Source organism: Geotrypetes seraphini, chromosome 11 (genome assembly GCF_902459505.1).
Source record: "Geotrypetes seraphini chromosome 11, aGeoSer1.1, whole genome shotgun sequence".
Classification (NCBI taxonomy): Eukaryota; Metazoa; Chordata; class Amphibia; order Gymnophiona; family Dermophiidae; genus Geotrypetes; species Geotrypetes seraphini.
Window position 1 is genome coordinate 28,004,470 of NC_047094.1, and position 1,153,433 is coordinate 29,157,902.

Genomic DNA, 1,153,433 nt, shown 5'->3' on the forward strand with positions numbered 1-1,153,433 from the left:
CTCAGAAATGATGGAGGAAATCAAACAAGAATGCAAGACAGGCAATGTAATTATATTGGGAGACTTCAATTTCCCAGGGATAGACTGGAAACTAGCAACCTCCAACTGCGGCAAGGAAGCCAAGTTCCTGGAGGTGCTAGGGGATTGCTTCCTGGAACAAATGGTAAAAGAGCCGACAAGAGGCAACGCCACCTTGGACTTGGTCCTAAATGGCCTCACGGGACCGATAACAGAAGTGGAAGTCATAGTTCCACTGGGAACGAGTGATCACAATGTAATCAACTTTAAACTTGACATCGGGAAAGGGAAACATGCCAAAACCTTAACCACCACCTTGAACTTTAAAAAGGGTAAATACGATAGCATGAGAGCCATGGTAGAAAAACGACTCGAGAAGATGGTGGACAAACTTGAAACGGTTGATCAGGCATGGACCCTACTGAAAAATACTATCACAGAAGCACAAGATCTCTACATTCCGAGGATTTCCAAAGATCGGAGAACAAAGAGCAAAAGAGAACCGGCATGGCTTACCATACAGGTGAAGGAAGCCATAAAAGAAAAGAAGGACTCTTTCAAAAAATGGAAATGCATAAAGACAACCGAAGCCTGGAACAAACATAAAGATGATCAGAAGAAATGTCACAAGGCGGTGAGGGATGCAAAACAGGAATATGAGGAAAAAATAGCCCAGGAGGCCAAAAACTTCAAGCCCTTCTTTAGATACGTGAAAGGGAAAAAACCTGCAAAAGAGGCAGTGGGACCCCTGGACGACCAGGGAAGAAAAGGGTACATCAAGGAAGATAAACAAATCGCAGACAAACTAAATTCCTTCTTTGCGTCCGTCTTTACGAAGGAGGACACCTCAACAATACCTGAAGCGGAGAAAGTGTTTGCAGGAGAAATAGAAGACAGCCTCACCACAGTTGAAGTGGACTTAGACCAGATATACTATCAGATCGACAAACTTAAAAGTGACAAATCCCCTGGACCGGATGGGATTCATCCGAGAGTCTTAAAGGAATTGAAGTTTGAAATCGGAGAGTTATTGCAAAAACTTGCAAACCTGACAATCAGAACTGGACAGATACCGGACGACTGGAGGATAGCGAACGTCACCCCCAATTTTCAAAAAAGGATCGAGAGGGGAACCGGGCAACTATAGACCTGTTAGTCTTACGTCTGTCCCTGGCAAGATGGTTGAAGCACTGATCAAGGATAGCATAGTCCGGCACTTGGACGCATACGACTTGATGAAACCCAGTCAACATGGATTCAGGAAAGGGAAATCATGTTTGACTAATTTACTCCAATTTTTCGAGACCGTGAACGAGCAAATTGATAGTGGGAAGCCGGTGGACATAATATACTTGGACTTCCAGAAAGCGTTCGACAAAGTTCCACACGAAAGACTTCTCAGGAAACTACAAAGTCATGGCATAGAGGGGGATATACAAAGATGGATAGGCAAATGGCTGGAAAACCGAAAGCAGAGAGTGGGCATAAATGGGAAGTTCTCCGACTGGGAGAAAGTGACTAGTGGTGTACCCCAGGGCTCGGTACTTGGGCCGATCCTTTTTAATATTTATATCAATGACCTGGAGGAAGGAACATCCAGTGAGATCATCAAGTTTGCAGACGATACAAAACTATGCCGGGCAATCAGATCGCAGGAGGATCGAGAGAAACTCCAGAGCGACTTGTGTCGGTTAGAAACATGGGCGGAGAAATGGCAGATGAAGTTCAATGTGGAGAAATGCAAGGTAATGCATTTAGGCAATAAAAATAAGGAATACGAGTATACAATGTCAGGTGCAACTCTGGGGAAGAGTGAACAAGAAAAGGACCTGGGTGTACTGATAGATAGGACCCTGAAGCCGTCGGCACAATGCGCGGCAGCGGCAAAGAAGGCAAATAGAATGTCGGGCATGATAAAGAAAGGAATCTCGAGTAGATCAGAGAAAGTTATAATGCCGCTTTATAGGGCAATGGTCAGACCACACTTGGAATACTGTGTCCAACATTGGTCCCCCTACCTAAAGAAGGATATAAAGCTGCTGGAGAGGGTGCAGAGACGAGCAACAAAACTGGTGAAGGGTATGGAGAAACTGGAATACGAGGACAGACTTATAACACTAGGATTGTTCTCCCTTGAGAAAAGGAGACTGCGTGGGGATATGATCGAGACCTTCAAAATACTGAAAGGAATCGACAAAATAGAGCAGAGAAGATTATTTACATTGTACAATTTGACACGGACTAGAGGACATGTAATGAAGCTGAGGGGGGACAGGTTCAGGACTAATGTCAGGAAGTTCTGCTTTACTCAGAGAGTGGTTGACACCTGGAATGCTCTCCCAGAGGAGATTATGACAGAATCGACCATCCTAGGCTTCAAGAGCAAACTAGATGCATATCTCCTTAAGAGAGGCATATAAGGATTTGATGGACTATAAATTACGCCAGGTGTACACCTGGCAGGGCCTCCGCGTGTGCGGATCGCCGGACTTGATGGACCGAAGGTCTGATCCGGAGAAGGCAGTTCTTATGTTCTTATGTTCTTATGACTGGCGGACTGAAGCAAAAGCCTCAGAGCGCGCTTCCTGCTTCCAACTTTTTAAAAAGATACAGAGGTTCGGGGGCGGTGGGGGTGCATCCAGTGGCAGAAAAGAGTGGGCATCCATCCTGCCATTTTTTTTTTTTTGGTTCGGGGGGAGAGGGCAGTGGCTTGGGGGTGCCTAGCACAAGGGAGGCCATGGAGCAGGGGGTGTTCTGCATGGTAGGAAGGATTGGGCATCCCTCCAGCCATTTTGGGGGTTCAGGGAGTGATGGTGGCTCAGGGGGGCCATGCCATGGGGACGGGGGCTTTTTTCTTTTTATGGGACAGATTGTGCCTGTGTAACATACACACACACAACATCTGTGCCAAAGCCCTAACAGCAGTGACAGGAAGCTTCTTCCCCTGTCACTGCTGTTAAGGCTCTGCGCATGTCTCAATCACTCATGTTTGAGTGTAAATCATTTGCATGCAAGCTTGATAGTGCATCGGTTGCTGCTGGAGAATCGTCTAGAGAAGCGTCCAACAGTGATCCAGTCAGTATCTTTAGTGCATCTAGCCCATAGTCCCTTGGCCCTACCATGTCAACTAGGGCCTGGGGGTGGGGGGTAGGTATGGACCTCCATGCCCTCTTTCTGGGTCACCTGACCTACAGTGTATCCGTTCACCTGAGCATACTTCCAAATAACAGCTCATCACCTGTTAAGCCAAATACCCTGTAGCTCGGGATTACCGCCATAGGCCTATAACAACTTCCTCCCCCCCCACCCAAATCAACAAAGCTGTGACCAACCTTCCAAAACAAATTATTCTACAACAGACCCAAACCTACATCAGATAAGTGCATTTGATCCCTGGCATAAACCCAGCACAAACAGCTTCAGCCCTCTCATGTCTTAATTGCAGGCCACCTTGACGAACCCCTGATCCACCACCTTAACTTCAACCACCTAGACCAGTGTTCTCAAACCCGTGGCCCAGGGGCCACATGCGGCCCTCCAGGTACTATTTTGCGGCCCACGGTCTGTACTAGTGCTGCCCGCTCTTTGCAGCGTCCTCCAGCTTAACCCCCTGGCCTCCTGCTCTTACTTTCAGATAATTACCACAGCCTACAGAGAGTATTGCCGGTGCTATAGCGAACCTTGCAGGCTGCTGTCATCCTCAGCAGCACATTCCCTCTGCCGCGATCCTGCCCCTGACGTTAGAGGAGGGGTGGGACCGTGGCAGAGGGAACATGCTGCGGAGGCCGATGGCAGCCTGCAAGGAACACTACAGCACCAGCAATCCTTTCTGCAGGCTGTGGTAATTAGGTGAAACTAAGACCGGGAGGCCAGGGGGAAAAGCTGGAGGACGCTGCAAAGAAGGGGGGAATATGCAGGCCTTTGGTTGGGGGGGGGGAAGATTTATAAACTATAAAGAGTTTTACCTCATGCAAACTTGTCATTTCTTTAATAAGACATTAACCATTTTTTCTGTGGCCCTCCAAAGGGTTTGAGTTTTTTGAGTTTCTGTGGCCCTACAAATCCATAATGTGGCCCTGCAAAGGGTTTGAGTTTGAGACCACTGACCTACACCTAGGAATGATGTCCAACCATGCTAAATGTGCAGCCGTTGCAGTCCCCTTGCCCCACCATGTCGTCTAAGGCCTGATGTAAGCATTGACCTCCATGCCCCCTCTCTGGGTCACCTGACTCATAACTGCCGTCCCCTATCCCCACTATTTCAGCTAGGGCCTGGGGTAGGCCCAGACCTACTTGCCACCTGCCTGGGGTTGGCAAGCATAATTACCATGGAACCTTTTAATTTGGGTTCCCGCCACTGGCCTGTAATACTTTACTGCCTCCCCCCACCAAACTGTGACCTAGCATAGCCTAGGAATGCTCGTCTGATTCAATGGCCCTCACATCAGACAAATGGATCGTGTCCCTGGGTAAACCCAGTGCACGAGGTTCTGCCCCAGGCATGCCACGACTGGAGATCGCCTCGAACCATCAGTCCAGTGCCAGCCAGATCCCTGGGCCACTTCCTAGACACAATGCGTCAGGGTCATGGAAGGAGATACGATCCCATTATTTGTGCGATGGGATGCCATGCCCCAATAACACAAAAGTTGCCCTACACTGTCAATAAGCAGCTGCCTTCCAAAGATCCACAGCATTACCTCCAGATGTAGAATTCCCACATCCTTTCAAGGACGACTGGGATACCAATAGTACAGGAATCTGCAAATAACGCATACCCTCTCCAAACCAACCAAGATATCCACACCCTCGTATGCTCCATTCCAAACTAAAGGCCCCCGGGCAATGACCAGTTCCGGTGTCCACCCAGTGCACCTCCAGGACCGATATCGATATTGAAATACTCCTGAAACTGCCCGTAAGAGACGGAGCACAAAACAGACGTGCAAGACTTATACCACTCCCTCCCTCGGACAAGCCAAGCAGGCCAACCTGCCAGTGCAATAGACTCCTAATCGGACCAGCAGAGTACCATGCAGTCCCAGATGCTGGTTGCCACGAGTTTGAGGCATAAATCAGCAAGAACCTCTGCACAGGCAGGAGCGAAGGAAGGTCGCTCCTGCCGTGGTTCACAGCTGGACCACCAGGGATTCTAAAGATCCGTGGGGTGGGGCAGGAGGTAGGTAAAAATTCTTAGAATTGGCTGGGACAGGAGGCATCCTGCTGTCCCAGCCCACCGCTGGACCACCAGGGATTTAAAAGGTACACCGGGGAGGGGAAGGGAGGTAAAAGTTATTAGCGTCACCAGGACAGGAGACAGAAGGGATCCCTTCTGTCCTGGCTCACCAGGTCTCACAATTGGCCCAGCACAGGCCTGCAACAGGTCGGAGGGGGGGGGGGGGAGGGAAGGAGGGTCAGCGCTGACACAAATATAAACCGAGATCCCCATGTTTGTGCCATTTTTTTGGCCCACAAATCTTGGTTTATATCCAAGTATATACAGTATATGTGAGACACACCAGGTCCCATCAATTAGAACAGTCTACCTTATTTAAGCTTTTCCAAGAGGCTAGAACAATTTTAAGAGCCAGAGAAACCAATGTAATATAGGAAAGAACATTTGTCCTCTTTGAATAAGGCTTGAAAACAAAACGATTCAGTAAAAGATATAGAACTTTGGAATGTTAAGGACAGAACCGACAGTATCCCAGCCTGAGATCCATTAGTTGTGCACATAAGTATAATTAAAATGCGTATTTATTTAAAGTATTTATTATTATTATATCTGGGTTCATTATGGGATAGTCCATTAGTGGAGTCTCCAAGGGGGTGTTATGTGGTAAAGATGCTGCTTGTGGGGTATTTGGAGACGGTAGATGTATTTTATTTCAAAAGGCATGCATATTGGTCACAAATGTATTTTGCAATATTGGTTACAGAAATATCCTCCTAGTTTTGGGCATTGGAGGAACTAACTCCATCGTTTAATTTTATTTGAGGTTAGGGATGTTTGTAAGTTTCCAAGACGTACATGTTTATTTTTGAAAATTTGGGACCCATATATTCAAAATCTTTCCTCTAGAGCACGAAGTATGATTATTAATATTTTACATTGAAGCTTTGGAAACATTTATAACTTTGTAATAACTGGTAATATGTGAAATCTTCCATTCAATGGGGGGGGGGGGAGAATTGGGGAGTGTAGGGGTAGAATGAAATAGGTCATATTGAAATGTATATTGAAGGAATGATAACTTTCATATTATTTTCTAGTTTTATTAATTACTTTAATATGTTTCAAGTTTTCAAGTTTATTAGTGTTTTTGATTAATCGCTTAATCATACTTCAAAGCGATGAACATAAATAATAAACATTAAAAATTACAATATTAAAAAGTAATACACTATTTAACATAGACTTAAAATCAAACCAGACTATTCACAAACTTCACAAACAAGAAAAAAGGGATTTGAACTACAAAATATTATAGAAAGAATAGTCAGGGAAAAAACACAAGGTAGGGGATATAAAATTCATTAATCAAAATCAACATAATTAATAAATCCAAGGGTGAGAATTATCACTCAAAAGCATCTTTGAAAAGAAATGTTTTTAAGTTAGTCTTAAATTTATCCAGATTTTGTTCTTCTAATGTGAATAGGAGCGGGGAAGGGAGGTGGGGGTTGATATAGATCATATGGAAATATATTTTGGAGGAATGATAGAAATATGTATGAAAATATTATATTTGTGAATCTTTTTGAAATGAAATCTGTTTGCATTATATTTATTTCCTTCAATAAAATGTTATAAAGTAAAGTACAGTATTTATTATTCACCTAAAAACCTAGGCAACTTACAGTAAAAACTTCCAAAATAGTTAAACATTCACAAGAAATCTTCAGTAACAGTTAAGATTAATAACAAAACTTCATTGGGACCAAGGTAATACAGAAATATTAAAAAAAAAAAAAAAACCAAACACGCAAAAACAATTTTCATTTCACTGAAATGCCTGAATAAAAAAGTAACCCCACCCCCTTTTACAAAACCGTAGCATGGTTTTTTAGCGCCGGCCACAGCGGTAACAGCTCGGATGCTCATAGAATTCCTATGAGCGTCAGAGCTGTTACCGCCATGGCCAGCGCTAAAAAACGCACTACGGTTTTGTAAAGGGGTAAGTTTTTAATAAGTTCCTAAATCTCAGTGTATTCTCACAAAAATGTAAAGTTCCAAAGATACCATTCCACAAGATAGGACCTGCCACTGAAAAGGAGGACTTTGCTGGATGTACGTAATCAGATCTCAATGCCATGGCCTAGATATTTGCAGAATATCATTAAACTATCTAGGCAACTATACGTTTAAATGTACTAGTCTGAGTTTTGGAAACTGCATGCATGAACTCAAGCCTAGCGTTTAAAAGGGGGCAAACAGAGCAACTGCCCCAGGCTTCCAAGCCTGCCTCAAGCTGAAGAAAGCATAGCCTGCAGACTGTCTTTGAAGCTCCCTCCCCAGTTTCTGCCTACATGTCCAGCAGTGGCCCCAATATGCTCTACAAATGATACAGCCAGAACTTCTTGAACAGTGCAGGAAAAAAAAATCTCTTCAGAGGGGAATGTAATGTTTAAACTTATATATTGAATTCCTATATGTATATGTGGTTTTGCAAGCTGCCTAGAATGGTAGATACAAGTATTTTATATAAATACTAGTTTTATAGCCCGTTACATTAACGGGTGCTAGAATATATATGTGTGTGTGGTTTTATTTCTTTTTCTCTCTTTAGCCAGGTGCTAGAATAGATGTGTGTGTCTTTCTTTCTTTCTCTCTCTCCTTGGCCGCTTTCTGTCTCTCTCTTTACTCAGCTGTCCACCATCACCCCTTGCCTGTTCCACCTGTCCAGCAGTAGGCCTTCTCCCTTCCTTTTACCTCCCCCTGTCCAGCAGCAATTCTTCCCTGCTCCCCAGTCCCTCTTCCCTGCTCCCCCTGTCCAGCAGCAATTCTTCTCTGCTCCCCAGTCCCTCTTCCCTGCTCCCCCTGTCCAGCAGCACTTCTTACCTGCTCCTCTGTTCCTCTTCCCTGCTCCCCCTGTCCAGCAGCACTCCTTACTTTCTCCCCTGACCCTCTTCCCTGCTCCCCCTGTCCAGCAGCACTCCTTACTTTCTCCTCCAACCCTCTTACCTGCTCCCCCTGTCCTTCTTCCCTGCTCCCCCTGTCCAGCAGCAATTCTTCCCTGCTCCCCAGTCCCTCTTCCCTGCTCCCCCTGTCCAGCAGCACTTCTTACCTGCTCCTCTGTTCCTCTTCCCTACTCCCCCCTGTCCAGCAGCACTCCTTACTTCCTCCCCCTGACCCTCTTACCTGCTACCCCTGTCCAGCAGCACTCCTTACTTTCTCCCCCTGACCCTCTTACCTGCTCCCCCTGTCCAGCAGCACTCCTTACTTTCTCCCCCTGACCCTCTTACCTGCTCCCCCTGTCCAGCAGCACTCCTTACTTTCTCCCCCTGACCCTCTTACCTGCTCCCCCTGTCCAGCATGCGGCTCCTCTTCTTTAAAACAGCCTACCGGCTGTAAGGAACCTCGCAGGCCGCTCTGAGGCACGGTGACTTTTCGTGTGCAGCACTCTCCACACACTGCTTCGGGGCCGTGTATTGCCCTGATTTACTCTGGCACGTCCCTGATAACATCATCAGAGATGCGGCAGAGCAAATCAGGGCAGTAGAAGGCCCCGAAGCAGCGTGTGGAGAGTCCTGCACACGCTGCTTGAATCGGCGTTTGGATTGGGGCCTGCGAAGAAAGTATCAGCTGGACTTTTTTTTTTGCGCCTCCCTTCTCGTCCCTTGAGGTGCGCCGCAGCTCCTCTCGATCCCCGCCAGCATCGGAAGCCTTCTCCGACGCTGGTGCGGCTCTTGAGAGGAGCCGACAGGAGAGCAGGATGTCCAGCGCTGGGGTCCACTCCTTCCGCTGTGGAGGCGATCGTTGGCTGGCTACGGTTCCGCACTTGCGACGTGTGTCTGGTGATGTAGTATGCGCGCATGCGCATTAAGCTGGCACAGCGCGACAGAACAGGGATCAGGGAACACGTTTTGCAAGTGCGCATGCGCGGGCTAGCATTTTATTATTATAGACTAGTCTTTAAGCCCGTTACATTAACGGGTGCTAGAGATTCTTCGGCTTCCTCCCCATCCCTTACCCCTTCCCGTCCCGTCAACCCCCTTGTTTCCCTTTGCACAGTCTCCCTGCTTCATCCGCTTCTTCTCCTGCGCGGGCCACCGGAGCAGAGAGGACTGGGCAGAGGGGGCTGCCAGCCGGGGCCGGCGGAGAGGAGCTAGGCGGCTGGAGGAGTAGCAGCAGCCGCTGCCGATTGCAACCTCCGTCCCGCCTTCGCCTCCCTGGATTTGCTAGAGCAGCCTGCAAGGTTTGCGACAGTGGCTGATGAACCTCAGCAGCTTTGAAGAGGACCGGCAGTGGGAGGGAGGAGTCGCTGTCACACGCGCTAGCGCAGGCGCCGTGAGCACTGGCACAGAAGCACAGCTCACACCACCAGGACTCACGGATTTTTGACAGCGCATGCACGCTTAGCCTTTTATTATTATGGACTAGTGTTTATGCCCGTTACATTAACGGGTGCTAGAATATATGTCTGTCTGTCTGTCTTTCTTTCTTACTTTCTGTGTCTCTCCCTGCCCCTGTCTCTCTCTTTCTTTCTGTCTTTCTGCCTCCCACTGTCTGTCCTTCTTTCTTTCTGGTTCTCTCTCTGGCACCCTGTCTATCTTTCTTTCTGTCTCTCCCCCTGCCTGCTGTCTTTCTGTGTGTCTGTCTTTAGTTCTAAGGCGCTGCCTGCCTGTCTTTCTGTCTCTCCAAGGCCCCCTTCTGTCTCCCCTCCCCCAAAGCAAACCAAGATTGCTCCCAGACCCCTTTCCCTCTCCGTCCCCTCCACTTCCCTGTGCAGCAGCAGCAGCATTTCCCTCCCACCCTTCCCTGTGCAGCAGCAGCATTTCCCCCCCCCCACACACACACTTCCCTGTGCAGCAGCAGCATTTCCCGGCCTTCCCTGTGCAGAAGCAGCATTTCCCCCACCACACACACACACACACACACACTTCCCTGTGCAGCAGCAGCATTTCCCACACACACACACACACACTTCCCTGTGCAGCAGCAGCATTTCCCGGCCTTCCCTGTGCAGAAGCAGCATTTCCCCACACACACACCCTTCCCTGTGCAGCAGCAGCATTTCCCGGCCTTCCCTGTGTAGAAGCAGCATTCCCCCCCCCACACACACACACTTCCCTGTGCAGAAGCAGCATTTCCTCCCCCCCACACACACACACTTCCCTGTGAAGCAGCAGCATTTCCCCCCCCACACACACTTCCCTGTGCAGCAACAGCATTTCCCACCACCCCCTTCCCAGCCGCCGTGTTTAAATTCAGAGAAAAGCGCTGCACTGTGCTACCGCTGGCTTCGGCGTCTTCTATCCACTGTGGCCAACCCTAGCGGAAACAGGAAGTAGTCAGAGAGGGCGGGCCGCAGTGGACAGAAGACGGCGAGGCCAGCGTTAGCGTGGTGGAGCGCTTTTCTCTGAATTTAAACGCGGGTGAGCTGGCGAGAAGGAGGAGGCTTAAAAGTGGCTGGTTTTGGCGGTGAATGAGGGCAGGAGGGAGGAGTCGCCGGCTGTGCTGTGTTTCTCCGCTTTCCGATTTGTCTGGCCGCTGCATACGCACTCCTGCTGGCCTCGGACCTACTGATCACAGATCACGGAAACACGCAGGTAAGTGCGCATGCGCGGCTAGGGTTTTATTATATAGGATAGAAGTTAAAACAAACAAACAAAAAGCTGTAGGTGCAGTTCTGGTTGCCATATCTCAAAAAGGATTTGGAATTAGAAAAGTTACAGAGAGGGGTGACAAAAATAAAAGGGATGGGATGACTTCCCTATGAGGAAAGGCTAAAGCAGCTAAGGCTCTTCAGCTTGGAGAAAAGATGGTTCAGGGGGGTTATGATAGAGGTCTATACAGTAAAATAATAAGTGGCGTGGAAAGGGTAGATGCAAATCGCTTGTTCACTCTTTCCAAAATTACTAGAACTAGGGGACATGCGATGAAGCTACTAGGTAGTAGATTTAAAATAAATCAGAGAAATATTGCTTCACACGTGTAATTAAACTCTGGAATTTGTTGCTGGAGAATGTGGTGAAATCAGTTAGCTTAGCAGGGTTTAAAAAAGGTCTGGCTAAATTCTTAAAAGGGAAGTCAAAATTATTGGGATGGCTTGGGGAAATCCACTGCTTATTGCTAAGATAAGCAGCATAAAATCTGTTTTATTACTTGAGATCTAGCTGGGTACTTGTGACCTGGGTTGGCCACTGTTGGAAACAAGATACTGGGCTTGATAGACCTTTGGTGTGCCCAGTATGGCAATTCTTATGTTCTTATCTTTTTGAATGAGCTAGTGCAGAGGTAGGGAACTCTGGTCCTCGAGGGCCGCAATCCAGTCGGGTTTTCAGGATTTCCCCAATGAATATCCAAGAGATCTATGTGCATGCACTGCTTCAATGCATAGTCATTGGGGAAATCCTGAAAACCCGACTGGATTCCGGCCCTCGAGGACCGGAATTGCCCATCCCTGGTCTAGAACCTCCTAACAAGCTCTAATGCAGGGATCTCAAAGTCCCTCCTTGAGGGCCGCAATCCAGTTGGGTTTTCAGGATTTCCCCAATGAATATGCATGAGATCTATTTGCATGCACTGCTTTCAATGCATATTCATTGGGGAAATCCTGAAAACCCGACTGGATTGCGGCCCTCGAGGACCGACATTGGACACCCCTGCCTTATCAGATTCTGAGTTGTAGAAGAAGGTTCTAGGTAGGGTTAGCATAAGGCTCCAGAAAAAGGAGGATGGATTCAGACATCCGGGTTTTACTTTCATTGAAAGCAATGGGAATAAGGAGGACAGGCTGAGACATCTGGGTTTAATTCCATTGACAACATTGGAAGTAAAACCCAGCTGTCTCAATCCGTCCTCCTTTTTCTGGAGCCACATGGTAACCCTAGTTCTGGGAGTCCCAGAGCTAGTCACAAAATGTTCAATACAAAAGGTATCATCACTTTTCGATTGTTTGATGTCTCTGTGTTAGGCTCAGTGACGTCAGCATAAAATAAAACTAAGGGAAAGTTTCTGCATAACACGGACCTGATAGGAAGGTAGGCAACTAACCCTAAATGACTATTTATACAGCCACCCCTGCCATTTGAGTCACTAAGCAGCGTCTCAGATTTATTTCCAGAGTCCAGGCCACAGCTGCAGGGGTTAAGTTCCAGGCAGACCTCTCAGTTCTATTGTGTGGGGATTATCCTCGCGTGCAAAAGGCGCATGCGCCAACTTGCTCAAGGAAAACTTTTGAGGCGTTTCTGTTTTCATTAAAAGGTGTGCCAGACTCGGTTGAAACATACTGAGGTGCTAAACTGCTTAAATACATGCAAATCTAAGGTCAGAAAAGAAGCCCCCTTTGTATAATTAGCCTAATCTCAGTTGTTCTTCGAATGTCCCAATTCTTAGGCATGTAAGAGGCCTATTGAAAAGTTCATTCAAAAGTATCGCCTACCCAACAGCTGTTTTTTGTTGTTGTTTTTGTTAAGTACAGTACTATTCTCTCGCTTTCAAGTTCACAATCTTTTCAAAGCAACGCTTTGTTAAACTCATTTCCTAACTTTGTGTTCCCCGCTGATTCTAAGCCTCCAGCCCTGACTTTTTGGGTGCGACCCTGCTCCTTAATTAAATACACCGAAATTAAGATCAGCAAACAAGTGGTAAAGTAGGTGATGCTTTTTGGTCGACTTCGTGCAAGAAATGCAAAAGAGGGCTGCGAGGACAACCTCTTACAGCCGCGAAAAGCAAATCTGCGACTCTAAAAACTTCCCAACTTCTTTCAAAGTGATTGGGGGGAGTTTAAACCAAGTTTCAAGTTTTATTAAAATTTGATTGAACGACTTACAATAAAATAGTACAATATCATTTGTTGTTCTGTTGCTTTTGTAATTCAGCATGACTATTGGTATCTTTATTTTATTTGTAATGCATATGTGGTCTCCCATTTCATGCACTTTAATGTACTTGGCAAGTGTTTTCCTTGTTCTTTGTGCTTTCTTTTCGGGAGCACTCTATTGTTGGACTTTATTTTCCTATAAAATCAATAAAGCTGAACTAAAAAAAAACCCCAAAAGGAAACAGGAACTGCAATTCATAATTGGACAGACATCTAGGGTAATGGCAAAAACCAAGCTCTGATTTTCCAGCAAAACGCCGCAAGCATGGCGCCCGCCACCACAGCACAAGCAAAGCGTTTGAAGTCCCAAAAGAGATTAAAACCTCCAGCACCTTTTTTTTATTAAGGCTTCTCCCTCACCTCAAACACGATCAAACTAAAACCAAGCACCGCCCTCGTTTGTGGTGTTTTTTTTAATAAAACGTAAAATATTTCTCATGCAAATCAAAACCACATGTCTAAGAAGCGACGCTGGGCAAAACCCCTAGAAAGAGCACGTGGGCGCCGGAACAGAGATAGGGGGCGTGTCCTCGTGGCTGACGTCGCAAGGCGCGGGGCGGGAACAGAACGAGGGGGGTTCTACGGGATAGACTGGAAGGGGGCGGGGCCGGCGAGGCTCCGATTGCCGCAGCCGGGCTTGTTTGTGGAGAGAGAGAGCATTGCGGATCCGTCTTTCGGGGCTCAGGTCCGGGTTCGGCAGCGGGGAAACGGCGCTCATTCCGCGGCGGGAGAAAGCGTTCGTTTTTGGGTTTTTTTGCCCCTCGTGGATCTTGAAACGAGTTAAAAAGCCCGTCGCCTCGGGCCGGAGCTCTTCGTCCAGGTGTCAAACCCGCCGCACGCGCTCCCGGGCTCCTGCAGAAATGTGACTCTTCGCGTGCGCCTGAAGACCAGACCATCCGGCGCTCGTTGCAGCCTCTCCGGATCCCGCAGTAAGTTTGTGCGTCTCCCCCCCCCCTCCCTTGTTTTATTCTCCTTCACGAATGGAATAGGTGGTATCGATCGACATGCAAGAAAAATAGCTTTAAATCCGATTTTGGCTCTTATTTGCCTGCACGGATGCTTTTCTAGTGAATTTTTCTGTGTTAGGGGATAATTCTGATGATTCGTTGCTCATATTGGGCTACCTCGTATTTCATGATTTTGCCACTGTGAACCGCCTGGAAGTCGCAAGATTATGGCGGTATAGAAAAAAAATAAAGTTATTATTTATTATATATTGGAAGCACAAACGGAATTGTGAATGCACAATTTAAGTTTGCAAAGTAATGAAGCATAGAAAACTTGGCGTTTGCTAAAGTGTCTTTTTCAACCTCCCCCCCCCCCCACCTAAAACTGTTCACGTTTGAGCTCGTTACTAGCAAGGCAGGATTAAACGTTTCAGATTGTAACGCGGTATTTTTCAAAAGGGTGCCTGGGGTTGTGCTTAGCGATGCTTTCGAGCGTTCTGTGTTTGTAGGGCGAGCATCGGAAACATGCTCTAGTAACGAGCTACCTTTCCCTTTTGATCTTCTTTGTTTAGATTTAACATGCGCGTTAAAATGGAGACGAATGTAACGGTGCTGCGCTCCTTTTTTAACGCTTTTATCAAGAAACTATTGCCCTGATCTCTTATCTATTTGTCTTTTAGAATAAGCTCTTCGGCTGATTGCAGTGTACGGGTCCGCGTGAATAAGTGCTGGGGGGGGGGGGGGGGAGGAATGTGCCCCAAATACCTCTTTTGTGTTTTATGCACTCTGCAGAACTTCCATACACAGCAACGGGGCCCCTGGGCTCATTGTGTGTGCGCTTGCATGCATTTGCTGGGTTCAGTTTTCCCTGGACTTCGCAGGGGATTGGAGTCGTTTTCCTGTGATCCCTTTCTCTGCGGGGAAATTCAAGGACACTCGAGTCAGGGTCTACATTACAGCAGTGGAGAGATCTTGCAGGTTTTTAGCCAAAGAGAAAACGAGCTTTCTGGGATCCCGAGTCTAGGAAACCGTTTTGCAGGATGAGCTGGTTCAAGTTTTTATCCCCGGACGTAGCGGTTGTGCGCTTCATCTGAAAAGCCGTGATTTTGAACACACAAGAATTTTTTTACAGCCTGAAACTGTAACGCCTTTTTTTTTTTTTTTGTAAAGTACCGTTAACTTCTGGCCCCCATTTCCATCCTAATCTCTAGCTGACAAAAAGCATGAGCAGTTTCAATCATGGGTTGTTTTGTTTGTTTTTTTTTTTTACTTTTATAACATTTTATTGAAGAAATGCAAAAAATACATAATAATATAATAGAGTAAAATAGTCATTACATTTAAATTTTACCATATTAACTTCTAATAAATGTTTATCATTCCTTCAAAATAAATTTTCAAATTATCTATTGCATCTCTCAGTATATTCCCTCAATTTCCGACCCCCTTATTCCCCCCCCCCCCCCATTGTTGTTAATGCATTAAATCAATGTTGGCATTTCGTTCTATTAAATAGCACAGGTATCTTAACTTGATTCATTTCTTCTCCTTATTGCAAGTAGGCTGAATTTTTATGCAGATGACTATCACTTTGGCTGGCCTGCTGCATAATTCTTCATATGTAATTTGACCATATTAATTTTTCCAAAGGGTACAACATGAGGGAAAAAATCTTTTCAAATATAGCCTTTAATCTTTGTACTGTGTAAGCTTTTCCAGCCCCAGGACACTTTCTGATGCATGTTGCAGGGGTACACGTGTTAACATTTTGGTAGGAAAGGCACGGATTGTCTGTTTGCCCTGTAGCCCTTTTTGAATAGGGTCATTATTTCTATAGAAACTGGAATCCTGAGCTTTAAAAGAGTAAAGTATTATGTAGAGCTGGGGGGGGGGAGGAAACCCAGTGCAAGCTGTGCATGCTAAGCAGAATCCCCCTTCCTCCAACACATAGGCACAGACTGTCAGGCCCCCGCCCCCACCCACTGATTCACCAGTAGAAAAACAGATGTCTTTGGCTAAAACCTGAGCTCAGACAGTCAATTGTCCATGGGCACCTGCCTTGTATCTGCCAACTGGACAGAGTAAAAATAACTGGTGGGGCGACTAGCTTGCAACTCATGAGCGTAGGCCCCCAAAAAAATTGCTGTTAAAAAAATCCCACGGGTCGCCGCAGTGCTGGTAAGTTTAACGATGTCAAAATGACGCGCGAACTTTGCAGAGGTCCTTAGAGATCCCACCCGGTCAGTCATTGGAGAAAGCGGCTGAAACGTGCGCGGAATAGTCCACGGAAAGAGGCGTAAATGTGCGCATGCGCCAGAAAAAGCAATGTCGTAGACACGCCTCATGGTGCCTTATTGTCGATGCTATTGGATGGAGCGGAAGGGAGGGGGTGGAGAACGACCAGCAGAACCGTGCAATCAGCAGCTTTCAACGAACGTGCATAAGACACGCCTGTAATATGCGCGCTTGAGACGCAGTTTTAACACACATGCTTATGTGCATAGTACCCTGTCCCAAATGAATGCATCAATACGTGACTCTAGACGCAGTTTGTTTGCTTTTTCATTTGCTGTTTTTGAGATATTTGTTTGCCCATAAGTACAAGCAATACAATTTGTATCTGAAATAATGATGGTGACATCCGCCAGGTTTTGGAGTGTCTCTTTTTTTAATTTCCATGTCATGCAATCGTGCGCCTGGGACATGCTTTAATCAGTACTAGCACCCACAGACCATCTAATAATTTTAGAGTGATAAAAAGTTGGCGCTTTGAATTGTACATCATTAGGCGATGTCGGAACATTGCCTGGAGTGCTTGTCATCTTCCGCTCAACCAGTTCTTGACCCAGCCCGTCACTTTGGAGCCCATCCCAAGAGCACTCAGTTTATTTATTAGACACCTGTGTGGAACACTGTCAAAGGCTTTGCTAAAATCTAAATACACCACATCTAGCACCCTCCCTCTATCCAATTCTCTGGTCACCCAGTCAAAGAAATTAATCAGATTTGTCTGACGAGACCTACCTCTAGCGAATCCATGTTGTCTCCAGTCCTGTAATCCACCAGATTCCAGAAACGTCACCATTCTTTGTTTTAAAAGCGTTTCCATTAATTTGCTTACCACAGAACTCAGACTTTCTCTACTTCCACTTTCGTGGAGAGGAACCAAGTCCACCCTTCTCCAGTCCTCCAGTACCACTCGAGACTCAAGAGACTCATTGAAAAGGTCGGTCAGTGGAGCCACCAGAACGACCCTAAATTCCTTCAGCGCCCGCAGATGTAAACTAAACTAAACCTTAGGTTTGTATACCGCGCCATCTCCACAAGCGTAGAGCTCGGCACGGTTTACAGGGTTAGATTGAAAAGGAGCTACAATGAAGGGTTATAGGAAAGGAGCTAGGAAGATAAAGAGGGACAGGGTACCAAAGAGCAGGAAAAGAGCCAAGTTTTCAGGTGTTTGCGGAAGGATTGGAGGGAGCTTGAAATTCTGAGCGGGGATGTGAGGTTGTTCCAGAGTTCTGTGGTTCTAAAGGGGAGGGATGTTCCTAGTTTTCCTACGCGGGATATACCTTTTGCAGAGGGGAATGATAGTTTCAGTTTTTGGGAGGATCTAGTGGAATTAGGGTTAGAGGAGTTCCAGAAGAGTGGGATAACGGGAGGGAGGATGCCATGTAGGATCTTGAAAGCTAAACAGGCATATTTAAAGTGGACTCTGGAGTGAACTGGGAGCCAGTGAAGTTTGGACACCATCCGGTCCCATCACTTTGCCTACCTTTATTTTAGCTATTTCCTCACGAACACAACCCTCTGAAAATCGATCAGGGTCTACCACTCCTCCATCCCTATTTGTCTTTCAGTAGACCTCTCATCTTTTTACATTGATCTAGCTGTTTTCCTCTTTTCTTTTGGGCAGTTGGGTCTGGTTCCATGAGGTTTTCTTTGCACCTACACAGGGATCCCACCCCGCTCCACATATACGATACTGTAAGTTCTTGGCTCTTAGCTGAGCGGCTCCTGCATAACCCCGCAATCATGCGTTCTAAATCTGGCCAGTAGGTGTCAACGCTGAGCAGTCGCTATGTCCCTCTGCAGCATCCCCAGTTCTGATGATCATAGCGTGTAGAAAGCCTGAATTGGACCCAGATCGATCTGAATGGCAGTGCACAGCACTGTAGGTGTTTTATCTTAACAAGAGCAATTGTGCTTCAGAAGGCTTTGTTGGATGGGCCATTTGGCCTTTATCTGCTCTTATATTTCTATGTTGGCAAATGGGTTTTCTGGTAATGCGTTTAAATTGGTTCTGCTAGGGGAGTGTTATTGTAATTCTAACTGGTTTGGGAGAGCGGTGTTGCCAAAACATCCAGGTGCTTTGCAAGAAGCATTCCAGGCATTTTGATCGAACTGGCTACACCCGTTATCCCAGTGCAACCAGTCAAGGTGGGCAGTTAGTAAAATGTACAGGTAGGGAAAGCGCCTCCAACGGGTCCAAAATGCAGCTATCCGCCTCCTACACAGCCTCAACTACCATGATCCCATCTCCTCAGCACTCCGCGCTGAACACTGGCTCCCAATTAACCAACGCTGTGCATTCAAGGCCCTGGCAATAGCACACACAAGAATTTATGCCACCCCCCCCCCTCCTACATAAAATCCAAGCTACCCATCTACATCCCCACCCACACCCTCCGCTCAGAAACGGAGATACGCCTATGCATTCCCCCCGGAAGGTCCCTCCTCTCAGAAACCGCCCACAAACGCTCCTACAGCCACTTCATTCCCCAACTCTTGAACCAACTCCCCCCCCCCTCAACTCAGACTACAGAACTCACTAATGACATTCCGGAAAATGGTAAAGACCCTCCTCTTCAACTAAAGGTCACCCTCAGTCTACACCCAACCCCCTTAAACCCCACCTCTACCCTTCTTTCTCCATTCTAATCTTCTGCCTAAATTTCTGTATAGTCCACTCTCAGCCTATACTCAAATAACTTGTATCTAAACTAAACTACTTATATTTAAACTACTGTTCTTAATTTGCTGTATAGTCCCTATATTTACACTGCTGTACAATCTCGTATGTCCAAGTATTTAAATCTACTGTATAATCTTGTATGTCCAATTCACTCCATTGTGAATGTTTACTTGTAAACCGTTCTGAGCTACTGGGAGGACGGGTGTCAGGTCAAAAGCGCGCCGGGACAAAGGCGCGCCCAGACAATTGAGGGCAGCGCGGAGGCGCGCGCCGCTCAAACTTACTGTTTTTAGGGCTCCGACGTGGGGGGGGAACCCCCCCCCCACTTTACTTAATAGACATCGCGCCGCGTTGTGGGGGGTTTGGGGGGTTGTAACACCCCACATTTTACTGAAAACTTCACTTTTTCCCTGTTTTTAGGGAAAAAGTTAAGTTTATAGTAAAATGTGGAAGGTTACAACCCCCCATAACGATGGCGCAATATATATTAAGTAAAGTGGGGGGGGTTCCCCAACAAACCCCCCCGTCGGAGCCCCTAAAAACAGTAAGTTTGAGCGGTGTGCGCCTCCGCGCTGCGCTCAATTGTCTGGGCGCGCCTTTGTCTTTCGCGCTGTTTTCTATGAACCGGGAGGACAGGATAAAAAATCTAAATAAATAAATACCTAATTGCTATTCAGTGTAACCTGCTAAGAATATAAGCAGTGCATTAAAAAAATGTATAATATAGTTGTGTGCTACTAATTTGAGTACATTAAAGGGTGATTTGCTCTTTTGATAAAAAAATAAACAGCTTAATACTGTATGGGGTCCTTGTACTAAGGCGGGCTAGCCATTTTAGGGCACGCTAAACCGGCTAGTAAAAGAACCCCTATGTTAGCTAATGTAGGCTGCTATGTTAAGAAGCCATGTCGGAACCCGACTTTGAATCTGCGCTGAATAGAGAAGGTGGCAAGAAACCCGTCTTTAGGATTTCATTTTGTAAATTGCCTTAATGCAGGGATCTCAAAGTCCCTCCTTGAGGGCCGCAATCCAGTCGAGTTTTCAGGATTTCCCCAATGAATATGCATTGAAAGCAGTGCGTGCACATAGATCTCATGCATATTCATTGGGGAAATCCTGAAAACCCGACTGGATTGCAGCCCTCAAGGAGGGACTTTGAGACCCCTGCCTTAATGTATTTATTGGCTCGTACAGAAATGTAGAAAGCGAAGAATGAAGGCAGATAAAGAGGATATGGCCTATCCAGCCTGCCCTTCCTCTCCCTTTCGAGATCCTGTACACAGGTCCCAAGTTTTCTTGAATTTAGAGAAGTAATTATTTCTACCACTGCTCCCGGGAGGCTGTTGTCCAGATTCGCCACCCTTTCCATAAGTATTTCCTCGGGTTACTCCAGAGTCTGTCCCCTTTCAACTTCATCCTATGCCTTCTCATTCCACAGCTTCCTTTCAGTTACATAAGAACATAAAGAGTTGTCATACTGGGACAGACCAAAGGTCCATAGAGCCCAATATCCCATTTCCAAAAGTGGCCAACCCGGGTCACACAAGTAACTGGCAAGATCCCAAGGAGAAAAACAGATTTGATGTTGCTTATCCTAGGAATAAGCAGTGGATTTCCCTAAGCCACTTTAATAATGGTTTATAGGCTTCTCTTTTAGGAAATTAAACCTTTTAAAATCCCTGCTAAGCTAACCACTTTCAGTACTTTCCCCAGCAACAAATTCCAGACTTTTAATTACATGTTGAGTGAATAAATTATTTTCTCTACTTAGTAGATATAAAACAAATTTAGTAGTTCCTCAGCGGTCAGATTCGCCAGTTAAAAGTTTCCAGCATGAGACTTCTGCTCATAACTCGCCTGCCTCGTGATGGCTTTGCCCTTGCCGATCTTCCCACTGCTAATTTTAACGCCATGCACCCCTTACAGCTGCTATAGGAGCTTCATGTAGACTGGAAATCCCACAGTGACAAACAACGAATATGGAATCACATGCTCTAGCTCTGCAGAGCTTTCAGAGCGGTTTTCACTGGTTCTGCCTGTTATTCAGATAACACCACGGAGAATGGTAACAGAGGAGTCCCGTCGGTCAGGGGCATTTCAAAGGCGTGGAATAGATTGACTGTACGCTCGTTCAGGACTAGCTTAGCATACACACTAGGACTAGCTTAGCATACACACTAACTAAATCAGTGTGGGTTCAAATCCCACACTGCTCCTTGTGACCCTGGGCAAGTCACTTAATCCCCAATTACCCCAGGTACATTAGATAGAGTGTGAGCCTGCCAGGACAGACAGGAAAAAATGCTTGAGTACCTGAATGTAAACCACTTAGGCTGCCTCGATCTACTGGCAGGCCAGGTTTTCAGGATATCCACAATGAACATGCATGAGAGAGATTTGCATACCAAGAAGGCAGTGCAGGCAAATCTCCCTCATGCATATTCATTGTGGATATCCTGAAAACCTGGCCTGCCAGTAGATCTTGAGGACTTGGGCAGCCCTGATTAGACTATAAGTGGTATATAAATAAAATAACTTATTTAACTGTATAAACAATTTGCTTTGAGTTTTAGCCTCCCTTTTGTGAATCCCAACTCACTCTGAACCAGCCCATCATGTCCCCATCTAATATCTGCATTTGACCCCTTGGCTATAGGATAAGTGTCCTATCTTTGTTATTTGAATGTTCTGATTTGTGCTTATTAAATGCTTAATAAGTATTTTCTCTCCCTTCTATCTCGTTTGAATTTCAGTGCTGTCAATAAGTATATTTTTGAAACTGTTTCATGGCAGTCCTATTAAGTTTCGATTTACTGATTTTTTTTTTAACTTGTATTTGTTTGTTTTTGATCTTTTGATTACTGTTATGCTCTTAACAAAATTGTGAGTTTTATGTTGAATTGCACTTACTGTACGCTGCCTTGGTTAACAAGTCCAAATACATAAAAATCAGCTTGATATATTTGGCTCAATTTATGGTGTCAGGTCAAAAGCACGCCGGGACAAAGGTGCGCGCAGACAACTGAGCGCAACGTGGAGCCGCGCGCCGAAGGAAATGACTGTTTTAAAGGGCTCCGATGGGGGGTATGAGGAGGAAACCCCCCACTTTACTTTATACAGATTGCGCTGCGTTGTGGGGGGTTTGGGGGGTTGTAACCCCCCACATTTTACTGAAAACTTCACTTTTTCCCTAAAAAACAGGGAAACAGTTAAGTTTCCAGTATAATGAGGGGGGTTACAACCCCCCAAACCCCCCCCAACGCCGCCGCGATCTGTATTAAGTAAAGTGGGGGGGGGGTTTCCCCAACAAAACCCCCCGTCGGAGCCCCTAAAAACACTCTTTTTCATCGGCGCGCGCTTCCGTCTTGCGCTCAGTTGTCGGCGCGCGCCTTTGTCTTTGGCGGTTTTGTCTATGAACCCAATTTATTGCCAGATGCAGAAAACCCCCGTTTTCATGGCTTCGTTGTTTTAACTCTTGACAAACAACTGACCCTGGAAAAACACACAGATCTATTGTTCAAGAAATGTATTTCAGTCTTATGGAAGCTTCGTACCATTAAGAAATTTTTTGACGAACCTTCTTTTCGTCTACTGGTACAAACATCCATTTTGAGTATCTTGGATTATTGTAATATTATATACTAGTTTTATAGCCCGTTACATTAACGGGTGCTAGAATATATGTGTGTCTGTCTGTCTTTAATTCTTTCTCTCTCTCTGTCTCTCCTTTGCGCTTTCTGTCTTTCTTTTTCCTTGGCTGTCCACCACCACCCCTTGCCTGCTCCCTCTGTCCATTCTCCCTTCCTTTTACCTACCCTGTCCTGCAGTAGGCCTCCCTTCCTTTTCCCCCCTGCTCTGGAGCACTGGGACACTGAATTGTACATCTTATGTAAATACTTGAAACTTGATTTCTCATTCCCTGCAGCCCTCACCTGTCTGTCCAGTCTAGTCTCTCTATTTTGTTCCCTTCACCTATTCCCTTCCTTCTACCTTGCAGATCTCTCTCTACCTCCTTCTTCCTCTCCCTAGCCCACAGTCGTCAGTTTGGTACTTCTCTGAAATATCCTGCTCGGATGCCGGTGGTACCGCTCCCCACCCGCCACACCTGCGCTCGGTCCTCCTTGTGGGGGGTGCAGCGGGGAATGCGGAAGTCATAAGGGCAGAGTGGGGAGGGGAAGAGAAGGCTCCGAATGGGAGAGCCGGCGTCGGTTTGCGTTTGTTCCTTTAGGAAGCCTCGATCAGCATTAGGGTTTTGCCGGCCGCCAGCGGTAGAAATAAAACTTTCGCCTCAAGCCGCCGTGGCCTCCTCTCAGCAGCTGCAGCTCCGTACTACCTTTGCACCGCCTTTCGCCTCGAGAGCAGGGAAGGGCGTGCATGCGCAGTTGTCTTGCCTCGCGTGAGGCCAGACCGTAAGCCGCGCATGCGCACTTCTTAGCTACAGCTCATGGAAAACGGACGCACGCATAGGAAGTGCGCATTTGTGGCTTACCGTTTTATTATATTAGATTTAGGGGCTTTTAAAAAAAACACTCAAAAAAACTAAGACTTATCCAGAACACCGCGGTTCGCCTCATCTGTGGTCTAAAAAAATAGGAGCACGTTACCCCTTTCTATCAAAAACTTCATCGGTTGCCAGTGGAGTCTAGAGTTCTGTTCAAATTTTCCTGCATCACTTACAAAGCAGTTTTTGGGATGCTACCTGATTCCTTGCCTCTCATTTTTCTTTCAATAGTTCTAATAAGGAGTACTCGCAGAATAAACCTATTCAGTTACCCTTCTTTTAAATCATGCCAATACAAAAAGTTTTTTGATAGAATTTTATCATTCCAGGCCGCCAAACTGAATACGTGGCTTGGGAAATAAATACTAGAGGCCACTTCTTACTTTGATTTTAGAAAATCACTAAAAACACTCTTGTTTGACATGTTTTCCTCTTAGTTTCGTCATTGCCTAATCTATCACGAATTCTTATCATTTTTTATATCCTAACTTCTTTATTATCTTAATTTTTATTGATTTTTATCAGATGTATTATTTTATTGATTGTTTTTATTGTATTCAGATATTGACTGTTTGTTCTGTAGTTTAGATATTGACTGTATGTATTCTTTGTTGTAATCCGCTTTGAACTTCTGGTATAGCGGTATACAAGAAATAAATTATTATTATTAACTTAAAGTCCCTTTTGATTAATGCCTTTGCCCTTGGAGCTGACGGTCTCCTTTGTAGCACTGTACAAATGTCTTAAGTTCCGTCAGGTTTGAAGTATTCAGAGAGCATTTGGCGGAGAGAATTTGGGGGATAGGATTCCTCTAAATTCCTGTGTGTCTGCTCAGAGCCTTCTGGCTGGCAGTGCAGGCAACACTAATGGTCTGGTGTCTTGGGGGGGCTGAGGGTCAACCCTGTGGGTGGTTATAGTGGCATAGTGAGGGTGCGAGGCGCCCACCCCCTGCTCTGCCACCCTTCCTTTCCCCCATACCTCTAATTGTTCACTCCTGAAAGCAACAAACTTCAACGTGCTTCTCGCAACCCCGGCAGCAATCCCTCTGATGTCACTTCCTCTGTGTGGCACCTGGAAGTGACATTAGCAGAAGAGCTGGCGCGGTCGAGAGGAACACGTTGAAATTGGTGCTTGTGGCAGTGAACAATTAGAGGAAGGGGTGTGGTGAGGAGGAGGGGAGCCAGTGCCCCCACCAACATGGCACCCGGGGCGGACATCCCCTCCTCCGCCTTACTACACCACTGGGTGGGGTAAAGAATAAACTTCCAAGGTATGTTTTCAAAATGCTCTCATTTACTCTTAAAACTTAAACTGGAACACAGACTGTAAAGAGTTCCTCTGCTGGTTAGCAAGCTTCCTTAAGTAACTCTAAAGTTAAATGCAGGAGGTATCAAAAGCAGAAGGGTACAGAAGGCCAGTGTGTGGTGCATTGGTTAAAGCTACAACCCCAGGGTTGTGGGTTCAAATCCTGCCCTGCTCCTTGTGACCCTGGACAAATCACTTAATCCCCCAGTGCCCCAGGTACATTAGATAATGTGAGCCCGCCGGAACAGATAGGGAGAAATGCTTGCGTACCTGAATAATTTGTAATCTGCGTAGAATTGTAGGCTATGTGGTATACATATAAATAAATAAATAAAAATCAAATAAAAAAAGAGTTCCTTTTTATAGGTAATCCACTGTTTAACAAGTATGTACACGATAAGAGAAATAAATTGCCTTTTGCTTTTTTTTAATCCATAATATTAAAAGTAAACTGATGCTAGAAAGGTTCTCAAAAGGTGGTATGTATTCCCCAAAAGTAGCGATTTAAAAAAAGCAAGTCATTCTCCAAAAAAACCAAGAGGTTGGCGGAGAATAGTGAAGATTCGCTAAATTTGCTTGTGCCCATTGCTGTTGATAGCGATGGGCATATGCACGTAATAAACGCAACCCCCCCAAAAAAAAAAACACCGAAGTTAAGCAATCCTCCACCCAACAGCAGGAGATGCCAACTCTCTTCCACTGCCAAGCAGCACATCTCCCCACATTCCCTCAGCAGCAGGAAAGATGCCCACTCCTGTCGTCACGCAACCCCGCCCTCTCCCTCTTACCTTATTTAGATGGCTGGATGGAGGGTGCCTATTCCCTCTGGCCAGCAGGCCCACCTCTTCAAAATGGCGGGCCTCCCCCTCCTCAGATGCATAAAGCTCCTCCCCTCCTATGGGAGGGACCTTATGCATCTGGACCAATCAGACCCTTAGGCCCCTCCCCAGATGCACTGTCAAATCTTACTTTCTTGTCAGTGCACGAACCAATCAGCGCTCAGGCACTGATCAGAAAGTAAGGCAACAACAGCTCATACCTGTTGGTAAATTTTAGCTGTAAATGTGGCACAATGAGGTTAGAGAATCACATAGTGATTTATAGAGAACTAGTCTTATAGCCCGTTACATTAACGGGTGCAAGAATATATGTGTGTGTGTCTGTATTTTTTTTTCTCTCTCCTTAGCTGCTTTCTGTATTTCTGTCTTGTCATTTTTTTTTTTTCCTTGGCTGTCCACTACCACCCCTTGCCTGCTCCTCCCTGTCCATTCTCCCTTCCTTTTACCTCCCCTGTGTCCTCCACCACCCCATCACTGCTCACCTTATCCAGCAGAAGCCCTTCTCCCTTTGTTTTACCTCCCCCTGTCCATCATCACCTCCTTCCTGCTCCCCCTGTCCAGCAGTAGGCCTGTCTTTATTTTTCTGCCCCCCTCCCTGTTCATCAGCACCTCTTCCCCTGTCCATCAACACCTTTTCTGCCCTCCATTTCCGTGTGTTGCAGCATTTCCCTCCCACCCCACTTCCCTGTGCAGTATTTTCCTCCCCCCCATACATTCCTTCTTAACTCCATGCCCTACTATGTTTTTTCCGGGTTTGGCTGTCACGGCCAGCAGTCGCCGTGGCCGACATTGGACTCTGGCCGCTGCGGCTGACATCCGACTCGGGCCGCCGTGCCGCAGGAGAAGCAGTGCCCAACTTAAAACCCGTAAGGGCGGTCGAAATCCGCCTCGGGGGGGGGGGGAGGAAGAGAGAGAGCGGAGAGGCGGCGACCGCTGCGTCTTTGAACAGGGAGCAGGACAGACGCGCATGCTCACGGAAAACCGGCGCACACATAGGAAGTGCGCATGCGCGGCCTAGCATTTTATTATATTAGATTGTAATATGTTTGCATGGCAGAGTCTGCTACAAAACTCAGAAAAGACCTCGGTAAGCCGTTTTAATAATCTGTCGGCTGGAACCGGTTTAACGATACGTTGAAGGCAGATTTTAGTTTTGAGAATCTGCCCCTCAGTTCCTCGTTGAGGGAGCTAAGTAAGCTCTTTGGTGGGCCTTTGGTGGGGTTGCCAATTCACTGCTCTTCGACATTCATCTTAGCTGAATTCTTTCCTGGGAGGAAAAAGATGTGGCTTTTCCCTTGTAATTGGGCTCAGTACATTCTCCTAGAATGCTTTGAATCCCATTGGACTGTGTTTGTTTATTAAGACTTGCTATATTGTATATTCCACAACAAGGATCTAACGCCACCTGCTTTCCCTTTGCTTATTTTTTTTGAAGCGGGGCCAGAATGTTTTGCCTGCAACTGCAGTGACATAACATTTTGACAGCCTGTTATACTGATAATCTGGCAAATGTGGCTTAATTAAAAATAATTGAATTGGATTCTGTTAAATTCTATTTGCGTACAGCCCAGGCTGGTTCACTGAATATAAGACTAAAAAGAGAGTACATAACAATCCCAAATACAAACTCCCCACCCCTCAAATCACAATTTGGGAACCTTGGAATACAGTTAGATTCAAAACTACTCTGATCCCCCAAATCTCAAGCAACCTTTAAGAGCTGCTTCTAATTGCAACTACACTGCCTCTCTCTTTTATGTTGGGAAGAAAATCTTTTTTCACAACTGCACATGCCATGTATCAGCTGGATCTGGAGAGGCCCATTGGTCTCCTACCCCCCCCCCCCACACACACCTATTCCACCCCCCAAAGTCCCCTACCTTATATACCCTTAATAAATCACACATCAGTTTGGAAAAAATTTGAGTCGCAGCTCTCTATTATAATAACAAATTATACAACCATCAAGCTACCACACAGTAAAACAGCTTTTGGCCCCATGACCCCGCCCCTGTCAGCAAGGGTCTGGGGGTGGTAGGTGCCCCCCTTCCCCTTCGACCGGGTCGCCAGCCCACCTGGGACCAGCTTCTGAACCGCTTCTGAAACTTAGTCTCATTCCTCAAGGTTTTTATTTGTTAACTATTGTAAACCAAGTCAAGCTTTCTTGGACTGATGTCTCGGTATATAAAGCCAAGCCTTAGATTAGATTAGATCTCCGGATGAGCTCGAACCCCTCCTAAACTCCCAACCTGGGAACCAGCCACCACGCAAAGGGAGGGAGGGCGGGAAAGCCACTGCCGAGGACCGGAAGAGACCAAACACTCGGCGGCTGCCAGGTGTATAATAAAAAACCCGTCCCGCATGCTGCCCCAACCAATCCCTGACTCCCAACCGCAGTGGGCCATGCTCTCTCCAATCCTAGGTTCCCTCTCTTCCCTTCGCCTCTCCTCCCCCCACCATCGAGAGCCAATCCCGATGGGTCGACAAGAGGGCCTTCCAGCCCCATGTTACATGCACCCATCGAGACTCGCTCTCGGGCTGATTTATAATGTCAAGGTTGGATTACTGAAATGCAGTGTACACTAGTCTCGCTATAAAGGGTTTGCACTGGCTCCATTTTATTCAAAATGCTGCAGCAAGACTGTTAGAAGCAACGTGACAATATCGCACCGGTTTTGCAAAAATGGTACTGGCTACCACTACAATACAGGGCTAAATTTAAAGCTGTGTCTGGTCTTCAAGGCCCTTAAAGGAAATGGCCCAGAGTACATGAACAGGGTCATCTGTATACCTTCAAGGTCATCGAAGTCCTTTCAAGGAGTATCCCAACCATAGAGATGAAGATAAAACTCTGGATGGACCACAATAGGCTGAAATTAAGCATTGGTTATGGTGAGATCTTTAGGCTCTAATGTCCCAGAGGCAGTTGAGTTACTGGGGGAGAGAGTGTTGGTGAGACGGGAGGTGAAGTATCTCAGTGTGCTTGTGGACTCGGGACTTATCCTGAAGAGGGAAGGTGTTAGCTTTAGTTCAGAAGATGTATTTCCAACTTCGGTTAGTGAATGGACTTAGGCCTTATCTGTTGGCTTCTCTGTTTAGGGCAGTGCTGCATTGTAGTCTGGTGTTCTTGGGACTGCTAGGGTCAGCTTTGTGTGTGCTACAGGTTGACCAGAATTCGGTGGTGAGATCTCTGTTTAGATTGGGAAGACGTGAGCATGTGACGGAGTACTTTATAAGTCTGTACTGGCTAAAGGTAAAAGATAGGATACGTTATAAGCTATTGGTAAAAGTTTTCATGTGCCTACAGAAGTTGGCACCCAACTCCAGAGTATCCTGCCATGTGTTTTGCCTCGATTGCTTCGGTCTACTGACCATTTCGATCTGCTGATTCCACCTGTGAGGGATCTGAGGCTATCGTTATCCAGGGATAGTGTTTTCCATTGCATTGGTCCCAGAGAATGGAACAGTCTTCCTGAGTATGTTTGTCAACAGCAGAATATACTAAATGTTAAGAAATTACTCAAAAGAAACCTGTTCTGTCAGGTGAAATACAGAAACTGAGATTGGTTAATTGAGGAGGAGTGGAGACGGTTGAGTGCAGGGTACTGGTCACTGATGTATTCTATGGTCTGGATTGTTTTATTGTTATAGTGATGTCTGTCGTTGATGCGACCTGTATGTTATATGTAATTTTGTATGAAAGTATGTAACTCGCCCTGGATAAGGGCGGAAGATAAACAAACATATCCTCTCCAAAGGATATAACCTGATGTAATATCTACTAGCAAGCCTTCTCCAGAATAGCCCCCACACTTGAGAATGCACACCAGTGGCCATACGGTCAGGGCCTTAAGGGGTGTTCAGTGAAGGCCCTGACTGCTGGCTGCTGCTTACTGCTGTGTGCTGCTTGCTCCCATATCTTTCTTCAAACTGGGCTGTGGGCTACTCGCTCGTGGCTCCTCCTCTGTGCTTGCCTAGACCAGGGGTAGGCAATTCTGGTCCTCGAGAGCCGGAACCAGGTCAGGTTTTCAGGATATCCACAATGAATATGCATGAGATAGATTTGCATCTCAAGGAGGCAGTGCATGCAATTACATCTTGTGCATATTCATTGTGGATATCCTGAAAACATGACCTGGGTCCGGCTCTCGAGGACCAGAATTGCCTACCCCTGGCTTAGAGGGACTTTGGCGTCGTGCACTCAGGGATTCGCTACAGCCCCAGAATCCCCTGAGTGCCAAAGACTGACCAGTCCCAAGCTAGCACGCGTCCTGCCATACTGAAGTGTGTTGTGCCATCAGGGATTCAGTTTCTGGAATGAATCCCATAGGCATTTTGTTTGATTGGTTGGGCTGACAGAACTTCTGAGTACGCCCAACCAATCAAAACAAAAAAACAACCCACCTATGGGATTCACTCAGGGCACTGACTCCTTGTTGCAATATTATTTTTTTACACTTGTCATTTTCCTGTTCTTTGAGGAAGGGGAGCAGAGGAGGAGAATGAGAATTTGTATAAAGAAAGGAGTGTGCCAGTAGAGAGGGAAATGCTTTTAAAACCAATAGGAGGAAATGTTTTTTTCACTCACATAAGATCTGGAACGCGTTGCCAGAGGTTGTGGTAAAAGCGGATAGCGTAACTGGTTTTAAGAAAGGTTTGGACAAATTCCTGGAGGAAAAGTCCATAGTCTGTTATTAAGACATGGGGGGAAACCTCTGCTTGCCCTGGATTGGTAACATGGAATGTTGCTACTCTTTGGGCTACTGGGCTTGATGGACCATTGGGCTGACCCAGAAAGAGATCTAGCACCCACTTTCTCTGGGATCTCCGACAGGCCCCAGTTTCCCTCCACCTCCCTTGCTGTGATGTGGTTCCCCCTCTCCTACTTTGCACTTTTGCCCCAGAGGGATGTCAGTGGGTGGGATTTGTCCTTGCAATTTGGGGTTTTTGTGTGTCTGGGCTGTGAGGGCACATCAGCTGACGGGGGGCTCCGTGGTTTGGTGGAGGGTTCAATTTTTTTTTCTTTTTACACAAGTTCTCTATTTTTGCTTTCACTGGAGTGGCTTGTCTGAACTTTCCAGAAGGGGGAGGGCCTGATCTTTATGTGTTTATCTATCATCAATCACTTAAATTTTCACTGGAGAGACTGCTGGGAATTTAAGTGGTTGACAGATTAATACATAAATTCATAAAAGCTATGCCCTCCCCCTTCTCCCCATGATTTAAAACAAATTATCGATGGTGGTGGTTGAGATTGCTGGGGAGTAAACGCTTGTAGCAGTGTACTGCCACTGTTGGCATTTTGCTTGCCTCCCTACATTAAATTGAATCAGGTTGGGCAGACTGGATGGACCATTCGGGTCTTTATCTGCCGTCATCTACTATGTTACTACTCTCTGGCAGTGCCCTTTCAGCAGGGCTAGTGAAAAGCATTAAGTACCCTAGAGGCAAACTTTCAGCTTTGCACAACGCCTCTCCCTCTCCCTCCCCCCCCCCGGCACTCATGTTAATGGTCACGTTTGAATGTGGGTTTCCATTCAGTGAAAATTCTGTGGTCGATTTTTTTTTTCCCCTGCAAATAAAGAATGAAATTTCAGGGGTTTGAGAAATGAAGACTAAGGGGTCCTTTTATCAAGCTGCGGTAGGGGGTTTAACGCGCGTAATACCGCACGTTAAACCGCCTGCCCTGCTAGCCGCTAACGCCTGCATTGAGCAGGCGTTAGTTTTGTAGCCGGCCGCGGGGGTTAGCGGGTGATGAAATGTCCGACGCACTAACCCCGCTAGCGCGGCTCGATAAAAGGACCCCTAAGGGCTCCTTTTACTAAGCTGCGGTAGCGTTTTTAGCGCGCGCTGCAGAGGTATCGCGCGCTAACCCCCGCGCTATGCGGAAAAACTAACGCCAGCTCAATGGAGGCATCAGCGTCTAGCCTGCGCGTCATTGTAGCGCACACGCAAAAACCATTAGCGCAGCTTAGTAAAATTAGCCCTAACATTCTTTCAAAACTAATAGTTTGTTTACAAGAATTAAATTGCATTGGCAGTTTACGTTTGGCTCCCTTGTAAGCAAATGTAAAGAAATTGAGTGGGATTTTTTTTTGGGGGGGGAGGGGGGTTGAGCAGGGACCGTTTTCTTCTTCTTTGTGACTCGGTACAGTGCTGCGTACGTCTGGTAGCGCTATAGAAATAATAGTAATAGATGCTAGCTCTGTGTGTGCTGAGTAGCCTAATATAGAGAAGGTGCCTTCATTTTACCCAGGAAGAGGTGATTTGTGGTAGTCAGCACTCCTGTCATTTTTTAAAAGATGATACTTATGCTTCCCATGTGATGAGTACTCCAATTCATTTGTAGCTCGGTAGTTTTTCAATGACAAGTGGAGAGCTCCATCTTCCCCACAACCAAAAAAATTTCGATGAGCTCAATCAAAAGACAAACAGTTGATGATTTTTGCTTATGATCATGAAGGTATCATCGTCACAGACAAAGTTCCATGTGGAAGAAGTGTCACAGCAGTGTATTATTGTGATTTTTTTTTTTTTTTTGCTAACAATATGCAGAAAAATGCACAAAACCCGACCTCGGTTGCTCTTGGCTGAGCCAATCATTCTTCATGACAACGCTCGCCCGCACATAGGGAATGTCGTCATTGAAAAACTACGCAAATAAGGCTGGGAGGTGTTACCTCATGCTCCCTACAGTCCAGACATGAGACCACCAGACTTCGACCTTTTTTCCAAAGTTAAAACAACCTATGCGTGGACATCGTTTTGCATCTCTGGAAGAGCTTTTTTTTTTCCGCCGGTATCTGAACCATTTGGCAACTGAACAAAAACGGTGTCTTGGATGGAAAAATGAAGCTTCCCGGACCTTGGGACTCGTCATTGCAAAGCAGGGAGACTATATTGAAGGATTGTAAAGAAATACATGAAAAAAAACCCCCAAAATGTAAATTTAAAAAAATAATGTGCATTATTTATGAAATGAGCCTTGTATTATACAATGTGTAGCTTATTGCATGCCTTAAATGATCTTGTAGTGGCCTTGTACTTGACTGGCTTTGTCTGCCCTAAACAAGGATGGCACAAATACCTACCTGCTTCCTATATTTTACTATTTGGTTTTGGTGTGTTGTTAAGATTTGATGCTACTTGTTCTTTCTTATCTATATTGTCCAGCAACTTAACAATAATTAATCATCTACAAAAATAAATAAATAGAACTCTGCCCTATGAGAGAGCAGGGATTCTGTTTGGTTTGTTGGAGGGTTGTTTTTTTTTTTTTGGGGGGGGGTTGCCTTTTATGCATTGCTGTGTGTTGGTAAACTGCTAAAATTTTGTTTATTGCTCTGTTGAAAATCTCTGTCTATATTGTTTTATGATGTCTCTCGCTCAGATGTCTTGCGCTCACTTGCCGGCGCTCAGATGTCTTGCGCTCACTTGCCGGCGCTCAGATGTCTCTTGCTCAGATGTCTTGCGCTCAGTTGTCTCTCGCTCAGATGTCTTGCGCTCACTTGCCAGCGCTCAGATGTCTCTCGCTCAGATGTCTTGCGCTCACTTGCCGGCGCTCAGATGTCTTGCGCTCACTTGCCGGCGCTCAGATGTCTCTCGCTCAGATGTCTCGCGCTCATTTGTCCCGCTCGTGCTTGTTACTGAAAATGATTTGCGCGGAAATGTCTTGCCGCTCACTTGTCTTGCGCCCGTTTGTCCATGCGCTTTTGTCTTGCGCGCATTTGACTATGAACCTTTATAGACAGCTTTTAATGCCGACAAGGTATATGAGCCCTGAATTATTTAACCCACCCACTCCAGGGCTAGGTCTTCCTAACACATACTGCCCCCCCCCACCACCCCTTTTTACTAAACCGTGATAGCGTTTATTAGTGCAGGGAGCTGCGCTGAATGCTCCGTGCTGCTCCCGACACTCATAGGAAATCAATTAAGTGACTTGCTCTGTAGCTCTCTTTTCTAATATAACTGATCCTATATCAAATCTAATTAAAATGACTTATTATGCAGTGCGGTAACTATAGTGCCTTAATTCTAAGGCAATTCATTTGGAGGCAGACTGGGCAAGTTCTAAGGCTCCAGCACTCTGTTTTGAAAGAAGTTGACTCATCTGAGATACCGTATTTTCACGCAAATAACGCGCACCCGTATAAAACGCGCACACGGGTATAGCGCGCAGAAATCACGATGATATGTACAAAAACTTTGGTATACCGCGCTCACGGGTATACCGCGCATGCTGCCCGACGCTCCTTTCGCCCGCCCTGACTTTCCGTGCGCTGTCCCGACTCTCCGTTCACCCCCCCTGACTTCCGTGCACTGTCCCCCCTTGAAGGTCTGTCCCCATCCTGAAAGCCTGATGCCCCCCCCCGACGTCCGATACATCCCTCCCCCCGAAGGACCGCCGACTCCCCAACAATATCGGGCCAGGAGGGAGCCCAAATCCTCCTGGCCACGGCGACCCCCTAACCCCACCCCGCACTACATTACGGGCAGGAGGGATCCCAGGCCCTCCTGCCCTCGACGCAAACCCCCCTCCCCCCAACAACCGCCCCCCCCAAGAACCTCCGACCGCCCCCCCCAGCTGACCCCCCACGACCCCCCCACCCCCCTTCCCCGTACCTTTGGTAGTTGGGCCAGAAGGGAGCCCAAACCCTCCTGGCCACGGCGCCCCCCTAACCCCACCCCGCACTACATTACGGGCAGGAGGGATCCCAGGCCCTCCTGCCCTTGACGCAAACCCCCCTCCCCCCCAACGACCGCCCCCCCCAAGAACCTCCGACCGCCTCGCCAGCCGACCCGCGACCCCCCTGGCGACCCCCACGACCCCCCACCCCCTTCCCCGTACCTTTGGTAGTTGGCCGGACAGACGGGAGCCAAACCCGCCTGTCCGGCAGGCAGCCAACGAAGGAATGAGGCCGGATTGGCCCATCCATCCTAAAGCTCCGCCTACTGGTGGGGCCTAAGGCGCGTGGGCCAATCAGAATAGGCCCTGGAGCCTTAGGTCCCACCTGGGGGCGCGGCCTGAGGCACATGGTCGGGTTGGGCCCATGTGCCTCAGGCCACGCCCCCAGGTGGGACCTAAGGCTCCAGGGCCTATTCTGATTGGCCCACGCGCCTTAGGCCCAAACCAGTAGGCGGAGCTTTAGGATGGATGGGCCAATCCGGCCTCATTCCTTCGTTGGCTGCCTGCCGGACAGGCGGGTTTGGCTCCCGTCCGGCCAACTACCAAAGGTACGGGGAAGGGGGGTGGGGGGGTCGTGGGGGGCGCCAGGGGGATCGCGGGTCGGCTGGGGGGCGGTCGGAGGTTCTTGGGGGGGACGGTCGTTGGGGGGGAGGGGGGTTTGCGTCGAGGGCAGGAGGGCCTGGGATCCCTCCTGCCCGTAATGTAGTGCGGGGTGGGGTTAGGGGGTCGCCGTGGCCAGGAGGGTTTGGGCTCCCTTCTGGCCCGATATTGTCGGGAAGTCGGCGGTCCTTCGGGGTGGGGGTGCGAGTGGTCCTGCCGGGGGGGGGGATGTATCGGACGTCGGGGAGTCGGCCGGGCAAGAGGGCTTGGGCTCCCTCTTGCTCCGATCGTGGATGCGGGTGCGGGTGGGAGCGCATGCGAGCGGTCGTTCGGGGTGGGGGTGCGAGCGGTCCTGCTGGGGGGGTGAATCGGGCGTCGGGCGGGGTGGGAACTATTTTTTAAAACTTTTGTATACCGCGCTCACGCATATAACGCGCGAGGGGTATGCGCGGTAGGTAAAAACGCGTATAACGCGCGCGTTATATGTGTGAAAATACGGTAATTAGATGGAGTGAAAAAAGGGCCTCGCCCAGGATTCAACCTGAGGCCAAGCCATCCCTACTCCCAAGAATTAAGCCACCCAGAAATAAATGGATTACTTTGGGCTCTAGCAGGCATGATGGGTAACACAGAAACAACCATGCCCTCAGACGATGATGATGCTCCAGGATGGAGAAGGGGAAAAATTTGGGAGAAGAGGAGGAGCAAAAATGTCAAAATGATACCAGTTAGTAAATAGAAATGATTAAATGCCTTTATTTGCATTCCCTATAATGGTGTACCTAGTGGGATTCCCAGTTTGTTTTTTTGGAGTTCTCAGGACAGGTTTCAGAAGACCTGCTTAAACCCTGGAGGGGATATCTAGTGGCATTTCATTTAGATAGATAGTTAATTTTCTATAACTTTCTCCCAAGGGAGCTCAGAATGGTTTACATGAATTTATTTAGGTACTCAAACACTTTTCCCTGTCTGTCCCGATGGGCTCACAATCTATCTAATGTATCTGGGGCAATAGGGGGATTAAGTGACTTGCCCAGGCTCACAAGGAGCAGCAGTGGGTTTGAACCCACAACCCCATGGTGCTAAGCAGGGTTGTGGAGTCGGAGTTGAGGAGTCAGAGGAAATTTCGGGTACCTGGAGCCGGAGTCGGAGTCAGAAGTACAAAAAACTGAGGAGTTGGAACATTTATCTACCGACTCCATTTTTGAACTTGGCATACCAATCACGAGCGATTCTTTCAGCTATAGCACCCACTATATACACAGCACAAATGTTGCGAGCAGCTTCTGCGGCCTTAGAACCTTGATTAAAAGCAAAAAGAAGGTGGTGTCGAAAATGCTCAATTCTCTCAACTTGACATTCCATTTTAACGATCTGAAAATTAACCAGTGCTGTGGAGTCAGAGTCGAGGAGTCAGAGTCGGAGGAAATTTCAGGTACCTGGTGTCGGAGTCTGAAGTTCAAAAAACTGAGGAGTCTTGAGTCGGAACATTTATCTACCGACTCCACAGCCCTGGTGCTGAGACTGTAGCGTTAATCACTGCACCACTCTAGAAATCAACATGTAGCAAAAGTGAGCTAATACAGGACAATCAAGTCATTATGACATCACTGATGAGGTTGGTTCTTAGGCATTGGTGGAATGAGGCATTATGATGTCACAATACTAACTGTGGTTATCAGAGGCTGAAACTTTTCACACTATGTATTTATTCAATTTTCTGTACTGTTCTCCCAGGGGAGCTCAGAATGGTTTACATGAATTTATTTAGGTACTGAAGCCTTTTTCCCTGTCTGTCCCTGTGGGCTCACAATCTATCTAATGTATCTTGGGCAATGGGGGGATTAAGTGACTTACCCAGGCTCAAAAGGAGCAGCAGTGGGTTTGAACCCACAACCCCAGGGTGCGCCACACACTCCCCATTTAACTGGGCGATGCCACTGGAATAACCCCTCTAACTGTAGCAGTGCTATCCTTTAGTAACAAAGTAGTCTGTGGGCAGTCAGGGTGGACCTGGTACGTATGCACCCAGATTATGGGTGCCACTGGTGGTGATCAGGGCCCGTAGCTGCATACCTAACTAGGCAAATGGCACAGTTTTTGGGTGAGTTTTTTTTTTTTTTTTTTGTGCAATCCTGTCTTGGCCCTTGGTAAGGTTTGAAGGTACTGGCGCTGAACGTTGGCTGGCATGCATGTGATTTCCAGGTCTGCTAAAGAGCCAGATGTCAGTGCCAGGGCTTAGATAATAACCCAGCACTGAATATCCAGGTCTAATTTAGCTTGCAGCTGTCGGTGGCTTTAAAACTGCTGACCACTGTGCGCTGGATATTGCATGGTAAACAACTGGCCTTCAGCTCGCAGAAGAACAGCGTGAGTCTCCATTATTCCACTTTGATCCCATGACTCTTCTTGTTTGCTTGGCTTTCCAAAGTAATCAACCCCAAGGCAATTTTCTATTGCACACACACAAAAAAAACAACCTGTGACTCAGTAACTTTTTTTTTTTTATTTTCTTTTATAATGTTGGCTTACAGACGGGCAACAAACGTTGGATTGAGTGCTCTGCTGATGATAACTACTTAGCCATGCAGCACCATCTCCATGACAACAGATGGCCATAGAATAGCTCCATCACACGATGGCGACATGGGAGGAATTACAAAATTAGGGAAATGGCTTTGAACTAGAGAAGCACCCAGCAAAAAATGTACCATCTTTAGACCTGTTCAAAGCAGCCTCTTGGAAATGAACATAGGCAATTAATTTTAAAAGAATGGGATGGCTGATTAGGAGAATAGCAGCGGTGCGGCATTTGTGGAAGAGACTGCCAAAGTGAGACCATAACTTTCTGCACGATCAGCAATTTGCAGTTGAGTTCCTGGGTCTGTGGTTTCTTTTAATTCTGCCTTCATGCCTTGATTTTTTTTATTATTTCCAGGACATATTGATATATGAGTTCTTAATTTTGCTCCTAAACTGGTTGATTTTCAGGCTCTTAACAAAGAATATTCAGGCATATCTATAATATATTTGTTCTAAGAACCAGGTTAAACTGGCAGAATCCTATTACACCGAGTAGGTCAGTATTTTCAAAGGAGAAGGATAGATAATGGGGTTTCCCAGGGGTCTAGAGATGGAACTAACTAGTGATGTAATTAATCCCCCCTTTTATGAAGCCGCGTTAGGCTTTTTTTTTTATTGTCGGAGCTAATACCACTGCGGCCCGCGATTTAAAAAAAAAAAAAAAGCCTAACGCAGCTTCATAAAAGGAGGCCTAAATTTGTTAATTTACAGCTATTTATAGTTGTTTAAATCACAAGAGGATCGTGAAATATTGCAAGAGGACTTTACATGACTGGTTCGGACTCTTTTTTTGCTTGGAAAAGACTGAGCATGTAACACAAGGATGCCAAAGTCCCTCCTTGAGGGCCGCAATCCAGTCAGGTTTTTAGGATTTCCCCAATGAATATGCATGAGATATATTTGCATGCACTGGTTTCATTGTATGCTAATAGATCTCATGCATATTCATTGGGGAAATCCTGAAAACCCGACTGCATTTTGCGGCCCTCGAGAAGGGACTTTGACACCCCTGATGTAACAGAATATTACATGAAGCTATTCTGGTTGAAGTTAGAAGACCGTATATACTTTAGACTGCTTGTGAGGGTTTATTTGTGTATGCATGGTCTGGCTCCTGCAACTTTAGTTGGTATTATTCAGGCTTATGTCCTGTTATCCAAGCTACGTTCTGTTCATCGTGGTGACTTGTGCCACCCGTAAGGGAACTGAGACTGAATAACTTGTATGTAAGCATGTTTTCCTGCAGAGGCCCCCAGGAATGCAATCGACTACCTTTTTTAACAGAAAATATGGGCATTAAGGCATTTCTGATGGTGTAAGTGCTGGTCACTTAGTTTGTGTTTATACAAGATTTTATGTATTTTTTTTATTGTGCATGTTTAAATTGTGAGCCGCCTCGGAGAAAGGCTGGTTATAAATAAAATAGTTATAAATAAAACAATCCAAATGGTACATGACATTTGGTTCTCACTTTTCTACACGCATCACTGCTCTTGCTCGTATTAATCTACAGCTGTGCGATACAAGGTTCCACATTAGGAGCCGCCACCCAGGAAAAGGATCTAGGTGTCATCATCATCGATGATATGTTGAAACCGTTTGCTTAGTGTGCAGCAGTGGATAAATAAGCAAATAGAATCCTAGGAATTATTAGGAATGGAATAGAGAATAAATGTGACCGTGCCTAAAATATTGTGTGAAATTGTTCACTGCCTCTCAAAGATATAATGGAGTTAGAAAAGAGAGACAGAAGGGCAATGAAAACAATAGGAAAATTGTTCCATCCCTTTTATGAGGAAAGTGGACTGTGAGGGAATCTGTGGGACCGTTGAATGATCAAGGGGCGCTCAGGGAGGATAAGGCCATAGCGGAAAGACTGAATGAATTCTTTGCTTCGGTCTTTATGGAAGAAGATGTAAGAGATCTACCTGAACCGGAAATGGTTTTCAAGGGTGATGATGCGAAGGAACTGAAAGAAATCTCGGTGAATCTGGAAGATGTACTCAGCCAAACTGACAAGTTAAAAAGTGATAAATCGTCAGGACCAGATGATATATATCCCAGGGTACTAAAAGAACCCGAACATGAAATTGCTGATCTGCTGTTAGTGATCTGTAACCTGTCGCTAAAATCGTCTGTAGTACCTGAAGATTGAAGGGTGGCCAATGTTACGCCGAATTTTAAAAAGGGTTCCAGGGGAGGTCCGGAAAATTACAGACTGGTAACCCTCACTTCGGTATCGGGCAAAATGGTAGAGACGATTATAAAAAATAAAATTGTGGAACACATAGACAAGCTCTTCAGCTTGGAAAAGAGACGGCAGAGGGGAGATATGATTGAAGTCTACAAAGTCCTGAGTGGAGTAGAATGGGTACAAATGGATAGATTTTTCACTCCGTCAAAAATTACAAAGACTAGGGGTCACTAAATGAAGTTACAGAGAAATACTTTTAAAACCAATTGGAGAAAATTTTTTTTCACTCAGAGAATAGTTAAGCTCTGGAATGTGTTGCCAGAGGATATGGTAAGAGCGGATAGTGGAGCTGGTTTTAAGAAAGGTTTGGATAAGTTTTTGTAGGAAAAGTCCATAGTCTGTTATTGAGAAAGACATGGGGGAAGTCACTGCTTGCCCTGGTTCAGTAGCATGGAATATTGCTACACCTTGGGTTTTGGCCAGGTACTAGAGACCTGGATTGGCCACCATGAGAACGGACTACTGGGCTTGATGGACTATTGGTCTATTGATGGACTATTAAAGCTATTCTTATGTTCTTATTCTTCAGCTTGGAGAAGAAACAGCTGAGGTGGGGAGATATGATAGTGGTCTATAAAATCTGGAGTTGAGCGGAACAGGTAGACGTGAATCACTTGTTTACGCTTTCCAAAAATATTAGGCCTAGGGGGCACACAATGAAGCAACTAAGAAGTAAATTTAAAACAAATTCATAATATATTTCTTCACTCTGTTTCTAATTAAACCTCTGAAATTTGTTGTCAGAGAACATGGTAAAAGTAGTTAACTTAGGGTTTTAAAAAGGTTCCTTAAAGGAAACTCTATACACCATTATTAAAATGGGAAAAATCCACTGCTTATTTCTAGGATAAACCACATAAAATCTGATTTACATTTTGGGATCTTGCCTGGTACGTGAGACTTGGCTTGACCACTGTTGGAAACAGGATAACTAGGCTTGATGGACTTTCGGTCTGTCCAAGTATGATGATGTTTAGGTTCTCATGAAATATTTTATATCTGTTTCCTCCTCATCTTTTGGTCTTTGAATTATTTGGGATCAGGGCCGGTATCTGGAGCCAAGGCCAGCGCAAGGATGTCTAGTGCTTTACGCAGACTGGTATCCATGGTGTCCCCACTGATTAACCTTTTAGCTCCTTGTTCCCCCTGTGTCTCATCAATTGTGATCACCCCAGTATTTCCCTTCCTGGAGTAATCTGGGTAAATGGACTATTTGCCAACGGCCTGCTCTCCCTGCAGGTGAGAGCATACATTGAGGTTGTGTCAGGACCTATTATGGTGCTTTGACTGTAGCTGCTCTTTTATGGTTCCCCCCTCTCCCCCAAGAAGCTGCTGTTGCTCTTGGCAACTGACCAGTCTTGTCTGATGGTTGGGGAGACCCTGCCAGGAGTCTTTGTTCAGTTAACCTGGGATTATTTTCTCCTGTTTATATCATGTTCTACATCAGTGGTTCCCAACCCTGTCCTGGAGGAACACCAGGCCAATTGGGTTTTCAGGCTAGCCCTAATGAATATGCATGAAGCAAATTTGCATGCCTATCACTTCCATCATATGCAAATCTCTCTCATGCATATTCATTAGGGCTAGCCTGAAAACCCAATTGGCCTGGTGTTCCTCCAGGACAGGGTTGGGAATCACTGTTCTACATCACACTGGCTATAGATGTAACAGCTCTTGGTGAGGATCGTGCAGTCCTTCTACAGTCCTGCAATCATGGGCCCTAAATTCGAGAAGTAGGTGTTACTGTTGGGCAACAACCAAGACTCTCTTCCTTCTGGATACTTGGAATACAGTGACCTAGAGCAGGGGTAAGCAATTCCGGTCCTCGAGAGCCGGAGCCAGGTCAGGTTTTCAGGATATCCAGAATGAATATGTATGAGATGGATTTGCATGCACTGCCTCCTTGAGATGCAAATCTATCTGATGCATATTTATTGTGGATATCCTGAAAACATGACCTGACTCCGGCTTTCAAGGACCGGAATTGCCTTCCCCTGACCTAGAGCATACTTGTCCAACCTGTCCTCTGTGTGCTTTTTTTCTGGCCCTCTGAAGCTTGGTAATTCCTGTAGTGCTTATAACAAGATTCATAGGAGCCAACTTTTGATAATGACGAATTCAGAACTCACAACAAATTTCCCCTAACTCAGCAAAGAAAATCAAGATATATCTGGTAGCGAATGACCAGCCTGTGAGCGAGGCATGTATTCTGGAAAAATCAGAAACTAAGGTCCTGCCACTCTCTCCCCCCCCCCCCAGTTTATCAGCATCACTCTCCCCCCCCCCCAATCCATTCAAGCCATTTACAGCACTTTTTAATTTTTTTTTCTCCTTTTTCCCAGACTTGAAGAGCTGAGTCATGCTGGGGAGGCAAGGAGCCCATTATTTCTTCTCCAGCTGAAGCCATGTAAGGGGAAAGAGACTAAGTAAAGCCTAGGGGGGGGGGGTAACATGATTAAACAATCATGATTAAACAACTCCAAACAGTCCAAAACACAGCCCTGAGACTCATCTACCCACTGAGGAAACATGACCACATTACCGAGACGTTCCTCCACTCACACTGGCTACCAATTCAAGCAAGAATACAATTCAAGTTCTACTGTCCTCTATTTAAAACCATGAATGGCAACAGCCCAACATACCTAAACAACCGCCTCAACCAGACAGGAGAACCCACGCTCCATTCACGTACCCCCCCAATCAGAGAAGTCAAATGGAAAAAAAAACTGTACAGTGGCCTCCTGGCCACACAAGCAGCGAGATTAGACCACCAACTCTCTACTTTGCTGATAACGACCCCAGACTACAGAACATTTAGAAAATAAATAAAAACCATACTAATTTTAAAACACCCTGATACCCAACAATCGAAACCAACCTAAAGCCTCTCTACTCTCTAAAACAACCTAACGCCACAAGAACCACCTCATCTCTACGAACCAATCTATCAATTCTATAATTCCTTTGGAAATGGCCATGTAGATCCTTTATGTAATCCGTCTTGAACCGCAAGGTAACGGCCAAATAGAAATCACTAATGTAATGTAATGTAATCTGGATGAAGGCTGTGGGTAGATGAGAGACAGATCGAGGTTGACTGGGAGCGGATGACGCACTGTTGTATTTTGCCGCTATTTGAAAGGCATATGGCAAAATACAATGGTGCGTGTTTTGGCCCTCCAAATATACAAAAATATAAACTCTAGCCTTTGTTAATAAAAAGTTGGACAAGCCTGATCTAGAGTGTGTTTATTAGGTAGTGAAATAGAGAGAAATGTACCTATTCTGTGTTGTAATCTTTGAGCATTTCCTCTTTGCAAACAGAAGACTCTTTGTTCGAGAAATAGATTTTTTTGCTTTTCCCTGTGTTAAGGATTGTCGGTATTTTTCAGTAGACTTATGGCTTACCAGGCTGCTCTTTGGGATAAGAGCTTTGGTAAGTTGATTTCCAGTTCCTGTTTTAACTTTAGGAAATTATTAAAAACCTATCTTTTTAAGAAAAACTTTTAGCAACTGAATTGTTAAATAGTTTTTCTAAAAAAAAAGAGAAAGGTTTTTAAGTTTTGAGTTGTCATATTCCTGCATATATGACGTTGTCTTTATTTGCGAACTGCACGTTTTTGTTTTTTTTTTGGGGGGGGAGTTCTTCTTGGAAATTAAGAAAACCCCTCTAGTTCTGGAAGATGGTCATAACTTGGAATGATAAAGGCTTGAATCTGTTCTGCTATGATTTATTGGCTTTTAATTTTGTTTTGGAAGAAGAGGTTTATTATAAGATGGGTAGATTGAATAGATGAACAATTGTGGTGGTTTTATTTATTCATTTATTTTTTCTATATTATACCATAAGCGATTTGGAGACATAAATCAAATTCATATCTTTACTCTGTTTTTTTGTTTACTCTTGTTCAGTCTTGCCCTGGCATGAAATGGGCACTTTGGTATTGCATTCCACCCCGCCCCAATAAGAATAGTTTGCTATCCCACTATCAGTTGGAGTAGCCCAGGGCTCTGTCCTAGGACTTTTTTTTTCTCTCCATCTAAACTTATTTCCTTAGTGCTCTGATCTCCTCCCGTGGTTTTCAATATTGCCTCTATGCTAATGACTCCCGGATCTACCTCTCTACACCAGAAATCTCTACAGGGATCTAGGCCCGAGTCTCAGCCTGCCTGTATGTCATGCCACCACTTAAAACTGAACATGACCAAGGTTTAGTTACTTATCCTTCAACCTAAACCTACCTCTCCTATCCCCACACTCTGTCAGTCGATAACACTCGCATCCTCCCTGTCTCATCAGCTCGCAACCTTGGGGTCATCTTTGACCTCTCTCTTCCTTTCTCTCTCTCTCTTCCTTCCTTCCTTTCTTTCTTTCTTTCTTTCTTTCTTTCTCTCTCTCTCTCTTTCTTTCTTTCTCTCTCTCTCTTTTTTTTTCTCTTTCTCTTTTTTTCTCTCTCTTTTTTTTTTCTCTTTCGCTCTCTCTTTTTTTTTTTCTCTTTCGCTCTCTCTCTTTGACACGCAGCTCCTGATTGGTAAGGCCCGACTTTAGTACAGGATGAGGCGGTCGGAGCATACAGCGAGTGATTTCCTTCACTCGCCTGCGCTCTGGCTGCCCGGTCATTTGCGGTCAGAAAATACCACGAATGACCGAGACCGTCAACCGTGAACTTGCAAGGGAGCACTGTACAGTAAAGTCTTGACTGACCGACCCATTGTCAGATAAGTGAAAAGTTGGATACAATGTTAATGTCTTTAAAAAATGCACTGAAAACATACTTTTGTGTATAAAGAACAGGTAAAGAGCAGGGACCCAGGTCCAAAACCTGCACATACTGGAAAAAGTGCAGTCTCGGCCTGATAAAACATGGCTGCCTTTCAGCGTGTGAAGCCGGAAAAAAACAGGAAGAGAGCCCACTCTTAATGGCAGTGCGATGTCGTCACCAAGGGGGGTCTCTCGGATTAGCGAGAGTGTACTGTAGATCAAATTCCAGCCCCTTTCCCCTTCCCCTTACTGTGCTAAATAAATCACTCATGTTGCTGGCAGTAAGGACCCCGGCATCTGCTTCTTTTCGACTGAATTCTTCTCGGAGGAGGAGGGAGTGGGGCGGAGGGTTACAAATCTCTTTTGTGCAATTGTTTTGTAAAGGTCATAAAAATAAAAGCAACCAGTGTCCTGCACACATCAACAATTTTTTTCCATCTTGGCTCGTTTCATTCACAAGGCTTTTCTATTTTCCTATGAAGGACACCCGACAAGAGTGGTTCGAAATCTCCTGTTATCTCTATCATGGGATGTTTTGAAGCTTTTGTACCCAGCATGCAAATCCAAATCTTTTATCCAAATACATTTTTTGATTTGGAGATTACTAGTTCCTCATAGTTTATTTACAAGTGGCAGATGCTTATCTTGGGTGCCCCAGACCTGAGTTAATAATTCTCTTCCCTCCTTTCAATAGTGCCCATGAAATCCTCAACCTATTTCCTTACACATCCAGGGTGGGTGGGTGGGGGGAGGGAGGGAAATGTATTTTGAAGATTTAAATTACTTAATTTATAATATTGTAATCACATCATATGTCTTATTGTATTAATAATTGGGAGGAGAATGGGAGAAAATGATTGTTTTATGTATTACTTGTGTAGTATTTTATGTTCAATTAATTGTATGCACTGTCAAAGTTTGAAAATCAATAAAGATTAAAAAAAAAAAAAAATCCTCAACCTATGTTCCTTACTAATGTAATCTGGGCTTAAATTTCTGAGGGAACGCAGTTCTGCCACCAGGAGCTTCTTGAGCCAAAATTGCACCCTTTGCAATCATGTTTTTTTGTGTGTGTGTACTCCCATCTCCCTTGTGTCTGTACCATCTCTTCCAAGATTCAAGAACAGCAGGGGTGTTGTGTCCAGCCCCTCCTTTCCATGTAGCCAGCAGGAAAGAGGGAAGGGGAAAGCCTGGAGCAGAAAAGTTATTCTAGTACTTGGAACTTAGGACTGCAACCCTTTCAGGAATTTCCCAGTGAATATATGAGATCTATTTTCAGGCACTGCCCTCCTTTTTGTATGCAATAGATCTCATGCATATTCCGGTTTATTAAAATTTGATTAATCGCTTTATCATGAATTCTAAGTGATATACAATCGGGGGCGGGAAATTTCATGGCGACGCCAGAAAATATTTCTTCACTGAAAGGGTGGTTGATCGCTGGAATAATCTTCCACTACAGGTAATTAAGGCCAGCAGCGTGCCAGATTTTAAGAAAAGATGGGATTGGCATGTGGGTTCTCTTCATAGAGGAAGTTAGGGGGTGGGTCATTAGTGTGGGCAGACTAGATGGGCCGTGGCCCTTTTCTGCCGTCATTTTCTATGTTTCTACATGTAGTCATTAAAAACAGGCATGATGACAAAGACAACAACAAGACATACTGGGACATTGGGAAAAGTGTGAACTACAATGTTTTGAGGAAAGAAACATAAAAAGGATCAGACAGGAGGAGGGGGGAGAAAATTTAAGATATTTAGGGGTCAAAGCTGGAAACAGGAGGAAACAGAGTTTGGAGGCTAGATGAATTGAAGACTCGAAACGCATTTTTGAAAAGAAAACTTTGATGGGCTCCTTTGAACTTATTGAGACTTTTTTTTTCTCCCTTAAGTGGGCCGGCTGTTACTGGATGTTCTTCCCTTAAGTAGGGCTGTTAACTGAAAATATAGTCATTAACATATTCATTGGAAATCCTGAAAACCTGACTAAGGTTGTCCAATCCAATCCTTAGTCTTATATACCCGGTCATTCCCACTAGGGACTCGATCCGGTTCACAAAGTTAATTAGAAAGACAAAGGAAAGCTATGATTGGCCAGAAATTAATCTGTTACAGTCCCTTATTTATCTATTAAAAATTTCTGGAAAAGATAAGTCTTCAAAGTTTTTCTAAAAAATGTCAAGGTCGGAAGAAGTCTAATTTCTGAAGGAAGATCATTCCAGATTTTTTCCAAGGCAAATGCCATAGACTAAGAGAGCCTACCCAAGGTTTTAATACCCCTAATGGAAGGGAATATTAATTTAAATTTATGTATTCCTCTAGAGCAGGGGTAGGCGATTCCGGTCCTCAAGAGCCGGAGCCAGGTCAGGTTTTCAGGATATCCACAATAAATACGCATGAGATAGATTTGCATCTCAAGGAGGCAGTGCATGCAAATCCATCTCATACATATTCATGGTGGAGATCCTGAAAACCTGACCTGGCTTCAGCTCTCGACCAAAATTGCCTACCCCTGCTCTAGAGGAATGGGTTTGTTGGGAATTGAAAGAGTAAGCTCTTATTTTGCTCTGCCCTTGCCCCTGCTTAACCCTCTCTCCCTCTTACAGTTCCTAAGTTCCACAGATTATGTCCTGAACCTAATAATCGGAATGATTTTTGGATTTTATTTTGAGAGTTTCATTGGGTCTTCTTTCAGATTTTTTTTCCCCTTCATATGGCAGGGAAAACTTGTAAATAAGGCCTGTGTCTTCCTTTAATAAGTGTCTGTTACTAGATTCCAGAGCTGTAGAGTCGGTAGATAAATGTTCCGACTCTGACTCCTCAGTTTTTTGTACTTCAGACTCCGACTCCAGGTACCCGAAATTCCCTCCGACTCCGACTCCTCGACTCTGACTCCACAGCATTGGTTAATTTTCAGATCGTTAAAATGGAATGTCAAGTTGAGAGAAATGAGCATTTTCGACACCACCTTCTTTTTGCTTTTAATCAAGGTTCTAAGGCCGCAGAAGCTGCTCGCAACATTTGTGCTGTGTATATAGTGGGTGCTATAGCTGAAAGAATCGCTCGTAAATAAGGCCTGTTTCTTCCTTTAATAAGTGTCCGTTACTAGATTCCAGGGCTGTGGAGTCGGTAGATAAATGTTCCGGCTCCGACTCCTCAGTTTTTTGTACTTCTGACTCCGACTCCAGGTACCCGAAATTTCCTCCGACTCAGACTCCTTGACTCAGACTCCACAGCCCTGATAGATTCTATCTGGTATTTTAAGTTTCATTAGATTTTGTTTTACAAAGGTCTCTGTCTTCCTTGCACCATCCAGTAAATCTAGATTTAGCTTTTATTTTGAATGAAATTGGAACATTTTGTTTCTCTGGTGCTTGAATGGTCAGCAAGGGGCTTTATTATTTTAAAGCTTTTACCTCTAAAAACTGAGACTTCCCTAGGCGATGCTGTTGACTTTACAATCATGGAATCGTTTGGAGCTCCGTATTCACGTCTGGGTCAAATTTAACTACAGAACTCGGCGTAGCTATTTTTCATGTGCTCAGAAAATTGAACTGTGGCATTGGGAAAAGCTCGGTTTCGACCTTTCACCAGCAAGACTTAAATGCTTTAGTGGTTGGTAGAGTCGTAGCCAGTAAAAGAGGGTATGGGGCCACTGGGACCATGGTCCAATCAGTATTTTGTATAGCATAACCTGAGCAACTAGAGAGCTGTGGGAGGAGACAGATGTATTTGGCTCTTCCAACCAATGAGGTATTGACTCTGGGTAGAGCCCTTGTTAGTGGGAGGGGATAAAGTGTGTATGCACACCACACCCTTTCCACTCATATTTCCAGTCCTTATACTCCCGTCCAAACCTGGATGATAGGAGAAGGTGGTCATTTTTCAGCCCCCATTTACGCCCTGAGCAGCTGTCCCTCTCACCCACTTCTAATTATGGCCCTGGTGGTTGGAGGGGTCTAGGTACTGTCACATCTTCTGCAAGGGTCCCCCATTTGTGCCCCACTTCCTCTCTATGAGTAACATGTGGTCTCTGATGTGCCACCAGGAATATCGACTAGAGTGGAAAGCAAGTACATAGTTCCCCGCATCCATGTGGCAAAGATGGGACTGACTAGATTCTCAAAACTATGCGTTAAAAACCTAGAATGCACCGGGAAAGGGACTAAGGCTTTGATTGGCCCCATCGGAGGCACAAGGGGGCGTCGGGGGTGCTTGGTGGCAGGAGGGAGTGGGCATCTCTCCTGCTGCCAGGGGGGTTGCTTGACTTCAGTAGTAGGAGGGCATCTCTCCCGCTGCTAGTGGGGTGTCGAGGGGCATTGCTTGGCTGCGGGAGAGAGTGGGCATCTCTTCTGCTGCTGGGGGGAGGGGGGTGTCGGAGCATTACTTTGCGGTGGGAGTTCCTATGTGTGTCGGGAGTAGTGCAGAGCATTCAGCATGCCAGCCTGTGCTAAAAACTGCTTTTGCGGTTTTGTAAAGAGGGGGGGGGGTAATTGGCAGAATCCCTTTAATAGGTTCAATAATTGAAAATAAAAGTTAATTGAGCAATAGGCACCTACCCAAATCTATAAAAGGTAGGCACCTATCACATGGCGCTTAGCGGCACCCAACGCCTAAATGGGCGGAGCTTGACGTAGGTGCTGTGAAACACAATTCTCCAAAAACTTAGGTGCCTAAGTTTTTACATAGGCGCTGTTAAGCGAATCTGTAAACAATGCGTAAGCGTGGTTGACATGGCTGACACCATTTTTCTAGGCGCTGTTTACAGAATCTGTGCCTTTGTGTCGTAGAATTAGGACATTAGGAGAGTCATTTAAAAACAAAACGCAAGTTTTTTGCTGTGAAATTTGTATTTTGAATGTTCCATATATATATATATTTTTTCCCCAGTTTGTACCATTTTATTGTAAAAGTATCAGCATCACCATCTATATCTCTGTTTCCCCAAAAGTCCGGCTTGCAAGTTTAGAGAGTCCGGATTCTTAGGTGGTCCGGATTTCGATTTCTGGCATCCAGATTTTTGTACTGTATAATCAAAGCTGTGGATAATTATATTTGTTTTCAGAACTAATTTTTTACTTGTCTTAAATAACAATCCTGCTTTTGTTCCTTCAGGCAAAAGCAAAAAAGTGGATAATTTGAAACTCCTAAGGGATGCGAAGACTCTGTCCTTTGTGGTATGGCCATAACCAAAAAAAAAGTCAACCTAATTGTAGCCCTCTATGGAGACTGCCCCAACTTTGTTGGTTGGGCTGAGAACTTTCCAGCAGCCTCTCGTAGCTCAGCACTACATCTTAGTGAATCATATGGTAATTGTTTCTGTGTTGCTGCAGCTGGGAATGTTGTACATTCACAACCACAACAATGCATAGATCATGGGCCCTAAGTTAGACCCATTATCTTTGTTGGCTGGCCCTTTAAATGTAGAACTAGTAATGTGTACTGGTTTCTTTCCCTCAGTACTACTGGGATCCTCTGGCAAAAAGGTGGTGGGAAGGATCAATGTCCTGGCAGCTTTTGGGCCCCCTAGTGGTGGCTTTAAGGACGTACAGATAGTGCTCACTTATTTAGAAGCCTGGCCCTTTTCTAGTCTAGTCTAATCTTCGGTTTATATACCGGGTCATCTCGTGATAGAGCTCGACTCGGTTCACAAATAATTAAGATCAGATAACATATAAAATGTGAACATGAGAAAAGGTGTTAAAATGCTATTAGTTCGTTGATTCAGAAAGTAAGTCATTAAGATATTGTGTAAACAATAAGGTTTTTAGAGCTTTACGAAATTGGTGTAGATGACCTATCAATCTAATAAAGTCAGGGAGTCTATTCCAAGTAATATGGCATAAGTACTAATAGACCACCACTAGGGGTTCCGAAGCTTCTATTTTAGAGAAGTGGAACACTGGGGAAAGAGCACCAGGGGATCATTGCTGCCACTTGGTGCCTATCCAGATGACCCTACCTAGCGGGAGTGGGTTTTTAGGGGAGTGGGGGTCGTAAATTTGGGGGGGGGGGTTCCCAATCAGCCCCTTTTAAGTTGCTATCTAAGAACATTGGGCCTAGTGCTTCTGGGAAGGAAAGTCAACCATTGCTTTAAAGACAACCTTGGTTCTTGAGGGTTTTCAGGATTTCCGTAATGAATTAACATGAGGTCTATTTGCATACAAAGGAGGAAGTGTATGAAAATAGACCTCATGTATATTCATTGGAAAAATCCTGAAACTCCCAACTGGGTTGCAGGCTGTGTTCCCTCTAAGCTGAGCACATGAACGATTGCTCAAATTCTAGGAGCATCATTCGTAGACTTCACATGGTTGTTCACAAAAATATTTGCAAATCTGGAAAAGTGTTGGATTTTAGAACTTGTTACTCACATGAGAACACATTTTGCCCACACCTGGCCAATCCTTAGAGGAAGCATTGGTTGTGGCTTTCGAGTACCAAGGTCGGCCACCCCTGTCTTAAGAGCGGGTGATAAATTTCCAGTAGTAACAGAGCTTAGGAAGTTTAAAGCAAGCTACAAGTATTTGAATGCTTTGCAGCTCATTATTTAACATACTTTGCAACCAGTGGGGTGGCAGGGGGCAGACTGCTGTGGGCACCATCTTGGTGGGGGTGCTGGCACCTCTCTGCCCCCCCCCCCACACCATGCTTGCACCCTCTCTTCACCAGCGCGAGCATGTACTCTAGCCTGCTTCTTGCACCAGCCTGGCTCCCTCTGAAATCACTTCAGGTCGCAGGGCCAGGAAGTGACATCAGAGAGAAAGCCAAAGCCAGCGTAAGCATCAGGCTGGAGAAGCTGCTCGCGCTGGTGAAGATTTAAAGAGCATCGGTGTTTGAAAGAAGCCGGGGGGGGGGGGCGGGGGGCACAGAAGCGTGCAAAAAATAATCCTAGCTAAAGCTGCACTATTAACAAATAAGTTATTTGTTTAATGAACAGTTTAATGAACAAAGGCCTCCAGAGGGTCTTGAGGTTTTAAATTGAGATGAAAAATTCCAAGTCAAAGTTGTATTGATAACATCCTTTTCTCTCGTGGATTTATTGTCATTATACGCAGGATACTGTTTAGGCATAGCATGATTGTACACAAGCTAATCTGTGAGCATAAAGCTGTGAGAAAGTGTGCTCGGACGTATCAGTACTGAAATTTTGGTTCATAGACAACTCGGCGAAAGACAAAGGCGAGCACCGACAACTGAGCGCAAGACGGAGGCACGTGCCGAAGAAAATTACAGTTTCTAGGGGCTCCGATGGGGGGTTTTGTTGGGGAGCCCCCCCAGTTTACTTAATAGAGATCGCGCCGGCGTTGTGGGGTTTTTTTTACTGTAAACTTAACTTTTCCCCTAAAAACACAGGGAAAAAGTGAAGTTTTGAGTAAAATGAGGGGGGTTACAACCCCCCACGCCCCCCACAACGCGGCGTGATCTCTATTAAGTAAAGTGGGGGGGTTCCCCCCCCCCCCGTTGGAGCTGTAAAAACAGTAATTGTCTGCGCGCACCTTTGTCCCGGCGCGCTTTTGACTTGACACCAAAATTTTGCAAGCGTGATTTTGCCAATAGCAACGGAGGCTTTCCTGAAGAGCAAGGCCGAGAATGACACGGGGGACACATTTTTCCCCATCCCCGCGGGAACTCATTTTCCCATCCCGGCAAGTTCTTTCTTGTCCCTCCCCATTCCTGCAAGCTCTGTTCTCATCTGCCTCAAACACTTTAAAATCATAAGCATCTGAGGCGTGCGCAGTTAAGGCAGAGCTTACAGGAAGGGATCAGGGAAGGTGATAAAAACTTGCGGGGACGGGGAAAAATTTGTCCCCGTGTCATTCTCTAAAGCGAGGCATGTGGGTGATGGTTGCATTATGAGACTTCACTTGCGAAGCTGAAGAATGGACTGGTGTGTGGTAGAGGCAGCGCAGAAGATTCAAGGTTAGAACAGATTCACAAACTGATCCATCTGACAGAAACAGGATTTTCTTGTTGATATGCGTTGCATTTCTAGCTGAATAGTAATCCCAGTTAAACCAAAAAGCTTCTGCCTTGATGGTTTTCTTTTAACGTAAAATTGACCCAGGCATTAGAATACAATGTGTGTCTGAAATAGTTCCTGTAATGCAATTAACCATTTTTCATGTTTCTGCTTGCCTCACTCAGAAAAATGAAAACTCATCCAGCGGTTGCCTTTCTCCTGCTCTTCGTGATCGGCTATGGCTCCTCTGAGAACGCCAGTATGTCCAGAGGGTGCGGACTGGATATCTTTCCGCAGTACATCTATCTGTGTGATCTGGATGCCATCTGGGGAATTGTCTTGGAGGCTGTATCTGGAGCAGGGGTGTTGACAACCTTATTGTTGATGGTGATTTTGCTGGTGCGGCTTCCATTCATTAAAGACAAAGAGAAGAAGAGCCCGCTCGGCATTCAGTTCCTCTTTCTCTTTGGAACTTTGGGACTCTTTGGCCTGGCCTTCGCATTTATCATACAGGAAGATGAGACCATTTGTTCGGCGAGAAGATTTGTGTGGGGTGTCCTCTTTGCTTTGTGCTTTTCGTGCTTGCTGGCTCAGGCCTGGAGGCTGCATAGACTCGTCCGGCATGGGAAAAGCCCTTCTGGTTGGCATTTGTCTGGAATGGCAATCTGTCTTATGCTGGTTCAAGTCATCATTGCTACAGAGTGGTTAATACTGACAGTTGTCAGGGACAAGAAATTAGCCTGCAATTACGAGCCCATGGATTTTGCCATGGTTTTGATTTATGTAATGTTCTTAATGGTGGCCACGTTGACTTGGTCTGTGTTTACGCTTTGTGGAAAGTTTAAGAAATGGAAGAAAAATGGAGTGTGCCTTCTTATCGCAGCTTTTCTCTCCATTCTAATCTGGGTGGCGTGGTTGACCATGTACCTCTACGGGAACAACGAACTGGAGAAGAGAGCCAAGTGGGCTGATCCCACGTTGGCCATTGCTTTGGTCTCCAATGGGTGGGTCTTGCTCATCTTCCACGCAATCGTAGAAGTTCACTGCACCGTTTTTCCATCCCAGCCAGACAACGCACCCAACTATTTTGATACCTCGCAACCCCGAATGCGCGAGACCCCTTTTGAGGAAGATCTACAACTTCCGCGAAGCTACATGGAAAATAAAGCTTTTTCCATGGATGAACATAATGCAGGTAAAACGGGAAATACAAAGCACTTTTTTTGTCTTCTTTAGGGAGAATTTTCAAAGCTAGCCATTCGAGTGGGTGGAAGCTTCTCCTCTGATGCAACCGGAAGTTGCGTCAGAGGAGAAGCTTCCGCCCCCATACACGCGACTGCAGGCAGGCAGGCTTCGCCGACTTCAGTAAGTTTCTTTACTAAAGCGCCACGAAGGTTAGGGGGAGGGAGGAAGATAGATTTGGCCGGAAGGAGGGAGGGGGCCGCGCACCTTCCCTCCCTTAACTGCGGGGACAAGACCATTCACCTCTCCACGGGGCAGTGGATGGCCTTGTCCCCGTGCCCACAGTGAGCACTTTTTCCCCCCACCGTTTCGGCGGGTTACCCGCAGCTAGTCTCGGGTAACTTCCACCATGTCATTCTCTAGTTAGAAACAAGGTTCCACATTTCTTGGAAAAGCAAAAACGTTGGATCTAACACAGTGTCTGTCAGCCAATATAAAATTTATTCAAATCAAAACTTAAGCCTAAATGATGCATTAGCTTGACACGGAACTGTGTTTTGGCAGACACCCACCTGCCTGCATCAGGAGTAACAATATTTACAATAAAACAACTCTTATCAAATGCAAAGAAATGAATACGACTGAATGTCAAGTCTATGCATCATTTATGCTCAAGCTTTGATTTGAATAAATCTTATATTGTTGGTTTGATGGAGGGCAATCCTTTTACCTTTGGGGGGGGAGGTGTTTTCTCCACATTTCTTGGAAAAAAAGAATTAATGTCCACAGGTTAAAATGTATTTAGAAAAACTGGGCCCCAATCAAAAATATTAACTTTTTTCAGTGCTTATTGTTTCTTTAGGCTGTCGTCGTGATACTGGGGATGTTTTTTTGTTGTGGTGTATTTTTCTTCTCTCTTGGCCTCCTGCTCTCTCATCCTTCTTTGCCTGGGTCCATCAGCTGACGGCAGCAGCAACTCTGGTCTCGGACCTGTCAGTATTTCTAGTTCTCAGGAACAGAAAAAATATCAATTTTACGTGCCCAGGCAACTTGGCATGTGGGACTTTCTACTCCAGTAGATGTAGCCTAGAGTTCAAGCTGCTGTTGAAATGACCTTTATTGTGGCTATTCATCCTGTAATTCATGATCTCATATTTGACTTTCCTGTTTCTCTTCAGTACTTTTGGAACTTTAAATATGCATTGAATATGAAGACCTTTTGGAATAAGACCCACTCCCTTTTTTTGTTTTGTTTTGTTTTAAATGAATCATTATGGAGCACACTGAAGTTTGTTACTCGTGGTGGTGAACAACTTGAGGAATGGGAGAAGGAGCGAGGGAGGGACGCCTCCCACCCTCACTTATGCCACTGTGTCTCGGTTCTGTTATAGAATGCTAGTGTAACTGGCTAGAATGCACTTAAAATTAAGTGTTTACAACTTAATGCCAGCTACAGAGTTGTATAAGTGAAGTAGAGCGAGACATTAAAAAAAAAAAAAAAAAAGGAAAACTATTCTCCACGGAAGCGGAACAAAAACACTACAAAGTAGAGAAAAGGTCAAAACGAACCAGGGATTTTTTTAACTTGCGAGGGTTTTGACCTTTTCTCCACTTTGCGGTTTTTTGTTTTTTTTTAATAAGTGCAGTAGAGCCTGACTAAATCCAGTAATCTTGATTTCTGCCAAAACTGAATCTGTGACTGAAACGGGCTACTTGGTTTCGGCAGAAAGAAAACGGCCCCTTGGGCCTACGGGCCTATTCCCATCCAGGGTGGGAAGGAGGGGGAGGGGTTTGCATTGGAATTGATTCGAGTATTTATTTTCTTGATTACTAGGTGGGAGGGTGGGGTAAATAATTGCTTATTAATATCTGTAAGTTTATTGTGCTTTCCTTGTAATATTATATGTAAGTGAACTATTTGCATGCATAATTGTAGTTTGAAAATTTAATAAAAATTAAAACAAAAAACAAAACCCTGCCCCTTGGGCCTATTCTCAAAATGGCTGCCAGGACCTCCCTTGGTAGTCTTGTAAGACTGCTACTGGAAACCCTAGAAGCCATTTTCTGGCCAGGCATGCACAGAAGCAAGTGAGAAAGCACCTGTATCCACTGCCCACCCATAAAAAGGTAGACCCAGGAGTTCCATTAGTGGGCCTGTCTTCTGCTGGAGAGGGGGGTGGGGGTGGGGCAGAAGTTTTCATTTTTAGTTGAAATGCTGCAATTTTTGGTCAAAACCCAAATTTTGTTCCAGTTTCAGTGCTGAAACTGAAATTCAATTGGCCTCTATATTGCAGTAGGGTGTGTGTTACTTGAGTAGAAGCCCTGCTTATACCCCATCCTGGTGTATACCCCCTCTGAAATACCCACTTAACTTACTTGGCATGTATTTGTAGAATGGTGGTTAGGCACTATACTAGCTATATGGTCTATGCACATGTGCATAACTAGTACAGTGCTCCCCTGCGAATTCGCGATCCGCAATCCTGGTCATTTGCAGTTTTTTCCGACCGCGAATGACTAGGCAGGAGAGGGCAGCCAAAGGGGCAGGAGAGGGCAGCCGGAGCACCAGCGAGTGAAGGAAATCACTCGCGGTATGCTCCGACCACCTCTTCCTGTACTAAAGTCGGGCCTCAAAGCATCTCCTAATTGGTGAGGCCCAACTTTAGTACAGGAAGAGGTGGTCGGAGCATACCGTGAGTGATTTCCTTCACTCGCCGGCGCTCCAGCTGCCCTTTCCTGCACCTCCGGCTGCCCTCTCCTGTCTCCCCTGCTAAAAACCGTAGTCACGGTTTTTTCAACATTCGCGGGGGTTCCTGGAACGGAACCCATGCAAATATTGGGGGAGTACTGTATTCTAAACTTTTATGTGCATAAGCCCATATGTGAGCACCTGGGTTATAGGATGGCCCTTCGTTTAAGTGCAGAGCCTGAGTACCCACTGCTGTTTCATACAGTTGCCCCCTGAAACTTACTGTGAATGCACACATGTGGTAAAGTATCTGTAAGCACACTTACCACTCCTTCCACAGGAGACATAAACACTAACCCCCAGATTTTGTATAGGTCACTCAAAGTTATGCACAGAAACATGGGTGTGAATCATGAGTCCCTGTGCAGACTAACTAGTTAGGCATTAACCATCAGTAATTGGTGTTCAACAGGCACAACCTGTAAGCAGTCAGCCAGCGCCGGCATCTCGGGGTACACAGTTTGCGATACACTGCACTAGCGAATACTTATGATGGTGTGCAGAAGTCCTGTGAGCCTTCTGATTTATTGATAAGCAGTTGAGCTTTTGCCTTGGCTGGCTAGCTCTCATAGCTTAAGACCACACACTGAGGATACACTTAAAATAAATTATTATAGACATATAATTTATAATTGCATTCCCTTTGGGTTTATGCTTCTCATGAGATAATGAGGAGCTTTTTTTTTGGTTTTTGTATATTCTTTGTTTCTTACTTGGGTTTTTGATGTAACGCACCTAAAATTCATAGCGTACAACTCGAAAGGGGGCGTGGCCAGCTAAGGGGCATCTCCAGGACTAGGCGCAATGGATTGGATGTTGTTTGCACACCTTTCCTCTCTTGGGTGGCAGCATTTATACCAGGTTTTGGAAGGGGTAAGTTAGGCCTGAGATCTGCACTAAGCTAGGATTCTGTAGGTCCATGTAGGCCGGGTACCCTTTGCACAGTACTATGTAGCATGGATCTTCCCGGCACTTTGTCATTATGCACAATTAATATTGCTTAATCTTTATTGGTTGGTATTTATGAACCTAAAGCAGTTTTTAAAACCTTGTACTAAGCAGTATATTTAAAGAGCTCAAATCAAAGCGAATACTCTTGCTCACCCTTAGAGGTTTTTATTCCATCCTTTATTCCATTCCGATTACCTGCTGAACCCACTCGGAGTGACACTGCTTTTAGTCCCCCTCCTCCACTTTTATTTATTTTTCTCTTATCTCTGGTGGGGTTTTTTCCTACTTTTCATGTAAGATTTATCTTTTTTTTTCTTTATTTTATTATACAATGCCTTGTTTTCTACACTTTTTTAAAGTTATATTCTATAAAACGGTTCATAGTCGAAAACGCACAGGACAGTCGAGCGCCGGCAATACGGAGCATTAAATTGCGTGCAGGACATCAGCGCGCCAGACTTAAACTTAATTTTAAAGGGAACCCCCGCAGTTAAGTTAGTACTGTTTGCGCTGCCGTTGGGGGGGGGGGAACCCCCATTATAGAGGGAATAGGCATTTTTTTTTTTTTAGGGAAAAACGTCAATTTCCTCTGTAATGTGGAGGGGTTCCCCCTCCTCCCCCACACACCCTCGGAACACTTTAAAATTAAGTTTAATTCTGGCATGTGATTGTCTGCTCCATATTGTCTCGTGCGCTTTTGTCCCATCTCCTATAAAACCTACTATAAACTGTTTAGCCAGTATTTGAGAGACGGTATATCAAAACTTGGTTAAGACCCACAGAGGATAGAAGAAATGTGATGAAGAAAATAACCCTTAAAAACACACAGTGGAAAACCACTCAGTGATGGTAATGCATTTCTACTGCACAGAGCACATGTGCGAGGGAAAGGTTTGAAGTGAATGAAAGCATTCTGTTTCATTTATTTCTAATCTATGCATAATGTTTCTCTCTCTCTTTCTTTCTCTCTTTCTCTCCCCAAAGCTCTGAGAACTGCAGGATTCCGTAACGGTAGCTTGGGAAACAGACCGACTGCCCCCTTTCGAAGTAATGTCTACCAGCCCACTGAAATGGCAGTTGTGCTGAATGGTGGCACTGTAAGTATAAAGATGTGACTTGGCTTTGCCATATGATTGAACAAATATTGGAATTGAAATTGTTTTGCTTCGCAAAATGTCTCTAAATGTTTTATACGTACAAATTAAACACCACACAACTCCCATCAATTCGATGCATAGGCGTGATGTTGAAAATCCAAATTTAATGGTGGAGAAAGCCTCGGGCTTGAAGAGAGCAAAAAAAAAAAAAAAAATCAGTTCAACTTCCAAAACGTCACAGGCTTAAAAAAACCTCCAGAACGCATGTAGGAAAATGTAACGAGGGTAAAACAACCAGGGAAGCACCCCTACTACAGACCCCCCCCCTCCCTACGGGGGTTTTGCGGTTAGCAACCACTTCTTCAGGGCATTGGGGCACAGGTGCTGAAATATACAATTGGCAAACTTAGACTAAGTCTTGAAGATTCAAACAAGCTACTTCGGTTTGTCCCTCTTTCGGCTTCTGCGTTCTCTCATGGGGCCGTTGCGCTATAACCTCCCTTGCCGTGACATCACCACTGATGTAAGGGGGGTGAATTGATGGAGTTGTGCAGTGTTTAAATTATTGTTCTTCCATTCTTTTTTATTTTTGAGTTATATGTATAAATTACACAGCAGTAGTAAAATATCTGAACTTGGACTTAAACGACATTGGGAGGGTCAATATTCATCTCGGTGAGCCCGAAAGCTATGGATTAGACACTAATATCTGTCGTTTTCGATTATTTTTACATGTCACCCCTTTTCCACCCCCACAGTATTTTTCCCCAGATAGTAAGTCATATGTATACCAAGTTTGGTTGAAATCTCTGTTTCATTTTTTTAGCCTTTGATTTTGCTTGGCCAATTGCCTTATGTTTCCTTGGAGGCATTTTACATGTCACCCCCCTTCTCACCCCTGCCCTCCCCCCCCCCCACACACAGTATTTTCCCCCAGATAGTAAGTGATATGTATACCAAATTTGGTTGAAATCAGAGTTTTGCTGGAACACATACACAAATATATCAGTGTGCAAAAACTCCACTTGTTTAAGGCTGAAAGTCAACTCGTACGGAAGAAAAGCCTCGGGTTTTTATCGGCAGAGCTTAAAGCTCAAACCACCTCTACCCACATCATTGGCCAAAAACTTCCGTGACGAGTGACTAAATGCCACTAAAGTTATTCTTTTTTGAGGACTAAGATTCTAGAACAACTCTTAAGGACTGTGTTTAACAACTAAAGGAGTCGTCTATTTTGCCTTGCAAACGTTTCGCAGAACTAAATCGTTTCTTCCTGTATATACACACAGCTCTGTGAAAGTAGGGGAGACATGATTGAAACATTTAAGTATATCACGGGCCGCATCGAGGTGGAAGATGATATCTTCTTTCTTAAAGGTCCCTCGGCCACTGAAAATCAGGGATGGGAAATTTCATGGCGACACCAGGAAGTTCTTCTTCACCGAAAGGGTGGTTGATCATTGGAATGAACTTCCACCTCAGGTGATTGAGGCCAGCAGCGTGCCAGACTTCAAAAGGAAATGGGATACACATGTGGGATCTCTAGGGGGGTAAAATCAAGGGGGGTGGGTCATTAGAGTGGGCAGACTTGATGGGCTATGGCCCTTTTCTGCCGTCATCTTCTATGTTTCTGTTTCTAAAGTAAATATAAGTGTACATCACTTTTTATATTTCTTTCTATTTTCATGCAATTCCCTACCTTCGAGTATAGCAATAGAATTTTTACTCACAGAGTTGTTGTGTTCATGGTCTCACCAGTGTTCTATCGTTGTAACTTCAGTGTTTTCAGCTTTCAAAGGGAGATTAGCCAATCCTGACCCAGTACGTCAGCTTTAGGGCTAGTGATTGGTCTCTCTGCTATTGGATGACAAGTTCAGTCATAGCTGTCCTGGGCATGTTTTCTGGATTGGCAGTGAAATCTGAAATTCCTATGTGTATAGAGCTAAGAGAGATTACTTCTTAATCAAAATAATACCAATCTATGCTTGAATTTAACCCTTAGGGGTTACAGTCTAGTTCATCGATCCAGTGTTGTTCTCTTTGTTGGAGACAAAGTTGTGTGTTACCTCCATACACGCATACACACATACATCTGATTAAATAGATAGATATAGATATTCATCAGGGTCAATTAAAAAAAATATTTTTTTTTAATCAAATTTTTTTTTAATTGGATTTAAAATAAAATGATTTTTTGAGAAAAAAAATCTATCTAAAGCTAGCATTCTCTTTAAGATGCATTATAGTCCCAACAGTTATTGTGTAGTAGATTGGGAAAGATTCTCAGAAGACTGCTTTGTGAGGAGCTAGCTGAATTAAAAATAGACAAAACGATGGGGCTTGACAGGATACATCTGAAGGTATTCGAGGAACTCGGAGAGGTTCTGATGGCTCCATGGTCTCATCTTTTCAATGCTTCCTTAGAGTCTGGTGTGGTCCCGGAGGACTGGAGAAAGGCAGATGTGATATGGTCCCTCTGCAAAAGAGCAGAAGTAAGGAGGAGGCTGGGAATTACAGGCTGGTTAGGCTGACCTTGATAGTAAACTAGCTGATGCCCCGGCGTTGCACGGGTATTTAATTATAGCAATAACACTGTAAATGGATTCAAATAAAGATACTTTATAGTGGTGAATGAAAATATTTTTTTACAGCTTTATAAAAAGCACAATAATCAAATTATAATGTGAAATATTTGACAAAATGAATACAATACAACTAACACAAAACTTGATTATAAACAACATTTATCCCAGGACAAGCAGGCAGGTATTCTCACTAGTGGGTGATGTTCTCAGACAGAGCCCCGGTACGGACGTCTCACAAGCACGTGTTGCTTGTAGAAACTTAAAGTTTCTAGATGCCCGCACCGCGCATGCGCCGGTGCCTTCCTGCCCGGAGATCCGGGCGTGTCTCCTCAGTTCTTTCTTTTCCGCGGAGCTGAGAAGTTCAACTTCATCATGCGCTAGCTGAATTCAGTTAAATTTGCCTTCCTTGTCCGCGTTTTCGCTTTCTTTTAATTACAGTTAACAGTACTTTTCTTTTTCAGTAAAAAAAAAAAAAAAAAAAAGAAGATTATTTCCTCCGGCGGGTCGAACGGGCCGGCCACGTGGCTCAGGCCCACTGGCTTCGACCTCGCGGCGGAGATTTTCCGGCCTATGTCCCGGCCAATCACCGGGTTTAAAAAGTGCAGCAAGTGCCAACGCGCGATTTCACTCACGGACCCTCACTGGCGCTGTTTGCAGTGTTTGGGCCCTGACCACATCCCGAAATCGTGCAGGCCTTGCTCTACCCTTACGGCACGCTCATTCAAGCGGCGTTGCCTATTGTGGGAATCGATGTTCAAGATGGACGCAGCTAAGGATCCCTCAGCCTCCACTTCATCTGATACCTCCCCGGTTCGGGTGAAACCGGTATCGACCCCTCCTGCATCGAGTGTGGTGAAACCGGCATCGTTCATCCCGACACCATCCACGAGCTCGACGTCGGTGCCTACCCCGGTCTCCTCGGTTCAGGTACCTCTTCCTTCCACAGTGCCACCAGTGGTCATCAAAGTGCCGAAAGCTACTAAGCAGAAGCACTCGGCCTCGAAGGAGCGCGATGTCCGTGCAGGAGGACCCCCTTTCGGTGCGGATCCCTCCTTATCGGCTTCGCTACGGTCCGTGCTGGAAGCTCAATTCGTTGAGCTCATGCAGACCATCGGACCCGGGCTCATCGCTGCCATACAGGGTGACCTCCCGGTACCGGTCCAAAGGGGCGGTCCGCCCCCTCCCCCTCCTCCCCGTTCGACCTCGAAAACCGACGAGGACGAACGGGGGAGGGCGGCGATGCCCACGCGGCAAGCCTCGCTTACCGATATGCCGCCATTAGAGCCCATTACGCCTCCGCGCCAACATGGGACCAGACCTCCGATCGATACTCAAAGCCCTGGGCATAGTCAGGAAGAGTTCTTCCGTACTCCTTACCAGACTTGGGTAGCATCGCAAGAACCCGCATCGCAACCCCAGTTGCGATCCACCGCTTCCAGCCCTATCCACCACTTGGGGGCCTCGGGAGACCATGCGATGCACAGACGATCCCGATCCCCGTCCCGCCACCGAGACGGGCACCGATCGAGACACTCATCCTGGCACTCTTCACGCCAGTCGGAGGTGTCACCGCAGAAAAAACTGCAACGGAGGGGATACTCCTCATCAGAGGTGTCCCCTCCGGGGGGCCCGGAGTACGAGGAGACACCGGTGCCCGATTCTCCTTGCCACTCCCCGATGTCCATGGACCTGGAGGCCTCCTCCTCCTCCAGCCCGTCCCACAGACCGACGCTGGCGGATCAATTGTCCTTCTCATCATTCCTCCGACAAATGGCGGATGATCTGGATGTGACCCTTGACACGGGCTCCCGATACTCCAAAGAGTATCTGGACACCATGCATTTACCTAACCCTCCAACGGAGTCGCTTCGGCTCCCCCTGCATAAATTGCTGGACCAGACCTTCATGCAGTGTTTCGAAACACCGTACTCCATACCGGCGATCCCCAGCAAGCTCGATGCTCGATACCGCATCGTGCACCATAAAGGGTTTGAGGGCCCTCAACTCTCCCACCAATCCCTACTGGTCGAGTCCTCTCTTAAACGCTCTCATCCCTCCCAGGTCTACGCCTCTGTACCGCCGGGCCGAGAGGGGAGAACGATGGACAAATTTGGTAGAAAATTCTATCAAAACTCCATGATGGCCTCACGGGTGCTGAACTACAATTTCTTTTTCTCTTCCTATCTGGAGTTCTTCTTGCCGGTGCTCCGCAAGTTCACTCCGTTCATAGACAACCAAGCTCGATTCGAGTTCGAGGAAGTGGTAGCCTCCCTCTCCCAATTACGCCTCCAGCTGATGCAATCCTCCTTCGATGCATTCGAACTATCGGCACGTGCTGCCGCAAGCGCGGTAGCCATGCGTCGCCTGGCATGGCTCCGTACAATCGATATGGATCCCAACCTCCAGGACAGACTCGCCAACGTACCATGTGCTGGAGCTGACCTGTTCGATGAGTCTATCGAAACTGTTACCAAGAAGCTGTCGGATCATGAAAAATCTTTTCAATCCATCCTGCGGCCCAAACCCAAACCTCAACAGTCTCGACCTTCCAGGCCACCCCTGATTTACCAGCGGCGTTACATGCCCAGACAAACGCCTGCGGCGAGACAACCTGCGAAGAGACAACCTCCCCAGAAGTCTCAGCAAAAACCTCAGCCACCGGCTGCACCTAAGGCTCCCCAGCCCTTTTGACTACCCTCCGGGAGCATAACCGACACTGTTCTGCACTCAGCCTCTCCCATAGGGGGCCGCCTCCATCTTTTTTACCATCGATGGGAGGCCATAACCACGGACCTATGGGTCCTTACCATCATAAGAGAAGGATACTCTCTTCAATTCCATCGGGTCCCCCCGGACCATCCTCCAAGAGAGTATCCTTCAAGCTCGACGCAGACCGCCCTTCTTCTTCAGGAAGTCCAAACCTTACTTCAGCTTCGGGCTATCGAGCCGGTCCCGTCAGACCAATTGAACCGGGGGTTTTACTCCCGGTACTTCCTCGTCCCGAAGAAAACGGGCGACCTGCGACCCATTTTAGACCTTCGGGCCCTCAACAAGTTTCTGGTCAAAGAGAAGTTTCGCATGTTGACTTTGGCTTCTCTATACCCCCTCCTCAAGCAGAACGACTGGCTATGCTCCCTGGATCTCAAGGAGGCCTACACTCACATCCCCATTCACCCGGCCTCCCGGAAGTTCCTCAGATTTCGGGTGGGAAATCTGCACCTACAGTATCGAGTGCTACCATTCGGCCTATCTTCGTCCCCCAGAGTCTTCACAAAGTGCCTGGTGGTAGTGGCCGCAGCACTCCGGGACAGGGGTCTACAGGTGTTCCCATACCTCGACGACTGGCTCATCAAGGCCCCGTCAGCCCCAGAGGTCACTTCGGCGGCCTTGGCTACAACCTACTTCCTCCAGAATTTGGGCTTCGAGATCAACTTTTCCAAGTCTCATCTACAACCCACCCAGTCCCTCCCCTTCATCGGAGCGGTCCTGGACACCACCCGACTCCGAGCATTCCTGCCTCTGCAACGCAAGGAGTCTCTTCTTCACCTCTGCCAATCGGTGTCTACTCGCCAAACCCTACCGGCGAGACAACTGATGGTGCTCCTGGGCCATATGGCCTCCACAGTACATGTGACACCCTTTGCCAGACTCCATCTCAGGATCCCCCAGTGGACCCTGGCATCACAGTGGAATCAGACGTCCGATCCACTATCCAAACACATCTTAGTCACACCTGCTCTTCGGCAGTCTCTACTTTGGTGGATGACCTCTTCGAATCTATCCAGAGGTTTGCTGATGCACTCTCCCCCCCATCAGAAAGTTCTCACAACCGATTCGTCGAACTATGCATGGGGGGCCCACCTGGATGGTCTCCGCACCCAAGGATTCTGGACCAGTGCGGAAAGACTACACCAAATCAATCTACTGGAACTCAGAGCCATCTTCAATGCGCTCCAAGCTTTCCAGCACCTACTTCACGACATGGTAATCCTCATTCGCACAGACAATCAGGCCGCCATGTATTATATCAACAAGCAAGGAGGCACGGGCTCGGCCCTCCTTTGCCAGGAAGCTCTACGAGTCTGGGACTGGGCAGTGCGCCACAACGCCCTCCTCAGAGCAGTATACATTCAGGGGGAGAACAACGTCTTAGCAGACAAACTAAGCCGTCTGCTACACCCGCACGAATGGACTCTCCATTCCAGCCCCCTTCACCAAATCTTCACGCAATGGGGAACGCCTCAGATAGACCTCTTTGCGGCTCCCCACAACTCCAAACTGCCTCAGTTTTGCTCCAGGATCTACACTCCTCATCGCCTCGAGGCAGATGCTTTTCTACTGAACTGGGGGAAACGATTTCTATATGCGTTCCCTCCATTCCCGCTGATCCAGAAGACTCTGGTCAAGCTGAAACTCGAACGGGCTACCATGATTCTAATAGCTCCTCGGTGGCCCAGACAACCCTGGTTCTCCCTCCTACTTCAACTCAGCAGCAGGGAACCAGTACCACTTCCAGTGTTTCCTTCACTACTTACTCAACATCAAGGATCACTGCTTCATCCCAACCTGCAGTCTCTCCACCTGACAGCTTGGTTCCTCTCAACGTAACCCCTCACCAATTCTCACAAGAAGTGAGGGAGGTCTTGGAAGCTTCCAGGAAGCCCACCACTCGACAATGCTACTCCCAGAAATGGACCAGATTCTCCTCATGGTGTGTTTCTAATTCAAAGGAACCTCAGCGAGCTTCCTTATCCTCCGTGCTGGACTATCTCCTACACCTATCTCAATCTGGGCTCAAGTCCACATCCATACGAGTCCACCTGAGCGCTATTGCGGCGTTCCACCAGCCCCTACAAGGGAAACCCCTCTCGGCCCATCCGGTGGTCGCCAGATTTATGAAAGGACTCTTCCATGTTAACCCTCCTCTCAAACCACCCCCAGTAGTTTGGGACCTCAATGTAGTCCTTTCTCGTCTCATGAAGCCCCCGTTTGAACCACTCAACAGGGCCCCTCTTAAGTATCTCACCTGGAAAGTGCTTTTTCTTGTAGCCCTTACGTCCGCTCGCAGAGTCAGCGAACTCCAGGCATTGATGGCGGATCCACCATTCACAGTATTCCATCATGACAAGGTGGTCCTCCGCACTCACCCGAAATTCCTGCCTAAGGTGGTCTCCGAATTTCATCTCAACCAATTCATTGTACTTCCAGTATTCTTCCCTAAGCCCCATTCTCACCACGGAGAATCGGCCCTTCACACTCTAGACTGTAAACGTGCCTTGGCTTTCTACCTGGATCGCACCAAGCCACACAGAACCACTCCTCAACTTTTTGTCTCCTTCGATCCTAACAAGTTGGGAAGACCCGTATCAAAGCGCACCATCTCTAATTGGATGGCGGCTTGTATCTCTTTCTGCTATGCCCAGGCTGGATTATCACTTCCTTGTAAGGTCACAGCCCATAAGGTCAGAGCAATGGCAGCCTCAGTAGCATTCCTCAGATCAACACCAATCGAGGAAATTTGTAAGGCTGCCACCTGGTCCTCGGTTCACACATTCACCTCACATTATTGTCTGGATACTCTCTCCAGACGGGATGGACAGTTTGGCCAAACAGTATTGAAAAATTTATTCTCTTAAGTCGCCAACTCCCCCTCCATCCCACTGAGGTTAGCTTGGAGGTCACCCACTAGTGAGAATACCTGCCTGCTTGTCCTGGGATAAAGCAATGTTACTTACCGTAACAGTTGTTATCCAGGGACAGCAGGCAGCTATTCTCACGTCCCACCCACCTCCCCTGGGTTGGCTTCTCAGGCTAGCTACCTGAACTGAGGAGACACGCCCGGATCTCCGGGCAGGAAGGCACCGGCGCATGCGCGGTGCGGGCATCTAGAAACTTTAAGTTTCTACAAGCAACACGTGCTTGTGAGACGTCCGTACCGGGGCTCTGTCTGATGACATCACCCACTAGTGAGAATAGCTGCCTGCTGTCCCTGGATAACAACTGTTACGGTAAGTAACATTGCTTTTTAGTTTCACCTCCAGGAGCAAGAACATATACATTCTTGGGTGAACCCACCCTTCCCACGTGTGCAGGTGGGCTGCGAGACCCCCAGAACATATCATCCCAGGTAGTGAGGGATCTGCATACCAAGTTTCGTTCAAATCGGTCAAGCCGTTTTTGAATTACTGTGAGAATGGCATCTTTTTACATTTTTTCCATTGACATGAATGGGTGAAATGTGATTTTCTGTTTGTTGCTCCGCCCACGTGTGCAGGTGGGCCACGAGACCCCCAGAACATATCACCCCAGGTAGTGAGGGATCTGCATACCAAGTTTCGTTCAAATCGGTCAAGCCGTTTTTGAATTACTGTGAGAATGGCATCTTTTTACATTTTTTCCATTGACATGAATGGGTGAAATGTGATTTTCTGTTTGTTGCTCCGCCCACGTGTGCAGGTGGGCCACGAGACCCCCAGAACATATCACCCCAGGTAGTGAGGGATCTGCATACCAAGTTTTGTTCAAATCGGTCAAGCCGTTTTTGAATTACTGTGAGAATGGCAGCTTTTTACATTTTTTCCATTGACATGAATGGGTGAAATCTGATTTTATGTTTGTAGCTCCGCCCACGTGTGCAGGTGGGCTGCGAGACCCCCAGAACATATCACTCCAGGTAGTGAGGGATCTGCATACCAAGTTTCGTTCAAATCGGTCAAGCTGTTTTTGAATTACTGTGAGAATGGCAGCTTTTTACATTTTTTCCATTGACATGAATGGGTGAAATCTGATTTTCTGTTTGTAGCTCCGCCCACATGTGCAGGTGGGCCGTGAGACCCCCAGAACATATCATCCCAGGTAGTGAGGGATCTGCATACCAAGTTTCGTTCAAATCGGTCAAGCCGTTTTTGCGTGATCGCGGCACATGCACATATACATACACACATACCTCCGATTTTATATATACAGTATATATATATATATATATATATAGATAAGCTAATGGAAATGATTCTACATGGAGGATAGCGACGTTTTTAGACTCTAATACACTGCAGGACCCAAGGCAGCATGGTTTTACGAGAGGCAGGTCTTATCAGCCGAATCTGATTGATTTCTTTGACTAGGTGACCAAACAGTTGGATATAGGAGGGGGCGCTAGAAGTTTTATACCTGGACTTTAGCAAAGCTTTTGACATGGTGACGTAGGCTTTTGACATAGGCGTTTGATAAATAAACTGAATGCATGCAGTATAAGGCCCCAAAGTGACGAACTGGATTAAAAGCTGGTTAAGCAGAAGGAGGCAAAGGGTAGTGGTAAGTGGAGTTTGCGTGGAGGGAAAGGATGTTAGTGGAGTGCTGCAGCCATCCATCATTGGGCCTGCTCTATTTTACTAACATTGTGAGTAATATTTCAGAAGGACAGTCTTGCAAAGTTTGTCTTTTTTTTACAGATGATACTAAGCTCTGTAATAGGGTGTGGTTAACACGAGGCGGGATCTAGCGAACTTTGAAGAATGCTCTGGTAATTGGCAACTAAGGTTTAATGCCAGAAAAGGCAGGGTCTTGCACTTGGGCTGCAAAAATCTAGGAGAACGATATAGTATAGGAGGCAGAGAACATCTGTGCACAGAAGAAGAGCGGGACTTGGGGGAGATTGTGTCTGATGATCTCAGGGTGACAAAACAAGTAGAAAAGGCGATGGTCAAAGCCAGGAAGATGCTTGGGTGCATAAGATGAGGAATGGCCAATAGGAAAAGGGAGGTGATAATGCCGTTGTCGAAGTCTCTGGTGAGGCTGTGCAATTTTGGAGACCGCACCTTCAAAAAGAGATAAATAGCATGGGCTGCTTGAAAATTGGTTAGTGGTCTTTGTCATAAATCATATGGGAACAGGCTTGGAGAACTTAATATAGACACTCTGATTATAGCCTGATAGAACTCAATCCCTGTCATAGTTCTCCGTGAGCCATGTCCCTGTGATCACCACTAAATCCAACTCGGCCTCTTCCATCACAGCCTCTAGATCCAGAACCTTGTTTCCTGTACTTTGAGCATTAGTATTTACTGCTTTCCAGACACTGCCCCCTTTTCCCATTTGTGTAGAGGTATTTAGTGATTCACTTACCTAAGGGCTTATACTCACCTGGGGCCTTTGATCACCCTGACCCAACAATTCTAGTTTAAAGCCTCAGTAGGTTAGCTAGTGTGCTACTGAAGACACTTCTTCCTTTCTTTGATAGATGCACACTATCCCTGCTTAGCAGCCCTTGGGAAAATCATCCCATGGTCCAGGAAGCTAAAACGCTCTCAACGACACCATCCACACAGCCACACATTCATCACCAGAATGCAAGCTTCTTCCCTGTCCTTTACCCTCGACAGGGAGGATTTATGAGAATACCACCTGCGTACCTGACTGCTTCACTTTCTCTCCCAGAACACAAAGTCACTTTTGATATATTAGGAGGGGTACCTAGCAGTATCATTAGTTCCAACATAGATGAGCAGCAATCTCTCCATATCATCTTGGGTCTTGGCACTAGACGAATGGCATACCTCCCAGGACAGCATGTCTGGTCTGGGGATGGATGCCTCTGTACCCCTCAGAAGGGAATTGCCAGTCACTACTACCTTATCACGGATCTAACAACTTTGGGGATTTTGAGCTTTGGTCCTTCCTCTCCATGGGATGATCCCATTTCTTCCACTTCCAGGGCTGCATACCATCTCTTCAGTTCAAGTGCAGGTGGAGTTACAGTATCGATCCTGCAGGGTCCTGTAATTGAGTCCAGATGTCCTCCGTCAGCATGGCCTCCTGTTCCCCACTGCTGGAAATCTTTGATGCCTCATGAAGCATCGATGTACCTCTCGTTCTCATGGATGCTTCTCAGTCTTGCCACATCCTCTCTGTTCCTTTGCTTCCTTTATGAGGGATTCAAGCTGAAAACAGCTTGTACGTGAAACCACTCCCTCTGCTTGAGTAACATTCTCTGTATGCACAGAGACAGAAGCTTTAACTTGACTAACAGGAAGAAAAAGCAGAAAAAAATCATACGAAAGCAATACCCTGTTCCTAATTGACTGAAGAGCCTATAAATCTAAAGCCAGCCTTGGGATGGGTGGGAGGGAATTAAACACTAAACAGAGACTTTCCTCAACTGCTATCTGTTCCCTAATCTGATCTTATCTCTGAAATGGAACCTAAAATACTAATCTAGCCAAAAACACCTTTTATATAAAACCCACCTTTTATATAAAACCCAAACCAGAGTCTACTGGTTTGTAGACTCTGAGGGCTACACTGTTGCCTAAACTGACTTTGCTGAAAAAGTAGAGTACTTAACTAAAAAAGTAAGAGAAGGGCAATGAAATTAAACCTACTGAAGACAAGTTTAACTTCTCCCCAAGTTTGAATGCCAGCAGGTAAGATAGTCCAAAATGGAATTTTTCTTCCCTTAGCAGATGGTCACTCAGCACTTCTTCAGGACAAGCAGTTGAGGTCTGGGTTCCCTTTTTTGTTACTTGTGCTTCGAAAGTGAAAGTGATGTCAGCTACTCCTCCTAGATGAGTCACCCTGCACTGGTCCTGCCCTTTTAAACTTTCCCTTTAATTAGGCACTGTTGTTTAACTGAAAGGTAAATAAACAAAAGTGCAGTTTTCTAGCTGCCTAACCGAAAAGACATTTGCAAAAAAAAAATGTGTTCTGTAGGGTACTTTTTCTAGCTATACCTAAACTAATGTTAAACACTAAGAAAGACTTTCTCAATTGCAATCTGTGTCCTAATCTGCATCAGTTCAGGCTATATAAACTCCTAAGAAGCAAACAGCATTGTGAACTGTTAGCCTACACTTTCAGTATACTCCTACCCCCTAGTGCAGTGGTCTCCAACTCAAACCCTTTGCGGGGCCACATTTTGGGATTTGTAGGTACAGTAGTACCTTGGATTATGAGTATAATCCGTTCCAGGAGCATGCTCGTAATCCAAAATGCTCGTTTATCAAAGCGAGTTTCCCCATAGGAAATAATGGAAACTCGCTTTGATGCGTTTCCCCCCCCCCCCCGAGAACCGGCATTGCTCCCCTCAAAGGCCCCCCTGCGATCAGGCCCCCCCCTCTGCCTCGAACTGGCACCCCCCCCCCCCCGGCTGCGATCCGTCCCCCCCCCAACACGATTGGGCACCCCCCCCCCGACACGATCCGACATTCCCCCCAACACAATTGGGCACCCCCCTGCCGCTTCTTACCCTCATCTGGGAACTCTAGAAGATCGGACTCCTCATCTGCTGGGCCTTGAGCATCTGAGCATGCTCAAGGCCTGCGAGTTCACGTTCATGCATGAGCATGACAGTTTTGCATGAGGTAAAACTCTATAGTTTATAAATCTTTCTTTTTGGCTAAGTCTTAATAGTAATATTGTAATTTATAGCTAAAGAGACATATGATCAAGAAACTGTTTTATTTTGAGGGCCTCAAAATAATACCTGGTGGGCCGCATGTGAGTTTGAGACCAATGCCCTAGTGGGTCCGATACGCACACACTCATTTGCATTTTGAATTTTACTGTTGTGCAAGTGGTATAATTCATACAGTAATTTTGCCATAGGCCCGAGAATCCTTGTAAGGAGGGGGCAGTGATTCTAGTGACTAATGTTAACGCTAATTTAGTATGGACAGCAGAGTCATATTTTCACATGACAAAAGGTAAATATCCTATCCCTGCTATGCATTTTGGACAGTGCTTGGAATTTCAAGCTATATAAGACTTACCTAGCAAAAACTGTTACTATACAGATTGTGGTGAGTGTCTTAGAGACATCTGATCTGTATTAAGCCGTCTTGCTTTCTTCATGTGCATTACAAGTAAAACTCTCTAAGAGAAGTTTTCATGTACTGGGAGCTGATTTATAGGTCAAAATGAACGTCTGCTATCCTTGTGGGCTACAAACTCTAGTCTGGTTTTAAGGATATCCCAAATCCATATATCTGCATATTTATCAGAAAGGTCTGGAAAACTGGTTTGTAGTCCACAAGGACTGAAGTTGAGCACTCACACACTCACTCTCTCTCATACTCTCTCACTCCTGCTTTTTTTTTTTTTTTTACTTGTTATATGTAACACAGGGACTGGGAGTCTGCTGTGGAGCCATTTCTGTGTTGGATTTAGTCTTTTGGTGTTAGTGATCAAACCGCAGCCTAGTTAAGCCGAGCCTAACTTTCAGCTAGTTTTAACTTAATCCATATATTCAGCATTACTATCTCTATAAGCAATGGTGTCAAACATCTGGATAGTGTGGTAACTGGCACTATTTTAACAGCAGGGCCTTTAGGTTTTTAGTGGCTGAATAGGGGAGAGTGTGGTGCAGTGGTTAAAGCAACAGCCTCAGCACCCTGGGGTTGTGGGTTCAAACCCACGCTGCTCCTTATGACCTTGGGTAAGTCACTTAATCCCCGATTGCCCCAGGTATATTAGATAGATTGTGAGCCTGCCAGGACAGACAGGGAAAAATGCTTGAGTACCTGAATAAATTCATGTAAACCGTTCTGAGCACTCCTGGGAGAAGGTATAGAAAATTGAATAAAATAAATAAATAAAATAGCACCAGGAAATGAATGATTTTTAGCCACTTCACCTTGCCATAACCCCAGCTGATTCATATACAGATAGTTTGATTTTCAGTGCAGTTGTGTATTTTTAAAACTTACATGGATATTACTGAATTTATATGGTCACTGGCCGCCTGTAAATGTGTGACCTCATTTGACTATCAGCCCATTTAATCTTTATATAGTAACAGGATCCCACTTAAGGGTGGCGTCAGTCTCCTTTTAACTTTCAGAGCCCCTGCCTGTTGATAGAAGGCATATCTATGGCTTTCTACGTCCTGCCTTTTCCATTTTAAAGTCATATTAATCATCTGTTAACTTCAGCCTCTCTTATTCCTGTGGTAGTGAAGTTCTATTTTAATTTAATAAGCAACTATGAAAAAATCTGCCATGTAGTCAGCACTGGCTATATACATAGTAACATAGTAGATGACGGCAGATAAAGACCCAAATGGTCCATCCAGTCTGCCCAACCTGATTCAATTTAAATTATTATTTTATTTTTTTTTTTCTTAGCTATTTCTGGGTGAGAATCCAAAGCTTTACCCGGTACTGTGCTTGGGTTCCAACTGCCGAAATCTCTGTTAAGACTTACTCCAGCCCATCTACACCCTCCCAGCCATTGAAGTCCTCCCCTGCCCATATAGTGATTGGCATGCTGTGTGCAGTTCTGGAAGTCACTCTCTCAAAAAGATATGAAGCAGATGGAGTTACCCAGAGAGTAGCTACTAAAATGATCAGTCATTTTCATAATGTAGCCCCTTGTTTCTCTCAGTAGCTGGCAAGGGTCACACAAAGTTATTTTATTTGCTGGAAACAGAGCTGGGATCTACAGCAAGCAAGCACCAGACAATCCGGCCTCTTTCAGAAATAAAGAAAGTCCACACCAGCATTGTAAACTCCAAACATGAACTTTATTCTTCTCAAAATGAAAAGAGGCACTTTGAACAGTTAAAACAATTACTTTCAAAACATAGTCCAAACTATATACACTCCTCCTATATTCCAAAAGCTGAAGTTATAGTTCCTTTAGCACTCTCTGGCCAGTTAGTGAGTTCTGCCAAAAGACAAATCTTCCGCCCAAATTTAGACCTTAAATCTTCTCTGGAGTGAGGTCACAAAACTGAGACCACCTTCTAGGAAGACCAAGGGCTGGCTTGGCTTCTCTAAAGATTTTGCTTAGGCTTCTGGAAACTGCTTGAACACTTGTTCTGAATCCCTGGCAGTTTCTGTTTGCATGTGCTCTGGTTCCCGTGGAGACCCATGAGCTTTTTTTCAACCTCCTTAAGTCATTAGTCCACACCTTCTAGTTGTTATCCATTAGCCCCTATTGTTGTTACTCCAGCTGACAAACTGTGCAACTGGTCAGACCTGCCCTGCAAACTCCAGTACACAGCACTGATAATTTTAAACTCCAAGCTTGCAACTCTGGGAAATAGATACACTCGTTAACTCCAGTGCATACTATTTGCCCAGGACTACAATAATATAGCATACTAGCTGATGCCCCTTTAATTATAGCAATAACACTGTAAATGGATTCAAATAAAGATACTTTATAGTGGTGAATGAAAATATTTTTTTACAGCTTTATAAAAAGCACAATAATCAAATTATAATGTGAAATATTTGACAAAATGAATACAATACAACTAACACAAAACTTGATTATAAACAACATTTTTAGTTTCACCTCCAGGAGCAAGAACATATACATTCTTGGGTGAACCCACCCTTCCCACGTGTGCAGGTGGGCCGCGAGACCCCCAGAACATATCACCCCCGGTAGTGAGGGATCTGCATACCAAGTTTCGTTCAAATCGGTCCCACAGCTTTTTACATTTTTTCCATTGACTTGAATGGGTGAAATCTGATTTTCTGTTTGTAGCTCCGCCCATGTGTGCAGATGGGCCGCGAGACCCCCAGAACATATCACCCCCGGTAGTGAGGGATCTGCATACCAAGTTTCGTTCAAATCGGTCCCACAGCTTTTTACATTTTTTCCATTGACTTGAATGGGTGAAATCTGATTTTCTGTTTGTAGCTCCGCCCACGTGTGCAGGTGGGCTGCGAGACCCCCAGAACATATCACCCCAGGTAGTGAGGGATCTGCATACCAAGTTTCGTTCAAATCGGTCCCACAGCTTTTTACATTTTTTCCATTGACTTGAATGGGTGAAATCCGATTTTCTGTTTGTAGTTCCGCCCCCACATGTGCAGGTGGGCCGCGAGACCCCCAGAACATATCACCCAGGTAGTGAGGCATCTGCATACCAAGTTTCGTTCAAATCGGTCAAGCCGTTTTTGAATTAATGTGAGAATGGCATCTTTTTACATTTTTTCCATTGACATGAATGGGTGAAATGTGATTTTCTGTTTGTAGCTCCGCCCACGTGTGCAGGTGGGCCGCGAGACCCCCAGAACATATCACCCCAGGTAGTGAGGGATCTGCATACCAAGTTTCGTTCAAATCGGTCAAGCCGTTTTTGCGTGATCGCGGCACATACACACATACCTCCGATTTTATATATATATAGATATATAGATGGAGATAGACTTGGAGACATATCTACCCTGGAGCATTGGCTCTAAATCTTGTCCTTGGGACACATCCAACGAGTCTGTCCTTCAAGATATCCACAAAGCATATGCATGAAAAATTTGCATAGAGCGGAGGCAGGGCATGCATATGCATTGTGGATATCCTGAAATCTAGAATGGAGGTGTATGTCCAAGAACTGGGTTGAAAACCACTGCCCTGAAGGAGAGGTGGGAGGGAGAGAGAGAGACATTTACATATCTCCTGAGGTATAAATACATAGGAGGTATGCTGTTCTCAATGGAAAGGATGCCCTAAAATAAGGGTAAAACATGGGAAGACCCAGGAGTAATTTAAGAAAATATATCTTTACTGAAAGGATATGAATGTGAGGAACAGCCTCCCATTAAAGATGGTGGAGATGGACTGCCTCTGAGGTAGAGAATGACACGGGGATCAATTTTTCCCCGTCGAAACTCATTTTCCCATCCTGGGGAGACCTTTTCCTGTCCCTGCCCCATTCCGGCAAGTTCCGTCCTCATCTGCACAAGCCTCAAACACTTTAAAATCATAAGTGCTCGAGGCTTGTGCAGGTAAGGCAGAGCTTACAGGAATGGGGCAGGGACAGCGACAAAACGCATGGGGACTGGACGGGGACATTAAGTTCCTAAAGGGACAAATTTGTCCTCGTGTCATTCTCTACAGCGAGGAAAAGGAAGGAAATGTAGAGCTGAGCAGGAGTTGTGGCCGGACAGATTAGATAATTGAAAAAAAAAGAATTATATTGTCTTTGCCATCATGTTCTGTTTTATGAATACAAAGATAATGAGGAAAAGCAAACTAGAATCTGATCAATATATTTTGTCATTTAGTGACTGAGGATTAGTGGTACCATTTAACGTTAACATTTTTAGCAAGATCCTCATACATAGGAGCAGTTTTAAAGTCCTTTTTATGCTAGCTCACTGGAATGAGAAATAGCTCACATGCTTTTGGGTGTCTGGGTGCCACAGACAAAGAGAGACATAAAAGTCAAGTGCTCAGAACAACTTAAAGACGGGATTATGAGCGCCCCCCCCTCTAGAAATACTGTATATCAGCCTTAATACTTCTCTTCCTTTCATGTTTGTGGACAATGAATGTGGTATAAGATATATGCCATTGGTCATTTAAACAGGGGAGTACCTATTGTAAGGGGTGGGGGAGGGGGGAGAACCTTCATGCCCGTGGGATCTATAACCTAATGGGAATGTATGTATACTAGACCAGTGGTTCCCAACCCTGTCCTGGAGGACCACCAGGCCAATCGGGTTTTCAGGCTAGCCCTAATGAATATGCATGGAGCAGATTTGCATGCCTGCCACTTCCAGTATATGCAAATTTCTCTCATGCATATTCATTAGGGCTAGCCTGAAAACCCGATTGGCCTGGTGGTCCTCCAGGACAGGGTTGGGAACCACTGTACTAGACAATTCAAAGTTCTGTTTCCATCTTTTGTTCAACAAATACTAATGCTTTAGTATATCTAAATGATCTCTGACTAGTATGGTGTTAGTTATGGGTGTGTTATCCTTATTTCCAGATCCCAACCGCTCCGCCAAGTTACACTGGAAGACACCACTGGTGAAAATCCAGAGATCCCAGGGATTAAGAGACTATAGGACAAATTTTAGTCCCCTGGCGATATTTTCTGAGGGAGGAATCAATAAAACTAGCAGGACCACAAAGCCAAGAAACACCCAAGAGCTTTGGAAATCCTGAATGTTAGGATTTTATGTAAATATGAACCACACTGAACTGATTTAAGCTAAAAGGCAAACTTTGTCAAAAAGAAATTTTGAAGTTAGTTTAAAATAGAGATGTTCTGAGGTATCAGGCACTACAATATAACCAGCCTGCAAACTGTTACACGACAGGAAACGCTTGCTTTTTTTTTTGCTAGTTTTGCTTGCAAAATACTCCCTGTTCTAAATAAAATCTATTGCCATGAGATTGCCGCTACTGAATGAAAATAAGGATTTCTTGTTCCTTCACTGTCAAATTTCTCTTCTTTAAATGTTATGAGAAGTATCTTTTATTTTTTGCATTTCTGATGTAAGATTAACATTTTAAGATGCACAAACCCCTTGCTAAATCCTGGCAGTTATCTACCAATTTTTGTAATTTAGTAGATAACATCTGTAATGTGTAACATGTGCAATATACTTCATGAGTGGAACTTCCAGTGATTTTAAAATAAGCAAAACTGGTAATTCCTGCTGCATGAAGTCCAGAGGTTTAATGTGCCTTGTACTCACTCCTTGCTTCTCAGTTGAAAAACCTGGTTTGAAGTTTCATATATACTTCTCCCTCCGTATTCGCGGTTTTGATTATTGCTGGCTCCCCCCCCCCCCCAAATTACATCGGCTTGCAAAGAGAAATCGCTGATTCCAAGCATTTACAGAGAAAAATCGCCGATTCCCAGTACTTTCTTCACTGTGTTTTGCCTCTCCTTCAGGAACAGGCCAGGTCTCCCACCATGTTATTCGCAGTTTCATCATATTTACAATGGTTTTTAATAGAAAACAGCAAATAACATATGAAAAAGTTATTTGCGGTTTTTTTATTTGCGGATCTGTTAATCCCTCTATCACAGTGAATACGGAGGGAGAAGTATAGGAGACAACAACTCATGGTAGCTTCAGCTAGGATGGCTGCTGACCCAGGGGTACAATATTAGAAATTTTAGAACTGTTGTATGACTTGTGTCCATGAGGATGTTCAGGCCTAGTTAGTGAAATCTCCTTGGCAGAGGATTTTTTTTTTCCTTTGGGGGGAAGGGATGAGAATGTAGAATAATTTGACAAGAATTTTATTTTCTTGGAGTGGCACAAAATGTTATTGCAAGACCAATGTTTTACTATAGCGTTTATTGCATTGGCACGACATCCTTTTATAATTTTAGGGGAAAGGCTGTGGCTCACTGGTTGAGATGTTGCCTCTGCATCCAGATGTTGTGAGATCAAATCCTGGTTCTGCTCCTTGTGCCTCTGGGCAAGTCACTTAATCCTCCAGTGCCCACCACTTTGAATGTCAGCTTTGAGGTGTCAAAGCCATAAAACGGCAGTATACAAGTCCCCATTCCCTTTAGCATTGAATATATAATGAACTGCCACTCAATCAGCACTGTTTGTCCAACTTTTACTCCAAGCTGTTAAAGAAATGTGAACCTATAGATTTATACGAAGGCTGCTGAATATATAAGCAAGATCTGTTTATTATATACTATCATAAAAGATGTATCCTCTCTGTTCCAATTGTTTCACATTTTAAAATAAGGTACAGAAGGAACTAGGAGAACTCCTGGCGATCCTTGTTCACCTAGGTGTTCTTGGTTTCCTTTCCGCCCCACTATTACTAAAAATGGGCTGTAGAAGCCCTTGTGTGAAGCAGCTTGGCCCCCTGCTATGGATCAAAAAGACAACTGGTGAGAGAGTTTGTGGGGGGGACAAACTTATTATAACTAAGAGGATCCAAAACAAGAGTCTGTAGTAAATCATAACATGCATACTGCAAATCCATGTGTATTTTGTTTCCCTTAAGGAGAAAATATACAGTAACAGTACATGATGGCCATCCAGTCTGCCCATAAGTTATATCCATTAAAGAATACATGATCTAACTCATCGCTGAAAATAAAAGTTACAGTTAAAACCAAAAACGCATGATTGCATTAACTTGTCTCTTCTTTGATATTTCTGGACTGTAAAGTCTGGTATTGTTCTAGGTTCCAAATGCTGAAGTTGCCATCCAAACTCACTCCAGCCTCCAACCATCCTGTCGTTTGTGGGATATCTACCTTAAAGTCTACCTTAAAAGTACTTCTAGATGTCTGTTATTTTCCAACCTCACGTATTCCATGCTTCTCATTCCATATGAGAACTTATCAAGAAAAATAGTACTGCTATTTCTGGCTATACATAAATGAAAATATTTTCTAAACATAAAACTTGAGCCTGATGTGCAAAATGATTTAAATGACCAGGAGAGTCTCCTGCTCAGGACTAATTGGGCATCTTCAATGGCATTTAATCAGATAGTGCCACTTAAAATGTCTGTTGGCATTCAAGAAGGAACAGCACTTAGCCAATTAAGTAGCAGTATTTGGCCATATTGGGTTAAGATGATTGCGGTTTTTTTATGCAGTTCTTCATAAGCCAGTTAAGTGCTGAATATCACACTTAACAGCTGGCTCTCTATATCCTGAAATTCAGTACTAGTCTGAACATGGTCGGTTCAGGGTTAGGGACAGTTAAAAACTAGCCCATAGCTTCTGTTGGTAGTGCTATAAGCAATTAAAGGTTAAAATTATTTTTAATATAAATCACAAAACCACCTTGGGCAAAAGCCAGAAAAAACACACTTTGTAGCTTCCAGCTGGTTTCAAAAAATGAGAGATTCTAACAATGTTGAACTGTTGAAGCAATAACTCTCGTCTTCCTGCCAGACATAAATTGCACATTATGATAAGCTGCCATGATTGTAACATTATAGAAATTGGTATTATAAAAAGAGCTATTATGTTAACTAAAGGCAAAGGGATTAGGGAACTGGATAGCCCAAGATGGACTACCACAGATAGGCTCAATATTCCAAACATGGTGCCAAACCTAGCACTAACAAACAAAAATTGACCCTTGATACTCCACAGAACCGAAAAGCAAAGAAAAACACTGTGGAGAAGATGTCCAAGATGCAGGCTTTATTGAAGATACAATTGTTTAATCCACATGATAAAATGTCTAGGACCCAAATGATGGGGACTATGGACCCAATACGGTCCATGTTTCGACAACCCTGTCTTCCTCAGGGGTCCCTAAAAGTTCTAAGGCGAAAACACGTGGATCAAAGGCTAAAGACGGTCCTTCTCGAGAACTCTGCGTGGTAGAATAATGCTTTGTTTAAATGGCTTCCTTTGCAATCACGCATTTTTTTTTTTTTTTTACAGAATTAGAATTTGAACATTACTCTAGCGTGTTGGGTCCATAGTCCCTATCATTTGAGTCCTAGACATTTTATCGTGTGGATTAAACGATTGTTTCTTCAATAAAGCCTGCATCTTGGACATCTTCTGCACAATGTTTTTTGTTTTTGTCAAACCTTGCACTATCAGGCAAGCCCAATGGCTTTGTAGTTGCCAGTGCATAATGCTATATGGAGGTCCTCAGTTCACTTCTCAGGCTAGGTGGGGATGCTTTGGAGGTAGTGTTCATAACCCTTGGGGAAGGCAGGTATCTTACCCAGTAATTGTACAAAGAAAATACCTGGTACCCAGATTTCAGGCGCATAGTTGCAAGAGTTTGAGGGGCCTCTGAGGTCTCTTGTCAGAATAGTCGAGTTGAGTGAGATAAAAGGGGGTAAAAAAAATAGGTGAAAACATCCTAGGCAATTCCAATTTATGGTTTACAGCACCACAGCTTAAGTCAGAGATTCCCAAACCTGGTCCTGGAACCCCAGCCTGTTGGAATTTCAGGATATCCACAATAGGCGTGAGAGAGACTTGTATGCAGATAGTGTATGTAAATTGTTCTCATGAATATTTATTGTAGATATCTTGAAAACCTGACTGGTTGAGGTTTACCCAAGACAGTTTTGGGAATATACTGGCCTGGAATCTGCCTGTGATTGAACTGGAAGCCCCTGGAGCAGGAGGGAATTCCTGATGCAAAAATGGTAACATTTAGAGCAGGAGTGCCCAATAGGTCGATCGCAATCGACTGGTAGATCACCAAGGCAAAGTGAGTCGATCACGGAGCCCATCCCGGGTTCCGTGATAGACTCACTTTGCCTTGGCGATCTACTGGGCCGAACAGCCTTCCTCTCCCCGACGTCAATTCTGCCGCCGGAGAGGAAGTTTGGGCCAGCCAATTGCTGCCTGGCTGGGCCAGAACTTCCTCTCCGACGGCAGAATTGACATCGGTGAGAGGAATTCTGGTCGGCCCGATGCAGGGAGAGCTTGGGGCGGCAGTGGCTTTGGGGCCTGTTCCATGATGGCAGCGGCAGCTTGGGAGCCTGTTCCCCCATGGCGGCAGCAGTGGCTTGGGAGAAGGCAGAAAGAAAGAAAGGGGCAGACAGGGAGACAGAAGGGAAACAGAAAAAAAGAAAGGGGGCATGAAGAGAGAAAAAAAGAAAGGGAGGCAGGGAGAGAGGAAGAAAAAGTTTGGGGAGGGAATGAGGTCTGGAGGAGAGGAAGCATACAGGCTGAAAGAAGGGAAGAAAGATTGGCTGCACAGTCAGAAGAAGAAAGTGCAACCAGAGACTCATGAAATCACCAGACAACAAAGGTAGGAAAAATGATTTTATTTTAAATTTAGTGATCAAAATGTGTCTGAATTTATATCTGCGATGTATATTTTGCACTATGGCCCCTTTTACTAAACTGCAATAGTGGTTTTAGCGCAGGGAGCCTATGAGTGTCGAGAGCAGCTCCCTACGCTAAAAATTGCTATTGTGGTTTAGTAAAAAGGGAGGAGGGTATATTTGTCTATTTTTGTATGGTTGTTACTGAGGTGACAGTGCATAGAGTCATCTGCCTTGACCTCTTTGAAAAAAACCCGGAATAGGAATGATAATTAACATTTTCTCAGCGTACAGTGTGCTTTGTGTTTTTTTAAAATTTTATTGTTGGTAGATCATTTTGACTTAGTCATTTAGAGGCTCACAGTGAGTTCTTATATATATCTGTTTTTTTAACTAATTGGTAACCTCTTTCAATTTCATCAAAAAATGGTAATTAAAAGCATCAATATGTTCAACAGATTTTTACTTGCTGAGGAAATATGCAAGATCACATAGCAAAAATAGTGGGGGGATTCTGGGTATTTTTTGTCAAATTTTTACTTTTTAGCTATATAATAACAGATAAACAAATCACTATCCTATGAACTGTCACTATATACAAAAAGTTAATCAAACGAGCCTCAGACACACTGACTGAATATAAAAGTTCAAGTCGAGTATTTTTAACCAATAAGGCAACATGTCCTTAATCATCGGCTCCTCTGACATGTTGGGTGGGAACCCCATGACAAGAAAACCTGACTGCACTAATAGTATACAAGATTAAGGGCTCCTTTCCTTAGCAACAGTAGCAGATGAATCCAGAGACCAATGGGATAGCACACATCTACCAGTAGGCAGAGATAGAGAAACTGATTAACAGGTGGTCCTATTGGCTAGCACTCCTCCTGTATCTTCAGTATTCTCTATCTCCCAGCAGGAAATGGTTGCTATTCAACTAGCTCCTGAATTCTGGCTGTGACTGGAAAATTTTATTCTCCTGTTGAGGTTTCTCTTCAGTGAGACAGGGGTGTCCGGCTTTAGGGGTTACACCTGGGCCCCCCCAGGTCCCTGCCTCACCCTCCCTCCAGTGATGGAGGGTCTGACTGGATCTCAATTTTTTTTTTCTTCTTTCCCTTCTCTGTTTAAAAAAAAAAAAAAAAGGGAGACCACAGTTGCTACATTCTGCCTTGTTAGTGCTGCACAACCAGCTCTTACTGGCTTCAACCGGCCCTAACAACAAGCTTGTGAGTATGTATGTGTTTTTTACTGTTGTTTGAACTTCAGGTTCTGTTTGGGAGTCTTAGTACTGTGGGGTTCGGTCAACGTACATTTAAGGAATGGATATTTTATTGAGGCTAAGTTTTATGACTAGAAATCCGTTGAGGGAGCCGGGACTTCCCGCCCTTTGCATGCACGTGCTTGGTTTCCTTGTTGGTTACGGCGTGGCAGTAGTGGTGCGATTTCATGCTCGTACTTGTTCTCCTCGTTGGGTTTCAGTGCAGCAGTAGTACTCCTGTTTATTCCAAGGCTCTCTCTTGTCGGTGTTTGTCGCGACTATGTGTAGCTGATTGTGCAGGTGCCGGTTTATAGCAGCGCGCATGAGATGGGACATTTTTTTCTGGCACTGTGGGAAGCACCGCACCGTTCTTCTAGTTATTCCCCGAGTCTGATTTTCTTTCTATGCAGGGTAAATTTTGCAGGGCTTGAATCCGACCATGTTTCTAGGAGCGTTGATGCAGCAGCCACGTGTCAGCGAGAATCAGGCGCGCGCTTGGGTCTCCGGCGATGGCGGGAAAGCTGCAGCGTTCCGGTAGTTCATTTCCAGCTGACTTTGGACAGGGTATGCTGCTGCTTCTCTCCTTTCCGGTTCAGACAAGTTGTACGTGTTTCACCAGCTTTGGGACAAGCTTGGGCAGATTTATATGTCTATGTCTGTGTTCCTGCTGCTAGTTTAATCGGACTCTGGAGTTAGCACTCAAGGGGATTACCAGAGAGACTCTGACCTGTGCTAGGTCACCAAGTCTCGGTTTGTCTCCAGACTGGACATACAGCAAATCACGGCACAGTGAGATCAGCAGTAAGATAGTGCCCTGTATTTCATACAGGTATCTCATTGTCTCTCTTGGGGTTCCTGTAGATTGAGCCTATGTCTGTTGGTAACTGTCCTTCTTATTTGGGCCTCTGTGCTGCGCTGCATGTGTCTAATAGTGGCATAGGATATATATGTCTAAAGATAGTACAAACAGTTTCCAAGTTCGGGCTGTCTCTATGGGCGTAATGACACTTCACATCTTCCTGCAGCCAGGACTCTCTTTATCTATTTCTGAGGGGGCCTGGACTTCAGATTTCCATGCTTATCACGCTGGTTTCTCCTGTCGTTATTTTCTCATGGCACATGCTAGACGGACCCCCCGACTAGAGAGGAAGGGCTGTACAGCTCCTTCTAACCAGGAGCCAGTTACCTATTCTGTCAAACCTGCGGAGGAGTGCGCGCTATGTGGCTGTTAGCCTCATCCCCGAAGCTCTCATTAACGATGTGAGTTTTGTCTGATACCTGTTAGGATGCTGTTGTTTTCCACGGGGCGGTAGATGCAGCATCTTGATTGCGTCTAGTACGTATTCACTTTAAAGAACCCTACGAGAGTCAAGATAAGAAAATTGGGTGATTAGGGCATAAACGGGGTGGGTAAGCAGAGTGGGCAGACTTGATGGGCTGTAGCCCTTTTCTGCCGTCATCTTCTATGTTTCTATGTTACGTATTTCGCTTACGTTGCATGGAGTTAGTACTGATTTCATGGTTACAGTATACTACTCTTTACATTGTGAAACTTTATTTTTCCTAGGAGAATTTCTTTCTTCTTACAGATCCTACAGTTCTCATCCTGCAGTTCCCTGACCTTCTGCACTTCATTCTGAGGGGATCTTGACTTCTTCCAATGACTCTTCAGGCTTTCTCATGAGGGAGAAGACACTATAATGTCAGGTCAGGGGGCTGTGAACATTTTTCAGGATGCTTGCAACTGTGCATCCTCCTCAGGTTCCCGGTTCGTTCTTGGAGTTTCTATGTTTTGTGTTTCCCTTTTAAGTGTTACTGGTCCTCAGGGCAGTTCTTGTAGTTCTTCAGGAACTAAGGGACGTTATTCCACTTACTGCATGGTGCCCAAGACGGGGGCATTGGGCAGGCTGGATCCCATTCTGCTGAATTAGTTTCTCAGAGTTACACATTTCTGCAGAAAAACTGGGAGAATATTTACATTTTCACTATGGACTCCGAATCGGCACTAGGTTTGCTTGCCTCTCTTGGAGCAGCGCTTTTGGTTTTGGCACATGCCATTTTATCTACCCAAGGCTTCACAAACATTTTAGAAAATGTGGGCAGTGGTACCGTTTTGGCACTACCAGGCGATTCACCTATTTTCTTCTTGACTGACTGCTTGATTCGGACGTCTTCCAGTTGGGCCATTTGACTGACACGAAAAGTGTGGTTTCTTTTCTTCAGTTCTGTGGACGTGAATCTTCGAATGTGCACAGCGCTCTTTTCTGTACTATTATTTATAGGTATATTGGGGCGATGTTTTTATTCATATAGGAGAGAAATGTGTTTCTTCCCAGAGACTAGGGCGATGGGTCACATAGAATGACACGGTGACAAAATTCATCACAGTTCCCGTCCCCGCGGATAACCGCGGGAAATAATCCCATGTCATTTTCTAGTGTCTATTTCAACCTCAGTCCTTCTACACCAGCATTCTTCAAAGCAAAGCTTGCGGGCCAATGGTTGTGCCCAATTATACTCTGATTCTTCCCTCTCTCCATGAAGATAGTTTCCCGCGGTTATCCGCGGGGATGAATTTTGTCACCGTGTCATTCTCTACAGTCTCAGGTTTGCATTCTTCTTCGGTCACCATGACCAAGAGTATGGGATTCTGTACAGGTTCTAGGATCCATGCTGCTGACTCCACTGGGAACTTTGGATTGCTTTCCCATTATAATGCTACAGCAGTCGCTTTTGTTTTGGTGGTTCCCGGTATCTCAGGGCTCCAATTATTTGGTAGGCTCCTCAAGCATCGCTCTGTATGATTTGGTGGCTCAGCGAAATTTCTCTTTTCAAAGGCATGCCTCGGTCTTTCCTGGACTAGCTCATGGTCACTAAACATCCCGGGCTGTCGGGTTGGGGGGCTCGGTGCCTTCCATCCTCAGCTCCAGGAGTCTGGTCTTAAGAGGCGACTCAGTGCTTGTTCATTCTTCTACTCTGGAGCATAGTCAGGCTACCTTTCTGGAGCTTCAGACCATTCTTCCGGAATGACACTGAAGGTCTTTTCAGTCAGTATTATGATGGGGGTATTTCTCTACAGCCTGGGCAGTAGGTGATGTACTCAGTTGATGGGTAAAGTTGTGGTTCTACTTCAATGGGTGGACCCTCATCTTCCTCTTCTGTTGGCAGATCATTTTATGGGTCAGGAAAAGAGTTTGGATAGACTTTCTCTCTGCGAAATCTGAGCATGGCCCATTTATTGTATGTTACAGTGTACAGCGCTGTGTACGCTCTAGAAAATGTAAATGTTAGTAACAGTGAAATCTTCTACATCCTGGATATTGAGAATTTTGGCTCGGGCGTTCCAGCTCTTTTTATGGAAGTGAGATCTCCTGGAACTAGACCTCATGGCCTCGTCTCGAAATTCTAAGCTTCCTAGCTTCTTCGGCGGGCACAGGGAGTGGGAGTCAGAGGGAGTAGCAGCTTGGCTTCTTTCTCGCCTCTGGTTTCTCTTTTTTCAGTGTTTTCCCCTGGCTGATGATGGCTTGGATTTGCCATCTCAAGCTCGCTTTCAGGACACAGTATTTGTAGAATGTTGGAAGACCATTCTTGGCTGCGCCATCCTTGCTATGTGGATCTGATGAGTCTTTCGACAGCCGGACTGTTGAGTTTCCTGGTATCTCCGGATTTGCTCACCTAGGGTCGATCAACATGGATATTCGTACTACTTTGGTATTACGACCTAGCTTTTGAAAAGTCATGGCTGACGTGTAAGGGTTATGCGAAGCAGGTTGTTTCTTCTCTTATCTAGGCGATACAGACGTCTTCACCTATGGCTTCTGCTTCCTTTTGGAGGTTTTTCCTTTCTTGGGTACTTCTCAACATTTGCACCCTTCCATTCTTAGCTTGTTAGAAGGTCTAGGTATATTGCTCTTCGCTTACTTCTCAGCTTCATGTGGTTCAGTTCCTAAACGGAGTACGGTATATTCGTACACCTCTTAGAAAGCCCTGTCCGGAGTACAGTCTTAAGGTACTTCTTCACAGTTTACCGAAGGTTTCATTTCATCCTCGTCTTCTGAGACTCTAAAGGGCTGTGCCGTTTAACACGGGGTTTCTTGTGGCCATGGCTTCAGCTCGGCGGTTTTCTGAATTGCAGGCCTTGTTCGGTGGGGAATCCTATTTCTGATTTACATAATCTGGGGTGTCAGTTCGGACGGTGCCACAATTTCTTTCTAAAGAGGTGTGTCATACTTTCTTTTATGACCCTCTCACTTTTCCTTCCTTCTTCCTGGAAGGAGAAATGGGGAGACGTGCTTTTATTCACTGCATTTTTTAAAAGTGCGTAGCGTTCTCCGCGAACTAGGTTTAGTTGTTTAGATCACCTGTTTGTATTCTTCAAGGGACGCCTCAAACGTATGGCAGCATTCAAAGCCTCCATCGCTTGATGGATCCAGGAGGACATTATTTACGTTTGCTTGATGTCAGGGAGGTGGTTGGCGACAGAACTTTATGACCATTCCGCCAGAGCAATGGCTACTTCTTGGACTCGGTCCAGAGGTTTTTTCCTTGGAGGAGTTTTGTCTCGCGGCTACTTGGTCTTCCGAGAGTTCTTTATCTCAGCATTACTGATTGGATGTGGGGGCGCATGCGGTGGATGCGTTTAGTGCTTCGGTTGTTGCGGAGGTGGCGTTTGCTTCCCACCCAGATTGAGGATTGCTTTGCTACATCTCATTGGTCTCTGGATTCATGTACTGCTGTTGCTAAGGAAGGAAAAATTATGTTCTTACCTGTTAATTTTCTTTCCTTTAGACGCAGCAGATGAATCCAGAGCCCCACCCTTTCTGGATAGTGTCTGTCGGTTTTTTCTTTTGCAACTTTCAAAGTTTGTTATTATTGATGGTTGTATTCTGTATTATTGCCTGAGATTTGTTATGGGAAAGAAGTTTTTTACATGCTATGCCTATTGATGGTTACGGATGCTTGGGCAAGGAGCTATACTGAAGATACAGGAGGAGTGCCAGCCAATAGGACCACCTGTTAATCAGTTTCTCTATCTCCGCCTGCTGGTAGATGTGTGTTATCCCTTTGGTCTCTGGATTCATCTACTGCGTCTAAAGGAAAGAAAATTAACAGGTAAGAACATAATTTTTCCTTTACTAAGGTGCGCTAGCGGTTTTAGCATGCGCATTAAACGCTAACGCCTCCATAGAGCTTGCGTTAGTATTTTTCGTTTAGCACGTGGTTTGTGCGTGCGCTAAAAAACGGTAGCGCACCTTAGTTAAAGGAGCCCTGTTTTTACTTCTGTTCTTAAGTTTGTAGATGCCAATACTTTTAGTAGATATCTTTCTTTGAGAAATCTGGATAACTGAATTGCTGAATATTGCCGCTTTATGATATCCAGATGTCTTGGACCTGTGACAGCTGGAGAACTGTAACCAGATAATGACTGAATTTCACTATCAATCCACATCATGGACTATTATTTTGAATAGATAACTTTAGTACTGGCCAAATGTTCTGTTCAGAATATTGACAGCAAATGGTTTATACAGTTAACACCTGACATTTTTGAATATCAATCCCATAGTACATTTATTATTAAAAAAAAAAAAAATCACTAACCGCCTTCATACTGTGAAAGCTACCATGTCTGTTATTAAAGCAATAGGAATATTTCCTCTTTACTTTACTTTTAAACATTGTAATTCTCCCTACTTACCTTTCGTTTTTATTGTACGTCATTATTATGTCTTGTTTAATTGTCTTAGTTCGTCCCTCCTATTTTAATTATTGTAAAACGCTTAGAATTTCTGATAGGAGTTTAAATAAATTTTAATAAAACTTGGAAAAAGAGAAACCAAATGCTTCCAACATTCTGGGATTACTTCAACCTTACTATTTGAATATATAGTTAAATCTGATTTGGAAGATTTAAAAATGTATATATCAGATTTCTAAATTTAGGGCTCCTTTTACGAAGGTGTGTTAGGGCCTTAACGCGTGGAATAGCACACGCTAGCCGCTACCGCCGCCTCTTGAGCAGGCGGTAGTTTTTTGGCTAGCGCACGCGTGCACTAAAAACACTAGCGCACCTTCATAAGAGGTGCCATTAATGCACAGTTGTGGAGAATGCTGAAACTGATGGAAAGCCACAGGAGCTTGTCACACTTCTTAGTCTGTGTAGATGAGACACTAACTTTTAATGAAATAATCTTGCCAATGATATCGGCTTCCAGGATCACATAATCTGTGCTTTTTATTGATGGACAAGGACTTAAGCGCCATGTTTTGATATTTATTAAATGTATTAGTGTGTGTTTTATAATGCCCATCTTTTCCTGCAGTTTGCTCATTCTGGTAATCTCTGCAGTTAGCTCTGAAGGAATTTCAAGACAATCAAATGTACCATAATGGCTGTAAATAAGAATCCAAAATGAAACAATGTAAAGCATGGATATAAATGGTTTTATTTTCAAAATGCTGTTCTTAACAAAAAATAAAGGCTTTACTATTTACTTATGTTTGTGGTAACTCAGTTCAGTAAATCTGATGCATTTCTTGCCCTAAGTACTTTTTAAGCAGTTGCTGCTGAATCTCCTGTGGGCTCTGATATATTAAGAATTGGACTGATTCTCACTTTTGGCAGAAAAACAAGTTACTGATAAAACAGGAAAAGTAACAGAACCACATGCTTTTACTATTTCTGCAATCTTTCTAGTCAGATATTTAAGATGTGATGTGTCCTAATGCAAAAATTTTTTAAAAATCTGATTGAAAGTGATATATTCAATCTGCCTGAAGACCCTAGGAAGATCACACTTGGAAGGCTACCCAACCTTGATGGGTGTGTTCTCAGTTAACTCAGCAGCTATAACATTTGATTTTCTGTTTATATCTAAGAAACAAAAGAATTTTCTTCTTCCAAAATCCATCCACTGAGAAGCATTCAGTAACACTCTTGACCATACCTCCTGCTATTTTTAATCATTTTCAGTGGTACAGTTTACCAGATTTTTTCTCTATCTCTCACCAACATTACCTAGAATTTTTGTAGGACAAAAACTTCAATTACACTTGTGAAAAACTCATGCATTATAACATCTTCAAAACTTGACATCCTTTTAAAGAGCTAAGCACTGCAGGATATCTGTGACTATTAGGTAATATTTAGAAATAAAGCAAAAAGAAGGGGTTTTGAAAGCTAATCATAAAATGCAGTTAGTCCAATTTTTTTTTTTTTTTTAAAAAAAGGTATTACCTTATTTCCTTTGTTTTTATTTGTTTCTAAATATTATCTTGAAAAGTAGACTAACATGGCCACCACACCATTTCACTTTATGACTTCAGTGGTACCTTGGATTACGAGCATAATCCATTCCAGGAGCATGCTCGTAATCCAAAATGCTCTTCCCCATGGGAAGTAAGGGAAACTTGCTTTGATATGTTCCCACCCCCCACCTTCCCCCCCCCAAGGCCAGCAGCGCTGCTCCCTCCCCCCCCACGAGAACCGGCATTGCTCCCCCCCGAAGGCCCCCCTCATAGAAACATAGAAAGATGACGGCAGAAAAGGGCTACAGCCCAAGTCTGCCCACTCTACTGACCCACCCCATTAAGTCTGGGTGCTAATGACTTAGTTCTTTAGCTCGACCCTCGTAGTGATCCTACGTGGATGTCCCATTTATTCTTAAAGTCGAGCACGCTGGTGGCCTTGATCACCTGCATCGGAAGTTTGTTTTAGTGATCCACCACCCTTTCTGTGAAGAAGTACTTCCTGGTGTCACTATTAAAGTTCCCTCCTCTGAGTTTGAGTTCGTGCCCTCTTGTGACCGATGGTCCTTTGAGAAGGAAGATGTCGTTTTCCACCTCGACACGTCCTGTGACATATTTAAATGTCTCAATCATGTCCCCCCTTTCCCTGCGCTCCTCTAGAGTATAGAGCTGCAATTTGCCCAGTCTTTCTTCGTATGAGAGACCCTTGAGTCCGGAGACCATTCTAGTGGCCATCCGCTGGACCGACTCGGCTCGAAGCACATCTTTACGGTAATGTGGCCTCCAGAATTGCACACAGTACTCCAGATGAGGTCTCACCATGGCTCTGTAAAGTGGCATTATGACTTCAGGCTTGCGGCTGACGAAGCTTCTCTTGATACATCCCATCATTTGCCTTGCCTTGGATGAGGCCTTCTCCACTTGTTTGGCAGCCTTCATGTCTGCACTGATGATTACTCCCAAATCCCGTTCTTCTGAAGTCCTAGCTAGTGCTACTCCATTCAAGTAGCGAACCGGCACCCTCCCCACCACGATCCGGCACCCCCCGCCACCGCAACCTGAGATCCCCCAACCCACCCGAACCCTCTTCTTACTTCCAGTGTAGCATCGGCATCGGCACCAGCATGTCCTGTGCCCGAAAATCTGCTTCCTGTGCTGGGCCTTGAGCATGCGCATATGCTCAAGGCCCGGCACAGGAAGCAGATTTTCGGGCACAGGACATGCTGGTGCCGATGCGGAGGCTACACTGGAAGTAAGAAGAGGGTTCGGATGGGTTGGGGGATCTCAGGTTGCGGCGGGGGAGGGGGTGCCGGGGGGGGGCGCTCGTACAGTGAGGCAAGCTCGGTTTACGAGGCACCAAGTTTGCGAATATTTTGCTTGTCTTGCAAAACACTCGCAAACTGGTGCACTCGTAAACCGAGGTACCACTGTACTAGGATACTGTGGCCCTCTTTTACAAAGGTACGCTAAGCATTTTAGTATGGATTTAGTGCGCGTTAAATCAACGCGTGCACTAACTGCTAACGCATCCATAGGATAACATGCACACGTTAGCATTTAGCGCACGTGCTAATAGTTATCATGCACTAAAAAATATAGCGCACCTTTGTAAAAGAGTGTGATGTAGGAAGCCAGGCACAGAATACTGTTAATTTTTAGGTGACATGGGGGGAAGGGGGCAACAGCATCCAACTCTTGGCAAAACTCACCTTTTACCACAAGTTAGGAGAACAGACCTTTATAGCATCAGGTCATTAGAAACAGGCATTGCTGAGCATAGCTGTGAAGGATTGTTAGCAAGAAAAAAATTGTCATGGTTTATTTGGCACATAGATTCTCTCACATTTTCTAAAACGATTCTCCAAAAATGAAATGAAAATCAGAATGTAAAAAATGAGAGAATTTTATTTAAGTAAATGTAGATAAAGCTGTGCTTTTGTTCTCTAGAATCCTGTGCAAGTCACAACTGATAACGCATAAAGCCTGAGCGTGCCAGGAATTGCATAGAAGTAGCCCCAAAAGAGGAGACTTTCAATATGGCGCGTCTTTAATGTGTAAAAATACAGAATATGATTCAGGGTCTGTCATTTATTCACCAATTTATAGAAAACAGAATCATAATACAGTAGTATTCTTCCTGTAAACACCCCCCTCACCTCAATGTGCTGTAACAGATGAACAGGGGAAAGAAGCAAATCGACATGCCTCTTCTAAGTAGTTAGATTTTCATACAACAAGTATTTTACAAGGTTCTGCTGGTGGTTTAAAATTGTTACCTATCCTTTACTGGGAATTGGAGGTGATCTTCAACTGCTAAATCTACAGTAGATAAAATTATAGAATTGGAGTTTTATACTTAGTGAAGGTCTTCGGCTAGTGGTGACAACGTTTTACTAGAACTAGGCCCAGTTCTATCGGACGCTTTCTTGAATTTTTTTCTTACTAGAATAGAACAGAAGTAGAATATTAGAGGTTATTAAAAGCTTAGACACTTACCTGAAGCAGATGTTCTCCAAAGACCAGCAGGTGTATATTCTCATAAGTGGGTGGTGTCATCCATAGAACCTTGTATACCAAGTATACTGTCACTTTAAATCTTTAGGTAGTGTCTGTGTGTGCTAGGGCCTTCCCACCTAATGGCTTGTGGGACCACCAGTTTAGTAACAAAGCTAAGATACCAACTAAGGGAGGTGGGTGGATTGTGAGAATATATGCCTGCCTCTGAGAACACTTGCTACAGGAAAGAATCTTTGCTTTCTCTGGGAACAAGCAGGCATAATATTCTTACATTTGGAACTCCCAAGCTGCCAAGATCATGTCTCTGGAAGAGTTTAAAAACTGAATATACAGGAGCTTGGCAAAACCTATAGGGTAGGAGGGAAGGTTGGCTTTAAGTAGAAAATAGATGCTGCAGAACTGCTTGCCCAAACTGACTCTCTTCTGAATATGTGTTCTAAAACAATAATGAGAAGTAAACCTATGGACTGAGGACCAAGGAGCCTCTTTGCAGATTTCTTCAATAGATGCAGTGCAAAAATTTGTCAGATTCTCAACTAACGCTGCAGTTTTTGCCTTGTGATGCACGGGAAGCACCGAACCACTGCAACAAAGCTGTTTTTAAGCTGCTTTCTCCTTAGTTAGTTGATATAACATTCCAGATTGATTCCAAGCTGAGGAAACTTAAGGGCCCTTTTACTAAGGCATAGTGTATTTATTGCTTGTTTGGATAGTTTGTTTGTGTTTCTTTGGTTGAGGTTAGGTATGTCCTATATTTGTATTTTCTTTATCGTTATAATTTTATTGTAAACTGCTGAGAATTGTTGTAAGCTTCTGTGGTATATCAAATTTTAATAAACATAATTATTTATCTAAGCAATGTTCTCCCCAGAACTTTTTTACAGCCGGGTGGTGCGGGACAAGGAAATTTGGTGGTTAGAATAGGGTCATTAACTCCAGTGGTGTACCTAGTATATATGACAGCTAGTGGTGATCATTTCTTTAACAACCCCCTCCTCTATATAAAACATTTATTTTTAGTAATAATCCATGAGTCACACAACAAGGTTGCACCTTGGAAAAGGCAGCATCTTAAACACTGCAGTGAGCACTAGAACACCAACTCATGCATTGTAAAACTAAACAAGCCAGATCCTGCACAGTCAATGCTAACAGAAAACCATGTCCTTTTCATACACAAAGAAGACAGAAACAGCTTCTCCCAATATGGGGAATAATCACACACTAAAAATAGAAATATGTAGACAAAGGTTAACCTGATACGCTAAGAAACCAGACTCTGCATACAATGCAACACCACAGAAACAGTGGCACATGTCCCCTAATACTGTGCATAATATAAAGACAGTAAATATAAATTTGAAAAAAACTGATACATAACAATCACCACTTTACAAATTAACAAATAGAAGTAAAAGAAATAACGAGAAATATGAAAATACCATTTTATTGGACTAATCCATTTTTCAATTAGCTTTCAGAGGCCAAATCTTTCTTCAAGACAGTACAGTATACTGCTGTTATGGTATCCTGTCCTGACCTGAGGAAAGGGGTTTAGACCCAAAAAAAAGACTTATTTCCATTTCCTATTGACATGTATATCCTGGACATCTGGATGATTCTACTTGACTCTACAGACCTAGATTTTCACTTGTGTATGCTGGCAACTACAGACATATTTTCCCATAGCCAGGCCCAGCCTGTGTACCTTGCTACAGTTGCAGTCTTTGCAATGCCAGCAATGATGTTCTTGTTTTCATTCCCTGCTGGGAGTCTATCTCTTCAAGGCCCTGCTGGACTCTTATCACTGCTGTATGACTTCATATGCCAGACACCCTAAAAAGCCATAAACCATTTATAATGAGCAAGGAGCTCTGCTCATGTGGGTGTAACAAGATGAAAGATCTTGGTACCAAACCATGGACTCTCTGTCTCTGAACCAAGCTATGGGAACCAGACAGCTGGATTGTGGAAAGGCCATCTCATTGCCAACTTTTCATCTTACAAGGACACCAACTCAAATATGCATAGAATTTTAAAACCTCTAATTAACAGTTGCAGGTCTCTGTGCTGAAAGAAGGAAGTTTAGAAGCAGTTCTCTGTTTCTGTAAGGCCCCCCTTTTACTGGGGGGTGTGGAGGTGAGAGAGAGGCATGGACTAAGGGAAAGAGGAGTTAGCTGTACATCATTTTATGTACCAATAGGGAAGTACATAACCAGAGCTAGAGGATGGCCTTTCTTGGAACAAAGGAAGAATTTCTCTGTATAAAAAACACGTGCTTGCTAAGTAGAGCCAGAGAAAGATTCAGTTACTTATACTATAGGGAACTGCTAGCCCCCTGTTACGCATACGAGTGAAAATTCTTCTCTCCATTGTATATTCTGAACTGACAATACATTATGCTTTGCTATGCCTTGGCTGCTGTAATATTGTAACTTTTTATTCTAACAATAAACGAATATTGTCTGTTTTTGGAAGATACAATGCCGTCTCGTAGTCATTCCAACGAGGTAAACAAAAGAAGCCTTTTATCTCACTATTTATAAACTTTTATCAATACAGTTACAATACTACTTGATTCTACGTAAAAACAAAAAAAAATTCTTTCCACCTTTTGTTGTTTCTGCTTCAATCATCTTCTCTTCGCTTTCCTCTTTCTATACAGCATTTGTCCTCTCTTTGCCCCTTCCACCCAGCCTCTACCCAGCCTCTTTCTACCCCTTCCATCCACTGTTTACCCTCTCTGCCCTTTCCATCCAGTGTCTGCCCTCTCTCTTCCATACGGCATCTTCCCTCTTTTTATGTCCCTTCAATAAACTATATCCTGTGCCCTCAGCTTCACCCACTCTCCATTTTTCTGTCTTCACCCCCTCCCCTATGCTCTGGCATCTCTATCTCCTTCCCTCGCCCCATGTACAATTGTACAATGCCCTGGCATCTCTCTCTCCTATTTCTCCCTCGCTCTGGCACCTCCGCTCCTTCCTTTCCCTCTGGTCTGGTATTTGTCTCCTTAGTTTCCCTTCTCTCTCCCCATGCCCTGGCATCTCTCTCCTCTCCTTCCATCTCCTCCTCTATTATCTGGCATCTCCTCTCCTTCCTTCCTTTCCCCTGGTCTGGCATCTGTCTCTTTCTCCCCCCTCCATATGCCCTGACATCTCTCCCCCTCCATGGTCTGGTATCTCCTTTCCTTTCCCTCCCTCCCATGGTCTTGGCATCTCTTTTTCCTCTCCTCTCCCTTCCCTGGTCTTCCTTCTCCCTCCTTCCCTCTCTCTTCCCAATTGGGTGCAGCAGCATTTCTCTCCCCCCAGAAGTTCAGCATTCACAATTTGCTACAGGCTAAAGCGGGAGATAGGGAAGCTTACAACTTGCTTGCTTCGGGCCTTCCTCGCTACCCTGTCCTGCCTTCGTGGAAACAGAAAGTAGGACCCAGCAGCGAGGAAGGCCCGAAGCAAGCAAGTTGTAAGCTTCCCTTGTTGTCCCGCCTTAGCCTGTAGCAAATTAAATCCATGCACCAGGGCTCTAACGGTAACACTGTGCGTGCCGGCTTCCCTTCTCTTTCCTCCCCCCCCCCCCCAAGGATGTAATTTACGGTTTCGGAGGGGGATAAGGGAAAACAGCATGCACATTGTTACCGTCAGAACCCTGGAACTTGGTTTCAAGTCGCTTGCTGGTGCTTTAAAAAAAAAAAAAATCAAGCTGAGGCGGGAGTCGAACATTGAACTTCTGGCTGCTCATCAGGCTGTGCCGAGTCAGCCCGAGGAATCCCCAAGCTGGTGAGAAGGTTTTTAAAAATGTTTGAGCAGCGGCGGCAGCACCAAGATTCACAACTGAGATGACAGCCGGACAGAGCGCCCGGCTAAAAGGCTCTAGACCAGGGGTGTCAAAGTCCCTCTTCGAGGGCCGCAATCCAGTTGGGTTTTCAGGATTTCCCCAATGAATATGCATGAGATCTATTAGCATACAATGAAAGCAGTGCATGCAAATAGATCTCATTGGGGAAATCCTGAAAACCCGACTGGATTGCAGCCCTCAAGGAGGGACTTTGACACCCCTGCTCTAGGGAGAACACTGCTATGTTTTTCTAAGAATAAAGTTATGTTATCAGTCATTTTGATAGAACTGTAAAACTAATCAGAAAATTTTTTTTTTTAAATTGAAACCTTCATCAAGAATGAGTCTTTCTGTAGCAAACCATAATTTAAATGATCTTTAAATCAAATATACTCTGCAAACAGAAGGGCTTTGAGGAAAATGACCTAAGTGAGAAGTTTGAGATGAGTAAGATTTAAGCAGCTCGAAGAAAGATCTCATGAAAGCAGAGAGAACCATGTTGAGGTCTGACGCATCAGGAGGAGGCTTCTTATCCAGGTGGAGGTGAAATGCAAGTTGATAACACCTGAAACGAATACCAACCAAATTGAGAAGGTAGGAAGTAGACTTAGACACACCAATTAAGTGGTTCAGAGCCTGAAATAGTACAATTACAGCGAGTATATTTCTTGAAGCCACTTGGCACCCTCTTTGACATGGAGGGAAAAACAGCTGATACAAAATCAATGGTCGAATGAAAAGTACACTGAAAAACATTGATGCTCCCTAGGCAAAAGAAGAGCCTTGATGTAGCCAGAAGGCCAAAAAAAAAAAATGGAACCAAAGTCAAGGGAAATGAGAAAAAATGAAAAGAATTATAAAATGACAAAAAAAAATCAACTTTTGAGGAATTTAGGAAATGTCTGAAAACACACCTGTTCCTAAAGTATCTAGACAACTGATCCTCTCCTCTCTTCCCTCTATAGCGATTAACTTGTTCTATTGATCACTCTCTCCTCAAAAATGGATTTCCTGTCCTATTAACCCTCTTTCTTCCTCCCCTCTGTCAATCAATTTGTACCTTTGCTTAATCTTTGTAAACCGCATAGAACTTCACGGTATTGCGGTATATAAGCTGTTATTATTATTATTACAATGAAGCCGACGGCACAGTGCGCAGCGGCCGCTAAGAGCGAATAGAATGCTAGGTATGATCAAGAAGGGTATTACAACCAGGACGAAAGAAGTTATCCTACCACTGTATCGGGCGATGGTGCGCCCGCATCTGGAATACTGCATGCAATATTGGTCGCCCTACCTTAAGAAGGATATGGCGTTACTCGAGAGGGTTCAGAGGAGAGCGACACATCTTGATAAAAGGGATGGAAAACCTTTCATACGCTGAGAGATTGGAGAAACTGGGTCTCTTTTCTCTGGAGAAGAGGAGACTTAGAGGGGATATGATAGAGACTTATAAGATCATGAGGGGCATAGAGAGAGTAGATAGGGACAGATTCTTCAAACTTTCAAAAAATATAAGAACAAGAGGGCATTTGGAAAAACTGAAAGGGGACAGATTCAAAATAAATGCTAGGAAGTTCTTCTTTACCCAGCGTGTGGTGGACACCTGGAATGCGCTTCCAGAGGATGTAATAGGGCAGAGTACGGTATTGGGGTTTAAGAAAGGATTGGACAATTTCCTGCTGGAAAGGAGGATAGAAGGGTATAAATAGAGGATCACTGCACAGGTCCTGGACCTGTTGGGGCCGCCGCGTGAGCTGGCTGCTGGGCACGATGGACCTCAGGTCTGACCCAGCAGAGGCATTGCTTATGTTCTTATGTTAGGATGGTGCAAAAATGTTTAATGCACAGCTTCTTAGCTCTGCAGAAAACTAAGAACTGATGGTCCCATGAGCTTACGTCAGGTAGCAGCATATGCATAGTATGGGCACTGCCTAAAAATTTAAAGTGACAGTGGACTTAGCAGTGTCTATATCAGGTTCTGTGAATGGCATCACCCACATGTGAGAATATTATGCCTGCTTGTCCTTGGAGAATGTACATTACAGCCACAGGAAATAAAACCCCAACAACATTGTTTGCTTTATTTCCTCATTTTTTTCTTTCCCTCCTAACCTTTTTATCAAGTACTATAACAGACTATTTTTCTTTAAAGAGAAGCCCTTAATATAAGAAAGAAGGATAGATGTCTGCTTTGATCCAGAATCAGGGCTGAACACTGCAGTAGCCTGACCAAATCCTTACAACAGACTTCAAGTCTAAAGTCAACTTCATGGAGGTTGCTTTCTCACTTGAAACACGAAGGAAAAGCCTACCACAGAAAATATTAATCATACCAACAGTTTTTAATGAAAGTCATTTCTGTTATTTTCTGAAATCAATGTAGGAGTTCAGGTACCTGCCAATTTTTTTTATGAGGATGGAATATCTACTATTAAGCATAATTTAGTGCCAGTGGGATGATCTTGTCTGGCCATAATTAAATATCTAAGAAAACCTTTTCAATAATGGTGACTGAAGTATTTGCCACAAGGGAATGGTGAAAATGCAAGTACAGCAGCTCGCCTCTGGCTGCCCTTGAAGAATCTGAGTGCTGGGCCAGGCTCTGACTAAGTGTAATCTAAGAGCCACAAATCCAATACAGCAGCTGAAAATACTCTTGCCTGAGCCAGAATGCCTGGTTGGAGACTGCAGCAAAAGAGCTTTTGGAACACGGTCACCTAACTTAGAACGTAGAATAAAAATTCTATGCCATCATTTGGGGGGGGAGGTATATATGTTTGTGACTTTATAGTTAATATGTAAAGCTAGATCTTCATTTGCATTCTTATCCTCCTGCTTCATTACACAAACAGGCTCGGACTGGCTTCTAAAAAGAAATGCAGTAATCGTATCTGTGGGTTAACTGAATTGCTGGAATTAGCCTCTCATGTTTGTTTCCCTTATTGTCTTTGCTAGGATATCCGGCAGTTCATCTTGAACCAGAAGGAAGGAACTAAAAGCCAGGTCTGAAGCTGAGGTTTGCCTTTAGCATGGACACACACATGTGCATCAGGATTCGGAAGTGGTTATGGACTGGGATGAGCTCCCTCAGTAAAGTCAAGTTGAGAGAATGTGCCATAGCATGGGATTTGACCATAGGCTCTTCGAGCAAGAGTTGAAATCATAAAATCAAAAGCATGTTATTACAGACCTACCACACACTATCGCTATATGCTTCCAATAGATGTGCACAGATATTGGTCTGAGTTTAGCAGACATATACTGTGAAAGTGATATCTAAAGTCTAGGAAAAGAGAAATATGATAAAGAAGCTCATAGGGGTTAAATATTTGTCTTAATCGGAGCAGCTACTGATGTTTTATGATATGCAATAGCAGGCTTCAGTCTGACAATAATCCATTAGAAAGTCTCAGCAAGAAAAGGACTACAGCAGCAACTCTCTGCAATAAAAATGATATGTGTCTGGATTCTTACTCCATCCCAATAATCATTCATTTTCTCTATATTTCTTCACCAATGTTAAAAAATTCACATTTACACAGCAGAACTGAAATCTCAGGTTATACCATTTGCTTTACAGGCACATAAACCAGGGATGAGGTGTCTTGACTAATGAAATCTGTACACAAGGATTTCTGTCATAGAAATCCAGTGGCAACTTTCAAAAGGTGCATTACTTGGGCTGCAACTGTCCTCCTTAGAGTACATAAACCCTGTATGGGCTTTCACTCGCACACAGCATGGAAGCTTTTAGCTTGGCCATAGAGAGAGCATAAATACATTTACTTTCCAAAGGTACATGTGCGATTTTATGCCTGCGCAGTCGCATACAAAAATAGCAAAGTATGTGGGCACAATTTTCAAAGAAAACTTTCTTGTGAAACTTAGCGCCAGGGCTAAAATTGCTCCCAAAATGAGCATTTATACACTGTAGATCACGGGTCTCAAAGTCCCTCCTCGAGGGCCGCAATCCAGTCGGGTGTTCAGGATTTCCCCAATGAATATGCATGAGATCTATGTGCATGCACTGCTTTCAATGCATATTCATTGGGGAAATCCTGAAAACCCGACTGGATTGCTGCCCTTGGGGAGGGACTTTGAGATCCGTGCTCTAGATGGTGCCGTAAGTTCAATAGATGCCCTACCGCCATCTAACTTAATTGTTTTAATTAGTGTGGTATTTGGCCACAGCATTTAAAAATATATAGAAACCTCCAAAATAGACCCTGTAATTGTGTCTACAGAGGCGCCAAAGGGTACCTTGGGTCAGTGGAGGTGTGGTTTATGCCAGAAATGACATTAGCGCCACTAGGTGCATCTGTATATGCGATTCATGCCAACCATAGGAACCAGGAACGTAGGCCTTCAAAACACTGGCCAACATTACCGGCACCTATGTTTAACAGGACACACAATCGGTGATTGGTTTTTAAGCTGCCACTGACGTGGGTGCTGTTTGCAGAATTCAGCCCATAGCGACGTATGATGTTTGCGATATACTTCATGGGTGAACTTCAGTGAGAAAATTTTAAAATGAGCAAAATCTAGAAATTTCTACTGCAGGGTGTTCAAGGTGGAGGTTTAAATGCCCCATCTCCAGTAGCTGTTGCTGTTAGTAATTAATATGCTATGTTAACATGGCATCTTTAATAATTCACATGCAGTGATTTCTGTGATAACAGCTAATGCAGAAAAGAGTATGGCATGGGTGGGAACACTGCCTTTCAGTTAAGGAAGAGCTTGTTATCAATCATTAAATAGGAATGCAACAGTGTTTAAATCCACCTCGCTAGCGGGTCTTTTTACAAAGCTGTGCTACCAAACAGCACACGTTAAATGCCTGAGCTGCCTATTCTGTTCCTATGAGAGGTTTGGCAGCACAGCTTTGCAAAATGACCTGTAGCTAACTTCATATTATTATCTGTAATGCAGTTAACACAGAGAAAGGTTCTTTATCACATGTTAGTTGTATAGCAAGATAGTGGGAACACTCCAAACAGGTGTTGCGGTTAACCTGTGTTAATTTTGGCACTTACTTCAAAACCTTCCTGCAATTTATTAAACAGCCTTTACTGAACTGAGTCCTATTTTAAGGAAAATCAAAGTGTGGAGATGAGCAATGCATTTATCTGTATCTCATCAATCAGTAACTTACAGAACAGCTGTCCTTTATTATGGACATCCTTCTGGCCCCCAACGTTTGGGTGGAATTACACAATTATATCATGCATATTCATTATGGGTAGCCCAAAAACATGACTGGCTTTGTATGCCCTGAGGACTGGGTTAAGAACCTCTGCTTCATAGTGATGATGACCAAAGCTTGTGTAGACTGAATTTCCTAATAGAATCCAAACATAATTTTCCATAACTCGTGAAAGGTTATACATGTGACTTCCTTGGAATCAACTGCCTGTGGAAGGACAAAAGAGTTTGGGGACTCTAGAAGACAAGAGTCCATGCCAGGTCTTTACTTTAAAATGACACTGTTGGGTACATACATGAGAAGAGCCATGATGCAGCAGCAAAGGTATGTAAATGACTCCTCTACCTGAATCTGTAATTTGCCCTTAGCACAGATTTGGAAAAGAAGATTAATACATCTAAAACAGAAGTGAACAGGATTAACTCATCCACTATAGTTACACTAATACTCTTGTCAGTCATTTCTGGCAAACATCCCCCCCATTTTATGAAGCTGCATTAGACCATTTTTATCGCCGGTCGCATCGGTATTAGCTCAAATGCTCATAGGAATTCTATGAGCATCGAAGCTAATACCACCGCGGCTGGTGATAAGCCTAACGTGGCTTTGTAAAAAAAAGCTCTAAAATCCTAATCCCTGAAATGTAAACAATTACCATCAGGAAGCTTCAATCCATTTTTCAAATGATGTACACTATAATATTAAACACGCCATGATTTTTTTTTTCCAAGAATTTCTTTTTTGCCAATAAAGCAACTTTTGACAGTGCTCCATTCACTAAAATTCCACTAGAAAATAATGGTAGATGACACTGTATCAATTCTAACGTAGCCTACTTTCATTTCCAAACCACAACGACATTCTTGCCTTATTAAAATGAATAAATATTTTCTACATGATGTCAGGTTTGTAGAAATATACTATTTCCTACATGACTAAAATATTCTATGATCTCTTCTGAATCTTTAGTCTTAATCTTATTCCCCCTTGTGAACAACAGCTGTATAGGAATTGTTCATGTTGCATTACTTGATGTATTATTAGAAGTTCTATGTAAATTACTTCTGTACATTAGTGTGACATACACTTACTGAAGCAGAACTGTAAATGACAACCAATAAACTGTTCTATCCAACATGTCTCTCTGCAAAGTGCATTTCATTTTTATGCTTTCTAATATGCAAATCTCAAAGAATGTTCTGTTGCAGATACAGGAGTCCGTATTGTAGCTGTTGATTCTTTTTCCTGCGAACTATAGAAGAGTGTCAGTGTCACTTTAAGAACTTGAAACTCCTCCCCCTCTGCAATGGAGCACAGCACCCTCTTAAGTTTTTCTTTATGCAAGCAAACTCAGAAGGTGTCTTTTGTTAAGCAGACTACCCTTCAAGGGACAGATGCTGTTGGCAAAGTCCCTTCCATATGGTTCATAGACAACGGCGCGAAAGACAAAAGCGCGCGCCGCCAATTGAGCGCAGCGTGCACCGCTGCGCTGCTCTAAATTACAGTTTTAGGGGCTCCGACAGGGGGTTTTGTTGGGGAACCCTCCCCAGTTTACTTAATAGACATCGCGCCGGCGTTTGGGGGGTTGTAACCCTCCACATTTTACTGTAAACTGAACTTTTTCCCTAAAAACAGGGAAAAAGTGAAGTTTTCAGGTGGGAGGGGGGATGGGGAGGGTAGAGGAGAAGCTGTTTACTGTAGGTTCGTGGAATGTTAATGGACTTAATAGTCCTGGGAAGCGTAGTATTGTGACTAAGGAAATGATTCGCATGCAATGGGATGTTTGTCTACTTCAGGAAACACATTTGAGGCCTCGAGATGTGGCGGTTTTAAATTCACGCTATTATGATCAGATTTGGACCCACCAGGGGTCGACCCCAGGGAAGAGGGTGGGGGGTTTGGCCATATTGGTACGAAAGGGCTTGGGGTTGGTGGTTGATCATGTATATCGGGATGGTGCAGGGAGATGTTTGGCTCTCGTGGCTACGTTTCAGGGTCGCACAATCACCCTTATCAATTTGTATGGCCCCAATAAGGGTCAAGCCAGTTATTTTGGGTCTATCAAAGAAGAACTGGTTGGTTTTGCGAAAGGGTCTGTGTATCTTGGTGGGGATTTTAATGTTACACCTGATGTTACTTTGGATCATTCTGGGGGTGGGACTAGGTCTCCGTCAAGGGCTGCTAGACGGGCTTTACTGTCCTTATTTTCTTCTCTGGGCTTGGTGGACAGCTGGAGGTTGTTGCATCCTACACAACGCACTTATACCCACTACTCACATGCACATAAATCGTACGCACGCATAGACGGGTTGTGGGTCCATCGCAATTCGTGGGGAGGAATTCGCCAGGCGGAACTTGGGACTATTCAAATTTCTGATCACGCGCCTGTGTGGGTAACTAGTGTGGGGTATTGGACAGGGGAGGGAGGCCGTTTCTGGAGACTTAATGAATCTCTATTGAAAGATCCAGCTGTGGTCCGGGAGGTGTATGAGACTGTGGACCAATACCTTCAGATTAATGATAATGCTACGGTTACTGATGCAACATTGTGGGATGCTCTGAAGGTGGTAATACGGGGTATCTTTATCAAATGAGGTGCTCGTCGTAAGCGCCTCCGGGCTCAGCGCTCCCTGATGTTTCGGGAACAATTGGAACGGTTGGGGAGGCTGCACCAGAGACACCAGGACCCCTTAATATATGAACAATTAGTTAAGGCACGGGCGGAGCTCTCCCTACTGCAGATGGAGGAATATGAGTTTTTGAGGACACGTTTGCGGCAATCAGTCTATGAATATAATAATACACCTGGATCTCGCTTGGCTCGGTTGATTAAGCTGAAGCAGGCGAGAGCGGCTATTACACAGATACGGGATGCAGGAGGGACAGTGCATCGGACTGACTCAGCTATTAGATCAGTTTTCCTTAATTTTTATTCTGATTTGTATGGACCCTCACAGGGGCGAGATCCAGCTGCTATTGAGAGATACCTTTCGCAGTTGCGGCTTCCTCGACTTTCGGATGCGGATAGGGAATTGCTTAATGAGCCTATTGAGTTAGGGGAAGTCTTGGGAGTCATTGCTGATTTGATGTTAGGGAAATCGCCGGGCCTGGATGGCTATACTAATCAGTTTTATAAACTTTTTCGAGAGGTTCTTGCTCCGTTGTTGGTTCGGGTTGCAAATGGGGTGAGGGATGGCTCTCCATTGCCCTCCACTATGGGGGAGGCTGGGATTTCAGTCCTGCTTAAACCGAACAAAGATCCGATGGGGTGCGGGTCCTACCGGCCGATTTCGTTACTGAATACTGATGCAAAAATTCTTGCTAAAGTGTTGGCTCTTCGGTTGGGGAGGGTACTGCCGTCTTTGGTACATTTGGATCAATCTGGTTTTGTTCAAAATAGACAGGTGCGTGATAATATTAGACGCACATTACACCTTATGTGGGCTGCTCAGCGGACATCTGCTAAAGTAGCTTTTCTGGCGATCGATGCCGAGAAGGCTTTCGATCAGGTTGATTGGAACTTTTTATGGCAGGTGATGTCGAAGATGGGGTTGGGAGTTTTCTTTTTGACATGGGTGCAGGCCTTTTATGCAGCTCCAAGGGCTACTGTGTGTATTAATGGGATTTATAGCGACTTTTTTTCCATTGCGAGAGGTACTCGACAGGGGTGCCCTTTATCTCCTCTGTTGTTTGCCCTTTCTATGGAACCTCTGGCCATTCGTATTCGGGAACATGGTGACTTAATGGGGGTACGAGTGGGAGATATTGAACATCGTATAGCACTCTTTGCCGATGATGTGTTATTGTATGTCCGGGACCCGGAGGACTCATTACCAATTTTAGTTGATCTCTTTTTAGAATATGGGCAGCTTTCGGGGTTCACGGTAAACATGGATAAATCTGAATAGTTGAATGTAACCCTGGGGGTGGAGGATCAACGTCGTTTGGCTGTCCGGTTTCCTTTTCGCTGGGCTCCTGGGGTTATTCGCTATCTGGGAATTCGTTTACCAACCGATCTATCTCAATTGTATACAGCTAACTATGCTAGAATTATTCAACAAATTCGGACTGATATTCAACGCTGGAACGGGTTTTGGTTATCTTGGTGGGGTCGCATAGCAGTTTTGAAAATGAATGTCCTACCCCATTTGCTCTTTCTCTTTCAAACGTTGCCGGTCGCAGTCCCACATTTGGTGTTGAAGCAACTACATGCTTTGTTTTTTCGCTTTATTTGGCAGGGGAAATCTCCTCGTATTTCCAGAGCTGCTTTGTGGGCAGCCAGGGATAGAGGGGGGCGCGCGGTACCTAATTTATTGTGGTACTACCGGGCTGCACAGCTGCGGCTCTTATTGGATTGGGAGATCGCTGATTTTAAGTTGGCGGTGCGTATTGAACAACATTTTGCGGGACGCCCATGTTTGAAACGCTGGCTTTGGTCCTCCTCTATTGATCTTGGGCGATTGGCGGTCCCAGGAAATCCGTTTTTGGAACATCTTCTGAAAGTGTGGGGTGTTACTAAACGGCGTTGGGGGGCTGGGGTAGGCCCCTCGATTCTTGGAGCGGTGCGAGATGAGCCTATGTTCCCGGCGGGTGGGGAGAGCTCTGTGTTTGTGCGGTGGGAACGGTTGGGGTTATCTACCTTTCGAGATGTGCTTCAGAAAGGGGTCCTGGTGTCTTTTGAAACCTTCCAGATTAGTGCTGATTTACCCAGGGGAGATTTTTTGGCTTATTCTCAGATACGTCATTTCCTTCACTCTCAGAAGTGGGATAGGGGACCCATTCAATCTCTCGACCCCTTTGCTCACTTGTGGGTCACTCTTCGGAACTTACCTAAACCCATTTCTGTTCTTTACCAATATATTCGGGGCTCCTTTTCCTTTCCGGCTCTCTATCAGCGGGCTTGGGAGGTGGACTTGCACTGTACTTTTTCTGTTGAGGAGTGGTTTAGAATTCATATCGAAGTGGGAAAAGCCTCTTCTTGTGCACTTATTAAGGAAAATGCCTATAAAGTAGCCATGCGCTGGTATTACACACCTGCCCGTCTCCATCGTATGTTTCCTACGGTATCTGCCTTATGTTGGAGATGTGGGGTGGATAGGGGGACCTTTTTACATATATGGTGGGATTGTCTAGTTTTGAAGCCCTTTTGGAGGACTGTTGTGGGATGTTTATCACACTTGTTACAGATTTCCTTGCCTTTTTCTCCACAGGGATGTCTATTAGGCCTTTATAATGTTAGTCTATATTCTTGGCAGACTAAGCTCTGACGTTGGGGTTTGGCGGCAGCAAAATGTTTGATTGCTGCTCATTGGAAACAGGGACTGGCACCTACTCATTTGGATTGGACTTTGAAGCTTCAGTTTATTTTTCATATGGAATTATCTATTGCAAAGCGACATGGGTACTATTATACTTACACCAGGACTTGGACAAGAATATTAGAAAAAATCGAATCTTTACATTGAGCTTCTTTCTGAGGGGGGAGGGATTGTGTACAGGGGGACTTCCCTGAAGAAACCACAGGGAGTCCCTCTCTGAGGGTTATGGAGTTGGTAGGGTGGGGGGGTATTGTGGAGTTCTGATTGATGATAAATATTGGGGGCTGATTGGTCTTGTTGGGAGCAACTTCTACTGTTTGTACTGCTGGGGAAGCGTTTTGTGAATTGGGAGCTTTTTTTTATATGCTTGCTTTCCCATCTGTTGATGTCCCTGACATTTATATTCTGGTTTGTATATTTTCATAAAAAACTTTTTTCAATAAACATTTATTGATTAAAAAAAAAAGAACATTAAAATTGCCGCTGCTGGGTCAGACCAGTGGTCCATCATGCCCAGCAGTCTGCTCACGCGGCAGCCCTCTGGTCAAAGACCAGCGCCCTGAGACCAGCCCTATTAGCGTACGTTCTTGTTCAGCAGGAACTTGTCTAACTTTGTCTTGAATGCCTGGAGATGGTGTTTTCCCCTATGACAGACTCCAGAAGACCGTTCCAGTTTTCTACCACTCTCTGGGTGAAGAAAAATCTCTGGGTGAAGAAGAACTTCCTTACGTTAGTACAGAATCTATCCCCTTTTAACTTTAGAAAGTGTCCTCTCGTTCTCCCTACCTTGGAGAGGGTGAACAACCTGTCCTTATCTAATAAGAACATAAGAAGTTGCCTCCGCTGAGGCAGACCAGAGGTCCATCTCGCCCAGCGGTCCGCTCCTGCGGCGGCCCATCAGGCCTATTGCCTGAGCAGTGGTCCCTGACTATTTCTATAACTACCTCTTGCTCCTATCCCTATAACCTACCTCTACTCCTATCTGTACCCCTCAATCCCTTTGTCCTCTAGGAACCTATCCAAACCTTCTTTGAAGCCCTGTAACGTGCTCCTGCCTATCACAGCCTCCGGAAGTGCGTTCCATGTATCCACCACCCTCTGGGTAAAAAAGAACTTCCTAGCGTTTGTTCTAAACCTGTCCCCTTTCAGTTTCTCCAAGTGCCCCCTTGTACTTGTGGTTCCCCATAATTTCAAAAATCTGTCCCTGTCTACTTTTTCTATGCCCTTCAGGATCTTGAAGGTTTCTATCATGTCTCCTCTAAGTCTCCGCTTCTCCAGGGAGAACAGCCCCAGATTTTTCAGTCTGTCAGTATATGAGAGGTTTTCCCCTTTAGTACCTTGAATGTTTCAATCATGTCTCTTCTCAATCTCCTCTGTTCAAGGGAGAAGAGGCCCAGTTTCTCTAATCTTTCGCTGTACGGCAGCTCCTCCAAGCCCTTAACCATCTTAGTCGCTCTTCTCTGGACCCTTTCAAGTGGTACTGTGGCCCAGTACCTTCTCCAATCTGTTCATGATCCCCTTCTTTATCATTCCTAGCATTCTGTTCGCCCTTTTTGCCGCTGCTGCACATTGCGTGGACGGCTTCATCGACTTGTCAATCAGAACTCCCAAGTCCTTTCCTGGCTTCTTGTTGTTGGAATAATAATTTGCCTCTGTGATAAAAACTAATGAGCAGCCTTTTTCCATAGAATGTCATTGTATTGAAATCGAAGTTTTTGAAGATCTATAAGTGTTAACATTCTTAACACTTGAAGTTCAAGTTCTTTGGCTTTGATGTCCAACTCAAATGTTTTAATTTCTGCAGCCTGTGATTTTCTAATTGTGGAATTAAGTGAAATAATCAAACCACGAATGTAGGCCTTGAAGGCATCCCATGTCATTATCCAGTTGGTGTCCAAAGGATTATTAAACTGGAAAAACTCATCTATGGCTTTGATGAGTACCTGATTGTAAAAACCGCTTAGATAACCTTGATAGGTGGTATATAAAATCCTAATAAACTTGAAACTTGATGACATTTTCCTTGAATTCTGTTTCATAAAGAAGACTGGAATTGAATCTCCATTGCTTAGGAGATAGCACACAGCCAATGTTGTCCAGGGTTAAAATTATGGCAGCATGATCAGAAATCAAGATTTCTTCGATGGTGGCATTCTTTATAAAATGGCGGAGATAATGACAAATAAAATACATATTAATGCGCAAATACGAGCACTGGGGTGGTGAGTAAAATGTTAATTCTTTACTAGACTTTACTGGAGATCTCGCCAAATATCAAATAAATCCAAGTGGGACTCTGTAAGAGTAGACTTGGCCTTAGGTGCCCTAAAAGACGTTTTTGAGGGTCTATCAATAAGGGGGTTCATGATCATATTATAGTCACCGGCTACGATATGGTGCAAGGCATTAGATGCAACTAATTGGTTGGCAATTTCTTCAAAGAATTCCAGGGAGTCTTTTGTAGGGGCGTAGATGTTAGTTAGAGCCATTGTAGAATTATTTACGTTCAAAATAATTTGAGCCCACCTATCTTGAAGATCATTAGTTGCCGACACTTCTGTGATGTCTGGGCGATTTCTAATCAGAATAAGGACACGATTTTTAATCCCCACCGCAGGAGAAAAGAAGGGTTTCAGCGCCCATCCAAGTCTCACTTTAGTAGCCTTGAGGACATTAAGATGTGTCTCCTGTAAAAGAATTATGTCTGGTTGCTTATTATTTAAATAAGACAAATTTTTTTAAAAGTTTAATCATGTTGTTTAGACCCTTGACATTTAAGGAAATCATTTTAAGGGACATGTGACAAGAAATATTTGAGAGTCATTGTCATTGATGTCAACAACAATAAGAAATATTGATGCTCGCTGAGAGAATAAGCATAGATAAGCTGTGCAAGTAAAAGTTTAGATGATAATAATAATAACAACTTTATTTTTGTATACCGCATTACCATGGAAGTTCTATGCGGTTAACAGATGAAGAGACTGTACATTACAGCGAAGTTACACATTTTTTTTTTGTTGTTGTTTGGCATAGCTACATTTACATTTTCGGCAACGCTACATTTGCGGTGAAGTTATTTTTCAGGTCGGTTACTATTGCAGAGAAGTTACATTTGTTGTAAGTTGCATATATATAGCGGAGTTCATACAGTAGTGTTACATACGGCGGTGATATATACTGCGGAGTTCGATAAAGCCGAGCAGAGGCATTAAGTAAGGGAGGTAACGAAGAAGGGGTGATTAGTTGGATAGGGTGATCCATTTTGTTAAGCCATTTGGTGGCTGACAGGATTGGAGGAGTCGAGAGTCTGAGGTAAGTCAAGGTCCGAGGAGGAGGCAAGGAAGAGGGGGGGAGAAGTTAGAGGAATTTATCAAAAAGGTAGGTTTTGATTGCCTTCCTGAACATTTGGTAAGGGGGGGGGGGGGGAATTGAAGATGAGTGCTGTGAAGCATTTGTTCCATTTGCCCGCTTGGAATGCAAGGGATCTGTCGAGAAATTTCTTGTAGAGGCAGCCTTTCAGGGAAGGAAAGGAGAACAGGTAGGTGTTTCGTGTACGAGAGGGGTCAGCAATTTCAAGGTGCTCGGATAGGTAGATTGGAGAAGAGCCTGCTAGGGTTTTGAAGCAGAGGCAGGCGAATTTGAAGATGATCCTTGCCTCCACTGGCAGCCAGTGGAGTTTAGTGTAATAGGGGCTAACGTGGTCATATTTTTTGAGGCCGAAGATGAGGCGGACAGCAGCATTTTGAACTATTCTTAAACGTTTGATGGTGTTTTTATAGGATCCCAGGTATATGATGTTACAATAGTCCAGTATACTTAAGATTAGTGACTGGACCAGAAGACGGAAGGAGAGGTGGTCGAAGTGGCGTGTGCGAAGTTTCCAGAGGGAATAGAAACATTTTTTGACCTGGGCATTGGTATGATCTTCGAAGGTCAAGCATCTGTCTAGGAGGACTCCAAGGATTTTTATGGTGGGGTTGATAAGATAGTCTAGGCCATTCAATTTCAGGGAGGTGTTTGTAAGTTTATGGTTAGGACTTGCCAGGAAAATTTTGGTTTTTTCGGTGTTCAGTTTTAATTTGAATTGTGAGGTCCATAGTTCTAGTTTGGTGAGGACGGAGGAGGTGAGTTGTTCCGTCTGTTGAGTGAATGAAGTAAGGGGAATGATAATGGTGATGTCATCTGCGTATATGAATGATTTAAGGTTTAAGTCAGCAAGTGTCCGTGCCAGGGGGGCCAAGTAAATGTTAAAAAGGGAGGGGGATAGAGGGGAGCCTTGTGGGACTCCGCAGGGGTTGCGCCAGTGATGGGAGAAGGTTCCATTGCTGTGGACCTGGTAAGTACGGTTAGTTAGGAAGCTTGAGAACCAGTTTAGTACTTGGCCAGTAATGCTGAAGGTAAAGACACCTGTGAAAACAAACAGGTGATACCACATTTCAAAACAGAGATAAGTGAGAAGGTCACTCCAGTCAATAACAGAGAAACAGTAATCAAAACTCCTAAGATATCTAAGACTAATTGCGGGTGTGGCATGTCAGGAATATTTAAAGAATGCTTACGGCCTCTTTTACAAAGCCGCGCTAACAGCTGCGCTGCGCTAATGGCCCCGAATCTCATAGAGATTTAAAGGGCTTCGGGGCTGTTGCTGCGCGGCTTTGTAAAAAAGGCCGTTAGTGAAGCATTGTAAACAAATTGTTGATAAAGGACTTGGTAAGTCCAGCCATTAAATAGCAAAGATAAATAACAAATAGTACAGGTCCACAAAGCCTGCATTTCAAGTATGTTAGTGAAACATTGTAACCCAATTCTTTATAAAGGAACCTGGCAAACCAAGCCATTAAGTAACAGCTAAACAACAAATAATAAAGGTTCACAGTTCCTGCTTGCCATTGAGTAACAATGATAAATATCAAATAGCAACCATGGAATGATGCAACTCCAGAAAGCGCCATATCAGTGAGCAAAACAAAGCAGGCAGACAGTCAAAAACAGCTGAGCTGTCAACAAGTAAATAGCATTGAGCACATCAATTAAATTAAGCTCTAAGCCTGGAAATCCAGGCAATGCTGCTATAATCTCCTTTTTAAGCCTGGAGGCAAGGGGAACTGAAAGTAGTTTTCAAGTTTTTCAAGTTTTATTTAAAATTTGATATACCGCTTTTCATAAATTGTCAAAGCGGTGTACAATGTTAAGACTATTAAAATCCGGGGGAAGACATCAAATAAGACTTTACTGACTTACAAGATACAAATTGGATTAAGGGGGAAATACAATTTATAATAGGAAAGAAAGGACGTAAAAGGTTAACACATTGGGAAGGGGATATGCTCTGTGAGTTCTGCGTTAGTGAGACAAGTCTTGACATCAGGAACTTCACAAGATTATAATATTTTAGGGCTCCTTTTACAAAGCCGCGCTAGGGCCGTAATGCGCGGAATAGCGCATGCTAAATTGCCCCACGCGCTAGCTGCTACCGCCTCCTTTTGAGCAAGTGGTAGATTTTTGGCTAGCGCACGCTATAGTGCACGCTAATCAGGTGCGTGCGCTAAAATCGCTAGCACACTTTCGTAAAAGCCCCTAGTGTTTTAGTAATATATTGTAATGTAGGTATAATTTATGCTTATAAATTTTAAAAGTTAATCTTATTATAATAGATATCACAATACTTTATAAATATTTATAATATTTTATAATGTCTCATATTGTAATTTATATTATGTTGATAATTTTAATTAACTATAATATTTCATATGGTCATATAATTACATATACTATTTTATAATCTTATGATCTTCCATAATGTGTTGTTATATATTGTGGAGAATTAGATTATTCTTAAATTTATAATTGTTTTATGAAATAAACATTGCTATAATAAAGATTCATATATTTATAAATACCTAGATGTTTATATATGATGTGTATTCAAAATATTATTATGTTTTATGAATTAAGCAATGTTGTATTGAAGAAAATCCCTATATTTATAAATATCTAAGATGTTGTTTTGTAACAAGTTTATGAATAGTTAAGGATATATGAAAGATTAGTCTGTAGCATTGATTTATAATATTTTATGTTTATAATAAAATTATCTTAATACATAAATCGGTTTGTACAAACAATACGATAAATATAATATATAATATATAGTATATATATAATATATATATATGTGGAGGGGCATAATCGAAAGGGACGTCTAAGTCCATTTACGTCCATCTCACAAGTCGTCTAAAGCAGTGATTCCCAACCCTGTCCTGGAGGAACACCAGGCCAATCGGGTTTTCAGGCTAGCCCTAATGAATATGCATGAGAGAGATTTGCATATGATGGAAGTGATAGGCATGCAAATTTGCTTCATGCATATTCATTAGGGCTAGCCTGAAAACCCAATTGGCCTGGTGTTCCTCCAGGACAGGGTTGGGAACCACTGGTCTAAAGTAAAAAAAATAGCTTAAGACACATTTTCGAAAGATACGTCCAACTTTTCTTTCGTTTCGAAAATCGTCAAATTATACGTCCTGCCGATCTGATCATCCAAGCCACTAAATCGTCTATCCTTATACCACATTTTCGTCCAACTTTCCGTCCAAGTCCAAAACGCCTAGAACAAGCCCTGTTGGACGTGGGAGGGGTCTGCAAAGTGATGTGACTGCACACCCAGTCATGCCACCTAAATAGTGGGGTACTTTACAGGGCACTGCTGTGAACTTCACAAAAAGAGTGCCATGTCTTCTCCTCCCTACAGCTCCCTTATAGGTTATGGTGAGCCCCCAAACCACCTCCAGAATCCCCTAGACCCACTTATCTACCACCCCAATAGCCCTTATGGCTGCAGTAGTCACTTATATGCCAGTATAAAAGTGTTTTGGGGGTGTATAGGGGAGTGCACATGTTTAAGTATCAATGCAGTGATTACAGGGGCTTATGAGCATGGGTCCTCCTCTATAAATCCCTAACCCACCCCCAAGATGAATTAAGCTGCCTATGGGCTGGACGATTAGGCTTTCCTATGCCAGCTGGCCAGATGATGATGGTCTGGAGGCTGAATTTTAAAGTTATGATTAAAATTTTTATGGGGTTGGGAGGGTTGGTGATCACTGGGGTAGTGGGTGGGGGGTCTGTTTTATGTGTTTGCAGTGCTTAATCTGGTGAGTTTAGGTGGATTTTTGTGATTTAGACCATGTTTTACATGGTCTAAGTCACAACGTCCAAGTTCCGTCTAGGCTCTGTTGTAAAACGTTTGGTTTTACATACTGTACGACTATGTCTAAGCCGGCCCACGTCCCGCCCAACTCCCACCCTCGACATGCCTCCCGAAACGCCCTGTTTAGCTATGAAGGCCTAGGTTGTTTAGAACTACATCCAAAACCCATTTATATTATCGGCACTTGGACATTTTGAGAAATGTTCATCCAAGTGCCGACTTAGGCTGGTTTTTGGACGTTTTTCTCTTTGATTATGAGCCCCATAGTGTGTGTGTGTGTGTATATATATATATATATATATATATATACACACACACACACACATATATATATATATAGTATATAATATATAATACTTTATAGAATACTAAGTGGCTGAAAATACACTTACATTTAAGGCCCAAACACTTACACCAGCCATAGAGCTAGTGAAAATGGTCATGTCTAGATTGCAAAAGACCACTCATAGATTATAAAATTTTAGAATCTATGTACACAATTAAATGATCTACCCATACTCTGCCCAGGTGAATGCCCATCCACAGCATATGTGTCACTGAATCTAAGCGCATACTTACAGAATACTGTTTAGCTGGCAACTCCTCATTTACACATCTAGAATACTGGCATTTATGTGCACCCACACTCTAGTTCCCCTATTTCCATTCTCTGTACTTAACCTCTCAGCCCTCAACTGCCCTCTACTGCTTCTCATCCCCTCACCAGCCACAACTCCTTCTTGGACTCTAATCATTTCTCTTATCCCCAGGTCACTCTTCTTTCTCAAACCCTTTACCTAGCCTTTTATAAGCACTTTTCACCATATTTTACCCTCATTTCCATCCCCAATCATCCCCTTCATCATTCCTTTCTTCTGTTATATGCCTTCGCTGTACTCCATCCCAATCACACCTCTCATCCTCTCTCCAATTCTGCAGGTCATTCAACCCATGCCTCAACTACTCTTCACCATTCATCCCCATTCTCTCACCCCCATCATTCATACTTCCAATCCATCTAACTCATTTCCATTCATGTATATCAGCTGCCAGGTCCTCACTGTCTCTTTCAAATACCCACTCAAACTCTCCCATTCCCAGTTCCCTGCTTCGTCCCAACCTCCCAATCATCAAGTCCATTTCTTCTAATCAGTCTCTGATTCCCATGCTTCTTCTGCCACTCTCCCATCTATATTATGCCCATCCCCATTCCCTAAGTCGGCCATCCATATTCTGCTCTCCCCTCCCCAAATCCAATCTATTTTCTGCTTTCTCCCTCAGTCTCCATCCCATCTATCCTTTTGCCCTTCTCTACCAAGTCTCCAAGTCCCATCCATCTTCTACTGTCACCCCACCCAAAGAGGCTCACATTGCTGCTCTGGAGCAGCCCCCCCCCCTACTCTGGTGATCATTTCCAGTAATTTGTAAGGGGGCCTTTAATTTTAACTTCTGTTACTTTCCTTCCACAAACATTCACCCTTTCCTATATCAACTATACAGTATATAGCCCCAGCAAATACCCTCCCCGCACTCACACCTGTACTCACTACTTCTAGAAATCTATGTTGGAAAACATTCCCAAAACCATGCCTCTGCCAGCTTTCTTATTTTTATTTCAACCTTGTTATAAAGTAAATACAAATGTCTCTCTCACTTACCTTTGGCTTCCTGCATATCCCAAAACTTTTTCACTTTCAAATTAATGTGCTTGACCTCTCTCAACTGCTTCTGCCATTTGCGCAGTTCTTGAATTTCACTAGAGCAGCGCACCTAAAAAAAATAATTGTCAATTTTCTGTGCCATCATGTTAGCCTTTTTCACTCTGTTTTTCAAAAAAAACATCAGGATTAACTGCAAATGTGTCTTATTTCTTTGACAGCTTTGCTATCATCTGTCATGAGTTACCTACCACAATCCTCTGTAATCACTTTTTACAAGAACTGTGCTTCATGTTTAAAATGCTAGGCTGTATAACATTACTATGCTTCCTATCCATTCAAACTGTCACTCAGATTCACTCTTGTGCTAATCTAAACCTGTATTCTCCCTTAAATTTGTCATTTTATGACATCACCCATGATCTCAATGAGAGGAAGTTGGCTGTGATTCTGAAAATGACAATACTGGAAAAAAAATTCTAATATTTTATTGGTGCTATATTAATATTTAGTAAGCCATCATTTTACTTTCAATAGACAAATCTATCATATCTAGAGGCTAACCTATTTCTCTAATACTATTTCACTTTGAGAGAGGTGGTAGAGTCAAAAATGTTGAACAAATTTAAAAAAATGCATGGGATAGACACAGGCAATGCCTAAAAAGAAAGAGGGTGGAAATACAACATGGCCATTGAGGTGTTATCTTGGGCAAGCGTAGTGGGAACTGAGGCCAATGCTGAACAGATCTCTATGGTCTGTTTCCTGCAAATGGCAAGAGTCTAAAGAAAATTAGCCAAATCCATCATGGGAAAATGAGGCCGATATAGGACATACTTCTACGGTCTATGTCCTGTAAGTGGCAAGAGACTGAAAGAAGATTAGACAAATCGAGTCTGGGGGAACTGAGGCTAGTGCTAGACAGACTTCCATCAGCCATGTTCCATAAATGGCAAGAAACTAGAAGATTAGCCAAATCCAACATTGAGGAACTGAAGCTGGTGCCAGACAGATTTCTAAGATATATATCCCACAAATGGCAAGAGATAGGTGACGTTTTGACACCTCCAGTGTGTTAGATCATTTTATTGCCATATACCGCGAGTGGGAGTGCTGTGCAGCTTAGGGGGGAAGGGAAGGCATCTTGACTGGTAAGTTGAATACTTGTCAGCAATACTTGGAGACTTGGTTATAACTATATAGAATCTCCATCATGTTTGGTTGCCTATACGGTTGGCAGACTTTCAGAAGTGTTCATGTACATCACAACTCTGCTACAGCTCAACCAAAACTATACCCCCAGAACTGCTTGTGCACAGACCCCCAAATTCTATATATGGTGCTTAAAGTTGTGTGCATACATCGATGTGTGTAGCCAATGTATGTGCGCAACTTAATTAATAGGTCTAACTGGTGCCAGTAATTGACAATTAACAACTTATAATTGATGCTAATTGAAGTTAATTGAATGTTGCATGCCCAACTTAGTAGGGGCATTGCCCAAAATGTTATGCATCAGATCAAATGTGCAAATCTGGAAAGGGGGCATGGTTAGGGGCGGGTCATGGGTGTTCTTTTAACTTATGTGCCAATATGCACACAACATACAAGACATTTAGGCCTAAATGGGTGCACCTAAACATAGAAACATGACAGCAGATAAAGGCCAAATGGCCCATCTAGTCTGTCCATCCGCAGTAACCATTATCTCTTTCTCTCTCTGAGAGATCCCACGTGCCTATCCCAGGCCCTTTTGATTCAGACACAGTCTCTGTTTCCACCACCTCTTCTGGGAGACTGTTCCACGCATCTACCACCCTTTCTGTAAAAAAGTATTTTCTTAGATTACTCCGGAACCTGTCATAAGGACATAAGAATACCCTTACTGGGTCAGACCAATGTTCCATCAAGCCCAGTAGCCCGTTCTCACGGTGGCTAATCCAGGTCACTAGTACCTGGCTAAAACCCAAGGAGTAGCAACATTCCATGCTTCTGTGGCTTCCCCCATGTCTTTCTCAATACAGACTATGGACTTTTCCTCCAGGAACTTGTCCAAACCTTTCTTAAAACCAGCTACGCTATCCGCTCTTTCCACATCCTCTGAAATGAATCATGTAAAAAGGAGAGAGGGGGCACAGGCTGGATGGAAAGGGGAGAGGGGGCATAGAAAGAAGACAGATACCATATGGAAGGGGGAGAGGGCAGACAGTGGATGGAAGGGGCAGATGCTGGATTGAAGAGACAGAGAGCAGATGCTGGAAGGAAGAGAGTGAAAAGAAGATGAAAGCAGAAACCAGCTACAACAAAAGGTAGAAAAAATAATTTTATTTCTATTTTATGATTAGAATATATCAGATTTGAAATATATATCCTGCTAGAGCTGGTGTTAGACATAACTGGGGACTGCAAAGTCCAGGCAGTGGCTTAGGGCTCTCTTTGACCAGGGGGGGCAGTTGCCTTAGTTGCACTCCCCTAACCCTATTCCTGCTATGTGTGACTGCGGCATTCTGTTAGCATGATATTTCTGTGTAGCATTCTGTAATAATTTAGTAGAGGGGATATATGTGGAGGGGAGACGGGTTTTGTTGATCCTTGCTTTGTATTATTTGTGTTTATAAAATGACAATTGTACAGAATATACTTCAATAAAATACATTCAATATAAAATCATAACTGAGGCTTGTGCGGATGGGATCAGATGGTTTGTGATGACTGAGCTTGTGGAGATGGGGCGGAAACGGGGATTTCAAATTTCAGTCCTAGTAGTTTGCCGGTCCAAAAAATAATTTTTTTTCCCGCCGGCCCATAGGTGTAAAAAGGTTGAAGAATACTGATTTAAGGTACTTGGGGGTGTGGGGCCTGCCTGCCTGCCTGCCTGTCACTAGGCCTGCCTGCTCTGTGCCCTGCCCCGGCCCACCACTAGAGAGGGGGACAGGGTACAGAGCCTGGCAAGGAGAATTTGGTTCAGAGTGTTTTTTTTCTTGTTTTCCTCCTCTAAATCTAGGGTGTGTCTTATGGTCAGGTGCGCCTTATGGAGCGAAAAATATTATATTTATTTTGTACCTTGGGCAATGGATGATTAAGTGACTTGCCCAGGGTCACAAGGAGCAGTGCTGGGATTTGATCCCACAACCTCAGGGTGCTGAGGCAGCAGCTTTACCACTAGACCAGTCCTCACCTCCCAAGTACTGTGAAACTACACTAAATACCTAATTCAAATCTTTTGGCACAGAGCATTTCCACTTTATTTTATCAGTTTTTGTCCTGTTTTCATTTCCATTGAGTTTCCTTCCTGTGAAAGTGTTAGAATTCTACACAATATCTTTGAAATCAGCATGTCAGAAGTGACATAGAGGTTTTCCCATGAAAGCCGGATATAAGAATGAATCAGCATAGAGCTCAAGGTTCTGCCTACAGTCAGAAGTAGGAGAATTCAGTCATCTCGCATTGCACTCTGTATCTCCTTTCCTACCCAAATAAAGTATGCAAACAAACTAATTGTTCCCTGAGATCCTAAAGTTCACCTTGGTAAAGGCTAACTATGATCACTGAATAAACATCCTGAGCAAGTGCCAAGACAGGATCTGTCTCTGCTGGTAAGGAATCTATACTTGTGAGTATTGATGTGTTGGGAAATTGTATCTTCAACCTTGGGATTAAGAGATTGTGATAAATTTTGTGTTTATTTAAAAGCGAAAAAATATCTGCATAACTACAGTACAGCAGTCTGTGTTCGTGTTATATTCCTACCCTCCTCAACCACATTGTTTGTTATAGGTTGGTATTCTAATTTATTTTCACAAGTGTTACTTAGGGATTTTCATCAAATGAGTAACCAAGACCTTAATAATACAATTAATACCATAATTTAATAAACCTCTGTGTCTACATTTAAGCTTAGCATGCAAATTTGCATGCACAATCTATAGAATAAAGCCCAATACGTCGATCGCGATCGACCGGTCGATCGGGAAGGCAACGCCAGTCGATTGCGGAGCTCATCCCGGGTTCAGTGATAGACTCGTGTTGCCGTCCCAATCGACCGGCCGATCAGCCTTCCTCTCCCCAAGGTTCCCCAACGGTCATCACTTCATGCATACTCATTCTCGCTGCGCCCTTCCTGCCCGACTGCCAGAACCCGTCTTCCGACTGGGGGATGATGTCACTTCCTTTGGGAGAAGGCGGGAGGGAGATCTAGGGAAGTCACGACCCTGGAGAGCTGAGCGCCGGCTGCCCCTGGCGGAATCGACAAGCCAGACTGGAGAAAGGCAGTCGGGAGCAGGAGGTGCTCTGCCCAAAAATGCCGAAGCTGCTGCTGCTGCTCTGACGTCTTGAGCCTGAAAATGGGAAGTTGAGCGTCGTGCTAAAAAGAGACTGGAACGGCTCTCATGGAAGACTGGCTTTTTTTCTTTTCCTCGGCCCTGGGGGTCCGGAGATTTGGGCCTGCAGAAGCCTCACGCTGACCAGCATTCCTCTCCCCGACATCAATTCTGACATCGGAGAGGAATTTCTGGGCCAGCCAATCGCTGCCTGGCTGGCCCGGAACTTTCTCTCCGACATCAGAATTGAAGGGGAGCAGAATGCTGGCCGTGCAAGGGAGGAGTGTGTGGCGCAGTGGTTGGATCTACAGCCTCAGCACCCTGGGGTTGTGGGTTCAAACCCCGCACTGCTCCTTGTGACCCTGGGCAAGTCACTCAGTCCTCCATAGCCCCAGGTACGTTAGATAGATTGGGAGCCCACCGGGACAGATAGGGAAAATGCTTGAGTACCTGATTGTAAAAACCGCTTAGATAATCTTGATAAGCGGTATATCAAATCCTAATAAACTTGAAACTCCTAATAAACTTCTGCATGGAGAGCTTGGGAGGCGGTGGCTTGGAGGCCTGTTCCCCGGTGGCGACAGCAAACCTAGTGGCTTGGGGGAGGGCAGGGAGAAAGAAACAAAGGGGGCAGGCAGGGAGACAGAAAGAAAAAGGGAACAGGGAGAAAGAGAGAAAGTGGGCATGGAGAGAGAGAGAAAGAAAGAAAGAACAAGAGGCAGGGAGAAAAAAGAAAAAGTTGGGGGAGAGAATGAGGTCTGGAAGAGAGAAAGCATATAGGAGGCTGAAAGAAGGGAAGAAATATTGGCTGCAGGAGTGGGCTGAAGTCAGAAGATGTCAGAAGTGCAGCCAGAGTGAAGTGAGAAGAAGTCAGAAGAAGAAAGTGCAACCAGAGATTCATGAAATCACCAAACAAAAGTAGGAAAAATGATTTTATTTTCAAATTAGTGATCAAAATGTGTCTGTTTTGAGAATTTATATCTGCTGTCTATATTTTGCACTATGGCTCCCTTTTACTAAACCGCAATAGCGGTTTTTAGCGCAGGGAGCCTATGAGCGTCGAGAGCAGCATGGGGCATTCAGCGCAACTCCCTGCGCTAAAAACTGCTATGTGGTTTAGTAAAAAGGGAAGGGCTATATTTGTCTATTTTTGTATGGTTGTTATTGAGATGACATTGCGTAGAGTCATCTGCCTTGACCTCTTTGAAAAAAACCCGGAATATGAATGATAATTAACATTTTCTCTGCCTTTCAGTGTGCTTTGTGGGTTGTTTTTTTTAAATTTTATTGTTGGTAGATCATTTTGACTTGGTCATTTTAAAAGTAGCTCGCAAGCCCAAAAAGTGTGGGCACCCCTGGAATAGATTCACTAAGCCCATCGATCTTACCCGATCCGTGGGCGATCTTGAGGCAGGCCTACCAATTCACCAACCATCTTCATTCAAATGGGGGCGATTAGAGGCACGCCTCTTACCGACGACACGGATCGCTGGAGAGCGATCCCGACGCATGTACAGACTATCTACTTTACCTTTAGATGGTTTGCGCATGCATTTGCTGTTTTTTTAATTTTTTTTTTACTCGCCCCTACTCTCCTGCTCTCTGCTTCCCTTCCCTGAAGTGTGAGCCTGTGGTTTTAACCCGCGAGTTTAAAGCAGGTTAAAACCATAGGCTTGCGCTGCAGGAAAGGGCGGCAAGCAGGAAGAGAGCTTTTTTCGGCAGGAGAATTGCAACAGCAAGCTTTTGAGCAGGGAGCAGAGCTGTTGGCAGAGCAGAATCGCAGCAAGAGAGTAGGGAGGGAGAAGAGCTAAATGGAGCAGGGCTGCTGGAAGTTGGCTGGGATTTCAGGGCGGCATGGAGCAGGAGCATCGGCAGGGATATGTGCGACTGATCCTCAGCAGTCGCTTGTTTTGGACTCGGCCAGCCCAGTCAGTGTTCCTCATTTTTTTTTGTGAATCGCTGCCTGCCTACATTTGCATGCCGTTCCCCTTCATTTGCATGCATGGATTGGATCGGGTGCAGGAGGAAGGTTAGTTAATCGGGTCGGGATCACAAAGTGGTCGGTGTCCTTAGTGAATCTAGCCCAAAGTCAGTTGCATGCACAACTTCATTTACTAATTGGCTACTAATTGGAGTTAACATAGATTAAAGCCAAGAACTGACGGTTAACTGGCATAAATTGACACCAGTTACATTTAGGTGATATTTTAGAAGCTGTGAGTGCAAATTCTATCATGCACAACTTCTAGGGTGTTTGACATGGGAGGGGTATGAGCAGGTCGGAGTATGCCTAGGAGTAAGACGTGCAGGTTATAAAATACTAGGGCCTGATGCACAAAACGTTTCCTTGCAAGTAAGACTGCAAAGAAACTCTCCTGTCAATGCTCAAAAGGGTTCTCCGTGGCTGCTATCGATCATCATAGCAGTCACCGAGAACCCTAAGCAAATGCATTACAAGGAGCGCATTAATATTCTAATGAGCTCTCCTTGTGATGTACTAAACGACTTGCCCCCAGCACCGAATAATCGGTTTATAAATTTTCCGACAGCTCTTGAGCTGCTGGTAGCTGTTGTGCATATTGTGTGAGTGCATAACACACACACAACAGCTGCACCCATTTTTTTAATGGGCACTGCTGTTGTGCGTGTGTTGTGCACTCACACAACACACACATGACAATTGTGCCCCATTAAAAAAATAGTCTGTGGCTTGCCATCAGCTGATCGCAGCAGAGGAATCCTCAATCTGCTCAGCCTGCAAGACTCCCCGAAGCCATGGGGAGGGATTTTTGGTGCCTGAGCCAATTGGGGCTTTAAGCCTCTCCCAGTGCATCCCAGGATGCACCAGGAAGGGGGAGGGTGCCTTTTTGAAGAGGCGGCCCTATTGGCAGGAGGGTGGGCATCCCTTCTGCCAATTTTTCATCCAAAGGTACAGTTGGTATGGGGGGATGTCAGGGTGTGTACTGGTGTCAGGCTCAGTGGGAGGGGGCTATCTTTGGAGGGGAGCCGGGGGGGATCAGTGGGTGGATGGAAGGGAGGTATCGGGGTGCTTTTTTATATTTAATGTGGGGGTGGGGAGGTATGTTATGTGATTTAATGGGTTCATTCCTGATGAATGGGATGGGTGGGGGAGGGGTCTTTTTTATATGCATTTGACAATAATTGTTAGAATGTCAAGTGATTTGTACGAATTATCTGATTGAATTTTGTACACTTGTTGCAAGAGTTAAAACTGAATAAAGAAAAAAAATTTTTTTTGACATGCGGGATGGGGGGAGGAGCTGTGCCTAGTGATTGCTCTTCTGAGTAGGTGTCAGGCACACTTCCTCTCCCTTTTACCGGGGCTGCTCCGCACAAATAGAATGCATATAATTTGTATGCTCCTGCCACGGTATTTTTTACAGTAGAGTTAGGTACAAAACTGTGGATTTAAGCTAGTATTCTACAGTGGCACTTCTGCACAGAAATTCTATTATAGAATTTGCACTTAGAAGGCTAAATTGTGGCACTTTTTCTTGTACCAAGTTTCAAGTTTATTAAGTTTTTGATAAACCACTTATCTAAGTGGTGTACAATAAAATATATGAAGGGAGAAAATAAAATAATAATAAAAAACAGACATAATTACATAAGAAATACAGTATAACATTACACGTTACACAAATGGGGAGAAGGGGATGAAATACAATGGTTCACGGAAGTTTCGCCCCCCACATTTCGCCCCCAGCAATTCGCCCCTCACATTTCGCCCCCGCACATTTCGCCCCCCGGATGTTTCGCCCCCACACATTTCGCCCCCGCACATTTCGCCCCCGCACATTTTGCCCCCCGGATGTTTCGCCCCCACACATTTCGCCCCCGCACATTTCGCCCCTGAGTGTCAGACTATTCCTCTCGCAGGTGATTTCTTTGCCGACACGACGGCAGGCTACAAATTCAAAGTGCACAGCTGGCTGTTCTCACTGCCTCTAATGTCGGCCCTGCAGCTCCGGACTTCCCCACACCTGCTCTCTCCCCCCCCCCCCCCCCGATCACTATTATTTTAAATGTTATGGCAGCCACGGCGCTGTATCCATCGGAGGAGACTTCTAACCTCGGCCATGAAGTTGCTGTTGCAGGAAGAGTTCCGGGGCAGGCCGAGGTTAGAAGTCTCCTCCGATGGATACAGCGCCGCGGCTGCCATAACATTTAAAATAATAGTGATCGGGGGGGGGGGGGGAAGAGCAGGTGTGGGGAAGTCCGGAGCTGCAGGGCCGGCGTTAGAGGGAGTAAGAGCTGATGGTGCCACAGGGTCCCGCGTTGGGGGGGGGAGGGAGGAAGAAAGAAGATGGGGGTCATAATCCAACGCTACCTCGGCCTGAGGTGTGGGGAAGTCCGGAGCTGCAGGGCCGGCGTTAGAGGGAGTAAGAGCTGATGGTGCCACAGGGTCCCGCGTTGGGGGGGGGGAGGGAGGAAGAAAGAAGATGGGGGTCATAATCCAACGCTACCTCGGCCTGAGGTGTGGGGAAGTCCGGAGCTGCAGGGCCGGCGTTAGAGGGAGTAAGAGCTGATGGTGCCACAGGGTCCCGCGTTGGGGGGGGGAGGGAGGAAGAAAGAAGATGGGGGTCATAATCCAACGCTACCTCGGCCTGAGGTGTGGGGAAGTCCGGAGCTGCAGGGCCGGCGTTAGAGGGAGTAAGAGCTGATGGTGCCACAGGGTCCCGCGTTGGGGGGGGGGGGGGGAGGAAGAAAGAAGATGGGGGTCATAATCCAACGCTACCTCGGCCTGAGGTGTGGGGAAGTCCGGAGCTGCAGGGCCGGCGTTAGAGGGAGTAAGAGCTGATGGTGCCACAGGGTCCCGCGTTGGGGGGGGGAGGGAGGAAGAAAGAAGATGGGGGTCATAATCCAACGCTACCTCGGCCTGAGGTGTGGGGAAGTCCGGAGCTGCAGGGCCGGCGTTAGAGGGAGTAAGAACTGATGGTGCCACAGGGTCCCGCGTTGGGGGGGGGGAGGGAGGAAGAAAGAAGATGGGGGTCATAATCCAACGCTACCTCGGCCTGAGGTGTGGGGAAGTCCGGAGCTGCAGGGCCGGCGTTAGAGGGAGTAAGAGCTGATGGTGCCACAGGGTCCCGCGTTGGGGGGGGGAGGGAGGAAGAAAGAAGATGGGGGTCATAATCCAACGCTACCTCGGCCTGAGGTGTGGGGAAGTCCGGAGCTGCAGGGCCGGCGTTAGAGGGAGTAAGAGCTGATGGTGCCACAGGGTCCCGCGTTGGGGGGGGGGGAGGGAGGAAGAAAGAAGATGGGGGTCATAATCCAACGCTACCTCGGCCTGAGGTGTGGGGAAGTCCGGAGCTGCAGGGCCGGCGTTAGAGGGAGTAAGAGCTGATGGTGCCACAGGGTCCCGCGTTGGGGGGGGGGAGGGAGGAAGAAAGAAGATGGGGGTCATAATCCAACGCTACCTCGGCCTGCCCCGGAACTCTTCCTGCAGCCACCACCCGCCTAGGCAGGAACATGAAGTTGCTGTTGCAGGAAGAGTTCTGGGGCAGGCCGAGGTTAGAAGTCTCCTCCGATGGATACAGCGCCGCGGCTGCCATAACATTTAAAATAATAGTGATCGGGGGGGGGGGGGAAGAGCAGGTGTGGGGAAGTCCGGAGCTGCAGGGCCGGCGTTAGAGGGAGTAAGAGCTGATGGTGCCACAGGGTCCCGCGTTGGGGGGGGGGAGGGAGGAAGAAAGAAGATGGGGGTCATAATCCAACGCTCAGGGGCGAAATGTGCGGGGGCGAAATGTGTGGGGGCAAAACATCCGGGGGGCGAAATGTGTGGGGGCGAAATGTGTGGGGGCGAAATGTGTCTGGGGGCGAAATGTGGGGGGCGAAATGTGAGGGGCGAATTGCTGGGGGCGAAATGTGGGGGGCGAACCTTCCGGATCCCAAATACAATATATGTATAGAGAAGGGAAAGGGGAAGACACAAAAGGAGGGGAAAATATAATATGCTATATATCATAGTTCACCCAATAGCGTATCAATCCAAATGTCCAAGTATTTCAATAAAAACACTGGAAAAAACCAAAATGATAGCTGGCAATAATTTCCGTGAACACTGTACAAAAGCAAAGCTTTACTTTTGAACGGTGTTCACAGCAATCGTTGCCAGCTATCATTTTGGTTTTTTTCAGTGTTTTTATTGAAATACTTGGACATTTGGATTGATACGCCATTGGTTTTATTATTCGATACCAAGACTCCTGAGACAGGCCTTCCTGGGCCGAAACACAATCGTGTCGAGTCTGTTTAATAAATAGGATTGAGCACCATCTGTTCTCCTTCGTTGTTTCTTTTTGTACCCCTTTCTGGTATGAAGGCTGTTTCTCCTGTTTGTCTTTCGGACATATCATAGTTCTTCAGAATCCTAATGATCATAAACATCTTTGAATAAAAAAATTTTACATTCTGATTTGAATAGAAAGGGCATTCCATAAGGATGGTGCTACTACGGAGAAAATTGATTTACGGGTGGTGTCGTAAACAATGTTACACAATGAAGGAACAGATAGAAGGCATTGATCTGCAGAATGTAAAGCCCTACCCCTTAGCGTACAAAGTTGAGCATGCAAGTTGTAGAATAAGTGCAGCTCTATATGTAAATAAGTAGCTAATTGGCATTAATTAACTGGTGTTAATTGGCATTAAGAGTTACATGGGTATTTTTATTTTCCACATTTCTGTTCCACACTATCCAAAGTTCTAGGTGGATTACAACAAATACAGAATAGACAATGAAGTTAGTGATAATTAACAAAAACACTGACCCAAGATGGTTAGACAGTACACTTCTCCCTCCCTATTCATGGGTTTAGAACTTGTGACTTCGGTTAATCGCAAGTTTCTAAACCCTGATCCACCTCCACTTCCCAGCCCTCTCCACGCCGTACCTGGTGGTCTAGCGGTGAAGCGGGGTAGGAGCGAGCTTCCTACACTCCCACCCCGTGCAGAGCCGTCAACAAAAATGGCTGCCTTGAGTTCCCGTGGCCATTTTTGTTGACGGCTCTGCACGGGGCAGGATTGTAGGAAGATCGCTCCTGTCCTGCTTCACCACTAGACCACCGGTTAAGGTGGAGAGGTCGGGGAGACAAGAGGGAGGCGGGGGTGGGTCAGAGTCGGCCCTAAAAATTATTTGCAATTTTTCCGTATTCGTGGGCCAGCTCTGCCCCTAACCTCCGTGAATATGTAGGGAGAAGTGTAATTGCTGTTAGTTGGTATTCTATAAATTACGTGCACAAAATCCAGAGTGTGCAACTGCAAGGAAGGCAGGGACCTGGGAGGTGGGTCAGGGGCATGCCTAGAAGTTATGTATGTGGATTAGAAAATGCTATCATTTATGTTTCTGTCTATGATTAGATATGTTTCCTTTAGAAAATACAGGGATAATACTAGTTGAAAGCGGAGGGAAGTCAGAAAGTACTTATGTCGAAAAATATATGTGAACTGACCTCACTTAAAGACCTCACCTGTCTATGGAGAGTGATCAAAAAATTAATAAGTTGCTCAGAGACGTGAAACTACAAGGAAGGTGTACACCCTCCTAGTGTTGGTACAGAGTTTACCTTCCAGTCATTGCAGCTATTTCAATAATGATCACGCTCCAAGCCAGAATTCTGCATTTATACCAGCCACTGAGCTAACATAAATGCTTGCTTCTAAAATTAGCTCCTTAATAATGATGTAAAGTTTAATAATAATCCTTAATCTGGGATGTCCTTAAACAGTCCTAATATCCAAATCCTGAACAGAAGTAATATTTTTTTTTTTTTTTTTAAATATCTTTATTCGTTTTTACATTATGCAAACAAGTGTACAATAATTCAAGTCATACTATACATTCTTCACTTGAAACTCTACATTCATTTTATACCATAAACTATCTCCCCTCCCTCCCTTTCCATATATTACCCCTCATAATGTCATAAAACCCACCCATCCCTCCTCCCCCCTACATATATTTAATGGGGATAAATATAATTATTTATTTATTATAATACTCAATTAATGGTCTCCACACCTCTTTAAATTTCTTATAATAACCTCTCTTGATTGCCAATGTTTTTTCCATTTCATACACCTGACAAACCGAACTCCACCAGAAACAATAATTCAATCCTCTATAGTCTTTCCAGTTATGTGTTATATGTTGGATGGCAACTCCTGTTAAAATCATTAACAGTTTGTTATTATTCGATGAAATTTGACTTTTGGCCCTCATAGACATTCCAAACAAAACTGTGTCATATGATAGGGCCACATGATTCTCTAACATACAATTTATTTGACCCCAGATCAATTTCCAAAAATTATTAATAAAAGGACAATAAAATAATAAATGATCTAGAGTTCCAGCCTCAAGATGACAATGCCAACATCTATTAGACTTAGAGCAATCCAATTTTTGTAAGCGAACAGGGGTCCAGAGTGCTCTATGCAACAGGAAAAACCATGTTTGCCTCATAGACGCAGACATTGTACATCTTATCCTCCAAGACCAAATACGTGGCCATTGAGATGCATTAATTTGATGCTTAATCTCAATGCTCCAAATATCTCTAAGTACAGTCCTTGGTTTTTTATTTAAATATCCAGATAATGTTTTATACCACTGTGCGGCCTGGTGACCCATAAAATCTGCCTGGAAGCATAAGAATTCTAGAGTAAAATGAGTATTTAAACGTTCAAGATTGTTCTGAACAAGCCTCAGCCCCACCACTCCACTGCTAAATTTATCTGGGTAGCGGAAAGATAAAGATTAAATACATATAGATATAAAGATTAAATACATTGAAATAATAAAATAAAGTAGAAATTATAACAGTGGAAAGCCAGTGATGATTACCACATAAATCTTCTCACTACCAAGATAAATTTAGCGGTGGAGTGGTGGGGCTGAGGCTTGTTCAGGACAATCTTGAACGTTTGATATTACTTCTATTCGGAATTTGGATATTAGGACTGCTTCTAAAATTAGGCATGTAAATGCAGACTTACTCTAATATTCTATATTGGCAATCATGTATGCAATTGTTAAAGAATCCATGCAGAGTGTGCATCATCCCATCAACTAATATTAGGTGATCTATACAGAATTATTCCCTGTCTGTATTTCATTTGCAGGTCACTGACAAACAAACAAAATATGCTATAACTACTACTACTACTATTTATTATTTCTATAGCGCTGAAAGGGGTACGCAGCACTGAACATTTTAACTTACAATAGACAGTCCCTGCTCAGAAGAACTTACAATCTAATTTAGACAGGACATTTCAGGGTTGGGGAGATTATGGTAGAGGAAATGATACTGTGGGTCTAGGTATCTGACAGCAGTGAGTGGGAGTTAAGAGTTGAAAGCAGTTTCAAAAAAGTGGCCTTTAGCTTGGATTTGAACACGGCCAGGGAGTACAATGTATTGATTCAGGCAGCCTGTTCCAGGCATATGGTGCTGCAAGAAAGAAGGGACGGAGTCTGGAGTTGGCAGTGGAAGAGAAGGGTACATATAAGAGGGGCTTGCCTGATGAGCGGAGATCACGGAGGGGGGGAGCATAGGGGGAAATAATTGAGGAGAGATATTGGGGGGCTTCAAAGCAAATGCACTTGTAAGTCAGCAAGAGGAGTTTAAACTGTACTCGGAAATGGACGGGGAGCCAATGAAGTGACTTGAGGAGAGGGGTAATGTGAGAATAGCGGCTCTCGCGGAACATGAGTCATGCAGCAGAATTTTGAACGGATTGAAGAGGCGAGAGACGAGTGTGCAGGAGGCCCGAGAGAAGTACGTTGCAGTAGTCTAAGCTCAAGATGATAGCACATAAACTTAGTGGACTTTAAATTAGTTTAACCATCCCTAATTGCTGATCAAATTCAAATAACTAACAACTAAAGAATACTAAGATGCAGATAGCTGTTCTGCAGTGAGAAGGAACTTGTCTAGTTTTTTGCATAAAGTACCTAATATATGATTACTTTTCAGTTGGTGCAAAGAGCTCCTAAGAGAAAAAGGCCACTCTCTGGAGGCTACAGTAGCAGATTGAGGTGGACAGAGAGGCATGCAAAATAGTAACATGGTTCCACCTCTAGTCTGGCAAACTCTGTATTGTCCTGGAGAAGGAAAGTCATTAAGGAGTGCCTCACCTTGGTGAAGCAGGAATTGATCCAGTATCTGGGACCTGCTCTCCAGTTAATGCTGTATTATCTTGCACTGAGGATATGTCTGCAAGGGCAGGAGGGAAATGTTAGCATGGCTATTATATTTGGTGATTTGATCTTTTAAGAGAGACCGAAACAGAGTGTGTGTGTTACTTCTGGGGATGAGAAAGGGATTGCAAGAAAGTGTGTGTGTAAAGGAAGGACTGAGAAAGAAAGAGTAACTGATGGGGTTCAGTAGAAAGGAGAGAAGAGGATACAGAGTGTCCTGAGTAATGGCAAAGACGTGGATCTCAAAGTATTACAGACAAATAAAAAAAATATGAAATGGCTCTTCTGTTTGGAAAAGCTGCAGATCCTTGGGCTAAACCATCTTGCTGAGCTGAAGATGAAGTAAGAAATCTTTTTAGATTTTGGTTCCAAAATAAAATAAAAACTCTTGGTAAGCATGCTTCTAGTAGCCTCTAATTCTGTGGGGTGGATGATATCCAGGGCCCTTGGATATTATGAAAATAGGAAAACCGGCCCAGGGTAAATGAGGCAGGGCAGATGGAAAGAACAAACTTGGAGCTATAATCAAATATCTAGCCACATGGCTCAGCTCTTTTCAATAAGGAAAATTGTTGTAAATAATCTGTATCTGGATATTTTGGGAACCGTGTCAAAAATGGTGTACCTAATTCTTCGTAACCCTGAAAAGTTAGAGTTGTGAGTGGAGATGTCACTTGGGAACATTTAGAGGAAGAGGTGGAAAGGAGGTGTCAGAGCAGAGACCAGATGATGTACTGTAACTGCCTATGATATGGAAGGTAACAGCAACTCCTTGTTGCTGCTTCTGGGCTGTTTTACCGCACTGAATAAGAGCAGAATGTGATCCAACCTTCCCCACAGGAGCTGAGTGTCAGTTCAAAAACATGAGTAATGAGCCAGAACTTGAATACTAATTTGAAACAGAAGTGTAAGGTTTCCTTCATGTAAAAATACTTAACATACAAACCCCTCAGGCAGATTTTCATCAAGCCTGAGATTCATGTGTATGCATTAACTGCCATATTGTATAATAGGTCACCCATAGTTGGGCATTGGAATTTATGAGTGGATCTTAATGAGGAATTGGCACCAATGGTGTAGTAAGGAAGTTGCGGGGAGGGGGGGGGGGAGCTGTCCATCTCGGGCACGGTCTTCCTAAGAGCACGGCACCCCTCCTTCTCTCCGCTGTCCCCCCACTCTTCTCCTTGCCACCTACATGTGCCCCTTACCTTTCCCCATACCTTTTTTACTTCCCTGGTATGAGGCTGCTGTCCACGTCAGCATCAGCGCTCTCTCTGATGTCACTTCTATGACCTGTGCCTAGGAAGTGATGTCAGTGGGTGAGCTGACACTGACTTGGGCATGGTGCCCACACCGGAGAAGTTAAAAAGGTACGGGGAAAGGGAAGGGGGTGCGACAGGGGAGCGAGGAAGAGGGTGGAGGAGTGGTGCCACCACCCCGGGCGCTGCTCACACTTACGTCACTGAATGGCACTAACTGGCCACTTGGCTGGTGCTAATTAGCACTTGATTGAAGTTGCACATGGATCTCCACCACATGCTATCCTATATCCTGGTGCCTAACTTTTCCCACACACAACCCAAAATGAGATATGGTCATGGGAGGGGCATAGGCTGCTGCTGGACATTCCCCAAAGTTAGGCACCAAGTTATAAAATAGTGCTAATATCTGGCAACTAAAATTCAATGCAAAGAAACACAGAGTAATGCGTTTGGGGATTAATAATTGGAAGGAGCCGTATATGCTGGGAGGGGAGAGGCTGATATGCACGGATGAGGAGAGGGACCATGGGGTGATAGTGTCTGAAGATCTAAAGGCAAAATAACAGTGTGACAAGGCGGTGGCTGCTGCCAGAAGGATGCTGGGCTGTATAAAGAGAGGCGTAACCAGTAGAAGAAAGAAGGTGTTGATGCCCCTGTACAGGTCGTTGGTGAGGCCCCACTTGGAGTATTATGTTCGGTTTTGGAGACCGTATCTGGCAAAGGACATAAGAATACTTGAAGCAGTCCAGAGGAGGGTGACAAAAATGATAGGAGGTTTGCGCCTAAAGACGTGAGGAGAGACTGGAAGTCCTGAATATGTATACCCTAGAGGAAAGGAGGGACAGAGATATGATTCAGACGTTCAAATACTTGAAAGGTATTAACATAGAACAAAATCTTTTCCAGAGAAAGGAAAATGGTAAAACCAGAGGACATAATTTGAGGTTGAGAGATGAGAGTCTCAAGAGCAATGTAAGGAAATTCTTCTTTACGGAGAGGGTGGTGGATGCCTGGAATGCGCTCCCGAAAGAGGTGGTGGAGAGGAAAATGGTGACGGAGTTAAAAAAAAGCGTGGGATGAACACAGAGGATCTAGAATCAGAAAATAATAGTAAATATTGAAGAACTAAGGCCAGTACTGGGCAGACTTGCATGGTTTGAGTCTGTATATGGCCGTTTGGTGGAGGATGGGCTGGGGAGGACTTCAATGGCTGGGAGGGTGTATGTAGATGTACTGGAGTGAGCTTTGACAGAGACTTCAGTAGTTGGAACCTAAGAACGGTACCGGGCAGAGCTTTGGATTCTTGCCCAGAAATAGCTAAGAAGAAGAAGGAAACCCCCCCCCCCCAAATTATTTTTTAGATTGAATCAGGTTGGGCAGACAAGATGGACCATTTGGGTCTTTATCTGCCGTCATCTACTATGTTACTATGTTGAATTGCATATGGCTTCTTGAGGTTTAAGTTTGATTTTTGTCTACATTTATTTAAGTTTGTGGTTGCTTATAGTTTCGTTTTTCTATGCAGGGGCTTTGTTGTGAATATGTTAGCTTTGGGATATATGCATCACAGATATTTGTATTATATTTAGTGACTTACGAGATAGCTGATGGGGAGGGAGGGTAAACAATCTTTACAGATTGGCTAACCATGATAACCAAAATTTCTAACCTCTGGTTTATATTCGAGTCAATCTTTTTTCCCCCCTTTTTGGAAGGAAAAAGGATACCTCAGTTTATATTCAGATTTCTTTTTATTTTACAGGTGTCACAAATAACATTCGTGTGAAGTTTTTGTATTAATTACATCATTTTGCTTTTACTTGATTATCATTCAGTACTGTATTATACCTATTCAATATTTTTATCCTCCCAAAGGAAGGCATTGTGCCATAGTTGATAATATAATTTAAGGGGATAATTTTTAAACTGCCCCTATTGAGATAAAGTCTGGGGATTCTTTTTACTGGTGGTCCATGCACCAGTTCTCAGAATACTTTTGATATTAAACCTTAGCAAGTGCAAAGTACTGGCAGATATTTGCACGTTCTTGTTTTATGCAATTGTTCTGTATCATGGAAACTAATGTCTGTAGAGTTGAAAATGCAACTATATACATTATTTTTCTCCATTAACCAAAGCCCACACCCAGAAATGCATCCTTTTAACATGGTTAATAGGACAATTTTGAGACAGCCAATTTACATGTGGAATTCCTATGAAACTGCCTTTGAAATGGTCCACTGAAGTAAATGCAGAGTAACAAATTGTATTGTCTCAGCTGCACCACAATTTACTGCATTCTAACAAGTATGATACTTCAAGGATATCGCATCTAATAAATGGCCCATCCCACTGAATGCATTCATCTGAAAAATATGGGCAATAAAATACTTTTCTGTAATTGCTTAACAAATCATGGCTTGTCTCGACCAGGGCTTTCTCCAGTTCTTCACAGAAAGAAGTTGCGAGATGTCAGAATTATAAACAGCATCTTGCACAGAGCTGGGTTGGTGAATTAGCGTGCTGGCGCTTAATCTGTCGAGCTAACTGCTTACTCTGACTGACAGATGAGACTGGAATAACAAATAGTAAGCCTGGAAGTCTTAATGCACCAAGCAAAGACAATGTCCTTCCTGACCTTTGTCCCAGGCATAAAGAATCTTTGCCACCTTATGGTGGTAAGCCAATGCCTGAAGTTATTGGATAATGGTTCTGTTTGTGATAGCTGAACTGAAAAGGTGCCTGCAGGAATATTGTCAAAAATAATTAACGTCACTAGGAACAATGGTGTCAGCAAGGCTAAGAGGAAGAAAACTGAGAATACTGCTTTACAAAAAAGAAATCCCATAAAATACTCAAAGAATCTTTACATAGTCTCTCTAGCAAATGCTTGAGTACATGTTAGTTCAATGAAAAAAAAGTGACATATTTTAGTATTCCTGGATTTTTGACTGTACTTCAGAAAGTAACCTTTAGACACAGCAGTTCTTGCTAGGGTTCGATCTACTGATTTCATCCCAACAGACACAGAACAGTAGAGATCAAGCTCCTCATTTACATTTTCTAATAAGTGGCTATGGCTCATGCTATATTAGAAACAGCATATGAAATGCTATATTTATTAGAAACATATCAGAACATGACTTTCTACTTCTAAGAATTATTTTTGAGTAAAAAAGTAAAATTAAAAAAACTCCAAAATGCTTCTTCTGTATAAACATTTCAGAATTACATATGGTTTATATATACTATAACTTTAAATACTGATTATTAGGTAAACAATTTAGGGTATTAATTACTAAATGTTAGCATGTACAGGTTTCACTTTATTCCTATGGACCTTGAACTAACAAGTAAAGCAGTTGGCTAATAGCCAGAAAAACTGATTTCTACTCCTGCTGCAGCAACTTGTGACCCTGGACAAATCACGTAACCCTCCATTACCCAGGCAAAAAAAAAAAATTAGATTGTAAGCCCACCAAGGACAGAGCAACTACCTGTATATAAAACACAGTTTCTTACCTGTAACAGCTGTTATCCAGGGACAGTAGGCGTCCAGATCCAACACTCTTAGCCATGTTTGCCTCCTCATGGCAATAGATAATTCTGACACTCTTGAGGTGACATCAAAGGTGTGAAATACTGACCTGGCCATATACTTTCTTGTTTCCAGGAGGTCATTGGTAATATGCTGGAAATGATTTAGTTGGTCATACTGGGTTAGTTTTTGAACTAATGACTTAATGTAAAAAGTCATATAAAAATAGTAACTCAAAATCCTGCTGGTCAGCTTTGAGTTTTGATACAATCTGCAATCAAATTTGTCCAATTTATTTATTCATTCATTCAATTTTCTATTTTTTTCTCCCAGGGGAGCTCAGAATGGTTTACATTAATTTATTCAGGTACTCAAGCATTTTTCTCTGTTTTGGAGGGCTCACAATCTTTCTAATGTACTTGGGTCAATGGGGGGGGGGGATTAGGTGACTTTGTCCAGCAGCGTGGGTTTGAACCCACAACGTCAGGGTGTTGAGGCTGTAGCTTTAGCCACCGCTCCACAATCTTTCTATCTCTCCCAATGTACTTCCTTCTCTATCTGGAGGGGTGCTAGCGTAGGTTCTGGAACTGCTAGCTTTCTTCAATGCAGACTCTACCAGGAGTGACCAATGCTGGAGTTGTGGTTTGTCACATCTCAGGCATGATTGAATGCTGTATAAAGAATCCAACTTCCTTGGGGTGACAGGAACAACAGTGGTGCTTCCCATTTCTTAAACATGGTATCCTTCATCAGGCTGTGAAAAGAGAGCTTTAGACAATCTTTTGGCATCTGTTCATAGTCCAGTGCATCAAAATGTTCTGCCCTGGGTTCAGACTCTGACTCCATCACAGCATGTACTGTGGATGTCATCAGTACAGAAAGTGCCATAGGATGTCTAGAAACTGAAGACACCAATTATGTGGATCAGTGACTGAAATTGTCCTATTGCACCAAGTGCATCGCTTAAAGCTACTGGAAATGCTTTGACATGGAAGAGAAGACCATCTAAGCAAGATTGAAGGACTCAATGGTCCGGAGAGGTCAAGTAAATTTGTACCCGAAAAAGGCTCGATGCTTCTGGCCTGAAAACAGGCTTCATAGGGTCAGAAGACCCAAAATGAAAATTTTTACAAAAGGGAAGTAGAAAAGAAAACAAAATAGAATAATGACCAAAATAATTATTGGAAAAGCACAAAAACTGGATTTGGCATGCTTTTGGACTGATTCCAAAAGAACACAGCTTCTCAGCTCCGTGGAAAACAGAACTGATGACTACATGATCTAATGTTGGGCAGGAAGGCACCGATGCTTGCGCAGTATGGGCAGTTTTGAGACCTTCAAATGATTTTAAATGATAGCACACTTTTTGCACTGCCATACCGGGCTTTGTGGATGATGTCACCCACGTGTGAGAATATGTTGCCTGCTTGTCCTGGGATAATATACAAACCATTTTGAGTGTACCACTGAAGGGCGATGTGTCAAATGCATGATCCTAATACTGTTAGTAAATAAACCCCATACTTTTATTGCAAGCATAGTACTGAGCAGTGCAACTTTAGTGAGCTGGAGCATCCCATTTCTCTCTCCCTCACTTTCTATATTTTTTTGCTTTAGGAAACATAGAAAATGATGGCAGATAAAGGCCATATGGCCCATCCATATCATCTGGTGCTGCTGTGGACAATTCATCGTTGACGATTCAGCAATGAAACAGCCGTGATGAATTGGCCACGATGAATCATCTTAGACACCTTTGGTGTTGCCTTTTTTTACCTGTTTGGCTGCCTTAAGATCATCAGAAATAATCACCTCCCAAGTCTCACTCTTCATTCAAGCACAGAAATACTTCTACTCCCTCCTTTAGCCCAAGTGCATGACCCTGAATTTTTTAGCAGTAAATCTTAGATGTCAATTTCTAGACCATTTTGCTAGATCCCTCCTCATACTATCTACACCATCGGGGTGTCTACCCTAATACAGAGTTTTGTATTGTCTGCAAAGAGGCAAATCTTACCCAACAACTCTTCTGCAATATCACTCGTAAAAATGTTACAAAGAGCTGGGCAAGGGAGTAATTCTATGTATAAACAGGCACAAACATTTAGCACCTATTTCATGATTAGAATACCAACATATACAAAACTCACCTAAATGCACACTTTATCTTACATAGTGTATTTTTTACAAGTAGGCAAACACATAGCTATAATGTGGGCAAGACTAATACTACATGCATAATAGAATATTATAAGTTACACATGCATTTCTGCCATTTAGGCACACGCATTTACACCACTTGTATGGCTAGCATAGGTGCCATGCCTAAATGAATATGTGTATATACCTGGTTAACTAGTATTCTATAAAGAAAGAATCACCTACTATCCTTTATAGAATAGACAACACATAAGCGCACAGTGGTAGAATTATCCCCAAAGCATCATGGCAGGATAGACAACATCAAAGCCCCTTTTTAAGCCAGCTTGAGCATAAGGAAGCTCTCTTTCTTTTCAGTGTGCAGCTTTCCAACTGTCCAGCCTTCTAGGAAGTGGACAGTTGGGCATCAACATATAGGAACAATTGTGGATTGGAGTTGGTGAAAGCAAACATTCTTTAGAGACTGCTCACTTCCCTCCACCCCTCAGGAAACTCAACTTATGATTCCTGAAGTTTTTTGTTTAAGTGGGCCTAAGGAATGTGATCTCCCTCCTGCTGAATTGCTGAGTTATGGCGACTAGCACTGATTAAAGGTGTCATCGACTGCATCTACCTGGTACCATTCTGTGTAGCTCAGCAATGCTTGCAGAAGGAAGATTGTGTTTCTCCCACTGGGAATTATGACTTAAGATTTTAGAGGATAGAGAAGGTTCAGGATCTACTTGAGGAGGAGGGCCATCACAAGTTCTTCATTGAATATGGGGATGGGAGGGAGGGCAGCACTGGCTCAAGGCAAAGTGTGTTCAGTGGATCATGGCCTGAGGATGAAATGTAGGCTTGTTTCCAGGTCTGGCAGTGGGTTTTCAATGAATCAGATTTTAGGGGAGGTAGAGGGAAATAGCTTGATCCACAATAGAAGTACTATGAGCCTACCATTAGAAGGATTTTGACGCCATGTTCAACTTGGATGCCAATGAAGCATTAGCAACTGAGGATCAATTTTGCCTTCCTACTAGCCACCACAAATACCCCTAATAAGTGCATGGGGGCAGGAATGGGGAAGAAGAATTGGTGATGGGAAATTGGGTTGGCAACTGGATTAAAGGGATGCAGATTGGATTGATGGGAGGGGGAGTTTGAGCTGAATTGGGAGGGTTGAGGATGTTGTTCCTGACACCTTCAAACCCTATGAAATATAGCAGACCTCATACTGGGCCACTATCTTTACTTTGCTGCTGCCAGGAACATATAATGCTACCAGATGTAACAACACACTGTACAATTTATGAGAGTATTACAGGTCACTGACTTGTATGGTTAATTAGGTAGTGGTAAAATTGTAAATTTTACCACACTAATTACTCCTGTAAGTTGAATACTCAGTAGTTCCTGAAAATTGTCCTTTTTATGGTCATATACCCACTGCCAGGAAACTTCAAATGCAGTGGCGTAGTGAAGGTGAGAGGTGCCCAGGGCGGTGGTGCCCCTCCCTCTTCTCTCCCCCCACCCCCATCCACCCCTTCCCTTTCCTGTACTTCTTTAATGTTCCCAGCGTGAGCAGCAACCCCAACCTGATGCTCGTGCCAGCATTGGCTCTTCCTCTGACATCACTTCCTAGGCACAGGTCCAGGAAGTTGTCAGAGGAAGAGCCAATGCTGGCACGAGGAGCAGGTTAGGGTTGCTGCTTGGGCCGGGAACGTTAAAGAGGTATCAGGGAAGTGGGGAGAGGGGCAGGAAAGGAGCGGGGAGACAAAGAGGAGGACAGGTGCCAGTGTCCCCCCCTTACTATGCTACTGTTCAAATGCCTCTATATTTTTTACCAAAATATATCATTCCACACAAATTATATATTTTGGTATATGTTAGGTTCTACCCATATCTTGGGTTCTTTAGTTTTTGAAGTGATCTCCATATTTTTTACAGTAGTACAGATACATGGGTAAGGGTAAGGAATCCCAGACAATCAACATTGAATAAAGTGCTGCCCAGCCATGATTCTTACCCGATAACCTCTCCAGAATGACTGAATAATTAAGGCAGCCTCTTCTTCTGATATTAATAGGGACAGCGGAATTGGTGGTCTAGGACTGAACAGACAATAATTAGACTAACAAAGTCTGAGTAGTCTGCTTTCAATAACTTACATACACAATAGTTCTAAGTTTCTTTACTGATACAAATGCCAATTTTAATTGCAAGCTAACCCCATATGCTCAATATCCATACTTTATGGCATGAAATAAGAAGTTAAACAAAAATTTCTAACTATGGAATTGGTTGGTACAGATTATAATTGGAGACATGAAATTAATGGCAAGCAAATATTGAAGTTTAATGTTTATTAATTTGATTAACTACCTCTTGGTGCGAATAATGCTTTAGTGTATTAAAAGTTTTGTCACATTACACATTTTGAGACTTGCAAGGCCATATTTTAACGGCAAGACACTTTGAAATTTTGTAGTGTGTCATCAATAAAACCTAAAATCATTTTGTTGAAGCATGCAGTATGAACATAACTGTCATCCATTAAAGCAAGTAATATAACCTGTAGGGTGAAATGAACCCGCGTACATTCACAATTTAGGAGCAGGTAGAAATGTATACAAAGTTTATGTGCATACATGTGGTGGGTTTTTTTTAAAATAAAAAGATGCACATAATTTATGATTGTCTACACTCTGCCCAAACAATGCTCTTGAATGTCACTATACCCAGGTCATATAAAAGTATTCTACTTGTCATTAGGCATACTTGAGGGTAAAGGGGATGGGACTTGATATATGTCTTTCTCTGTGTGGTTACAATCAAATTGGTTTACATATTTTAGACAGATACTTATTTTGTACCTGAGGCAATGAAGTATTAAGTAACTTGCCCAGAGTCACAAAGAGCTGCAATGAGACTTAAACTCACAAGTTCAGGGTGCTAAGACAGCTGTTCTAATCATTAAGCCACTCCTAGTGGGGGGTCGGTGAGTGAAATGGGCCGTGCACACCGCTGGCACTTCTTAAACCCTGGCTGAGGGGGCATGAACGTAAAAACGGCTTCTGCCAAATCGAAGGCCGAGGCCTCGATGATGGCAACAGGCCCCGCCGGGGCGAAACCGAAAGAAAAAAAATAAAGGAAAAAATTTTTTTTTTTTTTTTAAGAAAAGAAGAAAAAGAAAGAAGGAAGAAATACTTCCTCACACAAATTTTCGCGAGCGGGAAGGCGAGAAAAAGGGCTTTTCAACGGCCGTTGAAAAGAACACGTCTTCTTAGCTCCGCGGAAACTAAGAAACTGGGGACCGCGCGCCTCCGTCGGGCGGGAAGGCACTCGTGCGTGCGTGGTGCGGCCTGCTAGAACTTTCCAAGTTCTTAGAGTGCAATCACTCTAAAATTGTCCGTACCGGGGCTCCGTCGGTGCCGTCACCCATCAGTCAAGAATATGCTGCCTGCTTGTCCTGGGATAAATAAAGTTACCACTTAAATGTATGAAGACTATTGGCCAATTTTTGATTATAGAAACATAGATGATTGATAATGGGGACAACTGTTGACTATCAAGTGAAAGATGGCATATAACAGAAACAATTATGTACCTGTTGTCCTGTGGTTCTTTATAAGAAAAAGGTTTTCAATAAAAGTGCTGCATAACATGCAAATGTGTAGGTTAAGCAATCCATTAATGCTAATATGAAATTAGCATGCACAGGGCAAAGGAACAGGTGTTATCCAGGGACAGCAGGCAGATATTCTCATGAATGGGTGATGTCACCACGGAGCCCTCGGTATGGAACACTCTAAGAACTTATAAAGTTCTTGATGCCCGCACCACGCATGCATGAGTGCCTTCCCGCCCAACGGAGGTGCGCAGTCCGACAGTTAAGATAAGCCAGCTAAGAAGCCAACCCGGGGAGGTGGGAGGGTAAGTAATTGTGCTTTATCCCAGGACAAGCAGGCCGATATTCTCACGAATGGGTGACCTCCAAGCTAACAGAATGGGATGGTGGGAAAGTTGGTCATTAAGAAAATAAATTTTGTAACACAGACTGGCCGAAGTGCCCATCCCGCCTGGAGAAAGACTCCAGACAGTAGTGAGAAGTGAAGGTATGAACTGAGGACCAGGTGGCAGCTTTGCAGATCTCCTCAATAGAGGTGGCAGCCTTGCAGATCTCCTCAATAGGAGTAGAGCTGAGGAAAGCAACAGAGGCTGCCATAGCTCGAACTTTATGGGCTGTGACACGGCTCTCCAGTGTCAGTCCGGTCTGAGCATAGCAGAACGAAATGCAGGCGGCAAGCCAATTGGAAATCGTTCACTTGGAAATAGGCTGTCCCAACTTATTTGGATCAAATGAGAGAAAAAGTTGGGGAAAGGTTCTTTGTGGCTTTGTACAATCCAGGTAATAAGCCAAAGCACGTTTACAGTCTAAAGTATGTAAAGCTTGTTCCCCAGGGTGAGAATGAGGTTTTGGAAAAAACACAGGAAGAACAATAGATTGATTGAGGTGAAAGTCAGAGACAACTTTAGGTAGAAACTTTGGATGAGTACGGAGAACCATCTTATCGTGATGAATAACTGTAAAAGGTAGATCTGCAACTAATGCATGCAACTCACTGACCCTCCTGGCAGAGGTGAGAGCAATAAGAAAAACCACTTTCCAGGTAAGAAACTTGAGAGGAGCCGTGTCCATTGGTTCAAATGGAGGCTTCATCAAACTGGAAAGAACCACATTATGGTCCCAGACTACAGGTGGAGGCCTGAGGTGGTTTCACATTGAAAAGGCCCTTCATGAATCTGGATACCAGAGGATGAGCGGTAAGAGGTTTCCCCTGCACTGGCTCATGAAAAGCAGCAATAGCTCTGAGATGGACTCTAACAGATGTAGACAAGACCAGAGTCCGACAGAGAAAGGAGATAATCCAGCACTGATTCCACTGCCAAGGAAGTTGGATCATGATGATGAAGTAAACACCAGGAAGAAAATCGAGTCCACTTTTATTGATAACATTGCTGAGTGGCCGGTTTCCTGGAAGCATCAATAATTTGACAAACAGGCTGAGACAGGAGTAATCGAGTAGAAGTCAGCCCGAGAGAAACCAAGCTGTCAGGTGTAGAGACTGAAGGTTGGGATGTAGAAGGGATTGCTGATTTCGAGTAAGCAGAGTAGGAAACACTGTAAGTAGTATGGGTTCCCTGGAACTGAGTTGTAGAAGGAGGGAAAACCAATGTTATCTGGGCTACCGTGGAGCAATGAGAATCATGGTGGCTGACTCCCTTTTGAGTTTGAACAGAGTTCTCAATCTGAGAGGAAGTGGAGGGAAGGCATATAGAAACCGACCCGTCCAATCCAACAGAAATGCATCCGCCACCAGACAGAGAGGAGAGTAAAGGCTGGAGCAAAACTGGGGCAGCTGATGATTGTGAGGAGCTGCAAACAAGTCCACCTGCGATGTGCCCCATTGAGCAAATACTGATTGGAGAATGAGAAAGTCGAGAGTCCATTCGTGAGATTGAAAAATTCTGCTGAGGTTGTCTGCTAGAGAATTCTTCTCGCCTTGAATGTATACTGCCTTCAGGAACAGATGACAAGCTGTCACCCAGGACCAAATCTTTTGAGCCTCCTGACACAAAAGGAAAGAACCCGTGCCTCCCTGTTTGTTGATGTAATACATTGCTACTTGATTGTCTGTGCAAAGAAGGAGGACTTGAGGAGAGAGAAAATGTTGAAATGCCTTGAGGGCATAAAACATCGCCCTGAGTTCCAGAAAATTGATGTGAAATTTTTGCTCGTTGACAGTCCAAAAACTCTGAGTTTGTAGATTGTTCATATGCGCCCCCCAGGCATAAGGGGATGCGTCTGTAGTGATGATCTTGTGATGAGGTGGCAAATGAAAAAGGAGACCTCTGGAACGATTGGAGGAGGTCATCCACCAACGCAGAGACTGCAGAAGAGACGATATGACGGATATGTGCTTCAAGAGACGATCCTTGGCTTGAGATCACTGGTACGCTAGAGTCCATTGAGAAGTCTTGCCAGAGGTGTGACCTGGACCGTGGAAGCCATATGACCCAGAAGAACCATCATGTGTCTGGCAGAGATGGTCTGAAGAGGAAGCAATCGCTGACAGAGACAAATGAGAGTCTGAAGACGATCTGGTGGAAGGAACGCCCTCATCAGAGTAGTATCCAGAATTGCTCCAATGAATTGGAGACGCTATGTTGGAATGAGATTTGATTTGGGAAAATTGACTTTGAATCCTAGATGTTGAAGAAGAGAGATGGTTTGAGATGTCGCATGAGCCACTCTCTGAGAGGAAATCTCATTGATTAACAAGTCGTCCAGGTAGGGAAAGACCTGGAGACCGTATAGCCGTAGACAAGCCGCCACCACAATGAGGCATTTTGTGAATACTCGGGGAGAAGATGCCAACCCGAAGGGAAGAACCTTGTACTGGTAATGTTGATGATGAATTTGAAACCGAAGATACTTCTGAGAGGCCGGATGCATGGGTACATGCGTGTAGGCTTCTTTGAGGTCTAGGGAGCATAGCCAATCATTGAGATTGAGATGAGGATACAGGAGAGCTAGTGATAACATCCTGAATTTTTCTCTGACCAAGAAGTTGTTGAGAGCTCTGAGATCCAAAATGGGTCTGAGTCCTCCTGTCTTCCTGGGAACCAAGAAGTAACGGGAATAAAACCCCTTCCCCTGCTGTTCGAGAGGAACTTCTTCGATGGCATTTAGCTGAAGAAGAGATTGTACTTCTTGAAGAAGAACAGAGGACTGTGCAGGGTCCAAAGCAGACTCTTTTGGAGGGCAGTCTGGAGGAAGAGTCTGGAAATGAAGAGTGTAACCCTGACGAATGATGGTAAGAACCCAATGGTCCGAAGTAATGAGTTCCTAATGGTTGATGAACCACTGAAGACGACCCCCTATGGGCTGAGGCAATGGCTGAGAAATGTGAAGATTGGCTATGCTCCGAAGAAACAGGTCAAAAGGGCTGCTGAGATTTAGGTTGTGCAGCCGGTTGTTTCTGCTGATGTTGATGAGGCTGATGTTGTTGAGGTTGGCATGGTCTCCGAGGTTGAGACTGAGGTTGTTATAGGGGTCTAGCAGCAAACCTACGTTGGTATGTAGATTGTGGCCTGAAAGGAAAAATAGGTGGAGGCTTTTTCTTGTTCTTGATTAAAGTATCCCACCTGGTTTCATGAGCTGAGAGGTTCTGGGTCGTAGTTTCTAAAGACTCACCAAAAAGCTCATCGCCCAAACAAGGAGCATTGGCCAGATGATCCTGATGATTAACATCCAATTCAGAAACTCGAAGCCAAGCTAACCTTCTCATGGCAACAGACACAGCGGTAGCTCTGGAGGTAAACTCAAAGGTATCAAACAGAGCAAACCAAGAACTTTCGTAATTGTAACAAGGAAGCAATATGCTGCTGAAAAAGAGAAAGCTTTTGTTCAGGTAAATATTTCTGGAAAGCAGACGCTTGTTGAATTAAATATTTAAGGTAAAATGAGAAATGGAAAGCATAATTTCCAGATCGATTGGCAAGTGTAGAATTTTGAAATAAATGTTTGCCAAAACGATCCATAGTTTTACCCTCTCTGACAGGAGGAACAGAAGCATAAACTCTGGCACCTGCAGATTTCTTAAGAGTAGACTCAACAAGGAGAGACTCATGAGGCAGTTGTGGCTTATCAAAACCAGGAAGAGCCACCACCCTGTAAAGAGAGTCCAGCTTCCGGGGAGCTCCTGGAATAGTTAACAGAGTTTCTAAATTTTTATAATAAGTCTCCCTAAGAATGTCATGAAGAGGGAGCTTAAGAAACTCCTTAGGAGGTTGATCAAAATCTAATGCATCCAAAAATGCCTAAGATTTTTTAGAATCAGATTCAAGAGGGATGGAAAGTGCCTCTGACATTTCCCTCAAGAACTTAGAAAAGGAGGTCTGTTCAGGCTTTGAAACAGGCCCTAGAAGAACCATCTTCATCTGAGGAAGCCTCTTTGGCTGTAAGAATAGGTTCCTCGGAATCTTCCCAAAGATCCAAGTCTTTCATCGGTGGAACCTGGGAATTGGGTGTCGAAGGCTCGACATGCTTATTCTTCCGAAGAGACTTGCCTGATTTGACTGATTTAAGTGTTCCGTACCAAGGGCTCCGTGGTGACGTCACCCATTCGTGAGAATATCGGCCTGCTTGTCCTGGGATAATAGAGATAACCCCTGTTTAAATGCTTAGATCCAGGACTGTGCTAATGACCTGAAAAAACTAATGAGAAAATATATCTTTCAAGATTCTTTTAAAACTTGCTAAGCTAAACTCTAGACATAGGTAATGAGGCAAGGAGTTCCAGATGGCTGAAGCTTGATCAATAAAACTGAATCTCTTGTAGAATCCAATCTTAGTCGAGCAGAGGTGGTATAACAAGGCGATTTTGTATCTGATATATCAATGTACGAATGGGATGATAAGGAATCAATAAGTTACCCAAATACTTTGGGAGACCTGTGTCAAATGCTCTGTATGTCAGAACATCTTATACTTGGCTCATGAAAGATAAGGTAACTAGTGTGCTTCCTTCAGAGAGGGTTTAACATGCTCAAATTGCTTAATCCCTACAATAATTTTAATCACTGATGTGTATACCTTCAATCCTAAAGACATCTTCAGACCATCAAGGAGGTTTCATTTCTTTGAATCTGAAAAAAATATTTATCTTCTATATTGTTAACTTTTTCCAAGCTGGTCATTTTCATATTTTTGAAGAATAAAATGGAATGTTTTGATAGAAGGAAAGATGGGAAAGTGTTAAGTACCCTTTTTCTGATGTTGAAGTTACAGAACAAAAAAAACACTCCACGTGATAATGAAACATCCAGAATAAGATGTTAGCAAAGCAAAATGAAATTCCTAATAGTCTGTTCAGCTGTAACACAAGGCTACCTCGATCAGCACCAGCTTTTATTATGAAGTGAAAGGGATCTGTAGGGTTCACAAATGAAGAATAAACCAGTGAAGGGGAATGTAAATCATGTAGAATGAAAAAGGGTTTTAATCTTCACCGCAGCGAACCAGCTCAAAGGAGCAGAAATTGATTAGCTATATTTCTGACCACTGAAATCTGTGCAACTGGTTTTAGGTTAAATAAAAATAGAACGTGTCTCTCAAGCAATAATTTGGGGACAGACAATAATAGACCACAGAGAATATGAGTGAACTATTAAACATAAAGAAGCCCCTTTACCAACTTGTGGGAAGTTTTTGCATATTCTGCACTTAATGCAAATATTAACATGTGTTAAGTGAAAAGGCTGTGCAGTAACTGCTGGCAGACTGCCCAGCATGTTTTCTGTAGGTCTATTTAGGGGGCAATTCTGGGTTGATTGTAGAAACATAGAAACATGATGGCAGATAAAGGCCAAATGGCCCATCTAATCTGCCCATCCGCAGTAACCATTATCTCTTTCTCTCTCTGAGATATCCCACATGCCTATTCCAGGCCCTTTTGAATTCAGACACAGATTATAGCGATATTAGAGTTGTTATAATATGAATGTCTGGAAGTAGTGGAATTATCACCTAGATAATGAGAAAAGTTGAAAGGTCTGTGCCTTAGACAAAGTTGTCATAGTATCCATATGTTTTTTTTATATTATCTGCAGCCTAAATTTTTTTCTCCAAAAAGGTCACCTCCCTTGCAGGGTCACAGGCACGGAGGTTTTATAGAAGCCTGATTGCCGCATTTTGAACACACTGGAGACAATGTACATTCTTCGCCATGAGACCGTTCAATAGCGCATTGCAGTAATCCATTTGGGAGAGTACTAAGGCATAGAGTAGTTGTGTGAAGTCGGACTTTGTTAGCCGGAAGTCATAATGCCATTGTACAGAACCATGGTGAGACCTCATCTGGAGTACTGTGTGCAATTCTGGAGGCCACACTACCGTAAGGACGTACTGAGAGTTGAGTCGGTTCAGCGCATGACCACTAGGATGATCTTGGGGCTTAAGGATTTCTCATACGAGGACAGGCTGCACAGATTTCGGCTATACTCTCTCGAAGAGCGTAGGGAGAGGGGAGACATAATTGAGACATTTAAGTACATCACTGGCCGCATAGAGGTGGAAGACAACATTTTCTCTTTCAAGGATCCGTCAGCCACAAGAGGACATCCGCTGAGAATCAGGGGCGGGAAATTTCATGGGGATACCAGGAAGTACTTCTTCACAGAAAGAGTGGTAGACCATTGGAACAAACTCCCAGAGCAGGTGATCGCGGCCAGCAGCATACAAGATTTTAAGAATAAATGGGATGCCCACGTCGGATCTTTACGAGGGCAGTGTAGAGGTGATACCACCTGTGAGCGACCCCTTAGGAGGTTGTTAGGGGAGGGTTAAAGGAGTGGGCAGACTTGATGGGCTATGACCCTTTTCTGCTGTCATCTTCTATGTTTCTATGGACTCTGAAAAGTAGTTCCTTATTTTTTAGAGTTGTTGTAGGTAGTAAAATGAGGAAGATACCATCTGAGAGATATGATCGGAAAGCGATAGTTAGCTGTCAAGATGTATTCCTAGGCTGCACACTTGGTTTTTTGCAGTTATAGTAGTTGAATCCCAGCACAGTGAGGGATGGGTGTGGTCACAGTGTTCTCTGCGGATCCAAAGGAGTTCTGTCTTGGATGCATTTAGTTGTAATTTGTTGACAGACATCCAGTTTTTGATTTCTAAGAGGCAGTTTAGGAGTTTCGCAATCTGGGCATCACAGGCTTCTCCTTCTGAGCAAGACTAACTTTAGGACCATGGCACATGCCGTCTTGCTGCCAAACCTGGATTACTATAACTCGAAAAGGAACAAAAGAGATTGTAATTACTTCAGAACAGCGCAGCCAGATTAATGTTTGAAGTAGTCAAATTCGAAAGGACAGCCCCACTGTTGAGAAAACTGAACTGGCTGTCAGTGAAAAATATAATTTATTTAAAAATCGCCTGCATGGTCTATAAAGTGATCTATGGAGATAATTCTAAAGGACTCATACTGGACATCAAGATTCCCCATTCCTTACAATGTAAGAACAACGTAGTGCCTTAAGCTGTCCCCCTGATATTCCCTCACCTCAACATGTTAATCAGAAAAAATTATTTGAGTCCACATTCAAATTCCTGGGGCCCAGACTGTAGAACAGCCTATCCCTATACTTTTGTCAAGCTCCCTCCTATTAGAGCTTCAGAAGAGCATTAGAGACTTACCTCTTCTCCTCATAATAAGAACAAAAGTACATAAGAATAGCCTTATTGGGTCAGACCAATGGTCCATCTAGCCCAATAGCCCGTCCTCATGGTGGCCAATCCAGGCTACTAGTACCTGGCAGAAACCCAAAGAGTAGCAACATTCCATGCTACCAATCCAGGGCAAGCAGTGGCTTCCCTCTTGACTGATCTCTACTTACCCGCTATCTAGAATCTGCTTGCAAATGTAGTAACTGATCACAACTTACTGTAAATCGTAATGATTCCTTGTAGAAAATTGCAGGATATAAGAAACTATATGGTATGGCATTTAACTGGTTAGTGCCATTGAATATCAGCACTAACCGCTAAAGCTGCAGACAGCTATATGTGGGTGGTCTAGTGGCAGAATCCGCACTTATACAGTTAAGTGCCAATATTCAGCACTATTCAAACTGTCTAAAACTCAATTCCATCTTTGTCCAGTTTCACTTAAGTGGTTATATGCTGATTATTGCACTTAACCATGTAAGGGATAGCTGGCCACACACAACCAAATATTCAATGCCAGGCTACGTTTGGGCATAACACCACCACTGGCCAAAATAAATGCCAACTGTTGTAGGTTGAATATTTACAACAATATTGCTAAATTTATGTAACCAACATTAACAGTTCAAAATAAAATGTAAATGATTATAAAAATTGACGGATCGATATTCAAAGTGACTTAACTGACCAGAAACAGCTCATGGCTGGTTTATTTGCTTGTTCGAGGCTAACCGCTTATTTTCAGCAACACCAGTTAGTGCCACTGAAAATGCCCAGTTAGTGCCTATCTTAATACTGGCTATCATGGGGGCGTTTCAGGGGCAGATTCAGCGCTTGGCCGGTTAAGGTAACCACATAAAAAGGGCACTTAAGTCAGTCCTAACTGATTAAGTACTGAATATCACTTAAGCGACTATGCTTAGTCCAGCATTGAATTTCCAGGAATAACACTGGCAGCAGTAAGCAAAATGCTGAGTACCACTGGCTGACTACCAACCCTGTATAAACAAGATTTAAAATAATATTTAAAAAATAGGACATCAACCTTTCAAATGTTTCTCAAATTATATGAGTTGAACCTGCAGTCATAGAAGTTCCTTAAGTGCTTACTGGCCAATAATTTGGTATTCCAGATTATTAAGGAAATACTTTGGGGGGGTTTTCAGTATTCAAGTGAACACTGAGTGGTCTGGAATTTCTCTTTTGTTTCTTTATTTTCCAACCATTACATTCAAGGTTCTTAAAGGCTTAGCAAAGAATCTCCTCCTCTGCTTTCAGAACCACTCATCTTATCCCACAGGCTGTCTGCTGCAGAAGGAGAAAGAAGGAGTGTGCACATGCATGTCTGCTTTTGGGAAAATCAATTTTCAAAGCCATTTATCTGGATAAATTGGCTGCCTGACATATCAGGAATACATAAATAGAACCTAAGTATGTTCTTATCACACAATCATTTTAAAGATGCTTAAGCTCATTTTCTCTCCTTCCACATCTGATGCCCACTTCTAGACCTCTCTAATAAAGAATATATATGCCACAATACTTACTGCTCCTTTAATCTCTTTGCCACAAATGGGATGTTGAGGAAATTTACAAAGGCTTTATCTTTTCTTTTTGGATTGAAGCTGACAAGAACAGGAGATAAAACATTACATTAAAATTTTATGAAACTGATCTCTGTCTACCATTCTTCCAACAGAGGCAGTAGTCATAGACACCAGGAAAAGGATGCCCCAGTCATCTCTCAACAATGACACCTGCTAGCCACTCTCAGGGTGCTTATATATAGGGTTCTATGGCCATTGATCAAGGATTATCACTGTAACAACTGGGTGAAATGAAGAGCCAGCCCAACCACTAGGCAATTGTGTAGGACACCAAAATACAGAGGAGGGAAGGGGAAAATGGCCGAAGAGCTAGTGGATTCAGCCTGGTGAAAAATGGCTGGCAGGAATCCCCAAGGCCTGCTAGCTGAAGAAAAAACTGAATGGGTCAAGTAGGGATTGGGAGCCTGCATTGCTCTTCCTTCTCAAGATTGGCATGTTCAAAAAGCATGGTTGCAGAGCTAGCACTTTTTGATGCTGATCTCATGCTTTGCAAGATCAGCATCAGAAAATGTTGGCTCTGACCATGCATTTTGAAATTTTTAATGAAGTTAAAATAAAAATTGGACTTATATACCGAGTCATCCCTGAGAAACAAGGCTCAACTCGGTTAACAATAGTTGTAGTTAACAGAAAGAATTGACCTCATGGAAACTTATGTGCTAGAAAACACTGAAACAGAGAAGCTTTTAAAATTTTTTGAAAAATCTGAAGCTGAGTAGGAATGGCAGAAGGGAGCTGCAATTAAGTTGGGGTGGGATGAGGGTAGGGAGCAAGGGCAAGCAAAAGGTTGGTTTTCCTAGGACACTCAATACTCTTGTATTTGCTCTGATGAGATAGGAGGGAAAGTGTTGCAAATGCAGAAAACAACCTATTAGACATGAACGAAGACTCATGATTCCTAACACATTAAACTGAATTGGAAGCACAAAAAGAACATAAAAAATGGAAAAGCCAAGAAAATCCATATTCATCTGAACTGGCTGCTGTATCAGCAAATAAGCAAAGCAACATAATTAACTTACTTGTATAGCCATTCCGTGAGGAAATCACAGGCAATAAATTTTGTTCTCTTTCGCTAAAGGAAAGAAAAGAAAAGTTGGTGTCAGGCTCTTGATCACATGAATTAGCTCAGATAGAAGTAAGAAGGTTCATTGATTGCCTCAAATAGGTATGTGTGCCTTTCTTCTTTGTTTGGGTCTGACAAGGATTTAGCCAAAGAATGAAAACTTTTATCCTCCACTGGTGCCCAGTATAAGAGGCTTGAAGAAGCTAAGCCTTCCCAGCCTCAACTGCGACCTCCCAAATCTGAGTAAATCTGGCCAGCAACAGAGCCAGAGTAATTAGCACTGCTGCTTGCTAGTTTGATTCAAGTACCCCAGGACCACAGTCCAGCAACATCCTTCTCTATATTGCCACCTTTGCCACTGCCACTTCATGGAACCTATGGCAAAAAATAGCAAAGAGATACCTCTCTCCTGTTTATTCCCTGCAGGTCTCAAGACATGATGGCAGCAAAGATAGCAACAGGAGTAAGCAGGAACTGGGAGATGAAGGATGTGGTGGTGGTGGTGGTGGTAGGAAGAAACCAGGAGATGCTGAACCCAGATGGGGGTGGGGACATTAGACCTGGGATGGAGGAGAGAAACCAGATGCTACTGGACATGGACATAGGGGAGAGAAAACCAGGAAATGCTGGACAGGGGAAAAGGAAACACAGGAAAAGCTAGATGGGGGAGAAAAAAGGAGATCATTGTGATTTACTAACAAGGGGAGAGAATATAGGGACAGAAAGGATAGAGGATATGCTGATTCAGAGATGCAGAAAGAAAGATTAAGGGAGGTATCAATAATGTGTCTAACTTCATACTGGGATAATGCACTTAAAGTAACTTTTGACAAGATAGTGCCATTAAATTTCCATATGAACTCTTTAGCTTTTAAAGAACCGTGGTATACATAAGAACTCAAACTTCTCAGAAGACAATTGCGCCATTTAGAATGTCTTTGGAGATGTAACCACACTCCTGCTAGGCTAGCCTGACTAGCAGCACTCATCAATATAAAATAGCCATTCGAGTGGCCAAGGACTACTACACAAAGCATATTTCAAATACTTCAAATTCCTATGCTCTGTATTCTATGCTTAGATCACTTACTACTCAAACTGTAATAGGTCACTCTTCACTGATCCCAATAGCTGACACACTAGCAGATTAAAAAAAAAAAAAAATCCAGTCCCTGAGACCTTCTTTGTCTTCCAACTCCTATCATCTTGTGGCCTTGCCCTCTCAAACTAGCTCCCCGCATTCAGATATTTTATTTACAGAGAAAGGTTCACTATTAAGTAGCACCCTCAATAATTTTGATATTCCATTCTTACTAACTGTGATCAATACCTTGAAAGCTTTAAAACCAACTACAGCCCCACAAGACCCTGGTTACATCAAGCATACGCAAACGTCATATCATCCTACTTGCTCCTTTCATCCACTGCATGGTAGTGGATAGTCTTTTCCAAGCTTATATCCCTAATCTTTGGAAGAAAGCCATGATATGTTCTAGGCAGAAAGACATTAAAAAAAAGAAAAATATCGCTCAATTTCCAGTTTGCTTATCCTTTCCAAACTTATTGAAAGCATTGTGCTCACTCAAGTCACCAATTTCATTGACAAAAGTAATGTTTTGCATCCTAATCAGTCAGGGTTTCGCAAGCACCATAATACAGAAACTACCATGCTAGGAGTCACAACATTCATTAGATATCAACTTGATCACTTTAAATCAGTTTTTCTCCTCTATCCTGACCTTTCTGCACCACTTGACCTCATTGACCATTTAATTTTGATGCAGCGTTTATGCAAAATTGACATCAGAGACACAGCCTTGGAATGGGTTCAATCATACTCTTCCTCAAGAAAATATATGGTGAATTTTCAGGGATGCACCTCAAGCATATATTTATTAAACTGTGCAGTACCACAGGACTCACTATTTAACATCTTCATGGCCCCATTTCTGACATTGTTACATGCTTTGCTTATGCAGATGATATTCAATTTCTGGTTCCTTTTGATCCATCTAACCCCAGTGAAATTCATGCCCTTTATATCAATCTCTTTAAAGCAACTGACTGGCTAATCAAGCATAAACTAAAATTAAACCCAGATAATTCTAAAGCTATGTTGTTCTCCCGTCCCCCTGGCCTAACTTTATCACCACCACTGTTTCTCTGTAGCATGCCTAGAGGTTCTAGAGGTGGTTTCTGGGGGAGTTGGAAGCAGCTGGTCCCTTTAAGACAATGCCTGGAAACACTGGACACTGGGTCACTTGTTGGTGGCCTGAAGCTCCTGAATATAAAAATAATGCTAGCTTTGAGCTGGTATTTTTTCCATGAATAATGTAGCTTACAAAGTTCAACCCAACTTGTGCCTTGTCTTCAACTAATATACATTATGGTAAAATAAAATAACTCACAATATTTCCATTTACTATATGTTAAAAGGCAAACAGCATGTGCTATTATTCCCTTAGGGTTAAATTCTGTAAACGGTGCCTAGATTGTGCCTACCAGTGCCTAACTTAATTGCTTTAATCAATTGAAAGAACCATTTAAAACTGATTAAAAACACATTTTAAAAAGTAGACGCTTATCAGGGGTAGGCGCTCGAATCGCCCCTACTGCATGGTGTCTAGCGGCACCAAAGGTCAAAGTAGGCATGTATAGACTTAAAGCCAGAGAAGACCTTAGGCATCACTAGGCACCGCTATGCACCATTCTCCAAAAACTTAGACGCCGGAAATGTAGGTCTTTATTTATTTATTTTTAGTATTTATATACTACTTATAACCTAAGTGGTGTACATTTAGGTACTCAAGTATTTTTCCCTATCTGTCCTGGCGGGCTCATACTCTAGCTAATGTAGCTGGAAAACTCTGGCCTACATTGCTGGCGGCAACAGGGTTTTTTAGGCACCGGAAGCTGCAATTCTGTTAATGGCATCTAAGTGTGATTGACATGCAGTCAGTGCCAGCTGATTTTTAGGCGCCATTTACAGAATCTGGGCCTTAACACATGTTATTAACTCTTCCCTAAATTTCTTTAGATCATTGTTAGCTTTGACAAAAGAAATAATCTGGGCTAATAGCTGTCTACAGATAATGGCTTCCTTTCAAAACATTCAATAGTTAACAGTTTCTCCTTTTTCACAGAAAGGCACCCTCCTTCTGTGCTCTCCTAAAACTATTTTTCCAGAGTCTTTTTTCAATGTCTCCTAATTCCAAACTGTTATAACAGAAACTCATGAAGTTCTCTATTTCTGTTATCAAATATCCTCAGAGAATGAAGTTAAAATGTGTTGTCATTTAACCTGTGTAAAAATTTGGAGTTTCCCCCCCGCCTTCAAAATATAACCTGACAGCAGTGGCTAGAAAGCTAAGACAATCAATACACTTATTTGCTTAATATCATGCACAGTAAGGCCCGGATGCATCCGCCCAAAATAAACCCGATTCTGTAACCGACATCCATGTTATAGTTGCTGGTTACAGAACTGGGTTACTGTAGATGCAGCTGCAACACTTATCGCAGCAAGGGATCTCCCTGCTGCGATAAGTATAGTGGCCGCCCAGCCAACTTTTTAAGGTTAGTGGGGGGAGGTCCAGCGGGGGGTGTTAGGGGGGATGGGGGGACCTACTGGCAGGAGGAGTTGGGCACCCACGTGCCGGCGATTGTCGGGGTAGTTGGGGGCCTACCGGCAAGAGGGGATGGGCACCCTCCTGCCGGCGATCGTCGGTAGCGAGTGGGGGGGGGGGGTCTTCTGGCAGCCGGGATTGGGCATCCCTCTTCCCTTGTTCATTTAGGGGAAGGTGGAGGAGACTGGCGGCCACAGCTGCGGCCGCTATACTAATCACGGCAGGGAGCTCCCTTGCCGCAATAATTATAGCGGCTGCGTCTACTTACAATGTAGGCCAGAATTTTGCTGGCCTACATTGCAAGCATCTCCCACTCTACTAGGGAGACGCGTAGAGCCACCTAGGTTCACCTAAGGCTACCACTTAGCTTTAGGCGAGCTTAGGTGGGCTTGCAGGCTTCCCTAGGATCCCGGAGGCGCCTTCAATATAGGCAGCCTGCCTGGGGAGCATTTTTTTTTTAAAACGTGCATCCCAATTGGCAGATTAGACAAGAGTAGGACGCCTACAACTGCCTACAATCGGGATACAGTAAATGTTCAGTCAATGGGCAGAATCTAGTGCTAGTAGGGAAAAGCTGACACAAAGCTGACCTGCATTAATTTACCTCTGCCACAGCCTCCCTACATATCTTCAGTCAGGAAAAACACAGGAAACCTCTGCACAATGTGCATTGTTAACCCTCAGCTGGGCTTTGTAGAACTAGTTTGCAGAAAGGAATCAGTTCCTGTTCATGATCGTGTACATTGGTATAATATAATTAAAAAGTAGGATTATCCAGCTAATTAAAAATAGCACATTATAAATAGTATTTTGTGTCCCTATCACAAACAGCCTTGAAAAATACTGTAACTGGGGAAGTGGGGATGGGGCTATATCCAGACTGCATTCTTTAGTCACAACAGGCTCCGTTTTCTTTTTTTTTGTTTTTAATTCTTTATTCATTTTCACTTCAAACATAGGCTCCGTTTTCAAAAGGGGTCTGCCGTGATTGCAGAGGAAATCCTTTTGCAAATAGAATTCTATATGCTGAAAAATGTTCTAGCTGTACTGCCTCTCCCATTAGGAAGTCAAAGTATGTGAGCACGGAAATCAGAAGCTAATTAGAAAGAGCAGATTGCTGAACATGTAAATATATTTTCCCACCTTTAATCAGACCAACCACAGCATGTGGATTTCATTATTTAAACTAGTAATTATGAGATGAGGCCACCATGCTATCAAATATGATTAAATGTGTGATAAAATCAAATATGGGCATGATACTTACTTAATTCAAGAACTAGTTATTATTGCTACTGTAAAATGAACTAGTATTATAATAACTTTAACAGGAAAAAAACTATCCTAGAAGTAAATACTGCTGTGGAACTATACTATGTATCCATAATGAGCCATTTGAAGCATAAGGACCAAAAAACAATAAGCAACTCTGGTTAATGTGGTATCATGAGCGAGGGCAGGCCCTGGGGCCAGGAGGAACTGCAGCCACACAGAGGATTTAAGTTGAACAAAATAATGCTTTATTGAAGGTGTCAGGTACAGATCCTATTTAATTCACAGATGGGGAAAACAAACACAAAAACATATCCCTTCCACACAGGAGTAACCTTCTATGGCCTGCTTCTGCAGGACTACAATATGTAGCATATGCTACGGTGCATGGGCCTCTGGGCCTTTCCAGCTTAGCCCTGAGATTTTATACTTTCTAGTTCCTGGCTTCACCCTTCCAGTTTAACCAAAGTGGAAACAGCCATATAGCAAAAACTAAAATAATTTCACAAGTTTAATATATGTTGGTGGGAGCCACAATCATTCGAACAAGACTTCCAACATTGAAATCATAAGCACATAAACAGTGGAGAAAAACAGACCTCAATGACTGTCGAGCCACAAGGTACCCAAAACAATCTGTATCATCACTGGTGTGAAAAAACTCCACACATAAAAATAATTATCGTAATCATGTTTAGATAAATTTATACTGCATTAGAAATTTATAATTGACAAATTCACCGGCTCCACACCGACCTTGCAGCCCGATAGGCATTGTAAGGATTGTAAGGATGTTTTGGGGTTTCATGCAGAGCTGACATAAAATTTTAATTTTGCATTCAGTTGCCTTGCCTCATTTGGTGCGAAAGAGCACGGCTAAGCTGTTTGATACTCTTCTGGGTTTGGCATGTTCTGTCAGATTGGAAGGATAGTACTGCTCTGTGTTTTCATGCATGGTGGGCTGGGCTATGTTTAATATGTAAATATGAAGAGGTGGCTGCTATGAGGCATTGTAGGGTTCAGCATTTTAAGAAGGTTGTGGCTCCTTTAGATGACTATTGTTGTTTACATGCTGTATAATTTTTTTAAGACTCTTAATTTGTCACATGTTTTGTACTTTTGTAGAGAGGGAGATGGGGGTGATGAAGAGTGATTTCTGTATTGTATTGTTTTCAAATCAATAAAGATATTAAAATAAAGGGTTTTTTTGGATTATGCCCTCATTTGGTTAGAAGTCTTTGCCATCCCTACTCTGAGTGTTTTCAGGAAATGAAAGATCCAGTGAGATACTGTATGCAATACAAATCACATCAAGACATGCTGCTTAACAGGAACAAATGGAAGAGAAATGTGTAAGAAGGAAACAGAAATAACAAAATGTGTGATGTATTAATTCCTATAATTAAATAGTGTTTGACTCAAATGGCTCCAAAGTGCTTGCAATAGGTGAGGAAGCAGGACAGATAATCTCTCTATTTCAGGGCAGAGCCCATTTCTTTGGGATTAGAATATGATAATAATAATAGCAGAATGCCCACACTTTATCTTTCAAGATAGTTTCCCACTTTCCTGTGAGATCTAAGAAACAGTGCAGTGTGGTAATGGTATGGTGCATTTACATATCCTTTACTTTTAGTCTTTCTTTTGACTGAGTATACTGTACAGTCTGGGTGTGCTGTGTAGAATGTATATTTACTCTAAATACATCTTAACTATTTATATCATCTATGTACATATACAATAATTTAGTTTCTGTGTTGAGTGCATTAAAAAATCCCTTACTGCGGGGCATGTTTAGGAATCCTGTGGTAATTTTGTGATTAGTGTGCACTTCCCGTTCCTCCGATTGCCCCATCTGTATATTAAGTTGTGCAGAATTCACTGGACCTGCCCGGATCGGGCCCAATCAGGCTGGTTAATGAATCTGGCCCCTATTCTCTGCCCCTGACACTCCCCTCCCAGTGCTAACAAATCAAATATATTTTTTAGTGCATGGGAAGTGCACACTAATCACAAAATTACCACAGGATTCCTAAACATGCCCCGCAGTAAGGGATTTTTTAATGCACTCAACACAGAAACTAAATTATTGTATATGTACATAGATGATATAAATAGTTAAGATGTATTTAGAGTAAATATACATTCTACACAGCACACCCAGACTGTACAGTATACTCAGTCAAAAGAAAGACTAAAAGTAAAGGATATGTAAATGCACCATACCATGATGCTCAAACCAACAATGAACACCATCTGAAGCTCAGGTATGAATAACTGTCACAGAAACACTGTAACTCTGTAATGATACACCAATACTAAAGCTCATATATCGTAGCTCATATATTGTAACACTTTTACCGAAGCTCATGTATTATAACACCTTTACTGAAGCTCATGTATTGTAACACCATTTCTGAAGCTCTTTCAGACTGCTCTGATTTGACTACCCAGTCATTAGAGGTGTAGAAGCTTCCAATAAGCAATGTTAATGCTTACTGCAGCCTAGTAAAATGACCACTTATAATTTCTATACTTAAACTTACCTTCTAAATGAGAAGTAAAGGAGTGAGCTAATTTTTGCATACTCTGCAGGATAATGGTCTTCACATGGAATCATGTCCAGTGCAAGACAGTGTACTAAAAATAGCATACTTTTTTTTGCTTTTAATTCAGCACTGAAGCTTTACTTCAAAGGGATTTTAAAAATCAGCCACCAAAGACCAGGGCAGCAAGGGTTCAAACCCTGCTGAAGTTTCATGTGACTTTGACTCACATACAGATTTAGACTGTAAAACTTAGGGAACAAGGAAATGCACACCTTCAGCTACCAATTAAAAGACATGTAGTAAATCTGAATCAATAGGCATGAAGACTTATACATTCTAGACATTTTAATTGCTTATTCTGAATTATTTTTTGAAAATTTCCTGAAATTGTTCCGTTGGCCCTCGTTTTACAAGCTCCCTTCAAGGTTAATATGTATATAAACTGGCCATTAAACCCAGATGCATACAAATGGAAGGGATATGGCCCAGATTTGTTTTGGGTGAGACAATTGCATGGCAAGTTCATAGGGATTTAGTTCCCATTTTGGAAAAGAACTAAACATCTATGTATTAAAAGAGCAACATCAGAGGATACACTTGCTCCCAAGCATGTTTAGATTTACGGCCTCTTTTACAAAGCCGCGCTAGCAGCTGCCGTGTGGCAACAGCCCTGAAGCCCTTTAAATCTCTATGGGCTTCAGGGTCATTAGCGAAGCGCAGCTGCTAGCGCAGCTTTGTAAAAGAGGCTGTTAATTTCCAGCTGATATTGAGCAGCACTCCAATGGAGGGATTGGGGGGGAGGGTTGACCCCTTAATCCCTCAGTGGTTTTTAATCCCTCAAAGGCCAAACCGCAAGATTAAAAGGTCACTATAAACATAACCAATTATGAGCATAATCAATTATGCTCTAAGATAGCAAAGAAACTGGTCATGTGCAATCTTAGAAACATAACTGGCTATGTGCCAGCTTTCTAAATGTTTTTTTTCCTATACATTAAAAAAAAGATGATCATAATGCATACACCCAGTGAATAAACATCCATTTCCCTGTATTGTAGAACAGTGTTTCTCAACACTCGGTATGTGCACCCTTAGGGATCTGGGACAAAGGGAGAAAGGGGGGGGGGGGGAAGGAGTGCGTTGGGACATTTGAGGAGCACGATTTTGGAACAAGGCTGGAAGGCAGGGAGGGGGGCAGGATCTCGGGTCACAGAAGGAAGGGAGGGGGCATGAACATGGGACAAAGAAGGGAGGGAGGAAGGGGCACTAACTTTAGACATAGGAGGGAGGGAATAGAAAGGGAGAATTGTTGGGCATGGTGCACATGGGGAAAGGAAGAAAGAGGAAAATTGGGCAGAGAGAAAGGAGTGAGGTAGAGATGCATGGGGAATAGATGGATGAGAGGGAGAAATGTTGAATATAGTGGTGGAGAGGGCAGATGCAAGGGGGAGGAATGTTGGACATAGTGATGGAGGGAGAGATGTGGCATTGTGCTGGAGAGGGGTGATAGAAGGAGAAATGGGCATGGGGCTGGTGGGCAGTGGTGAAAAATACTGCACATGATCTAGAGGATGAGAGAGGGAGAAATGTTGGATGTGGCAGTAGAGGGAGTGGGAGAGATGCACCCTGGATCTCTCTCTTTCCCCACTCCCTTTGCAGCAAGGGAGGGATTGAAAGGACAATGAGACAGAGAGGGAGATATGTTGCCAATAAGGGTGGGGAGAGGAAGAAAACTTGGACTCATGGAGGGACAGAGACAGATGCTGGTTGGGTGAAGGAATGAGGTCCAAAGGAGAGGAAGCTTGCAGGAGGTAGAAAGAAAGAAATATTGTATGCACAGTCAGAGGGGTGCAACCAGAGACTCATGAAATCACCAGACAACAGAGGTAGGAAAAATGATTTTATTTTCAATTTAGTGATTGAAATGTGTCAGTTTTGAGAATTTATATCTGCTGTCTATATTTGTCTATTTTTCTATAGTTGTTCCTGAAATGACATTGCATATTTTAAAATCATCTGCCTTATCTCTTTGAAAAAAAATGAATATAAATGATAATTAACATTTTCTCTGCATACAGTGTGCTTTGTGGTTTGTTTTTTTAAAAATTTTGTGGTTACCATTATGTATTAATAAGATTATATTGTGTGTGTATATGAAAAATGGATGAAATAAATTGGTTTACAATTAGTACTATTATTATGGGGATGGGGTTATGGGTAAAGCTTGGGTGGGTCTGGGGCGGAACCTGGGCGGGGGTACTCGGTTGATATTTGTTAGACTTAGGGGGTACTTGGCTTGAAGAAGTTGAGAAACTGTTGTAGAACAGGCTCTATGTCAGCAGATTCTGTCTATATACAGGTGAAAAATGAGGCACTGACCTGTCTGTCCCAATTCATATTTCTACAACCTATCTAAAATGGCGCTATTTATGATTTTTGAACTGTATTTTTTAGACAGCAGAATATAAAACAATGTACAAAGGTGAGAAGACTTTTACACCTGTGGGAGTAATCCTTTAAGAAGTTGTACATAGTAAGAAGGTGTGTAAATGGCAGTACTCTAGTCACTGCACGTAAATAACTACTTAGAACAGTGTTCTTCAACCACCGGTCCATGGACCTGTGCTGGTCCACAGAAATTTTCTGCCGGTCCACAGGGCTAGCACGTGCACCAGGCCCAAAACAATGTTCTTCAACCGCCGGTCCACAGTGTGATCGATGCGGCGCTATCTTCAAACCAGCTCCCTCTTCTTCACTGCTTCAGTGCACAAAGCCATAGTCAGTGGCTCCTATGTGCGTCCTGCGCCTGAATCAGAAGCCTTCTCTCTCACGTTGCAACGTCAGAGGGAAGGCTTCCAGATGAGGCACGGGACGCACAAGGAGCTGCTGCCCGCAGCTTTATGCACTGCATCAGTGAGGAAGAGGGAGCCGGCCTGAAGATAATACTGGGGGCGGCATAAAATGGCCAGGCGGGAGCAGGCAAAGGTTGGGGGGAATGATTTTATTTTTGAATTTAGTGATTGAATTAGGTCAATTTTGAGAATTTACATTTGCTGTCAGTGTGCTTTGAGTAGTTTAATTTTGTGGTTAACCATTATGTGTTGTTAATAAGATTATATTGTGCATCTGTGAAAAATGAATGGAAAAAATAGTGTTACAATTAGTACTATTATGGGGGCGGGGTCTGGGGTGGAGACTGGGTAGAGATGGGTGGGGTCTGGCCCACGACTTAGCCCAGTCAACCGCCGGTCCACAGACTGATGCCGGTCCACAGAATAATTCTTTTATTCCTGCCAGTATATAGGTGTAAAAAGGTTGAAAAATACTGACTTAGAATATCGACTAGCGGAAATGTCTGTGTAATGTTTTGTTGGCGCTTACATTGCTAGCATGCAAGTGCTTAAATTAAGTCTGCACAGAACCTGGGCAAGATTACACAACTGTGGGGTCCTTTTACTAAGGCACGCTAGCCATTTCAGCGCGCGCCAAACGCTAACACATCCATAGATTAGAATAGACGCATTAGCGTTTAGCATGCACTAATATTTAGCATGCGCTAAAATGGCTAGCAAGCCTTAGTAAAAGGACCCCTATATGCATAAATTATATCATTTTTATAATGTACATGCATTCTATTGGTTGGGCTGCTGTAAGTGATGAGGCCTGAAATGTACCTTGTGTTTTCAACCACTTGTGCTAGTATTATCTAAAGAAAAGCAGGTGCCCCTACTTATGAATAGGGTTTAAATAGGTACCATAGCCAGCATCTTTACTAGTCGATTGATTTTGTACTTATTTTCAAATAGTTTTTAAACTATTGTAATTGTACACTGCTTTGATTTTGCCTGAAAAGCTGTATATCAAATTTTAAACATAGGCAATCTCTTTGGCCCTGTACAAGTAGTTTCCTTTTCTTCCTCCTTTGAACCAGCTAAATCAGGCCAGATGGCTAAAGCACCATCATCATTCATGCAAAACTATCCAAAGATTTTCCCCTCATTTCAATCCACTTCCTTTCTATGTTTACCTAATTCAGTTATTGTAACAATGGCTCAGCACCCACAGGAGTGGAAGAGTAGCCTAGAGGTTACAGCAGCAGACTGAGACAATCAGGGGATCTCAATTCAAATTCCACTGTGGTCTCTTGCAATCTTGAGCAAATCAATTAATCCTCCATGAGTTCAGATACAAACTTAGATTATGAGCCCTCAAGGGACAGAAAAATACTTATTGCACCTGATTGTGCACTACTTTGATAGGTTTCAGCTCCCTCTACTGTAGAATATGGTGATAAAAAGAATGGGCTACTTCCCTATAAGGAATGACTAAAGCTAGGGATCTTCAGCTTGGAGAACAGATGGCTCAGGGGTGATATGATAGAGGTCTATAAAATACTGAGCAGAATGGGAAGGGTAGATATGAATTGCTTGTTTACTCTTTCCAAAACATACAAGGACTAGGGGCATGCAATGAAGCTACTTTGTAGTAGATTTAAAACAAACTAGAGAAAATATTTCTTCACACAATGTATAATTAAACTCTGGAATTAACTGCAGGAGAATGTGGTGAAATCAGTTAGCTTAGCAGGGTTTAAAAAAGGTTTGGATAATTTCCATAGGCCATTATTGAGATGGCTTGGGGAAATCCATTGCATATTCCCAGATTAAGCAGCATAAAATCTGTTTTACTCCTTCCCTTTTGTTTCACCATGTTCGATTATATTGAGATTTTGTTATATTCTTTTATGCCTGTTTGTTTTAAATTATCTGTTCCCTTTTTTAACTTTTGTATATCACTTAGGAATTTATAAGCGACTGAATCAAAATTAAATAAAACTTGAAACTAGGTACTTGGGACCTGAGTTGGCCACTGTTGGAAACAGAATACTGGGCTTGATGGCAGGGATATCCCTATATGGGTGTGGGATGCGAGGTATGGGGCATGAGATGTGGGGCCTAGGATGAATCAGCCAGAACAAGGGCCCCCTGATTTTGAAGAGCTGAAAAGTAGGGCAACAAAGTTGTGGGAATGGCCCTTTGCTGATGTTTGTGGACCTCCAGTGCTCTCACAGAAAGGCAGAGCAGTGTGATATATGTGATGGGGGGAGGGGTGGTAAAATGTGATGACCTTATCCTCCCACTGACCCTTTCCAGCAAAAGGGGTGGGGACAGAAAGTAGTATCAAATGGCAGGTAGTATGAATGTTATTTACTTGTTATTCACTTGTTGTGATCAAAAGTTGTTTGATAATACACAAAGCTGCGGCCTAGTTTTTCCATTAATAAAGAATCTGGTGAATCATTATTACTGTATTACTATTATTACAGTTACTAATAAGAAATAAGTGTCTAGTAAAGGACTGAGTTACAAAATGTAATGGGGGTAATAAGATGCTAATGGTTAAAAGGAGAAGGGGAGGGAGAAGGGAATAAGGACATAACAGGACCGTTCCAGATCCCATTGTTAAAAAAAACTCTGCCACTAGGTGTTACCTCCAAACAATGGTTGAGAAATCAGGCCCCTGGAAGTTAAGAGGGTCATAATTTAAAAAAAGTCTAAGTTCTCTTTTGGCCTAAGTCAGTAGGTGCTGAAGTTGGCAGCAGGGAAATGTCCACTCTCAAAAAAAACATCCAAATTAAGGGTTTTTTTGAGAATGGCCTACCTGCACGTTCAGCAATCTACTGATCCAGACTACCACTCATCTATCCCTACACCACATTTTCGACCAAAAATCGCTCAAGTCCCAAATGCCTAAATCCAGACCTTTTAGGCAAAGGAGGGTCAAGTCCTTTGCCTAAAAGCAGGATTCTGTAACTGGCGTCTGTCAAAAAACAATGCCGGTTACAGAATCCTATAACTAGCCTACCCCCCACCACAACGATCGCAGCCGCGATCGCAATCCCCCCCCCCCCAACAAAACCCTGAACCGGCAGGAGGGATCCCAATCCCTCCTGTCGAGGCGCACCCCCAAAACCGCCCCCCCCCCCTTGAATACCGGCAGGAGGGAACCCAAGCCTTCCTGCCAAGGCGAACCTCCAACACTAACCCTCGAATACTGGCAGAAGGGATCCCAGATCCTCCTGCCGAGGCGCACCCCCGACACCTCCCACCCCCCCCTTGAATACCGGCAGGAGGGATCCCAGGCCCTTTTGCTGAGGTGCACCCACGGAACCGCCCATCCCCCTCGAATACCAGCAGGAGGGAACCCAGGCCCTCCTGCCAAGGCGCACCCCCGGAACCGCCCACCCTCTGCAAATACAGTGGTACCTTGGATTACGAGCATAATCCGTTCCAGGAGCATGCTCGTAATCCAAAATGCTCGTATATCAAAGCAAGTTTCCCCATAGGAAGTAAGAGAAACTTGCTTTGATATGTTTCCACCCCCCCACCTTCCCCCCCCCCGAGGCCAGCAGCGCTGCTCCCCCCCCCCCCACGAGAACCGGCATTGCTCCCCCCGAAGGCCCCCCCGGTGAACCGGCACCCTCCCCCCCCGCGATCCGGCACCCCCCCGCCGCCATCGGGTGCACCCCCCCCCTGCGACCTGAGGTCCCCCCAACCCACCCGAACCCTCTTCATACTTTGCTGTAGCCTCTGCAGCGGCACCAGCACCAGCATGTCCTGTGCGTGGTGCCGGTGCCTGAAGATCTGCTTCCTGTGCTGGGCCTTGAGAGTTCATGTTCGACGTGAGAGTTCACGTTCGACGTGAACTCTCAGGCCTTGCACAGGAAGTAGATCTTCAGGCACCGGCACCACGCACAGGACATGCTGGTGCCGATGCTGCTGCGGAGGCTACAGAAAAGTAAGAAGAGGGTTCGGGTGGGTTGGGGGGACCTCAGGTCGCGGAGGGGGGGTGCCCGATGGCGGCGGGGGGGGGGGGGTGTGCCGGTTCGCAGGGGGGGCGCTCGCAAATCGAAGCGCGCTCGGTTTCTGAGGCGCCGATTTTGCGAATGTTTTGCTCGTCTTGCAAAACACTTGCAAACCGGTGCACTCGTAAACCGAGGTACCACTGTACTGGCAGGAGGGATCCCAAGCCCTCCTGTTGAGTTGCACCCCCCGAATCCCCAAATGGCCCCTCCACTACCCGATCCCCCCCTAACACTGAACACCGCCCCCTTGCTTATCTTAATGTTGGCCGGACGGACGGGTCCCCAGTCCAGCAGGCCCGCCATCCTCAGAAAGGCAAGCCTAGGCCTGATTGGTCCGCGTGCCTAAGGCCCTTCCCATAGGAGGGGCCTTAGGTGCTGGGCCAACTGGAATTGGTCCAGGCACCTTAGGCCCCTCCTATGGGCAGGGCCTTAGACGCATGGGTCAATCAGGCCCTAGGCCCGCCATTCTTAGGATGGCGGGACCCACCCATCTGGCCAACGTTAAGGTAAGCAAAGGAGGGTGTCTGGGATTAGGGGGGGCTGAGTAGTGGGGGAGGCCATTTGGTAGTTCGGGGGGTTTGCGGGGTGTGCGCCTCGGCAGGAGGGCTTGGGATTCTTCCTGCTGGTATTTGTGGGGGGGGCAGTTCTGGGGGTGCGCCTCAGCAAGAGGGCCTGAGATCCCTCCTGCCGGTATTCGAGGGGGGTGGGGGTGTTGGGGTGTCAGGGGTGCGCCTTGGCAGGAGGGCCTGGGATCCTTCTGCTGGTATTCAAGGGGGGGGGTGGGGATGTCGGGGGTGCGCCTCGGCAGAAGAGATTGGGCATCTCTCCTGCCAGTATTTGCAGCAGTTCGGGGGGTTGGGATCGCGATCATGGTAGGGGGTGGGCAGGTTGCCGGGGCTGCTGAGCTGATTGCGGCAGCTGCGATCAGCTCATCAGTCCCTATTCAGAACTTATACCTGTTTTGACTTGGTCTAAGTCAAAATGTATAATTTCCGACTGGGCAACCTCGTTAAACTTTTGGTTATACTTGCTGTATGACTAAGTCTAGGTCAGCCCACCTCCTGCCCTTTCCCCCTCCTCCAAAAACGCCTCTTTTCGCTCTAGGCGTTCAGAGGCAGGGGAAAGCCTAAAACCAGCTTTGATTAAGTACTGATTAAGGCCACTCTTTGGACATGTTTTTTTTAATTATGAGCCCCTAAGAATGCTACCTTTGCAGCTAGCTCAAGAAGTAGCAGCCAGGTTCAGAAATCAAATCCAGGTTTTCCTGTGTAATATCAGCCAGTGCTACATCTAAGTCATCTAAACAGTCCAAAAATTAGTTTTGAAGGGTTGATTGAACCATGTTGCTTGGAATTTTGAGATGAATCCAACTTTCCTGGCTATGTGAGTGCCATGGAATGTACAATATAAAATATGCCTGAATTTCATGCAACTTAGAAACAATTCACCTCATAGTACATTCTGCTGTGCCCTTGACTTTACCCATTCAGGAACAACTTGCAGGTTATGGAAATATGAACTGGAATCTGTGCTGATGTTCTAAGTTTACTGTTTCCTGAATCCTTGAGCAGCAAGCTTGCAGAATCCCTACATCATTTAGCATGCAAGAGGCATTAATCACTGAAACATCATTTGATCTCCCAGACACCCACCACTGCACTCCAAAATTAAGACATTTGCAAAGCCAAACATTTATTCAGTTACAGATAAGAAAACTTTCAGAAGCTATTTATCCGAGCCTAGCTTAATGGGTTTAAGTTGTGACTGTCCACCTTAGCTCCTTGATGGACTTTCCAAAACCCGGCATTTGTCTGGTTTTTGGAAAGCCCTGATGAGCTCTGGTCACATATGGAGGGCCTCTGAGCATACGCAGTCCCACACAGAAGCACGACTCCAGTGCTGATTTTTTTAGGTGCCGGTAGGCACCTTGAAACTCAGTTAAAAACATTGCTTCAATGGCATTTTTTTACTGAGTTTGGATGCCTAAAAAATCGGCATCATTTAGAGAATCTGGGCCTAAGCCCTTAACACGAGTTTAGTGCACAAGAACAGGCTACCACAACCGTTTTACAGTATTTTGCCTGCTAGCAGGGTGGTAATGCAGGGATTACCATGCAAATTGTTAAATATTTTTTGGAGGGAGTACGTCATGCGTGGAGAGTGGACATTCCCTCATTATCTAGCAATAAGATTAGTTCACACTCATTGGATAATGCAGGGTTAACATAGAAGCACTTTGTGTCTCCTAACAGAAGAAAGAAAGTGTTCCCACTTCAATTTTTTTGCAGGCACCACATGCTAATAGGAACATTATTTATTTCTTTAATTTGTTTCCTATCCCATTTTCCCCAAAGAGCTCACAATGGGTTACAGGTTAAACATACATAATATGCAGTAAACAGATTACAGTTTGCCATAGTTACAATACAAGTTTTGCGATACAATTTTGTATCCTAACTTGACATACACTATACAATATATGTGGAGGGACAAAACATATGTCTAAGTCCGATTTGGGGGAATGGCACTAGACACCCAAAGTAGGCAGTGGGAAAATACCCATTTTTGAAAAATATGTCTACAATATACAGTGTATATTTTTTGAAAATCATCTATCTGGAAGTCCAGACAATTGTTCGTCCAGACCGCCATGATGTCTATCTTTATACCACATTTTCAACCAAAATTTTGTCCAAGTACCAAATACCCAGAACAAGACCATTTGGATGTGGGAGGGGCCAATCTTGTAATGTACTGGCCATCCAGACTTGGCAACAGAGCAGTGGGGCACCTTAGAGGGCACTGCTGTGAACTTCACAAAAAGGGTGCCAGATAAACATCTCATCAGAACTCCTTTATAGATTATGGTGACCCCCCCCCCAAAGACACTATACCTACCTGTCTACAACCCCCAAAGCCCTTATGGCTGCAGGTGGCACCTAAATGGCAGAAGAGTAAAGTTTTGGGGAGGTTTGATGGGCACACATGTTCCACCATAAATGTAGTGGTTAGAGTGGCTTATAGGCCTGGGTTTTCCTCTCTATGGTTCACTAGCGCACCCCTCAGGCTATTTAAGATACCCATGTGCAGCTCTACTAGGCTTTGCTGCTGATGTTCTGGAGACAGGTATGTACATTTTATTCTGATCTTTGTGGGGGTGTGAGGGGGTCAGTGAACACTGGGGGAGTGTGTGTGGGTCTTTACTTTATCTCTGCCAAAAAGATATCCAAAGTAACCGGTGGTTATCTGGTCACTTTGGATACCTTTTTGGAACTTTACATCATCTAATTCACACCATTTAAGTTTCGTCCAGGATGTCTATTAAAATATTCGATTATCCCTGTGGGACGACTAGGGGCTCCTTTTATCAAGCCGCGTTAGCGGTTTAATGCGCGTAATAGCGTGCGTTAAACCGACGGCCGCGCTAGCCGCAACCGCTTCCTCTTGAGCAGGCGGTAGTTTTTGGTTAGCGCATGATGAAACTTTGCACACGTTAACCTCGCTAGCGCGGCTTGATAAAAGGAGCCCTAAGTCTAGGTTTGCCCACATCCCATCCTCCAGATACACCTCTCTCAGCTCTGCGTGCACCACAGCATTCAGAGGCATAATAAGTCTCTCGACATGTCCAAAAAATCAGTTTGATTATCGGCACTTGGATGACCTGTGTTTTAGGTTGTCCAAATGCTGACTTGGGCAGGTTTTAAGACGTGTTTAAGTTTTGATTATGGGCCCCCATAATATACAGTTTATAGGTTACAATTTGCCATAGTTACAGCGCAAGATTTTTCAATACACGTTTTTATCCTAATGCGACACATACCAGGATCTAGTACCATTAGCGCATTTCCTGCAAAAAAAGAGAGAAAGTCCTACAAAAATACCACATTAAACCTGTGCTTAGTACACGGCAAAGTCCCACATTAGAATGCACTAAGCACAGATTTTGCCGCAGTTTAGTAAAAGGGCCCCTAAGTTAGTAAAATAACATGAAGTTAAGAAGCATGTTTTCTTGTGTGACTTTGAATTAGAGAAGTTTTGGTCTTTAATTTAATTAGAGCCACCCCTGTGGGATGTTGGAAAAGATACTAATTTGGTGACCACATAAAAGTCATACTGGAAAGGCAAAAGAAGAGTGTTATGGAGAGCTCACCAGCAATATTCTCTATCTTTTAATTAAATTAAAACCCAGGCTTCCCCCACCCCCACCCCCACTGAGAGCACAGTATTATAGAGAACATAACCCCAGTGATCCATTCCTCTTTCACTGATTCAGCTTTGTCCTACAACTTGATATTTTTTTTTCAAATTTGAGTTAATTTTATTTTTAAATCATTTTTATTACTCATTAGAGGTCACACATGCCCATGAAGATGTTTCATATAATGCAAATCAGGTTTTTTTTCAAAACAAATCTAGACAATGCTACATTTAAATTTTAAAATTCTTAACATTCTGGAACTTTTCAACCCTCCCTTCCTTCTCCCATTCCTTATCTATCACAGTATACACACCCTTTCTACCCGCCTTCCATTCCCCCCAGTCCCTCCTTTGAATCCTGGCCATAAATGGGTGTCCTCCCACTTTTTAAATGTTCAGTTCTGTAGCAAATACATTACTAGTTTAACCACAACCTGCTGAAACCAGCCAGACATCAAAAATAATTATTAGGTGCAAGCCTAACTCTGCATTTCAGCATTATCATTAGTACACACAATCTAGACTTTAAAAAAGCATGACAGTCATTGTTTTCTGAAATGTAGGCAACATCAGAAATAACTAATAACAGCCGGGATATCATCGCTCAGGTCTGTAGAAGATTATTACTGGTAAGTCATAGTCAATAAAAAAAGAACTAGATGTATTACAGTGTATTTCCTACTTTGAAGGCGATTTTATAACAAGGCACACAGGTTAACAGGGCAGGAAGGTGCCTATTTGTGCCTAGTATATAAAGAAACACAGGCACCTATTAATATACTGCATAAATTGTACCTAGATTGAAGGCACAATAAAATCTCGTGAATAGCTACACTCTTTTTTTTTTTTTTTAATTTCTTTATTCAGTTTTGTATATTACAACAAGTGTATCAGAAAAATTCATATAATCTTATAAATACACACTTGATTTTCTTCATGAACACTTTAAGTACAATATATCATACTTATATTCATATTTTATAATGATTTAAATATTATGTAATACATTTAATATATGACAAATGTAAATAAAATAGAAACCCCCCCAATTCCTCCCTACCTATTTCAGAAAATCTAACCTAATACATCAAAATGTATTAATTAATTCATACATATTATGAGATGAATAAAATCATACTCACCCCCATCCCCACTTAACAAATCTCTTATTATGGGAAAATGTTATTAATCATTACAAAAATCTGTTAATGGTCTCCAAATCTTCTGAAATTTACCAAAGTAACCTTTCTGTGTTGCTATTGTGCGCTCCATTTTATATATATGGCATACCGAATTCCACCAAAAGTTATAACTTAATCTGTCATAATTTTTCCAATTGTATGTTATTTGTTGAATTGCTACTCCAGTCAATATGAATAAAAGTTTGTTATTATGTGATGAAATTTGACTCTTGCTCTCATTGTTGTACCAAATAAAATAGCTACACTCTTATATTCAAATCATATAGTAGTATTCTTCTCAACAGCAGATTTTAACATATTTCAACAATGACCTCAGCGGCTACACTCGAACAATATATTTCATCTGAAGTTCGAGTTTATTGTAGCAAGCCTCCTCATCAGTTAATCCTTATTTTCACTTGTAAACAGTGCAACTTAATGCCATCAATAACTTATCTTAGTTAGCAGTCTGAAAGGAACTCCGACATGAATTCACATTTCGCAAATGAGCTGTCTCAAGGAGTGCCTCCATTTAGAGCAAATCAACACAATCTCCGTTCTGTTCTAGATTGAAGGCACAGACATGTACAAGGTCTGTTCAAAAAGTTTTCAAGGACTGATTTTATAAAAATCTATTAAACACTCTTACAACTTATTCGTTGGGTCCCTTTCAAAGTACTTCCCTTCCCTACATATACACTTTTCCCAACGTCGCTTCCATTTCTGGAAACAGTCCTTAAATGCATTTTCAGGAATCACCAAGTTGCTTTGTCGAATTTTGCTTTATGTCTTCAATGGTGTTAAATTTCTTTCCTTTCAGCGTGGATTTAAGTTTAGGAAACACAAAGAAGTCAGAAGAGGCCAAGTCAGGAGAGTAAAGTGGCTGGGGAAGAACTGTCATCACGTTTTTTGTGCAAAATTTGCAAATTTTGATGGCGACGTGAGCGGGTGCATTGTCGTGATGCAGGAACTAGAGAATGACACGGTAACAAAATTCATCACCGTTCCCGTCCCCGCGGATAACCGTGGGAAATAATCCCATGTCATTTTCTAGTGTCTATTTCAACCTCAGTCCTTCTACACCAGCAAGCTTGTGGGTCAGTGGTTGTGGCCATTCATATTCTGATTCTTATGTGAGCCAAGGATAATGAAGCCGTTGTGACATCACTGATGTGATTGGCTCTTAGGCACTGGTGGAATGAGGCATTATGACATCACAACATCTGCTCTGCATACCAGAGACTGTCATTCTGTAGTGTCTATCTCAACTTCAATCCTTCTACACCAGTATTCTTCAAAGCAAAGCTTGTGGGTCAGTGGTTGTGGCCATTCATACTCTGATTCTTCCCTTTCTCCTTAAAGAATGACATGAAGATGGTTTCCTGCGGTTATTCGCAGGGAGGGGAATGGTGATGAATTTTGTCACCGTGTCATTCTCTAGCAGGAACCATGACTGCTCCCTCTATTAGAATGTCATGGCATGAACCAATGGAGATGCTGCATTCTTCTTCCAATTCTCTAATTAATCGACGATTAGCGTACACAGGAGCCCTCACTTGATCAACATGATTATCATCAGTTGACATTGATGGTCTTCCAGTTCACAAATTGTTTTCCACTGATTTATGACCACTTTTGAAGCGTGACTACCATTCAAAACACCTTCCACGACTCATGAAATGTTCCCCATAAGTCACTTTCAACACTTCATAAGTGTCTGTAACAGTCTTACCCAATTTAAAACAGAATTTCACGCTTGAGGTTGCACATGATGAAAAATAGCTGATCATGAAAACACACTCACAAAACCTGCGGTAGCTCAGATAAAAAAAACAAATATCAACAAATGGAAAAAAAGGAGGTTACTTGGGAGGTTTCAAGCTATTCAACACCGCCAAGCGCAGCGGTTTCAAACTCAAACCCTTTGCAGGGCCACATTTTGGATTTGTAGGTACTTGGAGGGCCACAGAAAAAATAGTTAATGTCTTATTAAAGAAATGACAATTTTGCATGAGGTAAAACTTGTTATAATTTATAAATCTTTCCTTAATTGCTTCTGATAATTTTAGCTATACACAGCTGAAAGCAGTGTAACATGCAGAAAGTGAAGTTTCGATAGTTTTTCCACTTTCTGCGTGTTGCACTGCTTTCAGCTGTGTATAACTGATATTATCAGAAGCAATTAAGGAAAGATTTATAAACTATAAAGAATTTTACCTCATGCAAAATTGTGAGACAAGATTTTGGTGCAAAATTGCAAGAGACAAGATTTTGGTGTAGTCCTCTAGGCTTTTTTGTAGAGGGGAGAATCAATATCCAACTTGTGCCTGGAAAACTTGTGCCTTAAGCGTCTGGTGGTCGCGTCTGCAACCGTCTTCAGCTCTCACCTCCTCCAGCACCTGACACAACTGCCATCTTACATCAAGCAGTCACCACCATGAAAGGTGCCGAATTTCACGAGAGTTCACGAGATTACGTACACATACACAAGCTGCACTGCCTCCAATGGGCACCATAAGTTCTGGAACATTGCCTGCCTCACTCCTGTAAATTCACGCAAGCACTTTCCTGTGTCTGTACGCAATTGTCCTCTCGACTCCACCTCACAATCACGTAAAGATGCAGGAAAGTGCTTGCGTGAGATCAGTGAGGCGGGCAACATTCCAGAACAATGGTAACATACTGAGGGCCTCAAAATAGTACCTGGTGGGCCGCAAGTTTGAGACCACTGGCCTCGCACATCTCAAAAAAACTTCCCATTGGCATACATTTCAAACTGTCCTGGAACTTTTTGTACAGACCTTATATGCACATACAATGCACACAATTATGTGTATTTTATAAAATATGTAGGTAAATCATGACTCTGCCCAGACTCCAGCCCTAAGAACACCTACTCCCTCATTCTACAACATAAGAACCTGAATATAAGTGTCATTTGTGCACTCAGCCCTGATGCTACAAAACTTGTCTACAGTTAGGCACTGTTAGATGTCTAAGATAGGCATCCTTTGTAGAATCGTGCTCAGCAATGCTCAGCACTGTTTAGACGTCTACATTTTTAGGCGTTCTTTAGAGAATCAAGTTTTAGGTGAGAGTTAAACATCCAAACAATGTCCTTAATGTTATAATATTTTTTTATTTTTTTATTTTTATTTTAAAAATTTCTATACCATTTACAGCTAAACGGTTAACAGAATGTACATACATAATTTTAAGAACATAATAAAATAAACATACAGACAAGCCTTAAAATTCATAGCTAAAAAATACTAACACAACTTTGGATAAAACCAAAGCTTAAGAGTCATGGGTAAAAATTAATAGCATATCATAAATGCAGATTAATAGTGTATCTGTAGATCATAAACAGTTTATCAGGTTTACCAAAAAAAAAAGATATGTCTAAAAGAAAGCATCAACAAATAACTGTGTTTTAAGTAATTTTCTAAACATAACTCTCTCACAACAATTCCGTATCTGCCCTACCATGATGTTATTAGAATGGCGATTTTATGGTGTTTTTCAATATAATTGTGATACTGGAAGTTGGATCTGTAATTGTGATACTGGGAGTTGATCTGTTTAATGCTTTTATTTATTTCTCTTCCATCAGAGAGAGTGAATGGGATTCGAACAAGCAACATTAGGGTAGAAGGCTGTAGGTTTAACTAGTGTGCTACACAATGAGCTAACAAGTTGCATAGCAATTATAAAACTAGGTCCTAAAGGCATTGTAAAGGAAGTCTACTTTTTCAGCATAGTTTGGGCTTCAAATAGACCTGAGTTCTATTGACGGAACTTAGGCACAGTTTGGACGTCGTTAATACAATCTGTCAAATAGATCTCTGGGTTTTAATTTTTGCCTTATTAAGCTCAAAATACATTTATTAAGGCACCACAAAAACAGGGCACATCAAAACAGATATATTGCATGCAAAACCTTCTATTTTTGTGGACAATCTGCAGATTGCATTAAGGACGTCCAAACAGTGTCTAAGTTCCATCCATAGAACTCAGATCTATTTGAAGCCCAAACTAAGCTCAAAAGTAGACCTGGTTTTCATTTGCCTACAATGTAGGCATGAGATGGACGTCTTAGGTTGCTCAACGTTATGTAAATGAATCAAAGGATGTCTATATTGAAGACTCACCCAGACCATGCCCATTCTATGCCCACGCCTATTGAGTTAGGTGCTAGTTTTACAAATGGACATCAATGAAATTATGAACGCGTCTACAAAGTGATGTCCACATCCTTTGGATGCCTAAGTGCCAATTATCACTCATTAAGACTATTAAATGGCTCATTATCCACTTAGTTTGGACAACTATTTCACGCTCAGCGTTAGGCGTGATTTAGGTGCCGTTTATAGAATCAAGGCCTCAGAGTATAGAGTACTGATTCATAAGTGCTAGTTTGGTGCTAAACAGTATTCTATAATCTTAGCAAGCCAATTGCATAGCACACAAATGCAAGGGGCATTTATAATATGGTTGGATCATAGGTATCTCCATGCATGTTGCAGAAGAGTGTCATTTATATGCTAAAGTGCAAATTTAGGTGCATGCATTTATACCTACTATAGACATTGCTTAAGTGGGTGCACTTAAATGCCAACTTATGATAGTATTCTATAATGGAATCTGGGCTCCCCAGATGCTGTTATCAAATTCACATCTACCTCCTAGTCCTATAAAAAGCGCTGAAAATTGCATGTGTAAATTTGGGTGCCTGTGCAATTTAACTGAATAACAAGTTAATTAGTTTCTATAATTGCATGTGCAATTTAATTGAATAACAAGTTAATTAGTTTCTATAATTGGCATTTCAACAAGCAATTATTGGCACTAACTAGAATTAATTACAAGCTACATGAAAAATGTAAGCGTGAGTCAAAAAAGGGTGTGTGGAAATGGGCGGGTCATGGGTAGATCGGGGGTGTTCCTTTAAGTTAAGCTCCTCTTACTGACCTACAAGTGTATTCATTCCACAGCTCCTCAGTATCTCTCTTCTCTTCTTATACTCCTCCCCGGGAACTCCGCGCATTGGGTAAGTCTCTCTTTTCTGTACCATTCTCCTCTACAGCCAACTCCAGATTCCGTCCCTTCAACTCTGCTGCACTGTAAGCCTGGAACAAACTGCCTGACTCAGTAAGTCAAGCTCCGTCTCTGGCAATATTCAAATCCATGCTCAAAGCCCACTTCTCTGAAGCTGCTTTCAATTCCTAACTCCAACCTATCTTCTAGCACCCATTTGTCTTGCGTTCTCTGTGATTCCCCATCTCATCACTGTGTATAGATGCACCTTTTTGTCCAGTTTGCTTGTCATAACCAGATTGTAAGCTCTTTCAAGCAGGGACTGTCTATTCTATGTTTGATGTACAGCACTGTATATCCCTTGCAGCGCTATAGAAATAAGTAGTACTAGTAGTAAGCTATGTGCGTAGTTACAGAATAAGGGCATCTGCACCTAAATTTAGGCTTGGACATTTGCACCTTTTTTTTGTTGGTGCAAATGTCTGCACCTAAAATTAAGCATAGTTCCCAGATATAAGTGCTATTCTATAAAGCGAGCCTAACTTTAAGCATGTTTTATAAGAGTGTCTCTCAAACTGTATGCCATGGCATAGGGATGTGCCCTGAAGAGATTCTGGGTGTACCACGAGAGATTTATTTTTAAAAATTGGAGTAGATTAAACTAGTTTCTGGTGGAATTCTTTGTGTCATATATATAAAATGGAAAGAATGTTAGCCATACAGAAAGGAAATTTTAGTAAATTTCAGGATGTTTGGGGGGGCCATTAATAGATTATTGTAATGAGTAGATAACATTTTTCCCTTAATAGTACAATTGCAAATGAGGGGGGAGGGGGGATTTCTAATCTTTATTAAATGTTTAGATTAGCAGAAAATAATATATTATATGATATATATGATTGCATATGATATGGTAGGGATGGGAAGGAGGGATTAAATATCATTAATCTAAGTTGGTAATGATAGAAAATCAAGTGATGTTTTCAAGTTCAAATGTTATTTCCTGATGCACTTGTTGTAAAAAAGAATAAAGAATTTTTTTTTAAAAATTCCTTTCTTAAGTATATACTAGAATAGAAGGCATATATGTTGCGTATGCAAGATTCTGTCAATGTTATGAGCGTCTGTGTATGTAAGGATACAACTGCCCAGATAAGCATCATTCTTTGATGTCATTGGCCCCTGAAAACTAATGGCAAGTAATTTTATTTTTATTTTTTATGCTATAGTTATCCTAAATTGAGCAATAAAGCAAACAAGGCTTTTTACCGTTTGGATCTTCTTATCTTTTCAAACTTGGATTTTCAGCTCTGACAAATATTAAATTGAGAAAAAGAGAACGACTGCAGACGGTGGATGATGAAATGCCTATTTGCTTGTCGACTATTGAGCTGCATTTTGAGTTAATTTGCACTCAAAAACAAGCACATCCATCGCATTGATTAGAAATTCTATTCTATCTACTTTAGGGCTCCTTTTACTAAGGTGCACTAGATGTTTTAGTGCACGCAGGATATTATCACACGCTATGCGGCTAGAACTAATGCCAACTTAATGCTGGCGTTAGCATCTAGCGTGTGTGGCATGGTAGCGCACGCTATTCTGCGCGTTAATGCCCTAATGCAGCTTAGTGAAAGATGCCCTTAGTTTCACTACTGTTACAATTACCCATAAATAGATTAAAGAACTTTAAAAAAATAACTCTCGAATTTAATTTTTTGTGTGGTTTTGAATTTTATCATTTCAATTATAATGTGCCATGAAAATCATTTGCTCCATTTAATATGCCAGAGCTAAAAAAGTCTGAGACACTGCTTTATAGAATAGTGTTTTTTCGACATCAAGGGCTCCTTTTACAAAGCCATGCTAGGGTCTTAACGTGAGGAATAGTGCACGCTGGATTGCCGCATGCACTAGCCGCTATCGCCTCCTTTTGAGCAGGTGGTAGATTTCCGGCTAGCGTGCACTAATCCGGTGCGTGCGATAAAACCGCTAGCGTGGCTTTGTAAAAGGAGCCCCAAGTTTTTAGGCACCATATATAGAATTTACCCCTTAGTGCCCAGCATTTTGGCGTACCCACCAGCTTGCATTGGACATACTTTCAGGTGTAACCTAATTTTATAAGAAGCCATTTACATGCATGTCAGCATTTAAGTGCAAAAATGGCTTATAAAGTAATCCTCTATGTTAATAGGAAAAACTGTGTACATTTGGCCCAGAGAATCCAAAAATTATTATATATTTTACATACAACTATCACAGAGATTTGGGTGGATTCTGTTTTGTTTTTAATTTAGTGGACTGGAAAGAATAACACAGCTGCATTGCCATTCTGAAAATGCTAACAGCAGGCTAAGATCCAAATTTAAACAAAAGACATATTTCCAGGACTTACAAATAGACCTCTCATTTAAACTAGGATCTTCAAAAGTGAATGAATGCGGTTTCCTTAACTAACTCATGCAGTTTAGGAAGGAAGCATATTTTAGTTCACTTTAAGCCTGTAAGCAACAGCTAAAAGGTCAAAGACAATGGCAAAAATGAATGAGACACAATTCTTCATACAGTTTAAACCTAGTAGCTTTTATCCAAAGCTTTGTCATTAGATGGAACAATCAATGCTGTCTAGCTAATGCCAAGAAAATGAAATTCTAATGCACAGGTTTAACAGGAATTTATATATTTTGATAAACATTAAGCCAAAGATTCCATATGTAATTCTTCAAACAAAAATCTACTAATGCAGGCTTATAGCACATATCATAATGAATTTGAAATGATGCAGGTAAATCAGTCATACGGAGACTGCTCTTTCAGTTCCCACAGTGGATAATCACATGGTTCATGGTCATTCGCGCGCGAGACTTCAGCGCCGACAATTCGTCGCAAGACACAAGCTCGCCGCCTAAAAAGTGACTTTTAAAGAGCTCCGATGCAGGGTATGAGTGAGAGCCCCTCAGTTTACTTCATACTCTTCGCGCTGCCGTGGGGGAGTTGGAACCCTTCATTATAGAGTAAACTTAACTTTTTCCCGATTTTTTAGGAAAAAGTTAAGTTTTCTCTATAATGTGAGGGGGGAGGGTTGCACCCCCCCCCCAACGGCAGCGCGAACAGTCGGAGCTCTTTAAAAGTCACTTTTTAGGCGGTGCGCTGGTATCTTGTCCCGAATTGTCGGCGCTGCAATGTCAGCGCGCTGAAGTCCTGTGCGCTTTTGTCCTGTCACCTAATCACATACCCCCCAAAAAAAAATTTTTACTAAGCTATGGTAGAAACCTCTACTGCAGCTTAATAAAAGAGGGCCATAGTTAACATATAGGCGTAATGGGAGACAAGACAATTGGTAAGAAGACAATTTTCATCCTACCAATTGTTGTAGATCCCTTTGTATCAAGCCATTTTTTCCATTTAATAGTAAATTTCTAGAACTATTTAATGGTAACATTAAGGGTTCCTTTTATGAAGCCACTTTAGCGGCTTTATCGCACACAACTTTTTAGCGCGTGCTAACCCCTGCGCTAGCCAAAAAACTACTGCCTGCTCAAGAGGAGGCGGTAGCGGCTAGTGCAGCCAGCAATTTAGCGTGCGCTATTACGCGTGTTAAACCGCTAACGCAGCTTCGTAAAAGGAGCCCTTAATGTTACCATCTGATACAAGTGGTCCATATTGATAAGTACCCATTAGAATTCAGACCAAGATCTACTTTATCTAAATTATAAATTGTTTCAGTGGATCAGATAAAATAAAAGAGGGGTTTTGTTAGGTTTTATCAAAATCACATTGCTAGTTAGAAAAGCAGGTAAGGGGTACAGAAGCTTATAAAGAATTAAAGAAATGAAACCTTTGTGCATTTTGCCCGTTTGCTAATAAAGATATTTTTTAAAATTAAACCAAAGAAACTGACCTCAAAACACTTTTCCTTTTCTGCCTCATGCAGCATTTCTGCCAGAGCTGGCAGAAGAAATGGGAAAATGTAGGTTTCTAAATATTCTCTAGGGTAACCTGCAAAAAAACCCAAAAAAACATCTTGCTGAACATGCAGTAGGAACTTATGAATACTATAACTGATTAACAGTTACTTGTAATTTTAAACATTTTGAGAAAAACAGAGACTTCTTTTTTTTTTAATCTTTATTCATATATATTTTTTTAAATTTTTTTTTCATTTTTACAACTTACAACAAGTGCATCAGGAAATAACATTTGAACTTGGAAATATCACTTGAATTTCTATCATAATCAACTTAGATTAATGAAATTTAACCCCCTCCCTCTCACCCCTACCATAACATATGCAATCACGTTTATCATATAATATATTTTTCCTACTAATCTAAACATTTAATAAAAGATCAGATACCCCCCATCCCCACCCCCTCATTTGCAATTGTACTATTAAGGGAAAAAAATGTTATCTACTCATTACAATAATCTGCTAATGGCCCCCAAATATCCTGAAATTTACTAAAATTCCCTTTCTGCGTGGCTAATGTTCTTTCCATTTTATATATATGACACAAAGAATTCTCTTTATTCATTTTTAAAACTTATAATAAGTGTTTCAGCAAATAAAAACATTTTTAACTTAGACACAACACATAATATTCTACAATAATCCAGTTTAGAAGTTATCTACCCCCCACCCATTCAATAACAATCTTTGCATATAGGGAAAGGAAACTCGACGTACAACTACAAGATGGGGGGAATGGTATTGGGGAAAAGCAACCTAGAAAGGAACCTGGGGGTTTTGGTGGTCAAAACAATGAAGCCAGGGGCACAATGCGCAGCGGCCTCAAAGAAGGCGAACAGAATGTTGGGCATTATCAAAAAAGGAATCACTACCAGAACCAAAGAAGTTATCCTGCCGCTATATCGGGCAATGGTGCGCCCGCATCTGGAATACTGCATTCAATACTGGTCGCCATACCTTAAGAAGGATATGGCGACACTCGAGAGAGCCCAGAGAAGAGCAACAAAGATGATAAAGGGCATGGAAAACGTGCCATATGCTGAGAAGCTGGAGAAACTGAGGCTCTTTTCCCTGGAAAAACGGAGACTTAGAGGAGACATGATAGAAACCTACAAGATTATAAAGGGTATAGAGAAGGTAGAGAGGGACAGATTCTTCAGACTGGTGGGTGAAACAAAAACAAGAGGGCACTCAAGAAAATTGAAGGGAGACAGATTCAGAACAAATGCTAGGAAGTTCTTCTTCACACAGAGGGTGGTGGATACCTGGAATGCGCTTCCAGAGGAGGTGGTAGAGCAGAGTATGATTTTGGGTTTCAAAAAGGGGTTGGATAAGTTCCTGAAGGAAAAGGGGATTGAAGGGTATAATTAGAGGGGTACTATATAGGACAAAATGTCTTTTTTTTTTTTTTTAATCTTTATTCATTTTATTTTCAACATCAAGTGTATAAAAATTTCAACAATAAAATATCACATCACTTGAATATTTCAATAATTATTAAAATGAGCTTTATTCCCCCTCCGCCCTATTTCATTTTATATCCCATATGTTAAAATATACAATAATAATATCCAATTTTTAATATTAAAGTATCTTAACCCACCCTCCCCCCCTTCTTCCATTAATATCCCATAAGGAAAAGAAACAAGTAATCATTAATCATTATAATATCTTATTAATGGCCCCAATACATCCTTAAACTTATTAAAATAACCATTTTGTACTGCAAGCAATCTTTCCATCTAATATAATAAAACGCTAGCCGCGCATGCGCACTCAGACCTGCATGATCTGAAATCCCTGATCTGTGAGATGTATGTCCTTGGCTTTGCAGGAGTGCGCATGCACGAGTCCCCAGCCTTACTGCTTCCCAGTACTGCTTCGCATTGCTTTCCAACCGCCAGCGTTGGACTCCCTGCTCTCCAGATCGCGGTGTACAGACCGGTAGGGCACTGGGAGCTAGGGAGAAAGCAAGGACTCAGTTCGTCTTCGTCGTCGTCTTCGCCCCTCCCCCCCAATCCCCGTTGAGCCTCCCACCCAATTTTCTCTTCTCACGGTCTGGCTGGCTACTTTAGTCCCTTGCCGCCGCCGCCACCCTCTTCCCTTCCCGCGGTCGACAAACCTCTTGGCTCCAGCAGTGGCCGCAGCACTGTAAACATGCTGCTTCGCGGCCTCTACTGCCTTGAATTGCTCTTCCGTGTCCCTGATGACATCATCAGATACGCGGCAGAGCAAATCGGGGCAGTAGAGGCCGCGAAGCAGCATGTTTACAGTGCTGCGGCCACTGCTGGAGCCAAGAGGTTTGTCGACCGCGGGAAGGGAAGGGGGTGGCAGCGACGGCAAGGGACTAGGGGAGCTGGCCAGACCGCGAGAAGAGAAAATCGGGTGGGCCACGAAGAGACAGGGAGGAACTGGAGCGGAAGAGAGAAAGGGGCCTGCTTTAGGGGAGGGGTGTGCTTGGAGGGGGGGTGCTTTGCTTGGGGGGGGAGACAGAAGGGGGGCCACGGAGAGACAGGGAGGAACTGGAGCTGGAAAGGGGCCTGCTTTGGGGAAGGGGTGTGCTTGGAGGCAGACAGCTTTGCTTGGGGGGGGAGAGACAGAAGGGGGGCCACAGAGAGACAGGGAGGAATTGGAGCGGGAGAGGGAAAGTGCTTTGGGGAGGGGTGTGCTTGGAGGCAGACAGCTTTGCTTGGGGGGGGAGACAGAAGGGGGCCACGGAGACACAGTCAGGGAGGAACTGGAGGGGCAGAGGGAAAGAGGTCTGCTTTGGGGGAGGGGTGTGCTGGGAGGTACATAGCTTTGCTTGGGGGGAGACAAAATGGGGGGCCACGGAGAGACAGTCAGGGAGGAATTGGAGGGGTAGAGGGAAAGGGGACTGCTTTGGGGGGGAGGGGTGTGTTGGGAGGCAGACAGCTTTGCTTGGGAGGGGAGACAGAAGGAGGGCCACGGAGACACTGTCAGGGAGGAATTGGAGGGGTAGAGGGAAAGGGGGCTGCTTCGGGGGAAGGGATGTGCTGGGAGGCAGATCGTTTTGCTTATGGAGGAAGACAGAAGGGGGGCCAAGGAGAGACAGTTAGGGAGGAACTGGAGGGGGAGAGGGAAAGGGGGCTGCTTTCTAGCACCCATTAATGTAACGGGCTTAAAGACTAGTTTTATATAAATGGCATACGGAATTCCACCAGAAACTATAATTTAATCTAGAACAATTCTTCCAATTATATGTTATCTGTTGGATAGCCACTCCCGTAAGGATCATCAAAAGCTTATTGTTAGCAGCAGAAATTTGACACTTAGCCCTCATACTCATTCCAAATAAAACCGTATCATAAGATAGTGCCACATGATTTTCCATCATAAGATTAACTTGGTCCCAAATTGAATACCAAAAGGCCTTAATGAATGGACAATGAAATAATAGATGATCTAAAGTTCCAATTTCAATATGACAATGCCAACATCTATTATACTTAGAGCAATCCAATTTTTGTAAATGAACAGGGGTCCAGAATGCTCTATGCAACAGGAAAAACCATGTTTGCCTCATAGATGCAGACACTGTACATTTCATTCTCTAAGACCAAATACGTGGCCATTGAGACGCATTAATCTGATGCTTAATCTCAATGCTTCAAATATCCCTAAGTCCATACCACTGTGCGGCCTGGTGTCCCAGAAAGTCTGCCTGAAAACATAGGAATTCTAAACTAAATTGATTATTTAGAGATTTCCATTCAGAGAACCCTGCCTGAATAGCCTGCTTCAATTGCAACCATTTATAACTTTGTTTTTTATCAAGACCATATTTATGTTGCAATTGTGAAAAATCAAGCAGCTTACCATTAGAAGAAATAACATCATTTAAGGAATTTATATCTGCTTTAATCCAATCTTTCCAGACAATTGAATCTTAGAGTTTACCCAAATAGTTTGATGTGTAGATTTTCCAATAGGAACAGGAGTAAATTTATCAACAAATCTTATAGTTTTCCAAGTATCCATTAATATTCTATTATCTTTACGTATTCTAGGTATTTTGATACTAAGAAGAAGACCAAGTCTAAGTGGAAACATGAGCGATCTTTCAATCCATAACCAGTCCGGAAGCTGTTCCAAAAGCTCTGGGAGGACCCAATACATACCTTGGCGCATAATATAGGATTGGTGATATCTATAAAAGTTGGGGAAATTTACCCCACCCTCCTTAATTGTAAAGACACTAGAGCAATTCTTGCAATTTTACTCAGCCAAATAAATTTGACCAGGATACTATTTAATTTTTTATAAAAAGACCCCTGAAAAAAACACTGGTATCATACCCATTTGGTAACAAACTACAGGCAAAATCATCATTTTAATAGTTTGAACTCTTCCCCACCAAGATAAATGCAAAGGATTCCATTGCTCACATAACTCTGTTACTTTTTGTAATAAAAACTTTTCATTTACTTTCACTGTCTCTTCAATTGTATTTTTTAACCAAATACCTAAATATTTTATTCCATCCTCCTTCTAAATAAAAGGGAAAGAATCAAATAACCCCTTTGTACAATGTACATTCAAAGGAAGAACTTCTGATTTAGTCCAATTTATTTTATATCCTGAGAATTTCCCAAATGTATCAATCACTTCAAGTAAACATGGAATGGTTGTTTCCGGATTTCTCAAATGAAGAAATATATCATCTGCATATGCAGATACCTTATATTCAACTCCAGAACATGGAATACCCTGTATGTCCTTCACCTGTCGAATAGCTAATAACAAGGGTTCAAGTACTATATCAAAAAGTAAAGGAGATAAGGGACAACCCTGTCTAACTCCCCTTTGCAATTTAAAACAATCAGAAAAATTATTATTTATATATAAACGAGCAACAGGTGAGTTATACAGTGCTTGAATCATTTGTATAAATCCGGGTCCAATACCAAACCACTTCATAGCTTGATACATGAAATTCCATTCTACACGATCAAAGGCTTTCTCAGCATCTAAGGATACAGAAAAAGCCGGGTCATCAATTTTTTTTTGTTAGATATAACATATGGAATGCCAATCTAGTATTATTAGAAGAGTGTCTTTGAGCAACAAAACCTGTTTGATGAGGAAGAGCTTTAGCTAAACGCAAGGCTAAAATTTTAGCTAATAATTTACCATCTACATTTATTAAAGAAATAGGCCTGTAATTTGAAACCAATGTAGGATCTCTATTTGGCTTTGGTAAAACGACAGTTAAAGACTCTGCCATAGTGCCTGAAATACAACCTTTACTTAGTTGAGTCTGATATAATTTTAATAAATAAGATAAAAGGGTAATTTGATTTATAAAATTCTACTGTAAATCCATCACCACCTGGAGCGGTCCCAACTCTAAGGGACCTCAATGCTGTTTGTAACTCTTTTAGTGATATAGGCTCTTCTAAACTTCTTTTTATATGATCAGGAACTTTAGGCCCTTCAATTAAACTTAAAAATTCCAATCCATCTTTTTCTTTTTCTAAATAAGACTCAGAAGAATAAAGGGTTTTATAATAATTCAGAAATTGTTTTAATATACTTCCAATCTGAGAATGAGAGTTGCCCAACTCATCCTTAATTACACATATCTTTTCCTTTCTTTGCCTTTAAATAATTTGCTAATAATTTTCCCGCCTTATTTGAACTACCATAATACAATGCTTGCTTAGAAAAAATATCTTTCCTTACTAATCTAGAGGAAATCTTGTTATATTTACATTTTGATTTTAATAAATCTTGAAATGTAGATTGCTCCCATTTTCCAATCAATTTTAATTCTAATCCTTGAATTTCTTTTTCTAGAGCAACAAATTGCTTTCTTAACTGTTTCCTATTATACACAGAGAATTAAATAATTTGTCCTCTCATGGTTGCTTTAAAAGCATCCCATAAAATTTCAACAGAAATTTCCTCCGAATTATTAAGCAAAAAATATTCATCAATTTTGACCTAAAATCTTCACAAAATTTAGAATCTGCAAGCAATGCATTATCAAATCTCCAAACAGGTTTAGATTTATCATGATCTACCAGGTTTAAGTCTATCCACACACCTCCATGATCTTATAATATTATTGGATCTATGGAAGCTTGTGTAACTTGCTGTATCAATTGATCAGTAACAAAAACAATCAATTCTAGAGAAAGATTTATGAACATGTGAACAAAATGAAAATTCCCGATCATTAAAATGAAGAATACGCCATATATCTTTTAAATTACAAGATTGTACAAAATTATCTAACCCTAGTGATTTCATAATCCTATTAGGTTTTTTATCCAATAACGGATCCATAACAGCATTGAAATCCCCTGCCACCACTAAATTAGTGGTAGCCAGTGGTAAAACTAATTGTTGTAGAGATTTAAAGAATTCAATTTGATTCAAATTAGGGGCATATACATTGAACAACGCCACAGTAGTATTGCCCATGCTCATGTCAACATGCAACCATCTTCCCAGAGGATTTGCATCAATCATAGTAAAAACCGCAGAACACTTTTTATTAACTAAGATTGCTACTCTTGCCTTTTTCCTTGTCGCAGGTGCATAAAAACATTGTTTCACCCAATTACCAGATAACTTCATGGATTCTACTCCAGATAGGTGAGTCTCTTGCAGAAAACAAACATCAGCATTCTGCTGCTTAAGATATAATAGTGCTTTTTTCCTCTTGATTGGATGGTTGAGACCATTAACATTTAGTGAAAAGATTTTAAAAGCCATTACAAGAATCAAATATAATATTTAAGAATATCCACTTCACTACTAACTTATATTCCTTTTCCTTAAACCAATATACCCAAATATCCCTCCCATTAGCCTCCCAAACCCATTCCATCCCTCCTCTACCCTCTCTCCCCACCCAAAACATAACTGTAAACTTCGAAACGCATATACAGGCTGCACAAATGAAAAAACTCCCAGACCATAACCCAAATAATTCAATTACTTTACACCAATCTTGAAATAACAGAAAGTCAAAGAAAAAGAAGAAAGTCATTAGTTTTCTTTCCCAGTCCCTTTTACAATCTTCTTATAATTGTATAATTAATATATTTATATGCATCTAATAATTATATGTCACTTTTTTTTTCTTTCTTTTTTCCTAAGTTCCTTTTTATTCATTCAACATAACCAAACCCCCATAATCAGCAAAAAGGATAAAAAAACTACAAAGTGATCACAATATTCTCTAACATATCCATCCCCTCTTTTTCAAGAAGACTTGAGGCGGTCCAGAGGAGGGCGACGAAAATGATAGGAGGCTTGCACCAGAAGACGTATGAGGAGAGACTGGAAGCCCTGAATATGTATACCCTAGAGGAAAGGAGAGACAGGGGAGATATGATTCAGACGTTCAAATACTTTTAAGGGTATTAACGTAGAACAAAATCTTTTCCAGAGAAAGGAAAATGGTAAAACCAGAGGACATAATTTGAGGTTGAGGGGTGGTAGATTCAGGGGCAATGTTAGGAAATTCAACTTTACAGAGAGGGTGGTGGATGCCTGGAATGCGCTCCCGAGAGAGGTGGTGGAGAGTAAAAATGTGACTGAGTTCAAAGAAGCGTGGGATGAACACAGAAGATTTAGAATCAGAAAATAATATTAAAGATTGAACTAGGCTAGTTACTGGGCAGACTTGTACGGTCTGCGTCTATGTATGGCCGTTTGGAGGAGGATGGGCAGGGGAGGGCTTCAATGGCTGGGAGGGTGTAGATGGGCTGGAGTAAGTCTTAACAGAGATTTCGGCAGTTGGAACCCAAGCACAGTACCGGGTAAAGCTTTGGATTCTCACCCAGAAATAGCTAAGAAGAAAAAAAAAAAATTTAAATTGAATCAGGTTGGGCAGACTGGATGGACCATTCGGGTCTTTATCTGCTGTCATCTACTATGTATGTTACTATGTATGTTACTATGTATTAACTCCAATTATCCCAAAAATCTCCCAAAGGAAACAACTTAACTCTTTTTTTTTTCCTTCCCTTCTTTTTTTTTTTCTTTCCTCCTCTTTCCCCTTCCTTTCCCTTCCTCTCTTTTTTCTTTCCCTTCCCTTTCCCCTTCTCCCCTCTTCAAATGAGAGAACACTATATATACCTATATCAAAATCAAATCAAAGATTACAGATTATATTACCCATCTGTTAAAAACATATCTTTAACGCAAAAGTATAAATTATACAGATGCCACTCAATTAAGATATTGTTCCAAGATAAATATAGCTCAAACAGCGTTTGTTCAACTAAAATATACAATTTAAACTTTAAATACCTAAATCAACCTTATCAGGTATATTATAATAATAAAAAACAAAAAAACAAAACCAGTTTCATTCAATTTCTGCAGATCACAGCATTCCTTGACGTTTTATCTTAGTTCCCCTTCAATCAGTTATGCTGATATCACAAAATATCAAGAATCTTCAGTCAAAGTTATCATAATACAAATGTATCTTGTCTTGAATTCCTGGATTAGTTCTCTATCTTCTGCCAAAACCCATTTGACTGATATATGAATCCAAAGGCAGGTATAAACATATGCCATGAATTCTGGAAAGTGATTTATTTCAATGTACAGTGTATGTTTGCTTATTGACTTGTAACTATTGTCAATTATTAAAACTCAATAAATATTAAATTAAAAAAAAAAAAAAAAAAAAACAAAAAACATATGCCATATATCAAAAAGCAGGTCGTATCATACAAACTCTACTTCTGATTCTAAGACAGCATACCATATTATCTATACCTTCCCATGTTGCAGAAATATTCCAATTCTTGACCAGATCTCATTATCATTTTCTCAATTGCTCCGTTCACATATTCTTATATAATCAGCATTTCTAAACTTCAATTCACTGTAGTACATTGTAGTACATTCAATTGCTGCTTAACCATAAATTAAAATTCTTTTCCAAATCATTCCACAAATCTTGTCATTCACCAGAAGTCATTTCTTCACATTTCCTTCTCCTCTAAAGGAACTGCATCCACTCCTCTTCACATACTCATTCCAATACAGATTCCATTCTCCATATTTATAATCCCACTTCGTTACGTTTTTGCTCTCTTTGACCAGGATCAGCACACTTATAAGTACATCCAGGACTTTATAATATAAGGAACTATATCATTTTCAGGTTCCTAAACTTAAATTACTGTTCATGAATTAAAACTCATAAAGTGAATTGAATTAGAGTCTTCATATTTTTTAAATGACCACGAGGCCAACATGGAATGCTGGTTACAGAACCAAACTGTAGCACTGCTCAATGGAACATGACAGATTAACAAAAATAAATAATTTAAATTAGGTAAAAGAAATATGTATAATGTATCACCCCATTAAAAAAGAGGCAAAAAATAGATTAAAAAAAATCAACAAAGAATATACTTCAAATTATCCATTTTAAATATTCATGGGTGTTTCACATTTATCTAAAAACTCTTTTAGTTTTCCTGCATCTTCAAAACTAAAAGTTTTATGATCATATGTCACCCTCATAGATGCAGGATATACCAGGCCAAATCTCGCACCCAATGCTCTCAGCTGTGGCCGCAAATCTAGTAATTGCTTCCTTTTGTACGCAGTCACTTTGGCGAAGTGAGGAACAATAAAGATTTTTGCATCCTGCATTTGAGATCCTTATGCTCTTTAGCAGAGCTTAGTATTTCCACTGCCTGCTGGTATCTAAGCACTTTGAAAATTAAGGGCCGCGGTCCCTTTTGATTACTTAATCTCTTCATTGGAATCCTATGAGCTCTTACCAGTTCAAACGGAAATTTATTTTGAAGTGGCAGGACTTTTGGCAGAAAATTCATCAGAAAGGTAATCGGATCGTTTTTTTCAATCCCTTCAGGTAATCCGATCACCCTCAAATTATTTCTCCTCTTGCGGTTAGATAAATCCTCAATCTCTTTTTTTAACAAGTCAATCTCTTTATGATCCTTTTTACACTGTGAAAGTTCCACTTCAGCGCCGTCCACCCGTTTCTCTAAACAATCTATTTTCAAATTTACTGCATTTAACCTTTTTGTTAAACCCGCCATTTCACTTTTCATTTCTTTTATATCCTTTGAGTTTTCCATAACAATACCCTTTATATTTTGAATTTCCCTCATCAAATCAATATCATATGATACAGTATTATTTGGAATGATGATGAGAAAAAAAAGTCAAATTTCACCAGAAAATAACAAGCTTTTATTAATTATGACAGGGGTTGCCATTCAGCATATAACTAATAATTGGAAGAATTATAATAACCTAAATTATACATTTTGGTGGAATACAATATGTCATATATTTAAAATGGAAAGAACAATAGCAATACAAAGAGGGACATATACTAAATTCATAAAAATATGGGGGCCATTGACAAAATATTGCAATGAATAATTAGTAGGATTTTCTTCTTCTTTTCTTCTTTTAAATATCTTCTTTGTGACACACATAGAGGGGGGGCAGTGAAAATAATTTTACATAATAAAATATAATATGATTTACAATATGTAATGTATGATTGAAAAGTAATAGAAGGGTGGGGGGAGGGAGGGGGGATAAAATACATTTAGAATATAATGTATTAGATATAAAAGTGATATTGTGTATTTATCAATTGTACTTTAATATTTTGTACACTTTATGTAAAAATTGAAAATAAAAAATAATATATTAAAAAAAAAAAAAAAAATCCTTATTATCTACTTCATATAAACTTAAGGTTTAGATTAGATTAGATTAGATCTAACGGCAGCGGCACTAGTATAGGAGAAGTTGCTTCAATCTTTGACCGTTTGACGCTACCAGAGCCTGATCCTGCCGAAGAAGATTTGTTCTGCTTACACGAAGCCATTTTATTAGCACGAATAACTTCCTTTCCACGACTTTCAACTAAAATATTTCCCCTTAATTTTCAAAAAATTAGTCTGGCTTACGGAGCACTTCAACTATGCAGCCATTACCTTTCCCCCCAAAGCCACGCTGACAAAATGTCTTAAGTAAAGGATCACTTACAGGTCCCTGACCTGGGGGGCCACCGTGGGAGCGGACTGCTGGGCGTGATGGACCTATGGTCTGACTCAGCAGAGGCGATGCTTATGTTCTTAACACAGAGAAACATATAATAATTTCCATCCCCATTACAATTATGCAAAGACCAAAATCTACCCCTCCCCCCACCCCCAACAGAGACTTCTTATATTTTCCTAGTTATTCTGATAATATCCAAATGTCTGAATTAAAATATATGTTGAATTAACTTGGCTAAAGGACCTTCTGCTCAGGCTGTGATGCTATGTGGTAAGAAAGAAAGAAAATTTTTCTGTTCTACATCTACCTTCTGTTCTGTTCTTTTTCTACCCTAAGGATCTAGATGCCTAACTTACTCCCCCTCCATTTTATCAAGCTGTGGAAGAGGTTTTTAGCATGGGTCGGCAAGGTAAATGCCCCAACGCTCATAGGAATTCTATGAGCTTCTGAGAATTTACTGCGCTGGCTTGCACTAAAAACCTTTAGCACAGCTTGATAAAAGGGGCCCTTAATTTTTAAATTAGATTAATCGGCACCATTAATGAGCAATAATGAGCTTGTAATTAGCAAAAATTAAAAACTGGGTGGTAGGCGCCTAACTTGGGCCTAGGCACCTAAATTGGACTTAGGCACCCCTTATGTATGCCAGAATTTTCCTAGCCTAAATACTGGTGCCCAAGTCTAATTTAGGCTTCACAATAATTATTTTAATGGATTTATTTTTAATTTATCATTTTTCTTGGCAGCAATAGGTAATTTGTGCTCTCTCTCAGTGGTTTATAGAGAGGGTGAGCTTTGTTCTTCAATAGTTATAAATTAAAAGAACACATATGTACTTTCCTTAATAAAAGTCTAATGTACCAGGGATATAACACATAAAATTTAGGTGTGAGCACTTATGCCCACTATAGAGCTAGTATAAGTGTTAGCGACAAAGACACGTAGTTAACTTTCAGAAAGTTACAGGTGAGTGTGAGTCCTGCCCTGATTCTATCCATCTGTACGCTCCATCACTAGGGAGAGCTGTGCACCTGATAACCTGCACCACAGCAGAATCTACTTTAAAAACCTGCTGAAAATCAGGCAGCAGTAGATAAAACTAAGACGTAGCTTTAGAGAGCTGAAAAGAGCTCTCTGGAGAGCCCTACTATTCTATAACAAACTAAAGAAGCTGTGGATGGGATGGAAAAAAGGAAGGCAGCACATTAGAGCAGTCCATGACCGAAGCCTGAGAAGTAGAAGGAGGCGGATCCAATTTGAGCTCTTTCAGAACATCAGCAATGAGAAGACAGACAGAACCAGGCTTAAAAAGTCTGTGTACCGAAGGGTCATCCCCCAAATCTGGACACTCAGGGTGACCGAGGTGACTAGTCTTGGCAATGGTATCAGCCAGATCCAAAATATAAGCAGTGTCAGGAGACAGCATGTGCATACCTAATACAGTGGTGCCTCACACAACGAACTTAATCCGTTCCAGGAGCAAGTTTGTTATGTGAAACGTTCGTTGTGTGAAACGCGTTTTCCCATAACAATACATGTTAAAAAAAATAATTCGTTCTGTAGCATAAAATATGCTAAGATGACATAAAAAAAGATACATTTTTGGTTATTATTTTTATTTAGATACATCTAAAAACATAATTGTTTTTTAAAACAACACACATTTTTTAAATTTAAAGACAGACTAAGTAGAGTCTAATTTTACAGTGAGAGGGCAGAGTCTCAGCGGCAAAAACTGGGACTTAACTGTTCATTTTTTTTTTTTCTACCGTGTTTCCCCGATGATAAGGCAGGGCCATCAAATAAGACAGCCCCCCCTTTTTAGAAAAAAATGTAAAATAAGGCACCCCCCCGCAAATAAGCCACCCACCGATACCTGCGCTTACCCGAATCGGGTGGTACGGTGGGTGACTCCGTGTGGTCCCTGGCACCCCCGACACGATCGGGGCAAGAGGGAGCTCAAGCCCTCTTGCCCCCCCGACTCCCCGACACGATCGGGGCAAGAGGGAGCTCAAGCCCTCTTGCCCCCCCCCCCGACTCCCCGACACGATCGGGGCAAGAGGGAGCTCAAGCCCTCTTGCCCCCCCGACTCCCCGACACGATCGGGGCAAGAGGGAGCTCAAGCCCTCTTGCCCCCCCGACTCCCCGACACGATCGGGGCAAGAGGGAGCTCAAGCCCTCTTGCCCCCCCCCCAACTCCCCGACACGATCGGGGCAAGAGGGAGCTCAAGCCCTCTTGCCCCCCCCCGACTCCCCGACACGATCGGGGCAAGAGGGAGCTCAAGCCCTCTTGCCCCCCCGACTCCCCGACACGATCGGGGCAAGAGGGAGCTCAAGCCCTCTTGCCCCCCCGACTCCCCGACACGATCGGGGCAAAAGGGAGCCCAAGCCCTCTTGCCCCGCCGATTCCCCAACTCCCCGACAATATCGGGCCAGGAGGGAGCCCAAGTCCTCCTGGCCACGGCGACCCCCTAACCCCACCCTGCACTACATTACGGGCAGGAGGGATCCCAGGCCCTCCTGCCCTCGACGCAAACCCCCCCTCCCCCCAACGACCGCCCCCCCCCAAGAACCTCCGACCGCCCCCCCAGCCGACCCGCGACCCCCCTGGCCGACCCCCACGACACCCCCAACCCCCTTCCCCGTACCTTTCTGTAGTTGGCCGGACAGACGGGAGCCAAACCCGCCTGTCCGGCAGGCAGCCATCGACGGAATGAGGCCGGATTGGCCCATCCGTCCCAAAGCTCCGCCTACTGGTGGGGCCTAAGGCGCCTGGGCCAATCAGAATAGGCCCGGGAGCCTTAGGTCCCTCCTGGGGGCAGGGCCTGAGGCACATGGTCGGGTTGGGCCCATGTGCCTCAGGCCCCGCCCCCAGGAGGGACCTAAGGCTCCCGGGCCTATTCTGATTGGCCCAGGCGCCTTAGGCCCCACCAGTAGGCGGAGCTTTGGGACGGATGGGCCAATCCGGCCTCATTCCGTCGTTGGCTGCCTGCCGGACAGGCGGGTTTGGCTCCCGTCTGTCCGGCCAACTACAGAAAGGTACGGGGAAGGGGGTTGGGGGTGTCGTGGGGGTCGGCCAGGGGGGTCGCGGGTCGGCTGGGGGGGCGGTCGGAGGTTCTTGGGGGGGGCGGTCGTTGGGGGGAGGGGGGGTTTGCGTCGAGGGCAGGAGGGCCTGGGATCCCTCCTGCCCGTAATGTAGTGCAGGGTGGGGTTAGGGGGTCGCCGTGGCCAGGAGGATTTGGGCTCCCTCCTGGCCCGATATTGTGTGGGGAGTTGGGGAATCGGCGGGGCAAGAGGGCTTGGGCTCCTTTTTGCCCCGATCGTGTCGGGGAGTCGGGGGGGGGGGCAAGAGGGAACCAGGCGGAGAGAGGGCAGTTAAGCGCAGTGCCTGCGCGGAAGGATGCAGCTCGGGCGACTTCGTTGTGTGAAACGAAGTTCGTTGTACGGATCAAGACATAAAGTTCGTTGTGCGCAGCGTTCGCTGTGCGAGGCGTCCGTTATGCGAGGCACCACTGTATATGAATGGCAACTAATACAATCGAGGTTCGCCACTGCAGGACGAGAGCACTTCCGAACAGCAAGCTTCGCTGCTGGTGCAGCAGGCTGAGACGGTTCAGACGTGCCTGTCGGCCGAGACGAACGAGCGGGGTTCGCAGCATATGCTTTCCAGAGAAGCCAAATAAATTCTGGTGAAAAGTCACACCCCGCAACCATGGCAGGGAGCTGTTGAGACACAAGTGCTCCACCATAAGAATCCACAGACTCAGAATGCAGATGTTTTGCACCAGATGCCAGCAAGACCACTGGGCAATATTTTTTACCGAAGTCACAGACCCAGATCAGCTCACCAGCCCCAGAGTATGCAGAGGAGGCCAAACCCAAAGTTTCTGCCCCCTCCCCCTGTGTGCTATGGCATGTGGTACATGGTTGCTGGTCCGGTGCCAACCTGGTACAATCACTGCACATATCCAGCAAAATAGGGGCTGGGGAGTCCATTCCAAATTATTTTTAGGCAAATTGAGGGGGTTTAAGGCAGAAATAAAACTTTGAAAAAAAGATCAATAAAAATCCAAGATGGCTGCTGCCAACAAAAATGGCAAAAATAACAAAAATAATTAATGAGCAATAATGAGCTTGTAATTAGCAAAAATTAAAAACTGGGTGGTAGGCTCCTAACTTGGGCCTAGGCACCTAAATTGGACTTAGGCACCCCTTATGTATGCCAGAATTTTCCTAGCCTAAATACTGATGCCCAAGTCTAATTTAGGCTTCACAATAATTATTTTAACGGTGAGGAGTTCACAGCAAGCCCGAGGAGACTCTTCAAGTTCACTGATGGCTACAGGTAATTCAGTAGCCCAAGAAACTCTTTTGATAAATGAAGTGGTATCTGGTTCAATGGGCATTGCAGGGATTCCTGGAACTGAGATTGTTCCCTTGCAAAGGCCCAAGGTGATTACGATGGAATCCATATGGGAGGCCATATCTAGTATGCAAACTTTACTGGGGAGTCAAATTCAGCAATTATCTTTGAGCTGCAATACTGTTATATCGGAAAATTTGGAACTAAAGGATAAAGTTACAAGCCTGGAAAATAAAATGAGTGACATTGAACCTAAAGTAAAAACTTTGGAAGTACAAGTCCAGACTTGGATTAAGGACAGTGCTAGTTTGCACTTTAAACAAGAAATGTTGGAAAATTCTTTTAGAAGATGTAATCTTCGGATTATTAATTTTCCTAAAGTACAAACAATAACTGCCCTAGCTATGTTTAAAAAATATTTGTTAGAAATTTTGAAGGTACCAGAAATTTCGTACCCACCTCTCACAAAAATATATTACCTGCCAACGAGAGTTAAATCTCAAAATCCAAATCAACAGAATTTATCTGTTGATAGTTTGGATTTAACACATTTTCTAGAGAGGTCGGATACGGAAAATCAGGTCCCTGCTACCTTAATAGTACAGTTTGCAATTGACTCGGACAGGGATTGGCTGCTTAAAATGTTTTTTAAGCATAGAGATGTTCCATTCATGACAAATATAATTAGGATGTACCCTGATGTATCTCGTTCGACCCAGAAAAGAAGAAAACAATTCTTAATATTGAGACCACAGGCTGTTCAGCTAGGGGCGACCTTTGTCCTAAGATATCCCTGTAAATGCGTTTTGACATATGGGGGGAATAGATATGTATTTTATGATCCACAGCATTTATCTAAATTTATTTCTGATAGAGTCTTCATGAGCTGCCTTGTTCTCTTGTTAAGCTCAACATATTGGTTCAAGAGCACTCAAAACGCCTATCTTTTTGCCTTATACTAATTGCCTTGATGACTTATTTCAGTCTTTTTCATTAGCCTCGTCTCCAAAATTGTGGACTAATAATGCGATGTATATTTTGATATTCCTTAGCTGTTTGGAATTTTGATTTAATTTCAATTTACACTGCAGGTTTTCTTTTATTGACTTGTAATTATTGTCAATTATTAAAATTATAAATAAAGAATTCAAAAAAAAAAAGTAAAGGCTGACAAAGGGGGGTCAGGGTGCTATGGAAACATGGTAAAGGGTGACAAAGGGGGGTCAGGGTGCTATGGAATCACGCTGAAGGGTGAAAAAGGGGGTCAGGATGCTATGGAAGCGTGGTGGAGGGAGAGAAAGGGGCAGATGCTGATGGAATTGCAGGGAAAGAGACATAAGGAGGAACGATACTGCATGGAATTGGGTTGTAGGGAGCGAAAGGGGGCAGATGCTGATGGAAGTGGGGGGAAAGAGAGAGAAGGGGCAGATGATGGAAGTGGGGAGAAGGGGCAGATGATGGAAGTGGGGATAGAGAAGAGGGCAGATGATGAAAGGAGGGGGGAAAGAGAGAGAAGGGGCAGATGATGGAAGTGGAGAGAAGGAGAGAGAAGAGGGCAGATGATGGAAGTGGAGAGAAGGAGAGAGAAGAGGGCAGATGATGGAAGTGGGGAGAGAGAAGAGGGCAGATGATGGAAGGAGGGGATAAATAAAATAAGGGCACATGATGGGGGAAAAGGATTGAGTTAGGGAAATACTGGAGGGGTGAGGGAAAGAGGTGGCGAGCTGTAGGTAGACAGTAAAAAAGGAAATTGATGAGAGGGTAGTAAGAACGTAATCTAGATGGATGCAGAAAATAAATTGAAAAGGAAAATTAGGGAAGAAAGGGAAGAAAGGGATTGCAGAAGAGAGGTGTGGGAGAAGGAAGGAGAGAGATGCCAGACCAATGGGGGTGAAAGGAGAGATGGAAGGGGGAGGCATACAGTTTCTGGAAGGGGCATAGAAGGAGAGAAAATGCCATATAGGGGCAGAGAGATGGCAGACAGTGGATGGAAGGAAGAGAGTAACAAGAAGATAAGGAAAGCAGAAACCAGAGAAGACAAAGGTAGAACAAAAATTTTATATTTATTTATTGCTTTAGGAGACATGTGTCACTGTTTCTGTGATGTTGCATTGTATGCAGAGTCCAGCTTCTTGCTGGTTCAATTTAACCTTTGTCTATGTATTTCTATTTTATCTCCCCTTTTACAAAACTGTGGAGCGTTTTTTAGCACCAGCCATGGTGGTAGCAGCTCTAATGCTCAGAATTCTATAAGCGTCAGAGCTGTTACCACCGTGGCTAAAATCCACACTACAGTTTTGTAAAAGAGGGAGGGGTTAATTTGTAATGACATATTCCATACTAGGCAAAGGTATTTTCTGTGTTCTGTGTGTTCGAAAGACATGGTTTTCTGTTAGGATTGATGGTGTAGGATTGATCTGTACTAGTCTGGCTTGTTTAGTTTTACAATGGGTGTATTGATGTTGTACTGCTCACTACAGTATGTAAGATGCTGCCTTTTCCTAGGTACTCATGTATGACGGGTGGATTGATACTAAAAATCATGTTTTTCGTACAGATGGGGGGTGCCAAAAAATGATGGGCAACGGGTGTCACATATGCTAGGTTCGCCACTGCTTCCATACGACTTTAAATTCGCCAATTTGGATCTTGGAGTTTACCCATAAAGATTGATTTGTTGATTTATGTACTAGATTAGGTGTTAAATTATTGACATAACGCAATGTTTTCCATGTATCCAATAATATTCTGTTCTCTTTATATATTCTAAGCATCTTGATACTGAGAACTTGAGATAAATGTAAAGGAAACATGAGTCGCCGTTCCAAATACAACCAATCTGGGGTATTTTCTATGAGTTCTGGGAGGACCCGGGTGAGTTTCATTCCAGATGCATACTGTCTGCGCTTAAAACCTGTGACAAGGTTACTGGCAAGCATACTTCCAAGGGAAGGGACCCCGAGTATTCTAAGAAGGGTGGCACAAAGCAGGCTGGTGCCACAGATCCACTGAAGCCACCAAGAAACGAACTTTAAGTGAAAATATAAGAAAAAAAAGCAGAGCAACTGCCAGAGACTTCTGCACGGATTGCTTGCAGAAATTGTAACTGGATATGTTTACTAGCTCTCAGGCTAAAGGGATGGAGCATGTGCTCAGAAAGGTTGTGGATTTCTGCAACTCCCGGATTGCAGGTTGGGATTGAACACCTAGCATATGGAATTTGGAAGGGACATAACAGAAAAACAGTTGTCCATGTTAGCTGAAAACTGTTTACTTACATGTTTTTGGATCAGGCCGTATGATATGTTCAGATGCTATACCAGAATCAGAAAGCCAAGTCTCTTCTACATCAGTTACTTTGTCCTGAGGAACCTGGTTAAAATAAAATCCCATCCAAGTGAATGTCATAAAACCACACAGGTGACTCTTTCCCCAAAAGTTTGTCTAAAGTTAGGTACTGGGATGATGCACATTAGTTGCAAATTCTAGAACGACAGATATGCACATAACTTCTGTTATAGAACATAGTGTAAGTGTGAAGTTATGTGCCTAGCTCTAGGGACCCCTGAGGAAGACTATCAGAGCTGAAACATGGACTGTGTTGGGTCTGCACCATTCTAATCTAATATTTGTGCGTCACATAGGCTCAAGGCGACAGATCAAGGAGGAAGGGGGAAAGTAGTAGGGGATGGGGTATGGAGAAAATGAGAGAGGGGACCCAGAAGTAGGGGGAGTTATATAGAAACTAAGGGCTCCTTTTACAAAGGTGCGCTAGCATTTTTAGCGCACATGTGCTATCTGAAAAACTACCGCCTGCTCAAGAGAGGTGGTAGCGGCTAGCATGCACGGCATTTTAGTGTGCGCTATTCCGCGCGTTAAGGCCCTAATGCACCTTTGTAAAAGGAGCCCTAAGACTGTTAATTGTCAAAGAGGAGAGTCTCCAGGTTTTTTTCTGAATGTAGTGTAGTTTGTCTCTGTCCTGATAACTTCTGGTAGGTCATTCCAGGTTTTTACACCCAGCATTGTTACTTCTGCTATTGTTTCTCCATGTGGATGAGTGTGTATTTTATGAGAACTTAACTTCGCATTTGCAACAATAACATTGATTCCACAGTCTTTTTGTTTTCTTGGGACTCCAATTTCACTGTGGAATAACTGGGTTCTCTTTGTGTACTGCCTAGCTTTAGATATAACCACATATGCTAGCTGAAAAGTTGGTGTAAATGTTTGTGCCTGTAGACAGGCAAATAACTGCTCTGTTCTACAAGCCCGCACATGTAAGTGCTAGGCATACCCCTGACTCATCCATGCCCCTCCCAGGTCCACCCTTCCTTGCAGTTTTCGGTGTGTAAAAGCAGTATTCTATAACATTGTGTCTAATTTCTAGGTATGCCCCTGATCTGCCCATGCTCCTTTCATGGCCACATCCTCTTTAGAACTGCGTATTATGAAACTGAGGCACATATATTATAGAATAGGATCTAGGGCAAATTCATGCACAACCCCTAATTACTGCTAATTAAGTGCTTGTTAATGCCAATAATTGATATCACCCAATTAGCTAATTAGTTTATGCGCAAATCTGTGATCTGTGCCCAAAATTACATGACCTATACAGAATCTTGCGGGAAGTATATAGTACATACAAGTTTATAGAATTAGTCTATGGCATCCTAGAGTTGTGATGTTAGCAAACTAACATTCTCTTCCATGCCTGCTTGTTCCATTTGTTCAGATCATCCAGCAACCAAATGCCCCAGAAAGTCTAACTACAAAGCCAACTGAGAGTCAGATTCTCAAAATTCAAATAAACAAACAAACTTTTATTCATATTGACTGGAGTAGCGGTTCAACAAATAACATACAATTGGAAAAATTATGACAGATTAAATTATAAATTCTGGTGGAATTCTGTATGCCATATATATAAAATGGAATGTGCAATAGCAACAGAGAGGGTATTTTGGTAAGTTTCAGAAGATCTGGGGACCATTAGCAGAATTTTGTAATGAAAATTTACCCCAGACATCAGACATCTTAAACACCTTAGTATTAGATAAGTTATAGGAGGGGTGGGAGTGGGAAAGACAATAATTGATAATTGTTTATTATTAATATATGGGTGGGTGGGAAGGGATTCTTTTATATTTATATATTTTAAAGAGTATAAGTAAGTATGTCAAGTGATTAGTTAATGTTTTTCTGATTGAGTATTGTACACTTGTTGTAATATTTGAAAATGAATAAAGAATTTTAAAAAAAGCAGAATTTTGTAATGAATGATAACATTTTCCCAAAGTAAAACATTGTTAGGAAGGGATGTGGGTGGGTATTATTTTATTCATCTCATAACATATATGAATTTCTCAATATTTTTGCTGTATTAGGTTGGTATTTCTGCAATGGGTGGGGAGGGGATGGGAAGGTTTTCTATTTTAATATTAACTGTCTTACATATTTGATGTATTACATAATATTCAAGATATTACAGAATATGATTATAGAATGATATGTTGTATTTTAAATGTTATATTAAGGAAAATCAAGTGTGTATTTATAAGATCATATGTCTTTTTCTGTTATACTTGTTGTAATATGTAAAAATGAATAAAAAATTTAAAACATCAAAATTCAATGGTAAAATCTGTTGGGTCACTGTACTGCCCCCCCCCCAACTCCTTCCCCAAACCCGTCTGCAGCACGAACCCCCTTTCCTTACCCCATACTTCTAGTTGAAGTTGTTGCTCACAGCAGTCAACAACATGTTCCTCGCGACCCTGTCGACTCTCCCTCTGATTTCACTTCCTATGCATGGCACCAGCGGGATATCACTTCCTATGCATGACATCAGCGGGAGAACCGAGGGGGTTGTGAGGTGCTGACTACCACAAACATTTTCAATTATAGGAATGGGGGAAGGGAAGGGGTTCGCCCACATGGAGGAATGGGAAGAGGTGGGGGTGGAGAGGAGGAGGGGTGCCGATGCCCCCACCAACATGGCGCCTGGGGAGGACCGTCCCCCTCGCCCCCCCTTACTATGACACTGGAGCCACATTCAGATACATGCACCTGCGATGCGCTATTCACAGTACTGGTACCCCCGGACCAGTTGGTTCTTTTGAGTCATTAAAACCTGGTGCTTCGTTTGGAGAATCACCCAGAGTGCTCATTTTAATATTAATGACCTCACTGTAATACCATTTTAATATTAATGACCTCGTTGTACTACATTTGCATGGCAGAGTCGTCTGCTAGGAAGCTCAGAAAAGACCACAGTGAGCCATTCTGAGAATTGGGTGGTAAACCAGTTTAGCAGCAATTGTTAAAGGCACAGTGAGTTTTGAGAATCCGGCACTCAGAGAATAATTTGTTAGAAAGTCCCTTCTCCAGTGAGGGTGGAAAGAATGGTTCCTGCCCTCAAGTTGTGCCATCAATGTTTTAGATGGTTTCAGGATACCTTAACACGTAGTCCCATTAACACTACCATTAAGAATACCTCTCGATAGCATGGCTTGCAGAAGTGTGATCATTATGAGAAAGGTGGCTAGTACTTTTCCAGAAAATGATACTGTCTCCACTCGCTGTTGTCTCAATTGAGTAACATGGGGGTCAACGCTCAAAACCTAATATTGGCATTAGATGCAATTTATGCTACAGTAGCAAGCATGTTAATGTGCATAGAAGGCTCTGGCATGGAAAACAATATGCTCGCCAAAGATGACTATAAACAATACTTAAATGTACTTAAACAGATGCTAATGAGGTCATTTGGTATTCCTTCCCAATGCTCAGAGAATAGCTCAGAAACAAATGCTGGCCTTAACGCTAGAAACTTACTGCCAACTCAGGGATGGGATGGCTGATACATACTGATAGTGAGAAACAAATGTTTGTGAGTATGAGCAAAACAGAAAGTGTAAGCACACATTGGAGCCATTCTTTTGTGTTTAAATATGAACTTCTCAAGTGAAAAAAAAAATTGAAACACTTACCATAGTTTTTGGACCATAATACGCATTTTTTCCACCCTCAAAAAGGGGGGTGCGTTTTATGGACCAAATGCACTGCGCCCCCCCCCCCGGTACCTTTTTTAGTGGCCGTGGTCCAACATGGTCTCCTGGATGGCTGCCTTGGTCTTTAGAAGAGCGACGCACAATGCAGGAGCGCGACCTTTGCGCTTCCTGCCTGGTCGCACTACTCTGTGATTGGCGGCTGCGGGCTTTGGATGGCTTTGGGCTTCCCAGCACCAGACACACCTACGTATAGAGGAGGAAAAACCAAATTTTTTTTTTCTTGGTTTTTCCTCCTCTATAGGTGGGTGCGTCTTATGGGCTGGTGCATCTTATGGTCCAAAAAATACAGGTATATTAAGAGTGCACAAGAATAGCACTGATGTATGCTTGCACTTCCGGTCTTGCCTGGCACATGCACTTGTGAGTTTCACAGTGAGCACAGGTTTTGTGCACATGCACCAGGCACATTACTGCTCCTTGTTTTCACTTTCATAGTGTGCATATAATTTGAATACCATGTCTGGGGTTACCAGATGTTCGGATTTCCCTGGACAGCTTTTTAAAACTCGACACTTTGTTTGGGTTTTGAAAAGCTTCCAGCTAGCAGCGATGTTGGGACAGCATCTGCGCTGCAAAGCGGTGACATCATGTGCATGTGTGTATAATCATCGCATCATACCAGCGCATGCACAGATGCCCTCCCGACAAGTGAACAGGATGAGGGGTAGTGGGCTAGGGGGCAGAATGGGGCATGATTTGGGCGGAACAGGGCCGGGCCTTGCAGAACATGGCAGGCCTGGGGGCGGCACCATGGGTCCGGATTTTCATTCTGGAAAATCTGGTAACCCTAACCAAGTCCTCTGAGCATTGGAAGGTTAGGTTTCTGTGCTGTTCTTATGCTATGGAGTTTGCATTGTTGGTTTTAGCATTGGACATTTGAGCATTGGGGCCCTAATAAGTACAAACTAATCCACTTGTGTTCAGTGAAATGTCCAGTTAATAATTTTCTACATTCTGAAGCACATATCTTTTCATGAAGCACCCTGGGAAAAGAGCAGGCCCAATGCTTTTATGGCAAAGATGAATGCTGTATCTGCATTCTGGACTGTCATGGTTCCCCCAGTTTCCCATTGCAAATTGAAGGACAGTTTTCATTTTATAATGCCAGGACCCCTGGTCTCCTGTGATTCTGCAGTTCTGGGAAGGACCACAAAATGTGACACCCTCCTATGGAATTGCCAGTCCTCCTATGGAATTGCCAGCCCCCTGCAGACTGGGTGGTGAGCAAGAAAAGGCAGCAATAGCTGATCGTCAGTGTTTCCAACTCTGTCCCTTCCCCCCCCCCCCCCCTCTATATGGAAGCAGAAGAAGGAGAATGACAGTTCACCAGGCTATATCCTCCCCAACTGTCACCCTGTCCAACTGCTTTGAATTATGCAGCTGCAAGCTTCTACAATATCTTTTTAGTGTCCAAATGCCCCTTCCATTCTGGCAAAAATAGATGGCTCCCGCTCTGTTTTAATTGAGCACGAATTATTGCCAGTGGCCTGAACACTGCACTAAATATAAGATAAGATATTTAATAAAGCATTCTAAAGCATAAGATTTAAATACCCTGTGATATTTCATGGACACGAAAAACAGATGTTGCCATAAATGAAGATTTTAAGTGGTTTTGAAAGTATATGCCATGTATACACTGCTTTCTACAGTATTGTTTATCAAGTAATCTACTGTCTTCATCACAGTAATATTAGTAATACTAAAATTATTTAGGATATTACAAACATTCAAACTCTAGTTATCAGAAAATACCTCTGTAACATGGCTCAGTAGACACTACACTACAATACACTACTACACAATTAAACTACAATACACTAACTAGCCATGAACCTTTTATTCTTAAGTCACTAAATTAATAACATAATTGTCCTCCTTTACAACTATTGAGCTGCAAGTACAAGAGTTCCTTTTACCATAAAGCGTTTTGTACTTCAGAAGAAGCAAAGTCAACCACAGCTACAACACCCCCAAAAGAAGCAGACTTTTTTAAACTTACATGTGTTGCAAATCTATTTACTGGCTGAACAATCTTAGGGGCAGTAAGCAGCTCTTCTTCATATTCTAAGAAAAGATTGGAAAGAATAGTTAAATTTAATACATTCATAAAAGATTTTTATCAGGCCTTCAAAAATAACCCAAAAGGATCTATCCTTATTTTGAACTTACAAATCTTTGATTCAGTAGACACAAATGTTTAGTTTTATTTTGGAAAAATGCACACACTTCTATTGGAAGCAAAGTAAGAACATAAGAATTGCCGCTGCTGGGTCAGACCAGTGGTCCATCGCACTCAGCAGTCCGCTCTCACAACGGCCCCCAGGTCAAAGACCAGGGCCCTAACTGAGACCAGCCCTATCTGCGTACGCTCTGGTTCAGCAGGAACTTGTCTAACTTTGTCTTGAATCCCTGGAGGGTATTTTCCCCTATAACAGCCTCCAGAAGAGCGTTACAGTTTTCCACCACTTTGGGTGAAGAACTTCCTTAGGTTTGAACGGAATCTATCCTCTTTTAACTTTAGAGAGTGCCCTCGTTCTCTCTACCTTGGAGAGGGCGAACAATCTCTCTTTCTCTACTATGTCTATTCCCTTCATTATCTTGAATGTTTCGATCATGTCTCCTCTCAGTCTCCTCTTTTCAAGGGAGAAGAGGCCTAGTTTCTCTAACCTCTTGCAGTACAGCAACTTCTCCAGCCCCTTAACCATTTTAGTCACTCTTCTTTGGACCTTTTCAAGTAGTACTGTGTCCTTCTTCATGCACGGCGACCAGTGCTGGGAGGGACACTACTAACTCCCCCCCTTCCCCCCGCAAATTAAAATAATAATTTAAAAAAAAAAAACCCAAATTGAAGATCTGCAGGAGAGATGCTCATTTTCTCCTGCCGCGTTGCACAATCATCTGACACTACTAACCCCCTCCCCCCCCCCAGCAGGAGAGATGCTCACTCCCTCCCGCTGCCAAGCAATGCTCGCCCCAACCCGACAACCCTCTCAGCAGTGGGAGAGATGCCCACTCTCTCCTGCTGCGTCGCACAATCATCTGACACTACTAAACCCCCCTCCCACAGCGGGAGAGATGTTCACTCCTTCCTGCTGCCACGCAATCCCCCCATGCCTCCAATGACTCCCCGCCCCCTCCCCCTTACTTACAATGGCTGGCCAGAGGGATGCCTACTCTGTCCAGCTAGCAGGCTTGCCTCTCCAAAATGGTGGACCTTCCACTCCCCAGTGCATCCTGGGATGCACTGGGAAGGAGCCTAAGGCTCTGACTGGCCCAGATGCCTAAGGCACCTGTTGGAGGGTGTCAGAGGGTGCATTGCTTGGCAGCAGGAGAGAGCGGGCATCTCTCCCACTGCCGGGTGGGGTGTTGGGGGGTGATTGCTTGGCAGCTGGAGTGGGCATCTCTCCCACTGCCAGATGGGGTTTGGGGAGTCATTGCTTGGTGGCGAGAGGGAGTGGGCATCTATCCCACTGATAGGGGAGTCAGGGGGGGTTGCTTGACTTCAGCGGCTCAATTTTATTTTTATTTTTTTTGCGTTTATTCTGCACATGTGCCCATTGCTATCACCAGCGATGGGCACATGCAAATTTTGCGAACCTTCGGTACTCTCTGCCAACCTCATTTGCATGAGCGTTGTTTAGAGAATGACTTGCTTTTTTCAAATTGCTACAATAACTGCTGCAACAGCGGCCCATCGTTTTTTAACACAGATTTTTGAGGGGCGTGGCTTGGAGCGCGCACGATATGGCAGCCTAACTGCAGCGCTCCCGTATCCAGGCAACAAACGGAACAAAAATAATATTTCTACTTTTTCAAATCGCGATTAAAAACACTTAAAACAACGTCGGAGATGGCGAATATGAAGCAGGGGAAAGCTGAAAAACCTTCGACATCAGGTATCTCAGCAAAAAGAACAAAAGTCACTCCCCTGTCACCATCGAGTGTGCCGTTCCCGATGGAGACTGAAGAACTCACTGAAAAGGCTGATATAATGACTGAACTGTATAAAATAAAACTGATGCTGACTGAAAACTCCAATAAAATATCTGAAGTAAAAGAAGAGCTGCTTAACATGAAACAAGAAATCCAAACTGAGAGACTGAGAATGACAGTGCTGGAAGAAAAAGTGGAGAGGTTTGAATCTTTCACAAAGGAATATGACAATGATAAAAAAGAAATAGCAGCTTTAAAAAATCAAATGGTGGACATGGAAAACCGAGGAAAAAGGAAGAACATCAGAATTTTGGGGCTGGCTGAAAATATTGAAGGAGAAGATCCAGTACAATTCCTGGAAAATCTGTTACCTAAACTGCTTCAGCTCAATTCAAAATGGCCGTTAGAAATTGAAAGAGCCCACAGAATCCCCACAAGAAAGCCTGTAAACCAGGCTGCTCCAAGACCTTTGATATTCAAGGTGCTACGCTATCAACAAGCTCAAGAAATATTAAAAATGGCAAAAGCAAATAAAAACTTGAATTATAAAGGATCAAAACTAGTTTTAGTACCGGATTTTGCTAAATATACTGCTAACATAAGAAAACAATTCCTCACATACAGACAGCAGCTGAAGGAAAAAGGATACATATATGGTCTATATTATCCATCCACTATGAGAATATCCAGTGGAAATAAATCCATATATTTTCAAGACCCGGCAAAGCTGAAAGAATTTCTGACACAAAAAGATCCTAAGTTTATATAAAAAACAGAACAATTCAGCTGAAGAAAGAAGAAAGAAGAAAGAAGAAAGAAGAATGAAGATGGGAAAAAAATGAAAATAAAGAAGATTATTATAAAAAAAAAAAATAATAATAATTTTTAAGACATAAGAAATGTTATTAACTGGAAATAGTATATATTGTAATAGTGGATGCAATAATATAATATTATTTAAAAATCAGCATTCACAATTATTAATATCACTAATTATTATTATATTAAAAAAAAAAAAAATATATAAAAATTTTATTATCAAAATATAAATAAAAATTATATATAAAATACAAGCTTTAATCAAATTAGATAATACATTCAATTATATAGCATATTAAATTATTAAGATTAAGTAATAATAAATGAGTTACAAAGAAATTATCATTAAATATTGGGAAAAATTTGTAATTGTTATATTGAGAATAAGATTTAATAATGAAATATATTAATTTATTATAAAATCAATATTTTAACTCTGTATAAGGAAATTATAATTTTATGAAATATATATAAGAAAAGTAATTGATTATTTACAGAAATAATTAACAAAATAGATGTCTAATAAATATTTTATTTTATTTAATTATTCAGTCATAATAATTTATTATGATAAATAAGAAAATAAGTAAATGAATGATAGATATTTAATAAAATATGAATTTATTATAAAACTTATGTATTGACATAAAATGTATATTTTAATCAATTATTCATTCAAATTAATTTATTATGAAGATGATTTATGAAAATGATGGAAATGCATTATTATTAAGATTAATATTATATATTTATATTAAAAATGAATATACTTAATTTATATGAAGATATATAGATATATATATAGAGAATAAGAGCTACATTTGAAATATGTTTATATATTAAGAATATTATATTACATGTATGCATAATGAATATAATTTATGATTCAATTATATATAAATTTCAGTAAATTTATAAAATTTTATAGAATAAATGAATATAATTTTTAAGAATATAAGGGTAGAAATATAAAGAATGTATTGAATTCAAAAATATGTTTTTTAAATAATATAATGAATTATTAGTTGCCTGGAGATGGAGTTGTAGGTTTTGCATGACCAATGCGTGTTCCAAATCAGAATAAGATAAAGGGTGGGAGGGGAGGGAAAATAATGGGTAGGATAGGGGTTAAAGTTTTAATGAATGTGCTAGGAACTAATCATGTAAATAATCATAGAATAGTGGATAAATATTGGATAAATATAATTATTAATTAGATGGATCTAAAAATGTATTCACTGAATGTCAATGGTTTAAATCATCCTATTAAGAAGAAGAAATTGTTATCGTTCCTTAAAAATCAAAATGCGGACATTTACTTTATTCAAGAAACTCATCTATCGGAAATTGAATCAAAAAAATTATCTGGAGGTTTTATTTCTAAATGTTTATTTGCACCGGCTATAAAGAAAAAGGCTGGAATGGCTGTTTTAATAAATAAAAAATGTAATGCAGATTTTAAATTAATTAATTATGATCCCTTAGGAAGATGGGTACATGTCGAAATGGTTCTGGGAAATACTACCCTGAATTTATTCAATTTATATGCTCCTAATACGAATCAAATGGAGTTTTTTAAACAAATTCAACAGTTGCTTTTACCACTGGCTACATCTAATTTAATAGTAGCAGGGGATTTCAATGCTGTAATGGATCCGATATTGGATAAAAAACCAAGCAAAGTTATAAAATCATTAGGCTTAGATAATTTGATTCTATCTTGCGATTTAGTAGATATATGGCGAATTCTTCATTTTAATGATCAGGAATTTTCTTTTTGTTCTCAGGTCCATAAATCTTTTTCACGAATTGATTATATATTTGTTTCTAATAATATAGCGCAGCGCATCTTAAAAGCAGTAATTGATCCCATTATAATTTCAGATCATGCTGGTGTGTGGATTAGTCTTCAAAATTATGATGCTGAAAACTTAGATTTAATTTGGAGATTTAATAATGATTTATTAGCGGATTCAAAATTTCTTGAAGATTTCAAAATAAAAATGCAAGAATTCTTTCAATTTAATGAAACAGATGATATTAATGCTGAAATCTTATGGGATGCTTTTAAAGCAACTATGAGAGGAAATATTATTTCATATTCAACATTTATTAACAAACAAAAAAAAAAACAATTTCTTGAGATGGGAAAGCAAATTAAATTATTAGAAAATAAATTAATTGAGAAATGGGAAAATAATACATTACAAGAATTATTAAAATTAAAAGTTAAATACAATGAAATTTCTTCTCAAATTGTGAGGAAAGACATTTTCAACAAACAAGTACAATATTATGGAAATTCAAATAAAGCGGGGAAATTATTAGCAAACTTTCTAAAAGCAAAGAAAAGAAAATCTAAGATTATTGCAATTAAAGATACACAAGATAATACACATACCAACACAAAAGATATTATAACACAATTTCTTGATTTTTATAAAGAATTATATACTTCCAATTCTTATAAAAATAAAGAACAAGACGGATTAACTTTCTTAAATTCATATATTGGACCAAATATTCCAGATCATATAAAAGGAAGTTTAGAAGAACCTATATCTTTAAAAGAATTAGAAACAGCATTGAAGTCTCTTAGAGTTGGATCCGCTCCAGGTGGAGATGGGTATACTGTTGAATTTTATAAATTTTTCCAAAACATTATATTACCACATCTGTTAAATCTGTATCAATATCAATTAAAGAATGAAAAAATTTCTGGTACTATGGCAGAATCGATAATTATAGTCTTACCAAAACCAAACAAAGATCCTACTCTGGTATCAAATTACAGGCCTATTTCATTATTGAATGTGGATAATAAATTAATGGCTAAAGTATTAGCATTAAGATTGGCAAAAGCTCTCCCTTTCATTATTGATGTACATCAAACAGGATTTATTGCTAAAAGACACTCATCAAATAATACTAGATTAGCATTCCACTCATTAAATTTAGCAAAAAATATAAATGATCCAGCTTTTTTAATATCTTTAGATGCAGAAAAAGCTTTTGACAGAGTGGAATGGAATTTTATATACCAAGCTTTACAATGGTTTGGTATAGGATCCGGTTTTATTAAAATGATTCAGACATTGTATAGCTCTCCTGGAGCAAGATTATATATTAATAATAATTTATCAAATAGATTTAACTTGCATAGGGGAGTTAGACAAGGATGCCCTCTGTCTCCTTTACTTTTTGATATTGTCCTAGAACCTTTATTAATTGCAATAAACAAAACTAAGGAGATAGAGGGAATATCATTTACCAGTTTTGAATTTAAATTATCTGCATATGCAGATGATATATTATTATATTTAAGAAAACCGGAAACTACTATTCCAAGTATACTAAATTTAATAGAAAAATATGGTACTTTTTCTGGATATAAAATTAATTGGAATAAATCTGAAATTCTCCCAATAAATGTTCATTGTACCAAAGGATTATTTGACCCATATTCATTTATTTGGAAAGAGGATGGTATAAAATACTTAGGAATTATGATCAAAAATACAATAGAAGACACAGTCAAAGAGAATGAAAAACTTTTATTAAAAAAAATAACAGAAATGTGTGAGCAATGGAATCCATTACATCTTTCTTGGTGGGGAAGAATTCAAACAATAAAAATGATGATATTGCCTGTGGTTTGTTACCAAATGAGTATGATTCCAATATTTTTTCAGGGGTCATTTTATAAAAAACTTAATAATATTCTTACAAAATTTGTTTGGTGTGGGAAAAGACCAAGAATCGCTTTAGTATCATTACAAAGACCAATTATGGAAGGGGGGGTAAATTTTCCAAATTTTTATAGGTATCATCAAGCCTATATTTTAAGACAGGGTATGTATTGGATCCTCCCAGACCTTTTAGAAAATGTACCAGATTGGCTATATTTAGAATGGCGGCTCCTGTTCCCTTTATATCCAGAACAATTAATAACTATAACAATGCCTAAAAGATATAAAGACCACAGAATTTTATTTGACACTTGGAAAACATTGAGATATATCAGTAATCTATCACCAGAACCTATTGCTAAATCTCTAAATCAATCAATATGGATAAACTCCAGGATCAGAATTGGCGGATATAAAATCGTCTGGAAACAATGGATAAATGCAGGAATAAGAACATTGAATGATGTCATATCAGAAGGTTCACTGCTTAGTTTTTCACAATTGCAAAACAAATTTGGTTTAAATAAAACACAATATTTTAAATGGATGCAATTGAAGCAGGCCATTCAGGTAGGGTTCCCTGAATGGAAAAATCTAAATAATAAATATAGCCTACAGGTTCTATGTTTCCAGACGGATTTTTTGGGTCACCAAGCCGCAAAATGGTACAAATTGATATACGGATTTTTAAATAAAAAAAAGAAAACAGGTCTTAGAGATATTTGGAGTATTGAGATTGGTCAGAAAATTTCTGAATCTCAATGGCCAAGATTTTGGTCCTGGAGATTAAGATCTACAAGGTCAGCATCTATGAATCAAACATGGTTGTTCTTATTACATAGAGTGTTCTGGACCCCAACGCGCCTGCAAAAAATAGATAGTACTAGATCTAATAGATGCTGGCATTGTAAATTGGAAATAGGGACGTTAGATCATTTAATCTTTTTCTGTCCCTGTGTAAACGCATTTTGGAATTCAATTTGGCCCCAAATTAATAAGTTACTAGAAAATCATGTAGGACTCTCATATGACACCATATTATTTGGCACTGCAATGAGAACTATGAGTCCGATTTCAGCAAATAATAATAAGCTATTAATGATATTAACAGGAGTCGCTATGCAACAAATTACTCAAAATTGGAAAGATTACACCAAATTAAATTACACATTCTGGTGGAATTCTGTTTGTCATATTTATAAAATGGAAAAAATAATAGCTTTACAACAGGGAAATCTTCTTAATTTTAATAAAATTTGGCAACCATTGACAAATTATTCTAATGATTAAGTTCTTAGCACAAGGATAAATAATTATACATGAATGGGGTGGGTTTTGAATAATTAATGAAATATATTATATAAAAAGGGAATGGGATTTATATTATACATATTATTGTATAAGTGTTATCACATTATATTTTCAACATGATGTATTATTAATGATAATATTCAAGATATGTAATAATTAATTGTATATTATATTATTCAAATAATGTAAGAATGGAAAACTTATAAATAAAAATTTAAAAAAAAAAAAAAAACACAGATTTTTGAGAATCTAGCCAGATTTTTGAGAATCTAGTTTAACATATACATCAAGTGTAAAAGTATTTCCCTGTAACTTCATCGAGTGTCTCCTGGTCTTTGTAATTTTTGACGAAGTAAAATCCACTTGTACCCTTTCTACACCAATCAGGATTCTGTAAACTTTAATCATATCTCCCCTTAGCTGTCTTTTTCCAAGCTGAAAAGAGCTAATCTTTTTAGTCTTTCCTCATATGAGAGGAGTTCCATCCCCTTTATCATCTTGGTCGCTCTTCTTTGAATCTTTTCTAGTTCCGCTATATCTTCTTGAGATAAGGCAACCAGAATTGAACACAATACTCAAGATGAGGTTGCATCATGGAGCAATACAGAGGCATTATTCTTAGTCTTGTTAACTATCCCTTTTTAAAAATAATTCATGCTGGAGGTTTCCAGTACATGGACATCCACCTCATATGTATTTTGTATCCTGTTCTAAAATACATATGAGATGGGCATCCATTTGTGACATTCTGACTTGGCTGTCCTTTCTTAAGCATCCCTCCAAATGTCTGAAATTTCTTCTTGGGGTTCTTCTGAATGTATACAGAGCTTCCAATTGCATTCCTGTCATGAATAAGAACTGGTTAAAAATAACATCACTCATTTTTAATTGATAACGATTCAAATGGACAATTGAAGCTAGAGGGAGGTAGGCTAAATAGGTAGAATCATTTTCCATACTTGTTAGCAAGATTTGTTTTATTAATGGGGAATGGTCTACTTTAATTGCAGGGACTGAATACAATGGGATGAAGGCCAAAAGCTAAATAATTGGGTAAACAGCTTGCTGTCACTCTAAACAAGAAGGTTTTTGTTAACAAGAATGCAGCTGCACTCATCTGTCAGGGCCAAGAATAGTGTCCCACAATGCAGCTGGGACAGCTTTGTCTGCCTCAGCCCATACATTTTGTTTTGGTGCTGAGATTTGGGATTTGATCAGAATCACATGTCAATGACTGCATTTCATGGCACTATAAATTGTGTTTCAGTCATCTGCCCATTGAATGGCTCAATCACCTTAAAAGAGAGCTTCCCTGCCCTCTGTCTGAGAAACAGCTGTGAAAATTCATGTCAACAAAGGGAAAAAAAACACATCTCACCTATGCAATGAGCATTTTTTTGAAAAGGATCTCTACATCATTTGATTGAGGCTGAATGCCATCTTAAAAGTTACAGGAAATTGTTTAAAAGATTATTGTTATTATGACCAACACAATCCCTTTTTATAGAAAATATAACTTTTGAAAGAGAATCTGTTCAAATATAGTTCATTTTTTTACAGATTGAAAAGTGCAGGCCTGTAATTACACAAAAAAATTATAAACTTGGCTTAGTAAAAGGGGGAGTAAGTTAGGGCCTAACTTTAGGCCTACTTTATAGAATCAGCACCAAGATATAGAAAGTCAGTCACGGTTAGTAAAGCCCAGTTGAACTCTAACCTTCCATATTTACATCTAGACCCTGAACTTTGTTTCAATCCCCTATCCATGTTTTAAAGCTGCTTTTAAGATCTATTTATTTGCTCTGACCTATGAAGCAGGGTGAGGTATCTATCATTAGAAAACAACTTTATATCAGCTTTCTCACTTCTCTTATTTTCTTTTTATTCCACTCCTCTTCTGTTATGAAATATTTTAACTTGTTATGCCTGTATTTGTGAAAGATTGTAAACTGCTTGTTTTACCTCTAACAAAGAACATAAGGTGGTATAATAAGTTTTCAAATAAACTAAACCTATCAGAAGGGAAAAGCTGAAAAGTGTTTATATCTATAGTTGTGTCCTTCCTTGCCAATTTCCAACTGAAGTTTGAACTGTGCAAGGCTAGTGGGTCCTCTGAAACCATAATTGCTCTGTGTGGTTCAGACTTCAGATTGAAGCTAGAAGAGCAGAAGATAGTCACATTCTTTTATAACAACCCGTGCCCTTTGGAAGATTATACTAGGGAGAGGACTGGAAAGATTACACTGGCACCCTCTCTTATCACTTTTTCAACTTTTCAGCAAGATTTGCACAGACTCTTTTCCTAGAGCTCTCCCAATACAGATAATATCTTGTTTGTAGTTTCAACTCATTCTTTCTTCATTTGGGACCCCTGATGAAGGCATGTTTTCCTAAACACGGACTGTGTCGGGTTCACTTGTTTGTTTTTAGGTGTTGTTTTTAACCGCATTTTATCTATTGTTATAATAAACTTTGCCTGCATCATTGTACTCTCGTCTGCAGTTTTCTTTGTTTTGGTTTTGCCTTCGTACTCCTGACTGCAGACCCTTGTTGGTTCTCCCCTTTGTTGTTTACTCTCTCTTATCACACAATGTCTGATTTGCCTTGGCCCCACTCCACTTTCTTTGGGTAGCTCTGCTATCACAGAAGGTTGCAGATATATGGAACAGTCTTTCAGTGGATGTGATGAAGCAAGGACAATATCTGAATTCAGCAAAGCATGAGAACAGTACCAAGGATCTATAAGAGAGAGACAGAAATTGTAAAGATTGGGTAATTGGTTAGAATGGGTAGATTGGATAGGTCATATGGTCCTTATCTGCCACCATGTTCTATGTTTCTGCGCTCCCGAGAGAGGTGGTGGAGAGGAAAACGGTGACTGAGTTCATAGAAGTGTGGGATGAACACAGAGGATCTAGAATCAGAAAATAATATTAAATATTGAACTAAGGCCAGTACTGGGCAGACTTGCACGGTCTGTGTCTGTATATGGCCGTTTGGGAGAGCATGGGCTGGAGAGGGCTTCAATGGATGGGAGGGTGTAGATGGGCTAGAGTAGGTTTTGATGGAGATTTCGGCAGTTAGAACCTAAGCACAGTAACGGGTAGAGCTTTGGATTCTTGCCCAGAAATAGCTAAGAAGAAACAATTTTAAAAATTTAAACTGAATCAGATTGGGCAGACTGGATGGACCATTCGGGTCTATATCTGCCATCATCTACTATGTTACTATGTATATGTTACTATATGCCTGGTACAAACTGCCTTACTCAGTATGTCAAGCTCTGTCTCTGGCAGGATTCAAATCCAGACTCAAAGCCCACTTCTTTAAAGATGCTTTCAGTTCCAAACTCCAATCCACCTTCTAGTACTATCTGTCTTATCATTCCCTTGTAATTCCCCTATCTGTAAAACACCAATATTTGTCTTATTCCCTCTGTTCCCCCACCTGAGCACTGTGTATTGAAACACCTTCTTGTCCAGTTTGTCTGTCTAGACTACATTTTAAGCTCTTTTGTGCAGGGGCTGTCTCTTCTATGTTTTAATATAAAGTGCTGCATATATCTATAGCGCTTATAGAAATGATTAGCAGTAGTAAAACTGTTGAACCCTGATCAGGTAGCCCTAGACAGAAAAGACTCCATACTAAACTGAGAATAAACTCCATTCCTTTCACTCAATACAATAGCCTATCCAAAATACTCCCCTCGTCTCTAACCCCAGTCCATTTCATAGAACCCTGGCCAAATAGCCATGGAGTGGCCTAGTGATTAGAGCAGCCACCTCAGCACCCTGAGGCTGTGAGTTCAATTCCCACTGCAGCTCCTTGTGACACTGGGCAAGTCACTTAACGCTTCGTTGCTCCAGGCACAAAATAAGTACCTATCTAAAATAAGTAAACTACTTGGATTGTAACAACACAGATAGGTAGAATATCAGGTTCCATACCCTTTATTTCTATATGCATGGGGGTAGGGGTTACATGCATAGGCAGGGTTACTATATAGCTCCAGAAAAAGGAGGACAGATTGAGTTGTCTCAATCCATCCTCCTTTTTCTGGAGTCATTTGGAAAGGTCACTTGGACACACAAAGTCAGAGGCGTAAAGAAAGTACAAGAGGTTTATTACAGCATGCCGGACTCTAGTGCAGTGAACAGCCTGCTTACTAGAGTGTTAGAATTAGGAAATGCAGACTTTTATGCCCTTTTCACTAAACATATGCAAACTAATACATGCAAAAACTACAACTTCTCATTTGTTACTTCTATAACTTTTCTACAATTATTATTGGTCCTAAGCCAGCATTTATGATAGGTTCAGGGATACAACTAATAGTCCTATAGGAAACTAGCTCATTTCTCTGCTTATCTAAATCTTACAGTTCTAAATGTTACATGTACAGGAGGGCAGGGTACATCATGGCTCAAACTCTTATCTATTTAGTTTACAATGTGGTAAGGTAGGGACATACATTTTAGGCAGATGAGATCAGTAGATTGTACACTGTTTTCAGCTATGTAGGCCAGAGCAATATTTTAAACAACCATTTCATGACCCTACAATATGGTAACCCTATGCATGGGTACCAACCAGTGGCGTAGCGAGGGTGAGCGGCGCCCAGGACAATGACGCCACTCCCCCACTGCTTCTGCTGCGCATGTGCATGCCCCTTCTCCATACATGCGAACAGCCATAAGAACATAAGAATTGCCGCTGCTGGGTCAGACCTATAGTCCATCGTGCCCAGTAGTCCACTCATGCGGCAGCCCTCTGGTCAAAGACCAGCGCCCTAAGACTAGCCCTACCTGCATACGCTCTGATTCAGCAGGAACTTGTCTAATTTCGTCTTGAATCCCTGGAGGGTGTTTTCCCCTATGACAGACTCTGGAAGAGCGTTCCAGTTTTCTACCACTCTCTGGGTGAAGAAGAACTTCCTTATGTTTGTATGGAATCTATCCCCTTTCAATTTTAGAGAATGCCCTCTCATTCTCCCTACCTTGGAGAGGGTGAACAATCTGTCCTTATCTACTAAGTCTATCCCCTTCAGTCCTTGAATGTTTCGATCATGTCCCCTCTCAATCTCCTCTGTTTGAGGGAGAAGAGGCCCAGTTTCTCTAATCTTTCGCTGTATGGCAACTCCTCCAGCCTCTTAACTATCTTAGTTGCTCTTCTCTGGACCCTTTCGAGTAGTACTGTGTCCTTCTTCATGTACGGCGACCAGAGCTGGTCGCAGTATTGCAGGTGAGGGCGCACCAACCACCAACTTAATGCCTGTGCTGGCTTTGGCGCTCTCTCTGACGTCACTTCCTAGGCGCGGGACCCAGAAGTAACGTCAGATAGTGCCCCTGGAAGCTGACGTGGACAGCAAGTTGGTGGCTGCTCGCGCTGAAGTTAAAAAGGTACGGGAATGGAGAGGAGGAGGGGTGCCTACGCACTGAGCAAGATGGCACCCAGGGCAGACCGCCCTCCCCCCCTTACTATGCCAATGGTGCCAACATTTCAAAATGTCTGGGTATGCTAAACATATATACAGTATAAAGTAGCCCTCCCTGGACAAGATGCAGAAGCTTGCTTAATACCGAGACGCTCAGGATCCATGAAGCTGGCTCTTGCATGGGAAGAGACCCGAAGTTCGGCGGAGGGCAGCACTTTATTGTTTTGTTCGGTCACGGTTATGAGGGAAGGAAGGACTGGAGAGAGAAATTCTACCTTTACAAATTTGTTCCCACAAGCTCTTCGACCCCGGGGCTACGTTGTCTCTAGCCATGTTCGGACCGCCTCATCCAAACAGCCGGTGGAGGTTGCTAAGCAACCGCTCCACGCTGAGGGCGATTACCCAGAAGGGCTCGGGAGCCGGCGTCTTTGCGCACGTTGCCCTCACGCACGCCTCCACTTCTTCCGGGTCAAAGCTGTGTGTGGGAGCACATGTGGTCTACATGAGAAAGGTCCGTGCGGTTTACATTTTGGTCAGTGTTATATTAGTTGCCAATATATTTTATTTGTTTACAGATTCGTAGAGTGATGCGGCAATATTGCGGATTGCATCTTGGTGTTTTATGTTTTGGCCTTTAAATTGTATTGAATTAGTCAATCAAACTGAAAGTGTGTCAGTACGTGTTCACAGGGATGATAAAAGTTTGAAAGAGGCTCTGATAAACTAACCAATTTATTGAAGCATAACCTTTCAGATTCCAGATCAACGTGGTTAGGCTAGCTGATGCTACCTGCATCGGCCAATTCTGGAACCATAAAGTGTTTCCTGTAAATTTGGTAATGAAAGAGAAAAAAATCATCACTAACGTTTGCCACACTCTGTATAATGCTTCTTATATTATATACGCACCTATCTCTGGTACTCTTGCTTGAGACATTTTTAATAGATGTTTTTAAATACATAATAAATGTGTTAAATAAAATCTTTGAAAACCAATAGTAAAAAAGTGGCATTAGCACGACCTTGCACCTGGGGCTGGTGGCTCCAGGCCAGGGATTGTTGTTGTAAAGCAGAGCTTTCCATAGCAGTCCTGGGGATCTCCATTGAGTTAAGTTTCAGGAAGGATACCCAAAACAAATATGTATGAAATAACTGTATGTACTGGAGATCCAGTACATGAAAATTTATCTCATCCATCCATACTCATTGTGAATATCCTGAAAACCTGACTTGAAGTGGAGTCCCCAGTACAGGACTGAGAAGCTCTGCTCTAGTGTCTGGGATAGAGCAGGTTGTAGAACAATAAGAAACATAGCTTTGGTAATTATGAACAAAAGCTCTTGAAGCAACAGCTCTATGGTTACTGGTTCTGATTGAACTGGAAGTTCAAATAAACTACAGAAACCTGGCCAGGTCAAACCTACTGCTTAAAAAATAAATTATATGTTATATTTAGCTGGTTTTAGTACTGTGGAAGTTAGCTGATAGACTTCTATTTTCCAGAATGGCAATTGTGTCGGAAAAGGCTCAAAGCACTTATGAAGAACCAACTCAGAAAAAAAAGAAAATAAAAAGAATAACTGAAATGAAAGAGGACTTGCACAATGCAGCATCATACCAATTTAAGCATAAATCCAAGAAAAAGGATCCTATAATCAAGAAAGAGGAGCCAGAATGTGATGATATCGTTGCAGGAGGTCTTTCCCTGAAAAATAAATTGAAAGAGGAAGACTTATCAGGAAAACCAGTGGTTCTAGAATATTATAATCCTGAGTTAAATGCCTTGGAGTCCGTGAGAAAGAAATACAAAACTAAACAAGCAAAAAAGAAGAAACAGAAGAATATTTCTAGTGAACTAATAACAGAGGATCCTGAGGAAGATCAAGGAATTTTCACCAATAAGATGTCAAACAACATCTCAGATAGAATGTTACACCAATTTAAGCATAAATCCAAGAAAAAGGATTCTGTAGTCAAGAGAGAGAAGCCAGAATGTGATGAAGGTCTCACTGGAGGTCTTCACTTGAAAAATAAATTGAAAGAGGAAGACTTTTCAGCAAAGCCAGTGGTTCTAGAATATTATGATTCTGTGTTAAATGCATTGGAGTCCATGAGAAAGAAAGACAAACCTAAAAATGCAAAAAAGAAGAAACAGAAGAATATTTCTAGTGAACTAATAACAGAGGATCACGAGGACGATCAAGAAATTTTCACCAATAAGATATCAAAGGTCATCTTGAAAAAGGAAGGGGAAAGAGCTGTTGCTAAGGGCCATGAACCAGTGCAATTGATAAAAAGCAAGAAAGATAAAGAAACCAAGAAGAAAAAAATGAAAACCAAGAAGAAAGAAAAACTTTGTCAGGATGAAGAAGGCAAATGTTCCTCACTGACAGAGATTTCAGAGAGAATGACTGTAGACCAGGCACAGGACTCTGAAATGAAATGTGTTAAAAAGAAGAGTAAAAAAGCTGCTGGGTCAAGAGATGGCATGGCCACCAGTGATGGTGTCTTGGGAGCAAATAATCAAATGGATGAAGGCAAAGAGATGAGGCATAAAAAAAGAAAAAGACGTGTGACCGATGAATTAGGCAAATGTTCCTCACTGAAGGAGATTTCAGAGAGAATGACTGTAGACCAGGCGCAGGACTCTGAAATGAAATGTGATAAAAAGAAGAGTAAAAAAACTGCCGGGTCAAGAGATGGCATGGCCACCAGCGATGGTGTCTTGGGAGCAAATAACCAAACGGATGAAGGCAAAGAGATGAGGCATAAAAAAAGAAAAAGACGTGTGACCGATGAATTAGGCAAATGTTCCTCACTGAAGGAGATTTCAGAGAGAATGACTGTAGACCAGGCACAGGACTCTGAAATGAAATGTGATAAAAAGAAGAGTAAAAAAGCTGCCGGGTCAAGAGATGGAATGGCCACCAGTGATGGTGTCTTGGGAGCAAATAACCAAAAGGATGAAGGCAAAGAGATGAGGCATAAAAAAAGAAAAAGACATGTGATTAATGAAGCAGGCAAATGTTCCTCACTGAAGGAGATTTCAGAGAGAATGACTGTAAACCAGGCGCAGGACTCTGAAATTAAATGTGGTAAAAAAGCTGCCGGGTCAAGAGATGGCATGGCCATCAGTGATGGTATTTTGGGAGCAAATAACCAAACGGATGAAGGCAAAGAGATGAGGCATAAAAAAAGAAAAAGACGTGTGACTGACATTATGGATGAAACCAATGCATTGAAGACAAAAAAACAAAGGAAAGAAGTTGTAGAAGAGGAATCAGCAACTGAGGGGCTGGTAAGTTTCACATAATGAGAATGGGAAGAAGTATGTTTGATGCTCCTCCTTTAAGGGTGTGGAGCAGAATTCACTGATGTGTAGGAATCTGACAGAAGGTTATGGTATGAAAACTTTTGCTGTAGCTCCTTGAACTGAATTGAGATTAAGAACTCATTTCACTTAAGCCACCTTTTTAAGTCCCTGCTCCTGACAATAGAAAACAAGTCATTTAAAACGAGCATGAATCATATTTTTTTTTTTTTTTTTGCTATGCGCATCTGTAGGGCAGTGATGTAAATTTTATGTAACAGCCCGACCACAAGGGGAGACCGAATGAAAATGGAGGTCAGTGACAGACAGACACACACACACACACAGATAGAGCAGGGTAACAGAGTACTGTACTTAACTTTAACAGGTTGCCAAGGGATCTCTTTTCAGTGAAATTAGGTATAAAGACCCTGATTATAAAAGACATCTACAGTTAGGCCTATATCAGTGCATCTAGCTGATCTAGGTCCCTATCTTAATTTTTTTAATTGGCTTAATCAATGCTAATGATTGAAAGAGCCATTAAAAACAAAATAATAATAAAAATTAATTTGCCGGTAGGTGCCTACACCAAGGCACCTACATAGCAAATAGGTAGGCATGGTTAAGGGTGGATTCAGGGCATTGTTTGGACGTGGATTCAGATAGATGCCGGTAGACCCACTCATTTAAGCCAAGAAAAAAACCCTGGCCTAAATGGAGTGCACCTAAGGATTCTTGAGGGAATTTCTAATAAGGACAGGAGCTTAGATCACAATTGCTGATGCCTAACTTGTTTTAATCGACTTTAAGTAGCATGATAATTGATCACACCATTAAAAGCTGATTTTTTTAAAAAAAAGGATCACGATACTAACACCCGGGCACCCAGTGGTGCTTAGCAGTGCTGCATGCCTAAGATATGTTTAGGGGCGTAGTTGGCCTTGGACGTCGCTTAGCAATGCCGTGCGCCTAAGGTATGTTTAGGGGCGTAGTTGGCCTTGGACATCACTTAGCAATGCCGCGCGCCTAAGGTATGTTTAGGGGCGTAGTTGGCCTTAGACGTCGCTTAGCAGTGCCGCGCACCTAAGGTATGTTTAGGGGCGTAGTTGGCCTTAGACGTCGCTTAGCAGTGCCGCGCACCTAAGGTATGTTTAGGGGCGTAGTTGGCCTTAGACGTCGCTTAGCAATGCTGCGCGCATAAGGTATGTTTAGGGGTGTAATTGGCCTTGGACATCACTTAGCAATGCCGCACGCCTAAGGTATGTTTAGGGGCGTAGTTGGCCTTAGATGTCGCTATGCACTGCTAGCCACAATTCTATGATGAACCTAGATGCCGGAAATGTAGGCCTTTAAATTCCATTACCAGTGCCAAAATTTATTTTTAGGCGCCAGTAGCTGCGATTCTCTAAATAGCGCCTGAACGTGATTGATATGCAGCAGACACCATATTTCTAGGCACCTGCTGTTTCAGGCACCACTTATAGAATCAGCCCCTTAAAGCCTACCAGCCTCTAAGAACAATTAGGCACCACCGCACGCAGTTCTATAAACGGCGCCTAGCAGTTGATTGACAACTTTGCCAAACAGTGCATAGGAGTTAGATGCTATTTATAATCAGGGCCAAACTGCCCCAGACAGGCAGAGAATAGTCTAAATAAAATCATTCAGCTGTTATCAAGAGACTTGGTCTCAGGCAGAAGGAGATGATACCACTTGTGCTTCTCTAGCTGCCCAGAATGGTGGTCAGTTTTGTTGACACTACACTTCTCCCTCCATATTTGGGGGGGAGGATACATTCAAAGACATAAGAACATAAGACTAGTCTTACTGGGTCAGACCATTGGTCCATCAAGCCCAGCAGCCCATTCCCATGGTGGCCAAACCAGGTCCCCAGTACCTGGCCAAAACCCAAGGAGTAGCAACATTCCATGCCACCGATCCAGGGCAAACAGAGGCTAACCCCATGTCTTTCTGAATAACAGACTATGGACTTTTCCTCCAGGAAATTGTCCAAACCTTTCTTAAAACCAGCTACACTATCCGCTCTTACCACAACCTCTGGCAATGAATACCTGTGAATACCGAAAAACGCAAATAACTTTTTTCTGTTCGTGGATTTTTGGTGTAACCCCATGAATACCATGAAATCGCGAATAAAACTTATCGTCGTTATTTGCGATTGCTTTAAAAACAAGCTAGGTATTGCAGTTCTTGCATTGTACTATACACCTTAGAAATAGAATTCAAGCTGAAGCAAGTACTAAAATTTCTCTCTGCACACTTTTCTCCGACGCTGCCGTTTACCCAACCACACTGGGGAAAAAAGTGCGCTGAACTTTCTCGGCACTTCAAGATGACATAATTTTGGGGGTGGAGCCATTAAGACAAAATCCACAAATAACCTAAGTCGTGAGTGCTGAAGTCACGAATATGAAGGGAGAAGTGTAGTTTTGAGGAGGTCCACAGGCAGCATCAATATGTAAGTACCATGTTGCTACATTCTGCTGCCTCCTGCTAGCTGAAATACATTGCAGGGGCAGCTGATACTTGGCAGAAGGTACTTAGGGCCCCCAAATTTGAACTTATACTAATGCTACTACTTTTGGTTGCATGTGTGTAAAATATTGTATTGTACACTACATGGAGGGGCATAATCAAAAATGTGCCTAAGTCTGGGGTTGGACGTTTTGTGCAAAACATCCACAAACCCAGCAGGAAAAATGTCCATTTTCAAAGCTGCTAAATGTCTATCTTTTATTTTTGAAAATGAGCAAGGTATAAGTTTTGGTCCTTAGGACGTCTATCTTTATTTGCCCATTTTCAGAATAAAAACATCCACGTGAAAAATGTACAAAAGCAAGTTTTGTAGACATACTCACCAACTACCTTGTTTGATCGCGGCAGAAGAAATCCCCATTTTTAGGGGCTTCCTGGTGGCTCAGCTGATGGGGATTCCCCCTTCCAGGATCAGCTGAGCCACGGAGCCCTACACCCCTCCCCCTCACATCCCGACATCCCCCTGATATCCCGTACTTCCCCCGACATCTCCCCCCCCACACACACACACATTCCCCGGAACCCCCGGCCTTTGGAAGAGCAAGCGGCAGAAGGGAAGATCTCTCCCTCCTGCCTACAGGGCTATGTGCTGCAATGATTGGGCTTTCCCCTCCCAATGCATCTTGGGATGCAGTGGGAGGGGAATGGGGGATTGGGGGATTAAATGATTTGCCCAGGGTCACAAGGAACAGCGTAGGTTTGAACCCCAGGAGTAGGAGCACTTTTGCAAAAGCTCCAGAATAGCACATAAGTGCCTATGTATCTTTATAAATAGGCTCCTACAATTGCCTGAAAAAACAAGGGAGCAGGGCTCCTGCTCCGTTGTTTTTCAGTTTTGTCCCTTTGCAAGGTTTCCTTTCCAGGTTTGTTTGTTTTTTTTCAATTTTTTGCTATTTGTGTCCTACAGTTACCCTCAGTAAAGCAAAAATGGTCTCACACAAAGTTATTCTCGCTCTGAAGGAATAATTGTGTGCACATACATATACAAACTGCAGCTGTGCCCCAGCTCTGCCTGCACTATACCAAAGTAAGATTTTTGGGCAGCCACTTTTGACTGCATGGGAATAGGCGCGCCCCCTTTGGACACCTATACACATTGGCGTCCGACCTCTAGGCACCCAAACGGGAGTTGTTTAAAAATTCCACCTCCAACACTCAGCAGAATCTGAGCTGGGCACTGTCTAGGCAGGTAGGGGCAATGATGCTGCAGTGCTCAGCAAAAAGGAAAGAATAATTGCCCCAGGAGATGACTCAGGCAGTGTCCCCCCCTCACAGGGGCAGCTATGATCTCTCTTATGCTCCATGGACCACTCCGCCTGCAGCACTCTGCCAGCCTGAACAGCCCCTGGCTCAGATCCCGGTGAGTGGGGGGGAGGGGCAAATTCTTTGAAGCAGTCTATATGGGCGCCCAAAAGTCATGGGTGCAAAAGTCACGCTCCCCACCATACCCCTGGGAATGCCTACGTGCAGCTTGAATAAAAATAGGCTTTATAAGTGCTGTTTTCTGCATGTAAAACATGCTTTAGATGTGCAAAAAGCTGTATAAAAATGACCCCTTTTTCAGTACAGGTACAAGATCCTTTATCCAAATTCCTTGGGACCAGGCATATTTCGGTTTTCGGAACTTTTCAATTTTCAGAATGGTAATGTTAATATTAAGTCAGAAAAAGACAGACCATAAGACCATAAAATTGCCACCAAACCTTTTTTTATTTCAAAATAAGTCAAACATTAAATACAGTAAAACCTTGGATTGCAAGTAACCTGGTTTGCAAGTGTTTTGCAAGACAAAGCAAAACATTTGACTAAATTTTAACTTGATATACAAGCAATGTCTTGCAATACAAGTACATACAGTATACACACATTACAACTGAGCCGATGGTTCTTCTCTCTCTGACGCTGCGGAAATATAGTGACTGTTCTAAATGAGCGAGGTCTTGCAAATACAAGTACGTATAGTATTTTATATTAAAGTTTTTTGGGTTGTGGAACGAATCGTCTTGAGTTTTTATTATTTCCTATGGGGAAATTTGCTTTGATATACGAGTGCTTTGGATTACAAGCATGCTTCTGGAACGAATTATGCTCACAAACCAAGATTTCACTGTTTTTCAAACACAAACTTGTTCCAAACTATGGTACTGGAACAATATCTTCTGAATATTCACGTTCGCTGTCAATGTTCAGTTCTTCGTGGTATTTTTTAGTTTTGCTTCATTACCATCAAACCAGTCAATGGCACGTGTTAATGGCTTCTTTGTCGAACCCACTCAATCAGCACGCAATCTAAATATTCATTTTTTTGCCCCATGCAATGTTTTTCTGGTTTTCATTCGTTTCTGATCATCATTCTCACTGTGTGTAAAACTTCAACAACTTATCTTTCTGTTTCTTTAAGTCGTATATGGTGGTGATGAGAACCATGTAATTCTTCCCGTTATCAAGTCATATATAGCGGTGGAGTGGTGGGGCTGAGGCCTTTATGAATATTAAAGTGTTTATTACCTTGCCGATATTCGGGATTTGGTTTTGGATATTGATGAGTGCTGATATTATTCCGAATTCAACACAGTTTAAAAATTTTACATCATTATTTATAAGCCTGCTTTGGTTTCAGCATATATTACATTACATTACATTACATTAGGGATTTCTATTCCGCCATTACCTTGCGGTTCAAGGCGGATTACAAAAGGTTAATTTAAAAATACAGAGTTACAATGATTGGCTAGAGAGGTAAGTTGTAGATTTTATAAACATTAACGGGTTGTTGAGGGTGAGGTGGTTTGTAAAATAATTAATAGTTGGTCATAGTGGAGGTTATTTTGTTGTTAGTGCAGTAATGGGTAGATCAGATGTCGGTTTTAGAGTTACTAAGAGGTCGTGATGTTATTGCTGCTTCAGGAATTTCTTGAAAAGTGTGGTTTTTATTTCTTTTCTGAACGTCCTATAGTCTGGGGTGGTCATCAGAAGGTTGGAGATCTGGTTGTCCAGCCTTGCGGCTTGAGTGGCTAGGAGGCCGTCGTGTAGTTTTTTTCTTTTTACTTCCTTGATTGGGGGGGGTATGAATGGGGAGTGTGTTTTTCTGTGTCTGGTAGTGGGTGCTTGGATGAGGCGATTATTCAAGTATGATGGGCTGTCTCCGTGTAGGGTTTTAAATAGTATGCAGTAGAATTTGAATTGGATTCTTTCTTGGATTGGAAGCCAATGTGAGTTGATGAAGGCTTCAGTGATGTGGTCATGTTTTCTCAATGAGTAGATGAGTCTCAAAGCTGTATTTTGGATTGTTTGGAGTTGTTTAATCGTGGTTACAGGGCAAGGAAGGAAGAGGATGTTGCAGTAGTCCAATATACCTAGTATTAGGGATTGTACTATAAGTTGGAATTGTGTTCTTTCAAAGAATTTTCGGACTTGTCTCAGATTTCTCATGACTGCGAATGATTTCTGAATTGTTTTATTTATTTGCGGTTGCATAGTGCAGCATCTGTCTATGGTCATGCCAAGTAGTTTTATGGTGGTTTGGATTGGATATTTGATTGCGTTTATTTCTAAGTTGGTTGTGGTTTGGACCTTGTCATTTTCGAGAAGGATGAATTTGGTTTTGTCTTGGTTGAGTTTAAGTTTGTGATTTTTCATCCAGGTTGTGACTGTTTCAAGTGTTTGGTGAAGTTTGTCTGTCATGGTAGGTTTAGAATGATCATATGGGATGAGGATGGTGATGTCATCAGCATAACTATAGGTGGTTATGCCCAGATTGTCCAGATGCGTTCCTAGAGAAGCAGTGTAGAGATTGAAGAGGGTAGGGGATAGTGGGGATCCTTGTGGTACGCCGCAGGGGTTTGACCAGGATTCTGACTTTTCTTTGTTTGATTTTACACTGTAGGTTCTGAGTTTTAGGAATCCTTCAAACCATGAGTATACTTTATCTGAGATGCCTATTGCGTCTAAGATCTGTAGAAGGATGTTGTGATCCACTAAGTCGAATGCTGCAGTTAGGTCCAGTTGTATGAGAAGCATTTTTTTTCCTGTACTAAGGTGTTGTCTGACAGTATCCATAAGGGAGCCTAGTAGTGTCTCTGTACTGAAGTTTGTTCTGAAGCCTGATTGCATGGGGTGGAGTAGGTTGTGGTCATCTATGTAATTGGAGAGGAGTTTGGCTACTAGGCCTTCTATAATTTTGACATATAGCGGAATTGAGGCTATAGGTCTAAAGTTAGATGGGTGGTTTTGTGGTGCTTTTGGGTCTTTTTGGATTGGGGTGATGACGATTTCGCTGAGGTCAGCAGGGAATGTGCCTTCTGTGAGCGTGAATTGAATCCATTGTAGAATTATGGTGCGGAATTTTACACTAGAGGTGGTAAGGAGATATGAGGGGCAATGGTTGAGGTCACAGGAGGCATGGCTGTATTTTTTGTAGAATTTGTTGAGGAAATTGACTACTTCTGATTTGCAACAAATTTCGTTTTTTGGAATTTTGGATAAATGAATCTTGTACCTGTGCTTCCATTTGGTTGTGTGTTGGTGCAACATTCCTAAAGTTTATTACTTTTTCTGGCTTTTGTATGAAAGCTGTTTTGTGGCTTTGTTTGAATTGGGCTTTTGTACATTTAGGTTTTTTTAATTTTAGATGAGAAAGCAAGCTCTATTGGGGAGGGGATGGTTGACAGGACAAGGGGTGTTGTGCCCCTGTGTTGCTCCATGATGCAATCTCATCTGGAGTGTTGCGTTCGGTTCTGGTCTCCTTGTCTCGGGAAGGATGTAGTGGCGCTGGAGAGGGTTCAAAGAAGAGCAACCAAGATGATAAAAGGGATGAAACTCCTCTTGTATGAGGAAAGACTAAAAAGATTAGGGCTCTTCAGCTTGGAAAAGAGATGGCGGAGGGGGAGATATGATTGAAGTCGACAAAATCCGGAGTGGAGTAGAACGGGTACAAGTGGATTGATTTTTCATAACGTCAAAAATTACAAAGACTAGGGGACACTCGAAGTTACAGGGAAATACTTGTAAAACCAATAGGAGGAAATATTTTTTCACTCGGAGAATAGTTAAGAACATAAGAAGTTGCCTCCGCTGAGGCAGACCATAGGTCCATCCTGCTCAGCGGTCCGCTCCCGCGGCGGCCCATCAGGCCCATTGACTGAGCAATGGTCTATACCTATCTATACCCCCCAATCCCTTTTTCTTCTAGGAATCTATCCAAACCTTCTTTGAAACCATTTAGTGTTTTCTTGTCTACAACAGCCTCTGGGAGCGCGTTCCATGTATCTACCACCCTCTGAGTGAAAAAGTACTTCCTAGCGTTTGTTCTAAACCTGTCCCCTTTCAATTTCCCCCAATGCCCCCTTGTGCTTGTGGTGCCCCTTAGTTTGAAAAATCTGTCCCTGTCTACTTTTTCTATGCCCTTCAGGATCTTGAAGGTTTCTATCATGTCTCCTCTAAGTCTTCGCTTCTCCAGGGAGAAAAGTCCCAACTGCTTCAATCTGTCAGTATATGGGAGATTTTCCATTCCCCTTATCAGTTTGGTTGCTCTTCTTTGTACTCCCTCAAGTACCGCCATGTCTTTCTTGAGGTACGGCGACCAGTACTGGACACAGTACTCCAGATGCGGCCGTACGTACCATTGCACGATACAGCGGCATGATAACTTCCTTCGTCCTGGTTGTAATACCCTTCTTAATGATACCCAGCATTCTGTTTGCTTTCCTAGAGGCTGTGGCGCATTGCGCCGATGCCTTCAGTGTTGCGTCTACCATCACTCCCAGGTCTCTCTCCAGGTTACTAACCCCTAGTGGTGTTCCCCCCATTTTGTATGTGAACATCGGGTTCTTTTTCCCCACGTGCATGACCTTGCATTTCCCCACGTTGAAGCTCATCTGCCATTTTTCGGCCCACTTTTCCAGCTGCGTTAGATCCTTTTGGAGATCCTCGCAGTCTTCCTTGGTTTGAGCCCTGCTGTATAGTTTGGTGTCATCTGCAAATTTAATGACTTCACACTTAGTTCCCGCCTCTAGGTCATTTATGTAGATATTGAACAAGAGCGGTCCCAGCACCGACCCCTGCGGAACTCCGCTCGTGACCCCTTTCCAGTCTGAGTAGTGGCCCTTTACGCCAACCCTCTGCTTCCTGTTTGACAGCCAGTTTTTGATCCATCGGTGGACCTCCCCTTGTACCCCGTGGTTCCATATCTTTTTAAGCAGTCTCTCGTGTGGCACCTTGTCGAAGGCTTTTTGGAAGTCAAGGTAAATGATGTCTATAGATTCCCCTTTATCCACCTGGCTGTTCACTCCCTCAAAGAAGTACAATAAGTTTGTGAGGCATGACCTACCCTTACAGAAGCCATGTTGACTTGGTTTTAGCTGCCCATTTTTTTCGATGTGCTCACAGATGCCGTCTTTAATCAGTGCCTCCATCATCTTTCCCGGGACTGAGGTCAGGCTCACCGGCCTGTAGTTTCCCGGGTCCCCCCTTGCGCCCTTTTTGAAGATGGGCGTGACATTTGCTATTTTCCAATCCTCCGGGATCTCCGGTTTTTAAGGATAGGTTGCATATCTGTCGAAGTGGCTCCGCTATTACGTCTTTTAGTTCCTTGAGTACCCTTGGGTGAATGCCATCCGGACCCGGCGATTTGTCGCTCTTTAGTCTGTCAATCTGCTTGAGTACATCCTCTTGGCTTACCTCTAAATCGACCAGCTTATCTTCTTGGTCTCCTATTACGATCTCCTCGGGTTCTGGAATGTTGGTTATATTCTCCATCGTGAAGACTGACGTGAAGAACTCATTTAACCTGTCAGCTATCTCTTTCTCTTCTTTTACAACTCCCTTTCGGTCTCCATCGTCCAATGGTCCCACTTCTTCTCTCGCCGGTTGCTTCCCCTTCACGTATTTGAAGAACGACTTGAAGTTTGTTGCTTCCTTTGCCAGTCTCTCTTCGTATTCTCTTTTTGCTTTTCTAATCACTCGGTGACACTCTTTCTGGTGTTCTTTGTGCCTTTTTTGGTTCTCCTCTGTTTGGTCTTTTTTCCATTTTCTGAACGATGCTTTCTTGTCGCTTATCGCCTTCTTCACTGCACTTGTTATCCACACTGGGTTTTTTGTTCTATTTTTTTTGCACCCTTTTCTGAACTTGGGGATGCATATGCTTTGTGCTTCGTACACAGTCTCCTTGAGTAAGGTCCAGGCTTTTTCTACGGATTCCGTCTTCCCTATGTTGCCTTTGAGCTTCTTTCCCACCATTTTTCTCATGGCATCATAATTTCCTTTTTTGAAGTTGAGTGCCGTCGTTGTGGTTCTTTTCCCCTTTGGAAAGCGGTTATGATAAGAGCGGATAGCGTAACTGGTTTTAAGAAAGGGTTGGACAATTTTCTGGAGGAAAAGTCCATAGTCTGTTATTGAGAAAGACATGGGGGAAGCCTCTGCTTGCCTTGGATCGGTAGCATGGAATGTTGCTACTCTTTGGGAATTCTGTATGGAATGTTGCTACTATTTGGGGTTCCAGAATCTTGCTTACTCTGAGATAATGAAATGTTGCTACTCCTTGGGTTTTAGCCAGGTACGACTGACCTAGCTTGGCCACCATGAGAACAGGCTACTGGGCTTGATGGACCATTGATCTGACCCAGAATGGCTGTTCTTATGCTCTTATGTGTGCCAAGTATAGGAAAATCAAGCCATTGTAACACTGATGAGGTTGGCTCTGAGGCACTGTGGGATGAGGCATTATGACATCAGAAACTCAGCTCTGGAATGTTGCTCTCATTGGGGTTCTGGAATCTTGCTATTCTTTGAGATGCTGGAATGTTGCTACTCTTTGGGTTTTGGCCAGGTACTAGGGACCTGGATTGGCCACCATGAAAATGAGCTACTGGGCTTGATGGACCATTGGTCTGACCCAATAAGGCTATTCTTATGTTCTCTATTGGTTAGTGCAGCAGCCTGAGATCCTGGGAAACTGGGTTCGATTCCCACTGCAGCTCCATGTGACTCTGGGGAAGTCACTTAACCCTCCGTTGCCCCAGGTACAAAATAAATACCCGTAACCACTTTCATTGTAAGGACAGAAAAGCAGTATATCAAATCACATCCTCTTTCCTTTTCCAAAAGGGAATCAGTAGGGAAACTGGCAAAAGGAAGGTTGTATTCTTGAACGTGAATTGCTTTCTAAATTAGATGAGTGCGTGAGAGCAGCCTCTGATGGCAGCCTGGCTGGCACTTTTCAGTATGCCCAGCATGTCTTCCCGGGCTCCACTCTGATTGCAGATGTGAGACCAGGCTGTAGAACAAATTAGTTGAGTCTCAGGAGACGCAGGCAGAGCAATCCACAAGCTCACACAGTGAAAGCAACGGTGCTCAGCTTTAATTCTTGTCATTAGCTGTTTGAGACACAGTATTGCCCCTTAAAGAGGGCATGCCACGATATTTTGGAGGTATGGCTGTCTTTGTTTCCTCCATCTTAGTACATTTGGATGTGAAGTTTAAGTTTCGAGTTTATTTAGCTCATCATAAACCCAAGTGGTTTACAATTTTAAAAACGGGAATAGGAGTTGCATAAATAAGAAAAAAAAAAAAAGTTGACACAGTGGCGTAGTGGGGAGTGAGGGGGCGGTCCGCCCCGGGTGCCATCTTGCTTGGGGCGTGGCCACCCCTCCTCCTTCTCCGCGCCCCCCTTCCCACTCCTTCCCCTGCCACGCACGCACCCCTTCCCCCGTACCTTTCTAACTTTGGCGCGAGCAGCCACCAACTGGCTGCCTATCTCTTCGACGTCACTTCCGGGACCCACGCCTAGAAAGTGACGTCAGAGAGAGCTCCGAAGCTGACATGGGCAGTAAGTTGGGGTTGCTTGCATTGAATTTAAAAAGGTACGGGGGAAGCGGCGCCACCGCCCTGGACACCGCTTACCCTCGCTACGCCACTGGGTTGACATACTAACAACAATCTTAGACATACGACACATTTAGGTAAAAAGGTAGAGGAGAAGATGAGGAAAGAAAGAATGTAACCAAAGATGCGTTTTCTCTTGACCAGGAACATCCTGTTTCACCTCCAGATGTATGCCGGCTGTCCTGATTTGTTAGTGACTCTGTTCTTTATAATCTAGGAAGTTAATGATGCGGAGCTCACCGCACTCCACATGCTTGATAAATGGAGTCAGCTGGCCTTAAGCAATACTTGCCTGAGAAGTGTAGCAGTGCATGGCTTTTTTAAAGGCCCAACTAGAAGAATCAAGAGGAAAAGTCAAGATGGTTGCCTATGTTTTGTTTTCTTGTATTAGTATGACAGCTCAGAGAGAGCCATATTAAACTGACAGGGATACAGGCAGGCACAAACATATCGGTACTTCCTCTGTTGGAAGACCATCCTTTGCTGAAATTCCCTTTACTAGCTAACTTCATTTGAGACAAAGGCATCTCTTTTACTCGGTCCTCTAACGAAATGAAGGCTTATCTTTTCCCCTCAAATGTGCAAGGAGCACAGATATGAACAAGCGTGATTCAATAAAGGAGAAAGCCATCTTGCACTGCGAAAGGTGTCAGCAATGGCTTTGTGAAAATTGTACTCCAATCATCGAGCCATCTTATCAGAAAAAATAAACTGCTACCGGTACTGTCTCTGTCAACCAGTTTTCTGTAGCTAATATTTTTTCCTCCATTTTGACAAGTGGGGAAAACATTCAGAGCATGTCTTGTGGAATTCTTTCCAATCTCTCTGTGTGCATGTTTGTCTTTGTTTTATCTATCCAAGTTTATTAATTTTTTGTTATACCATCCATACAGGTATCTAGACCAGGGGTGCCCACACCTTTTTGGCTTGCGAGCTACTTTTAAAATGATTACCAACAATAAAATTTTTTAAAAAACACAAAGCACACTGTACATAGAAAAAATATTAATTTTCATTTACTGTATATTCGGGGATTTTTTTCAAAGAGGTCAAGGCAGATGACTTTAAAATATGCAATGTCACCTCAGTAACAACTATACAAAAATAGACAAATATACCCCCTCCCCTTTTACTAAACTGCGGTTTTTAGCGCAGGAAGCTGCGCTGAATGCCCTGCGCTGCTCTCGATGCTCATAGGCTCCCTGCGCTAAAAACCGCTATTGCAGTTTAGTAAAAGGGAGCCATAGTGCAAAATATAGACAGCAGATATAAATTCTCAAAACGGACATATTTTGATCACTAAATTGAAAATAAAATCATTTCTCCTACCTTTTTGTCTGGTGATTTCATGAGTCTTCTGTAAAGCCAATATTTCTTTCTGCCTTTCTTTCTCTGTCCTCTGCCCCCCCCTTTATTTCTGCCTTTCTTTCTCTCTCCCCCTGGCCCCCAAGCCATCGTGCTGATTTCTCCACTTCTCGATTCTTTCCTTACCCCCACCCCACCAACGCAATTTCTCCCTGCTGCTTCCCCGAGCCAGGCCTGGCGCATACAAGCGCCAGACTCACAAAACTTCACCTCCGGCATCAATTCTAACATCGGGGAGGAAGTTCCAGGCCAGCAAGGCAGCGATTGGCTGGCTCAGAACTTTCTCTCTGACGTCAGAATTGACATCGGAGGTGAAATTTTGTGAGTCCGGCACTTGTACGCGCCAGGCCTGGCTTGGGGAAGCAGCAGGGAGAAAAAGATCGCAAAGGCAACGCGATCGACTCGCATTGCCTTTGCAATCTCCTGGTCGATCGTGATCGACCATTTGGGCACCTCTGATCTAGACAGTTTACAGTGATAAAAAAATAGTAAAAGTTAAAACAAAAGAAAGAAACTTAAGCTTAAAATCTTGAGTAGGAAGAAGACAGACTAGACATACAGGAGACAAGTGGGGTAATGGGAGAAGGGAAGAAAGTTATAATAAAATTTAAGAGGAAAAAGTTAGGGGTCAGTAAGCAAAAAAGGAGGGGGGGACTCTTAGCATTATTCGATAGGTAAGGGTTAATCCATTTCGAGGGTGTCGTGGAATAGGAATGTTTTAAGTTTGGATTTGAATGATGCTAGGGATGCCTCATATCTGAGTTCATTGGGCATTGCGTTCCAGAGTGTCGGGGCTGTGACAGAGAAGATTGATTTTTGAGTGCTGTCGTAAAAAATTTCTCGTACGGAGGAGATTACCAGAGGATTTTGTGAGGTAGATCGTAAAGATCTAGAAGAGGAGTAAGGAATTATAAGTTTATCTATGAAAGCCGGAGAGTTTGAAAGTTTGGTTTTAAAGGTGAGGAGGAGGAGGAGTATGTGTGGCTGGCATGTTTGTGTACATGTTAATGCATTGTACTTGTGTGTGAACTTTCCATGCCAGAGAGTTTAATGTACTCTGATATTTTCTGTCCTCGGTATAGGCTTAGAGGTTCTTTTTGTATTAGTTCCCAAACATCTCCATCTAGAACTAGCCTTCAAGCTTAAATAAAAATCCCAGCGCCCCTCCATCTCCCAGTAGAATGGCCTAAACAGATCAGTGCTTTTGAGGAATGCAATGGCATCTGTGAAGCTGCTGTCATCCTTTGTGCCTTTGGAGATCCTAGCTGAGAGACTGTAATGGAGTTTAGCTTTTGACCCATTAAAGTAGAGGTAGTAACTTTCAGTCCTGGGATGCTGATTTTGAGGATATCTGCAATGAAGATTCATCAATTATGTTTTATAGGCGTGCTCTAGGACTTAGGTTGATCCACATGTCAAAACCCCTCACAAAATGTGGCTGTTGAGAGACAGTAGCAGAATACCCCTGCAGTATCCTATGTACCATTGTTCATTCAAACGTATCGATGACAAAACAGGCCGACATTCTAGTTCGGAAATGTTTCTTCACACTATGGAAGCTCCGGGTAATCAAATCATTTTTCAACGATAATGCTGTTAGATTATTGGTCCAGTCATTGGTATTGAGTATTTTGGACTATTGCAACATTGTTCATGTAGGAGGTTTACGTAAAAATCTTGACCTCCTACCCTTAGTGCAAAATACAGCTGTTCGTCTGATCTTCAGACTGAACAAATCAGAACATGTCACGTCTTTTTATAGGATTTTGCATTGGCTTCCAGTAGAGGCCAGAGAGTTTTATTAAACTAGGCTGTTTTTGTTTCAGAGCATTGCACGGCATTGCCCCCAATTATTTGGTGAAACATTTTCTTTTTCCTGTCTCAAGACATTCATCAAGGATTTCAACCATGTTTGACTTTCCTTCTGTAAGAGGTTGCCATTATAAAAGACACCTCAATCGACTTCGTGCTTATCAATCAGTGATCTGGGATCCAATTTTCCGCAATCTTCTCAATACATCAGCATCGTATATGAACTTTAGGAAATCATTAAAGTCCTATTTATTTAGCAAGTTCTTATGAAACCTAGCTGGAAAGATACTTTGTAAAGATAAATTTGTTCTTTGGAAATTCGCTGTTTCTGTTCAACTGCTCTTTAATTGTTAGCTGCATGGATCTGCAAGTGATATGTTATGTAATGTTATATACCTGGCCATTGGCTGTGCAAGTCTTGGAGTAGAGAAGAAAGGTAACAAGGCAATGACTGGAAGATAAGAGAAAACATAAAAACCTATTTTTGAAACCGCACCTGCTTTTTGGGCCTGGCGTAATCGTTTCCATGGGCTGATGATACGCCAATCTCACCTTGAAACGTAAGAGGTTTTTTTTTTTTTTTTTTTTGCAGATTTGGGATGCTTATATTCAGTTTTGTCTCCTAGGGCTCGGAGCTTAGTTTTGAATTCATTCTAACTTGGGGATTCTTTTTTTTTTCTTGCTCTTGGGTACTCCCCATGGTGTGTTTGTGGGTTGGGGAGTGCAGATGGTATGTATGAGGAGGTAGGGTTATGGGTATGCTTGGCTCAAGTAAGGGGGGGTAGATATAAGGGGGGATCTATTAGAGGGAGCTGTTGGTTTTTCTTGTCTGGGGGGGTGGGGGGTCTTCCCTCATTGATTGTCGGAGAGTATCAGAGTACAGCTCTCTGACGAGTGTGCCTGCTGGTTGCTTTATACTTGGGAGGTTGAGGTTGGGGATCGTAATATACAGCAGTCATCAAGAATTTTCAAGCATAATGCACCCCCCTGCAGCACCTCCCCACCCAATCCCACCCACCCAAAGAAACCCCACCCACAAGATATGAGACCCCCCCTCATCGAACACAGTGAGTAGGAACAGCCAAATAGAGACACCAGGTAATAATTCTCACAAACCCAAGAACCAGTAGGAAGGAAATATCCTCCCTGAACGATCCCCAACCTCAACCTCCCAAATATTCGAACTCTGAAATACCACACATAATAGTGGACTATGGACTTTTTTTAAACCCTTGGAGCGCTGGTCTCCCCTCATGGCTTCCAGTATCACCTCTATGCTGACGACTCCCAGATCTACCTCTCTGCGCCAAATATCTCTACTGAAACCCAGACCAGAGGCTCAGCCTGCCTGTCCGTCGTTGCTACCTGGATGTCTCACCGCCATCTAAAATTGAATATGGCTAAAACAGAACTGCTCATCTTCCTCTCTGCTTCTCTTGTTCTCCATCTCTGTGGACAACGCTCTCATCCTTCCTGTTTTTGTCTGCTCGTAATCTTGGGGTCATCTTTGACTCCTCTCTCTCCTTCACCGCCCAGATACAACATATCGCTAAAACCCGCCGCTTCTTCCTCTGTATTACCAAAATCCAACCCTTACTCTCTGAGCACACTACCAAAATGCTTATTCACGCCCTTATTACCTCGCGCTTAGACTACTACAACTCGCTGCTCTCAGGCCTTCTGCTTAGCCATCTCGCTCCCCTCCAATCCGTCCAGAATTCAGCTGCATGACTCATATTCTGGGAGAGCCGCTTTACTCATGTTACCCCTCTCCTAAAGTCACTTCATTGGCTTCCCATCTGTTTCTGAATACAATTTAAACTCCTCTTACTGACCTACAAATGTACTCACTCATCTGCCCCTCACTATCGTTCTTGACTTATCTCCCCCCTATGATCCCTCCCCCCTCCCATGAGCTCCGCTCAGCTGGTAAGTCCCTCCTATCTGTACCCTTCTCTTCAGCTGCCAACTCCAGACTCCGTCCCTTCTACCTTGCTGCACCGTATGCTTGGAACAAGCTGTCCAAATTCCTACAGCGGGCTCTGTCTCTGGCAGGGTTCAAGGCCCAGTTAACCTAACTCCTCTCACCTTGAGTTCTGCATCCCCAACCCTATATGTCATATCTATCCTAGATTGTAAGCTCTTCTGAGCAGAGACCGTCTATAAATGTCAAAATGTACAGCGCTGCTTATGCCTTTCAGTGCTATATAAGTAATAAGTAGTAGTAGTATCAAACCCTGCTAAGCTAATTACTTTCACCACATTCTCTTGGCAATGTTCCAGAGTTTAGAATTTATGTTCCTGTTAGCTGACATCAATGCCAATAGCTCAGGGAAGCAGGGTTGGATTTTGGAGTGCTATGGCCCTTAAGCTGTAACCTTTAAGCAGTCCTCTGCAACCTCTATTAAATAGGATTTAGAATTTAGGTCTAATATTTTCCATACTAGTGAAACAGTACTGTATGTATAAAATGCTGCATTATTTACAGTACATACAGGTTTGTTTATTTTTATTTGTGAGACGATTTATATACCACCTTTCTGTGGTACAGTCAAAAGTGGTTTATATATAGCATTCAAGCACCTTCGCTTGCCCAAGTGAGATTACAATCTAATTTAATGTGGGGGCCCTTTTATTAAGCTGTGCAAAAACATGGGCCTAGCGTGTCCTTATGCAGGCCTTTCCCGTGCGCTAAGCCTATTTCTAGCATGGCTGTCAAAAAGAGGTGGTTTTTTCAGGGTTTATTGCTTTGGTTTTAAGCAGCGCTTTCCCCACAATTCTCCACATACTTGTTACGCCATGTATCTAGTACCATAGGACTTTCAGGGACTCCCTGAAGAAGACTATCTTGTCGAAACACGTACCGTGTTGGGTCCTACGCCTCCAGCGGACTAGGTCCTTTAGGTTTTTATGTGGATTGCTCAATTGCACTTTTGGAACTTTGAAATTTTCAATAAAGTCCATTTCAGGAACATTGTCACGCCACAGTGTTTTTTTGGTTTTTCTTGGATTTTCTTCTCTGTGGATTTCTTAGGGTCAATTTTTTGTTTTTCTTGTGCTAATTTTGGCATTAGCATGTGGCCATTTAAAAAAAAAAATCACTGTGGGAGTATTTGCGCCTCCTTCCTTAGGAAGCACTAAAGCAGTGAATTGCAAACTGTGTGCCACGGCGCAACAGGAGCCTGTCGCTGCCGGCATAGGCGCCTCCCTGCCTCCCCCCCCCCCACCAGTGACGGAGGGATTTGTCCGGGTTTTGGAAGCCCCCCTGAGCTCAGGACCACATCTACAGGGCCTTTTGAGCATGTGTGGATGTTGACATGATGACATCATGTACATGCGTGTGACATTACTGGTTGACATCTGTGCATGCTCAGAGGCCCTGTAGACATGAGTTTAGTGTGCCATGGCGGAAAACGTTTGCAACACACTGCACTAAAGGTTCCTACATTATGGATATGCTCTCCAGTTAGTGCAGCAGTACTGTTACAATGGTAGCCGATTTTTGCATCCACCCAATACTCCCTCTACCCCAATTTTTATTTATTTATTTTTTAAACATACCATGTGCTTCATGTTGTTGCTTTGAGAAGCTGATGATTTGATTATCTGTGTAGAACTTCTATTTTGGCAGAATTAGATTACTACATATATTTTGACTCCCAAAACACGGCTCCGTGTCAAGTCAAAGAGTGTTTTATTAATGAAATAATGAATCAGGAAATGTGACATGAGCAGCAAAATATGTTTTTGCTGAGTGAGTTATTCACTATTAATGTCAAAATTCACTGCAGATCTTTGCACAACAAAAATAAATTCCAAAACACAATTGGTGGAAAAAGTGTTCAATAGTAACTGATTTGGTAATAAATTCTAAGATAAGTTTCTTATCAAACTTTCTTTAGCCCTGATAACCAGAAGCTTACTATGCTTTTAGCCTTCGTACAGTTTCAAGACTGACACTGCCTCCCCCCCTTCCCACAGTACCGACTACGAACCTGGTGATTCCAGCAGCGTGTGCAGCAGTCTTCACACGCTGCTTCAGGCCCTTCTACTGCCCTGATTTACTCTGGCACATCCCTGATGACATCATAGTTCGTAGTCGGGACCGCGGGAAGGGAAGGGGGGGGCGGGCGGCAAAGGACTCTGCAGCCGCGGCGGCCTTCAGACGCCGACAGCCGCCACTGTGGCCTGCAGCTGCCACAACCTACATCACCTCGGAGGGTGAATAAAAGTTTACTGGTTGGAAAAGCTGTCTGTCTGACCCCTACTTGTGTTTGATTTGGAGGGTAAAACTAAAGCAGAACGCTTTAGCGTGTCCTGCATTTGGCCATTTGCTGTAAGCTCTTCATACCAATGGTTAAACAGAAAATATAATGAAGATCGTGATTTTTTTTCCCCCTTGTTCTTTAGTCTTTCCACTCCTTAACCTTCCTTCTTATGAACTTAATACATAAATCACATCACTTACTGAATTTTTCAAAAATAGGTTTTTAGGTCAAATCATTTTTTATTGATGACAAAACAAAAACCAAACGAACAAACTCCAAAACCACACCATAAGAACACAGAACAGAGGTAGTCCTACGATAAGCACCATAAAATCAGTTTTACACTTTGGGATCTTGCCAGGTACTTGGTTGGCTACCGACGGAGACAAGATATTGGGCTTGATGGATCTCCGTCCGTATGTTCTTAAAAGCAACACATTAACCCATTAAATCTACACATACGTAAACTCCAAAGAAACACAAAAAATTTTTTAAATAAAAGCTCGAATAAACTGAGTGGAAAATTAGACCGTCTTTATTGTAAAGGTATGCTTTGAAGGCATCAATTACTAATAGGCTCTCAAGTCATTTTACAGACTCAACATTCTGGCAAGAAATCTTGCTCGTTTGATAGGAATCTATGAGGGGTTATTAGTGTACAGAGGAACAAGGGGCTAATTACTGTGCGAGCATTACAAAGAAACACCAGTGAATGCTGGGGGGTGCAGTAATTGCCAGTAGTTAATATAAAAAAAAAATATAATAATAATAATAGCAGGGTTTGAAGAGCTATAATTATTTCCGCATCTGTGCTGATATGAAGCATCCATGAGACAAAGAGAATATGTAATGTAGATAGACATACATACAGGGTAGTTTTGACAAAATCACCAGTAACTGGTAATGAAACTGAATTCAATATAATATGATACTTATGAATTGCTTTACTTAAAATATTTTTGATACGTGAAACAAAACAAGAGCCTTGTTTCTGACCCAAGAGCTTTTTTTGTCACTGAATATTTTGTGTCCTTTGTCTGTTGTTGGGAAGTAACACTTTTTGTCCTCGGATACCATTCCGTTTAGTACATCAGTGCAAAATTACTGACTTGGATAGGTGGTTAACATCAGATCCATTACTTAGTCTGCCTAGTTAAGCTAATTAAGAGCCCTTTTCATTAAAGATTTTCTCCCACATTACACCACCGTGAAGAATCCTTGGTGACTTCAACCCTGAGGCACTTCCTGCCAGACACTCATCAAACCTTGGTCTTATGGGCACAGTTTTACATCTGATAGCTTTAGAGCCAGGACTGGATGAGTAATAAATTGATCTTTGACATAAAGAATGAACTGATGTTTTATGTCGAAATGGCCATGTGCGTTTGTTTTTGTTCTAGGACTTAGTCACATTTGCATAATTTAATAGATAAAAATAGCTTTGCATTTTATGAAACTGGGTTTACTTTAATGAAGACCTATTTATTATTCATGACGTCAACCAGCTTGTTTTAACTGTCGTTATGAAAGGAAAGAACAAAACATGGTAAGATACATAGTAACATAGTAGATGACGGCAGATAAAGACCTGAATGGTCCATCCAATCTGCCCAACCTGATTCAATTTAATTTTTTTTTTCCTTCTTCTTAGCAATTTCTGGGCAAAAATCCAAATCTCTGCTCGGTACTGTGCTTACGTTCCATCTATTGAAGTCTCCGTCAAAGCTCACTCCAGCCCATCTAAACCATCCCAACCATCGAAGCCCTCCCCAGCCCAAAGACGTAATTGGATTGACTGAAAGAAGCTCTTCCCTCTTCCCAAATCCCTGCTATTCATCCTTTTTAGAATTGCCCTTTTTTGTGGATAACAGGGTTTCCTTCAAGTACTATGAAGAATTACATCAGGGCCAGTTAAGCAAGTAAGAAAGGTTCTTGCCTAGTGCTGAGTGAGCCCTGAAGGAATATTCAGCGGCATTTAACGTGGACAATATCCCGGCTAGCCACTAAAGCCAAAAGCAGCAGAATGAGGGTGGAGACAGCACTTAACTGTACACTTCTCCCTCTGTATCTGCTGTGATAGGGGATTAACAGAACCGCAAATACAGAAAAAACGTGAATAACTTTTTCATGTTATTCGCTGTTTTCTATTAGAAACTATCGTGAATATGGTGAAACCGTGAATAATATGGTGGGAGAATAAACTAAACTAAACCGTAAGTTTGTATACCGCATCATCTCCACAGAAGTAGAGCTTGACACGGTTTACAGTAATTGGTATAGAAAGAAACTACAATGAAAAGTAGAAAGAGAGGCTTAGAGGGAATTAGTAAATCGATGAGGGAGAGGTCATTGCATTTTGGAGAAGAGCCAAGTTTTCAGATGTTTTCGGAAGACCTGGCCTGTTCCTGAAGGAGAGGCAAAACCCGGTAAAGAAAGTGCTGGGAATCAGTGATTTTCTCTGTAAACACTTGGAATCAGCGATTTCTCTATGCAAGCTGATGTAATTTGGGGGGGGAGGGGGGGAGTCAGCAAGCTAAAAACCGTGAATAATCAAAACCGCGATTGCTGAAACCGCGAATACGGAGGGAGAAGTGTATAAATGGCATAGTCCTCTCTTAACTGGTTAAGTTAACCGGCTAAAGAGGCCTGCATAGTAGACACTGTAAATGACAGCAGATAAAAACCTAAACGGTCCATCCAGTCTGCTATGTATTCACATGCATTACTAATTCTTATTTATTTATTTCAATTTCTATCCCATTCTCCCAGAAGCTCAGAACAGGTTACAAGTAGACATTCACAATCGTTTGAAAACAGACTAGTCATGACAACAAATAGGTTACAGTAGACAATGACGGAGCTTATTCTAGAGACCAGACTGGTCATAGCGAAGAGTACTAGGAGAAGTATATTGAGGAGGCAGTTTTATAATGGCCCAATTGGCGGAAGAGGAAGGTCTTTACTGCTCTGCGGAAGGTCATTAGTGAGTCTAGCGACCTGATCTGTGTGGGTAGTCGGTTCCATAGCTATGGGAAATGGCTGTAGGATTGTTTGTACGCTGTACTCATTCGGAGGGATCTCCCTGCGGGAATGCTGAGTCTTTGTTCTGCTTGATTAAATTGTGTTTCTTTGCAAGAGTTAGGGGCAGAGCCGGCTCGCGAATAACTTTTAGGGCTGACTCTGACCCACCCCCCATCTCCCTCCTGCACTTCTCCACACCTTACTCAGTGGTCTAGCGGTGAAGTGGGGCAGCAGCGATCTTCCTACACTCCCACCCCCTGCTTATCCATTAACAAAAATGGCTGCTCTGAGTTCCCACTGTAGTCTTATGAGACCATGGGAACTCACAACTGCCATTTTTGTTGACTGCTTTGCATGGGGCAGGAGCGTAGAAAGATCGCTCCTGCCCCCACTTTACCACTAGGCTGCCAGGCACAGTGTGAAGAGGTCTGGGAGTTGGGAGGGAGGCAAGGGTGGGTCAGGATTTAGAAACTCATGAATAAATGAAGTTGCGAGTCCTAAACCCGCAAATTTGGCGGGAGACGTGTAGATCGTAGAAGTCTGCCTGGTACTATCCTTAGGTTCCAGATGTTGGAGTTGCTTTAAGAGCTACTCCAGCTTATCCAAACCAGTTCTGTCTTTGGCTGTTTTAATTGTTGAGGGTTGAATATTGTCACTTAAATGGTTAAGTGGAACCTGTCCACACATGCCCAGTTATTTAATGCAGATGACCAGGTCTAGCCTGGCATTGAATATGCAGGTATAACTTTGGCAGAAGTGGTCAGCATTTAAAAAAAAAAAAATCACTGACCATTGTAGGTCTCTCTGCTGCCTTTATGGGTACTTTTTGGGCATTTTATAGACGTGCCCTGCTGTAGAATATGTTCCCCCCTCCCCCCAGCCCTCCTACACACATTAAAGGAAATTATATAACTGGGCACCCAGATTTAAGCAATAAGGGCCAAATTCTATATATGTAACCTAAAAAATCAGCATCAAAAAAGATGACAGTTAGTGCGATGCTATAAACCAACTCGTTAGGCACACTCACACATTGTGCCCACTTGCATGACTACCTTTTAGGCCAGTGAAAACAAGGCCTTAATAATTGTGCTTAAGTTGTGGCATATTCTATAACAGTGTGCCTTTTAGGAACGCCCATGTCCCACTCATGTTCCTCCCCTGGCCATGCCCCCTTTTGTGATCCGCCTGCCCGCGGGATCTCAATATCCTTGTATGGCCGTACTATAGAGCGATACAAGGGCATTATAACATTTTCATCTTTGCTTTCCATTCCTTTCCTGATCATTCCTACCATTCTATTTGCTTTCTCAGCAGCCGCCGTACATTGAGCTGAGGGTTTCAATGTATCCTCAACGATGACACCTAGATCCTTTTCCTGGGCAGTGACTCCTAACACAGAATCCAGCTGTATGGTCAGCAGCACATAATCCTTAAATAGTGTCAACATGCAAACAATAAGAATGATATCATCAACGACAGCATGGCCGCATGTGTGCAACCTTGTCTCTGTAGTGTAGAGGGGCTCATGTCTCCACTTCCTTTTTATTATTTAGTTCAGGTGAACTTATCAACATATTACCCACCTTCAGTAGTTTTGATGGGGCTAGTGTAGATGGATTTGCACCATAGGTACTAACTGTGGGGTTATTTTCAACACTGTACTCGCCGTCTTGTAAAAATCTCTCTGTTCAGTGACTACAACAGACTTGTAATTTATGCTCTCTTCTGCTAACAAAGCATTTAATAATGCAAACAATTCTTGATGCCTGAATTATTATAATGCTCTTTTTAGTGGAATAGAGAGGAAGCTGCGATTTGTACAAAATACAGACGTAGCTACAATTAAATGACACTGGACTTGAAAAGTCATGAGTGGGTCACCTCCGGCTCTTGAAACTTCATTGGCTGCCATTAGCTTTCAGAATTCCTTTTCAAGTTCTTTCACTGGTGTACAGAGTGATTTCTGGAACAGGTCCCAAAATATTTGAAAGGTAAATTAATGTCATACAAGCCAGGAGATCTTTCCATTTGACTAATAATACAGTATTAACTTCTATTTTGTCTCTTAATATTCTTCTAGTGCGACAGACATTTTATTCCTGAACCTTTGGGTAGTCAACCCTTTCTTGTGACAATTCTTGTAGACAGCCTCATTAGCATTCTTTTGCTCTGCCTCCCATCCCTCTGGGCTGTCCTCCAATTACTCAGTTGTCTCTCTGCAAGTGAAATGGTAGGAGCTTGTCTTTATTTATAAATTAAAGACCGTTAGTGAAGCTTTTCAGTGCTGGGGAGGATCCAAATCTTGGGGCATCTCTTACTGCAGGCTTCTTCAGGGGCAGAATCTTCAGCAATGTCCCCGGAAGAAAGCTCCATATGTTCATGAAGTTTTACAGGGTGGACATGGTGGCCAAAGAGGACTCTGCATTTGGATCATCTGTTCTGTTAGCAGGCTCATCTGTCCTGCCCTAAACTCAGACTACTTTGATATGTCCCACGGGTTCAGGAATTAAGTGTATCACATTAGAAGGAAAGATTAGGTTCTTTCCCCGGTAATCTTCTTTCTAGTAAACAGAGATTATTCCTGAAGCCCACTCTTGTCAGATGTTCATTTGCCTGCTTACTGCCTTGAATGTACTGGGGAACCTGGACATCTTGTTTCTTTCCTTTAGCCAGCTTTAACAAGGATAGAGGACGTGACTGCAGGTTGCTCTCAAGGTGGTGACTTGTTTGTTTTCACCTTGTTACGTATTGCAAATGGTTAAGTTTTGTTTTATCTGTTATATGGTAATGATATAAGTAGAACTGACATGTTTCTCATGAAGAGTACCCATACCCCTCCCTATAGTATTTCCTCTCCAGGGCTGACCATCTGCTATGGTACAAACTGAGGAATTACAGGACAGCCCAAAGGGGTGGGAGACAGAGCCAAAGAATGCTAATGTGGCTCTCTATAAGAGTTCTCGCAAGAAGGGATTGATTACCCACAGGTTCAGGAATAAAGTGTATGTCTACTAGAAAGAAGACCCTAATCTTTCTTTACACTCAGAAATAGGCCCATTGTTTGTGAACACTGCTATGATGATGCTCTCTCACCACAAAAATGAAATCGTTCAGTGATTGTCTTTTAGAAAAAAAAATCTAAAAGTGGGAGTTTGACTACCACTACATGGTGGGCTTACAATCTAAGGTGGTTTTGCACCTGGGGTAGCGGAGGGTAAAGGATTTGTCTGGAGTCACAAGGAGCTGCAGTGGGAATTGAACCCATCCTGGGATGCACCAGGGAGGTGCCTAAGGCCCCTCCCATAGGAGGAGTCTTAGGCACCTGGGCCAACCAGAGTCTTAGACCTCTTTCCCAGTGCATTCTGGGATGTACTAGAAGTGGTCTAAGATTCTGATTGACTAGATCCCTTAGGCCACTCCCATGGTGGGTGGCCTAAAGGATCTGGACAATCGGAATCTTAAGTCACTTCCAGTGCATTCTGGGAGAGAGGCCTAAGACTCCAGTTGGCCCAGGTGCCTAAGGCCCCTCCTATAGCAAAGGGAAGGCCTGTCATTTTGTGGAGGAGGGCCTGCTGGCAGGGAGTGGGCATCCCTATTGCCGGCTAACAGAGAAAGGTATAGGGGCGTTTGGGGTGAGGGTGGCGGTAGGGGGATCTTGGGGGTGTTCGAGGGATGATGGGGCCAGCGGCAGGAGGGAGTGGGCATCCATCCTGCCTGGTGATGTCTTTGGGGGGGGGGGGGGCAGGAGTTAATTGGGTACTTCTCCTGCCGCAGACATTCGGGGGGGAGGGGCTTCGGGGATTCTGGCAGAAGGGAGATGGGTTCCCTGCCACAGCCGCTAAACTGATCGCTACAGGGAGATTCCCTTGTGGCGATCAGCTCAGTAGCAATGTGATTCTCTATCCGGCGCCTGTGACAGGGATGCCAGTTAGAGAATTGGCAGGGTTAGGTGTCTGTCAGGACAGACACGATTCTTACCCATGTGACTCAAAAGCCACTTAGGCAGCTGCTAAGACTGGGCGCCCTATACAGAATCCAGCCCCAAATGTCTAGTTATGTCTATATCATGTTTCCATTAGTGACCCTCCAGGTCACACAAGTATATGGCAGTACTAAATAACCAAAACTTGACAGCACCTCTACTGGAGATGAAATACATTAGAATCTTGTTCTGCTGCTATTCATGTACTTCTAATGCAGGGGTAGGGAACTCTGGTCCTCGAGAGCCGTATTCCAGTCCGGTTTTCAGGATTTCCCCAATGAAAATGCATGAGATCTATTTGCATGCACTGCTTTCAATGCATATTCATTGGGGAAATCCTGAAAACCCGACTGGAATACAGCTCTCGAGGACCGGAGTTCCCTACCCCTGTTCTAAAGTCTAAAATAACTTGCTTTCTTTGGATCAGACTGTTTTCATACAAACTGCTGGATCTTTTTTTTTTTTTTTTTCTTTTGTATCCAGTTTACAAAATTTGGGCAGTGGAGTACAGCATCATTTGAAAATCCTGACCAGCAGATGAAATTTTTTAAACTTATGGGTGGATTGAAGAAGTCCAGTCTACCAGCATCCCTGTCACCAGTGGAAAAGAAGGCGAACATGGCTTTAGACAAGACGGGGGAGCAGAAGTTAGAGCGGAACCTGCAAACGGAGTTTGACAAAGCCCAGAACCTGAAGCAGCAGAGAGGAGCAGGTCTTGGCTTCCAGCCTAAAACAAATCAAATATTCTACATAGACAAAACTATGTCTAGGTCTATAAAATTTGATTAAGCTTAGTGCCTGTAAAAAGTTCCTGGAAAAGAGTCTGCTCATGTTCAGACTTTGAAGACTGCTTTTCTGAATGTTTACGTAAGTTCCAAAATTACTTGTATTTATGGAACCTGTAACCAATTTTTTTCTTTTTGGTATTGGATAGATCTGTTTTTACATTTAAAATTTGTATAATTTATATGAATCCTCTTTATTACTTGTGAGCTGTATTTCAAACATGCAGTTAAAGAGGCTCTGAGCTAGATTAGTTTCATAAGAACATAAGAATTGCTGCTGCTGGGTCAGACCAGTGGTCCACAGCAGTTCGCTCACACGGCGGCCCCCAGGTCAAAGACCAGTGCTCTAAATGAGTCCAGCCTCACCTGTGTATGTCCCAGTTTAGCAGGAACTTGTCCAGCTTAGTCTTGAAACCCTGGAGGGTGTTTTCAAGAGCGGAGTTCCACAGGGGTCGGTGCTGGGACCGCTCCTGTTCAATATATTTATTAACGACCTGGAGGCGGGAACAAAATGTGAGGTTATTAAATTTGCGGATGACACTAAATTATACAGCAGGGTCATAACCATGGAGGACTGCGAAGACCTCCAAAAAGATCTGACAACGCTGGAAGAGTGGGCCAAAAAGTGGCAAATGAGCTTCAACATAGGGAAATGCAAGGTCATGCATATTGGGAAAAAGAACCCGATGTTCACTTACAAGATGGGGGGATCACCGCTAGGGGTGAGCAACCTTGAAAGAGACCTGGGAGTGATGGTGGACACAACATTGAAGGCGTCGGCGCAGTGCGCCACAGCCTCAAGGAAAGCAAACAAAATGTTGGGTATCATTAAGAAAGGTATCACAACCAGGACGAAGGAAGTCATCCTGCCACTGTATCGTGCAATGGTGCGCCCGCACCTGGAGTACTGTGTCCAGTACTGGTCGCCGTACCTCAAGAAAGACATGGCGGTACTTGAGAGAGTCCAGAGAAGAGCAACTAAGCTAATAAAAGGTATGGGGGACCTCTCATATACTGACAGACTGAAAAAGCTTTTCTCCCTGGAAAAGCAACGACTCAGGGGAGACATGATAGAAACCTTCAAGATCATGAAGGGCATAGAAAAAGTGGATAGGGACAGATTTTTCAAACTAAGGGGAACCACAGGTACAAGGGGGCACTCGGAGAAATTGAAAGGGGAAAGGTTTAGAACAAACGCCAGAAAGTTCTTTTTCACCCAGAGGGTGGTGGATACATGGAACGCGCTGCCGGAGGATGTGATAGGCAGAAGTACGCTACAGGGCTTCAAAGAAGGTCTGGACAGGTACCTAGAGGACAAAGGGATTGAGGGGTACAGATAGGAGTAGAGGTAAGGTTATAGGGACAGGATTAGAGGTAAATTACAAAATTAGTCAGAGTCCACTGGGCCTGATGGGCTGCCGCGGGAGCGGACCGCTGGGCAGGATGGACCTCTGGTCTGCCCCAGCAGAGGCAACTTCTTATGTTCTTAAAAGATTCCGGAAGAGCGTTCCAGCTCGCCACCACTCTCTGGGTGAAGAAGAACTTCCTTACGTTTGTACGGAATCTATCCCCTTTCAACTTTAGAGAGTGCCTTCTCATTCTCCCTATCTTGGAGAGGGTGAACAGTCTGTCTTTATCTACTAAGTCTATTCCCTTCAGTATTTTGAATGTTTCGATCATGTCTCCTCTTTTCAAGGGAGAAGAGGCCCAGTTTCTCCAATCTCTCACTGTACGGCAACTCCTCTAAAATCATTTAAAATCAGCTTCTTCAAGAACTTTCCTTCTCCCCACTCTGGTCTGAAGCCTGCTGCCCCTCACCTTTTAAAATCTAAAGGGATCGCTGTCATGCTAGTGATTCTCTAGCAAAGCCTCAGCGCTTTTCCTATGCCATGGTCTGCTCAAGTACAAACAGGAAGTTGCATCAGGGGGCAGACCATGGCAGAGGAACAGTGTTGGAAAATTACTACCATACCAGTGACCCCCCTTTACATTTTAAAAGATGTGAGGGCATGGGCTTTGGACTGAGGCAGGGTGAAGGGAAGGACATCTCGGCCCATGGGGGCCCTGTTCCCCCCCCCCTCCCAACACCAGCCCTGGTCAAGATGGCTGCCGAGACCTTTAGCGACAGCCATTTTTGAGCTTGGAGCTGGCATAAGCAAGAGCAATTCATAGAGAGGGAGGAACATTCCTTCCTGTTCAGTGAGGCAGGGAGAGATGGATAGACAGTTCTTTTGGGGAGAGGGGGACAGACACAATCCAAAGTTTCAGTTTCAGCTAAAAATGCACCAGCATTTTTGGCTGAAATTTAAACGAGGCTGACTATGGATTTTGGGCCAGTTTTGATGCTGAACCTGTAATTCAGTTGGCCTCTAGTGTTCACTTCACTCCTGAAAATGTAAAGTCTGATAGCCCCCAAGAGTTTGGGATAGAGATGCTTGTGAGTTAGTCTCTTTGGTGCAATCCAGTGCTGTTCATGCAATTTGACTTAGCGTTTCAGAGCTCCAACGCCACAGCAGCAGGGATTCTTCTGTTTTGCTGCCGTTAACTCATTAACATTACTGAATGAGTTTTATTGCTTGAGAGAAAGTAAACAGTTTTTAATGTCCTATATAAAAAAAAATAGAATTCACTAAAATATCTTCTTGAAATTTATCTTCATGACACAAAAATACTAATATTCAGAGAAATTTAATACCCTCATAGAGCCTTTAATTGGCTTAAAAATAAACATCTACAATTTATAATCATTTGTTTGAATGTTAAGAGCATGTGACCCTCACATAATGAAGTGTTAAGGTCAATCGAGATTGGACTCGTCAGCCATTTCAATTCTCAAGTCAAGCGTGGGTCATTGAGAGGTATTGGAAATGCCTTCTATAAACTGTTTATTCAAACTCACAATCCTAAAATTAACTCAGCTACATTCCAAGGGCTTGCCAGCACAGTCATCAAAACAAAACAATGTTTAACGTTCAAGTCAGTGAACTGGGTCTTGTTTTGCAAACTACAGGCAAATTCATAAAAAAATAAATAAATTAAAAAAAATCAATGGCACTTCAGACCAGTGAAACAGACTCCTATACACATTTTTAGAGAACAGAATGTGAAAAATGTACAAGAGTATGAAAATTTGGGCATGGCACTGATCTGACAGCTTTGAATAAATAGCCGATTAAGCCTACGAGAGTCTGATCTTGGATCCTATTTTGTTGTTTGACCATCACCCTAATTGACCTTGGACTCATCTCTTCACAAGACTTTTTTGTTTCTTCATTACTTTCACATTTACTAATATGGATGGTTACGTTTCACTGTCATTATCATACTTGATGTCTCTACATATGGAGAGTAAACTATACTAAACCTTAAGTTTATATACCGCATCCTTTCCATAAAGATAGAGCTCGGCACGGTTTACAGGTACTTTAATAAATGAGGGAAGCAAATAATAAGAATTAGTGATTATAAAGGGGATGATGAGCTTTACATTTTTCAGAAAAGCCAGGATTTCAGATGCTTTTGGAATAATTGGAAGGAGCCCAGATTCCACAGCAGAGCAGGAAGGTTATTCCTCAAACCTCAGTGATTTTGTAGAAAAGAGATTTCCCTGCATAGATGACGCCTTTTAATGAGGGGAAAGATAGTTTAAGTTTTTGGGTGGATCTGGTAATGTCAGGTCTTGGAGAATTCCAAGATAGTGGAATTAGGGGAGGAAGAATGCCATGTAGGATCTTGAATGTTAGGCAGGTACATTTAAAATGAACCCTAGAAATCACTGGAAGCCAGTGAAGTTTTGACAGAAGTGGGGAAACGTGATCAAATTTGCTTTTTGCAAAGATCAACCTAGCCACAGTGTTCTGGATCCGCTGAAGTCTTTGAAGACTTTTCTTGGTTAGACTTAGATAGATGGAATTACAATAGTCCAGTCTGGAAAGAATGATTGATTTTACAAAGACAGCAAAATGTTGTTGGCGGAAGCAGGATCTCACTTTCCTCAACATGTGAAGACTAAAAAAAACATTTTTTTACCAGAGAGTTGAGATGGGTAGGGTAGTTTTATAATAGGGTGCCATGGGTAGGCATCTACTCTACACACCAGTGTATGTGGTAGAGAATATACAGTACCTGAAATGTGGGGGCTATCACATATACTTGCTCCAGAGTTAGTATAAACAAAGTGTGTACATTGCACATCAACACACAGATAAGTGTATGACAGGGGCAAAGTTTACAGCTTTCTCATAAGTTGTCCCCCCCCCCCCTTCTCCAAAGAACTGAAAACAGACAGGCCTTTCTAGCTCAAACTTTTTATAGGGGTATACACTTTCAGGGGTAAAGTGGACACTAGAGGCCAACTGAATTATACCGTAGGTTCAACATCAAAACTGGCATCATTTAAATTTCAGCTAAAAAAAAGGCTGGTGCATTTTTAGCTGAACCTGAAGACTGTCTGTCGTCTCCCCAATAGAGCTGTCTGTCCATCTCTCCCTGAACAGGAAGTGCTGTTCCTCCCTCTCTGATTTGCCTATGCCAGCTCCAAGCTCAAAATGGCTGTCACTAAAGATTGCGGAAGTAATTTTGATAGTAGGGGCAGGAGCAACTAGGAATTGCTCCTACTCCATTTAAACCAAGGTTTAAGGTAAATCTTTTGTCTGGCAGAGGCAGTGGGTGCTGTTCAGTGGCAGGTCAAGGTCAGTTTCCATTTTGGTTTTGGCCGAAACAAAAAAACCTGGTTGCAGTCAGCCTTTGGTTGCCACCTTAAAAATAGGGAAGGGGTCTTGTATTAAGGCTATCTAGAATGTCATGCTTTCCATTTATTTTCTTAGGGATAGTGAGCATTATTAAATACTAGTCTTATAGCCCGTTACATTAACAGGTGCTAGAATATATGTGTGTGTGTCTGTCTTTATTTCTATCTCTCTCTCTCGCTCCTTAGCCTGCTTCTGTATTTCTGTCTTTCTTTTTCCTCGGCTGTCCACCACCACCCCTTGCCTGCTCCCCCTGTCCATTCTCCCTTCCTTTTACCTCCCCTGTGCCCACCACCACCCCTTCACTGCTCCCCTTATTTACCAAGCCTGAAACATCTGTATCCTGCTACCTGTCAACTTTTTTTTCTCTCTCTCTCTCTCTCTCATATATATATATATATAGACATGCAGTTCTTGCCCATTTTTCATTTGCAGGCTTGGCTTTTCCCTGTCCATCATTATACCCCCTTCCCTTGCAAAATCTTATTTTGCAGAGCCAATAGACAGTCCTACCTTCCAGGGTCACTTCTTTGCCGGCTTTCTTCAGGCCTGACCAGTTTGAGAGCCAACGAAGTGGCTGCTGCTGGCGGGCTGGCATGTGCTCGTGGGCTCACCGTCTCGCGCAGAGGGCAAGGGTGTATGTGCTCGTTGGTTCTCACTGTTGCGCAGGTGCACGCTGGCAGGCCGGCGCACAGCCGACCGCTTGTTCATTCGGACGGAACGCTGTGACTGATTGTGGTTGTGTGTGAGGAGGAGCAGGGAGGAGACGGAGAAACTGCATTGCCGCCTGGGACCGGGACTGCCAGTGCCTGTTTTTCTGTCTGGGTTGGATCTACGCGATCGGGATTTAATCTTATACCAGGGAGGCGAAAACTCAGGAAACACGTCCGCACAGCCCGCGACTGCCGGGGCCTTGGTGCGGCGGGGAAGGGGGGGGGGGTCTTGCCTGCCATTCCTATTTAAAACGGCCTGCTGAAGTTCGCGGCCGGCTGTAGCGAACCTCGCAGGCCGCTGTTCACCTCAGTAGCATGTTCCCTCTGATGCGATCGCGTCAGAGGGAACGTGCTACCATGTGGAGAGCGGCCTGCGAGGTTCGCTACAGCCGGCCGCGAACCTCAGCAGGCCGTTTTAAATAGGAATGGCAGCGGTGACTGAAGGGAGGGGAAGAACAGGAGCGGTAGTCCTGTCTTTTATGTACTCTAGAGTTGAAGGACCACCAGGCCAATCGGGTTTTCAGGATAGCCCTATTGAATATGCATGGAGCAGATCTGCATGTCTGACACCTCCATTATATGCAGATCTCTTTCATGCATATTCATTAGGGCTAGCCTGAAAACCCGACTGGCCTGGTGGTGCCTCCAGCTCTAGAGTACATAAAAGACAGGACTGATTTTCTTTGGTGGTTAAAACAAAAAAGGGAGAGAGTCCTTTTTAAAGCACAACTTATTTAGTCAAGGAAGTATAACAGATGTGAACACGCACTCTGGAGGCTTCATCACAAGGCATAAAAACTGCAAAGCTGAACAGTCAGAAGGTGAGCAGCGCTCTTGAGGAGAGGAAACTGCAGCTGATGTACCATAATTGCTTTAAAATAAAGGTTAAAGGTGGGTATGAAGCAGTGGCAGCAAATACACTACTATCCTAGGTCTGCTTGAAGCTTTGCCTTTAACTACAAGGGCAGCGTGCATTATAATCCAAGTGATGCAGAGGGATAAGGCAACCTATTAGAGGGAACGTGACCAGCAGGGTATATGACCAATAAAATGCTAATTTGATAAGTAGTGCATTGCATGGTGTAGAATGGGTTCAAGGGGATCAATTTTTTTACTCATTACAGTACAAAAATTAGGGGACACTCAAGTGACAGGGAAATACTTTTAAAATAAATAGGAGGAAATATATTTTCAACTCGGAGAATAATTAAGCCCTGAAACCTGTTGCCAGAGGTTGTGATAAGAGCAGTTAACTTAGCAGGTTTTAAAAAAAAGGTTTGGACAAGTTCCTGGAGGAAAGGTCCATAGTCTGCTATTGAGACAGATGCCCTGGATCGGTAGCATGAAATGTTGCTACTAGTTGGGTTTTGGACAAGTTTTTGTGCCCTGGATTGCCTATTGTGAAGACAATACTGGGCGAGATGGACCATTGGTCTGACCCAGTAAGGCTGTTCTTATACCGTATTTCCCCCAAATAAGACAAACATTAATTTTTTGTCCAAAAAACACAGGACTTATTTTGGGGAGACGTCTTATTTTTTTTCATGTACAGCAATCATCTCTCCCTTCCTCTCTTCCACCCCAATTCTTCCTCTTTCTTTTCTACGAGCCCTCCATGTGAATCTTTCCTCCCTTCTCACCCATCCCCTTGTGAAGCATCTTCCTATCCCTCTCTCCCATCCATCCCCCTGTACAGCAGAACCCCACTTACCCACTATGAGACCAACATACCTCTGCTCTGAGGCCTCAAAAAACAGCAGTGAAGGGGTGCTTTGAGGCCTTCCCGCTGCCATATATGTGGCAGAGGGAAGGCCTCGATGGGGAAGGCCACGAAGCGGCCCGTTCAGAGCCCTGCCACCGCTGCTGCTTTAGGAAGCCTCAGAGCGGAGGTATGCCATGTCTCAGGGGGGTGGGGGGTCAGCACTAGTGTCAGGTATGGAGTCGGGGAGTGTTGGGAACATTCAGGGGGAGGGGCTTTGGGGGGTCGATCTTAACTAGGGCTTATTTTGGGGGTAGGGCTCATATTAGGAGCATCTTTAAAAATCATGCCAGAGCTTATTTTCAGGATAAGGCTTATTTTCAGGGAAACAGGGTAGTTAGGGCTTCACTTATAGCCAATACATTCATAACACATGCTGCATGTAATACTACTTCCTGTCATGCTCTATCAGCACTCCCTCTCCCCTGGCCTGCCTTGGATCTTCCACATTGGTTTTCTACATTCACAATACCTCACCTACACAAATGTGATTCAGCCAGAATAGGTGCCCAATACTGCCCACACTGCAAAAACACAAATTTTATTGCAACAGTATTTAGAAAAATGATTTGGTTTGAATTTCATCAGTTCTTCACCTCCCCTAGCTGGGCTGGGATACTGCAGAGCGCAGAGGCAGCGCTCATGGGCTCTGGGGTGAGAGGGAAGGATGACAGTTGCAACCTCCAGTTTCCTGTGGCAGCTCCAGACAGAATTTTCTAACTTTTGCTGTACAAATTATGGCAATTATGTAGCACATTTGCATAAACTTGCCTTAGTTTGCAATGCTTAACAAACAGCTGCTGTATTTCTGATTAAAGAATGACACGGTGACAAAATTCATCACCGTTCCCGTACCCGCGGGAAACCATCTTCATGTCATTCTTTAAGGAGAGAGGGAAGAATCAGAGTATGAATGACCACAACCACTGACCCTCAAGCTTTGCTTTGAAGAATGCTGGGGTAGCAGGACTGAGGTTGAAAGACACTAGAAAATGACATGGGATTATTTCCTGCGGTTATCCGCGGGGACGGAAACGGTGATGAATTTTGTCACTGTGTCATTCTCTATTTCTGATCTCACTGCTAGAGCTCACCATCCTGAACTGCTTGGCATCACAACTGATTCCCTGGTCCAAGAATAGCTTAAGCTCTGCCCACTGGTCATGTCACTGGGGTCGCTGAGAGCATTTAAGGCTGGGGTTAAAGCCGAAGGGAATCAGTCCCAGACCTTGCTTGCATGAATTTGGAAGCCCAAAGGAACCAGAGGAAACTAGTAGGTCATTGTTAAAAGGGAGGGGGGGGGGGGGAGAGGTATTTTTGCATTCTGAAGGGCAAAGTCCTTTTAAGGTGTGTTTCACAAGAGTAGCAGACTATTTGTGATTTATGGCTTCAGCTTCTTGTCAGCAGTCAGGCTTCAAACTTGAAGACCTGCCAAAATACAGTGTATTGTAGGTACTGTGAGAACCAACATCACAATGAACATGTCAAAAAGCAGAGGATAAAACAGAGAACAATTTCAAGTCTCCAGGAATGATCTCTCTACTAAAGAAGAAATAGGCAGCAAAGCCTTTGTTGAGATGGTATTTCAGTACTCGGAGGAAAGCACCAGCAGGGCTATATCAGTGTATCAAGGACCAGCTGAGGTCTCATCAACACGGAGAGGGTGTTAGAAGCTGCGACACATTCATTTTACAACGCTAGTGGAAAAGATGTTCTGGCGTCATAGGGTTCCCCAGCTAAAAATTATCCCCCTCTTTTACTAAGGCGTGCTAGCTGATTTGGTGTGCGCTAAACGCGAACGCATCCACGGAATATAATGGATGCGTTAGCATTTAGCGTCTGCTAAATCGGCTAGCGCACCTTAGTAAAAGGACCCCTATGCTTCTTATCTTTCAAGTCCATGGGAAGGTGGGCGATTTGCTCGTGGTTACGCAACGGTGGAGGTACCCTGCCAACCTAAGTCTTCAGCTCTCTATGATCGAAACATTCAAGATAATGAAGGGAATAGACTTAGTAGATAAAGACAGGTTGTTCACCCTCTCAAAGGCAGAGAGAACAAGAGGGCATTCTCTAAAGTTAAAAGGGGATAGATTTTGTACAAACGTAAGGAAGTTCTTCTTCACCCAGAGAGTGGTATAAAATTGGAATGCTCTTTCGGAGGCTGTTATAAGGGAAAACACCCTCCAGGGACTCAAGACAAAGTAGATAAAGACAGGTTGTTTACCCTCTCCAAGGCAGAGAGAACAAGAGGGCACTCTCTAAAGTTAAAAGGGGATAGATTCCGTACAAACGTAAGGAAGTTCTTCTTCACCCAGAGAGTGGTATAAAATTGGAATGCTCTTTCGGAGGCTGTTATAAGGGAAAACACCCTCCAGGGACTCAAGACAAAGTAGATAAAGACAGGTTGTTTACCCTCTCCAAGGCAGAGAGAACAAGAGGGCACTCTCTAAAGTTAAAAGGGGATAGATTCCGTACAAACGTAATGAAGTTCTTCTTCACCCAGAGAGTGGTAGAAAACTGGAACGCTCTTCCGGAGTTTGTTATAGGGGAAAACACCCTCCAGGGATTCAAGACAAAGTTGGACAAGTTCCTGCTGAACCAGCACGTACACAGGTAGGGCTGGTCTCAGTTAGGGCTGCTGGGCATGATGGACCACTGGTCTGACCCAGCAGCGGCAATTCTTATGTTCTTATTCTTTCCATATTAGGAGGCCAGAAAGATTGAACTAAAAAGAGAGACAGCCACCACTAGTCTCTCTGACTCAGAAAAAATCACTTTCAAGCTACTACTGTCTTATTGGGACACATTTCCAATAAAAAATGCAAAATGTTTCAAATATATATTTTACTTGCCTCCAAGGATTTAAGAATTCTTGCATAAAGATCTACAGTATTTTAATAATGATGGGAAAACATTGCTGAAAAACTTCCTTCATTTATAGTGCATTTTCTACTCAGATATCTGCAGTCAGTTTACCTAAGACACCTACAAATACTGTCCCTCGAGGAACGTTTATTTCAAAAGCATAACTTTTGACTCAGAACAGTTACTTCTTTTATGAAATCTGCCGAGTGAAAAAACATTGGTCTTGAAAATGTAACCGAAGTCCAGAAGAAATGAACTAATATTCAAGCAAGAAAATGTATACAACATCCAAAAATGTCTCCCCAAGGCAAAATTAAAAATGGTGCTTTTTAGGAGCAATTCTTAAAGAGTTCTGGCTTACAATTTTCTATTCAGTCTACAGCACTGGATGTATCACACAAGGTCAATTCTGGAGGTTTATGAAAACCAAGAAAAATGCAAACCTTTATGCTATCACTGTGTTTTAACACTTGACCTCAAACTGAAGAGATGTTTTTATGTCCAGATGGGAATTATGAAGAAAAACACAACCGAATCATTTCAAAACTGGCGAGCAGAAAAGCAGTTCTTGCACAGTCGAAAGCTACAGCCAGCAAAGGGACCAACGTCAGCCGATCTGGGCGGAGCACAGGATTCTGCCACTTGGCTAAGTTTTGCTTTTCTCCAAGCAAAGGACAATGGGGGGGAAAAAAAAGAGCCCAAAGCTTTAGGTTCTAGATTGCAATGGGAGTCTCAGTGCCAGCTCAGAAAAATGCCTCATTTCAAACTGGCTACTCTGTTTCTTGATGTACTCCAATGTTTTCACCTAGAATGGAAATGAAAATGCAAAGTTATATTGGCATATCGAAGTGTAATTAAAAACACAAAATGCAAATTACTATGGGGCAATATTAAAGCTGCAGCATTCCAATGAATTAGACCCCCCTATCCAGGTACTGTCACTGAATATATAGGACTGGGACAGCCACTGAGATTTTACTCAAGTACCTGGACAGCTACTCAACCTTTTGCTGTTCTAAGTTAACCAAGTACCACCACTGAATATAAATGGTGTCCAGACCACCACAGCACTAACTGGAAAGCACTGCAGCAGAACAGATATCCAGAAGTACTCTCCAGTTAATTGTTGCCAAATACGTGCTTCCAGTTTGGTCAGTGTAGTTTAATAGAAACATGATGGCAAAAGGCCAGATGGCCCATCCGCAGCATCCACTGTCTCCTCCTTTCCCTATTGGCTAAGACTCTTTACACCTGCATCGTGATGTCATAGAACTTTATGGTTATAGAAACATGATGGCAGATAAAAGCCAAATGGCCCATCTAGTCTGCTCATCCACAGTAACCATTATCTCTTCCTCTCTCTAAGAGATCCCATGTGACTATCCCAGGCTTTCTTGAAATCAGACACAGTCTCTATCTCCACCACCTCTACCCAATTAAACCATGATGAATATTGATCCTTATGTGTTTGCTGCAAAAAAAAATAAGAAATGGTTTTGAAGTTAATGAAGCAGTCTGTTACTGACTGTAGACAAAAAGTGTGGACAAATAAAGGAAGCCTGTCATTCTGGATACTTCCCCTCACAAGGCGGCCATTTTAATTTTACAGGGGTCTACTTGTAAACGGGCACGGGACTTAGTTCCTCCCTTTCAACTGCCTGTGATTATTTATACGATTTAATATCTCAATCTATATTTTGCATCTTTCATACAATCTGTAGTGTGTGGATTTTGGCACTTCTAAGAATCTGGTTGCAAGGAATTTTATTTATTTATTTATTTTTAAAAAATTTCTATACCGTTTTTATTCAAAACGGTTCAAAAGGGGTTACATACATAAAATGTTAAAAGTCTATACAACATAAGAAGTGATTTTCAACCTGGTACTTCAGACTCCATCTCCCTAACAGGCTGGTTTTCAGGGTGCCTAAATAAACAAACCTTAGACCCAACATATACAACTATACCTCCCGAACACTGACCATATTCTGGAAACTAGACCTGTTGTAGGTGGTCTAGAAACATGTTGAAAACCACTGAAACATCAAGACAGTCTCAGGTCTGATCACAAGAATCCGTTCACCTATAGCGGTTTCTTGGAATCTCTCAAAATATTAAGGAGCTAGCCGTATACCTTTCTTATGCTTTAATCAACAACAACAGTGGAAAGGGTACTTATGGTCAGAACCTTTTGATGCTGGCAAAATGAATTCCAGTTTGGGCAGTCTAGAGAGGCCATATGGTCTTTATTTGCCTTCATTTTGCTATGTTTCAGTATAGTAATGACAATATTGCCTCCACCATTTTATAAAGAAAGCTATCACTTGTTTTTATTTGATGTTAACTTCCTGAAGCAGTGCATCAAGCTCATTAAATAACATTGAATATATAGAGGCATGCCAAACATAATACATCATCTCCACCCAACTACCGTATTTTCACTCATATACCGCGCACCCGTGTAAAACGCGCACACGGGTTTAGCGCGTGGGAAACTATAATTTATGTAAAGAAATTTTTATATACCATGCACACCCGTATACCGCGCATGCCGCCCCGACTCTCCCGTCGCCGCCCGACTCTCCTCTGGCCGCTCCGACTCTCCTCTCCCCCTTGAAGTCCTGTCCCCCCTTGAAGTCCTGTCCCCACCCTGAAAGCCTGATGCCCCCCCCGACGTCTGATTCACCCCCCCCCGCAGGACCGCTCGCACCCCCACCCCAAAGGACCACTTGCACACGCACTCACACAGCCTCCCCACCCCCCCCATCAAGGAGAAGCTGCCTATCGTCCTGCTGCTTCCTCTGCCGGCTGTCCCGCCCCTTCTCTGAGCCCTGCGTCTGCGCTGCTTCCTCTTCCGGCGATCCTGCCCTTTCTCTGACGTCAGAGAAAGGGCGGGACCGCCGGAAGAGGAAGCAATGCAGACGCAGGGCTCAGAGAAGGGGCGGGACCGCCGGCAGAGGAAGCAGCAGGACAACGGTAGGCAGCTTCTCCATGATGGGGGGGGAGGGTGGGGAGGCTGTGGGGGTGCGAGCGGTCCTTCGGGGTAGGGGTGCAAGTGCGAGCGGTCCTGCGGGGGGATGAATCGGATGTCGGGGGGGGGGGGGAACTATGTAAAAAAAATGTGTACAACGCGCTCACGAATATAACGCGCATGGTTATACTCGGTTTGTAAAATCGTGTATAACGCGCGCGTTATATGCGTGAAAATACGGTACTCTGTCTGATGCTAAAAACCCACAAAGGATCTCGGTATAACAAGGTCTGAGTAAATGTGGGCCAGTGCTGTCCACACTCTGCCTCCCTTACCATGGTCTTCGTGTCAGCAAAGCCGTGCTTCTGGGCCAGATTCCACAGGTTAACGGCAAGCTGATTCAGTTTATTGTTCCGCAGATCACCGTGAGCTAAAATGCTATGAAAGAGCGACAGTGCTAGCTGGCTCTGACGCTTCAAAGTCTGCAATAGAAAACAAAAGAATCTATAAGACTTCAACATTTATGACAGACTAAGTTAAGGAAATTTGTATTTTGTCATATTTCTCCATAAGTGAGGTTAGTATAGAGCAGTGGTCTCAAACTCAAACCCTTTGCAGGGCCACATTTTAGATTTGTAGGTACTTGGAGAGCCTCAGAAAAAATAGTTAATGTCTTAGTAAAGAAATGACAATTTTGCATGAGGTAAAACTCTTTATAGTTTATACATTTTTCCTTTTGGCTAAGTCTTAATAATAATATTGTCATTTATAGCTAAAGAGACATATGATCAAGAAACTGTTTTATTTTACTTTTGTGATTATGATAAACATACCGAGGGCCTCAAAATAGTACCTGGCGGGCTGCATATGGTCCCCGGGCCGCAGGTTTGAGACCACTGGTATAGAGGGTTTAAATAATGAGGCTACACACACATTGCTAGATTGATCGTTTGGGAAATGCAGGACGAAAGGGCTACATATAAACGAAGGAAGCTTTTCTTATCTATTTGGGACTCATATTTACAGTCCTTGCCTCCAAAGGCCCGTAGCCAAATGATGAATACACTAAGGGACATGGCCCTTTAGGGGTGCCAGGATCTCTTTTCTGCTACTTGGATCTCTTGCTCTTTTATAGGGGTGTTCCCCTTTTGTTTCTTTCTATTCTTGTTCGGAACCCCCAAGTTGTGGGTTTGGAACAGTATTTTGACCTCCTTGGGTTTGTCTAGATATGTGGCTTTGCTTGCACTTTGGGACTCAGGTTTTGCTGTAGTTGGGTGGGTTGGAGGGTGGGAATGCTAATTTGGACAGATTTTGGCTCATAGACAATTCTTTGAGGATATATCTTTTCTGCATTTAACTTTGGCTGTTTATATGTCGCTGTTTCTTTTGCTTCATTATGGTGATTTCACATTCATGCTCTCCATTGTTCTTTGATGCCTTTTCCTTAACAACCAGTTTTATTCTATAAAGGGGTGGGGAATTCGGGGTTGATGTTTGGTCCATAGTAGACAGGATGTATATGCTATTCTGTTCTGTTGATAGTAATAGTTGTACTTGGTTCTCAAAGGCAGAAACAAAGAATCCAACAGAACTGCAGTAAAATATCGAGTCGAATGACAAAGGCAAAAACTGCAGTGGAGATGTACAAGATTCCAAGTCTTTAATGAACAATCATAAAAAAATAAATATAAATATAGTCATAAAACAGTTTATATCCAAAAGGATTGATGAATAAGCTATTCTGTTCTGTTGATAGTAATGGTTGTACTTGGCTCTCATGCATTTGCTATGTATGTCTTTGTCTATCAATAAAAACAGATTTAACATAAATAATTAGGCTACGTTTCACAGTTTTTTCTTTGATTAGATCCCATTTTGGCAAGTCCTAATAAACAAACATAAACATGTGTTTCTTGTTACATATGTTAATATGTTAGAGCTTCTTCATAACTGGACATGTGTTGTTCCGAGAAATTGCATTTTTAGAAAATTTCCAATTTTTTTCTTGCCTTTGCTTTAATATATTTTTAGATGTATTTAAACTATTAATAAAAAATGTATTTTGTCAGTCAAAGCCCAATGAAGAGTTGCCGAGGGTGCAGTCAAAGCTAGCTGATAACTGGGGTTAAATGTTTATACATATTAATGTAATATAATGTAATTTATTTCTTACATACCGCTAAACTCCGTTAGGATTCTAAGCGGTTTACAGAAAAAATAGACAATAGGGTGCATTAAAATTATAAGTAAAATAGGTACTTAGATATTCCCTTACTATCCCGAAGGCTCACAATCTAACTAAAGTACCTAGAAAAATGACAATTAGTAGAGTAATGAAAAAATAAAATAGAGATAGATGAGAAAAAAAATAAGAAAATAAACATTCTAATAAGACTACAATGGTCTAAAGGACTTTGAAAGGTTGAAAAAGAGGGGAGATAGGAAATAGAAGCAGAAGGGAGAACCGTTGAAACTATAGAATTCTTGGGAAATTTAAATAATAAAGTAGGAAACAAAAATATTAGTTTGAACATTATTTGATGAGAGGTCCCTAAACAGTTTATTAGCAAAGTGAATTTGGAGACTCCTACCTCTGACTTTGGGAACAAGCGAGCAACAGGAAATGATGTTAGTTCGAGACACAATGCCATACTGGGACAGACAAGATCCATGGGTGTTTTATGGATGGGAGATTCAGAGATACTATTTTGTATTTTAAAGTAAGAGCCCAAGGTAATCTACATTCAGGTACAGTAGGTATTTCCCCATCTCTGGAGGGCTAACAATCTAAGTCTGTACTTGAGAACTGGGTTTCTCTGGTTGACATCCTGTTGCTCTAACCTCAAGACAACACCTTTGGACTCTACAACCCAGCATGGCATGACTTATGTTTTTTTTAATGTAACGCAGGGGGAAAGGTGTGGCTCACTGGTAGAGCTTCTGCCTCTGTACCCAGAGGTTATGAGATCAATTCCCAGTGCTGCTCCTTGTGACCCTGTGCAAGTCACTTAATCCTCCAGTGCCCACCGCTTTGAATGTCAAAGCCACAAAAAGGCAGTTTACAAGTCCTCGTTCCCTTTCCCTTCCCTCTACAACCTAGCATGGCATGACTTATGTTTTTATGTAAAATAGGCAGCCCCGTACCAGTTTTGGCCAGTATATTATCAGCAGTGAATGCAAATATCCTATTTTAGTGCCAGCGTGCACAGCCACATATTCTGGTTTCTTGCTCAAAGAGACAGGCATTGTGTTACCACATTCAGTATATCATTTCTTCCCCTATAAATTTTCATCCTAACTCTTACCTTCTAGAAACAAGAAAGAACATAAATACCATGCACCCAGCCTGAGTTCTTTTAGAGTTTCAGTGCTACCCTACTGAAAAAGGCCTAGATTGCATTCTTTTCTGGATATTTTCAGGAAGGTACTTTATGGGGTCAGAATCAACCTCTCCTCCTCCCTGTTCCTCTCTTTCAAGCCAATTGATGCAGTTTAATGGAAGTTATCGTATAATAAACTGAATCATTATTTGCAGCAGTTTTTTTTTTAGCCTGCACTGAAGACAGCTGGATCTATTTCCAGGATCAAACCTGTTGTAACAAAGTGCCAGAAGCTGACGGCCAAAGAAGGCAGCTGATCCGTACAGTGCAAAAACAAGTGTCTTCTACTGCACTGCTTGCCCCTAGCTAGTCGGGTTTTTGGGAGATCCACGCTGACTATACATAAAAGGAATCTGTATGCAATGGAAGCAGTTTATGCTAATCTATCTCATGCATATTCACTAGGAATATCCTAAAAACTTTACTGGCTAAGGGAAGGGCCAGAACAAGGGTATTCAACACTCTAGGTGAACTTTAGTCATCCAATGTTACCTCTAAACTGCGTAGCCACGGAACTTGCTTTACACCACAGCGCACCAGTTGCTGATTGCAGCTCACCATTAAGCTCCAGCTCTGCTTGGTGGATGTGCAGAGCCCTCCTATGTCCCAAGTTAGTGCCCTCTTCCTTCCTCCCTCCCTTGTGTACCAAGTTGATTCCCCCTCACCTCCTTCTGTGTCCCGAGTTCGTGCCCACCCCTCCCTACCTTCCAGCCTTTGTCCCAAAATTGTGTCCCTCCCATGTCCCAACGCGCTCCTTCCCTCCCCCTTCTCCCAGATCATATCTTCTCTCTCCCTTACTTACTCACTCCAGGGCCGCACTCATTTCCTTCAGGGCAGTCCAGCTAGGCTGCTCCTTCCTGCCTGCAGCGGCACTTGTTGCAGGTTCTTTCTTGCTTAGCTCATAGGTTACTCCTCCATTCCCACCTGTTACTCTTAGCTACTACGTTTTTTAGCCAGGTCCTTCAGCAGCCATTGTCATTATATCAGCCCTCTCTCTCCGCTAGTGAATTACTCCCCCCCCCCTATAAAAACTATGTAGAATGGTTCTACAGGAAAAACAGTACCAGAGCACTCTCAGAAACAATTCAAAACCACACCAATCATTTATTGTCTGGCCTTCACACAATGGGCCCCAACTGTTCCATTTAGATTAATCATTTCAGCTCCTTCCAGGTTTATGTGGACAGGTTATCACGCCTAGTAGCATCCAACATATTTTACGACAATTTCGTATAGATGAGGAAGACTATGCTAAGGAGGGTTGTACTTAAAGTGTGTCCTTATGCGCTGCTCTGCCACTGGAGAGGAGGAGAAGGCCGCGTCAGCTGACCAGGCAGGCAGCCTTGTGCGCCGCTCTGCCACCAGAGAGGCAGTCGCGTCCAGCGAGGGAGGGCAGTGGAATTGAGATAAGGTAATGAGGGCCGGGACTGGGCCCTGATGAATTAATAATAGATATGGGGGGCACCTGAATTAAAAATAGGTACGGAGGGAATTAGGTATGAGGGAAGGGAGCCGGGACCTGCCTGTCTGCGGGGGGGGGGGGGGCCTATCTGCCTGCCAGCCACTAAACCACCAGAGGGGGGGACTGGGTACAGAGCTTGGCAAAGAGTAGGGGGTTGGGTGCAGAGCAGGGAGAGTTTGGTTCATAATGTTTTTTTCTTGTTTTCCTCCTCTAAATCTAGGGTGCGTCTTATGGTCCGAAAAATACGGTATGTGCTTCTAAGAGGTGTCACTAATTTTATTGAGCTGAATAAGTACATCTATGAAACAATGTTAGTGCAACTAAAGAAGTTTGAGAGAAAGGTAACAAAAAAATCATAAAGGGATACACTTCCCTTATGAAGGGGGGGAGGGGGGAAGTGGGCTAAACAAGCTTGAAGAGAAGCTGACTGAAGGATATGATAGAAGTTTCTAAAATCATGACTGAGGTTAAATGGTTAAACAGGTATCAGTCGTTTAACCTGTCAAAACACAAAAACAAGAGGATACTACTCAAAACTAATGGAAAACAGATCAAATTCTTTTTTTCATGCAGAGTCCAATTAAGCTATGGAATCTGTTGCTGGAGGATATAGTAAAGGTGGCCACCACAGTGGGATTCAAAAGAGGTTTGGAGAAGCTTCTCGAGTAACCATTAAAAATATCAGCAGGGTACACTTCAGAGAGTCATTACTGATCCCTGGAAATTTACTAGGAGAAAGAGATCTGCTGGAGACTGAATGCTGGGCCATGGTTTTCCTTCTATGTTCTTGAGTCATACTCAGAAATTCTATGGCTGGTACCTATGAAAAGCTGACACTAATATTGTACTGGGATTCCAGGTGGAAAAAGACAATTGGTTTCTTTCTCCAATTGGGTATGAAAGGCTATAGATATATTAGTTTTGAAACCGTGATAGCAAAAGGCGGAGAAAGATACCGCCCACTTGTTTTCCCACTAAGTTTGCTCCTTTCCAAAGCTTTGGGAATGCAGAAGGCCTTCTTGCACTTGCTTGAGATATGTAGACATAGCAGGACCAACAAGCCAGCGAGATTGATGTCTAAAGATTGCAATTACCAGTGCCTTGTGGGCAAGATCATCAGCTAATTAAATACAAGTAGTATTGCCGTTATTTTTTTAATAGCTTCTTGTATCAAGATCCATCAGCTATTCAAAAATCTGAAGAATGCCATTCTATAAATCCATAAACCAAACAAAATTTTAAAAAATCCTCTTTTGAAAGTTTGTGTGTTTCTCCAAAACTCCTCTCCAGGCATGCTTCTGCCAATGCATAGAACACATGACCAGTACGGTAAATTAGCTACTTTTGCCTATTTGCTAGTCTGCAAGATCTCCTATGGCCTTGGGGTTAAAATTCCACACAGCTCAAGGTCATATGAAGATTCCATTCTGGGCTTCATTCTAGTTCCCAGTATCGGTAGGTGCTAGACATTCTTGTGTGCAGTTGGTTGAATGGCATGGAAAAGGAGATGGATGGAAAGCACCACCACCACATTTCCTGCTTGTCCAAAGAGATATAAAACTACCCAAGCAAGGAAGAATAGACAAGACTACAAGTATGTCTCGCTAAACATGTTGAGATTTTATTTGTTATTTTAGAGCCAACACGTTTAAGCTTTCTGATTGAAAGATGGCAGCCAAATTACTAGAGTAATCAAATCAGTTTGAAGCAGCTGCACAATCACTGCTGGCCGACTACGGTAATTACTCTATTTCATACTTCGCTTGAGTCCTCTATAAATTAAGCCAGCATTACATATGGTCAATGTTATACATTATTATTGAAGCACTGGAAGTAAATGAAAACTAGTTATCAACGTCAGTGTATCCAATTCTATGCATATATCTCATTTACAAATGTATGAGCCAAGCTAGGGATTAACCACATCAACAGTTTGCACGCATCAACTGCTGGAAACAGTCCATACCTACTTGTCCGGAGAGCTGTGCTTCAGCATCACAGTTCAATAATGTATAGATTTATAAATTTAATAAATAATTAGGTATGCCATTGGCAAAATTCTACAGTACAGAAAGAAAAAGGGGATGAAACTCAATATACCACCTTTCTGTGGCTACAATCAAAGCAGTCCCCGAGTTACAGACTCCCGATTTAAGTATGACTCATACTTAAGAACACAGTTGCAGCTTCATTTGATTTCACTGAGCAGTATTTCCAGTGGCATAGACTCCTACACTTCTCCTGCAGCAGATTCAGGAATGATGCATGGCCACATAAAGAACAGTGTGTGATTATGCATGCTGTACCTTAGAGGGAACACTGGGACAATTGACCCTTTTATCAGCTGGGAGTGGAGGTAAGCAGCAAGTTCTGGGTTACATAGAAATCCGACTTAAGAACAGCTTTAAAACCATAACTCGTTCTTAACCCAGGGACTGCCTGTATAGGAATAATCAAGCCATTGTGACATCACCGATGACGTTGGCTCTTAGGCATTGGTGGAATGAGGCATTATGACATCACAATACGAGCTCTAGAATGTTGCTACTTAAGAACGCAGTTGTGGTTTCATTTGATTTCACTGAGCAGTCTTTCCAGTGGCATAGACGCCTACACAGATTCAGGAATGATGCATGGCCACATTAAGAACAGTGTGTGGTTGTGCATGCTGTACCTTAGAGGGAACACTGGAAGGGACAGTTGGCCCTTTTGTCAGCTGGGAGCGGAGGTAAGCAGCGAGAATCTTAAAATGTACAAGTTCAGAGTTACGTACAAATCCAACTTAAAAAACGTAACCCAGGGACTGCCTGTATACAAGACAGGTACTTAATTTTGTACCTGGGGCAATGGAGGGTTAAGTGATTTGCCCAGAGTCACAAGGAGCTGCAGTGGGAATCAAACCCAGGTCACTGCACTAACCACTAAGCTACTCTTCCACTCCCTGAAGAATCCCCCTTATTGTAATTCTGGATATTGTGGCATTTCTAATATCTTGAATGCGTCATCTGCCGACTCCTTTGTAAGGCTAAACCATATGATCACATTTCTCCATTGTTGATTCCATTACACTGGCCACCAGTACAATTTTGATGTTCCTTTAAGATACTATATTTGACTTTCAGAGCTTTACACTATGGACAATCCCCTTATTTAGCTGCAATTACATTGCCATAAACTCTGTTGCGTTCTTTATGCTCTTTAGATTCTAACCGATTATTTATTTATTCGATTTTCTATACCGTTCTCCTAAAAGAGCTCAAAACGGTTTACATGAATTTATTCAGGTGCTCAAGCATTTTTCCCTGTCTGTCCCAGCGGGCTCATAATCTATCTAGTGTACCTAAATTTGATCATGAAACTACACGTAAATCTGCTTATTTTTTTCCTTTCATCATTCTTTTGGAATAATTTATCTCCATATATACATTTTAAACTTTCTTTCCCTAAATTTAAGTCTTTTGAAAACTTTCTTTTTTCAAAAGGCTTTTGACATTTCCTTAGGGTAATTCTTTTGATTTGGGTAAGCGTTTTTGGGGAGCTGCAAGAACTGTAAATTTTTGAATTGTTAATTTTAGCTTTAAAAAAATTTTTTTTAATGGTTTTAGAGTTTGCATGAAACTTGAATAATTGTTTCTTTCCTTTTACATAGCTGGCATTCCTTTTCTCTATTTTATAATAGAACCGATTATTGTGTAAGCCGCTGTGACTTTTTACATTCAGCAGGATATCAAGTTTACAATAAACAAAAATGGTCTGTAGATCCCTGGGACGGAAATGCCTATTGAACAGATTCAGGATGGACATGTGCTATTTCAGAGGAAGTTACAGTATGTAGCCCCTAGCTGAAGGCCGTCTCTGCATGATTAAAAATGGGGGAAATCCTTAGGGTAGTTATGAATGATCTCTTCCAGAATTGATTTGTTAGGACTACCAGAAGAACTAACAAATCGATTCTGGAAGAGATCAGACAGACTATGTCACTAGAAACCCAAATTATGAAGTTACGACTGTCTTATTTTGGTCATACTGTCAGAAGAGAAAGATCATTGGAGAAGAACATTATGTTCTTCTCCAAAGACTGAAAGGAATCAGGCCAAGAGGGCAACCTCCAATCAGATGGCTGGACACGTTGAAAACAACCATGGGTGATGACGCTGGAGGTGCCCGATCATGTTAATGTAATATGGAAACAAGTAAATTCTTCAACAACCTATGTATATTTTCTTCTAATCCATCTTGCACCTTGTAATTCTCTGACCGCACAGTGTTCTCCTATCTACATCCGCTCTGCAATTCGCTGATTGTATAGTGTTACTTATTGTGAACCTTGTAATTTACTGACCCTGTAACTGACCCTGACCTTGTACTTTCACTGACCGTTCAATGTTCTCTTATCTACCTATACCCTGTAATTCGCTGCTTGTATAGCTTTTCTTCATTGTGAACCGCCTTGAAGTTGCAAGATTATGGCGGTATAGAAAAATAAAGTTATTATTATTATTACCGGACTAGCACAAAACTGATTTCTTTCTAGATCTGTAATTCATCAAGTTTCTAGGACTCGAGCAAAAGTCGATGACACCTAAGAACAATTATGAATGAAAGCTCATAATACAGTGGCCTGGTAAAGATCAAGTCTAGTTAACCCAGAAGCCCAAGAGGCAGAGATGCATTTCATAATTTTTTTGGCACCGCTCTCCAGAACAATTACTGCAAGCTTTTGTCTTGCACAGATGTGGCCCTCATTTGGCTATAAAGTTTCAGGCATGTCTGTGCATGGGTGGAGTGTGTGGCGCAGTGGTTAAAGCTACAGTCTCAGCACCCTGAGGTTGTGGGTTCAAAGCCATGCTGCTCCTCATGACCCTGAGCAAGTCACTTAATCCCCCTGTTGCCCTAGGTACATTAGATTGTGAGCCTGCCAGGACAGACAGGGAAAAAAGCTTAAGTACCTGAATAAATTCATGTAAACTGTTCTGAGCTCCTGTGGGAAAACGTTATGGAAAAATGATCGATATTGATGGCTCTATTTTGTATACCCTAGAAAGTAAAAAGGTGAGCTAGAAAATCCTAAATGAATAAAATGGAGAAAAACATTGCAGAACTGTTACCATAAGATTACAACAAAAATTAAATGCCCCAAACTATTTCTGAACAAGTTTTATAGGTAATAAAATTCAATTCTCTTTTATATGATTTAAATGCAATGGACCATTATAACATTATGATCGAGGTCTTGTTTAAACCTAATGAGTCATGTAGAGTGATGCCAAAAACATTAAAAAAAATAATTCTCTAATAGTAGTTGAGCAAATGAATTGAGATTCTAACCGACCGGAAATTTTAAGATCACTGTGGAAAGCGCAAGCTTGTTTTTCAGGTTTGGTTATCAGCAGGAACCTCTTTCTATTGAATCTTACACAGTAATTGTAAAGCAGACATTCTAAAAGGCACATATTTCATAAAGGCAACATAGGCTCCAATGTGCCTTTATAAAAAGAGAATCACAAAACTACCCCAATGAGCACAAATGCGAACACATGGTTTACACATGCTCCAAAATTGGCTTAGCTGTGGAGTATCTACTCGCATATTTGATAAAATATTCCTCAGAGTCTGTAAAAAGAGTGTCCAATATAATTAAATGATTTATGATTAATAAAGATCATCCTCTTCACAGACTACTTTAACTAATAAAGCAACTTAGAGGAGATAGCTGGCTAGTCCCCATTGGGAACACAACATGGAACACGATACAGGTATAAGTAGGATTTAGTAGGAACATAGTACACGATACTAGTATTATATGTGTATATACATAGGATGATTACGGTATAAATGTGTCTGTATTGAAAATCATCTCAGAAAACACTAACTCTGTATTGTAACACCTTTACAGAAGCTCTTGTAAAACCACTCTGAATTGACTCCCCAGTCATTAGTAGCAGTATAGTTTTCAATAAATATAAACATTATTGAAGTTAACAAGCACTTTGGGCTGGATTCACTAACCTGTCCGATCGGGTTCCGATCACGGCAGGTCCGACTGATTCAGTAAACTTAAACATGCAGACCATAGGAGCAGCAATCTTTTTTTAACTTTTGACTTCGGGGAAACGCCACCATCTCCACTGACCCCCAACCCGCGTGGCTCCTAAAAGCTGGTCCCGCTCTTGCCAGTTGCCGCCCTCACAAAAAGATAAATGGAGCACGTGGTTTTAACCCACGGGTTAAAACCACGGGCTCGCTGGCTGGGGAAGGGCAGGAGAGCTTCGGGGAAGGGCAGAAGAACGGCAATGCGGCAGGGGAAGATCGAGGCAGAGCAGGGCGGCATTCGGGGAGAGCAGGCAGGAGAGATTGCAGGGCAGAGAGCAGGGCTTCCAGTCGGGAAAATGTTTTCGACTGGTCCCCAGCAGTCGCTTCTTCAGGTGATCGGCCAGCCCAGTCGGATCGGAAATTTGGTGCAGTGAATCAGGTCGCTGTCGAATTTGCATGCATTTCACCTCATTTGCATACAAGGATTCCAAGCGGATCGCAAGAGAGGTAAGTGAATCAGGCCAGAGGGAAATTAGATAGTTAAATGGTCGCAAAATGATCGGTACACAATTGGTTTGCTTAGTGAATATAGCCCTTTATTTGGACTTCTTATGATTTGGGTGCTGGTCTGGCTGCACACTATTCTTTAACAATAGGTATTTGGATTGCGTGCAACTCAAAAGGGGTGTGGCTGCGTTGAGAGGCAGAGGTGTGGCATTCACAAGAGATGCACACTGTCACACAAGAGTTGAGATCCACGCCCAACTTGAGCATCATGATTTACACCCGGTTTTCAGCTGGCTTAAATCCTCATGCCCAAAATGAAGCACAGAATTTGGCCCTCAATGCTCTTCTAGCAACGAGTGCTCATCCCAGAGTGTCTATTTATAGAAGTTCCAACTATGGGGCTGATACTATAAACAGCACCTAAATTGGCCAGCGTCGGCCACACGTCAATCACGCTTAGGCGCCGTTTACAGAATTGCGGCTAGCGGCGCCTATGTTAAAACTTAGGCCCTTGAAATGTAGGCCAAGGTTTTAAAGGCCTACATTTCAGGCACCTAAATTTTGGGACCTAAGTCATGCTCCGCCCATTGAAATACCCACTTAGGTGTTAGGGGCCGCTAAGCGTCATGGGATAGTACCCATCTTATAGGTCCTCTTCTATTTAACTGCACTAGCAGTTTTCAGCGCAGAGAGCCGCGCCGAATGGCTCGCGCTGCTCCCAAAGCTCATAGGAACTCTATGAGCGTTGGGAGCAGTGCGGGCTATTCGGCGCTGCTCCCCGTGCTAGAAAACTGCTAGCACAGTTTAACAGAAGAGGCCCTTATAGAATCAGATAGGCATCTATCACCCAATTATTATTATATTTTTTTTTAACCAATTATCGAGGCTATTAAGGGTATGGAGAAACTGGATTATGAGGAACGACTTAAGAGACTGTGGTTGTTCTCCCTTGAGAAAAGGAGACTACAAGGGGATATGATCGAGATTTTAAAAATACTGAAAGGAATCGACAAAACAGAGCAGGAAAAAAACATTATTTACAATGTCCAATGTGACACGGACAAGAGGACATGGACTGAAGCTAAGGGGGGACAAGTTCAGTACAAATATCAGGAAGTTCTGCTTCATGCAACGAGTGGTGGACACCTGGAATGCTCTCCCAGAAGAGATAATTGCGGAATCCACCGTTCTAGGATTTAAGAGTAAGTTAGATGTACATCTCCTTATGAGTGGCATAGAGTGACATGGGTAAGGGTAAGCTAGATGCCCTTCTCTTTATGAGAAGCTTAGAGTGATATGGGGACTAAAACTATGCCAGGATACACCTGGCGGGGCTTCCGCGTGTGCGGATCGCCGGACTTGATGGACCTAGGGTCTGATCCGGAGATGGCACTTCTTATGTTCTTAAGGGTATTTTCTCAATTAAGTTAGGTGCCAGTTAAGTTATAGAATCAGCCCATCACAACTTTGCTAAAGTATGCTTCCCTGGCATATAAATACATACAAGCTTGTAGGCCAGGGGTGTCCAACCTGCGGCCCCGTGAAGTATTTTGTGCAGCCCCGGTTAAGGGTGATGCAGTGTTTTCCTCTGCTGCCCCTGGGTGTTTACCGTCTTGCCGGCTCCCTCCTTTGTCTTGCTGCAATGTTTGCGCATTTGTGCAGTCCCAGAAACATTTTTTTCGGCCAATGCGGCCCAGGGAAGCCAAAAGGTTGGACACCCCTGTTGTAGGTGCATGTACAATACATATGCAGAAACCAATGGCTGGGCAGTTTTATTAAAGGCTTTTTCTGGGCACACAACAGACTTTAATAGAGCAAAAATCTTTCTAACAATTAACCCCCTTGGTGTGCTTAAACTGCTTTCTGTAGAACATGATCTGAAAGTGAGGATTTAGTCAGGGAACTCCCTTTCTACAGAGGGCTCCCTGCACCCTTCTCCCACCCAGCAGCGATTACTAGTTAGCCAAATTACCCCCAAAACAAATGTCCTGATGTGAAATAGTCAATTCCCCAAAGCTCTATGGATTTAAAAGCTAATAACAAGAAGTAGGACAGGCATAAAGTTGATTTTTATTCCTTTAACCTGTAGAAAATGAATACTTGATCCCCCTTGCTGACAGAGGAATTTTGAGCAAACTTTTAAAACACAATTGTTTATTACTGCTTTTTTATAGGGTTTGACTTAGTGGATCAGTGAATTATTATGTATCCACTTTGGATGTTTTACTTGTCTTTGGATTGTTTTAAAAATTACGTATGTTTGATCTTATGTAAAACGCCTAGGGTTAGACCAGTGGTCTGAAACTCAAACCCTTTGCAGGCCACATTTTGGATTTGTAGGTACTTGGAGGGCCTCAGAAAAAATAGTTAATGTCTTAGTAAAGAAATGACAATTTTGCATGAGGTAAACTCTTTATAGTTTATAAATCTTTCCTTTTGGCTAAGTCTTAATAATAATATTGTCATTTATAGCTAAAGAGACACATGATCAAGAAACTGTTTTATTTTATTTTTGCGATTATGATAAACATACCGAGGGCCTCAAAATAGTATCTGGAGGGCCGCGAGTTTGAGACCACTGTGTTAGACGGTATAGAAATGTTAAAAATAAATAGAGTAGTTGCTCTTGCTGGTGAAGATTTTAAAGAGGTACCGGAGGCAGGGACAGGCCGGTATGAGTGTGGCTTGGGAGGGGTAGAGAGGCACTGGCACCCCCACCAAGATGGCACCCGGGGCTGTCCGCGCCCCTCCCCCCTTTACTATGCCACTGAATGGAACTAATCTGCTAATTCCATGCATACACAGATTAGATCTTTGCAATATGGCTGTTCATTGTATTGTGTGTGTTTTTCTAGACAACACCAAAAAGACCAGGGAAAATCTCTCTTTTCAGTGCTGGGAACTTAAAGCATTGCTGTTGAGTACTGCATCTGATGACACCTAAGATATAAGACCTAATCCCTCAATTCAGATGCTATTTGCTAAACATGATGTGGACTGAAAATACCCAAATACTATTATTAGTTTCCTCCTGCATCTTCAGAACTAGGGCTGGAATCTGGCACATATGCCTTCATTCACGTTTCACCAGGGATTTAACCTCTGCTCCCAACATATCTGCTCCCAACATACCTGCTGGTCTTCAAAAAAACCTGCAGTCATGGGTATGAAAAACAAGCCACTAGATGTCACCCTTAAGCAATGACTTCAATCCCCTCCCCTTTCACACTCAGGACTCTGGATTGGCTGAAACTGTTCACAGAGTGTATGAATGAAAAAAAATGGACGACGACGGGCAATGTTCATACCTCATCCTTTCCGAGGGCCTTCAGATGATCCAGGATCTGACTTATAAGGGTCTCGCAAAGCTTATTAATTTCAGTCAGGAACTTCGAGTCTCCTCCATAGAGGCTGTCATTGGAATCCACTGCGGGTAAACAGCAGAGTCATGTGAACGAACTGGAGACCACCTGCACATTGATTCCATTGCAAAAATTCATTAAATGACCTATTCATTACTTTTTGTCCCAAGGCAACAGACCAGAATTTTTGACTTAAATGTGTGACAAATAAAATGCAAATAAACCCAGAAATGCCACCTGCAAGTTGGAAGCAGGGAAACCGCACATTATTTTCATCAGCCAGAAACACCCATTAATGAGCTAGAAAAAATGATGCTGAAAATGTAACAGATTTTAACTAGGAGACATAAATCTAATTAGTTTCTCATCAGGCTATTACTTTGAAGACCTACTGAACTTTCGGTGCTGGAAGCAGATGGAGCCTCCAGTATGAACTAAGGAAGAAAGTCAATTAGAAAAAGAGCGGTTTATTACCATCGAGTCTGCACCAGGAAAATGGTTTTCCAATTACTGCTCAGAACTCCAAGAAATGAACAGTTTGATGGCCCAGCTGAGACTGGGTGGAATAAATTTGTTGATTGCAAAGTCATTTCAAATTTGCATCTCATTACAGAAAACAAGGCACATGCATATTTCACGTACGGCATTTGGGCTTTTTAATTTCAAAGGGGAAAAATCCTTTGCATTGTTAGAGGCCACCATCCTTTTGCCAGATATTTCAAAGACCTAATAGTTCTCTGAAGTGGATTCACTGTGGTGTTAATAATAGGTTATTCCAACTGGTTAAAAATATATTCCCATGACACCTCATAAAGTGGCACATCTACCCGCCCTTTAATCAGTGGTTTCCACAATCTCAAGTCTGGCAGCTAATGTCTAGCTTTATAAATATCTAAAAACCTCCGTAATAGATCTTTTTATAAGGTCAGACATACGGTGGGCTAACAAAAAATATCATACGTTCAAATATAAAAACAGCACATTTTAGATCATTTTAAAAGGTCAATATTTAAAGCAATTTACACAGCAAGAACTGGTTCTTGACTGGAGTAGGGTGAGCAGCCTAATGGTTATTGAAGTGCGCTGAGATCCTGCAGACCCGGGTCCTTGTGAACCTGGGTAACCCTCCATTGTTCCACGTACAAAAGACACCTTAGATCACTGGATCGCAAACTGTGTGCCCCGGCAGATTCCAGGTGTGCTGTAAGATGCTGGCGAGAGGCATGTCCTGTAGTCAGTCAGCTGGCACCTGCGCCTCCCCTCTTTGCTGGTACCTCTGCTCCTTCTCCAGCACTCCCTCCCCCCGGCGGTAAAAGGTGGCTCAGGGCCGCGGCTGAAGCACATGCGCGGCCGTCAACATGATGACATCGCATTGACGTCCGTGCATTTCTGGATGCCCTTTCCAGCCACGGCCGCGAGATTAGTGTGCCACACTTTAAAAGTTTGTGACACAGTGCCTGAGATTATGAGCCCATCAGGGACAGAGGAAGTACCTGCCTATAATATATACAGCACTGCATATGTCTAGTAGCACTATATAAATGGTTAATAGGCGTAGTAATTAAATCTCTTGTCTGGGGTCAACTAGGCATATCCAGCCACTGAATTAAGAACATTCTGGGGACAGAGCTGGCACATAACCTGTTAAGTAGCAATATTCAGCATTTAACTGAATAACTGTATAAACAGGACCACATAAAACACAGACCTAAGTCTTATGCGGCTCACCTTAGTCGATTACGTGCTAAATACTCCACTTTACTAGCTAGGTTTTATCTGGCCGCAAATGCCTGGATATTCTCTATTGCTTATGAAATTAGAAGAGATCAGTGGCCAACAGAGCTGAGAAATGAAGAAGAGCTTCAATAGTCTAGAAGCTTCTTCCTCTGCTACTATGCACTTGATACATTTTTTTCACAACATCTCTAAAAAATTTATGTTAAATCTTAGGACCCCCGAGGAGGATGGTTACGTTGAAACACGGCCTATGTCGGGTCCGTACTTTCCAAGCCAATGTGGAGACTGTAGATCGTGTAGTCAAGAGTCCTTTGCTAACAAACCCAACATGGGCTGCGTTTTGGCGTGAAGTGCCCACATCAGGGGTCAAAGCTTTCAAATCACAAGGAAAGTTTTCGCGCAGTTAGCCTAGTCGGCGCCTTGAAAGTGAAAATGAGGGCGCTGCAGATGTTGATTAATTCTGCGGCTAGATTGATCACAGGTATTCCCAAAATGACTCGTATAACACCAGTTTTGAAGCAACTGCACTTGTTGCCTATGCAGCAGAGTCCAATTCAAAATTCTTTCCATAATACATCAGAAACCTATCAGTCTAGAACAGGGGTAGGCAATTCCGGTCCTCGAGAGCCGGAGCCAGGTCAGGTTTTCAGGATATCCATAATAAATATGCATGAGATAGATTTGCATCTCAAGGAGGCGGTGCATGCAAATCCATCTCATACATATTCATTGTGGATATCCTGAAAACCCGACCTGGCTTCGGCTCTCGAGGACCGGAATTGCCTACCCCTGGTCTAGAAGAAGTTTGAGACCAGAAAATAGTATGAAATTATGTTTAGAGGGTAAGAGATCGATCTCCCCCATTAAAATTAGTGCGGCCATGTTGTCAGTAGCGGGTGCAAAGCTTTGGAATGCTTTGCCAGGAATCTTGCGCTTTTGTACTGTTAGGATGAATTTTAAAATGTTAAAAACCCAATTGTTTGTTAACGCTTTCTTGTGCTGAGATTTTATATTTAGAATACCGTATTTTCACCCATATACCATGCACCCGTGTAAAACGCGCACACGGGTATAGCACGCGGGGAACACAAATTTATGTTTAAAAAAATTTAATATAGCGCGCACACGCGTATACCGCGCATGCTAAAACCTCCTCCCACCTACTCCGAACCGGCATCCTCCCCCCGCTCGCTTACCCGAGAGAGCATTTTTTTTTTCATTCGAATCTGGCATTCCCCCTGCGAACCGGCATCCTCCCCCCCGCTCGCGTCATCCCCCCTCCCCCGCGATCCTACATCCCCCCAGCACTGCAAAACATCTCTTACCCGATTGGGCACCGGCACCGGCACCAGCACCAATGCACAGGATGTGCCAGTGCCCGAAGATCCTCCCTCGTTGGGTTGGGCTGGGCTGGGCGGTGCGGTGCGAGAGAGATCCTCCTTCTTCCTGCGCTGGGCTGGACTAGGCTTTGAGCATTTGCTCATTTGCAAATGCTCAAAGCCTAGTCCAGCCCGGCGCAGGAATAAGGAGGATCTCTCTCGCACCGCACCGCCCAGCCCCAGCCCAGCCCAGCCCAACCCAACGAGGGAGGATCTTCGGGCACTGGCACATCCTGTGCATTGGTGCCAGTGCCGGTGCACAATTGGGTAAGAGATGTTTTGCGGTGCTGGGGGGGGGGATGTAGGATCGCGGGGGCGGGGGGGTGACGCGAGTGGGGGGGAGGATGCCGGTTCGCAGGGGGATGCCGGAACGGATTGAAAAAAAAAAGTTGTAAAACGCGCTCACATGTATAACGCGCACGGTTATGCACGGTTTGTAAAAATCGTGTATAACGCACGCGTTATATGCGTGAAAATACGGTAGATCTGAAAATGTCTTCTGTGCCTGCTGACTGCTTTTTAAAGTATGGTGATTTGTAACAATTGAAATATGTTATGTTTTGTCAACATTTTATGATCATTATTATGTAAACTGTATAGGTAATATACTGTACACTATATACATTTTTAAATAGAGGAAAGACCTCAGTAATGACCATACTTTATGTGAAAGGCGTACTGTATGGAGTTTTTTCTTTTTTAATGACCAACTGGTGTGTGCATATTGGATATGGATTCGGAATACCATCAGAACTGTAAGTCAGAATACTGTGAAACAATTTTACACTTAATATTCATTGCCCAGAGGGCTTACCATGTAAGTTCATACCTGAGGCAAAGGAGACTGCAGTGACTCACCCATGGTCACAGAAAATACCAGGGACGAAGAGGGATTTGAACCCTGAATTTCTCTGGTTCCAGTGCTCTAACCACTAGGCTATATTTGCAGCTAAATTTGTTAGCATGAAGTCTAATTTCACAGTAAATAATTTACTTTACCTGAAATTCAAACTATGTTAGATTCATACAAACCAACTCATTGCTGCTCTTCCTAAGGTTTTCCTACAACTCAGCTCAAAAGTCAGCTTCCTTTCTTAACCAGGAAACCAGTACATCAAACTCTTCCTTCCACCCTAATAAGTATTTGTCTTCTCCTCTATGCCCATAAATTTTGGCGTTTTCAGAAACGGAATCAATACAATCTAGTCTTATTACTCCCAGGGACTTTGAACTTGGAGGATATAAATTTCTTTTTCTGTGCCGTGACTATTTAGATCCACACACATACAAATTTCTTTTCTCTGCCGAGTAGGTGGCCTGTACCTTGAAGTTTTTGTTTTTCAGAAATTTCAATAATTGAGGTTATCTCAAGACATAAATGACCATTGACCTCAGACATATGTTTTTGCTGGTGTATGGAAAGGTTTTCTATGCATATTTCACTCTCAAAATGCTTCATAAACAGAATTTCTAGCAGCTCTAGCAGAAATATCTCCCAAATTTCACCAGATAATCACAGATGTCAAAGGTAGACCATTCCAAACAGTGAGATTATTTTCCCCCAGATAGTGATAGTGTCTGGATTTAAATCTAGAAAGATGTGTGTCATATTGCTTTGCAAATAGAAAAACCCCCCAAAAACATAAGATATTTGAATTTCTTTGGTGTATGTCACAGGATATAGACAAGATCATTTTCAAAGGATTTCCCCGGATAATTAAGCAGTCATCTGTGTAAGTTTTTCAGACATACGTTTGTGCAGTGGCTAAAAGTATCTGTGTAATTTTCAGAGTATGTATGCTTGCAAGTACAGGAAAAAGTGGGGCTAGGTTAATGGATGAGCCAGTGAAGAACTGAAAACTTGCCTGGAATGTTGCTACTATTTGGGTTTCTGCCAAGCACTTGTGACCTGGGATTGTCCTTTGTTGGAAACAGGATACTGGGCTAGATGGAGCATTGCTCTGATCCAGTATGGCTAATCTTATGTCTCACTGGCTGGCTCTTTATAGCAATGGGAGTGGAGCTATAATTTTCCCCGGCACGGGTGCCAATACTGCTGTTGATTTCAAACATGAACATAAGAATGGCCGTCCTGGGGCAGACCGAAGGCCCATTAATTTTACTCAGCAATGGGCGTGTACACCTTTGCTCCCACCTCTGCATTCTTCTAACTTGTTCCAACGCTTCAGCTACCGCTTCTACTCATTTTAAGTGCAAGAGTACAGTAAGTACCAGGATGAAAATGTTATAATGCCCTTCTATCGCTCTATGGCAGTGATTCCCAACCCTGTCCTGGAGGAACACCAGGCCAATTGGGTTTTCAGGCTAGCCCTAATGAATATGCATGAAGCAAATTTGCATGCCTCTCACTTCCATCATATGCAAATCTCTCTCATGCATATTCATTAGGGCTAGCCTGAAAACCCAATTGGCCTGGTGTTCCTCCAGGACAGGGTTGGGAATCACTGCTCTATGGTACAAATACTCCCCTCCCTCTTGTTCACGAAGCCAGCTCCTCACATTGTGTTTACTTGGCATAGTTCAAGAAGAGTGAGGATTTCTCTACATCATGAGGAGAGACTGGAAGCCCTGAATATGTATACCCTAGAGGAAAGGAGGGACAGGGGGGATATGATTCAGACTTTCAAATTCTTGAAGGGTATTAATGTAGAACAAAATCTTTTCCAGAGAAAGGAAAATGTAAAAGCAGAGGACATAATTTGAGGTTGAGGGGTGGTAGATTCAAGAGCAATGTTAGGAAATTCTACTTTACTATCCCGTTGCGGAACCTGGGCTCTCTCCAATTATTCCGCAAGCAACTGAAAACTTGGCTCTTCTCTAACATGCAATTCTATTTTCCCCCTTACTCTTCCATTCTATATATAAGCTCATGTAAACCATGGGAAAAAATATTTTTAAGTGTGTGGGAGACTTATATTCAGTCCCTGCCTTCTAGAATCAAAAGCCTGGTACTTAATTCCTTTTAATGTTGCAGATGGGGGGTTCCCTACGGTGTGCGATGTATGTCTGCTGTATTTTTTTTTTCTCTCAGTGTTGGTTAGGTTCTCAGGATTTAGTTTTGACTCGTGTTTGAACACTACTTAGTGGCTGGATTTGTTATGTTTGGGTTTCTCACTAAAGTTCTAGCACAGGGGTGTCCAACCTTTTGGCTTCCCTGGGTCGTATTGGCCGAAAAAAAATGTTTCTGGGGCCGCGCAAACGCTGCAGCAAGACAGAGGAGGGAGCCGGCAAGACGGTAAACACCCGGAGGCAGCAGAGGAAAACACTGCATCGCCCTCGACCGGAGCCGCACAAAATACTTCACGGGGCCGCAGGTTGGACACCCCTGTTCTAGCACTATCATGAATTGATCAGTTTTCTGGTTCAGCTTTTTGCTGTCTGCATTGTTGATCCTTCTGCTATTGGATAATTGGGTTTCATCTCGGTTCGCTGGGGGAGGGCTTTGAGAGGGGAGGGATTGTAGTGGGGTTTGTATTGCATAAAAGCAGTACTGCTTAAACATTGTATTGTTTCTCTGTCTCTATTGAATTTCAATAAAAATGCCATTTCATAAAAATATATAAAAATAAATAAATAAGCTCCTATGTATCAGGACTAATATCTGACTGGTATTTAATTTAAATTTAATTAATTACTGTTTAATTTTTTAAAAACATTATAATTTAATTATTATTTTATTTTTGTTTTTAAGGTAATCTTTGTTTTATCCTCACTGAATACTTGTTGGGTTGTCCATATCTTCTCTCTATCTTTCCTATCTGAATATGTTCAATGGAGTTCCTTTCATTAGTCAATTGTTACATTGTAAACCGCTCAGGTCAGTAAAATGCGGGAGCGGTATATCAAATTTTCAATAAACATAAACATATGTAACAGAAATCTGGCCTACTTTGTAGGCATGAACACTTATACCTGCTGTCAAACTTATGTAAGTGTCCACACCTAAATGATCAAAATATACTGATTTACACGCGTACTCATATAATCTACATGTGTATCAAGAACACCCAGTCTACCTCCTGTACACACCTACTGCTGAGATAGCAGTGGTCAATCCTCAATCCCTCCAGCTTGTCAAGTCGGGCTCTGGGGACTGAATTTTTCAACATCATATGGAATGGAGAGCCCATAGGTGCAGTTTTTGAGATATTTTTGAAATGATTTTGAGTACTCTAACTGCAATCTATTTGTTATATCACACAGTAACGTACAGTCAATTTAATATCCAATTTGCAAGTTCTTCCGGAATTAATCCAGCTACCTCTCCTCCCTTGTAACAAAAAAAAAACAAAAACCCCAAAAAACCCCAAAACTGTTGTAACTTCACTGGAAATGTCCAGTTAGCTCTTTTGGAATCCGCCTTGAACTGCAAGGTATAGGCGGAATAGAAGTCCCTAATGTAATGTAATGTAATATTGAACTTTACAGTTTATTTTGGGATTTTACTGTTGAATCCCTTGTATGGAACGTGCACAAAATAATATTGTTGCATTATGGAAGCTCTATGAATAAATTCAGCCATTTGAAAACACAGCAGATATAATCGATTGCTGTTGGAATTGATTCACTTTATAAGGAAGTTAGTTGAATTATCATATCCTATTATAGAGAACTCCACTGGCTTCCATTTGAGGCCCATGTTCTGTTCAAATTCAGGACACTTTGTTATAAGGTACTATATGGCCAGGCACCTGAATACTTCTGATAAGTACTAGACGATTCACTTTGAAAAAAGCAAACAGTTCTGATGTTTGCTTTGTTCAAAGTGAATCGTCCATTACGCACCACAGCCTTATTGGTCTTTCCACCTGTTCGAGGTTGCACTCATAAGAGTTCTATCACCGTTGACTTTCTTATCAGGCAGCAAGTTGGGACAGGGAGTTACATACTCTACATCAGTGTTCTTCAACCGCTGGTCCGTGGACCGGTGCCGGTCTGCAGAAATTTTCTGCCGGTCCACAGGGCCGGCACATCCATTGGGCCCAAGACAGTGTTCTTCAGCCGCCAGTCCACGGTGCGATCAATGCAGCGTCTTTGGGCCTGCTCCCTGAATGCTGCCGTGCACAAAGCCATAGGAAAAGGCTCCTATGTGCGGCCTGTGCCTGAACCGGAAGAACTTCTCTCTGATGTTGCAATGTCAGAGGGAAGGCTTCCAGATGAGGCACGGGACATGCATGAGGAGCCGCTGCCCACAGCTTTGTGCAGTGCAGCACTCAGGGAGCTGGCCCGAAGACGCTGCGTTGATCGCACAGTGGACCGGCCCAAAGATAACACCGGGGGGCAGGTCAGAAGGCAAGGCACATGGAGGGAGAGAAACAACAACGGTAGGGGAAATACTTTTATTTTTTTAATTTAGTGATTGATTTGTCTGTTCAGGAAGAAATGCATTTGTTTCTTTTCTTCTGGGGTTGTACTGCTTGCAGAGTTTTGCATCTTAGGGTTTGTTTGTAAATATTAGTACTTTTAGTTTTTGGTCCTGCATTTGCATGGGGTTATCTGTTTTCTGGTAGGAATGAATGTTGAAAAGCATACAGTGTGCTTTGTGTATTTTAATTTTGTGGTTAACCATTATGTGTTGTTAATACAATTATGTTGTGTATATATGAAAAATGAATGGAAAAAATTGTTACAATTAGTACTATTATGGGGGGCGGGGTCTGGGGCGGAGATTGGGTGGAGATAGGCATGACTTAGCCCAGTGTTCTTCAACTGCCGGTCCACAAAATAATTATTTTATTTCCGCCGGTCCATAGGTGTTAAAAGGTTGAAGAACACTGCTCTACATGGTCTGGCTCATTCATACATTTCAGAAAGTTATTAAAATCGACCTTATTTGTAAGATTTTTAAAAAATTAACAAAAAGGGTGTATGATCATTTTGAAGGTCGCTGGGGTTGTCCAGTTTCTTATCTTTTGTAAACCGCCATCGATCCAAGAAGTTTTGCGGTCTAGAAATGTTATGTAATGTAATTATATATTTATGCTTTGGCTTATAACACAGGATTTTTAGCATTACTGATTAATAGAACATACTTTTAAACATGATAACAAATGCTCAAAATTTATTGAAAGACAGGCGTTGTTAGTTTAGAGCAAAGTATCACTGCCTTCTAATAGTAAACTCCGCAGTACCTTTATCTACATGGTAGAGGAATGTCTCCTGGCTCATTGCTGAAAGCAGGTGCAATACACTGGTGTAGATCCGGATTTTGTCATCGCTGTTATCTTCCCATGTGTAATCCTCAATGACATTAAGGAGCCCTCGCACCAGAAACAAGACCCCTTGCTCTGGATGATCCTAGAAAAGAATGAAATACCGTAAAAACAATATAAAAAGGGGATTACCATATAGATGAGAAATCGTTTGGAACACAAGGATAAGAGATTTTACATGACAGCATTTACACAGGGTAACCTCAGACACCAAGATTTACTAGAAATTTACACAGACACAAAATGAGAAAAGTGTCGTATTAAATGTAACACAATGTTTTCTGGAGAAAGAACAATGCTGCACTCATTCGCAAAGCAAAAAAAATATTTTTTTTTTAGAGTTAGTTTTATGATGTTTTTTGTGGTCCGATGGGTTGTTGTATATTTTAAATTGTAATTTTTGCTTGATATTATGTATGTTGCTCGTTACCCGCATAGAACTGTTGGATATGCGGGATTTAAATTTTTGAACTAACTAAAGCACATGTTTCAGGGCAGAACAGAGAGAAAAAAAAGCCTCGCAGCACAAGGGCCAACGTCCCAGGACAGTCTTCGATAAGACAGTGAAAAAAGAAAAGGGACAATCTCCTCTCAGTTCCGTCTCTGAAAATAGTAGGCACAAGACGATCGGACATGTTTTCTGTGATGGGCCCTCAATGGTGGAATTTTTTGCCACAATACATTAGAAATGAAAAAGATCTTACAACTTTCAAAAAATCATTAAAATCTTATTTTTTTTAAGATGCTTTTAACATTTAAACTTTTAAATATAAATTTCTAAATACATCACAGTTTTATTTATCCCCACTCCCTTTTGTTTTTTTTCTTCTCGTTCTTTTCTTCTAAGACAAAAATTGTAACTTTTCCTCTTTCCCCCCCTACTCATGTTTGTATTATATAAAAGAATTTTGTTAATTTGTTTGTCTTTACGTATTATACTTTACTAGTCTTTAAGCCCGTTACATTAACGGGTGCTAGAATAGATGTGTCTGTCTGTCTTTCTTTGTCTCTCTCATTGGCCGCTGTCTTTCTTTCTGTCTCTCTCTCTCTCTTTGGCCGCTGTCTGTCTGTCTTTCTTTCTGTGTCTCTCCTTGACCACTGTCTGTGTGTCTTTCTCTCTCTCTCTCCTTGGCTGCTGTCTGCCTGTCTTTCTGTCTCTCCCTCTCTCCATGGCCGCTATCTTTCTGTGTGTCTCCCTCTGTCTTTCTGTGTGTCTCCCTCTGTCGCTCTGTGTGTGTGTCTGTCTTTCTGTCTCTTTCTTTCTCTCTCCTTGGCTTGTCTTCCTGTCTTTGTCTCTCCCTCTCTCCTTGGCCGCTGTCTGTGTGTCTTTCTGTCTCTTTCTCTCTTTCTCGTTGGCAGCTGTGTGTCTGTCTTTCTGTCTCTTTCTCTCTCTCTCCTTGGCCGCTGTTTATGTGCCTTTCTGTCTCTTTCTCTCTCTCATTGGCCGCTGTGTGTCTGTCTTGTCTTTCTGTCTCTTTCTCTCCTTGGCTGCTGTCTGGGTATGTTTGTCTTTTTTTCTCTCTCTTTCTTTAGCCGCTGTTTATGTACCTTTTTGTTTCTCTCTCTTTCCTTCGCCTTTCTGTCTCTCTCTCTCTCTCGCCGCTGTCTGTCTTTCTATCTCTTTCTCTCTCTCTCTCCTTGGCTGCTGTCTTGTCTGTCTCTTTCCTTCCCTCTCTCCCATTCCCTGCCTGCGCCCCGCTCCCCTTCCTTTGACTGCCCCCCCAGCCCATCCCATACCCTCTGCGGCAGCACCACCAGCCTCCAACAAATCCTCATCCTTGACCCGGAAATTCACCCAGAGGGGAGAGTGGAGGCAGAGGAGAAGGCTGTGTGACCACGGACCGGAAGTAGTTGTGGCCTTCCCTCCCCTAGCTCTGTAGCTCGGTCGCCGCTGCCGTCTCCTTCTCTCCCCGATGTCGGCTCCCAATGTGCGCACGTGCCGCACACGCGCCACACTCTGCAACATTTCTCTGCCGACCACAGAGCAACGGACGCACGGAGCCACAAAAATTGAAGTGCGCATGTGCGCTAAGGGTATTATTATCTTAGATTTTTGATTCGGTTCATCGCTTATTGTTTCTAATAAGCGATTCATCAAATGTTAATAAAACTTGAAACTTGACAACAGAGGGTGTTTCAAAGGTCAGGGCCCACATTTCATAGAACAAATATCAACTGGTAAAACAATTTCCTCTTCCACTAAGAAACAGTTTTTTGTTGTGTTTTTTTTTTACAGTGGGTGAAATGGCTTCTCTCAACAATGGCAATATAGCTCTAAGACACAATTACAATGTTCTCAGTTATATGTTTATCACATACGCTGGACTACACTGGACCACTCCACATCATCTGGCAGCTCTCTCATCACTACCTGCAAGACGAGCGGGCTTGCCTGACTGGTCACATGACATTCTACGACACGCCCTCTTCCCACTTCTCCCACGAAAATATGAAAGTGCGGAAACTTTTTGAAGACTTTTCCTACCCCCTCAAGCCAGCAAGCCCGCCTCTTCAAAATGGTGGGCCTTCCACTCCCTAGTGCATCTTGGGATACAACCTCATATAATCTCTTGTCGGTCCTTTCGCATTGACAAAGATGTTTGCCTATTTCAGACACATACAGACAGGTTCTTTGTAACTGGAGACACTAGAAAAGGAACAGGGGACATGGCTACCTCCAAACCCCCCTCCCTCCCTCCCCCGCCCGCCATTACTTACAGGGACAATAAGCAAACTAGAAAAGAAGTTACTGAGGAATTCAAGAAGAAAGGTTTCTGAGGATCGCATCTTCCCATCCACACTAATCGTCTTTGGCACTTCAGGAACCAGACTAACAGCAGCTTTGAAAAAGGCATCGGCTACAGAAGAAAAAGGCCATCATTACACACTAGAATTGCAAAGTGGATATTGAGCAATAAAACTTCATTTCACGACTGCTTTTAATCATTAAATTCTCATCATTCACCTCCCTTTTACTTTCTGAATCCTAGCCCTCAAGACTATATACATTGTTAAAGGATAATGAATTTATCTTGTTTGATCTTGCTTTGGGATATGCCTATAAATGGACTGAGGGGAAGATTCTCAAATGTTCGCGTAAAATCCGATGGGCAGCTGTCACGGATGCTACTGTAATGATTTCAAAAGGGCGAGTCATTCTTAAAAAAAACACATATGCAAATGAGGTTTGCGGAGGGTCTCTAAATTTGCATGCATTGATCACTGGTGATAGTGATCGGCACATGTGCAGAATAAACATGGCAAAAAAAAAAAAAAAAAAAAAGACGCCAACCCACCCTCTCACCCGGCAGCAGGAGAGATGCCCACTCCCTCCTGCCACCATACAACAACCCCAGACACCCCCCCCATAGTGGGAGATATGCTCACTCCCTCCTGCCACCAAGCAACCCCTCCCCAGCAGCAGGAGAGATGCCCACTCTCTCCTGCCACCATACAACAACCCCAGACACCCCCCCAATGGTGGGAGATATGCCCACTCCCTCCTGCCGCCAAGCAACCCCTCCCCAACAGCGGGAGAGATGCCCTCCAATCGCCCCTACTCCCCCTTACCTTGTTTACGAAGGATGGCCAGTGGGATGCCTACCCCCTCAAGCCAGCAAGCCCGCCTCTTCAAAATGGTGGGCCTTCCACTCCCTAGTGCATCTTGGGATACAATAGGGAGGGGCTTAAGGCCCCTCTCCTATTGGGGGGAGAGGGAGTTAAGGGCACGATGACTGTGGCAGCGGAGGGAGTGGGCTTCTCACCTGCTGCCAGGGGGTGTTGGGGTGGGAGGGGGCATCTCTCTCACTGCCGGGGGGGCAGGGTTGCTGCATGGCAGCGGGAATTGGCATCTCTCCCACTGCTGGGGGGGAGGTTTGGAGGGGGTGGGTGTTGCTTGGCAGTGGCAAAATTTTCTGGCAGGTCTGAGCTGTCAAGCCTTACTTTCCTATCCATGCTTGAGCCAATCAGCGCTCAAGCACTGCCCATACAGCAAGGCTACGACAGCTTAGACCTGCCAGAAAATTTTGCTTGCAAATGTAGGACAGCAAGGTTAGGGAATCACCTGGCATTAATAGAGAATTGCCTGGAATGCTCCTTTAAATATTAATGACCTTGTTGTAATATATTTGCATGGCAGAGTCGGAGATTGCTAGGAAGCTCGGAAAAGACCACGGTAAGCTGTTTTGATAACCCGCCGCTAAAATATATGAACGCTAAACTGGCTGGAACCGGTTTAGCGACCACGTTAAAGTTTTGAGAATCTCTTTCATGGGTAACTTGATCGCTCTCCAGGGCTACTCATTAAGCTACATTCAAAGCATGTACTTGCATAGATCCCACGCTCATTTACAAACTGTTATTGCTATCATACCTACAGCTAGGCTCTGCTACTTCTGAAGAGGTGAAATAATGGTGGAGGAGGGGGCCCCCACAATTATATATTTGCCTAGGGCTCAATACGGAGTTAATCTGGCCCTATGTCTCACTACTCATCAATCCACTGTCATGCCAGAAGGCAACACAAAATGCGTTAGAAATCAAAGGAGGGAGAACGAAAAGAAGGAGCAAACTTATAGGATAATGAAGACATTTTTTAAAAAAGTGAGAAAGAATTAAAGCCAAAGGAAAGAGTCATCAGCATTGTGTTCATTGTATAATGTTTCCAAACCTGGTTTTGGAGGCACCCAAGCCAGTCAGGTTTTCAGGATATCCACAATGAATATTCATGAGAGAGACCAGAATGTATGCCTCTCTCTCATTCATTGTGGATATCCCGAAAACCTGACTGGCTTGGGTGCCTCCAAGACCAGGTTTGGGAAAAACTGTCTTAGAGCTGGCAAGGAATGAGAAATAAGAAGCTTGAAATTGACTTAACAAGCAAGTCAAATGGAAATAAAATCATCTCATTTCAAGTTGTTGCTCAGATGAGTGAAAGGGTTAAAATTGCTGTAAAAGAAATGTGAGCGTAGTTAGTTCTTCTTAGCTAGCACACAGGTACGTGTACCAGGTTACTATGAATAGAGTAACCCACCAACACCCGCAACATCCGACGCTACATAAAACAGAGAGCTGGAACGCCAGCGAATCCAAACATGTTTCCAAGAAGGCATGCAAATATGCTTCATGCATATTCATTAGGGACAGCTTGAAAACCCAACTGACTGGGGGTCCCCCAGGACAAGTTTAAGAACCTCTGCTTTAGCGTGCAAAAGAATGCACACCTCTAAATTCAGAGAAAACAAAAATTTTCATAGCATCGCCATGCCCACTTGACACTAAAGCATCACTGTGCATCAATAACCTTAGTTATCCCATTCAACCCACTATGTAGATATTGGGAGTAACACTGGACCAGAGCCTGACCATGAAAGACCAGGTAGACTCCCTGATTAGAAAGATCTTTCTCACCCTCTGGAAGCTTCGGTCCATCAGAGTTTACTTCAATGTCTCATCATTTAGAATTCTGATACAATCCCTCATACTGAGTCAACTCGATTATTGTAACATCGCCTACTTGGCACTCTCCCAGAAGAACATGCGGCGATTGCAACTGGTACAAAATGCAGCGGTTAGGTTACTTTGTGGACTGAAGAAGTTTGATCACGTGACACCTTCCTATCGACTTCTGCACTGGCTGCCGATGGAGGCACGTGTGAAATTCAAGTTTGGTTGTCTTTGCTTCAAGGTACTTTACGGCTTAGCCCCTAAATATATAACAGACCTTTTCTCCTTCACAACCAACAGATTCAGGAGAACCTCGCATCCGAACTTTGTTTCTCCACCGGTTAGAGGTTGTAAATTTAAAAGTCATCACCAACATCTTTTCTCACATCAAGCAGCATCATGGGGTAAAGACCTGGAACAACTGCTCGTGCCTACTACTTATAGGGAATTCAGGAAACGCCTAAAAACATACCTATTCCTGAAGTACTTAGGTAACTGACCTATACAATCTTAGTCCTCAACAAATGATCTTTAGAACTGTTATTCACTAACTCTGAACTTTGTTTATTCCACTCGATCTGTAAGTCTTAGTAGCAAAACAGATTTTAAGTCTCAAGTAGCAAAACAGATTCTATGCTGTTTATCCTAGGAATAAGCAGTGGATTTCCCCAAGCCATCTCAATAATGGCTTATGGACTTCTCTTTTAGGAAATCATCCAAACCTTTTTAAAACCCCGCTAAGCTAACTGATTTCACCATCATTGTAAACCGCATAGAACTTCACGGTCCTGAGGTATATAAACTGTTATTATTATTATTAAGCACACATCTCAGAGTACTCTTCATGGGGACGGCAAGTAATGCCACCCAAGGTCCCTTCTTGACACACACCAAATTTATAAATTTTAGGAATAGTCTGCAAAGTTCTCTCCTACCTCAGCAGTCTTCTGTCCACGAATCATTAAATCCCGCAGGATGACTTGAATGTTTACAGTTTTCTACTCTTAACTCTGGCTACTTCTCTTCCCTGGCACTCTCCTCAGAAACTAGAGCCTTGGTTGCCACTCCCATAGAGACCTCTTCCTGAAAACCTCTTCACTCGGGCCTCCCTGAACTGCTGTTCTTTAGGGCATTTAACCCCTTCACTGCTTGAGCCCTGCCACTCTGACTTAGCAGGTTAGGGCCACCTGCCGTAAAGTGCTCAAATTCGGCCTTGGAGAGGGAGTGATCCGATGGAAACTCAGCCATATGCGACCCACTCCCTCAACAGTGATTTAAAGGGACATTCTTGTCTCTTATTGATATCGTACTGTAAGACTTGGGGGAGTGACGAGGAGGGGGGCTCTTGCAGGAAGGAGAAAGTACAAACATTTGAGAGTCTTACAAGAGCTAACATCTCATTTTCATTCCTCCTTAATTAAGGAGAACAATCACGCCACTTCATTTAACTGCTCTGCCTCAACAAAGATCCCGTGTTTACTAGCAACAATATACAGAGAAACTAAGATGGAAACCTTCTCAGTTCGCAGCTAAACAGCAGGAGAGAGATGCGTTGCCAGGAAAAAAAAAAAAAATCACTTTTAGGACCATACAGAGCCTATGAGTAGACAAATGAGAGATCCCCTTCGTGTATGACAACCAATTCCACAGCTCTCTTGTTTTTTCAACACACTTGCTGTATTGCTACCGACTCTGCTCCAAATCGCTGCATCCCAGTGAAACCACCTTCCTACACTAAATCCTCAGCCAGCGCCCGACATCAGTTGGTTTGCAAATCCAGCTGGAACTCACTGGTACGCATACAGCAGAAAAAGACCATCCGGCTCGGGGGTTTGTGCATTTAGCCACATCCAAAATCGAGACATACGAAAACAAGTTGAAAAGTGCCCAGTGCAACACAATGGCCCACGTCTTCTTCTGCGTTCCCCCTCCCACATTCTTGACCCCGCGGCCCTTTCCTCTTCTTTTCTCCTACCATCTACCAGCTGCCTCTCTTCTCTCTCCTGCCATATATCTGTTCCCTCACCCTCCTCTGACTCCCTTTAAAAAACAAAACAAAAAAAAACCCCTGCTGCTCTTCACTGAAACAGTGGCACTGCTGTGTTATTCTGACATGATCAGAACCCATCCCCCCCCAAGGCACATTTACCACCACTGCCTACTGTTCCTCATCACAGATTTGTTTGTGCATGTGCAACCCCCCCTCCCCCCTATGCATATAGACCAGTGTATCGTAAACTGTGTGCGTACTGAGATTCCAGGTGTGCCACAGCACACAGGGGAAGAGAAGCACTGGCGCTGGCTGCCTACAGGACGTGCCTCTCGCAACAAGAGGCACGTCCTGTAGGCAGTCAGCCAGCGTCTCTCCTTCTCTCTGGCCCTCTTTCCTATTGGCACTTCCCCCCCACTGGCATCTCAGGGCCCATCTGAAGGGCCTTCGCGCATGCACTGATGTCGACGTGACGACATCACTCATGCGCGTGACATCATCACAGCAACATCTATGCACTTCTGGGTGCCTTGAGCCGCAGCCACTACTTTTAGTGTGCCGCAGCTCGAGATGGTTTGCAGGACACTGACATGGACAGATCAACGCTCTTGTTCCAGTGAAAGTGCCTAAAACAAATGCCTGATGAAAAATGATTAGGAAGTTGTACATTTCTAAACTATGTCAACACACGAACTATATGAATGGAAGCTTGAATGCATTTTCAATCAGCATCGCACTACAGCAGGTAATATAGTTCGCTGTTTGCCGGGGTGTTCTGTAAGAATTCTAAAGGCCTCAGCCATGTTAAAACACTGGGCTTACCTTGTGACAGGCATTGGTTTGCTAAGGCTACCTGTCCGGAGTGCAGGTACAGGTTAAGACGTGAAAAGATGCTCGTCAGAGATGGAATGGTAATGAAGCAGAAGGCAACACAAGCCTAAAAGTGGTAGAGGAAAAATAAAGAGAGCAAAAAAAACCCAACAAAGTAAGAAAACCAGCAGGGTAAAAAGGATTGCCCCCACATAATATCAACAAAAAACGCAAAGGAGTAGGGGTCTGACACAGTAGCAAAACAGATTCTATGCTGTTTATCCTAGGAATAAGCAGTGGATTTTCCCAAGCCATCTCAATAATGGCTTATGGACTTCTCTTTTAGGAAATCATCCAAACCTTTTTAAAACCCCGCTAAGCTAACTGATTTCATCACATTCTCTGGCAACGAATTTCAGAGATTAATTACATGTTGTGTGAAGAAATATTTTCTCAGGTTTATTTTAAATCTACTACTTAATAGCTTCATCGCCTGTCCCCTAGTCCTAGTATTTTTGGAAAGAGTGAACAAGCGATTCACATCTACCCTTTCCACTCCACTCGTGATTTTATAGACCTCTATCATATCACCCCTGAGCTGTCTCTTCGCCAAGCTGAAGAGCCCTAGCATCTTTAACCTTTCCTCATAGGGAAGTCGTCCCATCCCTTTTATCATTTTTATCACCCTTCTTTATCACCCTTCTCTGTACTTTTTCTAATTCCACTATATCTTTTTTGAGACACGGCGACCAGAACTACACACAGTACTCGAGGTGCGGCCGTACCATAGAGCGATACAAGGGCATTATAACATTTTCATCTTTGTTTTCCATTCCTTTCCTGATAATTCCTATCATTCTATTTGCTTTCTTAGCATCTGCTGCGCATTGAGCTCTATCCCATAATTCCCTTCTCCAGCCATTTCAGGATGGCTAGCTAGTGCCAATATTCAGTGGAACTACCCAGTTAAGTGTCACTGAATACTGGCCTCTTTGAGTATCAGGTCCATGATGTGATTTTGTGAAAAGGAGGATGGAGGATGGGAAAGGCAATGAGATTTGATATACTACCTTTCGGTGACCCGTCAAAAGCGCGCAGGACATTGGTGCGCTGACAATCCTGCCCCATTTGCGCGCAGGGCCACCGCTTCCAGGCCTTTCCCTTTGCACTCTAAGGGGAGGCGGGGTGGGGGAAAAGCCCACTACACTTACAACTACTCGTGCTCCCATGCTACACTGAAAACTCCCGAACAGCGAAAACGGGAAGGAGAACAGGAGTTTTCAGTGTACTGGGGGGGGGGGGTTTGCCCCCAAATCCTCCCCAACGACAGCGCGAGGAGTTGTACGTGTACTGGGGAGGTTCCCCCACCCTCCCTCAGAACGCAAACGGGAAGGCATAAAACCGGCAGAAGCGGCGTCGCGCATCTGTCCTGCGTGCAAATGTTGGGGCGGGATTGTCAGTGCACCAATGTCCTGCGCGCTTAAAACGATGTACCCTACTTTTCTGTGGTTACAATCAAAGCAGGTTATATAGTAACATAGTAAATGATGGCAGATAAAGACCTGAATGGTCCATCCAGTCTGCCCATTAATTATACCCATTAAAAATATATGATTAAATTAACTTGACTCTTCTTTGATATTTCTGGGTCATAGACTGTAAAGTCTACCTGGTATTATCCAGGTTCCAATTGCTGAAGTTGCCATCTAGTCAAGCCATTATGACATCACTGCTGAGGTTGGCTCTTAGGCATTGGTGGATTGAGGCATTATGACATCACAATCTCAGCTCTGGAATGTTGCTACTCTTTGGGTTTCAGCCAGGTAACATAGTAAATGAGGGCAGATAAAAGACCTGAACGGTCCATCCAGTCTGCCCATTAGTTATACCCATTAAAAATACATGATTAAATTAACTTGACTCTTCTTTGATATTTCTGGGTCATAGACTGTAAAGTCCACCTGGTTCCAAATGCTGAAGTTGCTGTCCAAGCTCTCTCCAACCTATCCAACCATCCTGTTTGCAGGCTATCTACCATAAAGTCTGGCTAGTAACATCCTCATGTTCCAAGTTATTGGAGTTCCCAGCCCATCCTACACCAAATCACAACATATGGGACACAGACTGTGCAAGTCCATCCAGTACCGGCCTTAGCTCTTTAATTTACATTCTTCATTTTCTAATTAGAGATCCTCTCTGTTAATCCCACGCTTTTTTGAATTCGATCACCGTTTTCTTCCCCACTGGGGCAATGGAGGTTTAAGTGACTTGCCCAGAGCCATAAAAGGAGCTGCAGTAGGAATCGAACATGGTCCCCCAGGTTCTCAGGTCACTGCACTAACCATTAAGCTACTCCTCCAACACAATTAAAAAAAAAAAAAAAAAAATCATCCAAAGCCTATGGAGATGAGCTCATTTTAACTATAATATAATCAGTTTTCCCTTCCCTAAAAAAAGAAATCACACTTTGGGAGACCTATAATTACATTATGCTCAAGAAAAACACTTTAGATACTGCATCGAGTTGTTGAGTATGACAGGAAGCTACCGTGTTTCCCCCAAAATAAGACCTACCCTGAAAATAAGCCCTATTTGAAGCACTGGATTCGCAGGCAGCAGCGCTCCCCGCCTCCCCTTCCATCTCTCCCTCTCCACGCCGACTGCGAGACTGACATATCATTACCTTCTTCCAAACGGTAGTGTCACAGCAGCAATCTGAACAGGCTGCTTCGTGCCTTCTCCCGCTGGGGCATTTCTGTGCCGCATCACTGATGATGTCATCAGCAACGCAGCACACACAAACGCCCCAGCGGTAGAAGGCCCGAAGCAGCCTGTTCAGATTGCTGCCGCGATGCTACTGTTTGGAAGACGGTAATGGTATGTCGGTCTCGAGGCCGGCGTGGGGAGAGATGGAAGGGTCGGCAGGGGTTTGGCTGCATGGCGGGGGGGGGGGGGAAATAGAAAGATGCTGTGGGTTTGTGACTGAGCATTGTTTTCCCCGAAAATAAGACCTAGTGGGTTTTTAGGCCCAAAATTAATGTAAAACAGTGTCTTATTTTCGGGGAAACACGGTACGCTTATCAGTATATGGACAGAAAAGTACCAAGAGTATTTGGAAACACTTCCCCCACCCCCCTTTTACAAAACCATAGCACGGTTTTTAGCGCCGGCCATGGCAGCAACAGCTCCGACGCTCATAGAATTCTTATGAACGTTGGAGCTGTTGCCGCTGAGGCTGGTGTCAAAATCCGTTATGCATTAATGTTTCTTCGACTCAAAATAAGATTAGGTCCAGTCTTCTCCTACATTATAAAATGCTTGAGCCACAAAATAAGGGTTTGAGGCAGTAAATGCCGCGACATATCCTTCCTTAAAGCGGTCAACTGCTAAAAAGATTTCAAGTGAGGTTTTACATTCCTGAAAAATTGCCTTAAAAGAGACCATGCCTTCGTGCTGTGAGGAGACTTTAGGAAAATATCCAAAAAAAGAAAATCTTTTAAAACCTGATTCAAACTGAATCTGCAAGTCTTCACACATACCCGCACAAATGCTGCCGTCTTCCTGGAATGGTTCCCTTTCATCACCTTTCTGGTTTCCATGGCCAACTGGTTCACGCTCTGAGCAGGAAAAATAGCTATCTTTAGGATGCAAAGGCTTGAACCAAATCTTTGCAAACAAATCACATATTTTTTTCACTCAGCCTATTACTAACTGTCACCAGAGTCATGGCCATAATTTTAGAACTGTAACCCCTAGGGTTAGGAGCAAATGGGGTTCATTTCTGCTCTGAAGACCCACTTGACCTCCAGGGTCCTAAAGGTAGACGTTTAGGGGACCTACTGATACATTACGAGGAAGGGCGTTTGGGAAGAATTTGTATTATGCTGTTGGGGTCTGGGGGAGGGGTGGGGAATCAAAAAGGGCGGGAGAGGGGAGAAACTTAGAGTGGTTGCAGAGTTTGGGGGGGTAGCAGTCACATTTGGGAAGGAGGGAGTGGAATATGATGAAGTTTAATGTAGAGAAATGTAAAGTCTTGCACGTAGGAAACAGAAACCCGAAGTACAGCTATACGATGGGAGGGCTGTTATTGGGTGAGAGTACCCAAGAAAGGGACTTGAGGGTAATGGTAGATGAGACAATGAAGCCGTCGGCACAGTGCGCAGCGGCCTCTAAGAAGGCGAATAGAATGCTAGGTATAATCAAGAAAGGTATTACAACCAGAACGAAAGAAGTTATCCTGCCGTTGTATCGGGCAATGGTGCTTCTGCCTCTGGAGTATTACGTCCAATACTGGTCGCCGTACCTTAAGAAGGATATGGCAATACTCAAGAGGGTTCAGAAAAGAGCAACATGTTTGATAAAAGGTATGGAAAAACTTTCATACACTGAAAGATTGGAGAAACTGGGGCTCTTTTCCCTGGAGAAGAGGAGACTTAGAGGGGATATGATTGAGACCTATAAGATCATGAAGGGCATAGAGAAAGTGGAGAGGGACAGATTCTTCAAACTTTTGAAAACTACAAGAACAAGAGGGCATTCGGAAAAGTTGAAAGGGGACAGATTCAAAACCAATGCTAGGAAGTTCTTCTTCACCCAGCGGGTGGTGGACACCTGGAATGCGCTACCAGAGGGCGTGATAGGACAGAGTACGGTATTGGGGTTCAAGAAGGAATTGGACAATTTTCTGAAGAAAAAGGGGATAGAGGGGTATAGATAAAGGATTGCTACACAGGTCCTGGATCTGTTGGGATGCCGCGTGAGCGGACTGCTAGTCACGATGGACCTCTGGTCTGACCCAGCAGAGGCATTGCTTATGTTCTTATTTGTGCAAAAGGTAGGACACCACCAACAGCTATGCAGATGCTGGCACCTGCATAGCTAAGCAACCAAAGTTAGAAATACTATTCATTTGATTACTAAGCTATGCGGGCACCAGCATCAAATATTGCTGGCACCTGTATAGCTGCCAGCTCCTCCCCAACTCTACCCTTGCAATGCCCCTCTCGGCTCTTCTTGTTATCTGTGTTTTAAATAAAGAATTGAAAAAAAAAAAGTAAAGAAAAGAAAATGGCTAATCAGAGCTGATATTCAGTGGCACTGTGCTTAAGTGCCAGAGCCTCTCCTGTCCACTTAAATCATTTTGACTATCCACCATTCTCTTTTCAAGAGACCTAACCAAGGCAGAGTAATGACAAAAAGAAGTCAAATTTAAAATAATATAAAAGAGCAATTATGTAAACCTTATAAAAATACAAACTGTACAACTAACAGTACATAAAATTTAATAAAAACTAGCATATATACTGTGTTTCCCCCAAAATAAGACAGTGTCTTATATTAATTGTAGGCCCAAAAAACACATTAGGTCTTATTTTTGGGTATGTATATGATCATCTCTCCCTTCCTCTCCCCCTTATATGCAGCATGTTTCCTCCCCTCCTTTGTGCAACAGGACCCTTGCCCAGCTTCTATCCTTCCCTCCCTCCCATCCCTCATGCAGCAGGACCCTTTCCCAGCTTCCCTTCCCTCCCATTCCTTGTGCAGCAGAACCCTTAAGCAAGCACCCCCACCCCCGAGCACACGCCCCCGCAGCCGAACCCCCATCCTTCCCTCCCTCCCTCCTATCCTATCCAAAGCGAGCACTACATACCTCCCTAAGCAGCGTCGGAACGGCAGCACTAACAAGCTGCTTCGGCTTTGTCCACCTGTGATTTCACTTGGCTTCGTTACCGATAATCAGATTGAATTCACGGACGGATAAGGCCGAAGCAGCCTGTTTAGAGTACTGCCGGCCCGACGCTGCTTAGGGAGGTATGTAGGGCTCGCTCATGTTCACTGGGTTTGGATGGGAGGGAAAATGGGGGTTTGGCTGCGCAGCAGAGGTGGGTGCTAGGGGGAGGGGGCGGTGCTCGCTCAAGGGTTCTGCTTCACATGGGATGGGAGGGAGGGAAGCTGGGAAAGGGTCCTGCTGCATGAGGGATGGGAGGGAGGGAAGGATAAAAGCTGGGCAAGGGTCCTGTTGCACAAAGGAGGGGAGGAAACATGCTGCATATATGGGGGAGAGGAAGGGAGAGATGATCATATACATACCCAAAAATAAGACCTAATGTGTTTTTTTGGGCCTACAATTAATATAAGACACTGTCTTATTTTGGGGGAAACACAGTATATATGCTAGTTTTTATTAAATTTTATGTACTGTTAGTTGTACAGTTTGTACTTTTATAAGGTTTACATAATTGCTCTTTTATATTATTTTAAATTTGACTTCTTTTTGTCATTACTCTGCCTTGGGTAGGTCTCCTGAAAAGAGAATGGTGGATAGTCAAAATGATTTAAGTGGACAGGAGAGGCTCTGGCACTTAAGCACAGTGCCACTGAATATCAGCTCTGATTAGCCATTTTCTTTACTTTTCCCGGGACTAGAGCTTATTTTCAGGGGTAGTGCTTACATTAAGACCTACCCCGAAAATCTTGCTAGGGCTTATTTTCGGGGTAGGTCTTATTTGGGGGGAAATACAGTATTTGTTTTTGGCATTGAGATATGTAGTATTTGAGGTCTATTTTGGCCTCGTTTTCTGTGATTGCTCAGTAAGTTTTTCAAAAAATTTAATAAACATTTATTCATATTGTTCTCCTATTTCAAACATAAAAGACTGCATCTGTTATTATGCCAAAATAAAGTGATGCTTTTAATTTTTTTTTAATATATCCTTCTAAAATCAAAATTAGAATTTAAAATTACATCTGTAAACTTACCATCTTTTTGTGGACCCCAAAACATTCTCATGTCCACTTTGTGGCCTTTAACATGAAAAAGGCTGGAGACCAGTGGTCTATATGGTCCAGATTTTTTATTGTGAATTATGTAGACAGAATACCGTAAATAGCATAATATGCCATAATGTGTATATTGTTATTTGAACATGTTTATTGCTGTAATTGTCTATTGCCCATGTTCCACTTATTCTTGGGTGAACTTCTTGAAATAAAAGTGGTAAACAAAACGAATGCTATTTTGATTTGAAAAGTTTCCAGCTTAGCCTTCTCCTAGCTCACCTTCTTTGATCATGATTATAAGCTATGAGGCTCGAGATGAGCTGTATACTAGAAGCCTCCTCCCTTCCTCTCTTCTACCATGACACTGTTGCAATCTCCATGTTTTCTTACGGACTTTCCTAGCTTAACGTCACTTACACTTGAAGTTGTCCCTGAACAAAGAAAATGTCTGAAGTTCAACGAGATGTTCATAGAGAGAGGTCTAGATCTCAAAACTACTAAAATGAAGAGAAAAGAGAGTCAACCGTCTGGAACCATAGGCACTTCTCTCAAATCACATGGTGAAGTGTGTTTGTCTTTGCTGTAGCATAGTACATGACAGCAGATAAAGACTTGAATGGTTCATCCCATCTGATATACATTCATGGTTAAATTGTCTTTTCTTTCATATTTCTGAGCAATAGCCCGTAGACGTCCACCCAGTACTGTCTTTAGGTTCCCACTGCCGGAGCTCCCATTGAAGCCCATTCCAGCCTATCCTAACCATCCTGTCACTGGAGCTTCATTCAAAGCCCTCCCCAGCTCATCCTAAACCAAGTCAACATATATAGGACAAAGATCGTGCAGGATTGCCCAGCGCTGGCCTTAGTTAGTTTTATACCATTCATTGTCTAATTAGAGATCCTCCGCGTTCATCCCACGCTCTTTTGAATTCCATCACCATTTTCATCTCTACCACCTCCCTCGGGAGGGCATTCCAGGCATCTACCACCCTCTCTGTGAAAAATAATTTCCTAACATTACTCCTAAGTCTGCCACCCCGCAACCTCAATTCATGCCCTCTAGTTTTACCATTTTCCTTTCTCTGGAAAAGATTTATTTCTATATTAATACATTGCAAGTATTTAAATGTCTGTATCATATCTCCCCTGTCCCTCCTTTCCTCTAGAGCAGTGTTTTTCAACCTTTTTACACCTATGGACCGGCAGAAATAAAATAATTATTCTGTGGACCGGCATCGGTCCGTGGACCGGCGGTTGAAGAACACTGGGCTAAGTCATGAGCCAGACCCGCCCATCTCTACCCAATCTCCACTCCAGACCCCGCCCCCATAATAGTACTAATTGCACCTTGCACATCCCGTGCCTCATCTGGAAGCTTTCCCTCTGATGTTGCAACGTCAGAGAGAAGGCTTCCGGTTCAGGCGCAGGATGCCCGTAGGAGCCACTGCCCATGGCTTTGTGTATTGAATCAGTTAGGAAGAGGGAGCTGGCTCGAAGATAACACCGCATCGATCGCACTGTTGACCGGCGGTTGAAGAACCTGGGCCTGATGCACGTACTGGCCCTGTGGACCGGAAGGAAATTTTTGTGGACCGGCACTGGTGGTTGAAGAACATTGCTCTAGAGTACACATATTCAGATCTTCCAATATCTTCTTGACCATCTTTGGCGCAAGCCCCATACCATTTTTGTTGCTTTTTCCTGGATCGTTTCAGGTCTTTTTACATCCTTAGTCAGATATGGCCTCCAAAACACCGCACTTTGGGGTTCACAAGTGCTGCGCCTACACAGGTTATCTTGTTCATTTTTTATTTTATTTTTCATCCTATCTGGTTTTCTGATAGTCCATATTATCAACGATTGGGATCCCTGAGAAAGAAGTGTCGGGTCCGATCCACACGACCATTAGGACCAGTTTTTGGATGCATTTTTATGTGGTTTATATACTCATTTTTTAACTTTTGTGTTTTTTTTTGGTTTTTTAAAATCTTTATTAATTTTCAAAGCTAATACAAAGTGATATAAAATTATACAGACATTAATAATATCAAAATAAGCACTTAAATTCCATTAACAACAACGCAGAAAATAAATATCCCTCCCCTCCCATCCAACAAGGGTAGGCTTTTCTTAATTATGACAGGGATTGCTATGCAAATGATAACCCGCAATTGGAAAAATTGCGACCGCCTCAACTTTCCATTTTGGTGGGCCAGTTTATGTTTAGGTTACAAATACGAAAAGATGAATGCAGATATATTAGGAAATAGCAAATTATTTAAATTGATTTGGGGACCGTTGACATCCTTTGTTAATTCAACATAGTTGTCTTTGTTTAAATTTTTTAGTTTATTTTTATACATATCCAGGACGGGGTGGGTGGGGGGTGGGATATTTTTCTGGTTCATTTTTTTTTAATAACTTTTGTGTTTTTAATAAATTTCCTGCCCCTGTACATTTTCTTGCAGTTTTGTTTCGTTTTCTTGTTGTACGCCTTTTCTGCAGGTTTTTGTTGGGTTTTTTTTGTTTTGCCTCCAAAATTGTACCTCACCAATGACCTGTACAGGGGCATCAACACCTCCTTTCTTCTACTGGTTATGCCTCTTTCTATACAGTCCAGCATCCTTCTGGCTACAGTCACCAACTTGTCATGCTGTTTCATCGCCTTCAGATCCTATCACCCCAAGGTCCCCATCCATGCAAATCAGCCTCTCAGCACATACGGTTTCTAGGATTTCTACTCCTCACTGCAATTTGCATTGAATTTTACTTGCCAAACATTAGACCATTCTTCTAACTTTTGTTCTCATTAGGCCAAACCACAAATTGAACAATAAAAAATCACGAATGACGACTTATAAATTAAATTTCACAAAAAAACCATCAAAAATCCTTAAAAACTGACATTGTATAAATAAAATCTTACAAAAAACATCAATGGTAAAGCCACCAAATTGAAATGTAAAAATCAGAAATGACTTATTACAAAAGAAACCTCACAAAAATCATCATTAAAAGTACACACTGATATTTATAAAAGATTATGAATTTGTAATCTTTGTATTTTGAGTGATAGTTTTACTCCCTTCTTCCTTACCATTTATTTGTAAAAGCCTGCCTCTCCTTATCCCAAAACAGAGGCCTTTAATCACTGAGCATTTTCTTCTGCTTTCTGTCTAAAGAAAAATCCTACGGACCTATTCAGCAGGTAGTTTTCAGTTACTCAAAAGGAGGCATTTGTTTCTAGACAAGGCTCTTGGTGATCAATCACTTGCCTGCTATTTCAGAGCATGGCACAAATTGTCTGAAAACCTCCAACATCTCAAATTATTTTGTGTTTTCAGCTGTCAACCTGAACATATCAGCATTCCCTTCAACATTCACCTTTATGCTTCATTTTTTTGTTTTCTAAGAATTTTACTGCGATACAAATGATGCTTGTACAAATATGAGGAATTAAGAGTGTATTAGTCAGTCCTATACCTTCGGCATTTCGCTTCTTTTCAGCCAATATCTGGTCAATAAAAACACTGCAGAAGAGAGACCTAGAATGTAGAAACCTGCTTTTTATCATGCTGGATTTCACTTTTGAGTCCTGGGGAGTCCGACGACATACTGCAGCCATTTGCCTCTTTGCATGTAAATGAAATTGGCCTTTTCCACTGGGATTGAACAGATGTGAATTAAGATGTGTCCCATGGGTTCAACGGAAAAGAGAGCTGCATGCAAATGAGGTCACATGTCTTTTTAAATATATGACCAGCAAGACAAGTGGAACACTTGGAATTCTTTCAAAAAGAGCCAAAGACAGCAATTAAAAAAAAAAAAAAATCACTTTCCAGACATTAGGAGACTAGAACCTGCTGGAAATGTTTATTTCATTGGTCGATATAGTGAAATTACCAAAGGGATTCCCTTCCCCCACCAAGGCTTATCTGGTGCGTGTTTGAACTGTTAACTTCAGGATCTGTTTGAACTGTTAACTACGTGTTTGAACAGTTAACTACGATCTTCAGGAGAATTAGCAAGGACACGAAGGACTTGAAGTAGCTCATTTTAACCCTTTAAGCTCTGCCTCAGAAAGTACATGAATTTAACCCCCCCAAAAAAAAACCCCCAAAAAACACAAAACAAAACAATATTAAACTGAGATCTAACCCATACTTACATGAATTAGCTGAATAAGGACAGGCTCCAGATTGCAAAACATGGACCTGGATTCCACATAAAAACTCAGCTGCTGCTCAAAATCACGGCCAAATGAAACCTAGCATAGGATTTAAGGGGGATGGGGCAGGGGGAGAAAAGATATTACCAAGATCATTATGTTAACCATTTTTCTATCGCTACAGAACTCAGGTATGGCACTGGTTTTCAACCCAGTCCTTGCGTTACTCCTAGCCAGCCTGGTTTTCAGGGTATTCATGTTGAACGTGCATGAGATAGTGTTGTATATAATAAAAGCAGTGCATGCATAGTCATTGTGGGAATCCTGAAAACCAGACTGGCTAGGAGAGTCCCGAGGTCTGGGTTTAAAACTCAAGTTAAAAGCATTTTTTTAATTTTTTTTTTTTAAACCCTTGTAACTGCTTTCTGTACAGACACTAAAATTTCTGCAACTGATACACTCAAATCAGAAACCAAGTCTGTAGAATGCAGACAGAAACTAAATAATGCATTTTTTGGTTCTGAAAAATCATACAAAAACTCCACTTTGTGTTACCCTTAAAGAAAACCAGAAGGATCTTGTGAAACTTTAGTTTGATAAAGTGAAATAACCACTTTCTAGACTTAAGCATAAGTTTGATCGAGGTAGACGAGGAAATATCCCATTCTAGTTTGCCTCAATACCGCACGAGTCGTTAATTTTCCCATTCAGATCCTGGACCTGTTGGTTCCTATTTCCCAGAATCAGTATCTGAAATGAACAGTTCAGCACCATTAAGATAAGTGGTTTTAGATCACTATTCCATCAAGAACATTTCTCAGTATTGGTACAATCCACTGTGCTTTCTCAGCTAGATTATTGTAACTCAGTTAATCTGGGCATTAAGCTGAGCAGTCTAAAACGACTTCAGTTAATACAGAAAGCTGCAGCTAAGCTCATTTTTGGGAAACAAAAGTATGATCATGTTTCCCCTTTGTTGATAAAGCTTCACTTGGTTCCAGTTCGCTTTAGGATCCAGTTTAAATGTGCATGCATACTTTTCAAGCTTCTCTATAGAATATTTGATCCTTTTGTCCCCTTATGTTGGAATACCCGTAGACGTTGCCATTTGAGAAACACACAAAGATATATGTTAGCCTTCCCTTCCTTTAAGGGAATTACCGTAAATCTGCTGGGAAACTCAGTCGATCTTTTGTTTTCAAGTCTGTAGAGATCTGGAATGAACTTCCTGACTTTATTAGGCTTTTAGGCCAGCTGAAATTATTTCGTTAATTCCTGAAAACTTTGTTGTTCTCGCAGTTTTTAAATGGTTTAACTACAGCCTCAACAAAACGATAATAGTTATTTTTATTATACCTTTCTTATGTACTTTAGTTTTTAATTAGTTCTTCCTTCTCTTATGTTTTCTGCTATGTACTCTAGGCTTAATTATATGTGAACCGAGTTGTGCTCCACTGGGAGATGACCCGGTATATAAACCAAAGATTAGACTAGATGATTTGTATTGCTGAGACATTTGAAGCACATATTTATATTGCAGATCTTGCACACTTATTGAGAATGGTGGTGGTGGTGGTGGAGGAAGACCAGTGATTACAACATTATTCGGATTACACGCCAGTCAAATGGATGTTCAGCCAGTACGAACAAACAGTCTGATGTCTTTTCTCCTCTCTGTTTATTGTGAAAAAGTCAATAATTTAAACAACATGATAAAGCAGTTTTTAAACATGTCAGATGACTGGAAGCATAATGTTATATAAATTTTGAATTCCACTTTTGTTTCAAATTTTGCAATTTTTAACTGCGGAATTCCGAACATTGCTGTTGTTGGTTCCTATTTCCTGACATTATTGATTACGAGAGCTATACAGCTCATGCAGAAAACTGAAGTCTGGAGGCTGGGATAATTTTAAAAAGATGAACACGAGAGCTGCTGTGGCACATGAGCTTTCAAGGCCTCCCGGAAAAAGTTTATTTCAAAAGCTTCTTACGCAGTTTGCTAGTTCACTCTTTGAGAAGCAAAATCAGGAAAGCCAAAGTTCTAATCCCGCTTCTCTCACCGACAATTTTTCCGATCTTGGACAACTCACTTCACCTCCCACTGCCTTAGATATAACTAGACCATGAACCAGTCTGGACAGGGAGATAACATGAGACTTATCTTGAACCAGGATTTGAAAAATGGTGAGTGACTATCTAAAGCTCCAAATCCCTTTTCTCCTAACTTTTCTTGGTTTTGTATTCTCACAGCCTGCAACAATAGGCTTGACAAATAATAAAAAGAAGGGTTTTTATAAAAGTAAAAAAAATGAGCTCTAGCACTCTAAGTTTCAAACAATGTCATGAAAGCTGTAATTAACCACAAACAGTGCAATAACAAGAAAATGTATTGACCTGAAGGTCACAAGGTAGTTATGCTGTCTCTTGTATTTATACCCTACCTAATCCAATCCAGAAGAATTGCCCCAGGCACTTACAATGAAAATTAAAATCACCATAATAATACATGTCTTGAAAATACAGCATATTATACTCTATTTTATGACATTTCATAAAAATATATAAAGCCGTATAAGGTACCAAGTATTTTACCCCCAGAAACAACTCATATTTATGTTCCAGGAAGTGAAATAAGGATGCCCCCTTCCCCCATTATTCAGCTTATGTGTTCCACTTTATTTTAAATGCTTATCCCCCCCCCCCCACACACACACACCAGGTTCATTTTCTCACATATGCTCTCCAGCTACAAGACTCTCAAATTATTTTTCTGGTCTTCAGACATAGTAGCTTTAGGTCTGCGCCAGTGAGTAATTCAGAGAGCAGACACTGCCTTTCAGTGCTTATGAAGAAGGAGTGAACACAGTCTAAATTGTGTCTGCTACACCACATTCATACAAATTTTACCACACTGCTCTGATTTCTGTGGGAGAAGATCCTTTTAGTATTGCCTAAACAGCATTCAAAGGCAGGAAGCAATTCTCATTTCCTTTGTCACCAAACACAAACCCACAGAGGCAACTAATGTGGGAAATTCCACAATCCACTAGTATTCCCACTTTCAGTCTGACTTTCCCCATGTTCTAAAAGCAGATTTCTAAATGCTTTGGCGCCCTCTTGTGTGAGTCCTGAGTATTTAAGATTACATCCCAGTGGAGGGATCTCACCCAAACAGAAGTAGTCAATAAAAAGATCTTTTGGGTAAGCTTACACCGTTTTTGCCAGATGGCACATTTAAGATCATTTTAGTCGATGGTACTATTGCGTCTTGATTATTGTAATCATGTGCTTTTGGATTTACCCGCAACTTCTCTACGGGAATTGCAGGTCGCACAAAATTCGGTAATAAGAACACTTTTTCGGCTGGGGCGAACCGAGCATGTGACAGAATATTACGTAAAGTTATACTGGTTAAAATTGGAGGACCATATACGTTACCGATTGCTTATGTTGGTTTATTTGTGTATGCATGGCCAAGCACCTGTGAACCTGATGAGCACTATTTAGTCCTATGTTCTGTTACCAAAGCTGCCCATTGCGCAGATGTGCTGGTTCCCCCAGTTAGAACTTTGAGACTGAACATTATACGAACAAGCGCATTTTCATGCATTAGACCGCAGGAATGGAATCATGTGCCTATGTATATACAACAGCAGGGTAATCTTGGTGTTGAAGAAACACTTTGTTTTGTAATATGAGAGTTGACGTTTTGCGTCGGTTGCTTGTCTGTTTATATTTTAAATGTGCATTATTTGTATTGTGTATGTTTAAATTGTGAGCTGCTCTGTAAAAAGCAGGTTATAAATAAATAAAAACAAAACAAATACACCTGAATGAAAAAAGAAAAGAATAAAAAAATCAAAACGCCATTAAATATTCAATTCTATAAATAGTGCCGAAAAATCAGCACTGACAAAGTCACATCAAGCTATAAACTACACCCAGTTAGGTGCCATTTACAGAATAGCAACTTAATGCCAGGAACCGTACCTAACTTTATGTGCGAGGATTCACACCAACAATCCATGCTGTAATTCCTTGCACCCAAATTAGGCGTAGATCCCCCTTATTCTGTAACAGCACATATAAATTGTAGGAACGCCCCTGAACCAACCATGACCCTCCTCCTATGGCCATGCCCCATTTGGAACCACGCCAGATCCCGGCACCTACAAATGCATGCACGAGTTTTAATTAATGCCCATTATCGGCAATAATTTATTATTCACACTCAATTTTTGGTGCTGATTGTAATTCAATTAAGTTACGCGTGCTCAAATTTCTGCAAGCAATTTTCAGTGCTATGTCTAGATTGTAAGTGTCCTGTGCAAATAACAGACTGTACACTTCTGTGTTTCAAATATTCAAGACTGGATTAATCATTAGGCCAGTGTCTCACAAACTTTCTGGCCAGCAGGCACACTTAATACAGTGCCCTGGCCGGAAAGCACCTGGAAATGTGATGTCATTGTGTCGATGGCCATGCATGCGTGGAGTCCCATCTGGCTGCGACATGCCGGTGGAGGGATCCTGGTGGTGCGGGGAGAGAAGGAGAGACACCGGCCAGGAGGAGAGTCATTTGCGCTGGCTGACTTCCTGCAGGATGTGCCTTTCGCCGCAAGAGGCACATCCTGTAGGCAGGCAGCCAGCGTGGACGACTCTCCTCCTCGCCCGTGTGTTGTGGCACACCCTAAATCTCAGGAGGCACACTGGGATGCCGCGGCACACAGTTTGCAATACACTGCATTAGGCAAAGCAATGGTTGACTAGGGTGACTGTTTAGGGTGGAGTGGAGCGGGATGGAATACAAAATAATAGATGCTGATAACCACAAACTCAAGGAGCCATCAATGTATACTTTTACAGCTTCTCTTGGAAGCTGCCTTCATTATGTCTAATATTGAAGTTTGCTTTATATATATATAAAATACACTTCCCCCTCCGTATTCGCGGTTTCGGTTATTAACGGTTTTTCATGTGCAGGCTCCGCCCCCCAAATGTACATCACAGGAAGTCGCTGCTTCCAGTGATGCACAGAGAAAAATCAATCCTCCTAGCGATGCACAGCAAGAATCGATCCTCTCAGCGTTGTATAGAGAAAATCGAGGAACAGGTAAGGTTATTTGCAGTTTTCCTGTATTCGCGGCAATGCAGATCCCCGCGAATACGGAGGGGAAAGTGTATGTTAGCGAATCATGGTTTTACAGAATTGTCCTGGGAGGGGTAATGATGACAGTTGAGTTTAAAATGATCAAAATCATGGTGAAGCATACACTGAAAGTTACTGAGAGAGGGCACAAAGCAGCAGTTTCACCTAGCGCAGAGATAGGCAATTCCGGTCCTCGAGAGCCAGAGCCAGGTCAGGTTTCAGGATCTCCACCATGAATATGTATGAAATGGATTTGCATGCACTGCCTCCTTGAGATGCAAATCTATCTTATGCATATTTATTGTGGATATCCTGAAAACCTGACCTGGCTTCTGCTTTCAAGGACCGGAATTGCCTACCTCTGACCTAGCGTATCTAAAAGTTTTGCAACAGCCCTGCAAATAATCTGACACTATGAGAAAAAAAACCTAAATTCTGATATACACAGTGGCACGAAATGAGGGCTTTCAGGGGGATTCAGTGAATCCCCAGCTCGACAGCCCTGCTTTCTTTTGTTATGGTGGTTTTACTTTTTGCTTGATACAGTTTGATTTGTTGAGTAGGCAGCATGCTTAACCAGTCAAACTGCATCAAACTAAACTAAGTCAAGAAAATAACAGCAGGGCTCTTGGGATGGGGATTCTCCAAACCCGCTGAAGGCCCTGACAGTACTGATCTGAATTTGATTGGCTGAGCAGCATCTGCCTGTTGACCGCTCATCCAATCAAATTTGGAGCACTGCCCTCAGGGCCTTTATAGGGTGGGGCAAATCTCCTGAAGGCCCTGACCGCACACCACTGGATATAAGCTAAGGCATGCGTTTGCTACCTGAATATATAATTAGAAGAATGAGTTCTATGATTTCCACAGGATTTTTTTATGATTTACCGATGCAAAAAGAAACCAACACTATATGAAAATTAGAAATTGTAACTTATTACCCATAAAAAGGGTAATTCAATAACTATACTTCCACTGCAAAGGGGCAGACTGGATGGATGCCATCATGTTTCTATTTACACACCACTTCCACGTGTTAATTTCAAGAATACGAGGTCTATAGCGGCTGTAACTGCAGGTACATCGATGCCAGGTTACAGTAGGGGCCCAATATTCAAAATGATTTAAATGGAAAAGAGAGGCTCCTGGCTATTTAAATCACCTGACCGGGGCTAACCAGAGATTTTCAGTGGCACTCAACTGGATAGTGCTGCAAAAAATGCCTAATTATCATTCACTATCTCCTCCTCTCCCTAAGAGATCCCATGTGCCTGTCCCATGCTTTCTTGAATTCAGACATAGTCTTTGGCTCCACCACCTCTACCGGGAGAGTATTTCCTTAGATTACTCCTGAGCCTATCACCTCTTAACTTCATCCTACGCCCTCTCATTCCAGAGCTTCCTTTCAAATGAAAGAGACTCGACTCATGCGCATTTACATTACATAGGTATTTAAACGTCTCTATCATATCTCCCCTCTCCCGCCTTTCCTCTGGTATACAAGGTTGAGATCTTTAAGCCTGTCCCCATACACCTTATGATGTAGACCACACACCATTTTAGTAGCCTTCCTCTTGACCAATTCCATCCTGTTCATATCTTTTTGAAGGTGCGTGCTCCAGAATTGTACATCATATTCTAAATGAGGTCTCACCAGGGGCATCAATATATCCTACTGGCCATTCATCTCCCTATTCACCCCAGCATCCTCCTATCTTTCGCCATTGCCTTTTCAAGCTGGTTGGCCACCTTAAGATCATCACATACTATCACACCCAAGTCCCATTCCTCTTTCGTGCACAACAAAAATTCTTCACCCACTAAACTGTACCGTTCCCTCGGGTTTTTTGCAGCCCAAATTCACGGCCTAGAATTTCTTAGCATTAAATCTTAGCTGCCAAACTTCAGACCATTCTTCTAGGTCCATTCTCATGTTGCTCACACCATCAAGAAGAGTCTACTCTATCGCAGATGTTCTTATAGAATAGAATCTCACTGCGTCACAACAGAGCAGACAAGCAAGAAAAAAAAAAAAGAACTCCATCACTCAGAATCTTTCAGACTCAAAATGGAGAACAAGAGCTTGTGACTTTGGGATTGTGTTCATCGTGTGAAGCAGAGGACCCCACAGCCAGATGGGTTTGCAAGATGCCCACAAGGCATATGTATGAGAGAAATTTGAGTACACTGAGTCGCCAATGTTTTTTTTTTCAATTCATTTATTCAAATTTTCTTTACCATTCTCCCAAAAGACTCAGAACGGTTTACAGGAGTTTATTCAGGTACTCAAGCATTTTTCCCAGTCTGTCCTGGCAGGCTCACAATCTATCTAATGTACCTGGGGCAATGGGGGGGATTAAGTGACTTGCCAGGGTCACAAGGAGCAGTGTGGGTTTGAACCCACAACCTCAGGGTGCTCTTTTGATGGCGCACTGTGCCACTCTAGAAATCAAAATGTAGTAAAAGTGAACCAAGTATAGGACAATCAAGCCATTATGACATCACTGATGAGGTTAGCTCTTAGGCATTGGTGGAATGAGGCATTATGATGTCACAATACTAGCTCTGGTTATTGGAGGCTGAAACTTTTCACACTATCTATTTATTCCATTTTCTATACCATTCTCCCAGGGGAGCTCAGAATGGTTTACATTAGGTACTCAAGCCTTTTCCCCTGTCTGTCCAGGTGAGCTCACACTCTATCTAATGTACCTGGGACAATGGGGGATTAAGTGACTTGCTCAAGGTCACAAGGAGCAGCATAGGTTTGAACCCACAACCTCAGGGTGCTGAGGCTGTAGCTTTAACCATCGCACCACACTCTCCCCTAATATGCAAACATCTCGCATGCGTATGAATTGTGAATATTATTGTAATCCCAACCGGCTGTAAGCTCACCAGGACTGGTTTGAGAAGCTGTGGTGAAAAAGGATCTACAATACAAACCCTGTCCGTGGACGTAACCCTCTGACTTTCACACTGTCCGTAACTGATAGAGAAAAAAGGGCTATTGCAAATCATTCACCCCTCCCCCCCCTCTTTTACAAAACCGGGCAAGAGGTTCTTTGCATTGGCCAGCACACTGAATACTCTGTGCTGCTCCGATGTTCATAGAACTCTACGACCGTCGGCGCAGAGCATTCAGCGCACCGGCCGGCACTAAAAATCTCTTGCGCATTTTTGTAAAAGGGAGAGTTAAAGAGTAAGAAGATGTATGACGGCCTCCTAGCAACGCAGGCAGCGAAACTGGACCCCTTAATCTCCAATTTGCTGTCAACAACTATCGACTTTAAATCATTCCGAAAGGAAATCAAAACCCTACTTTTCAAAAAAACTATACAACCTCCCAACCGAAACTAACAAGCAACCAAGCCTAAACCCTTCTCCTAAATTGTAATTTCCGGCATCTATTATGTAAGCATCATCCAATTATAACTTCCTAGAAAACCCCAGCTATCCCCCTCTTATCTATGCCTGATCTGTATACATCCCCTGAATTGTAACTTCCTGGATATGTCCAGCTGTCTTACACTGTAATCCGCTTAGAACTGCAAGGTAAAGGCGGAATATAAGTCACTAATGTAATGTAATGTAAAAGATGTAACATGGGGCTAATAGACCCTCCTGTTTTACTACGGTGCGCTATGCGTTTTAGCGCACGCCAACCGCTAACACGTCCATAAACTAGCACGCACGCATTAGCGCAGCTTTGTAAAAGGAGCCCAAAGGCTTTATCAATTCCACCACTTGCATTATTGCACAAATAAGCACAAAGAAAAGCGACAGTAAAGCTAATTCAGAGTGAATATATTGTATTGTATATGGGGGGCTGGCAACAAAGTTGTCCAATTTCCCTAGAGACTTGCTGTAATCATCTGCTCCAAACGCAGGACAATTTCCTGAGGATAATTTCATGCACATAATATTTTAAACAAAAACTTTCAAGCCCAATTAACTCTACAAAATACTCACCATTTTTATAAATCCATTTATCAGACCTGCCAGCGTTCTTTTTTCATCTTCAAGAGTCAGTGCACTGTAACGATGCATTTATACATAATCACCATTAACAAACATTGACAGTGCATTCATGACAATACAGCTCAGTGAGCAACACGGTGTCCTCATTTTCTTGGCTTTATAAATCCTATTTTTGGTCTGGCAATGTGCTCCCACTTCCAACTCAATGAGAACCAACAGCAGCCTAGCGACTTCTCTATTTTTATCATTTCCACCCTAAATCAGCTATTGCAGTCAGAATCCTCGAACAAAGGCCCCAGATTGCAGTTGGCACACCTTCCGCCGGCGTGTCTGGAATACAAGCATCCTAAATCCTGTCAGTAATTCATCATTGGGCAATGACTGGAGATGCTTCCGCAGCATCCGCAGCCCTGACTGACCCAGGAAATGGAACACCATTTTTCCCATTTCCCTGTGCAGCAGCATTTCCATCCCACTTCCCTATGCAGCAGCAACAGCATTTTCCTCCTATCCCCCACCCTTTCCTGTGCAGAAGCAGCAGCGGTATTTCCCTTCCCCTCCAGGTTCCTGTGTAGCAGTAGCAACATTTTCCACCCCCCCCCTTTCCCTTCTCTTACCGCGATTTGGCCTGCTCCATTCGGCCCCTTCCCCTTATTTTACTGCGTTGTCCTGCTCGATCTGGACTGCTCCTGACCCTCCCATCCGACCCTCCCACCGCCAACAAACCTCCCGGCTCCAGCCGCGTAGGCAGCACTTTAAACACGCTGCTTCGCGGCCTTCTACTGCTGATTTCCTCTCCCGCGTCTGTCTCCGATGACATCATCAGAGACGCGGCAGAGGAAATCAGCAGTAGAAGGGCGCGAAGCAGCGTGTTTAAAGAGCTGCCTACGCGGCTGGAGCCGGGAGGTTTGTGGAGGGTCAACGGGCGGAGCGGGGCTGTTCTCCACCACTCAGTTGCTGCCACTGGAATGCAAAGAGGGCCGCGAGTGTGGGGCAGTTGTAGGCGCGCATGCGCACTTCTTCCAGCCACAGACATACGGCATATGCAAGTAGAAGTGCGCATGCGCGGCTTAGGGTTTTATTATAGAGATTCGGCACACAGAAAGTTACAGTGTATGATACAAGTTATCTTTGTGTAACACATACTGGTTCTGGTACCAGTATACATCTCTTTGCAGTCTATCGGTCAAGGATAGGGGTTTAGGTGAAGAGGTATATTTTTATTGCTTTTCTAAAGCTGAGGAGTCCTTCAAGGGATCTGATCTGCAGGGGCAGTCGCAGTGACTCGGTATGAAGTGGGAGCAGCACCGTCGCTTTGAGGTGTAGTTCATCCTGGGAGCGCAGGGACCGGTTCGGCAAATACCTAATATGAGACCTAGGCTTATTTATCCAGGATTTTGAGGTTTCAATTCTTGTGCCTTCCAGATATTTTGGTCATCATTAGCGGCAGCCTCTCAGTATCTGTCTCCAGCAAATATTTTTGTGTATTTCGGTTACCCCTGAATTTGCAGCTCCGTTTTAGGGTGTTTTTTTTCTAACTGAAAATAGATTTACCATCTGCTAACACATGACTCACTCTGAATATCTGGCAAAAATATTCAATTTACATTGTTTCAAAGAGTGCAAGACATTTGATTTTGATTATTTCTTAAAGCCTGGACAATTCATAGTAACTGTTCACATATTACAGACATGAACTAATTCAATGCTGGTGTGTCTCATTTTCTTCTATGGAGATTGGTTCAGCATTAGAACAGCACATTTAGGCCCTCGAGCTGAAGGACATCCCTACACCACACAACACAGCCTCTATCAGCATGTCACTGTGACACCTGGATTAATGTTCTTGCTCTCATTAGAGCTGCGGTGAGACTTTCAGAAAGGTGATGTCCCATTACCTAAAGATGGAACAGGATGGTTGCCATTTCCTTCCCTCCAATATTCGTCAAGAACTACATGTTCCAAGAATGCGATCTTGTTCCGGTACTGACCACAGTAAGTCTTGTCTAGCCTCTAAAATCTTATGGGACCAGTGTAGTTCAACTGAGGGTACCGTATTTTTCGCTCCGTAAGACATACTTTTTTCCCCCCAAAAGTGGGTGGAAATGTCTGTGCGTCTTATGGAGAAAATATTGCATCACAGACTGTGATGTGCAGTGTTCCTCCTAGGTGAGCGCCCGGCTCTCTGCCAGGGAAACGTATACCTTTTTTTTTTTTTTGCCTTTTTAAATCTTGGTGGTCCAGCGGTGTTATCGGCAGGAGTGAGATTTCCGTGCTCCTGCCCCTTGCTGAGTCCCTCCCTCACTGGATGGCTGCCTCAGATCTTGCGAGAACTGATGGCACCATTCAGGGAGAAGCACGGGCCCGGGCTGAAGCGCGAAAAGCTCGCTCCTGCCTTGTGCACCATTGGCTGCGAGATCTGAGGAAGCCGTCCAGTGAGGGAGGGACTCAGCACGGAAAGCTCGCTCCTGCCGATGCACCGCTGGACCACCAGGATTTTAAAAAGTACTGGGGGGAGGTGTAAAAAATTGTTAGTCGGTTGGGACGGATCCCTCCTGTCCTACCACTAGACCACCAGAGGGGGAACAGGGTGCAGAGCCTGGCAAGGAGTGTGGGGTTGGATGCAGAGCGCAGAGCCTAGAAAACTAGAAGAGTGCTTGACCCCAAGTCTCTCCTCATTTGTTAATGACAGTGATGATGGTTCTTAATACTGCTGTTGACTTTACATGGTTGAAATATTATTCTGCTATATTTTCTTAATGGTTCAGAATATTTTTTTCCCTTGTTTTCCTCCTCTAAACTTAGGTGCGTTTTATGGTGCGAAAATAACGGGTAATAATTTCTTCAACAGTATAGACTGCCTCACCCATTCTACAGTGCATGGGAATTTGAACTTACTTTACAGAATCATGCATGGTCTTGCAAACGTGCAAAAGTGCGTTCAGGATGACCGGGTCCTTTGTTAGCTCTTGTTGATGTCTAATAAAGGCAAGCAAACATTTATGAAAAGACATTTTTAGAATGGCCGAGGACCATAGATAAGTCCCAAGAACAGCAATAACTTAGAAAAAAAAATACAAGTAGCTATTTGAGTTTACATATTCTCCGTTGATTAGAGTCAGATGTTCTGAACAAGCTATAACGTAGAAATAATGAAGTATTTTTAACATAGGACTCCTTTTGCTAAGGTGCGCTAGGGATTTAACGTGCGGAATAGCGCAAGCTACATTGCCATGCGCTAGACCTTAACGCCAGCATTGAGCTGGCGTTAGTTCTAGAAGCATAGAGCGAGAATGACACGGAGACAAATTTGGCCCCGTCCCTGCAGGAACTCAATTTCCCCATCTTGTCCCCATTAATTTTGTCGCTGCCCCTGCCCCATTCCTGCAAGCTCTGCCTTAACCACACAAGCCTCGAACACTTATTTTAAAGTGTTTGAGGCTTGTGCAGATGAGGACGGAGCTTAGGCATTGGTGGAATGAGGCATTATGACATCACAATCTGAGCCTTAGAATGTTGCTACTTATGATTTTAAAGTGTTTGAGGCTTGTGCAAATGAGGACAGAGCTTAGGCATTGGTGGAATGAGGCATTATGACATCACAATCTGAGCCTTAGAATGTTGCTACTTATGATTTTAAAGTGTTTGAGGCTTGTGCAGATGAGGACGGAGCTTAGGCATTGGTGGAATGAGGCATTATGACATCACAATCTGAGCCTTAGAATGTTGCTACTTATGATTTTAAAGTGTTTGAGGCTTGTGCAGATGAGGACGGAGCTTAGGCATTGGTGGAATGAGGCATTATGACATCACAATCTGAGCCTTAGAATGTTGCTACTTATGATTTTAAAGTGTTTGAGGCTTGTGCAAATGAGGACAGAGCTTGCAGGAATTGGGCAGGGACAGGAAACAAACTCACCAGGATGGGACGGGAAAATGAGTTCCCGCAGGGACAGGGAAAAATTTGTACCCGTATCATTCTCTAATGCAGAACAAACCAGAAGGTAACACAGCAAGACACATTACAAAACAAGGTGCCTAGAGTGGGAAGACACATAAGTATGTATGTTACACCTATTTTACAAAGGCAACATGTGCACCTATGAGCCTCCATAAAATAGGCTCACTCACACCTGCTGGAGACAGAGAGAAGACTGATGGAATAAGGGGGAGTCACTTATGTATTGTTTCAAAGTTTTGTCTCAGTCTCCACCTGCTGGTCTTGATGAGATATATACCCCATCTGTAAGATCTATAGCTATACCTGTCTGGAGAGTTGCTAAAGAATAATCCTTTTTTTGAGGGGGAAAAAAACATTTTTATGCAAGAATCCTTCACGGACTTAACTCTGTTTTTCTGGAAAAGTCATGCTGAATCACAAGATCATCACACTTACTTAATAAAAGCTTCCAAAATGCACTTGCAAACCTCTACTCTGACACTTTCTTTCTGGAACATGTCCAAAAAGGGAAGGAATTTCTCCTGAAATGAAAGATTTCATTAACATTACTGTTGGATTTCCCTCAGCAGGCATATTGAGGTACAATGAAAGGAGTATACTTCCAGTTGGCATAGACACCATATTAAATTAAACACCAGAGCTTAACTTTATATACAATCAGCATTGTTATCCATATAATTACCGACAAATTAAAAAAGAAGCAGCACAAAATGGGATACAGAAAACGAACGCTTAAAAACAAAGAGTAAACATACCACTGAGAAAAGAACCGAGAAGTCGTGAAAATGAGCAATCACTTTTCCAATTATTGACTGAAGCTGAAAACCAAAACAGAAATTTGTTAGACAAGAGAGACACACACAGAGTCTTGTGTAACAACAGGCACTCTGCACATCTGGATATGTACCACAAATGTTTGCTGATGATTGAATTCAGGCCTTACCTGTGGGTAAGCCTCTTCAAAGGCCCGGTCCGGAGTCATGTGCTTGATGACATCAGCCAGAACTGTATTAACCTCGCGTTTCTATGGGGACAAATGTTAAACTTATCAGACACTGAGCAGACATTTTACATTTATTCCAAAGCTGTATTTAACAGTTAGGCACACTCAAAGGATTTAAGTAGGTAAAACGAGCTTTTCCTCGCAAGCTATTTTAAAATAATTTTTCCCTTCTATTTAGGTAACTTTCTTCATATAAATTGTGTGTGCGTACAAAATTACCTGGACAAAAGGGTGTCAGGTCAAAAGCGCGCCGGGACAAAGGCGCGCCCAGACAATTGAGCGCAGCGCGCGCCGCCGCGCCACTCTAAATTACTGTTTTTAGTGCTCCGACGGGGGGCCGTGGGGGGAAACCCCCCCACTTTACTTAATAGACATCGCGCCGCGTTGTGGGGGGTTGTAACCCCCCACATTTTACTGAAAACTCCATTTTTTCCCTGTTTTTAGGGAAAAAGTTCAGTTTACAGTAAACCCCCCAAACCCCCCATAACGCCGGCGCGATGTCTATTAAGTAAACTGGGGGGGGTTCCCCAACAAAACCCCCCGTTGGAGCCCCTAAAAACTGTAATTTAGAGTGGCGTGGCGGTGCACACTGCGCTCAATTGTCAGCGCGCGCTTTTGTCTTTCGCGCCGTTGTCTATGAACCGGACAAAAGTTTGGGGGAGGGGGTAGAACTGGAAGGCAGGCAAGAGCAGGCTAAAATATTTATCCAGACAGTGCCACAATGAGCACTGTCCTGATAAATTTGTGTAGACTAAAGATTCATAGATTTAAATAAGAATTTGATGTAATACATTTTTCTCTTTTCTCTCATTTTTGGACAACTGTTTATCAATCGATACTGGCAGTCAAACAAGCTTTAGTATTTCCCCTGAAGAAGCCCATTGGTGTGAAACAGATTTGGCCTCTGTCGGGTTTAAAAGATAAGTTCTTGTTGATAGCTCAATCATGCCAGATTTAACGTTCTTTGTTACATTTTGATGGTTGCCAGCTCTTCATTTTCCATTTATACATGAGAGAAATTGGAATCTGAATTTAAAATATTTATAAATACAATAATATATTGAAAAAGTATTTAAAAACATATTAAATTATTCAATGAATCTCTACAGAGGTTTTGATCGATGATGATACCCTAACCCCAAATTGGTGTCCTTCTATTGATTGGATCCCAGGGTTTTATTTAAGACCTTTTCCCTCTGTTTTGATAATTGGAGTGCTTTACATCTATTATGTCAATTTAAAATATTTATCCAGACAGTGCCACAATGAGCACTGTCCTGATAAATATGTGTAGACAAAAGATGCATAGAGATAACTAGCTTAAACTCACTTGGAAAACTTCGTTGAAAATTATAAATACAAGACGACAATTTATTTTTTCAGTTACTGCACCACAGACTTGGAATGCCCTTCCTATATTTTTAAGGGAAGAACAGGAATTCAGAAAATTTAAAAGTAACTTTAAAACATTTATTTTCAAGGATGCCTTTGAAAACTAATTTTAATATCCTACAACCCCATTAAATTATATCTTGTTATGTTTTGTTATTTTGTATTTTCCCTTAATGTTTTCTCTTTACTTTAAAGATTTGTATTTCATTCCTCCTTACCTAATGTTATGAGTATATTAAATTGATTGTAATTCTGTACTTTTTTAAGTATTTTTTATTTATTGTATTGTCACCCAACAAATGTAATTTTAAACTGTACATCGCTTAGAAGTATGATTAAGCGATCAATCAAAAAACCTATTAAACTTGAAGTACCATCTACTGAATATCAGGTTAAAAATTATCAAAATAAGTTACCTGTTTGTTAGATTCTGAATATTGCCTTCATTATTTATTAGATTTACCAGACACTATTTCACGATTGATTTATCTTCCATCCAGTTGAATATCACCCAACATTTTACAGTTTTTAGATCTTTGTCCTAAAAGCTGGGTTAACCCTCACCTGGCCAGTCTCAGCAATATGGTAAGATTAAAAAGGCACCCCTTGAAAGACACGCTGGAATTCGCGGACGTCTTGAGATAAGTTCCGTTTTAAATGGACTCATAAATTGTGCATCGTTGGGAACTTTTCTCTTGCCTATTATGAAGCATGGCTTCAGTGATTGATAGCTTTCATAATAATTTTTGATACATATATCTTTTTATATTTTCACTCTTCACACCTGGACTTAGATTATATAATTATATTAAAAAATTGAATTAATGTTGGGAACCTTTTTGGACCACTTTGATGCCCAGGGTGTTTAATTATTTCTGTTCTAGGGATTGTGCATTGACTTCTGTTTTTTGGGAGGGGGGTGGATGGGTGGGTAGCAGCATACCTTGGTGAAATATGATAAGAATTTTGGATCTCATTTTTGTGCCTTGAACACTGTGGTATTCTGTATTGGTTTGGTTCTATTTGAAATTTAATAAAATATATTCTTAAAAAAAAAAAAAAAATTGGATTTAAAAAAAAAAAAAAATCACACTCGGTTTAGCATTGAATGATGTCTGTGGGGAGACCCGGCAGTACACTGTAGGGTGTGCATATATTGTGGATCACCCCAGGTGAATCTCCTAGATATTAATGGAGATTCCCACAGACTGACCTGCTACCCAAGTAAACTAACATTTAGACATTTATTTATTTAGATTTTTATCCCATTCTCCCAGAAGCTCAGAACAGGTTACAAGTAGACATTCACAATCGTTTGAAAACAGACTAGTCATGACAACAAATAGGTTACAGTAGACAATGACGGAGCTTATTCTAGAGACCAGACTGGTCATAGCAAAGAGTACTAGGAGAAGTATATTGAGGAGGCAGTTTTATAATGGCCCAATTGGCAGAAGAGGAAGGTCTTTACTGCTTTGCCGAAGGTCATTAGTGAGTATAGCGACCTGATCTGTGTAGGTAGTCGGTTCCATAGCTGAGGTAGGAAATGGCTGTAGGATCTTTTGTACGTCGTACTCATTACATCATGTACATGATACAGTGTGTCCAGGGAGCCGAGTGTAAAAAATCTTTAGAGATATCGGAGCTTGTCTTTTTCTGCATCATACTAGATTAAAAAGGAACCTTATTGCTCTAATGGATTGCATTACAAGAAAAAATAGAGAAATGTAGGACAATACTTGTCAATCTTTTGCAGCTGCGACCCAGTGAGGATGGCCAAATAAAATTACCACTCCCCATTCAGCGGTATCTTGAATAGCCAGTTTTCATTCGTTTTCAGACCTCAGCGGTGTTGCTGAATGTAATAGAAGTTTCAACACCAAAGTCGTCATTGGTCTTATTTATATTTTAAAGTGCTCAACAGTGCAATTTTATTGTTATAAATAATCTTTAAAAAAAAACGCAGCTTAGGGGTTTAAACTTCCGACATAAAACTATGTTTTGCCATTGGCTGTATCAAGGAATTCCCCTATAAAGCAATAAAACACTTTAAAATATAAATAAGACCAATGATGACTTTGGTGTTTATAGTCTGCATGTATTGAAACTTTTATTACACGCAACACCGCTGAGGTCTGAAAACTGGCTATTCATGGTACTGCTCACAAGAGTGTCCTCATTTTGAAGAGATAGACACAATAGTGATTGCACGATAGAGCACAAATAAGATGGTGGAATCCTGCATAGACACATGGAAACCTCAGCAGAGAGCCAACTTCAACTATAAGTTAAGTGCGCCGTTTACCATTCTAAGATAAGATTTAAGTAAGAAAGTGGTGAGATGGCTCTGATTTGGAGAATATTATAATCATCTGAAGGGACTCATGGGCGCAATGATGGTCTCTCTATAACAGGGGTATCAAAGTCCCTCCTCGAGGGCTGCAATCCAGTCGGGTTTTCAGGAATTCCCCAATGAATATGCATGAGATCTATTTGCATGCACTGCTTTCATTATATGCTAATAGATCTCATGCATATTCATTGGGGTAATCCTGAAAACCCGATTGGATTACGGCCCTCGAGGAGGAACTTTGACACCCCTGGTCTAGTGCAACTCCCTCTCCCCCCCAAGGGGTCTCAAAGTACTTCCTTGAGGGCTGCAATCCAGTCAGGTTTTTCAGGATTTCCCCAATGAATATGCATGAGATCTATTTGCATGCCCTGCTTTCTTTGTATGCTAATAGATCTCATGCATATTCATTGCGGAAATCCTGAAAACCCGACTGGATTACGGCCCTCGAGGAGGGACTTTGACACCCCTGGTCTAGTGCAACTCCCTCTCCCCCCAAGGGGTCTCAAAGTATCTCCTTGAGAGCTGCAATCCAGTCAGGTTTTTCAGGATTTCCCCAATGAATATGCATGAGATCTATTTGCATGCCCTGCTTTCTTTGTATGTTAATAGATCTCATGCATATTCATTGCAGAAATCCTGAAAACCCGACTGGATTGCAGCCCTCGAGGAGGGACTTTGACACCCCTGGTCTAGTGCAACTCCCTCTCCCCCCCAAGGGGTCTCAAAGTACCTCCTTGAGGGCTGCAATCCAGTCAGGTTTTTCAGGATTTCCCCAATGAATATGCATGAGATCTATTTGCATGCCCTGCTTTCTTTGTATGCTAATAGATCTCATGTATATTCATTGCAGAAATCCTGAAAACCCGACTGGATTGCAGCCCTCGAGGAGGGACTTTGACACCCCTGCTCTATAACCTCACTGTAACTTCTATGCAGGAGACTGGGTACTGAGCACTCATACACAAATGTTTATATTTATTTAGAAGAAAAAAAAGAATAAATAACAGCAGTTAATTCAGAAAACTTTTCTGATTAAAAGCTGTTTGACTAGTGTTTAAAGTTTATAATAACCTCCTTAAAGGTGTCAGAGTAACACATAGACCACTCTCCCCATACAAACCCAAACCCCCCACATTTCCTTCCCCAGAAAGAGCAGCACCAGCTTGAAACTGGGAATCTGTTCTGCCACAGCCACTAGATATAAGGGAAACCTCCTGGTCACAGTTGGGGGAATAAGGGAAAAGATCTTGGCTGGAGGAACTGTATAACAACTATTAGACTTTAGCCTCTAAGATAGCATTCAGGATCATCGGGATGTGAATTAACGGCCCAATTGTCTCAGGAAGAAAACTAACAAAGGCTCAATCTGGTGTTATTTTTCCATGAATAATACACCTTGCAAAGTTGAATGCAAGATGCATCACCGATTTGCAAAATAAAGATGCATTCTGAATGCATTTGCATGCTCTGCTATTTCATTATGTAGCTTCATTGCCTTTAACTTGCGTTATGGTAAAATAACATGCATTAAATGGGAAAAATAGTGTGTTATTCCCTTAATGCAAGTTGGTAAATATCCCCTTCGTTCCATGACAAAAGAGAGAATAAGACAATGAACTAGGCCCCTTATTTTATCTTTTACGAACCAGAGTGCAGAAACTATTTTGAAACAAACAGAAGTTTGTTACACTGCTGTTAGAATTTGGATAATTTTATATTTTTCATTCAAAGAATACCATTTTTTAGAAGTGTTTAGCTACAGAGAACCCCTGCAGAGCACAACCAGCTTACCAAAATAAAGCAATTTGATTTCATGCTCTCCTGTTTTTTAAAAGAAAGGATAGTGTAGCTGGTTTTAAGAAAGGTTTGGACAATTTCCTGGAGGAAAAGTCCATAGTCTGTTATTGAGAAAGACATGGGGGAAGCCACAGCTTTCCCTGGATCGGTAGGATGGAACGTTGCTACTCTTTTGGTTTTTGCCAGATACTAGAGACCAGGATTGGCCACCGTGAGAACAGGCTACTGGGCTTGATGGACCAGTATGGCTATTCTTATGTTCTTACGTGAGCCAAGTATAGGACAATCAAGCCATTGTAACAACACTGATGAGGTTGGCTCTGAGGTACTATGGAATGAGGCATTATGACATCACATTTTCAGAACTGGAATGTTGCTCTCAATGGGGTTCCGGAATCTTGTTATTCTTGGAGATGCTGGAATGTTGCTACTCTTTGGGATTTGGCCAGCTATTAGTGACCTGGATTGGCCACCGTGAGAACGGGCTACTGGGCTTAATGGACCATTGGTCTGACCCAGTAAAGCTATTCTTATGTTATTTGCCATCATCACAAAAAGACAGGTTTCCTCACATCCAAAGGAAAGCACGTACCGTGAAGTGCCTGCATGTATATTCCACCCACTTTTCTGCGCAGTTAATGTAATCCTAAAAATCAAAATACACATAGCATTGTTTAAAAAGCAGAGGACCTCGACAAATTATCATGTTACAAATCTTACACAGATGATATTTAGTCCCCACCCCAGCACTCTTCCTCAGTCTCCCTCCTACTTGTACACTTCTGGTCATTCATTTCTCTGCTGCTCAGCTTCCCCATTACCTCCCTTCAAGAATGGAGTTAAATGTTTTGGTAGCTTTTGAATAGTGTGTGTAAAATACTCAAATCCCCTGCGGTGTCCACATGCAAAATAGCAAGAACAGATAGAACCAGCAACCAAAAAGGTAGAACCTGGGATATTATCCTGCCCAAAGACAACTTTCCAGGCTACACCAAATGGAAATTTGAGATGTTAGGTGTTGATGACACTGGAAGATGATGTACTATAGGGGAGAGTGTGGTGAAGTGGTTAAAGCTACAGCCTCAGCACCCTGGGGTTGTGGGTTCAAACCCACGCTGCTCCTTGGGACTCTGGGCAAGTCACTTAATCCCCCCATTGCCCCAGGTACATTAGCTAGATTGTGAACCCGCTGGGACAGACAGGGTAAAAATGCTTAAGTACCTGAATAAATTCATGTAAACCGTTCTGAGCTCTCCTGGGAGAACGGTATAGAAAATTGAATAAATCAAAAAATAAAATAAAATAAAATACTACAGGTTTTCCAAAACCTATCCTGGTGGCCCCACAGCTGGTTGAAGAGTCCTCAGAACAGGTCTGGAAAGCCCTGACATAGGGCTCCTTTTACAAAGGCGCGCTAGTGGATTTAGCGCGAGCTAAAATGCCACGCGCGCTAGCCGCTACCGCCTCCTTTGAAGCAGGCGGTAATTTTTCAGCTAGCGTGCGCTAAAAACGCTAGCGCACCTTAATAAAAGGAGCCCATAGTTTAAAAAGATAAGTCTTGGTGTCACAGAAACATGATAAATGCTTCTACTTGAGATAACAATCGATCTTAAACTAATGAAAAAATACTCAAAAAATTCTAGAAAGTGCGGGTTGTGTGGTGCTGAATACTGTATCAGAAAGGAACAGATAGTTCCATGCTCTGTATCTGTTTGAAGGTTCTCAGTGGGTTATTACCCAGTTATCTCATGGATCATTTTATATTTGCCAATAGAAAACATCTACGTGATCTTCGGCTCTTTGATTTTCCTTCTGTAAAAAGATGTGTATAAATGCTTCTTTAGTAAGATCTTAGCGCATCAGGCAGCATTAAGGGATAAACAAGGTTTTATTCAAATTTGATTTGATCGCTTATCCATTTTCTAAGCGAGTTTACAATATAAAAAAAAGAAAAGAAAAAACAGAGTATGAACATAATAAAAATGCCATTAACAATACCATTAACACATACAGAAAGAAAACAATTACAGAGAAACATCAAGTAATACTTGGCATATTAAAAGGGGATAAATGAGTCAGACAGGTAGGAGACAAAAGGAAATAGGGTTAGAAATACAATTTGGACAGGAACGAAAGCCAAATAAGGAAAAAAACAAAAGGAAAGGGCTCGTTGCTGCTTGATTCCTTAAGGGAGTTAAAAGGATACTGTAAATTTTAAATCAAACATTAAAAGCTTCTTTAAATAAATGACTCTTGAGCAGGCTTTTGAAACGTTCAAGATTAGCTTCTTCTCTTCCGAGAACTGGTAGGGTATTGCAAAGTTGTGGGGCTACGACTGAGAAAATGTCGTGCCTTTTGGTTCCTATTATACGAAGGAAGGGGACTGACAGCAATTTACAATTAGACAATCTAAGACTTTGGGGTGCTTCCTATGGGATAAGATATTTATCAATAAATTGGGGCATCTATCTCTACTTCTTATTTGGCATTTAGAAAATTTATGAAGACTGATCTATTTGGTAAATATTTTAATTAATTAATTGTGTTTATACCGTGTATACTTGTATTTTAATTTTTGTTAACCACACAGAACCACGAGGCAGCTACGGTATATAAGAAGTTATATTACGTTAAAATGTTATCAACACTCTTGATGTATGATTTTAATGTTTCATTCTGCAACCTCGAATTGCTCAGAATATGAATTCAAAATAAAAAACTCACAAATGTTCCTTTAACATAGATAGATGAACATAGAATATCCATCAGATCCACCTCACGCGCCACGACCCCTTACCTGTGGGTTCTTCAGTTTGGTGATAACCTTCCATGCTTCGTTGAGTATCTGAAGTCTGTCATTTTCAGGCGGGTCAGCCAAGGCCAGGTTTATTCCCAAAGAACGGAAGAGAAGATGCTGAAGCAACATCAGATCAGAATTACAGATAAAAGAGTGTCACTGTCTGAAAGTAACACTTCAATGAAAGCAAACTCAGCCATCCGTAACACTAAAATTACAGCAGAGCACTGACAGATCATTAACTTATCAGCGAGTTTCTTCCATCACACTTTGGTGCAAGAAGATAACCCTTTAGAGGCTCAGCAGATAACACTCTGGGAAGGGGGAAGGCGAGGAATATCTCAGTAGCCAACTCAATGGACCACACTGAAAATAATGTTCGAAACCATTTCTACAGGAAAGACATTGTTTACATTACATTACATTAGTGATTTCTATTCCGCCATTACCTTGCGGTTCAAGGTGGATTACAAAAGATGTTTTCATTATCAAATTATAAAACAAATGATCTAAATTATATTATTTGATATATATTATATTTGAATATAAGTTTTGGGAGGGTGGGGTGGGATATAATCTTTTTCTTGAGAAATTGTAGAGCTTCAGGTGATGTTGTATATTAAATGATGATTTTATTGTACACTAAAAAACAAAAAAAGATGTCTGGTAATTTCCAGAGGAGATAAAGGGCTCCTTTTACTAAGCTGTGCTAGACGCTAATGCCTCCATTGAGCTGGCGTTAGTTTTTGGCACTTAGCACAGGGTTAGTGCGCTCAGCAATGTAGCGCGTGCTAAAAACGCTAGGGCAGCTTAGTAAAAGGAGCCCAAAGAGTAGAGCAGGTTGCTCCGGGGAATTGGGAAGGTTCCTGTGGTATTAGTTCGTTTATACACAAAAATTAACTGTTGGAAAACTGCCAACCTTGCACGTAAATAAAAGCATGTTCACCCTCTCCGAGGCGGAGAGAAGAGAGGGCAGTCTCTAAAGTTAAAATGGGATTGATTCCGTATAAACGTAAGGAAGTTCTTCTTCACCCAGAGAGTGGTGGAAAACTGGAACGCTCTTCCGGAGGCTGTTATAGGGGAAAACACCCTCCAGGGATTCAAATAGGGGAAAACACCCTCCAGGGACTCAAGACAAAGTTAGACAAGTTCCTGCTGAGCCAGAACATACCGCAGGTAGGGCTAGTCTCAGTTAGGGCACTGGTCTTTGACCTAAGGGTACCGCGGGAGCGGATTGCTGGGCATGATGGACCACTGGTCTGACCAGCAGCGGCAATTCTTATGTTCTTATGTTGTACAATATGCGTAGGGAGTGGGAATTGCATCAATGTGGGTTTGCTTTTTCAGAAGTACCGTGTTTCCCCGAAAATAAGAGCGTGTCATATTAATTTTGGATCCAAAAAATGCATTATTTTTTTTTCATGTGCAACAATCTCTCTTCCTTTCCTCCACCCCAATTATCTGAAGTACAGTTTATAGAAGAGCGCTTAGGCATAGCCATTTGTGCCAATGGAAACGTAGTGCAAATTCTCACGCCTAAAGTTAGACACGGATGCCTCTTATTCTATAATTCTGAGTGCCAATGTAAGGAACACGCAGATCTGCCCATGACCCTCCCATTTCCGTGTCACCTTTTGGCGCCGCATAAAACTTAGGCGTGGATCCTGCGCTTAAGCTTGCACACATAAATGTAAATTAAATCCAATGAACGCTGATAATCACTCACCTTAGGGAATCCTGACTCATCGCACTCCTTAATCATGCCAATAAACTCCATCGATCTTGCAGCGATAAACTCAGCTCGGAATGCAGACATGACCGAGTTCAAAAGCAAAGCACTGAAAGAACATCACAGTACGTGAGCAGAGATGGACTATGAAACTGATTTATTGGTGACCCGTCAAATGCGCGAAGGATAATTGCGGGGACAAATGCGCGCACCGAATGAGAGGTGACCCAACAATTGCACCCCGACAGGATACTACTGTCTTTGAGGGTTACGCAGTAACCCTCTTTTTTGAGGGAGATGGGGGGGACCCCCCCCCACACACACACACACTACATTTAAAACATTCACTTCCTATCTAGTGTTAGGGTTACATCATGATTATGGGAACCCTTTTACTGGATATCTAGAAGGCCTTGATTTGCTCAGACTCCTCAGTCCCCGTCCCTTGGGAGGGACTTGAGGCATCTCAAGCCCCTCCCAAGGGACGGGGCCTGAGGAGTCTGAGCAAATCAGGGCCTTCTAGATATCCTTGACGGGCCGCACTTGTCATGTGCGCAATTGAAGGGGAGCATTTGTAGGAGCACAATTGTCCTTCACGGATTTGTCAGTGTACTGAACGGAAGTTTAAATCAATCCCACCTTTAAAGGAATGGTACTCCATTTCTATACAATTAAAAAGTCACCCACTAACTACTGGCCTCCTCTCTCCCGCCACAAACTGAAATAATAACACAGCACAGTAAAGCAGTGGTCCCCAACCCTGTCCTGGAGGACCACCAGCCAGTTGGGTTTTCAGAATGGCCCTAATGAATTTGCATGGGGCAGATCTGCATTCCTAATCATCTTCATGACATTCAAATCTCTTTCATGCATATTCATTAGGGGCCTTCCTGAAAACCTGATTGGATTGTGGTCCTCCAGGACAGGGTTGGGGACCACTGTAGTAGAGGACAGAGAAAACCCACAATGGCCATTCGGTCTGCTCAGTTATTCCTGTCCACGCTATGTCTGTGACCACCAGCAGGATTTCAGGTCTTCGCCAGGTCAATTCCTTCCTCTTTTGCTCTCTGCCATCCTGACTCCTGACTAAATAGGCATAGAAAGTTCTACACTCACCCCTGCCACTTCCATATATCATCTACTGGTAGAAACAAAAACAATAAAGTCCCAATTATCTGACATAAGCAGGATTGACAGGTGGTTAGATAACTGAAAATGGCAGATGAGAGATTTTGTGCACTGATGTGGTGCAGTGTTTCAGGGTACCACTGCCACACTTGGCACATCCAATCCAACCTCCCCCCCCCCCAACCAAGACCCCCTCCATTTTGGTCACTAGTCTGCAAAAAGCAGACATGTTTATTTGAAATTTGCATCATAAGCAAAATACTCAGTATAAATAAAAGCCACATAAAGCAAGAACCTCATTGCTGTCAGCTTGCAAAAGAAATGGACTTTTTACTTTTAAAACTAGAAATCGGCTTTTCCTTACTATGACCGGGATAGCCATGCAAATGATTACTCACAATTGGAAGAATTGGGATCACCTTAGTTTTCCTTTTTGGTGGGCGAGCTTATATTTAACTTATAAATATGAGAAAATGAACGCTGACATGCTGGGGCATAATAATATATTCAAATTAGTTTGGTGTCCATTGACGTCTTTTGTAGATTTGCTATAGTTGTCCTTTATCTTTATTTTCTCTTGTTTTTCACCCACACATCCGGGGGAGTGGAAGCGGGAGAGGGGTATATCTTTTGTTTTGGTATTATTCCTGATAGTAATGATGGATGGGGGAGGGAATTTTTATCTTTTGTATAGATACTGATTAAGTATATGTGCTTGGTTGATTATCATTATTTGTTTATACATTGTATTGCACTTTTTGTTAGCATTAAAAACTAAATAAAGTTTAAATTTTTTTTAAAAAAAACTAGAAACTGCCAGAACTCAAGAGATTGTGAAACTAACGAGAAAAATCAGATGTTTTACAAGGTGCATTTTATTGGTTATTACCGGGCGGAGTTTTCCTCTTTTGATATAAGTACACACATTATACACACACAGAGCATACTTCTCCCTCCTTATTCGCAGTTTCCGCAATCGCAGTTTTGATTATTCACGGTTTTTAGCTTGCTGGCTCCTCCCCCCCCAAATTACATCAGCTTGCATAGAGAAATTGCTGATTCCAAGCGTTTACAGAGAAAATCGCCGATTCCCAGCACTTTCTTCACCGTGTTTTGCCTCTCCTTCAGGAACAGGCCAGGTCTCCCACCATGTTATTCGCAGTTTCACCATATTCACGATGGTTTTTAATAGAAAACAGTGAATAACATATAAAAAAGTTATTCGCGGGTCTGTTAATCCCCTATCACTGCGAATACGGAGGAAGGGAGAAAATATTGGGTCTCTATCGTGCCTGGTCAGTGGATTCCACAGTGCAAAACTTACTTGTTTCCCAGCTTCCTACACCTCTCCATCATCTCCGTAAGCAGAACCTGCAAGAGCACATCACCTGGATTATTGCCTGCTCTACCATACACAAAAAAGCCCAGTACCATCACTGGAGCTGATCAGCAGTATTCATCTGCTGCATTTCAATATCAGCTTGTAACAACAAACTTTTAATGATTTTGACTGGAGTTGCCATCTAACATATTACTAATAACTGGAAAGATCACAGTGGGCTTAATTTTAATTTTTGGTGGAACTCAGTTTGTCACATATATAGAATGGAAAGATCAATAGCGGTACAGAATGGAAATTATAAAAATTTTATTAAAATATGGGAGCCATTAACATCTTTCTGTCATGATTAATTGCCATTTTTCTATTAATTACACACCATTCAGTATTGGTTGGGGGGTGGGATTCAAATTATATGATCTTATAATAAATAGAGTGTTTTGAGGGAGGGTGGGATGAAGGTTACATTTTTTAATTATAAGATATAATGATAAGATGTTCAAGTGCTCAAGCTAAATGTGTTTATTATATAATATATGTACACTTGAAAGTTTTAAAATGAATAAAGAATTAAAAAAAAAAATACTTTTTATTGCTGTTTAATTGATTTGAAGGCAGATGCTTTCCCTACATTGGTTTCAGGTTTATTTAAAATTTGATTATATCGCTTATAATACTTCTAAGCGATGTACACTTATTATAAAATAAGAACACATATCAAACCATACAAGGACCAACATGATATGACAGGGAAAGGGATTGAACTACAATCATTATAGTAAAGAAAGCAGTCTAGGGAAGCACATCAAGGGTTGACAGGGGGAATCTCTGAGGTCTCCTGAGTTGTATACTTCTTTTAAAAAAAGTATCATACATGTGATACTTAAGTGTGAAAAGCGATCGAGCTTTTGGTCTTCTCTAAGATGAGAGGGTAGAGTATTCCATTGCTGCGGAGCGTAAATTGTGAATATTTCGTTTCTTCGAGTATTAATGACTTTTAGGGAGGGAATTACAAATAAATTGTGATCTGCAGATCATAAAGTTCTCAATAGTGTATATGGTATTAAGAGCTTATCTAGAAATGCTGGTAAGTTTGATTGTCGTATTTTAAAACAGAGGAAAATTATTTTACAAGTAATCCGATGGGATATTGGCAACCGTGGGCATTCTGTAGAAGGGGCATCACCTTACAATTTAAAAGGAATATTTGGTCTATGGCAAAGTGGTTCACAGCTCAGTACACTTGTGGTCACTGGCGTAGTAAGAGGGGTGGGGGGGGGGGGGAGTCTGCCACAGGCACGGTCTTTGTAAAGGGCACAGATACCCATCCTCCTGCCTGTCCCCCCTCGCAGCATGCGTGCACCACTTCCCTTGTACCTCATTTTTCCTGCGCAAGCAGCATTGCGATCTTGCTGCCCGCATTGGTGTCGCCTCTCTCTGACATCACTTCCGGCCACCCACGCCTAGGAAGTGACGTCAGAGGGATAGCCGACGCGGGCAGCAAGTTCGTGCCGTTATTCTCACCTGGAAAATTAAAAAAGGTACAGGGGAAAGGGGCACGCACGTGGTGCAGGGGGGTGTGTGTGGATGAGGGGTACCACCCACCCCCGGGCGCCACTTACCCTCGATATGCCACTGCTTGTGGGGTATTTTAAAACAATGAGGGGGCATCAGAAAAGCAGGTCTACAGAAGGACTTCTCCAGCCCTTCTCCACAGTAGATGATGATTGTAGCCAATCAGAAAATGACACTTTTTTTTTTTCCAATATCTGTACTGTGAATGATTATGATTTGCGTTTAGCTCAAACACCTGACCAAAACATTTCTGGGGATAAGATTCTGACTCTACACCGAACTCTGGAAACAGTAGCGAACTGGATGGAAGACCACAAACTGAAACTCAACCCAGACAAAACAAAATTCATCCTCCTCAAAAATAACAAAGCCCCAACTATTACCAACATAGAAATCAACTCGATCAATTACCCCATTCAAACCACCCTAAAACTACTAGGCATGACAATAGACAGATGCTGCACCATGCAACCGCAAATAAACAAAACAATACAGAAATCTTTCACCGTTATGAGAAACCTAAGGTAAGTACGCAAATTCTTCGAAAGAGCACAATTCCAGCTCATAGTACAATCCCTTATCCTGGGTATACTGGATTATTGCAACATCCTCTACCTCTCCTGCAACAATGATCAAACAACTGCAAACAGTTCAAAATACAGCACTAAGCCTCATCTACTTCTTAAGGAAACACGACCACATTACTGAAGCATTCATGAAATCACACTGGCTCCCAATCCAGGAAAGAATACTATTCAAATTCTACTGCACACTATTTAAAACCATAAACAGAGACAGCCCAACATATCTGAACAACCGACTCATCTATAATACCTCAACCAGACAGAAAAACTCACACCCCATTCACACACCCGCCAATCAAAGAAGTTAAATGGAAAAAACTCTACGACGGCCTCCTAGCCACTCAAGCAGCAAAATTAGATAACCAAATCTCCAATCTACTGATAACAACCACAGACTACAAGTTATTCAGAAAAGAAATAAAGACCATCTCTTCAAGAAATCCCTGATTAAGTCTTAATATCACGAATACCTCCTATCTTCTTCCTAACTCTCTGAAAATACCCACCCTATTCTCTACCTTCACTACTCATGACCACTGATCTCTTCTTGTAACAGACCAACCATAAATCTTTTGTAATCCACCTTGAACCACAAGGTTATGGTGGAATAGAAATGTCTAATGTAATGTAATTTCCATAAAGCATATGCCGAAAAGGTCCTTGAACCACTTTGCTTCTGCTATCTTCAGGTGTTCTGCCATGGATATACAGTACACCCCCGCGAATTCACGGACTCGGTAATTTGCGGGTTTTTCCGTGCTAGCGTTACTGCTCTCTCCCCCTGTGGTCCACCATTGCTTCCTGGTCTCCTTCCCGGGCCGCCGGACGCGATCCGCCAGCTCTCCTTCAGATACCCTCTTCCTTCACCGCCCATCTCATGTCCCACCTTGCCGGAAACATGAAGCAACCTTGAAAGATGGCAGGACCCCAGAGAAGGGAATGATGCGGGTGATCTCAGGATGAGAAAGTACTGTACAATATTTGCAGTTTTTCAAAATTCGCAGGGACTCCAGGAACGTAACCCCCGTGAATTTCAGGGGAATACTGTACTACTTTTGGGGACACGTATTGATAAACTATTCATTTTTGAAACCCTACAGATGTGTCACTCTTTGATTTGTCTCCCAGCAGCCTGGAAAATTAGGCTGTATGGTAACAAAAACTCTAAATATAGACCTGTATTCGTTAATTTACTGAACAAGGACCCTAAATGAAAAGCACATTAATCGCACAAAGCATTGACTGCTGAACAAGTAACTGACGTTTCCAATGAATTTTGGTAGCTAAAAACAGAGGACTCTGAGCCTCAAACCTCGAGATGTTTTCTGACAGAATCCACTGCTTACCTCAGGAGCACGATAAGCAATACACTGCAAGATCCAATCAATAGCAGGTGAGTACAAGGTCAGGTAAAGTGGGATCTCCACCTTCTGAGCAACCAGCTGGTTCTGCACCATATCCCCATGAACCTGCCAACAGAAAAGTAGGTCAGTATCTTTTCCAGAGGTGCAGCTTGCAATGGTACAAAAGTCTTGATACTTTACAGTCTAGCAATGCACAGTGCAGAGCAGCTTAAAACAAAGTCCAATACAAGGCAACAGCGGTGGATGGAGACAGACAAACAGGATGGCAATAGTCACATTTAAATGCCTTTATTCCAGAAACCAATGGATGACATTACAAAGGACTCGACACGACTCGTGTTTTGGTCCCTGAAGCCTGCATCAGGAGTCCAATGCTATGCTGGTTTCACAAACTTATGTTGTGTCTGAACATAAAATGAAGTCCTTAACAACTGGAAATATGGATTTGTAATACATCCAAATGCCGACACATACACAGCAAACGCTCAGTAGTGCTCACAATGGTACAAAAGTCTGATACAGTAAAACCTTGGTTTACGAGCATAATTGTTCCGAAAACATGCTTGTAATCCAAGACACACGTATATTAAAGCAAATTTCCCCATAAGAAATAATTGAAACTCAGACGATTCGTTCCACAACCCAAAAACTTTAATACAAAATACTATACGCACTTGTATTGCAAGATCACGCTCAATTAGAACAGTCACTACACTCCTGCAGCATCAGAGAGAGAAGAACCGTCAGCTCAGTTGTGATGTGTGTATACTGTATGTACATGGATTGCAAGACCTTGCTTGTATATCAAGTTAAAATTTAATAAAATATTTTGCTTGTCTTGCAAAACACTTTCAAACCAAGTTACTTGCAACCCAAGGTTTTACTGTACTTTATATTCCAGCAGTGCACAGTGCAGGACAGCTTAAAACAAAAACAGAAGGATTAAGAACATAAGAATAGCCTTATTGGGTCAGACCAATGGTCCATCAAACCCAGTAGCCCGTTCTCACAGTGGCTAATCCAGGTCACTAGTACCTGGCCAAAACCCAAGGAGTAGCAATATTCCATGCCACTGATCCAGGGCAAGCAGTGGCTTCTCCCATGTCTTTTTCAATAACAGACTATGGACTTTTCCTCCAGGAACTTGTCCAAACCTTTCGTAAAACCAGCTTCCTTATCCGCTCTTACCCAGCAGAGGCATTGCTTATGTTCTTACCACATCCTCTGGCAACGAGTTCCAAAGTTCAACTATTCTCTGAGTGAAAAAAAATTTCCTCCAATTGGTTTTAAAAGTATTCCCCTGTAACTTCATTGAGTGTCCCCTAGTCTTTGTAATTTTTGACGGAGTGAAAAATCGATCCACTTGTACCCGTTCTACTCCACTCAGGATTTTGTAGACTTCAATCTTATCTCCCCTCAGCCGTCTCTTTTCCAAGCTGAAGAGCCCTAACCGTTTTAGTCTTTCCTCATACGAGAGGAGACCTCCCTATATTGCCAACAAAGAGTTTAAACATTAAGAGGGTAATCCTCAAAAGGTCACCTAAAATTAGGCACCTCCAACAACTTCCATCTCATATTGAACATTCACTTATTTTGCATCTGAATCAAGCTGGATTCCATACATCTCATAGTACTGAGACTGTCATCACCGCCCTTGCTACTCTCGATGCCAACAAAATGGCACTGCTGGTTTCTCTGGACCCTTCAGCCGCTTTTCATTTGGTCGACTGCTTCTAACTCGTTTGGCCAAAATTGGGATGTCAGGTAAAGTTTGGGACTGGTTCTCGTCTTTTTTGTCAGGACGCTCATATTTGGTCTACCAACAGTCAAAGTTTCAGAGTCATACTCTTGTCTGCGGGGTCCCCCAGGGTTCACTATTGTCTCCTTTACTCTTTAATGTCTTTATTAGCAACTCTGATCCAAAGTTTCAACATTAAATTCTTTATCTATGCCGATATTAGCTCTGTACACTGCTTTGGCCCATGCGTTGGATTAGCGGTTTATCAAGAACACAATAAAACGATAAACGATAAACAATGCACACTAGCAGGCAAATTCTATAAGTCCGCCTACAATTAGGCACCTACATTAGCGCACCCATGCAATGTAGGCACCTAACTTGTTTAGATGTAATCGAAACAGATAACTGACAATTATCTCGTAATTGACGTAAATTGCACTTAAGCTGGATGTTAGGCGTCTATCACTTTGAGGTAGGCGTATAGTTCAAGGCTCCTATCATAAAGTAGATGTGGTTAGGGGGTAGATCGTGGGCATGTTTTGCATGCAGGCACCTGTTTTGGACTTAGGTACCTATAGGCACCTAACTTAGGTGCACACATTTAGGTCAAGGAAACCCTATCACAAATATAGTGCGCCTAAAGTTAAGATGCCAAGCATTGCCTAAGGTCACTCAAATAATAATAATAATGATAATAATTTATTTCTTATATACCGCCAAAGCCATAGTAGTTCGAGGCGGTTTACAGTGAAGAAGAGCTGGACAATCAGCGAAAGGTTACAATGGTACAATCAGAGAAACTAGGTGCCAGAGAAAAATAGTACAATCAGAGAAAATTGGAGCAATCAGGGAAAATGGTACAATCGGCGAAAGATGGAGCAATCAGAGAAATAGGTACAATCAGAGCAAAAAAGTACAGTAAAGAAGGTCAGGACAATCTGCATAAAGGATAAATCTAAGAATGTAGGTATAACAAAGGGGGTTCAAACAGTGGATATAGGCATTTAGGTTGTAAATCTGGTAAATAGATTAGTTTTTAGTAGTTTCCTGAAGTTTAGGTAGGATGAGGCACGTGAGATGATGTGGGCCAGCCAGTTATTGAACTGACCTGCTTGAAAGGCAAGAGTTCTATTTAGATATATTTTATAACGTCAGGCCTTTAGAGTAGGATAGCTAAACAGGTGGGTTCTGCGTGTGTGTTTGGATGGGCGGTCTAGGATAAAATGGGGTACCAAGTATAGGGGGGGCCGAGCCAAGGATGGATTTGAAACAGAAACAGGCGAACTTGAATTGCACTCTTGCTTCCAAGGGTAGCCAGTGAAGTTTTTGGTAGTAGGGAGTTATGTGTTCCCATTTTTTTAGGCCGAAGATCAGTCGGATTGCCGCGTTTTGGATGATTCGCAGCCTTTGAGTGGTTTTTTTTGAAAGATCCCAGGTAAATGATATTGCAGTAGTCGAGTAGACTTAAGTTGGCACTAAGCATGATTCTATAAAGTGTGCCTACTGTTTATAGGATCGCACTTAACATCGCACTAGTCAGCACCTAATTTTTAGGCGCCATATATAAAATTGGGCCCTAAGTGCAAATTCTATATCGGCAATTGCCAATATACCTAACTTTAGGCGTGAGCATTTAGGCCAGCTCAGTGGTGATGTAAATACTCGAGACTAAATGTAGGCAGTTAGGTGCGCAAATATTAGCACACTTCTCCCTCCATATTCGCGAGGAATACGTTCAAAGATCAGCCCACAAATACCTTTTTCCTATTATGTTCCCGGGTTTTTGGTATAGCCCCCACAAATACTGTAAAATCACAAATAAAACTGATCGCTGTTATTTGCGATTGCTTTTAAAAACAAGCCAGGCGTCGCAACTCTCTGCACGTTTTTCTCCAACACTGCCATTTGCCGCACCACACTGAAGCAAGTGCTAAAATTTTCTCACTGCACGCTTTTCTCCAATGCTGCCGTTTGCCCAACCACGCAAAAAACCAACCAACCAAACGCACTGAACTTTCTCAGCACTCCATGGATGATGCCATTTGGGGGCGGAGCCAGCAAGACAAAAAACGCGAATAACCAAAATCTCGCATGCCGAAGTCGCGGATACAGAGGGAGAAGTGTATTCTATAACTTATACATGTGAGTGCTGGGCACACCCCCAATCTGCCCATGCCTTTCCCATATGAAGTTTCAAGTTTATTAAAAATTTGGTTAATTGCTTATTTAAAATTCTAAGCGATGCACAAAAAGTAAAATTACAAATTTCAGGGGGGACAGATCAATTTTGACTAACCAGACAGAATACACCAAACAAAAGGGAAAAAACGGGGAAAGAAATACAATTGTTGATAGTAAATAAGACAAATAAGGAAAAAACAACAGGGAGAGTAAAAGTGGAAGACTTGAAATAAGTCAGAAAATAAAATTCATAAAGGCTCCTAATCTAGCTTATTAACAGTCAAATGCATCTTTAAAAAGAAAGCATTTTAACTTGCTCTTGAATCTGTCAAGAAGGCGCTCTTCCCTTAAATAAATGGGGAGGGAATTAAACTTTTGGGGTGCTGTGACGGAGAAGATAAATTGACGACGTGTTTTAATGCATATCAGAGAGTGGCATGGGGACGGGAAATTCACCCATCTCCACCCAAGGTCCATTCCATCTCCACAATTAACCTCTTCCATCCACACAAGAGTCAACACTATTATTTACACTCGCAGCCCTCTATTTCCTCCTAGGCCGAATAGCCTCTCAAGTGTTTCAAGCCTCAGTCTGGTGTTCCAGCTGCTCCCTCTTAGGGTATTCCAAGCCTCATTCTGGAGTCATAGATTTTGACTACACTCTCCTGGGAATCCCACAGCAACTTCTTTCATCAGAGGGAATTCCATGAGTCTTGCAATCCACATTCCCGAGTAGCTCTTTAGTCCACAACTCTCTGCAGTTGTGCCTATTTAAACAAAATGTTAAAACTCTTCTTTTCAACACTACTTATTAAGAACAGATAATCAATGTTAATACAATAATAACCAGTAATTAAATTATTTTATGTTTTTGTAATTTCCAGTCTCAAACACTGTACTCTGCAAACAACTGAAAGGTGAAGTAGATTATAATTCAAATGTTATGTTACGTTATGTTAACACCAATGTACATCAAATATAACTGATAACATGTTGTTAACATCAATTAGCAACTAATTATTCAATGAAGTTACAAACATAAATGACAGTATTTTATAACTTGTGTGCACAAGTTTATAGAATTAAGTGGGGTGGGGGCAACTCTCTAGCTGGTTAAGTTATACACAAGCTGTTCTGCTCTGCATTACCGATTTCCTATCATTTAATTCTCTTTGCTTTAACTGTCTTTCTTAGAAAAAAAAAAAAAAAAAGGCAGCACCTAAGGAAAAAAATAATTGGTGTCTGTCACCAGCTTCTTTTGTGAATGAAGGAAGGGGGAAAGCATGATGTAAGGAGATCTTGCAGGTTTATTGAGTGTAAAGAGACACAGGATTGCTAGAAATTCTAACTAATGCAATATAGGTTTGCAGGAAATTTCAAGGAAGGAGAAATACTTCTGCAAGAAACGTGCCTCTCTGTCCCTTCATAAATCCAGATCCCTCACCATACTGTGCTTCTGGGTTTGTCAACACCTCAGCCCAAAACCTTGCCAAGTCCTCCTTCTCCCATTCCAAGCTATCTCTAGGCCTAGGAAAAAAAAACCTCAAGATCTAGAGATTTAAATCCTAGAAGCATATGAACAAAACAGATTTCAAATTAAGAATATAAAGCACAGGACTGTGTAACATCCTAAGCCCAATATCTTCTGATGGACACGAGTCATATTTGAGTTCATAAGCAAAATGAATTGTTTCGCTGCTCACCTGTTTGAATGTCACAAGGAAGTCAAAAAAGTTCTTGTTTAAATTTTCTTTCAGATGGGGAGCCACTTCAATCCCAACCTGGAGCCAAAACCACATAAAGAAAATTAATTTTCAAAAAACACACTGAAGAAAAAAAATAAAATCAATAAACTGAATAAAATCTAGATTCGAGGAAAACACAAATATATTGAATGAGGGGGCATAGGATGAAGTTAAGAAGTGATAGGCTCAGGAGTAATCCTAAGGAAATATTTTTTTTACAGAAAAGGGTGGTAGGTGTGTGGAACAGTCTCTTGGAAGAGGTGGTGGAGACAGAGACTGTGTCTGAATTCAAGAGAGCCTGGGATAGGCACATGGGATCTCTTAGAGAAAGGAAGAGATAATGGGTACTACAGATGGACAGACTGGATGGGCCATTTGGCCTTTATCTACCATCATGTTTCTATGATTATTATATTTGTATATTCTTAGGCAGTAAGACCCCGATTCTATAAATAGTATCTAACATCTAGGCCCGAGGAGCACAATTGTCAATCATCCGCTAGACGCATTTATAGAACAGTGTCTCTAGCAGCACCTAAGAGGTCTTAGACGCTGGTAGGTGTTGAAATTTTGGGCACACTCCCATTTATGCCAGCGTTTTCTTAGTCTAAATGAGCAAGCCTAAGTCAAACCACACCCAAAAATCAGCCCCTAACCACGACTTTCTGGTAGGCGCATTGGCCACCTACCGAGTTAGACAGAAATCAGACAATTAATTTTTTATATTGTTTCTAAATTGCTTTCTAATAGCGCTTTTCAATTAGCACCAATTGGCTAGATGCGCTGATCTAGGAACCTAACTTCAGGCGCCATTTATAGAATGTGAGCCTAAGTGTCCAGTTCTTAATAATGGAAAAAAAGTCTGCCTACCCTGTTAATTTATGGTGGCTGGAGGAAGGGGCAAATAGAACAGTTTAAGACTGAGCTAAGAGTGGAAAAAATAAATCTACAGCTAATCAAATCCTGCTTCCACTGCAGCAAGGGCCGCAGCAGAAATCCCAGAATTCATAAAATTCACAATTCTCAAATATACTCCACTATTTTTTGCCGATGATGTTGGTGGAGGAGGTTTGAGCATATATACCCTACCTTAAGAAAACCTGAGGCATTTTCTTCCGTTGAAAAGTGGGCTCTCTGATTTAAATAGTGGAGTATATTTGAGTATTGATTATGGATCACTCCTAGCACCAAATTTGGATATAGTAAAATTCACAATTTCAATTATGTTTAATTAAGGCCTACCCTGCACAGATAGGCTCTGGCATAGACTGCAACCAAAGGGTCTCCGATCCCTCGAATCATAGATGTAAGCCGTGGAAGACATTCTGAAATACCCCTGTTAAGACAGATTAATGTATTTGTGACAATAGCAAAATAGTTGAATCATCCCCTGTTGGATTTTAAAGATTTTCAGAATACCGTACTCCCCCAATATTCGCGGGGGTTCTGTTGCAGGAACCCCTGCGAATCTTGAAAAACCACAAATACAGTTTTTCATGGGGGAGAATGGAGAGGGCAGTGGGAGAGGCAGGAGAGAGCAGCCGGAGCGCCGGCGAGTGAAGGAAATCACTCGCTGTATGCTCCGACCGCCTCTTCCTGTACTAAAGTCAGGCCTTACCAATGAGGAGCTGCGTGTCAAAGCCCGACTTTAGTACAGGAAGAGGCAGTTGGAGCATAATATGAGTGATTTCCTTCACTCGCCGGCACTCCGGCTGCCCTCTCCCGCCTCTCCAGCTGTCCTCTCCTGGTCGGCGATTCGCAGTTGGAAAATACTGTGAATGACCGGGACCGCAAACCACTGATCACAAATTCGCGGGGGAGCACTGTACAACCACTAAAGACTTAGGGCCTCTTCTATCAAACTGCACTAGCAGTTTGTAGCGTGGTGAGCTGCGCTGAATGGCCCGTGCTGCTTCCGCCGCTCATAGAGTTCCTATGAGCATCGGGAGCAGCGCGGGCCATTCAGCGCAGCTCTCTGTGCTAAAAACTACTAGCGCAGTTTGAAAGAAGAGGCCCATAGTTATATCTGTGGTACAATGACAGAAGAATTTTTAGCAGCTTATTAAATTACTACTTCATTCATTCATTGCCTTCAAGTATACTCTCAGTTTTCTCAATTTTTACAAAGTTTTTCAGAGACTTCAGCTCCAAATTTCATTGCCACTAGGGATTTAAACATCCAATCATCACTGGCCTCACACTTACTTTCCTAGTTCTAATCTTTAAAGATTTCTCCATTTATAATCACTTTATTTAATATAAAGATATCAAAAAAGCACTTAGCTTTGCTCTATCTTCACGTCTTATTGTAGAAAAAATTCCAATGAATCATATTCGGAAAGGGGACTCAACAACTGACATAACTCATGTTTTGCATGGACCACTGTATCAAGGATTTATCCCCTCTTTACGATGTCACTTCCATCTTGATACCGCAGTCCATGCAAAACATGACATGTCAGTTGTTGAGTCCCCTTTCAAGGCTGCAAGGTATACTTGTTTCAGAGTTGTAATACCCACTCTTTCAGATTTTCTTCCTCATGATATTCATTCCGAGTACTGGGCTGCTTTTGCTTTAAGGTACTATCCGGTTTAGCCCCTAAATATATAATTGACCTCTTCCACTTCTCAACCAATAGACACAAGAGAGGTACACACCCAAAGTTCATCTCCCCACCGGTTAGAGGATGTAAATTTAAAAGACACCATCAACATCTTCTCTCTTACCAGGCGGCATTATGGGGCAAAGACTTGGAAAAACTAATTATAAATGCAAATAACTATGGTGAATTTAGGAAACACCTAAAGACATACCTGTTCTTGAAATACCTAGGTAGCGAATCTGCACAATCTCTCCCATCACAATCTCCCACCTGAATTCCCCCCATCACAACTGTTCCCTTAAACTGCTAGCCACTATTCTTCAACTATGTAAGTTCTACTCTATTTGTAGCATCTTTCTAATCATTGTAAACCGCATAGAACTTCACGGTCATGCGGTATATAAACTCCAGAACTGCCCAAAGGTATAAACTAGCCTTCCCCTCTCCACGCGGCATCCATTATGCAGGCAAACTGGGAAAATCCCTTCTCTTCAAAATCACAGGTCTTTGGAACGACCTCACCATCCCGTTGCGGAACCTGGGCTCCCTTCAATTATTCCGCAAACAACCGAAAACTTGGCTTTTCACCAAATTGTAACTCTATCCTCCCCCCCCCCTTTTTCTCCTCCCTTCTACACATAAGTTCATGTAAACCTTTTTCTTCTTCTCTACCTATTATTTAAGTTCTTGTAAACCTTCTTCTTCTTCTCTACCTATTATTTAAGTTCTTGTAAACCGTGTCGAGCTCCATACTCATGGAGATGAATCAGTATATAAACTTAAGGTTTAGATTAGATTAGATTAGTTATTATTTTGAAAGATTTAAGGGCTAGATTCACTAAGCAAACCGATCAGTTTGCGACCTGATTTTACGCCAACCTGATTCACTAACCTCTGTGCTGATCTGATTCCGATCTGTGCATGCAAATGAGGGGGAACGGCATGCAAATGTAGGCAGGCAATTCTTTATGTTCATACCATTGTATCCAAAAAAAGTTGAAATATGGCATATGATAAACCTGCCCTCCCTTTTACTGGACCGCAATAGCAGTTATTAGGGCAGGAAGCCACGCTGAATGTTCCACGCTGCTCCCGACACTCATAGGAACTCTATGATCGTTGGAAGCAGCTCGGAGCATTCAGCGCTAATAACCGCTATCACGGTTTAGTAAGAGGAGGGGCTATTGAATGAAATGTAGCCCTTGAAAGCTAATATATTAAAGTTAATTGCCAAAGTTGACCTAGAGCTAGAACAAGTGCATAGAACTTATATTTAATAAACACTACAGGATCAATATAGCCATCAGGAGGTGAACGTTTAGCTGGCTGACAGCGTTACTCTCAGATATTCAAAGCCAGGACCTGTACGGGATTCGGCTTTGACTATCCTGGTTGTTTTTAAGCCAGCTAACACATAGCCACTCAAGTCATTATTCATCATTTAAGCAGCCATAGGTTACACATAAAAACAGGACAGACATATATGCGATAATCCCGGTCACTTAAGGACTGAATACCTTAAGCGGCCAAGTGCTGACTCTGCTCCTGAAATGCCCCCAAAATAGCCGGCTTTGAATTTGGTGCTGACTGAATTTTAGCAGCTAGCACCAACCAAGAGATTTAACTGGTCAGCAGCCAGCAAAATTGTTTTGACCAGCTTTGATGGGGTAATATGATAGAAGTTTATAAAATAATGAGTGGAAAGGGCAGATGTGAATCGCTTGTTCACTCTTTCCAAAAATACTAGGACTAGGGGGCATGTGATGAAGTTGCTAAGTAGTAGATTTAAAACAAACCAGAGAAAATATTTCTTCAAACATGTACCGTATTTTCACATAGATAACGCGTACCCGTGTAAAGCACGCACATGGGTATAGCGCGCGAAAAACACAAATTTCTGTACAGAAATTTTTATATACCGCGCACACCCGTATACCGCGCGTGCTGCTCGACTCTCCCGTCGCCGCCCGACTCTCCTTTCGCCCGCCCCGACTCTCCTCTGGCCACCCCGACTCTCCTTTCGCCCACCCCGACTCTCCTCTCCCCCTTGAAGTCCTGTCCCCACCCTGAAAGCCTGATGCCCCCCCAACGTCCAATTCACCCCCCCCCCGGAGGACCGCTCGCACCCCCACCCCGAAGGACCGCTCGCACGCACCCGCACCCCCACCCCGAAGGACCGCTCGCACGCACTCCCACCTGCACCCGCACCCCCACCCTGAAGGAACGCTCGCACCCCCGCAGCTTCCCAACCCCCCCCCCCATCATGTAGAAGCTCCTACCAGTGTCCTGCTGCTTCCTCTTGGCGGTCCCAACTCCCCGACACGATTGGGGCAAGAGGGAGCTCAAGCCCTCTTGCCCCAGCCAACCGCGGCACCCCCGATACGATCGGGGCAAGAGGGAGCTCAAACCCTCTTGCCCCCCCGACTCCCCGACATGATCGGGGCAAAAGGGAGCCCAAGCCCTCTTGCCCCGCCGACTCCCCAACTCCCCGACAATATAAGGGCCAGGAGGGAACCCAAGTCCTCCTGTCCCTGGCGACCCCCCTCCTGCTAGTTGTTCGGGCCAGGAGGGAGCCCAAACCCTCCTGGCCACGGCGACCCCCTACCCCCACCCCGCACTACATTACGGGCAGGAGGGATCCCAGGCCCTCCTGCCCTCGACGCAAACCCCCCCCCCCCCAACGACCGCCCCCCCCCAAGAACCTCCGACCGCCCCCCCAGCCGACCCGCAACCCCCCTGGCCCGTACCTTTGTGTAGTTGGCCGGACAGACGGGAGCCAAACCCGCCTGTCCGGCAGGCAGCCAACGATGGAATGAGGCCGGATTGGCCCATCCGTCCCAAAGCTCCGCCTACTGGTGGGGCCTAAGGCGCCTGGGCCAATCAGAATAGGCCTGGGAGCCTTAGGTCCCTCCTGGGGGCGGGGCCTTGGGCACATGTTCTTGACCGTATAAATTTTTAATGTGCTAATTCATTCTTTTGTCATCTCCTGTCACACTCCTAATATCCTTTCACTGAAAAATGGAAATCACACTTCATACTGTGTGCCTCCTCTAAGTATGCTACATTGTCTTACGTTTTGGACAGGAATCTGTTGCATTTCAGGATTGCAGCTTCCACATAGCTATAACATATAAAATGGTTAAGGAGCCGTCACACAAAGAGCAATAACACAGGTGGCATAAAGAGCAAAAAGTAGCATGAAATCATTATTCTTTTCCTTAAATGATCATGTCTAGCGCTGCTCTGCTGGAACGAACAACTTTTGGCACTGATTCTCAGAATAAAATAGTGCAGTGGAGAAGCTTTCACTCTCCCCTCAATCCAGCAACATGACAAACACCACTTCTAGGCTTTAAGTGTATCTGTGTTTGCACATTACAGTGAAGTCAACTTTCGATATTACCAAATTAAATTGAAAAACATAAACCCTGTTTCAGAACAACTTAGCTAAAATAGGCAAAAGGTAGGACACACAGAATGAAAGGACCTTGATTGAGCGACTAAAATGGTTAAGGGGCTGGAGGAGTTGCCATACAGTGAGAGATTGGAGAAACTGGGCCATTTCTCCCTTGAAAAGAGGAGACAGAGGGGACATGATCGAAACATTCAAGATAATGAAGGGAAGGGAGAACGAGAAGGCACTCTCTAAAGTTGAAAGGGGACAGATTCTGTACAAACGTACGGAAGTTCTTCTTCACCCGGAGAGTGGTGGAGAGCTGGAACGCTCTTCCTGAGTCTGTTGTAGGGGAAAACATCCTCCGGGGTTTCAAAACTAAGCTGGACAAGTTCCTGTTAAACTGGGACGTACGCAGACGAGGCTGGACTCATTTTAGAGCACTGGTCTTTGACCTGGGGGGCTGCCACGTGAGCGGACTGCTGGGCACGAGGGACCACTGGTCTGACCCAGCAGCGGCAATTCTTATGTTTAGAGGGGGGTTGAAATACTGCCAAAGACAGAATCAATGCTTTTATGCAACTTCTATTGTGCTTTACTTGTGAAGCCCAGAACATTTAAGAAAATTCATATGCACTTATGGCACTATAGGCAGCTGTGACATCCCTCTATTAATGAGAAAGGACAGTTTACTTTTGGTCTTCAAAGTAAATGGGTCGGAGGACATGACGCACAGGATCTCTCTCTATACACCTCCAATGTCACTAAGGTCCTCCCAAGAGTATCCCTAACCAGGGCGTGGCTTTGGAGCGGAACTAAATGGCTGGGTAGTGGAGTTGCTCTGTGAAGACAAGCTATTTGACAGAGATCATAGCCAGAAAAAATTCAAATTTCACTCTGAAAAGTGAGGTAGAGGTGGATAATGGCTTCGGGAAAGCAAAACAAAAATTTGGCGGCGGGGAGCAGCTCAGGAAGCGGGAAGCGATCGAAACTTGATACGGCTTCACCGATGTCAGTTCCGTTGCCGCCGGAGGATGTAGAAAATAAAGACATAATGAAGGAAATACAGGCGGTAAAGGAAATAGTATTGGAATGCGCTAAAAATATAAAAGAAGTAAAAGAAGAGGTGGTATGTTTATCAAATAAACTGCAAGCAATGGAATTGAAAGTGGATCAAATTGAGAAAAGAGTGGAAAAGTGTGAGGAGGAAAGTATAAAGCACATGGAACACAGTAAGGAAATTGAAGCACTGAAAAGGGAGCTGGAAGATTTGTCCAATAGGGAACGAAGGAGCAATTTAAGGGTGCTTGGGGTCCCGGAGGGAATTGAAAAGTCGGATCCGATTGGATTTTTGATTAATTTTTTGCCCAAGGTGCTCCTGATGCAAAACAAGTTTCCATTGGAAATAGAACGTGCACACAGGGTCCCAACGAGATTATCAAACAGCCAAAAAGGACCACGTCCACTGATCTTTAAGCTACTTAGATATCAACAGGTAGCTGAAATAATTAAATTAGCTAAAGATAATAAAAACTTAAAGTGTCAGGATTCAAAGATTTACATAGTGCCTGACTTTGCCAGAGCAACGGCACAAAAGAGAAAGCAGCTATTAGACCTGAGACCACAGCTGAGAAGTCTGGGAGCTAGATATGGGCTCATATACCCGGCAACTATGCGGGTCACTTATAAAAATAAAACTTTGAATTTTGATACTGCAGATAAACTTAAGGAGTTTTTGGAGCAGTGTGAATCACCAATGGCTACTTAATAGAGACTTGGATGGAAGTATTTGTGTTCTTGGTTGAAATGTTTATTTTTGTTTGGAAATTTCTATGTTAAAGGAAAAAAAAAGAGTTAATAGGATTCTGAAGGCATGGCTGCAGTTGGATTTCAAATACATTCCACATTCTATCTTGTCATGAGGCAAATGGAATGTAGCCTGCAAGAGCATAAGAGATGCAATATTACAGACCTTTTAAAGGACAGAGGTTAATAAGATGGATTGTACTAACTTGCTGTTTGGACAGACAGACTGAGAAACGATAGAGGATTGTGCAAAACAGATTGAAGGAAATAAGTTCTAAATAGTATTGAGAAGATATAAACTACAAGCAAGAGGACATTAAATAGAATGGATCTGCAAGCAAGATGAGAGTTAGACTGTGACTTTGTAAGCCTTACAATTTTCATTTGCATAAAAGGGGAAGTCAGCTGTGATATATGGAATTCTCTAAATGCAGCAGAGGATTTTTTGAAGATGGTTCTGGTATATAGTTGGCCTGACCTTAAAATAAAAATGACAGAGCTACGATGGTCAAAAAAAAAAAAAAAAAAAAAAGGAACAGGGTTTGTATATGTAGAATGTGAAGGATCTATGATTGGCACCACAAGTTTGAAATTGTGGTCATTGTAAATCTTTATGCAAAACAATTGGAAAGGAGATTTAAGGTGGATCAAAAGATGAGACTGAGAATGTATAAACAGTAGTGTGAGAGGATAGAATTTGATATGGATCTGCAAGCAAGAGGAGATTTGAAATGAGACTTTATGAGACATATAGCATCTTATTACAAGAAAAGGAAATTTGTTGTTATGTATGGACTATAGTTTTAAAATTGCAAATCTATTAATGCAACAAGAGTCATAATATTGTTGTTTGGGATAAAAATTGGTCTGAACTTAATATAAATAATGGTGGATATACGAGGAGATTAAAAAAAAAAAAAAAAAAATTAATTAGAAGTTTTGGTAAAAGCGAAGGATGTAGGAAAGTTTGGATGTTATAATATAAAGCATATGATATAAGAGAATGTTGTAAATGGAGTGGAAATTAAAAGGGTAGCAAATATGCTAGTGTGGAAATGGGTATGGAATGTTAGGAGGGTTATGTTAAAGGGATAAAAATTGTTGTTTTGGGGAATTTATTGACTTTTTGAATAGGAAAAGTTAGGAAAAAAGATTTCCATTATATATTTAATAATATTTAAAAGTGATATTTAACTTGAGGGAATGTGATGTAATCTGACATGAAAGATGGATGTGGTTTGGATGAATGTAATTTTAAAATTTGGTGTGATTATTTATGTATTTCAATAATATCTTAATGGAAATGAGTGAGTAGAGAAGGGAGGGTTCATGAGAGATGGGGGAAAGGAAAGGAAAAAAAAAAAAAAAGAGGTAATCCTTGATAAAGAAGTCTTGTGTGATAAAATTATATTCATTTTAATATGATAATGATCTGGCTAATGGTTTTAAAATTATAAATATAGCTTGTGGGGAGTTTATCTATTGCCTAGTCAAGGTGTGCGTTTCAAAGTTGGCAAGTAATTTAAGGGAGGGATGGGAGGGGGAGGGGATTAAGAATATGGGAAGGGGTATAGGGGAGGGGATGGGTTCTAATAATAATTTTAAAAAGGGGAAAAGAGGTTATAATATTGATGTGAAGAATATTATTGATTATTGTTTTGATTTGATATAATGACTTTAAAAATTTTTTCAATAAATGTTAATGGTCTCAACCACCCGATAAAAAGGAAAAAAGTATTGCTATATTTAAAAAAACAAAATGCGGATGTCTATTTCATACAGGAGACTCACCTTAATGGAGATGAATCAAAAAAGCTAATTGGTAATTGGGTGAGAGATTGCTTTTTTGCACCGGCGGTGGGGAAAAAAGCTGGGGTAGCAATTTTAATAAATAAAAAATGTTCAGCAGGATTTAATATGGTGAAAGCAGATAAATTAGGAAGATGGGTGCATGTGAACATGAGTATGGGCAATAATACTATGGCGCTATTTAATGTGTACGTACCTAATTCGAATCAAATTGAATATTTTAAAACTCTACAACCAATAATTTTACCACTGGCTGCTAATAATTTGATAGTAGCAGGAGATTTTAATGCTGTTGTGGACCCTTTATTGGATAAAAAACCTAGTAAAATTTTAAAATCTTTAGGGTTGGATAATTTTATAAATTCTTGCAATTTAAAAGATATATGGAGAATTCTTCATTTTAATGATCGAGATTTTTCGTTTTATTCACATGTTCATAAATCTTTTTCTAGAATTGATTATATTCTTGTTTCTGATGGGCTAATACAAGATGTTACACAAGCCTCTATAGAACCAATAATTTTATCAGATCATGGAGGAGTGTGGATTTCTTTAAATTTTAATGACCCGGATAATGGTAGGCCTGTATGGAGATTTAATAATGCATTGCTTGCATATCCAAAATTTTGTGAAGAATTTCAATTAAAAATGGATGAATATTTTCAAAATAATATTACAGAGGAAATATCTACAGAAATAATATGGGATGCTTTTAAAGCAACGATGAGAGGGCAAATTATATCATTTTCAGCTTATTCTAAAAAACAATTAAATAAGCAATTTACGGAACTGGAACACGAAATAAAAGATTTAGAATTAAAATTGATTAATAAGTGGGAGAATTCTACGTTGCAAACTTTATTAAAAGCAAAATATAAATATAATGAGATTTCTTCTAATTTGGCTAAAAAAAATATTATGTGTCAGCAAGCTTTGTATTATGGTAGTTCAAATAAGGCGGGAAGATTATTGGCTAATTATCTTAAAGTGAAAAAAAGAAAGATGAAATTGAATGCAATAAAAGATGAAAAAGGTGAAACTCATTTTCAGATTGGTCCTATTTTAAAACAGTTTTTAAATTATTATAAAAACCTGTATTCTTCTGAGTCTTATTTAAATAAAGAAAAAGATGGTATAATGTTTTTAAATAATATTGAAGGTCCGAAGATTCCTGATCATATAAAGAGAAGTTTGGAAAATCCAATATCTTTACAAGAATTACAAACAGCATTGAAATCTCTTAGAGTAGGGACCGCTCCAGGTGGTGATGGTTTTACGGTAGAGTTTTATAAAGCATTTCAAAATACTCTTTTACCTCATTTATTAAATTTATATCAGAATCAACTAAAGAAAGGTTGTATATCAGGCACTATGGCAGAATCATTAACTATTGTTTTGCCGAAGCCAAATAAAGATCCCATGTTGGTTTCAAATTACAGGCCTATTTCATTGATAAATGTAGATGGTAAATTATTAGCCAAACTTTTGGCTACACGTTTGGCAAAAGCTCTTCCTCACATAGTTGGTATGCATCAAACAGGGTTTGTTGCTCAGAGACACTCTTCTAATAACACCAGATTGGCATTGCAAATGTTATATTTAACAAAAGAAATTGGAGATCCGGCTTTTTCTGTGTCTCTAGATGCAGAGAAAGCTTTTGATCGTGTGGAATGGACATTTATGTATCAGGCCATGGAGTGGTTTGGTATTGGTTCGGGATTTATACAAATGATTAAAACTCTGTATAGCTCTCCTGTTGCTAGATTATATATCAATAATAATTTTTCTGATTGTTTTAAATTGCAAAGGGGAGTTAGACAGGGATGTCCTTTGTCTCCTTTACTTTTTGATATAGTGCTTGAACCCTTATTATTAGCTATTCAACAAGAGGAGGAGATACAGGGTATACCGCATAAAGATAAAGAATATAAAGTTTCTGCATATGCGGATGATATATTACTTCATTTGAGGAATCCGGAAACAACCATTCCAAATTTATTGGTTTTGATTGAAAGATTTGGAAAGTTTTCAGGATATAAAATAAATTGGACTAAATCAGAAGTTCTTCCTTTAAATGTGCATTGCACAAAAGGATTATTTGACTCATTACCTTTTATTTGGAAAGAAGAAGGAATAAAATACTTAGGTATATGGATAAAAAACACGCTTGATGAGACAATTATAATGAATGAAAAAAGTTTATTGCAAAAAGTAACAGAGTTATGTGAGCAATGGAATCCTTTACAATTATCTTGGTGGGGAAGAGTTCAAACTGTCAAAATGATGATATTGCCTGTGGTTTGTTATCAAATGGGAATGATACCAGTTTTTTTTCAGGGGTCTTTTTACAAAAAGTTAAATAATATTCTTAGTAAATTTATTTGGCTGGGTAAAGCTGTAAGAATTGCTCTAGTGACTTTACAAAAACCAATTGAGGAGGGAGGGGTAAATTTTCCAAATTTTTATAGGTTTCATCAATCCTATATATTGCGCCAAGGTATGTATTGGGTCCTCCCAGAACTCATGGAGAAGCTTCCAGATTGGTTATGGTTGGAGTGGCAGCTCATGTCTCCTATCAGGCTTCGTCATCTGCTTAGCATTAAAATGCCTAGAATAAGGAAAACCAATAGGATATTAATGGACACATGGACAACATTAAAGTATGTAAACAACTTAACTCCTATTACTATTCAAAAATCTACTTGTCAAAATATATGGCTGAACTCCAAGATACAAATAGGCGGTTTTATGATTGTCTGGAAGGATTGGATTGAAGCAGGAATACGTACTTTAGATGATGTTATTAATGATGGTAAGCTGCTGGAGTTTTCACAATTGCAACATAAATTTGGACTTAATAAAAAACAAAGTTATAAGTGGTTGCAATTGAAGCAGGCTATTCAGGCAGGGTTCCCTGAATGGAAGTCTTTAAATACTCATTTTACTCTAGAATTCTTATGCTTCCAGGCAGATTTTATGGGTCACCAGGCCGCACAGTGGTATAAAACATTATCTGGATATTTAAATAAAAAACCAAGGACTGTACTTAGAGATATTTGGAGCATTGAGATTAAGCATCAAATTAATGCATCTCAATGGCCACGTATTTGGTCTTGGAGGATAAGATGTACAATGTCTGCGTCTATGAGGCAAACATGGTTTTTCCTGTTGCATAGAGCACTCTGGACCCCTGTTCGCTTACAAAAATTGGATTGCTCTAAGTCTAATAGATGTTGGCATTGTCATCTTGAGGCTGGAACTCTAGATCATTTATTATTTTATTGTCCTTTTATTAATAATTTTTGGAAATTGATCTGGGGTCAAATAAATTGTATGTTAGAGAATCCTGTGGCCCTATCATATGACACAGTTTTGTTTGGAATGTCTATGAGGGCCAAAAGTCAAATTTCATCGAATAATAACAAACTGTTAATGATTTTAACAGGAGTTGCCATCCAACATATAACACATAACTGGAAAGACTATAGAGGATTGAATTATTGTTTCTGGTGGAGTTCGGTTTGTCAGGTGTATGAAATGGAAAAAACATTGGCAATCAAGAGAGGTTATTATAAGAAATTTAAAGAGGTGTGGAGACCATTAATTGAGTATTATAATAAATAAATAATTATATTTATCCCCATTAAATATATGTAGGGGGGAGGAGGGATGGGTGGGTTTTATGACATTATAAGGGGTAATATATGGAAAGGGAGGGGGGGAGATAGTTTATGGTATAAAATGAATGTAGAGTTTCAAGTGAAGAATGTATAGTATGACTTGAATTAATTATTGTACACTTGTTTGCATAATGTAAAAACGAATAAAGATATTTAAAAAAAAAAAAAGAGTATCCCTAACCACACTCTTTCCAAAAGACAACATGCAATGTGATTCCTTCTAGCGAGCCTTTTCTGGAATAGCCCGCATATCTGGAATGTACATCCTGAGCGACTTTGCTTAACACAAGACTATCTCTACTTCAGGAAGCAGGCGGAAGCTTGGCTCTTCAACCAGGCTTTTAATGGAAGAAGTAACTAACTTGCTAGTCATATACACAAAGAGTGACACAAGACTAGGTTTTTCTGACGTCTGGATTTACCCGGACATAGCCTCTTTTTTGAGGACATGTCTGGGTATCCAGACAGCTTTTCAAAGCCCGGCACTTTGTCCTGGTTTTGAAAAGCTTCCTCTTCAGATCGTGTCGGGAAGGGGCACCCACACATGCATGGATGCCCTCTCGACTGACAAGAATCGGCTGAGGGGGTGGGGCTGGGAGGCGTGGCTGGTGCATGGCATTGGCATAATGAGGTGCAACCGGCCGGGCCTATAAGTCCGTATTTTAAGCAAATAAAATCTGGTAACCCTACACAAAACTATCTCTACTTCAGGAAGCAGGTGAAAGCTTGGCTCTTCAACCAGGCCTTTAATGGAAGAAGTAACTAACTTGCTAGTTTCGCACACAGGAAGTGACACCAGTTGCACATACTGTAGCTCAGGGGTGCCCACACTTTTTGGACTTGCGAGCTACTTTTAAAATGACCAAGACAAAATGATATATCAACAATAAAATTTTAAAAAACACAAAGCACACTGTATGCAGAGAAAATGTTAATCATCATTTATATTCTGCAGGTTTTCAAAGAAGTCAAGGCAGATGACTTTATGCAATGTCACCTCAGGAACAACTAAACAAAAATAGACAAATATATCACCTCCCTTTTTACTAAACCACGATAGCGGTTTTTAGCGCAGGGAGCTGCGCTGAATGCCTTGCGCTGCTCTCAATGCTCATAGGCTCCCTGCACTAAAAAACGCTATTGCAGTTTAGTAAAAGGGGGCCATAGTGCAAAATATAGACAGCAGATAGACAGGACACATTTTGATCACTAAATTGAAAATAAAATCATTTTTCCTACCTTTGTTGTCTGGTGATTTCATGAGTCTCTGATTGCACTTTATTCTTCTGACTGTGCATCCAATATTTCTTCCCTTCTTTCAGCCTGCTGTATGCTTCCAGACCTCATTCCCTCCGCCAACTTTTTCTTCCTCTCTCTTTCTTTCTGTCTGTCTGTCTCCATGCCCCTCTTTCTTTCTGTCTGTCTTTCTCTCTCTATGCCCCCTTTCTTTCCCTTCTTCCTGTCCACCCCCGACGTCGGGTGGGGAAAGTTGGTTGGCTTGGCACTACTGAGTCAGGAAGTAGAAAGCGAAGGCAACTCGATCGACCTTTTAGGCACCCCTGCTATAGCGGGACTTGCTTATCAACTCCTACCCTAGCTGCTACTTCTACTAATCATTTCTATAGCGTTGCTAGACATACGCAACACAGTACATTAAAACATTCTATAGAAAGTCCCTGCTCAGTAGAGCTTATAATATCCAAGCACCTTTCTGACTTCATGTGTGACTTTCTTTAAATTAGTTCTATTTTCTAACTCCTGTTACTCTATCTACATAGCTTACACCCTATGCTGTCTATTAAAATGTTTTATTGTGTATTAACATTGCAAAGTAGCATATTATGCCATACCTTGTATTTTTATTTTTACAGCTGTAATTGCTTTTTGCCTATGTTTGATTTACTCTTGCTGTACACCGCCTTGAGTGAATCCTCTCAAAAAAGATGGTAAATAATTCCTAATCAATCAATATTTTATCCACCAAACAGTGACCCAAGTAGAAAAATACAGTAAAACCTTGGTTTGTGAGCATAATTAGTTCCAGAAGCATGCTTGTAATCCAAAGCACTTGTATATCAAAGCGAATTTCACCAAAGGAAATAATGGAAACTCAGACGATTTGTTCCACAACCCAAAAACTTTAATACAAAATACTATACGTACTTGTATTGCAAGACCTCGCTCATATAGAACAGTCACTATACTCCCGCAGTGTCAGAGGGAGAAGAACCAATCGGCTCAGTTGTGAACTTGTATTGCAAGACCTTGCTTGTATATCAAGTTAAAATTTAATAAAATATTTTGTCTTGCAAAACACTTGCAAACCAAGTTACTTGCAATCCAAGGTTTTACTGTACAATGAAATAAAATATTATAAAAGCTCAGTTCCTCCTCCGCCCCACCCCTTTCAATGCATCAGCTCGGTAAACATGTGGACAAGCTAAAGCTCGAGAAGCAGCACAGATGAAAAGATACAATCTGGGAATCAGTTCCCTGATCGACGCTATCTTGAAGAACCAGTTAAGGCAGGTTTCTTTAGCAGTGTCATTTGCATCGTCTGGATTAAAATTATCTGTTAACAGGGAAAATAAAAATCAGTCCAGTAATGATCAATTCACCTTTACACGACGCTAAAAAATTAAGGGGTCCTCTTACTAAGGCGCGCTAGTGCATCTTAGCGCGCTAAATGCTGATGTGTGGCAACGCGTCCACAGGATATAACGGATGTGTTAGCATGCGTTAGCATTTAGCGCAACTTAGTAAAAGGATCCCTAAAAGGTAACAAATTTAGGAGTCCTTTAACTAAGGGCTCCTTTTACGAAGCCGCGATAGCGGTTTAACACATGTAATAGTGCGCACTAATTTGCCGGCCATGCTAGCCGCTACCCGTCCTCTTGAGCAGGCGGTAGTTTTTTTGGCTTGCGCGGGGGTTAGCACGCGCTAAAAATGTACATGCGCTAAAAACTCTAGCGCGGCTTCATAAAAGGAGCCCCAAATGGCGCTAGAGGGTTGAGCACAGGTCAGCAAAGTGAATGCTCCAATGCCGGCCCGCGTTAAAAACCTCTAGTGCCATTTAGTAATACCCAGTGTTATTTTATTTTTTTTATTTATTCAATTTTCTATACAGTTCTGCCAGGGGAGCTCAGAACGGTTTACATGAATTTGTTCAGGTAAATATATTTTAAAGTATTTAAATACTTAAGAAAAACTGGAATTTATCCTTCCAAAACTAATCTAATGGCTAGCTCAGGGATAGGGAAGATGAATATGCATGAGATCTATGTACATGCACTGCTTTCAATGCATATTCATTGGGGAAATCCTGAAAACCCGACTGGAATACGGCTCTCAAGGACTGGAGTTCCCTACCCCAGGGCTAGCTCTTTCCCAGTGGTGCTCAGTGCAGCAAAACATCAATTTCATATCTCCAGCAGGCATCGCTGAATCAGAGGGTAGCAAGGTGCCCAGCACCCGGAAAACAAACCAGAGTTATAGATTCTTAACATAAGATTTTGAGCAGTTGCTGACCTCTCTCAATTTTCTCTTCTTTCAAGGTCATAGATCTCTATAAACCCACAAGGAGCAATTCCACCTTCGACCGTCTCTCACACTAAGTTGAAGGTCATCCTTAAATGACATAACTTTTATGTCCCCATCTCGGCACACACAACTCTGGACTAAAATGGGCCCGATATTCAGCCAGTGACGATCAGCATTTTGCTGACTGCTGGTAGCGTTATATCTGGAAATTCAATATCGGATCATGTCTGGGCTCCAGCATTGAGTATCCGAGTATACGGAGCCAGCAAAAACACAGTCGGTTAAGTGCAATATTCAACACTTAACCGGTTATGATGAAGTGTGTAAAAGATAAGACTGAGTTTTCTGTGGTCCTATTTATGCAGTTACCTTGGCTGGTTAAATGTTGAATATTGCCACTTAACTGGTTTCATGTTAGACATTAAACCAGACATTTTCAACAACATTATAAACTGAGGCTGAAAAATAGCAGTTAGCCCCAAACAAGCGATTTAACTGGCCAGGAGCCATTTCTGACCAGTTAAATTGCTTTGAATATCAACCCCCTATATTTTTAAGCTAGTGGTTGTGGTGGTCTGATCCTTTAAGTAAATATATTTTCATGAAGGGTTTGGTCACTTTAACAATTCTCAACCTGATTTAAAAATCAGATACCAAAATTTTATCCTGTAATTGCATACAGGATGGAAAATGATCTCACTCTTTTCCACATCGAGCCAACCCACCCTTTAATTAGATTATAAGCAATGACAAAAGCTTTCATTTGCTTTCAGACTACCTGCTGGCTATCTAACCATTAAAACGCAAAAGGCAAGCAAAACATTTTTAGAAATTTTGATCCCAGGCATAATCTATGCAACGCTCTACCATGAAGCTCAGTGGGAGTAAAACCACAATACAGTAATGTGGCTTGTTCATGTTTCACCGAGGTCAGATTCTTTTCTTCTGTTCCTATTTAATATTCAGCTGATGTGCTAGTTGTTTTTCTGAACTCCCCACACAGGCGCACTGTTCCAAGATGAAAAAAAACATTACTGTTCTTGTCTTTGCCAATATTTCATCCTCACTAATGCGAGAACTTTTATTTAAAATCAGCACGAGGGGGGGGGGGGGGAGTTGGATGCTGTTGAAAGAGTATCCTGTCTGTTTTGCTGCAGCTGTGAGGAGAGAAGCAGGCTGCCATTTTGTTTCTGGTTTGAGGACAGTGAGCATTCATCTCCCCTGAAGCAGAAGGGCGAAACAGTGAACCCCTGACAGGAGTTAATCGGAGGGAAGAAGTTTTGTACATTTAAGTGACTTTGAAATTTATTCATTGCAGTATGGATTGTTACTAGACTTCTACATGTTTATTTGAATTACTCTGAATTTTTTTGGACTACTGTCAGTGTCTGGTGATGCATAAGGCAAAAATTTTGGAATGTTTTCTATTATGGAGTTGTTTTTCAACTAATGATTATTGTGAGCCAACTGACAGTTTTATGCTTTGTGAAACAGCTTCTTTTTGGTCTTTTCTAGTTTTGTGTGTTTTTATGATTGTCATATGGTCACCAGCAATGTAGCATTAAGGAGACAGTTGTGATATGAAATAGGGAATTGGATGTCCCCAGTTACATGTTCCAACTGCCAGGCCACAAAATGCAGGTGACAACCTCAAAAACCCCAGTCACTAGCTGTTCTGCAATAGATGTGCTTATCACAAAGTACTCCCTATGAGGAAAGGCTAAAGAGGCTAGGGCTCTTCAACTTGGATAAGAGATGGCTGAGGGGAGATATAGTAAAGATCTATAAAATACTGAGTAACCGGGTAGATGCGAATTGCTTGTTTACTCTTTCCAAAAATACAAGGACTATGGGGCACGCAATAAAGTAAAACTTAAAACAATTTAGAGAAAATATTTCTTTATTTAACATATAATTAAGCTCTGTAATTCATTGCAAGAGAATGTGGCAAAAGCAGTTAGCATTGCAGGGTTAAAAAAAAAAAAAATGTACAGACAAGTTCCTAAGAGAAAAGCTCATAAGATATTATTAAGACGGACTTTGGAAAATCTACTGCATATTCCTAGAATATGCAGCATATAACCTATTTTACTCTTTGGGATCTTGCTAGTTACTTGTGACCTGGCCACAGCTGAAAACAGAGTTCTGGGCTTGGTGGACGTCTGGTCTGTCTGAGTACACTCAGTGATACTTATGCACTCAAAATATTCAGGGGTAAATATTTAAAGGGCTTTGCATGCAGGAGAGGTTAAACTCTGCTGAGCAAGCCAGCACCAAATATTCAGCAACAATTAACTTGTTAGTGCTATGGAATATCACCACTGGCCAGTCATCCTCTAACCAGATTAGGGGCGAGCTGAGGGCAGAGTTATGGTGGGGTGGCAGCTTAGCCAGTTAACTGCTATTTTCAGTCCTCTAACCAGCTAAGCATCTCATAAAATTAAAATAGCAAAACAGCTGTGTTAACATTATGTGGCAATTTAAACAGCAAGGCTGGCTCAACCTATGGGCCAGGTGAGGTCCTGGCTCAGGGCAATGGTGATAAAGGGCACCAAAATCCCAGTTCGGTCAACCTTCACACTCATAAGAACATAACATAAGAATTGCCATATTATCATAGATCGAAGATCCATCAAGCCCAGTATCCCGTTTCCAATAGGGTCAACACGGGTCCCAAGTACCTAACTAGATCCCAAGTAGTAAAACAGATTCCATGCTACTTATCCTAGGAATAAGCAGTAGATTTCCCCAAGGCATCTCAATAATGGCCTATGGACAACTCTTTTTTAAACCCTGCTAAGCTAATCGATTTCACCACATTCTCCGACAACGAATTCCAGAGTTTAATTACATGTTGTGTGAAGAAATATTCTCTCCCGTTTGTTTTAAATCTACTACTTAGTAGCTTCATCGCATGCCCCCTAGGCCTAGTATTTTTGGAAAGAGTGAACAAGCGATTCACATCTAACCTTTCCACTCCACTCAGTATTTTATAGTCTTCGTATCATATCACCCCTGAGCCATCTCTTCTCCAAGCTGAAGAGCCCTAGCTACTTTAGCCTCTCCTAGAGGCAGAGAAGCTGCACTGGCATTTTGGTACCCTTTATCACCAGTGGAAATGAGGAAATACTGGAGGGGAGGGGGGAGCTAAGAAAGGAGAGAGACATACTGCATTGCGAGTGGAGGGGGGCACCAATAAAAAGTTGGCACAGGGCACCACAGTCCCTTGAGATGGCCCTGTTAACCTTATTGAGAGGTGCCCAGTTAACCTCCGGGTTAGAAGTCATACCTGGATATTCCATGCCAGGAACTGTGCATGCCCCAGAACTGAATATCTAGGGTTAGTTCAGTCACTTAGGGCTCCTTTTACAAAGGTGCGTTAGGGCTTTTCAACAATGGTCAACCCAGGTCTCATGTACCTAGCTAGATCCCATGCATGACCTGCTCCAAAGGAAGAGGAGAGAGCCATTCCGTGCACTAGGGCTTTAGTGGTAGCCAGTTATCAGAGATGCAGCCTGTTTGCAGTGCTGAGCGTACCAGGAAGCCTTCAGGAGCAGGTAATAGATTAGTCTACCACAGGGCTTCAGGATGGGAAAGTCAGCTGGTTTAAAAGCAGCTAGCCCTGACAAGAGCTTCCCCAGCTATTTCATCGTGTGTGATGGAACCTTCCAGCTCTCTACATGTCCCACCCACAATGAAAATGCATGAGATCAATTTTCATGTAGCAGATATCCATAAACATTAATGGGGAAAGAACTGAGAGACAAATGAATATCAAGAAAGATCTTGGCGTTATGGCAGGATAGAAAAGAAGAGATGACTGGGAGCGATTGTATTACCTTGCAAGGAGCCACGATTATCTACGCACATGGACAAAATGCGTTCATATACCAGCTTGCCTGCAATGAGAATAATACAGGGTTATCTGCCAAACAGCCCAATAAGAAACATGACTTTCCACAGCAAATACAGAAGGCTTCAGAGTGAGAGAGCAGTAAAAACTTTAGAAAGGGACACAAGTCATGCTACAAAAGTGATAGAGGCAAGTGATATATTTTATGTTTCTTTCGTTAGAGCAGGTAGTCTGGAACAAGGCAAATTAGGGTCAAATCCTACTAGCCAACGTTGGCAAGTCATCTTAATTTATTTATTTAAAAAAGATTTATAGTCTGCACATCCAAAAATTCAGTCTAGGTTATATAGACAATACATACAAACATACAAAACAGCACATGCCAAAGGCTTCTTGAAAATATGCCTTCAAACATTTACAATAAAGTAAAAATGAAGTTGCTTGATGAACTCATTCCAGGAGAGCACGCCACAACTGAAAGCCTGTCACACAAAATACCCAGGAACGTACTGAAACCTTGTGTATCTGTCATAAAGATAGTATTTCTAATAGCTGTTTAGACTGTGAGAACAAATGAAGGGGCACATAAGGTATAACTGAACTAGCCACAACAGAAGACAACGCTTATAAACCAGTGGTCTCAAACTCGTGGCCAACCAGGTACTATTCTGAGGACCTTGGCATTATAAAGAATGATTCTTTATGAAAACTTGTGCCTTAAGTGTCCGGCGATCGCTATAACCCACACAAGCGCTTTCCTGCATGTGTACGCGATAATGCTTTCCTGCGTCTGTATGCGATTGTGAGGTGGAGTGGAGAGGACAATTGCATATAGACGCAGGAAAGCACTATCGCGTATACATGCAGGAAAATGCTTGTGTGAGGTTACAGCAGTGAGCCGGGAAACGTTCCAGAACGTAAGGTAACCACTGAAGGCAGTGCGGCTTATGCATGTGTCCGGTGCTGGAGTTGGTGAGAGCTGAAGGCGGTTGTGGAAGCGACCGCCGGACACTTAAGGCACAGGTTTTCCAGAAAGAATCATTCTTTATAATACCGAGGGCCTCAAATTAGTTGGTCCAAAATCTTGTCTCTTGCAGTTGATTCTTTGATAGTTTTTCACTTTCTGCACGTTGCACTGCTTTCAGCTGTGTATAGCTGAAATGATCAGAAGCAATTAAGGAAAGATTTATAAACTAAATTAGAACTATATGACTTATAAGATTTATAAACTATATTACAACTTTGCATGAGGTAAAATTCATTATAGTTTCTATAACGAGTTTTACCTCATGCAAAGTTGTCATTTCTTTAATAAGACATTAACTATTTTTTCTGCAGCCCTCCAAATATCTCCAAATCCAAAATGTGGCCCTGCAAAGGGCTTGAGCTTGAGACCATTGCTATAAACCAGGGATGTCAAAGTCTCTCCTCAAAGGCCACAATCCAGTCAGGTTTTCAGGATTTCTCCAATGAATACGCATGAGATCTATTTGCATGCACTGTTTTCACTGTATGCCAATAGATCTCATGCATATTCATTGGGGAAATTCTGAAAACCCGACTGGATTGCGGCCCACGAGGAGGGACTTTGACACCCCTGCTATAAACCAATGCCACAATCTTAAAATGTATCCTCCCGAAAAATGGAAGCCGGTGCAAGTCAACCAATAATGGAGACACATGTTCTCTTCATGATATATCCCCATTCTTGTGTGCCGCCACATTCTGGGCTACCTGTAATTCCCAGGGCATTACAATAGTCTATATGTGGCTGCATAAAACATTGCATAACCTGTAAAAAATATACAATTGCCTCAGGTTTCCTCAGACTACAAGCTCTCTGGGGCAGGTATTTATCATATGTGAATATCTACAGCACGGTATATATCCAATGACACTATGAGGCTCATTTTCAAAGTATTCAGGCACACAAAGTACCATAGTAACCTGCACATCACGATGTAATTGACAGGACCACCCACACACAGGCCCCTCCTTCTGTTAAAAAAAAAAAAAAGCTAACCACACCAGCTGGAAAACATTTGGCTAGCTAGTGGGAAGGCTGGGAAAAAGCCAGCCAATGCACGGTCTCTGTAAGCACAGAACCCAAGACGGTCAACTCGGCTCACAGCTTGTCTCTGGAAATAAGGTATGGAAAATTATTTTTCAAAGTTTAAAGATGAGCTCTGGTTTCAGTATGCATAGCATGTATTTTCCCATACACAGACTGTCAAGTTTAATAATAAAAGGCTCAACAAGATCCTACAAACTGAAGAGATGATCTGAACTACTAGTATTTGAAGCAGTCAAAATCATCGACAACACTAGTCAACGACTACGCTGAAAGAGCAATTGCCTTAATTCAAGTCTCCCAAAGAATGCAGAGCAGAAGCAGCTCCTCCTTTGCCTTGTTGCTCAGCACAGAAAAGACCTATCCAACTTGCTTCCAAGCCACACTGATGAATACTGACTGAATGCAGGGCTACCATTCAGAATTTGCACATAACAAACATTTTGCATATACTGTGGAATGACGACAGTAGTTACCAGTCATCACTGAACATTGAACAATGCTTAATAAATCATTAGTCAAAAAATAGGAACTGACTTCGCTTTGCAATAGTAACCTATCTATGGTTAGATCAAGATTTTTTCAAGTTACTCAGAGGCATGAAACTCCACAAGGAAGGGATAAACCCTCCCAAGAATGAAACAGAGTTCACCTTCCAATCATTGTAACTGTTCCAATAGAGATCATACTTCAAGTTAGGATACAAGCATTGAAAAAATAGAGACGGTATCACAATCTTTCAAATGCTTCAACGTGTCTGGTTTTCTTTTCTTCATAAACTGCATTAATTAACATCACTGAAACTGGATGAGTAATAACTTAGCTTTATGAAGGGTATGGGGTCCCAACGTGGCCCCGTTTCACTTTCTTCCTCAGGAGACCCAATCATAAATTTAGTAAGAGTCCTTTAAAACTTTAAATAATACTAGAATTGGTGATGTATAATTGCTTCGCTGCTGGAAAATCCTCTCACTTCACAAAGATATTTTCAGACTGAAAAAATCTTGATCATACCATAGATCAGGGGTGTCCAATGTCGGTCCTCGAGGGCCGCAATCCAGTCGGGTTTTCAGGATTTCCCCAATGAATATGCCTTGAAAGCAGTGCATGCACATAGATCTCATGCATATTCATTGGGGAAATCCTGAAAACCCGACTGGATTGCGGCCCTCGAGGACCGACATTGGACACCCCTACCATAGATAGATTACTATTGCAAAGCGAAGTCAGTTCCTATTTTTTGACCAAAGCATTTTCTGACTTCTCCTAGTTTTACTAGTATTACCCCTATGATTGCAGAAGGTAATAAATCATTAGGCCAACAAGCCTATTTTCAGCTGTAACATGTGGTTTGCATTAGAGAATGTCACGGGGACAAATTTTTCCCCAACCCTGCAGGAACTCAATTTCCCCATCCCGTCCCTGAGTTTTGCCAATGTCCCTTCCCCATCCTGTAAGCTCCGTCTTAACCACACAAGCCTCAGACACTTATGATTTTAAAGTGTTTGAGGCTTGTACAGACGAGGATGGAACTTGCAAGAATGGGGCAGGGACAGGAAAAGAATTCGCCGGGACAGGAAAATGAGTTCCCACGGGGACAGGGAAAATTTGTCCCTGTGTCATTCTCTAGTTTGTATTTTAACTTCTTCCATATGCATTTGCTCACAATTGATTTATTTTATGGACCACAGTAATGCACATTCATTTTATCTTTTGAAACCCAGGCCAATGCCCACAGCCTCTGTTTCAGTTAGATTTCCTTGCCAACTGTACACGTGTTGAGAGTTAATTAACAGATTTTAAGTACTTACCAAATGTGTCAAGTATATCCGTGATCAGGACAAACTTGCTGGGGTAGAACTGGATCACTGCAGTGTCAGAGAGCAGTTTTGAACACTGGAAGAGGGGGGGGAAATATTTTTAAAAAGAAACCCAACATGTAAAGGACTAGACTTAGCTAAGCTCAATTCAAAGAACCACACCATATTAAATAAGACAGCTATGCAGACAGACTATTCAGATCTGGCAGGATATTTTCAAATAGGCCTCAAAAAACCAAAAAAGAATTTACCAACAAACAACTGGTAAGAATTATCTTGGATAAATTACCATTGGAGGTACGTGGCACTTTAAAGAACTCAAACAGACATTCCAAAAAGTAAGATGAATGGAATTAACTAAAAGGTTTCAGTACGGGCTTAATTTTCCCTCCGAACGACCAACAGCCCCAGGCAGGTATTCATGAGTGAACAAGCAATTAGAACAACGTCTAAATAAATCCTGCCCCGTACATCATGTAACCTTAAATAAATAAATATAAAGTGCAAACGTGCATCCAATGTGGGAACCAAGAAAAAAATGCAAAAAATATGTCAAAAAGAACCCAAAAACTTCAAAGTCAAAAAAGATAATTCTTACCAACTATTTTTTATAGGATATATTCAAAGCCAGTCTTTTAGGAGTCATTTTATTAAGGAACACAGAGCTAGATGCATTAAAGTCAGCGATCATCGATAAACCAGTTTTGACTGCTTTAGCGACAATCACATTTGCCGACCCAATGCACAAAACGGCTCACTGCGCGTTTTTCTCCTCGATCGTCCATTTTCTTATCCGGCCATGCAAATTAGCTATTTAATATTAAAACACAATGCAAACTAGCTGAACGACTGATGCACCATCATTACTTGGCGATGCACAAAAAAAAGGTGATTGGTTTTAGTGATCCCAAAAAAGTGACTGGCCAAGGCCAATCGCTTACCTGTCTTACTGATAGTTCAACCCTTTTTTTAAATTTTTTTAACGGGCACAGATGGTTTGGGGGGGCCTGGCTTCGGGGATCCTCTCTCCTGCCAATTTTTTCTTGCATGGGGGAAGGAGTTTCAGCATGGCAGGAGGGAGTGGGCATCCCTCCTGCCAATTTTTGCTGGTGCAAGTGGGGTCGGTCCCCAGTACCGGTTCATCAGGAGGATGTCGGAGAGGGCTGTTATTGTGGGGGGAGGGGTTTTTCTTTTCTTTTTTTAATGAGACAGAAATTGTGTGTGTATAACACATGCACAACATCTATGTCCATTAAAAAAAAAGGTTTCCTGCCCCAAACAGCTGAGTGGTAGGAGACTGCTTCGGGACTTCCTCTGCCTCTCAGCTGTTCGGGCTTCCCATGCCGGCTTTGCGCATGTGTGAGAGTCGCTCTCACAGTGATTCATCGGTGGGATCAGACGGAGATTACGATGAACCGCCGCTCAAATCATTTGCATGCAAACATTTTTGTGCAAACAGCTCTTTTGGAATTGGCTAAAAATCGGAGCGGAGCGAACTCATGCTGTCTTACCGACCCTGTTTAGTGCATCTACCTCTTAGTGTGCCCTAAATGCCATGCAGCCCATCGGAATATAATAGTCTGCATAGTATTTAGTGCATGTTAAATCCACTATCATTTTTGTACAAGGACCCCATACTGTTTTACCCACATAGAATTATGGGCACTACATGGAAAAATTTAGAAGCTCTGTTTTTTTTCTTGGGACTGGGCTTTTATATTTATGCACCAAGGGGGCCTTTTAATAAAAGTGTATTAAGCATTTAGTGCATGGTTAATGCACTGAAACAAGCCGCTGAATTAAGGGGCTTTGTAGCAGTTTGCACGTTTTTGCACTTTACTACATTTAATTTATCGGGGGAGGAGCTGTGGCATAGGCGGAGAATGAATGTGGAAGTATTACACAGCTAGCATGTTACACTTCCTGCATGCTAAGTGACTAACATACAGTTAACACAGGAGCACTTCACTGCCTTCTATTTGGGAGGTGCCAACTGTGGCCAGGTATAACATGCAAAATGCCATGTTAACACAGGATAAGCATTCAAATAAAATGCTGGTTCTGTCCCTGCTGGTTGTTGCATAAAATGTGCAGCTACTGGACAAATGCAAAGTGATGCACATTGGGAAGAATAATCCAAATCATCGTTACCGGATGCTAGGGTCAACCTTAGGGGTCAGCGCTCAAGAAAAAGATCTGGGTGTCATCGTGGACAATACGCTGAATCCTTCTGCCCAATGTGCGGCGACAACCAAGAAAGCAAACAAGATGCTAGGAATTATTAGAAAAAGGATGGTAAAGACGACTAAGAATGTTATAATGCTTCTGTATCTCTCAATGGTGCGACGTCACCTTGAGTATTGCGTTCAGTTCTGGTCTCCTTATCTCAAAAAAAAAAAAAAAGATACATGATAAAAGGGATGAAACTCCTCTCAAATGAGGAAAGACAAGAGGTTGGGGCTCTTCAGCTTGGAAAAGAGACGAATGAGGGGAGATATGATCGAAGCCTACAAAATCCTGAGTGGAGTAGAACGGGTACAAATGGATTGAGTTTTTACTGCATCAAGATTTACAAAGACTAGGGGACACTTGATGTATTTACAGAGTAATACTTTTAAAACCATTAGGAGGAAATATTTTTTCACTCAGAGAATACAGTAGTTAAGTTCTGGAATGCATTGCAAGAGGTGTTGAGAGCGGTTAATGTAGCTGGGTTTAAAAAAAGGTTTGGACAAGTTCCTGGAGGAAAAGTCCATAGTCTGCTGTTGAGACAGACATGGGGGATGCCACTGCTTGCCCTGGATCAATACAAAAACAAAAACCTCCCAAACCCCAAGAATAGTAACTGGACAAGGGAGAGAGACAAGAGCAGGACCAACGAAACTACACACCACAATCTGTAAATAAATTTTAATACACGGGAGAGCCCTCAGTCACACAGCCACCCACTGAAAGACTCAGTGGAACAGGCTGTCACTTGGCTTACACCCAGAAGAGTGTTAACTGTGAAACATCCCCAGGCTCTACTCCGTGTTTTTTTCAATAAAGTGCACCCAACAGTGCTAAGTGTGAAAAAAGATATAAATAAATCAAAAAAACACACTTTACCATTAACTACAATTGTCTCTGCCCCTTGTCCAGGGGGCCAAAACGTCCAAGTCCAGAAGAGCAAAAAATACCAACAGGAAGTACTTAACTTCTCCGTGGAAACAAACAGCCAGCAGAGATATTATATATAATATAATATCTTTTTGATTTATTTATATCTTTTTTCACACTTAGCACTGTTGGGTGCACTTTATTGAAAAAAACATGGAGTAGAGCCCGGGGATGTTTCACAGTTAACACTCTTCTGGGTGTAAGCCAAGTGACAGCCTGTTCCACTGAGTCTTTCAGTGGGTGGCTGTGTGACTGAGGGCTCTCCCGTGTATTAAAAATTATTTACAGATTGTGGTGTGTAGTTTCGTTGGTCCTGCTCTTGTCTCTCTCCCTTGTCCAGTTACTATTCTTGGGGTTTGGGAGGTTTTTGCTTTTGTATTGTCTGGTTTACCTTCCATTTTTTCGGGGTTTTTTTTACTTCTTTGCCCTGGATCAGTGGCATGGAATGCTGCTACTATCTGGAGTTCTGGAATGCTGCTACTATTTGGGTTTTTGCCAAGTATTTGTGACTTGGACTGGCTCCTTGAAGATGGAATACTGAGCTAGATGGACCATTGGTCTGACCCAGTAAATGTTCTTATTTCTTTAGAACATTGTATCCGCTATAATAACACCCTTAGCGCGCACGCGCAGTTGAAACTTTGTGCGGCCGTGATCCCTGCTCCTTGGTTCCATGTCATTGCATGCGGTTTGTGACGTGTGTGGCCGTTTCCCCAGCAACGTTCCTGCCCTGATCTCAGACGCCAGCTGACTCAACCCCGGACCAGCAGTGGCAGCAGCCGCGGGCATTTGCTAGGCCGACCCACTTCGATAATGCGAAGCGGGCCGGCTTAGCAAAAGCCCCGAGGCTGCCCAGCCTAGCGGATGCTGGACAGTGAGTAGGTAAGGGAGAAGGGCTACTGCTGGACAGGGGGAGCAGGGAAGGGGTAAAAGGAACGGAGAAGGGCTACTGTTGGACAGGGGGAGTAGGGAAGGGATGCTGCTGGACATGGGGGAGGTAAAAGTAAGGGAGAAGAGAAGACAGACAGGGGGGAGAGAGAAAGAAAACAAAAAAAGACAGACAGGGGGCAGAAAAAAAGAAATGCATAAGTCTAGTACCTGTTAATGTAACGGGCTAAAAAACTAGTGTTTAATAAATTGTTATACTCAATACATTTTTTTAAAAAGTTCTAATTTATTCCCACATTAAGTCACGGTAACTATAACATTTTACCACAATTTAGTAAAAGGACCTCTGCTATTGTCTATCCATGCTATAGAAATGTTAAATAATAGCAGAAGTCTATGTATCAGTGTTTGCCAATCACCCTGTGACTGCAGTGTGTGACCATAGATGCAAATTATTATATACCTATGGAAAGTCCGCCCATTTGGGGTACCAACCCACAGTTTGGGAAGCGCTGCCATATATAGCTAAGGTCTGATGAGTGCTAATCACTGATTCACAGAGTCAACAAAACCATTTTATTTTACATCCACATCAGTAATGGAAATATTTTGATGTCTATGCTAGTTCCTATGGGAATGGCCTGGTACCTTTGTGTCGGAGCTAATTACAGCCCTAACGAGGGACCGGAGTTCAGTTCCCAACTCAGGTCTTTCTGATCCCTTCGTGTTAATGAATCCCAGAGGAAAGAGGGAGGAAATCCTTGATGTCACACAATGACAACACCTAACTCTTGATTGCAGAGTTCCAGTGTTTTTGTGAATAAATAATGTTGCCTCGAACTGTGAATAGTTGTAAAAACGACTTTTAATAAATAAAAATAAGCAGCCCTGAACCAAAATGTTGGATTTTTGTTTTTATTGTGACTTAACTCATTAAAGATATTAGATAGATATTTTGGATTATTACCTCTAGTACCTTTTGCTCATGGAAATCTTTTGGTCCATCCCTATTCTGAAGATTATCTGTTGTTCAAATCAAGAACAGCCATTGGGATTGGCCAGACTACACTAAGCTGGAAAAACTAAACAAGCAGGGGGAGGAATCCATGGATAGTTACAAAGACTCATAGTATTGGAGCCCAGCACTGATTCTGATTAGCTGGGAGGCCAAAAGGGGCAGAAAGAAACCTGCCAGGCCCTAGGGTTACAAGACTCCGGATTTCCCTGGACATGTCCTCCTACCGGGCCCCCTCCAAAGAAGAAATTACAATTACAGTTCTCTGCAAAACTGTATTTACTCTGACTGTGAAAGGAAAGCAGCCCTAGGTTTCTAGCTCCACCGAGAACATTGTTCACATTTCTAAGTCTATTACAGAAAGACATTGAAAGTACAGTGGTACCTCGGTTTACGAGTGCACCGGTTTGCGAGTGTTTTGCAAGACGAACAAAACATTCGCAAAATCGGCGCCTCGGAAACCGAGCGCGCTTCGATTTGCGAGCGCCCCCCCTGCGAACCGGCACCCTCCTCCCCTGTGCTGGGCCTTGAGAGTTCACGTTCGACGTGAACTCTCAGGCCTTGCACAGGAAGCAGATCTTCAGGCACCGGCACCACGCACAGGACATGCTGGTGCCGGTGCCGCAGCGGAGGCTACAGAAAAGTAAGAAGAGGGTTCGGGTGGGTTGGGGGGACCTCAGGTCGCGGCGGGGGGGGGGGGGTGCCCGATGGCGGCGGGGGGAGGGTGCCGGTTCGCGGGGGGCCTTCGGGGGGAGCAATGCCGGTTCTCGTATGGGGGGAGCAGCGCTGCTGGCCTCGGGGGGGGGGAAGGTGGGGGGTGGAAACATATCAAAGCAAGTTTCCCTTACTTCCTATGGGGAAACTTGCTTTGATATATGAGCATTTTGGATTACGAGCATGCTCCTGGAACGGATTATGCTCGTAATCCAAGGTACCACTGTACTTTCCAATGGAGCGTATGTGGTGGAAAAAGGATCGGTAAATCATTTCACAGTTAGGGCTGACCTCATAGGGTTACCCTATGGCTCCAGAAAAAGGAGGACGGATTGAGACATCCAGGTTTTACTTACTTTAGTAAGGAGGACAGGCAGTCATTGAAAGCAATGGAAGTAAAATCCGGATGGCTCAATTCATCCTCCTTTTTCTGGAGCCATATGGTAACCCTATGACCCCAAGAAGGTGCGAGTTGAGCACGAGTCTGAGAAGGGGAGGGAGCAGCAGCGGCACATCGCAATGTAACTGACGAGACCACACACACACACACACAGGTCCCTCCTTCTCTTAAAAAAAAAAAAAGCTAACCACACCAGCTGAAAAACATTTGGCTAGAAAGTGGGAAGGTTGGGGAAAAGCCAACCAGCCAATGCAGGATCTCTGTAAGAACAGAGCCCGACATGGTCACTCCCCTCACCAGCCCTTAAGGTCAATTCTGTTCACAGTTTGTTTCTAGAAATAAGTCACGGAAAACTATTTTTCAACGTTTAAAGATGAGCTCTGGTTTCAGTATGCATAGCATGTATTTTCCATAGAGATCCTCACAAGTTTAATGTAATGTAATGTAATTTATTTCTTATATACCGATACATCCGTTAGGTTCTAAGCGGTTTACAGAAAATATACATTAAGATTAGAAATAAGAAAGGTACTTGAAAAATTCCCTTAAGATTATATGCCAATTTGGGTAGGAGACAAATCTTACATTTTCTAGAGAAAAAAAATGTTCTTATATAGGCCACATTAACTTGTATTCTTTAGGCATTAATCATTTCATAGGGAGATGGTAAGGACAGGAAGGCTGTTAAATCAGACAGTCTGGCAGCAACTTGTTCTTGTTAATTAAAGCTCCTTTGTATAAAGATTTTTGTGAGTTTTTGTTTATTTAGGACATTTCGTTCTGAACCAGAAAAGGCAGACCTTGTAAACAAACACTTCATTACAAGAATTCACTGCACTGTCAAAAACTATACAGACAGCTCATTTCGAATCACTATTGTCACACAAAGGCCGACACTGCCGAGGCGGTGTCACTGTTGAGGATATGTTGAAACCCTCAGCTCAATGTGCAGCAGTTGCTAAGAAAGCAAACAGAATGTTAGGAATGATCAAGAAAGGAATGGAAAACAAAGATGAAAATGTTATAATGCCCCTGTTTCGCTCTATGGTAGGGCCGCAATTTGAATACTGTGTGCAGTTCTGGTCGCCGTATCTCAAAAAAGATATAGCGGAATTAGAAAAGGTTCAGAGAAGGGTGACGAAAATGATAAAAGGTTTTGGACGACTTCCCTATGAAGAGAGGCTAGGGCTCTTCAGCTTGGAGAAGAGACGGCTCAGGGGGATATAAAATACTGAGGATATAGAGGTCTATAAAATACTGGGTGGAGAGGAAGGAGTAGATGTGAATCGCTTGTCCACTCTTTCCAAAAATACTAGGACTGGAGGGCATGCGATGAAGCTACTAAGTAATAGATTTAAAACAAACCGGAGAAAATATTTCTTCACATAATGTGTAATTAAACTCTGGATTTTGTTACAAGAGAATGTGGTGATATCATTTAGCTTAGCGGGGTTTAAAAAAGGCTTGGATAATTTCCTAAAAGAGAAGTCCATAGGCCATTATTGAGATGGCTTGGGAAAATCCACTACTTATTTCTAGGATAAGCAGCATAAAATCCATTTTACTCTTTGGGATCTAGCTAGGTGTTTGGGACCTGGGTTGGCTACTGTTGGAAACAGGATGGACCTTCAGTCTGTCGCAATATGGCAATTCTTATGCTCTTAGTATGAAGCAATATCTCAATCTGCCTACAGGACTGACTATGCTCCATGAACGGCTCATGCGACAATTACGAGAGTCAAAACTCCAAGTTCATTATAAACACACACATATACAATTAAATCAGACAACCCACATGCTTTGTTTTCATTAACTACAAAATAACATGTGTAAGGATTTCTTTTTGCAGCATCTTCGTTAAATTGCTCTCTAATATTGCATTAACAGTGTCATAAAGTCTTCTAAGATGAAAATTAGAGAATGACACGGTGAAAAAATTGGTCCCCGTCACCGCCCCGTCCCCGTCTCACCATCCTCTGCACCGCCCCGTCACCACCATTCCCTTCACCGCCCCGTCACCGCCACTGCCACCCCATTCACCGCCCCGTCACCGCCACCGCTGCATACATAAAAGCCTCAAACGGGTACGATTTTAAATACTTTTCTTTATTTACGTATAAAGGAAACATTCTTTAAACTTTAAAACTTAGTTAAATATTAGTTAATAACTATACAAAAACAAACACGACATGTACTTTTAATGCTTACAATGTTAGCCTACATGGTAAGTAGACGCGGCCGCTGTACCTAATCGCGGCAAAGATCTCCCTGCCGTGATTAGCATAGTGACCACGGCTACGGCTCCCCTCCCCCCAGCGATCACGGCAGGAGGGCACCCAACCCCTCCTGTAGACCCCCCCCAACGGCCCTCCCGACAATCGCAGCAGAAGGGTACCCAACCCCTCCTGCTAATCACCTCGGATCTCTATTCAAACTAACGCTGAAGTTGCTTATGATACAGTCAGAATAGCCCCACAATGGTCAATATAACAGTTTTCAGTGACACAATCGAGATGCTCTCAACTGATCTTCAAAGCTATCCTCTAATTTGCTTTTCAGACTTATCCATAATGAATATGCATGAGATAAATTTGATTGTAATGGAGGCAACATGACTGCATATTCATTGGGGACTCAGTCACAAATAAACAGTAGGGGAAAATTCAATATTAAACCAACAGGGGTCCAAAAGGATGTTTAATACGTAGCAAAGATAATAGACTCCCCTAAACTTCTGGGGATCTTTAAGCTAAAGTGTCAATTATCTTACATCTCTAAACAAAAAACATGCTCAGAGACCTGGAGACTGTACCCGGGGAATTCTCCCCACATACAGCCACTCCATCCAATCATAGCATATTTAATATTAAGTTGAAAAACAGTACTAGACCTTTAAAACTCAAATGCAGGTCAAAAAGCAAATAAAGCACAGTTACTTACCGTAACAGGTGTTATCCAGGGACAGCAGGCATATATTCTCACATGTGGGTGACGTCATCTACGGAGCCCCGGCGCGGACAGCTTTTCAAGCAAACTTGATTAAAGTTTCAAGTTTGCACACTGCACCACGCATGTGCGTGCCTTCTCGCCCACTAGAGGGCGCATCCCACCTCGTGGTCCTCAGTTCCATAACTAGCAAGGAAGCCATCCCCGGGGAGGCGGGCGGGTTGTGAGAATATATGCCTGCTGTCCCTGGATAACACCTGTTACGGTAAGTAACTGTGCTTTATCCCAGGACAAGCAGGCATGATATTCTCACATGTGGGTGACCTCCAAGCTAACCAAAAAAGGGCAGGTGGGAGGATGGCAATTTAGGAAAACAGATTTTGCAATACTGACTGGCCAAACCGGCCGTCACTTCTGGATAAAGTGTCCAGACAGTAATGAGAGGTGAATGTATGAACCGAAGACCAAGTGGCAGCCTTACATATGTCCTCCATCGGAGTGGATCGGAGGAAAGCTATCGAAGCTGCCATCGCTCGGACCTTGTGCCCCGTGACTCGACCCGGGGGAGGAAGGCCAGCCTGAGCGTAGCAAAAGGAAATGCAAGCGGCCAACCAGTTAGACAGAGTGCGCTTGGAAACTGGATGCCCTAATCGATTGGGATCGAAGGACAAAAACAATTGAGGAACCTTCCGATGAGGCCTGGTGCGTTGAAGATAGAATGCCAACGCCCTCTTACAGTCAAGCGTGTGAAGTGCCGTCTCGCCCGGGTGGGAGTGGGGCTTCGGGAAGAACACAGGAAGGACAATGGACTGATTGAGGTGGAAGTCAGAAACAACTTTAGGTAAAAACTTAGGATGGGTGCGGAGAACCACCTTGTCGTGATGAAAGACAGTGAAAGGAGGGTCCGCAACCAAGGCTTGCAACTCCCCAATCCGCCTGGCGGAGGTGAGGGCAATTAGAAACACCGCCTTCCAAGTCAGAAATTTCAAGAGGGACTTGTTGAGTGGCTCAAACGGGGGTTTCATCAGTTGAGCCAGAACCACATTCAAATTCCACACGACTGAAGGAGGCTTAAGAGGGGGGCAAACCCTGAGTAACCCTTTCATGAAGCGTGTCACCAAGGGATGGAGTGACAGAGGGCGTCCCTCCAGGGGTTGGTGGAAAGCAGAAATCGCACTGAGATGAACCCGCACCGAAGTGGTTTTCAAGCCGGAGCGCGACAAATGAAACAAATATTCTAAAACCGAGGATACCGGAACTGATACCGGATCCAGGTGAAAAGACGAGCACCAGGTGGAAAACCTGGCCCATTTCTGCGCATAGCAAAGCCTCGTCGAGATCTTGCGGGAGGCTTCCAACACCTCCTTCACCGATTGAGACAGGTCCGGAGGAGTCAGGGAACAAGAAACCAGGCTGTCAGGTGCAATGACTGCAGATTGGGATGTAACATGGATCCTTGACTCTGAGACAGCAGAGAAGGAGAGACGGGCAGGGGGAGAGGCTCTCTGGCACTGAGCTGGAGCAGCAGGGAGAACCAGTGCTGACGCGGCCACCGAGGTGCTATGAGAATCATCGTGGCCGTGGACGATTTTAGGTGTACCAACGTTCGCATGATCAGCGGGAATGGAGGGAATGCATACAGGAACCTCCCTTCCCAGTCGAGTAGGAAGGCATCCGCTTCCAGACGGTCCTGCGAGTACATCCGAGAACAATATAGTGGTAGTTTGTGTGTCTCCGGAGAGGCAAACAGATCCACCTGTGGCGTTCCCCAGCGTGCGAAGACCTCGCGTAGAACTGCTGAGTGTAGAGTCCACTCGTGCGGTTGCAGAAGTCGACTCAGTTTGTCCGCCAGGCAATTCCGTTCTCCTTGGATGTAGACCGCCCGGAGGAAGATGTTCCGGGAGGCCGCCCACTCCCAGAGGCGAAGAGCTTCGGAGCAGAGGGGCCATGACCCTGTTCCTCCCTGCTTGTTCACGTAATACATTGCCACCTGATTGTCCGTGCGGACGAGGACCACCTGGTCCTGCAATATGTGAACGAAGGCTCGAAGTGCTAGGAAGATGGCTCGCAGCTCTAGCACGTTGATATGACACTGACGGTCTTCTGACGACCACAGGCCCTGCGTGCGAAGACCGTCGAGATGGGCTCCCCACGCGTACTCCGAGGAGTCCGTGGTCAGGACCTTGCGAAAAGGCGGAGTGCGAAACAATAGTCCCATGGACAGATTTGAAGAGTCTGTCCACCAACGCAGCGATTTCCGCAAGGGCGGAGTTACCGAAATGAGGCGAGACGCCGGGTCGCACTCCTGGCGCCACTGGGACGCGAGGGTCCACTGAGGGATCCTCAGGTGTAGCCTCGCAAACGGCGTGACATGTACCGTCGAGGCCATATGGCCCAGCAGCATCATCATGCGCTTGGCCGACACCCTCGATAGTTGGGAGACCTGGCGGCTCATCCGTATCAAGGCTTCCAACCGCTGGGTCGGCAGGTAGGAGCGTAGGCTCACCGTGTCCAGCACAGCACCTATGAATTGAAGAGACTGCGACGGTCTCAACTGAGACTTTGGAAAGTTTATCTCGAACCCGAGAGTTTGCAGGAAGGCAATAGACTGTCGGGTCGCTGAGATAACCCCCTCCCTGGTCGGGGCTTTGATGAGCCAATCGTCCAGGTAAGGGAACACATGTAGTCCACGTGACCTGAGGGCTGCCGCAACCACCACCATGCACTTCGTGAATACTCGTGGGGACGCGGCCAGGCCGAAGGGCAGTACCCTGTACTGGAGGTGGAGGTCCCCCACCTGGAATCGTAAGAATCTTCGACAGGCGGGGTGCACCGGAACATGGGTGTATGCTTCCTTCAGGTCGAGGGAGCACATCCAGTCCCCTTCCCCCAAGAGGGGGTACAGAACCGGGAGAGATAGCATTCGAAACTTCTCCCGGGCCAGGAATTTGTTGAGCTTCCTGAGGTCCAGTATGGGGCGCAGGTCCCCGGTCTTTTTTGGGACCAAAAAGTAGCGGGAGTAAAACCCCGTACCCCACTGGTCCTTGGGGACCGGCTCGACCGCCCGAAGCTTTAAGAGGGCTTTGGCTTCGGTTATAAGGGTCGGTAGCTGCGAACGGTTGCAGGGGACTAAACTTGGGGGACTGTCCGGCGGCGAGGCCACAAAGTTGAGCGAGTAGCCCTCGGAGACGATCCGGAGCACCCAAGCGTCTGAGGTGATCCCGGTCCATGCCTCCCGGAAGAACCGAAGACGGCCCCCGATAGGAAGGGGTTCCTGAGAAAGCGCGGAGGGGAACCCGCCCCGTCCGCTCATCCCGTCAAAAGGAAGGCGCTGGCTTAGAAGGGCCCTGCGCCGGGGCTTGGGGTTGTCCCCCTCTGCCTCGCTGAGACGGACGTCTCGGAGGCGGTCTCGAGAAAGCCGGGGTCGACTTCTGAGGGTATCGGCGCGGCGGAGGCCGAAAGGGTTTCTGCGGCGGGGGCCTAGGTTTGGGGCGGACCAGGGATGCTAGAGAGCGCTCCTGTTCCGACAAGCGCTTGGTCGCCGCATCCAATGACTCGTCGAATAACTCGGACCCCACACAAGGCAAGTCTGCCAGGCGTTCCTGCAGGTTTGGGTCCATGTCGAGGGTGCGAAGCCAGGCCAAGCGGCGCATGGCCACCGCGAGGGCCGACACCCTCGAAACCAGCTCAAAGGCGTCGTACACTGCATGGAATAGGTACAACCGCAATTGAGACAGGTTGGACATAAACTTGTCGAATCCTGCTCTTTGGGAGTCCGGTAACGAGTTCCGATATTGAGGGAGGTCCTTCACCATACCACGCAAAAAGGAGGAAAAGGTGAAGGCGTAGTTTAGAACCCTGGTGGCCATCAGGGAATTTGAATAGAGGCGGCGGCCAAACTTGTCCAGGGTCCGCCCCTCCCTGCCTGGTGGAACCGCCGCCGAAACCCGTGAGGGCTGTGATTTTTTAAGAGCGGACTCCACCAGAAGAGACTGGTGTGAGAGCTGCGCCTTATCGAACCCTTTAGGGGGAATCGTCCTATACTTCGATTCCATTTTTGAAGGCACGGACGTGACTGTAAGAGGGTTTGACAAGTTCTTCAGCCAGGTTTGCAGAAGGACACTGTTGAGAGGGAGTCTAGGCACCTCCCTAGGAAGAATGGGGAGGTCCTGTTCCTCCAAAAATTCTTTGGAATACCGAGAGCCTACCATCAGGTCAATCCCCAGGGCTTGGGCCATGTCCTGAACGAAGGATGAAAATGAGGACGGCCTAGCCTGGGGAGAGGGGGTTCTCGACCGCCCCACCGAGGAGAGGGGGGAGGCCTCGTGGGAGTAATGAGGATCCCTAACCGATCCCGAATCCCAGGATCCCCTCTTGAGGGCCCTCGAGGGGGAAGGGGAAGTTGTCCTCCTCGCAGAACCCTTGGGTGAGGACCCCGGGGTTCGTGGGACACTCTCCCGTTTCCTCGGCGAGGCAGCCCGGGAAGACTTCCCATGGGGTGAGCGGAGGAGCCTCGGGTTGTTGAGGCGCAACTCCGACACCTGCAACGCCTCGCCCCCGAAGGACAAGGAACGGTCGCGCCGAGGCGAGCCTCGGGGCCGCTTAGACTTCCTCGATCGACGCCCCGTCCGAGGTCGCGTCGAGGGCGAGGCGTGTCTGGAAGACCCGGAGGAAGAGGAGGAAAGACGGCGCACTCTGCGCAACTTTTCTTTGGGCCTTACACTCCGCTCAGGGGGTTCCCCCGAGGTCGAGGTCCGGGGCGGGGCCGAGACCGAGGTGAACGGGGTCCCAGTACCCGGGACCGAGGTCGCCGAGGCCGGGGCTCCCGAGGGAGCCGAGGCCGGGGCCTCCGAGACCGAAGGCGTCCAGGCCGAGGTCGAGGCCGCCGGAACCGCAGCACGCTGCAACACTTCCAGGGCTCCCGACAGCTCCGATGAGATCAGAGCTCGGAGGAGATCCTGGAAGGCCGGAATCCCCACGAAGGTGGGGAGTTCCGAGTCCGGGGCACACTCCCTGGAGGGCGACCTCGGTCTCGAGTATTCCCTCGGGGTGTGCGGAGTCGAGGTCCGATGCGGGGCCGGGGTCGACCCACCCGCCTTGGCCTGACTCGAGGATGGCTTCTTTGCTGAAGGGGATGGAACAGAGGACTTACCCGAAGCTTGCTTCACTGACGACGACTTCGAGGAGGAGGGCCGAGGCGAGGCCGAGGCCCCCGAGGACGCCGAGGCCGAGGTCAAGGCCGGGGCCGAAGCCGAGGCCGACGTCGAGGCCTTAGGCGGCGCGTCGACGGCGAACAATTCGGCCATTCTTGCCTTACGGCGACGGAGGGCCCTGTTTTGGAAGGTAGCACAGCGATCACACGAGTCTGTCGGATGTTCGGGCCCAAGGCAGACGATGCACCACCGGTGAGGGTCAGTGATGGAAAGCAACCTCTCGCACCGGTTGCACTTTTTGAATCCCGTAACAGGACGGGACATCCACGAAGAAAAGGGAGAAGGCCGGGAACGTACCGACGTCCCGCGGCCACGGATTCCGGGAGCCCCCGGAGTCCGATGAAAACGAAAGACTTTTTTTTTTTTTTTTTTTTTTTTATGAGAAACGAAAAGAAAGAAACAGCACCGCGAACTAATTCGAAGGAAAACAAACTAAACGCGGCAGCTAGAAGGCAAAAACACTGGAGCTCAGATCCACAGGGCTTTCTTGCTCCGCGGAAAAATTTGAACTGAGGACCACGAGGTGGGATGCGCCCTCTAGTGGGCGAGAAGGCACGCACATGCGTGGTGCAGTGTGCAAACTTGAAACTTTAATCAAGTTTGCTTGAAAAGCTGTCCGCGCCGGGGCTCCGTAGATGACGTCACCCACATGTGAGAATATCATGCCTGCTTGTCCTGGGATAAGACACTTATCTCATCTGGAAGGTTCCGACGTGAAACTGTCACGTTTTGTCCCTGCGTCAGGGAACCTTATCGTTGAACGAATGAAAAACGCTCAAATCAGTAATCGGACTCATTGCCGAACTTTCGGAGCGCAATAATCTTAATTGTTGATACCCAGACATCAAACTCTTAAAGAATTCAGGGATCGTGCCATATAAAAATTGGTTAGAGTCAAAAGCACCACTTACATATACTTTCTTAGAAAAAAAGGCAATAATGAATTGTAACCCCAATACAGTGGTGCCTCGCATAACGGACGCCTCGCACAGCGAACGCTGCGCACAACGAACTTCTTGTCTTGATTCGTACAACGGACTTCGTTTCACACAACGAAGTCGCCCGAGCTGCATCGTTCAGTGGCGCTACATATTTTAAACCTCCCCCCGCCGCCACCGCATATTTTTAAACCTCCCCCCCCCCCGCCGCCTGGGGACAGGACAGGACATTCCCCTCCCTCCCACCCTTTACACGCACATGGCGCGGGATTAAGCCGAAACTGTGCGCTCCTGGAAGCCTTTTCCCAGGCGAACAGACAAGCCGGAAAAAAGTCTTGTCTTCAGTTCCCTCCTTCCACCCAACTCGCCCTCAGTCCTTCCCCCTCCCCAACCTGAAGAGCACAAAGGTGCATTTACCCGCCTGAGAAAGAGAGCACAAAACAAGCCCCCCCCCCCCCCCGCCCAAGTCTCGAGGCCCACTCCGCAAACCCTCTCCCCCAGAGGTGGCCCGCGAGGACTTGCGCCCGGTTCTGCGCTTACCTATCCGCTGCCAGGCCTGGAAGAGTCCGCACAGCAGCAGCAGTAGCCGCCCCGCACCTCCAGCTCCGCACATCTCTCCCGTCCCCGGCCGCCTTCACCAAACAGAAAACTTTTGGGCCTCCGGTGGGAACTGGCGTCCCAGGCCACGGTAAATGCGTCTTGATGCTGGTCTCTCTCTCTCTACCTGGGCGGCCCCACCTCTCCCCCGTCCCTCCCCGCTCGATAAAGTAAAACCCTCTGTACCGTCTCTGCAGGGAACAGCCGATGTTAGTCAGGCTCAAGAGCTAAAATGAGAATTGTTTAACCCTTCCGCCTCCGGTTTAACCTTTGGTAGCAGGTTCGGGGCTCTTTAACAAGGATCGCTTCTCCTAGAGCAAAGGTTCTCAACCCGACGTAAGAGCCAGACAGGTTTGGAAGCGTGCGGCTGGGTGAGGGAGAGGGCTGGCAGACTCTGCATATAAGGTGAGGTGGAGGGAGGGAAATGTAGGGCTGCAGAACGAATTATTTTCTTTTAAATGTATTCTTATGGGAAAACGCGTTTCACACAACGAACGTTTCACATAACAAACTTGCTCCTGGAACGGATTAAGTTCGTTGTGTGAGGCACCACTGTATATAAGGAATATAAACCTTATATATACACCAATTTCATTCAGAAATTTCACAACTCATATGATCCAGAAGTCCCCTTCTAGAGAGGAAATTGGTCTGTTCGGAATGGAGTGATAGTTATGGGGAGTGATAGCCTTGAAAAAAAACGTTGTAGAACACATGGGTGAAACATGTCGGTTATCCTCCATTCTGTGAAATGAGACCAGAAATTGAGCTGATTTAAATCTAAGTAAACCTTTTTAGTTAGTATCTAATATAATAAAACGGTAAGCCGCGCATACGCACTTCCTATGCGTGCGTCCGTTTTCCGTGAGCTGTAGCACACATAGGAAGTGCGCATACGCGGCTTACGGTTCTTTCAAAGACGCAGCAATGGCTACTCTCACGATCCCCCCCTGCGTCGGACTTCCGACGCAGGTGGGGATCATGAGAGGAGCCACCGCCGCGTCTTTCAACTAAAAAAAAAAAATACTCGCTTTTAAAATCTTCAGGCGCGAGCGGCGGCTTGTCGCACACGCCCTGACCTCCAAACCCCCTGCAGGCAGCGCACGAGAATGAAAAACAGACACACAGAAAGACAGCAGGCAGGAAGAGAAACAGACAGAAAGAAAGACAGACAGTGGGAGGGAGAGAGACAAAGAAAGGAAGAAAGAGACAGGGGCAGGGAGAGACAGAAAGAAAGACAGATAGACATATTCTAGCACCCGTTAATGTAACGGGCTTAATGACTAGTTTATAAAATATTTAAAAAGTCTATTTAAAAAACCTATTTAAAAAGTATAAAACTGTAAAAGTATAAAAAGCATGAAAATATGAAAACAGCAGAAAATATAAGGATGACGAGAGGAGGTGTAAAGCCACCTACTATGAAGATATATTGAGTGGGGAGGTGGCCTCGCTGAGGAACATATGAGTTGTGAAATTTCGATATAAAAATTGGTGACATAACATAATTGCTTTGTATTGAATTCTAAATACAATTGGCAGCCAATGCCAGTTGTTCGGAGATATGGAATAATATCAATCTAGCCACGGCATTCTGAACCACTTCCTGGTCTTAGTTCTTCCCAGGTACAGGACACTGCAGCAGGAAGCTCTTTCATCCTTCAGCTTTAACACAGAAAATGGACTGCTCCAAGACTGACCTGAATAACTATTTTCAGCGCTTTCACTTTTTGGTCCGAGGCCCAAGCATCCTTTAGCGACTGGTTCAGCTCTTCAATCCGGTTTATGTAATCTTGCTGGGTCAAATTCAAGAGCTCTTTCTGGGATCCCTGACAAGGAAACAGAGTTAATCAGCTTTGGCTGCTCAGAAAGTAGGGATTGGTCACTTCTCGACCTTTTGTTGTGCTTTCTTCCAAACCTTAAAAGGGGGCGGACAGAGAGCAAAAGACAACAAACTCCGCCTTTGCTTTCCATCCTCCATTTACTAAGAGTTAAATTAAATGTAGACCAGCATTTTAAGGGCCTACATTTAAGGCATATGTCTGGTTCATAGACAACGGCGCGAAAGACAAAGGTGCGCACCGACAACTGAGTGCAAGACGGAGGCGTGCGCCGAAGAAAATTACAGTTTTTAGGGGCTCCGACGGGGGGGGTTTTGTTGGGGATCCCCCCACTTTACTTAATAGACATCGCGCCGGCGTTATGGGGGGTTGTAACCCTCCACATTTTACTGTAAACTTAACTTTTTCCCTAAAAACAGGAAAAAAGTGAAGTTTTCATTAAAATGTGGGAGGTTACAACCCCCCAAACCCCCCACAATGCCCCCACACCACGGCGCAATGTCTATTAAGTAAAGTGGGGGGGTTCCCCACCACGCCCCCCCCATTGGAGCCCTAAAAACAGTAATTTTGAGCGGCGCGTGCCTCCGCGCTGCGCTCAATTGTCTGGGCGTGCCTTTGTCCCGGCGCACTTTTGACCTGACACCCATCTGTCTTGAGCCTCCAGAAACACATAGGGACGCTTACGGACACCTAAGGCCACTTCTGGTGGAGACCACACCCAGCATTGTTGACCAACATCTATATTTATTTTACTTATTATAAAATTTCTATTCTGCTTAAAACCTAAGCAGATTACATTAAAAGCACATACATAAGCTCTTACATATAACATTGAAAGCAACATGTCATACTTCACATCTATCTTTTACAATCAGAATATCTATTTCGATAGGGCAGGTGCTCAAAGAGTTGGGGGTTCATGACCGCATTTATGCGAATATACACTTTTTCTTCCCAATAAGTAAGGAGCTTGATTAGGTTAGACAATGTGTATGGAAAAGATACAAAACTGGAGGAGGGATAAACAGTTAAATTTGAATTTGCAAAATATTGAAGTGGTGTTTTTAGGGAATGATGATGTACTCCTGAATGTAAAGAAAGTACAAGTAAGTGTTGTGAAATTTCCAATTTTGCCACATATGAGAATCTTGAGGGTACTGTTGGATGCAAGACTTATTATGCAGGTCCATATGTTGCAGGTGATTAAGGGAGCTCTTTTTCAGCATTCAGTTTCTGGTCTCCTTATCTCAAGAAAGATATAGTGGTGCTAGAAAAGATTCAAAGAAGAGCAACCAAGATGATAAATGAGATGGAACTCTCTCGTATGAGGAAAGACTAAAACGGTTAGGGCTCTTCAGCTTGGAAAAGAGACGGCTGAGGGGAGATATGATTGAAGTCTACAAAATCCTGAGTGGAGTAGAATGGGTACAAGTGGGTTGATTTTTCCCTCCGTCAAAATTAAAGACTAGGGGACAATCAATGAAGTTACAAGGAAATACTTTTAAAACCAATAGGAGGACATTTTTTTTCACTCAGAGAATAGTTATGCTCTGAAACGCATTGCCAGAAGATGTGGTAAGAGCAGATAGCACAGCTGGTTTTAAGAAAGGTTTGGACAAGTTCCTGGAGGAAAAATCCAGTCTGTTATTGAGAAAGACAAGGGGGAAGCCACTGCTTGCCCTGGATCAGTAGCATGGAATACTGCTACTCCTTGGGTTTTGGCCAGGTACTAGTGACCTGGATTGGCCACCATGAGAACAGGCTACTGGGCTTGATGGACCATTGGTCTGACCCAGTATAGCTGTTCTTATGCACTTATGTGTGCCAAGTATAGGGCAATCAAGCCATTGTAACATCACTGATGAGGCTAGCTCTGAGGCACTCTGGAATGAGGCATTATGACAACACAATCTCAGCTCTGGAATGTTGCTCTCATTGGGGTTCTGGAATCTTGCTATTCTTTGAGATGCTGGAATGTTGCTACTCCTTGGGTTTTGGTCAGGTACTAGGGACCTGGATTGGCCATCGTGAGAATGGGCTACTGGGCTTGATGGACCATTGGTCTGACCCAGTAAGGCTGTTCTTATGCTCTTACGTGAACCAAGTATAGGACAATCAAGCCATTGTGACATCACTGATGAGGTTGGCTCTGAGGCATTATGACATCACAATCTCAGCTCTGGAATGTTGCTCTCATTGGGGTTCTGGAATCTTGCTATTCTTTGAGATGCTGGAATGTTGCTACTCTTTGGGTTTTGGCCAGGTACTAGGGACCTGGATTGGCCACCATGAAAACGGGCTTCTGGGCTTCTTGGTCTGACCCAGCAAGGCTATTCTTATGTTGTTACGAGTACTGTCAAGATTAAAACCTATAATGGCTATATCCGATTTTTGGACATGGTGCAGAGTCTGGCGATTACAGAACTTGATTTCTGTAATGCATTGCTTTTAGGCATCGTAAAATACAGAGTGAAATACTGCAGCACGATTGATTTCTGGGGATCTGGATATAACTACACTGGCTACCAATGGAGTTTAGGATTGAATATAAAGTTTTGGCAATTGTGCATCAAACAATCTATGGCACAGCACCTTGGTATTTAACACATGCACTAAGGAAGTACCTGCCAACACGTTCTTTAAGATCTGAAACAGCGATGTGATTGTTGATTGAGTCAGCTGGGGAGACTCATTATAAAAAGACACAGACAACAGCAATTCCAGTTGCAGGTCCGACTCCAGATCGTCAGTGAGAACATGAAGACTGCCAATCAAGTGGAGCAAGCTTCATCCAAGGCAAGGCAAATCATAGGTTGCCTACGCAGGAGTTTTGTCAGCCGTAAGCCTGAAGTCATTATGCCGTTGTATAGATCCATGGTGAGGCCCCACCTGGAAAACTGTGTGCAATTCTGGAGGCCGCATTACCGTAAGGATGTGCTGAGACTGGAGTCGGTCCAGAGAATGGCCACCCGAATGGTCTCAGGATTCAAGGATCTCCCGTACGAGGAACGGCTGGATAAGTTGCAGTTGTACTCACTCGAGGAACGCAGAGAGAGGGGTGACATGATCGAGACATTCAAGTATCTCACGAGCCGCATCGAGGTGGAAGAAGATATCTTCTTTTTCAAGGGTCCCGCGGCAACAAGGGGGCATCCGTGGAAAATCAGGGGCAGGAAACTGACAGGGACACCAGGAAATTCTTTTTCACTGAAAGGGTGGTTGATCGTTGGAATAGTCTCCCACTTCAGGTCATTGAGGCCAGCAACGTGCCTGATTTTAAGGCCAAATGGGATAGACACATGGGATCTATTCACAGAGAAAGGTAGGGGAGGGTCATTGGGGTGGGCAGACTAGATGGGTCGTGGCCCTTATCTGCCGTCTATTTCTATGTTTCTATGTCCATGATTGTGGAACCAGTTGCCAGGTCATTTGAGATTATGTAGGGAGTTAAAATCTTTTTAAAAAGGAATTAATTGAAAACTTACTTATTTGTACGCGCTTTTTTCTAGAGTAAAATGTTGTGAAATATTCCTTTTTGACTGAAATGTCTTTGCGAGATTTTATATTTGAAATTTTAGAAGAGGGAATGATTTAAAAGGGTTACTTGTTGCAGTTTGTTTTGCTGTGAAGATTATGTGAAATATTCTGCGTTTGTTTTATTGTAATCCGCCTAGGTTGTAGGCGGAAAAGAAATTTTTTTAAAATAAAATAAATAAATTCACAGCAAGGCTATTCCCTATTCCTTTGGAGGGAGCATGGTGAAATCTCTTGGCAAAGAACAGGGAAGAAGTTTTCACTCAGTTCCAGCTTGTTTGGCGGCTCTCTGAAGAAGCCTTTGGCGAAACGCGTTAGAGCCCGCTGGAGTGAGACAGCTTCCTGAAGCACCTATGCAAGTTAAGTTCACATTTGAAAAGCGTTGAAGCTATTATTTTTTCACATGATTGATTTGGGACATTAGTTTAGTTTTTTTTTGCAAAATATTTTTCACCATATTTCTTTCTATCACGGGAGAGGATGCAATGATAGAACACTGAAATGCGTATAGGGGCTTGTCCCCAGTTAGCATTTATTCCACCTTGTTTTTCAAGGTTCTGAGCACATCTCTGGTTAAAAGTTTATATATTGAAGTGAAGTTCACATCACAAGTTCTTCCTTTTCAGTTTTGCTGTATATTCCCTATGGGGCTCATAATCAAAACTTAAACACGTCTAAAAACTTGGCACTTGGACGACCTAAAAGACAGATTGTCCAAGTGCCGATAACCAAACCAACTTTCTGGACGCGCCGTGGGACTTTTTATGCCACTGTGCGCCAGGAGCTGAAAGGGGCATATCTGGAGGAGTGGTTAGGGCAGTATGTGGGCGGGATGGGGGCCAACCTAGACTTAGTCGTTCCCGCGGGATAATCGAATGTTTTACTAGACTTAAACATTGCGAGTAAGACGATGTAAAAACAGGTATAAGTGCCAAAAAGGTTTTCAAAGTGACCAGATAACCACTGCAGAGACAAAGTAAAGACCCCCACACAATCCCCCAGTGTTCACTGACCCCCCCCTCACCCCCCCCAAAGATAAGAATAAAAAAGTACATATCTGTTTCCAGAATATCAGCACCTGGTATAGGAAAGCCTAGTAGAGCTGCACACAGGTGTTTTAAATAGCCTGGGGGGTGGGCTAGTGTACCATAGAGAAGAAGACCTAGGCCCATAAGCCACTCTAACCACTACATTTATGGTGGAACATGTGTACCCACCAAAACCCTATTCTAATGCCATATAGGTGCCACCTGCAGCCATAAGGGTTATCAGGACTGTAGGTGGGTATAGTAGGCTTTGGGGGGAGCTCACCACACAATTGTTTCCCACGTACTCACCTTTATAGGACCCCCAGGGACCCCTGAAGAAGACTTTTTGTCGAAACGCGGACCGTGTTCGGTCCTGTATCCATAGCGGACTAGGTCCTTTAAGGCTCTTTTGTGGATGATTTATTTTTATGTGGATGGAATTATTTTATGTGGATGATTTCAGTGTACCTTTGGATCTTTGACACTTTCAAATAAAGTCCATTTAGGAACATCATCACTCCACAGAGTTTTTTTGGTTTTCTCTGGATTTTCTTCTTTGTGGATATTTTGGGGTCAATTCCTTTTGTTTTTTTGTTTGTGGGGGGCTCACCATAACCTATAAGGAAGTTTTGGTGAGATGTTTATCTGTCCCCCCTTTTTGTAACGTTCACAGCAATGCCTTGTAAGGTGCCCCACTGCTCTGTTGCCATGTCTGGGTGGCCAGTCCATTACAAGATTGGCCCCTCCCATGTCCAAATGGTCTTGTTCTAGGTATTTGGGACTTGGATAAAATTTTGGTTTAAAATGTGGTATAGACGTCCTGGCGGTCTGGACAAACAATAACTTGGACGTTCAGATAGACGATTTTCAGGGAAAAAAAAAAAATTCTAGACATTTTTTTGAAATAGGCATTTTCCCACGCCGTCGTTGGGCATCCAGCGCCATACGCCTAAATTGGATTCAGACATATATTTTGATTGTGCCCCTCTATGGATTGAAGGCTTCAGGGAGTAAGGAACACATGAACAGGTTCCTAGAGATGTTCAAATACTATTAATAAATGATGCTCTACGTTTGTTATCTGAGGCAAGGAAGCATTTTCTTATCTGCTTTTAAGATTATGTTATCACCAGAGCAAGTTTTCATCTATTCTGTAGGCCATACTGAGCAGGCTGGTAGTTTGTATTAGCAATACATATGATTTCCATTACCGTATTTTCACGCATATAACGCGCGCGTTATACACGATTTTTACAAACCGTGCGCATTATACGTGTGAGTGCGTTTTACAACTTTTTTTTTTCAATCTGATCCGGCATCCCCCCTGCGAACCGGCATCCTCCCCCCCGCTCGCATCACCCCCCCTCCCCTGCGATCCTACATCCCCCCCAGCACCGCAAAACATCTCTTGCCTGATTGGGCACCAGCACCGGCACCAGCACCAATGCACAGGATGTGCCAGTGCCAGTGCCCGAAGATCCTCCCTCGTTGGGTTGGGCTGGGCTGGGCGGTGCGAGAGAGATCTCCTTCTTCTTGCGCCGAGCTGGACTAGGCTTTGAGCATTTGCGCATGCTCAAAGCCTTCTGGTCTCGCTCTCTCCGAGATTATCTCGGAGAGAGCGAGACCAGAAGGCTTTGAGCATGCGCAAATGCTCAAAGCCTAGTCCAGCCTGGCGCAGGAAGAAGGAGGATCTCTCTCGCACCACACTGCCCAGCCCAATCCAACGAGAGAGGATCTTCGGGCACTGGCACTGGCACATCCTGTGCATTGGTGCTGGTGCCCAATCGGGTAAGAGATGTTTTGCGGTGCTGGGGGGGGGGAAGGATGCCTGTTCGCAGGGGGAATGCCAGATTCGAATGAAAAAAAAAATGCTCTCTCGGGTAAGCGAGCGGGGGGGAGGTTGCCGGTTCGGAAAAGGCGGGAGGAGGTTTTAGCATGCGCGGTATAAGCGTGTGCGCGCTATATTAAATTTTTTTTACATAAATTTGTGTTCCCCGCGCGCTATATCCGTGTGCGCATTTTACACGGGTGTGCGGTATATGGGTGAAAATATGGTAGATCACATTTCAAATAACTTTGACTGGAACAAATGTCCAGCTTTTCCCATAGACACAAATGATGCAACGGAAGTTTCCAAATCCTGTCCTTACCTCTTCTAAATCATCCAGTTCTTCAAGTCTCGTCCTGACCTTTTCTGAAACAGCGGAACCTGGACTTGTAGTTTTTCCTAGTGGACAAGCATCACTGGATTAAATCTCAAAGCTACTTTTATGTTCCCCTAAGAATGGGTTTAGATGAATCAACAAGTAACAAATTAACTATGACCCCCCCAAGGCTTTGGGACATGGGATGGGGGAGGGGGGACAGAAGACAAAAAGCTCAACTGCATTGTACTAAATTCAATGGGAGATCAGAGATACCTTGAACCCCACAGACACAGCTTTAGCTCTGAAAACAGTACACACTAGATGTAAGAGTTTCAGGGGTATAACCAGATTTTTGCATTTTTAGACTCTTAGCTTCATAAGAACATAAGAATAGCCTTTCTGGATCAAAGCAATGGTTCATCAAGCCCAGTAGCCTGTTCCCACTGTGGCCAATCCAGGTCACTAATACCTGGCTAAAACTCAAGGAGTACACACAACAACCTTCCATTATCTCAAAGTAAGCAAGATTCCGGAACCCCAAATAGTAGCAACATTCCATGCTACCGATCCAGGGCAAGCAGAGGCTTCCCCCATGTCTTTCTCAATAACAGACTATGGACTTTTCCTCCAGGAACTTGTCCAACCATTCTTAAAACCAGCTACGCTTAGCTTACTCGGAGAATAGCTAAGCTCTGGAACGCGTTGCCAGAGGATATGGTAAGAGCGGAAAACGTAGCTGGTTTTAAGAAAGGTTTGGACAAGTTCCTGAAGGAAAAATCCATAGTCTGTTATTGAGAAAGACATGGAGGAAGCCACTGCTTGCCCTGGATTGGTAGCATAAAACGTTTCTACTCCTTGGGTTTAGCCAGGTATTAGTGACCTGGATTGGCCACCGTGAGAACAGGCTACTGGGCTTGATGGACCATTGGTCTGACCCAGTAAGGCTATTCTTATGTTCTTGGTTCTCAGCCCACTGCTCTGACCACTAAGCCAAACTTAATTTTGTGCCTGGTAGTGTGAATAGTCGCCTCTAAATTTTCAGGAGATATTCAATTCCTAGTAACATGCTGGAGACTCCAGTTTAAAGATATTTCTACGGTGCCCCAATCAACTGACCTACCTTTCTATTTTAATAAAGACTGCAGTCATACAACACACACAAAATCAGAACAAGATAGGTTATGCCCAGCCACTCTTGGGTAATTCCATGTCAACTGGTCCAATTTCAAGTTTCAAGTTTATTAGATGACTTGATAAATCGCTTAATCAAATATTCTAAGCGATGTACACTTTAAATTTAACAATTAGTAAATATAAAAAACAAAAACAAACAATACAGTACATACAATTATTAAATAATGGGTAAGAACTCATGATTATTAACATTGATAAACGGGAAAGAAGGGATGAACTACAATTCATAAAGTAAAGAAGAAACATTGATGGGAAACACAAAAGGAAATAATTAACACAGGTTTCATATAGAAAACATAATACTAAAACTAAAATTATAATATAAAAGCATCTTTAAAAAGGAAGGTTTTAAGTTCAGTTTTAAATTTTCCAAGTTCTTTTTCCTCTCGTAAGAAAATAGGAAGAGCGTTCCATGTCTGTGGTGCAGTACAAGAAAAAATAAATTGTCTCCTTGTATTGATAATTTTTAACGAAGGGACAAAGAGGGTCCCCAGTCAACCTCTTCCATGGACACAAAATAGTGGCCCAAATAAAGGGGTCCTTAACTCTGAACCTAGTTGAGATCATGCCCCAAAACTTTGGATATCCCTGAAAAATATTCATCAGTTTTATCAGATGGTTGAGTGGGCAGCTCTGAACCACTTGACATGGAAAGACCCTCGTGGAAACGAAGGGAAAAATTCTCCATTATGAGACAGGCGTGAAAGTCATCTAGAGAAACTGTACAGCGAGGACCTAAAGGTGTTTCCAAACACAGTCTCTATTCAGTTCTGTCCCAAAGCTTACAAAGTCAAAGTAATATACAGTACAGTGGTACCTTGGTTTACGAGCATAATTCGTTCCAGAAGCATGCCCGTAATCCAAAGTACTCATATATCAAAGCACATGTCCCCATAGGCCACAATGTAAACTGAAACAATTCGTTCCACAACCAAGGTTTACTATGGTGGCCCAGGGGTGGGTACCTGCCTGTGGGTGCTGCAGCCCTTGCAGCGTGGTGGTTTCCTTTCCCCGGGGTCCCCGTGCGGCTCTCCTCCCTCTTCGGCCGATGCCTCTGCTGTCCACCAGCGCTTCCTGGCTTCCGATTCAAGCCGGCCGCCATCCTCCAGACGCATGCGCAGGACCTCTGAATTCCCCCCGTCAAGCCGGCGCCGCTCCAACAACACGCGCGCCACGTACAAGCACGCAAGACATCCTGCATGCTTGTACGTGGTGCGCGTGTTGTTGGAGCGGCGCCGGCTTGACGGGGGAGTTCAGAGGTCCTGCGCATGCGTCTGGAGGATGGCCGGCTTGAATCAGAAGCCGGGAGGCGCTGGTAGACGGCAGAGGCATCGGCCGAAGAGGGAGGAGAGCCGCACGGGGACCCCGGGGAAAGGAAACCACCACGCTGCAAGGGCTTCAGCACCCACAGGCAGGTACCCACCCCTGGGCCACCAAAGTGAGAGCTCGTGTAGCGAGTCAACACTCGTTTTGCGAGACGAAAGTTTGCTGAGTGTTTGGCTCGTTTTGCAAAACACTCGCAAACCGAGGTTCCACTGTATATATATAATTTTTTTTTTTTTTTTACAAAAACATCTAGCTCACTCTGAGCCTTAGTTTTAGCTAAGGATTCAGCACCGTGTACAAAGAACTGGTCTTACCTTTTTCTGATCCCATAAACAGATTCTGGAGAAAAACAACAGCATGTTAGAGGAAAGTCAAAGAATTTACCAGAAAAAAAGAAAGAAAAGTAAAACACTATTGCAAATATCAAAATGACAGTACACATAAACACTTTTCAAACTGTCCTCCACTACCATTATATTCTACATGCACTTAGACTATATATGGCAAATGCAGACACACAGTGATGTTGCAATGGAAAAATAACAATTTTAAAGGGAACATCTTGTTTCTGCAATAAAAAGACAAACAACATTAGATGATATGAACTTTGTAAAAGCAGTGTGAAGTCAGCAAGTAAAAGGCACATTTACACTGACTGTTCATAATATTGCCCCACTTACATGGCAATTTATTTGTTCTATGTTTTCATAGACTAATGTTTTATATGCAGGCTATTTTGTTCTAAAAATTGAATGAAAGCAACAGCTTTGAGAACTACAAATGTACCGTATTTTTCACTCTATAAGACGCACCCGACCATAAGACCCCCTCTGGTGGTAGACCGGGACAGGGTCTTATAAAGTGAAAAACCCGTAGGGAGCATGGGCACCCCCCCCCCCCCCCCGTAAGCAGCACAGGCCCTCGGTACCTTTTTTTAAAGTCCGTTGGAGCTTTCCACGTACTTGCCTGTCTCCCTCACTGGACGGCTGTTCTTCTGTTCTGGCAGAATGGCGCAGAAGGCAGGCGCGTGCTGTTTGTGTTCCTGCGAATCATGAGAACTGATGGCAGCCAATCAGGGAGCGGCACCGTACCAGGCAGGAACGCGAACAGCACGCGCCTGCCTTCTGCGCCGCTCTGCCCAAACAGAAGAACAGCCGTCCAGCAAGGGAGACAGGCAAGAGCGTGGAAAGCTCCAATGTACTTTAAAAAAAAGGTACGGGGGGGATGCCTGTGCTCCATAAGACGCACCCTTATTTCCACCCACTTTTTTAGGAGAAAAAAAGTGCGTCTTATGGAGCGAAAAATACGGTAAATCAATGTAACAGCACTGTATTACACGCTAAGCATGCCAGTAACAAACTCCTCAAGGCTGGCTTTACTGGAATATACCGCCAATGTTTTTACTCAGCGGCACAGTAAACTCCGGGCCGCGGCTGAAGGGCACCCAGAAATGCGCGAACGTCAATGATGATGCCACGTGCATGCGTGACATCACTTCGACATCTGAGCGTGCGTGAAGGACCTCCAAACGTGGCCCTGAGCCACCAATGGGGGGGATACTGGACCAGGAGAGGCACAGAGAAGAGGTGGGGCACCAGTGAGAAGAGGCATGGGTGTCGGCTGACTGCCTACAGGACATGCCTCTTGCCCCAAGAGGCACATCCTTCAGGGAGTCAGCCGGCGTTGGCACCTCTCTTATTCGTCGATGTCTCGAGGCACACCCGGAATCTCGTCATGTGTGTAGCTCACAACGGAGGAGAAAGCAGAACCAAGGCCAGGGTATCTTCTCTACAAATACCCCAACCGGCACTTACTATGGAAAGCTTCTCTGTGGTTGTGTATCTGGCCAGGATCGCACCGCGCTTGCTGGGCCATAGCTCAAAGTCACTTCCGACTGCTGAATTTTCTTCTCGCTCCCTTTTTTTCCTGCCATTGTCCTTCCGAAAAAAAATCGAGAGAAACACACTGATATCAGAACTCCAAAAGGTGGTCAGCACCAAAATAAATGAAAGCAGTACAGCAGTAATAGCCAGAGCTAAATTTTCACTTGCTACAAGTCTAGACTGTGTCGTCAGAACAATTATCAAACGAACAATGTTCAGCGTTTTAAAAGTTCTTCCAAGAATGTTTAATGAATGTGCTGCAGTTCGATCCCCGAGATTACCCTCAAAATCACCAGGGAAATGGGCAGAGGTCATATTTGATTTTAAAAAATTGACATTTCACAACCACATAAGTTCTGTAATCAAATCTTGCTTTTTCAAGTTAAGAATGATTCGGTCAATTTCTAATTTCTTAGAACCAAAATCTATTAATATATTGGTTCATTCATTAATCACTGCAAAACTAGATTACTGCAACAGTCTCTTTACAGGAATAACCCAGAAAAAAGTGAGACACCCTCAAATTATTCAAAATGCTGCAATCAAATTAATAACAAAAACTAGGAAATATGACCATGTAACCCCCTTGCTTCGGAATGCCCATTGGCTACCAATCAATTAAAGAATTTCTTACAAAATCTCACTAATAACGTTTAAAACGATTCAGCCCAAATTACTCCAATTTATTGATAAATATCTTATTCCATATGAGCCATCCTGGATCCTTAGATCGTCTGATCGTAAATTGCTTACGGTCCCTTCCCTTCAAATAATAGGAACAAAAAGGCACAACGTTTTCTCAGTTGTTGTCCCACAACTTTGGAATACCCTACCAGCTCCCGTAAGGGAGGAGACCAACCTAGAGCGTTTCAAAGGCCTACTCAAAAGTCATCTATTCAAAGAAGCTTTAATTATTTAATTAAAGATTTAATTATTCTCATTATTATTCAAATTTCTTCAAAGAAACAAGTAGCAATATTCCCTTCATTTTGTTTTCTCCTTTTTTTGGCTCTCTTTCCTATCCAATTTGTATTTCCAACCCATTTTCCTTTTTGTCTCATGTTTGTCTGTCACATTTGTCGCCCATTCAATATGCCATTTATTTGATGTTGTTTTTTAAATTGTATCTCCTCTGTTAATGTCAATAGCGTTGTTTTTATTTGTATCATGTTTTTGTTTTCCCTTTTATATTTTATCTTGTAAATTCGCTTAGAAATTGGATAAGCGACTAAATCAAATTTTAATACAAACTTGAAACTAAACTTGAGGTCTCATTTTTATTAGTTCCATTATACCCTAAAGGCCAAATTCTATAAACAGTGCCTATATCAGTGGTGCCTAGCGAAGCCTAACTGAATTCCGTGTGCAACCTAAATGTTCGTAATTGGCTTGGTCCTTGACCACGCTATTAAAAACCAATTAATTTTTTTTTAAAAAAAAAAGATTACTGTAACTGAAATTGTGCGCAGAATTCAGCGTAGCTAAGTTGAGGCGCCTACCTGAAAAGTGGGCATACTTAGGGGTGAAGAATAGGCTTGGTACGACTTAAGTCGTCATCAGGTAGTAAAGTTAGGCATCTTTTATACCAGTGGTCTCAAACTCAAACCCTTTGCAGGGCCACATTTTGCATTTGTAGGTACTTGAAGGGCCTCAGAAAAAATAGTTAATGTCTTAGTAAAGAAATGACAATTTTGCATGAGGTAAAACTCTTTATAGTTTATAAATTTTTCCTTTTGGCTAAGTCTTAATAATAATATTGTAATTTATAGCTAAAGAGAAATATGATCAAGAACTGTTTTATTTTACTTTTGTGATTATGATAAACACACCGAGGGCCTCAAAATAGTACCTGACGGGCTGCGAGTTTGAGACCACTGCTATAGGCTAAGGCTCTTTACACCTGCATTGTGATGTCATAGAACTTTGTGGTTATAGAAACATAGTAACATGATGGCAGATAAAGGCCAAATGTCTCATCCAGAGCATCCACGATCTCCTCCTCTCCCTATTGGCTAAGGCTCTTAACATTTGCATCTCCTCTTCTTATAGGCTAAGGCTCTTAACACCTGCATTGTGATGTCATAGAACTTTATGATTATAGAAACATAGTAACATGATGGCAGATAAAGGCCAAATGTCTCATCCAGAGCATCCACTATCTCCTCCTCTCCCTATTGGCTAAGGCTCTTAACATTTGCATCTCCTCTTCTTATAGGCCACTGGTCTAACACTCAAAGCCTTTGCAGGGCCACATTTTGCATTTGTAGGTACTTGGAGGGCCTCAGAAAAAATAGTTAATGTCTTAGTAAAGAAATGACAATTTTGCATGAGGTAAAACTCTTTATAGTTTACAAATCTTTCCTTTTGGCTAAGGGCTCCTTTTACTAAGGTGCGCTAGCAGTTTTAGCGCACGCTACAGTGCCGCGCTCGCGCTAACACCTCCATAGAGCTTGCATTAGTATTTTTCATTTAGCGCGTGGTTTGCGCGTGCTAAAAACGCTAGTTCACCTTAGAAAAGGACCCTAAGTCATAATAATACTATTGTCATTTATAGCTAAAGAGACATATGATCAAGAAACTGTTCTATTTTACTTTTGTGATTATGATAAACATAACGAGGGCCTCAAAATAGGACCTGGCGGGCCGCATATGCTTCTTTCTTGTAGATGTGTCTAGTAGTCCTGAATTCTAGAATTATGCATCTGAACCCGTAAGTCTTGCAGAATGCTGTCAATCATCTTTCAACTCTGCCCTTCAGTTTGTACCAATGCAATCAAGCAGCACTGTAATGAAAGACATAACTAGAAGGAGGGAAATGGGGAATACAATCTCCAACATTAAAATTCTGTTCTACTCTGCAACATCAATTAACATTATAACATTCAGGTAACTGATCAAAACAGATAGTGCAACCAGCACTAATATATAGAGCTCACAGCTACTTGTATGTCCTGCTATCAGGCAGAGACTTAGACCAGACTACTTTCTTGAGTGTTTTTTTTTCCTCTTTCAGTTTATCTGAGAGACAGAGAATTCTCCAAATTCAGACTGATCTTAAGGCAGAAGGCAGGTGAAGCCCACTTACAGGGCTGGGCTTCAGGACTATTAGACACATCTTCAGAAGGTGGTGGTGAACGGTACCCCATCCAAAGCATCGGACGTGATCAGTGGAGTTCCGCAGGGCTCGGTCCTGGGCCCGATTCTATTTAACTTATTCATAAGATATATGACGCAAGGACTTAGAGGAAGGGTATCACTGTTCGCCGACGACGCCAAACTTTGCAACATAGTAGGCAAAAGATTATTACCTGATAATATGACACATGACCTACTGTTGCTGGAACAATGGTCAACTACTTGGCAGCTAGGCTTCAATGCTAAAAAATGCAAGATAATGCATCTGGGTAAGAGAAACCCGAGTAGAACTTACGTACTAAATGGTGAGACCTTGGTTAGGACCACGGCGGAACGCGACCTAGGGGTGATCATTAGTGAGGACATGAAGGTTGCCAATCAAGTGGAGAAGGCTTCCTCCAGGGCAAGACAAATGATGGGGTGTATCCGCATAGGTTTCGTCAGCAGGAGACCTGAAGTTATGATGCCGTTGTACAGAGCCATGGTGAGGCCTCACTTGGAGTACTGTGTTCAGTTTTGGAGACCACACTACCGAAAGGACGTGCTGAGGATCGAGTCGGTTCAGCGAACGGCCACCAGGATGGTCTTGGGGCTCAAGGATCTCACGTATGAAGAAAGATTTAAAAAATTGCAGCTGTACTCACTTGAGGAAAGAAGAGAACGGGGAGATATGATTGAAACATATAAGTACATCACGGGACACATCGAGTCAGAAGATGATATCTTCTGGCTCATGGGACCCTCGACCACCAGAGGGCATCCGCTGAAAATCAGGGGAGGGAAGTTTCATGGCGACTCCAGGAAGTACTTCTTCACCGAAAGAGTAGTGGATCATTGGAACAGACTCCCACTCCAGGTGATAAAGGCCAGCAGCGTGACGGATTTTAAGAGAAAATGGGATACTCACGTGGGATCTTTAAGGGAGTAAATTCAGGGGAGGGGATACTTGGAATGGGCAGACTTGGTGGGCTATAGCCCTTTTCTGCTGCTTTTTTCTATGTTTCTATGTTTCTATCTACAATAAAGAAGACTATCGAGATAAGAACCTAATCTTTCTTTCAAGTACAAAATGTCTAGCAGTCCCCCGAGTCTAGGGTGGGTCTACAGAGCCTGCCTTCAATACAGAGGACCTAAAAGTGGCGTCTTTTCTGGTTGCTACGTCTACTCTATAGAACCTGATAAAGGTATGAAGGGTAGATTGTGTACTGCTTTTCATATTTCCTTAGGCTAAACCGCCCGAGTCTCTGTCCATGAGGTAGCATTTCCTCTGGTGGAGTGTGCTTTCAAAGTGATGGCTGACTGCTTACCGCAGCCCACAGAGGTAACGGCCATTTTAATCCATCTTGAAATCGAGGCCTTAGATGCCGGCCTCCCTTTCTTAGCACGACTGGTCAGAATAAAAAGATGATCCGATATGTGAAATTCATTGGTAACTTTGAGGTACAGGAACAGCTCTCACTCGACATCCAGCAAATGCAGGCAAGCATGGATACTCCTCGGCCAGCCATTCAGTGCAAACCTGGTGCGATACAGGAGTATAAAGACCTGAGGGGTCCATCCCTATTGATTTTAAGTAAAATTGAGGTGTTTTGAGGCAGATGGAGGCTTTAGAAAAAAAGATTGTTTAAAATCCAAGATGGTGTGTGTCAGTAAACTTATGCCAAAAATGGCCCATGGGGACTCCCCTAAGGTACAAACAAATGCAGGGAAAGTGGAGGATCTTAGCTCTGGCTGCAGAAATCTTCAAATCTTATTTTTAGAGACACCCCCCAACCCCAACCCCTGATTTTCCCCATGTGTTATAATAGCCTTACTCACTGTGCCATGAGCCTGCCTGCTTCAGCTTAGGAGTGTAACTGGGACAAACAGAGAAGACTGCAAGACTGCCTCACAGGTTCACATGATGAACTTGGTCTTCGGGCTGCCAGTTGCACTGAGCCTCAATTCCTGGAAAAACCTCATGCCGCACCAGGGGGAGCACCACACAGCCGGCCCACTATTAAGCCCAGCCAAGCTGGGACATAGCCAAACAGCCTGCGCTCAAGCTCCTGATAAATCAGAGATGCTATCAGCTACATAGGGGACAGCCCCTGAGCTCCAAAATTACGCAAGCAAGCTGGCTAGCTATGTGTCCCCAAGGGCTGATTCTACTAGCAGCAGACTTCCAACATGCAAATCTGCTTCTTCTCCCAAGCAGAGGTCCAAATATGTGAGAACCTCTGGGCACCGAGCCTCCAACCGAACACTAAGAAAAACCCCCAAAATGATAAAACCACACAGCAGAGCAGAAACACTTCTGAGCAACTTGCTTGCAGAAAAAAACTTGAGGGGGATGAAGCAGTTCTGAGAAGGAGGCAGAGTTGAAAGATGATTGACAGCATTCTGCAAGCAACTTGCAGGTTCAGATGCATAATCTTAGCATTCAGGATTACACATTGCACTAGAATGCAAATTAGTGCTAATTATAGTCAATTATTGGTTATCAATAATTTCAGTTAATTTAACAATTAATTTTTATGCATAACTGATACTGTAGTACTCCATAAATTACATGCACAACTTGGTGTGCAAATTTATAGAATTAGGAAAATGCTATCAAAAGTATGATTTTCAAAGCTAACAATCCCTATTGAAATAATCAAGATAGGTTGGCATCAAATCAAATCATTATTATTATAAGTGTACCCTCAGTGTGATTATGAAAGCTAACGGGACACTGGAAAAATAACCAGAGTGCTAGGCTTATACATATTAAGTAGCATGTTACTGCACTGGAGGGGGGTCTCTTAAAACTCATGAATAGAATCACACTGCATCTCATCTGGCGGAGCAGCCTTTGTGCATTACCAGGTTGGCTACCGTAGTCAGTGGTTCTGCTGTTGCTGCAAAAATTGACAACGGATCAGTTCCATCAAGCACACTGCTCAGTGGGTCCAGGACGGAGCTTGAGGAAGAAGAGGACGAGGAAGAGGTGCTTCCTTTCCGGCCCACTTTCTTGGTCTTAGATTCAGTGACCTGTGGAACAGAGGGGACTGTGTTAGTCACATTTTCTCATCGGAATAGAAACATGATGGCAGATAAAGACCAAATGGCCCATCTAGTCTGCCCATCCGCAGGAACCATTATCTCTTTCTCTCTCTTAGCTCTTGAATGTTTTAATGTACAGTGCTGTGTACGCCTAGCAGTGCTTTAGAAATTTTAAGTAGTAGTTCTCAGGATGCCCACAAGAACATGCTTGAGATCAGTTTGCACTTTATGCAGAGAGGAGTAGCCTAATGGTCAGTGCAGTAGGCCGAGATCCTGGAGAACTGGGCTCAATTCCCACTGCAGCTCCTTGTGACTCTGGGCAAATCATGTAACCCGCCCTTGCCCCAGGTAACCGTCCGCCCCCCCCTCCATTTACAAAACCGTAGTGCGGTTTTTAGCGCCAGCTGCGGCGGTAACAGCCCCGACGCTCATAGGAATTCTATGCACGTCAGAGCAGTTACCATCACTTCCGGCGGTAAAAACCATGCTACAGTTTTGTAAAGGGGGGAGGGGGGGCTTAGATTGTGAGCCCACTAGACAGACAAAATACCTGCATATAATGTGTACAACGCTGCGTGTGTCTAGTAGCACTATAGAAATGATAAGCAGTAGTAGTATCTCTCTCATGCATATTCATTGTAGAAATCCTAAAAAAAAAAAAATCGAATGAGAACCTCTGCATTAGAGAAAGTTAATCAATGTCCCCAGGTTCTCTTGTTGCAGGGTTTCAGGATCTCTTACAGGCTCTATGCCAGTGGTCTCAAACTCAAACTCTTTGCAGGGCCACATTTTGGATTTGTAGGTACTTGGAGGGCCTCAGAAAAAAACAGTTAGGCCCTGATTCTCCAAAGTGCATCCCGATTTTAGGCGTCCTACAGCTGTCTAATCAGCCAATCGGGATGCACGTTTTAAAAAAAAAAATGCTCCCCAGGCAAGCTTGAAGGCGCCTCTGGGAGCCTAGGGAGACCTGCAAGATGCCTAAGCTCATCTAAGGGCCTTAGGCTGAACCTAGGCGGCCCTACGCGTCTCCCTAGTAGAGGAGAAGCTTAAAATGTAGGCCAGCAAAATGCTGGCCTACATTGTAAGTAGACGCGGCCGCTATACTTATTGCGGCAAGGGATCTCTCTGCCGCTATAAGTATAGCGGGCCGCGGCCCCCTGACCAGGAGGGTGCCCAAACCCTCTGCCCAAAGACGCACCCCCCCCCCGACACTACCGCCCGCCCCCCCCCCCCCCGACATTACCGATCTCCCCCCCCCGACAATATCGATAGCTGGCAGGAGGGTGCCCAATCCCTCCTGCCCGAAGACGCACCCCCCCGGCGCTAACAACCCCCAAACCTCCACTCCACCAAACCTGTTCTTAGATGGGTCTTGCACGTCTTGAGCCGGCAGGCACGCCTCGTCGAAATGAAGCGGGCCCGCCCTTTCCCGGCCCATCCCGCCGAAGCCTAAGGCCTGATTGGCCCAGGCTCTAGAAGCCTGGACCAATCAGGCCTTAGGCATAGCTGGTCCGCCCATCCCCACTAAGTCTAAGGTCTGATTGGCCAATCAGGCCTTAGATTAAGTGGGGATGGGCGGACCCGCTATGCCTAAGGCCTGATTGGTCCAGGCTTCTAGAGCCTGGGCCAATCAGGCCTTAGGCTTCGGCGGGATGGGCCAGGAAGGGGCGGGCCCGCTTCATTTCGACGAGGCGTGCCTGCTGGCTCAAGACGTGCAAGACCCATCTAAGAACAGGTTTGGTGGAGTGGAGGTTTGGGGGTTGTTAGCGCCGGGGGGGGGTGCGTCTTCGGGCAGGAGGGATTGGACACCCTCCTGCCAGCAAAAGATATTGTCGGGGGGGAGATCGGTAATGTCAGGGGGGGGGCGGTCGGTAGTGTCGGGGGGGGGGGGGCGGTCGGTAGTGTGTGGGGGGGTGCGTCTTCGGGCAGAGGGTTTGGGCACCCTCCTGGTCAGGGGGCCGCGGCCCGCTCTACTTATAGCGGCAGAGAGATCCCTTGCGATAAGTGTAGCGGGCTGCGTCTAATCTAACCCGTTTCTCTAACCCGCGTCTGTAACATGGACGCCGGTTACAGAATCGGGGTTTAGTTTAGGCCGATTCTGAATAGGACGCCTCTCCCGGGCGTCCTATTCAGAATCAGGGCCTAGGTGTCTTGTGGGCCTCGCCTTCAATATAGGCGGCCTGCCTGGGGAGCATTTTTTTAAAAAAACATGCATCCCGATTGGCTGATTAGACAGCTGTAGGACGCCTACAGCTGCCTAAAATCGGGACGCACTTTTAGAGAATCAGGCCCTTAATATCTTATTAAATAAATTTTGCATGAGGTAAAACTCTTTATAGTTTATAAATCTTTCCCTTTGGCTAAGTCTTTTTTTTTTTTTTTTTTGAGAATGAAAAACTTTTATTAAAAAGAGTTAGAGTTATGTGTTTAACATTTTTTATTGATTTTTTTTTCATATAACAACAAGTGTGTCATAAAATTTCATACAATTATCTTAAAAATACACTTGATATCTCCATAACATACTTTACATTCAACATATCTTATATTATCCTTATTATAATTTTACACATCATATAAAATTTAATGATTTTATCAACTATTATTTAATTATGAATCCCTTTCCCTCCCTTTATTTTGTTAGTTGCACATACTATAACAACTATTATGATAATTTATTTATATTTTATGATAAAGAGAATAAAAACCTACCCCCCCTCCTTTAACCAGTAGCTTATAATAATATCTTATAATAAGTCTTAATAATAATATTGTGATTTATAACTAAAGAGACATATGATCAAGAAACTATTTTATTTTCGTGATTATGAGAAACATACCGAGGGCCTCAAAATAGTACATGGCAGGCCGCATGTGGCCCCCAGGCCGCGAGTTTGAGACTACTGCTCTATGCGGATGACATCCAGCTTCAGCTCCCCATAGAAGAAAATTTTGAGGGGGCTGTGGAAGTTATAGGTGGTGATGGCAGGGGTGAAAGGATGGATGACAGTCGACTGAAGCTGAATGTGCAGAAAACGAAAATTGTGTGTGTCCGGAGATACGAGTGAAATGATATTCCAGATTCACTTCGGCTCCTAGGTATGTCTCTAGGTATTTCAGAGGAGGTGTGTTGATTGGTTCCAGTTTGACATTTAGAGGCCATGTTCAGATGATGATACAAAAACGAATTCCGCCTTTTAAGCAAACTTAGGCCGTATTTGTTGGCCAGCACATTTAAGATTATTCTACCATCTGCGGTGCTATCATGTTTTGACTACTGCAATCTGGTGCTTTTGGGCTTGCCTGCAATGACGGTTTTGCAGGTTGCGCAAAATTCAGTTCTCAGGATGCTGTTTCGGTTGGGGAGGACTGAACACGGGACAGAATACTACATGAAATTGGAAAATTGAATACATTATAAACTGCTAGTGATGGTCTATCTTTGTGTGCATGGACTGGCACCAAAAAGCCTGGTGGATAGTATTCTGCCATATGTTCAATTACCAAAATTGCGTTCTGGACATCATGCCGATTTGCATATTCTGCCTGTCAAGTGTCTGAGGTTGAAGGTGTCAAGAGCAAGCATGTGTTCATGCATGGGCCCTCAAGAATGGAATGAAGTACCTATGTCTATATACCAGCAGGGAAACTTATATACGGTACTTTTAAGCGATTACTGAAGAAACATTTGTTCTGTAAAATGAAATATGGGAATTAGGTCTATTACATTTTCTGGAGCACTGGTCGCTAATCTGTTTGTTTTAAACATGTATTGTGTGTATATGCGTTTTAAATATTGTGTATGTTCTCGCTGTAAACCGCTTTATATAAAACGGAATATAAATGAATAAAACCCTTTTTTTTAAACCCATAAAAACATATGGCAGAGAGGACATTTGTTTTTATCTATTAAGTACCTTCGCTAATAAATAATAAAATAATAATTTTATTCTTATATACCGCCAAAGCCATAATAGTTCGGGGCGGTTTACAACAAGAAGTGCTGGACAATCAGGGAATAAAATACAATATAAAATCATCAATACGTACATACAGTTTAAAAATAAAAAAGTAAATCCTTAACTTACAAATCGATTAAATCATTTTGTTTTTACTGATTTTCTAAAACTGAAGTAGGATGATGTTCGCCTGTAGTACCAACCTTCAGCAGAAACAACCCCTTGCTCTTTGTCATACCGACAGGAAATGGATTCCTGCGACAAGTATCAATCAGTAAAAGCAGGAAATAACCGAACACAAAAAGTCAGAACTGTCACAGCAAAAGTAAAATGCATGTGGGAGAGATATTTGATATGAATTAGGCTTTGGTAGAATATTAAGGGCTCCTTTTAGAAAGGTGCGCTACGGGTTTTACCACACACACCGGATTAGCGCGCGTTAGCCAAAAATCTACCGCCTGCCCAAAAGGAGGCGGTAGCAGCTAGCGCACGTGCCATTTTAGCACGCACTATTCTGCGCGTTAAGGCCCTAGCGTGCCTTTGTAAAAGGAGCCCTAAGTGATGTAAAAGTGTAAAATTATTTTATCTTATATTGCACTTATTGAAAGTTTTAGATTGGTTTGGGGTCCCTTGACATCTTACATTTCTTCATTATGGTAAGTCTTTGATCAGGAGTCAGCTTTTGTTTGTTTTCATCCAGGGAAAGGGGGGGAAGGGGGGATTATTTCTGTCTTAATTTTGTTCTTTGGGTAGTTGCACTTGGGGTGGGGGTGGATATCATTAATTGGATTAGGGTAAGGTTTTTCTGATAATCTATGTTTTTGTGTTTTATTGAATAATCATTGGGTGGATGGGAGAAAATGGTTGGTTATGAATACGTATAAACTGAGTGTGCTTTTATTGTATTATTATATGTTACATTTTATGTACTGCACTATTGAAGTTTGGAAAATCAATAAAGAATTTTTAAAAAAAGTAAAATGCATGACTATAGCAGGGTCTTACCGTAATAGGTTTTAAAGGATGGTATTCTCCCGTCTCCAATTCAACATCCTCCAACCTGCAACACTGCAATTCTGATGCATAATTTCTGTACCTTGAATGCCTACATAAAGGAATGCAAACCAGGTAATTTGCACATCCACAAAATGCAATGGTATTTCAATTATTTTAAGAAACAAATCAACATTTCAGTTTGCACTTCGAATCAAATGAAGAGTTATAGAAATCTAATCAGGAAACACTGTTGAAAACTTTTATTTTGGTTAAAACCTGTAGCATTTGTATGGTGAATTAATTAGGTGAGCTGCAGCCAACAGGTGTGTTTATCAAGATGTATATTTCTGGCCAGGCTGGGGAATTAGCAGCAGCACTGCCATTACAGAGGACCTGGTTTTGATGCCTGGTGTAATGGCGACATCTAGTGTCCATAAGAGTCCATGACTACAGAGCTCCATCGATCAGGACAGGGGTGTCAAAGTCCCTTCTTGAAGGCTGCAATCCACTCGGGTTTTCAGGATTTCCCCAATGAATATGCATGAGATCTATTAGCATACAATGAAAGCAGTGCATGCAAATAGATCTCATGCATATTCATTGGGGAAATCCTAAAAATCCGATTGGATTACAGCCCTCGAGGAGGGACTTTGACAACCCTGGATCAGGGCTAGGATTTTGAAACACAAGGCAAAGTCATCTTCCCCCCCCCCTTTATCTTAAATGCCACAAGCCAAGCTCCCTCTAAGATTTCATAATTAAACTCAGTCATGATTATCCCATCACAGAACAATCTGGCAAAAATGCATACATGGACATCATCTTTTTAAAATATTAGCACCATTATGTACATCCACTTTGGCCCGAAATCTGTAAACAGCACCTTGATCGGCAGCTGCCCACCAAAGAGGCACTGATCGCGTGTCACTCGCACGTCCGCGCTGTTTATAGAAACATAGTCACATCACAGATAGACACTGGTGTTATCTTCGGCTCCTTGCGCGTCCTGCACCTGAACCAGAAGCCTTCTCTCTGATGTCACAACGTCAGAGGGAAGGCTTCCAGATGAGGCGCAGGACGCGCAATGAGCCGCTGCCCACGGTTTTGTGCACTGCAGCACTGAGGAAGAGGGAGCCGGCCCGAAGATAACACCAGGGGGCAGGCCAGAAAACAAGGCACAGCATGGAGGAAGGGAGGCAACAACGGTAGGGGGAATGATTTTATTTTTTAATTTAGTGATTGATTTACATCTGCTGTCTGTTCAAGAAGAAATGCATTTGTTTCTTTTCCTTTGGGGTTGTCTTGCATCTTAGGGTTTGTTTGTATATATTAGTACTTTTAGTTTTTGGTCCCGTATTTACATGGGGTTATCTGTGTTCTGGTAGGAATGAATATTGAGAAGCATACAATAATAATAATAATAATAACTTTATTCTTCTATACCGCCACATGTGCTTTGTGTAGTTTTATTTTGTGGTTAACCATTAAGTGTTGTTAATACGATTATATTGTGTGTGTATATATGAAAAATGAATGGAAAAAATGGTGTTACACAATTAGTACTATTATGGGGGCGGAGTCTGGCCCACGACTCAGCCCAGTGTTCTTCAACTGCTGGTCTGCAGATCGGTGACGGTCCACAAAATAATTATGCTATTTCCACCGATTCATACGTGGCAAAAGGTTGATGCAATACCTAGTCTACACAGGCTATCAATTCGCATTTCCGTGCAGGCACCAGAGTAACAGCCATTATCAATACTTTATTAAACCAATGAACCAACAATCTAACCATATAATTGACTAACATTTTACTTACTAGTTTCAGCCTTAAGCTATCTTCTCTTCTCCCCCAAGATGCACAACATCCACACTCAGCATACAACATAAATGTGATATAAATACACATACTTGATCCTGTTCTGTCCCTGCCATTTTCAGAGACACAGAACGAAGAAGCCTGCCAGCAATGTTTTACTTCCTATTTACTCGAGTTGATGTGTTACGGGCTTAAAAGACAAGGATAAAACAGGGGAAGCAAAACCACAACCTCAAAAGCACAGAACAAAGGTGGAATTGTCCCAATCAGAATGGTGCATAAAAAAGTGTCTTTCAACTCATCTGATAAATCCAAATGCCTTTATTCATCCAAAATTCATAAAATGACTCTACGACTCGACATGCGCATGTTTCGGCCTCAGGAGTCTTATGAGTCTTCAGCTTTGTAAAAAGGTGCACAACCTCACTGAATATTGCCTTGAAAAGACGTGTCACGGTGACAAACGCTGCGACACTGCTGCAAAAGAAAGTCAAGACAATACAGCACTGCAAAGGAGCTTACCGGATTCGTTTTTCTGTGCACCAAATTGCACTTTTTTCATCCGGTTGTATACCAAATGGTTCCCTACAATGTGGTTTTAATACCCTTTGGACCCCTGAGGAAGGAGTGTTTTTCGAAACACGGACCGTGTCAGGTCCCGATTTATAACCCTAAGTGAACCATATTTTTTGGATTCAAACTGCTTTTTTTTTTTTTTTTTAATTCTTTATTCATTTTCAAATTGAACAGCAAGTGCACAAAAGAATATACTATGCAAGTTATTTCACAATAGCACATTAATCTCTACCACATAATATTCTAGTGATATAACCCCCCCCCCAACCACCCATCCTTTATCACATTTTCCATAAGAATAAACACACATTATATAGCATATTTTAACTTATTATGTATAAATTATTCCCAACTCCCTCCCCCCTATTAGTGTGCTAACAAGAAAAAAAAAACAAAAAGAAAAGGAAAAGAGAAGAATCGATGACTACTCACCACAATATGTTGCCAATGGCCCCCATATTTTTATAAAGTTAGTATATGTCCCTCTTTGTACTGCTATTGCTCGTTCCATTTTAAATATATGGCATAATGAATTCCACCAAAATGTATAACTAAGGTTTCTGTGATTTTTCCAATTATTGGTTATATGTTGGATTCAAACTGCTTATTAAAGACTTGGTATTTTGTACATCATCTCTGCAGTTCTCTTTTTTGTTTGCTTATAAGGCAGCCGCCATGAGGTCGTTTGTTTTGTTTCTAACTCCCATCTTCTTTCTATTTAGGAATCCTCTGTGTTTATCCCGCACTTTTTTTTTTTTACTTTATTTTTATTCAAAATTATTACATTTTAAACAAGAACTTCAACTTGAATATTGATTGGGATTACAATAGAATATGGACGGTCTATTCCCGATCAAAACTAAATTATAAGAAATTAAATATTAATTATTTATTCTACAAATTACATGATCCAAGACCTAAGAAAGCTTATTAAAAAAAAAAAAGTATTATTAATGAATCATCAGGACATAATAGAAATTAGAGAGACAGCTTCCAGCAGCTGGTTCGTTAAACTGTAGATATTGTCACTGCAATACTTAAATCCTGCACATTTTTGAACTGCATTATTTTTCTGTCCCTACCACCTCCTCTGAGAAAGTATTCCAGGCATCACCACCTTCTCCATGAAAAAGTATTTCCTGATTTTATTCCTACGTCGACCACCCTGCACCTTCAATTTATGTCCTCTAATTCCACTTCTTCTCTGTCTCTGAAAAAGATTAGTTTGTATACCAACACCTTTCATGTATGCAAACATCTGTACCATATATCCGTGACCAGAAAGTGATGTCAGGAGAGCTGAGGCCAGCGCAAGTAGCATCAGCTAGGAGATGGTGTTCGTTGACACTGAAGATTTGGAATAGGTGGGTGGAAAGGAGATGTGCCAGTGCAACACCACTGCATAAATCCTGTATTACTCCTTTTCCCTATTCTCGGCCTAGAAGCAGGGATTCTATTGGAGGATGTCAGGGAGGCAAGTGATCTGCGATGTACGCAAAGCAGGAAAAAGAGTAGACCAAACAAGTGTAAAATTATGTAAAACTTAATATCTCCAATAAAGGGAATACAAAAACTATAAATCCAATGGACAATAAAGATGTGCAGAGAATCGAGTCGGTCCAGCGAATGGCCACCAGGATGGTCTTGTGGCTCAAGGATCTCACGTATGAAGAAAGACTGAATAAATTGCGGCTGTACTCACTTGAGGAACAAAGAGAGAGAGGAGACATGATTGAAACATTTAAGTACATCACAGGACGTATCGAGTCGGAAGATGATATCTTCTGTCTCATGGGACCCTCGACCACCAGAGGGCATCTGCTGAAAATCAGGGGAGGGAAGTTTCATAGCGACTCCAGAAAGTACTTCTTCACCGAAAGAGTGGTGGATCATTGGAACAAACTCCCACTGTAGGTGATTGAGGCCAGCAGCGTGTCAGATTTTAAGAGAAAATGGGATACTCACGTAGGATCTCTAAGGGAGTGAATTCAGGGGGGGGGGGGGTATTTGGAATGGGCAGACTTGGTGGGCTATAGCCCTTTTCTGCCATCATTTTCTATGTTTCTAAATATGTCACTGGGTTCTTATGTTAAGAACCCAGTGACATAATTAGTGAACTTTAATCAAAATAAACCATATGCCCAATGTGGTCACCTTTTGTCCAATGGCAACAAGACCTCTCTCTAGATTTATAAGGCAGTAGAAGTCAGAAATGCCAGCAAATAAAATAGCTTTTTCCGGAGAGGTTAAAGCTTAACAGCCACTGCAGAGACTTCCTGTTTCACTGCTGGTCTTGCTTTGCTAGTCCAGAGGGAAGTGGTTATGATATACTTCTCTGGTCTTGTTGCAACGCTTGTTTGATCTGCTCTTTGTACTGATCTCCTATTGGAGGACTTCAGGAGCTTCTCCAGGCCAAAAGAATGGCCCGCGGACCAGACAAGCCTGCTCCAGCATTAGGCCAGGCCAGATCAGATCATAACTTTAGCTTTTAACAATGTTTCAGTGTTCAGATTTTATTGTGCAGAATGTAAATTATAACCTGTCTGAAGGAACAACAGTACAGATATTGAAATATTTAACTGTAAATGTAAACTAAAGTACTGAACAACCCCAACAACCAAGAAGGGAAAAGTATAAAATGGTATTTTCATTCACACTTACAGAACAACTGTTTTACTTGAGGAGCTTTATTAAAGGACACAAATCCTTCCTAAATTCACCATCAGTGTGACAATTGTGTACCGACTTTAAAAAAGCAATACTCGAAAACTTTATTGAACCCCTCAAATATAATAAGCGAACCAAGCACATTGTTCCTTTCAGCTTCCATGTAAACAAATTAAAGGTTGACAGGCATAAACACCCTAAACAAGCCCAACTAGCAAACTAAACTAAACTTTAAATTTGTATACCACATCATCTCCATAAAGATAGAGCTCCACACGGTTTACAGATAATTCAATAAATGAGGGAAGGACATAAAAAGAAATTAGAGGTTATGAAGAGGATAGCTAGCTTAACATTTTAAATAGATAGCTCTAAGTTTTGGAGAAAAGCCAGGTTTTCAGATGCTTTGGGAATAATTGGAATGAGCCTAGGTTCCGCAGCGGGGCAGGGAGGTTATTCCAAAGCTCAGTGAATTTGAAGAAAAGGGATTTCCCTAATTTACCTGCATACATGACGCCTTTTAATGAGAATGAGAAAGAGAGAAAAAAAGAAGAGAGAGAGAAAAAAAGGAGAGAGAGAGGGAGAGAGAGGAAGAGAGAAAAAAGAGAAGAAGAGAGAGAGAGGAAGAGAGAGAGAAAAAAAAGTGAGAGGAAGAGAGAGAGAGAAAAAAAGAGAGGAAGAGAGAGAGAAAAAATGAAAGAGAGAGAGAAAAGAAAGATAGAGGAGGAGTAAACTAAACTAAACTAAACCTTAAGTTTGTATACCGCATCATCTCCATAGAGATAGAGCTCGGCATAGTTTACAGGTAATTCAATAAATGAGGGAAGGACATAATAATAAATTAAAGGTTATGAAGAGGATAGCTAGCTTTACATTTTAAATAGATAGCTTTACGTTTTGGAGAAAACCAGGTTTTTAGATGCTTTCGGAATAATTGGAATGAGCCTAGGTTCCGCAGCGGGGCAGGGAGGTTATTCCAAAGCTCAGTGAATTTGAAGAAAAGGGATTTCCCTAATTTACCTGCATACAATCATGCCTTTTAATGAGGGGAAAGGTAATTTGAGTTTGTGGGCGGATCTGGTAGTGTCAGGTCTCAAAGAATTCCAGGATAGTGGGATTAGGGGAGGAAGAATGCCATGTAGGATCTTGAATATTAGGCAGGTACATTTAAAGTGAATCCTAGAAATCAAACGAATATTATTATCATTCAATTTTTAATACCGATGGCTGCATGAAAAACCTAAAGAATCAAGAAATTAACAGAAGACAAACTCCGTAGAGAGCCGTTTACAGCTCGCTGCCTCTATATACCGCGGAAGAACTTGGTATTTCAATTACATCCCGTTTAAATTAATAACCTGCCGGCTCCGTCTAGCGAGCTAAATCGTGTGGCCACGAACCAAGGGCTGCAAAGCGGATTCGGAGAAAAAGGCAGAAAGCCCCTCAATTCCTTACCACTGAACGGAAGCCATTTTCCAGGTCATGTGACTGCCGCTCACTAGCCTTTAACCTTTTGCGTGTCCCCGCCCACGACTGATTCTGTCCGCCATGATGTGAGTGGCGCATAACCAGCGCGCAGAAACCCGACATTGGAAATCAGCAAACTTTTCTGAAATGATCGGGGGTGCTAAACCCCACAGAAATTACCTCTTCCTGTATACAGTCGCGTTTAATATTGGGGGAGGGGGGGGTCAAGTACCTAAAAGCTAACTACAGCGTTAGCCTTTTAGTAACAAATGAAAAGCAAGCAAACTTTGTTTAAATGTTTCCTTTCAATGCGCGCACAGAAGCTGCAAATGCCCCCCCCCCCCCCCCCGAGCTTTATCAGGGATTGTTTTGGTTTCAGTTTCCTGAGCGGTGTTTTAAAATCGCAGTGTAATTCTGCGTGCTTGTGTGTTTTTGGTTTGGTTTTTCAACCAGTACTTGTAAAGGAATGCTTTACTGATCTCTTTATAGAAGGATTAATAAACCCAAGATAAACGAACTTGGATCAGACCAAGGAAAACTCAGGCACAAAGGAAATAATCAATGTAATCTATATGGGGGTTAGGATGCTTGTAATCGACAACCACCACAAGGCGTTTTAGACATGGATTTTCAGCAGCTGCCTAGATACCTGCACTGAAAATTAGGTGTACAAGTACTGTAGAGCAGTGGTTCCCAATCCTGTCCTGGAGGATCACCAGACCAGTCGGGTTTTCAGGATCGCTCTACTGAATATGCATGAGAGCGATCTGTATATAATGGAGGTGCCAGGCATGCAAATTTGCTCCATGCATATTCATTAGGGCTATCCTGAAAACCCGACTGGCCTAATGGTCCCCCAGGACAGGGTTGGGAACCACTGCTGTAGAGCACTAGCACATCACATCAGCGATGGTCAGTGGTAGCCAGATAGTTATGGAAGCATTGTTGCTGTCCTAACTTTGCAGCAGATTGTCAAAACTCACCCCTAAAATCCAGAAAGGCGAGGTAGTGACCATAGAGCAGGGGTAGGCAATTCCGGTCCTCGAGAGCCGAAGCCAGGTCAGGTTTTCAGGATATCCACAATCAATACCCATGAGATAGATTTGCATCACAAGGAGGCAGTGCATGCAAATCCATCTCCTACATATTCATGGTGGAGATCCTGAAAACCTGACCTGGCTCCGGCTCTCGAGGACCGGAATTGCCTACCCCTGCCATAGAGGGAGCGATTCTTATACAGACAATACCCAGCAGAACAGCATGCAAATTAGACGCACTGCTACTTGTGCCGTTGAATCGCTGGTAAAGAGCAGAACTGTGCCTAGCTCAGAAGAGCAATCGCTAAGTACAGCTTCTCCCTTCTGTCAAAGCTGCTCTCCCTGCCCTATTAACTGAGCTGCAGGTCTCCCTAATGTCTGCTGCATCAGCTGATGAACTGGCAGGGAGAGCAGCAAAAAGAAAAGGCCCACCTCCCGCCAACACATCCTGTATTAGACCTGCAGGGGAGATGCCTGCTCCCTCCTTCCAGTCAAACCCCATCACCTCCCATACTTTTAAATTGAAAGATGGCAGGAGGGATGTCCGCTGCCCCTCCCATTACAGTAGAATGCCAATTATCCAGACTAACCTCTGCAGAGAGCAGTCCGGATGACCAAAAATCCTGATGACTGGACATTAATTGTTAAAAAATCCCATCAGCACCTCACACCCCTCCCCCCACCCCAAGAAAAGACAGCATGCCTCTGCAAACAGACACTACCAACCCCCTCTCTCAGATACCAGGCCTACCTTGTTTCCTTGGTGGTCTAATGGCACAGTGGGGCAGTAGCAATTACCACTTGCTTCTTCTGCCCATGCTCTATCATCAACAAAAACAGGTGCTGAGACTTTGAACAGTAGTCATCATCAAAATATTTACAAAATACTGTTCATAAAAAGAAAAGGCGGTCTATCAAAATTGCAACAGGGTCGATGGAGCTACACAGGCATTGCCTGAGCCTGGATGGTCCCTCTGAAACTTAGAGCCTGGTGCAGGTAATTCACTGCCGCCTTCCTTCTCCCTCTTCAAGGGGATCCTTTTATTAAATGCTAGTATGTGCTTGACACAGACCACAGACACAAGCATCCTGTGGTTATTTTGTGATCTATGCACACAAACCATGCTCTAAAAAATTATTTGATTGCAGAGGGGACATAGCTGGGGGTGGAGAGTGGGTGCTCTATTAATCAGAACAGCTACATTACTGCACTGATTAGTGCAAGAGGGTATACAAGAGCCCTTTTTATGGATTACAATTTTATATAGACTTTTAATAAAGATTCCTGAACCTTGTATATTCCAGGCTGCAGGCCTCTCTTTGTTTTTTGGTGTTCGCCTTTTACTGCAGACCCATTGGATTTTTTCTTTGTTTTGCCTAGTGCAGGGGTAGGCAATTCCGGTCCTCGAGAGCTGGAGCCAGGTCAGGTTTTCAGGTTTGCACTCCAGAGTCCTCTTTAAATGTGCCTGTTTAGCTTTCAAGATCCTACATGGCATCCTCCCTCCCGTTATCCCACTCTTCTGGAATTCCTCTAACCCTAATTCCACTAGATCCTCCCAAAAACTGAAACTATCATTCCCCTCTGCAAAAGGTATATCCCACGTAGGAAAACTAGGAACATCCCTCCCTTTAGAACCACAGAACTCTGGAACAACCTCACATTCCCGCTCAGAATTTCTAGCTCCCTCCAATCCTTCCGCAAACACCTGAAAACTTGGCTCTTTTCAAAAATCTAACACCTCCCGCTCTTTGGTATCCTGACCTTTTTTATCTTCCTAGCTCCTTTCCTATAACCCTTCATTGTAGCTCCTTTTCAACCTAACCCTGTAAACCGTGCCGAGCTCTATGCTTGTGGAGATGGTGTGGTATACAAACCTAAGGTTTAGTTTAGTTTAGGATAACCACAATGAATATGTATGAGATGGATTTGCATGCACTGCCTCCTTGAAATACAAATCTATCTCATGCATATTTATTGTGGATATCCTGAAAACCTGACCTGGCTCCAGGTCTCAAGGCCCGGAATTGCCTACCCCTGGCCTAGTGCAAGAGTGACACATGAGCTCTTACTGCCTACAGTCTGTCATTTTAGTACCAAGAACATCCATATTTCCCAAAACTGTAATAGAGCCTGGTATCCCATGCCAGATTTACTGTTTATTTTTTGGAGGGCAGAGACCTGTTAATCCTTCCAGTCAAGCACTGATCAATCGAGCTCTTTTTCTGACTACTCGATGCGCAGGGAATCAGGTCTAAATGCCACCACCTTTTTATGGACAGTTCCCCCTTCTGAAATGAGGATCGGATATCCATAGTTTGGCTTTTTCTTAGCCCTGCTCAAAACACACCTTGACCATGCCCCCTTGCCATACTGCAGATTTAGACATCTGCATCCTGGCTTTGTAAAATCAGGACTTAGATGTTCATGCAATGTTGACATCTAAATGCCAGACATAACTAGAGCTTCTAAAATAAAGGACCAGGTTATTATAAAATATATACTTTGGTACTTTACTATGCAAAGCACTGCATAAGGCGGCTTTAAAATCTTCACAGGCAATAATATAATTTCACAGTTTTCTACAGGCAAAATTCCTAGTATTTGGCTGTTTGAGAAACCAGAGACATGAGGATCATATTTGAAAGGGACTTTGTGTCAGGTGCATTTCCAGTAGCAAAATTAGATTGGGGTGTAGGAAGGTAAATTTTTGTTAAAGGGTTAATGATAAAGGACTATTAAAGGATTTCTCTAAAAATCTTCATCAGTATAGCTCTTTTCTGTTCATGTACATACAAAAACATTTAATAATAATAATAACTTTATTTTTGTATACCGCAATACCACAAAACAGTTCAGAACGGTTTACAGGCGAAGAGACTGTACATTTACAGCGAAGATGCAGAGTCTGATTAACCAGGGTAAAGTAAACAGTAACAGTAACAATTAAAATTAAAAAGTAAGATAGGTACTTAGAAATTCCCTTGCTGTCCCGAAGGTTCACAATCTAACTAAAGTACCTGGAGAATAACAAAGAAGTGAAAAATAGAGATAGAGGAAAAATAAGAAATAAACATTCTAGCAAGACTACATTTGTCTAAAATACTTTGGAAGGATGAAGAGAGGAGAGAAAGGAATATATATTTAGCATGTACACAGAGGGCAAATTCTATAAACGGTGTCCTGATTGTAGGCAGCAGTAGGTGTCCTGCCGCTGTCTAACCAGGCAAACGGGATGCACGTTTAAAAAACTAACACAAAACAGAGACAGGTCACCTACACTGTAGGCACCTGTTGCAGGTGCAGGGAGACACCTAGGTTCGCTTAAGCTTGCCCATGGCTGGGTGTGGTTTTGCCCAGTAGTAGTCTGGGTGAGCTTAAGTGGCCCTAGGCATCTCCCTAGGGCCACAATAGATACCTGATATGTAGCCAGCAAAATGCTGGCCTACATGTCAAATAGACATGTACGCTAAGCTGATCGCAGCAAAGAAAACTCTCTGCCATGATCAGCTGAGTGGCTGCGGCAGGGAACCCCCAACCCCCCCTCCCTGCGACTCATCAGAAAGGAGGGATGCCCACCCCAGAACACCCCCCTCCCGCCAACACTGTCCGTGGCAAGAGGGATGCTCACTCCCTCCCACCGCCAGCCCTGATGATCCCCCAAACCTCCGACACTCCCCAACATCTGATACTCTCCAACATCCACAAGACATTCCCCAAAATGCTAAGGAAATAAAAATATATCAACTATATTACCAATACCTTAGCATTTTTTCCTTCAGATAAGTGCTCCAGCGCCATCTATTGGGTATGTTTTGAAAGAAACTGTTTCAATTATATATACATATGGTTCATCTGAATTTATTTCTTATGTATGTGGCTCAGTGGGTAAAGGCACTTCTTCCATTCTCTGAAGGTCAGGGGTTCAAATCCCTCATATTTTTAGGATGAAGACGGTCCAGAGGAAGGCTACTAAAATGGTATGTGGTCTTCATCATAACGCATATGGGGACAGACTTAAATATCTCAATCTGTATACTTTGGAGGAAAGGCGGGAGAGGGGAGATATGATAGAGACGTTTAAATACCTATGTGATATAAATGTGCATGAGTCGAGTCTCTCATTTGAAAGGAAACTGCAATGAGAGGGCATAGGATGAAGTTAAGAGGTGATAGGTTCCGGAGTAATCCAATGAAATACTTTTTTTACAGAAAGGGTGGTAAATGCATGGAACTGACTCCTGGAAGAGGCGGTAGAGACAGAGACTGTGTCTGAATTCAAGAGGGCCTCTCAAAGAGAGAAAGAAATAATGGTTACTGCATATGGGCAGACTAGATGGGCCATTTGGCCTTTATCTGTCATCATGTTTCTATGTTTAAGATTTTATCATCATGTATTTTTTACGGTAATTATGAGTTAAGATTATTTTTATGACTTGGTAGCCTCTTTCAGCTGTTCATTAGTCCTTAACGTTATGAATGTATACATTTTATTTGTAAAAAAATTCACATGTATTTTTTTAGATCATCTACACCCCTGAAGCAGGCTTCATCTTTGAAGCCGAAACACAGACCATGTCGGGTCTGGAAGGATATGAAAGAAAGACTGATTATCATATGTGTTGTATATCTTAATAGATGACTGTATTCAATAAACTCAATTTTATCTCAGGTTGACGTGCACAGTTCCTGCCCAACTCTTTTCTTTGTGTTATTTTGTTTTTTTACTGGCCCCTGAAGCAGCTTTGTTTGGCATTGTTACTGGAAGCATCATTAATAAATTTGCCTTGGTCTCCAGATTGTCTGTCAATCTTTATATTCAACTTTTTATTGAAGAAACAAAACTGGGAACACAGAAAAGATGGATTTCTTATTGTTTGTTTATATTTTATTTTCAGGAAAAAAAAGAAGATTTTTGCTTTCTGTTTTTATGTCCTCAGATTTAGTGTAATTTATTTGAGCTAAATGCATTTATAAAAGTCCTCCAGGTGGTGCTAACACATGCCATGGTTAAGCAAGATTTATCATGCAATTAATCTTTAATACCACAATTAATTTGATTTAAAAAGTTGCAATTGTTGCCCACCCCTAATTAATTGTGGATCTCCTGTAAACCCAAATGGCTAATGGGGCACCAGAATAGTTCAAGAGGCATTGTTATAGCATTCAACCTAAAAGATAAAAGATTGAGGCCATCTTGATTTTTGCTACAATCCTTTAGGACAGGGGTCTCAAAGTCCCTCCTTGAGGGCCGCAATCCAGTCAGGTTTTCAGGATTTCCCCAATGAATATGAGATCTATGTGCATGCACTGCTTTCAATGCATATTCATTGGGGAAATCCTTAAAACCCGACTGGATTGCGGCCCTCATGGAGGGACTCTGAGATCCCTGCTTTAGGACATCTAGTAACAAAAAATATTTGTCTGGTACATACTTCTGGTTAACCAACAATTACTTGTAGTTCTCAGTGCCTGGATCACAGTAAAACCACTCAAATGCAAATGGCTGGCCAATATGAGAGGGACTATGAAAAGAAGAAGGAGAAGAAGAAAAAAAAGAGACCCTGGTTCTATAAAACCTCCCTGAGCTATAAAAAGGGTTAAACTTCACTAATGCATGATTTTTTCAAAATCAAATCCATCAAAAAAGGAAACACACCAAAACTTATTTGGGAAAGTTCCACAGATATTTATTATTCTTTCTCCTTATATTTATATGTTATGTAAAACTATCTGAACTCCTATAAACTTCCAAAGCATAGAGGCCAGGTATAATGCATCTTTGGCAGTTTATTTCAAAAAAAAAACTTAAAAATTAAGAAAAAACTGTTTATGGCAAATAAAGATAATACACTTGTTATTGTTGAAAAATTTATTTTGCAGCATGCTTATGCTTAAGGAATATGAGCAGAGCATATAAATAATCAGTTAATGAAACAAAGTACAAAAATAAATACACTTCATAATGATGATGCATTCCACTAGGGAAAACAGGTACAAGATAAGCTGAAAATACATAAATATAAAATGCATAATAGTTACATAAACTCTGGCACTTGTTAACAGGAAGGTCTTCTGAAGGTCAACATACTGTAACTGCTACAATTATTGGAGGAATATACTGAAACTAACAATTGCAAACAAACAATTATAACAAGTTGTAAAACAACAAGAACCTTTGAAAAAAATTTAAAGAATGTTAATTTTTCCTGAACCAAATCTGTTGGTTTTTTTTTTCTGACAAGCACATCAGCAGTGCTGCTCTTTACTGTCAATGTGCATATAAAAATCATGAATCTGTAGCACTATAGAATACAAAGACCATACAAATGTCAACTCCCAACTCTACACAAGAGTTTTAAAACTTGACACTTAAACAAAAAAAAACCCCACAAACCTAAAAAGACATACAGACTTGTTCATTCATTTGTTGATATATTTCATACATCAAAAAAAACTTTCCTAGATCACACTTGCCCCCACCCCCTCCCTTCTACTAAGCTACGATAGAGGTTTCTACCACAGCCCGGAGCACTAAATGCTCCAAAGCTCATTGAATTCCTATGAGAGTTGGAACATTTAGCGCTCCAGACTGTGGTAGAAATCTTTACCATGGCTTAGGAAAAGGGGGAAGGGGGAAGCTTCTCTGAAACATTATTCTCATACATTTATTTAACAATTCTCTAAAATGTAAACATGCAAACATTTCCTGAAACTCAAAATTAATATATTTTCTAAGGTTATAGAGTGTTAACGAAATATCGCATCAGTTCAACCTTTATGTAAAATCAGTTTTTAGCTTTGCCAAACTTTAAAGTGATGTGGAATATGGAGCAACATATCACAGTATTGTTCTGCATACCAGAAACCAGGGCTCAAAGAATGTTAATGTGTCATAAAATACTAGAGGAACTTCTGCTCAATGAATTCTTAACAAATGTTCCAGTATGTGCCAATATCCCAGCATAAGGCCACAGGGATGCATTCAAAGTACAATTAAGGAGAAATTAGGTTTTAACTGCAAATTTTCTCTCTTTTAGTTCCTCCAGGCCGGCCCAGATGGATGGGTTCACGTTCCTCTGCCAGCAGGTAGAGTCTGAGAACACAATGAACAGTACAAATGGGCCATGCTGTCCCTCAGAATCAGTCTGACAAATAGCCAAGCAGGAACAATACAAATATCCCAGCTGGAAGAACAGGAACTGGTGTAAACCCATCCGTCTGTGCCAATCTGGAGGGACGCAAAAGAAATGTTTGTTTCATTTTATATGGCACTCCAGGATGCACATTATTTCTTCTAAAGCAACAAAAATCCCCCCGCCCAAATAGTTCGCCCTGTTGCTTAAATGATACTAAACAGATGTGCCAATGTGTAGAAAGATCAGAAATATAGCTCAATGGAGATTTGCCAGAACTGGTTTCCATCTTGCCACTGGGATACAAAGGAAGCAAAGCTCCATCCATTGCTGACCACCTTTCCTAGATCCCTTTCACTGTTCAGGGAAGAGATACACATAAAAAAAAAGCCTGCAGTCTGCTGTAGCACTAACCCCCCTGTTTTACTAAGGTGCGCTATGCGTTTTAGTGCACCCTAAATATATGTGCACGCTAACCGCCAGCGCGTCCATAGACTAACATGCACGCGTTAGCGTTTAGCGTACACAAACGCTTAGCGCACCTTTGTAAAAGGAGCCCTTAGTTTCTACTCCTTCTTAAGAGGCCTTTTTACTAAAGCTTAAAGTGTGCTAAGTTCCATGTGGCCCATAGGCATAAAATAGGATGCACAACATTCCTATACTATATATATAACGTATCATTATATAATCTTTTATTATAATTTTGAAACAGTATATAATATTTATATATATATATATAGTATAGGAATGTATGAAGGAATATCGAGCGTGTACGTAATGAAATTGTATAAATTTAAGTGGTACACTTGCTATATGAAAAATGAATAAAAAACTTAAAACGAAACGAAAAGATGCACAACATTCGACATGCACTAAACTTTAGTAAAGAGCACCTAAGTATGGTTTACATTTTGGTATCTATAGCATCATCGTTTTGAATGTCTGCAGAAAACACCATATTTTGTTTCCTTATCCACACTAGACTGCTGAAGTTTGGGTTGGCTACAAGTAATTTTCAGTCAGATAAAACTGCTGACTTTAGGTTAAATGAATACGAGTTTTAGGAGGAATGTGTGCTAAAATGCAGGAAATATGTCACCCAGAGTACAATTCCTACCGCTTTCTGTCAGAATGTATTCCTTCAGCAGTGTTTATAGTTACAATTTATGCTGCTGTCTTCAGTTTCCTGTGCCAGTCTACCCACTGGACTTTCTCACTAGTTCATAAACAGCAAACAAGCGCTTAAAACAAAAGCACGGAGGTGCTTAAAACAAAAGCATTTGTGATCTGCCTCTGCTGACAATCTGTGAGATGTCTGGGGCCAGAACAGCGCTGAATGTCAAAATCTTAATCATTTGAAAAACACTCCACTCCCATTGTCCTCCTGCCTCAAACATGATTAGCTCTTAAGCAAGCATAGGGCAGGGCAGGGCAGGAAAAGAAGATTAAAATAGGAAAGAAAGTGAATCCATATTTCCTTTATTTATTGCAGATGTTTTGAAAACACTTGTCTTGAAGCACTGTTTTTAGGAGCTCTTTTATTACAGCAGTAAAATTTGCAGCTAAGCCTGCTTAACATGGGACTTTACTACACAGTAGCTGCAAATTGAAACCCAGCATCTACTGGGGCATTCCCTTTTTTATTGCAGGTTGTGCATGAACATTCAAATTAATGCATGGAAGTACTTAGCATCTCCTATTTAGGAAGCAAGTTTGTGATCCCCTGTTAACCCTTTCTTTCTTTTTTTTTATTTATAATTTTATACATTATTCCCAAGCATAAACATCTTGTACAGTAAGATTGTTTAAAACAAGTAAAGAAAAGGAAAACAAATTACAATACAATATAGAAGATATTAAATATCATAACATCTTCTTCTTATAAAGACAATCTCTAGTCCACAATTATTGGATCCTAGACTTCAATAGGGTGAAATAAAGAAAAAAGATCATAAGATTAATCTTATACTTAAGAAAATCAAAATGGATGAAATCGCGAGGAGCTAATCTTGTATTTCTGTTGTTATTTCCATTTTTTTACCTTTCTCAAGATGTTTCAATGCCACAAATTTGCCCTGTTAACCCTTTCTTAGTGCATGGTAAACTGCCTGACTGCCAAATACCTTCCTTGCCCTCTCTCTACCCCATGACACAACTGACAAAAAGCACTCAACACCCAGTTTACCACACACTAACTGCTAAATCACCGCAAAGCCCCTTAATGTGGCTCTGTGTTAGTAATTAATGGCCACTTTAACCTGCATTAAAGGCCTTTTTAATAAAGCCACGGTAGCGAGTCCCAGCGTGGCAAAGTGACATAACCCATAGGAACTGAATGGACTGCATCGCATTTGCCACATGGAAATCACTACCGTGGTTTTGTAAAAGGGACTTAAATGTTTAACATGATTTAGTAAAAGGGCTTCTTAATTGCTTAGTCTAACTTCAATGCCATTCAAAAGGATTGATGAATTCTTATTTTTAAAAGAGATATCAGATGAAAATGCTAAGTTTTAAAGATGAGAAAAGTTTACTCGTCTCTAAATAAATTTGTCATATACTAAAGAAATAAAAAATCATTTGGGGTGGAGGATCATTTGGGGTGGAGGAAGCAACCCACTTTTCAGTTAAAACACACATAAGAAAACCGCTAAATAATTCTCTCTAAGCATAACTAAAATATGTAGCAAATTTTGCGTTAATATTAACCCAAAGCAAACAAAATATATGTACTGAAATACCCTAAAAACTAATTAAATGGGTCATCTTTGATGCTCTTCAACAGCTCAACTTGTATAGGAATTCAAGTTTGGCAGATAAACACTAATTTAATTTGGTGTTATTAAGTTTTAGTTCTAAGTCTGATTTTAGTTAGCAGGGTGACAAAATTACCACTAGAATTGGACAATTTCCTTATGGTATGGCAATAAGTCAGCATCACTCAACTATGAAAAATGTCTTTTAGCCTGTAACATGTGAAGAAACACTCATCACTAGTACTTGACCTGAGAGGTACAGCAAATAAATAAAATATAGAACCATGTGGAAAAATTGCAGATCTGACTATTCTTCAAAAAGCTGATGATATAATCTAAATTTTAGAACAAATCCCTATTATGTAGCATGTGTGATACAAAGGAGACTGCACTGGTAAACATACCTTTTTGCAAGAATGCAATACATATAAAAGGAATGACCCACTGCTCTTCAAGTCATTCTTGCATGACATATATAATTTTAAATCGGATCGTTGAGATATGCAATAACTTGGAAACACCAAGGATCATCTCCGTGAGTTTCTCCTACCTCGTGGAAAGGTGGTACAGCTGGTTTGCCATGCTGAGGATGCCATAGACTTCAGAATTTTTATCCCATCGGTGGTTATCCCTTCCATTGCATTTCAGCCACAGCTATGTTTTATATAGTCACGGTATATATACATACATGTGCATATGCCTACTTGCAGCAAAGTCCACAGACATACAAGTGTGAGGTCTGAACCTATGCCACTGGATCTCAATTTTTCTTATCCTAGAGAGTGCTGCCTTCTTAAGTTGTCACAACATTTGGCTTCTTTCTTTGGGTTCTTCCTGCATATACTCCTAAAAATAGTATTAACGTATAGATAATTATTATATGATATAAGAACGATTAATTTGAAAAAACACTGTATATAATAGTTCAGGGGCCTTTTACAAAGCTTAGCATGTGCTAATCAGCATGCCACATGATGCATAAGTATAAAAAAATTAAGCACACAGCATTTAACATATGTTAAGCTTTAGTAAAAGGGTCCCTTAGTCAGGTAACTACAAACACATATTAAGCTTATTTAAATATTGTTAACTTTCAATTTTTTAAATAAGGAAAAAAAAACTTCATCTTGTATTCATCATGAAAAGATCAGCAAATCATTTATTTGGGGGGTCCCAAAAACACAAGTAGATAAAGTAGCAATTTTTCAAGTTATCTGGAAATAATTAATGGATATCATACAAAAGTCTGATGCAATGTTTTATGAAAACAAAGACTGAAACCAAAACAGTCACTAGATCAAAGTAACTGCATATCACAAAAAAATTATAGTATTAGCAATTATTGTTTGTCACAAAGTAAACAAATACAACTACTGCTAATGTTATGAAATCTGAATGATATTTAACATTGGACAGAAAAAGTGATAGGAGATTGTGTGATGGGATATACTGAATAAGCATCAATGGTTTAAAATGGAAGATTAGGTTCTTAACTTGATAATCTTTCCAGTAGAAAAGCACACAAGTCTTGAACATATGGTTAGTGCCACTTCACCCGCAAGGAATACATTTTCAAATCCGCCTCCCTAAATCACCAGACACTGCCCCCTCTCCTCAGTTTGTACCCAAGCAGAGATAACCCCTGAAAGAGCAGAAACAGGGACATGGGAAATTTCCTGATCACATACTTTTGATCTGCTCTGCAAGAAACCACCACTCATTAACAAATGCAACAAAGCATCAACAAGGCGGAACGAAAACCACCACCTACCTAAGTGCAACCAGCACTGACACTTGTTCGACACTGACCTTGTCAAGAGTAATCCTGTATCTCTGAAGTCGTAGTTTTGTATTGCTTGAATGCCATTAGACAAACCTCTGCAGAAACATACCTCTCTGAGGCTAAAAGCAGGCTACCCTGATAACTATTAGGACAGGGCTCCATAGACATTGTTTCAGCTAGAAGAATTTGAGCTCCAAGCCTTTTCATGCAGGGAACCATTCCTCAGAATCACGGAGGCAGGAATGTCCCTATATACAGTTCCCTCCTTTCTACTAAAGATGGTGTCTGCTTTCCATGTGACTGCTAGCTTTTCAGGCCACAGGTGTAAAGAAACAGGACAAAGTACTAGCGCGTCTACATGTCAGAAGGGTACTCCTTCGTTATTTAGAAGTGACAAATGATTTCCAACTCTTGGATTATCCGTTTGTCCTAATGGGTCATGGCAGCAGAAGAAGACTGGCCTCTAAGGCCTCAATTTCCAGATGGATACAGGCGGCCATTTCCTCTGCATGCATCAGATTTGATAAATGTCCGTCAATTTCCTTAAAAGCGTATTCCACCAGAAATGTGGCTTCTTCATGGGCGAGTTAAAGACTGTTCCACCTGATGAGATTTGTAGGGCAGCTAACATGGTTCACTCTACATACCTTTTCTAAGTTCAACAGAATGGATGTGGCAGTGCAAAAGGACTTTTCATTTAGGTCCGCAGTGCTTGCAGCAGGCTCTTCTATCCCATCCTAGGCTCAAAGGACTGCTTTGATAGTCCCACAGGTTCAGGACTCATGTGCATTTTTGCACTGGAATGGAAGTTTAGGTTCTTACCTCAGTAATCTTCTTTCCAGTAGAAGAGCACATTAGGCACCTTAGGCACCCATACAGCACAAAATTGGCATGATATAGTGGTAAACTACTTGTGGAGTCCATCCTGACTGGATTTAGACACAAAGTGTTTTGAGGCATGGTGTGGCTTTTAAATTAAAATTGGGAAATCCAAGATGGCTGCTACTGTGGTAGTAATTTTGGCACTAAAAAAAAAAAAGTTTGGGAGAGCAACAATAACAGTCAAAAATTCCAAAAACAGGATTTTAAGGGTGGGGGATCCTCAATGAAGCTCCAGAAGATCTTTAAAAAAACCAAATCTACTCCACTCCAATGTTTTCCACAGATAGCAATGGGCTGTACTCACAGTGATGCCATGTGCTATGCCTGCATCAGCTCTCATTGTAGCTGGAGAAAGAAAAAGCTAGTCTTGTGAAGAAAGCATGATGACATCAGGAAGGTCAGACACTAATTGAGCTCTCCAGTTTGTGAAGATGGGCAAGAAAAGGAAGGGCCAGGTTAAAGCGACCACTCACCCAACCGGGTCTAGCGCTGAACCAACCTTTGCCAGTCTTCTATACGAGGTTTTTTGTCATCTGCTTCTGGTGTAGAGACTTTGGAAGACCCTAGAACGGAGTTTGGAGAGGCCATTCTGGTGTAATTAGAAACTTTGCCTAGATTGTATAAAGATAATAGAATATTAATGGATACATGGAAAACTTTACGATATGTCAGTAATTTAACATCTATTCCAATCTATAAATCGACGAATCAAACTATATGGTTAAACTCCAAGATCCAAATTGGAAGAATTTAAGGTCATCTGGAAGCATTGGATGATAGCAGTTATTCGGATTTTAGATGATGTTATTTCAAATGGTAAACTGCTAGATTTTTCACAGTTGCAATATAAATATGGTCTTAATAAACCACAAAGCTTTAGATGGTTGCAGCTGAAGCAGGCCATTCAGGCAGGGTTCCCTGAATGGAAAAATCTTAACATGCAATATAGTTTGGAATTTTTATGCTTTCAGGTGGACTTCTTGGGACACCAGGTTGCACAGTGGTATAAATTGATAAACGGATTTGTAAATAAAAAGCCTAAAACTGGACTTAGAGATATTTGGAGCATTGAGATTAAGCATCAAATTTCTGCGTCTCAATGGCTATGAATTTGGTCTTGGAGGATGAGATGTACAGTGTCCGCATCTATTGAGACAAACTTGTTTTTTTCTTTTACATAGAGCATTTTGGACCCCAGTTAGATTACAGAAGTTAAACAGCTCTAAGTTTAATAGATGCTGGCATTGTAATCTTGAGCTAGGGACACTGGATCATTTGTTATACTATTGTCCCTTTATCTTGACCTTTTGGAAATCAATTTGGACCCAAATAAATTGTTTATTGGAGAATCCTGTGGCTTTATCGTATGATACGATTTATTTGGTATGTCAATGAGAACAAAGAGCCAAATTTCATCAAACAATAATAAGCTTTTATTGATTATGACAGAAGTCGCCATACAACATATCACAAGTAATTGGAAGAATTGGAATAGATTCAATTACAGTTTTTGGTAGAAGAATTGGGGTAGACTCAATTAGTTTTTGGTGGAGTTCGTTATGTCACATTTATAAAATGGAAAGAACAATAGCCATACAAAAAGGGAATTATAAGAAGTTTAAAGAAATCTGGGGGCCATTGACAAATTATTGTAATGAATAGATACCATTTTTCCATTATAAGTACAATGCAAAGGAGGGGGTGGGAGGGGGGATTTTATGAAATGTATTAAATGTTTAAATAGGAAAGAAAATTTTATATGATATATGGGATTGAATAGGTTATGGGAGGGGAGGGAGGGGGTTAAATTTTATGATTTAATGTTGAATATGATAGAGATTTAAGTGATGTATTCAATTTCAATTGTCATTTATTGATACACTTGTTGTAAGATATAAAAATGAATAAAGATTTATTTAAAAAAAAAAGAAACTTTGCGGAGTCCCAAACAATGCGAGATTCCTCTAATACCGGGTTTCCTGGTCACACCAAAGGGATCATCACAGGCGACTGACACAGAAGATAGTGCAGTGGCTTCTGGTGGTGGCAGGATCTCATCGCCATTGAGTGTTCCGACGCCACAGAGATCTCCTTTGGCACCCTTTGAGGAGGTAAAGATTGGAGACGATCTAGTGAACTCAAGGGAGACCCCCCCCAGGTACTGTAGCAGCAGATTATATGGTTTTGGATGGAACATCTAACATTCCTAAGGGCAGACTTGCACGGTCTGTGTCTGTATATGGCCGTTTGGTGGAGGATGGGCTGGGGAGGGCTTCAATGGCTGGGAGGGTGTAGATGGGCTGGAGTAAGTCTTAACAGAGATTTCGGCAGTTGGAACCCACGCACAGTACAGGGTAAAGCTTTTGCCCAGAAATAGCTAAGAAGAAAAAATAAAAAAATTTAAATTGAATCAGGTTGGGCAGAATGGATGGACCATTCGGGTCTTCATCTGCCGTCATCTACTATGTTACTATGTTTGAGCAAGATACTCTCTCTTTAGAGGAAGTTTGTAGAGCTATTGAGAAATTGGAGCGTTCAGCGACTCAACATCTAGATAAAATTAGTGAAGGGTCATTTTCTCTCCAAAACCAGTTGGAGAAATATTAAGAGCAACATACTGGGAGTTTACAGAAATTAGAAAAAAGTCAGGAGAGAGTTTTGGATTGCCAGCAAGAATTAATTAAACGACAAATTATGGATACATCAGAAGTTGGAGACAGAGAATTTTAACAGAAGGTTATATTTGAGAGAAAGAAATAATGGTTACTGTGGATGGGCAGACTAGATGGGCCATTTGGCCTTTATCTGCCATCATGTTTTTCTGTTTCTTTTTTGTCACCGATGAATATGGTTAAAAAAATATTTTGAGGAAATTCTACAAAATTTCTAAGGATTCTATTGCACCATTAACCAGGGCCTTTTATTTAACCTCTGGTTTGTTGGAGAAGAAAAAAAAAAGACGAAAAGAAGAATGAGACGTCTAGCTTAGATCTGAAAGGGTTTTTTGTTGTTTTTAGAAAATTCTCAGTTTGTGATTATAGCTGCTAGATTGACATTGATAGTGACTTTCGCCTTAGAACTCGATAGAAATTGGATTTTGAGACTGTAATTTTGACATAAGGATGTTATGTTTTGTGGTTCAAATGTGTTGGTTTTTCCAGATCTGTCCAAGATAGCACAGAGCAGTCACAAGACCTTTTTGGGTCTGTGCCAGCAGGTTGTGTCCTTGGGTGCTACTTATTTCCTACAATTTCCTTGTAAATGTATTGTTAATACCAAAGTTATACTTATGTCTTTTCAGAATCATCACATAAAAAAATTTTGGAAGCTAGAATTGCTCCAATTCCAAAGGCTATTTTCTCTCCCTTAAATTAGCTTATTTTTGGTTAATATATTTTTGCTTCATATGAATATCAGTTAGCCTTCCTTATCCTTTTTTTGCTATTTTATTTCCTTATTGGAGAAGATTATTTCTGTTATTCTTTTCTTTTCCACCATTTTGCTTCTTAATATTGTGGTCTCAGAAAAGTATAGATATTACTAGTATGAAAATGTTTTCCTTTAAAATTTTCAATGATGTAATTGTCTTAATTTCAGGTGTGAACCTATGTATTTTCTTTTGGAAATTTGCAAATTTAAAAAAAATAAAAATAAAAAAAAAGGAAAAAGCTATTCTGCCTCAGACAAGCAAGCAGGGTGTCCAGGGGCTTGATACTTTGGGCTGCGTTTTATACAGGCTGAAAAGCCAGAAACTCTCTACCCCACCAGTCTCCATACAATTCTTCTTCAGGGGGAGGGAGACCCAGCCGATAACTGCAAGTTTTCCTGACCAGCATGGGGCCAAATACAGCCTGAACTCATACGCTTCAAACAAAACCAGGTGAGCAGCCTCCCAAGAGTCGAACCCCAAGCCAATCCAAGTGTTAGGGCAGGCTGGCCAGAAAGGTGGCCTGCATTAAGGGTGGCCTGTAGATCTCAGAACACAGTCTGCAGCTTCTCCCAGGCAGAGCTGTCCCAGGACTACTGGGAACCTCTATAACACCCAAAGCCTCGAACAAACATGGATAAAACCTGAAAATAAGAAAATTTAAACAGAGCAGATGAAGACACCTGCTCAACTCGCTTGCAGAAGGAAAAAACTGAGGGGGGCAGTGCCTGATAATGCAGGGAGGTGGAATTCAAAGCATAGATGAAGCCTTCTGCATTCCTCGTGGGTGAAGATGCACTACCAACAGATTGAAGACATGTGCTTTTTGCACTGGAACTGTACCTTTCCCTCAACCAGAGAATCTTTGTGCAGAAGATTATATTTTGATTAAGTAATCCTGAAGTGCAAAAACAGTACCTTTGCCTGAGGTTAAGTCTCTGACTTTGCACATGTACTCACCCTATTTTGTGGGCTGCTTTGCTACATCCTACAAGTTCTAAACTAATCTGTTGGGATGACAAGGGAAGATATATTATGTCTTACCTAATGATTTTCTTTCCTTTAAGTCTCCTCAGATCAGTCCAGAAGCCCTCCTATGAAGATTCTTACTACTTTTAGGGATAGTTTCCTACCCTTTTATTATACAATTTCTTTTCTTTTAGTTGTCTGCCTTAGCTTCAGAAGTGTGTGTTATGTACAACATAAACATATTGCAATTATGCCTTAGTTCTTTATTGGCAGAGCTCTAGTTCAGCAGACTTCAATAGCTGCTGATCTGTTTGTTCAACTGTGTATTATTTCATTGCAAGCATTTATAGCAACAGAGTATACAGCTTCCTCTTTAAATTAGTTGCCTCTGTCTCAGTCATCTAGAATAGCTTCTGCTTTGGATGATCTTTCAATGCCACCTCTTATCAATACTGTCACCTTGAGGTGAACGATGCATAATTATAATGTATGCTCTACTGCCAGGGATCTCAAAGTCTCTCCTTGAGGGCCGCAATCCAGTCGGGTTTTCAGGATTTCCCCGTAAGAGTTTATTTGATACACTTGTTGTAACATACGAAAATGAATAAAGAATTATAAAACAAAAAAAATATGATTTGAAAGCAGTGCATGCACATAGATCTCATGCATATTCATTGCGGAAATCCTGAGAACCCGACTGGATTGCGGCCCTCAAGGAGGGACTTTGAGACCCCTGCTCTACTCTAACTATATCTATATATCGTTAGATATAACACACCTCCAGTCCTGTCATTAAAAATACTGAGGTTATACGAGTGCACAGTACCCTTATGGGACAGATCACAAATGATCCGAGTCTAATGGAAGATTGGGTTCTTACCTGGATAATAATCTTTCTGTTAATATAGTCTGTACTGTAGGTTAATATCCTCTGGTCGCAAACTGCTGCAAAAGGATGTAATCACATCATTGAACTCCTCCTTCACCAGTGGAGTATAGTGCCCTCTTCAGTTTGTACCAAAGTAATCGATATCCACTATAACAGAAGAAAACAGAAGATGGGGCATGAGGAACTTCCCCCAAATAATAGTACATTTCAGTTCTGCTCTGTAACTCATGAAAAACAATAGTTAACATGAACTAACAACATAAGTTCACCAACAAACTACCCTGCTGTGTGCAATAAACACAAATGGAGTTCACACGCTCAACAAAACTTATGGCTTTATTAGTCATATATGATTATATGTACTTCCAACTGATAGGAGAAAAACTCCAATTGTGGACTATAGGTTTATCTGAGGCAGAAAGCAGGTGCATGGAAACTGACAGGGTGGGCCTACAGACTTCTATGTGGATTAACAGAAAGAAGATTATCCAGGTAAGAACCCAATCTTCCATTCTGTAACAAACATAGGAGTCTGTACTGTAGGTGACGTGCCAAGACAGTGGCAGACACCTAGGGTGGGACTGATGAGCCTGCCCACAAAACCGAGGACCCAAAAGTGGCGTCCTCCCGAGCCACCATGTCTACTCTGTAGAATCTTGTAAAGGTCTGGAGAGTAGACCAAGTAGCTGCTCTACAAATCTCTTAGGGCGGCACTGCCCTGGTCTCCATCCAGGAAGTCATCAACTTCTAGCCGAATGAACTTTGCGAGAAATAGGCGGCTGTTTGCCATAAGCAACTTATGTCAACAAAATTACTATAAAAATCCATTTGCTCATGACTTTGATAAGTCATAAAGAGCATCCACCACATAATCTACCCCATCCAGCTGGGGGCATAAGTCCTCCTCCTGACACAGGACTCTACTGTAACCTCGTGTGGCAGACACGTGTCACAAAAGAGGCTGCACTGCAGCTTTGATCTCTAAAGCTTTTGCTTCAAATTACCTTCTAAGAACTACTTCCACCTTGCAGTCCTGTGTGTATCTTTTAACATCACGCCTTTCTCACTAGGAAGGGAGGTACGCATCGTCACTTGAGCCACTGTGGAATCCACCTTCAGCTGACTAAACAGCTGCTGAAATTGCAGAGCCATAAGTAAAGTTTAGCCATAGTCTTGGCTACCCTTAGAGAGCCATCTGGAAACTCCCATTGCTCAGTGACTAGCAAGGAGATATCCAGGGTGTGCAGGAAAAAAGGTAGTTTGAGCATTTGTACTGTTTATGACCATGCACTAAGATATCAATGGTTGTTGCAGTTCCCGCTTCAATTCCCTAAGTGCATCCATAATAACGTGAGACATTGCACTGAGGGATTATTTTCTTGGTCAAGCGGGACTATTGCCTCCCGATCTCTGGTCTCTGAAAGGGAACTCAAGTCTTCCAGGCAAGAAACAGCGCTCTAGGACAGTAAAGGCATAAAATCCAATATCTAATCCTCCTATTCATGGTCACTCAGGCTAGGCGTTGGGCTTCTTAGTGGCAGAGAGATCTCCTAGAGCGGAATCTCTCCCTGCTTCAAGGCTGGCACACTAGCAAGCAGTGCAAAGCATCCCGTCCCCATAAAATAGGTTTTCCACAGGATATTAACAAAATCTGGGGTAAACTCCTGAACAGAAGCCCCATGGACCAAACTTGCTTCTCTTGTGCTTCGCTGCTTCTACGCATTAGCGCTTTGCGGACTTGCTATTCATGGGCTCCGAGAGGGATTTCTTAGCTGCCACCCAGACCCCCCTGAGGTTCCCCAGCCCTAGAGAACGCAGAGGAGGTTAAAGCCTGAGGCTTCTGCCCCTCCTTCATGTGCCACACAGTATACAGACACTCATCAGCCAACCATCCAGCACAAAACTGGCATGATATGGGGGTAAAACAGTCTGAGGAGCCAATCAATTTTGAGCCAATTTGAGGGGTTTTGATGCAGATGGAGGCTTTAGAAGATTGTTTAAAATCCAAGATGGGAATAGGAATTTGATGGCCGCAGTCAGTGAATTCATGCAAAAAAGGGCTTGTAGAAGCTCCCTTGAAGTTTAAAAAACTCATGGAAAGGGGTTTTGGAGGTGGGTGACCCCAAATCTGACCCCAGAAACCATCAAATATCAATTTTTTTTTTTTTAACTTCCCCCCCCCCCCCCCCCCCATTTTCCTCATAGGGAATAATGGTCTGTACTCACTATGCTTTGCTGGTGCCTGCCTTGTCATCTTTCCTGCAGCCTGACTGATGGGAGAAGATTTTCTACCTCAAATCCTTTTCAAAATGGATCCAAAATTGGAGATCTTTGGGCTGCCAATTGTACTGGAACCGACTTAGACCTCAATCCCCACAGATCCTCACACCAGGATAAGGGGAGTGAAAAACTTGCAGCCAGCTCCCTGAAGCCCAAATGTACTTACACATGGGCCCCACAGTTTGCACAAGTCTCTGATAAATCAGAAGACAAGCTAGCTCCCAGAGGAAAGGTCCCCAAGCTTCCAAACTGCCCCAAGCAGGCTGGTTCAAGAGGTACACCTGGGGGTTGCCTTGTGAGCAGCAGACCACCTATGCAGAATCTGCATCCTTTCCAAAGCCGAAATGCTCCAGATTGGGGACTTCTAGGCACCGAAGTCTCCTGAAACGGATTAAAAAATACCCCCAAATAGTAAAAGTCGAACAGAGCAGATCAGAACACACCTTCTCAATTTGCTTGCAGAAGGAAAAACTGGAGAGGGAACTATGCTCCACTGGTGGAGGAGTTGAAAGATGTGATTGACATCCTTCTGCAATAATTCACAACCAGAGGATATTCACCTACAGTACAGAATTCCATATTTATGTAACAGAAAAAAAAAGTATCCGAATTTCTAAATTTTTAGTGCAAAGTGGCAATAAACAGGCTCATGATACCATCAAAAATGGAGTGCTGACCAGGACATACTAAATGGGCCACAACTCAAATGTGAAAACTTCTCTAGGTTCATTTTTGGCTGGGTGCTAAACATCCACAGATCACATCTGCCCATGTGGTGCCTGCTTGCCTGTCTGTTCCCAAGCCAAGCCAGGCCAGACACACTGGCTGACATGCTGATCTGTCTGGACCATCTGCTGCAGCCAGAGAAATAATGAGGAGCTGAAGGCAGCACCAACTTCTTATACAGGGAATTAAATCACTAAGCTGTTTTTCTTTGGCTCCACCTGCTAGCAGGGAGATATAACCCACTCACCTGGACTAGTCTAGCATGATAAGGAATGTCTGTGATAATCCCATTTATTATATGAATTCAAAAGAAATTTCTGTACAGGCCAATTCCTTCTAAATTCAGAACTATATTTGGAAATGCAAGCTCCAGTATATGATGCCTATCTTATGGAAATGCAGTAATAGATTTTTAGCTTAATCAGAATTAAACTTAATGTGTCAAAAGGAAATGCCATAAATTTTCTAATTTGTACTGTAACTTATGTGACTGAATTATAGTACAATTCAAGCACCCATCTACACACCTGAAAAAGCCTTGTTAGGTACTCTGCTCTCTGAGGGCTTCTCTCTATTTTGCTCAACCCCCTTCAGTGTGGCCTTAGGGGTTCTAATCAGAACAAAAAAGTGAAAAAGTCACTTGCAACAAAAAACAGAAACAATGTAGCTAATGGAATAAACACAATCCATGCCTTCTTATCCAATATCATGTAGGTTCATGATAATGCTAAACTAATCATGATTAAAACTTACTTTGCAAAGGTAACAAATGCTAAACAATTTATAACAGGAAGAAGAACTCATGAAATGAATGACAACAAGGAATGAGAAACAAAACAGCAATATTTGAGATCTTCCTGCCATCTACAATATTTGGTTAACATTCCTTTCCTGTCCTTCAATTGTTAAAAGCTTACCCGTAACAAATGTTCTCTGAAGGTAGGAATGATCAAATCATTCTTACAGGGTGATCTCATGTGATGGCACCAACACGGAACACACAAACATATTCATTTGGATAGGGGTGGCAGCTCTCGCAAGACCCCTTTGCCACACAGCATGCTTCAGTTACTGTATCAGTCCGTCTCCAGAAGGGAGTGGCTGTAACTCACGATTCCCCTGTCTTTGGAAAACACCCATTACACTTCTCCCTCCGGATTCGCGGGGGATAGGGGCAGAGCCAGACCGTGAATGGTGAAATACCACAAATATCTTCTGGTCCGGCTCTGACCCACCCCGCCTTCCCTGGTGGTCTGGCGGGCTTTCGGGGCAGGAGCGAATTTCCTACGCTCCTGCCCCGTGCAGATCGCCAATAGGAAATGGCTGCCGTGAGTTTCCGTAGTCTCTCGAGACTACGACGGGAACACCCCACAGCCATTTCCTATTGGCAATCTAGATGGGGCAGGAGCGTAGGAAGATTGCTCCTGCCCCAAAAGCCCGCTAGACCACCAGGTAAGGCCGGGACACCGGGGGAAGGCTTAAACTATATATTTTTTTTCTTTTTTCCCCCTCTCCAAAAAATCACGAATATGTGAAATCGCGATTGCTGAAACCGCAAATGGGGAGGGGGAAGTGTATGGGTAAACAACTTGACATTCTCTGAAAGCAAGACAATGGTGAATCGCCTAGTCACATTAATAGGATTCAATGAGTAAAATTCCATTTTTTAATTAAATAAATCCTAAAATATAATGGTCATGATAGTGAGTGCCGGTGCTGGGCTCTAAACCACAAAATGACCCTTGAGAATGGACTGCCCAGGCTTATTGTTATTTTGAGAGTCTGTATTTAAACCATTAGATTAAGATGTGTAGACTAAGGTCATGCCTTGAAGCACCTGATTGATTTCTCTTGTCATATCACATACTCAAAAGTGACCTGACCTGGAAGGCATGAGATAGACTGCAGCTAAAAACACAGACCAACTGACAGAAGCAACAATATAGCGGCATGTTTACTGTTTAGCTCAATGTATCTCAAACTGTGTGTCACGGCATACTAGTGTGCCTCCTGAGATTTTAGGTGTGCCACACTGGAGAGGAAGAGAGGCACCGGCGCCAGCTGACCTCCTACACGATGTGTGTCTCTTGGCGAGAGGCACATCCTGTAAACAATTAGCCGGCTCTGGCACCAGCGCCTTTCCTTTCTAGTCCTCTTCCCTGTTGACATCTCAGGGCCTGTCTGGAGGGCCTTTGTGCGTATGTCATCACGGTGACGTTCGCGCACTTCCGGATGCCTTGAGCTGCAGCCACTACATTGGATTCCATTGGTTACCAATGGAATTTAGGATTAAATTTAAGATCTTGATGTTGGTACATAGAGCATTATTTCAGGGCAGACTCATCTTTTCGTTACCTGGGGTTCCGGCTGACTATGAATGTTGCCCAATTGTATCGCCTTAATATCGATAAAGTCCTTGACGACACTAAACTGTTGCTAGTCAAATGGCAAACGCTGCCGCTTTCACTGTCGAGTAGAATCCACTTATTTCGTATGGTTGTCTTCCCAAAATGGCTTTACGTTCTCCAGTTTCTCCCCCCTCTCTTTGTTGCAGAGGGACGTTCGGTCCCTCACTTCTTTGTTATTGCGGTTCTGTTGGGGAGGGGGGGGGGCGGAGACCTAAACTGTGATGGTCTCTGTTAATGGGGCCTACCACCGGAGGCGGTTTGGGGGTGCCTGACATCAGGGTCTATAATCAGGCTTGTTTATTGCGTCATGTTAGTGATTGGGTGTTGGGCACCTCTTTCTATACTGATCTTTCTATGGAGCGGAATCATTTTTATCCTCTTCATCTTTTGTATCTCCTTCATGCCCCTCTGTCTAAATTGCCGAGCTCCTGTAAGCGCAGTCTTCTTTTTCGGTCCTTGTGGATAGTGTGGCAGCAGACTCTTCGGTTGTGGAATCAGGATTCCCATGTTAGTGTCCTTTTGCCCTTGGTGGGAAATGTAGCTTTCCCTCCGGGTGTTGGCCCATCCGTTTTTGGTCATTGGCGGGCTTGGGGCGTGGAGCAGTTAAGGCATGTTCTGCAGGATGATGGGTCTCTACTTTCTTGTGATGCTTTGGAGAGGAGGGGGGTTCCTGGGCTTGGCCTTCCTTTTATTTATTGTCAACTCAGGCATTATGTGGGCTCTCTCCCTGAGGGGGGATTTTGTGTTTTGACAGCAGATCAAGATACTAGGGTCTCCATTTCTTATTTTCATAGCCAGATTATGGCTCTTCGCCCCCTAGGGTTTTTCCCTGGATTTTGGAAGCTTGGAAGCATGACCTGGGCAGGGACTTGGGGGGCAATTTTTTGCTAAAGATCTTGAAACGTACTGCTGGTCTGGTCTATAGTGCTGAACTGCGCGAATGTCACTATCGCACTGTCCTGTGGGCCTATGTTTCTCATAGTCGGGCTTACTATATGGGCTGTATTGGCACTCAACTCTGTGTCCGTTGTTCTGTAGAGATTAACTCTTATTTCCATGGTATCTGGAGTTGTGAGGGGATTCAGGCCTGGGCAAGTCACTTAATCCTCCATAGCCCCAGGTACGTTAGATAGAATGTGAGCCCACCGGGACAGAGAGGGAAAATGCTTGAGTACCTGATTGTAAAAACCGCTTAGATAACCTTGATAGGCGATATATAAAATCCTAATAAACTTGAAAGGCGCTGGCATCCTTCTTACAGGACCTAGTGCAAGTTCCTGTGCCTTTCTCAGTGCTTTCTATGTTGTTTGCCCAGTTTTCATTACTCTCTGTGTATACTTCTTCAGAAAAACTATTTCTTAGCAAATGTTTTATCTTGGGGAAGAAATGTATCTTATGTTGCTGGCTCTCTCCTGAACCCCCCTCCTTTTGGCATTGGAGGAATCGACTTCATGAACTTATGGGCTGGGAGGCCCGCCCGTTTGGCCTGTTCTTCTCATCGCCGGAGCAGAGACTTTGTCAACACTTGGCCTCCATACTTGAACATTTTGTCCCCTGAGAGTCGTAGCCGTATCCTGAACCGACTCCACTTCTAATTAAGTTTACCTGTTTGATATTGATCTTTGGGAGTTGTACCGTTTTTCTTGGTGGGGGTGGGAGGGGAAAGGGGGGTATGGGTTTCTTTCTGTGGGGTTGGGGTGTTGCTTTTGATCGTGGAGGACATCAGAGTCCAGTCCTCTGCGGTTGTTGGTTGAAATTGTAAACCTTGTTTTCTACTATTATTGTACCTGCTGTTGTCACTGCTTAATAAAAAAGATTTGAAAATAAAAATAGAGCATTATTTCAGCTACAGCCTTCATCTCTTTCAAACTTGGTGTTATTTTATGCCCCAAGATGTTTACTACAATCTTTGGAACGACAACAGGGTTCTTTTGTTAGCTGCACTGAACTTATTTAATGCATGTGGCAGGTTTACAAATGTTAGTTGTAGTGTAATAGACTAAAGTACATCTGTCTGAGAAGCAAATCTCTCCAATACTGCCAAAATGTAGCGGTCACCTAAGAGAAAACATCCACTGCTCTCAGTGGAAAATAGCTTATCTATGTAGCATGTTTTAGTTAACTAAGACAAGAACCACTGTGCATTAGGACCTTCAGGTTTTCTTGGAAAAGTTCAGAAAGCGTGTTTGATGTGGCAAATGTCAGATGATATCACCCCATCAGAGTGACTATGTGATATACCTGGTCTTCACAGAATAAAATTTTCCAGGACTCATAGGGCTTGATACTGGAGTGGGTATATGCCATAAGAATAAAAATACTGAATCAGACTGATAGTCATAAGAACATAAGAATTGCTGCTGCTGGGTCAGACCAGTGGTCCATCGTGCCCAGGAGTCCGCTCTAATCCAGTACCTTGTTCCAAAAAAGTCAATGTTTGTTTTTATTTCATAATACAGGACTACTTGAATAGTTTTACAGTAATGAAACTTTTATGTATTATTGAGTAGGGAGGGAGGGGAGGGGAGGTTATTCTATTCAATAAGAATAATTTAAATATTAGATTTCTTACATAATTTTTAAAATATTACAGAATATGAATTTGTTATGAAATGTTATACTTAAAGCATATATGAGAGTTAATCAAGTGTGTATCTTTAAGTGCATATGAGTTTAACTGCTACACTTGTTGTAACATGCAAAAATGAATAAAGAATTTAAAACTCAAACCAAAAAAGTCAATGTGATCTAGGTTTTACACATTTGAATAGATCTGTGTGAGGTCTAAAAGGCACGAGACACACTAAGAAACCAATACTCTGCACCGGACTTGCAGACTTATGTTACATCACTTGAGGTAACTCATTTTTTCACTTGTTCAAAATGCAATCATTTTTATTTAAAAACATAACCCCCCACTGTTCTTAAGGCAATCAGCTTGAATCTCAGCCATCTCCCTTCTTCCTGATGCTATGCTTCTTCTCCCTAAATGCTTTTCGTTTCCCTTTCCCACTCTCTTCTCCCCACTTACCCTCCCCTTTTCCTTTCTACTTAATCATGCTATTTTTTTTTAAAGTTGTAAACTGCACGGACACCATTGATGGATAAGTTGCAGTTTATTCATTACAAAACAATGCTAATGGCTCCCATATTTTATTAAACCTTTTATAATTTCCATTTTGTATTGCTATTGAACGTTCCATTTTATATAAATGACAGGGCCAACATTTCAAAACAGCTGGAGGAGCCAAACACAATACAAATTACCTTTCCCTGGGCACAATGAAAGAGCTTGTTGAATATCAGGGGCTTTTATGCTCCCCAGTTGAACTCTAGTCCTCTGCAGGGCTCTATATGAAGCTTGCCAATAGGCACTGATAAAGAGATAGCAGCAACCAAAAGTAGGTATACCCAGAATACAGCAAAACAGTTACCCCCCTTCCTCACACTTCTCTCTTACAGGTATAAAACAACAATGAATAGAATGCTTGGTATAATCAAGAAGGGTATTGCGACCAGAACGAAAGAAGTTATCCTGCCGTTGTATCGGGCGATGGTGCGTCCGCATCTGGAGTACTGCGTCCAATTTTGGTCGCCGTACCTTAAGAAGGATATGGCGTTACTCGAAAGGGTTCAGAGGAGAGCGACACGTCTGATAAAAGGTATGGAAAACCTTTCATATGCTGAGAGATTGGAGAAATTGGGTCTCTTTTCTCTGGAGAAGAGGAGACTTAGAGGGGATATGATAGAAACTTACAAGATCATGAAGGGCATAGAGAAAGTGGAGAGAGACAGATTCTTCAAACTTTCAAAAAAATAAAAGAACAAGAGGGCACTCGGAAAAGTTGAAAGGGGACAGATTCAAAACGAATGCTAGGAAGTTCTTCTTTACCCCACATGTGGTGGACACCTGGAATGCGCTTCCAGAGGACGTAATAGGGCAGAGTACAGTAATGGGGTTTAAGAAAGGATTGGACAATTACCTACTGGAAATGGGGATAGAGGGGTATAGATAGAGGATTACTGCACAGGTCCTGGACCTGTTGGGCCGCCGCGAGAGCGGACTGCTGGGCATGATGGACCTCGGGTCTGACCCAGTGGAGGCATTGCTTATGTTCTTACAACAACAAAAAAGAATTAAATTTTTTGGTCAGTTGACATGAAATGCTGTATTGTTATATACTATTCTGTAAGATTAAAAAGGGCATTAAGTAGGATTTTGACAACATAACATACCAACTTCTGTGGCTAAATGAAGGCAAAGTGTACTTCAGATTGTTGCACTTCAGACCAACATCACACACTAAAATACAGATTCTTACCCTTGTCTGCAAAGCAGCCTATTAAGTGGGGTATTCTGTCCTTGATTTGGCTGAAGTATTCTATAAAACAAAATATGCGCATTTACTAAATTAAAAACAAATCAACACTATATAAATAAAAATGGAAAGAAGAAACTCTGACCTATATAAAGATGCACTCACCTGGTTTCTGATGCCTTTTGTTTTAATTGCAGTTTTTTATTTCTCATTCCCATTTCAATAGCCCTGATATAAATGGAAAAATATTCAGATCTTACTTCGCAATCCAAAAAGGCCAAAAAATGTATTACAAACTTAGAAAGGGTGAAATGTCAAAATGCAAAACACACTTTGTTATGGTCATTTTTTGTCTTTTTTTTTTTTTTTTTTAAATAATTCTTTATTCATTTTAAAACTTTCATCAAGTGTACAAATAATCATAATAAACACAATTAGTCTGAGCACTTGAACATCTTATCATTACAACTTATCAGTAGAAATGTAACCCTCACCCCACCCTCTCTCAAATCCCTCTTATTCATTATAAGATCATATATTTGAAACCCTCCCCCCACCCAATACTAAATGGTGTATAATTAATAGAAAAATGGCATCTAATCATGACAGAAAGATGTTAATGGCTCCCATATTTTAATAAAATTCTTATAATTTCCATTCTGTACCACTATTGATCTTTCCATTCTATATATGTGACATACTGAATTCCACCAAAAATTAAAATTAAGCCTACTATGATCTTTCCAGTCATTTTTTGTCTTAATTCTGAAGATCCTGGGTCAAAAAAGGGGGTCCGAGTGTTAGATTAGATACAACAATGAATGCACTTATATACCCATAAAGGATCAAGAAGTGGAAAGGACAATAGACTTGATTAAGAAAATATCTTCAGTAGGTCTTTCTGCTTGTGAGGCTGACAACTGGAGATTTCCTCAGCTAAAGTAGTAGTGCAGGAAGGGAAAGAACAAAAGAATAGTCTTACTGGGTCAGACCAATGGTCCATCAAGCCGAGTAGCCCGTTCTCACAGTGGCCAATCCAGGTCAAAACTCAAGGAGTAGCAATATTCCATACTATCGATCCAGGGAAAGCAGAAGCTTCCCTCATGTTTTAATAATAGACTTTTCCTCCAGGAATTTGTCCAAACCTTTCTTAAAACCAGCTATACTATCTGCTTTTACTAGGCAAAACAACTGGACTTTATCTGCCAACATCTATATTACTGTGAATGTATTTCCAAACATGCAAAAATAGCCACAAAGAAAAGACGATGCTGCAGCATGGCACAGAAAATGCTCAAATATTCCAAACATAACCTATTATTGCCATCTATAGAACATCAGGTTCATTGAGATTAAGCATCAGATTTCAGCATCTCAATGGCCACAAATTTGGTCTTGGAGAATGAGATGTACAATGTCGGTGTCTATGAGACAAACTTGGTTTTTTTTTTTTTGTTACATAGAGCTTTTTGGACCCCAGTTAGATTACAAAAGTTAAATAGTTCTTTGTCTAATAGATGTTGGCATTGTAATCTGGAAGTGGGGACTTTGGATCATCTTTTGTTTTATTGTCCCCACATCTTAGCCTTTTGGAACTCAATCTGGGATCAAATAAATTGTTTATTGGAAAACCACGTAGCGTTGTCTTATGATACTGTGATTTTTGGAATGTCGATGAGAAAAAAAGAGTCAAATATCAGCATGTAATAACAAACTTTTAATGATTCTGACTGGAGTTGCCATCCAACATATTACTAATAACTGGAAAGATCATAGTAGGCTTAATTTTAATTTTTGGTGGAATTCAGTATGTCACATATATAGAATGGAAAGATCAATAGCGGTACAGAATGGAAATTATAAAAATTTTATTAAAATATGGGCGCCATTAACATCTTTTTGTCATGATTAAATGCCATTTTTCTAATATTTTTCTATTAACTTTGTAAGATAAGGGTGGGGTGGGTTTCTATTATATGAAAAATAAAAATTACTAAAGGGATTTCAGGATGGGAGAGGGAGGGTTATATTTGCAATTATAAGATATAATGATAAGATGTACAAGTGTTTAAATCTATTTTATTTGTTGCAATTTTTGTACACTTGATGAAAGTTTTAAAATGAATAAAGAATTTAAAAAAAAAAAAAGAAATTTGAGTGATCCTGAGAAAGTTTACAAATTTTAAATATTTTTATTAGCACAAAAGCACAGTTTATCCAAATCTGTCCTTCAGGTTAAAAAAAGCAACACACAAAATCTTCCAGCTAGTCTGAATAATCTTTACTTTTCATGACTGGATACTAGCCAGTTTCTCAAGCTTTCTCTCACTTTCTTTTCAATTTAAACAACAGAGATTTAAATTTAAACATTGACTGCATAGGTTAAAGACTGGCTCAGTGGCAGACTCCAGAGGGCGGTAGTAAATGGTACTCCCTCCGAAACATCGGAAATGATCAGTGGAGTGCCGCAGGGCTCGGTCTTGACTCTAGTTAACTTAAAGAACCTTATGAGAAAAGTCAGATTCTTTAAAAAAACAAAGAAAGCATTTTTCTAGTGCTCAAATATCCTCAATTTATAAGATCACTAGAAGACAGCGTTTATCAGTTGGTGCTCAAGAAAACCTGCTGCTACAATGCTGAATAAACCTGTGACCGCCAATGGTGTATGCAAATCTGGTTGGGGGGTCTTGAGCATCTGTGCATGCTCAAGGCCTGCTGGCTTCCACCTTCTCTGAGACTGGCAGGAGCCAGTAGGCCTCGAGCATGCACAAATGCTCAAGGCCCCGCACCAGATCTGCATACATCGTTGACAGTTGCGGTTTTCTTCAGTGTCACAGCAGCAGCTTTCTTCTGCACCAACTGGTAAACTGCCGGCAGGAGGGGGGATAGCAGTGCCAGTATTCGTCAGAGAGGGGCCTATATAATGGACAGCAATGCTTGTACTCATCGGGGGAGGGGGGGCGAATGGCAGTGTACAGCCCTGGTGGTCATTGGGGGATGAGTGGGCCCAAAAATCTCAGTTTATATTCAAGTATATACAGTAAGTCTAAGTACTTTGAAAACGAGCCCCTTAATCTCTACCTCTCCATGACAGTTTTGAGGCCCAGACCATAGAAGTCTACTTCTGGTCCTACTTCTCAGCTACTGGAATTGCCTTCAAAGCCCATGCCAGCGTTAATCCTGATCTGTTTTTGCCATTTAAGGGACCTAGACCATAGATGCTTGCCCGGTGATGGGACTTCTCAATGCTGTTTTTGTACGTGTAATTTTGCAGTCAAGACTGTGATCCCAAATAAGAATTTTGTGAGCTTTTTCAGGACTGTGACCCAGAGTTTGGGAATCTCTGCCTTATGTATAGTTTCAGCAGTACAGTAAGTGGGAATGTGAGGTAATTCTGTATTTGAAAGGGAATAAATATTTACAACTTCAGCTTCTCTCATCTGAATAGCATAATCCCTTCAGCTACTAAAACAGATTCCTCCTTGGGGATCATCACAAACAAATTTAAAGAAGGTAGTCATTGCTGATCAAGTCCCTTGTTAGGGAACTGGTAACCTTTGCCAACAAATACGGAAGAGTACCTTTTTATTATCAAACAGACCTTCGTACAAAACCTACTTCAGTTTCTTCCTATCCAGAGATTTTTGTGTTGCTGCTGAAAGGGCCATTCTCTCACGTGGGCTCTTCACTTTTTCCTACATAAATTAAAGTTTAAATAATTAGCTTTTTAAAAGCTATTTTGTCAAAATTTTAAACTACTTTACCACCCCCATCCCCACCCCCTCATTGACCATTAGTCCCAATGGAAAAACTACAGACCAAAAAACTTGTTTTCCCTTCCCAAAACAAAAATTTACAGAAAATCCAAGAAAAATCAATTATATGTAGCAAAATAAATTTTGCTTAGTATAGAAATCATGCTGGTCCATGGGAAAATTGAACATACTTTTACCACATACTACAATGCTTATGACCACTTAAAAACAGCACTAGTGGGCCACGCTCACGAGCCACATGCTAATCATGAGTTTGGCACACACCATCCATGCGCTAAAAATACTTTCTATTCTTTAGCATGGAGAGCCTTGTTTGAAAGGCAGAGGTTAGGCATGCCCAGCATTAAGCATTAGCGCATGAGTACTGGCATGTGCTGACCGATTAGGGAATAGGATTAGCACAAAAGTCCTTATTGCCTATAAAAAAAGAATCATGCATAAATGACGACGGTGCTAGATGGAAGTTTGAGAGAATGCTGAAAACTCAACTCTTTGCAAAGGCATTTATTTTGCCTGCTTGTATGTTATAAGATTTGGGGGCAAGACTTGAGGGTATTGCAGCAACATGTATGTTGGCTGATTGTTTATTTTATAGGTATTTAGGCCGTGTATAAATTTTTAAAAGAAATAATTTTGAAATTAGCATGTGGCCATTAAACAGAACTGCAGCCATTTAAGCGACATCCTAAAAAGTGCCTCAGTGTGAGAGTAATCCAAATACTAAAAATAGCAGAGTCCTCTTTTTGGCACAGCTTAGTAAAAAGAGCCACTAAATAGCATAATGGAAGAACAGCTTGAGATTGACCACCAAAAGAGGAATCAGGATATCTACAACTACATGTGGCCTCCAGGGTTCTGATCAGACTTCATATTTAAAAAATCATATATGTTTGGGGGGGGATTGTTTATTTATTTATATATCTAATATAATATCTAATATAATCAAACCCTTACCCGCGCATGGGCAGTTGAAATGGCATGATGTCTGCCGCCGTGATTTCTGCTTCCGTGCCATGTTCCATTTGCGGCGTGTGCGCGGCGGTGGAGTCTGTGGCAGTTTGATTTGCGGTGGTAAGAGGAGCATTGCCGACGTCGCTTCCAGCCTAGGGCAGGGAGGGAGGCTTCAACTCACTGCTCCTGCTTGCTTCAGGCCTTCCTCGCTGCCGGGTCCTGCTCCTGCCTTCGCGCAAAATGAAAGTAGGTGGGAACCGGCAGCGACGAAGGACCAAAGCAAGCAGGAGCAGCAAGTTCTGAATGCTGCACTGCCGACGGCAGTGTGAGACCCGGGAGGAGAGGGGAGCGGGGGATGAGAAACGCTACTGATGGCTGGCCTACTACAGGATAGGGGGAGCATGGAAGGAGTGCTGCTGGACAGGGGGGAGGTAAAAGGGCTACTGCAAGACAGGCGGAGCAGGCAAGGGGTGCTGCTGCACAGGGAAGGATGGGAGGGAAATGCTGCTGCTGCACAGGGAAGTGGGGAGGTTAGGGGTGTGCTGGGGGACAGGCAGCAATCTTGGTTTGCTCTGGGGGGGGGAGACAGAAAGATAGGTGGGCAGCACGCGAGAATGAAAGATGGACACAGACAGAAAGACAGCGGGCAGGGAGAGAGACAGAAAGCAAGAAAGACAGACAGACAGGGGGCCAGGGAGAGAGACAAACAGAAAGAATGACAGACAGACAGGGGGCCAGAGAGACAGCCAGCCAGCGGCCAAGGAGAGAGAAACAAAGAAAAAAGAACCATACAGACAGACAGCGGCCAAGAAGAGAGAGAGGGAGAGAGAGACAGAGACAGAGAGAGACACAGAGATAGAGACAGAGAGAGACAGAGACAGAGACACAGAGACAGAGAAAAAAGACAAGACAGCTAACGCGGTAAGTTTTCATTAAATTTTGTGATCTGTTAAGTCTACACATCTATTCTAGCACCCGTTAATCTAACGGGCTTAAACCCCCCCCCCCCCCCCCCAACATATATGATTCATAGATCAAGATCCTAATGTACAACTTTCACAATACATAGAGGGATCAGGATGGTTATGAAATTTTTCCATATTCAGTCTATAATAATTCTAAGAAAACAAACAAGGCTGCTGTTAGATATTTTATGGAGTAAGATTTTTTTTTTCCCTGCTGGGCCTCTCTTCTACTGCTTTGCCACCTAAGTACATGTGGGGAGTATAAAACCAATAAGGGTTTTCTTGATTTTGCTGTAATAGGACCACCGAGGGATTCAGAGCCTTTATCAAAAGCATTAAAATATGGGATGCAAGACAAGTCCATGGATTTTTCTGCTTTTTTTTTTCTGTCGTTCCCAGGGTCACTTAGCTCTTGTTAGATATGAATCTGCTTTACTGGGGTGTTTGGGGGTTTTATTTGGGTTGGGTTGGGTTCCCCCCAAAAAAAGAGTCTTTCACTCCCAAACTACAACAAGATTTGTCCTCAAAATAACCAAGCAAATTAGTTGAGCTACAACTAGAAACATACCATTTGTCTAATCATTTTCTCTCTGCGAACTTCGCGATCATGGCGGAGGATATGCATCCTTTCCAAGACTTCCATTCTAAAGAATATGTCATGGATTTCATACAAAGCAGCTCGCAGCTGTAAAAGAGAAATGGTATTTCCTTTTGTAATTACGGTCTTCTTGATTAGTAATGTCAAATGCCAATCAACTATCACCGATATCATCTATTATAAAAGCATAAACAAAGTAGAAATTAGGTCTTATCTGATAATTTTCTATTAGTCCTTCACACTATTTCAGACCAGTGGGATAGTTATGTTCATTGACCAGCAGGTGAAGATAGAACGCACGTGAAGAGCTGAGAGATACAGGTCCTAGCCGACCCCCCCAACTCCTCAGTGTTAACAGACAAGCAGAGGGAAAGAGAACAAGAATCTATCCACCCCTTGACCTTCCCCAATCTGCCTGAACTCTGCAACATTAATGTCACTTCAAACCATCTCTTAAAACACCCCAGCCAAGAGGGCAGGCAGAGTTACAGTCTTCAATGAGTAAGAAATCCGTAGTGCTCCCTCCACACACCAAGTCACAAAAGTCCTCAACACCCTCACATAGGCAGCTGATGGAGGGCTTCCTGGCCTTCAATGACCGAGTGAGTAGCCCTTGTGCCTTAAAAAGTCGACCTATCAAGGGCCAAGCTGCAAGACCAAAGTGGCAGGATCTTCCATCAGTACTGGCCCTTGTTGAAGCAACCCCCTCCCAGGAGGGAGGGGCAACAACTGACTGTCCAGCAGCCATACCAGGTCCACTTACCAGGGTCTTTGGGGCCAATCTGGCACTACCAAAATGACTAGACCGGGATGAGTTGTAATTCTTCTGAGCACCTGGCCCACCATCAGCTACATGGTCTAAGTCACAACGTCCAAGTTCCGTCAATCCTGGGCTGTATAACTTTTGGTTATACATGCTGTACGACTAAGTCTAAGCCAGCCCACTTCCCGCCCTCAACATGCCTCCTGAAATGCCCCGTTTAGCTTTGGACGTTGAGCGGCACTATGAAGGCCTAGGTCGTTTAGAAATACGTCCAAAACCCATTTTTATTTTCGGCGCTTGGATGTTTTTGAGAAATGTTCGTCCAAGTGCCAACTTAGGCCGGTTTTTGGACGTTTTTCTCTTTCGATTATAAGCCCCATAGGTTTTTAACTGCTTCCAAAATATTGACTAAGACCTACATGTTCTTAACTATAATGGTAAACCATTCCATAAAATGGAAAGATTGAAAGAAATAGATCAAGTAATCAAACTCTTAGGTTGAATACCCTTGACTGATGGAAATACTAATGAGAAAAAAAAACAACAGATCTGAAAGACGTTTGTCCTGATGCATGAAAAATCAAAGATGCAATTTGATTATTTATTTGACCAACTATTAGCTTATAAATTATACAAGCACACTTAAACTTTACCCTAACAACCAACGTAATGGTCTTAACAAAGGCATAACATGCTCAATTTTGTTTTTATTAAATATCAATCTAGCAGCTGCACCAGAAATGGAACTCCTTTCGACAGGATGAGCTCCACAAGCTACCATTTCTTGCTCCTCCTTGCCTCGGCTGGCCATGGGAGCTGAACACTGTAGTCCTGGGACATCGGGAACCACTAGCTGAGAAGAGACCTTTGCAACAGTCACATTTTTATTTTTATTTATTCAATTTTTCTATACCGTTCTCCCAGGGAAGTTCAGAACGGTTTACATGAATTTATTCAGGTACTCAAGCATTTTTCCCAATCTGTCCCGGCAGGCTCACAATCTACCTAATGTACCTGGGGCAATGGGGGGATTAAGTGACTTGCCCAGGGTCACAAGGAGCAGCGATCACCTCCATTGCCGCTGTCATTAACCCCAACAACTGAACATAGTCCCCACATCCGAGGACTCCTGAGGTAAAGCAGAGTGCATGTTTGAAGAAGCAACTTTTCATGTCTGCGCTTGGAAAGAAATATCCTCTCTTGACAAGTGTTGAAGAGATTTTTCAGGTACTCCAGACTCTGAGGGAACCAGCTTGCTCTTCTTCAAATCAAATCACCTAGCCCAAGAACTGCAGGTGATAAACCACTACCGCTGTTGCGGTCTGACCCTCCTGATAGGACGATGCCTGAATCAGCCAGTTAGGCCCTTCTTCAATGATGACTTCTGCTTGGTGGCACTTCAGTGGATGGATCTTTAATGGAGATCACTGTCAATGCCTCCATAATAAGGGAACTTAGCGCCTCTCTCCAGAAAAGCCTCAAAACTTTAGGGTCATCCCCCTCTACAGGGGGAAGCTCTCCATCCTCCAAAGGCTCCCAAATAGAGGACACCACCAAAGTGGGGGACTGTGACATGTCCCCGATCAACTCAGGTAGGGATAGTCTAGATCTCTTTGGAGTCAGAGGCATAACTGAGCACCACAAAGGGTTAAACAGTAACTCGGATGACCCCACCTGCTTCAGCAGAAAGGCCTGGAAAAATTTAGGAGAAAATGTTTACCCCTTCATGGAATCTCCAGACGACGCAGAGGAACAAGAAAGGTGGGAAAGGCCTCCCAACACAGCCGGCTGAACAACCGCTACTCCACCACATGGCCCCAAAATGGCCAATTCTTCAGCAGTCCTCTCCCCCGAGCTCAAAGGCTGTGATGCTGGCTGCTGCTGCATGTGGTCCATTACCACAGACTCACCATTCTTTTCCTGCTCAGCGCACACCTTATCTGTCTTACAAGGACATCTCCCTGTAGCTTCCCAACGTACCCTGCATTGAGAGCAGTGCTTTGTGGACTCCGCAGACATGACTAGGACGCAAAGCCGCCCAGTGGCAGGAAAAAACTGATGTCAGCGGTCTGGACCTCCCTCCGAGTGCTGGAAAGGGAATCCCACAGTCAGGCCGCAAAGCTGCTTCAACCACAGCCGCTAGCAAGGGATTCCCCAAAGACAGGCTACTCAACCTCTACCGTCGTGGTTCCAAGGTCAGGGGAAGCTCTCCTCTAACCACCTAGAGAACTCCTCTGACCGACAGCCTGGAAATCCCCAAAGGCAGCCGGTAGCTGTTACCTCTGCTGCTGAAAATACAGGCCCTTCAACTGCCTGATTGGTAATCCCTCTTACTGCTGGCTGGGGAGCCCAAATGCTCATGCGGTCTGTCTGCAGAGGAACAATCTACCAACTTCTGTCTTCACCTGACCTGTAAACCCATTCAGACCTCTCTTCTGTTGTCATCCTCTTTTTTTTTTTTGCAGAGTTTAAGAAGGAAGGGGCCCCTCCAAGCAGTAGAGAGTCGGGCAGGAGGCTGGCACCACCAAGCATTCACTTCAAGGGCCTATCCTTAAGAGCTCAACTGGGTGTTAGTTCACTAACCAGACCAGGAACAGCCTATCCAGGTCACAGAGCTGAAAGCTATGTCTATTCACCTGCTTGGAGACAGAAAGTACTGAGGAGTTGGGGGGGTCAACTAGGTCCTATATCTCTCAGCTTTTCACGTGTTCTATCTCCACCTACTGGTCAATGGAAATAACTATCCCACTGGTTTGGAACAATGGGAAGGACGCTATGGAATTTTGAACTGTTATATGGGACCTTAATTTCATACCAATATCAGTTTTCATTATCCATATATTTTTTTTAATGGATCAGAAAAACCAGTAATGTGGTTAGTTAAATTTGCTACTTATTTGTAATTTCTCAATTTCATAATGCACATTTTGCTTTAGAACGCTGAGGGGGGATGCAGAAGATAGGTAGAGAAACATCAGTACCTGAGCTAGCACACGTTCCTGTAGAGATGCATCTTGTGTTGAAACAGCTCCTCTTTTTAATGGTAGCTCGGAATGAAACATTTTCATGAACTCAAGAGTATCCTTTAAAAAAGAAATGCGAAGTTAACATTTTTAAAATACTGTTTTAGAGCTAACCTCAGTGACAAGAATTGTGCACTTCCATGCAGAAAGTCTATGGTTTGAGTCCCAAATTAGCTGTGATTTGGGATACTACAGAGGCAATCGTCACAGCCCAAATGGGGGAGGAGTTGTCATTGACAAGGGTGGCCTGAAGGCTGGACTTGCAGTCCATGATAAAGACTATCTAGACAGCCATCAGGACTCTAGATTCTAGTCTTCAAAACAGCCCTACTAACAGTGTGTATATTGGGGATGTGGGAGTCTATTTTAATAAGCGGGAAATCCCAGGGTGGCAGCAAATAGACTTACAGTTACAAAATCATAGCATTGATTTTTTTTTTTTTTATATAATTCTTTATTCATTTTTAAAACTTTCATCAAGTGTACAACAATCATAATAAACACAATTAATCAGAGCACTTGCATATCTTACCATTATAATCTAAACATACAAATGTAACCCTCTCCCCCACCCTCCCTCAAAGCCCTTCATTCATAATAAGAAACTTATATTTGTATCCCTCCCCCCCTCCCAATACTATATGGTGTATAACTAATAGAAAAATGGCATTTAATCATGACAAAAAGATGTTAATGGCTCCCAAATTTTAATAAAATTATTATAATTTCCATTTTGTATCGCTATTGATCTTTCCATTCTATATATGTGACATAATGAATTCCACCAAAAATTAAAATTCAACCTAGTATGATCTTTCCAATTATTAGTAATATGTTGGATGGCAACTCCAGTCATGATCATTAAAAGTTTATTATTACACGATGATATCTGACTTTTTTTTCTCATATACATTCCAAATATCACAGTATCATAAGATAACACTACATGGTTTTCCAATAAACAATTTATTTGATCCCAGAATGAGTTCCAAAAGGCTAAGATATGGGGACAGTAGAATAAAAGATGATCCAAAGTCCCTACCTCCAATTTACAATGCCAGCACCTATTGGACAAGGCTGGGAAAAGAGCACCACTATGCCATTCAAAAAGACATCCACCCAAAATAGTAACATCATCTTTACTCAAATGTTTTGAATATTGTCAACATTAAATGAGTTCTTCTAGAAAGGTCCTTTAAAAAGTCAAACATTCCCTGCCCCCCCCCCACACACACAAGTGCAACATTTATCAACATGAAGACAGGGGCAGCTTTAGGTTGACAATATCTATTTTTATATGCTACATGCAAAAGGCAATTTATTTCTCTATATCTACTTTTCAAATTCATATACCTCTGGGCAATTTTCTTTTTTTAAAAAATATTTTATTTATAAATTTTTCATTCTTACAATAATTTAATTTTGCATAAACTTCAATTAATACATGAAAAATTGTGAATACAAATAATTCATCTTATCACAATTTTCTATAAGAGCCACATGAAAATCGATCTGTATACTCAAGTCTTTCATAAATTTACCCCAAAACATGTTGTATTACTATAATTATTTAAGCATATAAAGCAAAAAAAAAAAAAAAAAGGGCATGTCCTCCAATGATCTCCGACCTGGGACGATACTGCTAAGCCTTCAAAACAAATACTTGAAATAACAGTACATTATCAGTAATGCACAAAATTGGAGAAGAAGAGCTTTTTTTAATTGTGTTTAAGTTTATCTTATACAAAAGGCTTTCCTAGATGACAAAAACAGAAGTTTTAGTGTACTAAACTGTTTTTCTACATACAAATGGGTTGAATTATCAAGTCCACTCTGTACAACTATAAAAGTTTCAAGTTTAATAAAATTTTGATTTGATCGCAAAATCTTACTTCAATGCGATTTACAAAATAGTTTCCACAATTCTGAACTTACAAATAATATCTTCTGAAATGAGGGCCAGTACATTATACAACGCAAGTAATATTTGAAATGCCATGGCAAAATAACTAAGTATGTCTCCAAAAAAAACAAGAAAGGCATTAAAAAAACCCAAACACACTGCTGTTCAAGGACCCTTGGAGGGCTCGAAAAACACATTTGACTGCTTTGCCCGACAAAGATGAGCTTGGAAATGAAAAGATAAAGGATAATCAACTAATTATGTCTTTAAAGAGACTAACCTTTACTGTTTGTCTCAGATGCTTCAGTTTATCAGTTTGTAACAGTCTACGAGTGAGGAATCCTTTTGCCACAGCAGTAACTTTGCAAAATTTTATCTGCATCTCAGATGTGTAGACCTTTAAAACAAGGAATAAAGGTATAGGATGTAGAGCGATACTACACACAGTCTTCTAAGAAACAGATGGCATCTACAGATGTATGTATGTATATATATATACTAGTCTTTAAGCCCATTACATTAACGGGTGCTAGAGTAGATGTGTCTGTCTGTCTGTCTGTGTTTCTTTCTCTCTCTCTCTCCTTGGCTGCTGTCTGTATCCTTCTGCTCCCCTCCTCCCCCCCCCCCCCCCCCGAGCAAAGCTGTCTGCCCCCAGGACACACCTCCCCCCCAAAGCAGGCCCCTTTCCCTCTCCCTAACTATCTCTCCATGGCCCTCTTCTGTTCCCCCCCCCCCCGAGCAAAGCTGTCTGTCCCCAGCACACCTCCCCCCAAAGCAGCCCCCTTTCCCTATCCCTATCTCTCCATGACCCCTTCTGTCTCCCCCCCAGCACACCCCTCCCCTAAAGCAGCCCCCTTTCCCTCTCCCTATCCATGGCCCCTTCTGTCTCCTCCCAGCACACCCCTCCCCCCAAAGCAGCGCCCTTTCCCTTTCCTCCTGGCTCCCGGTATTGATGCCCTTCTTACCCTCCCAACATCCAGGCGTCTTCTGGCCTGCTCCTCTTCACCAAAGCAGCCTGCGATCATGGTGGCCGGCTTTAGCGAACCTCGCAGGCCGCTCTCCAGCTCAGTAGCACGTTCCCTCTGACGTGATCCCGTGCATCAGAGGGAGCGTGCTACTGAAGCTGGAGAGCGGCCTGCGAGGTTCTTTAAAGCCGGCCACGATCGCAGGCTGCTCTGAAGAGGAGGATCAGCAGCAGCAGCGGCGAGTGAGGGCGGGAGGTGACACGGCGACTCCTTCTTCTGCACGGAGGTAGAGAGCGGCTTGCGAGGTTCGCTACAGCGGCTGGCGAACCTCAGCAGGCCGCTTTGAAGAGGAGCGGGAGGGAGGAGTCGTTGGTGTCTTCTGCACAGTCACACGCAGGCGCCGTGAGGACTGGCACAGAAGCACACCTCACGGCGCCACCGCTCACGAATTTTCAATATACATGTGTACCATCTCCTCCCTCTTTCTTCTCCCCTCCTCCCATCTATCCATAAGAAGCATTTCTTCTTATCTCTTCCCTGCCGCACCCATTACTGTGCACCCTCTGTCTTCCCTTCCCCTCCATCCCTATGCAAGATCTCATCCCTCTTCCATGGTCAGACATCTGTCTTACCCCTTCCCCCTTCATATGGTCTGGCATCTTTCTCCTCTCCTTCCCATAGCTTGGAATCTCTCTCCTCTCCCATGGTCTGGAATCTCTCTCTCCTTCCTTCCCTCTTCCCGAGGTCTAACATCTGTTTCCATTCTGTGGTCTAGCATCTCTCTTTCTTTCCTTCCCATTCCAATGGTCTGTCATCTCTCCTCCCTCCAAGTGTAACATTTCTCCCTCTTTCCTTTCCACCACTTCTCCCTCTTTCTTCCTTTCCCCATATACATCATCTCTTTCCCTCTCACACCACACTCCTACGTCCAATAATTCTCCATTCCTTTTCCCTCCCCCCACTGGCAGCATTTCTTTCTCTCCCTTCTCACTACTCCACAGGTGAAGCTTCTCTCTTTTCCTCTTCCTACCCCCCCAGCCCTGCATTTGTCCTTCCCAACCCTCTCCCAGTATGTGCACTATCTGTCTTCCCAACCCCCTGAGCATCTGCCCTCCCTGCCTTCACAATTTCCAACTCCCTACCCTCTGCACCCAGCCTCTCCCTATCAGGCACTGCACCCAGCCCCCTTTCCTCCCAACCCCTGTCAGGCTTTTCACCTGGGATCGGCTTTCTTCTGCCGCAGAGCGGCAATGAGCACTGCCCCAGGTCCCTTCCCTCCCAACCCCTGTCAAGCTCTTCATCATCCACGGGAACAGCTTTCTTCTGTCGCTCAGTGGCAATGAGCAGAAGCGTGTTTTGGCATGCCTGCTCGGCGTTGAGCAGCTTGTTGACTGGCTCCTCTCACAAATCAGTGTTTGAATGCAAATGTTATCAGGTCAAAGTGGATAAACTTTTAGAAGGTGCAGCTCTAGAACCTTTGAGTCAATCTAAGTAATTAAAAAAACAAAAACAGCTCCCAACAAACCAAAAGAGCTACCTTCAGAATATTCCAGTCCACAGTCAATCCCATTAAACAATAAAGATGAAAAAAAAAAAAAATTCAAGTTACTTAGCTTCCCACCTGGGACCACCTGATTTTTGTCCTACCAAGCGACTTGGGAGCAATCATTTTTGGCATTCCACTAGAAGCTGGTCCCCAGAGGTAGAGTAGAGGTTCCCTCGGAGAATTGAAGCTATTTTGGGCAGTAACATTAGCTAAACCTTTAGAAAAAAAAAAACAACACAAAAACAGAACACCCACATTAAATATCTCTATAAATAATAAGTGCATTCTCTATTAATACCAAATGTCATCAGCTAAAGCAAACTTACAAGAACTCAATCAAAATGATTAAACACATCACTCAAGTACCATATTTCCCCATATATAGGCCGCGGCTTATACATGGGTTTTACAAACCTGTGTATTGAGTGCGGCTTGCTTAAATGGGGCAGCTTATCTAAAGACATTAAAACTCATTCGCGAAAACTATAATTCAGTACACAAAAGAAGACATACCCAAATGATTCATTGTATTTTGTTTCATTCAACAAAAATCATACATAGTTATTTTAACTGTATCTATGAACATCGACACTAAGTCAATTAAGAATGACACCATCATTGGTTCAGTGATGATGTTCTGTCACTTGGCGCAGCTGCATACAGCCTCTTCTTCACATTTGTCTTTTTCAGGTTCGTTGCTGCAATGTAAAAATTAAACTTTTTCAGGCTTTTGTTACATTACATCCTAGTTTATTGCTGGCTGGGAAAAGATGAGTTTTTAAATTAACGTAAATTCTTCTGAATAAAATTAGCAAAACTGAAGACAAAAATGACTGGTATTAGGTTTACCTTTCTTCAAATCCTTCAAAATCAGATCCATATTCGTTGTCACCGAACAACTCGATTGCGACCTGTGCTGCTTTGCTGTCGCTGATGTCTGACACGCTTTCATCATGGGTATTGCTCTCAGATATGCTTGTGCTGCTGGTAGGCTTGTAGGTAGAGGAAGGATTCCGGCTTTGCGAAAACCATTCTGTATGCTTTCTGGTTTCACGTTGTTCTATGCTGAAATAACCATTTCGCACACTTGACTGTATGTTGCACATCGCTGCCGGCCATATGGAATGAATGTATGCTCACCATCCATCATCCATTTTTCCCACTCGATCCTCACAAGGCATTTAAATGCAAGATTGACAGCAATATCAAGTGGCTGAGGTTTACATGTAAGTCCACCAGGTATTACAGCCACATGATCACCAACCTTGTTCACTGCCTTCTGAACACTATCCATCAGATGAGCAGACAAGAGTTGAAAATTAGCAAGGATTTCTTCTTGTTAAAAAAGCCAGCTCCAGGCCACATTCGATAGCATTTATCCACCCATTCCACCATAACATCTTCATTCATCCAGCCCTTCTTGTTCTGAGACCTAGATATCCTTGGGTAGTTTTTCCCATGGCACTGTCACCCTCTTAAAAATCATGAATGGCTTCAGCTTTTTGTCACTTGCTGTGCAAGCTAGAACAATTGTAAAACTTGTCCGCTCATGACCTGTGGTAGTTACTGATATGGACTTTTTACCAACTTTATCGACAGTGCGTGTTGACAGAATGTCCATCTGCATTGGGACCTCATCCATGTTGATGATGTCATTTAGTGTTAGTTTCAGTGTCTCTATTTCCTTGCCAACGAACTCTCTAAACCTGTCAAGTTTCTTCTCCCAGTCGTCTAGCAGTCTCTGTCCCACAGTTGTCTGGCTCGGATAGATAGACCATTTTGTTTCATGAAGTGAGAAATCCAATTATGACCCCCTTTGAAGTCATCAATTGCCATTTCAGTTGCCATTCCTTGTGCCTTCATTTTGATGGCTATTGTTGAAACTGTCCGATTGCTCTCACACTGCACGAGAATCCATTCGTTAAGTCTCTTCTCCAAGTTTGGCCATTTTGGTTCCCATGGTGCACGTGCAAAGCTTCCTCATCTTTCTACCAATTTCTCCCTTGTTTTTCATCTACTTCAAAATGGCGTCCAGCTGCACGATTGCTGTTTTCTTTTGCAAAAGCAAAAACCTGGAGTTTAAATTGTGCTGTGCAGGACTTGCGTTACGGCATGATACGGTATTGTTAACTGCAAAATTTTGTCAATAAGATGCACCTGACCATAAGACGCACCTAGGTTTAGAGGAGGAAAACAAAGAAAAAACTATTCTGAGCCAAATAGTATACAGTGGTACCTTGGTTTACAAGCATAATTCGTTCCAGAAGCATGCTCGTAAACCAAAATACTCGTATATCAAAGCGAGTTTCCCCATAGGAAATAATGGAAACTCGCTTTGATACGTTCCCACCCCCCGAAGCCAGCGGCGCTGCTCTATCCCCCCCCCCCCCACGAGAACCGACATTGCTCCTCCGAAGGCCCCCACTGTGATCCGGCACCCCCCCTCGCCGCAATCTGAAGTCCCCCAGACCCACTCGAACCCGATTCTTACTGTCATTTGGGCCTCGGCACCGACATGTCCTGTGCGTTGGTACCGGTGCCCGAAGATCGGCCTCCTCTTCTTGCTGGGCCTTGAGCATCTGCGCATGCTCAAGGCCTGCGCGTTCACGTTCTCTCCGATGAGCGTCTGAGCTAATACTGCCATGGCCGGCGATAAAGCCAGATGTGGCTTCATAAAAGGGGGAGGGGTTAGAAATAAATAAAATCTATTATGCTATTGGGGAATAAAAGCCACGCAATAGTAAAAAATGTAACTAATATCAAGAAATATCTCTGAGAAAAGAAGCCGGCTGAGGTGGTCCCATGTGAGATCAGTACGTAGGAAGTGCTGTAAATGCACAGTGAAGCTGGAGAAGCTTTCCAAGTGGATTCCACCAATAATTTCACTCATGCTACGAGGATTTGCTATCCTGTTTGTCCTCCAGAAAAAAATATTTGCCTTATAAACACACTTTGTAAATTTCTAACTTTTTCAGTACAGTACAGTACAGTAAGAAGATACAGTTAACACAAAAATGCATTATGTATTTACCAATTAGATCAATGCCTGGGCTAAAGATGTCGGCTAACTCTTTCTGGGACAAAATATGCTCCCCCGATGTGCAAGGCTGTAAGCTCTACAAAAGACAGCACTACTTCTAGCTAGTTACCTACCTTCACTTATTTTTCTCCACTCAAGATCCATCCCTTTAGTAGCATACATGGTGGGTATTTCCTGAGAATCTAATCCACCAAGTTTCTTTTCCTTTAGTCTTCTTTCCTGCTCTTCTATTTCCTGTACATACCATTTTATAAAAATACAACACACAGAATTTCAGCCTATTTAATGGGATTGTTAAAAATAGAATTGAGAGCACATATAAAAAAAAAAAAATAAAAAATCAATTAAAAAAATTCCTACTATTTTGTACATTTTTCACACATTAATTATAAAGCATTAAGAAGAAATTAGGTCCTTACCTGCTAATTTTCTCTCTTTTAGTCTCTCCAAACTGGCATAGAAACAGATGGGTTTATACTCCTCTGCCAGCAGGTGGAGACTGAGACATTGACTTTTGGCTACAGTACAAGTGAGCTGTGCAGTCCCTATTACACTCAGTCTTAATAAATAGACAAGCAGATAAAGAACCAGGCTGAAAACAATTGCCGCCCAACTCCACACTTACAGGGAGAACACGGAAAACACTGTTGGATACTGATAAGAACAGGAACTCTTCAGAAAAAGCCCCACAGTTAGCCAACTAAACCAGTCAAACCAAAAGCCGATGCTCTTTAAACTCCCCAAACAACCAACAATAACAAATCCCACAGAAAAACCCAAACTTTTCGTGAAAACACTGAACAAAATGACAGGGTGGGGTCTGTGCTGATTTGGAGGGACTAAAAGAAAGACAATTAGCACCTAAGGACCTAATTTCTCCTTCTTTAGCGCCCCTCCAGATCGGCACAGAAAAGGATGGGACATACCAAAGCAATACCCATCATGGATGGGACCCTCAAAGGGCCGCCACAAGAACACACTCACTGAACACTACGTCCCAACGAGCCTGAACGTCCACACGGTAGTGTTAAACAAAGGAATGGAGAGAAGACTAAACCACAGTTTTACAGATATCCACCGGAGGTACAATTGGAGATTCAGCCCAAGAAGCTGCTTGATCCCGAGTGGAATGAGCTTTGTGAAACTCCGGAATAGGCTTCTTTTGGAGAAGGTACGCCGAAGTGATAGTCTCCTTGATCCAGCTATCAATGGTAGCCTTGGAAGCACTGTCCCCCTTACGAGGACCCGCTAAGAGGACAAAAAGACTACCCAAGACTGGGAGGACCACAGACTAGTTGACATGAAATGGCGAAACCACCTTAGGAAGAAAGGAGGGAACCGGCCACAGCACAACCCACTCGCTAGAGAACTCCAGGAAGGGCAGCCTACACAAAAAGGCCTGCAGTACTGAAACATGTCTCGTGGAAATAATGGCCACCAAGAAATCCGCTTTAAGAGTAAGGTCCTTCAATGTACAGGCACCGAGAGACTCAAATGGAGGATGAACAAGCATGGTGTTATGCTTCAGCATATTACTGACATGTTCAGAATATTAATGATATGTATCCTCAAGTCTGCTTACCTAACCTCCCTGACCTACAAAGAACAGTAAGACCAGATGGTTTCTACAATAACCTTGCTTATTTGAGATCCTGACTTCCTTTGTCTGAGTGTCAACTGGATAGCATCAAAGAGACAATAAACTGCAACACCTCCTGGCGTATTTGAAATCCTGACCTCCTTGATCTCCACAGGACAGTAAGACCAGATGGTCTCTGCAATAACCTTGCTTATTTGAGATCCTGACCTCTTTGATCTCCACAGGACAGTAAAACCAGATGGTTTCTATAATAAGTTTGCTTAGCTAACATCTTGACTTCCTTTGCATGCGTGCCGCTCAAATAACATAAAAAGGACAGGGAAACCAAACAAGTATCTGCTATCTTGACCTCTTTTGACCTGGGTGTTGTCAAAACAAATAACAAAAGACCAGAGCCAGCTGTCTTACTAAGAGGGCAGCAGTTTTTACCCTATATAAGAGACGAACTCAGCCCATAGAAAACGAATCCATTTTCGTTGCAACGAAGGGACAGAAACCCGGTTCTCCCCTCCTATCAATCGCAGAGGGTTCCCGATTGTGAAGGATGGTGCTGCCCAGAAATACGGTGATGTTATATTCTTTATATATATATATATATATATATATATATATATATATATATGTATAATAAAGTGTGATTGTTTATGCGTTATATTGTCTGTGTGCTTTTCTGAGTGTCACTGATCCTCCCATTTGACAGAAATAAGTGGCGGAACACATGGAGAGAACTAAGTGAGATCCCAGACAGCAACAGACAGCTGAACAAGAGGCGGCAGCAATTTCTCAGTTCTCAAGAGTCAAATAACATCCGGAGAAGAGGCCAAACGCTTAACATGCAATAGACCACGAAAAATAACAAACTGGCTATCTGCACCCTGAAGGGAAGACCAGGCAAGGCCTGCTCCAGACCATCCTGCAGAAACTCCAGAATGTGAGGCAAAGCCGCTCAAAGAAAAACCACACTATGCGCAGAACACCAGTCCTCAAAAAGAAAACAAACATGGACATAAGCCCGAAAGGTGTAAATTCTCCGAGACCCTAAGAAAGTGGAGATTCCTTAGGCAAGCCCTTTCAAGAGCCAAGCAATAAGATGAATGGGACCCCGATTCAAGATCGGGTTGAGAGGGGAAGCGGGAAGGGATCCGCCACTAGCAGATGAACCAGATCTGCATAGCAGAGGCGCCTGGGCCAATCCAGAGCCACCAGGATCACACAGCCCACATGCTGGCTAATCCAAAGAACTCTGTCCTCCAGAGGTCACGGAGAAAAGACATACAGCAGGCCATCCAACGGCCAAGCCTGTACTAGAGCATCCAGGCCCTTGGCTTGGCAATTCTTGTGCCGACTGAAGAACCTCGGCTATGAGGTCCATGACTGGCTGACCCCAAGTCTGAACAATACACTCAAAGGCTTCCAGCCCCACACACTACTTGCAGGGATCCAGCGCATAACGACTTAGAAAATCTGCCTGGATGTTGTCCACGCCAGCAATGTGGAAAGTCGAGATGTCCTGAAGATGAGCCTCCACCCATTCCATAAGCAGAGAGGTCTCCAGTGCCACCTGATGACTCTAGGTGCCCCCGACGATTGACATAGGCCACCACTGTGGCATTGTTTGAGAGAACTCAAACTGACTTGCCCTCCAGCAAGGACTGGAATTCCACCAACGCTAGTCGAATGGCTCTGGTCTCCAGAACACTGATCAACCAGGACACTTCTACCGGTATCCAGCTGTCCTGAGCCGAGTGATCGAGACATTGAGCTTCCCAACCGAGGAGACTTGTGTCCGTGAGAAGCACTGTCCATTGGGGCTGATTGACACTCACTCCCTGAACTAGATTGGAAGACAGGAGTCGCCAGTGTATGCTGCACCAAAATAATCCCCTGAGCGGGGCCAGAGAGTCCAGATCTTTAATCTGTGGCGACCACTGCCGAAGAAGCACATACTGAAGACACATTTGAGCCCCTGTGGACACAAGACCTGCAGAAAGTTTGCACCAGCGGACATCAACAATCCATCAGAGCGTGAATTTGCATCTGCAATTTGCACACTCTGGCCTCTGGAAGGAAAACTCTCTCCAAGCTTGTGTCGAAAAGCACGCCGAGATACTCCAAGTGCTGAGACAAATGACTCTTGGCCAGGTTGACCACCCAGCCCAGGCACCACGAAGTAAATGGAGTACCTGCCTGTGCGAATTTCCTGAGGAGAAGGGGAGCTTGACATGCCGACCGCCGGGTCCCCTTCGAGGTAGCCAGAACATTTTGTGCACCCGCCTGCCGCATCCACTGCTCGGTGCCCAAATAACACACTTGTGCTGTTTCTTTGAAGCGCTCATACTGAATGCACCAAAAACCCAAGCACAACGCCATCGTACAAAAATGGCAGCCTCAGGATCACTTTATGCTATTTATCTGTGTCTTCCCCCTCCCCCAACTTTTCACAGCTAACTAGCTGTCTCAAGAGAGCAGACCCCACAAGTCACTCTAAACTGCAGTCTGTGCCGGACAGGTGGCCAGGTGTACACTTGAGGCTCTTCTAAACACAGAAAACCTGGGGAGGTGGAGGGAGGGATTCAACCCTTTCGTGTGTGGCACCCCTAAGGTCGGTAAGACCCCCAAAAGGGTCCCCCAAGCTCTATCCAGACAACAAAAGGGACCAGAACCCAAAGAAAACCTTAGCACAGACTGCACAACTTACCACTCCATCTGCTGGAGACTGAGATACCGAATATAATAGGGACTGCACAGCCTACTTTGTACAAAAGCCAAAAGTCAATATCTCAAGTCTCCACATGCTGGCAGAGGAGCGTAAACCCATCTGTTTCTGTGCCAGTCTGGAAGGACACTAAAGAAGAAAAGGCTAGTCCGGGGGTCGGCAACCTGCGGCTCCAGAGCCGCATGCGGCTCTTTTCCACCTTTGCTGCGGCTCCGGTAGTGTGTCACGCAGGCATGCACCTTACAAGTCCAGCGTCGCGGCGGGAAATAGCCATGCTGAGCAGTGAGCTCAGCACATACACAGATGAAAGCCTTGCTTGCTGATTGGTCCGGCGGCCCCGCCCCGCCGTGCCGCCGGACCAATCAGCAAGCAAGGCTTTCATCTGTGTAGTGCTGAGCTCACTGCTCAGCATGGCTATTTCCCGCCGCGACGCTGGACTTGTAAGGTGCCTGAAAAAGAAATCATCCTGGCCGGGGTCGGTGTCATGCTCCGGAGATCTACAGCCTTCCTATCTCACTCTCCCTTCTACCTGCTTCCGGCCACATCCCCTGCTCCGCGGCTCTCTTCGGCAACTCAGCAGCAGCGATCGACACAAGCTTCTGACGTCGGGGCCTACCCTCTGCGAGTCCCGCTTGTTTCAACTTCCTTTTTCCACAAAGGCGGGACTCGTAGAGGGAAGGCCTCGATGTCGGCAGCTTGTCTTGATCACTGCTGCTGACGAGTTGCTGAAGAGAGCCGCGGAGCAGGGGGGTGTTGCCAGGTGCAGGTAGAAGGGAGAGGGCCAGATGCAGGACTCGTGGGTGAGGGAGGAGAAGAGAGAGAGAAAGAGAGAGGGGAGGGAAACAAAAGGAAATCTTTCATACTGGGCTGGGCCGGAGTGGAGGGAGGGTGGAAAGATTCTAGCTACAGGGTGCAGTAACAAAGGAAAAGGGGGGGAAAGCTGAAAATGGAGATAGTGACACAAAGAAGAGAAAGGGTAAGCAGGACCTACTGAATAAGGATAGAGATACAGAGGGGACATGAAGAGGAGGTGAAATAGAGACATAGAAGTAATGTTGAAAAAGTGGGGGGGGGGGGAGATAAAGACATTGAAAGGGCAAATGGTGAACATGGCGTAAAGATAAGGACAGAGACAAATGAAGATTCTGAAAAAGTGGTGAGATAGGGATATAGGTGAGATGGACACAAAGAAGGGTGATGCTGGAAAATAGGTGGAATGGTAATTCTGACAGACACAGAAGGGAAATGCTGGATCAAGGAGAGATGGGGCTCAGGCTGGATGGAATGAGGAGAAATGCCTTGTTGGCCAGGAACTTCCTCTCCTACGTCAGAATTGACGTCAGGGAGCGGAATGCTGGTCAGCGCAACACTTCTGCAGGGAAAGCTTGGGACGGCGGTGGCTTGGGGGCTGTTCCCCGATTGCGGTGGCAGCAAACCGAGTGGCTTGGGGGAGGGCACGGAGACAGAAAGAAGGGGGAACAGGGAGACAGAAAGAAAAAGTTGGGGGAGAGAATGAGGTCTGGAGGAGAGGAAACATACAGGAGGCTGAAAGAAAGGAAGAAAGATTGGATGCACAGTCAGAAGAAGAAAGTGCAACCAGAGACTCATGAAATCACCAAATAGCAAAGGTAGGAAAAATGATTTTATTTTCAATTTAGTGATCCTGTATATAGCATTAAGATAAGAAACAATATATGCAGTGTTAGATTTGTTTTATAATGGTTTTGCGGCTCCAAGTTTTTTTTTCTTTTCGAAAACGGGTCCAAGTGGCTCTTTATGTCTTAAAGGTTGCAGACCCCTGGGCTAGTCAATCCCGATCCTCAAGGTTCACAGCCAGGCCAGGTTTTCAGGATATTCACAATGGATATACAAGAGAAAAACTTGCAAAACAAGGAGGCAGTGCATGCAGATCTCTCTCATGCATATTCATTCTAGATATTCTGAAAACCTGGTCTGCTCGTGGACCTTGAGGGCCAGAATTGAGTAGCTCTGTATAAGGGGTTCTTTTACAAAGCTGCGGTAAAAAAAGAATGTGTGTACACCACAGCAAAAAAAAAAAAAAAAGAGCCTTACCACAGGGCATGCTCAGGCATCCCATGGTCATTTTGTGATCAACATGCACTTCCCATGTGCAAAAAAAATAGATTTCATTTTTTAGCATGGGGGGGCAGATCAAGGAGGCAGAGCAGTATGTTCTGCACAAATTGGTTAGCACCACTATACTGCCATGCACTGATTTACGTGTGGGCCTTTAACACCTACAAAACAGGCAGTGGTAAGGGCTCATGCACCAATAGAAACATTAGCATGTGGCCATTAATTTTTTAAAAATAGAAAAAAGTGGCCAACTTATCTAACACAACCTTAGCATGCAGGAATGACCCATGTAAGGACACATTGAGGTTCTTACATGGTAAGGGCTAGACTCAATTAGGGCACTGGTCTTTGATCTAAGGACCGCCGCGGGAGCGGACTGCTGGGCACGATGGACCACTGCTTTGACCCAGCAGCGGCAATTCTTATGTTCTTTGTGAACTTACTGCAATTTTCTCATAATCACTAGGATATAATGAAGAAAATAAAAATAAAGTCCATCTGTTTCTAAAATAGAGAATTACAGTTCAATATAAGGCATAGCCAGAACTAAATTTTTGATGGGGTTCGAGACTAGTACAAGGCAGAGTGGCTATTAATACCACCTCCACTTCTCATTTACTTGTACTTCTACCATTAACTGGGTGAGCTTGATTCCAAAGTGAAGGTGCCACAGCCCACCCATGGCTGTACCTCTGCTTTCAATATAACAGAAAAGACATCAATATCCAATCTAATTGAACTGGAAGGCTTGGGATTTTCAAATATAAAAGCTCATCTAGACAGCTTGTTAGTAAATCTGACCAAGAGGGGGCACTTGACTTGGATATACTAAAATTTCTCAGAGAAACTTAGTAGATTTTAATCAATTTCAACATAAAATGATGCTGCCAGCAATTTTGTAAGCTTGTGAAATAAAGTCAGAAAGATTAGGTTCTTACCTCGATAATCTTCTTTCTGGCAGATGTGTCTAGTGGTCCTGAACCAAAGGGTTTTGCATCTGAACTCGCAAATAACTTACAGAAAACTGTCAATCTTTTCAACTCCACTTCCTTCCTAGAGAGCTGCTCCTGCCCCCTCAGTTCGTACAAAAAAGCGATCAAGTGGAATTATAAGAAAAAAAAACATAACCGGAAGGAGGGAAATGGGGAAGAATCCCCAACAGTACAATTCTGTTGTGCTCTGTAACAAATATTACCAATAAAAATTATAACATTCAAGAAGCTGCTGTAAAACAGATAGAAAATTTTGTGCAACCAGCACTAATCTGGTATAAAGCTCTTAGTTACTCGCTTGTCCGCTCTTCAGCAGAGACATGAAGCAGACTATTTACTCTTGAGAGAGTTCCCTTTTTTTTTTCAGCTCACCAGATCTGTACAGTTCCAGATTGATTCCAAGGCAGAAGACAGGCGAAGTTCAAGTATAGGGCAAGGATTTAGGACCACTAGACACATCTACAAGAAAGAAGATTATCGAGGTTAAGATAATAATCTTCCTTTCTAGTGCAATGTTTAGTGGTCTTGAAACATAGAGATGCACCAAATCAGTCCCCAGAGTCTAGGGTAGGCTCACTGAGTCTGCCTTCAGAACAGAGGACCAAAAATAGCGTTTTTCCTGGCTGCCACGTCCACCCTATAACACCTAGTAAAGGTATGGAGAGTAGACTATGAAGCCACTCTACAGATCTCCTCGAACAAGACAGCTCTAGCCTCCACCCATGAGGTAGCAATTCCTCTGGTGGAGTGAGCTTTCCATGTGATCAGCCCACATATGTGGAGGAAATAGCTATCTTAATCCATCTGAAAATTCAGGCTTTAGATGCTGACCTCCCTTTCTTGGCAATGACTGGTCAGAACAAAAAGGTTATCAGAATGTGAAACTCATTGGTAACTTCGAGGTATCGGAGGAGCACTTGCTTGACACCCAGCAAATACGATACCCTATCCTTTTTCTTCAACTCCATAAAGGTGGAAAGCAGGCAAGTGGACTTCCTGATTAACATGAAAAACTGAGACACTTTTGGTAAGCAGAGAACTGTGTGAAAGGAAAGCTCTGCTTCTGTAATTTTGAGGAACAGCTCCCTGCAGGAAAGAGCTTGCAACTCAGAGACTCATCTTGCCAACATAATCACCAACACCGTTTTGACCGTATGATCCAGAAGGCAAGCCTCCTGTAAGGGTTCATACAGAGGTTCACTAAGACCCTGCAATTCGGTGTTAAGATTCCAGGAAGGGAAAGGGGGATGCACCAGAGGGCGCAACTGAAGAGCCCCTTTAATGAACTGGGCAACATCTGAGTGAGACATCTCTGGAGCAGATCTGAAATCTGCTTCTGGAGCTTCAGTCGGCCAAAGGGGGGGCGTTGAGAACTGGAAGTGCTGCTCCAGCACATGAAAACACAAGTACCTCCCGTGGGCTCAATGCCTGACAGTATGACACACAGTATGACGCAGGACCTACTCCTGCTGGAGCATTGGTCAAAGACTTGGCAACTAAGTTTCAATGCCAAAAAATGCAAGGTCATGCACCTTGGGGGCGAAAATCCATGCAGGACTTGCACCTTAAATGGTGAGATCCTAGAAAAGATTGTAGCAGAACGTGACTTGGGAGTGATCATTAGCGAAGACATGAAGACTGCCAATCAAGTGGAGAAAGCTTCATCCAGGGCTAGACAAATCATGGGTTGTATCCGTAGAAGTTTCATCAGCCGTAAGCCCGAGGTCATAATTCCGTTGTACAGATCCACGGTGAGACCCCATCTGGAATACTGTGTACAATTCTGGAGGCCACATTATCAAAAAGATGTGCCGAGAGTTGAGTCAGTTCAGCGAATGGCCACCAGGATGGTCTCAGGACTCAAGGATCTCCCGTATGAGGAACAGCTGGGTAAGTTGCAGCTATACTCACTCGAGGAACGCAGAGAGAGGGGAGACATGATCGAGACGTTCAAATATGTCACGGGCCGTATCAAGGTGGAAGAAGATCTCTTTTTTCTTAAAGGACCAACGGCAACAAGAGGGCATCCGTTGAAAATCAGGGGTGGGAAATTTCATGGCGACACCAGAAAATATTTCTTCACCGAAAGGGTGGTTGATTGCTGGAATAATCTTCCACTACAGGTAATTGAGGCCAGCAGCATGCCAGATTTTAAGAAAAGATGGGATTGGCATGTGGGATCTCTTCATGGAGGAAGTTAGGGGGTGGGTCATTGGTGTGGACAGACTACAAGGGCTGTTGCCCTTTTCTGCCGTCATTTTCTATGTTTCTATAGGCCTCCATCAAGTTGAGGGAGGCGAGAAAGTCCCATCGCCGCTGCCGCTATAATCAACCAAATGATCTTCATGCAGAAGTGCAGCATTTTCAGGGCCGCATTGACCAACTTGAGGTCCAGAATTGGCCTCCAGTCATCCAAGATTCTCTTTGGCCCGATTAAGTATATGAAGGATCAGGTACAACCCGATTCTTCGCCCAGAACTGGCTCTAGGGCACGAAGGTCCAGTAGACTTTGCACTGCTGCCTGTACTCTTGAGGGCCAGCTGGAGAATCTACAAAGCAGTCTAGAAGTAGGGCACAGAATTCTATTTTGTAACCATCCCAAACAAGTTCTAGGACCCAACAGTCTGCGCCAATCTGAGTCCAGACCGATCAACAGGCCGACAGCCTGTCCCCATATTGGGAGGGAGGCTCAGCCCCTGTCCTGGCATCATTAAGATTTCTTGGAGGCTGGGAAGGAGCGAGAGCCTGAGGCTTGCTGTCTCCTGCCTGCGCCAGATCTTTGCTGTGATCCCTAAAAGTACTTCTGCATCGCCTGGCTTGCTACATAAGGACAGAACCTTCGAGATCCTCTAAAATTGCCTCGTTATAGCCTATGATGGGGAAAATCATGGGGTGGGGGTGTCTCCCTCCTATAAAACCCCTTTCCTTGTGTTTTTGTCCTTCAGGGACGTTTCCATGTGCTGTTTTTGGTGCGATTTTTCTGGCAGTGGCCCTGGATTTTAAATGATCTTTTTTACCAAAGCCTCAATCTGCCTCAAAACCCCTTGATTTTGCTTAAAAGCAATGAATGGACCCCCTCGGGCCTTCCTACCCCTATATTGTGCCAGGTTTGCACTGGCATCCATGTCTCGCGTGTGGCATCCTTGGGCTCAGCTTCTTCTGAATTCTCCAGGACTGGGGATCTGCAGAAGGTGCATTCCCAGAGGAAGAGATGCTTTCCAGAGCCTTCTAAAAGTGCATTGGTCAAGTGCAGATGCGTGAGGGCCATGGAGCCTAGGAGAACCTGCAGAGTCTCTGCCGAGGTCCTCGAGACCTCCAGTATAAGGCTTCTCCTCGGATTTTGTGAGCCTCATGTCCTAAGTGTCTGTTTGCAAGGGAGCTCATCTCTGCATGCGCCCCGGTCAGACAAGGACACAAGCTTGGACTAGGAGGTTCAGTCTGGTTTTCTGCATGAGAGCAGCAGTCGAGAAACAGTAGTGGCCCTAGGCCAGGGGGAAGATTCCACGGTGCACCAGCTTTTCAAAGCCTCTGTGCTTTCGGACATTATTTCTGCCTCGCTGATAGAATTGAAGCTGGATGTTCCTCCAGCTCCCTTCTCTCGGTGCTCAGTTATGAGCAGCTCTGTTGCTCTAATCATGTGCTTTTTCTTGCGTCTGGACATCACAAGGCTGGTCACTGACCACTAGGAGTCTCCTAGAGGAGTCTCTGTGAGTGACTAAGGCTATGGCCAAGTTTTACCCAATGGCTCTGGATTTCCAGTAGCTGTTCAGCTGCTGAAGGTGGATTCGCTATGATGCTAGTCATTAAACACACACACATTCCTGCCTAGTGAAGGAGGTGTGATATTAAAAGGATTCTCGGGACTGTAAAGTGGACTTGCTCCTCGAGGCAATTTGAAGCCTTAATTCCTAGAGCCAATGTGGCAGCTGTGACTTCCTTTGTGGCATGTGCTTGCCACACCCGACTGTCTAGAGTCTCAAACCAGGAGGACAACAGGGATTCCCAAATGCTCCTATCTGGGTGAATTTTATATAGCAGATGCTCTGTATGATATCATCAGAGTTTTGAGCAAGGTGTTGGCCTATGCAATTTCCACTCGATGATGCTCTGGATCCCACAGTGAGCAGGAGATTCTGCCTCTAAAGCCACGCTGAACAGGCGCAGGTGCAGATGCTATTTGGTGATGGCCTAGATGACCTGATGGCAAGTGTTGCAGACCGTCATCCCAAGGCCTTATCAGACAGAAGACCCAGGATGGTTCAGGGTCCAGAATAGCCTTACTCACTATGCCATGTGGTGGTACCTGCCTGCTTCAGCATAGGGATTCAGCTGGAACCAATGGAGAAGAAATCTGCCTCACAAATTTGCTGGACAAAACTGATCTTTGGGCTGCCAGTTGGGCAGAGGTCAGACTGAACTCAACCCCTGGAAAACCTCGTCACGAAAGGGAGGTGGTACCACGCAGCCAGCCCACTATTAATCTCGGACAAGCCGAGGAGGAGCCAAACCGCCTACGCTCAAGCTCCTGAATAAATCAGGGATGCGAGCAGCTATGCAGGGGATGGTCTCTGAGCTTCAAAAATATAAAAAGCAGGCTAGCTAGGTGTCTCCGAGGGCTGATCCTTCTAGCAGCAGACTTCTGCAATGTGAGTCTGCATCTTCTCCCAGGCAGAGGTCCCAACAAGTGGAAACCTCTGGGCACCGAGCCTCTAATTGAACACTTGAAAAGATGATTGACAGTTTTCTACAAGTAATTTGCGGGTTCGGATGCAAAACCCATGGTTCAGGAACACTAGATACATTGCACTAGAAAGTCAAATTACCACTGGTTCACCATGTCTTGTCTTTAGGATCTTATGCAGATTCTACATGTATAGTATACAAGTCAAAAAAATATCATCTACTAATGTGGAAGTTATAAGTAGAAAGATCTTAATGACTAGTAAGTAGCCTTAAGCTCAGATTTGTTTACTTATGCTAGCCATTTGATTTGCTTCACCTTGTGCAATTTCTCCTGTTCTCTCTCTTGCTCAGCTATCAGTAATGAGAGCTGCTGTGCATGCTGCTCCTCAAGTTTCTTCCTCATTTCTTCAAAAGCTAACATTTTCTTTGTTAAAATCTCCTCTCCTATGTCAACACACACACAAAAAAAAAAGCATTAAAAAGTAAGTTTAAACATTGGACACCAAGGAGGCAATTCTGTAACTATGCTCTTCCATTTAGGTACCTTGAGGGCAAATGGTAGGAGCCTATTCTATAAACAGAACTTAGGTTGCATTATAGAATACTAGCATAACTCTGTATTGATATGTCTAACGTTCAGGCTGGAGTATGAGTTTGTAAATGCAGCAGGTACCCATGTAACTTACCATATTCTCCGAGTTATGTATGTAAGTGGGAACCCCATTTATGTCTCCCCATACTGTGCCCTTGTGTACATCCCCTTGCAAGTATGCATTATGTATTATAAATTATCCTTCCCCTCTCTACATGGTATTCGTTATGCAGGCAAACTGGGAAAATCCCTTCTCTTCAGAATCACAGGTCTTTGGAACAACCTTACTACCCCGCGGCGGAACCTGGGCTCCCTCCAATTATTCCGCAAGCAACTGAAAACCTGGCTTTTCACTAAAATGTAATTCTATCCTCCCTTACTCTTCTCTTCTATATATAAGTTCATGTAAACCTTTTCTTTCCTTCTCTTCCTATATTTTAAGTTCTTGTAAATCGTGCCGAGCTCCACAACATTCGTGGAGATGATGCGGTATATAAACTTAAGGTTTAGTTTAGTTTAGCAGTTAGGCATGGATGGTTGCATATAGATCTATGCCATTATTCTCAACGTTTATGTGCATAACACACAATTAAGTGTGGTTACCTAGGTTACAGAATTGCCATTCTTATGAACACATTTTAAAAATATATTTTACCTTCAGCATAGTAAATCTAATTTTATGAGAGGTCATATATAGACATTCCTTAGGCTTCTTTGAAAACTCACCCAATGAAAACACAGAAAATACAACAATAACTTTTTATTAATTTTTTCCACCAAATTCTTATAGCGGTGTGCAGATAGCTTAGTAGGCTCAGATGACATGGGGGGGGGAAGGCATGTATTTCTTTTCTTATTCTAGTCTTTCAAAAAGGAAGCTGTTGCTCAGCAGGTATTTTTTCTTATACTGTAAATATTTTTTCTTATAAAAAATATAATGTTCTGGGTTAAGAAGACTTATCTGTATAGCATGAATCTTTTACAGCACTAGTTAAAAATTGTGTTATTGGATTTATACAGCCTTAACCCTTTAGCTGCATTATTAATTTGATCATCATCTGAAATTATTAGAATGTAAGGATATGCATAACTATATTATCCACCTAAGAATTTATGGCAGAGTACACAGAAGCAGCAGCTCTGCAATCAAGAAAGTTCTTTCTTAAAAGATATAAACAAACACAGGAGCTGGTGTAGATGTTGGCATATTTAAAGAAATTACAAATCAACAAAAGTATGAAGGTTTAAATAAAAGATCTCTCGAGCACTTGCATCAGGAAAATATTGAAATGAATATATGGCTCTAACAAAGCTGTACTTCAAGGTATGGGGATATAGTCAATAATACTGTTTTTGTGGAAGGTAGAAGGGAAAAAAAAAAGAAAAAAGCTAAGGTTTCAGAACTTTAAACCAAGCTATAGTTGGCACCTGAGCTCTCTGTACTGCAATCCATTATAATGCAGGGTTTCCTAGGGGCTTCAACTGCTGAGACAGTAACCAGTTGTTCATTCTCTTTGTACAATTAAAGTCATTTCCTAAATCTTGAAATTCATAAAGAAATTTAAGGATGTGTGGGGACCATTATTAAATTACAGTAATGAATAAGTTATACTTTTCCCAATTTTAATACACATGTGGATTTGGGATGGGGGGGTTTCTTGTTTTTCCATTAAGAATATATATATGAAGGTCATAAGATATTATTTTGAGAAGGCATATATAGCACAGTTACTTACCGTAACAGGTGTTATCCAGGGACAGCAGGCATATATTCTCACACATGGGTGACGTCATCTACGGAGCCCCAGCGCGGACAGCTTTTCAAGCAAACTTGCTAGAAGTTTCAAGTTTGCACACTGCACCACGCATGTGCTAGCCTTCTCGCCCACTAGAGGGCGCATCTCCACCTCGTGGTCCTCAGTTCCATATCAAGCAAAGAAAAGCCATCCCCGGGGAGGTGGGCGGGTTGTGAGAATATATGCCTGCTGTCCCTGGATAACACCTGTTACGGTAAGTAATTGTGCTTTATCCCAGGACAAGCAGGCATGATATTCTCACACATGGGTGACCTCCAAGCCAACCAGAAAGAGGGCAGGTGGGAGGATGGCAATTTAGGAAAACAGGTTACGTAACACCGACTGGCCAAAGCGGCCGTCACTCCTGGACAAGGAGTCCAGACAGTAGTGGGAGGTGAACGTATGAACCGAAGACCAGGTGGCAGCTTTACATATGTCCTCCATAGGAGTAGAACGGAGGAAAGCAACCGAAGCTGCCATCGCCCGGACCTTGTGCCCCGTAACTCGACCCGAAAGCGGGAGACCAGCCTGAGCGTAGCAAAAAGAGATACAAGCAGCTAACCAGTTGGATAAGGTACGCTTGGAAACCGGATGTCCTAAACGATTAGGATCAAAGGACAAAAACAATTGAAGAACCTTCCGATGAGACTTAGTACGTTGGAGGTAAAAAGCCAACGCCCTCTTACAGTCAAGCGTGTGAAGCGCCGTCTCACCAGGATGAGAATGGGGCTTCGGGAAAAATACCGGAAGAACAATGGACTGATTGAGGTGGAAATCAGACACAACCTTAGGCAAAAATTTGGGATGGGTGCGAAGAACCACCTTGTCATGATGAAACACAGTGAAAGGAGGATCCGCAACCAAAGCCTGTAGCTCGCTAATCCGACGAGCGGACGTGAGCGCAATCAAAAAGACTACTTTCCAAGAAAGAAACTTAAGAAGAGCTTTATCGATCGGCTCAAAAGGTGGTTTCATCAATTGAGCCAAGACCACATTAAGATCCCATACTACAGGATGAGGCTTGAGAGGAGGATGAACATTCACAAGACCCCTCATGAAACGAGAAACCAGAGGATGCAGAGAGAGGGAACGACCCTCGAGATGTTGATGGAATGCAGCAATGGCACTAAGATGCACTCGAATGGAAGTCGTCTTCAGACCAGAATTCGACAGATGCACCGAAGACACAGGAACTGAACCCGGGTCAAGATGGTTCGTGGAGCACCAGGATGAAAATCTGGTCCACTTCTGGGAATAACAAAGCCTAGTCGAGACCTTGCGAGATGCCTCCAAAATTTCCCGCACTGACTGAGAAACAGGAATCGAAGTCAAGGGGAAAGGAACCAAGCCGTCAGATGTAACGACTGAAGATTGGGATGTAACAGCGAACCCCGACTCTGAGACAGCAGAGAGGGAAAGACAGGCAGAAGCAGAGGCTCCCTGACACTGAGTTGAAAAAGCAGGGAGAACCAGTGCTGTCTTGGCCAACGAGGCGCAATGAGAATCATAGTAGCTTCGGTCGATTTCAGATGAACCAGCGTTCTCAAAATCAGCGGAAAAGGAGGGAACGCATAAAGGAACCTCCCCTCCCAGTCGAGAAGAAAAGCATCGGCCTCGAGACGATCCCGGGAGTACATCCGAGAACAGTAGAGGGGTAGTTTGTGAGTCTCGGGTGAAGCAAACAGATCCACCTGAGGAGTCCCCCAGCGGTCGAAGACTGCGCGTAGAACCCGGGAGTTCAGCGACCATTCGTGCGGCTGGAGAAGACGACTGAGTTTGTCTGCCAGACAATTCAGTTCCCCCTGAATGTAAACCGCCCGCAAGAAGATGTTCTGAGAGACGGCCCATGTCCAAAGGCGCAGGGCTTCCTGGCACAGAGGCCAAGAGCCCGTCCCCCCTTGCTTGTTTACGTAATACATGGCCACCTGGTTGTCTGTCCGAACGAGAACCACTTGATCGCGCAGGAGGTGACCGAAGGCCCGAGCAGCCAGATAAATGGCACGAAGCTCCAACACGTTGATGTGACACCGACGATCCGCGGCCGACCAAAGGCCTTGCGTCCGCAAACCGTCTAGATGAGCCCCCCACGCATACTCCGAAGAGTCCGTCGTCAGGACCTTGCGATGCTGAGGGACGCGAAAGAGCAAACCCCCTGACAGATTGGTAGAGTTGGTCCACCAACGGAGCGAGCGTCTGAAAGACGGAGTCACAGTCAAACGTCGAGATACTGGGTCGCGGTCCTGACGCCATTGCGAGGCCAAGGTCCACTGAGGAATCCTCAGATGCAACCGGGCAAATGGGGTCACTTGGACCGTCGATGCCATGTGCCCCAAAAGCACCATCATGCGTTGAGCCGACACTACCTGCAGTTGCGAAACCTGCCGGCCCAAGCGAAGCAGTGCCTCCAGCCGTGGAGAAGGGAGGAAGGCACGAAGGAGAACCGTGTCCAGCACGGCTCCTATAAACTGTAGGGATTGAGTCGGGCGCAAGTGAGACTTGGGAAAGTTCACCTCGAACCCTAGACCCTGAAGAAGCGTGATAGTCTGTTGGGTCGCTGAAATAACTCCTTCCCTTGTTGGGGCCTTGATCAGCCAATCGTCCAGATAGGGAAAGACCTGCAACCCCCGGGAGCGCAGAGTAGCCGCGACCACCACCATACATTTCGTGAATACCCGAGGGGACGAAGCCAGACCGAAGGGTAGTACACGGTACTGCAGGTGCAACTCCCCGACCTGAAATCTTAAAAACTTCCGAAAGTCGGGATGCACCGGAACATGGGTGTACGCTTCCTTCAAATCCAGGGAGCACATCCAGTCCCCCTCGTCCAATAGAGGATACAGAATCGGAAGCGATAACATACGGAACTTCTCCCTGACCAGGAACTTGTTGAGCTTCCGGAGGTCCAAAATGGGGCGCAAGTCCCCGGTCTTCTTTGGGACCAAAAAGTAACGGGAATAAAATCCCCGGCCCTGCTGATCGGGAGGCACCAATTCGACCGCCCGGAGGCTCAACAAGGCCCTGGCTTCTTCTCGGAGAAGGGCCAACTGGCTCCGATTGGACGGGCACGCCCCGGGAGGCATGTCTGTAGGCTGCCTGGAGAAGTTTAACGAATAGCCCTCTGAGACGGTCCGGAGCACCCATGCGTCTGACGTAATCCCTGACCAAGCCATGGCAAAAGCCTTGAGCCGACCCCCGATGGGGAGGGGGTTGGGCGACCTCGCGGCGGGGGCCAGCCCCCGGCCGCTCATCCCGTCAAAAGGACGGCGCCGGCTTGGATGCCCCCTGCGCAGCGGGCTTGGAGGGCCCCCCTCTACCCTGTTGGGTTGGGCGTCGGGGTGGAGGTCTCGAAAAGGCCGGTGTCGACTTCTGAGGATACCGCCTAGGTGGCTGTTTAAATGGCCTCTGAGGTGACGGCTTAGGCTTCGGGCGAACCAGAGATGCCAAAGAGCGCTCTTGGTCAGAAAGCCTCTTGGTAGCCGCCTCTAGGGAGTCGTCGAATAACTCTGACCCGACGCAGGGTAGATTGGCCAATCGCTCCTGCAGGTTGGGGTCCATCTCGAGGGTCCGTAGCCACGCCAGCCGGCGCATGGCTACCGCACAAGCCGATACCCTCGAGGCAAGCTCATAAACCGCGTGAAACAGATAGAATCGTAGTTGGGACAGGTTCGACGCAAAAGTGGCAAACCTATCCCTGTGAGAGTCCGGGATCACCCCCTGAAAATCTGGCAGATCCTTAACCATAGATCTGAGGTAGGAAGAATAGGCGAAAGCATAGTTGAGGACCCTCGTGGCCATCTGAGAATTTGCATACAGACGACGGCCGAATTTATCGAGGGTCCGACCCTCTCTCCCAGGGGGGACAGCAGCCGAGACTCTAGAAGGTTGCGAATGCTTAAGAGCCGACTCCACCAGGAGCGACTGATGGGAGAGTTGCCCCTTGTCAAACCCCTTAGGGGGAAGAGTCCGGTATTTGGATTCCATCTTGGTGGGCACTACCGCCACTGTAAGAGATGCCTCAAGGTTCCGCAGCAAGGTCTGGAGGAGGACCTTGTTAAGTGGGAGGCGGGGAGATTCCCGCTGAGGGGGCGGGAGAATCCTGTTCCTCCAAAAATTCTTTGGTATAGTGAGACCCTGCCGACAGGTCCACCCCCAAAGCCTTCGCCATGTCATGGACAAACTTTGAAAAAGAGGATGTCCGTGCAGGCGGAGAGGGCGACCGAGACTTCTCAACGGAGCCGAAGGGAGAGGCCTGGCGAGAATACCCGAACTGCCCGGACCCCGAACCCCAGGAGGCACGATCTCGGGACCTCGAAGGGGTCGGGGACACAGTCCGCCGAAGGGACCCCCTGGGGGAACCCCCCGGGGTACGGGGTATGGAGGCCCGTCCCTTCCGCCTCGGCGAGGAGGCACGGGAACTCTCCCGGATCGGGGACCGTAAGAGATCGGGATTGTCGAGGCGGAGTTCCTCGACACGCAAAGCCCCGCCCTCGGGCGTCGTCGAGCGATGACTCCTCAGAGGCGAGGCTCGGGACCGCTTGGCCTTTTTGAGGCGGTGCTTCGCCCGAGGCTTGCTCGAGGGCGAGGAACCCCGTGAAGACCTCGGGGATGAAGACGAGGAGATCCGGCGTACCCGGCGCTGCTTGTCTCGGGACCGCACACTGACCTCAGGCTGTCTCACCGAGGTCGGATCCGAGGGAAGCGTCGAGGTCGAGGCCGAGGGAGCTTCGGCCGCTGAAAGGCCGGTGCCCGAGGCCGAGGTCGCCAACTGCGGGGCCGCAGAGACCGAAGTCGAGGCCGAAGCCTGCTGCAAGGTCTCAATGGACCCGGAGAGCTCCGAGGAAATTAAAGCGCGAAGCAATTCCTGGAACGCCGGGATCGTGAGACCCGGAGGCAACACCTGGGGGCGCTCCGCAGAGGGCGACCTCGGTTTCGAGTATTCCCTCGGGGCTAACCCCTTCGACACCTTGGGCTGGGCCGAGGTCGACGGTCCCGCCGACGAAGAGCCCGAGGATGGCTTCCTGGTAGATGAAACTGAGGAAGGAAGTGGAGACTTACCCGGGGCTTGCTTCTGCGAGGCAACCGGCTTCGAGGTAGTTGCGGGGTCCGAAGTCGAGGCCGAGGTCGAGGCCGGGGCCGAAGCCGAGGCTGAGCTCGAGGCCTTCCCCGTCGGGGTATCTACGGCAAAGAGATCAGCCATACGGGCCTTGCGACGATTAAGGGCCCGTTTCTGGAAGGTGGCACACTTAGGGCACGATGCTGTCGGGTGATGGGGCCCCAAACACCTTAGGCAGCACCTGTGAGGGTCAGTGATGGACAAAAGCCTATCACACCTACCACACTTCTTAAATCCCGTTACGGGCCGGGACATGGGCCCAAAACAAGGCCGGGAACAAACGAGGTTCCTCGGCCACGGCTACCGGGAGCCCCCGGAGCGAACGGAAAAGTTAGATTTTTTTTTTTTTGAAAAAAGAAGAAAAGAAAGAAAGAAAACACAAATAACGCAGCGACCGCGTCGAAATTCCGCACACAGCCGCGGCGACAGAAGGCAATACGAGCACAAATTATCCACAGGGCTTCTGGCTCCGCGGATGAAAATGAACTGAGGACCACGAGGTGGAGATGCGCCCTCTAGTGGGCGAGAAGGCTAGCACATGCGTGGTGCAGTGTGCAAACTTGAAACTTCTAGCAAGTTTGCTTGAAAAGCTGTCCGCGCTGGGGCTCCGTAGATGACGTCACCCATGTGTGAGAATATCATGCCTGCTTTCAAAAAGGAAGCTGTTGCTCAGCAGGTATTTTTTCTTATACTGTAAATATTTTTTCTTATAAAAAATATAATGTTCTGGGTTAAGAAGACTTATCTGTATAGCATGAATCTTTTACAGCACTAGTTAAAAATTGTGTTATTGGATTTATACAGCCTTAACCCTTTAGCTGCATTATTAATTTGATCATCATCTGAAATTATTAGAATGTAAGGATATGCATAACTATATTATCCACCTAAGAATTTATGGCAGAGTACACAGAAGCAGCAGCTCTGCAATCAAGAAAGTTCTTTCTTAAAAGATATAAACAAACACAGGAGCTGGTGTAGATGTTGGCATATTTAAAGAAATTACAAATCAACAAAAGTATGAAGGTTTAAATAAAAGATCTCTCGAGCACTTGCATCAGGAAAATATTGAAATGAATATATGGCTCTAACAAAGCTGTACTTCAAGGTATGGGGATATAGTCAATAATACTGTTTTTGTGGAAGGTAGAAGGGAAAAAAAAAAGAAAAAAGCTAAGGTTTCAGAACTTTAAACCAAGCTATAGTTGGCACCTGAGCTCTCTGTACTGCAATCCATTATAATGCAGGGTTTCCTAGGGGCTTCAACTGCTGAGACAGTAACCAGTTGTTCATTCTCTTTGTACAATTAAAGTCATTTCCTAAATCTTGAAATTCATAAAGAAATTTAAGGATGTGTGGGGACCATTATTAAATTACAGTAATGAATAAGTTATACTTTTCCCAATTTTAATACACATGTGGATTTGGGATGGGGGGGTTTCTTGTTTTTCCATTAAGAATATATATATGAAGGTCATAAGATATTATTTTGAGAAGGCATATATTAGTTATTTATGAATATGGGAGGGGGTGGGGGTTAAATCTTATTGGTGTATGATATTGAAGACTTTTCAAGTGATGTTGTATTATAATTGTTTGATATTTACTGTGCACTTGATGTAAGTTATAAAATGAATAAAGAATTTAAAAAAAAAATAAATTCATAAAGAAGAAACTTAAGCAGGGTAAAATTTAAAAAGACACCCCAGATGTAAACTGCAATTTACATCCCCTCCCCCAAAACAGTAAAATGTATAAAAAAATAAAATGTAGATGAATCAAATAGGAAATCATACCACATATACTATATTAAAACTGTCATGCCCCGATGCTTGCTATGCACTATTAGAAGGAAAATAAGAAAATCATAGTAATAAGAGACAAAAGCTGCTAAGAGATTAGAATGCCACAATGAAAGAAAATTAGCAACAAAAGGGCCAATTCTGGAAATGGTGCCGTAAGTTAATTGGCTTTAATCAACTGCGTTGTTTAAAACCAATTAAAAACTCACTTTAAAAAATGTAGGCGCCTGCAGATGCCTACAAAAAGGGCACTGGAATTGCATCTACAGAGGCACATAAGGTCAAAGTAGGCATGGTTTGGGTCAGAAATGACCTTAAGTGCCACTAGGTGCGACTCACTGTCAAACATAGGTGCTGGTAACGAAGGCCTTCAAAACTAATTTATTGGCACCTATGCTTGACGATAACTGTGATTCTGTTAATGGCAGCTACGCGTGACTGACAGGCAGCCACCACCATTTTTGTAGCCGCTGGTCGATGTAGGTGCTTTTTCCAGAATCAGGCCCAAAAATTACTAAAGTAAAATTTTAGTCACAAAGGGGCCTTTTTACTAAACTGCGTTTAAAAGTGGTCTGTACTATTATTAGCATGCGATTTCCCATTTTTTTTGAATTAATGGCAACATGTTAATTTGGAAATTAGCACTGAACCCCTACCACTATCTATTTACTAGGCAGCAAGAGCTCCCGTAATAACCTTGCGCTAATCACTTAGATGCGGCTATGTAGCTATGCTAAGCAATTAGCACAGGGCTCGCTTACTCTCTACCCCCAAACACACCCCCCTGCACTAAAAATAGTATTTATTTTTTTAGTGTGTGGGAAGCACGCACCAAAATCAAAACTACCACAGAATGCCTGAGCATTAGTGCTTGCTGCAGTTTAGTAAAAGGGCCCCAAAGATTGAAAGCATATTTCACCCCACAGTTTACATATATAGTAACCATGCATTACATGTAGAAGCATCCATACTTATTGTACTATTTACAGATGTCTCATTTTTATTTATATAAGCAGATCCTGGGTGGCCTCTCTGTTCCTGCAGCCATCGTATCTCTTGTTCCACCATTCCAACTGCAAGTTCCCCAAAGGGGTTCTCTTTGCATGGGCCATCAATATCCAAGTCTAACCTGCGTTTAACTTTATTTTCAAAGCCGCTTTCTAAACACTGCTGCTCTAAGCAAGACACATTTGGAGTATCTATCTGATGTTTCACATTCTGATTTTGCATCAATATTGGAGATGGTGTTTCAACATCATAAGACTTATTCAGTTCTGCTGGCGAACTACGTTTGATCTTTTCTGTCAAACCATTTGAGCTTGGTCCATTCTGGGTTAGCAAATTCTGAGTTTCTATGAATTGACTTGTTGCACATGGCTCATGATATTTTACTGGTGCATTACAGACATGGGTCTCTCTACAACCTGTTGACATGTGGCCTTCCATTGTAGTTTTTACATTGATACCTTTGTTTTCTAGTTTGGTAAGCTCATGCTGACATGGTTGATTTGGTTTACCTGACGTACACAGATCACAAACGTCCAATGCATTTTTATTTACATTGCATTCTTTGTTAGGAAGGGTTTCAGTTTCATTCATGGCAAATTTTGGCACAGGTTCAGACAATGTCATATTTTCAGTGGCGTGCTGTACAATCAAGCCTGCTGCTCTTTCCTTTTCATTGGGGCTTAATTCATAAGCATTTACTGGGTTATTGATAACAATGTGCCCCATAGACAAAGGCCTAGGACGTCTTCGGTGCATTTTTGGACTCAGACTTGGCTCTGGGCTTGGTAATTTGGTGTAAGAACCTGTAAAGCTTTTGACAATACTACTATCATAGTCTAATGTGGAGGCATTTTTTAGTTCATCAGATTCATTTTCTAGAGCACTAGGTGTTCCAGATCTCAGAGGTATATCTACTTTAGAAAAGCTAGATGAAGTGGTTGCATTAACACTATTTATTTGACTAGAAGCACCTTGCAGAAGAATATTTGATTTATTAAGACTCCGCTTATCAAGTGCCACAGGGCTACAGCTTCTGCTTCTGCCCATAAACCTTGCCTTTTCTTTTATGGCGTCCCTTATTTTAAAGGATTCATGCTCTTTACTGGAGTGTATGTCATTTAAAAATTTCCTTGAAGTGCTTCTTGTACTGTGCCTGCCATGTTCTCTTTCTATGTACTCCCTGGACTTCTTTAGAAGGTTTTGAAGACTCATCAAATAGGGATCCAGAGCTTCTTCAGCAGGTGGTGGCTCGTCTAATTCAATTGCAGTTGGGTCTAAGTTTAAGGATAGCCTATCCTGTGTTATGTTAAGAGGCAGCACTGTATTTGTGTGAAGACTCTTCTCCGAGTGGCTAATATTAGGACTTTCACTTTGTTTTGGAGAAATAGATTCATCAGTGCCTTTAACTGAGCTTGTCTCAGCTGATTTAAATTGTGCATTAGTATCTAATGGCATTTTCTCCAATGTCTTTTCAAGCTTTGCAGATCTGCATTGCTCAGCAAATGCTGGCAAGTTGATAACATTTGGAAGAATTGTAAAGCCATTCATGGGTTTGGAGTCTGAGTTTTGTTGAATATTTTCAGACACTTCATCCAAATCACTCACACTAGGCACTTTTCTAACCTGCAATAAAAGAAAAATGTAAAACAATTATATTTTTGATTTCGTACAATACTGGTTTAATTAATTTTGTTTTTGTCTAATAGATGCTGGCATTGTAATCTTGATGTAGGGACTTTGGATCAACTTTTGTATTACTGTCCCCATATCTTAGCCTTTTGGAATTCAATCTGGGATCAAATAAATTGTTTATTGGAAAATCATGTAGCGTTATCTTATGATACTGTGATATTTGGAATGTCTATGAGAAAAAAGAATCAGATATCCTCATGTAACAAACTTTTATTGATCATGACAGGAGTTGCCATCCAACATATTACTAATAACTGGAAAGACTACAGTAGACTTAATTTTAATTTCTGGTGGAATTCGTTGTGTCACCTATATAGAATGGAAAGATCACTGGCGGTACAGAAAGGAAACTATAAAAATTTTATAAAAACATGGGAGCCATTAACATCTTTTTGTCATGATTAAATGCCATTTTTCTATTAATTATACACCACTTATTTTTATTTTTTTTATTTATTCAATTTTCTATACCGTTCTACTAGGGGAGCTCAGAACGGTTTACATTAATTTATTCAGGTACCGAAGCAGTTTTCCCTCTCTATCCCGGTGGGCTCACAATCTATCTATCGTACCTGGGGCAATGGGGGGATTAAGTGACTTGCCCAACTTAGTGTTGAGAGGGGGGGGAGGGTTTCTATTGGAGGGTTTATGATCTTACAATTAATAATGGGCTTAGAGGGAGGGTGGGGGGAGGGTTGCTTGTATGTTTATAAAGTATACTGATAAGATGTTCAAGTGGTCTATTTAATATTGTTAATATGAATTTTGTACACTTGATGAAAGCTTAAAAATGAATAAAGAATTTAAAAAAAAACAAAAACCAATAATTGAACAAGGAATTATGTTTTACAATTTAAAGTGTGACTGTATTTTAATTGACAGTCAGGTCCTACAGCACCACAACCCTTTCTAAAAGCTGCCATAAAGCAAAGTAGTACTTTGTAAACTCAAGGCTCACTAAAAAGACAGGATGTTTTCAGGAGAGTAAAGAAAGCTAAATTTGAGCACTATAGTTGGAAAAGTACGTATTTGCACATAACTCCTCTCTGAGCAGCCTATGCTAGTTTGCATTTTAAAATTAACTCCATGTTCTAACTCAGGGTTCTCAAAGTCCCTCCTTGAGGGCCGCAATCCAGTCGGGTTTTCAGGATTTCCCCAATGAATATGCATGAGATCTATGTGCATGCACTGCTTTCAATGCATATTCATTGGGGAAAACCTGACTGGAATGCGGCCCTCAAGGAGGGACTTTGAGATCCCTGTTCTAACTTAAATCATATTTCTATAGTGTGGAAAGTTAACAGTACCACAACCATACTTGACATGAATTTTTCTAAGAGGAGGGGTTTTGGTTTTATTTTTTAAGCAGTGCTTCCCAGCCACATAAAATTTCAAAATTACCACAATATGAAGATATATCTTTCTGCCATAAAGGTAAGAACTAAAGCTGTGCGTTGGTTGGGTATTAAAGAGAGACAAAGCACTGAAGAAGATTTTTTCCCAGATCCCCTGAAGCAGATCGTGAAATGGGCCCCCATTGGGATCAGGATCTAGTTTTACAGAATTTTTTTTGAATATTAGAGACACCATTTGACTTATTTAAATTTTAAATATACTGTGGATTATGACAAGATACGTAAGGAGATTTTTTTTATGACCAGCAATTACAGGAATCCCATATTAGATGCAACACATGACTATTGTGCCACTGAGGGGTGTCTGAGATCTTTTAACTCCTTTCAGTAGATTGGCAACAGTTTGGAGTTATTATTGATTATCCAGATATGATTTATGATTATGGCAATGAGAACAAAGAGCCAAATTTCATCAAAGAATAATAAACTTTTAATGATTATGACAGGAGTCGCCATATAACAGATCACAAGTAATTAGAAAAATTGGAATAGACTTAATTATAATTTCTGGTGGAATTCAATATGTCATATTTACAAAATGGAGAGAACAACAGCTATACAAAAATGGAATTTTAATAAATTTAATGAGATATGGTGGCCATTAACAAAATATTGCAATGAGTAGATGCCATTTTACATTATAAATACAATCTAAGGTAGAAGGGATGGGAGGGGGAGAATCTGAATTTATTAAATGATTAGATCATTAGGAAAGATTATTGATGTGAAACATTTGATTGAATGTAAGAATGAAAGGGAGGGTGGGATGGGATGGGATAAATTATATACTAATATCATAAATGATAGAATTTCTAATGATGTTTTAATTGACAAATGTTTAATATATATGTATTTCTTGTAAGATGAAAAATGAATAAAGAATTATATAAAAAAAAAAAAAGATTTATCCCCTCTATATGAAAGGCTAATTGCAACAACCTGTTGTCCTAATCAATCTTGTTAATGTACTGGCTAATCAAATCTGTAATTCAAGTGTTCTTAAATAGTTTAATTTAAAAACTCATAGTAACAGAAGGCTGACTAGGTAAACAGCTACTCAGAAGATCAGACCCATGCTTCACAATTAATGAACCCTTTTGCTTAACAACCAAAACCTGAACAAAACAACTTTTCATGACTACGGAATCATTAGCATATCAACTCAAAGCTATAGAGATCAAGGTAGTAGGCAAGTTTGAGCAAGGCACTTCTTCCAGCAGAATCAGCATTTGCATACAGCAGGGGGTCAATGAGAAAGCTAACTATTGATTATTGCACCATGTGCGCTGTTATGCCTGACAAATCCTAATCATGTGACTGTTTCCAAGCACACAGTTTATAAACAGTAAAAGAACAAAAAAAAAAACCCCAAAGCAATTAAGCTTTGTAATCCAACCACTGAAATCCAACAATTTTTATTGTACATCAAAAAAAAAAAAAAAGAATGAACACATTTTAATAGCAATTGACGTACAGGTTCAATTTTTTCTTCACCCTCCCACCAGCTAACCCTCTAGCAAACTGCCAATTGATCTGGAGTGCTCAAATTCTAATAGCCCTCCAGACTACCAAACAAATGAACTTTATTCCACCTAAATTTTGAATATCTCATAGAAACATAGAAATAGACGGCAGATAAGGGCCACGGCCCATCTAGTCTGCCCACTCCAATGACCCTCCCCTATCTTTCTCTGTGAATAGATCCCACGTGTCTATCCCATTTGTCCTTAAAATCAAGCACGCTGCTGGCCTCAATCACCTGAAGTGGAAGACTATTCCAGCGATCAACCACCCTTTCAGTGAAAAAGAATTTCCTGGTGTCCCCATGCAGTTTCTCGACATATGTATTGATGAAATATACCAACAAAAACCACTACCAGCGCTGAAATACTAGAGAGAGAATAAAATAGCATACACAAAAACCTGCAGAGAGCTGGCCAAAAATTCTTCCCTCCAGTGTTAACTAGAATATCTTAAAAGATTAATGCATACATTTTACTACTACAAATGCCATTGCACACAATGCATCACTGAAATAAATATTACACAAAAATTACTTAAGTTCAGTAATTGTTTCCAAAAGATGTGTCACAGCAATAGTATCCAATTTATTCCAGATTTAATAATGGTAGTTTTCAAAGCGTATTACACAATTAAATACCTGTGAAATAGCCAGGCAAATTAGCCTCATCTCATTAAGGACAGAAGCACCCACACTGTAAACCACATCAAAAAAGGACGGGGAGCGGGCACAGGACTCTCATTTTTAAAACCCCACATGTAAATTATTTGCCTTCTGCTGTCTCCCCCCCCAAAAAAAAAAAAAATAAATAAACCACCCCACCCTCATTTTTCAAATGGGAACTCCCTTTAAAAATGTGCCTACAGTTCCATCTTTACAGTAATTTCAGAATTGTCCCTTATATTTAACTGCATCCAGTGAAATCAGAAATATACAATTCTAATGCACTGCGGGACATGTCCAGATAGGATTTAGACTAGAGAATGCGACGGGGACAAATTTTTCCCCGTCCCCTTCCTGTAAGCTCTGCCTTAACCACACAAGCCTCGAACACATGATTTTAAAGTGTTTGAGGCTTGTACAGATGAGGATGGAGCTTGCAGGAATGAAAATGTGTTCCCTCAGGGATGGGGAAAAATTTGTCCTTGTGTCATTCTCTAATTTAGACAACATTTAAAACCTGAAGATGATACAGAATACGATGATTAAAAAAAAAAAAAATTTAGAAAGGGTTGTGTTTTATTTTGGAAAATTCTGAAAATAAGTATCAGCTCATTCACTGGATAAATGTTAAAATGGTACAGGGACACAGAATTGGATGGTGATAAGTACCGAGTGAGATGGTGGAATGAAGCAATAGGCACCACTAATGCAATGCCGGGGAGAGAAGAGACCGAGGCCCTCCATGCTTCTAGCTGCTCAATGCAAAACTAAGGTGACAGAGTTTTTAGGAAAAGAGGATGAAGGGCAGTCCTTTGTTTTCCTTGACTCTACAGTAAAAGGACAAATTCCACAGCATCACTGAAGACTCGGAGCCCCAGTTATGGACCAAAGTAACACATTATCACTATGTGACCAGCAACCAAAGTAGTGGCCTACCACAATCTCTTCCAGTAACAGAGTAATATATTATGGTTTGCTACTGTAAAAGAAATCCCTTGAAGCTGCCGCAAAACACAGTACAGTGGTACCTTGGATTACGAGCATAATCCGTTCCAGGAGCATGCTCATAATCCAAAATGCTCGTTTATCAAAGCGAGTTTCCCCATAGGAAATAATGGAAACTCGCTTTGATGCGTTCCCCCCCCCCCCACCAGAACCGGCATTGCTTCCCCCGAAGGCCCCCCCCTGCGATCCGGCACCCCACCCCCCGACGCGATTGGGCACCCCCCGGCACAATCCGACACCCCCCCCCCCCGACGCTTCTTACCCTCATCTGGGCACTGGCACCGGCATGTCCTGTGCTTGGTGCCGGTGCCCAAAGATTGGTCTCCTCTTCTGCTGGGCCTTGAGCATCTACGCATGCTCAAGGCCTGCGAGTTCAAGTTCTGAACATGAACTCGCAAGCCTTGAGCATGCTCAGATGCTCAAGGCCCAGCAGAAGAGGAGGCCGATCTTCGGGCACCGGCACCAAGCACAGGAAATGCCGGTGCCCAAATGAGGGTAAGAAGCGGCGGGGGGGGGGGGGGCCGGATCACATCGGGGAGGGGGTGCTGGATCGCGGGGGGGGGGGGCGCTCGTAAATTGAGCCATGCTCGATTTCCAAGGCACCGATTTTGCAAATGTTTTGCTCGTCTTGCAAAACACTCGCAAACCAGTGCACTCGTAAACTGAGGTACCACTGTATATGTATTTTCTAAAATTTTTAACTCTATTTTTCACTTTAAATTCCACATGCAAAATTTGAAAGATCCAGTAAGGCAACTCTTACATGCTTATGGCCTGGCTACAAAAGGCTTTTGTAAAACTATAGTATTGGGAGGGGGGAGGGATACAAATATAGGTTTCTTATTATGAATGAAGGGCTTTGAGGGAGGGTGAGGAGAGGGTTACATTTGTATGTTTAGATTATAATGATAAGATATGCAAGTGCTCTGATTAATTGTGTTTATTATGATTGTTGTACACTTGATGAAAGTTTTAAAAATGAATAAAGAATTATTAAAAATAAATAAATAAATAAAAATAAAAAAAAACTATTTCAGGGCTCATTCAGGTGCCAGTACTGTCTAAATAATGTTATGCTGAATTTTGCCCCAACAGTAAACAGACAGAATTAAAAAAAAAAATTGTCAGCTAATCCATCATCACCAAGCCCATAAATAATGCCATATAATGTTATTACAACACAATGTTAGAGGTGTATCAAATTTCTGTTTCAGCACGGAAACTGGTTCAAAATTCAGGTGAAACCAAAAACTACTCCTCCGTGATCACTCTCAGTCCGTCCCAGCAAAAGATAGCCCACCAGCAGTAGCTCCCCCCTTCTGAGCTTTGCTCTTGCCCATGCAATTTAGAACTTCCAGAAGCCATTTTCTAACCAGGCATGTACAGGAGCAAGTGGGGATGCTCCTGAGCCCACTATTCACCACCAAAAAGGTAGGCCCAGGAGGGAGGAGCTTCCACCGGGTCCAGGTCAAGAGGGGGTAGTTTCATTTTTTTTACAGTTGCAGATTTAGGGCTCCTTTTATCAAGCCGCGCTAAAACGCCAGCCTCCCTTGAGCAGGCGGTAGTTTTTAGACCAGCACGGGGTTTTACGTGTGATGAAATGTTGCGCGCGTTAACTCCCCTAGATAAAAGGAGCCCTTAGTTTTGGTAGAAACCAAAAGATCCTGGTTTCAGTCTGGCTCTAAGGGGAACTTTTACTAAGGCGCGTGCTAAAACAGCTAGCACGCTTTAGTAAAAGGACCCCTAAATGTTATAAAACATAAGAACATACCATCTTTATTGAAAAGTCCAAGCATGGTAACACATCTTGACATAGAATTAAGTAACATTATGTACTAACATTGTTAGAATGATTCAAAATATACAGTAAATGAAAACAAATCTACACTAGAATTAACTTTATATTTCAAACATTACATGTCAAAACTTACCTGAACAGTTTCTAAAATCTCCTGGACACGAGTTAATAAAGTCCGTTTCTTGATGCTCTGTCTGCTCTCATCTAAGGTGAGAGCCTTCTGTCTGTACTGCTCCATTTCTTTCCTCCTTTCAAGAGTGAGCTGCAAGACAAAGGTAACAATGAGATCCTCTCATTAAAAGCCATGGTTCTCGCAGAAATTCCCATCATAGGACAGCTCTCCTAGCTACATGAGCTGATTTAACACTACCAACCGCACAATGCATTTTCAGACAGATTAGCTTAGTCTTAAATTATTAACTACCAAAAGCATGACTGACGTTTTAGTTGATTTAAGATTTCAAGGAGGGGGAAAAAAACTATAATTGAATACAAACCTGAATATGCACAAGGACCACCAACATTTTGTTTGAAAATCATAGGGGTTGACTATGCCCCATGTTATAGTATAGTTTTGTCTTCACTCTTGCCCTCAGAATTACTACAAAGACAGTCTTCTGTGCTGGAAAGTGGGACTGCTTAGAAGTGGAAGAGTAGCAAAACCTTAACAGTTTGTTTACAGATTGCCTAGCATTTGTGTGAAGCTGAGAAACAGCAACTAGAAAAACAAGTCTGTTTTAAGCTGCAACGGCAATTCTTAACCTATGATTATCTGGCTTTTAAGCTATTGCTTAAAGCATAGCAATAGTTAGAGTACCATATTTTCACGCATATAACGCGTGCGTTATACACGATTTTACAAAACGTGCATAACCATGCGCGTTATACGCGTGAGCGCGTTTTACAACTTTTTTTTTATATAGTTCCCCCCCTCCCCCCCGATGTCCGATTTACCCCGCAGGACCGCTCGCACCCCTACCCCGAAGGACCGCTCGCACGCACTCTGACATCAGAGAAAGGGCGGGACCGCCGGAAGAGGAAGCAGCGCAGACGCAGGGCTCACAGAAGGGCCGGGACCGCTGGCAGAGGAAGCAGCAGGACAACGGTAGGAGCTTCTACATGATGGGGGGGGGGAGGCTGTGGGGGTGCGAGCGGTCCTTCGGGGTGGGGGTGCGAGTGCGTGCCAGCGGTCTTTCAGGGTGGGGGTGCGAACGGTCCTGCGGGGGGGGGGAGTGAATCGGACGACGGGGGGGGGCATCAGGCTTTCAGGGTGGGGACAGGACTTCAAGGGGGAGAGGAGAGTCGGGGCGGGCGAAAGGAGAGTCGGGCGGCAACGGGAGAGTCGGGGCGGCATGCGCGGTATACATGTGTGCGCGGTATATAAAAATTTATTTACATAAATTACAGTTTCCCCGCGCGCGTTACCTGTGTGCGCGTTTTACACGGGTGCGCGGTATATGAGTGAAAATACGGTCCCACTTTATCTTTTAGATGCAGAAATTAAAACACAGCCACTAAAGAAGAAGCTGTTATTTGTTAGCAGTGATTCTCTAAAGCTAAATTTCACCTCATTTAGAGTTTCATATACAAAATGATAAAGCTATAACCTGTATGGTCTTGCTGATTTCAATTAGAGATACAGTGGTACCTTGGTTTCAGAGCATAATTCGTTCCAGAAGCATGCACTTAAACCAAAACACTTGTTTATCAAAGCAACTTTCCCCATAAAAGATAATGGAAACTTGAACAATTCGTTCCACATCCCCAAAAACTTAATTACCATTAGGGACGCCTCCACCGCTGCCTCTGCCACAGACCCATCCACGCGGCTCCTCCAATTCTCCTCCTCTGCTGCTGTTGGCTGCCTCTCACTGCGGGTGGTGCTGGCTAAGCAAACGCCGCCACCGCAACAGAGCCCAACTGGACACTGTTAGCTCTGCCACTCCCGGACACTGCCCCCCCTCCCCCCGGATGCCACTACCCCCTCTGCTGGGACTCTCAAGTGCTGGCTCACTCCTGCCAGACGCACCCCGACTCCCATGCTCCACCCGAGGCCACCGGCGCTGCTATCGCCTCTTCCCCCCCCTCCCCAACTGGCCCTGTCCTTACTCCTGCACCGCCAGTGATAAAAGTGCCTGCCGCCGGTCTGCTGCTGAACCTTGAGCATCTGTGCATTCTCAAGGCCTTCTGGATCTCATCCTCACCGAGATTCTCATGAGAATCTCGGAGAGGGTGAGATCCAGAAGGCCTTGAGCATGCGCAGATGCTCAAGGCTCAGCAGACCGGCGGCAGGCACTTTTATCACCGGCGGTGCAGGGATAAGGACAGGGTCAGTCTGGGAGGGAGGGGAAGAGGCGATAGAAGCGCCAGTGGCCTCGGGGGGAGCAATACTGTTGGTTCCCGCGGTTGGGTTGGGTCGGATGGGGGCTCGCAAATCGAGTCAATGCTCGGTTTACGAGTCAAAAGTTTGCTGAGTGTTTTGCTCATCTTGCAAAACACTCGCAAACCGGGTTACTCGTAAACCGAGGTTTGACTGTATACATCAACATTTTGACACTGTATTGAACTATGCAATGATTGGGTGGTGAGGCGGCATTATAGCCTTCATGTCTCTGAGCAAAGTTTCCAAAAACAGTAAAGAAGATTTTTTTTCTTGTTATTATTTTTTCTGATTAAGACAAATGGAGTGACTTATTTGTCCGTTTTGTTTTTATTGTTAGCAGCAAGCATACTATGGACAGGATTTGTATTTGCACCAGGAAAATAAGGAACAATTTGCCTGCTTTCATCCATTTGATACAGCTGGAATCATTAAAATTTATAGATAGAATAAACTGTAAAATGTTATACTGGATCAGATCAAAACGGACCATCAAGTCTAGCATCCTCTCCCCAACCTGGCCAAAACCAGGTCTCAAATACTTGGAAGGATCCTAAACAAAAAGGTCATTCCTTGTTGTTTACATCGAGGGATAGATAATGGCTATTTCAAGTATACTAATGGTTTAATGACTAACAAATTGGCATACTCATTATAACCTCATCTCTCCAAAATTCACAATGTCTAATAGAAATATGACTCACACAGAATAACCCTCATGAGATACAATCATTGTTAAAATATTTTTATGAACATCAGAATGTCAGTATATATTTCAGAACACTCAGTTCTTCATAAGCCAATTTTTTAATTTATTTTCTTATATCCTGTCCATCTCAGAATGCATTTAAATACTCAACAAAAAAATTGGTCCATATATCTTCCACTTATTGCGAAAAAGCATGGAACCATAAAGGAGCAAAAATGTATATTTTAATTAAATACAGCTTCACCATAGGGCTTAAATGAAAAATTGGACTGATGTCTTTATTTTAATGTGATTGGCTGCTGGCTCCCACGTGATTAATATAAATAGATTAGATGCCACATCCATTTTAGATTGTGTAAAGAATGGCCATGTAGCAAATAGTAGCATCCAACTGGATAGTGAGTAACAGCTTAATATCTTTTTTGTGGGCTGAAGGATGAGGAGATTAGTTTCTTACCTTCTTTCTAGTAGAAGGGTATAGTAGTCTTGGCACGAGGGGTTCTTTCCCTTTAACCAAAAGGATTGCAGAAGGCATCATCTACATTTTTCAACTCTGCCTCCTTGCATCCCTGGGCAGTGCCTCAGCTTCTCAGTTTGTACCAAAGCTATGGATAACCCCTAAAAAGGAGACATAACAAGGAGGTCACGGGGCACTCCCCAACCAGTCAAGTCTTTTCTGTTCGGCACAAAAAGATTTGCACAAATAATATATAACCAAACCAATAGGCATATAGTCTAAAACAAAGTGGACCCAAACAAGCCATCTATCTGCATGCAACCAGCACTAGCATTTATGTAACTTCTATAGTCCCCCTAAAGGCTTGTCTATAGAGTTAACTGCTAGTTCTTCGTACTTGTTGAACTGAAGAACAGTGGGGATTTTCATCTTCTCCAGTGCTTTACAATTCTGTTGAAGGTTCTTTGGGACAAAGACTACTATCCGGATTCAGTACCTGATGACCGAAATGTGTGCATACACACTGTTCACTCCCACTATATGCGCCACCAGAATGGCTTGTAGTTGGACTTCTGCTCAGCGAAACAACCGGACCTCCTGTTTCAACAGAGCACTTTGCTTTCCAGGGACTTTTCGAAGGCCTACAGCACTAAACAAATGGCTCTTCGTTCCAATGATTTGTCAATAAACCATCGACCCTGAACTGGGCGACTAACAATGACCTCCCCAGCCGTAAAGACTAGCATCTGTCATCAATATCACCCAGAGGAAATGCAGAACAGCGAACCCTTGGACATCTCCACCTGGAGCCACAAACGCAAACTGCAACGTGTTTTTACCATTCAGGTCAATGGCATCTGGGGGAATCCATTTGCGGAGACCAACAGAATAATAATGCATCCTGAAGAGGGCATAGATGAGCTTTCATCCAAGATACCACTTCTATGATTGCCATCATCGACCCCAGTACCTACAGATAGTGCAAGGCCTTAGGAGCTGGCATTGCCAGTAACTCTACAATCTGACATCTCAGCTTCAGCTTGCGAGACTCTGGAAGAAAACACATGACCTTCCACCGTGTTGAAAAATATCCCTAAGTACTCCAAGGATTGAGCTGGTTCCAGGCAACTCTTCTAGAAATTGATAATTCATTCCAGGTTCTGCAGGAGCTGGACAACTTGTGTCACTGCCTTGTGACCGTCTGCCTTGAACAGGTCTCTGATCAGCTAATCATCCAAGTATGGGAAAACCTGAATCCCTGCCTTGCGCAGATGTGTTACTGCCATCACCACCATCATACTTCTGGATATACTTGACTACTCCTGGCTTGCTAATGTAATTTGAAAGTCTTTTTCTGTAACATCGCTGTCTATGTACCGTCTCTTCCTCTGTAAACCACTCTGAACTGCTTGTGGTATTGCGATATACAAAAATAAAGTTATTATTATTAAAGGTGTGAGGCAAGAATTGGAAATGTCTCCCCAGCACATAGAACCTGAGAAAAACTTTGTGGTCCGGGAATATGGGAATATATACCATATATACTCGAATATAAACGGAGATAACCTTCACCCCCCCCACACACACACACCCAAAAAAGGAGGAGAAAGGGTTGACTCGAATATATCAAGGGGTTGCCTGCCAGGCTCTGCACCTTGCTACCCCTCCCACGCTGCTCTGCTAGTTCTGCATCCAGTCCCCTCACTCACTCTCTCCCCTACCAGTCTCTGCACCCAGTTCCACTCCCTCCCTGCCAGGTTTTGTACCCTGTCCCCCTCCCGCCCAATGACTTGCAGGCCTCCACTAGGCCTGCCGTGGGACCTAGTGATCCAGTGGTTGCCAGAAGAGGAGGAATACCTCCCGCCTCCTGTCCCAGCCGATTCTAAGAATTGTTACCTCCCTCCCACCTCCCCCGTGCACCTTTAGTATCCCTAGTGGTCCAGATGTGAATCACAGCAGGAGCAACTTTCCTTCACTCCTGCCCATGCAGTCACCAGCTGATTATAAATCTTGTTGTAGCCAGTGAGAGGTTTTTTTTTAGGATCGTTGATAGAAATGTGGAACCTGTAAAATTTGATTTTGCCATTAAGCATGAATTCAGAAGGTTTCTGAGATCTTTTTCCTCTCATTTAGCCAATAGTGTGTCTGAACCATTCTAGGCTCCCACTCCAGCACAGCCCAAGAGACAGACAATCTTACTAACAAATCAAAAAATAACATTTTTAGTAATAGAAATATATGCATCAAGGTTACCCATCCCAGAGAAACATTATTACTGATATCCTGAGAATTTCTTTTAATGATAACCTAACATATTGTTTAGTAATTACAAAGTGGTAACAATATAAAATTAGAAAAACATGCACACCCATTGTAACTGCAGAAATCGAGATTGATAAGGTACAATATAAGATTAGAGAGAACGCCAGATGGTAAACTGCTGGGCATTTTTAGACTTATACCTTAGAAGTCCCCTGAAATAAACAGTTTCCAAATGAAAGCAGTTTCAAGACTATTAAAAAAATTGAAACCCTTCCATTTAACAGGTTGAGGAAAGCAAAATTTAGCTGTAAGTGACTTTACTACTTATGTGAAGCCAATTGATATTTCATAACAGCTACTTTATAGAATTATTTTAATAGAAAATTAGAAAAAAAAAAACCCAACAACAAAAACACACCCCACAAACTTTTAAATAAATTGAAAACAGTCTCACCAAAGGAGAAAGCACAGCAACACCATGAAACTGTATAACAGATATACTCTTGTGAGGAACAGGCAATAAAGCTTCTTGTATCGTCTCTCTTTGAATCCTGGCCAGCTGCTTTTTGCAGAACTCTTCATAGTCCTCCATCTCCCTATATAGTAGTAATCTGAATATGGCAAAAAAAAAAAAAAAAGTGCCAAAGCATTACTCCACTCGCAAAAACATTAACATCAACAAAAAACTCTTGGCATTAGACAAACCAATGAGTAGAAATATAGGATCCACTCGATTTAATAAATTGTATCAGGCACCAGTCCCCCCCCCAAAAAAAACAAAACAAAACACACACAGAGGTAATTAAAAAAGTTATATGCCCAACAGTCACAAAAGTTGAGTGGATTACAATAAAAACACAGGTGAGTAGGTTCATCAATTTGTAGTAAATGTCAAAAGATTTTACACCACCTTTTTTCATGCCTTTTGGGACCGTTCTGCAATTCAAAGATGTTGGAGAAGGATTACTAGATATATGACTACTACCACGTATACTCGAATATAAACCAAGATTTTTGGACCAAAAAAAAAAATAGCCCAAAAATGGGGGTCTTGGCTTATAGCCAGGTCATCGCCCACCTGCCCCCCTCCCGGACTTGTTGCAGGTCTCCGCCAGGCCTGCTGTATGGCATGGTGGGGTTGGCCGAGATGAAAGGGATCCCTCCCGTTTCCTATCCCAGCCAACTCTACCAATTTTTATTTACCTTCATCCCGCCTCCCCCTGCATATCTTTTTGAATCCCTGGTGGTCCAGCGGTGTACCAGGGCATGAGAGCTTTCCATGCTCCTGCTTGGCACTGAGATGCTCACTGAATGGCTGCCCTGAGTTCTCGCGGGACTCGTGAGAACTGGTGACAGCCATCCAGCAAGCGGCTTAACGCCAGGCAGGATTGAGAAAAGCTCACTCCTGCCTGGTACATCACTGACCCCAGGAGAACTAGAGGCAGCCATTCAGAGAGGGGATCAGCGTGGGGCAGGAGCACAGAAAGCTTGCTTCTGCCTGGTACACCGCTGGACCACCAGGGATTCAAAAAGGTATGTGAGGGGAGGTAAAAAAAATTGGCACAGTCGGCCAGGACAGGAGGGATCCCTCCTGTTCTGGCCCACCATATCATACAGCAGGCCTGGTGGAGACCTGCAGGACATTGGTAGGTTGGCTGGGTGCAGAGCCTGGCAGGAAGTGAAGGGGGTTAAATGCAAAGCCTGGCAAGGGAGGGAGGGGGAGCAGAGCACAGATTCTGGCAGGACACACACGTCAGCATAGCTATTGCTAGCAATCAGCATTTTCAGTTGGTAGAACTAATGTCAGCAAAGGCCTATGGGAAATTATCTAACTCTGGAATGTTGATGCAGAATTCTGTGCTCCTGCAGTATATTGGCATACATGATTGAGGATCACTGATACAGCTGCTGTCAGTTAAATCTGGATTTTTCCGGTGGAGGGATAAAGTAGGGTATATTATTTTTTAGGAAATGGAGTTTACTCCAGTGTTTTGGATTTGAAGGAATCAAATTAATTTATTGGTTAGCTGGGAGGCAAGGGAGGCTTGGGGTGGGGGGTGTTCCAAGCATAAAAAAAATATTTTCTACAGATTTGGAATCCATACCTACAGTTCTTTTCCCAAGACAGATTGTTTATTGTTCATTTTTTGTTTCAAGCTTGGACATAAGTGTTGTATTGCAGTTAAAAAAAAACAACCATAAAATTATTTATATACAAGCATTAATGCTGGCTTTTACAAAGCTGCGGTAGAGGTTTCTACCATGGGTGGGCTCCTAGAATTCCTATGTCAAAGCATTTAACTTGCCAGCCCACAGTAGAAATCTCTACTGCAGCTTTGCGAAAGGAGCCCTAAAATTATTAACTATGCAAAGTTATTAAAGCTTACTATTCTTACCAGTGATGGGGAAGTTCAATAACAACTTTAAAATTCTTCCATTGTCCCCACTGTTAAAGGGTGGAGGGGAAGAGCGAAGGGACCTGATTTATGAAGAAGGATATTCCCTATAGAGAAACAATGAGAAAATAGTTTAGTATGTCAGACCAAAAGACCCTCTTACAAATATGGTTAAATTTTGCAATCAGAATGCTAGTGTCTCCAAAACAGGTAAAGCAAAAGAGTAAAGAGAAAGGGATTGGGACTTGTATACTGCCTTTTTGTAGTTATGCAAACACACTCAAAGTGGTTTACATATACTGGGGCAATGGAGGATTAAGTGACTTGCCCAGGGTCATAAGGAGCAGCCCTGGGATTTGATCCCATAGCCTCTGAGTACAGAGGCAGCTGCTGACTACTTCTTATCTCCTTAAGTAACCACATCTGCAGTTATCAGTGTGGTCCAGGTCCCCATCAATATCCCTCTCCCAACACTCTACCCCAGTGATCTCAAACTCGCGACCCGGGGGCCACATGCGGCCTGCCATGCACTATTTTGAGGCCCTCGGTATGTTTATCATAATCACAAAAGTAAAATAAAACAGTTTCTTGATCATATGTCTCTTTAGCTATAAATGACAATATTATTATTGGAGACTTGGCCAAAAGGAAAGATTTATAAACTATGTAGAGTTTTACCTCATGCAAAATTGTCATTTCTTTAATAAGACATTAACTATTTTTCTGCAGCCCTCCAAGTACCTACAAATCCAAAATGTGGCCCGGCAAAGGGTTTGAGTTTGAGACCACTTATTCTCCTTCTCACCCCACCCTACCCATAGCTGTTTAGAAACTAGCTACATGGAAGGAGACAGAGGGTGGTGGTAAATGGAGCTCATAGCAAAGAAAAGGAAGTTACAAGTGGTGTGTCACAAGGACCAGTCCTTGCCCAGCTCTTTTTAACATTTTGCGAGTGATATTGCAGAAGGGCTGTCTAGTATCATCTACAAACTTTATCAAACTCTAATAGGCTAGATACCCCTGAAAGTGTGCCAAGCAATGAGGAAGGATCTAGCAAAGCTTGAAAAAATAGTTCATAAATTGGCAGCTATGATATAATGGGTTGCAAAATCCCAAGGGAGTGGAACAATAAAGGGAGTGAAGTACTACTGCGAACGAAAGAAAAGCAAGACTTGGGAGGTGATCATATTTGATGATCTTAAGGTGGCCAAACAGCTAGAAAAGGTGATGGCTAAAGCCAGAAAGATGCTTATAGTGCATATAGGAAGAATAGCCAGTAGGAAAAAGGAGGTGATAAAATGGAGCCTTGCCAGAGGAAGCTACTCTATTCAGTTCTGGAGATCACACCTTCAAAACAGAATGGAATTGGTCCTGAGGACGGCTACTAAAACAGTCAGTGGTGTCTATCAAAGTGTACAGGGACAGGCTTATAGATAATCAAAAGGAGGGAGAGGGGAGATAGAAACCTTTAAAAATCATATCTCCATGGCATAAATGCACAGATGAGTGGCATAAATGCACAGATGAGTCTCATAACTGAAAGGAAACTCTGAAATGAGAGGGCATAGAATGAAAGTTTTATGGAAGGGTGGAAGATGCATGAAATGGCCTCTCAGTATAGGAGGTGAAAACAACTGTATCTACATTCAAGAAAGCATGTGACAAGCACTTAGTATCTCTTAGGGCAGGGGTAGGGAACTCCGGTCCTCGAGAGCCGTATTCCAGTCGGGTTTTCAGGATTTCCCCAATGAATATGCATTGAAAGCAGTGCATGCAAATAGATCTCATGTATATTCATTAGGGAAATCCTGAAAACCCGGCTGGAATACGGCTCTCGAGGACCGGAGTTCCCTACCCCTGTCTTAGGGAGAAGAGATATAGTAGGATGGATGGGCAGACTGAATAGGCCATATGTGTCGCAATTTAAGAAAAGATACCAAGTCTTAATGCACGCTTACTTGAGAAATGAGGCAACAATGTCAACTGGGTTCTAATTATAACAAAAAAAAATTTTTTAGCCTATCAGATACAACAATTTCTGCTGATTAGTTTGGCTTACTTGCTTAATAACTCCAATAATTTCATCATAATACAGCCTGTGAAAAAGGTACCAAGTTTTTGTAACTTACAATATGATACCGGGTGAAGAAACTAACTACTGTACTTAATCTTTATTTAGCTTGCAGTATTTGGTCTTTTTTAGATCACTGAATTAAATTACTCATTCTCAGGTACGTTTTGCAGTTTTCTTCATAATTTAAAAAAAAAATTCTGACCGTAGGGGAGTTTTCACACGTTGGACTCAGTTGGGATTGGTATGTGTGGGCCAATTGGTGGATGTGGCTGTGGGGGCGGTTCGTCCATTTCGGGTTCTTCAAGGGCTGTACGGCCTGGATTCTCACGATTTATTTCCTTATCTTCAACTGAAGAAATACATTCAATCTTCCGGGATCTTGCAGGACCTTTCCAAAGGGAAAACTGGGTTTGAGAAACTTTTGGGACCAGTGGTTTCTAAGGGGGTGATTTCCAAGATTTATCAATGTTTGAATGGACAGAGGGGACTTCCCTCGTGGTATGACAGCATGGGAGCGGGACTTGGGTGGCCCGTTGTCACAGCAGGACTGGGATCTGTTGTGGCGGCATATGGCAACACCTATTATAGAAAACGGTTATAAAGTCCTGTTCCGCAGGTACCTTGTACCGGCATTGCTCACTAAATTACATGGGGGACCTGTTGGAGGGCATATGGAGATCCTGGTACTTATTTTCATATGTGGTGGTGTTGTCCCTTGCTCCCCTCCCCACCCCTTCTGGTCTCCTGTGTTTCAGCTTGACTGACAACTTGGGTACCGATATTCCTCCTTCTGCAGCTATGGCCTTTCTTAATCTGTATGCGGTTGATGGGGAGGAGGGGGAGGTAACCTTTTCTAAGCTTCTCTTGATGGCCGCCCGGGTGCTGCTGGCCCAATTTTGGAATTCTTCAACTGTTCCAGACTAGAAACTGATTATATGTAAGTTGAAAGATTGTCATTTGCTTTATAAACTGACTGCTTTGCGTACAGGTGCCTGGGGTAAATTTAACAGGCTCTGGAGATCCTTTAAACCAGGGGTGTCCAACCTGCAGCCCCGTGAAGTATTTTGTGCGGCCCCGGTTGAGGGCGATGCAGTGTTTTCCTCTGCTGCCCCCGGGTATTTACCGTCTTGCCAGTTTCCTCCTCTGTCTTGCTGCAGCGTTTGCGCAGCCCCAGAAACATTTATTTTTGGCCAATGCGGCCCAAGAAAGCCAAAAGGTTGGACACCCCTGCTTTAAACATTGGAGAGCTACTATGCCAAAAGTTCTAGTGATGTATATCTGCTATATGATTGGGGGGGAGGGGAGGGCAATTGCTATATTTGTTCTGGTTCTGTATTTCATTACTTCGGTAGGGTACGTACTGTGTTAGTTATCGCTTACTCTTGAACTGCTGTTTTTGTGCTGTTACTCTGTAGCTTGTTTTCTTCTGTTGCTTTACTTGATTTTTCATTAAAAGCATTCAATTAAAAAAAAAACAAAACTGGTCAAAAGGTCTTCATATTAAATTTTAACTGCCAGAACTGCAAAATGATGCACTTGGGGTACAGAAACCCAAAGATGATATATGAGATAGAAGGAGAGGGACGGGAGAGACTGATAAGCACAGCTCAGGAGAGGGACCTTGGGGTGATGGTGTCTGAGGATCTCAAGGTGATGAAACAATGCAACAAGGCAGAAGAATGCCGAGCTGCATAGGGAGGGATATAATTAGCAGAGGAAAGGAGGTGTTGATGCCCCTGTACAAGTCATCTCTTGCTAAGGACTAGAGAATGACATGGGGAAAAAAAATCTGTCCTCGTCCCTGCCCTGTCCCCGCGACCCTGTCCCTGCCCCATCCCCGCGACCACTGTCCCCGCCCCGTCCCCACAGCATCCATACAAGCCTTAGTACTGCAATATTTAGCTTATTCCTTCCTTATAAATCAAAGTTCTGGCTGCTGGCCTTTACTTATAAATTTTTATCAACACAATATACTACTTTATCCTAAAGCAAAAAAAAAAAAAAAAAAAAGGAAATAAATAAAATAGAAATTTTTTTTTATGCCTTTGTTGTGTGATTTCTGCTTTCCTCATCTTCTCATTCAAGTCCTTCCATCCACTGTCTGTCTTCTCTCTGCGTCTTTCATTTGCTCTGTTACTGTGCCTCTCCCTTTACCCCCATCCCACCCCAACTGGCCTGGCACCCATCTTCTTCCCTCTGCTCCCCACATAGTCTGGAATCTCTTTCTTCCCCATTTCCCTTCAGCGACTGTTCCTCCCCACACCACCTTCCCCAGGTCCCCTCAGCGTCTGTTCCTCTCTAGTCTACCTTCCCCAGTTCCCTTCAGCATCTGTTTTTCTCCACCCCACCTTTCCTCCCTTTCTCCCTTCCTACCCCTTACCTTCGTGGCAGGCAATTTCTAAATGCGTTTCTACCAGCAGCCAGAGCATTGAAATCGCGTGTGGCTGCAGGAAAGGTCGTCTCTGATGCAACTTCCGGCTATCAGTATGGAGGAGGGAGGGAGAGTGATCAGTGACCGCGCGTTCCCTCCCTTCACTGCGGAGACAAGGCCATTCACCACTCCACGGGGCGGTGAATGGCCTTCTCCCCATACCCGCGGCGACCGCCTCTTTTCTCCACCCCGTTTCGGCGGGTTACCCGTGGGTAACAGCCACTGTGTCATTTTCTACTAAGGACATAAAGGCCTAGATTCACTAACCTTCCCAATGCTATGCGATCCGTGGCATGCCGACTCATCCACAACCGTCCTCATGCAAATGGGGACGATCAGAGGCACGCCCCCCACCGACCACCTGTAGATGGTCTGCGCATGCTCTTCGCGCTGGAAACTTTTTTTTTGTGAGCCCGTGGCTTTAACCCCTGAATTTAAAGCAAGGCTGCACTGTAGTGTGTTCTGGAACTTAACAGAACACGCCGTAGTGCAGCCCCGCTTTAAACCCACGGGTTAAAACCATGGAGTCAGGGCGGCAAAACACAGAGAAGTCGGGGCAGAGAGCAGGGTGACAGAGCGCAGGGTTTTTGCACAAGCGACTGGATCTTAGCAGTCACTTGTTTTTTGGATCGGCTAGCCCCAGTCGGTGTGCCTGAATTTTGTTACTGAATCGAGGCCCTTCCTACTTTGCATGCCATTTCCCCTCATTTGCATGCATGGGATCAGATCAGGTGCGGATATGCTGGGGAGGAAGGTTAGTGAATTGGGTCGGGGTTGCAAAGTGGTCGGGGGTAATCAATGGGCTTAGTGAATCTAGCCTATAGAAACTTGAAGAAGTTCAGAGAAAAGTGATGAAAATAGTATGGGGTTTGGATGTACGTATGAGGAGAGACTTGATGACCTGAATATATACACCCTGGAGGAATGCAGAAATAGGGGTGATATGATACAGACATTCAAATACTTGAAAGAAATTAATATACAAACAAGAGGAGGGATCTCTTAGGGAGAGGAGGAGATAGTGGATGTTGTGGATAGGCAGATTGGCTGGGCCATTTAGCCTTTATCTGCCATCATGTTTCTGTTTCTATGTTAGAGAACATAACTTAGATTGCAGGGAGGCCAACTCATGAATAATGTCAGGAAGTACTTTTTCACAGAGAAGGTGGTGAAGATAAAAACAATGACAGAATTCAAAAAAGTGTGAGTTAGACATAAAAGGATCCCTAAATAGAAAGAGTATGATATCAAAACATGACATGACAGATCAACTGCTATAACTTCATTTATGATGAGCAGGAGTAGTGCTTAAGCTCCAGCAGTGGGGACATGAAGCCAATGCTGAATGGTGGCAGCAGCTCCAGCAGTGGGGAAGTGAAAACGATGCCTCTACAATCTGAGTCCCATGAGAGAGAAAATAGATTAGGAGGGTGTGGAGTAGGTTTTGACAGCACCTTGGTAGCTGGGGAAGTAGGACCAGTGCAGGGCAGCTTTTTAATGGACTGAGCCCTGAAAATGGCAAGAATGGATCAGGAGCAAGTATCATCTGAGTACAGGTCTTGCATATCTTGGGAGGAAGGGAAGATATCTTAAATCGGAATTAGCAAGTAAAATGTATATATTGGATTGTTGTTCAACATTGCCTTGATAATAAATGTGACTGTAGGGCAAACGATGGATCATACAGGATCTGTCATTATGTTAACTATATTTCTGAAAGATGGGCTGCTACTAAGTATGGAGACAAGAAATGTGAAGACATATGTAACTTAGATTTTTTAGTTTTTTTATTCTTGTTTAATGAACAATTATAGAAATATTCAACAATGTGGAACATGTACAATATGCTGCGTAGATCAATGAAATGTTAAGGCATTTCATAATATTTTATTATAACAGAATGTGAAAAATGTAAAAGGGTGTGATGAAAACTTTACAAAGGTACAATACAGACAATCCTGAAATGGAAGGCACAGCAGCATGATTTTTACCACCTGAATTATATAAAAGCTTCAAAATGGCAAAGGGAAAACCAACACTTATCACTGAGGTAAAAGGAGACAAGTAGCATGCCCTGGGCTATTTAAATTCAGCTATAGATCCAATCTTAGCTGTGTCTCGGGAGTTCATCTGACTCATACTCTGTGTTGTAACCACTAGACAAAACGGTTTCTAAAACAAATATTCACTGCAGCCCCGTTTTCGGTCCGAGGCTAACAGCAATTGTGTTCAGTTTCTCTTTATCATAATACAAGCTAACTTTTAAAATATGCATAACCAGTTTATATGCATTTTAAAATGACCAACTTAAAACTAGGAGCTTACTGGCATTAATGCACCATCAGCATGCATAAATTTGAGTTAAGCCAATATAAAAAAAAAAGCACAGCGAACCTCCAAGTGTGTTGGCATCCAAACTTCAATACCGTATATACAGTATATAATAATCAAATATAAACCAGAGTATAAATAAAGCAGTGTCCTCCCCCCCTCAAAAAAGGAGAAAACTGTTACTCGAGTATAAACTGGGGGGATTATATTCAAGTATTCATGTATTCCCCCCCCCCCCCGTAACTCTAATGACCAGCAAAGTGAGAATGGCTGAACAATTAGTCACACAAATTGTTAGCTCAAGAGAAAGGTACCACTTATGACCAGTGTTCCCGCTAAGCTGCGTTGACGTGCGCACGCGCACAAAATATTACCTCGCAGCGCACATGTTTCTCGTCACAGCGCACACAGTGTAGAGCACAGTTCTTCAACCGCCGGTCCGCAAACAAAATCTTGCCGGTCCGCGAAGGATTCGGTCCCCGCCGCAACGAAAGGCCGGCGTCAGCTGACTTGCAACTTCCTGTTGCAGTCGCTGTGCCGGGACTCCTGCCTTCCACCGCGTTTGCCTCCTGCCTTGTCTCCGCACCTCCAGACCAGCAGCGGCAGCTGTGTATGCTTTTAACTTCGGCACAGAGCTGCCCCTAATCAATAGTTTAGCGCGGTTTCATAAGGCAGCCTCGGGGCCTTTGCTAGGCCGGCCCACATCGCATCATCGAAGCGGGCCGGCTATCAAAGGCCCCGAGGCTGCCTCATGAAACCGCGCTAAACTATTGATTAGGGGCAGCTCTGTGCCGAAGTTAAAAGCATACACAGCTGCCGCTGCTGGTCTGGAGGTGCGGAGACAAGGCAGGAGGCAAACGCGGTGGAAGGCAGGAGTCCCGGCAGTTAAAAGCATACAGAGCTGCCGCTGCTGGTCTGAACTCTTGGGCCGCTGAAGGAGGGCAAAAAGCAGCTGTCCTGGAGGTTTCCCTTCCTCTCGCCTTTACAGGTTCCTTTTTTCCACCTTTTTTTTTTTCCTTCAAACGGCAACGGGCCCCAGCATCGACATCAATCAAGTAAGTTCCACTGTCAATCAAGCGGTTCTGCTCGGCCAAAGCTTCCCCTGTGACATGAGCCACCCTCAGGGGAAAGAAAGTGACCCACAAAGGTGAGGGGAAGGGGGGCAGATGATGGAAGTTGGGGGGGGGGGAGAGAGAGAGAGAGAGAAGGGGCAGATGATGGAATGGAGGAGATGAGAGAGAGAGAGAAGGGGACAGATGATGGAAGTGAGAAGAAGGGAGAGAGAGCAGAAGGCAGATGGATGTCAGTTGAGAAGGGAGAGCAGATGCTGAATGGAAGTGGGGAAAGAACACATACTGGATGGAAGGAGGAGATAAATAAAGGGGGAAGAAAATAGTAAGATAATGGAGGGGTGAGGGAAAGGGGTGACAAGCTGTGTGTAGACACAGTGAAAAGAGGGAAACGGGACTAAATAGTAAGAAAGAATTTAATTTAGATGGAGGCAGAAAATAGAGAAGGAAGACCAGAGAAGAAAAGGGAAGAGAGAGCAGAGAATGATCAGATCTGAGTGGAGGAAATGAGAAGAGAGATATGCTAAAAACCACAGGGGGGAGGGAAGGATAGAGATGCCAGACCATGAGGGGAACAGAAGGAAGATGATGGATGCTAGACCAAATTGGGGGGTGGGGGGGGGCAGGAGGAGAGATGGCAGGGAAAGACAGACAGTGAATGGAAGGGGCAGATGCTGGACTGAAGAGACAGAGAAGGTTATCATGCTGCTGTACCGGGCCATGGTACGCCCTCACCTGGAGTACTGCGTCCAGCACTGGTACTTTAAGAAGGACACGGTACTACTCGAAAGGATCCAGAGAAGAGCAACTAAAATGGTTAAGGGGCTGGAGGAGTTGCCGTACAGCGAAAGATTAGAGAAACTGGGCCTCTTCTCCCTTGAGCAGAGGAGATTGAGAGGGGACATGATAGAAACATTCAAGGTACTGAAGGGAATAGACTTAGTAGCTAAGGCAGGGAGAACGAGAGGGCACTCTCTAAAGTTGAAAGGGGATAGATTCCATACAAACGTAAGGAAGTTCTGTGGTAGAAAGCAACATATTTATTTGGCTCATAACTTGCTGGCGCCCGATATTTTTAGCTCACAGTGAAAAAAGTTTGCTCACAACACCCGCCCGCTTAGAGGGAACACTGCTTATGACTTCACCTTTATTTCTAGTATCCTGGTGGAATAGCACAATAGCCACACTGCTTTCATTAATGAATGAATACTGTTGCCAAATTATGAATTTTATTTTTTTTTTTTTGGTATTATTTTTTATTTTCAAATTTTACAGAAAGTGTACAACATAATAAAATACAATTGATGAATACACAATATCACTTTTATATCTAATACATCAAATTCTAAATATATTTTTCCCCCTCTCCCTCCCCCTATCCTTCTATTATTTTTTATTTATCATTTTTTATTAATTTTCAATTTTACCTAAAGTGTACAAAATATTAAAATACAATTGATGAATACACAATATCACTTTTATATCTAATACATCTTATTCTAAATATATTTTTTATCCCCTCTCCCTCCCCCACCCTTCTATTACTTTTCATTCATACACTACATATTGTATAATATATTATAACATATTATGTATAAATTATTTTTATTACCCCCCCTCTATGTGTGTCACAAAAAAGATATTTAAAAGAAGAAAAGAAGAAGAAAAATCCTACTATTTATTCATTGCAGTATTTTGTCAATGGCCCCCATATTTTTATAAATTTAGTATATGTCCCTCTTTGTATTGCTATTGTTCTTTCCATTTTAAATATGACATATTGTATTCCACCAGAATGTATAATTTAGGTTATTATAATTTTTCCAATTATTGGTTATATGCTGAATGGCAACCCCTGTCATAATTAATAAAAGATTGTTATTTTCTGGTGAAATTTGACTTTTTTTTCTCATCATCATTCCAAATAATACTGTATCATATGATATTGCAATATGATTTTCCATCAATTTATTAATTTGTGGCCAAATTGAATTCCAAAAAATTTTAATGTGGGGACAATGATATAATAAATGATCTAATGTCCCTGGTTCCAGATTACAGTGCCAGCATTTATTGGACTTAGAACTGTCTAATTTTTGCAAACGTGTAGGGGTCCAAAAAGCTCTATGTAATAAAAAGAACCAAGTTTGTCTCATAGATGCTGACACTGTACATCCCATTCTCCAAGACCAAATTAGTGGCCATTGAGATGCATTAATTTGATGCTTAATCTCAATGCTCCAAATATCTCTTAGACCATTTTTTGGTTTTTTATTCAAATATCCAGATATTAATTTATACCACAATGCGGCTTGATGTCCTAGGAAGTCTGCTTGAAAACATAAGAACTTTAAACTATATTGATTATTTAATGTTTTCCATTCAGGGAACCCAACCTGAATGGCCTGCTTCAATTGCAACCATTTAAAACTTTGTGTTTTATTAAGACCAAATCTATGTTGCAATTGTGAAAAATCCAGCAGTTTACCTTCTGAAATAACATCATCTAGAGATCTAATGCCTGCAATAATCCATTATGAATTTTAAATAAAAAGTATATGAAGATAAAATATACTCTTTGGCTGGTGGGGCCTGGCATTCCCATCAACAAAGGTAATATTGAAACATGCAGGCAGGCTGGGGCAGTCCATTTTTTTTTTTTTTTGGAACCCCTAAATTGGACATCTGGTTACATTCCAGAGGGGTCATGTGAAGGACAAGAATAAAGAGAAGATTAAGGTACAGCATTTTCAAAAATCATGGTTCGTTTTCTCCATCGCATTTAAAAACTCTCCTACAGATGTGCTATCCAGAAACAGTTCAGTATATTCATTTTTCATTGCTTGTGTAGGCAGCTCCTGCAGCAGAAACTGCCAACATTTCCCATCTCCCTCGATAATCAGTTTTTCACTTAATGGTACTTGCATCTCACGGCAGATGCTGACAAAATTATGCACTGACTGGAGGATGGATTGCAGAAGGGCCTTGAGCATCTGCGCATGCTCAAAGGCTTGCTGGCTCCTGTTCTCTCAGTCTAGATCACAAGGAACAGAAGTGGGATTTGAACCTAGCTGCCCTGGTTCTCAGCCTACTGCTTTTACTAAAATGCAGTAAAAATTTGCTGCTACATGTGGTTAACACATAGCAACTGCAAAAGCGTCTGTGTTAACTTGAAGGTGTGCCCAGCATCTTCCTATACAGTCACCGTATATACTTGAATATAAACCAAGGTAACCTTTTTTCCCCACCAAAAATGAGGAAAAAAGGTTGACTCTAATATAAACCGATGGTTTTATTCAATTCCGTCTGCTGGCTCTGCAGCCAAACAGCCAGCCAATCTGCCCCTCCTTCCCGAACGCCTGCAGTACTGCCCTGGTGGTCCAGTGGTGCAGACAAACAGACTGCCGGGCAGGAGCAATCCCTTTATGCTCCTGCCTGGCAGTCTCTGTAGTGAAAAAATGACTGCCATGAGATCCCGCAGCAAACTTCATGAGACTCAGTCTCACGGCAGTCATTTTTCCACTACGGAGACTGCCGGACAGGAGTGTAAAGGGATTGCTCCTGCCCCGCCTCACCGCTGGACCACCGGGGACCTAAAGTACAGGGGAACTGGGAGGGGAGAGGCAGGCTAGTTGCACAAAGTCGCTGGGAGGGATTGACGGCAGCTCCAGCTCCCCACACCACTGGACCACCAGGGCAGTACTGGAGGCCCACGATGGGTGCGGGATGGAGTTAGCTTGAATATAAACTGAGTCCCCATTTTTTAGCCCAAAAATCTTGGCTTATATTCAAGTATATACGGTATCACAGAGATATACTTTGCCATACCGACTTGTATGAGAAGCCAGTGGTGAACTTATTTCATAAGCCACACTCAGTAAGCTATGCATTTTCTCTGCTCTCAAGGAAGGTACCACAGTTAAAGTGTCAGAATCAGCATATGTTGAGGAAAGAGGAAGTTGCATCATCAGAGGTGAGCCGGCCTAGCAAAGGCCTCGAGAATGCCTAATGGAATCGCTAAACTAACGCAAGAAGCAGCTATGTTGGGAAGTTAAAAGCACACAGCTACTAGGGGGAGGAGAGGTACTGCTGGACATGGGAGGAGGGAAAGGGAATGGAGAAGAGGTGCTGCTGGTAGGGAAGGGAAAGGTGCTACTGGACTTGAAGATGGGGGAGGGAGGGAGAGGTGCTCCATGCTGCCTGCAGCGAACCGGAAGCTTCTCCTCTGCTAGGTCCCGCCCCACCCTGTCAGAACTTCCTGTTTCTGCCTGGGAGGGACGCAACTGAGAGGCTTTCGGGTTAGCAGCAGGCAGCATTTAGGAATCAGTGCCGCTAACCCAGAGGGAGGGGGGGAAGGAAGGAAAAATGTTGCAGGAGGGATGAGAGAGGAAGAAATGGACATGGAATGGAGGTGATGTAGTAATAGTGCACAGGGTAGAGCATGCTAGTTGTGAGTGCAGTTGGGAAGGACGGATGTCACGAGAGAGATGATGGATGGGGAGGGCAGAAAGAAAGGAAGGAGAAATGTCACACTCAGGGGAAGGGAGAGAGGGCAGAAAGTAAAAAGTTGACCTTATGGAGAGAGATGTTGGTTGGGGGAGGGAATTAGGACTGGAGAAGAGGAAGCATGCAGGAGGCAGAGAGAAAGAAATATTGGACTGGTGGAGGGAAAAATGTTGGATTGGGAGCGGGGCCAGAAAGAAGGGAGAGAAATGTTACACTGGAGAGGTGGGAGAGATAACTCAAGGAAGGGCGATTTGTCAGATCCAGAGAAGGGTGATAGGAGGGAGATAAAGATGTCAGATCAATGGAAGGGGGAGGGAAGGAGAGATGCCAGATCAGGGAAGGAGGGGAAAGATATGGCAGACTGTGGGAAGAGGGGAAAGGAAGATAATGGACCACTGAGAGAGGAGGGAGGGAAAGAGATATCGAACCATGTAAAGGAGGAGGAACGAGAGAAATGTCGGACCAGGGAAAGGGTGAGGCAGAGATGCCAAACCATGGGAAAGGAGAGAGATAGAAACGGAAGGTAAGACATGTAAAGGTAGATTAAGATGTAGAGAAATTGAAAAAAGTTGAATGTTAAAAGTTAATGCCAAAGATGGATGTAGTTATATCAAATTACAGGGACTGTCTATAAACAATAGTCAGTAAAAGATTATGTATATAATGGGAGACTGACTATATAGTAAAGTAATTACCAGTGTGGAGAAAATGAATGACTCATTAGCATTCATTTTCTCCACACTGGTAATAAAGATGTCACTGTAAATAAAGATGTCACTGTAAATAAAGATCACTGTCACTGTAAATAAAGATGATTGAAAAAAACATTTTATTATTATTATTTTTTTTTGTTTTGTTTTTTTTATTTTTTACAGTTTTTTTCAATCATCTTTATTTACAGTGAGTTGTTCTCCTACAGCTGTAACCTTTTTTTCACATTATGATGTCATCACGTTTGCATACAGAGCTCCCCTCCCCCTCCCTCCCCTTTGCTTTAAATCGGGTGAGGCAGGCAGCGCTCTCTGTTGCTTGGAAGTTTGCATTTGGTATGTACTTTTTTGAATTTTCTTGTGTTTCCCGCCTCATTTTTGCCAATAAGACATTAACTCTTCCCACAGCGTAGACTATTTAAGTATATTTTTCTACGGTTTGTGTGGTTCTGATTTAAGTTTTTGTATTTTAGATTTTCTCATGGAAAGCTGTTACTGTTGTACAGAGTCTCAATGAGTACATCGTTCAATTAAGTGTTTCTGGGTCTCCTGAAGCAGAACACGAAACGGGGCCGCGTTGAGACCCCTGAGAGCTATACTTACAAGATAAGTGTTCCAAACTAGCAATCCAGTGAGATTTGTGGCAAAAGAAATTTGAATATTCACGCCAGCCTTACAAGCAAATTTAATTATCAATACATGTTTTACCAGTGTTCAGAGAGTGTTTTTTCATGAAACATATGCAATGATTGGATGGTAAACTCTTACCCCAAGAGGAGGTTTTCACCCCCCTCTTCAGAGTTTCATTTCTCTGAGCGTACAGCTAATGAGTCATTCATTTTCTCCACACTGGTAATTACTTTACTATATAGTCAGTCTCCCATTATATATAAAGATGGATGTAGGGCAGAAGAGTGCAGACAGAAGGAAGTGCAGCCAGAGAATGAGAAAAGATGGTTAGAAAAATAAAATCACTAGACAACAAAGGTAGAGAAAATGATTTTAATAGTGATCAAAATGTGTCAGTTTTGAGAATTTATATCCGCTGTCTATATTTTGCACTATATTTGTCTATTTTTCTGTAGTAGTTACTGAGGTTGGCATTGCATATTTTGAAGTCATCTGCCTTGACCTCTTTGAAAAAAATAGAATATAAGTGAATTAAAATTTTATCTGCATAGTGTGCTTTGTGTAGTTTAATTTTGTAGCTACCATTATGTATTGCTAATAAGATTATATTGTTTACATTCAGTCCTCAGGTTAAGAACGAGTTATGTTTTTAAAGCTGTTCTTAAGTTGGACTTGTATGTAACTCTGAACCTGTAGATGTTAAGATTCTTGCTGTTTACCTCTGCTCCCAGCTGACAAAAGGGCCAATTGTCCCTACAAGTGTTCCCTCTAAGGTACAGCAAGCACAACCATATACTGTTCTTAATGTGGCCACGCATCAGTCCTGAATCTGCTATAGGAGAAGTGTAGTTGTCTATGCCACTGGAAATATTGCTCAGTGAAGCCATAATGCGTTCTTAAGTACAAGTCGCACTTAAGTCGAGCATCTGTAACTTGTGGATATTTTCTGATACATTTGTTGTAAGATGTAAAAATGAATAAAGAATTTTAAAAAAATTTTTATAATATGCGAATGTATATGGAATGATAGGGAGGGGAGGGGATAAATTTCATTAATTTACGATGGATGTAATAGAAAATCAAGTGATGTTTTTAAGATCAAATGTTATTTCTTGATTCACTTGTTTTGAAAAGTCACTTGGACACACAAAGTCAGAGGCGTGAAGAAAGTACAAGAAATTTTATTCACAGCATGCCGGGACTCTAGTGCAGTTAATAGCCTGCCTACTAGAGTGTCAGAAACAGGAAATACACGGACTTTTATGCCCTTTTTGCAAACTAATATATGCAAAAACTACAATTTTCATTTGTTACTTCTATAACTTTCTACAATTATTATTGGTCCTAAGCCAGCACTTATGATAGGTTCAGGGGTACAACTTATAGTCCTATAGGAAACTAGCTCATTTCTCTGCTTATCTATATCTTACCATTTCATGACCCTACAGTTTTAAGTTGTAAAAATGAATAAAGATTTTATTAAACTTGTGGACTGCTTGTATATGAAAAATGAATGGAAGAAATTGAATTACAATTAATACTATTATGGGGGCGGAGCTTGTACGGTTGATGGTTGTGGGTACTCCATTGATATCTATTACACTTCCCCCTTAATATTCATGGGGGTTAGGGATAGAGCCGGCCTACGAATATTGAAAAACATGAATAACTTTTAGGACCGCCTCTGATCCACTCCCGCCTCCCTCACCTCACCTGGTGGTCTAGCAGTGAAGCGGGGCAGAAGTGATCATCCTACGCTCCTGTCCTGTGCAGAGCCGTCAACAAAAATGGCTGCCGTGAGTTCCCATTGTAGTCTCATGAGACCACAGGAACTCACAACAGTCATTTTTGTGGATGGCTCTGCATGGGGCAGGAGAGTAGGACAATCACTCCTGCCCCGCTTCACCGCTAGACCACTAGGTAAGGTGTGGAGAGGTCCTGGAGGCGGGGATGGTTCCGGGTTAAAAAACTTGCGAATAACCGAAGTCACGAGTCTTAAACCCGTGAACCGGGAGTGAGAAGCATACATGGCTTGAAAAAGTTGAGCAACATTGGCTTAGACCATTGCAAACTGCTTCTCACTGACCTCCTGCATAACCATTTCTCTCCCCTTCAATCCGTTCAGTATTCTGCCGCAAGATTTATATTCTACCAGAGTTGCTATGCTAACATCACCCCTCTCCTAAGTCACTTCACTGGCTCCCCATCCTCTTCTGCATACAGTTCAAATTCCTCTTATTGACCTACAAGTGTATTCACTCTTTAGTTCTTCAATATCTCTCCTCTCTTGTCTTTCCCTACACCCCTCCTCGGGAACTCCGTTCATTAGGGAAATCTCTAATCTATACCCTTCTGCCAACTCCAGACTGCGCCCTCCCTCTCTCTCTTGGTGAACCTTATACCTGGAACAAACTACCTGTCAGTACGTCAAGCTCTGTCCCTAAAACTATTCAAATCCAGAGTAAAAGCCCACTTCTTCAAAAATAAATTTAACTCATAACCCTTCACCCTATGCCCCTACTTGACCTGTTGATTGTTAATTTAGATTGTAAGCTATACTGAGTAGGGACTGTCTCTTAAATATGTTGTTGTACAGCACAGTATATTAGTGCTTTACCGATTCACTTCATGTGAATCAATTTGAATCGATTTAAAACAAAAAGGCTTCCCGATTCTGTAACTGACCCTCCTCCCTCACCCCTTAAAGCAGGAGCAGCAGCGCTGCCTCTTGCTGGCTGGCTGCTGCTGCACCTGCTTTAGAGGGCGAGGGTCAGTTGATAAGTGCTTGTGTCCAGCTTCCCCTCTGGCCTCCCGCTGGTGTCCGGCTTCCCCCCTGGCCTCCTGCGCATCCATTTATCTAATATCAGCTGCCTGCAAAGATCGCTTGTGCTAGTGATCTCTGCAAGCTGCTATAGGTCTTTGGAGCTGTTTCCTCTGCCGCGATCCTGCCTCTGACATCAGAGAAGGGGTGGGACCGTGGCAGAGAAAACAGCTCCAAAGACCTATAGCAGCTTGCAGAGATCACTAGCACAAGAGATCTTCTCTGCAGGCTGCTGAAATGAGGTAAATGTATGCACGGGAGGCCAGGGGGAACACGCAGGCCTTCAGGGGGGACAGGCAGGCCTTCAGGAGTGGGGTGCAGGCCTTTGGTGAGGACAGGCCTTCAAAGGGGGGGGGGGAACAGGCCTTCCAGGATGGTGGTACAGGCCTTCAGGGGAGGGAGGCCCTGGTGTAGAAGTACACGGAGGGAGGGAAGGGGGGTTCGAAGAGACGTGCATATGCCGGACTTTGGGGGGAAATAAATAATGGGTCTAAAAACAGAGGAGAGGGAGAGAGATGAAGGACAATGGGATTTAGGGAGGGAAGAACAGAAAGGGAGAGAAGTTGGACACAAGGGATGGTGTGGAGGGGGGGATAGAGATCCTGGATAGGAGGGTAGTTGGGAAAAGAAAGGGAGAGATGGTGGACCCTAGAGTGATGGGGAAGGAGGGAGAGATGCTGGATGAAATGGTAATTGAGAAAAGGTGGATCTGTGGATGGAAACGAAAAAAAAGGAAAGATGCCAGACCTCTGGAAGAGGGAAGGGAAATGGAAGGGGAGGACAGAGATAAAGATGGATGGTTAGCACAGAGAAAGAAGGAGACCCTGGCAAGCAAGTTATCAGAAGACAACCAAAGCCTGGGACCAACAAGATCTGAATAATGAACATAAGAATTGCCGCTGCTGGGTCAGACCAGTGGTCCATCCTGCCCAGCAGTCCGCTCATGCGGGGGCCCCCAGGTCAAAGACCAGTGTTCTAAATGAGTCCAGCCTCACCTGCGTATGTCCCAGTTTAGCAGGAACTTGTCCAGCTTAATCTTGAAACCCCGGAGGGTGTTTTCTCCTACAACAGACTCCAGAAGAGCGTTCCAGCTCTCCATCACTCTCTGGGTGAAGAAGAACTTCCTTACGTTTGTATGAGTGCCTTCTCGTTCTCCCTACCTTGGAGAGTGTTTTGTGATTACAATATGTCAGATTTGAAACGTGTATCTGCCAGAGCTGGTGTTAGACCGCAAACGTGAGCTAGGATTTAACAGAGAGAGGAAAAGTCTTTTGTTTGTTTGTTTATTTTGTTTACACCACAGCGCCAGTGTGGTTAGGAGAAGGCAAAGGGGGTGAATAGGCTATAAAATAAGCCCACCAAGATGTTTGAAAAATCAATTCAATATGCTGAATCGAATCGAAATTTTTTCCCCTGAATCGGGCAGCACTACTGCCTATGCCTATTAGCACTATAGAAATGTTAAATAGTAGTAGTAACAGTAGTATTTATTTCACTAGCTTCCAATTGTGTGGCATGTGAAATTTAAGGGTCTTACCTTAATTCACACGGCACTGAATAATGAAACCCCTGTCAGTTTGGACTCCTATTTCAGGATTTATCATCCTCAGTGCATGTTACAATCATCAGATAAGATAACTTTGTCTCCAGGTGAGATTAGACCAGTTATCCTCTGTTATTCAATTCAGGAAATGTCTGAAGACTTTTTATTTTTATACAGAAGACTTTTGATACCTCTTGGAGTCTGGACTTTTAAAATCTAGCCAGATCTGTTATTGCTGCAGTTAATTTATTTGATTAGTTAAGTACTTTTAATTTATGCTTTTTTTTTTTTTTTTTTTTTTGGGGGGGGGTTAGTTTATGTTATTGTTTGTATACTCTGAACATGTCATTGCTCAAGATTATGTACATTTAAATTGTGCAATGTTGCATAGTGCAGACTATTTATTTTTATAAAATAAACAGAATCAAAACAAGAAACATAACTTAAGACAAAACACCGATAGTACCTTATACATAGTAACAACATCAGTAAGCTAAAAATACAATAAAGCACTCTGTGAATCCGCTGGGAATCAACTACTGTATTCCCAATACACGATCCCAAAATAAACCCAAATGCCCGATCCCTGCAGGTTTTATGACCTCATACCACATCGATCCCCCTTGCTACCCTAAAATTCTCCAAAACGAATATTTAAATATTGCCAGGATGGAGCGAACATGTTTTTTTTTTTAATCTTAATTATCTTAAGACCTAAATTCTAGCAATATCCATTGGGGGAGGGGGGGACAACAGGCAACGCATTAAAGATAAAACCAGCTTCCTCCTGGAAAAAAGAGTCACCGCATCGGGTAAAAGAAACGGAGAACGAGCGAGGCACGCGGACAGACATCCCGCAGGCTCAGATGCCGACAGACCCAGCTCAAACGCTGCAATAAACAGACGTACCTGAAGGCTCAGGTGCCGAGCGACAGCAACATCCTTTAGCTCTTCCAGCACAGGCCGAGGTCGCTACCGCAAACCCGGGAAGGACCCCCCGTCAGGCCGCCAAACCGTACACGCTCAGAGGTAAAGAAGCAAAGGCAGACCACGCGCGGTCACTCCCTCCCCGCCATATTTTGGCTCTCAGGCGGCAACAGCGGCGCCAGGCAACGGTCGCGGAGACCCCGCCCCCTCGCAGCGCAGCACTTCCGGGGCCGCAGGGAGGGGGCGGGGCGGGAGGTAGCAGCGCAGAGAGGGCTAAAAGCGGGTGACTTTAAAGGCAACCTGCCCGACGATGGCTTGTTCTAAAGCTAAACGGTAGTTCAGCACATCGAGTGTAGCAAGGGGTGGGGGAGAGAAATCCAAACCGGGGCGCACAAAGGCCAACCGCTAGGGGGACCCTCACGTCAGCCATTATGCAGTAGCGTCCTTACGTCGCGCCTCCCCGCGCTGCTCCCCTCTGCCCCGCCCCCTGGCCGGCCTCTCCCTCGCCCCTCCCCCCTCGCCCCACCGCCCCCCCCCTCTCGTCCCGCAGCCATGCACTGAGCGCGGGGAGCCCGGGGCTCGTAGGGATCGCCGACCGCCGGCTCGCCGCCATGCTGTGGGCCGAGAGCCTGATCGCCTCCTTCTCGTCTATCTTCCTGTTGCTGCTGGTGCTCAGCCGCAGCCCCTTCTTCACCTCGGTGGCGGTGGCCGTCCTCTACTTCCTGCTCACGGTCTTCCGGTTCGACCCGGTGCCGACTTCTCGGGCTCTGCAGGTGCTGAAGCCGAAGGGCAAGGTGTCCGTCATCGCTCACCGAGGGGGAGGCTACGATGCGCCCGAGAACACGCTGGCGGCCATCCGACAGGTTAGGGAGGCTCGCTCGAGCCCGGGGGATGATGCGAAAGCAGGAGACGTGCGGGGGGAGGGGATTGATGAGGGGGGGGGTCTGCAAACGTTGCTTGGCAACATGGGGCACCGAGGGGCCTAATTCCAAACGTGTTTCGGTATCCCAGAGCAGACCGAGCTGTTGGCATTGAAAAAGAGGTTATTTAATATCTTATTTAACCCAACGAAATAGAAACGAATTCTGAAAGGGGAAAAATAGTACTTCATATTACCAAAAAAAAAAAAAATGGCATAATGACAAGATTTGTAATTTAATATTTATTATGTCAAGGTTTTTAGTTATATGTTTAGGCTAAGAACTAGGTACCATCTCGGTTAAGGTATATCAAAACTCATGACTAATGAAGGACTGCTATGGCAGCTGCGCAAAAATATTTGTCCTCCCTCTTATTTCAATTACTTAGGAGCAAGATTTACATTATGTAATTAACCCATTTAGGGAATGCAGCATTAGATATACTACAGTGCAGGCTGCTTGTTTTGACACACCTGATCTTAGGCATTTTGAAGATCTCTAAGAGGTCAGTGTACTAAGCTGCACAACAAGGATGCACAAGTTAAGAAAGCAAGGGAGATGTTTGGTTGCAAAGACATCTCCCCTTGCCTTTCTTTATTGTCTCTGCTTGTATCCCAAGTTGAGGGATTCTTCTGTTTGCCAGAGACAAGGATCTACATGTATTAAAACTAGGGTTGCAAGCTGATTAGTTAATGCAATTAATGCATTAATTGTGATTAAGGACATTTATTGCTTGTGGCCTCATTTATCATTCATTTTAATGCAGTGTTTGCCCATGTCTTCACATACCAGTTAACTTAACTTTTCCCGCCTTAGCTTTCTGCATTGATCTCTCTGTCTTGTGAACATTTGTGCATGGTTTACTGTGGGTGAAAATGAATGAAAATCTATTATTAATGAGATGCTGCAAATCAAAGTTATATAAAGCAACTCATTAATATTGAACTGTGCAAAACCATAACACAAAAAAAAGTTTCATATTTGACTTCAGCAAGAAGAAGAAAAAAAAGCAAATGTCCCCTAGAACAACCTTCTTGCAGAATTGATGGAGGTAAAAACTGACAAGAGTTCAAAAATGCATGGAATAGATACAAAGGATGCACTATTAAGGTCTTGGCAATCATTAGCAGTCGTATATAGAAGAGAGGAAAAGGATCTCAGCAACCTATTCAAATAATACAGAGAAACTTGTATAACCTGGGTTCTGTTGTCTTTCATTGATCCTACATAAACCTCTCATTTACTTAAATTTACTCATATTCAATAATAACTTAAACCAAGTGCTTTTTTGTATACCTTCAACATTTGGGCAACAAACTACAACACTTATCTCAATATCGTGTGTTCCCCTGCAAAAGATCACGCTAAGCGATCGGGACCCTATTGGCCACTCAAGGTGGCTTCTTCAAGGGTCAGATGCAAGAGTAATTTATCAAGTGGAAACACACTCAACATCCCAACCCCAAATCTCACCAGCACTTATGCCATGTCGCATAACTCTTAGGGCTAGATTCACTAAGCCCACGGATCTGATCTGATCCGTGGCCGGGGGGATGATTCATGAAGCATCCTCATGCAAATGGGGGTGATCGGAATCACGCCTCCAACCAACTGCATGGATCGCTGGAGGTCATTTTATTCTCTATTTCCTTCTAGCGTCCGTGCCGCCCCTACTTTCCTGCTCTTTGCCGCCCTTCCCCGCAGCCCCACTTTAAATCCGTGGGTTAAAACCACGGGCTCGCACTGCGAGGAAGGGTGGCAGAGAGCAGGAGAGTTGGGGCAGCAAGAGCAGGATAGTCGGGGTGCTGATTCCTTTTGGGGCAGAGAGCAGAGCGGCAGAGAAGTAGGGCAGCAGAGCAGGGTTTTTGCTGCAGGGCAGGGATTTTAGGTTGGCAGAGAGCAGGAAAAGACGTGAGCGACTGGTCCTCAGCAGTTGCTTCTTTTTTGATCAGCCAGCCCAGTCGGTGTTCCTTAAATTGTTTAGTGAATCGTTGCCTTCCTACATTTGCATGCAATTTCCCTCATTTGCATGCGCAGATCGGAGGAAAGTTAGTGAATCGGGTCAGGGTCGCAAAGTGGTTGTAAACTGGTCGGGATACGATCTGTGTCCTTAGTGAATATCTAGCCCAGGGGTAGGGAACTCCGGTCCTCGAGAGCCGTATTCTAGTCGGGTTTTCAGGATTTTCCCAATGAATATGCATTGAAAGCAGTGAATGCAAATAGATCTCATGCATATTCATATGTATATGACTCTCATCTGCACAAGCTTCAAACACTTTAAAATCGTAAGTGTTTGAGGCTTGTGCAGTTAAGGCAGAGCTTACAGGAATGGGACAGCGACTCGCAGAGACAGGATGGAGAAATTGAGCTTCCACGGGGACAAATTTGTCCCCATGTCATTCTCTAGTAACTACTACTACTATCCATTCAGTCGTGTCCGACCCTTAGCCAGTCCTCACCATGCTTCCCTGTTTTCCACGGCTTCTTCCAATTGCTTGATGTTCATTGCTATGTCATTCTTGATGAAGAAGTAGCGATTTCTTAACAGTCGTGTGTCTGTGGCTAACAGGATATACAAGATGCATGCAGTGCAGACTGGAATAAATGTGCAGATTAGATGGGTTGGTTGGTCATTTTCTGCTGTCACCTACTGTCTTACTATAATTACTGTGGAGCAGTATTGCCACTTCAAGTGTACTCCCATGCCTCTTTCTCAGGCCTATTTATGTGTTCTGTCTCCATGAAGAATGACTCATTACAGATTAAGAATTTGAAAAAGCTTTTTTGTTTTTAGCTAAAATCATTTCACTTAAGCAGAATGCTGCCCAGAATAATCCTTCCTGGATTTTATCTAGGGGGGGGGGGGGGGAAATGTGCGGAGAAAATTATTTTCTGTCTGCAACTTTTCCTCTGTATCAATTTACACCCAAGAAACACTTCAGATATCTGCCAAAATGGAAGCTGGTATTTACATTCAGGGTCTGATTCTATATATGTTGCGTAAAAAAATCGATGCTAAGGTGCCCGTTATAGAATCACGCTTAAGCTTTTTTATGTTTAGGCGCACCTTATTTTTACCAAGGTTCTCTTGGCCTAAATGCCTGTGCCTAAATTAAGCGCCCAGTGGTGCCTAACTCAAAAAAAGGCACCTAATTCAAAAATACGCCCATGAACTGCCCCTAACCACGCCTGCTTTTAACTGTGTACTTTGCGGCTAATTGGTGTAGAATCGCGACTACCAAGTCGGGTGCCTAACTTTAAATTAACTTGAATTTGTGCCAATTAAGAGGCGTTGATTGTAAATTTTCCTAAGATTTTATCAGTTTCCCCTCGAGATATGATAAAGCGATATTTTATAGAGATTCTCAAGATACCTGAAAATTCTCTACCTCCCCTTACAAGGGCTTATTATCTTCCTGTTAAAGCACAAACTCTTCAAAAAGAAAAAGATGAAGGACCTCAGGAACATCCATTGGATATTTCCGCTATATTGGAACAATCGGACAGAGAAGTGGCTACGCCAGCCACTTTTCTGCTGACTGTGGCTTTGGCTCCAGACAAGGACTGGATCCTGAATCTTTACTTTAAGAATAGATCCAAGGATTTCCTGTGTCTCCATATTCAAATTTTTCCAGATGTCTCAAGAGAGACTCAAAAAAGAAGAAGAGAATTCCTAAATTTGAAGCCTGGAGTGACTCAAATTGGGGGGTTTTTCTTTTTAAGATACCCATGTAAATGTGTTATTAGATATGGTTCATTGAAATATGTATTTGTAGATCCTTCTCATTTGATAAGATTTATCTCAATGAAACGCCTTGAGAATGAAGTAACAACAGCTCCTATTGGAAATTAGTTCTCGTTATTAGTAGTAGTTAAAGTGCTTCTTTATATTTGTTTGCATTTAATTAAGATACTCTTTAAATTTTGGATCTAGTTTAATTTAGAGGACTTGTGTGTGATCAGGGAAGCTGTATTTTCTTTTCCTATTATAATTTGAGTGAATTATTTTTCAGATTTGAAAACTAATTTTAACAGAGATGTCTTGATCATACTTTTCTGTACAAGATGTTTATGCTTGGAATTTTGTAAAATTGCATAAATAAAAAAAAAAAAAAAAAGAGGCGTTGAGTGCCGTTTTAGCCTCTTAGGGGTCCTTTTACAAAGAAGTGCTAAAAATTAGCATGCACTAACGCGTGCCAACATGTCCACTATATCCTATAGATGCGTTGGCACTCAGCATTTAGTGCGCACTAATATTTAGCGTGTGCTAAAACGTCTAGCACGCCTTAGTAAAAGGACCCCTTAGTTAAGATAGGTGCTTGCATCAGCTAGGCACGCCGACGTAGGCACCTAACGTTAGGCATGCTTTATATAATTTGGGGTCGAGTGGATATTTATTTATAATGGAGTTTATCGTGTTCTTTTTCTTAGGCAGCTATAAATGGAGCAACCGGGGTGGAAATTGATCTTGAATTCTCTGCAGATGGCATTCCCATTCTAATGCACGACAACAAAGTAGATCGAACAACGGATGGCTTTGGCAGTTTGAAGCGATTCACCTATGCTGACCTCACTAGACTTAATCCAGCCGCAAAGCACAGATTGAAGTAAGCAGTCGGTCGTTTTCGTGGGCCAGACTAAACCGTACTTTCTTCTTGCTTGCTGCACTTCTCAGGCTCTTGTATTGTTGTGATGCTTACACTGTGCTGACTGCACGATCTGTTAGAAACATAGAAACATAGAAATAGACGGCAGATAAGGGCCCACGGCCCATCTAGTCTGCCCACCTTAATGTCCCTCCCCTACCTTTGCCCTGTGAATAGATCCCATGTGCCGATCCCATTTGGCCTTAAAATCAGGCACGCTGCTGGCCTCAATCACCTGTAGTGGAAGACTTTTCCAGCGATCAACCACTCTTTCAGTGAAAAAGAATTTCCTGGTGTCACCTCGTAGTTTCCCGCCCCTGATTTTCAACGGATGCCCTCTTGTTGTCGTGGGACCCTTGAAAAAGAAGATATCTTCCTCCGCCTCGATGCGGCCCATAAGATACTTGAACGTCTCGATCATGTCTCCCCTCTCTCTGCGCTCCTCGAGCGAGTATAGCTGTAATTTGTCAAGCCGTTTTTCATATGGTAGACGTGAAGTACGCAACATCACACAGGATGTGCATGCTACCGCTTAAAGCTCCAACATTGTACTTTGAATAATCTGAGAGGAACATACTATTGGTCTGTAGTTAGAAATTTCTTTAATATGATGCACCTTTCCATTGCTTTTATGGAAGATTGCAGTGTTGCAAATAACTCACCCTGCATTTCCTAGGAATTAGGGATAAGGGGAGAGGTTATATGTATAAAAGCAGGCAAAAAAAGATGCACAACCAAATGGTTTTGTAGGCCGCAAGTAGCCATATGGGTGTAAGCAGAATACAAAGTACCAGACACATACTGGGCCAGTACCAGCAGGCTAGTGGTGGCCTGCTACTGTCCAGCAAGGCCAAGGGGATGCATTAAGCCAGTTTACTTATGGATGTTTGGGTGTATTTGTAGTTAACACATTCTGAACCTTTTCTCCAATATGATCCCATTTTAACACTTAAAAATGTATATGATGAAAGCAAAATAGCAGACCTCCTCTACCTCATCTACTTCCTCTTCCCCCCTACTTACCCAAAGCATGAAAAGAGCAGCAGTAGTCAGGACAGGGCCCTGTGTGTGTGTAAATACGCTCTCCCAAGCCCCAATACTCTGCATGGGTTTCCAGTTTCACAGGAGGGGTCAGGGCCTGTGACCTGTTCAGTGACTCCAGGACCAATGTTGATCACCATTATTCTGCCTAGGTAAAGGTAAAATTCCAGAGGGAGGGGAACAGCCTTGTTTCTGTGACCTCTTTGAGGTTCTGACAAACAGTTTGGTTGCAGAATGAAGCCCCATTTCTTGCCCTTTTTTCTAGTGTACTTATATAGAACACATTCCCCATCTTCTGACTGTGTAAAGGAAAACTATACAAGACCTAGGAAATGAGGTACTAGGGTTTCAGTGCTGCGCACAAGTTGCTTTGGTTTTGCTAATGCTTTTCTCAGTAAAATAGCTTCTGGAGTGTTGATCGTTGTGTTCCACAAGGTTCACTATTCTTAATCTTATGGCACAGTCCTTGGGTGTTGAATTTGAGAGAATCGATGTTCCATGCAATTTATATGCCAGTGATATAATCCCTCTCCTCCCTTTACCATATAAAAAATAAGAATTGCCATACTGGGGCAGACCAAAGGTCCATCAAGCCCAGTATCCTTTTTCCAACAGTGGCCAACCCATGTCCCAAGCACTTAGCTAGATCCCAAGTAGCAAAACAGATTCTATGCTGCTTATCCTAGGAATAAGCAGTGGATTTCCCCAAGCCATCTCAATAATGGCCTTCTCTTTTAGAAAATTATCCAAACCTTTTTAAATCCCCGCTAAGCAAACTGATTTCACCACATTTTCCGGCAACGAATTCCAGAGTTTAATTACACGTAACATGAAGAAATATTTTCTCTGATTTGTTCTAAATCAGCGGTCTCAAACACGCGGCCCGCGGGCCACATGTGGCTCTCCAAGTTTTATTTGCAGCCCGCAGTCTGGACTGGATCATTCCCTTCCTTTTGGAGCAGCAGTGGGTCTGGCCGGTTCGTTCCGTTCAAAGCCGCGGGTTTGCGGCTCCTTGCGCTATTCACTCCTGCATCGGAAGCCTCTCTGACATCACAACATCAGAGAGGCTTCAGATGCAGGCGCGGATCTCGCAAGGAGCCGCCACCCGCGGCTTTGAATGGAATGAGCCGGCCAGACACGCTGCTGCTCCAGTGACGTACCAAGGGGGGGGGCGGTCCGCACAGCTGGTCACCCTCCACTGTTCTTCCTAGAGTGCGGCTCGTGGCTCGTCTAGAGCAGGGGTGCCCAACTGCTTCCCTTCACTTCTCACTGCTGCCATCGGGGAACAGGCCAGCAACATGCTTTTTGATCTCCCTGCTTCTCTTGCCGCCCGACCTCAATTCTGACGTCGAGAGGACGTTCTGGCTAGCCAATCGCTGCCTGGCTGCCCAGAACGTCCTTTCCAACGTTAAAATTGACGTCGTGCAGCGAGAGTTAGTCGGCCCCGTGGAGATCTCGGCCTGTTCCCGATGGCGGCAGCAGCAGCAGCCTATTCCCCGGCGGCGGTGGCATGGGGGAGAGCAGGAAGAAAGAAAGAAAGAAAGAAGAGGGGGGCAGGGAGCCAGAAGGAAAAAAGAAAGAAGGGGGGGGGGGGGACAGGGAGCCAGAAGGAAAAAAGAAAGAAGGGGGGGGGACAAGGAGCCAGAAACAAAGCAAAAAATGGGACAAGGAATCAGAGAAAGACAGACATAGAAAAAGAAAGAAAAAGTTGGGGGAGGGAATGAGGTTTGGAGGAGAGGAAGCATACAGGAGGCTGAAAGAAGAGAAGAAATATTGGATGCACAGTCAGAAGAATAAAGTGCAACCAGAGACTGATGAAATTACCAAACAAAGGTAGGAAAATGATTTTATTTTCAATTTTGTAATAGAATGTGCCAGTTTTGAGAAAGAAAAGATATTAAACTTTAAATGTGAGTGCTGCAGAAAAAAATAGAGTACTTGGAGGGCCGCAGAAATAATAGTTAATGTCTTATTAAAGAAATGACAATTTTGCATAAGGTAAAACTGTTAAAGGAAAGTTTTATAAACTATAAAGAGTTTAACCTCATGCAAAATTGTCATTTCTTTAATAAGACATTAACTATTTTTTTCTGCGGCCCTCCAAGTACCTACAAATCCAAAATGTGGCCCCGCAAAGGGTTTGAGTTTGAGACCACTGTTCTAAATCTACTGCTTAGTAGCTTCATCACATGTCCCCTAGTCCTAGTATTTTTGGAAAGAGTAAATGGGATGACTTCCCTATGAGGAAAGGCTAAAGCGGCTAAGGCTCTTCAGTTTGGAGAAGAAACGGCCCAGGGGCGATATGCTAGAGGTCTATAAAATAATGAGTGGAGTGGAAAGGGTAGATGTGAAATGCTTATCCCTTTTATCATTTTTGTCACTCTTCTCTGTACCTTTTCTGATTCTGCTATATCTTTTTTGAGATGCAGCGACCAGAATTGCACACAATATTCAAGTTGTGGCCATACTATAGAGCAATACAAGGGCATTATAATATTTTCATCTTTGTTTTCCATTCCTTTCCTGATAATTCCTAACATTCTATTTGCTTTCTTAGCAGCTGAGGGTTTCAATGTATCCTCAACAATGACACCTAGATCCTTCTCCTGGACAGTGACTCCTAACACAGAACCCAGCATCATACAGCAATAGTTCTGGTTCCTTATGTCTGTCCATAGTTGAGAAATGGGTTATCAATCTACAGATTAAAATTAAACAAAAGGCAATACTAAATGTTTTTGGATCGGACTAGAGAATGACACGGTGACAGAATTCATCACCATTCCTGTCCCCATAGGAAACCATCCCATGTCATTCTTTAGTGTCTATCTCGACCTCAGTCCTTCTACACCAGCATTCTTCAATGCAAGGCTTGAGGGTCAGTGGTTGTGCCCATTCATACTCTGATTCTTATTTGAGCCAAGTATAGGATAATGAAGCCATTGTGACATCACTGATGAGGTTGGCTCTTAGGCTCTGGTGGAATGAGGCATTATGACATCACAATCTCAGCTCTGGAATGTTGCTGCTCAATCTCAGCATTCTTCAATGCAAGGCTTGAGGGTCAGTGGCTGGGCCCATTCATACTCTGATTCTTCCCTCTCTCCTTAAAGAATGACATGGGGATGGTTTCCTGCGGTTATCCACGGGGTGGTGAATTCTGTCACTGTGTCATTCTCTAGACAGGACAACCAGTGGAGGTTTTAAATAGCTGACTTATATGATTGATGGTCTTAATGACAATGTAAAGGTCGTGGTTTGAGTATTAGGAGTTCAGGTAGATGGATTACTCTTTTAATAAAAAATTATTTTCTACTATTGAGGAAATTAAGAAATATTATGAAATGTTTTGATCCCTCTTATTTTCCTTCTTCTAGTTCAAGTCTTTATTTTATCAAGGACAGACTATTGTTACATAGTATATTTAGGTTGTCCTGCATTCCTTATGAAAATAAAATGCAAACCATGCAGAACTTTGCCATTTGGCTGATCTTTGCAAGTCTTGAAATGTATATCAAACTCCGCTAGCTGCTGGTTATAGCTCAAGTTTAATTTAAACTCTGTGCAATGATTCATAAGATTCTGTATGGTCATGCATCAACTTGCATGTTGGCACGTTTGCAATTATCAAATGAAATGAGAGTTTATGCCCTCTGAAAATTGTTTATGCTTCACTTTCCAAGTGTTAAGAAAGGGAAGCTTTTTATTTATTTTTTTAAAATCTTTATTCATTTTTAAATTTTATAAGTGACATCAAATAATAACACTTAATATTCTTCAATAATCCATCTTAAAACTTATCTCCCCTCCCCCCATTCCATAACAATTTTTAAATCACATAAAAGCATATAATAAATTCCTTCTAAACATTCCTTATAATGATACAAATACAAAAAAAACTCACCCCTCCCCCGTCCTTGGACATATACAATTAAAGGAAAAAACAATAATTTGTTAAAGACTCCCAAACATCTTGAAATTTTTTAAAAACTTTTTAAACAATTATTATCCTTTTTATATTACCAAACCCCATTGATATGGAGTGATTTGCCTTCTGATATAAAGATGAATAGTAAATATATTGAATTCAGGGAAGAAGTGAAAATGTAAGAAGCTTGTTTTAGATACATTTTAATTGATATATTATTTTGAAATTCCTAGGGATAGCCTAGAGTTTATTATATAAGCCATAGTAGAATGAATAGGTAAATGTGGAATACAAGAATTTTAATGTAATATGAAAATATCAGGCATTTTCAGTGATAAATTTAGAGTAACTTTCGCATTGGAACATAACATACCTGTCTTGCAGGATCATAGAAACAAAGGCTGGACATGACCTGGAAAGGTTATGTAATTTAGTCTCATGCCTCCAGGCAACATTCTAAATATCTGTGTAACTCGCCAACCCAGGGTCTTGGAGTCATTGACTTTTTCTTATGTTCATGGTGTGATGTGATGGGCGGGGGTTAGGTTTCTGCTGTTACCCCCTATGTTTTTGTCCCAACTCATGCTACCCAGTTGCCATATGTTTATATCTATCTATCTATCTCAGCGGTCTCAAACTCTTGGCCCTCCAGGTGCTATTTTGCGGCCCGCGGTCTGGACGCGATGATCAACTGCTCCCTTGCTGCAGTCGATTGTTCCGGTCAAAGCTGCGACCGGTGGCGGCTCCTCGCGCCATCCACATCAGCATTTTTCTTCCCCTTCCCTTCCTTGTGGAACAGTAGCATGTCTGGCCGGCTCCCTTGCTGCAGTGGATCGTTTCATTCAAAGCTTCTTGCGCTATCCACACCTGCGTCGGAAGCCTCTCTGACGTAGGCGCGGATCACGTGAGGAGCTGCCACCCGCGGCTTTAAAGAAAAGATTGACTGAGCAAGGGAGCCAGCCAGACATGCTACTGCTCCACAAGGAAGGGAAGGGGGAAGGGAAATGCTACTGCTGCTGCACAGGGAAAGGGAGGGGGAGGGAAGAGATATGCTGTTGCTGCTGCACCCAATTGGGGAAAGAGGGAGAAGGAAGACAAGGGAGAGGAGAGGAACAAGAGATGCCAAGTCCATGGGAGGGAGGGAAAGGAAAGGAGATACCAGACCATGAAGGGGAAGGGAGAGATGCCAGGGTATTGGGGGAGGGAAGGAGACAGATGTCAGACCAGAGGGAAAGAAAGGAAGGAAAGAGATGTCAGACCATGGAAATAGGGACAGAAGAAGAGAGAGATAGGACGGGAAGGTAAGACAAGGAAATGTAGATTTTGAAAAGAAAGCAGAAAATTGAATATTAAGTTAATGCCAAAGATGGATGCAAGGCAGAAAGTGAAGACTAGGGGAGTGGGTGATGAGATGGCAGATGAAGTTCAATGTAGAGAAATGTAAAGTCTTGCACGTAGGAAACAGAAACCCAAGGTACAGCTACACGATGAGAGGGCAGTTATTGAGTGAAAGTACCCAAGAAAGGGACTTGGGGGTAATAGTGGACAAGACAATGAAGCTGTCGGCACAGTGCACAGCGGCTGCTAAGAAAGCAAATAGAATGCTAGGTATAATCAAGAAGGGTATTACAACCAGACCGAAAGAAGTTATCCTGCTGTTGTATCGGGCGATGATGCGCCCGCATCTGGAGTACTGCGTCCAATATTGGTCGCCGTACCTAAAGAAGGATATGGTGATACTCAAGAGGGTTCAGAAGAGAGCGACATGTTTGATAAAAGGTATGGAAAACCTTTCATACGCTGAAAGATTGGAGAAACTGGGGCTCTTTTCCTTGGAGAAACGGATACTTAGAGGGGATATGATAGAGACTTACCAGATCATGAAAGGCATAGAGAAAGTGGAGAGGGACAGATTCTTCAAACTTTCGAAGACTACAAGAACGAGAGGGCATTCGGAGAAATTGAAAGGGGACAGATTCAGAACCAATGCTTGGAAGTTCTTCTTCACCCAACGGGTGGTGGACACCTGGAATACTCTTCCAGAGGGCGTGATAGGACAGAGTATGGTATTGGGGTTCAAGAAGGGATTGGAAAATTTCCTGAAGGAAAGGGGGATAGAAGGGTATGGATAGAGGATTACTACACAGGTCCTGAACCTGATGGGCCGCCGCGTGAGCGGACTGCTGGGCATGATGGACCTCTGGTCTGACCCAGCAGAGGCACTACTTATGTTCTTAAAAACAGTCAAAGGACAAGAAGGCCCTGGTAACATAGTTAAAAGCATAGAAAAATAAGTCACCAGCTAACAAAGGTAGGGAAAATGATTTTATTTTCAATATAGTGATTGAAATGTGTCAGTTATGAGAAAGGAAAGATATTAAACTTTAAATGTGAGGGCTGCAGAAAAAAATAGGGTACTTGGAGGGCCGCAGAAAAATTAGTTAATGTCTTAATGGACAATTTTGCATGAGGTAAAACTCTTTATAGTTTATAAATCTTTCCTTTAACAGTTAAAGGAAAGATTTATAAACTATAAAGAGTTTTTACCTTTTGCAAAATTGTCATTTCTTCAATAAGACATTATTTTTTCTGTGGCCTTCCAAGTACCTACAAATCCAAAATGTGGCCCCACAAAGGGTTTGAGTTGGAGACCACTGATCTATCTATTTTTATATATCTATTTATTTATTTATTTATTTTCACTCGTTCGGATCTGTTTGGGTTCTTTGGTTGGGGGGTGCTATGGGGGAGGGGAGAAGGACGATGAGGGGGGACAAAAATGGATGGCACAAGTTGTACTGTTTGGTTGTTGTCTGCATTGTTTTGTATGAAGTCATCAGTAAAAATTGTTATAAATTAAGATCCTCTCACCATCTCCCAAAGTCACCGATTCCTGTGCTTAACTACCACTACATTTACAAATTGAGTAATAACAGAAAAGAGATACGAGAAACTGTGACAGTTATATCAGGGGTCTCAAAGTCCCTCCTTGAGGGCCGCAATCCAGTCGGGTTTTCAGAATTTCCCCAATGAATATGCATTGAAAGCAGTGCATGCACATAGATCTCATGCATATTTATTGGGGAAATCCTGAAAACCCGACTGGATTTTGGCCCTCAAGGAGGGACTTTTAGATCCCTGAGCTATATGAACAAGATTACACTACTGCTTGACTTCCCCTCTATATGCCTCCAATATGCTATGCTCCCTATGTTACCCACATCCCCTCCCCCCTTTGTCCCACCTGATTCCCCTCTGTACATGATAACATGTTAGCCTCACCTTGTACTTAGATACACTGCCTATAGAATCTGGACATTTCTCCTTGATGATAATTTGTTAGTCTTTAATATTATACCTAGGCTCCCTCTGTTTTCTGTATCCCCACCGGTTCTTCTGTTACCCCACTCTCTAAAACTGTGCTTGTTCTACTGTTACCTGCCCTGAGCTTTCTGGGAGGGCAGGAAATAAATCTAAATAAACATCTTGCTGAAACAAGCTAATCACTTCTTGTTTTTTGCTGGTGAAGCTTGAAAACAACCGATTGCCATCCCCATTGTAGCATCCTTTGGGTTATGTGAAGAATGCCAAAGCTGCCATCTAGTGGTCCCTCCCTCAGTTTTCTTACTTCCAGGCTAAACAAATTAAACTCCTCCAACCTTTCCTTATGTGATAGATCAGTGTTTCCCAACCCTGTCCTGGAGGATCACCAGCCAGTTGGGTTTTTGGGATAATCCTAATGAATATGCATGAGAGAGATTTGCATATAATGGAGGAGACAGGCATACAAATCTGCTCCATGCATATTCATTAGGGCTATTCTGAAAACCTGACTAGCTGGTGGTCCTCCAGGACAGGGTTGGGAACCAGTGCGATAGGATTGTCTTGGCCTCTAATTTCTTTTGTTCTGCTCCTTTAGACTTAACATTACTTTGTATCAGTGGTTCCCAAACCTGTCCTGGGGGACCCCCAGCCAGTCAGGTTTTCAAGATATCCCTAATGAATATGCATGAGAGAGATTTGCATACCTGTCACTTCCATTATATGCAAATCTCTCTCATGCATATTCATTAGGGATGTCTTGAAAACCTGACTGGCTGGGAGTCCCCCAGGACAGGTTTGGGAACCACTGATTTGTATAAATGTAAACCCCAAAGCTAGGTACAGAATCCTAGCAATTATAGTTTATAGTTCATTATTATAAAAAATAAAATTATTATTATTACGCTTTTAAATAAGGCGGATTATGACCAAACATGCGCGATTAAAAAATAATGAACCAAACGTATCAAAAAACATCAAAATTGCCAATTCATATACAAGGCATCAACCATTATACTTCATCTTACAAAACAGGTGATGCTTGTAACAATTTTTTCAAATTTACACAAATCTTTTTGTTGCTTGATGTATTTTGGCAGCCTGTTCCACTCAGCAGGTCCCACATATAGGAAAGGAACGTAATAGCTAAACCTTATATGATTAACTTCTTCACTAGTAGTTTATTGGCGTTTTCACTTATAAAATTAATTAAATCCATCTCGTTCCCCTCCAATCCGTCCAGAATTTGGCTGCATGACTCATATTCCGGGAAAGCCTCTTTACTCACATTATCCCTCTCCTAAAGTCACTTCATTCCATTGGCTTCCCATTTATGAATACAATTTAAATTCCTCTTACTGACCTACAAATGCACTCACTCGGCTGCTCTTCATTATCTCTCTTATCTCCCCTTATGTCCCCGTCCCCCCCCTGCTAGTTCTGCTCAGCCGGTAAGTCCCTCCTATCTGTGCCCTTCTCTTCCTCCGCCAATTCCAGACTCTGTCCCTTCTACCTTGCTGCGCCTTATGCTTGGAACAAGCTGCCCGAATCCTTATGGCGGACTCCATCTCTGGCAGTGTTCAAGGCCCAGTTAAAAGCCCATCTTTTCGAGAGTACTTTCAACTCCTAACTCCTCTCATCTTGGATTCTGCATCCCCAACCCTATATGTCACTTATGTCCAAGTTAGGTTGTAAGCTCTTCCGAGCAGGGACCATCTATAAATACCAAAATGTACAGAGCTGTGTACACCTTTCAGCGCTATATAAGTGATTAGTAATAGTAGTAGCAGTAGTACAAGGCTACAAGATCGACACTGGCAATATCTAGTTTTGGCTAAAAATTCATCTCTGGGCAACTTGCCCTTTGACCTCCATTCTCTTCTCTGATTACTAAAAAGAGCATTTTAGGCTTGTTTGTGCTGGACAGAACCCATTGAGGTATTTGCTGTTTTCTCCTCTGCAGACACAAATTCTATGGTGAAAAAATACCCACCTTGCGGGAAGCCGTTCTGGAGTGCATAAAGAACAACCTTACCATTTATTTTGACGTGAAAGGCCATGCGGAAGAGGTATTGTTAACTGTTCGAGATACCTTGCACTGGCTGCTGTTCTCCATAGTTTCTAAACTTAACGTCCTGTCAGAGCAAAGAATAGTGGCTGGCAAAGTGAATCCAATTGGATGCATAGAAATGGGGGTGAGCAAAGAAGTTGTAAGGAATCTGATGAAAAGGCATGAACTTAACACATTTCAGTTAACTTGTGAGAGTTATCCTGCCTTTGTGAGGTCAGTGAACAACTTTTAAATAGCAGCGAGAAACCAAGTCTTTTGCAACCTGCATGTGCTGTTATAGCTCGGTAAAGGGAAGGGGCATATTGATAGTACTAGAAGATACACAACATGTTCCCCACCCAGCTCTGTACCACAGCCCTACTCTGAAGGGCAATCCTTCAAGAAAATGAGGGCAAAAAGCATTGCCCACATGAGATTTGGGTGGAGAAGAAGGTGCTAGAGGTCACAGCAGCTATACTTCTCCCTCCGAATCCGCGGGTTTAGTACCCACAAATTTGGTTATTCATGATTTTTTCATTTTGCCCCTAGTTTATAAACGCTGGATCCCTGTGTCCCAGACCTCCCCATAGCTTACCCTGGTGGTCTAGCAGTGACGTGAGGCAGGAGCAATCTTCCTACGCTCCTGCCCCGTGCAGAGTCGTCATAAAAAATGGCTGCCGTGAGTTCACGTGGTCTCGCGAGACTACAATGGGAACTCACAGCAGCCATTTTTGATGACAGCTCTGCATGGGGCAGGAGCATAGGAAGATTACTCCTGCCCTGCGTCACTGCTAGACCACCAGGTAAGGTCTGTGGATGTCCAGGACGCTAGAGGGAGGCAGGGGTGGGTCAGAGTCGGCCCTAAAAGCTATCTGCGATTTTCTGTCTTCACGGGCCGGCTCTGCCCCTAACCCTCGCAGATTCAGAGGGAGAAGTGTATTTTCAAAGAGGCAGCCACACTAGGCAAGAGCGAATGGGCATTTTTCCTGCCTGTATGCCCCCTCTAAATTACCAGGATTGAAGGGGGGGGGGGGGTCAGCCCAGGGCTAGCGAATCAGGGAGGGTTGGGAAGCAACTGGAATCCCTCTGGAACTACCCAGAGGTTAACTAGACACTGGCCAATATTCAGACAAGTGCCCATTTACTTCTTCAGCTAAAGTTAGAGCAGCTTTTTTGTTTTGAACATCAGGTTGAAAGTAACTTGAGGAGGGGGGGGGGGATTCTGAAAATGACCTTTATTTAAGGTTGGCTATGCTCTTAATGTGATCTCATTATTTTATAACTATTGCTTCCCTTAAAAGAACATAACATTTGTGTTACCTCACGATGTTTTCTTCGCTTTAATCCCCTAGGCTACTGAAGCCCTACGGCGCATCTATATGGAATTCCCTCGACTCTACAATACTAGTATGGTCTGCTCCTTTCAACCAAAAGTTATCTACAAGGTGCTTTTTCTTAAGTCTTTTCATATCCTGCCAAGACTCACCTTATCTATCCCTGCACAAACCCAATAGGCTTATCAGTAATAGGGCTTTTTGTTCACATGTTGAAGAATTGCACTTTAAGTCAATAGTTTAGTTTGTTTGTTTTTTCCAGTAAATAAAGAACAGACGCAGGAAGATTTCTTAGCGATTTGGAACTCTTACATACAAATGTTGTCCTCCAAAGTATGTAGGCAGGTTTCAAATAAGTTACAGGAGAAGTCTAGGATTTTCTCTGTTACATCTTGAACTCCTTAGTTGGAGGGGGGGGGGGGAATTTGCTTCTCTGGGTGTTTGTTTTATGCAATAGAGTTGCAGTTATAAGAATCCAGACCTCAGTTCTTCTTTAGGTAATTATACTTTATTTGTATAAATACCCAGTCACCTTTGTTCGTAAGTTTTGGTGTGCCAATAAAGATTAAAAAAAAAAAGAACAGAACTATGGAAGCCACTGGCCACTTTAAAAACTCAGGGGGTCTTTTACTAAGGCGTGCTAGCCAATTTAGCATGCGCTAAATGCTAACGCGCTCATTATATTCTATGGACGTGTTAGCATTTAGTTCCTTAGTTAAAGAGGGGGTCAGTTTTCTCTCCCTTTTTTTTTTTTTTTTTTTTTACAACGTTTTCTTCTTTGTTTGAGCAGTGTTACATATTAGTGTCTTATAAATTTATATTTATGCAAAGACAGTTTTGCATTTTATTTGATGGAAATAATTTTTGTCTCCTTCTGGACTTTGTGCATGCACTGAACCCAGTTTATTAGCACAGCTGTTAATCTTTGTGCATTGTGATACTTATTAGCAGTTTTTATATTTAGATTACATATCTTGCCCATAATTTGGGGGTGTGCCTTTGGGGGTTTATTGAATTAATGATTTGCTCTACTACCTTACACAATAACAAAGCAGTTTGTAAAATAAAATTGTAACATACAGAGGAGCTACAGTGATTGATAGGATGGGACAGGATAGTTATGACCGGAAGAAGTATCAGTCTCTCAAACTGTTCAGATCAGTGGTTCTTATCCCAATCCTTAGGACACATCTAGCCAATTGGGTTTTCAGGATATCCACTATAAATATGTTTGAAAAGATTTACATACACAGGATGCAATGTTAACAATTCTGTGTCATGCATATTCACTGTAGCTATCTTGAAAAACTAAAAAACAAAAGTGAGGTAGCACCAAAACTTTCACTATATCTACATTATTTATTGGCTAAAAGCATATACCATATTTTTCGCTCTATAAAACGCACCTGACCATAAGACACACCTACCTCCTATAGGAGGAAAAACCAAGAAAAAAAATTCTGAACCAAATGGTGCACCCTGTCCTGTACCCTGCCCCCCTCGGGTGGTCTAGTGGTAGGCCAGGACAGGGCACAGATCAGGTCTAGTGGCAGGCCGGAACAGGGCAGGCAGGCAGGGTCCCCCGCCCCACGGGTACCTTTTTTAAATTCCGGCAGCCCAGCGCTGTATCGGCAGGAGCTTTCCATGCTCCTGCCCCCCCTCGCTGTATGGCTTCCTCCTTGCAGCAGAGCGGTGCACAAGGCAGGCGCGAGCTTTTCACGCTCCTGCCTGGCCCCGTGCCGCTCCCTGAATGGTTGCCGTCAGTTCTTGCGGGACTCACAGCCAAAGATAGGCTAGGGCCTACTCAATCTTAAAGGACAGCAAGACTTATCTAAAAGGGTCCTTTAAGATAAGTCATGCTGTTTTCATAAATTACATTCAAATGATAGTAAATGTGATATGGAGGTTTTTTTGACCGATCATTGAAGTTAATCTCGCTCATTAGCCAACTGAGAGAGACTCAGATGGGAGTCTAAGGTCCTTTTTCCTCCTTTAATTATGTACTTTCAGCCAATAAATAATACCCCCTCTTTTACGAATGTATAGTGCAGGTTTTAGCTCTTGCAGCGGTGGTAACTGCTTGACGCTCATAGGAATTCTATGAGCATTGGAGTAGTTAACACCCCTGCTGGCTCTAAAACCCTTGCAATGCGTTTGTAAAAGAGGGGGATAGATATAGTGAAAGTTTTTTGATTTGGTGCTACCTCACTTTTGGTTTTTATTACATCGTGTGATAATTTTTTAATCATTATTTTGATTGTTTTTCTTGAAAACCTGACTGGGATTGCTAGTTTGAAACAAGTGGGAGAAGTGTAATAAGAGTAGAGTAGCAGGTGACTTTGTCTTGCATGGATCTGGCCAAAATTTGGCATGTGTGCCTAATTCCTCTTGATAATTTGCCTACAAATTTCAGTGATATCCTTGTATAGGGAGGATCTCCCAAGTTATATAAATAAATTAGTGTTTTAGCCCGTTACATTAACGGGTGCTAGAGTAGATGTCTATTTTTTTTTGGGGGGGGGGTTCTTTGTCTCTTTCTCCTTGGACGCTGTCTGTCTGTCTGTCATTCTTTCTGTCTCTGTATCCCTGGCCCCCTGTATTTCTCTATTGCGCCATGCCTGCCTGTCTCTCAGTGGCCCCTTTCCTATGTCCATAGTGTCCCATCCTATGTCCTTAGTGCCCTCAGTGACTCCTTCCTATGTCCTTATTGCCCCCAGAGCTGCCTTCCTATGTCCTTAGTGCCCTCAGTGTCTCCTATGTCCTTAGTGCCCTCAGTGCTTCCTTCCTATGTCCTTAGTGCCCTTTCCTATGTCCTTAGTACCCCAGTGCTTCCTTCCCATGTCCTTAGTACCCCTTCCTACATCCTTAGTGCCCCCAGTGCCTCCTTCCCATGTCCTAAGTGCCCCCAGTGCCTCAGTCCTGTGTCCATAGTACCCCCATTGCCCAGTGCCTCCTTCCCATGTCCTTAGTGGCCCCAGTGCCTCCTTCCCGTGTCCTTAGTGCCCTCAGTACCCCTTCCTATGTCCTTAGTGCCCCGAGTGCCTCCTTCCTATGTCCCCTTCACTGCCTTCCAGACTTTGACCCAACCCTACCCCCGAAGCCAGCCTGCCTGCCTCCCTCCCATCCCCCTGTGTAGTAGACACAATGAGCAGCATTTTTAAATTTCTACCCCCTCCCATCCCCCCTGTACAGTAGAACTGATGATCAGCCTGTTTCCATCTTCCCCCCCCAACCCCCCACCACGTGCAGCCAACTCCATTGACCCTCCCAGATGCCCCTCCCACTGCGAGACGACCCACAAACCTTCCGGAACCAGCAGCGTCCCCAGCACTTTAAAGATGCTGCTTCACGACCTTCTAATGCCGATTTCCTTTGCCACGTCTCTGATGATATCATCAGGGACACGCTTAAGGTTTTATTATATTAAGAAGATGGACAGACAGGATGAACACAGTGATACACTCAGCACTGGTGAAATATGGCTGAAAAGACTGGAGAGAGCAGCAATTAAAATAACAAAAGTCTGTGGTAGGACAGGTTGTAGGAGAATAATGGTGGGGGATGGGAGGGTGAATCATGATCCAGAATCTTGGCTTCCCTTACCTCTCAATTTAGATTTAAAAAATCTGTCTTACCTTATTTCATACTCTCTTTTTTTTATATTCAAAATATTCTTTCAGATGAGGCAAGCTGATGTAAATGTTGTAACAGGATTGACTCATAGGCCCTGGAGCCTTAGCCATTTCGGGGACGGAAAGCCTTATTATTCTTCCATTGGGAAGCATTACTGGTACTTATTAATGGACATCTTCCTGGACTGGGGCCTAAACAATATCCTTTGGAATTTGTGTGGCATTTCGGCTTTCTTAATACAGAAAAATTTCATTTCACCGTAAGTATTCCATTCTAATCTGTTAATGTTATACCAATCTTTTTAGCTATAAGGTTTGGGGTTTTTTTTGATGTGGCAAGTACATTTCTTAAGCGTGTCCAATTTCTAAACCACACTATCTGGTGCTCACTGGATGATCACTCACTATAACTTCAGAGCCACTCTCCCCATTCGTAAGCATCTGGTCCAGTATGGCTTTATCCCATGTGGGCTCCATTATCAAATGCTGAAACAATTCTTCCGGTAGGATCTTCCTTTTTCTAAAAATCCTCACAACAGGAATGTCTCAGTTAAAATTATTGAGAGAACATATGACAGCAAGCTCACAGGGTGCCGCGATTGTGAATACTGATTTTGAGATACCACCCAAGGGAACTTCATGGTTATAAAGGTTAGCTTCCATTACTGATCATTCTCCAACACTAATATCTTATAAACAACTTGTGGATATTGAAGTATATATACCGTCTCTCGGATTATTCTTCTCAGACAATCGTTGCTTTGTTAGTTTCTTTTGTAATTACTGTTTTAAATTACTGGCAATATAATTTTGGGGAGTTTCTTTTTATTACCAATTAACATCCAACATACTGAAATCACCTATCAATAATAGTTCCCTTTTCATAGCAATATCGTGAATGCCTTCAATTAAATATTTGTCCACTTCTGCCTGTGAAGGAGAGGTCTGTCTTTTACACTAGTGTGAACAGATGTTCTATTCCCTTTTTCCAGATTTACCCCTGGTGCCGCCTCCTTGCCTCAGGAGGGGACACTTTGTTTGGTCAGCAGGCAGGAGTTTGGTATCTTCCCTTATACCATGGGCCAGGAAATAAAGTGTCCCCTCCTGAGGAGGCTATCTGTGTGAAGCTCAAGTTGGGGGGCCGGCTCAATGCATGGCGTTGGGAATTTAGATGATATTAGTGAACATGGGCTTAGCGCCACGGAAAGCAGCACACCAAGACGACATATTCCAAGATAAGTAATTGATATCAGCAGATTGAGCAACATCAGTATAAAAGCCGATTTAGTAATATCAGTGTAGCAATTGCAATCAATGCCTTGGTGGAGGGGACCGGCAAGTGCGATGATGGTCCCCGTGCTAGCGTATGCTTGATTTTAATTGAGCACATAGGCTGGTGGTCTGAGCACTGCACTTAATAAATTATGACATGGATTTGATTGTATTTGAAGCTTATGTACCCTGTGACTTATTGGAAATAATATTTGAGCAGCCCAGGTCCATTCATTTGGAGAATTCCCCATTTGTTTGTACGAGTTCAATGCTTTATTATCTTTAACATATAGTGCTGTTCCTCCTCCTTGTCTTTCTACCCTGATCTTTCTGAGCAAATTATAAACCAATTTACTCATATCCCTGTCATGGTTCTCTGTGCACTATATCTCCATGATTGCCACTAAATCCAAGTCAGCCTCATCCTCATGGCCTGTAGATCTAGACACTGAACAGAAAGCCCAAAAAGGCCTCAATGACGGCAGAAACACGGCACAACGGAGGAGTCGTGAGGATAAGATGTTAAAAATTCAGCCACAGGTATTCAATTCAAAGTACACTTTATTGGTAGTAGCACTGCGAAGACTCGACATTGACAATGTTTCGAAATCAATATCTTTGTCAAGAGTCTCGAAGGATGATTTCTCTATCGCATGAATAGTGCATTAAGCGCAGGTAAATGTTTGAAACGAGCAGAGCCAAAAACAGGTGTCCAAAGCAATGCTAATGGTCATGATTAGCTCTAGAACCTTATTTCCCATATTTATTTGAAATATTTGTAGCCTGCTTAAACCTAAGCAGTTCACAAAGTACGTACATAGTTTTCAAAAGATAATACAAGACCAGATAATTTGCATACATGTAAAAAAATTCTCCAGTTTAAATAAACAATTATTCAAGAGAAAGCTTCTACAAATAAAGTTGTCTTCAACACCTTAAACTGCTGAATATCAGAAAATAACCTAAGTGGTCCTGTCGAGTTGTTCCTTAAAAGCACTCCCGCCACCAAAATTATTGAAGCTCTTATTTTTGCGTATTGCACGCTTACCAGCTCTTCATTGATTAACTGTGACATCCCCTCTGACCATAACTGATACACTTTCAGTACTTGAGTCAGATACCAGGGGATCCCATGATGAATCACTTTGAAGATCAGCAAGAGAACTTTATAAGCAATACGATATTTTACTGGTAACCAGTGAAGCTGTTTCAGTGATGGGGTAGCATGATCAAATCTGCTTCCTCCACAAAGTAACCGTGCTGCTGCATTTTGAATAACCTGTCATGCCTTTCATCTCACAGAAACTATCCCTAAATATAAGGCTTTACAGTAATTTAATCCAGTGTTTCTCAACTCGGTCCTGGAGTACCCCATTGCCAGTCAGGTTTTCAGGTTATCTACAATGAATTTGCATGAAATAAATTTGCATATAATAGAGGCTGTGTATGCAAATCAAGTTTATGCATATTCATTGTGGATATCCTGAACACCTGACTGGCAAGTGGGTACTCCAGGACCGAGTTGAGAAAAGAGACAACAAAGGTAGAAAAAAATTCTGTCTACTTTGGGGAAATTATCAGAGAGAAATATCTTGTATTTCGGTCCCTATTTCAATTATTTATTTGGATTTGGAAATATTTGTTTGATTTATTGTGACAGGTTGTCTATATAAGTCTATTTGCTTTTTTCAGGGTTTATTTACTGGAACTCTCATCTCAACCCCCCACCCTGGTCCTCACTCCCTTGAGAGAGATGGTGTTATAGGAAACCCATCTTGATTTTTCTGCTCAGGGCCTCTTCCATCCTAGCTACACTATTGCTTTTGATACATTCAGGATGCCTAGTCAGTAGGCTTGGTGAGTCTAATGTCATGGATTGTAGTTCCTTGTCCTTGAGCTGTTCTTGTGTAACCTTGAGGAAGCCTGGTAGCTTGAATTTTTCTATCATTTCTCTCCTTTCCACTCCCATTCCTTTTGTTTTCTAGTGAGTACATTGTAATTTTTAAAATAATAATACATAGTAACCTAAACTATGATACAATATTCCAGAACACACACAGATGAGATTAGTCCAATATATAGCATGAAGGACATAGGCAGTAAAATTGACAAGCTTATCCTATTGTCAAAGAAAACATGCAAACCTGTGCAACTTCTAATGAATTCAACAGCTAGATTGATAATGGGCATTCCTAGGATTGCCCATATTACTCCGATCATAAAAACTCTCCACTGGTTACCTGTTCAGCAGAGAATTTGCTATAAAGCTCTTGTCAGTTGTTCATCAAATATTATACTCCTCTTCTCCTACTTGCTTTCAAAGCTTGTGGGAAATCTATCAACCTGCAAGATGTTTGAGATCTGAGGGAGGGATGTTGCTCATCAGTTTAAAAGAAAATGGGATTCGCTATGTGAAATCTAGAATATCTATTTTCGCAATTGCCGGTAAGAATCTCCGGAATTCAATTCCAGGTATAATGAGATTATGCAAAGATCGTATGTCTTGTCTTTCAAGAAATTGTTAAAAACATAATTGCTTGTGGATGCCTTTCTTTAACTCTGTGGCTATTATTTGTTTTAGATTTAAAGAATTCTGTATTAAGGAAATTTTGTGGGGAAGATTGACTTTTCTTTTCTTTTAAATAATTTATAGAAAAATGACGGCAGATAAAGGTCAAATGGCCCATCCAGTCTGCCCATATGCAGTAACCATTATCTCTTTCGCTCTCTGAGAGATCTCACGTTCCTATCCCAGGCCCTCTTGAATTCAGACACAGTCTCTGTCTCCACCACCTCTTCCAGGAGACTGTTCCACGCATCTACCACCCTTTCCGTAAAAAAGTATTTCCTCAGATTACTCCGGAGCCTATCACCTCTTAACTTCATCTTATGCCCTCTCATTGCAGAGTTTCCTTTCAAATGAAAGAGACTCGACTCATGCACATTTATATTACATAGGTATTTAAACATCTCTATCATATTTCCCCTCTCCTGCCTTTCCTCCAAAGCATACAGATTGAGATCTTTAAGTCTGTCCCCATACGCCTTGTCACGAAGACCATACACCATTTTAGTAACCTTCCTCTGGACCGACTCCGTCCTTTTTATATCTTTATGAAGGTGCAGTCTCCAGAATTGTGCACAATATTCTAAATGAGGTCTCACCAAAGTCTTATACAGAGGCATCAATACCTCCTTTTTCCTTCTGGCCATACCTCTCCCTATGAAACCTAGCATCCTTCTAGCTTTCGCCTTTACCTTTTCAACCTGTTTGCCCACCTTAAGATCATCACATACAATCACACCCAAGTCCCGCTCTTTCCGTCATGCACATAAGTTCTTTATCCCCTAAACTGTACCGTTCCCTTGGGTTTTTGCAGCCCAAATGCATGACCCTGCATTTCTTAGCATTAAATTTTGGCTGCCAGATTTCAGACCATTCTTCAAGTTTCACTAGGTCTTTCTTCATGTTATTCACACCATCCGGCATGTCTACTCTATTGCAGATTTTGGTATCATCCTCAAAGAGGCATATCCTACAATTCTATGCAGATTACAAATTATTCAGGTATTCAAGCATTTTTCCCTAACTGTCCTGGTGGGCTCCCACTCTTATCTTATGTACCTGAGCCAGTGGGGATAAAGTGACTTGCCCAGGGTTCCAAGGAGCAGTGTGGGATTTGAACCCACAACCTCAGGGTGCCGAGGCTGTAGCTCTAATCACTGCACCACACACTCCCACGAGTTTACTGATTTTAAGAGTTCAAACAAGCGTGGGATGAACACGGAGGATCTCTAATCAGAAAATAATGAGTATGCATTGAAGGAAGTAAGGCCAGTACTGGGCAGGCTTGCATGGCCTGTGTCCCGTATATGGACATTCAGTTGAGGACAGACTGGGTAGGGTTTTGATGGCTGGGATGGTTAAGATGGGCTGGAGTGAGCTTTGATGGAGACTCCAGTAGATGGAACCTAAGCACACACTACCAGGCAGGACTTTGGGTTTCTGGCCCAGAAATATCTAAGAAGTAGGACCATTTAAATTAAGTTAATTTATGGAGCATGTATGGTTGGGCAGACAGGATGGATCACTCTGGTGTTTATCTGCCATCATTTACTATGTTACTATGTTTGTGCTTGAAATTGTGGATGTAAATGCTTTGCACATTGCTTAGATTTAAGCAACTCATAAATGTTTAACATAAATCTAACCTTTCTACAGAGAATACGTGCGCCAGTGGAATTCAAGAGGAGTCGAAGTGATTGCTTGGACTGTTAACAGCGCTTCGGAGAAGGTTTACTATGCCACGATGCTTCATAGTAACTACATCACGGACAGCCTGGTGGAAGACTGTGATCCTCACTTCTAACTTTGCGCCCCTCGATCTCCTCCTTTTGCTTTGAGCATTATAATGTTGAGATGCAAATCCAAGTACCATGATAACCTTGTGTTTTGATTCTACAAAGGAAGTTGGGACCTCCATATTAAAAAGATTTGTCGATGGGATCATCACTTAAAGAAAGGGTTAAACTTGAGTAAGAGGAAAAGTCAGTTGACTTGAACCACTCCTTTTCTACAATTATGTGCCCATATACCCTTTGGAGGAAAAAAGTTACTTTTCACTATAAAGTTATTAGAGATGAGTTTCCTTTAAGTGTTTCCTTTTCTCTGCTGCTTGTTGACCCACTTGCGCTGCAGTCTTTTTCGAGGACCTTGGAGCTCCACTTGGGCCAGTTGAGGGGAGGGGGTGGGCAGCTCTGGATTTCATCAATAGAAGATGACTGTGGCGTGTGACATGCAGTAGATGAAAAGTTACACCGCTGTTAATTTTTCCTTTAAAGGGTGTTCACCGCTATAGAATCTGGAGTTAAAAAGCAAAATAAGCCATTGAACCAGACCTGGTGTGCAATAAAGAAATTCTTCTGAGAAGAAGAGCTGGCTCTGCTTGGAGCTGTTCTCACCAAACCCAAGGAATATCCTTCTGAAATCTAGGCTTGTGATTGGCAGAGCTGGAAGTGAGTCCAGTGGTTGAACTTGGTGTAATTTGATTAATAATGTAAAAACTCTTCTGGATCTTTCACGAGGGGCGGAATAGAAATCCAAACAAATAAGTTTGAGAACATATTTTTTCTTTCTACTCTGTTCATCTCTTTTGGGTGGCTTTGTCAAGGAGTGCCACAGTGCCAGCCGCCAGTGCAGCTGAGAAGGTCAACATGGCCCTGAATTTCAAAATCAACAGAATAAGGCTTTCGCTCTAGTAAGCAGAGAACAATTTGGGTATTAAAGGGGAAATTGAATGCTGCTGGACTTTTGCATTTTCTTATTTTTAGAGGCTTACATTGAACCATTACTTCTAAATAATTTACCTTTTATGTTTCATTCTTTGTTCTTATTATATATCCCGTAACATACATTTAGTATCTGGCTTATGTGTTACTGTACTTTAAAAGTTCTGGGGCAGTTTGTCAAAGGCTTAGAAACTACGTAGGTTAAGATGGATCTTAACAGGTAAAATGGCTGCATTACCTGACTAAAAGTAGGCACTTAAATTAAAGTGGAGGTCCTTTTACTAAGGCGCACTAACCTTAGCATTTAGCACGCACTAAATTGGTTAGCGCACCTTAGTAAAATGACCCCATAGTAACCTAAGGTACTTTGAGTATCTAAATGCTTTGAAAATGAGCCTTATAGTCAACCAGCCTACTTTACATTCCCTTTAGAGATCACTTAAAAGTAGGCATGTAGTCTTTTTTCCACATAACCATCCAGTTTTCAAATGCAAAATATGCAAGTAATTTATGTTTTAAAGATCAAAGGAGTTTTATGCAGGCTGAAAAATAGATGTGAACTTTTTGTCAGTTGGGCAACTTTTAACCATTTTATGTGCTTGTTATATAGACGTAATAACTTCAAGTTGTAGGGATGAACCATACATAAATAATAAGGCAAACCAGAGTAGAAAGGGCCAACTTAAATCTAAATTTCAAATCCAAGTGTGTGTGTCATCAACAGGGCAAAAATGGGAGGTGGTTACCAAAATGTTAAGGATTTTGAAAAAAAAATTAAATAGTTCAGGTTTGCAAAAATCTATTAGTAAATGGTTATATGAATTTCCTATGGGAAATATACCACAGAAGCTAAACATTATAATCAAAGCAAGCCTGAAACGCCACTATGCAGAATCCTATATAATAAAACCCTAACCGCGCATGTGCACTCTTTAACTGCGTGCTTCCATGATCCATAGGTCTGTGGCCACATGAGTGCGCATGCGCGAGTCCCCAGCCTTCTTCCCAGCACCTACCTACACTCGCCGACAGGACTGGCTGCCAGCGCTGGACTCCCTGCTCTCCACAATATTCGGCTCCTCTCACCAGCGTCAGAGAAGGCTTCCGACGCTGGCGGGGATCGAGAGGAGCCGCGGCGACACCTCGCGGGAAGGGAAGCGCCGAAAAAAACACTCCAGCCGCTACGTTCTTCACGGTCCCGACTCCAAAACTGCCGATTCCAGCAGCGTGTGCAGCACTCTACACACGCTGCTTCGGGACCTTCTACTGCCCTGATTTGCTCTGCCACGTCTCTGATGATGTCATCAGGGACGTGCCAGAGTAAATCAGGGCAGTAGAAGGCCCCGAAGCAGTGTGTGTAGAGTGCTGCACACGCTGCTGGAATCAGCAGGTTTGTCGGGACCGTGGGCAGGGAAGGGGGATAAGGGAAACGCTACTGCTGCACAGGGAAGTGGTGTGGGGGGAAATGCTGCTGCACAGGACATGGAGGGGGAGGGAATGCTGCTGTGGCTGCTGCACAGGGAAGTGGGGGGAAAGAAAGACAGGCAGCTAGCACCCGTTACTGTAACGGGCTAAAATACTAGTCTTATATAACAGCTGAGTAATTTGTGCTGTTCATTTTATAACCATCAGCAGCTCCTGTACTCATCCCCACCTTCTTCTGTTTTATTTTCTTCCCCTTCAAATACTAGTCCAAACAAGAGTCCAGGTTTCTAATTTTTTTAAACAAGTTGCATAAGGCAACTCTTGTCTAAAAAAAAAATTATATCTTTGTACCTACAGTTGTCTTAAAAACTGCTGAATAGGGTTTTGGTTTTCCCCGGGTTAATAAAACACTCGTGAAAAGCAGAATTCACACTGGAAGTGCTAATAAATCTTCATTATATGTGACCCCGGTGGGGTATTAGTAACTGGTATTGAGCTGTGAATGTGTACTATACTAAGAAAATCATAATCAAAGACAAGGGCTGGAAGGACCATGGAGTCCCCTCACTGCTCTTAAAATCCTCCCGTGACAAAGAATTCAGCAAGTTCCCTTGCTAACTTGTTCCAGTGGTCTGATTGCCTTTTACACTTGAAAAAAAAAAGTTGTAGGGCTTTCTCTGGCTTTGTCCCTTGCTAGAGAGGGAAAAACTGATCAACATCCTCAGTGTTAAACCCCTTTTATGGACTGTAGTTGAACACTTCTGTTTAAACATTACTATTCCTGTAGGAAGCTATACAATAGGCACTGATTGTAAATCTGGTGGTCAGCAATGAGAAGGTTGATAAAGCCAGTGCTGCTATTGGAATGACTCTTTGTTGTGTGACTTTAGAAAGTGCAATAACGTCCACAAATACCTCTCTGTCTCTTTGAGATGAATTAGTATTTCAGAGGACAAAGTGACAGCGCTGCATTAAAAGAACAGGTGCAGTTGAAATAATGATCAGAAAATTGTACTCCTTTTATGATTTGTGTAAAATTGCCTTTTATTTCCACTGGAAGAAGATCCTAATAAACAATGTGTTTTTATTAAATAAACATCTTGTCCATATGCATAGCATGAAAAAAACATCTTTTGTTATAAACCATGTTAGAGGTGTTGTCTAGTGACTAGAGCAGAAGTTATCAACTGTTATCCAACCGAGGACCCCTGCTTCATTCATTATGTTTCATGTGATCTTGCTAGGTTACCATTTAAATTTTTTTTTTCTTTTGCCGACACCATCTTTCTACTTCATCTCCCTCTATGCATTCACTTGCCCACTTTCCACCTCTGTACCTCCATCTTCTTACTGCTCATCATAAAGATTTGTTTTAACAATAATTTTGTTATAGATTCTTTTGGACGCATGCTTATCTTTCTATACCACCCTTATCAAGGGCAACAGCGTGGGTTCACAATGTCATCAGTTAAGAATATTGGAGGTTTAGGGTGGTTTAAAACAAAAGTAGAGAGGAAAAAGGGACAAAAGCAAACTGAAAAACCACCTTTATGATATAGCTTTCAATCCTTAACACTACTCCTCTGCACTCTAACCCAACCCGCCGATTAACAGTTCCCCTTAACTATATCCATGACATTCAATTTGTCTGTCTTGGCTGTTTAGATTGTAAGCTCTTTCAAGCAAGTCTGTCTTTGTGGCTCTGTACAGTGCTGCGTGCGTCTGGTAGCACTATAGAAATGTTTAGTAGGAGGAGGAGGAGGAGGAAGAGGCAGAAATCCCAAGTAGAGCCACTCCGCCTATCAGAGTCAATGCTGGGCCATCACAAAAGCGTTTAAGAAGTAAACCTTGAGGCCAGCCTTCAATCTGGGCATTGATGATTCAAGCCGAAGATACTGCAGAAGTGAGTTCCTTAACAGAAGGAGCAAGGATGAAGAAGGCTGATTCGAGAGTGGATTGAGATTTGATATACTGCTTGGACAAGGTGTAATAAGCAGTTTACAGTAAAAATCAAGTTAAGCTTGTGCTAGAGAAGGGACAAATGAACAATTACCATCTGTGATTGCAAAGTTTGGACAGGCATATACAGAATTAAAGTATGAAAAAGGTGATATGGTAGATTCCTCTATATCGCTCCATGTTGTAACCTCACCTTGAGCATTGCATATGGTTGTGGTTGCCATATCTCAAAAATTCATTGGCAGGAAGGAGTAGGCTTACCTCCTGCCAATTTTCTCTTGCATTGGGGGGAAGGGAGTTGCTATGGCAGGAGGGAGTGGGCATCCCTTCTGCCATTTTTTCTCACTGGGGGGGGAGATCTGGAGGGAGTGGGCATTCCTCAGGTGGTTTTTGCTGTTGGGGGGAGAGGGGGTTGGTCCCTAGTGCTGGTTTGTCAGGGAGGGCTGTCAACGGGTGTGGGTTCTTTTTTTCAATAGGGTAGATGATTGTGCGTGTGTAACACACAGCATCTGTGCCCATTTAAAAAAAAGAAAAAAATACAATTTCTAGTCTCAAACAGCTGAGTGGCAGGAGGCTGCTTTTGGTGGTCTGAATCACAAGAAGTTATCTTTTTGACTCCCCAGCTATGAGGCGTTTGTTTGCAAGTCACGCAGTTATGCTATTCCAGCTCTAGTATTAACTTGGATTCAATTTGAACCAGCTTCAAAGAAGGTTTGGATAGGTTCCTAGAGGACAAAGGGATTGAGGGGTACAGATAGGAGTAGAGGTAGGTTATAGAAATAGTCAGGGACCACTGCTCAGGCAATAGGCCTGATGGGCCGCCGCGGGAGCGGACCGCTGGGCGAGATGGACCTCTGGTCTTCCTCAGTGGAGGCAACTTCTTATGTTCTTACATCGGGTCTCCTGAAGCAGGGAACGAAATGGGGCCACGTTGGGACCCCCTCACTCCTGTTTAACAGCTAAGTGGACTTTTTCATTAAGTATGCAGTGACGTTTGCAAGATATTAACAAGAACAAACTAGTTATTTTGAACTTTTGAAACAGTTGAACTTTTTAGCCTTTCCAGGTTGTGTTCAAAAAACATTTTCATAGAATAACAATGACTGGAAGGTAAACTCTTTACCCCCAAGGGAGGTCTTGTAGCCTTCCTTTCAGAGTTTCATATCTCTGAGTAATTTTATAAAATATTTCTTGATCACCCTTCAAAGGCTTGTCTATATTTACATGGTCAGTTATATGTTTATCCCAGGACAAGCAGGCAGCATATTCTTAACACATGGGTGACGTCACCGACGGAGCCCTCGGTACGGACCTTTTTAACTAGAAGTTTCTAGTTGGCCGCACCGCGCGTGCGCGAGTGCCTTCCCGCCCGACGGAGGAGTGCGTGGTCCCCAGTTTCTTCGTTTCCGCGGAGCGAAGAAGACGCGTGTATTTTTTCAACGACCGTTGAATCACTTTTCTGCCTTCCCGCTCGCGCTTTTTTCCTGAATTTTTCTTTCCTTACCTTCGGGTTTAATTTTCTTTAATTTGCAAAAAAAAAAAAAAAAAAATACTTTGATTTTTCCCTTTCTTTCGTTTTTGCCCCGGCGGGGCCTGTTGCCATTATACAGGCCTCGGACTTCGATTTTGCGGAGGCTATCTTCCCCTTCATGCCCCCGCAGGTCGGTTTTAAGAAGTGCCAGCGGTTTGCACGCCCGATCTCCATAACTGACCCACACAATTGGTGTTTGCAGTGTCTGGGTCCGGAGCATCGGGCGGACTCCTGCACCCGCTGTGCCACTCTGCAAAAACGAACTCTTAAAAACCGAAGAATCCAACAAACCCTTCTCTTCGGCACCGAGTCGGCGATGGACTCCTCATCTTCAACGGCGGTACCTCCAAAATCGGCACCGTCATCCTCGACGCCGACCGACCCCGCATCGGCGTCGCAGGCGCCAGGTAAGCCGGCTAAGAAGCCTTCCTCTTCCCTCGAGCGCCCTCCAGCTACGGTGGCGACACCGTCCCTACCGGCATCGCACCGGTCCCGCAAACGCTCCGCCCCGATCTCGGTGAGTGCCTCGTCATCGGCCTCCTCATCGCCGGGGCGTGGAGCGGCATCAAAGGAACCGAAGAAAAAGAAAGCGGTTCCGATGCCACCCCTGGATGACCGTATCTCGGCCATCCTACAAGCTCAGCTCAAGGAGCAGTTGAAGAAACAACTTGAACAACTGTTACCCTCTATCTTGGCACCGCTCCTTCCGGTACCAGACCGGCCCGAGCCCCGCACCGAGCCCCCGGTGTCCACTCCTACGGTACCGGTGGACACCTCTATGCCGATCCTTTCGGCCCAGCAACTTCATGGCGATCCGGTGGTTCATTCCCAGGCCACATTGGATCCTTCTCGGCACCAGGCGGCACGGCATGCTTCTCGGGACCGAGATCGACGCCGATCGTCCTCCCCTGGTGCCGTTTCCGTCCGCTCTGGTAAGTCTTTGTCCAAGACTCGCCACACCGCGCCCTCCACCCCGGTGTCTCGACATGCACCAGAGATCAGGGACCCTGATTTATGGGAGGAGACTCCTCTCGGTACCGAGGAGGATCCCTCCTCATCTGATGAGGAACCATCGGCACCCGATGCCACATCTAAACCAGAACAGTCCTCATTTTCTAAGTTTCTGAGGGAAATGTCTGCAGCCCTGTCCCTTCCCTTAGAATCTGACTCAAAGAAGTCTCAAGCCTTCCTGGAGGCTTTAGATTTCGAACAGCCTCCTAAAGAGTTTCTCAAGCTCCCCGTTCATGACATCCTACGGGAGACCTTTTACAAAAACTTAGAGAACCCCCTTACGGTACCGGGGGCTCCACGTAAGCTGGACAACCTTTATCGAGTCATCCCTATTCCGGGGTTCGACAAATCTCAATTGCCCCATGAGTCCCTTCTGGTGGAATCCACTTTAAAGAAGACTCAGGGCTCCAGTGTCTATGCCTCTACCCCTCCTGGCAGAGAAGGTAAGACCATGGACAAGTTTGGCAAGAGGCTTTACCAGAATGCCATGCTTGCCAACAGGGCAAACAACTATTCCTTCCATTTTTCTTTCTACCTAAAACACTTGGTCCAACAACTGTCTGCCCTCCAGAAGTATCTTCCTGAGCGCAAGGTCCCGCTGTTCCAACAACACATCTCTGGCCTTCTCCAAATGCGCAAATATATGGTCCGCTCTATTTACGACTCCTTCGAGCTCACCTCTCGGGCCTCTGCCATGGCCGTAGCCATGCGTCGCCTAGCCTGGCTCAGAGTTTCCGACCTGGACATCAACCACCAGGATCGTTTGGCCAACGCCCCCTGTCTCGGGGATGAACTCTTTGGAGAGTCACTGGATTCCACCACCCAGAAACTCTCGGCCCATGAAACCAGATGGGACACCCTGATCAAGCCGAAGAAGAAGGCTCCGCCTGCCCGACCCTATCGGCCTCAATCATCTTACCAGCGGAGGTTCTCAGCCAGGCCACTCAATCCGCCTCCCCAACAATCTCGGCGACCTCGCCAACAGCAGCACCACGCCCAGGCTCGATCTCAGGCCACTCAATCCTCTAAGCCACCTCAGCCTGCTAAGCAGTCTCAGCCCTTTTGACTCTTCTCTCCAGGGCATAGCCAGTCATCCACCCTCGCTGCCTCTTCCACAGCCTATCGGGGGTCGTCTCACCATTTTCTCCAGCCGTTGGGAAGTCATCACGTCGGACCAGTGGGTCCTCAACATCATCCGCCACGGCTACTCTCTCAACTTCCAGACTCGTCCACCGGACAACCTTCCCGTAGAGTCTGCTTCACACTCATCTCAAACCCCCCTCCTACTGAGGGAGGTTCAATCCCTCCTCCTTCTCAATGCCATCGAAGAAGTACCTCCAGATCAAAGGGGTCAGGGATTCTACTCCCGCTACTTCCTGGTTCCCAAAAAGACGGGAGACCTCCGTCCCATTCTCGATCTCAGGGACCTCAACAAGTGTCTGGTCAAGGAAAAGTTCAGAATGCTCTCCCTTGCCACGCTTTACCCTCTTCTTTCTCAACACGACTGGCTATGTTCCCTGGACCTCAAAGAGGCCTACACTCACATCTCCATCAATCAGAATTCTCGCCGCTACCTGCGGTTCCAGGTGCTACACCACCACTATCAGTACAAAGTGCTACCGTTTGGCCTCGCTTCCTCCCCCAGAGTCTTCACCAAGTGCCTTATAGTGGTGGCGGCCTTCCTCAGGTCTCACAACCTCCAGGTGTTCCCCTACTTGGACGATTGGTTGGTGAAAGCACCTACGTCTCAACTTGTGCTACAGGCTACTCATCACACCATCTCTCTCCTCCACCTCCTGGGGTTCGAGATCAACTACCCCAAGTCGCATCTGCTTCCCACCCAGCGACTTCAATTCATTGGAGCAGTTCTGGACACCACGCTGATGAGGGCCTTTCTTCCCTCTGATCGCCACCGGACCCTGCTCCATCTCTGCCGTCAGGTACTCATGCATCCCTCCATTCCTGCCCGACAGATGATGGTCCTCCTGGGTCACATGGCCTCGACGGTGCACGTCCTTCCTCTGGCACGTCTCCACCTTCGTACACCTCAGTGGACTCTCGCCAACCAATGGTCACAGACGACAGATCTTCTTTCTCATCCCATCTCTGTGACATCATCTCTTCAGCAATCTCTCCAATGGTGGTTGAACTCCTCAAATCTTTCCAGGGGTCTACTTTTTCATCTACCCCCTCACTCTATGATCATCACCACGGATGCGTCCCCCTATGCGTGGGGAGCTCACCTAGGAGATCTACGCACCCAGGGACTTTGGACCCCACAGGAGCGTCGTCATCACATAAATTTCCTGGAACTCAGAGCCATGTTCTACGCCCTCAAGGCTTTCCAACATCTTCTCTGCCCTCAAGTCCTCCTCCTGTGCACAGACAATCAAGTCGCCATGTACTACATAAACAAGCAAGGCGGCACCGGATCTCGCCCCCTTTGTTTGGAGGCTCTGCGCATCTGGACCTGGGCCACGGACCGCAATCTCTTTCTCAGGGCGGTCTATATCCAGGGCGAACAGAACTCTCTGGCCGACAATCTCAGCCGCATCCTTCAACCTCACGAGTGGATGTTGGACCCTCCGACTCTGCTCTCCATCTTTGCTCGATGGGGCACTCCGCAGGTGGACCTCTTTGCAGCACCTCACAACCATCAGCTGCCCCAATTCTGTTCCAGACTCTTCTCTCCTCACCGTCTGGCTCCGGATGCATTCCTGCTCGACTGGAGGGATCGGTTCCTGTATGCCTTCCCTCCACTTCCTCTGTTGTTGCGGACCTTGTCCAAACTCCGCAAGGACAACGCCACCATGATTCTTATCGCACCTCGGTGGCCTCGCCAACACTGGTTCTCACTCCTGCTCCAACTCAGCTCCAGGGAACCCATTCTCCTTCCTGTGTTTCCTACTCTACTTACGCAGCAACATCAGTCTCTACTGCATCCCAATCTGTCTTCGCTCCACCTGACAGCTTGGTTTCTCTCGGGCTGACCTCTCCAGAGAACCTATCTCAGCCGGTCCGCCTCATCTTGGATGCCTCCAGGAAGCCGGCCACCCTGCAATGTTACCATCAGAAATGGACCAGATTCTCCTCGTGGTGTCTCCGGCATCATCAGGAACCCACCTCCTTAGCGGTGGAAACTGTATTGGAATATTTGCTCTCGCTGTCCAATGCTGGCCTCAAAACTACCTCCATCAGAGTCCACCTCAGTGCCATCACTGCGTTTCATGAGCCTATCCTCGGAAAACCCCTCACGGCTCATCCTCTGGTTTCCAGATTTATGAGAGGCCTCTTCAATATCAAACCACCTCTCAAGCCTCCTCCTGTCGTCTGGGACCTGAATGTGGTACTCTCAGCTCTCATGAAACCTCCATTCGAGCCTCTTGCCACAACTTCACTTAGACTCCTTACCTGGAAGGTGCTTTTCCTGATTGCCATCACCTCTGCCAGGAGGGTTAGCGAACTGCATGCACTGGTTGCCGACCCACCGTTCACTGTTTTTCACCATGACAAGGTTGTTCTGCGTACCCATCCTAAATTCCTCCCCAAGGTGGTCTCGGCTTTTCACCTCAACCAGTCCATTGTGTTGCCCGTCTTCTTCCCTAAGCCTCACTCGCATCCTGGGGAACAGGCGTTGCACACGCTGGATTGTAAGCGTGCCCTTGCTTACTACCTTGATCGTACCAGAGCTCACCGAACATCACCTCAGCTATTTTTATCTTTCGATCCCAACCGTTTGGGTCGTCCTGTCTCCAAACGGACACTTTCAAATTGGCTTGCTGCCTGTATTGCATTCTGCTATGCTCGGGCCGGTCTCTCACTGGAAGGAACTGTCACGGCCCACAGAATCCGAGCTATGGCTGCTTCTGTAGCTTTCCTCCGTTCCACGCCCATCGAGGAAATCTGCAAGGCGGCCACTTGGTCCTCAGTTCACACGTTCACTACTCACTACTGTCTGGATGCGTTCTCCAGACGGGATGGACACTTCGGCCAATCTGTGTTACAAAATTTATTTTCCTAATGGCCAACCATCCCACCTCCCTCTTTGTTAGCTTGGAGGTCACCCATGTGTTAAGAATATGCTGCCTGCTTGTCCTGGGATAAAGCACAGTTACTTACCGTAACAGGTGTTATCCAGGGACAGCAGGCAGATATTCTTACGTCCCACCCACCTCCCCGGGTTGGCTTCTTAGCTGGCTTATACTAACTGGGGACCACGCACTCCTCCGTCGGGCGGGAAGGCACTCGCGCACGCGCGGTGCGGCCAACTAGAAACTTCTAGTTAAAAAGGTCCGTACCGAGGGCTCCGTCGGTGACGTCACCCATGTGTTAAGAATATCTGCCTGCTGTCCCTGGATAACACCTGTTACGGTAAGTAACTGTGCTTTTTGGATTTTGACTCTTTCTGACCTAGCGTTTGTCGAATAATATCCCTGAACCTAATTCAGTAATAAGATAGATGTAAGGCAGAAAGTGAAAGAGAGAAAACCAGCAAATGGATAAAAAGGCCATGGAAACAGAGTTAAGAGCATAGACAAAAGGAAGCGCAACCAGAGACTGGGAAAGGACGATTAGAAAAATAAAATCGCCAGACAACAAGGTAGGAAAAATTATTTTATTTTCAATTTAGTGATTAAAAAATGTCAGCTTTGAGAATTAAATCTGCTGTCAATATTTTCCACTGTTCAGGAAGAAATGCATTTCTTTCTATTTCGCTGGTGTACTGCATGCAGGAGTCTGGCATTTTAGGGTTTCGTTTGTGTATATTAGGCAGAAGGGCTCAGAGGTAAAATAACATTATTCGCCGATGACGCCAAACTAAGCAATGTAGTGGGCGAAAGCACAACGGAAAATAATCCAATGCCTGACAACATAATGCACTAACCTACTCCTACTGGAGCGTTGGTCTAGGACCTGGCAACTCAGCTTCAATGCCAAAAAATGCAAAGTCATGCACCTGGGCAGCCAAAATCCATGCAAGACTTATACCCTTAATGGCGAGATCCTAACAAGAACTGTAGCAGAATGAAACTTAGGGGTGATTGTCAGTGAGGACATGAAGGCTGCCAATCAAGTGGAGCAAGCTTCATCTAAGGCAAGACAAATCTTAGGTTGCATACGCAGGAGTTTCGTCAGCCGTAAGCCTGAAGTCATTATGCCACTGTATAGATCCATGGTGAGGCCCCACCTGGAATACTGTGTGCAATTCTGGAGGCCACATTATCGCAAGGATGTGCTGAGACTGGAGTCGGTCCAGAGAAATGGCCACCCGGATGGTCTCGGGACTCAAGGATCTCCCGTACGAGGAACAGCTAGATAAATTGCAGCTATACTCACTCGAGAAACTCAGAGAGAGGGGAGACATGATCGAGAAGTTCAAGTATCTCACGGGCCGCATCGAGGCGGAAGAAGATATCTTCTTTTTCAAGGGTCCCACGGCAACAAGAGGGCATCCGTGGAAAATCAGGGGCGGGAAACTGCACGGTGACACCAGGAAATTCTTTTTCACTGAAAGGGTGGTTGATCGCTGGAATAGTCTTCCACTTCAGGTGATTGTGGCTAGCAGCGTGCCTGATTTAAAGGCCACGTGGGATCTATTCACAGAGTAAAGGGAGAGGAGGGTCATTAGGGTGGGCAGACTGGATGGGCCGTGGCCCTTATCTGCTGTCTAATTCTATGTTTCTATGACTTTTATTTACTTAATTTGTTTTCTATCCCCTTTCCCCCAAAGAGCTCATAACTGGTTACAGGTTAAACATACATAATATACAGTTAACAGGTTACAATTTGCACTGGCTTTGCCGTAATTTCAGTACAAGTTTACAATACAAGTTTTTATCCTAACTTCACACATACTATTTTAATTTGTGGTCCTATAGTTGCATAAGGTTTATCTGTGTTCTGCAAGGGTAACAGGTTACAATTTGCACTGGCTTTGCCATAATTTCAGTACAAGTTTACAATACAAGTTTTTATCCTAACTTCACACATACTATTTTAATTTGTGGTCCTATATTTGCATAAGGTTTATCTGTGTTCTGCAAGGGTGACCAAGGCTAGATGTTATACTAGGAATGAATGTCATGGCCCCAAGTAGGAAGACATTTGCCAGCTCTCCTTCACCCCCCTTTTGGACCCAAAATGACCCTCACTTAAAAATTAGCAAAGCCCACTGCCCCCAAATTTAAAGCAGAGGTTCCCAAACTAAGGGTTGTAGGCTTTACATGTTCTTTAGAACAAATATTCTGCCCTTTTCCTGTCCCTAAATTAAGGTTTGTTTGGGGTGGGTTGTTGGTTTGGGTTGTTGTTGTTTTTTTTTTTGGGGGGGGGTACTATTTTTTTTTATTTATACCAATGTGATCTATCTTGTCTCTTATTCTCCCTCCTTCCACCAAGAAGGGGTTTTTCAGCCTTATTCTGAGCTGTCCAGCCAGATGTTTTTCTTTGCTTTAGTTTCCCACTAGCAACAAGCCCAGCACTAGTGAGCAACAGGGCAAGGAAGTGCCTCCAAAGCCTGGGCCTGCTAAACCTGCAAAATGCAAATCTACCCAATTGTTTTTGAGTAGAGCTCAGCCCTAGCATGCACCTATCATGGGATAACACTGTTACAATCAGGGAAAGAGATGCAGGGCTGGGGTATATGTTGATCTTTGCCCAATACACCCCTCAAACATTCAACCCTCTTTTTAAGTTTTTATCCTTAATTTACCATGAACACACCACTCAGCAGGTTTCCAATGTGGTGCTCTGGCAGTCACCAAAGGATCCCCGTCCACAGCCAGAACTAGTCTTGCATGTGGACTAGAAAGGGTAAAAACCTCATTGGCTTTGTAAAATAAAAACAACCTCCTTACTGCCCCCACCTTGTTAGTTTAAATCACTTTCAAGTCTCCATTATATTAACTGCAAGGTAATGGCGGAATAAGTCACTAATGTAATGTAATTAAAAGCTAACCAGAAAACTTATACTCCCACAGTTCATCGATATGCTCTCAAATTCAAACTCATAACAGTTCAAAGTTCATATATGCACATGCAAATGATTTCAAACTTATCCTGCTGGTGTCATCCTGCTTAATATCAACCGCTGCGATGTGTTACCTTCGAACTGTGTGTTGCTCTGCGAATGTGTTGGTCTCCCCATCCCAGTGGTGCAACAGCAAATATGTGTGAAAATATAGTGTTCTTGGCAGCCCAGACTGCAAGTCTGTGTGTGTTGATGCTTCCTGCTCTCAGTGATATAGTGTCAATATGCAATACAGCACAGTTACTTACCGTAACAGGTGTTATCCAGGGACAGCAGGCAGATATTCTTGACTGATGGGTGACGGCACCGACGGAGCCCCGGTACGGACAATTTTAGAGTGATTGCACTCTAAGAACTTTAGAAAGTTCTAGCTCGGCCGCACCGCGCACGCGCGAGTGCCTTCCCGCCCGACAGAGGCGCGCGGTCCCTCAGTTAGTATAAGCCAGCTAAGAAGCCAACCCGGGGAGGTGGGTGGGACGCAAGAATATCTGCCTGCTGTCCCTGGATAACACCTGTTACGGTAAGTAACTGTGCTTTATCCCAGGACAAGCAGGCAGCATATTCTTGACTGATGGGTGACCTCCAAGCTAACAAAAAGAGGGATGGAGGGAAGGTTGGCCATTAAGAAAACAAATTTTGCAAAACAGATTGGCCGAAGTGTCCATCCCGTCTGGAGAAAGCATCCAGACAATAATGAGATGTAAAAGTGTGAACTGAGGACCAAGTAGCAGCCTTGCAGATTTCCTCAATAGGAGTGGAACGGAGGAAAGCTACAGATGCTGCCATTGCTCTGACTCTATGGGCCGTGACAGAACCTTCCAGTGTCAGTCCGGTCTGAGCATAACAGAATGAAATGCACGCTGCCAGCCAATTAGACAACGTACGTTTAGAAACGGGACGTCCCAATTTATTTGGATCAAAGGACAGAAAAAGTTGAGGAACTGATCTGTGGGGTTTCGTACGCTCTAGATAGTAAGCCAGAGCCCTTTTACAATCCAAAGTATGTAGAGCTTGTTCTCCAGAATGAGAATGAGGTTTTGGAAAGAAAACAGGTAGAACAATGGATTGGTTGAGATGAAATTCAGAGACAACCTTAGGGAGAAACTTTGGATGTGTACGCAGAACCACCTTGTCATGGTGAAAAACCGTAAAGGGTGGATCTGCGACCAGTGCATGAAGCTCACTGACCCTCCTGGCAGAGGTAAGGGCAATAAGGAAAAGCACTTTCCAAGTGAGAAACTTGAAAGGAGAGGTAGCCAAAGGTTCAAATGGAGGCTTCATTAAGGCAGAAAGAACCACATTGAGATCCCAGATAACAGGAGGGGCTTTAAGAGGTGGTTTCACATTGAAAAGCCCACGCATGAACCTGGACACCAGGGGATGAGCTGAGAGAAGTTTTCCATGGACTGGCTCATGAAAAGCTGAAATGGCACTGAGGTGGACTCTGATGGAAGAAGACTTAAGGCCAGAGTCAGACAAAGAGAGCAAATAGTCCAACAACGTCTTCACTGCCAGGGAAGTGGGATCAAGATGATGAAGAAAACACCAGGAGGAAAATCTCGTCCACTTCTGATGGTAACATTGCAGAGTGGTTGGTTTCCTGGAGGCATCCAGAATGGAACGAACAGGCTGAGATAAAAGAGTATCATGAGATGTCAGCCCGAGAGATACCAAGCTGTCAGGTGCAGAGACTGGAGGTTGGGATGTAGAAGGGTTTCCTGCTGTTGTGTAAGCAGAGAAGGAAACAGAGGAAGAAGAAAAGGTTCCCTGGAACTGAGTTGAAGTAGAAGGGAGAACCAATGTTGCCTGGGCCACCTCGGAGCAATCAGAATCATGGTGGCTCGTTCCCTCTTGAGCTTGAATAAGGTTCTCAACATTAGAGGCAGAGGAGGGAAGGCGTACAGGAACAGATTCGACCAGTCGAGGAGAAAAGCATTCGCTGCCAGACGGTGAGGAGAGTAAAGTCTGGAGCAGAATAGGGGCAGCTGGTGATTGTGAGGAGCTGCAAAGAGGTCTATCTGAGGAGTGCCCCATTGAGTGAAGATAGACTGCAGAGTTACAGGATCGAGTGTCCACTCGTGAGGCTGTAGAATTCTGCTGAGTTTGTCCGCTAAAGAATTCTGTGCTCCCTGAATGTAGATAGCTTTCAGGAAGAGATGGTGATCTATGGCCCAATTCCAGATCTTTTGGGCTTCTTGGCATAAAAGGCGAGAGCCTGTCCCACCCTGTTTGTTGATGTAGTACATCGCAACTTGATTGTCTGTGCACAACAGGAGGACCTGAGGAAAGAGAAGATGTTGGAAGGCCTTGAGGGCATAAAACATCGCTCTGAGTTCCAGGAAATTGATTTGATGCTTCTTTTCCTGGGCTGTCCAAAGACCTTGAGTCTGGAACTCGTTCAAGTGAGCTCCCCATGCATAAAGAGAGGCGTCGGTGGTGATGACCAGTTGATGAGGGGGCTGATGGAACAGAAGACCTCTGGATAGATTTGAGGATACCAACCACCATTGAAGAGACTGACGAAGAGATGATGTCACAGATATGTGTCGTGAGCAAGGATCCGTCGCTTGGGACCACTGAGTAGCAAGGGTCCATTGAGGAGTGCGCAGGTGAAGACGTGCGAGGGGTGTGACATGAACTGTGGAAGCCATGTGACCCAAGAGAATCATCATTCGCTTTGCTGAGATGGAAATCTGTTGAAGCACCTGCTGACAGAGAGAAAGAAGAGTTTGAAGACGGTTGGACGGTAGGAACGCTCTCATGAGGGTTGTGTCCAAGATAGCTCCTATGAATTGAAGCCTCTGAGTGGGGATGAGATGAGATTTGGGTAAATTGATCTCGAACCCTAGAATTTGAAGAAACCTGATGGTCTGGTTGGTGGCTTGGAGCACTGTCTGAGAAGAATTGGTCTTTATCAACCAATCGTCTAGGTAAGGAAACACCTGAAGGTGGTGGGAGCGTAGAAAAGCAGCTACCACAATCAGACATTTGGTAAACACTCTTGGAGAGGAGGCAAGGCCGAAGGGTAGCACCTTGTATTGGTAATGACAACGATTGACCATGAAGCGGAGGTATTGTCTGGAAGCCAGATTGACTGGTATGTGAGTGTATGCTTCTTTGAGATCGAGGGAACATAGCCAGTCGCCTTGATTCAGTAGAGGATAAAGAGTGGCTAGAGAGAGCATTTTGAACTTTTCTTTGACCAGATATTTGTTGAGATCGCGGAGATCTAGAATGGGTCTGAGATCTCCTGTTTTTTTGGGGACCAAAAAGTAACGGGAGTAGAATCCCTGTCCTTTTTGATCTAGAGGGACCTCCTCTATGGCATTTAGAATGAGAAGGGATTGAACCTCCTGGAGAAGAAGAAGAGACTGAGGTGTGTGCAAAGCAGACTCTTTTGGTTGACTTGGAGGAGGTAGAGATTGGAAGTTGAGAGAGTAGCCGTGTTGAATGATATTCAGGACCCACTGATCTGACGTGATAAGTTCCCAACGGCTTATGAAATAAGAAAGGCGTCCTCCAATAGGCTGTGGAATTTGGGTAGAAGGAGCAAGACTGGCTATGTTTTGGAGAACCAAGTCAAAAGGGCTGAGTGGACTTTTGAGCAGGTGTAGGTTTTACCTGCTGCTGCTGCTGAGGTTGTCTACCAGCTGGACGTTGTTGCCTCTGACGTCTCGGCTGTTGTGCAGTTTGAGGCAGAGGGCGAGCCACAAATCTACGCTGGTAGGATGACTGTGGACGAAAAGGCCTGGATGGAGGAGGCTTTTTAGGCTTCAGAAGTGTGTCCCATCTGGTCTCATGAGCGGACAATTTTTGAGTTGTGGAGTCCATGGAATCTCCAAACAGCTCATCCCCTAAGCAAGGTGTATTGGCTAGCCTATCTTGGTGGTTAACGTCCAGTTCTGAAACACGAAGCCAGGCTAGCCGTCGCATGGCCACTGACATGGCTGTGGCCCTGGAGGTCAGCTCGAAAGTATCATATATGGATCTTACCATGAATTTTCGGAGCTGCAACAGAGATGAACAAGTCTGGTGAAAAGTAGGCTTTTTCCGATCAGGAAGATATTTCTCAAAAGCAGTGAGATTTTGGATTAACTGCTTAAGGTAAAAAGAGAAATGGAAAGCATAATTTCCTGATCGATTAGCTAACATAGCGTTTTGGTATAGCCTTTTACCAAACTTGTCCATAGATTTGCCTTCTCTGCCAGGAGGGACTGAGGCATAAACACTAGCCCCTTTGGACTTTTTTAAGGTGGACTCAACCAAAAGGGACTCATGAGGTAGTTGGGGCTTGTCAAACCCAGGGATAGGAATGACTTTATACAATGAGTCTAATTTTCTGGGAGCTCCAGGAATAGTCAGAGGAGTTTCCAGATTTTTATAAAACGTCTCTCTCAGAATATCATGGAGAGGTAATTTAAGATATTCCTTTGGGGGCTGGTCAAAGTCCAAGGCATCCAAAAAAGCCTTGGATTTCTTTGACTCAGCCTCCAAAGGAATGGAGAGAGAGTCACACATTTCCTTCAAAAAGGAAGACACTTCTGGTTTAGAGGAGGCTCCTAAAACAGACGGGTCCTCATCACCAGAAGAGCATTCTCCCTCCGAAAGAAGAGGATCCTCTGAGTCACCCCATAAGTCAGGGTCTCGAACCTGATAACTCCGGTCTCGAGACTCTGGAGTAGAAGGCTCTAAATGCCGGGACTTGTGAAGAGACTTCCCCGACCTGCCTGATTCGGTACCGGGAGATGCTACGGTACGCACCGGAGCCGAAGTCTGTACAGCTTGATGGTGAGCTCTCGGCTCCGGCGCTAGAATCGGCATGGAGACAGAGGAAACCGACTGTACCGGTACCGATAGAGTGGGCGTCGATAAAATAGGACGGTCCACTATCGGTACCGGTGGCTCAGACTGGACTGGTACCGGTATGGTCGATGCCAGGACTGAAGGTAAGAGGTGCTGTAGCTGTTCTTTAAGTTGCGCCCTCAGAACAGTAGCTATACGCTCCTCAAGGGAAGGCACCGGTACCGTCTTTTTCTTTAAAGGTACCTGTGGTGCCGCTCTACGCTCCGAGGATGAGGACCCCGATGTCGAGGGGCTCACCTCTATTGGAGCGGAGCGCTTCCGTGAGCGCCTCGAGGTCGGCAGGATTGGGCTCGCTGCCACTGAGACCGGAGGACGTTCTAACGGGGAAGGCTTCTTAGCCGGCTTACCTGGAGCCGACACCGCCGCGGTATCGCGTGGTGTCGAAGATGTGGGTGCCGACTGCACCGGTGCCGATGTCTGTACCGGTGTAGAATCAGACATTTCGGCACCAAACAATAATTTTTGTTGAATCTCACGATTCTTAAGAGTTCTCTTTTTCAAAGTTGCACAGCGGGTGCAGGTGGACGCTCGATGGTCGGGACCAAGACACTGAAGGCACCAATTATGAGGATCAGTCAGTGAAATTGGCCGTGCACACCGCTGGCACTTTTTGAAGCCGGGTTGGGGGGGCATGAATGTAAAAACGGCTTCAGCCAAATCGAAGGCCGAGGCCTCGATGGTGGCTATAGGCCCCGCCGGGGCAAAACCGAAAATAATGGAAAAACAATAAAGAAACAATTTTTTTTTTTTTTAGAAAATAATAAAAAAAGGAAAGGAAATATTATCTCCTTAACCAGTTTTCGCGAGCGGGAATTCACGATTCTCTCACAACGGCCGTTGAGAGAGACGCGTCTTCTTAGCTCCGCGGAAACTAAGAAACTGAGGGACCGCGCGCCTCTGTCGGGCGGGAAGGCACTCGCGCGTGCGCGGTGCGGCCGAGCTAGAACTTTCTAAAGTTCTTAGAGTGCAATCACTCTAAAATTGTCCGTACCGGGGCTCCGTCGGTGCCGTCACCCATCAGTCAAGAATATGCTGCCTGCTTGTCCTGGGATAAATGTTTTTATGCATGCTGGGACGCACCTTGCTCCAAGACTGCAAAACCAAAGGGCAGGGGAAGGGAGAGAGGAGACTGAAGAAAAGCAAACAGAAGGAATATGGAATGGACGGTAAAGGGAAAAGTAAAGAACAGTGGAACCGGACTGAATAGGAGAGGGTTTGCCATATCCCATAAAACCACTCACCTTTCTCTCCCATGTAGAAATGGTTTTAAAAAAGTGTGTAGCTGGTTTTCAAAAAGGGTTGGACAATTTCATGGAGGAAAAGTCCATAGTCTATTTTTGAGAAAAGAATGCTTGTCCTGGATCGGTAGCATGGAATATTACTACTCTTTGGGTTTTGGCCAGGTACTAGTGACCTGGATTGGCCACCGTGAGAACGAGCTACTGGGCTTGATGGACCATTGGTCTGACCTAATAAGGCTCTTCTTATGGAAATATGCCTCATGCAGTTCTCCTTCACCAACAGCTGCAAACACTGCAAAGGCTGAGTCTGGCCCTTTCCCCTCCTTCACAAACTCCTTTTTGAGGATTCCATTGCCCTGCCCCAGCATTCTCCATGATTTGAAATGTCTTATGTGGACTGAGTCCTTCTGCTTTAAACCCTAAATGGCTCACCTTCAGTAGTACTGCTGTTCCTAGTAACTAACTACTACTTGTTCCCTTAAGACAGCTGAATGTCATACAAATTGAGAAAACATAAGTGATCCATTTTGTCTGTCCTCCTTCTGAGGTTCATTGTAGCAATCTTCAGTTAGATGCAGAACTGCTTACCTCCATATTTCACACACATTTTCCTCCAACGATAACCTTATTTTACATTGCTGATATAAATAAAATTAAGACTAGGCTAGTAATGTGTGTATGTTTGTTTTCAGATTCACAGCTATCAAAAAATATCTACCTCATATTCTGCCATGTTACAAGAGCTCAGCTATCTACAAAGTTCTCACACTGAATGTTTGTTGAACCATATGGATAAGATATTAGGGAAGCAAGCCATTCTCTGTGAACGTGATCAGAAATGGAGCAAGCAGTATAGTTGCTATTAATCCACACCAATAAAAATACACTCACTTTTTTTTTGCTATCTTTTATTTCCTTGCAGAAATGAAGTGGCAGAATAACAAATGCCATGCATATCTACAGAAGTCCAAGTTTACCTTGTATGGCAAAGGCAAAAAGGCTCCTATGAAAAAAATGTACAATGCTTTACAAAAGAAAAGCATACACTGTAGGATTAGTAAGACAAAACAGGTCCAAATCCATGTAATAGCAGCAAATTTAACTGCCAAGTCCTGCTAAGTAATTTTCACTAAGATGTTGCCTCGCTTGGAGTGGTCAGCCACAGGTCCATAATGTTAACTAGCTGCATACAAAAGTTGTCTTATAAAGACACAGATATGAAGAGGGTAGAGATCAACTGGAAACAGACACTGAACTCAAGTAATATTTAAAGCATACTGGGTTACTTTCTCCTCTAGAAGATATATGGCATCATATTTATAGTGGTTTGTGCCCAGTACTGCAGAGTTCAAAACAAAATAAACAATTTCCCTATACTTATCTTTTAATGATTATAGTAAAAACAGAATTAAAATCCTTATCAGTGGGACTTGTTTTCCATAAAGGAAAAAAAATATATATAAATCAAAAATTTCAAATGAAGTGCAGGGTAAATGATAAGTTTCTGTGATTGTTATGTGACATAAGAGTTAAATTCTGCAAATGAAAGCAGCTGTCAGCATCTGTCCATATAGTCTCAATAGTCATCTGAATCCACTTCTGCTTCTTGCCTTGCCTTGAGAGCCAGAGCCAATGCACTGTGTGCATTTGTTTCCAGATGTTGCTCATGTTCTTCTGCATCTGCCTGTTGCCTAGCCCGCATTGCAAGTGCCAGGGCCCCAGACTGCAGCCCTTGGGGCTGCTCTGTGTTTGTGAAAAAAGAAAGATACTAAATATTTCAGTAACTGTAGATGTTAAAATACAAGATTTTGTCATTAGTAACAAATTACAATCTTATCAATAAATGCAGTTTCAAATCTCACTAAAGTAATCCAAAGTCTTTCGCAGTTGTCAGACTTTTCAAAGTACCAACAACAACAACAAAAATATTCAGAATGTGATCTATCAAGCCTGAAACAAGACATTTGTGATCTCAAAACACTCATGTATTACATTCTTTCTGTCAGCTTTTTAAAAAATCACAACCGATAAAGATGCCAGTTTTCTCCAGGATCAATATGGCCCCTACAACTCTGCATAAAAAACAATATTGTAAAATTATATTGTCAAGAAGGTAACTCTGAATAGACTGCACTGTTTGCAAAATACAGGGGCACTTTTAGCCCACAGCTAGTTTTCAAAGGAAATCACCTAGGTCAGTAGTCTTCACTAATTGAGTCAAGGCCATTTTAGATCCAAAATTAAAAGACACTCACTAACTATCTTCCTATGCAAAGCTGTGCCACTGCTGATCAGCATGCGTCAATGACATTCATCCCTTCTAGCCTGCCTTCAAAATTTTCCCTTAGGGGTATCTTCAGAGAAGTAGGTGTTCCTAAAAGTGTTTTCTTCTGCTGAGAAATACCTTGTGCTTCAAAGCATGTTGCTCTCGCTCCAATCCACTTTCCCTTTTCTTTCACAAGCTTAGGTTAAGAGGCAAAGAAGAATCAAGGATAAAACCAGAATGTTTTAGGGGCCATCTTGTAAGTCTCCATGAGCGCCATTAGCCTCTGGGCCTTGCACTGAAGAACACTGACCACACTTTCCTGTGTTTTCCTCTGAAAATCTACAGCTACAAAGGATGCCTGCTCAAAACACCCAGAAACTCTGCATCTGTTCTTTGTGTGGTCTGCCAAGTGTGGGCAAAATGGCACATGTGCATTCGGTTTTCAAAATATACTTATATATGCTATCTTTTCCCCTCTGATTTAAACTCATTTACAGCAATGTCACTTTTTAAAATCAATGAATGCCCTTAACCAGGCAAAGAGCCTATTTTCTCAGGGTAAATGGCATAGAAAATTGCCCACAAAATATTCCTGCAATTTCATTTAAAATGGTAAATTAATTTTGAAATTCAAAGTAGAGAGACACCTGGTGTTTATTTAACATGGACAGAAAGGAGGACATTTAAAGAAAATCCTGCTGATCTACATACACTTATTCTCTCCTGACCTTTCTACCCTATCCAACTCACATATAAACCCTGGTAGCCTAGTGGATCCCCCCTCTTCCCACCCCCAAACACAAAGCCCTAGTCATCGAGTAGAGCCTCCCCTCTTCGCTCCCCCTACTTCTAACATAAAAAATAAATCTGCAGTAATCCAGTGGATCCCCTCTCATCCTTGAGCCCCCTCCCCCCACATCTATCTCAAGAGTAGAAAGGCAGGAGCAATATTCACTCTTGCCTCCAGCACTATCATTTGAAATGACAGATCCTGAGGCACTGCTAGGGGTCAGTCTAACAAACAAGGCACCACCATGTTAAATGAAAGCAGTGTCAGAAACAGGAATGAGTGAGCATTGCTCCTGCCTTTAGGAACTTGAAAACATCTCTTGCTAGGTTTTTATGAATTTGTAGCTGTCTAGGGTTTCTTTTTCTTGTATTTGTACTTGCCTTTGTCTGTAAACAGGTTATTTTACTTACCTCTAGAGTACTGCACATTCTCTTCACTCTTATTCAAGGCCTGAAAATGAAAACACAGATATTTCCACTTTTTGCAATACAGCAGTTTTGCTTCTAAGATATATTTATTCTTAAAACAGCAATCTAATATCACTGCAGTAGAGAGCTGCAAACACACAATATCAAGGGGAGAAAATTGCTCGATAGTGGTTAGTATTTTGGCTGGCCTCTTAATGATATAAAATTTGCTATAAATATTTAAAATCAAACTAAAGAGATTTAATATACAAGTAAAACAGGGAAGACAAGAACCAACAGCTGTGCGTAACTTTTTTTTTCCATTTAACTAAGGAAGGCAACCTGAAGTAATAACTCCTCATACCCTGGAGGAAAGACCAACAAACCTCTTATCACTTAGGTTTCAAAAGTGTTCAAACAGTACTAAAGGAGGCAAATGCAATGCTGTGACATGAAGTTCAGGCCACACAAGTCTCCTCAATGGAAACCAGTCTTACAGGGGTTATTAATACCACTATTATGAGCCCTGTTGTACCTTTGTAGATTAAAAGCTGTGAAACCAATTATTTTATTTTAAAACATTTCTAGGCTGCATGATCTTGCCATTCTCAACAGCTTACAACAAAATAAACTATCCATTTGATTACCACAATCCCATGCTATTTGAGGGTCACAAGAAATAAAAGGCTGGACAGACATTCTATGGGCGTTGATCCACTCCAAAGAGAAGGGAACAATTCTACTGCAATTCAAATCCGTGTAGGGCTTGTTCATGTTAATGAACATAGGGTCTGGGCAAAACCACTCATCTCGCTAGGTCAGGGGTAGGCAATTCTGGTCCTCGAGAGCAGGATCAAGTCAGGTTTTCAGGATATACACAATGAATATGTATGAGATGGATTTCCATGCACTGCCTCCTTGAGATGCAAATCTATCTCATGCATATTTATTGTGGATATCTTGAAAACCTGACCTGGCTTTGGCTCTCGAGGACCGGAATTGCCTACCCCTGCATTAGGTCATCTCACTAGGCTAAAGTCAGATTTCCACCTTAACCATACAGGAAAAAAACCCCTTAGAATGCAGGGGAGTACCACCCTATTATGTTGGAACTTTGTATTTGGTGAAGGTACTAAGGCCTGGAGCTCATTCACCCTTTGGGACACAGTGAGAAACAAAAAATGTGCCAAAAACGCTACCTAGTTCCATGCCAGATGGTCCAATTCCATCTTGACAGTTTACTGATTCAGGAGGAGAAATTCTAGTCATCTCTACTTCTTCAGATAAAACATGGCTGTATAAATTGCAGGACAGTTTTGCTTCCCAGTCTGCCCAGAAAGCTGAAGGTGGGCTTGGAAACTGAATCTAGATGAGTCAAGCTTAGTGGCTCACTGGCACTACTGCACACTAGTGCTGCCCCGATTCAGGGAAAAATATTTTGATTCAATTCACCCTGTTGAACTGATTTCTTAATTCGATTTCAATGATACAGCTTTTTAAGAAAACATTTTATTTAACCAAGGCAATATCATGTCAAAAATAGGAACATTCAATCTATAACATAGCTTTAAAATTAGTTAGAAACATGGGGTGGCGCCAGTAGGGAAGAGGGCGAGGTGCCAGCGCTGGCTGATTGCCTACAGGACATGCCTCTCACCGCTAAAGTCACATCCTGTAGGCAGTCAGCCAGCACCGGCGCTTCTCCTCCTCCCAAGTGTGCTGTGGCACACCTGAACTCTCAGGAGGCACACAGTTTGTGATACACTGCCCTAATCCCTTGAAGTGCTAAATGTTGTGGCTTGATATGAATTCAGGTGTCAGCAGACTGCCTTCAGCTGTTGGGTTCCTCTGCTATCCCCCCTCCCCCCTCTCCTTCATCTACCTTTATTTTGTTGCAAAATTTATTGCAGGTGGTGGTAGTGAATGCAATTCACAGAGCTCTCCTTGCAATAGTCTGGGGGTGTTCTCTCTACTCTGGCCCACCCTCAGTGACAACTTCCTGTTTTCACTGGGGCAGCCGTAATGTAGAGAAGACACCCAGACTAGCAGCAAGATAGCTCTGTGAATTGCATTCACTACCGCCGTTCGGCAACAACTTTTGCATCGAATTAAAGGTAGATGTGGGGAATTAAATGCTGTTGGGGGGACAAGGACGACAGGATTGATTCTGGGAAGATGTAACTAGTAAAAAAAAAAAAAAAAAGAAGCAGCCAGGGAAATGTGGGCTCACCTTGCTGCTCATCTGCTCACATAGGCCCACTCAGGTGTTCCCTTTGCCGAAGTTCTTTCTTCTGATTTACGAAACTGGAAGTTACAATAGATGGAAGGACTCTAGCAGAGGGAAAGCCCGAACTTGACTCTACAAAATAGATTGGCGGCAAGGGGGCTGATGCTACTGCTCATGAATCGATGAGTCTGTTTTTTTCTGGAAATGAATCAATTCACCTGAAGTGAATTGATTCAAATCAGGAATTGGGCACCTCTACTGCACACTAACAGCAGGGCTGCTGAGTTAGAAGCAATTTTGGGTTCACTCAGAATCAGTAAAAATATATCATCTCCAGCTTCAAAATTAAAACAAAATATATGGCAAATTTACAGTTTTATACTTATATACAATATAAATATTTTTGTCCTGAACCTAAAGTTATATTTACCAAAACAAAAATATTTAAAGTCTAACATCTGTAGGAGTTGGAACTGTAGCTGAACAGTAGAATAATAGAGAAATTGGATTTGAAAGACTGGTATACTGACTCCACAGACCTAACAGGGAACATTTTATTTTTTAAAATACCACAAATATTTAACTCTATCGTCAAAATACAGAACCATTCCAAGTGAATAATTTACCCAAATCCTTTAAATCATCAATTATGAACTAACCTTATGATATTGTTTGACTGATGAATGGCCTGTATTAAATCCATCCATTTCTTGTAGTTTGTGAAGCTTTTGGAGCAGAAACATTTTATCTTTTCCACCCTATGACAAAAATAAATATTTTTTTAGTAATGGAGTGTTTGATTATAGACTGCCTGAAAGCATTTTCTCCATTCACAAACACACAAACAATTACAACACGTGTCGCAACTATACAACAACTTTATTTTTCATTATATAGGAAATGGATTCAACTGAAACACATTTAGGAAGATAAACCTTCTTTATATAATACTAGTCTTTAAGCCCGTTACATTAACGGGTGCTAGAATAGAGTGTCTGTTTCTCTGTGTTTCTTTATCTCTCTCTCCTTGGCCGCTGTCTGTGTCCTTCTGTCTCCCCCCCCCCCCCCGAGCAAAGCGGTTTGCCCCCAGCACACACCTCCCACCCAAAGCAGCCCCTTTTCCCTCTCCCTATCTCTCCATGGCCCCTTCTGTCTCCCCCCCAGCACACCCCTCCCCCAAAGCAGCCCCCTTTCCTTCTTCCTGTCTCTCCATGGCCCCTTCTGTCTTCCCCCCAGAGTAAAACTGTCTGTCCCCAGCACACCTCCCCCCCCCAAAGCAGCCCCCTTTCCCTCTCCCTATCTCTCCATGGCCCCTTTCCATCTCCCTCTGGCCCCCTGAATTAATTCCCCTGTTTACCCTCCCTCCATCCGGCGTCTTCTGGCCTGCTCCTCTTCAAAGCAAACCGCGATTGTGGTGGCCGGCCCCAGCGAACTTCACAGGCCACTCCCCAACCTGGAAGCACGCTCCCCCACCCCGACGCGATCCCGTGCATCAGAGGGAACGTGCCATCGAGGCCGGAAAGCGGCCCGCGAGGCCTGCCAAAGCCTGCCACGATCGCAGGCTGCCCCGAAGAGGAGGATCAGCGGCAGCCACAGCAGCGGTGAGCGAGGACGGGAGGTATGGTCCAGCTTGCTTCGGGTTAGTGAGGTGAGGGCGGGAGGTCTGTTGAGCTTCCTTCAGGTTGGTGAGGGTGGGAGGAGGGGAGTGGCCAGAGTGATCATTGGCCGGGTTCTAAAATGGAACATGGCCACAGATCACACACCACGGCCGCAGTAATCACGCTTTTTTAAAAGCGCATGCGCCACTAACCTTTTATTATATAGGATGTTGGGATGGGCAAGGTTTAAAAGATGATTTTGCAATTATAAAATGTGTTTACAGTAAATTTTCTGCAAGTCTGCTAGATCTAACAGCAATATTACTTCTTATGGGCAAAATATCTATACAAAGTTATACTTGTATTCAGCTGGCTTGTATATTCAGCTGTTTCGATGACCTCTGAATTTTGTACTAATGCTTATAAAAATAGCACAGTTATGATTGTCTGATGGTCTATTTTTCTTTTTTCCAATATTTACATATATTTTAACCTATTTGTTTATTTTTACTTTCAAGTCCTGCAAAGTTCATTACTTTAAGGTAGCTTGGAAATAAACTCCCAGGTTGCATAATTTTTTTCTATCAAGCATTACAAAGCTTTGCTTCATCAACACACATTTCCTCCAGTCAACAAAGACAATATGAATTAAAAAGAAGGGAAGAACGGAAATAAACATTTAATAGCGCCTTGTGCAGACATAAGAGCATTATTACTCTGTCAATAGCAATCAAATAGTGATACTATTTTGGCTGCAAAACCCCTCCCCTCTTGTAAGAGACTAGCAAGGTAACAAGCATTAGTGTGACTTTTTTTTTTTTAATGTCGCATGGGATGGGGAACAGAATAGCATACTACACTTGGGTATTTAAATTTAACTTTTTCAGGCTTCTTGCAAGCAATGCTCTATATAAAAAAAAAATACTGCAATGCACATTTGAGGAAGTCCTCAAACAACAAAGCAGTGGCATGGCACTGGGCTGGCCTATTTACTGGCAGTGGCAGCCTCAGACTGCTCTGACGTGGCAGCAGAAGAGGCAGCAACACCACAAAAACAGACATTTGTTCTGCAGCTGACTCCATCAACATCATTAACTTGACATCCAAAATATTTTGGAGCCTTCAAATGAGCCCCTTGTCAGGCAAAACTGCACACCTTTAGCATCAGCGGCCATTAATGCAGTTTGTTTTTAAGCATTCCCTAATCAAATGTCCCATGCTTTGTAGTTTACCCATCTCTTTTCTAGTTTTGTATGGTGAACCCTTGTCCTTGAGTTTTTCATTATGACAGGAATTGTACAAATTTAGTTCAAGCTACATCATGTCCATTACAAAATTTCCAATTAAAAAAACTTGCAATTTGTGTGGTTTTGTTTCATAAACCTAGTTATTAGGTCATCCTTATTCAACCATTGTATGTCATGAAAAAAAAATCTTACATTCACAATCTGCTCCTGAAGGAGTTTAATCATTATTTTTCTTCCTTGTATTATCTGCCAGTATAGATAAGTAATAATCCTGTAAGAGAATTTTAAAACTTTTTTAACCAATGACCTTCTCAAATCTCAGATTACTTTTAGACTGTCTTCCTAAGAAATGTTGGTAACACAGTTAACTATAGAATACAGAAAGATTATGAAACTACTAATTGCTAATCTCCAATAAGTATCTGATTACAGTATATCATTCAGCTCTTTAACTCACTAGCAATATTTTGAACTTTACTACTGCACAAATGCTGGCTGCCTCCTTGGGAAAATGAGCCCATCAAAGCAAAAAGAAGGCCATGCCCGCTTTTTTTCGCATTATTTCAGCAATACACTGATACGTAGCCTCAAGCCCTCAACGCCCAAGAAAGACAGGAATGGACATTGCCCTAATCAATTCTGCCGTCTGATGGCATAACTGGTTAGGTATGGACATGCTATTTGAATCAGTACATAGATAAAAGCATGACAAAGTGGACACAGCCTACCTTTGCTCTGAAAGGTTCAAACAGTGTTTAAAAAAAATATGGTGCAAGCGGGTGCACAGAGCTAGTCGGCTTCCCCACTCAACATTCGTCTCTACTAGCTGAAGACTCAGAAAAGATATTTATAAAACGTACTTTATATAAGTTTCCATTTTAAAGGGTCCTCTCCACCCCCAACAGCAATCCTTTAAATGCACGGAATCAAAGTACCAATTCCCAAGCCAGACCCACTGCAAGTTACTTTATTGCTCGAAAGGAGCCTCTAAAGGATGAAAGAAAGTCGATTTGTATTCTAAGCGCATTCAAGGCGTAGTATAAGCTAATCAACGGAGAGAGCAAACTTTCGAGGTGAAGCTCGAGGGGTTCACTCCACGGTGAGCTGCACACTGTTGGCCGGGGCCTCCTGCTGCTGCTGCAGGTGCTTCCTGGCAATGTAATACATCTCGAGCTGCTGCCGCAGGCGCACGCTTTTCATGTCCTGGTAGAAGTCGCCCTCGGAGATCGTTTCCGCCTCGGAAGGGACGGTGAAGACCCGCATGATCCTCCTCTTGTTCCTTCGCGCATACATGAAAAGGCCGATGCTGACGAGGACCACGATCAGGTAGACGTTGGTGGCTTCGTTCCAAGCCTCGTGCACGGAGTAATCGATGCTCTCGGTGTCACCCATTCCCAACCCGCAGGTGGCGGTCCGTCCGCCGTTACCACGGCTGCTACCGGCAATGCCCCGGGCCTCCTCTACGTAACCACCGTAGCAGCCACGCTCGCACGTACGAGACAGTCTCTCATTGGCTAAAGGCTTGGTGGTTCCTGATTGGTTCACGTCATGTTCCCGCCCTCATTTCTGCTCTTTGATACTGCGGGGGGAGTGGCGAGGTGGAGGCGCTACTTACAGATTAGTGGCTTAGTGGGTAGGGTACCAAGTTTCATAGGCCGTTCGCAGTAGCTAAAAGGGAGAAGGTAAACTGCATGAGGAGAAAAGTGGAATCTGAGAGCTGGAGGACTGAGGGGAGAGAGCAGCACCCTATTAAGGGCTAACTGCTCAAGGCATAAATATGGAAGGACTGCAAAAATTGCTCTTAGTTATTATCTTCCCTCATTTGTGGGCCACTGGCATAGTAAAGGTAGGAGATGCCTGGGGCAATAGCATCTCCCTCACTCTTTTCTCTGCACCCCTCCCCCCCCATTCCCTCCTGCCACATACCTGTTTAGCTTCCCCAGCGCAATTAGCACCTCCAACGTGTTACCTGCACCGGCTCTTCCTTTGACATCGCTTCCTAGTCGTGGAATATAAGAGGTGCCTCTGCTGGGTCAGACCAAAGGTCCATCGTGCCCAGCAGTCCGCTCACGCGGCAGCCCATCATGTCTAGGACCTGCGTAGTAGTCTTCTATATGTACCCCTCTATCCCTTCAATCCTTTTTTTTTTTTCCTACCTTATCTATATCCTTCTTCATCCTTTATCTTCCCTATCTATATCCTTCAATAACTTCTTCTTTCAAGAATTTATCCAATTTCTCTTTGAAACCCTGTAAAGTACTCTGTCCTATCACACCCTCCGGAAGCACATTCCAGGTATCCACCACCCTCTGAGTGAAACAGTACTTCCTGGCATTGGTTCTAAACTTTTAGTTTCTCCAAGTGCCCCCTTGTTATTGTAGTTATTGTAGTTCCCCGTAGGCTGAAGAATCTGTCCCTCTCCACATTCTCAACGCAGAAGTAATGTCAGAGGGGAGCACTGAGGCTGGTGCGAGGAGCAGGTTGGAGTTTCTGCTCGTGCCCTCAAAGAGCTAAAGGTACAGTGGGGGGAGGAGTGAAGGTGTGTGCCTGACAGGGGAGGAATGAGGGAGAGATGAGAGGGGGCACTCTGCCCCCTCCCTTTACTATGCAATTGTTTAAGGCTATTAAAGTGGAGGCAATTCTATAAAACAGGCTCCTAGAAGATAATTAGTATCTGGCAAAGATGTGTATATGCACTCTGTGCTATTCTATTGATAGTACCTAACTGCCATAGTGTGTAACTGCAAAGGGACACACACATATGGGACAGGGCAAGGGCAAGCTATGGAGGTGTCACTAGACACTGCATACAATTCAGAATACTATGATTACACACACTGATGGATGCATCTATATGTGTCCACTTATACCAACCATTGACCTAGCATAAGTGATTATGGCTAACTTTTGGTGCATCAAAGCAGGTTTGCACCAGTCTTCTCCAACTTAGGTGTGCTAAGTCCCATTATATAATAACCAAACTACATGCCCCATTGTGGTGCCTAATTTGAGACATCAATTATAGGGAACTGCTCTCAGCATGGTCCTGGGAGAGAGCATGGGAACCTAGTGTAGGAGATACTTTTAAATAAAATGGGCCAGGGTTGGGCTGGGAAAAGAGAACTTAGGATTGAGTAATGGGAGGTTTTATTTTATTTAGTAACCCAGTAAATGATAGCACATAAAGACCTGAACAGTCCATCCATTCTGCCCTGTAATTACATGCATTACAATTTCATGATTAAATTACAATGTCTTTTTTCTTTGCTATTTCTGGGCCATAGACCTTAGAAGTCCACCCGGTACTATCCTTAGGTTCCAACTACTGGAGCCACAGTTAAAGCCCACTCCAGCCTATCCAAGCACCCAATTTTACTTGAATTGCGCTGAACGGTGCCTAATTCGGCACCTAACTTTTGGGTGCTTCTTATAGAATTTGCCCCTAAGTATTTACCTGGTTAGTAAGATTTTTGCTTTCTGAATGTGGCTGGATAGCACAAAATAACCAACTTATTATTCACATTATATGACATTTTGCTAGTTTCAGTTCACTACATGGGTCTTTCATTTTAACTCCTCCATTCCCAATTATGTGACTTTTTCTCAGTTGTTGACCTGTCCCCTTTTCCTCTTCACTCTCAACTTATATTTTTAATGGATACTTACAGGGCAAGAAGTGTGAGGATGAAGAAAAAGAGTTCACTTTTAATTAGATTATCATAAATCCACACCACCCACTCCAAATTGACTTGGCCAGTTATTGTAGATATCCAGTTAGAAATAGCATCAAATGGTACATTTAAGCCTCGAAAAGGACCACATTCTTCAGAGGGTGTTCGTCTAGAAGGAATGACAAAGTATTTCTAATTAGGTTTTGTAGTTCAGGAGGATTCACACAGTACGAGAGCAACATGGCAATAAAATGGCAGGTTGTTTTCTGGATTCTATTTCCTAATCTAATCCAAATTGCATAACAGGAGTCAAATATTAGTGATATTATTGATGATATGCATCACTTCTGCATAATGCAGAACTGCTTGACAGAAGGTGGACTTATAGTGATCTGGGCCTAGGGAAATAAGTATCATGGGCTCCTAACACATATCAAAGTGATTAAACTAGATGGATGCTAGGGGAGAGTGGGCCCCCTCCTGCTGGGCGCTGCCCTTTTGTTCCAATGGTCAGTCCTACCCTGCTGGTGGAAATACCATAGCAAAGAGTTATATCAGTGCTAAATGTATTTAAGCATTTATAAATAAAATAAACAAAATATTTAAATCATCAATGTCTATGCATTTTACTAACATACAAAAAAACTATCTTATATGTTACACTATGAACATAGTGGCAAGATGAAAAACTTGAATGTTTTATCCATGCGGGTTTTGTTCGTCACTCCTCCCTCATAACAGTGAAAAAAATAATCAAAATGCACCCTCACATTTTAAGTTCTTTAGGGTAGGGAATATGAAAAGAGGATCTTGCACCTACCTCCAGACAGTAACCCCAATGACAACAAGGACCCCAGTGAAAGATGGGAAAAACAGCAGAAATATAAAAAGCGTTGTCATCTGAGATGCTTTCCAGGCTTTGCGAGGGGGCAGGCAGTTCATCCTCAGACTCTCCTTCAAATATTGAGAAATAAGTGCTCTAAAATTAGTATAAACAAAGGACCGGTGGAAAAGTGAGGATAAGGTTGTACACTTCTCCCTCCGTATCCACGGTGATTAGGGGTAGAGCCGGCCCATGAATATTAAAAAAACGCGAATAATATTCAGGCCGGTTCTGCCCCTAACCCCCGCTTCCCCCCGGCTATTTTAAGCCCTGTAAGCCCTCCCCCCCCTTAAGCCTTATCTGGTAGTCTAGCGGGTTTTCGGGCAGGAGCAATCTTCCCACGCTCCTGCTGTGTGCAGATCGCTCTCAGCAAATGGCTGCCTTGAGCTCCCGCCGTAGTCTCAAGAGATGACGGGAGCTCAAGGCAGCAATTTCCTGTGAGTGATCTGCACGGGACAGGAGCATGGGAAGATCGCTCCTGCCCGAAAACCTGCTAGACCACCAGGTAAGGCTTAAGGGGGGGGCTTACATGGCTTAAAATAGCCCAAAAAATAAAAATGATTTTTTTGGCATAAAATCGCGAATAATCAAAACCATAGATACGGAAACCGCGAATATGGAGGGGGAAGTGTAATCAGATTTTATCTTACATTGTATGCAGTGGCGTAGTAAGGGTGAGCGGCGCTCTGGACTGTGGCACGCCTTCCCTGCCCTCTTTTACATCCCTCCCACCACACGCGCGCGCCCCCTTCCCTTTCTCCGTACCTTTTTAACCTTCTCTGGCATGAGCAGTATGTCCACATCGGTGTTGGCTCGCCCTTTGATATCACTTCCTTGGCACAGGTCCCGGAAGTGACATCAGAGACAGCGCAGATGCTGACGTGGGCAGCAACCTCGTGCCAGGGTAGTAAAAAAGCTACAGGGAAAGGCAATGGACACACGTGCGGGAAAGGGCAGAGAGGAGGAGAGGTACAGCACTCTTAGCAAAATGGCGCCAAGGGCAGACCGCCCTCCCCCCTTTACTACGCCACTGATTGTATGTATATTTTTATGTAGTGATAATGTTGCTTGTAACCTGCCTAGAACTCAATCTTGCAAGGGTTTGGCAGGATATAAGATTACATATAACATAACAAAAAGGTAGAACTTAGATGGAGGGGAAACTGGGCAGGCTGGATGGCTTTTATGGGTAGTATGTATTGCCACATACTAAAGGCTCCTTTTACTAAACGTCGCTAGAAGTTTTTAGTGCGGGCCAGTGAGGTAAATGCTCCAAAGCTCATAGAATTCCTATATGCATCAGAGCACTTACCTTGCAGGCCTGCACTAAAACCTCTAGCACCGTTCAGTAAAACCCAGCGTATATTTTTATTCAGAAATCAAGAGGCCACAGAAGAATAGAAAATTCTGAAGGAAAAACATACAGTTGAGACAATGTAAGAAATTCCTTACCTTTTTTACATAAAATAGTATGAAGAGCTTTATGATCTGAATGAGTGGCAGAAGAGGTGAGAAATAAATGCCAATCCTATAGGAAATAAAATTTGAACATAACAGTTCTAAAAGTTTTGCTTTCCCCCCCCCCCCCAATCATCTTTATTAAACAGAACAAAAAATCAACACAATCCGAGGATACAAAGCAGTACAAGCAATAACAGAGTACAATAAATGATTGAGCAAAAGATAACAGTTTGAAGACACAGGAAAGAGATAGGGTATTACAAGTTAAGCAAGTAACTACGTGCTGCCGGGGTTAAGGTATTCCAAAAAGGAGACTAGACATCTTGCACCCAATGGCCAGCTTTGGATTCTATGTGGGAAACCATATGCCACTCCATCTGCAACAGCTGGATCATGGTTGATCGCCAGTGCTGCAAAGATTGGGGTGACGCCTCCATCCAGCGTAATAAAATAACTTTTTCCCCCAGCAAAATAGCCTTGCGCAGAAAACAGTGCAAGCCCCTGGGTACTGGGGGGGGGGAGTACCCGACACTGAAAAAACAAAAGATGAGGGGACACTAGACATCGGGCATGCCATATTAAAGAAATATGATACAAGACCCTCCCCCCACAAGCACGAATCTGGGGACATGCAAAGAACATGTGCCCCAAGGTTGTCCCCAGAACATTACGTATAGGGCACCGAGCATCCAATTGTAACACTATTTGCTGTGCACACCTGGGAGACATGTGTAACCGCAAAGTCATCTTGTAATTAAGTTCCCAGAGAGCGACCGATGAAAGCATCTGGGAAGCCAACTTAAGACTGCGACTCAAAAGATCTACGGTGATGGAAACTCCAAGATCCCGGGACCACTGCTGACTCAAGCGTGTATAATCAAAGGTGGGGAGGTATTCCTCTAGGGACCTCAAATGAAATTGCAGATGAATGAGATTCTGTGCTTCCAAGCAGAGCCCTTCATTAGGAAGTTCAAGGGATTCCTCCGTCCGTGCTCCGATGGGCAGGGAACAGATGTAATGTCACAATTGCCAATATGCAAAACGATCCGAGGCAGAGATGAAACTCCACCTAAAGGTCCACGAAAGGACAAAGTGAACCATCCTCAAGCAAAACCTGATAGAGATAGACTAGATTTTTAGTGGACAAGTACGAAAGGTAGCCAAAGTCAAACCTGGTATGGAGACGATCACCCACAATCGATTGTAATACCGTCACTGTGGGTGAAAGGCGCAGGAATGAACAGAGCTGCCTCCAAGCTCTACGAGCCAAGAGGTAAAGAGGAAACAATCAGATGGCAGCAGGAAAAAAGCGCAGCGGAGCATGAAGCAGACTGCTAAAGTGTAGTGGACACAACGAGGTCACTGCCGTGAACGAAAAGTGTGAAACACTGCAGTACCCATCATTTAAATGACGCATTTGGTATGCAGAAACATAAAGTTTCTAATTCAATAAGCCTAAATCGCCCTTACCCCAAGGTGTGGCCACAACCCGGTACGCCAGACGGGGCCGTTTAGTTTTGTTTTTTTAAAAATCTGTTTTATTATAATTGTAAACTGCTTTGTCAATGTGTCCTATAAAATGGAAACAAACTTGGAAACAGAAGGTCCTTTTTTTTAACAACTTGGATCCATATTTACTAAGGGCCTCTTATCACGCTGAATAGCGTGGGCCAGTGCAGTAAATGCACCAAAGCCCCTAGGGATTAAAGGTTTGAGTGCATTTGCCCATGGGAATGGCCTAAGAGATCTTAGGCTACTCCCAATGGAGCCCAGAATGCATTGGGAGAGAGGCCCAAGATTCCAGTTGGCCCAAGTGTCGGGCCAATCAGGGCCTTAAGCCTCTCCCCAGTGCATCCCACGATGCACAGTGAAGGGGAAGGTCCACCATTCTGTGGCGGCAGGCCTACCAGCCGGAGGGAGTAAACATCCCTCCGACCAACCAACAACAAAAAAAAGTACTGGTAGGGTTTGTGTGGGCTTGGGGAGGGTCGGGGGTATACCTGCAGGAGGAGTTCCAGCAGGAGGAAGTGGGCATCCCTCCTGCTGGGGGATGTATACTTTGGAGGAAAAGCAGGAGAGGGGGGAGATATGATAGAGAAGCTTAAAAACTTATGTGGCATAAATGCACATGAGGCAAGTCTCTTTCATTTGAAAGGAAGCTCCAGAATGAGAGGCTATAAGATGAAACTAAGAGATAAGTTCAGGAGTAATCTACGGAAATACTTTTTTTACAGAAAGGATGGTAGAAGTGTGGAAAAGTCTGCCAATAGAGGTGGTAGAGACAATGACTGTGTCTAAATTCAAGAAGGCATGGGACAGGCAAATGGGATCTCTTAGGGAAAGGAGAAGATAGTGGATGCTGTGGATGGGCAGATCGGATGGGCCATTTGGCCTTTATCTGCCATCATGTTTCTATGTTTCATTAGGAGCATGTCATACTCATTTGAAAGCTTTCTCACTCTCACACTCTTTGAGCCCTATTTCTCACTCATCAGAGCTTCAGTACCAGTACACTGATCTTGATCACTGCTTTCATGATAGGCAAGCCTTAGAGAAGTAAACCAAGTGGTCCAACTGGGCACATCTTCTTGCCTACTGCTTCCCCTTTTTTCTCTACTGCAACTGCATGTGCTTGGAAACCAATGTACGTACTTTCAACTACTGGGTGGAAGACAATTTCCAGCTCAAAAAATTTAGCCAAACTGCTACCCACTTTGTATTCTTTCAGAGGCATCAAAGAAAAGCCAGTATAATTGAATGCTGCCTTGATTCATTTGCAAAGCAATACTACACTTAAGCCATTCTAGATTTATACCCTGGATGTGCAGTCGTAAAAAAAATCTCACTCTATGGCCTACAATTTCACTCCTTAGGATGGTTCACCTTTGGCATCTCTGAACCTGAACTATTAAGAGGACTCGGAGACAGGACATAAGTACGATCAGTTCTTATATATAAGTATATATGAGCATGATAAACAAATAGATAAGGGAACTGATACAGTGAAAGACACTTACCATGCTAATGTTTGTGCATAGATTAAATCTAAAACATTTCTTGCAATGTCAAATTCTGGTTTCCCAAGAGTTTTGCAGCATCTGGTTCCAATAATACTGAAAGGAGAAAGTAAAACTAAGTAAGTGCCATATTGCAGCAAACTTGCATGATGAACAAGCCAAGTGTCAATGATTAGTCATACATCAAAAGTCATCGGCAAACAAGCTCTCCAGTTTGTTAGTAGTAAGCACACCTATGCTTGTCTAACTCCTTGTGTACGCTTTACAAAAATGATGTGGTTTGTGAATACTATTACTGACTAGCCATTTACTTTGGCATCAATGCATTATATAGAAGAAGTGAAAACATCAAACAATCCAATGACTACATAACTGAAAAAAAACCTTTGGTGCTGTCAGCTATGAGCATATGGTGCTCTCAGCTAGTTGTTTAAAGGGTAAAGAGTAAAAGGTTATGGAATTGATATACTGCCTTTCTGTGGTACAACCAAAGCAGTTTATATTTATTATACGCAGGTACTTTCAGGACTGGCTTAACCTATGGACCAGGTGAGGCTCTGGCCCAGGGCGCCGGTATAAAGGGTGCCAAATGCCTGGGGCTGTGATGTCATTAGCCAATAAGTGATACTACAAGATGAGAGTTAAGATAACTGGATAAATTTTTTGAAAATAAATCAAAACCCTGCTTTTCAAAAAAATTTATCCAGTTATCTTAACTCTCCCCTTGTCCTTCCCCCTCCCTTCGTAAATTCCCCCTCAAATTGCTACTCTGCTTGCACTTTCTCCTCAAAGACTCAACTATGAAACGAGTCCCCTAAACTGTAATTTCCCTGTAATGTCCAATTCTCTTCTGATTTCTTCTCTTCTTGTAATTTCTCCTATGTTCGCCACCCATCTTGTAATTTTTCCTCTAAGACTCTTTTATGTAACCAACCCCCTAGAGTGTAATTTTCCTGGAAATGTCCAGTTATCTTCTGATGTAATCCGCCTAGAACTGCAAGGTACAGGCGGAATAGAAGTCACTAATGTAATGTAATGTGGCTTGAACACTCTAATTCTCCTCTGATGCTGTTACGCAGTTGTATCTCATAGCATGCATTCCTTATAGATCCATACTGAACCTAATTTGCATCATAACATTAAATTGGTTTTTAAGCCCTGTATTAATAACTGTGTTAAAATAATTATTAATAGATTAATATGGGTGAGTAAATGAAGTCCACAGTAGTGATATTTTTGGTTGAAGAAGGCTACACCAGGTTTGGAGTTAGGCATGTGTTATGTCTCTAACACCAGATTTTGGTAGGTGCCAAAGTATTGTTTCTGATACAATGATTCAGTCTGGGCCTGGCACTGCTAGCCAATTTAAGTAATTCAGTTGGTCTCCCAGCAGCAGTAATGCAAAAAACAAAATGCAGCAGAGGACCATCTCTGGGGCTTTGCAACACCCCACCCTCTTTTCTTGCAGGTCTTCCTTTTATCATGGAAACCCTAAAAGGGAGGGGGAGAAGGCAGGTCACACAGGGCCGGATTTTATAAACGGTGCCTATATCAATGTCACCATTTATAGAATCACACCTAGTGGTGCCTAAGCAGACTTAGGCAATACTAGGCATCCTAAAGGTAGGCCCTACTCTATTAGGCCAGCTTTTTACTCGCCTAATTTATGGCCTCCTATCTCAGCTGCTTAACAAAACCTAGGTCAGCCATGCCTATTCTCCACCCCTAATCATACCTACTGTTTAAGATTGGTGTCGATAGGTGTCCTTAGGCGTGGGAGGGCACTTTTACTTAGGCATCACTAGGTATCCTAAGGGTTCGGCACCTAACTCTAAAATTGTTTTACCATAATTAATGTTTTTTGTTGATTGGCTGAAAACCTAGATAGTCAATTACCATGATGATTAAGCCAATTTAAAAAAATTTAGCCATGGATCCCAAAGTTAGGCGTCAGGTGGCCGCAATTAGGATGCCTAGCAGCACCTAATGTAGGCATCATTTATAGAATATAACCTACAGGACCTTGAAAGCTCTGTACTGAATATTCTTATTGGTGTTATTGCTGTTACTGACTGTATTTCTTAAAACAATAGTGAGTGAGTTGAAGACATCAGGAGAGGACAGGATCTGGGCAGGGTAATTGAGAGGGAAGAGGAGTGGAGAACTTTTTTATCTTTTCCCAGTTGCATATGGGCATCCATAACTGAAACTGAATCCTGACTATTGCTACTTGTCATTTGAAGTATGAAATGCAGAAAAAGGTAAATTATTTGCCTTCATTTGCAAATTAGATATTTAACCAAATAATTACCTTCGCAGGAATTCACCAACAAAAGAGCCAAGCAAGCAAAATATGAAATCAAACACGACCAAGCGATAAATGTCTTCACCAATAAATGATTCCCAGCACTACAGAATAAAAAATACAAAATTTGAATGCATAGCCTGCTTTGCATGCCGTTTCCCCTCATTTGCATGCACGAATCGGAATCGGATCAGCATAGAGATTAGTGAATCGGGTTGGAAGAAACTTGGGTCGCAAACCGATTGGTGCACAATCGGTTTGCTTAGTGAATCTAGCCCTTAGAAATCAAGCTTTCACACCTCCCCCTGGAAGCAAATATGTTCTAATTGCCCTTCTGAATTTCAGAAGATTATCTCAAAAACACAGTTACAGGTAAGCTTTTCCACAAGAAAGGAAGAGTACATGGTAAGGCCCTGGCTCTCAATCTAACTGAATGATATTCCTAGTTTAACTCCTGGAAGGTCATATAATCTTGCATCTTAAAACAAGCATGGGTAAATACTTCTGCAAATTAATGACAAAGAAATTGGATCTAGGTGATGAAACATTTTTAAATAATAACTTAAATTGTACCTGTTGTATTATAGACTGCGTTTTTTCAACCTTATGAATGCATTTCAAATTATTTGCTTAAAATGCAGCCAGAAGATAGAGAAAACACACTAATTGCCTTTGAAATTCCTGGCTGTAGTGTCAAGCTGCTAGCCAATGAATGAGAGGGCACTCTCTAAAGCTGAAAGGGGATAGATTCCGTACAAACGTAAGGAAGTTCTTCTTCACCTAGAGAGTGGTAGAAAACTGGAATGCTCTTCCGGAGTCTTGTCATAGAGGAAAATATTCTCCAGGGATTCAAGACTAAGTTAGACAAGTTCCTGGTGAGCAAGAGCATGCACTGGTAGGGCTAGTCTCGGTTGGAGCGCTGGTCTTTGACCTGGGGGCCGCCGTGTGAGCGGACTGCTGGGCACGATGGACCACTAGTCTGACCCAACAGTGGCAATTCTTATGTTCACACTTGAACCTTGACCTCTGAACTGCATACTCTGCCTGTGGGTAACATGTTCCTTTCAGTCTGTGTGTTTTTCAGGATCTATTCCTTTGCTTTAATTAGAGCTGCTATAGGATTCCTGGTTAAAAGCCAGCCCTAAATTGGGGTAAGTAGTTCATGACTGTAGTCTTACCTTAATGCCTAAAGCAATAGTCTGAAGCCAGTAATAGCAAAGAACACCAATTATTGATAATTTGAGAATAACATTCCTGCAAAACAAAACATTTTATTATATAAATATAATATTGCTTCGTTTTGCACGGCATGATTTTGCATATATAATGCTCTCATAAAATTCTTGTAAAATTTATAACCCACCATTGTAATAAGACCCAATCAAAGTAGCTTACAATAAAACATCCACAAGATATCAAGAATAAAACAAAATATTTTTATTAGGAGGTTAGACCAAGAAAATGGAAAGAATCTCATGCTCATATAATGTATAATTCTGCACTAATCAAAGCCACGGTAGCGACTGCCACGCAGCAAATGCTCCGACACTCATTAAATCCCTACGGGTGTTGGAGCGATTGCTGCAGCAGCCGCCACTACCACAGCTTTGCAAAAGGAGCCCTAAATAGCCAAGAAAGATGAGCAGTACCTGAAAATGATGGTATATATCTGATGCTTGGGACTTTGAAACTTCTCTATTAATCCAAATAAGGAGAAGACGAAGGGCATGATGAGATTAATCAGGGATATCACAGCCGGCTGCAGTAATGATTCTCTCTGTCTTTCAATGTCACTTGTAGCACTGACCATGAGCTTCTGAGAAAGCAAGTGAGAACGGGGAAAGTAAGTTTCAGGCCAGTACATGGAAGGGATTTAGAATTTAGTTTATCTCGTTTTCGGCTGTACACATACTTCTAGGCACCCATTTATACACTTGTTCCTCGTAGGCTGCTAAATAGCTGGTCATATATTCAGCTGGTGGCATCTTGTTTATACTGAAAGAAAAAAAAATCTATGACAGGGGTAGGGAACTCCGGTCCTCGAGAGCCATATTCCAGTTGGGTTTTTAAGGATTTCCCCAATGAATATGCATGAGATCTATTTGCATGCACTGCTTTCAATGCATATTCATTGGGGAAATCCTGAAAACCCAACTGGAATACGGCTCTCGAGGACCGGAGTTCCCTACCCCTGATCTATGGGGTCCTTTTACAAAGGTGCGCTAACCGATTTAGCACGCGCTAAATGCTGAGGTGCCCATAGAATATAATGGGTGCCTTAGCATTTAGTGTGTGGTAATCTTTAGTGTGCGCTAAATTGATTAGTGCATGCTAAATCGGTTAGTGCGCCTTAGTAAAATAGGGCAATATTTGATTTTGAACCACTTATGAATTTTTCAGAATAAAAGCCACTAATATACCAAGAGCCCCTTTTACAAAGGCGCAGTGGCGAGTCTCCTGTGACAATTGCACAGAAGCACATAGGAATCGAATGGGCTTCGGTGCATTTGCCGCGGGCGAATTGCTTCCGTGGCTTTGCAAAAGGAGCTGTAAATAAAGCTAACAACGGCTCAGAAGACAGGGTGAAGTCTAGTAGTTCGGCAAAGAGGGGGGGAGACCAGTTTTCATCATCTTTACTGTCTCTGCAGCATCGTAACAGAGCATTGAGCAATTGCTTTGGGCTTAGTGCAGTACTTTGGCCTAGATTCACAAAGCAAACCGATCGTGTACCGATCGGTTTGCGACCCCTTTATGACCAAATTTCCCTCCGGCCTGATTCACTTACCTCTCCTGCGATCCGCTTCTAATCCGTATATGCAAATGATGGGAAACGCATGCAAAGTAGGCAGGGACGCGATTCACAACACATCCGACTGGGCTGGCCGATCAACTGAAGAAGCGACTGCTGGGGAGCAGTCGAAAACGTCTCTCCGACTCTCCTGCTCTATTGAAGCCCTGCTCTTTGCCCTGTCAGCCCCAATCTCCTGCAGCCCTGAACGCCTCCTGCAGCCCTTATCTGTCTGCACCAAATGCCTCCCGCTGCCCCGATCTGCCTGACATGTCCCCTCTGCTCTCCCTGGCTCTGCCTTCCCTGCAGTGCGAGCCCGTGGGATTAAATCGGGGCTGCATGCCGAAGTGCAACCCTGTTTTAAACATGCGGGCTCGCACTGCAGGGAAGGCGGCAAGAGTAGGGCTTGGAAGGGGAGAGCAAGAGAGTTGGCATGCGTGAAAGTAAAAAAAAAAAAATAAAATAAAGGTTGGGTCTAGACATATGCGCAGACCATCTAAAGATGGTCTGCGCATGTGCTGGGATCACAGACGTGCAATCCATGCTGGCAGATGGGGGCATTCCTCCGATCGCCCCCATCTGCATGTTTGAGTTTAGGAAATTCATCGGGCCTACCCAGATCGGGCCCGTTCGGGCAGGTTCGTGAATCTAGCCCAATGTGTTTCTAAAAGTGTATTATAAATATACAAAGCTGTCAAAAGGACTTAGCTCACAGCGTAGCTTGACAATAATGCATCCCTTTTTCCAAGCATGGTTAATTTGTCAAGGAACAGTATGAATGTTTTTTTGTGTCTCCTTACTTTTTTTGTAAGGATTAATGTGTTCTTTGTACACACACTGTTCGAGAGAACAATGAATGCATGTTCTCTCACTTAAAGAGCACAAGGGAAACAAAGAAAAACTGCAGACAAGGGTACAAGATGCAGGCTATGTTTATTATACCAATTATTGAATTCAGTTAATATTACCACCTTTAAACAAACCAAGAGACCCCCCTCACTGCAGATTGTGTTGGATTTTCTTCTTCTTGTTTTTTCTCTCACTTAAAGAGACACCGTCTGAAGGTTTAAAGCACATATCCATCTGCTGCAGTCCACTAATCCATTTTATCCATGAGCAACAACTTTAACGTGTTCCTCGCGAACGCATCAACTCTCCCGCTGACATCACTTCCAGGTGCCGCACACAGGAAGTGACAACAGAGGGAGAACCACCGGGGTCACGAGGAGCACATTGAAGTTGCTACTTGTGGTGGTGAACAAGCAGTACAGGGAAAGGGAAGGGGGCACGTGCACAGCAGGGGGAGGCGGAGATGAAGGCAGGGGGGGCGCCTCTCAACCTCGCTATGCCACTGGAAGGCATGCACTGTGTTTAGGAGTTGACACCAAAACTTTGCAGGCACTGACTATTATGACTCTTTCTTCCTGTAAACAGAATCTGATGCTTCTGCAGGGACTGCATAAAACACGGACCCCCACCAACCTCGCGGATCTTAACCGCACGCCCTTATAAATCTGCTCATCTTGGGGGTGAGCAGGATCCGTGAGGTCTGAGGGAGTTAAAACTAGGTCCGTGGAGTGAACGGGATCCGTGAGGTCCACAGAAGTTAAAAAAACAAGGATCCCTACGGGCCCCATGCCACGGCTGCTTTCTTTTTAAGGCCATGAACTTGTAGTTCTGTGGGGTCCGCAAGATCCTCTTTTTAACTTCTACCTCTGCTGGCTTATTTTCTGTTGATGGTTGAGATTGCTGCTATTGAATACTGGAGTTTCACCCTACTTCTCCTTTTTGATGTGCCCAGCTCTTCCGCACCCCAGTGTCCCAAATGTCTTCTACCTGGAGGCTCCATGGATCCCACAAAGCTGAAGCACAAGGCCTTAAAAAGAAAGCAGCCATGACGTGGGGTCCGCAGAGATCCTTGTTTTAACTCCCTTGAACCTCATGGATCTCACTCACCCCCGAGACGAGCAGATTTTAAAGGTTTGCAGATAAGATTTGCAAGGTCCGTGGAGTCCACAAGGCCCATGTTTTACCCAGTCCTGCTTCCATGTTAAAAAAAGCTGCAAAAATCCATCAAGCCCAGCAGCATGTCACTGATAGTAGTCAATTAGATCATGACCCCATACTTAGGGCTCCTTTTACTTAACTATGATAGTGGTTTTAGCGCACACTTTGCACGCGCTGAATTGCCGAGCATGCTAGATGCTAACACTAGCATTGAGTTGGTGTTAGTTCTAACCGCGTAGCGTGGGTTTAGCGCACGCTAAAAACGCTATCGCAACTTAGTAAAAGGAGCCCTTAGGCTTTGTGATCCCATTTGGGGTCCCAACCCAGTTTGGGAAGCTCTAGTTTAACAAGGTCTGTTCTAGAGTACGTAAGTTGTCACTTTGAAAAGAATATAGGGAGTTTTTGAAATTAAATATGTGGATGTATTAAACCAGTGGTCTCAAACTCCAACCCTTTGCAGGGCCATATTTTGGATTTGTAGGTACTTGGAGGGCCTCAGAAAAAATAGTTACTGTCTTATTAAAGAAATAACAATTTTGCATGAGGTAAAACTCTTTATAGTTTATAAATCTTTCCTTTTGGCTAAGTCTTAATAATAATATTGTAATTTATAGTTAAAGAGACATATGATCAAAAAACTGTTTTATTTTACTTTTGTGATTATGATACACATACCAAGGGCCTCAAAATAGTACCTGGCGGGCCGCATATGGCCCCCGGGCCGCGTGTTTGAGACCACTGTGTTAAACTGTCCTTGTTTTACGGGAACTGCTTAGAAAGTTGGGGGAGGGCACTGGCACAATTTACCAACCTGGCAAGGTTAGCTGCAAATAACTTGTCCGAGTCTGAGGTAGGTACACATTGCATTCCCGAGTACGGGGTAAGTACACATTGCAATTCTGGGTCTAAGGTGAGTACGCACATTTCCAAGTCTAGGGTAAGTACACATTATTATAATTCGGGGACCAGGGAGAGTACACACACTGCAAGCAGTACTAAATTAGCTCAAGCGGGAATATCTCCACAGGGACATAGCAAGCATAGGGTGTGGAGGGCTATGTACGTAAATGCCCACAGTTTGGGTAATAAAATTCTGGAATTACAGACAAAAATGAGGAACGCCGACCTAGATGTGGTGGCGATATCCGAGACCTGGCTCACAGACTCCCATGGGTGGGACATGGCCATACTGAGTTACAACTTACTTCGTCGGGATAGAGAGGACAGAATGGGAGGAGGGGTAGCACTATACTCTAAGGATGACATTAAAGTTATCCGTATTGCAGATGTCAAGTACACAGGGGAATCCCTTTGGGTGAATTTGGCCAGGGGGAAGGACAAATGCCTATATCTTGGCATAGTGTTCAGATCTCCAAGACAACAGGAAAGTCTGGATATGGAACTAATCGAGGACATAGAGGATATCACCTTACGTGGGGACACAGTATTATTAGGAGACTTCAACATACCTGACGCGGATTGGAACACACTTTCCTCTGCGACTGGCAGCATCAGAAGGCTCTTGACCTCCATAAAGGGAGCAAGACTCAGACAAATGGTGTTAGAGCCAACTAGGGATCAGGCAATACTGGACCTAATATTTACCAATGGAGATAGTGTCTCAGAGGTCTCGGTAGGCGACACGTTGGCCTCCAGTGACCATAACATGGTGTGGTTCAACCTCAGGAAAGGTTTCTCTAAATCAAACACTTTAACCAAGGTTTTCAACTTCAAGGACACAAACTTCGAAGACATGGGAGATTTCATCCAACAGGCGCTGCAAAACCAAGCGGAAAGATAATGTAGAGGAAATGTGGTCAACTCTGAAAGCTACCATACAAGAAGCAACCAACCGTTATATTAAGTCAGTAAGTAAACGTCGAAGAAACAATAAACCACAATGGTTCTCTGCGGAGATCTCAGACCTCATAAAAAAGAAGAAAAGAGTGTTCATCTCCTACAAACAATCAGGGAGGCAGGAATCTAGGGAAGACTATCTGGCCAAGTCAAAAGCCATCAAAACAGCAGTCAGAGAGGCCAAATTCCGAATGGAGGAGAACCTAGCGATGAACATCAAGAAGGGCGATAAATCTTTCTTCAGGTATATTAGTGAAAGAAAACGAAACATAGATGGGATAGTACGACTTAGGAAACCCGACGGGAACTATGTAGAATCGGACTCCGATAAAGCCAGACTTTTAAATGAATACTTCTGCTCCGTCTTTACTTGCGAGGTGCCGGGATCCGGCCCTCAGCTGCAGGCAAGGGAAAGCTCGGTAGACCCGTTTCGAGATTTCGAGTTTACGCCCAGCTGTGTCTACAGCGAGCTATCAAAACTCAAGGTTAACAAAGCTATGGGACCAGACAAGCTTCACCCCAGGATGCTCAGGGAGTTGAGGGACGTCTTGGCGGAACCGTTGTCCGCGCTCTTCAATCTTTCCCTGAGTACAGGAAGGGTCCCGTTGGACTGGAAAACAGGTAACGTCAAACCACTCCACAAGAAAGGATGCAGGACGGAGGCTGCGAACTACAGACCGGTGAGTCTCACATTGATAGTGAGCAAGCTTATGGAAACTCTAATCAAACGCCAATTGGATACAATCCTGAACGAGGAGAACCTATGGGATCCCCATCAACATGGGTTTATTAAGGGTAGGTCCTTCCAATCCAATCTGATTGGCTTCTTCGACTGGGTAACAAGGAAACTGGATATCGGGGAGTCCCTAGATGTCGTGTATTTGGACTTCAGCAAGGCATTTGATAGTGTCCTACACTGCAGATTGTTGAGCAAAATGAGTTCGATGGGATTAGGGGGTCACATTGACTCAATGGGATAAGGATTGGCTTAGTGGTAGGCTTCAGAGAATGGTGGTGAACGGCACCCCCTCCGAAACGGCGGTATGCCGCAGGGCTCGGTCCTGGGACCGATCCTATTCAACATCTTCGTTAGGGACTTGGCTAAATGGCTTTGAGGTAAAATTACATTATTCGCCGATGACGCCAAATTATGCAATATAGTAGACGTGAGCACAACAGACAAAAGCACGATGCCTAATAAAAGCTCAATGCCCGATAATATGACGCATGACCTACTCCTGCTGGAGCATTGGTCCAGGACCTGGCAACTAAGTTTCAATGCCAAAAAATGCAAGATCATGCACCTTGGCAGCAGAAATCCATGCAGGTCTTACACCCTTGATGGTGAGACCCTAGCAAGGACTGTAGCAGAATGGGACTTGGGGGTAATCATTAGTGAAGACATGAAGATGGCCAACCAAGTGGAGAAAGCTTTGTCCAAGGCTAGACAAATCATCGGCTGTATCCGTAGAAATTTTGTCCGAGGTCATAATGCCATTGTACAGATCCATGGTGAGACCACATCTGGAATACTGTGTACAATTCTGGAGGCCACATTACCACAAAGATGTGCTGAGAGTTGAGTCGGTTCAGCGTATGGCCACCAGGATGGTCTCAGGACTCAAGGATTTCCCGTATGAGGAATGGCTGGATAAACTGCAGCTATACTCACTCAAGGAACGCAGAGAGAGGGGAGACATGATAGAGACATTCAAATATGTCACGGGCCGTATCGAAGTGGAGGAAGATATCTTCTTTCTCAAGGGTCCCATGGCAACAAGAGGACATCCATTGAAACTCAGGGGTGGGAAATTTCATGGAGATACCAGAAAATATTTCTTCACCGAAAGGGTGGTTGATTTCTGGAACAATCTTCCGCTACAGGTAATTGAGGACAGCAGCATGCCAGATTTTAAGACAAAATGGGATTGGCACGTGGGTTCTCTTCATAGAGGAAGGTAGGGGTGGGTCATTAGTGTGGGCAGACTAGATGGGCCGTGGCCCTTTTCTGCCATCAGTTTCTATGTTTCTATAAAAAAATAAAAATTATTTTTACTGATGAATAAGTGGCTTTTCAAATTTGCCCAACGATAATTTATGGACTTCTTCTTTGTGTACTTTCTGTAATGATTCTGCAGGGCACACAATTTACTATGAGTCACTAAAACATACACACTTCTAACACTATTTGAATAGATATCAGGGCTGGTACAGTATTTGGAGTGAGCAATTTATGCAGCTACAGAGGGTTCCATGCAGTGGCATAGTAAAAAGGGGGGGGTCTGCCCTGGATGCCATCTTGGTGAGGGCACAGGCACCCGTCCTCCACTCTACCCCCCCCTTCCGCACCCCCTACTGCTGTGTGTACATGCCGCTTCCTTTCCCACGTATCTCTGTAACATTCCTGGCACGAGCAGCAACCCCCAACTTCCTGTCGCACCAGCGTCAGCTCTTCCTCTGATGTCACTATTTTTTATGCTCTTATGTTAACATAATGTAAAGAACTACAGCAGGTGTCTGAAGTGGAAATTGTCAGCTTAAGCGATAAAACCAGTCATTTACCTTACGGCTATTACAAAGGTAGTAGACGGCAGCACAACAACCCACCGCCATCCCTATAGTGACAGTCCATATAGCCAGATGAATGAGAAAGCGAATAGCCTGCTGACATGAGGTAAGGACCAGCTTCTCTTGGTTTTCTGACAGGTCTTCCTGCAACCCAAGGTGAAGCAAACAATACTCAGTTAGTCCAATAAGATACATGCCTGAAACAGGTGTAAACATAAATTAACATATTTTATAATCTACATATTTGCATGAGCACTTTGCCCATGTTCTGCATAAACTCCACTTCTATACATACCTACTGGCTTAATATGTGCCATCATGTCATGTATGGCAGTGGTCCTGATCTGGAGGACCACCAGCCAGTCAGGTTTTCAGGATAGCCCTAATGAATATGCATGAAAGAGATTTGCATGTAATGAAGATGATAGGAGTGCAGATCTGCCCCCTGCATATCCTGAAAACCTGACTGGCTGGTGGTCCTCCAGGAGAGGGTTGGGGACTACTGAAGTATGGCATGCACTTTATAGCCGTTACTGACACAAGTGTAGTGAAAATCCAATAATATCAATAAATAAAACTCTTTCACATGGACAGTGCTAGGTTCTACGAAAATGAAGCAATAAACAATTTAAATACACCTTATGCAGCCACACAGGTTTAAACAAAAAAAACTCAGAGGAGGAAAAAGCCTCAGAACCTAGCCCCTTTTACCCCACAAAAGTGGTTCAAGGTGTTCGGGGTGATAACCTCACTGGCTTTAAAAAAAAAAACAAAACCCATTGTTATTTGAAAAAGCTCTGTGCTGTTTAGTGTTAAAATTTCATGCTGTAAAGGTAGATAAACAGGCAACTTATCTCTCAAAGATGTGCCAATCTTCTTTGAGAGATGAGTTGTCTGTTTATCTATCTTTACAGCATTAAATGCACCACTTTTCCCCTCCTCTGAGTTTTTTGTTTAAGCCTGTGTGATTGCATAATGTGTATTTAAATTGTTTATTGCTAAATTTTCTTAATACCTAGCACTGCCCGTGTGGAAGCGTTACTTATTGGCAGGCACTTTATGCCAGTTTCTATTTTATAAGAAGCCATTTACATGCAAGTAGGCCACATATGTACACAAATGACTATAAAAGTATGCCCTTAGTGTCAATGAAACTCCTTACAGATTGTCCTAGCACTTTCCAAATAGCACTGGGCAGAGCTAGGATGAAGGGTGGGCAATTCATCTAATTATATGGATAGTCAGTGAGATTCATCTGCTATTTGCATAGCTAAATGGTTTACTTTAGACCAACAAATGGGCTACCCAGGGTTAAACTGCTTAGCCATACGGATAAGGAGCAATTCTTCAAGTGGGCACCACTGCTCCCTCTAAGCTGAGCGGGAATCCTCCATCTACAGTCCTGCCAATGGGGGGAGGGGGGAAGGTACGATTTTTTCAATAGTGAGGGTAATGGCATAGCCATGAGTTGACCCAGTAGCAGAACACCTATGAGGTAGGGCAGATCCCCAAGCCTCACCAGCTAAAAACTCCCCAAACCTCTCCTCCTGTGTAGCTTTAAAGGGCCAATGAGCTGCAATGAGCAGTGTGACTGATACATGCTGCTCACCCTGGCCCCACAGCTTTCCTTCTGACACAACTTCCTGTTTCCAGGGAGGCAGAGTGCATCAGAAAGAAGGTTGTGGGGCCGGCTTGAGCAGCGTGTAACAGCAGCAGCAGCGGTGAGGAACCAGATCGGACTGGATCAGATTGCTTTGCTTGGGTGGGAGAGATGGGATCTTCTGCTCACCCAACTGGGGTCCAGGCCCACCCAAAATTGGATGTCTGGCTACACCCCTGATGTGAGGGACAAGCAAGCTCTGCAAGACTCCAGGGAACCTGCCCATCTCTAGCAACTAAAATCACAATATTGAAGGACCACCCCTTACTGGCAACAATGCAGTTAGAGGACTCCCATTCAACTTAGAGGAAACAGTGACCCCTCCTTAAGGCAGCACTGCACACACAGTCACTGGTGCCGCACTGAATAGCACTAAATGCTAAATATGCGTCTGCGTATTTGAGGGTTTTTTTCTGCACCTTTATGTGAGTGCTTATATTTTGGTGCGCCAGCTTCACTGCTTTTTCATGGGTGATCTTGAAGTCCCAGGAGCAAAGTAGTTTTGTAGCATTTCCAGTGTACATGACAGGATTAATAAAGTTGTCGCGAAATGATTTTGCCATACTACAATTAAAAAAAAAAAAAAAAGAAAAGAAAGAGGACATCGCAATTAACAAAGGCAGCTAAAGTACTGTCCATTTTATTGTTAACAAGCTCATAGCTCAATTGCATGTTTAGACAGAAGTATAAGTGCCAGCTCTGTGAGTACTTTGCCCAATACTGAAGAAACTCCTTCCAGCAGGAGTAACATGAGTATGTGTTGGGTTTATGTATGCTGCCCTTTGCAATACCATCAAAGTGTTTTTTTGCATTTAGGTACTCTAGGTATTTTCCTTGTCTGTCCCAGTGGGCTCATGATCTATCTATGGTGCCTGGGGGTCACATGGAGTGACATGGGGATTGAACCCGCAGCCTCAGTGATGCTGAGGCAGTGGTTCTAGCCATTAAGCCACTTCTCACCCCACTCCACCTCCCCAATCATTGCTCTCAGTACTACAGCCAGCAGTTGTGGGGTTACCAGATAGTCCCACCCCCCAGGCCCGCCCAGTCCCACCCATCCCTGCTCCATCATACCCCTTCCCCACCCTCTCCTGCTGCGCGCACGCGCGCCACTTCCCTTCCCCATACCTCTGCGACGTTCCTGCCGCAAGCACCAACCCCCAACCTGTTGTTGCGTCAGCTCTTCCAGGCGCGGGTCCAGGAAGTGACATCAGAGGAAGCGCCGACACTGACGTGACAGCAGGTTGGGGGTTGTTGCTTGCGCCAGGGATGTTACAGACATAAGAGGGAAGGGCAGAGGTGCGCGCATGTGCGGCAGTGAGGGGGCAGAGACAAGGTTGGGTACCTCCGCCCTCACCAAGATGGTGCCCAGGGCAGACCGCCCTCCCACCCTGCCATCCCCCTTACTACACCACTGCAGACAGGATGTTATGTTATTTGTGGGCTTATATTTGCCGAGTATAAATTGCACTAGTGTTTTGCTTATAGTTTTATTTTTCAATTTAAACATCTGCCTGGTAGGTTTGTGATCCCTGTCCATTTCCTAATACTGAACAGATATCAAATACTAAAAGGTTTCCGATTAGTAAACGGGTCAGGTTTGGGCCAATGACAGAAAAATGAAAAGACTGCACATTAATTCCAATCCATTCAGGTATCGCTGCAGAAAATATTAGCAAGACACGCCATTATTACCTGTACACTAAGATAAGAAAGCAGATCATTAGGTATAATCCAATAATAAAAATATATGCCAGCTGCATGTTGTAAGGAGCAAAGTTTTCATCCTTCCTGATAGTAGAATTGGTGTAAAATCCATAGTACAGCACAGTCTCTTGAAAATAACCCTAGAATACAAGCAATATAAAGTATTAGAACCCTGCACTGGGGGAATATTGACAACATTTTTGGATAAAATTGTTGGGGGAGGGTGTGTGTGTGCATTACTTATAAGGTCCAGCAGGAGTTTTGGCCCCGATTCTATAAACAGCATCTAAAACATAAGTGCGGAAGAACACGGCGCATAGTACACTTCAATCTTAAGTTAGGTTCAAAAATCCGATGATGGAAAAATACTAGTATCTAATCTAAAATCCTAACGACAACATCAAAATGGATACAGTCTAAAAAGACATTTTGTGAATTTTCATAAGGCTACTTCTTTTATTTCCCTCCTATTGTTTTTTTACCATAATCGTCCTTCTTTCTATCATTATTATTGTATTTCATTACCCTGCCTTTCCCTTTGTTTTCCTTTTCTGTTTATTCTGTTAGTCGTTAATTTAATATGTTTTGTTCAGTGTCCATCTGTCTTTATAACCCCTGTATTATCTGTAAATTGAATGATTTGTTCATCGCTTAGATATTTGAGTAAGCGATTAATCAAATACTTATTAAACTTGAAACTTGAATTTACCACAATGAGGGAAAAAAGGACCTCAAAAGCCCTAGTGCCCAAACATTTCAAAAGACATGTTAAATGGGGCTATGAATCTTATCCTTGGACTTAAAAAAAATCTCATTGTATAATCTTACCAAAGTCACTTTTATCTTTGTCTTTCTTATTTTACAAAAACCTCTTGCTTATTCCTTTTTCTTTTTCATCTCTTAATACGAGAAGTTCACATACTGTGTGACAAGTACATATACAGTATTTCTATCTTTTCCAATAGTACTTTGTCTTCAGGCCTACTCACCAATCTGGGCGATCCATGGGCGATCCGTGGCCAAGTCTTGCCGGGTGACCGATTCACTACAGAGTCCCCATGCAAATTATCTGATCGGATGAATGCCCCACGGATCGCTGCAGAGCGATCGTGACACACGCACAGACCATCCTGTTTGGTTCTAGATTCGATCCGCACATGCGTTTGGTCTTTGAGGTCAAAACAAAGGGGGAGGGGTGGCTGCAGTACTATGGAGCATCAATACTTATATCTATTACTGAAAGCCGTCATATAGACTAGGCCCTAGAACACAGAGCTCATTAATTATAAGACAGAGCAGGGAAAGCGGCTTTATGTATCAGAAGGTCTGCTGCTGCAGAACTATACCAAAAATCAGTTTTCAGGAAAGCAGAGGTGGGCTGGCCAAGGCATACCTAAACTGTTTAAAGTTACGATGGAATTTTCAACAAAACTATAGAATTCCTTGTAAATGTTCTCAAGTTCTTCAGACATTATGGGACAGAACACTCTTTTAACCCATGGGTTAAAACCACGGGCTCGCACTGCTCTGCGCTTTTAATTTGGCGGCAGAGAGCAGCAGAGTTGGCAAGGACAATTGCGACTGGTCCTCAGAAGTCGCTTCATTTTGGATCGGCAAAGCCCAATCTTCTGTTTAGTGAATCGCTGCCTTCCTATTTATGCATGCCTTTTCCCCTCATTTGCATGGGCGGATCGGATCAGGAGGGAGATTGATAGGCCACAAGGTTAGTGGATCGGGTCGGGGAACGATCGCAAACTGATCGGGACACGATCGGTGCGTTTAGTGAATCTGGTTCATGCTGATTAGGATTACACCACATGCTGTGTGGCAAACAATGTTTAAAGCAGGAGCAGCAAAAGAATGACTGAAGGAACAGAGGAATTGCTACATAACATAACATAACAACATAACGTAACATAGCATTTGTATACTTCAAAACCATGTGGATCCTTACGGTTTATAATTAGCAAAGAAAAAGCTGAACTTCACCAGTGAATTATAAATTGAATATTACATAAATTACCGGTTATAAGAATTTATCATATAAATAAGTTTTTAACAATTTTCTGAAGTTCACAGATGTGGAAGTGGAAAATAATTGGCTTTATAAAAGGGGCCCTATATGCTGATTGTATATTCTGTATTTATTATGTTTATTGTTTCTATGGGATTATCCACCCCCAACCCTTTTACTAAACTATGCAAGCAGTTTTTAGCACTGGCCGGTGCGCTGAATGCTCTGCGTTGCTCTGACGCTCATAGGAACTCTATGCACATTCAGCGCGCTAAAAACCGCTTGTGTGGTTTTGTAAAAGTTTGTTGAATCTGTGCACCGCCTAGTACAGAGGTAGTCAATTCTGGTCCTCGAGAGCCACAGGCAGGTCAGGTTTTCAGGATATCCACAATAAATATGCATGAGATAGATTTGCATCTCATGGAAGCAGTACATGCAAATCCATCTCATAAATATTCATTGTGGATATCCTGAAAACCTGACCTGCCTGTGGTTCTTGAGGACTGGAATTGCCTACTGCCGGCCTAGTACAATCAGATTAAGTGTTTTAAAAATATTTTAAATTAATTAATTAATTAAAGTGAACAGATGTTACTTATGAAAAAATGGATCATTGGTATTTGGTAACACATTGCTGTAACTTTTGAGCATGTGGTATATGGCTTAAACACAGGGAAAATTCTGACTTCATGTATCTTGACTATGCCTATAATGGATGCAATCTGATGAAAAAGTAGTAAAAAAAAAAATATTTGTTTAATAAGTGAATCTTCTATTTTGTTCCATTTTAAATGTACTTACAGAACCAGTGAGAAGTTCCAGTCCACTAAATGAAAGATTGTTTGGTCTCAAGTCCACAAGCTGAGGGATTGTTATGAAACTGAAGTTAATGATGAAGGAAAAGATATTAAAAGCCAGCAGCCACCTCATGAAAATGAAATATGAAAGAATGCTTGTTCCAAACGTGCCACCAATGACTTTCAGAGTTTTCTGCCAAAGTTGCAATGCTTGCTTTATATCGGAAAGGGTTTCCTTAAATCGCCGGAAGGACTGGTATAAGAAGAAAAAAAAAAAATGCATGTTTCTATTCTATGTTTTTTTACTTAGAACTGTTATTGTTCATTTTCCATAAATACAGAACAGGCTTCTTACATAATAATATATGTTTTGCCAACTGAGACTTGGTGGTCGGTATATGGGCGAGAAGCTACACCAAAGAATAATAGCCTTGAGGAAACCCTTCGGGTGAAACATGTTGGCTTGTTAGTCCCTGATAATTTGACCACTAAAATATTAAAGCAAAGTATTCAAATATCTTTAAGAACCTTTTTGGCATGATAACTCATTTGACAGAATATATCTAATTATAAGAAAGACCCGGTGAGGATTTGATGCATAAAGCCAGATACTATGAAACCTTTTGAGTATCGTGGTGGCATCTCTGAGGGCCTATTTCATTAGCTGTTTTAAGTGAGAGTCCAAGGAGGTGGTCCGAGTTGGACTATCTTCGATGTGGTGAACTATTTGATCTACTCTCTCATAATACATTTCTATACTATATATGGTGCTGGTTAAAAAATGACAATAACACAGACACAATTTCTCCAATGTACCGCTGACCAGAAGAGGAGCTTGCACACTCTCACAGTTATGCAGGGAAGTATAGATATTCAGGATCACAAATAACCATAGTTAAAACTCAAATGAGTGCACTCTCACCCCTCACAAGGGGTAATTTTATAAAGATCTCCCCCCCCAATTCTTTTGCGTGCAACCCAAAAGCTTCCTGATTTGCTTCCCACAACGAAACAACCACAATCTTTAGTAAGGTGTGTAGAAAAAAAGGAGGCACATCAGCTTACCACAGTGATACTATTCAGACAGTCTGCACAGCAACTTATTTGAGTGCCCGATGTTTTAGATTCCTTCTTTACCATCAGTTGCACCCTATTTCTAATGCAAAGCAGAGCAGATAAAATAAACACCAATTTTAACTACGGTAAGTCAGAGTCAGCAGACTGTTGAAACTATGGCAGTTCACTGTATCTTTAGATAGGCTTGCTGTGAAGTTTTTGGGTAGTAGATGGGTTGATCATATGTATATGGCCTGCTAGTGTTTTCATATTTTTATATTTTCTGATTTTTTAATATACTTCTGTAACCCAGGAGCAACGGAACATCATTTTGGTTAGAGAGGCCAAAAAATCTTTCCTAACGGAATACTATGGGAAGAGCTAGGGTCATGGAGGAAAGGTTATGGGGTCCTTTTACTAAAACTTAGCATGTACTAATAGAATTAGCATGCACTAAATGCTAGGAGGCTTATAATCAAAACCTTGAAACATCCAAAACCAAGACCAAGTCAGCACTTGGATGTCCTAATAGCAGGGATGCCCAAGTGCCAATAATCAAAAACAACTTTCTGGATGTTCAGTAGCACTTCTAAGCTGCTGTGTGTCCAGAGCTCAAAGGATATTGGGAGGTGTGTTATGGGTGGGCATCGGGAAGGTTTAAACCTGGAGTCCTGGACTTCCTGAAGCAATAATCAAAGCTTTCCCAGGACATTCTAGGCGGAACTTACATGCCGGGACTTAGACAAAAGTAAAACAGGTCTAAGTGCCTCAAAGGTGACCGAACTGACAAGATGACCACTGGAAGATTTAAGGCATGACACCTCACCTTACTCCCCCCATTGGTCACGACCCCTTCCCATCACCCAAAGAGGGGAAAATACAGTAGGCATGCCATCAGCTGATCGCGGCAGGGGAATCCCAATCAGCTGAGCCAGTTTCCTGGAGTCCTGCTGGCTCAGCTAATTATGGATTCCCCTGCCAGGATCAGTTGAACCAGCAGGGAGAATGCGATTCCTTTCGCCCTCCCTCACACCCACTGATCCCCCCTAGCCCCTCTCCACAGAGAGCCGTTGTTCTCAGAGCGCTCTACCCTTCCCCCCAACATTCCTGACCCCCCCCCGACAGTACCTGATATCACCAGACATCCCCCTACATCACCATAACATCCCCCAACAGCTCCTTGACATCGCCATATATCACCCAACACCCCCCTACATTACCAGACACCCCACCAGCATCAGCTAATAACCCCCCACACATCATCCGACACCCCTCACATCATCCAACACCCCGTACCTTCCGATGCAAAATCGGCAGGAGGGAAGTCCACTCTCTCCTGCTGATAGGACTGCCTCTTCAGAATGGCGGCCCTTCCCCCTCCCACTGCAATTCCTGGGAGCCTATTTACTAATCTACGCTAAGGTTTTGCGCCTAACGTGCATTAACAATGGATGTTAAGGTGTATTAGAAGCAAAACCTCTATATAACTATTGGGTGTTCCTAACATTTTAGAGAAGGAAGTCATATAGTCAGTGAAGAAATACTGTGTAGCTAACTTCGCTGCCTTATTTGCAGTATTGACAGTTGACTCTATACCAGTGCTCCTATATAATCGGCAAAACTGGGTTGTAATAGCATGAGCGAGTTGAGCAAAGAGATTTGACAGATGTATCCAACCCACAGTATAAAAATAAAACAAAAGGGGTTGGCATTCAAAAGCGATTTAATCAGACAGAAATGGCTCCTGACACAACTTTGTAAAAATACTCCTTAAGGATTAGTCGGAAAAGGTGGTCATTAAAAATACTCACCTTATCTCTTGTTTTTCTCTTAACATTTTAGGAAGCTTTTTGATTGCTTTAATTCTTTCACGACTGGGCATACCTGCAAGTTTTTTTATTAAGACAAGTTTTTCTGCAAGAGAAACGGAGAGAAAAGGTTCTCTCATCACCACAGAAATGACTTTGTTCTTTTGTGTGGACATAGGGCCTTATATTTACTATGGCTATTCTCATTCCATGCACAAGAGAAAATAGGTGAATTAAAAAAAAAAAGTTGCAGGGTTTCAGAAACAGAGCAGCCATGGATATACAGATAGTGGTGGGAACAAATCCACCCCATGTCTTCTTTATTTTGTCATCCCCCACCCATGCACTGTGTGGGATTATACAAAGTAAAAGTCCATAATTTACTCATTATTAGTTCAAGAATATTTGCCTTATTTTTCTTGTGCCTCCAGGTTTTGGTGTTTTGTCCACTCCTGTCATATAGATCTAAATTTCTTACTTTAACATCTGGATTGCAGCTGTACAGTAGAACATTGTCAATGGCTTACGTCTCTCACTTCTTCATAATGGCTACATTTTTCTTTTTTCATTTTATCACCATTCTGTTTTGTTGGCTGAGCTGAGACATTCTCCATGGAGAACTACAGTACTTTTTCACTGGGAGACCATTTAGCGTCAATGGGCTAAACAGTGACAGCACAAACTCTCAAATTATCATAATTTTAAATTTTCTCTGGTATCAAGCAAGCTTTTGATGTGGTGAAAAGAAAGCAGGATAGCCAGCCCACTTTTAAAACCAATAGGAGGAAATATTTTTTCACTCAGAGAATAGTTAAGCTCTGGAACGCATTGCCAGAGGATGTGGTAAGAGCAGAGAGCATAGCTGGTTTTAAGAAAGGTTTGGACAAGTTCCTGGAGGAAAAGTCCATAGTCTGTTATTGAGGAAGACAAGGGAGAAGCCACTGCTTGCCCTGTATCGGTAGCATGGAATATCGCTACACCTTGGGTTTTGGATAGGTACTAGTGACCCTTTCTGTGAAAAAGTATTTTCTGAGGTTACTTCTGAATCTATTTCCTTTCACCTCCATCCTATGTTCCCTCATTTCAGAGCTTCCTCTCAATTGATGAGACTCGCCTCACTCGCATTTATACCACATAGGTATTTACCGTTAAACAATTGATAATTCTCAGTTCCAACAATCAACCAATCATATGACAATCGTTCCCACAATTTCTTCGTGAGGACGCCATTCTGTCATTCTGAAACAGGGCAAGATCGGCACACTGATTTTACCACCCCTGTGAAAGAATTATGAGCCCCTGTGAAAGAATTATGACTTATTCCCATTCCCTCTCCCCTCATTAAGGAAGGAAAGTGTTAGCACTTTGTGACAGAATGCTGAGGCATTCCCCCCTCCTTTCTTGTCACAAGACCCCTGTCACATATTAACCCTTATCTTGATCAAGCAGTCCTTATTTGGAGAGGACATCAACTGATAGGCACTGAGGACATGCAAAGACTCAGGTGCTGTCCACGTGTTAATCAGGCCCTTGTCTAAGTGCTGAGTTGGAGGACGATCACGAGGCAAAAGCAGGAGGTAAAGGGAAGGTGATCACGATGTATAAGCATGTACCTATCTTTGTATCCACCAATGTAAAATCATGTACCTCTGTACCCACCAATCATGAGATGTGTAAACGAGGGAGTTACTATGACGTCATTAGCTTAGAAGCATAATAAAAAGTGACTCAGAGCTAGCCCCTGGCAGCGCCTCCTCCCGTCTCTAAGACTGCGTGTGTGTGTTTCCTTTGTGGCATTTCTACATAATAGTATATACATAGGTATTTAAACATCTCTAAAGAAAAAATATACAGTGTAACAAAATAAACAACACAAATGGTAATCGTAGGACCACAGCCCATCTCTGGCGAGTAATATTTTTTGATTATGGGTGTTATTTAAACATCTCTATCATATATCCCCTCTCTTGCCTTTCTTCCAAAGTATACATATTGAGATCTTTACGTCTGTGTCCATATGCCTTATGCTGAAGACCACTGATTATTTTAGTAGCCTTTCTCTGGACTGACTCCATCCTGTTTATATCTTTTTGAAGGGGCAGTCTCCAAAATCATACACAATATTCTTAATGAGGTCTCACCAGAGTCTAATACAGGAGCATCAATACCTCTTTTTACCTACTGGCCATTCCTCTCCCTATGCACCCGAGCATCCTTCTAGCTTTCACTGTTGCCTTTTCAACTTGTTTAGTCACCTTAAGATCATCATATGCTATCATACCCAAGTCCCACCCCTTTTCTGTGCACAAAAATTCTTCACCCCATAAACTGTACCATTCCCTCGGGTTTTGCAGCCCAAATGCATGACTGTACATGAGGGAAGGTACTGCTTGCCCTGAATCAGTAGCATGGAATGTTGCTATTATCAGAGTTTCTGTCAAGTCCTGTGACCTGCATAATATGGCAGTGCTAAATGATGAAGGCAAGCTTTATTGGGACATATCATTTTAAACAATAAAGCTAACATATTTGGGGATTAGGACATCTCTCTTGCCTTCTTTGGGCTAGATTCACAAAGCAAACCAATCGTGTACCAATCGGTTTGCGACCCCTTTGCTATCAAATTTCCATCCGGCCTGATTCACTTACCTCTCCTGCGATCCGCTTCAACTCGGTGCATGCAAATGAGATGAAACGCATGCAAAGTAGGCTGGGACGCAATTCACAACACCAAATTTCTGATCCGACTGGGCTAGCCGATCACCTGAAGAAGCGACTGTAGGGACCAGTTGAAAACAACTTTCCGATTGGAAGCCCTGCTCTCTACCCTGCAATCTCTCCTGCCTGCTCGCCCCGAATGCTACCCTGTTCTGCCTCGATCTTCCCCGAATCTCTCCTGCCGCATCGCTGTTCTCCTGCCCTTCCCCGTCCAGTGAGCCCGCCCAGCGAGCCACGGGCTCGTAGGGCTAAAAACTAACAAAAAAGTTTGAAGTAAAAAAAAAAATAAAAGGTCGCATCTCAGACGGGCATGCGCAGACCATCTACAGATGATCTGCGCATGCGCGTGGATCGCCCCCATCTGCATATTTTTCGTTCCTGAATTCATCAGACCTGCCCGGATCGGACCCGATCAGGCAGGTTAGCGAATCCAGGCCTTTGTTGTTTGTTCTTTCACGATAAGGCTAGGTTTTCTTTTTATTTGGTTTTTATGCAATGTTAAATGATTCATGCTGTCACACCTACTCTCTGCCCCCCACACAGTTTGCACACACACATTAGGATTTTACAGTGAGCCCTTTTAAGCTGTGGTAAGTGTGTCCTGGTGCATACTGCAGTTTAATAAAAGGACATCTTGCTTTCCACTGAATGGCTAAAATTATACTTACCTTGCACTGTGATGTATTTGAATGACTGTAAAATTTACACTGGGAATGCAGCAAGTAAAAGATTTAAAGTATAGAAACTCACCTTCTCTATTCACACTTTCTCTTGCAGTACTGAAAAGGGTACTTTTATACATCTGTGTCTGCGACAGGTTTCTTCTGGTTGCTAGAAAAGCAGAATACATTTCTTTTTTAATCTGGTGGGCTGAGCATATACAAAACAAAACATTAAGGGCTCCTATTACTAAGCTGTGGTAAGTGGCCTTAGCACTTGGATAAATTCAAGAGTAGTTTAAAATGCTTTCTTTTTAAAGATGCCTACAATTGATTTATCATATATATATATATATACATATACACATAAGAACATAAGAAGTTGCCTCCGCTGGGTCAGACCAGAGGTCCATCTCGCCCAGCGGTCCGTTCCCGCGGCGGCCCATCAGGCCTATTACCTGTTGCAGTGGTCCCTGACTATTTCTATATCTATAACCTACTTCTACTCCTATCTGTACCCTTCAATTCCCTTATCTTCTAGGAACCTATCCAAACCTTCTTTGAAGCCCTGTAACGTGCTCTGGCCTATCACAGCCTCCAGAAGCGCGTTCCATGTGTCCACCACCCTCTGGGTAAAAAAGAACTTCCTAGCGTTTGTTCTAAACCTGCCCCCTTTTAATTTCTCCGAGTGCCCCCTTGTACTCGTGGTTCCCCACAGTGTGAAGAATCTGTCCCTGTCTACCTTTTCTATGCCCTTCAGGATTTTGAAGGTTTCTATCATGTCTCCTCTAAGTCTCCGCTTTTCCAGGGAGAATAGCCCCAGCTTTTTCAACCTGTCAGCATATGAGAAGTTTTTCATACCCTTTATCAGTTTAGTCGCTCTTCTCTGGACTCCCTCAAGTACTGCCATGTCCTTCTTGAGGTGCGGCGACCAATACTGGACACAGTACTCCAGATGTGGGTGTACCATTGCACGATACAGTGGCATGATGACTTCCTTCGTCCTGGCCGTGATACCCTTCTTAATGATACCCAACATTTTGTTTGCTTTCCTTGTGGCCGTCGCGCACTGTGCCGACACCTTCAATGTTGTGTCTACCATCACCCCCAGGTCTCTTTCAAGGTTACTTACCCCTAGCAGTGATCCCCCCATTTTTTTATTATCACTTGTCATATCCTTCCTACTGTTCCTCCCTTTAATGTGCTCTTTCTTAACAAAATTGTAGTTCTTCCCTGTTTTCATGTCGCAACCCCAACCTAGTATGTCAGTCTTGGAAGGCCTATGTTTATTATTTGTTCCCTATAACACTTTGTATTCCCGGAGAAGCATTTTATTAAATTTTAATAAACTTTTAATAATTTTAATAAACTATGAAACCATGAACTTATGTGTGTTTTTCCTGCGCACTAAGGTCATTTTTACCACGGCTGTAAAATTGCTTATTTTCCATTTTTCTATTAATGACCATGCACTAATGTTGCTTTAGTACACAGCTATTAAAAAAATAATTAGCATGTGATTTCCCCGGACATGCGTTCCTTTTGAAGACATGTCGGGAGGTCCGGATGGCTTTTCAAAACCCGGCACTTTGTCCGGATTTTGAAAAACTTCTATCAAATCGCCATCGGGCAGGAGGACATTATAGGTAGATTATAGGGATGGGATTAGAGGTAAAATTATAAAATTAATCATGGATCACTGTTCAGGCACTAGGCCTGATGGGCCGCCACGGGAGCGGACCGCTGAGCAAGATGGACCTCTGGTCTGACTCAGCGGGGGCAACTTCTTATGTTCTTATGCACAAATGCCCTCCTGCCTGACGAGAGCAGCCAGCGGGAGGGGCGGGGCTAGGGCGGGACTGGATGGGTGGAACTGGGCAGACCTGGGGGTGGGTCAAGGGGTTCGGATTTTCCAAACGGAAAATCTGGTAACCCTAGTATGTGAGCACTTAACAATATCTATTTCATAGATGGTAAGGGCTCATGCACTAATCCTACAGTAATCAGTTAGCACATGGTAATATCATTGTGCTAACTAATCCATGCAAAAATGCCCCCTCTCTGCCTCCCAATATGCCCCCTCTATGGAAAATATTAAAACCTTGTTAGCATCAGTTTGTGAATTCAGATCTCAGGCTTACTACAGGATGCCTGAGTGCATCCCACAGTAAACCCTTTTAAGCTGTGATAAGCATGTGCTTGCATTTACCGCAGCATGGTATAAGGCGCCCTACATAGTAGATGATGGCAGATAAAGACCCGAATAGTCCATCCAGTCTGCCCAACCTGATTCAATTTAAATTTTTTCTTCTTAGTTATTTCTGGGCAGGAATCCAAAGCTCTACCTGATACTGTGCTTGGGTTCCTACTGCCGAAATCTCTGTTAAAACCTACTCCAGCCCATCTACACCCTCCAGCCATTGAAGCCCTCCCCAGCCCATCCTCCACCAAAAGCCATATACAGACACAGACCATGCAAGTCTGCCCAGTACTGGCCTTAGTTCAATTTTTAATATTATTTTCTGATTCTAGATCCTCTGTGTTCATCCCAAGCTTCTTTGACCTCAGTCACCGTTTTACTCTCCACTACCTCTCTCGGGAGCGCATTCAAGGCATCCACCACCCTCTCCGTAAAGTAAAATTTTCTAACATTGCTCTTGAATCTACCACCCCTCAATCTCAAATTATGTCCTCTGGTTTTACCATTTTCCTTTCTCTGGAAAAGATTTTGTTCTATGTTAATACTCTTCAAGTATTTGAACGTCTGAATGGTTTTTTATCTGCCTTCATTTTTCTATGTTTTGTCTCTGTTTCTGTGAATGGCTTATGGGGGTTGCAACAGGCATGATGTTTTTAATGACAGGGCCTAAGCAGTATGAGGTTGCCAGCACTACCCTCAACCATCCTAACACAATGGAGGGTGAAGTGGCTTGCCAAAGGCCACAAGGACCTGCCGCCCTAACCATTAGGCTACTCCTCTGCCCTCCTGTTCCATTACATGTTCAGTATTTATGGCCACTTGCATTTCTTGGAATTCAGTAAAAGCAGTACCTTCTGTGACAGAGAATGTAGATCCTGACAAATTCAATAAGTTTTTTTCATGCTTCTATTAGTAATTAGGAAGAGAAGAACTTTTAGACAGTAATTTTTTGGATTGTGATATTGGAGGTTTCAGAAATTTTGCTGATGGATTTTGTGTTGAATTACTCATATTGTAGCTTCTTTGTGGGATTTCCCAGCTCTTCCCTTTAAGGAAAGACAAGCATGCAGAGAAGAAATTTTATTCTGTTAGATGCTGAATCACTGCTGAAACCATGACTTTGCTTAACATTCTTCTTTTTTTTCTGGGGGATTTTGAAAGCATGTAGATCTTGCTTGGGATTTTTTTCTTTTCTTTTTCTGTTGAAGCCCTGCTTTTTGAGGACAGGTATTACAACTTTGTTAATCAAAAGTTTTGTTTTCCTAAATTTTCTAACTTCGTCCCAAACAACCTACGTTGAGATTTTAATGTGTCCTCTCACACAGAGAACTTGAATCCAGTGATTATCCATGGAAGTATATGTCAATGTATCTGAAAGTGAGAATTCTAGAACAAGATGATTGTTTTAAGTAGAATTCTAGAATGCAGAATGCTATCACAGTACAGAAATCTGCAAGGTATCTGAAGCATACCATAAATCAGCAGTAACACCCTGAAAACTGAATCCCCTGTGATACCCCAGCGTCCTCTGTTCAGTACCATTAGTCCAGAGTTTCTGTGCAATTCATTCTCATTCAAAATTTAATGCTAAGAAATGCAAGGTCATGCATTTGGGCTGCAAAAACCCGAGGGAACTATACAGTTTAGAAGGTGAAGAACTTTTGTGCACAAAAGAGGAGTGGGACTTGGGTGTGAAAGTATATGATGATCTTAAGGTGGGCAAACAGGTTGAAAAGGTGACGGCGAAAGCTAGAAGGATGCTCAGGTGAGGTATGGCCAGTAGGAAAAAGGAGGTATTGATGCCCCTGTATAAGACTGATGAGACCTCATTTAGAATATTGTGTACAATTCTGGAGACTGCACCTTCAAAAAGATATAAAAAGGATGGAGTCAGTCCAAAGGAAGGCTATTAAAATGGTGCATGGTCTTCGTCATAAGGCGTATGGGGACAGACAAAGATCTCAATCTGTATACTTTGGAGGAAAGGCGGGAGAGGGGAGATATGATGGAGAAGTTTAAATACCTATGTGATGTGAATGCGCATGAGTCGAGTCTCTTTCATTTGAAAGGAAGCTCTGGAATGAGAGGGCATAGGATGAAGATAAGAGGTGATAGGCTCAGTAGTAATCCAAGGAAATACTTTTTTCTGACCGGAAGAGGCGATCAGAAAATACCGCGAATCACCGAGTCCGTGAATCGCTGACCATGAATTCGCGGAGGTGTACTATATAGGCATGTATTCACGTGTGCTTGAAAATTCCTTTTAATCAGAACTGTGGTATCCAAAACAATGGAAAATATTTTTGTATCCTTGGTCTTGGACTGCATTTAAGGAAACTTAAGGATCTTTTCTCTCTCTATATGAGTCGCAACACAATCACTTGGGACTGATATCTCTTGGGACCATAAAGGGATTAAATCCAATCCCTTATATTCCAAGTCCATGTCTGATGGACCATCAGAGTCCAAAACAGGCTCTGCTCTCAGATAAGAGGCACTCTGAGTATTCAGAATGGCCTGCGCGCTGGTCTGCTCACCAGCAGACCTGACCAGCAGAATACTGCCTTGTGCATAAGCCTACCAGAGAAAATTAATGAACTCTAGGGTAAAGTCCTGAGAAAACTCTCCTTGTCCCTTAGGATGGAGCAAACACCTTTTCTTGGACTGCAAAGCATGTATGCCTTTATGGTGCATAGGGTCACTGTCCCAGGGCTCCAGAAGGTGTTTCAGTACCCCCCCCCCATGGGACCATCTGCCTTTCTCCAGCCCTAGAGGCCTGTGGAGGGGCTAAGCCCAAAGCTCCCACCCCTCCATCCCATGTTGTACGCCATTTAGTGCAAATAAGGCATGATATAGGGGTTTTAGGATCTGAGGATTCCATTCCTATCAGTTTTGAAGCAAAAACGAGGTGTTTTAAGAAGCTGGAGAACAGAAAAAAATTGGGAAATCCAAGATGGCCATTTTAGCAGCATTTTGGCACAAAAAAAAAACAGATTTAAAACGCTTCAGGGCTGATCAAAAACTTCAAAATAAAGGATTTTAAAGGAGCGGGACCAAAGACCTAATGGCAGAAACAGTGAAAAAAGAGTTTCCCCCCCCCCCCCCCCCAATTTTCCCCATAGGCTGTCACAGCCTGTACTTACAGACCATGTGCTGGAGAAATAGTGCTGCGGCTGGTCAGCTGCCACACAGATCTTCGAGCTACCATTTGGACCTTAGTCGGACTGATCCTTAACCTCCCCCGGGCCATGACCGATATAGTAAAAAGGGGAGATGCGAAGCGGCAGCCGGCACTGTGAGTGCCTCGAAGGAATGCTATTGATGCTTAACAGTAAGTGCTCAAGCTCCTGACCAAGTCAAGGAACGTGCAAGTGCCGAGAGCCTGGAACCCTGAGCTCCACAAATCTTCAGCAGGCTGGCTGTACAGGCCCTGATGGATGCATTTGTTAGGTGCAGACTTAAATGTCTGCTCCTCTCCATGCAGGCAAAGCAGTCCTTTGAAGCTGAAAAAAAACCACACAAAAAAAAACACACCACGAACAAAGCAAAAAACAGAAAAAGGTACTGCAAAACAATAAGGAAATAGCCAGAGTAGATCATGCTTACCTGCAAATTCCAAGGCAATCATAACAATTGATCCATAACAATAATCATCTGGTTTGAACTCCAGAAAGAGTGCCCAAATTAAAAACCCATAAATCAATAAAGCTCTTTTAAATGAAAGCTGTACAGCAGCAAATATCTAACAGCAGATACTGTTTAGCACTTGGTTCTTACACTCAAAGGAAAAATAGAAAACTGAAAAAATAATAAAAACTTACAAATGTTGAAAGACCTGAAACGGTATATACCCAATTATAATTACATTACATTACATTACATGCTTATATGCCGCCTGTACCTTGCAGTTCTAAGCGGATTACATCAGAAAGATAGCTGGACATTTCCAGGAAGAGAAATACAATTAAAGAAGTTGGTCCTAGTACAACAAAAAAGATAGCTGGACTTTTCCAGTAAAGGAATACATTACATGCTTATATTCCGCCTGTACCTTGCAGTTCTAAGCGGATTACATCAGAAAGATAGCTGGACATTTCCAGGAAGAGAAATACAATTAAAGAAGTTGGTCCTATTACAACAAAAAAGATAGCTGGACTTTTCCAGTAAAGGAATACAATTGAAGGTGTAAGGTCTAAAGCAATTTTGATGAGATGATTCTAAGAGGGGGTGAGAGGGGAAACGGGAGGGATTAGGACGTTTGGGTGAATTTCTTGAATAGAAGGGTCTTGATTTCTTTGCGGAAAGCCTTGAGGTCAGTTGAAGCTGTCAGTAGGTTGGTGATAGTGGGATCCAGTTTAGCTGCATGTGTTGCTAGTAAGTGGTCATACATCTTTTTGCGTTTAGTTCCTTTAAAAGGGGGGTAGGAGAAAGGGGATTGGGTTCTCCTTTGTCTGGTTGAGAGGTTCCTGTTTAGACGGTTGTTTAGGTGGGTGGGTGCCGTTCCGTTTAATGTTTTGAATAACATGCAGTATAGTTTGAATTGGATGCGGGCTTGTATTGGAAGCCAGTGTGAGTCTAGGAAGGCGTTGGTGATGTGGTCAAATTTTCCAAGGGAATAGATCATTCTGAGGGCAGTGTTCTGCACTGTCTGTAATTGTTTTATTAGGTAGGTGGGACAGGAAAGGTAGAGGATATTGCAATAATCCAATAGACTTAGGACTAGGTATTGGACTATGAGTCTGAATTGTTCTTTTTCAAAGAATTTTCTGATTTTGCGAAGGTTGCGCATGGTGAAGAATGCTTTATGTGTGATTTTGTTAATTTGCACCTGAAGAGTGCAACCTCTGTCTACTGTTACTCCAAGGAGTTTGAGAGTGGGTTGTAAGGGATATTTGGTGGTTTTTATTTCTAGTTCAGTTATAGAAGGGCTGCACATGTGGCCACCCCAAAGTACTCCCATGGAACTTTTTTTTACTATATTAACTGCATTATACTGTATATTTCAATTTATAAACTCTTACTTCCTTTTGAATTGTCATCAGCTTCAGTTGAGAAAGAATCACTATATCTATCTTGGGAATGACTAATGAAGGAAGGTGGGTCATTCTCATTTTCAAAGCCAAGATTGCCTAGGAAAAAAAAGAAGTATACTATTAAACTGATACATTTGATCATGTGAAAACAAAATTTTGGATGTACAAATTTTGTTTTTATTTTTAATTTTTGGAATACAGTCTATTCTTGGAGTAATGGACAGTGGAGCAAAGGATATTCAATCAATGTCTAAAAAGTGAAAGATAAGCAGAGCTACTTACCTGTAACAGCTGTTATCTGAGGACAGCAGGCAGATATTCTCACATGTGGGTGATGTCATCCACGGAACCTGGTATGGACAGTGCAACTGTGTACTGTCACTTTAAAAGACTGAAAAGTCTTGAGACTGCCCTTACCGCACATGCGCTGGTGCCTTCCCACCCAACATTGGCTCACGGAATCATTATTAATTCAGTAAAAAAGCTAAGAAACCAACTAGGGAAGGTGGGACACTCAAGCAGTATATTTACCGTATTTTCGCGGATATAACGCGCGCGTTATACGTGATTTTACGTACCGCGCATACCCCTCGCGCGTTATATGCCTGAGCGCGGTATACAAAAGTTTTTAAACATAGTTCCCACCCCGCCCGACGCCCGATTCACCTCCCCAGCAGGACCGCTCGCACCCCCACCCCGAACGACCGCTCGCACGCGCTCCCACCCGCACCCGCATCCACGATCGGAGCAAGAGGGAGCCCAAGCCCTCTTGCCCGGCCGACTCCCCGACGTCCGATACATCCCCCCCCCCCGGCAGGACCACTCGCACCCTCACCCCGAAGGACCGCCGACTCCCCAACAATATCGGGCCAGGAGGGAGCCCAAACCCTCCTGGCCACGGCGACCCCCTAACCCCACCCCGCACTACATTACGGGCAGGAGGGATCCCAGGCCCTCCTGCCCTCGACGCAAACCCCCCTCCCTCCAACGACCGCCCCCCCCCCCAAGAACCTCCGCCCGTCCCCCAGCCGACCCGCGACCCCCCTGGCCGACCCCCACGACACCCCCACCCGCCTTCCCCGTACCTTTGTGTAGTTGGGCCAGAAGGGAGCCCAAACCCTCCTGGCCACGGCGACACCCTAACCCCACCCCGCACTACATTACGGGCAGGAGGGATCCCAGGCCCTCCTGCCCTCGACGCAAACCCCCCTCCCCCCCAGCCGACCCGCGACCCCCCTGGCCGACCCCCCCACCCCCCGTCCCCGTACCTTTGGAAGTTGGCCGGACAGACGGGAGCCAAACCCGCCTGTCCGACAGGCAGCCAACGAAGGAATGAGGCCGGATTGGCCCATCCGTCCTAAAGCTCCGCCTACTGGTGGGGCCTAAGGCGCGTGGGCCAATCAGAATAGGCCCTGGAGCCTTAGGTCCCACCTGGGGGCGCGGCCTGAGGCACATGGGCCAAACCCGACCATGTGTCTCAGGCCGCGCCCCCAGGTGGGACCTAAGGCTCCAGGGCCTATTCTGATTGGCCCACGCGCCTTAGGCCCCACCAGTAGGCGGAGCTTTAGGACGGATGGGCCAATCCGGCCTCATTCCTTCGTTGGCTGCCTGCCGGACAGGCGGGTTTGGCTCCCGTCTGTCCGGCCAACTTCCAAAGGTACGGGGAAGGGGGGTGGGGGGGTCGTGGGGTCGGCCAGGGGGGTCGCGGGTCGGCTGGGGGGGAGAGGGGTTTGCGTCGAGGGCAGGAGGGCCTGGGATCCCTCCTGCCCGTAATGTAGTGCGGGGTGGGGTTAGGGTGTCGCCGTGGCCAGGAGGGTTTGGGCTCCCTTCTGGCCCAACTACACAAAGGTACGGGGAAGGCGGGTGGGGGTGTCGTGGGGGTCGGCCAGGGGGGTCGCGGGTCGGCTGGGGGACGGGCGGAGGTTCTTGGGGGGGGGCGGTCGTTGGGGGGAGGGGGTTTGCGTCGAGGGCAGGAGGGCCTGGGATCCCTCCTGCCCGTAATGTAGTGCGGGGTGGGGTTAGGGGGTCGCCGTGGCCAGGAGGGTTTGGGCTCCCTCCTGGCCCGATATTGTTGGGGAGTCGGCGGTCCTTCGGGGTGAGGGTGCGAGTGGTCCTGCCGGGGGGGGGGGATGTATCGGACGTCGGGGGGGCATCAGGCTTTCAGGATGGGGACAGACCTTCAAGGGGGGACAGGACTTCAAGGGAGGACAGTGCACGGAAGTCAGGGGGGGTGAACGGAGAGTCGGGACAGCGCACAGAAAGTCAGGGCGGGCGAAAGGAGAGTCGGGCAGCATGCGCGTTATATGCCTGAGCGCGGTATAGAAAAGTTTTTGTACATATCATCGTGATTTCTGCGCGCTATACCCCTGTGCGCGTTTTACAATGGTGCGCGTTATATCCGCGAAAATACGGTATTTATTTAAAAATTTATATACTGCAACAAACCTAAGCGGTTTACATAGAAACATAAATAAAAGATTGGCAATACAAACATAATTATATAAAACCTAATTCTACATAACATTATAAGAACATCGGAATGTACAAATCCAAATCACTAAATTGTCACAAAGCTTCACATCATGACCTCAAATTAATCACATTACATAAATGCGTTCACAAACAAATAGGTCTTCAGTAATTTCTTAAAGCCTGATCTGGATACATATAACCGCAAGGCTCCAGTCAAAGTGTTCCAAAGTTTCACACCCCCTACCGACAACATAGCATCCCCAATCCTAAAGTGTGTAATATTCTCACATGTGGGACTCCCTAGCTGCCAGGATCATGCATCTGAGTCTGGCAAAACCCAAAAAGAGTTGGAAGGAAGATGGCTGTTAAATGTTTTGTTGTATAATAATTTTTTATAGAATTGCTTGGCCAAACTGACTATCCCATCTGGAATGATTCTCCAAACAGTAATGGGATATGAAGGTATATATTGAGGACCAGGTGGTTGCTTTACAGATAACGTCAATGGGAGTGGAATGTAGGTGAGCCACAGAAGTCACCATTGCTTGAACTTTATGTGCAGTGACACGATCTTCCAGCATCAGCCCAGCCTGAGCATAGCAAAAGGAGATACAGTCCGCTAGCCATGTGGTGATGGTTCTCTTGGTAACAGGATTTCTAAGTCTTTTGGATCGAATGAGAGGAACAGCCGAGTGCAAGATCTGTGAGGTTTGGTCCGATTAAAGTAATAAGCAAGAGCACATTTACAGTCCAAAGTGTGGAGTGCAGCTTCATCAGGATGAGAATGCAGTCTTGGAAAGAAGACAGGTATAACTATAGTCTGGTTCAGATGGAATTCTGAGACGACCTTTGTGAGGAACTTGGGATGAGTATGTAGAACTACTCTGTCATGGTAAAATATTATGTAAGGTGGATTTGACACCTGAAGCTCACTGACTCAGCATGTCAATGTAATAGAAACTAGAAAAACTACTTTCCAAGTTAGAAGCTTGAGAGATGTAGTCAAAAGAGGTTCAAATGAAGTCTTCATAAGAGTGGATTTATAATGTTAAAATCCCAAGCAACTGTAAGATGCTCGATTGGTGGGTTAGTATGAAAAAGGCTTTTCATGAATCTGGAAACTAAAGGATGTACTGATAGTTGGCTTTTATCCATTAGTGTATGAAAAGCACTAATAGCAGCAGTGAAATGAACTCAGAATGAAGAAGTTTTGAGGTCAGAGTTAGAGAGGTTTAAAAGATAATCCAGAATGAAGGCACAAGACAATTAACTGAATCCAATGAGTTTAGTTGACACCATGCTGTGAAATTAGTCTGATTAACATGATAGCAGCACTGCATAGAAGGCTTTCTAAAAGCTTCTATGAAGGCAGACATTGGTGCAGAAAGTGTGAAAGTATCTACTGATTTGGAGAGGGATACCATGCTGTGAGTGCTAAGGAATGTAGATTGAAATGGAGTAAAGATCTTTTGTTCTGTGTAGCAAGGTTGGAAAGATTTGAAGCACGATGGGTTCATAGGACACTGTTTCAGGAGGAGAAGGAACCATAGTTGTCATGGCCACTGATCATAGTGCAACACAACAAAACAAAAAGAAGACCCAATGATCTACAGTGAAAACAATCCAACCGATAAAAACAAAAAACTGCATGTGGATGTTCGGAAAGATTATTTATTATTCACTCTTCATAATAAAACCATAAAAACCAACAAATATAAATATAAATCCAAGTTTATAGTCCACATGTAATTGTCCTACTGAACTGATCATGGTAGTCTGTTCTTGGTGAAGTTTGAGTAGAGTTTTCCCAAGGACAGGAATTGGCGGGAAAGTATACAGGAACTGGTTGTTGAAGTGGAAGGTATCTGAGTCCAGGCAATTGGGAATGTAAATTCTTGAACAGAAGAGTAGAAGTTTGTGATTGAGGGGAGAAACAAAAAGATCCACTTGTGGAGTCCCCCAATCTGAGAATATCTGGTGGAAGATGGCTGAGTTTAGTGACCACTCATGATGTTGAAGGAGTCTGATAAACCTGTCTGCTAAGATATTCTGTTTCCCTGCTAGATAAACTGCCTTGAGGAGTATGTTGTCAGGTATTGTCCAAGAGCAAATTCAGATCGCTTCTTGGCAAAGTTGGTGAGACCCTGTGCTGGCTTGTTTGTTCACATAGTACATGGCTACTTGTTTGAATGAGTATGACTTGATTGAGGAGGTGATCTTGGAATGTGCTTAGAGCATTTTGATTTGCTTTGAATTCAAGGAGATTGATGTGAAGAGTTGGGTAAAACCTCTGGGATGTTTGAGGCTTGGAAGATTTTGAGGAGGATAAGGTGACAATATAGTCCTCATGTCTCTTAATCTTCTGTGTTGCTTCCTCTATTTTGTCACCACACAAATCCTCTCCTAGACATGGTATATTTGCCAACTGTTCTTGCACATTGACATCCAGGTCGGACACTCTTAGCCAGGCTTGTCGTCTCATGGCTTTAGACGCTGCTGATGTTCTTGATGTGATGTCAAAAGTGTCAAACACTGATCGTGCCATAGCTTTTCAAGTCTCAAGGAGATCTTTCGTGATATGTTGAAAAGTGTCCAACTGATCTGTCGGTAAGTATTGTTCATAATGGGATAGTTGTTGAACTAAAGACTTGAAGTAGAAAGCCATAAAAATTATAGCTGAGAATTCTACTGCATAGCATAAAACTTTGGAAAATTCTGCAACCATATTTGTCTAGAGTTCTACCCTCTTATCTGGGTGGGTTATTGGCGTAAGTTCTGGAACTGTTTGTTTTCTTTAGTGCAGATTCCACCAGGAGAGACTAATGCTGGAGCTGAGGTTTGTCAAATCCCAGACAGGATTGGACCCTATAAAGAGTGTCTAATTTATGTGCTGCTGTTGGAATTATAAGTAGTGTTTCCCAGTTTTTAAACATTATTTCCCTTATTAAATTATGAAAGGGTAATTTTAAACAATCTCTTGGCCACTGTTTATAATCTAAAGCATCCATGAACTCTGCTCTTTGTCCTGCTTCAGATTCCATTTTTATGGGGAGAGCATGACCTATCTGCCTGATGAATTTTGTAAAGGACAAGCTTTCAGGCAGAGACCTTCTGCAAGAAAATGGTGGATATGGGTCTGATAGCATCCCATAAGACTCCTCAGCAGATAGGTCTGGGTAATCAGAAGAAGAATACTGTGATAGATCTGAGTCATATTTCTTGATGCCGTGCTTCAGTTATGATGTCCATCAGGAAGGATGTCGAGGAAATGTTGAGGTGGGTTCCGAGATGGTAGAGAACTTTGACTGTGTTGATGAAGAAAATGTGAAGGAAATGGTCTAGATCACAGTTCTTCAACCGCCGGTCCGCGGACCGGTGCCGGTCCGCTGAAAATTCCTGCCGGTCCGCGCAGGACCGGCGAGATGAACGCTGTTAAATTTCCTGCCCTGGTGATGTTCGGGGAAATCTTCTGTTCCTCCCAGCCTCGGGCGATCAAGACAGACTGCTGACGTCAGCCATTCCCTCCGAGTCTCGCCTATGCGGAAACAGGAAGTTGAAACAAAATAGGCGGGACTCAGAGAGGGAAGGTCCCGATGTCGGCAGCCTGTCTTGATCGCTGCCCCGACCGAGTCGCCGAAGAGGGCCGCGGGGAAGCTGCAATTAGAAGGGAGATGGTCAGCGTGCGCGGTGGGGGGCAGCGTGTGGATTGGGGCCATCAGCAGTGTCTGTGCTGAGATTCTGCCCACGTGCAGGATGCGGCGGATAGGGGCCTCCGGCTCGTCTTGGGCGGCAGGGCCTGCGGTGCAAAGCTGTTTTTGCCGGGGGGGGGGGTCGCGAATGTGCAGGGAGCCTTCAACAGTGGCTGTCTCCTCTCCTAGCAGCTCTGTACTTACCAGGGCAGTGATTCACTTTGGCAACTTCCCCTTCCTCAGAGGCAGCAACGACCCAAGGCTGCCTAAGGAAATTACTGCTGCAGGCAAGTACTGAGAGCTGCTGGAAGGAGAGGAAGCCACTGTTGGAAGCTGGGAAGCTGCTGGATAAAGGGAGAGCTGCTACTGCACCTGGAGGTAGAAAGAGAGATGCTGCTGGGAGGGGAAGAGGGAAAGGGATGGGAAGAGAGCTACTGTTGGATAGGGAGGAGGAGGGAAGGGAGAAGGAAAAAAGGAAGGAAACAGCTGGCAGGGAGATTAGAGGAGGGAAAGGGGAGAGACAGGAATGAGAAAGTAGAGAGAGATTGATGCTGGAAAGGGGGTCAGCAGAGAAATGAGAGAGGGATAAATATGCTAGATCTGGTGTAGGAGAGATAAAAATGAAGAAAGCAGTGAAGCTGGAATGAATGATGTAAAAAGGAGAGAGGAGGCACAGGCTGGATGGAAAGGAGAGAGGGGCATAGAAAGAAGTCATATACATATGGAAGGAGGAGAGGCCAGACAGTGGATGGAACGGGCAGACGCTGGAAGGAAGAGTGGAAAGAAGATGAAAGCAGAGACCACAAAAGGTAGAAAAAAATCATTTTATTTCTATTTTGTCATTACAATATATCAGATTTGAAATATATATCCTGCTAGAGACATAACTGGGGACTGCAAAGCCTAACACTATTCTTATCATGTGTGACTGCAGTATTCTGTTAGCATGATATTTCTGTGTAGCATTCTGTAATAATTTGGCTTGTTCAGTTTTCTTGATAGTAGAGGGGATATATGTGAAGGGGAGGGGAGACAGGGGTTTTGTTGGTCCTTGCTCTGAATATTTATATTTATAAAATGACAATTGTACAGAATATTGTTTCTTTTTATACTTTAATAAAATACGTTTAATATAAAATCATAACTGAGGCTTGTGCAGATGGGATCAGATGGTTTGTGGGGACCGAGCTTGCGGAGACGGGCGAAAATGTGTTTTTTTATTTCGGTCTTAGTAGTTTGCCGGTCCACAAAATAATTATTTTATTTCTGCCGGTCCACGGGTGTAAAAAGGTTGAAGAACACTGGTCTAGATGGTCGAAGAAATGTGTCTTGACATTGGCCCAATGAGCGCCTTGAATGGGAGGTAGAACTATGCTCTCTGGAAGATGTGGGCCTTCTTGATGCCAAGAATTGGCAGAGTGGAATCCAAGATGGATTCCTTGATGTTTGTTGGAGACGCTGCTCAGACTGGGCTAACATGGGATGCATAGAAGCCAGTACCTGTATCATGTGCGACTTCAGCATCACTGCCAATTCCTTTGGTACCAGCTCTCTGATCTGGTCTTGCAAAGATGGTGCTAGTATTGCTGCTATAGTTGATACACATACTGCACCAGGTGTTGAGGCATTAGTGACCTCAATGTCGAGGCACGTCTCTGAGGAGACACCAGTTGTAAAGATGGTGATCTAGTTTTGGTGCATCTATGCTTTGAATGTGTCAATGGAGTGGATGCTTGGGATGATTTAGATGCATGTCTGAAAGGAGAAGGATGCCTGTGCATCTCAACTTTCTTATGGACTTTTCTTTTTTTTTTATATTTGAATTTTTATTAAAAAGATTTTCCAGAAAGTACACAGAGAACTTACATCAACCAACTGGTACATCAGTAGATCAGACATCAACTACTAAGATTGCTCGATATACAAAAAATTGCCATTTTCCTTACAATTTTCACCCCAAGAACCCCCCCTAGTCCCCCCCCCATGCATTAATTCAACCCCCACTCCCAACCCCCAGTCAACCCCCCCCCCCAGAACTCTCGCTCACCATCCTATGAGCCAGCCAGGCAGAGAGAACTCGGTAACCCCTACAGTGCATCCAATAAGGCTCCAATTGTGCTCCAAGTCAAAGAACGTGTCAGGAACTTATGGCGACGTTTAGCCACCGCCAGCTCCATTCTCCCAATGGACAAAAATCTAGTGGTCCAGTCTGAGATAGAGGGAGCAGCATGATTTTTCCAGTGATTAGCTATGAGGCATTTAGCAGCTGCAAGACCCCAACGAAGTAGTTTAGTCTGCCATGGGTGTTCTCTCTCATTTTGGAGACCCAAAAGGCACGACTGTGGAGTTACGTCCACCATTTCCCCAACCATAGTAGACAGAGTACTCGTCACCTCCTGCCAAAAGGAACCAATAATCACATAGTCCCACCAAATGTGTAAAAAGGATCCCACAGATGAATCACAACGCCAACATTGAGCAGACGCTCCCGGAAACATTTTGTGCAACCGTTCAGGAGTATAGTACCACCTAGTGAGTACTTTATAGGCGTTCTCCTGAACCAGAGCACAAGTAGAGGCCCGGGATACCTCCCCACAAATAACATCCCAATGTTTAGCAGTGAAGGAAAATGCTAAGTCCCTCTCCCATTGCTTCTGAAAGATAGGTTGAATAGGTAAGTGTCCCCTCCAAAACTGGTACAATACAGATAGAGGTCTGGGTACTTGTCGGAGCAGCAACCACAAATTCTCAAAAGACTCCTGTTCAATACGTATTGGCATTCCCCAGCCTTGAGCCTGCATGAAATGCCGTATCTGGAAATAGGCCAAATAGTCCCGATCTGGCAAGTTAAACTTCTGCTGGAGCATGGCAAAAGATAAAATCCCAGAAGTCCCCATCAGATCCCTAAAGACCCGCAGGCCACTCTGGGCCCATCTATGGAAAATCCTGTTATCACTCCCAATTTGGAATCTGGGTTCAAATTGTATCTGGGCCAAGGATGACACCAATGCTCCGTTGCCCAACTGTGCACGGGCGCGGTACCACTCCGTGGCCAGATGTTGCACAAAGGGATTAGCAAGACCTCGAATCCAAGATCTAGAGTGTCCAGAAACCCAAAGTCTATATTTCAACAGCATCCTGTCCCCCGGGACCTGTTCCAACATCACCCCACTTTTATGCTCACCCAATTCCCAATCTAATATCAATTTCATCTGCGCTGAATGGTAATACCATTCCAAATTTGGTAACCCTCTTCCCCCCATTGATCGGGTCGCCCACAGCAAGGATTGGGATATCCTAGGGGTCTTGCGTTGCCAAATAAAGCCATGCAACTCCTTTGTTAACCCTCGAAGCTCTAGGACTGAGACCTGCACCGGTAGTGTTTGAACCAAGAATAGTAATCTGGGTAGGACATTCATTTTCACAAGAGCTATCCTTCCCCACCAGGACAGCCAAAGGCCATGCCATCGTTGCAAATCCGCTCTGATGCGGCGATACAGGGGCTAATAATTCTTGTCGTAAAGCCGGGTAAAGTCTTTAGGGATATGAATACAGAGATATTTAATCCCGTGAGTCGCCCAACGAAAAGGAAAACTACCCCGAATATTCTCTACCTCTAACGGGGTGAGGGTCAAATTCAAGATTTCTGTTTTATCCAAATTAATTTTGAACCCAGAGATTTTACCATACGAGTCAAAAAGTTGTAACAGATACGGGATAGAGACAGCAGGCTGTCCCACGTATAATAAAATATCGTCCGCAAACAGCGCCACCCGATGTTCAACCCCATTCATCACAAACCCACTTAAATCGGGATGATTCCGGATATGCATCGCCAAAGGTTCAATGGAAAGAGCAAACAATAAAGGTGAAAGCGGACGCCCTTGTCTGGTCCCTCTGCAAATAGAGAAAAAGTCAATATAAGATTGATTGATTCTTAAGCAAGCCCTAGGATCATTATACAGAGCCCGAATCCAAGCTGTAAAAGTCTGTCCCAATCCCATGCGATCTAGTACATCCCATAGAAATCCCCAAAGGACCCTATCAAATGCCTTGTCCGCATCGACGGACATCAACACAAATTTATCCGCGCGATGACTAGCTCCCCATAGCAGATTAAGGGTCCTCCTGATATTATCGCTCACCTGTCTACGCTGTATGAATCCCGCTTATGGACTTTTCTTGACAGAGGCAAAGGAGACAAAGCAGGAGTTGTCGGAGGTATCAGTGTTCTCAGTGCTGATGTTGATGTCAATGGTGGTCGGTGAGCATTGGCGTCAGAGTTGGCAAACATGGTCGATGTTATCAGTGTCCTGTAAAGTTTTTTGTATTGGACCTGTCTGGCTTTTAGCAACCTTTTTTGTAATTTAGAACAAAGGTTGTAAAAAAATTTCATGGGTTCAGGCACTGCACACACCAAGTATGTGGGTCAGTGGCTAATACGATCCAATTACACTGAGTGCACCATTTAAAGCTACTTGGAGCCCTGGACATCGAGGGGAACACCACTGATGTGAGATCAAAGGACTCAATGGTTTGGGGAGGTCGAGTGAATATAAAGTCGAAAAAGGACCTGCACTCCTGGCCTGAAAACAGGCTGAGAGAAGCCCAAATGCCCCAAACAGAAATTTGGTTAAAATTTAAAAAAACATTTTAACCCAAACCAAGGAAATTGAACAAAATATAAAATAATAAAGAAATGAAGAAATAAAAGGGAACGAGAAGGCAAAAAAGTCAAGTTTGACATGGTTGGAGAGATTCCAAGAAAACAGCTTCTTAGCTCCATGGAAAACTAAGAACCGATGGTCCCGCGAGCCGACATCGGGCAGGATGGCACCGGCACATGAACGGTATGGGTGGTCTCCAAACCTTTCAGTCTTGTAAAGTTACAGTGCACTTTTGCACTGTCCGTACCGGGCTCCGTGGATGATGTCACCCACATGTGAGAATATACTGCCTGCTGTGCCTGGGATAAATGACAAATTACTGGGGAAAAAATGGCAGAAAAATTTAAAAGATTTACCTTTTCAAAAAAGCAATAAAACACAGAAAATAGACATTAAAAATCAGTGATCAAGACTAATGGATTTTCAGAGCAATTGACACTCTTCCATATAGGGGGAAAGTTATCAATGTGGGTTACAGTTAAGACATATTATTTTGCCAATTAACTCCTGAAATTTTAGCATAGGTCCCTAATTATACAATGAGACCTGGTTACTAGGGTTAACAATAAAATAACATGTTTTAATGGTAGCCCACTTTGATAACTTCCCCTATAGTCCATGCTTTGAGGATAAATTATGCACAACTATATAGCAGGAAAATAGTTTCAGATTATGATGTAACAAACCCCCCTTTTACAAAACTGCAAGAGTGGTTATTAGCGCAGGCCGACGCATTGAATGCTCTGCACTGCTCCTGACATTCATAGGAACTCTATGAGAATATAAGAATTGCCGCTGCTGGGTCAGACCCAGGGTCCATTATGCCCAGCAGTCCACTCCCGCGGCGGCCCCTAGGTCAAAGACCAGTGCCCTAACTGAGACTAGCCCTACCTGCGTTCGTTCCAGTTCAGCAGGAACTGTCTAACTTTGTCTTGAATCCCTGGAAGGTGTTCTCCCCTATGACAGACTCCGGAAGAGCGTTCCAGTTTTCTACCACTCTCTGGGTGAAGAAGAACTTCCTTATGTTCATACAGAATATATCCCCTTTCAATTTTAGAGAGAGTGCCCTCTCGTTCTTCCTACCTTGGAGAGGATGAACAACCTGTCCTTATCTACCAAGTCTATTCCCTTCAGTACCTTGAATATTACGATCATGAGTGTCAGGAACAGCGCAGAGTATTCAGCGCGCAGATCTGCACTAAAAACTGCTTTCATGGTTTTATAAAAAAGGGGGAGGGGAGAGGGGGCAGGACAAATGTCTTCTTTCATTTCTGCTATATTTTTGCCTTGAATTTTCAGAGTAAAATGAAGATGTCCATGAGAATGTATTTAAATTCTCCAAGACAACTACAAATAATCAAGTTTCAAGTTTTATTAAAATTCAATAGAATTGCCTATCAGAGAATTTGTAGGCAAAGCACAAAAATAAAAATTATATAATGCTAAAACTACTTAGACATAAGCTCCTTTTATTAAGGTGCGCTATGCATTTTAGCGAGCGCGCAAAATATACGCATGCGCTAAACGCTAACACGCCCATTATAAGTCTATGGACGCATTAGCATTTAGCGCACGCTAAAACAGCTAACACACCTTTGTAAAAGAGGGGGATAATTCCACACGAACCAGACATACTGGAACATGAAGGGAAGATGGGAAGGAACTACATGTGTCAAAGGATAGAGAGACAATCAAGGTAAGAACACCTAGGTAAGGGTAATAAAAATAAAAGAGAATTTTTATTATTGATTATGGGTGTTTAGTAAAATTGATGTTATAATGAAAAAGCATCTTTGAACAGGTGCCTTTTCAGTTTCTCTTTGAAGCGGTCAAGTATTTTTTCTTCCCTTAAGTCTAGGTCAGGGATAGGCAATTTCGGTCCTCGAGAGCCGCAGCCAGGTCAGGTTTTCAGGATATCCACAATGAATATGCATGAGATAGATTTGCATCTCAAGGAGGCAGTGCATGCAAATCCATCTCATACATATTCATAGTGGATATCCTGAAAACATAGAAAAATGACGGCAGAAAAGGGCCATAGCCCATCAAGACTGCCCACACTAAAGATCCACTTCCCTAAATTTATCCTCCTAGATATCCTACATCTCGTCAAGTCTGCCTATTCTGATGACCCTCCCCCCACTTTTACCCTCTTAGAGATCCCACATGCGCATCCCATTTATTCTTAAAATCTGGCACGCTGCTGGCCTTGACCACCTGCACAGGAAGTCTATTCCAATGATCAACCACTCTTTCGGTGAAGAAATACTTCCTGATGTCGCCATGAAATTTCCCTCCCCTGATTTTTAGCGGATGCCCTCTTGTGGCCGAGGGTCCTTTAAGAAAGAAAAGAAAACCTGACCTCGATGCGGCTCTCGAGGACCGGAATTGCCTACCCCTGGTCTAGATATAGTGCATTCCACAGCTGAGGATCTGTGACATAATGAAATACTTTTCGAGGGAGATGAGGAATATAAAATATTAAAAAGTAGTTTACATTATATTCCCCTCATCCTCTGGTTCTGAAGAGAACAAGAGAAGAGAGAAACTGCTCTGCTCCATTAATCCTGCTCCTCCCCTCCTGCCAAGTGGTCTGTAGTAAACGCAAGTAGGGCCAGCACCAAGGGAATTCTAGGAATGATATTTAGGCAGCATTAGTACAAATAATAAGATGACAATCCCATTAAGGGGGAAGTTATCAATGTGGGCTATTGTTGATTTGGGTAATAAGAGTGGAAGAATAGCCTAATGATTAATATAGTGGGCTTTAATCCTGGCAAATTGGGTTCAATCCCCACTACAGCTCATGTGACCTTGGCCAAGTCACTTAACCCTCCACTGTCCCAGGTACAAAGCTTAGATTGTGAGCCCACTAGAGACAGGTACCTGCATATAATGTGTACAGCACTGTGTATCAGTGACGTGGTAAAGGGGGACGGGCGACGGGGGGGGGGGGGTGGTCCGCCGGGGACCCCTCCTCCATTCTCCGCCTTCCCACTCCTTTCCCAGCTGCATGTGAACCTTCACCCCCACCCCACACTGTACCTCTAGCTCTTCGCCGGCATGAGCAGCAACTCCAACCTGCTGCTCACACCAGCATCAGCTCTCCCTCTGATGTCACTTCTGGGTCGCATGCCTAAGAAGTGATGTCAGAGGGAGAGCCGATGCCGACGCGGGCGGCAAGTTGGTGATGCTGTTCACACCAGGGAAGTGAACAGAAATACGGGGAAAGGAAGGGGTGTGCGTATGCTGCCAGGGGGGTGGGGGTGGGGGTGGAGGGGGGCAGAGAAGAGGGTGTGAGTGGGGGAGGGGCATCACTACCTCAGGCACCTCTCACCCTCGCTACACTACTGCTGTGTATAATAATAATAACAACTTACTTTATTCTTCTTTACCGCCATAGTCAGATGATTTATAGGCGGTTCACACTGAAGAGAGCTGGACAGTCAGCGAATTACAAAATGCAAATAGTGAAAGTACAACATATTACACAAGAAATAGACAGAAGGAAAATATAAATTTAGTGTGGATTCTGTTTAGGTAATAAATCTGTCAAACAGAACAGTTTTAATTACTCTCCGAAAGGCGCCGTAAGTCAGCCTGGCTCCACTGATGTAGTTACCTAGCCAAGACTGCTGTTTGCTTGCTTGGAACATGATGGACCTGTCCAAAAAAAGGACTTATATTTACAACCGGTGATCCTTGGGTATGCAAATATGTTACAGTTTCTGGTTGACCGTGTGGGGTTGTGTAGCACAAAATGAGGTAGAAGATAGGAAGGAGTTAGTCCCCAGGCCTGCTTGAAACAAATACAAGCAAACTTAAACATTATTCGTGCCTCCATTGGCAACAACCAGTGCAAAAGTCTGTAGTAGGGACTAATATGATTGCTTTTCTTCAATCCAAATATCAAGCGAACTGCCGTGTTCTGTACCATTCTTAATTTTTGTACTAGTTTCTTAGGGATACTCAGATAGATGATATTGCAGTAGTCCAGAATTGATAGAACCAAAGACTGCACCAGTAATCTAAAAGATGAAGGGTCAAAGTATTTTTAATGGTCCTTAATTTCCACAGTGCGCAAAAGCACTTCTTCACCACTATGTTCGTAAGGTCAACCATAGTCAAATATGTGTCTAGTGCGATTCCCAGTATTTTTATAGTTTTAGAAATTGGGTATTCGTGACCATTTAGATGAAGTGATGTTCTGGTAATTTTATCCTTTGGGCCCGTCAGGAAAACTTTTGTCTTTTCTATATTTCATTCCAGTTTGAAGTTGATTGTCCATTGTTCAATTTCAGACATGTGATCTAAAATTTCATTAGTTATGCTATTCAAGGGGATTAAAATAGAAATGTCATCAGCATATATGCAATAGCTTAGGTTTAACTTTTGCAATAGGTGTCCTAAAGATTGTTGAATAGCGTGGGCGATAACGGGGAGCCCTGGGGTACCCCCGATGGGTTTTTCCATGGGCTAGAGTAATTCCCATCACTAGCCACTCGGTATGATCTTTTTGTATGTCTAGTAGCACAACAGAAATGATTAGTAGTAGTATGTTACCACAAGTAGGGTTATTTTATCAGCTGCCTTTATGAAGAGATTCACCCAGGGTGGTACACAGCAAGTATAATCAACACAGAACTTACAATTTTGTTAACTGCATAATAGTAGTAAAAAGGCCAAATCTAAACATACGAATTGAGGGAAATTCAAAATCAGCAAACTGAAACTTAATAATAGGACTACCATAAAACAGAGTCTCAATACATAAGCTGTGATATGGTGCTCACATAACTCAACTTGTGGCAAAATAGCCCAACTTAACAGTTGCCCACATTGAAAACTTCTCTTCATAACTCTCCAGAAGCAGTGGCACCCCCACCCACCATTTTTTCCTCTTCCCACACACTGTAATATAATCTACGATTCGTTTGTATATTCAGTTAACTTCGTCAATTTTTTTGCTTTCATGTGCTTGTTTAATTTGACCTTAAGAATTCAAGGTGATCCCTAAAAATCAATCAAGAAATGCATTAAATTAGTATAATACAAAGGTACTTCCGTGCATACTTTTTGTTTATTGGCATTTATGATAACACAGAACATTAGCTGAAAGACTTCTGCTCTCCTAATCTTGCAAACAGACCCCCCTCTTTAACTAACGCGTAGCGTGGCTTTTAGCACCAGCAGCGGCGCTCACTGCTCTGGTGCTCAAAGAATCCCTATGAGCATCGGAGTAGTTACCGCCACTCCCAGCGCTAAAACCTGTGCTAGGCATTGTAAAAGAGGGCGAGAGTGTGTTTGAACCTTGGAGGGTCCATTTTCCTAAGTTGTTGTACACCACCTTCACGATGTAAACAAAGAGTGGTATAGTGTTGCCTCGTGAATTCACGGTTCACGAACTCGTTCATTCGTGGTCTGCTCCGACAGCCTCTTCCTGTAGTAAAGTCGAGCTACACCAATCAGGAGCTGTATGTCAAAGCAGCTCCTGATTGGTGTAGCCTGACTTTACTACAGGAAGAGGCAGTCGGAGCAGACAGCGAGTGATTTTCTTCATCCACTGGCACTCCAGCTGCCCTCTCCTGCCTCCCCTGCCTTTTGACAGGCGAAAAAACGCATTTGTGGTTTTTCAAAATTCGCGGGGGTTCCTGTAACGGAATCCCAGTGAATTTCAGGAGAGTACTTTATAAGCCTTTTTTAAATATTAAACATTAACACTCTCCTCCCTTTTATGAAGCCATGTGATGCTTTTTTATCGTTGGCCATGTAAGTATTAGCGCCGACGCCCATAGAATTCCTATGATCGTCGGCGCTAATACTGCTGTGGCCCGACGATGAAAAAAGCCTAATGCGGCTTTGTAAAAACAGCCCAAAACCCTTAAAGCGTTGGTTTCTATTTTCTACAAAGCTGTTCTATGAAGAAGTAAAATTTAAATTACATACTGAATCCACCGTTATATGGTTCTCTGTAAGGCGCAGTGTGTTCTGAAGCGTGTTGGATGTTTGTAGAGGCAGGTTGCACTGATGCCATTAATATGGCCTCCGGATAATCCATCCTCCTTTGTCTTACATCACTATAGTTTTCATCAGAGCCATACGGATTCTTAGAGGGGACTGAGAATTTCTCAGATGGTCTACTGCGTCAAACAACAGAATCAGAGAAAAACGTTTCACGAGCAGCAATACATTACCATCCAGTACATTATGTATAACAGTATCAAAACTGACCACCACCAAAGAATATAACATTCACAGGAATTTGATTTCAGAGAGGCTACTTTAAAAGGGTCCCTACAGTATCTCATAAATGTTTTCATACCCTTTTATTGATTTGGATAGCTCTGTATATTTTTCACACTGTGCTCTCCAAAGAAAATGCAATTCAAAATACATTAACGTAGAAGATATTTTCGTTGATCTATGGAACATATTCTATACTTTCAGTGTACAAAGACCAGTATAGAAATATTCAAAAGGAAACCACATTGCATACGTCTTCACACCCCACGACTCAATATTTGATGGAAACTCCTTTTGAAACAATAACAGCCATGAATCATTTATAATAAGCGTTGACCAACTTTGCAGAGCTAGATGGTGCCTAGTTTTCTTGTTAGAATAGCTTATACTCTTGCAAATGACCTGGGGACCAGTCTACAACCACAATAGAGCTCTTATGGCTGCAGGTGGGGGGGGGGGAGAGGCGGGGGGTTTGGTGGGCTCATATTTTCCACCATGAATGCAGTGGTTAGAGTGGCATATGAGCTTGGGTTCACTAGCCCACCCCCCAGACTACTTAAGCCACCTCTGTGCAGCTCTACTAAGCTTTCCTATGCCAGGTGCTGATGTTCCGGAGGCAGGTGTGTATGTTTTTATTACGATTTTTATGGCAGTGTGATGGGGTCAATGATCACTGGGGGAGTGTGTGGGGGTCTGTACTTTGTCCCTGCCCTAGTTCTCTGGTCACTTTGGATACCTTCTGGGCACTTGTACCTGGTTTTAGATCACCTAAGTCACAATGTATAAGTTCTGTCTATGCAGTCTCGTTAAACTTTCGATTATTGCTGCAGGACGACTAAGTTTGGTCGGCCCACATCCCGCCCACCTCCCGCCCTAACCACTCTTCGAAAAACACCCCTTTTCCCTCTGGACACACAGTGGCAGTCAGAGGCCTAAAATGCCTCTAGATACATCTAAAAACCCATTTCAATTATCGGCACTTAGACGACCAGGTTTTTAGATGTATCTAGAGCCATTTTAGGCCTCTGACTGCCACTGTGTGTCCAGAGCTCAAATGGGCATTTTTGGAGGAGTGGTTAGGGCGGGAGGTGGGTAGCAGGTAGGCTGATTTGGGCGGGTTTTTAGACGTATTTCTGTTTCAATTATGAACTGCATAGGTTCTCTGCTCCGCAGAAAACCGAGAACTGATGGCTCCATGAGCTGATGTCGGTAGGATGGCACCGACACGTGGGCAGTATGGGCAGTCTTGAGACCTTCAAAAGATTTAAAGCGACAGTACACTTTTTGTTGCCCATACCGGGATCTGTGGATGACGTCACCCACATATGAGAATACATCACCTGCTTGTCCTGGGATAGAGGATAGTATCTCAGTAATGTTTTACTTTCTTGTTATGGGCCAGTTCTGCTATAGCTCAATAAGTAAAATAAGCATTGAAAACTACAAAGCTTTTTAAAAAATAATAGAACCTGACATAACATAAAAATCCACTGGTGCTGGGCGAGGTATTTGTTGATATATCTTGCATGGTTAAATGCATGTGATATTAACTATCCTATAAACCCCTCGCCCCCCCCCCCCACCTTGCACAAGTTCAGTATCTTCATCAGACCTTGAAACTTTATTCTTGTCTTCTAAAAGACATGCAGAACTTATTCTAAGTTTAATTTTTTTTTTCCTGGGAGCCTAATTTATGTTGCTTAGAAAATAGGTTGATCTCTGTTTACTGGGACTAGGCTTTTGGCACTCCTGGGACATGTGCTCTGGAGCATTCTGGGGACAGACATACAATAAACCCGCAAAATTGTACTGTTTTGATGTTGCCCCCCCCCCCCCTTGTTATATAGCTAATTTGTATATGATGTAAACCACTTAAGATGCCTTGCATGCTATTTGGTGGTATATCAAATGCTAATAAAGACAAGAGAACCTATGTTCACAAATAAATGTTTCTCATTATCTAAAAAGTAAAACTGGACATTACCTTCTGTCAATTTCCAACGTGTCCGAGTAGTGGTACGCGTCATTTTCAAAACCTTCATTGTAATGATATGACATGATGGAAGCAAAGTCTTCTTAAAATACCTTATCTTTGACCAGTGCATTTATTGTTTCAGGAGCTGACAAACCTAAAGACACAAGAAGCACCATATTAAATCAGACAAAAGGTCCAGCAAGCTCCAGCACAAGCACCAAACAGGATCCCAAGGAGAAAATCCAGGGATAATCAGTAGGCGTGTGCATGCAAAAAAAAAATTTTATTTTGTTTTGTTTCCCATGTTTTTGATGAGCTTTCTCATTTCATTCTTTTATTTTGTTTTGTTTCAAGTAATGTTGGCAATAGTGCAACTATTGTGTGATTCAATGATTCAATTTTATTTGATATGCTGCAAATCAAACAAATGTCTAAATGGTTATAATAAAGTATAAAAATAAAAGTACAAAATAAATATAAATACAGTACTTCCCCGAAATTCAAGGGGGTTCCGTTCCAGGAACACCCGCGAATTTCGAAAAACCGAAAATACGGTTTTTCAGCTGATCGAAGGCAGGAGAGGGCAGCTGGGGCGCCGGCAGGTGCTTAAATTGTACTTACGAAGCCAGGCACATTTTCCGACCGCCTCTTCCTGGTACTAATCAGGAGCTGCTTTGATACGCCAGATATCGTGTCATAGTAGCTCCTGATTGGTGTAACCGTGACTTTAGTACCAGGAAGAGGCGGTCGGAAAATACCGCGAATTACTGAATCTGTGATTTGCAAACCGTGATGTCACAGGGCTTTACTGTATACAAGTAACAAATAAAGGAGTAGATATTTAGTTGGTGGCAGTGAGCATTTTTTTTTTAGCTGCCATCAGTGTTATCCCTGACTGTCCCTCCAATAAAAGAACTTTACTATACCAGATACACAATCTTCTCTGCCATAGCTCCCGTACTTTGGAATGCCATGCCGCCTCATTTCCGCCACAAATTTAAAACCAATCTCAAAACCTTTTTGTTCCAAGACACATTCCAAAGCACTAGATAAAATTCATTCTTTCTCCAATCACAGCATACTCTTCATATGAACCGCGTCAACGAGCGACCCCCCTCCCTTCCTTGTTGTTCATTTCCCTTCCCCTCGTACCTTTTTTTTTTACGATGTAATTATTAACCTTCCCCGACCCCTAACTCCTCCTGTATCTAGTTATGTCAATGTCTTCGTTCTGATTTGCTTTTACTCCCCTTCCCACTTATTTTTAAATTTTATATTTTTAGTACAGTGGTACCTCAGAATCCGAATGCCCCAGAACTCGAACAACTTGGAATCCAAACTTTTTTTTTTTTAATTAAATTTTGCCCCGAAATCCGAACGTACGAGAACTGTAAGCGTTGCTTCAGCCCAAAGCTTCCCCTCTGACACAGCTTCCTGTTTCCACCTGGGAAGGAAGCTTTGGGTTAAGCACCGCTTGCAGTTGCCGTTGCCGTTCTTGCTGCCTATGCCAGCGGGGGCCCGATTTTGCTGAGTTTGTGGGGCCAAGGAACGGATTAATCCAGTTTCTATTATTGTCAATGGGAAAAATTGTCTTGGAACTCAAACGGGGTTCTGGAACGGATTAAGTTCGGATTCCAAGATACCACTGTATTGTAAACCGACCAGATACATGTAGCTGGTCAGTATATCAAATTATTAATAAACTTGAATATTCAAGGCTGGGCCATGTCTGAGCATCTCTTATGTGGTTCACTGCCTTAGGCAGTTAAGTCCTAAATATCACACGTAACCACATAAGAGATAGTCTGAGGTTGTGGGTTCAATCCCCACGCCGCTCCTTGTGACCCTGGGCAAATCACTTAACACTCCATTGCCCCAGGCACCGTAGTTAGATTAAAGAGCCTGCCGGAACAGACAGGGAGACATACTTAAGAGTACCTGAATATAAACTGCTTTGAATAGAAGCGGTATATAAATTTTTTAAAAAGTCCAGCAACCACTGGTCTAAATAACACTGCATAAAAAAAATGTATTTTATACGGTCTAATTTGCTTTCTTAATTTAGGCGGTTAAGTGTAGACTATCAGCAAATTGAATGAACTACACTGGTTACCAGTTTACTGGCACATTAGATTTAAAGTGCTTGTCTTGATTTTTAAGGCATTAAAAGCTTCATGCTTTTAAATGTTCTCCCGGTGGTGGTGGATGACATCAGATGCCGCTGCCAAAACTCTAATCTCTCACAGGGGGGATCCTTGGGAAAACAATCTCCTCCACCAGGTCTCGGGCACATCCTGCTTTTAAATGTTCTCCCGGCAGTGGCGGATGATGTCAGACGCCACTGCCAATGCTCCAATCTTTCACTGGAGGATCCAAGTGAAAGTAACATCCTCCACCAGGCTTCGGGCGCTTCCCGCTTTTAAATGTTTTCCCGGTGGCGGCAGATGACATCAGACACTACCGCCAAAGCTCCAATCTCTCACCGAGGGGAATCCGAGGGAAAGCAGTCTCCTCCCTGCACAAGCCAGGAACCTCAAACTTTAAAACTTAGAAGTTGGTTTTTGTGTCTTCCTGATATTAGTTTTGCCCTTTTCTTTCCTCATAATTCTTCATCTTTTGGGTTTTTGGGGTTTTTTTTTGCATTTCCCTTGCGTTTGGTTCAATTTGGTCAATTTTTCATTTTTTGGCCTTTGGGCCACTTCAAAGGCCTTTTTCACACCAGGGAGCATTGACGTTTCTCAGTATACATTTTACTCAAGTTCTCTGGGCCATAGAGCTCTTGACTTCATGTCAGCCATTTTTCCCTCTGCATCAAAGAAAGTGCTGAACAGCTTCAAGAAATATACTTCATGTGATCAGACCATTTCAGTTCTACTCCCCATAACTGATGTGTTTAGTGTCTAAGTCCTGACAATCAGGACATTCGCTGTGCCCTCTGTCTCCATATACAAAAGAGGCCACTGAAAGCCCGATAACTCCAGTGTGAAAACATTTTGGTTGGACATCGACATTGAGTATGGCAGGAGATTCAGGACCTGATGCACAGCCTGCATTGACACCGGTATCGGTACAGACTCTACGGTACCAACATCAAATAGACAGCATTGACCACTTGACTCTCTTCAGAGCAGGACTCAACATGATCTTCCTCTATGCTTCATCCCCTGGGGAAGGCCTCATATAAGTAAGCTAAGAAGCACAAACATTCCTCCCCTTCTCGGCATGGCAGTGTCATTACAGATGTCCATCTCCTTAACATATAGTATATATTGACACACCATGGACCACTCTCCATCGCTGGAGATCATATCTCTTCCCAGGCGTGCCTCAACATTGAGGTCCCCCACATCCGGACTACAAGCACCTCAGACTGCTTCCATAGCAATGTCTCTTCTGGTGTAGATGCCAAATCATCAGGAGGAGATCCAGGCTATGCTCAAACAAGAGCTTTCGGTGCTACTTTAGATGCAGCCTACACAGGCTTTAAAGGCATCCAACTTGCCTCAGCCCAGCCCAAGGACACATCGAGGCATTGATCGAGAATGAGATCACACAGCCAGAGATGGATTAACACTATATTGGACCCTAGGCAAACATATATTTATGGGCCCCCTATCAAGGGCCCCTCTCTCCCACCATTGTTTTACCTCTCCAGAAGTAGCAGATAAAAGTGCAGAGCCTAGATGTAGGTATGATAGCAGTAAAGTTTGTGAGTGAGCATAGGGGGACTATGCATGCACATATGTTGAAAAGAAAAGTTAACAGGGGGCGCTGGTGAGCAGCCAAGTTACCCAGTTCAAGAGGGAAATTCAGTCCTGGATTCCTGCAATCCTGTCCTGGTGCATTATGGAATCTGAAGACTACAAACTGGTGGTATCAAAGAGTACAAACAGAACACTGAACTGGGACATAAGTTCAAAACCAGGACTGAGAAAAGGTCTCCCTCTTTGAGCTGGGTAACTTGGCAGCTCTGTGGCAGTGAGCTGAGAATCAGGGAAGCTCTCTCTAACTCTCCCCCCTTTCATACACACCCTCCTCTACAGTCTTCAAAGCAGAAACAACAACTGAAACAGTCCGGCTCTTCCCCTACCTGTGCCGAGTCCTTCATAGGAAGTTTATAACAGAGGTAGGTGGGATGCAGCACCAGAAAAAAGCCCCAACGGAGCTGGGTAGAGGCAGAGGTAGTCTTTTTCAGCTGTTGTATCTGCCGGTGACACAGGGCTGGTTCGGTTTTGAAGACCGCAGGGGAGGGGGCACAAATATAGAAGAATGCCGGCATGGTGGGAAGTGAGGAAGGACTTATGTCACAGGTGGCCCTGGGCATTTTGCCAGGCTCATTCAAATAATAATAATAATAATAACTTTATTCTTCTATACCGCCACAATCTGCGACTTCTAGGCGGTTTACAATCAAGAGTGCTGGACATTCAGCGAAATACAATAAGTAGATATTCAGAGGAAATACAGAGATCAGAGACCTGAGGAGGCAATAGTATAGAAATACAATTTGCTGAGCGAAAATGTAATATGTACATTTTAGTAGGTAATGTCCGACAGGACCTGTTGGGGATAAATAGCAACGTAAAGTTACGATAAGATGAAGATAACAGATTATATTTATAACAGTGCTGTAAGTTCAGGTGTAATAGGGAGGGGGGAGGAAGAGAGAGCGTGGGTCAATTGTTTAGGAACAGGTATTTCTGGAACAGGTAGCTACACCCATCAAAAGAAGGTAAGGAGAAATTTCTCCATTCCTGTAGCACTTGAAAATACCAGATTACACACCATCTAGAGAGCGATCCATCGAACTAGTTAAATGGAATCTATTTTTAAGTGACAAATGTTTAAAATTATAAAATAGGACTTAAACCAGGTTGTTCCACAGTAACTAACGACATGTGTTGTATTACTGTCCACTGAAGTCATTATTTTTCTGTCCTAACAGTTAATCAAAATGGTTTATGGAAGGCAGCCAAAAACTAGGAAATTCTCCAACAGCATTGTAGCTGGCCTTTATACACCTGTTTACTTAGCATTTTTCTATGGGCCAGCTGTAGATAGTCTTGTTGACAATGTTTGTTAAGACTTCTGAAGCAGATACTGTATTGATTTCTTTTTTTTAGTTCAAATCTGTTTATTGGAATTATAGGTCAGTGAGCAACAATACAGAAAAAGAAAACAATACTTATACATACATGTTTAACTCTGCGTCAGCAATGAGCAAATACAGCATAGCTAATATGAAGCATCAACGAGGGAAATGCAATTTTCTAAGCTCAACATAGCTATACAATAAACATAGCTTCAAGTAGGGATAAGGTGTGCTATAGAATTACCATATTTATGATTCAAGAGAAACAGAATTAAATGCCTACATAAACAGTAATATATCAGTCACCATCAAAGATAGGCTAATCTTAAAGTAGTGATCAGCTTTGTACCGTATTAATGTCATGAGAACACACATGAAACTAACAGTTACAGTAATTTCTTACAGGTTCCCACAGCTTATTAAATTTCCTAGTGGACTCCAATTTTTCTGCAAATACCCTTTCGTTTTTAAAAGACATGCACACCGAATTCCACCACATGTTTGAGTTGACCTTAGAGAGGTCTTTCCACGACAATAGTACATTCTTAATTGCTATGTATAAAAGGATACGGCGCAGTTTAGCTTTATGGTCATCCCTAACCGTTTGGATGTTATGGCATGCAAAGCAACATCCTAGCTCTAGTTTTTGCTTCTTATCCACTCACCAAATTATTTAAGATTACCTGGTTACTGTATATACTCAAATATAAAGCTAGATTTTGGGGTCAAAAAAATGGCCCAAAATTGGGAGTCTCAGTTTATATTCAAATCCTCCCCCTCAGAACCCATCGCAGGCCCTATGTTGTCTCACTACTTTAAATGGCTGACGCAAGTTTATTTATATATTTGAAATGATTAACTGCCCTCTCAGACCCATTACAGGTCTCTCCCTGGGCTTACCTTAAGCCCTGCTGGTCTAGTGGTAAGTGATCCTCCTATGCTCCTCTCCTGTACAGTCTCACTACTCAAAATGGCCGACACAAGTTTATTTACATAGATTTATTAACCGCCTTTTCATGAAGAGATTCACCCAAAGTGGTTTACAATATTGAATAGTAATCAGGTACAGTACTCCCACCGAAATTCGCAGGGGTTCCGTTCCAGGAACCCCCGTGAATTTAAAAAAAGAATGGAACCCCCGCGAATTTTAAAAAAACGCAAATGCAGTTTTTCGCCTGTCAAAAGGCGGGGGAGGCAGGAGAGGGCAGCTGGAGAGGCAGGAGAGGGCAGCTAGAGAGCTAGTGGGTGAAGAAAATCATTTGCAGTCTGCTCCGACCGCCTCTTCCTGTAGTAAAGTCGGGCTACACCACTCAGGAGCTGCTTTGATACGCAGGTCCCGATTGGTGTAGCCCGACTATACTACAGGAAGAGGTGGTCGGAGCAGACTGCAAATGAGCGAGTCCGCGATTCGTGAATTCGGGGGTGGGAGGGGGAACACTGTACTCTTAAGTATTCTCTCTCTGTCCTGGCAGGCTCACAATCTAACTGAGGTACCTGGGGCAATGAAGTGTTGATGACTCGCCCAGAATCATAAGCAGCATGCTGGGATTGAACTCACAATCTCAGGGTGCTCAGGCAGCAACTCTAACTACTAGGCCACCCCTTCCAATCCACAGTACCCTCACGAGACTTCTGTGAGTTCGGTTTCTAGTCAAATTGATCTTTGTCCCTCCTTTTTTGGGTGAAAAAGGTTACCTCGGTTTATATTTGGATGGGTTTATATTCGAGCATAGACAGTACTATTCAATGTATTGTAAACCGCTTCAGGTGAATCTCTTCATGAAAAAGCCAACTAACTAAATAAATAGAATCAAGCTTAGCATCCTTACATGTGATCTAAGAGGATGGCGACAATATCATTAGGGACTTCACCTTGAAAAGCAGTTATGCGAAACATGTTGGTGCTATCTGTCCCCGATTCCGACCACATTAAAAAAGCTAAGTACCAGCAATAATTGTTTAAAACTGATGAAATTTACTAGTACGTTTAAATTTAAAAGTAACGCTTAACGTAATGAAATATTAAATAAAAATGAATGTATAATGATCCCATGACGACAGAACCGCATAAAGCTCTGTGTAATGAAAACTTATTGAACACAGAGTGGTGTATTTGAGGATCAAAGAAAAGGAAGAGTGATACTGCTGGGGCATATTTGAATTTAATATCCACTCTATGGTATAATTGCGGTAAGTTGTGCATGAATTCAGCATATTCTTGAACAGTACGTCTAACTTTTAGGAACACCCATGCTCCACCCCTGGCCACACCTCTTTTTGAGATCTGCACACTATAATTTACACATACCACATGCTTAGCAAGGTGTATGCATAACTTCTAATTAGTGGCAATTATTGTTCATTATTAGGTGTTAAGTACCAATTATTGGCTCTGATTAGTTTGTTAAAGAATTAAATTTCATATGCAAATTTGTGCTGCACACAGATTTGTGTGTGTGCAACTTGGGTTGCACAATACAGAATCTGGGCCCGAGGGCCTAACTTCTCTTTCGTGCAACTCCAAAGGGAAGGACATCAGCAAGTCATAAGAGCTTCCAGGATTTAGGCATAAAGTTACAGAATACTTCCATTTCTGTGCCTAAATGGCAGTAGTGAGGTATGAGCATTAAGCCACACTTCTCAACAAGTCTCCAAAAAAATAATTAAAATCCTTCCCTTAACTTTCTTTACCACATTATGGGCTAGATTCACAGAGCAAACCAATCGTGTACCGATCGGTTTGCGACCCCTTTGCGACCAGATTTCCCTCGGGCCCCATTCACTAACCTCTCCAGCGATCCGCTTCGAATCTGTGCATGCAAATGAGGAGAAACGCATACAAAGTAGGCAGGGACGCGATTCACAACACAAATTTGGGACACCGATTGGGCTGGCCGATCAAGAATAGAAGCGACTGCTTAGGACCAGTTGCACAGGTCTCTGCCGACTCTCCTGCTCCATTGCCCTGCTCTCTGCCCCGATCTTGCTGTGTAGGAAGAGGTTTCAGGCACCGGGGGAATCGTGCGGCTCCTGTCCCTCTCTGCCCTGAGCTCTGCTTTGAAGCTGATTCTAACCAATAGGGAAACAAAGAGAAGGCAGTTAGTATGACTCTCTTTGCTGCCTTCCCTGCAGTGAGAGCCCGCGGGTTTAAAGCGGGGCTGCACGCTGCAGTGCAGCCCCTCTTTAAACCCGCGGGCTTGCACTGCAGGGAAGGCGGCAGAGAGCAGGAGAGTCTGGGCAGCAAGAGCAGGGTTTGGGGAGAGCAGGAGAGTCGGTGCACGTGAAGCCTAATCTCTTAAGTTCCCAGCTCCTGAAAAAAAAAAAAAAAATCTATGCTGGGCCCAGATGTCCAGCACATGCTCAGACCATCTACATATTGTCTGCGCATGCGTTGGGATTGCTATTGAGCGATCCGGGCAGGCAGATGGGGGCGTTCCTCCAATTGCCCCCATCTGCATATTGGGGTTTCGAGAATTCATCAGACCTGCCCGGATCGGGCAGGTTCATGAATCTAGCCCTATGTTTTCCACTTTTCCAAGCAAGAAAGTACTTTAACAGGTATGTATGTTTGTTTATTTCTCATCCGCTCTTATCCAGAGTGAGTTACATATTAACATACAAAATAAGATTTACATTTATCGTACAAAACACTTCAGAAACACACTACACTTCCCCCTACGAATCTGCGGTTTCAGCATCCACGGATTCGGTTATTCACAGTTTTAAACCCAAAAAAACATTTTAATTTTTTGGGATATTTTAAGCCCTGTAAGCCCCCCCCCCCCTTTAAGCGTTACCTGGTGGTCTAGCGGGTTTTCGGGGCAGGAGCAATCTTCCCACGTTCCTGCCCCATGCAGATCGCTCACAGGAAATGGCTCGAGAGACTACAGGAGCTCAAAGCAGCCATTTCCTGTGTCAAGCTGTGTCAAGATGACTGGTGTCTTCTGTTTCCATGTCACCCTTTCTGTCAGTGCTTGAGCCAATCATTAACAGAAAGAGTGATATTGTACACTGAACTATGGTTTATAATTGTATGCCAGTGGAGTTATTAATGTACATTTCACAGTAGAACTGGTATGCTGAGCTGGCTCTACCGTGAACCTTTGTGCATTGGATGCATACAGCAGTTTCCTTGCTTTTTTCTCTAAGGGACAAATGTAATCCAAAAAACGTCTGGATGTCTGAAAAAGAGCAATCAGATTCATGCATAGGAAAATAAAGGAGCTAATTAATTCATGGGCTTGGAGCACAGCAGGCCTCAACTGCTTCATTATCAATACATATAATAGTTTTTTCTTATGTACTGCCTTCCCAAACAACTGTTAATGACGACAGCCTCACTTTTGGCCTCAGATCTGGTGAATTAAGCTCAAATTAAGGATTTCTTGGAAACCTGACCTCTAAAGAGCAAACCATTTTCTTTCTGAGGGATTTCTGCTATGACAAACAAGGAAATAAGTATGTCCTTATTAATCTTTCTCCAGAAGAGAATGAAAGACTGCTCTGACACCATTATATTTGTTTCTATGGAGATTAATCATTTGCAAAAGCCTTGATTATTTTCCCCAATTGTTTCCTTATTGATTTAAAGGGACATGCTCCAAGCCAGAAAGTCACTTAAGAACTTTTTCCAATCAGGAAACAAGCTCCCTAATGTCCCAGATACACTGCAACATATTAGCAGACTTTCACACTGATAAAATCTAGGTTTTTAAAAATCACTTATGGAGCCCTGGGCAAACTGTTGTGGATGGGCTCCCGAGTCCCGACCATTTCCAAAATCCTATTCTCCCCTCTTCAAGTCTCTCTTTCCCCAGTTTCCATTCCCTCCTCTACACCTTAGATTGCACTCCCTCCCTTCCATCCTCAGGGTCAGTTTATTTTGATATACTACAGAATCAAAATAAAGGGGGGTGGGGGGATTCTATAAATGGTGCTCAAAAATTAGCATTAAGCAGTATTCTATAGAGGGCGCTCCGATATGGATGCTCTTCATAGAATAGCGCTTAGAACCAATTCTTGCACCTAAACTTGAGCGCTGGTATTTACACCAGCTGATACCTGGTATAAAAAATACCAGTGCTCAACTCATCAATAAAATAAAATCAGTGTCATTCAAAATAACATAAAAAATTCAATGACCCATATCAGGTTCACAAAAACTGGAAAGGGATCAAAATTCAAATACATATGTACAGTGTTCCCCTGCGAATTCACGGTTCGCGGACTCAATCATTCGTGGTCTGCTCCGAACGCCTCTTCCTGTAGTAAAGTCGGGCTACACCAATCAGGAGCTGCATGTCAAAGCCCAACTTTACTACAGGAAGAGGCGGTCGGAGCAGACCAGGAGTGATTTTCTTCACCTGCTGGTGCTCCAGCTGCCCTCTCCTGTCTCCCCTGCCTTTTCACAGGTGAAAAACCGCATTCGCGTTTTTTTTAAATTCGTGGGGGTTCCTAAACGGAACCCCCGTGAATTTCAGGGAGTACTGTACAGTATAATATAAGGAGAATCCCTCAGATATAGTGAACTCACCATTGCAATGGTACAATGTGCTTAAATGCCATTAAGTAGGTGAATATAGGATTGCCCTATGAAATACATGCAAATATAGTTTATTTTTCATAGGGCAATCCAATATTCACCTACTTAATGGCATTTAAGCACATTATGCCATTGCAATGGTGAGTTCTCTATATCTGAGGGATTCCCCTTACATTATACTGTGTATACGTATTTGGGGTTTTATCCTTTTCCAGTTTTTCTGAACCTGATATGTGTCAATATGGATCAATGAATTAAGTTATTTTGGATGACTACTAGTATTCTGGGTTTTTAAAAAAATATATATTTTGATTTGGTGATTACCAGTGGGTTTGTTTGTTTGGTTTTTTTTGGGGGGGGGGTTGCTTGTATATTAGTGCTCAACTCATGGTATTTTGGCACTTAAATTATGCTATTCTATAAAACTGTGCAAACATTTTCAGAATGCCCCGCTCGGGGCTGGCACATGACAGTGGACAAACATGGGCCTGTGCTTAAAGGCTATGTGCTAGAGCTGAGTCTGATTGAAACTGTGCTGCAGGTCCAGGAATAGTTAGGGAAGCAGGCACAAAGAAGAGTGAGAGAGACTGAACATGAAACCCAGGGTGGGGGTACGGAAGGGACGAGGAGAGAAGATGCTGAATGGGGGAAGTGGTATGCTGGCCACTTGGGGGAAGGTAGGAAGGAGAGGAGGGTAGAGATGGGAAAATGAGGATGCTGACGAAAGAAGAGTAGGGGAGGGAAGGAGAGATCCTGAACTATAGAGGGATTAGAAAAGGGAAGGGAAGGAAAAGAGTGATTCTGGTCTATGGGGGCGATTAGAGCTTTGAGCTGCACAAGAAGTTTGGGTCACATAGCCGAAGGTTCATTTAGGGTGTAAGATACCCTTGGGCAAGCCCTGACCATCCCAGTTCACTTTTAGCACAAATGAATCCCTGCTTAATGCTATCATTCCATCAGGATATTATGCTGCAACCTACCACAGCTATGAAAGCTTTATATAAATGGCAAAAGCACACACTGGCAAGGATCATTTCTTAAATATTTAAGAACATAAGAAGTTGCCTCCGCTGGGTCAGACCAGAGGTCCATCTCACCCAGCAGTCCGCTCCCGCAGCGGCCCATCAGGTCCATGACCTGTATGGTGATCCTTGTCTAAAACCCTTTAATCCCCTTTATCCTTCTATCTATACCCTTTCATAATCCTATCCCTACCTCTATCTGTATCCCTCAATCCCTATGTCCTTCAGGAATTTATCCAATCCTTCTTTGAAATCCCGTAGTGTACTCTGTCCTATCACATCCTACGGAAGCGCAATCCAGGTGCCCACCACCCTCTGGCTGAAAAAGAATTTCCTAGCATTGGTTCTAAACCTGTCCCCTTTCAGCTTCTCTGAGTGCCCTCTTGATCTTGTGGTTCTCAATAGGCTGAAGAATCTGTCCCTATCTACCTTCTCTATGCCTTTCAAGATCTTGAAAGTCTGTATCATGTCTCTCCTGAGTCTCCGCTTCTCCAGGGAGAAGAGCCCCAGCCTTTCCAACCTGTCTGCGTAAGAAAGGTTTTCCATACCTTTAATCATTTTTGTCGCTCTTCTCTGAACCCTCTCAAGTATCGCCATGTCCTTCTTAAGGTACGGTGACCAATATTGGACACAGTACTCCAGGTGCGGGCGCACCATCATACGATACAGTGGCATGATGACTTCCTTCGTCCTGGTTGTAATACCCTTCTTAATAATACCCAACATTCTGTTTGCTTTCTTCGAGGCTGCTGCGCATTGTGCCGTTGACTTCATTGTTGTATCCACCAGCACACCCAAGTTTTTTTCAAGGGTACTCTCCCCTAGTACTAATCCCCCCATTCTGTAGCTGAACATTGGGTTCTTTTTCCCTATATGCATGACCTTGCATTTCTCTATATTGAAGTTCATTTGCCATTTTTTTGCCCACTCCTCCAGTTTGTTTAGGTCCCTTTGTAATGTAATGTAATGTAATTTATTTCTTATATACCGCTACATCCGTTAGGTTCTAAGCGGTTTGAAGAAAATATACATTAAGATTATAAATGAGAAGTAAGAAGGTACTTAAAAAATTTGTAGGTCTTCACATTCCTCTGCAGTTTTAACCCTGCTACAGAATTTAGTGTCATCCGCAAATTTTATAACATCACACTTCGTCCCTGTTTCTAGGTCATTTATAAATACATTGAACAGCAGCGGTCCGAGCACCGACCCCTGCGGAATATCGCTCGTGACCCTCCTCCAGTCCGAGTAGTGGCCCTTCACTCCAACCCTTTGCTTTCTGCCTGCCAACCAGTGTTTAACCCATCTGTATACGTCCCCTTCCACCCCGTGGTTCCACAGCTTCCTATGTAGCCACTACAAACAGAACTTCTGTTGATGATAGAATTTCAGCAGCAGACTTGCACGGTCTGTGTCTGTGTATGGCCGTTTGGTGGAGGATGGGCAGGGGAGGGCTTCAATGGCTGGGAGGGTGTAGATGGGCTGGAGTAAGTCTTAACAGAGATTTCGGCAGTTGGAACCCAAGCACAGTACTGGGTAAAGCTTTGGATTCTTGCCCAGAAATAGCTAAGAAGAAAAAATTAAACAAACAAAAAAAAAATTTAAATTGAATCAGGTTGGGTAGACTGGATGGACCATTCGGGTCTTTATCTGCCGTCATCTACTATGTTACTATGTTTAGCACATTATTTCCATAGCCCTGCTAGCATAAGGCAAAAACAACTTGCAAAACAGTTTGCATATTTATAGATAAATGTGCACAAACACTCTTTTGATACTGCAATGTGAACAATAGAAGTGAATTTTCCTATAGTACAGTAATCAAAATTTCTTCCCAGTGAGTTTGGAAACTGGCTTCAGTATTATGTAAATGAATCAAAGGACGCCCAAATTGAGTCATTGCCCAAACCACGTCCACGCCCAAGTTAGGCGCAAGTTTTAAACATGGGCGTCCATGGAATTGCGGCTGTGACTACAAAGTGGCATCTACGCCCTTTGGACGCCTAAGTACCAATTATCACTTGTTAAGACCCTTAATAGGTTCATTTACCACTTAGATTGGGTGCCTAAAGCACACCCAACTACGCCATTGTGTAATTGAATAATAAACCAATTGTCATCAATAATTGGCTGCTAATAATCAATTATCTGTGCTAATTGGCTATGGAGCTATAGCAGCTTCCAGGCAGGTGTCTCTGACTGCCCTGTGATATGGTAGCTTAGGGATCTTCTAAGCTATCATATCATTAGCACAGATAATTGATTATTAGCTGCCAATTTTTGATGACAATTGGATTATTCAATTACATTGCATGTGGAAACTGGGCACATGTAGTTTTGAGCACCATATATAAAATTAGGCCATTAGGGGAGATTCTATAAATGGTGCCCTGATCGGTGGCAATCACACAATGGCGTATTTTGCAGAATGGCAGCTTACGTGTAATATAGGCGCCACAAATGTAGACCTGGGATTTAAAGGCCTTCCGAAGCCTATGTTACATGTGAATTGTGTCTATAGGGGTGCCAAATGGTGTCTTAAGGTCACTGCTGGCCAAAATCATGCCTACAGTGACCTTAGGCGCTAATAGGCACCTCTGCAGACGCAGTTCCGGTGCTCTTTTGGTAGGTGCCTGTGGGCGCCTACATTTTTTTTAAATGAGCATTTAATTAATTTTAAACAATGTAGTCAATTACCATGCCAATTAAAACCAATTAAATCAATTAAGTTAGGTGGCGGTGTGGCGCCTTCCGCTGCCTAACGTAAGGTGCTGTTTCAAGAATCCAGACCTTAGCATCTAGGGGGGGAAATGCTTAATAAATAAGTCTCCATGTTTCCTGGAAAACAATTATATGGACTTTTCTATCGGTTTTCTTCACCGGACGTAGTGGTCTTGTTTTGCAAGTGAAAGGGCGGATTGGAAGGAGGTCAGCAGGAATTTGAAGTGAAATAAAGTCAGCACGAGCGTTACATTTTACATTTTAATGCAGAATTCCCAAACTGGAAAATAAATAGTAAATTTAGAAAAATTTAACAAGTATCCAGAAATGGGACATGGGTTCTGGTCACCTCAGGTTATTTTTCAAGTGGCAAACCATGTCATGGTCATTTTCCCAGTTCCCAGTTTAGTTACAGGTTGTTTTTGGTTTTGTTTTGGTTTTTTTTGGCAATGAGGTTATTCTAGTAAAGTAGCCCCTTATTCTATAATTAAACATGACGTGCCCATTTCTACACCCTTCTTTTTGGCACCAAGCATAAAATTTAGGCATGATCACTTGTCTAAATTTATGCACATAAATATAAATTAAATCCAGTTAATGCTAATGGCTTGTTAACAAGCCAAATACTACTGTTGAACTCATGCCTCAGTTAGCTCTGAGGCAAAGCCAGCGATCAACTGGGGTGTTGCACTATAACAGAACGTAATTTGGCCAAGCACATCACTCGATAGCTTTCCTTGGTTCAAAATAAAACTTGCTTATTCTATTGCTAATATTCATCTATGGAACAGAATTCTGTTTGGAAATTGAATGAAGTTTTTTAAAAGCTCTTATTTGTTTAAATTGCCAAATATAACTTCCCCCTCCTTTACTAACCCGTAGCGCGGGTTTTAGCACCAGCAGCAGCGATAACTACTCCGATGCTCATTGAATTCCTACGAGCGTTGGAGCAGTTACCGCCGCTGCCGACTTTTGTTCTTAATCTTTTCTTTTTTTAATGGAGTTCTTTTCTTGATTAAACTAAACTAAACTAAACCTTGGGTTTGTATACCGCATCATCTCTACATTCGCAAAGCTCGACACGGTTAACAAGGGGGGAGAATGCCGTAGGATCTTGAAAAGTAAGGCAGGCACATTTGAAGTGGACTCTGGAGATTATCGGGAGCCAGTGGAGCTTGGAGAAAAGTGGTGAGACGTGGTCGAATTTGCTTTTTGCGAAGATAAACTTAGCAGCGGCATTTTGAATCCGCTGGAGTCTTTGAAGGTTTTTCTTTGTTAGGCTTAGGTAGATAAGAGTTGCAATAGTCCAGTCTGGAAAGGATGGTGGATTGGACAAGGACGGCAAAGTGTTTTTGATGGAAACAGGTTCTCACTTTCCTTAGCATGTGAAGGCTGAAGAAACATTTTTTTATTAGGGAGTTGAGGTGATCGTTGAAGGAAAGTGTAGAGTCAATGATGACTCCCAGAATTTTACTTGAGTATTCAAAATGCAGGGTGGGGGCCAGAGGACAGTGGGATGGAGGTGGGCAGTTGGTCCAGTTTTGATGAATGTGATTTATGCATTGTAAAACCGCTTTTAGGCCGTTATGCGGCATATGAAGTTTTTAACAAACATAAAACCCGCGCTAAGCATTAGTAAAGGAGGGGAGGTTAATTAATTTTATTCTTGAACAAGAAAAAGAAAGTAGTTCTACTCTATTATCCCAATGCAAAAAATGTAAAACTCACTCTGAAAGTGCGCAATTAAAAAGAAAAGAATGAAGGTAGGGTGTGCCCTATATGTAAAGGATGGTCTTTATTGTGGCTTTTTGGCTGTGTTTGAAAACCCATACAATAACCAGCAGTTTAAATAAACAATGCTTTTTGACTGATGAGTTTAACTAAGGAGGGACATGCACCTTTTTCAATGTTTATTCACCAGCAGGATCCAAACTTCTAAAGTGACTTGATTTACCTTGGATTAGGGTTCCGAAGACACGCCCAACTGATCAACTTTTCAGGATATCCACCTTGAATATGCGTGGGATAAATATGCACGCACAATCTCCATTGTATGCAAATCTTTATCACAATATTCATTGTGGTTATCCTGGCTGGATATATCCCCAAGGACTAGGTTGAGAACCACTAGCCACTGCCTTGGATAGTGCTAAACTATTATTGACCTGCTTGCCTCCGGTTGCAGAAGTTATGTTTCTCATACCATTGCTACTGCGAATAATATCCATGTGACTTTAATTACAAGTCAATTCAACAAGATTCAGGGCACGATCATGAATCCACTGATCTTGTTATAGAGGTGAATGGTTTGAAGTTCTTTTTTTAAAAAAAAAAAAGAAATTTGAGGAAGCAAATTGTGTTTATTTAGATGGGTGGCATGAATATAAGATTCCTGTGGATAAGGCAAAAGAAAAAAAACCCCAAAACATTTTGCTGACAGGACTCAAATAGTCATCTCTCTCAACCTAAGAAACTGTGTTGTGAACTAAAAAAAAATAAATAAATTGTGATCTAAAAAATAAATTAAGAAACTGTGTGAGGCAACTGTTGCTCATCCCCTCATCATTATCTAATAATAATAATAACTTTATTTTTCTATACCGCCATAGTCAAGCGACTTCTAGGCGGTTCACATTGAAAGAAGGCTGGACAGTCAGCGATTAACAATAAGTCTAAATTGAAAGCTTACATGCTAATTGGAGTTCCATGGGTAAAGAATTTATGAAAGGAGCTTCTTGAGAGAAAGAAAAGGCGTTTACAGAGGGGGATATCCTAGTGAGAGGGAGAGGACTGTTTTAATTGATTTTCGGAATGCATTGTAAGTCAGATTGGGTTCATTTATGCAGTTTCTCAGCCAGACTTGCTGTCTGTTCGCTTGGAACTTAAAGGTTCTATCCAGGAAGGATTTGTATCTACAGCCCGTGATCTTTGGGTATGCAAAGATGTTTTTGTTATCTAATATTGATCAGTCATTATCTGAGTAAACTGATCATGATTTTGCGAACAAGGTTTCTAATAGTGTTGATTGCTTGCCCCATTCCCAGAATAATTTCAGTTCAGTTGTGGACCTGCCTGATACTGATGTACAGTGGTCTACCTTTAGAGAACCTAGGGCTCCTTTTACAAAGGTGCGCTAGCGTTTTTGGCGCATGCACTGGATTAGCGCGCGCTACCCAAAAAAACTACCGCTTGCTCAAGAGGAGGCGGTAGCGGCTAGCGCGCGCTATTCCGCGCGTTAAGGCCCTAACGCACCTTTGTAAAAGGAGCCCCTAGTATCATAGATGGGATGTGATCTGCTGGAAGTTTGCTTGACACATCTCTACATCCCATGATAAACGTCTGAAGGGCTTGTTGTTATGGTTTTTACGCTTTGTGGGTTGTGCCTCATTAACTACATTATTCCATCTTCTTTAAAGTGTGCTACAGTAAGACATATAGTACAGAATGCCAGTTTCTTAATCTAATTGCACCAATTATTACCCTATATCAGTGTCTTCACTCATTTTTAACTGAGGGCCGTTTTGGGTCCAAAAGGGCTGAAGGACAGCTGACAAATATCTTCCTACTTTGGGCCATGACACCAATAACGCTTCTCAATATTCATTCTTGCCAAAACACCTGGCCTTGGGTCACACATGCAGAACACAGATAAACCCTGTGCAAATACAGGACCACAAATTAAAAGTAATAATACACACAAACAAAATCCTAAGATGCTAGACTCTGCATGCAATACAACTAGAGAATGACACGGTGGCAGTTACCCAAGCTGCAGGTAGCCATGGGTAACCTGCCGAAACGGTGGGGGGGGGAGTGCTCACCGTGAAGCAATGAATGGCCTTGTCCCCGCAGTTAAGGGAGGGAAGACGTGCAGTCACCGATCACTCGCGGCCCCCTCCCTCCCTCCCTCTTACCTTCACGGTGCTTTCATAAAAAGCTTATTGCAGCCAGCGAAACCTGCCTGCCTGCAATCGCATGTGTGTGGGGGGAAGCCGTTCCTCTGCTGCATCACTGATGACATCATCAGCAACATGACAGAGGAACGGCCCAGGCCGCGAAGGAGCCTGTCTAGACTGCTGCCGCCACTGCCAGTTTGTTATAAGATACATTTCTTTCTGTTTCGCAGTTCGGATGGAAGGGAGTGATGGGTCAGCAGGGGGACTAGAAAGATGTTATATAGGGGGATGGGAGGAAGGAAGGGATAGAAGCTGCAAGAGATGGGAGGGCAGATACAAGCTGCAAGGGTTCTGCTGCCCAAGGGATGAGAGGGAGGGATATAAGCTGCAAGGGTTCTGCTGCACAAGGGATAGGAGGGAGGGATAGAAAGATACTGCACAAGGGGATGGGTGAGAGGGGAGGAAAGATGCTGCACATGTGGGGGAGAGAAAGGAAATAGGAAGAATTGGGGTGAGGGAGAGATGATCACTGTACATGAAAAAAAAAAAAAGACATTCCCAAAAATAAGACCTAGTGCCTTTTTTGGGCCCAAAATTAATATAAGACAGTGTCTTACTTTCAGCGAAACAGGGTAGTAACTAGGTTTTGTTGCATAAAATAGGATCTGTGCTAAGTTAGTGGTAAAATAACATGACATAATGGTTGCTGTGGCTGATAACTAAACCCTTTAGGGTGCTATTGTAAAATAATATGGAGTAAAAAAAAAAGTGAGATAAGAAAGGAAATGCAAGATCCCCACCAAGAAAATCCTGCACACCTAGTTTCTTACTGTGCTGACTGAAACTTGAGAGCCTGTATAAGGATTAAATGTCCCGATACCCGATCTCGCTGGAGAAATAATACCATTTGAACTTTGACTAAAGCAGAGGTATTATTTATTAATTTGATTTAACTCATACCTTTTCACTAGTACCTCAAGGTATACTATATATATTTCCTATCTCTGGAGGGCTTACAATCTAAGGCCTCCTTTTATGAAGCTGCATTAGGCTTTTTTTTTTAATTGCATGATCAACAAGAATCAATCAGAGCTGTTATAAATTACATTTTTGAGACTACATAGATCTCTCACCCCATCTCTGGCGGTATTCAAACCCAGACTGAAAGCCCACTTATTTGAAGCTGCATTTAAATCCTAAGCCTACCAACTTATCTGTCAGTCATCCCCTCAATGGTCCCCTACCACCTCTTCATTCCCCTCCAATTCCCTTCTTGAGCACCAAGTTCAGACTCCCCTTTGTCCTATGTGATTCCACCTCATCAGCCTCCCCCCTCTAATTCTCTACATGAGCACTTGTTGACTCCCCTTTTGTCCTGTGTGTGTCTGTCTTAAATAGATTGTAAGCTCTTCTGAGCAGGGACCATCTCTTACATATACAATGTGCTGCCTGGTAGCGCTATAAAAATAATAAATTGTTGTTGTTGTAATATAGGCAATCCTGGGTGGTGCCGATGAACTCTGCTGTTAATATTTTATGTAGCGGTTAGCACATTTGCTGTTATTACAGGATGCCTCAGCACATCCCACTGTATGCCATTTTAAGCTGTATTAGGTGTACATTAGCACCTAACACAGCTTAGTAAAAGGGACCCTAAGGAACTAACACACCAGTCAGCAATGGTGCGAGTGCTCACGCCTAAATGTTGTAGGCACCATAAGCTCTGACCTGGTGCCCTGTTATAAAATTTCTCTCTTGCTAGCTTACCAAAACTCCCCCCTCCTATGAAAGAGAAAAGGGATGGGGGCTTGTATACTGCCTTTTTGTTGCTTTGTCATTTCAAAGCTGCCATTCAAAGTGAAGGATTAAGTGTCTTGCCCAGGGTCACAAGGAGCAGCACCGGGATCTGACCTCATAACCTTTAGGTGCGGAGGCAGCAGCTCAACCAGTGAGTCACAGCCCTTCCTCCTTTGAGCACTAGAAGGCGTCTCTGTCCCCAGTGAACCCAACAGAAAATCTGATTTAGGAATCAAACTGATTTTCTGCTGGTTGCCACTGAAAAACTGGATCAGCCAGTTTAATAATTTTTTTTTAGCATACTAGAGTTCAGAGTTCATAACAACTGCACATTATTGCCATTGTTCAATTATCTGATAAGGCTTTTCATAACTCACATGGTAATTTCAGAATACACTTCACCATGCATTCTTCCCCTCGTTCATGATGCATGAGAAACAAACCTAGTATCTAATATCAACATAGCATGGGACGAACACAGAGGATCTCTAATCAGAAAATGCTGAGGAAAGTGAGATCCTGCTTCCGCCAATAATATTTTGCTGTCCTTGCACAATCAATCATTCTTTCCACACTGGACTGTTGTAACTCCATCTGTCTAAGTCTAACCAAGAAAAATCGTCAACGACTTCAGCGGATCCAGAACACTGCGGCCAGGTTGATCTTCGCAAAAAGCAAATTCGATCTTGTTTCCCCGCTTCTGTCAAAACGTCACTGGCTTCCGGTGATTTCTAGGATTCACTTTAAATGTACCTGCCTAACATTCAAGATCCCACATGGCCTTCTTCCTCCCCTAATTTCACTATCCTGGAATTCTTCGAGACCTGTCACTACCAGATCGGCCCACAAACTCAAACTATCTTTCCCCTCGTTAAAAGGCGTCATGTATGCAGGTAAATTAGGGAAATCCCTTTTCTTCAAATTCACTGAGCTTTGGAATAACCTCCCTGCCCCGCTGCGGAACCTAGGCTCATTCCAATTATTCCCAAAGCATCTGAAAACCCGGCTTTTCTCCAAAACGTAAAGCTATCTATTTAAAATGTAAAGCTAGCTATCCTCTTCATAACCTCTAATTTCTTATTATGTCCTTCCCTCATTTATTGAATTACCTGTAAACCGTGCCGAGCTCTATCTTTATGGAGATGATGCGGTATAAAAACTTAAGGTTTAGTTTAGTTTAGAAAATAATGGGTATACATTGAAGGAACTAAGGCCAGTACTGGGCAGGCTTGCACAGCCTGTGTCCCCTATATGAACATTCAGTTGAGGACGGGCTGGGGAGGGTTTTGGTAGCGGGGATGGTTAAGATGGGCTGGAGTGAGCTTTGATGGAAATTCCAGATGGAACCTAAGCACACTACTGGGCAGGGCTCTGGCCCAGAAATAGTTAAGAAAAAGGACCACTTAAACTAAATATTTATTTATTTATCTTTATTTTCATTTTATACTTTTGACATAATTATTAGTCAAAACAAAGAAATAATGCAATACCAGTTCCAACATTGAAATAACACAATAGTCTATAATAATAATTTACATAAGAGAAGCAAAATAACCCTTCTTTTTCTCATCATAAAGGAAAAATTTAAACCGATAATACATAGTATATTGGATTGTAAAATTAGACCTCAATTAAGGAGGGAGATAGCAATACATTCGCTGAATTTTCTACTCAAACAATACAAGGAAAATAAAAGATAGTCGCTTGAGAGGGAACAAGAACCTTATGAAACTGAGCTGGCTTGAAACAGAAATTCTCTCAAGAATATTACATTTGCTCTTTAGCAGAAATAAATTTTATCAACTGCCGAGGTTCAAAGAAAACAGATCTATTCCCTTGACAGGTCATCACACATTTACAGGGGATTCCGAGTACAAAAGTCGCACCCAACTGCAGGACTCTTAGTCTCAAAGTAAATATTTAATTTATGGAGCTTGTATGGTTGGGCAGACTGGATGGACCACTTGGGTCTTTATCTGCCATCATTTACCATGCTACTATGTTGCAAGAAGAAGAAGAACAACAAAATACATATTTTCTTCCTTTGTTGTCATCATGCCCAGACTTGTTGCAATGAAGGATTGCAGGACTAGTATGGTGTAGTTTACTTTAATGTTTCCTAATCTGTTCTACACAGGAGCATCGAAATTAGTGCTTCCTGTTGAAGGGACAGTCCCCAGGAAAGAAGGAAATACAACAGAGAGTGAAAGTAACTATTCATTTATTCAGTTTTCTAGACTGTCCTCCCCAGGGAGCTCAGAATGGTTTACATGAATTTTTATTCAGGTACTCAAGCATTTTTCTATCTGTCCTGGCAGGCTCACAATCTATCAAATATACCAGGTAATGGGGAGATTAGGTGACTTGCCCAAGGTCACAAAGAGCAGTGTGGGTTTGAACCCACAACTTCAGGATGTTGAGGCTGTAGCTTTAACCACTGCATCATTTTCTAAGCCTTTTGACCGACATTAAGAACCTGTGAAGGAAAGTGTGTGTGTGTGGTGGGGGGGGGGGGGGATAGGGTATAAGATCCTGTTATTCACCCTCAATGGGGGTACAAGTTATAGGACAGTGCCAATCGGTGCCTACCTTTGGGCACCAGATGTATACCTGTTTCTATCAGATGTAAGTATGAATCTCAGGGCATTAATGGCCGGGATGGTATAGATGGGCTAAAATGAGCTTTGACGGAGACTTCAGTAGTTGGAACCTAAGCACAGTACCGGGCAGAGCTTTGGATTCTTGCCCAGAAATAGCTAAGAAGAAAAAAGAATAATAATAATAATTTTTTTGATTGAATCAGGTTGGGCAGATTGGATGGACCATTTGGGTCTTTATCTGCCGTCATCTACTATGTTACTATGTAACCAGTGGCGTACCTAGGGTATGTGGCACCCGGGGCCCATCATTTTTTGACCCCCCCATGTAAAAAAATATTTTTTGTAATAACCATGAAACGAAATAAATGGTCGTAATAGAAACAGGCAGTGAAAATTTTCTTTTATTGAACCTCATATATGTAACCATTATTCCAAACATAACATAAATTATGTCTGAATTGTCATGACGTCAGAAGTACATATGGAGTAGTTGCAGGTGATGCTTAGTTCAGTTTTATGTGGTTTTTTTTTTAATAGAATGGTTTTTATTTCTTTTTTGAAGGTTTTGTAGTCTGTGGTCGAGGTCAATAGGTTGTAGAGTTGGGGGTCAAGTGTTAGGAGGTTGTCGAATAGTTTTTTTTTTCTTTTCACGATTTTGGTTGGAAGGTGTGTGAATGGTGCGTGAGTTCTCCTATGTCTGGTTAAGGTGGATTGAATTATTTAGCTGAAGAAATTAGTAAAACACCCCCCCCATTCCACACACATTAATTCTCTTCCATTTTTGTTCCCATTCTAAAAAATACTGATAAGTTCCCAGAAAAAAAATACATTAAAATAAGAAGTGAAAACAAAGGCCCCTACAGATGAGAACATAACATAAGAATAGCCTAACTGGGTCAGACCAATGGTCCATCATGCCCAGTAGCCCATTCTCATGGTAACCAATCCAGGTCACTAGTACCTGGTCAAAACCCAAAGAGTAGCAACATTCCATGCTACCGATCCAGGGCAAGCATGGTCTTAATAACAGACTATGGACTTTTCCTCCAGGAATTTGTCCAAACCTTTCTTAAAACCAGCAACACTATCTGCTTTTACCATAATTTCTGGCCACTTCATTTTTAAGCTTAGATCTTTCCTTCCAAACAGAGACCTTGCTAGATGTCAAATACAGAAAAAACAAGGTAACTTCACAAGGACTTAGCTGTGCAGAAAATGTGAATCTCCTCATACACCCACCATATAGTGCAAAAATGTACAAAGGTCTGGTTTTTTCTTTCGATCACTACATAGCCTAATTCCACACAAGCAGCGCTGTTACAAACATATTCTGAAGGTCAATGCTAAGGTTAACAAAGTTTCCTTTCTTGGACCACAAGGAGATACTGACAAACCACTGGAAAAGATCCCAAAACAACTACCCAGGCACAACACTCAAAGACCCACTCAGTGTGTGAACCAGTTGAGTGGAGTGGACTAACTGGGGAGTGGAAATGGGCCCGGAGTTTGCTCAGCAGAATTTCCCAGACCACCTCTTCCTCTCAACACATTGACACGCTGCCACCACCACCACCATTAGGAACACCTCACCGGGTAGGCCAGTAATGCTTATAAACTTTATAAAACACATTATTATATTTTCTTATAAAGCACATATTTTAACTGAACTCTCTGACATCCTCAGCCTTGCCATTCACAAAAATAGAAAAAGAAAAGTTCCCATTTCCTGCTGTCTCATGTCCCCAGCCTATACAATATTTTTCTTCTGCAGACCCTTCAAAAGTCTGACCAAATCCTCTTTTCACTTGCATTATAAAGTACTGAGGATGCCATCTCTCCCCAATCCCAGGTCCTAAAGTCTAAGACAGTATCGCAAACTAGTGCTGCCCGATTCAAGAAAAAAAAAAAAATTCAATTCAGCCTATTGAATTGGTTTTTAGATTCAACTTTCCTGCCCAATTGGGTGTTTGTTTTTTTTTTGTTTTGTTTTTTTCAAACATCTTGGTGGGTTTATTTTATAGCTTTTTTACCCCCCCTTTGGCTTCTCCTAACCACACTGGTGCTGTGGTGTATAAATAAAATAAAGAAACAAAAAGGACTTTTCCTCTCTGTTAAATCCTAGCTCACGTTTGCGGTCTAACACCAGCTCTGGCAGGATACACATTTCAAATCTGACATATTGTAATCACAAAACAGAAAATAAAATTAGTTTTTCTACCTTTTGTTGTCTGGTTATTTTTCAAATCTTGTTGGTCCAAGGCTCTGGTTGTCTTCTGATAATTTGCTTGCCAGGGTCTCCTTCTTCTTTCTTTCTGCATGCTAACCATCCATCTGCTATCTTTGTCCTCCCCATTTCCCTTCCCTCCCCAGGAGGTCTGGCATCTTTCCTTTTTTCGTCTCCCTCCACAGATCCATCTTTTCTTAACTACTCTTTCATCCACCACCTCTCCTTCCTTCCCCACCACCCCAGGGTCCACCATCTCTCCCTTTCTTTTCCCAACTACCCTCCTATCCAGTATCTCTATCCCCCCCTCCACACCATCCCTTGTTACCAACTTCTTTCCCTTTCTGTTCCTTCCCTCCCTAAAAACCATGGTCCATCATCTCTCTCCCTCTTCTCTATTTTCAGACCCACTATTTCTTCCCACCCAAAGTTCGGCATATGCGCGTCTCTTTGAACCCCCCATTCCCTTCGTGTACTTCTACACCAGGGCTCCCCTTCCCTGAAGGCCTATCCCCCCTTAAAGGTCTGCATCCCACCCCTGAAGGCCTGTCCCCCCCCACGAAGGCCTGCACCCCCCACCGAAGGCCTGCCTGGCCCCCCTTGAAGGCCTGTCCCCCCTTTGAAGGCCTGCCTGCCTGATCCCCTTGAAGGCCTGCCCCCCCCCCTTGAAGGACTATCCCCCCTTGAAGGCCTGTCCCCCCCCCCTTGAAGGCCTGCCTGCATGTCCCCCCCCTTGAAGGCCTGCCTGTCCCCCCCTGAAGGCCTGTTCCCCCCCCTTGAAGACCTGCCTGCCTGTCCCCCCTTTGAAGGCCTATCCCCCCTTGAAGGCCTGTCCCCCCTTGAAGGCCTGCCTGCCTGCCTGTCCCCCCCCCTTGAAGGCCTGCCTGCCTGTCCCCCCCTTGAAGGCCTGCCTGCCTGCCTGTCCCCCTGGCCTGCCTGCCTGCCTGTCACCCCTTCCCCTTGAAAGCCTGCCCGCCCCAACCTGAAGGCCCGATGCCCCGACCCACCCCGAAGGACCGCTTGCCCCCCTGGCCTCCCTGCACCACCTACGGTAGAGAAGCAGCCCGCAGCAGGATCGTGATGCCAGCGATCCCTACGCTGCTTCGGAGCTGCTTTCTCCGCTGCGGTCCCGCCCCTCCTCTGACATCAGAGGAGGGGCGGGACTGCGGCAGAGGAAGCAGCGCAGGGTTTGCTGGCATCGCGATAAAGCTGCAGGCTGCTTCTCCACTGCAAACGGAGTGGGAGAAAATCCGGACGTCGGGGGGGGGGGGGAGACTGGACGCCAAGGCCGGGAGCACCCCCTCAGGGCTTGCACCCGGGGCGGACCACCCCCCCCCCCCTTGGTACGCCACTGTATGTAACACTAAACAAAACTCTCCCAAAACAAGAATCAGTCCATATACCTCTAGAAATGTATATGCACAAAGAGCAATTGCAGGACAAGAGAAGAAAAAAGCCTCAGAACCTACACTCTGCAATACATAGTAGGGAATTTTAGGTAGCTACCTCACTGGCCTATTTGTGCCTTGAGGCAGCTTAAGGCAAAAACTGGCCGTTTTTGGTGGTTGGCCTTCATGTTTCAACTTATGAAGATAAGTTTTGGGGGTACTTTTTCATGTAATTTTTTAAATGCAAGTTTTCACTGCACAGAGTAGAGAATGACACGGGGACAAAATGTTCCCCGTCCCCACGGGAACTAATTTTCCCATCCCATTGAGTTCTTTTCCTGACCCCACCCTGCAAGCTCTGTCCTCACCTGCACGAGCCTCAAACACTTCAAAATCATAAGTAGCAACATTCTAGAGCTCAGATTGTGATGTCATAATGTCTCATTCCACCAATGCCTAAGCTCTGTTCTCATCTGCATAAGCTTCAAACAAGTGTTCAAGGCTTGTGTGGTTAAGGCAGAGCTTGCAGGAATGGGACAGGGGCAGCAACAAAACCTGTGGGGACGGGCTGGGAAAATTGAGTTCCTGCGGGACAGGGACAAATTTGTCCCCATGTTATTCTCTAGCACAGAGCACTGGTTTGACATAAAGAGAAGGTTTTATTATATCTATAATTGGGTTTAGAATGGTTCATCACAGCCGCTTCATCGTGGCTGTTTCATTGCTGAATCGGGACACGATGAATTGTCCATGGCAGTACCTGACCCCCCAATGTAGGAGCACCCCTCCCACACATACTTGACCTCTTGTGGAGGACTATGCCCCCACCCCACCCCCAAAGAAGGAGTGCCCCCACACTCTCCCAAACTAGTACCCCTGACACCCTCAAAAATAAGAGGCCCTCTCAGATCCCCCGACCCCATACCTCTTGAAAAGTTCACCAGCGTGAGGCAGCATCTTTGACTCCCTGCTCACTATAGCCTCGTCTCCCCTCTGATGTCACATCCTGGTCCCACGATTAGGAAGTGATGTCAGAAAGGAGCCAATGCTGTCTGTGTATGGGTGGAGGGGGGCAAAGAGAAGAAGAGGCATCAGTGGAGAGGCAACCGGGGGCATGATTCGTGGCAGTTCATCATGGAGAGGACGATTCATCGCAGCCATTTCAACACACAATGAAACATCATGAGATGAAAAGGCCGCGATGAATCATTCTATTCCACCTATAAATTCCCTACTGTGACAGCTGCGTTGCAGTTTTGAGGCTTTTTTCATCTTTGCACATATCTATTTGTACAGATCCATATGGACTGATTCTTTTCTTTAGAGAATTTTGTTTATAGTGTCTATCAGGTGTTAAATCCAGTGCCCAAAATTAAGCGTGACCTGCATCCTATGCCAGTATTCTATAAAGGTCGGGTACCTTATATAGAATATGAGGCTAATAGTGGGTATGCTCAAGCACTCACCTGCACCCATTCAGTTGGCCTCTACTTAATGAGAACAATAAAGAAATGAGCTTTTACCTCAACAAGGAGTGGGTTGTACACATTGAAACCTAAAGGGCACAAGGATGGACACCAAGAATAGAGCGCTTCAATATGACTTTTGCACTTTTAAGATCCACCAGAGAGGTAACTTGCACCGAGCCACCTTACCAGGAAACTGGGTGAGCTACCTTGGTCTTTTATCAGTCATCATTTATTATTACATTACGAAGTCCAAAGTTCTTACACAGTTTTCCGCTGACCAGGAATTCGGATGGCACTTTCAGGGGTCTCAAAGTTCCTCCTCGAGGGCCGCAAACCAGTCGAGTTTTCAGGATTTACCCAATGAATATGCATGAGATCTATATGCATGCACTGCTTTCAATGCATTTTCATTGGGGAAATCCTGAAAACTCGACTGGATTGCGGCCCTCAAGGATCCCTTAGCATCCAAACTTTAAAAACGAAAAAACTCATTCAACTGTTATTCAGCGACCGTGTGACACGGCAACCGCCAACTATAGCACACGTTAAAAAAAAAAAAACTACAACCTAACAACAACCCTCTCCAGACGGTGAACAAAACCCACACAGAGCCAAAAAAGAAAAAAAAACACAACAAAACCGAGCAGCTAAGAAAGTGGAATGCAGGTTTTAATGTTAATAATGTTTACCTTCTGTGAGAAGGCGAAGAGCGCCTCAAGCTTTCCGCTACTTCTCTCGCGCAGCCAGCGCGGTCCGCCTCTAGCAGGATCTCGCGCCTCGCCTCGAGCTACTGTGGTTTCCACCTGCTCTCTCCCCCAGCTTACTGTGCGCCGACTGTGCCCTTAGGGCGGGGGTGTGGGAGGGGCGAGTTGACTCGCGCTCCTCAGGTTTTCTGGTTGCTCAGACTGCAGGGGATTCGGCGCCTGAGTTTCGATCTCCCCTGCCTTCTGAAATAACCTGACCCGGAGATCCGGCCGGAATAAACTAAGAGCGAGGTGGCGGTGCAGGAAATCCCTGGCACGCTGTTCCCAGCGGAGCACAATACCATTTCACAGATTAAGCCCATGAGCGATTTATATTACAGCGTCCAAGTTTCGCATTATGGAATTACGTTACACTTTTGGTCCAGTTGCTGAGAACTTGCGGGCGAGCTGCACAGCGGGATCTTTGTGAACAACAAAACAGTCGACTAGAGATGGTAGACTCCTCAACTATGAGGCACATAAATTGTTACCCGAACAGATTAATTTTTCTTTAACCTTGTTGTTTGAGTTGGAAACGTATTCAATGTTTTTTGTTTTTTTTTGCCAAGTCTTAATTTTAAACATTTTCTTTATCTGGTTTATTTTTTAGCAGTTTTATTACATTTCAAATATATTTAATAAGCTTTAAACCCTGAACTAAAAATGGAAATAACCCATGACATTCATCAGAATAATAAACTAAAGCGTTAATCTTTGCAATAGGAATTATTCGATATGGAGACCACTAAAAGTACACAGAAAAGGGAGGAGAGACCAACGAAATAGCTGAGAGCTGGGGTAAAAGAAGAATAAACCCAAAAACCCAGTAAAAGAAAAGAGCAGATCACATTCAGCTTAAACAATATACCAGTGCAAACTCTGCTCCTAATGCTCTGGTGCAGTACACCTAGATTTCACAGGGTCCACGGGAGGGGGGAAACGCTGATGTAAAGACTCCAAAACATACAAAGTAATCTGACAGTTTCAATATACAATACACTTATGGATTTCTAAGAAGAACGTTTGTGTCAGGAGCAATCACTTCCTGGAACCTTGTAATAAAAACTTACATGCTCCTGTAGTGACTTTTCTAGACTTTACCCCCCATAAACAGCTCATTACCATAGCAAAAGAAGAAACTTTGTATCTCCATGCTGGGTAAAACCATGAGCCACCTAGAGCAGTGGTTCCCAACCCTGTCCTGGAGGACCACCAGGCCAGTCAGGTTTTCAGGCTAGCCCTAATGAATATGCATGGAGCAGATTTGCATGCCTGGCACCTCCATTATATGCAGATCTATCCTGAAAATCTGTCTGGCCTGGTGGTCCTCCAGGGCAAGGTTGGGACCCACTGACCTAGAGTGTGACCCTTTGGGGGGTCTATAAAAGGTGTCCACTGTTATATGCCAGGAAGATCTGCACTAAACTAGCATTCTGCAAAGGGCACTGTGTGGCATGCCCCTTGCCGAAATCTAGTTTAGCATAGATCTTGTGCCTAACTTTGGGTGTGGCATTTATGCCTGCAGAAACCTGGTGTGAATGCTAATTTCTGGGAATGCCCCTGACCAGCCTCTATGGCCCCGCCTCCTGTTGCATGCTATAAAATTTAAGTGCACATATTACAGAATAAGGTGTAAGGCAGATTCATGCAAAAATTCAAAAGAGTGCCAATTAACAGCAATTATTGTTAACAGCTCATGAACTACTTTGGGATCTGCTCCCAAATTTGGACAACCTATATAGTAACATAGTAACACTTCTTCTCCTTAGCTATTTCTGGGCAAGAATCCAAAGCTCTGCCCGGTACTGTTCTTAGATTCCAACTACTGAAGTCTCTGTCAAAACTCACTCCAGTCCATCTACACCAGGGATCTCAAAGTCCCTCCTTGAGGGCCGCAATCCAGTCAGGTTTTCAAGTAGTGCATGCACATAGATCTCATGCATATTTGCTGGGGAAATCCTGAAAACCTGACTGGATTGTGGCCCTCAAGGAGGGATTTTGAGACCCCTGATCTACAACCTCCCAGCCATTGAAGCCCTCCCCAGCCCATCCTCTACCAAATGACCATATACAGACATATAGATTTGCTTTATTAACTTTATACACCACGCAATACAAAAAATAAAAATAAATCTAAAAGCAGTTTATAGGGAAAATTACATGTACCATGGAAATAAATTCACAGAATTAAAAATTTTAAAAAAATCTACAGTAGAATCTCCAGCTAACCAGTACTCGATTAACGCACTCTCACCCAGCAAAAAATAGCTGGATAAAAAGTCCCTTGAAGCACCAGGAGCAGCAGTCCTGAGCCGCAACCCCCCCCCCCCTCAAGCCCCAAAGTACTAGAAGTGGCGGCAGTCCTGAGCCTTGAACTCCTGACCCGAAGCACCATCTAGAATTTCTCTTATTTACCGGGATTTCTTCTTTGAAGTAGTTGGTTCTTCTGCTTGAGTCAATCAATGTTCAAATTCAAATCATCCATGTCTTCTTCACACCACAACCTGGAAAACGTGTGATTTTCCTTATCACTTTCAAAATCTTCCATCTAAAGTAACAGGATCACCCACAATTATGTTTTGTCTTTCAATGTTACCCTCCCTTCCTCAAGCAGCCAAGCCCTAAAACATAACATAAGAATTGCTGCTGCTGCTGCTGGGTGGTCCATCGTGCCCATCAATCCACTCCCGCAGCGGCCCCTTAGGTAAAAATCAAGTGCCCTAATTGAGACTAGCCTTACCTGCGTATGTTCTGATTCAGCAGGAACCTGTCTTGAATCCCTGGAGGGTGTTTTCCCCCTATAACAGCCTCCGGAAGAGCGTTCCAGCTTTCCACCACTCTCTGGGTCCAGAGAAGAGCGACTAAAATGGTTAAGAGGCTGGAGGAGTTGTCGTACAGTGAGAGATTAGGGAAACTGGGCCTCTTCTCCCTTGAAAAGAGGAGGCTGAAAGGGGACATGATCGAAACATTCAAGATAATGAAGGGAATAGACTTAGTAGATAGAGACAGGTTGTTCACCCTCTCCAAGGTAGAGAGAACGAGAGGGTAGTCTCTAAAGTTAAAGGGGATAGATTCCGTACAAACATTAGGAAGTTCTTCTTCACCCAGAGAATGGTGGAAAACTGGAACGCTCTTCCGGAGGCTGTTATAGGGGAAAACACCCTCCAGGGATTCAAGATAAAGTTACACAAGTTCCTGCTGAACTAGAACGTACGTAGGTAAAGCTAGTCTGTTAGAGCACTGGTCTTTCACCTAAGGGTGCCGCGTGAGCGGACTGCTGGGCACGATGGACCACTGATCTGACCTATCAGCGGCAATTCTTATGTTCTCACATTTGTACGGAAACATTTGTACAGAATCCCCCTCCCTTACGACCCAAAGCACCAGTGGTCCTGAGCCACAAAGCCCCCCTTCCTCAAGCCCCAAAGCAGAAGAAGCAGGTGGCAGTTCTGAGCTGCAAACCCCCTTGCCCCCTCCTTTCCTTACCTGAAGTGGCAGCCAGTCAGCGCGAGGCATCACTCAAAACAGGCTGCTCGCAGCCAACCCTGGGACATACTTTCCTCTGATACGTCACTTTCAACATGTCAGAGGAAAGGTCCTGACGGGGCTAGCTGTGAGCAGCCCGTTTTGAGTACTGCCTCCTGCTGACTGGCTGCTGCTTTGGGCAAGGAAGGGAGGGAGCAAGGGAGTTCACGGCACAGGACATCGCCTGCTTCTGCTGCTTCGGGGCTTGAGGAAGGAAGGGAGAGAGAAGAGGTTTGTGGCTCAGGACCACTGCCGCCCTGGTGCTTTGGGGTGGGAGGGAGGGGAGGAACCGAGATCTGTGTTAGACAAGGTATCTAACACTCTCAAACAACCAGAAAAACAGTTATCCGGCATCCACCAATCCCCATGGGTGACAGATAACTGAAAATCTACATTATAATTTTAAAAAAACAACAACAAAACAATAATTAAAAAAGCTTTTACAAAAAAATAAGACTTCAATAAAAATCTGAAACATGAGAAAAACAGTTGTATTAGTCAAATATCAGAGAAAGTAGAACAGAGCAGCCATGACTTCAAAGTTTTATGAAATGCTGAACAGACAGACAAGTTAGAAATAGTTGCAGGTACACAATGTTCCTTAAGGAAAGCCTAGTGTAGGAAAAAGCTTTATTTCTAGTCGATGTCAATATCACAATTTGCAAAGAAGGGAGTTTTAACAGGCAACAGTGTGATGAACGATTGGTCTCCACCTCTCCAGCTTTCTCTAATAAATCTCTCATACTTTTCCATGCTTCTATGATTCACTTATATACTGTATTTTAGCATACTGTAGTAGACTAGCGCCGTACTGAATAGCATATTATACAATTCAGTCAAATATGAATAATGGAAAACATTATTCAGTCCAATACAAACACTGAATACAAAAAATGGGCATTGAGCTTTAATAAAAGAAGCAACATGAAATCAATCTCTTCATAAAGAAGGTCAATAAATCTCAATAAATCAATAAAGATTCCAGGCTCTGACTCTACAATAGATTTCTTACCTGTTACCAGTAGAGGGAGCTCCTTATAAGACTTGACCACCTAGCTATGTAAAAATGCTGAAGGAAACACTAGTAATAAGTATCTTACTTTATTGCTGACAATTGGCTTTATTAGCAATGCAACTCTCGCAGTTTCACAAATTTAAACCATAGAGGGTAAGGGTGCTGAGCAATGTGATGAGACACCATGATTCAGTTACAGGACTCATATCAGTAAATATGAGAACTTGAAATTGTACCCAGTACATTCTGTTATGAGATTTTTATTGTCATTCTGTGTGCAAAATGAACCCCTTTGGAAACACTAATCCCAGAGGTCTCTACATTCAGTTAATACATTTAGAAAAGTTTCTTTTAAAATATGGGATGGGGGGAATGCAAGTACTTTACACCTGCTTTTGGGGACAAGACTATACATGCCACTAGCCTCTTGTCATTTTTGCCCTCTTTCATCTTAAACTAAAGGGCATTCTTGAAGCAAATGCCTTAACTCAGCTGGGAGAATAAAGTTTGATTTGAGAACCTGGAGCTAGACATGATAGATAATAGCCAACCCTGTGAAGGTAATGTCAAAGGAGCAGGATGCATAAAAAAATAAAAATAAAGAAATTTCAAACTTATCTTAAACAGCTGACATCAGAACTTTCCGTCTACCCCCAGCTGCACCCAACCATCCCCCAAGGGTGCTGCTGTCCCCACCACCACCTCCAAGCATCCGTAAGCTATCTCCAACTGCTCTTGCTGATTTCAATATAGCTGCCAGGACCTCCCACAGCAGTTTTGTGAGATTAATGCAGGAAGTTTCAACAACCGTTTTAAAGAGGCAGCAGTGGCAACAGGCAGAGCAGTGGGCAGGAAAGAGTAGGTTCTATTCTGCTCTGGAAGAGGTCAATAGACCAAGGTAGGCCTGGGGAGTTCCCATTGATACTTAGGGAGGCTCAGAGGGTAGCAATGTCAGTAGCCTGCAGAGACCCAGTCTTTGTTGGGGGGGGGGGGTGCACATCATCCACTCGGAGGGGCGAGTGATGACTTTTTAGTTTCAACTTCAGTTGCAGCTGAAACCAAGCCATGGATTTCGTGTGCGGATTCAGTTTCAGCCAGAATCAAAATGACCGGTTTCGGTCAGCCTCTAATGTAATGCCTGCTCCACTACCACAAATTGGATTTTTCAGCCTGCTGCCTGCCTGATAAAGACTTGCAGGAAGAGTTGCTGCAGCGAGAGAAAGGGAGAGAAATGCTGGATCCAGAGGGCAGCATGCACCATTTTGGGTGTGCCATGATGCCAATGGCTTTCTCCATTCTGCTGCCTATGAATTCTATTCTTATTTATTTAGCTTTTATTTCTGAGTTTGATTGCTTTTTTTTGTATACCATTTTGAATATTTTATCAGGAAAATGGTGTATAAACACCAATAAATAGATAAAGGGCCCCTTTAGAAAAGTATGGTAAATTCAGGGCTTAGCGCGTTGTAACAAAGGACTTTCCCAAGCACTATACTCAATTTACTGCAGCATATTTGTAAGGCTTTTTGCCTTTTTTTTATTTTTTGCAGGTCAACTGCTACCGTTAGCATGTGATACCTGCAAAAATTAACATGGGAGTAAAAACAAAATTCATCACCGTTCCTATCCCCACGGATAACCGCAGAAAACCATCTCATGTCATTCTTTAATGTCTATCTCAACCTCAGTCCTTCTACACCAGTATTCTTTAATGCAAGGCTTGAGGGTCAGTGGCTGAGCCCATTCATACTCTGATTCTTATGTGAGCCAAGTGTAGGATAATGAAGTCATTGTGACATCACTGATGAGGTTGGCTCTTAGGCATTGGTGGAATGAGGCATTATGACATCACAATCTTAGCTCTGGAATGTTGCTACTCAACCTCAGTCCTTCTACATCAGCATTCTTCAATGCAAGGCTTGAGGGTCAGTGGTTGTACCCATTCGTACTCTGATTCTTCCCTCTCTCCTTAAAGAATGACATGGAGATGGTTTCCGCGGTTATCTGTGGGGCCGGGAATGGTGATGAATTTTGTCACTGTGTCATTCTCTACGTTATGCAGGAGGTGCTAAGGGTTCCCACGTTAATCCTGCATTATCCAATTAGCATGCACCTATCCTCATGCACCAGCTGGATAATGGTGGAACACCAACTCTCCACCCATGATATGCCTCCTCAAATAAAATATATTTTTTAAAAATAGCTAAAACGTGGGTTACTAATGAGCTATCAGGCAAACTACCACATGAAACCAGTTGGCATACAATAACCACAATAAATGCTCTTTAGTAAAAGGGCTCTTAAAGTAAGTTAACCTATCAAAGTGTGTTTGGCAATTCCTTTTAATCAAGCCTGTGACACTCAAACCAAGGAGATATTTTTGTATTTTTCTGCCACATTTTCTTGGTCTCTGATTGCCTTGCAATCATGAGGATCTTCTCTCTCCACTGTTCATAGAATAATCACTTGGCACCAATACCTCTTTTATCAGTGCAGTTCTCAAAACGGGCTTCTCCTTCACCAGCGTCTGGTTTTCTTGCATCCAGCTTCTTCGTCATTGGGCGTGTCCCAGGTGATCATAACTTCTTCGTTATTCTTAAATCTGGCACAGCAATATTGTGAAGTTTTTACAAAGTTTCTAGTGGATTAGAAGTGCCATCTTATGGTGTATTTCAGAGCTTCACAGCCAGTTATGAGATGAACAACCTTTTCTCTCTTTCTTACAGATATTTTTCCCCCGTTCTTTCTATGCTTGCTGTGAAATCTTGTCTGGAATCTGCTGTCCATGACTGCAGTTATTAATTTCTCATCCTTAGGTTTCAGTTCACCTCTCTTTTAACCATTCGTATGTTCGATTTTGATCAACATTGTATTTTCGCTGCACTTATTCATTTGCCAATTGGTTCTTCTTCTTTGCCGATCGAATGCTTTGAGGAATATTTTCCTCTCGCCTGGAAATTCAGGTCGTTTTCTTCCCTATGTAAAGTGGCGGATTCTCACTCTACCGGTTGGAAAGCTAGGCCAAAAATGCAAAGATGGAGAGGGTGCTGGATCGAGTGACACAGGTAAAGCTGTGTTGGGCAAGATATTGGTAGGATCATGGCCCCAGTGGCCTATCCCTTTCCACTGCCTAGGGCTGGACCTCTAGTTCATAGTACAGCGCCTTGTTCGTTGAAGGTGTCGCACGCAGCTATGCTGCAGACTGGTAAGCACGCCAGACGTGCGCACGCGACAACAGGCTCGCGGGACCACCTCTAGGAATGCGATGAGGGGAAGCCACGTGCCGGCCCAGCCGTTACCCCGCCGGCACTGTGACGTCAGAGCCGGAAGCTGGAATTCCGGCTGGCGGCCCTGCCCCACCGTAGTAGCGCCTCGGGAGCTCGCTGAGGACTTGGGCGGGGGGGAGGCGGCCCCTGCGTGGTTCCCGAGGCTCGGCCCGCACCTGGGGGGAAAACAGACATGGCGCGGGAGGCTCCGACTCTCTCGTCCGTGTATCCTCGAGATACCGTCCAGCCGCTGGGGCCGTCGGGGAATTCGGCGTCCCCGGAGAGCGACGAGGATAACGGTGAGGAGGAGGGAAGGGGAGGGGGAAGGCGAGGCTCCTGCAGGTCTGCCAGAACAGGCGCAACTCCACCGCCTTAACTTTTGCAGGCTGGGAGGAGTAGCAGCTGGTGGAGGGCTTTAAAGGTTCGCTTTCTCAGTAGCACCTGCAGAGGGAACTTCTGCCTTGATGAGTGGAACTTTTGGCAGATCATGCTTTGGATAATCTTGTTTCTAAACTTTCTGCCCTTTATTCTTTTAAGGATTTCAGAGGTGGTGCATGTGTGTTTGATTCTGTTTTAAGTGAGAATTGGAAATGGTGCAAACATTGCGGGGTTTTTTTCATTGGAAAGTGGAAAAATATAACGCCGAACGTAAGATGATATAAAAGGATGCATGTTGGATGAATTTTTGGCCACAGCTGCACCTTTTTGATGGAAAAGACATTTTACTATCTTATATAGTGCTTTTTTTTTTTTTTTTAAGGAAGCGTTTTAGTCATGGCGTATTGGAAGTGAACTCTTAGGTAGCTTGTAACAGCCTACTTCCGTTCCATGACTAACATATCTATAGGGTGTTTCCTCCTGTATTTATACAATAGTTAAAATATAAAGTTTCAGAAAGCACGTATGTCTGACGTAGCTATAGAAACGATAAGTAGTGGTAAAGCAAATTAAGCACCGCCCCTTCCTCTGCCCCCCCCCCCCAAAAAAAAAAATAGGCAGTTCTATTTTCTTCTGACCTGGTAGTGTTAAACATGGGATACAGTCCAGTTAGATGCACATATTTGAATGCTGTCCAGTCAAAAGCAAGTGATTTTGCATATAGACTTAATTACCCATAATTTGTATACAATGAAAATGACAGTGATTTATTGCATTTAATCAAGTTTCAAGTTTATTGTATATTTGATTCATCGCTTACTCAAATTTCTAAGTGATGTACATAATCTTTAAAATTACAAATAATGCAGGGGACAACAAAAACAAATAGACACTAAACAAACATAACAAATTATTGATTAGCAGTATAAACAGTAAAAACAAAGAGAAAGAATGGGTAGAGAAATACAAATTGCTGATAGAAAAGAGGACAATTATGGTAAAAAACAGTAGGGGGGAATAAACGATAACCTTAAAAGAGGTTATGGAAATAAACTGGAACTGATATGATAAAAATGGGTTCTTAGTAACAATAGATTATTTATAAAAAAGAAGTTAGACACTGATGTGCAAAATTTTTTTTATTGAATTAGATTCTGCATAAAATTATCTTTCATAACCCCCTTTTTTCTGATGATAGTCGTTGTGAGTTGATAACTTAAGAAATGATCCGTTTGTTAGTTAATAATTCCCTGCCATGGCAGGGGATAAGAACAGTGAAGAATGGGCAGGTTATAGTTGTACTAGGGTAATGCTGCATTATTTATGACCTGCTCTGGTTGTTCCACAATGAAGGAATATGCCAATGTTGAAATATATTATTACACAAAATAGAAACTAATGGACCTGACACGGGCCGTGTTTTGGCTAACAAAGCCTTTCTCAAGGGTCCGGTTGTTAGATAATACGCTAGAATTATGGAGTTGGTGTCCAAATCACAAATTCCGATATGGAGAATAGAGCAGGACATTATTTTATCATTGCTTGAAGAAATAAAGGAAAGTGAAGAACATTGTGTTTTGTCCACAGTTTGTTTTGTTGTTGGATTGCTCCTTTTTCTGTGGAACATTGGGTTTTCCTGTTTTTGCTTCTCACAGTAAAACCAAAAGACTAACTTCTTCAACTTTAGAGGCACCCTGGTTTTCACCCTTAGACTGTCAGATTCCTGTAGAACAGTGGTTCTCAACCCTGTTTTGGGGACCCCCAGCCAGTTGGGTTTTCAAGATATCCCTAATGAATATGCATGAGAGAGATTTGCATACCTGTCACTTCCATTGTATGCAAATCTCTCTCATGCATATTCATTAGGGATATCTTGAAAACCCAACTGGCTGGGGGTCCCCAGGACAGGGTTGAGAACCACTGCTGTAGAACATCATCTAAATGGCGAGGAATGGGTCCTTCTTCGGCTGGAGCTGTATAAACAAACTTTTCCAGTAGTAACTGGAGAATGTCAGGAATTTGTCTAATAATCCCTACCTGGCACAGGTTATTGGATTGCCCCAGTGCCAGAAGCTATAACAATAGCTAAGACGTCACTATATGGCTGGTATACAGAAAGGTTCAGTATTTAGGAGGCATGAGCACACAGTCTCTCCTCAGAGAGCTATTGGCACTTACCACCTGCTGAAGAGGAAACAGTGTATGCATCTGCATTGTCAGCAATGACCTTACTGTGGACCTTCCCCCCCCCCAATACACACACACAACCACAACCCTCTCCAGGCTCTAACTAGGGATTTCCCTGTTGTCTAGTGGGCAACTGGAGTGGTCCCCAGTCACTACAGCTCTGTTAGTAGTCTAGCATCAAAACAATACCTCTGAGTCCCCTAGCACTAGTCTTGTAGCACTACTTGGGGGTCACATTTGACAAAAATTTATCCCTAGAATATCACACCGACCTCATAGTCAAGAAATGCTTCTCGGCACTCTGGAAACTCCGCACTATAAAAAAATACTTCGATGACACCTCGTTCCGCCTTCTAGTGCAAGCCTCCATTCTAAGCATCCTAGACTACTGCAATATTATCTACCTGAACTCCACGAAGAAAATTACCAGGAGACTAAAAATGATCCAGAACACCGCCGTTCGCCTCATCTATGGCCTAAAGAAATGGGAACATATCACCCCGTTCTACCACCAACTCCACTGGCTGCCTTTCGAATCCAGAGTGCTCTTCAAGTTCGCATGCTTCTGTTACAAATCGGTAAATGACTATTCACCAAGATACATCAATCCCCACTTTAACCTCTACTGCTCCTACAAGAAATCCCGCAGAATTCAGCTGTTCGCCTTCCCTTCGCTAAAGCTGTGTCACCTCTAAAGATTCCTAGACAAAACTTTTGCCTTCCAAGCAGCCAAGCTGAACCCATGGCTAGCCCAAATGATACTGGAGGCCCCCACCTACCTCGGCTTGAAAACTACTCAAAACCCACCTATTCAGCAAATAAGACCCCTAACCTCCCCCTTCCGGTAATCGCCTGACCTTTGCCCGGCTCAGCTCCTCCTTCTTGATCACTTCTTTCCCCCCTCTCTTCTACCCTCCTCCTTCTTCATCTGCCAAACTCGGCTAATTATGTTTTAAACCTGATATATTGTTGTAAATCTGTATGTCAATGCGGATCCTAACCTAATTGATGTAAACCGCCTAGAACTCGTTGGGTATGGCGGTATATAAGAATAAAATTATTATTATTATTATTACTATTGGAGGTCAAGTTTCCAAATAAGGGCACATCATCTACCACATGGTTTTGAATGTGCTCCTGATACTGGTCTTGAGGAGGAGATTAAAGAGTAATGGAAAATGGCAAGTAATTCAGAGGAGATGGGCACAAATCTGATTTGCTGAGGGCACACAGTGTTCTTGTACTGGCTCTGGCCAAGTCATTCCCAGATCCAAAGCTAATCTTGTTATAATAGAGCAGAGAAGATGATGTGAGATTTAAGTGCAGTATACTAGTTTTGGGTGTAATTTTATTAAATGCTTATACATACAGTATGCTGAAAACAATACAACTTAGTAAACTGGAAAGTTCTGGAATTTCTGCCTTTTTTACAAGTATTAATTTGCCTATGAAATATTGCAGATTATTTTGCCTTCTAATTTTTGCTCCTGATATTTATTTGGTATACGAGAACTGTCAATGTTTACAAATGGGAAGGATTATATTACCTTAGTCTTCTGAAATGAATACAGTGGGTGCATTACATGTGTAACTTGAACAGTTATCTATTCTCATGTTGTGCTGCACCAGATCAAATGTTTATTATCAAACTTTATACGCTGCCCCTCATTGGGTGTTGACTAGTGGACACCACAAGGTCATAAGTGTCATTTGCCTACTTGCTTTGGTGGGGTGGGTTGGTGGAGGAAAAAAGGTAAGGAAGTCATATTGGCAGTAGTTAATAGACTCTGATTAAAGTATACTTAATAGGGGGAAAAAACAAAACACAGCAACAAAGGGTTATGAAAATCTTGGACAAAGAGAACTTATTTTGCTCTCTTCTGGGTAAGGAGTTAAATGGTTCTACTTCTCCCTGTTTTAAATCCTCTACATTATGTCGATACAGGAATGAGAGCAAATGTTCCTTAGAAACAAGTGGGGAAAGCATTTGGAGAACGACTTAAGGAATTATTTCCTGTGCTTGTGCAGGGGAGAGGGGGCAGTTACAGAAGGTAGGCTTTGTGGGTTGGGGCAGTATTGGGTGGAGGGTGAGGCAGTTGGAAAGGAGGAATTCCCTAATTGCTGTGTTTCACTGTATGTAAACTTCTATACTACAGAAATCATAATATAATAAATGCACTGGGCCAATGTTAGTGGGGCTTATTTCTTGAGCACCCCTGATCCAGTTTCAAAAAACTGGATCTTTTTCAATTTTTCCCCTTGTACCAAGTTTCATCCCATTGTGTTTGAATTTTCCAAGAGTAATTTTGTCCCCAGACCTATTCTGGTTTGTTTGTCAAGCAACATTTATTACAGAGATTGCATGACTATCTTTCTAATGACAATTTTCGAACAGTCATCACGATGATGATAACATCTTTGATTGACTATTGTAATTCTATTTATTTAGGATTGCCTAAATGTATCTTGCAGGCACTGTAGGTTGCACAGAATGCTTCTGCATGCCTTATTGTTCATGCCTCGAAATTCTATCACATTACTTCGAGAGGTGCACTGGCTGCCGATAGGCATGCGGGTCGAATGTAAGGTCCTGTGTATGATGTTTAAGGTGCTTCAGCATAATTGGCCTTTGAGTGTCCACTCCCTGTTGCAGCGGCATTGCCCTTTGCGTGAACTGTTGTCTTCAGATAGTTTAAGTTTGGAAATTCTGTCATTAACGGTTGTGAAGATTTATGGAAACTGCAAGTCCATGTTCTCTGTGCAGGGCCCGATGTTGTGGAACATCTTACCTTTGTTTTTGCGCCAATCCTCCACGTTCTGGCAATTTAGGAAAGGGGTGAAAACTGTTGTTTGAACGCTTTTTTGGTGTGAGCTCTGCAATATCTTGAGCAATGGTGGTTCTTTTTTATGCTGTTTTTGCCTTGCTTTATTGTAATTGTATGTATTATTTATTGTTACTTTGTATGTGATTTCTGTTCCCTGCTTAGATTTGTGGATAGGCAGGTTATAAATAATTTTAAATAAAATAAATAAATATATCCTTGGGCAGTGGCATACCAAGGATATGGTGGGGATGCGGTCTGCCCCATGTGCAGGTTGATCAGGGGTGCTGAAGTAGTCGCATGTCTTCACTCTGCCTGCGCTCGGCTGTTGGCTCTGCCGTCAACTTCTTGCTGCAGGGCAGGAGACCAGCAGAGCCGATAGCTGCACGCAGGCAGACTGAAAACATGTGACCGCTTCAGTACCTTTGATCATCCTGCACCCGGGGCAGACAGCCAGAGGAGGAAGTGTTGCATCCTTGGTTCCCACCCAGTCAGGTATGCCACTGCCCTTAGGAAAAGCTTTTCTAAAAAATGAGACTTCATGAGCTTCTTAAAAGTCAGTAAGGTGGATTCCTGTCATTAAAAAATCAGGCAACTGGTTCCATAGTATTGAATTGACTACACCAAACCATCAGTTTCCTTAACAATGCTCTGGGAACTTGAAAAGATGACACTACCAACTAAAATTGAGAGACAGACGTGGTAAGGTCCGAGAGGGAGTATAGGGTATTAACAATTATGACAGAATTAATGGAGAACCAGTTTGGAGAATCTTGTAGATCAACACCAAAATCTTAAAAATAAAATGAAAAGTAACTGGGAGCTACTTCTCAGAATACAGCAACTTTCTGGCACCATACAACTTTATTGTGAAGTTCTGCCCCAATCAGTTGGAGGATGTAATAGGGCAGAGTATGGTACTGGGGTTTAAGAAAGGATTGGACAATTTCCTGCTGGAAAATGGGATAGAGGGGTATAGATAGAGGATTACTGCACAGGTCCTGAACCTGTTGGGCTGCCGCGTGAGCGGACTGCTGGGCACGATGGACCTCAGGTCTGACTCAGTGGAGGCATTGCTTATGTTCTTATGAGTCTCTTGTTCCCTCTGGCTAAATCCTCTAAATAAAAAAAAATTATAATAAATGTAGAAATATTTGCAATTCCCCTCCCTCCCTGTGCTCAATAGTTGGACTGAGCAAAGCTATCACAATCTAAAGAAACATTTACTTACTAATGAGAACACATGGAAATGAAAAGACAGATCTGAATCCAGCCATACTGCCTAAAACCTTTCTTATTACAAAGTACCGTATTTAACGCGCGCGTTATACGCGATTTTACCTACCGCGCATACCCCTCGCGCGTTATATGCCTGAGCGCGGTATAGAAAAGTTTTTAAACATAGTTCCCACCCCGCCCGACGCCCGATTCACCCCCCCAGCAGGACCGCTCGCACCCCCACCCCGAACGACCGCTCGCACGCGCTCCCACCCGCACCCGCATCCACGATCGGAGCAAGAGGGAGCCCAAGCCCTCTTGCCCGGCCGACTCCCCGACGTCCGATACATCCCCCCCCCCCCCGAAGGACCGCCGACTTCCCGACAATATCGGGCCAGGAGGGAGCCCAAACCCTCCTGGCCACGGCGACCCCCTACCCCCACCCTGCACTACATTACGGGCAGGAGGGATCCCAGGCCCTCCTGCCCTCGACGCAAACCCCCCTCCCTCCAACGACCGCCCCCCCCCAAGAACCTCCGACCGCCCCCCCAGCCGACCCGCGACCCCCCTGGCCGACCCCCACGACCCCCCCACCCCCCTTCCCCGTACCTTTGGAAGGTGGCCGGACAGACGGGAGCCAAACCCGCCTGTCCGGCAGGCAGCCAACGAAGGAATGAGGCCGGATTGGCCCATCCGTCCTAAAGCTCCGCCAACTGGTGGGGCCTAAGGCGCGTGGGCCAATCAGAATAGGCCCTGGAGCCTTAGGTCCCACCTGGGGGCGCGGCCTGAGACACATGGTCGGGTTTGGCCCATGTGCCTCAGGCCGCGCCCCCAGGTGGGACCTAAGGCTCCAGGGCCTATTCTGATTGGCCCACGCGCCTTAGGCCCCACCAGTAGGCGGAGCTTTAGGACGGATGGGCCAATCCGGCCTCATTCCTTCGTTGGCTGCCTGCCGGACAGGCGGGTTTGGCTCCCGTCTGTCCGGCCAACTTCCACAGGTACGGGGAAGGGGGGTGGGGGGTCGTGGGGGTCGGCCAGGGGGGTCGCGGGTCGGCTGGGGGACGGGCGGAGGTTCTTGGGGGGGGGCGGTCGTTGGGGGGGGAGGGGGGTTTGCGTCGAGGGCAGGAGGGCCTGGGATCCCTCCTGCCCGTAATGTAGTGCGGGGGGGGGTTAGGGGGTCGCCGTGGCCAGGAGGGTTTGGGCTCCCTCCTGGCCCGATATTGTTGGGGAGTCGGCGGTCCTTCGGGGTGAGGGTGCGAGTGGTCCTGCCGGGGGGGGGATGTATCGGACGTCGGGGGGGGGCATCAGGCTTTCAGGATGGGGACAGACCTTCAAGGGGGGACAGGACTTCAAGGTGGGACAGTGCACGGAAGTCAGGGGGGGTGAACGGAGAGTCGGGACAGCGCACGGAAAGTCAGGGCGGGCGAAAGGAGCGTCGGGCATCATGCGCGTTATATGCCTGAGCGCGGTATAGAAAAGTTTTGGTATATATCATCGTGATTTCTGCGCGCTATACCCCTGTGCGCGTTTTACACAGGTGCGCGTTATATCCGCGAAAATACGGTAGATCTGAACTCCACAGAGAAATAGAGGATGGGCTCTCCCTGCTCAGTGGCCAAACAATAAGGCCTTCATTTTCTGCACATTTAGTCACAAATAATTAACCCGAAGCCAGTCCACCATCTGAGAGAAGTGGGAGTCCAGTAAACATAAGGATTTGGTATCCCATGCTGCAAAGGCTGCCAATATTTGAATATCCAGACTAAGTCAAAAAAGATATGCAGGGGTAACTCATTCAAATCAAAATTACTGTCAAGTGACTGAAGAGGTCAATAGAACAAAAATAAAGTCACTGCTAGTTCATCAATACACTTAAGAAACTTATTTTTTATTTAGAACTCTGCTCAGAGACATGAAGGCTGAAAACATGGCCTCACCTACCAATCATTGCAGTGTTCAAAAAGGATTTTTAATTTAAAGTACCTTTTAATATGCTAGCTAAAAAGCTATGCTGAAAATAAATGCTTCCATGAATTTTATAGTTATGAAAAAAGACTTAACTTTGAATAGTGACTGGTTCCGACGTGCACGTTTCGTGGCTGCGTCAGGGAACCGACAATACAGCTGGATTTAGAGCTGGTAGTGAAGTCACATGCAATTAAAAAGCTAGATCTCTCAAAAAGACGTTTCTTGCTGATTTGAATATCAGCATAAATATAAGACATCAGGCCCAATGATTGAATCAGCTTAGCCAGTGGTGCCAAAAAAATGTTGAACAAAATGGGTGCAAGACAGAGATCCTTGGGGAACTCCACTAAGAAGCGAAAAAGTGGAAGAATAGTCTGTATTCCATAGCACCTGATAAGCTCTATTATGCAAATATGATTGAGATTCCCATAGCGTGCAATTGACTGATCAATAGATGATGATGAACTAGACTTAATGCTGCAGACAGATTCAGTGACGGCAACAGGCCAATTTTACTGTCATTAAGTGCTCCCAAGAAAATGTCACAATATCCACCATTGCTATCTCAATGCTATAACCTGCTCAAAAAACTGTCTTTCTGAGATGGAGAATCATATTCTCCAGGAAGGAGTTCAGCTGATCCCCTGTTGAAGATTCCACAATTTTAGAGCTAAAAGGGGAGATGTGCTATAGGTCAGTAGTTTGACTACTACTCCACTAAGAGAGAGAGTTTTCTTTTTTGATGTGATGGGTGCTATTTCCCTTTCATCCTCCCAGCTTCTTTACTTGTTAAGTCATGGCATTAGTGTTTACTATTATGCTGATTCTTTTGGATCATTATACCAGCCCTGAAACTTTGGACCTACTGCCTTTACAGTCCTGTCTAGATGTTTTTCTCTTTTGCATCGTGACTATCAATTTGTTCTTAACCCCTTTAAACCACTGCATGCTGGCTCACAGGTTCAAACTCCACCCTATCACTTACTCCTATGCTATTTGATTTACCAGTTTCCATAGTTAAATCTTTTAAGTACCTGGGAGTCACTATATAAATTCTCATTTGATATTTTCTCATCATATTTCTGCCATTCTAAAGACAGTTTTCTATGCCCTATGCCATATTTGGGCAATAAGAAATTGCTTATTCTTTGAAGCCTTGCATACTCTAATCTTCGCCCTTGTGACATCATAACATTAATCAAGTTATCTTTGTAGATGTTACTCAGACTGGCTTTAAATATCTAAAATCCCTTCAGAACATAGCAGCATGCTCTTTGGGCAGAGAGACAAGATCATGTCTTCCCACTATTACATAACAGCAGTCCACTTATAAACCACAACACCTCTCAGTTCTAAGCGGTTTACAAGAGTCAAAGAAACTATATATACACAGTGAAATACAAGCTCACAAATGCAGTAAATTACAAGATAATTTATGAAATTTATCAAATAAATGAGTCTTACAGTTCTTAACAGGTTTTTAGAAAGAAGTTGAACTTGTTGTCAACTTGCTAAAGCTTTTATCCCAACACGCCATGGTCTGGGGAGGGCTTCAATGGCTAGGAAGGTGTAGATGGGCTGGAGTAGGTTTTGACGGAGATTTCAGCAGTTGGAACCCAAGCACAGTACCAGGTAGAGCTTTGAATTCTTGCCCAGAAATAGCTAAGAAGAAAAAATTTAAAAAACTTAAATTGAATCAGGTTGGGCAGACTGGATGGACCATTCGGGTCTTTATCTGAAGTCATCTACTATGTTACTATGCCATCTGATAGGCTGACTCTCTGGAAAAAGTGCTTATAAATACAATATTTGGCAGTGGGCTACACATTGCCTATAGAATAGAGTTTATGATATTGGTCTTGGCTCACAAAGCTTTGTATACTGGCCTTCCAGGTTACCTGGCTTCACCCATTATTTCACATGTTCCAATGTGTGGTGTTTTTTTAATGATCCATCAATGATCATTGGTTAGTTCTTTCTGGATCTGCAAGAGAAAACTGGGAGAGGAATACAAATAGTGCTGCTTTCTTTTTAGCTCCTGTTCTTTGGAATAATCTTCCCTTAGCAATTCACTCAGAGCATAACCTGACCAATTTTAAAATGGCCTTGAAACCACACTTTTACTCCGTTGCCTACGGGAGAGCTCACCAGGGCACCAGATGAGAGACCTGACTGATATATGATATCATCTGATCGCTTTATCACAGAGTACTATGATTCCTTTTGTTAATGTATGGTTCTTGGCATAACTGTCTTTCCGCTATAATTTTGGAATTCTTTCCTTTTAAAGTATGTTTTATTGTATGTAAACTGCCTTGACTTACATAGCAAACTAAGTGGTATATTTAAGTTCCCGCAATAAACATAAAGTGTAGCAGAAATTAAGATGTGCTGTATATAATAATGAGAAGAAAGTTGGAGAAGGTGTTCATGTGCCATTCCTTTTCAAGACAAGATAGCAAATCTAGTCCAAGTCAGTTTCTTTAATTCTGCCATACTGAGTCACTGATTTAAATATTTAGAATAGTGTTTTTTTTCCTATTGCTGATAACCTGTTTTGTAGAAACATGTCTGTGCATAAATGGATGTCTTGCTGTTATATCAAATTCTACAAGCTGTAGCATGTCAGGGTTTTGTTGTTTTTTGTTTTTTTTTTAAACCTTCACTGATCTACAATATTCATTTGGGTTGTGCTCAACAGATGTGATCTACTTTGGAATAGTTGCTTTGGCATTTAGCCTTTTGTTCTTCCATCCCCCAAATCATTTTCTTTTTTCCATCAGCTTCAAAAAGTTATATCTAATCCTGTATATCTGTTTGGCTCGCAGGAAGATGATGAAAGCATACTTCTACAATATCTTACAGAGTTGAAATATCTATATCTATATATCTGGCTCTAGTACCCAAAATGTTAATTCATGTTAATCTGAGACCTCTTAGAAAATTACCTTATGCAAATATCTCTTCTTTTGACATCAAAAGCAACTGAATTACTCTGAGGTATTGGCTTCAGTTTAAGTATACATTAGAGAGTTGCGCGGGGACAGAAGTCCCACCCATCCCCACCTGTCCCCGCCAGGATCCTCTCCATCCCCACCCGTCCCCGCCAGGATCCTCTCCGTCCCCACCCGTCCCCGCCAAGATCCTCTCCGTCCCCACCTATCCCCGTAAGGAATTCCCTCCATCCCCACCCGTCCCCATAAAAAGCAGCAATTACTTCTGACAGGATCATCAATTCCATAGTTTCTTTTGTGTTTGCGCTGCTATTTTCCTTGTGGAATCTCTTTGGTGGAACCCTTTTTTTGTTTTCTATTCAATTTATAAACCCCCTCTTTTACTAAGACTGACATGTCCATTATATTATACTAGTGTTTAAGCCCGTTACATTAACGGGTGCTAGAATATATGCCTGTCTGTCTTTCTTTATTTATGTCTCTCTCCCTGCTCCTGTCTCTTTCTTCCTTTCTTTCTGTCTTTCTCCCTCCTGCTATTTTTCTCTCTCTCTCCCTGGCACCCTTTGTCTGTCTGTCTCTCTCCCTGGCCTTCTTTTGTCTGTCTGTATTTCTTTCTGTCTCTCTCCCCCCCCACACACACACACTTTCCTTTGCAGAAGCAGCAGCGGTATTTCCCTTCCCCTCCAGGTCCCTGTGAAGTAGTAGCAGCATTTTCCCCCACCCCCATTCCCTTCTCTCCCCCCCCCACTTTCCTTTGCAGAAGCAGCAGTGATATTTCCCTTCCCCTCCAGATCCTGTGAAGTAGTAGCAGCATTTTCCCCCACCCCCTCATTCCCTTCTCTTCCCCCCCCCACTTTCCTTTGCAGAAGCAGCAGCGTATTTTCCTTCCCCTCCAGGTCCCTGTGAAGTAGTAGCAGCATTTTCCCCCACCCTCCTATTCCCTTCTCTCCCCCCCACTTTCCTTTGCAGAAGCAGCAGCGTATTTCCCTTCCCCTCCAGGTCCCTGTGAAGTAGTAGCAGCATTTTCTCCCACCCCCATTCCCTTCTCTCCCCCCCCACTTTCCTTTGCAGAAGCAGCAGTGATATTTCCCTTCCCCTCCAGGTCCCTGTGAAGTAGTAGCAGCATTTTCCCCCATCCCCCATTCCCTTCTCTCCCCCCCACTTTCCTTTGCAGAAGCAGCAGCGTATTTCCCTTCCCCTCCAGGTCCCTGTGAAGTAGTAGCAGCATTTTCCCCCACCCCCATTCCCTTCTCTCCCCCCCCACTTTCCTTTGCAGAAGCAGCAGTGAAATTTCCCTTCCCCTCCAGGTCCCTGCTGAAGCAATTCCCTTCTCTTACCTGAGCTGTCCTGCTCCGTTTCAGCCCCTCCCTGCGATTTGGCCTGCTCCGTTCGGTCTCTCCCCCTTCCCTTCCCGTGGGCTGGCCTGCTGCGGCCGAAGATTTTTGTTTTAAGTTTTTAAAAGTGCCGGCGGCAGCTCCTCTCAGCTGCTAATCCTCCTGTAAAGAGCAGCCTGCGATGGTGGCCGGTTTAGCGAACCTCGCAGGCCGCTCTCCAGCCTCGGTAGCACGTTCCCTCTGACGCGTACATGGCCTACCTCTGTCATCTAAAACAATCTTGTGCTTGATATTCTTTTCCTGTATTGCATACAGGTCATCTCTTGAAAACCAATTTTAGCTCTGACATGTTAGGGTAATTGAACTGATAAAATAGCCATAAAAACAAAAGTTAAGTTTTTTAATGTGGAGAAAGCCATCCTTCAACATTAGAAAGATATCACAACAGTAAAAAGTATGTCAAAAAGCTTATACTGTGATTTCTAGTGCAATAAGTATGTCATTCTGCAGAAGGAATCCACTTCAGCCCTTCACTAGAGCAGTGTTTTTCAACCGCTGTTCCGCGGCACACTAGTGTGCCGCGAGATGTTGCCTGGTGTGCCGTACGGTCAGGGCCGCCATCAGGGCAGTATCACCAGTCTAGGGAGAGGGGCGGTCCGCCCCATGTGGACAGGAGAGAGCTGGACGGGGGACCCGCGAAGTTCAATACATCTCGAGCCGCGAGGCTCGTCTTCTGTTCCTGCCTGCCCTGCAGCTAACATATAGCCGATCGCAAGCGTTCCCCGATGTCAGCGCTGACGTCGGAGGGAGGGCTTAAGCAAAGCCTGCCCTCCGACGTCAGCGCTGACGTCGGAGAATACTTCCGTTTGGCTATTTGTGCGCGGCAGGGCAGGCAGGAAGCAGAAGACAAGCCTCGCGGCTTGAGCTTCGTTTTGCTGAGAAAGTTGCAAAGATGGGCTGGGAGGCAAACACGGAACACAAAAGGGGGGAGGGAGTGCGTTTTGGACACAAGGCATGAACTTGGGAGAGAGGAAGGGAGGGAAAGAGATGCTGAGGTGGGGGGGGGAATGGGTTTTTGGACACAGAAGGCATGGACTTGGGAGAGAGGAAGGGAGGGAAAGAGATGCTGAGGTGGGGGAGGGAATGCGTTTTTGGACACAGAAGAAATGGACTTGGGAGAGAGGAAGGGAGGGAAAGAGATGCTGAGGTGGGGGAGGGAATGAGTGTTTGGACACAGAAGGCATGGACTTTGGAGAGAGGAAGGGAGGGAAAGAGATGGTTGTGTACACGGGGAATAGAAGAAAGGAGAATTTTTGGTCATAGGGAGGGAGTGAGGTACAGATAGTGGCATACCAGGGTGGGGGGGGGGCGGTCTGCCCCACCCCGGGTTTACGTCCCAAGGGGGTGCACAGCTGGCCACCCTCCAGTGTTGTCCCTAGGCCGGCAAACTGCGGCTCTTTAGCCACTTGAGTGCCACCACCGCCAACGGTGTTGTTGGCGGTGGCAGCATTATAAAATACTTTCTTTGTGTTTATTTGATTCCTATTCAAGAGAATTACTTTATATATAGTCAATATAGGCACAGAGTTAAATTTTTTAACATTTTCTAATGGTGGTGTGCCTCGTGATTTTTTTCATGAAACAAGTGTGCCTTTACCCAAAAAAGGTTGAAAAACACTGCACTAGAGGACTCTACCTGGTCCCTTCAGTTTTTCCTTCTGAATGCAAGCTGGAAGGAGTCTTTTTGATCTGCTCTTTATTTTTTTGGTTTTTTTGTGTTTTTCATGTGGGTTGTTTTTTGTTTTTTGGGTTTTTTTTTGGGGGGGGGGTAGCTTTTGGTGCTCAGAGCTCCCCTCATCAAGGGTCCAGCTCTGCTTGCATGGAAGAGAAGCAGACTGAGGTCTTCAGCTGACAGGCCAGCCTGCAGAAACTTTTGTGGAGCTTGGGGTCCAGTTCCCTAGCAGCTTTGCTCACCTACTGAGTCACAGGGGCTTGAGTGCAGGCTGTCAGGCATCCATAGGGGGCTCAGTGGTGTTCCATAAGGTGCCGGCTGTGCTTGCCTTGCCCCTTTCACATGCATGGGGATTCAAGGCTCCATCAAACTCCAGTAAGACTGGCAGCCCAAAGCTTCAGTTCCTATTAGCTTAAATGGATTGTGTAGCCGATGCTCTCTCCAACATCGGTTATGAGCAAAGTTTCGGCTTATTCTGTTTCAGCTTGCAGAATGCTCTGGATCAGGCAATGAGTGGGAGATTCTACCTCCAAGGCTACTCTCAGCAGACTTCCATTCAAGGGACAAATGTTTGGAAAGGGACTGATCGATCTCGTGACCAGCGTGGCCGATGGTTGGATGAAACTTCTACCTGACAGCATCTTCTTTGCTTTTTTGGCTGCCACCACACATTGGGCAGAAGGTTTCAATGACCTGGACTGGCCACCATGAGAATGGGCTACTGGGCTTGATGGACCATTGGTCTGACCCAGTAAGGCTATTCTTATGTTCTAATTTTCCACAATGACACCCAGATCTTTTTCTTGTGTGCTGATCCCCTAAAGTGTGCACCCTAGCATCTGGTAACTATGATTTGGGTTATTCTTCCCATTGTGCATCACTTTGCATTTGTCCACATTAAATTTCATGTCATTTGGATGCCCATTCTTCCAATTTCCTAAGGTTTGCATACAATTTTTCGTAGTCTGCATGCATTTTAACAACTTTGAACAGTGTAGTGTCATCTGCAAATTTAATCACCTCACTCGTCATTCAATTTCCAGATCATTTTATAAATAAGTTTAAATAGCACTCCACTATTTACCCTCCTCAATTGAGAAAAATGGCCATTTAACCATAGCCTCTGTTTTCTGTCTTATAACCAAGTCCTAATCCACAACTGAATATTGCCTCCTATCCCATGATCGCTTTTCTTCAGTGAAAAAAAATCAAATGCAGCGCAGTATTTTGCGCTGTTTGGAGAAGTGTGGCACAGTGGTTAGAGCTAAAGCCTCAGTACCCTGAGGTTAAGGGTTCATACCCCATGCTGTTCCCTGTGACCCTGGGCAAGTCACTTAATCCTCCTTTGTCCCAGGTATATTTGAATGGGTTGTGAGCCCCCCATGACAGATAGGGAAAATGCTTGAAGTACCTGTATGTAAACCGCTTTGAGTGTGATTGTATAACTACAAGAAGCAATACACAAGTCCCTTTCCTTGATTTTCTCAGGAGCATCTCGTGAAGCAGTTTGTCAAAAGCTTTCTGAAAATCTAGATATACTACATCAACCCGGTTCACCTTTAAAGAAGTCAAGCAAATTGGTGAGGCAAGACCTCCCTAGGCTGAACCCATGCTGATTCTATTCCATTAAATCATGTTTGTCTACATGTTCCACAATTTTATTTTTTATAATTGTTTCCACTATTTTGCCCAGCACTGAAGTTAGGCTTACCGGTTTGTAAAACCCATTTTTGAAAATTGGTGTAACATTGGTGCTACAGACAATTTTAGCGATAGGTTACAGATCACTAAAAGCAAATCAGCAATTTCATGTTTGAGTTCTTTCAGTACTCTGGGATGTATACCATCTAGCCAGGTGATTTATCACTCTTCAGTTTGGCTTAGTACATCTTTCAAGTTCACTGAGATTTCTTTCAGTTCTTATGTATCATCATGCTTGAAAATAATTTCCGATTCAGGTAGATATTGTACATCTTCTTCATAAAGACCGAAGCAAAAAATTAATTTGGTCTCTCCAATATGGCCTTATTCTCCCTGAACGCTCCTTTTGCTTCTTGATCATCCAAGGGACCCACAGATTTCCTCACAAATTTTCTTCTTCTGATGTACCTAAAAAATTGTTTCTATGAGTTTTTGCCTCTTTGACAAGTTTCTCTTCATATTCTTTTTAGCTTCCTTTATGAATACTTTCTATTTAACTTGCCAGTTCTTATGACTCTTCTTATTTTCTTCATTTGGATCCTTTTTCCATTCTTTAAAGGATGATTTTTTGTTGTTGTAATAGCCTCTTTCACTTCATCTTTTAATCATTTCAGCTCTTGTTTTTTCTTCTATCCATCTTTATTAATATGTGGAATACTTGATGGTATTTTTAAATAACATCCACACCTGGTTTATACACCTTTGCTACCAAGCCTTTTAGCTTCTTTTTAACCCTTTTCCTCAAAAATAAAATGCCGCTTCAGTAGATTTCTTTGGTGACATCACTTCAGATACCAGCTCAAATTTGATCACGTTATAACTGTTTCCCAGAGGAGCCAAAAGTTACTGCCTTCCTCTAAGGACCAAATCTAAAATAGCCCCCACCCCCTTCTTGTCAGTTCCTGGACCAGTTGCTCCAAGAAGTAGTCATTTATGATGTCTAGGAATTTTACCTCCCTAGCATTCACTGATCAACAGTGTAAGAGGATGTTTGGGGGATGGATAGAGGAGACGGGATAACCAGTATTGTGGAGGGAGGGTTGGAGAGCTGGGAGTAAGATGTGTGGAAGAAGACAGAGCCTGGGAGATTGGAAAATGGGATGAGTAAAGAGGGCAGATGACCTTCTGGAGTCTGGGTAAAAGGGCATGTTTTGTGGGCTGAATTGGGTAAGGTAATCTGTGCATGGTTCGAGGGGGGAGATGGGCTAAGAGAGAACATTGTACAGGTTTTCAGGATATCCACAATGAATATGCATATGAGAGATTTGCATGCATTACCTTCTTGGTATGCAGATATATCATGCATATTAATTTTGAATATCCTGAAAACTTGACTTGCTGAGTATGCCCTGATGTTTGAGTTGAGAAGCAATGAATTAGGGAGGAGGGCAGTGGGTGTATGTTGGTAGGGGTTAAGAGGTCTACTGACTTAAGTTTAGGGCTTCTGAATTTCATGTTCAGTAAAACCTTGGATTGCAAGTAACTTGGTTTGCAAGTGTTTTGCAAGACAAGCAAAACATTTTATTAAATTTTAACTTGATATATAAGCAATGGCTTGCAATACAAGTACATACAGTTTATATACATCACAACTGAGCCGGTGGTTCTTCTCTCTCTGATGCTGTGGGAGTGTAGCGACTGTTCTAAATGAGCGAGGTCTTGCAATACAAGTTTGTATAGTATTTTGTATTAAAGTTTTTGGGTTGTGAAAATAATCGTCCGAATTTCCATTATTTCCTATGGGGAAATTCGCTTTGATATACAAGTGCTTTGGATTACAAGCATGCTTCTGGAACGAATTATGCTCGCAAACCAAGGTTTTACTGTATTTTCATTTAGCAATCTAAAGAGCTCAAGAGAAATTGCAGCTAATAGCTGAGAAAAATCTATGCTGATGTTTATAGTCAACTGTTACGAGTACTGACGTATTGATGAATCAATCAAGCACAGCTTGAGGTTCATTGACAACCCCGCGAAAGACAAAGGCGCGCGCCGAAGAAAATTACAGTTTTTAGGGGCTCCGATGGGGGGGGGGGTTTATTGGGAGCCCCCCCAGTTTACTTAATAGAGATCGCGCCGGCGTGGGGGGTTTGGGGGGTTGTAACCCTCCACATTTTACTGTAAAACTTAACTTTTTCCCTAAAAACAGGGGAAAAAGTGAAGTTTTCAGTAAAATGTGGGGGGTTACAACCCCCCACACCCCCCACAATGCCCCCACAACACGGCACGATCTCTATTAAGTAAAGTGGGGGGTTCCCCCCCCACGCCCCCCCCCCATCGGAGCCATAAAAACAGTACTTTTCGCTCAATTGTCTGGGCGCGCCTTTGTCCTGGCGCGCTTTTGACCTGACACCCAGCTTGATGCTCTCAGCTGCCCTAGCTATGATTTCTATTACTGTCCTTCTGAGGAAAATTCTGTACCAAAACCTTCAAAATTTGAATTTTTGAATAACAGCTTTTCTGTTTATAAGCTTAGTAATCAGTATGCAGAACTCTGCAGAATTTTAAATATTTTGAGTAAAATTTCCCCAGGAATAAACTCTTGAAAATATTTTTTTTTTCTGTGTCATGGAGAAGGTGTATACAGCGCTGTACATTTAATATACAATAGACGGTCCCTGCTCAGAAGAGCTTACAATCTAATTTGGACAGGCAGACAGGACATCTCAGGGTTGGGGAGATTCTGGTAGAGGAAATGATACAATGCTTATAGCAGTGGTCTCAAACTCAAACCATTTGCGGGGCCACATTTTGGATTTGTAGGTACTTGGAGGACCGCAGAAAAAATAGTTAATGTCTTATTAAAGAAATGACAATTTTGCATGAGGTAAAACTCTTTATAGTTTATAAAACTTTCCTTTAACAGTTAAAAGGAAAGATATATAAACAATAAAGAGTTTTACCTCATGCAAAATTGTCATTTCTTTAATAAGACATTAACTATTTTTCTGCGGCCCTCCAAGTACTCTATTTTTTCTGCAGCCCTCACATTTAAAGTTTAATATCTTTTCTTTCTCAAAACTGGCACATTTCAATCACTATATTGAAAATAAAATCATTTTCCCTACCTTTGTTGTCTGGTGACTTTATTTTTCTGTGCTTTCAACTATGTTTCCAGGGCCTTCTTGTCCTTTGACTGTTTTTCTCTCCGTCTTCACTTTCTGCCTTGCATCCATCTTTGGCATTAACTTAATGTTCAATTTTTCTGCTTTCTTTTCAAAATCTATGTTTCCATGTCTTACCTTCCCTTCCTATCTCTCTCTTCTTCCGTCCTATTTCCATGGTCTGGCATCTCTTTTCTTCCTTTCTCTCCCTCCCTTCTTCCTTCCTTTCCCCTGGTCTGGCATCTTTCTCCTTCCCTTCCCCCATGCCCTGACATCTCTCCCTCCTCCTCCATGGTCTGATATCTCCTTTCCTTCCTCCCTCCCATGAACTTGTCTTCTTCTCTTGTTCCTCTCCTCTCCCTTCTCCTTCCTTCCCTCTCTTTCCCCAATTGGGTGCAGCAGCAACAGAAGCAGCATTTCCCATCCCCCTTTCCTGTACAAGAGAGGCATTTCTCTTCCCCTTTCCCTCCCTCTCCCTTTCCCTGTACAGCAGCAGCATTTCCCTAGGGACCCCCTTTCCTATGTAGCAGAAGCATTTCTCTTTCCCCTTCCCTTCCGTTCTCTTCCTTGTGGAGCAGCAGCGTGTCTGGCTGGCTCGTTCCGTTCAAAGCCGCGGGTGGCGGCTCCTTGTGAGATCCGCGCCTGCGTCTGAAGCCTCTCTGATGTTGTGACGTCAGAGAGGCTTCCGATGCAGGAGTGGATAGCGCGAGGAGCCTCCAACCCGCAGCTTTGAACGGAATGAGCCGGCCAGACACGCTGCTGCTCTAAAAGGAAGGGAAAGGGAAAGAGAAATGCTGTTGATTGCGTTCAGACCGCGGGCCACAAATAAAACCTGGAGAGCCACTTGTGGCTCGCGGGCCGCGTGTTTGAGACCGCTGACTTTTATAGATATCTGACAGCAGTTAGTGGGAGTAAGTGTTGAAAGCAGTTTCAAAAAAATGGGCTTTTAGCTTAGATTTGAATACTGCTAGAGACAGAGATGACGTATTGACTCAGGCAGCCTGTTCCATGCATACAGCACGGCAAGAAAGAAGGGACGGAGTCTGGAGTTGGCAGTGGAGGAGAAGGGTACAGATAAGAGGGACTTACTCAATGAACAGAGTTTACGAGGGGGGAGCATAGGGGAAGATAAGTAAAGTGAGATATTGGAGGGCTACAGAGTGAATGCACTTGTAAGTCAGAAAGAGGAAATGGATGGGGAGCCAGTGAAGTGTACATCTGTCCAAATTATTATATCTCTCAATGATTCCCTTTACAAACCTGCAATAATAAAATTAACATTGTTCTTTGCCCCTTGCAGCATTATCCTTTTTTTTTTGTTTTTGTCTTCAAAGATGTTTTTCTTCCTGATGGAATACAGCCACAAGCAAGTTCCTTCTTGAAGGAATTGCCCAGTTACAGGACTGTTCAGAGGAGGAGAAGCACAGTTCTCGAATCCAGAGAGAGACTACTAAGGAGCCGTTTTATGAAATCTTCATATGGTGGTAGTAAACAAGGTTTTCTGGATGAAAGGGCTGATGATTCTCAACCTCTGAGAGAATATGCCATCAGCATTCAGCAGAAAAGAAAAATAAGGTGTGCTCATTTTGATCTAAAATACAAGATAATAAATCAGCTTTAAATAGGTTAGTCCTTTCTTATGTTAACTAGAGGCTACCAAACATTTTTTTAGGGTCCAATTTATTCAATAGGGTTTAACTGGGTAGAAGGAGCTTACTATCCACTGATATTGAGACATCTAATCAGGAAGTAAGTGCCTGGTAGCGCATTAGAAATAATAAATAGTAGTAGTAAAAGTTAGGGCAACAAAAAGGCTGAATATTGGCTGGTGCGTAGTTAGCTTCCGGGTGACGCTATAATCTGGATAGTCAATGCTGGAAATGGTCTGGCATTGAATATCTGTGTTCAGTTTGGTCCATGTCTGCAAGTAGCTTAAAAATCATTGACCACCATGGGTTGACCATTGACTATATGAAGTTAGACTCTAAAAAGATTTACAAGAGATAAGAGAATGCTTGTTTGGGGTTTTTTTTTTTTGCAAATTGATCTGTTTGTAATTTTTTTAATAGATATACATTTTATTTTTGATTATTTGAATGCATTTTGTTCTTGCTTAATCTTCAGATCTCTTCATGCTCCTGTGAGCTGTCAACTCAGTTGGAACCAACCTCTGCTAGAGCTATAGAGGCTCATTTTCAAAGCACTTGGGTTTCTATGGTACTTTGTGTATCTAAGTGCTTTGAAAATGAGCCCCATAGTACCATTTGCCAGAAAGAAGATGAAGAAATAAAAAGTGGAGGGGACAAGAATCCTCGGGTGCTGTGAATAAAGGCTTGTGCTGTAATCTAGTTGGATCAGGTTTTGATTAAACTAGAAACCTGAATGTGCATTCCCCAATTGAGAAAAATGACCATTTCTGTTGTGCCTTAAAGATATTGTTGCATCAATTTGCGATTGTTGCTATGCATATTTGTTTCATACAGCTTTGTTTGAATGCTGAGATAATGGTTTTAATTTTTTTTTTCTTTGAATCTAGGGAGATTCAGAATGCTCAGACAAAACGGACAACGGGATGGGTTCAATGGAAAGAGAACTGGAAGTCATGCAGAAAATTAGCTGATGACACTAAGGAGCTGCTTTATACCATGCAGCTTTGGAGAAAAGATATCCGCAGCATAGAGGGTACAAAATCCAGGGCTAATTCCTCAGGTGCTAGCTACCAGAGTTTATGTGGGTCCTGGTGGATATTCAGCTCGCACTTGCATAAGATACTTACCTGGGTCCTAGCCAATAATCAGCTGGAAAACACATAGGTAGATCTGCCCCCTTCTTATGCTTGCTTCCCTTCCACACACAGAGAATGACACGGGGTAGGTCCCCGTGAGCTTGGTCCCATCTCCGTCCCCACAAGCTCGGTCCCTGTCCCTGCAAGCTCAGTCCCCACTCCCGCAAACCATCTGATCCTATCCACACAAGCCTCGAATAGTTTTATACTGAACTTATCTTATTAAAGTATAAAAAGAAACAATTATTCTGTACAATTGTCATTTTATAAATCAGAGTTCTGGCTGCTGACTAGAGGAAGTTTGGCTGGCAAGGTTTTGTTTATAAATGTTTATCAACACAGTTTTGCATTATAAAGAACATCAGTCTATTTCAGGGGTGGGCAACTGGTCCTCGAGGGCTGGATGGAATCCAGTCGGGTTTTCAGGATTTCCCCAATGAATATGCATGAGAACTATTTGCATGCACTGCTTTCAGTGCATATTCATTGGGGAAAACTTGACTGGATTCCGGCCCTCGAGGCCCGGAGTTGCCCACCCCTGGTCTATTTACTAGTGTAGGAAAGGGATACGCACCCACCTCTCTTTTTAATATTATGGCATTGGAAAGTTCCCACTTAGAAATATTTATGACATACAAATGTGTTCCTTTTGAAATGGAAGTGATCTATCTGAGTAAACTAAAGGCAGTATTCTGCTGCTGTCAAATTAAAAACAGTTGTCCGGTCTGTGTTTGTACAAAGATAGTCGAATGGTGATCGAATCCCCCAGAATATATGTTTTTGTTTTGAGATATCTTGGTTAAGAAAATGAATAATTTTGTAGGTGAAAATGGGCATATTTTGTAATGAATTCAATGGATGGGGGGCATTCTAACTTGGCAACAGGAGCATTTTATGCCTGCTTACCTTCCGAAGTCCTACCTGTGCTGAAGTCTAAGATTTTCTTTCTCATCCTCTCCATGGTCTTTGAAAGATGGACCGGACAATGGCTGTTGCTCTTATGTATGTCGTGAGGGCTTGAATCAGAGTTTCCCAACTTCCTAGCTTGAGCCAACCCACTCTCCAAGCTTTAAGTTCTTCCATGGCTGCCAGGTAGTTTTTATAGTATCTATCCACGAGGTTAGGTTTTAGCTAAGAGATCTAGGCTCCCTCTGCAACTTTTCTAATTGCTGCATGTCGAACATGTGGACCCCTTTAGATCCCTTTATGCCCCACTCCCCCAAGCTTAAAAATATCCTGGTGGTTCTGCAGACCTCTCCTAACCCCCTCCCAGAAAAAGCTTTAAAAAATTATGTACCTTAAGCGGATCGCGCGTGGCTGCTTCAAACTTCTCCAACGCAACTTCCTGTTTCTGGGTGCGTAGGAGGAGAGTTTTGGGGCAGCCACACGAGACTTGTTGAAATGCTCGCTCGTGCTACTGGCAGATAAGGTGAGGGGAAGGGAGATAGAAAGGAAGGAGGGAGGGAGCTGCTGGACCGTGTGATCGGTAACCGTGCGCGTTCTCTCACTTCACTGCGAAGACAAGGTCATTCACTGCTCCAAGGGGCAGTGAATGACCTTCTCCCTGTACCGGCGGCAAACACTTCCTTTTCTCCCCTGATTCAGCAGGTTACCTGCTGCTAGCTGCGGGTAACAGCCACTGTGTCATTCTCTAACACACATCCAGAAGCACAGCAGGATGCCCCTTCCCCATTGTTGTGGGCTAACCAGCTCATTTCCCTGGTAGCCCAGTCCAATGGGCTGGTAAGCAAGCAATCATGAGTGATCCAATGAAGGGGGGTCTTACTGTGCTTCTGGGGGGGGTAAGGGTGGGCAGCAGTGTGCATTGGAAGAAGGATTTTTCATGCCATTTGGAAGGGGGGATATTGCTATCAGGGGAGGACAGGGGATCAAAAGAAGTGGTTGGGGGTTGCAAGGGAAGGAGGGGGATGGTAGCACATTATACCAAAGCCCAGAAGTTAATTAGGTACTGACCAATATTCAGACTGGTGCCTGATTGACTTTGCCACTTAAGCCCCCCTTCTTATGAAGCCGTGTTGGCATTTTTATCGCTGGCCATGCTGGTAAAAGCTCTGACGCTCATAGAATTCCTATGAGCGTCAAAACTATTACCACTGTGGCAAGTGATAAAAACACTAATATGGCTTCATCAAAAGGGGTTAAATTGGAGTAGCCTTTTTTTTGTCCTAACTTCGGCCCAGATTCTATAAATGGCGTCCCGATTGTAAGCGGCCAACTGCTGCCTAACCAGCAGATCGGGATGCATGTTTTCTAAAAGAAAAACCTCCCGAGGCAGGCCACCTACATTGGAGACACCTCCGGGAGCCTAGGGAGGTGCACAAGCTCGCCTAAGGCTAGGCGTGGGCGTAGCTTGGCCAGGAAGTAGCCTTAGGCGGCCATATGTCTCCCTAGGCCCACGGTAGACGCGTACATGGCCTACATTGTAAGCAGACATGGCCACTGGCTGCCACAGCGGCTGCCTGTCTCCCTCACCTGTACATCGACGGCAGGAGGGATGCCCAATCCCTTCTGCTAGAGCCCTCCCTTCCCCCTCTCCGAATGATCACAGCAGGAGGGTTGCCCAGTCCCTCCTGCCCGACACTCACGAATCCACCCCAATGTTCCCCGGCAAGAGAGATGCACAGTCTCTCCTGCCGGAACCCCCACCCTCGAACGATTGCAGCAGTCCATGGCTGTAAGTAGCTTAAAAATCATTGACTGCCAAGGGGGGGGGGGCATTAACACCATCTCTCTTTTGCTGGTTATGTCTGAAATTAATTATGCAACATGTGAATGTTTTTTTGAATGTTACTTTATTGAATTTGTAAGTCATTGGTTTAGAGTCATTTTGTAACTGGGCAGCAAGTTAAAAAATGCACATTACTTGACCGCATTCTCTGGTTTTAAAGCAATTGTCAAATATAAGCAGATATTTGCAATGATTTTCTTTCCTTTTTTTTTTTGGCAGGCAAATTTGGCAGTGGAGTCCAGTCCTATTTTATGTTTTTGCGTTTCCTAGTTCTACTCAACTTTGTAATGTTTGTTCTGATGTTTGGTTTTGTTACACTACCTATTGCCATTTCCAGAAATACTGTTTTCAACAGCTCTCATGTTGTCTCCTATGCATCTGATATAGGTAAACATAATTTAAATAACTTGTAAATTTGATATTTACCTATTTTTTTAATGTTGTAAAATAACTCAGATATTTCATTGTTAGAGCATTTCTCAAATTTTATGTAAAATTTGGATATGTCAGCATAATATCAGTACTTTACTAATTTACTGTGTGCCGTTGTCACTCCCTTTATACAGCCTGGCATGCCTTTAACCATATTCGGCATAATATCGGTACTTTGTTCATTCATTGTCTGCCTTTGTGGTTTATTCAAAGCTTATATATCGCTACTAATGACTGAAAACGGTCAAATCTGAGCGGTTTACATGAGCTTTTACATTGGTGTCACAAAGCTTGACTTCTGTAGTGCTGTAACAATGCAGATCAATTTACATGAACTGTTGTACTGGTGTTACCATGCATCATCCTAGGTAGTTATACTATGCCTTGCCTATATATAGCTCTTGATCATAAATAATGCAAGCTAAAAAGAATTTCCCTCACAATCTAAGATATATAGTATGTATCCCACAAATACTAAGGGTTCCTTTTACTAAGCTGCGGTAGCGTTTTTAGCGCACACTGAAGATTAGCGCGTGCTAACCCCCGTGCTACGCAGCAAAACTAATGCCAGCTCAGTGGAGGTGTTAGTGTCTAGCGCGCGTGGCATTGTAGCACGCGCTAAAACCGCTAGCGCAGCTTAGTTAAAGGAGCCCTAAAAGTAACATAATAAATCAGAACAAATCTTACTAACTCAACAAATTAGAAATTAATTAAAATTAATACAATAAAATAAATCCTGCTTTTTATTTCAGTTCCATATTCCTCCACGCCCTCAGGATATTCCTCCACACCACCACCTCCTATCTGAGGGGCACTGGGAGCTGAAGGCTCCAAGACTGAGTCACAGTCCTGCTGAAATCTGAGAGAGGCATCTCTGGCGGCTGCTTTTTGGTTTTTCTCCTCCCTTTTAACATAGAACATAAGAATTGCCATATTGAAGGTCCATCAAGCCCAGTATCCTGTTTCAGCAGTGGCCAACCCAGCACCTAGCTAGATCCCAAGTAGCAAAACAGATTCTATGCTGCTTATCCTAGGAATAAGCAGTGGATCTCCCCAAGCCATCTCAAATTGCTTAATGCTTGTTTCTCTGTACCATGCATAATCTCAGTTCCTTGCTCTGACCATTCTTTAATTACAATAAAATATTATCCCACATCAAGTAAACCAACCTATGCATCCAAAACTGTTAAATATAGAGACTTTAGTAGTCTAGACCAAGGAAAAACTTTCCAAAGCATTTGCTCTTAAACTAGAAGAATTAGACAACATCTCAATTGACACGCAAATAGAGCTCTGGGAAACATCAATTGCCTCATCCAAGGCAAGGCAAATGATGGGATGTATCAAGAGAAGCTTCGTCAGCCGCAAGCCTGAAGTCATAATGCCACTTTACAGAACCATGGTGAGACCTCATCTGGAGTACTGTGTGCAATTCTGGAGGCCACATTACCGTAAAGATGTGCTTCGAGGCGAGTCGGTCCAGCGGATGGCCACTAGAATGGTCTCCGGACTCAAGGGTCTCTCATACGAGGAAAGACTGGGCAAATTGCAGCTCTATACTCTAGAGGAGCGCAGGGAAAGGGGTGACATGATTGAGACATTTAAATACGTCACAGGACGTGTCGAGGTGGAAGATGACATCTTCTTTCCCAAAGGACCCTCGGTCACAAGGGGGCACCCGCTCAAACTCAGAGGAGGGAAATTTAATGGTGACACCAGGAAGTACTTCTTCACAGAAAGGGTGGTGGATCACTGGAACAAACTTCCGGTGCAGATCATCAAGGCCACCAGCGTGCTCGACTTTAAGAATAAATGGGACATCCACGTGGGATCCCTACGAGGGTCGAGTAAAGGAACTAAGTCATCAGCACTCAGACTTAATGGGGTGGGTCAGTAGAGTGGGCAGACTTGATGGGCTGTAGCCCTTTTCTGCCGTCATCTTTCTATGTTTCTAAGATCTACTAGACCAGTTAGCTCCTCTTAAATTACACCAAATCGATCAAAAATCCTTGATACATCTCGGAGCTATCCATGCTCAAAATGCAACTTAGAGCACTCGAACGTAAGTGGTGCAAAAAAAATCGATTGCCAATCTTAACAGATCTAAAGAACAAGGGAGCTATTATAAAAGTAAAATCAATGAGGCAAAAAGAAAATACTATTCAGGCCGTATCACAAAAGCAAAAAATTTATCTGCACTATTTAAGATCTTAAAATCAACACCACCTAAACGTAAATCAGAAAACGACACAACGAATCAGTTAACAGCACAAACCCTGGGATCTTACTTCATTGATAAGGTAGATTGTATCACTATTATATGGATTTCTTTTATTCTGCTCAGACAATGGACATTTGACCTATCCCTGCTGTTGATACTATTATATTTCTGTTTTTCCTTCTGTTTGTATTATGCTATTATATACCAATAAAACATTTTGAACTCAAAAATCAGAGCAAAGTTCCAATTATCTATTCCATCAAATATCAACCAATCAAATAAAGTACATAATGCTCTAAATAAAGTACATAATGCTCTAAATTCAACAACTTCAAATTGAGTGACCTGAAAAAGTTATTTCAAACCGTAAACGTCAAAGGTTCCTGGCAAGACCTGATTCCCCAACAATTCTTAAACACCAGTTATCAGTTTTCAGGTCAATAATCCATAAAATAATAACTACAAGTTTAGCAACAGGGACACTTCCAAAACAATGGAAAGAGTCAACAATAGGTCCAATTGTGAAAGATTATGCAGTCCCGCTAAATGACAAATCCAATTACTGGCCCATAGCCAATCTTCCATTCCTTGCTAAAATAACGGAGTATTGCATCCTAACCAAACAGGATTTAGAATCAATTATTCAACCAAACACTCTATGATAGGCTTTACTTCCAACATACTGTATTTCTTGGATCATCATAAATCTGTCATGTTTATTTCCCTAGATCTCTCAGCCGCATTTGACACGATAGACCACTCATTACTACTCAAAAGGCTTTCTTCAATCGGAGTCTCAGATCAGGCTTTGGCCTGGTTTCAATCCTATTTCACGGACCTCAAATCGAAGGTGATCTTTAATAATTCAGTCTCTAACTATCCAATAATTTTGGCGTTCCGCAGAGATCAATATTGTCCCCACTTTTATTTAACATTTTTCTTTCTCCTCTGATATCGCTTGGTTAATCCATCGGCTTGTCACTTTTACGCATATGCCGATGACATACAAATCCTTTATCCATTTGACACTGAGAATCTTAATGCGATCTCTGATTTAAATTACAAACTAGGACAAATTAGCCTCTGGTTAGAGGACACATGTTAGCCCTCAATATCTACAAAACAAAAACAATGCTAATCCCATGGAAGGAAGGACTAATGGTACATTCCCCAATTCAGATAGATAACATCATCCTTCAATCAGTATCCTCTGTTAAGATCTTAGGCGTTATACTGGATCAAAAATTATTGTACCACGACCAGATCAGTTCAGTTGTTAAAAACTGTTTTTACAAGTTAAGAAAGATTAGATCTCTGACCAAAATACTTGATCCACCAGCCTTAAATATTCTGATTCATTCTTTGGTTATCAGTAAACTTGAATATTGTAATTCTCTTTATATAAATCTGTCACAAAAAGAAATAAGGCGCCTACAAATAATACAAAACACAGCAATTAAAATCATTATGAATTTGAAAAAAATTGATCACGTCACCTCCCCTTCTGAAACACGCACATTGGCTACCAATACGACATAGAATTACATTTAATTTAAACTGGCCCTATTAACGTTCAAAAGTTGCCAAATGAAGCAACCACTCTTGTTAGACAAATTCCTCATTCCCTATACACCATCAAGATCCCTTAGATCGGCTGATCAAAACCTTCTGACTGTTCCCTCTCTAAAAAGAATTGGTACAAGAAGAGCAGAAATCTTCTCAGTAACTGCTCCGCAAACTTGGAATAATTTGCCATCTTTTATCAAAGCAGAAACGCGGTTAGATAAGTTTTTAAGGGCTCTCTTAAAAGTTTTCTTGTTTAATGATGCATTTGAGAGCTAAAGTTAGCGCCAAATATATGGCTCCTCCCTAGATTTAATCAACTCCTACACAGTGACAACTCAGCCTTTTCAGGCTAATATCTCATCCTTCCTTCTGTTTTTACCTCATTTGGTTCCTTTTCTATTACATTTGTAGTTCTACCCTAATTCCCTTCTGTTCCTGTCAGTGGTAGTTTCGTCTTAGTTTTGTTTGACTTATGTATTTTAACCCTGATTTTAATTGTAAATTGCTTAGAAATCTGTATAAGCGTTTAATCAAATTTTAAATAAAACTTGGAAACTTGCAATAATGTGAAAGGAAACTGCAATGAGAGGGCAAAGGATGAAGTTAAGAGGTGATAGGTTCTGGAGTAATCTAAGGAAATATTTTTTTTACAGAAAGTTGGTAGATGCTTGGAACAGTCTCCCAGAAGAGGTGGTGGAGACAGAGACTGTTGAATTCAGAAGGGATAGGCACGTGGGATCTCTCAGAGAGAGAAAGAGATAATGGTTACTGCGGATGGGCAGACTAGATGGGCCATTTGGCCTTTATCTGCCATCATGTTTCTATGTTTCTTTTAGGAAATTATCCAAAGCTTTTTTAAACCCTGCTAAGCTAACCTGATTTCACCACGTTCTCTGGGAATGAATTCCAGAGTTTAATTACACGTTGTGTGAAGACATGTTTTAAATCTACTACTTAGTAGCTTCATCGCATGTCCCCTAGGCCTAGTATTTTTAGAAAGAGTGAATAAGTTTAAAAAGATTTGGGGGTCATTGATTATTTATTCTAATGATCAGACATCTTAAACACCTTAGTATTGGATAAGATATAGGGGGGTGGGATTATGAATGATAATAATTGTTAATTATTAATATATGGGTGGGTGGGGTGGGATTCTTTTATATTTATATATTTGGAGGAATATAAATAAGATTGTCAAGTGATTAGTTAAAAATCTTTCTGATTGATTATTATACACTTGTTGTAATATTTGAAAATGAATAAAGATTTATAAAAAAAGAAAAAAGAGTGAACAAGCGATTCACATCTACTTTCAAAAGTCAACAACAAACAGTTCCTACACTTGCTGCCACTCTTAAGTTCTCTCCACTCCTGCCACAAATGAACTCACTTTCCTGTTCTGCAAACACATGTTCACCAATATTCTGTCATTCCTAGCACTGGACAAGGGCATGGCAACTAAAGGCAGATATTCTTCTTGGTGACAAAGTTTCACCTCTTGCCAACTTTTTTTTGGCACTCTCAAAATACAGAGTAATGTTCTGTGTTAAGGTTGTTTCCTACAAAAGAACATGAATCTGACCCTTCTTCTTTGGACTGATATCGCAATTCTTACCCATTAGTAGATTCTCATGTTCAAGATTTAGTATTATACAATACAAACACTTGCTGATGACTAGAAAAGATTTGTTAAATACCTTGTACTTAATAAATACGGAGAACATCCAAAAATGAGGTGTTTATATGTAGTGTTAATAATTTTACAGTATATAATTCCTGCAGTTGTCCATCTGTGCTGAAATGAATTGAGCTGGCCTGGTAAGCCAATGAAAATATGTAGTAGTCTTCCATCTCAACTATCATTCTGAGGCATCTCAGTAGTCTTCCATCTCAACTATCATTCTGTTCCCAGCATAGACATTCCATGCCGTAACCATCACCCAAACTTAATTTTTATTGATAAAGCAGCCAACAGCAATACAAGAAATAGAATCTACAGCACTGTAGTGATCAATAAGCAAGAGGTCCAGGTCAATACAGCATAGTGTACATCAAGCTCACAGCATTGCCAAAATCCATAATAATTTGTCTAGCACTGTAAAAGTAACCTAAACTGTTTTAATAAACAGAATGGACTTGCAGTTTTTAAAGTTGTCTTGAGTCATCCTTACAGTGCCGACATGCAAGACATCAGAGTTGAATTCCTGAATCAGCTTCCACTTTAGAGACCAGCAGGGCCACAAATCTCTTATAAATGGAATCCCCCCCATTGCACAACAGCAGCTCCTACCAGTGGTATTTGAAGGGATTACATACTAAGTACCTGAGAGGACTATTTTGTGGTCCTGTTGAGGACTGACTAAAGCAGGGGGATTCATTTCAGTCCTAAATGGCTGTAAGTCAGATTTTCAAGATTTCCTCAATGAATATACATGAGATCTATTTTGCATATACTGCCTCCATTATTTGCAAATAAATGTTATGCAATGTTTGACCAGATTGAGCTCTTGGACCAATATTGAATACCTCCGCTATAAAGGGCAAGGCATAATCGGAGAAAAAACTCTAAGGCAACTAGTAAAGGATTGGGACACCTCCTCAATCTTTGACTTACAGTGATTTGAGTTGGGGCAGATTTCACTTTATGCTAGAAGCTTGACAGATCTACTTCTTTCCCCATTCCACATTGTTTAAAAGAATATGGTAATGTTTTAACTGTATATCATGAGAGATATATATTATTATTTATTTTTTTGCAGCACCTGAGTGCACAAAGTACAAAGCTGCCATAGAGGGACTTGGATATTTCCACAAATACATCTTTGATCTTCTCTCAGGCACTGTAAGTATGTAGATGGAAGTTTTCAAATATTGAAGTTCATTAAGAAAATAGTCTTTGTCTGTAAATGTAAGAGTATGGGAAAATTTAAAGGAAATGTAAAAATGCATTTTCTTTAAAATTCTTCTAGAACCTAATATACTAAAATTCTAAATTTCAGTTGATCCATTAATAAAATAATTTTCATTTGGAAAATAATCCAAGGCATGAACTGTATAAAAACAGGTGCATTTGTACACATTTGGGGCTATTCAGCCTTTTGAAGAAAGATAATTTTAAGGCAGTGTATAGTAGATGATCCTTCCTGGTAGTACTTTGACAACCTCTTCTTCCTCTAGCTGATTCTCTGAAGAATATCAGAATACTCATTCTATGAGTTGCCCTCCTGATAGAACTTAGGTAGTTCAGAAAAGAAATTTTACCTTGAAAGTTAGCCAAAGTGAAAGCATTAAGTTTAGAATATAAGTTTTTCCTGCTTGCCTTTGTGATCCTGGATAAGGTATATTTTTCAGTGCCTCGGTTTACCTAATTGGGATTGGTAGTAACGAGCATAATATTGTTCATGTTCCTTTAAACACTCCCACCCTCCTTTTATGAAGCTGCATTAAGCTTTTTTTATCACCGGCCATAGAATTCCTATGAGCATGGAAACTAATACTGCCGGTGGTAAAGTCTTAACGTGGCATCATAAAAGGGAGGGTTTGTAAGTTTTATCTTTGCTGTCCCTACAACAAATGCTGTAAGGACATTCTTAATGGAGGTAGCTACATATGTATTTCTCAGATACTAAATAGTAAGCAAGATCAAAAATTTCTTCTAGAAAGAGGATCTGAGATTACAACATGCTCATTGACAATGTATTTTTTTAAATTTTAGCAACACTCCTCAAATTTGCATGCTTTTTCTTCACACTCTTTATTTCCTTTCCATCAGACTATCAGTCTCTTCAAATATCTCTCTCTTGTTTGTAGTCCTCTTTTCACCTCTGGAAAGGACAAAGGAGCACATTAAAGAGATATGTGTTTTAGATAGTTGACAATGTTTCTATGTATATTATCTTGCAGGGCTTCCTTGAATGGACCTATTTGTTTTATGGATATTACACAGTAGAAGCAATAAACTTCAAAGATCATAGATATAATATACCTCTTGCATATTTGTTGGTTACATTTGCCTACCTTATATTGAGTCTTCTGTGGATAGTGAAAAGGTAAGGTCTGATCCATTGTAATTTTGATATTTTTATTTGTTGATATTTTTATAGTTGAAATTTCTATATGAAAGACAGAAGAAAATGCAAGTGGGAGTAAGTGTGATGACTTCAGCAGCCCATCTAAATCCCAAAGTGGTAATAAACTGTAGGGATGGAGATCTGATAAGTTCTGATCCAGGGCATCAGAACACAGGCAGAGTGAGCACACGCAGGCGGTTCTGAACGCAAGCCAGGTCGGCACACCGGCCTAGGCCCTGTGTGCGGATCGAGGCCTGTGTGTGGATCTAGGCCTGGGTTTGGTTCTGAGGCCCTGTTTCTCATTTCCTCTCCCTCTAAACAAATGGGATTTTAATGCAGATTTGAATTTATAATGCACTACTCAAATTGGAAAGGAGCTGGAAAAGTATTCCACAAGAAGGGCTTGTTGATCTTCTCTGTTTTATTTCATTTAAAATTTAATAAATTTTCTTGTACAAAAAAGAAAGCATAAGAACAGGTAGAGTCAAGCTGAGCACGATAAACAAGGATAGGCAGGCAGCAGTCATTAAGTGAACATAGTTCTCATGGTGGAGTATAAGGCATGATCAAAGATATGAAGGAATACTGGACTGAATTAATACTAGAATTTTAAATTGTATTCTGCATTAGATCAGGAGCCAGTGGTGGTGTATGAGAAGCAGAGTGACATGGTAAAACTTGTTAGCATGGCAAAGAATCTGGATAGCTATACCAAGTTAACAAATACGAAGCATATAGAAGGGTTAGCCGAGATGTGTCATTAAGGTAGTGACAAACTGCAAAATTTATTGCAGGATAAAGAAACATTCCTTTACTAGAGAGGAGACCATTGTAATGTGTTTACATGAAGGAGAAGTTAAGAGTGCGGCAAAGAAATAGAAACATAGAAAAAGACGGCAGAAAAGGGCTATAGCCCACCAAGTCTGCCCATTCCAAATACCCGCCCTCTGGTTTCACTCCCCTAGGGATCCCATTTTCTCTTAAAGTCCGACACGCTGTTGGCCTCAATCACCTGCAGTGGGAGTTTGTTCCAATGATCCACTACTCTTTCAGTGAAGAAGTATTTTCTGGAGTCGCTATGGAACTTCCCTCCCCTGATTTTCAGCGGATGCCCCCTGGTGGTCGAGGGTCCCATGAGGTAGAAGATATCTTCTTCCGACTCGATACGGCCCGTGATGTACTTAAACGTTTCAATCATATCACCCCTCTCTCTTCGTTCCTCAAGTGAGTACAGCCTCAGTTTATTCAGTCTTTCTTCATACGTGAGATCCTTGAGCCCCAAGACCATCTTAGTGGCCATTCGCTGAACCGACTCGATTCTCAGCACGTCCTTCCGATAGTGTGGCCTCCAGAATTGAACGCAATACTCCAAGTGAGGCCTCACCATGGACCTGTACAGCGGCATCATAACTTCAGGTCTCCTGCTGACAAAACCTCTACGGATACAACCCATCATTTGCCTTGCCTTGGAGGTAGCTTTCTCCACTTGATTTGCAACCTTCATGTCCTCACTAATGATCACCCCTAGATCACGTTCCGTCGTGGTCCTGGCCAAGGTCTCACCATTTAGTATGTAAGTTCTGTGCGGGTTTCTCTTACCCAGGTGCATTACCTTACACTTTTTAGCATTGAAGCCTAGTTGCCATGTTGCCGACCACTGTTCAAGCAGTAGTAGATCTTGCGTCATATTATCAGGCAAAATGCTTTTACCTACTATGTTGCAAAGTTTGGTATCGTCAGCGAACATTGATACCTTTCCTCTAAGTCCTTGGGTCATATCTCTTATGAATAAGTTGAATAGAATCGGGCACTCCACTGATCACGCCTGACGTTTTGGATGGGGTACCATTTACCACCACCCTCTGAAGTCTACCACTCAGCCAATCCTCAACCCATGTAGTTAGAGTGTTCCCTAACCCTATTGATTTCAGTTTGTTCAATAACCTTCGGTGTGGGACGCTATCAAAAGCTTTACTAAAGTCCAAATATACCACATCCAGTGACTCTCCGGCATCTAGCTGTCTAGTAACCCAGTCAAAAAAACTAATCAGGTTAGATTGGCAGGATCTGCCCTGGGTGAATCCGTGCTGGTGGTGATCACGTAGGTTTTCCTCGTCTAGGATTATGTCGAGATGTCGTTTGATCAGTGTTTCCATGAGCTTGCACACTATAGACGTGAGACTCACTGGTCTGTAGTTTGCTGCCTCTGTCCTGCATCCCTTTTTGTGGAGTGGGATAACATTGGCGGTTTTCCAGTCCAAGGGGACTCTTCCTGTGCGTAGGGAGAGATTGAAAAGAACAGATAATGGTTCTGCCAGGACTTCACTCAATTCTCTTAGCACTCTGGGATGTAGGTTGTCTGGTCCCATGGCTTTATCTACTTTGAGTCTTGATAGTTCGTAGTAGACGCTACTGGGTGTAAACTCGAAATCTTGAAACGGGTCCTTCTGGCTGTCTCCCGTCTGAAGCTGTGGACCAGCTCCCGGTGCTTCACAGGTGAAGACTGAGCAGAAGTATTCGTTTAGTAATTCTGCCTTGGAAGAATCTGATTCTACAAGGCTACCGTCTGATTTCTTCAGGCATTCTATCCCATCTTTATTTCTTTTCCTGTGACTAATATAGCTGAAGAAGGATTTATCTCCTTTTTTAATGTTCCGTGCTAGATCTTCTTCCATTTGGAGTTTGGCCTCTCTGACTGCTATTTTGACAGCTCTAGATCTGTCTAGATAGTCTTCTTTCGCCTCTCGTTTTCCTAGATGCTTGTAGGCGATAAATGCTTCTTTTTTCTTTTTAACGAGGTCAAAAATTTTTGCACTGAACCATTGAGGTCTTTTGTTCTTCCTGTGTTTACTTATTGTTCTTGTGTAGTGGTTTGTTGCTTCGTGTAGGGTGGACTTCAGAGTCGACCACATATCCTCCACATTGTTAGGTAGTGCTTGTTTATGTAATTCCTGACGGACAAAATCTCCCATACGGTCAAAGTCGGCGCCTCTAAAGTTGAGAACCCTAGTTGCTGTGTTTGACCTTGAGAAACCTTTCTTGAGGTTAAGCCATACCATATTATGGTCGCTGGAGGCCAGTGTATCTCCAACTGAGACATCCGAGATACACTGGCCTCCAGCGACCATAATATGGTATGGCTGTGTGAAATGACCTGTGATTCAGAAGTATACTCTTAGTAATTTGAGATTCAGAAGTATACTCTTAGTAATTTGAGAACGAGAGGATTATCTGAGAGCCAGATGGAGATTTGCTTAGGCAAAACTATAGTTAAGGACTCCGCCATAGTGCCTGTGATACAATCCTTATTTAATTGAGTCTGATATAAATTTAATAAATAGTGCAATATGATATTTTGAAATGACTTATAGAACTCTACCGTATAACCATCTCCACCTGGAGCGGATCCAACTCTAAGGGACTTCAAAGCTATTCCTAATTCTTTTAAGGATATTGGAGATTTTATCTAGGGTTAGTTGGAGCACAGAGGTGCAATCAAACATAATTTTGTGCATCCACTTTGCAAGTTGTACCTTTTATTTTTATGCTGTAGTAATGGGGTGTAGTATCTCATGTCTTCCCATTTTTACTTCTGTATGTGTCTTGAAATTTTATTTTTGAGCCCTTATTGCAATATGACCTAGTTGCCACGGTGCTAAGAGACACTAAACTGCTATGGAATAGAGTAGCTGAGTGGTTAGAGAAGTAGGTTGTGAACCAGGAAGCCTGTCAGCACTTATTTTAAACTTGGGCAAGTTAACTTCATCCTCCATTGACTTAGGTACGACATATTTTATTTATTTAGTACATTTATAACTCACCTATTAACTAGGCAGTTAACAATAAAACACACAATTGTAAAATAAAGTTGAATATAAAAAAATAGACAAAATAACAACACATTACAGTCCATTGATGTGCGGTGACATTTATTTCAGGGGATTCAGCTAAACCAGGGGTGACCAACCTTGGCCCTTACCAAGTCAGGTTTTCAGGATTTCCACAATTGATATGCATGAGATCTATTTGCATACAGTGGAGGCAGTGCATACAATTCCATGTATATTCTTTGGAGAAATCCTGAAAGCCCGTCTATATTGAGGTTCTCGAGGACCGAGGCTGGACATTCCAGTGCTAAATATTAGAGCAAAACATACCCTTAACAGTGCTAAATGTCACGTTTTGGTCTCTTCCTGAGAGTCACCTCTAACATTTGCTGCAACTTCTTTTGACTTCGGTATTGATATGAAGAAACTTAAATTCTGTATCGCTGCCACCTTTCCAAAATCTATCCTTCAGAGTTATACATAGACTGACATTATGTAGTGTAGAACTGCAAATTCAATTAAAAAAAATACATTGAGCAGTACAGACTTTATGATAACTTTCTGCTTCAGGCTCAAAATATTGTGTGGTGCAGTGGTTAGAGCCACAGCCTTGGCACCCTGAGGTTGTGGGATCAAATCCCACACTGCTCCTTGTGACCCTAGGCAAGTCACTTAATCCCCATTGCCCCAGATACATTAGGTAGAGTGGGAGCCTGCTGGGACAGTTAGGGACAAATGCTTGAGTACCTGAATAATTTGTAATCCGCATAGAATTGTAGGATATGCGGAATGTAATAATAATCCCCCCCCCCCCCCCCCGAAAACAAGAGACAAAAGCAGAGAGTAGCAGCCATCCAGGACACATGCAACAAAATAAAATAAACTTTGCCTTATTACCCATTCCTTCTTCAGATCATACTCAGATAGGAATGACAGTAGACCATGTTTAAATCATTGTCATTATGCCCCCACACACACTCTGGGATCCATCTCAGCAGCTCTTTCATCCTTCAGGCAGCTGGCAGCACGAGTGAACACTCGCTGCCTTTGGCGGCCCAGAAGTTTTCCTTCTGCTACCACTTCCTGTCACCTGTCCCCTCATATGTGGGAAGCAGTAGCAGAGGGGAAAGCTTATGGTCCACTGAAGGTAGTGTGTTAACTCATGCTGCCTGTTGCCCGAAGGATGATAGAGAGCTGCCTTAACAGATCCCTTGGATGGGAGGAACGCAGGGAGGTTGAGTCGCTGGGGTATCGGGGGGGGAAGGGGGGGGGAGGAAATGCTGGACCGATGGGATGGAGAGGAAAAAAGAAAGATGCCAGACCTCAAGCGGAGGACAGAAATGCCAGACCATGGTAGGGAATAGGAGGAGGAGGAGGAAAGAGAAGAGGAAAACCAGACCACAAGAAGGGAGAAAAGGAAGGAGAGAGATGGGCTACTAGAGGTAGAGGGATGGAGAGAAAGATGCCAGACCAGGGAAGGAGGAGAGAGAGGGAGAAGAGAAAGACAAAAGAGATGCTAGACCACAAAAGGGGAGGAGGGAAGGGAGGGGAGAGTGATTGAGGTTATACTGGAGGAAGGAGAGGAGAAATATGTCGGACCACTGGGGAGAGGGGGGAGAGAAAAAGGAGGTGCTGCACAATGATGGAGAGTAAGGGGAGAGAGAGGGAGGAGATGGTGCACATTGGTAGATGGGAAGGGAAGATATGGAATAGTAGATAGAAATGAGAAGGAAGAAAAATTGAAAAAAGTTGAATATTGAAAGTTAATGCCAAAGATGGTTGTAGGGCAGAAAGTGAAGGAAAGAGAAAGAGCAAATTGATAAGAAGGCCCTGGAAATAAGAGTTAAGTGCACAGATTGAAGGAAGTGCAGCCAAAGACTGGGAAAACATGTATAGAAAAATAAAATCACCAGACAGCAAAGGTAGGAAAACTGATTTTTATTTTAAATTTAATGATTAAAATAAGCTATCTATGCATTTGTTTCTATTTCTCTGGTGTTATACTACATGCATTAAGAGTCTGGCATTAGGGTTTCGTTTGTGTATATTGGGACTTTTAATTTGTGGTCTTGAATTTGCACAGGGTTGATCTGTGTTCTGCATGTATGATCAAGGCCAGGTGTTTTGGTGGGAATGAATGACAAGAAATGTTATTGATATGTCATGACCCAATGTAGGAACATATTTGTTGGCTCTCCACCTCTTTTGGACTTAAAAACGGCCCTCACTTTATGGAAGCGGAGAAGAGAGAGGGGGCAGAGGCAGGCTTTTTATCACCAGCTGCGGTGATGTTAGCTCCGATGTTCATAGGAATTCTATGAGTGCCAGAGCTTTTACTGCCACAGCCGGCGAGGTTGGTTATGAAACCACAGGTTTTTTATTGCCAGCTGTGGTGGTAAAAACTCCAATGGGTATAAATGTAAATTGTAAGCCCTCCAGGCATATGGAAATACCTACCATGTCTGAATATAGCCTATCTTGAGCTTTTCTTGAACAGATGCAAGCTAAATCCAAATAAATGTGTGCTTTGGATATTTCTGCTCTGCTGCTGCTAGAATCATAGAATCATTTCTGGGGGAATTCTGCATGTAATATTTAAATATATAGTATATATATATATTTTTTTAATATGTGGAGGATATTTTGTTCTTTTAGGGCGATGCATGTGTGTGCCCTCCCTACCATAAAAACTATCAGACCATCTAGCGTTCTCATTCTGTTCAGGATTAATTGCATAGGATCTGCTTTCTTCGACTCTTCACCCACACTCAACTTCATTGTCTTGCCCCTTCCCCCACCAGTACTGGCCCCATAAATCACACAGATAATTCTCCCTTCACCTGCTGCACTCACACATGCTATTTCATTTGGACCCATAGAGCTCTCATCTCTGTCTTGGCCCAGGATGCTGCAAAAGCCTTTTTGTGGGCCCATATTGGCTAATTGAAGAAGGTTGCTATAGCAGTTCTGTCCTTTCCTCTAATCTCCTTTTTATTGTGGGTGTATTCCTCTTTCCAAGTCCATGCAGGTGAATGCTGTACAAATTTAAAAATTCAGTGTCTAGATACAAAATCTTCATTGAACATTAATGTGTAGTTTACTTGTGTCTAAAACATCTTATGTAGCCAGGGGAATATTTTTTCACTTGACCAAGCAATTGGACAATTAATAGGAATTGTATCAATGATATATTTTTGCATTTGTACTCAACAATATTGTATTGTCACTTTTTCTTTTCATAGATCTGTAGAAGGCTTTAAGCAAAGCTTGGTAAGTGATGAAGATCGGTTCCAGAGTTACTGTAATAAAATATTTGCAGGCTGGGATTTCTGCATCACAGATGAGAGCACAGCAGCATTAAAACATAATAGTTTACAATATGAACTAAAAGTGAGTGTCAACTGGAGTATTTATTTATTTTTGTATTACATCATTTTCTTTGATCTACAACAGTTATGTCCAAACTAGCAGCATTTCAAAATGGAATACATTCACCCAAGATTTTTATTCAGTGCCTGCCTACAACACTTCTATTGCCTGGGCTTCTTGATGTTCTACAATGACAAGAGGTAACTTCTGGAGTATAGTAATGCAGATACATAAGGAAACTAAATTATTCCTCTAATGCTCAACAATTGTGGTTGTCAACCCAGACTATTGAGTTTTCAGGCTATCCACAACGAATATGCATGAAAGAGTTGCATCCATTACTCTTGTTTGTATACAGATTTGTCTTGTGGATATCTGATAAACTGATTGCCAGTGTTTCAAGAGTAGGCTTCACCATTAATTAGACTAGGGCGTCACAAAGGTAGCAATAACAACATCTACTACTACCGTGTTTCCCCAAAAATAAGACAGTGTCTTATTAATTTTGGATCCAAAAAATGCATTAGGGCTTATTTTCGGGGGATGTCTTATTTTTTTTCAGGTACAACAATCATCTCTCCCTCTCCTCCATCCCAATTCTTCCTCTTTCCTTTCTCCCTCCCTATGTGCAGCATCTTTGCTTCCCTCTCACCCATCCCCTTGTGCAGTATCTTTCTATCCCTCCCTCCCATCCACCTGTGCAGCAGAACCCCACTCACCCTCCCACCATGAGACTGACATACCTCTGCTCTGAGGCCTCCAAAAACAGCAACGGCTGTAGCACTCTGTGATGCGGCAGAGGGAAGGCCCCAGCGGGAAAGGCCATGAAGCAGCCCGTTAAGAGCGCTGCTGCTGTTTTAGGAGGCCTCGGAGCGGAGGTATGTCAAGTCTCACCGGGGTGGGGATTGCTGAATCGACGAGTCCAATTTTTTTTTGGGCGAATCAGGCAGGGATGGAGTTGGGGGGGGGGGATCTTAACTAGGGTTTATTTTTGGGGTAGGGCTTATATTAGGAGCATCTTTAAAAATCATGCTAGGGCTTATTTTTGGGGAAACAGGGTTCTACTACTACTACTTATCATTTCTTTAGTGCTACCAAGGAGCTGCAGTCGAAGTAAAATAGATCTTGACAGTTACACTAACTCAAAAAATCATCAGTGCTCAGTTTTACACTTTATTTATATACTAGTCTTTAAGCCCATTACATTAACGGGTGCTAGAGATGTCTGTCTGTTTGGGTTTTTTTCTTTGTCCCTCCCTTTCTCCTCTGTTATGATCTTCCATCTGTCTGTTCTTCCTCAGGGTCTCCTCCCCCCTGTCTGCACCTCTCTTGGTCAAGCATCTGCCTCCTGTCTTTCCCCTTTAGTTCAGACCTTTCTGTGTTTCTTCTGCTTACAACCCCCACCCCTTCTCTGCCTCTCTCTCCTTCCTTCCTCCCTATGTCCCCCTTACTGTCTTTCAGCCTTTGTCCCACCCCTCCCCTGAAGCCAGCCTGCCTGCGTCCCTCCTGCGCCCAAGCCTGGCCTATCTGCTGGCAATACTTCCTCCCCCCGATCCGCTGCCACTCGCCGCCCTTGGTCACCTTCCTGCCTCCTCCCAAGCAGACATTGACTCCGGTGTCACCCCGCCCTCTGGTGAGAAATCAACGGCTTGGCGATCGACTGCTGTGAGACTCGAGCCCTCCGCCATTTTAGGTGGGGATGACGGGGGGCGGCGCTTAGGCAGCGTTAACTCTTCATTTGTCCGCACGGAGCCTGGTTACGGCGGCGAAGCCCTTTTATTTATGTTTACTAAGTGGCGGACTTGGCTGCTGAGAGGCTGAGGCGGGAAGATGCAGCCCGTCGCGAGCACCGAATCCCCCTGTGGAGACGAAACTTTTTTGTCCTTCTCGCCTTGGGAGGACGATTGAGCCAGGAGGGAGGAGTCACTGGCAACGCGTCTCCAGATAGCGCAGGCGCCGTGAGGACTGGCACAGAAGCACACCTCACGGCGCCAGGAATCACGTAGTTTGAACAGTGCATGCGCGCTCTAGGGTTTTATTATTATAGATTTTATTGGATCTTTTCAGTAAAATTGAGTGAACATAAAACTAATGGTTTGCTTATGGTGCCTAATTGCCTTGCACCAGTCCTGTCAGGTGTATCTTGAGGACAGGTTTGAGAGCCACTGCTGTAGACACACATTAAATTTTCATCATAGTACATGGGATATTCATGAATATTAGCACTGTAGAGATGCCGGTTAAAGTATTTTGAGACTATAAGCTGTAAGTACATTACATTACATTAGTGATTTCTATTCTGCCTTTACCTTGCAGTTCAAGGCGGATTACATATGAATTGTTAAGATATTAAGAAGTACTTAGGGAATAGTTTGAACATTTTCTGGTTTGCTAATGAGTAGTTGGTATTGCAGGAGGAGTTCGGAGTTTGGTTGTGTTATATTGGTTTTATGTATTTTTTGAAGAGTAGGGTTTTTGTTTCTTTTTTGAAGGTTTTGTAGTCTATGGTCGAAGTCAGCAAATTGGTGAGTTGTCGGTCCAGTTTCACTGCTCTGGTGGCCAGTAGGTTGTCATACATTTTTCTTCATTTGACATTTTTGGTTGGTGGGTGTGTGAATATTGTGTGGGTTCTCCTGTGTGGTTGAGGTGAATTGAGTTAGCCTATTGTTCCAGTAGGTAGGGTTGTCTCCATTTATAGCTTTGAATAGTAGGCAGTGGAATTTGAAGTACACTCTGGCTTGTATTGGGAGCCAATGTGAGTTGTGGTACGCCTCTGTGATGTGGTTGTATTTTTTCAGTGAGTAGATAAGTTTTAGGGCTGTGTTTTGTATTGTTTGAAGCTGTTTTATCGCAGTTGCTGGGCAGGGGAGATATAGTATGTTGCAGTAGTCAATTAGGCCAAGGATCAGTGATTGAACCACGAGTTGGAATTGTTTTCTGTCGAAGAATTTTTGGACTTGTCTTAGGTTTCTCATAGTTGCGAATGATGTTTTTATTATTTTGTTGATTTGTGGTTGCATGGTACAGCCTCTGTCTATCAGCACTCTGAGGAATTTTATTTTATTTTTTATATTTTATTTATAAATTTTTCATTCTTACAATAATTTAATTGTACATAAAGCTTCAATTAATACATGAAAAATTGTGATTACAAATAATTCATCTTATCACATAAAATATAACCATCCCCTTTTTTCATTTCTTAAATCCATATAATATACATTCCCCTCCCCTCCCCATTCTAATATAATCATTACTAATGTGCTATGAAATCTGATCATTGGAATAACGAGTCAATGGTTCCCAAATTTTCTTAAAATTATGAATATTTCCCTGTTGTAATGCTATTGTTTTTTCCATTTTGTATATATGACATACAGAATTCCACCAAAATGTATAGTTTAATTTGGTATAATCCTTCCAATTTTGAGTTATTTGTTGCATGGCGACCCCTGTCAATATTAATAATAGTTTGTTATTGTTTGCTGTAATCGGACTCTGAGTTCTCATTGCTGTATCAAATAGTATAGTATCATATGAGAGTCCTAGTATCATATGAGAGAATTTTCTAGTAATTCATTAATTTGGGGCCAAATTAGTTTCCAAAATGCATTTACACAGGGACAAAAAAAAATTAAGTGGTCTAATGTCCCAACTTCTATTCTGCAATGCCAGCATCTATTAGATCTAGTACTATCTATCTTTTGGTCCTGGAGATTAAGATCTACAAAGTGTTATGGACCCCCCTCTGAGGAATTTTAGCGTGGGTTGAATGGGGTATGAGATCGAGTTTATTACTAGGTTAGTCAAGGTTGGGGCTTTGCTGTTTTCTAGGAGGATGAAGTTGGTTTTGTCAGGGTTAAGTTTTAGTTTGTGTACTTTCATCCATGTTGCTATTGTTCAAGTGTTCTGTGTATTGTGCCTACCATGGAGGGCTCAAGTTGATCAAAGGGGAGGAGTATGGTGATGTCATCTGTGTAGCTGTAGGAGGTAATGCCTAGTTTGTCTATGCCTAGTTTGTCTAGGTATGAGCTTAGGGAGGTTGAAGAGTGTGGGAGACAGGGGTGATCCTTGGGAAACTCCACATAGGTTGGACCATGGTTCTGATTTTTCTTTGTTTTGAAGTGCATTGCGATTTGAGTTTTGTGTATGTCATACGGATTCAGCATGGTTGCTGAGTGAGAGAGAACTATCCTTTCTAAGCATCTTCTCCTGGGGGGAGGAGGTAGATGCAGTATTCACAACCACTGAAGGGAGGGAATTCACTAGGCTCAAAGCTCACTTTAGTCAGGTTCTGGAGGGAATTGTAGTGTGTGCAGTGCACTCTGGTTAAGGATTTCTGTGATAACTGGACAGAATTGAGAGGGAGACAGAAAAATAGGGGGGTGGGAAACAGCTTAGTGCTTGTGAGTTAAAAGCTTGGGATATTATAACATAATGACATCTAGTTCTGAATAAATTAAAAACCTGAAGAAACTGCTGGACCACCCCAACTCCACATTCCATTAAAAAAAACCCAAACAACCCCTGCAGAAACTATAGGTGTAAGGAAAAGAAATCAGATGTCAGTGGAATATTGAAAAGAATTTGAAGAATTGGAGTAGACTCAATTATAATTTCTGGTGGAATTTGTTGTGTCACATTTATAAAATGGAAAGAACAATAACTATACAAAAAGGAAATTATAATAAATTTAAAGAGATCTGGGGGCCATTGACAAATTATTGTAATGAGTAGATACCATTTTCCATTATAAGTACAATTGCAAATGTGGGGAAGGGGGGGTTCTGAATTTTATTAAATGTTTAGATCAATAGAAAAGAATATTTGATTTAATTTGTTATGAGAAAGGTGGGAGGGAAGGGAATAAACTTTATGTATTAATATTATATAGGACAGAAATTGAAGTGATGTATTAAATTTCAAATGTTTAATTATTTATACACTTGATGTAAGAAGAAAAAATGAATAAAGAATTTTAAAAAAAGAAAAGAATTCAGAGAACCATAGTACAGTGTGGGCAGCATAGCCAACTATGTAAATGAAGGACAAAAACAACTTAATATCAGAGGACCTTGAGAAAATCAAAAGTGGCCTTTGACTAACCTTGGCCCCTGCCTATCAAGATAGTGCAAAATCAACAGAGCAAACAAAATCAGCCCCCAAGACCTGATTAATGTGACCCAACATGGCATGTGTTTTGGCATGAAGCCTATGTCAGGGGTCAGTACATACAAAGTCTCAGAAACCTGGATATTTGATACTTAATTTAACCACTTCAAAATATACAACGCATGTAAAGTCTATAATCATTATGCACCACAGAATAGCACAATCACAAATCACAAATCTTTCTACTGTAGCCACTGAAGGGTTGACTGGGCCTTATTTTCTGGATTATTTTCATATTGACAAGTCCAAGTGTGCCCCATGTACTGCTTCCTAGCTGATGAATGCAAATTCTTTTCCAGTATTTTCTAATAAGTTGCTGCATTCATCTGCCATCTATTTTGACTAGATTTCCTGTACTGCTGTAACTTTCCCCCCTTCCCCAAAACAGCAGAGGATGGTAGGGATGGTGTGATTTTCTGCATAGGCTTTATTAACTGTTCTCCAAATATGAGGGTCCTTTTACTAAGGCGCGCAAACCGATTTAGCGCGCGCTAAAGATTAGCAAGCGCTAAATGCTAATATGCCCATTGAATATAATGGGCGCCTTAGCAGTTACATAGAAACATAGAAAATGACGGCAGGAAAGGGCCATGGCCCATCTAGTCTGCCCACACTAATGGCCCACCCCCTAACTACCTCCATGAAGAGATCCCACATGCCAATCCCATCTTTTCTTAAAATCTGGCACGCTGCTGGCCTCAATTGCCTGTTGTGGAAGATTATTCCAGCGGTCAACCACCCTTTTGGTGAAGAAATATTTTCTGGTGTCGCCATGAAATTTCCCACCCCTGATTTTCAACAGATGCCCTCTTGTTGCCGTGGGTCCTTTAAGGAAAAAGAGATCCTCTTCCATCTCGATACGGCTTGTGACATATTTGAACGTCTCGATCATGTCTCCCCTCTCTCTGCGTTCCTCGAGTGAGTACAGCTGCAACTTACCCAATCGTTCCTCATACGGGAGATTCTTGAGACCTGAGACCATCTTGGTGGCCATTCGCTGAACCGACTCAACTCTCCACTCATCTTTTTGATAATGTGGCCTCCAGAAATGTACACAGTATTCCAGATGGGGTCTCACCATGGATCTGTACAACGGCATTATGACCTCGGGCTTACGGCTGATGAAACTTCTACGGATACAGCCCATGATTTGTCTAGCCCTGGATGAAGCTTTCTCCACTTGATTGGCAGTCTTCATGTCTTTGCTAATAATCACCCTCAAGTCACGTTCTGCTACAGTCCTTGCTAGGATCTCACCATTTAGCACACGTTAAATCGATTAGCACGCCTTAATAAAAGGATCCCATAGTGTTTATGGTTGTGACCATAAAGTTAAAGTTTGGTCTTATCACTTCAAATTATTTTGTTCCAGAAGTTTTGAGGCTTCTCTAGGCACTGTTTGGTGAATTGTAAGCGGGCTGTTTTGTGGCTTTGGTACAGCAATGGCTTTTTTATGGCAACTCCACTATGCAGACCATTTTTGTTCAAGTATCTTATTGTACAGTGGTGCCTCACACAACGAACTTAATCCGTTCCAGGAGCAAGTTTGTTATGTGAAACGTTCGTTGTGTGAAACGCGTTTTCCCATAAGAATACATGTAAAACAAAATAATTTGTTCTGCAGCCCTGTTTTCCCATAAGAATACATGTAAAACAAAATAATTCGTTCTGCAACCCTACATTTCCCTCCCTCCACCTCACCTTATATGCAGAGTTTGCCAGCTTTCTTTTTCACCCAGCCGCACGCTTTCAAAAAGCTGTGCACGCGCAGCTGCTGAAGTTGATCAATGTTCTCCTCTCCTGCAACTTCCGGTTTCCGGTTGCGTCAGAGGAGAAGATTGAACAACAGAGCATGCGCGCATGTGCTGCTCTTTGAAAGTGTGTGGCTGGCCGAAAAAGAAAGCCGGAAAACTCGGCATCTAAGGTAAGGTGGAGGGAGATGATGGAACACTGCATTCAGACAGGAGGGTGCTGCTGTTCCCGGCTCACATTAGGAAGCGGCGAGAGTAGTTCCGCCCCCCCCCCCGGGCCCCTCGGGCGACTTCGTTGTGTGAAACGAAGTTCGTTATAGGGAGCAAGACAAAAAGTTCGTTATGCGCAGCGTTCGCTGTGCGAGGCGTCCGTTATGCGAGGCACCACTGTATATGCTAAAATAGCCACATCACTTTCTTTCAGAGAAGCCTACATTTTGGTAGAAGTGGCTTGTGGGTTTTTCTTTGTTTAATTTTTAAGTTGTTAAAGGACAAATGTCCAGTGGTACTTAGCTCTCTGCTACAGATATATCATCCTCATCATGCTTTACGATCTAAAGATAAGTCTTGAGGTTCCATCTATTAAACAGAAAGTTGGCAGACACTCGGCATGCTTTAACTATCCAGGGAGTAATATTATGAAACGCATTACCATTGAATGTAAAAAATGCTACCAGTTTACTTCGGTTCAGGAAAATGGTTAAAACTTGGCTTTATCAGAAATGTTTCCCATTATCACTGAGTTAAGAATTATTCAGGTAAATCCTTTTATTCCGTTTGTTTGATTTTCTTGTTTTTTTTTTTTTGTTTGTGTGTGGGGAGGGGTTTGGAAATGACTGAGTCAGGAAAAATTTTATTGTTGTGATATAGTTGATGAAATGATTAGTTTTTATGTCTATTTGTTGTATGAGATATTGTTTTATGTTCAAATCTTTTTTTATTGGGTTATCAGACCAAAATACAAAGATACAAAGCCAACAAGAACAATAACCAACAAACACAAGTAGCATAGAGAAATGCAACCCTCCCCCACCCACCAATATCCAACCCACCAGAACACCAAACCTCCCCACCTCAGGGCAGGATTAACCAATAGGCCAAGTAGGCACGTGCCTAGGGCCCGAAGTGGTCAGGGGGGCCCGATGAAGAAGGGCATCAACATTATTTTTTCCAAACGGTGGTGGGCCCCTCCAGCATCGATGTCAGAGGAGGGGTGGGACCACGGCGGAGGAAGCAGCTCCGAAGCAGCGCAGGGATCGCTGGCAACGCGATCCCGCTGCGGGCTGCTTCATAGGTGGTGTGGGGAGGCCAGGGGGGCGAGCGGTCCTTCGGGGTGGGTCAGAGCATCAGGCCTTCAGGGTGGGGCGGGCGGGCAGGCAGGCCTTCAAGGGGGAGGGGGGTGATAGGCAGGCCTTCAAGGGGGGAAACAGGCCTTCAAGGGGGGGACAGGCAGGCAGGCTTTCAAGGGAGGGACAGGCCTTCAAAGTGGGGGGGGGACAGGCAGGCCTTCAAGGGGGGGGACAGGTCTTCAGGGGGTGCAGGCCTTCAAGGGGGGATAGGCCTTCAAGGGGATCAGGCAGGCAGGCCTTCAAGGGGGGGCAGGCCTTCAAGGGGGGGCAGGCCTTCGGGGGGGGGGGTGCAGATCTTCAGTGATGGGATGCAGACCTTTAAGGGGGGGGACAGGCCTTCAGGGAGGGGGGTCCTGGTGTAGAAATACACGGAGGGAATGGGGGGGTTCAAAGAGACGCACATATGGGTCTGAAAATAGAGAAGAGGGAGAGAGATGATAGACCATGGTTTTTAGAGAGGGAAGGAACAGAAAGGGAGAGAAGTTGGACACAAGGGATGGTGTGGAGGGGGGATAGAGATACTGGTTAGGAGGGTAGTTGGGAAAAGAAAGGGAGAGATGGTGAACCCTGAGGTGGTGGGGAAGGAGGGAGAGATGCTGGATGAAAGGGTAGTTAAGAAAAGATGGATCTGTGGAGGGAGACGAAAAAAGGAAAGATGCCAGACCTCCTGGGGAGGGGAGGGAAGGGGAACGGGGAGGACAGAGATGGCAGATGGATGGTTAGCATGCAGAAAGAAGGAAGAAGGAGACCCTGGCAAGCAAGTTATCAGAAGACAACCAGAGCCTTGGACCAACAAGATTTGAAAAATAACCAGACAACAAAAGGTAGAAAAACTAATTTTATTTTCTGTTTTGTGATTACAATATGTCAGATTTGAAATGTGTATCCTGCCAGAGCTGGTGTTAGACCGCAAACGTGAGCTAGGATTTAACAGAGAGAGGAAAAGTCCTTTTTGTTTCTTTATTTTACTTACACCACAGCGCTAGTATGGTTAGGAGAAGCCAAAGGGGGGGGTAAAAAAGCTATAAAATAAACCCACCAAGATGTTTGAAAAAAACAAAACAAAAAAAAAACCCACCCAATTGTGCAGGAAAGTTGAATCGAAAAACCAATTCAATAGCCTGAATCGAATCGAAATTTTTTTTTTTTTTCTTGAATCGGGCAGCACTAGTTTGCGCTACTGTCTTAGACTTTAGGACCTGGGATTGGGGAGAGATGGCATCCTCAGTACTTTATAATGCAAGTGAAACGAGGATTTGGTCAGACTTTTGAAGGGTCTGCAGAAGAAAAATATTGTATAGACCGTGGACATGAGACAGCAGGAAACGGGAACTTTTCTTCTTCTATTTTTGTGAATGGCAAGGCTGAGGATGTCAGAGAGTTCAGTTAAAATATGTGCTTTATAAAAAAATATAATAATGTGTTTTATAAAGTTTATAAGCATTGCTGGCCTACCCGGTGAGGTGTCCCTAATGGTGGTGGTGGTGGCAGCGTGTCAATGTGTTGAGAGGAAGAGGTGGTCTGGGAAATTCTGCTGAGCAAACTCCGGGCCCATTTCCACCCCCCAGTTAGTCCACTCCACTCAACTGGTTCACACACTGAGTGGGTCTTTGGGTGTTGTGCCTGGGTAGTTGTTTTGGGATCTCTTCCAGTGGTTTGTCAGTATCTCCTTGTGGTCCAAGGAAGGAAAATTTGTTAACCTTAGCATTGACCTTCAGAATATGTTTGTAATAGCGCTGCTTGTGTGGCATTAGGCTATGTAGTGATCGAAAGAAAAAACCAAACCTTTGCACATTTTTGCACTATATGGTGGGTGTATGAGAAGATTCACATTTCCTGCACAGCTAAGTCCTTGTGAAGTTACCTTGTTCTTTCTGTATTTGACATCTAGCAAGGTCTCTGTTTGGAAGGAAAGATCTAAGCTTAAAAATGAAGTGGCCAGAAGTTATGGTAAAAGCAGATAGCGTTGCTGATTTTAAGAAAGGTTTGGACAAATTCCTGGAGGAAAAGTCCATAGTCTGTTATTAAGACATGGGGGAAGTGTCTGCTTGTCCTGGATCGGTAGCATGGAATGTTGCTACTCTTTGGGTTTTGACCAGGTACTAGTGACCTGGATTGGTTACCATAAGGATGGACTACTGGGCATGATGGAACATTGGTCTGACCCAGTTAGGCTATTCTTATGTTATGTTCTCATCTGTAGGGGCCTTTGTTTTCACTTATTATTTTAATGTATTTTTTTCTGGGAACTTATCAGTGTTTTTTAGAATGGGAACAAAAATGGAAGAGAATTAATGTGTGTGGAATGGGGGGGTTACTAATTTCTTCAGCTAAATAATTAAATCCACCTCAACCAGACATAGGAGAACTCACACACCATTCACACACCCTCCATCCAAAATCGTCAAAAGAAAAAAAACTGTTCGACAACCTCCTAACACTCGACTCCCAACTCTACAACCTATTGACCTCGACTACAAACTACAAAACCTTCAAAAAAGAAATAAAAACCCTTCTATTCAAAAAACACATAAAACCAAACTAACACAATCAGAACTGTCCCAAGCATCACCTGCAACTACTCCATATGTACTTCTGATGTCATGACAATTCAGACATAATTTATGTTATGTTTGGAATAATGGTTACATATATGAGGTTCAATAAAAGAAAATTTTCAATGCCTGTTTCTATTATGACCATTTATTTTTCATGGTTATTACAAAAAATATTTTTTTACATGGGGGGGGTGTCAAAAAATGATGGGCCTCGGGTGCCACATACCCTAGGTACGCCACTGCATCTTACAAATTCTGCCATGGTTATGTAAACTTAAATGAGCACAATTGTATTTGTCAACAAGTTAGATTTTCAGTTAACACAAGTAAAGATAATATATAGAAATGAAAAATAAAACAGAAGGAATCTAAGTGATACCTTTTTTTACTAGACTAACTAGAGCATGGTTACCAGGAAGTGGGGGAAAGGTGGGAGACGGAGATAAGGGTGATATGAAGGTATCAGAGCAGTAAAACTTATGTTTTGTAATGTGAGACACATTATTCAGTACTGTAGTAATTCTTTATCTACTGATCTCATTACTTGAAATGAATGCAGGAAGATCCTGAGAGAGCATACTATTTTCTAATCCTCTTAAGGTGGCTTGTGGTATTTAATCCCAGTCAGCAGAGAGATTACTTATCTTTAAAACAAAATTAAAATTGTTATTTTGACCTTGTATTTATTAGGTTTGTATGTGTTGTTCAGCTAAGTGTTGTATGAAAAATAAAAATCTCTTAATCAGTATCTATTAAAGTGGTATACATTTTGAAGTGGTATACATTCAGGTACAAAAGGTATTTTTCTGTTCCTGGGGGACTCACGATCCAAGTTTGTTCTCAAGGAGCAGAGATGTCAAACTCAATCACACTAAGGGGCCGAAATCCAAAACACAGGCTAAATCGTGGGCCAGACCCTGCCCAATCACCGCCCTAGACCCCGCCCCATAATAGTACTAATTATAACACAATTTTTTCCATTCATTTTTCATATAGACACAAACACAATATAGTCTTATTAACACATAATGGTTAACCACAGAATTAAACTACACAAAATACACTGCATGCTTCTCAACATTCATTCCTACCAGAACACAGATAATCCCTATGCAAACTAATATATAAAAAAGAAACCCTAAGATTCAAGACTCTGCATGCAGTACAACCCCCAGAGAAAAAGAAACAAATGTATTTCTTTCTGAGCAGTGCAAAATATAGACAGCAGATGAAAGTTCTCAAAATTGACACAATTCAAACACTAAATTGAAAACAAAATCATTCCTCCTACCTTTGTCGTCTCCCAACCTCACTACTGCGGCTGTGCAGAATATTACTGGAGGCAGGAGAGATACTCATGCTCCCCCCACCCCTGCGCACATTGTACCACTGGGCCAGACCAGTAGGAAGGTGAAGCTGGAGGAGGAAGTCAGGAGGGGAGGTGGAAATCAAGAGGGCAAGCCTATGGTTATAGTCAGCGCCCCCCCCCCCCCCCTTCGCTGCCTCAATTTTCTCTTGTGGCCTGGCTTCCTCCTCTCTTCAGCAGTAATTTAACAGTGCCGTCCAGTAATTTACACTGCTGGTGTGGTTGTCAACTTGCGCGTGCCGGCATTGAACCAGAAATGAATTTAACCATGCTGGCTCCAGCGATGCATCCCAGCTGGGGTTGCACAGTTAAATTCATTTCTGATGCGCTGCTGGCACGCGCAAGTTGATAACCATACCGGCGGTGTAAATTACTGGCCTGCAGTGGGGTGCATCGCTGGGGCCGGCACAGTTAAATTTGTTTTTGTTGTGTTGCCGACATGCACAAGCTGATGATCACTGCGGCCCACGAGTGCTATTGTTGCTGTCAGGTGACGTCCCAAAACAGAAAGTAAGGCGACATCTTGAAGCCCTGTTTACTCCCCCCTAATGCCAGCCCTGAACCGCGGGCTGCATAAAACAGCCAGGCGGGCCGAATTGGCCCCATGGGCCTTGTGTTTGACCCATGTGCAGTAGAGGGTTAAGTGATTTGCTCAAAATCACAAAGAGCTACAGTGGGATTTGAACCAGCTCCCCTGGATCTCAGCCCACTGCTCCAACAATTAGGCTATTTCTTTACTCACACACATATACAGTATACTATTTATGCTCTTATATTCAGCATAAATTATATTTAGAAGAGATACAAAAGAATACATAGGTTGACCTCAATTCATGAGTCTTGCTCCTGTTCCAGGGTAGTTGAATAGGAAGGACAAACATAAGCTATTTCTCACCAAGGTATCAGAGCTAATAAGACACAAATTATTAGACATATCTAACTATATAAACATGATATTTAGAAAAAGGCTGGAGGGGGAGGGGTCTTTTCTTGTCTCTTGGTTAGTCCTTCACTATCACAGAGTAGTTGCCTGAAAGGATGATATTTGTGCATAGGTGGTTTACCTGCTAACATTTGAGGCTGGTGGGGGGAGGGGAAGGGATCAATTCTGCATTAGCAACTGCAGCATTTAGGGGAGTGCCACCCTAAACTATGCCCATGAGTTTATGGGGTATCTGGTTTTTTTCTTAATTGATGAGATGGCTACTTGTAACTCTACCTTATAGTATTAATTCCTTATCCTTATATGACTCTCCTGTCTGTTTTTAAAGAGGAAGTGGTAAAAGTAGGCAAATAAAACAAAAACTTAATTTTAAAATATGTACATGCAGTCTTCTGCCCCAGTTTTACTGAGTGCTTTATTTATAGGGTTTGTGAAGAGCTGTGGGATGTAGAAAGTGGCTCTGGCTAGTAAGAACTTGTGTGATGGGCATGGCAAGTGCTGACAGCTGCAGATGTGATGACGGCACAAAGCAGTCACTAAATTACAACCTTCCTAGTAGAAAATAAAAAAAATCCACAGAAATGTAAATAGTTGTGTTCTGGTTTTCTTTGCAGACAGATCTGGAGGAAGAAAGAATACGACAGAAAATAGCTGAAAGGACAAGAGCTGAAACATGTCGCATCTATTTATTAAGAATATTTTTAAATTTCATCGTGGTTACAGTTTTAGCCATCTCTTTTTATTGTATTTATAGAACAAGCATCTTCTCTCAAGAGTTTGGCAAGGTAAGTATAATATGAAAGATAAAAGGAGAATATTTTTTTTCTTTGCTATTAATATGTATGGCTTGACATCATGATATCCTTTTACTAAACTGTGGCAAAAAAGTGGCCTTAGTGCGCCCCTTACACAGGTCTTTCCTGCATGGTAAAGCCGCTTTTCCGTGCCTGGAAAAATAGACAGTTTTTCCATTTTCTGAATTAATGGTCATGCTCTAATTTTGTCATTGGCACGTGGCCATTAAAAATCATTTTTATTTATTTATTTAAAAAATTTATATAGTGCCTAAGCTCTAAGCAGTTTCCAAGTAACAAACATTCATAAAATTAAAATGACATCCAACTACCATTATCTACGTACATTTTCTGCAGCCTACAAGCAGGCAGTAATGAACATCCTGCATAACAATGTTTCTAAAAAATTGGAATGAATGGAACTTACTGCGACCTCTACATATAAGTGTCAACAAACAACAGAGTTTTTATTAATTTCTTGAATTTAGGGCAGTCTTACATAGCCTTAATTGTCCAACCAAAGCATTCCATAAGGTAATTCTGAACACTGAAAACATTTTAGATTTTGTGACCACATAACTTATTCCCCTTTTCAATGTTAGCTATTAATTTCCTAGCTCCAACTGATCTCAGGTCTCTTCCATGTTTGTAAACCTCCCACAGTGTTAAAAACCAGACAGGAGCAATCCCATATAACACCTGGTACACTAATAACACCTTGAATTGCATTTGTTTTATGAGTAGCCAGTGTAATTGTTTTAGAATTAGTGCGTGAGCCTCTAATGTATCCAGTTTTGTAAGCAGTAAGGGTTCATATGCTAATCAGTTAGAACATGGGACATTGCCATGTGCTAAAATTAGTAGCATGCCCACTCTGCCCCCCAGTCATGTCCCCTTGCAGGAGAATAAAAATGTATTTCGTTTTCTGCGTGCTCTGGTGCAAGCAAACATGCCCATTTACAGCAAGATTCTAGAGTGCATCTCACAATAAGTATTTTTTTTTTTAATGTTCAGTAAGCATGTGCAGTTCAGTAAAAGGTCCCCCATGTTAATGCCTCTGAATTTGTTTCTTTTTAAACCCAGCAAACCTTTCCGGGAGCTGACATGCTGAATCTTGTGGTGGAATATTTGCCCTCCATAGTGATCACCATTGCCAACTTCATAACACCTATTATTTTTAAAATCATAGTTAATTTTGAAGATTATACTCCAGCCTTTGAAATCAGATGTACGCTTATGAGGTAAGTCAAAAGAATTGACTGTATACCAGTGTATAAAAGAACATGAAATCATATCTCCATCTCTCTTTCAACAGACTCATTAGTCATTGAGTGGGGATGGGGGAGGAAGGGCACTACTATATACACATGTTTATAGAACTTTTGAAAGCACATAATATGTATAAACCAATACATTTTTTAAAAATGTGGTGATGGTGCTTTGTTATCATGGTTTCACCTTGCATGTAAACTTGTGTCCAGCATCATATTTGTCAAAACGTATGAGCGCAGCTGATGTAACTGCATTTTAAAAAAAAAATAGGTTTGTGAATTCATTGATTATATTCATTATATATTTGCACACTTTTTGCACAATTGAAAAGTCTTCCTTTTTTTTTTCCTGGTGTTTTCTAACCATATTAAAGCTGGGGGTCTGCACTGATGTGTAAATAAGTAACTGTAGAAAAAATATTTTTTTAAAAAAGTGTGTATGTGTGAATCTTTTTATGATCTCCAGCTATTGCCTTAGTGGAAGCTTATAGAAAACACATCTTTGTGCATATTAATATGTTAGTTTATTTTAAAATAAATATAAATCGACAAATCAAACTATATGGTTAAACTCCAAAATTCAAATTGGCGGTTTTAAGGTCATCTGGAAGCATTGGATGATAGCAAGTATACGGATTTTAGGTGATGTTATTTCAAATGGTAAACTGCTTGATTTTTCACAGCTGCAACATAAATATGGTCTTAATAAATCACAAAGCTTTAGATGGTTGCAGCTGAAGCAGGCCATTCAGGCAGGGTTTCCTGAATGGAAAAATCTTTTAATACGCAATACAGTTTAGAATTTTTATGCTTTCAGGTGGACTTCTTGGGACACTAGGCCGCACAGTGGTATAAATTGATAAACGGTATAAATTGATAAATAAATGGTATAAATTGATAAATAAAAAACCTAAAACTGGATTTGGGGACATTTGGAGCATTGAGATCAAGCATCAAATTACTGCATCTCAATGGCCACGAATTTGATCTTGGAGGATAAGATGTACGGTGTCCGCATCTATGAGACAAACTTGGTTTTTCCTTTTACATAGAGCATTTTGGACCCCAGTTAAGTTACAGAAGTTAAATAACTCTAAGTCTAATAGATGCTGGCATTGTAATCTTGAGATTGGGACACTAGATCATTTGTTATACTATTGTCCCCTTATCTTGACCTTTTGGAAATCAATCTGGACCCAAATAAATTGTTTATTAGAGAATCCTGTGGCTTTGTATGACACAATTCTATTTGGTATGTCAATGAGAACAAAGAGCCAAATTTCATCAAACAATAATAAGCTTTTATTGATTATGACAGGAGTCGCCATACAACATATCACACATAATTGGAAAAATTGGAGCAGGCTTAATTACAGTTTTTGGTGGAACTCATTGTGTCACATCTATAAGATGGAGAGAACAATAGCCTTACAAAAAGGGAATTCTAAAAAATTTAAAGAGATAGGGGGGCCATGTAGAAGGATTTATGGTTCACTTAGCAGTATTATAAACACGTTACGTCTCTGTTAAGTGGTCTAGAGAAAACCATAACCTTTTATTCAAGTTCAAATATCATGGTCTAATTATACGACACAAACCCAGGCTAATGAGAAATATCTTTATTATGAAAATAGAAAAATATAATTCACAAGCCAGCTGCAGAATCTAAATATTGTTCAAAATATCTAATTACACAAATGAAACTCAGTACATGATTGTCACAATCTAATGGTTAGACAATTAAGTAAAACTTCTTGTTAAACACACACTATTCCTTATAATAATAATCCCTGATTAGCAAATGATTATATTATCACCCAGGTAACTTTTCAACCCTTTACCTTTATAATAGATTCCTATCTAATTCCCAAGCTAATAAAAGTAATTTCCGTATGCTCACCCTTATTTAGCCTCTCCGGCACAATTAGGTGGAAGAGAAAATTTTCTTGTCAGCTGGAAGACGTCAGGAATACCGTTGTAAAAGTTACACGTGTTGAAAATCCTTGATGAGGCTATAAATCATCAGCAATAAGTTCCGTTTATCTGTGCTAAGTTCAGAACAGTTTTTAAATGTCCGAATTTCTATCTCTTAGGCAGAGAATCACACGAGGTAACTTACAGGTCTAATTATTGAAAGAATAAGTTTACAATTAGAACATCTGTGAGCAGATCTGAGCTTCCCCGGACCTTATCACAGACTAACTAACTATTAATTAATTAGCACCTTTCTTTTCTTGAATCTCATCAGATGACTTCCTCGGACCAATCCAGAAACAGAACTTGATGAATAGCCTTTCTGTATAAAGTATCATATATGCTGGAAGACCCAGGGCCGTTAGACAGATAAGAACAGAATAATTTCTTCAAGATTCACACTGTCCCATTATTAAAGCACAGATGAATGCCCTTGAATAGCAACATTCGGGTACATCCCCATAATGCATCATTCTTCTTACTTCTTGCAAAATTCATGCTGGAAAGTTGCTTGCAGAGAGATATTCTTGAAACAATGGTTCAGGCTTGATGACATCATGGAGGCCTAACCTTCAGGTGTGAATACGGAAATATCCCTACAGTCCCCCCTTTTGGAGGAGAAATAACTTCAATGGAGTCAATTTCACCTTCAACCTAACTAAGTAGGAAAGGATCGACAAGACCCAAGGTGATATAAAAATGCATAAACATAAGCAATACCATAAAAATCAGCAATAAATCAAAGATATCAATAATCAATGGATAATAATCATAAAGGCAAGGGCAAAATATATGAACCCAGCCAAATAAATGATAATAAAATCACTGAATAATGGCAATATATGATAAAATCAAAAATCATGACTACTTAGCAAGGCACAAAAGGTATGCCAAAGCAAAAGTTAAGACAGAAAGATCATAATCAAAAATACGGCTAGCAAAATTACTCTTTCATAGCCGCAATGAAATCATGCATTCTTAAGTCAGTATGTGATGGTTTCTGTTGAATAAGATGTCTAATCCGGATGGTCTCATAGAGTGCAAAAACAGAGAACCCAAATAAGAGAACCCACAGGATGGCAAAAATTGGAATAACAACAGTGATAAAAAGATCAATATTGCGGGTATCAACAACTTCATGTACATTGGAGGAGCCAATATGAAAGTCCTCAATATGAAGCTTATCATTATCAACTTTCAGTTCAATGGTGTGGGAAGGTTTTGTCATCAAATATTGTTCCACTTCAAGGGTAAAATTGATGGAATGTCCACTGAAAACATCCAGGATTTCCAATTCAGTTTCAGTAGGAGTAGAGTCCAAATGGAAAAGAGAAACATCGAAAGAAGATATGCTGGAGCAGGATCTGGAATGGGAGGAACAAGAAACCAGGAGAATCTTGAAGGACAACATGGGACTGCGGACCAGGATCGATTACTTTGGTAACAACGCCAATCAGCAGGACAACCAGGAACAGCATCGGCAGAACTCGTTTCGCCATCTGAAAAACAGAAAAGAGAGAGAACAGCCTAGGCTGTTGCTAGGTTAATGTCTTCATCACAATGGTTTCATCATGGGCAAATTTACTGGGATGACATGGTCTCAGTTGATTAATGTGGACCCATTTAAGGACATCTGCACCTGGAGAATTTGATTTGATGCGAATTTGATAGGCCACAGGTGAAGCTTTTTCCACTATAGGGAATGGACCATGCCAACTTGGCAAAAATTTACTTTCTTTGGCCTTGGTTTTGCCAAAATTGTAATAGAATACCTTGTCGCCAATTTGGTATTCCTTTGTGGTAGTCCTATGATCATAATAGGCTTTTCTACCTTTAGCAGCAATTTCCAGATTTTTCTGGGCAAAAGAAAATGCACCCTGTAAATGTTTACGTAAATGGGTGACATATTCATGAGCAGTAGTAGCACTAGAAAGATTTACATCATTAGTTCTATACAACAAATGAATTGGTAATGTCATTTCTCTACCTGTCATCATTTCAAAAGGCGTCACCCCCGTAGAACGGTGAGGCGTGGCACGAATAGCCATCAGTACCAAAGGTAACTTCATGTCCCAATTCTTACCAGAGGTAGACACGTACTTCTTCAGGATCGTGATGATAGTACGATTCGCTCTTTCCACTTGTCCCGATGATTGAGGGTGGTAAGCTATGTGCAATTTACTTTTCACTCCGAGCATCTTCCACATATGTCGCATCACCTCTGCAGTGAAATGTGATCCTTGGTCTGAGTCCACTCTCATGGGCAAACCCCACCTACTGAACACATGATTCAGTAACAAGGTAGCAGTAGTCTCTGCCGTACAATTGGGTGCAGGCAAGCACTCAATCCACTTTGTAAACAAACAAGTGACAGTCAACATATACTTATTACCTCGGGAGGAACGGACCACTGGGCCAATCCAGTCAATCTGGATGTCGGACCAGGGCATGACCAAACCCTTCTTTCTCAAGGATGCTCGGTGAAGTGGTGTAGAGGGTTGAAATTGGCAACAAGTCAAGCAACCTCTCGTATATAACTGCACATCTTGCCGCATATGAGGCCAATAGGCCACTTGCTTCAGTGTCTCATAGGTAACTTCTTCACCTCTATGTCCTGCACAAGGTTCATCATGGGCATGTTGCAACATGATTCCTCGATATGCACGGGGTACAACCCACTGCACAATACCATGCTTACTCGTCCGAGTGAGCAGGTTCTGATGAATCGAAAATTTCTCTCTGGAGGTGTAGAGTATCCTAAGTTCTTCATCATTCTGATCGTCTTCAGACAATGGATGATCCTGTGGATTCTGTATGAAGTTATAGAACTTTCCCAGGATAAGATCGGTCTTCTGAGCGGTTACAAGATCAAAGGAAGGGATATCATTACCCCACTGCACTACAGGTGTTTCAGCTACCTGTTTCGCTTGGCGTCGAGTAATAGCATGTACCATCGAGAACAACTCTTCAGGGCATTGCCATAGTTCACCTGACAAAGCACCTTCTTTGGCCAGTTGATCCGCAAGGTCATTTCCGATCTTGTCAGAACTATTAACCTTAGCATGACCTTTCACTTTCTTCCAGTAGATGGTCATGTCATTGTCTCGTACCAATTGATCTAAGGCTAGAATCAAGTCGCCATGATGGACAGGCTTTCCTTTGGAATTTAACATGTCCTTCTTTTTCCACACGGGTAAGTGAGACACAAAGTTTTGACGCACATAATCAGAATCTGTACAGATAATCAGTTCTGGGATCCCCTTCTGTACCGCAGACTGTACAGCGACCAGAGCTGCTACAATCTCTGCATATTGGTTGGTTTTAGCACCCAATCTATACTTCAAAGTTTCCATAGGTGTGTCGACATTCCACACTACACCTACTCCTGCGACCAAATTATGGGTCGAGGTCTGGTGAAAGGCACAGCCATCTACGTAGACTTGAGGTATATTGGCACATAGCTGTTCATCGTAAAGATGATGACGATGGGGTTCCTCCTCTTCTGGTGGAACATCAGGTTCCGGTATACCTGTAAGAGAATCTTGTTCTGTACAATCATGCAATTCTGCTATCCCTTGGGCTACTGTATTTCGATGTTTCAGGGCATACTTTACCTGTAAAGGCCATCCTTGGAGAGCCAAAGTCCATGAAACTATTCGGCTATTGGAGACACGACCAGTTTTGATCTTGTCACTGCCCAAGAAACTAATGGGTTGATGACAAGTCTCTACAATGAGTTTTTCTCCTTGGATATAACTCCGAAAATGTTGAAGAGCCCAAACAGTTGACAGTAGAGCTTTCTCACATTCAGAATACTTCTTCTCTACATCGGTGAAGCCTTTGCTTGCATAGGCCACCACACGCTTGTCAGAGTCGTATTTCTGGTACAGGACAGCACTCATAGAGTGTTTGGAGAATCCTAGGTCGATGAAGAATTCACGACCACTCTCGGGGTAGGACAAGCAAGGAAAGCGACTAAGCTGCTCTTTCATCTCTTGCATAGCATCTTCCTGTTCAGGACCCCACGTCCAAGGTACATCCTTCTTTAGTAAGGCAACCAAGGGTCTAGAGATCTCTGCATACTGATCTATGAACTGTCGAGAATAATTGCATATTCCTAAAAATGAACGAAGTTCCGTCAAATTGGTAGGTTTCCTCAACTGTTGTAGGGCCTGTATCCTTTTCTTCTGTGGTCGAAGACCTTCAGAGGAAATGTCATACCCTAAATAATTCAGAGATGTTCGGCACCATTGACCTTTGGCAAGGGTCAATTTAGCTCCTGCATTTTGCAATTGTTGGAACACATGTTCTACCTCTTCCAGGTGTTTCTGAAAGGTGGGACTCTTGATCAGGATATCATCCACATAGACTAGAGTTCCTCGAGCTTCCGCATCTGGAAGGGCTTTATGGAGAAATATGTTGAACTCAGCTGGAGAGTTCAGAAAACCAAAAGGTGTTCTATTCCACGTGTACTGTTTCTTCCCAAAGGTAAATGCTAGTTTGTATTGATCCGGTGGATGTACAGGAACTGTCCAAAATCCAGAAGCTAAATCCAAGCTGGTAAAATACTTAGCTCCTTTGATGGTAGTCAAGCTCTGGTCAAGATGGGCCATAGGCCACCTAGACAAGGGTACCCGCTTGTTTAGCTGTCGGTAGTCCAAGGCAATTCTCCAACTGTTATTCTTCTTCAGGATTGGCCACAAGGGTGAGTTGTATGTACTGTTGCAAAGCCTAATGATACCCCTAGTTTCCAGGGTATCAAGTATCTCTTGCACGGACTCATACGAGGCCAAAGGAATCTTATACTGACGTACGAAGACGGGCTTACTGTGGAGATCCGTAGGAATCTTGGTCACATGTAGATCAGTCAGTCCAGTGTCATAAGAATCCACTGCAAAAAGGTCTCGATACTTGTACAACAACTGTGTGAACTGAGCCTTTTCTTCATCAGAAGAGCACGCATCAGCTAGGTCCACTTGTTCCTTTACCATAGCATCAAACTTAGAAAAAGGTTGGTTGGAAGAGATTTCCACTTGGTCTTCAATCTGTTCTTGCAAAGATGAAGAATCAATGGCATTCACCGCTTTAGATTGGTCAGACAGAGCTAACTTCCTGGATAAAATCAAAAAATCATTATCCACTGTTACATGGGAAGTTGTTGCATCATATGGCCAAAGGAAGTCCAGTGAAATGAGTCCTTTAGGTGAGGTAAAAATATGGTCCAGTATATCCCCCCCCTGGCAGGGGTCAACAATGGAAGACAAGCTGCCAATGATAGGCAATGTTACCTCAACATCAGGAAAAGATTCACCCACTAGAAAACCCAAATGTTCTCCAGCGGAGAGAAAGACTTCCGTAGGTTGAGCATTGACAATCAATACATGGAAAGACGAGGTAGGTACTTCAAGACATGGTAAAGCACCTAGAGAAAGACCATGCTCGAGAAAAGAGGTATTCGGGTTGAAAAAGCCAATATCATCGAGCATGCGTTGACCATGGGTCAAACGAAGAGGTAGAGCAAAATCCTGCACAAGGCCAGGAATCTTGACGTCTTCAGCACAAACCACTTCACAAACTTGAGGAAGAAGTTGTCCAGCCTTCAGACCATCCATCAGGTCCACATCTTCTACCGGGGTGCCTTGCAATCTGCTCCAAAGCACACCGTTCACCAAATCAACGTAGACTCCTAGACGAACAAGACATTCGGATCCCAAACACAAGGATGTGTGTAGGCCTTTCACCACAGAAAAGTGATGAGTGAAAGTCTTAGAACCCAGGGTCAGCGGAAGGCTACAAACCCCAACAAGAGGCTTGACCCCCTGACCTGGTATAGGTAGGTGAGTAGAGTGGCGCCGAACAAACGGAACTGATGTGGTTCGCTGAAGTTGACAGTAAAAAGATTCACTAATCATGGAGATGTCACTCTGGAGTAGCAGTTGAGCTTGAACTGGGACAGAACCGTGCAGGTGAACATCAACAAACAAGACAGTATCATCCTGGTGAAGTACAGCCAGTAGACGAGGATGAGAGGTCAAAGAACTGGAAACAGATGAGGTCGGGTCTTGGACAGTCTCTTGAGGTGGATCTGGCACGGGGAACGTAGACTTCAGAACAATCTCCAAATGGTCAGCCTGGAGAACAATGTCAGATATTTGTTCCTTAGGAACGCTGACAATCTCGCGGTCTGTGGGACCCCCCCTCTGGAACATTGGCGTACCGTAGCTCCAAAATGTGTGGATCCGCTGAACGCAGGAAATTTATTCGAATTGAAGTATCGTTTCGTTCCACAGTACTGGTAACCTGGGGAAGGCGTGTAGTCGGTACCTTTCCAAAAGGAAGGGGACGAGTCACCTGAGCCCAGACCACTTCTTGGACGTAATCCAAAATAGGCCGCAATCTCTTCAAAAGATCGTTTCCAATCAAAAACTCCTCTCCTGGACTAGTGGTAATAATCACTGGGTGTTTAACATTCATTTTGCCTAACTGCAAGGTTAGCCAAGTTTGACCAACTGTCTCAATGTTCTGATGTCCATATGCAACCAAAGACAAATCACTGGGAACAATCAACAGTGTATTCTGGGTACCCAGGGTAGTCTGCAAACGTTGGAATAGTCCCTGAGTGATCAAAGTCACTTCGGAAGCCGTATCAAGTAAACCGGGACAAGACAAAACCTGTTGGAGAAACAAAGGTATAGTGTACCGTTGACCCATAGGCGTTAACCTACCCAAGAAATACTTGTGTGACTTAATGGAATCCCACGAAGGAAGCCACTCGGTGTTCTCAGATAATTCACTGGATTGTACCGGATCTATGTCTTGTGTAGCATCAGGAGATGTTGTTTGGACAGAAGATACAATAGTGGGTGAAGAAATTGTTTCTCGGACTAGTCATGCGGTATCATCCTCTAACAATTTGGGTGTGTCATCCAGGTCGTCTACTATGGAAGCCTGGGTGTCAGTTACTACAGACTTGACCATTCGAGTGCCGGAAGGCCTGTAACCGATATTGTTATCCTTTCTCCTTGAGGTCTGTTCCCTTCTCGCGGGGACAGATACTGCCAATTGTTTAGAAGTCAATTCCAGGGCAGAAATACGATCCACCACCTGAGCCAATTGTTCCATTATCACACTGAGGTCACTCTGCTTCTGTTGCTTATTGGGCCGTCTCTTCTTCTGTGTCTTGGGTCCATCCCTATTGGGTGGTGCATCAGAAGAGGAAGTCTGGTCCGCTGGACGAGATGAAACAGGTCCTGGAGTGGAAACTACAGAGCTACTAGGTTCCAAAGCAAGTGAATTCTGAACTGCGCATACACTCAGCTTAGGTTCCTTAGATCGTGCTTTGGGCACCGGTTTCTCAGATGGGCCTGCAGGAACCCTGACTTTATGATCATAGAAATCCTCGGCTACGGCTAAGATCGATGAGTAAGAGGCCTTTTTCATACCAGCCACAACCACACTCATATATTCAGGCAAGGCTTTTGCAAAGAGAGATCGGAATTCTCCATACTCCAGTTCGTCCTCAGAAGGAGTCCTGTCTGGAAAGAAATGTCGTTTCAGACGGAAAGCAAATTCACGGGGATTTTCTTGGAGTCCACAACGCAAATGGAATGCAGCTTTGCGAGATTCAATGGAATCAGCGTATGTACCATAACGTCTTTTGAGTTGTTGTTCCACCTCTAACACATCCGAAGTACCAGTGATGATGGATCGCAACGTCTCAGAACACTCAGAAGCAAAGGACCAACGGAGTAAACGAAGCTTATCACTGTCCTCTGTCACTGCATAAGTCTCAAAGAACTCATGTATTGACGCCAAATGTGCTTCAATAGTTAGCTTAGTTCCCTCTCTAAAAGGTTCTATCATTTGTTTAAACATCTTCATTATCTGTACGTGATAGGGTGGTATAGTATAACTACCTCCTTTCTTTTGAGTTTCTTTCCCTGTTTCATTATTGTGCTGTGACCTTTGTGGAGTATGTTGTGAAATGTCTGGTGCTTTGGTGCCATCTGGTGGTTGTTTAGGCTCACTGTAAACTGACCTTACCGGATGAGGTTTAGAGTCAGAAGATTCAGTGACGTCACAGGAATTTGAGATAGACCTTACAGGGCGTGGTTGCTGCACTGGGCGGTCAGCTAGTGTCACTAATTTCTCAGGGCAGGGTTTGTTACTAGGCAACAAGTCATCTGCAGTAGAATCAGAACACTCCTGCGAATTCCTGTACCCACCTCCCCCCCTAGAGCTGTAAAAAGAACGAAAGACGGTTCTTGGAGCTGGTTTAGGAGAATGAAGAGGTGACACAGGAAGAAAGGGAGCTGGAATATCCCTCTCACTACAAAAAGTAGCAACCTTGTCTTGTAAAACTTTCACATCAGTAGCTAACGTAGTTCTTTGAAAAGATATATCTTGAACATTCTGGCGCAGAGCCAAATTATCGGCATCTGCCTGACATAACGAGTCAGTTAACTTTGTGACCTGTAACTCGCTTTCGGAAAGTCGGTTCTGAGACTCAACAAAGTCCGCTTGTAAAGCACATAATTGCCTGTCAGCACGGGCTGCCTTATCATTAGACAGACGTTCGGTAGCGTCTAACTTTTCACCCAGACAAACATAAGCAGAAGTTACGTCTGCAAGTTCCATCTGCAACCTGGACAAAACCTCAGCATGATTTTTCTGACAAGTAGATAAAGAAAGCTGTAAATCTGCCTTCTGAGCCCGGACAGTATTAAGTTGCGTCACTAAAGATGTACACTTAACACAAGAAATATTCACTGTACTTTTTTTCTGACTTTCAAGTTCAGCATTCAACTCAGAACATTGATGTCGTAACTCAGACATCACCTGATCAAAGTCGGAATGTTGATCTTCACAATTAGAAGCTAACAGTTCAAGGGAATCATTACGAGTCCGTTCTGCTTGCAAAGAATTTTTACAATCCTCTAATTGCTCATATAAATCACTCTGAAGCTGACGTTGTTGAGATAAACTAGCAGAGATAGAAGTTTTAAAAGCAAACAACGCACAAATGAGCTCTGAATAATTTTCTCCTGTAGGTTTAGTACGAGCATGTAGGAGACGCTGCAATACTGAACAATACGCCTGATTAGAGTCCTCTATATCTGCATGTAATAAACGTACAAGGTCAGAAAAATACACATCAGAATCTGTCTGTTTTAAAACTTGCACAGCTAATTTCTGAAAAACATCCTTTTCAAGAGCATGCCACGAAATCTGAGTCTCAGTGTCAACAGACATGGCTACGGTCGTAAATTAGAAACCTAGATATCCCGGCAAACGAGCCCCCAAAATCTGTTGAAGGATTTATGGTTCACTTAGCAGTATTATAAACACGTTACGTCTCTGTTAAGTGGTCTAGAGAAAACCATAACCTTTTATTCAAGTTCAAATATCATGGTCTAATTATACGACACAAACCCAGGCTAATGAGAAATATCTTTATTATGAAAATAGAAAAATATAATTCACAAGCCAGCTGCAGAATCTAAATATTGTTCAAAATATCTAATTACACAAATGAAACTCAGTACATGATTGTCACAATCTAATGGTTAGACAATTAAGTAAAACTTCTTGTTAAACACACACTATTCCTTATAATAATAATCCCTGATTAGCAAATGATTATATTATCACCCAGGTAACTTTTCAACCCTTTACCTTTATAATAGATTCCTATCTAATTCCCAAGCTAATAAAAGTAATTTCCGTATGCTCACCCTTATTTAGCCTCTCCGGCACAATTAGGTGGAAGAGAAAATTTTCTTGTCAGCTGGAAGACGTCAGGAATACCGTTGTAAAAGTTACACGTGTTGAAAATCCTTGATGAGGCTATAAATCATCAGCAATAAGTTCCGTTTATCTGTGCTAAGTTCAGAACAGTTTTTAAATGTCCGAATTTCTATCTCTTAGGCAGAGAATCACACGAGGTAACTTACAGGTCTAATTATTGAAAGAATAAGTTTACAATTAGAACATCTGTGAGCAGATCTGAGCTTCCCCGGACCTTATCACAGACTAACTAACTATTAATTAATTAGCACCTTTCTTTTCTTGAATCTCATCAGATGACTTCCTCGGACCAATCCAGAAACAGAACTTGATGAATAGCCTTTCTGTATAAAGTATCATATATGCTGGAAGACCCAGGGCCGTTAGACAGATAAGAACAGAATAATTTCTTCAAGATTCACACTGTCCCATTATTAAAGCACAGATGAATGCCCTTGAATAGCAACATTCGGGTACATCCCCATAATGCATCATTCTTCTTACTTCTTGCAAAATTCATGCTGGAAAGTTGCTTGCAGAGAGATATTCTTGAAACAATGGTTCAGGCTTGATGACATCATGGAGGCCTAACCTTCAGGTGTGAATACGGAAATATCCCTACAGCCATTGACAAATTATTATAATGAATAGATACCATTTTTCCATTATAAGTACAATACAAGTGAAGGGATGGGAGGGAAGGGGTTAAATTTTTATGTATTATTGTTAAATATGACAGAAATTCAAGTGATGTATTTAATTTCAATTGTCAATTTATTGATACACTTGTTGTAAGATGTAAAAATGAATAAAGATTTATAAAAAAAAAATTGATATGCAATAGAATATTGTAAATTGCTCCAAGATAATAAGATATGTGCAAACTTAAGTCTAGAAATGTGAATTAATCTTCAGGGAGTAAGTTAGCAGAATTTGAAAGGTGTATGGCTGCTCTAGTTACTTTGCATTAGAGAATGACATGGGGAGAAATTTTTCCCTGTTCCCGCAGGAACTCAATTTCCCTGAACCGTCCCCTCAAGTTTTGTTGCTGTCCCTATCCCATTCCTAAAAGCTCTACCTTAACCACACAAGCCTCAGACACTTATGATTTTCAAGTGTTTGAGGCTTGTGCAAATAAGGACAGAGCTTGCAGGAATGGGGCAGGGACAGGAAAAGAACTCAACGGGACGGGGAAATTGAGTTCCCGTGGAGACGTGGAAAATTTTGGTCCCGTGTGATTCTTTACTGTGTATATGGATTTTGTTTTTTGTTAAATTATTACTTTCTACTGTTTTTAGTCATAGAGGAAAAGTAGAGCAAGTTTCAAGTTTATTGACTTTTAATATACCGACCATCAACAAGTATCTAGCAGATTTACAATAAAATATTTAAAATAGAGATAAAAAATTATATATATAAAAGAAGATAATAAAAGTGTACATCAAGGACATTAACTGGTTGAACTTGAAGGTGGGGGCAAGAGGGGAGGGAAGGGAAAAGTTACATAATTAGAAGAAGAAAAGGAAGAGAGAAAAAATATATATATATATATATATATTTTTATGTAATATTGAGATAAAGGTGGGGGAGAGGATAAAACATGTAGGATGGGATCGCTTCATAGAAGTGGTTGGTTGAGTAAGATGGAGATGCTTTAAGAGCAGATGAAAGCATCACGAAACAAAAAAGTCTTTAGGCTTATCTTGAATCTATCAAGTTGTTGTTCGAGTCGGAGTTGGTGTGGCAGAGCATTCCACAATGTTGGGGCAACTACTGAAAAATTTGTTTTTCTGGTGTGGAAAAAGTCTTTTATAGAGGGAATTGAAAGGAAATTCTGGTCTGCTGATCTAAGTGTACATGTTGAGCATTGAGGAATGAGAAGCCTATCCAAGATATGAAGGCTGATGAGAGAGTTTTATTTTAAAGGTCAGCAGGATAGTTTTATAAGTGTTACGATGTGTGATAGGAAGCCAATGTCATTGGTTTTTGAAATGGGGCTAAATATTACTGTGCCCTGTACTATAACATTTCATGATGTACATATATCATGAAACCTTATGTCTCCCACAGATGTGTGTTTGTACGCCTAGCCAATATTGGGGTTCTCTTGATTACACTGTGGACTCGAATCACCTACTGTGTTTTTGGAATATGCAGTCTGTGTGGCTACAATCATGACACCTACCCTGTAAGCAAATCATTTTACTGGGGATTGCTTATGCCTTGAGCAATTTGTATATAATTTTGGATTCAACATAGTACAAATATTTTAGTTGCGTCTGTTGGTGCTCCCTGTCCATTTGCTTGTTGAAATAAACATTACAAAACTGAAGTAAATAAATTCTGTTTTCCTAACCTCAGTCCTTTACCCCCTGGCTTCATGTGCATACTTATTTTCTTTCCCTTCTCTATGCTAATTAATACTGCATATCTGTCGAATATTTTCCTAACAACATACAACAATTTGCAGAAATGTATGAAGACAAATGGAGCTTTTGTTTTTGTGCTTTCTTTGTAACAGCAGAGGCATCAGAAGCAGGGTCTGGTGTGATACTAATACTCTTTGTCCAAACTAAGGGCCTCTTCTATTAAACTGCGCTAGCAGTTTTTAGCGTGGTGAGCTGCGCTGAATGGCCCGCGCTGCTCCTGATGCTCATAGAGTTCCTATGAGCGTCGGGAGCAGTGCGGGCTATTCAGTGCGGCTCTCTGTGCTAAAAACTGCTAGCGTAGTTTGATAGAAGAGGGGGTAAATTGTACTTATGTGCAAATCACATTCAGTTTCTAAAGTATTCTATACAGCTGAGAAAATCAAGTGAGAAGGGACAGATTTAGGGCTAGCATTCTTAAAATAAATAAACCAACTTTAGTGCTAAACACTTCTTAATGATTTATAATCATTCTCATCTTTTTTTTTCCAGCTTTTCTAACTAGAAGAGCTCAGTGTATACAGTAGAATTTTATAAAACATTTCAAAATATACTTTCCCCACATTTATTAAATTTATATCAGACACAACTTATAAAAGGTAATATTAAAGGTACTATGGCTGAATCAATAATAATTGTTTTACCTAAGCCAAATAAAGATCCTACTTTGGTTTCAAATTACAGGCCTATATCTTTGATAAATGTTGATAATAAACTTTTGGCGAAAATTTTGGCTTTAAGATTAGCAAAAGCTCTCCCACATATTATAGATATGCATCAAACGGGTTTCGTTGCTAAAAGACACTCCTCCAATAACTCTAGATTATTATTTCACATGCTAAACTTATCAAAAAAAATGGATGAACCGGCTTTTACAGTTTCATTAGATGCTGAAAAGGCATTTGATAGGGTAGAATGGAATTTTATGTATCAGGCTTTAGAATGGTTTGGTATAGGTTCTGGATTTATACAAATGGTAAAAACTTTGTATAGCTTCCCAATTGCAAGACTAAATATTAATAATAAAATATCTGATGGTTTTCAATTGCAGAGGGGAGTTAGACAAGGCTGTCCTTTATCTCCTTTGTTATTTGATGTTATATTAGAACCCTTATTGTTAGCAATGCAACAAACGAAGGAGATACAAGGTATCCCATATTCAGATATGGAATATAAAATTTCGGCTTATGCTGATGATATTTTGCTTTATTTGAGAAATCCAGAATCTACCTTATCTTCTTTATTAGAATTAATTGATAAGTTTGGCAAATTTTCAGGATATAAAATTAATTGGAATAAAACTGAAATTATACCCTTGAATGTTCATTGTGTAAAAGGATTATTTGATACTTTTCCATTCATATGGAAAGAAGAAGGATTTAAATATCTTGGCATTCAAGTTAAAAATACAATTGAGGATACTGTAAAAGAAAATGAAAAATATATATTAAAAAAAGTTACGGAGTTGTGTGAACAATGGAACCCATTACATATTTCTTGGTGGGGAAGAATTCAAACTATTAAAATGATGATGTTACCTGTAATTTGCTACCAAATGAGTATGATACCTATTTATTTTCAGGGGTCCTTTTATAAAAAGCTAAATAGAATTTTAACAAAATTTCTTTGGCTTAGTAAAACACCTAGAATAGCTTTAGTAACTTTGCAAAAATCAATTAAGGAGGGTGGGGTAAATTTTCCAAATTTCTATAGGTACCATCAAGCCTATATTCTACGTCAGGGTATGTATTGGATCCTCCCAGAACTTATAGATAATGCACCAGATTGGTTATATTTGGAATGGCGCCTTATGTTTCCCCTAAATTTAGTTCATTTACCAAGTATTAATATACCTAAAAGATACAGAGAAAATAAAATAATAATGGATACTTGGAAAACATTGAGATTTATTGATAAATTAACACCCATCCCAATATACAAATCAACTAATCAATCCATATGGATAAACTCCAAGATCAAAATTGGCGGAGCTCAAATCCTTTGGAAGAACTGGATTATTGCAGGCATTAGATCTCTAGATGATATTATTTCAGAAGGTAAACTGCTGGATTTTTCACAATTGCAACATAGATTTGGTCTTAATAAAACACAAAGTTTTAAATGGTTGCAATTGAAGCAGGCCATTCAGGTTGGGTTCCCTGAATGGAAATCATTAAACAATCAATATAGTTTAAAGTTCTTATGCTTTAAAGCAGACTTCCTAGGACATCAAGCCGCATTGTGGTATAAATTAATATCTGGATATTTGAATAAAAAACTAAAAAATGGTCTAAGAGACATTTGGAGCATTGAGATTGGACATCAAATTAATGCATCTCAATGGCCACTAATTTGGTCTTGGAGAATGAGATGTACAGAGTCAGCATCTATGAGACAAACATGGTTTTTTTTATTACATAGAGCTTTTTGGACCCCTACTCGTTTGCAAAAATTAGACAGTTCTAAGTCTAATAAATGCTGGCACTGTAATCTAGAACCAGGGACATTAGATCATTTATTATATCATTGTCCTTATATTAAAATTTTTTGGAATTCAATTTGGCCACAAATTAATAAATTAATGGAAAATCATATTGCAATATCATATGATACAATTTTATTTGGAACAATGATGAGAAAAAAAAGTCAAATTTCACCAGAAAATAATAAGCTTTTATTAATTATGACAGGGGTTGCCATTCAACATATAACTAATAATTGGAAAAATTACAACAACCTAAATTACACATTTTGGTGGAATACAATATGTCATATTTTTAAAATGGAAAGAACAATAGCAATACAAAGGGGGACATATACTAAATTTATAAAAATATGGGGGCCATTGACAAAATACTGTAATGAATAAATAATATGATGTTTCTTCTTCTTTTCTTCTTTTGGGGATTCTTTTTTATGACACATATAGAGGGGGGTTAAGAAAAAAATCAATTTATATATAGTATGTTATAATATATTATACAAAATGTAACGTATGAATAAATGGTAATAAAAGGGTGGGGGGAGGGAAATGGGACAAAATTTGTTTAGATTATATTGTATTAGATATAAAAAAGTTATTGAATATTTATCAATTGTATTCTAATATGTTGTATACTTTTTATAAAAATTTGAAAATTAAAATATTATATTAAAGTAATGAAAGGGAGGGGGGGAGGGTGAGGGAAAAAATCAAATTTAGATATATAATGTATTAGATATAAAAGTGATAATATGCATTTATCAATTGTATTTTATTATTATGTACACTTTATGTAAAATTAGAAAATAAAAAATAATGGGAAAAAAAAAAAAAAAAAAAAAAAAAAGAAGAGCTCAGTGTTACAGTAGGCTGGGGTCTACAGTTTAAACATAGTACAGCAAATATGTATATTAGGTATTCACATTGAGGTAGACAAATGGAGCACTGGTACTATCGAGAGCAAAGAGGGAAACATGGAAGAGTAAATATTTGAATTGTCTGTTCTTACAGCTTTGCAATCTCACTGTGATCATTTACCTTTTTTCTTGTAGTGCTGGGAGTCTCGAGTTGGCCAAGAAATGTATAAATTGATGATATTTGACTTTATCATTATTTCTGCTGTCACAATTTTTGTGGAATTTCCAAGAAAGTATGTACCATATTTCTAATTGCCAGTTGTGGGTGTATCTAAAACTCATTTTCACATATTCAATAGAATGGCAAAACTTAGGGCTCTTTTTACTAAGGTGCGCTAGCAGTTTTAGCGGGCCTCCATAGAGCTTGCGTTAATATTTTTCATTTAGCGCGTGGTTAGCGCGCGCTAATCTTTAGCGCACGCTAAAAACGCTAGCGCACCCAGGGCAGGATTAGCCAATAGGCCAAGTAGGCACGTACCTAGGGCCCAAAATGGTCAGTGGGGCCCTATGAAGGAGGGCATCAACACTGTTTTTTCCAAACGGCAATGGGCCCCTCCAGCATCGATCGTCAATGTGGCCCCCCCCCATCAATGGAAAGTAAGACAAGTAAGCAACGCAGGTAAGAAAGTCAACGGGAACTGTAATTGTGCAAGTGGTGCTGCTTGCCCAAAGCTTCCCTCTGACGCAGCTTCCTGTTTCCGCCTGGGCGCATGGTGGGGTGGGGTGGGGCAGGGGGGCCCAGTGTACTTGTGTGCCTGGGAACCCTCGACAAATTAATCCTGCCCTGAGCGCACCTTAGTAAAAGGAGCCTTTAGTCTTAATTTACCTCTGAGCCTTAAAAATTGTCTCATTAGTAGGTTTCAGATTGGATGTCAATGGTTTATTCCCTCTGCTTAAGCACTTTTTTTTTTCTGCTTCATCTTCTGTACATAAATATCCTTCCCTCTCTATTTTGGGAAAAATTGTGAAAAACAATATTTAAAAATCATATAGTGATTCAGTTAAACAGGTAAACTGCTTTTCCTATAGTTGCTAGTTTTACATTTCATAGACATATATCTTAACCCTTAAAGTTCTAGGTTGAATTTGTTGAAAGAGGTTGTAGCTTCTCTGCATACCTTTTCCCAGTTGACTCTGGAGGTCACCATAACACCCCAGGGTTTGGGTTGCTGCTAGCCTGCACTCTCTGAGCTAGACAAGTACTGAGGAGTTTGCATTACATCTGCATACTTTTATTTGTTGTCTCATGGGCTTTTGCCATTAGTCAGGAGGTGAGTGCCATATTACTTCAGATCATAGATTTTTTTTCCTAATTTTGTCTTCCTGATGCTAATCCTTCCCAAGCTTTTTTTCTATTGCAAACCACTGCAAACAGTCCACTGTACCCGCTGTTCATATTCTGCATCTTACCTGTTGGTCAATCTGCTTTCTACCATAACTATTGTTTTTAAACATCAGTGTTTCTTCCCCTCGCCAAGCCATCTCCACTCTCAGTGAGAGCATTTTAACCCTGTCACAACACATTTTGCTTTTCTTCTCCATATTAAGTACAGTTGGCCCTCCATAACCATGGGGGATTGGTTCCAGGTCTCCCCTTGGATACCAAAATCTACGGATGCTCAAATCCCTTAGTTCCCTTCTTCTCCTTCTCCTTCTCCTCCTCTTCCCCCCCCTTCCCCTCCCCCTGGCCTGGTCCTGCCTCCGGTATACCTTCACATCATGTCTTTGGCCCTACTAAGCCCACTGCAGCAACAGCAGCAGCCATACTCAAAGGCTGTGCCCTATACTGGACCTTTCCCTCTGATCCGGCCTGCCCAGGAAGTTGCATCAGAAGTTGCTGGGTCAGAGGGAGAAATCAATATCAAAAAGTGTACACAACCGAGTTGAACAAGAAAATTACAAATATTGAGATGATGGGGGTGTTCTTAAAACCTCAAATTTTCATCATGATGATATTCACCAAAAATGACAGAACCCCTCCCCACACCCTAACCAAGAACTCAAAGGGTATCAATCGGAACCTTAACTATTTCCTATAATCTGTTCAGATTTGACTACGTGCCTTGGGGAATAACACCTGTATATATGAATTCCAGATTGATAAAAATCTTTTTTGCATATTTGGGGAATGTCTAACCCTGTATGATCCCCACAACATTAACTCATTCTTCTTGAAGTTTAATAATATCTTTCATTAAATGTCATTGGACCTCAGTGGCTTTTGCTTGACTATTTTTGTGTCACACATTTCAAGTGAAGAAGGATTACAGATAGGCGGTTGTTTTATACCTTAGCAACCATGGACCTCTGAGGAAGGAGTGTTTTCCGAAACACGGACCGTGTCGAGTCCTTTGGTTTGTTATAAGGTGGTATTTTTAACTGCATAAATGAAATATTTGGTATAATAAACATTGCCTGCATCTCGTACATAGTTGCCTGCAGTTTGTTTTTTGTTTTTGCTTTGGCTGACGGTACTGCAGTTTTCGTTGGATTTTGTTTCTTTGTTGACAACTTAGGGCTAAACATGCCAGCCACTAAGTAATTGGCACCCACCTCTCCATCAGTCCATTCATAACTCTCTTGCATTTAAATACCTTCATAATCATTGAAAGAGTAGTTTATCTTTCTAATATATTCAATTTAAACGTATCTATAATAATAATATGCTAAGCACGCATGCGCACTCTTATCCCATGTTCCCTGAGTCCTGATCTGTCGGGATGTGGCCGGCAGAGTGCACATGCGCGCCAGAGAAGCCTCTCTGCTCTCCACCTCGCGCGGGTGCAGAAACGGCCCCACACTCGTGGCTTCAGGCTCACTTACTCCCTTGCCGCCTCCCCTTCCCTTCCTGCGATCCGATCGGCTCACTTACTCCCTTACCGCCCCTTCCCTTCCCACGATCCGACCGGCTCACTTATTCCCTTGCCGCCGCCCCCCCTTCCCTTCCCGCGATCCGACCGGCTCACTTAGTCCCTTCCCGCCCCCCTTCCGTTCCCAAGGTCCAGACAAACCTGCGATTCCAGCAGCATCTGCAGCACTGTACACACGCTGCTTCAGGGCCTTCTACTGCCCTGATTTACTCTGGCACGTCCCTGATGACATCATCAGAGACGCGGCAGAGCAAATCAGGGTAATAGAAGGCCCCGAAGCAGCGTGTGTACAGTGCTGCAAATGCTGCTGGAATCGCAGGTTTGTCGGGACTGTGGGAAGGGAAAGGGGGGGGCAGAAAGGGACTAAGGGAGCCGGCCAGACTGCGGGAAGGGAAAGGGGGGGTAGGGGAAACGCTGCTGCTGCACAGGGAAGTAGTGTGGGGAGAGGGAAATGGAGGGGGACGGAATGCTGGTTAATAATAGGAGACGCAGAAAAAAAAACCCCAAAGAGACAAACAACAAAACAAACACAGACAGAGAGACCAAAAGTAAGAAATACAGACAGCAGCCAAAGAGATAGACAGAAGGTGACAGTCAAAAAACCACACAGAAGAACAGGTTTAAAGAACCCCCCCAAAAAAAAACCAAAAAAAAAACTTTGGACAAGGAGAGAGAGACAAACAGAAAAAAAAGACACACACAGAAAGACAGGGGGCAACAGAGACAGACACCAAAACAAAGACAGACAGACAGACATACAGCAGCCAAGGAGACAGACAGCAAAAAAAGACAGACAGACATACAGCGGACAAAGAGAGAGAAAGAAAGAAAGACAGACACACAAATCTATTCTAACACCCGTTAATATAACGGGCTTAAAGACTAGTCTATTATAAACCTATCGTTTATATAAACCGGGGGATTGTCAGCCAAGGGGATTGTTAATCCATGTCGCAGCTTTTGCCATTAGGCTTTATTAAGGAACCTCTGCAAGATAAAGAACAATAATTCTGCACTTAATAAAATTATTCCCCCACCTTTATTTTTCTATAACCACTGTTATTACCATTTAGACACCTGCTATTCTCTGGAACAAAAATGGTAGATAAAACTCCTCCCATCAGCTGATTTACCCAGGATAATCACAAAACCACTCATTCAGACTAATGATGACCATTCAGTTTCTACATTCAAACCTAAAAGGATCACCATAGTTAAACTATAAGTCCAAAACTGGTTTCTGTAATTTAATAATCTCACTACTTCCACCCCCCTGCCCTACTTGGATCTTATAAGAGAATCATCAAAAGATTGAGTATCATTCAGAATTCAGCGGTTCGCCTTATTTTTGGCCTGAAAAAAACAGATCGTCAGCCCTTATTACAGAAAATTACATTGGCTGCCAGTGGAGGTAAGAATTATTTTCAAGTTCGCCTGTATCTTGAAAACTTTAATCGGTTCAACCCCATATTATCTTTGTTCCCATTTTGAGCTGGCTCATACTATTAGAAATTTTCGTAGAACTCATTTGTTCGCTTTTCCTTCACCGAAAGGTCACTTTTATAAGAGATTTTTAGATAGAACATTTTCCTTCCAAGCCGGTAAAATGAATGCTTGGCTAAGCAAAATGGTATTAAAGGCTTTCTCCTATTAATCCTTTAGAAAATCTGTAAAGACTTATCCGATAAATTTGTTACCTTATAATGCACTTCTTGTATTTCTTTTATTGCATGCATTGACTGTATTTCACTGGCTGTCAGTTTTTCTCTTACTGTAAACCACTTAGAACTGTTTTGGTATTACAGTATATAAAAATAAAGTTATTATTTATTATTCTCCACGTAATATCATTTACTTGATGGCTCTTCTCCTTCCAGTGTTGTACTAGTGGAACTTGTGAATATTCAGTATTCTTTATTTATGTTCATTTAACCTTAATGTAATTGGTTGACTAGTCCGTCCCATATACACCAATTCACAAGGCCATACTATAATATAAATTACATTTGTCTTGTTACATGTAGTATCTTGTCTAGACCTAATTACCCATCCAGTACCTGAGTCTCTCCAATCTCTACCACTCTTCTGCCCACACCATTAGCAATCCTTCCCCCTTAATTTGTCACAACTTATCAAATTTCTGATGATTAAATAATTCTCCTGTTGTGCATGCCCTAGAGTGTGCTATCATTGGAAACTCAGTAAAACAGGGGTATAACCATAATATTGGCCAGTGTGTCCTCATAATTATAACAAATAAACCTATTGAATTTGAGAATGGTAGAACATATGTTCATTTTTCTTCTTTTGTCTGCACTATCTCTTTCAATAGAAGGTCCCATTGGGCAAAGCGTGCTCTCAAATAGGCCTGCCTAATAGCTCATTTAGGGTAACTCCTATCCTCAAACTGCTTTTTTTTATCCCAGCTACACTAACCACTGTTACCATATCCTCTAGCAATGAGTTCCAGAGCTTAACTATTCTTTGAGCAAAAAATGATTTCCTCCTATTTGGCTTTAAAAGTATTTCCATGTAATTTGTGTCCCCTGGACTTTGTATTTTTTTTGAAAGAGTGAAAAATTGGTGGACTTCAAATCTGAGTCAACAAATGTAACCATTGGTCAAGTTAAACATAATCTACTATTATTTCTATAGTGTTACCAGATGTATGCAGCGCTGTACAGAGTCACAAAGAAGAAGAAAACAGTCCCTGCTCGAAAGAGCTTACAATCTAAACAGCCAAAACAGACAAACAGGATGTCATGGATACAGTTAAGGGGAACGGTTAATCAGCCGGCTGGGTTGGTGGGCAAAGGGGTAGGGTTAAGGATTGAAGGCTGTATCAAAAAGGTGGGTTTTCAGTCTGCTTTTAAACAAGGAAGGGGCTTGGCGGACAAACTCAGGTAATTTATTCCAGGTATAGGGGGCAGCTAGATGAAAGGAACGAAGTCTGGAATTGGCAGTGGAAAAGAAGGGTACAGCTAAGAGCAGCTTATCTGAGGAACGGAGTTCTCTGGGAGGTGTATAAGGAGAGAGAAGAGTGAAGAGATATTGAGGAGCAGCAGAATGAACACACTTATAGGTCAACAATAGGAGCTTGAACTGTATGCAAAGGTGGATAGGGAGCCAGTGAAGTGATTTAAAGAGAGGGATGACATGAGCGTAGTGAGGTTGGTAGAAGATGAGTCGTGAAGCAGAGTTTTGCACAGATTGCAAGGGGGAGAGGTGACACTACGGGAAACCATTTAGAAGTAGATTGCTGTAATCTAAGCATGAGGTTATGAGAGCGTGGACAAGAGTCTGGGTAGTGTGCTCAGAGAAGAAGGGGTGAATTTTGGTGATATTGATTAGCGAGGTCTACAATGGATTAGTCTTGATCTTCATTCCTACTCTTTTGTAACATTGGGCAGGTAACAATTTCCATTTGTTTTATTTTGTGCAATGATTTGTGCTTCATCCCATGAAGCACTAGAAAAAGTTCAAAGAAGAGCAACCAAGATGATAAAGGAGATGGAACCACTCTCATATGAGGAAAGACTAAAAAGGTTAGGGCTCTTCGACTTGGTAAAGAGATGGCTGAGGGGAGATATGATTGAAGTCTATAAAATCCTGAGTGGAGTAGAGTGGGTACAAGTGGATTGATTTTTTTTACTCTGTCAAAAAATACAAAGACTAGAGGACACTCAATGAAGTTACAGGGAAATACTTTTAAAATCAATAGGAGGAATTTTTTTTTCAGAGAATAGTTACTCTGGAACAAGGTTGTGGTAAGAGCGGATAGCGTAGCTGGTTTTAAGAAAGGTTTGGACAATTTCCTGGAGGAAAAGTCCATAGTCTTTAATTGAGAAATATATGGGGGAAGCCACTGCTCGACTTGGATTGGTAGGCTTGGGTTTTGGCCAGGTACTAGAGACCTGGATTGGCCACCATGAGAATGGGCTACTGGGCTTGATTGGCAATTGGTCTGACCCAGTAAGGCTCTTCTTATGTTCTTATGTTTGAACGTGCTTCACCAAGGATATAGGGCTGATGCCTTTCTCGTTTGCTGCCTCCTGGTGTCCACTGAATAGCTACTGTGACTGGGTGACATGATAGTCTGAGAATATGCTCTGCAAAATGGATATGTCTCTCTCTAACAAGGTCATTAAGTACTGCTACACCTGCTAGGATGTTTTCATTTATTGTATGGTCTTTCCATGTGACTTTGAAGATCTATTTGAGGCAGCAATGGTGAAAGAATTTAGTCTGTTTGTTTCCAGATTTTACATGCATTCTTCTGTTACAATGGATTGCCATACAAAAATATTATCTATATAAGAACCTAAAACTAGGAATATTTAAACCATCTGAAGCTTATAAAACTGATCTCTGAAAAGATCCACTTGATAGGTTTTTGGTGGCTTCAATCACTATTCCATTTAGCTGTAAATGTGACCATCAAAATAAAAATTGTGATACAATTATAACTTTGCTAAAGCATAAATAAATGATGATGGTATTCACTGCCCACTGAGCATAGTATGCTGATAGAAACCACTATTAGTCTAAAGAACTCTCTCTTGAAATACTGATAACTCTCACAACAGAGAACTAGAAATTTTTAACTACTTTAGGAAGAACCAACTTGGAGAATTCTTAACTTAAAATTTAACAGTAATTTGCTTTCTTTAATTGTTCCATTGTTTTAAGGAATGTTTTATCAGTGAAAGTGCTTATTTCTATGCCTGTTCATCTATGCTCATATATCAAGGATCCACATGTATTATGGTTTTGTTGAGGTTCCTGCTGTCTTAGCAAACTTCATCCAAATTGATCTCTGGAATGTCCTGATGTGCTTCTGGTAAATTTTTTTTGTGCAACATTTTCAGCTTGTTCTAATAAGGATGTATTCAGACTTTAGATATTGTTAAAACAGAATTGTTATAGGTTTTTGAACCAATGTTAACAGAATACTTGTTCTAACAAGAAATGTTTTGTTATTTTTGGGGTTTTTTTTTTTTTCTTTTTTCTATTTTCAGATTACTGGTGCAGCACTGCTCTTTTAAGCCGTTACAGTGGTGGGGACTGCAAACATTTGAAATTCCTCAGAATGTTCTGGAAATAGTTTATGGACAGACAATCTGTTGGATAGGGACTTTTTATTGTCCGCTTCTTCCTGCTATAGCAACTGTGAAATATTTTATCATCTTTTATATCAAAAAGGTAAGGGCGAGAAGTGAAATGGGGCACTTCTAATAAATATTCATAATTTCCTTAAAGATATATCAATTACAAAAACTTTTGGACTACCAAAAATTATAACAACTATGAAGTAATAAAAGGAAGGAACAAGCTTTTTTTGTCCATATTAAGAATATAAGAAGCAGGTAGTGGCATGGAACCTTTTTTGTATTTTATTAATTTATTCATCTACCCACCCCCACTTTTTTTTTTTTCTTTTACAAATGCGCGGAAGAGGTTTTTAGTGTTGGCTGGCGCGCTGAATGCTCTGCGCTGCTCTTATGACTGTTGGAGCAACGCAGAGCATTCAGTGCCCTGGCCGGTTCTAAAGACCTCTTCCATGCTTTTGTAAAAGGGGGAAGGGGTAATGTTCATTTTGAACACTTGAATGATATACCAAATACTTAGGCAATATTTGAAAGATTAAGATAAGTAAATTATTATACAGTGTATGAATGGACTACATTGATTTATATGTTGAACACTATATGATATTGATATGATATATAGAATTTATTGTGCAAGCTTGGGGATTTTATGTATTAGGATTTATTTCTCCAAAGGCATTATACAGCGTGTAGGCAAGAAATATTACAGCAATAAATATATTCAAATAACAAATACTTATCCCTGTATTGTCTATTAAGATGTTTAAGCAGAGGAGGAACATATAGACAGAGAAGAGCAACAGGAGTTAGATAAAGGTAACTAACTTAAGGAAATGGTGCATGTGGGGTAAAAACAGTAAGCACTGCCGATGTTAGTCTTTGGGCGTGTGACTTTGTTTAGTTTAGTTTATTTTTTTTTCCATTGAAGGCTTGAGAAAAGAATGAGGCTTTGCCTAACAAAATTTTCTGCAAGTATATTTCAGAATGGAGATGGCTACCCTGGAGAAGGCTTGTTGGTGGGTGTCAAATCATATGATCTTCTTTGAAGAGAGTGTAGTTAGGTTTACTCCCTTGGGAGGACCCTGGAGATGCATAGAGGGAGATCCTATTCAAGTGCACTAGCCCATTACCTTGAAGATCAGACTTAGTTTTAAATTTAGCTCTGTGTTGTACTGGTAGCCAGTGATGTTTTTGCAGAGATAGCTGATGTGATCACATCACTTAAAACTTATATCGGTCTTGCTGCAGCATTCTGAATCAATTGGTGTTGGTACAAGCCCTTTATAGTCACACCAATATACTTCATAGAGTACAGTACAGTAATCCAGCCACAGGAACCCCAGAGCTCTGCTTGGTACTGTCATAGGTTCCATCTACTGTAGTCTCCGTCAAAGCTCACTCCAGCCCTTCTAAACCATCCCAGCCCATCCTCAATTGAATGGCCATATATGGGACACAGACTGTGGAAGTCTGCCCAGTACAGACCTCGGTTCTTCAATATATACCATTATTTTCTGATTAGATATTCTCTGTGTTCATCCCATGCTTTTTTGAACTTTCACCATTTTTCTCTCCACCACCTCCCTTGGGAGCACATTCCAGGCATCAACCACTCTTCCTCCGTGAAGAATTTCCTAACATTACTCTTTAGTCTACTACCCCTCAACCTATCTTGTTCACGAAGGCCAGCTGGAGGGATGGATACTTTACATTACATTAGTGATTTTTATTCCACCATTACTTTGCGGTTCAAGGCGGATTACAGAAGAGGATTTCTGGACATGTCCAGAGTAGGCCTGCCTCTTCAAAATGGCGGGCCTTCCCCTCCCCAGTGCATCCTGGGATGTGCCAGGGAGGGGCCTAAGGCTTTGATTGGCCCAGACACTTAAGGCTCCTCCTGCTGATCTTCAATTTGTTTTTATTTTATTTTTTAATTTTTACGTTTATTCTGCACATGTGCCCATCGTGATAGGCTCATGCAAATTTAGCGAATCTTCGCTACTCTCCGCCAACCTCATTTGCATGCAAGGTTTTTGGAGAATGACTCTCCTTTATGAAATTGCTACAATAATGGTTGCGACAGCGATCCATTGGATTTTAGCATGAAGTTTTAAGAATCTAGCCCTCAGTCTGGAGTTGGCATTAGTGGAGAGGGTACCGATAAGAGACTTATCTAATGGATGGAGTTCCCGGGGCGGAGTATAGGGACAGATAAGAGAGGAGAGATACTGAGGAGCTGCAGCGTGAATGCATTTGTAAGTCAGTAAGAGGAGTTTGAATTGTATGTGGTAATGGATGGGGAAGTAATGGAGTGCTTTAAGGAGAGGGGTGATATGGGTATAGTAACTGGCAGAATAGAAGTCATGCAACATAATTTTGATCAGATTGAAGGGGAGAGAGGTAGTTGCGAGGAGGACCTGTGAGAAGCAAGTTGAAGTGTGAGGTGATAAGGGTTTTGGTGGTGATATAGAGAAAGAAGTGACAGGTTTTGGCAGTCTGCTGGATTTGTGGAGAGAAGGAGAGCGAAGCAGTGTACATTTAGGTCCAGTAGCTTAATGACTTTCTCTGCAAAGGATTATACTTTGCAGTGGTTGAGCATGTAGAGTAGCAGGCTAAGAACAAGGGGAACATAGCTCAAATCCCACTGGAGCTCCTTGTGATCCTGGGCAAGTCGCTTAACCCTCCATTGCCTCATTTACAAACTTAGATTGTAAGCCTTCTCCCTAGCCTAAATGTACACTGCTTCAACAGCAGAGAGAGGGGGAGAGGGATTAAAAATGGAGACTAGAAGTAACCCCCCCAGGCAGTTGCTAATGAATACTTGTGGAGCTGAAGCCCCAGGAAGAGAGCACCAGTTAAACTGCCCCCCCCCCCAAAAAAAAAAAAAAAAAAAGTATATGGAAACTGCTAAAACCATAAGAACATAAGAATAGCCTTACTGGGTCAGACCAATTGTCCATCAATCCCAATAGCCTGTTCTCACGGTAGCCAATCCAGGTTCCTAGTACCTGGCCCAAACCATTTAGTTTTTTGTTTTTAATATTGAAAATCCTATTGGCAAACAGTAACATCTATGTTAATACAGGGATCCCCAAACCTACCCTAGGGACTCCATAGCCCAGCTTGAGGGCCATCAACCTATTAGGTTTTCAGGATATCCCTGATGAATTTGTATGTGAGAGAATGCATATATACTACCTCCATTGTGTGGAAATCTCTCATGCATATTCATTAGGGATAGCATGAAAACCTGACCTATTGGCAGTTCTTGGACCGAAGGTGAACTGAATACCATTGCTGCTGATTAGGATATCTACAGTGAATTGTGATATTGCTTATACTGAACTTCTAATATATGCAGATTTCTCATGCGTACTCAGTAGTACTCTGAAAACCTGACTTGCTATATAGGGTCTAGCAGAAAGCTATGAAAAATAAAAAAAGGTAGCTGTAAGAAATATGAGGACAAGGTTTATCTACAATATAGTGGGTAACATGCTTACAAGAGGCTGTGAGTTTGGAAGAGGCATCGGTTTTAGAGTTGGCCCTTTTAAGTAAATATTACTGCAGTAGCGGACATTTCTAATATTGCAGAAAGTGTGACATTTCCTAGAGTGGTATTGCTACAGGTCTGGAGCTGTTTCTTGCAGTTATATCAGAAGGTAAGTTCCTACTTTCACATTTCAAAATCATTCTAGTTTTCATTTAAAGTACAATATATAAGATATTTCATTTAAAGTACAATATATAAGATAATGAACTATATCAATATCACCTTTAGGCAAATCATGTCACAAAGTTGGTTAATAAATTTCAATAAACGTCAGTATGGCTTTTTATTTATTTTATTTATTCATTTATTTAGCCCGTCCTCCCAAAGGAGCCCAGAACGGGTTACAGGAGTACATTCATAGTATGGGTAGGACAAACTTTGTGAGAAATACAGACTTTACAGCATTTACAATATAGACAAGGGGGTTTAGGTTACAGCATTTACAGTGAAGACATAACATACAGACTTAGTAGGCATAGGGGGTTCACGGAAGTTTCGCCCCCCACATTTCGCCCCCAGCAATTCGCCCCTCACATTTCGCCCCCGCACATTTCGCCCCCCGGATGTTTCGCCCCCACACATTTCGCCCCCGCACATTTCGCCCCCCGGATGTTTCGCCCCCACACATTTCGCCCCCGCACATTTCGCCCCTGAGTGTCAGACTATTCCTCTCGCAGGCGATTTCTTTGCCGACACGACGGCAGGCTACAAATTCAAAGTGCACAGCTGGCTGTTCTCACTGCCTCTAATGTCGGCCCTGCAGCTCCGGACTTCCCCACACCTGCTCTCTCCCCCCCCCCCCCCGATCACTATTATTTTAAATGTTATGGCAGCCACGGCGCTGTATCCATCGGAGGAGACTTCTAACCTCGGCCATGAAGTTGCTGTTGCAGGAAGAGTTCCGGGGCAGGCCGAGGTTAGAAGTCTCCTCCGATGGATACAGCGCCGTGGCTGCCATAACATTTAAAATAATAGTGATCGGGGGGGGGGGGGGAGAGAGCAGGTGTGGGGAAGTCCGGAGCTGCAGGGCCGCCAGCTGTGCACTTTGAATTTGTAGCGGTTTTTTTTTTTTAAGGAGTCAGGGAGTATGCTGATGCGCCCCCGAACGCCGGCGCCGCCCCCCAGCGCGAAGAGAGTCGCTCGGCGCCGCGAGCCGCCAGCCCAAACGCGGCCCGCGCAGAGGCGCGGCCCCCCCCAACGACCAGCCGACCCCGAACGCCACCGCGAGCAGACAACCCCAACACGGCCCGCGGCCCGGCAGTAGGGGAGCGCCGGTCCGCTGCGGTCGGCGCCGCCAGCCGCTACAGGGGGAGCGCCGGCACGCGCGTTCTGCGCCGCGAGCTGCTGGCCCTAACGCGGCTCGCGGCCTGGGAGGAAGGGAGCGCCGGTCTAATGCGTTTTTTGCCGCGGGCCGCTGGCTCCTACGCGGCTCGCGGCCTGGGAGGAAGGAAGCGCCGGTGTGGTGCGGTCGGCCATTGGTGCCGGAGGGGGAGAAGGAGCCCCCAAGCGGCCCGGCCGGGAGGAGGGGAGCGCCGGTACGGTGCGCTTTTGCGCCGCGGGCCGCTGGCTCCAACGCGGCCCGCGGTATGAGAGGAGGGAAGACTACCGGCTAAGGGCAGGAATCCGATCCGACGCTCCCGGGCAGGCGGACCAGCCCGCACGTGTGGGGCGACCCGCCCCGCTCATATAGTTGCCAGGAAGAGAGTTGTTCGGTGCCGCGAGCCGCTGGCTCACACGCGGCCCGCGGCCTGGGCAGAGGTGCCGCCCCCCCCAACGATTAGCCGACCCCGAACGGCAAAGCAACCTGCGGCCAGGGAGGAGGGAGTCGGCGGCCCTGAAAGCCGGCGCGGCCGACGCCCCGACTCCTTGCAAGCCGCACCCCCCCTCCTGCACCAGCTCCACGCGAGGAGAGCCGGCAACAAGTTTAAAAAACGCCGAGGGCAGAAAGCCGATCGGCAAGAAGGCGCAGCGCTCTAAGGCGGGCGGACCCGCACGCAAGTTCCGGGCGGGCCGCCCCCACCGTCCTCTTCCTCATCGAGAGCGCCGTCGTGTCGGCAAAGAAATCGCCTGCGAGAGGAATAGTCTGACACTCAGGGGCGAAATGTGCGGGGGCGAAATGTGTGGGGGCGAAACATCCGGGGGGCGAAATGTGCGGGGGCGAAATGTGTGGGGGCGAAATGTGTCTGGGGCGAAATGTGGGGGGCGAAATGTGAGGGGCGAATTGCTGGGGGCGAAATGTGGGGGGCGAACCTTCCGGATCCCGGCATAGGGTAGATTACATTGCAGCGTTTACAGTGTAGGTATAACATGGAGATAACATAGCTTTCCTAGCGATGGGTGTATCTTTTTTGTCGGAGAATGTGATGGTAAATCAGGTTATATTTGCGGTGGCTTGCGAGTGTAGAGATGTTGTTTGGTGTATTAGGCGGTGCCTTTGAGATCTATCCATCTGGGGTGTAGATGCGGGTTGTTACGGAGTTGGGTTTGTAAAGAGAGGGATTTTCATGGCTTTCCCAAAGTTCCAAAGACTGTCTAGTGATCTAATGGATGAGGGGATGATATGCCATAATCTGGGTATGTAATGAGAATAAGAGCGTCTTTGGGCTGTCTCAGACGTGAGCGAACGGCCAGGTAGCAGGATCAGCTGTTTTTCTGTTTGATAAGAGGAGTGGATGATAACTAGAAAATATATAACAAATCAATAAAAGTGCCTGTCGCAGAAATTTGTAGGGTTGTGTTGTGGAAAAAGTTTATCTTTAAATTTTTCTGTTTCCTTTTTTTTCATTTCATTGAAACACACATCCACATAGTTGACTGTATGCATGTAAAAAAAACCTATACATGCATTCATAATAACAAAAGTAAAAGAAAGCACCTTATTAGAAATCGGACCGAAATCTGTACATTTATAATGTCTTGGAGCAGATCAGCTGAATGGCAAAGAAAATAGTCTGATTTTCTTTTCTTTACTGTTACAGATTGGTCTGATGAAAAATTGTATACCTTCCCCAAAGCCTTTCCGAGCCTCGAGTTCTAACTTTTTCTTTCTGCTGGTGCTGTTAATCGGGCTGATTCTGGCCTGTATCCCTGTGGGAACTGGCATTGCATAGTGAGTAATAATTTCATGTTCATCATCTATCAGATTTTATAAATATACTGTATTTATTAGAAGGTTGTGAAGGTGAGGACGGGAATTATTATTATTTTTTTAGAAATCTGTTTATTTGAAATTTTTTTTAAAACAAAAATCTTTCACAATACAGAGTCAACAGATATAGTAAACTGACCTGTACTCCCAACCCAGCTCCCACCCCTACCATATTCCCAGAAAATATATCCACTCTGTAACTGAGGACCTTACCAAGACAGGCCAAAGAGACCAAAGAACCATAGTACAACCACAACAGAAAATTATGCTTAGAAACTCTCAGAGGCGACCACCCATGCAAAAGTCCCACTCCTCATATTTACCACCAAACTCTTAATGAAGAAAAACCAGGTGTGGAATACAAGAAAATACAGATTCCAACCACAACCCCCTAACAACCAAACCCACTATCCCCTAAGTTCCCCACCTAAGAGGCATGCAATGAAATTATTAAGTAGTAGATTTAAAACAAACAGGGGAAAATATTTTTTTTACTTGGTGTGTAATTAACTCTGGAATTTGGTGCCAGAGAATGTGTTGAAAACAGTTAGTTTAGCAGGGTTTAAAAAAGGTTTGGATAATTTCCTAAAAGAGAAGTCCTAGGATAAGCAACATAAAATCTGTTTTACGCTTTGGGATCTTGCCAGATACTTGTGAGCTGGGTTGGCCACTGTTGGAAACAGGATGCTGGGCTTCATGGACCTTTGTTCTGTCCCAGTATGGCAACTTTTATGTTATGTACATGGGGCAGTGGAGGGTTAAATGACTTGCTTGGAATCACGAGGAGCTGCAGTGTGAATTGAACCCAGTTCACTAGGTTCTCAGGTCACCACACTAACTACTAGGACTCTTCCTCCTCAATGATCATGATGACTGGATCCTAAATTATCGATCACACACTCATGGCAAAATAGGCCTTATCGTGCAAATGTTCACTCTGAAGTATCCGGCAGCTTGTATCAAGAAACCATAAGGTCACAGTAATTGGGAAGAAAATTAAATTATCAAACAGCTCATTATATTTTGACTTTCATGGAGTAAGCTGACATGAAGGTAAAAAAAAAAAAGGAAAAGCTGAGGATGAGGATCAAAGGCTTCAAGTAATCATTCTTATTGGTGGCTCAACAGCTTCCCCCTCCTCCTCCTTGTTACACATTTTAATCCTTTCATTGAAAGTATAAAGATGATATCAGGAGTATATATGGTATATTTATACATTTATTTTTGATTTCTGTCTTCTTTATATAGTGTTCATACAGTGAAGAAATGAGCTATCCTGCTTATATGTAGATTTAATGTCAATGTTTATGTTCCCATCTATAATACAGCTGTATTTGTTTTACAGCATGCGGTCCTCTAAGGCATGTGGACCATTTGTTGCTTTTAACACCTCATGGGATATTATTGGATACACTGTGAACAGGATGCCACCTGGTCTCCAGAAGATCTTTAATGGTATAACATCAGAAGCTTTTGCTGTTCCCTTTTTTGTGCTTATCTGGTGAGTGCTGATCTTAATGGTTAGCTTCAGTCATTTTACATTTCCATGTAATTGTTGCAGTTTTATGATACTGTAATTATTTAGCTCATTAAACAGTGTACACTTCTCCCTCCGTATCCACGGGTTTAGGGGCAGAGCCGGTCCGCGAATATTAAAAAGCCACAAATAATATTCAGGCCGGTTCTGCCCCTAACCCCCGCTTCCCCTGGCTATTTTAAGCCCTGTAAGCCGCTCCTTAAGCCTTACCTGGTGGTTTAGCAGGTTTTTAGGGCATGAGCGATCTTCCCATGCTCCTGCCCCATGCAGATCGCTCATAGGAAATGGCTGCCTTGAGCTCCCGTTGTAGTCCTCAGATCACTTGGAAATTCGCCGTTGGTCATCCCTTGTGAGATCCAGTCGTAGAGCAGTGCTTTGAAGGGCGTGGGAGCCGATTTCATAATGATGGGTGGGCAGTTGTTGAGGCGGCAGTAAGAGTTAGCGTATTTGTTGTGGAGTTTGGAGGAATTGGAACCAATTGGGGTTTTCAAAGTGATCCCAGTACATGTCAGTTGGGATGGAGTCTGAATGGGGGTTAGTGGTGGGGAAGGGGAGGTTGGGGGAAGAGTTTTGGAAGAGTAAACTTAGCATGAGGGCTGCGTGCCAGTGCCAGATGGGGGGGAGGTGGGTAGGTAAGTTTCAAGTTGTTCGGGCGGGGGGTGCCGGTTCGTGCAGGGGGGGGGCTTTATGAAATCTCTCATGCATATTGGTGATGGGGGGCAGTGCCGCTGGCCTCGGGGGGGGGGGGGGGGACATATCAAACGAGTTTACATTATTTCCTATGGGGAAACTCGCTTTGATATACGAGTATTTTGGTTTACGAACATGTTTCTGGAACGAATTATGCTCGTAAACCAAGGTTCCACTGTATCTAGGAATTCCCCTCCTCCTCCCCCTATTTTATATCCCCTTCCAGTTTAATTCACCTATTGCATTGATGGTCCTAGGCTAGGGCCCAAGACTCCTTTATAGGGCCTTGCTATCGTGGATCCTGAATCTGGCCAATAGATGTCACCATTGTGCAATAATTATGCTTTCCCTGGAAGCTGTGAATGCTTTCTCTGCAGCATCGGAATGAAAGGTTTGACTAGAGGATTGAACTGGGGACCTGCTGTATGGCAGTGCACAGCACATCTTGTCATCAGGTTAACCAATCTAGTTCAATTTTCAATCAACATATTTTAAAGCCTGTAATTCGTTGATTTATTTGATTTAGCAGGAGTAGCTCACAGTAAGTTTCATTCAGGTATAGAAGATGTTAGTTTTGAACCTAACGTAGTAGAGGGTTGAGTGACTTGCCCAAGTTCACATGGAACAGCAGTGGGATTTGAATCCTGGCTTTCCTGATCCACACTAAGGCTTATGGTTTATTTATAATTGATAAAATTGCCTACTTTAACAAGTAAATCAAGGTGATGTACAGTTAAACAAATATAAAAGCAGAAAAGAACTCCATCAAAATAAAGAAAAACACATCACACATATAATTAACTCATTCAATCAAGTATGTCATTCAAGTATAGTATATCACTTGGTGGCAGTCTCATAACATCCGAAGCCTCTAAAAATCTGCCAATCCTTATTTAGTCTCCATAAATTTCAAAGGCTAAGGTAAAAAGACAAGTTTTTAAATTCTTTTTTGAATAATTCAATTAGGATTGTGAACGTAAAGATAATGGAAGATTTTCCCATACGTATAAAAATAGTGCAAGGAAGTAAAATGCCTTCTTTCTAGTGGATTCATAGTACAAAGGTCAATTTAAAAGTTTCCAGCCTGACCAAGAAAGAGCAAGATTAGCATCGCAATTCTATAGCTAACTGGCAGATGGCATTGACAAACTTCTACAGCTAGATTTTCAAGTAAGTCTGATATTTAATTTTGTCGTGTCAGCCTTTTAAAGTCAATAACTGCTTCACTTAGAATAAATAGGCAAATTTGAGTTTTGCACCATGATAAAATTCCTTCATGTGAAGGGAAAATCGCCTACCAAAATTAAATCTGAATTAGACACAGTGTACGGTGATGCTTCTCCTTCATTTTCGGTGGTGAAAATGTGGGCTGCCAAGTTTAAATGTGGCAGGACAAGCATTGTTGATGAAGAACACTCCGGACGTCCAAAAAAACAGCAACGATTGTGGTTTATACTGGTTACCTTCTCTACCTTTGTAAATGTTTTCTTTAAAATCTCTCTGGCACATAAATAAGATCCAATGTGGTCACATTAGCAAACTTTTAATTGGGAGAGGTAAAGAAAATAATTGTCTTGCAGGACAGAAGAACTGGACCTTCAAGAAAACAAGAGTAGCAAGATAGGCTTCTCATAAATGCTAATGTGCGGGCAATTATATTTTTTTGCCCCTGGGCATCTGTCCTATCTGTAACAATCTTGCATCTTTATGTTTCTACCATAACCAACAGGGACTATCTTACATGGGCCCCTTAAGCTCACTGCTTGTATGATTCTCAGCACTTTGTTTCAAAGTTCCTTTCTACATTTTTTTTTCTGTTCTGATAACATACATTTTATGAGGAGTCATGAAAGGGTCAGATGGAAAGTTCAGAAACAGCATCTGGGTTTTTGTAGAGATTGCAGTATTCACCATTTCAATCAATCATTACTTTCAAATTAACAGAGGCCTAATTAGAACCTCATTAGCAGCATGAGAGACTTGACTCTTCAGCAATTAAAAGAGCTGATTTATATTTTATTTCCAAAAGCTATGATTCTATCTAGATAAATATGAGAACTTGAAATAAACATGAGAGAACAAAGAAAGTTTCTGGCCAGAATTAAGCTAACCAAAGGTTATCATAAGTAATGACTGTTTATGTCCCTATCCAGTCTATGTTACAAGAAACATATAAAAAATTATCCCCTAAGACCAGTCAGTGGACTTTGTCACTCTGGAGGTCAAAGTTCAATATTTTCATTCTCTCCAGAAGTACAAATTCCCTCTTTCCTTATGTGTGTCTTCTTGAGCTCTGACTTGTTTTCTTATAGAAGTATGTGTGTTTTATATTATCCTAGCTATCATAGAGCATCACAAGTTTTAAGATGAATTGTACTATTATTTATCCTACCTTTTTGGTATAATACTTATCAGAAGCAGAAAACCTGTGAGGGAATATGTGGGACCATTGGATGATCAAGGAGCAAAAGGGGCACTCGGGGAGAATAAGACCATAGTGGAGAGACTGAATGAATTATTTGCTTCGGTCTTTACGGAAGATGTAAGATCTACCTGAACCGGAAGTGGTTTTCAAGGGTGATGATGCAGAGAAACTGAAAAATATTGGTGAATCTGAAAGATATACTAAGCCAAATTGACAAGTTAAAAAGTGATAAATCACCTGGACCAGATGATATACAACCCAGGGTACTAAAAAAACAAACAAACTTGAAATTGCTGACCAGCTGTTAGGGATCTGTAACCTGTTGCTAAAATCATCTGTAGTACCTGAAGATTGGAGGGTGGCCAATATTATGCCAATTTTTTAAAAGAGTTCCAGGGGATATCTGGGAAATCACAGATCGGTAAGCCTTACTTCAGTACCAGGCAAAATGGTAGAAACAATTATAAAAAATAAAATTGTGTTACACATAAACAAACATGATTTAAGGAGTCAGAGTTGGCATGGGTTCAACCGAGGGAGATCTTGCCTCACCAATTTGTTTGACTTCTTTGAAGGTGTGAATAAACATGTGGATAAAGGTGAGCCAGTTGATGTAGTGTATCTAGATTTTCTGAAAGCTTTTGATAAAATGCCTCATGAGAGTCTCCTGAGAAAATGAAAGAATCATGGGATAGGTGACAAAGTTCAGTTGTGGATTAGGAATTGGTTATTGGATAGAAAACAGAGGATAGGGTTAAATGGTCATTTTTCTAAATGGAGGAGAGTAACGGTGGAGTGCTGCAGGGATCTGTACTGGAACGGTACTAATTAACTTATTTATAAATGATCTGGAAATTGGAGCGACAAGTGAGGTGATAAATTTGCAGATGACACTAAACTGTTCAAAGTTGTTAAAAACACATGCGGATTGTGAAAATTGCAGGCAGAACTTAGAAACTGGAAGACTGGGTGTCCAAGTGGCAGATGAAATTTAATGTGAACAAATGCAAAGTGATGCATATTGGGAATAATAATCCGAATCACAGTTACCAGATGCTAAGGTCCATCTTGGGGGTTAGAACCCGAGAAAAGGATCTGGATGTCATTGTAGACAATACGATGAAACCTTCCATCCAGTGTGTGGCGGTGGCCAAAAAAGCAAACAGGATGCTAGGAATTATTAAAAAAGGGATGGTTAACAAGACTAAGAATATTATAATGCCCCTGTATCGCTCCATGGTGCGACCTCATCTGGAGTAGTGCATTCAATTCTGGTCTCCTTATCTCAAGAAAAATATAGTGGCACTAGAAAAGGTTCAAAGAAGAGCGACCAACATGATAAAGGTGATGGAACTCCTCGTATGAGGAAAGACTAAAAAGTTTAGGACTCTTCAGACTGAAAAAGAGATGCCTTAGGGGAGATATGATTGAAGTCTACAAAATCCTGAGTGGAGTAGAACTAGTACAAGTGGATCAATTTTTCAATCCATCAAAAATTACAAAGACTAGGGGACATTTGATGAAGTTACAGGGAAATACTTTTAAAACCAATTGGAGGAAATATTTTTTCACTTGGCGAATAGTTAAGCTCTGGAATTCATTGCCAGAGGTTTGTGGTAAGAGTGGATAGCGTAGCTGGTTTTAAGAAAGGTTTGGGCAATTTCCTGGAGGAAAAGTCCATAGTCTGTTATTGAGAAAGACATGGGGGAAGCCACTGCTTGCTCAGGATCGGTGGCATGAAATGTTGCTACTCCTTGATTTTGGCCAGACACTAGGGACCTGGATTGGCCACCATGAGAACGGGCTACTGGGCTTGATGGACCATTGGTTTGATCAAGAAAGGCTATTCTCATTTTCTTATGAAAACGACTGTATTGGCAGGAAAGGTGATGGCTACAGTCTTTCAGATTTTCTACAGGATAATTTTTATTGACTATCTGGAAAAGGGAAAAACCATTAATGGTGAATACTATGCTGACTTATTACAGCATCTAAATGCCACAATGAAGACAAAATGTCCTCATTTGGCCAAGAAGGAAGTTCTCTTCCACAAGGACAATGCACTAGCTCACACATCAACAAGTGTGATGGTGAAATTGCATGAATTGCAGTTTGAATTAATTCCCCCGTTCACGTACTTTCCAATTTTGGCCCTGTGCAACCTCTTTCTGTTTCCGAACCTGAAAAAATGGCTGGCTGGGAAGAAATTTTCTTTGGATTTTGGCAGTCATAGATGCTATAAATAGCTGTTTTTCCAGTTTAGACGTTTCATATGGCATGAAATGTTTGGAAAAACGTTACAGCAATTGTATTGAGTTAAAAGGAGACTATGCTGACAAATTACATTTCTCCCCTCTTCCTTCCCCCCCTAAAAATATTGTTTTCTTGATTAGACCGGAATGCATCTGATCTTCGAAGAATTTAATTAATGATCGTTTATAGAACAAAGAAATAGGGTTGGTGTATAAGGATGGGTTAATTGAGCTAAATAATAAGGTATACAGGAAGTCCCTGGATTATGTCAGACTCATAGTTACGAACGGGGTCCTGCATCTCCCTTCCATCTGGCAAACACAAACAAAATATCCAACAGAACTGCAGTGATATGTCGAACAAGGAACAAAAGAAAAAAACTGCAGGGATGGGGTACAGGACGCCAAGCCTTTAATAAACATTAATATGAATGTGAAACAGTTTGTATCCAAACAGGTTGGAGAACTCAGACCCGACATGGTCCGTGTTTCGAAGAAACACTCCTTCCTCAGGGGTCGAAACAGGTATCATAAACTGGGAAACCTTATAGATAACAACTGGAAACAGTGATATTGTGAGCAACTAAACAGACTGGGTAAGCTCCTTCACAGTGCAGGTGTGAAAGTGAAGTTCACCGTGTCGGCTCCGGATTCTCCAACCTTTTTGGATACAAACTGTTTCATGTTCATATTACCGTATTTTCACTCATATACCGCGCACCCGTGTAAAACGCGCACATGGGTATAGCGCGCGGGAAACTGTAATTTATGTAAATAAATTTTTATATACCACGCACACCTGTATACCACGCATGCCACCCCGACTCTCCTTTCGCCCGCCCCGACTCTCCTCTCCCCCTTCAAGTCCTGTCCCCACCCTGAAAGCCTGATGCCCCCCCCCGACGTCCGATTCACCCCCCCCGCAGGATCGCTCGCACCCCCACCCCGAAGGACCGCTCGCACTCACACCCGCACCCCCACCCCGAAGGACCGCTCGCACCCCCATAGCCTCCCGACCCCCCCCCCCATCATGTAGAAGCTCCTACCGTTGTCCTGCTGCTTCCTCTTGGTGGTCCCGGCCCTTCTGTGAGCCCTGCGTCTGCGCTGCTTCCTCTTCTGGCGGTCCCGCCCTTTCTCTAATGTCAGAGAAAGGGCGGGACTGCCGGAAGAGGAAGCAGCGCAGACGCAGGGCTCACAGAAGGGCCGGGACCGCCAAGAGGAAGCAGCAGGACGACGGTAGGAGCTTCTACATGATGGGGGGGGAGGGTCGGGAGGCTGTGGGGGTGCGAGCGGTCCTTCGGGGTGGGGGTGCGGGTGCGAGTGCGTGCGAGCGGTCCTTCGGAGTGGGGGTGCGGGTGCGAGTGCGTGCGAGCGGTCCTGTGGGGGGGGTGAATCGGATGTTGGGGGGGGGAACTATGTTAAAAAAAAAAAGTTGTAAAACATGCTCACGCGTATAGCGCGCAAGGTTATGCACGGTTTGTAAAAATCGTGTATAACGCGCGTGTTATATGTGTGAAAATACGGTAATGTTTGTTTATTAAAGACTTGGCATCTTGTACACCATTCCTGCAGTTGTTTTTTTTTGTTCCTCTCTCATGTCCCAATGTGCCCCTCTCCCTCCATTTTGTGTCCCAAGTTTGTGCCCGCCTCCTGTGGGTGTTTACCTGTTTTGGTTGGCTCCCTCCTCTTCCTATCAGCCGCACTTGTTTCTCTTCACAAAGACATGGGCTGCAGCTCCTACATTCGGCTCACCCAGAAGCCTTCCCTCTGACATTGGATGTGTTACTCCCCTCTTCGAAGTAACATATAGGAATAAAACAAAACATAAAGGAAAAAAAAAATACCTATTTTATTAGACTAACTTAATGTAGTTTACCTAAATATGTATACTCTAGGGGAGAGGAGGGACAGGGGAGATATGAAACAGACGTTTAAATACTTGAAAGTTATTAATATATAACCAAAACTTTTCCAGAGAAGAGAAAGTGGTAAAACTAGAGGGCATAATTTAAGGTTGCGGGGAGGAAGACTCAGGAGCAATGTTAGGAAATTCTTTTTAACAGAGAGGGTGGTAGATGCCTATAAATCCCTCATGAGGTAAGTGGTGGAGAGGAAAACAGTGAAGGAATTCAAAAAAGCATGGGATAAACATAGAGGATCTCTAATTAGAAAACAAAGAATGTAAATTAAAGAGCTTAGGCTGTACTGGACAAACTTGCACAGTCTGTGTCCTATATGTGATAATTTGGTGTAGGATTGGGCTGGGGAGTGCATCAATGGAAACTTTGCTAACTTGGAACATGAGGATGTTACTGACCAGACTTTTATGGTAGATATCATGCAAATAGGATGGTTGGATAGGCTGGAGTGAGCTTGGATGGCAACTTCAGCATTTGGAACCTAGGACAATACCAGGTGGAATTTACAGTCTATGACCCAGAAATATCAAAGAAGAGACAAGTTAAATTAATCATGTATTTTTAATGGGTATAACTAACATAGAAACATAGAAAATGACGGCAGAAAAGGGCCATAGTCCATCAAGTCTGCCCACTCTACTGACCCCCCCCCCCTAATTCTAATCTCCTAGAGATTCCGTTCCTAATGACCCAACCCCATATTCTACCCTCTTAGAGATCATCCTAGAGATCCTACTAATGGGCAGACTGGATGGACTGTTCAGGTCTTTATCTGCTGTCATTTACTATGTTGTTAGCTTTCAAAGGTAACCCCTTCTTCCTCAAATCAGAAATAAGCAAATGTTGGCAAAATCTGATTGGCATTACTGATTTTGCCAACATTTGCTTTTTTTCTGATTTGAGGAAGGAGGAGTTATCTTTGAAAGCTAATCATAAACTACATTAAGTTAGACCAATAAAAAGGTATTTTTTTTCTTTTATGTTTGCTTTATTGCTTTATATTACTTTGTACAGTAGATAACCAATGTAATTTAACAAGCAAAGGGTGATGTAGAATCCCTTATTTTGTATGACAGAGAAATCATGCCTCAATGTTCTGAAGTGTTTGCAATCATTTTAATTATATAGTCTATAGTAATTCTATAGCTTTTTCCCCTTACCTATTGATTTTCCCCTTTTACTGTGCTCTATTCCTCAAAGATTGTAGTTCTAGCCCTTCTTCCCCATCTGTGTGAAGTTAGTTCATATGTTTTGTTATGTGTTTTATTAACCTACCCTGGCCTTATTTAGTACTTCTTTTTTTTTATATATTCTTTATTCATTTTCAAATCTTGCAACAAGTGTACAATATTCAATCAATTAATTCGTACAAAATCACTTGACATTCTTAACATTATTATTATTAAATGCATATAAAAGAGACCCCACCCACACCCAACCCATTCATCAGGAACAAACCCATTAAAATACAAGACATACCTCCCCAATCCCACACTAAAAATATTCCTATGTAATAAAAAGGTGTCCAAGGTGTCTAATCATTAGAATATGTAATCAATGGCCCCCAAATCTTTTTAAAACTATTGTAATTGCCTTGCTGTATAGCAAGCATTCTCTCCATTTTATAAATATGACACACTGAATTCCACCAAAAGGTATAATTAAGTTTAGTATAATCCTTCCAATTTCCAGTAATATGTTGAATGGCAACCCCTGTCAATATAAGCAAAAGCTTATTGTTATTTGTTGAAATTTGACTCTTGAATCTCATAGATGTACCAAATAAAATACTTATTTAGTACTTCTAATTTTAATTTGTTTTTATGGAAAATTTTTTACATTGTACACAGCCTAGAAATTTGATTAAGCAGTATAATTTTTTTTTTAATAAACTTGAAACTTCTTCAAAGCAACTACTACCACTACTATTACTCTGCACTCTAAAATATTAGACAATTTTTCTGATGTCTTAGGCAAGTATTTTATGTTGATTTGCATGTGTTTAAGATAGCAAATAGGGATGGGCCATTGAAGTCCTTTAACATTCGTGATACCCATCAATTTTAAATGTAGATATAGGTATAAAATCACCTTACTCTTGTGGGCCAACACTTCTTGTTGCTGTGCCTCACCAGAGGGAGAGCACCTGTTGTGGATGGAACATATCTCAGACCCTGTGAATCACTGTTGAACTGAAGGTGTGCATTTGTGTCCTGCACACCTTGCTTAGTTTTTCAAGAAGCTGTGCATGCTCCGTATAATGCAGCATAGAATTTGGGGGGAGAATGGGGGGGTGGAGAGTGGGTATCCACACTGTTGCTATTCCTGCCAATTGCTTTATGTAGGCTGAGAAAGGAAAACACACCTGTGTAATGCTTGTAGGATGCACCTTAAAACAAATGATTTCTTCTTATTTCCTTTGTGTTGACTGATGTTAAAACCAGTTTTTATTTTGGGATAGACACAATCTGAGTATTGATTTTGCTCTTACAAAAAAGAAAAACCTTAACTTTCCTGCCACCAAAATCAATTAAGAGGAGTCATTTTACGAGACAGTCATTCTATGAATACTTACAGTTCTTTCTTTCTTCTAGCCTCATTTTGTTCTATTTCATTGCCTTGGCTGGAGCACATAAACGAGTTGTAATGCAGCTCCGAAAACAATTGGCTTTGGTAAGATCTGCCCCTAAGGTTTTGTTGTGGGTTTTCGCTTTTTTTAAATGATTTGCTATTTTGTGGTGTAGCACTAATCAAGTGTGTGTGTGATGAAGAATCTTTGTTCAAAAGCCTGAATAGCATTTATTTGCATTAGCAAATAAGGGACTGATTCTATAAATAGGCATCCGATTGTAGGCGGCAGTGGGTGACATACCAATTAGAGAGAATGACACGGTGACAGTTACCCGCCGAAACGGTGGGGGGATGGGAAGTGCTTACTGCGGGCATGGGGACAATGCCATCCACCGCCCCATGGAGTGGTGAATGACCTTGTCCCCGCAGTTAAGGGAGGGAAGGCGCGTGGTCATCTCCCTATCTCCGGCCAAATCTATCTCTCTCCCTCCCCCTTACCTTCGCGGCGCTTTAGAAAAGAAGCTTCTGGTTGCGTCAGAGAAGAAGCTACCGCTCACACACACACACACAACTGCAGGGCGGCACAGGCAGGCTTCGCCAGCTTCAGTTTCTTAAAGTGCTATGAAGGTAAAGGAGAGGGAGATAGATTTGGACGGAGGGAGGGAGAGAAAGGGCCGCACGCATGATCGGTGACCGCGCGCCTTCCCTCCCTTAAATTTCTTTATGCAACGAAGATAAGAGGGAGGGAGATTCTCGGGCTGCTGAAGGGTGGTGAGGTGGCGAGAGGGAAGGGTAGATGCTGCGGAGACGGTGTGGTGAAGGGGACGGTGGTCCGGTGACGGGGACAGATATTTTCCCCATTCCATTCTCTAATACCAATGTCTAGCAGCCAATCGGGACATATGTTTAAAAAAAACAAAACCCAGAGGCAGGCTGCCTACACTGTAGGCATTTGTTGCAGGTGCAGGGAGATGTCTAGGGACACTTAAGCTCATCCAAGGCTGGGCATGGGCATGGTTTCATTCGGAAGTGGCCTTGGGCAAACTTTAAAAGCCCTAGGCATCTCCCTAGGGCTGCGACAGATGTCTGAAATGTAGGCTAGTAAAATGCTAGTCTACTAGTCTACATTTCAAAAGCTAAAATTAGACGCGGCTGGCTGAGCTGAGCAGAGCATGGCAAGGGAATCTGATCAGCTGAGCTGGCAGGCCTCCCTGAAGTCGCAGCTTCAGGGAGGCCTGCCTGCTCATCTGATCGGGTGAAATACCCCTGATGCGATCAGCTGAGCGGCTGCATCAGGTGTCCCCCCCCCAAGTACCCCTGAAATCGGCAGGAGGGATGCCCACTCCCTCCTGGCCCACGATCACCTGATTATCCCCTTCCCCCCCTGGTGAAGCACAATTGGCAGGAGGGATGCCCACTCTGCCAGGTGGGAGTGGGCATCAATCCTACTTGTCGGGGGTCCCCTGTCACAGCCACTCAGCTGATCACGGTATTTTCCCACTGATCGGCTGAGCTGGCAGGACTCCAGCTGGCTCAGCTGATCGTGGATTCCCTTGGTGCGATCAGCTGGTGGCAAGGGATCCCTCAATCAAGCAGGTACTATTCTGTAACTGGCACAAGTGACATGGTCGCCGGTTAGAGAATCAGGTGGTTAGGCGTCTGTCTGTTAGGGCAGACATGATTATTTATAGGATGCCAGTGTGCAATTCTCAGCCACTTCTTAGGTGTCCACTGAGAGTGGCATCCTATACAGAATCAGCCCCTAAATGCAGTGTTGTTGACTTGTGCTTTGAAACATTATAAAAACATTCCATAGAAAGGTTATTTTTTAACAGAAGAGGCCCATTGATTTCTTCAAACATACTATATGTAATATAATTGAAAGACTTCATATAAACATGCTTCAATCTTTTATTACAGGAAGGAAGAGACAAACTTTTTCTAATCAGAAAACTAGCAGAACTTCAGACTTCCATGTCTAAAATGCCCACAACCCAATCAAGTACATTTGATTTGAAGACGAACCAAACACTGCAATACCTCCATCCACAGAAGCTGCAGGCAGATGTTCATGTATAACAGTTGAACATGTGGTGTGGACATCAGCTGATCTTGTTCTAACATAACAAGGACAACCAAAGTTTTAATACAGTTTTAAGTCTTGCTGTAGAAACTTAGGGCTCCTCTAACTAAACCGTGGAAGAACTTCTTACCACAAGTTGGCACGGTAAATGCTCCTATTCTGATTCAGTTCCTGTGAGCGTCAAAGCATTTATCTCGCCAGCCTGTGGTAAGAAGCTTTTCTACATTTTAGTAAAAGCCAGTGTTAATTGGTTAATATCTTTAAAATTAGAAAGTCCAGAAAACTGTTGAAAGAAAAGAATACACGACAACAGGTATTTTGTACTGTAACACTTTATCCTTTTAAAGTCATTTGAATTTTGTAGTGCTTTTTGTACTTTCTAACTTTGAAATGTACTTATTTTAATTCATATTCTGTCTGTCATGGCTTTGGAAATCTTGAGCTAAGGCATTATTTTTGGAGTGCACTATGCATAACAGACTTATTTAACTATTTCTATGAAATAGAATTGTACATACACAACAAAAGTAGAGAAATCTATATGGCCTCCCTGCCTAAAGACAAATCATTTGCTGTCCTCTTTCTGTTGAGTTTTGTGGGGGTGCATATTAGGTAAAATAAATATTTTTGCTGTGTTCCTTTGTTTAAAAAATAATAAAATGTACTTTTTATCAGGTTAGTCCAAAAAGACTGAAATGTTAGTTCTTTTACAGATAATTTGCACATGAAAGAAAAGATAAGATAAGATATTCAAGTGTTCAGACTAATTGTGTTTATTATGAATATTTGTACACTTGATGAAAGTTTTAAAATGAATAAAGAATTATAAAAAAAAAAAAAAAAAAGAAAATTGTAAAAGAATAAACATAAATTTTTGCAGTGGAATAAAACATCATTGTAAATGGAATGAACTAAAGAAAAAAGGCATGTATCTACTCTGGTATGTATTAATCACCTATATCAATCAGAAAATGCTAAGAGAGGTTCAAAAGTAGTGTCCCATTTTATACCAGTGTACCTCAGTTAAATGCAGTGTGGAGGGTATTCAGGGACTCATTCTGGCTTTCTGGGAATGAGTTGATATCCGAGTGATACTTGTGAACATTTTTGTATCCCTAAAGAAGTTGGGCAATTTTTTCCTTTCCTTGGTCTTGGCAAAAATGACCAAGAAATAACTGTCCTCTGCTTATGTCTTAGACATTGCATTTGATCTTTGCCAGAGGGACAGGAAATGTGATCTTCTGCAGTAGGTACTGAAAATGTAAATTAGGAAGGAAGATATTTTGTATTGGTTGTTTACATCACAAGTGGGTAAACTTTTATATAATAATTTGCTAAAATTTGTGACATTTGGTTTGATTCATTAACATAAACCCTGTTGAAGTGTGTCTTCAAAATTTGTAGTTCCAAAGACAAAGTTCTCTGTTCAAGAAGAGAATGTTGTTCAGAATATTTTTAATGGTATAAACAAGAGGTAAATGACAGTACATTGAATTTGCACTAAAGTTTAAAGGGCAAATGGCTAAGCTTTATGTAACTATGAAACCGTTAAAAGAAATTTGTTTAAAAATTATTTCCATGTCTAATATCTGGTCACACTTGGTTTACGACTCATTCTTGATATGCTACTGAAGTATGTGGATGACATGATTACTTCTGCTCTTGTCTACGTTGTATGATTTTTTTTTACATGTGTTACTACGTGCGTGCTAGGATGCATTTCTGTAGCTTTTTTTTTTTTTAAACAACTTTAAAAGATGAAAGCATAGTTCACTTTATAAACAATTCTCGCATGGAACTTAGAAATCAACTCGCTCATATAAAGAAAGTGTTCACCTGTGCCCTATTTTAAAGGGCCTTTTTTTCTGGGTAGGTGGAGATGGACAGTTTTCAGGCCACCTTCTGCAAGCATTATGTTTACATAAAAGCAGTAGGGCGAAAATAGAATTTGAAACCTCTTGATTTTTTTTTTTTTTTTTTTTGCTTCTGTTAATCTTCTGTTATGTTATACTTGGTTGCTTATTCTAAAATGAATATTGTTTTAAGAAAATATTTATTATAATTGGGGGCATTAAGGGGTCCTTGTACTAAGGCGTGCTAGTATGTCTTAGCGCGCGCTAAATGCTAACACATCCGTTATATCCTATGGATGTGTTAGCATGCGTTAGTATTTTGTACGCCTTAGTAAAAGGACCCCTAAGTTACTATCTATGTTTTTTGTCTGGTGCTTTGCTTGCACTTAATTGCTCTTAATTAGTGTTACATTTCTGAAAAGCATTTGTGTGTAGGGGTTGTTGTGGGTTTGTTTGGTTTTTTTTAAATAGTACAGGTATAAGATCTTTCATCTGAAATCCTTGGGACCAGGCATATTTTTAGTTTTTGGAACTTTTTGGATTTTGGAATAGCAATGTTAAGTCAGAAAGACAGACCATAAGATTGGAAGATTAGGTTCTTACCTTAGCTAATCTTTCTTGTACACAGGAATATCAGTCTTGACCAAAGGGTATTTACCCTGCTGTACTGCAAAGTCTGTACAGAGCCTAATTTACATATTATTATTATTCAGCTTCTCCTCCTCTTACCTGGGCTATGCTAGATTTCCTCAGTCTGTATCAAAGCAGTGAGTCAGCCCTAGAGTGGATGCAAAAAAGAGAGAGGGGATGCGGGGATTCTCTTCGAGATAACACAAGTCTGTTCTGCTCAACAAAAATAGCATTAATTTAAAACATGTTGCAATGCATAACAAGGTGCAATGAAACTTGTGTGCAACCTACATCAGCAATTTGAAAGTTATTCAATTTGTACTACTGTAATTCTTCTCCTTCCTGACCGTAACGGACAGTGGAAGTAAACAAGACGTCTGATCCTCCAGACATGTCTGAGACAGAAAGCAGGTTAATGAACTGACAGGGCGGGCATCAAGATTGATATTCCTGTTTACAAGACAGAAGATTAGCAAAGGTAAGAACCTGTTCTTCCATTCTAGTACAGGAATATCAGTCTTGACCAATAGGACGTATCAAAGCAGTCCCCAGCGCCTAGGGAGGGACAAGTGAGCCTGCTGCCAGTACTACAGGACCAAACTCTGCATCCCTTCTGACTGCTACATCCACCCTGTAAAACTTGGTAAATGTGTGAAGGTGAGTCCACATGGTTGCCCTTCAAATTTCTTCAGGTGAGACAGCTGTAGCCTGCATCGAGGATGGTGCCACTCCTCTGGTGGACCTTTACTTCCATGGGAGACTGTTTTCCACTCCCAGTATAGGCCAAAGAAATTGCCAGTCGAATCTTTCTTGAAAAGGTCACCTTTGATGCTAGACCGTCCCTGTCATTCAGCACCCAGGAGCATGAACAGATGATCTAACAGGCAAAAGTCATTCGGCAGCTCTAAATGAAGAACTCTTCGGATGTCCAGGCATTTCAGGTTCTTATGTTCCTTCTTTGCCCAGGAGGGCAAAAAGACTAGGAGATGTACTTCTTGGTTTATGTAAACTGGAAACTACCTTCAGTAAGAAGGAAGGTACCATATGAAGTGAGACACCAGTTTTCAAAATCTTGAGGAAAGGTTCCCTGCAGGACTGCAATTCTGATACTCTTCTGGCTGAAGTTACGACCACTAAAAACACAGTCTTGACTGTTAAAGTCCATGAGCGAGGCCCACAGGACGAGATAAAAGATTCCAAGATGGAAAGAGCTGGTGGTGGGGGGGGGGGGGGTTGGGCGGGGGCAAAGAACACTCAATGCTCCCTTTAAAAATATGGACACATCTGGATGAGAAGCCAAAGTGTGCTGTTTTGTCTGCCCTCTAAAGCAGGAAAGACAAACTACCTGTACTTTGAGTGAACCCACTACAAAGCCTTTATCGAGCCCCTCCTGAAGAAGGAATGAAACCATGGCAATTGGAGCCTTAGTCAGATCTGTGTATCTCTGACTGTACCAGCTGTAGAAACACTTCCAAGCCTTTGTATAGGCTGTCAAAGTAGACTTATTAGATCTTAGCAGGGTGGTTATCACCAAGTCTGAATAGCCTTTGTGCACTAAGGCTTTGTGCTAAAGATCCAAGCTGTAAGACCAAAGCGGTTTGGATCCTTTAGGGCAATTGGGCCTTGCAAAAGGAATTCTGGATGACAGTGAAGCATGAGCCCCTTGCTCCTTTGTAGATGCACCATGTCTGTGCACTGTGGCCAGTCTGAGGCAACCAGAATTATTTGTCCCTTGTGGGTCCTTATCCTTTGGAAAAATACAGCTCTGCTGGGGGCCAGGGCTGGACCCATAGCATCCAAGTTATTTCTTCTGGCTAGTATCTTTGACTGAAGAACCGAGCGGTCTTTTTGTTGCTGGCTGATACCATGAGATCGACCATTGGTCACCCCCAGTACTGTACAATGTTGTCAAAGACCTCCTGAAACAGAGACCACTCTCCTGGATCTAGTGTCTGTTGACTCAGGAAATCCGCTTGCTTGTTGTCCAATCCTGCTACATGTGCCGCCGAGAGAGCCAATAGATTCTTCACAGTCAAGAAGAACAGAGTTAAGTGCTTGCTTGTTTCTATTTTTTTTTTTTTTTGCATTTTGAATGAATACAATTTTGCTAGAATCATTATATGGTTAAGAGATTAAGAATATGTTAAGGACAATGTGCATTGGTATATAATAGAGGGTTTTTTTGCCCATGAATGAAATTGGTTTGGAATAAATATTTGACAGTTCCATATGGATAAGACTGTTCACTGAAGGATATCTGAGGCTTTTTCTTCATACCAGCTCTGTATTTGACATTTTGAGTATTGTAGAATTCCACTTATTTTGGTGTTTAGTATACAAGTTATTTATTTATTAAATTTTTTATACCAGTGTATCGCAAACTGTGTGCCTCAAGATGCTGGTGAGGAGCTGACTGCTTACAGGACATGCCTTTCACGGCAAGAAGCTAGTCCTGTAGTCAGTCAGCCGGTGCCTCTGCTCCTTGCCATCACCTCTCCTCCTTCAGCACCCTCCCTCCCCCCCCCCCACCGGTGGTAATAGGAGGCTCAGGGCCATGGCTGGAGGAGAGGAGATCCACACCTGCGCAGATGTCAACATGATGACATCATACAGGCAGATGACATTAGCTCATTTCTGGGTGCCTCCCAGCCGCAGCCCTGAGATTAGCATGCCGCAGCTTTTTTTTTTTTTCTTAAATCTTTATTCATTTTTATATCTTACAACAAGTAATGTAATGTAATGTAATTTATTTCTTATATACCGCTACATCCGTTAGGTATCAATAATTTAATTTAATTTAATTCTTATATACTGCTAATAGCCGTGAGGTTTCTAAGCGGTTTACAAAAATGATGCATTAAAGATACAATAAATAAAAATTAAATAAATAAGATAGGTACTTGGAAATTCCCTAACTGTCCCAAAGGCTCACAATCTAACTAAAGTACCTGAAGAAACAGTATGAAAAATAAAAATAAAAAGACAGAGGTAGAGATAATTGACAATTGAAATTAAATACATCACTTGAATTTCTATCACATTTAACATTAATACATAAAATTTAACCCCTTCCCTCCCACCCCTACCATAACATATGCAATCAAATATAACCTATAAAATATTCTTTTCTACTGATCCAAACATTTAATAAAATCCTGAATCCCCCCCCCCCTTCATTTGTATTGTACTTATAATGGAAAAATGGTATATATTCATTACAATAATTTGTCAATGGCCCCCAGATCTCTTTAAATTTTTTATAATTCCCTTTTTATATGGCTTTTGTTATCTCCATCTTATAGATGTGTCACAACGAGTTCCACCAAAAACTAATTAAAAAGTTAAAAAAAAAATAAAGCTTAAAATGTTTGCGACACACTGTTCTATACCATTCTCCCAGGAGAGCTCAGAACAGCTTACATGACTTTATTCAGGTATTCAGACAATTTTCCCTGTCTGATCCAGTGGGCTCACAATCTATCTAATATACCTGGGGCATTGGGGGACCAAGGGGTCACAAGGAGCAGCATGTGTCATAACCCACAACCCCAGGGTGCTGAGGCTGCAGGTCCAAACCCTGCACCACACTCTGACATAGTATGGTAGGAGAGCAGGCAAGCATTGTCTGAGAGGGATGGCAAAACATAGTTAACAAAGCATGGTGAGATAAAATATGACAGACACGGTATTGTGAGAAATAGTATGGTGAGCATAGTATGACACGACTTGGCAAAGTTAGTAAGGCAATTGTGTACGATGAAACATAGCATAAAAGACAAGGAACAGCAAACATTGTGTGGCAGACGTGGCATAAGAGATTGAAGCATGGTAGACAGCAAACATAATATGGTAAATATGGCATATAGCATAGTAGGACAAAGATGGTGAATAGAATGACAGTGTGGAAGAACATTGGTATGAGAAAACATGGCCTGGTAAGACACAGGACAAAGCACATAGCGTTTTACACTAGAGACAGTGGAGAGTCGGGCACTTTTGTCAGAAGGTTCAAGGAATTTGATTGGTGCACTCTCATAGAGGGTCTGGGGAAGAGGTACGTTTTTATTGCCTTCCTGAAGTTCAGTAGGCCTAATGCTCTTATGCGGGTATGTAGTGCGAGTAAGATCTTTTTTCAGGCATTCTCAAGGCGGAGGGCTCGTCCCAAGGGCATAATCACTTTTCATCTTGCGAGCGGAGCAGTCGATTTGAGGCAGAGGTTTGGAGGCCATATGGACTGGTGCCATGTTAGAGTGGAGTGTCTCCCTTTTTAGAAGTTGTATGTTTTAATTTTGTACCATCTTGAGGCTGTATCAGCTTTTCACTGAGGGTTTAATTGAAACATACAATTTTGGCCTAGTGCCTAAACATTTTGTACACAACAGCAGTTTGTTTGAGAATTACTTGCACTTAGGTAATTTAAGTATATAAGCATTTCATGTAAAATCAGCTAGTATAAATTAGCTGTACGTATTTTGTACCTATTGTTTGTGTGGGTGGCCAGCTAAGAGGTAAAAATGCATGCCTATGTTGATAAAATTAAATGTATGCATGCTATTTTCCTTCCCCAACTTAATAGACCTCCAAGAACTCTTTTTTTCATTAATTTAAACATGGAAACTTGCACATACTTTGTGAGGCAGAGGAGAGCAATTTTCAGCCAGGTCAATTCATACAGGTAAACCACTTGGAATATTGTCATCTAAGTCGGTGTTTCCCAGGGTTTTGCTTGAGGCCTGTTTTTCAGAATATCTAATGAACATGCATGAGCTTTGCATACTTTGGAGACTCAGTACATACAGATCAATATCATGCATATTCATTTTTGGCAAACCTGAAAATCTGACTGGATAAGTGTGCCTCCAAGAGGTGGTTGAGAGACACTGATCTAAGTGCTTAGGGTAATGATTTGAGTTTTCAGTTATTCTTGATAGAGAAAAAATGAAGTATTACAGGCAATGTCATATTCTCTGCTGCTTCCAATGCGGAACTTTATAATATGAGGTACACTTCCCCCTCCGAATCTGCAGTTTCAGCATCTGCGGATTCGGTTATTCGCAATTTTAAAACAAAAAAACCATTTTAATTTTTTGGGCTATTTTAAGCCCTGTAAGCCCCCCCTTAAGCCTTACCTGGTGGTCTAGCGGGTTTTCGGGGCAGGAGAGATCTTCCCACGTTCCTGCCCCATGCAGATCACTCACAGGAAATGGCTCGAGAGACTATGGGAGCTCAAGGCAGCCATTTCCTTTGAGCGATCTACACAAGGCAGGAGCATGGGAAGATCACTCCTGCCCTGACAACTCGCTAGACCACCAGGTAAGGCTTAAGTGGGGGGCTTACAGGGCTTAAAATAGCCAGGGGGTTAGGGGCAGAACCGGCCCAAATATTATTTGCGGGCCAGCTCTGCCCCTAACCCCAGTGGATACAGAGGGAGAAGTGTAGTTCTAATATTGGGAGCCTTTTTTAAAGAAAAGGAACACTCTGCAGTAGGCTAGTGCTGCAGGGATTCTTTACTGCATAACACGTGGGGTAGAACAATGAGACTTCAAAATGAAATCACCATGTGTGCATGGGGGTCATTCCTAATTCTGCACCTGTGCACTGTACATTTACAGTGGAACCTTGGTTTACGAACATAATTCATTCCAGAAGCATGCTCGTAAACCAAATTGCTCGTATATCAAAGCAAGTTTCCCCATAGGAAATAAGGGAAATTGCTTTGATTGGTTCTACCTCCTCCCCCCCCCCCGAGGCTACCGTCGCTGCTCCATTCTACCCCCCCTTGAGGAATCCAACGCTGTTCCCAACCCCCCCCCCCCGCGATCCGGCATCCCCCACAGAGATCCTGCATCCCACCCCCCCGCTTGCGTTGCCCCCCCTCCACCGTGATCCTACTCCCCCCCCCAAGCAGTCAATGACACCATTTACCCGACTTGGCACCAGTGCCGGTGCCCGAAGATCCTCCCTCTTCTGGTGCGGCTGGGCAGTGCATCGGAGATCCTCCTTCTGGGCTGGGCTGGGCTGGACTGGCTTTGAGCATTTGCGCATGCTCAAAGCCTTCTGGTCTCACTCTCAATCTCGGAGAGAGCGAGACTAGAAGGCTTTGAGCATGCGCAAATGCTCAAAGCCAGTCCAGCCCTGCCCAGACCAGAAGAAGGAGGATCTCCGACGCACCGCCCAGCCCAGGCCGCGCCAGAAGAGGGAGGATCTTCGGGCACCGGCACTGGTGCCAAGTCGGGTAAAGGATGTTATTGACTGCTCGGGGGGGGAAGTAGTATCGCGGTGGAGGGGCGGCAACGCAAGCGGGATGGGGAATGCCGGATCGCTGGGGGGGATGCCGGATCGCGGGGGGGGGAGGGGGGCACTTGTACAGCGAGGCAAGCTTGGTTTACGAGGCACCAAGTTTGCGAATGTTTTGCTCGTCTTGCAAAACACTCGCAAACTGGTGCACTCGTAAACCGAGGTACCACTGTACTTCTACCCATATACAAGACAGTGTTTAAAGGAGCATCTTCTGTGAGTAAAACTTATTTGTACATGGAAATACCTTTTAGAGAATTCTCTATTTAGTCACATCACTGAACAGTAATTTCTATCTTTAGCAAGTTGAGAATAATTTCAGTCTTATTTGCAAACTAAATAACTGAAAGTAATGAAATGTGGTGTCAAATCCAGTGTAAACAAAAATAGGAGAACAATATCATTACACTACATTCCAGGTAGATCCAAGTAGAGGTAGACCAAAGAATCCAACAAGTGTAAGGAAAAGGAGGAACCAGTTCATGCTTCAAACAAAACTCACAACCGGAGAAACAATACTTGGCAAGGCTATGTTTCAATGTGAGTGCCTGTGTCAGGAGTCAAATATTCCAATTGTTTATGAATATTCAATGCAAAAATAAGTGTATTTGCTAATGCTAAGAAGGCACACTTTTTTTTCTCCTCTTGAAAAGTAGCCAACGGTCACTGTTGAACTCTTTGGTCTTCTCAGCCCTCACTATACCTTCATTCAGTCAAATCCAGTGTACCAAATTATGCCATGTTTTATTCTTAATTATAGCTATATTTGGAGTTTAACAAAAAATGACAATGATTTACAAATATTTAATTGCATAAACATTTGACGTGTAGTGGTGGTGTGTCTGCATATAAGCATCATCATACATACATTCTTTAGTGGATGTAAGCCTGGTAGCCCCATTCTCTTTGTATTTCTTAGTCTTTTTGGAAAAGCAAGCAGTACTTTTGTACATGTCCTGCAAGATTAGCTCACTAAAAAAAATGCTGCTTCAAAAGAAAGCGATTAATGGTGCTGGCTCGGTGACCTTGTGACAGCATTGTGTGCTATGTGGTTTGATTTTTGATTCAGTTCTTCTGCTCTATGAGTCAGCTGGGGCATGGAGAGTGGTGGGAGGCACAAGAGAGTCACTATTATTGTAGAATAGTGACACTGAGGGGGGAATTCATCAAAGGATGCAACTGTATTAGCGTACACTAAACGCTAAAGACACCCATTATATTCTACTAATGTTTTAGCCCGTTACATTCGTTACAGTAATGGGTGCTAGAATAGCTCCACCTATACCCTGACCCTGACCCCACCCATGCCCCGCCTCTAGCATGCCCGGACCCTGCCTCCCACTGATCCCAGTCCCACCACCTCACCTTTCACCATTTCCTTTGTACTCTTTTGGCCCTCCTGACAGGGTCTTTACTTACCCGAGGCAGCAGCAGCAGTCCTGACGTACCAACCTTTCCTCCCTCAGTGCCCCAAAGCAGCAGTGGTCCTACCCTTTCCATCTCTCCCCCTTTCACACCCTCTACCATCTCTCTCTGACCCTGTTTCACCTCTTCTGCCATCCTCTTCCCCCTAGTAGCCCCTCTGTCCTACTCATCCATCTGTCTCTGTCTCTCTCGCCTCACCTCCTGCCTCTGTGGAGCTCTCGCAGCTCCTCCTCATCCTCCTCCAGCCAGGCTTCAGCCATCTGCACGGCCTGCAGCCACCGACAGCTGCCGCGGCTGACATCATCCGCCTTGGAGGATTCTCGCGCATGTGCACTCCTACCTGTGGTGCCCTACAGCGCACGGAAAATGGGAGCATGCAGGTGGGAGTGCGCATATGCGCTTAGGGCTTTATTATATTAGATGTGTGCTGTGGAATAACACAGATCCACCCTAATGACTAAACCTTGAGCTAGTTGGCATTCTTACAAACTTTAGCATGCCCCCCCCGGGCCCTCCCCCTATTAATACACCTCAATCTCAAGGTGACCAGAATTCAAACGTTCCATGGTATGTATTGGAGGAACTTATGTTGCTTCTTCAATGATTGAAAGTGTCTAAAAATAAATGGGAGTCCTCGAAAATAATAGACCTCTGGTAGACAGAAAACTAAAGGAAGGCAGTGTAGGGAAACGGAGGGACCTAAAATAGCATGAGGATGGCGAGTGACATGGATAATCTGGACATACTGGCCTCACTTGTGTATGCTGGACACTACAGACCTATATTTTCACTTGTGTATGCTGGACACTACAGACTTATATTTTATCCCAGGACAAGCAGGCAGCATATTCTTAACGCATGGGTGACGTCACCGACGGAGCCCCGGTACGGACACTTTCAACTAGAAAGTTCTAGATGGCCGCACCGCGCATGCGCGAGTGCCTTCCCGCCCGACGGAGGAGAGCGTGGTCCCCAGTTTCTTCGTTTCCGTGGAGCGAAGAAGACGCATGTGCTTTCAACGGCTGTTGAAATCTCTGTTTTTGCCTTCCCGCTCACGCTATTTTCTTCCTTTTTTTGTTCTTTTTCCTTCGGATTTCGTTTTTCGTTCTAACTTGCAAAAAAAAAAAACTTTGTTTTTTCTTTATTTTTCGGGTCGGCCCCGGCGGGGCCTGTTGCCACCATACAGGCCTCCGGTTTTGATTTTGCGGAGGCCGTGTTCCCCTTCATGCCCCCTCAGCCGGGCTTTAAGAAGTGCCAGCGGTGTGCACGCCCGATATCTCTCACTGACCCGCACAATTGGTGCCTACAGTGCCTGGGTCCAGAGCATCGGGCTGACACCTGCACCCGCTGTACTACTCTTAAAAAACGTACTTTGAAAAACAGACAGATCCAACAGAATATCCTTTTCGGTACCGGATCTGCCATGGAATCGGCCGCGCCGTCAACGGCGCCGCAAAAGTCGGCACCGACTACTTCGACGACGCCTGATCCTTCCTCGGGGTCGCTGGCACCAGGTAAGCCGGCTAAGAAGCCTTCCACTTCCCTTGAGCGCCCTCCCGGCATCACGCCGACCCCGCAAACGCTCCGCCCCGATTTCGGTGAGTGCCTCGTCATCGGCATCCTCATCGCCGGGGCATGGAGCGGCACCTATGGTACCGACAAAGAAAAAAGCGGTACCGATGCCCCCTCTGGACGACCGCATTGCGGCCATACTCCAAAGCCAATTGCAAGAGCAACTGCAACAGCAACTCCAGCACTTGTTGCCCGCAATTTTGGCCCCACTCCTTCCGGTACCAGACCGGCCCGAGCCTCGCACCATACCGCCGGTGTCGACACCATCAGTACCGTTGAACACCTCCATGCCGGTACTCGCGGCTGAACCACTTAATCCTCCAGTACAAACAAACCCTCCCCGACATCGAGACCGACACCAGTCCCCCCGAGACCAGGACCGGCATCGATCTTCCTCTCCCGGTACCGTCTCGATGCGCTCTGGCAAATCTCTCTCTAAGACTCGCCACACTGAGCCGTCCGCACCACCGTCCCGTCCTGCGCACACCGACGTCAGGGACCCGGACTTATGGGAAGAATCCCCACCCGGTACCGATGATGAGGCTTCCTCAACGGACGAGGAACCATCGATGGTCGATACCAGTTCCAAACCTGAACAGTCCTCATTCACAAAATTTCTCAGGGAAATGTCGGCGGCTCTGTCGATCCCTTTGGAATCCGACTCTAAGAAGTCCCAGGCTTTCCTGGAAGCCCTGGACTTCGAACAACCTCCCAAAGAATTTTTAAAGTTACCCGTCCATGACATCTTACGGGAAACTTTTTACAAAAACTGGGAAAATCCTCTCACGGTACCGGGTGCCCCTCGAAAACTGGATTGTTTATACAGGGTCATGCCTATCCCGGGGTTCGACAAACCTCAACTACCCCATGAATCCCTTCTAGTGGAGTCCACCTTGAAGAAAACCCAGGGCTCTAGTGTTTATGCCTCCACCCCTCCTGGCAGAGAGGGCAGAACAATGGATAAATTTGGCAAGCGCCTTTATCAGAATTCCATGCTTGCCAACAGGGCTAATAATTACACCTTCCACTTCTCCTTCTATATGAAGCATTTGGTGCAACAACTCTCCTCCTTACAAAAGTACATCCCTGAGCGTAAGATCCCGGTTTTCCAACAACAAATCTCCAGTTTGCTCCAACTCCGGAAATTTATGGTGAGATCCATTTATGACTCTTTTGAGCTGACCTCTCGAGCATCTGCCATGGCTGTTGCCATAAGGCGCTTGGCCTGGCTGAGAGTTTCTGACCTCGACATTAATCACCAAGACCGCCTGGTTAACGCACCTTGTCTTGGTGATGAACTATTCGGGGAGTCCCTGGACTCAACTACCCAGAAACTATCAGCACACGAGACCAGGTGGGATACCCTAATCAAACCTAAAAAGAAGACTCCACCTGCTCGCCCCTACAAACAGCAGTCTTCCTACCAACGCAGGTTCTCGGCCAGACCTCTCAACCCGCCTCAGCAACAACAGCCTCGCCGGCCTCGTCAGCAGCACCAAACTCAGGCACGTTTACAGTCTCACCAACCTGCCAAGCCTCTCCCACAGTCAAAACCATCTCAGCCCTTTTGACTCTTTTCTCCAGGGCATAGCCAGTCTCCCGCCATCATTGCCTCTTCCTCAGCCGATAGGAGGCCGCCTTCAACTCTTTCTCAACCATTGGGAGGTCATTACATCAGACCTGTGGGTCCTCAACATCATTCGCCACGGCTACTCTCTCAACTTCCAGACTCTTCCACCAGACAATTCTCCCATAGAGTCTGTTTCTCACTCCTCTCAATCCCCCCTCCTCCTGAGGGAGGTCCAATCCCTTCTTCTTCTCAATGCCATCGAAGAGGTACCCCCAGACCAAAGGGGTCAGGGATTCTACTCCCGCTACTTCCTGGTTCCCAAGAAGACAGGAGACCTCCATCCCATCCTCGATCTTCGGAACCTCAACAAGTGTCTGGTCAAGGAAAAATTTAGGATGCTCTCCCTTGCCACGCTTTACCCTCTTCTCTCTCATCACGACTGGCTATGTTCCCTAGACCTCAAAGAGGCCTACACTCACATTCCAATCCATCTGACTTCACGTCGCTACCTCCGATTTCAGGTACAGCACCACCACTATCAGTACAAAGTGCTACCCTTTGGCCTCGCATCATCGCCCAGGGTGTTCACCAAGTGCCTTATTGTGGTGGCAGCCTTCCTCAGGTCTCACAACCTCCAGGTGTTCCCATACTTGGACGATTGGTTGGTGAAAGCTCCTACGTCTCCGCTTGTGCTACAAGCCACTCAACACACCATCTCTTTCCTCCATCTCCTGGGGTTCGAGATCAACTACCCCAAGTCACATCTCCTCCCCACACAGCGACTTCAGTTCATTGGTGCCATCCTCGACACCACTCTGATGAGGGCGTTTCTCCCCTCAGACCGCCAACGAACCCTGCTCCATCTCTGCCGTCAGGTGCTCCTTTGTCGCTCTATTCCGGCTCGGCAAATGATGGTCCTCCTGGGCCACATGGCCTCGACAGTTCATGTGCTTCCTCTGGCACGACTCCACCTCAGGACACCTCAATGGACTCTAGCCTACCAATGGTCACAGACCACGGATCCTCTTTCTCATCCCATCTCTGTGACATCGTCTCTTCAGCAATCTCTTCAATGGTGGTTGAATTCCTCAAATCTTTCCAGGGGTCTACTCTTTCATCTACCCCCTCACTCCATGATCATAACCACAGATGCCTCCCCCTATGCATGGGGAGCTCACATGGGAGATCTTCGCACCCAGGGACTCTGGACCCCTCAGGAGCGTCAACATCACATCAGTTTCCTGGAACTCAGGGCCATGTTCTATGCTCTCAAGGCCTTCCAGCACCTTCTCTATCCTCAGGTTCTTCTCCTGTGCACAGACAACCAAGTCGCCATGTACTACATAAATAAGCAAGGCGGCATCGGATCTCCCCTCCTCTGTCAGGAGGCCATCCGCATCTGACCTGGGCCACGGCCCGCAGTCTCTTCCTCAAGGCCGTCTATATCCAGGGCGAACAGAACTCCCTGGCCGACAACCTCAGCCGCATCCTTCAACCTCACGAGTGGACCTTGGATCCTCCCACACTCCACTCCATCTTTGCTCTCTGGGGCACTCCTCAGGTGGACCTCTTTGCAGCTCCTCACAACCATCAGCTGCCCCAGTTCTGCTCCAGACTCTACTCTCCTCATCGTTTGACCCCGGATGCATTCCTGCTCGACTGGACGGATCGGTTCCTCTATGCCTTTCCTCCACTGCCTCTAATGTTGCGGACGCTATTCAAACTCCGCAGGGACAGAGCCACCATGATTCTCATCGCTCCTCAGTGGCCTCGCCAACACTGGTTCTCCCTCCTGCTCCAGCTCAGCTCCAGGGAGCCCATTCCTCTTCCTGTGTTTCCTACTCTACTTACGCAGCAGCATCAGTCTCTACTACATCCCAATCTGTCCTCGCTCCACCTGACAGCTTGGTTTCTCTCGGGCTGACCTCTCCAGAGAATCTGTCTCAGCCTGTCCGTCGCATTTTGGATGCCTCCAGGAAACCGGCCACTCTCCAATGTTACCATCAGAAGTGGACCAGGTTCTCCTCTTGGTGTCTCCTGCATCACCACCTCGTTGGCGGTGGAAACTGTACTGGACTATTTGCTCTCTCTGTCCGACGCTGGCCTCAAGTCTACCTCAATCAGAGTCCACCTCAGTGCCATCACTGCGTTTCATGAGCCTATCCTCGGAAAACCTCTCACGGCTCATCCACTGGTTTCCCGGTTCATGAGAGGCCTCTTCAATGTCAAACCACCTCTGAAGCCTCCTCCTGTCGTCTGGGACCTGAATGTGGTTTTATCAGCCCTCATGAAACTTCCGTTTGAGCCTCTTGCCACTACTTCACTCAAATTTCTGACGTGGAAGGTGCTTTTCCTCATTGCCATCACCTCTGCCAGGAGGGTTAGTGAGCTGCATGCACTGGTTGCCGACCCACCTTTTACTATTTTTCACCATGACAAGGTGGTTTTGCGTACCCACCCTAAATTCCTTCCCAAGGTGGTCTCGGACTTCCACCTCAACCAGTCCATTGTATTGCCTGTCTTTTTCCCTAAACCCCATGCTCATCCTGGGGAACAGGCGTTACACACGCTAGACTGTAAGCGGGCCCTTGCATACTACCTGGACCGTACCAGGGCTCACCGCTCTTCAACTCAACTCTTTTTGTCCTTTGACCCCAACCGTCTGGGGCACCCTGTTTCTAAACGGACGCTTTCTAACTGGCTTGCTGCCTGCATTGCATTCTGTTATGCTCTGGCCGGTCTCTCACTGGAAGGTGCTGTCACGGCCCACAGGGTCAGAGCTATGGCTGTTTCTGTGGCTTTCCTCCATTCCACGCCCATCGAGGAAATCTGCAAGGCTGCCACTTGGTCCTCAGTTCACACGTTCACTACTCACTATTGTCTGGATGCCTTCTCCAGACGGGATGGACACTTCGGCCAATCTGTGTTACAAAATTTATTTTCCTAATGGCCAACCATCCCTCCTCCCTCTCTGTTAGCTTGGAGGTCACCCATGCGTTAAGAATATGCTGCCTGCTTGTCCTGGGATAAAGCACAGTTACTTACCGTAACAGGTGTTATCCAGGGACAGCAGGCAGATATTCTTACGACCCACCCACTTCCCCGGGTTGGCTTCTTAGCTGGCTTATCTTAACTGGGGACCACGCTCTCCTCCGTCGGGCGGGAAGGCACTCGTGCATGCGCGGTGCGGCCATCTAGAACTTTCTAGTTGAAAGTGTCTGTACCGGGGCTCCGTCGGTGACGTCACCCATGCGTTAAGAATATCTGCCTGCTGTCCCTGGATAACACCTGTTACGGTAAGTAACTGTGCTTTCCCATAGACAGGCCCAGCCTGTACCTTGCTGTCTGTAAACACCTGCAGCCTTTGCAATGCTAACGTTTTTGTTTTCATTCCCTGCTGGGAGGATATTTCTCCAAGGTTCTGCTGAACTGTTATCAGTGCTGTATGACTTCATATGCCAGGCACCCTGGAAAGCCATAAAACTTTTATAATGAGCAAGGATCCCTGCAGGATGATGTGGGTGTAGCGAGATGAGAGAACTTGGTACCAAAACATTTGCTCCCTGTCTCTGAACCAAGTTATGGGAACCAAGCAGCTGGATTGTTGAAAGGTCACCTTTGCCAACTTTCAGCATACGACACCATCCCGAAGATGCACAGAATTGTAAAACCACTAATTAACATCTACAAAGTCATCTCAGCGCTGGAGAAAGAAAGTTCACCAAAAGTTCTGTTTCTGCAAGGCCTCCCTACTGGGGAGGGGGGTGGAGGTGAGAGGCGTGGACTGAGAGGAGGAGGAGTTAGGTATACATTATTTTATGTACCAATAGGGAATTACATAACCAGAATTCGGGGATGGACTTTTTTGGAACAAAGGAAGAATTGCTCTGTATAAAAAACACGTGCATTCTAGGTAAAGCCATAGAGATTCACTTACTTATGCTACGGGGATCTGCTAGCCCCCTGCTAAGCATATGAGTGCAAGTTCTTCTCTCCATTGCATATTCTGAACCGACAATACATTTTTCTGATATGTCTCTGCTGCTGTAATACTGTAAGTTTTTATACTAACAATAAACAAATATTGTCTGTTTTGGAAGATCCAATGCCGTCTTGTAGTTATTCCAATGAGGTAAACAAAGCAGCCTTTACTTCACAAGAAAGAGATGACGGTAGCTAATGAATCATATCGGGGAAATGAATGAACTTGGAATTCACTTAAGAAGCCACCGCGGGAACACGTTTCACTCTTTCTCCCTCCTGCTGATTAGCGGTGCCCGAGCATGCGCATGCGTGGTTGCCAAGCTCCTGCGCAGCGTACTTCACGGTTGACAGGGGCCGGGAAGATGGTTGCTAGGAGAGGTGTAAACAATGGTGCAGGTAAATCTCAGCTGGTCTGCTCTGGAGGGACAGTGCAGCGTCCGCAGCCGCGTGCACATCCGGGGCTCGAGACCCTGTACGGAAGAGCACTGCAGACAGGTGAGTTCCCGAGGTAACCTCTAGTTCCGAGTACATTCCGTGGCCACCTCCATGCTCTCAGTCTCAACCACCCCAACTCCTGCTGTCCATGTGCAGGAATCTCTGTTCTCCTGTGAGTGTGGGGCTGTTTCTGCAGCCGCAAGGTGGAGAGCAGTGCGTTGGACTTCAGGCAAGGAGCAGGGCAGACTGAAGAACAGCACGGCCAACAGACACCGTGTCCGACATCCACCTCGGGGGAGGAGAGTGTTTCCCGCGCATGCGCACTCCTATCTGCGGTGCCCTACAGCGCACGGAAAACAGAACACGCGATGGGAGTGCGCATGTGTGGCTTAGTCTTTTATTATGGGCACCGTTAGTGTTTGAGTATTGATATGTAGGTTCTGCAAATACTGCATTCTAGATGGAGTCCTTTTTGCTTGGCCACCAGCCAAACAGTATTGTCACAATGATGGGTTCAGTTGAGAGGCAAATGCACAACAGAGGTAATGATCCTGGGTAGTTGGGCTACCCAATGGAAAAGAAATGTAACTTCAGGGCCTAACCCCCCCCCTCAAAATAACAGGAAATATTTTTAAAAGTCCCAAAAACTGCTGTTAAGAGAGATGATTCATTCATTTGTTGTGCTCAATTTTCATTACACAGGGGTTGAAAGAGAACTACACTGAGGACTCGTAGCCTGTATTACTGAACATATTTTTAAATGTTATTATCTAAACCTGTACTAATAGCTTTTCTTTTTAAATCATGTATATGAAATCCCACAGACCATTAGTAGGGGCATCACCGCGGTGAAGGTGGACATACCTAGGCTGATAAGTTGGGAAGGCTGACATTGTCAGCATCTCTGGGACACTAATATATGCCAGTTAACCCAATGGTCTGGCCAGTCCAAAGTTCTTTTAGTACCCTAGTTTAAACCAATGTCAAACTGTAGTATGACACACTGGGGCTCCAAAGTTTGCAAAACCAACAATGACTAGATATAGATATACACACACACACATGTTATCACCAAAACTATATATATTAGGGTATAACAGTCCAAACCCTTTTGAAAAAAATTATCTGCCCTATTAAATTGGCCATAATTTCTTTTTCTATCAAAGTACTGATGCCTCTTACCACAGCAAAATTAAGTTTGCTGTAAGAGAATAAATGACTGAGGTAAAGAAAAGAGAGAACCACCAAAACCCCTTGTGATATGGTGACTCAACTTTAGAGGAAATCTGGTTTCTGTTCAGCAGGTAATCAAGAAAATGGTATGAGAAATCTTTTTGGCTACCTTTTCTCTGTTTTTCTATCCTCCCTTTTTGTCACCATCTGATGTTTTTAAAGTGATGACTACAGACATGAGACAGCAATCCTTGAGAAAAAAACTTTTATTTAGGGTTATGAAAAATGTGAACAAAAAGTAAGGTATGGTGGTATCTTTTGAATACTATTTAGAAAGCGGAAAAACCTGATTGTTTTTATTTCATTCTTGGATGTAAATTAAGGTTGCTGACTTTTTTTTTTTTTAGCTGCTATAATTTTTAATATGTGTGTGTTCTTTACAAACTGATGAGATGTATTATGATTGCTATAACACATCCTCTGTTTATAAGATAAGTAACTGCAGGTTACTTAATTTTATCCCTGTAACTGCCACTATATTATAAAACAAACTTTGATTCCTGTTTATTTCAGTATTTTGTATTTTCTACAATGACTATGACTATGATAAACTACTTATTTTTTATTTGCTATTAAAATATGAAAAAGAAATGTAAGACATTCAAATATTGCTTCTCTCAGTGTTATCTTCCTCATATTGGAAATCAAGACTTTGATTTATTTGTAAGGTTGTACAATATTACTTATTACTACCAAGCATTTTTATTAAACATTTCATAATTTTGTATGTACCTTATTTAAAAGTGCAATTTTTGGTAGAATAAGTCCCTGCAGTTCACAGTTGTTTTTGGTGAGACTTGGCCTGATATTTCCAGTTTGGGGGGGAGGCAAGGCCTATTTACTAAGGCATGGTAAAATTAGTCTATTTGTATGTTGTACCGTACAAAAATAACTGTAGGTATCTCAGTATCAAAGACTCGTGAATCCTTTGATAATTTTTCTTTGTATTACAGCCAGGAACATTGCATGTTTCTGGACTTGGGAACACATGTTAGTAGGTCCCAACTCAAATCCACAACCTTTTTTGTTTTTTTAACAGGCTAGCTCAGGATTTGACCATCCCCAGGTGCCATTTTTCTCTGGCACCCAAGACTTTCATAGTCCTTTTTTTCCAGGGTTGGGAGACTGGGAAATTGACTAGTTAGCATGAGGATTCTTACTGGATTATAGAGGTAGGTGCTGGGGTGCTGCCTGTTTTGCAAGGGTGAGGCCTAGCTGGGGGTACTTGACTGTTCCTTAGGTGGTGAGGTGACTGATTTTAAAGGAGGAGGGAGATTGGAGGACATTTTAATAATTTTTATTTAATATGTTCATTTTAGTTTGGTATGTCCCCTGAGGAAGGCAGTGTTCTGCTGAAACCAGGATACTAGCTGGGACTTCCCATAGGAACTTTCAATAAAATCCCTTGTGTTGTATTGTGATATTGGTCTTGCCTTTCTTTTGTTTTGCTTCTCACTGTGCTTGGCAAAAGAAGACACCTCTTTTTTTCTGTTGAGTTGCACCTTATAAACATGGCATTAGCAAGGAATGAGAGTGAAAGAGGGATTAGCATAGAATGGTAAGATGGGCACAGGGGAAATACTAGAAATGGACTTATAGGAGACAGAGAAGGGAGATGCTGAACATGGGGAACAATACATACACAGAGATAGAAGATGGAAGGTGGGCATGGGGAAAGAAGACATATCAAATGGGCAGGAGATCCTGGCAAGGGAGTTAAGAGAAGCCAAAAGAAAAGAGACTAGCACCTAAGACCAATATGATTTGAAGAATAAAATGATTAGATAAAGGTGGAAAAAAATAATTTTATTTTCTATTTTGTGATTAGAATATATCAGATTTGAAATGTGTATCCTGCTAGAGCTGGTGTTGGATATAACTGTGGTCTGCAAAGCTCAGGTTGTGCTTCTTCCAGCTGGCTTAGGTGAGTGCAACTAGGGCAACTGCCCCCTTGGTTGAGACATCCCTAATACTATTCCATGTGTGACTGAAGTATTCTGTTACTTTGATTTTTCTATGTAGCATTCTGTAGTAATTTGGCTTGTTCAGTTTTCTCGATAGTGGAGGAGATAAGAGAGGAGACAGGAGTTTTGTCGATCTTTGCTCATTGTGTTTAAAAAATGACAATTGTACAGACTATTGTTTCTTTTTATACTTTATTAAAATAAGTTCAATATAAAATATGTGCTTGTGCGGATGGGATCAGATGATTTATAGGGATGGGGTGGAGCCTGAGCTAGTGGGGATGGGGATAAATCCTCCCCCCCCATAACATTCTCTAAATTAAGCACAGCTGCTGTATACTCAATCTATTATACAAATATCAGAGGGGTTAAAGATTGTATTCAAATAGACCTGTGTTCTTTTTAAAACAAATTCTCATAAACCAACAAACTAAAAAAAACACCAACCCAACCAATTTAATGCGGGGGAAAAAAGAGAGCGAGATCTGTTGTTTTAGAGTACAAATTAACTCAAAAGCAGCTCGAAGTCGACAAGTAAACACGTATTTCATTCACTAGCTGCAGTTGCTCTCTCTTTTCTTTAAATTGGTTAGCACTGACAATCCAAGTTTGCAAAGATCAGAAAATTCAAACGGTAACAAAGCCTTGATGGCTTTATTGCTGAAGTGAGGATAGCTAATGCATAAAAATTAAAACGAAAATTACTTGCTGTTAGTTTTGAAGGACCAAACACGTCAAAGAATGATGCAGATTCTTGCATACCTGACCTACATATTATCTATTCTAGTGTATACTTAGGAAGGTCAAATTCTGGACTCGTTCGTGACACACCATAGTAACAGCGCCCCCCACTGAACTTTCTGTTTCTAAGGAGAAGGGAGCCGACAGCCCTTGAGCGGGCAGTTGCAATGTGGTGCCTTGACACAGCTACCAGAGTCGCTGTCCCGCGCGAGTGACCTAAGAACTCGCAAGAGGGGAAGGGTGTGAAACGTTCGGGGGGTGCCGTGGCACGTGGGGCTCTCCTGGTGGGTGGTGCTGGTTGATGACGTCATAGGCGTGCGCCGAGCTCAGGGCAGCGCGGTAAGGTCGGGGAGGGGGGCGGGCTTGCACTTGTCCCATGGAGCGAGCGGCGTTGGCGGCCTTGAGTAGGGGGCTTTGTGTACGCTTCCGGCGGTGGCGCTCGGTACCCGAACCAGGTAAGCGGAGGGCGGGGTTCGTTTCTTCCGGCAAGTGGTATAAAGCCCTCCCCTGTGCGAGGATGGACTGAAAGGGACGTGTTACTTCCTGTATGTGCCTTCAAACGAGCTCTTCCAAGTGCATGCAACAGGGCAGCAGGCTGTCTCGTGTACCAATATATGCACTCGTATGTATTTGTGCGAGGAAAAGGAAGCGTCAGAAAGTCCTTCTTTGTGCATGGAATAAAAGAGACAGGTTGTGTGGGAAAAATCCAGGCGGAATGCGGCTTTGAACAATTTTCTTGTAGCAAAGGCAGCAGGGTGGGTCTCGTGCATCCGTGATACATGCTTAGATCTATCTATGCGAGGAAAAGGATGCGGTTTAAAGCCCTCCCTTGTGCGTGGAATAAAAGAGACAAATATGCAAGTTGTAATTATGATTAATTGCCCAGTTAAAGATATGACGTTTATTTTTTTCCACTCTAGTTCCTTGTGACTCAGAGTAAGGGAAGGTTAAGTGACTTCCCCAGAGTCAGGGGGAGCTGCATCAGTTAGCACAGGACCACTTAAATAGGAGGTGCTATTTGCTAACTGCAAAATGGGTACTGTGTGCTAAAGAGCATTGCTAGTGCAATGTGTCTAGTGGTCCTGAATGTATCTGAACTGGCAAGTTTGTTTGTTTTGTTTTATTTATTTATACCCTGCCCTCCCATACAAAAATGTAAAATTACAAATAACACACAAGTTGAATCAAAGACAAACATACCTACAAAACAGGAAATACAATCCAGACAATAAAATACATCAGTGACCAGCGCCCTGCTATCATCAGTCTCTACTCTTCCTCGTTCATTCAATCTTAGACTCTGTATTTTATCTGCCAAAACAGATGCCTTTTGAGTAATCTCTTGAAATTCTGTATATTCTGTTGTTGGCGAATATACTTGGGGAGGTTATTCCATTCCCTGGCCCCAATGCAATGGAAAATACTATCTCTGGGATGATGTTAACCTCAGATCTCTTACAAATAGTATTCGCAGGTCTAAGTGTTCTGCGGACCGAAGCAAGCGAGGCAGAACAAATGGCAGGATACTCTGGAGGAGATGTTTGGGAGCCAAATTGTGCAGGCACATGTAAATGATTAACAGTGACATAACGTATCCTATCCCTCAACTTCAACCAATACAAACTTACATAAATTCTGTCACATGTTCTCGTCTTCCCAATCTAAACAGAGATCTGACCAAATTTTGGGCAACCTGGAGCGCACACAAAACCGACCCCAGTACTTCCAGGAGCACCGAACTACAATAATCGAGAGCTGAGAGAACAATTATCTGCAACACTGTCTTAAACAAATGTGCTGTCAAATAGGGCCCGAGTGCATTCACCAAACTACTTCTAGCACCTGCCCTTTAAATGTAAGCCCTGAATCCACAAGAACACCTAAATATTTCACCTCCTGCACAACTGGTACAATTTCTCCCAGTAACTCAAATGCTTCTGGGACATCAACCTAGTGACCTTGCGACGCCCAACACCTTCGTCTTCTGAATGCTTAATCTAACCTTACAGTGCTCCCCCGCGAATTCACGGTCCTGGTCATTCGCAGTATTTTCTGACCGTGAATGACCGGGCAGGAGAGGGCAGTCGGAGCGCCGGCGAGTGAAGGAAATCACTCGCGGTATGCTCTGACCGCCTTTTCCTGCACTAAAGTTGGGCCTCACCAATCAGGAGCTGCGTGTCAAAGCAGGAAGAGGCGGTCGGAGCATACCGTGAGTGATTTCCTTCACTCGCCAGCACTCCGGCTACCCTCTCCTGTCTCCCCTGCTAAAAACCGTATTCGCGGTTTTTCAACATTCGCGGGGGTTCCTGGAATGGAACCCCCGCGAATATCAAGGGAGTACTGTATTGCGGTCCATCCAGTTTTTTTTATAACTGTCACAACCGACTGCAAGCACAATGATGCCACAAGCTGCAAGCGCGATGATGCTTGCAGAAAACCGTCAATCGTGTTTTCACTCTACTTCCAAATTTAAACATCTCTGGCATATCTCTTCTCTCCTGCCTTTTTTCCAGAGTATACATATTGAGGTCTCTTAAGTCTGTCTCCATGGGCTTTATGATAAAGACACTAACCTATTTTGTAGCAGCTCTGTGGACTGACTCCGTCCTATTTATATCTTTTTTGAAGGTACGGGTTCCAGAACTACACACAGTATTCCAAATGGGGCCTCATCAGAGACTTATACACCTCCTTTTTCCTACTGGCCATTCTTCTCCCTATGCACCCAAGCCTCCTCCTGGCTCTGACCATCACTTTTTCTTCCTGTTTTGCTACCTTGAGATTATCAGACACAGGTCCCACTGTTTTCGATCTTCTCTGAGGTTTTATTATATTTCAATATTTTTTTCTCAGAGTTCTTTGGTGGCTTGGTGTCCAGAGGTTCCCATTTGGTGGGACCTCTGCCTGGGAGAAGATGCATACTTGTACTGCGAAAGTCTGCTGTTAGCAGGATCAGCCCTTGAGGACACCCAGGTAGCCAGCCTGCTTTTATATTTTTTTTGAGCTCAGGGGCCACCCCCTATGTAGCTGCTCACACCCCTGATTTAATCAGGAGCTTGAATGCAGGCAGATTGATTCTGTTATCTTGTTCTCTCCATGTCTGGATAGGTAGAACTGACATTTCAGCCTCATTAGCATTCTTTTACTCCGCCTCCCATCCCTCTGGGCTGTCCTCCAATTCCTCATTTGTCTCTCTACAAGCGAGATGTAGGAGCCTGTCTTTTCTGCTTGTGTTTATTTTTCAATTAAATTTGTCTTGCTTGCCGTTTGCAAGGCTTTTTCAGTGCTGCAGAGGACCCCAATCTTGGGGCATCTCTGGCTATGGGAGAGCACAGACTCTCTAAGGTCAAGGATCTGCTATCAAGGGGCAGACTGCTTTAGAGTGCACCCACTTGGAAAGCCTGCACTAACAGTGTGGGGGGCTCAGGGACTGATCCCTTGGGAGCATGGCTCACCCCAGACACTGTCTGCAGTGGGCTTAAGTGCAGGCCGAGTGGCTCTGTGGCAGTTTTTCCAGGATCAGCCTATTTGCAATTTTAGTTTTAGTGTTTTTATTTTAAATGTTTGATCTTGCTGATTGATGACTTTCCTGTTTTAAATGGAGTTCATTTTCTGGAGATTTTCTTTTTAGTTTAAGGTACACTGCCTTAGCCTGTGTTTTTCAGAAAAGGCAGTATAAAAAGTGCCCCTCTTGTATACAGGGAATTACAAGCCGGTAAGTCTGACTTCTGTGGTATGCAAATTAATGGAAACACTTTTAAAACAGAGAATGATCAAGTTTCTGGAATCCTGTGGATTGCAGGACCAAAGGCAACATGGATTCACTAGAGGTAGGTTTTGTCAGACAAATCTGATCAATTTATTTTACTGGGTGACCAGAGAATTGGATAGAGGATGTGCGCTAGATGTGATGTATTTAGATTTTAGCAAAGCCTTTGACAGTGTTCCACACAGACTTCTAATAAATAAACTGACTGCCTTCGGAATGGGCTCTAAAGTGACAGACTGGTTCAGAAACTGGTTGAGTGGAAGGCGACCTAGGGTAGTGGTCAATGGAGATCACTCTCAGGAAAGGATGTTACCAGTGGTGGGCCTCAAGGTTCTGTTCCTGGGCCTGTTCTTTTTAACATTTTTATATACGATATTGCTAAAGGATTGTCGGGTAAGATTTGCCTCTTTGCGGATGATACCAAAATTTTCAATAGAGTAGACACGCTGGATGGTGTGAATAACATGAAGAAAGACCTGGCGAAGCTTGAAGAATGGTCTGAAATTTGGCAGCTAAAATTTAATGCTAAGAAATGCAAGGTCATGCATTTGGGCTGCAAAAACCCGAGAGAAAGGTACAGATTAGAGAGTGAAGAGCTTATGTGCACGACAGAAGAGTGGGACTTGGGTGTGATTGTATGTGATGATCTTAAGGTGGCCAAACAGGTTGAAGAGATGTCGGCGAAAGCTAGGTTGCATAGGGAGAGGTATGGCCTTTAGGAAAAAGGAGGTATTGATGCTCCTGTATAAGACTTTAGTGAGACCTCATTTAGAATATTGTGTACAATTCTGGAGGCCACACCTTCAAAAAGATATAAAAAGGATGGAGTTGGTCCAGAGGAAGGCTACTAAAATGGTATGTGGTCTTCATCATAAGGCCTATGGGGACAGACTTAAAGATCTCAATCTGTATACTTTGGAGGAAAGGCGGGAAAGGGGAGATATGATAGAGACATTTAAATACCTATGTAATGCATAAGTTGAGTCTCTTTAATTTGAAAGGAAACTCTGCAATGAGAGGGCAAGGGATGAAGTTAAGAGGTGATAGCCTCGAGTAATCTAAGGAAATACTTTTTTACAGAAAGGGTGCAGTCTCTCGGTAGAGGTGGTGGAGACATAGACTGTGTCTGAATTCAAAAGGGCCTAGGATAGGTACGTGGGATCTCTCGGAGAGAGAAAGAAAGAGATAATGGTTACTGCAGCTGGGAAGACTAGATGGGCCATTTGGCCTTTATCTGCCATCATGTTACTATGTTTCTATAACCACAAAGTTCTATGACATCACAATGCAGGTGTAAAGAGCCTTAGCCAATAGGAAGAGGAGGAGATAATGGCTACTGCAGATGGGCAGACTAGATGGGCCATTTGGCCTTTATTTGCCATCATGTTTCTATGTTCCTGCATCTGTAGTCTTCTGATATTAGATAAATGTTCCAAAATACGCACTTTTATTATTCTTTTCGTATGTCTGATATAGTATTTATTGCAAGGACATATTGTTCAGTAAATCACCCCCGGGAACAAAAATTAGTGCCCGTTCTTAAGAAGAATTTCTTATTGTTTAAAGGGAACTGCAATACTGTTTTGTTGCAATACATAAGGGCAAAAGATGCAGTGGGCACTATGAGGAGCAGGCTGAAATGATAACTCACCCCCCAATCAAATGAATATTTAAACATTTCTCCTAGATTCTTGCTTCATCTAAAGGCAAATCTAGGGTGTTGTAATATAGGGTGGATGCCTAAAATTGACCAATGCTTTCTAATGCTGTTACATATTTGGGTACACCGTTTAATGTGCGCAAGATAAACGCGTGCCGACAAATGCGCGCCGACAATGCTCATTGAACACATGCGCCGCAAGAGCTATTTCGTATGTATCGCGCTGTTTTCTCCTGCGTGGAGTTGTCCTGCATGCATTTGTCACATGCACAGTTATCTCACTCTCTAGAGCAGTGGTTCCCAACCCTGTCCTAATGAATATGCATGGAGCAGATTCGCATGCCTGTCACTTCCATTATATGCAAATCTCTCTCATGCATATTCATTAGGGCTAGCCTGAAAACCCGAATGGCCTGGTGGTCCTCCAGGACAGGGTTGCGAACCACTGCTCTAGAGTTCTCCACTGTTATTTCTTCCTTACTACTAGTATTCTCTTCTCAGCCTCTCTCCTGATTGGATCCCTTATTTCTCTCTCTGCATCAACCATTCTGCTGTGCTCTTTTCTGGATCACTTCCTTCTTCCCGTGTATTAGCCTTTCTTTTGATGCTTCTATTCAAACCCTTTATTTCTTTCACTGTATTAGTTATCTTCTGTTGTTCCCATCTGAGGCTCCTATTTTTTTTTCTGCATATAACTTTTGTAATTTGTATTGGGAGGGGAGGGAAGGGAGGGTTTTAAATTTTAGTAACAATTGTTAGACATATTATGTAATACATACATTTTTAGATATGATTGTACATAAATTTAGAATGATATATTGTATTTACAGTGATACATCAAGTGTATATTTTATGAGATCGTATAACTTTCTATGATACACTTGTAGTAGTATGAAAAATGAATAAAAAATTTAAAACAAAAAACTTTTTGTGATGGTCCTGACTAGGTCTCCTCTTTTGCTTTTCTATTTGTTTTTTTTTTTGTTGTTGTTTTTTTTTTTGGTGTTTTTTGTTTGTGTGTTTTTTTGAGAGAAGCCCTTCATTTTGTGGTGTTACTTTTCTTTTGATTTTGAAAATTGCTGAGCTTCTATTTGCATCAGTTGCTTTGGTGTACATGCGCGTACTTGACCTGCGCGCTTATGATGGGTCACCACATATTTGATGGCTAAGGGCAGGAATATGGCAAAATGCATACTAAATAATTTGTATAATGGCGGTGTATGGGACCCATGAACGTGCTATGATGGCCCCTGAAGCAACCTGCGCTTGTTACAATATTAAACACTAAGGTTAGTGATCTCAGGACTTTATATATACACTTTACAGTATGTTTTTGTGATATAAGATTTTTTTGAAAATTTATAATTGAGCATTGTGGAGAAATTTGGAGTCATGTTATAATAGTCATGTTGTACTGGAGTGAGATTAATGCTTTAAAATGCATCCTTGTTTCATTTGCTCTTCTTGACAGGGATTGGAGTGACATGTTCTGCACATGCAGGAAGGAGTTCTCTCATGTTCTTCAGTACTGGGATGACCTTGAACTGTGTGGATAAAGCTGTGGTAGATCCCATCATCAGAGTAGATCATGCAGGGGAGTATGGAGCAAATCGCATTTATGCAGGGCAAATGATTGTACTGGGCAGAACAACAGTGGGACCAGTCATTCAGGTAGGTACAGGGAGTTCAATTATTATTACGGTCCATTTTTGTTCAGGGATGGAAACAGCAACACAACAAAAGTATATAATTATTTTGGAATTCCAGCCCACCTTTCCATATGATGCTTATACCAACGTACAGCATTGGTAGGACATATTCCAAAGAGATTGGGGAGAAAAGGTGACCTGCTCAGAGGCATAAGGATGTTGCCAGGGATGCAAGATTCAAATCCTGGTTCTCAGCTTATTGCTATAGCCACTAGGGCACTTGTCCCAGATTAATGGATGCATTGAAATGCATTATTGCACTTTTTAAATGTTGTAAATATCTTTGGCCGAGACCTGTTCACGTTTAGTTAACTCGTTATAATAAGGCCTTGATCCCATTTAATTAATAAGTTTTTTAAATCAATTAAAAGTTTCTAAATGACATTACATGCTTGAGCAAATATTTTATTCCATAAGAACATAAGAATAGTCTTTTTTTTTTTCAAATCTTTATTCATTTTAACATATACATCAAGTGTACATTAAAATATGAACACAACATATTACATTATCACTTGATAATTTCATAACAATATATAACTAAAAGATTTATATCCCACCCCCATCTCATAACTATATATGAATAATATAATTCCTATGTATATTAATCAATTAAATTATGCACATATATCAGACCAGTGGTCCATCTAGCCCAGTATCCAGACTTCGCGGAGGCCAAGCCAAGTCACAAGTACCTGACAAAAGCCCAACTAGTAGCAGCATTCCATGCTACTGTCCCATGTCTGGCATAACAGAAACATGGTGGAATGAAGAAAACAAATGGGACACAGTACTACAGGGATACAAACTGTATAGAAGAGATCGAATAGGGCAGAAAGGTGGAGGTATTGCTCTATATGTTAAGGAGGGGATAGATTCTGTTGAAATGGTTAAAACAGAAAGGAAAGAGAAGCTGGAGTCACTCTGGATCAAAATTCCTGGTCAATATGGCGCAGATACGAAAATTGGCCTTTACTATCGTCCACCAGGACAGGCGGAGGAAACTGACGCAGAAATGATGGAGGAAATCAAACAAGAATGCAAGACAGGCAATGTAATTATATTGGGAGACTTCAATTTCCCAGGGATAGACTGGAAACTAGCAACCTCCAACTGCGGCAAGGAAGCCAAGTTCCTGGAGGTGCTAGGGGATTGCTTCCTGGAACAAATGGTAAAAGAGCCGACAAGAGGCAACGCCACCTTGGACTTGGTCCTAAATGGCCTCACGGGACCGATAACAGAAGTGGAAGTCATAGTTCCACTGGGAACGAGTGATCATAATGTAATCAACTTTAAACTACACATCAGGAAAGGGAAACATGCCAAAACCTTAACCACCACCTTGAACTTTAAAAAGGGTAAATACGATAGCATGAGAGCCATGGTAGAAAAACGACTCGAGAAGATGATGGACAAACTTGAAACGGTTGATCAGGCATGGACACTACTGAAAAATACTATCACAGAAGCACAAGATCTCTACATTCCGAAGATTTCCAAAGATCGGAGAACAAAGAGCAAAAGAGAACCGGCATGGCTTACCATACAGGTGAAGGAAGCCATAAAAGAAAAGAAGGACTCTTTCAAAAAATGGAAATGCATAAAGACAACCGAAGCCTGGAACAAACATAAAGATGATCAGAAGAAATGTCACAAGGCGGTGAGGAATGCAAAACAGGAATATGAGGAAAAAATAGCCCAGGAGGCCAAAAACTTCAAGCCCTTCTTTAGATACGTGAAAGGGAAAAAACCTGCAAAAGAGGCAGTGGGACCCCTGGACGACCAGGGAAGAAAAGGGTACGTCAAGGAAGATAAACAAATCGCAGACAAACTAAATTCCTTCTTTGCGTCCGTCTTTACGAAGGAGGACACCTCAACAATACCTGAAGCGGAGAAAGTGTTTGCAGGAGAAATAGAAGACAGCCTCACCACAGTTGAAGTGGACTTAGACCAGATATACTATCAGATCGACAAACTTAAAAGCGACAAATCCCCTGGACCGGATGGGATTCATCCGAGAGTCTTAAAGGAATTGAAGGTTGAAATCGGAGAGTTATTGCAAAAACTTGCAAACCTGACAATCAGAACTGGACAGATACCGGACGACTGGAGGATAGCGAACGTCACCCCCAATTTTCAAAAAAGGATCGAGAGGGGAACCGGGCAACTATAGACCTGTGAGTCTTACGTCTGTCCCTGGCAAGATGGTTGAAGCACTGATCAAGGATAGCATAGTCCGGCACTTGGACGCATATGACTTAATGAAACCCAGTCAACATGGATTCAGGAAAGGGAAATCATGTTTGACTAATTTACTCCAATTTTTTGAGACCGTGAACGAGCAAATCGATAGTGGGAAGCCGGTGGACATAATATATTTGGACTTCCAGAAAGCGTTTGACAAAGTTCCACACGAAAGACTTCTCAGGAAACTACATAGCCATGGCATAGAGGGGGATATACAAAGATGGATAGGCAAATGGCTGGAAAACCGAAAGCAGAGAGTGGGCATAAATGGGAAGTTCTCCGACTGGGAGAAAGTGACTAGTGGTGTGCCCCAGGGCTCGGTACTTGGGCCGATCCTTTTTAATATTTATATCAATGACCTAGAGGAAGGAACATCCAGTGAGATCATCAAGTTTGCAGACGATACAAAACTATGCCGGGCAATCAGATCGCAGGATGATAGCGAGAAACTCCAGAGCGACTTGTGTCAGTTAGAAACATGGGCGGAGAAATGGCAGATGAAATTCAATGTGGAGAAATGCAAGGTAATGCATTTAGGCAATAAAAATAAGGAATACGAGTATACAATGTCAGGTGCAACTCTGGGGAAGAGTGAACAAGAAAAGGACCTGGGTGTGCTGATAGACAGAACCCTGAAGCCGTCGGCACAATGCGCGGCAGCGGCAAAGAAGGCAAATAGAATGTTGGGCATGATAAAGAAAGGAATCTCGAGTAGATCGGAGAAAGTTATAATGCCGCTTTATAGGGCAATGGTCAGACCACACTTGGAATACTGCGTCCAACATTGGTCTCCCTACCTAAAGAAGGATATAAAACTGCTGGAGAGGGTGCAGAGACGAGCAACAAAACTGGTGAAGGGTATGGAGAAACTGGAATACGAGGACAGACTTATAACACTAGGATTGTTCTCCCTTGAGAAAAGGAGACTGCGTGGGGATATGATCGAGACCTTCAAAATACTGAAAGGAATCGACAAAATAGAGCAGAGAAGATTATTTACATTGTCCAATTTGACACGGACTAGAGGACATGTAATGAAGCTAAGGGGGGACAGGTTCAGGACTAATGTCAGGAAGTTCTGCTTCACTCAGAGAGTGGTTGACACCTGGAATGCTCTCCCAGAGGAGATTATTGCGGAATCTACCGTCCTAGGCTTCAAGAGCAAACTAGATGCATATCTCCTTAAGAGAGGCATATAAGGATATGGTGGAATATAAATTACGCCAGGTGTACACCTGGCAGGGCCTCCGCGTGTGCGGATCGCCGGACTTGATGGACCGAAGGTCTGATCCGGAGAAGGCAGTTCTTATGTTCTTATGTTCTTATGTTCAACAATGGACTATGGACTTTTCCTCCAGGAACTTGTCCAAACCTTTTTTAAAACCAGATACATTAACTACTCTTACCACATTCTCTGGCAACGCGTTCCAGAGCATAACTATTCTCCGAGTGAAAAAATATTTCTTCCTATTGGTTTTAAAAGTATTACTCTGTAACTTCATCGAGTGTCCCCTAGTCTTTGTAAATCTTGATGCAGTAAAAAATTGATCCACTTGTACCCCGTTCTAACCACTCAGGATTTTGTAGACTTCAATCATATCTCCCCTCGGCTGTCTCTTTTCCAAGCTGAAGAGCCCTAACCTTTCTAGTCTTTCCTTATACGAGAGGAGTTCCATCCCCCTTATCATCTTGGTCGCTCTTTGAACTTTTTCTAGTGCTCTATATCTTTTTTACGATAAGGAGACCAGAACTGAATGCAATATTCAAGGTGAGGTTGCACCATTGAGTGATACAGAGGCATTGCAAGTGTTACTGCGAAATCCATCTTATGCTAATATTTTTGATTCTGCGAAATTCATCTTATGCTAATATTTTTGATTCTACAGTACCTGCTTTGAGTGCCTGTAGATTAGAAATCTCTTTCCGATCCACAGCTGATGAGAATGTGAAAGATGATTTGTATACCACTTATATATCTAAGGGCTCCTTTTACTAAGTTGCAATAGCGGTTTTAGTGCACGCAGAATTGCCGCTCGCACTAGACGCTAATGCAAGCATTGAGCTGGCGTTCATTCTAGCTGCGTAGTGCAAGCTTAGCATGCGCTAAAAATGCTATCGCAGCTTAGTAAAAGGAGCCCTAAGTGTTTTACAATAAATAGTGACCAGGTACTCTTAAGTATTTCCCACCTGTCCTGGCAGGCTCACAATCTAATTATGATATCTGGGGCAATGGAGGGTTGGCTGACTTGACCAGGATCACAAGCAGTGGTGCTGGGATTGAACCCACAACTACAGGGTGCTGAGGCAGCAGCTTTAACCACCAGGCTACTTCTGTTTGTATTGCCTTTCTGATCAATGACCTCAGAAGGAGCTCTAAGCAGAGGTCCGTAAGGTCATTCAGATAAAGTGCACTTACTCTCAACTAACGATGGCGTTCCTTTGCTTTGAGCTCTTAGAATTTAGTATTTATTTGAATGACCTTACAGATCTCTGTTTGTGTGACCATTCGGCCTCTGAAGAAGGCTTTGTGTAGCTGAAAGGTGTTGGGTCACATCAACAAAGGGTCATCTCAGTAAAGCCTTATCTATAAGAAGAAAGACTTTGTATAAGTGATTTTATCTACAGACTTCTAGTTCTCTCGACCACCATGTTTGAAATATCTTAAGGCTCCATTCTATGCACTTTTTTTTATTCGTAGTTCTCGTGAAGATCTTGTAGTTTTTTACTTGTGTGTTCACCTCTCAGAAGCACTGTAAATATTAACATAAGAATTGCCATACTGGAACAGACTGAAGGTCCATCAAGCCCAGTGTCCTGTTTCTAACAATGGCCAATCCAGGTCCCAAGTACTTAGCTAGATCCCAAGTAGTAAACCAGATTTTATGCTGCTTATCCTAGGAATAAGCAGTGGATTTCTCCAAGCCATTTCAATAATGGCCTATGGACTTCTCTTTTAGGAAATTATCCAAACTTTTTTTTAAACCCCGCTAAGCTAACTGATTTCACCGCATTCTCCATCAATAAATTAAAGAGTTTAATTACACGTTGTGTGAAGAAATATTTTCTCTGGTTTGTTTTTAAATCTACTGCTTAATAGCTTCATTGCATGCCCCCTAGTCCTAGTATTTTTGGAAAGAGTAAACAAGCGATTCACATCTACCCTTTCCACTTGACTTGATATTTTATTCGTCCCATCCCTTTTATTATTTCCGTCGTCCTTCTCTGTACCTTTTCTAATTCCGCTATATCTTTTTTTGACATACGGTGACCAGAATTGCACACAGTATTCGCTAGATCTTCTTGGATTACACTAGTGATTATGGGAGTAGCAAAAACCATGTAAAAGTGGTCCACTCCTAGCTTCAATGAGTCCCCTCGAACGGACTCCTCCCCTTCATCCAGTATCTAGTGATAGTAGGAATATAAATCCTACTATATCCAACGGACAAGTGGTATCCTCCACTCATATTAATAAGTTAGTGTATACTGAAATACCTAAACCACTGATTTTTTCAGGTGGAGTAGAGGAAAATCCACTAACGGAGGAAACACAGGATATTACCCTTAAAGATGTATGGTTAGGTATTTCTAGAGTTGAAGGGTTTCTCAAGACAACAATGAAACAAATGGGGGACTTTTCTCAGTCAGTTTCTCATAAATTAGAAAATGTGGACTCCAATTTAAATTCTTTGGATAAACGATTAAATGTTATGGAAACTCAATGTAATACACTTCAAGCTGTCTCGGTATCTGCTGTTAAAGATTCCACAGTGATACATTCTAAAATAGAATCTATGGAAAATATGAATAGAGCGAAAAATCTCCGCTTAGTCAATTTCCCAGTAACTCATTTATTGTCACCTGAAATTTTATTAAGGAAGTTTTTTAAAGAAGCACTGGGATTGGCAAATGCGGAAAATTTTCCAATAAATAACTATTATTACATTCCTCAAAAAAAAAATAGAATCTGCCCTGGAGGTGGACCAGTTGGTCACGACAGAAGTAAATTTGACTGAATTTTTAGAGGATACTCAGGATGTGATCCAGAGTCGGTCCACCTTGGTGATAACATGCATAAGTGAGATAGATAAGATGTTAATAATGAAACTTTATTTTAAAAACAGGTTAATGAAATTTTGTGGAGATCTGGTTAGGATTTTTCCAGATGTCTCTAGAGCCACTCAATTAAGAAGTTTCTGAAGTTAAAAGTTAGAGTTTTGGCTCTAGAGGCATCTTTCTACCTGAAATTTCCTTGTAAATGTTTGGTAAAGTTGCAGGATATTGAGTATGTTTTTTGGGACCCCATTCAATTACAACAATTTTTAATTATGAGAGAACAAAAATGATTTGTTTCATTAGTTGAGAAAATAGAGAAGAAAAATTAGTATCCCAATTAAGTAAGGAATGGTTCAAGGTTCATTGAGATGAACTGAGAACTATTGTCCTTTATCTTTTCTTGAAAATTTGTTTTGTTTAGAAATTGTAACAAGTTTCCCCGTAACGTGGGCTTGAAAAGGAATTATGTATTGTTTGAGTGATTTCCTTTTTTTTCCTTTTGAATTAATGGATATTGTAAGTATTCAAAATTATAATAAAAAAAAAAAAAAAAAAGTGGTCCACTCCAGGAAGATCTAGAACATAGTTTTATTTTCCTTTTTCTACTCAAATGTAAAATATATGTGAGGAAATATTTTTTTTTCCTTGGCTTAATTTTGTGTTTGTGAAAGCACAGTAGATGGAAGTCTTGTAATACATTGTCTCTTAAGCCTTTCCAGAGACCAACTTGAGCAGTTTGCTTTTAGGATATCAATGGATGTGCACGAAATCTAGTGAAATCTAGTGGAACAATTGTATCTCATGCCTATTCATTAGAGACAGCTTGAAAACTGGACCAATTTAGAACCACTGTTCTAAGATAAAGAACTTCCCTCTTCTCATTGCCCTCTTAGCTATTCACTTTTTGACTGAAATTGGCAACAAAGATACCAGTAAGAGCCAGGTGTGATGGTTGTGTCCATCCCTAAGGAAAATGTATGCTTTCTGTATTTTCAGTGTAAGGCAGCCTCTCACCTACCTTATTTTTCAGTGTTCACGAGACTCCTATATTAACCTATTTATCTTCATGTCCTGTCGCTACTGTTTTAAAAGACTACTTTTCAATAAACCATCTATACAGTATTTTATGAAAAGGACACAAAGGGCTCCTTTTACAAAGCAGCGCTAGTGGTTTAACATGCGTAATAGCGTGCGCTAAACCGCTAGCCGCTACCTCCTCCTCTTTAGCAGGCGGTAGTTTTTCGGCCAGCGCAGGGGTTAGTGCGTGATGAAAAGTAGCGCACGTTAAACCCGCTAGCGCGGCTTTGTAAAAGGAGCCCAAAGGCCAGAAATAATTGTACTCAAGGCTGCTATAATTTGTTTATATATTTAAACCCGACAGTCCTTGTATGCAAGCAGAGAGCGTGGGAAATATATTATTTGAAATTCTGTATTTGGTGGTGTGGTGTGTTTTTTTTAATTTTTTTTAATTGCTTTATGCATCTGTACAAGAGATCATTACAGAACGGCGAATTCCTGATTTGTGCAGAATTTGCATCTTTAAAATGTGGGGCTTTTTGCATGTCTCTTTTTTTTGTTTTGTTTTTCAGCCAATTTATTTCTATTGCAGCAAATGTGGGATCAAGAAAAGGAACATCTGAAAAAATTCAATGAATTAATGATTGCATATAGAGTTCGACCTACTATTTTGTTGCCTTTTTGGAACATTGTAGGCTTTATGTTGGGTGAGTGTAATATTACATTTCTTTTAAGGGCAACATTTTCCTAACTTTGGAATTTTGCAATGTACGCAGTCAAAAGATATTTGCTGATCTGGATGATTAAACTTAGACACGTCCTTGAAATATTTATGGGGTTTTTTAAGACGGTCTCTGCTCCGAAGCATGTAATCTATCCTTTTTTTTTTTTTTTTTTTTTTTAATTCTTTATTCATTTTATAACTTACATCAAGTAAATATCAAACAATTATAATACAATATCACTTGAAAAGTCTTCAATATCATACACCAATAAGATTTAACCCCACCCCCTCCCAAATTCATATATAACTAATATGTCTTCTCAAAATAATATCTTATGACCTTCATATATATATTCTTAATGGAAAACCAAGAACCGTCCCCCCCATCCCAAATCCACATGTATATTAAAATTGGGAAAAGTGTAACTGTTCATTACTATAATTTAATAATGGTCCCCACACATCCTTAAATTTATTATAATAACCTTTTTGAACTGCCAACGCTCTTTTCATTTTATACACATGACAAACTGAATTCCACCAAAACCAATAATTCATTCTTCTACAGTCCTTCCAATTATATGTTGGATGGCAACTCCTGTTAATATCATCAAAAGCCTGTTATTGTTAGCAGATATTTGACATTTAGCTCTCATAGACATGCCAAATAAAATAGTATCATATGACAATGCTACATGATTCTCTAACAGGCAATTTATTTGATCCCAAATAGACTCCCAAAAAGCCTTAATGAATGGACAATAAAACAATTAATGATCTAAAGTTCCAGCTTCGAGATGACAATGCCAACATCTATCTATTCTTTATTAGAATATGCACTAGCCATTTTGGACTGGATTCTATAAATGGCACTGTTGTTGGCAACCACCTAAAAAACAGCTGCTGATCACTTGTTCATGGAATGGTGCGATTTCTAGAATCATGGATTCGTGAAAGGTAGGTGCCAGAAATGTAGGCCAGGGTTTTAGTATATATGCTACCAAAGCGAGCACGCCCAGGGTTTTATAGGCCTACATATCCAGCGACTACCTTTTGCAAGAATTGCAGTTATGAAGGCGATTTGATGATAAAGGAGATGGAACTCCTCTCGTATGAGGCAAGACTGAAAAGGTTAGGGCTCTTCAGCTTGGAAAAGAAACGGCTGAGGGGAGACATGATTGAAGTCTACAAAATCCTGAGTGATGTAGAATGGGTACAAGTGGATTGATTTTTCACTGTCAAAAATTACAAAGACTAGGGGACACTCGAAGTTACAGGGAAATACTTTTAAAACCAATAGGAGGAAATATTTTTGCCAGAGGTTGTGGTAAGAGTGGATAGTGTAGCTGGTGTTAAGGAAAGTTTGGACAATTTCCTGGAGGAAAAATCCATAGTCTGTTATTGAGAAAGACATGGGGGAAGCCAATGCTTGCCCTGGATCGGTAGGATGGAATGTTGCTACTCTCTGGGATTCTAGAATCTTGCTACTATTTGGGGTTCCGGAATCTTGCTTACTCTGAGATAATGGAATATTGCTACTCCTTGGGTTTTGGGCCAGGTACTAGTGACCTGGATTGGCCACCGTGGGAATGGGCTACTGGGCTTGATGGACCATTGGTCTGACCCAGTAAGGCTATTCTTATGTTCTTATTTATGATGCCTAATGCCACTTCCAGCATTATCCATGCCTACAGTGGTGTTAGGTGTCGTAAAGCGTCTCCATAGACAGGGGAACAGCAACCATTTTCGAGGTGCCTCCACTTTTTTTTTAAATTGGTTTTAAACGACACAGTCAATTATCACACCACTTACCACTAATTAAAACAATTAAGTTAGGCAGTGGTAGGACGCCTACCGCTTCCTTAGAGTGCCGTTACTAGAATCAGGGTCTTTGTGCCTTTGCTGATATGCAAAGTTCCGAAGTCACTCCGGCTGTCACCACCTTCAGCAAGTGGACCTATTGACATTCTTCAATACTTATCAGTGTTGATGCGTTATTTGTGTTGCCAGTGAAACCCATTATGATTGGTTGTGAGCTTCCCTCTCTTTAGGAGGAGCTGTTCCCTTTCTCTGTAAGAACATAAGAATAGCCATACTGGGTCAGACCAATGGTCTGTCTAGCAGTATCCTATTTCCACAGTGGCCAATCCAGGTTACAAGTACCTGGTTGAAACTCAAATAGTTGTAAGATTCCACTCTACTGAGTCAGGGCAAGCAGTGGCTTCCCCCATGGCTGTCTCAATAGCAGACTATGGACTTTTCTCCCAGGACTTGTCCAAATCTTTTTTTTAAACCCAGCTACATTACCACATCCGCCGGCAATGGGTTCCCGAGCGTAATCTAATCTATGGCTTGGCTTTATATACTGAGTCATCATTCTAAGAAAGCTCGACTCGGTTTACAATAATTAACTTAACAAATAAAAAACCATAAAAAATAAGACTAAGGGGTCCTTTTATCAAGCTGCGGTAGGGGTTTAACGCACGTAATACCGCGCGTTAAACCGCCTGCCGTGCTAGCGTTAGTTTTTTAGCTGACCGCGGGGCTTAGCATGTGATGAAATATCCGACGCGCTAACCCCGCTAGAGCGGCTTGATAAAAGGAGCCCTAGATTTCGGGAAATTAATTTTCAAAGTGTTTAGCAAATAAAGTAGTTTTTAAAAATTTGCGAAAAAATTGAAGTGAGCCGGAACTCCTTAAAAAAAAAAGGAAGATCATTCCAAAGTTGAGAAAACGTAAAGATCAGAGATTGACTAAAAATCTTGACTCCTTTTAATCCCTTTTTTGTGAAAAAATATTTCATGTGACTTCATTGATTGTCCCATAGTTTTCGTAGTTTTTAATGGAATAAAAAAAATCCAATCATTAAATATCAATATCATCATACATTGTGTTGCTTGCTGTTCTTGCTTAATCCATTGTGATTATTTATTTACTCATCACCTTGAGTGACCAGTAAGCCTATATACAAATACAAATTTCTGAGATATTGCTGTGGTGACACAGTAAGAGTTTGCAGGCACGCAAGGAGCATGAATAATGTAAGTGTGAGGTGCGAATGAATGAATATTTATTTATTATTTATTTTTATTTCTTATATACCGCTATACCGTGAAGTTCGAAGCGGTTTACAATAAAGATACATTTTGACAGTACATGGGATACAAGTGGGTTACAGTAAATATACATTTTGTCAGTGCATGGGATACAAGTGGGTTACAGTAAATATACATTTTGTCAGTGCATGGGATACAAGTGGGTTACAGTAAATATACATTTTGACAGTACATGGGGTGTAAGAGGGTTATAGTAAATATACATTTTGACAGTACATGGGATACAAGTGGGTTATAGTAAATATACATTTTGTCAGTGCATGGGATGCAAGTGGGTTACAGTAAATATACATTTTGTCAGTGCATGGGATACAAGTGGGTTACAGTAAATATACATTTTGACAGTACATGGGATACAAGTGGGTTACAGTAAATATACATTTTGTCAGTGCATGGGATACAAGTGGGTTACAGTAAATATACATTTTGACAGTACATGGGGTGTAAGAGGGTTATAGTAAATATACATTTTGACAGTACATGGGATACAAGTGGGTTATAGTAAATATACATTTTGTCAGTGCATGGGATGCAAGTGGGTTACAGTAAATATACATTTTGTCAGTGCATGGGATACAAGTGGGTTACAGTAAATATACATTTTGACAGTACATGGGATACAAGTGGGTTACAGTAAATATACATTTGGTCAGTGCATGGGATACATAGGGTCAGTGCATGGGATCATGGAGGTCCTAGGTCAGCTCAAAGGCCCAAATTCTGTAAGTTAGGTGGAGATAGGTGCCCTACGGCCACCTAACTTAACTGGTTTAATTGTTTTTAATCAGTGTGGTAATTGACCGAGTCATTTAAAAGCAATTATAAAAAAAAAATGTAGGCGCCTCCAAAAATGACATGATCGTGTCTACGGAGGTACTTAAGGTCGAAGAAAGTGTGGTTAACGCCAGAAACGAGCTTGGCTACGATTCATGTCACATGTAGGCCTTCAAAACCCTGGCCTACGTTTCCGGCGCCCGTGTTTGACGGTGGCCACCATTCTACAAACAGTTCCGTTGCTCGATTGACACACGACCAGCTCCGTTTTGGGAGGTGCTGGCCGACAACAGCGCTGTTTATAGAATCCGGCCCAAAGTAGGGTCCCGGGTTGGCCGCTGTTGGCAATGGGATACTGGGCTTGATGAGCCTTTAGTTTGTTCCAGTATTGCAATGCTTATGATTTTTCAAAGATGAGCATTGCAAACGTGTCTTGGAAAAGTGACATTGGGCCCTTTCAGCATAGCTTTTGATGAGAAACTTTAACCACTGTTTAAAATTTGTGTCAGGTGATAGAATAAATGAAGAGGGTTTGTGCCAGCTTGCTTTCCTGTTTTCACATGTGTAAGCTATTTCTTTAGGTATTTAAGTGACTGTGATAGGCAACAATGGGAACCGTGCAGCTGATGCAGTGCTCACGCTCAAGTTGGCTGGCATAACTACGATGTCTTAGGGCTTCATGAATGAATTAAACATTTCCTCTGTATTTCAGTGAATATGGGCATATCCTTGAGTGGCCTGGAAGATATAAGTACCACTATTACTTATTTCTGTAACACAGATATACACAGTACTGTACAGATATATTTAAGCCACAGTTCCTGCTCCATAGAACTTGCCACCTAGCCAAAACAAGTGGAGCATTTATAGTGGTTCTTTCTCGTGGCTTTTCCAGATATTTTTTTTGCAGGTACTTCTAGATCTCTGTATTTTTTTTTTTTTTTTTTTTTTCTTTCTTAAATGATGGCAATTTTATAAAAGCGCATCAAAATATAGGCCCCACATAGGGGCTCAGGTTAGCACCAATTGTATCACAGTGTTAGGGTGCAACTAACCCATTTTAGAATACCAGCAGAAAGTGGCCTTGGCACACCAATGTCTAGGGGGTCCTTTTACAAAGCCGCGCTAGCAGTTTTATCGCATGCACCGGATTAGCGTGTGTGCGCGCTAGCCAGAAATCTACCGCCTGCTCAAAAGGAGGCGGTAGCGGCTAGCGCGTGCGGCAGTTTAGCGCGCGCTGTTCCGCGCGTTAAGGCCCTAGCGCGGCTTTGTTAAAGGAGCCCTAGGTGTAACTGTTACATTTTGCCAGCAACAGGTGTGAGTTGCCGTTCTTAAGCGCGCCTTGCGGCATGTGCGTTTCATAGTAGTCTATAAGTTGCGCACTTTGCCCATGCTCCACAAGTACGGCCTAATTGCAGTTGCTCTTTAAGTGGCATACGTTTCAAGTTTATTAAGATTTGTTATCTACGCAATATCATATACTTCAATGCGTATAACAATTTTTTAAAAAACAATAGAAAATAAAAAAAATGGGGTGGACAAAACAAGACATTGTAAACAAATAAGTGGAACCTTGGTTTACGAGCATAATTCGTTCCAGAAGCATGCTCGTAAACCAAATTGCTCGTATATCAAAGCAAGTTTCCTCATAGGAAACTTTGATTGATTGGTTCCACCTCCTCCCCCCCCCAAGAAGCTACCGGCGCTGCTCCATTCTCTCCCCTCCTTGAGGAATCTGACGCTGTTCCAAACCCCTCCCTGCGATCCAGCTTCCCCCCCTCTGCGAACCGGTATCCCCCCCCCCTGCTTGCGTTGCCCCCCCTCCACCACAATCCTACTTTACCCCTCCCAAGCAGTCAATGACACCCTTTACCCGACTTGGCACCAGTGCCGGTGCCCGAAGATCCTCCCTCTTCTGGCGTGGCTGGGCGGTGCGTCGGAGATCCTCCTTCTTCTGGGCTGGGCTGGACTGGCTTTGAGCATTTGCGCATGCTCAAAGCCAGTCCAGCCCAGCCCAGACCAGAAGTAGGAGGATCTCCAACGCACCGCCCAGCCCAGGCCGTGCCAGAAGAGGGAGGATCTTCGGGCACTGGTGCCAAGTCGGGTAAAGGGTGTCATTGACTGCTCGGGGGGGGGGGGGGAAGTAGGATCGCGGTAGAGGGGGGGCAATGCGAGCGGGGGGGATGCCAGATCGCCGGGGGGAGGGGGGCGCTCGTACAGCAAGGCAAGCTCGGTTTACGAGGCACCAAGTTTGCGAATGTTTTGCTCGTTTTGCAAAACACTCGCAAACTGGTGCACTCGTAAACCGAGGTACCACTGTATTTACGTTCTAATACAAACTAGTACAAAAGGCAAGGGGAATGAACTACAATCTTTAAGGAAAGAAAAAGAAACATTTAGGGAAGAACACATATAGTGGGAGCACATAACCAGAATATAAAGTAAAATAAAGAATAATTTGGCGACCTACTCATAAGACTCATTAAAGACTAAAGATTTTAGTACTTGGTAAGTTATGCTTTCTATGTTTTGAAAGCGTCCTTGTACAGAAAGCTTTTTAAGGAGCGCTTGAATTTTTCTAAAGAAGGTTCATTACGTAAATATAGTGGTAAATTGTTCCAAAGCTGGGGTGCTATGACCGAGAAAATAGTGGATCTCCTGGTCCCTATTATTTTTACAGAGGGAATAGTTAATAAATGTTGTTGTGTTGATCTGAGTGCCCTAAATGAAGAATATGGTATCAAAAGACGATCCAAAAGTATCGGCGCATGTGATTGTTGAATTTTAAATGTTAACAGTATGATTTTAAAAGTTATTCTATGTGTGATTGGTAGCCAATGTGCAGATTGTAAAAGTGGTGTAACGTAGTCACTTGCTTATTTGCCAGTTAAGGGTCCCAATCCTGGGTGTAAGTCCTGGTGCACTGTAAACATTGGTGCACAATCAGTGGCTTAATTTAGGTGCGTCTGATAGAATTTCCCTTCACGTTTTTAATGACGGCTGCTGTTCTGTGACTTTATTACTCTTCCCCTTCTGGATGTCAAAGTACCTTTGAGCGCAATCTGTTCACGGAGTTCAGTCTTCTTGTACTTCAATTATTCAGGACAAATTGGTGCTTTTGAGGAAAATGGGAAGTACGGAGAACTATACTAAACAGTTGAATTTAAGAATTTTGAATTTCCCCAAAACACTTATAATGTCCCCAAAAGAGTTGTTCTATAAATTTTTGAAAGAAGTCTTTAAATATCCTGAAGACGGGCTTCCTCCTCTACATAAAATATATTTTATACCTGTTTCTGTTAAAAAATCTTCCTCTTCAGAAGTTGTTCAATCTAATGTTGATTTGTTAAGTCCTATGGATTTACCAAGAATTTTGGAGACTTCAGAAGAAGAAGTTGTGGTTCGAACAACGCTTCTAGTGACATTTGTATTTTTTTCAAGATAAGGAACCGCTTCTTCGCCTATTCTTTTAGGTTAAAATAAGTCTCCTTTATGGATGGCAAGATTTCTATATTTTCAGATGTCTCAAGAACGACACAAACAAGAAGGAAAAGATTCCTAGAACTGAAAGAAAATGTTAAACCATTGGGGGCAAAATTTCAATTGCGTTATCCTAATACCTTATTCTTCACTTAGGACACTAAGATCGACGCAACAAAACTTATTAACTATTCCTTCTTTGAAAATAATTGGGACTAGAAGAGCAACCATTTTTTCAGTACTAGCTCCCCAACAGTGGAATAATTTGCCAATCTATTTACGTAACGAATCATCATTAGACAAATTCAAACGCGGCTTGAAAAGCTTTCTTTATAAAGATACATTCAATACATAGATAGAACATTTTAATAAACACAGTACCTAGTCCCCAAAGAATTAAATGAATAGTACATCAATTTGAAATTATAAGCGCTTTTATAATCTCAATCTTCCTACTTTTCTTTTCCTTTAAAAGGTCATTAATATTAATCTTAGTCTTCTTACTTTTTTCATTTAAAAGGCCATTTACATTTAAACTGATCAATCATTCTTAACATTATCTCATATTTTGAATTATTTCAAAATAATTAAAGCATTTTTAATCAATTCTTTTTATATTCTTTCTCAAATGACCCTATCCTTGTGTGCAAACCTTAAATGTTGTTTTTTTTTCTTTAATAAATTGTATAAATCGTATTTCTACCCTTTACCTATTTGTTCTAGTTTGTATCAATAGAACATAATGATTAGTATGTATTATTTTGTCTCATTTGTATTTGTCATCCCTGCCTTTTATTGTATATTAGAATTATGTAATACGCATTGAAATATTGGATATTGCGTAAAATCAAAATTTATTAAACTTGAAAGTTGTAAATGTGTGATTTACTTGGATCATAATACCTATATTTTCTATGAACCCTCCCAATTACAGTTCTTTTTGGAAGGGAAGGGAGTAGTAATGCAGAGTTCCAAATGATCCCAATTGACTGGTCTGATTTAAAAATGTAGACGAGCTACTAATTTGATTCATGGTAATTTCTTAAATCTTCTTAATTTTCCATTCCCAATGGTATGTGAATTGTTTCTTCCCCTAATGTGGACTACTCAAAAGTTTGTATGTATTTATAAAAATTTGAATGAGTATTTTTTTTTTTTCTTTCTATATTGTAAATTGGGAAAACTTTTGTTTGTTTAATAATTTTATTTTGTTGAAATTATGATAAATGAATAAATTTTAAAAACAAAAAAAAAACCCCTTTTGAGCGTGTGAAATCTAACTCATCGATGACGATGTGAAATTTGGAATCCATAACCATTTTTTCTTTTCTTTGAAAACGACAGGTGCTAGCACAGCCTTGATGGGAAAAGAAGCTGCGATGGCGTGCACTGTGGCGGTGGAGGAGAGCATTTCAGAGCATTATAACAACCAGATCAGAACACTCATGGAGCTGGACCCTGAAAAATATAAAGAATTATTGCAGGTACTGTGAAATGTAGTCCTCTGACATCAGTACAATTTTGCCAGATCAGATTATTTATTGTTGTTAATGTCATGTATATGTTGCCCCCAGCTGTGGTACATGGGCTTGATGTGCCACTAGGACAGAGATCTCAAAGTCCCTCCTTGAGGGCCACAATCCAGTCGGGATTTCAGGATTTCCCACTGAATATGCATTGAAAGCAGTGCATGCACATAGATCTCACGCATATTCATTGGGGAAATCCTGAAAACCCGACTGGATTGCGGCCCTCAAAGAGGGACTTTGAGACCCCTGCACTAGGGCCTACATGCATTTGAGAAGCTGAAAGCTATGCCGTTGGTAGTTTTGCTACCAAAAAAATTTTTTTGGTTTTATGAAGTACTCAAAAGAAATCTTTCTCCCCAAAATCTATTGCAATTAATCAGGAGAGTCGAGAAAATAAACAAATTTCACATCTACCCCACAAATCGCATATCATCAGAAAGGAGAAACATCAGGGTAGTGTTTGGCATAATAACATAAGATTTGCTACTGCTGGATCAGACCAGTGGTCCATCGTGCCAAGCAGTCTGCTCACACGGCGGCCCTTAGGTCAAAGACCAGTGCCCTATTTGAGTCTAGCCTTACTTGCGTATGTTCTGTTCCAGCAGGAACTTATCCAACCTTGTCTTGAATCCCTGAAGGGTGTTTTCCCCTATAACAGCCTCCAAGAGAGCGTTCCAGACCTCTACCACTCTCTGGGTGAAGAAGAACTTCCTTACGTTTGTACAGAATCTTTTCCTTTTTTTAACTTTTGGGTAAAAGCATTCCAATTGTTCTTACACAAACCTCTTGATTCTTTATCTTCTATACCAAAATGGTTAAAAAAAAAACCAACAGTATTCAAAAACTTCTGCACAGTATCCCATGGACTAGGTGGGTTTTTAATACATACTCGCTCAGATTTCTTTTAAAACATAAAGGTAACCAAGGAGAGGAACATCAGAAATTCAATATGGGAAGGGGATCATGGGGCTTTTTATAGCACAGAGCTTTTTCAGAACCCATTTCGCCAATCCCAGTTTTTAAATCATTTGTTGCTCCCCCCAATCTCCCTATTTCTAAATTTTATTTGCTAAACTCTTCTTTTAAATTAATTAAATATGAAATATTCTGTAGAATCAAATACACTAATAACACATAAAACTGCACTTATCTATCCCTCGGGATTCCAGCGCTGTCTTTATTTTCACTCCTGATGCAAGGGTACAGCTAACATAGTGTCCCCTTTGGGGTTTCGGTTCGGGGGATTCCTCAGCACACAGGTTTATCGGCGTTATGCTCGGGAAAACTAAAATCTTCCTGCTTACTATCGCTGGCCTGTCGAAGTTTCACTAACAGCAGGGCCTCAGGTTTCAGCGGAGATGTCAGACTAACAATGTCAAAAATATACCAAAAAACTCTCTTTTGGAATTACCGCAGCATCTGAGGAATAATGATAACAATAATAGTAGGGTAATTGAAATTATTAAAAAGACTTTCAGTACGGCCTCAGGCCTCCCAGTGGTTTGAATTTAGCCCCGGGTAGAAGTTCATTGATGACTAGCACCAGACCAAAATCTAAATAAACTCCACCCTGTACATAATAATGTCCTTGCAAAGTTATTCAATTCAATTAGAAATAAATACTCCTACCAATAAGCCCAGAACTCTGAGGATAATTCCAAAGGTGGGAGCAAAAAGACTGAAAGGCGTTTCAACCCCCCCCCCCCGAACCACAACTACAAAATAAAGTAGTGAAAAAGACTAATGATGTACCACCCATCTGGGCAGCAGCAGACAGGCAGTGTTGGAGGCGGAGGATCGTGTTTGATGCGACAACATTGAATTTATACTGTGTGGAAGAAAGGCCCGGCAATCTTCTTCTGTTTTATGCCTTGAAAACTTGATGTTGATCATCAAGTCGCTAGGTCTTGAACACGATTTGATGGCACCTAACAATATGTATATATTAGGGCTGTATTAGAGAATGACATGGTGACAAAATTCATCACCGTTCCCGTCCCCACGGATAACCGTGGGAAACCATCTTCATGTCATTCTTTAAGGAGAGAGGGAAGAATCAGAGTATGAATGGCCACAACCACTGACCCACAAGCTTTGCTTTGAAGAATGCTGGTGTAGAAGGTCTGAGGTTGAGATAGACACTAGAAAATGACAGTCTCTGGTATCCAGAGCAGATATTGTGATGTCATAATGCCTCATTCAACCAGTGCCTAAGAGCCAATCACATCAGTGATGTCACAATGGCTTCATTATCCTTGGCTCACATAAGAATCAGAGTATGAATGGCCACAACCACTGACCCACAAGCTTTGCTTTGAAGAATGCTGGTGTAGAAGGACTGAGGTTGAAATAGACACTAGAAAATGACATGGGATTATTTCCCTGTAAAAAAATTCACCTGTAAGCAGTCAGCCTCGTCTCGCGGCACATCTGGAATCTGCTGTGGCACACAATTTGCGATATACTAATCTAAGTATTTTGAGCTTCTGCTTTCTGGTCTTAATTTTGAATAACGATAGCTGACTTGTAATAACTGGCCTTTTTTTCCTGTTTTTCCTTTTAAGATAATAAAGGAATTCCGGGATGATGAACTAGAGCATCATGACACAGGACTTGAATATGACGCTGAACTGGTATAAACGTAACTGAGTATTATGAAACTAGTCATTAAGCCCATTACATTAACGGGTGCTAGAATATATGTCTGTCTGTCTTTCTGTCTCTCTCCCTCCCACTGTCTCTCTCTCTCCCTGGCCCCCTTTCTCTGTCTTTCTGTCTCTCTCCCTGCCCCTGTGTCTTTCTGCCTTTCTTTCTGTCTCCCTCCCTCCTGCTGTCTGTCTGTCATTCTTTCCCTGCATATCCCTGTGCAGCTGCAACATCATTTCCCTCCCCCTCCAGGTCCCTGTGCAGCAGTAGCAGCATTTCCCCCACCCCCTTCCCTACTCTTACCACGATGTGGCCTGCTCATTTTGGCCCCTCCCCCTTCCCTTCCCTTCCCTTCCCACGGTCTAGCCTGCTCCAAGGGCCCCCCCTTCCCTTATTGTGTTCCCCGCAGGCAGGCCCAGCTTCTCCCTGCACATTACCTTTTTTTCATTCTGTTGCCCTCCCTCGCATGGCTGCCTGCCTGGTCCCATTGAGCAGCTCACGGCTGGAGTCTTTTTTGTTGGCGCTTCCCTGCCTGCCCCGCGGTCTGGCCTGCTCCAGGCGAGTGTCGCGTTGGCTCCTTTCGATCCCCGCCAGCGTCGGATGCCTTCTCCGACGCTGGTGCGGCTCATGAAAGGAGCCAACACCGCGATCTTGTGGAGAGCAGGGAGTCCAGCGCTGGCGGCCAGTCCTGCCGGCGAGTGTAGGTAGGTGCTGGGAAGCAGTAAGGCTGGGGACTCGCGCATGCGCACTCCTGCGGCCACGGACCTACATCTCATGGATCAGGGAAAATGGAACACAAGTAGGAGTGCGCATGCGCGGCTAGGGTTTTATTATATAGGATGCTGTAGCATTATGGGCAGCCATCTTAAAACAAATGTTGAATCAAAATCTCTCATTTTATATCCTGAGCCAAAGTCTCTACAGAAGGAGTCCAGTGTGGGCTGTTTCTGTGGGTCAGAATGCAGCTCTGCTCTCAACCTCAAGAGACCCACACTTGAGTTTTGTTTGATGGGGCCAGAAGGCGCCAGTTGTGTTGTGGGGGTGATAGGCTGCAGCACAGGGAAGGAATACAATTGCTGCTGCTATGGTGACCCTTATTGACTACAGAGTGTCACTGAGGGAGGTTTTATAGGGCAGTGGGTGACCATAATTTTTTAATTATCAAAATTCCCTGGCAGGAGGCAGGTGCTAGCAAGGTAGTATATAAGAAACCTGCAAGCCCGAAGTAGTGTGCATTCAGGTGCAGTAGGTATTTTTCTGTCACTGGAGGGTTCACAATTAAAGAAAAAAAGAATCACAAAGACCTCAAGTGGGATTTGAATCAGGGTCCCTTGGTTCTCGACACTGCTGTAACCATTAAGGCTTCTACTCAATGTCACAGGATGTCTATGTGGCCATTTTATACCATGGATGTTCCTATGCTGCCACAATGATGTCCTTGTCTAGACCAGGGGTAGGCAATTGTAGTCCTCGAGAGCCACAGGCAGGTCAGGTTTTCAGGATATCCGCAATGAATATGTACGAGATGGATTTGCATCTCAAGGAGGCAGTGCATGCAAATTCATCTCACGCATATTTATTGTGGATATCCTGAAAACCTGACCTGCCTGTGGCTCTCGAGGACTGGAATTGCCTACCCCAAAAGGGGAAACAAATGAGAAAAAAAAAAAAAAAACCAGCAAATAACAAATGAACTACAAGGTTCAACTGAACCAATCAGAATTCCAAGAGGACTACGTACAATCATCTCTTTCTACAGCTCAGTAATTGTCCAGCCTGAGTCTTAAGAGAGAAATGGTACATTCCGATGTAAGACTTTTTATGGCACAAGATTTTGACTTATCTTGGTACTCAAGTTTCCCATTAGTATCTCACTATTTTACTTTCAAACCATTTTATTGATGATATGAGAGAATACAACCAGAGCATACATAGAATGGTGTACATAGGATTATAATACAGCAGGTACTGTCGATAATGCCTGCCATCATCACATATATGTTTATTTACATGGTCCTGTGTTCTAATGGACACTGGTAAAGAAACTATTATTACCGCTCATCCCCCCCGAACCTCACATTTCTATTTTGAGACAATTTTATTAGTTTACATGAACGCAGTACAAAACCAAATAATTTATTTAAAAAATTTTCTATACCGTTTTATATCAAAACGGTTTAGAAAATGATTACATACATAAAATATTAAAACAAATCTGGACATAATCATTCACTTCTGAGTTCCCCCATGACATTGCATTTCCACAGCATAGCTCACCATTTTTACCACCTGCAATAATTCGTTGTTAAATCAACATATCTGACAAGAGCTGAATTTCATGGCCTGTTTCTTTTCTTTGCAGGCACCAGCGTATTCTCTGCTAAAGAATGTTATACAGATCGGATGCAAAACCGCTGTCTACCTGTCACAACGCATTTAGAAAGTCTGTTTCCCATTTGAATAATCATTAACGTTAATAATCATGGCTTTGCCTTTTTGAGCCCATGTTAAATTATGTGAACTGGACTTTATATCATTTTCCTCTCCCGGGTGCCAGGAATAAACTTTATTCCGACACATTCTGACTTCTCTAAGCTGCTGTTTTCATGAAAGTCCACAATCGATGGTTCCCAGCCCCGTCCAGGCCAGTCGGTTTTTTGGGATAGCCTTAATGAATATGCATGAGAGAGATTTGCATATAATGGAGGTGACAGACATGCAAAATCTGCCCCATGCATATTCATTAGGGCTGACCCAAAAACCCGACTGGCTTGGATGTCCTCCAGGACAGGGATGGGAACCACTAGTCCACAGGATAAAGACACTGCTGTTAGTGTGTCTGTCTCCTGTGTGTGTAGTCTCTTCTTTCTGCAGATGGCAATAGACACAGGTAGCTAATAGCGATTGTTCAGCTTCTTAAGTCCACAGCCGTAGCAGCCAAGTATGTTGGTTCAGTCGTCTACATTTGAATCTAGTGCACGGTTGACATCTCATATGTTTTCTGCAGCATGAACTGCCGACAGCCCAACTCAAATTTTTGAGGGGTACAGTTAGGCCAGGGGTAGGCAATTCCGGTCCTCGAGAGCCACAGGCAGGTCAGGTTTTCAGGACATCCATAATGAATATGCATGAGATGGATTTGCATCTCAAGGAGGCAGTGCATGCAAATCCATCTCGTACGTATTCATTGTGGATATCCTGAAAACCTGACCTGCCTATGGCTCTCGAGGACCGGAATTGCCTATCCCTGAGTTAGGCAGTGCAAAGAAGGGGGTTGTATACAGCATCATGGCAAAATGTAATATTGGTGGGTTGTGGAGTCTTACTGATTACAGGCTGTAGATTCCCTGTACCAGACTGACTCCCATGTGCCACAATGGTAATGAGGCTGTTAATTTTTTAGGTGTGCAGAGACTTACAAACACTGCAGCAACTTTTTACCCACCAGTTTGTAGTGACTAATATCTGGCACTTACTCCGTAGTATTGCTCATATCCTGTTTACAGATATTCATAATATCATGCTAGAGGAAAACATATCCTTATAAAAATTGTAATAAATACATGACTTTCCACCGTTACTGCCATGATGCCCAAAGTGTGTTGCAATAAAACAAACTGAGTATAATACAATAACATCCTCTAAAAAAAAGCCAATGATGATGGGATGATACAGCTGATTACTTACATGGTGCATTCCTTGACAGAGACCAAGAGCAAAGCATTCCAAACCTTGTAAACCCTAGCTGTGTGAAAGTGTTATAATAGGTACCCCTTGTGACCCTCCTTTTATAGATCAAAAAAGTTATTGAAGCTCAAATGTAAAACCATAAGCATAAGAGTACATTCTTTATATTTTTTTAATTTATTTATTAGGATTTATGTATTGCCTTTTTGAAGGAGTTCACTCAATGTGGGGTACTAGGGAATGACACGGTGGCTAGCCGCGGGTAACCCTCCGAAACGGTGAAGGGGGAAAAAGTGCTCACTGCGGGTATGAGGACAAGGCCATTCACCGCCCCGTGGAGCGGTGAATAGCCTTGTCCCCGCAGTTAAAGGAGGGAATGCGCACGGTCACCTCCCTCTTTACCGGCCGAATCTTTACCAATTGGTCTGGCACCCATCTTCTTTCCTCTGCTCCCCCCATATCTGGCATCTCTGTCTTCTTCCCTTCCAGCGTCTTCTACCCATTCTATTTTCCTTCAGTGTCTGTTCCTCTCTACCCCCCTTCAGCATCTGGTCCTTTCCTTTTCACCACCACCCATCCTTCTCGCTACCTCACCACCCTTCAGCACCTCTCACGTGGTCCAAGCATCTCCCTACCAATGTTCCCTCTAAGGATTGATGAGGTGTGTCCAAAAAAAATATGCATGAGCGACAAGTTACATACTCCACAAATTTATGAGCAGGCGCGGAGGACGCATTTTTAAACAAATGTAGTTTATCCTTGTACTCCTTATGTATTTTTAATCATCTGTGGATTTGTTTGTATGTTTATTGTTCAAATGGTTTTATTTATTTCCCAAAATTTATTTTTGTTATACGCATTGAAAATATTTGATATTGCGTTTAAATCAAAATCTCAAGAAACTTGAAACGAGTGCCCGTGAGATTGTGGGAGGGTTAAATATTCAAAACTTAGAAGAATAACAATTTACTTAAAGTTTTTGCTTCACCAGCTTTCTGGTATCTTTACATACAGTGGCGTACCTAGCATATGTAACACCCGGGGCCCATCATTTTTTGGCACCCACCCCCCATCTATATGAAAAACATGATTTTTAGTAACAAGCCACACGTCACACATGAGTACCTAGGAAAAGGCAGCATCTTACATATTGCAGTGAGCAGTACATCAATACACCCATTGTAAAACTAAATAAGCCAGACCAGCACAGATCAATCCTACACCGTCAATCCTAATAGAAAACCATGTCTTTCGAACACACAGAACACAGAAAACACCTTCGCCTAGTATGGAATATGTCATCACAAACTAATCCCTCCCCCTTTTACAAAACTGTAGTGTGGATTTTAGCCACGGTGGTAACAGCTCTGATGCTCATAGAATTCTGAGCATCAGAGCTGCTACCACCATGGCTGGCACTAAAAAACGCTCCACAGTTTTGTAAAAGGGGGGATAAAATAGAAATACACAGTGTCAACGCTCTAGCTCAGGGGTGCCCAAACTTTTTGGGCTTGCGCGTTACTTTAAAATGACCAAGTCAAAATGATCTACCAACAATAAAATTGAAAAACACAAAGCACACTATACGCTGAGAAAATGTTAATTATCATTCCTATTCTGGGTTTTTTTTCAAAGAGGTCAAGGCAGATGACTCTATGCATTGTCACCTCAGTAACAACCATACAAAAATAGACAAATATACCCCCCTTCCTTTTTATTAAACCACAATAGTAGTTTTTAGCGCAGGGAACTGCGCTAAATGCCCAGCGCTGCTCTCGACGTTCATAGGCTCCCTGCGCTAAAAAAACACTATTACGGTTTAGTAAAAGGGGGCCATAGTGCAAAATATAGACAGCATATATAAATTCAGACACATTTTGATCACTAAATTTAAAATAAAATAATTTTTCCTACCTTGTCTGGTGATTTCATGAGTCTCTGGTTGCACTTTCATCTTCTGACTGTGCATCCAATCTTTCTTCCCTTCTTTCAGCCTGTATGCTTCCTCTCCTCCAGACCTCATTCCCACCCCTAACTTTTTCTTCCTCTCTCCCTGCCCTTTCTTTCTTTTTTCTCTCTTGATGCCCCCTTTCTTTTTTTCTGTTTCCCTTCTGTCCCCCTGCCTGCCCCCTTTCTTGCTCCCTACCCTCCACAAAGCCACTGCTGCCACCAGCGGGGGAAACAGGCCCCAAAGCCACCGCCGCAACCATCGGGGGACACAGGCCCCAAAGCCACCGCCGCGGCTGCCCCAAGCTCTCTCTGCTTCAACCAGACCGACCAGCAATCCCCCGACGTCAATTCTGCCGTCGGAGAGGAAGTTCCGCCCAGCCAGGCAGCAATTGGCTGTCCCGAACTTCCTCTCCGACTGCAGCCTTAGGGCGGGTGCACAGCCAGGGAGGACCACCCCACCCCCCTCTTGGTATGGCAGCGGCTCCTCTCACGAATCCCCATCTGCGTCGGAAGTCCGATGCAGTCAGGGATCTTGAGAGGAGCCGCCGCTGCATATTTCAACTTTAAAATACAGGCCACCGCCGCTTCCTGTCACCTCCGCCCGCCCTCGAGTGAGCGACAGGAGAAAGCGTAATAGCGACACCACTGAAAATAGTGAGCGATCGCTCATGCGCTCACCTTAGAGGGAACACTGCTTCCCACTCTGTCTTCCCCATCTCCCTTCAGCATTTTCTCCCCACTCTGTCTTCCCCATTTTCCTTCAGCGTCTTCTCCCCACTCTCAGTTCCCCACTCTGTCTTTCCCATCTCGCTTCAGCATCTTCTCCCCACTCTATCTTCCCCATTTTCCTTCAGCATCTTTTCCCCACTCTCAGTTCCCCATTTCCTTTCAGCGTCTGTTCCTCTCCACCCCCCCTTCAGCATCTGGTCCTTTCCTTTTCACCACCACCCTTCCCTCTCGCCACCTCACCGCCCTTCAGCACCTCTCGCGTGGTACAAGCATCTCCCTCCCTCCCCCTTACCTTCGCGGCGCGTTTTAAGATTAGAGAGCAACTTGCTCAAGCTGCCGGAGTCTAACTGCACTCGCATGCATCTGTGGGCGGAAGCTTCTCTTCTGACGCTACCGGCAGTTGCATCAGAGGACAAGCTTCCGCCCACAGACACACGCGACTTCAGGCAAACTCCGGCGGCTTAAGCCAGTTGCTCTCTAAACTTAAAACGCACCGTGAAGGTAAGGGGGAGGGAGGGAGATGCTTGTACCATGCGAGAGGTGCTAAAAGGCGGTGAGGTGGCGAGAGGGAAGGGTGGTGGTGAAAAGGAAAGGACCAGACGCTGAAGGGGGGTGGAGATAAACAGACGCTGAAAGGAAATGGGGAACTGAGAGTGGGGAGAAGACGCTGAAGGAAAATGGGGAAGACAGAGTGGGGAGAAGATGCTGGAGGGAGATGGGGAAGACAGAGTGGGGAGATGCTTGGACCACGCGAGAGGTGCTGAAGGGTAGTGAGGTGGCGAGAGGGAAGGGTGGTGGTGAAAAGGAAAGGACCAGACGCTGAAGGTGGGTGGAGAGGAACAGACACTGAAGGAAAATAGAATGGGTAGAAGACGCTGGAAGGGAAGAGACAGAGATGCCAGATATGGGGGGAGCAGAGGAAAGAAGATGTCTTGTATGGATGCTGCAGGGATAGTAGTTGTGAGGACGGGGACTGGGCGGGGACATGGACAGTGATCGCAGAGACGGGGTGGTGACGGGGACAATTTTTTTTCCCCATGTCATTCTCTACAGTGTACAGCAAGAATAAGTCAAACATAAGCAATAAACAATTGCATGTTAGACCATCCAACATCACCACCTAATGAGATCAAGTGCCAATGAAACATTTCTCTCAAATCTTACATTGATTTTTTTCACGGTGTGAGCGGTAGCCCCATCCTGTTGAAACCACACATCCAGATTTCCAAGTTCAGTAAGTTTCGGTTTCAAAAAGTTCCATGGCATCTTCATATACCGACCTGAAGTTACTCTGCAATGAGAGACATAGGATGAAATTAAGAGGTGATAGACTTTGGAGTAATCTAAGGAAATACTTTTTTACGGAAAGGTTGGTAGATGCATGGAACAGTCTCCCGGAAGAGGTGGTGGAAACAGAGACTGTGTCTGAATTCAAGAGGGCCTGGGATAGGGTTGTAGGATTTCTTGGAGAGAGGAAGAGATAATTGTTACTGCGGATGGGTAGACTGGATGGGCCATTTGGCCTTTATCTGCTGTCATGTTTGGCCTTCCTTCTAAAAAATAAATAAATAAGGGCAATATAGATACATAGAGTAAGAGGCAGAGGCCCAACAAGTCTGCCCACTCAAACAACCCTCCCCTAAGCATTTCCCCGAAGTGAACCCACATGTTTATCCCATCGTCTCTTGAAGTCTACCTGACGTGGAAGACCATTCCAACGATCAACCATTCTTTCAGTGAAGAAGTACTTCCTGATGTCGCAATGAAGTCTTCCACCCTTGAGTTTGAGCGGATGCCTTCTTGTTGCCATGGGACCTGTAAGGAAACAGATATCTTCCTCCATCTCAGCACGGCCTGTAAGATATTTGAACGTCTCTATCATGTCTCCCCTCTCTCTGCGTTCCTCAAGAGAATATAACTGCAGCCTGCTTAGACGTTCTTCATATGGGAGATCCTTGAATCCTGAGACCATCTTAGTGGCCATTCGCTGAACTGATTCCATTCTCTTCACATCCTTTTGATAATGTGGCCTCCAATACTGAACACAGTACTCCAGATGAGGTCTCACCATGGACTTGTACAATGGCATTATAACTTCAGGCTTTCGGCTGACAAAACTTCGGATGCAATCCAGCATCCGAAGAAGTTTTGTCAGCAAAATCTGGGAGGTTTTTGTGCCGCACCTGGTATATAGTTGCATTTGCTTGTTTCTCTTGTTGACTCCTTAATAAAAATGATTTAAAAAGAAAAAAGATTTTTAGTTGAGCAAAAAACGAATGTTTTCCTATTATTTGAAGATTTTTAATGTAGTCAGACGATAGGAGATCGTCGGCGATACTGAAAATTCAGTGTTGATGCCATTTCCTATCACTGGCATCGAATTTCCAGTCTACTTTTGGACAGATATATAAATATTCAGGGGTGAGGAGATCTCGGATTAAACAGCCTTCTTCAAACTGCAGTATTTGAGCTTGAAGGTGCCTATTTTAATGTTATTTCTAGTTCAATAGGTGTGTCATTCTAGATGGACGGGTAATCTCCCCATACTTGCGAGTCATGCAGAAGGAATCCATTCCAGCTTTTGAAGCCCTCCTTCACTAGAGAGCTCTGCTGCCCCCTTCAGATTTTCCTTATGCACGCAAGCCGGAAGGAGTCATTCTGCTCTGCTATATATATTTATTTTTTTGGTCTTTTTTCATGGTTTTTAGTGGCTTTTGGTGCTCAGAGCTCCCCATTCAAGGGTCAAGCTCTGCCTGTGTGGATGAGAAGCAGAGTGAGGTCTGTAGCTGTCAGGCCAATACCTCTATGGAACCTGTTAACCAGCCAGCAGGCCCCCTAGTAGCTTTGCTCACCTAGTGGGACACACGGGCTTGAGCGCAGGCTGTCAGGCATTTGTAGGGGGCTCAGCAGGGTGTTAACTGCGTTTTCCCTATATCCCTTTATGTTTGAAGTCCCATGGGGGTTGAGGCTTAGTCAGACTTTGTTTCGAGTGGCAGCCCGAAGATTAAGTGTTGGAGGAACAGTTCAGTTGAATCAGTGATTTCTTCTCCTAAATCCAGCTACTTTAGGAAGTTGAGGCTAACTGCAGGACATCTCTAGCACAGGTCATAGTGAGTAAGTCTGTTACAGCTTATGAGGAAAATTGGGTGGAGGGTGTGTGTCATTAAAAGCCTTTTTTCAGGTTTCTGCCCCTTTCCTTAGGGTTCCCCACCTTCAAAATCCCCTTTTCACTGGTTTTTAGTTAAGGCATTTTGGAGCCATATTTTGGCGCTAAAACACTGTCGCAGCAGCCATATTGGATTCCCCCCCACCTCCACCCAAATTTGAAGTTCTCCAGAACCTTCAAATCGCCTCATTTTGCCTCAAAACCTGCAAGGATGGGGTCCTCAGGCTCCTTTTCCCTTAGTTCATGCCGGGGTTGTGCTGGATGGGCACTTGAGTGCCCATGTGCCACTTGCCACGCAGCACTTGAAAGGGGGTGGGAGCAGAAGGTTTGGTCTCCCCTTTGCTCTCTAGAGCTGAGGCACAGTCGGGGGGGGGGGGTCTGTCGGTTGGGAATAAATCCCTTCTTGAACCCCAGAACGGTGATCATCCTAAGTGCAGAAGCGTGGAGGCCGTGGAGCCCAAGAGACACGAGCTGGAGTCATTTAAAGGAGATTCTGTGCTGTTAATACAGCATTTCCACCTTGTACTTAGAGCCTTTGCCTATGGAATCTGTACTTTTCTCCTTGATAATTTGTTAGCCTTTGATATTGTTCCCTCTGTTTTCTGTATCCCCACCGGTTCCTCTGTTACCCTGCTCTCTAAAACTGTGTTTGTTTTACTGTTACCTGCCCTGAGCTTTCTGGGAGGGCGGTAAATAAATCAAAATAAACCTGAAGTGGAGAGCTTCTCTAGTAGAAAGCTGTATCATTCTGGACAGACCGGTAATCTCCCCATGTTCGTGAGCCATGCAGAAGGAATCCATTCCAGCTTTTGAATCCCAGAGAGCTCTGTTAACCCACTTCAGTTTGTACCAAAGCAGGTAATAGCCCCATATAGAAACATATGTGAACAAGGGGTATGGGGAAACTCCCTGAACTACAACTCTGTTCTCTGAAATTATAACAAATATGTTAAACATTGCCATTGAACAATCAAAACATCAAAATAATCATACCAAAGAGAAACATTTATAGAGCTCAAATAATACCCTGATGTGTTATAGCAATAGATTATTCTTTATATCCTTAAGGTCTGACTGAATTCTGCCCCAGATGTCAACCATGAGATTGCCTTTTTTCACTTTTGTACATTTTTACAGTATCATTTAGGAAAAATGCTATTTGGGTGATCATAAATGTTTAATTATCAAAATCCTCTTGGGAGTGAGGAAATCTAGAAACTTAAAAGTTATTTGAAAGGGTGAAAGTCTAAAGCAGGGTGTCCAACCTGCGGCCCCCGTGAAGTATTTTGTGCGGCCCCCGGTCGAGGGCGATGCAGTGTTTTCCTCTGGTGCCCCCAGGTGTTTACCGTCTTGCTGGCTCCCTCCTCTGTCTTGCTGCAGCGTTTGTGTGGTCCCAGAAACATTTTTTTCGGCCAGTGCGGCCCAGGGAAGCCAAAAGGTTGGACACCCCTGGTCTAAAGGGTTTGCTTCAGGTTCCCAGTAACCTTTCACCAGCCCTGATTATGAGAGATCATTGCCGAATGGCGAGAACTCATTTTTGTAATATTAGGAACAGATTGTATCTTGTGCATAGGTCAAAGCTCTGGTATGTTTAAAGATTTTTAGACAATATGTCATGAAAACAAAGCAAACGCCACGGCCTTGATAAATGAACAAAAAGCTGGCATCTAAAAATACTTTACATGACTTCATTGCATGGTTTGAGACAGGATACACTGTGATAGATTTGTTGAAGTGGATTGGATAAGAAGCAGGGGAGGGTTGGTGAAATATACACAGAATCACAGAACATAGCAGATTTGTAGTGAATAAAAATCTAGATCAAGGCACTGGAAGGGAATATTTACTGGAACAAACCACGAAGCTTTTCTCATACCAAGGAAAGCTTAGTCCAAATATATTTAAGGCTAGGAATGTTTGAAGGATCATTGTTGATGCATTGTTTACACACTAGCATTTGGTAACAGAATCTGGACACCCAGATGCCATTCTAGGGAAGGCTGTCATCGCGCATCCTCGGGACACCTAAGTGGAGTCACCCAGTTGTGAAATTGTCCCAATTTTGTCATCATGTTTGCTTCTGTCGGCCATCTCAGATTTCTGTTTAATTGCATGTTAATACCGCAACTGTCAAGTTGAAGTTTCCAGTTTATTTAAAAGTTTGATTTGATCGCAATATCACAATCCAATGCGATTTACAAATAAAATCAGGGTAAAAGTAAAAAAAACAACTAAGAATAAAAACCACACAATTAATAAAGGTAAGACACTACAGGACACAAGAAGAGAATAGGTTTAAATACAATCCATAAACAAATAAAATGAACATAGGTGATAATACAATAGGATGGGAAAGAGTTACCCATTTAATTTTCATAAAAAAAATATAAAAAAATTTTAATACGCTATAGGATGTTTGAGTTATATAGAATTTGAGCATCTCATTTGAAAGTGTCCCTAAAAAGCCAGCTTTTCAGGAGACCTTTGAACTTACTAAGTGATTTTTCTTCTCTTATATAAATTGGAAGCAAGTTCCAGGTTTAATGCCTAACCCCCCTCATTTCTAATTCCCCTCCCTACCAAATGTTCAGCAAGTCAATCAAAACCTATCTCTTTGACAAATTCCTCAGACTCCTCCCCTCCCTTTCTTCCTTGCTCCCTACATTGACCTTCGATATGCCTCCGGACTCTCCGACCCCTCCGATCTTGTTAAGCTAACTAAGCAGCCTAACAAAACTGATCGCCTAGTTTAACTAAATGTCCTGTTTTGTTACTCCTTTATCTTAAATGCCTTATCACTGTCATGTATGTAACATCGCTGTAAATGTAGTCTCTTCATCTTTTAACCGCATTGAACTTCCATGGTATTGCGGTATACAAGAATAAAGTTATTATTATTATTAAATTAATCTTAGTGAGGGGGCTATGAGGAGAGAGATTTATCCTCGGATCTTAAATATTTTGTTGGAACATAAGGGATTAGAAGCCTTTCTAAGAATGCAGGAGCTTTATTCATTAACATTTTATGTGTACATAACGCTATTTTGTATGTAATTCTATAATTTACAGTTAAACAATGTTTTTCCTTTAATAGGGATATTATTTCTCAAACTGTTTTTACTTTAAAGCTGCAAAACTGAAACCACTTGCCTAAGGATTTTAAGGTATGACAGCACGAGAGTCAATTCTAGGGGGACTAATACAGGAACGTACTAGGCTTGACACACAGATTAGCTTGGTTTTTTTTGTGCACCCTATGTAGAAATGAGTTTGGCTCATAATCCAACTGACCATGAAATCTCAGGTAGACTTTGGTGCAAAACAAAACTGCAGGAAAATGTACAGGATACAGGAATTTATTAAAATAGCAAAAAATTTAGAAAATAAGACAAATACATAAGTAACGTAAAATACATCCAAAGAACTGGTCCTAATGTTCATGTGGACCGGACCCGACATGGTCCGTGTTTCGAAGAAACACTTCTTCCTCAGGAGTCCTAATCGTTGATAATTAGAATATCAGAAAACCAGATTGGATGGAAAAAAAACAAAATAAAATATGAACGTGGAGATATCCTGTGTAGGCGCAGCACTATGGAGTGTTGGGTCCGGTCCACATGAACATTAGGACCAGTTCTTTGGATGTATTTTATGTTCCTTATGTATTTGTTTTATTTTTAAATTTTTTTTGCTATTTTAATAAATTCCTGTACCCTGTACATTTTCCTGCAGTTTTCTTGTTGTGCACCTTTTCTGCAGGTTTTTATGTTGGTTCTTTTTTTGTTTTGCACAGCACATAAGAACATAAGAATAGCCTTACTGGGTCAGACCAGTGGTCTAACCCAGTAGCCCATCCTCATGGCGGCCAATCCAGGTCACTAGTACTAGTAATACTGTAATATTATATACTTAGGTTCTTATAAGAAAATTCTCAAAAAATTGAGAGTGGTTCAGAATACTGCTGTCCGCCTCATTTTTGCTTTAAAAAAATGGGAGCATATTACTCCTTTTTATCAGAAACTCCATTGGCTGCCGATAGAGTCTAGAATTCTGTTTAAATTTTCATGCATTTGTTATAAATCAGTCTTTGGTATGTCACCAGGCTATCTTGTTCCTCACTTCTCTTTGAGCCACTCTAATAAGAGTACACCCAGAGTGCATTTGTTCTCATATCCCTCCATAAAATCTTGTTGTTACAAGAAGTTCCTTGAGAGAACCTTCTCGTTTCAGGCCGCTAAATTGAATGTATGGCTTGGAAAAAGTATGTTAGAGGTTCCTTCTTATGCTGATTTTAGAAAACTGCTAAAGACACAACTATTTGATAGGTTGGTATCTTAATGCAATTTGTTTTAGCTTTTAATAAGTTCTTTTTTATTTAACTTGTTGTATTTCATCTGCATTGTATGTATCAATTTTATTTGTTGTGAACCACCTAGAACCTTTTTGGTATGGCGGTATATAAGAATAAAATTATTATTATTATTACCTGACAAAAAACCAAAGAGTAGCAACATTCCAGAATCCTAAAGAGTAACAAAAGATTCCATGCTGAATCACAAAGAATAGCAAGATTCCGGAACCTCAGATAGTAGCAACGTTCCATGCTACCAATCCAGGGCAAACAGTAGCTTCCTCCATGTCTGTCTCAATCCAGGGTAGTGAGAACTATTAGTTATTCTGTGCAGATGCAGAAAAGTGCACAGAAAACAAGAAGACTGAGTGCAGTACAAGGAGGAGTAGAACTCTGCTGAGGCATTCATATCTGTATCTTCCCTTAGAATATAGCTGAACAACTCAGTTGCCTCTGAGGACAAACAGGACTGAAAAATCCTCACTTCTGGATGACCTAACCAGTGGAGTCCAGTGTGGGAGTCAGATCTCCAGCAACTTTTTCTAGAAGCCTTTGGGTAGGCTCACCACAGATGTGCGCCTGCCTCCTCAGTCTAATCTTTTCCACAGAGCCACTTGGACCTGATTTTTTGTTGTCACCTCAGCATTTCTTGTTTATGATCTGTAAGTTCTGTCACTGTTGCATAATCTTTTTGCAAATACAGTACCTAGCATGTATCTTAGTAACATAGTAGATGATGGCAGATAAAGACCCGAATGGTCCATCCAGTCTGCCCAACCTGATTCAATTTTTTTTAAAAAAATTTTTTCTTCTTAGCTATTTCTGGGCAAGAATCCAAAGCTCTGCCCGGTACTGTGCTTGGGTTCCAACTACTGAAGTCTCCATCAAAGCTCACTCCAGCCCATCTATACCATCCCATCCACTGAAGCCCTCCCCAGCCCATCCTCAAACAGCCATATACATAGTAACATAGTAGATGACGGCAGATAAAGACCCGAATGGTCTATCCAGTCTGCCCAACCTGATTCAATTTCAATTTTTAATTTTTTCTTCATAGACCGTGCAAGTGTGTCCAGTACTGGCCTTAGTTCTTCAATATTTACTATCATTTTCTGATTCTAGATGCTCTGTGTTCATCCCATGCTTTTTTTAACTCTGTCACCATTTTCCCCTCCACCGCCTTTCTCGGGAGTGTATTCCACACTAGAATTTTCTTACATTGCTCGAGTCTGCCACCCCTCAACCTCAAATTATGTCCTCTGGTTTTACCATTTGCCTTTCTCTGGAAAAAATTTTGTTCTACGTTAATACCTTTCAAGTATTTGAGCGTCTGAATCCTATCCCCTCTTTTCCTCTAGGGTATACATATTCAGGGCTTCCAATCTCTCTTCATAAGTCTTTTGGCGCAAACCTATCATTTTTGTCGCCCTCCTCTGGACTGCTTCAAGTCTTCTTATGTCCTTTGCCAGATATGGTCTCCAAAACCGAACACAATACTCCAAGTGGGGCCTCACCAATGACTTGTACAGGGGCATCAACACCTTCTTCCTTCTATTGACTACGCCTCTCTTTATACAGCCCAGCATCCTTCTGGCAGCAGCCACCGCCTTGTCACATTGTTTTTTTGCCTTTAGATCTTCAGACACTATCACCCCAAGGTCCTTCTCCCCATCCGTGCATATCAGCTTCTCACCTCCCAGCATATAAGGTTCCTTCTGATTATTAATCCCCAAATTCATTACTCTGCATTTCTTTGCATTGAATTTTAGTTGCCAGATATTAGACCATTCCTCTAACTTTGTAGATCCTTTTTCATGGTTTCCACTTCCTCCTCAGTGTCTACTCTATTACAAATCTTGGTATCCACAAAAAGGCTAACTTTTCCTTCTAACCCTTCAGCAATGTCGCTCAAACATATTGAACAGAATCAGCCCCAGCACCGAACCCTGAGGGACTCCACTACTCACCTTTACCTTCCTCCGAGTGACTTTCATTAAACACCACCTTCTGGTGTCTGTCTGACAATCAGTTTCTAATCCAGTTCACCTCTTTGGATCCTAACGTCAGCTCTTCAAGTTTGTTCAAGAGCCTCCTATGAGGAACCATGTCAAAGGCTTTGCTGAAATCTAAGTAAATTACATCTAGCATATGTCCTTGATCCAGTTCTCTGGTCACCCAATCAAAAAATTCAATCAGGATCGTTTGGCACAATTTACCTTTAGTAAAGCCATGTTGCCTCGGATCCTGTAACCTATTAGATTCTAGGAAGTTCACTATCCTTTTTTTCAGCAACACTTCCATTATTTTTCCAACAACCGAAGTGAGGTGTACTGGCCTGTAGTTTCCCGCTTCATCTCTGTGACCACTTTTGTGAATAAGGACTGCATCCACTCTTCTCCAATCCCCAGGAACCACTCCCATCTCCAGAGATTTGTTGAACAAGTCTTTAATAGGACCCGCCAGAACCTCTCTGAGCTTCTTCAGTATCCTGGGATGGATCTTGTCCGGTCCCATCGCTTTGTCCACCTTCAGTTTTTCAGTTCTCCAAGAACAGCAGAATTTCAACCTCAACCTTTCTCCTCCCCCCTAAAATTGTATTCTAGATAGTAATAGACTGAGGAGGTCCCGTGCAAAAATGGCAGACAGGATCAGGTATGCATTCATGGTGAGCCTTCCCAAAGGTTTCTAGAAAAGGTTGCTGGGGTACTGCTTCTCACACTTGCTCCATTAGCGTTTTCACCCTTATGTGAGAATTTAAGTCCCTTCAGAGAACACTTGCTGTATGTAAGTATCTTTGTTTTCTGGTAAATTCTAAACCGTGTCTCTGGAGTCAGTAATGTATAACCAATGGTAGTCTGGGACATTGGCTTCTTGACCAATTACATTGTAGAGTCTTAAAAGTCTTGCAGAACATTTTGCTATTTTATTTTTTCCTCTGAGTCCTGGCTAACACAATGGAGAGCCTCCCAGCTACCTGGAAAATTGCAGAATACTGTAAGAATTAGGATGTTAAATGTATGGGCACTTAATTTGTAAGGAAAAGGAAGTTCTGACTTAAGAAAGCAAGGATCTCAGCTGAGCAGATAGCCCCATGTCATATAAAGAATAGGTTGAGCCAGTCATAATTGGACTCCCATCACATAAATGCACTAGGGTCCAATAAGATTTGTTCAGCATGTCCAATTTGACATGGAGGACCATTTTCGATATGACGTCCAAATCTGAGGTTTGGACATTTTGCAAAGACAGAAAAATTAATTACCAAACATGCCCATTTTCAACGGTGCAAAACATCTATCTTCTGTTTTTGAGCATGGCCATTTTTCAGATGTGCATCTATCTTTTTGAAAAAAAAAAGTTCAAAAGAAAAATGCACAAAAGAAGCCATTGGTATATAGGAGGTACCAGCATTTGTAGTAGACTGGCCATACAGACATCCCAGCAGAGCAGTGGGGCACCTCAGGGAACACCACAGAGAACTTCATATAAAAGGTTCCAGGTATACTTCTCACTATAACACTCTTATATTGTGTGGTGAGCCCTCCAAAACACACCCCAAACCTTCCGGGCCCAACTGTGCATCAAAATGTTAGCCCTGATGCCTGCACTTATTGGTGACAGGTCAAAAGCGCGTGCTGACAACCCAGCGCAGACAACTGAGCGCAAGACGGAAGCGCACCAAAGAGAAACAGTATTTTAAAGGGCTCCGACAGGGAGTGTGGGGGGACCCCCCCACACACACTTTACTTAACAGATCGGGCCGGCGTTGTGGGGGGGTTGGGGGTTGCAACCCCCCACATTATACTGAAAACTTCACTTTTTCCCCAAACCCTCCACAACGCCGGCACAATCTCTATTAAGTTAAGTGTGTGTGTGTGTGGGGGGGGTCCCCACCAACAACTCCTGTCGGAGCCCCTTAAAATACTGTTTTTCTTTGGTGCGCTTCCGCCTTGAGCTAGGTTGTCGGCATGCCTTTGTCGCGCGCTTTTGTCTATGAACTGCACTTATTCATTGGTTCACCCCAAATGTCCAAATTGTGCCCTGGACGTATTCTAAAATGTTTGATTACGGTAGAAAAATATCCAGGTTTTTTAAAAATGTTTTATTTTAATTATTTATATACCACTTACTGTATATCAAGTGGTTTTACATTCAGGTACTTGATCATATTTCCCTATCTGTCCTGGTGGGCTCAAACTCTATCTAGTGTACCTGGGGAAATGAGGGGATTAAGTTGCCCAGAGACACAAGGTGCAGCAAGGGATTTGAACCCACAGCCTCAGGGTGCTAAGGCTGTAGCTCTAACCACTGTGCCACACACATAAGCCCGCCTTGGTCCTACCCACACCTTTTTACACCCCCTTGAGCTTTAGATGAACAGCATAGAAAACAGGTTTCAAAAATAGTAAATTGGAAGGATTTGGTGAGAAAAACATCTATTTGCCCCTGTATGCCACTTTTTGGATGATTTTCTTTTTTGAAAATAAGCCCTATGGGCACCTAGGATACTGAAATCCAAATGTGCATACATCGAAAATCCTTGATGAGAAGCAAAAGCATTATTATAAAACAATATGAAAAAGTGGAGCTGTCTTCAGAAATATTCTTGGTGAAAGTTTGGAAAACATACTCAAGTTTTTCTGAAACTGCTAATGAAAACTGGATTACTGTAAATCATCACTTTGTTTAGATAGTCTGAGTGTGTCGGAAGGTACTTACACAAAATCAAAGACAAATGGACCTTGGCTTTGTTCAAAGCTCTGCTGGGTGTAGTATCCTCTTGGATCCATTCCAGGCTCCTGTTTCCATGAATTATACTAGTGAACTCAACAAATGGATTTGATTTTCTCTAAACAGATGGACATTTATAACCCTGAAGAGTCAGCAAACTGGAATTGAAGCTATTCAAGCCATTTCTTTTTCTTTTCATGATACATTGAAGTTGAATGACTCATTTCGCTATTACACCCAACTCTCCTGGGCATAGAATAGTATAAAATTGAGCCAAAATGTGTCCAATAAATATCTGACTCCTGCTTTCCCCCAATGGCTCCATACTTGTTGTCTGGTACCCTAATATCAGTGGGGTGCAGTCAGGGCCTTTGGGGGATTTGCTGCACCCCCTTAAAGGCCCCTGGGAGCACTGCTCTGAATTTTATTGGTTGAGCAGGCAACAGGCAGATGCTGCTCAGCCAATCAAATTCAAATCAGGAATTTCAGGGGGTTCGAAGAATCCCCATCCCAAGAGCCCTGCAATTTTTTTTTAATTTTTTTTTTGGGGGGGGTTACTTTTTGTTTGATGCAGTTTGACTGGTTGAGCAAGCTGTCTACTCAAGAAATCAAACTATATCAATCAAAAAGTAAACAAAAAAAATTAAAAAAAGCAGGGCTGTAGAGCTGGGGATTCACTGAATCCCCTAAAAGCCCTCGCCGCACGCCACTGCCTAATATAATATGCAGATGCATACAGTTTATGCTTTGGCTACCAAATATCTTTATTTTATGGTTTATAAAACCCCCCCAAAGTTAGGTGTACAATTGGGTGTGCAGATATAGAATAGGGTCAGTTATGCTCATAATCTAACTGGCTTAATTGGTGATAGCTATCAATAATTGGCCTTAATGAGTGCTAATTGGAAAGAGTCAGGGGGACACACTTAAGGTCAATGGGATTGCCATTGGCCCCTGAGTCTTACTGTTCTAGTGCCTCTACACATGGCCTGTGCAAGCATGTTGAACACCCTAAGCCACACTAATCTTTGGGCAGCGGCTGGAGGGCACCCGGAAATGGATAGATGCTGACGTGATGTCACGTGCATGCATGACATCATTACATTACATTAGTGATTTTATTCCGCCATTACCTTGCGGTTCAAGGTGGATTACATATGAATTGTCATGATAATACAGAATACATACTGTGGGTTACATACAAATTGTCATGATAATATAAATACATAAGGCGGATTATATGAGAATTGTCATGATATTTGGAGATACATAGGCGGATTACATGAGAATTGTCTTGATGTTAGGGAGTATGTAAGGAGTGGTTTGAACCTTTTTGATTTGTTAGGGAGTAGATCATATTGTAGGTGCAGCTTGGGATGGATCTGGTTTGGTTATATAGGTTTTATGTATTTTTTTTGAAGAGTAGGGTTTTTGTTTCTTTTTTGAAGGTTTTATAGTCATCATGACATCCGTGCATATGCAGAAGGCAAGTTGGGCCGACTTGTTTTTGTGATCAACTATTTTTCATCGTGTATGACCTCAATGAGCAGTGCTACAGAATGAAGTTCTGTTTTAAAATGGGTAAGACCGCTACAGAAACTTATGAAATGTTGACAGTGCCTTATAGGGAACATGTCATGAGTTGTGGAAGGTGTTTGAAATGATATTCACACTTCAAAAGTGGTCGTGAATCAGTAGAAGACGGATTTGTGAACTGGAAGACCATCAACATCAACTGATAATGATCATATTGATCAAGAGAGGGTTCTTGTGTGCACTAATTAGTGATTAACAGGTACTTTATCATATTTCCCTATCTGTCCTGGTGGGCTCAAACTCTATCTATTTGTTGGGGAGTCGATCATATTGTAGGTGGAGCTTGGGACGGATCTGGTTTTGTTATATAGGTTTTCTGTATTTTTTTGAAGAGTAGGGTTTTTGTTTCTTTTTTGAAGGTTTTGTAGTCATCATGACATCCGTGCATGTGCAGAAGGCAAGTTGGGCCGACTTGGATTAAAACGATGCAAACTTGATTAGCTGAAACAAGACGGCAGCACCTGGTTTTTGCCTCTCCTCCAGCCATTTTTTTGTGGAGACTGTATTGTATAATCGCCGATTGCTATCATTTCTGTTGCACACATTTACTGAAGATTTCTCTTCTTTTAATTATTTTAAGAATAGGAGGGTTGACATACGATGCAGCATTGTTTGGTGCATTGTTAACTCCTAATTGTAATAAATTATTTCTCACTATGACAGGAGTTGCCATACAACTTATCATGAAGAATTGGAAAATCTGGGACCGGTTAAACTATTACTTCTGGTGGGAATCCTTATGCCAAACCTATAGGTTTGAACATATGAATTCAATTCATACGAGACACTATATGAAGTTCAAGGAAATTTCAGACCCATTAACAAAATTTTGCAAGATGTGAATATTAGTCTTACCCTTGATTTCTGAAAGAAAGTTATACACATCCAGGATGGGAGGGTGGGGGGGGGGGATATGTACTTATCTTGTCCTATGATTGTAATTTTATATGCCCTAATCATTTGCATTATTACATTACATTAGGGATTTCTATTCCACCATTACCTTGCGGTTCAAGGCGGATTACAAATGGATTGTCAGGACATTGGAAATATTTAGTTGGTTTATCATGGCTGCTGTGCAGGGGAGATATAATATGTTGCAGTAGTCTATGAGATCTAGGATTAGGGATTATCCTTTGATCTGTATGACTGTTTTAACACTCTCAGGAAGGGGAGGGGGATATGTACGTACAATTACATTTGGTGAATTTGAGTGCTGTTTATTCTGTTAACTGTATGATAATATGTTGCACTTTCTCTTCATTTTAAAAATGAATAAAGATTTAATAATAAAAAAAAGGAATAGGAGGGTTGGTTGTTTTTTGGCTTTGTATGCTTGGAAACAGCATTTTTAAGGGAACTGCTATGTTGTTTATTGGAAGCTTCTAAACCGCTACTGACTGGGGGTCAATTCTGAGCGGTTTGCATGAACTTCAGTAAAGGTGTTACAGTATATGAGCTTCACTAATGGTGTTACGCTACATAAGAACATAAGCAATGCCTCCGCTGGGTCAGACCTGTGGTCCATCGCGCCCAGCAGCCCGCTCACGCGGTGGCCCAACAGGTCCAGGACCTGTGCAGTAATCCTCTATCTATACCCTTCTATCCCCTTCTCCAGCAGAAAATTGTCTGATCCTTTCTTAAACTCCAGTACCGTACTCTGCCCTATTACGTCCTCTGAAAGCGCATTCCAGGTATCCACCACACATTGGGTAAAGAAGAACTTCCTGGCATTTGTTTTGAATCTGTCCCCTTTCAACTTTTCCGAATGCCCTCTTGTACTTATATTTTTTTGAAAGTTTGAGGAATCTGTCCCTCTCTACTCTCTCTATGCCCTTCATGATCTTGTAGGTCTCTATCATGAACTGAATATGATAACAGCGGGATCTGGATAGCTCCTATTACTGCCCATATACTCCCCCCCCCACTCCTATACCTTGTTCTAATAACTGAGTCCACACACAAAATTTTTGGAATATAGCCGCAGCTTAATTTATTAATTAAAACAGCAATTAAATAAATTAGCATAAATTAACATCCTTAACACAGTAACTTCCATATAACAAGATCTGCCAGCTCCTCCCAAGCTACCCGGTGTAATCATCAATAAATTGCCCCCGACCCCGCCATGAACAGCAAGAGTCTGAGGGGTGGCATAACCTCATGCTCCTTTAACCAGGTCAGTAGACCCCAAGGCATGGCTCCCAGCCGTCCCTCCGCTCATCGCCGGATGAGCCCCAGCACCCAGTAGCTCGGGAGACCCGCCTATCCGAGCTAGCAAGGCCACCAATAAAGGGCGGGTGGGCGGGGAAAAAGCCGCCCTGGAGGACCCTGAAAAAAAACGAGTCCTCCAAGGTCCCGGCTTTAAAACCTCTGGCGCCACCCACTCTCTCATTCTGCCCTATCACGCTCCTGCCTTTTGGCGCGCATCCCTCTGTTCACTAATTTAACTTCCCCGTTCCAACTCCCCCCTCTGCTCCTAACCTATCGCGGGCGACATAGGGCTCCCAGCCCTGTGTTACCCTTTGCCCGTCGAGACGAGCTCTCGGGCTACTCTTTATTTTTCTGCTTTTTGTGATAAGCAGGACTAAAAACCTCTTCCATCTACTTCTATGTCCTTATAGGGCCCTTTTACTAAAACATAGCTCATACCAAATGTTGCTCATCCTATTTTATACTTATGGGCTATGTGACACTTAGGGGGGGGGGGAGTACATCAAGGGCTGCTAATGATTTGCATGTGCTAAACACTAAGACACCCATTATATTTCTATGGGTTTCATAGCATGTGCTAAACCGGTTATTACCCCTTGATGAATTCTTCCCTTAGTGAAACTTTAGTAACTATATATATTCTGTTGACAAGAGAAGAACAAGCTAGACAAGGTCAGCTTTATATCAGACATCATTAGAAAGTTGATACGTGATGTACATATAATAAATAGCATTTTGATTGTAATACTGCTTATGTAATGTATGAGTTAAAATCTGTAAAATATCTGTGATCACTTTCAAATCCTCGTTGCAAAAATGCTTCATAAAGGACCCTAAAACATGAGCATGTGGGAAGCAACCTGCACTGTAGGGCAGATACAACCCCAGCTACTTTACTGCGATTTCTAAGAAATTTTTTTCATTAAGAACTTGAATAAGTTTAATGCGCATTTCGTGTAATGTTATGTATATTGAAATTGTTTGTTTGCACAATGGTAGTTTGGAAATTGAATCTTAAAGATTTTTTTTTAAAAAGAAGACTTGATCCCAATTAGAACTCCAGAGGAGGATCAGGATTTTATGGTGGTAGTGGGGTAGGGGGGGAGGGGGGGAAGAGATGAAACACATATTCCCTCATTGCTCCAATCCTATTTCCTCTTGTATCCACAATCCCTCTTCCATGACTTATATTAATCCTTGTTCTTTCCAATGCCTATCCATGATGTCCACTTTCATCCTGCTCTATCCACGCTACCTTTCAGTTACACACTTCTAGCACCAGTCCTGTCTCTCTCTCTCTCACACACTCTCTATCTTATATACACACTCTCTCTCTCACACACACACTCTCTCTCTTACACACACACACACACACACTCACTCTCACACACTCACATATACACACATTCTCACACACACACACACACACTCACTCATATATACACACATTCTCTCTCTCACACACACTCTCACTTACACACAAACTCTGTCTCACACACACACACTCTCACACACATACTCTCACACACACTCTCACATATATACACACTCTCACACACGCTCGCTCTCTCTCTCTCTCACACACACTCTCTCACATATACACACATTCTCTCTCACACACACTCTCACACTCACACACACTCTCTTTTACATACACACTCTCTCACTCACACACACACTATCTCACATACACACTCTCTCTCTTAAACACACATACACACACACTCACATATACACACTCACTCTCTCTCTCTCTTCCTTCCTACCTGATTCTCAACAAAGCAGAAAAGTAGCAGCAATACTCCATATGGGGCTCCTGAGTCAGTGCTTTGTACAGACGGGACCTATAAATACACACAGCCTTTAAGGCTTGCTAACTGCAGTTGGTGGCTACAAATTAGAGTGGCGGTCCAGAGGAAGAGGGAACGAATTGAAAAAAGGAAATGGGTAGCAGTCTCGATTCTTGTAATCCTATACAATATCTGATCACTTGTTAATCCATTTAGACTTATGACCCCTCAGTCTAGGAATCCTTGCCCGAAACCATGACTGCTGGAAACTTTGAAGGGCTGAACAGTGAATGGACATTTATTTCTGTTTCATAGAGATGTCCTCTTCGTTACTTTATTTAAGGAGGATATCCACACTTATGCAAGCTCCAGAACTGTTTCTGATTGATTCAGATGATCTAAAAATGGGTATTCCAAAAATAGGAGCAGCACAGTTATAGAAGAAAAAGAAAGTTAGGTCACAGATTTATACTGGGCCGCAGAATGCTGAAACATGCTTCAGTGAAATAACAGAATCTAGGGTTGGGCAGATTAACGGAGTGATGACAGCTTTTTTTGCTCACTGCACTTTGAGCTGTTTAGGTATTCCACAAAGCACAAGTGATGACTTAATAACGAAACCAGCTCAAGAGCTCTGTCCCTTCAGTGCTTGAAACCCCTGATCATTGTACTGGTTGCCTAATGCCTCATTAATTATTCTCACATAAGCAGAAGAGTTCAAGTTAGGGCTGACATCACTAACAGCAATGTAAGCTCTTGTCTAGAGAAGAGCTGACCTACAGCTCTGCACAATACTCTCCTTAAATTCATTTTAATTCCTGTTTTCTAAGCAACGTGGGAGTGTGTGGTGCAGCGGTTAGAGCTACAGCCTTAGCACCCTGAAGTTGTGGGTTCAACTCACTCGCTGATCCTTGTGACCCTGGGCAAGTCACTTAATCCCCTCATTGCCCCAGGTACACTAGATAGAGTTTGAGCCCACCAGGACAGATAGGGAAATATGTATAAGTGGTATATAAAATAAATAAATATATAGAAATAAAACAAAACATAAAGGAAATAAGGTAATACCTTTTTTATTTGACTTACTTAACCCCCCCCCCCTGTCCCCAGTTTTACGAAACCACAGAAGCGGTTTTTAGTGCAAGCTGGCATAGGAATTCTATGAATGTCGGGAGCAGTGCAGAACATTCAGCGACTCGTCAAAGGGGGGAGGGGGTTGTTACAAGGTGGAGGGGGTTAATGCATTTTTATTAGCTTTCAAAGGTAACCCATCTTTTTCAGATCAGAAATAAAGAAATGTTGACACATATCAGTATATATAGTTTCAAGTTATATTAAATTTTGATTTAGTCACCTATCAAATTTCTAGGCAATATACAATAAAGTAAGATATAGGTTAAAAGAAACCAAGTTTTTTTCACTTGGCTTTTTGAGCCCATGTCCTGCACACAGCTTTTATGGATCAATTTATTTCCGACTGGCATTTTTATCCACGTGTCTGTACCATAGGACTTCATAGGGACCCCTGAAGAAGACATTCTGTCGAAACACGGACCATGTTGGGTCCAGAGTCCAAAGCTTTTCAGCAGACTGCATCCTAGAGGTTTTTATGTGGTTTGCCAAGTTTTAATATTATTTTAATATTAATGAAGTCCATCTCAGGAACATCATTTCTCCACATTGTTTTACGTTTCTTTTTATAACAAACCAATACATTGCTTGCATTGCAAAGACATACTAGACAGACAAGTTGAAATCAGGAGGAGAGGGGGGAGAAATACAATTATGACAGGATAGAAGAACAATTAAAGGTAAGAACAGGAGGATTGGGAAAATGGAAGGTTTTGGCCTGATTGGGTGCGGTTTATCCGTAGATTAAAGGCATCCTTGAATAAGAAGCTTTTGAGTTTGAAACATGAAAGTATTTCAATGAGGGAAGGGTGAGCAAGGGCTGAGTGGGTGGCAGACAGAGAGATAGGAAGGTGGCAAAGCAGTTTAAATTCATGCTTTGTAATGTGAAAGAAAACCAAGGTCTGTCCTGTCTGATGGGGAGTCAAAATATTTTATCTTTTTGATTTCAAAGATCTTACGTTCCTGGATTGTCATAAAATTTCCTTTTAGTATTCTTATCATAAAATCATTGATGCAGTGGTCTGTTTTCTGAAGTGTTGTCCGACAGAGGTGACATCCTGGCTGGCATTGCAATTTTTAATATGATATCTGGGTAAATTGATCCTAGTCTTTAGCATCTGGATTGTTTCACCAATGTAGCACCCTTCTGTACACTTTTTGCATTGGAGGATATATACCACATTAGGAAATAAGCAATAATTTGCACTATAACAGTTTGATAAAGTGATTTTTTTTTGTAACGAATATGTGTATTTTGCTAGAGCCAGATTTGTATATTAGAAACATAAAAACATGATGGCACATAAAGGCCAAATGGCCCATCCAGTGTGCCCATCCGCATCATTCACTATCTCCTCCTCTCCCTATTGGCTAAGGCTCTTTACACCTGCATTGTGATGTCATAGAACTTTATGGTTATAGAAACACAGAAACATGATGGCACATCGCGGATTCAGTCATTCGTGGTATTTTCTGACCGCCTCTTCCGGCAGTCAGAAAATACCATGAATGACTTACATAGGCACCTACCGCCGCCCCTAATTCGCAAGCTCCATAGAGACAATTAAACCTGACTTTGCAAGGGATCACGCCCCTCCTAAGTTCTGTTTCCATTAAAGTCTTAGGGCTCCTTTTACTAAGGTGTGATAGCAGTTATAGCGTGTGTGTAGCATGCGCTAAATTGCCTTGCACGCTAGACGCTAATGCCAGCAATGAGCTGGCATTCGTTCTAGCCACGTAGTGCGGGTTTAGCATGCGCTAAAATTCTGCACGTGCTAAAAACGCTATCGCAGCTTAGTAAAAGGAGCCCTTAATGTGGGTTCTTTGCTAACCTATGTGGGACACGTGAGGCATCAGGAGCCCGCAGCTGACTAGACGGGAAGGAAAACAGCGCTTCCCAATCTACTCCAGAAGAGCCTGGCAGTTACCAATCAGGGAGTCATTTACTTGTGAGCGGCGTGCGGGGAGAAATGTGGGGAGAGTCAAGAGTGCGATCAGAAAATTCCTCGAATGACTTACATAAGCACCCACTGCTGCCCCTGCCGCCCTCTCCTGCCTCCGATCTGCTCCTAAACCGCGTCCAATATTCACTTTTTAAAAAAAAATTTGCAGGTGCTCCTGGAACGGAACCCCCGTGAATTTCGGGGGAGTACTGTATACTGCTTTCCAGACATTAGAAACATAGAAACATAGAAGATGACGGCAGAAAAGGGCTACAGCCCATCAAGTCTGCCCACTCTGCTTACCCACCCCCTGTCTATGCCCTAATGACCCAATTTCCTTATCTTGACCCTCGTAGGGATCCCACATGGGTATCCCATTTATTCTTAAAGTCTGGCACGCTGTCTGCCTCGATCACCTGCACTGGAAGCTTGTTCCAATGATCAACCACTCTCTCTGCGAATAAATACTTTCTGGTGTCTGCAGCAGCCACTCTCTCCTCCTCTCCCTATTGGCTAAGGCTCTTAACATTTGCATCTCCTCTTCCTATAGGCTAAGGCTCTTTACACCTGCATTGTGATGTCATAGAACTTTCTGATTATAGAAACATAGAAACATGAAGGCAGATAAAGGCCAAATGACCCATCATAGAAACATAGAAACATAGAAGATGACGGCAGAAAAGGGCTCCAGCCCATCAAGTCTGCCCACTCTGCTTACCCACCCCCTGTCTATGCCCTAATGACCCAATTTCCTTATCTTGACCCTCGTAGGGATCCCACATGGGTATCCCATTTATTCTTAAAGTCTGGCACGCTGTCTGCCTCGATCACCTGCACTGGAAGCTTGTTCCAATGATCAACCACTCTCTCTGCGAAGAAATACTTTCCCCATTTGTGTAGAGGTTTGCTGTTCCAATAGATGACATTAATACCTTTAGTAAAATACAATTTACATGGTAAAAAATGTAAAACATGGCTGAATTTGGTTATAAATTTGTTGTTTCTATTAATTTGCAACGTTTGTAGCAAAGCTAGCCACTGGCAACAGTAGTACGGTCTTAGAATTAATGCCACCAGCTGCATTCTGTCAGCCTGTCCTAAATTTGTCAAGTATTAATGGTTCTAAGGCCATTACAGATGCCAGCAATAGGTTGCAAAACGTTTCTTCCAAGAAAGAAATGAAAATGTATATTTTGGGGCTTATTTCTTGAGTTTGTCCTGGGCTCGGTATGTCTGCTGTGTTACAGTTTATCACAGTTCCTGCTGTTCTTTTGCTCAAATATTTCAGCAACATCAGAGGCGATGGGATGGTTCCTGCGTATGGGATGCTTGAGTTAACTGATACCTGATGCTTAGAAGATGACCTCATTGCACCATGATGCATTCCTTTTTAGTGGTTACCTAATCTGTTTGAGTCTGTTGGATTTTTGACTGCAATATACTTGAAGAGCAGATGCAGTCACTGCCTTTCAGTGTAACATTCCTATTAGCCCAGCTTATCTGGGTTGAATTAACACTATCTCCCCCCCTTTTACAAAAGCGTAGCGTGGTTTGTAGTGTCTACTGTGGCAATAACAGCGCCGATGCTCATAGAATTCCTATGAGCGTAGGAGCTGTTACCGCTATGGCCGGCACTAAAAACTGCGCTATGCTTTTGTAAAAGCTAGAGTATATTACACCCTATGCAAACATGCATACAGAATCTGCGGTTGTAAAGAAGCAAAAGGGAAAAATCAAAACATATCTGGTGCCTATTGAGACCTGCAAATGAAAGTAAGTTAAACACATTAGATAAGCCTTACTGCCTTTTTTTTTTTCTTCAGTTCCAAGTTTTTATTGAAATTTTATATAATAAACATACATTCAAACAGGAGAGAATATACATTCTGAAAAGCCTGTTCACAAACTATATCATCACAATGCAAAGGATATTCATGAAATTCCTAGGAAGATCTATCCCCAAACCCACCCACCCCATCGGCATTCATACATATACTGTACATACTCACATATCCATTCATTCAGCTACTAACACTCAACCATTGTACACATATTAAGAACATAAGAATTGCCGCTGCTGGGTCAGACCCATCATGCCCTGCAGTCTGCTCATGCGGCGGCCCTCTGGTCAAAGACCAGCGCCCTAACTGAGACCAGCCCTACCTGCGTACGTTCCGGTTCAGCAGGGACTTGTCTAACTTTGTCTTGAATCCCTGGAGGGTGTTTTCCCCTATGACAGACTCTGGAAGAGCGTTCCAGCTTTCTACCACTCTCTGGGTGAAGAAGAACTTCCTTACGTTTGTACAGAATCTATCCTCTTTTAACTTCAGAGAGTGCCCTCTCGTTCTCTCTACCTTGGAGAGGGTGAACAACCTGCCCTTATCTACTAAGTCTATTCCCTTCAGTACCTTGAATGTTTCGATCATGTCCCCTCTCAATCTCCTCTGTTCGAGAGAGAAGAGGCCCAGTTTCTCTAATCTTTCGCTGTACGGCAACTTCTCCAGCCCCTTGTATAGGTGACCACAACCTTTTAAATTTAGCCTTCTTAGCTCATATGTTTTCAGCAGTAGTTCAAGGCAAGTTACATTCAGACATAATAGGCATCTCCTTCCCTCCAGAGGGCTTACAATATAACTTTGTATCTGAGGCAGTGAAGATTTAAGAGATTTGTCTAAGGTTATAATGATGGTCCTGTAACAACTTGCTTTGGTTTCCATGTAAGATATACAAGACTGAGCACTTATAACACAATATAATAATATATTTTTAAGTTTTTAAAAATTAAATATCAAAATAGTTGGTAATAAACCAGTTAAGGTTATAATGAGCCTCAGTGGAAGCTGAACCTGGCTTCTCTGGTTCAGCCCACGTTTCTAATCATTATACTATAAAGCCTTATGTACCAATGCATTCAGTTTCTATGGCATGCTAGTGCATTGCTAGGTCCATCTTCTATGCAAATATGGTACCCGCATATCACTTCTGTATAGTAACATAGTACATGATAGCATGTGTGTTCCATCCAATATGTCAAACAAGATAACTTCTATATATGATGTGATAAAATATGCATACTTGATCTGTTTTTATTTGAAGGATTTACAGTCTACACTATCATTTAGGGCCTGTTTTATGAAACCACGCTAGCGGCTGCGCTGCAGTAACGGCCCCGAAGCCCATAGAGATTTAAAGGGCTTCGGGACCGTTGCCACGCGGCAGCTGATAGCACGGCTTTGTAAAACAGGGGGTTAGTTTCTAGGTAGATTACAACATTGCATACATAATTACAGATGTGACATGAGGTTTGCAAGGGTAGATGTTATAGGTCAGGGGGTATGTTAAACAGAGGAATAGTAGACATGACAGGTTGGATTTAGTCATTTGGTTTAGTGGTAACATATTGAAGGTTTCATTTTTAATTCTTTAGCTTGTCTATTTACGTCTTCTTTTTGGGATTCAGTCCTGGATCAGCTGATGGGATATGCATCTTTGAACAGGTATGTTTTTAGTAAGGATTTGAATATTTTCAGGTCTGTTGTCACCTGTATTTGTTCAGAGAGTTGGTTCCACCCTTTAATGTAGAAAATGGAGTTCCTGTGTTCTTCAAGGTGAATTGTTCAGCTAGAGCAGGGGTAGGGAATTCCAATCCTCGAGAGCCGTATTCCAGTCGGGTTTTCAGGATTTCCCCAATGAATATGCATGAGATCTATTTGCATGCACTGCTTTCAATGCATATTCATTGGGGAAAACCAGACTGGAATACGGCTCTCGAGGACCAGAGTTCCCTATCCCTGAGCTAGAGGGTATGTCAAGGAGGTTTGATTTTGTTGATCTTAGCACAGGGATCTCAAAGTCCCTCCTTGAGGGCCGCAATCCAGTCAGGTTTTCAGGATTTCCCCAATGAATATGCATTGAAAACAGTGCATGCACATAGATCTCATGCATGTTCATTGAGGAAATCCTGAAAACCCGACTGGATTGCGGCCCTCAAGGAGGGACTTTGAGAGCAGAATGGTAGGTTGATGGATATGTAGTATGGCTGTTATTATCAGCGATAGCATGCCTGTCAGTGCTTTGAAAACTAGTGTCAAGATTTTGTTTCGGATGCAACTGGCTTAGTTTTCAACTGTTGGAGTTGATGTCAAAGCCCACTCCAATCCAATCCGATCTATCTAGCCATGATTGAGACACAGATCATAGAAGTCTGGCCAGCACTAGCCTTACTTTGGAACTACTGGATTTGCCACTTAAATGCAGCTAAGTTGTTTTGAGTCCATTCTCTTTCCATATAGGAATCCTTTGTGCTTATCTCATGCATTCTGGAATTATGCCACTGTTTTCATTTCTACCATCTCCCATGGGAGGGTGTGGAATCTACCACCCTCTCCATGAAAAAGTACTTTCCAGCATTGCTCCTAAGTCGACCCCCTGCAACCTCAATTTATGTCCTCTAGTTTTGCTACTTACCATTCTCTGGAAAAGATTTGTTTGCATTGCAAGCAAGTTAAACACAGATTTGAAGATTTTAAATGTGCAGTGATAGACTCCTTGGTTCCTCCGTTGTGCAGGGGAGACATGAAGAAAAATCTTTACCAAACTGAACAATGTTTGATATTTTCTTTACAAACAGTGTGGCCATTGGGTCTTAATCAGAGAGTGGAGTGGCAAGCATTTTTTTAAGTTAGACTGGAAATCATTTACATTGTTGCTTTTTCGTTCTTTTTTGATGTTTTGATTTTCTCCAATCACTTGTGTTTGATAAGAGCTGAGCTGAGTGCTGATTGGTTGATTCAGACTGGAAGTGAAGTCCGTGTTGGAGGGAAGGCTTTAAGTGCTCTTGTCTGTTTCCTTTGTTCTGGGGCTGGTCTCAGCATGGCTGCACTTTTCAAGGCTATATTGTTTGTTCCCTTGATGAGCCAAACATTGGTGAAACAAGGTCGCTTGTTGGGAAGATTGGAGAAGACGTGACAGCATTGGAGCTCAAGTCGTCTTTTGTCAGCTACATCCTTGAACGTGCCTCCGGGTGACTTTGCCCTTTTCTAAACCTGAGCTGTTCTGTGAGGGAGTTTTTTTTTGCCAGTGAAAGTATCAAAAGCAGTTTTGATTTGTACCTTTTGGTTCTATACTGCTACATTAGTCTGAGGCTTTTTCTCCCTCTTTTTGGGTGCATGCTGGGTTTGAAGAGGGGGGGTACCTCAGTGCCCTGATCACACAACATTTTGAATCATTATATGAACATATTAATACCTTTTAAATATTTAAACATCTGTATCATAGCATCCCTATCCTCTCTTTCCTCTACATATTTAGGTCCTCAAGTCTCATCTTGTAGGTCTTTTGACACAAATCCTCATATTATTTTTGTCGCTTGCAAGCTTCAAAAGTTTAGCAACCCTTTCATTGTCTGGACTCCAGTATTTACTGTCCCATTAATCATAGTTAAAAATACTTTTTGCCTTTTTTTTTAATAAATCAGCTCAAACATAAAACTTCAGTACTTTTTGACTACACAATTAACACTCAAAAATGACAATGTATTGTAATCTTCTCTGGTGTTGGAATTGCATTCAGAGGTCTTGTGCTAGTGAAGACAGCAAACTGCTTTTGACAAATGAAAACAAACGCTGTGCTCTTTTAAACCCAATACCTTAGAGTTGAGGTCACTGGCATTCGTTTTCTGTTTCATTACATCACTGCAAATCACCTTGCCCTGAAGGTGTCACTGCATTCATCACTTGTTGATCACCCTCTGTGGACAGCCCTGATGTATGTCTAGCAAAGGTTACATTCTGTTATTAAAATTCTGTCCATATTGTGAAAGGTATCACATCAGTGCTTGCCCTCATACCATACTATGCATAACAATTCCCACAAATAAATGTTGAGCTCACAAGACGTGTCAACCTCCAGGACTCTATTTACTAAGAAATTTTGCCATAATCCTAAACTAGAAGACTACCCACTGGGGAATTGCCCCATACTTGTTTACTAAAGCTCTTCTCCCATTCGACGTTTAAGGCCACCAGGATGATCTCGGGGCTCAAGGGTCTCTCGTACGAAGAGAGACTGAACAAATTGCAGCTCTACACTCTCGAGGAACGTAGGGAGAGGGGAGACATGATCGAAACATTTAAGTACCTCACGGGACGTGTCGAAGTGGAAGATGATATTTTCTTTCTCAAGGGACCCTCGGCCACAAGAGGGCACCCGCTCAAACTCAGGGGCGGAAAATTTCATGGCGACACCAGAAAGTATTTCTTCACAGAGAGAGTGGTTGATCATTGGAACAAGCTTCCAGTGCAGGTGATCGAGGCAGACAGCGTGCCAGACTTTAAGAATAAATGGGATACCCATGTGGGATCCCTACGAGGGTCAAGATAAGGAAATTGGGTCATTAGGGCATAGACAGGGGGTGGGTAAGCAGAGTGGGCAGACTTGATGGGCTGTAGCCCTTTTCTGCCGTCATCTTCTATCTTTCTATGTTTCTATGGAGGGGGGCAGGTGGGAGGGAAGCTTAGTGAATTAGGCTCTCAATTGCTACGTGAGAGTTTAAATACTTTGGCATCCAACGTACATCAAGATAAATTCTTTGGCTAATGTCATGTGGCCTTTTATGACTGAAAACTATATGAAATGATTTTCTTGATCCTTGGAAAACTACAGGAAAGGCCGTCTGGGTCACTCACGAACATCATAAACATTTTTTGTTGGATGCCAAATACCGAATACTGTATGAATAATGGGCATTGACCTTTAATATGAACAATAAAAGAACCAACTTGAAATCAGAGATCAAGGGCTCCTTTTACAAAGCCGCGCCAGCAGGTTTAACGCGCGCGACTTTTCATCACGTGCTAACCCCCGCGCTGGCCGAAAAACTACCGCCTACTCAAGAGGAGGTAGTAGCAGCTAGCACGGCCGGCGGTTTATCGCGGTTTTGTAAAAGGAGCCCCAAGTCTTTATTTTACCAGGATTTAGCACAGCAGAACCCAAGATTATTTGTATTCAAATTTAAATCACTATTCAGCCGAATATGAATAACATAACATAACAATATATTTGTATATACAATATATTTGCAATACCCTTCAATTCTATGCGGTTCACAATTCAAAGAGACTGAACAGATTCAGAGAATTACAATAATGTATTTGGGGCCAAATTGAATCAAATGTGAATATTCAGTACAACATATTAGCAATAAACCATTCATTTCACTTTTTTCCATGAAAGTTTACAAATTTACAGTTTAATTTTTTTTTTTTTTTTGCAACAATGCATCTTTTCTTGCTTTTTAAAAATGTTTTGACATAAAAACTGGGCATTTGAGAGATAAGGGAAAATTGTTCCAGTCCTTTTATGCTAAATATGTCATGGAGTCTAATGTGCCTACAGGATGTTAAAACTAGGAGAATTTGTTGAGCAAATCAAAATGTTCAAGGGTGACTATGGTATCGGGTGTCTAGATGGGAGAAAAGGTATACCTGAGTAATGAATTTTATGAACTAGGGTTAGAATTTTAAAAGGGATCCTTGACATGGTATATAGCCAATGGTCCAAAATAGAACAGGGGAAACAAAATCACAAACACAAAAGAACAAAATAAAAGTGGAATTGACCCAATCAGAATGGTGCGCACTCAACAAAAGTGTCCTTCAACTCATCTGATAAATCCAAATGCCTTTATTCATCCAAAGCCTCAGAAAATTCATCTAATGACTCATATGAATCGACATGCACATGTTTTGGCCCAACCTGCCTGCATCAGGATTGGAGTCTACAAATACATACATGGATATAAACAAATTAAAAACATACAATATTTAATTAATGTATAAATATATAAATGTACACATAATAACAATTAATGTATAGTAACAGCAAAGAATACACATAAAAACATACAAATAAAAATAAAACCAAACCACACATCAGAGCTCATCATAAGTTCCAATGACTCACGTGTGAATTCATAAAATCAAGATTAGCAAATTCATAATTGAAGGACACTTTTTTTGAGTGCGCACCATTCTGATTGGGTCAATTCCACTTTTATTTTATTCTCATGTAGCCAATGGCATGAAGCAACTAGGTTATATGGGCAAATTTTCTTTCACAGGTGAAGAATTTTACAACTATATTTTGTATTAACCGAAGATGCTTGAGTTCTGTTGACCATAGGCCACGAAAGCACTACATTAATCCAGATGGGTGACAGCTGCATTCACTGGTTTATACATTATGGGGCTCATAATCAAAATTTAAACACGTCTAAAAACCCGCCCATGTCAGCACTTGGACGACCTAAAAGACAGGTTGTCCGAGTGCCGATAAACTGACTTTCTGGACGTATCCAGTTACTTTTTATACCTCTGAATGCCGCTGTGCATCCAGAGCTAAAAGTGGCGAATCTGGAGAAGTGGTTAGGGTGGCATTTGGGCGGGATGTGGGTCAACCTAAACTTAGTCATCCTGCAGGAATAATAAAATGTTTCACGAGACTTCCTGAATGAAACTTATATGTTGTGAGTTAGATGTATGTAAAAGCAGGTATAAGTGGGGGAAAAGGTATCCAAAGTGATCAGATAACCACTGCAGAGACAACGTAGAGACTCCCCCTCTCCCCTGACACTCCCCCAGTGATCACTGACCCCCCTCACACTGCCACAAATATCAGAATAAAAACGTACATGCCTGTCTCTGGAACATCAGCACCTGCTATAGGAAAGCCTAGTAGAGCTGCATACAGGTGTTTTAAGTAGCCTGGGGGGTGGGCTAGTGAACCAAAAAGAGGAGGACCCAGGCCCATAAGTCATTATAATCACTACAGTCATGGTGGAAAATATGAGCTCACCAAGAAATCACCAAACCCTTCTCTACTGCTTTAGAAGTGCCACCTGCAGCCATAAGGGCTATTGGGGTTGTAGACAGGTGGGTATAGTGTGTTTTGAGGGGCTCACCATATCCTATAAGAGAGTTTTGGTGAGATATTTATGTGGCACCTTTTTTGTGACGTTCACAGCAATGCCCTGTAAGGTGCCCCACTGCTCCGTTGCCATGTCTGGGTGGCCAGTCCATCACAATGCTGGCCCCTCCCATGTCCCAAAAATCTTGTTCTGGGCGTTTGGGACTTGGACAAATTTTGGGTTGAAAATGTAGTATAAAGATAGATGTACAGGCGGTCTGAATGATCAATGGCCTGGACATTCAGATAGACGATTTTCGGGAAAAAAAAAATTCTAGACGTATTTTTTGAGGATGGACATTTTACCACTGCCGACTTTGGGCATCTAGCACCATACATCCGAATCGGACTTAGATGTTTGTTTGTTTTTTATTATGCCCCTCCACAAGTTTCATGCTTATGCTTCTATGATTAAAGATGCTCTGGTGTTTTTTTCTCTTATACCACTATGGCCAGTTTTCATGCGGTTTTTTTTTTTTTTTTTTGCTATTTCAGCTTGTCTGCGCTGTTCTTTGCTCACATGTTTAAAGACAATAGACTGTTTTCAGTCCATTTCTTTATATGTGAGTTTGCAAACCATTGGACCCCTGAGGAAGGCGTGTTCGTTGAAACACAGACCGTGTAGGATCCGGTTGGATTTTTATCACTGTATTTTTTATCATTGTACTTTTTTAATTGAATTTTCATGTTTTTATATGTCAGTGTATAATAAATTATCTCCAGAACATCTGTATCCGCAGTTTTTTGTTTTTGTTTCATCAGTTTTCATGCATCCACTACACTGTTTCCAAACTGCAATGTTGAAATTAAAATTAAAAGAAGGCATACCAATCTATTGTATTGTTTAGCCCTGCTGGTTTTACCGTATTCAAATTAAAGATCCACCGGCATTCTTTCTGATGCAGCAGTCTCTGTCTATTTCCGCCTCTGACGTGGCTCTCAACTTTATCAATACAGAAACATTTCAAGTCAGTGAACTTGTGGTTGAATTGAACACAATGTTCAACCAATGGTGCTGACATTTTCTTGTGTTTTAAATTTGATTTGTGTTCTGTTAATCTGATCTTGCAGTTTGGAAACAGTGTAGTGGAATTATAACCTTTGATAATTTTTGAACGTCAATGACGTCATCACCAACATGTCATAAAACGTAGCAATTAACAGCCGGCAGTTGCCGGCGCCATTTCCTAGACCTGTTACACACAGGCGTAGCTGTGCACAGTGAGTAAATTCTAAGAATGTTATTTGGATTACTTGACTATATCTGTTAAGTTTCGGGTATTTAAAAACTGACTTTGTACACTCTCTTTTACAGTTGACCCTTGATAAAGCCATATTCGGCGAAACGGGTCCCGTCGGGGCTACATTAGCAACGGCAGAGTGTATGAGAAGCACCAGCGGTTCATATAAAAGATAAGTGCCGCTAAGCTATATACACACATTTTTGTGTTTGAAGTCACGTATAATATATTGACTATAACAAAAAAAGTTTTAATGCATAATTTAAGAAAAAACCTAAAAATAAAAATATGAACACCCAATGAATGAGAACTGCCCACCTGCCATCGGCTGTTATAGTAATCATACTAAACAGCGCAGGAATCTGAGGGGTTCATATTAACTATATACTCGACTTGGGAAAGTTATCTAGCCAAGTCTTGCAAGTTCTTTATAGTTGTTAGTGTTTCAAATTGGAACTTGACACCATTGCACTGATAGTAGTGATTTTCTATAGCTGGCCACTATTATACCAAGTAATTTCCCTGATTGCGTGGGTATCATGTATAACCAATACAGGGCAGACAATACAAAATATTAGAACCAAAAAGCAGATCAGTCCAAAACTGCATCAGAGGTGATAACTGCATGAGAAATACAAACACAACCCCTGCCAGTCAGCTATTCCAAACCACAAAGCAAATCAGTATATCTTCCTTTACATAAGAACATAAGAATAGCCCTATTGGCTCAGACCAATGGTCCATCAAGTCCAGTAGCCCATTCTCATGGTGGCCAATCCAGGTCACTAGTACCTGGCCAAAACCCAAGCAATAGCAATATTCCATGCTACCAATCCAGGGCAAGCAGTGGCTTCCCCTGTGTCTTTCTCAATAACAGACTATGGACTTTTCCTCCAGGAATTTGTCCAAACCTTTCTTAAAACCAGCTACGCTATATGCTCTTACCACAACCTCTGGCAACGCGTTCCAGAGCTTAACTATTCTCTGAGTGAAAAATTTTTTTCTTCTATTGGTTCCCTGTAATTCTATTCCCTGTAACTTCATCGAGTGTCCCCTAGTCTTTGTCATTTTTTGACAGAGTGAAAAATTGATCCACTTGTACCCGTTCTACTCCACTCAGGATTTTGTAGACTTCAATCCTATCTCCCCTCAGCCGTTTCTTTTCCAAGCTGACGAGACCTAACCGTTTTAGTCTTTCCTCATATGAAAGGAGTTCCATCCCCTTTACCATCTTGGTCGCTCTTCTTTGAACCTTTTCTAGTGCCACTACATCTTTCTTGAGATAAGGAGACCAGAACTGAACGCAATACTCCAGATGAAGTCGCACCATGAGCGATACGGGGGCATTATAACATTCTTAGTCTTGTTAACCATCCCTTTTTTAATAATTCCTAGTATCCTGTTTGCTTTTTTTGGCCTCCATCACACATTGGGAAGAAGGTTTCATCGTATTGTGTACGATGACACCCTGGTCCTTTTCTTGGGTGCTAACCCCCAAGGTGGATGCTAGCATCCGGTAACTGTGATTCGGGTTCTTCTTCTCAATGTGCATCACTTTGCATTTGTCCACATTAAATTTCATCTGTCACTTGGAGGCCCAGTTTTCCAATTTCCTAAGATCTGCCTGCAATTTTTCACAATCCGCATGCGTTTTAACAACTTTAGACTGTAGATCCTCTGCTGTTATTACCCATGATGCAGCCTGTGGGCAAAACGTGGCCACATCAGGTGTTTGTTATTAATAAATCAGATTTCTTCAGTTTGGGACTGATTTGCTTTTTTGGTTTAGTAAGTAACCAATACAGGCCCTGCCTCAAAATTTTTTTTTTTTTTTTAAAAGACGTGCTTAGAGCGCACATACATCAAAACTTACATGGACGCTTTAGCATATCCCGTGTTAGGCTAATTTTGCTGCATTAAGCCCACATAAGTACTTAACGCAGCTCAGTTAAAAAGCCCTATAATTACTAAACTAAACTAAATCTTAGGTTTGTATACCGCGCCATCTCCACAAGTGTAGAGCTCGGCACGGTTTACAGGGTTAGGTTAAAAAGGAGCTACAATGAAGGGTTATAGGAAAGGAGCTAGGAAGATAAAGAGGGACAGGGAACCAAAAAGCGGGAAGTGTTAGATTTTTGAAAAGAGCCAAATTTTCAGGTGTTTGCTGAAGGATTGGAGGGAACTTGAAACTCTGAACGGGGATGTGAGGTTATTCCAGAGTTCTGTGGTTCTAAAGGGGAGGGATGTTCCTAGTTTTCCTACGCGGGATATGCCTTTTGTAGAGGGGAATGATAGTTTCAGTTTTTGGGAGGATCTAGTGGAATTAGGGTTAGAGGAATTCCAGAAGAGTGGGATAACGGGAGGGAGAATGCCATGTAGGATCTTGAAGGCTAAACAGGCACATTTAAAGAGGACTCTGGAGTGAACTGGGAGCCAGTGAAGTTTGGACAGGAGTGGGGAGCCCTCTTCTCTAGAAAAAAAAAATGGAAATCGCCCTTTACCCCTACCACCCTTCATGCCTGGTAACCAGAATATGAAATCAATAATGTAACTCTTATGCAACAAAAAATATACCATACCTTAAACATCTGTAACTAGAAGTGGTATAAATAACTATTTTGTGCGTCTGGCTTGGACAACTGTGGGCTCCTCTTATGAAAGTGCGCTAGAGGTTTTAGTGCACGCACCGGATTGGCACACGCTATAGTGCGCGCTAGCCGAAATTCTACTGCCTGCTCAAAAGGAGGTGGCAGCGGCTAGCGTGCGCTATTTCGCGCGTTACGGCTCTCGCCCGGCTTTTGTAAAAGGAGCCCTGCGTGTAAGCAAGAAAGGTTTCAGCAGAGAGGCAATTTCTCTGAACCGCTGTACTAATGAGATACAGTTGCTCATTAATGCAGATGCACACTCGCTTGCCCTTGCTATAAGTAGTCTCAGGACTTATGACGACACCGTGCAGCTATTGTGCCTCACCCTCGCTTCAGTCCAGACAAATGCCTGAAACATGTGCTTCACTGCTCTAGATGTTTCACGATATTTATTGAAGGAGCTGCAGCCAAGCAAGCTCATATCATCAGCCTTTTAGGCTGTCAGCAGAGCTTTACTACTGACCTTGATCGTCCACATGAATCATTGCATAATCTGTGGAAGAATTCCAGCCGAAACAGGTGAAGCGTGCTTTGGTTGTAAGCATGCATGGCTACTGACAATTAATTATTGCCCCCCCCCCCCCCCCACTAGGAGCAGGTGATCTGGGTGAGCTAGGTGAAAATCTTTTCCTGGCCATTTAATTGATAGTAGATTTTCAAAATAGTTGCAAAATCATTTTACCCTAGATCTTGTCTAAGTCATCGGCACATCTTATTCTAAAGAGACGGTGTCGGACCTCTTTCGAGTTTCAAAGTTTTATGAAGGGCTCCTTTTACGAAGGTGCGTTAGGGCCTGAACGCGCAGAATAGCGCGCGCTAAAATGCCGCCCGTGCTGGCCGCTTCCGCCTCCTCTTGAGCAGGCGGTAGTTTTTCGGCTAGCGTGCGCTAAAAAAGCTAGCACACCTTTCGTAAAAGGAGCCCTAAAATTTGATAAAAACGCTTATAAGAAATTGCTACGCGATTTACAGTGTAAAAATAGGCATCCTGAAACATACACACGACAGACGGTACACACATGCCAAACTTGTTCGGGGAGGCTAAAAGGAAGAATTACAATTTTCTTAGAAAAGCATATAAATCGGGAAGAACGTTAGGGAGCCACAGACAATAATAATAACTTTATTTTTATATACCGCCATACCACAAACAGTTCTAAGCGGTTTACAAGAGAAGAGACTGTATACAGACAGCGACATTACAGAGAACTTTCAAAATTACTTTGGCATGTTAAGTTTAGTCAGGCTTCTTTGGAAGTATTTTGGAAGTACATCAGGTTGAAGTGGGGTCAGAAATTTGCCAAAGAGATAAGTTTTTATTGACTTCCTAAATATTTGGTACGAAAGTGCGTAGTGGGAAGGGATTAAGAGCAGTCTAAAATATGACTGCATTTGTTCATAGCAAGTCAAAGATTGTGAGGAGGCGGACTGTCAAATTATTCTTGTTATTTTTCAAAAGCATCTATATAGAGAAAGCTTTTGAGGGAGCCTTTAAAGCTCTCCAATATGGTTTTTTCTCCAAGGTAAAGGGGGCAAATAATTGGAGAGCGGTAATCGAAAAAATGTCAGTATATCTTGTATTTATTATTTTCAAGGCATATTGAACTGTTTTTTTGGATTACTGCTCCTCAAACATGGAATTATTTGCTCCTTTACCTTGGAGAAGAAACCATACTGGAGAGATTTCACTTGAATTCTAAAACAAGCTCATATGAAGAACTCAATGTTAGGGCAAGTTATATGTTTGAAATCTTTCACAAAGTCTGGGGCAGAACCAGTACCAGGGTTCATTTGGTAACAGTTATTCTGAGGATGGAGTAGAGCAGGGGTGTCCAATGTCGGTCCTCGAGGGCCGCAATCCAGTCGGGTTTTCAGGATTTCCCCAATGAATGTGCATGAGATCTATGTGCATGCACTGCTTTCAATGCATATTCATTGGGGAAATCCTGAAAACCCGACTGGATTGCGGCCCTCGAGGACCGACATTGGACACCCCTGGAGTAGAGCTTCGATAATGCTCAATGAGTTATTGTGGAACTTGGGGAGGAAAGGGAAGGGTTGGAATGTAGAGTAGGGTCTGGTCATTGATTTTGTACCTGGAGCAACGGAGGATTAAGGGCTGGTTTAGCGATCGATGGAGTTTGCCGACCCAATTCTCATAACGTCTCACCATGTGGTTTTCCGTGTGGTTGTATATTCTCTGGTTCTGGCATGCAAATGACCTCATTACTACGAAAATGAGGTCATTATCATTAAAACGAGCCATCCGATCGATGGCCTAACATTGCATGCCATAATCAGATTGCTAATGCCGACCTGAAAAAAAACGACAGGTCTAAACCTGTGGGTAACTGTTACCGTAGAAATAAAGCTGAATCAGAACCTCTACGACGGGGCAAAAATCCAAAGAAAAGAGTTGTGAGGCAGAGATGTCACCACCCAAGATAGTGTTTGATTTGCAGATCTTTATTGGGTAATCAATCTGGACTCTGTGTAACACACTCACAACATCTGTGGCATTAAAAAAAAAAAAAAAAAAAGAAAAAGCCCCAACAGCTGAGTGGCAGGAGGCTGCTTTGGGGCTTCCCCCTGCTGCTCATCTCTTTGGGCTCCCCCAAATCGGCTCTGCGCATGTGTGAGAGCCGGTCTCTAGGCGAGCGATCGGATGGGATTACGACTGCCCTCTGCAAAACCCATTTGCATGGGCAGCCATTTGAATATCTATTGCTGTTTAAAAATTGACCAAAAAATCGGCCCATAGTGACCCGCACGGTCTTAGCGACCTTGTTTTGTGCATCTGGCCCTAATTGGCTTGTTCAAGATCACATGTAGCAGCAGTGGAATTTGATCCAGGCTCCCCTGGATGTTAAGCTTGGTTAGAGCCACTCCTCCACTCCTAATATACATATAGGGGCTGATTCTATATAGGTTGCCTATAAAACCTGTCACCGACTAGTACAGCGCTAAGCATGATTCTATAAAAGTTAGGCATACTGTATAATAATAATAATAATAATTTTATTCTTATATACCGCCATACTGAAAAAGTTCTAGGTGGTTCACAACAAGGTGAGCTAATACATGGGATACAGATAAAATACAAATTAGAATAATGGACTTAAAAACAGATAAAGACAGAAAGCATTTACAATGTAATGCAGAAAATACCGGCATGGCAGGAAAAGAAGTAATACATAGAACAGATCAAATCCATCAAGTTGAATAAAAGGAACTTGATTGAAAAAATGAAGCGGAATGCATTAAGATACCAGCCTATCAAAGAGTTGAGTCTTTAACAATTTTCTAAAATCAAGATAGGAAGAGACCTCTAACATAATTTTTCCAAGCCATACATTCAAATGAGCGGCTTGAAATGAGAGGGTTCTCTCAAGGAACTTCTTATGACGACAGGATTTTATGGAGGGATATGAAAACAAGTGCACTCTACGCGTGTGGTCTTTCTGGCGTGACTCAAAGAAAAATGAGACACAAGATAACCTGGTAACAATCCCGAAACTGATTTTATAACAAATGCAGGAAAATTTGAACAGAATTCTCGACTCTAGCGGCAACCAATGGAGTTTCAAATAAAAAGGAGTGGCATGCTCCCATATAGAATCACACTTGGTGCTGCTTAAGCAGCGTTAGGCATCACTAAGAATACTAACTTTTAGGGGCATCCTATTTATACCAGGGTTTTCTTGGCCTAAATGTGTGTCTAAGTTATGCGCACAATGACTCCTAAGTCAAAAAACAGGTATAAAACCTGATAATGCCCATGCTCCGCCCCACTAACCACACCCACTTTAGGTAGGTGTTTTGGTACCATGTTTTGCTATGCATCTAACTTTAAATTTAAGTCCAATTAACATCAATTACAAGTTGTGAATTGCCAATTATTGGTTCTGATTAAGGCTATTAATCAAGTAGGCACCTACATTGGCTAGGCATACTGATGTCGGTGCTTAACTTTGCTATTCATTTGTGCTGGAACAGTATCTTCTTGTTCCACTTACTGTTCTCATTCAAATATTTTATACTTAATCAGCTCGCTTCTAATGACCCTCAGAAACACCACCTGAGACTCATAACACTCATTGTCTTAGGCTTTAAGTGCTGTCTCCTCATTGGGGCATCTAATAAAAGCTTAGCCCTCTCCAATGTGCTTTATAATATAAATAAAACTAGTGTTTAAGCCCGTTACATTAACGGGTGCTAGAATATATGTATGTCTGTCTTTCTTTCTGTCTGTGCTTTTCCCTGCCCCTGTCTCTTTCTTTATTTCTATTTCTCTCTCTCCCACTGTCTGTCTTGCTTTCTGTCTGTCTCTCTCCCTCTGGCCCCCTGTTTGTCTGTCTTTCTTTCTTTGTCTCTCTCCCTGTCTGCTGTCTTTCCATCTCTCTGTGGCCCCTTGCCTGCCTGCCTTTCTTTGTCTTTATCTATGGCCTCCTTCTTTATCCTCCCCAAAGCAATGCAAGATTGCTCCCTGGCCCCCCAGCACACCCCTCCCCCCAAAGCAAAGCACGTTTGCTCCTTGGCCCCCTTTGTCTCCCCCCCTCCCCGTGAAGCAATATCATGTCCTCCAACTCCACTTCCTTGTGAAGCAACATTTACCTACCCCCACCCCACTTTCCTGTGCAGCAGCATTCCCTCCCCCTTTATTAAAGGTATAGACGAAAATGGCAACTCGGGAGGAGCCCACCTCCTCCTCATCGTAACATTCTGGGATTGAAAGAAAGCAACGCTAACCCTTGACAGGAGCGCCGCTGAGATGCCTACGTGGATTTCAGCCATGGTGTCGCGTGAAGGTAACGCTCGGCTGTTGCGCAGGTGCCACTGCCTTTTTTTTTTAGTTCCTCCTCGGCGCCATAATGATCTCTCTTGGACCGAAGGCTTGCGGCTCTATGAGACGAATCGCCTCTTCTCCGCGTCCCCTTTCCTCCTTCCTTCCTTCAGATGGCAAGAGCCGCCGCAGCCGACAGGCTCCGTGCCGCCCCGCGCATGCGCACTCCTATCTGCGGGTCCCTACAGCTCACGGAAAAAGGGAGCACGCAGGTGGGAGTGCGCATGCGCGCTTAGGGCTTTATTATATTAGATAAATATATAGTCCTGCTTAGGGTTATATTAAAGTGACAAGTGACTTATCTTTTATCTTTTATGTGGTCATCATTTCAGGGATAGCTTGTTTCACCAAACGGTTTTTCTCAAGGCTGTACCTCCCTTTACAAGACTCCACACTCCTCTACTCGACCACGGGTGCTTAACTTTGGGCATATTTTATAGAACTTGGGGGATGTGTGTATATATAAGACCTTCTTAGATAGGACCCTGGCATTTCAAGCTGGTAGGCAACAATCTTGGTCAGGTAAATGTATTCAGCAAGCTATGTTATCCTATTGCAGTTTTCGGAAATTAATTAAGACCGCTTTGTTCAATAAGTTTATTACTTAATGAGTTTTATTATTGAAATTCTATTTTACAAATATTTGTATTTTTTTACTGTATTATTGTATTTCGCTGATTGTCCAGCTCTTTTTGGTTTAAACCGCCTAGAACTTTTGGTTATGGCAGTATAAAAGAATAAAGTTATTATTATTATTATTATCTTCAAAAGGACATCTTCGAAAAGACATCCCAAATGTCCAAGTTTATTTAAAATTTGTCATTCCGCTTATTCAGGCTTCTAAGCGGAGCACAGTAATGTAAACATGGTGGGTGTTACATAGGGGGGGTGTGGTGCAGTGGTTGTGGGTTCAAATCCCACACTGCTCCTTGTGACCCTGGGCAAGTCACTTAATCCCCATTAGCTACATTAGATAGAGTGGGAGCCCGCCAGGGCAGTTCAGACAAATGCTTGAGTACCTGAATAATTTGTAATCCGCATAGAATTGTAGGATTTGTGGAATATAAATTATAAGAAAGAAATATATATATATATATATTTCATATACATATGATAAGACTAGTGACAGACATATTGGAACAGTAGAGAAGGGGGGAGAACTACATTAGTTAAAAGTACAGAAGAACGATAAAGATAAGTAGGTCGAATGTGGTCATCCCCATCAGCATGTCACAAATGGATGTCCATCTCACATGTATTTTAGAGCAGGAAACGTCCAGCATGAACACTCATTTTACAAACTGAAACATCCAAATGATTAATGGTATAAAATGAGAGAAGTGGAATGGCCACATAGAGATTCATAGGGGGGAATAATGGTTAAAGCAGCCAGAGCAGAAATTCAGAGGCTGCTGGTTCAAGTCCCACTGTAGCTTTTTGCAATTTTTGCTTTTTATTTATTTTAATTTGGAGCACTCCAGGGACACAAAAACACCTGCTGTCTTCCTTATTTCCATTCTGTAACTTTCTGTGCCAAGTCTAAAAACAAATGTCCATTATTTTTTTGACATGGACGTCCCTTCTCCTTCTATAATCGATGCTGAACATCTACCTTATAGCCCTATTCTAGTTCCATTCAAAACACCACTCCCTCTTGCCATATGGATGTACTGCAGTGTTAGATGCCCATATTCTGGCTTTATAGAATTGATATTTGGACATCCATGTAATATGGGTGTCTATGCCCGTTTTCAGACATCCAAAACAAGAATAGAGCTTCTAAAATAAGCACCAAATTCATCTAGCACCACTGAGGCAAGCTTCACTCAACAGGAAGCGAATGATACATGATACTAGCTGGCGTTAAGGTCTAGCGCGTGCGGCAATTTAGCGTGCGCTATTCCGTGCGCTAAGGCCCTAACGCATAAGAACATAAGAACATAAGAAGTTGCCTCCGCTGAGGCAGACCAGAGGTCCATCTCACCCAGCGGTCCGCTCACGCGGTGGCCCATCAGGCCCATTGCCTGAGCAGTGGTCCCTGACTAGCTCTATAACCTATCTCTACTCCTATTCCTGTAACTTACCTCTACTCCTATCCCTACAACCCATATCTACACCTATCTACTATACCCCTCAATCCCTTTGTCCTCTAGGAACCTATCCAAACCTTCTTTGAAGCCCTGTACAGTGCTCCTGTCTACCACAGCCTCTGGAAGCACATTCCATGTATCCACCACCCTCTGGGTGAAAAAGAACTTCCTAGCGTTTGTTCTAAACCTGTCCCCTTTCAATTTCTCCGAGTGCCCCCTTGTACTTGTGGTTCCCCTTAGTTTGAAAAATCTGTCCCTGTCTACTTTCTCTATGCCTTTCAGGATCTTGAAGGTTTCTATCATGTCTCCCCTAAGTTTCCGCTTCTCCAGGGAGAACTGTTTCAATCTGTCAGTATATGAGAGATTTTCCATACCCTTTATCAGCTTTGTTGCTCTTCTCTGGACTCCCTCAAGTACTGCCATGTCCTTCTTGAGGTACGGCGACCAGTACTGGACACAGTATTCCAGATGCGGCCGCACCATTGCACGATAAAGTTCTCAGTAAAAGGAGCTCTTAGTCCAACGATTTTCCACTTTTTTCGTTCTGTATTTTTCTGATGTAGCAAAAATAAAAAAAGTATAAGTTTGAGGATCTTTCTTTATTGTTATTCTTTGTAGACTGTGTGGCCTTAATTGGCGGCATTGTTTCATACTGTTCTTGTCCTCAATAAAAATGTTTTAACATAACTAATCAATCAGGATGCACATTAAAAAATAAAAATAAAATAATCGATGCGGCAAATGGCGCCTATGTTGAAGGTGCCATTTGCATGCCTATGGAAGCGCCTACTCAGTCAATCGATAAATGGGGAAAACAAATCATTATCAAAGTTTCGATGAGGGTTTTTAAAAAAGATAAGTGCGTTACTTATCGTGTACTGTATATGCAGAATAGAAATAAGTTGACTGGGTGATACAGTGAAGAGAATTGCTTCTTCAACACTAGTTTCAAGTTTCAAGTTTATTGAGATTTTGATTTAAATGCAATATCAAGTATTTTCAATGCATATAACAATAATTCAAGTTTCAAGTTTATTTAGTTTCTTTGATTACCTCGCATAGTCCAAATCTAATGCGATTTACACAAGTTCCAAAATTATGTAAAATATTAAAAACCAACAAACATAACATTCATTACTAATACAATAGTACATGTAAGGAGGGAAGGGATTAACAACAATTATCATAAATACAATTCTAAAAAAAAAGAAAAACTAAAAGTACAGATAAGACTAGAGGAGGGTTAAGTCACAAAAGGTTTGGGAACAAATACCCGCTTGATTCTATTAGATCGTCTTCCTGAAACTATTATAGGCTATGACAGATCTATTGGAAAGCGTCCTTGAATAGCCAGCTCTTTAGGAGACTTTTAAACTTGCTAAGTGGGGGGAAGGAAATAAAACAGTTTAAAACCATAAACATACAGTTTTATCTATAGTTACATTAAAGATACGTAAGGAATGAAAGGTTAAATAACATTTGATTTAAAATAAACAATTAAAAATAACAGTTAGGGAAGAACAACTTTAGGAGAGGTATTAAAGAGAAAAGAAAAAAAATTTTTTTTTATGAAGACTTAGTCTAAGAGTAATTGTTTAGGTAAGACCTGATCTAAAAGTAAATAGGAGAGTCAAAAGGATTGTCAGATCTAAGATTCATAAGCATATGCAATGACTGGGTGGTGAGACGATATTCTTGGGGTTCGCCCCTTGTTTTTGCCTTCAAGTCTCAGAGCATATACTTTTGTGATACATTTTGATTGAAGTGAGCAAAGATATTACATTACATTAGTGTTTTCTATCCCGCCAGATATGGTTATTTCTATGAAGATACTTAAGGCTTCTATAGGGGGAGTGACTTTTCTATTGTATACACTGATATTTTGTTCACCCTGATAAAAACTTTGACAATACTTCTATAGGGGAATGACTTTTCTATGGAAGCGCCTAAGCACGTCTAAGGCCGGTGTGGATATAGTTTATGCCGGAAGCGGCTTTAGAAATCCTTAGGCGACCTTAGGTACTTCCGTAGGTGCAAGACAGGTGCCTTAAATATAGACCTGTAAAATGCTGACCTACATTTAAGGCGCCTGTTTTAAAAATAGCTGTGATTCTAAATGGTACCGATGTTTAATTGACATGCGATCGGCAGCCATTTTTAGGCGACGTCTGATACTGGCCAAATCCAGGCCTAAGTGTGTAGCTCTCAATGGAGACTGCCCCAGCTTTGTTGGTTGGGCTGAGAACTTTTGAGTGGCCTCTCGTATATCATTCTTCTAAAGCAGTTTCCTCTTTAGCTAAAGAGATGAGAGCTGATATAAATACTATACTGAGGTCGGTGACTTTCCATCACAATCATAAGAACATAAGAATAACCTTACCGGTTCAGACCAATGGTCCATCTAACCCGGTAGTCCGTCTTCACGGTGGCCAATCCAGGTCTCTAGTACCTGACAAAAACTCAAAGAGTAGCAACATTCCAAAATCTCAAAGAATAGCAAGATTCTGGAACCCTGATGACAGCAACATTCCAGAGCTGAGATTGTGATGTCATAATGCCTCATTCTCAGAACTAACCTCATCAGTGATGTTACAATGGTTTGATTGTCCTATACTTGGCACACATAAGTGCATAAGAACAGCCATACTGGGTCAGACCAATGGTCCATCTAGTTCAGTATCCAATCTTCATGGTGGCCAATTCAGGTTCCAAGAACATTCCAGAGCTGGGATTGTGATGTTATAATGCCTCATTCCACCAATGCCTAAGAGCCAACCTCATCAGTGATGTCACAATGGCTTGACTGTCTTATACTTGGCTCAAATAAGAACATAGGAATAGCCTTACTGGGTCAGATCAATGGTCCATCTAGCCCAGTAGCCCGTCCTCACGGTAGCCAATCCAGGTCACTAGTATCATGTATCATTCGCTTCCTGTTGAGTAAAGCTTGCCTCAGTGGTGCTAGATGAATTTGGTGCTTATTTTAGAAGCTCTATTCTTGTTTTGGATGTCTGAAAACGGGCATAGACACCCATATTACATGGATGTCCAAATATCAATTCTATAAAGCCAGAATATGGGCATCTAGCACTGCAGTACATCCATATGGCAAGAGGGAGTGGTGTGGACATGTTTTGAATGGAACTAGAAAAGGGCTATAAGGTAGATGTTCAGCATCGATTATAGAAGGAGAAGGGACGTCCATGTCAAAAAAATAATGGACATTTGTTTTTAGACTTGGCACAGAAAGTTACAGAATGGAAATAAGGAAGACAGCAGGTGTTTTTGTGTCCCTGGAGTGCTCCAAATTAAAATAAATAAAAAGCAAAAATTGCAAAAAGCTACAGTGGGACTTGAACCAGCAGCCTCTGAATTTCTGCTCTGGCTGCTTTAACCATTATTCCCCCCTATGAATCTCTATGTGGCCATTCCACTTCTCTCATTTTATACCATTAATCATTTGGATGTTTCAGTTTGTAAAATGAGTGTTCATGCTGGACGTTTCCTGCTCTAAAATACATGTGAGATGGACATCCATTTGTGACATGCTGATGGGGATGACCACATTCGACCTACTTATCTTTATCGTTCTTCTGTACTTTTAACTAATGTAGTTCTCCCCCCTTCTCTACTGTTCCAATATGTCTGTCACTAGTCTTATCATATGTATATGAAATATATATATATATTTCTTTCTTATAATTTATATTCCACAAATCCTACAATTCTATGCGGATTACAAATTATTCAGGTACTCAAGCATTTGTCTGAACTGCCCTGGCGGGCTCCCACTCTATCTAATGTACCTGGGGCAATGGGGATTAAGTGACTTGCCCAGGGTCACAAGGAGCAGTGTGGGATTTGAACCCACAACCACTGCACCACACACCCCCTATGTAACACCCACCATGTTTACATTACTGTGCTCCGCTTAGAAGCCTGAATAAGCGGAATGACAAATTTTAAATAAACTTGGACATTTGGGATGTCTTTTCGAAGATGTCCTTTTGAAGATAATAATAATAATAATAACTTTATTCTTTTATACTGCCATAACCAAAAGTTCTAGGCGGTTTAAACTAAAAAGAGCTGGACAATCAGCGAAATACAATAATACAGTAAAAAAATACAAATATTTGTAAAATAGAATTTCAATAATAAAACTCATTAAGTAATAAACTTATTGAACAAAGCGGTCTTAATTAATTTCCGAAAACTGCAATAGGATAACATAGCTTGCTGAATACATTTACCTGACCAAGATTGTTGCCTACCAGCTTGAAATGCCAGGGTCCTATCTAAGAAGGTCTTATATATACACCCATTCATTTTTGGATAAGCAAATAAGTAGAAGTTTCTAGTTTCTCTTGATGGTCTATGCAACACAAAATGAGGAAAAAGGTAAGCTGGAGACAATCCCGATATCAGCTTAAAGCAGATCCAGGAAAATTTGAATAATACTCTTGCCTCCAAAGGCAGCCAATGAAGTAAACGATAATATGGACTAATATGGTTGTCCTTCTTTAAACCAAAAATCAATCGAATGGCTGTATTCTGAATTATCCTTAATTTCCTTAGGGCTCCTTTTACGAAGGCGCATTAGTGGTTTAACGCATGTAAACTGCCGGCCACGCTAGCTGCTACCGCCTCCTCTTGAGCAGGCGGTAGTTTTTTGGCTAGCGCGGGGGTAAGTGCCTGATAAAAAGTCGCATGCGCTAAAGCTGCTAACGCGGCTTCGTAAAAGGAGCCCTTAGAATTTTTTGGGGTGCTCCTAAATAGATGATGTTACAATAGTCTAAAAAAGATTGAGAGAGATGAGACCCACATATCCAAGGGCGCATCAGTAGGCAGGGTGATATCTGATGTACAATGACCTAATATTTCTAGATCTATCTCTATCTCCCTCTACACTTCACCCCTTTCCTCCTTCCTTATAACTGAACACTGACTTCCTCTTTCAGCATGCATTCAATTCAAATTACTAACCTTAGTATACGAAGGTTTACCACCCGCTGCTCCTGTTTATTGTTCCAATCTTGCCCAAGCATATCCTCCATCGGGTTCTCTCTGTTCTTCTCAGCAATTATTATTACATCTTTCTCACCCTTCAGTTATACAATTAAACATCACTAGAGAGACAACTTTCTTCTATGCGGCTCTTAAACTCTGGAATATGTTGCCTCTGGAATTCAGGAATGAATCTTCATTTCCAATATTCAAAAAATAACAACAAAAAACCCTCCTAAAAACCTGACGCTATCCATATATATGCTTACCCAACAGTAAATGCTTGTCGCTTTAAAAGATTTCTGGATAGAACTCTTGCATTTCGGGCAGGTAAAATGAATGACTGGCTGGGTAATATTATTACGTGTGCTCCATCTTATTTTATTTTTAGAAAATTAGTAAAAACACAGTTGTTTGATCGATTTGTAACCTAATGATTTATTGTTTTAATTTTTCATCCTTTTATCTTGTATGTGTTTCTGATGATTTGTATTGTATTTTTTTTTTTCACTGATTGTCCAGTAGTTCTCATTGTAAACCGCCCCGAACTATTATGGCTTTGATGATATGCAAGAATAAATTATTATTATTATCTACTCAACCCCCTCCTTTACAAAGCCGCGCTAGCGTTTTTAGCGCCGGCCGCCGTGGTAATAGCTCCGACGCTCACATGAGTGTCTGAGCTGTTACTACTGTGGCCGGCGATAAAAACGCTACTGCGGTTTTGTAAAGGGGGTGGGTGAGTAAGTTTTTCTCTTTTTTCATTCTTTGTGCTTTTTTCCCCTTTCATTTTTAATTCACCACTGCTGTAAACCGCCTTGCTACTGGTTGTGAACAGGACTATAGCAATTGATTTTTAAATGAATAGAAAATGTAAAAAGACAAAGAAAAGGAGAACAAAAAGCAATTGGATCAGGAAAGAACATTAATTCACATCTGGATTTGGAATGGCCAAATTGCGCCCCCTACAGTCCAAGCTCCCCCACCTCTCGTTTACTCCTAATTGCCAATACACTTCTCCCTCTGTATCCGCGGTTTCCGTATCTCTAGATTCGCTTATTATTAGAGACCCTTCCTTTACAATAATCAAATGAGTTTTTGCATTATAGCAAGATAGGGGCTCTGCTTATTTTGGGCTCCTTTTACTAAGCCGCGTTAGGGCTTTAATGCGCGGAATAGCACACGCTAAATTGTCACGCACACTAGACCTTAACGCCAGCACTGAGCAGGCGTTAGTTCTAGCCGCGTAGCATGGGTTTAGCGTGCGCAAAAAATGCTAACGCAGCTTAGTAAAAGGAGCCCTTTATAAAAAGAATAGCAAAATCAAGATCTGGTTTTCAGAATACCCAGAATAACTTGATTTGTAGAGCAAAAATATTTCACGCATTGTCTTTGTATAAATCCCCAAAGTCAGACTGCCATTTGAGGTTCATAATATTAATGACAGAAAAGCCCACTTTGCAAACAGATAGCAAATGAGAATGTGGAATCTCTCAGATCATAATGCAAAAAAAAACCAAAAACAAAAAACCCAAACAAAAACCAATCCATCATGCTTTTACAACATTTAGAGAGAGCTGCTGCTGTAATAGACAGTTTAATCCTAGCCAGGAAGCCATTTCGCCACAGTATCAGCCTGATGATTTTGTTCCAGATGTTATATCAAAACACCTGCCTTCATGAATTTGTCCTTGACATGATGAAATTACATCAATAGTTTTCATACCTTAACTATGCAAGGTGTCGGCTAGCTCAACAGACGGCCGAGTGCTATCAGAAAGACAAATGGACATGTTGCATGCAAGCTCTCAAAACACTTTTAAGAAATCTGATTTATCAGAATCCCAGTGTTTTCAGGTTTCACTAGATTGGTTGCATCCTGGTACAAAAACAAAACCAAACCCAACCTACTGCAGAAACAACACTGCCATGTGTGAAGTCTGTATCTGGCAGCCCTTCAAACGTAAAAACTATCACCCAAAGTGGCTCTGGAAAATATGCTACCCAAAATTATACAAAAATACCACTTATACTAGTGTTACACCCACATACACTTCTTTTTTCAGTTTTCTTTTTCTTTTTCTATTTTATCTTAATTTTTTATCACACTTTCAATAAACTTTTCTTTTCACTCAGGAAAAAGCCTCAGAGTAGGAGCCCACGCGCAGTCCAATCATAGACTTAACTTCCAGCGTGGTTTTTTTGCTCCGTGGTTCCAGTCATTGGCTAAAAAACCTGAGACTCAATTTTATTGCTAAATAGTCTAAAATATTTCTATATTGCTGAATTGTCTAAAAAGTTTCTGTTATAAATATCTTAATCAATCTTAGCAAACGCTACTTCTTTTATATCAATACTGGTTGTGGAAGCAACACTATTGTAGTTTGAAAAAGCTAGCAACCAAGCACTTATCTTATTTCAGCGTTCATTTTGTATGTTGTCATGCTATCAGTTCATTGCCGCTGCCTGCCAACGTTTCGCGGATAACACACTTAATCCGCTGCTTCAGGGCTACTGGCAGAAGCATTCAAGCATTGTGTTCAACTGTACATATGTTCTCAGCTGCACAGGAGTTTTTCAAACTCCTGACAACATACAAAATGAACGCTGAAATAAGATAAGTGCTTGGTTGCTAGCTTTTTCAAACTACAATAGTGTTGCTTCCACAACCAGTATTGATATAAAAGAAGTAGCGTTTGCTAAGATTGATTAAGATATTTATAACAGAAACTTTTTAGACAATTCAGCAATATAGAAATATTTTAGACTATTTAGCAATAAAATTGAGTCTCAGGTTTTTTAGCCAATGACTGGAACCACGGAGCAAAAAAACCACGCTGGAAGTTAAGTCTATGATTGGACTGCGCGTGGGCTCCTACTCTGAGGCTTTTTCCTGAGTGAAAAGAAAAGTTTATTGAAAGTGTGATAAAAAATTAAGATAAAATAGAAAAAGAAAAAGAAAACTGAAAAAAGAAGTGTATGTGGGTGTAACACTAGTATAAGTGGTATTTTTGTATAATTTTGGGTAGCCCTTCAAACGTAACATGGTCTAGATCTGAAATACTGTGGTCCTCTGTCGAACTTCTGACAGGTTATTGATCAATAGCATCTGATGACTCCAACACTCCAAGTGCGCCTTCAAGCTGTTCTTTGATGGGTTGATGACGTGGGCAGAGCTATTTTATTAATTAATTAATTTCATTCCTTTTCTATCCCGTTGTCCCCCAAAGAACGTGGAACGAGTTACAGGTTAAACATACATAATATCAGTACAAGATTACAATGCAAGTTTTCATCCTAGTTGGCACATATTAGGTATACCGTAGTTATCCTTTCGTGGCACAGACTGGTTCAGTTACCAATATACAATTCTTTGTAGTCCATGGATCAAGGGCAGGGGGTCAGAGGAAGAGGTAGGCTTTTATTGCTTTTCTGAAGTCGAGGAGACCTTCAAGAGATCTGATCTGTGATGGCAGTTGATTCCAGTAGGAGTAATAACATAACATACCGCCATAATCAAACAATTTCTAGGCGGTTTACACAAAAGAAGGCTGGACAATCAGCGAAATACAATACAAATAATTAAAATACAACAAGTTTCTTAAATATGTTCACTGTAAAATTTTGTTAACAGTACTATCCACATTTAGGAAACGAATTTATCAAACAACGCTGACTTAATTACTTTTTGAAATGCACCATAAGACAGCATAGCTCCATCAAGGCAATTACGCCTCCAGGACTGCTGCTTACTTGCTTGAAATGCAAGAGTCCTATCCCCAAAAGTCTTGTATCCGCATCCATTAATTTTTGGATAAGCAAATAGATTGGAATTCCTAGTTGGGCTGTATAACATGAAATGAGATAAAAGGTAAGATGGGGCAAATCCCCAAACCAGCTTAAAACAGATGCAAGAGAATTTGCCTAGTACTCATGCCTCCGCCGGGAGCCAATGGAAGAGGAGTAGGACACGACCAGGGAGCGTTTTGAGGCGTATTTCATCCTGGGAGTGGAGAGACCGGTTTGGCACACGCAGAGAAAGTTTAGCCATCACACAGCCCGGTTGCCATGTCGTGCAAGGATTTGAACGCTAGCATCAGGCCCTTGAAACGTTTAGCTACAGATCTGCTATGTGAGGAAACAGGGGTGATAGGGATAGTAGCTCTGGGAGAAAGTCTGGGGTTTAGCCATGCCTCCGGAACATCTTTTCATTTTGTGGCTACTTCTTAAGTCTTGTAGCCCTTTCAGGACCAAGGGACATATTTGTCCCATAACTTTAAAATCCTATAAATTTTGATTGGGATAGTCTACAGTTCTAAATGTGATATGTACGGATTCCATATGATACTGCCTTTATGTAAACAAACTGGTTCCGACATTCATTCATTAGCGTCGTTGTCAGATTGATGAGAAGATTCACTTGCCACACTGTCCATAAGCCAGAAGTGTGATTTTTTTTAAAAAAAAAAATAATGATATTTCACAAAAAAAAAATCAATTTTTTGGCATCTGCAAGCCCTTTTTACCATAAAAATGTCGTCAAAACCACAAAAATTGGCCTACGATCCTTATGGTCCTGAAAGGGTTAACAGCAGATGTTCAAAGCAAGTTACAAGCTGGCTTTAAGGGCTCCTTTTACTAAGCTGTGATAGCGGTCTTAGCGCACGCGTGCGCAGAATCGCCGCACGCACTAGACGCTAACGCCGGCATTGAGCTGGCGTTAGTTCTAGCTGCGTAGTGCGGGTTTAGCGGGCGCTATAATTCTGCATGTGCTAAAAGCACTATCGCAGCGTAGTAAAAGGAGCCCTTAATGTGTCATCACGTTATGACATACGTGTTCTTTTTTCTGGCAAACAAAACAGGGCAACAAATCCCCACAACTTCAGGCACGAAAAGGTGGAGACAGCGGAGACGTTCAAAGGTCCGGGTGTGCAACTTTGTTTCAAAACTCAATCTAATAGTGCGATGGCTCGACACGCACATGTTTCGGCCAATCCGACCTGCCTCAGGAGCCTTGTTAATGACTTTCACTACCACGTCAAGCAGTGCACAATAAACATAACAGCTTCAGAAAGCAACACCTTTAAAACAACTCTTGCTACTTGCTTCGCCTTTACTACTTTTTGCGTCTGGATGGTACCGATGAAGACGTTATTAAGGAGAGCGTTTCTCAGAAGTGTTTAGTCATGTTACAGGCCACTCTGTGCAGTAAACTAAACTAAACCAAACCTTAAGTTTGTATACCGCATCATCTCCATAAAGATAGAGCTCAGCACGGTTTACAGGTAAATTCAATAAATTAGAGGTTATGAAGAGGACAGCTAGCTTTACATTTTAAATAGATAGCTTTACATTTTGGAGAAAAGCCAGGTTTTCAGATGCTTTCGGAATAACTGGAATGAGCCTAGGTTCCGCAGCGGGGCAGGGAGGTTATTCCAAAGCTCAGTGAATTTGAAGAAAAAGGATTTCCCTAATTTCCCTGCATACATGACGCCTTTTAATGAGAATGAGAAAGAGAAAGAGAGAAAAAAAAGAAGAGAGAGAGAAAAAAAAGGAGAGAGAGGAAGAGAGAGAGAGAAAAGAGAGAGAGAAAAAAAGAGAGAGAGGAAGAAAAACTAAACTAAACCTCAAGTTTGTATACCACATCCTCTCCATAAAGATAGAGCTGGACACGGTTTACAGGTAATTCAATAAATGAGGGAAGGACATAATAAGAAATTAGAGGTTATGAAGAGGATAGCTAGCTTTACATTTTAAATAGATAGCTTTACGTTTTGGAGAAAATATTTCTGTAGTACCTGAAGTTTAGAGGGTGGCCAATGAACAACAATTTTTTAAAAGGTTCCAGGGTGATCCAGAAAATTAGTCTGCTAAATCTGACTATTATAAAGAATAAAGTTATGGAACACAGACAAACATGGTTTCATGGTCAGAGTCAGGATGGGCTGAGCCAAGGGAAGTCTTGTCTCATCAACCTGCTTCATTTCTTTGAAGTTGTGATTAAATGCGGATAAAGGTGAGCCAGTTGACGTTGTTTAACTAGATTTTAAGAAAAACTCATGACAAAATTAGAGTAATGGGAATGGAGGCAATATTCTGTTCTAGATTAGGAACTGCAGTAGCAAGAGTTGTTTTAAAAGTGTTGCTTTCTGAAGATGTTATGCTTTGCTGCTTGACGTAGTGATTATCATTAACAAGGCTCCTGAGGCAGGCCGGATTGGCCGATACACATGCGTGTCGAGCCATCACACTATTAAGAACATAAGAATAGCCTTACTGGGTCAGACCAATGGTCCATCAAGCCAATAGCCCGTTCTCACAGTGGCCAATCCAGGTCACTAATACCTGGCCAAAACCCAAGGAGTAGCAACATTCCATTATCTCAGAGTAAGCAACATTCCGGAACCCCAAATAGTAGTAATATTCTATGTGGAATCCCCAAAGAGTAGCAACATTCCATGCTACCGATCCAGGGCAAGCAGTGGCTTCTCCCATGTCTTGCTCAATAACAGACTACGGACTTTTTGAAATAAAGTTGCACACCTGGACCTCGGAACATCTCTGATGTTCTTTTTCTGAACAGGGATGAGCAACATTTCATTGATGAGCAAGGGACAGATCCGCTGCAGATCAATGAGTCACCCTGCACATCTCTCTGCAAACTATGCTCACTATTCTGAACTAGGCAGTGTTTGGTTTCACAGTACTGAGCTCCTTGATAAGTGAGAGCTGTTCCATGTATGCACCCGTCCAGGACAGAGGTACAAGCACACAAATCCACTTTGGTTAGCTAAAAGATAAGTATGGTTTTTTTTCTTACCGATTGGTGATCTTTACTCATTTCTTTGTTAACTCACTTTTTTAAATATTTTTCTTTAGTTGCTTATAATTGGCATTGCATAGAGTATTGATGTACTGTAGCTTTTGTTTCTTTAAAAAAATATATTAAAAAGTATTGGCTTCCAAGTTTACTTTTGCTTTTTTTTTTCATTTATTCTAGTTGTACTGGTGTTTAAGAGTTCGACCAGTCAAATTATGCATCTTTGCTTAAAGAAATATTAAGATTTTTTTTTTGCTTCTACATTTGTTAGTGTTTTCTAAGGACGTCTTTACATTTGGATATAGCAGAATGGACCAGTGAAAATAGCAGAGGTACTCCTCATGGTTAAATGGATTCTCAGCAATCAGAATCTTAATCTAGATATAAAATGAACGGCTCCTTTTACGAAGGCACATTAGGGCCTTTAGCGCGCTAAAATGCCGTGCGCTAGCCGCTACCGCTTCCTCTTGAGCAGGCAGTAGTTTTATGGCTAGCACGCGCTATAGCATGCACCAATCCGGTGCATGCGCTAAAAACGCTAGAGCACCTTCGTAAAAGGAGCCCAAAATGTTACAAGACTACAACCCATGTTCGTAAAGGAGAAACAGAAAAGTTACTGAGTTTGATGACATCGGAAGCAAACAGAGCATTTTTCATTAGATCAAAAGCTGGTACCAAATAATTTTTATTTCTCAAATAACTTGACTAACTGTAGGACTACTGGTAATTTTTTTTTTAATTTTTCACTTCCAAAACGCTCCAGAAATAAAAGTCTCTAAAAAGCAGATGCCATAATTCTGACTTTTCAAAACTACAATGAAATCTGAATGCAAACAATTCTTTCAGCTTCCCATAAAACATCTAATGTCACTGACCCCCTGACCGGAATTGGCTGCGCATGGCAATGGAGTAAGAGATTGATGACCTCAGAACATACAGAAGCTGCAGAAATTTCAAGCATGCAGGTTTTGAGATCAAAGTCTTGTAAGCGAAAGCTTGAAACTTTTTCAGCACAGGGGGTGGTATCTTCTCTCCAGACCCCTGTCATCTGCTCAACTTTGGCAGGCGCTCAAAAAAAAAAAAAAAAAAGAAGGAAGAAATGTATTCCGTCTGAGGACAATATAAAGTCCACACAGAAGCTTCTCTGCTGGCTTCCTAGACAGGGCTGCTTTTCAATCTCGACTCTCTATCTCTTGGCCACCGCACCTTCCCCTTCTCTAGCTCAAGAGCATTGCAGGTTCAAGGTATGTAGTTGTATCTAGGACCAACATTCTAGATTTCAAGATGGAAAATGTTGTTGAGTGATTATATTCTATTTAGATACAGTAGACCAAGATAAAGTCAAAATAGTGTTATACTGAAACGTTGTAGATCAGTAGAGATGAAATAAGACTTGACAAAGATTTCATTCTGCTTCTACATTTGTCCACATCGACTCCTTTTTGCTTCCGTATCTCCCAGGTTTTCGTTTGATTTTGTATTTCCCGTACTCAGGTTGTATGGAATATGCTATACCTTTCCTCTTTCAGGGAGCTCAGTTCATAGCGATGAAGATCTGGGGAGCGCTGCTGCTTTTGCTCTTCTTAAACGAAGTGCTGTCCCAGAACAAGCGCAATCCCAAACCTAATGTCAGGACTCCGGCTCAAAATAGAAAAGGCCCTAGCTCCAGTGGGGAAGCAGGCCAGAGCCTGAACGCTGAGCAAGCTTCTCCGGTGGCTCTTCCTCCTGTGGACGACGCCTTGGTCTCTCAGTTGAGAAGTCCATCACAAGTGCCTCATCCTATCCTCAAATCAGTGGACGACATGAAGCTTCTCTTCGTCAGGAACGCTTCGGTGACCTGCAACGATGGGACTACAGCAGGGTAAGGACCTCAGAACTGTGTTGCTTTGCTAGCATGAAGTGAATGTTCACCCATCCATTGACATTCCCTGTTTACCATTTATAGGTATTACTTAAGAGAAGCCAAAGGAAATAAGTTCTGGATTATATTCCTAGAAGGTATGTTAAAACACGGTGTCAGGGTGAAGATGAATCAGAAAGCCTTCTCATGATTTCACCACTGCAAATACTTTGTATTGACAGAGAGAGAAAGTGAGCTACAAATTCGCCCAGACGTGTTCTGCATCTGTTGTTTTTAAACTGGGTTCTTCCTTGCTTCCAGGTGGCTGGTGTTGCTATAGCCGAGAGACCTGCGATGCTAGGTATAAAAATGTCCGTCGGCTAATGAGCTCTTCTGAATGGCCACCAACGAAGAGAGGTATCACAGATGCTCACAGCTCACTCCTCTCTCAATCTTGTGTTCAGTCATTGTGACAAAGCGTTCTGTTCTGTATTAATTGTTTTCCCTTTTGTGGTGGGGCTGTTACAGGTACTGGGATTTTATCAGCCCAAATAGATGAGAACCCCCACTGGTGGAATGCTAATACAGTGTAAGCTTTTTTTTTCTTTTTTTTTTCTACCCTTGTTCCTTTTAACCTTCATTATTACAAAGTAATTGTATATCCTAAGGTTACCCTTTGGAGTACTTTGTCCCTTTGCTTTGCACAAAAAGTAAAAAAAGACATATTCATAGGGGGGAGGAGAGGAATACCAGTTTAGCATTAGAATCTGCAACATTTTGGAGGGGGTACTGCTCAAATTACATCGATGAAGTTGCCTATATATGAAAATGCCAAGGCACTGTATAGGTTAAAGAACCAATGAAGCTAACTGCATGGCATTCTCTGATAGCTATTGCTGGTTAGCCTTACTTGGAACTACCGTGCTTCCCTGAAAATAAGACAGTGTCATATTAATTTGGGGTCCAGAAAATGCACTAGGGCTTATTTTCGGGAATGTCTTATTTTTTTCATGTACAACAATCATTTCTCCCTTCCTCTCCTCTACCCCAATTTTTCCTCTTTGCTTTCTCCCCCCCCCCAATAAGCAGCATCATTCCTCCCCTCTCACCCATCCCCCTGTGCAGTAGGATCCTATCTACCCTCCCACCATGAGACTGACATACCTCTGCTCTAAGGCCTCCTAAAGCAGCAGGGGTGGGTATTGCTGAATTGATGAGCCCGATTTTTTCAGCGAATCGAGAAGCACTAGTGTCAGGGATGGAGTCAGGGCGTGTCGGGGACATTTGGGGGGGAGGCTTTGTGGGGTCGATCTTAAGTAGGGCTTATTTTTGGGGTAGGGCTTATATTAGGAGCATCTTTAAAAATCATGCTAGTGCTTATTTTCGGGATAGGTCTTATTTTCGGGGAAACAGGGTAGTTATGCTAGTTCCTGGTTGTGCTTTTTCAGTAAACCTTTACAGTACTATCATAAAAAGTATCATTGCCAGAGTATCACAGCTCCTCTCTAAAAAATGGACTGGGAACTGACAAATGTGTTTATTATAAGGAGGATGCTATAACGGAATTCAGCTGCTGTAATAAATATCTTCCTAAAAATAGGCTAATGCTAGACCAAGAAATTCATATACATGAAATTAAATTAACCTAGAGACTTTGGATCTCAAGTGCCCGCAGTTATTTTTGCCGGTAGGACAGGTCTTGGCTCATAACTTTATTGCGAGCTATCATCGGTCCATTAGTCTCTTTTATACTTTTTAATTTATTTTATATAATTATATAATTCATTTTGTGATTCATTTTTCTTAATGAAAATGAATCACAATATGAATTATATAATTATATAAAGAAAATGTTTTTATATAAAATAAATTAAAAAGTATAAAAGAGACTAATGGACCGATGATAGCTCGCAATAAAGTTATGAGCCAAGACCTGTCCTACCGGCAAAAATAACTGCGGGCACTTGAGATCCAAAGTCTCTAGGTTAATTTAATTTCATGTATATGAATTTCTTGGTCTAGCATTAGCCTATTTTTAGGAAGATATTAGCGAGTTTCACTTGTTAAAAGAAGGTAATAAATATTAGGTCAGGCTTGCTATGGGAAGCAAGACTTCCATGTGTTACAGCCAGCATTGGATAGGGAGGGTTTGGTTAGAAAGAGGGACCACCATATACCTCCTCCTCTTAAACTGTCTTTAGTGATGTGTCTGCCGTCTCCTGGGTTTCTTCAGGTTTGTGCCCTACTGTTCCAGTGATGTCTGGAGTGGAGCGCTGGCAAAGGGTCGTCACGGTAAGTAATCTTCATGCAGCTCCATCCTTCCATCCCTCAATAGACCTCAGTGTGTGTTGAATTCATGCTCTGTCTTCTAGAATATGCCTTCATGGGATCTCTGATTATCCGGGAAGTGGTTAAAGACCTTGTCCCGAAAGGAATCAAACAGGCTAAAGTACTCATGCTGGCAGGGACAAGGTAAGATTCCTCCAAGAACCAAGAGCGTTTGGAAGGCACATCAACCTACCAGCTCTGGTAAAAACGAAGGCATGAATGTCCTGCTCTCTGAACCAGCTCTTTTAAGAGTGCAGGCCACTTTATAGAGCAGCTTCGTAAAGGGGCCTCTAAGGGTTCCTTTTACTAAGCTGCGATAGCGTTTTTAGCGCGCGCAGAATTTTAGCACGCGCTAAACCCGTGCTACGTGGCTAGAACTAATGGCAGCTCAATGCTGACGTTAACGTCTAGCATACACGGCAATTCTGTGCGCACTAAGCGTGCGCTTAAATCACTATCGCAGCTTAGTAAAAGGAGCCCTATGTGTAGAAATGACTGTGCAGTATTGGTGGTTTTTGTTTTTTTTTTTAATCACAAAGCCCTTATAATGAGATGTTTTTTCACTTTTATTTATTTATTTCTAAAATTTCTAAACCGCCTATAATTAAGCGGTTAACAATTAAAAAAAACCTTCACAGTAATTCATGGACAGTATATTTACAAAATGCATTCAAATTACATTGCAATTGCATACTAATTTAATCCTCTTAAAATAATGTCAAAAGCTCAAATGAATTTACACGTTAACCATCCCCACTAAATAAAGTGCAAGAATCACAGCTCAAGATTTGTATTAAATATGCCTGCCAACACAATTTCAGAGAAAAGCATCCACAAACGGTTGTGTCTTCAGCATCTTTCTAAACTGTAAATGGTCAGAACAGATCCTCAGGATGCCAGGGAGGGAGTTCCAAAATTTTACCCCTATCCACGGACAACATGGCCGCTCTAGATTTAGCATACCGGATAGTTTTCTCCGTCATGGTACCCTCAGCCCTTAGATTCCTCCTTGGTTGATTCACCTCCCACAGAGATTGAAAGTTCAAAGGAATAGATCCATACAAGCTCTGATGTATCACTGATAACATTTTATAACGAACCCTTTGCGACACTGGAAGCCAGTGCAGCTGTTTTAGCACAGGGGTAATATGTTCTGTGTGTGAGATTCCCAAAATCAACCTCACAGAATTCATCAATTGCTGCAATGCCCTATATTTAATCTTGGTCAATCCCAAATAAAGCATATTACAATGCCGGTGCCACTGAACGCAAGTCGTAGGGCAGAAGCATTGGTTTCAGCCGACAAAGTGTCCGTAGCTGTGAGTACCCACCCTGGATGACCCTGAGGACCTGTCTTCCCATTGAAAGAGTATAATCTAAACAGACACCTAAGATCACCATCTCCCTTCTATGCACTATTACAAGGGGTCCTGAATTTCAAGGTCATGGATGTTGTCTTTCTCCTTTTCAGTGCCGGAGGGACCGGTGTGCTCCTTAACATAGACAGGGTGGCAGCCCTCCTAGAGGAGCTGGAGGCTGAGGCAGTTCAGGTCAGAGGACTGGTTGACTCCGGCTGGTTTTTGGACATTAAATCCTCAAGGCAGTCTGACTGTGTAGACTCCACCTCTTGTACCCCAACTGATGCTATCAAGAAAGGGCTCAGGTACTAAACTTGAAGAAATGGATGTACACTTCCCCCTCCCAATTCGCATTTTTAGGACTCGCGATTTCGATTATTCACGATTTCCTAAAACCGGAATCACCCCCACCTCCCGGACCACCCTGGACCTTACCTGGTGGTCTTGCGCAGTGGTTCCCAATCCTGTCCTGGAGGACCACCAGGCCAGTCGGGTTTTCAGGATAGCTCTAATGAACATACATGGAGCAGATTTGCATGTCTGGCACCTCCATTATATGGAGATCTCTCTCATGCATATTCATTAGGGCTATCCTGAAAACTCGACTGGCCTGGTGGTCCTCCAGGACAGGGTTGGGAACCACTGGTCTAGCGATCTTTTGGGGCAGGAGCAATCTTCCTACGCTCCTGCCCCGTGCAGAACACTCATATAAAGGGGCGTGCATGTTATCCTATGGACGCATTAGCAGTTAGCACATGTGTTGATTTAGTGCATGCTAAATCCGCGCTAAAACGCTTAGTGCGCCTTTGTAAGAGAGGGCCTTAATAACCAAGGGGCTCTCTGTAACATTGTGATTTCTTTATAAATTAAAAATATCAGCAAGACTCCCATCTAGTATTTCTTGAACCTGATCTGTAAACCAGATGCCATGCCCCAGAAGGCTTCTTGCATTCTTGATCTGTCAGGAAAAGAAAACACCTGGGTTTATCTGGAAATTCTACAGCATCTGGTTCTACTTTGCCGATTCTGACTGCAAACTTTGAATGAAAATGAAGCTTTGCGATTATGGTGGGTTGTTTTTTTTTTCCTGCTAATGTAATGCTGTTGCTCGTCTCTTCCCAGGTTGTGGAATGGAATACTTCCTGAAAAATGTAAACAGCAGTTTAAGAAAGGCGATGAGTGGCAGTGCTTCTTTGGCCACAAGCTTTACTCATCCTTGAGGCGTAAGTCAATTCTTGTTTGTAATGAGATTTAAATAGAGCTTTTTGAAGTCTTTCCTGAGGCTCAGTTTTGGAATCTCTGCAGCCCCAATTTTTGTGGTCCAGTGGCTCTTTGATGAGGAACATCTGAGAATCGAGAATATTCAGCTTGGAATCCAGACCCTGATGGAAACCCAGTGGAACCACATACGGAACCTTGGTCGAGAAATGAAAAACTCATTGCGTGATGTTGTGTGAGTACAAATTGTTTAATCTTTAGATTCCCATCCAAAACCCTGAGCTTTTAGATGCAAATTAGATATTTGTAGGGCCATGATTAATCAAGGAAAAAGTGTCATACCCTTGAACAATTCCAAGTCAAGTCCATTTCCTTTCTGCTAGAGATCCCCGAGCTTTCTTGAATCCAGTTACAGTTTTCATCTCCACCACCCCTATCAGAAGGTCATTTCACAAATTCACCACCCTTTCTGTGAAGAAGTGTTTCCTCAGGTTACTCCCGAGTCTGCCCCTTTCACCTTCATCTCATGCCCTCCCATTCCAGAGCTTCCTTTCATTCAAAGAGACTCTCCTCTTATGAATTTATGCTCTTTACTGACTGGCTGCGCATGTTGGAATGAACCAATTCAGTTTTAAGGATCTCTTTTAAGAACACTGTACCCTTGAATAAACAAATAGAAACATGATGGCAGATAAAGGCCGAATGGCCCATCCAGTCTGCCCCTCCACAGCATCCACTCCTCTCCCTAAGCGATCCCACATGCCTATCCCATGCTATGTTGAATTTGGATACAGCCGTGTATTGCAAACTGTGTGCCATGGCTCACTAGTGTGCCCTGGGAGATTCCAGGTGTGCCGCCAGACGCTGAGGAGGAGGAGGGGCACCAGCAGAAGATGACCGCCTATAGGATGTGCCTCTTACAGCGAGAGGTACATCCTGTAGGCAGTCAGCCGGCACTGGCGCCTCTCCTCCTCCCTGGCATCTCAGTGCCCTATCTGGAGGGCCTCCACACATGCGCAGATGCCGACGTGATGATGTCATGCATGAGCGTGACATCATCGCGTCGACGTCCACATACTTCAGGATGCCCTAGAGCAGTGGTTCCCAAACTTGTCTAGGGGACCCCCAGCCAGTCAGGTTTTCCAGATATCCCTAATGAATATGCATGAGAGAGATTTGCATATAATGGAAGTGACAGGTATGCAAATCTCTCTCATGCAGGACAGGTTTGGGAACCACTGCCCTAGAGCAACCACCCCCAATTTGGTGTGCCACCAGCTCGCAAAATTTACAAGACGCTGAGATACAGTCTTCATCGCTATCACCTCCACCGGAAGACTATTCCAAGAATGTATCACCCTTTCTGTAAAGAAGTGTTTTTTTACATTACTCCTGAGCCTATCACCTCTTAACTTCATCCTATAGATGGCGCTCCAAATCAGTTGCCTGAAAAAAAAAATCATCGCTAAGCACTAAAAGGCATTTGCCCATAACAGAATAGGGTTTAATGGCAGATCTCATGTCTAACTGTGGGGGCTAGACTTATACCTGGTGCACTGACCCAATCCTATATAATAAAACCCTAGCAGCACATGCGCACTCCTACCTGCGTGTTCCGTTTTCCCTGATCTGTGAGGTGTTTGTCTGTGGCAGCAGGAGTGCGCATGCGCGAGTCCCCAGCCTTCCAGCACCTAACTACACTTGCTGGCTGCCAGCGCTGGACTCCCTGCTCTTTTGCGGCAAAAAAACAGTAAGTTTTTTGTGGTCTCCAATCTCTTCCCGACATCTGACCGGCCCCCCCTTCCCTTCCCGTGGTCCAGACTCCAAACCTGTCTACAGCACTCTACACACGCTGCTTCAGGGCCTTCTACTGCCCTGATTTGCACTGCCGCGTCTCTGATGATGTCATCAGGGACGTGCCAGAGTAAATCAGGACAGTAGAAGGCCACGAAGCAGCGTGTGTAGAGTGCTGCAGACGCTGCTAGAGTCGGCAGGTTTGTCGGGACCGCGGGAAGGGAAGGAGGGGGAGGGGGAAGGGACTAAGGGAGCAGGCCAGACTTCTAGCACCCGTTAATGTAACGGGCTAAAATACTAGTATTTAATAATCATGTGTGCAAATGTTTGAAATGTCCCTGACAAGTCCATTTTCCCCCCATAGCTACTCCCCCTTTTGAGATATGCACTATGGGAATTGGGCGCCGGGCCTAATAGAACAGCGTGCAGTCAGATGCATGCACAAATCCTAATTGGTGCCAATTCTCATGAATAATTGATCATTAGCATCCGATTATTGTCATTAATTGGCTTGTTAGACACATAGAAACATGACGGCAGATAAAGGCCAAATGGCTCATCCAGTCTGCCCGTCCACAGCATCCACTATGTCCTTCTCTCCCTATTGGCTAATGCTCTTAACATTTGCATCTCCTTTTCCTATAGGCTAAGGCTCTTTACACCTGCATTGTGAGGTCATAGAGCTTTATGGTTATAGAAACATAGAAACATGTTGACAGATAAAGTCCAAATGGCCCATCTAGTCTACCCATCTGCAATAACCATTATCTCCTCCTCTCCCTATTGGCTAAGGCTCTTAACATTCGCATCTCCTCTTCCTATAGGCTAAGGCTCTTTACACCTGCATTGTGAGGTCATAGAGCTTTATAGCTATAGTGGGGGAGTGTGTGGCGCAGTGGTTAAAGCTACAGCCTCAGCACCCTGGGGTTGTGGGTTCAAACCCACGCTGCTCCTTGTGACCCTGGGCAAGTCACTTAATTCCCCCATTGCCCCAGGTACAGTAGGTAGATTGTGAGCCTGCCGGGACAGACAGGGAAAAATGATTGAGTACCTGAATAAATTCATGTAAACCGTTCTGAACTCCCCTGGGAGAACGGTATAGAAAAAAATTGAATAAAAAAAACAACAACAGAGAAACATGATGGCAAATAAAGGCCAAATGGCCCATCTAGTCTGCCCATCCACAATAACCATTATCTCTTTCTCTCTCTGTGAGATCCCACGTGCCTATCCCAGGCCCTTTTGAATTCAGTCCTCAGATATCAATGGTATCAAGTCCCAGCAAAAATCAAATGAACCAAAAAACGGGACTTGTTAAGCTTGATACAAACGGTCAGTGTCAAGTGTATGATCACTTATGAAACCCTCAGATTCCTGCGCTGGACAATGGTCACATTGAAACAGCAAAATGCAGGTTCACAGATTATCTTTCGTCGGGCTTTCATATGTTTTAAGGCTTCTAAATTTTTTTTATATTTTTTAAAACGCTCATCAAACATTAGTGCTTAAACTTAGGCAAAAACTGTGTGTAACACAGCGACACTTATCTTTTAGTTGGTCGCTTGTTGTTGAGCACGAACAAATGGCCCAACGGGACCCGTTTCGCCGATTAAGGCTTCTTCAGGGGTCTGTAAGTTTAGGCCGCAACAACAATTTCTAAAACCAGAATTACTAACAACTATCACACTTCCACAATATTGTAACAAAGTATATAAATATCTAACGGTAGTCACTGCGAACAGCTCTACCTGCCTTAAGCAGATCAAAAATGGCGTCGGCAAACTACCGGGTACGTACATGCGCTTTATTTTCAAAATAGGCGACATCCAGGAACATTTCTGTAAAAAAGGGTGGTAGATGCATGGAACAGTCTCCCAGAAGTTGTGCAAGCATCTCAGGATCATGCCCACATTTTGCCACGCAAATTTGGGCACCCTTTATAGAATCTAGGAGAATGTGGGTCTACGTCAGTTGTCTGGAAGCTGAACATTTCTTTAAAAGTTTTTATTGAAGGGGAATAGTTGGGCTTGGGAGCACAGTGTAGCCTTTAGTGTAGAATGAAAAACCTAAAGCAGTGTCTCACAAACTCTCTGGAGCCGTGGCACAGTAAACTTGGGGCTGCAGCTAGAGGGCTTCATCATCGCGTCAACCCTCCAGATGGGGGTCCTGAGCCGCCAGTGGGGGTGGGGTGGGGAGGTGCTGGAAAAGGAGAAATCCAAGCAAACAAGGCTGTGGAGACACAATGTTCTCGGACCTTGGAGATCATTTATTTGACATATTCTTGATAAAAGCAATCGCATCAATAAAACAGTAGTAGAAACTCAATCCACATGTGTCGTTCAGAAAACTGCACTTCGCGCAAGCATATTGACTTCGGTATTTGAATTTTTAAAGGATTTTGCACACACTGTCTCCACATCTGTGAAAGGCATCTTGGATCCCTGAGGAAGGCGTGTTTAGCCGAAACACGGCCCATGTTGGGACCTTCCAAAAGACACATGTAGATTGAGTTTTTACTACTGTTTTATTGCTGTGATTGCTTTTATCAAGAAAATTTTGAATAAATTATCTCCAAGGTCTGGGAACATTGTGTTTCCACAGTCTCGTTTGTTTGGATTTGTTCATTTCCTGTGGAAACTTGGGTCTTCTTGATTTTGCTGGAAAAGGCGAGGCACGGAGAGGAGAGGCACCGGCTGACTGCCTACAACAGGGGTAGGCAATTCCGGTCCTCGAGAGCCGGAGCCAGGTCAGGTTTTCAGGATATCCACAATGAATATGCATGAGATAGGATTTGCATCTCAAGGAGGCAGTGCATGCAAATCCATCTCATACATATTCATTGTGGATATCCTGAAAACCTGACCTGGCTCCGGCTCTCGAGGACTGGAATTGCCTACCCCTGGCCTACAGGATGCGCTTCTCACTGCGGGAGACACGTCCTGTAGGCAGTCAGCCGGTGCCTCTCCTCCTCGCTGGTGTCTTGCGGCACACCAGGAATCTCACCGTGGCACACAGTTTGTGATACACTGACCTAAAGGCTCTAGAGCAGGGGTGTCAAAGTCCCTCCTTGAGGGCCGCAATCCAGTCGGATTTTCAGGATTTCCCCAATGAATATGCATGAGATCTATTTGCATGCACTGCTTTCATTGTATGCTAATAGATCTCATGCATATTCATTGGGGAAATCCTGAAAACCCGACTGGATTGCGGCCCTCGAGGAGGGACTTTGACACCCCTGCTCTAGATCCTCTATTTGCCACTGTTCAATCCTGAGCTTGAGCTTTAACCTCCCAGTTCTCCGACTCAATGTGGCAACTGTTTGGGACACGTAGCATTGTGAACACACAAATGAATGCTTTGCGGACTGTCGGTGCTTTACAAATAAATGCTCTGGGATAAATGGAACATCCAACATCGCTGGTAAATTCTTTTTGTCTTTCAGGGCTGTCTTTGCTCCAGCTTGTCTGTCTCACACTCTGATTACAAAAAGGTGAGGAAAAGTAGCAAAAACAGGTTCTCTTCACGAAAAGCAGCAATTCTGTAAAAAAGGTGGCAGCTTTTAGGTGTAAATGACCAGAATACCAGTTTATACCTGTGTGAACGTATTCCTGCTATGCCCATGGTTCCCCAAATTTTCTATCCTACAACCCCATTTTAACATTAAAAAATTCATGTGACCTCAGATGATGCTGAAAACAAACCAGCAGACCTCTGCTCATCATCCGTCACCATCCACTTCATTTTCCCCCCACTTATTCAAAGCACGAAGGCGGTAGCAGCATTGAACATAGGGACTTGTGTGTCAAGTGTATACTAAGAGACCCCAGTGTTCTGCATGGGTGCCCAGTCTAACAGGAATGGCTCAAGAGATTACGGAGCTCTGGCCCATGCCTTGCCCCTCGGGCCATGCCCTGCACCCTGGCCAGTTCCATCGTCCCTCCTCTGATGCTACTGCCCAGTCCTGGTATGATGCGGTTTCACAGGCCAGTGTCAGAGGAGAGAGGTAGGGAAATGCTTCCCTCCTTTGACGCTGATACTGGCCCTCCCTCCTTGTCCCAGGGAGTTGAAGCCGCACCCTACCAGGACAGGATCGGGATGGAAAAGGGGTGAAGGCGAAATATGCTTAAAGGCGAAATATGTCGATATGACAGGTCCCTTCCCGATAGGATAAGAAAAACAGACAAACGGAAATATTTAAAATAAGTTTTAAAAGATTAAGTTATTGATATTAGCATATACCACATTAAAGGTTTGAAAAAAAATAAAAAAAACATGGAAAAATAAGTATATAGAGGGGCTAGTGAAGAAGCCATAGCCATAAAGAAATATTTAGCAGCCATGAAGAATGAGTGGTGACAAAATGGCATGTCTGAAGCCCTGAAAAACTTAGAAAAATTAAGAAAAGAAGATATAGGACATTGAGTGGTGTATATTACTTTGACTGTCACCACTGGGCACAGGACACAATGGAGATTCAGAGAAAGGAGGAGCAACCCTGTTTCTGTGACTCCCCCTCCCAGCTGTTGATGTTGTGATCACATCTGAGGTTCTGATCCACAGTTTGGGAACCACCTGGCAATGCACTGTTTCATAAAATGGCACCTAAATCCGAAGGTAGAGGTACCTACACTGCCCTGAAAAGCCAAAACACAGAATGGAAATATGGGAAAAGCCCATAAATAGTGATTTCTTAGACTAAATCCCCATGATGTAATTCATGATCAAAACTAATACACTACTGTGTTCTGGTTTTTAACATATCTCACATTGTCAGGAGGTATCAGTGTTTGAACCTTTTGCTACATCTAAATGTTAAATGGTTTCCATATTAAGAAAATAAAACCCCACAATAACTACAGGACATCTGGCATGTTAGCTTAGTTTTGACAAAAGTTAGAGTTACTGTGTAGAGAATGACATGGGGACAAAATTTCCCTATCTCATCCCCATGAGTTCTGTCCCTGCCCCATTCCTGTAAGCTCTGCCTTAACCACACAAGCCTCGAACACTTATGATTTTAAAGTGTTTGAGGCTTGTGCAGATGAGGACGGAGCTTAGGCATTGGTGGAATGAGGCATTATGACATCACAATCTGAGCTGTAGAATGTTACTACTTATGATTTTAAAGTGTTTGAGGCTTGTGCAGATGAGGACAGAGCTTAGGCATTGGTGGAATGAGGCATTATGACATCACAATCTGAGCTGTAGAATGTTACTACTTATGATTTTAAAGTGTTTGAGGCTTGTGCAGATGAGGACGGAGCTTAGGCATTGGTGGAATGAGGCATTATGACATCACAATCTGAGCTGTAGAATGTTACTACTTATGATTTTAAAGTGTTTGAGGCTTGTGCAGATGAGGACAGAGCTTAGGCATTGGTGGAATGAGGCATTATGACATCACAATCTGAGCTCTAGAATGTTGCTACTTATGATTTTAAAGTGTTTGAGGCTTGTGCAGATGAGGACAGAGCTTAGGCATTGGTGGAATGAGGCATTATGACATCACAATCTGAGCTCTAGAATGTTGCTACTTATGATTCTAAAGTGTTTGAGGCTTGTGCAGATGAGGACGGAGCTTAGGCATTGGTGGAATGAGGCATTATGACATCACAATCTGAGCTCTAGAATGTTGCTACTTATGATTTTAAAGTGTTTGAGGCTTGTGCAGATGAGGACAGAGCTTAGGCATTGGTGGAATGAGGCATTATGACATCACAATCTGAGCTCTAGAATGTTGCTACTTATGATTTTAAAGTGTTTGAGGCTTGTGCAGATGAGGACGGAGCTTAGGCATTGGTGGAATGAGGCATTATGACATCACAATCTGAGCTCTAGAATGTTTCTAGTTGATGATTTTAAAGTGTTTGAGGCTTGTGCAGATGAGGACAGAGCTTGCAGGAATAGGGCAGGGACAGGAAAAGAACTCGCTGGGACAGGACGGAAAAATGAGTTCCCGTGGGAACGGGGAAAAATTTGCCCCTCTATTACTGTGCTCTAGTTTTTCAGGGCAGTATGGGTAAAGTCTGGGCGGAGCGCACAATTACATATATATAGTATAGAAATAATTTATGTGTTTTTTTATTTTAGTAATCTAGGTATGAGCATTTAGACCAGTTCCATGGCTGGTGTAGGTGATCATCTCTAAAATGTAGGTGTGTATTTTCCCTTCTATACTATGATTCTATAAAAGAAAACAGGCACTTACTACTTTCCTTTATAGAATAGGCTCCAAAAGGTGCATTCTTGGGGTCTAAAACTAGGGGGAAATTCTAAAACTGGTGCCTAAGGCCCTCTTTTACTAAGGTGCGTTAAGCATTTTAGTGCACGTTTAGCACGCGCTAAAACAACACATGCGTTAATCGCTAACACGCCCATAGGATAACATGCACGTGTTAGCGTTTAGCGTGCGTTTAGCATGAGCATAGTGTACCTTAGCAAATGAGGGGGTATGTTTATTGAAGAACACCATTAGAAATGGCAATGTTGAAGTGCCTACCAGTGCCTAAATATAAGGCGCCGGAATCACAGCTGCATAGGCGCTTTAGGACGCCAAATGCCAAAGTAGGTGTGGCCAATCCTAGAAGAGGCTTAGGAGCGATTCACTCAAAGACAGGCACAGGAAATGTAGGTCCAGAAAACTCTGGCCTGCTTTCCCAGCGCCTATCTTTCCTGTAGCCACGATTCTGAAACCGGCGCCCATGCGTGGATTGACAAGCAATCAGCAGCCACTTTTAAGGTGGCTGCCGATATCACGCTGGTTACAGAATCCAGCCCTGGGTGCCGCTCTCAAGAATTGCCCCCCACCTATCACAGGTGATTGACTGAAGGCCTGTTCATCCTTTCACTATTAGGTCATGTATTCATTCCTGTGTTGGAACGTATCTACCAAATATTCACTGTTAAAGCACATCTGCATTGCACCTGTCAGCTTGCTTTTTTGCTGCTTCGCTACCTTCTAAGGAAGGCCTTTGTGAAAGAATCGAGGATTTTTTTTCATAAGAACATAAGCAGTGCCTCCACTGGGTCAGACCCGAGGTCCATCGTGCCCAGCAGTCCGCTCACGTGGTGGCCCAACTGGTCCAGGACCTGTGTAGCAATCCTCTATCTATACCCCTCTATCCCCTTTTCCAACATAAAATTATCCAAACCCTTCTTGAACCCCCAATACCATACTCTGTCCTATCACGCTCTCTGGAAGCGCATTCCAGGTGTCCACCACACGTTGGGTGAAGAAAAACTTCCTAGCATTTGTTTTGAATCTGTCCCCTTTCAACTTTTCCGAATGCCCACTTGTTCTTGTAGTTTTCAAAAGTTTGAAGAATCTGCCCCTCTCCACTTTCTCTATGCCCTTCATGATCTTGTAAGTCTCTATCATATCCCCTCTAAGTCTCCTCTTCTCTAGGGAAAAGAGCCCCAGTTTCTCCAATCTCTCAGCGTATGAAAGGTTTTCCATACCTTTTATCAAACGTGTCGCTCTCCTCTGAACCCTCTCGTGTATCACCATATCCTTCTTAAGGTACGGCGACCAATATTGGATGCAGTACTCCAGATGCGGAAGCACCATCGCAGAGAGAGATTTGCTGTGAGGAATGCAAAGACAGGGATAGTGAGCTCTTGAATCAAGAGGAACTAACCTGCACTGGAGTACAACTGTAGTTTTTCAGAACTTTAAACCGATCTGCTTTTCTGGGCAATCAGACTTTACAAATTAACAGTATTCATGGCCAATTTGCATCTGTTCCTAATGAGTATTCCCAATTAAAAGTTTGAAAATTAGACCTGTTGTGGACCTCAAAAATTGGACTACAAGGGAAGGGTTCTGGAGTTAGCTTACGCTTTTTTCAATTGTAGCTCAAGGTGAGTTACCTTCAGTGGGTATATTCTTGGCCCTGGAAGGCCCACAATCTAAGATTGTACATAAGGAAATGGAGAGTTAAATGACTTGTCCAAGGTCACAAGGAAAACAGGAGGATTTGAACCCGGGTTCTCTGGTTATCAGCCTGTTACTTGCCCAAATTTTCTCTTATTTGTAAAAATGAATCTAATTTTGGCCAAATAAGGAAGGGAACTAGGTGTATCATAGTGAAGAATGGGTATGAGTCCTCTGTCCATGCTGATTCCAACTGGAAAATGGATACTAATGAATATGCATGACATATATTTGCATGCACGTCTACAAGTATACAAATATATCTCATGCATATTCATTAGTATCCTGAATACCCAACTGGCTAAATGTATCCCAAGGACTGGGATGAGAACCCCTGGCATATAACAAGAGAAATTCATTAGCCAGTTGGGTTTTCAGGATACCCACAATGAATATGCATGAGATACATTTGCATGCAAGTCTACCTTTTTATACAGATATATCTCATGCATATTCATTGTGGCCATCCTGAAAACCTTATTAAGTGTGTCCCAAGAAATGGGTTGAGAACAGATGCTGTATGCATATACACAGGTTCATAGACAACGGCGCGAAAGACAAAGGCGCGCCCAGACAATTGAGCGCAGTGCGGAGGCGTGCGCCGCTCAAAATTACTGTTTTTAGGGCTCCGAAGGGGGGTTTTGTTGGGGAACCCCCCCACTTTACTTAATAGACATCGCGCCGGCGTTATGGGGGGTTTGGGGGGTTGTAACCCTCCACATTTTACTGTAAACTTAACTTTTTCCCTAAAAACAGGGAAAAAGTTAAGTTTTCAGTAAAATGTGGGGGGTTAGAACCCCCCACACCCCCCACAATGCCTCCACAACGTGGCGCGATGTTTATTAAGTAAAGTGGGGGGTTCCCCCCACGCTCTCCCGTCGGAGCCCTAAAAACAGTAATTTTGAGCGGCGCACGCCTCCACGCTGCGCTCAACTGTCTGGGCGTGCCTTTGTCCCGGCGCGCTTTTGACCTGACACCATATACACATAGGGGTAGATTCTGTAAAGGACGCCTAACTTTAGGCGTCCACGATTTGGACGTCCATCGGCTTAGGCGTCCAAATAAAGTGGATAATAAGGCCAATTAACGACTTTAACAAGCATTAATTGGAACTTGGACATCCAAACAGATGCAATTCTACAAATAGACGTCCACAATTTTGTGGACGCCCACCGGAAAAAGCTGCGCCTAAAAATTAGGCGTGGGCATGGCGCAGGTGTGGTGAGGGAGAGGCTTCCATGTGGATATCTCTAGTGCAATTAGCATATTTCTGAGTGCCCAAATGCATCTACATAATGCCTACATTGTAGACGATTGAAAAGCAGGTCTACTTTTGAGCGTGGCTTGGGCGGTAGATAGACGTGAGTTAGGTGGACGGAACTTAGGCGGGCTCTGGACGTCTCCAATGCATTCTGCTACATAGGTTTATGGGACTTTTATGTTTGCTTTATTAAGCTCAAAATACATTTAATAATGCACCATATAAACAGGGCACATGAATACAGACATATTGCATTAAAAATATTTTATTTTTGTGGGCAAACAGCAATGATATTTGCTAAGTATAGGAAAAGATCCATTAACAAGCACAGCTCATGAAAAAGATATCTTTATATTGCTTACTTAAAAAGCTTCTCTTTTTCGGAGTAAAGAGTTCTGCAATGTGCAAAGTCTTGTAAGAGCTGCATTAAGCAAGCAAGGCTCATGAAAAAAATATATATACTGCACAGATAATTTCATTTCCAAAAGGTTAAGAACAGAAAAAAGAGATATACAGACAGACTTCACCATGGCTTCTAGTTCAGAGTAAATGGATGTCTCCAGCTGCACAATAGTGACCTCATTGTGAGATCATCAAGGTGCACATGGAAGGTAGAATGCCACTAATAAAATAGGAATATGTGCTGGGGGGAGCTGACCATACTTGGGATTTGAACCCATGATCTTTGGAAGATGAGAACAGGGCTTTTACCCATTAAACCTTAGGGATCTCCTAAGGTTTGATCTCCTCAGGTATCATTTTGAATTCTAACATATTTCTCCTTTTCTCAGCAACTGGATGGATTTTCAGGTAAAGAGTGTCTCCTTGCCCCGAGCCTTAAATTGTTGGGAAAGGAGTCTCCAGGAAAGCACCAAAACTCCCAAGACTCCCCTCCGTGGCTGCCCCTTTCATCTGATTGATAGTTGCCAGTGGCCTCACTGCAACCCCACCTGTCCAGCTGTGCATGACCACACCACAGGCCAGGAGGTGAACGTGAAACAGACTTTGCTCAGAATGGGGCTCGACCTCCAGAAAAAGGCCCAGGAGCTGAAAACGGACCCCGGTAACCCGATGGGGATGTTCAGGAATGGCGGCTAAGAGCCCAAGCCCAGCTTTTCTGTGAACTGACTTCAGCTCTTCTTACGACATGAAAGCTGCCGTGTGCTGTTCTAAAGCAGAGATAAAAGGTTTCATTGTACCGTGGCATGCGTTCAAGTGTTACCTGTATTGTGGTGATCGCATGGCTTCAGTTACAGTCAGTATTCGCACTTTACAATTATGTTGCCGCCACAGCTGCTATCCCTCACAATTTCACATCTATTTCAGTTAAAGTTAAAGGAGACGGGACTTGATAAACCACTTTTTCTGTGTGGTTACAATCAAAGCGGTTTACATATTTTAGACGGGTACTTATTTTGTACCTGGGGCAATGAAGTGTTAAGTCACTTGCCCAGGAGCTGCAGTGGGAATTGAATCCAGGTCCACTGGTTCTCAGGCCACTCAGGGTGTTGAGGCCGCTGCTCTAGACAGTAGGCCACTCTCCATGGTAGTATATGGCGGGCAATGAGGTTCAAAGTACCGAGGCTTCCCGAACTACGGAGAGGATTGGAAAGTAATCTCGTCATCTAGCAGATCTTACTTTTGAAGCATATTTTCAGTAGATTTTTTTAATTTTTTTTTTCCTAGCAAAGACCTGTGTGTTTAGTGATTCCTGCTGCTGATGGTGAACACAGCTCACCACAGCTTTAACCTGAAGGAAGGGGAAAGTCAAGCCCAAACTTCTCTGTGTTCTGAAGCATCAAATTGAAATTTTTGGTATCCAGATTTTACCATGCCACCGTAATTTTTTAAAAAGTATTAGCGGAAGGGGAATGCTGTCAGTATTGCTGACGTATTTGCCTTATACATAGGTACATTATTTCTGATTCACACAATTATTTATTATAAAAAGAATATTGGTCAAAATTCACCAGGGGTAGGAAGGGGGATTTGCACTAGACCAGAGATCTCCTTTGCTAGGACAGTAGGATTAAGGTAACTTCCATCTCAACTTCATCATCTATTTTTACTAGGTGTCTGCAACTCCTCGGCTCATTGGTTCATTAGGGCTTTTCTATAATTGTAAAGAGCAATATTTCTCCTAGACGACACAAATGCCTCTTTTCAGGAGAGTGCATCAAACTCAGCTAAATGAACATGATTTAACACGTGCATTGACACAGCCTAATTTTAAATGGGGCTGATTTAGTGATCCTGATTCACAGGTAAATGTTAACGTTAGTTCTGTTAGCTGGAGTTACCCCCTCCTTAACTAACCCGTAGCGCGGGTTTTAGCGCCGGCCGCGGCGGTCACTGCTCCGACGCTCACAGAATTCCTATGAGCGTCGGAGCAGTGACCGCCGCTGCCGGCGCTAAAACCCGCGCTACGCGTTCGTAAAACAGGGGGGGGGGGTTAGTGCGCTTTTATGAATAGCAGTCAAAAGGTTCTCAGGAGGAAAACATAATCCACCATTATACTGAAGTTATTAAAAGGCACATAAATATTTAGAGATCGTACATTTCTGTATAAGCAAACAGTTATTCTGTATGTGTTTCACATAAGCATTAAAAATATACCCTCTGTTACTTTCATCTCTTCTTGTGATAGTTTTGGTTTGTACCAGAATTCTCAATAAAGAGATTTGTGAAACTAATCTTTAATCACGTTGTTCTTTTATTGTCATAGTCACTAAGGGTTCCTTTTACGAAGCCGCATTAGCGGTTTCATGCGCGTAATAGCGCGCGCTAATTTTCCGGCCGCGCTAGCCACTACCACCTCCTCTTGAGCAGGCGGTAGTTTTTCGGCTAGCGCGTGCTACAAATGCGCGTGCGATAAAGCCGCTAATGCAGCTTCGTGAAAGGAGCCCTAAGATAATTTAGCAGAGGAGTACTACAAGATGAATGGAAATTGCCTTCGTATATCTAAAGGAAAACAGCGGGAAAAGAGAAAATTAGTTCTTCATCCACTTAGGCTTTAAACATTTTCTAAAATCGTACCATATTCAAATGTGACTTGCAATAAATGCAAGGAACTGGGTCTTTCCCTTCCCAGGAGGGCTGAATTTTAACATCTGGATGCTGTGGTTATTTTTATTTCCCTATACGGAAATATAAAATGTGACGGCATATAAATATAGTAACATAGTAGATGACGGCAGATAAAGACCTGAATGGTCCATCCAGTCTGCTCCATTTAAAGTTTTTTTGTTTTTTTTTTTTAATTTTTTTCTTCTTAGCCTTTTCTGGGCAAGAATCCAAATCTCTACCCGGTACTGTGCTTGGGTTCCTACTGCCGAAATCTCCGTTAAAACCTACTCCAGCCCATCTACACCCTCCCAGCCACTGAAGCCCTCCCCAGCCCATCCCCCACAACCACTGAAGCCCTCCCCAGCCCATCCTCCCCCAAACGGCCATATACAGACACAGACCATGCATGTCTGCCCAGTACTGGTCTTAGTTCAATATTTAATATTATTTTCTGATTCTAGATCCTTTGTGTTCATCCCACGCTTCTTTGAACTCAGTCACCATTTTCCTCTCCACCACCTCTCTCAGGAGCGCATTCAAGGCATCCACTACTCTCTCCGTAAAGTAGAATTTCCTAACATTGCTCTTGAATCTACCACCTCTCAACCTCTAATTATGTCCTCTAATTTTACCATTTTCCTTTCTCTGGAAAAGATTTTGTTCTACGTTAATACCTTTCAAGTATTTGAATGTCTTAATCGTATCTCCCCCTGTCCCTGCTTTCCTCTAGGGCAGTGTTCTTCAACCTTTTTACACCCGTGGACCGGCAAAAAAAAAAAGAATTATTTTGTGGACCAGCAAACTACTAGGACTAAAATTAAAAAAACCCATTTCCGCCCCATCTCCGCGAGCTCGGTCCCCACAAATCATCTGATCCCATCCACACAAGCCTCAGTTATGATTTTATATTGAATGTATTTTATTAAAGTATAAAAAGAAAAAATATTCTGTAGAATTGTCATTTTATAAATACAAATAATTCAGAGCAAGGATCAACAAAACCCCTGTCTCCCCTCCCCTTCACATATATCCCCTCTACTATCAAGAAAACTGAACAAGCCAAATTATTACAGAATGCTACACAGAAATATCATGCTAACAGAATACTGAAGTCACACATGACAGGAATAGTTTTAGGGGAGTGCAACTAGGGCAACTGCCCCCTGGTCAGAGAGCACCCTAAGCCAGCTGGAAGCTAAAGAAGCACTGCCTGGGTTTTGCAATCCCCAGTTATGTCTAACACCAGCTCTAGCAGAATATATATTTCAAATCTGATATATTCTAATCACAAAATAGAAATAAAATTATTTTTTTTCTACCTTTTGTCGTCTCTGGTTTCTGCTTTCAATCTTCTTTTCACTCTCTTCCTTCCAGCGTCTGCCCTCTCTGTCTCTTCAATCCAGCATCTGCCCCTTCCATCCACTGTCTGTCCTCTCCCCCTTCCATATGGTATCTGTCTTCTTTCTATGCCCCTCTCCCCTTTCCATCCAGCTTGTGCCCCCTCTCTCCTTTTTACATGATTCATTCCAGCTTCACTGCTCTCTTCATTTTTATCTCTCCTACACCAGATCTATCATCATTGTCCCTCTCTGCTTATTTTTCTGCTGACCCCTTCCTATCATCAATCTCTCTACTTTCTCATGCCAGTGTCTCCCCTTCCCCTCCTCTAATCTCTCTGCCAGCAGTTTCCTTCCTTTTTTCATTCTCCCTTCCCTCCTCCTCCTGTCCAGCAGTAACTCTCTTCCCTTCCTTCCCTCCCAGCAGCATCTCTCCTTCTTCCTCTCCAGTAGCAGCTGTCCCTTTTTACCTTGCCCAGCAGCTTCCCAGATTCCTTTCCCTCCTCCCCTCCCAGAAGCATCTCTCCTTCTCCTTCTCCCTCTCCAGTAGCAGCTGTCCCTTTTTTTCCTTGCCCAGCAGCTTCTAATAGTGGCTTTCTCCCCTCCCAGCAGCTCTTCTTACTTCCCAGCGCAGCGATTCAGGAAGGCAGCCTCGGGTCCTTTGTTGGGTCGTGCCGCCTCTGAGGAAAGAGGAAGTTGCATCATCAGAGGCAGCCGCAACTCAGCAAAAGTCCTGAGGCTGCCTTCGTGAATCGCTGCGCTGGGAAGTAAAGGAGAGCTGCAGAGAGCGGAGAAAGCCATTGTCGGAGGCTCCCCAAGATCTCTCTGGCCCAGCGCACACTTCAGATGTTGATCTTGCCGGCCCTGCGCAGACCGGCAGGAAGTTGAAGTGAGTCAATCTTGCCGGCCCTGTGCGGACCGGCAAAAATTTCCTGCGGACCGACACCGGTCCGCAGACCGGCGGTTGAAGAACTGTGCTCTATGGTATACATATTCAGGGCTTCCAGTCCATCTACTTTGCCTGTCTGCCCTTCTTACTGCGATACCTCAGACTTTACCTCATCTTCAACTTTATCCTCACTTCCATTCTACTAAGAAATCTTTGTGCTTGTCCCAGGGTTTCTTCAATCCTGTTTGCCTCCCTACCTTCATTGGGAGACTGTACCATGCATCACCTACCCATTCTGGAAACAAACACTGTCTTATGTTACCCCCTTTTAGCCTCATGGCTCCATGCTCCAGAAGATCCCTTTCACTGAAAAAAAATGCTTGTGTCTGAAAAATTGGCACAGAAGACAATATGTGCTAAATGCTATGTATGACCACATCACCGCCACCTACCAAGACACACATTGGCTACCTGTACAAGCATGAATACTTTTTAAATTCTACTGCATGCTCTTCAAAACCCTACATGGCAATGGACCATCCTACCTGAATACTTGCCTAATCAGGAACAAGTCTTCCAGACCAAGGAGAACTCAGACACCCTTCACCCACCCCCTCCAATCAAAGGCATTCAGTGTAAAAAAAAAATACACAACGGACTACTCACCGCGCAAGCAGCGAAACTAGACAGCCACATCGCCAATTTACTGATCTCAGCGCCAAACTACAAAACCTTCAGGAGGGAAATAAAAACCAGGTTATTCAAGAAATATGTCAAGACAAACTCCTGATTAGAGAGTTGCACGGGGACAGAAATCCCGCCCGTCCCCTCCAGGATCCTCTCCGTCCCCGTCAGGATCCTCTCCGTCAGGATCCTCTCCGTCCCCACTCATCCCCGCAAGGAATTACCTCCATCCCCGCCCGTCCCCATAAAAAGCAGCAATTACTTCTAACAGGATCATCAATTCCACAGTTTCTTTTGTGTTTGCGCTGCTGTTTTCCTTGTGGAATCTCTTTAGTGGAACCCTTTTTTTGTTTTCTGTTCAGATAATTAACTTATAAACCCCCTCTTTTACTAAGGCTGATGTGTCCATTATATTACATGGACGAACCCTGCTTCCAAAGCCTTCCATCCCTGTGGGAGTACCGTTGGCTAGAGGGGGGGCCCCGTGGGAGTCCTGTGGGCCAGAGGGGGGTCCCCGTGGGAGTCCCATGGGTTAGGGGGGATTCCTGTGGGACCCCCGCGGGACCTGCGGGATTCCCGCGATCCTCGTTCAGACCTCTACTCCTGATACAACCAATAACCTCACTCCATCACCAGACTATAAGTGTTCTAACCAGTAACCTCCCTGTAATCTTCTGGATATGGCCAGAATTTCATCCTTTTGTAATCCGCCTAGAATTGTAAGGTATTGGCAGACTAAAAGAAACTAATGTAATATAATGTATGTAAAATTACATGTAAACTTTTCTGTACCGAAACTGGAAAACAAATGTGCATCCCTATTTTTTAGTTGTTTCCAAGTCCCTCCGTATTTGTGGTTTCAGCATTCGCGGTTTTGATTATTCGTGGTTTTTAGCTTGCTGGCTCCTCCCACCCCCCAAATTACATCAGCTTGCATAGAGAAATCACTGATTCCAAGCGTTTACAGAGAAAATCGCCGATTCCCAGCACTTTCTTCACCGTGTTTTGCCTCTCCTTCGGGAACAGGCCAGGTCTCCCACCATGTTATTTGCGGTTTCACCGTATTCACAATGGTTTTTAATAGAAAACCGCGAATAACATAAGAAAAAGTTATTCGCGGTTTTTCTGTATTCACGGGTCTGTTAATCCCCTATCACAGCGAATACGGAAGGAGAAGTATACGAATGTAGACATGACGCTTTCTTTACTATCTCCAAAGGACTCGATAGAAATAACTTCTATACCTCTTGCATGCACTTCCCTATTTAAAATAAAACTTGAGGTTGTACCTTCTTCAAAGCCATGTCCAGTGTTTAGGTCTCTCTTGCTGTTTAGCTCTTATATCCATGTACCCAAGTGGACCACACCACTCTAAGCCACATTTTAAAAATTATAATTGTTGTTTTAGTCACTGTTGTTGCACATATAGGGCTCTTTTTACTAAGGTGCGCTAGCGTTTTTAGCGCACGCTTCATGCCATAAACTAATGTCAGCTCAATGGAGGCGTTAGCGTCTAGCGCGCACACTAAAACTGCTAGCGCAGCTTAGTAAAAGGAACCCTTGGTGTCATAAGCTTAATATACTTGAATACCGAATATCACTAAGATACTATTTGAGCTGGTCATACAGCAACCCAACCCATCTCATAACTTGCATCCGTTGACTTATTGCAGAAGTGGCAACACCCAGGCAGGGCTCCCGCTAACTAAAAAGTTATTTTTCAGCAACATGATATAGAGTCCCCCGAAGAAGGCTGGTGTGTAGCTGAAACGCTCTGGATACAATAGAGTGTTGGGTATTTTGGGAATTGGCAGTTGGCCATCGAGATAAGTGTTGCACATCCTTATGCTGCCCTGCAGAGATAAATCAAATGAGGAGAGGAAAAGGAGGTTATCTGGTTGTTTGAGCCTAAGAGACTTACATATCATTTAAAAGTAAAACCAGAGAAAATATTTCTTCATACAAAGTGTAATTAAACTCTGGAATTCGTTGCTGGAGAATGTGGTGAAATCAGTTAGCTTAGCGGGGTTTAAAAAAAAAAGTTATGGATAATTTCCTAAAAGAGAAGTCCATAGGCCATTATTGAGATGGCTTGGGGAAATCCATTGCTTATTCCTAGGATAAGCAGCATAAAATCTGTTTTACTACTTGGGACCTGGGTTGGTCACTGTTGGAAACAGGATACTGGGCTTGATGGACCTTCTGTCTGACCCAGTATGGCAATTCTTATGTTCTTAAGTTCATAAGTAGGAGCTCTTATTTTTGGTTATCTGGAAAACACTGATAAGAAAACTTGATGGGAAATTTAGGAGGGGGAAAGAGAGTTTGTCTCATTTTTTATCTCTACTAAAATGCATATTATGCATTATGCAATAACAGTAAAAAAATGTAAAATGAATTGCACCATTTTATGGAATCCACCTTAAAGTACATACAAAAATGTCAATTTATGAAACAAATATACTGACAAACCCCTATTTTTCTTAACCTGCCAAAGCACTGAATTGTTTGAAAAATAAACCCTATCTTTTCAATTGATAAACCACTAGAATCTTGTTTTGTGAAATGAAATTTTTGTATGATGTTTTACCCCCCTCCTTTACAAAGCCACGCTAGTGTTCTTAGCGCCAGACGCCGCAGTAACAGCTCCGATGCTCATAGAATTCCTATGAGCGTCCAAGCTGTTACCGCGATGGCCAGTGTTAAAAACGCTAGTGCAGCTTTGTAAATGAGGGGGTTAGGTGGATTCTATTAAATCCCTCTATCACACACATACATTAAAAATGAATAATGTAGGTAAGAAGAAGAAGGAACCCCCCCCAACAAATTTTTAGATTGAATCAGGTAGGGCAGACTAGATGGATCATTTGGGTCTTTATCTGCCGTCATCTACTATGTTACTATGTAGGTAGGAATTATCTCCCTATGCAAGGTAATTTCCTAAGAATTCATTTGGCACCCTCTAGTGGCATACATATTATAAGTGACCACAGCAATACAAAATCTATGTGGTTGAAAAGTAGTACAAACGTAAATAACAAAAAAACCACACTCTTTAGAAAAAAGCACTTTAGTATAATAAAATAATTTTTTTTTAAAGTGAGAATAGGTAGGTGGTTGGCAACTTATGAAGTAAACAGGAGAGTGTAATCCAATACACAAGGAAAAAACCCTAATTGGGTAAAATGCTCCATTGTCTGAGGTACACTACCACAGTATGAACTACAGCGGTACCTTGGAATCCGAACTTAATCCATTCCAGAACCCCATTTGAGTTCCAAACGTTCGAGTTCCAAGACAATTTTTCCCATTGAAAATAACAGAAACTGGATTAATCCATTCCTTGGTCCCACAAGATCTGGCCCCCACTGGAATGGACAGCAAGATCGGGCCCCCACCAGCATAGACAGCAAGATTGGGCCCCCCCTGGCAGAGATAGCAAGATCGGGCCCCTACTGACATAGACAACAAAATCAGGCCCCCCCCTGGCATAGACAGCAAGATCGGGCACCCCAACCGGCATAGACAGCAAGATCGGGCCCCCCCTGGCATAGACAGCGAGATCGGGCCCCCGCCGGCATAGGCAGCAAGATCGGCAACGGCAACTGCAAGCGGTGCTCAGCCCAAAGCTTCCCTCTGATGCGAACTGCCCAGGTGGAAACAGGAAGCTGTGTCAGAGGGGAAGCTTTGGACTGAGCAACGCTTGCAGTTCCTGTACGTTTGGATTCCAAAGCAGCTTTTGGATTCTGGGGCAAAATTTAATTTAAAAAAAGTAGTTCGAATTTCAAGTTGTTCGAGTTCTGGGGCGTTCAGATTCTGAGGTACCACTTAGCTTTCAACACGACAGCCATATAGTGTTTTTTCTAAAGAGTGTGGATTTTTGTTAGTTAGTTTATACATATTATAAGAACAGTACTATTTCAGGGGGAGATGCACAAAACTTACCCTGCAGGGAAGAAGTTACAAAGTCTTATATTAAAGAATTAGCTCATTAGCAGATTCCATGCAATACACAGAAAAACGGGTGCACTGACAACCCCTGCCAAACTACCAACAGCTCTGAGCTCTGAATACAACTAAAAAAAATTTGCAACTCATTGATCAAGAGGCAATATTGTAAAGGGGATGCACATTTCTATTTTACCTTTTAAAAGAAAATTATTTAAATTTGGATTTCCAAGAAATGGCACGCTGCTCAATTAATTCACTGAAAGGTGAGAAATACCCTGTCCTAAGATACTCTACAGTGCATGAATTTATACCGTGTTTCCCTGAAAAAGGCACTATGTCTTATTTTCGAGAATGTCTTTTTTTTTTTCATGTACAATGATCATCTCTCCTTTCCTTTCCTCTACCCCAATTTTTCCTATTTCCCCCACACGTGCAGCATCTTTCCTCCCCTCACCCATTCCCCCTTGTGCAGCATCTTTCTATCCATCCCTCCCATCCCTTGTGCAGCAGAACCCTTGAGGCTTCTATCCCTCCCTCCCATCCCTTGAAGCTTCTATCCCTCCCTTCCTCCCTCCCATCCCCTGTGTAGCATCTTCCTATCTCCCCCCGCTGCTGCCACTCTACCCCCGCTGACCCATCTCTCCCAAACTGGCAGCGTCGGCAGCAATCTAGACAGGCTGCTTCATGGCCTGGGCCATTCCTCTGCTGCATCACTGATGACATCATCAGCAATGCGGCAGAGGAACGGCCCAGGCCATGAAGCAGCCTCTCTAGATTGCTGCCGACAATACTGGTTTGTTATAAGGTATTTATTTCTGTCTCACAGTTTGGATAGGAGGGAGAGATGGGGGGGGGGGGCGAAGCGCTGCTGCTGCCTGCGACTAGGGCTTATTTTTTGGGTAGGGCTTATTTTCAGGGAAACAGTATTAATTGGTTATTTTTAATTAACATATTTAATGTTATGTATTTCAAGTAATTTAGGGCTCCTTTTACTAAGGTGCGCTAAGCGTTTTAGCGTGTGCTAATTATTAGCACATGCCAACCATGCGCTAAATGCTAACGTGTGCATGTTAGTCTATGGACGCATTAGCAGTTAGCGTGCGCTAAAATGCATAGCGCACTTTAGTAAAACAAGGGGTTATTATAATTCAACTGTATTCTGTTTTATGAATACACTAGTGTTTAAGCCCATTACATTAACAGGTGCTAGTAAAGCCTCCTTCCCTCACATGTCCCCTATTTTCAGCCCCAGCTCCAAATCCATTTTTACCCCCCCCCAGCCCCCTTCTCCCATCTTTTCCCTTTCAGTCCCAGCCCCCTCTTCTGACCAGCAGCATTTTCTTCCCCGCCCCACTTCCCTGTGCAGTGGCAGCAGAAGCATACCCTCCCCCTCCATTTACCTGTGCAGCAGCATTTCCCTCCCCAACCCCACTTCCTTGTGCAGCAGCACCTCTTCCCTGCTCCCCTTGTCCAGCAGCACCTCTTCCCTGCTCCCCGTCCCTCTTCCCTGCTCCCCCAGTCTAGCAGCACCTTTTCTATGCTCCCCCTGCCCCTCTTCCTTGCTCCCCTGGTCCAGTGGCACCTCTTCCCTGCTCCCACTGTCCCTCTTCCCTGCTCCCCGGTCCCTCTTCCCTGCTCCCCCTGTCGAACAGCACCTCTTCTCTGCTCCCCCCTGTCCCTCTTCCTTGCTTCCCCTGATCCAGCAGCACCTCTTCCCTGCTCCCCCTGTCCCTCTTCCTTGCTCCCCCGATCCAGCAGCACCTCTTCCCTGCTCCCCGGGTCCAGCAGCACCTCTTCCTTGCTCCCCTGGTACAGCAGCACCTCTTCCCTGCTCCCCTGGTCCAGCAGCACCTCTTCCCTGCTTCCCCTGTCCCTCTTCCTTGTTCCCCTGGTCAAGTAGCACCTCTTCCCTGCTTCCCTTGTCCCTCTTCCTTGCTTCCCCGGTCCAGCAGCACTTCTTACCTGCTCCCCTGGTCCAGCAGCACCTCTTTCCTGCTCCTCCTGTCCCTCTTCCTTGCTCCCCCGGTCCAGCAGCACCTCTTCCCTGCTCCCCTTGTCCCTCTTCCTTGCTTCCCCGGTCCAGCAGCACCTCTTCCCTGCTCCCCTGGTCCAGCAGCACCTTTTCCCTGCTCCCCCTGTCCCTCTTCCTTGCTCCCCCGGTCCAACAGCACCTCTTCCCTGCTCCCCCGGTCCAGCAGCACCTCTTCCCTGCTCCACTTGTCCCTCTTCCTTGCTTCCCCGGTCCAGCAGCACCTCTTCCCTGCTCCCCTGGTCCAGCACCACCTTTTCCCTGCTCCCCCTGTCCCTCTTCCTTGCTCCCCCGGTCCAGCAGCACCTCTTCCCTGCTCCCCCTCACTGCCTTCCATACTTTGTCCCACCCCCCACCCTCCAAAGCCAGCCTGCCTGCCTGCCTGCCATCCCCCTGTGCAGTAGAACCCTCACTCTCCCCTGCTACTATCGCCGTCGTGCAGCCAACCCCACTGACCCTCCCACCGCAACACGACTGTCAAACCTCCCGGCTCCAGCAGCGGCCGCATCACACTAAAAATGCTGCTTCGCGGCCTTCCCTTGCTTTGATTTCCTCTGCCGCGTCTCTGATGGGAAGGCCACGTCTCTGATGGGAAGGCCGCATCTCTGATGGGAAGGCCGCGAAGCAGCGTCTTTAGTGTGATGCGGCCGCTGCTGGAGCCAGGAGGTTTGTGTGTCTCATGGTGGGAGGGTCAATGGGGGTTCGTGTGTGCCAGGGAGGGATGCACCGGGGATGGGGGGGGGGGGCATGACGGCGGCAAACTGCTTTGACGAAATTGCTGGAGAGCAGGGAGGGCCGCGTTTAAAAATTTCTCTGCTGGCAAGTGGCACAGGTTGTAAGCGTGTGTGGCCGTAGTAAGTTGTGTCGGGCTGTTGTGTGGTGCCGTAGTAAGTGCGCATGTGCACTCTTGCCGGCCACGGACCTATGGATCTTGGAACACGCCGGTAAGAGTGCGCATGCGCGCTTAGGGTATTATTATAGTAGATTGAATTAAGGTGGCCAAATAGGTTGAAAAGGCGACTGCAAAAGCTTGAAGGATGCTTGGGTGCATACAAAGGAAAAGGAATAGCCAGTAGGAAAAAGGAGGTATCGATGCCCCTGTATAAGACTCTGGTGAGAACTTATTTAGCATACTGTATACAATTCTGGAGACATCACCTTCAAAAAGATATAAACAGGTCCAGAGAAAGGCTACTAATATGGTCGTTGGTCTACATCATAAGGTGTATGGGGACACTCAAAGATCTCAACATATATGCTTTGGAGGAAAGGCGGGAGAAGGGAGAAATGATAGAGACGTTTAAATACCTATATGGCATAAATACGCATGAGGCGAGTCTCTTTCAAATTGAAAGGAAATTCCAAAGTGAGAGGGTATAGGATGAAGTTAAGAGGCTCAGGAGTAATCTAAGAAAATACTTTTTCACAGAAAGGGTTGTAGATGCGTGGAATAGTTTCTCGACAGAGGTGGTGGAGACAAAGACTGTGTCTTGATTCAAAGAAGCATGGGACAGGCACATGGGATCTCTTAGGCAAAGGAGGATGTTGTGGAAGGGCTATTTGACCTTTATCTGCCATCATATTTCTACATATTGCTCCCCACCTTGCATGATTGATGGAAACAGAGTAATAACTGAATTAAATAGATGCACAAAAGGAAATGTCCTCTTACATGACCCTTAGGGGGAAATAGGAAATGAAAGCCTCGTGGGAAGTTTACAAAGAATTTTAGTTCATCTATCAAGTTTATACATGGTTTGGAATTTTTTTTTTTAGTGTCTTCAAAGATTTTATTACACACTTAGAACTGATATATACTTGAGGTTTTCAAATGAATAAGCATTCACTGGATTTTTTTTTTAAACAAAATTTAAGAAATAACCAGCAGAAAACAGAGTTAGAAACAAACAAACAAACAAACCATTGCAGTATAGTAAAAAGTCTTTAATAATGTATAATTCATTTGCTGATACAAAAGTCATCTGTCTGATATGACCATGTTTTGGCTTGCGCCTGCTTCAGGAGCATATGATGTTACCTTAACATGGAATCTCATACTTAATTTAAATTCAAGTTCTGCAATGAATCGTTAGTTCTGTGTGGATTACAGTTAAAAGAAATTCAGGCAATCCCTGAACAATAACAAAATGCACATTGAGGAACATAAGAACATAAGAAGTTGCCCCCGCTGAGTCAGACCAGAGGTCCATCCTGCTCAGCGGTCCGCTCCCGCGGCGGTCCATCAGGCCTAGTGCCTGAACAGTGGTCCCTGATTTAATTTTGTAACTTACCTCTAATCCCATCCCTATAATCTACCTCTACTCTTATCTGTACCCCTCAATCCCTTTGTCTTCGAAGTACCTATCCAAAGCTTCTTTGAACCCCTGTAGCGTGCTCCTGCTTATCACATCCTCTGGTAGCGCGTTCCATGTGTGAAAAAGAATTTCCTGGCGTTTGTTCTAAACCTCTCCCCTTTCAGTTTCTCTGAATGCCCCCTTGTACTTGTTGATCCCCTTAATAAGGAGAGCTTTCAAAAGCTTAAGAAACAAAGTATTAAGAATTAAGAGACCTGACCTGGAAGGGCATTCCAAATTTGAGCAGCTAAGTATGCAAAACTGACTGAAAATAGTTTGAAAACAGATATGAACCCCTAGGACTGGGAAACTGCAGAACAAGGGCAGGATTCAGTGAACGGCACTAAAAATTAGGCGAGTGAAACTACAAATCCTTAAGTCCTTTCTTTTCTCTAAATATCCGGTTGACTAGTTGTTCTCGATCTTTTCCTTGTTAATTATGTAACTTCTGTAAACCGCAATGAACTCAGGGTTAAGCGGTTGTTCCGCCACTTATTTCTGTCAGATGGGATGATCAGTGACACTCAGAAAAGCACACAGACAATATAAAAGCATAAACAATAACCCTTTAATATATATATTTATATGAATATAAGAATAAAATAGCTTCACCGTAATCCCAGTCAACGACCAGCCCTCACAATTGGGAATCCCTGCAATTGATAGGTGGGTGGACACGGGAGACTGTCCCTTTAGACGTCTTGGATTCTAATGTTAGGAGCAGAGTCCCGTCCTTATAAAGGGTGAAAGCTGCTGAGTTCAAAAGCATAAACAGCTGGTCCTGCAGTAACCAGCGTCCTTGATTCAGGCACACCCGGTCCTGGTCTTTTGTTCTTTGTTGTTTTGGCAACATCCAGGTCAAGGAGGTCAGGATATCAGATAAGCAAACTTGTTGCAGAAACCAGCTTTCCATCTGGTTTTACTGTCCTTTTGATGTTGTCTTGGCAACACTCAGGTCAAGGAGGTCAGGATATCAGATAAGCAAACTTGTTGCAGAAACCAGCTTCCCATCTGGTTTTACTGTCCTTTTGATGTTGTTTGGGCAAACCCCAGGTCAAAGAGGTCAGATAAGCAGACTTGAGGAGACATATCACGTAGTATGTTGAGTTTCAGTTACCCCCTGGCCATAGGCATAACAGCGGTATAAAAGCATGTTGCTATGTTATGTTATGCTATCAAAGTACATATCAAGCAGTGGCTAGTTTTCTAAGCCACAGAAAATTAGGTGTCAGGGAAAAAAAAAAAAAATCAGTACTCATTCTTCAGTTTAAGACCTTCATATCCTGGCTTCCTAAAATCAGTATTTAATGTTCATGCACTCTGAGGCCCCGATTCTGTAAACTGCGCCTAACTTTAGGCGTGCGTTAGACGTCCCTGTGATGTAAGTATCAATCAGTGTTACTTAGGCGCTCTATAGGTATCGCAAAGACATCTCTAATGCACTATGCGTATCTTAGGCGTGTGTTAGGCATGCGTTCCCAAACCCCCATATAGGTGCTAGATAGACGTCCCTACGATGTACTATATATATATAAAAATGTCTATGTGGGGCCTACTTTAACCACGCCCATGTTACACCCAAGTCTACAAACTTAGATGCGACTATTCCCTAAACCTGCGCCTATCTCACGTCTGTGTTCTAAGAACGCCTAACGGACGCCTAACTCCATCTAAGTCCCAATTAACGCTTCTTAAGACCCCTAAATCACTCATTATCCACTTGCATGGGACGTCTAAAGCACGCCTAAAGTTAGGTGCAGTTTACAGAATCGGGGCCTGAATGTCTAAATGTTGGTTTTGGACATTTAAAACATCAAAAGCATGTCTAAAATAAGTACTATACTGTACCAAGGTCAACCACATGATGGGTGCAAAACTGTATAGACCAAAGGATAATATATGTATTTGTTGCTTGATCTTTATAAAGTATATCATTCTCCTGCTGTACAGAGTAGCCCGAGAGCCCGTCTCGATGGGCGAAGGGTAACACGGGGCTGGGAGCTCCTATGTCGCCCGCGAGGCAAGTTAGCGGAGGGAGGGATAGGAATGGATTAGGAAGAGTTTTGAAATAGCGGGGTGTGGTTCGCGCCAATAAGCTGGCGCTGGATTGGGTAGGAAAAAGTGGGGGCGGCACAGCGGAGGTTTTAAAGCCGGGACCTTGGCGGACTCGGCTTTTTCAGGGTCCTCCAGGGCGGCTTTTTTCCCCGCCCATTCTTGGTGGCCTTGGTAGCTCGGGTTGGTGGGTCTCCCGAGCTACTGGGTGCTGGGGCTCATCCGGCGATGAGCAGTGGGCCGGCTGGGAGCCGTGCCTTGGGGTCTACTGACCCGGTTAAAGGGGCATGAGGTCATGCCACCCCTCAGACTCTTGCTGTTTATGGCGGGGTCGGGGGCAAGTTATTGAAGGTTACAACGGGTAGCTCGGGAGGAGCTTGCAGATGTTGTTATATTGAAGTTTAATGTGTTGAGGATGTTAATATATGCAAATTAATTTATTTGCTGTTTTTGATTAATAAATTGAGCTGCGGCTATATTCCAAATTATGTGTGTGGTCTCTTAGTTATTGGTAGTAGGCAAACACCGGACTTGAATAAACTTAGTTGTGGAACAGAGCCCTCAGATACCTGTGCTGCTTGCTAGAACTTAAAGCAGATTTTTACAGGTCGGCACTTTCTCATTCATTGGGCTACAGTCCACACTTTTTTTAAATATATTTTACTTGCATTTAAAATTTTTTCTTATTGCATGTTTATAATTTTAGTTTTCATGCAAACAAAAACAGAGCGACACTTATCTTTTGTTTTGGTCGCTTGTCGGTTCGGCTCGAAATGTTGGCCCGACGGGACCCGTTTCGCCACTATGGCTTCTTCTGGGGTCGATGGGTTCGAGCTACAATAATAATAGACATAAATAATGCATGTTCATTTGATTAAACTGTTTTGAAATGCATATTTACTAAGTTCTAAAACTCAACACTAATTACGGTACTCACCGCTCACAGCGTGATCTGCATTCTCAGATCGGAAAAAATGGAGTCAGCAGGCACGCGAAACTACGCATGCCTTTATTCGAACTGACTGTGACATCATCGTTCAACTCCTTTTGTCATTGGAGATTGTGAACCAATTGTGAAAGAAATTTTTATTATTTGTTTATTATTTATTTGTATCATTTATTGATGTTGTTTTTGCTGGTATCTATTTTTTAAGAGATGTCATTTCTTAAGGTGTTATTATTAAAGATGTTATGTTTTTAAAGAAAAGCATACCAGTCTATGGAGCTGTTCAAGCCATTTGGCTTCAGAGTATTGAGAGAGAATATCCATTCACATTCCTTTTGATGTAATTTCTTTTGTCTGTTGCCTCCCCTATTTGTTTGTGCTATGGTGTCAAAACAAAAACATTTCAGATCTTTGAAAAGATGACCTTTATCCAAACAGTGCTCTACTAAAGGAGCTGATGTTTTTGCATGTTTTAAATTCGATTTGTGCTCTGCTAGTCTCTGTTTGAATGCTCGTGTTGACATACCAATATACCACAAATTGCAAGGGCAAATAATTGCATAAATGATGTGGTCAGAAGAACAGGTAAAAAAATGCCCTGTAGTGAATTTTTTCCCGTTCGTTGGATTAATGAAAAACTTTTTTGGATCAACCACATCACAAAACGAACACTTGCCACATTTAAAAAAACCTTTTGGAAGTAGACTGGATTTTTCCCTAGGGGTTTGTATAGACTGTGCTGGACTGAGAAGATCCTTCAGATTCTTATCTCGAGAAAAAGCTATTCTTAATTGATCTTCCTGGAATAAAGGATGTGTTTTCATGATCTTCCAATTGTCTTTAATTATGTTTGCTGGAATGTTTCCTCTGGTTGAATAGCACATAACACATGTTTGCATATCTTCATGTTGGCTATTAATAGTTTTATCATAATTCTCCAAAAGGGCTTCTCTGTTGTAGTACCTGGCTCGTTTGTATGCTTGTTTCAAAACTATTTGTGGGTATCCTCTTTGTCTCAATTTTATCTTAACACCTTAAGAAATGACATCTCTTAAAAAATAGATACCAGCAAAAACAACATCAATAAATGATACAAATAAATAATAAACAAATAATAAAAATTTCTTTCACAATTGGTTCACAATCTCCAATGACAAAAGGAGTTGAACGATGATGTCACAGTCAGTTCGAATAAAGGCATGCGTAGTTTCGCGTGCCTGCTGACTCCATTTTTTCCGATCTGAGAATGCAGATCATGCTGTGAGCGGTGAGTACCGTAATTAGTGTTGAGTTTTAGAACTTAGTAAATATGCATTTCAAAACAGTTTAATCAAATGAACATGCATTATTTATGTCTATTATTATTGTAGCTCGAACCCATCGACCCCAGAAGAAGCCATAGTGGCGAAACGGGTCCCGTTGGGCCAACATTTCGAGCCGAACCGACAAGCGACCAAAACAAAAGATGTGTCGCTCTGTTTTTGTTTGCATGAAAACTAAAATTATAAACATGCAATAAGAAAAAATTTTAAATGCAAGTAAAATATATTAAAAAAAAGTGTGGACTGTAGCCCAATGAATGAGAAAGTGCCGACCTGTAAAAATCTGCTTTAAGTTCTAGCAAGCAGCACAGGTATCTGAGGGCTCTGTTCCACAACTAAGTTTATTCAAGTCCGGTGTTTGCCTACTGTCTGTACTTTGGGACTTGTAACCATTACTGTGTAGTAGTGAATCACTCTTAGTTATTGGGACAGGATATAGGGGGGGGGGGTGTATGGGCGGTTGTAGGGGGCTATCCAGATCCCGCTGTTAATACCTCTCTTACTTGACTGGTCGATCCTAGTACAGCGTATCATTCTCTCTAGACTTATATGAACATTGCACTAGAATCAAGTAACAGATACAAAGAGGAGATATACTGTATCAGGATCAACCAGCAAATGTCTACAGACAGTAGCTGTAGAGGAGATGAGTTAAACAAATATGAGGTACAAAGCTCTTTGAATCAGCATTCCTGCAGCAGAGTTTGAACAGATTCATCCGATTGTGGGAGTCCATACCAGAGAGTCTTAAGGCACAAGCATCTGTGAATTAATAAAACTACAACTCTGGTCAGAAATCTGGCTGGTTTGCATTGAACCCTGCATTTTTTTTATTTTTTTTGCACATTATCTGTGACGTCATCTCAATCTGCAAAATGCGTATCAGGGTAGAAAGAAACATCTACTGAACAGGGGAGATTAGTTGAGTGGGAGGAGGCTTGGTTAGTATGTGTATAGAGTTTGTTTCTGGTTGGATAACTTACTGTGGAACACTCTCCTCACCCTATCCTCTCTCTTATGTTGCTTTCTCCCACATTAGTAAAGTATATGAAGAGGGCATTTTTGATGATGGGATTATTAGCTTTGAATGACTTGCAAGGAGAAATCCATAGGTTTGTTTTCTTTCAAATTTGCTTGATTTTATGAAGGTGGTGTGCAGTGCTGTGATTGGGAGAAGATGGAAGATGGGATCACTATTGATTTGGCTGAGAGGAAGAGGTGGTTGAGGGAGTGGGTTTTACATTACCGTACTGATTGTATGGGGATTTGATGGTGTTATTTTATTATGTTTTATAACTTGTGAATTGCTCCAGGTCTGGCTGAAAGGAGCAGTTGATAAATTGAAATAAATAAAACCTCTTTAACTTATGTGCTCAAACGTCTGACCAGCGTGAAAATTTGCACATGCAAATTACAGAATTAGGTCAGATGCAAGTGTAACTTAATTGACTTTAATTGGCACCAATTAGGATTTATGGCCCTCTTTTACAAAGGTGCGCTAAGCATTTTAGCACGGATTTAGCGCACGCTAAATCAACGCATGCACTAACTGCTAACGTGTCCATAGGATAACATAAACATGTTAGCGTTTAGCGCGTGTTTAGAGCCCGCTAATATTTAAGCACACCTTTATAAAAGAAGGGGTATATGTACACCTGTCCTTTATGGCTATTCTGTAAAATTGTGAATTCAAATTTCAGTGCATGGATTTATTGGGATTTATTAATCACCTTTATGAAGAGATTCACCCAAGGCATTGTTCTGTAGGTACTGCTTGACATAAAATCACAATTTTGTTATTAGTAGAAGCAATAGTAAAATTAAATCGCTGGGGTAAACTTTGATTTGGCATCTATAAAACTCTTGAGCATCACCCTGGACAGTAAATTAACGTTCCAGAAGCAAATCAGTATTGTTGTCCAAAAATGCTTCCATCGATTACGGTTAATTCATTCTCTCACTAACTCCCTTTTACAGAGGTGCGCTAAGCTTTTTAGCGCGCACTATTAACATGCGCTAAACATGTACTAAACACTAATGCGTGCATGTTATCCTTTGGATGCATTAGTGGTTAGCGCACACATTGATTTAGCATGCACTAAATCCACGCTAAAATGCTTAGGGCTCCTTTTACTAAGCTGCATTAGGGCTTTAACGCACAGAATAGCGTGCGCTACATTGCCGCACGTGCTAGACCTTAATGCCAGCATTGAGCTGGCGTTAGTTTTTCCATGTAGCGCACGGTGTAGTATGCAGTAATTTCCTGCGTGCGCTAAAAACACTAGCGCACCTTAATAAAAGGAACCCTTAGTGCGTCTTTGTAAAAGAGGGCCTAAGGTTCTTGACCCACCTGCTTTGAGCATACTGATTCACTCCCTGGTGATTTTTCATCTGGACTATTGCAACTCAGAAGGAGATCAAACGTCTACAAATCATTCAGAACACTGCAATAAAAATGATAGAAAATGCAAAAAAAAAAAAATAATAATAATAATAAAAAATGATCATGTCGCACCACTTTTAATAAAAGCATACTGGCTTCCCATACCACATAGAAATAACAACAATCAACCAGATTTCCTTAATAATATTCTAATCCCATATGCTCCGTCCAGAATACTCAGATCCAGATACTCAGTCACAAAATCTACTTGCCATTCCATCACTTCGCATTCTGAGCACCACACATACATCGAATTTTGCAGTTACTGCACCAACCCTTTGGAATTCACTACCTACTGAACTACGCATCGAAATCTCTCTAGAAAAATTTAAAGGTAAATTTAACATTCCTGTTTAAAGATGCCTTTAATCTTTAATTCTCTCTCGTCTTAGCATTCTGACTTCTTTCTGCTTCAACTTTCAGATGAGATCCCCCCTTCCCATTGTATTTTCCCTTTCTAGAATCGCTTTACTATTTTAAGATGGATTTCCTATCTCCAACTCTTTTGCTCCAGTCAGTCCTATTAGTCTCTTGTTTGTTACCCTTGTTCTTTTTTTTTATTATTATTTTCTCATATAAATGATTTTAGAATGTGAAACCGCCTAGAAGTACGATAGGTAGTATATCAAATTTTTTTTTAAACTTGAATCCTATAGGACTACAATATATTTTTTAAAATAATTTTTAACATAGACAGATTTTTTACAGGCTTTCAACTATTAATCATTTCTGCAGCGCTACCCGATGTGAACAATTCTAGAATATGGTAGGACTATTTCGGTGAGTTCATCAAACTGAAGAGAGTTTATAATTGTACAGGGAAAGAGCAGGTTAGTGCTGGAAAAAAATATACTCAAGAGGAAGAAAAAAAGCAGAAGCAACTGCTGTCAAATATTAAAAAAATATCCTTCAACAAGGAAGACACAGCCAGTCACAGGCCAGATGAGGAATACTGAGTGGGAGGAAGAAAAGGTTTTGGCTTACAAAATGTCATTGTATATAATATAATCAGACCTATTGTTTTAGGATACATTAAGAACCTCATATAACTACAAACAGAGCTGAAGATCAGATCCTCTCCCATGTGATAGTATCAAAAAACTCGACTTTCAAGTTTGTTTATGATACCAGTGTGGCTGAAGCATATTATCTTCTAATTCGCCAGTGTCTCTGTACTCCCTACAGACTGACTGTAATTACACAGCATAGTGAGTGAGGGTGTATACTAGAGGTCTGCATGGGAACAGGGATCGCGGGAATCCCCCCTAACCCATGGGGACCCCCTCTGGCCCATGGGACTCCCACGGGGATGGAAGGCTTTGGAAGCAGGGTTCATCCATAGAATATAATGGACACGTCAGCCTTAGTAAAAGAGGGGGTTTATAAGTTAATTACCTGAACAGAAAACAAAAAAAGGGTTCCACCAAAGAGATTCCACAAGGAAAACAGCAGCACAAACACAAAAGAAACTGTGGAATTGATGATCCTGTCAGAAGTAATTGCTGCTTTTTCTGGGGACGGGCGGGGTGGAGTTAATTCCTTGCGGGGACGGGTGGGGATGGAGAGGATCCTGGCGGGGATGGGTGGGATTTCTGTTCCCGCGCAACTCTCTAGTGTATACTTCTCCAATGAGCAGTGCTTCTCATCCCAGTCCTGAGGGCACACCCAGCCAGTCGGGTTTTCAGAAAATGAATATGCATGAGATAAATTGATGCATGCACTGCCTTCTTGGCGTGCAGAACTATTCTCATCCAATTCAATCCTTAGGGCTCCTTTTACTAAGGTGCGCTAGCGTTTTTAGTGCGCGCTGAAGATTAATGCACGCTAACCCCTGCGCTACGCGGAAAATACTACAGCCAGCTCTACGGGGGCATTAGCGTGTAGTGCATGCAGCAATGTAGCACACGCTAAAATCGCTAGCGCAGCTAATTAATAGGAGCCCTTAGTTTTATATACGGATTCATTCCTTACAAGAAGGGCTCGACTCGGTTAACAAAATTTACTAAATTCAGCTAAAGAGTAAGATCATTTCTACTCTAAAAAAAATTATCTTGGAACAGAAGAATCAACCAGAGATTTTTGAAATAAATAAGTTTTTAACATTTTCCGAAAAGTTGTTGAGAGAGTAACCGGATCTCCAAAGGAAGCTCAGTCCAAATTTCTGCCGATAAAAAAAAGCAAAAGATTTGCAAAAATTGGATATTAGTTTTGATTCTCTTAACTGATGGAAAGCCAAGTTTATATTTCTGAATATTTCTTGAATGAGAAGGTAGACAGGAATTGAAAAAGACAGGAATTAAGATATCTTGAAAACCCAACTGGCTTGGTGTGTCCGGAAGATTGGTTTGAGAACTGCCTTAGAGCAGAAGAAAAGCACTATTCTTGGCTATTTTGAGAAAGAACTATGGGTGCGCTAACTGTTTTAGTGCACGCTAAACAGTCCATTACAGTCTACGGACGTGTTAGCATTTAGCATGCGCTAAAACGGCTAGCACGCCTTAGTAAAAGGACCTCTATATTATTTTAGAATAGTGGCTCTCAACTCAGTCTGTGAATCGATTCGAATCGATTCCATTTTCTTTAAAAAAAAAAAAAAAATCAGGCTCGTCGATTCAATGACCAACCCTCCTCCCCTTCGAGCCTCCTAAAGCAGACGTGGCAGTGCTCTGGCAGCGAAAAGCCTGTCCTAAGCGTTGCTTCTTGCTGGCCGTCCACTGCCACTGTTGCTTCTACTTTAGGAGGCCTGACGTCAGAGCTCACAGTATGAGGGATGGGGGTCAGTCAGGATAGTGCTGCATAGGGGCGTAGGCATCAGCGCTGTGGGTGCCCAAGCATCCTCAATATTTTGGGGACCTCATGTGACATGTTACCCTTGGCTTTAGGGGGCTTCCCGAAGGCCGGCATGTTTTCCCCTTCTCTCCACCATTGTCCGGCTTCCCCCTGGCCTCCTGGTCTCACTTTAAAAACTAATTATGGCCTGCAGAGGATTGCCGGTGTTGTAGCGATTCTAACTGGCTGCTGTTGGCCTCCACTGCATGTTCCCTCTACCAGTCCATCCCAACCCAAAATTAGATGTCACGTCAAATGAAAGGCAGGACCACAGCAGAGGGAACCTGCCGGAAACATGCAGCACCGGTGATCCTCTGCAGGCCATAGTTTTTAAAGTGAGACCAGGAGGCCATGGGGATGACGGTGGAGAGAAGGGAGAAACATGCCGGCCTTCAAGGGGCCCCCTGGTGTAGCTGTTAGAAGTACACAGAGGGGGTCCAAAGAGAGGGGCATATGCCGGAGTGAGGGGGTGTGGGGGGGAGGTGAAGAGGAAGAAATAATGGGTCTGAAAACAGGAGAGGGAGAGAGATGGTGGACAATGGGATGGAGCGAAAAGAAAGGGAGAGAAGTTGGACCCAAGAGGTGGTATGAAGGGAGGGGGGAATAGAGATACTGAATAGGAGGGTAGTTGGGAAGAGAAAAGGAGAAATGATGGACCCTGGGGTGGTGGGGAAGGAGGGAGAGATGCTAGATGAAAGGGTAGTTGAGAAAAGGAGAGATGGTGGATCTGGGGATGGTATGATCCATTGCTGCAGCCACTCTTTCATTCTTCGGGCCGCCGGCAGCATGAGTGAAGTAAACATGCTGCCTTCCATTGCTTGGATGCTACTGCTTCCTGGTTCTGCTTAGACGTGAAGCAGTAGCAAAGGGAAAGCTTCACTCACGCTGCCGGTGGCCCAAATAGCACAAATGTACTACCTTATCAGATCCCATGGAGGAGAGGAACGCTGGGGGGGGGGGGGGGGGGAGGAGGTCATTAGTGAAATGTTGGATTGCAGGGATGGGGATGAAAAAGAGGAACAATGGCAGAACTCCGGGGGAGATAAGGGAAACGGAAGGGGAGGACAGATGGAAGATGAGAATGGAGAAAGAAAACATCAAATGGGCAGGAGACCCTGGCAAGCAAGTTATCAGAAGGCAAACCAAAACCAGAGTCTGGGACCAACATGATTTATTTTATAACATTTTATTGAAGAAATACAATAAATACAAAATAATATAATAAATAATGACCAAAAAACAAAAGGTAGAAAAAATAATTTTATTTTCTGTTTTGTGATTACAATATGTCAGATTTGAAATGTGCATCCTGCCAAAGCTGGTGTTAGACAGCGAGCCTGAGCTAGTACCTAACAGAGAGAGGAAAAATCTTTGTTTATTTTGTTTACACCATAGCGCCAGCATGGGTAGGAGAGGGCAAAGGTGGTGAAATGGGTGAAGAGGCTACAAAATAAACCCCCCAGGACATTTGAAAAACAAAACAAAAACAAAACCCCCAAAAAAACAACACCCAATTGGGCAGGAAAAGCGAATCAAAAAAATTGATTCAATAGGCTGAATCGAATAATTATTCCTGAATTGGGCAGCAGTAGTCCGGAACACCCAAAATGAGACAGATCTGCAAGCAGTGGCTCTAGGCACAGTTCTCGGAATATATATGCCCAGCCAGTCAGGTTTTCAGGAGACCCACAATGATTATGTCTGAGATGCATTTCCAGTACCTTATATGCAAAACTCTCTCGTGCATATTGATTTGAGTCTCCTGAAAACCCGACTGGCTAGGTGTGTCTCGGAAACTGCCCTGAGAATCCACTGGCCAAAAGTGAGGACATAACAAAGCAAGTGACAAAAGATGGCATAGCAACTGCAAACAATGGCGGCAAGAAAAATAAGTGTGTATAATGTAGCCCTATGTATCTATATATGCATGCATGCATACACACACGTACTTTTTTTTTTTTTTTTTTAAACTAAGGTGCATCTCTGCATCCGTGCACGCGACGCTGGGGCTGTGTCTCTTTAAGGCCCGGCTGCCTCTCTCCCCCCTCTGGGACTTGCAGCGCGAGCTCCTCCGGTCGCAACCTCTGCTATTTCCTCTGAGCTCACAGGCAGTGTGACGCGGCCTCCTCCACTCTCGCTCGGAAGAGGAAGTTTCAAACTGAAGTAACGGTCAGCGCGAGCCCCGAGTTGCAGCTGGCCGGGGCATGGCAAAGGCATGTCCGGCTACTCGCTGAACCTCCGCGTCTTCTGGCCCCTGCTGACCTGCCTGTGCACGGCGCTCTGGTGCCTCTTCCACGCCGCGGGGAGAGAGCGCGCCGGTGCCGGCGAGCGAGAGCCCGACCTGGACTCGGGCACGGCGCGGCTCTGCCAGCTCTCGCTGCTCTTCCTGCTCTGCTACTTCGTCGTCAAGCAGCGCTGCGGCGCCCGGCTCGCGCCGCCAGCCCCAGCGGCCGCCGCTTGCCGCCCGGAGGCGCGAGCCGAGGAGGAGCGCGAGCGCGCAGCCCGCCGGGGCAGCCTGCTGCGGGCGTACTATGCGCAGCGCGTGCGCCTCTCGCCGCACGTGCTGGGCCACAGCAAGGCGCACGTTAGCAGGATCGTAGGCGAGCTGGTGCAGGCGGGCAAAGCCAAGGCGCAGGGCGGCTGCGGCAGCCTGGCCTTCCGCGGCGACTTCGTGCAGATCGGCAGCGCCTACGAGCAGCACAAGGTGGGCAGCCCTGACTGCTTCGACATTCTGGTACCCCTCCGGCTGCTGCCCAGCCTCAAGCCGGAGCCTGTGTTTGCCGGGGCCCTGCTCCGCGGGGGCGGGGCCCTGTGCGGCCTGCAAGTTCCTCGCGCATCGGAGTGGACCAAGGACTTAAAGAGCTTCGGCCATGGCTTCTGCGTGGAAGTGCAAGGGAGGCGCCACCTTTCATCCGCCCTGGTGCTCAAGTGGTTCCACTGGAAAGTACAGCGCTGCCTGGGTGTCATTAGGTACCAGTTCGAGGAGAGGTGCCACATCACACTGGCCTTGTGCAGTGACAAACTGGTCCTCACAATCCTGCCTAGATCTGATTACGTCTGCTGCCACATCTCTATGACTGTTCGCCTGATCCCCGCTCTCCACGTGGGGGATTCTGCCTTCCTTATAGCCCAGCCCTGGGCCAAAAGTGAACTTCTGGCGCCTGGTTTGAAACTGGAAGCCCTGTGGGGGATCAACTGCTCCAAGCAGGAGCAGAAGTTGCTCAGTTGGTTCAAGGAGCAAACGCCAACCAGGTCGTGCCACCTAAAGTGTCTGCAAATGGTCAAGGTCCTGCGTGATCTGAACTGTAAGAAGTTTGCCCCTCGTTTCTCCGCTCAGTGGAGGGCTGTCCTCTCTTCCTACACCCTCAAAACCGCCCTTTTCTACCTGCTCCTGAGGGGTCCCTGGGAAGCGTGGGAGGAGAGTTGCCTAACTGAAAGGCTGGAGGACTTTTTCCTGTTTTTGAGGGAGTGTTTACAGAAGCAGACCCTTATGCATTTCTTTTTGGGGAACAGCAGGGTCCCAGACGTTGTGACTATGCCGAAGGTATTAAGAGATGCACCGGCGGTCAATCTGCTGGCAGGTTTCGAGGCCCGCACTTTAGATCTAGTCGCATTCCAGCTCCATAACACATGGAATCAGATTCCTCAGTTGCTAACAGTAAATGGAAACCCGAGGTACTTAGTGAAAAGCCCTACGCCTTGTAAACATACCAGCTTCTGCTGATGTGGTGCTACTTTTCAGTGGCCTTTATAAAGTGAGACTTTTGTTTGGACACGTATGTTTTCCAGCTTCCTACTGACATTGACACGGTTAAATTTGTTTGCTGGTCTAATGTGTGAGAACTGCAAAAAAAAGAGAAGTCTTTATCTGGAAAGATTTTATATAATGGAAATACATTGCAGTCTGGGTACTGGGACCTAAATTGTTAGGAAGTGAGGAATTGTCCAGGTGGAACACAGGACACTCTGTAGCCAATAGAAGGATCAATTCACCACGTGCTTATCTGCGCAATAATACTTTGGAATTTATTCTTTGACTACACCTGACTGTTCTAGAAGCGGTCTGGGGAAAAAAAAAAAGCGTGCACAGGGGAGCACAGCCTGAGCTTTTCATGTTAATTTCCACCCAGCAGCATCTGAGAGTTTGAACTGCAGAGGTGGTTTGAAGATGTAGAACAGGCAAGAGTATTTTGCCGCTGTGCCTTTCATTAAAAAAAAAAAAAAAAGTGACATATAGAGAGCGCTTGAGATATTGCAAGGTACTTAACTGCTCTCTGGTATCCAGGCCAGGGATAATAATCCTGCCAGGGATATGCACTGCTCAGACCTTCCCCCTCCTAAAAAAAAAAAAAAAAGATAAGCAGGCTGCCAGCCCCGTGAAATATTCTGAAGTATGCTCTTATCCTGTGGCTGGGAGGCAAAGATCTAGCGGCAGGATTTAGCTATGTGGCTTTTAGGGTCAGAACATGCTGTAAAGATAAGCTTTGGCAGCACTGCAAAGAAATACCTCTCCTATCTCAAGGCAGTAGTCAATAGTGGAGACTGGAGAGCATTAGAGATTGGGGGCAGACCTCAGAGGTTAAACCTGAATTATGGGCCATGGTGTGCAATTTTAAAAGCGTTTAATTTGTTTGCTTTTCTTGCCCATCCGTGACTTATCACATCCATATTAACTCCTATTCCTAAAAATATTGTCCCTATCTTGCCCATTCCAATAGCTTCTAACACCTTTTTATCTTAATCTTTAAAAATACTTTGGAGGTGTGCACCTGACATGATGGGGGTGGTCCCTGTTCTTGAAAACCACACCCATCTCTTCATTCTATGCCTTGCCTATTTGCTGTATTCATCCTATACAGCAGTGTCTCTCAAACCTCTTTTTTTTTTTTTTTTAAGCTCTGGCACACTAAACGGAGCAAACGTTTTTCGAGGCACATTAAAATTGAAACTATAAAATTGCAAAACCAACAAAAGCAATTAAACTTGAGAGTTATTTATTTAGGGCTGCTTTTATCGAGCCGCGCTAGCGGGGTTAAAGCACGTGACGTTTCATCGCGCACTAACCCCCACACTGGCCAACAACTGCCGCCTGCTCAAGAGGAGGCAGTAGCGGCTAGCGGTTTAACGCACGCTATTACGCGCGTTGAACCGCCAGTGTGGCTTGATAAAAGGAGCCCTTAAAGTTCTTCAAGCTATGTATGGGTAACTGTAACAACGGCAAACCTAAAGCAGGTAGAGTAGAATTGCTTGTTTTTGAGAGAAAATGAGCTAAAAATATGGCTCGATAGTTGACAAGCAAACACGCATTTCATCATCCCCCATCCGCAGTCGTTCTCTCTCTTTTTTTTTCAATTTAATTTCTGTTAGCTGAAAATCCAAGTTCGCAAAGATAAGAAGATCCAATTGGTAACAAAGCCTCGATTGCTTTGTTGCTTAAGTTAGGAAAACTACTGCATAGAAAATAAAATTAAAACCCAAATGACTTGCTATGAGTTTTCAAGGACCAATCGTGTCAAGAATGATGCTCGTCTGGGTGGTTGTTTCCTTATGCCCAGCGACGCTCATTAAAATAGACAGTCTCTTGCGTACCTGACGTAAATGCCATCTGTTCTAGTGAAGGGAATTTTTAAAAGAAAGTAAAATTCTGGAATCTCTCGTGGCACCCTCGGAACCTCTTTGGGGCACGCCACTGTGCCGTGGCACACGGTTTGAGAGACACTGCTATACAGATGGTCTTGCAGTACCCATATAAGGTTCTGAAAGGGGGCAGGAGGCAATTTTCACTAACTTTTCAACACTAGCACTTGTTTAGGTCTTTCCCAAAAATTTTGAAAGAAACTCTAACCCCCTCTTTGACTAAGGTACGCTAACCGATTAGCGCCTGCTAATTGAATTAGCGCACGCTAAACGCTAACGCATCCATAGACTAACATGCGCGCATTAGCGTTTAGCGTGCGCTAATCGGTTAGCGTGCCTTGGTAAAAGAGGGCCCAAATGATTTTGTTTTAATACTGCTCTATGAATTTAGCTGTTATCTCTTGTGGGTTCCTGTATTATGAGTTTAAATAGTGATTTTAGGGTTTTGCTTCTTGGAACAGGTGCCGCATCTAAACTCCTCCGGCTGCTTTTTAATACTTCCTGGTCAACAAACAGAGTAGCCAGATTGAAAAGGAGTATCATAGTAACAGAGGACAAACATACCTTTTGAGTATATGTTTAGAGAGGGGGGAAGGTCAACCTCCTAATAAATTCCTACTAGTAGACTAACGAGTTGCTTTTAAAACGCTGCAGCCGTGATTCCTGTGCTGCGAATGCAATGAACTTGATTCAGTTTTTATGGACTTTGTTGCATTTGTCGCACGGGGAATCGCTACTGCCGCTTTGTAAAAAGGGACATAAGTATTCCCTCACTATCTCATCATAATAAATTACCCCCTCTTTTACAAAAGCTGGCGGCGCAGTAAATGCTCCGACGCCCGTAGGAATTGAATGGGCGTCGGAGCATTTGCCGGGCGCCACTCGCCGGGCGCGGCTTTGTAAAAGGGGGCCTCGGTTTGTCCTTTTGGTGGGGGAGGGACGGGGGCAGCATTAGTCTTTCTGGTTATGTGACCTTCAAAATTTAAGGTAACAAAAACAGACCTTTTATAGGTTATAATAGCCTTGGGAATGTTTGTGTGGCCAGTCGTATATTATTTCTTCGATTTATTTTTATAAAAATGTATTTAAAAATATTGAATTGCAGATTTTAACATACTAGCCTAATACATCATTTTATTTTAAAATGCAATTGCAAAACTCTTCCAGGGCTTGATTATAGCAGCAGTCAAACTGTTGAGCCAACTCTGCTGAAATGCACTTTCACCGCTGTATGGCGTCAAACATTACCAAACTTTTAGACCAGGGGTCTCAAAGTCCCCCCTCAAGGGCCGCAATCCAGTTGGGTATTCAGGATTTCCCCAATGAATATGCATGAGATCTATGTGCATGCACTGCTTTCAATGCATATTCATTGGGGAAATCCTGAAAACCCGACTGGATTGCGGCCCTCAAGGAGGGACTTTGAGATCCCTGTTTTAGACCATTTGTTCCCTCCTTCGTCTTAGTAGACACAGTCAAAGGGACAAGGGCTCCTTCCTTGCCTGGTCTCTACAGGAGATCGGAGTGATGATGGTGCCATATAAGCTGACGCTTGCATTTTGAACAAGGCAGTTTTAGCTCTGCTGTGTCAACTGCAGCTTATTACCAAAGGTGTCAGGATCAGGGACCATCAAATTGTAGCACTTGATGAAGATAAGGCTTAAAAAAATATACCTAACCTAGTTTTAAATGGTGATGTTTTGTGCGATTTGAATAACATGCTCTAAATTACGAAATACAGTACATGAGTAATATGTATAGATCTTTTTAATTTATAAATAGTTGACTGTTATAAAGAATGTAATTTCATACTTACTCAAAAGTTTCAAAAGATATGTGCCTTGTGCAAAAATAGCACTTTATTTTGATACATCAGAGCACAGACCTTTGTGCCGAGGGTCACTTAAAAACCAGTTCTAGAGTGCATTCTCTGATTTCCAGGAAACACTTTCAAAACTTTAAAGCAGGTCCTTGAAAGTAGACGGAGAGAGAATTTCAAAAAGCCCGTTTAGAATCTGTTTTAAGCCCCAGTGGTTGAGATGGACCATTTCATGGCTGTAGGACCTAGATCCAAGAAATTCAGGGCTAGAAGCAGAACTGAATTGATACTTCAGCTGTGATTGTTGTGTTTTTTTTGGGTTTTTTTTTGAGCAGTGGTCTTCACCGCTGTATGTTCTACCTCTTGATAACTGCCCACCCCAAGACCTAGATGCCAAAAACTGAGGGCTTATCTGGCAAAAGCAGTCAGCAAAATCGCAGGGACAAATTCTATTCATAGAAAATTGAAATGGGAAAAAAAAAAGATCAAAAAATGCAGATTTTTGAATGTTTGTAGTTTCTTTTTAATTTTTTGTAAAGTAGTCGGATGATCAGTGAGATCTTGTGGACATTAACTGCCAGAGAATGTTTAAAGCAGGGGTGTCCAACCTTTTGGCTTCCCTGGGCCGCATTGGCTGGAAAAAAATGTTTCTGGGGCCGCACAAATGCGCAAACGCTGCAGCAAGACAGAGGAGGGAGTCGGCAAGATGGTAAACACCCAGGGGCAGCAGAGGAAAACACTGCATGGCCCTCGACTGGGGCCACTCAAAATCCTTCATGGGGCCGCATGGGGTCCTCGGGCCGCAGGTTGGACACCCCTGGTTTAAAGTCTTGCAGTTAACTGGCTGGAGGAAACATCTAATCCTGTTTTTATGGAGGAAAAAAAACCCAAAAACAACCCCTGCCTGTGTAACCTTTTAAAAAGTACCATGCTATTCTACACAGAACATTAAAATTTGTATATTTGTCTACATCTCAGCTGATCTGGTAATGCCCACTTTCCATGCAGCCCAACTAAAGTATGGGATTTCCGGCCCTGCCACTTAAGCAATGTCCTAGTATTAGACTGTGGGCTCCTTTTACAAAGGTGCGCTAGCGTTTTTAGCGCACGCACCGGATTAGCGCGTGCTATAGCGCATGCTACCCAAAAAACTACCACCTGCTCAAGAGGAGGCGGTTGCAGCTAGCATGCGCGGCATTTTAGCACACTCTGTTCTGCGCATTAAGGCCCTAACGCACCTTTGTAAAAGGAGCCCTGTGTTTTGTCATGAAATGAACCAGAAAATTTCCACCAGTTTTATAAAGACAGTTTCAAATGACCTCAGAAAATGTTTGGTTAATTTTTTTTTTTTTTTTAACTCAGCTTGAAATCATGTATAAACTGTTAGCCATTACATGCAGTAGATTTTAAAACCTGATATGTGCATCTCATTATAAAGAAGCTATATAGTTTTTTTTTTGTTTTTTTTTTAGTTGGTGTCAGCTGTAAGACAAGATAATTTGAGCTGTCAGCTTGCAACTAAACATTCCAGGACCCAAGAAAGGGTCCCAGTTTTAAAATAACTTCCAGTGTCTGTAGCATCATTAATTCCTGATGTAAATATCATGGTTAATATATGGAATTTATTATTCGTGTGCAGTAAGCATGTAAATATAGTTGAAACAATGAAACCCCCCAAATAGACACCATAACAACGAGAGGGTACTGTTTTTGTTTTTTTTTTTTGCAGTTAGTTAAAGCATAGTGTAATCATAAACCTTAAACCAAATCAGTATGGTTTTTGGAGTTAGTAATTAAACAGGCAAATTATTCTAGCATGTAATTTTTTTAAAGAGGTAACTGGTAAAACATCAAAAGATTCAAAAGCCTTAATTTTCAAACTCTGTAAATAGGTACAGCTATCATAATGTGCCGTTCAGGTTACCTCTGTTTGTAATTGCCAGCAGGAAACTTTCCTGAATTGGCCAGAATTTTCTGCCCACATTCTGACACGGCAGTATAATTTGTTTCCCAGATGTGGTGAGCTAGTTGGGGAGGGGAGGGATATTTAAAGGATATCTAGCATGTGGTAGTGTGTGGAGCCTGGTGTACCATCTGATGAAGCATTTTGTACAGGGCACAGAATGCATATTGTACGGTTTTTGTTTTTGTAAAATTGAAAACATATATACTCGTAGGTACTTCCAGTTCTTACACAAAAGTAGTTTTAATCTGCAAACTGCTCAGTATTTTAAAAGTTTACATAGTGGTTATTCGCAATTACTTTATTATTTTTTTTTTAATGTAAACATTGTTTAAAATATTCCTCAGTGCATTCTTGAACCTCTGGAGGTTATCATGTTAGCAAAGGAGTCTGTTTACTTGGCTCTGATTGGTTGGTGTTGGCTGTGATGTAATTGGAAGCACTGCGGTGCATGAAGAGAGCAGATCCTCTGCCTCCTCCACCCCAGATAATGCAGTACACGTGTCTGAAATGGCAGCCCTGAGGCAAGTGGCTCCGTGGGTCTTGCGGGAAAAATGTACTTAAATAATAAAGATGTATTAACAGGAAAACTGTTAACTGACAAAAAAGGTGGGCCTCTTCTATCAAACTGCGATAGCAGTTTGTAGCACGGTGAGCCGCGCTGAATGGCCCGCGTTGCTCCCGATGCTCATACCTCTCCTCTTCTATTAAACTGCGCTAGCAGTTTTTAGCGCAGAGCGCCGCACTTTTCCCGACGCTCGTAGGAATTCTATGAGTGTCGAGAGCAGCGCCGGCCATTCACTGCGGCTCTCTGCGCTAAAAACTGCTAGCGCAGTTTAATAGAAGAGGCCATAAATTCTGAGTACGAAACAGAGAGATGACTTTAAACTCGGCATGGTGTTGGGTACATGTTTCAGCACCATGAGTACAGGCCAGCTGTAACTAGTAGATTAATGGTTTAAATTATACTTTGTTATGAATGTTACACTGTATCCTTGAGAAAAGCTTTTTACCTAAGTGCCTTTTTAGAGTTGCCAGCTGTTACAATGGTTATTGAAACCTAATTCTTCCCTCCAGGAAGTACCGTATTTTTACGCATATAACGCGTGCGCTATACAAGATTTTACAAACACGGAATAAGCCTGCGCGTAATATCCATGAGCGCGTTATATATATATTTTTTTACATTGCTGATACATTGTTGACATTCATACGCCAGGATCACGCAGTGTGGGACCAGGCAGGCAGCCTTGTGTGCCACTCTGTCGCTAGAGAAGGGAAGAGGCAGCCACGTCAGCCAACCAGGCAGGCAGCCTTGTGCGCCGTTCTGCTGCTATGGAGGCAGCTGGAGACAGCGAGTCCTGCTTCCCACACGAACATCATCTTCCCCGCGGGCCGGACACAAGCAGCAGCCTTCGGAACCGGGGTGAGGATGAGGAGTACAGGAGCAAAGAAATGCTGAAGGAGGAGGGAGCATAGGGACAGGGACATGGAATAATGCTGGAAGGGGAGGAATAAAGATGCAGAGATGCGATACTTAATGGAAGGGGAGGAAATGGTACAAATGGATAGTGAAGAAACGAAGAAAGATGAGGAGCGTGGTATACGCATGGGCGCGCTATAGGGAAATATTTTTACATAAATGCTTTGTTCCTGCGCGCTATACGCATGGGCGCGTTATACACGTATGCGCGTTATATGCTTAAAAATACGGTACTATATGGGTCTTTGGTGCTACCTTATTTTTATACTCTGGAATTCTATCTGACTTCTGCTGATTTTAAATATAAAAGCAGCACAGGACAGTTATAAAAAAAAAAAAAAAAAGGCACAGGTCTATTTTAACTACAATTGCACTTTTACAATATCTGTGTCTGGTAGCATCACTGTTGCAGACACCAGCTTAATTGACAGCTACCTCTGCCACTCGCAAACAAATTCATCCAGAGATGCCAAAGCTGACCTTACCCCATTGAAGGGGTCCTTTTACTAAGGCGTTCGTAGACTATAATGGGCGCTTTAGCATTTAGAGCGCACTAAATCGGTTAGCACACCTTAGTGAAAGGACCCCCCTAATTCATCCATTTTAATTGGAGCCCCAAGTGGATAGTCCACACATGATAAGATTATGACAAAGCAAAAAAAAAAAAAAAAATGCTTTTCTGAAACACTACATATCAGCTGATACCTTAATTAGACTGGATTCTTGCTAATATAAGCTAATGTATTTCATTTTTAATTGCTGATTTTATGCAAGCAATTAGGAGGGCTTTCCTTTGTGAAATGGCACAGTTTGTTTTTTTGCAAAGCGAATGCCCTATGTCTCAGGACCAGTTTGCTTGTAGCTAACAGGAGTTGTCTACAGAAGGTAGCTTTTTGCAAAAGGCATTCATTTTCTGTCAGGTTTTGAGTCTGTTCTGTGATTTAATATAGTCGGGGTCCTGTATGGACCGTTCAAATGTAGAAGTGTACTAGTTTTCATATCTAGACCAAATTAAATTGCAATATTTTGTGCAGTTTTGTGAAAAAAAGTGTGTAGACTTAAATTCTGGCTTTTATGATGATGGTTACAGAATTACAATTCCTTTCTATTTAATGTTCAAATTGCACTTATTTTCAAGTACAGTGTTACAAAAACTGTAACATATATATATATATAAATGGTTTTACTGTATTAATAAAACATAGACTTGGGTACTGAATTTATTGGTCATGTGCAGTAATTTTAAATTACAGGAATATAGTAGTAGATATAGAAACATGATGGCAGATAAAGGCCAAGTGGCCCATCCATTCTGCTCATTCACAGCATCTATTATCTCCTCTCCCTATTGGCTAAGACTCTTTTCACCTGCATTGTGATGTCATAGAACTTTATGTTTATAGAAACATAGAACAATTCAAAAAAATAATCACCTTATTTCCACATAAACAGCCAGATACTTTTATGGTCACACTGTGACTCTAGATTTCTAAGTGAACGCTCAGACCCATAACCAAACTCTAGTGAAAAGTCACAATAGAGTTATAATAGAGACCATCACAGCAAGTTCACTGTCTCTGCCACCTGCTAATAACATACAAGGAAAAGATAGATAACTTATCTGAATGCAGGATGGCACTGCTCTTGCTCTTTCACTGCTCCGGGTACATATTTAAAGTACTAACACATTGCAACTGCCATAAGCTGTTAAACCCTCCCCCCCCACCCGGGTTTCATGATTGGCTTCCTCAGGAGGGGCACTGCAAAGGAAAAACATAGTAATATGATGGCAGATAAAGGCCAAATGGCTCATCCAGTCTGCCCATCTGCAGCATCCATTATCTCCTCCTCTCCCTATTGGCTAAGGCTCTTTACACCTGCATTGTGATGTCATAGAACTTTATGGTTATAAAAACATAGAAGTGTGATAAAGGCCAAAATGGCCCATCCAGTCTGCCCATTCACAGTAACCATTATCTCATTCTCTCTCTGAGAGATCCCACATGTCTATCCCAGGCCCTCTTGAATTCAGACACAGTCTCTGTCTCCACCACCTCTTCTGGGAGACTTCCATGCATCTACCACCCTTTCTGTAAAAAAAGTATTTCCTTAGATTACTACAGAGTCTATCGCCTCTTAACTAGACAAATCAGTTTGGTCCATTTTCTGTTCCTGGTATAGCACAACAGAACCTATTTCACCTCTGGCTTTACAATTGTGCCCTTGCAACCAAGGAACTTCCGTGCCTGTCTCAGGCTTTTGTTTATCTCTTTTGGATAATTGTCTCCTCCACTCTTTTCTTAGAAACTTACTCTCTGATGTAACTCCTAAGTCTGACCCTCTTGCTTTAGAACTTTCTTGTTTTGTTTGCATTATATTTAGACCTTTTTAGAGATACTGTATTTAAATGTCTCTCACTTGTCACTAACCCTCTGAGGTATACTTGTTTTTAAGATCTTCAGTCTTATTTCAGAAATCAACCATTAGGCAGACAAGGTCACCAGGGGCAGCTGCAGTCAAAAGCAAAACAGATCCCGACAGCTACTCAAACTTGTAAACCTTCAAGGAGGGTGAAAAATTTCCAAACAACTGTTTACCTAGGTAAATGCATTTTTGACATTGTCCTCACTATGCATTTATATATATATATAATGTGTGCGCATGTGTATAGATAATCTTTATGATTATTATGCTCGATTATACATTTTTACAGGATTGTTCTGGGAGAGCTGGGGTTGAGGTGATCATTATTATTGAATTCTTAATGATCAGGATCCTTGGGGTGGAGATGGGGAGGGGGGGGGGGGGGTCAAAGCACAGGTTGAATGTTTGCATAGGGCAGTGTTTTTTAATCCAGTCCTTAGGATGCATCTATTCAGTCGGGTTTTCAGGATAGCCATAATTGAGAGATTTGCATTGGAGAATGACACGAGGACAAATTTTTCCTCCATCCCCGCGAGAATTAATATTTTCCGTCCCATCCCAAATAGTCCCATCCCAGATTGTTCTTTTCCTGTCCCTGCCCCATTCCTGTCCTCATCTGCACAAGCCTCAAACACTTTAAAATCATAAGTAGCAACATTCTAGAGCTCAGAGTGTGATGTCATAATGTCTCATTCCACCAATGCCTAAGCTCCGTCCTCAGCTGCACAAGCCTCAAACACTTTAGAATAATAAGTAGCAACATTCTAGAGCTCAGATTGTGATGTCATAATGCCTCATTCCACCAATGCCTAAGCTCTGTCCTCATCTGCACAAGCCTCAAACACTTTCAAATCCTAAGTAACAACATTCTAGAGCTCAGATTGTGATGTCATAATGCCTCATTCCACCAATGCCTAAGCTCTGTCCTCATCTGCACAAGCCTCAAACACTTTAAAATCATAAGTAGCAACATTCTAGAGCTCAGAGTGTGATGTCATAATGTCTCATTCCACCAATGCCTAAGCTCCGTCCTCAGCTGCACAAGCCTCAAACACTTTAGAATCATAAGTAGCAACATTCTAGAGCTCAGAGTGTGATGTCATAATGTCTCATTCCACCAATGCCTAAGCTCTGTCCTCATCTGCACAAGCCTCAAACGCCTTAAAATCATAAGTAGCAACATTCTAGAGCTCTGATTGTGATGTCTTAATGCCTCATTCCACCAATGCCTAAGCTCTGTCCTCATCTGCACAAGCCTCAAACGCCTTAAAATCATAAGTAGCAACATTCTAGAGCTCTGATTGTGATGTCTTAATGCCTCAATCCACCAATGCCTAAGCTCCGTCCTCAGCTGCACAAGCCTCAAACACTTTAGAATCATAAGTAGCAACATTCTAGAGCTCAGAGTGTGATGTCATAATGTCTCATTCCACCAATGCCTAAGCTCTGTCCTCATCTGCACAAGCCTCAAACGCCTTAAAATCATAAGTAGCAACATTCTAGAGCTCTGATTGTGATGTCTTAATGCCTCATTCCACCAATGCCTAAGCTCTGTCCTCATCTGCACAAGCCTCAAACGCTTTAAAATCATAAGTGTTTGAGGCTTGTGTGGTTAAGGCAGAGCTTACAGGAATGGGGCAGGGACAACGACAAAACTTGTGGGGATGGGATGGGGAAATTGAATTCCTGTGGGGCCGGGGAAAAATTTGTCCCAATTTCATTCTCTAATTTGCATGTATTGCCTCCTTTGTATGCATGGAGGTATGTAAATCTACATGTGGATTCATTTATTTATTTAATTTATTAAATTATTTATATGCCGCATATCCTTCAATTCTAGGTGGATTGCAAATTATTCAGGTACTCAAGCATTTTTTCCTATCTGTCCCAGCAGGCTCACACTCTATCTAATGTACCTGGGGACTGAGTTGAGGCATTGGGCATTGTAGATATCCTGAAAACACTGGGTATTGGACACTAGGCATTGTGGATATCCTGAAAACCTGACTGGCTGGGTGTGCCCTGAGGACTGGGTCGAGAGCCAATTGCATAGGGGCCTAATATTGTACCAGCCCTAAACTCTGGGTAGTCCTTCAGCAGACTCTCTCCCCCTTCTTTTGGAACTAGGACTTCCAGAACTGGACAAAGGCATTGCTACCTCTTGCATTACGATATATTCTCTGGCTCTTTCTGCTTTGCTTTATTGTTTGGTAACTCTGAATTTAGTGTACAAACCTTTCCATATTCCTTTATACCTTATACTGGAGCAGTGAGCACTTGGAGGGTGACTGCCTAAAAATGGTATTCGTTAGTGTTGCATGCAGTGGTGAATGGACCTCTTTCTACTCCTCTTTGGTATGTTGGTCCTCCTGGATGGGGAAAGACATTTGGTGCATTAACCAAATTATTCTTAATAATTCTCTATTGTCTTTCCAACAATTGCAATCCAAATATAGTCCTCCTTCTATGGAATTTTATAGATGGCTACAGCTGAAACATTGCTTAACTAAATTAAAATGGCCTCTACACCTAATACTCCTCTAACATCCAAATTCTCGGAATTCTGTCGTTTCGGATTTACTTTCGGTCATACCACCTCACTATATTATAAATTTTTTATAATTTCATCTTTGACTACAACCATTAGTACCAAATGGCTTTGGTTTTCTGAAACTAACTGGTAAGGCTCGGATGACCAATGGTTATATTTTTTCCAACACTCTCAACGTCCTCCCTTATCTCTAGTCTAACGCAGTCGCTATATATCCTTTTTAAAAAAGCCTATTGGACTCCAAGTAAGCTTCATAAGGCTCACTTAACGGATTCAAACAAATGCTGGCATTGTAATGGTCAACTGGGAGATCTTAAACATATGATTTATGATTGCCCAATTTTGGAGCTCTGTCTGGAAAACCATATGTAACATTCTCTCCATCTCCTCTCCATCATCTTTTGATATTGTTCTCTTTAGATCTCTCGCCCTTCCTGGTGCCTTGGATATATGAATTGCCATCACTTTACAAATGATTCTCTCGCATTGGAAATCTGCCCAATTATTAAATACCTCTTTCTGGTGGGCTACGATGCTGATGATTCATAATTTTGAACATAAAGCCAATTCCCTTACAAATAAGGGTTTCAAAACTAACAAAATATGGTAGTCCTTTTACTAAGGTGCAGAAGCCAGTTTAGCGCGTGCTAAAAGCTAACACGTGATAACGCGTCTATAGGATATAATGGACACATTGGCATTTAGTGCACGCTAAAACGGCTAAGACCCCATAACAAATATATCTTCTCATCCCTAAATTCTAGGTACATTTCAACTGGACTGAACACTGTATAATATTCATTCTTAACTCCTCTTCTTTTACGAGTTTAGATGACTATAGTTTGCTCAACTCACTGGGTCTCCACAGGAGCTTATTGTTCATTTTCTGTTTTATGGCTTCATATAACTGTTAGGTTATATTCAATTTACATAGATGCTTATTGTTCCACTATTGCATCTATGATAATATATGCATCATTTCTATCGCATGATCTCCTTATGTCATTTCTTATGTTAAAATTTCAATTAAAAGATTTTATAATGGAAATGGACCTCTTGTAAGGGTCAACTCATCTCAAAACCACCAAACAGCTTTCACTAAGGAATGCCAGCCCCTGAGGATATGAGACAGACCAACAATTGTGACTTGGAGCTAAAATCATATTTATCACCAGACCACCTAGTGATAGGCTTGGCAGCCTCGTTGACCCTAAGGACAAAATTGTGCCCTTTTTATAAATTAAAAAAAATAGTGAAGTATGAAATAGTATGCAAAAACCAGGCTCGTTCCCTCTCTCCATTCACATGCTATGTTGTTATATGAAAAAAATAAAATAAAATAATAATGTTAATTATTGGACATCTGGATGCTGCAATTAAGCACAAAAATAAGGGGGAACATCTGAATTTCATGTACATGGGGGAAAGCAAAGACGATGGTTTCTGTGGTATCCCTTTGAATTTGGTAGCTGGAACCTAAGTGTGTGGCAATAACAGCTGCAGCTCATCAGAAGGCTTTTTCTTAAGCCATGTATTTTTTTTTTTTTTTTTTTAAGTCTGATAATGCCATAAAGGAAATGAGTTTGAAATCCCTCTCTGAAGTGGAAAGATTTATAGCAGAGTTTAGTTTTGCATAAATCGTTGGGTTTTTGTTTTTAGATACATAAGTTACTTCAAGAAACTTTAATATAATAAGTCCATTAACATCATGTATTAAACCATATAGGACGCATTTTCTATTATGAATGGTTGATAGAAATGGGGATCTCTATACATGGAGTAATCTTTCACAATAAAAAATTGTAGGTTTAATTCTTAATAGTGGTCTGTTCTAAGGCAATATGATCTTTTAAAAAATGTATCTTCCAAAAGATAGGGTTGTTGTTTACGTGATGATCTCATAGAAATGTCACTTCCATAAGCGGAGCATGTGGGCAACAGAGGAAATGAGTCATTGCTGAATACTCTTGTGCATGGTCCCGGGATCTCTGTTGCCTTCTCTCGAATATTTCAGAAGACTGCATTGGCACTCAACTTATGTATTAAGCAGCCCCAGAGAACCAGACAGAAGTGTGTGATATTGAATACCTTGGTTTGTGAATGAGTCATTGGCTGCTTCCAGTAGGGCTAGGAAAATCTCATTCGATTGGTGCTTTAAAATATATTTCATAAATTATTCACTTCAGAATACCATCTGTTGTGGTATATAGATGCTGTTGGGCTACTTTCGGGACCTGAAAATTAATGTTCTGCGCTGTCCCTGATGTATCAGTTTGTTTACTGTGAAATGAAGGCCTCTGTTGGGCTGGGGAGAGAGGGGCTGTTTGCTTGAGCGGCTTAAAAATGGCACAGATATGTTTTATTGTTTCACTGTTTTTGGTAGATTAATAGAACTGTGATTTGATTTGATTACTCTGCATATTTTTTCCTGGTGAAGTTAGTACCTTTTTAAAGAAGATTATTTTTTTAGAACTAATGATTTGAGTGCAATCCCTTCTACTAAAATGTTTTTTTAGTGCAGAATATATTCTGAGTTTCTTTTAGGAATATAAGAGTCGCCATACCAGGACAGACTGAAGGTCCATCGAGCTCCATATCCTGTTTCCAACAGTGGCCAACCCAAGTCATAAGTACCTTCCTGGCAAGATCCTAAGGAATAAAACAGATTTATACTGCTTATCTTTGGAATAAGCAGAGGGTTTCCCCCGAGTCCATCTTAAAAATGGCTTATGGACTTCTGTTTTAGGAAATTATCCAAAACCTTTTTAAACCCTGCTAAACTAATTGCTTTCACCACATTCTCCAACAATGAATTCCAAAGTTTATGGAACAGCTCCATCTTATATGTTCTATATTCGTCTTTAACTTTGAAAATATAGACATTTGGTTTGGTGGAAGGATATTGTTTTGAGTTTGTTGTGTTTTGAACTTTTGCCTTTCCATTACCATGTGGTGATCTCCACCCCCTTTGCGTTTCCAATAAAGATTTGATAGAGTTGGGTGTTTTGTTTACTCTAGCTGGAATTTGATTTCACAGAAATATTGGAAGGAAATAATATTGATATAACCTACTGGAAAAATATATAGGCATGCTTTGTTTGCTGAAGTACAGTCATTTAGGCAAATTATTTTTAAAGTATTTTCCAAAGGAAAATTATTTCAGCAATTTGCTGTGTGTGTATGTTCATATATTCTTCTGTTCTTTCTCTGCCCCTCATTCTCTCTCCCATATAATTTTTGATTCGCTGTCCTGCCAACACCACGAATATATCAGGGGAGATATTTGAGACTGCAATGGTGGGTTTCCGAGGGTACAGTACTAAAGTGGTTTAGGCTGTTCTTGACTAATTGGTTTCAGTATTTAATCTTGGAAGAGAAACTTTTTCTGAATCTTGGCCTCTTTCCCAAGGAGTCCCTCAGGCTTTAGTGATATCTGTGGTTTTAACTTGTAGTTGGCCCCTTTAGCATGGAAATTGGGAGACAGTAGGTTTCCTATCTATGCAGTTAAATACAATTGTTAGTATTTGTAAAGAGAGATCAGAAAAGGGCATTGGGGAACAAATCCATCGCTTGGGGAAGGAAGCGAGTTGGCTTTGCCTACACAATCTATTATTGAATGTAGGGGAGAAGTTCCGCTTACTCTGCCCTCTGTGTGTATGTGTGTTGATTGGAAGAGGTGGATGAAGTTGCAGATCTTAGGGTTAGGTATGACAGTCACCGATGTGACCACAAGTTGGTAGCATAGTTAGATCCTTCAGTTAATTCGCCGGCTTCTTCTGTATTTGACAATAGTGAATTTGGAAAGGCTATGGGGGCAGAGGAATAGCTGGTTCCCAGCCTGTTGCTCTAACCAAGTTCAAATTCCACAGCAGTTCCTCGTGGCCCTGGGCAATCCACCTAGCCCTCGATTGCCTTGGGATAGTCAGATGTGACACTAGCAATCTCACCCCATTTAGGGCCTGCCGTTGAAATCATCATGCTCACTGAAGCCCTCTAAACCAGTGGTTCCCAACCCTGTCCTGGAGGACGAGCAGGCCAATTGGGTTTTCAGGCTAACCCTAATGCATATGCATGGAGCAGATTTGCATGCCTGTCACTTCCATTATATGCAAATCTCTCTCATGCAAATTCGTTAGGGCTAGCCTGAAAACCCGAATGGCCTGCTGGTCCTCCAGGACAGGGTTGGGAACCACTGCTATAAACCATGCACGGCTTGTTGCTTGTACGTAGCAGGGACCAGAGAGAGTATAGACCAGACATGGGCAACTCCGGTCCTCGAGGGCCTGAATCCAATCGGGTTTTCAGGATTTCCCCAATAAATATGCATAAGATTTATTTGCATGCACTGCTTTCAATGCATATTCATTGGGGAAATCCTGAAAACCCGATTGAATTCCGGCCTTCGAGGACCGGAGTTGCCCACGTCTGGTATAGACTATGGTCATCTGCAAATTACACTACTGCAGGTTCTACGGTATTCATCTGGGGTTGTCCCAAATAGATATTGAACCATAATTCAGAATAAGAAGGCTGAGGGAAGGAGGAAGCCGAGGACGGTGTGAGCAGCAAGTGGAAGATGGTACGCCAAGGAGGAGGCGGAGAGGGGCCAGCACCAGCACTGGCTCCCCCTACGAAGATGGCACCCCCCCCCCCCCCGCTTCCCTTAACTACGCCACTGAAAAGTCTAAAATCATTTGTGCCGGTAGCTCTTAATTGGTATATCCAGTCAGAAGCTGCTTTAAAAACATTCTTTTACAATTCTGTGCAGATGTTACATCAGCCAGAATCATGTGCTCTTCTCTCTGGGTCAGAATCACAGCTGTTCCCCCTCCCCTTTCTACATTCTCCTTTAGTTTCAAAACATGTGGCTAGGATGATGCAAGCCATGAAGCCTGGCCAGGGTGACACAGCTGTTCCCCGGTGGAGGATTTTTTTTTTTTTTTCTACTTAGCTAGATCACATAAATGAAATTCAGTCTACTGGGGGTTGAATATTTTTTTCATTACTCCCTCCAGGTTGGGCTACACTCCACTTCTTCTACTACTATTTATTATTTCTATAGCGCTGAAAGGCGTACGCAGCACTGTACATTTTAACATACAATAGACCAGTGGTTCCCAAACCTGTCCTGGAGGAACCCCCAGGCCAGTCGGGTTTTCAAGATAGCCCTAATGAATATGCATGAGAGAGATCGGCATATAATGGAGGTGCCAGGCATGCAAACCTGCTCCATACATATTCATTAGAGCTAGCCTGAAAACCCGACTGGCCTGGGGGTCCTCCAGGACAGGTTTGGGAACCACTGCAATAGACAGTCCCTGCTCAGAAGGGCTTACTATCTAATTTAAACAGGACATTTCCGGGTTGGGGAGGTTATAGTGGGCATAGGAATCTGACAGCAGCAGGGTTGGGGAGATTATAGTGGGTATAGGTTAGAGAATGACACGGTGACAAAATTCATCACTGTTCCCGTCCCCGCGGATAACCGCGGGAAATAATCCCATGTCATTTTCTAGTGTCTATTTCAGCCTCAGTCCTTCTACACCAGCATTCTTCAAAGCAAAGCTTGTGGGTCAGTGGTTTTGGCCATTCATACTCTGATTCTTATGTGAGCCAAGGATAATGAAGCTATTGTGACATCACTGATATGATTGACTCTTAGGCACTGGTGGAATGAGGCATTATGACATCACAATATCTGCTCTAGATTCCAGAGACTGTCATTCTGTAGTGTCTATTTCAACCTCGGTTCTTCTACACCAGCATTCTTCAAAGCAAAGCTTGAGTATCAGTGGTTGTGGCCATTCATACTTTGATTCTTCCCTCTCTCCTTAAAGAATGACATGAAGATGGTTTCCCGCGGTTATCCGCGGGGACGGGAATGGTGATGAATTTTGTCACCGTGTCATTCTCTAGTATAGGTATCTGACAGCAGTGAGGGGGAGTTTAAGAGTTGAAAGCAGTTTCAAGAAAGTGGGCCTTTAGCTCGGATTTGAACACTGCCAGGGACGGAGCACGACGTATTGATTCAGGCAGCCTGTTACAGGCATACGGCGCCGCACGAAAGAAGGGATGGAGTTGGCAGTGGAAGAGAAGGGTACAGATAAGAGGGGCTTGCCCGACGAGCGGAGATCACGGGATGGGGGAGATGAGCGAGGAGAGATATTGGGGGGGGGGGGGCTTTGGAGCAAACGCACTTGTAGATCAGCAAAAGGAGCTTAAACTGTATTTGGAAATGGGTGGGGAGCCAATGAAGCGACTTGAGGAAAGGGGTAATGTGAAAATAGCGGCTCTCACAGAATGAGTCGCCCAGCTGAGGAGAATGACCCTGATCCCTAGCCCTTGAAGATTTTTAGGGGACAAAAAGATGTTTGAAACTCCTACAACTGAATGCATCTTTTAGAGGGAAATGTTTTTTAAAAAGTGTAATCATCCCCCTTTTTACAAAACCCCGTAGGGCAGTTTTTAGCGCTGGTCACAGTGGTAACGGCTCTGAAACGTATAGGAATTCTATGAGCGTCGGAGCTCTTACTGCAGGGATGTCCAAAGTCGGTCCTCGAGGGCCGCAATCCAGTCGGGTTTTCAGGATTTCCTCAATGAATATGCATTGAAAGCAGTGCATGCAAATAGATCTCATGCATATTCATTGGGGAAATCCAGAAAACCCGACTTGACTGCGGCCCTCGAGGACCGACATTGGACACCCCTGTCTTACTGCCATGGCTGGTGGTAAAAACCACGCTATGGTTTTGTAGAAAAAGGGGAGGGGGATATGTTAGTGTTTCCTTGTGTAAATAGCAAGTGGCCTCACGCCCATAACACATTTCCAGTCAAGGACTTGCGACATGACCTATCTCAATGACTAATACTCTGGGTAATAAATATTCACAGTGGAGGAGGCAGGAGAGGCACAGGCAGAAGCTTAAAAGTAGAGTTGAACTTTATTCCAAAAAGAGCAAGGGGCCTTTTTTTAAGGAACTTTCTTAGGTTGAAACTGGGCTTTACTAAATCTGAAACTTCAGATTTTCATCATACAAAAAAAGCATACAGCGAGCTGGGACAGCAAAAGCTGAACGAGGACGGGCCGCGCATGGAAACGGCACCTTCCAGAACAAATTTAGCACATAGTGGGCAGAAATGACTCAAACTGTATCCGCACAAAGGAAGCTCAGATGATGCAGAAACTGGCAAAAGAAAAAGAGGATAACATTTCTGTTCTAAACGATAATAGCAAAGCAGGCCAGACTTCTTTCATAAAGTGATAATTACTTCGAGGGAGCAGGGAAATAAAAAACATTTTCAAGAGCTAACTGAAAATGCCTTTCCAGGAGGCCATTTCCTGTTCTCGTGGTTTAAAAATAGACCAGCTTGTTAAAACCTCAAGTGGCCACCCTCTGTACGATATGCAGTAATGGGGATGCAAGACGCAGCTTTCTATACTGAAGGGCCTCTGGGCGAGCTAGGAGGCAGGCAGGCAGTGAAAATCAATTTCAAGTTTTAGATGTGAGTGTGTGTCTTTTCTGTATCTGATCTGAAGGCGGTGAGATTGGGAAGTCTGTCTGGCCTGTTTCTGACCCAGTTAGCGGAAAATTATATAGTGGTGTAAGGAATGACTCTTTCAGCATTTTAGGTCGAATGGGTAGTGGTCCAAAATTAACAGTGGACTCGTTTTATTGCTTGAAGAAAATTACTGTAAATGAACCCTGTAATTGCAATCTGTAAGAAGGATGAAATGGAAGCGTGTCTGGCCTAAAACTCAGTTCCTCCTTTTTTATTTTATTTTTTTAAATATTATTATATTTATTTGTTTAACATGCTCCTTCAATGAATTTCAACAATGCTAGTAACATGATTGTTGGCTCTCACTGTGGGAACTCTGCTCTGTATGTGGGACAGAAGTAAACCACAAGGACAAGGTAAAGCAACCCCATGTCAAACAAACCAGAACAAGAAAACAAGTGGGGAATGGGACTGTACACATCAGCCTTGAAAACATACGTTTTATTAATTGTAATCACAAATAAAGACTGAGTACCTGTATAAGAACATGAATATAATGTCCTTTTCCTTTTTTGACCTGACACGGTCCATGTTTCAGCCTCTAGTAGGAAGCCTGCCTCAAGGGTGAAGGAGTCAATCCAGTAGATGGCGCTGCTGCACTTACAACATCAAAATGAAAAGCTCTGGACTCGTGGTGAGATACACAAAAGCTTGTAAAATGTTGGAAAACATAAAAGACTTAACATGTTAGCTGCGTGGCTATATGAACGCAAATAACAGAAGACTCTAGAGTCCAGAACTTTTCATTTAGATGTTCTAAGTGCGACAGCGCCATCTACTGGATTGACTCCTTCACCCCTTAGGCAGGCTTCCTACTGGAGACCGAAACACAGACCTTGTATTCATGTATTTAAACGTGTATTCAGTTTTTATTTGTGATTACAACTAATAAAACTCATTGTTTCCAAGGCTGACACGAACAGTCCCATTCCCCACTTGTTTTCTTGTTGTGGGACATCTCTGCAGGAACCTTATGGCCGCAGTACTTTTAGAAACCATCTGCCTGTACAAATTTGAAAAATAACTGACATTTATGATACAATTTTTTTAAAAAACCCATTATTATAAATGCAAAGAAAAATTATCAATGGTTCTTCCTATCTGAATCTCTGTAGAACAAACTGAGCTTCAAGAAAATTTAAGTTTGGCTTTTCAAGAGGAAGTGCACACAGAACGAGCCAGATTTATGCTATACCAGACGAGAAAGACAAAACTATCACCGCCATTCTAGTGTTTTCTCTTAGGTCCAGGACCATGGCTGCCAACATTTCAAAATGCCAAACACAATGCACATTATCCCTCTTTGGACACAATTGAAGGAGCTGCCTCAATATTGGGGGGAGGGAGGTACCCGGCACCCACATATTCTGCTTCGTCAGCTGCGCTCTGTAGACCGTGCAGATCTACATCTTCCAACAGTTAAGGCCGAAGGTGTCCAGGAATGGTATGTTTTCCTGTATAGGCCCCCCATGAGTGGAATGAGATTCCACTCTATATACAACAGCAGGAAAACTTTGAAAATTTTTAAAAGATTACTAAAAAGATATCTTTTTTGTAAGATGAAGTATGCGTCTTGCATTTTAGGTTGTATGATCGAGCACTGGCTGCTTATTTGCTTCGTACTGTTTCTGATTGCTTTGTTGTGTATGTATTGTTATGATAAATGTTAAAATAAATGCAAAAAAATGCTCATATAGCGGGGAAAGACTCTGATCAATGATAGCCCTTATGTAGACTAAGTAACCAAGATTAGTTCTGGTAACTGGCCACGGGCACTTGAGATTTGCACTCTGTATCTCCGACATTAATAAGCAAGGATCTTCTTGATCTTAAGTAGAGAATGACACAGTGACAAAATTCATCACCGTTCTCGTCCCCGCGGATAACCACGGGAAACCATCTTCATGTCATTCTTTAAGGAGAGAGGGAAAAATCAGAGTATAATTGGGCACAACCACTGACCCACAAGCTTTGTTTTGAAGAATGCTGGTGTAGAAGGACTGAGGTTGAAATAGACACTAGAAAATGACATGGGATTATTTCCTGCGGTTATCCGCGGGGAACGGGAATGGTGATGAATTTTGTCACCGTGTCATTCTCTAATCTTAAGTTGGCCTTTGCTCAAGGGACTTTAGTAGATATACTAGTGATTAGATAGGATTTATGATTATAATCACTGCCAAAGAATTAAATTGCCTCCAGCGAGTCTAGAACTCTGCAATCCGCCTCCTACATGACCGTGACTACCACGACCCCATCTCCCCAGCCCTCCATGAGGAACACTGGCTGCCGATTAACAAGCACTGTGTATTCAAAGCCCTCGTAATGGCCTACAAGAGATTCCACCTCATCACCCCGGCCTACATCATATCCAAACTCCTTCAGCACACTCCTGACCGCTCGCTCTGCTCTGAAACCGAGAAACGACTGTACATTCCTGCAGAAAGATCCCTCCTAATGGAAACCGCTCATAAACACTCATACAGTCACTTCATCCCCCATCTCTGGAACTAGCTGCCCGCCCAGATCAGATCACAAGACTCACTAATGACCTTCCGGAAAGCGCTGAAGACCCACCTCTTTAGCTAAACAGTGCCAACGAACAGCTTCCTCCCTGCTCCCTTCCTTTCCCCCCTCTCTCCTTCTTCCTCCTGCTCCTTTTTTCCCTTTATTGACTCCTTACCCCCTCCCCGTGTTCCCCTCCTCTCCTCTCTCAACATTTCTTCTTCTATGATTGCCTTGTCCTGTATTTTGATATATATTTTTTTGTGAATGTCAGTTGTAACCTGTTCTGAGCCCCCTGGGAGAAAGGGGCAGAAGTCGAATTAAGCAAAACGGGATCCTAATAAACTGGCTCCTCTGTCCAGAATAATGACCCACCAATCGTGGCATTCTTTAAGCTATGGATAAAGCCTGAGACAGCCGCATACACAAGTGCCCCAGTCTTCCATGATTTCACCGCCCCTGAAAGGGGAGGGAAAGGGAATGGGACTCGTACACCGCATTTATGTGGCTACACATATTTTGTACCTGGGGCAATGGAGAATTAAGGGACTTGCCCAGGGTCACAAGGATTCGATTCCATAACCTAAAGGGGCTGAAAAGGCTGCAGATCTATTCATATGAAATTCTTCATGGGATCAGCACGGGGAGCTCAGATAAGCAGTTGGGATAGCAGTTTACGTACCTTTCCCTGCTATATACCAATTTGGAGGGCTGTTGCAGAGAACTACCTTGGGCTAGGGCAGGGGAAGGCAATCCCGGTCCTCGAGAGCCGGAGCCAGGTCAGGTTTTCAGGATCTCCATCATGAATATGCATGAGATGCAAATCCTATCTCATGCGTATTGATTGTGGATATCCTGAAAACCTGACCTGGCTCCGGCTCTTGAGGACCGGAATTGCCTACCCCTGGGCTAGGGTTACCTGAAGTCCAGGAAAACCCGGATGCGTTTGATTTATGATTGTCCTTTTAAGGAAGTTTTTAAGCTTTCATCAGCCTAGTCACATTGGCTGATATGCCTGCTTCCCCTTCCCTCTTGTTTTTCCCCTCCTTGTTCTTTACTATCTAAGTACTGTAGTAACCCCCCCCCCCCCCCGGTCATCTTTCATACCAGTAAGTCATTGTTTGTTGGTCTTTTTGTTGTATTGAAAATTATTTTATTGTCCTACGTAAAATCGCTTTGATATTTGATAAGGCGGTATATCAAATTTTTCATAAACCTGAAACCTGATCTTTTTACTACTATTACTTATCATTTCTATAGTGCTGCTAGACATACACAGCACCGTAGAGGACTGTCCAGGATCTCTCGGAGAGAGAAAGAGATAATGGTTACTGTGGATGGGCAGACTAGATGGGCCATTTGGCCTTTATCTGCCATCATGCTTCTATGTTTCTACAATTACTCATACAAGAGGCTATATCCCACTAAATGCGAGAAATACAAGCAAAAATTATTAATCCAGGAAAAGGCCTCAGAATTGGAGTCTACGCAAAGTCCTATCATGGACTAGACTGTCAGCATAGTATTACCACTCCATGCTCCAATCATAGGCCAGAAAAATCTGGAACTTGTAGAATCTCTTAATTTATTATTCTTTTTAATTTTTTTAATATTTTTAATTTTATAATATAGGTTTAAACCTTAAAGTCTATACTTAAAACTTCATTTTAAATTCTATTGTGGTTGATCTTAGAATTATTTTTCATAAATAGACCCTAAGGAAAATAATCTACTGTTACAACCCTGCTGTGACTAAATATTGTTTAACATTGCTATACTCGCAAAGGTAGAGAAGTTAAAGGTAACTAAATTACTTATCTTAAGCAGTTTTCATTATAGCTTGAAAGTCCTATAATGACTGTGCAATGGCTATGCCGCCGTGATGCCTTTACAATGGCTATGCCGCCGACGTGGCCAGCGTTTCGTGGGCAATAAGTACATCCACTGCTTCAGGGCTAATGGCCAAAAGACATCAAGGCATTGCGTTCTTTAAAACTGCCAAACTTTCTCTAGAGCATGGAGTGGTAATACTACGCTGACAGTCTAGTCCGTGATAGGACTTTGCGTAGGCTCCAATTCTGAGGCCTTTTCCTGGATTAATAATTTTTGCTTGTATTTCTCGCATTTAGTGGGATATAGCCTCTTGTATGAGTAATTGTTATTCAGACCACTTGGGTTGTTTGTATTTAGGTTAGACTCTATGTTTCTACAGCCAGAAGGCTCCATGACCTCACAATGCAGGTGTAAGGAGCCTTAGCCAATAGGGAAAGGAGATGCAAATATTAAGAACCTTAGCCAATAGGGAGAGGAGGGTAGACTGTGGAGGGCCATTTGGCCTTTATCTGCCATCATTTACACCAGTCATTGAAGTAGCATAAATGACCACACTTAAATGTTGGCAGGAAAATGACGATTTAGGCTAGCATTCTATAACAGCAATTACATGCTTAATTGCAATTATTGTGCAGCATCCTAGTGCCTAAATTTCAGCAATCTTTCAGAGAGGCTGAAATTTTTCAGCTGCAAACAGAATGCTAAGGATTATTTGAAAAGGAGAGTGTGGTACTGTGGTTGAAGCTACAGCCTCAGCACCCTGAGGGTTCAAACCTATGCTGCTCCTTGTGACCCTGGGTAAGTCACTTAATCCCCTATTGTCCCAGGTACATTAGATAGAGTGTGAGCTCACCTGGACAGACAGGGAAAAAGGCTTGAGTATCTAATGTAAACCATTCTGAGCTCCCCTGGGAGAATGGTATAGAAAACTGAATAAATAAATAAATAGTGGGAAAAGTTTCAGCCTCTGATAACCGAGCTTATATTGTGACATCACAATGCTTCATTCCACCAATGTCTAAGAACCAACCTCATCAGTGATGTCACAATGGCTTGATTGTCCTGTACTTGGCTCACTTTTGCTACATGTTGATTTCTAGAGTGGTGCAGTGGTTAACGCTACAGTCTCAGCACCATGAGGTTGTGGGTTCAAACCCACGCTGCTCCTTGTGACCCTGGGCAAGTCACTTAATCCCCACATTGCCCCTGGTACATTAGATAGATTGTGAGCCCACTGGGACAGACAGGGGAAAATACTTGAGTTCCTGAATAAATTTATGTAAACCATTCTGAGCTCCCCTGGGAGAATGGTATAGAAAACTGAATAAATAAATAAATAGTGGGAAAAGTTTCAGCCTCTGATAACCGAGCTTATATTGTGACATCACAATGCCTCATTCCACCAATGTCTAAGAACCAACCTCATCAGTGATGTCACAACGGCTTGATTGTCCTATACTTGGCTCACTTTTACTACCTTTTGATTTCTAGATTGGCACAGTGGTTAAAGCTAAAGCCTCAGCACCCTGAGGTTGTGGGTTCAAACCTATGCTGCTCCTTGTGACCCTGGGCAAGTCACTTAATCCCCACATTGCCCCTGGTCCATTAGATAGATTGTGAGCCCACTGGGACAGACAGGGGAAACTGCTTGAGTATGGTATAGAAAATTGAATAAAGAAATAAACAAAGCTGTGAATATCATGATACCTCTGTATCAGTCTCTGGTGCAACTATCATTATTGTGTACAGTTCTGCTCACCCCATCTGAAAAAAAAAGATAGTACTGGAAACCAGAGCTAGGAAAGGATGACAAAAATGATAAAGGGAACAGAGCACCTCCCTTATGAAGATAGGTAAAGCAAGTTAGGGCTCTTCAGCTTGGAAAAAGGATAACTATGATAGAAAATCATCAATGGGGTAGAATGATTGAAGAGAGAATGGCTGTTCAGCCTTTAATTCGAGCAACACAAAAGCAAGAGACCACCGCATGAAACTAATGACCAGGAGAGAAAAGAAATCAGTGAAAGTCCTTTTATCATTGCTGGGGGATGTAGGCAAGACAATTGCATAGTTGGGTTCAAATTTCAAAAGAAGTTTCAATAACTTCCTGGAGGAAACATGCCTAAAAAATGATTAGGTAGTGGTTACGTGAGTGCATGGATAGGACGAACTTGGTATAAATCATGGTTATTCGGGTTCTCAACAGGTGATTGAAAACATAGCAACATGCATTCATATGGGTCTGAAGGATTGCGATTAGAGAGTTGCGCGGGGACAGAAATCCCCCGTCCCCACCAGTATCCCACCTGTTCCCGCCCGTCCTCGCCAGAATCTCTTCTGTCCTCGCCTGTCCCCGTGAGGAATTTTCTCCATCCCCACCCAACCCCATGAGGAATCCCTTCTGTCCCCGCCCATCCCCGGGAGGAATCTCCTTTGTCCCTGCCCGTCTCCCCTTAAAAGTTACCTGTCCCCATAAAAAGCAGCAATTACGTATGATAGTTTTGATTTTTTTTTTTTAAAGTCTTAGTTTATTTATACCAACAATAAAATACAATATAAACAAATAACAGTGAACAGAAATAAGAGATGCATACATCACCGGAAAGAATTAGAATAGACATTAGGTCATGTGATTGTAGGGTCGACCATTTCTTGTTAAAAGAAATAAAAGAGTTGGAATTTTTGGCAATTTAAAACTCATATCTGTAGAGCAAACAAATCTGGTTCCACCATCTGGCATAAGTAACTTGTGAGAGGTGCTTCCAAGATCCACAAATGATTTTTAATGCAACAATGAGTAAAGAATCAAACAATACAGCATCAAAATCATTTAAAGCAGAATTGAGAGAGGCACTTTTCAGGACAATGGTTGCATAAGAAAAATGTGCCAAAACTGAACTGGAAACCCCAAAACAAACTCAGCATGTACTTCATTTTGAACTAAACACAATTGGTGGCATAACCATGAGAGGCTTTGCCTCCCCTCAAAATGAACATCTCCCTTGCTGTAGCTGGTGGGACATTTTGTTTTTCCATCATCTTGGTCCCAGTTTCCGATTTTGTCTATCTTCTACTAATTCTCTTTCCAGGCCTTGGGAACCCCAGTTCCATCCCTGTGAGAGTCCTGTAGACCTGGAGGGGGATCCCTGCGGGAGTCCCGCAATCCCCGTTCCTGTGCAGACCTCTAGTTGAGATCCTCTCATTCCTGGTCTGAAAGAATTACTAAGTTGTTTTAAAATTAGCTGTTTGAGGTATAAATATCTGTACAGAGGGACTATGATGCATTGCTAAGAAGTGGAATAACGGATACATCAAATCCCTGGAAATGAGCTATGAGAAATGGATCTATCTTTTGGACTCTGCCAGGTACTTGTGTTGCAGACTGGTCCCTGCTGGAGATAGGATGCCGGGTTTGATGGATTTTGCTCAGCTTCGGCATGATTTTTCTTATTCTCTAGATTCTAAGGTGATCTGGTAGGGGTGGGAGGGTGGTATCATGACCAAAAGTCTCCCTCCAGAAGGTGTTCTTAACCAGTGTGGTCCAATTTTGAAATTTAGGACTTGAGCATGTACACCTTCAGTCCACTTGGTGTCACTGTTTGATGCTTTTCATACCAGACTTGTTGCATCATTCAGCTCGAATTTTTTTTTTTCCTAACAGGATTCTCATTTGCTAGATAAACAGCCCTTACCTTCTTTATTTATTAATGGTTACTTTCATTACCAATGCCACGATCAATAAATTGAAAAGCTGTTGTGTCATAGGAAGGCGAACTAAGTCATTTAGCTCAGTGAACAAGACAACCAGCAAGAATTAAAAACATGCCATCCTAAAAACTGAGCAAGCTACATAAAATATAAATGAATTCATGTCCTCGAGGCATTCAATTCTCCCTTTTCCATACGATAACTGGCACTTCCTAATTCCCTGATGACATAAAAATGGCAGGATTCCATGATATAAATATGACACCCAACATTAACCCTACCCTCAGATTCACATAGAAAGAATACAAAGTCACAGAAGCCATGTCTGGAGCTGCAGATGAGTGTATATGTAGAGCAGGGATCTTAAAGTCCCTCCTTGAGAGCCGCAATTCAGTTGTGTTTTCAGGATTTCCCCAATGAATATGCATTGAAAGCAGTGCATGCACATAGATCTCATGCATATTCATTGGGGAAATCCTGAAAACCCGACTGGATTGTGGCCCTCAATGAGGGACTTTGAGATCCCTGCATTAGAGCTTGTTAGGAGGTTCTAGACCAGGGATGGGCAACTCCGGTCCTCGAGGGCCGGAATCCAGTCGAGTTTTCAGGATTTCACCAATGAATATGCATTGAAAGCAGTGCATGCACATAGATTTCATGCACATTCATTGGGGAAATCCTGAAAACCCGACTGGATTGCAGCCCTCAAAGAGGGACTCTAAGATCCCTGATGTAGAGCCACAGAGCTGGAGCATCAGAAGGCCGTTTGCTTAGGCACTGATTTATGCATCTTGACTCTCAAAAATCTATTTAGATCTGAGCCTTCCTTCTCATAGAACTTTGATCTTAAACCACGACTAAATCGGAACATATTTTGGATAGATGCAGAGCAGAGTAAGTATGAGGGGCTGCTGAAAAGTTCTCAGCCCAGCCAACAAAGTTGAGGCGGTCTCCATCAAGGGCTTTACGCTCAGGGCTCCTTTTACTAAGGTGCGCTAGGGCTTTAACGCATGGAATAGCGCACGCAACATTGCCCCGCCAGCATTGAGCTGGTGTTAGTTCTAGAAGCATAGCGTTGCGGTAATTTCCTGCGTGCACTAAAAACACTAGCTCACCTTAGTCAAAGGAGCCCTTAGCCCAATAAATTTCCACTTTTTTCATTCTGTATTTTTTTCGACGGAACGAAAAAAAGTGGAAAATCACTGGATGTGGAAGGGCATTTTTGAAAGGACATCGAAGTCTTGGGCATTCTCTGTTCAAATGAAATGGAATGAAGCCAAAACTAAACTCTTATGGCTCGGCCCAGAATTAGACCACCTCCCTTCTTCTGTATCCTAGCCATCAGGTATTTCTTTGCATATTGATTTTTCCTCCAAAATTTTGGGTGTCATTGTAGACTCCTTCTTCTCATTCAATGAACCAATCAACTCTTTCATCCTTTCTCGGCTAGATTATTGTAATTCAGGGCCTGTTTTACAAAGCCGTGCTAGCGGCTGCTGCGCGGTAACGGCTCCGAAACCCACAGAGATTTAATGGGCTTTGGGGCTGTTGCTGCACGGCTTTGTGAAACAAGCTGTCAATCAATTTAAGCCTAACCAAACCTAGCTTGCAGAGGCTCCAGTTGATTCAGAATTAGAGAGTTGCACGGGGACAGAAATCCCACCCATCCCCGCCCGTCCCCACCAGGATCATCTCCGTCCCCGCCAGGATCCTCTCCGTCCCCACCCGTCCCCGTCAGGATCCTCTCCGTCCCCACCCATCCCCATAAAAAGCAGCAATTACTTCTGACAAGATCATCAATTCCACAGTTTCTTTTGTGCTTGCGCTGCTGTTTTCCTTGTGGAATCTCTTTGGTGGAACCCTTTTTTTGTTTTCTGTTCAGGTAATTAACTTATAAACCCCCTCTTTTACTAAGGCTGACGTGTCCATTATAAGCCTTCCATCCCCATGGGAGTCCCGTTGGCTAGAGGGGAGTCCCCGTGGGCCATAGGAGTCCCCGTTGGCTAGAGGGGAGTCCCCATGGGAGTCCCATGGGTTACAGGGGATTCCCGCAGGACCCCCACGGGACTTGCGGGATTCCCGTGATCCCCATTCCCGTGCAGACCTCTACTCAGAATACCATGGCTAGGTTGATTTTCAGCAAGGGTAAATTTGAACATGCGTCTCCACTACTGGCCAGACTTCATTGGCTCCCGATATTCTCCAGGATACTCTCCAAATGTTCCTGTTTAACTTTTAAGATTCTGGTTGGCATATGTTCCTCACGTGCACCTCTTTCTTGGAACTTTCAAAGATTGGGGGCTCCTTTAGCACACGCTAACCCCACGCTACATGCCAAAAACCAATGCCAGCTCAATGGCGGCGTTAGCGTCTAGCGCGTGCGCTAAAACCACTAGCGCAGCTTAGTAAAAGGAGCCCTGGGTCTTGTTAGGACCACGCAAAAACTCAAACTGTCTTTTCCGTCTCATAAAGGAATTGTTTTTCCTAGTAAATTAGGGAAATCCTATCCTTTCAAACTAATAGAAATTTTGAATGATATTCCTCTAAGGTTATGAGAATTAGAATCATTTCAACTTTTTCATAAAAACTTTAAAACATGGTTATTCTCTAAATTATAAACTCATGTTCTTTTTCATATTTTTTTTTAAACTGATGTAAACCAAGTCGAGCTTTATTACAGAGCGTTCTAATTCGATTAGTGCATGCTAATCAGTTAACACACCTTAGTAAAAGAGGGGGGGGGGGTAAGTTTTTGTTTGGTCCATTTTCAAAACATTCAGACGTCTATCTTTTATTTTTGAAAATGACCTATGTAGACATTTTGGTCCTTAGTCTTTTATGGCTATTTTCAAAAATTAAAAACATCCACATGAAAAATGGACAAAAGCAAGTTTTGCAGATGTACTCAACTTGTCTGATTGCGGCAGGAGAATCCCCATCAGTTGAGCCAGTTTCGGGGATTCCTGCCGGCTCAACTGATGGGGACTCCCCTGCCATGATCAGCTGATGGCAAGCCCTCAATGTACTATTTTTATCCCCCATCTTTGGGTGGTGGAAGGGGGGGGGGTCGGTGACCACTGGAAGAATAAGGAGGGCTCATACCATAATCCCTCCAGTGGTCAGTTTGGGCAACTCTGGGGCACTAAGACGCAACAAAACACTTGAGGCTCCTTTTACAAAGCTGCGCTAGGGCCTTACCGTGTGGAATAGCACACGCTAAACACCCGCAAGTGCTAGCCGCTACCACTTCCTTTTGAGCAGGCGGTAGATTTCCAGCTAGCACGCGCTATTCCTAGGATGAGCAGTATCTAATCAAATCCTTTGGTTTGTATACCGCATCATCTCCACGTTCGTAGAACTCGACGCGGTTTACAGTAGGAGAAATAGGAAGGAACTACAACAGAGGGTTAGAGGTAGAAGTGTGAAGAAAATTTAGAGGACTTGGGATGCCAAGAAATAAGAGTTTCCTTGATTCCTAAGTTGGAGGGAGACTTACATTTTTTGAGAAAAGCCAGGTTTTCAGATGTTTGCGGAAAACTTGGAGAGAGCTCAAGTTCTGAAGAGGGGAGGTAAAGTTGTTCCAGAACTCAGTGATTTTGAAGTGGAGGGAGGTCCCTAGCTTTCCTGTGTGGGAAATGCCTTTTAGCGAGGGGAAGGATAGTTTTAATTTCTGGGAGGATCTGGTGGTATTAGGGTTTGAGGAATTCCAAGAAAGAGGGATAAAGGGAGGGAGGATACCATATAGGATTTTGAAAGTTAAACAGGTGCATTTATAGTGGACCCTGGCGATTATCTGTTTTACTCCTTGGGATCTTGCCAGGTACTTGTGACCTGGGCTGGACACTGTTGAAAACAGGATACTGGGCTTGATGAACCTTCTGTCTTTTCCAGTATGGCAACTCTTATGTTCTTTTTTTTTTTTCAGTACTGATTTTTCAGCACCATATATACAATTTAGCCCTATATGAGCCAGGGAGGTTGTGTTTGTCAACTACTGTTTAAAGTTTGCGCACTGAGAAATTCCAGCACCGTTTTGAAACAGGAGGAAGACACGGATTGACTCAGATACTCCTTAAATCAAGGCCTACAATCAGGTGGCCACACAAGGAGGAAAGCTAAAAGGCAGTTCTCGAAGCAATCCAATGCAGTAGTTTGAAGCGTTTGTGTGGTTCGCCCGTGCCTGTGGCAAAAACCTTGGAAATCAGAACGTTCTGTCTGGAGAGCAGCGATTATACGGCATTTACACACTTTGCTCACTTGATGTCGCTGTTTCACGCTTCTGTAAAAGACTTGTTGCACCTGCTGCTTAATTATTATTTTCTTTAGCTGGGATTCGCTCCTTATTTGTGTTTTATTTTTGCCACTAGCACCTCAAAATATCGTGCGATGATGGATATGCTGGGAACTTATTTTCTATTAAGGCGAGCCGTCAGTTTCCTTAATGCCGAGGACAACTGGTGAAGAAAGAAAAAAAAAAAAATCGATGCTCTTAAGAGAAGCTGAGGAAGTTATGCGCACGTATGGAAAAGCTAAGTTTGTTCTTGTCATGACACAGGACAATTAAAACAAAGTAATGTTCTGAACGATATCATTTCATCAGGTTTATTCAGAATCGTAATTAAGGGCTCCTGGAGTATCATTTTGGGAGGTAAAAAGAAGACGATTTGGAAATGCACATTCGAATTAAGGATTTCTAGATTGGGGCCAAGTCAGCTCATCTTCAATCGTTTACCTGGTTTCATTATGAATGGGGGGGGGGGGTGGATTTCCCTCTCCCCACACAACGTTTGGAAAATACCGGGAACCAAGCAAAAGGAACTCTTGAACACCAAAAGTCAGCAGCTGGAAGAGTGCAAACAAGTGAATCCACTGCTCTAAAAGACTGGACCAGACATAGAGCATAAGATCCTCCAGACCCATGAAATAAGCAGCCCGCGGAGAAAGACACGGCCACACGCCTAATATGGACTAGACACGCACCCAACCCCTCTTAGACGTCTATATCCCTAGACGTTGCCCCACGGAACGGCTACGCGAGAAAACAACACCCCGATCCCTCCTAACGCCATAGACGCAACCCACAAGACACACTGCCCCACGCGCACCTCGCACACGCAGACAACCCACGCCTAAGCCCTGGCACGCGGAAAGCGCACACGCCAAATCACGCACACGCCGTCACTCGCGGACAAGACGGGCACCAAGAACACCGAACCACATACGCGCGCAGCCACTTCCGCGCACAGTCAGTAACCCCAGCCGCTCGCGGGCAACGCGCGGGCGCAGCGTCCCAGACGCGCGCAAGGCCGGGGCGATCGCATCGAATCGGCCGCCACATGTGGCCGCGGCGGCCATGAAAGACTCCCGGGAGGAGAAGGGCCGGTCAGCGGCGCCGCTCATCAGCTAAGCGAGTCACGTCTCTCCTTTCCTTCTCCTCCCAGGGCGAAGCTGAGTCTGGAAGGAGTGCGTGGGACAATGGCGTACATCCAGGTACGGGGATCGGGGGGGCTCAACTTGACCTTCGTGCCAGCTTGAAAATTAAATTCCAGATAGCTGTGAGAGCATTCTGATCTTTATTTGTTTCTCGTCCCGGGAACTTGGGGTGCTTTAATTGGCGCGAGGTTGGGGTCTCGCCTGGAAAGCAACAGTTGTGGTGGGGACTGGCAGACTGCCAATTTCGTGTCATTTTTGTTGCCATATGGTCCTGCCCCTGGTTTCCTCTGGCTGCCTCTTGGGGGGGGGGGGGGGGGTACAGGCAAGAACACTGGCAAGCTTCAGTTCTAATTTATTGGTACCTTTCTGAAAAACTAGTCTGCTGGGGCAGATTTCCCCACCCCCCCATCTCCCAGTCCAGGACAAAGTGGAGTAGCTGTAAGCGCCGGCTGGGGGCGCTAGACCGTTCTCAGTTGGGGACTGAAGGAGTGCTTGAGCTCGTGTTCTTTATTATCTGTTGTAAACAGCTTTTTGCGCATTGTTTGTTGGGTATGGAAGGCATGTTTATAGTTGTACCAGTAGGTTCCAGGTTCTTACTGGTTAGCTGGTGAGTTTTTACCTTGCACACATAAAGCAGATTCCAGGTTGTTCACGATGGGGAGCGTCTACCTTTTTGCTTGTGATCTTTCCAGTGAGTCACTTAAGTCTCTATTGTTGCCTTAAGTACAAACTTAGACTGTAATGCGAGTTCTCTGGGTACAGAAAAATACCAGTTGTACCTGAATGTATCTCACCTTGAACTATAATCGAAAAAGGCATCAGCTAAATCGGAAATTCCTTTCTTTCTTTCCCATAGCAAACCTAAATTTTTAAGTACCTTCTTACTTCTCATTTATAATCTTAATGTATATTTTCTTCAAACCGCTTAGAACCTAACGGATGTAGCGGTATATAAGAAATAAATTACATTACATTACATTACATTACTTTTAAGGGGGAGGCTTTAAAAATTACTTATTGTATACATTTGCTTTGTCTGTTTTTGCAGGCATTGTACCTCAAGATATTCTACCACATTTTCAGGAGAGGAAAATGTATCTAAAATAGAAACTAGATGTTGTTTCAGAAAGTTTAGAGATTTTGTCAAAAATTAGGGTAAATTCATTTTTTCTTTACATATACATTCTTTCTTAAGTTAATCTACAGTCTACAGTTATCAAATATTCAGGATAGGCAAATATATTTAAAAACTGAATCCTAGAATATTTAACACGAAAATTAAGGTTCTAGGTGAAAACTGGTGAGGAGGGTGTGGTGAGTGAAGTCCTCACTTGGAAAAAAATGCAATACCATGAGAAGCCATTAGGTGGCAGTCTCCTAATTATTATAATAGATGATACTGACACCATGTGGTTACTCTGAATAATCACACTAAAGTTATAAAAAGGAATAAACTATATAATCTTGCTAGCAAAGCCTAAAAAATATATTGAGTATAACCAGAAAACAGGCTAAGCACATTAGCTATAGAGACTGCACAGAGTGAGAAAGAGAAAATGGTTACTGCGGATTGGCAGACTAGACAGGCCATTTGACCTTTATCTGCCATCATGTTTCTATAGAGACAAATGTCTGGAATGCCCATGCACTAGTTTCAAATAGTGGAAAAAAGACCTCAGATATCTTGCTCCAGCAGAGACTAAATATATATATATTATAAATGAGCTTCTTCAGTCATTGGTAAAAAACAAACAAAAAAAACCCCAACTTCCATTTTAAGTATACAACTCTATTGCAGTCTTCAAAAAAATGGATCTGTAATTGGTTGGCGGACAGGAAGCAGAGGGTAGGAGTAAAAGGACACTACTCTGACTGGGAAGCAGTCATGAGCGGTGTCCCGCAGGGGTCAGTGCTGGGACCACTGCTGTTCAATATATTCATTAATGACCTGGAAGTGGGGACGAAGTGCGAAGTCATAAAATTTGCGGACGACACAAAACTCTCCAGTAGAGTTAGAACTGTTGAAGAATGTGAAGAACTACAAAGGGACTTGAACAAACTGAGTGAATGGGCAAATAAATGGCAAATGTGTTTCAATGTAGAGAAATGCAAAGTCTTGCACATAGGGAAAGGAAACCCGATGTTCAGCTACACGATGGGGGGGAGGGTATTGGGGAAGAGCAACCTAGAAAGGGACTTGGGGGTTTTAGTGGACCAATCAATGAAGTTGGGAGCACAATGCGCAGCGGCCTCCAAGAAGGCGAACAGAATGTTGGGAATTATTAAAAAAGGAATCACTACCAGAACCAAAGAAGTTATCCTGCCGCTATATCGGGCGATGGTACGCCCGCATCTGGAATACTGCGTTCAATACTGGTCGCCGTACCTTAAGAAGGATATAGCGACACTCGAGAGGGTCCAGAGAAGAGCAACAAAAATGATAAGGGGCATGGAAGGCCTCTCATATGCTGAGAGGCTGGAGAAACTGGGGCTCTTTTCTCTGGAAAAACGGAGACTTAGAGGGGACATGATAGAAACTTACAAGATCATGAAGGGTATAGAGAGGGTGGAGAGGGGCAGATTCTTCAGACTGGCGGGGGAAACAAAAACAAGAGGGCACGCAAGAAAACTGAAGGGAGACAGATTCAGAACAAATGCTAGGAAGTTCTTCTTCAGCCAGCGGGTGGTGGATACCTGGAATGCGCTTCCGGGGTAGGTGGTAGAGCAGAGTACGATTTTGGGTTTCAAAAAGGGGTTGGACATGTTCCTAAAGGAAAAGGGGATTGAGGGGTATAGCTAGAGGGGTACTATAAAGGATAAAATGTCTTAAGTGAAAGAACACTACAGGTCATGGACCTGGGGGGCCGCCGCGGGTGCGGACTGCTGGGCACGATGGACCTATGGTCTGACTTGGCAGAGGCGATGCTTATGCTCTTATGGCAAAAATATGTCTTTAAACACAGTTTTCATGGATTTAATCCCATATCATTCACTGGTTAAACCATAATGGTTGATATAAAGCAGAGTCTAGCTGTATTTTTTATCTCACATTCACAAAAAAAAAAAGCCCAACAGTGTCTCTGTTTCGCCTCCAGCTTTATCAAGGGCTGTGACATTAATTTGCCATCAGCAGTTTTTTGCCTAACACAAAATTCTTCACCCTCACTAAGGGATTGCACCACACGACTCGAAACCCAGAAGGAACTCTGAATAATGCCACCTGCTAAGACATCAGTGTTGGAAGGGGAGAAATGTTGCAGTTCTCTCTCTTCCTTTCACCCCTACCTCTATCCCTTCCTCCGTCTCCCTTTCACCCAGTTATTCCCTCTGCTTATTAGACTTCCAGTACACTTGGATTGGGATTTACTAGGCTCTTGCTTTAGAAGTTTTCATTCACAGTTATCCTAGATTTATCCTCAAATTTTAGTGCCCATTCCTTTTTTAAATCTTTATTGATTTTCAAACTTTGACAGTGCAATACAATTAATTGAACATAAAATACTGCATAAAACGTACTAACTACACAAGTAATACATAAAACAATCATTTTCTCCCATCCTCCTCCCAATTATTTATTTATTTATTTTTTCAAATCTTTATTCATTTTCAAACTTAGAATAAGTGTGACAAATATTCAAACAAATTAATAATAAATACATCGCTTAATAATCAGCAATGATACAAATCATAAACTCTTATCACCCCCCTTCCCATCCTTTCCTAACATATGAACAAATATCTTCTAGAATATGTAATAATAAAAATAACCCCCCTCCCCTCTCACTACTAAACTTGTAAATTTAAGGGAAACAAACACATCTAATCAGTACAATACTTTGTTAATGGCTCCCACACATCCTGAAATTTCCTAAGACAACTCCGCTGTATTGCAATAAATCTCTCCATTTTATAAACATGACATAAAGAATTCCACCAAAAATTATAATTTAATCTACTCCAATCTTTCCAATTATGCATAATTTGTTGAATGGCAACACCAGTCATTATGAGTAATAATTTATTATTTTTTGTAGAAATCTGACTTTTTGCTCTCATTGCCATACCAAATAGCACAGTATCATATGATAATGCCACTGGGTTATCTAATAAACAATTAATTTGGACCCAAATTGATTTCCAGAAATTATTAATAAGACATATGATGTGATAACAATATTATAATTAAGTAATTTAAATTCTCAAAATACATTTCCCTCCCCCCACCCACCCATCCTGGACGTGTAAGGAAATCTAAGAAAAGGAGAGATACATGACCCTTATTGCGAGATAACAAATGTAGTCAATGGGCTCCACACTTTATTAAATGAACTATTAAACCCCGCATTCATTCTCTCATATTCATATGTGGTACACACATTTGCCCACCAAAATGTGTCATTTATTCTGTCGTGGCTCTTCCAGTTATGTGTGACCATTTGGATAGCTATTCCCGTCATGATCAAGAAAAGACGGCTTTTATATTTATCCAAAATAGGCTTAATGTGTAGTAACGTACCACAAATTAGTACCCATTCCTATTAATCATCTCTAACCCAGCTAAAGTTCTTGATCAGGGATTACGTAGACCGCGGTGTCTTCTGGAAACCAGTATACATGTACCCTGAGTCCAGCTGGTGGATGATGTCACTGTTGTGAATTAGCTGGCACTCCCTTCCCAGAGGTGCTGAATGCTCTCTTTGCTCTTTTGATTTGCAAATGGAAGACTTGTTCCCAGCTCCCTTTTGCACGCTGCAGTCTCGATGTATATTATTATCATTGAGTTGCAGATTCTACTATATATTATTGCTTATAGTTTCCTCGTCTGGTATTTTGCTTTGCAGGCGGTTTCTAGATGGCGACTGAATGTTAAAGTGAGGGTTGGAAAGGGTAAACAGGAAATAAAGATTGTTTCTGAGCTCCAGCCGGCTAGGGTGAAAAGACATGTGTTTTTTTCTGAGTTTTATGCTCTGACAGGGGGACTACGGACAGGCGGGTAGCTATGGGTGAGTCAGCCTTCCAGCCTCTGGTGTTGTTATGGTGATGACTCCAGCTAATTGCAGAGCCTAGATTCAGTTCATGATGCTCAGGGCTGCACATTGGGAAAAAAAAAAAAAAAAGATTAACAGCTCTCCGTCTCTGCTTCTTCACTGGAAAACAGAGGTCCATAAATCCATTAGAAGGTCAATAAAAAGCACATGTATGATTTCCAAACACCGGTCATGATGTACTTTTTGCTCAAACTTAAAGAGAAAACCCAGCACATTGGCGTTCTTCGGTGATAGACCCCACAACCCAAATCTCCTATCTGTGATGTCTTCATATGTTCTCCTTCTCTCCAGATTCAAATATTATGTATGTTCTTGGTAGGCTGCTACTGCTTGTGGTTTGGATTTCTCAGAAAATCTTATTATAATCCCATTTTTATCGCTGCTAGAAAGGAACAATCAATAAACACATTAAAAGAGCTAATCCTCTTTATTGTAAACAAGACTGAAGACCTGTCCACTAAGTAAATATGGACTACTGGTTGATGTAGGGGTCAAATTCTGGTAGAACTCAACATCGTTGTGGCTAATTTATTGGTACCTTTCCCTCATGGGCTGCAAAGAGGGACTAAAATTTTTGATACCAGACCTAAGAGTTATTAATTTAAAAGTTTTCCCTTTCTCAACTGAGAGCGAAGAGCTGGTGGAATAGATTCTGCATGGTTTATTGCAACCTGTGAAACTCTCTGTTTTATTGATTCCATGAATTTTGTTGAGAAAGGGTTTCTGTTCTTTGCATGTTCTAACAAAAAAAAAAAAATTGAGCAAGATTCATGTGGTGAATTGCGTCAAGAACATCCTTTCCACAGTACTGATTTTGTTCTATGTAGAGAATGACAAAGGGACCAATTTTTCCCCGTCCCTGCAGGAACTCAATTTCTCCGTCCCGTTCCGTGAGTTTTGTCACTGTCCCTGTCGCTGCCCCATTCCTGTAAGCTCTGCCTTAACCACACAAGCCTCAAACACTTTTGATTTTAAAGTGTTTGAGGCTCGTGCAGATGAGGACGGAGCTTAGACATTGGTGGAATGAGGCATTATGACATCACAAGCTGAGCTCTAGAATGTTGCTACTTATGATTTTAAAGCCTTTGAGGCTTGTGCAGATGAGGACGGAGCTTGCAGGAATGGGGCAGAGACAGGAAAAGAACTCGCCGGGACGGGAAAATGAGTTTCTGTGGGGACGGGAAAAATTTTGTCCCCGTGTCATTCTCTAGTTCTATGCTTTTGAGTACTGTTAGGCTCCCCTATGTATTGTCCTATCATGTCATGATGTAAAATGTACCGTCTTGCTCTACATTACTATACCTTGTTATGTTTTATTATGTCTGCAAACTTGTAACCCGTTCTGATCTCTTCTGGGAGGATGGGATATAAACCTCGGATGCTCGTAGGAATTCTACGAGCATCGAAGCTGCTACCGTGGCGGCCGATGCTATAAATGCTATAAATGCTTTGTAAAGGAGGGGGTTAATCAATCAATAAAGGGTTTGCAAGAATTTTTCAGCTCCTTTTATTCTATGTGTGTTGAGCATCCTTCCAGAAGAGTAGATGACTTGAGATGGCCATGCTTGTCTATTCCTGTCTGCCTTTGTCTTGACCTTTCCCAGTCACATAGCTTTTCTGTTTCGAGCCCTATCCTTACCAAACTTAAGAACATAAGAACATAAGAAGTTGCCACCACTGGGTCAGACCATTGGTCCATCGCGCCCAGCGGTCCGCTCCCGCCGCGGCCCATCAGGTCCATGACCTGTAATGTGGTTCCTGTCCATTTCTGTAGCCTACCTCTTCTTTTATCTGTAACCCTCAATCCCCCTATCTTTTAGGAACTTGTCTAAACCTTCCTTGAAACCCTGCAATGTGCTCTGGGCTATCACAACCTCTGGAAGCGCGTTCCATGTGTCCACCACCCTCTGGGTAAAAAAGAACCTCCTAGCATTTGTTCTAAACTGTCTCAATTTCTCCGAGTGACCCCTTGTGTTAGTGGTTCCCCACAGTCTGAAAAATCTGTCCCTGTCCACTTTCTCTATGCCCCTCAGGATTTTGAAGGTTTCTATCATGTCTCCTCTAAGGCTCCGCTTTTCCAGGGAGAAGAGCCCCAGCATCTTCAACCTGTCAGCATACGAAAAGTTTTCCATACCTTTTATCATCTTAGTTGCTCTCCTCTGAACCCCCTCAATTACTGCCATGCCCTTCTTGAGGTACGGCGACCAGTACATGTGAGGGGGGTTCAAAGGAGTAGTGACAAGATGTACTGTGACCGCCATATATGCGTAGACATGTGCATCCATGTTCCTGCAAAATGGCTCCGTTAATTCAGTAAATGATGATTTTGAGCCATCTGAATACCACTAAGCTAGTTTTTTTTTTTTTCTTTTTTCTTTTTTTAATCCACTTCTGCTTCATTCTGGGTATCTAAAAGGACAGTTGGAACCAATAAATGAGGTGAGTTCATTTCAAGCTTTCTTTTCTGCTCTCTCCCTTTTATCTTGACGGTTTTGACTTGTACTTCATGAAGGAGTCGGGTGATGTTTGGGAGCATTCATGTGGACAAAATATACAAGCTGGTGGGTCTCTGTAGTACTTGTTTATTTGTTCTTCCCTGGCTTTGTTTACAAAGCACTTGATTTTTTTTTTTTAATATATATCTTTATTGCTTTTCTAAACTATCAACAGTACATTTACAATTACACAGACATATAATAAATCCAGATAAAACACATACAACTTCCAATATACCATAAGCAATCATTTTTGCCCCTCCCTTCCTCCAACCCAAATAACAACTATAGATTCCATCAATAACCTCCCCCCTGTTAATTTCTGTAAAAGTCAAAGAAACCCCCCTCCCTCCCACCCCTTGGATATGCAAGTTATAATCGTTCAATTATTATTGATAAAGTTAGTCAACGGACTCCATACTAATTGAAATAACTTAAAATTTCCCCTTTGGTCAGCATTTTTTCCATCCTATAACAAAGGCCTAGTGAGTGCCACCAGAAACTAAAGTTCAAGCGATCAAAGTTCTTCCAATTTGAAGTGATCATTGATCTGTTCTTGAAGGAAACAGGCACCTTTTTACCTGTGATGGATGCACGCTTTGAATTTCTCGTTATGACCAAAGACGCTGTTATCCCTACACTTGATCTTTCATGTCCTAAGGCTGGTGTACTAAGACGTATTTCTTCAGAATCTAAATTCAAGCAAGGATACAAAGGTTCACCAATCTGATGATGTCATGCGATGTCACCATTTGGTTTTCTGCACTGGCTCGCAGACACCGGTTAACACATTATGACATCATCAACTAGATGGATATTTTGCTCTTTTGTTACAGATTCGGGGTTCATTGTTACACTGTAAATATTCTCAGAATGAAAACATGTTACAGTTATAATAAGGAAAGGTTTAAAGGAATACTAATTTAGCTGACAGAATTGTGTTTTATGTATAATTACAGCTAGGATCTGGGTATCTTGCATATGGACTGTAAACCCTCCCCCTGCCACGTATCCCCAGGAACTTATCATGAAGCCATTGAAGGAGCCTTTCTTTTCCTAGCAGATGGAATATGAGCCTGCGGTATGCTCCATATGGCTCCAGAAAAAAAGAGGACGGATTGAGATATCCAGGTTTTACTTCCATTGAAAGCAATGCAAGAAAGAAGGACAGATAGGAACATCTGAGTTCTACTTCTTTTAACTTTCTTTCTTTTCTTTTTTTTTTAATTCTTTATTCATTTTCAAACTTAGAATAAGTGTGACAAATGTTCAAACAAATTAACAATAAATACATCACTTAATAATCAGCAATGAAACAAATCATAAACTCTTATCATCCCCCTTCCCAACCTTTCCTAACATATGATCAAATATCTTGTAGAATATGTAATAATAAAAATAACCCCCCTCCCCCTCACTACTAAACTTGTAAATTAACTTTCAATGGCAGTAAAACCCAGATGTCTCAATCCGTCCTCCTTTTTCCGAAGCCATATGGTATCCCTAGACAAGCCTCAAATTACAGATACCAATATCTTTTCGTTAATACAATGTTGTGATATTCTGGGAATATATCGCCATGTGGAGAGTAGTTTTAGGTTAAATCATGTTTATTGAGCTAAATCCAGCAAAGGTACAGATCATATAGAAGAATAACATGAAGCTCAGTTTTATGTACAAATAACGGTGTAGAAGACAACAACCCCAACCCTTCCCCTCCCCCCAAGTCCCTCTCCAGAGACCAGAAAGAAAATCATAGAAGCATGTGGTAAAAAGAAATAAAGAAGAAGGAGTGATATGAAATCAGCATCAACAATTCAAAAGTCGACTACGTGCAAAGGGAGTCATAGTAGACCAGAACAGCTCCCAAGTCAATTGGGATTGAATGTCTCATGCTGAAGAAAATTCCATAATATCCCGACGCTCTCACATCAGCAGGGTAATCAACTGGGTTTTCCAAATCGAAAGGGTGGGAGCATCAGAGTCAGAGAGTAGTTTTATAAAAGCGTATCTAAATGAAAAGTTAATAAAGATGCTTATTTTATAAAGACCACATTCAAAAATCCTCATTTCTCAGAATAAATTTGCGTAACTTTTTTTTGTGGACCTCAGTGGCTACCCTCAGAGGAGTTTCATCTATCCAAACTGAGCTTAGGTATGCCAATATCTTCATAACTCCTTCTTATTCAATGCGGGACCCGGCAGTACCATCAGAGAGAGAGCTGACATTGATGCAGGTGGCCACTTCGTGATGCTGCTCGTGCAAGGAAAATTAAAGAGGTACAGAATTCAAAAGGGCCTGGGATAGGCTCGTGGGATCTCTCGGAGAGAGAAAGAGATAATGGTTACTGCGGATGGGCAGACTAGATGGGCCATTTGGCTTTTATCTGCCATCATGTTACTATGTTTCTATAACCACAAAGTTCTATGACATCACAATGCAGGTGTAAAGAGCCTTAGCCTATAGGAAGAGGAGATGCAAATGTTAAGAGCTTTAGCCAATAGGAAGAGGAGGAGATAATGGCTACTGCAGATGGGCAGACTAGATGGGCCATTTGGCTTTTATCTGCCATCATGTTACTATGTTTCTATAACCACAAAGTTCTATGACATCACAATGCAGGTGTAAAGAGCCTTAGCCTATAGGAAGAGGAGATGCAAATGTTAAGAGCCTTAGCCAATAGGAAGAGGAGGAGATAATGGCTACTGCAGATGGGCAGACTAGATGAGCCATTTGGCCTGTATCTGCCATCATGTTTCTATGTTTCTATGCATGTGGAGCGGGGGAGGGGGCGCAGAGTGGAAGACAGGTGCCAGCGCCCTCGCCAAAATGGTGCCCGGGGCGTACCACCCCACACCCTTCCTTACTATGCCACTGCACTTGAGCACTGGTACAAAGTGTCAACAATTTAGCTCTGATCTTTCTGCCAGACTGGCATTCTATCCAGCAGTCACCTACCATAGCTGTTTTACACCACTGACAGTGTCCACAAGTAACACAACCCACATCATCCAGGTTCTTCTCCAGATTAGAATACCTAGTGCAATTTATTATCTCTCCAATATTCTTGCTCCTCTGACAGACTTCTAAATAATGAATGCTGAATAATGAATTTTGAATGCTGCAATGAATAAGAAGGACTTATGGAGAAATTAGCATACCGAAGCTCAATTTGGATAAATGAAACTCCTCTGAGGATAGTCACCGAGGTCCGCGAAAATAATTTTTCTGTAAATTTATTCTAAGTAGCGAGGATGCTTGATGCATTGAAGTGACTGATTCATCTCTACTACTATAAAGAGTTTTGATGAGTAAATAGACTGCCAATGGAGTAGTGTATTTTATAAAAGGCAACATATGCCTTTATAAAATACTCATGTTTAAAATGGCCCCCCGGTAAGATACATTGGTCTCGAGAAATTTCCATCTGCTCCAGAGAAGATGCGAATATGTTTCTGAGTACAGTGTGTACACTTCCACTGGAATTGACTGCCTCCGCAGATCAGATCCCTTGAAGGACTCAACTTTTGGAAAGCAATAAAAACATACCTCTTCACCTAACTCCCCTGCCCATGACCGATGACAAGGAAATGTATATTGGTACTAGATCCCGGCAAGTGTCGCGTTAGGATTAAAACTTGTATCAAAAAATCTTGCACTGTAACTATATGGCAAATTTAACCTGTAAACTGTATAATATGTATATTGGTATTAGATCCCTAGTATGTGTCAAGTTAGGATATAAACTTGTATCGCATAACTTGTACTATAACTATGGCGAATTGTAACCTGTTAACTTCACATGTATGTTTAGCCTGTAACCTGTTCTGAGCTCTTGGGGAGGGGGTGGGGGGGGGAATCAATCAATCAATCCCAACTCTGCCCCTGTTTTGCCCAAGCTATGCCCAGGGAATGCCTGTGCTCAGCTTGTGTATGAGGGTGTCAGGTCAAAAGCGCGCCAGGACAAAGGGGCGCGCAGACAAGTGAGCGCAGCGCGGAGGTGCGCACCGCAGAAAATTACTGTTTTTACGGCTCCGACAGGGGGGCGTGGGGGGAAACCCCCCACTTTACTTAATAGAGATCGCGCCACATTGTGGGGAGTGTGGGGGGTTGTAACCCCCCAGATTTTACTGAAAACTTCACTTTTTCCCTGTTTTTAGGGAAAAAGTTAAGTTTACAGTAAAATGTGGAGGGTTATAACCCCCCACAACGCCGGCGCGATCTCTATTCAGTAAACTGGGGGGCTCCCCAACAAAAACCCCTGTCAGAGCCCCTAAAAACTGTAATTTTCTTCGGCGTGCGCCTCCGTCTTGCGCTCAGTTGTCGGCGCGCGCCTTTGTCTTTCGCCGAGTTGTCTATGAACCGTTAACCACGTAATGTTATAAGAACTCTTTTTGTACATATGAAACATGTTTTACATCCAGAAAACCCCATAGGGTGTGACACACAGGGAACCTTTTCTCCAGGTCAGCTAAGTCGAGGTATCCCTTAAAATAATCAGATATATTTAGAAGAATAACAATGCCATTTCTCATTTCAGAAATAAACAGATAGAGGAACCAGTTCAAAAAATACTTTCCACTTTCAACGGTGCTCAGAATCCAAGATGGAATGTAAGAACTCAGAGTGGGGGATTAACCCCTACCAGAACTCTTGTGGTATCTATCATTGCACCATGACTGCTGTGAAAAGTTGTTTTGAAACATTGAAAAATAAGTGATACTTTGTAACTTGCACACTTTCAAATTGCTTATAATGTATGAATGATTCAAAGGTTAAGTAACTTAGCTGAAGATTGCTGCTAGCGTTAGTTTGGCTGGGTCCTGACGCGTTTCGCCTAACTGGCTTCCTCAGAGAACCCGCATACAATCTTGCATATTGTTATTTATTCTGGTTTGAAATCAGTGAAATTTTCTTTTCCTGTGACATCATGTCACAGGAAAAGAAAATTTCACTGATTTCAAACCAGGATAAATAACAATATGCAAGATTGTATGCGGGTTCTCTGAGGAAGCCAGTTAGGCGAAACGCGTCAGGACCCAGCCAAACTAACGCTAGCAGCAATCTTCAGCTAAGTTACTTAACCTTTGAATCATTCATACATTATAAGCAATTTGAAAGTGTGCAAGTTACAAAGTATCACTTATTTTTCAATGTTTCAAAACAACTTTTCACAGCAGTCATGGTGCAATGATAGATACCACAAGAGTTCTGGTAGGGGTTAATCCCCCACTCTGAGTTCTTACATTCCATCTTGGATTCTGAGCACCGTTGAAAGTGGAAAGTATTTTTTGAACTGGTTCCTCTATCTGTTTATTTGTGATTCTGTTTTTTGGAACTAGGCTTTTTTGACCTAACCCAGTCGTTTATATTGGGATTTCTCATTTCAGTACAGCTCAGTGTCAAATGTGCATTTCAAATGAACTAGGGAATAAAGCTGACAATGGTGAAGAATATAGTAAAAAAACAAGTGGGGGTTGGGACAATACACGTGAACCTTAAAGGACAACAAGTTTTATTAGTATGAACTCAAATAAAATACACATATATCAACACATAAATATAAAGTTCTTTTCTTCCAGAGTTTCTCTGATTTTTCCCACGATTTGCACAAGCACAGCGCACAGCACACTTTGCGAGTCCTCCCTACACGCAGTGCTGAGAACCATTGTTCAGAGTTTGTAATTCAAATACAACAGCGCCATCTTGTGGTTTGTGATTCAAGTAGAACAGCGCCATCTAGTAACCGACCACCATGCCCCTGAGGCAGGCTTTGGCTTGGAGGCCGAAACACAAACCGTTTCTGGTCATCAAGACTAAAGACTTGACATGTATGTGTTGATATTGGGTTATCAAGACATAGGACTTTATATTTATGTGTTGATATATGTGTATTTTATTTGAATTCATATTAATAAAACTTGTCCTTTAAGGTTGACGTGTACTGTCCCACTCCCCACCTGTTATCTACTGTAGCTTTGCTGTGTGTGGGATGTTTTTGCCCTGTGTTTTTTTTTTTTTTTTTGGGGGGGGGGGGGGTTAATGGTGATGAGTATGACTCTGAAATATGTCTGCCTTGGTATAGGGTTTTCTGTCCAGGATCTCAGATCTCCTGCTTTGTAGATGGACCTGTAGAAACTGTTGTCAGAAGTGCTATGAGTGTAGCTGTTGTCAGTCAAGTGAAGATGAAGTGGAGATCCTGGGTCCCTTTCCTGCGCAGACACCTCCATGGCTGTAAGTCTCTGTTTTATACCTTACATCAATTCAATCCAGTTCAGGAACGCAGGGCACAGCAATCAATTAAAAAATGTTTTACTCTAGTCTCTTCTGTTCTTGGCATTTATATCCTCCTTATTTGAACAAGAAAACAAAGCGGGTTACAATAAGTGTATCGCAATCAGTGGCGTAGTAAGGGAGGGCGGGGCGGTCTGCCCCGGGCACCATCTTGGTGGGGGCGCCAGCACCCCTCCTCTCTCTGTCCCCCGCCTCTTCCAACTCCTCCCTTCGCCACTCACGCCCGCCCCCCTTCGCTTCCCCCAAATCTCTAGCAACAACTTCAACGAGCTCCTTGCGACCGCGTCGTCTTTCCTGTTGATGTCACTTCCGGGCACCACGCATAAGAAGTGACATTGGAGGGAGAGCCGATGGGGTCGCGAGGAGCACGTTGAAGTTCTTGTTGCTTATGGGTGGTGAACAACCAGAGGGACAGGGGGAGCGAAGGGGGGGGAGGCGCATGGGCAGCAGGGGGGGATCGGGGAAGGGGGAAGGAGCAAGGGGCAGAGATGAGGGTGGGAGCAGGACACCTCTGCCCCTTGTGCCTCTCACCCTCACTGTGCCACTGATCACAATCTAGGACCTCCTCTTTGAGACCTCTCCCAGGAGTTGGACAAATTGACTTTCTTCACTCGTTTCCATTTTTGCTTTAAGCACATTACCAAGCTGCGCCAACATTTATCATGCACGAAATGCTAAGAAGCCCATTTTATACATATGTTATCATGCTCTTTTTTTTTTTTTTATAATTCTTTATTCATTTTTTCATCTTACAACAAGTGAATTAAACATAATATAAACAATTTCCACATATCACTTGTATTTACAATCAAATATTCTTATATGATAAATTAAATTCCCCCCTTTTATTATGAATCCTATTCCAAATGATATATATTCCCCAACCCACCCCCACATATATACTACCCATGTGCTATGATATCTGATCATTAGAATAAATAGTCAATGGTCCCCATATTTTTTTTAAATTTTTTTAAAAGATGATAGCGTTACAACAAGGGAATGTTACCATGCTCTAAATTGGTTAGCACACTGTAGTTTTTCAGCTCCATCACAGTAGGGCTTGAGGTTACTATTCTTCTGTCTCTGTTTCTGCCCACTGACTCTGTAATATCCCGGGAGCTGTCTTCCCATCCCAGTTCTACGGGTTATAGAAACTCATATCTTGTGATCTAGAAGGAATGGCATGGCTACAAACGACAAAATATCGAGTACGTGTGGGTTCATTTATTAAACACTGGATATGCTGCTTTATTTGGCGCACAGGTCAAAAGCGGCTTACAGTGGGGAAAATAAAGAATTACAAAAGAACTGCAGTCTATAATAGGGCAGAAGATTGCAACCCCACAAGGAAAAAAAGGGATTAAATAATACTTATAATAGAGGTACGTTGGAACAGCGTAGCAGATTGTCAGCCATATCAGTCTGTCGATCTACCTAGTGGGAAGGTGTGGCTCACTGGTAGAGTTGCTGCCTCCGCACCCAGAGGTTGTGAGATCAAATCCCAGTGCTGCTCTTTGTGACCCTGTGCAAGTCACTCGATCCTCCAGTGCCCCCCCAGCTTTGAATACCAAAGTTACAAAAAGGCAGCATACGAGTCCCCCATTCCCTTTCCCTATCTATCTTGATTCAAACAAGTGCATGCGTAATTATTTGGGGAAGAAGAATCTCTTTATAACATTTCATCCTGTCTTTGGTAGAGTCAGTATATTTCTGATTCTTATGAATATATGAATGTGTTAGCATAGTATTACTAAAAATGTCTCATTTTTAGTAGGTTTGACTTAATATTATTTGCTGTTTTGAAGCAATATGCATGAGACGAGCCGCTTTCATTTGAAAAGAAGCTCTGGAATACGAGGACATAGGATGAAGTTAAGAGGTGATAGGCTCCGGAGTAGAGAATGACACGGGGAGCGATCCCCGCAGCGAACCGCTGCGTGGCTGCGGTTTGGCTGCGGGTTATGGTGACCTCATTAGCAAATCGCCGCAGACGCGGGGACAAATCCTTTCACTGCCCGCAAAAACGGTGAATAGATTTGTCCCCGCAGGCCAATGTCCCCCCTTCTAGGAACCGCTATTTACCTGTGTTTCACCTGCACGTTGCCGCATTGACTCCGCCCCCCAATATACTGGCTCCTCATTTGTCAGATCAACCCTTCCTGCCAATAGAACCCGCCCCCCCCCCCCCGACGATCGCTGGCAGGAAGGTGCTCAGCCCTTCATGCCGACAGAACCAGCCCTCCCCAACGATCGCGGCAGGAGGGTACCCATCCCCTCCTGCCTACCCCAACCCCCCCCCTATGATCACTGGTAGGAGGGTGCCCAACCCCTCCTGCCAGCCCCCCCAACGGCCCCCTATATCGCCAATAGGAGGGTGCCCAACCCCTCCTGCCGGACCCTCCCCCAACAAACCCCGCCATCCCGAAACACCACCCTTAGTCTTACTTTCCAAGTTGGACCGGACAGCTCCTCGCTCGTCTGGCCAGCAGGCCTGCCTCCGTCCAAATGAGGCGGGCCCGCCCCTCCCCTGCCTAACCCACAGGATCCTAGGGCCTGATTGGCCCAAGCACCTAAGGCCCCTCCTATAGCGGGAGTGGCTTTAGGTGCCTAGACCAATCAGGCCCTAGGATCCTGTGGGTTGGGCAGGGTAGGGGCGGGCCCGCCTCATTTGGACGGAGGCAAGCCTGCTGGCCATACGTGTGAGGAGCCGTCCGGTCCAACTTGGAAAGTAAGACTAAGGGGGTTCCGGGGTGGGAGGGTTCGTTGGGGGGGGGTCCAGCAGGAGGGGTTGGGTACCCTCCTGCCGGCGATCTTAGGGGAGGCCATTGGGAGGACCGGCAGGAGGGGTTGGGTACCCTTCTGCTGCGATTGTCGGGAGGGCCGTTGGGGGGGGTCTACAGGAGGGGTTGGGTGCCCTCCTGCCGTGATCGCTGGGGGGAGGGGAGACTTGCAGCCGTAGCCGCGGTCACTATGCTAATCACGATTAGCATAGTGACCGCGATTAGGTACACGATTTGGTACACGATTAGGTACACGATTTGCCGCGATTAGGTACAGCGGCCGCGTCTACTTACCATGTAGGCTAACATTGTAAGCATTAAAAGTACATGTCGTGTTTGTTTTTGTATAGTTATTAACTAATATTTAACTAAGTTTTAAAGTTTTAAAGAATGTTTCCTTTATACGTAAATAAAGAAAAGTATTTAAAATCGTACCCGTTTGAGGCTTTTATATATGCAGCGGTGACGGTGACGGGGCGGTGAATGGGGTTGCAGTGGCGGTGACGGGGCGGTGAATGGGGTGGCAGTGGCGGTGACGGGGCGGTGAAGGGAATGGCGGTGACGGGGCGGTGCAGAGGATGGTGAGACGGGGACGGGGCGGTGACGGGGACCAATTTTTTCACCGTGTCATTCTCTACTCCGGAGTAATCTAAGGAAATACTTTTTTACAGAAAGGGTGGTAGATGCGCGGAACAGTCTCCCGGAAGAGGTGGTGGAGACAGAGACTGTGTCTGAATTCAAGAAGGCGTGGGACAGACAGTGGCAGATTGGATGGGCCATTTGGCCTTTATCTGCCATCATATTTTTATGTTTCCATAATAAAGTGGTCTATCGATGTTTCTCAGTTTAAGGCAGTGTCTCAAACACGCGGCCCGCCAGGTACTATTTTGAAGTCCTCGGTATGTTTATCATAATCACAAAAGTAAAATCAAACAGTTTCTTGATCATATGCCTCTTTAGCTATAAATGACAATATTATTATTAAGACATAGCCAAAAGGAAAGATTTATAAACTATAAAGAGTTTTACCTCATGCAAAATTGTCATTTCATTAATAAGAAATTAACTATTTATTTCTGAGGCCCTCCAAGTACCTACAAATCCAAAATGTGGCCCTGCAAAGGGTTTGAGTTTGAGACCACTGGTTTAAGGGTACTTTGATGAGTCTTGCAGTTCTCAGCACATGCAGTAATGACCCCAATAACTAATCTGGAAACTGAAATAGTAAATCAATATTTCATACGCAGTCACTTTTCACATCTCAGCTGAAGCGGGGTGGCAGGTTGATTGGAACACTAGATGGCTTGTAAGCAAGCGAGCAGATGGGTTTTGCAAATAGATGTGTTTTTTTTGAGTCACTCTGTCACATTGTAACAGACACCAGGTTTGCAAAGCTGGGATCAGTGTGAATGGGAATGGACAGATACTGGGAAGGAAGACTAAGGAGCCAGTCACCGCTGCAGTAATTTTCAATATTCAAATTCCACGGTTGAAATTACATTTGCTGCAGCACGTAAGGTTACACCTGATCAGCGCTAGCTATTATTTGGAAATCAGTGCTGAAAATCTATAACATGAGGGACGAGCTATCCAGAAATAATGGTCTTCAGGGTCATAACCCACGTAGCCATGTAGATCAGTGTTTCTCAACTCGGTCCTGGAGTATCCCCTTGCCAGTTAGGTTTTCAGGCTATGCATGATGAATCGGCATGAAAGAAATTTGCAGTGGTATGCAAATTTCTTTCATGCATATTCATTGTGGGTATCCTGAAAAACCTGACTGGCAAGGCGGTACTCCAGGACTGAGTTGAGAAACACTGATCTAGATAACAGAACAGCAAGAATCCAAGAATTGCCTGCAGGCCAGCAATGTTCAAGGTACAAAGTTCAAAAATCTTGTATTTTATTTGATATACTGGTCATTATTATTTTAAATCATAGGGATTACAACAGTAAATAAACAAAGAAAAATGAACATACCTGCAAAGAAAAACTACATATAGGCAGGACCAGTGAGTGGCCATTGCATCTGACTGGAGCAAATTTTAACTGAAACTCAATATTTTAAATAAATGTATCTGTCTACACAGTGGTCTGACCAGTGTCCCTTCCCCACTTCCCTTTTTTGTTTCTATGGTTTGCCTGTGGGGTTGCTTTTATTGTTTGATACGAAGAGCCGTGGACTCCAGACTACCCCCCGGACCATCCCAGACTGCCCCCCAGACCATCAGTGATAAGTCAGATAGCCATGAGAGGGATGGGAGGGCCTGGGGGGCTGAACATCAGGGGAGGGTGGTAGATGCCTGGAATGTCCTCCCGAAGGAAGTGGTGGAGAGGAAAACAGTGATGGGATTCAAAAAAGTGTGGGATAAAAATAGATCTCTAATTACAAAATGAAGGATGTCAAGTAAAGAACTAAGGACAGGTCTGTGTTCCATATATGGTGTTTTGGTGTAGGGTGGGCTGGGAAGGGCATCAATGTGAATTCCACTAAGATGGAACAGGAGGATGCTACTGGCCAGACTTTATGGTAGATGTCCTGCAAATAGCGAGATGGTTGGATAGGCTGGAGTGAGCTTGGAAGGCAGCTTCAGCATTTGGAACCTAGGACAATGCCAGACTTTACAGTCTACGGCCCAGAAATATCAAAGAAGAGATAAGTTAATGTAATTGTGTATTTTGTAATGGGTATCGCTTATGGGCAGACTGGATGGACTGTTCAGGTCCTTATCTGCCGTCATTTACTATGTCTCTCTGAGTTAGGTCTGTGGGGGAAGGGAAACCCAGCACCACAGGCCAGAAGCATCAGGTCATGGGTTTGCTTGGCACGATGCTCCCAGATGGTAAAATAACCCCAGTGAGAAGCTATTTACACAGTCATGAAATGCAAAACATGCATTTGTATATTTTACATCTCATTACTCCATAACGCAGGGCGACGTAAAGCAGCTTTAGGGCTGTTTGGATCACAATGAGGGTCAATTTACATGACTTACACAGCCCTATCGCCTCTTGATGAATTCCCCCCTCCCTCCCCCCAAGTGTGCCTATTCAGTCTTGTTTCTTTTATATCTGAATGCTAACTGACTGGACCAGATCCTTCTTCTCCCCCTTAGTTGTTAGAAGCTGCAGGCAACTTCCTGGCTGAACCTGTGCTTTCAACACATAGGTGGGAAAGATTCTTTGGAAAGAGAACACGTCGACCTGTTCAGAGATTTAAGAGGCCTTTCAAGAATATTTACGTAATCCAGCTGCATCATTTTGGGCACGTTATAAAGGATGCATTTTTAGAGATTATGTCCTTAATGCTTTTGAAAATGTTGAAAACAGCATGAATTACTTGGCCAAATGGTACATGAATGAAATAAATGAAAATAAATAGTTTGCAGAGATTAAGGTTTTCGTCACAACTGTGTTTTGATCTTTGAAACTTCATGAATTTCTGGGTTCTTTTTGCATCTGTCTTCCAAGAGAATCTTTTTAGATTGCTGTACAGGCAGTCCCCGGGTTAAGAACGAGTTACGTTTTTAAAGCTGTTCTTAAAGTCAGATATGTATGTAACTCTGAACTTGTAGATTTTAAGATTCTTGCTGCTTACCTCTGCTCCCAGGTGACAAAAGGGCCAATTTTGGGAGGTATTACAGGATGTATTACAGGATGTACCAGTGTTCCTTCTAAGGTACAGCATGCACAACCACACCCTGTTCTTAATGTGGCCATGCATCATTCTTGAATCTGCTCCAGGAGAAATGTAGGAGCCTATGCCACTGGAAATACTTCTTAGTGATATCAAATGAAGCTGTAACTGCGTTCTTAAGTCATACTTAAGTCATACTTAAGTTGGGTGTCTGTAATTCAGGGACTGCCTGTACTTGACTCACATAAGAACATAAAGAGTTGCTATCCTGGGACAGACCGAAGGTCTCTCAAGCCCAGTATCCTGTTTCCAATAGTGGCTAACCCAGGTCACAAGTGCAGGGCAAGATCCCAAGGAATAGAAACGTTCTAGAGCTGATATTGTGATGTCATAATGCATCCTTCTACCGATGCCTAAGAGCCAACCTCATCAGTGATGTCACAATGGCTTGATTATTCCTAAACAGGCAGTACCTGAGTTAAGAACAAGTTACGTTTTTAAAGCTGTTCTTAGTCGTATTTGTATGTAACTCAGAACTTGTAGATTTTAAGATTCTTGCTGCTTACCTCTGTTCCCAGTTGACAAAAGGGACAACTGTCCCTACCAGTGTTCCCTCTACATGGACCAGTCCTTAGACATCTATTACTTACTCGCTCAGAGTGGTTACCAACTGCAGGTCCAGCTAGATGGTCTATGTAATTATTTGCCCTTGTGCTCTTATCTACATAGGACGCACTATACGTCAAGTTCGTACACGTTTGATAGAACATAAAAGTCTCATACACACTGGTTCCCCTACAGCCCCCTTAGTCCCTCACTGTTCAGAATTTCATCACCACTTTGAAGATCGTAAGTGGTTTTTTATTGAGAAGATCTCTGAGGTATATCAGGGCAACAGACTTGAGAGGCTCACTATACATGAGCAGTTTTGGATGTTTACACTTAAATCTGTATATCCCAATGATCTAAACCAGTGTTTTTCAACCTTTTTACACCCGTGGACCGGCAGAAATAAAATAATTATTTTGTGGATCGGCAAACTACTAGGACTAAAATTTAAAAACCCCGTTTCTGCCCCATCTCCGCGAGCTCGGTCACCTCAGTAACAATAGAAAAATAGACAAATATAGTGCAAGATATAGACAGCAGATATAAATTCTCAAAACTGACACGTTTTGATCACTAAATTGAAAATAAAATCATTTTTCCTACCTTTGCTGTCTGATGATTTCATGAGTCTCTGGTTGCGTTTCCTTCTGTCTGTGTATCCTTTCTTTCATTTCTTTCTTTCTCACTCAGGCCCAAGAATTGTCCCTTTCTATTCCCTCCCTCTTTCCTTCCTATGTCCTTAGTGCTCCCGGTGCCTCCTTCCCATGTCTTTAGTACCCTCAGTGCTTCCTTCCCATGTCTTTAGTGCCCCCAGTGCCTCCTTCCCATGTCTTTAGTGTCCCCAGTGCCTCCTTCCTATGTCCTTAGTGCCCTCAGTGCCTCATTCCCATGTCTTTAATGCCCCTGGTGCCTCCTTCCTATGTCTTTAGTGCCCCCAGTGCCTCCTTCCCATGTCCTTAGTGCCCCCAGTGCCTCTTTCATATCTCTTTAGTGTCCCCAGTGCCTCCTTCCCATGTCCCTCTCACTGCCTTCCACACTTTGTCCCACCCTCACCCCCAAAGCCAGCCTGCCTATCGATCTCCTTCCCTCCCTTTTGCAAAAAATAAAAATGCCTCCCTCCTTCCTTTCCCCTGCTCTTACTGCCCTGCTGCTGTTGCTAAAGCCGGCAGGAAGTCTTCTTTCCAACGTCAATTCTGACGTCGGAGAGGACGTTCTGGGCCAGCCAGGCAGCGATTGGCTGGCCTAGAACATCCTCTCCGACGTCAGAAGTGACGTCGGAAAGAAGACTTCCTGTTGGCTTTAGCAGCAGCGGCAGGGTGGCAAGAGAAGGGGACCTGGGGAAAGGAAGGAGGGAAGGACAGGAAATGATCACCTGTCCCGTTGTCCCCGAGCACAGCTTCGAGACCCTGTCCGCAGACTGGCGGTTGAAGAACAGTGGTCTAAACGAAATAATAGAGTGGCATTCCATCATCTGATTTGTGGGTCAAATTTCTCTGTAATTCAATTCTAATTTTTACGTATTTTTGTTCCCTTACGTCATCACGTTTTTGTGAGCTAATCGCAGTTATGCTTTATCTGCAGAATCCTTGCGTGGGCGCAGCCACGCCGAAGCGCCATTGTTGTTGAGAGCTGTAGGAGTTCCTTTTGCTCTCCTGGCGTCCAAACTTTTTGTCCAGTGTACTGCTCCTGAAGAAGGGGGTTGTTAACACCTGTAACGGAGCTCTAAGGTACAGCATGCACAACCACACACTGTTCTTAATGTGGCCATGCATCATTCCTGAATCTGCTACAGGAGAAGTGTAGGAGTCTATGCGGCTGGAAATTCTGCTCAGTGAAATCAAATGAAGTTGCAACCATGTTCTTAAGTACAAGTCGTACTTAAGTCGGGCGTCTGTAACTCTGCGACTGCCTGTACCCCTATGGCAGTACCCAACAACCTTTTCATGTAAAGGGCCCCAATGTGAATAGAAGAAACCTCTGAGGGCCACCAAAAGATTTCAAGCGTACACATTTATGCCTTTACTAAATAAATATTTGAAATTGAAAATCTGTTTCATCATACACTCTTTTGCATTTTAGCATAATTTAGGCAAGGTTTCCACAATTCTCTGAACACAAGTGTTTCATGGTTTCTCTAGCTTTGTCATACCACTGCAGTACACATGCATACAATATGAATCCCGACCTTTGACCTGTCCTAGGGCCATCTGTACATATAGCACAGGCATAGCTGGTCTTACCTTATGCCAATCTTTGTCCATGCCCAGCCTAGAGCAATATATTTTTTCAAACATTTAATGCACTATCCAAGCGGAGAGATTGAACCTAATGAATTTTCAGTGCTTGAGGAACATTTCAGTCAACTGTTTAAGGGCTTCAAAAGAGGACGTTGCACGACGGAGATCCCTGACCTTTGGAAACTTATTACTGTTATGATAAAAAGGCTTAGGCAGCACTTCTGCAACTTGGCAACTCCTTTTTGGTGCCCTGATGCAATGCGCGGGGAGTGCCAATTCTCTAATGGCATCAGGGTGCCCTGATGCTAATACAGAATATTAACTCAAAACTTATATCGGTGTGCCAAAAAAAAGACATGCCCACTTATGCCAAGGCAATGGCAGCCATGGGAGGGCGCACCTAGATCTGCCAATAAATGTGCACATTCAGTGCCATCGTAAGGAGGGGCAGGGGTTCACCCCGTGCACCATCATGGTGGGAGCACTGACACCCGTCCTCTCTGACCCCCCACTTCTTCCCAACCCTCTCACCGTGTGCTTGTGCCCTTCCCTCTTTAATTTCCACAGCACGAGCAGTATCTCGAACATGCTGCCAGCATCAGTTTTGGCTCTCTGTGATATCCCAGTCAATTGTTAACCATCCCACTGGAACAGGATGTGGGAAGGATCGCTCCTGTCCCAACTTACCGCTGGACCACCAGGGTTTAATCAGGCCTGCGGGAGGGAGGTGGGGTGGTTAACAGTTGGCCGGGGCAGGATGTAAGCATTCGCGCTTCTGATTTTTTTTTTTTTTTTTCCTGCAGGTGTAATATCATATTATGAGGAAGAGCTGAAAAGTTCTCAGCCCAACCAAGAAGAGAATGACAAAGATATGGTTCAACCAGTGATCTGAAACAATGTCAAAACAGAATTTTGTTTCTGCAAATTGGCACTTAACGAAATAAGATAACACTCTTTTCAGCTACAGTGGCAAAATAACGCTCAAAATTTAGGAAGTTGGTTGGTTGGGCTAAGAACCCCTCATACTATTTGGGTATCTGACAGGTACCTGTAACCTGAATTGGTCACGGTTGAAGACAGGATGCTGAGCTAGATGGACCATTGGTCTGCCCCAGTATGACTATTCTTATGTTCTTATGTGAGCCAAGTATAGGACATTCAAGCCATTGTGACATCACTGATGAGGTTGGTTCTTAAGCACTGGTGGAATGAGGCATTATGACATCACAATCTCAGCTCTGGAATGTTGCTCTGAGGGGGTGCTGAAAAGTTCTCAGACCAATCAAGAAGAGAATGACATGGATATGGTTCAATCAATGTCAGAACATGGAATTTCATTTCTGCAAATTAGCACTTAATGAAATGATAACTCTCTTTTAAGCGACAGTGGCAAAATAACGCTCAGCATTTAGGAAGTTGGTTGGTTGGGCTGAGAACTTTTCAGCACTTCCTGGTATATGTGAAATGCTAGGCACAGAATTTTAAATTTAATTTTGTAATTCCAACAGAAACGAATGTAATGACCGTAAAAGTGGAGTGGCTTTGTTCTATATTTAAAGGGGATAAAAATCAACTAATCATACGAGTTTCCTTTCTGTTACAGTAATTATAACTGGTTAACATCAAAGGGTAATTTTAAGGCACTGCGATTTGATTTCTCAACAGGATGAGCAATAAAAATGAAGACAAGGAAGGCGACTCTGATAACGCAGCAAGCGAACCGCCTCCAACACCTCAAGACTCATCACCTGATAGGCGCCGATCCTCCTCAGATACTTCAAGATCTACCTACAGCCTCACACGACGCATCTCAAGTAAGACAGTTGCTCACTGAGGGCTTGGTTCTGTACAGTGCAGTGTATCACAAGCTGTGCCACAGCAGATTCCAGGTGTGCCACGAGATGCCCGAGGAGGAAAGGCAATGGTGCCAGCTGACTACTTACAGGACGAAAGTCATGTCCTATAAGCAGCCTGCTCCTCTCCTTTCCGTACCCCGCACCCCCACACACGCAGTGGCGGTAATAGGTGGTTGAGGGCTGCGGCTGGAGGACATCCACGCTTGCGGATGTTGACGTGATGATGTCACACACATATATTTCACCAAGATTGGGCCCTATCTGTTCGAAAGAAATTAAATACTACGAAAACTAAACTATTATGCTTTGGCCCTGAAATAGATTTCTTACCTTCTTCGGTGAATTTGATGAAATAGATTTCTTACCTTCTTCGGTGAATCATTAAAAATTGAATGTTCTTCAAAGATCTTGGAAGGGCATAATCGAAAGGGACGTCTAAGTCCATTTATATCCATCTCACAAGTCGTCCAAAGTAAAAAAAACAGCTTAAGACACATTTTCGAAAAATACGTCCAAAATTTTTTTACTTTCGAAAATAGTCTAATTATATGTCCTGCAGATCTGATCGTCCAAGTCGCTAAATCGTCCATCTTTATACCACATTTTCATCCAACTTTTCGTCCAAGTCCAAAGCGCCTAGAACAAGCCCTGTTAGACGTGGGAGGGGTCTGCAAAGTGATGGACTGAACATCCAGACATGCCACCTAAATAGTGGGGTACCTTACAGGGCACTGCTGTGAACTTCACAAAAAGGGTGCCATGTCTTCTCCTCCCTACAGCTCCCTTATAGGTTACGGTGAGCCTCCCAAACCACCTCCAGAATCCCCTAGACCCACTTACCTACCACCCCAATAGTCCTTATGGCTGCAGGAGCCACTTATATGCCAGTAAAACAAGGGTTTTGGGGGTGTATAGGGGAGTGCACATGTTTCAGTATCAATGCAGTGATTACAGGGGCTTATGGGCATGGGTCCTTCTCTCTATGGGTCCCTAACCCACCCCCAAGATTACTTAAGCTGCCTCGGTGCTGGACGACTAGGCTTTCCTATGCCAGGCGTCCAGGTGATGATGGTCTGGAGGCTGAATTTTAAAGATATGATTAATATTTTAAATATTTTAGAAGATCGAAAGTTACAAGTTACATCACTCAATCCTTTGCGTACTTACTTGTATCCATTTGGATTAAGCTTCCTGTTGAAATTAGAATATCTTCGTCCTTTCAAATTTTTAGAAAATCATTAAAAACAACTTGTTTTACATTCTCAAACTCAACTCAATTTTATGCTTTACAAAATGGTTAGCAAGGTGGACTTGATTGGTCTCATACATGGAAGATGTATTAGTTGTTAGTTATTTTATCTTTAACCATAATATGAACCGAGGGGGGGGATCGGAGAAGAAGGTGGGGGAGGGGCGCCACCGCCCCGGACGCTACTCACCCTTGCTACGCCACTGCCTCAGGGTGCTGAAGCTGCAGCCCTAACCACTAGGCCACTCCTTCATGGCAATGGAGAGTTTTGATTCTTATGTTTGATGTATGCACATATCTGCATAAATGCAAAAAAATCTGCTTATATGCTATTCTGTAAATACGCATATATTTTACAAAATATAAATTTTTCCAGGTGGACATGGGCAGAGTGCAGGCAGTACTCCCAGTTTACACACTGTCTCCAGGTTCAGCATCTAGGTGAAAACATCTATACCATCTCTATGGCTAGCGCTTGTACCAAACCACATACTAGACTAGATTGGCAGGTCACTAGTTTTCAGACAGGCATTCTCTAGATCAGACATGGGCAACTGTGGTCCTCAAGGGCCGGAATCCAATTGGGTTTTCAGGATTTCCCCAATGAATATGCATTAAAAGAAGTGCATGCAAATAGATCTCATGCACATTCATTGGGGAAATCCTAAAATCCCGATTGGATTCCGGCCTTCGAGGACCGGAGTTACCCATGTCTGCTCTAGTTCTTTAAATCCAGGCGTCCTTTTCAGTGGCGTAGTAAGGGGGTTGCGGGGAGGGGGAGGGTGATCCGCCTCAGGCGCGGTCTTCCTAAGGGCGTGGCAGCCCCTCCTTGCCGTCCGCCCATACCTTTTTTTTACTTCCCTGGCGCGAGGTTGCTGCCCGCATTGGCATCAGTGCTCTCTCTGATATCACTTCCGGGACCCACGCCTAGGAAGTGACGTCAAACGGTGAGCTGACACCGACATGGGCATGCTGCTCAGGCCGGAGAAGTTAAAAAAGGTACGGGAAAAGGGAAGGGGGCATGTGCGTGGCAGGGGGGCGGGGCAAGGGCAGGGAGGGGCACCACCGACCGGGACACTGCTCACCCTTGTTACGCCACTGGTCCTTTATAGAATTGTCTTGAAAATGCATTAGAAGTCTGTTGTCTGCCCCTCTGTCCTCTAAACCGAGAGTCTGATCCAAATGTGTACAAAAAAGGATGGTTAAGCTCATAGGTAGCGGAATGCCATTTTGTTTGGGAGGGCCCATAGGCTTCGCCCTAGCCAGCCTCTCATCAGTTCCCGACTCCCCCACCCACCTCCTCCCAGCGCTGTACATTTAAATCTTTAGGCAGCCGTCCGAAGATTTTAAAGTACAGTGCCGGGAGGGGGATGGGTGGGTGGGAACCGACTGGTGACCGCCAATCTGTGGGGAAGCCATGGCTCCTGTGGCCTCCCTGGTTCTGACACCCAATTCAGAAATCCTGTGCGAAGTTCACAAATAAATCAGTGATTGGCTGGCGCACTGTTTTTAGATGCAAACTTCCACAATGTTGCGATGTTCTCCTGCAAGATTAATGCTTTCATTGTCATTGGCTTTCAGATTTAGACTCAAGAAGGCCTAGTTCGCCATTAATTGATATCAAGCCCATTGAGTTTGGAGTAATGGGAGCCAAAAAGGAAACTGTTCAGCCAACGGTGCTCCGAAAAACCTACACGCCCGATGACTATTTTAGAAAATTTGAGCCAAGGCTTTATTCTCTCGATTCTAATAGTGATGACGTTGATGCTTTGACTGATGAGGAAATCTTATCCAAGTATCAGCTGGGAATGATGCATTTTAGTGCCCAGTATGACCTGTTGCACAATTACCTAATAGTGAGAGTCATTGAGGCCAGAGACCTTCCCCCGCCAATTTCTTACGATGGGGCAAGACAAGACATGGCCCATTCCAATCCATATGTGAAGATCTGTCTGCTACCGGACCAGAAGAATTCAAAGCAAACTGGAGTAAAACGCAAAACCCAGAGCCCAGTATTTGAGGAGCGATATACTTTTGAGATCCCATTTTTAGAAGCCCAAAGAAGAACTCTTCTTTTAACGGTGGTGGATTTTGATAAATTCTCTCGTCACTGTGTCATCGGAAAAGTTTCAATGCCTCTAAATGAAGTAGATCTGGTGAAGGGCGGACACTGGTGGAAGGCTGTAGTTCCCAGCTCTCAGGTAATAAGCTGTTTATATTATAATGTTTTATCACCTTCTGGGAATCTGTAGCTTCTTTTGGTGATATATATTAACATATTTTGATTAAGCCAATTCCAAAATCATTCATATGGAAATGCTATAACGTAATATAATATATCATCTAAGAAAGTGATGGCAAACTACAGATTACAATAACAAAAAAGATTTTTTTAAAAAAAATATCAGACAAAAAGCATGACGTTCCACTGGATCCAATCCACAGTTCATAAAGCCCAGCATCCTATCTCTTGCAGTGGCCAGTCTGGTTTACTTGAAAGTACCCAGCGGATCCTAATGGAAAGTCCAATTCCCTTTTGCCCATTCCCAGATGTGAGAAACCTAACTGGACGTGTTCTTGCCCAAATCTTTTTATTAACGTTAAATCTTTCAATTGCATTGTATATCAAGATACATCAACAAAGAACATGCCAGCCCACAAATTTCATAAGGTATAAATGAATATACAAACTAGAGAATGACATGGGGACAAATTTTTCCCCATCCCCGCGGGAACTCATTTTCCTGTCCCGGCCCCATTCCTGCAAGCTCTGTTACTAAACTAAACTAAACTAAGCCTTAAGTTTATATACCGCATCTTCTTCACGGAAGTGGAGCTCGGCACGGTTTACAAAGCTTAAAAATATAAGAAGAGAAAGGAGAGAGATTTACAGGAGCATATAAATAGAGGGAATATAAGCAGGGAAATAAAGTTATATGTTAGAGAAAAGCCAGGTTTTCAGTTGTTTGCGGAATAATTGGAGGGAGCCCAGGTTCCACAGCGGGGTAGTGAGGTCGTTCCAAAGGCCCGTGATTTTGAAGAGAAGGGATTTTCCCAGTTTGCCTGCGTAGAGAATACCGTGTAGAGAGGGGAAGGATAGTTTATGTCTGTGGGCGGATCTGGTGGTAGCAGGCCTCGAGGCGTTAAATGATAGTGGGATTAGGGGAGGGAGGATGCCGTGAATGATCTTGAAAGCCAGGCAGGAGCATTTGAAATGAATTCTGGGAATCACTGGGAGCCAGTGAAGGTTGGTTAGGAGTGGGGAGATATGGTCAAATTTGTGTTTTGCAAAGATCAGCTTGGCTGCAGTATTCTGGAAAAGCTGGAGTCTTTGAAGACTTTTTTTTGTTAGGCATAAATAAATGGCATTACAGTAGTCGAGTTTAGAGAGGATGATGGATTGGACAAGGACGGCAAAATGTTTTTGGCGAAAGTAGGATTTTACTTTCCTCAGCATGTGGAGGCTGAAAAAGCATGATTTTGCCAGGGAATTGAGGTGATCGTTGAGGGAGAGAGAAGAGTTAATAATGATGCCGAGGACCTTGCTAGAGAACTCAAGGTGCAGAGCGGATCCTGTGGGTAGTGTGAAGAGGGTGGGCAGGTATTCTAATTTTGGACCGAGCCAGAGTAAATTTGTTTTTGATTCATTTAATTTCATCTGTACCGAGAGGGACCAGGCGTGAAGTCTCATTATGTTCTCATCTGCACAAGCCTAAGCATAAGTAGAGCTCAGATTGTGATGTCATAATGCCTCATTCCACCAATGCCTAAGCTCTGTCTTCATCTGCACAAGCCTCAAACACTTTAAAATCATAAGTGTTTGAGGCTTGTGCGGTTAAGGCAGAGCTTACAGGAATAGAGTAGGGACAGGAACAATGACAAAACTCATGGGGATGGAGCGGGGAAATTGAGTCCCTATGAGGATAAATTTGTCCCTGTGTCATTCTCTAATCCAAACTTAAACTCCCTCTCCCAAAACTAATAGTAACATATTTCAAAATGGTTGAGCTTGTGAATAAATTTAGGAAATAATAGAAAGCATTTTTATTTCAGAAGGTATGTAGTTGACGTTTATGCTGGTGTGCACATTGTTTCCATCTTTTGTTAGTTTAATATGGCTGAAAGTATTTTATTTGAAGAGGTGCCTTGATGATTTATTTTATTGGCAGGGTAATTATTTTATGATTATCTTACATTAATTGTATGCACCTGTTTATTTTATTATATGCGTTTTAATTGAGTATGTTATTATGCAACCTGCTTTGATTCTTTGAAACTTACTGGCAATCGTAAATCTGTGTTGTCTGTTCAGGGTCCGGTATTGTGGAATGCCTTATCGGTGTCATTGCGTCAATTGACTATGCTTTGTCAGTTAAAAGACTGAGACTTACACAAGTAACATGCCACATGAAGCTGTTTTCATTTTTTTAAGGTGTTTGCTTACAAAACGGCTGTTTCTGTTGAACATTAAGGATGGGCACCCATGTCAATTTCATTTTGTATCATTTAAGACAGGGGTCTCAAAGTCCCTCCTTGAGGGCCACAATCCAGTCGGGTTTTCAGGATTTCCCCAATGAATATGCATGAGATCTATGTGCATGCACTGCTTTCAATGCATATTCATTGGGGAAATCCTGAAAACCCGACTGGATTGCGGCCCTCAAGGAGGGACTTTGAGACTCCTGATTTAAGAGAATGTTCATTTTGCTCAAGCTTCCCCTCCCCTCCTTATCACAGTAGACACAAAATGAAAGTTTCTTGGGTCTCCTACTACAAACAGTGGCACAGTAAAAGGGGATGGGGGTGGTATGCCCCGGGTGCCGTCATGCTAATGGCGCAGCACTCCTCCTCGCTGCGCATGCATGCCCCTTACCTTCCCCGTACCTTTTTTACTTACCCGGCATGGGGTTGCTGCCCACGTTGGTATCGGTGCTCTCTCTGACCCGAACCTAGGAAGTGGCGTCAAAGGGTGAGCCGACACCAACGGGGAAAGGGGAAGGGGGTGTGTGTGCAGCAGGGGGGGACGTGGAAGAGGGCGGGGGAAGGGCGCCACTCACCCTTACTATGCCACTGTCTACAAATTTACTGCCCATGAGTAGAATGGATGCATGAGGTATTGAAGGAAATGCCACAGAAGAATAGCAGTGACAAAGGTTAATTGAAAATGTGTCACGATATTTTGTGCCATTGTTGCTGTAGAACAGCTCAAGTTAACACAGACAAAAGTCATTGCTCACCATGGAAATCCATGACAGCCCTGTTAACTCAGCTTAATGTGGCATTTCATAGTGGTCTGAGCAGAAACACATTACAGCGAGATGTTTGCTATCTTGAGCGGCTGTTATTTGAGGCTGCTTATTCCTGCTTAAAGTGGAAGTGCTTTTTGGAGACATACCCAGAAAAAGTTGTTAAACCATCTTTGCAGTCCCTTAGAGCAGTGGTTCCCAACCCTGTCCTGGAGGACCACCAGCTAATCAGGTTTTCAGGATAACCCTAATGAATATTGTGACGGGGCCAGGGGTAAGCCTGGTGCTGGCAACCTGGCTCCCGCCCCAGGAGCAAGTATTAGCGCTCTTTGGAGATCCACTCTGGAATAAGCACAGCAGAGAAAAAGAAAAGAAAAACTTTCCACCAATAATTTCCAATTTCAAGTTTTATTATCCAGTTCAGTTTGCACTGGTTCTAATCCAGCCTATTGGCTGATGATGCTTGGAAAAGATTTATCACAAATAAAGTCCTCTTTTACAGCAACTTCATCCATCAGGAAAGAACTCCCCCCAAAAACAAACAAACAAACATTTCCCTTTAAACAGGGTTTCATGCTCACAGTTCTGCTGCCATGCTTGGCACAGTTCCTGGCAGCGTTCTGATTTCCAGAACTTATATAAAAGCATTTAGCTCCACTCTTTTTAGGCTTGGCACAATTATTGTATTGAGCCCACTGTTTCTTCAGGAAGTTCTTCCCACCTGACTGCCTGGAATATGAATATCCCACTGACCCTTCTTATTTCTGGGCAGTGGGCTGGGAACCATCCACCCTTGTTTTAATGGTCTTAAGATTCCCCTCCCAAAAGTTCCCACTATCAGGGATGTGAAATGTCAGGTCATTGAATCAACTCAGGGCTTTATTTCTCCTTCTAACATTAGTTAGCATTAGCCCATTCCCCACTCATTAGGCTTTGCTTGCATACAGGGATTCTGGTTTAATTTCTGCTATTAGGCAATCCTCGCATTCACACATCAACCTCTCATTCATTATACAGTCCTTCATGAGGACAGAAATGTTTCCTTTAAGTATTTTAGTACTTTGTTATAGAACAAACTTCCATTCCCTTCCCCCACACTGTACCTTACTGACTCATGCTGCATTCAGCCATTTAGTCTAGGGCTTCTGGGCTGCAGATCATTTCATTCCCCTCAGAGATATATCCCTCTACTTCCATAAGAGACTCCTCACTCTCTGAAGCTGGGTACAAGCTATCCTCTGGAACAACATTTGGCCAGCCCTGCTCATGGAGCTTTTCCCTTCCAATTAGTCTCTGCTTTGTCAGCATGGCAGTGCTGTGGGACAGGGAGTTTCTTAGCAGAAGGCAGTAAGACAGAGCTCCTAGCCTTCAGTTCCCTGTTCTGTGAGGAACGTCCTTCCCTCCAGGTTCCTGATTGTTTGTGTGCTGGCCTTGATTTATCCTCCTGTGTAACTTTCACTAGAGCTCTAATCACATTCTGCCTGTCAGCTCCACCCCTTTCCTTAACCCTTGCTGTGTCAGATTGCCTGACCAGAGGTTTTACTAGAGAATTAACAGATGGTTTATAAAAGGGATTATAGTGGCTTGGAACAGGGATTCTGTTCTTCTGTGCTATCCCTTCACTGTTCTGCCCTGCCTGTTTGATCTTAGCACTGGGAACAGAGTTAATGGGCAGGTTCCTTGGCTTAGGAATAGGCACATTTGCTTTAGTGGCAGGGTTTAAAGCAGATTTCAAACCTGTGACAAGAGCTTCCCTGTCACAATATGCATGGGACAGATTTGCATGCCTGTCACCTCCATTATATGCAAATCTCTCTCATCCATATTCATTAGGGCTATTCCGAAAACCCAACTGGCTGGTGGTCCTCCAGGACAGGGTTGGAAACCACTGCCTTAGAGCTCTGTTTTTCAACCCAGTTCTAAAGGCACACCTAGCCAGTCAGGTTTTCAGGATATTCACAATGAATATGCATGACAGAGATTTGCATACCAAGGAGGCAATGCATGCAAATTTATCTCACGCATATTTATTGTGGCTATCTTTGAAAACTCGACTGGCTGTGTGTGCCTTGAGTACTGGGTTAAGAAACATTGCCTGAGAGGGTGGTAGAATGAGGAAGAGTAGATTTCCTAGTCTTTGCACAATAGCACTATCTAGTGGCCAGAATCAGGGTGCACATGCTTGCTATTTATTTATTTATTTAATTTTTTTTTTTTTAAAAAAATCTTGTTCTCCCCAAAGTGCTCAGAATGGGTTCAGGTTAACATACATAATATACAGTTAACAGGTTACAATTTGTCAAGTTACAAGTTTTTTGGTTTTGTTTTTTTTAAAATATACGTTTTATCCTAATTTGACATTTACTAGGGATCTAATACCAATATACTGTACATAGTACAGAGTTTACAAGTTACAATTTGCTATAGTTACAGAGCAAGATTTTTTAATACAAGTTTTATCCTAACTCGACACATACTATGTATCTAATACCAGTATGCATAATATTCAGTTTACAAGATAAATTTGACAGTTACAGTGCAAGATTTAGCAAAATAAATTTTTTCCTATGACACATACCGAGGATCTAGTTCCAATATACAAGCAGTCCCCGAGTGACAGACGCCCAACTTAAGTACGACTCATACATAAGAACACGGTTGTGGCTTCAATTTATTTCACTGAGCAATATTTCCAGTGGCATAGGCTCCTACACTTCTCCTGCAGCAGATTCTGGAATGATGCATGACCACATTAAGAACAGTGTGTGGTTGTGCATGCTGTACCTTAAAGGGAACACTGGTACATCCTGTAATACCTCCCCAAATTGGCCCTTTTGTCAGTTGGGAGCAGAGGTAAGCAGCATGAATCTTAAAATCTACAAGTTCTGAGTTACATACAAATCTGACTTAAGAACAGCTTTCAAAACATAACTCCCCCTGTTATCTAATGTACAAGAAAATGAAGTTATTCTAGACGTATGCAATCCCATTTGCTTTAGAGAAGGGACATTCAAATTCCTTCCATCGACTGAGTATAGGATCTGGCATGGCATATAATAAGAAATGTGGTCAGTCAGATATTTTGATGCCATCCAACGTACACACAGATATGTTAACCACAATTTATACTGAATCTTGTATTCTATCTTTAACCAGTACATTTTAATGTAAAATGCAGATACATGATCATATTTAGCAATTCTGAACAAGACCCAAATTATTGAATTTTGAGTCACTTGTAAAGTGTGAATCATGGTTGCTGAGACCCCCAGTAATACAAGGTTACAATAATCTACACTAGACAAGACAACGGTTTGGAGAACATATTTAAAATTGGCTCCAGATAAATATGAACTGAGATTACTCAGTAATTCAATTTAAAATAATTTTATTATTTTTATTTCTTTTTACCATTGCACTTCTGTGAGACTGAAAGGATCACCTCTGGAACCCTTTTTAATAATTGGCATTACATTGGCCACTCTGCAGTTTTCTGGTACTATGCTGAATTTTAAAGATAAATTACAAATCACTAACATAGCTCTGCAAGCTCATTTTTCAATTCTATCAGTACTCTGGGATGTATACCATCAGGTACAGGCAATTTACTGCTCTTCAATTGGTCAAATTTCCTTATTACATCTTCCAGTACTACAGAGATTTGTTTCAGTTTCTCTGACTCATCAACACTGAATACTATTTCTGACACTGGTATCTCCGTAAGAAATCAAATAGAAGAGCAAAAAGGTCCTCTATGGACAAAGTACCAAAGGCAATAACAGAGCAAATGGCAACAGAGTTGGCATCGATATAATTCAAAAGGATGGATTTTTATTATACAAATGTTGCAACAACTCGATATGAATCATGTTTTGGCCGGAAGACCTGCCTCAAGAGCCAGAAATGATGGTATCTTGTACCGTCCAAAAAGGTGTTAAGAATGGTGTTAAAAATGGTTTCTCCCCCACATCTTTCTTAGTGAAGACTGAAGCAAATAATTCATTTAATCTCTCTGCTATGGCCCTTTTTACCCCTCGGTCATCTAGTGGTTCAACTGATTCTTTTTCCAGTTTTTTTTTTTTAATATAACTAAAAAAGTTTTTACAAGTTTTTGCTTGCAATATAATATTCTTTTCAAGGTCATCCTTTGCCTTCCTTATCAGCGCCTTGCATTTGACTTGCCATTCCTATTATTTTCAATCAGATCCTTCTACTTTCTGAAGAATTTTTATAGCTCTAATAACTTCCTTTTCCTCACTTGTTAACCTCACTGGCTGCCGTTTGGTCTTTCTACTTCTTTTTTTAATGCATGGAATATATTTGGTCTGGGCTTCCAAGATAGAATTTTTGAATAATGCTCATGCTTGATTTAAATTTTTGACCTTTGAAGCTGCTCTTCTTTCTTTTTTGTGATTCTCCTCATATTATCCTTTTTTAAAGTTAAATGCTATTGTATTGGATTTCCTTTGTGTACTTACTTCACAGATTGTATCAAATCTGATCATGTTATGATCACTTTTATCAAATGGCCCCCATCACCAATTCATGCGCTCCAGTAAGAACTAGATATAGAATTGCTTTGCCACTTATTGGTTCTTGAACCGGCTTCTCCATATCACTATCATTTCCCCCTTTACACATAAAATTTCTACCCATAAGGTTTTCAAGGTTTCTATAGAATTTTTAGTCTATTTGATTCAAGGCCCTCCTTAATATATGACTTCATTTTTTATGCCTCTATCCCCCAACAGCATCCAGATTCCCTCTCCAAGCCTCCAGGGAGCCAGTGCAAGGGTAGTTAATGCCCTAGGCCAGTGGGCTTTGGTAACTTTTATGTCAGGGACACTCTGGCTAAAAATGAGCTAAAGAAGAGCCATTAAGTCTCTTCCCATGCAAGGCCATGTCAATAACATCCGTCCCCATCGGCTTCCTTCAATCTTTGCAATGGGGTATCCTCATAGAGGTGAGCATTTCTGAATACATTCTCTTCGTTTATGCTACCGAGAAATGATTTGTACTTCAAGCATATTCCCCCTTTCTATCATGAGCTTGGGTAAAGAGGCAGAGAGTATCAGGGAAAAAAAGCCACCCCAAAGGTCTTTGGCGACCACCATTTACCCTGGGTGTTGCATTGAAGAACAGTGCCCTAGGTCAGGGATAGGCAATTCTGGTCCTCGAGAGCAGGAGGCAGGTCAGGTTTTCAGGATATCCACAATGAATATATACGAGATGGATTTGCATGCACTGCCTCCTTGAGATGCAAATCTATCTCATGCATATTTATTGTGGATATTCTGAAAACCTGACCTGGCTCCGGCTCTCGAGGACCGGAATTGCCTACCCCTGCCCTAGGTGAACCTTCAGCCTTATACCCCTCAATTGATTTCCAGGCTCATAGCCTAAGGCCTCCCCTTCCAATATTTTGATATTCAAACTTAATCATAATCAGCAAACAAAAGTTCTATAAGTAATAGCACGCATCTTAAAATATGGCTGATGGTTCTTTGAATTTGTATGACTGTCAGGACTGAAACTGCTGTTTGCTGTACCCAAAAAGCTGATGCCCTAGGTTTGTACTTAGTCTAGTCTAACGGTTGGGTTAGCCCTACTTCCGCTCCCCCCCAGCACTCAGGGAAAATGTTTTCTCCTCTTTTCCCCTTGCCACCCCCCTCTCCAGCATTCAGAAACCCCTCTTTAACTTCTTCCTTTTCTGTTCTTCTCACTTCCTGCAGCATGGGCATGACAAAATCAAGATTGGATTCAGCACACCTTCATCTATTTTTTTTTTTTTTTCTTACTGTAGCAGCAAGCAGATTAAGTTTCCCTTCTCACCAGGGGCTTGAGCTTGAAAGGAAATCTTTCCTCACTGTTCAGCAACCAGCAAATCTTCACTCTAGGGGAACAGCAGCAACAGTAGCAAAATGAACATGTATCTCGCTCAAAGGGCTACCAAAAATACCTTCTTCAACAGCTCAACCACAGGGGACATGCAGGGATTCAGATGCATACTAGAAAAACAGGTGAGGGAGCAAGCACCCAGGGCCATGCAACAGAAGATAAGGGGAGAGACAGAGCGTTATGACATCCTTAGATTGGATGCCCTCAGCCAGTATTTCACACCCTCATCCCTTATGCAAGCTCGGCTTGTTGTGTGGCCAAGAATCCTTCTTTACAAAAAGTTATGCGGAAATTAACAGGGCTGCTACAGACTTTTGATTGCATAATAAGCAGTGTGCAAATATAATTGTGTGGGTCAAGATTTCAGTTGGTTAGGGCCAAGAATTTTTGGAAGGTGGTATAACAAGCAACAGTTGCTGTTTACTTAACAACAAAAGATGGCGATTGTTGTTACAAGTATGTTTTATCATGAAGACAGCAAGGGTAGGCAGCATAAAAGAAAAATAAATTGTTTCCGTTGCAATATACCGAATTTTAAAACAGTTTGCAGGAAGTTAGATTACTCCATTCTAGTAGAAATAACCCTTCTTTTTTGTGTTACTATTTTTCCCCATTGAAGGGATTAAATAACATGGGCGCATTTGAAGAGAAAAGAATTCAGTGTAACAGAGCATAGTACTTGGAATTAGTTGTACTTATAAACAGTTTCTTAAATACTTGAAAGTACAAAATGACACAGGGACAAATTTTTTCCTGTTCCCGTGGGAACTCATTTTCTCGTCCTGTCCCCACAAGTTCTTTTCCTGCCCCATTCCTGCAAACTCCGCCCTCATCTGCACAAACCTCAAACACTTTAAGATCATAAATAGCAACATTCTAGAGCTCAGATTGTGATGTCATAATGCCTCATTCCACCAATGCCTAAGCTCCGTCCTCATCTGCACAAGCCTCAAACACTTTAAAATCATAAGTAGCAACATTCTAGAGCTCAGATTGTGATGTCATAATGCCTCATTCCACTGATGCCTAAGCTCCGTCCTCATCTGCACAAGCCTCAAACGCTTTAAAATCATAAGTAGCAACATTCTAGAGCTCAGCTTGTGATATCATAATTCCTCATTCCACCTATGCCTAAGCTCTGTCCTCATCTGCACAAGCCTCAAACACTTTAAAATCATAAGTGTTTGAGGCTTGTGCGGTTAAGGCAGAGCTTATAGGAATGGGACAGGGACAGTGATAACGACAAAACTCATGGGGACAGGATGGGGAAATTGAGTTCCTGCAGGGATGGGGACAAATTTGTCCCTGTGTCATTCTCTGCTTGAAAGTTCTGCAAATACTCAGTTATATCTCTGCTAGAGTTAATTGGGTATAATATTCTGTACAATGCCTTCTTGATACCAATGTATTAAATTGCATTAATGCTAACAGATTCATTGATATCCATTAAGCACTCTAACATGGGCTGACATTTGCATAGTTTAAGAAAATATCAATATAGATGATCTACACTGCATGCAAATGTATATAAATCAGCTCAATAACATTAAAACAAATGGCATTAAACCAGAGGTTGTGGTAAGAGTGGATAGCATAGCTGGTTTTAAGAAAGGTTTGGACAATTTCCTGGAGGAAAAGGCCATAGACTGTTATTAAGACATTGGGGATGACTCTGCTTGCCCTGGATCGGTAGCATGGAATGTTGCTACTCTCTGGGATTCTAGAATCTTGCTACTCTTTGAGGATTCTGGATGGAATGTTGCTACTCTCTGGGATTCTAGAATCTTGCTACTCTTTGAGGATTCTATATGGAATGTTGCTACTCTCTGGGATTCTAGAATCTTGCTACTCTTTGAGGATTCTGGATGGAATGTTGCTACTCTCTGGGATTCTAGAATCTTGCTACTCTTTGAGGATTCTGGATGGAATGTTGCTACTCTCTGGGATTCTAGAATCTTGCTACTCTTTGGGGATTCTGCATGAAATGTTTCTACTATTTGGGGTTATTCTTCCCAATGTGCATCACTTTGCATTTGTCTACATTAAATTTCATTTGCCACTTGGATGCTCAGTCTTCCAATTTCCTAAGGTCTGCCTGCAATTTTTCACAATCTGCATGTGTTTTTAACATGGTCAATGGAGATCGCTTTCAGGAAAGGGATATTACCAGTGTTGTGCCTCAAGTTTTGGTTCTTAGGCCTATTCTTTTAAACATTTTTGTAAGTAATATTGCTGAAGGACTATCAGGTAAGATTTACCTCTTTGCAGATGATACCAAAATCGGCAGTATATAGAGTAGACACCCCTGGTGGTGTGAACAATTTGAGGAAAGACCTAGCAAAGCTTTAAGAATGGTCTGAAATTTGGCTGCTAAGATTTAATGCTAAGAAATGCAAGGTCATGCATTTGGGCTGCAAAAACCCATGAGAATGGTACAGTGTGTGTGTGTGTGTGTGGGGGGGGGGGGGGGTTGTGAATAATTTTTGTGCACAAAAATAGAGCAGGACTTGAGTGTGATAGTATGTGATGATCTTAATGTTGCCAAACAGGATGAAAAGGTGATGGTAAAAGCTGGATGCACAGAGAGAGTTATGGCCAGTAGGAAAATGGAAGTACTGATGCCCCTGTATAAGGATCTGGTGAGACCTCATTTAGAACAGTGGTTCCCAACCCTGTCCTGGAGGACCCCCAGGCCAACTGGGTTTTCAGGTTAGCCCTAATGAATAGGCATGGAGCAGATTTGCATGCCTGTCACTTCCATTATATGCAAATCTCTCTCATGCCTATTCATTAGGGCTAGCCTGAAAACCTGATTGGCCTGGGGGTCCTCCAGGATAGGGTTGGGAACCACTGATTTAGAATATTGTGTACAATTCTGGAGACCGCACCTTTGGAAATATATAAACAGGATGGAGTTGGCCCAGAGGAAGGCTACTAAAATGGCCAGTGGTCTTCATCTTAAGGCATATTGGAACAGACTTAAAGATCTCAATATGTATACTTTGGAGAAAATGCGGGAGAGGGGAGATATGATAGAGATGTTTAAATACCTACATAGCGTAAATGCGCATGAGTCGAGTCTCTTTAATTTGAAAAGAAGCTCCAGAATGAAAGGGCACAAGATGAAGTTAAGAGGTGATAGGCTCTGGAGTAATCTAAGGAATTACTTTTATACAGAAAGGGTAGTAGATGTGTGGAATAGTCTACCAGTAAAGGTGGTGGAGAAAAAGAATGTGTCTGAATTCAAAAAAGTGTGGTTCAGGCACACGGGATCTCATAGGGAGAGGAGGAGATAGTGAATGCTGCAGATGGGCAGAATGGATGGATCATTTGGCCTTTATCCACCATCATGTTTCTACTTCTTACATTGGCAACCCAATTGAAAAGTTTCTTGCATTGCTTGCATCCAGCTTTTATTGAAAAAGAGCAATTAGTTATGAAAATCATTATTTCTGACTTTAGGTGCTTATTTTTTTTGGAAGCTTTGGCTAGGAATCCACAAATGGTGATATTGTTGATCTCTTATTGGCCTTCAATGGCATTTCCTTTTTTATTTTCTCAGAAGCGCAATATTAAACACATTAAAAAAAAAATAACTAAAAGAAAACCACATTGAAAATGAAAGCAGTCTATAATCTTATGGGGATTTGAAAATGTATCTTACACATTGCTCACCACGCAAATTACTCACCGTCATGATATAGCTAGCATTCCAGGGTCAAAGTTCAGATGCTTCTACAGTGGCCTCTGGTGTATCCCAGGCAACTAATGTTCAATTAATATATTCATACACATAGGAAATTATTGCCCAGCAACAAGATTTCTAAGGAAGCATGGTCAGTGCACCAGACTCTTCACATCTCCTTCATTTTCTGAAGGTTTCTAGTAGTGCAATGAAATGATAAGTAGTAGTAGTAAGGTGTCTTTTTCCCTCCTCATATCATTAGTCTTGTGGAATGTTCTAGAAGCTGGCTACTATTAAACTGAGACCTTTTTTCACTGCAGTTTCCTGTGTTGATGTAAAGATCAGATACTGCCACCGGAACTGCTGCTTCATTCTCATCTGTTATTTTAGTAATTTTGTTTTGTCCTGTTATGAGTCTGTTGATTTTATTTTATGGTTTTGTTTTGTTTTTTTGCCTTGTTACTTATATTGTAATCTATTTTTAATGCTCTGTAAACCGCTAAGAAGTTTTGATTTGGCGGTATAACACATTTTTAATAAACTTGGATCTCAGAATAATGACTGAACAAAAGAACAAAAGATTATTTCTCTGGGTCACAATATTCATACCAACTACATGCTTTGAAATACAGTATCTTAATTCCTATTAGTACACTTCTAAACATTTGGTAAGATGTATTCCAAGTTTTGAAAAATAGAATGACTAATGAAACAAGGGATGTGCTGGCAGTTCAGCACCATGGTCTGGACAGCTCCTGTGCAAACCAGTGAGCTGATGCCTACATCAAAATTAACAGTCCTTTCAAATGTTCAAAATGTATTAAAGGAACATTACATTGAAAATTAATTATTTTTATCCTTTGATTTTGGAAATGTAAATATCTCCCAGATGATCAGCAACTGAAGCACAGTTTGAAAGGCCTTGTTTCTACTCTTTTTCCAGACCTTTTTCCAGAAATGCTGCTGCAGACGTTTAACTCTTAATTACTGTATTTCCTATGGTAACAAATTTGACACTGCCAAAACTTTTCTGTACATCAAGAAAAAATAGGAAAGCTAACTTTAACAAACTTCCTTTTCTCAACTCGTTCATCTAACCCCACTCAAATATGTTTTAATAATATTTTTATAATTTCAAGATTGACTGTAAGTTTATATAAAAGTCATTTGTAAAAGGATGGTTTGATTCTCTTTTCCCACAGACATTTGTATTTCAAAAAACTGTTTGGCTGATACTAACACTTATATTTTCTTAAAATATATTCATGTCATCTATCTTCACTTTCCTTTCATATATTTTTACCTGTTATATCTCAAACTGATCCTATAATACCTTATACACTTATCCTTATTCTCTATAATATAACCCTAAGCGCACATGTGCACTTACAATGCTGTAATCTCTGCCACCGTGATGTGTGCCTCTGTGGCCATGTTCCATTTGCGGCACTTGCGGTGGCTTGCAGCACATGCAGCAGTTTCAGCAGCGGTTTGTCTCCTGATAGCTGGCGCCTAGAGCAACGGCAGGAGGGTGTCATGCAGGTGCTGCGAGGTGTCCCATGCTGGTAAAAATTCTGCTACTACTGCACAGGGAAGTGGAGGGGGAGGCTGCTTTGGGAGGAGGGGTGTGCTGGGGGGTTAGACAGAATCTTGCTTTGCTCTGGGGGGGGGGAGACAGAAGGGTGCCACGGAGAGACAGGCAGGCAGGGGGCCAGGGAGAGAGAGAGACAGACAGACGGAAAGAAAGACAAACAGGCAGGGGGCCAGAGAGACAGATAGATAGCGGCGAAAGAAAGAGAGACAAAGAAAAAAAGACAGACGGACAGTGGCCAAGGAGAGAGAGAGAAAGAAAGAAAGACAGACAGACAGGGGGCCAGGGAGAGACACAGACAGAAAGAATGACAGACAGACAGGGGGCCAGAGAGAGAAAGAAAGACAGCCAGTGACCAAGGAGAGTGAGAGACAGAAAGAAAGAAACAAAGATAGACAGACCGTGGCCAAAGAGAGAGAGAGAAAGAATGAAAGACAGACAGACAGGGGGCCAGGGAGAGACACAGACAGAAATAATGACAGACAGACAGGGGGCCAGAGAGAGAAAGAAAGACAGCCAGTGACCAAGGAGAGAGAGAGAGACAGAAAGAAAGAAACAAAGATAGACAGACTGTGGCCAAGGAGAGAGAGAGACAGAAAGAAAGAAAGACAGACAGACACATCTATTCTAGCACCCGTTAATGTAACGGGCTTAAAGACTAGTATTATATATAGATAGATAGATAGATAGATAAATATGTATGTATATGCTATACATATATGCAAACTCTTTTCACCAGAAAAATTGACACGAAGATACAAAATAAAGACCAAACAAGTGAGAATCAATGAGATGCTTCCAAATGTGACTCCTAGAAGAAGATACTCTTTTGTTTCAAAATACCTGCAGTGTTAAATCTTTTTGAATGATTGCCTATGAATAAATATCCCATTTGGAAGCATCTCATTGATTCCCATTTGTTTGGTCTTTATTTTGCAAACTCTTTTCCACATATATCTTTTTTTCTATCATATACAACACATATGCTATACTTTCTAAAGACAGAGGGGAGACTGAAAGATAGGCAATAAGTAAACCAATAATACTACAGTAGCAAATATGAATCAATTGCATTTACTCTTTATAGCTGAACACAACACTACCACAATAGTCAAATCAATGCATATATACCACTCACAGCCCTTCTTCATATCACATATACTAAAGTACACCTTATAATTCACCACTCGTACCTTTTCAAATGTATACAATAAATAGATCTAAGTTGAATTTACACCACATGATAGAAAGAGTAAAATTTCAAAAAATAAAGTTTATATAAAACAGAAGTAAAATAAACTAATCTTTATCCTGATCCTCAGGAGCTGAGGGGATGATAAAAGGGATGGAACTCCTTTCGTATGAGGAAAGACTAAAACGGTTAGGGCTCTTCAGATTGGAAAAGAGACGGCTGAGGGGAGATATGATTAAAGTCTACAAAATCCTGAGTGGAGTAGAACCAGGTACAAATGGATCGATTTTTCACTCCATCAAAAATGACAAAGACTAGGGGACACTTGATGAAGTTACAGGGACATTTAAAACCAATAGGAGGAAATATTTTTTCACTCAGAGAATAGCTAAGCTCTAGAACGCATTGCCAGAGGTTGTGGTAAGAGCAGATAGCGTAGTTGGTTTTAAGAAAGGTTTGCACAAGTTCCTGGAGGAAAAGTTCACAGTCTGTTATTGAGCAAGACATGGGGGAAGCCACTGCCTGCCCTGGATCGGTAGCATGGAATGTTGCTACTCTCTGGGATTCTAGAATCTTGCTATTCTTTGAGATGCTGGAATGTTGCTACTCCTTGGGTTTTGGCCAGGTAGTAGTGACCTGAATTGGCCACCGTGAGAATGGATTATTGGGCTTGATGGACCTTTGGTCTGACCCAGTAAGGTTATTCTTTTGTTTTTATATTCTTATGGATGGTGATAGTAGTAGAATATCACAGTTTTCTTGTTCTCCTTTCCCAGGCCTACTGCAGTTCAGGTGTCAGAATTCCTCCTTTACTCTGTAATTACTTCCTGATAGATAGGACACATCAACCAAGGATATTCTACAGCCCCCTTCTTGCAATACATTCACTATTAGCTCCAAGATGATAAAGGGGTTGGAGTTCCTCTCGTATGAAGAAAGACTAAAAAGATTAGAGCTCTTCGGCTTGGAAAAGAGATGGCTAAGGGGAGATATGATTGAAGTCTACAAAATCTTGAGTAGTGTAGAACGGGTACACATGGATCAATTTTTTTTTTTTTTTACTGCATTAAGATTTACAAAGACTAGGGGACACTCGATGAAGTTATAGAGTAATACTTTTAAAACCAATAGGAGGAAATATTTTTCACTCAGAGAATAGTTAAGCTCTGGAACACGTTGCCAGAGGATGTGGTAAGAGCAGTTAATGTAGCTGTTTAAAACAAAGGTTTGGACAAGTTTCTGGAGGAAAAGTCCATAGTCTGCTGTTGAGACAGACATGGGATGTAGCATGGAATGTTGCTACTATTTGGGTTTTTGCCAGGTACTTGTGACTTAGATTGGCCTTCGCAAAGACGGGATACTGGGCTAGATGGACCATTGGACTGACCCAGTAAGGCTATTCTTGTGGAAAACGCTATTAAACCCTCCCCCCATATATTTACAGAGCTCATTTGGGGTTATTTGGACTCTTGTAGTGGCTCTATCACATCAGCTTGGGGAAGGAGAAAAATCCATGTAAAAAGAGTGGAATGAAAGCCTTGGTTTTGTCCCCAGAGATGGCAATGAAGAGGAATTAACCCATTGAAGAGATATGATAAGTGCTGCCATAATAAATGCAGGAGGTATGATCAGACATCTTTCTCGTTACCCCAGGATGTCAAATAAAGGGAAGGGGGATGGGGTTTTATATATCACCTTTCTGTGGTTAAAATCAAAGCAGTTTACATGTTATAGTGCACAGGTACTTATTTTGTATCTGGGGCAATGGAGGGTTAATTGACTTTGCCCGGAGTTACAAGGAGCTGTAGTGGGAATTGAACCCAGGTCCACTGGTTCTCAGGCTATTGCACCAGCTATTTGGCTACTCCCCTACTCTGCTGATCCTTCCTGACAAGCCTCTTCGTCTGTCCCACATAGCTAATGTGGCAACATTATTTATTTTCATATTTTCTAGACTACCTTATCCCATGTACTACCGTGTTTCCCCGAAAATAAGACCTACCCTGAAGATGGTTCATAGACAAAACCGCCAAAGACAAAGGCACGCGCCGACAACTGAGCGCAAGATGGAAGTGCGCGCCGAAGAAAAAGAGTGTTTTTAGGGGCTCCGTCGGGGGGTTTTGTTGGGGAACCCCCCCCACTTTACTTAATACAGATCACGGCGGCGTTGGGGGGGGGGTTTGGGGGGTTGTAACCCCTCATTATACTGGAAACTTAACTGTTTCCCTGTTTTTTAGGGAAAAAGTGAAGTTTTCAGTAAAATGTGGGGGGTTACAACCCCCCAAACCCCCCACAACGCCCCCACAATGCGGCGCGATCTGTATAAAGTAAAGTGGGGGGGTTCCCCCACACACATCCCTGTTGGAGCCCTTTAAAACAGTCATTTTCTTCGGTGTGCGGCTCCACGTTATGCTCAATTGTCTGCGCGCGCCTTTGTCCCGGCGCGCTTTTGACCTGACACCCCGATAATAAACCCTAGCATGATTTTTGGGGTATGTCTTATTATAAGCCCTAACCCCAAAATAAGCCCTAGTTGAAGTGCTGGATTCACCGGCAGCAGTGCTTTCACTCACCAACCCCCCCCCCCCCCCCGCACGCTGACCCTTCTATCTCTCCGTCCCATCCGAACCCTGCCAACTGTGAGACTGACATACTTTCTTCCAAACGGCGACGTCATCAGCACTCTAAGCAGGCTGCTTCACGGCCTTCTCCTGCCAGGACATTCCCTCTGCCGCATCACTGATGATGTCATCATCAACGCAGCACACAGAACGCCTAGCAGGAAAAGGCCCCGAAGCAGCCTGTTTGGAGTGCTGCCAGGGCTGCTGTTTGAAGGAAGGTATGTTGGTCTTGTGGTCTGCGGGGCTCGGATGGGAGGGAGAGATGGAAGGGTCAGCAGGTGTTCGGCTGCGCGGCGGGAGAGGATGGAAGGGATAGAAAGATGCTGCACGGGGGGATGGGAGAAAGGGAGGGATAGAAGCTGTTCAAGGGTTCTGTTGCACAAGGGAGGGAGGGATAGAAAGATGCTGTGCAAAGGTTCTGCTGCAAGGGGGAATAGGAGGGAGGGGAGGATAGAAAGATGCTGCAGAGGGAAGGCACAAGGGGATGGGTGAGAGGGGAGGAAAGATGCTGCACATGTGGGGGAGAGAAAGGAAAGAAGAAGAATTGTGGTGGAGGAGAGGAAGGGAGAGATGATCATTGTACATGAAAAAAAATAAGACATCCCCCCCAAAATAAGCCCTAGTGCGTTTTTTTGGACCCAAAATTAATATAAGACAGTGTCTTATTTTCGGGGAAACATGGTAGGTGGTTTCATATAAAAATAATAAAGTAACACTAAGACAATATTATCATATTAAAACAAGTAGCCGTGGACCAGTGTTTCCTCTAAGGCAGGGGTCTCTAAAGTATGGCCTGTGGGCCACATCCTTCCCGCGATATTATTTTATCCGGTCCGCAGAAGAATTGTGTGGGAATGTGCCCATTGGACTAATTTTCCAATAACAAAAACCACGGGGTATTCATAGATGTCAAATGCATTAATTAAAATTGTACTCAAAATATATTGACATTCCATATTATGTTAATATTATTCACAACTTAATTTAATACTGAATCGTAATTGTATACTTCGTGGTATTTCTTCGAACTTGTTTGGCCTCGATCGACAGTGTCAATTCGGATTAATAAGACTTTAAAAACAGTTCCATCATCCACATTAATGGTTTTATTATATGTGATCAAAATTTGAGACTTTGCTGGTAGTGTCCGTAATCATTAATTTATAATAATTTAATGTCACATACTCTGTAATTAGTTTATACAATTTTCTGCTTTCAATAAAACTCGTATATCTAGAGTTATGTACCTTTTTTTTTTTTCTACGCCCCCACTGAAAAATGTTGAAGTACGCAATGTGGCCCTCGTGGCAAAAGTTTGGAGACTCCCTGCTACACTGTATCATAGGATGCACACAATTGGATACAAATATTACATACAAGAAGCAAAGGCACTAGAATTTGTTCCTGCTGCCCTTTCATACTTGAAGTGGGAACTAGTTAAAAATTTGTACGAAGCACTTGCTGTGTGCTGAAGGGGATGGGATTCGGTATACTGCCTTTCTGTGATTACAGTCCAAGCAATTTGCATATTATATAATAACAATATTAATACAGTTTGTGTATCACGCTAAATCCTAACTAAAGGAGGTTCAAAGCGGTTAACAAAGCATAAAAAGAAATTACAAAACCCCCTAAAATAACAAACTATGGAATTAAACAAAATACTTCCAAAATAAATAGGATAGAGAAAATAAGAGTGGCATAGGGGAAGGGGGTGAGGAAGCTCCAGAACATATACATAATGTATGCATAGATGTATGCTTTTGTCCCAGCCCATCAAACTGTCCCCCTCCAGCTGTTTAATCTTCATTGCTTTCCAACAAAGCCCAACACCAAAATAAGTTTGACACCCCTGCATTATCCTGTATGCAAATGCAGCTGCATGAGCAACGGGACCTCCTCTTTTTGGTCTGCGCTTATGCATGTCTTTCATTTATGACTCAGAGATCAAACAGAATGGTGCATCTCAACTAGACAATTATGCTCTAGTTAAGGGTATTTATTGACAATTCTGGCTGTTGCAGCTGTTAGAACTAGGGGGGCATGTAATGAAGCTACTGAGTAGTAGATGTAAAACAATTAAACTTAGGAATCCTTTTATTAAGGTGTGCTAACCAATTTAGATCATGCTAAATGCTAATATGCCCATAGGATATAATGGATGCCTAAGCAGATAGCGTCTGCTAATCTTTAGTGCGTGCAGGGCAGGATTAATTCGTCGAGGGCCCCTAGGCACACAAGTACACTGGGCCCCCCTGCCCCGCCCAACCCCACCATGCGCCCAGGCGGAAACAGAAAGCTGCATCAGACGGAAGCTTTGGGCAAGCAGCACCGTTTGCACAATTATAGTTCCCGTTGCCTTTCTTACCCGCGTTGCTTGCTTGTCTTACTTTCCGTCGATGTGGGGGGGAGGGGGGCCGCGTTGCTGATCGGGGGGGGGGGGGTTGCCGATCGATGCTGGAGGGGCCCATTGCCGTTTGGAAAAAACAATGATGATGCCCTCCTCCATCGGGCCCCCCCCTGACCATTTTGGGCCCTAGGCACGTGCCTACTTGGCCTATTGGTTAATCCTGCCCTGAGTACGTGCTAAATTGGTGAGCACACCGTAATAAAAAGACCCCTTGGTGGGGTTTAAAAAAGCTTTGGATAATTTCCTAAGACAGAATCAGGTCCAATAGGCTTACTGCATTGGGGAACGATAACTTTCCTCATACATGTGTTGGAAAACCTTGTACTAAGTACAGAATCTTTGCTCAGTGCTACTTCAGGGGTATTTCTGTTATTTTTAATGACAGAACGTGATTCATTGCTTCTCTCTGGAAACTCATTATCTACAAAAAATCAGCTGCTGAGTTAAACATGGCAAGAATGTCTTCCTCCTGCTTTGTTCCTGGACAGGCCTTTGACCTGTTGCAAGGCTGTGGATTGCAGCTGACACCATTGTGTGAACAGAATGGAAAGTATTTCCCATCTTGATATTCTGGTCTCTGATCTGCTGAGGCATGCTAAGAGACCTAAAAATGGAGAAAATGAAGGCAGATAAAGACCATATAGCTGTCTATTCATATCACCTACTATTCCATCGTCTCCCTAAGAGATCTTATATGCTTCTCCCAAGCTTTCCTGAATTCAGTTAGTGTTTTTGGGGCTCATAATCAAAAAATATAAATGTCTATAAAGTGTCCTAAATCAGCACTTGGACGTCTTAATCACCAGGACTTCCATGTGAAGATAATTGAAACCGCTTTTGTACACATCTAGTGAGGTGTCCCAGCCTCTGTGCGTCCAGAGCTCTAGATGGACGTGGTGGAGGCGTGTTATGGGTGGGCTTTGGGCATGCATAAGGGCAGGTTAGGCTTGGACATCTTGCAACGACAATCAAACATTTTGCAAGACGTCCTGGACGGAACTTAGACTTTCAGTGCTAGACCTGTTTTAGAAGCATCTAAGTGCCGCAAAAATGCCCACTGCATGCATCAACATAGGACACCCCCGCGCTCCCCCAGTGCTCACTGACCCCCCTTCCACCACACAAAAATGAGAACAAAAAGATACGTACCTGTCTCTAGAACAGCACCAACTGATATGGGAAGGCCTAGTAGAGCAGCACATAGGTGTCTTAAGTAGGCTTGTGGGTGGACTACTGACCATAGAGAGGAGGACCAAGGCCCAGAAGGCACTGTAACCACATCTATGGTATTAAATATGAACCCATCAAAACCCACCCAAACCCTACTCTACTGCCATATAGGTGCCACCTGCAGCCATAAGGGCTATTGGGGTGGTAGACAGATGGGTATAGTAGGTTTAGGGGGCTCATTCTTTTATAATATCAAAAATTGATTATTGTAATGCTTTATTTCTAAATATTACTAACAAAGAAAAAAGGAGACTTCAGATAATTCAGAACACAGCCGTAAAATTAATTTATAAAGCAAAAAAGTTTGACCATGTTTCCCCACTCTTAATAGATGCGCATTGGTTACCTATTGGCCACAGGATCCTGTTTAAAATATTGTTGCTTATTTTTAAGACATTGGCATTTAACGAGCCTCAGTTCATTTCCAGATCACTGATTCCATACAAACCCAAACGTTCCTTGCGATCATCTGATCAAAATCTACTCTCGGTACCGTCATTGAAGGTTATTGGGACCAGAAGATCAGATATGTTTACAGTTATGGGCCCACAATGGTGGAATTCTCTGCCCCAGTATATTCGATCTGAACAAGATATTGTAAAATTTAAAATACTGTTAAAAACCCACTTATTTAAAGATGCCTATGATTCTTAACATTAGTTTATTTTATCTAATTTAAAAAAACTTGATTATTTTATTACATTGTGTTTTGGTTTTATAAATTCCTTCCTTTTGTTTTTTCCTCTTTTTCTAACCAATCCCAAATATTGTAACTTTTAACCCTATTCCTCAAACTCATGTCTGAATTGTTTTAATTTGATATTTGAATTTATTTTGTAAGTTTCTTCTATCTTAATTATAATATGTACATCGCCTAGAAATTGTAATAGGCGATTCATCAAAAATTAAATAAACTTGAACTTGAAACTCACCATAAGGGGGTTACAGTGAGATATACATTCGATACCCTTTATGTGAAGTTTACAGAAGTGCCCTCTAAGGTGACCCACTGCTCTGTTGGGATGCCTATGTGGCCAATCCATTACTATGCTGGCCCCTCCCACGTAGAAATAAATGGTTTGGATTTGGATGTTTGAACATGGATGTTTTGGTATTCGAAAATGGCCAAAAAAGTTAGATTCCCTAGCCTAGGAGCCAAGACGTCAAATAGGTCTTTTTTTTTATGTGGGCATCTAGCATTTTCAAAAATGGATGTTTCCCTATCCCGATATTTGAACATCTTGCGGGATACGTCCAAAGTCGGACTTAGACGCACCTTCGTAACTGACCCTCCTCGTCTCTATCAGCTCCTCCGGGAGGATCAAAGAGAGATTTGCCATGGCATCCAATTCCTGATATAAACCAAAATATTTCCATTCATAGTTACAGGAAGCTGGGTATAGGGGTGGGGGTGGGGTACGTCATGTTGCTCACAAGGCTTATGACACTTCATGGCTAACAGCTGTTTCTGTTGCTGTGATCTTAGTCTGTTTCATCTTCACTTAAGAAACAGATATTTGAGGTTTGGTGGGGATGAATTTAAAAAATATATTTTTCATTTAATAAAAGCCCTTAGCTGAAAACTGTTTTACTGTCTAGCAGGAATAAACCTCTGGAGCTGCATTCACGCCAGCTCTCTTGGTGGTTGATTGTATTGGTCTTTTATGATAGCTCATATACAGGTTTGGTGATCCCCTGCGGATAGAGCTGATGCTCGTGAAATAAATGCCTTCCTCCACATTGTGCATTGCTGAAAAGAAGCATTCTTTCTAGCTTGAGTGAATAAGGCAGGCCGGTCCCTATGGAGTGGCCAGGACAATGGAGAAAAGATTTTTCACACAGCAGACTGACTGAGTAGCAAGTAAGGAGAGAGCAGGGATATAAGAGTCCACGCATGTCCTTCCTCATAACTCTTTATTTTGTTACTCGTGTTTCTTTAAATCTTCTTGAACTTGCTTTATTTTCTCCGTCCCAACAAATGTGAGAGAGAATGCCCTTTCAGGTAACGAAATAGATCAGCTGTTACCCCTCAATCATTGTGTGGACTGTCATATTTTATGTGTTGGGTTTGATGAATGCCTGCATCAAGCACATCCATTCCACAATACTCTTTTTGGTTTTTTTCCTTTCTACTGTGGAACTGTTGGGTTTCTTTGGTTGTCATGGTGGTTAGAGCTGCAGTCTCGGCATCCTGAGGTTGCGGGTTCAAACTCTGAGCTGCTCCTTGTGTCCCTGGGCAAGTCATTTAATCCTCCACTGCCCCAGGTACATTAGATAAGATTGTGAGCCCACCGGGACAGACAGGGAAAATGCTTGAAGTACCTGTATGTAAACCGCTTTGAGTGTGGTTGTAAAACTACAAAAATGGTGGTATACAAGGCCCCAAAGTGATGGACTGGGTTAGAAATTGGTTGCGTGGAAGGCGATAGAAGGGAGATTGCTCTGAAGAAAGGGATGTTTCCATCCCCCCCTGACTGTATCCCCACCCTGGCATCCTGTTTGTCTATCTTGTCTGTTTAGATTGTAATAGCAGTAGTAGTGTGAAGAGTTTCAGTCTTTGGGAAGCAGAGCTGAGATTGTGATGTCATAATGCCTCGTTCCACCAATAAGAGCCAACCTCATCAGTGATGTCACAATGCATTGATTGTCCTGTACTCCCATCTGCCCTCCCACCCAGTCAGCATATTAACCGTTCCCCTTAATTGTATCCAGGGCATCCTGTTTGTCTGTCTTGGCTGTTTAGATTGTAAGCTCTTTCGGGCAGGGACTGTCTTCTTTGTGACTCTGTACAGTGCTGCGTACGTCTGGTAGCGCTATAGAAATAATTAATAGTAGTAGTAGTAGTGTAACAGTAAAGTAGCAGTATTCCAAGGTGAAACTAGAGAATTCAAGGCTGTGTGTGGAAGATGCATATACCTGGCTCCTCTCAGGCCCCAATGCTCAATGGTCTGCCGTGCACATAAGAGTGTTTGTAGCCAGTCTTACTTGAAAGACAGATCAGCCTCCAAAGCTCAAAGTGTTCTCGGGGGCTTTTACTGATTGCTGTAGCAGCCACCGAGAACCTATGCAAATGCATTACAAGGAACTCATTAGTATTTAAATGCTCAAAAGAAAAATTATGGCACGTCTGGAGCTACCGTTAGCAGTTTGTGTGTGTGTTGTTTGAGTGTATGTCCCACGCATGTGCACAACATATTCAGTGTTAAAAAAAAAAGCAAGCATGATCAGCTGAGCCAGCACTGGAGCTGTGATCAGCTGAGCCGGCACCAGAGCCACGATCAGCTGATCCAGCAGGAGGGAGAGCGGGACTGAAATCAGCTAATTGCAGCTCCGCTCTCCCCCCCCATGCCGGCTCAGCTGATCGTGGCTCTGGTGCTGGGTGGTGCTCTGGTAGCTGATTGTGGGCAGGGGGAGAGCGGCGGCAGGAAGGAAGAAGCCAGAACGTTTGGACATGGCAGTGGCCAAGGGACAGGGGAGCCTGGGAAGTACTCAGCCTGCTCAGAAGAGCTGTGCCTATCAATTTGCTCTTCTGAGCAGATGCCAGGCACAGTTCCTCCCCCCTCCCCCACCTCCCCCTTTTACTGGGCAGATAGCATGCATATGATTTGCATGCTATTTGTGCTCAGAAAAATTGCTCCCAACCTGGTATTTTTTGGTTGCCGGAACTTTAAGTGCCTGGTCCTCGGGTCCTCAGTTCCTATAGTTTGTTGCTTGAAGCCTCAGATGAGCACAGTACTGGTATTTTATCCACTATCCAAAGAATTGCGACCTGGATAGCCAAAAGTGAGAGCAGAGGAGCCTGAAACAGGACCCCCCCCCCCAAAAAAAAAAAAATAAGGGCACTGCGCCAGGGAGCTAATGACGGGATCTGCTGAATATGAACATTATCTGTGTACCAGATTCTAGTTATGTGCCGAGGGCAGATGGGCACGCAAAGTAATTAGTTAATGAGGTGACAACAATCAATAATTGATGTTAATTGGCCCCAGTATGAATTTATGCATGCATCTCTCCTAGACACCATTCTATAACATATGTGTGCATGCTTAAGCTCCGATTCCATAAAATAGGCCTACAGTCGGGTGCTTAGCCAATCTAGGTGCCTAACTTAATTAGTCTTCATTTGCGCCGTTAATTGAAAATTGCAATAACCCCCCCCACCAATTAAATCGCAATTAATTAGATGGTAGGCATCTATCTAGGGCACTTCAAGGTAAGGTGCCGACCAGAAAGTAGGCGTGAACCTGTTTTGACTCAGGCACCGATAGGCATCTAACTTAGGTGCACTCGTTTAGGCCAAGAAAATCCTGGCGTAAACAGAATGTGCCTTATCTTTCAATGCCCACTGGCACCTGTGACTGCTATAGGTACCGCTAGTCACAATTCTACAAACAGCACCTAACTTATGCTTGATGCTTGCGCTCCTTATAGAATCGGGTCTTTAATGCCCCCCTCCCCCCTTTGCAGTTAAGAAGTAGAGTAGCCATTTACCTAGTGGTGTAACGAGGGTGAGATGCACCCGAGGCGGTAGTGCCCCTGCCCTCTTCTCTCCCCCCCTCCCCGCTCCTTCCCAACCCCCCCACCACGCGCGCATGCATCCCCCTTCTCTTCCCCCATATCTCTAGTTTTCCCAATATGAGCAGCATCACGAACTTTCTGCCCGCGTCGTGTCGGCTCCCATGGCAACCTCACGAGTTCCTGTGGCCCAAGCCATGCACCCTGGAGAGAGACAGAGAACGTACAAACTGTGTTTGAGCTGTGGCCGCCAGAGGCCTGTCTCCAGACCTTTCCCTCTACATTAAGAGACCGTCTCCTTTTCTTTGTTGCTCCTGGTCCTGTGAAGTAACAGGACTCGGGGGGGGGGTGGGGGGTTGAGTTAATAAACAGTTTTGCTTTATTCCAACCGTGTCTGGTTGTGTATTCACCGGGCTCACCCCCATCCCTAGCTCATGGTGTCACACCTGATGCTCCTTAAGGGAGGAAGGGGTTTTGGATGTAGCCCATGCCTTTGTCGGTTGTATCTCGAGATAGTTTACATTCAGGCCCAGTAGCTATTCTCCTGTACCCAGAGAGTTTACAGTCTAAGCCTGGGTTACCAGAGGTCTGGATTTCCCTGGACATGTCCTCCTTTTGAGGACATGTCCGGGGGTCCGGATGGCTTTTCAAAAGCCGGCACTTTGTCCCGGTTTTGAAAAGCTTGGAACAAATCACTGTTGGATAGGAGCGCCTCTGCGCATGCGTCAATGCCACGTGATGACATCACGTCCATGCATGCGCGGACACCCTCCTGCCTGGTGAGAGCAGGCAGCGGGGGGCAGGGCTGGGGCGGGATTGGAGGGTGAGACTGGGGCGTAACAGGGCGGGGACGGGTGGAGCTGGGCGGGCCTGGGGGCGGGCCCAGGAATCTGGATTTTCCAAATGGAAAATCTGGTAACCCCAGTTGCCCCATAATCACAAGAAGCAGCAGTGGAATGTTAACTGGGCTTCCCTGGCTGGTTCTTAGGCCACCGCTCTAACCATTAACTACTCCCGAGGATATCTGTTACATGCCGTGCTTTTCTGCAGATGTATAGCCAATTCTCTTCCAGCCTTACTTCATCCTTTCAAAACACCATCTCCTGGTATCCTGAACTTTTCTTAATGATCATCTTTTTTTCTCCTGCTGGTACTGTTAAGTTTCTTTTGAGATTTTTTTTTTTTTATTTGCAAACAACACTCGGAGGAACATTTTGTTTCTTAGGTCTTTTTTTTTAATGTCTTTATGCCTGAAAACACAGCTGGGGTATATTTAAAAGGACAAATAAAACGTGCCTAGTCATGTCTTATTGCTTAATTATAACACACTTATCTCCTTCTCACTGCGTTATCAAAAGGAAACGATGCATTGTCTCCGAAGTGTATCAGCCCATTGTAATAACCATTGCTACAAAGAAAATAAAGCTTTTGGACTGTTCAAAGTGCTGGTGTTTAGATGTGGCACAGTGTGGTAAGTCTGGATCATAGAAAGGGCGTTTTCAAAAGGACGTCGTCGTGCAAACATGACTTTCAGTGAATTGGAATTACATGGGTGCCCAAACACCCACAGTCTCATGAGAATAGTGAGGCAGCTTTGGCTCGAAGTTCACTGAAAACCAAATGATGCGGGTAGAGAGAAAGAATAGCTGTTCTGGAAGAAGTTGTGGCGGCTGTCTTTTAGAAGGTGAGGGGAGATCCAATCAGTGGGCGCACAATTCATGAGGATCCAGTGTATTCATCCTTCTCCTGCATCCCAGTCATTTCTTTAGATGATTCAGGCATCTTCAAGGTGATGAGTAGAAAAGTTGTAATGGAGAGCTGTAGAAAATCTGACCGATGGGAACGGGCGGAAACTAAAGACTGGGGATTAGGGGGAAGCAGGGGGAAATGGGTAGGGCTCGGGCATGCCCAGTGGGGCCCGGGCACTGCACGTGCTCAGAGAGAGAGAGAGAAAAAAAAAATCTCTCTGAGCTATTGGAGAGCTTATCCGCAAATTGGGAGCTGTTGGGACAATACCCATATGTGGCTGACTATCCTGCTGTCCACGGAGAACCTACGTTACAGGTAAGTAACTACACTGTGTATACCGTGAAACAAGTGTCAAGAGGCTGCAATAAGGTTGCCTGGAGTTGCCTTGCACACTCGTTGCTTATATTCTGAAACCAAACTGGGCTTGTGCACCGCAGGACAGGTTTCACTTTCATCGCAGGAGAAAATATTTTGAAAATCTGGATCATATTTATTGACCAGGATGATACAGGGGATGGAACGCCTCTCGTATGAGGAAAGACTGAAAAGGTTAGGGCTCTTCGGCTTGGAAAAGAGACGCCTGAGGGGGAGATATGATTGAAGACTACACGATCCCGAAGTCATCATGCCGTTGTACAGATCCATGGTGAGACCTCACCTGGAATATTGTGTACAGTTCTGGAGGCCACATTACCAAAAAGATGTGCTGAGAGTCGAGTCGGTTCAAAGAATGGCCGCCAGGATGGTCTCGGGGCTTAGGGATCTCCCGTATGAGGAAAGGCTGAATAAATTGCAGCTGTACTCCCTCGAGGAACATAGAGAGAGAGGAGACATGATTGAGACTTTTAAATATATCACAGGCTGTATCGAGGTGGAAGATGATATCTTCTTTCTTAAGGGGTCCTCGGCCATGAGAGGGCATCCGCTAAAAATCAGAGGAGGGAAATTTCATGGCGACACCAGGAAGTATTTCTTCACCAAAAGGGTGGTTGATCATTGGAATGAACTTCCACTGCAGGTGATTGAGGCCAGCAGCGTGCCAGATTTTAAAAGTAAATGGGATAGGCATGTGGGATCTCTAGGGGGGTAAAGTCGAGGGGGGTGGGTCATTAAAGTGGGCAGACTTGATGGGCTATGGCCCTTTTCTGCCGTCATTTTCTATGTTTCTATGATCCTGAGTGGAGTAGAACAGGTACAAGTGGATCGATTTTTAACTCTGTCAAAAATTACAAAGACTAGGGGACGCTCGATGAAGTTACAGGGAAATACTTTTAAAACCAATAGGAGGAAACATTTTTTCATTTGGAGAATAGTTAAGCTCTGGAACACGTTGCCAGAGGTTGTGGTAAAGGCAGATAGCGTACCCATCTGACAGTATTTAATGAAGCAAGTGTTGAAATAGTCAAGATTTCCTCAATGGATACGCATACGATCTATTTGCATAGAATGGGAGCAATACATGCAAATAAATCTCATACATATTTATTGTGGAAATCTTGAAACTTTGACTGGGTTGGGGCCCTCAAGGACTGTGGTGATGCGGTGGACTAGGCCTAATAGCTCGTACAGTGGCCTGAACTGGATTTAATTCCTACTGCAACTCCTCGTGACTCTGGGCTAGTCACCTAACCCTAAGGTTACCAGATTTGCCCAACGTAAAATCTGGACCCATGGTGCTGCCCCCCCCAAGGCCTGTCCCATTCTGGCTGACCATGCCCCATTCTGCCCCCCTCCCATCCAGGCCCGCCCCATGCCCCACCCCAAGCTCCGTCCCCCCTCAACCTGCATGAGCAACGAGCAACATTAGACTGCACTCGCGCATGCACGGATGCCGTCCCGATGTCGCTCATTGCCAGAAGCTTTTCAAAACCCAGTCAAAGTGCCAGCTTTTGAAAAGTCATCCGAATCCCCAGACCATTGCCACCAGGCACAAAATAAGTTTCTGTTCATAATATGTAAACTGGTTTGATTGTAACCACAGAAAGGCGGTATATCGAAACCCATCCCCCCTTTCAGCAGACATTCCAAGGTTTACATTACGTTCTACATAACTGGAAGCCCTGAATATGTATACCCTAGAGGAAAGGAGGGACAGGGGAGATATGATTCAGACATTCAAATACTTGAAGGGTATTAACGTAGAACAAAATCTTTTCCAGAGAAAGGAAAATGATAAAACACAATTTGAGATTGAGGGTTGGTAGATTCAAGAGCAATGTTAGGAAATTCTACTTTACGGAGAGGGTGGTGGATGCCTGGAATGCGCTCCCGAGAGAGGTGGTGGAGAGGAAAACGGTGACTGAGTTCAAAGAAGCGTGGGATGAACACAGAGGATCTAGAATCAGAAAATAATATTAAATATTGAACTAAGGCCAGTACTGGGCAGACTTGCACGGTCTGTGTCTGTATATGGCTGATTGGTGGGGGATGGACCGGGGTGGCCATTTGGTCTGTGTCTGTATATGGCCATTTGGTGGAGGATGGGCTGGGGAGGGCTTCAATGGCTGGGAGGGTGTACATGGGCTGGAGTAGGTTTTAACGGAGATTTCGGCAGTAGGAACTGGGTAGAGCTTTGGATTCTTGCCCAGAAATAGCTAAGAAGAAAAAATTAAAAAATTTAAATTGAATCAGGTTGGGCAGACTGGATGGACCATTCGGGTCTTTATCTGCCGTCATCTACTATGTTACTATGTATGTTACTATGAATCAGTAGAACTTTGAGCGTGAATCATTATTTAAGGCACTTTCACTTTAAAAATATCATAAAGAGGTGTTTGTTGTCACTGGTTTTAGGTGTTTAAATGTTTCTGTTTGTATTTTACATTTTCTCAATCTGTTTCTCCCCTCAGAATGAAGTGGAACTGGGAGAGCTGCTGCTGTCTCTCAATTATTTGCCGAGTGCAGGGAGACTGAACGTGGACATCATCAGAGCCAAACAGCTTCTTCAGACAGACATGAGCCAAGGTTCAGGTAAACAGACGCAGGCCGTGTGATGGGCTGACAGGTGATTACTGTGCACAGATGGGCTGCCCAGGCAATTAGCTTGCTTTGCTGCTTGTGATCCTAGGTTTGTTCTGCTCACTTGGGGGAAGCCTCCAGAAACCGTGCTTCTGGGAAAAAGAACAGGAAAATGGAAGAGGCTATTAGACTAGGATCTGTCCACAGGCACAAAAAAATAAACTCTGATTCACATCAGAGTGCTAGAGGTTTCCTTGTGATCAAGGGGGGGGGAGGGGGCCATTCTGCCCCAGGCACTATTTTGGTGGGGGTGCTGGCACCCATCCTCCTCTCCATCCCCTCACTTCCGGCACAAACATCAACCCCAGCCTGCTGCTCACGCCAGCATCCGCTCTTCCTCTGACATCACTTCCTGAACCTGCGCTTAGGAAGTGACATCAGAGGAAGAGCTGACGCTGGCCTGAGCAGCAGGTTGGGGATTGCTGCTCACGTCATGAATGTTAAATAGGTACGGGGGAAGGGAAGGGGCACACACGCGTGGCAGGAGGGGGCGAGGAAGGAGCGGATGGGGCTATGGGAGGGGAGTCACCACACCGGGCGCTTCGCCACTGCTTGTGATCCAAGGAGGAATTCCCCTGTGGTGGTGTAGTGGTGCAGTCTGCCATGGGTGCAGACCAAAAAGGAATACATTAATCCCGGGGTCCCAATCGTCAGGCACAAATTTTCGGCTCTGCCAGTCCCCCTCCTCCCTCTGACTTCAGCTTCCTGTTCGAGGCAGCAAGCACATGGAGAACCGGAGTGTTGAAAAACACTAGGTATGTCTCTATCAGTGGTGTAATAAGGAGGAGGGCAGTCCTCCCTCGGGCGCCGGCACCCCTCCTCCTCTCTGCCCCCCCCCGCTCCTCCCCCCTGCCACATTGGCGTTGGCTCTCCCTTTGACGTCGTTTCTGGGTCCCGCATCAGAGCTGTCGCTGATGTGGGTAGCGAGTTGGTAATGCTGCTCGTGCAGGGGAAGTTAAAAGAGGTATGGGGAAAAGAAGGGGTGCCAGTGCATGGTGGGGGAGGAAGTGGGCGGGTAAGGAGTGGGGGGGATGGAGAAGAAAGTGGGGGAGGGGCGCCATGGCCCCCGCAGCCTCTCACCCTCGCTACGCCACTAGTCACTATCCTCTTGCATTTTCTAAGGCTTAGTTTCCATTATCCAAGAAGAGAACTATGATCCTTAAATCATTTCAAAGAGCCCTTTAAACGAAAGGGCATTAAGTAGTTAATGCAGGAATTAGCGTACACTGTTGCTATGGACCTGAGCTAACACTTAATGCTGCAGCATTTTCTATTTTCCTATTTTTTTTTTTTTTTAGTGTGCGCTAATTCCTGCTTTAAGTGTTTAATGCGCTGTAAGTGCTTAGACTACTGCAATATACTGCTCTTGGGCCTCACGCGCACCCGTCTCTCGCCTCTTCAATCCGTTCAAAATGCTGCTGCACGACTCATATTCCGTGAGAGCCGCTATTCTCACATTACCCCTCTCCTCAAGTCGCTTCACTGGCTCCCCGTCCGTTTCCGAATACAGTTTAAACTCCTCTTGCTGACCTATAAGTGCATTCGCTCTGAAGACCCCCGATATCTCTCCTCGCTCGTCTCCCCCTATGCTCCCCCCCCCCCGTGATCTCCGCTCGTCGGGCAAGCCCCTCTTATCTATACCCTTCTTTTCCACTGCCAACTCCAGACTCCGTCCCTTCTTTCTTGCGGCGCCGTATGCCTGGAACAGACTGCCTGAATTAATCTGTCGTGCTCCGTCCCTGGCAGTGTTCAAATCCCAGCTAAAGGCCCACTTTTTTGAAACTCCCCCCTCACTGCTGTCAGATACCTATGCCCACTATAACCTCCCCAACCTTGAAATGTCCTGTCTAAATTAGATTGTAAGCTCTTCTGAGCAGGGACTGTCTATTGTATGTTAAAATGTACAGCGCTGCGTACCCCTTTCAGCGCTATAGAAATAATAAATAGTGGTAACAGTAGAGGGGAAAGGGCGGAGAGAGGAACTGGACTACAGACCTGCCAAGTCTCCTGCTTTCATCAGGAGACTCCCGCATTTGCGGGTTCTCTCCCGCCCTCTTGCCACTGTGCCTTTTAACCGACGTGAGCAGGCACCGACGTACAGCTCGCGTCGGCTTCGGCACTCTCTCTGACATCACTTCTGGGAACCGTGCCTAGGAATTGACATCGGAGAGCGTGCCAAAGCTGACGCAAGCAGTACGTGGGTGGCTGCTCACACTGAAGTTAAAAAGGTACGGGGAAGGGGGAGGCGTGCACGTGGCATGGGGGGGTGGGGGAGGGGCGCCATCGTTCTGGGCACGCTCATCCTCACTGCGCAACTGACCCAGCCAGTTTTTGTTGTAGTGGCATGAAGAAACACTTCCTTCCATTTTTTTATTTGAATAAATGAATTTAGTTTGTTCATTTGCTTTTTTTTTTGTTGTTGTTGTTGTTTTTAGATCCCTTTGTGAAGATTCAGCTAGTTCACGGATTAAAATTATCCAAGACGAAAAAGACCTCTTGCTTGAAGGGTACAATAGATCCATACTTCAACGAATCCTTCAGCTTCAAAGTTCCACAAGAAGAACTAGAAAATGCCAGCTTAGTGTTTACAGGTAGTAACGCCATTTCCAAATTCTCTTTGGCTGCGCACTTATGTTTAGTGTTGCCATATTTTTTATGAGAAAAAAAAGAGGACACTTGGCCCCGCCCTGTTCTGCTTCAGCTCCGCCCTCTGCCCCCCATCTCCTTTCCGGAGCTCAGGGCTGCATCTGGAAAGCCCCCAAGCATGCGCAGATGTGACGTAATGACGTCATACACGTGCACGCAAGCGTGTGATGTCATCGCATCCCATCCATGCATGCTCAGAGCCCCAAGCTCTGGCAGAGCCGAGGCTGTCCAAGACCTGGACAAAGTGCTGGGTTTTCTAAATCCTCTAAAAAGAGAACAAGTCTGGGTAAATCCGGATGTCTGTCAACCCTACTCAAATTTATCTTTTCTTTGCTTTCTTGAAGCAATGGCCATCTCAAACACAATTTCAATGAGGTTATAGTTCTGCTTGTTTAGGGTTACCAGATTTTATGTTGGTAAAATCCAGACCCCTGGACCCACCCCCCCAGGCCCGTCCAGGTCCACCAATCTCAGCCCCGTCCCTGCCTTCCCCCCTCCCCCCGCTGCCTGTTCGTTGGGCAGGAAGGCATGTGCAGATGCAACACGCGGATACCCCTCCCGACGTAATTTCTTTTCAAAACTCAGACAAAGTGCCGGGTTTTGAAAAGCCATCCAGACCCCTGGACAGGTCCTCAAAAGGAGAAGATGTCTAGGGAAATTCGGACGCTGAGTAACCCTATGCGTGCCTAACTTTAACCAGCAAATACAGCCTAGATAAGGTTCCTGTCTTTTGGGGACCCAGTGAGGTGGGTCGGGAGAACTGTTAATGTTGTTCAATGAACCTGGATTGTACAAGCAGATAATGGTAGCTACGGCAGGAGAATGTGTGAAAGCTGCAAATGATTTCTTGTGATCTTTTGGTCTGTTTTGAACAAGGACCTTGTCCCAGGACCAGCTTACACATCTAATGGTGTATTCAGGGCAGGAGCGATACTAGAGGTCTGCACGGAACGGGGATCGCGGGAGTCCCGCGGGAATCCCCCCCTAACCCATGGGACTCCCACGGGGACCCCCGTCTGGCCCACGGGACTCCCACGGGGACCCCCCTCTGGCCCATGGGACTCCCACGGGGATGGAAGGCTTTGGAAGCAGGGTTCGTCCATATAATATAATGGACACGTCAGCCTTAGTAAAAGAGGGGGTTTATAAGTTAATTACCTGAACAGAAAACAAAAAAAGGGTTCCACCAAAGAGATTCCACAAGGAAAACAGAAGCAAACACAAAAGAAACTGTGGAATTGATGATCCTGTCAGAAGTAATTGCTGCTTTTTATGGGGACGGGTGGGGATGGAGGTAATTCCTTGCGGGGACGGGTGGGGACGGAGAGGATCCTGACGGGGACTGGTGGGGACAGAGAGGATCCTGGCGGGGGCGGGTGGGGACGGAGAGGATCCTGGCGGGGACGGGTGGGGATGGAGAGGATTCTGGCGGGGATGGGTGGGGGTGGGTGGGATTTCTGTCCCCGCGCAACTCTCTAAGCGATACCCCAGTTATGGCAGCTATTTTAAGAGAAGAGCCAGAATGGGCAGGAGTAACTGGGTACAGCACTTGCTTCCAACTACGCTCCTAAACCACCAGGGATTGTAAAATAGGCCCAGGGCAACCTATAGATGGCAGGGGGGAAGGGCAGAGACAACCAAGACAAAGCCCAATACGTCAAATACCCTTTCAGCTGAAACTGAGCAGAAAATGGATTTGGGGGGTTTGTATGGGCACTGTGACCAAAACTGAACCCACAATTCGGTCATCTTCTAAAGCCAGAGTCCTAGGTTCTCAGCCCACTGCTTCTCTCCCAACCAAAGTAAAATATATCTAGGGAGATGAAGAGCATATGTGCACGATGGAAGAGCGGGACTTGGGTGAGATTGTATGTGATGATCTTAAGGTGACCAAACAGGTTGAAAAGGTGACGGCGAAAGCTAGAAGGATGCTAGGTTGCATAGGGAGAGGTATGGCCAGTAGGAAAAAGGAAGTATTGATGCCCATGTATAAGACTCTGGTGAGACCTCATTTAGAGTATTGTATACAATTCTGGAGGCCACACCTTCAAAAAGATATAAAAAGGTTGGAGTCGGTCCAGAGGAAGGCTACTAAAATGGTGTGTGGTCTTCATCATAAGGCATATGGGGACAGACTTAAAGATCTCAATCTGTACACTGGAGGAAAGGCGGGAGAAGGGAGATAGATATATACCTAAGTAATGTAAATGCACATGAGTAAAGTCTCTTTCATATGAAAAGAAACTCTGGAATGAGAGGGCATAGGAGGAAGTTAAGAGGTGATAGGTTCAGGAGTAACATAGAAACATAGAACATGACGGCAGAAAAGGGTCACAGCTCATCTAGTCTGCCCACACTAATGGCCCACCCCCTAGCTACCTCCATGAAGAGATCCCACATGCCAACCCCATCTTTTCTTAAAATCTGGCATGCTGCTTGCCTCAGTTACCTGTTGTGGAAGATTATTCCAGCAATCAACCACCCTTTCGGTGAAGAAATATTTTCTGGTGTCACCATGAAATTTCCCACCCCTGATTTTCAACGGATGCCCTCTTGTTGCCATGGGTCCTTTAAGGAAAAAGAGATCCTCTTCCACCTCGATATGGCCTGTGACATATTGGAACGTCTCGATCATGTCTCCCCTCTCTCTGCGTTCCTCGAATGAGTACAGCTGCAACTTACCCAGTCGTTCCTCATACGGGAGATTCTTGAGTCCTGAGACCATCCTGGTGGCCATTCGCTGAACCGACTCAACTCTCCGCACATCTTTTTGATAATGCGACCTCCAGAATTGTACACAGTATTCCAGATGGGGGTCTCATGATGAATCTGTACAACGGCATTATGACCTCGGGCTTACGGCTGACAAAACTTCTACGGATACAGCCCATGATTTGTCTAGCCCTGGATGAAGCTTTCTCCACTAGTAATCTAAGGAAATACTTTTTTACAGAAAGGGTGGTAGATGCGTGGAACAGTCTCCCAGAAGAGGTGGTGGAGACAGACTGTGTCTGAATTCAAGAGGGCCTGGGATAGGCACGTGAGATCTCTCAGAGAAAGAAAGAGATTGATTACTGCGGATGGGCAGGCTAGTTGGGCCATTTGGCCTTTATCTGCCGTCATGTTTCCATGTTATGTGTCTTGCTGTACTCTGGGATTGTCCCATGTGGAAACTGTTAACCTTGTTTGTGTGACTAGAGATTCTCCTGATAAGCCAGTGTATCGCAAACTGTGTGCTGCGGCACACAAGATTCCAGGTGTGCCAACAGACGCCGGGGAGAAGGAGAGATGCCAATGCCAGTTCGCTGCCTACAGGATGCGTCTCTCCTCTCCACACTTTTTCTTTTTCAGCACAACCCCACTGGCGTCTCAGGGCCCCGTCTCGAGGGCCTCTGTGCATGTGTGGATGTCGACGTGATGACATCACGCATGAGCATGACATCATCACGTCGAGGTCCATGCACTTCCGGATGCCCTCGAGCCATGGCCCCCCCGATGTAGTGTGCCGCCAGCTTGCAAAGTTTGCGAGACACCGCGATAAGACATTCTGATAGGATATTAAGCAACTGTAGTTTTGTCTGTGTGATGGGGTCACTAGGAGACTACTTTAGCCCCCCCTCCTTTATAAAGCTGCGCTGGTGTGTTTAGTGCCAGCTGCGGCGGTAAGAACCCCGACACTCATAGGAATGAGCTCTAAAAATGCTAGATTTGTAAAGGAGAGGTTAAGTCATATTTATTCCTTCAAGTTAAATAAGGTGAATGGATCTGGGCATCATTAGACTGGCGCATATTCACCAGCCAGAAAAAAGCCAGCCGTGAAGCCCCAGCATTTAGAAAGCTATTATTTTCTTCAGGAAAACAGAAGCGGATGACAGAGTCGATGCGGGAAAGCTTAAATTTATTCTGTTAGCTTGTTTGAAAACATTTCTCAGCTAAAGTGCAGCTGAACCACAATGTAATATTTGCTCTCCATGTTTAGAAATTTTGTTAGCCGAAGTATAATTAAGCTGCGCTTTACAACACATGCCATCTCTAATGTATTCTATGCATTCAAGTTTCATAATTAAATTGGTCAAAGAACCTTCAAGCAATCCTAACTGCATCAGCAAAATTCATCCTTTTACCTATAAAATCATGAAAGGCATAGAGAAGGTGGAGAGGGACAGATTTTTTAGACTAGCAGGGACAACTAAAACAAGAGGTCATTCAGAAAAACTGAGAGGAGACAGATTCATAACAAATGCAAGGAGGTTCTTCTTCACTCAGAGGGTGGTGGACACCTGGAACGCGCTTCCCGGAGAGGTGATAGGACAGAGTACAATTCTGGGGTTCAAAAAGGGACTGGATGACTTCCTGGAAGCGAAAGGGATAACAGGGTACAGATAGAGATTTACCTTACAGGACATTGAGTGAACAGGGTATGGGTATTTTAAGTTAGGTAGGGAACACTTTCAGGTCATGGACCTGGGGGGCCGCCGCGGGAGCGGACTGCCGGGCACGACCCGGCAGAGGCAACGCTTATGTTCTTATGTACTCTTTCATTTTTCTCCTATGAAATTAGAGAAGAAAAAATATGGATAAATACCTGTGGGTTTTATGGAAGCTTCTGTACTGCAGTATTTAACTTATAATGGGGGTTTATTTTCTTCAAAATGAACTGATGTGGGTTTTCAAATTCCTTTATTTTTTTTTTTTTTCCTTTTGGTTGAATATAGTACAGCCAAAGGCTCTGGACTTACAGTGCCAGGAACAAAAATTCTTATTTACCCACTTGTACAAATGTAGCACGCATGAGGGCATGCATGCCTCTTTTCTGTTAAAACTGCGACACCTCTCAGACTTTTTACGATTATTTTTAATGAGGGGGACTCTTGACAGTAGGGAAATCGAATGAGCTTGCTATAAGGTTTTTAACTTTCAATGCAATAAACAGGTGTGTTTTCTTTGCTGTAAAATGCCAGTGACCAGGATAATTTTTCCTGCATGAGCAGCATTACAAACTTGCTGCCCACATCGGTGTCGCCTCTCTCTGTCATCACTTCCGGGTCCCACACCTAGCAAGTGACATCGGAGGGATAGCTGACATGATGTGGGCAGCAAGTTTGTGCTGTTGCTTTTGCCTGGAAAATTAAAAAGGTACAGGGGAAGGGAAACGGGTGCGCACATGGAGGGGGTGGAAAGGAGCAGGGGGGGGGCAATGAAGAGGGCGGGGTGCCACTTACCCTTGCTATGCCACTGTCAGAAGGATTCCTTTATAGGTGTGAATGGTAACTTTTCCATCCTCTCCAACCCCCCCCCCCCCCCTTGTAAGAAAAAAAGAAAAAATGAAAATACAAGAAGTAAAACAATTTTGGACATAAAGAAAGGAAACCTGGGAAGAAGACCACATTGGGACACAGTAAGCTTGTAGCAAGCTAGCGGCTTTGTCAGGAACAGAGATCTTAATGAGAAATGTCCACCTGAAAACCTCAAAACACGGCTGTTGGGCTAAGAGTGTATTTGGAAAGAGAATCAGGACTCAGGGGCTGATTATGTGGCGTCTGCCACAGCAGGTGCCTGCTATGTGTCAATCACGGACAGGTGCCTACAGAATCACAGCTAACAAGGACCCTAGGGGCCAGAAATGTAGGCCAGGGTTTTGCAGGCCTATATTTCTGACACCTCGGTAGGGTTACAAGATTTTCCGTTTGGAAAATCCTTACCCCTAAACCAAGTTCCGCCCATCCCCGCCCCCAATCTTACCCTAGCCCCACCTCAGCCCCTCCTCCCCCCGCTGCCTGCTCTCATTGAGCCGGAGGGCCTTCGCGCATGCGTGAATGCGACACAATGATGTCACATGCGGATGCCCTCCTGCCCGACTGATTTGTTCCAAGCTTTTCCAAAACTCAGGCAAAGTCCTCAAAAGGAGGACATGTCTGAGGAAATCCGGACTTCTGGTAACACTACACCCAGGGCCCTTGTAGAATCATGGCCGGAAATCATCTACCTGTACATCCAGGCGTTTAATGGGCCAGACCGCCACTACACCTATCTGTATATCACATTCTCGACCAAAAATGCGTCCAAGTCCCGAACGCCCAGAATAAGACCTTTTAGACATGGGATGCCCAGTCCCTCCTTCTCGAATACCAAAGCTGCCCCTCCACCACCGAATGCCCATGGCAGGAGGAGTGCCAAATTCCTCCTGCCGCCACTTCACTGAGACATCCCCCCGGCAGGAGGGATGCCTATTCCCTCCTGCTGGAACCCCCCTCCCCCCACCACACACACACACAAAGATCATTGGCAGGAGTGATGCCCACTCCCTCCTTCCAGAAATCCCCCCACCTCCCCTGAGAGTGCACTACGCGGCAACGAAAGCAAAAATGCTTGTGATTGCCGGTGTGAATCTGTGGATTTCCCTTCCCGGGCACTTAAGATTATGTATTGACTGTGATACTTTCAAGAGATAATTAAAAATACAGTTATTTGTTGAAACCTATGTGTAATATGTGACCGGCAAAAATCTTATGCTGTATTGGGTATTCAGACGATTATGTGGAGAATGATTAGACAATGTCTATGTAGTGTTATGGTATCATTTTATGAATGTTTGTTATTGGAAACCGCTTAGATCCTAGGTGGTATATAAATTTTTATAAGAAATAAATTAATAGTTGCTCTAGGTGACGTGGACCCAGGCGCTGGTCCTGGAGATTGCCTAGTAGCACCTAATTTTTTAAAATGAGTTTTTAGTTGGTTTTTAATGGTGTGACCAATTATCACACAACATAAAACCAATTAAAACACTTAAATTAGGCACTGATATGTGCAATCTAGGTTCCTGCTGGCACTTAACTTCAGCATGCTCTTACTATTTTTTTTTTTTTTTTAATCTTTATTGATTTTCAAACTTTGACAGTGCAATATAATTAATTAAAACATAAACACTACACAGAACGCACTTTAAATACACAATTAATTCAGAAAACAATCATTTCTCCCCCCCTCCCCCTAACTAATACAAGAAGAAGTACATATATAATTTCAATAATATAAGAACATAAGAACATAAGCAGTGCCTCCGCCGGGTCAGACCATAGGTCCATCATGCCCAGCAGTCCGCTCCCGCGGCGGCCCAAACAGGTCACCTGTCTGAATCACCAGAAGGGGCCCCCTTGCCACCCTGGTTTCCCATTGAAGTCCTATCTTCCCATCGAAGTCCTAACCCTCCGGTTTTGCACATGCACGACCTGGTCGGGTTTCTATACTTATTTCCTGGATACTTCTCTCAGTATCCCACGATCCCTTTGTCCCTCAGGAATCCGTCCAATCCCTGTTTGAATCCCTGTACCGTCCTCTGCCCGACCACTTCCTCCGGCAGCGCATTCCAAGTGTCCACGACCCTCTGGGTGAAAAAAAACTTCCTTGCATTTGTTTTGAACCTATCTCCCTTCAGTTTCTCCGAGTGCCCCCTCATACCTGTTGTCCCCTTCAGTCTGAAGAATCTGTCCCTATCCACCCTCTCTATGCCCCTCATGATCTTGAAGGTCTCTATCATATCTCCCCTGAGCCTCCTTTTTTCCAGGGAGAAGAGCCCCAGCCTATCCAACCTCTCGGCGTATGGGCAGTGTTCCAGCCCTCTTACCAGTTTCGTCGCTCTCCTTTGGACTCTCTCAAGCACCGCCATGTCCTTCTTGAGGTATGGCGACCAATACTGAACGCAGTATTCCAGATGCGGACGCACCATCGCTCGATACAATGGCATGATGACTTCCCGCGTCCTGGTTGTGATGCCCCTCTTTATGATGCCCAGCATCCTGTTGGCTTTTTTTGAGGCTGCTGCGCACTGTGCAGATGGCTTCAGTGATGCATCCACCAGCACACCCAAGTCTCTCTCAAGTCTGCTGTCTCCCAACAATGCCCCCCCCATTTTGTAGTTGAACAACGGATTCTTTTTCCCTATATGCATGACCTTGCATTTTTCCACATTGAAGCGCATTTGCCATTTGTCTGCCCAGTCCTCCAGCTTCTCCAGGTCCCTTTGCAGGTCCTCACACTCCTCCCTGGACTTAACTCTGCCGCACAGTTTGGTATCATCTGCAAATTTTATGACCTCGCACTTTGCCTCTTTTTCCAGGTCATTGATAAATATGTTGAAGAGTAACGGCCCCAGCACCGATCCCTGTGGCACACCGCTTGTGACTCCCCGCCAGTCAGAATATTGGCCCTTTACTCCAACCCTCTGCAGTCTACCCGACAACCAGTGCTTGATCCATCTGTGCACATCTCCTCCCACCCCGTAGTTCCACAGCTTCCTAAGCAGCCTTTCATGTGGCACCTTGTCGAAAGCCTTTTGAAAATCGAGGTAAATGATGTCGATGGGTTCCCCATTGTCCACCCGACTGCTTATTCCCTCAAAGAAGTACAGAAGGTTCGTTAAGCACGACCTTCCCTTACAGAATCCGTGCTGGCTTGTTCTCAGTAGACCATTTCTTTCAGTGTGCTCCCAAATGCCGTCCTTGATCATAGCTTCCACCATCTTCCCTATAATTGAAGTCAGGCTCACCGGCCTGTAGTTCCCGGGGTCACCCCTCGATCCCTTTTTGAAGATAGGTGTGACATTCGCCAATTTCCAGTCCTTTGGTACCTCTCCAGTTTTCAAGGATAGGTTACAAACATGCTGGATTGTGCCCGCTATTTCCTGTCTTAGTTCCTTCAGAACCCTTGGGTGGATCCCGTCCGGACCCGGTGATTTGCCGCATTTTAACCTGTCTATCTGTTTGAGGACATCCTCCTTACTTACCTCTATATGCTCCAATTTTTCAGCCTGTTCCCCACTCATGAGCTCCTCTGAGTCCGGTATATTAGATGTGTCTTCTCTCGTGAAAACCGACGAGAAGAACGTGTTCAACCTCTCAGCTACCTCTTTATCCTCCTTAATCACTCCCTTCCTATCCCCATCGTCCAACGGCCCCACCTCCTCTCTCGCTGGTCGTTTCCCCTTTATGTAACTGAAGAATGCCTTGAAGTTTTTCGCCTCCCTGGCCAGCCCCTCTTCATATATCCCTTTTGCTTTTCTAACCTCTCGGTGGCATTCTTTTTGGCATTTCCTGTGCGCCTGGTGATTTTCCTCCGTTGGGTCCTTTTTCCATCTCCGGAAGGATACTTTTTTGTCATTTATTGCCCTCTTTACTTCTGCTGAGATCCAAATCGGGTCCTTTGACCGCTTGTTCTTGCAGCCTTTCCTGAAATTGGGGACGTACATTTTTTGTGCTTCCTGCAGGGTGTCCCTGAATAGGGTCCAGGCGCTTTCCACAGTCTCCATCCTAAAGATATTTCTGAGCTTCTTCCCCACCATTTTCCTCATAGCAACATAGTTCCCTTTCTTGAAGTTGAGCGCAGTTGTTGCGGTCCTCCTTACTATGGGTGTCCCCCTTTCTAATGTGAATCTGATCGCATTGTGGTCACTGTTGCCTAGTGGTCCTCCCACTTCTACCCCGTTTGCAGGCCCCCCTAATCCGTTCAGGATGAGGTCAAGAGTAGCACTCCCTCGCGTCGGTTCCCTGACCAGTTGCTCCATGAAGCAGTCCCTCACAGCTTCTACAAATCCTGTTTCCCTAGTGCAGTTGGAGTGACCCGTACTCCAGTCTATCCCCGGGTAGTTAAAGTCCCCCATCACTAGATAAGTAAGTATAGCAAACCAGAATACATTCCCCTCCCCCCACCCACCCACCCTAGATGTGTAAGGAAATCTAATAAAAGGAAAGATACATGACATTTATTGTGACTCAATAAATGCAATCAATGGACTCCACACCATTTTAAATGCGTTACTATATCCCAGACATTCCGCGTTCATTCTTTCATACTTGTAACTTGTTACTATTTTTAGATGTATTTTTGAATATCACGTTGTGTTTTTGTTTTTAATTCAATATATTCAGAACATGTTTTATTTCTATATGTGCATATATCGAGATATGTATACTATATATGCATATATATATATATGTTTTGTTTGCATACATTTTATAATTTCATATGTATTTTATTTCTGCCTTATATGTCTGTTTAGTATCCCCCGAGGAAGGTTATACGCCGAAACCAGGATCCTTGTTAGGACCATACTTTTGAATAAAGTTGATTGTGTGGCTGAATAGACACTTCCCTTGCCTTTCTATCATACTGTTGATATTTCAAGGCGAGGTGTTCTTCTTTTGCCTGTCTGTCTAACTTTCGGCAGCTCTTTGAGAATCCAGCCCTCAACTCTTACCCGGAGTGTGAAAACAGGACCATTTATGTAGCTTCCCTTTCATAACCTGTGCTGAAATGCTGCATTTCTTTTGAATACGCTCGTTAATTAGACAGGCTTCCCACTTCAATGTGTCATCTTTTTTCTTTTTTTTTGCAGTGAATTGAGAAAGCTTCGGAGAGAATATCTAATGAGCTTCTGAGAGCACAGTATTATGATTCTGTATGAAATCTTTTGATAACATTAAATCAGTCACATCTGTGATCCAAAAGAGAGAGTAATTCATAGATAGAAAAGAGTCATGTGAATTCAAGCTGAATTGTGTTGTATGATTTTGAATGGATTTTGTAAAATTTTTTACTTAGCTCATATATTTTCAGTGGTATCTCAAGATGAGTTACATTCAGTTCAGTAGGGCTTTTTGTTTTCTCAGGAAATGATTACCTAAACCAGGAGTCTCAAAGTCCCTCCTTGAGGGCCACAATCCAGTCAGGTTTTCAGGATTTCCCCAATGAATATGCATGAGATCTATGTGCATGCACTGCTTTCAATGCATATTCATTGGGGAAATCTTGAAAACCCGACTGGATTTGAGATCCCTGGCCTAAACTAAACAAGCCCAATTCTCGTTCATCATTGCTGATCATAATTGTTTCATCCACCCACATTTAATTCACCTGATTTAGAAATTGGTCAGGTTGAAATTTGCACTGGTCAGATATATAGCACTAAATCACAGGCATAGAAAGTAATAAATTCATTGAATTCGTGATCTTTTGGGGTTTGAAGGTCCATCCTGTGCAGCACTCCAGATCATAATGGACCGTATTCATTCCAATTGCTTGTCCTAGGGGGAATTCAATGAAATTACGTGGAAATACTTTAAAAATAAATAGGAGGACATATTTTTTTTTATCACTCAAAGAATAATTAATCTCTGGAACTCATTAGCAGAAGATGTCGTAACAGCAGTTAGTGTAGTTGGGTTTTAAAAAGGTTTGGACACGTTCCTGGAGGAAATGTTCATAGTCTGCTATTGAGACAGACATGGGGAAGCCACTGCTTGCCCTGGAATTGGTAGCATGGAATGTTGCTACTCTCTGGGATTCTGGAATCTTGCTACTCTTTCGGATTCCAGAATGTTGCTACTATTTGGGTTTCTGCCAAGTATTTGTGGTCTGGATTGGCCACTGTTGGAAACAGGATACTGGGCTAAATGAACCATTGGCTTGACCTAATATGCCAGGGGCGTCAAACTCAGTCACATTAAGAGTCTGAAATCCAAAACACAGGCTAAGTCAAGGGCCAGACCCTGCCCAATCTGTACCCCAGACCCTACCCCCATAATAGCACTAATTGTAACACCATTTTTTCCATTCATTTTTCATATATACACACACAATATAATCTTATTAACAACACATAATGGTTAACCACAAAATTAAACTACACAAAGCACACTGTATGCTTCTCAACATTCATTCCTACCAGAACACAGGTAACCCCTATGCAAATAAGGGACCAAAAACTAAAAATACAGTGGTACCTTGGTTTACGAGCATAATCCATTCCAGGATCATGCTCGTAATCCAAAACGCTCGTTTATCAAAGCAAAGTTCCCCATAGGCCTTAATGCAAACTCAGAAGATTCGTTACACAACCAAAGTTTGCAATGGTGGCCCAGGGGTGAGTACCTGCCTGCGGGTGCTGCAGCGCATCCAAAGTGGTGGCTTCCTTCCCTCGGGGTCCCCGTGCGGCTGCCCTCCCGCTTTGGCCGATGCCTCTGCAGTCTGTCACCGCCTCCCGGCTCCCGATCCAAGCCGGCTGCCATCCTGAACAAGCATGCCCGCGGCCTCACCTCTCCTGCGTGCTTGTACATGGTGAGCGTGTTGTCGGGGCAGCGGCTGACTGAGGAGAGGTGAGGCTGCACGCATGCTCGTTCAGGATGGCGGCCGGCTTGGATCGGGAGCCAGGAGGCGCTGACGGACGGCAGAGGCATCGGCCAAAGCAGGAGGGCAGCCGCACAGGGACCCAGAGGGAAGGAAGCCACCACTTTGAAAGCGCTGCAGCACCCGCAGGCAGGTACTCACCCCTGGGCCACCATTGCTGAGTGCTCGTTTTATCGGGGCAGTGCTCGGTTTACAAGACAAAAGTTTGCTGAGTGTTTTGCTCGTCTTGCAAAACACTCGCAAACTGGTGCAATCGTAAACTGAGGTACCACTGTACTAATATATACAAACGAAACCCTAAGATTCAAGACTCTGCATGCAGTACAACCCCAGAGAAAAAGAAACAAATGCATTTCTTCCTGAACAGTGCAAAATACAGACAGCAGATGTAAATTCTCAAAATTGACACAATTCAATCACTAAATTGAAAATAAAATCATTCCCCCTATCTTTGTTGTTTCCCTCCCTCCATGCTGAGCCTCAACCAGGTGTCTCCCTCCGGCGGGTGTCTTACCTTCTGGCCAGCCTCCGCCTGGCCGTTTAATGCAGCCCGCGGTGCGATGGGCCGTTTTCATTGCTGCCCCCGGTGTTATCTTCTGGCTGGCTCCCTCCTCCTCACTGCTGCAGTGTGCACAAAGCTGTGGGCAGTGGCTCTTCGTGCATCCTGCGTCTCATGCAGAAGCATTTCTTCTGACGTGATGTCAGAGAGAAGGCTTCCGGTTCAGACACAGGACGCGCGCAAGAGCTGCTTCCTGCAGCTTTGTGCACACTGTGGCAGTAAGGAGGAGGAAGCCGGCCAGAAGATAACACCGGGGGCGGCAATGAAAACTCTGCATTGTACCACGGGCCGCATAAAATGGCCAGGCAGGCTGGATTCGGCCTGTGGACCTTGAGTTTGACACCTGTGGTTTACGTGAATTTATTCAGGTACTGAAGCATTTTTCCCTGTCTGTCTCAGTGGGCTCACAATCTATCTAATGTACTGGGGCAATGGTAGGACTAAGTGACTTGCCCAGGTCACAAGGAGCAGCGTGGGTTTGAACCCACAACCTCAAGGTGCTGAGGCTGTAGATTTAACCACTACGCCACACTCTCCGTGGCCCATTCATGCCACTCCCCTGTCTGTGCTCCCTTTTGACTTGTGCGCTATGGGATTTAGGCTTCCCGTGTTATAGAGTATTGCGCAGATGTGCACGCAAATCCAAATTAATGCCAATTAACTTGGGGTTCCTTTTACAAATAGCCACAGTAGTGACTGCTGTTGTGGTAATCGCTGTGACGCCCTTAGAAATGTAATAGGTGTCGGAGCATTTGCTGCGTGGCAGCCGCTACTGTGGCTTTGTAAGAGGGAGATTGATTAATTGGTTAAGGTCAATTAATTCATATTTAGTGGTTCATACAGCAATTTAGTTGCACCTGCCTCTTAGATCTCCGCCAAAATTTCATCATCATATATAGAATCCAGGGGACACTGTCTTCTGCTCGTGGACTGGAGTTCATTCTGCTACTGATTTAGCTAAGCCAGTGCATTGCAAACTGTGTGCCGTGGCACACTAGCATGCCGCCCGAGATTCCAGGTGTGCCAATGAAACTCTGGGGAGGAGAGGTTCCGGTGCCGGCTGATTGCCTATAGGACATGTCTCTCGCGGCGAGAGGCACCTCCTGAAGGCAGTCAGCCAGTGCCGCGCTTCTTCCCTTCCAGTACCCCCATCTGGAGGGCCTTCGCGCAGGGGCAGACGTCGGCGCATGATGTCATCACGTTGACATCTGCACACTTACAGATGCCTTGAGCCGCGGCCAGCACGTTTAGCGTGCCACGGCTTTGCAAAGTTTGCGAGACGCTGAGCTCAATGAACAAATTCCCTTTATGCGTTTTCTGTTCCCTTAAAAAAAACCACGCTGTTTCTGAACTTGTGATGTATTTCATATTTTGACAGCCAGTTTTGTAGTTTCAATTGGATAATACATTTAAAAAGGCAGTGTCACGATGTCTCATTAACAATCTGCCTGTCTGCATTGAAGATGTGTGACTCGGTGTGCCACTGAGAGCTGGAGCAGCATGTCTGGCGCTGGCCTTCCGGTGGTTTCCTCCCTCTGGAAATCATCAAATTAAAAACAAAAAACAAAAAAATACTTGTCAGCAACAGCTAATTGCTGGGCTTTTCAAAAATGGCTGCGGCAACCAGATGCTGCTTTTGGCAACCACTCGTGTAAACCAGAATAATATTACAAACAAAAACATTAAAAAAAAAAAAAAAAAATAGAAGAAAATGAATGAATTAAACTTGTCAGACAGTGGCGTAGTGAGGGTAAGAGACGACCAGGGCAGTGGCGCTCCTCCTCCACCCTCATCTTCGCCTCCCGCTCCATCCCCTGCCTGCCCCACACTCCCCCTTCCCTTCCTTTCCCCCGTACCTCCAGTTGAAGTTGTTGCTTGCAGTGGTTGACAACGTGCTCCTCGCGACCCTATCAGCTCTCCTTCTGACATCACGTCCTATGCGTGGCACCCGGAAGTGACAGCATGAGAGCTGAATGGGTCACGAAGAGCACGCTGTTGACCGCCGTGAACAACCATTTCAACTAGAGGTATGGGGGAAGGGGGAAACGCATGTGGATGGAAGGAATAGGAAGGGGGGGGGTGGAGAGGGGAAGGGATGCCAGCGCTCTCACCAACATGGGGAGAGAAAGCGACATCAGAGGAAGATACGACGCTGATACAACAGCAGGAATGTTACAGAAGTGTGGGGGAAGGGAAGCGTCCGGGTAGGGAGGGGTAGACAGGAGGACAGGTGCCTACGCCCTCACGAAGACAGCGGCCAGGGCGGTCCGCCCCCTTCCTCCCCCTTACTATGCAACTTGTAGCAATGTTTAATCATGAAGAAGTGCCAGATTCAGCTCTGACCTTCTTGTCGGACAGACTGAATGGACTGTGTGGGTCTTTTTATCTGCTGACATCTATATATATAAAATCGGAGGTATGTATGTGTGTATGTATGTGTGTGTGTATGTGCCGCGATCACGCAAAAACGGCTTGACCGATTTGAACGAAACTTGGTATGCAGATCCCTCACTACCTGGGATGATATGTTCTGGGGGTCTCGCGGCCCACCTGCACACGTGGGCGGAGCTACAAACAGAAAATCAGATTTCACCCATTCATGTCAATGGAAAAAATGTAAAAAGCTGCCATTCTCACAGTAATTCAAAAACGGCTTGACCGATTTGAACAAGACTTGGTATGCAGATCTCTCACTACCTGGGGTGATATGTTCTGGGGGTCTCGCGCCCCACCTGCACACGTGGGCGTAGCTACAAACAGAAAATCAGATTTCACCCATTCATGTCAATGGAAAAAAATGTAAAAAGCTGCCATTCTCACAGTAATTCAAAAACGGCTTGACCGATTTGAACGAAACTTGGTATGCAGATCCCTCACTACCTGGGGTGATATGTTCTGGGGGTCTCGCGGCCCACCTGCACACGTGGGCGGAGCTACAAACAGAAAATCAGATTTCACCCATTCATGTCAATGGAAAAAATGTAAAAAGCTGCCATTCTCACTGTAATTCAAAAACGGCTTGACCGATTTGAACGAAACTTGGTATGCAGATCCCTCACTACCTGGGGTGATATGTTCTGGGGGTCTCGCGGCCCACCTGCACACGTGGGCGGAGCTACAAACAGAAAATCAGATTTCACCCATTCATGTCAATGGAAAAAATGTAAAAAGCTGCCATTCTCACAGTAATTCAAAAACGGCTTGACTGATTTGAACGAGACTTGGTATGCAGATCTCTCACTACCTGGGGTGATATGTTCTGGGGGTCTCACGCCCCACCTGCACACGTGGGCGTAGCTACAAACAGAAAATCAGATTTCACCCATTCATGTCAATGGAAAAAATGTAAAAAGCTGCCATTCTCACAGTAATTCAAAAACGGCTTGACCGATTTGAACGAAACTTGGTATGCAGATCCCTCACTACCTGGGGTGATATGTTCTGGGGGTCTCGCGGCCCACCTGCACACGTGGGAGGAGCTACAAACAGAAAATCAGATTTCACCCATTCATGTCAATGGAAAAAATGTAAAAAGCTGCCATTCTCACAGTAATTCAAAAACGGCTTGACCGATTTGAAGGAAACTTGGTATGCTGATCCCTCACTACCTGGGGTGATATGTTCTGGGGGTCTCGCTGCCCACAACTCTATGTTGCTTGCTCAAGGGTGGGTTCACCCAAGAATTTATATGTTCTTGCTCCAGGAGGTGAAACTAAAATTGTTGTTTATAATCACATTTTGCGTTAGTTGTATTGTATTCATTTTGTCAAATATTTCACATTATTATTTGAATATTGTACTTTTTATTAAGCTGTAAAAAAATACTTTCATTCACCACTATAAAGTATCTTTATTTGAATCCATTTACAGTGTGATTGCTATAATTAAATACCCGTGCAACGCCGGGGCATCAGCTAGTTTACTATATTACTGGATGCCCCACTTTGTTGTTTATTTTGGCATTTTTTTTTTCTTTTCTTTTTTATTTCAAGCCTGGATTGCAGTGTACCATAAGAACATAAGAATTGCCGCTGCTGGGTCAGACCAGTGGTCCATCGTGCCCAGCAGTCCACTCCCGCAGTAGCCCTTAGGTCAAAGACCAGTGCCCTAACTGAGACTAGCCCTACCTGCGTACGTTCTGGTTCAGCAGGAACTTGTCTAACTTTGTCTTGAATCCCTGGAGGATGTTTTCCCCTATGACAGACTCCGGAAGAGCGTTCCAGTTTTCTACCACCCTCTGGGTGAAGAAGAACTTCCTTATGTTTGTGCGAAATCTATCCCCTTTCAATTTTAGAGAGTGCCCTTTCGTTCTCCCTACCTTGGAGAGGGTGAACAACCTGTCCTTATCTACTAAGTCTATCCCCTTCAGTACCTTGAATTTTTTGATCATGTCCCCTCTCAATCTCCTCTGTTCGAGGGAGAAGAGGCCCAGTTTCTCTAATCTTTCGCTGCTATCCATCAGATCTGATAAGTATCTTTCGTGGGATTGTATGACTCATGGGAATTGTCACACCATCAAGAAGCCTTTCACATCTAGGCTATGAGTTCAATCCTGCTTTTAAAAAAAATATGCCTGATGAGAAATGAGTTGCTGGTCTCGGGCTAGTTTCAGAGATGTTCAGATCATAGCCCCTGTCAGATTTCAACAGATCTGTGAATTGGGCGACAGGCCTTGTCGCAGATCTGTAAGAAGGACAGGAAACATGTTCCATGTGAGGGAGGATTTGTCATCAGTCTGCATCAGTGGTTATTCCCATGGCAAATGCAATGTCATTGTCAATGAGAAAACTGGAACAATCATTTTATAAATCATTCCTGCCCCTCCTTCTGCCACAACAATAGTTTCTAAGTTTGTCATTTGATATACCGTCTATCAGAAAAATAGCTAAACGGTTTACAACAAGAATTACACTATGATTGTTTTTAAAATGAATAAAGTTTATTTAAAAAAAAAAGTAAATGTGGTAAAAACAAAAAAGAAAATTAATAAAACGGGGATTAAAAACAGACAAGAACAGCCATTGGCAAAGGGAAAGAATACTGGGGAGTAAAATTACATTCAGATGCAATAAAATTAAAGTGATAAGGGGGTAGAGTGGAAAAGCATGAGAGGAAGGGGGTCGCTTCTTAGGAAGTGTTTGTTGTTCTCTGCTAATGTATTTGCCTGTGTTTGGAGAAGAGAAGAGATCTCAGATGCTGTAGGCATCCTTGAAGAGAGAGGTTTTGACTTTGGAACGGAATATTTGCCAGAGAAGGTTCTTGCTTGATATCTAGTGGTAATGCATTCCAAAGTGAGGGAATGATAACCAAGAAGATAGTCTTTCGGGTGGTATCATAGAAGAGTTCGCGGACAGAGGAAATTGCTAATAAATTCTGGTAATTAGATCGTAGTGTTGTGGCGGAGGAGTAAGGAATCAGATGAAACCCATGTTAACAGCTTTTGACTTTATTGTAACTCACTATACCTTGGTTTGACACAAGAGCAAGGCCCTGGTAATGAACTCAGCGGCAAGACTAATTACTGACGCTCCTAGAATGGTGCACATCTCAGCAGTATTGAAACAACTTCATTGGCTACCAATTAAATAGAGTACAGTACAAAGTTATGACCTTGATCCGCCAGGTTCTGTATAGATCGGCACTAGCTTGGTTTGGTGCATTGTGGGAGATTTCTAGACCTGGTAGGATATTGAGATCTGAGGGAGCCACGAGACTAACGGCGATTAAGGAAAGAAGTGGACGATATGTATTTTCACAAACTAGAATGTTCTGGGATATACTTATGGAATAATTTAGCTGGACATTTAAGATTGTGTACGAATTGTGCTAACTTTAAGAAGTTACTAAAGACAGAACCTTTTGTAGATGCCTATTTGTAAGGATGCTATATTCCCTTCTCCAACTGCCTTGATATTCAGTCACCATATATGATGAGAAAATAGAGATTTGTTTTTTTTGTTAATATGTTTTATTAGAATCTTTATGTATGTTTGTTGCTGGAAACCGCTTAGATATTAAGTGGTCTATAAATGTTTTAAATAAGTATAGTAGGATCTGCAAAAGTTAGAGGAATGGTCTAATGCCTGGCAACTAAAATTCAATGCAAAGAAATGCAGAGTAATGCATTTGGGGATTAATAATAGGAAGGAACCGTATATGCTGGGAGGAGAGAAGCTGATATGCACGGACGGGGAGAGGGACCTTGGGGTGATAGTGTCCGAAGATCTAAAGGCGAAAAAACAGTGTGACAAGGCAGTGGCTGCTGCCAGAAGGATTCTGGGCTGTATAAAGAGAGGCGTAGTCAGTAGAAGGAAGAAGGTGTTGATGCCCCTGTACAGGTCATTGGTGAGGCCCCACTTGGAATATTGTGTTCAGTTTTGGAGACCGTATCTGGCGAAAGACTTAAGAAGACTTGAGGCGGTCCATAGGAGGGCGACGAAAATGATAGGAGGCTTGCGCCAGAAGACGTATGAGGAGAGACTGGAAGCCCTGAATATGTATACCCTAGAGGAAAGGAGAGACAGGGGAGATATGATTCAGACGTTCAAATACTTAAAGGGTATTAACGTAGAACAAAATCTTTTCCAGAGAAAGGAAAATGGTAAAACCAGAGGACATAATTTGAGGTTGAGGGGTGGTAGATTCAGGGGCAATGTTAGGAAATTCTACTTTACGGAGAGGGTGGTGGATGCCTGGAATGCGCTCCCGAGAGAGGTGGTGGAGAGTAAAACTGTGACTGAGTTCAAAGAAGCGTGGGATGAACACAGAAAATAATATTAAAGATTGAACTAGGCCAGTTACTGGGCAGACTTGTACGGTCTGTGTCTGTGCATGGCCGTTTGGAGGAGGATGGGCAGGGGAGGGCTTCAATGGCTGGGAGGGTGTAGATGGGCTGGAGTAAGTCTTAACAGAGATTTCGGCAGTTGAAACCCAAGCACAGTACCGGGAAAAGCTTTGGATTCTCGCCCAGAAATAGCTAAGAAGAAAAAAAAAAAAAATTTAAATTGAATCAGGTTGGGCAGACTGGATGGACCATTCGGGTCTTTATCTGCCGTCATCTACTATGTTACTATGTTACTATATAGCATCCAGCCATTCATTATTTCTGCCCAAATGGACCAATCAGCTTTCAAACTGGGGAAAGATAGATAGATATTACTACTACTACTACTATGAATTATTTCTAGAGCACTAATGGATGTACACACGAAGGAAATAATCCCTGCTCAAATGAGCTCACAATCTAATCAGTCCCTGCTTGATTGAGCTTACAATCTAATCAATCAAGATGGAACCCCCCAGGGTAGGGGTTACAGTTAGCAGGGTTGATTAAACTACTGGCTAGGGTAGATAAGATATTTTAACCAGAAATTGAGCTGGAAATTAAATAGAAAAAGCCCAGCAGCAATTATAGCAACATCAAAAATGATAATTATCAGCATGTATGCCATCAGTGGCAGTAGAGGCAGCCCCTTAACCTGTAAAGAGGGCAGAATGCTCAGTGGCATGTGACGAGAAAGAATGCCTCTAATAATCTTTTTATCCCCTCTTTTGGGCCTGAATTGGACAAGGGCTTCTGGCAGGGAAGGAAGACTGGCTTCAAGAGCCTGAAGGCATGGGACACCTTATGGGGAACTCGAGTGAAAGATATATCTGCTCTCATTGGTGAACTGAAATTAAATTATTTTTGTGAGGTACTTGTTGAGTTGTAATCAGTTGACAAAAACACATTTCCCTTGCCTTATATTCATGACAGAAATCCAAGTCAGAAACACTGTTCAACCAGCAAGCATGGCCTTCCTCTGGCTCTAAAACCCACAATAATATATTGCATTACTCCCAAGGCCTCCTTAAGCTCTGGCGACTACCCTTACTGGTACCAAATCAGATGGACAATTATCTATCTCTGAATCCCTCTGAACACACCGGCTGCGGTTGCGCAGATATGACTGAACCGATTCTGGAAGAGTGATGAAGATAAGCCTCCATTCATATGATTTGTCTTTCATTTCTCCCCTTCCAGACATATGGAGCTGGATTCACAAAGGTTACGTGTCCTGTATTGAATAAGGTGACCCGTCAAATGAAGCACACGACAATTGTACGCCGACATTTCCGCGCACGACAAATGCGCACACTGAATGGGAGGTGACCGACAATTGATCTCCAACAGTAAAGAACTCATGCAATTCTTTGGTTACTATTTTGTCTTTTTTGAGGTGGGGAACCCCACCCCACTACACTTAAAATATTCACTTGCTATCTAGTGTTAGGGTAAGGTTTAGATCAGGGGTGTCCAACCATTTGGCTTCCCTGGGCCGCATTGGCTGAAAAAAATGTTTCTGGGGCTGTACAAATGTGCAAACGCTGCAGCAAGACAGAAGAGGGAGCCAGCAAGACGGTAAACAACCGGGGGCAGCAGAGGAAAGCACTGCATTGTCCTCGACCGGGGCCGCACAAAATACTTCATGGGGTCGCATGTGGCCCTTGGGCCACAGGTTGGACACCCCTGGTTTAGATCATGATTATGGGAATCCTTTCATGCAGTTCTGTCGATACTATTTTGTCTTTTTGAGGGTTACAAAGTAGCCCTCTTTTTTGAGGTGGTGGTGGTGGTGAGGGGGGTTAAAATATTCATATGGTATCTACTGTTAGGGTATCTGGAAGAAAAGAAAAAACTGCAGAAATGGTGTACAAGACGCCAGGTCTTTAATAAACAAACATTGAAATGAACATGAAACAGTTTGTATCCAAAAGGGTTGGAGACCCCGGACCTGACACAGTCTGCGTTTTGAAGAAACACTCCATCCTCAGGGGTCCTAAAAAATTTCATATACGGGTAACCTTGTGGATAACTGGAAAAAGCGATGTTGTGAACAACTGGGCAAACTGATTGAGACATTCAAGTATCTTACGGGCCGCATCGAGATGGAAGAAGATATCTTCTTCTTCAAGGGTCCAGCGGCAACAAGGGGACATCCATGGAAAATTAGGGGCGGAAAACTGCATGGGGACACCAGGAAATTATTTTTCACTGAAAGGGTGGTTGATCGCTGGAATAGTCTTCCACTTCAGGTTATTGAGGCCAGCAGCGTGCCTGATTTTAAGGCCAAATGGGACAGACACGTGGGATCTATTCACAAGGAAAGGTAGGGGAGGGTCTTTGGGGTGGGCAGACTGGATGGGCCGTGGCCCTTATCTGCCATCTATTTCTATGTTTCTATGTTTCTATGTTTAACTGAGTAAGCTCCTTCACTTTTCCAGTTCAAAGCACCTTTACAAATTTAATATAATAGACACCTTAAACTATCCTCTCTGTCCCAGATGGGCTCACAATCTAAACCAGGGGTGTCAAAGCCCCTCTTCGAGGGCCGCAATCCAGTTGGGTTTTCAGGATTTCCCCAATGAATATGCATGAGATCTATTAGCATACAATGAAAGCAGTGCATTCAAATAGATCTCATGCATATTTAATGGAGAAATCCTGAAAACCTGACTTGATTGCGGCCCTCAAGGTGAGGGACTTTGACACCCCTGATCTAAACTGAGTGTCTAGAAAATAACAAAACAATTTGTGCCCATGATCCTCTCCTGCTCCTCTTCTGGCCACACCCAGTTTTCAGATTTGCATACTAGAACCGACACGCAGCATTTATAGAATCTGCCTACCAAGTTGTGTGTGTAGCTTCTAATTAGGGCCAATCGGTGCCAATGATGAGATGTTACTTGCCAGTTATCAGTGCCAATTAGGCCAGTTAAATAAGCTGTGCATGCAAATTGGCTGTCTGCACCATAAGAACATAAGTATTGCCCCTGCCGGGTCAGACCAGGGGTCCATCATGCCCGGCAGTCCGCTCCCGCGGCGGCCCCCCAGGTCTATGACCTGTTAGTGATCCTAACCTAAAACGCTCATACCCTATTCGCTTAAAGTCCTGTAAAGTACTCTGTCTGTACCCTGTAATCCCTTTCGCTTCCAGGAAGTCATCCAGTCCCTTTTTGAACCCCAGTATTGTACTTTGTCCTATCACCTCACTTGGAAGCGCGTTCCAGGTGTCCACCACCCTCTGAGTGAAGAAGAACTTCCTTGCATTTGTTTTGAATCTGTCTCCTCTCAGTTTTTCTGAATGACCTCTTGTTTTTCTTGTCCCCGCTAGTCTAAAGAATCTGCCCCTCTCCACCTTCTCTATGCCTTTCATGATTTTGTAAGTCTCTATCATGTCCCGTTTCAGTCTCCGCCTTTCCAGGGTAAAGAGCCCCAGCTTGTCCAACCTTTCGGCATATGAAAGGTTCTCCATTCCCTTTATCATCCTTGTTGCTCTCCTCTGGACCCTCTCAAGAATCGCCATGTCCTTCTTAAGGTACGGCGACCAGTATTGGACGCAGTATTCCAGATAAGGGCGCACCATCGCTCGATACAGTGGCAGGATAACTTCCTTCGTTCTGGTAGTGATACCTTTTTTGATAATGCCCAACATTCTGTTTGCTTTCTTTGAGGCCGCTGCACATTGCGCCGCCGGCTTCATTGTGTGCATACAACGTAAGGTGCCATATACAAAATTTGGGTGTTGGTGACTTGGGTCACGCCTTATAGTTTTTCATGTAGTCTGCTTGTGACTGAGCTGCATCATTATTCAGTGCAGAAAATCTTTGCTAATTGTAGTCAAAGATGACCCATGATATGTCTTGCACTAGGGTGAAACAGGTGACAGTTAAAATGCAGAGCCAGACATCACAGGGTAAGTCTATATAGTAGACACTTATATTTATACACTTATTACTTATGGGAATGCTGAAAATCTGCCTAAGTACTGGTCTATAAATATGCACATACAGTGCTTATCATTTCTGTAGTGCTACTAGACATATGCAGCACTATACAGAGTCACGAAGGAGCCAGTCCCTGCTCGAGGAAGCTTTCAATCTAAACAGATAAGACAGGCAAACAGGATGCCATGGATACAGTTAGAGGGAATGGTTAATCTGGCTAGGGCAGTGGGAAGTTGGGTTATGACTTGAAGGCCACATCAAAAAGGGTGGCTTCAGTTTGCTTTTAAAGAAGGTAAGGGAAGAGGCGTGGCGGACAAACTCAGGTAGTTTATTCCAGCCATACAGGGCAGCTAGATGAAAAGAACAAAGTCTGGCATTGTACACAGCGTTGTACCCTAAACATGTAAGAGACAGTCCCTGCTCAACAGAGCTTGCAAACTAATCCAACACAGACAAACCGGACAAATAAGGGATTAGGAAACTAATTATGGTGGGAATGATTAAAACAGACATGGGTACTGAACAGGAGATAGGAGTTAAAAGCAGCCACAAAAAGGGTGAGCTTGTAGTCTAGATTTGATAACAGCCAGGCGAAGTTTGACCTATTGACTCGGGAAGTCTATTCCAGGCAAACAGTGCAGCAAGATAAAAGGAACAGAGTCTGGAATTGGCAGTGGAGGAGAAGGGCACCGATAAGAGAAATTTATCCAATGGTTGGGGGGGAGGGGGGGGAGTGTAGAGAGAGATAAGATTAGAGAGAGATACCGAGGAACTGTAAAATGAATGCACTTGTAAGTCAATAAGAGGAATTTGAACTGTACACGGAAATGGATAGGGAGCTAATGAAGTGACTCAAAAAAAGAGCTAATGTGAGTTCAGTGACACGGGCAGAATATAAGTCGTGCAGCAGAATTTTGAACAGAATGAAGTGAAGAGGGATGGTTTAATAGGAGATCTGTGATAAGCAAGTTGCAGTAATCAAAGTAAGAGGTTGGATAAGAATGCTCAGAAAGGAAGGGACACATTTTTGTGATATTATAGAGAAAGAAATGACAAGATTTAGTAGTCTGTTGGATTGTTTGCTTTGGTCTTTACGGAAGAAGATGCAAGAGATCTCCCTGAACTAGAAATGGTTTTCAAGGGTGATGAGGCGGAAGAATTGAAAGAAATCTCGGTGAACCTGGAAGACGTACTAAGCCAAATTGACAAGTTAAAGAGTGATAAATCACCTGGACTGGATGGCATACATCCTAGGGTACTGAAAGAACTCAAACATGAATTTGCTGATCGGTTGTTAGTGATCTGTAACCTGTCGCCAAAATAGTCTGTAGTACCTGAAGATTGGAGGGTGGCCAATGTTACACCAATTTTTATAAAAGGGTTCCAGGGGAGATCCAGGGAATTACAGACCAGTAAATCTGACCTCAGTACCGGGCAAAATAGTGGAAACAATGATAGAAAATAAAATTGTGGAACATGTAGATAAACATGATTTAATGAGACAGAGTCAGCATGGGTTCAGCCGAGGGAGGTCTTGCCTCATCAATTTGCTTGACTTTTTTGAAGGTGTGAATAAACATGTAGATAAAGGTGAACTGGTTGATGTAGTGTATCTAGATTTCCAGAAAGCTTTTAAAAAAGTTCATTATGAGAGACTCCTGAGAAAATTAAAGAGTAATGGGATAGGAGTCAATGTTCAATTGTGGATTAAGAATTGGACTCCAGGCTCTACTGGAGCCTTCTGGTTACTCCTTCTCCCAGGCCCTCTCATGGTCGCTCAGCCATCTTTTCCTAGATGCATGCATTGATGACTCCCTGAGTCATCTTCTCCCAGATGCACGCACTGAGGACCAGTCACTTAGTTGTATTTTCCTGGACGCACACACTGAGGACTCTCCTAGGCCCTCAGTCATCTTCTCTCAGACGCATGCACTAAGGACTCCTTCCCAGCCAGTCTCTCTCTGAGGGCTTTTCCTGAGGATCTCTTCCAGCTCCTCAGCCGCTCTATGTGAGGACTCTCCTGCCACTCACTCCCCTGGTCTCTCACACATCCACCCAGCCTGACCCTGCTGGTCATCAAGCCTGGGGTACCCCCCTGGCCACCCTAAGTTCTACTAAGCAGGTCAGTCTAACAGGCTTACCAAGAGTTAGGTCAGAGACCAGCATTCCTTCCCTTGAGAATCGCCTGGCTCCCGAAGGAGCTTCTGCTTTTCCCAGTTGTCTGTCGTGGAGCTGTTCTTTTCAGCACCCTTTTCCACTCAGGGTGAATGGACAGCTCCTAGGTGCCTTTTCAGCTCCTGTGCAAATTAGCTCCACACTCTCCACTGCTCAGGCTCCCTCTGCTGGCCAATGACAGGATCTTCACCCTATCATAATCATAAAATGGTGGACTATATGGACTAAATTTAGTAAATGACACCCAAATTTGGGCACCAAATAAATTAGCACTTCAAAGACTACAACTGATACAAAATACCGCTGCAAAATTAATCTTTGGCTAAAGCAAATTTGACCATGTGTCTCCTTTGCTTCTTAATCTTCACTGGCTTCTGGTCTAGCTCAGGATTCACTTTTAATGTGCATGTATTACTTTTAAATTTTCATATGGTATCTTCATCCCTCTTGTCCCTTTATTATGGAATGCTTATAGATTCTCCTATGCAAGAGGCACCCAACAATTCAAACTCTCCCTTCCTTCAGGGAAAGGAATCAAAGCCATCAAGAATTTCAGTCAATCCTTGGTTTTCAACTTTTCTAAACTATGGAACGAACTTCCTCTTATCTTAAGGGGTCCTGGTCCTTTTCAACTTTTTTGCATATTTATAAAAACTATTTTATTTGCCAAACACTTCGGAAATCAGTCACATTAATATTTTCTGACCGTTACCTTTTTTGTATTTTTTTTTTTAGTTACTGTTAAGTGAGTTGAGCTCCATTTTGGTTGAAGACCACTGCTCTCACCCCTCCTATTGTTTTTTTCCCCTTACTTGTCTTATTTACTATCAACAACTTGTATTTCTTTCCCCATTTCTTTCCTTTTGTTTAATATGTTTGGTCAGGTTAGTCGTATTCATTTGTTTTGTTTCCCCCTAGAAATTTGTAATTTTATTGTTTTGTACATCGCTTAGAATTTTGAATAAGCGATTAAACAAATTTATAATAAACTTGAAACTTATACAAAGCTAAGGGCTCCTTTTACGAAGGTGCGCTAGCGGTTTTAGCGTACGCATTGGATTAGCGTGCGCTATAGTGCGTGCTAGCCGAATATCTACCGCCTGCTCCAAAGGAGGTGGTAGCAGCTAGCGCACGCGCTATTCCGTGCGTTAAGGCCCTACCACGCCTTCATGAAAGGAGCCCTAAGTTTTAGTTTAGTTTTAGATGTAACCTAATGCTTAGTGCACCGACCAGAGAGCCAGGGGATCTGGATTTAATTCCTACTGCAGTTCTTTGTGTCTCTGGGCAAACCACTTAACCCTCCATTGCCCCAGGTTCAAAATAAATAGCTTTCTGTAATACGAGTAACCACAGAAATGTAATATATCATACTAGTATTTTAGCCCGTTACATTAACGGGTGCTGGAATATATGTCTGTGTGTCTTTATTTCTGTCTCTCTCTCCCTCCCGCTGTCTGTCTCTCTCCCTGGCCCCCTTTGTCTGTCTTTCTTCTTTTCTTTCTATCTATCTGTCTCTCTCCCTGCCTCCTATGCAGCGCCATTTCTTTCCCACCACTTCCCTGTGCAGCAGCCACAGCAGCATTCCCTCCCCCTCCATTTCCCTCCCCCCACACTACTTCCCTGTGCAGCAGCAGCAGCATTTCCCCTACCCCCCTTTTCATTCCCGCGGTCTGGCCGCCTCCCTTAGTCCCTTACCGCCCCCCCCCCCCCCTTCCCTTTCCGCAGTCCCGACAAACCTTCTGATTCCAGCAGTGTCAGCAGTACTCTACACCCTGCTGCTTCGGGGCCTTCTTCTGCCCAGCAAATCAGGGCAGTAGAAGGCCCCGAAGCAGTGTATGTAGAGTGCTGCAGACGCTGCTTGAATCGGAGGGTTTCAGGACCTGCAGCCCTTGCCGGACCCGAAGCGAGCTCTGGGGGTTTTTTTGTTTTTTTTTACGCGGGCCCAGCCGGAGCAGGAGGAGAAGTCCGTTCTGGCCCCCGCTGACATCGCCCTGGCCAGTTCACATCCTTCAGATGGCAAGAGCCGTCGCGGCCGACAGGCTCTGCGCCACCGCACGCATGTGCACTCCTACCTGCGGGTCCCTACAGCACACGGAAAACGGGAGTACGCAGGTGGGGGTGCGCATGCGCGCTTAGGGCTTTATTATATTAGATATACCTTCCCCTTTCCCCTTCTAATATTGGCAGGCAGCTACCAGAGGAAGTGATAATCAGGAGCACGCTACAGGGCTTCAAAGAAGGATTGGACAGGTACCTGGAGGACAAAGGGATTGAGGGGTACAGATAGGAGTAGAGGTAGGTTATAAGGACAGGATTAGAGGATTAGAGGTAAGTTACAAAATTAGTCTGGGACCACTGTTCAGCCAATGGGCCTGATGGGCCGCCGCGGGATCAGACTGCTGGGCAGGATGGACCTCTGGTCTGTCTCAGCGGAGGTACCTTCTTATGTTCTTATGATGTATATGAGTAAGAGAGCATGTCTATCCAAAGTCCGTACCCCTCCTGTTTCTAGCCGAGAACATGACCGTCAGCATAGTACTTGCAGACAGATTTCCACTGCCCACACTAATGGAAGAGTAAATCGAATGGGGATAATAAACCGCTCTAGCTACCAATTGTCACAGCATGAGATCTCAGCGCTTTTGCCCTTCCAGTAAACTAGGTGAAATTTAGCTCTACTCAGACCTAGAAGGATTTTATTGGAAGCTCGGCCAGAAAGCATATCGCTTCAAAAGAAGCACTACCTCCTGCAGACCTGACTACAGTTTTTTAAACAACGGAATAAGTATTTCACCCCAGATGATGGACAAAAACAGTAAATTAGACAACTACGTAGATACCGTGAAATCGCAATTCCCTGGCAAACAAAAGAAAATTCCATATAGCTTCTCTCTGCTAGAAAAAACTGCTGTTAACCCCCCCCAAAAAACAAACAAACTACAAAATAACAAAAATTGTAGTCTGAAGACAAAGGGGGCTCTGCAGTAATTATGGAGCGAATGTTTTCGTGGCACGCTAAGGGCTCCTTTTACAAAGGTGCGCCAGCGTTTTTAGTGCACGCGCCGGGTTAGCGCTGGCCTGCTCAAGAGGAGACGGTAGCGGCTAGCGCACATGGCATTTTAGGCGCGCTATTCCGCGCGTTAAGGCCCTAACGCACCTTTTACTAAGGTGCGGTATTGTTTTTAGCGCACGCTAAAGATTAGCACACGCTAACCACGCGCTACACAAAAAATACTAACACAAGCTCTATGGAGGCGTTAGTGTTTAGTGCGTGCGGTATTGTAGCGCACGCTAAAACAGCTAGCGCATCTTAGAAAAAAGGAGCCCTACATGGAGCAAATATTTTATGCGTCACATTATCATTGATATTTAGAAAATTGCACAACCAACAAAACCTTGAAATTGAGAGTTTATTTATTTAAAGTTCTTTAAGCTATGTAAGGGTTATTGTAACAAAGGTGAAACTAAAGTAGATAGAATAGATTTGCTAATCCAAGGCGATGGATGTGCTTGTTTTTGAGTGCAAATTAACTCAAAATGCAACTCGATAGTCAACAAGCAAACGCGCATTTCATCATCTGCCATCTGCAGTTGTTCTCTTTTGTTCGATTTACTTATTCTCGGAGCTGAAAATCCAAGTTTGCAAAGATGAGAAGATCCAAATGGTAACAAAGCCTTGATTGCTTTGTTGCTCAAGTTAGGAAAACTACGGCATAGAAAATAAAACGAAAACTAAAATGACTTTCTATTAGTTTTCAAGGACCAATCGTGCCAAGAATGATGCTTGTCTGGGAGTTGTATCCTTATGCCCAGTGACGCTCATAACACTGACAGACTCTTGCGTACGTGACGTATATGTCATCAATTCTAGTGTATACTTATGAATGGAATTTCTGAAAATATAGTAAAATTCTGGAATCTTTCGTGGCACACCCAGAATCTCTTTGGGGCACGCCACTGTGCCATGGCACACAGTTTGAGAGACACTGGTCTACATGCTACCCAAGAGCCACAAATATGAAAACCCTGGCGGACCAATCATATCTGGACTTATAGATGTGATTCTTAAACCCCCTGGTACAGTGTATAAGACAAGGAGCTTATTACACTTCCCCCTCCATATTCGCGGTTTCGTTAGGCGTGGTTTCGGTTATTTGCAGTTTTTCATTCTCAGGCTCTGCCCCCAATTTACCTCACAGGAAATCACTGCTCCCAGCATTTCACAGAGAAAATCGATGCTCCCAGCATTGTATGGAGAGAATCGCTACACTTGCAGGTCAGGTTATTCGCAGTTTTCTGTCTTTTTTAAAGACAAACCGCAAATAACATACAAAAAGGCTCTCTAACCGATTTAGCATGCGCTGAAGATTAGCACATGATAAATGCTTACGCGCCCATAGTATATAATGGATGCCTTAGCATTTAGCGCACACTATATCAGTTAGCTCGCCTTCGTAAAAGAACCCCTAAACAAAATAAAAACAAACAGCAAACCATAAAACATCAAACACTCTCCTGGCCACAACGACGTGTTTCTCGCGACGAGAGGCACGAACTGTAGGCAATCATACGGCGCCTCTCCCTCTCCTTCTCTCTGGCCCTCTTCCTTGCTGGCACCCCCCACTGGCGTCTCAGGACCCGTCTGGATCCGGAGAGCCTTTGCGCATGCGCAGATGTCAACATGATGACATCACACATGCACACGATGTCATCATGGCGACGTCTGCGCACTTCCAGATGCCTCGAGCCGCGGCCCCTAGGTTTAGTTGCGCCGCGGCTCGAGACAGTGTGCGGGACACCGGTCTAAACGATGAAGCATCAAAACATGCTCTAATAACGTGCAGTTTCCATAACGTCATGAAAACCTTTCCGTATCAAAGCGTCCACTTGGCTGGTCTCTACAAAATAAAATCTTCCAATTCTGTTTATCCGCAACTCAAAAGGAAAGCACACATTTTCTGAAAATAAATTTGCAGGGCCAGCGTCTAGAAAACTGTGTCGAGCAAAATATCAGTGTGCAGCTTTTAGTTTTATTCATGTGCGTGTTTGTTTTGTGTCAAGCGCGGAATAATAAGCATAGTGCTAACCAGTGTTATTTATTAGTAGGGATCACTTACATTTATCCATAACTGTCATGTAAAGGATACGAGGATTAATGGCCGCTGGAAGGACTGCTTCGTTATATGCACACTCCTCCGGCTGCAGTTTGAAATGCCACATAACATTATTTCATCTGTCTAGAAAGTAATACGTGGAAATAATGGGTTATAGCCAGAGAACCTCATGGGTAAAGCCTTAAAAAAAAAGCTTTTAAATTTCCCTCCACCTTTGGTTTGCTTTATCTCCATAATTTATATTCAGTGTGGCGGCTGCTGCGCCAGTAAAACTGTCAGACGTGAAATTGATGGCATAATTAGCTTTCTCATGCCAGGTCAGACATAAGTAGAGATGTATCACTCTCCAAAACCGCTTACAGTAAAATATTTCATCTAAAACAAGTTAGAAGTGCATCCTTTGTCCTTAATGGTGCCTAACCTTGTTGTGAATTTTTTTTTTTGTTTTTTTTAACCATGAGTCAAGGGGGCGTCTGTTTCTTGTGAGTGCTGGTTTGTGCTCTGTCACTGCCTTTCTCTGGGACTCTGAGCAATATTCTGTATCTCGCACCGAGATTTCAAACCTGTTCGGTACAGGTAGGATATTCAACACCCTACCGCCCAACCCCCCACTGGGGATGAATTCCATTAGGATCCTGGCTAAAGCAGGAGGAGTAAACCTTTAGTTTAACCAATAAATGCAGAATTACCCCTTTTCCTCCTCTACATGAAAAAAATTACAAAATCCTCTCTGGACCTCAGTTTGTTCCCTATGGTTATCAATGATGCTCTTTGCCCCTAACTTTCAATCCTTGTAAGGTCCAGTAACCAGATCACCGTTACTACTAATAATAATATTTTTTATAGCGCTACTAGACATACGCAGCACTGTACATCAAAACATAGGTGAGACTGTCCCTGCTCAAAAGAGCTTACAATCTAGTCAAGACAGACAAACTGGACAAGAAGGTGCATCAATACACGCTGCTCAAGTGGGGGGAGGGGGCGGGAATTACAGAGGGATGACAAGACAGATATTGGTGCTTAGCAGGAGGGTTGGAGTTTGGAATTGAAAGCAGCTTCAAAGAAATGGGTTTTTGAGTCTGGATTTGAAGACTGCCAGAGACGGAGCTTGACGTAGCGAGTCAGGATTCCGGAATGTTGTTGTTCTTTGAGATTCTGGAATGTTGCTATTATTTGGAATCACCAAAGAGTGACAAGATTCCAGAATCTCAAAGAGTGTCGACATTCCGTGAAGAATCCAGCCTCATGACCCGGAAGTGATTTCAAAGGGAGCCAGGCTGACGTGAGCAGCAGGCCACAGTAGTTGCTCGCACTGGCAAAGATTTAAAGAAGTACAGGAGATGGTTCTTGAGTTAATACATTTCTGATTAATGGAATTTCTTTCTTGGTCAGGAAGCAATTTAATATTTAAGTCTATAAGCGGAGAAGGCGTGGGCGAGTTAATAATTGCCATTCCATCTGTTCAAGTTTCGGGATGATATGCTGCTATTTCCAGGCTGAAACATATTTTTCTCCTCTGCTGGCTTTGCTGGGCTCTGCTCACAATGTAAATAACATATGACAGGGTGGGATGTGAGCAAAGAGAAGTCACATCTAAAGTGGGCAGCGAAGTTACTCAGAAGGCACAGATGAATGCTTGCAAGCGCCCGGGAGAAATCCTGGGCTGTGGTGTCGCAGACGTAGGGGGAGAATTCGAGAAATGGTGCCCCAAATTAGTTGCTGAGAAGATCCGCGTGCTGTGTCAATTCTATAAAAGCTGCTTAGCACTAACCAATCTTTCTAGGATAGCGTTTAGCGAGGAATCCCACGCCGGTGCTCAACCAATGGTAGCTGAGTGCAGAGATGACCCTATTCTTTAACAAGGCAACAAAATTTAGGGAATTCATTGACCCACCCATGTCCCTCCCCAGGCCATGCTGAGTTACACATTAGAGAATGACATGGTGACAAAATTCATCACCATTCCCGTCCCCGCGGATAACCGCGGGAAACCATCTTCATGTCATTCTTTAAGGAGAGAGGGAAGAATCAGAGTATGAATGGCCACAACCACTGACCCGCAAGCTTTGCTTTGAAGAATGCTGGTGTAGAAGGACTGAGGTTGAGATAGACACTACAGAATGACAGTCTCTGGTATCCAGAGCAGATATTGTGATGTCATAATGCCTCATTCCACCAGTGCCTAAGAGCCAATCACATCAGTGATGTCACAATGGCTTCATTATCCTTGGCTCCCATAAGAATCAGAGTATGAATGGCCACAACCACTGACCCTCAAGCTTTGCTTTGAAGAATGCTGGTGTAGAAGGACTGAGGTTGAGATAGACACTACAGAATGACAGTCTCTGGTATCCAGAGCAAATATTGTGATGTCATAATGCCTCATTCCACCAGTGCCTAAGAGCCAATCACATCAGTGATGTCACAATGGCTTCATTATCCTTGGCTCCCATAAGAATCAGAGTATGAATGGCCACAACCACTGACCCTCAAGCTTTGCTTTGAAGAATGCTGGTGTAGAAGGACTGAGGTTGAAATAGACACTAGAAAATGACATGGGATTATTTCCCGCGGTTATCCGCGGGGACGGGAACGGTGATGAATTTTGTCACCATGTCATTCTCTATTACACATAAGACAGTTTAGGTGTGTATGTATAGACAGGCAAATAGGCAGATCATTACATAAATCCTGATTAATACCACATAGAGCCTCCCAAATGAATCCATCAAAGTATGCAATTTTGGTCGCTACATCTCAAAAAAGATATAGAGGGAATAGAAAAGGTACAGAAAATGGTGCTGAAAATGATAAAAGAGATGGGACAGTGAGTAGCGTAGCGAGAGCGGGAGGTGCCCAGGGTAGCGGTGCCCCCATTCTTTCCCAGCCCCCCACTGCACATGCATGCCACTACCCCTATACCTCTGTAACTTCCCCAGCACGAGCAGCATCTCCAAGTTACTGCCCACGCCAGCCTTGGCTCTCCCTCCAGCCAGGCAACCAGTCTGGCCCCCCTTCCCCTCCCCACCCTCCTGGTCCTGATCCTGATCCCAGTCCCGGACCCAGTCCTTACTACCCTGATGGTCCGTTGATGTGGGGCGCTGGAACTTCCAATCACTTCCTCCCTTCCCCATGGTGACTTTGCCTCTGCAAATAGCCTGCCCTCTCTCCTCCCCTCCCGGTCCTCCCGCAGACCTACCTTAGGTCCCTGATGGCCCAGCAGCGATACTTCTACACTCCTACCTGGCGGTCTCCATAGTATTAAAATGGCAGCGGTCAGGGCAGGATTAATTCATTGAGGGCCCCTAGACACACAAGTACACTGGGCCTCCTGCACCGCCCCACTCCACCATGCACCCAGGCGGAAACAGGAAGCTGCGTCAAAGGGAAGCTTTGGGCAAGCAGCCCTGCTTGCACAATTACAGTTCCCGTTGCCTTTCTTACCCACGTTGCTTGCTTGTCTTACTTTCTTAATTGGGGGGGGGGGGGAGGGGAGGCCCGCGTTGCTGATCGATGCTGGAGGGGCCCATCGTCATTTGGAAAAAACAATGTTGATGCCCTCCTTCATCGGGCCCCCCTGACCATTTCGGGCCCTAGGCAGGTGCCTACTTGGCCTATTGGTTAATCCTGCCCTGGCTGTGGTGAGTTCCTGCAGCAAACTCGTGAGACTCGGTAGATATATACACAGCTGTATTAGGATGGAGCAGCTGTATTAGGAGGGGCAGCAGTGGTAAGAAGAACTAGAAGACCAAACATCAACATGGAAAATGGCTTGTTGTAACCCCTTATTTGTGCAGTGTTTGGTGGGTCACTCCAGGTATTCACAGGATTAACCTTGAGTGAGTATTATGGGAAGACCAGAGACATTTTTTGTTTTCGGTACTATTGACTCATGCTCGAGTCCTAGTGACTTGATGAATTGCTGATCTAAAAAGAAATCGATTTTGTGCTAGTCCGGAAAGGTCCTCCAGCATTATCCCCATGGTTGTTTTCAACATGTCCAGCCATCTGGTTGCAGGTCAACCTCATTGCCTGGTTCCTTTGAACTTCCTAAACATGATGTCCTTCTCTAGTGATCTCTCTCTTCTGATGGATTGACCAAAATTAGACAGTCATAATTTCATCATTTGGGCTTCAAGTGACACAGCCAGTTTGATCTCTTCCAGAATCAATTTGTTAGTCCAAGGCACACCTAAAATCCTTCTCCAGCACAAAAGCTCAAATGTGTCAATCTTCTTTCTGTCTTGTTTCCATAGCATCCAGATTTCACATCCATAATTGACCACTGAGAAAATGAGTGCATGGACAAGTCTGATCTTCGATTACCTCCTTGCCTTTGAATACTTTGGTGAGAGCCTTCATTGAAGAGCAACCAAGTGCTATTCTGTGGAGTATTTCCTCCCTGCTAGTTGCTTCTTTGTTTACAAAAGGGCCCAGGAGATTGAAATCTTTTAGAACTTCTATTCTATCACCTTCAAGCTCAAAATCTTCATCATTTTCCGTGTTCATGATCTTCATCTTGTTTATGTTCAATTCTAATCCCATGTTATGACTTTTGGCATTGACTTTTCTCAGTGGATACAGCATGTCTTCTTTGCTGCTGGTGAGGAGCGTTGTATCATCTGCATAGCGCATGTTGTTTATATTTTGGCCACCTACTTTGAAACCGACACTCTCTTCTTCCAAATTGGCTTTTCTGAAGATGGTTTCACTGTACAAGTTGAACATGTAAAGTGACAGGATGCTTCCTTGCCTGACGCCACGTTTTATTGGAAACCAATTAGTGTTACCATATTCAGTTCTCGCTGCAGCTTCTTGATTTTCATATAGGCTCTCTATCAGCTGAGTTATGAGTTTGGGTATTCCCATTTGCACTAGAGTTCTCCATAGTTTATCGTGAACCACACAAAAACTTTGCTGTAGTCGATGAAGGTATAGAAGTTTTTTGTATTTTTTGCTTTTCTCCAATATCCATGTAACATTGGCAAGAATGTCTCTTGTTTCTCGACCTCTTCTGGAACCAGCCTAAACTTCAGGTAGTTCTTGCTCAACATAAGATTGGAGCCTTCGTTGTATACTTTCAGAAATATTTTGCTGGCGTTTGGAATTAATGCAATTATTCTGTAGTTGTTACAGTCCTTGGCATCACCTTTCTTTGGCATAGGTATGAACAGTAATCTTCTCCAATCAGTTGGCCATGGTTTTTTTTCCTTCCATATCTGTTGACACAGTAGAGTGAGGGCCATAATGGCACCTTCTGAGCCTTTTATTAATTCAATTGGAATACCATCAATACCAGGTGACTTGTTTTTCGATAAAGCTTTAATTGCTGCTATGACTTCTTCTTTTAAAATATCTGGTCCTTCTTCGGCTTCAGCTTCCAGTTCAATTTCCCCAATGTTATCCTCATTGCCTTGTTTGTATATATTTTCCGTATATTCTTTCCATGTCTTTTTAATGCTTTTTGGATCATTCAATATCATTCCATTGGCGTCTTTAAGCAGACATTACAGTTATGTTATTCCTCCATATGGGATTATCCCTACCAAAGTCTGAGCCACCTCCCTCCCCCAGTTTCCTTTGAAATGAACAAAAATAAACAAAGTCTACCCAGAAAGCAAAGTGTGTGATGGAGCGTTGATAAATTTGGGAAAACTCCAAATTCACATTGAAATTTATTTCAAACGGACATTTTTGAACAAATGAATTTTAGTTTTGACATTTTCTTGCAATATAAACCAAAGTAGAAGAAAGAGAATTAATGTGATTGACCTAGTAGGCTTTGATGTATCAAGCCTAGAGGTACAGATCATCTTTCTTCACAATCTGCCTTAGACTGTACAATGGTAGAAAATTTTAGGCCATTCCTGTTCCTAATTAATTGGCTGCAAGGTGACACTGCTGGTCCATAAAATGTGAAATGTTGCGAGTTCTAAACAGATGGATTTGTCAGAGACATGAGGAACTACCAATATCTTGCATAATTATATGACATTCTAATGAGAAGAGCAAGTTTTTGGAATGTGTGATGAAGCAGCAACTTAATGCCTGTGAGATCTCTGAAATCCATTACTCTCATGTTCTCTAGAATGACGGCAGTATCTGAAAACTCCACTGTTGGGAAACCCACAGGATTGGGGGTGAGAGGTGGCTAGCTATTAATGTGCATTATGGCCCTAAAGCAAGTTATGTGCTCCTTAGCGCATGTTAAATGGAAATAATTTTATTGTATTTAAGTATTTATATGTCACTTATAGCCTAAGTGGTTTATGTTCATGTACTCAGTTATTTCTCCCTATCTGTCCTGGTGGGCTCACAATCTGACTAATGTGCCTGGGGCAATTGAGTGTTAAGTGACTTGTCCAAGGTCACAAGGAGCATTGCTAGGCTTGAACCTGCAACTTTAAGGTGCTGAGGCTACAGCCCTAACCATTAAGCCACTCCTCCACTAAGGTGCATTATAGTACCATTATAGCATAGTAATGAGATGTGAATGCATGCAAAATATTACAAGCCACATTATTCCAGGAAAAATATTGCCAGCTATTTTTCTGTCCTGGTAGCATCTGGCCACAAAGCTGTGGTCTCAGGAGGGTCTTAAAGGGGTCAGCATTTTAAATAAGGAGTTGCCCCCTTTAACCTTGATGTCCCCCCCTAGTCACATCTTCACCCTGGCAAACAGCCTTCAGTCACATCCCCCTACCCTGAAGACCCTCCTTTCTGATGCCCTCAAATACAAGCACCCCCACCCTCCCTTAATTATCTCTGGTGTTTATTGGATCCCCCCTTCACTCCTGTCCCTTGCTGGCAATGGGTTCAAAATGACATCAGTAGTCTCACAGTAGTACTGTGGCATAGTAAGGGTGGAGCAGAGGGGTAGACCGCCCCGGGCACCTCTTCACCTTCCCACATCATGCTAGCACCCTCCCATCGCTGCCCCTCTACCTCTTTAAATTTTCACCAGCACAAGCAATTTCTCTGGCCTGCTGCTCACACTGGCCTGGTTCCCCTCTGACATCACTTCCAGGTCGTGGGGCCAGGAAGTGATGTCAGAGGGAAAGCCAGCACCGGAGTGAGCAGCAGGCCAGAGAAACTGCTCACGCTGGTGAAGATTTAAAGAGGTACGGGGTAAGGGAGAGCGCGAATGTGGTAGGGGGGGGGGCAGAGAAGGAGCAGGGGGTGGGGGAGAGGAAGGCACGAGGGGGCACCACCACCTCAGGCACCTCCTACCCTCGCTACACCACTGTACATACAGTTTGAGAATCAGGTGAATTAGCACGGCTTGCTCACCCAGAAACAGACGCGTTTTCTGCCCTTTGACTTGCACTGTGGAATGTTCGTATATGCAAGCTTCACATTCCACTGCTGTAATTTTTCTGTCTGGTGAACCATTCTAAGAAGAGAATTTGAATAGAAATTTCCAAGTATTGATAATAGATGAGAGAGTCGGACCACTGAGATACTCTCAGAAACTTAATGTGGGGCAGTCAATATTCTAAAGCACTTATGGAGCAGGGTCAATCATTATGGGAGCAATTCTGTAGCTGGATGCTACAATTTAACTGCCCGAATTACGTCCACAAGAGATCTTATAGAATCCAACATTTAGGTGTGCCTACAAAAACAGGGAAAGTTTAAGTTTCCAGGTCAAGTCTATCAGTAGAAAACCCACACAAACTGGCACAGAGCTCAATAGGACTCCAAATTTTCAGTTTGAGAGCAAACATTTAGGTGTGACCATATAATGCCATGTTAATTGCAGGCTTAAATGTGGCACTTTAGTGCGTAACCTCCAGTATTCTGTAAGTTATGTAACTATTGGGCTCATTTTCAAAAAAGAAAAATGTCCAAAAATGAGTATAAAGGGGCAGAGGGACATTTTTTTTCTCGTCAAACCTTCCAAATCAATTTTTTTTAAATAAAAAACAACCCATTTTGTAGGCAGATTTCTGTGCTGTCTGCATTGCATCTAAATCTCAAGGGAGCACATTGGAGGCGTGTTTTGGTTGGGACTAGGGCGGACTTATAATTTCTATGTTTTTTTTACAGTTATGGAACATTGCAAAAGTACGTCCAGGGCACAGTTTGGCCGTTGAGGCTAGACCTGTTTTCATAACGAATAAGTGACAAAAAGGTGCCCAGACAAACTACTGGAGGGATGAAAGCAGGACCCCACCGCATTGGGCTTAGGATGATTCAGCACAGTCAGTTCAGCATGGCCATTTCAGCACGGTCATTGTAATGGCAAGTGCTCACTTGTTAAAGCTGTTTCTTTCCTTTTCTTCCTTTCCTCTCTTGCTTTTGCTTCATCTGGCGACTTCAAGGTTTGAAAGGGGGGAGGGGCATTGCCCCCGCTTGCCACCCACTAATGCTTCTTTTCTTTCCCTTTACTCACCCACTTAGTCTTTTTCTCCTGCCTCCTCATCATCTAGAGCAGTGATCTCAAAGTCCCTCCTTGAGGGCCACAATCCAGTCGGGTTTCCAGGATTTCCCCAATGAATATGCATTGAAAGCAGTGCATGCACATAGATCTCATGCATATTCAATGAGGAAATCCTGAAAACCCGACTGGATTGTGGCCCTCAATGAGGGAATTTGAGACCCCTGATCTAGTGATATCATCACAGATCAATCTAGCACGTTGTAAGGTTTCCCTTTATATTGTCCCGCCTATGCGGGAGCAGCAAGTTCTCCAGAGGGAAGATTTCTGGAGTAAAAGGTTGACGTTGATCAGCAATGCTGTTGCTATACCTAGGATTGTCAGATTTTCCATTAAGAAAATCTGGACCCCTAGACCCCCCCTCCCCTGCCTGCTCTTGTCAGGCAGGGAGTAAGTCCACACATGTGCGGATGCCATGCAATAATGTCATCACATGGCGCCCACCCATGCGCGGACTTCCTCCCTGCCCGACGCCATTAGAGGAGGCTTTTCAAAACCCGGACAAAGTGCCATGTTTTGAAAAGCCGTCCGGATCCACGGACCTGTCGGGGAAAATCCGGATGTCTGGTAGGCAGATGTAACTGAACAAATAATTGAAATATCTAACTTAGAAATTATCCATGAATATTCAAAAAGTGCTACCTGAACAGAGAACCATGCAGCTCACTACTGATCTTGGACTGTCTTTCATCCTACCAACTGCAAAGTTATATTTTGGGTCAGAGTTGTAGGATCTCCAGCAAATACCCATCTTTACCAACTAAGACAGCTAAAAGCATGTGCCCAATGCCAACATTCCAGATTGATCATGATACACAACAGAGACTTGGGGAGGGCTTTGATTGGAGGAGCATGAGATCAGTGGGGGCTTGTGTTTAAGAGGATGGAGATCTCATCGGGGTGGAGCTTGAGATTGTGGGCTTGGGGGTGATCATCGGGGTGGGGATCCAGCTTGGAGGAGGAGGGTGGGAGGAGTAGCACTGTGGCCCTTTAAGATGAAGCCTGTGAGCATCATGTTATGGCATGAAGCTCAGTGCTCCTGGGCTGCTGGAATAATGCAGGTTGGTGAAGCCTGGGTAAATCTCTGTGGTACGAGCTCGCCTTTTATTATACCTTGATACAGGAGGGGTGAGGGGGCGGCGCACCCTGGGCGCCATGTTGGTGGGGGCGCTGGCACCCCTCCTCCCTACCCCCCTTTCCTTTCCCCGTACCGTCTAGTTGATGTTACGGTGGTGAACAACGTGCTCTTTGTGACCCCGTTGGATGCCGCACTTAGGAAGCAACATCAAAGGGAGAGCCGACGGGGTCACATTGTTGACTAGAGGTACAAGGGAAGGGAAGGGGGGGCACATGGCAGGCCAGATCGAGGAAGGAGAGGGGGGAGCGCTCTCACCCTCACTATGCCACTGCCCCCTCCCCCCAAATTGACTTCATATTATACATTCTTCAAGGGCTGAATATTGACGTTTTTAAATCTTATTTTATTAATCTGATTTTCTGACCAGAGAACAAGTTCAAGATTTGTAGATATCTACTGCTAGTTTATTTGGACTTCTGTGTCACATGAATAAGCACTCCCATTAATATTTGAGAATAATGGGGCTGATTTTATAAAGGGCACCTAAACTTAGATGCCTCGTAGGTGTCTAACGTAATTGGCAAAATACCCTTAACAGCCTCAATAATTGTTTAAAAAAAATTTAATTGGGCGACCGCCGCCTGTCTGATTCTCTAAAAGCTAGGCACCTATCGCATTGCACTTAGTGGCACCTAACACCTGAGTAGGCATTTTGATGGGCAGAACACGAGTTAGGCTCTGCTAAGTACGATTCTCCCAAAACTTACCCCCCTCTATTACATAGGCGCGCTAAGCATTTTAGTGCGCACTAAATCAACACGTGTGCTGACCACTAACGCATCCATAGGATAACATGCACGTGTTAGCGTTTAGCGTGTGTTTAGCGTGTGATAATATTTCGTGCGCACTAAAAAGTTTAGCGCGCCTTTTATAAAAGAGGGGGGTTAGGCGCCTGAAATGTAGACCTTTAACACCCTCACCTACATTTCTGGAACCTAAGTTTTTGCATTGGCGCTTTTAACTGCGATTCTGTAAACAGTACTTAAGCCTTTTTTTAGGTGCCGACTGATGTAAGCATCATTTATAGAATCAGCCCCAACATGAGCTGATAAAATAAAAAGAAAGAAGAAGAAGAAAGAAATGCATGTATTCTTTTACGTGCATTTGTAGACTTTTTTTTCTCTGAAAAGCAAACAGATGTTTAAAATTGACAGACATTGCAGCAGTGGTTACCTGTTCTCAGTCTATAAGCCAATTATGTTGTCAAACATTGATATTATTTTCTAATGTGGTATTTTATCCATCCGCCTGCTGAGGGCAGCAGAGTGCCTGTTTGTTCATTGACTGTCCTTGTAGGCTTTTTCTAAACATTCAGACTCCATTTGTCATTTCATAGTGCTATGAGACTTATTCTGGGGAATGGTTTATTTGTTCTTTCTGAGACATGTAGTCTTGCCAAACTTGACAAGGTTATATGACAAGCAGTCCTGGATGGATAAGATGATCTGTACTGTAGTCAAAAAGACCCATTTCATTTCAAAACAAAAAAATCTGGAAAGGTTTCTTGGCTCAAAATTGAAAATTCCATTATAAGAGATTCAACATTTTTCAATTTTATTTTGTTCTATTTTGTTTTGGTGACGTGTGACAAAGTGTCCCCCGGGTTGCATTAAACATTAGTTTGCTCCTCCACGCCTCTTTAGTCTTTCCACATATGAGAAGACTTCCATCTAGAGAATGACATGGGGACAAATTTGTCCCCGTCCCCGCAGGAACTCAATTTCCCTGCCCTGTCCCTATGAGTTTTGTTGTGTCTCTGCCCCATTCCTGTAAGCTCTGCCTTAATTGCACAAGCCTCGAACACTTATGATTTTAAAGGTTTGAAGCTTGTGCAGATGAAGACGGAGCTTAGGCATTGATGGAATGAGGCATTATGACATCACAATCAGCTCTAGAATGTTGCTACTTATGATTCTAAAGTGTTTGAGGCTTGTGCAGATGAGGACAGAGCTTAGGCATTGGTGGAATGAGGCATTATGACATCACAATCTGAGCTCTAGAATGTTGCTACTTATCCTTGGACTAATAGACTACTGCAACATACTATACCTCCCCTTCCCAGCGACCATGATAAAGCAACTACAAACAATACAAAATACAGCCCTAAGACTCATCTATTCATTGAAAAAATATGACCACATCACAGAGGCATACCACGACTCACACTGGCTCCCAATACAAGCAAGAGTACACTTCAAATTCTACTGCCTACTATTCAAAGCTATTAATGAAGACAGCCCAACCTACAGGAACAACCGACTAACTCAATCCACCTCAACCAGGCACAGGAGAACCCACTCACTATTCACACACCCACTAACCAAAAACGTCAAAGAAGAAAACTATATGACAACCTAATGGCCACCAAAGCCATTAGACAGACAAATCACCAATCTACTGTCTTCGACCACAGACTACAAAACCTTCAAAAAAGAAACTAAAACCCTACTCTTCAAAAAATACATAAAACCTATTTAACATAACCAGTTCCTTCCCAAACTCCACCTACCACACGTTCTACCCCTATCAAATCAAAAATGTTTCTAATTACCCAACATTTATCACCTTAAGTTCTCGACAATTCTTATGTAATCCACCTAATTATCTTGTAACCTCCTGACAACTCTTATGTAATCTGCCTTGAACCGCAAGGTAATGGCGGAATAGAAATCACTAATGTAATGTAATGTAATGATTTTAAAGTGTTTGAGGCTTGTGCAGATGAGGACAGAGCTTGCAGGAATGGGGCAGGGACATGAAAAGGACTCGTGGGGATGGAACGGGAAAATGAGACCCCATGTCATTCTCCACTTCCATTCCTTTAATCATTTTGGCCGTTCTTTGTACCTTTTTTTTATTCTGCTATAACCTTTTTTTGGAGATGCAGCAAACAGAATTGCACATAATTCTCAAGGTGTATTCACACCATAGAGCGGGGTGCCCACACTGTTTTGGCTTGCGAGCTACTTTTAAAATGACCAAGTCAAAATGATCTACCAACAATAAAATTTTTAAAAAACACAAAGCACACTGTACGCAGAGAAAATGTTAATTATCGTTTATAGTCAGGGTTTTTTTTTTTCCCAAAGAGGTCAAGGCAGATGACTTTAAAATATGCAATGTCACCTCAGTAACAACTATACAAAAAATAGACAAATATGCCCCCTCCTCTTTTACTAAACCGTGATAGCGTTTTTTAGTGCAGGAAGCTGCACTGCTCTCGATGCTCATAGGCTCCCTGCACTGAAAACCACTATTGCGGTTTAGTAAAAGGGGGCCATAGTGCAAAATATAGACAGCAGATCTAAATTCTCAAAACAGCCACATTTTGATCACTAAATTGAAAAAATAATTTTGCCTACATTTTTGTCTGGTGATTTCATGAGCCTCTGATTGCACTTCTTTCTTCTGTAAAGCCAATATTTGTTTCTTTCTGCCTTTCTTTCTCTCTCCCCCTGGCCCCCCTCTTTCTTTCTTTCTCCCCCTGGCCCCCCCAAGCCATCGTGCCGATTTCTCCACTTCCCCGATTCTTTCCCTACCCCCACCCCTAAGCCACCAACGCGATTTCTCCCTACTGCTCTCCCGAGCCAGGCCTGGCGCGTACAAGCGCCGGGCTCACAAGACTTCACTTCCGACGTTAATCCTGACATCGGGGAGGAAGTTCCAGGCCAGCCAGGCAGTGATTGGCTGGCCCAGAACTTCCTCTCCAATGTCAGAATTGACGTCGGAAGTGAAGTTTTGTAAGTCCGGTGCTTGTACGCGCCAGGCCTGACTTGGGGAAGCAGCAGGGAGAAAAAGATCGCAAAGGCAACACGATTGACTCATGTTGCTTTGTGATCTACTGCCCTAGAGCATTATTTAATTCTTTATTCCATTCCTAATAATTCCTAACATTTTGTCAGCTGTTTTGGCCACCATCACACACTCAGCAGAAGGTTTCCCCCAGATCTTTTTCCTGGGTAGTGACTCCTAATCATGTAGCTATAATTTGGGTTATTCTTCCCAATGTGCATCATATTGCATTATGTATATTAAATTTCATCTGCCATTTGGATGCCCAGTCTTCTGCAATTTCTCACAGTCCACATGTGATTTAATAATTGTTGAATAATTTTGTGTCATCTGCAAATTTGATGAACTCACTCATTCCCCTCCCCCCTGCTAATTCCTATTCTGTGGGATGATGTAAGCAGAGAACTATCTGTTCTCGTCTATATGGCAATGAATGAGGAATTACTTTATTGTAGCTGGCTTTCCCGCTGGAGTGACCAGATAAAGGCTTTTGAAGCTCTAGATCTGGGATGCTTAAAAGATGAACTGATTGATTTATTGATTGGCTTATTGATTCTCTTAGTGCACAATCTGGACATATTCAGTCAGCAGCGGTCAGTGATTTTTTTTTTTTTTTAACTCTGACCGTTGCTAGCTCAGTTAGCCCTGGATATTCAGTTCTTTTTTGACTTCACAAATATGGTAACCCTAAACCGGTATAGTTTTTAGACGTGGCCAGCTGGGATGGACGTTGACCTGCTTTGTATGAGTGGAAGCAATAAGAACATAAGAAACGCCTTCACCGGATCAGACCCTAGGTCCATCTAGTCCGGCGACCCGCACACGCGGAGGCCAAGCTAGGTGCTCCCTGATGGAGACCTTGATTACCCGTATCCCTCAATGTGATTTGCAAGAAGGTGTAAATCCAACTTGCGCTTGAATCCTAGAATGGTAGTCTCCGTCGCAACCTCCTCCGGGAGAGCATTCCAAGCGTCCACCACTCGCTGTGCGAAACAGAACTTCCTGACATTTGTTCTGAGCCTGCTGCCCCTCAGTTTCAGTCCATGACCTATAAGAACATAAGTGGTGCGAGTGACACAGGGAACCCGATAACAGCATGTACAATAGTTAGGCCCTAGAGACATATCTGCCCATACCCCAAAAGAGAAGATGTTCCCAAAGCAGTGGCGTAGTGAGGGGTGCCTGGGGCGGTGGCACCTCTCCCCAGTCCTCTTCTCTGCTCCACCCCAACCCCCATTCGCTCCTTCCCTGCCTCCTCCTGCCATGCACGCCCCTTCCCTATAACCATGATTCCAAGTTTATTTACATTTTCATATACCTACCATCAGCGTGTATCTGGCCGGTTTACAAAGCTAAAAGCATAAAAGTAAATGTATAAACGGGGTAAAACAAACAAAAAAGGTGAAACATAAAGTTGACAAAGATGATGTCGTACCTGGACTTGAGGGAAAGGAGAGCTTATAATTACATCGTAAAAATAAAAATAAATTGAGGTATGAGGGGAGGGGGAAAAACATCAAGGAATGGGAGTCGCTTCATAGAAGTGGTTCTTTTTCTGGAGTGTGTTGCACTTGGAGAAGGTTATTATCAAGCGCTCTGGATTGCGTCTTGGAACAAGAAGATTTTGAGTTTAGTTTTGAACTTATTGAGAGAATTTTCGTGGTGGAGGTGAGATAGCATGGCATTCAAGAGAGTAGGGGCTGCAACAGAAAAGTGCCTCTTTAATGTTCCCGGGGCAAGCAGCAACCTGCTGCTCGCTCCAGCGTCGGCTCTTTCTCTGATGTCACTTCCTGACCTGCGCCTAGAAAGTGATGCCACGTGCCACCCTCAGCCCCCCTCCCCCTCCAAAAGCTTCATCTTTTCATTCCTGACCTCCAGGCCGCATCCGGGGGCTTCCAAGTATGCGCGGACACATGTGACATCATCCGCGCATGTTCCAGAGGTCCTCCAGACGTGGCCAGAGCTTTCCAAAACCTGGACAAACTGCTGGGTTTTGGGAAAGTCCGTCTGGGCACCCGGACAGTCCTCTGGAGGACATGTCTGGTTTTCTTGGACGTCTGGGTAACTCTAGTTATTTGCTGGGCTGGTGTGGGGCTTTGAGGATCTGCGCATACTGAAGGCTCTGAATATGTGCCTTGAGTAGTGTGACCATATGGCTCCAGAAAAAAGGGGACGGATTGAGACATCCGGGTTTTACTTCCATTGAAAGCAACCAAGATGTCTCAATCTGTTCTCCTTACTTCCATTGCTTTCAATGGAAGTAAAACCCGGATGTCTCAATCCGTCCCCTTTTTTCTGGAGCCATATTGTCACACTATCCTTGAGCATACACAGATACTCTAGGCCAGGGATCTCAAAGTCCCTCCTTGAGGGCCGCAATCCAGTCGGGTTTTCAGGATTTCCTCAATGAATATGCATGAGATCTATGTGCATGCACTGCTTTCAATGCATATTCATTGGGGAAATCCTGAAAACCCGACTGGATTGCGGCCCTCAAGGAGGGACTTTGAGATCCCTGCTTTCTAGGCCTCGCAACAGACCAGCACCAGATGAGGTAAGAAGAGTGATCTGGTGGTTGGAGGAGTGGAGTGCAAGGCCAGTTACTGCAGGAGGCAGGATGGAAGACAGAAATGGTGGTCATCATGGTTTGGGGGGGGGGGACAGGGTGGAAAAGAGAAATGGTCATCACAGGGAGGAGAGCTGGAGGAAAGAAATAATAGCTCCATTAATCCCCTGGACTTCAGAAAACCTGGTGTTTCTAATAATCACCCAGGTGATTTATTAGAGAGAATAAGGTACTTATATTTTACCAGCCTTGGCTGTGGCTCCCTTAAGTGAATTAATTTGATTTTTATATTGCTAGCAAATGGCGAGGAGGAATGTGGTTTGTTTTGACACGGAACTGGTTAAATCTGACCATTATACATTATTCATAATTAGTCAAATAGTGATTTAACTTCAAATACGAATAATCTGAGGCTCTATTGTGCTTAATCCTACTGAAATAAACGGTTGATCTCTGATTTCACATTGCTTCTCGTATTATTTATTATGTTAAATCTCAATGCCCATTATTCATATTCAGTAGAATAATATTTTTCATTATTCGCATTCAGCCGAATAGTATAGTATGCTATTTGGTTTATAGTATGAAAGTGGACATAGAATAATGACCCCACTTATCTACAATACAACACTGATAGCCAGTACAGCAGTTTGTCTGTGGTTTGGAAGTTCATTTTCAAATACGGTAATTGAAAGCTGCATCACGTGGGAAAGGTAAGAGCTGAGGCCTGCTGTGTCTTGATCAATAAAGTCTACAGGTGGTCCAGAGAGCTGTGATTGCTGCTGTGAGGTTTTATTACACAGCTCCATGGAAATCCAGCAAGTCCCTTTAAACTCCTACCTACAAGCAAATGAAAATGGCAGAGAATATATGTTGGTTCTTTAATTTGGTTGAGTCCAAGGGCTTTGCTCTACAGCTGTATCTGTCCAGTACTTAAGATGCAAGATTAACACTGCTCAGTACAATATGCACAACTCCAAATGCTTTGTAAAAACATGCTTGTTACTTCTCGGATTAAAAATGCTATAAACAACTAATGAGGAACATTGCCATTTTAATATTTAAACTCTGGAGAATAGTACAGTTAACATTTCCTTCTGTGAATGAATGATGAGATTCGGGACCATTAGAATTCTTATTGGTGATCCTGATTTTTTTTTTTTAAGTATAAGCCTGTGTATCATTGTGACATCACAATTTCTGCAGCCTATTGTGATGTCACAAGCAGGAGGCTATATAAATGTGAACCAGCATCTATAAAAGTCTGCCTATCTACTTTTAAGTAGACTTTTATAGCTGTGAACGTTCCTGAATCTGAGACCAATCTGGCTGGAGTCTCCCTTAGGCAGGCTCCATCAAGCCATTACTACCTGGAGCACACTGTGTAGGGCAGGGGTCTCAAAGTCCCTCCTCGAGGGCTGCAATCCAGTCGGGTTTTCAGGATTTCCCCAATGAATATGCATGAGATCTAAGGTGTTTGTTTACAAAATGGCTGTTTCTGTTGAACATTAAGGATGGGCACCCATGTCACTTTCATTTTGTATCATTTAAGACAGGGGTCTCAACGTCCCTCCTTGAGGGCCACAATCCAGTTGGGTTTTCAGGATTTACCCAATGAATATGCATGAGGTCTGTGTGCATGTACTGCTTTCAATGCATTTCAATTCATTGGGGAAATCCTGAAAACCCGGCTGGATTGCAGCCCTCAAGGAGGGACTTTGAGATCCCTGGTGCAGGGTTACCAGACATGTCCTCCTTTTGTCACATCCATGCATGCTCAATGGCCCTCCAGACGTGCCTCAAGCTCTTGTCAGAGCTGGGGCCTTCCAAAACCTGGACAAACTGCTGGGTTCTTCAAATCTGTCTGGACACCTGGACAGTCCTCTGACAAGAAGCCGTGTCTGGGTAAATCCGGACACCTGGTAACCCTATTTCTAATAAGCGTTTGCTATTGTTTGGGGTGATTCAAAATGGCGGAAGGCTGCACCTACTAGCTTCAGTCCAGATAACGGGCCAAACATACTCCCTCTGCCTCCTGTCAATTAAACCTCCTTGAGAGTATGTGTCCTGTCACCCCAACTTTATTTGCCAGCTTTAATAGACAATCACCCATAAAGTGTGTAAATATTTATCATTAGTTTCTCTTTCTTTCAAGTGAGCTATTTATATCTCCAGCCCACTGTGCTGTTCTTTTCACTGAATATATCAAAATGTTCCTTTTTTCACTGCTGCCAAACTAGTACAGAGCATGTCAGTTACATTACATTACATTACATTACATTAGGGACTTCTTTTCCACCTAAACCTTGCAGTTCAAGGCGGATTACAAAAGAGCTAACTGGACATTTCCAGTGAAGTTACAACAGTTTTGGGTTTGTTTGTTTTTGGTTACAAGGGAGGAGAGGTACCTGGATTAATTCCGGAAGAACTTGCAAATTGGATATTAAATTGACTGTACGTTACTGTGTGATATAACAAATAGATTACAGTTAGAGTACAAATAAGATTACGTTACATTTCAGGGATCTGAATACTTGGTTGGTGTTTTGGGGAGGAAGAGATTATTTAAGTGGAGGTTTTGGGGGAGAATTTATCTAGGAGGAGGGGGAAGGGTTGGGTTAAGATATCTGGATAAATTTTTTGAAAAGTTATCATTTACCTCAAACAGAAAGAATAACTCTGCCTTCCAAAATCACTTTAACCAAAGATTTCAATTTCCTTGTTTCTCAAAACCCCCTTCCTTTGAGTGTATGTGTGTGTGTGTGTGTGCGGGGGGGGGGGGGGGAGGGCAGGGGAGAAGGTCATATAAGTTAAAAATAAAAAAGTGTGGTCTAGGGTTGCCAGATTTAGCATCTGGAAAAAGAGAACATGTGGCCCTGCCCTCCAGCCCCGCCCAATTCCGTCCCTTACTCCGCTCCATTCCTCCCCCCAATCCCAGCCCCCATGCAAACCTCGTTTCTTCAGGCCGAGTCTGGAGTTCATCTGTGCACGCGTGTGATGTCACCACGTCACATCTGCGCATGCCCAGATGCACTCCAGACTCGTCCCCGATCTCGACCGCTTTTCAAAACCCGGACAAAGTGCCAGGTTTTGAAAAGTCGTCCGGTACAAAGGATAACCCATACTGTAATACAGATAACTCAATGTCAGTCAAACCCCTACAAGACAAATGAAACACATTTATACATTCTTTGCTTGTCTCCGAGAACTTTTCAACGGTGCCTCGAATGTATAATTTGAGTCTAAATATTTTCAACCTTTTTATATTTTGCAATTGGATATGTAAAGTAGGGGTATCCTTGAGATATATTTGCATACAATGATATTTATCTAATTCATTTGGTAATAGCCTGAAAATCCAGGCTATTCCCAACCCTCAAATATTGAATTTGAATGCCCCCCCCCCACACACACACACATACAACAGATGCAAAGACAGGATTGTCAAGTGGACAGGCTATTTTCATCCTAGTTTTACCTTATCATGTTCTTGAAGTGGTTTTTCGCCTGAAATCATGGAGAAATCAGAATTACAAATCCATGCATGCAACACTAGGACTAGGTTGAAAATAATGAAACAAGTTGGTGGCCCTCCATATGAAGCTGAATCTTTCTGCATGCATGACTGAAGTGTTTCCAAGTTCAGCACTGTCTTTTCCAACCTCTTTCCCTTCTCTTTGCAGTGTATGGCCACAACATGAAAAGCAGCAATGATTTTATTGGGAGGATTGTCATTGGCCAGTATTCTTCGGGCTCCCCGGAGTCCAACCACTGGCGTCGAATGCGCAATTCCCACCGCACGGCTGTGGAGCAGTGGCACAGCCTCCGATCCCGGGCTGAGTGCGATCGGGTCTCCCCGGCTTCTCTTGAAGTGACTTGAGGACAGTATTCGAAAAGAAAAGCTAAGCGTGGGGAAACCCGTGCATTGCACCACCTTGTGATTGAAAGCAGCTGGTCATGGTGGCTGAACTGGTAACAAGATGGCTACTGTACTTCGTGTGCCTAAGTAAAGATGCATAATGTCAACTCCATATTAGACATCTTATCTAACAAAACTAAAACATAATATCACATGTTTCAGGTCCACCAATAACACAATCCATTGAACATCTACTCAACCATCCATTGGCTGCTACCTGCAGTCAGATGTATTTATTTCCATGGATTAGAGATCTAGTGGAAAGACCCCAGTGGTGCAGTATACCGCAGTACGGTTTATGCTGATTGACTGACCCCCGAGCAAACTGAAAGCTTTCCAATGGTCTTTGATCTACAGTAAACAGTATATACAACATTTTTGTTGAAGGTTTAGTACTCTTGTGTTTCTAGTTGGTAAATGTGATTAATTGCTGGAATTTTTTTTTTTTTAATGAAATGTGAAAATCAATTTCTAAATGAAGATCCGTCCGCCTACCAGTTTAACATAATTTAAACTCCTTTTAACCTGTGTAAGTTCATGCATGTAGTCTAGGTGTGTATGCTTAACTAGGATTATAGATGTATATACATATATAATATGTATATATGCACAAACACATAAATATCTATTGAATATCAGTAAAATCTAAAACAAATCCTGCTACTCAATATTGCAGTATCTGTATGTACAAGAGAGAGAGAATGATATGAAAAAATTTAACATTTTTAATAGAGTATATATCAATGAAGCCATGTCAAATTGTTAAACTATCTTTTCTGTGGTGCAAAAGAAACATTAAAAATAATAGAAAACTACCTGAGCCATTTTTCATTTGAGGAAACCTCCACCCCCAAAATAGAAAAATAATATCCATTTCTTGTGAGCAGATTGTTGTAGGATTTTGTATGCATTATTCTTCATGATAGAAGGGTAGACTGCAAAATCATTCTAGTTCTGTGTGATGACTAATATGTCTATAATAATAATAGCTTTATTTATATCCCGTCATACCTTTTCAGTTCAAGACGGTATACAATAAGAGATGCTGTAAGGACAGCGAGGTTACATCAGTTAGATTTGGGAAGGTGTGGAAGACAGTTGAGTGAACGGGGTGGTAGGGTAGGAAGAAGGAGCGTGTAAGAAAAGGTAAGAGATGAGTGGAATTGAAGGATCAGATAAAATTTGTCGAATAAGTGGGTTTTTAGTGATTTTCTGAATGAATGATATGTTGGTGCATTCAGGATTAGGTCGCTTAAGGTGTTGTTCCAAATCCCTGCTTGAAAGGAGAGTGTCCCTGGTCTCACTCGCACAGTCTCTGGGCACCAGCAAGTTCTTTAGGTCCACGATCAGGACATACAAAAAATTTAAACAATCAATTTGTCTCTGAGCTGGATGTAGGCTGGGGCCGGACCTGCTCTGGTAGGCCGAAGGTTCACTTTCCTGGACCTCAATCACCAGAGTCAATCTTTTCTTATTTTTTTTTCTTTAATGAAACAAGCTGAGACTGAAAGCAAATTAATAACTCAACTTTATTTGAACTCTTGATTGTAGTTTCCACTTAAGTCTTTTCGTGGGTGCAAAAATTGATCAAAGTTTTAAAGCCCAGTCAGTTCAAGCCTTTCCTTCATTGTGTTTCCCAATCTCTTAATACAAGTCCTCCAAACTCATGATGAGCCACTCCAGGTCCCACCTTTTTCCCTCAGCCAAGGACCATGCTATTTTCCTGCCAAGCTGAAACACTCCACGCAGGCTCTCTCACACTCACTGTTACCCACAGAGATGGGTATCCACACAGTCCAACTTCTGTCTTCTCCTGGTGACAATCCTCAGGGGTAGGGCCCCTATTCTTTTCCCTTGGTGAGCCTCTCTGGGTCCCACCCTCGCTTCACAGCCTGGGACCATGCTATCTTCCCACCAAACTTAGGGACCTATCCCCCAGGCCCGCCCTGTTCCACCCACCCCAGCCACGCCCCCAATCCCACCCTAGCCCTCCTGCCTGACTCGATTTTGCCGGGTTTTGAAAAGCCGTCCGGACCCCTGGACATGTCCTCGAAAAGTAGGACATGTCCAGGGAAAACTGGGAACCCTAACCAAACTGAAACACTCCACAGTCTGCAGTGCTAGCACTTACTCAGACTCTCACCCCACAAGCTGTCAGCACATCCAGGAGTCTCCCTCAGTGTGTGGGATCTGGCGTGAGATCCATGATAGCCAAATGCCCCACATTTATTCCTCACTTCCCTTATATACTCCTCCCCTTTCTCCCATTTAGGCCAGGGTCCTCCAACTCCTCTTCAACTTTTCAACTTCTCTAGGTTCAGTTTGACTATATTCTCAGCACACAGTGGTTGTGGGGGCTTATGGACAAGGAATGAGAAAGTCCTCTGTCCTCTATGAGAAGATAATTTGTTCAATTTAATTAGTTAATTAATTTATATACTGCCTATGAATGGAAGGTGTCTAAGAGGTTCAATTTCAGGTACTCAAGCATTTTTCTCTAACTGTCCCAGCAGGCTAACAATCTATCTAATGTACCTGGGTCAATGGAGGATTAAGTGACTTTCCTAGGGTCACAAGGAACAGTGTAGGACTTGAACCCAGAACCTCAGGGTGCTGAGGCTGTAGCTGTAACCACTAGGCCACGCCTCCCTTAGTTGCTGCCTGTCTGTCTGTTCCTCATTGAAGACTACAATACTAAGCACTGGAGAACATTTTTAGCTAGTCTCCAAGTTGAAAAATAAATAAATCAATCTTGAACGGCATAAGATTAATAATACAGTAAAACCTTGGATTGCACGTAACTTGGTTTGCAAGACAAGCAAAACATTTAATTAAATTTTAACTTGATATACAAGCAATGGCTTGCAATACAAGTACATACAGTATATGCACATCACACCTGAGCCGATGGTTCTTTTCTCTCTGACGCTGCGGGAGCGTAGTGACTGTTCTAAACGAGCAAAGTCTTGCAGTACGAGTACATACAGTATACACACGTCACATCGTCACAACTGAGCCAATAGTTCTTCTCTCTCTGACGCTGCAGGAGTGTAATGACTGTTTTAAATGAGCAAAGTCTTGTAATACGAGTGCATACAGTATACATGCGTCACATCGTCACAACTGAGCCAATGGTTCTTCTTTCTCTGACGCTCAGGGAGTGTAGTGACTGTTCTATATGAGCGAGGTCTTGCAATACAAGTACGGATAGTATTTTGTATTAAAGTTTTTGGGTTGTGGAACGAATCGTCTGAGTTTCCATTATTTCTAATGAGGAAATTTGTTTTGATATACGAGTGATTTGGATTACAAGCATGCTTCTGGAATGAATTATGCTCGCAAATCAAGGTTTTACTGTACTTGCAAAATAAGCTGTGGTCTTTTCTTGTTATAATAAGACTAATGGTCAAACCTTTGGTTCCTGGGTTTGAATCGCATGCAGGGCTAAAAAAAGTATGTAATTCTATGGCCAGTAATCTAAAAGAGGTGTAAAGCACGAGATAAGATATGGCAGTGACCTACCCCCTGCTTGCAGAAGATCAGAAGATCCCAAGACCAGCTGGATTGTTTCATGGTGTTAGGGGTTGGTTTGGCCAGCCTTCTCTGCATGTCATCTCAGAGGGGAGGGGAGTGCAACAAGGCATGCAAGGCATGCTCTGGTCTGTTGCAGAAAGATCCAGTGTTTACACAGGAGCGAGACATCTGCACTCAACGCCACAGCCGTCTCGCATCGTCCCAAGATGATCCGCTGGGTGCTGGCTGCAGCCCTTTTACTCCTCCTGCTCTCTGTGCAAGCCTTTCCACAGACGGACATTAAAATTAGTCAAGGTGAGTGCAGGAGTTAAACCTTTGTGTTTGGGGTGACCTTTCATTAACGGGCTTGTGGCTGGCTCTGCTACTGGGAAAGGGGACTTGTATGTTGCCTTGTTGTGGCTTTGGCATTCAAAGTGTTGGGCATAGGAGGATTAGGTGACTTGCCCAGGGTCACAAGGAGCAGCACTGGGATCTCAGAACCTCTGGGTGCATAGGCATCAGCTCTAGCGGTGAACCGCAGCCCCCTTCCTGTAGAGTGCCCAGGCATTACTGTGGCAACCTCCTTTCACCCAGTGGCACTAACTTTCTGTGTAGCACTACAGTCTCTTTCTCAGGTTTTATACCATCCACGGTACAGAATAAAAGTGGTTAATGAGACCAGTCCTCTCGGCAGTAAGAAGTTCGAATCAATATAACAACAGAGCTTCCTAATTTCCTTTAATCATTTTGGAAATATGTTTTTCTTTTTTAGCCTTCTTCTAAACTAATCTAAACTAAACTAAACCTTAAGTTTATATACCGCATCATCTCCACGGAAGTAGAGCTCGGCACGGTTTACAAGAACTTAAAAATGAGAAAGGGTAGGAAAAGGTTTACATAAGTTTATAAATCGAGTGGAAAAGTAAGGGAAGAAATAAATGACATGTTAGAGAAGAGCCAGGTTTTTAGTTGCTTGCGGAATAAGTGGAGGGAGCTCAGGTTCCGCAGCGGGATAGTCAGGTCATTCCAGAGACCTGTATTTTGAAAAGAAGTGATTTTCCCAGTTTAATAAATTAAAAATGAGCAGGAAAAAACACAGTATTGTGCAACTCTTTTCTTAATATTTTTATACATCTTTACATCATGAGACCTGAAGGCATTGAAACCGCTCTTTTATTTATTCATTCATTCCGTTTTCTGTAACGTTCTCTCCCAGGAGAGCTCAGAGCAGTTTACATGAATTTATTCAGGTACTCAAGCATTTTTCCCTGTCTGTCCCAGTGGGCTCACGATCTATCTGATCTACCTGGGGAAATGGGTCACAAGGAACAGCGTAGGTCTGAACCCACGACCTCAGGGTGCCGAGGCTGTAGCCATAACCCCTGTGTACCCTCATTGTCTAGTTGCTTGTACTAATTTGTCCGAGAATGCTATCCTCTGTACATAGTGTATTAATCTCAAATAGTGGAGAGCCTCTAGGAGCTGTATAATCTTCACTTTCAGTTCAGGAGCAGCCTAGTATTTACATCACCAGGCTCACAACCAGTTAAGTGCAGATCAAATTTCACTGCTGCCCCTTGTGGTCTTGGACAAGTCACGCAACTCTCCATGGTCTTAGATGCAACATTAGATTGTAAGCCCTAGGAGGACATGAACGAACCGGTCTCTGTGTAACATTACTTTCCTTTATGGAATGGAGTTTTCCAGACAGTGGCGTAGCGAGGGTGGGAGGTGACCATGGCAGTGACGCCCCCCTCTGCGCGCTCTTCTCTCTGCCCCCCCACTGCCATGGTCGCCAGTGACGCCCCCCCTCTGCGCGCTCTCCTCTCTGCCCCCCACTGTTCTTATGTTCTTATATTCTATGCCTCCACGCCATACTCGTGCCATCTCTTCCCACCCCCATACCTCTGAATCTTCACCAGCACAAGCAGCTTCTCTGCCTGCTGCTCGCGCTGGCTTTCCCTCTGATGTCACTTCCTGGCTCCGCAACCTGGAAGTGATTTCCCAGGGTGCCAGGTTTTGAAATGCTGTCTGGATCCCCGGACATGTCCTCAAAAGGAGGACATGTCTGGGGAAATCCGGACTTCTGTTATCCCTACCCAAGGTGCTGCAAAGCTCTTGTACACATGTGGACAAAACTTTGACTGCTTGATATTCAGAGTTATGTAGCCACCTCTTGGCTGGCTAGATAGCACATAGCCACCTATGTAGGGTTACCAGATTTGTTCTTTAAAAATCAGAGGACACCTGGCCCTGCCCCAGCCCATCCCCAGCCCACCCTGCTCTGCCCTGCCACCCCCCACCCCCACACGAACCTCATGTCTCCTTTCCTGAGCTCAGGGTTGCTTCTGGAGGACCTCCGTGCATGTGTGGACATCAAACCAATGACATCACACGCATTTGCCCATGCATTTGATGTTATCACGTTAATGTTTGCGCATGCACAAAGGCCCTCCAGACATGGCCTCGAGCTTGGGGCCTTCCAAAACCTGGACAAACTGCTGGGTTTTGGAAATTCCTCCGGGCACCCGGACAGCCCTCTAAAAAGGGGACATCTGGTATCCCTACACCTAAGTGCTGACATTCAGTGTGAGATGGCCGCTGAATATTAGCGGTTAGCGGTTAATGGATAGCTGGCTATGTGGCGCAACTTAGCTGGCTATCAGTGAAATTCGGACCAGTGGCCAGCTAAATCAGGCCATTGAAATAGCTGGTCTGTCTTTGGCTACTACAAACTTAGCCAGCCAGTGCTGAATATCAACATAGCTGGCTAAGTTTTAAGCAGCCAAAAATAGATTGGATATTCAGCACCAGTCACCAGAAACGGCCCGGCATTGAACATCCAGGTTCCGTGTCGACTGTGGGAGTGAGCTCGGCTCACTCCCAAGGTCTAGGGTTACCAGACGTCCGGATTTCCACGGACATGTCTGGGGGTCTGGATGGCTTTTCAAAACCCGGCACTTTGGGAAGGGGCATCCACACATGCACAGACGCAATGCGGTGACATCACACACGTGTGACATCATTGCTATCTGGGGGCAGGGCTGGGGAATGGAACAAGGCATGGCGGTCCTGGGGGGCGTGGCTATGGGTCTGGATTTTCCCGAAGGAAAATCTGGGAACCCTACGGAGGTCTGATCAGGCCCAGAGTGCCTTAGCCTTTCCTTTTTTTTTCTGGAGCTAGCTGCACCTTTTCAAAAGTACCGCTTTTAGTGAAAAATTGGTTGACCCTCAAATATTCAAGCACTAATTAAGGGGCCTTTTTACTAAGCTGTGGTAGGTGCAAAAAAATGAGCTACCACAGGATATGCTATAACAGGGATCTCAAAGTCCCTCCTTGAGGGTCGCAATCCAGTCGGATTTTCAGGATTTCCCCAATGAATATGCATTGAAAGCAGTGCATGCACATAGATCTCATGCATATTCATTGGGGAAATCCTGAAAACCCGACTGGATTGCGGCCCTCAAGGAGGGACTTTGAGACCCCTGTGCTATAAGCCCCCTGCGCTAGTTTTGGAAAGTGTGCACTAACATTTTTGTATTATTTGAAGGGGGCTTGTCAGGGGTAGAGAATGAGCATTCCTGTGCTAACCAATTAGCATATCTACAGTGGCATAGCAAGAGGGGTGCGGGGGAGGCACCCCTCCTGCTCTCTACCACACCTTCCCACTCCGTGTGCGTTTGCGCACCCCTTCCCTCCCCCCCCCGTAACTTTTTAACTTCGGCATGAGCAGCCACAAACTTTCTGCTCGTACTGCCTTCAGCACGCTCTCTGATGTCACTTCCAGGGCCCGCGCCTATAAATTGACTTCAGAGAGAGCGCCGAAGCCAACGTGAACAGCAAGTTCATGGCTGCTTGCGCCAAAGATGAAAAGGTTCGTGGAAGGGGCACGCTAGTGAATTATCACATGGAGAATTGTAGGGGTCAATAGTCAGCCATTGGCAGTGAGTGTTTTGCTCACTGCCGACAGCTGGGACCTGTGCAGGCTTCAGCTACGAACACTTTGGGCTCCTTTTACGAAGGTGCGGTAGCGGTTTAACGTGCGTAATACCGCACGCTAAACCGACAGCCGCGCTAGCCGCTACCGCCTCCTCTTGAGCAGGCGGTAGTTTTTAGGCCAGCATGGGGGTTAGCACATGATGAAAAGTCACCCGCGTTAAACCCGCTAGCGCAGCTTCGTAAAAGGAGCCCTTAAATGGCCGTGAAGTAAAAATAGGACAGACATTTATGTGGGCCCATTTATGCGCTAATCTCGACTGCTTAATCTAATCTAATCTTTCCTCTTATATACCGCATCATCCCCATTGACCGTGGAGTTCTACGTGGTTCACAATAAGATTTAGATTAGCTATTTCAACTAATCTGATTATACATTAAACAGAAAAGACTTTAACTGCTTTTGAAACACTAAATAAGAATTACATTTTCTTAAGTGTGACAATAAGCTGTTCCACAAAGCAGTAAAAAGCAATGGGATAGAATGAGAGACAAAACCCTTTGATTGAATACCTTTAACTGATGGAAAGCCAAATGAATATATAGAAACAGATCTTTGGCTTCTTTGTCTTGATGGATAAAATGTCAAAGGGGTGATTTGGTTACTGTGCATGATTTTATAAGCTAATGTCTACAGCCTGGCCGCCCTGAGTAGGCTTGCTCTTACTATTGGAAGTTAAGCAGGGTCCAGCATGGCTATTACTTGGATGGAAGACCTCCTGGGAACACCAGCTCCTATGTTGGGTAGCAGCAACAGAGTGGAGCCACACACTGTACAGGAGAAGGCAATGGCAAACCACTCCTATACTCTGCCATGAAACATCACAGGGTGGATTCCTCACTGTGCGTGGTGCCATGAGTCAGTGGCATAATCCATCCATTTTGTAAGCTCAGAATGCATACTTAAACTTCCCTCTAGATCAGGGGTGTCAAAGTCCCTCCTCAAGGGCTGCAATCCAGTCGGGTTTTCAGGATTTCACCAATGAATGTGCATTAGCATACAATGAAAGCAATGCATGCAAATAGATCTCACGCATATTCATTGGGGAAATCCTGAAAACCCTAATGGATTGCGGCCCTCGAGGAGGGACTTTGACACCCCTGCTCTAAATTCTACTGTGTAAAGTTTTCATCAATGGAGTCACATTCTCAAATCTATTTTTATTGAATATCAAACTAACTGCAGAATCTAACAACTGAAATCATTTTAAATTTGCTTTACTAACACCATAATAGACTGAATTGCAGTAATCTAATTTGGCCAACATAATCGAGTGAACAAGAGTAGAAAAATGACTTTGAAAAAACAATGGATGGACAGATTTTAGTCTGCGTAGACCACAGAAATCTTTCCTGATCAGATTACTAATCTATTGTTGAAAAGATAACCTTGAAGCCAATGTAATACCTAGTATTCTAGCCGATTTCTCAATAAACAACAATTAACCAGACTCCAAAGTGCTGACTCTGCCCCTGTATTCAGTGCTAACCATGATATTTTACGACACCTAGCCATTTAAATGCTACTAAATATTAGTAGCTAGGCCCAACCTCCCCTCTCCCTTATACTAAGCTGCGATAGAGATTTCTATCATGGCCCTCTGAGCGTTGGAGCAGTGTTGGAGCGTTTAGCGCTACTACCTCAGCTTAGTTTAAAAAAAAAAAAAAAGGGTGGGGGAAACAGTGATTTAACTAATAAGCAGCTGATTAAATCATTTTGAACATGAGGCTGATAGTTTTTAACCCTTTAGTAAGGACAATGAGGGAGGAGGAGGGAGATATGAATAAGTGTGAGGTAGAATAAATTTATTTTTTGTGTTGGGTAGCAAAATTTTATCACTATTCTGTTGTACAATAACCTTCCCCTTAAAACAGTGGTTCTCAATCCAGTCCTTGGGGCTCACCCAGTTGGGTTTTCAGGAGATCCACAATGACTATGCATGAGACAGATTTGCATACCAAAACAACAGTGCACGCAAATTTATCTGATGCATATTCATTGAGTATATCCTGAAAACCTGATTGACAGGGTGCGCTCTGAAGACTGGATTGAGAAACATCCTTAAAAGATTAGAGGAACTGCATGTTTGCAGAGCAGAGTGCGTCTGGCTTTGGAGGGAGTTGATGTCATCTGTTGGTTGCTGTTACCATGTGTTGACATAGATTTATAAACTCATTTATAAATGTATCTTAGTTTCTTCTTTTGTTTTTATGCTTTTTAGTTTTAAACAGACTAACAGATGTGGGTGTTAGAAACATCATTTTGGAAGCAGCTACCTCTATGTGGCTCTCCTTTACTGAAAAAGAAACTGTACGAGTGGCCGCTGAAAAGTTCTCAGCCCAACCAAGAAGAGAATGGTGTGGAGCCATGAAACTTACAAGTTATTCCACACTTTTCTTGACACTTTTCGTTTTAATGAGGTAAATGCATCTAGTAAATGGGAACAGGTATAGGGAAACCAAGCCATTGTGACATCACCAATGAGGTTGGCTCTTAGGCATTGTGGAATGAGGCATTATGACATCACAACATGAGGGGCTACTGAAAAGTTCTCAACCCAACCAAGAAGAGAATGATGTGCAGCCATGAAACTTACAAGTTATTCCGCACTTTTCTTGACACTTTTCTTTCAATGATATGAAATGAATCAAAAAGTGTCAAGAAAAGCTACCTATTCAGGGACGCCTTTAATTAAGTTGATCCTAGAGTCCATTTGACAAGTTCTGATCAATTAAATTCCCTTTTGTTTTTTCCCTTCTGTGTTTTCTTTCCTATACTAATTTGTAGTTCCTCCCTCTATTTCCCTCTCGTTGAAAGTATATCAGTGATTCCCCCAATATACGTCTGTCTCCCCTATTTTTTATTGTTCATCACTTTGCAATCTATGAAAAAAAAAAGCGATTTTAGCAAATCCTAAATAAACTTGAAACGTGTACGTTTCATGGCTCCACATCATTCTCTTCTTGATTGAGTTGAGTACTTTTCAGCAGTTCCTCTATTGTGATGTCATAATGCCTCATTCCACTAATAACCAATCGGCAACTTCATCAGTGATGTCACAATGGCTTGGTTCCCTTATACCTTTGCCCATTGACTAGACGCATCTGCCTCATTGAAACGAAAATTGTCATGAAAAGGGTGGAATAACTTGTAATTTTCAGGACTCCACATCATTCTCGTCTTGGTTGGGCTGAGAACTTTTCAGCGGCCCCTTGTATGACTTGCTGGCTTTAGTTATCTAGACATGTAACATCCAGTGAATGCAGTTAGGTGATTTGAGCATAATTTGAGCACGTAGCATATACAATACTAAAGGCAGTTAAGGCCAGTTATAGTTTATTATTTCTCATAACACCAATTGGCTCATTATTACATTAAGTTATGCGTACAACTGACTGTATTCTATAACTTGCACATATGTGTGCTCTGTTTGCAAATTTGGGCACTCAACTTTTAAGGCATCTCCCTTCAAATGCTGCCTGGTTTGTATTCACTTCCTTCAATTAATGCCTAGAAAACATTTAAAAAATGGTCTTTTCTCCTTCTCCCCCAGTGTTGCCAGAGCCTGTTCTCTCGTACGGCTGTCCGCTCTTCTGGACAGAGTACAGTGGCTATTGCTACAGATTCTTTCCTTTGAACAAAACGTGGGCAGAGGCTGATTTGTATTGTGCCGAATTTTCCATTGGTACAAAATCTGCTAAATTAGCTTCCATTCACAGGTATGTTTCACAGTAACATCTTTCTACCTTATGATGAAAAATGCAGCTGTGTGGATAATTTACTGCTCTGGAAAGAGAATCCTCTGAAGCCAGGGCAATTTCACTATAATTACTTGAGGAATTTCTTTATGTGATATACTTTCGGTAACCCTTTTTTTGCATCAGGGCTGGTCTTTTGCTGCAGATAGAAAGGTCAGGCTTCATCAGGAGAAAACGCGACTGCAGTTTCTGCAGGAACAGACAGACGTACAATTCCTCAGTCATTTTAGGCCATAAAGCTGGAATTCCATGAATTTTAACCCCCTGAAGGCAAACACATACATAGATTTCATAGTGGAAAGCAAGTTGACTAGGCTGTAGGATAGGGGAGAGTTAAGAGCGTGCATCGTAGGCACAGTAGATACAGTGTACTGGTAGGTGCCAGAGTTTTAAGCAGGAGGCCACAGAGGCAGGAAAACCAGGAGGCTGCCTATTGATTTTCATTCAATGCAGATTTTTCAGTGCTCTTACCCTATGAGTGCGAGAGTGTCCGGGCAGGTTGCCAATTCTGGTCACTGGTTCAGTAGTTAACCATATTGTAATGTACAGTATATTTCATGTAATAGGAAACTTTCCTCAGGATTATGAGCGTTGGGAGCAGCGTGGGCCATTCAGCACATCTCCCCACACTAAAAACTGCTATCGCAGTTTGATAGAAGAAGGTGTTAGGGCTAGATTCATTAAGGGCACGGATCCGATCCGATCCATGTCCAGGGGGGCTGATTCACAAATTGCCCTCATGCAAATGAGGGTGATCGGAATCACACACCCCAACTGCCTCTCCGGTTATACATGCTGTACGACTAAGTCTAAGCCAGCCCACGTCCCGCCCAACTCCCGCCCTCGACACTCCTCCCGAAACGCCCCGTTTAGCTTTGGTCATTCAGCGGCACTATGAAGGCCTAGGTCATTTAGAAATACGTCCAGAACCCGTTTTTAGTATGGGCACTTGGACGTATTTGGGAAATGTTCGTCCAAGTGCCGAATTAGGCCGGTTTTTGGATGTTTTTCTCTTTCGATTATGAGCCTCTATTTGTTTACAAGATAATCTCATTCACCCTAAAAGTTGATTTTGTAAAGCTTTTAAAACCTGTTTGTATGCAAGATATCCTTTTCGCTTTCACTCTAACAAAAGAGCAGATTTACCTTGCTTTTATGTTTTGATTTTAATGTAAGATTGTAATTCCTAGAGATGGCCAGCCTCTTATTAATTTGGAAATTACATTGAACTCCTATTGGAGTATATTAATGATTCATAAATATTTATGTCATGTCATTATAAAATAAGCTCCCACCATGTGTTCTTGTGGTGCCCAATTGAAAATGCCCTCTTAGGACAATGCAGTGGCGTAGTTATAGGGAGTGCGGGGGAGGGGAGCCGGCACCCATCCTGGTCTCTGCCCCCCACCCGCTCCTTCCCCCCCCCCACTACCACACGCGCAAGTCCCTTCCCTTTCCTCGTACCTCTGTAACGTTCGCGGCACGAGCAACAACCCCGACCTAGGAAGTGAAGCCAGAGGACGAGCCGACGCTGGCATGAGCAGCAGGTTGGAGTTGCCGCTCGTGCCTGGAACATTAAAGAGGTACGGGGAAAGGGAAGGGGCATACGTGGCAGAAAGGGGCAAGGAAGAAGCATATGGGGGTGGGGCCTGAGAGGAGGGCGGGGGAGGGGTGCCACCTCTCATCCTCGCTTTGTCACTGGTACAGTGCATCCAATGATTGACGCACATTTTGTATTCTAACGTGCCGTGGTGAATTTTTTTTTTCATCCTGCCAGTTGGGAAGAGAATGTCTTTGTATATGATCTGGTTAACAGCAGAGTTCCAGGAATACCCACGGATATCTGGATCGGACTGCATGACAGGAGACAGGTGAGGGGGCACGATGCCACAGCAGCTTCCTTTACTTTATGACAGTGTATCACAAATTGTGTGCCGCGAGACGCCGGCGATGAGGAGAGGCAGTGGCTGACTGCCTATAGGCTGACTCCCTAGAGGGGTGGCTGACTGCCTACAGGGGAGGCGCGTCCTGTCAGCACTCAGCCGGCGCCTCCCCTTCTCGCTGGCAGCTCTCCTCTTCCAATCCCCCATCACCACCATTGGCGGCTCAGGACCCCGCCTGGGCCTCCGCACATGTGCAGATGTTGACGTGATGACACAATCACGTCAACATCCGCGCATTTCCAGATGCCCTCTAGCCGTGGCCCTGAGTTTAGTGTGGTCGCGGCTATGGAGGGTTTGCGAGACACTGCTTTCAAAAGGGGCATTCTTATAAGGTCCTGCAGTGCCATTTGCTAGATTAGAATAAAGGATTTTAAATTAAAAAAAAAAAAACCCAATGGAGGAGTGCAATAGTAATGGCAGACAAAAAAGTCTCCCCTTGCCCAAAAGGGTAGGGGAGGCAGAGAAGGCTGGCACAGATGGAAAAATACATTTCTTAGTGAATGGGAAAGTCCTCAGTCTCACAGCCCGCAATGGGGAGTCACTGCCCCTAATGCTTAGCTTCCATAATCATGCACTCAAAAGGGTATTAAGTGTGAAACATCCTAGGACTGAAGCCAAAATGTAAAAAAAAAATTAAATAAAGGACGTTGCATCACGACTCGTTTAATCAGAAATGTTATTCTACCGAGTTATTAATATTTACACAATCATATACCAATGTTGCTTGGAGACACTAATGCTCCACACCATTTAAGATGAATTTGTCTTATTCTAATACAGGAGTTATCAAAGTGTTTTCAATCTGCTACTACCATATGTGTTCTAGGGCAACAAGATATGATACCATCGTCACTCTGTCTTATATAAGCATCTTAAAAATAAATACTGTCTCAAGCACCGTATTGGTCTTTCCTGGCAATGTTAATATCACAGTCATTTACAAAGTGACATTTTAATTGGGTTGGGAAAAGGAACGCCTTAGTGTTTGATGGGGTCACATGGGTCTGTTGAATGCCACTGCTTAGATAGTCTGACATGCTGGGTTGTTTTCATGACCCAGGAGACTCTGTGTAATTAAAGACAGCTCAGAATAGTGATGAATCAAGCGAACCAAAATGCCCAGCGCTCCAATAGTATTAGGTGGACCAAAGACTTAATAATAGACAAACAGATTACGACATGAAACATTAGTGTTGTGGGAAGAACTAAAATAAGTTAGGGAAATAACACTAGAATAGGCCATCGACTGTCAAACTTTTAGCAAATACTACAATAAATATACTAACTCCTACTGCAGACTTGACACCTGCCCCCCAAACATCATGAAAACTGCACCGATAAACTTCAAAGCCAATATGTTGGCATGGGTAATCCTCCTACTATCCACAGGAAATTTCCCGGCAGAACAAGGCCATATTATGATAACTCGTATAATAAAAAACATGAAAAGAACCATCCAACGCCCCATCTAATTACAGACCTATCGCGAGCATCCCGCTAATCATCAAAATACACTGTAATTCTCTGTAATCTCTTCTTTATCTGTACACTGTAATTCGCTGACTGTACAGCTAATCTTCTCTGTGAACTGCCTAGAAGTCGCAAGATTATGGCGGTATAGAAAAATAAAGTTATTATTATTATTATTAAATGCCGAACTTACTACATACCTGGAAAAATTCAATATCTTAAATGACAATCAATCGGGCTTCTGTTCGGACCACAGCACCGAAACCATTATAGCCTCCCTACTCGATCACCTACACTTACTCTTTAGCCAAGGCTCTAGCACCCTGATCCTGCAACTTGACCTGAGTAGTGCATTCGACCTAGTAGACTGCCTTGCATACATCGGCATCTCTGGCCAGGTCCTCAACTGGTTCCTCGGGCTCCTGAGAAATAGATCATATAGGGTGTTCAAGAACGACTCTTTCTCTTATAGCTGGGACAACTCCTGTGGGGTTCCACAGGGCTCCCCCTGTCCCCCACCCTGTTTAACGTCTATCTCGCCTCCCTGGGAAACCTCCTGCAAAGCTTCAAGCTCAAATTCTTCATCTACGCAGATGACATTACAATAGTCATCCCGCTAACCAGTTTCACACCAGAGCTGCTCAACTCCCTGTCAAGCTTGCTTAATCAGATAGAACTCTGGATGTTATCCTATAGATTAAAATTAAACCCTGACAAAACTAAATTCTTCCTAGCTACCCCCAACGACAAAATCAAAGATACCACAATACAAGTGAAGGGATCGGCTTTCCCCCTTAAAAGTACTGGGAGTCACGCTAGACAAACACCTTCCCCTCGAGAAACACACCGACCTTACAGTCAGAAAAAGCATCTCGGTGCTCTGGAAACTCCGCACCATAAAAAAATACTTTGATGACACCTCTTTTCGCCTGCTAGTACAATCCTCCATTCTCAGCATACTGGACTACTGCAATATCATTTATCTGGGCTCCACGAAAAAAACCACCAGGAGACTAAAACTGATTCAGAACACCGCCGTCTGCCTTATATTTGGCCTGAACAAATGGGAACACATCACCCCCTTCTACCACAAACTACATTGGCTACCATTTGAATCCAGAGTCCTATTCAAATTCGCTTGCTTCTGCTACAAAACAGTTTTTGGTATATCTCCAAGTTACTCACTTGCAACAATAAGAACTCCCGCAGAATTCATCTGTTCGCCTTCCCCTCCCTGAAACTATGTCATCTCAAAAGGTTCTTCAACAAAACCTTCGCCTTCCAGGCAGCCAAACTGAACCCATGGCTAGCCCCAATTGCACTCGATGCCCCCACCTACCTCCACTCCAGAAAACAACTCAAAACCCACCTATTCCCCAAACAGAACCCTTAATACCCCTCTCCTACCTCCCTCACCCCATCCATCATTGAACTGAACTCCATCCTCTCCTTCTTATTGTACATTCCTAACCTGTTAAGTTAAATGACCTGTACTGTCCTTTCCTGATAACTTCAACGACTTCATTGGTTGTAACTTTGATTAATTGATGTGAACTGCCTAGAACTCCCTGGGTATGGCGGTATACAAAATAAAAGTTATTATTATTATTATCTAAAATGTAATGGTCTCATAGCTCATACATCAAATGCGTCCTTGAAAAGAAAATATTTGAGTTTTCCTTTCAATCTGTCAAAGTTGGGTTCCTCTCTTACTTATATTGGCAATGAGCTCCAAGTTTGAGGACCTGTCACCGAAAACATTGTGTCCCGCCGGGTATTAATAGTTCTTAAGGAGGGAACTGAAAGAATAAATTTATCTTCTGATCTTACGGCACACTAATGAATGCGCATCCCTAGGGCCTTCTGCATGGCAGCCTGAACTGGTTGGATCCATCTGGTTTCTATGCAATTCATTAGACATTTGCCGTGAAATCTGCTTGTAAAATCACATTTTGGTGGAGAGAAGGTGAGACCGTCTCCGACATATGCAGGGCAGAGAGGGTGGGAGGATCTTGCCATTGATCAGGTTTCTTCACTTTGGCATCATTTACCGCCTGCTTTGATGTTGATTGACAGGAAGGTCAGTTTGAATGGACAGATGGCACACCATTTGACTATAACTACTGGGATGGCAACCAGCCTGATGATGGCATCCATTCCATTCCAGACGATGAGGACTGTATTGAGATATGGTACAGATATAACAGTGGTGAGTAAACTACTATAATCAGAAGAAAACCTTAGATTATGGTAGAAATCTTGTAATAAGGACATGTCTCTGGCTGGATGACCTGGGATGACCTTTTTGTCAAGCCTCTCCATCTGGGGGTATTTGGGGCCCTCGGCCTCTATGTATTACTGGTGGTTTGGGTGACGTTCTTCTACAGCTATTTCCTCGTTTCCGCTTGCTGGGTGGGGCTGGCCTCCCTTTGGGTTTCTCTTTGTTGCTCTGCTATACCTGTGCCATACATGTACCTATTTGTGGAGAGTGTATTTTCTTGTGTATATACTGCCTCTTTGTATTTGCGCTTTTGATATTATTGTTGTTCCTGTTACCCGGTTGTACCCTTTCTAATAAAAATGATTACAAAAAAAAAAAAAAAAAGGACATGTCTCCTTTGTAGATCATTAACCCTCACCCCCACTCCCTTTTGCAAAACCGTAGCGCAGTTTTTAGCGCCAATCACAGCGGTAACAGCTGATATTGTGATGTCATAATGGCTACGGCTAAATAAATGGAGAGGTTAGTTTTGTAGGCTGCTGTGCCTTTAATTCTAAATCAACAAATAGAAGGGGATGTCTTTTTCTCCCTTAAGGGACATCAGCCCTATACAGGGTGCTATTCCTATATGCCAGAGCCTTTGTAAACTGAGACAGTCTGATGTCATCCTTCTGGTGTCGGCAAATCAAAAAACGTCTTCCCCTGTTGAAGAAGCACAGTGTAATTAATTTTCAAAACTTTGGATTCATGGCTCTATAGGGGGATCCCCCCTTTCCCATTTTATTTCAAACATATGTATATCTCAGTTAAAGAGCCTGCAATGCGTTTGCATCGGTATAGAGAACGGCAGGATATTATTCCCTTTAGGAGTTATAAATATAATATAGTGATTGTTTTCCCAGCCATGAAGACTCATTCTCCTTTTCTGTAGAGATGCAAACATATTTCTCTTTAAGAATATTCTCATGCTTGTTTTCCTTCTTTCAGCTTTACGATCCTGGAACGACAACCGATGTAACCAGTCATTCTCATTTGTCTGCAAGATTCCGTCACCATCAAATGAGTAGCCCGAACATCGAAACTTAGCACCTACTGGAATTATTCACTAAAGAGATCATTTTAGAAAGCTTACACCAAGTCTGCATGTGGAAACTGCAGGTTTACATGTGTAAATAGCACAACGCATCTAAGTAGTGATTTTAGACAACTGTTACACATGTACAGTACGTCAGCAGCTTGCACAGTTTTCAAAAGGGGATGCTCTGGGTGTGACTTGGGCAGACCTGACAGTTATTGAGTAAAGGAAAAACATATCTATTTCATGTCATCCAGGTGCTGCTCTGAGGAGCACATAAGTGTCAGTTAAATACTTGTGTTGGGCATGGGGTTTGGAAGAAGGACGATGGGGGAGGGGGGGAACAGTTGTGCTTGCCTCTCTGGCATCAAAATCCAGCTCGAAATGCAAACTTAGAACACCTTGTACTAAACTGCATCCTGCAATAAGCTCCTAATCTGTGTATCCTTCCCACAAGCTAATAAATAATCGTTTATTTTTGTATGGAGGTAGGGTTACCAGACATCCGTATTCCCCCCCCCCCCAGACATGTCTGGGGGGTCTGGACGGCTTTTCAAAACCCGCCACTTTGTCTGGGTTTTGAAAAGCTTTCCTCCACATTGCATCCGCGCATGCGGATGTCCTCCTACCCGATGAGAGCAGGCAGCGGGGGGCGACACTGGGGCGGGATAGGGCGGGTCTAAGGGGGGGGGTCTAGATTTTCCAATCTGAAAATCTGGTAACCCTACATGGAGGGGGCATCTGGGGATGAATAGTGGACATTTCTGTGCTAATTAGTTAGTGTGGCTGCATTACTGTGCACCAAATGATTAGCTCAGAACTATGTGTGACCCCTTACCACTTACAAAAAAAAGGTGTCAGTAAGTGTTAACACGGTAATGTTTTTTAGCGGATGCTGCTAATGGCAACATTAGTACACGGTCATTAATGATAAAAAGGAAAATCAGTGAATCGGAAGCCAAGGACAGGCCTCAACGATGAGATGAAAGCACACAATGAGGGAGTCGTGAGGGCAAGATGTCAAGAGATCAGCCAAAGGTTTCATTTGGTAATCATGTTTTATTCTATTTTTACATGGTCCTTTAGACTCTTGATAAAGGCACAGACGCCGAAACATTGCCAGTGTCACGTCTATCGAGCCATTGTGGCATATCCATCAATAAAGTGACTTTTTTGAACAATACACCCTTGGCTGATCTCTTGACAAAAAGGAAAATCAGCCATTTTACTGCTGTGGTACAGGAAAGACCACGTAAGGCCACTTTCCACGGTAGCTTAGTAAAAGGACCCATTAGACTTTTATAGCTTTGCTTTTCACTTGGATTCCCTTGGATGTCTAATTTTGTAAAATCCTGTATTTACACATGTAAGTCAACACAACATAAGAACATAAGAAGTGCCTCTGCTGGGTCACACCAGAGGTCCATCATGCCCAGCAGTCCACTCGCATGGCGACCCATCAGGTCTAGGACCTGTGTAGTAATCCTCTATCTATACCCTTCTATTCCCTTTTCCTTCAGGAAATTATCTAATCCTTTCTTGAACCCCAATACTGTACTCTGTCCTATCACACCCTCTGGAAGTGCATTCCAGGTGTCCACCACCCTTTGGGTGAAGAAGAACTTCCTAGCATTGGTTCTGAATCTGTCCCCTCTTAATATTTCCGAATTCCTTCTCGTTCTTATAGTTCTTGAAAGTTTGAAGAATCTGTCCCTCTCCACTTTCTCTATGCCCTTCATGATCTTGCAAGTCTCTATCATGTCCCCTCTAAGTCTCTGCTTTTCCAGGGAAAAGAGCCCCAGTTTCTCCAATCTTTCAGCGTATGAAAGGTTTTCCATACCTTTTTATCAAACGTGTCACTCTCTTCTGAACCCTCTCGAGTATTGCCATATCCTTCTTAAGGTAAGGCAACCAATATTGGACACAGTACTGTAGATGCGGGCGCACCATTGTCCGATACAACGGCAGGATAACTTCTTTTGTTCTGGTTGTAATACCTTTCTTGATTATACCTAGCATTCTATTTGCCTTCTTAGCGGCTGCTGCGCACTGTGCCGACAGGTTCATTGTCTTATCCACTATTACCCCAAGTCCCTTTCTTGGGTACTCTCACCCAATAACAGCCCTCCCATCGTATAGCTGTACTTCGGGTTTCTGTTTCCTACATGCAAGACTTTACATTTCTCTACATTGAACTTCATCTGCCATCTCTTCGCCCACTCCCCTAGTTTGTTCAGGTCCCTTTGGAAAGACGAAAAAAAATATTTTTCAAATTTAAATGCGGGAGATCAAATCTCTGCTTGTACAAAAGCAAGTAAATCACTTCCCTCAATCATAAACAATGGAAAACTTAGCACGTAAATAGACTTTAAATCTGGAAGGTTTATGCTCAGAGACCTTCCAGATTTTAAAATCTATTTAAGTGTTAAAATTTCCATTGTTTATGACTGAGGGAAGTGATTTACTTGCTTTTTTACACATGTAAGTGGCAGAACTTATATACATAGGGGCTCATTTTCAAAAATGATAAACATCCAAAAGACGGCATAAAATGGCACTTGAATGTCTTACTAGTTAATCAAAACGTCCAAATGATCGTTTTCAAAACTGACTTTGACATCTTTCTGGTCTCTTAAGGGGGCGTGTTAGAATTGTGTTTTGGGCGGGCTTAGGGCGGGCTTAGGATTTGGACATTCTGCAGGGATAATCAAACTTTTAACAAAATGTCCAGGGCACCATTTAGACATTTGGGGCTAGACCTGTTTTAAAAATGAATAAGGATCAAAACGGTGCCCAAACTGACCATATGACCACTGGAGGGATTAAGGAATGACCCCCCCCCACACACCCTTGCTCCCCCAGTGGTCACCGATTCCCTCCCATTACCCAAAGATGTGTAAAAAATTGAAGGCTAGTGTGATCTGAAGTGTGCGTTTTACTTTCCAAAAGGGACATGTGGTTATGAGAGGGGATTGGGACTTGTATACCACCTGTTTGTAGTTTTATAACCACACTTAAAATGGTTTACAATACATACAGGTACTTCAAGCATTTTCCCTATCTGTCCCGGTGGGCTCATAATCTATCTAATGTACCTGGGGCAGTGGAGGGTTAGGTGACTTGCCCAAGGTCACAAGGAGCAGTGCGGGGTTTGAACCCACAACCTCAGGTTGTAGCTCTAACCACTGTGCCATGTACTCCTAATTCATCTTTTACATATGAGGAATATATTTTCTTGTAAAATCTTTAAAAGCTCGTGAAAATAAATATTTTAATATCTGGGAAGTCCCTTTCTTTTATTTTTTATTTATAAGGAAATCTAGAAATTAAAAATATGCAAACTCGGGGTAATTGAAAAATCAGTGATACTTTATTTATAGAAACATAGAAAAAGACGGCAGATAAGGGCCGCGGCCCATCTAGTCTGCCCACCCCAATGACCCTCCCCTATTTATCTCTGTGCAGAGATCCCACGTGACGATCCCATTTCTTCTTAAAATCAGGCACGCTGCTCGCCTCAATCACCTGAAGTGGAAGTCTATTCCAGCGATCAACCACTCTTTCGGTGAAAAAGTATTTCCTGGTGTCGCCGTGCAATTTCCCGCCCCTGATTTTCCATGTATGTCCTCTTGTCGCCGTCGGACCTTTGAAAAAGAAGATATCTTCTTCTACCTCAATACGGCCCGTGAGGTATTTGAACGTCTCGATCGTGTCTCCCCTCTCTCTGCGTTCCTCGAGTGAGTATAGCCGTAATTTATCCAGCCGTTCCTCGTACGGGAGATCCTTGAGTCCCGAGACCATCCGGGTGGCCATTCGCTGGACCGACTCAAGCCTCAGTGCATCCTTGCGGTAATGAGGCCTCCAGAATTGTACACAGTATTCCAGATGAGGCCTCACCATGGATCTATACAGTGGCATAATGACTTCAGGCTTGCGGCTGACGAAACTCCTGCGTATACATCCCATGATCTGCCTAGCCTTAGATGAAGCCCGCTCCACTTGATTGGCAGCCTTCATGTCTTCACTGATGATTACCCCCAAGTCCCGTTCTGCAACAGTTTAGGGAGAAATTCATTTAGGGAGAAATTCATCCAGGGACGCTAACTGAATCAGTGCACACCAACTGATTTAGCACTTGCTAAGTGCTAAGACACCCATTATATTCCTATGGGTGTCTTAGCATTGATTTATTCATTCATTCAATTTTCCATACTGTTCTCCCCAGGGGAGTCAGAACAGTTTGCATGAATTTATTCAGGTACTCAAGCATTTTTTCCCTGTCTGTCCCAGTGAGCTCACAATCTATCTAATGTACTTGGGGCAATGGGGGTATTAAGGCCCAGATTCACTAAACTCACAGATTTGGATTGTTGTTGGGTGATTCGTGGCCAAATTATGCCGAGCGACCGATTCACTACAGATTCAGCATGCAAATTATCTGATCGGATGCATGCCCTACAGCGATCGAGACGCAAGTTCAGATTATCCTTGTGGGCTGTAGATTAGAGAATGATGCGGAGACCGTTTACCACGGTAAACCGTGGTCACCGCAGTAAATCCACAGCAATGGAGACATGTGCAAATTGGTTTACCACAGGAATGGGGACAAGACCTTTCACCGCCCCGTGGGAGCGGTGAAAAGTCGTGTTCCTGTGGTAAAAAAAATTGCGCCTGTGTCAGACTCGGCATCTCCTCCCCAGCTCCTCTTGTGCCTATTTTACCTTTAGGAGCCAGCCATCCCACGATGAGATAGAAGGAACCCAAAACCAAAGCCTGAGACCAATGTGATTTGAAGAATAAAATTACCAGACAACAAAAGGTAGAAAAAAATAAATTTTATATTTTGTGATTACAATATTTCAGATTTGAAATATGTATCCTGCTAGAGCTGATATTAGACATAACTGGAGACTGCAAAGCCCAGGCTGTGCTTCTTTAGCTTCCAGCTGTCTTAGGGCTCTCTCTCTCTGACCAGGGGGCAGTTGCCCTAGTTGCTCTCCTCTAACACTATTCCTGCCATGAGTGACTGAAGTATTCTGTTAGCTTGATTTTTCTATGTAGCATTCTGCAGTAATTTGATTTGTTCAGTTTTCACAATAGCGGAGGGGATATTTGTGAAAGGGGGAGACAGGGCTTTTGTTGATCCTTGCTCTGTATTATTTGTGTTTATAAAATGACAATTGTACAGAATATTGTCTCTTTTTATACTTGAATAAAATAAGTTCAGTATAACATCATAACTATTTGAGGCTTGTGCGGATGCGATCGGACAGTTTGCGAGGACGGGGACTGAGCTTACGAGTCAGGGCAGGGATGGTGATAAATTTTTTCCCCGTGCCATTCTCTATTGTACATGTCATTTGCGCATGCGCTTGCTCAAAATAAAGGGGGAGGGAGGCTGCAGTTTACTTGCCGGCCCGACGCTACCACAGGCTGCAGTACATACCTGATTGTTAATGGCCGCTGTAGGCAAAAAGGGGTTTTGCACTGATATTATACCTATGTGGCATTAGCACACAGCACATTAAAATGTAGGGAAAAGAGCTATTAATTACCTCGCAACCACGGTCTCACACTGCGCTTTATGAAGAAAATATATATAAAAAGGGAGTAACGTACAGTTTTATTTTTTTATTTTGATGGTTGTTTTGTAACCTCGATGTTGGGATTTCAGGGCGGCAGAGAGCAGGTGAGTCGGCAAGGACAGTAAGCGACTGGTCCTCAGCAGTGGCTTCATTTTGGATCAGCAAACCCAATTGCTGTGTCTTCTTCTGTTTAGTGAATCAATGGCTTCCTATTTATGCATGCCATTTCCCCTCATTTGCATGGGCAGATCAGATCGGGTGGGAGATTTGATCGGGCACAAGGTTAGTGAATCGGGTCGGGGTCGGAGAACAATCGCAAACTGGTCGGGACACGATCGGCGCGTTTAGTGAATCTGGCCCTAAGTGACTTGCCCAGGGTCACAAGGAGCAGCGTGGGTTTGAACCCACAACCTCAGGGTGCTGAGGTTGTAGCTTTAACCACTGCGCCACATACTCTAAATTGGTTAGCGGCCATTGATGAATTCCCCCCCCCCTTTAGTGATTTTCAGAAACACACAAGGAATCATCTTTGAGGGCTGCCTCACTGTTTGCGTTGCTTCACTTGAGAATTAACCTGGTTCAATGAACTAATACAAGGGCCTCTACCACCTACTGTGAGACTTTGTACTGTTTACTAAGAACCAAATGATTTTAGTAATCAACCAGATTATCACACTGGTGTACCCTGATAATAGAGTGAGTAAGGAAAGAATTGTAAAACGATCTGTATAAATCCTATTTTATTATTTTTTAATTCTGTGCTAGATCCATTAGTTTTATTGGAAAACACTATTACTGCTTCTGTCTTTCAAATAGGGAAGGGAAGGCTAGAGGGTAATGTAGGTATATCTAAACTTAAAATCTGGTTGCTGTGTAAGTTAACATTATCTTGGGAATCCATGATCCTAACAGCACAAGACCGGGTGTGCAGCATTGGAGTGATACTGGATGGCTACCTATCCCTCTCCGCCCACAACTCACAGATGGTTTCCACCCCTTTTTACTACTTGCGCCAACTGCGAAGGATTGAACAATACCTCTCTAAACATGACCTAGCACAGCTCCTTTACGCCTATGTGCTTTCAAGAATGGACTACTGTAACTCCCTTTTTAATTGAATAACCACAAAGGAACTCCAATGCTTTCAACGAGTCCAAAACTCAGCATTTCGCCTCCAATACAACCTCAACTACCATGACCCCCATCTCACTAGCTCTCTACGAGGAACACTGGCTACCCATCAACAAACGCTGCATATTCAAGGCCCTTGTAATAGCTCACAAAAGACTCCACAATACAAACCCCTCCTACATCACCTCCAAACTACATCAATACACCCCCAACCGCCCCGAAGCGGAGAGGCAACTATGCATCCCTCCAGGAAGATCTCTCCAGACAGAAACTGTGCATAAACGTTCCAACAGTCACTTTCTCCCATGACTATGGAACCAACTGCCTGAACAGATAAGATCACTGAACTCACTAATGGCCTTCTGAAGAGTAGTGAAGACCTTCCTTATCAACTATACTGACACAAGCAAATAGACTCTTCTATATTTCCTGCCCTACATGTGATCCTTATTTTGCAACCTGCCATGTTCCTAATTTACTGTGAATGTTTTGTAGCCTGTTCTAAGCTTCTGGGAGGACGGGATAGAAATTGAAATAAATAAATAAATAATGGTCTGGAGTCTATAAATAGTACTCAAAATTGGGCACAGGTAAAGAACGCCTAGTGAAAATCTATAAAGAATGCACGCAGTGGCGTAGTAAGGGGGGTCGGGGGAGATGGCCCACCCAGAGTGCCATCTTGGTGAGGGCGCTGGCACCCATCCTCCTCTCCTTCCCAACCCCCCCTGGCTGCATGCACGTGCGCCCCTTCCTTCGTACCTCTTTAATTTTCCCAGCGCAAGCAGTATCTTGAACTTGCTGCCCATGTCAGTCGGCTCTTTCTGACATCTTACTCGCCTAGAAAGTGACATCAGAGGGAGAGCAGACAGGATGCGGGCAGCAAGTTCATGATGCTGCTCGTGCTGGGAAAATTAAAGAGGTGAGGGGAAGGGGCGGTGCGCATGCGGCCGGGGGGAGAAGAGCGGGGGGCTGAGAAGAGGGCGGGGAGGGGCGCTACCACCACGGGTGCCACTCACCCTCACTACGCCACTGGGTGCACGCCCTTTATAAAATAATGATTTGAGCTGCTTCCCATGATCAAATTTTAGGCATCAATCTTATGCTTGCCCAAATCTGGTGTAAATGCTGACGCCCAAGTTGGGTACATTGACTCATTATTCAATAACAATGCATGCAACTTGTTGGAACACCCCTGATAAGCTTACACACCTCCCATGACAATACTCTTTTTTGAGTTGCACGCTATGGGATTAAGGCGCCGGGCATTCTAGAATTGCATGCAGCTAGATGCGTGTGCAAATACCGATTGGTGCCAATAGTTGGTTGTTAGCATCCAATTACTGTTTGCTAATGGCTCACTAGCCAATTAAGTTGCGTGTGCATGCCCAAATATGGGTGGCAGTATATAGAATCCAGGGGAATCTCCCTTCCACAAAAAATCTGCAATACAAATGTGTTTTCCACTCCATGCTCACCTTTCTAGGCGTAAAAACTTGGAATGACCTTACTGAAATGACCAGGGCGGAGCCTAACTACACCATATTCCGGAAGAAACTGAGAACTCATCTATTTGACACTTAATCACCTGTATCCTCTCCTCCCCCTCTACCCCTCTCCCTACCCCCTCCTCCCCTCCTCTTCTCTTCTCGCCCCCTCCTCCCCCCCCTCTTTAAGTTACCTTGAGCCTACCTAGGTATGAGCGACGCAAAAATAGAAGATTAGATTAGATTAGATAACGTGAATAAGAACATAAGAACTGCCATCTCCAGATCAGACCCATGGTCCATCGAGTCCGGTGATCCGCACACGCGGAGGCCCAGTCAGGTGTACACCTGATATAGTTTTAGTCACCCATATCCCTCTATGCCTCTCGTAAGGAGATGTGCATCTAATTTGCCTTTGAATCCTAGCACAGTGGATTCCGTAATAACCTCCTCTGGGAGAGCATTCCAGGTGTCTACCACTCGCTGCGTGAAGCAGAGCTTCCTGACATTTGTCCTGGACTTGTCCCCCCTTAGCTTCAAAACATGTCCTCTTGTCCGTGTCACGTTGGACAATGTAAATAATTTATTTCCCTGCTCTATTTTGTCACTGTGTTCTTTTTTTAAAAGAAAGAAATGCAAGCAATATCTGAAATTCTCTGCAGAATTGGAAGCCCATGATACACACTGAGAATCTTTTCAGTGAGAAGGGTTGTGATCCACGCAGTGTGAACAGGGACCTTGTAGGGCTTCATGACATCCCGGGTGAGGGTGAGGGAATGGTTTACCCCATTCTAATGATGCTGGCAAAGGGGCTTCCCCTCACCAATAACGCAGTTGTCCGTATTCGCCTTTGGTATGCAAAGATGATACAACTCAGGAGCGGAGCTCATCCTCCGTTATAATGGCTGCCCATCCTGCCCACCTCACTGTGTATGGCCCTATACTGGTATTTGCTATTCCCATCATATTTCTTGATCCTTGATTAATTCTTTTGGATTGAAAAATATTGTCCAAAATCAAGATTCCAAAAAGGGAATTTAAATAGGGTAGACTGAGCTATGCCCCTAGATTGCAATCCTTCTAGAGCAAAGTTTGCGCTGTTTCAAGCCTGTCTTCAGAATCAGCTGAAATGCCATTTTGCCAAATGTTTTTTTCTTACTTGTCAATGACAGAGTTCTAGTAGTCAAACTGGATCTTCAGAAATTGCACTTTTTTTTCCCAGGTAGCAGCAATACCTTTTATAAGACCAAACTAGAAATCATTGAAAGTTGTCTGGCCTATTCTTACATTGCTCCCAGAAAAGGTTGCGCTCCCTGTAAAGAACCCGGTTGACTCCATTCCAGGAAGCTGATTTAAAGAGCTGTAAACATATGCTTGACCACTCTCAGTTGCATGAATCAAAACACTGCGTGAAAAAAAATGAAAACCCTTAAAAAAAAATGAAGCCTTCATTCGATGTCAGGGGAAAAGCTTAACTACCAGTCAGGGAATCCAAATGTCTTCCAACCAAAACTCTCTCGCAGTAGCCATAGAAACAAGGCAAGTGTCCAGTCAGTCTTGGAGATGTTACATGTATTGACCTCATTGGAAGGCAATGCATCCTACAGAGCCTCACATTTTAAGCATCTCTTTGAAATACAGAAAGAGAGCGAAATTGGCTCGAAGGAGGTTTCATTTAGCTTTTCTCTAATTGGTTTGTGTCCTTTGTGAGCAGTTTCCATTGTGGAGATGTTGCTAGTGTAACTCTTAGTAGGTGGTTATGACTGTTTTGGAGCTGGGGCCCAGTGATTTTCCTAGAAGCAGGATGTATATAGTATAAGAATCATTCAGATGCGTCAGAGTACATCCTCCACCCGGAAAAAAAATTGCACAGCCAACAATCCATTGATCAAATCATTGGCATATGTGTACAGATGACATTGCGTAATTGGACCTCTTGTGGATTAACTACACAGTGCCAGTGAAATATTTAAAAATTAGATAATTATCTGGCATTTAAAGCACTAAAAGATTGTTAAGAGTTAGGTCAAATAAGTGTTTTAAATATTTTAGAAAGCTTTTATAACCCTTCTTCTCCCTCCCCTCAATATTATAATGAAGCTAGTGAGCTTGTTTACTAAAGTGCTATAATTTTCTGTACTTACTATACTGTAAAAGCCAAAATTAATGCGCTGTAGGGCTGTGTGGTAGTTGGGGGCATGGCCAGCATGTTACTTTCATTTATCACACAAAAAAGTTCCATAATGCATAGTTAAGTTCATTCATGGCATTGATGCACTTAATGTCAAACAAAACCAAGGAAGCAACAGCCCACGGGAACAAGCAGTCAATCGCAAATAGAGTGGGGTTGGAACTGTACACATCAACCAGAGATAATGATCTAAAATTTTATTACCACAAATAAAAGCAGTCTACATTGCAGTGTTGGATCAAGCCCACTGAAACAATTATATGTTGCAATGTTGAATCAGACCCGACACGGTCCGTGTTTCGGCTCAAAAGCCTGCTTCAGGGGTACATAACATCCAGTAGATGGCAATCCTGGAGCATCAATTAATGATACCAAAAACTGTTTTCACGGAAAGGCAGGAGCTGCGTTACTCTGACAGACCACTCTGCTCTTTTTACGTTTCCACCAGCTAGGGGCTGCAAAAGTAAGAAATAAAACAAGCACGCTCTCTCATATCAAGCAGCTCACCACGATAAAGATTTTTGACCATTGTTACTTAGATCCTGCTCTTACAAACATTTTAGAAAAATGCTTAAAACCTTTCTTTTTTCAAAATTTCTGACAAATTAGATCCCTTTGTATCCTTCATAACGTAATCTTTTATTAACCACATTGAACTTATGGCTATGTGGTCTCGAAATCTGTTGTTATGTTATGTAATATCGGTGTGAGCGCTCGTATCAATCCAACCGCTCACACGGATATTACAGAGTGGTCTGGCAGAGTAACGCACCTACTGCCTTTCCGCAATAATAGGTTTTGTCTTTTTTTTTTTTTTTGGCATCATTTATTGATGCTCCAGGATTGCCATCTACTGGATGTTACATGTACCCCTGAAGAAGGCTTTTTGAGCTGAAACACGGACCGTGTCGGGTCTGATTCAACATTGCAACATAAAATTGTTTCAGTGGGCTTTATCTAACACTGCAACATAGACTGGTTTTATTTGCCATAATACATTTTTAGATCATTATCTCTGGCCCCAGTTATCCTCTGCCACAACTGCTAAACATGTAATGAAACTATCTTGCCTAGAATATATATGCCTCATATAACAGTAGTATATAGGCTTGTAACTAAAGAATAATTATAGAAGAATATGTGCTGTAACAACCTAAAGAGAGGGTTTCACTATAACCCTCCCCACGAAATCTTCTATGTCACAACTGCTCAATAACCAGAACCTTCAGGCCCTCAGAGGTGCCACCAGATGCTCAATAATATCTCATAGCAACTGGCTTTACGCCCCCTATCATCATCGGGTCATTAATTTTTAGAGATTTTTTTTGTGCAATGCTATAGTTTGCTTGTGTGTTCATTCAATAAATAGTTTGTAAAATTTGTTACACTTATCTTGGGTGGTTCAGCCAAGAGGGACAGAGTACTGCCAACATGTTTCACCCTATCCGGGTTTCCTCAGGGCACAATCCCTCAAAACTGTGTAACTCTATACGACGTGGCCACCCGAATAATTGATCCAACAGTAACAGTAGCACATTACAGACAGAGAGAGAGAACAGATATGAAATATTACAATAAGACCTAAGACCTGCCTCAGGAAAAAACAGAAACCATTGAGATTCTTTTGCTATAAATGGCATAATTAATTAAAGGTCACAGTGACTGATCACCAAAATGTGGCCATTTGTTCTGCGTCTTTGATGTTGTTAGTTCTGCACTGCGTCTTTAGTGACACATCCACCCCTCGCCCCATAGCTCAGGTTCCAGCCTCACCTAGGCACGGTTTTACCCCCAGTTCATCTCTCCGATTTCAGAGATCAGTGCAAAAGAACCAGCATTGTCTCACCCTTTCTCTTTTCACATGCAGGACCGTTCTTGAGGGAAAGAGGGGGGGAGGAATAAAAATGACTGCTCCTTAGCCCTGCGTTTCTGGAAACCCTGCAGTAGCCCTGCGCTAATGCCGAATGTTGTTTGGGAGTGCTGACATCTACTACTACTACTATTTATTATTTCTATAGCACTGAAAGGCATACGCAGCCCTGTACATTTTAACATACAATAGACAGTCCCTGCTCAGAAGAGCTTACAATCTAATTTAGACAGGACATTTCAGGGTTGGGGAGGTTATAGTGGGTCTAGGGATCTGACAGCAGTGAGGAGGAGTTTATGAGTTGAAAGCAGTTTCAAAAAAGTGAGCCTTTAGCTTGGATTTGAACACTGCCAGGGACGGAGCACGACGTATTAATTCAGGCAGTCTGTTCCAGGCATATGGCGTTGCAAGAAAGAAGGGACGGAATCTGGAGTTGGCAGTGGAAAAGAAGGGTACAGTTAAGAGGGGCTTGCCCGATGATCAGAGATCACAGGGGAGGGTGAAGCATAGAGGGAGATGAGTGAGGAGAGATATCGGGGGGGGGGGGGGGAGGCTTCGGAGCAAACAGCAGCAGTAGGGCCAGGGGATTCAGTTCCCCCCTTCCTATCTCTCATCATCTTGGAGCATCTTACCCCTACCCTTCAATCTTTGAGTGATTAGACCCAGTGACATAGGAAGGGGTGTGTGGTGGGGGCAGTCCATCCTGGGCACCATCTCGGTGGTGGCACCAGCAGCCGTCCTCCTCTCTGCCCCCTCCCCCCACTCCTTGCTCCCCTTCCCTTCTCTCATACCTCTTTAACGTTCAGCAATCCCAACCTGCTTCTTGTGCCAGCATCTGCTCTTCATCTGACATCACTTCCTGGACTCGGACTAGGAAATGATGTCAGAGGAAGAGCCGATGCTGGTGCGAGCAGCAGGTTAGGGTTACCGCTCGCGCCACAAACGTTGAAGAGGTATGAGGGAAGGTAAGGGGCATGCGCACCCGGCAGGAGGGGTGGGGAAGGAGCGGATGGGGGTGGGGCAGAGAAGAGGGCAGGGGAGGGGCACCACCTCCCCAAGCGCCTCTCACCCTCGCTAGTAGCTACACCACTGATTAGACCCCTTACATCCCAAGGTTAATTCTATTGACGTAAAGTCCTATGGTTGCCCTATTCATGTAATGTGTCCTTAGGATGAAGTGAGGAGGTTTGATCAATGATTGCATCATTAGCTGGTATTCAGGAGAACTAAATGTTTTGTTTTATTTTTTGATACCCTGTACTTGAACTGTTTCTTATATTTTTTCAAAAAACTCAATAAAAAATATTGAACTAAAAAAAAAAAAAAAAGGAGAACTCCTGACATGTAGAGGACATTCTCTTTACTACATACCCTGCCTGATTTGAAGTATGTCAGTTATCTCCCTGGGCTACGGCTTACAAAATTAAAAATTGGTCAATACATGATAACAACACTTTTCTTTTCTCCCCTGTTCTATTCATGCAGTGAAGATGCCAGAACCATTTTGCACTTCTTGCACCGTAAAGCTTGTTGGGATTCTGTGTGGGTGAAATACTATCTGAATAATTAAAATATGATTATTATTATTATTTTTATAGAAATGGAGAATGCTCTCATCTTTCTACTTAAAAATGCTTACATTTAATTAATTAGGTATGTAACTTGGCAGAGTCAGGAGATGTTTTGCATCCCAGTAGTGAATATTTCCATTTTCATCAAATGTAATTAATTTACAATTTAGTTTAGAAGAAGAATCTAATATTTTGTCTTATAATGGAAAAATAAGCAATGCCTAGCAACCAGCATATAAGCTTTAACTACTGAGAAGCCACCATGACTTTCTTCTTGGCCCTAGTTTTACCAAATTACAAATTAGACAATTAAAATTATTTTCTTAACTTTTTAAAAAATTTATTTAGCAACATTTTAAATACATTAATAAGCTAAGATACCAGTGCTAGCAAACACCTTCACAAACAAAGCAACAAGAAAAAAAAAAAACCAAGAAAAAATACTTAGCAAGAAATTACATACAAAATAAAAAGAGAAATGATTGCATTACATTATGATCCAATTTTTATTATTCTCCTATATTTAAGAGGTCCAACAGAGTAATTAGAATAAAGCTGACTACAAAGTCTAGTGATCAAAGCTTATTGCATAGAATAATATAACCAGAAAGGCCCCTAAAATATTATCTAGTAACTAGCTTTATAGCCATTACATTAACGGGTGCTAGAATATTTATGTGTCTGTCTTTCTTTCTTTCTCTCTCTGTCTCCTTAGCCGCTTTTTCCTGTCCATTCTCCCTTATTTTTACCTCCCCTGTGTCCACCACCACCCCTTCACTGCTCCCCTTATCCAGCAGCAACCCTTCTCCCTTTGTTTTACCTCCCCCCTGTGCATCAGCACCTCTTCCTGCCATTCTCCCCAGAGTCCTTGCGCCCCCCCCTTCCCTTCTCTTCCCACGGGCCTGACTACCTACCCGGCGATTCAAGCAGCGTGTGCACCAGTCTTCACACGCTGCTTCGGTTCCTTCTACTGCCCTGATTTACTCTGGCACGTCCCTGATGACATCATCAGAGATGCGGCAGAGCAAATCAGGGAAGTAGAAGGGCCCAAAGCAGCGTGTGAAGACTGGTGCACACGCTGCTTGAATCGCCAAGGTAGTCGGGTCTGCGGGAAGGGTGGTGAGCGGAAAAGGACTCGGACTCCTGTGGTCTGTCGCGAAGGGTGGTCCGACTCCATTTCAGCCACAGGGAAGGCTCACTTCCCCAGCTCCTTACCTGTCCGCAGCCCGGGCCAGGCCTCCCATGCTTTCTCAGCGGCCTGGCTCGCTCGGTTGTTTTTTTTTGTTTGTTTACCTGGCCACTTCTTCCTGCATTTGCTGCTCTCCGTCAGTGAGGTAATAAGCGCGCATGCGCACTTGTCTTGCCACATCCCGACAGAAAAGGGATCAGGGAACACGCGAGGCAAGTGTGCATGCGCGGCCTAGCATTTTATTATATTAGATTCCTTCCTGTCTATTCCTGAACCATCTAAAGACAATAGGGCCGGATTCTATAAACAGCACCTAGAGGCATCTACATTGTAGGCTTTGCTTGGCACGGTTGTCATATTATATGTTTATAAGAATAATTCTCCACCAATAAAATATATCACCCTCAAAAAGAGGAATATATTTTATAAGCCCTGCCTGTTTAGAGCCTAGCTCTGTATAAAACCGTATTTCCCCGAAAATAAGGCAAGGTCTTATATTAATTTGTGCGCAAAAAACATACCGGAGCTTATTTTCGGGGAATGTCTTATTTTCGGGGAAACACAGTATCTACCCTTGACACTTGCCATGTTATACCTATCCCTCCCATCCCTTTGTGCACCAGAACCCCACTCACCCTCACACCAGGGCAGGATTAATTTGTCAAGGGCCCCTAGGCACCCAAGTACACTGTGCCCCCTGCCCCGCCCCACCCCACCATGCGCCCAGGCGGAAACAGGAAGCTGCGTCAGAGGGAAGCTTTGGACAAGCAGCACCACTTGCACAATTACAGTTCCCGTTGCCTTTCTTACCTGCGTTGCTTGCTTGTCTTACTTTCCATCGATGGGGGGGGGGGCCGCATTGCCGATCGGGGGGCCCGTGTTGGCGATCAATGCTGGAGGGGCCCATCGCCGTTTGGAAAAAACAATGTTGATGCCCTCCTTCATCGGGCCCCCCTGACCATTTCGGGCCCTAGGCACATGCCTACTTGGCCTATTGGTTAATCCTGCCCTGTCTCCCACCATGTTATACCTATCCCTCCCTCCCATCCCTTTGTGCACCGCAACACCACCAACCGCCTTACATGTCTCTGAAGCCTCAAAACTGGTGGCAGTGCTCTGCATGGGCTACTTCGCAGCTTTCCCCGCCGGTGCCTTCCCTCTGCCACATCACTACGGGCAGCAGTGCACGCTGGTTCTTCGAGCAGCATTCAGCAGCATACTCCGGTTTACAAAGGAGTGGTGTTTCATTAGATGATTGAAAATATTATGTGAATTTGTAGGTCTGAACTGTCGTGATTTCACTACAAGACTCCTGAGACAGGCCCTTGTGGGCCGAAACACAATCGTGCCACATCTATCACAATAAAAGAGACTGAGCATCAATTGGCCTCCTTTGCTGTTTTGATTGCTGTTCACTGTTGTGAAGGCAGTTTCTCCTGTTGGTTCTCAAGCTGAGAATTAGGCACCAGGAAAAAAATCATCGCTCAGATTCTATAAAGGACACTTAGTACCCATTATAGAATAGCGCCTTTGGGCATGATCATACACGCCAGCTAAAACCTGTTGTTAATCCTGGCGCACAAGCTGGGCGCAGATCCCTGGAATTCGATAACACAGTGTGCATCTTTTGGAAAATGCTCCTAACCACCCATACCATGCTCCCTTTTGGATTGCGAAATGGGATTTGGGATACCAGGCTTATAGAATAGCTAGATGCCCAGAGTCCCTAATTCATACCAATTAGCATCAATACTTGATTGTTAGCAGCCAATTGTTGATGTTAATTGGCTTGCTAATCAATTAGGTTGCACGTGCGTCTCTAGACTACATTAATGGAGCAAGACTGACCTATGACGCCTTTAGAAAAGCCATAAAAACTGCCTTATTCGACAGAAATATCACCTAAAAAGTATCTACACAAAACACTAATTCAGTTTCTATTATTTCAAATATGTCCACTCCTGCGTATAAGTCTTAAATTTCTAACATCTGTTAACTTTCTGCATATTGTAACTCGCTGATTGTCCAGCTCTCTTCAATGTGAACCGCCTAGAAGTTTCACGACTATGGCGGTATAGAAGAATAAAGTTGTTATTATTATTATTATTAGATCATATCTAAATTTGGGCCCAGATATTCAGGCACCCTTTATAGAACCTGAGGGTTAAGGTGTAGGCACATGGGCAAAGCCAGGGGCTGCAAACAACCATAGACTGAGAGAACTACACTGGGATTGAACTCAAGTATGAATACATGGGTGTAAGCTAAGTAAGCAGACTTTTGTTCAAGGATGAAGGTTGGAGGATATGACAAAATAGGCTATTGAAAAAAAATAAAAATTTTAAACTTGAGCCCTCTTTTACTAAGGTGCGCTAACCGATTAGTGCGCACTCATCGATTTAGTGCACGCTGTACGCTAAAGCGTGCATGTTAGTCTATGGAAGTGTTAGCGTTTAGCGTGTGCTAATTCGATTAGCATGCGCTAATCAGTTAGCACACCTTAGTAAAAGAGGGGGTTAGTCTTCAACTTACACTAAAACAATTTTTCTTCTATCTGCACTAAACTAAACTAAAGCTTAACTTTGTATACTGAGTCATCATTCTGAGAAAGCTCGACTCGGTTTACAGCAATTAAATAAACAGGGAATGATTTACAAATGATAAATAGAAGGTAATAGCAAAATTTCAAAAAGAATTAATTTTCAAAATGTTTGGCAAATAGAGTAGTTTTTAAAGATTTACGGAAAAATTGAAATGAACTGGAACTCCTTAAAAAAAAGGGGAGATCATTCCAGAGTTGAGAGAGTTTAAAGACCAAAGATTGACTGAAGATCTTGGCTCCTTTAATCCCTTTTTTAGAAGGAAGGGAGAGTTTAAATTGTTGGCTACCTCTTGCAAAGGAGAATCAGTAAACATTCCAAAATAAAGGAACTTCTTTTTTTTTTTTTGCCGGTTGGGTAAGAGTGCTGGTTGCTTGAGTCGCGGATAATCGGGACTCTACTGTAAGTGTAACATAACAGCATTCAAATAGCAGGAAGAGGAAGATGGAAGGGTGCAAAAAGAGAGAAAACAGGAAGAGCTGGATGGATAAAAAGAAGGTGAAAAAGCAGTTTAACTGGGGTGGGGGAGGGGGGAGGTACATGTTTTTTGGCAAAATGTCTGAATTTGGACTTAAATGTCATATAAAAAATGTCCCCCCCCCCCCCCCGTGCTAATAAACTAATGAGATTTTAAAATCATGCTCAACAGTGCATTACTTATCAGCACTGAGGAAGCTAAAAAGCATAAAAATGAATGCAGACCCAATAATATAACAATCATAATTAACTTAAAAGATCTCAATCTGTATACTTTGGAGGAAAGGCGGGAGAGGGGAGATATGATAGCGACGTTTAAATACCTATGTAATGTAAATGCGCATGAGTCAAGTCTCTTTCATTTGAAAGGAAGCTCTGGAATGAGAGGGCACAGGATGAAGTTAAGAGGTGATAGATTACTCCTGAGCCTAAGGAAATCATTTTTTACAGAAAGGGTGGTAGACGTGGAACAGTCTCCCAGAAGAGGTGGTGGAGAGACAGAGACTGTGTCTGAATTCAAGAGGGCCTGGGATAGGCACTTGGGATCTCTAGGAGAAAGAGATAATGGTTACAGTGGATGGGCAGACTAGATGGGCCATTTGGCCTTTATTTGCCATCATGTTTCTATAACGATACCTGGGTATTACTGCTATGGCATTTCCTCTACCAGTTGGCAAGGAAAATGAATGAACTTAACCAGGATTTCCACCTCAGCTCCTGCAACTCTATGTATGCTGACAGCTTCATCACAGTCACCTCGGATCAACTGCAGAGTGACATTTATAGCAAGCATGCAAGAAGCACAAACCTTATCTTATTGAAAAACTGGGAAATCTGTTCTGCTAACTGTTAATAAGAGACATCTGGGTGTAGGCTAATAGACTATATTAAGATTTCTACATATATTCCTGGCAAGAAATAATCCTTGCAGGTGGCTGAACTGAGTACCAAAAGTTAGTCTTGAATATTTTTAAAGTTAGGAGAGTATCAGATCAGTTGGTTCTCTAATGAGCAATTCTTTTATTATACGAGTAAGAACTGAGAAAAAGGATATCTTTCAGCATCTAGAGACCATTAGAAGCAAAATTTATATTATTTACTTTGAATGTCATACAGATCAACAGCTGTTTTAAATGTTAACACAGGCAGACTCGTCAGAAGCTTTAGGTACAGAGACGGGCGACGAAAATGATAAAAGGTTTGGGACGACTTCCCTATGAGGAAAGACTAAAGTGGCTAGGACTCTTCAGCATGGAGAAGAGATGCTCAGGGGTGAGATGATAGAGGTCTATAAAATATTGAGTAGAGTGGAAAGGGTAGATGAGAAACGCTTGTTCACTCTTTCCAAAAATACTAGGACTAAGGGGCATTTGATGAAGCTACTAAGTAGTAGATTTAAAACAAACCAGAGAAAATATTTATTCACACAACTTGTAATTAAAATCTGGAATTTGTTGCCTGAGAATGCGGTGAAATCAGCTTAGCGGGTTTAAGAAAGGTTTGGATAATTTCCTAGAAGAGAAGTCCATAGGCAATTATTGATATGGCTTGGAGAAATCCACTGTTTATTCCTAGGATAAGTAGCATAAAATCTGTTTTACTACTTGAGGCCTGAGTTAGCCACTTTTGAAAACAGGATACTGGGCTTGATGGACCTTCGGTCTGTACCAGTATGGCAATTTTTATGTTCTTATGTGAGCCAAGTATAGGAAAATCAAACATTGTGACATCGCTGATGAGGTTGGCTCTTAGGCATTGATGTAATGAGGCTTTATGACATCACAATCTCAGCTTTGGAATGTTGCTACTCTTTGGGTTTCTGCCAGGTACTTGGGACCTGGGTTGGCCACTGTTGGAAACAGGATGGCAATTCTTTTGTTCTTACCTCTTAGCTTGCTTGTTCCCCCACCCCCCCTACTCCCAAACCTCCACCCTCTCAACTACATTCTGAAAATTAAAATCTGCTTTGCAGATGAGGATTGCCTGCTGTTTTTCTGTTTATTTATATGACATCACCACATTGCATCCGCACTTGCACAGACGCGGTCCCAAGCTGGAAGTTTTTCAAACCCCAGATAAAGTGCCAGGTTTTGAAAAGCCTTCCGGATGCTTTTGACTTACACTACACTCTGCCTGTGTCTTTGAGAGCTCCATGCCTGTCCATTAGCAATGCTGCTCCCAAAGGCATGGAATAGAGTCCATCTCGGAACCAATTGATCCCTCAGGCACATCACTATTCACATGTTTTTCTTCCGAGTGGATCATTTACCTTCACCCTTTGTCATCTATCAGTCAATCAATTTCTGATTCATTTTACTACCTGGGACCCAACCCTAGTCACTCACTTTACTTGTAAGCCTCCTCTGAGGAACAAGTCTCAAAGGCTTTGCTGAAATAAACAACGGCTGATTGAAAAGTAATGAGACTGCCTCTGGTTTTCTTTCCAAGAAGTAGATGTGGCAATGCTGTGCTGGTTCTTCTGAAGCTCATACATCGACATTTCTGAATCTGCAGTTGGACTGTTGGGTCACAGCAAGAGGAAGAACTTTGTACATTTCGACATGGCGATGAGGAAGACGTGTCTGTGCGAGAATACCAGAGGTGTGTGATTGAGTTTTGTGTTCAACTTGGAAAGAGTGATAATGAAACTCTCGAAATGTTACGGCACTTAAAGAGGGTAACATGCGAGTGACTGAAGAAGTGCATTCTGGGAGGCCATTCACTGTACAACAGTCTACTGTATGTCTTTGAATCGTTTTTGCAACACTGCAAAAAATGTATTGAATTTGAAGGATGCTACTTTGAAAAAGAAAAATGTTCAAATCCTGTGGAGTCATCTAATTCTGAATAGAAAAAAACCAACTGTGTCATTATTTTTCAATCTCCTTATGAGTGGCATAAAGTGACATGGGTAAGGGTAAGCTAGACACCCATCTCCTTACGAGAAGCTTAGAGTGATATGGGGTCTAAAACTATGCCAGGGTACACCTGGCGAGGCTTCCGCGTGTGCGGATCGCCGGACTTGATGGACCTAGGGTCTGTTCTGGAGATGGCACTTCTTATGTTCTTATGTTCTTATCAGCCCGCAAGTAGACCACTTCCAACACATGCCTTTGACCTAGTTTTTTGATTACTCAGTCAAAGAAATCAATCGAATTTGTGTGGCACAATTTTTCTTTGATAAAACCATGTTGCCTGAATAGCCTGTTCAGCGGATTGGCTAATGACTAGCTAGTCACACAACATAGCCCGTCACCACCAATATTCTTCAGCTTGCTGGCTAAGGCGTGTGGCCAGAAAAACCCACCTACAAGCAGGTCTATTTTTGGCTGTTAGGCCTTAGCCAACTGATGAATATTGGTGGCTAACCATAACCCAAAATTGAATGCCAGTGGCCAGATTCCATGGTCTGAATATCGAGCCGTTCACGTATATGAAACATATCGATCTTAATTTAATTAAAGGTACATCAAAGAACAACGTAACATCAGTACGAGTAATCTTGTCTTGTTCACAAGGCCTTATATGGCAATGCTCCCAAACAATTAACATCTTTTGTATGTGTTTCAGCCAAGTTTATTACTTCACAGAGTAATTGTAGTATCAAACTTCAATTCCCAACTGCTCTTAAGTAGAATAACTAGGAAGAGTCAATTGGAACAATCTTTTTCTTATCAGGCTGTTCAGATTTGGAATAGTCTCCCATTAGAAATAGGAAGTCTTGATTCATATGCTTTTTTTTTTTTTTTTTTGCAAGGCTTTAAAGAGCTACTTTTTTTGAAAAGTAAAGAGGATGGGATTTGTATACTGTTTTATCTGTGTGTGGTTACAATCAACGTGGTTTATATATTTTAGACAGATAGTGGTACCTTGGAATCCAAAAGCCCTAGAACTCAAACGTTTTGGAATCCGAACTTTTTTTGTAGTAAATTTTTCCCCAGAATCCGAACTCTGCTTTGGAATCCGAACGCCCTGCACATTGTATGTGTGTGTTTCTGCCCCAGAATCTGAATGCTGCTTTGGAATATTTGTTAATATTTTACCTTAAAATCCAGTGTATTTACTGTTAAAATTTGAGTTTGTGGGACCCAGGAACAGATTAATCCAGTTTCTATTATTTTCAATGGGAAAAATTGTCTTGGAACTCGAACGCTTTGGAACTCGAACGGGGTTCTGGAACGGATTAAGTTTGGATTCAAAGGCATCACTGTACTTATTTTCTACCTGGAGCAATGAAGTGCCACAAAGGAGCTGCAGTGGCACAACCTAAGGGGGGCTGAGGCAGCTGCTCTAATCACTAGATGGCTTCTCCACTCTTGATGACATTATAAGTTTGGCGTGTTCCCCTTTGAATTTGAATTGAAATATAGCAGAATATAAACCTACTGATAGAATAGATTAGATTTAGAAATAAAATTTTATATTCACCAGATTTATGACTAAACTTTATTGTGAAAATGAAGGGACAATTCTATAACTTGGCATCTCTATTTAAGCACGTTGATGCAGCGTGCTGAGTGCTGATTCCATAGCGACATCTGTACGCCAAGATGTTGCTACAGAATACTAGCATAAACCTGAATTGGCGTTCCTAAATTTAGATAGGACCATTTACTCCAGGTCAATGGCAGCTGTAAATGGCTGCACAAAGGCCAGATTCTGTATAGGATGCCTACAAGAGGCATCACCAGGTGACCTAATCAAGGACCCCTAGTGACGCCTAACTATGTAATCTGGGCACAACATTTTTTTTTAAATTGGAGTGATAATTGACTGTGCTTGTTCACAATCAATCAAAAGAAAAATTAAATGAACAAGAGTTTGGTGCCGAACTCTTAGGACGCCTAGCGATGCCTATCTGATAAGTGAGGTTCGGGGCAGAGAATAGGTGTGGTTGGCAGGCATGCTAGGCATCCGAGTTAAGTTAAATTATAGGGTTGCACAGGAAGTGACTTTTATGATGGGGGGAATGGGTCTAGAGCAGGGTTTCCCAACCAAGGCCTAGATTCTCAAAAATTTGTGTTAAAAACCGATGGGCCGCTGTCGCAACCGTTATAGTAGCTATTTTTTTAAAAAAAGCAAGTCATTCTCCAAAAAATGCTCATGCAAATGAGGTTGGCGGAGAGTAGCGAAGATTCATTAAATTTGCATTTGCCCATCGCTGGTGATAGCAATGGGCACATGAACAGAATAAACACAAAAAAACCCCATACCCAACAACAAATCGAATTGCCAAAGTCAAGCAACCCTACACTCAACAGCGGGAGAGATGCCCACTGTCTCCCACTGCCTAGCAACACACTCCCAACACCCCTTCGGCAGCCGGAGAGATGCTCACTGTCTCCTATCTCCATGTAACCCCCCCCATGCCTCCGATGACCCTGGCCCCCTCCCCCTTATCTTACTTAGATGCCTGGTCATAGGGATGCTTATTCCCTCTGGCCAGCAGGCCTACCTCTTCAAAATGGTGGGCCTTCCCCTCCCCGGTGCATCCTGAGATGCACTAGAGAGGGGCCTTATATGTCTGAGCCAATCAGCGCCTTAGGTCCCTCCCCAGATGCACCGGGGAGGAGCCTGAGGCTCTGATTTGCCTGGACATCTAAGGCCCCACCCATAGGATGGGCCTTAAACAACCTGGGTCAATCAGAGCCTCAGGCCCCTCCCTGGTGCATCCCAGAATGCACTGGGGAGGGGAAGGACCGCCATTTTGAAGAGGTGGCCAGAGGGAGAAGGCATCCCTCCAGCTGGTCATCTAAGTAAGGTAAGAGGGATGTTGATTGTGGTGGGAGAGAGTGGGCAGCTCGGACCAATTGCTGATTTTTTGTCGCCAAAGCTGACGCCGTGCTTGGAGAATGACTCCGCGAAGTTTAAGAATCCACCGGAGTGCTCGTTTCAACATTCAAGAGCCAGTTTGAATGGCAGTGTCGGAGACTGCTAGAAAGCTCGCTAAAGACCATGATAAGCCGTTTTGATAAGCTGCCATTAAAATGCATGCAGGCTAAACTGGCTGGGACCAGTTTAGCGACCATGTTAAAGGCAATCTTAAGTTTTGAGAATCTGACCCCAAGTCCTTAGGACACACCTAGCCAGTCAGATTTGCAGGATACCCACAAGGAATTTGCATGAGATAACTTTGCATGCACTACCTCCATTCTATGCAAATCTATCTCATGCATATTCATTGTGGGGATCCTGAAAACCTGACTGGCTAGGTGCGTCCCAAGGCCTGGGTTGAGAACTACTGATCTAGAATTCCTAGATAACAAATCTAGATATGGCCATTGGTGTAGTAAGGGGGCGGGGGCAATCTGCCCTGGGTGCCATCTTGCTAGGTACTTGGGACCTGGGTTGGCCACTGTTGGAAACAGGATACTTGGCTTGATGGGCCTTCGTCTGTCCCAGTATGGACAGCTTTTATGTTCTTATGTGAGCTAAGTATAGCACAATCAAGCCATTGTGACATCACGGATGAGTTTGGCTCTTAGGCACTGGTGGAATGAGGCATTATGATATCACAACCTTAGTTCTAAAATGTTGCTACTCTTTGGATTTCTGCCAGGTACTTGGGACCTGGGTTGGCCACTGTCCCAATATGGCAATGCTTATGGTCTTATGTGAGCCAAGTAGAGGATAATCAAGCCATTGTAACATCACTGATGAGTTTGGCTCTTAAGCATTGATGGAATGAGGTATTATGACATCACAATATCAGTTCTAGAATGTTGCTACTCTTTGAATTTCTGCCAGGTACTTGGGACCTGGGTTGGCCACTGTTGGAAACAGAATACTGGGCTTGATGGGCCTTCAGTCTATCCCAGTATAGCAACTCTTATGTAGGTTTTTTTGAGCCAATATTGAAAGCCAGCACTCAATCTGTTCTTTAAATGACACCTATCAGTGGCAACTATATGGACAGAGGTGATATTCAGCCATCATTCATATAGGTTTGATTTTGGGACAGCCTTTTTGCTTGCCTAAATGAAACTGCTTAGCTATATGGGTAGTGGTTGAATACCCATATAGCTGAGTGCACCCATGCTCTACCTTGGCACCATCTGGTAGTAGTTGGGGGGCAGGGATCAGGATGTGATTTGGGCAATGATCTGAACTGGGTATGGTTGCCGGGGCTGGGGGGAGGTAATTGCAGCATGCTTGCAAATTAGGAGCAGCAATTTTTTAAGCTGCTTGCACACATATGTGGGATATGGTAGCTTCTCCCCCACCACCACTTCCATATGCAGTTTTGTAAAATCACTGGCCCCGAGACACAGGGACATCCAGTTCTGCATTAGAGAATGACATGGGGACCGTTTATCGCGGTAAACCGTGGTCACCGCAGTAAATCCGCAGGAATGGAGACATTTGCAACTGGTTTACCGCAGGAACGGAGACAAGACCTTTTACCGCCCCGTGGGAGTGGTGAAAAGGCTTGCTCCTGTGGTAAAAAAAATTGTGCCCGTGTCAGACTCGGCATCTCCTCCCCAGCTCCTCTTGTGCCTATTTTACTTTCAGGAGCCAGCCATGCCACGATGAAGACAGAAGGAACCCAAAACCAAAGGCTGAGACCAATGTGATTTGAAGAATAAAATTACCAGACAACAAAAAGTAGAAAAAAATTAATTAATTTTATAGTTTGTGATTAGAATATATCAGATTTGAAATATGTATCCTGCTAGAGCTGGTATTAGACATAACTGGGGACCGCAAACCTCAGGCTGTGCTTCTTTAGCTTCCAGCTGGCTTAGGGCTCTCTCTCTGACCAGGGGGCAGTTGCCCTAGTTGCTCTCCCCTAACACTATTCCTGCCATGTGTGACTGAAGTATTCTGTTAGCTTGATTTTTCTATGTAGCATTCTGTAGTAATTTGACTTGTTCAGTTTTCACAATAATGGAGGGGATATTTGTGAAAGGGAGCAGAGACAGGGGTTTTGTTGATCCTTGCTCTGTATTATTTGTGTTTATAAAATTACAATTATAAAGAATATTGTCTCTTTTTATACTTTAATAAAATAAGTTCAGTATAACATCATAACTATTCGAGGCTTGTGTGGATAGGATCTGACAGTTTGCAGGGCGGGAGTGGGGCCTGAGCTCGCATGGATGGGGGCAGGGACGGGGACTGAGCTATCGGGGACAGGCACGAGCTCACGGAGACGGGGCGGGAACGGTGATAAATATTTTTTCCCGTGTCATTCTCTATTGCATGTAAATTTGACAAGAAGTTCTACATTTGGAGTAGCCTTTGTAAAATATGGTGGGAATTTTCCATGTCCATACCTGGACGTTTTAATTCTTAATTTCATGTCCTTTCTAAAATTAGGCTCCACATGACTAAATTCAACACACTGTTCAATAAAATATGATATATAACACAGCACCTATGAAAATGTTCCTCCCCCCTCCCCCCCCAGTTATAAATTTTCAGATAAATAAGCTGGGTTTTTCTCCATTATATTAAAACCTATCAAATGTCAAATAAAATCAGCCCACAAATCCAGCCTGCTAAAGACGTCTCTGCTGTGGTGAACGCAACATGGATTTTCATTATCTCAACCCTGGGCAGAGATAGGAAGGTGCCATAAATAGCAACAGCAAATGAGAGTGTACCGAAATGGGCAGGAGCTAGGCTGGGATATGCCAGACACAAGAAAGGAAATTTATGTTATTTCTTGCCAGGTCCCTCTTTGAAGAAAAAGGACAGCTTTCAACCTTTGGAAGGCAGAGCCCTGTCTGGTCTGCTAGACACCCATTGTTGCTCAGCAAACCAAAGCAGGTTAATGAGTTGCAAAGCTTATGCATGCAGTTGACCTATGGCAATCAAACCGCATCAATCTTCTGGCTTTATGGGCACAGAATTATAATTTTGTTTTTTTAAAACTGAAAAATGACTTTCTAAGACTGGGTTAAATAATGAATTTGAAGTAATACCTTTCTATTAGATTTTCAGGGGTCCTTCCTCAGGTCAGGAAGAAATGAGCAAAAGATGAGAATACTAAGCTATATATAAATGAAACATAAAAGCAGTTCAATGAAAGTTTCAGGTGAAAAGATGGGGGACGAGAGGAGGGAGAGAGAGAAATATGTGCTAAATATGTCGTAGAATTTTATGGTTTATAATGTGATAGGAAACTCAGATCCTTTCTTTTAGTATCAAAGTATCTGATCATTTTAACTTCAAATCTTATATCTGTGGGTGTAGTTTGATCTAGACAATGACACGGAGGACAAATTTTTCCCTGTCCCATCCTCGTGAGTTTTGTTGTTTTCCCTGCCCCTGCCCTATTCCTGTAAGCTCTGTGTTAACTACACAAGCTTTGAACACTTACAATTTTAAAGTATTTGAGGCTTGTGCAGATGAGGACGAGCTTAGGCATTGGTGGAATGAGGCATTATGACATCACAATCTGACTCTAGAATGTTGCTACTTATGATTTTAAAGTGTTTGAGGCTTGTGCAGATGAGGACGGAGCTTAGACATTGGTGGAATGAGGCATTATGACAACACAGTCTGAGCTCTAGAATGTTGCTACTTATGATTTTAAAGTGTTTGAGGCTTGTGCAGATGAGGACGGAGCTTAGACATTGGTGGAATGAGGCATTATGACAACACAGTCTGAGTTCTAGAATGTTGCTACTTATGATTTTAAAGTGTTTGAGGCTTGTGCAGATGAGGACGGAGCTTAGGCATTGGTGGAATGAGGCATTATGACATCACAATCTGAGCTCTAGAATGTTGCCACTTATGATTTTAAAGTGTTTGAGGCTTGAGCAGATGAGGACGGAGCTTAGGCATTGGTGGAATGAGGCATTATGACATCACAATCTGAGCTCTAGAATGTTGCCACTCATGATTTTAAAGTGTTTGAGGCTTGTGCAGATGAGGACGGAGCTTAGACATTGGTGGAATGAGGCATTATGACAACACAGTCTGAGTTCTAGAATGTTGCTACTTATGATTTTAAAGTGTTTAAGGCTTATGCAGATGAGGACGGAGCTTAGACATTGGTGGAATGAGGCATTATGACAACACAGTCTGAGTTCTAGAATGTTGCTACTTATGATTTTAAAGTGTTTGAGGCTTGAGCAGATGAGGACGGAGCTTAGACATTGGTGGAATGAGGCATTATGACAACACAGTCTGAGTTCTAGAATGTTGCTACTTATGATTTTAAAATGTTTGAGGCTTGAGCAGATGAGGACTGAGCTTAGGCATTGGTGGAATGAGGCATTATGACATCACAATCTGAGCTCTAGAATGTTGCTACTTAGGATTTTGAGACTTGTGCAGATGAGGACAGAGCTTACAGGAATTGGGCAGGGACAGGAAAAGAACTCGCAGGGACGGGAGGGGAAAATGAGCTCCTGCGGGGACAGGGAAAAATGTGTCCCCCGTGTCATTCTCTAGTCTGACCGATTCATTTGGAGGAGCAAAGGGTGGGTCTTGGCACAACAGCATATAAGCCCTTGTTTTACCCGGATAATGGTAGGAGCCCACCAAGTATTTTATGTCCTTGCTGGACCAGGGCCAGGACCAGTGATCATGCTGGCAGGCCGCAGCACGCTATCCACGCTCATTCCAAATTGCAGGAAACCACACCAGAAACTCCAGCTTTACTTCTTCTTGTGAAAGTGAAGAGGCAAACAGGTGAACAGTGAACAGTTTCTTCACTGTGCAACTCTTTACAGTTCTCCTATGCTCCACAGAACTTACTTCTTTCCCCGTCCAATGGGTCAGTTAGCGTATTTTACCAACAGACCTTCCGCAGAAAATGTTAATATTTCCACTGGTGAGTTGGTGTGCTGTGACAAAAAGACAAATTTGCCGCCCGCATGGAGATGTAAAAATCTCCTCTGGAGTGAGATCATTTTAAGATGACCCTCCAGGATGTGCAACACTAGGATCACCAGATTTTGCGTCAGTATAATCTGGACCCCCCTAGACCCGCCCTCAGGCCCTCCCAGTTCCACCCAACCCCGGCCCGTTATGCCCCAGCTTCGCCCTCAGCTCTGCCCCAGCCCGCCCCCTGCTGCCTGTTCATCGGGCAGGAAGGCATCCGTGCATGCACAGATGCAACACGATGATATCACATGCATGTGTGTGACATCAGCGCATTCATTCCGCGCATGCGCGGATGCTCCCTCCCGACGCGATTTCTTTTCAAAACCTGGACAAAGTGCTGGGTTATGAAAACCCGTCCGGGCCCCCAGGCAAGTCCTCAAAATGAGTAGATGTCCAGGGAAATTGAACGTCTTGTAACCCTATGCAACACACACAGGTAGCTATTTCTCCTTCCCTCTTTACCTGCAATTCCCCATACCATGCCGTAAGCCCGAGGTCATAATGCCATTGTACAGATCCACGGTGAGACCCCCATCTGGAATACTGTGTACAATTCTGGAGGCCGCATTATCAAAAAGGTGTGCGGAGAGTTGAGTCGGTTCAGCGAATGGCCACCAGGATGGTCTCAGGTCTCAAGGATCTCCTGTATGAGGAACGACTATGTAAGTTGCAGCTGTACTCACTCGAGGAACGCAGAGAGAGGGGAGACATGATCGAGATGTTCAAATATGTCACGGGCCGTATCGAGGTGGAAGAGGATCTCGTTTTCCTTAAAGGATCCACGGCAACAAGAGGGCATCCGTTGAAAATCAGGGGTGGGAAATTTCACGGCGACACCAGAAAATATTTCTTTACCGAAAGGGTGGTTGATTGCTGGAATAATCTTCCACAACAGGTAATTGAGGCCAGCAGCGTGCCAGATTTTAAGAAAAGATGGGATTGGCATGTGGGATCTCTTCATGGAGGTAGGGGGTGGGCCATTAGTGTGGGCAGACTAGATGGGCCGTGGCCCTTTTCTGCCATCATGTTCTATGTTTCTATGAATAAAAACAAATATTTTCCCCGCCACCCCAAACATTACATTACATTACATTAGTGACTTCTATTCCACCTGTACCTTGCAGTTCTAGGCGGATTACATCAGAAGAGAACTGGACATTTCCAGGAAAATTACACTCTAGGGGGCTGGTTACATAAAAGAGTCTTAGAGGAAAAATTACAAGAAGGGTGGCGAACATAGGAGAAATTACAAGAAGAGAAGAAATCAGAAGAGAATTGGACATTACAAGGAAATTACAGTTTAGGGGACTGGTTTCATAGTTGAATCTTTGAGGAGAAAGTGCAAGAAGAGTAGCAATTTGAGGGGGGATTTACAAATGGAGGGGGAATGACAAGGGGAGAGTTAAGATAACTGGATAAATTTTTTGGAAAAGCCGGGTTTTGATTTCTTTTCAAAATGATTTGAGGTTGCTTGTTGCTATCAGCAAGTTAGTGATGGAGGGGTCTAGTTTTGCTGCCTGCGTCGCTAGTAGGTTATCATACATCTTCTTGCGCCGAGTACCTTTGAATGGGGGGTAGGAAAATGGGGTCAGAGTTCTCCTTTGTCTGGTTGTAAGGTTCCGATTTAGGCAGAAAGCACTCCCCCCCCCCCTCCTTCATAGGCAGCACTTTTTTTTTCTACCATTCTCCCCCACAGGTAACACTTACCTCTCAGGTATAACTTTTTTCCTCTGGTTTCCCTCCATTGACAGGACTGACCCCCAAGGGGCAGCTCGCAGCAATCTGCTGGCATTTCCCCAAGCAGCCAAAAGAGAAGACCCCCTGAAAACTCTGATAAGAAGGAGGGTGAGGAGGTCCCCTGATTGTAAACACTAGTCAGTTGATCCAAGAAAAAAAGAATGAAATTTATGTTCTTGAGCTATACAACAAACCAAAAAACCTGCCAACGTTGATTATACTCAACAAAAATTATCTGAGTTAGATTATGTTTCCTGGAACTCTACTATAAAAAAAAAATAAATAAATACTGACCTCGGACTCTGCATTGTCACAGTTTCAAGTTTTATTAAAATGCCACCTATAATAACTTCTAGGCAGTTTACAATAATAAAATTATAAAAAATGGAAAACGAACCTTAGTACTTATAGGATGGACTACAGACAGGACATTGCTTGTGTCATATACATTTGATTACAAGGGGTTGAGGGGGAGAACTACAATCTGAATAGGCGAGGAAGACATTTAAGGTCAATACACTAGAGAAAGGGAAGATTACGTTGGAGTTGAAGAGATGGAGATAAAATGTTGCTTATAAATCGAACGCATCCTTGAATCGAAAAGTCTGCAGATTCGATTTAAATCTGTCTATAGAAGATCCTTCACGGAGATGGTAAGGCAGGGAGTTCCATAATTGTGGGGCGTTTAATGATATAATTCTAAAGTCTATGACTTCCTAGTTGAATTATTATATGAGCTCCCCTTCCTTGAATGCAGCGGTGGTTTCGCCGATTTGACGTCACCATCAGCTGACTCGGGAGGTATATCTAGCAGTAAGTAAGACGCCACGGCCATCTTGTTTACAACACTTGGTGGTCGGTTAATACGGCGGAAAGCTAAACGAAGGTACGAATAATTTTGTGCAATAACTTTGTGCTGCAAATTTAGTCATTATTTATTTTTGATGTGGTTTTACATTTTACCAACTTTCTATAAGATTAGAGATACTGTATATAAAAATTTATAACGCTATGTTTGTTTCTAGGGATATTAGCCTTGAGAAAACCCTTCGGGTGAAACATGTTGGCACGATAGTCCCTGAGAGTTAGACCACTAACATAAACTAAGCTAAGTATTTCAACATCTTCATTAATTTTAATGATAAAAGTTTGATATTTAAGATGAATTAAATAAGACCCAGTGAGGAATTGATGCGTAAAGCCAGATACAATGAAAAAACTTTGAGTATCTTGGTGGTACCTCTGAGGGTCTGTCATCATGAAAACCATTAAAATTGTTGTTGCAAGTGTGAGAATATGGTGGTGATCTATATCGAATCATCTTCTAATTTGTTATTTATTGAACAATTTTCCCACAAGAAATTTTTGCATATTCACCTATAGTGCTGTTTATTAATTGAAACTATGGAGGAACACGTTAAATGCAAGCATATATTCTGTGTCCACAGGACTCATGCAACAATGAGTGTAGAGCTGAACTAGAGTATTTCCCCTTAGAATTCATCTCGGTATCAGCAACAACACCCCCACCCCCCCTCTCAAGTAGCACTTATTGGTTCCGATATTTAGCTGGCAGCAGTCAAAGTTTTGCTAACTGCTGCTGGCTTTAATCCCAGATATTCAATGTCAGGCCATGTCTAGGCACAGCACTGAATATGTGGCTGGAGAAAACATTTATTTATTTATTCAGTTTTTCTATACTGTTCTCCTAAGAGAGCTCAAAATGGTTTATGAATTTATTCAGGTACTCAAGCATTTTCCCCTGTCTGTTCTGGCGGACTCACAATCTATCTAATGTACCTGGGGAATGGGGGGATTAAGTGACTTGCCCAGGGTCACAAGGATCAGCGTGGGTTTGAACCCACAACTTCAGAGTGCTGAGGCTGTAGTTTTAACCGTTGCACCATACTCTCCCTCCCTAATGTAATATTCAGTACTTAACCAGCTAGGATGAGCCACGTAAAGATTGGACTGTGTTTTATGTGGTCCTATTTATGTGGTTAGTGGAGGAGTAGCTTAGTGGTTAGAGCAGTGGCTCGGGAACTGGGTTCTATTCAGTGGCATATTAAGGGGGAGAAGGCAATCTGCCCCAGGCGCTGTCTTGGTGGGGGCGCTGGCACCCATCCTCCTTACCACCCCCCACCCCCCGATCTTTCCCAACCCACCCCCTGCCATGCATGGGTGCTGCTTCCCTTCCCCCATACCTCTTTAATTTTCCCAACATGAGCAGCATCACGAACTTGCTGCCAACATCCGTGTTGGCTCTCTCTGATGTCACTTCCGGGTCCTGCACCTAGGAAGGGCAGGCCCAAAGCTGTGTACAGCGTCCCACCTACACGGGAACAGGAAGTGGCTGTACACAGAAGGCTTCCTGGTCAGCATAAATATCAAACAATATCAGTTCAATACATTAATCAACATAGGAAGTGACTGACATATCTATTATACAGTATCTGCAAGCATAGCTAACTGCTGATGCCAAACAGCTAAGACGTGAAAAGATTCTAAGATGGTAACTTTAAACAGAATATAATAAAACTAGTCTTTAAGCCCTTTACATTAACGGGTGCTAGAATATATGTCTGTCTGTCTTTCTTTCTTTCTGTCTCTCTTTCCCTCCCGCTGTCTTTCTTTCTGCTGTCTCTCTCCCTGGCCCCTTTTATCTGTCTGTCTTTCTGTCTCTCTCCCTGTCCCTGTGTCTTTCTTCCTTTATTTCTGTCTTCCTCCCTCCCGCTGTCTGTCTTTCTCTCTGCCTCCTATGCAGCAGCAGCATTTCTCTCCCCCCCCCCACTTCCCTGTGCAGCAGCCACAGCAGCATTTCCCTCCCCCTCCATTTCCATGTGCAGCAGCGTTTCCCTCCCACCCCACTTCCCTGTGCAGCAGCAGCATTTCCCTCCCCTCCACTTCTCTGTGCAGCAGCTGCTGCTGCAGCAGCATTCCCTCCCCCTCCATTTCCCTGTGCAGCAGCATTTCACTCCCCCACCACACTTCCCTGTGCAGCAACATTTTCCTTCCCCCCACTTCCCTGTGCAGCAGCATTTTCCTTCCCCCCACTTCCCTGTGCAGCAGCATTCCCTCCCCCTCCATTTCCATGTGCAGCAGCATTTTCCTCCCCACACATCACTTCCCTGTGCAGCAACAGCAGCAGTATTTCCCTCCCCCTCCACTTCTCTATGCAGCAGCAGCTGCAGCAGCAGTATTTCCCTTCCTCCCATGTCCCTGTGCAGCAGCTGTATTTCCCCCTACCCCCCCTTCCCTTCCCACGGTCTGGTCCCTTCTCTACATTTTTAAAAAATAACTTCACATTAAAGTTTCTAGAGTCCGTAGTCTATACGATGCCTATCTGTTATGGACGCTTTTTTCCAAAGGAAAATTAACCCCCTTTAACAGATGCTTTGAAACATATATAACTCTGCTCGTTCGGAAATGTGCTAAAAAAAATCCTTCCTGTCCTTAGAAAGCGAGAGAATTCCCTATTGCTCAGCTGTAGCGTGGATGCCCCCTGTTGGCTGTCCCGCTCCTGCTCACCATCCGCCACTGCTTCTGGCACCGTTTTCCTCAGAGTCCGATGGTATCGGTGGTCCGGGGAATGTGCTGAGCTGTGCTTTCTTCGGGACTTGCTTATTCTTCAGCAGCTGGGGTAGGGGTAGTGGGGAGGTCACGGGCTCGATTTTGGTTAGAGCAGCAGCAGCTGCTGGCATTTCCCCTTTGCAGGGAAGGAAGAGCAACCCTTTCAGGACCATCAATATTGCAGAAGCATATGAATGCTCTCCACCTCACACAGTCCTCCATCTAGGAAAAACGGCACTACCGTTTGAAGTTTATTTTTAAGTTTAAAGGTGCCGCGGCGGCTCCTCTCACGATCGCTGCCTGCGCTGGAAACCTTCTCTGACGCAGGTGCAGCTCGTGAGAGGAGCCACGGCGGCAGCTTTTAACTTAAAAATAAACTTCGGCCATGGACTAAGGGAGGCGGCCAGACCGCAGAACATTACCTGAGGACTGCCGCTTCGATGGCTGGAGTAGCTGGAGAGCAGGGAGGCCCGCGCTTTACAATTTCTCTGCTTGGCACTGGTACAGCTAAGTGCGCATGCGTACTCCTGCCGACCGCGGACCTACAGATCATGGAAAACGGAACACGCAGGTAGGAGTGCGCATGCGCGCTTAGCGTTTTATTATAGTAGATAGTAATCTGGAAACAACTTAGACAGATAGAAGACATGGATAAAATTTCCCTGGCTACTGTCCCATAACTTGGATAATGTAGTATTGCTTGCAGTCGAATGTATATATAGTACTTCATACATTTGACCTAGTTATGTCTTTTTCAGTTGATTACATTTCACTGCTGGAAGGCAGGGAAACATCCCACTGTTCCTTTATTGCAGTGCAGAAAAGAAAATCTGTATCAGTTTTGCTTGTGGGAAGCAAACGGTGTTTGCACCTGTTCATGGTAAAATTTTGCATGCGATGACAGCATTGGGTTGCCAGTTAAGAGCAGGAAGCGTATGGTACACGTCTTCATTTTTGTGCTTTATTAAATATTGATTCTGAACGCTCATGAAGATATTCGACTGAGTCAACATTTCACGGTGAAACTCTGTCTCTAATGCAATAACTGGGCAACAATATTTCAAATTCACCCCCCTGTTTTACTAAGGCGCACTAATTGAATCGGTGCGCGCTAAACGCTAACGCGTCCATAGACCAACATGCACGCGTTAGCGTTAAGCGCGTGCTAAACCGATTAGCGCACCTTAGTAAAAGCGGGCCCATTTAACTAGCACTGGAACTGAACTATTGCAAATCAAATAGTAAATTACGTGGCTAGACAGCATATTGTTTAATAATTCATCCTTATTTAATTCGCTTTCAATAAATAAAGCTATAATTAACTTTTATTTGGCAGTTGATATAATAGAGGTCTAACAAATACTGAGTGGAGTGGAATGAGTAGATGTGAAGCGCTTGATTGCTCTTTCCAAAAACTACATTAATTTAGGGGGCATGTGGTGAAACTATTTATTTATTTATTTATTTTTTATCTTTATTCATTTTTTAACTTATAATAAGTGTGATAACAAATCCATACAAATAACCATAAATATATCACTTAATAATCAACAATGATACATATAATATTCTCCCCCCCTCCCCACCCTTATCTATCATATAATCAATACTTATACAACATGTAACAATAAAAATATCCTCCCTCTCACCCCATAATTGAACTTGTAAATTTAAGGGAAACAAGATTTTTCTAATCATTACAATACTTTGTTAATGGCTCCCAAATATCTTGAAATTTCCTGAAACAACCCTGTTGTATTGCAATAAGTCTCTTCATTTTATAAATATGACATATGGAGTTCCACCAAAAATTCTAATTTAATCTATTCTAATTTTTCCAATTATATGTAATTTGTTGAATGGCAACCCCAGTCATTATAAGTAATAATTTGTTATTATTTGTAGATATCTGACTTTTTGCTCTCATTGCCATACCAAACAGCACAGTATCATATGATAATGCCACAGGGTTATCTAATAAACAGTTCATTTGGTCCCAAATTGATTTCCAAAAATTCATAATGAAACTATTTAGTAGATTAAAAAAAAAACAAAACAAAAAAACAGAGAAAATATTTCTTCACTCAACCCTGGCGCTTGTTTGATCCCCACCAGTGTCTAACTCGAGTTAGGCACTGCTGGCTTTGATTCTGTAAATGATGCCTAGCTTTGAATGCCATGTGGCAGGTGCCATTTCTCTTGGTGCTTAGGCCCTTTGTCTAAAAAAAAAAAAACCACAATAGGGGTAGATTTTCAGCATTTAAGTGGCAGGAGGGCTTCCTGTTTGCCGCCAATATTCAACAGCACTTAACCAGACCCTGCTGCTGAATATCAGCGCTATGGCACTGTTTGGGCAGTGCCAGCGGCAGAATCTGGGTGGTCCAATGATATTCAGTACCAGTGCCCCCATAGCTAACCAGTCAAGTAGAAGCATGCAAGTAGCAGATACAGCACTTAAACACAGACACGCCTACTCACATTTCATGCCCAAACTATGGAACTGGGTCCCCCCCAAACTATTAGAGAACTAGACAACCTATGGAACTTTAGGAAGGCCACAAAAACCTTCCTCTTCACAAACCCAGCTCCATGAAAGACCAAACCTCAAAGACCTCAAATAGTCTCACCAACTAGGCCACTGTCTACATCCCTCACCAAAGTAGATATGAAAAAAAGGATATCTCCAATGTATCTCCGATGTTTATACCTACTGTACTTCGAGCTTGTACTACTCTTTGCTGTTTCACCACGAACTCAGCTCCATGAAAAGACCAAGCATTAAAGACCCCATTAGTCCCACCATCTATTCTAAGCTACTGTTTAAGTCCTACCCCAAAATAGGATGTTTATACCTACTGTAATGCGACTGTACTACTCTTTCCTATTACATCTTGTTTGTATTATCTCGACCATTCTGCCCTCTCCTGCCTCTCCAGCTGCCCTCTCCTGTCTCCCCTGCCTAAAAACCGTATTCACATTTTTTTAGAAATTCACAGGGGTTCCTGGAACAGAACCCCCCACGAATTTCGGGGGAGTACTGTACTCTTGTAACCCGTTCTGGGCTCTTTTGGGAGGTCAGGCTACATAGGTGAATAAATGAATAATATTGACCATACCTGCATAACATCCAGGTATTGTCATTCATCTGGATATTCAGTGTTGGCGTCTGGGCATTGCCGCCATTGAATATATGGGTCAAATTTGGCTGGCAGTGGCGAAAGCACTCAATGTCACCAGCTAAATATCAGACCTGAAAGTGTACACTATTGTAGCTACACTTCCCCTTCTGTATTCGTGGAGATAGGGGATCAGCATGGCTGCAAATATGTAAAAACTGCAAATAACTTTATGTATGTTATTTGCGGTTTTTCTGTAAAAAGCCCCCCAAAAGACACAAAACCGTGAATAACCATGCCCATTCCTATGAAGAAAGTGTCGCGATTTTCTCTGTACATCGCTGAGAGGATCGATTTTCTTTGTGCATCGCTGGAAGGATCGATTTTCTCTGTGCATCGTTGGGAGCAGCAACTTCCTGTGATGTAAATTTGGGGGGCGGAGCATGCACATGAAAAACCGTGAATAACTGAAACCGTGGACAACGAAACTGCGAATATGGAGGGGGAAGTGTACTGGCTATTACAATCAAAGTTAGGGCTTTCTCTTCAAAGTTTTCCAGAGAACTGACATGTCAATGACCCAGTAAGCACAAGGATGCGTGGCTTCATTACATTATGTCTGAGAAAGCCAGACCCCAGAAAATAATGTCACTTCACAATGTCATTTTGATTGCCTGGCACTTTCAAGGTTTAAGCCTGAAATGAATCTCAGGTCTTATCTTGGAAGGACAGTCAATTCTGGTCCATGTTCAGTTCCTTGGCAGTAAGGGAACAGGATCATAACATTTTAGGCACATTGTGTAATAAATATGGATTCATTAGTGACACCGCATTTCCCTGAAAATAAGCCCTAGTTAAGATCGACTCTCATAGCCCCTCCCCCGAATGGCCCTGACATTCCCCGACTCCATCTCTAACACTGATTTGCCTGATTTGCCGAAAAAAACGGACTTGTCAATTCAGCGACCCCCCACCCTGGTGAAACCTGACATACCTCCACTCCAAGGCCTCCTAAAGTGGCAGCGCTCTGAATGGGCTGCTTCACAGCCTTCCCCGCCGGGGCCTTCCCTCTGATAACATCATCAGTGATGCAGCAGAGGGAAGGCTGCAAAGCAGCCCAATCAAAGCGCTGCTGCCGCCGCTTCTGTAGGAGGCCTCGGAGTGGAAGTATGTCAGTTTCACGGTGGGAGAGTTAGTGGAGTTCTGCTGCACAGGGGGATGGGAAGGAGGGATAGAAAGAAGCTGCACATGGGAGTGGGAGAAAGGAAAGAGGAAGAATTAGGGTGGAGGAGAGAAAGGGAGAGATGATGGTTGTACATGAAAAAAATAAGGCATCCCCCGAAAATAAGCCCTAATGCGTTTTATGGAGCAAAAATTAATATAAGACCTGGTCTTATTTTCAGGGAAACACAGTATTACTCGACACTATATTGCTGGGAGTCGCACTTCACTGTTGGATCCATCTGTTAGCTTTTCTCCTGCCTCTTGTTATCTAAAATCCTCATCATTTCAGGAATTTCCAGAGACAACAGCATTCTATCCGCACAAATGACCATTCCAAATGAAAAGCGGACAGCAGTGGCGAACGGCGAGGGGGGCAGCCTGCCCCGGGCGCTGTCTTGCTAGAGTGGCACCACTCCTCCTCCACGCTCCCCCTGCTCCTCCCCTTGACACACGCGCACCCTTGCCTTCCCTGGTACCTATTTTACTGCTCCGGTGCGAGCTATATTGCCGCCCGCATCAGCATCGGCTCTCTCTCTGACGCCACTTCCAGGAAACGCGCTTAGGAAGTGACATCAAAGGACGAGCTGACACTGACATGGGTACGCTGCTCATATCGGAGAAGTTAAAAAGGCACGGGGGAGGAGAAGGGGGTGCATGGCGAGGGTGGGGGAGGGGCACATCTCACCCTCGCCATGCCCTGGCGGACAGCTACCTTATTTTAAATGGACTCTGTTTTCATTCTGGCAGTCTAGACATTTCATTCCAAATCCAGCCCCACTGCTTGAATCCACCCACGTAGAGGGGCATTTTCAATATGACGTTCAAACCCGAGTTTGGAAGTTTTGCGGTCGATGCACAAAAATCCAATGGCGAACATGACCATTTTGAAAACTGCAAAATGTCAAGCTTGTTTTTATGAAAATGGCTATTAGTGTTTCTATCTTTTTTGAATGCCCAAAAGAAAAATGCACAAAATAAGCCACTGGGATGTAGGAGGGGGCCAGCATTTTTATTAGACTGGCCATGCAGACATCCCAGCAGACCAGTGCGGCACCTCAGATGGCACTGCAGTGGACTTCACATATAAGATTGAAGGTATATATCTTACCCTTATAGTGTATGGTGAATCCTCTAAAACTCACCAAAAACCTACTGTACTCAACTGTATGCCTGCAGGTGTCACCTATATGTAGGTACAGTAGGTTTTTGGTGGGCTCAAATGCTCCATCACAAGTGTGGTAGTTTAAAGTGGGATATGGATCAGTCCACTGCACTGACCATAAAGATAATCCAGACACCTTCGTGCTGCTCTAAAAGGCCTGGCTATAACACCTGAAGGTGTCATACAAGCAGGTATGTACTGTTTCATTTACATCTTTGGGGGTGGGAGGGGGACAGTGACCACTAGGGGAGTGTTGGAGTGGGGCCATGCTTACATCACTCCATTGGTCATCTGATCAGTTTAGGCATGTTTTTGGAGGTAATTCATTGTTAAAACAGGTCTAGCCCCAAATATCCGAATTGTGTTCTAGACATAAGAACATAAGAATCGCCATACTGGGACAGATCGAAGGTCCATCAAGCCCAGTATCCTATTTCCAACAGTGGCCAACCCAGGTCCCAAGTACATGGCAGAAACCCAAAGAGTAGCAACATTCCAGAGCTGTGTCTGTGATGTCATAAAGCCTCATCTCACCAATGTCTAAGAGCCAAACTCATCAGTGATGTCACAATGGCTTGATTGTGCTATACTTAGCTCACATAAGAACATAAGAGCTGCCATACTGGGACAGACTGAAGGTCCATCAAGCCCAGTATCCTGTTTCCAACAGTAGCCAATCTAGATCCCAAGTACCTGGCAGAAACCCAAAGAGCAGCAACATTCCAGAGCTGAGATTGTGATGTCATAAAGCCTCATTCCACCAGTGCCTAAAGCCAACTTAATCTGTGATATCACAATGGCTTGATTGTGCTATACTTGGTTCACATAAAAACATAAGAATTGCCATAGTGGGACAGACCGAAGGTCCATCAAGCCCAGCATCCTATTTCCAACAGTGGACAACCCAGGTCACAGATACCTGGCAAGATCCCAAGGAGTAAAACAAATTCTAAAATGTTCAATTATGGCAGAAAAATGTCCAAATCATAAGCCTGCCCACATCATGCATCTAACATGCCCCCTTGAGAATTAGACAAACTGCGGATGAACAGCCTAGATATTTGTCTAGAAAACAGTTTTCAAAAATAGCGAATTTGAATGGTTTGGCAAGAAAAATGTCCATCGGCCTTTTTATGCCACTTTTTGAATGTCTTTCGTTTTTGAAAATGAATCCCATTGTCTATGAAATAGAAAAGAGAAATCAGGGGAAAATAGGAAGGGAAGCAATGTATCTTTAAAAAAAAAAAAAAAAATAGCATCATGTCATGAACCAGTTGTTCAAAGGGTGAAGACATCCTGTTCCTTTTAGAGGCTAGTAGGTTCTGAACCTCATGCCAGGAAAGCTCAATTGTTAATCTGGAATACAAATATAGGTACCTTAAATTATATAGACAGAACAGGCACATCTCTTTGCCTTTAAGAGCAAAGTTCTTGGAAAAGTCCTTGATGCACAATGAGAGCTGATGATGTGTTCAGAGAATGCAAAAGCACTAAGCTGAGAGATACCAGCTCAAATTGACTTGCATGAGCAGGGCAGGTCACTAAAGCCAGTGAATAACAAGTTCACAGCAGTCTGCACTGGCTGGAAAAGCTCTGCTCCCCAACGTGAAAAGATACGCACAAGGAGATAACGTTTTTAAAAGAATGTCTATTGCCGTATTTTAAATCAGTGTCTCTCAAATTTTGCGAGCTGGCAGCACACTGAATTGGGGGTGGGGGGGGGGGAGGGTGGCTCGAGGGCATCCGGAAGTGTGTGGCCATCGACGCGATGACATCATGCACATGCATGACATCATCACGTCGACATCTGTGCATGCGCGGAGACTATAGATGGGGCCCTGAGCTACCAATGGGTGGATGCTGAAAAAGAAAAGGCACGGAGAAGAGAAGAGACACCAGGGGAAAGGACATCTATCCTCCTCCCTGGCATCTGGCGGCACACCTGGAATCTCCCGGGGCACACAATTTGCGATACACTGTTTTAAATGCTTCCACTAGGCTGGTTTGCCATAATAAACTACACTTCTCCCTCCGTATTCGCAGTGGATACGGGTGGAACATAGCCGCGAATATGGAAAAACTGCGAATAACATTTCAACTGTTTTTCGCGGTTTTTCTGTAAAAAGCCCAAAAAAAAGACACAAAACCGCGAATAAAATTACCTATTCCTGTCAAGAAAGTGCTGCAATTTCCTTTGTACAATGCTGAGAGGATCGATTTTCTCTGTGCATCGCTGGGAGCTTCCTTTGATGTAAATTTGGGGCGGAGCCTGTGCACAAAAAAACCACGAAGAACCAAAACCGCGGACAACGAAACCATGAATACGGAGGGAGAAGTGTGTGTTGAAATAACAGTGGTGGATACGTCCTGCAAGTATCATAAGATTTAATGGCACTAGTGGCATAGTAAGGGGGGTGAGGGGGCGGTCCACCCTGGGCACCAACACTCCTCCTGCTCTCTGCCCCCCCCGCCTCTTCCCATTCCTCCCCTCCAAGCGCGTGCACCCTTTCCCTTACCCCAAACCTCTAATTGAAGTTGTTGTTTCTGGCAACACCGTGCTCTTCGCAAACCTATCGGCTCTCCTGCTGACATCACTTCCAGGTGCCGTGCATAGGAAGTGACATCAGAGGGAGAGCTGACGGGGTCACGAGGAGCACGTAGTTGACTGCCACTAGCAACAACTTCAACTAGAGGTCCGGGGGAAGGGGGTGCACGCAGCAGATGGGATCGAGGAAGAAACGGGAGAGGGGGACAGAGTTGAGGGTGGGGGAGGAGCACCACCACCACCCTGAGCGCCTCTCACCCTTGCTATGCCACTGAATGGCGCATTAATTATATTTATTTATTCATATGTATACCATCTATGCTAAAGATTCTACGCGGTTTACAATTTAACATCGTTGGTATCATGAACACATGATTTCCCCAGATGCTATAAAGTTCCACATGTAAAATTCCGCACTGTTCTGAGATGTGTGCATAACTAATTTGGCTAATGAGCCAATTAGGCCCTGATCCTATCTTCTAGGCGCCGATGAGCACAATCATCAATCATCCGCTAGGCACCATTTATAGAATCACATCTCACAGGGCCTAAAGCAATCTTAGGTGCCAGTAGGCATTAAAACCTCAGGCGCATTCCATTTATGCCTGGGTTTTCTTGGTCTAAATGAGTGTTCCTAAGCCAAACTACGCCCAGAATCTGTCCAGAATCCACCCCTAATCACCCCTATTTTCTGGAAGGCACCTAGAAGTGGCAGGCGCCTACCGCGTTAGATGCCTGCCAGCGAATTAATTTTTAAAATGATTTTTAAATTGAATTTTAATGGTGCTTTTCAATTAACGGCATTGATTAAGCCCTAATTGAATAATTAAGGTGGGCTTTTAAAAAGCCGTGCTGCCAAGCAGTGCATGCTAAATGCTCAAGCTCAGGCATTTAGCATGCGCTCCTCAGTGACACAGTTTTGTAAAAGGACTCATCAGTCAGGTGCCTAGATTCATAGGCGTCGGAACAGGGGAGGCCACAGGGGCCATGACCTCCCCAAAAACTGGTGCCCACCCCCTGACTCCCAGGGTGTAACTTAAAATGATCGGGCAGCTGCCGCCACATAGCTTCAAGGAGCAGGCCTGCCCCCGGAAGTAGAATGAAGACTTCCAGGGGCATTCCACTGCCGATCTAGGTGCCTAACTTCAGGTGTTTATAGAATCTGGGTCTTAGTGCTAATAACTGGATTGTGCAATCAATCGTTGGCATCAATTGGCAAGAACCTGGATTTTGCACTTGCATCTTCCTAAGTTCTCTTTTATAAAGATTGCGTGCAACTCAAAATGGGGCATGGCCATAGGAAGGGCATCCACTAAAGATGTGCGCAGTATCACTAAGGGCTCCTTTTACTAAGCTGCGCTAGCGGTTGTAGTACACGCTGCATTGCCGCACGTGCTAGATGCTAACGCCAGCATTGGCGTTAGTTCTTGGCGCGTAGCGTGGGGTTAGCGCGTGCAATGCAGCGCGTGCTAAAAATGTTAGCGCACCTTAGTAAAAGGAGACCTATATACTGGGATTTCTGCCTAGATTACACACCAAGATTTTATACCAGGTTTCAGCTGGTATAAGTCCTCGTACCCAAAGTCTGGCACGGAACTCGGCTCTGTTAGTCTATACATGATCACCCAAGGATCACCTCTGTCTCCCACACTCTTCAACCTATACATTGCTTCCCTCGGCTCCTACCTAGACAAACTAGGCCTAACCTCCTACAGCTATGCAGATGACATCACCATTCTCCTCCCCTTCGACCATCCAGCGCCCTCTCTGATAGGCACAATACACAGAATACTTGAAACAGTAGCAACATGGATGACAGAACACAAACTAAAACTTAACTCTGACAAAACAAACTTCATCCTCCTAGAAAACAGTAAAACCCCAACTTTGACAAACCTAGTAATAAACTCGATCCCATTCAACCCACGCTAAAACTCCTTGGAATGCTGATAGACAGAGGTTGTACCATGCAACCACAAATCAACAAAATAATAAAAACATCATTTGCAATTATGAGAAACCTAAGACAAGTTTGAAAATTCTTCGACAGAAAACAATTCCAACTCGTGGTACAATCACTAATCCTAGGACTAATAGACTACTGCAACATACTATATCTCCCCTGCCCAGCAACCATGATAAAACAACTACAAACAATACAAAACACAGCCCTAAGACTTATCTATTCGCTGAAAAATACGACCACATCACAGAGGCATACCACGACTCACACTGGCTCCCAATACAAGCCAGAGTGCACTTCAAATTCCACTGCCTACTAGTTAAAGCTATAAACGGAGACAGCCCAACATACTGAATCAATCGACTAACTCAATCCACCTCAACCAGACACAGGAGAATCCACAGACTATTCACACACCCGCCAACCAAAAATATCAAACGAAGAAAACTGTATGACAACCTACTGGCCACCAGAGCAGCGAAACTGGACAGACAACTCACCCATCTACTGATTTTGACCACAGACTACAAAACCTTCAAAAACAAAAACCCTACTCTTCAAAAAAAATACATAAAACCAATATAACACAACCAGACATGTCCCAAGCGTCACCTGCAATACTATCTACTCTTTAGCAAATTAGAAAATGTTCAGACTATTCCTTATGTACTTCTTAATATCATAACAATTCTTATGTAATCTGCCTTCAACTGCAAGGTAATGGCGGAATAGAAATCACTAATGTAATGTAATGATCCCCAACTTGGAACACCATTTATACAGTAGAATAGAGTACCGTTTACTGAATGGAGTCCAATATACATACCACTACGTTATTTTCTTTCTCAATAAGATGACCTTCCTCAGAAAAGCACGATTGTAAAGAAAAAAAACCATAAAAAGGAATTAAAACATCAAAGTGATTCTGATGCGCCGGTTGGATGTATAACTCCCATCTCTACAACAATGCCGCATGCAGATGATCAACTTACTTAGGGGTTCTTTTATGAAGGTACGGTAACCAATTTAGCACATGCTAAATGCTAAGACGCCTATAGAATATAATGGATGCCTTGGCATTGAGCGTGCACTAAATTGGTTAGTGTGCCTTCATCAAAGGACCCCTTAAAGTGGAACGGATGTAAATTTGAGCTATCGACTCTCCACAGGGGAGGACTTTTCGACAAACTTGGAGGGCTTTTGGGGACTGTGCAGCGATTTGCTGAATGTTTGATGTTTGCTGTTCTTGGATGATCTCACTCATTTCAGTACACATTGTGGCGCTATTTGGTGCAGAGGTGGGGTGGGGTGGGGTGGGTTGGGGGAAGTGGTTTGCATCTGAAAATCCTTTCATTGTTTTATAGCGACTATTTTTGCCTTGGTTAAATAACACTTCTCCCTCCATATTCACGGTTTCAGTATTCACGGTTTCGATTATTCACGGTTTTTAGCTTGCTGGCTACTCACCCAAATTACATCAGCTTGCATAGAGAAATCACTGATTCCAAGCGTTTACAGAGAAAATCGCCGATCCCCAGCACTTTCTTCACCGTGTTTTGCCTCTCCTTCAGGAACAGGCCAGGTCAAAACGAATGCTAGGAAGTTCTTCTTTACCCAACGAGTGGTGGACACCTGGAATGCGCTTCCAGAGGGCGTAATAGGGCAGAGTACAGTACAGGGGTTTAAGAAAGGATTGGACAATTTCCTGCTGGAAAAGGGGATAGAGGGGTATGAATAGAGGATTACTGCACAGGTCCTGGACCTGTTGGGCCGCCGCTTGAGCGGACTGCTGTGCATGATGGACCTCAGGTCTGACCCAGCGGAGGCATTGCTTATGTTCTTATGTCTCCCACCATGTTATTCGCGGTTTCACCATATTCACGATGGTTTTTAATAGAAAACAGTGAATAACATATGAAAAAGTTATTTGCAGTTTTTCTGTATTTGCGGTTCTGTTAATCACCTATCACAGCAAATACGGAGGAAGAAGTGTATATTAGGGTGAGGGTTAGGGTTATCCTTTACCATATTTGCAAACCAAAGATAAGTTTTTGCTCTAGGCCAGGGCATTGTAGTATTTTTCAAAGAATCAATATAATAAAACACAGTTTTCTTATTGACTTGTGAATGGTCTTCCACGCCAAGTAGTCGAGGCCAGTAACGTGCTCGACTTCAAGAGACGTTGGGACAAACAAGCGGGGTTACTACAGAGTTATGCTTAAAAGATGGATTCTCATGGCAGAGGGGATTCTAGAGTGGGCAAATTTGCTGAGGGAGGGTTCTTGAGTGGGCAGACTTGTTGGGCCGCCGGCCCTTTTCTGCCGTCATACTCTATGTTTCTATGTGATACTATGAAGCCTCATGGAAAGTGCATTCTGTGCTCTTTTTTCTGCATTTATTTTCATGCCAGCATGATTATTTTGAATATACTGTGCTCAAGAAGATTAATTGTTTCAAAACAGCACTGGAAAACGGGCACATCCCAGAACAATAAAATATAAATCAATATAAACCATGGAGAGCAAAACAAGGCTCAAAGAAACTAGATGGAATATTCCCAAATTCGCAACGTGGCAGCTTTTGATTTGATTTCATGCAAACATCTCTGTGTAGCTGAAGTTTCTAAGCAGAATTGTTTTACCTATTTAAGGCTCCACTGGGTCAGTAGGCAATAAATCCAACAAATGAGATTGTGCAAACTCTTTCCTGGGCTTTATAAACTCCGAATGTTTTTCCATAAGCAGAACTTATGTAATCACCCTACTGCAAAGGGAGTTAGAATAGTAAAGGGCAGAAAATACTCTCATATAACTTACTCCTTAAATCTCCTGCTTCCCATTAATATACATCTGTTTGCTGCCTAGTTTTCGTAGTTTCAGTGTCCACCTTTAAACACTTGCTCAGAGCGAATATTTAAGACCGCCAGATTGTAACTGACCTATAAAAGTGAATGATTCTGGTATGAGTTCTTCTGGCATGAAGTGGAAAGTCAGGGAAGAGAGAAATGTAAGTTAATAAAGGTTTACGGGAAGGGGTAAAACGCAGACCTTATGGACCTTGCGGATCTAAACCTGCATGTCCTTAAAAATCTGAGGTCCGTGCCACTTTTAGTCTCTGGCTCTGACAGACCTCTATGACATTTTAGCTCTGACGGATCCTAATGCTTTTCCCTCCCTATGCTGAGACTAAAAGTGGCACGGACCTCGGGGCAACAGTTTTGCCACTTTTAGGGCTCCTTTTACTAAGCTGCGATAGCATTGAGCTGGCATTAGTTCTAGCCGCGTAGTGCGGGTTTAGCGCGCGCTAAAATTCTGCATGCGATAAAAACGCTATCGCAGCTTAGTAAAAGGAGCCCTTAGTCTCAGCACAGGGAGGGAAAAGCATTAGGGTCCGTCAGAGCTAAAGTGTCACCGAGGTCTGTCAGAGCCATAACCTATGTTGAGACTAAAAGTGGTTGGGGGTGCTGGGTTAGTCTATTTTGTATTCTGGTTCTATTTTGTTGTTATTCCACGGTTGCCTGTACTTTGTAGGTTGATTTTCTGGGTGTCAGGTCAAAAGCGCGCCGGGACAAAGGCACGCCCAGACAATTGAGCGCAGCGCGGAGGCACGCGCAGCTCTAAATTACTGTTTTTAGGGCTCCGACGGGGGTGTGTGTGTGGGGGAACCCCCCCACTTTACTTAATAGACATCGCGCCGCGTTGTGGGGGCATTGTGGGGGTGTGGGGGGTTCTAACCCCCCACATTTTACTGAAAACTTAACTTTTTCCCTGTTTTTAGGAAAAAAGTTAAGTTTATAGTAAAATGTGGAGGGTTACAACCCCCCAAACCCCCCATAACGCCGGCGCGATGTCTATTAAGTAAACTGGGGGGGTTCCCCAACAAAAACCCCTGTCGGAGCCCCTAAAAACTGTAATTTTGTGCGGCGCGTGCCTCCGCACTGCGCTCAATTGTCGGCGCGCGCCTTTGTCTTTCACGCCGTTGTCTATGAACCGCTTTTCTGCTTGAAAATAAAAATTGATTACACATAAAAAGTGGCAATGGATTTCCAATACAAATTTTAAAATGATGCCCCATTGTAAACCTTAATGTAATGCCAAGGATCTGACAAACAAAATACATTTAATTAAAACCAAAGATGCAACTGTTCCGCTTTAAAAAAAAAAAAAAAAGATGTCCCATGCACTGGTACTCTTCTTTTTCTGATCCCTGTCCTTCCAGTTCATAAAATGGGTTTCACCATGTGAAATATATGCAGAATGACTTACTGCCATACATATTTCTCATTGTAAAATTCTGGGAGAAACAGCTGTGAATACAGCTGTTTCTTTTCTGCAGTGTACTGACATTTCTGCATTCATCTCCCCCCTGTTTGCACTTTCCTATGGGAAACTTCTGCTCCAGGCAGCCAGTGAAGTACATATTTGTACATGGAAATATCTTTTCATTACAAGTCACACTGCAGACAAGGTGGAACGCAACACTAGCACATTTAAGAACAAAAGAGTTGCCATAATAGGTCAGACTAAGCATCCATCTAGCCCAGTAGCCAATCCAAGTCACAGTACCCGGCAGGATCCCACAGTGTAGCAAGATTCTATGCCCCGTACCCTCCCCAGGTCTACCTTTAAAAACAGTGGACTTTTCTTCCAGGAAATTTTCCAAACCTTTTTAAAACCAACTACACCTAACACTCAAATTCTGTATATGGCGCTCAAAATTGAAGGCGTAAATTTAGGCGATTTGCGTGCCCAGTTTAATTGAGTAACAAGCTATGATTTCTACTAGGGCTACCTTGTTGGTCTCTCTTGCCTCCCGTTCAGATATGAATAAAAGAAGTTCTTTTTTTTGTGGCTCAGAACACACAAATTTGGGAAAAGAGTTTTTCTGCAGACCCAAGCTTGTATTCTGGCTGCTGGACGATCTTTCTTCCTAAAACTTCCTTGCAAATGTTCTTTGACTTTTCAAGGGAAGAGTTATATATTTGTAGACTCATCTTCGTTAGAGAACTTTCTTATCGATCACGAAGTATGAAGTTATCAAATTTGCAGATGACACTAAACTCTGTAGAAGGGTTAGAAATGCGGAAGAGTGTGAGGACCTACAAAGGGACCTAAACAAACTGGAGGACTGGGCGAATAAATGGCAGATGGACTTCAATGTAGGGAAATGCAAGGTCATGCATATAGGGAGAAAGAACCCGATGTTCAGCTACCAAATGGGGGGATTAGTATTAGAGGGAAGTAACCTTGAAAGAGATTTGGGTGTACTGGTGGACACAACAATGAAGTCAACAGCACAATGTGCAGCAGCCGCGAAGAAGCCAAACAGAATGTTGGGTATTATTAAGAAGGGTATTACGACCAGAACGAGAGAAGTCATCCTGCCGTTGTATCGGGCAATGGTGCGCCCACACCTGGAGTACTGTGTTCAGTATTGGTCACCGTACCTTAAGAAGGATATGGCAGTACTTGAGAGGGTCCAGAGGAGAGCGACACGAATGATTAAGGGCATGGAAAACCTTTCATACACTGAAAGATTGGGGAGATTGGGGCTCTTCTCCCTGGAAAAGCGGAGACTCAGAGGAGACATGATAGAGACCTACAAGATCATGAAGGGCATAGAGAGAGTAGAGAGGGACAGATTTTTCAAACTTTCAAAACATAAAAGAACAAGAGGGCATCCGGAAAAGTTGAAAGGAGACAGATTCAAAACGAATGCTAGGAAGTTTTTCTTTACCCAGCGTGTGGTGGACACCTGGAATGCGCTTCCAGAGGACGTAATAGGACAGAGTACGGTACTGGAGTTCAAAAAAGGATTGGACAATTTCCTGCTGGAAAGAGGGATAGAGGGGTATAGATAGAGGGCTACTGCACAGGTCCTGGACCTGTTGGGCCGCTGCGTGAGCGGACTGCTGGGCACGATGGACCTCGGGTCTGACCCAGTGGAGGCATTGCTTATGTTCTTATGTTCATGCTGTTTAGAATTGCTTTCAGTTGGTGGAGTTGATGGGTAGATAGCGAATGGGATTTAATTCTCTCAAGTAAGGAGGCAGTTCTGTGATAGGACACCGACATTTAGGTGTAATTTTGTGCAGGCAGAGAGCCTATGCTATATGAACACTTATAGAATAGGTCTATGATTGTGTAAATGGGTGTGCTCAAATGTGGCATTTGCTCATATAACTTACAGTATTCTGTAAGCAGCCTGCATAAATGTTGTCCGTGCCTCTGACGTTCCTGTGAACATCCTTCAAACAATAATGCACTAAGCCATTGTAACTATTTATTTATTTAAAAAATTTATATACTGTATATAAGGCCTATACGGTTTACATAAAACATACATAAGATTGGACATTACATACATGTTCAATAAAGGGAAGAACACTTTGCTCTTCAAAAACCATCTCATACAAATTTAAAAAGAAATCTATTGCATAAGCAGGTAATAACACATTATCTCATCATAAGAAAGCATTTGCAAACAGTTTGTTTCTTGAACCCTAACCTAGGTGCACATAAGCGCAGAGCTCCCGGCAAAGCATTCCAAAGCTTCGCACCCCCTACTGACAACATAGCGTCACCAATTCGGGAATGAGAGATCGTCATCCTGGTGCCCAAACTTAATTTCATACTGTGTTCTGACCTCAAACACCTTCTAGGACGATAAATCTCAAAACACCCTTGCAAAACATATCGATGAGGCAAGCTGCTCTCATTCAATAAATTTCAGCACGCAAATTGGTGCTTAAATATAGCCACTTCGGCACTGAGTTTTCACTTCTTGGGACTTGTGTCGTGACGGCTTCAGTCCTGCAAATACCAATGGAAAGACCCCGAGGTACGCATTTCTTGCTGAAACATGGCACGTGTCAAATCTAGTAGTAAACTTAATGTAATCGTCCTTGATGCTTCTTGTCACCTACTTTGTGTGATGTTCTTTGACCCTTTATTTATTTTTTTTAGCTTAAATATAGGTAACCTTTTACAGACGAGTGGGGGGTATATGTAGTAGATATCATTTATTGCAGTGTTCTTCAATGTGAGGCCTGGGGGCCAATGGCGGCCCTCATCATCATTCTGGCTTTTTTTCTGCTACTCTTTGCCTCTCTACCCAGGCTCATGGGAGAAAAGCAGCCTGCTTCATGAAGGAGGGTGTGGCGCAGTGGTTAAAGCTACAACCTCAGCACCCTGGGGTTGTGGGTTCAAACCCATGCTGCTCCTTGTGACCCTGGGCAAGTCACTTAATCCCCCCATTTCCCCAGGTACATTAGGAAGACAGGGAAAAATGCTTGAGTACCTGAATAAATTCATGTAAACCATTCTGAGCGCTCCTGGGAGAATAAATAGTGTGACAAGTTTCAGGCTCTGATAACCAGAGCTGGTATTGTGACATCACAATGCCTCATTCCACCAATGCCTAAGAGCCAACCTCATCAGTGATGTCACAATGGCTTCATTGTCCTTTACTTGGCTCACTTCTACTACTAGGTTGGTGCGGTGGTTAAAGCCTCAGCACCCTGGTGTTGTGGGTTCAAACCCACGCTGCTCCTTGTGACCCTGGGCAAGTCACTTAACCCCCCCCCTTGCCCCAGGTACATTAGGTAGATTGTGAGCCTGGGAAAAATGCTTGAGTACCTGAATAAAATAATGTAAACCATTCTGAGCTCCCTTGGGAGAACGGTATAGAAAATTGAATATAAAAATAAAGAGAACGCATTTTAAAATGCCTGCCTTCTTGAGAATGCCCTCAATAAAAAGTTTGAAGGTGGGCTAGGGGGCAGATATCTAATCCAATCTCAACTGGGATTCATGAGTCACACTATGCCTACATAGGTTCAAGGTGACTTACAGTACAATTTAAAGAGCTACAATTTGGTACAGTACAAGGATGCTACAGGAGATACATTTCAAAGCAGTTTGAGAGGAAGTACTGTTCAAGAAAAGATAGACTAGAACTGTTTAGGGAGTGGTGCTATGAGGTAGAAAGATAGATAGAAAGATAGAAAGATGACGGCAGAAAAGGGCCAAGGCCCATCAAGTCTGCCCACTCTATAGACCCTCCCCTTAATATTATACAATGTTTTACCCTGACCCACTTAGGGATCCCACATGGGCGTCCCATTTATTCTTAAAATCTGGCACGCTGCTGGCCTCGATTACCTGTACTGGAAGCTTGTTCCATTGATCAATCACTCGCTCCGTGAAGAAATACTTCCTGGTGTCGCCGTGAAATTTTCCGCCCTTGAGTTTGAGCGGGTGCCCCCTTGTGGTTGAGGGGCCTCTGAGAAGGAAAATGTTATCTTCCACTTCTATACGTCCGGTGACGTATTTAAACGTCTCAATCATGTCTCCCCTCTCCCTGCGTTCCTCGAGAGTGTAGAGCTGCAAATTGTTTAGTCTTGCTTCGTACGAGAGACCTTTAAGCCCTGAGACCATTCTGGTGGCCATCCTTTGGACCGACTCGACCCTCTGCATGTCTTTGCAATAATGTGGCCTCCAGAATTGCACGCAGTATTCCAGATGAGGTCTCACCATGGTCCTGTATAATGGCATTATGACTGCAGGCTTTCTGCTGACGAAACTTCTATGGATGCAACCCAGCATCTGTCTTGCCCTTGAGGAAGCCTTCTCCACCTGATTGGCAGATTTCATGTCTGCACTAATGATTACTCCTAAATCTCGTTCTGCTGAAGTCCTGGTCAAGGTCTCCCCGTTCAAGGTATAAGTTCTGCATGGGTTTCTGCTACCCAGGTGCATGACCTTACACTTTCCAGCATTGAAGCCCAGCTGCCAGGCTGAGGACCAGCATTCCAATGTATGCAGGTCCTGCGCCATAATATCTTGTAGATTGTCCTCGCTTACCATATTACATAGTTTGGCGTCGTCGGCGAATAATGTTACTTTACCTTGAAGCCCTTGTAGGTGTAGTAGGTGCAGTGGTGTTGCGAGGGTGAGAGGCGCCCGGGGTGGTGGCACCCCTCCCCCACCCTCTTCACCCCCCCCCCACCTCCACCTCCAAAATGGCTGCCGAGACTTTAAGCAGCGACCTCGCGAGACTGGCACCTGGTTTAAAATGGAGTCTATCAAGAAAAAAATGAGCTCTCCAAATACTGCACAGAATAGGATCTAATGTGGCATGGGGAAAGAGGCAGGAAAAAGATACATCAAATTTGAAAATGAGCCCATTTCAGACTGGGTGTTATAGAGAAATAAAGCTCCCCACCCCCACCCCCCACCAAATGCCACAGTGCATTTCTATGGGAAGGTAGTTCCATCCGCTGCAGGTTGAAATACACAGAGCTCCTACGGTTTATAGCAGTGGTCTCAAACTCAAACCCTTTGCTGGGCCACATTTTGGATTCGTAGGTATTTGGAGGGCCGCAGAAAAAATAGTTAATATCTTATGAAAGAAATGACAATTTTGCATGAGGTAAAACTCTTTATAGTTTATAAATCTTTCCTTTTGCCTAAGTCTTAATAATAATATTGTAATTTATAGCTAAAGAGACATATGATCAAGAAACTGTTTTATTTTACTTTTGTGATTATGATAAACACACCGAGGGCCTCAAAATAGTACCTGGCGGGCTGCGAGTTTGAGACCACTGCTATAGGCTAAGGCTCTTTACACCTGCATTGTGATGTCATGGAACTTTATGATTATAGAAACATAGTCTTATATATATATCCTTTCCCATGTTTGGAAGAAAGTCAACGTGGTGGAATATCAATTGAACTGTTTGGATTCAGTTCCCACCTGGAGGACAGTGAATCAAAGAGATAAGTGATTATTGATGTTCTGGACTGCAGATTAACAGTTTTTCAGATGTATTCTTATAATGGAGTTTTTGACCAGGGATGTTTTTTCCTATGCTGCCTGTAGTTGAATGTGGCAGACATAGAGGTCCTCCAGGTGAACGTTTTTCTTTCCCTGGAAGAAACTGAGGTCTTTTCTCCTTTTATAAATATATACTTATCTCACATTTCACTCCTCTGTAGTAGTGGGTATATATTGGAATATTTTTTTTGTGTATAGAAACATAGTAACATGATGGCAGATAAAGGCCAAATGTCTCATCCAGAGCATCCAATATCTCCTCATCTCCTATTGGCTAAGGTTCTTAATATTTGCATCTCCTCTTCCTATAGGCCACTGGTCTAAAACTCAAACCCTTTGCAGGGCCACATTTTGGATTTGTAGGTACTTGGAGGGCCTCAGAAAAAATAGTTAATATTTTATGAAAGAAATGACAATTTTTTATGAGGTAAATCTCTTTATAGTTTATAAATCTTTCCTTTTGCCTAAGTCTTAATAATAATATTGTCATTTATAGCTAAAGAGACATATGATCAAGAAACTGTTTTATTTTACTTTTGTGATTATGATAAACATACCGAGGGCCTCAAAATAATACCTGGCAGGCTGCGAGTTTGAGACCACTGCTATAGGCTAAGGCTCTTTACACCTGCATTGTGATGTCATGGAACTTTATGATTATAGAAACATAGTAACATGATGGCAGATAAAGGCCAAATGTTTCATCCAAAGCATCCACTATCTCCTCCTCTCCCTATTGGCTAAGGCTCTTAACATTTGCATCTCCTCTTCTTATAGGCTAAGGCTCTTAACACCTGCATTGTGATGTCATAGAACTTTATGATTATAGAAACATAGTAACATGATGGCAGATAAAGGCCAAATGTCTCATCCAGAGCATCCACTATCTCCTCCTCTCCTATTGGCTAAGGTTCTTAATATTTGCATCTCCTCTTCCTATAGGCCACTGGTCTAAAACTCAAACCCTTTGCAGGGCCACATTTTGGATTTGAAGGTACTTGGAGGGCCTCAGAAAAAATAGTTAATATTTTATGAAAGAAATGACAATTTTTTATGAGGTAAATCTCTTTATAGTTTATAAATCTTTCCTTTTGCCTAAGTCTTAATAATAATATTGTCATTTATAGCTAAAGAGACATATGATCAAGAAACTTTTATTTTACTTTTGTGATTATGATAAACATACTGAGGGCCTCAAAATAGTACCTGGCGGGCCGCATGTGGCTCCCGGGCCACGAGTTTGAGACCACTGGTTTATAGGCATGCACAGGACAAACACCAAACTACCAGCATAGTTTTCTCTAGTATGGGCAGTTTGGTCATTGCCCCCAATTTCAACAAAATCTCGTGCATTGCTTGATTACTATTCAATGTATTCAATGTATTGTAAGCTGCTTTGGGTGAATCTCTTCATGGAAAGGCAGTTAATAAACCCCACTAAATAAATTTTACTGGGAATAAAAAAAAAAAAAAGAACACAATTTCTCTTTCATTTAATTTTGTTTTATCAGCCACTAGCCTTGGCCTTCACCCCCACCCCAGTCCTTCCTTCCCCTAATACCAAAATTTATTTATTCTGTTTTCTATACTGTTCTCCCAAGGGATTTATTCAGGTACTGAAGCATTTTTCCTTGTCTGTCCCGTTGGGCTCATAATCTATCGTAGGGAAATCCGGTCCTTGAGAGCCGTATTCCAGTCGGGTTTTCAGGATTTCCCCAATGAATATGCATGAGATCTATTTGCATGCACTGCTTTCAATGCATATTCATTGGGGAAATCCTGAAAATCTGACTGGAATAAAGCTCTCAAGGACCAGAGTTCCCTACCCCTGATCTATCGAATGTACCTGGGGCAATGGGGGGGGGATTAAGTGACTTGCCCAGGGTCACAAGGAGCAGCATAGGTTTGAACCCACAACCTCAGGGTGCTGAGACTGTAGCTTTAACCACTTTGCTGCACTCTCCCCAAATATTTAATAGCCTGCTGAACCTTCCATCACTCCTTATGCCTCGTAATCCAAAATCCAAAACAGAGCAGGAGTGATGCTCAGTCAATTCTGCCTTGCAGGGTCCATATTTCAAAACGATAACTAGCAAGAAAGCATTTTTTTTTTTTTTTTTTTTTTTGCAGGGTTCTGTTCTGGTTCACTATAGCTCAGCAGGAAAACCTGCTCCTATGGCAGTAAATCACTGTCTCCTAGCCCAAGGTAATTAGAGATGTGCCAAATTACCCACAAATAATGTAGGCGGTTAAGAGTGAAATGAGTATATGATGCCGATAGGGCGCACTAGCTTCTCCTGCACTTCTCTGTGTTGCAGTAACAAGCTTAGGTCAGATGATTTTTCCATCTGTTTCTGCTCTTAGCCTCATCTCAGCCATGAAACTGTCAGAGAGCAGGTGGGAAAGCAGAGCAGCCACATTGGCGCTCCTCATTGTTAAAAAAAAACAAAACAAAAGACAGCAGCTTATTTGATCTCCTCCCTTATATCCCAGTGTAGCAGCTCCACCCTTCTTGTGGTTGGAAATAGGGCTGTTTCTCCTGCCATGAGATAAAACAGATGCTAAGAGGAACTCTCAGTGCAAATATTAGAATGCTATAATCTTTGAAGCACCCTGAGGATCTAGGCTCTACAGAGCAGTGTGTAGCTCTACATGGGGATCTGGCATTTGGGGCCTTTGGATACCTTGTTAATTGTGAAGAGCATTCTGCTGAATCTGAAGGCAATGAAACCACTTAGCACTGTTGGAAATGTGGTAATCATATAGGGCTATAGTTTACATCGTTGCAAGATGTCATTATCCAATTTTAGCTCTGCCTCTGTAATTTGGATGCAGTTATAAAAGAGATTTCTTTTCTTTCAGGTTCTTCTTGAGCACTATAGCCTTCCTCTTCTAATTAGAGAAGTGGATATTGTCACTAAGTGCCACGGGTCTGCCCTGCAGAGTGTTGAAATGCCAGGCTGCAGGTGGTGGAAAGAGTTACTGTGAAACAAATAAATAGGCCATTTCTGTTTCACCCTCCTCTGTCTTCTCTCCTACTGCATCCTTTCCTAGCCATTGATGTAAAGCACCTGGAAGCAGTCAGCCAATCAAATGGCTCCAATCACTGATGTACCCGCCCAGCCCAGGTTGCCTTGCTTAGCATAACATTCATTTTTGTAATTTGCTTTTCCAGGGCATGTTCAAAGCGAGATACAGCATGAAAGAAGGCAAGTAAGTGAAACGCAATAAACCATAAAATCATCCATGTAAAACAAAGGCCTTTTTATAAAGCTGCACTAAAACGTGGGCTGTGCTATTTATAGTGCATGGGTCTCCCATATGCCGAGGCCGCTTTCTTATACCTAGGGCAGGGGTAGGCAATTCTGGTCCTCGAGAACCAGTGCCAGGTCAGGTTTTCAGGATATCCACAATAAATATGCATGAGATAGATTTGCATCTCAAGGAGGCAGTGCATGCAAATCTATCTCATACATATACACTGCAACAAAGAAATGCATGACCTGGTGGCTCGAATGAAACATTATGAGAATTGCTTTGATGAAGATGAGAAATGGAACATGTTTGAAAAGGCAGGATCTTCAGGTTGGTAAATGTTTTGATTTCATCATACGATTTCTTAAAGACTGTCTTGAGGAATTGTCATATTTAAGCAAAAAATATATTTGCTGTTATTACTGCATGTTACCATCATTTTGATACAGTTGTTATGAAGAAATATTCTTTTTTTGGGGGGAAGAGTACTGAATGGCAGTGAATACAATGAGAAAAACCATGATTTAAATCTGGTTTACTGACTAGTGATTTAAATCAAATCCACCCTGAATTTATTAATTTTTTTAGCCTGTCCTCCCAAAGGAGCTCAAAACAGGTTACAAATCAGGGAGTTATGCATTCTCCCTATCTGCGAAAACCAAAAAAACTCTGTGGAGTGACGATGTTCCTAAATGGACTTTATTTGAAAGTGTCAAAGAGTCAATTCCTTTTGTTTTTCTCCCTATCTGCTCCAGCAAGCTCACAATCTATGTAATGTACCTGGGGATGATTAAGTGACTTTCCCAGTGTCACAAGGAACAATACAGGGTTTGAACCCACAACCTCTGAGTATTGAGGCTATAATTCTAACCACTATGCCACACTCTCCTGCTAATTAGCAACTTAATTGCATGTCCTGTAATACTAGTATTTTTGGAAAGTGTAAACAAGCGATTCATATTTACCCATGCCTCATCCCTCCCTTCTCCACACTGTTATAATTTTTCTCTCTCCTATTTTGCTTTTGCACTTCTTTCTAAGTAATTTGTTTACAATTTTTTCACTTTTTTTCATATTTGTGGCATTATTGGAGTGGTTATTGTAATTTGCAGGAAGGTTTTTTTCTGGGTGCTATGATGAGTCTTTTCAGTCATCTTGGGTGTATTCATGAGGGTGACTTATTTATTAAGCACTTGGTTTTTTCCCCTACTGGGCAATTTATAAAGCCATTTAAGCAAGTAAATAGCAACTTACCCAGGTCAATAGCAATTTACCCAGGTAAATTGATTGAAAAATTGTCTTTCCTTAATCAGGCTACAAGTACATGTTGATTGTGAGGAGTGTGTGGCGCGGTGGTTGAAGCTACAGCCTCAGCACCCTGGGGTTGTGGGTTCAAACCTCGCGCTGCTCCTTGTGACCCTGGGCAAGTCACTTAATCAACCATAGCCCCAGGTATGTTAGATAGATTGTGAGCCCACTGGGACAGATGGGGAAAATGCTTGAGTACCTGATTGTAAAACCGCTTAGAAAACCTTGATAGGCGGTATATAAAATCCTAATAAACTTAAAAAAAAAAACCTTAAAAACTTATTTCCTTGGTGGGCACACTTGTAGCCAGCAGGGAGGAGGGGGGAAGGTGTTCCCATGCTATGTTTCACAAACACCATGCAAGGACAGATTTGAAATGTCAACATGCATTATTTTACGGCAAAATGTCTGCACTAAATGCAAGTGGAAAAATCTGCAGCAACTTTGTACCAGTGGCAGTTTTCAGTGGATAAATTTGTGCTTACTTTCCCTTAGGTTACAAAGTCTGGCGGTAAGAAGTACCTGTGAACTTTGCATCAAGGTGGGCAATTTTCAAGTCGCCCTTGGTATCATTTTTGCCCTTCGCTGGTCTGGTTCAATGCACAGGAATGAATGCCTTTGTTTCTTTAATTCTGTAATTTGCTGAAGCTATAGACAAAGCTTGTCAAAAATCACTTTCCAGAGTCATCCCCTCAGAGGAAAATAGTTTCTTGACACTTTTAAACATTAATGCTGGCCACATTTGAAAGGTAGAGCAGTCAGTCTATATAAGTTAACATGTTATGTTAAAGGTATTCCTTATTGTAAAAAGATAAAAAGGATGATTTCATGCAAGTTCAGGGAAGTTAAGCAATTCTGCAGCCAAATGTTTGATAGACAACACTTATACAACAAGAGCTGTTCTATAGAATAGAGAATAGTTAAGCTTCTGAACGCATTGCCAGAGGCTGTGGTACAAGCGAATAGCGTAGCTGGTTTTAAGAAAGGTTTGGACAAGTTCCTGGAGGAAAAGTCCTTAGTTTGTTATTGAGAAATATATGGGGGAAGTCACTGCTTTTCCTGGATCGGTAGCATGGAATGTTGCTACTCTCTGGGATTCTAGAACTTTGCTACTCTTTGAGGATTCTGTATGGAATGTTGCTACTATTCAGGGTTCCGGAATCTTACTTACTCTGAGATAATGGAATGTTGCTACTCTCTGGGATTCTAGAACTTTGCTACTCTTTGAGGATTCTGTATGGAATGTTGCTACTATTCAGGGTTCCGGAATCTCACTTACTCTGAGATAATGGAATGTTGCTACTCTTTAGGTTTTGACCAGGTACTAGGGACCTGGATTGGCCACCGTGAGAACGGGCTACTGGGCTTGATGGACCATTGGTCTGACCCAGTAAGGCTATTCTTATGTTCTTATACCAGCCATATTAATTTATTATGTCACTTTCAAGTTTCTCTTTCCAAGGTGTTTCATAACCTATAATTTACATAAGCTCTAGGAAACTTCTCTGCAACTGTCACTAGAATAGCAATGCTAACAATTAATTATGTTAATTCTGGCTTTTACTGCCCTAAATATTTATACGATACTTCATGAAATACGAGGGAGTGCTGAAATGTTCTCAGCCCAGCCAGTCACTATTTTGCCACTGTAGCCAATGGCCACAACGTGTTCTGAAAAAAAAAATATCCAACATTGTTCGTGTTAGAATAATTGACGTTTAACCTTACCTTTCATATCTTGTTTACTATTTCTGTCTTTATTTTTACTCCTACTGCTCAATAACTGTCTTCTAGGTACTTTAGTTAGATTGTGAGCCTTCGGGACAGTAAGGGAATTCCAAGTACCTATTCTTTATTTATCTTATTTTATTGTATTCTTTAATATATATTTCTCTGTAAACCGCTTTGAACCTAATGGATTTAGCGGTATATAAGAAATAAATTACTTACTTACTTACTTACTTACTTTGCTTTGAAGATATGGAATATGCTCTAATACAATACATTTGAACTCTGAAAATTGGTGCTTTTCTTTAACACAACGCCGTGTCAGCAGATCAACTTCTTTTTTAGGTGTAATATTAGAACGGTGCTCAAAAAGTCTGGTTTTTAACACATCTTGAGGTATGTCTAATATAGGTAAGACCACAGGGGCATAATAGCTTCACAAGTGGTAAAGGCTCGAAGTGGTATAGGAGATCGGCCAGGAAGTTAAACGACTATCCCTTCCTACATGTTTTCACAAGCAGCACATTTGGGGCTCCTTTTACTAAGCTGCATTAGGGCTTTAATGCGCGGCATTGAGCTGGCGCTAGTTCTAGCCAAGTAGCGCGGGGTTAGCGCGCACTAATCTGCGTGCGCTAAAAACGCTAGCGCATCTTAGTAAAAGGAGCCCTTAGTGAAGATTGGACCTATTGAAATTTCAGACCGTGCTGTTATATAGCTAGACCGAACTTGAAAGATACCATAAGATATTTGGTTGGAAACATTCAGGATAATATTTAATGCACATTATATGTTCACCAGCAGCCAATGAAAACATCAGTTGCTTTTTGGCGTATTTAGGCTGGTTTATTTTATGTAACAGGTTTATTAACCACCTATTGCTAATAGACCTAAGAGTATAAAATAGCACAATTGTACATAATAACATTTAAAAGTGTAGAATGAGTAAAAGTGAACTGATATTTTATTCTTTCAAAAATAACAATGACTAGGGGGCACTCAATGGAGTTATATGGAAATACTTTTAAAACAAATAGAATGACTTTTTTTCACTCAACGAATAGTTAATGGCAATGGCAGTTAGCATAACTGGGTTTAAAAAAGGCATGGACAAGTTCCTGGAGGAAAAGTCCTTAGTCTGCTATTGAGACAGATATAGGGGAAACCACTGCTTGCCCTGGGATCAGCAGCGTGGAATGTTGGGTTTCTGCCAGCTACTTGTGGCCTGGATTGACCACTGTGGAAATAGGATATTGGGCTAGATGAGCAATTGGTCTGACCTAGTATGGCAGCTCTTATGTTCTTATGTGACTCAAGTATAGGACAGTCAAGCCATTGTGACATCACTGATGAGGTTGGCTCTTAAGCTATGGTGGAATGAGGCATTATGACATCACAATCTCAGCTCTGGAATGTTGCTATTATTTGGGTTTCTGTCAGGTACTTGTGACCTGGATTGGCCACTGTGGAAATAGAATACCATTGGTCTGACCAAATATAGCTGTTCTTATATATGTTCTTTTCCATATAAAACAATACGTACATTATAAACATGTAAATTAAGGTAGCTCACATTGTATGCATAGCTGTTTACTTTAAAAGCACTATTTATGTTTTGGACATGAATAACTGATATTTAGATGTGAATATTGCATACACATCTAAATCCCAATTTTAGAAAGCCAGGATATACGGGTCCAGACTTGGGCTAGGTGCATTATGGGTAGGACTAAGGCGATGCAAAAAGATACAAGTGCATTTCCTATTTCTAAAGTGAAATGCATGGGTATTTCTGCAATTATTATTCAGTTTCTTTCGTAGACATCATTATCATGCACATTGATATCAGTTGGGCCCACATTCTATATATGGCAACTAAAAGAATCAGCGCCAATCTGAACAGTATTTAGTACGATTATATAAAAGGCACTCGCCATATGTAGAATCAAGCTTAGCATACACACATGTGACTAACAGTTAGGTGCATCCATTTAGGCCAATGAAAACCAGGCCTATATACCTGCACCTAAGTTGTTCAAGTATTGGGGGTATTCTATAACAGTGCTTCTAACTTTTAGAAATGCCCACGACCTGCCCAAGCTCTTCCCCTGGCCATGCCCCCTTTTGAGATTTACACAGTACAATTCGCGACCTTAGAATTACGTGGTTCTAACTGTACCGAAAGTTAGCTCGCAGTTAGAACCTAGTAATCCCATGCCTAGACTAATGCATTTACTTTATTGTATTTGAATTTCATCTAACTTCTTCTTTGGACATTTACTCTGAGAAGTCTTGGTTCTAGTGTTATATAGACTAATTTCTGGACATAGAACCATGTAATTTCTTATGAAATGAAGGAACGGTTAAGTTGCAATAAATCCTCGTGAGTGTTGTAACATCTACATGTCAGATAGAACCCGGAAGTCATCGGAGTTAAAAATACTGAAAATTGTCACTTAGAACCCTGTAATTCTAAAGTCGCGAATTTATGTGCACCACTTTATAGAACGTGCTTAGAAAATCATGTATACCTTCTAATTGGTGCCAATTGGCATCAATTAGGCATTAATTGCCAATTATCAGTGCTGATTAGATTCTCAAGCAATTAAGCTGCGTGCTCAAATCTGTTCTGCACAGCCTGGGCCACTCAATACAGAATCTGGGCCTTTGCCACTACAATTTTCAGGAAAGACACTGATTGGAACAATCTATCACAGTACCAAAGTTTCATTCTTGACTTATGCTATGAAACAATCTCTCAGATTATGGCAGTTCTGTATTGAACTACTTCAGCGGTGTTCTTTGCTCACATGTTTAAAGACAATAGACTGTTTTCAGTCCAGTTCTTTATATGTGAGTTTGCAAACCATTGGAGGAAGGCGTGTTCACCGAAACACGGACCGTGTAGGGTCCGGTTGGATTTTTACCACTGTATTTTTTATCATTGTACTTTTTAAATTGAATTTTCATGTTTTTATATGTCAGTGTATAATAAATTATCTCCAGAACATCTGTATCCACAGTTTTTTGTTTTTGTTTTCATCAGTGGATTGTTTTCACTGTGGATTATTGGGTCTTCCCATTTTTCTTTGTTGAGCAGACTAGATAAGCCATTTGGCCTTTATCTGCCATCATGTTTCTATGTTTCTATAACCATAAAGTTCTATGACATCACAATGCAGGTGTAAAGAGCCTTAGCCTATAGGAAGAGGAGATGCAAATGTTAAGAGACTTAGCCAATAAGGAGAGAGATAATGGTTACTGCAGATGAGCATTTTTTTTGCTACTTCAGCTTGTCTGCGGTGTTCTTTGCTCACATGTTTAAAGACAATAGACTGTTTTCAGTCCAGTTCTTTATATGTGAGTTTGCAAACCATTGGACCCCCTGAGGAAGGCGTGTTCACCGAAACACGGACCGTGTAGGGTCCAGTTGGATTTTTGTCACAGTATTTTTTTTCATTGTACTTTTTTAATTGAATTTTCATGGTTTTATATGTCAGTGTTTAATAAATTATCTCCAGAACATCTGTATCCACAGTTTTTTGTTTTTGTTTTCATCGGTGGATTGTTTTCACTGTGGATCATTGGGTCTCCCCATTTTTCTTTGTTGAGCAGACTAGATAAGCCATTTGGCCTTTATCTGCCATCATGTTTCTATGTTTCTATAACCATAAAGTTCTATGACATCACAATGCAGGTGTAAAGAGCCTTAGCCTATAGGAAGAGGAGACGCAAATGTTAAGAGACTTAGCCAATAAGGAGAGAGATAATGGTTACTGCAGATGAGCATTTTTTTTTGCTACTTCAGCTTGTCTGCGGTGTTCTTTGCTCACATGTTTAAAGACAATAGACTGTTTTCAGTCCAGTTCTTTATATGTGAGTTTGCAAACCATTGGACCTCTGAGGAAGGCGTGTTCGCCGAAACACGGACCGTGTAGGGTCCGGTTGGATTTTTACCACTATATATCATTGTTCTTTTTTCATTGAATTTTCATGTTTTTATATGTCAATGTTATTAACATCACCCCATCTCATCTAAATTAACAATCAGCAGCTTTAAATAAATACATCCTTTTCCTTCCCTCTTCCTCCTGTATTTACCTTTCTGTGTTCCCTTTTCTTGAATTTATTGTATTTCTATCCTCCTTCCCTATTGTTCAATAGTAACCCCATTTTACAAAGATGTGTTAGCCGTTTTAACACACGCTAAACGCTAACGCGTCCATAGACTAACATGCACGTGTTAGCGGTTAGCATGTGGTTAGAGCGTGCTAATATTTGGCATGCGCTAAAACGCTTAGTGTGCCTTTGTAAAAGGATCCCTAAGGCTGTCCATGTAATCAGTTTTATACTTCATTTTTATTTTTAATACTTAAATCGCTTAGAATCCATGATATGTAGGCAATTAATCACATTTTTAATAAAACTTGAAACTTGAACTGTCAATCACCTAAGAGCAGACAGTAGTCCATGACACAACTTGCTTGCCTTTAAGCAAGACTAAAGAGCTGATTGTCATCATCCATTACTAACCCTTTGCTTTCTCAAAATTCATCCGCGCACAGACCTTAGACTGTGCTGCCTAAGTACTGCCCCAAGACAAAGTAGTCATCATCATTAAAATGAGTTATTCTATCTAAAGGCAGCCGTGGCATTGATTTAGAGCTGTTTTATTGATGTATTCATTTATGGGTTTACCGTACTCATGTTAGTTACAGAAGTCATTATCTGCAGTTAACAACATTTTTGCTAACATTTAAGTCTACACTATTAACACATTATAATTTAGTTGGCAAGTATAAAGAAAAGAATTGTGTTTCCTTTCTCTATTCTAATTTTGTATAGTTCTTGAGATAGTGTTGGTCTCTATCATGGTCCATGTCCATATATACTGCAGCCCACATATATTCAGAAAGACTGGTACTAATTATACATAGCACAGACAGGGGCGAAGGTCGACAAAGAAAGGAATCACCAGAGATCATGGAACAAGTGGTTGTTGAAGGAAGATCCAACCTGGCTAAGTTTCGACTAACTAGTCTGCATCAAGGGTCATTCAAATTTCAGTCGTACTCATGTTACATGATCCAGACACATGTAACATGATCCAGAACCTGCCTGACAGTGCAACACACCTTCTGCTCACAAAAGGCCTGATTCTATAAACAGCGACTAGAAGCAGCATTTGGCATGGGGTATAAGAAATTGTATGGTATGGTAAAACCGCCATATCCATTATTATGTTTCTAAGTACATAAGAACATTGCTATGCTGGATGTTATCTGACATCTACGAAACCATGAAACCAATATATGAAAGGCATCGAGATCTCACATAGGCCTAATGGACCCAAGGAAAGAGACATGGGAATCATAAAAGAAGCATAGTTATACCACAGCTTAATAAAAGGACCCTATAAGAAATGCCCCATGCTGCAGAAAAAAAAGATGTTGTAAAACCTGCATTTTTTTTTTAGTTCAATAATTTTTTATTTATAATAAAACAGACACAATAAATATTCAGAGTACACAATATCTTAATAATACATATATATGGCATTGAAATTAATATCTAAACAGAATAACATAACATAACATTGTGCTTATTGACCGCGTTACCAGAAGTTCAACGTGGTTTACAAAAAGTTATAAAAGTAAACATGTTACATGAAATAAAATGACTCATTAAACAGTCAAATATTTAGAAAAAAAGATAGGTCTTCAATTGTTTTCTAAAATGGCCATAGGAATGGATAGTAAGCATCAATATTCGGAATTTGTTGTCATGAAGAGCTGCCTGAGATGTCAAAGTATGATTTAGAAATTTCTTACTCCTGCAACCCTGGACAGATGGAAAATACATCACAAATGAACCATAAGAGTAAAAAAAAAAAACCAGCTGAAAAACTGCTAAGATAAAAAATAAAATTGAAAAAGCAGCATGGATGCACATCATGAACAACAATAATATGGATATTTATTAATATGTTAATTTGTTAATGATTAATGTTTTCAGGCATACAACTATATTGAATAAGAGGATTCCATGTTTTCCTAAATGACCTCAATGCACTCAACTTCTCAGCACTGCAATCCGCTCATATTTGGCAGTGATACATACTAGATTCCACCAGGTGATATACTCCACCACAGATCTATCTTTCCAGTGTTGAAGAATGACTTTAATTGCTAACATTAATACACTTCTCCCTCCGTATTCGCTGTGATAGGGGATTAACAGACCCGCGAATACAGAAAAACCGTGAATAACTTTTTCATATGTTATTCGCTGTTTTCTATTAAAAACCATCGTGAATATGGTGAAACTGCAAATAACATGGTGGGAGACCTGGCCTGTTCCTGAAGGAGAGGCAAAACACGGTGAAGAAAGTGCCGGGAATCGGCAATTTTCTCTGTAAACGCTTGGAATCAGCAATTTCTCTATGCATGCTGACGTAATTGGGAGGGAAGAGCCAGCAAGCTAAAAACCGCGAATAATCGAAACCGCGAATGTTGAAACGGCAAATACAGAGGGCAAAGTGTAGCTTGCGGAGCAATTTTGCCTGGTCTTCTGCCAAGTTTATGACCCAGGATAGCAATCTGTAGAGTTAAGGGTTCATTGATGTGAAGCAGAGAGCAAATAGTGTTCCAAAACTGCCTCCAAAACATTTGGATCTGCATACAGTAGTAAAGAAAGTGGGAGACTTGGCAAGACCAGCATTCATGTGATTTAGGATTAGCATCCTTAAACTTAGATCATTTATATGGAGTCCATATATCTTTATGGAGAACAAAAAACATTGGCTGTATTAATGCCACTGATTTAAGGGATTTATGTATTAAAGACCAACTTTGTTCTCAAACTTCCACCTGAAGGTCTTTCTTAAAATCAAATTGCCATGTCAATTCCGTACCGCTGGGATGTGTACTTTGGAGCAACAAGATACAGCAAGTTTCAAGTTTAATAGAGATTTGATTAATCGCTTAATCATAATTCTAAGCGATGCACATAATAATAAAATTACAAAGTATGGGGAACAATACAATAGATAACAAAAACAAGGTCCGACAGGACTATTGACAAACAACAGAACTGAGAACATAAGGGAGGGAAGGGATAAGAACTACAAATTATTTAAAAGTTAAATGGACATATAAGGGAGATACATAAGGAAAGGGAAGTTAAAAAATTACTTCAATAAAATTGGGCAGAAAAAGTAAAATTAGTTGGAAAAGTAAATGGCTAATTTTCAAAGGTGTCTTTAAAAAGAAAGCTCTTTAGTTTACTTTTGAATTTTTCCAAATTGTGTTCTTCCCTCAAGTAAATAGGAAGTGAGTTCCAAGTTTGGGGGGCTGTAACAGAAAAAATCAATTGCCGTCTAGTATTAATAATTCTAAGAGAGGGAATCGTCAGCAAATGCTGTTCAATAGATCTCAACGTTCTATTGGAAGTATATGGAATTAATAACTTATAAATGAAAGCTGGAGTTCTGTAAAGAAGGGATTTGAATGTGAGCAAACATAATTTATATGTTATCCGGTGAGTAACCGGAAGCCAGTGCGCTTTCTTGAGAAGGGGTTTTACGTGATCAAACTTCTTGGCTTTGGATATGAGCTTGATAGAAGCATTCTGAATAATTTGTAGTCGCTTGATTTCATTTTGAGCTATTCCCTTAAATAGGGCATTGCAGTAGTCGATTTTGGAAATCACAAGAGAGTAGATAAGGATGTTAAGAGATTTAGTGCAGAGAAATTGTGAAACTGAGCGAATTTGACGAAGTCTGAAAAAGGTTGATTTGATAATGCTACTAATGTGATCATGAAAGGATAGTTTGTAATCGAAAATAATCCCTAGAATCTTAATATTACTTACTGGTTGCAAGGGAGAGCCCTTAATAGAGATTGGAAAATTCAGTTTTAAATTATCTTTCCACAGAAAGAGCATCACATTTGATTTATTGACATTGAATGCTAGTCTATTAGTATTCAGCCATTGGTGTATTTTTTCAAGTTTCCTATTCATTGTTATTGTATCCAGAGGATTATTTGTATCTAGCGGATGTAGGAGCTGAATGTCATCAGCATAGGCAAATACATTGAAACCAATGGATTGGCACAGTGTCATCAATGGGGCAAGAAAAATGTTAAATAAAAGTGGGGAAAGAATAGACCCTTGGGGAACACCATATGTAGTAGAGAAACTGTCAGAAGTAGCATTATTGAAAAATACAGATGAGGTACGATCAGTAAAATACGATACAAACCAAGAAAAAACCTGGTCTGTAATGCCAATAGATTGGAGTCTGTTTAACAAAAGCTCATGGTCGATCGTATCGAAAGCGGCTGAAAGATCAATCGAAATTAGAAGAACCAATTGATGGTGATCCAAAAAATATTGGATGGAGGTGGTCATGCCTATCAATGAGTGTTCTGTAGAATGATGCTGTCTAAAACCTGTTTGGTTTGGGTGCAAAATGTTAGTTTTTCTCAATAAATTCTGATATTTGATTAAATACCACCTTCTCAGTTAGTTTTGCTAAAAATGGAATGTTAGCTATTGGTCTGTAATTTGATTTGTCCTCAACACTAATTTTATGATCTTTAATAATTGGACAGATAATTGATTCCTTCCAGGTTTTTGGCATGTTACTTTGTTGAAGACTCTCACTAACTAGGGTGAGAATAAATGCACCGAAAATCTTAAAATAACACTTAAGGAAAAAAGGCGGTATTGAATCTACTTGAGAACCATTAATATTAATAGATTTCATAAGCACCTTTTTCCAAATTAATCATTCTAACAAGGGGCAACAGATCTGGATCCGATGTGCTGAGTGAAATAGTTTTAACATAGGCCGACAAACAATGTTGGAGTTGATCCCATCTATAGCACTGAGCGGGTAGTAGGTGATACTTGAACTGTAACTCCTGAAAATTGCACCATTTGTTATCATTCTCTAAGTGTTTGAGTAACCAAATTCCAGCTTTTTGCCACATAGGCCAATGCAGAGGCTTATATTATCTGCATTTTAAAGATGTGCATCATGGAGGAAGAGAATCATTCTTCGTTAAAAAAAAATCTCTTGTACTTGTATAGAAGAATAAAGTTATTATTATTATTATTATTGTATGTTCCATGATATTAGATCCAGAGAACAGATTTTACCACTTGTAATATTCTACCAAGTCAGTGAAATAATTCAATTTAGTGCAGAGGTTTCAAAGTCCCTCCTCGAGGGCCGCAATCCAGTCGGGTTTTCAGGATTTTCCCAATGAATATGCATGAGATCTATTTGCATGCACTGCTTTCATTGTATGCTAATAGATCTCATGCATATTAATTGGGGAAATCCTGAAAACCCGACTGGATTGCGGCCCTCGAGGAGGGACTTTGACACCCCTGATCTAGTGCGTCTAAGGAGTCACACTACCTTAGATGTTATCCTTAAGAAAGCAAGTGAAAGTCTGGCTCTTCTCCCAGACCTTTGATACATGGGGGGTGTGACCATACATTCAAGCTGCACCTGGAATAGCTTGCTGCACACCCTGTAACCAGTTCCTCATAGCTTAACTGTAGCTCGAACTTGCCTTGAGTTTAGCCAACCATTTATCCCAATTAACTTTCTACGATCCATCTTGTCCCATCTATATATCTGGGTACACTGTCGAAAGCACGCAGGACATTGCTGCGCCGACAATCCCGCCCCGACATTTGCACGCAGGAAAAATGTGCGCCACCACTTCCACCGGTTTGAGGTCTTCCCGTTTGCATTCTGAGGGGGGTATGGGTGGGGAACACCCCTACTACACTTACAACTCCTCGTGCTCCCATTGGGGAGAGTTGGGGGGGGGGAGGGAATCCCCCCAGTACACTGAAAACTCCTGTTCTCCTTCCCGTTTTCACTCTTTGGGAGGTTTCAGTG

The 1,153,433-nt window shown here is 43.0% G+C and overlaps 13 protein-coding genes and 1 long non-coding RNA gene across 54 annotated transcripts; 9 read left to right on the plus strand and 5 right to left on the minus strand.

The window, feature by feature from the left end:
* Positions 1-13,647: 13,647 nt before the first annotated feature.
* On the plus strand, positions 13,648-102,727 carry GPRC5B (G protein-coupled receptor class C group 5 member B). 4 transcript variants are annotated; one of them, XM_033962947.1, is made up of 5 exons: positions 13,648-13,996; positions 49,635-49,828; positions 52,668-53,677; positions 58,349-58,461; positions 99,340-102,727. In XM_033962947.1, exons 3-5 carry the CDS (start codon positions 52,672-52,674, stop codon positions 99,391-99,393), a joined length of 1,173 nt encoding a protein of 390 aa, XP_033818838.1. In that variant the 5' UTR covers positions 13,648-13,996; positions 49,635-49,828; positions 52,668-52,671; the 3' UTR covers positions 99,394-102,727. The 4 variants fall into 4 exon arrangements, with proteins under 4 accessions (XP_033818838.1, XP_033818839.1, XP_033818837.1 ...); XM_033962948.1 differs by lacking the exon at positions 49,635-49,828 and having other exon boundaries at positions 13,648-14,000; XM_033962946.1 differs by lacking the exon at positions 49,635-49,828.
* On the minus strand, positions 91,519-218,004 carry IQCK (IQ motif containing K). The gene is made up of 9 exons (XM_033962950.1): positions 217,866-218,004; positions 204,404-204,468; positions 198,607-198,700; positions 179,851-179,948; positions 151,176-151,228; positions 150,094-150,171; positions 139,283-139,367; positions 115,780-115,891; positions 91,519-92,475 (listed from the first exon to the last, which is right to left on the minus strand). Exons 1-9 carry the CDS (start codon positions 217,921-217,923, stop codon positions 92,390-92,392), a joined length of 729 nt encoding a protein of 242 aa, XP_033818841.1. The 5' UTR covers positions 217,924-218,004; the 3' UTR covers positions 91,519-92,389.
* On the plus strand, positions 217,546-287,077 carry KNOP1 (lysine rich nucleolar protein 1). Of its 4 annotated transcripts, none has more exons than XM_033962945.1 (3): positions 217,546-218,122; positions 219,094-220,888; positions 286,961-287,077. In XM_033962945.1, the coding sequence occupies exons 2-3, from the start codon at positions 219,095-219,097 to the stop codon at positions 286,994-286,996; spliced, it is 1,830 nt and encodes a 609-aa protein (XP_033818836.1). In that variant the 5' UTR covers positions 217,546-218,122; position 219,094; the 3' UTR covers positions 286,997-287,077. The 4 variants fall into 4 exon arrangements, with proteins under 4 accessions (XP_033818836.1, XP_033818835.1, XP_033818833.1 ...); XM_033962944.1 differs by lacking the exon at positions 286,961-287,077 and adding an exon at positions 232,484-232,611; XM_033962942.1 differs by lacking the exon at positions 286,961-287,077 and adding an exon at positions 247,274-247,757 and having other exon boundaries at positions 217,550-218,122.
* On the minus strand, positions 257,623-410,818 carry VPS35L (VPS35 endosomal protein sorting factor like). 4 transcript variants are annotated; one of them, XM_033962939.1, is made up of 31 exons: positions 410,775-410,818; positions 404,267-404,366; positions 399,135-399,290; positions 393,072-393,194; positions 391,572-391,596; positions 388,741-388,817; positions 381,888-382,016; positions 364,309-364,393; positions 360,413-360,472; positions 355,509-355,605; positions 345,418-345,465; positions 340,984-341,077; positions 339,700-339,777; positions 334,057-334,179; positions 330,537-330,583; positions 328,082-328,193; positions 326,356-326,472; positions 324,151-324,204; positions 317,957-318,037; positions 317,769-317,831; positions 317,449-317,534; positions 315,951-316,031; positions 313,044-313,107; positions 303,920-304,018; positions 296,509-296,586; positions 292,982-293,096; positions 287,443-287,582; positions 284,644-284,809; positions 275,322-275,440; positions 260,967-261,113; positions 257,623-258,465 (listed from the first exon to the last, which is right to left on the minus strand). In XM_033962939.1, exons 1-31 carry the CDS (start codon positions 410,801-410,803, stop codon positions 258,367-258,369), a joined length of 2,892 nt encoding a protein of 963 aa, XP_033818830.1. In that variant the 5' UTR covers positions 410,804-410,818; the 3' UTR covers positions 257,623-258,366. The 4 variants fall into 4 exon arrangements, with proteins under 4 accessions (XP_033818830.1, XP_033818829.1, XP_033818831.1 ...); XM_033962938.1 differs by having other exon boundaries at positions 399,123-399,290; positions 410,775-410,817; XM_033962940.1 differs by lacking the exon at positions 296,509-296,586 and having other exon boundaries at positions 399,123-399,290.
* LOC117369043 lies at positions 286,903-287,421 on the minus strand. The gene is made up of 2 exons (XR_004541071.1): positions 287,279-287,421; positions 286,903-287,199 (listed from the first exon to the last, which is right to left on the minus strand). It is a non-coding gene; the product is annotated as an uncharacterized LOC117369043 (long non-coding RNA).
* A 6,863-nt stretch (positions 410,819-417,681) lies between the features above and the next one.
* Positions 417,682-514,864, minus strand: CCP110 (centriolar coiled-coil protein 110). 4 transcript variants are annotated; one of them, XM_033963045.1, is made up of 16 exons: positions 514,650-514,858; positions 495,625-495,731; positions 493,683-493,839; positions 487,554-487,682; positions 479,289-480,948; positions 469,331-469,458; positions 457,040-457,160; positions 453,962-454,101; positions 451,656-451,772; positions 449,431-449,532; positions 445,657-445,773; positions 443,015-443,091; positions 439,562-439,624; positions 439,400-439,459; positions 433,197-433,279; positions 417,682-422,559 (listed from the first exon to the last, which is right to left on the minus strand). In XM_033963045.1, the coding sequence occupies exons 3-16, from the start codon at positions 493,818-493,820 to the stop codon at positions 422,507-422,509; spliced, it is 2,988 nt and encodes a 995-aa protein (XP_033818936.1). In that variant the 5' UTR covers positions 493,821-493,839; positions 495,625-495,731; positions 514,650-514,858; the 3' UTR covers positions 417,682-422,506. The 4 variants fall into 4 exon arrangements, with proteins under 4 accessions (XP_033818936.1, XP_033818939.1, XP_033818938.1 ...); XM_033963048.1 differs by having other exon boundaries at positions 479,835-480,948; positions 514,650-514,855; XM_033963047.1 differs by lacking the exon at positions 433,197-433,279 and having other exon boundaries at positions 514,650-514,864.
* On the plus strand, positions 514,619-542,225 carry GDE1 (glycerophosphodiester phosphodiesterase 1). 5 transcript variants are annotated; one of them, XM_033963053.1, is made up of 6 exons: positions 514,619-514,769; positions 520,019-520,194; positions 530,487-530,592; positions 531,926-532,018; positions 535,588-535,799; positions 541,034-542,225. In XM_033963053.1, exons 2-6 carry the CDS (start codon positions 520,088-520,090, stop codon positions 541,179-541,181), a joined length of 666 nt encoding a protein of 221 aa, XP_033818944.1. In that variant the 5' UTR covers positions 514,619-514,769; positions 520,019-520,087; the 3' UTR covers positions 541,182-542,225. The 5 variants fall into 5 exon arrangements, with proteins under 5 accessions (XP_033818944.1, XP_033818940.1, XP_033818941.1 ...); XM_033963049.1 differs by lacking the exon at positions 514,619-514,769 and adding an exon at positions 515,139-515,530; XM_033963050.1 differs by lacking the exon at positions 514,619-514,769 and adding an exon at positions 515,139-515,440.
* A 19,823-nt stretch (positions 542,226-562,048) lies between these two features.
* TMC5 (transmembrane channel like 5) lies at positions 562,049-664,638 on the minus strand. Of its 11 annotated transcripts, none has more exons than XM_033962895.1 (23): positions 664,461-664,638; positions 659,857-659,945; positions 628,957-629,101; positions 626,676-626,869; positions 609,890-609,997; positions 602,760-602,840; positions 599,295-599,397; positions 597,493-597,583; positions 596,432-596,680; positions 593,605-593,756; positions 592,329-592,473; positions 590,244-590,393; positions 582,679-582,845; positions 582,208-582,283; positions 581,036-581,133; positions 578,725-578,820; positions 575,699-575,774; positions 574,184-574,317; positions 573,359-573,532; positions 569,885-569,963; positions 567,507-567,605; positions 564,624-564,663; positions 562,049-562,900 (listed from the first exon to the last, which is right to left on the minus strand). In XM_033962895.1, the coding sequence occupies exons 3-23, from the start codon at positions 629,028-629,030 to the stop codon at positions 562,734-562,736; spliced, it is 2,553 nt and encodes an 850-aa protein (XP_033818786.1). In that variant the 5' UTR covers positions 629,031-629,101; positions 659,857-659,945; positions 664,461-664,638; the 3' UTR covers positions 562,049-562,733. The 11 variants fall into 11 exon arrangements, 9 of the variants coding, with proteins under 9 accessions (XP_033818786.1, XP_033818784.1, XP_033818785.1 ...); XM_033962893.1 differs by having other exon boundaries at positions 659,857-659,989; XM_033962894.1 differs by lacking the exons at positions 659,857-659,945; positions 664,461-664,638 and adding exons at positions 636,827-637,108; positions 657,388-657,621.
* A 442-nt stretch (positions 664,639-665,080) lies between these two features.
* Positions 665,081-767,484, plus strand: TMC7 (transmembrane channel like 7). Of its 8 annotated transcripts, none has more exons than XM_033962902.1 (16): positions 665,081-665,186; positions 685,980-686,220; positions 687,182-687,354; positions 690,399-690,566; positions 697,158-697,240; positions 698,302-698,447; positions 705,538-705,685; positions 719,418-719,588; positions 720,681-720,838; positions 734,699-734,816; positions 738,589-738,686; positions 746,342-746,525; positions 752,963-753,093; positions 754,478-754,633; positions 764,550-764,628; positions 766,447-767,484. In XM_033962902.1, exons 1-16 carry the CDS (start codon positions 665,081-665,083, stop codon positions 766,603-766,605), a joined length of 2,319 nt encoding a protein of 772 aa, XP_033818793.1. In that variant the 3' UTR covers positions 766,606-767,484. The 8 variants fall into 8 exon arrangements, with proteins under 8 accessions (XP_033818793.1, XP_033818795.1, XP_033818792.1 ...); XM_033962904.1 differs by lacking the exon at positions 665,081-665,186 and adding an exon at positions 665,294-665,546 and having other exon boundaries at positions 705,538-705,565; XM_033962901.1 differs by lacking the exon at positions 665,081-665,186 and adding an exon at positions 665,299-665,546.
* Positions 767,485-788,613: 21,129 nt separating this feature from the next.
* Positions 788,614-817,622, plus strand: COQ7 (coenzyme Q7, hydroxylase). 3 transcript variants are annotated; one of them, XM_033962576.1, is made up of 6 exons: positions 788,614-788,768; positions 795,214-795,413; positions 803,364-803,478; positions 812,210-812,349; positions 814,959-815,027; positions 817,403-817,622. In XM_033962576.1, exons 1-6 carry the CDS (start codon positions 788,690-788,692, stop codon positions 817,478-817,480), a joined length of 681 nt encoding a protein of 226 aa, XP_033818467.1. In that variant the 5' UTR covers positions 788,614-788,689; the 3' UTR covers positions 817,481-817,622. The 3 variants fall into 3 exon arrangements, with proteins under 3 accessions (XP_033818467.1, XP_033818469.1, XP_033818468.1); XM_033962578.1 differs by lacking the exon at positions 788,614-788,768 and adding an exon at positions 788,802-788,935; XM_033962577.1 differs by lacking the exon at positions 788,614-788,768 and adding an exon at positions 788,930-789,068.
* Positions 817,623-875,482: 57,860 nt separating this feature from the next.
* Positions 875,483-892,794, plus strand: LOC117369392 (palmitoleoyl-protein carboxylesterase notum2-like). Its single transcript, XM_033963879.1, has 11 exons — positions 875,483-875,796; positions 875,881-875,933; positions 876,097-876,192; positions 876,304-876,364; positions 878,009-878,067; positions 878,148-878,247; positions 879,575-879,766; positions 880,584-880,684; positions 880,767-880,914; positions 885,916-885,963; positions 892,459-892,794. The coding sequence occupies exons 1-11, from the start codon at positions 875,483-875,485 to the stop codon at positions 892,763-892,765; spliced, it is 1,479 nt and encodes a 492-aa protein (XP_033819770.1). The 3' UTR covers positions 892,766-892,794.
* A 24,822-nt stretch (positions 892,795-917,616) lies between these two features.
* Positions 917,617-919,945, plus strand: ITPRIPL2 (ITPRIP like 2). Its single transcript, XM_033914588.1, has one exon. The coding sequence runs from the start codon at positions 917,785-917,787 to the stop codon at positions 919,291-919,293; it is 1,509 nt and encodes a 502-aa protein (XP_033770479.1). The 5' UTR covers positions 917,617-917,784; the 3' UTR covers positions 919,294-919,945.
* Positions 919,946-951,583: 31,638 nt separating this feature from the next.
* Positions 951,584-1,065,918, plus strand: SYT17 (synaptotagmin 17). 6 transcript variants are annotated; one of them, XM_033915167.1, is made up of 8 exons: positions 951,585-952,542; positions 959,955-959,972; positions 966,115-966,263; positions 977,255-977,403; positions 980,276-980,895; positions 1,011,681-1,011,801; positions 1,014,285-1,014,440; positions 1,064,916-1,065,918. In XM_033915167.1, the coding sequence occupies exons 1-8, from the start codon at positions 952,528-952,530 to the stop codon at positions 1,065,110-1,065,112; spliced, it is 1,425 nt and encodes a 474-aa protein (XP_033771058.1). In that variant the 5' UTR covers positions 951,585-952,527; the 3' UTR covers positions 1,065,113-1,065,918. The 6 variants fall into 6 exon arrangements, with proteins under 6 accessions (XP_033771061.1, XP_033771058.1, XP_033771059.1 ...); XM_033915171.1 differs by lacking the exon at positions 1,064,916-1,065,918 and adding an exon at positions 1,024,889-1,025,128 and having other exon boundaries at positions 951,586-952,542; XM_033915172.1 differs by having other exon boundaries at positions 952,441-952,542; positions 959,950-959,972.
* Positions 1,065,919-1,068,826: 2,908 nt separating this feature from the next.
* CLEC19A (C-type lectin domain containing 19A) lies at positions 1,068,827-1,083,470 on the plus strand. The gene is made up of 5 exons (XM_033915173.1): positions 1,068,827-1,068,979; positions 1,076,216-1,076,381; positions 1,078,198-1,078,291; positions 1,081,910-1,082,042; positions 1,083,042-1,083,470. Exons 1-5 carry the CDS (start codon positions 1,068,892-1,068,894, stop codon positions 1,083,119-1,083,121), a joined length of 561 nt encoding a protein of 186 aa, XP_033771064.1. The 5' UTR covers positions 1,068,827-1,068,891; the 3' UTR covers positions 1,083,122-1,083,470.
* Positions 1,083,471-1,153,433: the final 69,963 nt, after the last annotated feature.

Bases quoted from the DNA above. Each gene is read 5' to 3' on its own strand.
- GPRC5B (XM_033962948.1), top strand. From the start codon at position 52,672: ATGAAAACTCATCCAGCGGTTGCCTTTCTCCTGCTCTTCGTGATCGGC. The intron at 53,678-58,348 runs GTAAAACGGGAA...CTCTCCCCAAAG, and splicing joins CATGGATGAACATAATGCAG to CTCTGAGAACTGCAGGATTC. The intron at 58,462-99,339 runs GTAAGTATAAAG...TGTCTTTGCTAG, and splicing joins TTGTGCTGAATGGTGGCACT to GATATCCGGCAGTTCATCTT.
- IQCK (XM_033962950.1), bottom strand. From the start codon at position 217,923: ATGGCTAGAGACAACGTAGCCCCGGGGTCGAAGAGCTTGTGGGAACAA. The intron at 179,949-198,606 runs GTAAGTAAACAG...GTTTTTTTGCAG, and splicing joins ACGGCCTGATCCAAAAACAT to GTTACCCTAGAGAATATTTA. The intron at 115,892-139,282 runs GTAAGAATCATG...TATTTTTTTTAG, and splicing joins CATTCTGGAGAGGTTATCGG to GTGCGCTGCTCTAGTGAAAT.
- KNOP1 (XM_033962942.1), top strand. From the start codon at position 219,095: ATGGCAATTGTGTCGGAAAAGGCTCAAAGCACTTATGAAGAACCAACT. The intron at 220,889-247,273 runs GTAAGTTTCACA...TTTTGTATCCAG, and splicing joins AATCAGCAACTGAGGGGCTG to TTTACAAAATTTGGGCAGTG.
- VPS35L (XM_033962938.1), bottom strand. From the start codon at position 410,803: ATGACCTGGAAAATGGCTTCCGTTCAGTG. The intron at 345,466-355,508 runs GTATCTTTTCAT...TATATGTTATAG, and splicing joins AGGGAACTGATTCCCAGATT to CTATGTGGAAGCTGCAATCC. The intron at 330,584-334,056 runs GTAAGCAGTGGA...GTGCTCTTGCAG, and splicing joins TTGCTTATCGTGCTCCTGAG to GTTCTGCTTACGGAGATGAT.
- CCP110 (XM_033963046.1), bottom strand. From the start codon at position 493,820: ATGGAGGACTATGAAGAGTTCTGCAAAAAGCAGCTGGCCAGGATTCAA. The intron at 469,459-479,288 runs GTATGGATGCTT...GTGTTGACATAG, and splicing joins ATCTGTAAATAGTACAATAA to GAGAGGAGATTTTAACAAAG. The intron at 439,460-439,561 runs GTGAGTGCATCT...TTTGTTTTATAG, and splicing joins CAAAAGGCATCAGAAACCAG to AATACTTCAGCCAAATCAAG.
- GDE1 (XM_033963049.1), top strand. From the start codon at position 515,279: ATGCTGTGGGCCGAGAGCCTGATCGCCTCCTTCTCGTCTATCTTCCTG. The intron at 520,195-530,486 runs GTAAGCAGTCGG...TCTCCTCTGCAG, and splicing joins GCCGCAAAGCACAGATTGAA to ACACAAATTCTATGGTGAAA. The intron at 535,800-541,033 runs GTAAGTATTCCA...ACCTTTCTACAG, and splicing joins CAGAAAAATTTCATTTCACC to AGAATACGTGCGCCAGTGGA.
- TMC5 (XM_033962896.1), bottom strand. From the start codon at position 629,030: ATGTCATATCATTACAATGAAGGTTTTGAAAATGACGCGTACCACTAC. The intron at 574,318-575,698 runs GTAAGGAATTTC...CAATATTTGAAG, and splicing joins TACTATTTTATGTAAAAAAG to GAGAGTCTGAGGATGAACTG. The intron at 564,664-567,506 runs GTTAGTTCATAA...TTTCATTTTCAG, and splicing joins CAGTCAAACAATATCATAAG to GCCTTGAATAAGAGTGAAGA.
- TMC7 (XM_033962902.1), top strand. From the start codon at position 665,081: ATGGCCCCAGTGGCCTATCCCTTTCCACTGCCTAGGGCTGGACCTCTA. The intron at 738,687-746,341 runs GTATGTACCATA...TTCTATTTTCAG, and splicing joins TTTGTGGAATTTCCAAGAAA to ATTACTGGTGCAGCACTGCT. The intron at 746,526-752,962 runs GTAAGGGCGAGA...TTACTGTTACAG, and splicing joins TCATCTTTTATATCAAAAAG to ATTGGTCTGATGAAAAATTG.
- COQ7 (XM_033962576.1), top strand. From the start codon at position 788,690: ATGGAGCGAGCGGCGTTGGCGGCCTTGAGTAGGGGGCTTTGTGTACGC. The intron at 795,414-803,363 runs GTAGGTACAGGG...TTTCTATTGCAG, and splicing joins CAGTGGGACCAGTCATTCAG to CAAATGTGGGATCAAGAAAA. The intron at 803,479-812,209 runs GTGAGTGTAATA...TGAAAACGACAG, and splicing joins CATTGTAGGCTTTATGTTGG to GTGCTAGCACAGCCTTGATG.
- LOC117369392 (XM_033963879.1), top strand. From the start codon at position 875,483: ATGAAGATCTGGGGAGCGCTGCTGCTTTTGCTCTTCTTAAACGAAGTG. The intron at 878,248-879,574 runs GTAAGATTCCTC...TCTCCTTTTCAG, and splicing joins CTCATGCTGGCAGGGACAAG to TGCCGGAGGGACCGGTGTGC. The intron at 879,767-880,583 runs GTACTAAACTTG...GTCTCTTCCCAG, and splicing joins GCTATCAAGAAAGGGCTCAG to GTTGTGGAATGGAATACTTC.
- ITPRIPL2 (XM_033914588.1), top strand. From the start codon at position 917,785: ATGTCCGGCTACTCGCTGAACCTCCGCGTCTTCTGGCCCCTGCTGACC.
- SYT17 (XM_033915167.1), top strand. The intron at 980,896-1,011,680 runs GTAATAAGCTGT...TTCTCCCCTCAG, and splicing joins CTGTAGTTCCCAGCTCTCAG to AATGAAGTGGAACTGGGAGA. The intron at 1,014,441-1,064,915 runs GTAGTAACGCCA...TTCTCTTTGCAG, and splicing joins TGCCAGCTTAGTGTTTACAG to TGTATGGCCACAACATGAAA.
- CLEC19A (XM_033915173.1), top strand. From the start codon at position 1,068,892: ATGATCCGCTGGGTGCTGGCTGCAGCCCTTTTACTCCTCCTGCTCTCT. The intron at 1,068,980-1,076,215 runs GTGAGTGCAGGA...CTTCTCCCCCAG, and splicing joins GGACATTAAAATTAGTCAAG to TGTTGCCAGAGCCTGTTCTC. The intron at 1,078,292-1,081,909 runs GTGAGGGGGCAC...GTTGATTGACAG, and splicing joins GACTGCATGACAGGAGACAG to GAAGGTCAGTTTGAATGGAC.